At 36.6% G+C, this 1,153,433-nt stretch overlaps 4 pseudogenes; 3 read left to right on the top strand and 1 right to left on the bottom strand.

Annotated features, from left to right (window-relative positions):
- Positions 1–77,022: 77,022 nt before the first annotated feature.
- LOC132352751 (polypeptide N-acetylgalactosaminyltransferase 11-like) lies at positions 77,023–78,609 on the top strand (annotated as a pseudogene).
- A 246,352-nt stretch (positions 78,610–324,961) lies between these two features.
- Positions 324,962–328,110, bottom strand: LOC132352750 (transmembrane and coiled-coil domain-containing protein 3-like; annotated as a pseudogene).
- Positions 328,111–419,739: 91,629 nt separating this feature from the next.
- Positions 419,740–420,368, top strand: LOC132352584 (COP9 signalosome complex subunit 8-like; annotated as a pseudogene).
- Positions 420,369–892,820: 472,452 nt separating this feature from the next.
- On the top strand, positions 892,821–894,206 carry LOC132352397 (heterogeneous nuclear ribonucleoprotein K-like; annotated as a pseudogene).
- Positions 894,207–1,153,433: the final 259,227 nt, after the last annotated feature.

The raw sequence follows: 1,153,433 nt of genomic DNA, 5'->3' as shown, positions 1-1,153,433 counted from the left end.
GAAATAAAGATAAACAGCCCTCAGAGAAGGTGAGTGAAGAGAACAAAAGTCTTGAACTGTAAGAAATCATCAGATCCTCTATGGAGAGGCTGCAAGGCTGTACCTTTTGAATAATGGATGAACTCAAGCGAAGCTGGGGGCATGGAATCTGATAAAAAGTTTGGAACATCAAAAGCCTTTCAAAAATTCAGAATATTGCTCATTTTATTTTTCAAATACTCATTGTGAACATACACATTCTTCAGTGTGAATTCAACATTTAGACGTGCTAAAGGTGAACATTTATGATGTTTGCAATTATTGGACCTTTGCCAGCAACTTTGCCTGACTTCTTAATAAAGAGATCATAAATTTAAAATGGCATAAGATCAGTTTTGCTAGTTATTTATTTATCTGTTCATTTATCTTGAATGGGGACTATTCGCTTTGCTGAAAACTTTTGAGGCGCATATTATAAGATGTATCCATTGTAACAGTTTCTTACAATGCTCCTTTACATTCTTGGGGTTACTGAGTATCTTGGAGTTAGAATGGACCTTGAAGGTCAGTTGGTGTAACTGTCCTCCAAAATCAGAACGCCACCTATACTCCTCATATGTGTTCTTCATCCATCCTCTGCTTGAATAGTGTCATCAACTCAGTTGAAATTAGAACCTACTGTCACATAATTATATCGATGAGATGTATTCTTTCATTTTATAATAAGTATCATTTAAAAGCAGCTCATATATATATTTTTTTTTACTAAATCAATCTGCCAATTCACTAAAATGTATCCCAGGAGTGAAAAGTAAAGTCAATAGATTCTACTAATAATTGAAACTTACAATTTAAAGTTTTCTTACTTGCATTCTTTTTTTTTTTTTTTTTTTAAAGCTAGCTTTTTTTTTTTTTTTGACTGTGTTGGGTCTTCGGTTCGTGCGAGGGCTTTCTCTAGTTGCGGCAAGTGGGGGCCACTCTTCATCGCAGTGCGCGGGCCTTTTACTATCGCGACCCCTCCCTTTGCGGGGCACAGGCTCCAGACGCGCAGGCTCAGTAGTTGTGGCTCACGGGCCCAGCTGCTCCGTGGCATGTGGGATCTTCCCAGACCAGGGCTCGAACCCGTGTTCCCTGCATTAGCAGGCAGATTCTCAACCACTGTGCCACCAGGGAAGCCCTCTTACTTGCATTCTTGATGTATTTTGCTCCTAAAGAGAATTTCTCTATTCTGTCTCCTGACAGCAAGGTTTATTCTCCCAGAACAGTGGTTCTCAATCTTTGTAATGTTTTTGAACCATTGTAAATTTCATAATTTAAAAATGTTGAAAATTCTGAGCCTTTATCGCAGAGAAAATGGCCATGAGATTAAGATTTACATATACTATCGGTATGATGGCAAATTAACCAAACACATTTGTGAATGTGGAGTTAAGAACTCCTAATCTGGATATACATGGAGTTGAATTTTCCCCACTGGATCAGTTTAGAGAGAAAGATTGATCTCCCTGCTTACTAGGCCATTTATAATTTCTCTCCTTATGTCATCCTTTGGTTCCTATGTATTTACATTTTCAAGATAGTGATGATCTTTATCAAAATGAACATTTGAGAAAGTACAATATTGTTACCCATTCTAGATCACTTTTCCATAAACTTATTCATGCAAGAGAGTTTTTCTCTTGTTCTTAATGTGGAGATTTGAAAATTCAAAGTGGGGCAGAAATAAGGCAGAATTGAATTATCATCCAGATGTTAATATGTAAATCTATCTTAATTTCTCATCAATAATTACAAAACTGATCATAGATCTGAATATAAGCTTTTTGTTGTTTAAGAAAAATGTAAAATAAAAACAAAAGAGTGGAATGTAAATAATGACAAAACTAAATTTTTATTTAAAAACAATTAACTGTGGCCATCTGTGCTTTTTAAAAGGAAAGGCCGTCAACCATCTCTATAATCCTCTCTTTCCTTTGCAGAAATTGTGGAGAAACAGTGAGACCTGGAGCACATTTCCCATTGCTTAGGGAGCAAAGGATAAGTGTTATTTTGTTTTGATATGTTTTGCTTTTAATATGCAGAGTCCCAGATCTTGAGAAGTGGTGGTAGAAAGAGTTGATTTTTTTTTCTCTACTACAGGATGAGAATATTTTAATTTTTATTTTCTACTTTTGTCTTTGGAGTTCTAGCAGGCATAGACAAGGAAGGAGAGTTAAAAAAAGAAAAAGAGAACTTCCCTGGTGGTGCAGTGGTTAGGAATCCGCCTGCTAATGCAGGGGACATGGGTTCAATCCTTGGTCCGGGAAGATCCCACATGCCGTGGAGCAACTAAGACCGCAAGCCACAGCTACTGAGTCCGCATGCTGCAACTACTGAAGCCTGTGCATCTAGAGTCCCTGCTCCACAACAAGAGAAGCCACCACAATGAGAAGCCCATGCACCACAGCAAAGAGTAGCCACCCGCTTGCCACAATTAGAGAAAGTCCACACGTAGCAACGGAGACCCAACACAAACAAAAATAATAAAAATAAAATAAGATAAAATTAAATTAAATTAAAAACAAATAAGTTTTTTTTAAAGAAAAAGATTTAGTAACACACAAGTAAAGCACAACTAAAGTACAAGTAAAGCAGAAGTAAAACTAAATGGTTTACAGCCTGGTAAATCTTCAATTTTAAGTTTTCATGATTGTAACGTGAACTCTCTTTACCTCCCCAGTGCCTGATGTGAATGGAACTTTATAAAACCAAGGGCCAAGGATAGCATAATCTCTCTGGATTAACAAGATGTATAGAAAAGGTAACAGTTTTTTTGAAGAGTGTGATCAGATCAAGAAGGATACATCATGAAAGGAGGAACTTTGAAGCCAAAATTACCATGAGAAAGTTAACATCGGAAATTAAATAGTAATCTTAGAACAGGATTAGAGGATCTGTATTAACAACTGTGACCTTGGATTACATATAGATAAAAATGATAAATGATATTAATTAATCCATCATAACTATCCCTTTTTCTAAAATCATTCAACTTGAGTATTGTAATCTTCCAAAAAAAATTCAAAAGTTCAGTGACCTTATTGAAATGCTAAGCTATCTGTCATGAAAATTTGTCTTCAAGAAAAAGGCAGTAATTATAAAAATAGTATATTCTTTAAACTCAACCAATAAACAAAGTAGGAAACATTACTCAGAAAAATGTTTCATTCTTCAAGACTTCAAATGTAATAACTAATATTCTGAATTATACCCAAAAGGGAAAAATAAATAAATGGAAGTTTATATCTATCTATCTATCTATCTATAATCATAATATAATCAATCCCTCTAGTCTTTGGAATTTTCTGGAAATTACTTGTATATAACAAGCTTTTTATCTAACAATAAGCATATGAAAATATGGCCAATGTCATTTGTCATTAGAGAAATGGAAATCAATACCAAAATGAGATACCACTCTAACCCAGAAACATGACTAAAATAAAAAGGCTGACTATAACAAGTGTTGGAGAGAGTGTGAAGAAATTGGAACATTCATACATTGTGGATAGAATCATAAAATAGTGCAGCTGCTTTGGAAAAGTTTAGCAGTTTCTCAAAATGTTAAACACACACTAATCATATGACTCAGCAATTCCACTCCTGGGTATATACCCAAGAGAAATAAAAACATAGGTCCACACAAAAACCATGCACATCAATGTTCATAGAAACATTCAGCTAAAACCTGGGATTAACACAAATGTCCATCAACAGATGAGTGGATAAACATAATGTGGTATATCCATCCAATGGAATATTATTCAGTTTAAAAAGGAGTGAAGTATTGAAACGTGCTTCAACATGGATGAACCTTGAAAACATTATACTAGGTAAAATAATACAATCACAAAAGACCATCTATTATATGATTCCTTGTAAATTAAATATCCAGAACAGGCAAATTTAAAGAGTCTGAAGGTAACTGTTTGTCTCCAAGGCCAGGTGAGAAGGGCAAATGCTGGATTGACTACTAATGGATGTAGGGTTTCTTTTGAGGGTGATAAAAATGTTCTAAAACTAGATAATAGTGATGGTTGCACAGCTTTATGAATCTGCTAAAAACCATTTAATTATAAACTTTAAAGGAAGAATTTTATGGTATGTGAGTTATATCTCAATACGGGTACTATAAAAAATTAAATGAATGTCAGTGATATCAAAGGCAAGGTGAAATCCTTCAATCCACTAACATCAGACATCTCATGACCACTTATTCCATCAACAAACATTGCTGTGATTATGAATGTCATGCTCTGTGCTCACCACCAAATAAAACATTTAACATTTAGATTCTAATCTATAATAAATACAATAAGGTGAAAACATATTTGTAATGACAGAGAGATGAAAAACCTGAGAGATGAATACTTCTAAATATACTTTTACTATTCTTCAGAGTTTGGCCTCGATAGCTGTTTAATATATTTTCTTTGAAGTGCAAAGTTAATGCATGTAAACCTCAAAGAGTTCAGCATAAGACTGGCTTGTACTTCTTAACAACTTTTTTAAATGTGTAGATCTCTAGGGAAGTGTTTGCATGCATGCTGATCTAATTGTGCATGTTAGCTATGTACTCTACAAGATAGTTAAAATTTATACAGAGTGTGCTCAGAATGGCATTTGCAAATGGTTAGAACTTTAATAAAAATATGTATGTTTCAACCTGGTCATCTTGTCTTCAACAAATTATCACTTGTATTATAATTGTTGTTCTTCTGTTCTTATTTTTTTGATGAGAAGAGTATTTTAACAGTGGTAATTATAATTTTTTAATTTCAATCTGTGTTTAAGTGACTTTCTTTGTACAATATGTAGGGATCTTGGCAGAGAAAAGAATGAATAACAAAAATACTTCTATATATTAGTTTACCTACCACAAAGCCTTAAAGTGTTCTGAAATAGTGGCTGGATGGGTCAAAGACCAGAAAAACAAGATGGATTTTGCATCTCTTTCTAAATAATATACTTTGGACATACTTCCTTTAGGACTATAACATAACCATCAACTAAGACGAGATGATAGGAGACATGTTCTCATTAGCATTAAACAGACTACTGAAGGTGTAATTACATATATATGTGGGTTTTGTATTTTTTTATTTTATAACATCTATATGAGATATTATGCAGTTTTAGAAGGATATTAGGGATATAGTCACTGTATTTTCCCTATTTGGCCAAGTGACAAAGGCAATATTTGGAATCACACAAGTCTCACATTTGACAGATCATAGGCCCACCTTCTGAAATGCAGCATCCTAAAAGGATAAGTCCTGGAAATATCTTTCATAGTCTCCATATTCAGAAAGCAGGAATTTTCTTTTCAAGATGTGTTAACTGAAGGCCAAGTCCATTACCCACCTGCCAAAATACACAACAATTTTCCACTCGGGGTGTCTTTCACCATGAAAATTCCATTTAAAATAAGATAAAATATACAACATGGTTACATATATAAAATAGGTATTCCCAAATGTTTTAATTTTTCATTTTAGCTTTTGGCATTATGAACATTAAATGTCTTGTTTAAAAGTGATAAGATTTTCCTCCATCATAAAAGCCATACACACACACCTACATGCACACAGACACACATAATAATATACACCTGCACACACATACATGCGTACGCATTCATGAAAACATAGCTAGATGCCCTGCACACATGTGCACAGGCACCACTCTTGCACTCATGTCCTGGATTTTTAATTAAGACTACCTCAAAGTCAAGAGAATGCTTTAGTCTTACAGGACCTTGGCCTTTGAATGGATGTTTCCAGGTTCTAAACGTAGCACTATCTCTAACTAGTCCCAGTTTCCCAAATTGGGGCCCAATATACTTTAGCTTTTTTAAGCTTCAACAGTAATAAGATAAATATATTCTTCTCTAATATATATCTGTGTTAATACCTCGATTATACTACCACTTCTCTGTGCCTAACCAAATTCTATCCACCATTCAGGATCAGCTCAAGTGTGACTCATGAATTTGCTCTCATGCCCCCATCCAAAAAGTTGAGAATGGGTCACATGACATACTCCATCATAGCTTACTGTCACACGACTTTCTAAGAATTTCATATTTTTTATTATTTTTTTCTTTAAAAGATAATTGCATCTCCCAGTTTATCCACTGTCCAAGCACAGACCTAGGTACACTGCTAGGGACTCAAAAGTGAACAAAGAGAATCCATGATTTAAGAACAGTCACTTTCCTAATTTGATGATTGCTCTTTAATGCAGCTAGCAGAAACTACTGAACAAAATTTGGTAATTTGAAGATTATAACTTTGAAAGTAAAGGAAGACTTTGTAACATATATATATATATATATATAGAGAGAGAGAGAGAGAGAGAGAGAGAGAGAAAGTGGTTGATTCACACCTTTAAAAATTTTTGACAATTGAATTATTAAACAGAATTTCAGAAGTAATTTTTAATTTTTTTTGCAGAGGATTATGTTATTACTTCAATTAATTTATGCTTTCTTACTTTAAAAAGAGGTAATGAACAGAAAACAATGATCACAATATTTATCTCGGTAAACTTGAAGATTTAACTTCAGATGTTAGGTGTGTTTTTCAATACCTAGATCACATTAAAGGTTGACATTTTTTTTAGATATCTTATTAGAATTGTTGGACTTCTACAGTAAAGCTTTCAAAATATTTTTCATTTTATTTCTCTAGGTCCCTTTCTGGTTTTGGAAATAAAAAATAATATTAAGCTAAATGTTTCATCTCCTTTTTAACTATTAAGCAAATGCAGATACTACATTCAACCATTTTAATTTCAAGATTACCTAGCCTTTAGGAAATCTAAATTAACAGTAAAATTATTTGTTTTTAGGTAAGAGCCATTTTTTATAAACTAAAATCCTGATGAATTACGTATTTACTACTAGAGACAAGATTTCTTAGATATTACCGTAAAGTGGTGAAATATTGCTTTACTCTTTTCTCTCATTGAAACCAAAATAAAATATAACATACTTCTTTTTTTTTTTTTAAACATCTTTATTGAAGTATAATTGCCTTACAATGGTGTGTTAGCTTCTGCTTTATAACAGAGTAAATCAGTTATACATAACATACTTCTTTATCTAAGGTTTTTAGTGTCCTTGTCCACATATTGTAAAACTATTCTAGGAATGTCACTTTTTTCCATTTATTTTTACTGTTTGATTTCTTTTTATTTTGTATTAAAAGTCAATAATCTTTTAAAAAATATTTTATAAAAATCAGAAATGGAAACCCATATATTATTTTTAAAATATAATTGGTCACTATCAACATCTTAATATAGACTTAAAGACATATATAGTTGTGATTTATTCAATTATGTTAATATTAAAGACGATGTACAAATGTGTATTTCATTGTAATTTCCTTGTCCATATGTCTATTTAGCCTGTAATTCTCTTTTGAAAATTCAAAAAAAAAAAAAAAAAAAAAAACTGAGTCATGTAGACTAGATAGTATTTTATAATCATTTATGTTCTCACTGATGACCCATTTAAATAAACTGTTAACTTCCTCTGGACTATAGTAGTATGCCTTATTAAAGCTATATTTTAATTATTTACCCTATTAGAGAGCATAGGAGAATATAGGTGATATGTTTTCACAATTTTGTTCTTGGAGGAAAATAGTAATAAAATATCTCCTCACAACACACCTTGGCTATTAAATTTTGACTATAGTCTGGGTCAGGGAATGAAAAGTCATAGGTTGTACAATTTTACCAGTTTGCTTTGGCTTTCTTTTCACTTAAACATTTTTCATGAATTTGAGTTTATAATCTAACAAGAAGCCAGACATCTGGAGATTTCTAAGGTATATAAAAGTGTTGGATGTTGAGTACAAATTACTGTGCTAGTTCCTCTGCAGCAGGAACTTCTAGATCCAGGACCCTTTCATTCTTTTGAGCTGTACTTCTTTCCTGTGTAATCTCACCTGGTCTCTTAGACTTTTGTAACTTTAGGCTTATTATACACACAAACACACACACACACACACACAAATATATATACAACCATCCCTGTTATCCCTGGGGGGGTTGGTTCCATATACCCACCAAAATCTGTGGATGCTCAAGTCCTTATATAAAATGGCACATTATTTGCATAAACCTAACACACATTCTCTTGTATACTTTAACTCATCTCTAGATTACTTATAATACCTAATGCAATGTAATTACTCTGTAAATAGTTGTAAATACATTGTAAATTCTATGTGAATCATTGATGGGTATATTGCAAATTCAAATTTTGCTTTTAGGAACTTTCAGGAATTTTTTTACTGAATAATTTTGATCTGTGGTTAGTTGAATCTGCAGATTCAGAACCCAAGATTACAGAAGTCCAACTATACATTTTTCAGCCTTAAGTTCTAGGCTTCTTTAACCTATTTTCTGCCAGACCTTTATTTTGAATGTTGCAATGTATAAAAAGTGTCCACCTGTCTAAAATCTCTTCCCCCTAATTTCTAGAAAAATTATTCTTCTTTTACTTTTGGAAACCCCCTAAATAAGGTGGTACAGTAAACTTAATAACTCACATTTGCCACCACAAAGGAGAAAAGGTGATCCAAACCAGGTTATACATAGTTCTTTTTGTGTGTAATCATCAATATCTATCTGTATTGTCATAGGTTTAAAAAAAAATCATTCTAGTATGACTTATCAATTATGCTAGTATTACACCTAATAGTGGTTACAGAGAATGGTCACATTAGATTAAAATAATTTTAAAAATAAATCAATAGAATTGCAGTATAAATCAAAGGCCAAGCTTTAGTTTATTGTAGATTCCAGCACTCTCGAGAGCATATCAATATGGTTTGTTTCATACTGCAAGATTGGACTACCAGTGTTCCCATTGTGTTTTGTCTTTAAGTAATGACTATCTTTTCCCCATCAGTAAAATCCTAGTAAGTTAAATAGCTTTCTAATCTCAACTTACTTACTACACTATTTGATGAACCTCTTTTGCCTTTATCCATGAGACTTAGGCAGTTAGAGAGCGCCTGACCATAATTTCCATTTAGAAATTTCCATAGATTTCATGAGGTGAAACGTAATTCTCCCATAAGTTTATTCCTTGTGCTTTCACAAGATCCTGCACCACTGTCCATGAGCTACATTAGCAAACTTCTGGAAGATCTTACTTATTAACTCCTCTTGGGTCAATGTGCATTCTCTGTTCCATCTTCCTTCTTTAGCTGCAGTTTAACTATTTGTGGTTTGTTTATTCATTATTTTAAACCATAGTATTTGCCCAGGATGATTGTCATGCTGTCTCTTTGTCCTGAAAGACCTTTCTAATTGTCCATTATAAGCCAATAAGTCTTTTTTCCTCAGTGTCTCTTGTCATTAAAAGCAAATGTGGCTTTTATAGGACAACTAGGCCTGTGCCAATTTTTTCCAAATTGCTATTAAAACATTTTGACCAAAGTTGGTTTATTCAACAAATATGGTGTTATCATTGAATATTTATTGATTATATCTTGAGTATAAATTTTGGAGCACAAAATTGCCTTTGAAAATTTGAAGTTCCCTTAGAGGCACTCTGTGCTAGATTTCCTACGTTGTTTACAGAGGTATAGATTAGTGGTTCCTCCTGGTTCCTGGTTACACAGCTGGATCTAGTTATGCAATCAGAGACTCCAGTAAATTTGGGCCAGGGTGCCTGCTTGCCTGAAACTGAGATATGTCTCACTGATCTCAGTGGATCACAATCCAAAGACAAATAGCATCCTGTTGGGTTGAGAAAGGACTCTGGTTGGCAGTGTTTGGCAGTTTGTTGATTTCTCTCTAATTGCCTCCCCTTCTCTTTCCTCTGCGGCGCTATACCCCTTACAGGTATTAAAGCCTTGCATAAGTAAAACATGTGCCCTTTCCATTATTGTACGCTGAGTAAATGAGGTAAGACCTTTGGAGGTGACTGTTTTCAGTCATGGCTTAAACCAAGAACTAGAACATCTCTCTTGATCTTTCAAGTTTTACGGCAACTTCAGAAAAAAAGAAAATTTTTTTTCTCCATATTCTTACCCTATCTAAAAATGATTAGGATAATGTTGAATTCCCAGGATAGTGATATATGGATAGTAGACATCCACAATACTTGAATTTGAATATGCCAAAGAGCTTCCCATAGGTACCCTCACTGATCATTGTGACCTGGTTTAGATCACGTTTTCTTCTTCATGGTGGCCAATACTGTCATTGTATTTACTGCCCCATGTGGTCTTGAGAAGTGTCCCAGAGTAAAAGAGGAATCCTTTTACTATAAATCAGGGAGAAGGCATGTTAAGTGGGAAGAAAAGAAAAACAAAAATAGAAAAATGCATAGCTGTTATAACATTCAAATGGCAAGGTCAAAATAAGAATGGGATATAAGGGCCTAGGACTATCAATGGTAACTATATTAGCCCATCATGTCATACCTAAACTGACATTGATTGACATTGGCTGAGAATTCTTTCTCTTCACTGTTATCCTGAATCCACAATAACTTGGTTTACAGCAGTTAGGAAATATGATATTATGATAACAATGGCTCACAACAAATATCTGGGCATGTTTCACAATAGACAGATCATCACTCAGATTAATAGTCACACAGTGGCCTGTTATTTCATTGATGAACAAAGTCTTTTGCATGTATTTGAGAAGCAACTGTTCCTGCATATTGCATCCCAAAAGGGTTCCCTATACTAGATGAAACCTGTAAAATGAGGACCAAAGGAAAAAAAAACAACATTGGAAGTACTCCAAGTGTTCATTCACAAGGAAATATTAATGTCATTGAGATACATCACATCAATAATTCCAGACTGAGGAGCTGTGAACCTTATTTGACTTGGTTTATAATAACTGCAAAGAATGGGTTTGATGAGTAACAATAAAATGTGTTGAAAATTTGACAATGTTAGATTAGTTTTGGTAAATTTATTCATAAGATGGAAAAAAAAAGACTGGTGAATAATATACTGCAAAATGTTACATGGGTGATATAAAAAAGAGGGAAATAAGAACATAATTTCTCTCTCTTAAAATAATAGTAAAATCATTGCTTTTTAAGGGAAGAGGTAGACCAAAAGTTTTATATCATGGTTGGTCTAAAACCATTATCAATCCAAATAAATATTGATTATTATGTGAAATATATTTGGCCAGTAGAAATTAAGATTGATAAGGACTGTAAATAGAAAAATTTAAATTAATTCTCTGTATAAATGACTTAGACAACTAAAAGCAAACACATAATTTTTTAAGTGCTTCTTATAGACACTAGGACCCATACTGGACATTCAGCTTCAAATAAAGGGAGCTTTCTGAAGGCCAGCAGCCTCACCCTTATCAATATCTGCAAAGATACTATATCATTTAATAAGGTACAAAGTATTGTTGGCTTTTCTCCCTTTGGTCTTATCCATTTATTGGATCCCTTTACATCAGCAATTACTTCCTGTTGTTTCTATTTATCATTAATTTTTACCTGGATCTCCTCTTCTAGGGTAGTACTGTAAGGTAAGAAGGAACACTGTCTATATAAGTGGAAGCAGTTTAACCTGGGCAAACTAGAAAAATGTTATCATAGGAAAAAAATGCAGGTAGTTTTATATGGGTTTCTGTCGCTTGCAACTAAAAGGGTCCTATCAAATAGAAATGTCCACTAAACTTAAACTTATCATAAAGAAAATTCTGGGTTTTCTCTATAAAATTCTGCCTTTCTCACCTCCCTAATCTCATTAAAAATATTATCCCCTAATTAGTTCTTCATGTCCCAAACCTATGAATTCTTTCTGACTCCTACTTTTCTTCAGGAACCACACCAAATATATTAGTAAAGCCTTTCAGTTCAGTCTCCAAGTATAATTAAAATTCACGTATTTTTCTTGCTCTTCACTGATGATTCTCTGGTCTCAGCCACTTGTGTTTTTGGCAATTTGATGTCAATCAGAGTGTACTACTATAATACTTAAAATTTTTCCACATTCTCATTATTCTTAGAATAAAATCTTAGCTCTTTAACAGGTTTCACAGACTCTGCTTAATCTGGTTTCCATCTACCACCCTGTTTATCTTAGATTATTTCCCCCTTTTCTGGGTAAACCTCATCTAATCTGACAACACTTTTTGCAATTTAGCCTTATTATCCTTCTGGAACTGTCTTCACAAGCTATACCCAATTATTACCTGCACAAAGAAGCACACTTTTATTTCCTCCATCTCTATTTTATCAAACTTGTCACAATCTGAAATTATTTTGTTTCTCTATGTTGTTTGTCTGTCATTTGTGAGTTTTTACACTCCAGTGTCAGTTCTGTGAATCAACATCCTATTCTGATTTGTTCACTGTTGTATCTCACTTCCGTCTCAGTATCTAAGTGCCTAACCTTATAATAATCTCTCTAGATAGATAGGTATTAGATAGATAGACATAGATATGTAGATGATAGATAAATCTAGTGATCTATGTGTGTGTGTAAAATGCTTAAAATTACATATATATATATATATATATACTTTTTTTTTCAAACCTCTTCCAGGACCCTTAAAACATTCTGTATTATTTCTGTTATTTCTCCCCATTCTCTGATGACCTTAGAGGCTACTTGCTTTAGAGACATTTCTACAACATGGAAGAAGATCCCCAGTTCTAAACCAAACTGACACAGTCAATAAATAACCCTTTATAAGGTTAAGTCACTGAAAATTTATGATTGATTTGTTATAACCACATATTCTAGCCTAATCATATTAATATAGAGCCCCCAATCTACCACATACCTTTATGACTTTACTCATTCTTATCATCCTTCTCAGAAAGTGGAAAGTTTGTTTAATATTTCCTATTCTTCCTACTTAGCATTCATATTTACATGCTTAATTCAAATCCTGTTCCTTTAGAAACCCTCCAAAATGCTCAAGAGCCATCTTTCCATTTTTTAATTTATTTAAAATCTTTTTACAATTGTGGTAAGAACGCTTAACATGAGACCTACCCTCTTAAAAACGTTTCAAGTGCACAATACAGTATTGTTAATTCTAGACATAATGTAGTACAATAGATCTCCAGAGCTTATTCATTTCATACAACTGAAACTTTATAGCAGTTGGAGTGCACTTCCCCATTTCTCTCTCCTCCTAGTCTCTAGCAACCATATTCTGCTTTCTGCTTCTAAGTGTTTTGTATGAGACGATATGCTTAGCAACTGCCAAAATTTAAATAAGTTATCAATTTATTTGTTTATGGCAGCCATTAGCACCAAGACATGGTACCGGTTAAAACCTTAAAAACAAACTCAAGGTGAGCTCTTGCATCTGACCATGATGGAATAAGTGGGGATGGATTTGCTTGTCTTAACAGAAAATCGGAAAAGTGGATAAAATATATAAAAGAAAGGTTTTCAGATATTAGACCAAACAAACAAACAAACAAAACCAACAACAACCCAGGACTGTGATTCCTAAGAGAATGAAAACAAAAAAAGGAAGTACTCCAGTTACCCTAGGTTTCTGCTTGGGAGCAATTTGGGGTTCATGTACAAGAAGGTGAACATTTGATTTAAGGAAAAAGAAATCGAAGTTCAGAGGGAATTAGATAGCTGGAATGTGCGGAACAGAGGCTGTGGGGAGAGGGAACTGAGGAGTTGTTTTTAATGAGTATAAGATTACAGTTTTACAAGATGAAAAAGTTCGGGAAATTGGTTGCACAGTAATGTGAATATGCTTAACAAAGATTAAGATAGCAAATTTTATGTTATGGTGAAATAAAAATATTTTACCACAATTAACAAAACAACAAAATAGAACAAGAGGGAAAAAATTAACAGATGAAATAAATAAAAATATTATAAGATGAGAGTCTTGCACCCCATCATTACTGGTTAAGGACACTGAATATAAATGGTACAAATACTGTGATTTTTTAAAAAATATTCAACTGCATGATTTAATTATGGGCATAATGAAGCTTCACACATTACAAAATCAATTATTAAAGTGGCTATTTTTTAAATTTATGTATGTATGTATGTATGTATGTATGTATTTTTTTAACATCAATGGAGCTTTACAATGGTGTGACAGTTTCTGCTGTATTACAAAGTGAATCAGCTATACATATACATATATCTCCATATCTCCTCCCTCTTGTGTCTCCCTCCCACCCTCCCTCTCACCCCTCTAGGTGGACACAAAGCACCGAGCTGATCTCCATGTGCTATGCAGCTGCTTCCCACTAGCTATCGGTTTTGCATTTGGTAGTGTATATATGCCCATGCCACACTCTCACTTCGTCCCAGCTTACCCTTCCCCCTCCCTGTGTCCTCAAGTCCATTCTCTACATCTGCGTCTTTATTCCTGCCCTGCACCTAGGTTCTTCGGAACTTTTTTTTTTTTTTTTTTTTTTAGATTCCATATATATGTATTAGCATATGGTATTTATTTCTCCCTTTCTGAGTTACTTCACTCTGTATGACAGTCTCTAGGTCCATCCACCTCACTACAAATAACTCAATTTCATTTATTTTTATGGCTGAGTACTATTCCGTTGTATATATGTGCCACATCTTCTTTATCCATTCACCTGTCAATGGACACTTAGGTTGCTTCCATATCCTGTCTATTGTAAACAGAGCTGCAATGAACATTTTGGTACATTACTCTTTTTGAATTATGGTTTTCTTGGGGTATATGCCCAGTAGTGGGATTGCTGGGTCAAATGGTAGTTCTATTTTTAGTTTTTTAAGGAACCTCCATACTGTTATCCATAGTGGCTGTATCAATTTACATTCCCACCAACAGTGCAAGAGGGTTCCCTTTGCTCCACACCCTCACCAGCATTTATTGTTTGTGGAATTTTTGATGATGGCCATTCTGACCGGTGTGAGGTGATGCCTCACTGTAGTTTTGATTTGCATTTCTCTAATGATCAGTGATGTTGAGCATCCTTTCATGTGTTTGTTGGCAATCTGTATATCTTCTTTAGAGAAATGTCTATTTAGGTCTTCTGCCCATATTTGGATTGGGTTGTTTGTTTTTCTGATATTGAGCTGCAGGAACTGCTTGTATATTTTGGAGATTAATCCTTTGCCTTTTGCAAATATTTTCTCCCATTCTGAGGGTTGTCTTTTTGTCTTGTTTATAGTTTCCCTTGCTGTGCAAAAGCTTTTAAGTTTCATTAGGTCCCATTTGTTTATTTTTGTTTTTATTTCCATTTCTTTAGGAGGTGGGTCAAAAAGGATCTTGCTGTGATTTATGTCATAGAGTGTTCTGCCTATGTTTTCCTCTAAGAGTTTTATAGTGTCTGACCTTACATTTAAGTCCTTAATCCATTCTGAGTTTATTTTTGTGTATGGTGTTAGGGAGTGTTCTAATTTCATTCTTTTACATGTAGCTGTCCAGTTTTCCCAGCACCACTCATTGAAGAGGCTCTCTTCTCTCCATTGTGTATTCTTGCCTCCTTTATCAAATGTAAGGCACTCTGATCTAAAGGCAAATATTGACAGACTAAATAAAATAGCAAGACCCAAATAAAGCAATTAAGTAGAAAGAAAAAGATAGATTAAAAGTAAAATAAGGGAAAATGATGCATAATTTCTAACAGTAATCATAAAAAAGATGCTCAGCATCCTCTTCCAAGCTCACTGATTTTTGGGCAGAATTTGGTTCTTTGCAGCTGTAGAACTGAATTTCTGATTTTCATGCTGGCTGTTGATCAAAGTTTTCTTACTCCTAGAGGCTGTCCTAGGGTCCTTTCCATGTACCCTGTCCCTAAACAGTTAGTTCACAACATGGTTGTTTGCCTCTTCTAGACCATCAAGAGAAAATCTCTCTCTCTCTCTGATTTCTGAATCCTCTTTTAAAGTGCCCTCACCTGGTCACCTGATTAATTCAGGCACATCTAGGAGATTCTTCTATGATTACTTTAAGATGAACTGATTAGGAATTTTAATCACATTTGAAAAATTTCTTTTTTGCCATATAGCATTAAATAACCATAAGAGTGATATGCCATTATATTCTAAGTTAAATAAAGAAGGTTATATAGAATGTATACACCAGAGCTCAAGAATCATGGGAGTCATCTTAGAATTCTGCCTACCACAATTATTATATTTTTCTTCTGGTCCTGAATTGGTGTGTTCTGTTCCCCTTTCTCCACAGATGTCTTCTTTCTGTTTACTAAATCTTAGACATCTTTTAGAGAAGGCTAGGGAGAGAAATTTCATTAGTAACCAATTTGGGGTTTAAAACAAGAAAGTGCCTAAAGTTTAATAAGTGTGTTATGGATTATAAATGCAAAGATGGTAAATAAAACAATAAATTCTACTAAAATATTTCAGTGTTCCTGAAACTTACAGTTCTTACTACTCTAAACCAATTTGGTCTTACCTGTTACTGAAAAATGATGTCTAGACTAGAAAGTACAAAATTTTTAAGATTATGCTTATACCAGGCAGATTAAAAGTAGGGAGAGAGACAATTAGACAATTTCCAATCTTCCCATTCTCCTATTTCCATTTCTAAGACAACCTATTTCTATTTCTGTACACTCTTCTTTCAGGAATGCTATCATATGTTAAATGCAGTGATAATGACATTGAATCTCAGCTCTGCTGGGTCCCTCAGCTCCTTTGTATTACATGTATGGAGAATAGAGGAGAGTAGGGGACTTGAAGAGGGTGCTCAGAGTGGTTGTGGTCTCACAGTATCTTCTGCAATGAGTGAATGCATTCTAACTGGAACTTTTTTAAAGAGTCACCTATCTCCCCCTATGTCACAGCAATGCCAATTTTCGATTGGTCCATGTCACCACCTGTTATATAAGAAGAGAGAACTTATTATATACCCTTGAACTCAGTGAGAGATTCCAGTTGAAACTGATTTTTATTTTCTATTCACAATTTATATACTATCCAGACTGAAGAATTTATATGATAGTGTATAATACTTTCTAGGCTCTTTCTACTGAATTTAACTAACCCGTGTCTTTAAATACCAGATCTTCCACTTTCTTCCTTATTATACTCTCTACTCCTTCTTATATATTGGTTCAATCTTCAATAATTCTCTCACTTGTATTCCTTTTACTTCCTTTTTGGATTCACCTTTCTCATTATAGATTTTCCTTCCACTTGTTACCTTTTATTCCCAATATTCCATCCACTTCATGAAAACACCTTTTTTCCTCTGGTTTAGACATTTTTGGGAGAAGATATACACCTTAGGAGATGTCTCTCCTAAGACAAAAATATACAATGAATGAGAAGAAGGCAGTTTCTTTCTCAAGCTCTTTTATGAGACTCACCCACATTTCTATCAGTTCAGGTCAAAGGTGGACCTCACGCATATATCAAAAAACTTCATGATCCAAATCTTATCATTGAAATCAGTAATTATTCATTGAACACACACTTTGTGCCTACCACCCAGGTTTTAAGCCTAGGAAACTTAAAAAGAAATATATGTGAAAGTTTCTCTCCTTTCATGAAATTTGTTGTTTTATCTGAGAGAAATGAGGAAAGCTAGTAATAAACCAAAACAATTTGAGATTCATTTAAGTGTTTAACTAGGTAGTTATTCTGGAGAAATGTTTATAAAGGGAGAAAATAGTTATGTGTCACAAAATAGAAATACCACAGCCAGAATTAACTAAATAAATGTCCCAATGCAAGAAAAACAATGGGAAAAGAAAGGCATCAAACAGGAAATTTAGAGACATTCCTTCCTTGAAGTATGGAAATAGACTAAAAATAAACACTTGAAGCCTTTTCAGGCATTTAGTTTTGTAAAGGCTAATTGATTTATTCCAATATCTTTACATTATTTCCCTTGATTCAATTTATTCTCAAAGAGAATCCAGATATTGAAAAATAAAGGAGCACAAAGAATTCAGAAATGCTTATCTGGGCCAGCAACAGGTGGACGTTTTTTAAGTACCTGGGGGATCTATTAATATCAAAAAGGACACTGGATAGTTCATGGTATTCCTCCTGAGAGTGCCAAAAGTAAAGATGGTCTAAAATCTTTAATAAAAATATGTAGATACACACAAACATACACACATAACATACCCACATATCTTTATCTCTATCTATACACTACACACACACACACATACACACAGATTCCCACAAACCTACCCTAACAACACAGATAACACACATACATACACACCACATACCACACACACACAGACACATACCCTGAAGCCTACATTAAACATCACACATCACACACATGTCCCTTAGTCTTAAAGAGGTCAGATAACTAAGTCCAAAATACACATTTCCTCCCAATTGTAGATAAAAAGTCTGTAGTTTTGGAAAGTCAAGTAGATAACTTTAACAGAAAGTACATTAACACTTTTTCATAGGAAATGCATCTTATTTTCTATATATATATATATATATATATATATATATATATAGAAAAGACCTGAAGTGTTAACTGCTTCTTTTATTATAATGACTTTTAAAATGGATCTGTCCCAAGTATCTGGATCAATAGAAAGAGGACACTTTAAAATAAATGATATAGGCAAGTATTCAGTCAATCAGAAAAAGAAGTCTTATTAAACAGATATATGTCATATACCATGCTTTCATGTTTGAGGGATTTAAAAAGCTGTTAGGCCAGGAGGGAATTTACAAGCTATAACTCTGACATAGTAAGTTATTTTTTCACTGTATCTTAAAGGCCAGAAGAGTTAATGGAAATCCTAGAGAGTTATTTAGTAAATAAAAGAAGTTCAGGTCAAGAATTCCTAGGTGTCAGCCGAAAGGCAGGGCTTAGTCTCTTTAAACAGCAGTTACCTAGTTATCACAGCCAACCCATGAAACTGAGGACTCACTGGGGCAGTTTAGATTAACTGACTGCAATTTAGAATCTAATGTCAACAAATAAAATCGAATTTCCCAAACTAATCTGAGCACAAGAATCTTCGTGAACATCTTAAACCTGTCAAGGACTAAGAGTGACTAATTCACTTGATCTGGGTTTATCCTAGAAATCTTTATTTATAACAAGTTCCCAAGGTAATTCTTAAAACCAGACAAGTCTGATCACATATAAAATAGCTGTTATCAGGGGTTTAACAACAGGATTGTGTAATTAGTACCTTTACCTAAAATTCCAGCCTTGGCTATTCCCTTTTGCCCATTTCTGCCATGCTCTACACTGCACTCATTTTTTTACATCTTTAAATCTTGATCGGACTGTTGAGCTGATAGATTGTCAATAGCTTATCAGGCTCACAAAATTATTATCTAATAATTAAACACACGTTAAAGAAAATCAACTGAAATTTGATAATGCTGGCAACAAACTCTCACTATAAAGAGTAAAGGAAAAGTGATACAGTCAAGACTATTGTGGATTAAAAGTTATAAGAACATTTATTGTTATAGTTTTTCTGCCCAGCATCTGAATCTCCATCCTATATTAAGAAATCCCTCACCTTACCAGACAGAACCTTGTTTTTAATATAGATGTTGGAAGTGCCATGGGTTACTTTTTGAGCCAATTCATGAGAGTCCAGGAAATGAATGAAGACTCTGCTGTCAGATCCACCATGGCAGCAAAGGTGGTAGTGGTCACAGAGATGGCAGATACATCCTTCTTCTAAATGCATCAGGGGCAGCCAACCTAGCAGCAGCATCCATGTAGTATGTGTGGTGGAATCATTTCCCAGCCTCTAGGGTAGATTTTACTAGGTGCTAATGGAAGGAAATTTACCACCCAAGCTCCAGAAGCAAAGATAAAGATTAGTACTTTCTTTCACAACTTAATTTCTCAGACATTTTTGGGACATGGAACTTTTTCCTTTCACCCTTTGATAGGTCTCAAAATCGGTTGTCCAAATGGAAATTGGCCCTCAATTCCTTGCATGCAGCAAATCCTACTGGTGAACAAGTGCTTAGTTTAAAAAAATGAATTTTCAAATGACAAACTGATGAAACAATAGGCAATGAAAGAGGATTAACTATTGATGTTCCTGTTGCTAATAAGTTAAAAATTTTTTCCAAGTGTTATTGATATACGCTCGTTATATTAATTGTGTAAAGTATTCAACTTCATTAAATAATTGTTAGGATCATTGTTTGTGTCTTTTTCTTTAAAACATGGATCACTAGAATTTTCAGATTCCTTTAAAAATTATCATTCCAACATGATTTCAATTTAAATGAAAAAGACATCCAAATTGGCAAAACCTAAAAACATATTCAGGAGAAGTATTCCATAACATCATACTGGTTATACTGCTTCTATAATATAAATATAGTAGTCATAGAAAAAGTATGTGACACTCACTATTGACTTGCTGAAGGGTAAAAAAAAAAAAAAAAAAAAAAGCATCATTGCTATGATTTGCTATGCTAAGAGATTTCCCTTTTCTGCCCACCTAACAGAGATAGCTCTGTTTGTTGAAGCAGTGCTGCAAGCCTTAATACTAAGGTCTCCTGGCCCAGAGTCCACTGTGTAGGCTTGATGGAATAAACAAACTGGCTTATGTTGTAAGTATACTGTTGACCACAACGTTTATTCATTTAAATATGTCCTGCACCAAGTTAAAAAAAATCAGTCTTTTTTAGGTGGTGGTACTGGTTATTAGTGTTACTTTGGATAATAGTTTTCTTAAGGGTGACATATTTGTTGGGAAAGGTGACATGGTCAAATGCACACAGGAGACTATGAAATGAAATTATGTTCCAATTTAGGAAGACCATGGAAAATAAAATGATGTACATACAGGGAACTTCTCACTAAGTAGAGCTCTGCTAAGTTGAGAGGCTCAGGAGAAGAGAGCAAGTTTTAGCGAATGAGATGAATCTTTGCATTCATATAATAATTCACGGATATCTTCCTTTGTGAGTGCTTCATAAAAACTTTAAAAATGGTTGCATTTTGTTTTTATTATTACCAATAATATTTTAATAATATCAGTAAAGAAAAAGAAACACTTTTTGTGTGAAAAATAGTTTTGTTTATAGGTCAGACTTTCCTCACTTAGTTCCTGGTACTACCTTTAGTTAGAACTGTGGTGGGCTTACTTGTCTTATAGTTGACCTGGTAGTAACAGATGATATTCCTAATGAACAATGTTTCCTCCTCATCTTTAAATTCTTCTTTCTTCTTCATCATTGAACTGATAATGGATCAGACTCTATAGCAAACAAGTGAGTTGGACTCATCTTCTACCCAGTAAGTGACTTGCTAAGACTCAGGCACTGTAAGATTTCCTGGGTGACAGAGATAACTGAGAAGGTTATTTGAACCTAACTGCAGGAGTCAGTCAAACTATGTAACATTGTCTCTTATCTCCAAGTCCCTGTACCAGGGGTCCTCTGGAATGCTTCAATCTCAATGTGTTAAGGGGAATTCTTGATCATTTGCCTGGAGAAGGAGACCTGCTCATTTATGAACATACATAATTTGTAAACCACCATTAGGAGAACATGTTACATCAAATCTAAGATAACTTATGTTATACCAAGAGAAAGTGAATTTATGTGATATAGCCTTTAGTTTGTATAACTTGGGTCTATCCAGGAGACTGTTTGCATACTTGCTGCTTTGTAAATCTTTATTAAGGAATCAACAAACTTCTCAGTGAAATGAGAAAGGAAACATTATATTTGGGTGTTACCAACGTTGAACAATCATGGGCACAGAGTCAATAGAAGGAGGCAAAATAATGACGGGGTCTTACATGTGGATTCAGCAGAAGCCCCAGCTGAGCCAAAGGATGGGGAGTATTTTTCCATCCAGCTTAGTCCTTGGAAGCCATTTGAGGAGAAAAAGCCCACTGCCAGAGACTTAAAAGCTATTGCAAATTAAGGTCTGATTTTTATTGATTAAACTGGCATAAGAAAATAAAAAGGATTTTACTGAAAATTCCTTTCAATTAATGTCTGTCTCTTGTTTTAAAGTATTCATTTACTGCTTTTGATTAAATTGGTATCTGACAAGGAACAAATAGTCTCTCTTGACCTTTGCCCCAAAATATACCTACTATGCAATTTGTTTCTGAACACCCAAGGGTTTCCTGAAATCAGTAAATGTTAAGATCCGGGGATAAAAAAGAGATATTTTAAATTTGGGGGAAGAAGGAAAGGAAGGTGCTTGACCACAAAATACTTGACTAGTTTGGTCCCATGATATCACTGGAGAGGTCTCTATTGTTGTTTTCTTTCTATATATCTCCTTCATCCCATCATATCTCTGTTTTCTTCCTCATTAGATATTGAATTTCTTCCTGCAGGTTGTGGCTCCATAAACTTTTGTGGCATATTATACAAATATAAATTCCAGATATGTTCATTAAACCTCTGCCAAATTGTGTGTGTATTAGTACATATTAATATTTCTCTCTCTGTCATATATATATTCTTTTTTTAATATATGTAAATTTTTTTAAACTAAATCAGCATAACTAAAGCTGTGGTATCTGCTTTCATGTTACAGTTGGCAAAATCAAAACAAAAAGCACACCCCAAACCCCAAAATAACAAAAATCTCAAGAAAGTAGAGATGACAAACTTCATAACACAAAGTAAGATTCAAAACCTTTTCCCTCATGATTGCTGTTGTCAATTTGAGCATGCATCAAATTTGATGTTATAACCATGACGGAAATGAAAATATTTCAAGAATCTGGACAGTATCCTATTTAACACTAATTCAAAAACTAGGAAGAGGAAGGAAAAAAGTAACACAATGATATAATTCTTATATATATATTAGTATAATTATGTGTATAATATATAAAATTGTATTTATATATAATTACAGTATATATAATTCTTATGTAGATGTAATTTTTCCTAGTAAGAGTATCAATATTTTTTATCAGATTCTCAAGTGGGTTCAGAAACTACAACAAAATTTAAAATAATTCTTGTAGAAATTGTGAGGAATCAATACATCACCCATCCCCATACATTAGAAATGAAAGAAATGATATCTGGAATTGAAAGTTAAGCCGGAACAGCAGCATTAAATTTACACACTTGGAATTATGTAGTCTTAAAGAAATAGAACATTTCCCATGCCAGACTTGAAGCTACTACAGATGTAGAAAAAGAATATGTCTTTTGACAGGGACTCAGTCAAGCGGACAAATATGGAGTGTGCTCATCTATTTCCTGTCCAAGAGAACACCCAAGATCCTGGACTGAAGAACTTCATCCCCTACATACTAATGTAGAAATGGATGTGAGCAGAATCCATAGACTAGACTCTGTAATTAAACACTTGACTCATGAAACTAACTTCGTATTGCAAAAAAATTCTTGGTCACTAAATAATTTCACCAGTGATTAATCTTAAGTAGTAATCAGTCTTCTGAACAATTCTAGTTTCTTAAACTTAGAGTTAGAAGCTATTTCTGTTGAGAATTCACAAAGGTTAATTTCAACTTCAGGTGACCAGGGGGGGCCAGACATTTGAGGCAAAAGCCGGGCATTTTGGGAGCTCGTTTCAAACTGCTAGATTTTCATTAAGCATAAACTTCTTAAAGCAGTTTCATACGATTTAGCTAGCATCACTTGCCTGTGCCATGTATTCACTTAAACATTCAATAAATATTGAGCACCTACTATTGTGAATAGGTGTTGGGGATATAGCATCAATTAAAAAAAAAAAAAATATATATATATATATATATATATATATATATATATATATATATACTGGTCTGTGAGCATGACACAGTCTTTCCTTATCCATTTATTTTTGTCCCTGTTAAAGAAAAAAGAAAAGGTATGATTCTATTTAAAGAGTCTGCTTTAATTATTTTCAATCTAAAGGGGGGTAAAAGAAATAATTGTTGTACATCAATTTTGTTTATATTGAATAGTACCTAGCCAAATATACTTTGATTCAAGAAACCAAAATAATAGCTTTAAATATTAAATTTTGATGGACTCTCCAAAATGCAAGAACCATTTATTTTTGTTCGGAATAAACAATTGGCAAAGCACAGGAACACTAACATGTAATTTGGAGTGTACATTACAGAATCTTTCTTTCATACAAATAGTTCCTAGCCTACACTAGATTTAGAAGTAAAAGATATGGGTAATAATTGGTCCAAGTGAATTCAGGTTAACAAAGATGTAATTATATATTTCAGTTGTTTAGCACACCATAAGCACTATTTAACTAGACAATTTTTATATTTATAAAATTAATCTTTGTAACCTTTGCATCTAAAGTTCAAAGAGAAAGATGGCTGTTAAAAGACTGAAGAATAAAATTAATGCCTTTCCCTTGATTATTCTAGTTCTTGGTTATTAAGATTATTATTTCATGATTATTTGAAAGGTCTTCTGTGATTTATTCATTGACCTAATACTATACAAAATATAAGATAACAGCATTTCCAATCAGAGCTCAGTGAAAAATTATTCTGCATTAATATAAATATTTACAGAAGCACTTTGGATTCACCTTGTTCTTTGTGTAACATCACCTCCTTTACCAATGTAAGGATCACCACCATTAATTCATATCCAATTCTATTGTATCCTTTTTTTGGACTTCTTTAGCAAATAATTAAAAATTTTTTAATCTCATAATAATTGAAAAATTGTTTTACATTTCGTTTGCCATTTTGATTTTAACCATGGCTCAACACTAATTAGGTGGTATGCTATTTCAAAAGTACCATTTGGATCTTCCTAAGCATTTCTGTTGAGCTCAATCTGACAAAGATATGTTTATATAATGTTGCACTGATACCCAGTTAGCCTCATTCAAGTCATTGAAAATCACTCCTTTGAAAATATAATTCTATGAACACTCTCTCTCTTTGTGTTCGTACCAAACTCTTTTAAAGGCTCTATTTCCTTCTGAAGGATTACTGACCAAATAATTTATCTGGCAAGGGTTTGTGTGTATTATGCATTCATTGTTCCTTCTTGCACAGCTCCTTGATTACCAGATAAATATTGGTTCCTGTCTTCTGTGAGCACCTCTCTTTTCATCCTCCGCAGTATAATTTTATATTAAGGTTTAGAGTCACCACAATTGAATAGCATAAATCTACTCATTATATCACTTAAGCTTTGACTTTCTATTGTAGCCTGTGGGAAAGAAGGCCTTTCCCTATTCTGCAGTCTAAATTTAAAATCTAGAATATGACCAGATGTTCTCATTAAGCATTAAATGAATACCATACATGTATATCATTTCTTTCCTACATATAATATGCCCTACAATTTTAGTTTTAATTAAATATGGATTTTCTTAGCTCATTCTCCAGATAGCTACACTAACTGCAATAATATTCTTAGTATTCTCCAATGCCACTGAATATTTATATAGTCAATGTCTCACTGTGAAACCTTAGCTAGAAAAGTACGACATTTATAATCTCCTCACACAAAGTGAGAGCTCCTAAAATAAAACATTCCATTGAAAATTGAACCCTTTAAGTATTACTAGCATGGGAAAAAAATCTTAAGATTATAAAATGTATATATTAGGATTCAGACCCAAGGAGAATATTTGTCCATCTCCTTATATTTTTAAAATATGTTCTAGTATGAACATAATGACATAAAACTTGTTCAGGCTTCAGTGTAAGCCCACAAGGTACAATGTGAAGGAAAAACTAGTTCACTGAGACACTTCTAGTCATAAATTTCTTTCATAAAGTAATTACAGAGCATCAATCATGTGCCTGGCACTGTGCTAAGACTTAGGTTGTAAAATTAGAGGATTCATGTACTGCCCTCTAGTGTGCAAACCGTGCAAAACAAATCATCAAAGAATATAATCATTGCTAAAGTGGATGCATGTGCAAAAGTACTAAAGAAGCTTCTCAGAGGAGGTATTAACTGAGCTGGTATTGAAAAAAAGCACTTCAACTTTTGCCACATGGATAAGCCAATAAAAAGTAAAACAGATGTTTACCCAGGGAAAAGAGACAATCTAGAAGCCGATGTTAATTGTTAGAAGCAAGGACTTTGGGACCACATTTTCTAGGTTCAAATACAACTCCACACCTAACTGAGAACTTAGGAAAAGTTAATTCTCTATGTTTCGGTTTCTTTATTTGTTAGAAAGAAACTATATCACGGGTTATTAGGAGAATAGCGTGTGTCAATATATGTGAAGTGCTTAGAATAATACCTGCTTGCTCAATACAATTAGACAACTTCATGTTTTCTGAAATATAAACTTTAATAAATGCATGGATGAAACAAAGCAGTCAGGTAATAATCTTAAATGCCTTTAAAAAGATATATAGAGGGCTTCCCTGGTGGTGCAGTGCTGGGGAGCCTGCCTGCCAATGCAGGGGTCATAGGTTCAAGCCCTGGTCAAGGAAGATCCCACATGCTGCGGGACAACTAAGCCTGGGTGCCACAACTATTGAGTCTGCACTCTAGAGCCTGCGAGCCACAACTGCTGAGCCTTTGTGCCACAACTACTGAAGCCTGCACACCTAGAGCTCATGCTCCACAACAAGAGAACCCACCGCAATGAGAAGCCCCACACCTCAACGTAGAGCGGTCTCCGCTCACTGCAACTAGAGAAAGCCCGCACACAGCAACAAAGACCCAATGCAACCAAACATAAATAATAAATTAATTAATTTAAAAAATATATATAGAAAGAAGACATTTTGAGCAGAAGAGTAATGTGGTAAATTAAAGATGGTTCAAATTGTTTGTTGCTTCTCCCTTTTGAGAAGTGGAGTCCATTAATTTTACTCCTTTTGAGTCTAATTTTACTCCTTTTATTCCTTTTGGTCCTCATAATAACATTGATGAAAGGAATATGACAGAAACGATATGTCAGGTGCTGGGCACATGCGCTAAGAGACTGCCAGAATCCACTTCAAATTCCTTGGAACACTCTCTCTGGGAGCCGTGAGTCTCCCTGTAAGAAGTCTGACTATGCAGAAGAGGCCCCTCATAGGTACTATGGTTGATTATCTCAGCTCAGCCCAGTCTTTCGACCATCCCCGCCCAGGCATCAGACATGTGAGTGAAGCTGCCATGGATCCTCCAGACGAGAACATCTGCCCCTGAATAGCTCACAATGAACTCTATCCATGTGAAATGTAAAAGAGGAATAATTCATCTCATTTGCACCTGGAATTCTGGACCAATACAATCATAAGACATTATAAAAAATGGCTATGTTTTAAGTCACTAGGCTTTGGGGTAGTTTGTTATTCACCAATAAATAATCTAACAGGAGCAAAGTGACAAGTTCAGATTTTCATATTATAAAGATCTCTTGGCCTTTGTGATAGTGGGCAGGATATAATAACCAAGACTAAGCCTGAAAGCTGTAAAACGATAAGGAGATTTTCAGATTAATCCCAAACAGAGATTATGAAGGCCTACACTCCATTAATGTTACAGATATGAAGAGAAAGGGATATTACATTAAAAATTAATTTTTTTCTTTTCTGAATTCTTTTACAGAACTCACCAATCAAGTAAGTCGTTCCTCCTCCTGCAAATGGACATCAAAAGAGACACTAATTGTTCATTTACACATGAAAATATCAGGAATGTGGAGTGTTTCACCATACAAATAGTCATAGTTAATGTATATTAAACCCTTACCATAAACCAACTCTGCTATAATGTGCTTAAGTATCTTGCTCAACTTTTAATACCTCACTATGATTCTGTATTCTTCTCTGTAGTCTACTCACAGGCAAACCACTGTAATCTCTCATCAACTTGTCCACTTCAACATAGACTACCTCTGTGATCTGGCTTCTGCCTACAACACTCCACAGAAATGGCCCTCACTGAACTCACAAGGAACTTCCTCATTGCTGAACACAATGGGCAACATTTTTTTGGTTGTTCTTTTCTTTTCCTTTTTCATTTTGGAGTACTCTGTAGAATGGGCCACCATTAATTCCTCTCCTTCTTGAAAAGTTCTTCATCCTTGGTTTTCATGACACCAGCATTTTTGTCTCTTCCATATAGTGGGATATCAATCTCCATTCCACTTTCTTAGTCTGTTTCTAAAATGTTAGAAGAACCCTGTAATTCACCATTAGACTTAATGCAGAATCAACTATTACCTATATGTTGATGATTATTCTCAGATCCATATAACTATGTCAGATCTCCTGCATAATCTTTAAACAAATATGCATAACTACTATGATATGTCACTACTTGGAATTCACAGATGCACTTCAAATACAAAATATCAGAAATAATCCATTATTGTATTTTGAAAACTGCTTGCCCTGCCTCTAGTCCATACACCTATCCCAATGAATGAAAACACCATCCAAGCATTTTCCCAAGCAAGATTTTTAGAGGAGAGTATAGATTCTTGTTTTCCCTTACAAACATCCCCTCTATGTCTTGTTATGTCTAGCCTCTCAATGTTCACATAAGACATGGCTAACATTGTGCCATCTTAACCCTAAAGTCCTTCTAGAAATTCTTCAAAGAAAGGTAAAATTCATATACTAGAATACGTGAAAGAATATATTAGTACTTTCTAGACAATCAATCTAAAAAATATCATCTGGTGAAAGTAATTTTGCAAGAGAATCTACATTAAACTAAATGTAAAAGAGCCTAGATTAGGATGTATATATATGGAGCAAAAAGAATGCACACCTTCTTTTTTCTTTTTGAGACAAAAGAAAAAACAAAACATCTCTGTACTTATTGGGAAATTGCCAGAAAATTGGTATTGAAAATACTGGTAATAAGAAATAAAGCAAAAATCCAAACAAAATAACAAAAAACTTTAATAAAATAATCCTTTATTTGACACTGAAACTAGGTTTTCAAATCCAAAAATAAATTACATGTAAAAAAATTGAGACTTATTAAGGAATGAAATATGTATCGTTAGATTTATCTTTATTTTAACAAGTTGTTTTTAAAATAGTCCTTGAGTGTATTGTTTGAATTTTAATATTACCTCTTTTTAAAGGCTATATAGTGTTTTGGGTGTAAACTTACCTATAATCTAATATCTAATACCTTGGGACCTATCCCCACTGCCATCTGGTGTTAGTGTAATCAAATTGCAATGGCAGCTCCTTTGACTAACACATTTTACTTCCTAAGAGTTGAAATTGCAAAAATAAATACGCATGGAGACAAGTTTGACATTAAACATTCTACCACACTCAAAAGTATTATGATTTTAATCAAAGACAGACAAATTATTTTCTTGTCATGCTTTGCACTGAGGCACCAGCTCAATGAAGTAACATTTATGTTACTGAAAGGTGGTGGCACAGTAAATCCTACTTCATTACCAATAAACTGAAGATCAAAACAATCAACCAAGCTCCACTGGTAATAAATTGAAAGTCAGTGGAGCACAAAATGTATTACTGTTAGAATTAATTTTGGCACAAAATGGGTTGTTGAGTTTTCCCCTTTTCCTAAGGCAAATCACCCCCAAGCAAATAGTTAATGGACTGTTGAAAAGTAAATTCTATGTGCTCACAGTATTCTGATGGAATTTGAATTTTATATTTGACTTTTGAACACAATATAATCATTTGGACTCCATTTTACATGTGTTTTGGAATATTTCCAAATATTTGTATTTTACAATAGTTTCATGATTAAATTGCATCTTAAAAAGTCTATTGGATTATATATAGAAGTTTTTCACACACTTAGCAAAAAGCTCTTAAGGACCAGCAGTCAGTCCATTATAATAAGTTGGATTGATACTTTAGGGACTTAGGTGATTTAAAACTTGCTAACAAAATTGGAGTGTTTCATAGGAAGTTGTTTAGATACTGGAAGAATTTATAGACATACAATATGGTGCCAAATAAAGGAATATGATATGTTTTTTAAGCATACTCTGGAAGTTTGGGACTGAGAGAGCTAAGCCTATCCATGGTGCTGAACCTAAAGTTTCTGAACAGGAAGTGCAGAGATGTGGCAACTCCATGACTCCCCTACTACAGGTTATCATCAGACTCTAATTGCATCTATTCTCTTTACTTCTGCTCATTTTAGACTAGCAGTTGAGCAATGCCATTTTTAAGGATGTTGCATTATATAGCTTTTACAATAGTAACTGACTGTAGCCATTGATGAGAAGGGCTCCATCTATATTTAGGTGATAATTCCCTCAAACGTCTAAAATAATAGATACTTTATTTTGTCTACTGGGTTACAAGTCAACAAAGTTGCAGGACTGATGTTTATTATTAAATATAATTTATAAAGCCTGATTAAATAATCTACAGAGAAGGCGTTTTTCTATAATTTTCTTCTGACCCCATTTGCCAACATCACTTTTGCAAAGGCTTTATGAAAGGGTAGAGATTTCTAAGCACATAACAAAATTCCTCATTGACCCAAGTTCCCTAGGTACACAAAATTCACTTAAGCCCATGTTTAAGGTTCACAAGCATCTCATGAGTCATAAATTGTCTTTGTGCACATCATTAAACCCAAAGAAAGAACGATGAGCGTCTCAGAGGTTGTTGCATGACAGAACGCTGCTTGGGCTAGACTCTCCAATTTAACTACCAGTTCAAGATAAAGCCCTTAGCAATCAGTGAGAGAATGTTTGAGTTTTCTTATTGTATCACTTTGAGAAATTAAAACTGTCATTCAAAAATTCTTATGTATCTGAGAGGATTTACTAAAGAAGTACACAGATTTTCAGAGTAAAAAGACATTTTCATTTAATACTGCCATTCAAAATGAGGTAGCTAACTTATTCCAGATCATCTGGTAACAAAATCAGAATTTTGCCTCAATTCTCCTAACTCGCACAAAGGTTTATTTTAATGGCAAAGCATCTTTGATGCAGTAAACTGCATTCTGAGGATAACTTAAGCCTTTAGTGGAACTTTATTTTTCATAATAAAGATTCATAACAGATATAATTTAGCTTCAAATTCAATTCTTCTCATCATCTAAAGCTGAATCTGTTGCCTGTGAATCTTTGTAAAGCACAGAAGAGATTGCTATTGTTATATGAATCCTTTCAAACATGATTTTATTTCTTCATATCTACCAAGTTAGAGCTGCTCCTTAAACCATGTGGGAGTTGATTTCCATAGTTACATAAAGAGGTAATTTAGTAACAAAAACATTATCCCTCTTCTAGATAGAAAGCAAGGTTTGTTCACTTCTGAAAATGGGTACCAGATCAGCCATAAATAATCCTTACCAAGAGTTTTCTTTAAAGGAAATAGTATTCCTGGTTTCTTCAGAATCTAAATGTTATGACCCAATGAAGTATGTAAAATTTATCTCACCTACAAGGTGGAAATCATTATCAGGGGTTTGGTTGACTTGAAAAAATTACCTTTTAAGAATGAATCCACACTATTTTGCGTTGGTAATGATGATGATTATAGCAATAGCTACCAATGACAAGATGATGAATTTATCCTGCTAATGTGTAGATGAGTTTCTCTATGTTCAGTTCAGAATGATTTTCAATCACTTTAACCAATCAATAAACAAATATCCAGAGATCATATAAAAATAATCCTAGTAATTGATAAATACTAAAAAAAATTAATAGGTATAATTGTTTATAAGAACTATAGGGAGACCCTCAAGATGGCGGAGGTTTAAGACATGGAGATCAACTTCCTCCCCACAAATACATCAAAAATACATCTACATGTGGAACAACTCCTACAGAACACCTACTGAACGTTGGCAGAAGACCTCAGACTTCCCAAAAGGCAAGAAACTCCCCACGTACCTTGGTAGGGCAAAAGAAAAAAGAAAAAACAGAGACAAAAGCATAGGCAAAGGACCTGTACCTCTGGGAGGGAGCTGTGAAGGAAGAAAAGTTTCCACACACTAGGAAGCCCCTTCACTGGTGGAGATGGGGGGGGGAGGGAGTGGACGGGGGAGGGGAACACAGCAATAAGGGTGTAGAAGGCAAAACGGAGAGATTCCTGCACAGAGGATCAGTGCCAACCAGCACTCACCAGCCTGAGAGGCTTGTCTACTCACCCACCAGGGTGGGTGAGGGCTGGGAGCTGAGGCTCGGGCTTCAGAGGCCAGATCCCAGAGAGAGGACTGGGGTTGACTGCATGCACACAACCTGAAGGGGGATAGTGCACCAAAGCTAGCCGGGAGGGAATCCGAGAAAAAGTCTGGAAGTAACTAAGAGCAAAGAGACCACTGTTTTGGGGTGCATGAGGAGAGAGGATTCAGAGCACCGGCTAAACAAGCTCCAGAAATGGGCACAAGCTGCAGCTATCAGCACAGACACCAGAGACAGGCATGAAATGCTAAGGCTGCTACTGCAGCCACCAAGAAGCCTGTGTGCAAGCACAGGTCACACTATCCACACCTCCCCTCCCAGGAGCCTGTGCAGCCCGCCACTGCCAGGGTCCCGTGATCCAGAGACAATTTCCCCAGGAGAACACAGGCACATCTCAGGGTGTTGCAACGTTTTGCTGGCCTCTGACACCACAGGCTCGCCCCACATTCCGTACCCCTCCCTCCCCCTGGCCTGAGTGAGCCAGAGCCCCCTATTCAGCTGCTACTTTAAACACGTCCTCTCTGAACGAAGAACAGGCGCCCTCAGGCGACCTACAAGCAGAGGTGGTGCTGAATCCAAAGATGAACTCCAGGAGCTGTGTGAACAAAGACGAAAAGGGAAATTTCCCCCAGCAGCCTGAGGAGCAGCAGATTAAACCTACACAATCAACTTGATGTACCCTGCATCTGCGGAATACCTGAATAGACATTGAATCATCCCAAAATTGAGGCAGTGGACTTTGGGACCAATTGTAGACTTGGGGTTTGCTTTCTACATCTAATTTGTTTATGGTTTTATGTTTATCTTAGTTTAGTATTCAGAGTTTATTATCATTGGTAGATTTGTTTATTGATTTGGTCGCTCTCTTCCTTTTTTTTATATATAGATATATATATTTTTTTCATTTTTCTCTTTTTCTGAGTGCACATGTGTATGCTTCTTTGTGTGATATTTTCTGTATAACTTTGCTTTTACCATTTGTCCTAGGGTTCTGTCTGTTTTTTTGTTTTGTTTTGTTTTGTTTTTAGGATAGTTTTGAACACTTGTTATCATTGGTGGACTTTTTTTTGGTTTCATTGCCCTCTTCTTTCTTTCTTCCTTTTCTCTTTTTTTTTCTTTTTTTATTACTCTTTAATTTTTTATTTTTAAATTTTTTTAAAAATTTTTATTTTAATAACTTTATTTTATTTTAATTTCTTTTCTTTCTTTCTTTCTTTCTTTCTTTCTTTCTTTCTTTCTTTCTTTCTTTCTTTCTTTCATACTTTCTTTCTTTCTCCTTTTCTTCTGAGCCGTGTGGTTTACAGGGTCTTCATGCTCTGGTCAGGTGTCACGCCTGTGCCTCTGAGGTGGGAGAGCCGAGTTCAGGACATTGGTCCATCAGAGACCTCCCAGTCCCAGGTAATATCAATCAGGAATAGCTCTCCCAGAGATCTCCATCTCAACGCTAAGACCCAGCTCCACTCAACGACAGCAAGCTACAGTGCTGGACACCCTATGCCAAACAACTAGCAAGACAGGAACACAACCCCACCTATTAGCAGACAGGCTGCCTAAAATCATAATAAGTTCACAGACACCCCAAAACACACTAATGGACGCGGTCCTGCCCACCAGAAAGACAAGATCCAGCCTCATCCACAGAACACAGGCACCAGTCCACTCTACCAGGAAGCCTACACAACCCACTGAACCAACTTTAGCCACAAGAGGAAGACACCAAAAACAATGGGAACTATGAACATGAAGCCTGAGAAAAGGAGACCCCAAACACAGTAAGTTAAGCAAAATGAGAAGACAGAGAAACACACAGCTGATGAAAGAGCAAGGTAAAAAGCCACCAGAACAAACAAATGAAGAGGAAATAGTCAGTCTCCCTGAAAATGAATTCAGAGTAATGATAGGAAAGATGATCCAAAATATTGGAAATAGAATGGAGAAAATAAAAGAAACGTTTAACAAGGACCTAGAAGAACAAAAGAGCAAAAAATCAATGCTGAGTGACACAATGAATGATATTAAAAATTCTCTAGAAGGAATCAATAGCAGAATAACTGAGGCAGGAGAATGGATAAGTGACCTGGAAGAAAAAATAATGGAAATAACTACCGCAGAGTAGAATAAACATAAAAGAATGAAAAGAATTGAGGATAGTCTCAGAGATCTCTGGGACAACATTAAACATACCAACATTCAAATTATAGGGATACCAGAAGAGGAAGGGAAAAACAAAGAGATGAGAAAATATTTGAAGAGATTATAGTTGAAAACTTCCCTAATACGGAAAAGGAAATAGTCAGTCAAGTCCAGGATGTGCAGAGTCCCATACAAGATAAATCCAAGGAGAAACATGCCAAGACACATATTAATCAAACTATTAAAAATTAAATACAAAGAAAAAAATATTGAAAGGAGCAAGGGAAAACAACAAATAACATACAAGACAATCCCCATAAGGTTAACAACTGATCTTACAGCAGAAATTCAGGAAGCCAGAAAGGAGTGGCAGGACATATTTAAAGTGATGAAAGGGAAAAAACGACATCCAAGATTACTCTACCCAGCAAGGATCTCATTCAGATTTGATGGAGAAATTAAACATTTACAGACAAGCAAAAGCTAAAAGAATTCAGCACCACCAAACCAGCTTTACAACAAATGCTAAAGGAACTTCTCTAGGCAGGAAACACAAGAGAAGAAAAACACCCACAAGAACAAACCCAACACAATTAAGAAGATGGTAATAGGAATATACATATCGATAACTCCCTTAAATGTAAATGGATTAAATGCTCCAACCAAAAGACATAGACTGGCTGAATTGATACAAAAACAGGACCTGCATATATGCTGTGTACAAGAGACCCACTTCAGACCTAGGGACACATACATACTGAAAGTGAGGGGATGGAAAAAGATATTCCATGAAAATGGAAATCAAAAGAAAGCTGGAGTAGCAATTCTCATATGAGACAAAATAGACTTTAAAATAAAGACTGTTTCAAGAGAAAAGGAAAGACACTACATAATGATCAAGGAATCAATGTGAGAAGATATAACAATTGTAAATATTTATGCACTCAAAATAGGAGCACCTCAATACATAAGGCAAATGCTAACAGCCATAAAAGGGGAAATCGACTTTATCAAAATCATAGTAAGGGACTTTAACACACCACTTTCACCAATGGACATATCATCCAAAATGAAAATAAATAGGGAAACACAAGCTTTAAATGAAACATTAAACAAGATGGACATAATTGATATTTATAGGACATTCCATCCAAAAAAAACAGAATACACTTTCCTTTCAAGTGCTCATGGAACATTCTCCAGGATAGATCATATTCTGGGTCACAAATCAAGCCTTGGTAAATTTAAGAAAATTGAAATAGTATCAAGTATCTTCTCCGACCACAACGCTATGAACTAGGTATCAATTACAGAAAAAAATCTGTAAAAAATACAAACACATGGAGGCTAAAGAATACACTACTAAATAACCAAGAGATCACTGAAGAAATCAGAGGAAATCAAAAAATACCTAGACACAAATGACAATGAAAACACGATGACCCAAAACCTATGGGATGCAGAAAAAGCAGTTCTAAGAAGGAAGTTTATATCAACACAATACTACCTCAAGAAACAAGAAACATCTCAAATAAACAACCTAATCTTACACTTAAAGCAATTAGAGAAAGAAGAACGAAGAAAACCCCAAAGTTAGCAGAAGGAAAGAAATCACAAAGATCATATCAGAAATATATGAACAAGAAATGAAGGAGGCAATAGCAAAGATCAATAAAACTAATGGCTGGTTCTTTGAGAAAATAAACAAAACTGATAAACCATTAGCCACACTCATTAAGAAAAAAAGGGAGAAGACTCAAATCAATAGAATTAGGAGCGAAAAAAGAGAAGTAACCACTGACACTGCAGAAATACAAAGGATCATGAGAGATTACTACAAGCAACTATATGCCAATAAAATGGACAACTTGGAAGAAATGGACAGATTCTAAGAAAAACACAACCTTCCGAACCTGAACCAGGAAGAAATAGAAAATATGAACAGACCAATCACATGCACTGCAATTGAAACTGTGATTAAAAATCTTCCAACAAACAAAAGCCAAGGGCCAGGTGGCTTCACAGACGAATTCTATCAAATATTTAGAGAAGAGCTAAAATCTATCCTTCTCAAACTCTTCCAAAATATAGCAGAGGGAGGACCACTCCCCAACTCATACTACAAGGCCACCATCACCCTCATACCAAAACCAACAAAGATGTCACAAAGAAAGAAAACTACAGGCCAATAGCACTGATGAATATAGATGCAATTTTCCACAACAAAATACTACCAAACAGAATCCAACAGCACATTTAAAGGATCATACACCATGATCAAATGGGGTTTATCCAAGGATTGCAAGGATTCTTCAAAATATGCAAATCAATAAATGTGAAAAACCATATTAACAAATTGAAGAAGAAAAACCATATGATCATCTCAATAGCTGCATAAAAGCTTTCAACAGAATTCAACACCCATTTATTATAAAAACCCTCCAGAAAGTAGGCATAGAGGGAACTTACCTCAACATAATAAAAGCCATATATGACAAACACACAGCCAACATTGTTCTCAATGGTGAAAAACTGAAACCATTTCCTCTAAGATCAAGAACAAGACAAGGTTGTCCATTCACTCAATTATTCAACATAGTTTTAGAAGTTTTAGCCACAGGAATCAGAGAAGAAAAACAAATAAAATAAATCCAGATCAGAAAAGAAGATGTAAAGCTGTCACTGTTTGCAGATGACATGATACTATACACAGAGGATCCTAAGGATGCTACCAGAAAACTACTAGAACTAATCAATGAATTTGGTAAAGTAGCAGGAGACAAAATTAATGCTCAGAAATCTCTTGGATCCCTATACACTAAGGATGAAAAATCTGAAAGAGAAATTAAGGAAACACTCCCATTTACCACTGCAACAAAAAGAATCAAATACCTAGGAATAAACCTACCTAAGGAGACAAAAGACCTGTGTGCAGAAAACTATAAGACACTGATGAAAGAAATTAAAGATGATACAAATAGGTGGAGAGATATACCATGTTCTTGGATTGGAAGAATCAACATTTTGAAAATGACTATACTATACAAAGCAATCTACAGATTCAATGCAATCCCTATCAAACTACCAATGACATTTTTCACAGAACTAGAGCAAAAAAATTCACAATGTGTATGGAAACACAGAAGACCCTGAATAGCCAAAGCAATCTTGAGAAAGAAAAACGGAGCTGGAGGAATCAGGCTCCCTGACTTCAGACTATACTACAGAGCTACAGTAATCAAGACAGTATGGTACTGGAACAAAAACTTAAGTATAGCTCAATGGAACAGGATAGAAAGCCCAGGGATAAACCCACGCACATATGGTCACCTTAATTTTGGTAAAGGAGGCAAGAATCTACAATGGAGGAAAGACAGCTTCTTCAATAAGTGCTGCTGATAAACTGGACAGCTACATGTAAAAGAATGAAATTAGAACACTCTCTAAAACTATACACAAAAATAAACTCAAAATGGATAAAAGACCTAAATGCAAGGCCAGACCCTATAAAACTCTTAGAGGTAAACATAGGCAGAACACTCTATGACATAAATCACAGCAAGATCCTCTTTGACTCACCTGCTAGAGAAATGGAAATTAAAACAAAAATAAACAAATTGGAACTAATAAAACTTAAAAGCTTTTGCACAGCAAAGGAAACCATAAACAATACAAAAAGACAGCAGCTCACAATGGGAGAAAATATTTGCAAAGGAAGCATCTGACAAAGGATTAATCTCCAAAATTTACAAGCAACTCATGCAGCTCAGTATCAAAAAAACAAACAACCCAATCCAAAAATGGGCAGAAGACCTAAATAGACATTTATCCAAAGAAGATTTACAGTTTGCCAACATGAAAGGATGCTCAGTAATTAGAGAAATGCAAATCAAAACTACAATGAGGTACCACCTCACACCAGTCAGAATGGCCATCATCAAAAAATCCACAAACAATAAATGCTGGAGAGGGTGTGGAGAAAAGGGAACCCTCTTGCACTGTTGGTGGGAATGTCAATTGATAACAGCCACTATGGAGAACAGTATGGAGGTTCCTCAACAAACTAAAAATAGAACTACCGTACGACCCAGCATTCCCACTACTGGGCATATGCACTGAGGAAACCATAATTCAAAAAGAGTCATGTACCACAATGTTCATTGCAACTCTATTTACAATAGCCAAAACATGGAAACAAGCTAAGTGTCCATTGACAGATGATGGATAAAGAAGATGTGGCACATATATACAATGGAATATTATTCAGCCATTAAAAGAAACAAAGTTGAGTTATTTGTAGTGAGGACCTAGAGACTGTCATACAGAGTGAAGTAAATCAGAAAGAGAAAAACAAATACTGTATGCTAACACATGTATATGGAATCTAAAAAAAAAAAGAAAAAGGTTCTGAAGAACCTAGGGGCAGGACAGGAATAAAGACGCAGACGTACAGAATGTACTTGAGGACACAGGGAAGGGCAAATTAAGCTGGGATGAAGTGAGAGAGTGACATGTACATATATACACTACCAAATGTAAAATAGATAGCCAGTAGGAAGCAGCTGCATTGGTGCTTTGTGACCACCTAGAGGGGTGGGATAGGGAGGATGGGAGGGAGACGCAACAGGGAGGAGATATGGGGATATATGTATATGTATAGCTGATTCAGTTTGTTATAAAGCAGAAACTAATACACCATTGTAAAGCAATTATACTCCAATAAAGATGTTAAAAATAGAAACAGAACTATAGACATTTCACCGCATTTTTGGAACATAAATTTTGAGCAAAACACATGTTAAAATTTACATAAAATCATATACTTTTCAGTATTTTGTATTTTGGTCACCCTTATTTAATTAAACTGTAAATGTTTTAAGAGGAGTGAAAATGCTTAAAATGAATATAAGAATCCTGAGAAATCATACAAGTAATGCCAACAGGGCATTAGAGAAAAGATCAAATTGACTACTATTGAAATGAAAGCCTAAAATGAATGCAGTTCAACAAAGAGCAATGAAAAATGAGGAAGGAGATTAGAAATGAGATAAAGAGCAAAATGTGATAAGTTTAATCTAATGAAATACTTGATTTGAATAACCAAGAAGATGTAATCCATGTGGAAGGGCACAACATAGAAAAATGGTGTTAGAACTGTGACTATTGCAATAAACTTACATCTTGGTGTCATAGCACACCTACTTTGCATTTCCATCTGACAGAAAAAATGTGTGTCATATGCTACAGGCCATCAACAAATCACTTTGGCAGACTCTCTTTATACTTTCCTAAGCCTGTATTTGGTCACTTTGCTGTCTCTAGGGTGTGAACATTGTATTGTTTAAGTGTCCTGCTTGAACAGCAAACAAATGTGCTTACAAAAAATATAAATTAATTAAATTCTTAAAATTTTATAAATACCCATTCACATACGCTGACTTGACATATAATTGACATGATATATATAATCCAGGTATAATTGATTATACACGTTATACTAATGACTATCATAAATGTATACAATTATAAATAGTATTCTTTTGTGTTCTGAAAGCACATTTCAATTCCTCCTCACCTAGGATCCGTTGATAGAATATGATAGCATACCCTAACAAAAGTATTTAATGAAAAATTCTCCATTCCCCAAATGCCTTTCTTCTAGGTTTAGTAGATCCTCTTTCTTGTATTTTACTACAGAGTAAGTCCAAAAATGAGATGCCTTTTTAAAATTTATTATCATTATTTGCAAGAATCACTTAGTCATGCCATTTGCTATTTCTGAGTATGCTGTAAATGTTACAAGTTAACTTTAGGCATCGTTTCTAATAAATTGTTTTTTATGAGTTATGTTCTCATACAATAAGTGGTGAAAATGTTCACTTCCTTTATTAACCACCAAAGCACTGATTGCTTCTTTCTTTCCATAATGTTTTCGGAGTTCTTTGTCTATATGTTATTTCTGTGCTATTATCAGCATTCCAGTCTGACAAAGAGCGTTTATTAACTCTGTTTCCATCTTGAAATCACAAAATGCAGTTTTATTACTTGATCCTGTTAGTAGAGTCAAACCCTAATGTCTCAACTAAAAACAGATCCTTGAGTTGTTAATTGACATGACACTTGTATAAATAACATGTCACTGGTAACAGTATTTCAAAGTTATCATTATCACATTGTTTTATACATATTTTCATGCTTAATAAATTATGCTTTCCATTTGGGGAAGTCCCCCTCACCCAATAATTTTAATAGGGTCTCTTTTAGTTTGGTAAAGTATGGCTCATATTTCAGTAGCCTCAAGATTTCTTGGAAGCATACAGACTACACATTTTAAATAAAATAAAATTAAATTAAGTTAAATTAATACACTCTGTCATCATGTATTTCATCTACTGGACATATACAAACAAATATTCACACACACACACACACACACACTCACATTCTAGAGGTGAAGAAGAGATAAATAAAAAATTGGGCAGGTCAGTGATAAATTCAATGAAGAAACTCAAACAGAGCGACGTTATAGTGATCAGATAGAAAGTAATTTAAACTAAATGGTAAAGAAGCCTTTTGGGGGTAAAGTGCCATTTTGTTAAAACTGGTACCCTACTAAGAGGTCACTAAGAAAAAATCTGATGGCAAAGAATTTCAGATTAAACAAACAAGTTATAAATGAATTTGTAAATTAAAAATAAATATTTAAGCAAGTAATTAAATAAATATAACAAAAATAATTCAAAATAGGTGTTCTATGATTCTTTGGTACTTGAACCCTTTTACAAGGAATTTGATTTTCAACCCATCCGGAAATATTCTGTGAATCCATACTAAATGGCTATGGTAAAAGTAACTTAGCTCTCAATGTACAATTTCTGATTTTGGTCTTAAAAGCTGTGATTGTTCCCATTCTTGTGTACTTATATCAGTGGGACTATCACATCACCACTTCTCTACTGTCTCTTCCAATTTGCACTAAGTTTGAAGTGTCCCTGGGAGCACTCACGCCTGAGGAACTTTGCCTCAGCGTCATGCAATCGCCATTACAGCAGACACGCTGCTGTAGTCATTTGCATCCATGTCATGACAAGAAAAGAAAACTACGGACGAAGATCTTTTATAGAATAAGTTACAAAATCCTTAACAAAATATTATCAAATATATAAGAGGAATATATAAGTAAAATACATACTGATCATGTGAGAATCATCCAACAAATAGAAGTTTATTTCAACACTTGAAGATAAACAGATGTAATTCACTATAACAACACAGGGGGGAAATGATTATTCCAATAATTACAGAAAAAGTATCTGCTGCAAACTTCAAAATATATCCTGGTGTCATATCTATAATGAAAGGAATCCACTTGAGTAATATTGTCAGATATTACACCAAAGTGTCACACTGTAACTAATGACAAGCCAAAAGGACACCGTAATTTCCAAGCATACTTTTCTTATATATTGGGAAACAAATATTTATCTTCTGTTAATAATAACTGAATACCTCTATTAATTTTGGCTGCTTAATCCTCTTTCTGTGAATCAGAAGAAATAATTAAAGAATCAAGAGAAAACAAAACAAAACAAACAAAAGAAAACCCAAACTATTTTCTTCTCTTTCCCTCAGTGGTCTAATATTACTGAATATTACCTTAGCCAACAAATAAATTAAAAAATAAGAAAATTTTCCAACCTCCAAAGCGAAGTAAAATAAAAGAAATACAAAAGAAGGCTGTGCCCAAGAAATCCAAATCTCTATTGAAAGCCAATAATGAAAACAAATTTTAGCTGTGAATCCCTTTAAACAGAAGCTACAGTACATGTAATTGCATTGTACTAAACCTCCTTTTAAATTTATTTTTCCTTTAAATATAATGTGTTTTACTGCAAGCTATACAAGCTCAGAATGAAAGCACTATTTTACAGTGATATGTACCTATAATAATATTCAGTATAAAATGTGTAAGATATTCAATGCTGTGATTTGTTTGGATGATGGTAGGCACTCTTTTATAGCAATAAAATATAGGTCTACAGTGCACAATTCTGGTTATTTGCCTTCTTGATTAACAGAGACTGGAAAATATTCCTTGCCTTAGTAGGTTTTGCTAAACATTGAGAGAGAGAGAGAGAGAGAGAGAGAGAGAGAGAGAGCTCTTGCTTCAGAATAGAAATTGTCTTATGTTCTTACGTTAGAATAATATGTGCAATATATCAAATAGGCATGTTATTCAATTCATAAAAGATTTCTAAGTAAATATCACAATGGACTGAATTGTGGAGAATAAATTATAAAAAACAATTTAAATCACAACATCAAAATATATATTTCTCACCCAAACTATTTTTATTCTAAACTAGTGACTCATATATAGCTTGCTAAAAAGAGAAAAAAGAGTTGTCAGTATTTTGTAGCTGCCATTTCCTTAAGGGATTAAATCTAGTGCTAAAAAAGCTAGTTTGCTAAAATTTCTAATTTAAACATTTGAACAAGCATATAGTTGTTAGCATAACATTGCTTTTTACCATTTCTATCTGCAATGTTAATCACAATTCTGGGGCCCTTAACGGTTAAACATGCTAAGTTCTCTCAGTTTGTGAAGTAATTGGGGATGACAGTAAGATTTTCTCAGAAAGTACTTAAAAATGGATTGAAATTTTCTAAGATCTTTTGTCATACTTAACATGTATCTCTCCTGAAATATCTGCATATGTGCAGAAAATGTAGCCATATATGATATTTAGATTTCATGACCTAATAACATAAAAATACTGTTTTAATATATTCACTGACAATCAAATCAATTGATAACAACTATAAAATAATGTGCTCTCTCTGTAGGAATTATAATAACAGTAAATCCTCAATTTTGGCATCTTTGTGTTTTGTAATTACCAAATGCTTTTATATTTTTTTCAAAGAAAGGTAAACCATTTAATTGTGGCTTTTACCTAAATAGAGACATCCTTAAACATATACTAAAACTAGATATATCTTTTTACTGAATCTTATGATTTCATCATTCTTTGATGGAATCCTATTACTAATTTACAATAAAAGGTCATGTTTGAGTTTTCATGATCTAGTGTTCTGATCTAACATTTAAAGTCACCATCCACCAGCTCTGAAGTCCATTAGAAAAACTGAGGAAAACACTGAAGTAAGAATTGGAGAAATAGATTTTTTTAGGTTGTGTCTATATCCAAAATATAATGTCCCAATGGATGGGAGCAGCAGTAAGAACTGTAAATCAGTTAGAAAAATGATGTGTTAAAGGAAAGTTTGAATAAAGAGAAATGTACATAGACTATTGTTTCCATCAATGTCAAAGTTTACTCAACCTTAGACTCTGAAAAACACTTGTATTAGGATGAATTTTGGAAAAACAGTTTTACATTTTCAAAAAACCTCAGTCTGGAAAATAAAGGAGACGATAAACTAAAAGAAATTCATATCTAAATGCCCTGAAATCTTGCTGTACCGTGACCTATTATAAGATGAATTTCTGTCTGAGGTATTTCTATCTCATACTTCTCCAATGAATTCTAAGGGAATTCATTAGAGTAAGCAGCAAAAGAATCTAGTTGTAACATTTTTTAACCTATAACAGAGGAATGTGGTGTTGCCCATGTTGTAAACCCTAGTGTCCTTTCTAAAAAAGAAAATATAATATCAGGGGACATTTTTTACACTATAGTTAAAAGAAGTATTTATAAGATCATCATACAAGATTTATTTGTTCCATATTACTAGGCACATCATACCTTTTTAGTAGCTACATGTAGTTTGCAGAACATAAACAAATCTTAATGAAGATCCTTAATGAAGGCATCTTTATTAATAAGGTAAAATATAAAATGAAGAAAATGAGCCACCTTTTATGAACACAGACCTAATGTCCTAAATTATGCTCAAATCTTCAATGAATAGGATGAATTCAGCATGTATAAGGTAGACTGTTAACCTAGCAATATGTAAAGTTAACAAAAATCTTGTCTTCCTGCAAATCCCAATACCAAATACTTAATACCTGAGATATTTATAGGAATGGAACACAAGAAGAAAGTATCACCACATAGTATCAGGCTTATTCTTACATGAAGTAAAAAAATAATTAAATACCTATTTATATGGCTACATAACAGAAAGACAAAGGCACAAGCAGATTATATAGAGGTTTAAATTCATAAACAAAATAATTTAGTAGGAAAATGTCATTTTTCCATTGTTTTATTATGTAATCAAAGTCAGAGATTGTGAATTCTTTCCTGATGACATTTCTTAGATTCACCACAGTCCTGGCCCAGAAGTGCTCTTCTATCTTTCCTTACACTCTCCTTAGTTGTGTAACTAGTTTAGGCCCTCCCCATATTCAAAAATGTGTGATTACTTTCAAATTTCTCACACCATGTTAGAAGTCATTCATCTGCACCAGTTTCCTAGATTTTGTATATTTTTTTCATTCTTCTACAAAAATTGAATAAAATAATATCTACTTTATTTATTTGCAAGAGGCTCCATTACTGAAAAAAGTCATATCATTGTGTGTTCTTATCCTTTCGGGATGAAATGCATAAATTGGTAGATATTTTTAATGTATTTCCTACCTGAGACATGACCAGATGGTACTGTGCTAGTCTCAGGTTGATCATTATGTGAGAGACCTGGGCTCACAGCCAAACCAATATGCCATTGACTGAAAGAAAACAATGTAATGCTGAACCGTACATAAAAATCACAAACGGCTCTTTTGTAATTTAAACAGACATCTGCTTTCATGTGTCATGTTTATTTGGTATACATACATTTTTTTCTGATTTGATCTAGTTATTAAACTGAACGTGATTACAAATATGTTTAGTTGAGCTACAGACATATAAGTTACATGTATATATACACATATGATATAGATATCTGCAGATGGAGATATCAGCTATCCCTATATATGTGTGTATTACTCACCCACATATACACATGCACATACACATGCATATACCTTAGAATACAAAAAATTTAAGTGTATCTCTGCTCTCCCTGTTTGTTTGTGTGTGTGTTTTCTAAGCCTTCCTTGATGTTTCCTGAGAGGGAGTTTATTTTATTTACCTAGGAAATCCCCACTTGACAAAGCCATCAACTAGACACAGTGCAGGGATGACTACCCTGATTTCTTTTTTGTTTGTTTTTGGTTTTGTTTTTAATTTTTATTGGAGTATAGTTGACTGACAATGTTGTGTTAGTTTCAGGTGTACAGCAAAGTGAATCAGTTATACATATACATATATCCTCCCCTTTTTTTTTTTTAGATTCTTTTCCTATATAGGCCATTACAGAGTATTGAGTAGAGTTCCCTGTGCTATCCAGCAGGTTCTTATTAGTTATCTATTTTATATATAGTAGTGTGTATATGTCAATCCCAATCTCCCAATTTATCCCTCCCCACCTTACCCCCTGGTAACCATAAGTTTGTTTTCTACATCCATGACTCTACTTCTGTTTTGTAAATAAGTTCATTTGTACCCTTTTTTTTAAGATAGGAAATCATTACCTTGCTTTCTGATCAGGACTTTATTTGCTTTAGGAACAACTCTTCCAGAGGCAACTTCTCATTTGAAGTTTTAAATAAGTGTAATTGTTTATATTTTAGTAAGCAAAAAGTAAACCCCTTGTTTTCTCATTCCTCCCTCCCTCCTTCCCTCTTTCCTTCTTTCTTTCTCTTTCCTTTCTTCTTTCCCTTTCTTCCTTCCTTCCTTCCTTTCTTTTTCTTTCTTTCTTTCTTTCTTTCTTTCTTTCTTTCTTTCTTTCTTTCTCTTTCTTTCTTTTCTTCTTTCTTTCTTCCTCTCTCTCCCTTTCTTTCTCTCTTTCTTTCTTTCTTTCTCCTTTTTTCTTTTTCTTTTTGGTTTGAAAATACCCTCAATAGAATCTCTGATTCTTTTTACTTTATGATAGTCATCCCATTCATCACAATTGTTATGCAAATCTCAAGAGGTACAGGCCCCAGTTATTTTGTTTTATATCTTTCTACTCTTCCATCCCTTCATCTTCTAGTCTCTCTTGAATTTTTGACCATCAATAATATGGCTATGAGAACAAGATTAATGTATTACATAACTGCTAGGCAGATTTTATAACTCATGAAAGACATTTAACAAGAATGAAAGCATCACAAGAGAATTTTAACTTTATGTTGACTAGTTCATTATGTAGAGTTCCTTACTTTTCAAAATATTACATAAATGATTTGGTTAGCCTGGTAGAACTTAAATCTCTCAAGTACACATATATTTAATTACCTTCTTAAATTCACTTTCATAACTAAACAAAATCAGAAAAAATGTTTTCTTGAAGCTTTACAGAGGGCACAAAAACCATTTGCAGTAATAAGGACTTAATATTTACATGGCAATATAAGTACAACTTAACAAGATAATTAATCTTTAAGTAAGCGAAGTCATTCTAACCACTTTAAGCTTATAAGGGCTGATTGCAAGAGCAAATAAGCTAGGCTTGTTTTTTAGGATCTCTGCTATTATTAGTTTCTGCTTGTGGTAAGTTAATAGATGATATATATATATATATATATATATACTTATATCACATTATACATATTACATAATATATATTGTGTGCACCAGATTATATACATGTCTCTATATGTGTCTGTATAGAGAGAGATATAGGTATTCTCACTTACTCTGCTCTAAGTTTTTGGTTATGTGATAGAAAATAGAGTGTCATATATTAAAGTACCTTTAAACATGTAGATAACTTTTATCTAGGTAGGCTTTTTAAAAGACTCTTTTAAAAATGCGCATTGTCTGAAGAACTTTCATGTATTATAATTAAGGTTTAAGGCTATACAATGAACTGATGAGGTTCTTTCCAGAAAATGAAAAATTACATTACCTTCAATATATAAAATTGTAATAGTAAACCCTAAAATACAAACACAAAATGGAAACACATCCATATTTTTATTAAATATCAGTTGGTAGCTTTGTTACCTGCTACTTGAAAGACCTGACACGCAATTTCTACAATTGTTGCCATGCATTATCCATATATATTATTTTAAAAGCAGAAAAAAAATTATTTTGGAAACATTATTTTAGCATATACAAACTGATTAACAGGGAATTGGGAAATTACTTTTGCTTTCCCATTTCTGTTTAAAAGCAAAACAAATAGAGTAGTTCAGTAAATCTTCCAAGTAGGCAAGTAAGTAGAAAAACCCAACGTTATCATCTTACACAAAACCACTAAGATATGTTCATTTTTGTTTATGGTTAAAAAAAAGTGCTATAAAGCACAATGGAAGAAGAATATGGAGAAAGAAAAACTGATTTGTGAACTTGTAGGAAATTGGAAGAACATGATGTTAATTTTTACAATGATAAATCTCTTCAATGTTTTCATAATACTTGGTTAACTAATATACTAATATAACTAATATCCCAAAATAGATGTGACCAAGTCGGTCACAAATTACTGTATTATTTTCCACTCTAATCTGACATTTACAAAAATCCAATATTCTGGAATCAAACATTTATTTTAGAATACCTAATATATATAGTACTTTACAAAGCAATATCACAAAAGGCAAACTCAATACTCAAAGAAACTTACATGTGGCCAATGAAATAGAACACTCATCTCTAATAGATATGGTTGTCTGTTGGTAATAGTTTTGGGTATCAACTTTTGAAAGATGAATGGAGCCCACAAGGTGAGGTTCCCAGGTGAGTCTGCCTTGAGCAGAGAGCAGGGCTGCCTCAGACATCTTGTGAAAACACACAGAGACTGACAGCGCTCTACCAATGGAGTTTTGACTCCTGCTCATCCTCAGGACGGAGGGACTGGTTTCCTCCTGGCAGAGAAGGCTCTCTGGGTTTACAGAAATGTACTCAAGATCTTAGAGAAAGGGGAGATTCAAGACGGCAGGCACAAGACACCTCCTAGCTCCACGTAATATCAAATGGTGAAAATATCCTGGAGATCTCCATCTCAATGCCAAGACCCAACTCCACTCAACGACCAGTGAGCTACATTACTGGACACCCTATGCCAAACAACTAGCAAGACAGGAACACAACACCACCCATTAGCAGAGAAGCTGACTAAAATCATAATAAGGCCACAGAAACCCCAAAACACACCACAAGACATGGAGCTGCCCACCAGAAAGACAAGATCTAGCCTCATCCATCTGAACACAGGCACTAGTGCCCTCCACCAGGAAGCCTACACAACCCACTGAACCAACCTTAGCCACTGGGGGCAGACACCAAAAACCATGGGAACTCCGAACCTGTAGCCTGTGAAAAGGAAACCCCAAACACAGTAAGTTAAGCAAAATGAGAAGACATGGAAACACACAGCAGATGAAGGAGCAAGGTAAAAACCCACCAGACCTAACAAATGAAGAGGAAATAGGCAGTATACCTGAAAAAGAATTCAGAATTATAATAGTAAAGATGATCCAAAATCTTGGAAATAGAATGGAGAAAATACAAGAAAAGTTTAACAAGGACCTAGAAGAACTAAAGAGCAAACAAACAGTGATTAACAACAAAATAAATGAAATTAAAAATTCTCTAGAAAGGATCAAGAGCAGAATAACTGAGGCAGAGGAAAGGATAAGTGACCTGGAAGATAAAATAGTGAAAATAACTACTGCAGAGCAGAAAAAAGAAAAAAAAAAAAAAATGAAAAGAATTAAGGACATTCTCACAGAATTCTGGGACAACATTAAACGCACCAACATTCGAATTATAGGGGTCCCAAAATAAGAAGAGAAAAAGAAAGGGACTGAGAAAATATTTGAAGAGATTATAGTTGAAAACTTCCCTAATATGGGAAAGGAAATAGTTAATCAAGTACAGGAAGCACAGGGAGCCCCATACAGAATAAATCCAAGGAGAAACAGGCCAAGACACATATTAATCAAACTATCAAAAATTAAATACAAAGGAAAAATATTAAAAGCAGCAAGGGAAAAACAACAAATAACATACAAGGGAATCCCCATAAGGTTAACAGCTGATCTTTCAGCAGAAACTCTCCAAGCCAGAAGGGAGTGGCAGGACATATTTAAAGTGATGAAGGGGAAAAACCTACAACCAAGATTACTCTACCCCAAAAGGATCTCATTCATATTTGATGGAGAAATTAAAACCTTTACAAACAAGCAAAAACTAAGAGAGTTCAGCACCACCAAACCAGCTTTACAACAAATGCTAAAGGAACTTCTCTAGGCAGGAAACAAAAGAGTATGAAAAGACCTACAAAAACAAACCCAAAACAATTAAGAATATGGTAATAAGAACATACATATCGATAATTACCTTAAATGTAAATGGATTAAATGCTCCAACCAAAAGACATAGACTGGCTGAATGGATACAAAAACAAGACCCTTATATATGCTGTCTACAAGAGATCCACTTCAGACCTAGGGACACATACAGGCTGAGAGTGAGGGGATGGAAAAAGGATATTCCATGCAAGTGGAAATCAAAAGAAACCTGGAATAGCAATTCTCATATCAGACAAAATAGACATTAAAACAAAGGCTATTACAAGAGACAAAGAAGGACCCTACTTAATGATCAAGGGATCAATCCAAGAAGAATACATAACAATTGTAAATATTTATGCACCCAACATAGGAGCACCTCAATACATAAGGCAAATACTAACAGCCATAAAGATGAAATCGAAAGTAACACAATCATAGTAGGGCACTTTAACACCTCTCTTTCACCAAAGGACAGATCATCCAAAATGAAAATAAATAAGGAAACACAAGTTTTAAATGATACATTACACAAGATGGTCTTAATTGATACTTACAGGGCATTCCATCCAAAAACAGCAGAATACACTTTCTTCTCAAGTGCTCATGGAACATTCTCCAGGATAGATCATATCTTGGGTCACAAATCAAGCCTTGCTAAATTTAACAAAATTGAAATAATATCAAATATCTTTTCTGACAAAAATGCTGTAAGACTAGATATCAATTACAGGAAAAAAAATCTGTCAAAAATACAAACACATGGAGGCTAAACAATACACTACTTAATAACCAAGAGATCAATGAAGAAATCAAAGAGGAAATCAAAAACACCTAGAAACAAATGACAGTGAAAATACGCCGACCCAAAACCTATGGGATGTAGCAAAAACAGTTCTAATAGGGAAGTTTATAGTAATAAAATCCTACCTTAAGAAACAAGAAACATTTCAAATAAACGACCTAACTTTACAACTAAAGCAATTGGAGAAAGAAAAACAAAAAAAAAACCCAAGGTTAGCAGGAGGAAAGAAATCATAAAGATCAGATCAGAAATAAATGAAAAAGAAATGAAGGAAACTATAGCAAAGATCAATAAAACTAAAAGCTGGTTTATTGAGAAGATAAATGAAAGTGATAAACCATTAGCCAGACTCATCAAGAAAAAAAGGGAGAAGACTCAAATCAATAGAATTAGAAATGAAAAATGAGAAGTAACAACTGACACTGCAAAAATACAAAGGATCATGAGAGATTACTACAAGCAACTATAAACCAATTAAATGGACAACCTGGAAGAAACGGACAAATTCTTAGAAATGCACAACATTCTGAGACTGAACCAGGAAGAAATAGAAAATATGAACAGACCAATCACAAACACTGAAATTGAAACTGTGAATAAAAATCTTCCAACAAACAAAAGCCCAGGACCAGATGGCTTCACTGGCGAATTCTATCAAACTTGTAGAGAAGAGATGACACCTATCCTTCTCAAACTCTTCCAAAATATTGCAGAGGGAGGAACACTCCCCAACTCATTTTACGAGGCCACCATCACCCTGATACCAAAACCAGACAAAGATGTCACAAAGAAACATCAGGCCAATAGCACTGATGAGCATAGATGCAAAAATCCTCAACAAAATACTGGCAAACAGAATCCAACAACTCATAAAAAGATCATAGACCATGATCAAGTGGGGTTTATCCCAGGAATGCAAGGACTCTTCAATATGCGCAAATCAATCAATGTGATACACCATATTAACAAACTGAAGGAGAAAAACCATATGATCGTCTCAATAGATGCAGAGAAAGCTTTCGACAAAATTCAACACCCATTTATGGTAAAAGCCCTGCAGAAAGTAGGCATAGAGGGAACTTTCCTCAACATAATAAAAGCCATATATGACAAACCCACAGCCAACATTGTCCTCAATGGTGAAAAACTGAAACCATTTCCACTAAGATCAGGAACAAGACAAGGTTGCCCACTCTCACCAATATTATTCAACATAGCTTTGGAAGTGTTAGCCACAGCAATCAGAGAAGAAAAAGAAATAAAAGGAATACAAATGGGAAAAGAAGAAGTAAAGCTGTCACTGTTTGCAGATGACATGATACTATACATAGAGAATCCTAAAGATGCTACCAGAAAACTACTAGGGCTAATCAATGAATTTGGTAAAGTAATAGGGTACAAAATTAATGCACAGAAATCTCTTGCATTCCTATACACTAATGATGAAAAATCTGAAAGTGAAATTAAGAAAACACACCCATTTACCATTGCAACAAAAAGAATAAAATATCTAGGAATAAACCTACCTAAGGAGACAAAAGACCTGTATGCAGAAAGTTATAGGACACTGATGAAAGAAGTTAAAGGTGATACAAATAGATGGAGAGATATACCATGTTCTTGAATTGGAAGAATCAACATTGTGAAAATGGCTATACTACCCAAAGCAATCTACAGATTCAATGCAATCCCTGTCAAACTACCACTGGCATTTTTCACAGAACTAGAACAAAACATCTCACAATTTGTATGGAAACACAAAAGACACCGAAAAGCCAAAGCAATCCTGAGAAAGAAAAACGGAGCTGGAGGAATCAGGCTCCCTGACTTCAGACTATACTACAAAGCTACAGTAATCAAGACAGTATGGTACTGCCACAAAAACAGAAATATAGGTCAGTGGAACAGGATAGAAAGCCCAGAGGTAAACCCAGGCACATATGTTCACCTTATCTTTGATAAGGGAGGAAAGAACATACAGTGGAGAAAAGAGAGTCTCTTGAATAAGTGGTGCTGGGAAAACTGGAGAGCTATATGTAAAAGAATGAAATTAGAACACTCCCTAACACCATACACAAAAATAAACTCAAAATGGATTAAAGACCTAAATGTAAGGCCAGACAATATTAAACTCTTATAGGAAAACATAGGCAGAACACTCCATGATATAAATCACCGCAAGATCCTTTTTGACCCACCTCCTAGAGAAATGGAAATAAAAACAAAAATAAACAAATGGGACCTAATGAACCTTACAATATTTTGCACTGCAAAGGAAACCATAATCAAGATGAAAAGACAACCCTCAGAAGGGGAGAAAATATTTGCAAATGAAGCAACTGACAAAGGATTAATCTCCAAAATTCACAAGCATCTCATGCAGCTCAATATCAAAAAGACAAACAACCCAATCTAAAAATGGGCAGAAGACCTAAGTAGACATTTCTCCAAAGAAGATATACAGATTGTCAAGAAACACATGAAAGAATGCACAACATCATTAATCATTAGAGAAATGCAAATCAAAACTACAATGATATATCATCTCATACCAGTCAGAATGGCCATCATCAAAAAATCTACAAACAATAAATGCTGGAGAGGGTGTGGAGAAAAGGGAGCCCTCTTGCGCTCTTGGTGGGGGTGTAAATTGATAGAGCCACTATGGAGAACAGTATGGAGGTTCCTTAAAAAACTACCATACGACCCAGCAATCCCACTACTGGGCATATACCCTGAGAAAATCATAATTCAAAAAGAGTCATGTACCACAATGTTCATTTCAGCTATATTTACATTAGCCAGGACATGGAAGCAACCTAACTGTCCATCAACAGATGAATGGAAAAGAAGCTGTGGCACATGTATACAATGGAATATTACTCAGCCATAAAAAGAAATGAAATTGAGTTATTTGTATTGAAGTGGATGGACCTAGAGTCTGTCATATAGAGTGCAGTAAGTTAGAAAGAGAAAAACAAATACCATATGCTAACACATATATATGGAATCTAAGAAAAAAAAAAAAAAAAACAAATGGTCATGAAGAACCTAGGGGCAAGATGGGAATAAAGACGCAGACCTAGTAGAGAATGGACTTGAGGATATGGGGAGGGGGAAGGGTAAGCTGGGACAAAGTGAGAGAGTGACATGGACATGTATACACTACCAAATGTAAAATAGGTAGCTAGTTGGAAGCAGCCGCATAGCACAGGGAGATTAGTTTGGTGCTTTGTGACCACCTAGAGCAGTGGGATAGGGAGGGTGGGAGGGAGGCAGATGCAAGAGGGAAGAGATATGGGGATATATGTATATGTATAACTGATTCATTTTGCTATAAAGCAGGAAATAACACACCATTGTAAAGGAATTATACTCCAATAAAGATGTTAAGAAGTGCTCCACCCCCAAAAAGATGAATGGAATACTTAAAACTTAGTAAATATTTGGTGGAGAATAAAAGCAAATAAAGCAGTAAATCATATTACTATAAATATCAAGGGCAAAAATTACACAGGAATGAATAGTGATATTTAATTTTTAGAAAACTGAGAAGCTTAGATGATAAAAAGACATGGAAAAAAATTATGGAAATAATGTCTGAGAATTTTAGTTAACTATGACATGTATAATATGAACTCAAAAATACTATATATGCATATTATCCTTATGTTAGTGAAATAAATTATGTACTTGAGATTTTTAAGGAAGATAATTATACAATAGTCTTATGCAGTGGTCAGATCTCAAATAGAATAAGAGGTTCACTTCTAGGCAACACATTTTTAAAATGACTTTAAATAATCTAAAAACCTTAAAATTAAATTTACTAATTTATTTGAATTATCTGCTTTTCATAAACTAGATTCATTGACTAGTTACAAAGTATATAAAATAAAATCCTTATTCTTAAAGAACTGTCATAATGTGAGATGACAAATTCATCTGAAGCATGTGAGATGATGCCTCTTAATCCTGTGAGAAATGGGATTAATAGAATTACCATATGATCCAGCAATCCCACTCCTGGGCATATATCTGGAGAAAAACCATAATTCAAAATGATACATGTGGGACTTCCCTGGCAGTCCAGTGGTTGAGACTTTGCCTTCCAATGCAGGGGGTGAGGGTTTGATACCTGGTTGGGAAGTTATGATCCCACATGCCTCGTGCCCAAAAAACCAAAACATAAAAAAAGAAGCAATATTGTAACAAATGAAATAAAGATGTTAAAAATGGTCCACATCAAAAAAATCTTAAAAAAAAAAAAAGATACATGTACCCCAACGTTCATAGCAGCACTATTTACAATAGGTGGGACATGAAAGTAACCTAAATGTCCATCAATGGAGGAATGGGTAAAGATGTGGTATGTATATACAATGGAATATTACTCAGTCATAAAAAAGAGCAAAATAATGCCGTTTGCAGCAACATGGATGGACCTAGAGATTGTCATACTGAGTAAAGTAAGTCAGACAGAGAAAGACAAATGTATGATATTCCTTATATGTGGAATCTAAAAAAATGGTACAAATGAACATATTTATAAAACAGAAGTAGTGTCACAGATATAGAAAATAAACTTATGGTTACCGAGGGGGGAAGCAGGGGAAGGAATAAATTAGGAGATTGGGATTGACGTATACATACTATAATATATAAAATCGATAACTAATAAGGACCTACTGTATAGCACAGGGAGCTCTACTCAATACTCTGTCATGACCTATATGGGAGTAGAATCTAAAAATGAATGGATATACATATATGTATAAATGATTTACTTTGCTGTATAGCAGAAACTAACACAACATTATAAATCAACTGTACTCCAATAAAAAAAATAATTTAAAAAACGAGTATATACACCAAGGATGAATGCAGTTGACTTAGGAAAGCACACTACACACAGAGTAACTGAGGGCATTACTATAATTGAACTCATCTTTCAATCCACTATATTCTTGACCTCCTTGGATGATGTAATGAGGACAAAGGTCAGTTGGTATTATAAAGCCTTAATAAAGGGAATGACTCCATAATGCTGGTAGCAGTAAGGGAGCAGGCAATGCAAACACATTGTATATACACAAAGGAAAAACTTTCACTGATAATTACGTAGGTTTTATGGGTGCATTGTATTATGTTCAGTTCAAAACTTCTTTCCTTCCATCAAAATGAAAACCCACTTATTAAAAAATAATCATCAGAAGTAATTAGAACTGTGGTCCTACAAATGTAAGTTTGCCCCCAGTTTGTTTAGTCACAAGAATTTCATCCAGTCAGTAATTTATAATCTTGTGAAATCTTGGTATCTTGAGGCATATCATCTAAACATGAGAATTTTAGAAGTCCTTATTTTTCAACACTTGTTATGAAAAAAATATTGCCTTCTTTATGTACAATATCAAGCAAATAAAATAATTTCATATATATATATGTGTGTCAGTTTTATATAACTATAGACACAGCATGAAGGTATTTTAAATAAAAAAGTAAATTCAAGCAGATAAAGGATAAAATCACACTATGAGAAGAATACAGAGAAATGGGACAGAAGCAAAACAAATGAGGTCTATAACACTGTCCTTTTAGCTGGGTGCCCAGTTTAGTTTATCCTCATCCATGTGCATATATCTTATTTTAGAATCTTTTCTAATTGAGAAAATTGCTTACAGCATTCCCCCCTTATCTATGGTTTCGCTTTCTGTGATTTCAGTTACCCAAGGTCAACCATCGTCAGAAAATATTAAACACAAAATTCCAGAAGTAAGCAATTCATAAGTTTTAAATTGCACATCATTCTAAGTAGTGGGATGAAATCTTGTGCCCTCTAGTCGGTCCCACCTGGGACTTGAATCATCCCTTAGTCCAGAGTATCCACACTGTATACTCTGCCCACCCATAAGTCACTTAGTAGTCATCTCAGGTATCCGATCAACTGTCTTGGTATAACAGTGCTTGTAAAATATACCCATATTTTACTTAATAATGGCCCCAAAACACAAGAGTAATGATGCTGGCAATTTGGATATTCTCTTACTGCACCTAATTTATAAATTAAACTTTATCATAGGTATGTATGTATAGGAAAAAACAGAGTATACATAGGAATCAGTACTACTAGAAGTTTCAGGCATCCACTGGGAGTCTTGGAACACATTCCCCATGGATAAGGGGTGACTACTGTATATTTAAATTATAAAACATTTAGTCACAACTTGACAGTTTTCTTCAAATATTTGGAGATGTTCACCTTAAAAAAGGATTTTGACATATTTCGTGATAGCACACAGACCAACAAAAATAGATTAAAAAATTGGTTAGAGACAGATATTTTTATAAGGTAGAATATAATAATAATTACAATTGTTATACCAAAGATTCTCTTTTCTTTTCCCCCCAGAAACAATGAGCAACTGATCACTGGAAGTATTCAAACCTACATGGTATGCTTGTATTTCAGAATGGTTAAGAAGATATTTCCAAATTGAGTCAAAAGGGAGATAGCCTTTAAAATAGCATCTCATGCAGAAAATCTGTGATTCCTTAAATACTGAATGAAAGAAATAAAGCAATAAACACTTTTTCTTTACTAATTTCTCACTACTTTTAGAAATATGCTTACAATGTTACTTATTATTATTTTTTTTAAAAAAAATGATGAAACTTCATTTTTACTAATTCAGCCTGATTAGAATTTATTTCAAACTTAGTAAGGTGGGTCTAAAAATTATGTACAACAGATGAATGAAAATTTGTTAAAGAAAATTAATGAAAGAATGAACTGCAAGGGAATAGTCATATCATTTGAGAAGCTTATTTCTCTCAAGTGTACTGTTGTAACTATCAGCACCATGGCCATAGAAAGAGCTCTTGACTCTACCCATTAACCAGCTAAGAGACCTTGGACAAGTTTCACAGTCCCTCTAGGGCTCTTCTTTCATCTGTGACAGAAAGGATTTAGTCAAGATGCTCTCTGAGATGATTCCAATCTCTATGGCTTTATTACTTCAGGTACCACATAGAACCATATCAAGAGGAGAATATCATTTACTGATTTTGGTAACTTTATCTTAAATAATGAATTACGTTAAAAACTTCTCAGGTGGTACTCTTTTTCGTATTATCAAAATAGTTGAAAATACATCTTTAAAAATGATGTTTTTCAGGTTTGTTTATAGGCTTTCATGGAAAATAAAGCATTTCACAAGAGGTGATAAACAATACAGCCATTTTTATAGAAACACAGATATAAAGTTATATATTTTTAGATATTTTCCATCCACTGTCAACTACAAATGTCTTTATCACCTACAGTTATCTTTGGAATTAAATCTTTTGCGAGATGAATGATATAGACTATTTAATGCTTCAGCAGGTTTAGATGCTTATAACTCGTAAAAAGTTAAAATGTTTTTCCTTTTATTTCATATTCATTCTAAGTCTTTATTGTTGCCTTTGAAACAGACCCCTTAGAAACAAAAAAAAGATGTTAATGATCATTTCGCCCAGTTTTGGCATTTTCAAACCAGGACCACAAATTATTTTCCTTCCTCCCGTCAAGAGGTGAAAGCTAGAAGACTTGCTCCAGAAGCTCTGAGGCACCCTGTGAGAAGTTCCACTATGCTGAAGTGGTTGCCATGCTGGAGAGGCCACGTGGAAAAATTCTAGTTGATGATTCCAGCTGAGGTTAACCTTCCTGCCACTCCCAATGAAGCATCATGTGACTGGAATTGGTTTTGGACCCTCCATACCAGCCCATCTGCCAGCTGAATACCCCTGAGTGACTTCCATCAAAGTCACATGAAAAAGAAGAATCACCTATTTGAATGCTGCCAAATTACTCTTTCATAAAATTATTAAATATAATAAAATTATTGTTTTAGGCCATTAAGTATGGCAGTTTTTTTCTTTAATGTAACAATAGATAAATATAATTTGGTACCTGGAAGTGAGGTGTTAACATTACAAAATCTAAAATGTGTGACTTTGGTTTGGGGACAAGACAACATGAAAAATCTGACAAGCCTCGAAGTGACTGGTATAAAGGACTTGACGGAGATTGAAAAAAATACTATACTGGGAACTGGCAAAAAGTTTGGTAATACTGCCACCCGACGTAACCTGAGAAATATAAAATATACTTAATGAACTTGATAATAGAGCTAAGATGATTTCTGGGCAAAATGTTGAAGGTGCCACCTGGTTTCTTCCAGCTGTCTACCTAAAGGAGAGAAAAGAGAGATGGACTAAATAATCAACTGTTAATAGAATATGGAGTTTATGTAAAAGACTTTGGACAGCCTCTCCAGGCAGCAAGTTCTCCTCAAAGTAGGAGACAGTCTCAGGGTAAAGATCAAATTTGGGGCACTTTGAGGAGAACACAGCCTCAGCAAATCCAGGCTGTGGTCATAAGGTCCTTGGTTAGGACTTCAGAAGGATTTAAGTCTATATCTTAGTTACAAAAAGAAAAAGGGCATGCCATATAGATTCCCTCAGACAGACAATAGTGCTTAGTGCATAGTCAAAGAGCAATCTCACAGGAAAACCAATGTTGATGAAAATAATCAATAAACAATCTATAATAGGAATAGAAAAGCATTTTATTGAAGCCCAACTTAGGACTATGGCCTGGAAGACCCTCCTAGATAACTCTGAAGAACTGCTCTGGAGAAGCATGGTTTTCATAACAGTTTTATATCTTGTCAGAACAAAGAATATCAAAGAAGTCAGGGATACATTCCTTCAAGGTTTGGAAAAAAAAAAAAAAAAAAAAAAGAAAGATCAGCACATACACAAACTCAGTATGAACTTGGCACCTGGGAAAGGAGTCTTATCACTGAAGGAGTACCAGCATTGGCATCCCAGGAAGGGAGGCATTTAATCTTTAACATGGACATTCTTTACTTCTGGTCAATTTGACCTTTTCTTCAATAATTAAAGCAGATGTATAATATATGTTTGAGAGGCCACAAGTAGGCTATTCTAGTTAGCATAAAATTTATGTTAACTCATGTATAAGCCAGAATGACTTCCCCATACCCAATATGTGAAAATTTCTTTTATCACAAAGTTAGAGAAGAATTTATCTTAAATAGATGTATGGATATGGTTTTATCTAATGGCATAGATTAGGAACTGATACACAAGAGGCTTACAAGATTTTAAAGGAATTATATTAGCATAGATTGAGAGGGACAGAAAGAATAGAAAAAAAATTAAGAAGCCCCAAATTCTATAAGCAGGGAAAAAAATCTAAGAAAACTGGATTTTAAGGAAACTAGATTTTATGGAAAAAGCTACATTACTGTATATGGACTAGGACGTTTTCAGAGGGCAGGTCCAAAACCAAGAGCCATGTAGAATTATACTCAGAGATCAAGACTGAGCCTTAATTAGGGAAATGAACACATCTACCAGATTATATATAAGAATTGCTGCAGCACAGTGATTGTTACATGTCTCTCATTTTTCTCCTTGTAGAACAAGAGTGTTTACTCTAGTTATCTTATGCCTGTCTCATCTTTGGACACTAGGTGGATGGGGGGCAGATAAATTGTCTCTTAATTTCATAGGTCTTTAGACTAAAAGCAACTTTATCCAAGGCATAAAAGCCAAGGAGATTCTTCTGTAGCTAGATCTGATTTCAATGACGAGATCCAGGACCTTGAACCTGAACTTTACAGCATAATAGGATGAGACTTTTGGTGGTTCTTGCATGAGGAAGAAATATCAGTAATTTTGTGATCAGGGCATTATCTTAAGTGGTTTCAAACATGGAAGCAAATTATTTGAAATTTCTCTCATGGGTATTCAGGTCTGTGGTCCCCCACCTTGAGTATGTGCTTGGTTGGGTCTGCTTCAACCAACAGAGTAAGGCAAAAGTGGTGCTAGATTGTAAAACTTCATGCAGCTTTCACCTTCTTCACTGGAAGAATTTCTCTTGGCACACGGACCCACCATGTAAGAATTCAACCTTGAGACTGCCATAAGGAAGAGGCCACAATTAGGCATTTTGTTGACAATTTCAACTGAACTCAGCCTTTCAGATATACCCTCCAAGTCACCATATATGTGAGTAAGCAATTTCTACCTTCTAGTCCAGATGGTTTAACAATTGAATATCATCAAGTGACTTCTATTATGTCACATGGAATAACAGAATTATCCAGCTGATCTCTACTGGATGTCCTGACCCACACAATTTACAATTTATAGGACACAGTAGAATGATTGTAGGATTTTTATCACTAACTTTTGTGGTCATTTGTTCCACAGTAATAGATAACTGGAACACAAACCTTCTCTTTTACAAGATAAATCTTTAACAGAAAAATTATGGCAAGGAGAAATGAAGTAATTTGCACAAGTTCATGCAATTATACAGGGGAGCACAGGGATGTGAAGCCAAGATCCATGTCTTATTCTTATTTCCACTATACCTCTTTGTCCTGACAAAGTGCATTTTTAAAAATATAGTGCTATCTTATAATGTTTAGAAATTAAATAATCAACTTTATGAAAGTCAAACATGTTTATTATTAGTCCTTTCATTTTTTTCTTTTTATCTCATTGTCTTCTATTATTTAACTGTGTTTTTTTTACTATTTAACATTTTAAGACTCAGCCCACATATGAAGAAAATAAGCGTAGCTGAATTTTTAATTCTTAGTGGACTTCAAAATATAAATTCATTATTTCTGTGATGAAGATTTATGCCCTGATCTATTCCTCTGTCCCATTCACTGTCATCCCTTATAACTTTAACTAGGAACACTTAATTTCATACTGACATCCTGACAAATCCAGCACCAGGATTGAGAAAGATTCTCATCACATAGAATTTAAAGACACCAATCCAGTAAATCAGCATTTCAACACTGAGGTAACTTCTTGGAAACTTCACTCTTGTCTTGCAGTCACGTTCTCTTTCCTAGATTTGTTTTTGATGAAGCCATCCTACATTCTCTGTCAAGTAGCTGAGTCTCCCTCCCTTGTTTAACCTCATGCTAGGGTCCTGGTTTGGATTTCCTGCCCATCTCCCCTATGTACCTAGGATTTTAGTCCCACCATGTTCTCGTAGATTCTGTATTCTAATCCATCTTGAAAATTTTAGCCATGAAGCAAGAATTATGCTAGTCCTCTTCAATTTCCTTGGTGTTTCTGTAATCCTGTCTAGAATCTTTGCTTTAGTACTTAGCTGCCTTAACTCAAAGTTACTTAACACCTAACTTTACACTCTTGCTTGTCTTTCTGGACATGAGTGTGATGGCCTGCCTGTCTGTCCACCTGTCTTGATCCATTATTGCCTAGTATTCACTGTTGTATTCTCCACATGAAATGCTTTGTCTGTCTGGCTGTATTTCCATCACTGTATTCTTGTACAATTTCCAAGAGCTGATATTATGTCAGCATTAGTTTTTAGCGTCCCACTTCTATCCAATCTAAACTCTTTCTGCCACTGCCAAGTCCCAGATTGGTTAGAGAACAATTGTTGTACAACAGCTAACAGGCAGTCATATCACTCTAATAATGAAAAATACATTGTAAATCAATTGTGTTAATAAAATTTTAATAAAAAATTACCTCTTTTCATAACTTTGAAGAAAATAATCGTGTTGTGCTTTCTTCCTTGTCTTTGACAGAAAGAATAACTGAAGGCTGCAGATTTAGAAATTGAATCTCAGTGTTTTTAATGTGTACATTTTAAAAAGGCTCTGACATTCAGGTTACCTATTAGTTAAGTGAAAACGATAGTTTTTATACTTACTTTTCAAAACAGCATTCTCACAGTGGAAAAATATGGCATACTTATTTATATATAAAACCACAGCTTTTCTTTGTGATGCACTGAAGTAAAGCATATGTCTGGTATGTGTATGATGGTTTTTCCCTAGAGGAAATAAAGTTCATTATTCTAAACTTAAGTCTTGATCAAACATGATGATATATATACATATATGCATATCAGCTATTGTAATTATTTACAAAGTAAGAAAATAAAACACGTTACAAAAATTTTAAATGTGCTTCATTATAGTGTATATGGGCTATGTATTGGTCTGGGTACAATCAGGAGACAGAGAGACATAATAACTGAAGTAGGGGAAGTTTAATATGAAGAGTTATTAAGCTATGACAGAATCACAACTGTAAAAATGAAAGAGAACTCTAAAATGTACTCTGAAGGATTCCTCTGTCTTTTCCTAGAGCTAAGAAAATGTACCTAAGTAAGGACATACTTCCCTCCATGCTACACCCCCTACTCCTCCCACAGCGGGCCAGGATAGGGTTCAGACCTAGTGAAGAGTGAAGAAGTTTGTTGTATTGTCTGAGCCAAAGCTAGTTTACAGACATCAAGCAAACAGGGAAGAAAACCTCTGGGCTGGGGCAGCATGGTCACCAAGGGACTGGGTGTTCTGAGTGCACAGATGGGGCAGAGTGACACTAAATGTTGCCACACACCTGCTCCTTGACAGACAGCGTGTCAGGAGCAAGAAAAAACAAAATAACACTTATCGTAACCTGAAAAGAAGCCCCTTTCCTCCTTTCTCCAGCGCCCTCTACCGACGAAGCTTAAAATCATGCTCACTGTAAAGGAAAAAATGTTCGAAGAGTCTATTATTTAGAGCAGGTATACAAAGCTTGAATTTGCAGTTGTGAGACAATACACTGATAACTGTCACACACATCATATAGGCTATCTTACTATGTTGTAAATATACGTTAAACACAAAATTAAACAACTCTTTTGGGTCACAAATTTAGCCTGTAAGTATTATAACAAATGTGCAAAAAAAATTAAAAATACAAATGTATGGATACCAAGGGGGAAGGGGGGATGGGAGGAATTGGGAGATTGGGATTGACACATATACAATATTGATACTATGTACAAAATATATAACTAATGAGAACATACTGTATAGCACAGGGAACTCTACTTAATGCTATATGGTGACCTAAATAGGAAGGAAGTTCAAAAACCAGAGGATATATGTATATGTATAGCTGATTCATTTTGCTGTACAGTAGAAACTAACAGAATATTGCAAAGCAACTATACACCAGTAAAAAATAATTAAAAAATAATAATTATAAATACTTCATCATTTTAAAAGATTTAGGTGGCCACTACTGACAGTCTAGATCCTTTGTTTCCCTCTAAATTAGAACTTGATATAACCTTTGTTCTAGATAATATTATTTGTGCTGCCAGAAAGAGTGTAAATTAAATTCCATGAACTTTTTATCAATTTTTATATTTGACTTTTATTATATATAAAAATAGACTTCTATGTCTTTCTTTTGTTTTAGTTTCTATGTTAGGTTTCAAATATATGGCAGTGGCAATAGTACACAGCAATAAATGCTAAATTATGATGCAGCTTACAGCAAATGCCTGTCCACAGACTAGTTTTATCCATCCTTTTTGCCTGATATGATTAGAATTACATGTAATCTTTTTGTGCTCAGAACAAAGTATATTTCACTGTTCCAACACTGGCAAATCGGGATCCCACAAGACAGTAGGCATTTATCGTACTATACAAAAAAATGAAGATAACTCCAAAGAAGTTGACCCCTCTTGGGTTATCTAAATTTATTCTGAATGGGAGACTAAAAATATACTGGAAGAGTGTTTGTCGCTATGCTGAATGTGAACCCCTTTGATCTTCTTATATTAACAACAATGCATTGACTAATTTAATGTAGTTTTTGTCTCACCCCAAATTAAGGAATTATTTATATTGGTGGTCATTAACATAATGATATTTTTATACCAAAATTGTGTTTCTAAATGCCTTAATCTCCCAGGAGCAATGGAAATCATTCTAGAATTAGATTTATGCTTCTCATTTCCATATGAGCTAAGAGTTTTTGTTCTAGAAATTTAGTCACATGGTAAGCCTAGTTTACTAGTTAAAGATGTGTGGTCTAGAGTCAAAATTTTGAATTTTAGGTTTATATGTATTTACCCATCTACTAAGTCTTTCAGCCATTACAGGACCCTGTGCTACAGAAAGAGGATATAGCTGTGAGTGAGAGGGACTCAGCCCCTGCCGTCATCCAACTTATCTTCTAGCCCAGAAGAGACACACATTAAATAGTTGAATATCAACTGAACTCTTGAAAATTTTGGTAAGTAGTTTGAAGAAGCATGTATGGTACTATGAAAGATGAAAGGGAGATCTTTTCTGTCCTATGTATTAGGGAAGTTTTGACCAGGGAAATTACACTTGACTTCAGGTCTGAAAAATGACTAGGAATTGATAAATGTCGGAGTTGTGGGGTTAAGTGAGTTGTCCAGTTGAAAGGAGTGACCCCTGAGGCATGGAATTGCCCGAGTGATAGAGGATCTAACAGAAAAGTATTGCTCTCAAGGGAACGCGTTGTAAGAAGAGTCTAGGGAGGGGACAGGGTCTTTATCAGGCATTATTTAAAATTATTAAATTTATTTATTAGTTAAATAATTATTAGTTATGACAAACCTCATGGAACTTATTAGTTATGACAAACCTCATGGAACCTCATTTTCCTTCCTATAAAAATGGAGCAAATAATGCCTCCATTTCAAAAATTTTATAAAGATTAAATAGTAGAACGTTTACAAAGTCTTTGACACAGAGTCTTGCCAGGCTAAGCAATCTGTGAAGTATTTGTAACAGCAGGGCAATACAGTTTGTTTCTATTCATTTTTCTAATCTATAGGTTTTGCATAATTTCAACTCTAATTGTAATTTTTTAGGAGTAGTATTTTTACATTTTAGATTGTTAAAACCAATCTTGTCATTCTTTATATATTTAGAAGTGACTGAGTTCTAGAGAGATAAGGAAGTCACTAAAGTGTAAATAAGTTTAAATATATATAAATATATATATACATATATACAAACTATATATATATATATATATGTGTATATATATATATATATATATATATATATAAACTAGAATGTATATATTTTGGAAAACAGATGCTATGTATTTCAGTACATAAATAATTTAGTCTCTAATTTGCATGAAGAAAGGCGACCTTAGGCATCTCCCTATTAACACATTTCTTTTTTTCTTGAAACCATGGAAAACACAATTAGCCATGTGGCATCTGTTTGATTTTCCTCATTGGGCTAGCGAAACTGCTTGAATTTTTAAGGTACTTTCCAATATTCAATCAAATAAGCTTTGAGGTATATGAAAAAACAGTGAGCCTTCTTGTACCCCTGTTAAAGGAACACTGGGCCTAGGTGTCAAGGTAACTTGACTTCATTTTTAAGGGGAACAGGAACACCACAGGAAGGTGTCAACATTCCTCACTAAGCATTTTATTATTTAAGTGTTGTCGGAAGCCAGCTTGAAGTGGACAAATTGTTTGTCACTTTTACTTTTTTAAAATAAAAGTTATATAAAGCTCTTTAAACCCAATTCTTGTACTTTTATATGTATATTTTTCCCTCAGGGATCATTTAAATGGTTTGTTCTTGTCATTCCCTGTCTCCCATTTAGGTTTGTTCCTCTAGGGTATTCTTCTTTTGCATTGTGTTTTACACCAGGAACTGACAGCTCCAGCCTTGCTAAAAGGATACACTGTCTGTTTTTCTCTGATGAAAATACCGGCCCAATGCTCCATTGACCTTTTGCATTTTCCCTCTTTACCGCTGTTGAATCCTTGTTGCAACAGGAGCTCTCCTTTCCCAATATCACATAAAAAAATGCATGCATGATAACAGAGAAAAATGTCAGAAACATGAAAACCAAGTGCTGTGTTTTGGGTCTGTATCACTGTGAAAGTCTAACTTCTAGTGTCCTGAGAACAAGAAAATGTATTTCATGCCTTCCAAGGAAGTTGAGAAGAAAAAGAGTTATTTACTGAAATATTAGGAATGGTCCCATCAATTTCTTTACATTTACTGGAGGTCAAAATCTATTCATGGACAAAACTTAAGAGCCAGAAATTATCTGGTTAGGCCTGCCATTTATAGCTTTAGAGTGATTTGTAAAATAACAACATCAGTGGTAGAGCTAAAAAATGGAAGGCACGTGACACCATGGAGTAGTCTTTCCCTTAGCATGCCATGGCTCTGAGAAATGGAATATTTCCTGCCATATCAGTAAACAAATGATGTCACAGTCATCAATGATTGTAGCCCTCCAACATGAGCTGGTGAACCCTGAGGAAATGGAGTGCTGAAAAGAATACCTGCCATCTAGCAGCTATCAGACTGCAGCCACTCCCCGAAGCCACTCCCTATGGTGAGACCTGAAGAAACTCAGGATGTGAAAATACAGGACACTCGCCCCAGAGAGCTGAGGTGCATATCAAAGGAATGATTTCAGTGAGCCCAGACTCTTGCATCTTCTCATACATAGAAAAGTGTTAAATTCCTTAACTCAAGATACCTGGTTTTCTTTAATTAACAATAATATTTTGATGTTCAGACTACCTGCACTTTGTTACAAAACTTCTATATAGCCTGGTTCCCCTGCCTCACCTCCTCAAAGCAGTTTCTCAGAGCTATATGAAACGCTGTCTCCCGGGTTGCCGTCCTCATTTTGCCCCAAATAAAACTTAACTCGCAACTCTCACATTGTGCGTTTTTTTTTTTAAGTCAACAGCTGCCTCATTTAAGAAAACAGCCACCCCATTTGCCTTTCAGGCTTTCTTTTTAAATTCATTTTTGTCTTTATTTTTACAGTGACACCCTCTATGGTAGTTGTAAAAAATTAATAAACAGAAATCTCAATTAAATAGGGTTGGGAAACCAGAAGGAGGAGCTCTCAGGCCCTGCTACTATAGCAGAGCCCAACAGGAAGAAGAAAGAGTCCTCTTCTTTCCTGGCAATGACTCAGCCAATGAAAAGCCATGGACTGTAGCCTCCCAACTTCCTTTCCCCTCTAAAAAAGAGTTCTCCTTCCCTTGCCATGCAAGGACTTGTATGTGTCTGCCATGGTTTCAGACTTTGAATTGCAATTCTCTATTGATCCTGAATGAATCCATCTTTGTTGGAGAAATATCTGGCAGTCTGTTTCATATCTATGTAGTACTTATGGAAAATTAGTAAGCTTTGAAAGTAATGCTGTTACAATTAACATGAACACTGTGTCTTTTCCTGTTAGAGTATTATGGGATACTACTGGAATAATTGTCAAGAAAAATAAAAATTAAAAATAAGAGCCTTAATTCTCCTCTGTGAAAATAAGGGAAGAAACTACTCCTCCCTCTCCCAATTTTCTTAAAGCATTTACATTAGAAAACTTGTCATTGTAAGTATTTCTCATTTCTTTGAAATGTATATAAATCCTTTTAAAAACTAGACAGGATTTTTGTTAGCTTTATGACCTAAGAATGCTTTTCTCAAAGACCTAGGAGCCATCTCTTTAAAATGTAAAAATTAAGGGAGATTGCATTACTATTTCCAGTTTCTGTGAAAGGGTAGGAGTTTAACTTCAGTGGGAACCTTATTATGAATTGGAAAACTATCTCCTGTTATGAAGATATGAGAAGTTTGTTTTTCCTCTAGTAGCCAATTAGCTAACACAGATGGTCACCCCAATTACCAGGTAGAGTTAGGATGTACATGTGTGACAAATGGTGCTGTCAAGTTCTCTTACTTGTGAACTAGTTACTGTTTATCTTATTACATGCATGTAATGAATTGCATCTGCTGGCTATATAAGGGAATAAACTTTTTTTTTTCCATCTTTGCAATCTCTTAGCTTAGCAGACTACATGTGACACACATTATAATCTGATTTAATGCTGTTAAAAAGAAACAACAGCTCCAAATGGAGTCCCCTATGCTAAGCCCCATCTAGACTTAATAGCAAACCTAACTGCAGTTTCATGAGTGGAATTTTAAACCAATCAATTTAGAATTTCCTGATCAAGACTAGTGAGGTAATCTTGATAAAAGGCTTGCCTTCCTCTAAGGAAAGGGAACCTTACCTGAAACAATCCGCTATTTTTTTTTTTTTTTCACACACACACACTGTATTTTATTTTTACAAGAGATAAATCGACTGACACCAAGCATTGTACATGGATGACCACAACAAAAGCAACAATGATTGCAATTACGAAACATGAAACACACTCATACTATGTCATAATATTGACATTCAGTCCAGTAATCCTCCACTGTAAGAGCTCCTTTACTTTGCAGTGAAAATTGATTTGTATATTCTTTGCCTCTGAGTCCTTGTGGGATTTTTTTTTTTTTTTAAATTCAGACAGAAAGTCACAAAAATTATACTCATCCTCATCAGTTCACTCAGTCCCATGTAATTAATTTTTTTTTTTTTCATCTTGATCTTTTGTTAGCACTTTTATGAGTTCATCAGTTTTTCATTAGAGTTCTGAAAATGCTTATCCGCTATTTTAACTTCCTTGTCCCACCTTCCTTCTGTCTATGAAAGCCTCCTATTTTGTACAGCTCCTGGAGCTCCCTTCTAGGTGTTACATGGGATGCTGCCCCATTTATGAATTGTTGAATAAAGCCAAGTAGATCTTTAAACTTATTCAGTTGAATTTTGTTTCTTAACAATGCTTATTCAATAATAAAAGTGTTTTCTTACTCCATTACCTTGTGGAGAGGATTTCTGGGTTGGGACATTTTGTTTTTAACTATATTTCCCCAACACAATATGATTTGAAATAAATAGATACCCTTTAAAATGGGTATCTGTAGCAATCAACCAAGAAAAATATAACAGACCCAAATGTCTCCTATCTGAAATAAGTTTACTTCAGTCTTTTCAAGGCCTTGTCTATGGATAAGGAAGAATTTGTATAGAAGTGGAAAATCTAATCTATAGTATCAAGAAACTTGCTGAGACAGATAGAAATGCTATTTATCTTCATTATCATAATTCTCTGAACCTGTCATTACAGTTGGGTCAGTTGTGAATAAAAAATAAACATGGTTAGTGAGGATATAAAAGGATTTTCAGTATATAATTCAATAATATATTTCAAGATTGTCATTCAATGTTTTCTATTATGTCTTCCTGATTCATGAAGCTTCTGAGAAATAAGAACTGTATCAATAAGTAGAATCTAACAAAACTTTTATAAAAATTTGTCATAGAATGCCTTTTGCAAATAAATATTTTTATCACTATGTCCATGAAATGATATACTCACTTTTTTACTGAGTAGAAGTCAGTGGAGCGTCTTATCAAAACTTTGGTTTGGGCTTCCCTGGTGGCACAGTGGTTGAGAATCTGCCTGCTAATGCAGGGGACACGGGTTCGAGCCCGGGTCTGGGAAGATTCCACATGCCGCGGAGCAACTAGGCCCGTGAGCCACAACTACTGAGCCTGCGCGTCTGGAGCCTGTGCTCTGCAACAAGAGAGGCCGCGATAGTGAGAGGCCCGCGCACCGCGATGAAGAGTGGCCCCTGCTTGCCACAACTAGAGAAAGCCCTCTCACAGAAACGAAGACCCAACACAGCCAAAAATAAATTAATTAATTAATTAATTTTTTTAAAAAACAAAACAGAAAAACCTTTGGTTTGGTGTTTATCTGACTGTTTTTACTGTTGATATAATCAACAGAAATTACTTAATTCAATTAAATAGACACATATGGCATGGTAACTATGAAATGTTAAATAGTGATAATCCTTAATTTTAATGTAGCCATGGGAGTGAGGAATGGAAGACACAAGGAGGGCAAAAGGGTTGTGTGTGTCTAACACTGAGAAATTTCTAGTGGAAACTTTCCAGGTGGGGCTCATCTGAGGAAAGTTTATCTTTCACACCAAAACCATAGTGGAATAATGGTATATAATTCCCTCACTGATATAAAATAGGGTAGATCAGGAGAATACAAATACAATTCTGTTTCTTTTTTTTAAATCAGGGTATAATTAAGTAATGTCTTTCCACAGGGTCATTTAAAGCTCATCTATTATATCTTCCTGATCGAATAAAAGATTCTGTGAAATGGGAAACATGAGTAGTTTTTTGGTGTAAATCTTCCATGCACAGATATTGAGTAAGTCCTGAACTCTGCCCGGGCTTGCTGACACTATAGAGAATCTTGGAGGAATCACAGGCTGAGAATTGTCATATTAATACATTCTCTAAAATGAGGGATTTTTCATTCTGTTTTAAATGTAGAGGATGAAAACTTTTCTCTCCTTCCTTTCCAAAGATCAGTTCTTTGGCTGATCTGATAGTTAAATTGACATAAGAAAGATTAAGAGGAGAAAAACAAATTTAATTCATACATATAGGAACCCTCAAATATGAGCCTTCCTGACAGTCAGGCAATTGCAGCTTATATGCCATCCTCAGCTTAGGAGAAGGGGATAGGAGTCTGGGATGTCAAAGGGGAGAAAGACAAATCACAGAAAGATGGGAAGAGCAAATGTTTGATAAACAAATGTGTGCCATGCCATGCAGGTAAGTCTTTCTGATGTAGAAAGTTATCTCTGGTAATAGCTCTCTCCCTGGTACAAGTCCCCATCTAAATTCTTTTTGGCAGTTTAGGAAGAAGTTAAAAGATCTTCTTGAGTCTGTTTGGCCTTGTTTGTCTTTAGCTCAAAATAATCCACTCAGCAAAGTGACACATTCTGGGGCAGCCTGCCCTGAACCCCATCATAAAGCAGCATGGAACTGATAAAGAGGCTTAAAAGAACTGAAAAAAACAAAAGAAAAGCTGCTTGTTGCTAACAATTAGACATACTCACCTCAAAGTATACTAAAAATTTCCAGAATAAAGTGCCATCAATAACACACTGCATCATCCACCTCATGACCTACCCAGGACCTCAGGTCTGGTCAATAGTGCAGGGTCTCAGGCTGGACATCTGTATACAGAGTGAGTCCTAACTCTCCATATCAGATATGGAGCTGCCTCTTCTCCCTCATGCAAAAACGTGACTGTAAATTTGTTTAGTGCTCAGTTTACTCTAAGCATGCTCTGTGGCCTAGCCTTGCTGATAGCTCTTGAGGGCACCTGCATATGGGCATTGCATAGTTGAACAACATGGAGTACAGTTGCCCTGGGAAACACCAGGTCTTTCCACTTTTTCAGCCAGTCTAGTGTTGGTGTCATTTCTGCCTGCATCATATTTCTCTCACTCAGCAAGGATATTCTGAGTGCCAGGTTTGCTTCTTGGCCCAACTTTTAAACTCAATTTAGTGGCTATGATTCACAAAGTAGGGTTAGGGGAAGGGACAGAGCTACACCCCGGCTCATATATAGGTTCTGGGGCCTGGCTTATAAATGGTTATGGTCCAAGGGGTACTGCATTAAAGTTCAAAGATTCTAGATGAGATCAGAAAATATGACCTGTATGACATATCCTTTGCTTTTCTGTCCCTCATGGTACACCTCTAGTATTTGTAAGGTATAGAAAATTTACCAGAGAGATCAACCTGCTTCTCCAGCCTAGTTGGTCTCAGTGATGCATAGTGAGGAAACAGAAAATGCCTCTCAGATGGCCATGGGGGCAGGAGGTGTTGGGTATCTTTGTCCCCTCCCTATTGGGTATACCTCCTCACCTATTATCCTCCAATAAAAATTGCACTTCATTCTGATGAAAGCCCAAATATTAGATGAGATCCAATAGAATTTGCTTCTATTCAACTAATCTTGTATGATTCAACTTATAGTTCTTCATAGAAGTGTTCCGGTAAATACCACAAAGCCTTAACAATTTGGGGGAAAATATAAGATTTATGACCTTCGGCAAGGAAAAAGGTGTACATGAATGCAGCATATCTACTTTCTGGGCCATAGTTGGTTCTCTCCTATAATATCTGAAATCAATCAAACACATTTGTCACAGCAAAGCAATACCATGTTTTTTAGAGATACACATCTGATCTGTATGAGAAATTTCTTTATCTTTTATTGTCAAACCTTGACCCATTTTCTACAAAATAAACTTGGTCTTAGAGTGTGTCATCCTCTTCCTTTCTCTAGGTTACATTACAAATCCGCTTATAGAAAAAGGTAACAAGTGATATTACGTCCAAAATGTTTTTATTTTATCCATGCAACATTTTTTTTCCCCATTGGGGAGTGAAGAATGGGAGTTTCAATCTTTCAACATTCATGTAATATGCTCAAACACTAATTCATACCTATGTTAACTGTGTTTGCTTCTTAGGACAAAGCTAGGGTGCCTCTATTTTCCAGTTGAAATTATACTTTGAATCTTTTAATTATAATGAAAGGAAACTTCCATACTATTAAGAGACATAAACCTGTCAAAAGGGTAGTATTTGCCTTTTTATTTTCTTTTGATTTCAATAGACAGAATATGTTTAAATAAAATCTGTACTGTTTTCATCCTTCTGTATGACAGGAAGATATTTCATTTGAAGCAGAATCCTGAGCCCCCAACCTCGCATTGTTCCTTTGTAATTAGGAGCTGGCAATGGAGAGAGCACCAAAGCATTGGGAGAAACTATCTGGGCTACTGCTCTAGCCAAATTGAGAGGGTGTCTTATCTGCTCTTATTTTGTATCTCAGAGAGAAATCATGAACATCACTTAACTCTGCCCACAACTTCAACTAATGGACTGATTCAATTAACCAATCTCAGGCAAAATTCCTTTTCTTACTAAGGGGCATGTCTCCCTAAGTAGATTAGAGAGATAAATATTCAAGCAGGGTATTTGTACACATTATTTATTTTTCCTCAGTGCCTTTATCCTATAAAGAAGGATGTGATGACTTTAATTGGAACAATGACCACAATTTAGCAGTAATTTCTGTTCCCTTAAAAAGGACACATCATTGCATGGTGGGTACTGGAAAGATAAAGCCTCAGAAGCAATTCTCTGAGGATCAACCATAATCCCATTTAACAAACTATATATAGTTTTAGCAATATAGTGTGAATTTTGTTATTGCCAATTAATTATTTGATTGTCTTTACTGCATCCTGAGATTTTTTTAATGACCTTGGAGTATCATTCAAGACAATATCCTCAAGCAAGTAGATCTCTACTAACAACTATGCCCATAATCCTAAAGCTCCATGTTACCAGTTTAGCAGATCCTCATTGAACAATAATTTCTGTACAGAGGTGCTACATTCCTCCTAAGACCCTGCACTAATTACTGCAGGGATTATAAAAAGACCAAGACACCAGCATTGTGCCCACCTAAATCTGAAAGTAAGGAAAATTAAACATGTATACAAATGACTATAACAGTATTTATAATGAATAAGATCTATCTGTGTGTGCTCTATAAGCAATAAAGGGCTATACAAAAGCAAACAAATTGTTAATTCTGTGTTATTATTTAAAGTAGGGAGAAATAACATTTTATAGGTATTTGAGAGGGACAACTAATTTTCCTGGTAGAGGATAGTTGGTTAACTAGTTACTTAGTTAAATTGTTTATGTGTTTGGGATCTTAAAGAATAATAGATATTTTTCATTAGTAGTTATTTGATGGGAATTACATTCTAGTTTAAAGGAAAGAATGACCAAAAAACATAGCGGCAGGAAAGCAATGGTTTGTTTTGAGACAAACTAAGCCAGCTTAGCTAGAGTTTCGAATTATAGAAGAAAGCACATCTGAGCAAAGCATGGATCTTGAAATGAGGGAGTGTTATTAAATAACAAGAGAATATGTTTATGCCCCATTTCAGGAGCTTTGATAAATTATAAGTATTGTTGAGCAAGGAAGTAGCATGACCAGAACAATGACTAATGAAGATATTTTGGCAACACAGTAGTAAAATATAGCATACCAAAGTGGAATATGAGTGGAGAAGTATAATGGATTGAATAGTGTCTCACGAAAAATCATGTCCACCCAGAACCTTAGAATATGACCTTATGTAGAAGATGTTATTCGTTAAGGATCTCAAAATAAAATCATCTTGGATTTAGAATAGGCCCTAAATGCTATGACCAGCAAGTGTCCTTAGTAAGATACAGAGAAACACAGAAAAGAAGGTGATGTGAAGATGGAGGCAGATTGGAGTACTGTATTTGCAAACCAAGGAATGTGAAGGACAGCCTGCAATCACCAGAAGCTAGGAGAGAGACATGGGATGGTTTCCCCCTCCCAGAACTACAGGAAGGAACCAACCCTGCTGACATTTTGATCTCTAGCTCTGCTCTCCTGAACTAAGAGAGAATAAACTTTGTTTTAAGCCACCTGAGTTGTGATCATTTGTTATGGCAGCCCTAGAAGACCAATAGAAAAAACTATAGCAGACATCCAGGGGAAGCATAATGAAGATCTGAACTAGAGAGAAAGGAAGTGGAAATAGAAGGGAGCATGTGGACACATTACTTACCATAAAGTTTATGTGTCTGAGACCCTCACTTGGGCACCCTCCTCCAAGGCTTGTACCAAATTATATATGAATAATTTGGAATTCTTTTATTAAATAAAACCCCCATATCATATAATGTACAAAGCCTAGACTAGTCCTTGTGTACATAACACCACAACTAACCTATTCAAGTAGGCTGGAGGGTAAGAGTCTAACATTTCTAATCCAACAATCTCATTTTTATCAGAAATGGTAAATTTAAATTTAGAAAAAGAGCTTTTGGAGAAGTAAATAAAAATGATGTTTCTGAAGAATTTGTAATGTACTTATCCTACAAGACCCAGTCTGGTGCTGGATTTGGCCTGCAGTTTATAGTTTGCTGACCTCTGGTGCAAAGAAACAAGTATAATGAAATGTGGTAAGTGGTAAAATAGGGGTATGTGTAAAGTGAAAAATGGGCACATGATGAGAGAAGCAGTTTATTGCCATTGTGTATTGGGAAAGTCTTTCTAGCTCCTATTGTGAATTGGGTTTACTTGGTCTCTTTTGGAAAAAAAAGAAAAAACAGAAGAAGAAGAAGAAGTTTGTTGACCTGTGGTTTAGACCACAAGCTCCACAGGGAAAAGGTTGCATTGTGTGTTCCCCTTTGTACCCACGGTGTTGACTACAGAGTACATCAAATAGATGTTCATTCATCTTGAAAAATGGAAAACCTGAATCTTGGATACTGATAGGCACTCAAATGCAGATATAAAGCAGGTGTTAAACATATGGATCTCGATCTCAGGAAAAATATTGGGGTTGGCAACATGGTTTTAGGTAATCAACACAGATGGAATTGCTGAAACTCTGGAATTGACTGAGAGCCTGGAGGGGAGGGCAAGACCTGAGGATGAACTTTGATACTTACAAGCACCATGTTGGTTGCTGTGATGAGTATAGAGAGGCATTTTAGATATACTAACTGTAAAGCCAAAGAGATACTTTAAATAAATATGCTCAATAAATTGGTGAAATGGAACTTTATTGTAACTCTGACTTTCTGCGGCTTTTTCTTGTTTGGCCCATCACTTACAGGAAATGTCAAGTGATTCCGAAGACCACCTGGAGTTGCTTTAACTTCAATCCCCTGAGAAGCCTCAGAAGGTCAAGTATTATCTCCTACTGCTTCTCAGATGCCTTTACATCGTACTGAGTTCCTAGTTAATCTTCCCCATTCCTGTAAAATTCACCTGTGCCACTGCTCTATGTAGAAATGACACACATTCTTTCAATTTTGGAAACTGAGCTTTTTCTCATACACTCAAGAGGATAATTCCACACTTTGAAAATAGGTTTAAAAATATTGAAAGCTATAAAGATTAGAATAGCTCTTTCAAAATTCCCTAAAAGCACATTAAGCGGTAATAATGTACATGGTCTTAAAAATATATATGAATTTAGATTTCAAAAATAAAGTAAGAAATCATTTTAAGTGTATTTAGAGATACACATAAAACATGATATTATAGTATATAAACACACACACACTTATGAATGTACACATATAGAAACCTAAATGCACGCATATACACACAAGTACCATTTGTGTTCATTACTGATAACAGCTCAACAATAGCAATACAAGCATTAACTGAGATCTTACTGTATTCTAAGGATGAACTAAGTCACTCTAAATATTAGCTTCTTTACCCTACCAACAACTCTGTGAGGTAGATAATAATATTTTTACATTTTTCAATTGCTACTTTGTATAGCCTACACAAATAAAGTGTTAAAGGAGTCTCAAAATAAAGCAAAAACTTACTATTCAATTTACTTCAATAAATTGTTTATTTAGCATCTTCTATCTTCTAGTCAGTGTGCCACATGCTTAGACAAAATGCCTTACTTCTGCATAAGAAAGATATATTAATGCAGTCATGGGCATCAAAGGAGCTGTGTGCCCCCAAGGAGAATACCAGTCTCCATGCTAGAAGACAGAAACTAAACTGTACAAAATCTTTCAAACGGGAGATTTTCAGCTTCTTAAAAACAAACAAACAAACAAACAAAAACCCGATATCCAGTTACCAATGGAACATTGTTATTTATCATTTTTCCTTATTCTTCTTCTTTTCCTTCTTCTAGCTTCCACGTAGATCTTGGCTCTATCTTTTCTATTTCAAATAACCCCTGGTTCAGTTCAAAATGGGATCAAGAGAGGAGTGGAAGTGTGAAAATTTCTTCCTTGCTGTTCCCCAAGACATGCTCTTAATTCCTGCTTAATTTTAAGAGCCTGACTGCTAATCTCTTTGGGAAAAAAAAAAAAAAAAAAGATGAGTGTTGGGGTGTGAAGCCCCAGGGCCTGGGTGGGCTGATGGCTGCCACCATGTCCTTGCCTGCGTGATGTTGGGCTTCAAGGCAGCCCAGTGCTGCCTGGCTGAGGCCACAACAGCTGTGACAGCTGCTACAGAGAGGAAGGAGAATGCCACAGCCCTAGTTTGGGAGTCATGAGTGTATCTTTCCAGGATCTTCACCCTGATGGAGAACCTGGAAGTAAAGCCTACAGAACGCACACCCTGAAGTTCTGTGGGCTTTACACCCACCCCCCTGAGGCTACACCCTGAAGTTTTTCACTCTCACTAGTCTACACTCAGCCTCCAGCACCAGCTTCTGGCTCACAGCTCCTGCTCCAGGAAATTGAAAAAGGCCCTTCAGCTCTGCTAGGTCAATAGTAGGAAGTGTCACAGTCTGATATTTCTGTTGGGTGACTTTTTATGTCTGTGTCCTGTACAGTTTTTCTTTTTGTTTATTTCATCTTCAGTGAAGTGACTCAGCTGCTTAAGAGTTTGTCCATCAAGGGGTATGGGCCCCTTGTATCACTACCACCCCCCCCAAATTCTATCCCTGTTTCACTCCAAGTCTGGTATTAGAGTCATAATTAAATGCAAACAAAATTGTGATATGATAGATAATCATATTGAAGATCCAGAAGAAGGCAATGTGAAGTTCTCTTCTGAACTGGATATGATTTTTAATGAGAGTGATCAGGAATTGTGATACTTAGACTATCAGAAACATGCCTTTATATGATTATTAGTAACTACTTGGGCAATCATGGAGATTTGTCAGATACAAGGAGTGAAGCATGTAAAAAAAAGTCTTGTCTGACTGGTTTGGGTTGTCTAGTCAAAGAGACACTAAGCCACTAGTGTTGTTATTTGTTTCTGTAATGAAGCTTTGTTGGCCTTGCTCAGGACAATGCAAAGAGTCATAGATGGCACACCAGCATATCATCTCCATGAAATCATATTTGTGGATAATGATAGTGACTTTGGTGATCTAAATGGAGAGCTAGATGAATATGTCCAAAATAAGAAATACAAGTGTGAGGGATTGATTGTAGGAAGAATGATTGGAGCAGCCCATGGTCTAAGAGAACTTCTGATGTTTCTGGAGTGCAACTGTGAGGTGAATGTGATACGGCTGCAGCCTTTGCTGGCTGTTATCCAGGAGGACCAGCAGACCATGGCTTGCCTAGTGATTATCATTAGTGTGGATGCACTCACAAATGGCTCACTGTCCTCTATGATACAGGAAGGATTCAGCTGGGGGACGCACTTCAAGAGGGATCTTGTTCCCATTTCTGAGCTATGAAGGCCAGAAGGAGCTACTGCATCAATAAATTCACTTACAACGGCTGGAGAATTGTTTGCCAGGAACAGATGCTATTGCAATGAATTGGACAGTGTGACAGTGACATGGATTTCCTGGAAGGAGAAAATGTGGAAATATCATTTAGGATCTGAATGTGTACAGGTAAGCTCTTTATGATCCCTTGCTCTATAATAAGAGATGTTTTCTGAAAAAGGTAATCATATGGATCTCCTGAAGGCTAGGACACCATGACACATAACTCCTTCAGGTTGGCACATGTTTGGTTGAATAAATATAAAAAGTATTATATTTCCTTAAGGTGTGATCTGAGGGCCAACAGCTATGGAAATAACCATGAGTGTGTTGAATTGAGAAAAAAATTGAGCTGTAAATTATTTAAGTGATATCTGGAACGTACTTACCCAGAAATGCAGGTATAAACACAAGGACAATTTGAAAGTCGACAAAATAAGTGTGAGAAAAAGCAGTTAAGAAACTGTTGCTTAGCCTAGAGAAGAACCAGAGGAAACTAGAGGAGACCTGAGGAGAGTCTGATGTAAGTCAGGACTTGGTTACCTCACACTATATGCTGAAAATTTTTAAAAAATTTTTATTAGGGTATAGTTGATTTACAAAGTTATGTTAATTTCAGGTGTACAACAAAGTGAATCTGTTATATATATATATATATATATATATATCCACTTTTTTTAAGATTATTTTCCCATATAGACCATTACAGTGTACTGAGTAGAGTTCCGTGCGCTATACAGTAGGTCCTTATTAGTTATCTATTTTATATATAGTAGTGTGTAATGTCAATCCCAATCTTCCAATTTATCCCTCCCCTCCTTTACCTTCCCCTACTCCAGGTAACCATAAGTTTGTTTTCTACATCTGTACCTCTATTTCTGTTTCGTAGATAAGTTCATTTGTACTCTTTTTTTTAGATTTCACATATAAAGCGATATCATATGATGTTTGTTTTTCTCTGTCTGACTTACTTCACTCAGTATGACAATCTCTAGGTCCATCCATGTTGCTGCAAATGGCATTATTTTGTTCTTTTTTTTTGGCTGAGTAATATGGCATTGCATATATGTACCGCATCTTCTTTATCCATTTCTCTGCTGATGGACATTTAGGTTGCTTCCATGTCCTGGCTATTGTAAAAAGTGCTGCAATGAATATTGGGGTGTGTGTATCTTTTTGAATTATGGTTTTCTCTGGATATATGCCCAGGAGTGGGATTGCTGGATCAACTGGTAGCTCTGTTTTTAGTTCTTTAAGGAACCTCCATACTGTTCTCCATAGTGGCTGTACCAGTTTACATTCCCCACAACAATGTAGGAGGTTTCCCTTTTCTCTACACCCACTCCAGCATTTATTGTTTGTAGATTTTTTGATCATGGCCATTCTGATCAGTGTGAGGTGATACCTCATTGTAGTTTTGATTTGCATTTCTCTAATAAGTAGTGATGTTGAGCATCTTTTCATGTGCTTTTAAACCATCTGTAAGTCTTCTTTGGAGAAATGTCTATTTAGATCTTTCACCCATTTTCTGATTGGGTTGTTTGTTTTTTGTTTTTGAGCTGCTTGAGCTGTTTGTATATTTTGGGAGATTAGTCCCTTGTCAGTTGCTTCATTTACAAATATTTTCTCTAATTATGACAACTGTCTTTTCATTTTGTTTATGGTTTCCTTTGTTGTGCAAAAACTTTTAAGTTTAATTAGATCCCATTTGTTTATTTTTGTTTTTATTTTCATTACTCTAGGAGATGTATCAAAAAATATCTTGATGAGATTTATGTCAGAGGGTGTTCTGTCTATGTTTTCCTCTAAGAATTGTATAGTATCTTGCCTTACATTTAGGCCTTTAATCCATTTTGAGTTTATTTTTGTTGTATGGTGTTATGGTGTGTTCTAATTTCATTCTTTTACATGTAGCTGTCCAGTTACCCCAGTGCCACTTATTGAAGACACTGTCTTTTCTCCAGTATCTTTTCTTCACAGTCTTTTCTCTTTTGTGTTAGATTAGGTGACCAAAGGTGAGTGGGTATATCTCTGGACTTTCTACCCTGTTCCACTGATCTATACTTCTGTTTTTGTGTCAGTACCATACTGTTTTGAAGACTGTAGCTTTGTAGTATAGTCTGAAATCAGGGAGCCTGATTCCTCCAGCTCTGTTTTTCTTTCTCAAGATTGCTTTGGCTGTTTGTGGTGTTTTGTGTTTCCATACAAATAAGGGCACACAAAACATTCTCCACGATAGATAACATCTTGGGTCAAAAATCAAGCCTCTGTAAATTTAAGAATATTGAAATCATATCAAACATCTTTTCTGACCACAATGCTATAAAATTAGAAACTAATTACAGGAAAAAACTATAAAAAACTCAAACACATGGAGGCTAAACAATATGTTACTAAATAATCAATGGATCACTGAAGAAATCAAAGAGGAGATAAAAAAAATACCTAGAGACAAATGACAATGAAAACACGATGACCCAAAACCTATGGGATGCAGTAAAAGTAGTTCTAAGAGGGAAGTTTATAGCAATGCAATCTTACCTCAAAAAACAAGAAAAATCTCAAATAAACAAGATATCCTTACACTTAAAGCAACTAGAGAAAGAAGAAAAAGCAAAACCCAAAGTTAGTAGAATGAAAGAAATCATGAAGATCAAAGCAGAAATAAATGAAATAAAGACAAAGAAAAAAAGACAGCAAAGATCAGTGAAACTAAATGCTGGTTCTTTGAGAAGATAAACAAAATTGATAAACATCTAGGCAGACTCATCAAAAAAAAAAAAAAAAAAAAAGGAGAGGACTCAAATGAATAAAATTAGAAATGAAAAGGAATAGTTACAATGGACATCACAGAAATACAAAGGAACATGAGATTACTACAAGCAACTGTATGCCAATAATGGACAACCTAGAAGAAATGAGCAAATTCTTAGAAAGATGCAACCTTCAAGACTGAACCAGGATGAAATAGAAAATTTGAACAGACCAATCACAAGTAATGAAATTGAAACAGTGATTAAATATAACACAACAAACAAAAGTCCAGGACCAGATGGCTTCACAGGAGAATTCTATCAAACATTTAGAGAAGAGCTAACTCTTATCCTTCTGAAACTCTTCCAAAAAATTGCAGAGGAAGGAACACTCCCAAGATCATTCTATGAGACCACCATCACCCTGATACCAAAACTGGACAAAGATATGACACAATAAAGAAAATTACAGGCCAATATCACTGATGAACATAGACACAAAAATCCTCAACAAATACTAGCAAACCAAATCCAACAACACATTAAAAGGATCATACACCATGATCAAGAGGGATTTATCCCAGGGATGCAAGGATTTTTCAATATCTGCAAATCAATCAGTGTAATACACTACATCAACATTTTTTTATTCTTTTTTAAATTAATTTTTATTGGAGTTGCTTTACAATGTTGTGTTAGTTTCTACTGTACAGCAAAATGAATCAGTTATACATATACATATATCCCCTCTTTGTTGGATTTCCTTCCCATTTAGGTCACCAGAGTGCATTAAGTAAAATTCTCTGTGCTATATGGTATGTTCTCATTAGTTGTCTATTTTATATATAGAATCAATAGTGTATATGTGTCAATCCCAATCTCTCAATTTCTCCCATGTCTCCTTTCCCTTTTGGTATCCATACAGTTGTTCTCCATGTTTGTGTCTCTATTTCTGCTTTGCAAATAAGATCATCTATACCATTTTTCTAGATTCCACATATATGCGTTAATATACGATACTTGTTTTTCTTTTTCTGACTTACTTCACTCTGTATGACACTCTCTAGGTCCATGCACATCTCTACAAATGACCCAATTTTGTTCCCTTTAATGGCTGAGTAATATTCCATTGTATATATGTATACATCTTCTTTATCCATTCACCTGTTGACGGACACTTAGGTTGCTTCCATGACCTGGCTATTGTGAATAGTGCTGCAATGAACATTGGGGAGCGTGTGTCTTTTTGAATAATGATTTTCCCTGGGTATTTGCCCAAAAGTGGGGTTGCTTGGTCATATCGTAGTTCTATTTTTAGTGTTTTAAGGAATCTTCATACTGATTTCCATAGTGGCTGTATCAATTTACATTCCAACCAACAGTACTTCAAAACTACAGTAATCAAGACAGTATGGTACTGGCACAGAAACAGAAATATAGATCAGTGGAACAGGATAGAAAGCCCAGAGATAAACCCACACACCTATGGTCACCTAATCTATGACAAAGGAGGTAAAAATATACAATGGAGAAAAGACTGTCTCTTCAATTATTGGTGCTGGGAAATCTGGACAGCTACATGTAAAAGAATGAAATTAGAACACTCCCTAACACCATACACAAAAATAAACTCAAAATGGATTAAAGAACTAAATGTAAGGCCAGACACTATAAAACTCTTAGAGGAAAACAGGCAGAACACTCTTTGACATAAATTGCAGCAAGATCTTTTTTTGACTCACCTCTTAGAGTAATGAAAATAAAACAAAAATAAACAAATGGGACCTAATACATCAACAAATTGAAGAATAAAAACCATATGATCATCTCAATAGATGCAGAGAAAGCTTTTGATAAAATTCAACACTGACTTATGCTAATAACCCTCCAGAAAGTGAGCATAGAGGGAAACTACCTCAACATAATAAAGGCCATATATGACAAATCCACTGCAAACATCATTCTCAATGGTGAAAAACTAAAAGCATTTCCTCTAATATCAGGAACAAGACAAGGATATCCACTCTTGCCACTATTACTCAACATAGTTTTGGAAGTCCTAACCTAGCCACAGCAATCAGAGAAGAAAAAGACATAAAAGGAATCAAAATTGGAAAAGAAGAAGAAAAGCTGTCATGTTTGTAGATGACATGACACTCTACATAGAAAACCCTAAAGATGCTACCAGAAAACTACTAGAGCTCATCAATGAATCTGGTAAATTTGAAGGATACAAAATTACTACACAGAAATCTCTTGAATTCCCATACTCTAACAATGAAAGATCAGAAAGAGAAATCAAGGAAACAATTCCATTTACCATTGCATCAGAAAGAATAAAATACCTAGGAATAAACTTAACTAAGGAAGCAAAATACCTATACTCAGAAAACTAAAAGATACTGATGAAAGAAATAAAATATGACACAAACAGATGGAGAGATATACCATGTTCTTGGACTGGAAGAATCAATATTGTGAAAACCACTGTACTACCCAAAGCAATCCACAGATTCAGTGCAATCCCTATCAAATTACCAATGGCATTTTTCACAGATTAGAAAAAAATTTACAATTTGCTAGAATTTTTTGTTTGGAAAGTAGGATATAAGTGCTACTGCATTAAAAACAAACAAATAAAAGATCCTAGTTCCATCATTGTTTCATACCCATTAGAGTTCTATTGTGTGAAAGAAAGTTTAGCAAACCCTAAGTATTCAAAGGTGAGTAAGACTAAGCTTGTTTCCCCAAAGAACATACAGTATACCGTGGGAGACAAATAAGCAGATGATCATGCTGCTATTCATTCAATCAATAGAAGTCAAGGCAAAGAGGGAATTAAAGGATGACTCCCACAGGATGGGAATAAATGTTGACTTCACCAAAAAATATGGCAGGGTGTAGTGGAAGAACACAGCTGGCAAGGAAGATGATGAATTAGAAAGTGAAAGACAAAACACACATTTTGTGGTGCATTTAAAACATTTTTTGGAAGAAATTAATATATCTAGAGGAGTATTACATCAATAGGTTTACAGCTATAGAAGCTATCAGAGCTGAAGATAAAGGCTTCCGTGTCATCCCAATCTGGTAGGGAGATATTATGACGCAAGATGGAATGAAATAAAAAGACACACTTTGTGTAAATTTGCAATGTAGTGAGGGATTGATTTAGAATGTATTGTGTGTGACCTTTCACAAATCACTTCACTTTTGGTCCCCAATTTACTGTTCAGTAAAATTAGAAAATAAAATTAAGAACTTTTTCCAACACTAACATGTATTTTGAATGAATTCCATTTTTTCTCTTTTCCTATCCCTCTGTATCTCCACCAAATTTTGAGAATATCCTTTTAACACACAATAGAATCAGCAAGGTTAACATAATGGGGATTTTTTTTAAATGTCAATTTCCTATGAATTTCTCACTGATGGGTCATGCTACACTGGAAAAAGGTCATCATTAAACAATTTTAAAAGCTGCTCCTTCTCTAAGCTGGAAAAACCATCTTATTTCCATTCTCCCTGCAATTCGGTGGCATTTCTGCTCTTGGAAATCCAAAGGACAGCCCCATGGAAGCCCCACTGGTCATTTTATTGGAATATGCTGTGCATTCCCATGTCAATTTTGGTCAAGTTCAGTTTTCTCCATAAAAGCTATAGTCAGTTTCTACCATGTGGAACAGTATTAAGTGGTGGTAATAGAATACTCAGTCTTGCACAGAGTAGGTGCTGTTAATAATTTAAAATATTTATTTGATTTATTTATTTATTATTTATTTATTTTGGCTGTGCCAGATCTTATTTGCGGTGTGTGGGATCTTCGGGGTCTTTTTTTTTTTTCTTTTTGGTTGCGACAAGTGGACTTCTTAGCTGTGGCATGTGGGCTTCTTATTTGCGACATGCAGACTCTTAGTTGTGGCATGCATGTGAGATCTAGTTCCCCGATCACGGATTGAACTCAGGCCCCCTGCATTGGGAGTGTGGAATCTTACCCTCTGGACCATCAGGAAAGTCCGAAAAATTTTTTTAAAAAATTCAAGTCATTTGTTTATGCTAAAAGTTAAGATTTATTTTAGCAGTGTTCAGCATGTGATTCTGTGTTAGAGTGTCAAAGATCCTCTGGGTGTTGATCACATAATTTCTAAATTGAGCAACAAACAGTCTAAGACTGAATAAGAACTTTGTGTAAACATAAATCAGAAATACAGCAGGTGTTTTTAGCATCTTTTATCACATTTAAAAAATACAATAGCATGGGTCAGTGACTATAAGTGTGTATTAAATTAACACGACTGTCATCTTCTAATTGCATAACACTGTAGTATTATAATTCCTGGTTACCAATTCAGAAAAATGCATCTTAGGGCATGGCAGTAAATTATAATAGAAAAATATGGACCAAATCAAACTTGAGAAGAAGGAAAGTAAAGCTGAATACAGGTGAACATTTTTGAATGAGATGGATGAGCATCTCTGAATGAAATATTCAAGACTATGCAGCAAACTGCCTCCTGAGGGAAATAAGAAAATTCAATTTCATGGGCAAATTAAAATTAGAATCAAAAGTCTCTAAAAGACACACACACACACACACACACATATTTGTGTTTAGCAAAGACAAGAAGATTACTAATTAAGTTAATAGATCGTTTACAACTGTATATGTTTTGCTTCCTTTGTTTCCATAAATACTTGTAATCATTATTTCTGGACCAAGGTTGATAGTTTTCATTTAAATTTAGATACTCTATTTCTTTATCTCCTCTAAACCTAAACTAAATGTACACATTGTATATTTTTGAATAATTTATCACAGTGAGAAGCTGCACAAGTGTAAGTAACAGATTTAAAACCACAATTGACAGAGAGGGCACTCTGCAATGACAGAATCCAGAGTCCAGAATTTTAAAGAGTTTTATTCAGTTCTAGAAATCTTGTTTCCCTTCTTTTTTTCAAATTAAATCGAATTATTTAAACAAATCTCCTCATCTTTGTTTTGAATATTGCCAACACTAAGTTATTGTGTTGAGGTACTACTGTACTAAAAACTTTACATATTTTATGCCCTCCTACAACATTCTTATAAGATAGATATTATGATCTCCATATTAGCTATTAAAGAACAGAGGTGTAGAAGATATGTCAGTAATGTGTCCAAGTTTATACAGCTAATAAATAATAAAACCAAGATTGGAAATTTTGACTCCAAAGCCTGACTCTCAGCTACTCCTCCAAAAACTTGTGATCAGTTCTTAAATACTTCAAATATTGTGTATCCTTTAGATAAAATGTAGTTTTCTACAAAATGATACTAGACCTTCATAAAAGATACCCGTAGGTATCAGAAAGTTCTGGTGGGTATAAATTAATTTCAGAATAATACTTTATAACAAGTAAAATAAAAACCAAAAGAATCACAATTGATGTGCACCACGAACTTAGCGCCAAAGAATAGTCTTTTACCATTGATGAAGACTCTCTCCTTGACCAAATGTTAGTCAAGTTTCCCTGTGCCCTCTTCTGGACCTGGCCTCAACCTTGTCCCCATCTTGCTGGGCCTGCATAGCCCAGTGTTAGCAAGAATAATGCTAAGTCAGTTTAGAGAGAATCCCTTATTTTTTTTTTTTTTTTTTCTGGTTAGAAGATCCCTAGCAGTCTTTTTTTTGTTGTTTTTTAACATCTTTATTGGAGTATAGTTTCTTTACAATGGTGTGTTAGTTTCTGCTGTATAACAAAGTGAATCAGCTATACGTATACATATATCCCCATATCTCCTCCCTCTTGTGTCTCCCTCCCACCGTCCCTATCCCACCCCTCTAGGTGGACACAAAGCAACGAGCTGATCTCCTTGTGCTATGTGGCTGCTTCCCACTAGCTATCTAGTTTACATTTGGTAGTGTATATATGTCCATGCCACTCTCTCACTTCGTCCCAGCTTACCCTTCCCCCACCGTCCTCAAGTCCATTCTCTACATCTGTGTCTTTATTCCTGTCTTGCTCCTAGGTTCTTCAGAACCATTTTTAAGAATCCCATACTTTTGATATCTGGTCAAATTCCTCATCTTCCACCATCCACCAGATGATATTTGAACACCCTGACCTGCCTTCAGCAAGAATCCTGTTAAGTCAGTTTATCAAGAATCCCCTGCCCTTGATGTCTCCTTAGTAGTTTTCCATGTATTAACCAACCTTCCCTGCTCCCTGACTATAAATTCCCACTTGTTCTTGTATTGAGTTTGATACTGAGGTCTCTATTCTCCTGTCACAATTGTTCCTGAATAAAATCTGTTTTTACCACTTTAACTACTGTCAGGCTCTATTTTTTAATTTAACATTTCACATGTAACGCAGAGAAACTTGAGGAAAGGAATAAGTTTTGAAGAAAATGACATTTTATACCCCATAGTTTTTTCTTCTTATATTTAAAAGACTCTTTGCATGGAAGTTTCTATTCATTTACTTTGGCAATATTCCTAAACTCATGGGAGGAAGGTGATTGTTTACTTAACTTCTTCAAAATAACAACTTTGCCAGGCAGCAATGGCCTGCATCTTTTAATCAACAAGTAGGTACTCTCATACTGAAAAATTACAAAATCAACCTGAAGCATTCTTTGGAGCTACTCTTTCACACCAGTAGTCTGCTACTTTGATTAGGATTTACTGTGGCTAAAATAATATCTTATCTTCCTGTTTGCTAGATTTTATGAGTAGAAAATATCTTTGAAGAAGAAGACAACAGTTTGATCCACAATCCTTTCTCCACAGGGTAAACCACTGTTATCATTGATAGTGTTCTTACGAGTAAGATGGTGTTGTTCGAAACTGCATTTCATGAGACAGTCATAAAAGATTGTCAAATATTGTCAAGTGAGCACTTTGAATACTGGAATAGCAAAAGCAGAGTTTATCTCTCAGTTGATAACAAGTCTTCTGTAATTTTTCTTGTGTGGCAAAGAAATCATTTACATCAACTGCAGTAAAACAGCAAAACACCACTTAGCAGCAGGTATTGGATAAATTTCCACCAGCAAAGTTAGCCCTTAGCAAAATGTATAACTTGTGCCTTTATGTCTTTTGAATTTTTATAATTTATGATTAAATTATAAGTTGTGCAGTCCAGAGAAAGCCCCTTCACTCTAACTAAAATGCTCATTTTTAAAATGACTCTGTGTTGTTTCAATGGCATAATTATGCAATGTATTCCATTGCCCAGCGTCCTACAACAGAATATTTCCCATTATTTTCTAAAAGATCCAGTAGAGCATTCTTGATTTCAATCAGGTCAGACACCCTGTCAGAGTCTAATCTTGACACATCAATGACAAGGCATATCAGAGCTGTCAAAAGTTTACAACATGTAATAAAAACTGAACTAAAGTCAAGCATGCTATCCTCTCGTAGGCCCAGTGAGACTCTAGGCAACCAGTGATTTGTAGGCTTCATTACATCCCAAATGTTCAATGTATCTAGCCCTTGGCAGGGTGTCAAGGACAAGAAATAATCAGTCTTTAGAGATCACTTTTGAAATGCTATGCTCTCTGCTTCCTTCAGGTGAATCATTCCTTCCACATTTTCAGGATCCACTGATAAAAGCTGATGATTTTCAATAGTCTGTGACAAGCGAGATATCCCCCTCCCCAGCCGTGGAGAAAATGATCTCATGCAGTCAGCTTTCACCAGGTGGGCTGTGCGTGATGAGTGATGGTCCTCCTGAACTCTTCTTTCAGAGTCAAAAGTAAAAACCAGAATGCCGTACGCCATCTCGTACACAAGAGCGGAATGAGCACCAGAGGAGCAGACAGGAAGAAGTTTTAACATTTATTTCCTGATATTTCATGTCTAGAAACCAAATTTTGTCATGTTGAATTTTTGCATTCAAAGCAGTGGACTAGTAGAAGTATCTGAAAATGATGTGAACGTAAATGATGCAAACTTGTGGCACTGCTTACATTGCCATAACCATTAAATGAACCTTCTTGTCTTTTTTTATCAACAGATTTTTATTGAAGTATAGTTGATTTACAATGTTGTGTTAATTTCTGCTGTACAGCAAAGTGATTCAGTTATACATATGTATACATTCTTTTTTAAAGTATGCTTTTCTATTATGGTTTATCATAAGATATTGAATATAGTTCTCTTGTCTTAATATGACTTTTAGTCCAGCTAATAACATGCTGATAGATCTGCAAAGAAAGTTGTTATTGATTTTCAAGTAGCAACTTTTTTTCTCATGATAGGCTTGCATTTTTTTTTTTTCACTCACTAAAATTCCAACTATTGCAACCATAACAACCACAACAATTTATGTTGCTCCTACCAATACAGTATAGCTATTATATTTATTTAAAAAAAAACATTTTTAAGAACTGATGATCTATTTTCTAGTTAATTTAGACCTCTAATTTCTGCGTCTCGCTTCATACGTAGTCCAGGTTTGGTTAATTCCCTATAATTTGTGATTAGAGATGATATAATGCCATTAAGGGTAATAAGAAAAGCAAATGGCACCCCAAATTTCCATTTTGGAGAAAATATGTGGAATGATATGCTGATAAGGGAGATAGAAAACAAAGATTCAAATATAATAGCAACAGTTACGGAACATGGTGGATGATTTCTGGTTTTACTGTAATGTTATGTGTTAATGTGAAAATATGACATATTGAATTTATTTCCCAAATATCTGGCTTTTAAAAATTGAATGGATAAGAAAGTATTGATTATGAAACCTAATTAATTCAATAATTGAGTCATATATATTCCCAATAATTCATGAAGAATATACATGTATATAGACATACAATCTTTTATAAAATTTTAATTAAAACATTTTTGCTTCCTTACTATGTAAAATTTAGTACATATTTTATGAAACGCTGCAAATTGTAATGCAGCACTATATTCTTCATGACAGAAAAAAATTTTCTAAAATGTAAAAGTCAATTTGAAAAGCAAACACATCCCAAATTACAGATTTTTTCTGCTAGTGAATTATCTTTCATTATTTTTATTTTTAAGAATGTAAAATAAATCTTTTCTTGCTAAATGCTTGATGTTTATTTTTTAAAAAAATTTTCTTCCATGTGTTTTAATATTCTAGTTCAAGGTGAATAATATTGGGCCTTCATATTACAGTTGTTTAGGATATATGTGAGCTATAATTGCTGAATTTTGTGTGGTATATGCCATTCCTTTAAAAATCTTATATAAATATATATGTATATATATCTTTATACTTAATTATATACTTTATAGAGAGAGAGATATAGAAGCATAGATATAGTTATCTATACCACAAAACTTTTGGAAATCTGCAAAGTTTTCTTTTGCAATTAATTACCACATTTATATTTATCACTGTAAAGAAGAAAAATTTTCAAGTTTTCTCTCTCTCAGGCAATTAGAATTGCCACATATGCTTATTTTCTGGTCCCAGTATCTCATATTTTTTTCATTAATTATTTCTCTTATTTCAAATCCCACCTCCCCCAAAAGCACCACACACACACAACAGAATGTTCCAATTTCTCCACTACTTTAAAGAATAATTTAAAAATCCTACAATTACATCCTTCTGATCCTAGTCAAATAACCCCTAAACAAATGAACATAATCTAAATAGAGACTATATGGAAGATATCTCAATGCACAACCTATTATAACCTTAAAATACAAATGGGGAATGCTTTTCAATGTGTTGTAAAATGAATGTCACTTTGAATTAAAAAATCAGAGATTGAATACATGTGTTTATGTACCAAAAAACTGTTAAGAATTTTAAAACATACATATCCACCATCATAAAATAAATAGGAGAAAAAAGTGAAAAACAGATGTCAACCAAATTTGGAAGATGACAAGGTGACAGACAAGCGATACCTGACTTGCCAGGGGAAAAAAAAAAAAAAAGATGATATCTCCAGGATCACAGAGGAGAGTCAGCTAGAAGCTGGCCTGGGAAAGGTTTGGGTGTTTGGGCAACAGCTAGCTCTGAGTGAAAGTCTTTAGAAGCATTAGTCAAGCCTCCATAAGCCTGGAGCCCTTGCATCTAAGCAACTGTCTCTACCAAAGATGAGGGGAAACTGGAAGCTATCCATCAAAAGAGAGTTAACTGAAGAGATTCTGCACATGGAATTTTGGGCAAAGTTGAGAGTAGAGGTGAGGCTAAGTACTCAACACAGCAAGTTGAGGTCAAGGTCTCTATATTTATATGGCCAGTGCCCCAACCTAGAATATTAGAGAGTCCGAGAGAAAAGATCTATAGACCTCTGCATTTAGAGGAAATTCCTACAGGTCTGCTAAGTCTTTGTGTTATCACTGTGGAGTGAGGCCTTGTAGAAACAAACCTCGTTCATACATAAAAGCTTACAATCACCTTTTCAGTGCCTCATAACATAAATATAAATGGAAAATAATAATCAGCAGACATTTGAAGAAATCCACTGCTATAAAAGAGACAAAACAAAACAACAAGCAACAAGCATGCAACAAAATAGATAAAAGGAGCAAAGAGCAATTTGGAGGAAACAGGGATCACGTAGGGAGTGATGGGAAACTTCAAAATATCTATTAATCTTCAGAGAGCTGTAAATATTACCAAAAGAAGGTACTACAGGAAAAGAAAATCCAGACAATAAGAAAAAGCTCCAGGAAATTCTAAAAAGAAGGGTAAAACCTAAAAAACAACAACCACCTCTACCACCACCACCACCACAAAGATAGAGGAGAAGGGAAGCTGAAGTTGGGGATGGACTTCAGAAAGAAAAACTGGAGTAAAAGTGACATGGAAATGTAGAAACAAAGAAAGAGTTTTAAAATAATTAATTTACAAATTTCAACATTCAATTAATACAGAAGTAAACAGGAGAAAAAATAGAGGGAAAATCTTTTAAGAAATAATATAGGAACATTTTCTTAAACTAAAGGATATAATTTTTCACCGAAATAAGCTACACTGGGTACCTAGAATAATAAATGAGACCCCACGCAAAAACATAATTTTAATAAAATTTCAGAATCATAGGTGGAAAAATAAGACTATGATCTTACAGAGAGAAAAAAACCAAGCATATATTAAGAATCCAAAGTAAGAATAGCATACAATTTTTTAATAGTATTGCAACTAGAAGGCATTGGAACAATGCCTTTTAAAATATGAGGAAAAATATCTGTCAGTCTAGAATTCTTCATCAAAATGAACAGCTACTCAAGTGTAAGAAGCATAATATTTCAAAAAAGCTTCAAAAATATTTCAAAAGACCAGCCAAGTGTCTTTCTAAGGCAGTTGACCTAGAAGACCTTAACCTTACCCTCGGCAACACTAAAATTTAGACAAGCTTCTTCCTAACTCTAGGTCCCTGACTTCCTTTTCTTAGAGCATTTACTTTAGAAAGCTTAGAATTATAAATTATCTCTTTGTTCCTTTGAGATGTAAATCTTTTTAAAAGACTTGGCAGTTTTACAACCCAGGCATATCTTTCTCTCGGACCTGGGAGCCATCCCTTTGTAATGTCATCACCAAGGAGGATCATGGTCCTATCTCCCATTTCCCTGGCAGAGTTGGAACCTAACTTAGGCAGGCATCTTTCTCCAAGCTGTAAAACTACCTCTTGTTTTAAAGATATGAGAGTTTATTTTACTTTGGGTAAAGCCAATAACAAGCACAGATGGCCTATGATTCCTCCACCGCACCTCTTAAAAACTTGCCAGTTCTTTGTTTCAGCAGAGTTGAACTCAGAGAGAGTTCTGGTCTCACTCCCCTGTTATAATAGCCTTGAATTAAGTCTTCCTTGCATGTTCACATTTGTACAGTGCAATTTTTGCTTTGACACAACTATAGCTTCTATTCCAAAAGAAGACGTAAGAGATAGCATCCAAAATAGAATATGTAACAGGAAAGAGACAAATAGAGTCCCGGAGCTGACTATGAAAGAAATCCCAAATGAGAGCTGTCAGAGTTTGAAAGCATAAAATACACTGGGAGAGAAAGATGGAAAGTATGAGGAGGATGAAAATACTCAAATAAAACTAGTAAATTCCTAGATGAGTCTTACCATATTAAGAGGAGCTGTACGCTTCTACCAGAAATTTGGTGCTGAGTTAGTGCAAGGGTACATAGAAAACTTAACCAAAGAAGTAGCCAGACAGTTATTAACACCATTGAAGATAAAAAGTTGGATGATAAAAAAAAAGTTTTATTTTATGCTCTGAAAAATATTTACACAAGTCAACATATTAGAAATCCTAAATAAAAGTTAATGTAACCAATAGTGTCATAGAATTGTGTCAGGAGGATGGGGTGTGGGGATGTACTTGTGAGTGAGAGGCACAAGAGAGTTAAATACTGAACTGCAATATTACAAGTAAAAAGTTAACGTCTAAACGTTATATAGATTAATACCAGAAGCAATGGTTCAAACAGGTGAAGTATTTGATTGTCAAGGGACTAGGGGTAGGGATGGTGAGGCTAGAAGATAATTTCTTTCCCTTACAGGACTGGAAGTATTATTTGACTTTTTAAATGGCAAATATGTAAATTTGAAATACAATAAGAACAGGATCTGCATGGGGTAAAAAAGCATCTGCTTGCTGAAAATAAAAATGAAGGAAAAAGAAAAAAAAATAAAGTGAAGAACAAAAAGAGTGAGAGGAAAATTTTTTAAAGGAGAGATGTAAAGGAAAGGAGCCAAAAACAACAAAAAAAGAAAAACTGCATTTTTCATACTTAATCATTTCCTAGGATGTTATCTCTGAATGATTATGTGAATGATGAATGGCCTTGACCAATACTATATTAGCAAACAGCAACTCTTTTTTTCTTCTAAGAATTTATTTTATTTTTTTCACTTATTTTTAAAATTGAAATATAGTTGATTTAAAACATTGTATAATTTCAGGTGTACAGCAAAGTGATTCTGTTATATGTACAGATATATCTATTTTTTTCAAAATTTTTTCCCTTATGGGTTATTACAAAATTTTGAGTATAGTTCCCTGTGCTATCAGTTCTGATAAAACATAGTATTGAATTACTGCGAGGTCTTCAAAACTGCTCTGCAATGTTCACCATGTCAACTTTTTTGTCCTACATGAGCTATTTTAAGAATTCACCAACTTCCTTAAGTCCTATGACCACTCCCTACCTCCTTCATTCTGAGTGATTAACCTTAGCTCTTACCTTACAGAGAAATTAGACACCATCACATCCCATCTCTCTCACTCTTAAATCTTACCCCTTCAAATGTATCCTAATTTTCACCTAAATATTTTCCTTCTCTCTCTTCACAGGAGACGTTTGAAAACTGGCACATGTACCCCACTTCCATGCCCTTGGTGATCTCTGTAAAGTTCCTGGATGAAGTTCTGAGTACCAAGGCCAGTTCAGCTCTATTGCTGGTGTAAAACCTGTTAGTTGTACAAGAATATGTGATGAAACACCTCCAGTCTTGCTGTTAGAAAAGCTATTGGAAAGATTTATACAGGTATTTATATTATTTAAGCATTTTTATCTATTGCAAATTTTTTTCAACCCTTACAGACCAATATCACCCTTCACCTCTGCTATTAAGTGATGCTGCTAAAGAGAAAAACTGGACGGCTTTTGATTTTGCCCATGAAGATATAATCATCTTGAGGGTGCCTGCCGTATTTTATTTATATACTGTCGGTTAACAAATCCGGGCTATATCTTAGTTTAAGAATCATTTTGGTATCAGGGATGCCTCATTGGTTTATAATTATTCTTTACAACAAACTTATTTTCTGGATCTGATTCCTTTAATTCTCATGGATCACACTCAGCTTTGTTTTTAATCTGTCCATCTTTACTGGTTCTTTTCTCTGAACACAAAAACGCTCAAATCTCTGCAAAGATAAAAGGTAATATTTCCACTCCTCGCTCTAGAAATGTTTCTCTCTCCAATAAATCCTGCAAATTTCACTTCATTAATATCTCTTAAATGCCTCCTCTCATCTAAATCCTCATCACTACTATCCTTTCTATTTATTATTTTGGTTACTTACATAATCTTCTAATTGTTTCTCTGATCAATTTCCCTCTCCAACTCTATTTCACCATTATGTCCCTTTAAGCCTCAGATCCACATATCTGACTGTTTATTAGACATGTCCACCTGTATGTCCCACGGACACCTCGACTCAATATGTCCAGACCTAAAATCAGCTTTTCCTCATATGCCTGCTCACTCTTCTCATGTCACTGCATGTAGTTGTTCAAACAGATATGTGATCATCCTAGATTTCATTCTGTCCTTTACTCTCAATATCCTAACAGCTATCAAATTGTAAAAATTTTATTTCATAATTGTCTCTCAAGTCTAGTCACAGCTCTCCATTCCCATGTCTGTATTTAGATAATGATTATTTTCCATCTGGATTTCCAAAAACCTCATGGCTGATATTTCTGCCATCAGATTTGTTCTTCTGCTCATTCTTCTGAGAACACAGAATGCACTTATAGTGATTTTTATAGACTGCAAGTATAATTCTATGCTTCCCCAGTTTAAGACCATTGGCTATCTTGTTATTGCCCTGAAGATAAAGTTGTAACATCCTTCAATTGACTTAGAAGCACCTTGATCATCCAGCTCCTATATTTCTCCCTTGCTTAGTCTCTTGATCCCACACTTCAATATTTCAACATATAAAAATATTTTTGTTATTCAAGTGCAAAATTTTCTCCCTCTCTTCTGGAGATTTATGCATCTTGTTTCATTTTCCTTGAAATATTTCCTCCCTTTAACACCCATTCTCTTCAACTTTCCTGAGGTTTGATTTAGATGCTCTATTAGATTCCTAGGGCTGCCCTAACAAATGGGTGGCTTAAAAGAACAGAAATGTATTCTCTCACAATTCTAGATGCTAGAGTCTATGGCTGGGCCATGGTCCCTCTAAAGGCTCTAGGGAGAAAATGTCCCATGCCTCTCTACTAACTTCTGGAGGTTGCCCACAATTCTAGACATTCCTAGATTTGTAGAGGCATCAACCCAATCTTTGTCTCCAGTCTCCATCATCACATGGCTTTCTTCCCCCAGGTGCATTTGTGTTTTCACATGACCATCTTATAAGGACACCAGTCATTGGATCAAGGACACACTAACCCAGTATGACCTCATCTTAACTGATTATACCTGTAAAGACCATATTTTCAAATAAGGTCACATTCTGAGGTTCCAGGTGGACAAGGGTTTTAGAGGGACCCAATTCAACAGAGTATAGATGCTCTTTTTACATCTTTCTATTGCAACCTGAACAGCCCCTAGCACACCAGATATAATATTACACTGAAAACTCTTACTGATTTTTCTTTTCCCAAATTGCACAAGGACCACAAACATGCTTACCTTGTTTACCATTTTATCTTTAGTGCCTAGTACAATGTCTGACAGAGAGAAGAGGCTTAATATATATTAAAAAAAAAAAAAAAAGAGTGAATGGAGGATTTTAAAAACTGCTCTTTTTAAAATCCTCTCAGCCTTCTCATAGCTTTCAGGGTAACTAGCTAAACTAAAACAGAATCTAAAAGAAAGGACTGTGTTAAAGTTTAAAATAGTCATTCCCTTTTCTCTCTACCTCCTTTAGGGCAAACACAAAAACAAAAAGAAACAAACTCTTAAGCAAACTAAGGTCTTCTGAAGGTGGCATGCTGCACATTATTAATATTTTTTTATTGTCCTACTTCATGCTTCATCTTCCCAACTCCTACTTATCCTTAAAAACTTGGATCATGTAATTTTCCTATTGGAAGGGGCATCCAGTTCTCCCCCAACCTCATTCTTCTTTTGGGGTAGGTGCATTTTAGTCCATTCCTATAACAGACACTGTCAACATCCTGCCCATGTTCTAACCTCTCTCATAGTCCCCATGCCACCTGGCTACATCTTATGGCAAGAACCTACAAGTGCTGGACTGGTTGAGATGTCACAGAGCTGAAGTCCATGAGAAACCCTAGCCAAGGACAAATGCTGAGTCCAAATCACTGAGATGAGCAAACTTAGGCATGTCATATGACATTTCATCATCTCAGTTGACCGAAACAGTAACCTGCTCGTTAACACAAACTGTGTTGTCTTCTTTCCCTTCTGTTTCACTTTCTCCCTGACCTCCTGGTGTTTCTTAGGATCCCTAACCAAACAGAGTACTGGCACTCCAGTCCTCTCTCAGGATCCACTTGTGGTTAGACCCAGTTTGAGGCATTTCATAACAGTCTTCTAATCCTGTTTATCATACTCTGTAATCTATTTACTTGTCTTTTGTTACTATTACTATGCAATGTCCCCAATGGTATGAATAGTACTTTACTACCCACCATCCAGCACAGAGCTCATAGTATGGTAGGAATGAATAAACATCTATGGTTCATGGGAATGTGAACTGGTGCAGCCATAATGGAGAATAGTATGGAGTTTACTCAAAACACTAAAAATAGTTACCATATGATCCAAAGATCCCACTCCTGGGTATATATCTGGAGAAAACTATAATTCAAAAAGAAAAATGGACCCCAATGTTCATAGCAGCACTATTCACAATAACCAAGACATGCTTAGAAGCAACCTAAATGTCCATTCGACAGAAGAATGAACAAAGAAGATGTGGTACATATACACAATGGAATATTACTGAGCCATAAAAAAGAATGAAATAAAGCCTTGTGCAGCAACATAGATGGACTTAGAGATAATCATACTAAGTGAAGTAAGCCAGAGAAAGACAAATATCATATGATATTGCTTATATGTGGAATCTAAAAGAAAATGATGCAATTGAACTTATTTATAAAACAGAAGTAGACTCAGACTTAGAAAACAAACTTATGGTTACCAAAGGGGAAAGGAGGAGGGGACAGATAAATTAAGCATTTCAGATTAATATATACACATGACTATATATGAAATAGATAACAAACAAGGACCTACCATATAACACAGGGAACTATACTCAATATCTTGGAATAATCTACAATGGAAAAGAATCTAAAAAAGAATATATATATATATGTATATATATATATATATATATATACATATATATATATACACACACACACACACACACACACACACCTACACACACACACATACATATATAAAATTTCTGGTTCTATTTTTCTTTTAATGTATGAATAATTTCACAATTTTATTATTATGTGACAAAAATTGAATTGAAAGGCAGAGACATTATGGTAAGGCACTTGATATTAATCATATATAATTCATAATTTTAACTATATTAAAATATATTCATTTTTATAAGCAAAACACATTAAGCATATCTTTTAAAATGTAAGGAATTTTAAACATATTCTGCATGTCAGTTCTGCAGACACTTGTAACTTGTTCCGAATTTTTTCCTGATCCATTTTTAAGCATATTTCAAACTATTGAACATGCTTTTCAAATGTGTTTCCATGTCTATGGCTAAGTAATTCATTGCTTTATAACCTACTCATAATTGACTTAACAATCTTATCACGCATTCTAGCTTAAAATAATGTCAAAAGGCACTCTTCAAAGTTACTAGTTTTATGAAAGTGCAGTCATGGGCACAAACGTACCCATTTAACACTGATGGATTGCATACCATTGTTTTGACAAGAATACATATAACTAGTGTTTAGCTCACTTGTTTTCTGAACACTCAAAATGCAGTCTGAATAGATTTTTTATTTAAATTATAAAGCATGTCTTGTCTTTTATTTCTTTGATGTTTACTCTCCTCATGTCTTTCTACTTTATTCCTGAATAGCTTTCCCCAACTGGAGTAGTGAGCACTGCATCAAAAGTGTACATTGTGAATAGGCTCCGCTGTGCTCGGTGGGCCCCAGGAAACCCAGGGGGAGGTGCTGCTGGCCAGTGGCCTGGGCTTGGCTTGTGACGGGACAGCAGTTTTGGAGACATGGGAAGCAAGGTAGTTGCCGAAAAGGAGCAGACCCGTGTAATGCAACAAGATAAAATAAATAAAAGATATTTTGCAGAGGCCTTCAAGATGGCGGAAGAGTTAGACGTGGAGATCAACTTCCTCCCCACAAATACATCAAAACTATATCTACATATGGAACAACTCCTACAGAACAACTACTGAATGCTGGCAGAAGACCACAGACTTCCCAAAACGCAAGAAACTCCCCATGTACTTGAGTAGGGCAAAAGAAAAAAGGAAAAACAGAGACAAAAGAATAAGGACAGGACCTGCACATCAGGGAGGGAGCTGTGAAGGAGGAAAAGTTTCCACACATTTGGAAGCCCCTTCACTGGCAGAGACACGGGTGGTGGGGGGGAAGCTTCAGAGCCACAGAGGAGAGCACAGCAACAGGGGTGCAGAGGGCAAAGTGGAGAGATTCCCACATAGAGGATCGGTGCCGACCAGCACCCACCAGCCTGAGAGGCTTGTCTGCTAACCCTCCATGGCGGGTGGGGGTTGGGAGCTGAGGCTTGGGCTTCGGAGGTCGGATCCCAGAGAGAGGACTGGGATTGGCTGTGTGAACACAGCCTGAAGGGGGCTAGTGCGCCAGAGCTAGCCAGGAGGGAATTGGGGAAAAAGTCTGGAACTGCCTAAGAGGCAAGAGACCATTGTTTTGTGGTGCGTGAGGAGAGGGGATTCAGAGCACCACCTAAAAGAGCTCCAGAGATGGGCGAGAGCCATGGCTATCAGCACAGACACCAGAGATGGGCATGAGATGCTAAGGCTGCTGCTGCAGCCACCAAGAAGCCTGTGCGCAAGCACAGGTCACTATCCACAACTCCCCTCCTGGGAGCCTGTGCAGCCCACCAGTGCCAGGGTCCCGTGATCCAGGGACAACTTCCCCAGGAGAACACAGGCACACCTCAAGCTGTTGCAAAGTCATGTTGGCGTCTGCTGCCACAGGCTCGCCTCACATTCCGTACCCCTCCCTACCCCTGGCCTGAGTGAGCCAGAGTGCCCTAATCAGACGCTTCTTTAACCCCATTCTGTCTAGGCAGGTAACAGACGCCCTCAGGAGACCTACACACAGAGATGGGGCCAAAACCAAAGCTGAACCCCAGGAGCTGTGCGAACAAAGAAGAGAAAGGGAAATTTCTCCTGGCAGCCACAGGAGCAACAGATTAAATCTCCACAAGATGTACTCTACATCTGTGGAATACCTGAATAGACAATGAATCATCCCAAAACTAAAGCAGTGGAAATTGGGAGCAACTATAGACTTGGAATTTGCTTTCTGCATCTAATTTGTTTCTGTTTTTATGTTTATCTTAGCTTATTTAGAGCTTATTATGATTGGAAGATTTGTTTATTGATTTGGTGGCTCTCTTCCTTTTTTTTTTAGTACAAATATATATTTTTGCCTTTTTCTCTTTTTGTGAGTGTGTATGTATAGGCTTCTTTCTTTGATTTTGCCTGTATAGCTTTGCTTTTACCATTTGTCCTAGGGTTCTGACTGTCCATTTTGTTTTGTTTTGTTTTGTTTTGTTTGTATAGTTTTTAGCCCTTGTTATCATTGGTGGATTTGTTTTTTGGTTTGGTTCTTCTCTTCTTTCTTTCTCTCTTTCTATTTTTTAATACTTTTTTATTTTTTAATTTTTAATATTTTTTTTTCTATTTTAAAATTATTTTTATTTTATTTATTTATATTTTCTTTCTTTCTTTCTTTCTTTCTTTCTTTCTTTCTTTCTTTCTCTCTCTCTCTCTCGCTCTCTTTCTTTCTTTCTTTTTCTCCCCTTTTTTCTGACCAGTGTGGCAGACAGGGTCTTGGTGTTCTGGTGGGGTGTAAGGCCAGAGCTTCTGAGGTGGGAGACCTGAGTTCAGGACACTGGTCCAACAGAGACCTCCTGGCCCCATGTAGTATCAAATGGTGAAAGCTCTCCCAGAGATCTCCATCTCAATGTTAAAACCGAGCTCCACTCAATGACTAGCAAGCTATAGTGCTGGACACCCTATGCCAAAAACTAACAAGACAGGAACATAACCCCACCCATTAGCAGAGAGGCGTCCTAAAATCATAATCAGGTCACAGGCACCCCAAAACACACCAGCAGAAGTGGTCCTGCCAACCAGAAAGACAAGATTCAGCCTCATCCACCAGAACAAAGGCACCAGTCCCCTCCACCAGTAAGCCTACACAGCCCACTGAACCAACCTTACCCACTGGGAGCAGACTCCAAAAACAACGGAATTATGAACCTGCAGGCTGAGAAAAAGAGACCATAAACACAGTAAGTTAAGCAAAATGAGAAGACAGAGAAACATACAGCAGATGAAGGAGCAAGGTAGAAACCCACTAGACCAAATGAATGAAGAAGAAATAGGCAGTCTACCTGAAAAAGAATTCAGAGTAATGATAGTAAACATGATTCAAAATCTTGGAAATAGAATGGAGAAAATACAAGAAACGTTTAACAAGGACCTAGAAGAACTAAAGAGCAAACAAACAATGATGAACAACACAATACATGAAATTAAAAGATCTCTAGAAGGAATCAATAGCAGAATAACTGAGGCAGACAAACAGATAAGTGACCTGGAAGATAAAATATTGAAAATAACTACTGCAGAGCACATTAAAGAAAAAAGAATGAAAAGAATTGAGGACAATCTCAGAGACCTCTGGGACAACATTAAACTTACGAACATAAGAATTATAGGGGTATCAGAAGGAGAAGAGAAAAAAAAGGGACTGAGAAAATATTTGAAGATTATAGTTGAAAACTTCCCTAATATGGGAAAGAAAATAGTCAATCAAGTCCAGGAAATGCAGAGAGGCCCTTACAGGATAAATCCAAGGAGAAACATGCCAAGACTCATGTTAATTAAACTATCAAAAATTGAATACAAAGAAAAAATATTAAAAGCAGCAAGGGAAAAGCAACAATTAACATACAAGGGAATCCACATAAGGTTAACAGTTGATCTTTCAGCTGAAACTCTGCAAGCCAGAAGGGAGTGGCAGGACATATTTAAAGTGATGAAAGGGAAAAACCTACAATGAAGATTACTCTACACAGCAAGGATCTCATTCAGATTTGATGAAGAAATTAAAACCTTTTCAGACAAGCAAAGGCTAAGAGAAATCAGCATCACAAAACCAGAGGTACAAGAAAGGCCAAAGGAACTTCTCTAAGCAGGAAACACAATAGAAGGAAAAGACCTACAATAACAAACCCAAAACAATTAAATAAATGGTAATAGGAACATACATATCAATATCTACCTTAAATATAAATGGATTAAATGCTCCAACCAAAAAACATAGACTGGCTGAATGGATGCAAAAACAAGACCCATATATATGCTGTCTACAAGAGACCCACTTCAGACCTAGGGATACATACAGACTGAAAGCGAGGGGATGGAAAAAGATATTCCATGCAAATGGAAATCAAAAGAAAACTGGAGTAGCAATTCTCATGTCAGAGAAAATAGACTTTAAAACAAAGACTATTACAAGAGACAAAGAAGGACACTACATAATGATCAAGGTATCAATCCAAGAAGAAGATATAACAATTGTAAATATTTATGCACCCAACATAGGGACACCTCAATACATAAGGCAAATACTAACAGCCATAAAAGGGGAAATTGACAGTAACACAATCATAGTAGGGGAATTTAACACCCCACTTTCACCAATGGACAGATCATCCCAAATGAAAATAAATAAGGAAACACAAGCTTTAAATGATACATTAAACGAGATGGACTTAATTCATATTTATAGGACATTCTATCCAAAAACAGCAGATTGCAATTTCTTCACAAGTGCTCATGGGACATTCTCCAGGATATATCATATCATGGATCACAAATCAAGCCTTGGTAACTGTAAGAATATTCAAATCATATCAAGTATCTTTTCTGACCACAAAAATATGAGACTGGATATCAATTACAGGAAAAAATCTGTAAAAATACAAAAACATGGAGGCTAAACAATACACTACTAAGTAACCAAGAGATCACTGAAGAAATCAAAGAGAAAATTAAAAAAAAAAACAACCTAGAAACAAATGACAATGAAAACACGATAACCCAAAACCTATGGGATGCAGCAAAAGCAGTTCTAACAGGGAAGTTTATAGCAATACAATCCTACCTCAGAAAACAACTCAGGTAACCAAACTAAATTTACACCTAAAGCAATTAGAGAAAAAAGAACAAAAAACCCCCAAAGTTAGCAGAGGAAAGAAATCATAAAGATCAGATCAGAAATAGATGAAAAAGAGATGAAGGAAACAATAGCAAAGATCAGTAAAAATAAAAGCTGGTTCTTTCAGAAGATAAACAAAATTGATAAACCTAAGTGTCCATTGACAGATGAATGGGTAAAGAAGATGTGGCACATATATACAATGGAATATTACTCAGCCATAAAAAGAAACAAAATTGAGTTTTTTTAGTGAGGTGGATGGATCTAGAGACTGTCATATAGAGTGCAGTAAGTCGGAAAGAGAAAAACAAATACCATATGCTAACACATATATATAAAATCTAAAAAAAAAAAAAGTGGTTCTGAAGAACGTAGGTGCAGGACAGGAATAAAGACACAGACATAGAGAATGGACTTGAAGTCATGGGGAGGGGGAAGGGTAAGCTAGGACGATGTGAGAGAGTGGCATGGACATATATACACTACCAAATGTAAAATAGATAGCTAGTGGGAAGTAGCCACATAGCACAGGGAAATCAGCTCGGTGCTTTGTGTCCACCTAGAGGGGTGGGATAGGGATGGTGGGAGGGAGACGCAAGAGGGAGGAGATATGGGGATATATTTATATGAATAGCTGATTCATTTTGTTATAAAGCAGAAACTAACACACCATTTTAAAGCAATTATACTCCAATAAAGATGTTAAAAAGAAAAAAAAAGTGTGCATTGTTCTGAAATCAGATTTACCTGATTTTATTTACCATACGATACAAAGATTTGTGTTTTGTTCCCCCTGAATTGGCTTCTGCTTTCTTACTGTGTCTACTGCTGTGAGGAAGAGTGAGGCTCACAGCCTGATTCAGTCAGGCTTAGCAGCATGAAACAGCATATTCAAGTTGGCATTGTGAGCATGTTTATTTAATTGTCCTACCAAAAAATACTAATGTACCTGCTGCTAAAATAAGAGCATGCTTTGAAGAGAAGCAATGTTTTCTAGTAGGAAAAAAATTTAACTGGAAAATGGAAAACATTGCTTTAATCTTCAATTATTAAAACACTGAAAGAAAAATTATTTTTTAAAATGTCCCCGAAATTTGCATTTTGAAAGCCAGTTGAAACTTTTCCAGTACTATTTCTTATAGCAAGTGAGCCAAAAACACAAAAGATTTAAATTCCAGCAAAGGTTTGCTTCTATGCCTATTATGAGCTTAACTGCTCTTCCAAATACATGGAAGCATAGGTACAAAAATGTATATAGAATATATTTCTTCTGTGTTACATAAATTAGAGATTATCAGTAATTATCAATAGCTACCAGAAAATTCAATGGGTTTTCTTGTTGGAAAATATAGTGAAGAATTTTTACTTATAGCTAAAATTAATTAATAATTTCCTAGGATAATTTAATTTTGCCAGTAAGAAGGCTGAGGTATTTTATTGATATTATATGAACCTTTGTTTTAGATGATCATCTCTGCCTGTTTCTTGTCCATAGAATTTGGGGGTCCAACCTTTGTTTTAAGTCTCAAAAAAACAGTTATCTTAGGTCCATGGTTTGCTGGTTTGTATAATTCTGTCAAAAAGTTAACCGATTTATTTACTTGATTCTCGTGAGTCTCATGTGTCAAGAGACACACTGGTTCTTCTGGAACCATGCCTCTTACCCTGGATTTAATATGGGTAACTTAAGCCTATCATACTTCCACAGGAGAGAGATGCCATTTTTTTCCTTTTTTTTAAACCATATTTTTCCAACTGAAAGAATTTCCTGGGAAAATGATACCCATTAAGAGTTTTTAAAATTGGTGTAATAACTACACCCTGATATTGGTCTTTAAGCCTGAATTTTAATTGGTTATTTTTATTCAGCTGCTTTGTCAGTTCTATATATTAAAGGGAGATGAGTGCCAGTTAAACTTCCAACACAGACAGCCATCCCACTCTGTATTCTCTCTGTTTTACTTAAGTTCTGCTTGCAAAACAGTTCTTTTCTGAACTCATCTCTCTCCCATTATCCTGGCAAGTGCAACCAACAGGAAGAAACTCAGGCTACTAGCATTGGTTTCTCACCTCTTCGTTTACAAATAAAGCTTAGTAGGTACAATATCTCCCTTCTAAGTTATCACATATGATATTTTTTCTAAATAGTTAACCACTGCATGACATGCATCACCATCCTTCTAGGTTCTGATTAAAAAAACTCATGATCCAAATTCCTGACCTCAAATCCAGTGTCACATTTTTCAGTTGTCTATTAAGGGAACACCTTTGATCCAAAACTAATTTTTGTACAACAATCATGATGGCCAAGTTATTCTGTAGGAAAGAAACATTTGAACATTTCAGTGTCTTAAAAGAATGTCTACGCCTTATTCGTGAGATGTGTTACATCACATGTCTTTTCCAGGCTGATGGAGATTCCATTTTAATATGCAGGGTCAATTTTAATATTCATTTTAATTGGCAGAGTCAGGAGAAAAGTAAGAGAGGGTGGTAAACAAAGTGTTAGCTTTTAAAATTTAAGTCCAGAATCCATGGAACATTTCTACTCACATTTTATTGGTCAAAACATGTAATGTGATGTACTGAATTAAATAAGGCCCCCCCTCCAACCTCTGCCAAAAAAAAAAGTATGGCCATCTAGAACATCAGAATATGAACTTATTTGGAAATAAGATCTTTGCGGTATAATTTGTTAAATTAAGACAAAGTAATATTGGGTTAGGGTGGGCCCTAAATTCAATGTCTGAAGTCCTAATATAAAAGTCACAGGAAGACACACAGACATGCAGGGAAGGAGGCTATATGAAGATTGGAGGCAGAGATTAGAGTGATGCGTCTACAAACCTAGGGATTTCTGGCAACCACCAGAAGCTAGGAGAGAAGCAAGGAACAGTTTGTCCCTCAAAGCCTCCAGAAGGAACCAATCATGTTGACTCCTTGGGTTTGGACTTCTGGCCTCCTGGACTGTGAAAGAATACATTTGTTTTAAGCCATTCAGTGTATGATAATTTGCTATGACACCCATAGAAAACTAATACACATGGAATACTTAAATTCAAGGGAGTTCAGATACATAGTTCTTCCATAGATGGGACACTGAATATAACACAAGTTCAAAACACAGGTTATTTCTGTATAAATGTGAGTAGAATGATAGGACTTTTTAAACAAGTCTTCTTATTTTAGGCATAAATTTTGAGGTGATGGACATAATACTTTTTGGCCCCTTATTTGATAAGTGAATTAAGCCAAATTGATCCAAAGTGATGGTCTATCAGGCATAAATAAATGAAGTTCATGAAAGCACAAAGATATTTGGGAGAAGACAAAATATTTCCATATTAAGAGGTTTTTTGTTGGTTTGTTTTGACATAACTAAAGCAAGCATTCTGAGAGTAAATAAACTCAATAAATCAGTTTGCTTCTGGCCCTTTTATTCCATGTCATTGTGTTAATTGTTATTAGGAAGTAAGATATGCAACTCTGAATTATCTGTGGTTCTGAGAATTCAGTTCAGATAAGAATTTTAGCAGAGTTTAAATAACAAACCAACCCCAATCAAACTAATCCTGCCTGTTCGCAGGTCAAAACTCTTTTTTAGGGAAAAATAATATGAGCATCATTTCTCCAAAAAACAAACACAATATCATAAGATGTCCGAATTTAAGTTGGGAAAATAGCTTATTGGGAAATTATTATATTTATTCATACATTTCCTATTAATTGGGGTTGATGTTACTTACCACAGTAGAGGTAGCCCTTGGAAAATCCAAGTGTAGAACATAATATTTCCCATTAATGTCAGTAGCCAGTACACACCCTAATAAATCAGCCGCCATAATCCTAAATGGCCCATCCTATCATATAGACCTTGATACCAAGAAATAAACAAGAAAGACTTCAGTGATACAGCTATGAGGATTTCTTTTATAACTTGTCTATAGATAGAACAGAATAAAAGAATGTTGCACAGAGTCATAGCCTAGTAGATGACACTGTTCAAGGAGGATAGAAAGGGTATCATGTATTTGTAAACAATACTTTGTTAGGGGAAAAAAAAAAATTGGGGCACAAAAGGTTTGACTCTTGGGTACTGGAAAATATTTTTAAGATAATAATCAGCATCAGGGAAGGCAAGTACATTGTAAGCAAATAAAGGTTCTTCAAATCCCATGCAGTGGATACACCAAATGTAATACTTGTGAAAAGATGAAATCAATTAGAGAGTTTAGGACATGACATAGAAGAATCATGAAGTCAAGAATGGGAATTACGCATAAATGGAATTAAGAACTGAGAAGGGGAGGTGAAGGGAAAAGGAGAGAAACACACTACTGGATGATGGAAAGGAGTAGCCCTAATGTTCTCTCCACCAGAGTCCATTCTGTAGACTGGCTGGGATTCCCCTTTCAGGATGAGCTCTTGGCTTTGGTTCTTATTGGCTTGACTTACTTTTGGTGACTCCTTATCTCTCTTCAACTCCTGTTCTAAGGGTAGATGCTCAACTAGTTGGGCTTGATTAGGCTAAATTTCCGTTAACAGGACAAGATTTTGGGGAAAATTTGTATAAGAAATTTTTGGAATTTTGAAAAGCCACCTTAGATTCAAACCATTTCCGGAAGTATTGGCCCCCATGATTTGCTTTACTAGACAGGAAAAGACATTGATAATGACGTTTTTATACTTAAAATTATGTTTTCTTTGGTCTACACTTCTTAATTTTAGTGTGCCTCAATTTATGTCGATCATGAGGGCTTTTTATTTACAAGCCATAAAAAGAAATGAAGTTGAGTTATTTGTAGGGAGGTGGATGGACCTAGAGTCTGTCATACAGAGTGAAATAAGTCAGAAAGAGAAAAACAAATACTGTATGCTAACGCATATATATGGAATCTAAAAAAAACCGAAAAACAAAAAACAAATGGTACTGATGAACGTAGTTGCAGGGCAGGAATATAGATGTAGGCATAGAGAATAGACATGGAGACACGGGGTTGGAGGGGGAAGCTGGGGGGAAGTGAGAGTAGCATCGACATATATATGCTACCAAATGTAAAATAGTTAGCTAGTGGGAAGTAGCAGCATAGCACAGGGAGATCAGCTCCGTGCTTTGTGATGACCTGGAGGGGTGGGATAAGGAGGATGGGAGTGAGGCTCAAGAGGGAGGGGATATGGGGACATGTGTATGCATATGGATGATTCACTTTGGGGTACAACAGAAACTAACACAGTATTATGAAGCAATTATACTCCAATAAATATCTATTAAAATATATAAATGTTCTCAAATGCATTTATTCTGGTGAATATATGTATCTATGATATATGTACATATATATTTATAGATAAGTGTATTGATACATAAACCACTGAATGCAGCCATGCATTGATCTATTCAAGAATCAAAAGACTTAGAATCAAGAAGTAATTAAACAAGGACATCTGAAAGATGAAAAAGTTACTTAAAATTGATGTACTTAAACTTATACACTATTTTTTTTCAAAATAATTTTGGGAGAGTGTTGCCAATGGAGTACTTTGTCAGATTAATGAGACTAAAAGAAGATGTAGGCATTGAATACATGGCATAATATTTCGAGGGGCAGAAATGTCTCAATTACAGTTTTCTTCTATTAGTGGTTAAGAAGATCATGTGCTTTGAGGTCTGAAAAACCTATATTCAAATTTCCCTTTCAAAACTTTCCAGCTGCATAATCCTAGGGAAAGTATCTAACCCCATCTGGACATTTCCTTCCCAGTTTGAAAATGTGGATATTATCTACCCATCAAGTCATTTTGAGTATTAAGGTAAGAAATCAATGTAAGTGCTGATCACAGATGTTAGCCTATAACAAGCACCCCGTAAATATTGGTAATTATTGATTTCTTGCAAAAATGAACTCACAACTGGGAGGGGTAAGATGAGCATTGAGAAGAAGAAATTGGAATTTAATGTAAGTAAGAAGATTATAAAGAAAACCTAGCTGCTCTGAGTTCAAGTGTGTGGCTTGTATACTTTTCAAGACACTTAGAGTTTCAGCAGCTCAAGTTAACGAGCTCTGCTAGACACAAGAGAGGAGACATCTTTATGAGACTGTGTCCAACTCTAGCCGCATTGTTCAAAAAGGGGGAAGAACTCAATACCAAAAATTTCAGAGGTTTACCTTTAGAATTGGTTATAAAAAGCACAGTATGCAATAATTTAGGAGGAAACAGTTGGTGATCATCAGGAACCAACACAAAACCATTGAATCCAGAATGGGAGGTAGGGGGTAACAACTCTATTTAAATGTATCAAGGGCATTTATGAATGTAGCAATACACCCTGTGTGAGATTAACCTTGAATTATTTTTCTGCATTAGCCATCAAGATACCAGATGGTTACCCTCTAATCTAAACTAATTTTGAGTCAGTACAGATAGCTGAAATGAGGGTAGGAGAGGGTTCAGGAAACTAGAGGGGGTGGGAGGTAAAGTGTAGGGTGAGTAGCCATCCCAGTTTGCCTGAGACTGAGGAGTTTCCCTGGATGTAGGACTTTTGGTGCTAAAACCAGGAAGGTCCCAGCCAAACAGTGGCAACTAGGTCACCCAATAAGTGGAAGGCAGGACTAGGACTCCCAGAATGCACTTAGGTCTCCATCTTAAGATTCAGGTCTCACATCCTTGCTGTGTGGGTAGCATCAAAGTTTTTTTTTTTTTTTTTTTTATGATGAGGATAAAAATGGGGAAGTTTATTGATTGATGGATGTACCCTGAAGACATCAAGATCAAAACCTTACTATGATAAAGCACATATTTTGTGTCATGTAATATTTAAAATATTTTATATTTATAAATGCATATTTTAATCTTATACCAACTTTGAAAATAAGCTATTATTCTCATTTTATAGACAATAAAAATAAATCAGGGGAGAAATTAAGTGTCCTAAGTTCACATAAGGTGAATGTTTGCCCTTGAGAGTGGGTATATTGCTTGAGTGTGTTGGATGTCTCATACAGTCAATTCTTTGGTGTATGAGTTTATAAAATGAGAAAAGTCTAGGACTCAGAAAGAGATAGGGAGAAGACAATGTGTGTTTGAGATTTTTGGTCTGTCAGTTAGTGGAGGCCTCAGTAGCCCTATCCCTTACATTTTAAGAGTAGCTAAAGACTTGGGAGTTGGTACAGGAAATAGATGCTGCACACAGGTACCAGGAAGTGCCTGGGTTTGATGTCAGAGTAGAAATCCTAATCCATTGGCACATTCTTGAATTCAGTTCAGGCAGGCTACATCTGCAATCAGAGCCGCCGCCTCATGGGCAAAATAAAAGATGTTGCTCACTCATCTCACTAGAAACCAGGTTAATCCCCGCAGATAGGGAGAGCTTGGAAGGCAGTGGCTTTGCACACAACCTCTGCGCCTGTGCGTCTGCAGACACATGGCCTGCTAGGGTTCCTATTGTGGTCACAGCAATTGATGCCACTTATTAATGAGCTCCCCGGACCAGTAAAAGACTGGAAGAGACTCTAGTGAGATAGAGATTTCAAATCAACATTCTGTCTCCAAGACACTCTAGTGAGATAGAGATTTCAAATCAGCATTCTCACTCCTGGAGCTGGGTGGCAGAAGAGAGAGAATGCCCTGTTATTCCCCTAGATGGGAACTGAACTTAAACCCTGCACTCTGGAAAGGGAACTATTGGTATAATATGAATGAATAGATGGAGAGGAGGGAGGACGTAATGGTAGAAGAGAGAAGCTTCTTCTCTTTTTTTTGTTTGGCTGCACTGTGCACAACATGCAGGATCCTAGTTCCCTGACCAGGTATCGAACCCTGCCTGCTGCATTGGAAGTGTGGAGTCTTAACCATTGGACTGCCAGGGAAGTCCCAAAAGAACCTCGTTATAGAAGACAAGGGTTTAACTTCTGTTATACACTTCATAGGATTGTCATTAATAGATACACATTAAGGAGAGTCAAACAGTACTTCATTATAAGTAAAAACATTTATGACAACTTTTCTGAGCATGAGAGAGGAAGTCTCCTATATTTGGAGGTTTTCAAGTTTAAAAGCTATTTATTTGATATAGGAAAGTTTCAAGTATTAGATGAGGATTAAATGGCCTTTTAGTTCCTCAAATACCCAAGTCCCATTACTATGATTAGAGGTCAGGTTTTAGCCACATTTTTCAGCATTCTTTCTGTATTATTTTCTATACTTCTTTGTGTACTTGAAATGTATCATGAAGAATCACTTTTATATCTCATTGGCCAGATAGGTTGAAAGTCAAACCTTAAATACCAAGACAATTTGATTTTTATATTACCGTGATTTAATAATTTTGATAACTTCCATTATGTTGGAAAAAAGGGTTTTTTAAAAAAAATAACCTACATTTTTCTGAGTTTTAGTCTCCCACTTATAAAGAGGAGAAACAGTATTTACATCAATTTCCTAATCTCATAATGCTTTGTAGACCAAGTAAATGAAATGCTAAACAAAATTTATCACTTATAATGGGTATAGCATTTATATTATATGTGATTTTATCATCAGCGTACATTTTCAGCAAATATTAATGAAAGGGTCATATAGGAATTAATTGGTGATATAATAAAGGGATTCTAAAAGGTAATATGTAGTATGTGGATTCCCTGGAGGCTTTGAGTTTCACTTGCCCCCCTCTTTGGCCTTAATGATAAGGCCTTATGATTACCAAGAAGGGTACTCAAATGAACCAGAAGAAAAAAAAGCAACTTAGTTTATTGATTGCTGTTAGCTTTTGCTGAGTATATGGCTTTGTGATAATGAATTTGAACAGTACTTTGATTATACTCACCACAAAACTGTACAGATACAATTTAGTTGGTTACCATTTAAAATTATCTTCATCTCATAAAAATAAGCAGCCTATGTTCATTGCATCTTCCTTTATAACTCTGGAATTGTCATCTTTGATTTATTCTGAAAAAAATTATGTCAACAATTTATCATGTGTCAAGTAATATAAGAACTGAGAAACAATACTGTAAGATATAGACAATCTCCATCTTCAATGAGCTGCAGAAGATAAGGACTGGTAGGGAGATATGTACTAATAAGATAATTCCTACTCAAACTGTTAAGAGCTAAGACAGGTAAAGCCCAGAGGGTAGGGTATCATGAGGGCACAAAGAAAATAGTAGGTCAGAAAGAATTCATGCAGGATGTTTCAAAAACTGAAAATTAACCAGAATAAAAGGGCAGAGGGCACCTGGAAGGGAGAAAAAGTTGTTCTAAGCAGCTGATATACTACTATTGAAGAGTAAAACTAAGCAAGATGTATTCAGGAACTAAAAGAACTTCATAACTAGAAAGGGTGGGGAGAGATAATGGAAAATACTATAGATATAAATGGAGGGTAATTATTAAAAATATTGAATATCATGCTAAGTATATTTAAAATTTATCTTGAGAGCATAATGAAAAGGTATGGTATGATCCTATTTATGTTTTGGGAGAACACTGTCCCTGTAGGGTAAAGAGCAACCTAATGGATAAACAGAGAGCAAAGCTAGGTGAAGGCAGCTTGGTGAAGAGGTTTTTGCTGAAACCCAGCTAAGAAGTAATGATGTCTTGAACTAGGGTGATGGATTAGAAAGAATGGAGAATGCTATTTCCAAAGTATCAAAGTTGAAGCTAGAGAACTTGCTAATTGAAGAGAAAAGGAGACACAGGAGCCAAATATTATAAACAGGTTTCTGTTTAGGTAGTTGAACCTATGTGATTTTTGTATGCAACATAAGAAGGTGATCAAAAATAAGGAACAAAGTTGGTGAGAAGTTTTGCTTGGGAAAAGGGTCATGTAGGAAATGAAATACAGTAGTTCGTTGATAACAACTCAGCCATCAGTAGATAATGACTGGGTAAACTATCCAGAAAGAGAAGAGAAAAAAACAAAACAAAACAACAGCAACAAAAAACCTTGTATTGAACTGGGAGTAACATCAGGAATTACAAGTGTCAGAGGAAGTCACTGAGGAAACCAGACTGCAGATGACCTGAGAGCTGGACTTGGCAATCTGACATTCTTCACACACACCCACCCCATCCTTGGAATGTGCACTATGCTTGGCTTCCCCCCCAAAAGAGACACAACCTTGAGATAGCAATGTGTTGTTGAAAACATCTGGATGCTATATGTGACCGAACCCCATGAAGACCTCCGTATAAACTTTTAAGATTTGGTGGGTGGCTGTAAAGACCTACTCATCTTGTAGCTGCTCAAAGACAAGCCTCCTATGTAAGTTCCCTTGCTTATTACACCTGCCGCCTTCCAATCTGGAGTGATCTGCCTCTTTCCTCAGTCTCTCCTTGCCCTCTGTTTTCAGGGGCTTATTTGCAAACCAACACCAAAGTAAGCAGAGGTATAAGATCTCTCAAAGAAGATCCCGATATAAAATTATATCCATTAAATCAGGAGAATATCATATCATGGAAACCAAAGGCAAAAGCATTTCACAAAGTAGAGATGTGTCAACAACATCAAATGTTTCCAAATGTTTGAGTAAAGTAAGGACTCTCAGGTGCTCAATAAATTTTGTAACCAAGAGATGATTGCAGTCTTGCACACACAGTTTAAGTGAAGTGACTGGGAAAGAATCTAGACTGCAGTAGATTGTAGAGTGTGTAGGAGGTGAGGAAATGGAGGCATCAATTGCAATGAATATGTTCAATAAAATTTGCCTGTGAGAGGAAGTCCAGAGCCAGAGCAATAACTGACAGCTATATGGGAATTGATGTTCAAGGAAGGAATTTGGGTTTTTTCATGAAAAGGAGGCTCAAACAGAATAAATGCCAACAAAGGGGAACTAAATGTTGTAACAGGACAAAAAGGATAAAAGAAGCAACAGCAGGAACTAGAAGTCCCTAAGAAGATGGGAGGAAAGGGAAAGTAGTGCTCCCTGGAGAATTTATCAAAGGAATTATACCTGTTCCTCTGTTACAGTTGCTCCTTATTTTCTGCTTTTACTTCAGATCCCAAAAGTCTGGGACACAGAGATGTGTAGTTTTATAAAAGTATCAAAAGTTGTCTTGGTAGTTATTTGTGATGTACTAGTCATCTTGAGAGCATTTTAAATGCTGTCTTTTAAAATATTTTTGTAACTTATTTTATGTTATTGTTCTTTCTTCTTTCGTGATGCTCTAAGATTCTTTCAATCATTTTATTACTTCCTTTCTGTATGAAGAACTTCTTTTAGCCTTTTATAGGATCAATCTGCTAGTAACAATTTCTTTAATTTTATTACTTCTGAAAATAACTTTATTTCTAATTCATTCCTGAAGGACAGTTTTCCAGATATAGAATTAACTGTTGATAGTTCTTTCAGCCCTTGAAAAATGTTGTGGTACTTCCTTATGGTCTCCTTGGTTTCTGATGAGAAATCTGCTGTTATCTGAATAGGACTTCCCGTATATGTAATGTGTTATTTTTATCTAGTTGCTTTCAAAATCTTTTGTTGTCTTTTGTTTTCAAAAGTTTAATTTTGATGTGTCTTGGCTTGAATTTCTTTGAGTTTACCCTGTTAAAGTTTGCTCATCTTCTTGAATATGTGGGTTTATGTCTTTCAACAAATTTGTGACGTTTTCAGCTATAATTTCTTTGCATGCTTTTTCAGCATACTCTCTTTCTCCTCTCCTTCTGGGATTCCAGTGATACTAACTTTGTATCTTTTTGATGTTGTCCCACTGGTCCTGGAGGCTCTGTTGTTCAGATTGGGTAAATTTTATTGATCTATCCTCAAGTCCACAGATTCTATCCCCTATTATCCCCATTCTAATATTGAGCCAGGAGCTTGTTTTGCAGGATACTCCTTGCTGGTGCTTGCTGTCCCCTGACCATGCAGTGTCACAAAGTAAGTGGGATGAGAGAAGCTCAGGCCTATTGCAGAAGGAGCAAACTTTCTCTGTTCTTTTACTGTTAGTATGGCAAATGGATCAATGATCCTCCTTGCTGGTTTAGTAAAGATATCCTTGTGTTGTTGGAGGACTCTCCTTGGGTCCTGGTAAGGAATGAGTTTACCTGGCCCACCTTTAGCTCCTTGGTCAGAGGTCAGGGAGCATGGACTTGGATTGTCTTCTTCTGTTCGGTAGAATTCTGTAAGAGTTCTGCTGCTATATTGTTCCCCCTCTTCAGAGCTTCCTAACCAATTTCCCTTCTTCTTACTACATTTCAGAGCTCTCCTTTGTTCATCTGTTAAGGTATTAATACATTTTATAGTTGTACTTAGGAGGTAGAAGCAGGCAGAGATGATTCTATACCACATTATATAGCAGACTGAAAGTCCTTTTTCTCTAAGTTAAACCAGTGGTTCTTTACCCCTGATGGTAGTTGACAATGTCTACAGACATTCTTGGTTGACAAAATAAGAGTGAGTGCTACTGGCATCTAGCAAGTAGAGCTCCCAGGTGCTGCTAAATATCTTACAATGCACAGAACAATATCCCACAGCCAAAAATTATCTAGTCCAAATGTCGATAGTGTCAAGGTTGAGATATCTTGATTTAAACATTCTCCTTTATTAAGAGGAAACACATTGGCTACTTTTAAAATATTTTAGGATTGGACATTGGTATTACTTTTTCCCTTCTTCATCATAGCCACTGGTCCTAAGGTAAACTTTAGCTTTCTAACTTGCAAAGAGCCTTTCCAAAAATATGCTTGTAGATTTATAGTTTTTAATTTTGAAAAATGGCATTTTATTTAATCTGCTGCACTTATAAATGAAAAAGGTCGTTATTTCATCATATGGCATTGAGACTATCTACATTACACTCAGGCAAGGAAATTTTTAAAAAGCTACTAACATTTGTCCCTCCCATTACATTTCACACAATTGTATGCACAAAATTGGTCTGGGGCTCTGGGCTTCATTTACATATCTTTCCTTTGTATGCTAAATATAATTTGGCATGCTCTTTAACATTTATTATTCTGGTATCGTTTGGTGTTCTAATTTACTCTCTATGTCAGTATCTAATTTACTACTAATCTTTTGAAGGGTTGAGTAAAGATCCTGGAAACCTTGCTTCTTTAAATACTGCTAAAGATTTGGGAACTCCCAGAGTCAAAGAAGGAGTTGGTGTGGCAGCTCATTACTGAGCTGTGAGCTCTAGATCTATTGAGTTACTGCCAGAAGATATTTGCACTCTATAGTCATAGGCTTTATCCTTTCCTCAATGAGATCTAAAGCAGACTACCTGAATATGGTTAATGCTTCCTGATGATCTTCCTTGGAACTGAGGAATACTTGTCAGTCTCACTGTAGCTCTGCCCTTTTAAAGTGGTGTGCCGGGGCCAATAAAGCAGGCAGGTATTGCTCCTGAATAAACAGCTCATCAAAAGTCTGAGAACAGAAGGTTTCAAAAGTATCAAAGCAATTGGCACAGTTGTTCACTAGTTAATTAGGAACACAAAGGCACTTTCATCAAGCTGCCCAGACCAGGGGGCCATCTGTGTGACAGCACTGCCTCTCTGATGATATGTACAAATATAGCTTAGCCAGAGTTTCTAGGGAAGGCTTACTGACCTTCTTGCTTTAAAATATATATAAAGCATACGGAAGAGATGAAAAAATTGAATATAACCATCAAATGAACCCCCTTTTTAGTGTTTAGCATTCTGAAGAATTTCCTGGGGACTTATGTCCTATTTATGTTGGTTTCGATAATTGCTTTATGTTACTGGTACATGTTTTAGTAATAGTTGTAACTATTCCCAGGGCACTTCTGATGCAGTAATACCTAATGTATTATCATTGTTTAAGTTTTCTGCCTCCTCCAGTGTGTTTGTGAAGGTAGAAAGCATATCTATTTTGTTTAATTTTATGTCCCTTCTACCTAGTACAATTCTGGAATGTAGTAAAATATGATATTGGAAAGTTTTGTTTATTTTTGAAAATAATGTTTTTGGTTTACTCTGACTTCCAAAAACCATATACCCACATTCATATTTGTAAACATATATATTAATATCTGAAATAGCTTTGTGCAATTATAGTTTTGTTTCTTATCATTCTTAGAGTTGAATGAGGGGAGAAAGCGATTGAAATGCCCTCTCTACCACCCTGAAGTAGACATTTGAATATCACTTCTCTTAGTTAATTCTATCCTCCTCTTTTATTATCTAAATTGCCATGATCATAAACACCATATGTTTATGCCAGAAAGATGACATGTGAGGTCAAGGAAATCTCCCAACAGTACTAGACAACACATGCAAATTGTTGCCAATCAGGGAAGGTCAACCAAGCCTTAATGTACAGGGCTTTTTATTGGGGGTGGGTCATATATTCATGCAGCATGCATATGACTGACCTCAGCTCTCAGGTTCCAACCATTCCAACCTAAACCCCAGAGCAAAGACTGGCATTCACCATAAATCACATTGTTAGGTAAACTTATTTGGTCAGACTGATACAGCATAGCCCAAAGCCCCAGGCATACAAAAATAGATATTCTTCATAAATACTGCATGGCCCAAAGCTTTAGTCATGCAAAAACTCAGAATATTCCTATCAGGCAGAATATTCCAAGGACTCAGAAGCTATCTCCTAAGAGTGGGTCAAGGATCAATCTTAAAGATAGGCCTTTCTTTGAAATACTTATGCAGGTTTTGAGCAATTCAGACCTGCTGAATTAACCTTTTCTGTGTAACAGTCACAGAGTGAAGTACACATTGTTTACTGATTTTAAGGTAAGAGCTCGATAAATTATTACACATAGTACAAATGTACAATCACCATACAGATCAAGGTACATTTTATTTTTACTTTTAACTATCTATATCACATTTCCAATGAGTTTCTTGTAAATTTCATCTAGTTAGACATTTTTTAACCACTCTGGTAATCTTAGATTTTTAGCTGATAAGAAATTATAAATTAGTTGAATTTAAGTCTATTACCTCTCTATTTTTGTTTTCCTATTTGTCCCAGTCATGATATTCTTATTTTATGTTTCTCATGTACCCACATTTACCCCTTATATCACAATTCTTCATAAATTAGACAATAATTATTCTCGCCTTATTTCTGGACATAGGGCATTCAGTTAGAGATTACATTTCCCATTTGGCCAGATGTGGCTATGAGATCAATGTCAGACTCATGGGAAATTAGGCAAAGTGATCTGCAAAATGGTTGGACTATCTCTAACTCAAATATATACATGTATACATACAATCAGTTTCCCTTCAGTTAGTCTCATTTCTCCTTCTGAAATTCTAAAATATGAATAGGCTAGTAACCTAGATATTTCTAGGTAGATGAGGGCAACACTTCAGAGAATCATAAAGCAACAAGTTAGAAAGAACCTAAGTCCTGGAGTGACTGTTCCACCCAGCTGCCATCCCAGCTTAGTCTGGCCATGATATTATGGGAAAGAAAATATAAACTTCTATCAAAGTTAAGTCATTGTATTTTGAGCATTTTTTAATGTTATTATCTTTTAATTATCACAAATAATAATTAGCATCATACAGCAATTTACAAGGATTATTTAGAATTAAACATACTAGGTACTGTCATAGCTTGTAAGATAATTTTGAAAGGATTATTATATACAGACATACTTTTGATATATCAACCTTTTACATTTTGGGTGACAAGGTTGAGAACCCTACTCCTCCTTTTGTCCCATTAGGTAGACTTTTTAAAACTGGAAAAACTCCCATGTTTTCACACTAAACAGATAATGATAGATTTCAAATAACAGAGATAGAATGTTCTCCTAATCTGTCCCATTTTTTTGGATATGTAATATTGATGGTGTTACCTCCCAAAGCTTCTTGAGACCCTATCCAGTGTTGCAGTGTAACAGCCAGGTATGGCTTCCCAAATTCCTCAAGTCTGGCCGGCAAGTGACTTACACTGTTGAGTGTTGCTGAGTAAATATATTATGTGCATGGATAGAACTTAGTCACCAGGAGTAAAGCTTTATGTTCCTACCTTATATTTTCTTCTTTCTGTTTACCCTCTTTGGCTGGCTTTGGTATCAGAGTAATATTGATAAGATGAAAAAAATATTCTCTCTTCTATTTTCTGTAAAAGATTGTAGAAAATTGGTATTAATTTATCCTTAAATGTTTGGTAGATTTCTCCAGTAAAATTTTTTGAGTCTGGAGATTTATTATTCAAGAGCTTTTTAATTATGAATTGAATTTCTTTAATCATTATAGGACTGTGCAGATTATGTATGTCATTTTGGTTGACTTAGTTTATGGTTTACAAGGAACTGGTCATTTATTTCCAAGTTCATGTGCACATATTTGGTGATAGTATGTCCTTATTATCTTTTTACTGGCTGTTAAATCTTTAGTAATATCTTCTATTTGATTTCTGATGTTGGTGGTTTTATTTCTTCTCTATATTTTTGTCAATATTGCTATAGACATCAATTTTATTATTTTTTTTAAAGATTCAGCTTTTTGTCTCACTGATTTCCTATTTTGTGATTTGTTTTCAATTTTATTCATTTCTACTCTATTGCCTTCCTTCTGCTTGCTTTGGGTTTTTTGTTTTTTTCTTCTTTTTCTATTTCTTCATGGAAATTCACATTTATTCATTTATTATTATTCACAACCATTTCCCATTTCTAATGAAAGCATTTAATGTCATAAATTGCCTTCTAGCACTGACTTAAGCACATCCCACATAAGTGGGTATACCATGTTTTGATTTTCATTTGGTTTAATTTATTTTTTAAATTTCCTTTAAAACTTTAACTCTGACCCATTGGTTATTTGGACATGTGTTTTTTGGTATTTGTATATTTAGAGATTTTTCTGTTTTCTTTCTGTTATTGATTTCTAGCTTGATTTCATGATGTAAGAGAAATCACTCTCTGACTTCAATTTTAAATTTGAGGCTTGTTTTAGGGCACAACATATAGTCTGTCTTGGTGAATGTTCCCTGAGCACTTGAAAAATGTGCGTTCTGCTGTGGTTGTGTGATATGTTCTATAAATGCCAACTAGATCTGTTGATTGTATTTTTCAGATTTTCTACGCCCTTGTTGATTTTCTATCTACCATTTGTATAAGTTGCTGAAAGTGGGGTGTTGAAATCCCCAGTAATGATTGTGAATTTGTCTATTTTTCTTTTCATTTTGAACAGTTTTTGTTTCGTATATTTTAAGGCTCTGTTGTTTGGTTGGTAAACATTTAGCCTTGTATATCATTATACAATGATTTTATCCTCTCATCCTTTTATTATTATGCATTGTCCCTCTCTGTGTCTAGTAATTTTCTTTGTTCTGTAGTCCACAATTTAATATAGCCACTCACACTTGCTTGTTTGATTAATGTTTGCATGGTATAGCTTTTTCCATCCTTTTACTTTCAATCTACTTTTGTCCCTAACTTTGAAGTGAGTTTCTTGTAAGACACATCTAATCAGGTGATATTTTTTAACCACTCTGATAATCCTTGTCTTTCAACTGATACATTTGGACCACTTACATTTAAGATAACTACTGATATGTTAGCACTTAAGTCTGATATTTTATTATTTGCTCTGGTTCTTGTTCCTAAATTTATTTTATATTATCTTCCTGTGGGTTATTAGAATATGTTTATGATTTTATCTTGATTTATAGTGTTTTTCAGTGTATCTGTATATTTCTATAGCAGTTGTTCTTGGTATTATAACATACAAAAATACACAAAATTGGCGCTTGCCTGGTGGCGCAGTGGTTGAGAATCTGCCTGTCGATGCAGGAGACACGGGTTCGAGCCCTGGTCTGGGAGGATCCCACATGCCGCGGAGCAACTGGGCCCGTGAGCCACAACTACTGAGCCTGCGCGTCTGGAGCCTGTGCTCTGCAACAAGAGAGGCCGCGACAGTGAGAGGCCCATGCACCGTGATGAAGAGTGGCCCCCACTTGCCGCAACTAGAGAAAGCCCTCGCACAGAAACGAAGACCCAACACAGCCAAAAATAAAAATAAATAAATAAAATTTTTAAAAAAATACACAAAATTGGTATAAAGATAAAATAAAATACATTAAAGTTAATAATAAAAGTATTAGGCAAATGTTATTGATTATTATAGCATTTGATTACCCATCTAGAAACCAGAGTAGTTTGACTTAAACCAAATTTCCCATACTCCTCTGTTTTTCTTATTAAAACAACAATGCCAACAACACAGTTTATTTGCAATCTCAAAGCTTATATTCTACATTAACTTTAGGATAGACAGGGGTTCCTGGTCAAACAACTGTATTCCATCATTCTCTCCTCAACCAAAGAGCTGGTTAATCACCAGGGATTCTGTTGCCTTCAGGTAGAGTGGTGATATAGTTGACAAATCAATGCCCAATGAGGAATTACAGTTATTAACCCCCACTTTTGCATGTAGGTGAAGTCATGTGACTTGTTCTGGCTGGTAGAATGTGAGCTAATGCAGTGTGTCATTTCAATGGCAAAGTGTTTAAATTTCCTGAGCGTTTTTAGCAAACATTTTTCATCTTTTCTTCTCCTCTCCTTGGTTGCAAGATAGATGGCAGAAAGATAAACTTGAAGGTGGGAACAGACTGAATACCCAAGTCACCACTTGGAAGAGAGCCGCCCCAAAAGCCAGCAAACCAGGAACATCTATACTTGATTTTGAGTGAGTGAGAAATAAATTTGTTTTTAAGCCACTGAGATTTTGAAATAGTATATTACAGAAATTAGCCTATTTTTCATATAAATATGTCTTTATAGAGCATCCCCATTCTTGGCATTTTCCCCTCTCTACTTTCTTATATTACATTTTTTTAAGACAGGCTTTTGTAGATTGGGATATCCTTCTCAATTCTTCAATCCCTGTTGGTATGTGATATTGCAGTGTAAGAGAGGGAGTAAAGTCTACTTACTTACTGGTGTTTGGATTGCCATATAGTTTTTTATTTCCTGGTTAGTTATATTTGACGAACAGTGAAGTTGTGCTAGTCTAGAGCAAAAGCCTTAAGAAACAGTGTGCATTTCTATTCATAATCTTGACTCTGTTTGACCTCTCAACAAGGAGAACTAGACCTGGATAGGCTGGTCTACCTTATTCTCTGGTCTAAGGTTAATGAATGAGACATGTGATGTCAAACAAAATCCAGCCTGCAACCTTGAGCAAAAGCCCAGCTGTACTTAAGCTGAAAGAGAAAAATAAATGCTTATTTTGGGGAGATATAAAATTTTGGAATATGGAAATTTTATTTAAAGCATCACCGTTTTGACAATAACTGATGAATACAATGCATAAACTGAAGGAAATTGTATTTAAATTTCCCAATATTTAATAGAAGAAAAGAAAACAAACAAACAAAAAACTAATTGGCTTAAAAGGAAATTATTAGTCTTTTTTTTTTATATATGTTTACCTACTTTTTTTTTAAATTAATTTATTTATGTATTTATTTTTGGCTGTGTTGGGTCTTCGTTTCTGTGTGAGGGCTTTCTCTAGTTGTGGGGAGCGGGGGCCACTCTTCATCGCGGTGCACGGGCCTCTCTCTGTCACGGCCTCTCTTGTTGTGGAGCACAAGCTCCAGATGCCCAGGCTCAGTAGTTGTGGCTCACAGACCTAGTTGCTCCGCGGCATGTGGGATCTTCCCAGACCAACGCTCGAACCCGTGTTCCCTGCACCGGCAGGCAGATTCTCAACCACTGCGCTACCAGGGAAGCCCACTAGTCTCTTTCTATTCCTGGTTTGCTGAGAGTTTTTAGCAATGGGGTTTTCATTTTTTTCAAATGCTTTTTCTTTGTTTATTGAGATCATTAATGTGCTATTAATGTGACAGTTTACATTAATTGATTTTCTTATGTTGGGCAAACCTTGTATTCCTGGGACAAATCCCACTTGGTCATGGAGTCTAATTCTTCTAATGTGCTATTGAATTTGGTTTTCTAGTGTTTTGCTGAGAATTTTTGTGTTTCGCTGAGAATTTTTGTGTTTCTTTTCATAAGGGATATTGGTCTGTAGTTTCCTTGTAGTGTTATTGGTTTTGGTATCAGGGTAATGCTGGCCTCATAGCATGTGTTAGGAAGTGTTCCCTCCTCTTTTATTTTTTGGAAAAGTTTGAGTAGGGTTGCTGTTAATTCTTGAAATAGTTGGTAGAATTCACCAGTGAAGCCATCTGAACCTGGACTTTTCTTTATTGGGAGGTTTGTGGCTACTGATTCAACCTCTTACTTATTATAGGTCTGTTGAGATATTTTATTTCTTGAGCCAGTTTTAGAGATTTGTGTGTTTCTAGGAATTTTTCCATTTCATCAAGGTTTTCTAATTTATTGATGAATAGTTATTCATAGTATTTCTCAAAATCCTTTTTATTTCTTTTTTTTTTTTTTAATAAATTTATTTATTTATTTATTTTTGGCTGTGTTGGGTCTTCGTTCCTGTGTGAGGGCTTTCTCTAGCTGCGGCAAGTGGGGGCCACCCTTCATCGCGGTGCACGGGCCTCTCACCGTCGCCGCCTCTCCTGTTGCGGAGCACAGGCTCCAGACGCGCAGGCTCAGTAATTGTGGCTCACGGGCCTAGTTGCTCCGCGGCATGTGGGATCTTCCCAGACCAGGGCTCGAACCCGTGTCCCCTGCATTGGCAGGCAGATTCTCAACCACTGCGCCACCAGGGAAGCCCCAGTCCTTTTTATTTCTATAAGATCAGTGGTCATTTCGTTTCTATTTTTAGTTATTTGTGTCTTCTCCCTTTTTTTCTTACTCAGTCTAGCAAAAGACTTGTCAATTTTGTTGAACTTCTCAAAGAAACAAGTGTTTTGTTGTTGTTGTTCATTCTGTTGTTTTCTCCATTCTCTATTTGTTGATCTCCACACTAATCTTTATTATGTTCATACTTCTGCTGGCTTTGGGTTTAGTTTGCTAGTTTTTTAAGGTACAAATTTAGGCTTTTGATTTGAGATATTTTTTTCTTTTCTTGCTGCACGCATTTCCAGCTATAAAATTCTAAAATGATGACTTAATTATATCAATATTTTAGATATTTCAAGTGTAGGCAAGAATGTGGCGAGATAGCTACTTTCATACACTGCTGGTGGTTCATAAAATGGTGCAGCCAAGGTGGCTGCAGTTTGGTGGTTCCTCAAGAAGTTAAACATAGAGTTACTATATGACCGTCAATTCACTTCTAGGTATATAGCCAAGAGAAATGAAAATATATGTCCACAAGGGGACTTGTACACAAATACTGATAGCAGCTTTACTCAAATTAGCCAAAAAGTAGAAACACAAATGCCCATCCATGGATGATTCGATAAAGAAATTGTGGTGTATACAAATCATGAAGGCCATAAAAAGGAAAAAAAAAAAAGTACTGATATAAACTACAACTTGAATGAACCTTGCAAACATTATGCTAAGTGGAAGAAGTCAGAAAAAAGGTATCATATTGTATGATTTTTATAAACACAAATATAATATATTCAGTACAAGCAAATGCATAGAAACAGAAAGTAGATTAGGGGGTTACCAGGGAATGGGGAGTTGGGGAGTGACTACTTAATGGGTACTGGTTATTTTTAGGGTGACATGAAATAGTATTGAAACTGGAGAGAGCTAGGTGCTTCACAACGTTGTGAATCCACTAAATATCACCGAAACGTGCACTTGAAAATGGTTAATTGTATTTTATGTGAATTTCACCTCAATAAAACAATATTTTAAAAGCAGTTAAGAGACAATGCCATGATTGCAAGCTCCCTGAGGGAAAACACTTCCTATGTCTTGCATAAGATCTCAGGAAAGTGCTAGAAACTGAGCAGCTGAATATAAGTCCTTATTGACTGTAAAAAGCTACAGTAAGCAATGTCCCTGCAACAAGGGCAACTTAAAATTACAACTTGCTAAAGCAATAACAAAAACATATGCTAGCCATTGTTCAAGTTGCCTATGTCAGTGAAGTAAAATGGAATATTCAAAAGTCAGTAGGGATTCTCAAAAGAATGTTGGCACCTTCTCCCATCTGCACTGGAGAGGCCCTGTCAGTTGCTCTAGCCCTTCACCTGCAGTGACAGGCATTTAAGAGGCGTGCTAACTAGAAATACTTGCTGCCACCTGGCACTGAATTCCCCCTAGGCTTTTCATGTTTTGGAATTTTTCTGTAGGTCAACAGATGTAGCAGTGCTCCTACTCCCAAGAAAGCAGTACCCCATTTTCAGAATGTCATCACCATGGCAGAAAAATCATCAAATTAGGATACACAAGTATTTATCCTGCTACCTAATGCAAAGAAAAATTGTTCCCAACAGCATATTCTTAAATGCTTGGGTGCTGTTTAATTTTAAATGATTCAGCTTCTACAGATTTTTTATTTTTTCTTTTTTAGTGCATGGTATGGCACCCGGTGATTTAGAGTCTGCAGCTTTGCTATTTCTGTTATTTACTGGAGGATACTCTTTGTCCAAATCTGAATAAAATAAATGCTCTCATTTCCATGGGAATAGGCACCCAAAGAGATGTGGGCACTCCACCTTTGTCAGCTCTTTTTGAAAAGAGGAACTATGTATTGTAGTGGGGGAAAAAAGGGGTAAATATTGTAAAGTGACTCTAATTGGGCCTAGGTTTCTGTCCCCATGACAGCACAAAGCTTCCAACTGTCTGGGAAACTTATGGGCATTTGAAGCATTGCCACTCCCTCCCCGTTGCTTTTTCAGTTCACGGGCTGTCATAGGACTCCACTCTGTCATTCTCCTAGGTGACACTCTGTGTCCTTGAGCATAGCTTAATTTTCCAAGTCCACTTTAGTTATCAATAGATTTCTCACTTGCTTAAGAAGTGTTGGGAAAACCCTGTCACAATCAGCAGATTTGTGGCTATTTGGTAGAAATAATGTAAGAACCAGGAAGATTACATAAAAGAGTCTGTTCAAAATCACTCCAGTGTGAGAGTACAACTCTTTCTACTTGTAGCATGAGGTTCTAGGGATACAAAATGTATAACACATGGTCTTTATCCTTATACTGATCCTGCAGGACCTCACCAAGAAAATGAAAAAGTATCATCTGTACAAGGGAATTATCAACAACTGAAGAAAAGTCACCTATGATAAGAAGTCTGACTATATCCACGGGAAGAGCTCAGATCAGGGCGTTCCGAATCAAGGGCATTAGTAACTGTGCTAATGCCCAGGAAAGGGTTGGGATTTAGTCGCTGTGGTTATTCCCCAGAAGGGGTGACAATGTGCACATATGCAAATTAGCATTATAACAACATGCTTCACTGGATGGTACTTCTTTAAGAGATGGCGATTTTTTGTGTTACATATTTTTTCTACATGTGGTACATTACCCTTTCATCCATGGTACATATAGCATCAAGATCCTGGATGAATTTGTTAACTAAGAGAGAAGAATCATACATGTTTAGAAAGAATTCTTATCACAAAATTACAAACACTTTATTTTTATTAAAAGAAAAACTTTAGAAAGTTTAGTTAAGCAGATTGCATGTGGATGCTGATGACTCAGCAAAAGCTGTAGGATTTTGCAAGGCCTTGCCCATTAAACTCTCAGAGTCAGATGGGGATGCACTGCCTGTTCCCAGGGTCCTGGATCAGCCTTCTCTGCCAGATGCTTGTTGTTGCTTCTGCCCAACACACGTCTTCAATGTGTCCTCCAGCACCATCTCTTCAGTATTACAATACTACATGACTTTTGCTTAAATCTTTGATCACAGACCATGTGAATTTCTCATGTAACATTTGGAAAAATTCAAGCTGATGATTCTCAAATCCTGGTTGCCATAGAAATTTAAGAATATAAAATTTATCTTAGGTTTTTATACAGTATCTAGTGCAGTTAATATACTCTGTTCGGTGTTATTATTTTTAATAATTTGCTTGCAATCTCCAACAGTGGCGATTGAAGAATAAGTATAATGTCTTATCTGTTATACAATATACCTTAAGATCATAGAAATGCACCTTGTTTTATTTAATTAAAATACAAGTCTTGAATTAAAATAGTAGCAGTCATAAAATCATGTAATGAATCACCCAAACCAAAATTAAGTTGGTCAGAAACATGGTTAAGTTGGTATATTTAGGGATACACACCAAACTACATTGATGGAAGTGGTGGAAAATTGAAACAAAAGCAGCAGTATCATAAGGTCTAGCATGCTGACTGTGACTTCCACTTTCACTAAAAATGCCAGGAGAATTTAGAAAAATTGAAATGCAGAAGTCAGAGTTAGTTATTTCATTGTACTTTTGCAATGGTCATGGAAATTTATTCAATCTTGACTCATGCATTGTAAAAGAGTTGAAAACTGAGGAGAGTTCAGATAGGAGACAAATAAGATAGAAAAAAATAGCTGTGTCAGAGACTCCCAGAAACTAGGTAGGAGTAAGTCAGACTGTCAACCAACTAGTCAATAGATATTATATAGTGCAATAAAGGATTACTTTCTTGAAACATAATGGTCAATTTAGCCTGTGAAAAGGGGACCTAATTGATTATTTACTAGACATTTGAAAGTGTATAATTATTAATGTGAGGGCACTGCAGAAGAAAAGCAGAATAAAAAGAACATATAAGGAATCGTTGTTGATCACATTATCTAGAGAAAAATAAGCAAAGTTAAATTATGGAATAAAGGGTTGTGGAGGAATAAGATCCTTAGAGCTTAAATCCAAGATGCCGTTTCAATGTTCAGCTCTTATATTATTTCTTAACTTTTTGACGGTTCTATTATGGATCTGTGTGAGATGGGGCTTGAGCAGATGATTGCCTGAAGTGGATTCCATCTCTGACTCCTCGTGTAGCCCTTGAGTGAGTTTATAGGGATTTAAATTTTAGGGTTACTAGGCCATTAGAAAATCAGGTTTTGTGAGTGAACTCAGACAAACAGATGTAAACCCAGATACAATGATGAAAATGGTTCACAGATGTGTAACTTCTCACAAAATAATTTCATTCCGGATATAAGATGTATAATACTATTAGCTTCCATTTCTACTGCAGACTTTCTACAAATGTTTTGCATTTCCTGGTTCTACAGGTACCTAAAGCAGGAGCAAATAGTAGCTTTTCTCCAGGTACTTTAATAAGTATGTGAAACACAGCAAATAGCATTATTAATAGTTTGGCCTTCAGCTCTGAGCTTCATTTATTTGAGTTCTTAACCTATCTACTGTTTTTGAATCTGTGCAAAACAAATGAAACTAAGGTGCAAGTATTCTAAAGAGTGAGAATGAAGGGTAATTATCCAAACTGGCCTTAAATAATGAGTATGAAAAAGGGAAGAGTATCCAGTGAGGTCAAACCCATGGCAGAGATATTAACATCACACTTCATAGCCAGCTGCCAAGGAGAAGAGAGGAAAGGGAGAAGGAGTAGTGGAGTGGAGAGGAAGGCTCCAGGAAAGGGCAGAGGAAATGTTAGGCATGGTTTGAGGTGAGCAGTCTACAATGTGTAAGGCACTGATAACTTCTGCTTACATGGTGCAATACGTATTTGGGGGTTAGATGTGGCAACTATAACTGAATCCTTTCCAATAGTGGGCTTCATAACTTTATTATTATTGTTACTGTTTTTCTGTTTCTTTTAATATTAAAATACTCTGTCAAGCCAAAAATTATGTCGAATACCAATACGGAAGTAAATAAAAATTGGACTGTTTGGGTTGAAGCAGGGTGGTTTATTTACTTTCTTTACACAGTTTATCCTCCTGTGCCTTGGAGAGACCTTGATTTTGTAATATTACTGTTTTACATTTTGAAAGGTGAACACATGAATTCCATTCAAGGAAAGGATTAGTCACATCTTTCCCCAACACTTCATTTTTGGCAAATCTCTCCTTGATTGGAAATAACACTAATGCTTCATATTAACCTGTTTCCAAGATTGTATTACTTCCTTCTCTTGTTTTTTCCTAATGTACATTCTTCCACAATATCCCCTAAATTCCCATGGTCACAATCAACAAACTTACTTATATTTCGAATAGGAAACATCGTCTCAAGACTCTTAGTTCCGGCTGAAGAAGCTGCTTCATTTGAAGTTGCCTGCCTCCTGCCATTTCAAATAATAATCAACTATCAAAAGACACCCTCCAGGAATGTCACAGAGATGAACAGCTAGATGTAAAGAAAGCTTTCAGTACCCTTGGAATAACTGATAAACTCGAATTTCCCTCACAGACCAATGACTCATTACCATTACAGATGTGAATAAATCATGAATTCTACTTCTCTAGATGAAGGCTGTTGCTATGCCTGCAGAGTCCATAATCAAGATAGTTTTCCAGATAATATAGGAAAAAGAAAAAAAAAATACTACTTTTGCTTCAATTAGCAAGATATTTAAAGTCTACAGTTGGGATAATTTTTTGCTTAAAATATCAACATAATAGCTTCCATCCTCCTTTTTGCTTAGAGTGTAGAAACAGAAACAGTTTGCGAAAAAGGTACTGTTTTTCCTCAGTGGACTTGCAAAAGATACATCTGAGTAGCTTCTGGGTATGTTGTAGAAATGCATAGGAACTATAAAAAATAACTGAAACTTGCAGAGTGACTTTCAGAGTTTTATTCATTGCTGAATTTTGAAAACTTGGTCTCTGCTCTACTTGAACTTACAGAACTAAACAATTTTCCCAGAATTTCTCAAGGTCACATTTATTTCCAAGGATCATTCGAATCATGATCTAAGGGAAAATGATGACCTCTTAATGGTTTGTTTAGTTTCAACCTGACTGCATTAGAATCACTTGGGGAGTCTTTCAAAACAGTGTTGCCTAAGCCCTACCTGCAGAGTTTCTGTTTTTAAAAGGCCCAGGCATCAGTATTTTTAAAAGATACCCAGGTGATTCTAGGTACAACTAGGATTAAGAACAATTGAGCTAGTCAATATCTTGGAAGACTTTTACTCATTTCTTGATAATGAAATTCAACCTAGTCTACTTGTTATCATATTGGGACTAAATTAAGATCCAAATACATCTTAATTTAGAAAGACTCAAAAACTAAACTTTGGCTTTGTAGAGACTGATGGATCTTCATTTTTGCCAGTCCCTACCTTCCTCAACCCTCCCTCCTATCTGAAGTCCACTTGCAGACTTATTACAAAAAAATGCTGCTCTGGGTAGGTAATATATTAGCCATCAAGTCTCACTATATGGGGAGGAATGGAATTCATCTCACTGACATAGACCTAGTATATTATCTCTAAACCTTGACATTCCCTTACCTCTATTATAATATGACTGTTCTCCTACTTAATGCCTGAATGCTCTTCTCTGCATATAAGTCTGGTTGCTCAGCTTTTTTGGTCAGCCCACTTATCTCTTATTAACCACATACAAAAGATCCTTCCTCTTATCACTACAGTCTCTCATTAGTGCCTTGTTAATGAACAGATCACCTAAAACTGATTTTACAGAGGCCACATGCTCTTGCTATTGCCTGCTGAACTAATTTCTGCTATCATGGTTCCTACCTGGTCTCCACTTGCTTGAAGGACACCTGAGCTAACCATTCCTTAGAGACATCTAACTTGAATTTCCCAGATGTCCTTCAACAGAGTAATATTCTCCCCCAATATATAATCTATTGTCTTGGCTTTCTTGCTTCCCATACTGTTCTGTTTTCCAGAGATCCCATCTTACCTTATATTTCCCTTTATCATGAATCTAATGTTCTGTAATGTTGATTTTTAAGACTAGTAGTTATTCTTTCTTTTATTTTGTTTCTTATTGTCACTAATATTTATAATCCATGTATTTTTTGCCTACTATCTATTTACTGTAGATTACAAGATGTACCATATGTGTTGACAACCAGTAATTTTAGAATCTTAAGAAAAAGGAAAGTTTCCAAACAATAAAATAAAGCCTTCCAAAGGCAACACCCTGGAGATCAGACAGGGTTTAGTCATTATGTCTGAGCCTGGGGCGTTCCAAATGCCTTCCAGCAATTTGTTTTTTCCTGTTTAAAATTAATTGAACTTGCAAAATGTTTTGCTTCCAAATTATATTCTGGGTCCAATTATTTAATATTTATTTCATTGGCCTCTAAAAGGAAATTTAAGAAATCCAGACAAAGTTCATGAATCCTAGTATGTGGCCCTGCTTCTTACTTTTGAGAAATATATTGTTTTGATGCATTATAAAAATAAACTTAATTTCACTTATTCTTTCAATTATGTTAAGAAAAGAATTTTAAAAAGATTTTCTATGGATTATTATAATTATGTACTGTGTTTTTTCCAATAATCACAACAGGATTCCTTCTAGTATAAAACATGCAACAAATAAAAAAACAAAATTATCAAGATAAGTCCATGGATTTCAATAAGGATGATGGAGATACTTAAATTATAATGATGGCATATTAAAACCTTTGTGCATTTAATTTGGTGGTAATAGCTTTATTTTTTTTTATTTAAAAATTTTTTTTTGAATATTTGAATTTTATTTTATTTATTTTTTTATACAGCAGGTTCTTATTAGTTATATACATATATGTTTTATACATATTAGTGTATATATGTTAATCCCAATCTCCCAATTCATCACACTACCCCCCTCCCGCCACTTTCTCCTGTAATAGTTTTATCTTATGATGACCATTTGTCTCTTTTTCCCTGTAGTTTAATATTCCACTTTTTCAAAATAGATGTCTTATACATATTTATTCAAATGACATATTGTTGTTGCCTACAGTTCTGTCTTCAGATATATCTAAACTATAAATTCTTCATACCATACAAATACTACAGAATACTACAGTGTCAAAATGATTTCACATAAGGCAATGTTGCAAAAACCAACCATGAATAGGGAGAAATAGGGAAGTCTCATGTTTTAATTTCTATACATGAGGAATTCTAGTTTAAAGTGATGTATTGAACATACACCTTGACCTTCACTATGTCCTGTAAACTCACTAAAATGATGACAAATGGTTCAAAAATGGGTAAACTCATAAGTTCAAAGAGAATGGGAGAAAAAATGACAGTAGATGAGAAATGTCAACCAAATTTTGGAAGAGGAAAAGCAGATTTTCAGTGTAACTCAGCAGATGTGAAAGTTGAAAGCTAAGAGCCTGTGGGCTGACGGTGTCAAGAAGCTGGCGTGGAATGCTCCAAAACTCGGGGATGAAGACTAGTACAACTGATTGAAAGCCCATGTCCACTTTGTGTGAAGAGCTGACTTCCTGTCCCTAACGCAGAACATATCAGCAGATTTGCTCTCTCCAGAGTCCTGCTAACATAGGACGTCTAACATAGACATCTATGTGCTAACATAGACGTCTAACATAGGACCATAGGATAATAAATTTCTATTGTTTAAGCCATTGAGTTTGAGGTAATTTGTTATGTCAGCAATTGAGAATTAACACACACCCCTTCACAACCCATCATTCAACAAGTCTTGTCCATGCCCAGAGCTTTCTGTCTGAGTTTAGTTCCTCTCTTAAAAAATTTGAATGGAAGTCCTGGAATGCCAGGCATTTAAAGAAAGTCTCTAAGATGGAAGACAGGGAACAAAATGAACAAAGCACAGCTAAACTGAAAGAGAAATAAGACAGGAAATAGAGCAAAACTTAAAGAAAAGGAACTGTAATTACTGTACTCAGATAGGTAGGGGGAAATTTTGCACTCATGTTATAAAAACAGAATGCTTAAACACAAAGTTACATTCGAAAACAACAGTTTTAGGAGTTATATACATACATACGTATACATATATATGTGTGTGTGTATATATATATATATATATATATATATATATATATATATATATATATTTTTTTTTTTTTTAAGGAAATCTCTCAGAAGGCAGAAGAAAAAGACCAAGCAATAGAAAATAGAAAAGAAAATTAGAGGACTGGCCCAGTATCTCCACTTTTCTCCTATCCATTATCTTACTGTATAAGTGAAGCTCTAGAAACAGGATCAGAGAAAACAAGAGAAAGAAACTATCAAAGAAATATTATATTTTTAAAAAAATGACTTTCTCGCTTGAAAGAGCTTATCAAGGGCCCAGCATCATGAATGAAAAATGGTCCCCACCAAAGCTCATCTTCAGGAAATTTCCAAACAATTGGGAATAAAAAGGAGATTTTAAAGACATGCGTAGGAAAAAAAAATTCACATCCTCTAACTCAAACATATGGAATTAGACACCTCAATAGCAAAAAACTGGCTGATAATGGAACACTACTTTCAAAATTTGGAGGTAATATGACTCCCAAAAAAGCATTCAATACCAAGGTGAACTTTTAGTCATGTGTGAGGCTAAAATTAAAAAAAAAAAAAAAATTAAAGTATACACATTTTCAAAAATTTCCCATTCACTCTTTCTTAAGAAGAAACTGTATGATATGGTCATTAAAATAATAATAATAATATGGTAATATAATGTTGCATAATAACATAATAATACTAGGAGAGGACCAAAGTCATCCAGGAGGACAGCTGTGTGGCACACCTAGAAAGTAACTGGTCCAGACAGAAGAAGGATATAAAAGTCTCTAGAAAGGATATAGCCAAGAATATGATAAATCTGGGAAATTGTGTGACAATTTTTAATGTATTGAACACAGATTTATACTTCCCTTGTAGAGTTTTGAGCTGAATTCTGACAGTGACTAAGAAAGTGAAGCAAATGATAAATAAGACAATTATTACCTCCAGGGTCATCAGAAATGTGTTTGAAAAGCAAATATAATCATAGTGAATTGCATGACTTAGCACTGAATAATATTTACATTAATATTATTAATTATTAATAACACAAACACTAGATATTGCTTTAACCAAAAATCGATAAAATTATATAAGGAACATAGGATGAGGGGAAGTGTGTGTAGCTATATACAGATGTGCATTAACACCATGTGCACTAATGCTCACTGAATTGTAGTAGAGGGTGGGTTCTAGAATTAAACCCATAACTTTCATAGAAATTAGTAGATAATATATTTAAAAAAATTAGAACACAGTAGAAGAAGCAGACTATGTAGAAATATGCAAGTAAATTTCAGAAGTGAAAACAGCCAGAAAAGTTGAAAGTAGTTATCAATTTCCCATGGGGCCAGAGAAGCAGGGATTAGAAAGGATGATCAAGAGATTGATTTTTTCCCCTAAACCTGTTAAAATATTTGGATTTCATTATTCCATAAAACAGACTTTACATACAAGAAATGTTCTGCATAAAAAGATGTAATAAATATAATCTTGGATAGTTATACTATGATTTTCCATTGAAAAGCCACTATGATATAATTCACTGTGAGGTAATTATAACTGAAATAGGAATTTAGTAACCAGAAACTGCTTTATAATCTGCACAGAGGCTATGAAATAATGAAACAGATAATATTAAACCATTTCTTCTCAACTGTTAATGTAATTCACTAAGAGCCTTCTGATAATAAATTAATATTGACTTTCAGATTTAATGAGTTCATTACAATAGTCATTAATGCAATACTACTGAAATTCAGAGTGCAATATGAACTTGATTTAAGTAAGATGTCTAAATTGTACAATTAGCCAGAAAGCACACTCACACAGATGGTGTCTATTGTCATTCCCTCTGTTACAATAAATAGTTCACATCTCTACCATAACATATTTCACCATCTTTATTGGTGCAACAGGTATGGGGCCTTAAGTGGACTTTTTATTATTTTAAAATATTTACAAGCAGCATTATGAGGATTTTATTCACATATTAATTGAGGTATCTCATGACTTTTCTATATATACAACTTCCTAATTTTGAATAAGTAAATAAAGGTGATGCTTCAAGCCTATATTTCACTGGAAATAACATCCACATGTAACTTTCTAAAGAAGAACTTGCTGACTAAAGTCATTTGTCAACAGAAAATGTGAGAAATAATGTCTAGGCAGAAAGGAGTTTAATAGTCAGCGACATCCTGCATTCTATCACTGGATTGCTGTGTGTGCATCTGTCTGGGAGGTTCCCGAAACCCAAGTTTCAGCTTCTTTAGAGAAGTCTGTAAGTCACTATATTCAGGTGAATCAAAAGATAATTATTTCTTGATCAAGCCAATAGTAGCATCTATACAAATATTGCCCCTGAACATTGGTGCATAATCTGATTTTTACCTTCCTGGTTCATAAATGGCTTAATTTGTTTCTAATGGTGGATATCTGCTTCACTCAATCTAGGGAGATTTTAGTAAAATGAGTCCTCAATAAATTATTCTGTATATTTCTACAGTGAGTTTCACTTTAGGAGGGCCAGATCACACTTACTCAGTGGCCACAAAGATCTCGTTGGTGTCTTCTGATTCTGGTCTATATGCTGCCAAAGTTAGCAAAAAGTTTCATTTGTTTTAAACAACAACAAAAAAAGTCACTAAGAAGGCTTACCTTTCATAGCTGTATTTTATATGTCAAACGTGTGAATACTCTCAGACAATGAGAAAACCATCTGATTCCCTAAAGGATTCTGTAGTCAGTTAAGTTATGGATTATGTTAGATTCAGAGACAGCATTATTTAATAACTTGATTTGGTCACTCCAGAATAGCCAACTCTCTTCTTCAAGGTGTCAGAGGCAGGATTTGAATCCAGATCAACATAATGACAAAGTTTAAAATAATTTATGCCTTAAACAGTTGGGCATGCTACTGTCTTCAGAGAGAGAGTTTTCTGGACATCAGCCAGACCACAATTCTTCCTTTTCTTGGGGAAGAAGTAAGATAGATAAACTACTTCTACTATGAATGTTCCAGCCCAAGAGATATATTATCCATGCTGTTTAAGGGGGAAAAAGTAATGGAAGCATTTTCTTCTACTTGTCTTCCAACTAAAATTTTGTCTGCCAGCTACTTTAAAATGTTTCTTTTAGAGACTACAGAAGTACTTGCTTTCAGTGTTTCAAAAAAAGGGGAAAAAATGTAATAATGGGATGTTATCCCTGTCCAATATCTCTGTCTCTGGGAAGATTACAGAGGAAAGGAAACATCCCCTTTTGAAGCGGTGACCACATAGTGACCATTAAACTTGATTTTGGCAAACCTCTTTGTCAATTCCATTTATTTTGGAAAAACTCCAAAAAAAGGCACTTGAAAAAATTCTTTCAAGTTATTTCTATTTCCTAATGTTCTGAAATTTCATCTCACAGCTTTGGAAAAGTAAGCAATTAATTAATAAGGAGATTTGCAAAAAGGAGTAAGCTCTCCCTAATTTTGGCAAAGTCCCAAAACAACATAGACTAGTTGTGTTAAGAATTACAGCGGTGGCCTAAAAAAATTAGGTTAGTTTAAGCCATCACAAGTTATTATCACATAAGTAATGTGGCCATCTGTAGGCTCCCCATGAAGGCTGACATACAGGGCTGTGACAATTGTGCCCTGCACAAAGATGCCTGGCAGAGACCCTGCAGGTGGAGGCCGAAATCACTCCTGCACGGAACCCACCCAGCTTTGCATTCGGAAATGGTTGGCCTCCTCTGGGGGGATAGATGCCTTTTTCTATTTGGTCTACCACATAGGATGCCTTTTTACAAGGCACATAAAGACTTGATATGTGCAAGCAGTGGGTCCAGCTTTACGTTCACAGGAACATGACAGTGAAAAAGAATCAGAAACAGGAGAAATAGCCAAGCAGACTACAAATATATCTATAGAATTTGGCTCTGGCTTACTTTGCAAGAATGTAGCAACCATAAAAATTAGTAGTGGCAGTGGTTGAGAGAGTCATGGGAAAAAGAGTGGCTAGGGTGAAAGTATTTGTACAGGTATGTCACACAAGAAGGGCTCATGACAGAGCTGGGAAACCTGGGTGGGAATGGACATGCGGCCCCCCACCCCAAGCCCTGTGCTGGTTCCACTACCTCTGCCCTCTGCATTGACTGCTCTTCATGCCTGGATTCACAGCTGTTTTGCCTTCCTTGACCTCTATGCTTGCTTTAAACCACAACATGCATGATTTATGATTACCAGCTTATTTGATAGCTAAAATAAAATTTGCATTTTATTCACTCATGCATAATGCAAATATATTTATCCCTGGATATATATACCCATGAATGTACATTCTATAAACATATGACATATATGTGTGCACATGTACACATATGCATGTATGTATATGTGTTTATGTGTGTGTATATGTGTATGTGCATGCCTGTGTGTGTGTGTTTATGTATATACTACACTTGGACTTCTCCTTTTGGCCTAAGCAGCAAGACTGATTTAAAGGAACCCATGCTATACACATGTCATTTTGGGACATCAGTAAGAGCTGTCTTTGGATCTAAAATTAACCAAATTGTGGTTATCGGCAAAACACTGTAGAGCAAGACCCCCATTTGTGGATGTATATGTATATGTGACCAAAATGTTTCAATTAAAAGGTATTTCTGGATGGACAGATAATTCCCTCAGTTGTAGAGAGAAAATGTGGTGTCTAAAATCAAGTAAAATATGGATCCTAATAAGATTCTACCTTAATTGTCTGTGGGAATTGCAATTATAGTAAGCAAAAAGAAGGAGCTAATCCTTGAGCCAACACTGCAGCAACGACTGTGCAAAACTGTAATGTGAAGTCTCATCTAATTTTCAAGGCTAATCCTGTAGTGGGTAAATTATTAAAACAGGGAGTCCAACATATATAAGGTGTCAGGCTGAAGTACAATCCAATTCTATCAAAAGACATTGCTCAGTTCTTCTAATTCTAATTTTCTGAATGCAGTTTATATATGATTTTGTGAAATGTCTATTGTAATGATTTACTAGTTTATTTTAACTGGCAAGAAAGTGTATATTTATATCCTGAGAAAAGGATGTTTTAAATATCTTAGTTGGTCATATTTATTTTGTGAAAAAAGTGTGATTGCTTTAATATATCAATCTATGAATATAAAGAATTTGGGAAATCTTATGGATAAACCAAACATGTGTCTAAATATAGAAAATCATACCCAGTCATGCATAAGTGAAATCTGCTACCATCATTCCTGAATGTTAAATGTCAGCAGTGATGGATATTTATACAGAAAAGGGAGAAAAGGTGGAACGGTGGCATTATGGATCAAAGTTTTTCAAAATAACATGGATATGTTTTGACAGAAGGGAGAAATAGTAAAATACTTTAAGAAAGATTAAAAAGTAAGAAATAGAAGGAATTTGTATCATGTTCTGTAGGCAACAGCCTGGAGGTCAGCACAGTTATTTATTCATGAGTGATAATTATTTGTCAATTATGTAGAGAATTGCTTTCCAACCAGGGTGCCAAGGGATCCATGGGTGGCCCTAGAGAGACCACTGTTTCCACAAAGTCACCAGTAGGTTGATTTAGTTAATCATGTAAAACAGAAATAACTAATTTTTGACAATTTGGTGGACACAATTTCTATTCACAGTTATCCCTTGAGTTGAATCTGATTTGAAGGTGGATGCAATTTCACCCCTTTTAGTTAATCAAAAAGATTAATAAATTTGTAAAATGTGAAATTACAAGTAAACTGTATAGTCAAAGATGATCTAAAGTTTTAGGAGTGAAGTGCAATTATGAAACTCATGGTCTCAAATTTCTATGTATAGTTGTTTGATGGTAAAGACAATATTATCCTGAACAATACTTAACTGATCTCATATCACCACAAATAAATTTCAAGGAGTGAAGCTAAATATGTAAAATGCTCTTGACTTTTTGTCCCTAGTTCTGGATAGGGTTCTGACAAGGAGGAATATTTAGTGAATCTATGTAAGTTACTCTTAGTAAGTGTAGTTCAGGTACCTATGAATATTATATTTTTCATCCATAATTTATAATAAATATTGAGTGATTAAGCCAAATACTGTGCAAAGAACTGTTCTAAAATCAATCCATCCTCACAAAAGCCCTGTTGGTTTAATATGTAGTATAGCACAATACTATATTTGCAAATTTTGTAACTAGAGAAATTGAAATTTAGTGAGTTTCGATTACTTGTCCAAAGTTCCTCAGCAAGCAAGTAACAGGCATTGTATTTAAACTCTGATTTGACTTAACCCCAAAACCATGATCTTGTGTACTATGATGTGTTACAGAAATGTTGCTTATACCGTAACTTTGTAAAACTTAGCTGAAGGGAAGGGCTGCAGGCTTGGATTGGAAACTTACCTATGTCTACTCAAAACAGAAATGTATACAATATGGAAAATGATAACTAAATTTAGAATTAACCTATTGAAGAGAATTAGAAAGGCATTATGGTTGTCAATAAAGATCAGTAGTATATATTTTGGTGTAATAAGGAACTGCAAATATTTTGGAAAAATTTGACACTGACAAATGCAACGGTAGAAAATCCCCTTTTAACAATAAAAAATGTGGTTGGACAATTTGGTTAAATTGTCATTTAACCTTATTGGGTTGAGGGACTTTGCTTCAATTTGACTTATATGTGCTGTTAGTATCATACCCAAGTAACTTTAGAGCTTCTGATGAATAGTGCAACTCAAGTGTCCTGTAAGATTCAATAATAAAGTTATCTCATGTGGCAAAACTCTCATATAGATGTCTGTGCATATTTCCATGCATATGACAGTAGTTTACTTGTCCTCACATCAGGTAGCCATTCCAATTCTAAAAGCAGCTATCATAACCCTGCAGCTCACATCTCTATGTACCTGTCACTTTTAAGATGCCAACAAAGACATAATTATTTTCCAAATGATTCAGATAAGTCTATTAACTCATCCCATTTCCATTTTGTTCTATGAATAACCTCTTTGAGTCACATTTCCAGAGCCATCAAGGAAAAAGCAAACTCGTTTTCTATGGTTATACAAGTCACTAAGAGGATGTTGGTGTGGGTGGCTGACAGGCTGAGAGCATGAATTGCTTAAAATCATTCCCACCAACGTGGTGTCAGAAGTAAGCCAGTGTCTTGTTGCTAAGATAACAATGATAAAATTTCCTATCTGGTTATGAGAATGTAGCAGTACCTTAATGAAACAAGTCAGTTCACCAATGCTTTTCCTTCTTGTTAAACACATATTATGACAGATTTAGATACTGATGAGAGCTCAAAGCTGCAAAACCATCAAGGATGCTATCAGTTTTCATAGATCTCCCAGAAGCTTTAGAATATTTTATCAGCCGGGCAAAAGAATGTTTTACTATATACATTCTTTGGACCAGCCAGGGTAAGTGACTACAGCTGTGACAAGGAACCCTGAAAATGTAACCGCTTAAAACTCACAGGGCTTGCTGTGTCATCCATCACAATCAAAGCGAAGATCATCCAGCAGCTCTTTTAAGGCAAATGCTATTTCTCTGTTTACTTAACATGCTGGAGTTCCTGAGATGTGCCAGGAAGTTTCACCTCGCAAGAAACCTGGAATTAAAGCAAAACTCCATATTCCTGACAGTAAAATCCCCCAGGAAACAAATCAATGGGAAAAGAGCATCAGTTTGTGAATGGAATGCTTCTTATTTACACCAATGACATGGGGAAGAAATCGTTTTTTAACTCTGAGATATTGCCCTTGAAATGTTTAAGTAATTTATCCCCTCAGCATGTCCTCACTCTTAAGATCATTTTAGGACTGGCATCTTGGCTACCACTAAGTGGCACATGTACTGCTTATTGAAAACTTAGTGTAGATTCTCTTGTGAAAAATCAATTCCAAGGTTTACAATATCCAAAAACATGTGGATGGCTAGAAAAGAATGGACTTCATTATATAATGATAATCCTTACACTATACAGATTCTGAAAGAGATGCATGCTTCTATCCACATTATTACTTGTCATTTATGGCTGACTTCTGCTTCAGCTCCCAGAAGAATTCCTTGCTCCCTTATCCATCCCACACTGATGCCCTTTCCTTCATTTCATGAGTCCTGATGTCTGCATCACAGAATTTAGCATCTAATTATGTATCACAATGTATAACACCTTGTCTTTGTCATTTCTGTCTCTCTAGATAGATTATTCAGCATCTCAATGTCAATGGCTAACTCAGGGCTAGGAACACAGTAGATGTTCAGTAATACTTGCTCACAGAATTGATATTATTATATTTTTTTTAGGATGTTGATGTCTTTATGTTCTTTATTTTACACAGAAATAAACTTTTTAATGAAACTCTTATGACCTGGTCCTTCTTTAATTCTGGAGGGATACTTATCATTAGTCACAGAGGACAAGTCCTTTTGGTCTTCTAAGTTTGGAGAGACTTCACTGTCTACTAATCTCCCCAAAAGAAAAGCCTGTGATCCACTGGACCACAAGAATATGTGCTCTCCTTCTCTTGTGTGTTCTTCTAACCCTCCCTTCAACCTCCCTAGATTAGCACACAGTGATCTCTAATAGATATGCTTTTTCTCAGAATCTTCCTAAGTATTACAAGGCAGCAGTACAGGACTGGGGGTCTAGGACACAGAACTAATCCACCACCTGTAACACACAAAACAAGGAATGAGGGTTGGAGAGTGACAAAAAAAATAGGGAAAGCAAGGCTCTACTCTTTCAGATTTTAGATGGTTTTTCACATAGATCTTCCCTTTAAGCCCTAACTTTCTATTTTCCTAACTCTTATTTTATATTTTCTATAGTTTGTCTTTCCAGGATCTGTTTTAGGATTCTTGCAACCTCAGCTTTCTCCCTCGTTTTATACCCTCCCCATAGCTGCTCACGTAATAATGGAGACCCTGTTCTGTCTTTCTTTTTGTGTCGTAAAAACAAATCAGGTTTCAGCCAGAGGTTAAAGGCATTTACCTCTTTTTTGGCTGTCCTTCTGAAGGCTCCCAAAGGGGAGATATGAGTTTTTGTGTCAGGGAGCATATAAAACACTGGGAAGTTTGGCTCAGGTTTACTTTTGACTGGAAATGGCCATGGCTATGTGTCTTCTAAATTACATAGGGAAAAACAGCCATCACCACCATGAGTATTAACTCTCAAAGACCTCAGTCTACTTCATGTGAGAGATGCATCTTCTTCCTTTTATGATGTCTTTGACCCTTATTCCTGAGAAATGAAAAGTATGTATTCACTGACTCCCAAGCCTAGTTCGATGACAATGGAACCCAATATTAATTGAAAATATCATTAATTATTGTCTGAATAATCTGATATAAATGTTATTGCTGTCATATTAATTTTTCTTGACTTCTATTGTTTTTCCAGATAGCAGTGGAGGGTCCACCTCAATACCAATACAGAACATTTATTATGTCATTCTCCAAGTCAAAATCCCTGAGACTTACTATTTCTATCAGTATCATCAATCTTCTCATCTTCCTTTTCAAGATTGTTCATTACCTGACCTCTATTTACATTTTCCATAATATTTCTCTCTAAAATTTTGGCCATACATCTGTCTATTCTTCCCTGGATACATCATGCTCATGCCTCTTGCTGCATTACTCTCTCTTAGTTCTTTGTGGAATGATGCTAATCCTTGTCTCCACTTGTCTAAAGCTTACTCATTCTACAAATTCCATTTTATCCCACATCCTACATAAAGAATGAAGAATTTAAGAGGAAAAGGCCAATATTTCCTACAATACTGATTTCTAAACATTCTAAATAAAAAGTCACACTTCATATGTTCTGTCTTGCATTTTTACTTAAATGTTTCCTACCATCCATTCCTCTTGGAAAGCAAGATTATTTCTTTTCACTAAGAAAATGCTTTTTTTTTTTTTTTTACTGATTTTGTAACACTCGTGTTTAGTGTAAAAATATTAAACACTTGGGCTTCCCTGGTGGTGCAGTGGTTGAGAATCTGCCTGCCCATGTAGGGGACACGGGTTCGAGCCCTGGTCTGGGAAGATCTCACATGCCGCGGAGCAACTAGGCCCATGAGCCACAACTACTGAGCCTGCGCGTCTGGAGCCTGTGCTCTGCAACAAGAGAGGCCGCGACGGTGAGAGGCCCGCACACCGCAATGAAGAGTGGCCCCCACTCGCCGCAACTAGCGAAAGCCCTCACACAGAAAGGAAGACCCAACACAGCCAAAAATAAATAAATAAATAAATTAATTAATTAAAAAAAATTAAACAATACTAGATATATTCAAAATGTGTTTAATACTGCAAAGAATCTACACCAATTCAATTGCTTTTTCTCTATAACCTCTCCTCACTCACTTAAGAAGAAACATTTACTTATCTATTCTCTAGTGTCCTATTAAAATATGTTAGAATGGTGCTGCTCAGAGTTTAGACTGTACACCTTCATGTATCCCTGAACTGTTCTTTCTTGTTCACAATAAGGTAAGAACAAAAACTGAGAGAAAACATTTACAGACTTTTACAGCAATTTGACAGAGTAATTTCACATCTGTTTAATTTAGTAATACTAAAAAATAAAACTGGGTCTAGAGTTCTGTATATTATGTTTTATTTATTTCATTTTCATAGGAGCTAATTTTGGTATAGTGTATAGTAGGGGTTCTCCAGAGAAACAGAAACTATAAGATATATACATATATATGTATGTATATATCCATAACCTCATAAACCCATTCATTACTATAAACAATGGGCTCAGGAGATTATGGAGGGGTACAATCCCAAGATCTGCAGGGTGAGTCAGCAGGCTAGAGACCCAGAAGAGGGAATGACATATCCAGTCTGAGCTTGAAGGTCTGAGGCCAGGAGAGCCAATGGTACATGTCCAGTCTGATGGCCAGTAGGCCTGAGACCCAGGACTAGCTGATGTTTCAGTTCAAGTCTGAAGACAGGAAAAAAACAATGTTCCCCACTCAAAAGCAGTCATGCAGGAGGAAATCCCTCCTATTGGAGAGAGGGTCAGGCCTTCTGTTCTTCTTAGATCTTCAATGTATTGTATAAGTAACACCCACATTATGTGAGGGGCAATCTGCTTTACTCAGTCTACTGATTTAAGTGTCAATCTAATCAGAAACACCTTCACAATAAATACCCAGTATAATGTTTAATCAAGCATCTGGGCACTCTGTGACCTAGTCAAGTTGACACATAAAATTAAGCATCATTTTTTTAAAAGTGTCTATCTGGAATAAATTAGAATTTTTTTAGAAAGTCAAATAGTTAAAAAGTGGCCTTCAACACAGATGCTTTGGGCAGTACCCAGATACTTCCTCAATACAACAGGCCAGCAGTGGGCCTCAGAGTTGATTCACATGGAGTCCAAAGTTTTCCAACTGCAAAGCTTTTCATGAAAAAAAAAAAAAGGTTTAAAGCCCACCCAAATCAGGTGATCTATTTATGGGAAGGTTATGAACATTACTGGAAATAGGGCTTTCATAAGTCAGTACTAAAAACAAAACAAAGAAAAACATGGCCTTACTCTGGAGGAACTAGTTGGGAAAGCTATTTCAAACCCAACTAAAAGCATCAAAATCTGAAAGAAATTCAGAATCCTGAGATATTGGCTGGTACATGTGCAACCAAGAATCTGTACTAAGATCAGAAGACATCATTCAGCAGGGAAGGCATTCTTGCTGTAGCAGCCAGTGTATCCCAGCATCATGAAAATTCATCATTCTACCATTTAAACTGACAAACACATAGTGTTTGCAGTGGCACATGGTACAATAGCAATATTGGAATGTTTTAGAATTCTTTTAACTGAGCCAATTAACGAGTTAATGGGAAAAATAAAGAACAATGTTTTCTGTAAGAAAGATAGTAGGAAATATATTTATTTTTCACTATGGCATTACAGGCATATATCAAGATCCATCTTAAATGAAGTGCCTACTCTTACTTATATCTTGAGTTCTAAAACATCAAATTCTTACGGTCTTTTGAATCAAAACAAGTTCATCTCTATTCTTAGATATCCTTGCAATTTTGTGTTAATAATCTTTGAAATCTATAAAATATCTTTTGAAAAATCCAACATAGTGATGAAATTTGAATATACTAAAATTTATTGAGACAAGTATTTTCCAGGCACTAGGGCAAGTAACTGAGTACTTCAGTACATAATTTATATTAAATGTTATGGAGGAATACATTAAAGTTCAGAAGGTTAAACATCTTGTCGACATTTGCTCAGATATTAAGTGCCAAAATCAGGATTTGAATTTAGATCAACACAACACCAGCTCTATCCTCCTTGCAATGATGAAAGGGCAGGAGTGAGAGCTAGAATGACATGGGGTGGGGGGAGGGGAGAGGGAAAGGGGGAGGGGACCAGAGAGCAAGAGTGAGAGAGACAGCTTTTACATACACTTTCATAATTTGTTGCTCCCAGCTGTTGACCCTATTCTGTGAAAATAAATATTAGATTATAAGATTCTCAAAGCCAAATCATCTGAATACATTTCAAATTGGTTTACAGTAAAATGATATTCTGAGATCGCTGAGTAAAATGGTTGTCACCTGGTGAGAATCAACTTCTCATGATTACTCCTGTAGAGTTGGCAAACTTCGAAATGTTTTTCCTCAGTGTATCTGAGAGAACAAAGAGGCATTTCATATCTTGAATTAGACCTGCTGTTTTCCCAGTGATATAATCTTATCATCACGAATGAAGATGGGGGGGAGTGGTCTGTCCTCTATGCCTGGCTGGTTTAACGCTGGGCTGAGGTGGTGTTTTATCACCACTCTAAGAAGGTATCATCATCTAGGTATATAAGAATTACTCAGGTAAACTTCAGTCCAGTTAAGGCTGTGAGGCCTGTGCATCTTATAAATCAATGAGTGAGTCCTTACCATTTTTTAGCTTCTACAGTATGCTCCTTGTTAAGTTAAAAAAAATTAAAGACAGTGTACCTAGGTGAAATGAAAGGAGACAGTTGACTGATGATAGGGGCTCCAGTTCTCATCAATAAATTTTATCTTGAGTTATATCATAATGCTTTTTCTCACTATGTGTATTTATTGACAGTTGCATACAGCCCTTGCTCTGGTTATCATCAAAGCATTGAATATACTAAGAAAACTATCTCAGACCAACAGGGTTTCTAAAGGGTGAAAGAGGTCTCTTTAAGCAAAAAACATCATTTTTGAACTTAAGCTTCTGCTGTCAAAGCATTGATAACAAGTGAGAATTTGCTTCACTTTTATTTGCATAAGGATAGGAGTCACTGTTATTCCAATGAAGAACTATTTACTTATTTGGGAAATAGAGAATCAAGGGAAACAAGAAATGAGTCACTCTTTAACTTAGACTTGGTTAAAGAATGAACAATTTACTCGAGTAGAGTGGACTAGGGCTTGTTGAAAATTGTTATTTAAGGGGAGTGAAGTTAAGCTAATAGCTGTTTTTGTTTACGTGCAACTGCATTGTTTTTCTGCTCCATTATTTATGCCAAGACTTCACATTTCTTCTTATTACTACAGCATAGTTAAGTAAACAACGAACAGTTGTTAATAGAACATGGAAGTCAATTCTAGAAATGAACTAACAATCCATAGCCCCATCTGTTAAGCACCAGTCACTATACAAGATATCATTTGTATTAGCATTTGTTACTAAGTAGTTGTAAATCTTTTCAGGGGATGTTATTGTCATCCTTTACCTGGAGTAATCATCTTATAATTCCAATAGTATTTGGTGGTAAGAATGTTCTGAAAACTTAATCTAAAGTTTCACTTCCACATTAACACACTTGTATTAGTTGCCTCTGGCTGTCAAAACAAAGTATCACAGACTGGGTGGCTTAAACAACAGACATTTTTTTTCTCATAGTTCTTGGGGCTGGAAGTCCAAGACCAAGGTGCCAGCAGGGTTGGTTTCTCCTCTGGCCTCTACTTGCCTCTCTCCCTTCTCACTATGTCCTCACGTGGCCTTTTGTCTGTGCAGGGACATCCCTGGTGTCTCTCTCTGTGTGTCTTAATCTCCGCTTCACCAGTCAGATTGAATTAGAGTCACCCAAATAGCCTCCTTTTAACATAATTGCCTATTTAAAGACCCCATCTTGAGGTAGTGGGAATTAGGGCTTCAACATATGAATGGAGTAGGAGTGGCAGGGCACAATTCAGTCCATAGCACCACTATTTAGTATCTTTTATGTGATTTAAACCTGGTGGATACGTCCTTCTTTGTATTCATCTCTGTCAAAGAACTCCACGTTTTTATTTTTTGCTTAAGATGAATTTTTATCCTTTCTTCTTATCTTCACTTTTCCCTGTTTTAAAGGACATGTAAGGTGATTAGTTCCATGAGATTATATGGGTACAGATAGGTGCTTAAAGTAAAACTAAGAAATAATTAAAATGGGAATGGTAAAATGTTAAAACTAATTTGAGGTCTTATAATGACCTTTGTTACCTTGGGGTGGGGAAGAATTTCTAAAAGCAAAATCATTAAGACAAAAAAGGTGACAATATTGAAAATTAGATAACAACGAATGCTTAAGCATTTGTGTTCAGTGAAAAAGTATTAGGGTCAAAAATAACAGACTATAGATTGTAAAGTTATTTTTGCAAGACAGAAATGATGAGGGGACTTGTATGTGGAGTACCGAATGAATTTCTGCATATCAGCTTATATGTATCAATTTATTACATTAGAAAAATGGAACATGAAATTTATAGAAGAGGAAACAAAAAGCTAACAAGCACATTGTAGACATGCTCAAATTCATTTCTTAATAGTTAAAGAATTGAAAATGAAAACATACCACTTTTCATCTATTAGAAAGAGGGATAATTGCAAGTGTTAGTGAGGATGTGGGGATGGAGGAATGTTCATGCACCATTGGTGAGAGACAAGGTTGGCATCTCCATTCTGGAGATGAAATTGTTTATAATTTGTAGGAATAAGTACAGTCTATAACCCAACAATGCCACTCTTAGGAGATTCTTGTAGAGATTTCTAATGGAAACAAACAAGAGTATTCATGACAACATTCTTGTGAGTTCTGGGAATTAGTGTTAATCATGACATCCATCACTGTCAGAATGGATAAGTAAAGTGTAATACACTCCATGGAATTCAAATAGAAGTCAGAAGCAATGGAATATATCTACACATAAAAACATGGAGAGAATTTGAAAGTTTAATGCTTAGTGGAAAAAAGTAAGAAAAATGAGTTGTAGGACACAATCAATTTATATACATTAAAATATATGCACATAAAAACAACAGTACACATTTTATGACAACACATAGGAAATTTACCAATGGATACAGGAAGGGAAAGGCAGTCAGTTTTAAAGGGAAAAGACAATATAATGAGCACAGATCAGAACAGACTATTATAATCAGCTCAAACCTCTGAACTAAAATATAAATGAAGGGTTAGAGTTCCTAAGAAATCTTCCTGCAGAGTTAAATTTATAATTGGGAAAATGCCTTTACAATAATGTATGAACATTTTCTGGAATCAACACATTTTCTCTAAAAGATCTTTAAATGAAATGGTGACCACGGCATGACCTTCTGGCAAAGAGATAGTTTTAACAGATGAATCTTTGGCTTCTTCTAATTCACATTATTGAAGCTTCCATCCAGTCACACACACAGCCTAGAACTCTTGATCAACACTCAAATTTTGCTTGTTTTGTGACAATATTTTCTGAGTTTTATATATTTCTTTATCTAATAATAGAGACCCTTTTTCAATTCCTTTCATTTTCATTTTACCTTTATAATTCAGTTTAATTCACTCAAAATCAATTCAGAATTAATTTATTGTTGTGATATATTGTTTTAGTCAAATTGGAGATGTGAAAAAGAATACAACTCAGAGAAAGAAACTTGGTATCTCAGCCACCAGATTAGTTCCTCATGCACTCTTTTCTTCCAAGGAATTCCCGCAAATCACTATAAAGAAATAAATCCCAGCTGTACCCAACCTAAAAAAAAAAAAAAAATTAAAAAGCCCATTAGGAAATGATTTGCAAGTGAGACTCCATTTCATCCACATGTTTCTAACTTTTCTTCTTTCGGATCTATCTTACATGTTATCAATGGAGTACTTTTCCTTAAACACAAATTTGCATCTTCACACATTCATGTACCTTTGAAGGTTCTTTTTTGCTTAGGGAGAAAAGACCAGAACATGTCTTCTGGTATTCATCGCTCTAACTCATCCAATATCTGTTTCTAGTTCTAACCTCAAAACAGATCTCAATTAAGAATTATCAGAAAAGGAAAAATTCTCACATATTCCCTAATGATATGTGCCCTATTTTAATTGCTCTTCTTCTCTATCTGATTATTAAACCCATACAGATGTTTTCAACTCTGTATGTTCCCTCCTCTTCTTATAAACATTTCTTCAGTGGAAGGTTATACCTTCCTTTTTGTTTGAGTATCAGAATTTGTTTATAATGTTTTTGTGAACTAAAGTGCATTTGTCTTGTTTCTAGTATTATGCATATGAATACATTTATTTCCATTTCTGGATGAAAATTCAACTCTTAAAAGGTAGACTATGCTTTTATAATTTCTGAATAACCCCTACTCCCACCTTTAGTTTGTAATCTGCTTTCTGCATACCATAAATGCTCAATGAGTACTGAATGACTTGAAATGTCAAAAGTTTAAATAATTTTATAAAATTTTCTTAGTAATTAGATTCTAAATTTCTATTGCTTCTGTCTTCCAGGTCACTTATCCATTCTTCTGCCTCAGTTATTCTGCTATTGATTCTTTCTAGTGTATTTTTCATTTCAGTTATTTTATTGTTCATCTCTGTTTGCTCTTTAGTTCTTCTAGGTCTTCATTAAACGTTTCTTGCATCTTCTTGATCTTTCCTCCATTCTTTTTCTGAGATCTTGGATCATCTTCACTATCATTATTCTGAATTATTTTTCCGGTAGATTCCCTATCTTCACTTCACTTAGTTGTTCTTCTGGGGTTTTATCTTTTTCCTTCATCTGGGACAGATTCCTCTGCCATCTCATTTTGTCTAACTTTCTGTGATAGCAGTTTCCATTCTGCAGGCTTCAGGATTGTAGTTCTTCTTGCTTCTGCTGTCTGCCCTCTGGTGGATGAGGATGTCTAAGAGGCTTGTGTGGGCTTCCTGATGGGAGGGGCTGGTTCCTGCCTACTGGTGGGTGGAGCTGGATCTCATTGCTCTGGTGGGCATGGCTGTGCTCAGGAAGATGTTTAGCAGCTAGTCTGCTAATGGGCAGGACTGTGTTACTGCCCAGTTGGTTGCTTGGCCTGAGACATACCAGCACTGGAGCCTACAGGCTGTAGGGTGGGGTTAATGGTGACCTCCAGGAGGGCTCACACCAATGAGTATTCACCAGAGCTCTGCCTGCCATGAGGCACAGCCAGTCTCCACCTCTGCAGGAGACCCTCCAATACTAGCAGGTAGGTCTGGCCCAGTCTCCTGTGAGGTCACTGCTTTTTTCCCCTGAGCCCAGGTGGGCACAAGACCTTCTATGCACCTTCCAAGAGTGGATTTTCTTTTTCCCCCAGCCCTGTGGAATTCCTGCAATCAAACCCTACTGGCCTTCAAAGCCAGATTCTCTGGGGGCTCCTCTTCCTGTTGCAGACCCCCAGGCTGGGAAGCCTGACATGGGGCTCAGGACTTTCACTCCTGTGACAGAACTTCTGTGATATAATTGTTTTCCAGTTTGTGGGTCGCCCACCTGGCGGGTATGGGATTTGATTTTATTGCAGTTGTGCCCTCCTACCTGCTCATTGTGGCTTCTTCTTTGCCTTTGGATGTAGGGTATCTTTTTTGGTAGATTCCAGCATTTTTCTGTCAATGGTTGTTCAGCAGTTGCTTGTGATTTTGGTGTTTACGTAAGAACGGGTGAGCTCACGTCCTTCTACTCTACCATCTTGAGCTAACCTCTGTAAAAAAGAGTCAGGAGAAACAGCAGATGATGTAAGCTAACCTATAAACTTCAAACTTTGGAAGAAACCTACAAATATGTTTCACATGTTTAAGAAATAAAAGGGGGATTGAAACTAAGAAGAAAAAGACTTCCTTATTGCTACTAATTACACTAATTAAGTCATTTATTATAACTGAGTTAACCAAACCCACAGACATCTTATGTGTTGACTATGGTGAGAATATAGATAAGAATCCAGTACAGTTAAGATATTGACAAGAATAGCCTTGTTTTGGGGTAAGGAAGGCACTGTGGTATGGACCTCCCTCACCAGAGGCAATGGCAGCAACCCTAGGGATGTGAGTACCACAGTACCAACCACCCTTCAGCTGATATCAGTCCTGTAATGTAGTGATAATATTTATCTGGAGCTTGCCATATTACCAGGTGCTTGCATTCAGTAATTGAATCCTTTTAAAACTCTGTGAGTAGGTACTATTTTACCCCTCTTTTACACATGACAAAATTAAGACCTAGAAAGTTTAAGTAATTTCCTAGTGTCAGATATCTAATAAGTGGCAAAACTGGGCTATGAGTCCAGGGAATATTATCCCCTTGTCTATGATCTTAAACTCTACATATATTAGTTCTCTTGATGAAGTCCTGACTATAAGTTTGATTCCCAAGATACAGGACCAGAACAGTCACATTCTCGTGGACACAGGTGAGGCTCTTTCTTCTACTAAGAATATATATTTCCCTGTACCCAGGGGCTACATGAAAAAAGAAGACAGGGAGGAAAAAAGGGGTCCCTTTTGAAATAGGAGAAACAGCCCTGGTTTGATGCTTTAACTTTAAAATTCTGACTATGTATTCAAAAGAGACTGAGAATGCAAGGACAAAGTTTGAAAAATGGGAGGACTGAGGTATTATTTGGCAAGTTGAGATCTTTCAGGCCCTACACTGTACTCTATAAGTAGAAATGGAGGTTAATAAAAAATGACATCAGTTATAGAAAGCAAATAACATTATTCTTTTGTACATCTGGATAGGAAAATATGAATCACATCCCCCTTCCCCCACTGCACATATCTATCATATGAAATAGATGATGGTAACCATCAAGTCATGCAGTCACTGTATTTGGGTATTATTCTTACTCCACAAATTTCACTCTGTAGCAAATATCCGATTTCTTTTTTAACTTTAAATCAAATCTACTTGACTCTAACCTTAAAGTTCTTTGATTCCAGTGGAAGGAAGGCAGGTTGATTTCACGATCCATTACCCATGCAGACAGTCCTTAATCATTCATCCTCCTGAACCGTCTTTTCTTTGTTCCACTTCTTTCATCCCATGGCCAAAAAAGGGTGGTTCCCCCTCTTCCATCTCTTTTTAGGATGTTTAATATGTTGCTTTCTGAGATCTTGCAAGAGAGGATAGACTGATGGCTTGCTGGCCAGGTAAATCTTTTATTAATATTTCAAAGCGATAAAAAACTTTATATTAACTGCCTACATAAACATCTAGATTCTCCTAAAAAACGGACAGATCTGGCAAAACTGGGTCTTCAGTTCCTCTTGATAGCACTGCTGCCCCATCTAAATGAGCCTGGCAAACTTCCAGCATCCCTCATCAGTACCAGGTGTCTCTCACAACACTAATCCAATGGTCACCACTTAGCACCATATTCGCACTGCTGTCCTCCACATATAACAGAAAGATTTCCCTTTGACCATATCGCTTTTGACTGTAAAGGCCTTAACGTTCTCCTCAGTTTGACTAAATTTTAGGCAGACTTCTTCCTGACCATAGGTCTCTGACCTCCCATTTTTTGGGGCATTTATTTAGAAAACTTGTGATTGTGAATTCTTTCTCTGTCCCTTTGGATGTAAAGTTTCTCTTGGGCTCTTGGCAGTTTTGTAACTCAGAAAGGTCTTTCTCAAGGACCTGGGAGTCTTCCCTTTGGTATGTAATCATCCAAGGGATTCCTGACCCTATCTCCCAATCTCTGTGGGATGCTAGACCCTAATTTTGATAAGTGACAATCAACAAACACAGATGGTCTAATCACAGACATCAACCTCCCCACCATGTCCTCTTACGTATTTTGTTCAGTTCATCCCACTTTTTGTTTCAGCAAAATTGATTTCAATCTCTTTCTCCTATTGCAACAGTCTTGGCCCCTTTGGTAATCTTGAGTAAAGTTTTCTTTGCCTGTTTAACTCTGTTTGGTGCAGTGTTTCGTGGACAGTACCAAAAGAAGAAAAGAAAAATGAACCAAAATTCTAAATTAAAAAAAAAAAAAAATGGAAGTATACTCTTTAGTGAAAGTAAAGACTATTCCTACAAAAATAAATATGCAACCAAATCGAGCCTATGTGGAAAAAATTAAACCCAGTCTGCTTTCTTCACTTAGGTGCTGCCTGGCTCTGTCAGTATTTGAATTTGTGACCCCTGGTTTGTACTTTCACAAAAGCTGGAAACAGAGGCTATTTTCAAATAAGTTCTGTTCAGTTCCTGAACAGTCCCTCAGGCAAAGAAACATAAAGGCCTAGTCAGAATGGAAGGAAAAATGCAGAGCACAAAACACTGTGAACTCTCATTCTTTCTGATTCTTCCTGAGCAGAGAAAACAAAACACAAATGAATTTTCCAATAAATTATCCTGCCACACAGTATTAGTAAAGTACAGCGCTTTCTGCTCATCTTCCTTGCATTTGTGTCTCTGAATAATATACCAAGAGGGATCCATCACTAACTTGCTTTTCCTATTTTGTAGTTTTTAATAAAGATAGGGCACTTTGATTTTTATTTTGATCTGTAAGATTTAGATGACAATATGGATACCTTACCAGGTAAAAAGCAATTTGAAATACTTTGAAATATACTAAGATTCTTGGATGAAAGTGACTAGGTAAATACTGATTCTTTTCAAGACCAGCAGGCACTTGAGTTTCTTCTGTGATTTTTAAAATTGCCTCCTGTCCTACTTGTTAATCTCCTTGGAATTCTGCATACTATTTTCCACTAATCTGTTTTGTAGTGTCATCTTAATTTACATTTGCTATTGCTAACGGTGTTCTCCAGAAAGGAGTGATAAATCACACATATATTCCTTAATTTATCATCCTCATTACTCGACATGAGTTTACTCAATTTCCAACATATGGAATTTATTCTAATGCTTCTAGTTCAAAACTGGGCAAATAGGTCAGAGCATCATTTCTATGAGTTGTCAGAGCACTTGAGTTACTGTAGGCACATGTCTGCAATTGTTTCTCTAAAGGGAAGATTCTTACACTACATGTCATCCTTATTTATAGAAGAGCTACTTGGGAAGTTGTGACACAACAGATCGTCTCATCCTCATTGTTAAGGGTTTTTTGTTTTTTGTTTTTTTTTCGAATTTAAGTCATCCTCCCACACTCTGACTCTTCAAGACATCTGCCTGAAAGCAATACATCCTGATTCTGGGAGACCGGCAAAGATCAGACAGTCCTGTCTTATCTAACTTCATTTTTTCATTATTAATAGGTGCCTGAGTATTGTGATTCATTCATTAAGCACATAAACAGGAATTCAGGTACATTTCAAATATGCTGTATAGAACAATTTGACTTTAAATTGAGGTCCCTTTGCTTTTATTGTACAGAATTTAAAGTTAAGAAGTAAATTCAACTAAGTAGAGCCCACATTGTCTGAAAACACCATATCAGCTCTAATCAACTGAAGGTAAGTGTATTTGCCAATGTAAGAGTTGATACATGTTTCTTTTTCTTTTTTTAAATGTTTGGTCTTAAGCAACAAACTGGCCATATTTTGTATTGCTCCATAGGATGTATTATGGGGAGTTTATTACATTTAAGTTTTCTTCATCACTTACCTTAAACTATAATTAGAGACAACTAATAAAATTGTTTTCAACACTTTTCATCTTAAAGTTACAGTGGATAATAGATAATATTATTTTCTAATCTTCTTTAATTGGATTTCTTGTTGCTTCCTAAAACAACCCAAAATTTCTAACATATTATTATGAGTATTTAAATATACACAGCATTAATTAATTTTCTGCTGTTTAAAGTATAAGACAATTTCAAGAAGGACTATTCAGAGATAACCAATCTGCAAACACTATAAAGTATTGTATTAAACATTATTTAAAAGGGGGTATAAATGTGAATATCCTGATAGCTTATCTATTGTGATGTTCTTCAAAACAGATTTATTTTGTGTCAGAATTCAAATTGTAATGTGAGACAAGGAGACTTCTTAGTCCTCAAAAATTCAAGGTGTCTCAAATAATAAATATAAAGGTTGAGAACATAGAAGGAGAGGATTTTTGCTAATGGCTTTTAATTCAGCGGTCTCCAACTATCAGAAGGGCAAATTCAAACCATGTATTCAAAACTTATTCTTCTTCTTTACTATGTGTTCTTATATATAAATATATCAAATATGATAATTTTGAAAACAAATCAAATAACATTACTAATAATGTAATTTTATATTTTTTATACTGAATAAGAGAATTTTAATCTATAAAGATAGTTGATGACTATGTATTGCTCATCTTATATTTTTCTCTAGTTTTCAACTCTCTTGTACCAATTTCCCCTATAAAGAGAGGCACTAGGCATTCTAAAAAAAATCAACAACAACAAAGAACACACTTTTCCACTTTTATTTTCAAGTTGATTTCAAATAGTCACAGACTCTGAGTTATTAAAAAACAAACAAATTGAAACAAACAAAGCCTTCAACCAACCGTGACCAAAATAACAAATGACTGAAAGATGGCGATAAATATATATATTACAAGTTGCAATGGTTTGTGCATGTCAAAATGAACAACAAGAAAAGAAAAAAACAAGTGGGCCAACAGAAGTGCAACCAGGTAGAAAATATGTGATTGAAAGAAAAAGACCAGTTGTTAGATTAAAGTATTTGCAATTTTGCTATTTTTATATATAACCTAATGAAAGAAAATGTATGATTTTGCCGTCACAAAAATAAAGCTGTATCATTGTTCACAATTAATGTAAGTATCCTTCTACCTCCTCTCCTTGCTTCATACATATACCTATATCCAAAGTATTCTGAAAGCTTGGAAATTTTTTATTCTTTCTTTGCATTGATTCTTAGTTTGAGCTTAATCAAAGAGATAATCCTTCATTAAGAGTAAGTCTATAGATATATGTATATGTATAGCTGATTTACTTTGTTATAAAGCAGAAACTAACACACCATTGTAAACAAATTATACTCCAATAAAGATGTTAAAAAACACTAAAAAATAAAAGACTCAAACTGAAAAAAAAAAAAAAAGAGTAAGTCTAAAACCTGTTGAGATAAAGAAATGCTCATCTTTTGAACATTTATGCAAACTAGCATTTTAATGCATGAATCAAGGCACGAGACACACTGAGAAGAAATATTTGGATGTAAGATGTTAAACCAGGATGATATGGTTCAACATTTTGATTTTAGCCCTCTCATGATGTCATTATTTCTTAGTTTAAGATTTTAATTATATTCGTAATGCAATTTGTCTCAAATGCTCTCAGACAGATCAAAATCCAAGGAGATGTACTTGGGTGTATTGTATTTATAAATAAATACATATAAAAATATCTGGTATATTAGGTATATGAATAAAACCTATTGAATCAAAGCTAAGAAGTTTGTTTCAGACTCTTTTTGAACAAAGATGGGAATCTGTCACAATTTTCCATTGCTAAGAGCTAACAATTATGTTCTCATGTTAATTAAGCCAGATCAGTACGTCATCAGCCTCAAACACAAACAAATGGATTAGGTAGAATCTTTTCAAAATTTTATTTCTCATCCTTACCTAATTTTTCCTGCTCAAGAGTCAGAGACTTTTTGGTATTCCCTTAACTTTTATCACTATTTAAAAAATACAGAAGCCTCACTTATGTAATTGCTTTTATTATGCATTATTTAAGATATACTAAACAGATGTTTGGAGAAAATAAATAAACTTTTAGATATTTGAAGTAATTATGTCAGCTAAAGTTATTTGAAACAAATTACAGGCGCAACATTAAAAGAGTTATTTAAAAATATAATCTGAGACAACAAATTATTTTATTATCTTCACTGTTGGTATTTAAATTCATAAGATGCTCATTCTTGAAAAAACAAAGTTCAACAGGTCTAATAACGTCCACATCTGAAAGAAATTCAAGGTTATTAGACTGATATCTGCAACGTCTGTGTGCATTGATGGAAACCTACCGCCAACATTGTAAGAAAAAAGCATCACACACCTTCAGGATCTTCTGTAATCCATTATGTCACCAATAGACTGTGAAACAATACATTTTACTCCTAGTGAACTCCAAAATCTTCCTTATCACTTAAAGCTCTTGTAATTGTTTATATTCACTTTTGTTTTTTTTTTTTTTTAATTAATTTTAGTGGGTGCCAGAATAAACAACTACTATGCTATCCTGTTAGGAAGGGTTTTTACGCTGGATGTGGAGAAAGTCATTTGTCCTAGGCACTTTAACATTCTGATTCCTGGGGCAAAGCTGAATAGACATTTCAAGCAAGGCTTGATCATAAAACAATCTACAAGCCATTAGATGTAGCTATATTAAACCTGTAGCAATCAATCCCAATGCCTGGGTCAACCAAATGAGGTAGAAGGAGTGAATTGCCTGAAACTATGGGTTATTGGAAATCTCACTGATAGGAAACATCAGGAAAATGAATGCTCATCTTCTCAACATTTACTAGGAGGAGAAACTCTCATCCCAATTTATTTTCCTCTGGCTTTGTAAAAGTGAATCAGCTGATTTTCTCTGATATGTATTATACTGCTTCAGAGAAAATGACTGAAAAACATTAGCCAATGTGTAAGTTTTAAAAGTCATGCTACTTAAATTATTTAACTTATGTGGTTTATAGTATTTTAAATTAAAAAATATTTTGCTCCTTCTATTTCTTATCTTTTGCCAAAATGTTTTTTTCATTAAGCCCATCCCTCAGCATCTTCTATTTTTTTCCATGCAGTTGAATAGATTTTGTTTATTGCTATTTATCTTAGCCAGTGTGGAACCAGTCGCCATGGTGGATATGCCACTGGAATCACAGGCTCTGGGCAGGTCAGCATGAGTTTGCTCACAGCTGTGATCATCCCAGGGCTGAAGGCAGAAGCCTCTCTCTCTGAAATCCCCATCCTAGCCACTCCCAGGAAGACAAGTTTAACATATTTTTCATGTTTCTCATTAATGTAAAAGATAAAAGTGATTTTTGTCTTATCTTTGCATTTATAATTATTTATAAAATTTGACAGATTTATACTGTTTGTGCAGTGTTCAACAATACCCTATTAAATATACATATTTGCTAATTAGTAAATTAGTACACTTCTCAACAGATATAAACATTTTTGAGTTCCTTTATGACATCTGCATTTTAGGCAATTATCCAGAAGCCTCACAAGATAGATGGTTCTGCATTTCCACGTGTCACTTGATAGCTTTCACAATCTCAAGGCAGTTAAATACTATGAATCTTGTTCATAGCAACACTTGGTATGACATTCAATGAAACCATTCATTAATAATTATATTTAATGATAAGGAGAATAATGATTTGATCAGTATCCCAGTTGGAGAACAGATGGCACATTGAAAATGGACCTTTGAAGAGAGTTTAATAAAGGGATTATTTTAAAAGGTGTGAGCAGCTTTGAGGAAGTCAACAAGTGATGGTGAAGCACTCTGGAAGAACCATGGCAGGAAAACTATTCCCACCCTCAGCCTGAATGGTTTAGTGGAAGGAGGGTTTACCGGGACCCAGCCAAAGTGGAAACTGGAGTGGGAGAGGGGCATCTGCTGGGACACCAGGTCTCTCCTTTGGTACAGAAAGGTGAGCCCTTAACCAGTAGAAAGGGCCCTGGGGCAAGAAATGCCTACACAAATGTTCACTTTCATTCTCCCTTCCGTTGACTTTCATTGTCTGTGTTCAGCCTATACCAGAAGAGGAGACAGTTCATTACAGTCAATAGAGAGAACGGTAGAGAAGCAAGTTTAAATCTGCAGGGAATGAGATGAAAGTACTCAGTAAATATTTAGTGAGCCCCTGCATGGCCTATTTCACTTAAATATTACAACTCCATCATTTTACTAGTTGAAAATTTGAACTTCAGCTTTCTAAGAACACGTAGCTGGTGAGTGGGAGAACAGGGGTTAACACTCATATTTAATATCTAATTCTAACATCTATGCTGCTTTTACTATGCTGTGCCCCACATGAGCAATCATGTGACTTACAAAAATCCCAATTTCTTCCTTCGCAGACAAGTACATATATGTCCTCAGACCTCACCAATGATGACTTCACCTTAAGCACATATATTGACTGAGAACTGAGTCTTCATTTTTGAGATCTAAGCAGGAAAGTTCTTTTTCAACTGCTTTTATTTCTATTCTAGGACAGGGGCAAAGAGGAAGGGTTTAAAACACTTAAGATTAAAAAAAGGAGAAGCCACAAAGCTGACACAATAAATGGGGGAATTGGTGTACAAATATTATCTACCTCTTTTGTTTCGAGAAAGAATATGGAACTGAAGTCAAGAAAACTGTATTCTCAAACTAAATATGCTACTAATTGCCACTTCCCATATGAACTGTTGATCATGTGACCTCAATGAACCTTGACTTCCACTGATATTATTATAAATTGTCAAAGTAATATTTTAGACCCTCACAATATTTTATTCAGGTAAAATAAGATGAGAGATGTAAAGCAGTTTGAAATGTAAAAATAAATTAATAAAATTATAAGGAAGGATTCTTAAGAATTATTGATCATATTCAATTTTGGCCTAGTCTCCTTTGTATTATTTTTCTTTTGGGATAATACTTGTTTAATTTTTTTCCAAAAGATGTTGACTTCAATGGAATACTGCACATTGAAGACAGAGAGAGAGAGAGAGAGAGAGAGGGATGAGAGAGACAAAGAGAGAAAAGGGAGGGAAGCGAAGGGGGAGTGAAAGAGACAGAGAAAGAGAGTTATTTCTAGTTTCCAGCACATAACATGAATTTATTACCTAATTTATTTATTATTGAAAATGTATTGTTAAATTGAATGAGCAGAGAACATACATTGCTATTGCTAGAGGCAACCATAAGTCACATTCTGACAGGTTACATGTATTTAATGCAACTATTTTTTATACATGAGAAATGAATTTCTTTAATAATTGCCAAATCATACACTTACTGAAATGCACGGCATCTTCTTAGGGAAATACATTTACCAAAATGTCATATGAATTTATGCATATTTCAAGGCAAATTCAGAGAAAATATGTATAACAGCTTCCCAACATCTTTCCCAAAGGGTGACATTAAAGGATAGCTTGCATTTTGTTGTATTATTTTTTTGTGTATGTTTTAAAATTCTTGGATGTTTTGCATATTTCAATAAAATGTATTCAACTGTAAAATAGAGGCTAAATATACATAGTCATATGGCTATTATGCAGTAATTTTTCTTTTCTTTTCCCTTATTTAGGAGGTGGGGCAAGATAAACCTATTCATTGGTTTCACAATTGCCTAAAAATATTTGATAAAGACAAGAGATCTTTATAGCATTTTAACTGTGCTTTTATGGGACTCATCAACTGACACTGGACCAGAAACATTAGCATAACCCATTTACCAAAAGTCAGTAATCTGAAACCAGAAGTGAAAAATTAATTTACTTTCTGGAATGCCAGTGTTTCTAGGAGCAGGAAGTAATTAATAGCTAAATTTGACCACCTGGCATTTTTCAGTGTCATAACATGAATTAGGGGGATAGGGTGATGTATAATACAGCAGATCCTGAGAAAAAAATTCTAGTGAAGTAACTCTATATTTTATCTCTGGCAGTCTTTACTCTCGTAATACAAACCCTCAACATCCACTACCTCAGGGAATAAATGATTATTTAGTCTTTGGTAATTTAGGCAAGAGAATAGACTGTTCTTCAGGGTAATATATTAGACATAAGAGTGAAATATTCTGAGAAATGTATTTTCCCCAAATTTTTATTTTCAAAAAACTATTAAACATTCTGGGCTTTTTTTTCAATCACTGGGAATACTGGGTTAAGCTTCATTGAACCTCATTCTCTGACTCATTTTAATGCCCATCAATAGACTGAGGGTATCGTCTACAGTGGCTGTGAGGATGGGTTCAAATTCATTTAAATACATGGCATGTCTTCCCCCATCTCACTTCCCGTCCTTGTCATAAAATCTTACAGTCCATTGTTAATTTTTAAAAAATTTTTTATAGACTTCTAAGCATTATAACTTCTTTTCTTCCTTTTTTTAAATTTTTATTTATTTATTATTTATGGCTGTGTTGGGTCTTTGTTTCTGTGCGAGGGCTTTCTCTAGTTGTGGCAAGCCGGGGCCACTCTTCATCGCGGTGCGCGGGCCTCTCACTATCGCGGCCTCTCTTGTTGCGGAGCATAGGCTCCAGACGCGCAGGCTCAGTAATTGTGGTTCACGGGCCTAGCCGCTCTGCGGCATGTGGGATCTTCACAGACCAGGGCTCGAACCCGTGTCCCCTGCATTGGCAGGCAGATTCTCAACCACTGCGCCACCAGGGAAGCCCTTCTTTTCTTTTTTTAATAAATTTATTTTATGTATTTATTTTTGGCTGTGTTGGATCTTTGTTGCTGTGTACATGCTTTCTCTAGTTGTGGCAAGCGGGAGCTGATCTTTGTTGCTATGTGCATGCTTCTCATTGTGGTGGCTTCTCTTGCTGCGGAGCATGGGCTCTAGGCATGCGGGCCTCAGTAGTTGCAGCACGCAGGCTCAGTAGTTGTGGCTCGAGGGCTCTAGAGCACAGGCTCAGTAGTTGTGGCGCAGGGGTTTAGTTGCTCCGTGGCATGTGGGATCTTCCAAGACCAGGGAATCAAACCTGTGTCCTCTGCATTGGCAGGCAGATTCTTAATCATTGAGCCACCAGGGAAGTCCCATAACTTCTTTTCTTAACTATCCCTAAAACTTCTAGAAAGAATCATTAAAACAAATGCACAAGTGCTTACTTAGGTGGAACGTCAATGAGTCACAGAGAAATAATTGAATTTCTTCTCAACACTTTGTGTTTACCTGGTAACCATGGCGCTGTGCACAACTGAAGATCTCAAAAATACCCATTGGATAGTTACATTTCAGAACTGATGGAGTGGCTCTGTGTCCAGGTCAGGGCAAAATTTTTCTAGCAAGATCATTTTACAGTGACAATGAGGCAAAAAGTAATTTATCCCTGCACAATCCTCCCAGAGCTGGCTTTTTTGATCATCTATTAATTTGTTAATTTTGGCAAGTATAATTGAGCACCTACTGTATACACCCAGGTGCTGGGGAAGCAAAGAGAATCTGCCCTTGGAGACAGTTTTGTATAAATAAGGAATTATGCTACCATAAATATAAGAAAATATAAGGTATATTTGACTGTCATAAAAGAGACATAGTAAACACATTATAGATAGTTATAGGTTGAAAATATTTTATCTAGACCGGCAAAAGTGAGGGAGGGGTAAGATGTGGGAGGAACAAAGGCATTTTAGGCAGGAGTAGTAAAGTGAGGAAAGGCACAGAAAGTAAAAAGCATATATTAGGGGAAAATGATGGAAAATGGTTTTAAATTTCATGATTTAGCTTGACTATTAGTAGCTCTGAATATGATATTAAGATACGTAAGACTTGAATCTGGCCACCTATGCAAAACTATTTTCCTTCCTTCACAACTCTGAATGGCATGTTACTTTGTTTTGCATCACCAGAGGGGAAAATCAAGCAGAACTTAATTAAACAAGTCTTTATGAGGAAATTATAATGGGCAGGTCTCAATTAGGGTTACAGAACACATAAGCAGAAGGAATAAGATTGACACAGTGACATAATACCAGCAGGCGAAAGGGAAAGAGGGTCTAGTCAGGAGGCATACCCTGGTTATGCCTGGGGGAGTTTTCACCCTCATCTAGTCTAAATCACTGGTAATTAAAAATCAGAAACAATACAGTTGGATAGATGTATTATTTTAGTATTGTACAAATGTATATATTTGTGTTTCCATTTAGCTAACACAGATATTTTATTCAATTTTATCTCAGCTAGTAGGTTTGATGCCTTCCTAAAGCTGTGAATTCAAAGAAACCAAGTATCATTAAGGAAAAGTAACTTCACCAGTTCTCTCAGTCAGCCTTCCCTGTTTCAGTGCTGATAAGAATGTTACCCAGATGAGCGATCCTTATACTCCTGTGTTTCAAACTTTGCTATGTAACAGATGCAGGCAAGGTGCTTGCTAAAAACACAACTTCTTTGTTCCCTGCGCTGGATTCTCATTCAGGATGCCTTAGCAGAGGAATCTGGAGATTCAGGAGTGCAACAATTTTGCTGGAGGTGGTCTGCAGACCATCATTTGAGAAACACAGCATTATAAACAGTTTAGGTGGATAATCTCCCACAACTGTGCAAACGATGAACTCTCCATCCAGGAAATAAAAAGTAAAATTATTTATCTACACCTTTACAAGTGAAAATGGTAACATGAGTGACTTCTGTCTCTAGTGCCTCTTGAACTCTTATGTATTATTTCTAAAATAGAAAATAAGTTTCATCTCATGTGTCAGTAATGATAGATAAGGGATTCCTGGAGTACTACCTCATGAATGATTCTCGTTCTGATCAAGTTTTTCTGGAGAAAAACATGGTGGATTAGCAATGTCTGCAAGAATGGTTAGATGGACAAAGTAGGGCCAAATCCCTTGTGTCCTTACTTTCCAAAGATGTTCTTTGTATTCCTTTTGTTTGTTTTTAGCCCATTTCTTCTCTTGTCTTCTGAGATCTGGCAATTTTTCCTTCTCCTTCTCCTCCTTCTTTTTCTCCTTCTTCTCCTTCTCCTTCTCCTTCTCCTTCTTCTTCTTCTTCTTCTTCTTCTTCTTCTTCTTCTTCTTCTTCTTCTTCTTCTTCTTCTTCTTCTTCTTCTTTTGATCTTCTTTTACCTTTCATTTGTTCTTTCCTCTTTCCTAGAAACATGTTTGTTCTTCATGCAGTAACACACCCACCACTCAGCCTCGCTGTTCAGCTTCTCCCTGATGTGGCCATGGCATTGTCTCCTGCCATGTCCAATAGTCCCCTTTCTCACAGTAGGGATCTCTCCATTCTTGTTCCTTCTCTGTTTTTGAAAATGTTTCCCAAATTTTAAAGGCCTTTTCCCTTTCTTCTCCACTCCCTATAATATCGATACTTCTAATTCTACCCAAAAACCTAGATCAAGTGGTAGTTACTGACATGTGTCCTCCAGCTGAACAGTAAGTTATTAAGTTCAAAACAGTGTAAAGGTTCATCTTTTTACCTCTACTATGCCAGTACAGTGACAAGCAAACAAAAAAGCTATATAGAATTAGAAAACAAAGTAAGTAAATAATCTTTTTGTAGTAATAGATTAAAATGTGTAACCCATTACAATTTAGTAAGCATCAAAAGTTCAGCTTATAAAAAATTATTTAATCTGAAACCCATATTTTGTTTAGTATATATTGTATCATAATATAAAATTATATATTACATGTATATGTGTACATCTGTAGATATACACATTATACACCCACATACATACAACAGGGAATATTGGATAGAACTAGAGATTTGAATAAATGGTGACAATGTCATACCTACTCTTGCTAAATGCTATTACACCTTTCATGGGGGAAAGAGAGCAAGAGAGAGAGAGAGAGCTGGGGGTGGGGGAGAGAGAGAGAAAGAGAGAGTGAGGAAAGAAGGAAAGGAAGGAAGGAAAGAAGGGAGGGAGGAAGGGAGGGAGGGAGGGAGGAAGGAAGGAAAATAGAAGGAAAGAAAGAAAGAGAGAGAAATAAAGAAAAATATCTTGAACATTAGTTTAGCTTATGCCTAGTCTTTCAATATTAAATTTGGTACATGCTCTACTCAGACACTTGATTTGATATCCGTAAAATTTGTATTCTCTTTATTCCCTTGTAGCACTTGCTAACAAGTGCTAGCAAGTGCTAACACTTGCTAACAAATACCAAAAATAAAGTGTTACAAATGTATATACTGAAAACACATATAACATAGGGACAAAAAGGAAGTTCTTTTTTCTCTGCCCACCTCCAATTCCAGGGATCCATTGTGTGAGAATTTAGACATATATATGTATATGACTTCCCTGTTAGAATATGATCACCTTTTCACCTCTGATTCATTGAGACATTTTTACAGAGTTCTTTATTTTAATTGTGTATGTTCACTCTTGGGTTTTTTGGTATCTCTGAACTTATCACTAAAAGACCTTTGTTATAGTCTTTCAAAATTAATGAATCAAATGCTTGTGAGCACATGGATTTCTGAAGCACATTTTAAAAAGGCCAGGCTTTAAAAGTTAAGGATGATAAGAAAGAGGATCAGCTAAGCGCTATAGCCAATAACACAACTCATTCCTCAATGCTTCTGAATTTAAAATTAGAAGTGTTTCACTACACCTGAATTACTTGAATTACTTTGGCTCAGAGAAGTAATTCCAATAGATCAACCTTAGAGATAATCTTCTAACTTTAAATTTAGAATCACTGAAATGTCTGCTCTCCTCAAAATATCATTTTACAGGTTGAAGATGTTGTCCTGTGACGATCTAAGGAGATTTAAGATGAGAAACAGATGAGGTATGTTACATCGCATGCATAATATGAGCTTGACTCACTTCTTAAAATTTCACATTTTTATGTCATTATACAGTTAAAATATAACTCAAGGGACTCTTTAATATACTGTGTCGCTCTTAAGAGAAATGGTAGAAATAGGAGTAATTGTAGTGGTATGCTAGTGGAGAAAGCTAATTAGCTTAGGTCAGCGGGTAAAAAGCAGAATGGTAAGCAGTTACTGATCATTAAAAGAAAGGGGGAGATATATACCACAAAGCACGAAATCAAAGGAAGAAAACTCAGGCTGAAGTAAGTTCGTTGCTAAAACAATTCCTTCTAACTCAGTAAAACAAATGAAAAATCAATTAACTAGAGAGGACTTCACTTTATATCCAACCTACTCATCATTTCCACCCTCCAATGACTTGTCACATTTGCATAAGTAAAAGGCATCATTAATGTAAAAATAGAGTACACGACCATAGTTTTCCTTTGGGATCATGGGATGTCAAAAACTGTTAGAGATGTTAGTGAACATTGTAATACACCCTGGTAGCACCCTAGGGTAAAAGACAAAAGGTGCAAAACACTGTCAATACATGTATAGAAGGGCAAATCAGACAAAGACAGGGGTAAATGAATATTCAGGACAATCCCTCACAATTTATAAAATGTATTATTTAACCTGTTTAGAAGGCTAGGTGTATAATCTTTAAAGATTATATCTAAAAAATAAAATCCTACTGTCAAAATGGTTAAGAGTAGGAAATTATTACATGATCTTTTAAAACAGTTTTACAAATAAATAACAGAGTCTGGTACAATATGGATGATATGCAAAGTTGATTATTTCAGTTTCTACATAAGCAAAGTAAAATCAGAAAGTTTTCTTTGATCCTCCACCTATTTTTACTTATTCATAGACCCTTGGACATCCATCATTCTCAGAGCTCTGCAGCCATTTCACAGCCTCGTAACCATGCCTTACCACTGTAGCGTCAAATGAGCCTCAGTTTACCTTTATTAGGTAACATCCATGTTATACTTTTTACAACAAAATTTGGCTTTCAAAATACGACTCCTTCTTTGGTCCCTTTTTTCAATTGAGGTCCCTCTTCTGGGCTAGTTCAAGTGCATTGATCTGAAAAATTCATTCATACCAATGATCAGTCATGGGCTAATGGGTCACCTCATTTGAAAATAGATCTCCTTTACAACATAGTGTGTATCTAGGTGTTATCTTAATCTGCAGATTATTGAATTAATTTTAAACACAATACTAGATCACATATGCTAAAGTAAGAAGGGGATTAATGTTTTCCAAGGGCATTTCAAGTGAAAGGTAAGATAGAGAGGAATAAAATAGAATGGATTCAAACATCCTGCCTCAAAACCCTAAAATATAAAAGGTGTTCATAGGTATACCATTTGGGAATTGTTGTTAAAATATAAGGAACTTTGCGGTGATAATAAAATACGGCTACATGGTTTCAGAAGATCTTAATTTATATATGTGATTTTGCAGGAAGCCACTTCTGTACCTAACCATTCCATATCTATAATTCACAAATACTTAATGAAAATAACTTCAACTTTTAAAAGTTTATATTTGTATATGTGGGATTCATGAGGGTCACCATCCACTAATGAATGTATTCAGAAACCAGATACTTAAATATAAAGATTGTTAACAAGAAAAATTATCACCAGAAATTTTGTTATTTCATAATTAATCTTTATTTTGATCTAAGATATGAGGTGAAACCAAACCTCACATAGGGACCTGGGATTCAGGATTCACTGTCACGGAGGTGAATAAAATGCATAAAGGCAAAGAAAAGTAATAAAAAGGAAAACAAAGAGAATGCCAATGAAGTGTTATATTTCCACTATTCACTAAAACTTTAAAAAAACTGAAAATTTTATCAGCTGGTGAATAGTTTAGTCAAATATATGTTTTAGAATTGATATAATGTATTTAAAGACTTCCTTTCATAAGCAATTTTCTAAAACCTACTGAAAAGAAGCTATTAGTAAGAAATTCTAAACAAATGCATATGAAATAATAACAGAGGAATTCGAAAGAGGTTAGAAAGAAATATAAAATTACACAAAATTTTTAGAACGTTAGTGTGAAGGTAAAGGCCATACTTCTATGCCTAAATCAGGGCTTTTAAGTTTGCTTTTACTGCAACTTTGTTGTATGATGACCTCTTTTTCACTGAATCTGTAGAGATTTTGGAAACAATATTTGAAAGATAATATAATCAAAGTAACTTGATGTGAACTATATATTCATACTAAATAATTGAAAATGAAGGGCATTTTTAAGCTAAGTGGTACTTTACATTAATAAAAATGTTTTTAAACTTTTATTGTTTTGACTAAACCTTTCCATTGTTTTTGTATGTATGTAGTATATGTTTGCTATTCAATAAAATCTAATCTTTCATTGAAAAACAAACAAACATGAAAACAGATGATTCCACATAGCTTTGTTGGCATAACATATGCTTATGAGAAAATAGCCAGACCCTTTTAGAGCTTCGTAATAGCGGTAATCTCCTCCACAATGGTGGTCATTAAACTTATAAAAGTGTATACAATATATATCACTAACTGGGAAAGACTGCATCTTGAAACTTTTCATGTTGAAATCAATAGTAGTAATATAAATGGTTTTATGATTGAAAAATGTAATTGAAACTGTAACTGCTGCACGACTCATAATGAAAAATAAGTATATAGTTCAACCTAGAAATATCACATGGTGAACATTTTTAAAATATGCCTAGTCTTCAAATTAAAATTGTAATTATCATTTTCAGAGGCAGATAGGAAGGACAAGAGAATATTAGCCATTGCTTTCTTCACTTGTCATTAATAAGTATTATGCTTTTTATAATTTGAATAGACCCAAGGAGAGTACAGTAAAATATATTTTATTTCATTTTGAAGTGAAAGTAAAACTGTCTCAGTAAGAAAATCATGTTATAATGAGTAGAGAGTGACTGTGCCCACGTAACTTTACTGGGAGCGAAGGCCATCCTTAATAGACACAAAGTAAGTGTATTATTAAAGTGATAGATTTTTCTGTCATATATTTTTAATTAAAGCCAACGTTGTCACCAAAAAAGATATTCCTTCAAGTCATTCACTAACAATGAATACCGAAAGTTCTTGGAAGAAGGAATTCTAGAAACAAATAAGGATGATCATGATTACATGAGCATCACTATGGAATGATATAGCTTCATTCCGAGGGATATGAGGGCTGTTCTAGCACAATAATTTTGCTACTGATCATTTTTTCCCAGGAAGGGACTCAAGTATTTTTGGAGAAATATTTTTTAAAAAAATAAGTTCTAAATTAAAACAAATTTTAGACAAAATCTCTTGTCTTTTAGAAGGCATCTTGATATTTGTTATAATGTCATTAAGGGTAAGTTAAGGCTCTTAAGGACTTCCCCCATTATCCACCTGCAAAACTTATAAAAGAGAATGATCTTCAACCTGATCGAAAATTTCTTAAGTCAATGAGGAGAAAAGATGAATCTAATTTACTTTAAGCACTTAATTTTCACCTACTTCTATACAAATATTTCCCCCTCGCAGCTTTATTGAGGTATAATTGACAAGCAAAATGGTAAGATACTTAGAGAGTACAATGTGATGAATTGATAGTATATAAATTGTAAAAGTATCCCCCCCCCTCCCCCAGACTGAGTTAATTGACACATCCATCATCTCACATATGTATCTTTTGGGGGGGGGGTGGGGATAGAGTCTTAAATTCTACCCTCTAAGCAAATTTCACTAGGAATCACAGTGCAATAAATGTTCTTGTATCAGACTATTTAGATTAGCAATGTGTCCCTGGGTGGCGGCTGGGGACAGAGAGGGAGAAAGGATACTCAGATGGCTTAGGTGAAAAAGTTAGAGGGAGAGCAATGGATTCCCTTCTTCCTAATGCCTATCCTAAGTATCTTGTTTTCTTAAATAAGTTCAGTAAAAAGTTATTTATTGCCTACTACCAGATGGGCTAGACTGTGTAAATATTATTTTATACTGTCAACTCTAATATGTGCATTTTACTTCAAATTGTTACATTTCTAAGTCAATCTGTGTCTTACAATTTATGTTTGTTTTTAATGTGGGCATGATTCTTTCTTTTTTCTAAATGTGTGACTTCTAAATTTATGGTGTTCCGTAAAATAGTCAAACTCTTGGAATAAAAAATGCAATATTATACATATTGATGTTTTATATATATATATATATATATATATATATATATATATATGTGTGTGTGTGTGTGTGTGTGTGTGTGTGTGTGTGTATGCAGTATACTTCTCAAGACAGTGAAAGAGACAAAAGCTACATCTGCTTCTATATACAATATAATCTGTGGGAGTCTTCATGTATAATAACAATTAAAAATTATTCCCCATATTGAATTTTGTCTCCCTACTCTTAAAACTATAGAAAGTCTTACTTTAAAAACTATAGCACGACATCAGCTATAAATTATGGGAATATTTTATTGAAGTATAGTTGATTTACCATGTTGTGTTAGTTTCTGGTGTACAGCAAAGTGATTCAGTTATACATACATATCAATATTTATTCTTTTTCATGTTCTTTTCCATTATAGATTATTACAAGATATTGAATATAGTTTCCTGTGCTATACAGCAAGACCTTGTTATTTATCTGTTTTATATATAGTAGTTTATATCTGCTCATCCCAAACTCCTAATTTCTCCCTCCCTTTCTCCTTTGGTAACCATAAGTTTGTTTTCTATGCCTGTGAGTCTGTTTCTGTTTTGTAAATAAGTTCATTTGTATCATATTTTAGATTCCACTTATAAGTAATACATATATTTGTCTTTCTCTGTCTGACTTACTTAGTATGATAATCTCTAGGTCTATCTATGTTGCTGCAAATGGCATTATTTCATTCTTTTTTTTTTTTTTTTTTTAATTTATTTATGGCTGTGTTGGGTCTTCGTTTCTCTGTGAGGGCTTTCTCTAGTTGTGGCACGCGGTGGCCACTCTTCATCGCGGTGCTCGGGCCTCACTATCACAGCCTCTCTTGTTGCGGAACACAGGCTCCAGATGCGCAGGCTCAGTAATTGTGGCTCACGGGCCCAGTTGCTCCGCAGCATGTGGGATCTTCCCAGACCAGCGCTTGAACCCCTGTCCCCTGCATTGGCAGGCAGATTCTCAACCACTGCACCACCAGGGAAGCCCATTTCATTCTTTTTTTATGGCTGAGTAGTATTACATTGTGTGTGTGTGTGTGTGTGTGTGTGTATATACATACACCACTTTTTCTTTATCCATTCATCTCTCCAAGGACGTTTAGGTTGCTTCCATGTCTTGGCTGTTGTAAATAGTGTTTGGTTTTAGCTGACAATTATAGGGAGCACTTCTACTATTGAGATGAATTGGTTAAGGAAAAACATTAGAATTTTGAGAATGGTTATTTACCTACTACTAGAATTGTACAGGAGGAGGAGGAGGAGGAGGAGAGACTGTACTACTAGAATGAGTAGATTTGATCTGTAGTGAACAAGTGGCTTGTCAGAGAAGTAGAGTAGAAATTAGTCTGAAGGTACCAGACCATCAAGGTTGAATGTGTGGATCATGTGAATATCCTTATGGAATCCTGTAAGAGAGAATATAGGTTAAAAATTAACTAAATGAAAATTATGTTTTCTCAATTTATGCAAAATGAGGGTTAAAAAGTCGCCATAATTTGAGAGGTTAAAACCCAGGTTTGTAAAAACTGTAGCATACCAGTTACTTCTATATAATAGTTAATAAAATTTTAAAGGAATTTTTTAAAAGTGAGTCATTAAAATTAAAAATAAAATAATGGCAGCTGAAGTTCAAACAAAAAAATGTTTCAAAACACCACAAATTTCATAGTTTTCAAATAAGGAATTGCCATCAACAACAAATTAGTTGTCAGATGTAACGAATAAAAATACAAGATACCAAAAAAAAAAAAAAAAAAATACAAGATACCAGTTAAAGTTGAATTTCGTATTTAGGATATACTAACAACAACAACAAAAAAATCATTGTTTAGCTGGATTTTCTGTATTTTTCTGGCAACCCTGCATGAAAGCATTTTCTCATTAGAAAACAAAAACAACACATACGTGACTTTCTCCAACATTGCACATAATTAAAAAAAAAAAACACTATGGGCTTTGTACATAACCTCCCTTGGAGCTCTTTTCATTTACTGTGTATTGCAATTATTACTAATATGTCAGTCACTCCTATTAGACCCAAAGACCTTCAGAGCAAAATTTGCCTTTTAACTTAGTCTATACCTAGTTAGGTGCCTGGAACATTACAGTCACCTAATAAATACTTGTGGAATTACTAGATGAATAATTAACCTGTGTTCTAATTCTAGATCAAATAGTAACTGATTATCTTCTTGGGGAAAATATTCAACACACCTGGTTCTTTGTTTCTGAACTGTAAAATGAGAGATGGAGCCGAGGGGTGTCAATAAAGTCTTTTTCACTGTAGAATCTCAGCTACATTTAAGTTTGCTACTCCTATTTCTCTAACACATTGAATTTTTCTGAAATATAAATTTAATCCAGCAATGTATTTATTGTACATTTGCTATCTCCGTGGCAGTTCCAAGAGTACAACGGGAAGACATGAATGACATAGCCCTGCTCAGGTGGTATAATGATTAGAGACACGGACCATTCATCACGCTTCAACTAGGCCTTAAATTATGATGCAAATGCACTGAGACTCACTTCTGATGATTTCCTTACAATGTAGTCCCAGCCTCACGTGGCAGACGTTTCAGCTCAGACTCCCTATTGGAAACTCAGTAATATTAAAGAACAACAAAAAGAATCATGAAGGATGAAAATAGTGTTAAAAATAATAGAATACCTGAAGGTGTAATATGTCCATTATTCCATTTGTTTTTAAGTAAACCAAGCAGTTGCAGACATTGATTTGTTTAACTGATAAATGTTTAATATGCATTTATATTTAGCAAACATTTACCGTATAGTAAGTGCCCTACATACGAACCTTCAAGTTTCGAACTTTCAAAGTTGCAAACGTGTAGTTCACAAGTCCAATCCCATAAATTAGTTCACGTGTCTGGCGTACATTGTCATGTGTGTGCAACCTCTACAAGTGGTATGCTTTTGTGTAGTTACTTTGTGTAGCTTACTAATGAAGATCTGATGTAATTAGAGGCCCAGAGAAAGGATGAAGAGGGACAAGAGGAAGAAGAAGTAACTGAAGAACCGAAGAGATTCATGATGCAGGAAATGGCAAAGGGATTTTCTTTATTTGAGGAGGCACTGTTTGTTTTTGAGGCATAGGACCCAAGAGTAGAACGGTACATGAAGGTTGCAGCAGCCTTTCAGAAAGCCACCAAGTGCTGCCGTGTCATTTATGACAAGAAAAAAAGAGCTACTACCCAGACATCACTGGATCATTTTTTCAAGAGGGTATATAGAATTGAATCCAGCAAGGAACCAGAACCTGTTCCATCAATGTCAGGCATGAGTGAAATTGCAGCTTGCCCTCCATCTCCTATTGCTGATGATACTTCAGCTATACCACCTCCCACCTCCTCCCCCTCGTCCAGTCAGTAACTCTTCTTGCCTGTTCAGGCGATGCCAACCCCTGTGTGCCAGCTGTTGTACTGTACTACTGTACTTTTCAAGGTACTGTAAGATTAAAAATGTTTTCTTTATTCTTTGTGTTTGTTTTTTATGTATTATTTGTGTGAAAAGTATTATAAACTTATTACAGTACGGTACTATATAGCCAACTGTGTTAGTTGGGTACGTAAGCTAACTTTGTGGACTTACGAAAAAATTGGACTTACAGACGCACTCTCAGAACAGAACTCATTTGTATGTAGGGGACTTACTATAACTTAAAAAGCTTATGTCACAGGATGGATGTAGCCATAAAACAAATTATATCAAGGCAGCATGATTAGGGGTGTATGGCATCCAATGCGTACTCAGCCAGAAACAGTGAACAATAAAAGGAACTCATGTCTTTCATCCATTCAAATTTTTCACAGCTACAGAGGCCCAACCATGCGGTGTGTATTGTGTAAAATACCAGCTATACTAGAACAAATAGGATTCCATCTCAGAAGTCAGCTGTTGACAATCCAGAGTAATTTACAGGGCATCGTGAAGGAGTTGTACAGTGAGTAATGCTTCCATTTTTGATATAAGAAAAAATATTTTTAAATAACTTCTATTGCTTTCAAGAAAACACCTGGGTGGAGTCTTTTCAAGGTTGCTAAAATCTGGCAAATCCAAAAAGAAAGAATTTCAAGTGCTTTTGAGACTTTACTAGGTCTTGATCCTTTTGAGAGTCTAATGATCATGAAGATCATGAACTCTGAAGAAAAATGCAATTGCATAAATAAACAGAGTTTCGCATGCAATTTACACTCTGTACCAGGGTTGTAAATAAGTTCAATGACACATTTGAATAGACTAAGTAGTTCTAGAATGGAAGTGGTTTCTACAGAGTTAAATTTTCTAAATGAAATGGAATAAAAAACAATTATGACTGATGCTGCATCCATAAAGTCAGGAGGAATGAGTGTGTAAACTGACTTTGGGTTAAACTAATTCATGGCAATTAATGGAAGAATATAATAGAGTAGTTGTTTTGAAGGAGGTTTTAAAAAAATAAAAATTTCATGTTTTTTACTGTTATAGAAGAGGCAATTATTTTTGTGAGCTGTGTATTGACCACTCTAACTCTTATGCCACTTGATTAAAGGACTAAAATAGAGAAATAGCTTCACCTACAATCCCAATTATAAGGGAGTCACATTCCCATAGCAACTGTCACTACATTCTAAGCATTGACAAATTTTACATAATATTATGCTGTTCCTTAAATGTTTAATGGATGTTAAGGCTGGCTAATAATTCTGAAAAGTCAGTGAAGGTGTCTACCACTGGCCTTGATTCATTCTATCTTTCACTGAGAGTGTCCTGAAGAGATCACACTTAGCAAATCAGTTCCAGACTCAAGCCCTAGATAACATGTAACTTTCCATGTGAATTCTTCCAAAGCTTCCAATACCTAACATTGCTCGCTTCTCTGTGCTCCTACAGACTCAAGCCACACAATCACATTACAATTCATTCACTCGAGCTCTGTAGTCAATATTTGCTGTTAGATTATAAGTCCCTCAGGGCAGGAACTGAGTCTCATTCATGTACATTGCTTTCAGCCACAGTTCTTGTCAAGGAGGTAAACACTGATGTTGGTTTGCTGAATCAAAACATATTATTTAATTTAATGGCTTTCCTCTCCAAATGTAAGCTGTTAAGGATATGTACCCTTTTAAAAAATTAAATTCTAAGAAGCATTATCAGCAAAGGAGCCACGTTTATCTTATTCACCATTGAAAATCCAACATTGGTCATGGTACCTGGAACACTGCAGTGATCAATAAGTACCTGCTGAAAGAATATTGAACAAATTAACTTAAAGAAGCATGAAGGGTACCTAAAGAATATATTACTCCAAGAAAACATTTTTTTAAACACTGTAAGTAAGAGGAAAGTTTTTCTTTCAACCTGCAGAGCTCTACTCTCATTTATTTATCCTGTAGGCTGGGTCTGGGGATGCAGGAAATCCAGCACATTTTCCTTTACATCACAGCCCTTTCAGTGTTCTATGGGAGGAAGGAAAGTCATTTTAGGAAACTGTGACAAAGCTGACGAAAGAGAAGTTCAAGGTCTTAAGCAAAGTCATAGACCAAACAAATGTCATAGGCTAAAATGTCATAGCCTATGATAATTAAAATAAGAGCTGAAGTGTTGATCAACTAGGCTGGAAAGAAGGTGTGGGATGACGGTGAAGAGTGTTCTAGGAGAATAGCTTTCCTTAAGGAACAAAAGTGAGAAGAGCAGAGAGTTACTCAAAGAAGCATCTGTAAGGATTTAGTCAATCTTTTCAAACCCTGCCACTGCTTTATCAACTAAGTTTCTGTAATATTCTAAAACCTTTGCTGTCATTTCACAATTTTGATCCATGGGCTGCAGAAAGAGTGTTGTGTAAGAAGTCATAAAAAAACATTAATTTCATTGTCCATCTTCATCAGAGCTCTGGAGGAACCAGGTACATTGTCAATGAGCACAATTGGGGTGATATTTTGAATTTTTTTTCTTAGCAGTAGGTCTCAACAGATAGGCTTAAAATATACAGTCAACCATGATATAAAGAGATGTGCTGTCATCCAGGCTCTGTTGTTCCATTGATAGAGCACAAGCAGAGTAGATTTAGCACAATTCTTAAGGACCTTGCATTTTTGGAATGGTAAATGAGCATTGACTTCAACTTCAAGTCACCAGCTACATTAGCCTCTAACAAGAGAGAACCTGTCCTTTGAAGCTTTGAAGCCAAGCATTGACTTCTCCTCTCTAGCTATGAAAGTCCTAGTTAGCACCTTTTTTCAATAGAAGGGGGTTTCATCTATGTTGAAAAATCTGTTGTTTAGTATAGCCACCTTCACTCATTATCTTAACTAGATCTTCTGGATAACTTGTTGCAGCTTCTACATCAGCACTTGCTGCTTCTCCTTACACTTTTATGTTATGGGTATGACTTATTTCCTTAATCATCATTAACCAATCTCTGCTAGCTTCAAACTTTTCTTCTACAGCTTCCTCACCTCTCTCAGCCTTCATAGAATTGAAGATAGTTAAGGCCTTGCTCTGTATTAGGCTTTGGTTTAAGGGAATGTTGTGGCTGGTTGATCTTCTCTCCAGACCACTAAAGCTTTATCTACTTCAGCAATGTCTGTTTTGTTTTCTTATCATTTATGTGTTCACTGGAGTAAAGTTTTTAATTTCCTTCAAGAACTTTTCCTTTGCATTCACAACTTGGCTAACTATTTGGTTCAAGAGATCCAGCTTTTGACCTATCTCAGCTTTCGACATGCCTTCTTGACTAAACTTATTTCTAGCTTTTGATTTAAAGTGAGGGACATGACTTTTCCTATCACTTGAACACATAGAGGCCCTTGTAGGAATATCAATTGTCCTAATTTCAATTTTGTTGTGTCTTAGGGAATAAGGAAGCCTGAGGAGAGGGAGAGAGACAGGGAAGGGATGGTGGGGGAGCAGTCAGAACACACACAATATTTATCAGTTAAGTTTGCCATCTTACATGAGCTCAGTTTGTGGCATCACAAAACAATTACAATACTACCATCAAAGATCACTGATCACAGACCGTAACAAATATAATAACAATGAAAAATTTAGAATATTGTCAGAATTACCAAAATGTGACACAGAGACATAAACTAAGCGAATGTTGTTGGAAAAATCGTACCAATAGACTTGTTGGATGTAGGGTTGCCACAAACCTTTAATTCAAAAAATGTGCTATCTGTGAAGCACAATAAAGTGAAGCATAATGAAACAAGGTATGCCTGTATTTACTTTTATTTTGGTGAAGTCTAATTTATCAGTAGTTTTATTTTATGGTTTGTGGGTTTTTGCTCTGTCACTGGATTTTCAATCCAGTGTCACAAAGATGTCCTGATTTGTTTTCTTCCAGAAGTTTAAAGTTTTAGATTTAGCATGTAGGTTTCTGATCCATTTTGCATTAACTTCCAGTGAAAAATATGGTTCAAAGTTTTGGGTTTTTTTGCATATAGATATTGAATGGTTTAATCACCATTTGCAAAAAAGACTATTCTTTCTACACCTTTGTCAAAAATCAGTTGACTCTATTTGAGGGTCTATTTCTAGGTTCTTTATTTTGTTCCATTGATATATTTCTCTAGATGGAAATACCACACTTTGTAGACCATATTTAATAAATATAATTGTCTTATATCTTACTAGTATAAAAATACAGAGTTCAGTCACCTATAACATTATAATCAGGAAATACATGTTACTATTCATTCTTGACAGTTTAATATCCTAATAGTAGAACCCAATATCTATGCAAACCTCTTAATTTTTATGAAGAAGCTATCAATATGTAGTCATTTATTTACTACAGATAGCAATTTTATTAGGTTTTATTATTAAAAGATATGCATGAAGCATGTATGAGAAATTGGAACCTTATGATATTTTTATCACATTTTCTAAAGATTGGGCTCCTAAACCTGTCATTTTACTATTTTTAGTTCAATTCAACTACCACTTAGAGAATAACTATCGTGTTACAGTCACTGGATTAAGATTCTGGAGATATATATATATATATGACACTGAATCTACCTTTGAGAAGTTCACAATAGAGAGAAGACATCATATACATGTGATAAATATGCTATTACAATAGTTTTCTAATTTATGTTCACATTTTCATTGAAAAATATGTTAACTTTCTGAAATAGAAATTTGATAATAACATTAATGTGATTAAAATATTTCAACAATTTTCTTCCCCTGTAGGGTAACATTATAACTCCTTAACTATACTTTTATGCATGTTATTACTAGCCATGAGTATATTTTCAGACCCATCTGCCTCTCTGTCATCTCTCCTTTAATCTTTACATCTAGGCATCTGTGATTTTTCTATGTTTCTCTATTCGGTTTACTGAAATTGAAAGTACAACATTAGGGGCCATTAAAATTATGAGGATTATATTTAAGATGAACAAGTTTTAAATGAAAAATCAGGTATATCTCCAGAGAACAATAACCTTAAACTTACAGGCTTTACGTTTTTTTAGTTGAGCCATTCTAAATTCTCCTGATTTGAATCTACCTTTATATAGATTATACTATTAGATACAATTGACAGAATCAGTTTGAGGATATTGTAAATAGTGCTATATAAAGGAGAGATATGGAAAATATAAAAGGATGGTTAAGAGAAATAAAGGAAAAATTGAGGATAATTATGTTTGATAAATTTGCATAATGAAAGGTGAGAAAATGAGGGTATATTTCCAGGCTCTTTATTTTGTTCTGTTGACCTATTTATCTTGATGGAAATACCATACCTTGTATACTTTTTTTTTTAATAAACATGGGGGAGAGGCAATACCAAAAGAGAAAGTGATAGAAAAATTTTCCTGAATTGAAAAAAGGCATACATCCTTCAAAATCAGCACACAAAGTCAGCACTATGAAGGCCAAATAACACACAATTAGGCAAAACAATGCACATAAAAGTAAATTCCTAAAAGCAAACAAAAATTACCTGTAATAATCAATAATCACACTGATACCTAGTTATTCACAGAAACAACAGAAACTGGATGATAATGTAACACAAGAAAATAACAACCAGCTAAAACTTTAAAAACATTTAATAGTGTAGGTTAAATATAGATATTTTTAGACAAGGATTGAATCTTTATCTTTACCAGTCCCTCAATGTAGGAGATAAAATAATACATACTTTAGGAATGTACAAAATTAAACCTTGAGGGATGGAATGAAATGTAAGAAGTAGTGATCAAAAGGCTTGGATAAATTTAAATCAGTATTGGCTAGAAATACAGTAGTAATAATGATAGCAAATGTTTGGGGTATAAGACAAGTTAGAGGGGCTTCCCTGGTGGCGCAGCGGTTGAGAATCTGCCTGCCAATGCAGGGGACACGGATTTGAGCCCCGGTCTGGGAAGATCCCACATGCCATGGAGCAACTGGGCCCGTGAGCCACAATTACTGAGCCTGCGCGTCTGGAGCCTGTGCTCCACAGCAAGAGAGGCCGCGACAGTGAGAGGCCCGCGCACCGCGATGAAGAGAGGCCCCCGCTTGCCACAACTAGAGAAAGCCCTCGCACAGAAACGAAGATCCAACACAGCAAAAATAAATAAATAAATTAATTAATTAAAAAAAAAAAAAAAAGACAAGTTAGAAATACATTATTGAACTAAAATAGCATTGGAGAGAGATTGCACTTTAACATTCTTCTTTTATTGATTAAATTTTGACTGCATAAAATTAAGTACAGTCATAATTTGTTTTATTTTGCTTCACTTTATTGTGCTTCCCAGACATTGTATTTTTATGAATTGAAGGTTTGTGGCAACCCTCCACCCAGAAAGTCTATAGGCATCATTTTTTCCAACAGCATTTGCTCACTTTGTATCTCTGTGTCACATTCTGGTAATTCTTGCAACACTTTGAAAATTTTCAATATTATTATATTTGTTATTGTGCTCTGTGATCAGTGGTCTTTGATGCTCTGATTTCTAACACGTCATTATTAAGAAATGAAAAAATGTCACAAAGCTGGGATATATTTACAAATCAATATCTGATAAATGGCTTGCATCCAGAATATAAAAAGAACTTTCAACACAATAAAAAGAAAGCGCAGAACACAATTTAAGGTCAAACACTGTATCAAAGAAGTGTTCAGATGAAAAATAAGCACATGAAAGGATACTCAACAACATTTTTCTTTGGAAAATACAAATTCAACCACAGTGAGATAACACTGCACATGTATTAGAATGTTGAAAACAAAAAATGACAACAAACCAAGTGCTGATGAGCAATTGGATAAGTTGGAACTTTCCCTCACTGTTGCTAGAAATTAAAAATGGTAATATTACTTTGTTTTTTGTATTTTTTTTTCTTTGGCCACACCATGCAGCTTGTAGGATCTTAGTTCCCTGACCAGGGATCCAACCCATGCCCCCTGCAGTGAAAGCCTGGAGTCCTAACCAGTGGCCCTCCAGGGAAGTCCAGGTACCACTACTTTTTGAAGAACAATTCATCAGTTTCTTAAAAGTTAAACATAGTCCAATCATATGAAGTAACCATTCCCATCTCACCCATGAGAAATGTAGAAGAGTACACAAATATTCAGAAGAGCTTTATTTGTAAAAACTAAAATAGGGAACCAACCCTAATGTCCATGGACAGGTAAATGGAGAAAAAAAATTGATATATATGTACTATATTTATTTTATATATACATTTATATTATATATTTTATACAAAAATTAACAGTATATATAATGGAATCCTACTCAACAATAAGAAGGGATTAACTATTTATACATATAACACATGGATGAAACTCAAAATAATTATGCCAAGTGAAAGAAGCTATTGAAAATGGATATACAATAAACAGTCCAATTTTTAAAAGAAGGTTTAGAGAATTCATTACCATTCCTAGTGACAGGAAGCAGACTGGTATTTGTCTGGGGACAGGGAAGGAGAAGAGAGGAAAGGGTAAGAGTGAAGGATCACAAAGGCACTTGAGACAACTTTGGGACATGATGGTGTGTTCACTATCTTGATTGTGGGGATGCTTTCCTAGCTGTATACATATTTCAAAACTTAGCAAATTATACATTTTAATTATGTGCACTTTATATCAATTATATTCAATAAATCAGCCTTTTAAAATGTGTACACTATATAACATGCAGTGACATTAAAAGTTAATTGATGGGGCATCAACTATACAAAATGTGCCTGAAGCAACTTGAAGTACTCAAAAAACCCCACTGTGATGAAAGAATGTCAAAGGAACACAAGAGCCAACAGAAAGACCACAGTGACATCCTCCCGAAGTGTCCAGCATGGAGGTAGGGGGTGGGGAGAAGTAACTGCAGTGGAGAAACCTGACAAATACTACCTCAGCCAGGTGAGCGAGAATGACCTCAAGTGATAGACCATGATGATTATGTGCCCTCGTGATATGTGATGGAAATGGTACTTTATCTCTGTGGTCTTCCTCCCCCCAAACCTATAACCCTAGTCTAATCATGAGTAAAACATAAGACAAGTAGCAATAGAAGGATTTTTACAAAATACCTGACCAATACTCTCAAAATTGTCAGTGTCATCAAAATAAGGAAAGTCTGAGAAACTTTCACAGCCAAGAGGAGCTTAAACCACATGGAAACTAAATGTCATATGGTGTCCTAGGTGGGATCCTGGAACAGAGAAAGGACATGAGGTAAGGAAATCTGAATAAGGAATGACCTTTAGTTAATCGTAGTGCATCAATAGTAGTTTATTAATTGGTTAATTGTGATAAATGTTAATAATATTAACATTTAAATTATTAAGTAATAGTAACATATTAATCATAGGGGACATTGAATGTGGGGTATGTACTCTCTTCACAATTTTTATGTAAATCTAAAACTATTCTAAAATTCAAAAGTGTATTTCAAAAAGTAGTTAACAGAAGCCCACCACAAGAAAGACAGACTCCAACTTTGTTCTCCGTAACTTCTGCTCCATATTCAAGCCTGTCTTCTGCATTTCTTTCTCTCATTTTCCCAGCTTCCTATGGGCTCCACCCAAAGAGTGAATAAGACAGCTTCACAGGAAGGAACTTATTGTAAGCCTTTTTTGGGTTTTAGTTTTTACACATATTCTTAGTATAATCTTCTCATTGTTTTCAAGGAGATACACAGACACTAAACATAATATTAAAAAATAGTCCAGCTGTTAGACTGTGGATGATGCTTCTCTATGTGTCTTAAAAGGTCTATAGAGCAGTGGTAATAAATTCAAACTCTATAAGTTTCAGTCCCAGCTGTGACACATTTAACAGTGTGACTTCTACCATTTGCTTGGTAATCTGTGGGAAAAAGAAGAGTGCCTCATACAAGCGAGCTTTAAAAGGCTTGATTTATGCAAAATATTTTCAATTCTATCAGGTTATTCACTATTACTATTTCTGCCTCTCAACTTTCTAACTGTGGAAGGTGCCTTCTAATGCAGCCACAAGTTCTACATTCTTTTTTTTTTTTTTCTTTAACATTTTTAATGTTAACTTTCTTTATACGGTTACATCCCAATTACTTTTGCTTGGAAACAGAGTGGGAGGTGTCTAGAGACTGAATTCAAGCTGCATGTTAATTATCTGAAATCCAATTTGTTGTCTACATCCCTTTAGAAATGTGAGCCATGTAGTATGCAATATTCATAATATGGCCAGATACCTCATATGAGAGTAATTTAATTGTCAGTGCCTCTCAACCATTGTTTAATGAATTCCTAATAATTTGAAAGGCAAGCTGTTGGAAGGCCATTAATAAATTTCATATTTGCTCTGCAGTTCTCTTCACCATTGCTTCATTTATTTAGGATTACACTAACATTAACTTTTGAGTTCCTTTAAAAATGGAACTTTTTTTGCATAATGCAAAATTTGAACTTCTTATCTACTTGGAAAACAGAGTAAATACATTTTAAGGCAGGTTTGCAATTAAGCCAAAGTGTGATGATCACACTAGTCTGTACAATAAAATACAAATTCATAAAACAAAAGGAATCATTGTTCACCTATTGAGACAGTAGAAACAATAAAGAATATTATGGTACACACAGGAGGACAAGGCAGGTAATTACAGCATAACTTAATCTTACCTTATAAATAGCTTAATAAACTGTAACCACTAACATTTCAAAAAGCAAATTACATCAAAGCACATTTTATTTATATTATTGATCATGCCACAAAGCGTAATAGACTGTATTACTGTGTTAGTTGGTTGTAATATGTCAAGAAGCATTTGGGAAAAGAGCATGGTTTTGGAGTTCATATCAAAACCAAATAGCGAGGTTAAATTTGGGGTGGGGGGTGGAATAAAACTGATTAAATCAATGACTTCAGGGGTTAAAAAAAAAAAAGCGGTAAAGAAAGTATGAATTGAATCAATATTCCCAGACTCTTCAGCATTATGGACCTTGGGTCTTACAATCCAGTGAATTAAACAATTTTCTTTTGCATGCATTTGGACACTTTAAGGATCTCCAAAATAGTTCAAAAGATAATCTGTGCTTATTATTTAATCATGGTAAAAAATGCTGAGGTAGCAGATAATCACAATTGATCTATGTTTTAATATGTATATATATCCACCTCAAGGGCTCCATGAGATCTTCTGGAAAATGGAAAGAAAATGCAAACATTCTCTAGATCTGGGGAAGACATTACTAATGACAAGGTCTGCTAAGCATGCTGTTGAAAATTGATCAACTGAATGACAAATAGCAATTGGGCTGTGTGCTGAATTAATATCATCTGGGATATTAAATTTGTGTGGATTTAATGATGTTTTAGTAAAATTTTTTTAGCACTAAGTGAAGGTTTGCCAATTATCAAGAGAATTGGGATTATTTAGCACTTACATTGCAGAACCGAGTATGGATTCCCTGACCTGATATTCAATGCCTACTACTTGTATTTGTTATATAAATATTATCTGTGGAACTATGAGAGCAGTATGGGACAGTGGACAGACTACGTGGTTTGCAGTGAAAGAGACACAAATTTGAATTCCCACTATAAATCTGAGGGTTATTTTACTCACTCTCTCAGAAACCTAATTTCCTACCTTTAAATAAGGAGCTCTGATTCCATGCTGTAGTTGCTGTCTTTCTTGGTGCCTCGCAATCTTTCCTGCATTCTTGACATTACAGATCCCATCCTGGACACAGAAAGGTCATATCCATAAGCTAGGCTAATCAACTCTCAACCCTACTTCCATAATTAACTCCCAACTGTACTTCCAATCTCCAAGAGTGATTGTTGCCAGAGGATGAGAACATTACCCCAGCTGAAGCAAGCAGATGTCCTCTGTTCTTGTATTCAAAGTAGATATGAAGGAGACCAGGTCCCTTTTCCCTTTGATCAGGGATCTGCAAGGCATTGAACCAGAGTGACTACCGACATACCTTTAAGAGAAGCACATCTGCAATAGCAAAGAATAGAGACAACATGGAATCCAGAGATGTTCTGACGTCACTTCCATCCCATGGCTTCAATTGTAAGATGAATCATCCCCTTTATAAAATGAAACCAGTTACAGATGCATTAGCAACTTATAACTAGAGTTCCACTAATGTTCCTTGCTTGGGGTTGTTTTGGAGTTAAGAGAGAGTACATGTAGAATACCAATCATGGTTTAAAAGCATTGTTAAGTTGAGGCCATTTTTATTATGACTTACTCTCTTTCCACTTTTCACATATAAAGATTCTCATTTATTAGTTGACTCAGCCTGGGGTTCAAGAATTAAAGTAAAATTTTAAAAATATTTGATAATTCAAGCCAAATATGAAAATACAACTGCTATGACTAGTAATCCCACTGTTACTACTACTACTACTATCATATCTACTATTATTACTATGATTACTGTATCACTTTCATTTGCTGAATAACTACTGTTTCTGGTACTATGCATCATCCCGTTTAATCTTCATAGAAATTATTACTATTATTATATCAATTTTATTATTATTCCAGTATATAAAGGGGAATAGAACATTAATGAGTTTAAGTGGCATAAACTGAATTCAGGTCCAGGTATGTTTAACTCTAAACCTGAGAACCCAACCATTAAATCATGCTTACTGACATTCATATAATTCAGATGAAAATGGGGTATTTGCATGAATCATCCTGATAATTCCTTCATTTCTCCAGGTTTCTCATTGTGTATGTGGCATAAGCCCAACTGGCAGGATCACTGAACATTTCAAAATAAAATCAAGAAAGAAAATCTCCCAAGCTATAATACGAATGCCAACCCTGTTTGATCACAAGTCTGTGAGATGTAAAGCAAATCATACTTCATTTTATTGGTTCACCTTGAATATATTTTATAGAATATACAGGAAATTTGGTGGATAATATGCACATATTTAGGACTTATAAAATGAAGCATGAAAACAGTTCAAAGTGTTTTGGTGTTGCTATTGTTTTCACCGTCTAAATCTTGAGAGAATTTGTCATAAGCAATAAATCTAATAAGTGCCTCTGCTAAGAAAAAATGGAAGCTGTCATAAACCCAGATCATGCTGGAAAAAATGAGATTATACTTAAACAAAATGGAAGGGTAGAATATTGCTAGAGGGAGATAGAGTTTCGAAAGGTGCCAGAAAATGCCAAGTGAGTGAGTTGTTCCCTTTATCTATTCTGCATCCAATTTTTAAATACCCTTTATCTGGACTTAGTCCTATGTTGGTCATATCATCTGCAACTAAATCTCTCGGTCATTTCTGGGTCAGCTCTGGTGTCCTTTTCTTTATATTATTTTCAAAAAAAGTGTTTAAACTACCTTTTGGAAAAACTATATTCTTCTTCCTTTTCAGCTGTCAAAATGATTTAAAGTGTGACCTCTCAATCAATGGACAATGGCCACTTGGTCTTTAAACGATTTTTTCTCTCTGCTTCGCTTTTGTCTTTTGTTCTCTAAGTGTGCCATCTAAAGCAGTACTTTGAGTTGTTCAGATTGGTCCATTTCTTGAATTGCTTTTCCCTTTCAATGTTTCATTTAATGTTTCTCTAATGGTTAGTTACTGTCAAAAGTCCTGCCAAAAGGTATGTCTTTGAGTTTACATCCTCCCTAATGAACATAATCTTGAATATTTCATAATAAAATTCTTTGAAAAGCATGCAGTTTTATCTAATTGCAGGCTCATTTTCCTGTCCTTCTTGTAGGATGTGTGCTGTGAAATTTCTGTTGATATTTTTTAACCTTAATTTTGCCTTCATAATATACAAAAAAAAAAAAAAAATTAGAGGAAACACCTTTTTCTGAATGTCAAGCATAATTTTACTTACAATAAATACTGAATATAAATAAGGGGAAGGAACAGAAAACAAACATTTATTGAGTGACGACTTTTTTTTTTGCCAGTTTTTTGTACTGTACTAGATATTACCTCATTTAGTGCTCACCACAACTATTTACAATTTGGGGAATGTTCAACAAAAGTCAGTGAATAGTTCCAGTGGTTAAGACTCTGTGCTTCCAATGCAGGGGGCGTGGGTTCGATCTCTGGTGGGGAAATAAGATCCCACATGCCACGTGGTGCAGCCAAAAAATCCAAACCAAAACAAAACAAACACATTCTCTCCTTAAAAGCCAATGAATAGTTGGATTTTTATCTATTACTTTTTTGCTTCACTGTAAAGCTATAAACCAAGACTTTGCAAATTTCTACATAGTAAATAAAGTACAGAAAGCACTTCTTAAAATGATAAAGTTAAAAAATGAAACATACAAATGATTGTCAAAAATATTGCTTAAAATGGGGGCTTCCCTGGTTTGCAGTGGTTGAGAGTCTGCCTGCCAATGCAGGGGACACGGGTTCGAGCCCTGGCCTGGGAAGATCCCACATGCCACGGAGCAACTAGGCCTGTGAGCCACAATTACTGAGCCTGCGCGTCTGGAGCTTGTGCTCCGCAACAAGAGAGGCCGCGATAGTGAGAGGCTCGCGCACCGCGATGAAGAGTGGCCCGCACTTGCCGTAACTAGAGAAAGCCCTCGCACAGAAACAAAGACCCAACACAGCCATAAATAAATGACTAAATAAATAAAAATACTGCTTAAAATGAAATACATTGTTTTCTCAGGCCAATCATTATTATTATTATTTTTTAACAAATATTTTACTTATGTGAGCACTCCTCCACCCCTCAAATAAGCCAGACTGGTGACGGGTTCTGAAAGGCAGATCTTCTTTTTGTCTCACTAGACATAAGGTTGATGTACACCCCAAGCTGAAAATCATACTTGTCCCTACTACTGTTTTGTCCAGGCCCTCCTCAAGTCACCCTTCTCTAATTTTTCATTTTTTGCAAAGATCTCCATTTCCCAGTTTTCTTCCTTCTAGCTTTATTTTCTCCTCCTCACTGAATAGGTCATTTTTCTGTATAGATCAGAATTTAAATGCAAAGTATTTTAAAATCTAATTCAGCATATCCTTCCAAATATACCGTCAAATGCTTCACAAAAAGCCCTATACTCTTCCAACTGCCCCCCTGAATTATCAAACATTCCTTTTGTAAGGATGCATGACTTCTGAAAATGAAATTAAGAAACACAGTTTCACTTAGAGTAGAATCAAAAAGAATAAAATATTTGAGAATGAATTTATCAAAAAATTCAAGACCTATTCTTTAAAACAACAAAACATTGCTGAAAGAAAATTTAAAAGATCTAAACTAAATGGGGAAACATTCCATGTTCATGCATTGGAAATATCAATATTGTAAAGTTGGCAATTTTCCACAGTTTTAAGTACAGGTTCAACATAATCCCTATCAAAACCCAGCAGATGTGTTTTTGCAAAAATTGACAAGCTTATCCTAACATTTAAATGAGAATGAAAAGGACCAATGATATCCAAAACTATTGTGAAAAAGAACAGTGACAAAGCTTACTATAAATCTACATTAATCACGGCACTATGGTTCTGGTGGAAGGACAGATACATAGATCAATAGAATAGATTATTAGAATGCTGTTCAGAAATAAACCCTAGCGTTTATGTTCAACTGATTTTCCACAAAGATGCTAAGACAATTCAGTGGGGGAAAGGATAGTCTTTTCAACAAATAATGCTGGGGAAATTGGATATTCTTGTGAGAAAATTTAATTCAGATACCTCATATCATATATAAATAAATCCAATGTATCACACACAACAATGTAAAGGTTAAAATTATAAAACTTCTAGAATAATATCTAGGAGAAAATCTTTATGATTTTAAGCCAAGTGTTTTTAGACATGACACCAAAATAGTTGTACATAAAAGAAAAATAAATAAATATAAATTGGTCTTTATTAAAAAAAATCTTTTTGGTTTTAAAAGACACCCCTAAGAAAATGAAAAGGTAAGTTATATTCTGGGAGAAATATATATATGTATATATATATATATATACACACACATATATATGTGTATATATATATATATACACATATATATATATATATATATATATATATACATATATATATACACACACATACAGTTGACCCTTGAACATCATGGGTTTGAACTTCTGGGTCCACTTATGTGCGAATATTTTTTCAATAGTAAATACTACAGTACTACACAATCAATGGTCGATCAAATCCGAGGGTTCAGAGGAACCATGGATACAGAAGAATGACTATAAGTTGTATGCACATTTTTGACCACATGGAGGGTCAAACTGAGCCCCTAACTCCCCACATTGTTCAAGGGTTAACTATGTACATATATTTAACCTTTATGATTTGGCATATGATTCATTTTAACTTACTTATCTGTGTATATGTCTACATAATTTTCATGAGAATATCCAATTTTCCCACTGCTATTTGTATCCAGAATATGTAAAGAACTCATAATTTAATAATAAGAAAGACAACCCAATTAAAAAGTGGGCAAATAAACTGAATAGACATTACACCAAAGAAGATATATGAATAGCTAATAAGCACACGAAAAGATGTTCAGCATTAATAGTCATTAGGGGAATACAAATTAAAAAATCACATGAGACACCACTTCACACCCTCTAGAATAGCTATGATTAAAAAGGCAAACGATCAACAGTGTAGGCAAAGATAGTGGAAAAACCGGAGCCTACTTATATTGCTAATGAGAATGTAAAATGGTACAACCAATTTGAGCTGTTTCTTAAAAAGCTGAACATAAACTTATCTATGTCCTGGCAATTTCACTCCAAGATATCCGCCTGCAATAAAACATTGGTCCACACAAAGACCTATGATCACAGCAACTTTATTCATAACAATAAAAATTCTGACTACACATAACATAACTTAATTCATATGCAATGTCCAGAAAGACCAAATCCATATAGATAGAAAGCAGACAGTGGTTGCCTGGAGCTGGGAGTCAGAACCGGAATTGAAGGCAAATAGTTTACATGGCATATTTTCAGGATCATGGGAATACTATATGACTGGATTTTGGTTACACAACTCTATAAATACATTAAATGTCCAAAAAAGTGCGTGAATTATGATATATGTGTTAATTTCCTCTTGCTGCTGCAACAAAGTGTCAAAAGCTTTTTGGATTAAAATAATACAAATTAGTTATTTTGCCGATCTGTGGATCTGAGGTGTGGTAGAGGTCTCAGTAGGCTAAAATCAAGGCATTATCATTCTTTGTCCCTTTCTGGAGACTCTAGGGGAGAATCCACTTCCTTGCTCATCCAGTATTGACAGAATTCAGTTCCACGCAGCTTTAAGACTGAGTTTTCTGTTTCCTTGCTGAAAGTTAGGGACCACCCTTAGCTCTGAGAGGCCTCTCTTCAGCCCTTGCACATAGCCCCCTACATCTCGGAACCAGCACTGGGCATGGAATCCTTCTCATGCTGCCATCTCTCAGACTCTTCCCCCATCAATGCAATATTCCTTGATCCAGACAGAAAAGATTCTCAGATTTTAAAGACCCATGTGATAAGATTGAAACCATCAATTATCTCACTGTCTCAATGTCTTTGACTTCAATCACATCTTCAAAGTCTCTTTTGCCATGTAAAATAACATATTCATAGTTCAAGGTATTAAGGCGTAGACATACTTGGGGATCCATTTTCACCTGCAAAAAACATTTTTTTTCCATGGAGTATTTTTTTTAATCCATATCATGTGCTTAAATTCTAATAGCATATGGTAAAGTCTCTGAATAGACCCACGTAGAAAATTACAACATCTGTGTATAATGACAATATAGTTTTTTTTCTTTTTTTTTCCTTTCAGATCCTTATGTTTTTGTTTCTTTTTTATTTTCTGATCTCATATAACCCTACCTTAAAAACCTAGCAGCTTTCCTAGTGTCTCAGGCTGAAACTGTCAGAGCCATTGATTCCTCTTTTTTATCTCAAACCCAATGAAAAATTCCTCAACAAGTCTTGACAGCAATACCTAGAACCAAATAATGAAAATGACTACTTTACTATTTCTACTTACACCACTCTATTCCAAATCCTTGTAAGATTTTTCTTGGACTCCTCTGCTATCTGCCTTAATGATTTCTCTGCTTCCATCCTGCCCTGCTTTCCCTCGCCCAGTCTATTTTTCATTTAGTAGTCAGAATGATCACATAAAATAATTATTAATCAGAGTCCCTAATAATAGCTAAACTCACCGAGTCCTATATGCCAGTACTTAGGTACATACTTTAGAGGGATTAAGCCATTTATTTATTTATTTTTTTGCCACTCCAGCTGGGTAGTGTGGTTTTTGTTTTGTTTTGTTTTGTTTTGTTTGTTTTTTAATTTATTTTATTTATTTTTGGCTGCGTTGGGTCTCTGTTACTGCATGCAGGCTTTCTCTAGTTGCAGAGAGCAGGGGCTACTCTTTGTAGTGGTGCTCGGGCTTCTCATTGTGGTGGCTTTTCTTGTTGTGGAGCATGGGCTCTAGGTGCGCGGGCTTCAGTAGTTGTGGCTTGCAGGCTCAGTGGTTGTGATGTGCGGGCTTAGTTCCTCCACAGCATGTGGGATCTTCCGAAACCAGGGCTTGAACCCGTGTCCCCTGCACTGGCAGGCAGGTTCTTAGCCACTTCGCCTTCAGGGAAGCCCTAAGCCATATACTTTTCACAATAACTCTATAAGGTAGATATTATTATTTAACCCATAATTACAAATTAGAAATTAAAGCCCTGAAGAATTTAGCTTATACAAGAGTACACTTCTAGTAAATCCAGCAGCCAGGATTTGAACATGGGTCAGTTACTCCAAAGCCCATAATACTCCTACAACTATTCTGGAGACTCAATCCATCATTTTCCAAATGTTGTTGAATATTAAATTCAACTCTATCTGTTGATTTTGAGTTTTGTCAGCCACCAAATGTCAAAAGCAGTCCCTGCTTCCCCAACCTTCCCCAATGTGTGTATTTAGAAGACTAAGGAGAGCAAGGTGGTCAATATCTTTGGCCTTATGGACAGAGCTCTCTGGCTGGGAGAGGCATCAAGCTCCCCAAAGAGATGACAGGGAGACTGCAAGATAATCACTGATGTTGTCACCATAAAAGGAGATTGGCATTCTGTCTCCCAGCTGGGTATCTGCCTAGGCAGTGAACTTGTTGACCTTCCTCTCTGCCTTTCTCAGCAGGGAAAATAAGCAGTTGGAGTGAAAGCTGGCTGGCGGTCTAGGAATCTGCACTCCCACCTCTTGGCAGCTGGGCTGCCGGTGTGGGTAGGAAAGGGACTGAATAGGAGTCAGAATTCCCAGATCAGAGACCTGGGCAGTGGGGAGGACCTGCAGGGCCCCCAGATCTGTCACCCACACTGTGCAGGAGCCAGCAGGTCAGTGCCTGCCACACAGAGACTGACGGCCAGCAGTATCGGCTAGAGAAGCAGTGAAAGTTGGCAAGGAGGGGCCAAAACCCAAATGTGGCCACAAAGAGCCATTTGTCCTCTTCCCTGCCGACCTCCCTACTCTGCACATTGTGGAGGACTACATCCTAGCATCAGAAGGAGAGGACGGGTAGAACTTTGAAACATGGGATTCAAATATGAGACTGGAAGTTTGAACGTGGACTGGATAGATTTTAACAAACTATAACCGGAAAGATGCCTCTCAAGAGCAAAAAGGAATGAATATTTTAGAACATGATTTAATACAGTGACAGGTTTAAATAAAAGGTTTATGTTTATTCACTATGCGTTGAGAGTTTTAAATTAACTGGTTATAACAGTCACAAAGCCTTAAGAGATGAGGTTTCTACTTCTTCACTCCTGTCCTTTCTCTCATTTTACTCCAAACCCAGAGCAAGTTATTTGCAGCCTCAGGACCTTTTCACGGGCCATCTGCAGGTCTCACTCCTACTCATCCTTCACGATCAACTGTCACATTTTCAGACTTTTTCCAGAGCACTTTCCCTAAAGTTGCCCCTCCCCTGACACGACCATACAGTTTATATCCCCCTGCCTTGTTTTATTTATCTGTCGAATTTCCAATTATAGAACATTCAGAATGGAAGAAATGCTGTTATATTTGTTAGCAACTCCATCCAGGCATCCAAATTGACTCCAGTTTGGAAGGTTGGTCTAGAAACTTAGAAAGAGAAGGCTGGAATTAACCGTTCTTTCCCGGGGCAATGTATTTTTAGAAAGTCTCCTACATGGAAATTGCACTGTTGAAGGGATGGCCTCGGTGTCATGGGGCTATCATCACTCTGTGAGTCTCAGAATTAAGCATCCCTGTGCCTGGGACCCACGTAATACACTTTCCCACTTTTCTACTCCCTTACTAATTCCAACTCCATTTCTCTGCAATTTACAAGATAGGAATAGTTAGAAGACTCACCTCCAGACAAAGGAGTTATAAAAATGTGTTACTTTTAACCAGGCTTGAATTGTGACCATTGATATATTCAGTGATGAAAAATTCTGTCTTACTATGAAATTTGGTCTCACCATTTGGAAATATCTACTTTGCTATCTCCTTTCCAAATTTTCCAAGTCAAAATTAAGAAAGTTAATTGAAAAACATTTTGCACACCTAAGTATGGCATAGCAAGAGTCTTTCCATTTCCATATGTGAATGACCTAGGCAATTACTTCCGCCATTCAAAACTTCTGCTTTCAGAAATGCGCTGTTTTTCTTCTAATTTGAAGAACAAATATGATTTTTAAAGCACCTCCACTGCTCCATTTTATTAAATAGGATGGGTGGTGAATGTAGCAGTAAGTCTGTTTAAAGATTCACTCCTGCACTGCAAGCTCTTGCCAACATTGTGAATGTGAGTTAACATTCTGGAGACCAAACCATCTTTCACAGATAATGGATATGCAGAGTCAGACAGCATGAATCTGCTAGAGGCATAGCCAAATTCCTCTCAAGCAAGAGAAAGACAGAATCATTATTCTGCTGGCCAAGTGATTACCTGGGAAAGGAGCCCTGGTGTGCATATCCAATCCCTGGAAACTGTGTTCTTTGTAAACTGATCATTTAACACATCTCTATCTAAAGACCAATCATTCTCATTAAAAACTAAAGAACCATGATTATTACCCTGGTTCTATTTAGTTAGAAAATTAGACTATTTTCGATCTTAATTCTCCATTTGTCATTAGAGGTTCAAACCAAAGGTAGAAATAAATACTATGGAAATGTGTATCTGGTGCAGCATTTTAAATACCCAGTAGGAACAGTAAAGATGACAATGAGGGGCAAATAGGTAATGATTGGAAATAATATTCTATATAAATTCCAAGGCAAGTCCTGCTCTTTGAGACTTTTAACCATGTTGTAGTGGGTGATACTTAGGGTTGAATATGAGCAGAAATGAAATAATCATGATGGTTTATATTTCATGATGTGATTTAGAAGCCATTATGAGAATTAACTTTTCCATCCTCAGAGCAACCATAGAGAATACTATTATCACTCTACTGATAGATGTGGAAACTAAAGCTCAGAGAGGCTCGGTGACTTTCCCAAAGTACCCCAGCTGACGATGACAGTAATGAACTTAAGTTGTCTTTGTCTAAGATCAGAAATACTACCAATATAGATGATGGCATTTGTAACTTCTATGCATTATTTCCAATTGTGTGTTGAACATAAACGAGTAAGTCAAAGATGAGATGCATAGGGTATTAGCTATTACGCTAAAGAAAAAAATAATGCTTTCTTGTACTTCTAGGATATAGTCATAATACCTGCACAATACTTATCATTCCTCCAAGTATGTACTGAGTGTCTACTATGTACCAGGCAAAAGCAGTGACTACTGAGACCAAAAAGAATTTCTGTGTTCTGCAGACTCATAATCCAATGGATTAGAAAAAAACAATTAGAAATCAATGTGACAAGCATCACGATGGCCCTAAACAAGTAGATGTGGTTTGTACTTAACCTTCCTGGGAAGACCAAGGAAAACTCCTTTGAAGAATGAGATAGAATGAGTTGAAAAGTTCAGTTACATGAGAATGCAAGGGAAAGTGCCAGGCAGAAGGGAAGTAATTTGGAAAATATGGACATAGGCAGAACTATAAAGTGGTAAGGTCTTTTAGAAATATTTTGCCTGGATAGTCCCAAGCAATACAAGAGTACACACTTTGCAAGTGCATTTATTTAAAATGTATTTGGTACTTAAAAATGAATCATGTGTACTTTGTTACTTAATTAACAACTTTCGGTAAAAAGGAAAAGTTCTAATGGTAAAGTTTTGCAATCCTTATACAATAATTGGAAATCCTCAAAGAACTCAAAGACCGACAAATGATTAATGCTTAATTATGGAGACTATGGAGAGTATTATAGAAATAGAAAGTATGTTCTAATTAGTGACATATTCATAAAACACCAGTAATATATCATTTTTTCCATGAGCTCTCTATAGCGATGACATTAACCAACTGTAACATCATCAAATTATTAATGAAGTTGTCTGTGTCCAAGGTCATGGCATGTCATAGTAAACTAGACCTTCTGAAGAAAGTTAATGTGCCTCTTTGACATTCTTTCATTCTCTGAAAAATCTTTCCTAAGGTTTTAATCTTCCCATCACTACCCATTTTCTACCACTCTTATGTATGCGCATCCTATTCTTCATTCTTTTTCTACTTACTTTCATTCACTATCAAGTACAGAATTCTATGCCGGCCAACCAATAAAAAATCCAGACCTGAGCCTTAAAGCAGTCAGTTTGTGATTGTCTGTTAAGTGCTTAAGAGATCTGGGAACTAAGTCTTTTCCAGGGACCAAGCTCAAAACCAAAGGAAAGGATAAAGGATCAGGTAGAAAGACTTGGGCTAGAAACGGTGGAGTTAAACTTGATGTGGCTAACAGAGTTTGGATCCAGATAAATGAATTCACGTACTGTCAATAAGATATACGGCATACTAATTATTTTGCTGAAATTCAGTAAATGGGTATGAACCACTTTTCCTTCCAGCGTTTATTATCCAGTGAACCTCCTCTCTGACCTCTCTTCCTCTGTCCCTGTACAAATTATTTTCTGAAGCAGGAGTTGACTAACTACAACTCATGGGGCAAATCCAGCTCACTACTTGTTTTGTGAACAAAGTTTTTTTTTTTTTTTTTTAATTATTAGCACCTTTAATTATTTATTTATTTATTTATTTATTTATTTATTTATTTATTTATTTTGGCTGTGTTGGGTCTTCATTTCTGTGCGAGGGCTTCCTTTAGTTGTGGCAAGAGGGGGCCACTCTTCATTGCGGTGCACGGGCCTCTCACTATCGTGGCCTCTCTTGTTGCGGAGCACAGGCTCCAGACGTGCAGGCTCAGTAGTTGTGGCTCACGGGCCTAGTTGTTCCGCGGCATGTGGGATCTTCCCAGATCAGGGCTTGAACCCGTGTCCCCTGCATTAGCAGGCAGACTCTCAACCACTTGCGCCATCAGGGAAGCCGTGAATAAAGTTTTATTGGAATAAAATCACACCGATTATCTTAGTTATTTTCTGTGGCTCCTTTTGTGCTTTAATAACAGAGTTGAGTAATCATAACAGAGACCATTTGGCCTACAAAGCATAAAATATTTACTCTCTGGTCCTTTGTAGAAAATGTTTGCCTTCTCTGAAGAACTCATTAGATAATTATTACATATTGCCTCATATTATTTTGTTTTCATGTGGTTCATACTTCGCCAGTGAAATTGTTGGCCTTTTATGAGAGGGTATCATGTATTGTATGACTTAGTATCACTCAACAATAACAAGTAAAGTAAGCTTTAAACAATAACTATGCAAGTTCCAGGAGTTGAGGAATTATATGTTTCTTATTCATTGTTTTACACTCAGTCCCTTGCACTGTGTCAAGTACAGGGTAGATGTGCAAAGCAAAAAGAAAAAGAATGGATGCTGGTTATTGATTGCTGGGCTTGGGGGGGATATCTGAAATATCTTGATTTTAAGGACAACATCCAAATAACCAAACTGACTTAAATCTGGTCATATATACAAACTGTACATTAATATATAAGACATAATCAAGTAGTCAGCTCCAAACTTGGAGTCAAGAAATGGGTCATGATCTATTGTATTTGAGATAACTATATCCAAATAAATGGACCTCCAGGTATAGCATATTTCCTCTAAACAATAAACATTCTTCAGTATATTTTTCTATGAACGTAATGCTTATTCTTTAGACAACAACTTCAAGCTTTAGCACTAACTCCAAAAATACACAGAACCTCTAAAAATACACAGAACCCTCCAGGAGAGGGCTTAATTATCAGAAAAGTAGTGCAGATTTTTTTTTTTTTTTGCTTCTTAATTGTTCTTTCATTTTTATTACCTTATCTTAGCTCATGACATATTTTTTCTCAGGCTGATTTATAGGATTTGAAAAGGAAGATGAAAGAGCACATTCTGAAGCCTGGAAATGTAGAACCTGCTGATTGTATAGCAGAAAAATCAAAACATTTAGATATCTATCTATTGACTGTTTAAGGGAGTGCGTGACAAAATAAGAGTCAGTCCAGCATTCCCAGAAAGAACTTTGTTGCTTTGATTCTCATCCATTATTTTAAAAGAAAGACACTTTTTTTTCCCCTGAAAGTTATAGGCCCAGATGGATTCTGTGATGCTACTGTTTTGTAAGAGTCTACAACTTGACGGCACCATGGTGTTACGCTGTGGTTTTAGCAGTCCTTTAGCAAATGTCCTAATGTCCATACTCCTCCTTCCCTGCCCACATCCATGTGGTCCACTTCAGCTTCTCCCTGAGCAGCTGTTTCAGAATACTGCCATCATCCATCCTCCACCTGTATCCAGCCCAGTGGAGCTTCATTAAAGTGAGCAGAGCTTCATTGCAGGGGGATTGGCTGCTTGCCAGAGCTTCATTATTACTCATCCTTCCTTACTGCTCATGTGTCATAAGCTCTTGGGGGACACTGAGTCAGGCTTGCAAGAAACTCCATGGAGAGTTGTAGCAAGCCCAAATTTTACTGCCTCCACCTACTAACCTCAAGCTCCACTGGTGACCAGCAGTTGCCTGGCACAGAGCAGCATGTGCAGGTATCCTGTATTTCAAATCCTGTACACTGAAATGACTTGGCAAAGGTAATGATAACGGCATCTACTTATTTTTATTTATTATTCTTTTGGCCGCACTGTGTGGCTTGTGGGATCTTAGATCTCCCCACGAGGAATCGAACCGGGGCCCCAGCAGTGAAAGTGCCGAGTCCTAACCACTAGACCACCGGGGAATTCCCTGAGAGCACCTACTTAGAGAAGAAAAATATATCATCACAATCTTGAATATCATTATGTTAAACCATTACAAGCATTGAGGTTTACTTACCAAGAAAAGCTAAAACTATTAGGACCTACCCTCTCCATGTCAACCAATCACATGTTTTCCAATCCCTTATTTTCACAGCCAAGAAATCTGCATCTTAGTAGAGCTTAATCTTCTGTAAAAATTTAAACTCTTTCAACCAAATTAGGAAAAATACTTGGCAGAATATAAAATCAAACAAATATATTCTGAATTCATTTCCCATTTTTCATACAAATGAAAATGCAGATCAAATAAGCAGAAAGAGAAGCTTTGAAGTGCCTTATTTCTCTACATTTTAAAACTAGGGAATAAAGAGGCATAAATGGGAGATTATAATCTAGTTTGGTAATTCAGCTTGCCAGGTCGCCACCTTCTAGGTTGTGTTAAGTGAACGAATTTAAATAATGTTAAATATGGATAATATTTTGGCCCTATCTACTCTAACTTTCTCACACTTCAAATGACGAAAAAAGAAAGTAATGTATTAAATATACAGTTAGTACCAGACTTGGGGTTACAACTCTTCTCAATTTACCTTACCACTGAAAGGACGTATCATTTTGTTTGAGACACAAAAATTCTCATATCCATCTCCCATCATTCAAACGCCCTCCTCAAAAAACAAAAAAGCTAACAACTTTCTGGTTTTCACTGCAATGCTGCATTCACTGTACCCTGAGAAGCCTTACCTTACACAAACTAAAGGGATGGGCCCATGAATTTTACTTTTCCATTGTGCTTGGATAGAAACATAAATAAGATTTTTTAACGGAAGCCCAGAATACTCCACCTGCCTTCGTGTTTTCCTTCAAGGGTCACAGATGACAAGTGTAGTGAAAAGCACATGGTATAAGGAAAAAAGCATAGTTTTAAGGTACACTTAAATGCCTGCATTATATATATGTATATATAGGAATGTAGATATAGGTATTGCTATATAGATATAGATATAGACAAAGCAAAAGCAAGTAGAATTTTTAATGGAGAATTAGAAGTTTTATTTGTAAAGGCAAGAATGCTTGAAGAAATTCTAATATCAAAAATAAATGGTTCTGAAGAACCTAGGGACAGGACAGGAGTAAAGACGTAGACGTAGAGAATGGACTTGGGGACACGGGGAGGGGGAAGGGCAAGCTGGGACGGGGTGAGAGAGTGGCATGGACTTATATATACTACCAAATGTAAAATAGATAGCTAGTGGGAAGCAGCCGCATAGTACAGGGAGATCAGCTCGGTGCTTTGTGACCCCCCAGAGGGGTGCGATAGGGAGGGTGGGAGGTAGATGCAAGAGGGAGGAGACATGGAGATATATGTATATGTATAGCTGATTCACTTTGTTATACAGCAGAAACTAACACACCATTGTAAAGTGATTATACTCCAATAAAGATGTTAAAAATATATATAGATAATATTTTGGGGAGAAATTATTTGACACATTTAGACTGGAGGAGAAAATCAAAGGTATAGATAGATATTTGAAGTGATGGGCTATACCTTAAATACACATGTAAATAACCTGAAAAACTGTTATAGAACATAAAATAATTTTAGTTATGTGGCTGAGTAAAAACATAATGGGCAAAACTATATATATACATATATATGTATATATATATTTCCTACGTAAAAATAGCCATCTAGAAAACATAATGAAAGAATCCCCCATTTTTACAATAGTAACAGAATAAGATGAACTTCTTTTGGAAAATCTTAACAGGAAAAGTAGAAGATATAAAAATGAAAAGGGGGACTTAGAATACTTGAATAGAGAACCATGAATTTTCTTTGACTCTGTATTATAAAGACACCAGTTTTCCGTAAATCAATCATAAATTTAGTGCAGCATTAATACAAATCACCAAAATTTTTATTTACAACCAAGCAAGCTAATTATAGGGTATATTTGGAATAAAAATCTTGCAAGAATTGCCAGGAAGATTCTTTTAAAAATGAATAATGGGTAGGAACTAGCCCTGTAAGATATTTCAATATGTATATAGTTTTAGAAAACAAAGCAACCAGGTACTTATTCCTAAAAATACAGACAGATCAGTGGAATAACAGAAAGAACACAGAATTAGATGCCCAAATAGGAATTTAGTTTATAATAAAGGTAACCTCCAATTCCTGAAGAAACAATTCATCCTTGAATAAATATAAGTAGGAAAATTTGCCAAGCACCTGAGAAAAGCACAATAATAAATTTGAATTCTATATCAGTCTTTAATACAAAATAAATACCAGGAGAATAAAATAATTAAATGGAAAATTAATTGATAAAAACATTATCATAAAATTGAAGTTTTTCATAATATTAAAGTGGGCAAAATATTTCAATATAATAAAAAATTGAGTCTTAAAGTATAGATAAATTTGACTACACAAAATGTTTTAAATTCTTGCATGAAAAGTATTATTATCCAAATTAACAATCAATGACACACAAAATAAAGATATTGAGCCGTCTGATAGGGAAAAATGCAATTCTTAATTTATAATGAGCAATTACAAATCAATGAAAATCTGTGAAAATTCTATTAAAAAAAGGGCAAACGATATGGAAAGATAGTTCATATAAAAATAAAGGCAAAAACCTTTCAAGCACATGAAAAATACTGTGTAAATTTTCCATTATAATAAAATTTATTCAAAATTGATAAGATGAGACATGATATTTCAACTATCACAACTGCAAAAGTGTGAAAGTTTGATTATACACTGAGTTGATGTTGGAGATGTTGGAATGTGAGTGTGTGGGCTCACATAATGGAAACTTCTTTGCAAGGAAATTTGTTTTTAAGTAGCCAAATAAAAGTCACATAAAACATTTGATACAGTCATTTCATTTCAGGATTGTATCCTGCAGGTGTTTTCATACTTTAGCACAAACCATTTGGATAAGGATATTTATCTCACTATTTTTTGTGGTAGCATAAGATTAAAATCAACAGAAATAGTTAAGAGATCATTGGTTAAATAAATTATGTATAAGCATATAATGAATTAATATGTTATGGTCATTAAAATTTGTTAAGATCTATATAAATTGATATTAATAACAACCAAGATGTTTAGTTTGGGGAAGAAGCAATTTGCAAGAGCGCATATATATTATGATACCATTTAGATATTCAGAGATATATTTGAAATGATTCATAGGTCACTGGTAACTGGATATTTCTGGAAAAGATTGGAGATACAGAGAGGCAGCATTGAAGGGAGACACATTCCCTGTTAACTGTTGGTATTATATGAATTTTTCACTATATATATATAATGCTTACTAATAAAAATAGTATAAGCAAATGTAGGTTCTCAGTGATGGATAAGGGGTTGTAAGGAAATGTGCTGTTTATTCCCTTGAACTTCACTGAGTGGTTTTTAAACCTTGAGGCATGAATGCGGTCTGTATATAAATGAGCTTTATGAAAGAGCTAAGTCTACTGGCATTTCCCCGGACACACAACGAACATAAACCGTTGTTTTGAAAAATGCCATCGACGGCTGACTGCATTTTCCCACTTGTACTCAGATCTTTTCACTATTATAGGGGAGATATTTTTTCATTCATTCAGCAAGTACTCGTTGAAAGGTTGTAAGAACTAATTACTGTTGTAGGTGCTTGAGATGCGTCAGTGAATAAAACAGACCAAATCTAGGCCTTGTCGCTAGGGGGAGCTGCAATCGCCTTCTAATACAAGCGATCACCTCTCTGGGGCCTGAACTCTGACTCTCCACATTCTAGCCTTGGAGGATGGCATGACGCACTTGGAATCTATACACTGGAAAATGTGGATGCATCATTTATTGACGAACACGTGATGATGAGAGTGGATGGGCTAAAAGATGATATTCAGAAGTGTATTTTGGCTGACCACATCATACGTGATGTCAATAACAGAAGTGAAACCACTTTCCAAAGTACAACTTAACAGACTTCAAATAATTACATTTTGTTTCTGCATAGGACTTTACAACTTTAAAATACTTTCATATATTACTTTCATTTGCTTCTAACAGTTCGACCCTCGAAGGAAGCCGGGACAAGTATTTCTTGCCCCAATATACAGATGGAAATGTGAGCCTCATAAAGGTTGCAAATTTTTAAGGTTTACTTGACTGGTAAGTGGCAGATCTTAAAGGAGTGCCCAGGTTTTTAAAAACTTAGTTCAGTTTTTAAGAGCCCATTACTTCCTAGGAAATACAGGAAAAGTTCTACAGTTGTCAAATACAGAGACAGTTCACAGGGCCATAAAGTTGCACTGACAGTGCAAAGGTAATAAATACCACTATTTCTTGCTCATACACCGAAGGGCAGTTTTTAAAAAAAAATCTACACATGTAATGCTAGAATGCCAAAGATGCAAATATTTTGTTTTAACATAACAATAAAAGAGATTAGTCTCCCACATTTTCATGGGTTCAATCGCTCTGATGAGGTTGGAAGAATGTATAATGTTAGCTTCCGTCTATTTCAGTGTTTGTTTTTATATGAAACATAACTCCAAGAATCTTAATGAATAGTGTAATCTTCACTCAGAATAATCTTTTAGAAACTATACCAAGTGCACTAAATTACTTATCAAGTGCGCTAAATTGCTTACATTTCTAGCAGATAGTATCCAAACTAAACTGATAAATATAACTCGGTCTCCCTATTGAAGTATTTAGAAGTGCTTGGCTAGTCAATACGTATAAAAGCCTTTGAAAATACTCTGAAAAATACAACGGAATGGGGATTATGACTTAGTCTATGTGACTATGATCACATAATCTGTTTGAGATCAGACATTATTTACCAACACTCTCCCAAAATAGTGACAGTGAAAGCATCATCTTCTAAAAGGTGATAAAATGATGACATATTAAATGTATTCAATGTGAAATCAGAGGGAGTCAGTGTCAAATAAATCCAAAAATGCATGCACATATACAAATCATATACATTCTTACTGACTGATGATCAAGGTAGGGTCCAGACTATACAAAACCTGGTATCTCAAGATGTTCTTTGTGTGTACTTGTCATATTCTCTGTCCCTGACCATTACCTATGTATATTTCCTCTATGTCAAAAACATCATTTAGGGACATGCCTGGGTATTAACAAGCTAATCTCTGATTAATCCACATGGTTGAAAATATACCTCCTGTAGGTTGTTGCAAGGAGACATCTGACCAAAGGAAGAAGTGAAGCCTTAAATCCAACCTGGGTCCAGGTACCAAATCTTGGCTCCTATGTGACTGGACCTGGAGCTTGTCAACCTAGAAGAAAGAGCTGCTTTTTTTTTTAAATTTATCAGTGAAAGGATACATATTTTAGTAATGTATACAGAAGCATTGGTCTCTTTTAGTTGCTATTGTGATTGAGATGTCAGTAAAACTGAGAGCCAATAAAAATACTTAGAAATAGCTTTTTTTTTTTTTAAATCACAGTAAGAATTTGTAGAAGCAAAACTATTTCATAACAAAAAAAACCACTCCAAATTATGTAAAAACTCAACACATTCTCCAGGCTGTTCTTATAGTAAGCCAATTGGCAACAGTGCTAAAAATAGAACTGAGACAGTCTAGATTGTCCTAGAAGCATAGGCCTACATCACTTTAGCTCTGTATGGACTAACTCATACCTAGTCTAGATGTGCAAACTAGCTTAATCACAGGGAACACACAGAACTTGTTAACCAAAATCATCTTGTAGAAGCATCCAATAACATATAAACAAGGATTAAAAGGCAGAAGAATATACTTACTCTGCTATTATATCCTTCATAGGGAAAGGTGTAGTCATCTAACTGACTGATGGCATCTCTATTGAAGCCTGTATTTTTTAAATGAAGACTAAGCAATATTAAAGAACTAGGAAATGGAAGAGCATAGAGAATACATCCGAGGAAGAATGTCATGGCCTGATGGAAAGGACACGTTCCTGCAAGTCTAGAGAATATGCTCACTCTGTTCCTGGTTCTGCCAACAGCAGTCTGGTCTGACTGTGAAGTCGCCTTTGCTAAGCTTGAGTGCCTTAAACTGCACATGTAGGGGCTTGGTTAGACAACTTGTAAGGACCTTCCCAATCCTGAAGATCTATGATTTGTTGAAATTGGCAACTCTCACAGCAAAGGAGGCATCACTGGCTGCCTCAGAATGTCAAAAGTGCAGAGATAAGCAGCCATCCTCACAGAATTTGTCTTCCCCAGGGGAGAAGACTGGGAAGAAGTGAAGATGCTTCACTGTAAATCAGAGCCCTTGGGGGCATGGAATTACTGAAAGAACACAAGTTTGAAAGTCAGAACTGAGTTTGAATTTAGTTCTTACATTCACCACTGTTTGGTGTATGCTAAGTTATTTAACATTTCCGAGTCCTAATTTTCTCCTAGGTAATAGGAGTATAAAACCCCACCTTGCAGCATTGTTGGGCTTGGATGGACAGGGTTGTCTAACACAGGCTTTTCATTCGGCTTTAACAGAAAATAAGCTTCTTGAGGACAGAGACTAATATAAAATCTTTGAAACCCTAATACACTGACAATTAAAGGACACACTGTAGTTGCTTTGTAAGTGTTATGTTCATTGAATAATCAGTTATACAATTAACAGCAAGTGACCCAAAAGTAAACTGTCATCAGGGTTGTTTTCCAAGGACAATTGATGCAATTACTATTTCTTTTGGATGGTGTACAACAACACTAACATAAGCTTCTATATAATACTTAGAGTAATGGGCAAACTTTGAAGATTATTGTTATCCCCTTGACTATAAAGTGAGGTTTAAATCATGTTCACATTTCTGTTTCAGAGCTTAGGGAAAAATCTCATATTTTAAAAATGTATCCTTTTTAATGCACAAGGACAACCACCGGTGATTAAAATGCTAACTCTTTGCTATTTTGAAAATTTGACTATCTGAATTTTTCTTACAGAAGGTTCCAGATACAGAGGCTTATGTTTCCATAATACAGAGGATTGAGTACAATCTCATTGACAAGCAACACCTTCCAGCCCCAAGCAGAAAATAGACATGGCATTCATAGCTGTTCTAATTATCTCTTTACGCTTAGATAGCCATTAAGTAAAACACCTAGTGGTGTTTGTACATGTATAGATTGATCAATTTATATGAGAATGATAAAATATAGCAAGCTTCTGCTCTTTACAGATATTTTGGCCTTTTAAAGTACAAATGTAAAATGAGTGAAAAGATTAACTGACTAATCTATATAGCACAGTGAATCCATTAGAAATTACTTGTGAGGCCTACATATTTTGAAAACAGTGAGGTGTTAAGCTGGGAAACTATGAAGTTTGTAGGTATGTTCATGTAAATGTGATTTTGTGTATCAATTCTACTTATTTCAAGAGAAACATAATTTGAACACAATAAAATAAATTTTATTTTCTGGGAAATTGACACCTTATTGATTTTAATTTCTCCAAATCATTCACACAACTCATTCAGAATATAGGAGATTTTCACAGTCATTGGTTACACAAAACATTAATAATTTTTGTATTTTCCACAATTTTTAAGGATTTTTTCTTTATGTTATTGATATTGAAGTTTAGTCATTTCTTTTCAGACTTTACATACAATATGTTAAGTTTCATTCTATTTCTTACATCTGGTGAATAATGTAACTTCATTTCCCTGAATAGGAATAATCTTGTTTTGTATGATTTTGAAATTGGTACGACCTCTAGTATTTAGAAATTATAAATTCCTAGAATAGTTGGTCTAAGAAATTTCCTATGAAATCCTTGTAAATTTGCATGTGAGTTAGTTGTTCATAATCTAGTCTCAATTGCTTCATTCCTTAGAGTGGAGGAGGCAAAATATAGAACTAAATGCAAAGGAGATAAATATAAAATCATACTTGGAGATGCAACAATTTTCATCAGTAATTGATAGGAAGAATGAAACACTATTCACCAACATGACAAAATTGATATTTATAAAACATTGCACCCAATAACTGTAGAATAAGCATTATTTTCCTGGGTACATGGAACATTCTCCAAGACAGATTGTATATTTATCCACAAAACAATTCTAAACAAATTCTTAAAATTCAAATTTTACAAAATGTGTTCTGTAACAATAGAAGGATTAAATTAAAAATCAAAAGCAGTAAGACATCTTAAAAATCCCTAAATATTTGGAAGTTAAACAACACCCCTCTAAATAATACCTAAATCAAATAAATCATAATGGATGTTATAAAATAAATTAAATTTTAGTGAAAACACATAAAAATTTGAGAAGTAATTAAAGAAGTTCTTAGAGGGAATTTTAGGCTTATATTTAAAAAATATAAAATTAATTATCTAAGTTTCCTCCTTAAGAAATTAGAAAAAGAGAGCAAATTAAAATAAAATTAAGTAGAAGTAAGAAATTTTAAAAATGGGTGAAAATCAATGACATAGGAAATAGATCAAATATAGAAAAATCACATCGTCAAAAATTTACCCTTTGAATAAAGTGAATTATTCTCATAAAGTTTTAGCAAGATGTATAAAGGAAAAAAATAAAATAGAGTGAGAAAGCAAAATCTGCTAATGTCAGGGATGAAATAGAGGACATTAGTATAAATTCCACAGACAGACAATAATTAGGTAATATTAAGGGAAACAATATGCCAGTAAGTGAGACAACTTAAATAAAATGGAGAAAGTTCTTAAAAAAAAAAAACCAATTTGTCAAATTGGCATAAGTAGAGATAAACACCCAAATATACCTATCAAAGAAACTGAGTTCATATTCAAATACCTTTCCAAAAAGAAAAATCGAGGGCCAGATGTATAAGTGAATTTCATCAGTCATATTTAAAAGAAATAATACAAATCATAAACAAGTCTTTTACAATGATAGAGAGAAGGGACTAATTTCAAACTTGATTGGTACAGCATAACTTTGATATTAAAGACATTACAAACAAAAAAATCAGAGAAAAATAAACTTTATGAACATAGATGCAAAATTCTTGACAAAAGTTGGCATATTGAATCCAACAATATGCAAAAAAGGTAGTATATCATGACCAATTAGAGTTAATCCAGAAATGTAATGTTGGTTTAACATCTTTAATCATTGTAATTTATCACATTAAACGTATAATGATAATTAAAATACATACAGAGAAAAAAATTTGAAAAAAATCAACACCTATTCATGATAAATGTTTTTTAAATCTCAGTATCTAGAGTTAGAAGAGACTTTCTCAATATGAGAAAAAGGATATCTACAAAAATCTACAGGTAACGTCTCAATTAATGGCAAACATCAAGCATTTTGCACTTAAACAAAGCAAATAAAGAAGACAAGGATGTCTGGTATGTGCTCATCTCTTCTATTCAACATTGTACTGAAAAATCCTAACAGATACAATAAGGCGAGATAACAAATGCTTTAAAGTGTAAAGATTAAAGAGAAAAAAATAAAATAGCAGTTATATATTTGAAAGTCATTTGGAATATGCAAAATAGCTATTAGCTATAAGAAATGAAATTGGGAAATTTGCAGAATACAAGATTAGAATAAAACTGATTTTATTTCTGTATGCAATCTATAAACAATCTAAGAAAATTAACATAATAGCACTTACTATAGCACCAAAATACATAAAATAATTAAGAATAAATTTAATGAAAATGTGCAATATCTCTATGTTGAAAAGTACAAAATATTTCAAAGGGAAATTAAAGAAGATATGAGTAAAAGGAGAAATATACCATGTTCATGGATTGTAATACTTGATATTTTTGTATATACATTCTCCCTAAATTGATGTATAGATTCAATACAATCACAACCAAAATCCCAGCAGACCTTTAAAAAGAAAATTTGTAAGCTCATTCTAATGTCAATATATAAATACAAAGGATGTAAAGGAATCTGACATTTAAAAACACAAACACTGGACGGGGGCATGAGTTCGATCCTTGGTCAGAGTACTAAGATCCCGCATGCCACACCGTACAGCCAAAAATAAATAAATTAATTAATAAAATTTTTTAAAAAGCACAAGCACAGAGTTTGATGATTTATATTTCCTGATTTCAAAACATACTGTGAAACTACATCAAACAGTGTTGTATTGGTCTAAGGATAAACACATGGATCAATGGAACAGAATAGGGAGTCTCAATCCACACATATATTATCACTTGATTCTTTTTTTTACAGAAAAGTACAAAGCCAATTTAAAGGGAAAAAGGAAGGAGGGTGTGTGCGTGTGTGTGTGTGTGTGTGTGTATTTAGCATGTTTAACATGTGTTAAAACAACTGGATATTTATGCTAAAAAATGGAAAAGAAAGAAAAATAACCTCAACCCCTTCCTTAATCTATAAAGGAAAATTGATTTGAAATGGTATAGACCTGAAAATGAAAACTAGAGACACACAAGCTAGAAGAAAATAGATTATCTTCATGATTGTGATAAATTGTTTCTTAGAACACACACAGACAAACACAAACACACATACACGGTCAATTGACCTTATCAAAACTAATAATTTCTGCTCATAAAATACACCATTAAGAAAATAAACTGAAAAGCCACAAACTGAAAGAATGGTGCATCCAGTATTTATAAGGAACTTCTACAATGCAGTAATAGAGAACTCAGTTCAAAAACAGACAAATTAGTTGAAAATAACTGAAAAAGAAGATACATGAATGTTCAATATATATATGAAAAGTACAACAACGTTAGTCATTACAGAAATACAAATCAAAACCCCAATAAAACATCGTTTGTCACCTGCTAGAATGTTTAATATCAATAAAGCTCACAATGCTGACAAGATTGATGCAACTGGATCTCATACATTGCTGAGAGTTTCATTGCATAAATGGCACAATAACTTTAGAAAACTGTTTGGTATTTCCTTTAAAATTATGCATGCTCCACACAATGATGAAACAATTCCACTTTGAGGTATTTAACATATGTTCACAAAAAAAAAAAAAAAGGTTTATAGGTAACGTTCATCACAGCCTTGGGCATAATTGTTTTAAGCTGGAAACAACTCCCATAAATATTCATCAATAAAAGTATGGATAAATACATTGAAATATATTCATACAGTGGAATACTTATTAAAAATAAATTAGAATAAAGTAATGATATATTCAACATGTGTAAATTTGTAAAATATTTTATTACACAAAAGAACCCAAGCACAAAATAATACAATCTCTATGATTCTATTTATATACAGAACAAGAACAAGGAAAAGTAACATGTAACAATGAAATCAGAGGCGGGAAGGGGCATTTATTTAAAGGGATATGAGGGAATTTTGTTTGAAGATAGATGTGTTCTACATCTTAATTGGAGCAATTGTTACATGTGAATTACCAATTGTAAAAACACCTCAAACTGAACACTAAAGAAATTATGCACGTAAATTATATGTGAACAATTTAAAAGCTATATATCCAACAAAAATACCTGGGTTGATTCTTTTTTGCCTATAGGATAAATTTCAAATACCTTTAAACACATACAACGTTCTATATAATTCACATTTTTCATTCAGTTTTCTTTCTCACCTGTTTTTCTACTTACTTATGCCTCATAACCTCCAGTGCTACTGAACTATTGTACTTAAAATCCCCCAATGTGGGAACCCTCTTAAATCTTCATACCATTACACGTGCTGCTTCCTTTACCTGGATTTCCCTCGATCTCTAACTTCTCCTGAATATGTTTTACTTATCCTTTGGAACTCAGCACATATTTCATTTTGTTTGAGAAATATCTCCAAACTTGCCAGTTCAGTTTAGGTAGTCCTATTGTGTGCTATCAGAGTAGCATTCTTTTTACAGTACTTGTTAGCTATTTTGTAGCTGTCTATTTGACAGCCTAAACAGAAGGAATTCCAGTCCAATGAGTGGGGAAAAAGCCAACCTTTTATTTTAATTTATTGCCTTCAAATATTTGATCAATCGTAAATAATAAAAATAAGGTCTTTCTATAGTGACCCTATGGAACTTATTTTAATTATATAAATTACCAGCAACTAGCTTATATAAAGGTGATGATTATGATGACAACAATAGCAAATGTTAGCAACTATTGAGTGATTGCTATATGCCGTATATTGATGTACTTATTTTACATTTAATTTAATATACACAACAGCCTATGCAGTAGTGACTATTATTATCCCCATTTTACAGATTAGGAAAAAGGGATCCAAAATTTAACTTGTTCAGATACTAGGAGTGGGTAATTTAAACAAAATAATTTAAACAAAACTTGTATGAGAAGCCTTTTTTTCATGAAAACTTAAAAATGATAATAAATCCAGATTGAAACATCATAAATTCTAACATTTAATCTTGCTTAATTTCCAAAAGAGAATTAATAAATCAAAGCAAAGATTTTCTATTTTCTCTCTATATTACAAATATATGTAAATGAATAGTCAGTCTGCTTAATTTCCATTTTGAGCAGATTATTGAATCTAAACATGTTCAAATACTGGAGCTGGATAATTTAGACAAAATAATTTAAACAAAGTTTGTATGAGAAACTATTTTTTCATGAAAACTTGAGAATGAATCCAGATTGAAACATTACAAATTCTAACTTATTTAATCTTGCTCAATTTCCAAAAGAGAATTAATAACTCAGAGTAAAGATTTTCTATTCTCTCTATATAGTACAAATATATGTAAATGAATAATCAGCCTGTTTAATTTCCATTTGAGCAGGTTGTTAAATTTAATGTATCTCATTAGTTAATTAAATGAATTCAAAACTCTTTCTTTACTAGTACATGTGCTATTGTGTATGACACCAATGAAGATAGTCATTACTACAATGTAATGCTACACCACGTTTGTTTGAAAACATGTTTGTCAACAAAAAAGACAGAAAGAGACTATTATGAGAAATTTCCCAGAATTTCCTGCCAGCACCCATCAATGTGGAAATCAAAAAAGCAGTTTTCACCACTAACATATTCCAGTAATGTGTTTAATTTTGCCTGTGTCAAAGTGCTGTGTATCATCTCCTAAACCTGTTTTTATTATACTTTAAGGGTTTAGAAACAGTACTCACAGTATCCATTTGGTTTTAAGTATACACACGTATACATATTTATTTGTCTTTTTTTGTCTGAATCTCTGTGTCACAATGGTTTTCTACAAAAATATTGCTTGCAGGTCAGTGGTCAAAACCTTTCTTAACTTAGATAATCCTTGCCAAATGGACTCTCAACTGACTTTACTCTGCATCCAAATTATATTTACTAATTCGACAGATATTTGAGTCCTTCTAATGACTTCAGTTTAGGGCAATAAACATGAACAACAGCTGTCGCACAAAGTACACATATAAGGAAGCTGTTAAGTAAAATAAATAAATGTGTTTACTAAACAAATGCTAAATAAATAGTATTTAAAATAGGAAAGAGAAGAATTCAAAGGAGAATTAATTTTGCCTAGTGGGCAGGATAAATAGTCTCATATGGAGAGAACCTTATACTTTTAGTAAAATTTTTCTTTGCAATGGCAGTTAACACAAAATTTGTGCTCTGAGATTTGGTCTTTCACAGTAATTGATACAATTCCTTGTAAAACTTTTATTTTAAAAGGCTTATAATATTATTTTGCTTAGGAGAACTCAAAGAACTGAGAACATATTAAATTAAAGGCATTTTCAACAAGTCAAAAATACACAGTAAAGACCAAGGATCATCCTGAAAGATCCCTAGCTTCCATCTATGTATCACTTTTAGGAAATTATTTAGAACCCAACCTGAAGTTATATAAAGAAGCCTCATTTGGTTCTCAATTCCGAGTGTAGCATCACTCTGTTTCCTTTCTTATTTCCCAAATTCAATTTCTCCTTAGCTGATATTTGAATCCAACATCACAGTCAAAATATGCTACACACTTTTATGACTAATCCTAAACTTTTTAGATACAAAATTCTTCATCGTGTCCTTAGAAGGGCATTTAAAGGACTGTGTCTCATTTATTTTTGGTTCTCCAGAAAAAAATTAATATATTGCTGGCACCTGGTATACATTTAATAAAGTCTTTTGCTTTCTTAATTAAAATAGACATTTAAAGGAAGTCAGGGAATGTGTTTCTCTTTATGTTAATTAAAAGTATTGTATCTTGGGCTTCCCTGGTGGCGCAGTGGTTGAGAACCTGCCTGCCGATGCAGGGGACAAGGGTTCGAGCCCTGGTCTGGGAAGATCCCACATGCCACGGAGCAACTAGGCCCGTGAGCCACAGCTACTGAGCCTGCGCGTCTGGAGCCTGTGCTCCGCAACAAGAGAGGCCACGACAGTGAGAGGCCCGCGCACCGCGATGAAGAGTGGCCCCTCTCGCCACAACTGGAGAAAGCCCTCGCACAGAAACGAAGACCCAACACAGCCAAGAATGAATAAATAAATAAATAATAATTTAAAAAAAAAAAAAAAAAAAAAAAAAAAAAGTATTGTATCTTAATGAACGGATAACGAAGATGTGGTATATATACAAAATGGAATATTACTCAGCCATAAAAAAGAATGAAATAATGTCATTTGCAGCAACATGGATAGATGTATAGATCATCATACAAAGTGAAGTAAGTCAGACAGAGAAAAACAAATTTCATATGATATCATTTATATGTGGACTCTAAAAAATTTGATACAAATGAACTTACTTATAAAACAGCAATGACTTTCCCCTGCAAATTGATTGGAGAATTAACTGGAAGACTGAAGAAGAACCCACGGAGGAGAGAATCTAAGAGGAAAAGATTAACTTCTCCGATAGTCAAGATTAAAATGTCAGTGACAATACTTCATGGTATGATTCATGTTTCCTTGAAAGTGAAAGAACAAACTTGCAAATGAATCTTCTGGGAACAGTGACAAAAATGGTGGGTTTGTTTAACAATTGAAAGGAAAGTACATATAAAGGACATCTTGTATGACATTAAATGATTCTAGTATGAAGATAACAGAGAAGAAAAATATGGAAGTTAAAATGAGATGTCTAGTCCACAGGAAATAAAGAATACTTGGTTGAAATGGAAAAAAACAAACAAAAAAAACCCCAGAACTAGACTCAGACATAGAAAACAAACTTATGGTTACCAAAGGGGATAGCAGGGGAGGGGGGTGAGAGATAAATTAGGAGCTTGGGATTAACATATACACACTATATAAAATAGGTAAATAACAAGGACCTACTGTATAACAGGAAATTATACTCAATGTCTTATAATAACCTATAATGGAAAAGAATCGAAAAAGAGTGGATATAGATGTGTGTGTGTATAACTAAATCACTTTGTTGTGCACTTGAAACTAACACAACATTGTAAATGAACTATACTTCAATAAAAATGTTGTATCTTAAATTTTGTAAGAAAATTACAAAAAGGACAAAATGTATTGCAATAAGTATTAATAAAGTCTTTTTTTAACCAATTTTGCAGTTTCTTTAAAAAAAGTTTTATTTCATCATCATTTATTCCTTCCTCTTGCTGGTATACTTCAAGCCACTAAATTGCTTCCATTCTTCCAAGATATTCAGATATTCCTTTGTCGTTTAAGCATGAATGAAATTAAAAGGAAGATTGAGGAATGTTTCCTGCTTTACTTAATAATTTTTTTTCTTTTTTGAAAGATTCAAGGCAGGCTATATATAAGCACCAAGCAGCTTCTGTGGTATACTTGCAGTGATCCGACCTCAGTGGATGTAAAATCCCAGGATGTGATACCATTTCAATCCCACAGCCTTGATCTATCAGATTTGTAATCCTGAAATCATGGACTATTTTTCAGGAAAATTTTGATGGCTCAGAGAGTTATGTTGTCTCATCATTTTCCTCCTACCACTTTTTATCATAAGAAGCATGTGTTTCACTAATCTCCTCTTAAGAAAATCTTTGCATCTGACTTGCCTCTGGGGGTAATACATCCTTATTGCTTATAAAGTATGGCAATATTCAAACTGTTCTTCATTCTTCCCCCAAAAATAAAATGCACCTTACTTTTAATACAGTGATATCCTAAGGGAAATGTATATTGTCTTTAAGTTAAAGCATCCTTTGAATTCTTGGATAGACATCAGTGAAAACTACATGCAGTTCTGTATTATGAGCACTGTATTTTATGATAAATTTCCAGCTGTGTTGTTTTTTCTTTTAAATCAGTTAAATATAGCTGTTTTTGTGTTTCTGACTTTTTGAATCTTCAAAGACTATAATTTGGAGTTTCAGACAAGCTTTTAATGTGTTTAGTTAGTAAACTAAATTTCTGTTGGATTCTTCAATAACAATGCAATGATGGGGGTCATCAAACAAAGCTGCATTTAGCCTCCCTCTAAGAGGTTTGAAGAAATTGCTTGGAAATTAATACCTAGGTTAATAACTATGATGTTGCCATATATGCACTATCTATTAATGCAATTTGACAACTTTTTACTATTTCTGTGATTATTTGTGACTTATATAGCAATACATTCAAAGTACAAAAGATATTTTATGGATAAGGAATTAAAGTCTGAGAAGTGTGTATCTGGACTCCCTCATTTAATTTTAGTTGAAATTAGAGAACATTACAGTTGTTTCACTTTCTTTTGTTTGTAACACACATATATACAAATATTTAATTTTTGTGCAATGTTGAGTAGCTTTATATGCATATATTTTCATACTATTTAAAGTCTACTACTCTAACAGTTTCTTCCTTTACAATTAGTTTATATTCAGAGACAAATATAGCATTACTGAAAATTCTTGTTAAAATCAGATGTATTGTTATTTCTCTAGAATCATGTAAGTTTGGTCTGTTTTATAAAATCTCATTTCAGATTAGCAGATGCAAACTATCATATATAAGATGGATAAGCAACAAGGTCCTGCTGTATAGCAAATGGAATTATATTCAATATCCTGTGATAAACCATAATGGAAAAGAATATGAAAAAGTATATATATATATGTATATATATATAACTGAATCACTTTGCTGTAGAGCAGAAATTAACACAACATTGTAAATCAACTATACTTCGATAAAAGTTAAAAATAAAATCTTATTTATAGACATAGGACACTTTAACACAATAGGAGGAAAAGCCATCTTCAGATTTAAGTGGACAGTGTTTCAAATTTTGGGTCTGTCTTTTCCTATCTGAGTGTTAGTTAATCTCTCTAACCCTTAGAATGCTTCACTTCTAAAGCTTGAAATTGTAGATAATGCACTCATATACTATTAAATAATTATGTTGCATCTATAATACACTAATAAATATAAGATAGGAGATTTTTGACCAGAAACCTACTTCCACCATTTATTAAATTCATGATCTTGGCCTCAGGTTCTCTGAGCCTCAATTGCCTCATCTGTAATAAGAATGTAAATGTTTACCTTGAAGTGTTTTAGAGACAATGAAAGTAAAACAAGTAGCAAGAATTGCAGAGCACAGTAGATGTTCAGTAAGAGAGAACTGTTTTCATTAAACAGCAGTTGTATTATTTTCCATAACAATAATAACCTTTAAATTCCAGGAGCGCAGAGCCTCTGATTCACTCTCTATATGAAGTAGTCATAACTCCTTGCATTGTAAATAATTTTGCTGTCTTAATTGTATCCCTCAATTAGCCAATAAGCTTGATGAAGGCCTTTATCTAGGATTTCTCCCAGTGTCTAGCACTGAACTTGGTTATAGTAGGAGTTGAATAACTTTTTATTTACTGATTGATTTGAATCTGATAAAGGCAAGTTAAACTTTAAAATATTTTACTTTGATTTTGGGAATATGCAGTTGTGTCAGGTTCCCCAAGACCATCCTAAGACACAATGATTTTCTACAAGGACTCCTAGGACTCAGAAAAATGGTTATGCTCATGGTTATAATATGTTACAGTGAAAGGGGGCAGGCTAAAATCAGCAAAGGGAAAATTCAGCTGAGACCAAGACTAGAAGAAGCCGTGTGCAAGCTCTCAGTGGTGTCCCATCCCAGTAGAGTCACAGGAGGACACACTCAGTTCTCCCAGTAACAGTATATGACAGTATGTGTGAAATGATGCCAACCACAGAAGCCCACCCAGAGCCTGGTGTCCAGGGTCTTATTAGGGGTCAGTCACCGAGGCATGTAGTACCTACATGGCTGACCTCAGTTACTCAGGCCCCAGTCTTCCCACTTCACTCTCCCCAAACACTTGAGGAAAAACAGGTGTTCACAATAAATTACATTGTTAGGAAAAAAATGTATCTGATCAAGCTGGTAGAGTGTGACTCAGTGTCTCTGGTATACAAACACAGGTATTCACCATAAATACAGTGTGATGTAAGGCATCAGTCATACAAAAATCATTCTTCCCGGACAGAATATACCAAAGACTAAGATGTTTCCTCCCAGGAGTCTACCAAAGGCCAGTCCTGAAGACAGACCTTTCTTTGAAATGTGCAGAGTTTGAGCAATCCAGGACTGCTGAGTTAACCTTTCCTTGCCCAGTAATACATTCACATATGGAAAAATTTTTTTAAATATAAGAACATTCATGGAAAATTAGTTCTCCTACTGTTTCCTTATCTACCTAGTTCTACTAAACATAGTAAAAAATAATCTTAATTTCTGATGAAGTGTTTTCATCTATGTGTATACATTTTCCTCTTTTAGGCAATTTCTATACAAAGTTTGATATTTTAATTACGAGTACATCTTAGAGCTCTTTCCACACTAGCACATAAATAAGCAACCTCATTATTTTCTATGACTACATAATTGTCCATTTTGTGATTATACCATAATTGATTTAATCCATTTCTATATATATATTTATATAGTTTCCAATATTTTGCCTTAGAAAGAATGATTCAATGACTGATCTTGTACACATGATATTTTGAAAGCATGCAAGTATATCCGTAGGATAAATACTTACAAGTAGAAGTTCTGGGTCAATTTTGATATATACTTTCAAATGGACTTCCAGTAGAGTTTTGCTAATTTGCACCCAAACCAGGTTGTGATTATAATGACAAAAGCAAAGGTTACAGAGATAGATAATTATAAGTTTCTAAATAGCAGCAACATGTAAAGTATAAATATGAAGCATCATATTTCAACCTGAAGCAAGCAAATCTTAGGAAGGACAATTTAATATGGCATTAAGTACAGTATTAATATGGATATAGAGAATTAAGGGACAGTGCTTGGGTGTGTTTTGTGTTGTTTTGTTGAATTCTATAAATTTTTATATATCAAAAAATGAGAGCACTACTATAGATACTTTTGTGATAGTGTTTCCATCTTGACCTCTCACTAACCTCGGAGATGAGTGCGTAAATAAAGTAATAGTTATAACCAGGTTGGATGACTAGACATAAAAGAATAAATTACTGTGAACAGTAGATTAGCCCATTAACCCTATTGTGGAGAGTACAGCTTCATGAACTTGTGTATCATTTCCTGCCAGGAGAGTTTTACCCTAGAAAGAGAATATTTTTCTCTAAATGAAGCTGGAAATAAAAACTGTTTTAAATAGAGTAGAATCACATTTCAACTAATTTTAGCCAGAGTGTGAAGAAAGCATTTCCGGCAGATAAGCTCATACTGTCTTCATTTTGATGACATACTTGGCAATTTTGTGTGGTCCTAGGGTTTTTGTCATGACAATGGATTCTTTTTTCCTTTGTCATTGTCATTTCTGACACAAGAACAAGATATCAGAATTTTAATATCATGTATATATTTTCAGTGATTTTGGCTAAGCTAAATTACCAGCAGGCTACATTATTGTAATTCTCTCTTTGCAAGTCTCACAGCTGCAAGGTTTCTTGTTCATGATAAGTTTGATGAACACATTTCTTCTTGTTGGAGCTTATTCTAGACCAATGTCTACCTGTGGCATATTTTATGAGTTGTAAAGGAAATCATTTAAAGGCTTTTATACCTTGAGATTTTTCCATGATGGTGATTTGTATGTATCCAGTCTTTTGTACCTTGCTTAAATTCAGCTTTTTGAATTTTAAAGAGCTTATCAATAGCAGGCCTTTTCGTTTTAGTATTTAATTATATCCGATAGAAGAAATAACAAAATTTAATATTTCCAGAGCTAGATATTTAATCAAATTAATTATTGTGATTCTTTACTTTTTTATCTAAAGCATCTGGAAATGTGTTATTGTCTTCACTTTCAGAGAGCCACTTGTTTTTGTGTAGTTATAGAGGTAAATGACTTGGAATATTTACTTCCTGCCTACATACCCACTTATTTTCTTTTTTATTTTTAATTGACATTTTGCTGAATATCTCTTAGAAAAGAAAAATTGAGAGTGAGAGTTTTTTTTCTTTGAATCAGAGAGGAAGAAAACATCTTCTAAAATCATCCATTTAAATCCCAGTTGATAAGAGCATTAAATAAAGGTCTCTGTCTTCTCTGAGCGCCAGCAAATGGCCCTTCTCTTTGTGTAAAGGAAGACAATCCTTCCTTCAGAGATTCTCTCCTTTGCTTTGACATGTTACCTGTATTCAAGACACACACTGTCCTCTTTTCCAAAAGCACTCTTTCCTTCAGTGGTGGACTTACTCACCTGTTTTCTGTTTTGTCTGTCTTCTTAACACTTGTTAGAAACTTTCAGAGATCTGAATTCAAATCCCCTCCCAACTCATTAATCTTGGGAATGCTTTTCCTCATCTTTAAAAATGGTGGCAACAATACTGTCTTAGTCCTTTAGGCCTGCTATAACAGAAATAACGTAGACTGGGTGGATTATAAACAACTGAAGTTTATTTCTCATAGTTCTGGAGGCTGAGAAATTCAAGATCAAGGCAACAGTAGATCTGGTGTCTAGTGAAGGCTTGCTTCCTTGTCCATAGATGGCCATCATTTTGCTGTCCTCACATGGCAGAAAGGACAAAGGAGCCCTCTCTAGGGTTTCTTCTACAAGAGAACTAACACCATTCATTAGAGCTCCACCTTCATGACCTAATCATCTCCTAAAAGACTCACCGCCCAATACATGGGGGTTAGGATTTCAACAAATGAATTTGGCAGGAACATGAACATTTAGCCTACAGCAAATGTCAGTCTTTCTCTTTGGTGATATCATATAGGTACATCCAAAAGTACTGAGAACATAGTAGGCATTTATAAAATAAATATTTTCTTGCCTTGTTAAATTAGTTAAATGAAAACAGAATGAGTCACTGCGTCCAGATTGTATTTATACTGATATTCTAATCAACATTGGGTTTCTAGTAATTGACCAAAGGCTACAGCCCTACTTTCTAGGTTGAGAGTTTATTTGACATCTTTCCTGCTGAGGTAATCAGTAATAGTGATGCAGGAAGCTTGGCATTTTAGGCAAGCTGGAAATCCAGAAAATTCTATCCTATTTGAAAAAGGGCTTATAGAGTAGCAGGGCTCTTGTTATAAAGAAAAATTTCTTCTGCTGGTGGCCCAAGGAAGCTTGGGGATTTTTTTTTTTTTTTTTTTTTTGAGGAATGAGTTTAACTCTGCTCTACTGATTTTCTCTTCTAAAGCCCTTCATGCTTATGTAACATACAGTTTCCCTAAAGATTCAGAATTGTAAGGTAATAAGGATATATAAAGCTTTGATGAAATCACTATTCAAATAAAATTTTTTAGAGGCTAAATGACAGTGTTCCAAAGAAGAAGTAAAAAATCTTCTTATATCTTGGAGTAAGTCCCCTTAAGATCGTTTCCACCTGTGATAATCAATTCATAAATGATGTGTGAATGTAAACTATAACCAATAATAACAAAGATAAATATTAATAATTAAATTAACATGATGAGATCAAAGAGATAGCTATATTTTTCGTCCAAGAGCAAGACTAAATATAAGTGCTTATCTGCTGGGTTTGAGATGCAGAATGAGAATAATATTAGGCAACAGGCCCATTAGGGACTGACACTCATTTGGGTACACATAAAGTATATACCCTTTCTTGAGCATTCATCATGTGCCAAGAACTGTATGGAAAATGTTCCTTAGAACATTTTCATTTAGTTCTTTCAATACACTTATGAGATAGGTATAATTATCTTTTCATAGTAGAAGCATTAAGTAAAATTTCCAGATTTAACAGCAAATACATTTCAAGGACAGAATTTTAACTAAATTCAGCCTGATTCTATAACTAGAATTCTTAGCCACTGCAAAGCAAGGGTCTTTGTCTATTTATTTGAATAAGTATGCAAGCATCTGATCCATGAGTCACACAACAAAGACTATTACTTTAGTCCTGCCCTTAACAGTAAACCGTAGGGACCTCCATAGGCTGCCTCTCTCCTTTCGGGAAAGTTGATGACCACAGCCTGCTCCCCTAACTCCTTCAGAGTTTAATCAATTTGCCAAGATTCAGTCTCTCCACAAACAATGGTGACCAAAATGGTCTTAACATTCCCTTTAGCTTACCTAACATTATTCAGATTCCTTCCTGACCATAGGCCCCTTATCTCCCTTTTCTTGGAGCATTTACTTTATTATTTATTTATTTAGGCTGCACCGTGCAGTTTGTGGGCTCTTAGTCTCACAGGGATTGAACCTGGGCCGCGGCAGTAAAAGCGCCAAGTCCAAACCACTGGACCGCCAGGGAATTCCTCTGGAGCATTTACTTCACAAAAATTGCAACTGTAAATTTTTTCTCTGTTCTTTTGACACGTATGTAAGTTTTCTCCCAGTCTCTTGCCAGTTTCCAACCCAGGGAATGTCTTTCTCCAGGACCTGAGAACTATGTCTTGGAAATCTAAACCTCAAAGGAGATGGTAACATTATCTCTCTGTCTCTGTGGGCAGGTAGGAGCCTAACATAGGATTGGCACCAATTAGCAAACATACATGGCCTAATTGCAGAGTAAAAAAATATGTACAAATACAAGAACAACTCAATCCCATTGATCAACCTCCCCGCTACTGCCCTCCAGTACTTTTCCACTAGCTCACCTTGCTCGACTAGAGTGATGAAGCCTATGAGACTGCTGAAATGATCAAAAGTGCCTGGAGATTTGTAAAACCAGAGAGGAATATTAAATGATATTTAATATCACCTACCACCCAGGGAAAATATCATTATTATATCAACTAGTTGAAACTTGGCTTAGACCCACTACATCAATTTGTATCCCCACCATTTACGATGTTCCTTTCACAAAGTGGATGTTTAACAAATCTGTTTTGAATAAAATATAGCTCAGAGACTAAGAAACCAATGAGATAAATTCTCTCCCAGCTGTAATAACAGAAAAACAAAAGGAATTAATGACCTTGATTAATTGTTCTATTGGTTTGACAGTGCTGAAATAACTGGCTTAATAGGGCTCCGCTGTACCTGAATCTGTTGTCTGTGCAACTACTGAGTGTTGGGTAGGGAGAAGCAGCTATAAATGTCAACCTTACGTATCTATACAGAAACAGCTACAGAAGACAAATGGACAATTTGCAAAAAGGTTAGTATCACCCTCTTCCTTGGGAGATGTTATGTCCTGCAAAAAGAGGAATTGAAAGATAATCCTGCAACAAAAATAACAACTGATTCATCCAGCCTTTCTTTCTGAGGAATGCATTCCTGGCTGAATATTTGAATATATGTATATGTTTGTGTATGGAGAATATTTTGTGAGCCTTTGAACACATTATTTTACCAACATACACATTCATTGTCTTGAAAGGCAACAAACATATAAAAATCTTTAGTGAATTAAGATAAGAAGTGCATCTGAATCCTTCGTCTCTTTTTCAAAACATATTGATTGGCTCACCCAGTAAAACAATGTACCTTGAAGTCACATCCTTTAATTCTGAATGTATCAATTAAAAATGGCCATACTTCCAAGCCCTGCTTGAGTTTGTTTTACATCCAGGAAATAATACAGTAATATTGTTCTATTTCACCAGGGTGCTCTGAGGAATAACTAGTAAAAGTGGCTATAGCACACTTTTGTAAAAGTAGAAGCACTATGTAAATGCTAAATAAGGCTTAGGGTCATAAACACAAAACCAGGGCTATGTTCATAACAAAGAATAATACATTTGAGTAAATAAATGGCACATATCCCACACAGAAATCAGAGGACCCTTAGTTCTTAGGCAGCTGTTAATAATTTTCAAGAGAATCCTCTCTGAGGGCAAGAGATTGATGCTGACTCCTTTCAGATCATTCTAAGTAACTCCTTTCAGATCATTTTAAGTAAAAGGATTTCATCTCTTCCTGATTGCTAATCATGTACTAGTGGTAGCCAGAATAAAAACTCAGAACTACTGAATTTGGTCCTGAACACTATCAAATAAATTGTCTAATGTGTATTTACTCTCTCTGCTACATGAAAGATCACAATATTTTGCTCTGCATCTATTCAGAGAGTAAAACGGAATTGTCCAATTTAAACATAAAAGTCAGTTATATGGAAAATATGAGTGTTTTTCCAAGTCCAACGTGCTCTCTGTTGCAATAGCCTACTAAGTTAGTCCCCTTAACTTCCTTTTCATTTTTGGATTCAATTTTAGAAAATGGAATTTCTCTGTAATACAGTTACCACCAGCATTACTCTTACTTAAGGGAATTTGTATTCAGACAAAGTATGTGCCATAGGAGGGGAGTCTCTCCATGCAGATTGATGACACTATGACCTTCACGGGTTCACCTGCTAGAGGAAGGAGAACTGGACAGGAGTAACCATCTACACTGGGGACACACTCCACAGGTTCAACTTGGCCCTTAGTCATTGAAAATCTATTACTCACTTCTGGTAAGCATTTGCATAGACTCACATTATGAGGAGACTTTGAAAAAGAGTTGAGGTTGTGTGTTCTGGAAAGAGAAATTAGGAAGGAATTCCCTTTAGTACTTAGCAGTTACTCCCTTAGACCGTCCCCTGAGGAAATCTTACAAGGAAGTACTTTTGATGTCACTGCCAAATTGAGTTCAGTATTCCTGTATATTCCTATATTTACTGTGTGTCTTTTGTCTGAGAATTTCAAGATTTTAAATGACTTCACAAACTTCCACACTGTATTTCTTCCACAGCTACTATGATATAAGGGGGTGACTCTTCTACCTTCCCTCTAATATTTTTTTAAACAAGACAGAAAAGTTATCTTTAAAGAATCTTTACTAGGAATGGCCAACCTGTTCAGAAATAACTTCACTGAAAGCTCCACGCCTTTTCAGAATTGAACTTAAGCTGTATCTTCTCCTTTTCTCTTTTAAGGCCCTGAAATAATTGGAAGAATATTTTTATTATACCATCCATCTGGAAAAGGAAGGCTGGGGTACTCTGAGAAGGGCCATTCTTTCTTGTGGTATTTTTGGTGCTGTCTCAGTGTGGGATGTTTGATATGTCATGAGGAAGACGGAGTTCATTAGATTTTCAGCCCATTTGCGCAGGCACCAGAAGAGCTCAAAGGGGAATGATCAGCATCCGGCCAGTAACCTATAAAATTTCTATCTTTTAACTTTTAGTTCTAACTAATTTTTATAACAGCATTTTTTTTTCCTTTTTGTTAAGATTCTTTTTTTTTTTTTTTCTTTACTGCTTTTTTACACTGAATTGCTTAGTAGTCTAACCACATGCCCAGGACCATTTGCTACTTTATAATAATAGTAATAATCCATACTTATTCAGGATGGTTCCCTCAGCTCTGAGCACTTCACAGATGCCAACGCATTAAACCCAGTAACTTCCCTGATGGCTAGGCACATAGTATCCTTCTATCTTCTTGAATTTTTAGACAGGGAATTTTTAGATGCGGGATTGAGAAATTTAGAAACGTGTTCATGTTCACTGTCATCACTACTGTTGCTGCTTTACTGTGCAGAAGCATAACATTATAAACAAACTCAAGATTGAAACAATAGGATCTTATTAGCTATATTAGTTTATTTGTAATAAGTAAGTCATTGATTTGGGCAGAATTTCATGATACCTTGCCTGTTAATTAGAAGCACTGGTTTCTGTACATTAATCATTATCTAAGACTAAAGGGTAAAATTTTTGTCTGAATCAGTCTCTTTTTTGAGTTCCCCAACAAATTCAGCTTTGTTTGCAGTAGCTACAAAGGATGCTAATATACATGAATCAAAATTTAACAGAGTGTCAGCAAATTCACATGCAGATGTAAATTATTAACCTGTAGGATTTAAAAATAAAATAAATTCATACAACTGTATATATTTTAGGTTCTGGACCTACTTTGGCAGTGTTTCTGGGCAATTATTTCTATGGCTTAGATATGATTATTGATAGAAAATTTGTACCGGAGAGTACATAAAAAAAAAAAAAAAAGATAAACCAGAAATTGGTTAAAGGTCATATAACTCATTCAAATGCAAAAGTGGCAGTAAAGATATATTGAGAACCAGAAGTTGATGTATAGAACATTTGTTTTTAGTAGTATCTTTCTCTTATAATCCATCTTTTGGCCCTGTTAATGGCCCTACTCCCTCCTTGGTCCAGCACTTTACCACAGGAAATTAAGTATAAAGATTAAAAGAGGGGGCTTTGCAACATCATGGGTTAGCATTGGAATCCAGCACCATTCCTTACTTATTACAGAGAATGGGTACCCTACATAACTTCTTTGAGCCTTGGTTTCCTCTTAACTTCTAAGAGGTTAATAAAAACACCACCACAACTACATAGGGTTGTTGGATGGATGAAACATACATAAAGAGATTAACCATGTGTTAGGTATCAAGTCTGTGTTCAATAAATGATAACAATATTAGTAACAATTAATTTCTTATTCTCTAGTTATTATGTCTTGGGTCCTGACTTGTGGTTTCCTTCCCCAGTTAGCATCCCAGTCTCTGTACCAACACTGTATGCATCTAGCATTTGTTCCTCTGAATTTCAGTGAAATTTACTGTGACTTTGTTTTATCCTCATGAGCCAAGATGTTTAGGGTATTTGATGGGACTATTAGCTAGACTGATAATCCTTGTAAAGTCAATAGTAAGTGAAAAACAAATTAAAACTTCCAGGTCTTTTCTTTTACCCAATTTGGCAGTGAACACATATTTTAAGAAAGAAGCTCTAAAGGCCATACAAGCAGTCATAGAACTTACAGCTAAAAGGTTTTTGTCCAGCAAAAACCTTTCTTTTTAGTAATGAAATAATTAAGTCTCAGAAACTTTTCAAGGACATAAATGTGGTATATCAGTCTGAGTTTATTTAGGAGACAGAAACTACATCATTTTTTAAACACAGTATACTATGTGTGTATATATATATATATATATATATATATATATATATATATATATATAAATTGCTAACTAGGTAATGAAGAACTGAAGAGCCAAAAACTATCACAGAGGTAGTAATTGTGGGGCAGTTTCCACCCCTGATGCAGAGAAGGGGCTGAAATTACTGAAATCTAGAAGTTACAAGGAAGGATTCTGCAAAGCTGAAACACAGACTAAACATACGATGTTTAAACATGCTAAACATACGATGCCATTAAGCCTGTACTGATGTCTCTGAGAAGAGGGACCCCATAGAGCCATTAGCCAGAATAGTTGGCTTGTGCTGGTATCTCCAAGGCAGGGGGACAATGAGACTGGTCCTACAAATGTTTGACAAAAGTTCAAACTGGATTGAACTACTACTAACTAGAATGAACTGCCACTGCCAAGTGAAGACACATTGCTAGAATAATCCTGACAGAAGGAAAAACAAGTTTTTTCTTCCTCTTCCAGTCTTCTATTTTCCCTCTAGTGTCCCTCATTGGCTGAGCACAAAAGGGAGCCAAAGTGGGAAAACAGAAATGTGGTTGGCAGTTCCAGCCCCAGCATCACAGATTATTGAACAGAGGGTTAAAGTTGATGTACTTTACTAACTGGCACAAACAGTTAGTGAAATAATCAGGTATAGCACCAAACCAGATAGAACAACTCTGATGGTAGATGTTGGAAGTAGTGGAGGAAAAGTGTATCTCCACCTTCAACTCATCTCTCTGTCTCACTTCCTATATGTGAGGAATCACACAGAATTTTCCATTGCTCTACATCCTGCCTTTCACATTTATGGGCTTCTCTTCTTCCACATAGTTTATAATAGTTCACACCTTGACTTTCTCTCATTTGGCCTATTTCATGTCATGGAAGATATTGAAATCAGACTGTTAGTCTCTCATCCATTGGATACTGGAAATTTGCTAAGAGAATAGATTTCAGGTGCTCTTACCACACATACACCCAAATGATAACTATATGAGGAGATGGATATGTTTATTAACTTGGCTGCAGAAATGTATATCAAATCATTATGTTATATGTCTTCAATATATACAGATTTTATTTTTAAAATATCAAGAAGGAAATTCCATGAGGCAGGAACTGAACCTTTAAGTGAGTCTACACCTTAGCTGGAGTGGATTAACTTTGGCTGCACACTACCACCTAAGACTTATACTCTCTATACAATCTTCTATACTCAGAGGAATTCTCTGTTTGAGATACTCTCTTGAGATTTGGCAATTCACATCCTTCCCCACGATTCTCTCAACCTAATCTTGCTTCATTTTCTTTCTTTGTTTCCGTGGTTTCTGTGCACTTAGTTCAAGGGACCTCCTCTCCACCTCCTGACAAAGATTTCCACAGTGGAAAAGTATCTGTAATCAGCTGATTCATACCATGCTACACATAGTTTCCATCATCCAGTGCGTTTGGTTAGGTTACATTTCGTAACAATCTATTACCCTAATCTCTTATCTTTAGTCTCAGTGTACTCTAGTACATCTTTCACATATTACTGGTTAAGGATGTGACTTTAAACCCATGATGCCTGAGTTTAAATCCTAGCTGTTCTATTTACTTACTGTGTGACCTTGGAACAAATCTCTGTACTTTAATGGCCTCAACTATAAAACTCCTACCTTCTTGGTTTGTGGTAAGGATTAAATTAGTTAGCACATGTCAAGGGTTTAGAACACTGGCAAGCATATAGCCAGTACTTTAGAAATACTAGTTATTATTTCACTGGGACCACACTTATCTTCCAAATCCAAGTCGGTGAACACTTTTGGCTTAACACCATACTAGATATCTGACTTTGTGAAAGTTATTTAATTTTCTTGAGATTTAATTGCTTTCCATGCTTAAAATATTGCTTGAAATGGAGATAATATCTAATTTATAAGGTGGTTGTTAGGATTACATTATAGTGCACAATTGACTGGTTTGTATGTTTGAGCCAGACCTGAGACTTAGATAGACGAGTGGGTGGCATACACAATGACTACTTCTTAGAAGTCCCCTTAATCCTCCAAATAGACTAACCACTTGAATGTAATACAAAGTTCTAGTGTTTATAAAAATGTCACAGATTGTGTAATTTTGCTAAAACATTGCCCAGCCACAGCTTTAATTTACACAGGGTGTAGGAGCACAGTGTAAAAGAATGTGAACTTCTCATTTTTAATAGACTTATCCAAAAACAAAGAGCAATTGAAGGAAATCAGATGAAGGGAAAGAATAAGGAGTGTTACTGAGTCCAAGCTCATACTGCTCACTGAAAGGTAGTCCAATAAATCAAAAGATCATTTGTTGGAGCAAGAAATAGTGACTTTATTCAGAAAGCCAGCAGACCGAGAAGATGGTGGACTAATGTCCCAAAGAACCATCTTACCCGAGTTAGAATTCAGGCTTTTTTTATACTAAAAGGGGAGGGAGGGAGTGTGGCTTGTAGTTGCAAACTTCTTTGTATTGGAATCTTTTGTTCTTGCAGCTGTCCATGTAGATCTGGTCACAGTATTCCTATAAACTTCCAACAAGACAATTGTTACTGCACCACTTTAATCTCTATATGAATGGAAAAGTGTTATACCTTTAAAGATCAGAGCCTTGAGAATGGACTATTCTGTATAGTTCAGGCTATAGGTAATATTTTTTTTACAGTCTGACTAGACAAAGGCACAGAGCCAGCATGACTCAGCACAGGCAACAGAGCACAAGGGTTAGAGCTAAAGGAATGGATCCAATATGGAGTCAGGTTTGTTCTTCTCTGTTACAGGAACCCATAAAAAAGAAAATAATATGGGAATAATATGGGAGAGAGGTCTAGAAGAAAGGGCCAGGCAGAGCAGCAGGGCCTAGAATGATTACAGTTGACATGTAAGGGATGAACCTGACCACTCTAATCCAAGACCCACCTGGGTCCTTTTCTCACTCCCAGATTCTGTTTACTCTGAGAAAGAAAGTTTCACAGGATCAGGATCCTAATCTCTCTGCTGTGGAACACCTTTTGAATGACTGTGTACAAGAAGTATGGAATACTTCACTTCTGGCCAGAAGAAACCAGGCAGGAGCTTACAGAGCAAAAGAGCAGGATGGTGGTAATTACATTTGCAATAAAACTTCACAAAATGATCTAGTAGTTACATATGAAAGCATCTCTGGAGATTCTCAGGTATACTAGGAAAGAAGAAACCTGGAAAAAGGTTCAATTTTCTGAGAAGATGGTGTTTTTGATTTTTTACTTTCAAAAGTAAACATTTGCACTAACCAGTGGTAAATCTTGAAATTTACCAACTATATATAGTAAAACCTTGTGTATGATCTGGCACATAGCAGGTGACCAATATCCTTCACTCCAAAAAAGGCATAATAGTTATCAATTTCCATCCAAAATCGATGGACAATTTCCTACTGGTATTCCTTTACTGACACGGTTTCCTTTTTTCTAGAATATATCCAGTCAACTTCCCACAGATATTCATTATAAGTGCAATTTTCTAGTCAAAGGAAAGCTTACTCTTTGAGACCCACTTCAGACAACTATCCTTTATACCTTCACTGCTCAGTTTGGTCCATAAAACAGCTAAATCAGCATTACTCTGGAACTTGTTAGAAATGTAGATTCTAGGTTCCACACTAAATCTACTAAAGCAGAATCTGCATTTTACTATGACCTCCAAGAGATTTCCTTCATTAAGCTTTGAGAAGCCTGGATTTCTCACCTCATTTGTGCAGGTCTTATATATCCTGGTAAATTGAAACTTACTTGAGAAAAGTCTGTACACCTTTGAAAAACTCCACTGCCTAGTGTTTTCTAAATAGCAAATATTTTAAAATGTTTATTAAATTGGATTTAGAACATTGATCTCATCCATGTGAAAAGTTAATCATTTGTAACATCTTTTTAAACTAGATCATTTAAATCTAAAATTAGTGATGTTTTAGATCAAACGCTATAATCAGAAAAAACAAAAAAACAAAAAAGAGCTTATCAGTGTTCTCTTCTTCCCTTTCCAGTAATGAAATGTTACATGTTTGCCTCATAGAAATAATATCGTCACCATGTTTTTCTAACAAAGAGAAAGCAAAGACTAATAGACTTTCTCCTGTTAATCTCCTTGCCCAGACTAGATCCAACAAATGGTGTCTAGTATCATATTTGACATTTTGTTACAACTTAAATGTGAAAATTATATCTCAAATGGAAATCAGAGTGTGCATTTTATTTGCCAGGGTTTTTTTTCTCAATTTTTATTTGTATTCTTAGAGCATCTTGCTATCTCAGTTCTGCACACGTTCCCTTCTAACTTCTATTCATTCTTCATTGGGTGGATGAGTATTGCTGGAATGTGAAAAAAAAGGAGCATAGCACTCCTTATACTATTTTTCATATGAAACCTGTTGACATTTCCATGGAAATGATCTGTCTTGCAGAGTTCTAATCACTACCATAATTGCTCCAAAGTGGAAGAATTTGAATTTTTTCTCTCAAAATTGTTGAGCTCTCTTTCCTTCTAACTCAATAACCATTTCAGTGAGAGTTTCTTTGAGTGTATTGTTCAGAGAAAAAACAGGAATTTGACACAGCATACAGTAATTCAAATGTAGCATTCTACTGTCTACAAGAGATCTTGGAATCTCATGTTGTCTATAACACAAAAATGCTTTACAGGTAGAGAGAAGATTTGTTAGGTTTCCCCTGACACAAGGAGTATTTTATAAGCTTATTCTCTGGTGAAATTTTAGTAGATTTCCTGCCTATACTATATTCATTTTAATCTCATTACTGTTACATAAACCAAAGGAAATAGGCATTAACACTTCAGAATACTATTCATTTTATATCCTATAAAAAAGAAGCTTACATAAAGGTTTGTATGAAATTTTCAAGCACTAAAACATGAAATGTGGAATTAAAACAAAAAGCTCTTTCTTTTTAAGGAAAAGAGGATAATAAGCTGTATTCTTATAAGAAAAGTAATTCAGTGCTGATCTACGTAGAAAGCATGCATTTACTTCTTCACAAACTATTTGAGAGGCCACCGTGGACTCTATTGCACTGACCCACTGGGGATGCATCTGTGAATCATTTTGCTCTCAAGGATCTTACATTCCAGTGAATACACAAATGATAAAAGAGTGAAAAACAAATAGTATATACTTAAAATATAATAAAACCATGAAGCAAACAAACAAGGGCAAGTAAGTGAAAAGAGATTGTTAGGGAAGAATTTTCTGAGGAGGTAGCATTTAAGGGGAGAGCTGAAAATTTAAGGTGGGGTGCCACTTTGAAATTGATAAGACCTGAAAGAAAGCAGAGTGGCTTGTGAAACAGTGACATGAGATAAAGTTTAACAGTGAGCCATGGGCTAGATTATCCAGGGCCTTACAAAGCATGGTAGTTTGGACTTTATCTGAAGTATAATTGTCAGCTATCAAAGAAGTTTAAGGAGAAAGTGAAATGATTGAATTTATATTTTTAAAATATTTCCTTAGGGGTTAAGTGGATGTTAGTTTGGAGTAGAGCAAAAAATGAAGAGCAAATAAAATGATATGGCATCTGCTAAACAAAGAGAGAAAATGGTGGCCTGGACAAAGGTTTTAGAAGTCATGATGGAAACAGCTAGGTATGAGATTCATTTTGGAAGGACAGACCATTAGACTTGCTGGCTGATTAGACAGGGAAAGTAAATTACCTTTAACAAAGATGATCATCAAATTAGCCTTTCTTTACCTTAACAGTATATGATGGTTTGGCATGGAATTGTCTTTAAGGACACATGAATTCAGTTTACCAATTAAGTTTGGCTATTTATATTTGGCTTTTTGAATTTTAGCCATTTACTGTTCTGGATGCAAGCAATAGAAAGTGACCCTATTTAAATAAATAAATAATTAATTTGAACGATACAAGGGATCTTACTAATACAGAGGTAACATTAGCAAATTAAGTTTGGGGGAGTCCTGGAAGTTCTAGAAATTATTAGAGCAGGAATTGCCCCCACCCCAGTCACCAGGGTACCACAATTAGAATAAAACTCAGTCACTTTTTCCATCTTTGCATTATTCACTCAAGATTCAGTGTTCCAAGAGAGAGGGTCTGATTATACATTCTTTTGCAATACTGGGGCTGTGAAAGAAAGGACTTGTTAAAGGAACTGCCTGGAACCTTTTCAACTGCATGGTGAGAGCCAATATATGACTTACATTACAGTCAACTATCATGGTATGAAATGAGGAAGAGATAATTCCCCCAAAGAAGATGGATACTGCAAAACCACAGACCTAAAAATATCCATGGAAATAACAGAATAGTCATCTGCTGGCTTCTAGTGGTAGGTTATATAGCTTTGATTTTCAATGTTGATCTTAAACATATATATTTTATTTTATCCATAGAATGGGATCTAGAAGATACTCCATAAAAGGTAACATGGAGTGATTCAAAGTACATTGAAGAGAGTGCTTTATTTAGTTGATGAAATTTATCTACAAGCCATAGGAATACCTTCTGCCAGCCTTTACCTATGACAGTGCTTGCTACAGATTTGGTTAGCTGCTGATGGTTTCCTCAGTAATTCCCCTCTTTACTGGGGAGTTAAGTTCTTTGATCATTTTTATTTTGTCCCATTTATCTTACATCAGTCTGATTAATCCAGTTCTTCTATTAAAAGCAATAATGGACAACACATGTTTTCTCCTTTTCCATCACCACTTAAATTTTAAATTCTTTTTTGTAAATACAAGGAAAATTACATTGCTATGTGAGAAATTATTAAAATGACAAAGCAAAAAAAAACAAGCTTCACTTCATTGCTATACCTGTCTTTAAAGATATGTCCAGAATAACCATTTGGAAATCAGTATCAAATAAAATTAAACCACTTGATTGCTTGTCAAAGAACAAACCCATGCATGCAAATTTGTTCTTCCTACTACATGTTAAATCACAGCATGTTTTTACATAAGCCTGATGTCTAGGAGGTGGATTGTTAAGGAGTAGCTTTGCCTCTCAGGGGACTTTACCCTAATCTGGCAATTTAACAACAGCACTTGATATTTGGATTAAATTCATAGAAGAAATATGCCTGAAGAACAACAGTATTGGAACATCATTGTTGAAGCAGTATTGCAGAGTGGTTAAAAGCCTTGTCTTTAGATTCAAACATGGTTTTGGATCTTATTTCTTCCACTTATTAGCTTGTGACTTTGAAGAAGTTAATTATATCCTAAGTCACATTTTTGAATGTGCAATGAACATAAAAATACACAGACGTGTTTTTTTGATGATGAACGTATATTGATTGATATATTATAAGTACCCAATGATTGATGACGAGGAGGAGGAGGAGGAAGAGGGTAAGAATGAGGAGGATGATGGTGACGAGGATATAAAGGAGCATGGGAGGGCAAGAAGTCCCTCTGCTGTGAGATACTGGCTGCCCAAAGGACCTGTGTGAACTAGAGCAAAGAGAAGCAGCAGAAAGTCAAGGAGAATCACAAAGCACAGTAACATCCTTTCTCAGACAATCCTTGGGCTTGTCAGTTAGTAACTGAACTTTAATATTACTTGACAAAGTTCATTTTATTCCATCATATTAACCTTCTTCCTCCCATCAAAATTATTGAGGCAGGTGGTAGGATTGCTGGCCATGGGAAGCTCTCGGTACGGTATTGGACTGTTAGTTCCCAAAGGCATCTGAGGAGAAATCACAAGTGGTGATTTTCTCCCCCTGGTGAATTTCACAGCATGAAATCTCAGATAGTATTTCCTGCCACATCCAACTGCTTTAAAAAATAAAATGAAATAAAATCATAGACTGCCTTTCTTAATGAGAGTGCAGAATGCTGTCCACATCAGAGAGTAATCCTTTTCAGGCAGGAATACTGGGTATAATTTTCTACATAAATAGAAAGACGTAATCTTATCTCCAGTACATTTCTCCTCTGTGTTATGCAGGTTTAGCCAGGCTAAAGCTGTTGACAGAAAATTCTCCACTCGGATGAGAAGCAAAGATGAGAAGAGGTATTGCAACGGTGATGGAAAAGCTTTATATAATGAGACAAATCCCAACCCCTCTAGGGAACTCATTGCATATGGAAACCATTTCATGTTTCTTGCATTATTGGAATGATACACTGTCTATTAAAACTACAGAAGTGAGATTGTCCAGACAGTTATTTTAATAGGGTGGCTTGCTTTGGATCGTCATTTGGTTCTGCAAACAACAGCATGTAAGGATATTTGTCTACAGCACCATGCTTCAAATAAGTCCAATCTATCATAGTATGGTGGCGATAGCACTTCTTATTATATAAACCTGTCAGGGCATTACAACATAAACAACACATTCTGCCCAGCTGTAAAACACTTATTCAAGGAGTCCATTTAGTTTCATAAACTTTTTCTAAGTCTCTGACACCTTAAACAAACTATGACAGGCATTTATATTGCATGTCAAATAGGATACTATATATACTATATAACTCACTATATAAAATGTATCTAGTGACTACCAACAAAAGAAAAAGATATAAGATAAAATAAATCTCTAGTGGAAAAAAATCAGATATATTAATAATTCCAAGGAAAATATTCAATTTCTTTTTCCTGTTTTCAAAGCAGGCTGTGACAAAGCATGAAATTTAGCTCAGATGCAGACATTTTTTTCAACTTCGGTTTACATGATTGTTTTCTCACTGATAGAACTACTCTCCTTTTGGGGGTGGTTTCCTGTGCTAATCCATTTGATATGATGTTATTTAAATACATATATTATAGGGGTAAACATATATATATATTATATAATATATACACACCTGTTATGTGAGTGTAAACATGTACTTAAAAATGTGTATTCTCCAGAAATTACGGAGTTTTCTCCCTCCTGTGTGTGTGTGAATATATATGTGTTTGTGTATATAAACCAAAAAATAAAATCATGAAGTGAGTGAAACTGTTCTGGACTTGCATATCTATTTTCTATAGAATAATTACTCTTCTCTAACGTGAATTTCCTAACTGAAACGTGCCCTAAGGCAATTCTGCATCATAGCCCTGTGATTTATAAAACTGGTCTCAATATTCTCCAACTATACCATTTAGAAGTCTCCCCAAGTATTGACAAGGTGAGCTACAGCCATTTGCAGAGGAGAGCAAGCTTATATGAAGAGAGGCAAGTATACTTTCAAGGGACTAAGATTTGAAATATTGATATAGTCACATTAATTGAATTTTTGCCTTGAGAAGTGATTACAAAAATGTTGCTCCAATATTAATTTGTATCTGCTTTGGATAAGATTAAATTCATTTCTTCGCCAGTCCCCATTACTCTTTTATTATTCATTAGCCTCTCTCTTTGCATGTGTAAGAGACCTTGATGAAGCATGTTTATTCATAGACTAACCTTTTTAAATAATTCTAACAGCTCTCTAACAGTCACCTTCCTGGCATGCAGAATATCTTGTCTTTGTTTCATTATTCAATGCTTGCACTCCTTCCTCCACTTGAGATGCTGAACATGAATCATACCCCTCTTCCTATTGCTCTCGTCCTCCCACTAAAATGTCCTCTGCAGCCCGATCCCACAGGAGAGCTGTGTTCACAAAATACTGCAGCAAAAGAGTCTCTTGGTTGGATCAGGGACAGTAAAATTTTCACAGATCTCAAGTGCAATTATCGATCGATTTTTTTTTGCAGCTCATTACATATTTGTTACTTTGTTTTAGTTCATTGTTCCTTTACCTTTTGTTAGAATATTTAGTTTGAGTCCGCCTTTGATGAAAGCTTTGGAGGTGACATTTTATCTTTTCTTTGTGTATGTAGGCTCTCGGGCTTATTTTTCTTAGCAGATAAAATGGACAAATCTGTGAAAAGGAGAGGGAGAGAAAACCAGAAGAAAAGTAGAATCAGTAATTAGATTTTTCTACAAGCTGGGACATCATTTTCTTTAAGTCACATAGGCTGTATGAATACTTGAAAATGAGCAAATATAATTTTTCACTGGAATTACAGGTTTAATGTTTAACATCTACCTTAAAATAAAACCCAGAACTACCTGTCACATAAAATCACAGATTTTCTTCTTTTTGAGTTAGAGTCAATTTTTTTTTACTGTGGAACAGACCAAAAATATATGTTTGGATATTTCTGGCCTTAAGCATTCTGCTTATGACACTGAAGGGGCAGTATGCGTAAAATTTGTCCAGGAAAATAAACTTTTCTTATCATCAGTAAAATAATGATTATTTTACCAATTTTAAGGAAGGAAATTATTTATTTTTCTTTAATCACTCAAAAATATATTTTTCTCATAGCTTCTTATACTTTGTCACAAAACAGAAATAAAAAATAATAATTCAGTAAATTGGCAAACTCCCTGAGTTGTCATTTGACAAATTACAGAAATCATGTAATATTATTTATCATTTTTTGTAAATGAACTGGATATAAGTATAATTTGAGAACATTCCGCGTTTTAATTTCTAATATGTTTGGATTACATTGGGTAATTTATTATTTTTAATTATTTGCTTTGTAAGATTTTTTGTTTTAACTTTGAAAGCTGTGCCTGTACTGTCAGCCTCCAGCAGCAAAGGCAAAGCACAGCAAGTATGATTTCTTGTCACCAAAGCATTACAGTACAAGGAAAGTCTCGTGACACAGACCACATGAGGCTACAGTGAACCAAAGGTCCTGGGTTTGATATAACATTCAAAATAGTCTGGACACCTCTTACAATTTGTTATAGCAAAATTTAGTTCAATTGAATGAATTAGTAAAGTTTACTATTGACTTCATCTCACCCAGTAAAATAGTATAGAAATTTACAGCCTACAACCTAACCAACATATGCACAAATCAAGGAAATAAACTTCTGCCAAATGAACGGCCGTGGATCTAGGAACTTACTGTGCCAGGCCATGTACATATGGCAGAACAGAGCAAAACCAATGAGGAAAATGTTGCCCCTTTATTAGAAAGTGAAGAGAGGCTCCCATCCAATGACCCCAGTGAGACAGAAGCTTTCATTAGGAAGCTGACGTCTTTCTTTGACAGAAACAAGGCAATGGGCTCTAAACATAGCAAGGAGCTTCACCTGTGAAAGACAGGAGAAAATCCTAATTAAGTGAAGAGACTTGAGAAAGAGGGGTTAAGTTCAAATTCTAAAATTCCATGGAACTTAATAATTGAGTGGAGGAGTGAATGGCCAAAAATCCATACCGGATATTCTCATCTCTCTCTCAAGAGAGAGACAGAGAGACAGAGACAGAGAGAAAGGGACAGAGAGAGAAACATACACACACACACACACACACACACACACAGCATACATATATAAATATATATTATGTACGTGTGTTCATGTATAAAATGTATATATGTATATTTGTGTACTGTAAATTTTCTTACATGTTGTGAACCATTTTTCATGTCACATACAGATCTATCCCCTCAATCTTAATAATAGCATCATTTTCATTACCTATCTGACATATAACTGTATTTAAACCAAACCCTTACTGTTGGACCTTTAGAGTCTTTTCTTTTTGTCTTTTTCTTTTTTAAAAAATATATATAGTCTCAACCACACTGAGATTAACAGCCTCAAGAGTATATCTCTGTGAAATTTGTAATTATCTCTGAATGAATTACTAGAAATAAAAATTTTATACTGCTTCAAGGAGATAGAGAAGAAAGTCGGAGCCCAAAGGGCATATACAAATTGAACATTTTTGAAACCTACTGATGAACATTTCTCCAGAACATTTATTCCAGTTGACATTCTGCTTTGGCAGCTTATAAAATAAGGTTTCTCCCAACACCTTAGCTGCCCTGGATTGGTCATTGTTCTCATTCACCACGGGTGGTACAATACTGACTTTTAAACATGTTACACAATACTTATACTGCACTCTTATTATACCTGGAAAATTTTTCTAATATTCTATCCTATTTCCTTTATATGTATAACTATTATTTTTATCACTACAACATATTTATAATTATGAATTTTTAATATCTGGCAATACAAAAACTACTTCTTTACTCACCTCTTTTCCATGATTTGTTAGCTCTTCTATTTTAATTTTTCTGCATAAGGTTTAGAATTAATTTTTCACATTTATTTGGACAATCTATTTGAATACCAGAAAGAAAATGGTATTTTGATTGAAGTAATTGTAAATTTAAAGATCTATTTGAGAAAAATTAGCTTCTTTACAACATTAAGATTGCCATCCAGGACAAATGACTTTATGCATTTTTATAACAATGAATATAGTTCTGTACTTTTTTGTGCATTTTGTTACACTTTTGTATATTTAACATACTTTTAAAAACAGTTTCATAGTTTTAATTATTTTTTACATATAAACACTAATTAGATTCTGTAAAATGTATTGTTAGCTGTATTACGTGTTTTGTTTTTCTTGGAAATGGGAGATTTTTACCAACTATAATTTGTAAATGATCTTTTCTGGGAATGTAGAAGAGATACGAAGTTTTATATATTGACTTTGTGACTGACTATTTTAGTACACTCCCTGGTTTAAAAGCTTTTCAATTGATGCAGTTAGGATTAAAGCAATCCTGTAAATTTAAGAACATTAAAAATATGTTTCTTCTTTACTAATACTCGCCATTTGGTTATTTCCCTAGCTCCCTCTCTCTTCCTTCCTTCCTTGTCTTCTTAATTGAAATTTCCATATAGGAAGAAAAAAAAAAGCTAAATGACTTTTCTCAACATGAGGATCCTGTCTTATCCCTGGTTTCAGTGGATATGACTTGAGTCTTCAGTTTCTGAAAATGGTAACTCCTGCAGTGTTCTACAAGATTTTAATATGCATGCTTCTCAAAAGGAGACTTTTTGCATCATTTATATGAGGAATCTTCAGAAAAAAAGTCAAAACAGAAAGTAGTAAAGTGGTTGTCATGTCCTGGCGGGGGGAGGAAATAGGGAGAGGTTGGTAAAAGGGTATAAACTTTCAGCTACAAGATGAATTAAAGTCTGAGGAGCTAATGTGAAACATGATGACTATAGCTGATAACACTGTAAAAAATTACTGTGGCAATGCTTAGTTAAAATTAAAAAGGTTATTTTACTATAGGGTTTCTTAGGTCTTTTTAAACACACATGTACAAAAGCACACCCTCTGATAATAAATGTGAGACATTTCTCACATGCATTTGAACACAGAACGCTTTTCTCTTTTTTCCGTAGAATATATGTTATATCTTCAAAAAGTAATTTTCTACAGATCTCAGTTGGAAATGCCACATTTACATTTCATCTTAAATCTAGTGTTGATGATTAGCTACAGTTTTTTGCAGTATGTGTTAAGGATGTATTCTTCTCCCATAAGTTTGCTAAATATCAGAAAGGAACAATGAATTTAATTAAACCCCATCTCATATGATTTTGCCTTCTAAGACTTAATAATTTATGAGTTAAATTGATAGGCTTCCTAATGTGCAACTACTCTACCATCTATATAATAATAAACTCTTGTGATAAGCTCACATCCAAATCCAAGTCGTTTGTAAATGAGATATGTTTGAAGGATTTAGTTTTGTAAAAGTCATTTTTTCAGGTTTTCTTACAATTGCAATGTTGATTTCTTTGTTTTTTGTTTTTTGTTTTTTTTTAAATTTATTTATTTATTTATTTATGGCTGTGTTGGGTCTTTGTTTCTGTGCGAGGGCTTTCTCCAGTTGTGGCAAGCGGGGGCCACTCTTCATCGCGGTGCGCGGGCCTCTCACTGTCGCGGCCTCTCTTGTTACGCGGAGCACAGGCTCCAGAAGCGCAGGCTCAGTAATTGTGGCTCACGGGCCCAGTTGCTCCGCGGCATGTGGGATCTTCCCAGACCAGGGCCCGAACCCGTGTTCCCTGCATTGGCAGGCAGGCTCTCAACCACTGCGCCACCAGGGAAGCCCTCTTTGTTTTTTTAATTGGAGATTTCCAAAAGTTTTATATGGTTTTTGTTCTATGAATATACTCTGCCTGTTCCTTGAAAATTTTGTATTTTTCTCCCATGAAAAAAATGGGGGAGATTCTACTTAGAGGGGTTTTATGACACTAATTTTCTTTTACTAAGCTTGTTATGATTAATTGACTATTCTCATTTTCTACTTTTTGAATTAATTTGGGTAATTTTATTTTTCTAAGGAAATTACCTATTTCAATATGTTAGCAGAGGGTTTCCCAACGTGATGGTTTTACAATGTTTAAATTATCTGTATCTGTAGCTATATGATCATTCTCATTTTCAATGTTAGAAATTTGTTCTCATATATATTTTTCATTATAGCAGCTAGAGGGGTTTATTGCTCTTTTCAAAGAACTAGCTCATTAAGCTACTGATTAATTGTAATTAATTATTGTTTATTCTAGTTGCTTTACCTTATTAATTTTTTACTCATACTTTCCTATAATTGTGTTATTTTTTAATAAGTGACCCCTGAAAGTCTATTTTATTTATATTCCTTTTTTTTTCTAATTTATCAATAACTTTCAAGGAAGTGTATTTCTTTGAATAACAATTTTGTTGCCTCCCACAAACTTTAATACATTATATTCTCAAATAAAAGGTTCTCAATTTTTAAATGATATTTAAATTAACCATTTGTTATAAATTTTTTGTTTTATTTTTATTCAGAGACTGGGATCTGTACGATTTATTTATTTGAGATATTTATTAATTTGTCCCTACACAATCAATTTCTGTATGTGTTCTGGGATAGTAGTATGTTAGATAATAATTCTAATTTTGTTCTAAATAACATAAAACAGGTAGAAATATATTAATATTTATATATCTATTAATATGCCTCCTAACACCAAACAAAATAATTGGCACAAGGCTTTTGCATGATGTCTAAATAAATCTTTTATCATATTATTCTGATATACTATATTTCTATCTACTTTTTGCCTAGACACTTCATTAAGTATATTATGGTTTATTTTTAATTTTAAACCAGCGTTGCACCCTTGAAATACACCCACATTCATTATTAGAGAAAAGATATTAAATATTAGAATATTACATTCTGTACCTTTCATTTATGTCTCTTTCTATGTTTTTAATGGACTTATATAATTTCTGAATGACATTTAATTCAAATACATTTATTATACACATATTATGATGAAATATCAAATTGTTGAAATTTGTGAATTTTTTTACCTACAAAATAAACATGATTTTATATTGTTCATTCTGATTGATTTGTGACTTGTGAAAAATTTCAGTCACTTGGGAGTAGAGGGTGATGGAGGGGGTAGGGACCATGGGCCAAGGATTAGGAGTAACTATTTGTATCACATTATATCCAGTCAACAGTTGGCCATTTTAGACAAGTTACAAAAGATATCAAGTAGTACTCTAGGAGTGCAAATGGAATAATTTGAACTTCCAAGGAAGGTTGAGAAAACATAAGATACTGCCAAAGACATCAAATATAATACATCAAATTTTACCTAAACAATGTTACTGTCTTCAACTGCAATGTTTGAAAAGAGCACTAAGCTTTTTCTCCAAATTCCACTGCTCACCTGTTGTACCGATAAGGTAGAGATATAGACCAGTGAATTTTGTATGTCCCTTGAGCATTTAGCAGGTAGAATTTTCCCTTCTCTCTCTCTCCCTCTCCCCTCACCTGTTCTTGTTTTTAGGCTGCCAGGTACCTCTACTCAATGAGTCTGGACCATAACATGAACTCTGATTGCTATACATAAGAGCCTCTGTAATCCATTCACAAAAAAGTATTTGTTCTGAAGATGTCAAACCCTCACCTAAACAGTTCTTCCTCTCCCTCTGTTTAAATCTACAGCTTAATCATCTTTGAACTCTGGGTATAACACTTGTGATTAGAAAACATTTCCTTCAGAATTCTATGAATATGGCAAATTGTTTTCAAGTATCCAGAGTTGCTGTTGAAAAGTCAAACTGCCACTGAGTTTTCTAATCCTGTAAAAGAAAAATGGTTTTTATTAGTTTGGTTGTCTTGAGTTTTTCTTTTTTTTTTTTTTTTTTTTTTAACCTCTGAATATTTCTGGTGTCTTCTATCCCCTATGAACCCCTTCTGAAGTTTCACAATGATATATCTTGGAGTAGGTCTTCTTCACTCTTGTGCTGGGTTCTCAGTGGATCCTCTTAATCTAGGTAGTGATGGTCTTCAGTTCAAGAAAACTTGATTGCATTGTTTGATAATTTTATCTCATAAATTTTAATAATTATTTCCACCTCTTTTTATAAAAATTTTAGCAGTTTTATTGAAACATAAATGACATACAATGAAATGTGTGAATTTGAAATATAAAATTGAAGAAGTTTTAAAATAGGTGTACCTGTGTGAAACTACCATCACACTCAAGATAATGAATTACTCTCAAGAGTATTCTCATTACCTTTTGTTGTCTTTCTGATTTTTATTTCATTGATTTCTGCACTGATTCTTCTTATTTTTTCTTATTACTTTGGGTTTTATTTGCTTTCTTCACAGTTTCTTAAGTCAAGTTTTTTGATTGGAGAACTTTTGTCTTTAATATAGGCATTTAGAACAGTAAATTTCATCCTCATTACTGCTTTAGATACAACCTACAAATTATGATATATTGGGTGTTTATTTTACATAGATTTAATGTTCATTGACATGTCATTAAAACCATGACTCCCTTATTCTTGACCAGGTAAAATTGTTGTTTCTTTCACTCCCATGTTGTACATCTTATAAACTATTTCAGAATAATATTGAATAATATGATTTCTAGTGTATCTGAGAAAACTACTTTCTTGCCTTCACACATAAGTTACAACATTGGATGTTAGATTCTTGACTCACATCTCATTCTAGTTTTGAGTTGCACTTTCCTGATGACTATACTGTTGAGCATTTTTTTTTTTATGTGTTGGTTGGCCATTTGTGTGGACTAAAGACTGAAACATAAGATTTGAAACTGTAAAACTTCTAGAAAAAAGCATACTGAAAAAGCTTCTTGATATTGTTCTTAGCAATGATTTTTTTGGATGTGACACCAAAAGCACAGGCAACGAAAGCAAAAATAGACAAATAGGGCTACATCAAACTAAAAATCTTTGGCACAGCAAAGGATAAAACCAATAAAATGAAAAGGCCACCTATGGAATAAGAGACAATATTTGTGAACCCTATATTTGATAAGGAATTAATATCCAAAATATATAAGGAACTCCTACAATTCAATAGCAAAAAAACAATAACCCAATTTAAAAATGAGCAAAGGACTTTCATAGATATTTCTCTAAATAAGGTATAGAAATGTCAAAAGGTACATGAGAAGGTGCTCATTATCATTAATTAGGGAATCTCATAGGAGGATTTTATGTGAGGAAATAGTCCATATTATGTCAGCTCAGGTTTTGTCGGTTAGAAGTCAGGCATATGGCCACTTCTACCAGCAACGGTGACTGAGAAATGTGGACGGATATGTACCTATGAAGAAGAAATGGGTGTGGTGAGTGTCTATCATACTATCACTATAGCCTACCCAGGCTTCCACTTCAGATCCTTTATAGGAAGAGCAGAATTGGAGATTCTGAATCACCAAGATGAATTATTGTCTCCCCTTTGTGACTCCTTGAGGCCATAACCATTTCTGGGCAGACTATTCTGTGACCTTAGGTAGGAAATAGACTTTCCAGTTTCTGGCCCCCAGGAGCCAACCAGGCCCTTAGATGTAACAACAAGAGGTCAGGCAGAAACAGAGACACAGGCATACTTGTCTTAAGGTTTTGCTTTTCAGTTTGCATTAGGTAGTGCTCTAAGACTGAACAGTTCAGACAGGGACTAAAACTTGGATAAAGACAACTGAAAAAACAGGTGTTCTGTAGTCAAGGTGAAATCCAGACTGAGGAGGAGAATTCATAAGGCACGCAAAGCAGCAGTGAGGCTGAGACACAGACAATCCAAATGGTGTGAGACAAGTTGTCTTGACATGAATTTCAGGGTCAGAGGCATTTTCATTTTTAATCCAGCAACCTGAGGCTTCCTAATCAACCCACTCACTCCCTGGGAGACCCGTGATCTACAAGGTTCTGGAAATTATCAAAGATATGTAAGAGTAAAGCAGAAAGTACACAAGAGATAGGCAGCCACTTAAATGTTTAGTGTATGTATTTATTCAGGGAAAAAGTGGAATATAAGTTCAAACCCATTTTTGTGCTGCTATGGACAGGGGAATCATCCTGTTTTATTAAGGAACAAACTTTCCAATGACCTCTTGGCCAGGAGGACTGAGTCCGCTTTCCCGATGAAGTGTCTCTGCTGGAGCATGACTGCTTTCCGTGATGACTGTCCTTGCTTAAAATGTACGATGTTTTTGAGTCCCATCTTCCCTCAGGTGAGTAAAATCATCCAGTTTGGTGGTTGAAAAGAACTGTTAGAATTTTTTATGCACATTCTCTTTCAGTCATTACTGAATTATAGGCCATTTGTGGGAATGAAAGCCAATCAAATTTCTACCTGTCACCTAAATATCCTCTGAAGACTTCTGATCAGTTTAAATGATCCTCTCAAACATTGAAAAATCAGCTTTCCCATGGATGAAATCAGTCTCAGTTTAACTGAGAATTGGTTCTCCCTAGATCTATGCTGATGACATATTTGGCAGTATTGCCTCTCTAGAGGATTTAAAAGATCCTAGAACCTGTATGTGAAGTTAAATTGCAGGCAATATTAACGGATATGGCTAGAGGCAATTTGGTGATTCTTGCTATTAAGTTTTCAATTCTGCTTACTGCATAGTCATCCCAATTGATCACTTTACAATTAATCATGAAGCCAGGCTAAAATGTCAAATCAATAGACCTTGGCCAAACTGGGTACATTGAGGGGATTTAGGTCTGTTTTAACTTTGTTCTTTTTAAAAACGTTTTATTTTATATTGGAGTATAGTTGATTTACACAGTTGTGTTAATTTCAGGTGTACAGCCAAGTGATTCAGTTATACATATACATATATCTATTTTATTTTCAAATTTTTTCCTGTTTAGATTAATACAGAATATTGCTTTAACGTTGTTCTGAGGACAAACAACTTCATAGTACCACTCACCAACTAGATACCTAATAAAGATTTGATGTGGATGATGTTGATTGCCATCACTGGAAAAGTAGAAAAATAATGAACAGAAAATGAATTTTCCATCAGCCTAACATATTCTGCCTTTTAACATAGGAAGATACATTTTCTTGTCTCTGAAATTTGTTTTCATCCTCAAAGTCAAGATGCCACAGAATTAGCATCACCATCAACACTGTTCATCACTTACAGAACGATTTTAGTTGTATTTGTAAGTTACAATGAATTTCCAGCATGCTGAGCCATGTGATCTGTCACGTTAGTCCAGGTGTCAGGTGCCTAAACTTTCTCTGGGAGAAAGTATTTGCAGAGTTTTTGCTGAAGAAGTCATAAAGAACATATGTGGGAGACGATTGTTATTTAAGTTAGTGGATGGTAACTATTACGAGCTTTTTCAAAAATAAAAACACCTGGACCGACTAGTTTATATTTTGGATGAAAGGGATTATTTTCAAACCTCATTTTCTCTAATCAAATAGTTGTTTGTTATGGAAACATGGCAAGCTGTCAAATGAGTGGAATGTCTTTTTCTAATCCTGACTTATTAGTAATTAGTAACTTATAATTTTTCCCTTCAATATAGGCAACAAAAATATCCATGGGACCTATAATTGACTACGAAATGAGACAGTCGTCTCTGGCAATAGAGGTGAAATAGGTTGACTGTTGAAATGTAAAACCTATTTTTCGTTATTAGCTCATGTCCCTCCTGCTTACCCCATGTTCACAGGTGAGGTTTATCAGCAGTTCCATAGTAGGAAGCACCATGGTCCTCTGAACTTGTATTTGAGCTCAGTTTCTTAGTATGTACACTTGGAAAAGGACTTTACTCCTCTAAGTATCAGTCTCCTCATCTGCAAACTGAGAATAATACCTTGTTGAACTTTGTTAAAAATAATTCAATATCGCGTATATCACGTGCCTGGCAGAAAATACTCAGTAAATGACAGTGATTATAATGATGAGTTGCTATAGTCTGGGCAATAAAAATTTACCTAATTTGAATTGTATAGCAAAAGAACCCTACCCTATCTCCCAGGGTATGACTGCCTTTATTTCATGGTCAAAATATTAAATGTCAATTTTAAGCCCAGAGTAAAATTTTATAGCCAGTTATCAGCTCTAGAAAATGGGGGTAGATAATGAAAATGCTGACAAATCTTTTGATGTTTTCAGGAAAGTAATGGGCTTCTTAAGGAATTGGAGTTGCAAGGTAAGCTGTTTACTCTTTTTTGCTAAGGAGGCAATTATGCAGGCCTGTTGCAGAAGTTTATAATATGATTAAACAGTCAACATTAAATCAAATGATGATTGAATCCCCAAGAGGCAGTTAAACTTCATAGTGCATTTGAGTTACTGAATTGTATTTTCAGATGTCTTTGCACTGGACAATGAATGAAAAAGAAAACACCAATGTTTTTAAGACAGCATTAAAATGAAGATGGGTTGATGGAAAAATAACTTAAAAAAAACACATATCCTAATCTTAATATTCAATAAATGAGAAAAGTTTCTTCTATTTGTGTTTTTAAAAGTCTTCAAAACAACTACAATCTAGATAACTGGTCTAGACAGTCTACTGAATATTTGTTCATGTTAATTTGCATCAGATTTATATTTAATATACTGCAAAGCAATTTGTGCTAACACATGTAGCTAGCAAAGATTATTCTTTAAATCTGTATAATAATTCAATTTGCAATTTATTTCTAATATACTAGATATTAGTAATTTTATAAACAGTAAAATATATTAAATATATTGCAAAGGAAGATTCTGTGTATTAGCCCTAGAAAATAAAATGCTGGTAAATATTTACCAATCTGTAAATAATATGATTTTTATACTTAACATTGGAATGATTTATTTACTATCACTGTGTCTGCATGAAATAAAAATCTACAGTCTTCCATCTTCTGATATGCATTAAAAATAAACAGTAACCTCTTAATCAGTGAATTTACACTGATTTTTTAAAAACTAAAAGTATAAGGGAAAGCACATTATACTCAAAAACAGATCAGCTGAAACAATATAATAATTATATGGAATTGAGAAAATCATGTAGCCTCACTAAGCCTATTAGCTAGTGAAAACTGGAAGTAAATAAAGATTAAATTAAACAAAGTGGGGTAACAATTCAAGGTTTTCATAAATGTTCAACGTTCTGGTTATGATGACGTGGTTGTATTTTTAAAAACAAAATAACTCTAAGAAGAGTAAGAGGATGCTTATTTAATAGGTAACATAAAGAGTAGTTAAAAGCATGGAGTACTAGATTACCACGTTCAAATCCCTGCTTTTTCCCAACTGGCTTTGTGGCGATGGGTAAGTTACTTAGACTCCTCTGGGCCTGGCTATATGCATGTGTAGAATGGGAAATAAATAATACCTCTTAAGTTTGTTTTAAGGAATGAAGGAGTTAATATATGTAAAGTTCTTCAAACTGTGCCTGGAAAAATATACTGAATTGTTAGATGTATGTACATGCATGTTTCTGTATGTATGTCTGTATATATATTTGAAAGCACATATATCATGCGGCCATTTTCCAAAAATTTCAGATAGACTCTCATAATGAAAACTCACACTCATTCTGTAGTAGGTATGACCTAGAAGAGTATTATATATTTTATACAAAATATCACTGCATTATGAAAAATGAACTCAGAATTGGTAAGCATTAGATTAGCCTTCCTCAAAATCATGTTGATGACTTGTTAAAACACAGGCTGCTGGGTTCTACCACCAGAGATTCCTATTCTAGGTCCCGGTGAGGCCTGAGAATTTGCATTTTTCTCAAGTTCCCTAGTGATGTTGATGTGTTCCTTTGGGGACCACACTTTGAGAACCATTGCCCAAGTAGACAATTTGGAAAAGAGGGAGCCACTTGAATATAGAATGTGTATATAGAATAAAATGTATATATAGAATATATCTATAATATAGAAAATGTGTGTGTGTATATATATATATATATATATGATTTATTTAAATAAGAAAGAAATTCCATTAATGCAGTTTGTGCCAACACTTCACTAGTTAGTTGACATGTAGAGGATATAAATGGTATTACAGAGGAATAGGATGGCTGTTCACATGTGTAAAAAAATGTATTCAAATAACTTTGATTCCACTTCTTAAGAAGTCCCTCTTGGCAAATCAGTGTGGTCTGGAAACCTCTTTAAGCACATCTGGTTAGGGAAAATGCTCAGACTTTTTGTAGCCAAAGATAACTAACAGAGAACTGGTGGGAAAATGATGAAGCAAGTTGATGTATTAGCGACTTGCATTGACAAGCTAATCATATTACACTTCAAAGCTAAGCAGGGGGCAGCCAAGTCTCCCCACCTCCAGGGCCTGTGACCAGGGGAGTGTCATCTAAGCAATGTTTTAGGAAAATTAATTTTGTGGTGGAATAGAAAGGAATAGAGATTAATTTAGGCTAGAAAGAGGCTATAGTCGTAGAACTCTTATGAATGGTGGCAGGAATAAGTAGAGAAAGAGAGGGAGGCATCTGGAGGAAGCATTTTATGGGCTTTATATTGAATTAACTTTCTGACTCTAAACCAACGTGGCTTGGCTTCAAGGGTAGCCTGTTTTCTTGCTCTGCATCAACTTGGAAGCAAAAATCAGCACTGGTCTTCAGGTCTCAGATAAAAACCACTCTACCAGTGATTAGTTCAACCAGGATCTCATGTCTCACCCTGTCAATTTCTCCCCTCTCTCTCAAGCTTCCAAGACCTTTCCTCTTCTTTCTTCACTCTCCCACCCACACCACCTCATGTGAAACTTGTGGCTAGAAGGAAACAGAGTCAAGACAAAAATTCTGGTACTGTTATATTTTATTGACTTGTTTTGTTTGATTTTATCTGAACAGCAGAGAATAAGGATGTACTGTAATTTGGAACAAGAGAGGAGAGGGAAATTGAAGAGAAATGAAAAGAAAGAAAAATATTTTAAGAGCGCCCTCTCCAGACCACATTGCTCATCCTTTATCATCTTATTTAGAAAGATGAAGGCAAATCTCTGTGAGCACAGATGAAAGGATAAGCTCTGGGACTGCATATGGAAAAAGACAGAAATCTGGAGCAGTAAGGACAGAGAAAAGTGCTGACTGGGGATACCTGGGGCTACCGACCCCATCACTTGGCCGATCGGGGGCAGAACGTAGTGAAGTCGAGGAGTACCCAAGGTCATGAATCACTTCACTTTATCCAGGCTTTCCAGCTGTTGCCAAAATGGTAGAAGCAGTTCCATTATCTAATATCACTGTATGTGCATTATTTCTGTTGAACACAGCAAGTCAAAAGTGAAACGATGCAGCTGCATTGATTCTTTCGTTTATAAAAGCTAAGGTGTATTGAGTAATGTATTACATGTTAGGCACTAAGCTGCTCTTGTTGCCAATAAACATATGAAGCCAAAGCATAAGAACAAACATTTAAAAGCAGAAAGGTAAGAGGAAGTCACTAGATCACAAAGCTCCACCCATTGAAGTTAAAGAAATACCAAAGCTAGTGCATCCATAGATATTAAGCATCTAATTGGAGGATTCTAGTCACTCTAAATTTGTGAAATCATTTTATAATGAGTACAGCAGCTAGGATCCATCTATGTACCATGAGATGATGTCTAAATGACAAAGCTGCCTGCAAATGTCTCCTTCACTTTTGTGTGAGATATTTTTAGGGGTGAATCTTCATGACACAGTACTGACAGCTGATATCTTGGTAGTTGCAGGAGTCTTCAGTATGTTGATAGCAAATCCATTTTAATGCTTCATGAAATGCAGCATTTAAAGAAACACAATCCAACAAAATGTGTGTATTATTTTTGCCATACGTATTTTCAAAGAGAAAATAATGAAAAGTTGGAAAAAAGTTATCTTACTCATTATTAAGAGAATATTCACTTTTGAAACTGCTATAGTCTTTTTACATTTGGGTTCATATTTTTTTTTTTTTTTCTTTTTAGCCTTAATTATAAACTGACATCCTGGAGATGCTTAGATCCATAGAGAAAAGAGTGACAAAATTAATCTTCCATTCAGATGGAGTTTTTTAAATGTGATATTTTTCTGAGTGGTGGAGAAAGAGATTTGAACAGGAAGGAGGGTAGTATTCTATCAGGAGAGGGGACTGATATGACAAATGTCACTGGAAGTTACAGAAATAATAGCTAAAGTTTTAACAGCCTTTGGAATCTCAGAGAGCAGAGACGAGGACAGTCATAAAAATGCCGTCATTGGCCTCGGGGCCCTTGCTCTTCTCAGGACAACCCACCATACTCCTGTGCAGTATATACTGCTTCCTTGACCTCTGCCTCTAGTCCTCTTGCAGAAGCAGAGACAGTGCAGGAGGAAAAATAAAAAGAAGTTTAGTTCACATCTCATGATGTGGGCTAAAAGGAATATAAACCCTACTGCAACTATGAGTTTATATTATTCAAATGTCCTCTTCCTCAAAGGTACAGAAGTAAGGAGGAAAATTATCTTATGCAGAAATGGGGATTTGACAAATTAGTCATTGGTGCCCTAGAATAACCAGTGTGCCTTTCTTGTTGCAGCAAATGAACTGCTACTGCAGACAGGGATATTCGCTTCTGGCATATTAAACAGAAATACAAAATGCATGGTATCAATGAAAGTCAGTCAGAGTTGATGGGATACTATTCTTCAGTGAAAATTTGAATCCATTAGGCTGGCCTAAGAACTACCACTCAGAACATCGCTCCTGTTGAAAAATATCTTTTGAATTCCAAACAGTTGATCTGCAGATGAACTTCTGGTCCATTCACAAACTGGAGCCCCAAATTTCCAGAACAATACAAAGGAGTTGTATGATGCTATTACTTGAATACATTACAGTGGGATGAGACCATAGCCATGCACCTGGAGGTAATCTGACAGAGCCCAGCACACGCTTAGTCATTTACCTATGTTCCATTAGCTCTCCTTAAGTGTATCCATATTAAGGCTTCTTTCAAGTGCTTATTGATACTCTTATCTAGTCTGCTTAATTAAGCACACTATTGACAAGAGGTGGATCTTTATCTAATCTAGCCCAGTAGAAGTTAGAAGCCCTCTTTAAATTACTGATGAAACTCAGCCAAAGCAAAACAGAAACCTTAGGGTGACAAGTTAGCTAAGTTAATATTTTGTCATTTATTATATGCTAGATGCTGTCCTAACCCTGTAGCAAATATTGTCTCTTTAATCCTTCAAATAACCCTATGAGATGAGTATTATTTTTATCCCCATTTAACAGACATGGAAACAGAGGCCAAAGTTTCCAAAGCTAGTAGCAGAACCAAGATTTAGATCCAGCCATTTTATTACAAGAGCCTGTTCTTAATTACTGTGCTGTGTTGCTAGCCATTTGCATCTGTCTGAGAAGTGATGCATTCATTCTTATTAAATGGATTTTGCAGCAGAGTTGAGTTGCCAGTAGGGAAAATCAAAAATTATTATCTTTTCTCCCCCAAATGATAATAAACTGTTTTTCAAGGATTGGTGCCTTTAACACATTTTATTATTTCTCAATCCATTTAGAAAAGAATTTTGCATTTTAGGAACTCAATAGCATTGACTGATATATCAGCAAAACTGATATATATATATATGTATTATATTAGCTTTTAAGGATAGATCTTTCCTATCAGAATAATTAATAACAAAATCATCTTTTTAAAAAATTTTTGATGTTTCTTATTCTCATAGTATGTGCTTATTTATCAACAATACTTTATTCCATGCCATTCACTGGATTACTACCTGAAACTTTCAACATGTGTATTAGAAACATCATCTAAGATTATTTTACAAATGACATATACTTTTGAAAACAGGAACAATAATACAAGGCTAAAATATAATTCTAGTTCTACATAGACTAACTGAAAGAAAAGTAACACCTTTTTGAGCCAAGCCTTGCTCTATGTTCTACACTTTCATCATTTCATTTAACTTTTCTATGAGTGTAAGAACCACTAACATTCCATTTGACAGGTGAGGACACTGAGATTTAGGGAAGTTAATAAAGTTGTCTGTTGTCAGACAGCTGGTTAATGATTGAGCTGGAATTTAAAACTAAGTATGTGGACTGGAGAGCCTTAGGTCTTAAATGCTGCACAACGCTGGTTCTCTGTAGTCATAAATCATAAATTATATTTTCTTTGATATCTAATTTCTTTGAAGCTCTTCTCCTGTTGGGGCTGCATACTACCCAGTTGTACTATGTGTTTGGTGACTGTAAAGTAGGAAGAATGTTCAGATTTTCATCAATATTATCTTTTTTAAAAAACAAAATTGGAAAAGTCTGATTTTTATAACATTTGTTGAGCACATTTTTATCTCAAACATGTTATGCTGAACAATGTAGGGTTTTCAAAGAGGTTCAACATGAACCCTTCCTAGATGATTTTATTTTCTTTATCTATGTTTCTCAATGAGAATGGAGTAGAAGATGGTTGCTGGAGGGGGATACAAACATCTTATAAGAAGCATTTTTTAACCTTGTAGTTGACACCCTTCCAAACCTCTTCCTCAGAATATGATATTCCCATCTCAAGTTCTAAAATGATAAGAATATCTTTAACTTGGAGGAGCAAAGTGTTTTAAAAGCTCCCTTCATCTTCCCAGGTCCCTCTCACTGGATGTTTTCTCCTTAGATGTGAGGTAACATAACATAGGGATTTCTCCCACTTCCCATTTAATAGGCTAAATGTGAATAGGGTGATATACAGGGGAAAAAAGGCTAAGAACAATTTCCTTAGGTCTGCTTATAGTCTAGACATAAACTATAGGCACAGCATGTGTTCCTGAACTCATGGATGTTCAGCCTATAATGCCAAGGAAATAATCCACATGGGATTCGGCATTCTAGATCAAAACAAAACAGTCTTCCTGAGGTGCACCCTGAATCAATTTCCCCTAGGAACTAGAGACAGTCTAATGTATTCAGCGACCATGGCCAGGTCACTTTACATCTGAACAATGACTGAGTTATAACATCTCAAGTTTTTAAGCCTTTATAAAGTTAGTGGAACAATGTTACTAAAATTTCCACTTTGGATCCTCATAATAATCCCTGCAAATAAAGAGTTTTTGTTTTACCAGTGGGGGAGAAAATGACCCTCTCTAGGAAACGGAGGATAACAATATTAATAACAAAGTGTGCACTGATCAGAGATGTGTTAAATGAACAATAAAAGCTGTGTGGGCTGACCTGTGTGAGCGTGGTTGCTATGAGGGGACAAGGGGAATACAGGATAGAGTTTGACTAAGTAAGCAAGACTGGGGGTTAATCCAGTGTACCAGTTCACACAGTTAATGCAAGATGCAAGTCAAATACGAAAATCTCATGCTACTATTGAATTAATAACACTATAGATGAAAGTATAACTTCATCTATATGTTCATGTCTGTTGGGGTTTAGTTTGTTTCCGATTCAAAAGCAGGTGTTAAATGTAGGTCTGAAAACTGTTCAGAAGATTATAGTTTTCATGATCCCCAGGCCTGCAAAATCACCCTGTGAAAGTTGTTCAGAAAATACCTAATTACAACTTGACATGTTAATAAGACCATGATAAAATCAATACATTTTCTTCATAGAAAGCAGGTTTTCATTGGAGTCTGAATTCCATTTCTTCTCTCATTTTTAATTTAAAAAGTGAACAGATTTTCTATTTGAATGTTGAGGAGGAAATGCCTGGAAATTTACTACATCTCCAGGGCTAACTTTTAAAAATTCTTTGTATTTAATATGGCTTTGATGAACAATTTTTAGCCAGTAGAACTTAATAACCAAAACAATTGAATATTATCTAAAGTACCTCTGATTTTTACAAGCAAATAAAAGCCAAAAGGAAAGAAATAGGCTTTGATATAATTATACTTGCATGTGGAACCAACAGTATAATTAAGTATTTCAATTATTAGAGAAGTGATTTCAATTACGTACCCTCAAACGTTGTGTATTTGTATTAAAAGGCAAAGATGTAATGAGTCTTATTTTAAAATATATGATGAATTCTACTTTCTTATTTTAATAAGAATAAATATCCATTATTGCAAATAGTGTAACATAAAAATGTTTTACAGATTCTTTGGCTTCATGTTATGGTCTTAATGCAACATAATGAAATATATGCATTGACCAATGCTGCAGTCTTTAAAACATACCATGTCTGGATAAAATATGCTTCATTCCGAAACAGATTGATATAAAAATGCATGCATACTATAAAAGGACAAAGACAAACTGTTTTCTAAAACACTAACTTTCTTATATTCACACATTTGGATATTGGTGAAAATAAACATTGAAAGCAATCTAACAAGCTGCCCAAACCTGCACAGGCCTATTGTATTCTAGCAGAGTGACAGATGTAAGACTGGAGAGTGAGCAATAGCCTTCCGAAGACATATTTAAAAAGCCAGTGTTGCCAGAATTTTTATGAACTCTCTCATTGCTCAAACTGAAAGTAAAATAAAATTTAAAAACAAGGGACTTCCCTGGTGGCGCAGTGGTTAAGAATCTGCCTGCCAACACAGGGGACACGGGTTCCGGCCCTGGTCTGGGAGGACCCCACATGCCATGGAGCAACGAAGCCCATGTGCCACAACTGCTGAAGCCTGCGTGCCATAACTACTGAAGCCAGCGTGCCTAGAGCCCGTGCTCTGCAACAAGAGAAGCCACCGCAATGAGAAGCCCGCGCACCGCAATGAGGAGTAACACCTGCTCACCGCAACTAGAGAAAGTCCACGTGCAGCAACAAAGACCCAATGCAGCCAAAAATAAATAAAAATAAATAAATAAATTTATTTTAAAAAACACAAAATGTGTTGCTGTTCTTAATTTTTTAATATATGCCATCTTGTTACACGATATCTGTTTGCTTCTGTCAATCTGTTGGCATAATTGAATCAATTCTCTTGAGCCTCAAAACACAAAAACTTATAATTTTGTACAAATCTGTAAAACAACTCGTTAGCATTTCCATGGTGTAGCTACAAAGCATTGAAGTAATCATGCTCTTAAAGAAAGTCATGTTAGGCTTGATTTTAGTAGATACAACAGGCTTTCCCAATTAAATTTGCATGTAAATACTTCACCAGTATTTGATGCTCAAAATTTAATTACAGTAGGATTCATTTTCCCATTAACTTTGTGGTTCTGCATCCACTCCTTCCCACACCACTTCCCAAAAGCCCAGAGGAAGCAGCCCTGGGGCTTATGATCAAACTGTTCTCTAAAATTTAAAGAAGCTTTTACTCCTTCATGTTTCTTAATACTCTGACTTTTGACCTAATTAATACTAAAACTCTGATGGAGTTCACAGGATAAGAAATAAATCTAGAATGAATTGAATAGCTACACTCAAGTACCAATTTGCAATCACTGAGTTCTCAGACAAGATAACTTACCACCAGTAATTTGTGAGCAAAACCATCCAGTTTAGTAAGTGTTAGACTGTCTTGCCTAATCTAGACAAAGGATTATTTCTCCCCCATATCCTTCTTTTATCTTTGGTTTACTGAGATATAATTTAAATACAGTAAAATCCACCCGAAAAAGGTAAACAGTTCTGTAAATTTTGAAAACTTATACAGTTCGGTAAGCACCACTGCAATCAAGATATGGAATATTTTCTCATCCCATAAATTTCCCTCATACCCCTTTATATTCAGTCACTTTCTCCCCATTCCCAGCCCCTGGCAAACACTGATCTGGTTTCTGTCTCTATAGTTTTGCCTTTTCTGAATGTCAAATAAGTGGAATTATAAAGAATGTAGTCTTTTTTGCTGGGTCTGTCACTTAACATAACACTTTTTGAATGTATCCATGCCATTGCATGTGTCAGTAGCTTGCTCCTTTTTCCTGCTGAGTAGTATTTCATTGTATGAATGAACCACATATCCTTTTTCCATTCCCCTGCTGGTGGACATTCAGGTTGTTTACAGCTTTTGGTGATTATGAATAAAGCTGCTGTACAGATTTACCTACAAGTTTTTATCTGGGTCTATGTTTTCATTTCACTTGGGTAATAACCTAAGAGTGGGATCACTGGGTCTTATGGTAAGAATATCTTTAACTTTATAAGAAACTGGAAATCTGTTTTCCAAGTCACTATACCAATTTATATTTCCACCAGAAATGCATGAGAATTCCAGTTACTCTGAATCCATGACAGCACTTGATATTGTCTGGTTTTGTTTGCTGGTTTTGATTGGAGTCACTCTAATAGCTATGTAGTATTGTCTCATTGTGGTTTTAATTTTATTTTCCTAATGACTAATGATGTTGAGTATCCTTTTATGTGCTTATTGGCCATTCATATATATTCTTTGGTGTCTGATCAAATATTTTGCCCATTTTCAAAACTGGGTTGTCTTATTACTGAGTTTTAAAAGTTCTTTATGTATTATGGCTTTTATATATTCCAATTCTTTGTATATTCTGGAATGGGAGTGGTTTTTTTTTTTTTTTCAATTTTCTACATCTTAAGTGGAAATAAACATTATTTATGTGAAGACAACAAATATACTATTTTCAGACGACAGCTGTATAAAACTCAAGTGGTCATAAGCTACTTAGGACCATCTTGTTTACTGTATACTAGTTCCATGCCTATGTCTTTCATCTAAGTATATATACATAGGAATATACACAGCCTCTTCTGCTTTTGAAACTGTCTACAAATATAAGCAATAATTATTTATCAAATCAGTAAAATAAATAATTTTGTTTTCTTTTACTCTTTTCTTTTTAGACATTTAAATGATCTTCTGCTTTAACTAGAAATTCCTACATGATGATTGGAATACAGGAAAATCAAACTTAACTGTGAAGTAATTCTCAGGAGAGAACATGATTTCATAAAAGCTTCACCTCAATTACCACGATAGCCAGGCTGTCAAAATCCACCTATGAATCACCTCTAGTTCCATTTTGACTGGATTCTTGCATTAATTTTGCTTGCCAAATTTATTTCAATAGAAGGAAACCACTCCAAAATTCCTGTAAGAAGCTTCCTTAACTTTTTCAAAAAGAAGTCTGAATCAGGCTGAACTGTTGGTAAAAGAAAGAGATTCTGGTTCACATTTTAGTTTTTCATGTGAGGATCTAGTAGGAAACAAATAGAGCTACTCTAATGTACTGATATAGCACATAGAGAAACTCTAATGATACACCATTCTTTAGAACACTCATATCCTAGGATATGAATACACTTTACTAAGCATTCCTACTTCATCTTTGATTAAATTTCCCTTTTCTGAAACATTACCAAAAAAAGAGAGATACAGGAAGAAAGATATGTAAAGATTAGGGAAGAGAAGGAAGAATAGGAATAAACTAATGCTAATATTTATATCCTTTATCCATTACTTGGTCAGAGATCAAGACTAGTCAAGTATATTCTCCATAAATATTTCAAATCCTCTACTTCAAATTTCTGCCAAACATCTGTTGAACAGTCCAATATATTCTAAGTGACCTATATTGTAAGACAAAAAAAATGAGAAATGGGTCTTGGCAAGTGGCAAGTCAGCCAGTGAAATCAGTCTCCCTTGGTAAGGAGGTGTTTCAGACATGGGTAAGGTGAGTACCAGCTTTTGAATGTTATGTCTTCAAGTTGAAGGAGAAGAGGGCCTGAGAGTATGAGATGTGCAGAAGTAAATGATCTCTTGGATCTCATCTGATTATGGGACATGGTGCTAATGGCATCTGCAGGTGTATCTGAGATGTGTGTATGGCAGGGTGGGTAGATTTTAGACCCACTGTTTCCCTCATGACAGCCAATGATTCTTTATTAAAAACCAGCTTAAAGGTGAGGAAGATGAAACAGAAGATCCACAGACTTCTAACTCCCTCCCTATACTTTTGCAAAGTTCCTACCTCGAGAACTTTTCTAATACCTCGTAGTATCAGAATGTTTATCAAAGAGTGTTTCAGCCTGAAACTCAACATAACTATTTAAGGATGACTTAAAGTGATTAGTATTTAGATGTAGTTGTGGATTTTAGCTTTGTATGAGGCTACTTTATATACTGGCCCACTTAAGAGTAGTCCAAGAAGGTTACATTTCACACTGAATTTCTGCCTTCCATGGTCTGTCTATATAGTGATTGCAGATTGTTAGGCAAACGTGGTACTCAGCAATAAAAGAGAACTGTTTTTCATGCTCTCAACTCTTCTTTCATATACTGAACTCTTCTTGTTTTCTAAACCAAGACAAGTACAACAAATCAAAAATCCCTCACAAAATATTCAGTGTATAAGCTCTGATAATGGAAATGCTACCTTCTGAATCTTGGACATTTGGGTCTCCTTCTGCCTGCCTCTCTTCCCCATTTAGAGCTTGTACATAAGAGAGGTTTTGCATTACTACAGAGACAACATGAGCATAGTTCCAGGGCTCTATTCTAGTGAACACAGATGGTATAGATGGGTCTTCTTCTCATAAAGCTGTCCTTTCCATGTATAACTATATTCATAGTTTGGATCTTCAAACCCTCAACCCCTTAGACAGATGAGAGGAGGGTCTGAGAATGTAGGGTAGGGATCATTGTACACTAATTCCTGTGTTTAGACAATATTTGAAATATTAACTTTTGTCTCCATCTGATAATTTCTCTTTTCCTCCCTCAGACTTAAAAAAAATCAGGTGTCAGATTCCTTTAACAGGACAGTATGCAATAGATTGAAAATCAAAATGAACACCATGAGTCTAGCTTTTATATGTCAAAACTGCAAATCCTTTGGTAGCCCTGGGAAGTCACAGAATAACTAAGAGTGATCCAATTCCTGAGAAGCCATGCCAACAGAAGCAGGGAACACTTTGAAAGAGAACTATGATTTTTGAGGTAATAGAGTATGACGGATCATGATAGCATCAGCCAATGCCTGAGTGAACAGATGATTCAAGAGTCTTCCACCTCCAAGAACTTCTTGGCACCGTGTAACCCGCTAGAAATTAGACACAACCCCTTGAAAACAGGAAACTCCAAGATAATGAAATTTAACTATTATCCTCATGTTTTAGGTCTTTAAAAGAGAAATTAAACTGTAAAGCCATATTATTTGCACATTTTTGTTTATGGACTGAGAGTCATACCTGCTCACTAAGCTATATTGAACTACTAATCCAGTGTGTATAACGGAAACCCCCTTTCTTGAGGGGTAACTACAGGTAGTGGGTCTAATATCTTTGCTTACAGAGATAATCATATGTATGAGTAGAATAATATCATTTAAATTAATGTTAACCTCTATATCCACTTCTCCATTTTCTTGAAATATGATGCTTTAATCCTACAAATCCCAAACAAAAGTATATATTTTATAACCACGAAAGTCAGGAGTTGAGGTGTCACCTGGTACATTGGGTCATGAGGCATTAGTTGGGACCACATATAAATCAGATACATGAAAATCTCCCAAATGCAAACATGATAGCCAAGTTGGAGGAAAAAAAAAATGATTCTAACATACTCCCCCAAAACTAATTCATCATGCTACTGTAGTAAAATTAGAAGGAGAATGAGGAGGAAGGGATAATTATAATGATAACAATAAGCAACACAGGTAATTTTTAAGTGAGCATTTAATATGTGCCAAGCACTCTGCTAAGTATTTACAAACATTATGTTATTTAAATCTTGTATTAATTTTATATCCAGATCCCATGCTTCTCATTACTTCTCCATATTGCTGTTTCCAACCACCAGCAAGCTCTAAACTGGTTTTACAAAAAGGAGGAATCAACGTTAAGTGCCTCCAATGTAATTCAGTATTCACTTTGAAATAGTACATGTTAGTGCTGCCAGAAACAGAGGTGTTATTTTCAGTGCCACTTCTTTAAGTTTCTCTGGATTTCTTGTCAATGAAACACTGGTATTAAGGGGAAAATGCACGTTTAGTTTGTTTGTTTGTTTGTTTTTAATTTAATGATTGCACAAATGGATAATAAATTATCCAGAAGGCTTACTCTCTCATTCACATGCTTCCAGGCTAATAAAACAGATACCTACTTCCTGCATTTTACCTGGTGCATTGGTTAGAACATCTCCAAACTATGTATGTTAAGAATAGAAAGTTGTGGGTTTTATACTCCAGACATGGCTGAAGCATATCTGGGAAAGGACATCTCATCTGCACTCTTATTTTTATACTTGAAGAGTGGTTCTTCACATTATCAGAGTGAAAAGTCCATCTGCTGCTTGCTATAGATACAGACTCGGAGCAGAAGCCACAGACCTTTACAAATGCTTATTTGTTACAAGAAAATATATTTTCAGACTCTTCAAATATTGAACCAGGAAAGATTATAGAAAACTCTATGCCAACAAGACCTAGTAGAGATTACAAACATTCTACAGAGGGGAAAACAGAAGCATCCTGAATATCTGTATTGAGTAAACTGCCTCATTATTTAGTTTTGAAACACAACTCAAGATTTTTTTTTCCTCTATTGTCTCTGGTACAGTTTCAAAGTCAGGCAGATAATTGGCGAGTGGGAGGGCAGAAAGCATGTAGTGTACATGGCAGGGGCACATGGAACTAAGGAGACTGGGGGAAGGCAAAAACAAATTTAACTTTAGGTTCTCTTTTGCAAAAAAAATTTGTGACAATTTGTTAAATGAGAGGCAGTTACACACACCTCCAACGTCTCATATTTCTAAGCAGCTGAAATGGCATTTTAAGATATTAAATATGCATTGTGGGCTGTTTCTTCAGAAAGTCATTTTAAACTCCTCTTTCCATTGTCTGTCAAAATGAATGGTAAGCAGCCCTGGATTTTTTCGGGAACATTTTGGTCATCACAAATTCTCCAAACTATGGTTATTTATTTGTTTTCTAAATATGGAACAAAATGCATATAAAGGCCAGCATACACTGTGGTTGCATGGGAAATATTTGTTGATTGACTTTCCTTTTCAGATGTTCATGATACTTGATGTCAACATGGAGTAGAGATATATTTATAAAGATATGAACATAATTATTATTTATATGTATTTGGATCTCCAAGCTACATTACCAATTATTTTTATATTGATTCTCTTTTACCTGTACCTCTGAGGCTTATGAACTTGAAGAACCTTCCAGGAGAAAAAGTTACTTTCATATGTCCTTGCTTGTTTTGTTGTTGTTGTTTTCCAGGAAGGTATTTTACTAGCCAGAAAGGTGTGCATTGTTCAAATAATTTAGGACTATCCTAGGGCTAGTCAATTGTAAATAAGTCTGCTGTATGGATAAAACTGCTTAAAAATTGCAACTCAACATCTTAGAGTATGAAAAGGAATTGACTGATGATGTATTTTATATGGTTCTTCAATTCATTTTTTAAACCAACACTTCCTGTTGGATTTTGTGAGGGTTAGAAAGAAGAGCATTAAGTTCTGAACTAACATCATGCAAATGAGGGCAAAGATTAAAAAAATACTTGCCATAATTTTATAAAGGTAATTCTAGTCCTTGAAGAAGTCCTAAATCAACAATTGACCAAAGTTTACAGAGATGGCTTTGCTTATTGGGGGAATAAACTGTATTTGGGTTTGCTGTCATTTCCCACATTGAAGTGACCACCAAAAAGTAAAATTCAAACGACTTATCTAAGAGTTGGCAAACTTTATTCTGTAAAAGACCAGATAGTAAATATTTTTGACTTTGTGGGCCAACTGTTGTAACTCCTGACTCCACCATTACTTTTACTCATAAACAGCCATAGACAATATACAAATGGGCCTGGCCATGTTGTAATAAAACTTTATTTACAAAAACAGGAAGTGGCTGCATTTGGCCTGTGGACTAGAGTCTGACATAGTTTTAAAACCGAATACTCAAAATTTAATCATTCCCTGGAAAAAGCAAGAATCTTGGCTAATTTTTATGAAAACAACTGTTTTAATTCAGATACTTTTAGAACTCTAAAAGTTGTGGTATCAACAAATCCAATTTTCTGACTGAATTGATGGCTTAATATAGTCATAAAAGATGGTTGTAAAAATGGGAATTTTAATTTCCTACATGCTTTCATGTCTTTATTATCATTATTAGTACTGTTTCAGGTTTCTAAATTCCTTACTGTTATCTGACAGAACATGTCTTTTTTCTTTTACCTTCCAGTGATTTCCTTTGTCAGTCAACAACTCAATACAAAGCTTGGAGGGACTGAACTCACTCTTGGTGTTTAAAACCTTCCTGGAAAAAGTCCTTACCCACATGAATTATTAAAATACTGGTGCAAACAGAACAAGCTACTCAAGTACACACGCTCCACAGTGAAGGTATCATCCTGAAGTTAATTTACAAGATAAACTATGAAGAACAATTTTGGAAAAAGAGAAGCTTTGTCCGTTATGTATGGTTTGAAAGTGTGTCGTCCTCTGATTCACAGCAGGGTACAACCAGCAACATATTAAATTTAATGTTTCTGCCTTCCACTTTTCTCCTTTCTTGATATTACCAGGAGGCAGAGGGTCCTTTATTTGCATCTTCAGCTGCATAAAGATCCTGTTTAGGGCCTTTCAGTAGAGTCAGCCGAGAGCTTTAGATTGTTTTGTTGGACACCTGAATTACTGCACCTTGATGCTCTCCTTATGCAGACTGTGACAATGTTTTCTTTACTTTATTACCTTGTTATCCCTTAAAGTGTACTTTGCCCACTTACATTAGCAGAAACCCATTTCCTTCTTTCACTAACAATAGCAAAACAAATATATTAAAACTTCTACAAGGGTAAGTAAGGAAGATCTACCATGTAGCTTGAACTAGGAAAGGCACACTTTTTACTGCTGATTTAGACTCTTCCTTTGCCTACATTTCATTTACCCTCCACATTGCTGGCAAACAAAGAAATGTTGGCGAGCACTTTATGTGTTTCATTTATGGTGCAACACATTCTGTATCCAACACTAACCCACATTCCAGAATGTTAAATCTACCTGACATCAAGCAGTTCATGCTTTGATGATTAATTATAATTCTAATAGAAAAGATAAGCAACCCAACGCAATGGCAGAACAGTAAGCATACGTTGCCTTAATCATGGAGAAATTACTAAATCCTATTCACCACAGGTGTGTAGGTTTATGTTAACAGCATCTGCTGTGAATCACATGAAGTTATTATTTTCATTCTACAGCACCAATGGGTGTTTATGGAAATAACTGTACATTATACAATTTTGATTGCACAGAGAGGAAAAATAGTTATTTGGAATGCAATTTGGACTGCAGTATTTCTTTTTCGTTGCCTCTCATTTGGCAGCTAATCCTACTCAGATATTATCATCAATATGCCATACAAAAACTTCCATTCATCACTGGCACTTAGGCTTATTAACGAAACAGCAATTATATTGTTGTAGGAGGATTATGGGAATGAAGAAAACTGTGTGTTGCAATGTTTCCTTCTTTACAGCACAATGTGTTTTTTGTTGTTAACAACAAGCCATAATGTAAACAATCTGTTTGAAAGTATAAGAAGTGTCATTGAAGGCTAAAGTAGCATTGTTATCAATATGCCCATTTGTAGGCATTCTTTTAGAAAACTTTGCAACTCAGCATGTTCTAACATCAATTTATATTGAATGCAAACTGCACAGAAGTTTCAATTATAACATGCACTTTTACAAATTAATTAAGGCCCAATATAATGCAAAACCCCATCTTTATTTTTAAGGTAATTTTTAGAGTTATCAGTACTCACTAAAATGGTACGTAACTTCCCCTCAGAAGCTAAAGGCAAGTTGCACAGCTTGGTAGTCCTTGCCCTCCCTGTTTGAGGCTCCTCCAAAAGGGACCCAGCCTATTTGATTCCAGATAAGCTGGGAGCAGAAGAAAGACAAACAACTTCTCGGCATTACACCACCACTGCAGCAAGTTTGTCCACCATATTGATATTCTCTTGTTGATGCTCCATATCCATAACAGGGGAAAGCTCATTCTTCCATGAAGACAGATTCCTGAAGAGAGTCCAGAGGGAATACCTCTGCCTGCCACCCACATTGTTGGTACAGTGGGCTGGTTTTTGGAGTCCAGGAGTGACATTTCCCACAGCCTGTAACCTCAAGGTGGACTCATTAAAGGGGACTAGTTAAGGTTTACAGATATTGATAGCACCAAAAGTGGCCAGATTTTATTTTATTTATTTTTTAACATCTTTATTGGAGTATAACTGCTTTACAGTGTTGTGTTAGTTTCTGCTGTATAACAAAGTGAATCACCTATATGCATACGTATATCCCCATATCCCCTCCCTCTTACGTCTCCCACCCACCCTCCTTATCCCGCCCCTGTAGGTGGTCACAAAATAATGAGCTGATCTCCCTGTGCCATGCAGCTGCTTCCGACTGGCTATTGATTTTACCTTTGGTAGTGTATATATGTCAATGCTATTCTCTCACATCGACCCAGCTTATCCTTCCCCCTCCCTGTGTCCTCAAGTCCATTCTCTATGTCTGCTGCGTCTTTATTCCTGTCCTGCCCCTAAGTTCATCAGAACAATTTTTTTTTTTTTTTTTTTTTTTTAGATTCCATATATGTGTGTTAGCATACGGTATTTTTTTTTTTTTTTCTCTTTCTGACTTACTTCACTCTGTATGACAGAGTCTAGGTCCATCCACCTCACTACAGATAACTCAATTTCATTTCTTTTTATGGCTGAGTAATATCCCATTGTATATATATATATATGCCACATCTTCTTTATCCATTCATCTGTTAATGGACACTTAGGTTGCTTCCACGTCCTGGCTGTTGTAAATAGTGCTGCAACGAACATTGTGGTACATGACTCGTTTTGAATTATGGTTTTCTCAGGGTATATGCACAGTAGTGGGATTGCTGGGGCATATAGTAATTCTATTTTTAGCTTTTTGAGGAACCTCCATACTGTTCTCCATAGCGGCTGTATCAATTTACATTCCTATCAAGAGTGTAAGAAGGTTCCCTTTTCTCCACACCCTCTCCAGCATTTATTGTTGTAAATTTTTTGATGATGGCCATTCTGACTGATGTGAGGTGATACCTCATTGTAGTTTTGATTCACATTTCTCTAATGATTAATGATGTTGAGCATCTTTTCATGTGTTTGTTGACAATCTGTATATCTTCTTCAGATAAATGTCTATTTAGGTCTTCTGCCCATTTTTGGATTGGGTTGTTTGTTTTTTTAATATTGAGCTGCATGAGCTGCGTGTATATTTTGGATATTAATCCTTTGTCTGTTGATTTTTTTGCCAATATTTTCTCCCATTCTGAGGGTTGTCTTTTTGTGTTTTTTTTATGGTTTCCTTTGCTGTGCAAAAGCTTTTAAGTTTCATTAGGTCCCATTTGTTTATTTTTGTTTTTATTTCTATTTCTCTAGGAGGTGAGTCCAAAAGGATCTTGTTGTTTTTTATGTCATAGAGTGTTCTGCCTATGTTTTCCTCTAAGAGTTTTATAATATCTGGCCTTACATTTAGGTCTTTAATCTATTTTGAGTTTATTTTTGTGTATGATGTTAGGAAGTGTTCTAATTTCATTCTTTTACATGTAGCTGTCCAGTTTTCCCAGAACTACTTATTTTCTCCATTGTATACTCTTGCCTCTTTTATCAAAGGTAAGGTGACCATATGTGCGTGGGTTTATCTCTGGGCTTTCTGCCCTGTTCCTTTGATCTATATTTCTGTTTTTGTGCCAGTACTATACTGTCTTGATTACTGTAGCTTTGTAGTATAACCGACATCATTCTCAATGGTGAAAAACTGAAAGCATTTCCTCTAAGATCAGGAACAAGACAAGGTTGCCCACTCTCACCATTATTATTCAGCATAGTTTTGGAAGTTTTAGCCACAGCACTCAGAGAAGAAAAAGAAATAAAAGGAATCCAAATCAGAAAAGAAGAAAAATTGTCACTGTTTGCAGATGACATAATACTATACATAGAGAATCCTAAAGATGCTACCAGAAAACTACTAGAGCTAATCAATGAATTTGGTAGAGTAGCAGGATACAAAATTAATGCACAGAAATCTTTTGCATTCCTATACACTAATGATGAAAAATCTGAAAAAGAAATTAAGGAAACACTCCCATTTACCATTGCAACAAAAAGAATAAAATACCTAGGGATAAACCTACCTAAGGAGAAAAAAGACCTGTATGCAGAAAACTATAAGACGCTAATGAAAGAAATTAAAGATGATACAAACAGATGGAGAGATATACTATGTTCTTGAATTGGAAGGATCAACATTGTGAAAATGACTATACTACCCAAAGCAATCTACAGATTCAATGCAATCCCTATCAAACTACCACTGGCATTTTTCACAGAACTAGAACAAAAAATTGCACAATTTGTATGGAAACACAAAAGACCCCAAATAGCCAAAACAATCTTGAGAAAGAAAAATGGAGCTAGTGGAATCAGGCTCTCTGACTTCAGATTTTATTTTTTAAGGACAGAATTGAAGAAGAGAACCTCAGAACTTCTTTACGGGATGAGAGTAAAAGTAGTCTTTTTTGATGAAAAATATACTTCTGTAACCTGATTTAAATCTTCTACCAAATGGTTGTAAATATAAATATAGGACAAGAATCACTTTTATTGCAGAGGGAAAAAAAAACACAAATGAAATTATCATCTGCTGCTACTATACTTGTAAATAGTAAGTTGTAATATTGGAAGGTGTGAAAGTCACATTAAGTACTTTCACCCAAATTAACTAGATTTATTGACATAATTGCAATTCTGCTTTAATTTGCATATATTAATAGCACTTTCGTATTCACTATATAATGGTTTCATAAAACAGTATGTTGTGGGATTGGAAAGGTGGGACTGGATATCAGGACCAGTCAATAAAAAGCCCCAGGCTTTCTATTCAAGCTTCAGACCACCTGAATTTGGATAAGCTGTTCCCTCTGCATCACTAGAATTGCCACTCCCATCCCAGTGATTCCTCAGAGGGGATAAGACGATTTTCAGATTTTTAATAAATCATAGAAGTCTTCAAAAGAGGAAAACAGGTCTATATAAAATAATAATGAATTCATAATTTCTTTTATATTTAAAAATTGTAACTGCAAACTTGCATTTTATTTTAAAAACATGTCACTGCTGTGTAGTCCAGGTTGATGTTCGCACTATTAGCAAGAAGTGATTCATTCTCCACGTGTGATATTACAGTTCTCAGTCTATTTACTCCTTCAAGACTGCAAAATCCTGCTGACTTTTCACACTTTCTGAATAGAAGAAGGTATATATATGAAAAATAAAATTATCACTTCTTAAAAAAGAGATGTAGAATGTTGATTCAGAGTAGCTTTTCTCCAGAGTGACTTTCCTCCAATTTTAAGTTGATTTTTCTTTCAGCTCTCAATTAATAGAATTGATTTAATTTATATTTAAATAAGCTATTTGAAAGAAGACTTTTTTAACAACCCCAGATTTCTTTGATTGTTGAGTGCTCTACATTTTTCCCCTAATAAATATTATGTACTTTTACCTTATTTTTATGCAAGGATTTCTACTCATGAATATTTAAGGAAAAACCACAATTTTGTTATTATTTTTTCAGTCTTGAATATCTATATCTATATCTATATCTATAATAATACGTGGGATTTAATTAATGTTTTGTATTAGCGAGTGACTTTCTTCTAAGAGGAAATTACGCATTTGAAAGCAAGATTATTGATCCACACATATACAAGTTACTAATTGGCATATATCTTTGATTTTTAACCCGTGGGTTGGTATTATGATTATCTCTATTAATAGATTAGGAAATTGAGGCAGACAGTGGTTAAGTAAGCTGCCAAGGTTGTACGGCTTGTAATTGAGAGAACAAGAACTCAAACTAAGGCCCTTGGACTCAGTATTTTTACGCATCTTCTATATTGTCTCTCTGGGTTATTGGCCTGAGAATACAGAAGAAAGTGGATACCATTCCTTTGAGATGGGGAAAGGTGGAGGAGGAGCAGACTAGTGAGAAGTAAGACATGGGGGAGAAAGAGAAGAAAGCAAGTGTTTGCATTTAGATATGCTAGGGTTGAGGGGACATTATAAATTGAATTGTGTCCCCCTCAAAAGCTGCTAAAGTCTTAACCCCCAATACTTGTGAATGAGACCTTATTTGGAAAAAGGTCTTTGCAGATGATGAAGTTAAGATGAAGTCCTTTAGTGTGGGCCCTAATCCAATATAAATGTGACCTTATTAGAAGGTGAAATCCTGGCTTAGAGGCACAGAGAGAATGTCATGTAAAGGTGAAGGCAGAGATTAGTGTGATACATCTACAAGTTAAAAAAAAAAAACAAAAAACGCACAAATCCCAGAAAACCACATGAGGCATGGACCAGATTCTCCCTCATAGCCCACAGAAGGAATCAACCCTGCCAACATCTTGGTCTCAGACTGGTAGCCTCCAGAACTGTAAGACAATACATTTCTGTAGTTTAAGTCACCCAGTGTGGTGCTTTGTTACAGCAGCCTTAGAAAATGAATACAAGGGTCTATACTCACCAAGTAGAATGAGTTAAACAGGCAGTTGTATATATGAGTCTAAGTTTATGGGAGAAGCCTGGGCTTGATACTATTTGAATAAAACTTATATGCAATAAAGTTATATCAAAATAAGTCACACAAATCTACAGTTATTTGTTATGAAAGCCTGATTTTTAATTACAAAATAACCTATATCTGTACATATTTTTCCCCGTAAAATTAATCTCACATTTTTCAGTTAAGCCTACTGGAAGCTAATTTAGTTTTGACTTAGCCCACATTTCTGTTACTCCCACCTTCCTTTTAAGACCAACATGAAAACTGCTTTGAAAACATATTACTATATGTAAGTATAAGAACTTAGTATTTGTTGAACATCTACTATGTGCCAGGGACTGCATTGTGCACATTATGTGCAAGTTCTTACTTTAATTTTATCACATCTCTTAGTAGAAAAAGATAAATGAGAATTTTTGCAGCTATCCAATTTACAGCCAAGTAAATGAGACAAAATATTAATATGTATGATGCCAAGCACGTGGTAGGTTTTTCATATATGTTTGTTTCTGTGTCTTTATGGGTGGGTTATTCATCATAAGAATTAGTAATATTATCAAGAATATATCAGTATAACCAAAATCATAATAGGCACGTGTCTATCTTCTGGCATAAGATTGAAAGAAGTGTGTGTGTATGTGTGTGTGTGTGTGTGTGTGTGAAGCTTCTTTGCTGTAATCAACAATTTAATTTTGGATGATAGGAGCAGAAAAGGAGTTTATTTTAAAGCTATTTAGCTAGATGAATTGATAGGAGAATGATAGAATCAGATCAATGAAATCTATGGAATCAAACTCAACCTACAAAACCATGTGCAGAATTCATCTGGTAAGAAAATTACTGTTACCTTTGGTTACCAATCACCAAGTATTATGGCTTTCTCTGCTGCCATGACTTGCATGGAAAAAATTCTGCAGAATTCACCACTGCTGCTTGAGTACTGGGAGAGAGATCCATGGTCCCTTTTCTGATGCCATTATCTTCTGGGTCAAAGTCAGCACAAATGAGACATTGGCAGAAGCTAGATCATGTGTCTGAGTCTCTGTTACAATCTGGCATGTTGAGCTTCTTTCATAAGGAATGTTCTCTTACTCCCAACAGTTTCCTTAAAGTGAAATATCCCCAAATATATAAAGGAAATTTGGATGGTACATGGTCATAGGATTGACACAGCACACTGTGGCAGAGACTGTGTCTTATTGGTCTGTATAACCCAACACCTAACCACACCAACTTACCAATAAAATGTAAAGGGCACTTAATTTAATAAAATCAAATAATATGAAACATGAAGAATAATAACACAGATTTAGTGAACTTTTTATGATCCACTTAAGAATTATTCAGAAAATTTTTATTATTTATTCAAACTTTAACCAAGGATCACAATTTTGAAGCCACACCAAATATCATAGTTGGACTTTTATATACGAGCAGGTTGGTTCTGTTTAATCCAATACTGGACGACCAGTTAGATTGAGATGTATATTCAAAAATGTAAGCATTTTGTTCATTTAATGAATAATTGTGGCAAGTTTATTAAAAAATGTTATTCTCTGGCCCCTGAAGCAGTAATTTCTCATTTGATTTCAGTTGTCAGGGAGATAAAGCTAAAGCAAAATCAGTGTAACATCACTCACTTGGGATAAAAAGTAATTAATAAGTAGATCTAGGGCAACGTTTTAGCCAAACACTGAAGAACTAACCAATTAACAGAGCATCTCACTCTGGTCTCTAAACATCAATCATTCATTATTTAGCATATATTTATTGAAGAAATACTGTAACCTGCCAGGCATGCTGTTGGAGCTGAAGGTATATCCTGTATAAAAAAAGTGAAACAGCATCACATTCCCGCTTAAAGGGCAAAAAAATGTAGAGAAATTCTACTTCCAAATAAATGCTATTGAAGTTCTAGAATGTTGAGCTAATCAGGCAGTTATTTTTGATTAAATTATTATACATGTTTCTATGTCACTCCAGATGTAATTGTCAAGTACAGTTTGCATCTCTTCACTCTTTGCCATATCCTTTCTTTTGGTCTCTCCTTCCATATGTTTGTCTCTCTCCTGCCTGTGGTTTTCTATTTCTATCTCCATTAAAAAAAGAGAGAGAGAGAATAAAAAAAAGATACCACTTTGCCTGCTGTGCACTAAACTGAATAAGGAAATAATACCCATCAACTTTATCTCTTGGCACCATTCTTCCTGGTAATATATAGCATGCTACTAATTTTCAGGGGATTAAAATGCCCTTGCCACCTACCTGACTGTAATCTTTCCTTTTGTATGTGTTTTTCACTGTTTTATAGAACTTTCAAACTATAGTACTAGAAAAAGGAAAGAAAATCTAATCCATCCTTTGTCTTCTTGTCTCCTAAAGGACAGGAGATTAGAGTATTTGTCCACTGCTCCACATTGAGGTTATCTTCAATGCCATTAACTCCCCTTTCCAGCTGTACTTTTGCAAGGGCCAGGGGGACCAGAATTAAAGAATTTGTGGGGGAAGAAAGTGAACCAAATCACTACTTGAGGTAAGATGCCATCTATACAAGGTGTGGCTGAACTCATGTGGTGTGTCCATCACAGTAGCATCTGAAATCAGAGTTAGGCCAAGGGGAGGTCAAGTATAGATTCCATTGTGACTTTTGATACAGCAGTCAATTCTAGAATTTCCCTGACAATATTCATCCAGCCAATAGCTGGTTTTGCCAAGCTTTCCTCCTTGCTAGCTAACTAGGAGAAGGGAGGGGCAGTTATATCACAAGCTTGGGCAGAACCATGTGTTTGGGAATAGTAATCATCTTGTGTGATAGCTTTCAAGTCCTGAAAAACTATAAATCCAATCAAACAAAAGCAGCACTGGAGGCACCAGACTTAGGGGTTTACAGATATTTTCTGTCTACCATCTGAAGTATTTGTTCCTACCTTCATGTCAATGGCCAGATGTCAACTCTGTAGCAAGTGTCAAAAAAAGAGGTGTGGTGTAATTTAGAATCCTGGGTGTCTGAAGTCACCACCAGTTTTGACCCATACTTTATCTACCACTTTTAAATATAAATTCTAGGGACTAAATCCTGGAGTGTCTTTAGGAGCTAGACGGTCATCTGTGAGTGAGGTGAGGACACTGTAACAAACAAGCTTACCTATAGGGGGCAGCAGCTAGTCAGCTCTGACCCAATACTGCCTTTTGGGGTTTAAGAGCCAGGGATAGCGGATCAGTGGATTTTTCAGGATAAAACAGAATATTTTAAATATAAATCAGAATATTTCTGGGAAAATCTCCCAATTTTTAAATTTAAATATGTTTTAAAATGTTGCTAAAACTTCTTAATTTTTAAAATGTCGGCAGATAATTTTAAAATATTTTAAATCTGCAAAACAAAACACATGTATAGGCCAGGTTCTTAACTGTTAATACAACCATGTTTATATTTTCTTTTTCAAGTGAGAGGTAACGGAACCTCCTATTATTCTTTTTTGCTTATCCTTAGAGGAGAGAAGCAAAGTATCAAAATTTTAACCTAATCCTTTAAATTAATGTGTATGCCTTCAATTAGTGCTTCTGAAAGTTCTAAAACATCTGATCTGTTTTAGGACAACCAAAATGTATAAACTCTATATTTTACTCCTCGGTAACACCATTGACACCTTTCAAAGACCCGATTTCTATAATTCTGTGAATCATCAAGCCAAAATAAAAGTACTTTTTGAGAACGTGTGTCAAGATAAAGCTAACATTAACAGAGAAGTTTACAAAGTTACCTAATCTAAACTCGATTCAATTCAAGAATATTCAGTCGAGGTATAATTTTTTATTTTCTTTTTCCTCAGGTGAATACATAAAGCTTTCACATGCCCAGTGTTTCCTTTGAACCTATGATATAGACAAATGCCTATATTAAAAATTGATGAGTATTTCACTATATTCTGATAGCACAATGCTTTTATCATCTTGTTTATCCATGTACACTTCTATTCATTTAAAAACTTTCAGAATTCCTAAATTCATTTAGAATATAGACATTAAAGGTGTTTTCAATGTCATGGCACTAAACATATTCTGGATGCTTCTCTTTGATAATATTCAAAACAGTAACTATAAAATGTACATTTTTCATTGGTAGATTATACCCACTAAGTGACTTTTTTTGATGAGACAATGTTACCAGAATATACTAAACCAGGAAAAGGGAAAATGTGATGGTAAAAATGACAACTGCAACAGACTCTTAGCAGTCGTGACACCAATAGATGAGGTTATAATGTGCTTAACCTACTATCTCAGGTTTGACCCTGAATCAAATTAACTAGAAATGTGTCCAATACCATAAATATAATTAGAAAATCTATTGACTATAAACCACATAATATATTTTCCAATAGACTTTGCTCTGCATAGTAACTTAATCATACAGGGGAAATCTGAGTGAATTCTAAAAAACAATGTAGCTCTTTCTAAAACCCAAAAGCCCTGTACAACATGATACATCTCTTTGTCTGTAATTTGACTACTATCTTACTAAGTCATGGATTCATGTAACAAAACAAAACAAAATTTCATGATTCCTTTCCATCTTTGCTTTTATTAAAATTTACCTACTATATAAATTCTTATGATCAATTTCCCTCATTTTTGGATAAGCTTGAGTGTGACTATATATACACACATATTAAACGTTCCCAATATGATCTTTACTAAATACCCACTAAGCCATTATTCATTTTTTATAGCTTGTTACTTTCAGAATTAATGCCAAAATGGCTACATGTATAGTTTGGTGGCTATTGCTAAACAATTAAAACTTCATGGAAGACAGTGTCTTCAAAAGTACTTAAATTTGACCTTTGATCTAATAAGAAAATAATTGATTTGAGTTAAAGTTATATTATCTCTAAATTTTTCCTCCTAAAAGCTGAAAAATTCAACTTTGTGACATTTGACCTCTATAACATAACATTTCTTTCTTTCCTTTCCTTCTTTCCTTCCTTCTCTTTCTTCCTTCTTTTCTTTCCTTCTTTCTTTTTCTTTTGTTCTTTCTTTCTTTTTTTCTTTCTTTCTTTCTTTCTTTCTTTCCTTCTTTTTTTCTTTCTCTCTTCCAGTTTTGTTGAGGATAATTGACAGATAAAATCATAATACATTTAAAGTGTACAATGTGATAATTTGATGTACTTATACATTGTGAAAGGATTCCCCCATCAAGTTAATTGACACATCATCCATCACCTCACATATCTTAACCGTTTTTGTTTTTTTTTTTTTTTTTTTGGCGAGAACATTTAAGTTCTACTCTATTAACAAAGTTCAGTTATACAATGGTGTTATCAATGATAGTCATCATGTTATCTCTTCAGACCTTATTCATCTTATAACTGAAAGTTTATACCTTTTACCAACCTCTCTTGTTTCTCCCATTCTCCAGCCCCCTGGAAACCACTTTTATACGTTTCTGTTTCTGTAAGTTTGACTCTTTTTTTTTTTTAAAGTTTCCACATATATGTGATACCATGAAGTATCTGTCTTTCTCTATCTGGCTTATTTCACTTAGAATAATGTCCTGCAGTCTCATCTATGTAGTGGCAAATGTCAGCATTTCCTTCCTTTTTAAGGCTATACAATATTCCATTATATATGATAAATAATTTTCTTCATTCGTTGGTCAGGTATGGAAACAACCTAAGTGTCTATCGAAAGACGCATACATAGCATTTTTTAAAAAGAAATTTGAATCATAACTGCTGGCCTGGTTGTTCCCAAACTTGTCTACATTTTGGAATCACCTGGAGAGCTTCAAAAAATACTAATGATTTGGGTCCATTCACAGAGATTGTGGTTTAATTGGTTTGAGGAGTGTCCTAAGATTTGGAACACTTTAAAAGATTCCCGGAGGATTGTAATGTGCAGACAAATTTAGAAACCGTTGGCAATTGGTTTCCTGAGCATTGGCAATCTTGCTAAGTGCCTGTATGTCAGAGAAAATGCTAATTGCACAAAGATGTTTTAAAGAGTCCAGGATCATGGCTGAAAGGGCTTCATAAAAGTAACTATAAAAAGAAGTTGCGAAAGAAAAGTGACAGGGGTATGGGAGGCATGGTTCAAGATGGTAGCCCCAAAGAAATCCTGTGTGTTCCAATCAATTTGGGGCCATAAAACTTTCTTCCTTCTGGTTGAAGCCTTAGGTTATCCACATAACTGTGAGAACAAAACACTAATTCCTATGGACCAATTGAGCACAGTATTTTGAGAAAATGTAGATAATAGTTCTATAAAGACATGCCATATTTATGAAAACATTTAATTTAATGGTATTTAACTCAGATGGCTGTATACAAAGAGGATAATAATTACTTCGGTGCTTAATGTACTGGGAACCACATTACTTCAATTCTATACAAGAAACAAAGTGTTGAAAGAAACAGCTTCGTATGCAGTGTAAGGTAAATGAATATTTTATTGTGTACCCTGGGTGCCTGATAAAAATGGAATTTTTTTGTTTATCATTAGTTCAATACCAAGGATAGTGTAATAAGTACTTGTGGGTATCATGTCACAATTGTCTCTTTTTCTTCTACACAGCTTGAAACTCAGTAGGTAAGGACCCAGCAGCTAACAAAGAAGAATTTGACATTTATTCATTATCCACCGCTATTTTGTTGCCCCTCGAACCAGATAAATTATGAAGGGTATTTTAACAACTTCTATTTAAACTAGTAATAAGGATGCTACAGTTCAGAACAAAAATGTGTTACATCCAATGGAACGGAGTCTTTCGAAGTAGCTACTATTAGACCCAAACTCTAAACTTTAGGAAACATACGTACATTTATTTACACATTTTCAATTTGGGGAAAAGCATTGAAAAGAATAGTGTAACTCTGTTGTTGTATTTGACACTGACTTTCTTACCAAGCTGACTTATACTTCTGTGCCTTTTCCAGAAGTCTACTTCTGAGAGCTATCACTCATTTGTAAATATAAACTCTGGTTCATCAATTAAAAGTATGCACTACTGAACAAATTTACATCATTATACACCATACATAAATTGCTAAGATATTTTCAATCATGGTAGTTTTATGTTATCTGATAGACACTCAGTGAATATTTGTCATATGATTGAAAACATAGAAGAGACCAGAGATCACCTAATCCATTTCTTTCAATTTTTAGATGAATATGTCAAGCATTAATTCAACTGATATTTATTGAGAATCCACTATTAAATGCAGATGTAGAAACTGAGACACACAGAACCGAGATGACTCACCCAAGGACCAAAATGGAACAAAGGGCTAGGATACTTGGCCTTCAGTTCAAGGGTGTCTGTATCCGTCACTACCACCACCTGCACTTGCTACTGGATCAACCTCCCCAAATTATTTTTCCAACATTTTTTAATTAAAAATTCAAATACACTGTTAAACTCAAAGACATTAAAGTAAATTTTAATTGTTTTTTTGCCACACCATGAGACTTATCTAGGTTCCTTAACCAGGGATTGAACCCGGGCCACAACAGTGAAAATGCCGAGTCCTAAACACTGAACCACCCGGGAATTCCCTAAGTAAATGTTAAAGTGAATATTCAATTCATTTATATTCTTTGTAGATTTCTACCATTTATAACTATAGTATGGACTAGGTGTGGTTGACAGAGAGAGAAACCTAGCAAAGTCTATATGTTAAAATTCTTCTCTGTGTCTTACTGTCTCTGCCTGGTCCAGGAAACATATATTTACCAAACATTTGCTTTTCCATATCCATGCCAATATCTTTCCTCCCCTTTGAATTCCCAAACTCCTATCTCCAACATCCTCTTTTCTCTTTAGGTGAAGACACTGTTTAACATGAAGGTTTCAGCCATTTTTGTGAATTATTCAGTTTTTCTGTGTCTCTTCCATGTACACATGTAATTAAACTTTTTAAAAATTTTTCTTCTGTTAATCTGTCTCATGTCAACTTAGTTCTTAGGCCAGCAAGAAGAATCTAGAAGGGTAGAAGAAAATTTCTTCCTCCCTGACAATTAGTGGTAAAATCGTACTTGGCTTATCCAGGATCCACTCTGTTCCTATCCTTCTTCACAAAATCCCAGTTTTATTCATGTTTCCCCCTTCCTCACACAAGTGTTGAGCCACACCACCTCCTAGAAAGTGTCTAGTTGGTCTAAGGTAATCCCATCCCAGTGAGTACATCAGGAGGGCAATAAAATGCTAGAGAGTTTTTAGCAGAATTCTTCCTGGATCATTAAGAAGAGATTATATAAAAAGTTCATTTATCTTTTACTCTTTGACATGTACAGAACTGAGAACTGTTACTATTTCAGCTATTTCACTACCAGCTTAAGATATATAGAGGCTATTAAATCTTAGAGCACCTCAGAATAATGAGTGGCTGGATTAAATCAGACCTGAAGGATGATCTACCTCTCGACTTCTTGAATTATATGATGCAACAAATTTAAGTCACTTGAGTTGGATTTTTGCCAGCAAAATAACTGATATGAACTTGCAGGATAAGATATGGAGGTAGAGATGGAAGGAATCAGGGGAAGAACAGCCCATTCAAGGGGACCAACAAGTGCAAAAAAATCACTGATGATGACATTCAGTCATCAGGAAAGATGGCATTACCAATGAAAAATTAAAAGAGGACAGTAGGTTTGGGGAGAGTGGTAGAGGATAAAGTTACATGGTTTAGCAAGGACTAGATTACAAAGGTACAAAAAGGCAATTGTCAGGAGTTTGGCTTTTATTCTATGTATGATGGGAAAACATTGACAATTCTAATTAAACAGTAAATTGACATAAAATGTGTTTTTAAAATTTCATTCTGGTAGTTCTGCAAAGAATACATAATAAGGTAAACCTTGATTATAATAGCACCTAATCCATATTTTTTGATAAGTCAATAAATGATTCAGATAACATAATTTTTTTCTTTTTTTTCTTTTTTCAGATAACGTCATTTTAAGGTAAAATTAACTAATAAGTGAAGAGGGTCATTTTATATTGCTATAAGGTACACTCGACAATCTAGCTATAAAAATGATAAACATGTTCTGAACATCGTGGCATCAAAATATAGAGATAAAAATATGATTAAAATTATGAAGAGGTATTTACAGAATCTCTCAGTCACTGCAAGATCAAATATACAAAACTTGTGTGCTTAGAGAGTATTTGAACAATATTATTAATTGTGCTGCTTAAAAAAAAGTGATAATGTTAGGGAAACCACAGACCAAAACTGCCCACTCTGACCAGGCACCATAGTAATCACTTGCATGAGTTATCTTATAGCAGGAGATCTGGTAAGGAACTTGGAACTACCACCAACTTGTTCCTCGGTAAGGAACAAGCTACCACCAACTGAAAGAATTTGGGAAAGGTCAAAAGGAAAGAGGAGACACCAGTCCATATGTCCTACCAACCTCCCAGAATCCTCACTGGAATCCCTCTTGGCTGAGTGATGCACGTGCCACCAGGAAGGACCCCAAGTCAGAATGACTGGCCAGGGCTTCCCTGGTAGCGCAGTGGTTAAGAATCTGCCTGCCAATGCAGGGGACACAGGTTCGAGCCCTGGTCTGGGAAGATCCCACATACCATGGAGCAACTAAGCCTGTGTGCCAAAACTACTGAACCTGCAGTCTAGAGCCCGTGAGCCACAACTACTGAGCCCGGGTGCCACAGCTAATGAAGCCCACGCACCTAGAGTCCATGCTCCACAACAAGCGAAGCCACCACAATGAGAAGCCTGCTCACCGTAATGAAGAGTAACCCCCTCTTGCTGCAACTAGAGAAAGCCCACGAACAGCAATGAAGACACAACACAGCCAAAAATAAATAAATAAATAAATTTATTAAAAAAAAAAAGAATGGCCAGAGAAAATCCAGAAATTAACCCCATTACCATAGAACCTGAGACTGTGAGCCACATGGCAGAGAAGTTCTCCTGGGTTCCCTTACCCTGCTGCTCTCCCCCTGGGTGCCCCTTTCCAATAAAGTCTCTTGCATTGTCAGCAAGTGTGTCCCCTTGGATAATTCATTTTCCAAGTGTTAGACAAGAGCCCACTCTAGGGCCCAGGAAGGGGTCCCCCTTCTTGAACCAATAATACAAATTTATTTTTCCTTACATAAAGGAAGTCTAGAGGTTGTCAGTTTAATGCTAGTCTGGTAACTCAATTATGACTTTAAGGAACACAGTTTTTCTTTCTTCCCCATATTCTTAGCTTTTTGCCTCTCTTATTAATGGTCACAAGATGGCGGCTGTGCTTTTAGTCATATTCCAGTTCCAGACTGAGAATGGCAAAGAATAAAGGCTACAACAGCTATAGTTGTCAAAGTAAAGGCTTTATCACACACCTCTTAGCAGATAAAAGGGTCACGTGACCACTTCTGGCTGCAAGGGGGCCTGGGAAATTGATAATCTTGCTTTCCAGGGCATAGTTTCTACCTCATACATGAATTCACAGCAGGATATTTATCATTTTACTCAACCTAAAAATTTCCAAGCATCTGTAGAACACAATAATTATCCATATACCAGACCTCTACTTTCCACAGTGAAATATATTTTAATAATGAAACAAAGAAAACACACAATTAAAAAAAAATCAAAAACCTAGATTCCAGAGTAACTATGATTCAAAAAAGAAATCTAAACTATCACAACTTAGAGCCTTGCCTAGCTTCTGTCTCTTTAAGATTTTTTTTTTCTTTTAATAATAAAAAAAGCTTGAAGAAAACTGCCATTTTAAAGTTGTAGGCAGTTATTCTTCAAATTGAGACAAATTTACTTTTGTGAAAGCAATTTGAGGAGTTGTCCAGTTACACAGATGTAAAGAAAGGAAAGTATCTCTCTGTTGCTCTTGGACAAAACACCATTAAGTGACCATTTTCTTAAACTCCAATGTTAAGTGTTCTGGTTTGATAACGTAAATTGCTTTGAGAGGCAACTGGCCACAGCAGTAAATGCCTTCATGTGGAGGTCCCTGGAAAATAATTTAATACCTGTTCTTTAGAACCTGTATGATAGGGACCTAAGAAAATCTCTTTAATACACAGAGACATAGTTATTCAAACCAGTAGAAGGGAGCTCAAGTAAATTTTGTTTGAGAATTTAAAAGAAGAGTGAAATGATAGCTTACATGCAGGCAGGTGAGGCCTGTTTTTTGCTGCTGTTGTTATCGTTGTTTTTCAACCTATAGTTCATTACCAAATGTACAGATACTAGAAATTGTGTTATTTTTAAGACAGGGCCCTTATCTCTCTGGTGCATGGCTGGAATTCCAGTGCTTGAAACAGTGCTGAGGACACTAGCTAGTCTGAGTGCTTAGCCTGTTAAATTACTAAATGAACAGATGAACAAATTTATAAAAAATTTAAATAGAAAAGATTATGTCCAAGACTAATGAGGTGCAGCCAAAGCTACAATTTGTGGGAAAATCCATAAATTTAAAAGCTATAATTATTTTTTAATTGAAATTCAATGAACTAAGCATTCTGCTTAAATATTAGAACATGATGTAACCTTAAGTAAAAAGTTAAGATACAAAAATATGTGTAGAATGAGATCTTAATGATATAAAATTCAGGTTTATTCATAAAAATGAATATAATAAAAGGATGTGGTTAAAGGAATAAAATACAACCAAATATAACAGATACTAATCTTATTTATGGGAATCCTATTTTATGTTTTATCACTTCTGATGAAAGTTTACAAACATTTATATAAACTTTACATTTAAATAAATGATTTTTTAAAAATTTAGCACATGAAAATATGTTATAGAAATAGAATTTTAGAGATTATTTAGACCTATCCTCCCATTTACAAAAAAAAAGATTCTGAAAGCATAAAAATAAAGTAGCTTGTTCAAAGTCAAATACTATCTAGAGACAGAGTTGAGATGAGACAATTTAATTCAGCAAATAATTTGTAAGAGTCTTTATGTACCAGGCATCATGCTGAGTGCTGGTGAGGCAGGAGATAGATGGGCTCCAGGCTAGATATTTACAACCAGCCTCCTGCTTATAATTCCAGGTAGAAATAACAGCAGGAACAGGGTAAATAGCTGGACTTCATCTCCGGTGGACACTCTAAGATAACAGTAATGGTAGGGGCAGAGAGGAGCTAAGCCTTGCTTGAGCAAAAGATCAAGAGGTCACATATTTCTCATCCTTGGGTTCAAGGAGACCTTGACTGCACATGTGCAGAAAGGCTCCTTGGAGGGTCAAAAAGGGAGGTAATTGAGTCAAAGAACAAGCAAGATGATTGGCCAGAGGAAAACAAAACTGGGAAGACTACCCCTTTATAAATGATTTAAACTTCCCAAAGGCACGACTTTTTCTCTGAGCTCACCCGTGTGTTTGTCGGCATGTAATCTACTTTTGTAATAAACGCCTTACTTTCCTCTCTACCTTCCATCTCTTTGTCAGAATTCTTTTTTCAAGGCAGACAAGGACTGGGGTCCAGAATCTAGCCACTGCCCTTGTGGCCTAGTGGTTAGGACTTGGTACTCTCACCACTGTGACCAGGGTTCCATCCCCGGTCAGGCAACTAAGGTCTTGCTTCCAGCTGCTACTCACTGCTGTCTCTCAGAAATCACTGGAATACAAATTGATCCTATCCTCCACATATGTGAGATTCTAGTGAGCAGTTTAGATAAACAACTAGATTAACATCTGATATGTGCTATAATATAAGAAAAGACAGGGTGCTATGTAAGAGGATAAGTCACTCAAGCTGAGAGCAAGCATATGACATAGTTTGGTCTATCTTCTTCTTAACATCAACAATTCTTTCCAAAAATCAGATGCACTGAACAATATCTCTAACCAACAGCCTCTTTTCCATTATCAATGATGTTTTGCATGGTAGTAATGAACTGCTTTCCACAACATGTCTGCATAACACTATATCCCCATATTCCTTCACTTAAAAAAATAAGCATTTACTTCTTGCTCACACACATTTGTGTATAGATGGGGGTTTGGTTAACCTGGGCTGAGATGAACAGGGGTTGGTTCAGGCTGTGGGGTGAACCCAGCTTGCTCCATGTCTCTCATGGTTCTGAGACCACCAGCTCTCTTAGACCTTTCCATGAAGAAAGACAGTATGGCCCAAAAGACCAAGACCAACCATACAAGCTCTTCTGTGTTCTGTTATATGATGGTCAGTAAGGTATGGCCACAAAAGGGGACAGAATAGAGGCTCAAGAAAACAAAAATTTATTATATCACAGGTCCTAGATACAGGAGGCACACAGCATGCCATTTGGGCCACAGGGAGACACCCAAGTGTGGTCAGGAGGCAGAAAGAAGGAAACAGAGGGAAACTGAGGCTAGGGAAGGGTAAACAGTTGAGAATTGGCTAATCTGAATATTCTGACTGGCTCAAAACTATAGGTGTGATCCCTAGTTGGGGGTACCTAGTTCTGGGATGTTTAAGGCAGAGGACTATCTCTCCAAAGGTGTAAGGGCCAGAGAAAGGAGGTAGGCTCTTTTGCATATCAAAGGAGGCTTCAGGCTGAGCCCTTTCCTATCTCTAAGAATTGGCTAACCCACGAAGGGGCAGTCTCTCCCTAGCCAGAAGGGAGTTTAAGATGCCAAAATATCATAATATACAGAAATTGAAAAATATATATATTTAATACACAAGCATCTTTCAGGCCTCTGCTTGCCATGCATCTATCACTGTCCCATTGGTCAAAGCAAGTCACTTGTCTGTGTCCACACATGATGGTAGATGTATAGGCTATACTACTTCAACAGGATACTGAAGAATCTACTGCACATCTCCACCCCAAATCCTCAAGCAATTTCTTAAAATATAGGACACAGTGATACGACTATGTCAGTGGTCAAATTTTAACCACTAGGTGGAGTTTCAGGGCGCTCTGAGGAGCTCCAGTTCTTTATGTCTCAGCACAGAAAGAATTCAGTGAGAGGCAAAGTGATAGCTAAGAAGTATTAGGATAGGACACTTGTGAGGCTTACAAGCAGGGCTTTGTGACCACCTTGAGGTGTGGGATAGGGAGGGCGGGAGGGAGGGAGATGCAAGAGGGGAGAGATATGGGAACATATGTATATGTATAATTGATTCACTTTGTTATAAAGCAGAAACTAACACACCATTGTAAAGCAATTATACTCCAATAAAGATGTTAAAAAAAAAAAAAAAAAGCAGGCGGGCGAGAGGATGCTACACCCTGAGAACATGGTGGACTACAGTTTTATAATCAAAGGAAAAGTGGGGAGGGGGAAAAGACCACCTTCCTCATTGTTGAGTAGACATCATGCTTCCATCATCTGTTCCTCCTCCATGTCGAGGGGGGAGTTTTCTTGTCGCTATATGGTCAAGCCTGGACTAGTCATGGTGCAATGGAAATGAGCAAAAAGGCAGTACCATATGCTGAAAATGTTAAATCATCTCAGGTTTTAGTATAATTTCACCTTTTCCTTATATTTTTGTTTTTACTGTGTGCAGAGGAGCATGTCCTAGGCATCAATAACTTGCTGAGCTCACTGGGCAGGATGTGGGTCTCATGCCACCATTGTTTTATTATTCTGGGCTATGTCTCATGCTTCTGCTGCATGGTTTTGTTGCTTGGCTAGCCTGCTTGGCTTTGTGGTTAAGCAAACCTGCTTTCTTGAGTGATCATTAACTTACAGGGGTCTCCTGAACTTTCTTCCTTACTTACAATACCCTAGTGGGATTAACTATTTAATTACCTACTTTGTCCCTTTACTCTGTACCTATCAAAATGATCATTTTACAGTGTAAAATGTTGAAAGTTTTCTCATCACCAATTAGCATGGCTTCAACATGTTTATTAACATGTTTTGTATATGCTGTAACATCTTGTTTTTAATCATCTTCCTCAATCTCCTTACTTCTCCATGATATTCTTTAAGGCTATCACAAAATTTATGCAAGAATAAGGGTTATATGGGAAAGTCACTGTGGAAACAGATTCAGGACTGGCATTTGATGCCATCAAATGGTTCACACTGAGGAAACACTGAGCACATCATTCGCTGGCAACGGTCTCCCAGAAGCACACACTCTTTGTGACACTTGGAACAATTTTCAGTTTGTATGAAAGTGACTCTGGCATTCTAGCAGTTGTATTTGGATTGTAACTAAAGAATTTCCCTGCAAGTTATTTTGTTAAAAAAATATATCATCGAACTTTGGGGGCATAAATATATTTTTTTGTCTTATATAAACATTTGAGGAGAACCATAGTATTAAGAGAGAGATATATTCTATGAAGCTGGTACAATAAAAACTAAGGGACATTCCTCCACAAAAATGTTAACCAGGTAGATATTTTGGGAGTTTGCTTATATATATATCAAGGGCCAGAAATTAAAGTCAAAGATTAAAATACTCTCTTGACGAAGTGAGAGAGTGGCATGGACATATATACACTTCCAAATGCAAAATAGATAGCTAGTGGGAAGCAGCCGCATAGCCCAGGAAGATCAGCTCGGTGCTTTGTGACCACCTAGAGGGGTGGGATAGGGAGGGTGGGAGGGACACGCAAGAGGGAGGGGATATGGGGATATATGTATACATATAGTTGATTCACTTTGTTATACAGCAGAAACTAACACATCATTCTAAAGCAATTATACTCCAATAAAGATGTTAAAAATAAATAAATATAGGAATTTGAGAAATTGTAAAATAAAAATAAAAAAATAAAATACTCTCTTGTCTATTAAGTCTAGGTTGATATTAAATATAAAATGAATCATAATTTTGTGTACCAATATGAAAAGAAAGAACACGGCAATTGTATCACTGACAGATTCATCATATCAGGGATGTTAAAATATGAAAGAAAAATCTGTGTCTTAAAGTCTGTGCATCGAGGTATGGCTGGATCACATAACACAAACATGATGGTTGGAGGAAATAATGCCATCGATTTAGCATTAAATCAATGCTAAATCGTTTAGGGCTGCATTATGTTGGGTATTACAAGCCAAATGCACAAACTAAAACCTGGACTTTAAAATCAAGAGAGATAAAAAGCCATTGGACAGTTCTGAGTGGAGAACTGCCATGATAAGATTTTCATTTTATAGAATGTAATTTTCTTTGCAGTGCAGAAAAAGGAACAGGGATTCAGGCAAGAGTACGGGGCCAAAACTGAAGGGTTAGCTCCCAGTAATAAAGCTAGGGGTGTAATCCAGGTGAGAGATGATGGTGGTCCATCATGGTGGTGGACTTGGGAAAGAGTGAACAGATTTCAAGGTCACAGAGGAGGGAGAGCCAGGGCCAAGACCAGAACATTAATTAATTAATTCACTCAACCTTTATTGGTGACACTTAGGTATTAAAGGCACAGAAATAAAAGACATACTCTTGTTCCATGAGAAGCTCTTGGTCTGGAGAACCAAACCTAGCTAGGATAATTCATTTCAGTATGTCATAGTGAGGTTTTAGCTCCCTATTTTTTTTTTTTTAATTTAATTAATTAATTAATTTATTTATTTATTTTTGGCTGTGTTGGGTCTTCGTTTCTGTGCGAGGGCTTTCTCTAGTTGTGGCGAGTGGGGACCACTCTTCATCGCGGTGCGCGGGCCTCTCACTGTCGCGGCCTCCCTTGTTGCGGAGCACAGGCTCCAGACGTGCAGGCTCAGTAGGTGTGGCTCAGGGGCCCAGTTGCTCCGCGGCATGTGGGATTTTCCCAGACCAGGGCTCGAACCCGTGTCCCCTGCATTGCCAGGCAGATTCTCAACCACTGCACCACCAGGGAAGCCCCTAGCTCCCTATTTTTGAGGAGAAAACAGTTTGGGATCTTGACATCTTCTGGGGTGTAAATTAGGCCCTAAAAATCTCTGTCACTTTCTCCAAAGTGGTCCTTCCTGGATCTGTCTCTGTTCTCTGGCCTTCAGGTGGGAAAGGCATGGAATGAAAAGTAAATTGTACTCTTTTTGGTGACCTTTCTCCCCATGGTAGGTGGACGAAGGTGATTAGGAATATTCAACACAGCCTCCCCCAGTTCTGAGTTTGGCATCAACTTAGTATTTGAAGTCTCTATTTGCTCCCTGTATTCTCTTTATTTTGTACTGTTACCATCACTGTTATTGCTATATTAGCAATACAAATAAATGATGGCTTAATTCCAAACCATATTACAAGGTTGTGGAAATTTTGACTCAAAATTCCATCTCTTATGTGATTCAAATCCTCATCTGATTTTATCAGTTGTCTTTTTTTTTTTTTTTTTTTGTGGGATGGGAGAGGGTGGAGTTCAGTTAGTGTGTTACACAACCTTGCTGTTTGAGATCAAAAGAATAGATTAATTTGTTTTTATTCCCTACTGGCATCTTCCTGAGGTGTCTGAAGTTAAACTGAGAAGAGGGGCAGCTGTAGTAAAAGCATCAGCAATCCCTGTTTTAGACAAATCTAAACATCCCCCCAATAAAAACCCCATTATCCACATGTTCATAAAACCACCACTAATCCACCTGCTCCAAAGCAGCTGAATTGGCAATTTCAGGCCTCCAAAGCTAAAAGGTGAGGGGAAAAAATGACGAAGAGGATAGAAAGAGTCTAGTAAGAGAATAAAGCTAAAAATCTCATAAGGTGAGTCTCTGCATCTGTTTGTATATGTGGAGGGAGAAAAAAGCTGTGACTAATCTAATTTGATTCACCAGGGATTCTCTGAGCACTTAACAGCAAACCTAACTCTTAGCACTGTCTCATTTCCACTGGGACCAAGAGGATTGTGGACTGTTCGGGATTAAAGACACACCTACTGGGTCCATCATCCATGGGATTAGAGCAGTGCCCACACATTATTGCCACATAAAACAATCACATGGCATTTGAGTCGGTGATGTTATCTACCATCAAAACATTCTGCCTCATCTAATAAGTGTCACTCAAGATCACAGTGGAGGGGGCAGGAAGATATAGTAAATTCTGGTCTATCAGTTGCTAAATAACATAAGGAATAAGTGTCAAAAATGAAAGAATAAAAGGAAGAAATGTAGTACACATTTACAATGTACCAGGCACTGTTCTAAGCATTTTATGTGTATCATGTCATGTAATTCGCACAAAGGCCCTGTGAGGTAGGTAAAACTTTGGAGAAATTAAGGTAGAGAGAAGTTAAGTAACTTCTTCAGGTCACAAAATTTGAAATCACGATGTAATCTGAAAGAGCTATCACACCACAAAACTGCCCCTCTCTCTATCATTTAAGACAAGAAAGTGTCTAAAGACATTTTGAAGTTGTTTATGCATGTTCTTCCATTGTCAAGCTTGGGGTTTTATTTCATGTCAGACGGCCCTTATGTAAAGTAAGGCCTCTCTGTGAGGCAGAGATTATTAAGATTGCCTGAATTAATTAATTTATTCTTTCATCAGATCTTAGGTGATACTCATTACTTGACCTATACTTTCTCAGGGCTTGGGAAAAAACAGTTTCTTTTATATGGCAGCAATATGCCAGTGGATTGTTGGAAAACCAATACAAAAAAATATAGGCATATAATGTTTATTGTAGTTTAGTAGAAACAAAGGTTAAACAGGATCTGGGAATAGACAGAATGAGGATGGGAGAGTGAGAAGCTGATTTAGGCCAGGTAATAAGAGACAGCCTCTCTGCAGAGGTATCATCTGCAGTGACTGAATTATGAGAAGTCATGAGCTATGCACATATTTGGGGGGTGAGCATATTAGGCCAAGAAGGGACAGCTGTATTGGCTGCAGGGTGAGAGTGTGTTTGATACATTCAAGGAACTGCAGGAGGAAAGTGTGGGAAGTGAGAAAAGAGGAACAGTAGGAGAGAAGTGATAAAAGGCCTGAGAAGTAAGAGAGGTTATGGAGCTCACGGCTCTATCAAACTGGGTGCTCTAAGCATGGGAAGGGTATAGTCTTTTATTCTAGGTTTTAGGGAAAACTACTGGAGAAATTTAGTGAATGGATCTGGCTCATGTTTAATAAGATAATTATGGTCGTTATGTGGAGAATAAATTGTAACAAATGTCACTGGAAGCAAGGAGAACAATAAAGAGGTTATTTCAAAATTCTAAGCCGTCGATGGTGGTGGCTTGGTCCAGAGTGGCAAAGATGAATGATAAGAGAAGTGCTGAGATTCAGAATAGATTTTAAGTGTTAAGCAGATAGAATTTAGAGTATAAGAAAAGGAGAAGTTGAGAGTGACTGCAATGTTTTTGGTCCAAGCAATGGGTCAATTGTGGAGCTGTCACTTGAAATAGCAGACTGGGCGTGATGTAAGTTTGTGTTTGTGCACGTGTGTGCATGCATACATGCATGTGTGTGTGGAGGGGTGTGTATTTGGGGAATCAAGGGTTCTGGTGTGGAACATATTTGAGACCTCTGTTATCTCCCTGAAACGGAAACTCCACAGATGCAAGGACTCTGTCTTACTCACTGTGATAGCACATAAAGCAGTGATTGGCAATTATTAGCAGCTAAAAAAAAAGTCTGCTGTATGAGAGAATAAATAAATAAACGTATGAATGAAAATTGAGATGTTGCAGGCAATTGAGTCTAAACATTTGAAATTCAGAGGAGTTATTTGCATAGGGTTGCTATAAAACCACAGGACTGAATGAGATCCAGTTAGGAGTCCATGTCGAGAGGGAAAAAACCTCCTCCAAGGACAGCTTTGTATGGCATTCAATCCAATATTTTAAAAGAAGTAAGAGAATAGCCAGCAAAGAAAACTGAGAATGTTCATTAAGTAAATGGAAAACAAGTTGAGTTGAGTGTTATTTCTCAGAAGCCAAGTGAAGAAAGTGTTTCAACTGAGAATGGGCTTTTTTATTTGAAAATGTGGGAGTTATTCTTCTTTTTTTTCAACTAAGAAATATTTTTTTTATTAAAGAGATTCTTTACCCTTTTAACCCCAGCATTTCCATTTATTTTCTTTTTATTGAATTTTATTTTATATACAGCAGGTTCTTATTAGTTAGCCATTTTATACATATTAGTGTATATATGTCAAACCCAGTCTCCCAGTTTATCCCACCACCACCACCAGCCCCTCCCCACTTCCCCTCTTGGTGTCCATATGTTTGTTTTCTACACCTGTGTTTCTATTTCTGCCTAGCAAACCAGTTCATCTGTACCATTTTTCTATATTCCACATATGCGTTAATATACGATATTTGTATTTCTCTTTTGGACTTACTTCACTCTGTATGACAGTCTCTAGATCCATCCACGTCTCAACAAATGACCCAATTTCGTTCCTTTTTATGGCTGAGTAATATTCCATTGTATATATGTACCACTTCTTCTTTATCCATTCATCTGTCGATGGTCATTTAGGTTGCTTCCATGACCTGGCTATAGTAAATAGTGCTGCAGTGAACATTGGGGTGCATGTGTCTTTTTGAATTATGGTTTTCTCTGGGTATATGCCCAGTAAAGGGATTGCAGTGTCATATGGAAATTCTATTTTTTTGTATTTTAAGGAGCCTCCATACTGTTCTCCATAGTGGCTGTATCAATTTACATTCGTACCAACAGTGCGAGAGGGCTCTCTTTTCTCCACACTCTCTCCAGCATTTGTTATTTGTAGATTTTCTGATGATGCCCATTCTAACTGGTGTGAGGTGATGCCTCATTGTAGTTTTGATTTGCATTTCTCTAATAATTAGTGATGTTGAGCAGCTTTTCATGTGCCTCTTGGCCATGTGTATGTCTTCTTTGGAGAAATGTCTTTTTAGGTCTTCTGCCCATTTTTTGATTAGGTTGTTTTTTTTTAAATATTGAGCTGCATGAGCTGTTTATATATTTTGGAAATTCCTTTGTCCATTGGTTCATTTGCAAATATATTCTCCCATTCTGAGGGTTGTCTTTTCGTCTTGTTTATAGTTTCCATTGCTGTGCAAAAGCTTTTAAGTTTCATTAGGTTCCATTTGGTTATTTTTATTTTTATTTCCATTATTCTAGGAGGTGGGATAAAAAAGATCTTGCCGTGATTTATGTCAAAGAGTGTTCTTCCTATGTTTTCCTCTAAGAGTTTTATAGTGTCTGGTCTTACATTTAGGTCTTTAATCCATTTTGAGTTTATTTTTGTGTATGGTGCCAGGGAGTGTTCTAATTTCATTCTTTTACATGTAGCTGTCCAGTTTTCCCAGCACCACTTATTGAAGAGACTGTTTTTTCTCCATTGTATATCCTTGCCTCCTTTGTCATAGATTAGTTGACCATAGGGGTGTGGGTTTATCTCTGGGCATTCTGTCCTGTTCCATTGATCTATGTTTCCATTTTTGTGCCAGTACCATATTGTCTTGATTACTGTAGGTTTGTAGTAGAGTCTGAAGTCAGGGAGTCTGATTCCTCCAGCTCCGTTTTTTTCCATCAAGACTGCTTTGGCTATTTGGGGTCTTTTGTGTCTCCATACATATTTTAAGATTTGGTTTTGGTCTAGTTCCGTAAAAAATGCCATTGGTAATTTGATAGGGATTGCACTGAATCTGTAGACTGCTTTGGGTAGTATAGTCATTTTGACAATATTGATTCTTCCAATCCAAGAACATGCTATATCTCTCCAACTGTTTGTGCCATCTTTGAATTCTTTCTATCAGTGTCTTATAGTTTTCTGAGTACAGGTTTTTACCTCCTTAGGTAGGTTTATTCCTAGGTATTTTGTTCTTTTTGTTGCAGTGGTGAATGGGATTGTTTCCTTAATTTCTCTTTCTGATATTTCATTGTCAGTGTATAGGAATGCAAGAGATTTCTGTGCATTAATTTCGTATCCAGCAAATTTACCAAATTCATTGAATAGGTCTAGTGGTTTTCTTTGGCATCTTTAGGCTTATCTATGTATAGTATAATGCCATCTGCAAACAGTGACAGTTTTACTTCTTTTCCAATTTGCATTCTTTTTATTTCTTTTTCTTCTCTGATTGCTGTGGCTAGGACTTCCAAAACTACTTTGAATAAAGGTGATGAGATTGGACATCCTTGTCTTCTTCCTGATCTTAGAGGAAATGCTTTCAGTTTTTCACCACTGAGAATGATGTTTGCTGTAGTTTGTTGTATATGGCCTTTATTATGTTGAGGTAGTTTCCCTCGGTACCCAATTTCTGGAGAGTTTTTATCATAAATGGGTGCTGAATTTTGTCAAAAGTTTTTTCTTTTTTTTTTGCATCTATTGAGATGAGCATATGGTTTTATTCTTCAATTTGTTAATATGGTATATCACATTGTCACATTGATTGATTTGTATATATTAAAGAATCCTTGAATCCGTAGGATAAATCTCACTTGATCATGGTGTATGATCGTTTTAATGTGTTGTTGGATTCTGTTTGCTAGTATTTTGTTGAGGATTTTTGCATCTATATTCATCAGTGGTATTGGTCTGTAATTTTCTTTTTTTGTAGTATCTTTATCTGGTTTTGGTATCAAGGTGATGGTGGCTTCATAGAATGAGTTTGGGAGTGTTCGTTCCTCTGAAAATTTTTGGATGAGTTTGAGAAGGATGGGTGTTATCTCTACTCTATATATTTGATAGAAATCACCTGTGAAGCCATCTGGTTCTGGAATGTTGTTTGTCGGAAGATTTTTAATCATAGTTTCAACCTCGTTACTTGTGATTGGTCTGTTCATATTTTCTAGTTCTTCCTGGTTCAGTCTTGGAAGGTTATATCTTTCTAAGAATTTGCCCATTTCTTCCAGGTTGTCCATTTTATTGACATAGAGTTGCTTGTAGTAGTCTCTTAGGATGCTTTGTATTTCTGCAGTGTCCATTGTAACTTCTCCTTTTTCATTTCTAATTTTATTGATTTAAGTCCTCTTCCTCTTTTTCTTGATGAGTCTGGCTAAAGTCTTATCAATTTTGTTTATCTTCTCAAAGAACCAGCTTTTAGTTTTATTGATCTTTGCTATTGTTTTCTTTGTTTCTATTTATTTTATTTCTGCTCTGATCTTTATGATTTATTTCCTTCTACTAACTTTGGGTTTTGTTTGTTCTTCTTTCTCTAGTTCCTTTAGGTGTAAGGTTAGATTGTGTATTTGAGATTTTTCTTGTTTCTTGAGGTAGGATTGTATTTCTATAAACTTCACTCTTAGAACAGCTTTTGCTGCATCCCATAGGTTTTGAATCTTCATGTTTCCATTGTCATTTGCCTTTAGGTATTTTTTCATTTCGTCTTTGATTTCTTCAGTGATCTCTTGGTTATTTAGTAATGCATTGTTTAGCCTGCATGTGTTTGTGTTTTTTACATTTTTTCCCTGTAATTGATTTCTAATTTCATAAAATTGTGGTCGGAAAAGATGCTTCATATGATTTCCATTTTCCTAAATTTCCCATGGATTGATATGTGACTCAAGATGTGATCTATCCAAGAGAATGTTGTGTGTGCACTTGAGAAGAAAGTTTAATCTGCTGTTTTTGCATGGATTGTCCTATAAATATACATTAAACATATCTGGTTTATTGTGTCATTTAAAGCTTGTGTTTCCTTATTAGTTTTCTATCTGGATGACCTGTCTATTGGTGTAAGTGAGGTGTTAAAACCCCCACGACTATTGTGTTACTGTCGATTTCCTCTTTAATAGCTGTTAGCAGTTGCCTTATGTATTGATGTGCTCCTATATTGGGTGCATATATATTTATAATTGTTATATCTTCTTCTTGGATTGATCCCTTGATCATTATGTAGTGTCCTTCCTTGTCTCCTGTAACATTCTTTATTTGAAAGTTTATTTTTTCTGTTATGAGTATTGTTACTCCAGCTTTCTTTTGATTTCCATTTGCATGGAATATCTTTTTCCATCCTCTCACTTTCAGTCTGTATGTGTCCCGAGGGGTGAAGTGGGTCTCTTGTAGGCAGCATATATATGTGTCTTGTTTATGCATCCATTCAGGGAGCCTGTGTCTTTTGGTTGGAGAATTTAATCCATTCACATTTAAGGTAATTATCAATATGTATGTTCCTAATAACATTTTCTTAATTGTTTTGTGTTTGTTTTTGTAGGTCCTTTTCTTTTCTTGTGTTTCCCACTTTGAGAAATCCTTTTAGCATTTGTTGTAGAGTTGGTTTGGTGGTGCTGAATTTTCTTAGCTTATGCTTGTCTGTAAAGCTTTTGATTTCTCTTTCGAATCTGAATGAGATCCTTGCCAGGTAGACTATTCTTTGTTGTAGGTTATTTCCTTTCATCATTTTAAATATACCATGCCACTCCCTTCTGGCTTGTAGAGTTTCTGCTGAGAAATCAGCTGTTAACTTTATGTGAGTTCCCTTGTATGTTATTTGTTGTTTTTCCCTGTTGCTTTTAATACATTTTCTTTGTCTTTAATTTTTGTCAATTTCATTACTATGTGTCTCAGCATGTTTCTCCTTGGGTTCATCCTGCCTGGGACCCTCTGCGCTTCCTGGTCTTGGGTGGCTATTTCTTTTCCCATGTTAGGGAAGTTTTTGACTATAACCTGTTCAAATATTTTCTCTGGTCCTTTTTCTCTCTCTTCTCCTTCTAGGACCTCTATAGTGCGAATGTTGGTGAGTTTAATGTTGTCCCAGAGGTCTCTTAGGCTGTCTTCATTTCTTTTCATTCTTTTTTCTTGTTTCTGTTCCATGGCAGTGAATTCCACCATTCTGTCTTCCAGGTCACTTATCTGTTCTTCTGCCTCAGTTATTCTGCTATTGATTCCTTCTAGTTTATTTTTCATCTCAGTTATTGTGTTGTCCATTTCTGTTTGTTTGTTCTTTAATTCTTCTAGGTGTTTGTTCTTTAATTCTTCTATGTCTTTGTTAAACATTTCTTGCATCTTCTCGACCTTTGCCTCCATTCTTTTTCCAAGGTCCTGGATCACCTTCACCATCATTATTCTGAATTCTTTTTCTGGAAAGTTGCCTATCTCCACTTCATTTAGTTGTTTTTCTGGAGTTCTATATTGTTCCTTCATCTGTTACATAGTCTTCTGCCTTTTTATTTTGTCTTCCTGTGAATTTGGTTTTTGTTCCACAGGCTGCAGTATTGTAGCTCTTCTTGCATCTGCTGTCTGCTCTCTCGTGGATGAGGCTCTCTAAGAGGCTTGTGCAAGCTTCCTGATGGGAGGGACTGGTGGTGGGTACAGCTTGGTGTTGCTCTGGTGGGCAGAGCTCAGTAAAACTTTAATCCACTTGTCTGCTGATGGGTGGGGCTTCGTTCCCTCCCTGTTGGTTGTTTGGCCTGAGGCGACCCAGCACTGGGGGCTAAAGGCTCTTTGGTGGTGGACTCCGGGAGGGCTCATGCCAAGGAGAACTTCCCAGAACTTCTGCTACTAGTGTCCTTGTCCCCATGGTCAGCCACAGCCACCACCTGCCTCTGCAGGAGACCCTCCAACACTAGCAGTTAGGTCTGGTTCAGTCTCCTATGGTGTCACTGTTCCTTCCCCATGGGTCCTGATGCACACACTACTATGTGTGTGCCCTCCAAGAGTGGAGTCTCTGTTTCCCCCAGTCCTGTCAAATTCCTGCAGTCAAATCTCACTAGCCTTCAAAGTCTGATTTTCTGGGAATTCCTCCTCCTGTTACTGGATCTCCAGGTTGGGAAGTCTGACTTGGGGCTCAGAACCTTCACTCCAGTGTGGGACTTCTGTGGTATAATCATTCTCCTGTTTGTGAGTCACCTACCCAGTGGTTATGGGATTTTATTTCATTGTGATTGCACCCCTCCTACCATCTCATTGTGGCTTCTCCCTTGTCTTCAGATGTGGGGTATCTTTTCTGGTGAGTTCCAGTGTCTTCCTGTCAGTGATTGTTCAGCAGTTTGTTGTGATTCTTGTGTTCTCACAAGGGGGAGTAAGTGCACGTCCTTCTACTCCTCCATGTTGAACCAATCTCTTGGAAGTTATTCTAATTAAAAAATAATCTCTAGATATAGCTAGGAAAACATTATTAATATCTGTTTTATGGCAGGTTAAAAATCTTGTGTTGAAGTTACATGCAGAAATTTTTTTTCATCTTTTTTCTTAAAATACATGTATCTAACACACCTGTGAGCTACTGAAAGAACATTGGCTAGAAAATTATTTGATACATCCCTATTCCCTCTCTCAAGAGCACTCATTAATTTACCCAGTTATCTGGTGTAGGGTGACTATATGCATTTTTGAAAAACTCTGACATGTATAAAAGTGAAAGGGGGCACCATTTCTAACTATGCCAGGACAACAGGCATTCTTCCTGATTTTCTCAGACAAACCAGGATGTATGGTCATCCTGTCAAGCTGAGGCCTCAGACAATACAAATAATCATGGTCCAAGGAAAGAAATGAAGACGTGCGTTTCCATGGGGCAGAAATAAATGTCCTCGGTGGTCTGCAGTCAGCAGACAGAATTCAATGAGGAGGAATCAGGTTGAGGCAAATAGCAGGAGGTCCCAGGTTCTGAAGGAGGGGTGTGGTGTGATTACGTATCCAGAGGGGGAAACAGAGAGATGCCAATAGAAATAGCAATGGGTGAGTGCCCTCAAATGCTAATATGCGTGAAAGTAAACAATCTTTGGTGAGTGAAAACAAACAGTGACCTTTTTACAGTTCTGCCATAGCTGGTTTCTTTTTCTGATTATTTTTTGTTTATCTTTTACCTCTAAGAAATTTTACATCCAAGAAATGTCACAAATTGTCTTGTTTTTCAGAACACTGGACAAGGGGTCCAAATACTTATTTTCTCGGCCCAGCTCTGGGATAAATTACTTACGGGATCTTAAGCAAATCATTTGCTATCTCAAATTTTCAAATACTTCCTGTGCAAACAAAGTAAATAAGAAGAGTAATATCACTCATAGGATAGTGGTAAGGATCCAGTGACATTATTTGTGCAAACTTCATTATTTCTAAAGCCCCTTAAAATTGGGAGCTTTAGTTTATTCTAAAATTAATGACTTATTTTGATATTTCCCAGACAACAGACTAAAAGCAACACTTGAGGGTGAGTTATCCATGCTCCAGCTGTTCACATTCCCAATAATTCATAAAAGGAGTCACAGATTGAATGCCTTTGTGGCTACAATATTATGCCATGTGAATTTTCAGAAGTTAGCCATTGAGTTTCCGCTTCATGGCAGAATCCTACTCTGTTTATGGATTTGGAAATATAAGCATGTTGTTTTATAATGCTTCTTCTAGTGGCACTTTGGTACTTGTTACTTCTGCCTGGAACATTCTTTCTTTTTTTCTGTTAATAACTAGTCAACTCTTATTTGTCTCAAGGCCCAGATAAAATAGGTACCTTTTATGTTGTCAAGGCCTACTTTAGGGACAAGTGCAAGGGCATAGTGATATTTGGGGGTAGGTGTGATGGGTACCTCAAAGATGTTTGTCTTTTCCAATTTCCATGTAGTTTTAAAAGGATGTGGAAGAAAGAGTATCAGCAAATTGTATAGCACCTGAGCACATTTTACCCTTGCTATGTGACTGATCTTTTTGTCAGGAGTCAGAACACCTTGCTACTCGTTTTTGCCCCATAACTTGCTAACTATGTGGTTATAGACAAACTACTTAACTGCTTCCTTAATAAAATGGAAATGATGTCTCTGTGTGCTCTTTCACATAATGGATGTAAGAATCTCTGCTTACCTCTAAATGGATTAAATCATAATCAACTGAAATAATGTAAAGATTCTTCTGGAGTACTAACTTTTATAATATGCTTTATACATTAAAATGATTCTTTTATTTCATTTTTACATAAACTGTAAAAATAGAGCAACATATGACTTGCTGAAGAAATGCAATTAGAATACATTTTTTAACTGTTTCTGAAAAAAACTTGGCATGTATCTATTAGAAAATCCACTTCCACAAAGTACTTCTTTGCAAAAGGTCAACAGAGAGACACTAACAGTTGTGTGAATTTTTACAACTCAAATGGTGGCAGCTGGGCCAGGCTACATATTTTGCTGAGACCCACAGGCAGGAGAGAGGCCAAATGGGAAAAAAATAGACCTCTACTGAGTATAGACAGGGGGGAGTAAAGGTGAAGCTAAATTATGAGAAGTGGTTCTGGAGTGAAGCATTTGCCTCTTTTATCTGAACGTACTGAAAGCATGCTGTAAATAAGTAAGGTGCCCAAGCACATGATGTCATTATGAATCTTGAGAGCCCTTAGCCATCAGACTGGATGTGTGAGATGGTTTAAAGGACAAAGTGGGTCGGTCAAAGGGCAAAATATCATAATGCATTCAGCAAAGACAGACATTTTTATGCCAGCTGGTCAGACACAGACATTAACAAATGTTGAGCAGAAAAATGAAGCAGCATTCTGTCCAGAACAAAGGAGCTCTCCCCAAAGCACAAATCAAGTACAGACGTGAGGGGCTTTTGGAAATACAAAGAACACCATTGCTGATTTGGGATCACAAGTTAAGAGGTAAGAAGTGTATCCTTGGCACTTGTGGAAAGAAAAATACTCAAGGATGAATCTAAACAAAAAGAAGACTGGCTTTGTGGGATATAAAAAAGAAAGTTTAGCCAAAACACAATTGCTCTTTACCTTCTCTTCCTGAAGAAAAATTCAGACAGAGAAGACAGATATGTAGAACGTTAGCCTCAGGAAGAACTCCTTGGTTTTAACCAAATGCATAGGTGGAGGGATAGGAGCAAAAATATTTAATGTTGTAGGGCCACCATACTCTAGAAAATACTGTTACTTATGATTATTTCTGAGATTCTATTAACTCCAGAATTCTATCAATCTAATAATAAAAAGAGAATATTTTGAGAGGCTTGCCATCAGAGGAAAATGGGAGAAGCTTTCATAGTCCTGTTTTATTGGGGAGGAGGTGTTTGTTTGTGCTTAATTTGCCATGGATGCCCTAAGTCAGCTTTTCTCTGAATGTTCTTGGTGAGTATAAAATTGATATCCTGTCTCTTGCTTTGAGAATCATTGTATATAAGCTTAAACTTGTTTAATGAGGTTTGCCAAGCAAATTACTTAAATCAGGAGGTCCTTATGTATATTTTTCCAATATACTTCTGCTCTGAAGACCTAGCAGAGCCTTACCAGCCACATTCTTTGCTGTGCGTGGAAGATGGGGCTTCTATATAGCCCCAAAGATGGCTCACATGACTTCTAAACCTCTCCTTTCTGATTTTCCCAGTTTGTCTCTCTCCTGGAGGTCTTTAAGGCCAGGGCTCTGCTTGTCTCACTCTTCCCGAAACCTTCCTCCCTCTGTTAATTGACCTCCTTTGAAGTATTTCATAGGCTCTGGGGTTCCCAAGCTTGGATAGAATTAAAATCATGTAGGAAGTTTGCTAAAATACAGATAGCCAAGCCTTACCCTGAAACAACTGACTCAAACAGAGCAGTCGGGGAGGAATTGGGAAACTGAGTATTTAACCTACTGCTGGTACTCCTCATGTCTCCCTGGAGTTCATTGTCATCAAGCCCTTAGGCATCCAGGAAACAGATTGGCTTCATATCCAGTTACTAAAAGTTACTTATTCTAAGTCTTGTTTTCCTCATATTTAAATGCCAACATATTGCCTCTCGCTTAGTATGGGTCCAAGAAAAGTTTACATTATCATTCTTATTCTTATTTCTAAACTATTCACTTTATTTTGGATATAAATCTAGTTCTTGTTTTCTTTCAGAGGAATATATACTAGAATTTTTATGAAATTATTAATAGTAGTAATAATGGTAGGCAGCAATTATTGAGATAAGTATGTGCCAGGCACTCTTCAAAGACTGTACGTTTAATCTTCACTACAATTCTATAAGGAAAGTACAATTATTATCCCTATTTTATAAATGAAAGAATTGAGACTGAACATTCTCCCCAGGGTTTTGAAAGTGAGAAGTAGACCTAACATTCAACCCCAGGGCATTGGACCCCACTGTGCTTTAACCACCATCTATGCTGAAGTGAGCTTCATTGCCATAGCATAGAGGTAAAGCAGAGAACATTCCCCAAGTTTTCTTTGATGACACATTACTTAACCAGGCTCAGGAGTCTAGCTCTACTAAATCTTAATAACAGTTGTATGATAAAATATCTTAAGCATAGAGATACAAGGTAGAAGTTGAATTGTCCTTACCAGAATATGGTGAGACTAGGTAGTATAGCCTGTTGGTCAGTACAGCTTAATATCTGAGAAGGTGGAACTAGAATCAAGATTACATAGGTCCCAATCTTGCCTTTGTCCCTAGTCATAAATGTGACTTAATTCAAGGCTACTTAATCTCTTTAAGGCTCAGTAGCCTCTTCTGAAAGAGAGATAATGATATATGCCTCATAATGTTTTTGTGAAGTGTATGTAAAAGTGCTTAGTAAGTTCTCAATAAATGGAAGTCATCATCATTACCATTATTATGCATCTTGGAAGGCCCCAAAGAACCCTTAAAGTGACAATAGCTGGCAATAACACTAAAGAGAGAAACAAAGGAGAGCTTTCCCTTATTTATGCGTTCAAACCTAGGAGTATTAATAAGAAAACAGCAGGACAGCAATAGAGAAAATGAAAGGCAGAAAGCAACATATTTATAAAACAGAAAACTCATTACCATGCACATGTATTTAGAGATTCTGCATATTTATTTCAGAATGAAAGATTTTAATAATAAAAATGTTAATTAACATTTAAGATGGCAAACATAATGCCCAATGGAAACCTTTAACAGTTCAATTATATCTAAGTAGTTGTCACTTGTTTTAGTTACACTAACCTTAATTTTGCAGTTTAATATGTCTTTATTCCAAAGAGTGTATGGATAAATACTTTTAACAAAAAATTTGACTTATTTTTTCATTTTTTATTTGCTTTTTACTCTTCGATGATTAGAATTTGATGGCCAGTACTACTTGACATAAAACACATTGATGAGTCATTAAGCTAATTATCAAAATCCTATTAAAAAATATATTAGAAGTCACCTGTAAATAAAATATATAATTATGAAGCTTAACATCATTAATTATTTAAATTTAATTTATAATTCATTTTAAACATTAAAGGTTAAGTCAAAAATGTCAAGCATATTAAATTGCTGGCCTGACAGAAGCCCTAAGAGGGAGACAGAGAAATGTTCTCTTTTGGTAGAAGATCAAATAACCCAAAAAGGACTTGGTCTCCTGGGACCAAGGCTGTGTTAAAACTCTTAGAAGACAGACATTTCACAGCAACCTCCCTACAGCAAGTAGTGTGAATTAATCGTTGGTTGTTATATTAACTATTAAAATTCTTGAAATAGGAACTCAAATTTCCAGTTCATATTTACAGAAATAATTCTCCTATTAATGGATTCTGGTTCAAACAAAACAGAACCAACATGAGGCAGTAGAGAAAAATTGTTGACCTTTGGAGATCAACCTCAGTGTTCTGATCGATTTTGCCTTTCTATATCAAGTGCTATAGCTTTTCCTAGTAACACAGGTAGAGCCTACTGGAGGCCTCAGATCATTCATTTGTTCCACAAATGCCCACTGCATGGCAACCACTGTAGAGGAAATTCAAATATAAAGATGAATAAACATTCACTCCTGTAATGAACATTGGGGTACGTTTATCTTTTCGAATTATAGTGTTTCTCCAGATATATGCCCAGGAGTGGGATTGCAGGATGTTCACTACAGCACTGTTTACAATAGCCAAGAATGGAAGCAACCTAAATATCAATCGACTGATGAATGGATAAAGAAGATGTGGTATATATATACACAATGGAATATTACTCAGCCATAAAAAAGAATGAAATAATGCCACTTACAGCAACATTCATGGACCTAGAGACAATCATACTAAGTGAAGTAAACCAGACAGAGAAAGACAAATATCATATGATATTGTTTATTTGTGGAATCTAAAAAAAATAATAATAATAAGATATAAATGAACTTATTTACAAAACAGAAAGAGACTCACAGACCTAGAAAACAAATTTATGGTTACCAACTGGGAAAGGGGGGGAGGGATAAATTAGAGGTTGAGATTAACATATACACACTACTATATATAAAATAGATAACCAACAAGGACCTACTCTATGGCACAGGGAACTGTACTCAATATTTTGTAATAACCTATAAGGGAAAAGAATCTGAAACATGGTAGAGAGAGAGAGAGAGATAGATAGATAGATAGATAGATAGATAAATATATATATATATATATATATAACTGAATCATTGTCCTGAAACTAACACAACATTATAAATCAACTATACTTCAATAGGAAAAATTTTTAAAAACAACAAAAAATTCACTCCTGTATGATTACTATTTGATGTTTAAGATTTATCAGGGGAGATTTAATCTATCAGAGAGGTTTGGGTAGATTCCTCCAGGAAATGACACCTGAGCTGATCTGCAGGAGGGTATCTGTGGTGAGAATCAGAGAGAAGGGCATTCAAGGCAATGAAAACAACACAGGCAAGGGACCTGTAGAGGGAGGAAGCCTGGCAAATGCAAATGGCAGAACAAGGTCATTGAGGCTGGAAGCAGCCAGCAGAAGCCCTGGTGCAATAAGCCATGAGAGGAGTAGAGGAGGCAGGCCACACAAGGAGTGGGGGAGACTAAGGACACCATTAAATGATTTTAATAGGTGAGCGAACTGACAAGTTTAGTCTTTTGAGAGAATCTTTTGGCTGCTGAATGGAGAATGGATCCAAGGATGCCAAAGTGAATGTGCACTGATTATTCAGGAGGATTTGACAGAGTCTGGGCAAGAAATAATGATGATCTTGATCTTTACAGTGTTGGCAATGGAGCTTTTTGCAAGGACAGAAATCTTCTAATCTGCATGGATACAGATGCCATTAGCTACATGTGGCTATTCAACACTTAAATGTGGCTAGTGAGACTGAGAAATTGTTTTATTTAATATTAATTATTTCAAATTTATGTTTAAAAAGTCACAAGTAAAAAAAAGCCACATGTAGCTGGTGGCTAATATATTGGACAGTACTGCTCTAGGAGATTACAATCTTGGGTATTAAATGATTCCAAGACAATGCAAAATGTACCAGATCTTATAGTTCACAGTGGGAAAGGAAACAGAGATAACTTGAACAGTGTCATCCTGCTACAACTTGGAAGAGTCAAGATTTTAACCAAATTATTTAGTCTCCAGACCCTATTCTCATTCTCCTTTTTTTTTTTTTTTTTTTTAAATCAGTCATCAATTTTATACACATCATTGTATACATGTCAATCCCAATCTCCCAATTCAGCACACCACCATCCCCACCCCACCAGAGTTTTCCCCCCTTGGTGTCCATACGTTTGTTCTCTACATCTGTGTCTCAACTTCTGCCCTACAAACTGGTTCATCTGTACCATTATTCTAGGTTCCACATACATGCATTAATATATGATATTTATTTTTCTCTTTCTGACTTACTTCACTCTGTATGACAGTCTCTAGATCCATCCACGTCTCAACAAATGACCCAATTTCGTTCTTTTTATGGCTGAGTAATATTCCATTGTATATATGTACAACATCTTTATCCATTCATCTGTCTATGGTCATTTAGGTTGCTTCCAGGACCTGGCTATTGTAAATAGTGCTTCAATGAACATTGGGGTGCATGTGTCTTTTTGAATTATGGTTTTCTCTGGGTATATGCCCAGTAGTGGGGTTGCTGGATCATATGGTGATTCTATTTTTAGTTTTTTAAGGAACCTCCATATTGTTTTCCATAGTGGCTGTATCAATTTACATTCCCACCAACAGTGCAAGAGGGTTCCCTTTTCTCCACACCCTCTCCAGCATTTGTTGTTTGTAGATTTTCGGATGATGCCCATTCTAACTGGTGTGAGGTGATACCTCATTGTAGTTTTGATTTGCATTTCTCTAATAATTAGTGATGTTGAGCATCTTTTCATGTGCTTCTTGGCCATCTGTATGTTTTCTTTGGAGAAATGTCTATTTAGGTCTTCTGCCCATTTTTGGATTGGGTTGTTTGTTTCTTTAATATTGAGCTGCATGAGCTGTTTATATATTTTGGAGATTAATCCTTTGTCCGTTGATTCGTTTGCAAATATTCTCTCCCATTCTGAGGGTTCTCTTTTCGTCTTGTTTATGGTTTCCTTTGCTGTGCAAAAGCTTCGAAGTTTCATTAGGTCCCATTTGTTTATTTTTGTATTTATTTCCATTACTCTAGGAGGTGGATCAAAAAAGATCTTGTTGTGATTTATGTCAAAGAGTGTTGTTCCTATGTTTTCCTCTAAGAGTTTTATAGTGTTGGTCTTACATTTAGGTCTCAAATCCATTTTGAGTTTATTTTTGTGTATGGTGTTAGGGAGTATTATAATTTCATTCTTTTATATGTAGCTGTCCAGTTTTCCCAGCACCACTTATTGAAGAGACTGTCTTTTCTCCATTGTATATCTTTACCTCCTTTGTCATAGATTAGTTGACCATAGGTGCGTGGGTTTATCTCTGGGCTTTCTATCTTGTTCCATTGATCTATGTTTCTGTTTTTGTGCCAGTACCATATTGTCTTGATGACTGTAGCTTTGTAGTATAGTCTGAAGTCAGGGAGTCTGATTCCTCCAGCTCCGTTTTTTTCCCTCAAGACTGCTTTGGCTATTCGTGGTCTTTTGTGTCTCCATACAAATTTTAAGATTTTTTGTTCTAGTTCTGTAAAAAATGCCATTGGTAATTTGATAGGGATTGCATTGAATCTGTACATTGCTTTGGGTAGCATAGTCATTTTCACAATATTGATTCTTCCAATCCAAGAACATGGCATATCTCTCCAACTGTTGGTATCATCTTTAATTTCTTTCATCAGTGTCTTATTGTTTTCTGCATACAGGTCTTTTGTCTCCCTAGGTAGGTTTATTCCTAGGTATTTTATTTTTTTGTTGCAATGGTAAATGGGAGTGTTTCCATAATTTCTCTTTCAGATTTTTCATCGTTAGTGTATAGGAATGCAAGAGATTTCTGTGCATTAATTTTGTATCCTGCAACTTTACCAAATTCATTGATCAGCTCTAGTAGTTTTCTAGTGGCATTTTTAGGATTCTCTGTGTATAGTATCATGTCATCTGCAAACAGTGACAGTTTTACTTCTTCTTTTCCAACTTGTATTCATTTTATTTCTTTTTCTTCTCTGATTGCCATGGCTGGGACTTCCAGAACTATGTTGAGTAATAGTGGTGAGAGTGGACATCCTTGTCTCGTTCTTGATCTTAGAGGAAATGCTTTCAGTTTTTCACCATTGACAATGATGTTTGCTGTGGGTTTGTCGTATATGGCCTTTATTATGTTGAGGTAGGTTCTCTCTATGCCCACTTTCTGGAGAGTTTTTATCATAAATGGGTGTTGAATTTTGTCAAAAGCTTTTTCTGCATCTATTGAGATGATCATATGGTTTTTATTCTTCAATCTGTTAATATGGTGCATCACATTGATTGATTTGCATATATTGAAGAATCCTTGCATCCCTGGGATAAATCCTGCTCGATCGTGGTGTATGATCCTTTTAATGTGCTGTTGGATTCTGTTTGCTAGTATTTTGTTGAGGATTTTTGCATCTATATTCATCATTGATATTGGCCTGTAATTTTCTTTTTTTGTAGTATCTTTGTCTGGTTTTGATATCAGGGTGATGGTGGCCTCATAGAATGAGTTTGGGAGTGTTCCTTCCTCTGCAATTTTTTGGAAGAGTTTGAGAAGGATGGGTGTTAGCTCTTCTCTAACTGTTTGATAGAATTCACCTGTGAAGCCATCTGGTCCTGGACTTTTGTTTGTTCGAAGATTTTTAATCACAGTTTCAATTTCATTACTTGTGATTGGTCTGTTCATATTTTCTGTTTCTTCCTGGTTCAGTCTTGGAAGGTTATACCTTTCTAAGAATTTGTCCATTTCTTCCAGGTTGTCCATTTTATTGGCATATAGTTGCTTGTAGTAGTCTCTTAGGATGCTTTGTATTTCTGCGGTGTCTGTTGTAACTTCTCCTTTTTCATTTCTAATTTTATTGATTTGAGTCCTCTCCCTCTTTTTCTTGATGAGTCTGGCTAATGGCTTATCAATTTTGTTTATCTTCTCAAAGAACCAGCTTTTAGTTTTGTTGATCTTTGCTATTGTTTTCTTTGTTTCTATTTCATTTATTTCCACTGTGCTCTTTATGATTTCTTTCCTTCTGCTAACTTTGGGTTTTGTTTGTTCTTCTTTCTCTAGTTCCTTTAGGTGTAAGCTTAGATTGTTTACTTGAGATTTTTCTTGTTTCTTTAGGTAGGCTTGTATAGCTATAAACTTCCCTCTTAGAACTGCTTTTGCTGCATCCCATAGGTTTTGGGTCGTCGTGTTTTCATTGTCATTTGTCTCTAGGTATTTTTTGATTTCCTCTTTTATTTCTTCAGTGATCTCTTGGTTATTTAGTAACGTATTGTTTAGCCTCCATGTGTTTGTGCTTTTCACGTTTTTTTCCCTGTAATTCATTTCTAATCTCATAGCGTTTTGGTCAGAAAACATGCTTGATATGATTTCAATTTTCTTAAATTTACTGAGGCTTGATTTGTGACCAAAGATATGATCTATCCTGGAGAATGTTCTGTGCGCACTTGAGAAGGAAGTGTAATCTGCTGTTTTTGGATAGAATGTCCTATAAATATCAATTAGATCTATCTGGTCTACTGTGTCATTTAAAGCTTCTGTTTCCTTATTTATTTTAATTTTGGATGATCTTTCTATTGGTGTAAGTGAGGTGTTAAAGTCCCCCACTATTATTGTGTTACTGTCGATTTCCTCCTTTATAGCTGTTAGCAGTTGCCTTATGTATTGAGGTGCTCCTATGTTGGGTGCATATATATTTATAATTGTTATATCTTTTTCTTGGATTGATCCCTTGGTCACTATGTAGTGTCCTTCCTGTCTCTTGTAACATTCTTTACTTTAAAGTCTATTTTATCTGATATGAGTATAGCTACTCCAGCTTTCTTTTGATTTCCATTTGCATGGAATATCTTTTTCCATCCCCTCACTTTCAGTCTGTATGTGTCCCTAGGTCTGAAGTGGGTCTCTTGTAGACAGCATATATATGTGTCTTGTTTTTGTATCCATTCAGCAAGCCTGTGTCTTTTGGTTGGAGCATTTAATCCATTCACGTTTAAGGTAATTATTGATATGTATGTTCCGATTACCATTTTCTTAATTGTTTTGGGTTTGTTTTGGTAGGTCCTTTTCTTCTCTTGTGTTTCCCACTTAGAGAAGTTCCTTTAGCATTTGTTGTAGAGCTGGTTTGGTGGTCCTGAATTCTCTTAGTTTTTGCTTGTCTGTAAAGCTTTTGATTTCTCCACCAAATCTAAATGAGATCCTTACGGGGTAGAGTTATCTTGGTTGTAGATTCTTCCCTTTCATCACTTAATTATATCATGCCACTCCCTTCTGGCTTGTAGAGTTTCTGCTGAGAAATCAGCTGTTAACCTTATGGCAGTTCCCTTGTATGTTATTTGTTGTTTTTCCCTTGCTGCCTTCAGTAATTTTTCTTTGTCTTTAATTTTTGCCAATTTGATTACTATGTGTCTCGGCGTGTTTCTCCTTGGATTTATCCTGTATGGGACTCTCTGTGCTTCCTGGACTTGGGTGGCTATTTCCTTTCCCATGTTAGGGAAGTTTTCAACTATAATCTCTTCAAATATTTTCTCTGGTCCTTTCTCTTTCTCGTCTCCTTCTGGGACCCCTATAATGTGCATGTTGTTGCATTTAATGTTGTTCCAGAGGTCTCTTAGGATGTCTTCATTTCTTTTCATTCTTTTTTCTTTATTCTGTTCTGCAGCAGTGATTTCCACCATTCTGTCTTCCAGGTCATTTATCTGTTCTTCTGCCTCAGTTATTCTGCTACTGATTCCTTCTAGTGTAGTTTTCATTTCAGTTATTGTATTGTTCATCTCTGTTTGTTTGTTCTTTAATTCTTCTAGGTCTTTGTTAAACATTTCTTGCATCTTCTCGATTTTTGCCTCCATTCTTATTCCGAGGTCTTGGATCATCTTCACTATCATTATTCTGAATTCTTTTTCTGGGGTTTTATCTTGTTCCTTCATCTGATATATATATAGCCCTCTGCCTTTTCATCTTGCCTATGTTTCTGTGAATGTGGTTTTTGTTCCACAGGCTGCAAGGTTATAGTTTTTCTTCCTTCTGCTGGCTGCCCTCTGGTGTTTGAGGCTATCTAAGAGACTTGATGGGAGGCTCTGGTGGTGGGTAGAGCTGACTGTTGCTGTGGTGGTCAGAGCTCAGTAAAACTTTAATTCACTTGACTGCTGATGGGTTGGGCTGTGTTCCCTCCCTGTTGGTTGTTTTGCCTGATGCAACCCAATACTGGAGCCTACCTGGGCTCTTTGGTGGGGCTAATGACACACTCTGGGAGGGCTCACACCAAGGAGTACTTCCCAGAACTTCTGCTGCCAGTGTCCTTGTCCACACGGTGAAACAGAGCCACCCCTTGCCTCTGCAGGAGACCTTTCAACACTAGCAGGTAGGTTTAATTCAGTCTCCCCTGGGGTCACTGTTCCTTCCCCTGGGTCCCAATGCACAAACTATTTTGTGTGTGCCCTCCAAGAGTGGGGTCTCTGTTTCTCCCAGTCCTGTTGGAGTCCTTCAATCAATTCCCACTAGTTTTCAAAGTCTGATTCTCTATGAATTCCTCCTCGCATTGCCAGACCCCCAGGTTGGGAAGCCTAACATGGGGCTCAGAACCTTCACTCCAGTGGGTAGACTTCTGTGGTATAAGTGTTCGCCAGTCTGTGAGTCACCCACCCAGCAGTTATGGGATTTGATTTTACTCTGATTGTGCCCCTCCTACAGTCTCATTGTGGCTTCTCCTTTGTCTTTGGATGTGGGGTATCTTTTTTGGTGAGTTCCAGTGTCTTCCTGTTGATGATTGTCCAGCAGCTAGTTGTGATTCTTGTGTTCCTGCAAGAGGGAGTCTCTCATTCTCCTTTTTTGTTGGTCTTTCTTTTGTAATAGGTCAAATGTCAAAGAAACATGACCTTTCCCTACCTGAGCAACTTTAGGATCTCCATAAGTTATGGTGTCCCAGGGTAGTTTGGTTTCACACTAGTTAACCCAGAATAATATTAATGGCATCCCTTCACACTCTCAGCAGTGTCCTGGTTTGGATGATAAATTATGTGGTCATCCTAGCCAACTGCTACGGAATATGTCAGATTTATTGCACAAAATACATTTGAAAAAACAAGTCGTGGAAGATGAAATACAGCCTCAAATTCCTTGGTGAAAGTTTCCACTAGAAAGTTTTAAAACATTGTAGAGTACAAAATAAATTATATTTGTTGAACAATAAACTGTAACATTGTATTATGAAGTTGATGACTATTAAAACTACTTGAGTAGTTAAGTTTTTGTCAGGTTCTCTTTAGTGATATCAGTTAAGTGACTTTCATTAATTCTTATTTGCCTCACTTTTCCCATAAATAACTTATTAACCACCCACTACTTCTTCTGTGACTGATTAAATGGTGTAAACCTTGAGAAAAACAGCATGAATGACATAAATGCCAAGAATCATTTGAAATGTGGAAACATATTTAATAGAGAGTTTCTTTTTATAACTCTTACAAACATACTTAAGGAAGTATATCGTTAAATAATATCAATAATTAACTAGGATTGGGATAAATCCTTCATTTTCTTAATTCTTATGTTACAGCTTATTTTCAGGAGCTTAATATAGGAAACATGGTAGGTCAAACAAATGCAGAAAAGGGCAACGTACTGCTGCAATGACTTATCAAATAGATGTGTCAGTGCCACACTGATCTGAAAGACAGAGCCAATTCAGAGCAGGAGGGTGTAAAAGACTGTAGGAAATAATAAAGTGAAGGATGTGAAGCTCTGACTCAGTTTCCCATGCTGACTCTGTCTTCATTCTTCATTAATCCTTCCTGCATTCTGAACATCGATGACATTTTTCAAAGTAATGGAAAACATTATTCAGTGAATTTTTAAAATCTTTGCTGCCCAAGTGTACTGCCTCAATTTGAGAGAAAGTTGAGTTTAGTAGTCACAAAGGAAAGGATCATTCTCGTGTAGATAGGGATGCTTGAGGGAGCTGTAGGAACACATACAACAATTGGTATACATGCCCCCAAATTATAATGTTGGAACAAAAATCCAAAAGACCAAGAGGCAGCAAACAGGCAATTTAATCCATAGCTGCATCCACGGGGGTTACATTTGCTCAGGAGTCACAGATGTAACCATGGGATAAAGGATTTTAGTTAAGTGAGGAATACTTCCCCAAGTAGCATCCAAAATAAAAGTTGTTTTCCCAAGAAAATCTTGGGTGATAGATAAAACTCCTCCAAACATGCAAGTCCTACACTCACACACACATGCACACACACAACTTGTTACATCAGAGGAATGGTTTCTTGTATTTTCATGGATTTTTGCACAAGCAAACAGAAGCGAAAAGCAACCCTTACAGAACATAGATTAATGGAAAGTGTCATTCAAATCTTACTTATGCTGGATATAATGCAATGTACCTTGGATTACAATGTGTGAATTTGCTGCTCTCACAACAGATTTGGTATAAATTAGTGTGAATTGTAGACTGATGTGAGCCATAGAATAGGGCCAGTACATCACACACGTTCAAGGGCAGAAGAAAACCTTGGTGAGAACCAGATCAGAGATTACCCTGTTATTCATGGCTGCCCCTTTTTCCAATATACTGGCAAGCAGAGATTGGAAATTATCATCAAATCTACTCTAGGTGATAGCTGTAAATTATTTGTAATCAATGCACATACTTATACTTTACTATTTCAGATGTTCAGGAGTGATCTTAACATGATTCTTCTCACGTAGGTAATGAAGTCTGAGCACAAAGGGTGAGGCTGAGGTGTTCAGGGATTTCTGTTAACTTCCCTCAAGACTCAGACCATGATTTTTCTGTCATCCAACACTTATCTATGTTTTCTAGCTATGGTGCCCTCTTTAGGTTGAGGTTTTCTGAATTTCCTTATTGATGGCCCACATAGGAACTTCTGTTACCAATATTGCTCAAGACCTATTTCTCATTTACACTGTGTGATTTTTTTAGTTTTAACTCTATGTGAATTTTTTAAGTTTGGTGCCCTGGTCTCATGTGACATGTGTCCCACATTGATTGTTATTTTTTATTACTTACACTTTCTCTGTAAGGATGTATTCTTCATATACTTAGGGTACGTAAACAGCATTTCTTATGAAATGGTTTCTGAGCTGTGCTCATTCCTGTTTCAATGTGCAACATACACAAAGAAAGGTGAGGACAAGGGGCAATCTAACATAAATATTGGGAAGGCTAATTTCAGGGAAAGAAATGATGCTGAAAAGTTGATGGAAAAACTTCTGATACCTCGCATACATACTATGAATCAGTGGAAAATTAAAATAATCAGGATTCAAATTTTGCTTTTTTTGTGGTATATTAAGATCCATGCATAGAAGTTCTTGAATTCTATACCAAGACATATGGACTTATTTAGTAAATAACAGGAATCCTTTCATGATGTTTGACTATGACCATATATGTGCTTTAGGAAGGGACAGTGTCATGTAGAATGGATCAGAGTAGACAGAAAAAAGGAGACGGCAGTCTGAATTAGAGGTAAGACGTAAGAAGGAGCCTCAAATATGGTAACATATCTTTTTTTTAATTGAAGTATAGTTGATTTACAGTGGTTCAAGTGTACAGCAAAGTGATTCAGAATACATATATATTATTTTTAAGATTATTTTTACATTACAGGTTATTACAAGATAAAAATTGAATATAGTTCCCTGTGCTATAAGTTTGTTTTTTATGTCTGTGAGTCTCTTTCTGCTTTGTAAATAAGTTCATTTGTATCATATTTTTAGATTCCATATATAAGTGATATCATATGATATTTATCTTTTTGTATAACCTTAATGAATCATAACATTCCGGGGCCTCAGTTTTCACATTGGTAAATGATGTTGGCTGAATTCAGCATAATGGAAAGGACATGACCCCTGGTTATATGAGGGGGAAGAGAGTGGGATAACAAGTAATAGATGAGGCCCAAACATTGTTATTGGAAGAATGAAAAGATCCTTAGTAAAAATAATAGTTAGGCGAAATCTGGGCTTTAGGAAGGATGGTAATGCATTCTTAAAATGCCATAGACACAATCTGATTCTAAATTCTAATAATTTTTCCAATTTTATGGTGATTTATTAATTAACTAGAAGTCATGAATTCTGAAGACATTTAACATGGTTCATAAAAATATCATGATTTTTTAAACACACTCAATTTGTACAGTGATTAAATGAGCAGTAACAGAATTGGAAAATACACAAACGGCGGAAATAGAAAATATCAATTTTACTTAAAGCAAGAAAACACCTTTAGTCATTATAAATACAACATTTTGAGAAAATTGCAAATTAGTGACAAGTGAATAAAATAAGTCCTATATTCTACAAAAACAAAAGCTTATTTATTTCAGGAAGTCACATGTTTTCCATAAAAATGAGCTTGAGCATGAAAAAGACAACTTTTTAAAAATCATCTTTCTATGATCTTGGTTTTGGTTTTTTGTATTGTTTTTGTGGATTTAAAACTTTTCTTTGAAAGTCACACACTTAGAAGTTCTATCTTACGAAAATCAAAGTGTCAATGTTGTCACATTCATCAGCTTACAGTTCTCATGATTGTCATTAATGACAGCTTTTATGAAGTATACAACTGCCCACAATTTTCAGTAGAGCACAATCTCTGGTGATTTTTTGTAAATAAAGGATGGCCATGTACATTCTATTTAATTCTCAAGATAACACTTTGAGTATCCCTCTCTTACAGGTAAAGTGTTTGACTTTGAGGTGTTAATTTCCAAACATCACTGAGTTCTATGTATAATCCAGAGGGCTGCTCACCTTCTACCACCTGACAGGTTCACTGTCATTGATGTCAGAAGTTCTTTTCTAAGGGATCCTCTTGGGTAGTATAGTATCACCAAGTCATGCTTCTATCATTACTACACAAATTATGGTCACAGTATAAATAGACATGTGCTTCTCCTGTGAAGAAGAAATTTATATACATCTCTGAATCTACCTGAGAAGAAGTAGTCCAAACTGAATAATCTCTCAGAAAATACTCTGGATGGTGACATTACTGATACTGTAAGTGTGGAACCAGAAGAGACCAGTGAGTATCAATCATCACTACTTTTCAATTAAGTTAAAAAAAATGTATATCAGGCACACAACATAAGAACTCTGTGGGAGAAATTTGGGGAAATTTGAATGTTACAGAGTGAGGTTTGCTATTAACCTGATTTGAGACCTGGGCATCTAGGTCTAATCTAAAATCTTATAATGATTGTGTTTCCCTGAGGTATCACTTAACCTTTCAGAGCCTCAGTATCCTAAACAGTAAAATAAGGGCTTGAATTTGTTGATGGCTGGGAATCAGTTCTCCACAGGTCTCTGGTGTTTCTTCACATCTTCTGAGCAAAGACACTGACAGCCTTTGTTGCAGGCTGTCGGTACAATTATGATTGTATAGTGAGCAGCCTTGGAAGACAGGAATCCTATCTTCCTCCAGAAGGATGGTCAGGCTTACTACACATTAATAGTTTCTGGGTTTCCTAAACTCATAGTTTCACTCCTACAGTTCAACCTACTGTGTGAACAGCTACCACCTGGCCCTCTTCATGTTGTTCCATGGGAACTAAGGCTCAGTGAATTGGTGTAAGTCTACTATTGCTATTACTGTGAGTAATGAAAGCCTTTGTCTCTGACCCAGGAATCTCCTTGTGTTGCCAGCAGCCATGAAACTGTGGCAGGCTAAATAGTTAGATTGCAAGTAGTGTACAGTCAATTCTCAGATCCTTCACAGTTCTTGACACTGATGTGCATAGTCTTCTTGAAGTCTTGTAAGGCTCTATCTGCCCCCTAGCCCTCACATCTTCGTAACTGGACAGTCTAACCTCTGTCTTCATCTCCAAATAAGCTCAGTCATGATCATAGTGCCCTCTGCATGTGTAATTTACATAAAAACAATACTCAACAGCAAAGGAAGTGTAAAGGAATCCAATAAAATTTTGAATATATGCATTTTTCCCTACCCCAACTTGGGCTTAGTCTGTTTATTGAATAATCCAGCAGCATTGATTCTAAACCTGAACACTGTCGGAACTGTTACCTTCTCCCTTCTTGCCCATATCTCTGTGGTTCCTTTTCCCCAACTCCCTGGCTCTGTTCCATCCCACCACCAAGTCAAGCTGCCTCTCTTCTGTTGAGTTAATCTGATATCAATAGTTTACCTCTCATCACTTGTCTGTATGTCGTCCCCCTGCTCATCTTGATTAGGACTGTCCCACTGCTTCAGTAATGCTGCGCTCACTGTCTGACACAAACCACATTTCTTTGAGGTAATGCATGATTCAAGGCTCATCTATCTAAGGAAGGAGGTGTATGTCAGAAGCTTCATTTTAAGTACAAACCCAGGTTATGTTCACTTCCAATTATACTAAGTGAGTGTCAGTGGATATTTAATTATGTATTACCACTGACATATTGAAAAATAAGAGGCATTAAGACAAAAGCATTTTTGGGTTTTTTTAATATTCTCTCATCAGTTAGAAGACAATCCTAGAAATGTCATCATCATGATATTAAAAAGAGCAAGAGTGGGAATTCCCAGGCAGTCCAGTGGTTAGGACTCCAAGCTCTCACTGCCAGGGGCCGGATTCAATCCCTAGTCGGGGAACTGGTTCCCACAAGTCACCTGGTGTGACCAAAAAAAAAAAAAAAAAATAGTAAGGAGCAAGAATAAGAAAGTGGCTTTAAACTTGAGGATATTTGAGGATTGAGGGTAAATATAAAATTTTTTAGTAAAACGTGATACGGGATGGGAAAGAAAGCTGGAGGATACTTATTTATAAATGGTTAATAAACACTCCAAAGTTGTATGAAGAAGACAGAATCAGCGAAGTCAAGTGATTTGTATATAATATTTTTGGAGGGAGAAAAGTTTATTTACAAATGAATTAAGCATTTATATACATTATGGCATCTTGTTATTCAGTAGCCTCTTCCTCATGCTTATCCCATTCCCTTCCTTCCTTCCTTCCTTTTTCTTTTCCTCTGTTTTTATCTTTTTTTCTTTTTAATGGCAACTTTTCCTTTTTTGGTAAAGATCAAAATACTTGAAACACTTTCATGAGCCTAGAGGCACATCCCCACTCTCACCACCTTGATCTGAGTGGGGAAATACATTCTGTGTGAATAGCACTTAGTGGTCTGCTTTACTAACTACAGTGGCAGTTTAGTATTAATATGATTTATATATGCAACATGATTGAGAAAGACATTTAGTGCCTTTCTCGACCATATTACTCTCAGGAGCCCATACTTATGTCTCTTGCCCCAGAGGGATTATTTCCTGTGGGATATCTACCTGGAATATATGTATATACATATATATACGTATATGTATATATGAATATATATATATGTATATATATACATAAATGTATATATATATATATAATATATATGTGTGTATGTGTATATATATATATATATATATATATATATATATATATTCCCCCTTCCAAGGGTATTGGCTCTATGAAATAGCTGTCAGGCACTTTGCTTCAGGTTGCTCCATACAGATTTATTTTCCAGTTCCACAACCTCCTCAGAAGCTAAGTTTTCAAGACACTATGAAGTCTCCCCATTATCAAGCCAGCAATCATTCCCTGGACAAAGTTTTCCCTTTCCTGAAGGAATGCCTGATTTTGAACAGGAGTCATCCCCAGCCTCTAGGCCAGCAGTAAATCCCTGTCCTCGTGAGCCACATGGAAGGAGAAGCTAAGGCCCCACTGGCTGCCCGGCTGATGACTCCAACGTGGCTCAATCATCTGAAGTTGGTTTCTGACAAAATAGGCCTAAGGTTGCCAAAGGAGAAAGGAGACACAGCCAGACTTCCTCTTCCTCAAGCTATCTGGCCTTTAATATTATTTTCATGCTCTGAATTATCTTATTTAGTCATGTTCTTGGCTGGTGCAGGTCAGCTCCATGAGGGTAGAACTCCGGTTCTCTGCTGCTTTTCCAGAGCTTTTCTCTGTAGACTTCTCTGTCTTGTCTGCATTTTTTATTTTTTGTTTGAATTACCTCTCTATGGTCTCAGGAGAAGACACTGTCCCAACATGCTTCTTTCCAGGGAATCTCAAATCTCCAGATCCCCCGGCCCTGCAAGTCCCCAGCACATTGAGCTAACCCATGCCTTTGGCCATGAGAAAGGACAACAGTCCTCAGCCTCCCCACAGCCCAGTGAGGCTGACTTAGTGAGGGCCACCACCTGTGACTCCTGGATGGGAAGAGTGAGGTCACAGAGGGAGGAGAGCGCCAGCCTCGCCAGGCTGTGCTGTTGTCAGGTAAGCTGTATCCATGGCCATCAAGAGCGTGGTTACAACTGTGAAGGCCCCAGACAGGCCTAAACAGCTTCATTCACTTTTACATGTGATCCCATGACACCTCCTTTTTGTAAAAATAAAATTCTAACTGTAGAAAGCTCATTTACAGCTTTAAAAAGTTCATGTTTTCCTTGTTGAAAATAACTTAAAAGAGCTGTCAGACTATTTGGGATGGCATGGCCCCAGCTCTGACTTATTAACTATGTGATCTTGAATAAGTCAAGCAGTAACTCTGACCTTAAGTTCCTCCCTTACATTTGAATAAAAATAGTAACTTCTTCACCTTCAAAGTCACTTCTAAAAATCATATTCCCCAGATTCAAAAATAGACATCAAGAAACTCACCATAAATTTAGAATAGAAAGTCTATATCTAACTAGACTGCACTCTTCTGACTCCCCAGATCTAGTTAATTTCCAAATCTTGCCACATCTACTTCCTTAAGACTCTTCAATTCATGTATCTCTCCATTCCTGCTACCCCACTGCAGCCATCAGCTCACCTCCTCTCCTGATCCCAAACATCCCTAACTGGTTTCCATCCCTTGCTCCTCTCCAAGTCATTTTCTGTACAGGGAGATCCTCATCTAAAATGCAAGCACATCATCTACCTCTCGAAAGTCCTTCCTGTTTCCCAATTTCCTTAACACAAAGTTCAATTTCCTTAACCTGGTTTAAGAGCCCTTTATGACTGAACCCTGCCATCCTCTCTAGTCCTCTCCAAATCATCCGGGACCAAAGGCCATTTTTCTCAGCACAAGAACAAAGAGGGTTGTTCCAGACAGAAGGAAGAGCACGGGCAAAGGTGCAGAAACTTTCTATGGGTCAGTGTGATGGAGAAGGGTAAGCAATGCCTCTGTGTGACTTCAGGGTACAGATGAAGGAATGAAGAAAAAGAAAAGGAAACCAGAGAAGCTGAGTGCAGATTGTGAGAGGCGTGGATTGTATCAGTAAAGAGTGTGGACTTCCCTGCAAGCTGTCAGAAGTCCTCGATCCATGACCACTAGGACACTTGTAATTAGAACTGCATTTCAGAATGTTAACTCTGGTGGCCACAGTGCACACACACAGAGGTAACGATCTGAGATCCGAAAGAGAAGTCACAGTTAAATAAAATTCTCTGTGAGAGAGATCAGCGCCGAACAAAGCCCATGCGAGTGGGCATGGAAAGAAAGTAAAAGATTCCAAAGGAGTTTTGAAAACTGTGGGGAATTAGGATGAGGGGAACACTGCCAAGGACATAGGGGTACTAATTTGGGTGAGTAGGTGGGTGCTGTTGATAAAAGTAGTGAATGAAGGGATTTTGTGGAGATCAGAGTTGAATATTACTTTTTTTTTCTGAAAGCATTCTGAAAACTGTAAACACCGTGCTGTATAAGATATCATCATCATTATTATCAAGTAGTGCTGTGTTAATAGCCCTTTGGGTCTAAAGTTTGAATGATGGGAGCTTCTTGTACTTGAAATAAACTACATTGTAAGTACTCAAGATGGATATTATCTCTTCTGCTTTAAGATCTTCCAGGGATGAGCCACCATAACAAGCCAGAGAAAGCCCCTCTTCTTAGCAACTAAGAATCCTTCCAGATGTCTTATCCTTGGACTCGCCCCCTCTATATATTAGAGTCCACTTGAACAATTTTTAAAAGGATTTGTGACATTCAGATATAAGAGAATCAGGATTTTTAGAGCCCTTTAAAATTCAAATATAGGAAAAAAAAGTAAGTCTTCTGTTTGATCACAAAAGCTCTAAAGATACAAAGAGAGAAAAGTCTGTCCTAGCATTATAATAATATCTGCTTTTACTAGAAACCTGAGCTGACTTTAATCATCTACACTTCAGTCTGGGCCAATCTCTCAGAAAGCTGAAAGTATGGTGAATGCTCTCACACTAATACAAACCTTTGCAGAAATTTCCCAAGGATATGCAAAGACACATTTTCTCTGTCTCTTTATGTCTCTCTCTGCCTCTCTGTCTCTGTCTCTGTCTCTCTCTCTCTCTCGCACACATACACACAAGCTCTTTAATTACTAAGTTTCTTTCACTGTAGACAGGATAAATCTTTCAATTAATATAGTATATTTCATGTTAAAAATGTTTCACCCCTTAAAGATATTCAGTTGTAATGGATTAGTTCAATCAATACTTACAAATTGCAGATTTAGAGGGGATAATTGAGAAGTGCAAACAAGGAGAAGGGAGGAGAGAGCGATGTGTCTTTGTCCTCTCTGTGAGGCTGGAGAGACAAAATAAAGGCATGCAGAACACTGCCGGTCCACACTCTTTGAAATATGAAAACAGTACCTACTACTGCATCATTCACAGAGATCACTCACAAACTTTTTCAATTGCATTTATTTTGTGTGCTGCCATCAGAACATAGAGTACTTCCTTATTTAAAGTAAGTTTCCAAAAAAGAATTTTAAATTTAGAAAAAATAAAAACCCCTTGCACTTAAAAAAATTTTCTTTATCTATCACTTTCATGCTTAAATGGTCATCCAGTTTGACATTACTTTCAATGAGAATAATAAGTCTCAATAACACTTCTATTATCCAGCCTACTGTAAGTATGCAGCACTTAAGTTGAAGGAAGATTATTTCATTTTTATCTTTTCTGGAACACCAGAGGAAAAGCTCAGGCATTGTCACATTTCATTTGCAGGTAAACCTGTATTCATCTTAGGTTAACTGTTTACCACTATTCAACTTTTCACCTAATGGTTCCATATTTTTTCTTGTAGAACAATGTCTACTTTTATTTCAGGATGAATCATTTGTGGCTATTTGACTTTTTATGGCTCATGGATTCCTAACGAATATCCAAATTGTATTTGCATTATCCTGTATACAATCCTAAGTGGTAAGATTTTCATCTTACATGTTGTGGCTTGATGCCCTTTCTTAAATATTGGTAGGGAATGTCTCCTTGGCTTATTCATGAAGAAGTTAGTAATGGGGTGTCCACAAGCATTTATACTTGATATTTTTATTCGACTTCTTTTAATCAAGGATTTTACTACTCTGTGAATTAGAAGAAAATGTGGTGGAGAGCAAGCTCCTTACATGTCTTCTGAACATTCTTTTTGTTTTATTTTATTTTATTTTTTATTGAAGTATAGTTGATTTACAATGTTGTATTACTTTCAGGTGTACAGCAAAGTGATTCAGTTATATATAAATTCTTTCTCAGATTCTTTTCCCTTACAGGTTATTACAAAATATTGAGTATAGTTCCCTGTGCTATACAGTAGGTCCTTGTTGGTTATCTATTTTATGTATCATAGTGTGTATCTGTTAATTCAAACCTCCTAACTTATTCCTCCCCCTCCTTCCCCTTTGGTAACCATAAGTTTGTTTTCTATGTCTGTGGGTCTATTTCTGTTTTGTGTATAAATTCATTTGTATCATTTTTTTAGATTCCACATATAAATGATAGCATATGATTTTTGTCTTTCTCTGTCTGGCTTACTTCACTTAGTATGATAATCTCTAGGTCCATCCATGTTGCTGAAAGTGACATTATTTCATTCTCTTTTTATGGCTGAGTAATATTTTTATTGCACATTTTTATCTTGCTTACAGAATAATATCTGAATATGATTTTCTACAAATAAAAGTTTGAAAAATTTAGCAAAGAGACATACTGTCCTGTAGGTAAGGTAATATAACATGGAGAGTCCAGCTTACATGAAACTTGTTAGAGTGCAATAAAGGGATAACCAAAAAGGATAAAAGTATCATTATATTCTTTTTAAATGTTCTGAAGATTTAAGCAGTGGAGTATTGTGGGAAGCACTAATAGGAACATGACGAGGAAAGGCTAGTAATAGCCAATCATTAAAAATAACAAGAAAGGAAAATAAAATATTTAGGTCACAGTTCCATAAAGGATACGGTGTTATTTCTAAATTTTAGATAACATTCACTGATCAAGTACTACCACTTTTGACGGCAGTGGTGTAAACTATACAACCTCAGAGATACAATTTTACACTGAGATCCAGTCCTTTACTTCTAAAACAGAATTTGTTTACCTAGAAAAGAGCTGCTGACTTTACCTGCTAATGTTTGTTTTCATATTCCTAGATTTAAATTTAAGAAAATCTATACACAGAGAAGCATGAAGTACTGGGTATTTAATCACCTCTTCTTAACCTCATTAAGTCCACTTAATAATCCTTTTGGTTCTAGCAAGACACATTGGTGATGATACAATGGTGATGAGATTTTTGTTTGTTGTGTTTGCGTGTGTATGTGCATTGAATCAAATGCTCAAAATTTGATTTTGTGTGTGTGTGAATTGAATCAAATGTTTGTGTGTGCATTGTGTGTGTGCACATTGAATCAAATGTTCAAAATTTGAGCTGCGTGTTTTTTAATGAATAAAACAGTTGGATTTGCTTTGGTGGCTATTTTTTCATTGTCCTTTAGATGATTTTTTCTCCTTTTATTCAGTAGAAAGAAGGTTTTTGTTTCACTGGCTCAATCTTTTCCCAGTTCCTTCTCTCAGTTTCTCATTTATCCTCCCCGTTATGGGAATGGGGATGGGAGGGAGTGGGAATTTTACATTGCCGGCTAAGGCTTGAGAGGCAAAGCAATGTCCGAATGACCCGCCTCTCTTCTTCCTCATTTATTCTACTCAGAAGCATAACAAAATCAAATCTCAATAGTAAGTACTTACCTTGCTCTAAACAGATCAATCTTTTTCTATTAGATTTGTCACATGAGACATGAACTCGACTGTAATTGATTTCAAAGTCATGTGGCACAACAGCCACTATAGTATTTTCCTATGATAGTCTCAATCAATAAGCTTAGCAGCTTAACAAAAATAATTACATCAACATATCTGATTTCCTGACACCATTTTGTTCTTAGTTGTTAGAAACAGTGTGTTATTAGAAGAAATCCAATAAGTGAGAAGCAAGAAGGATAAGAGTCCAGGTACCTAAGTACTCCCACCTCCTGGCCTCCAGTGATACTGATTCCCTCATTTTCTGAATCTTTTCACAGCTCACAGTCCATCAGTCTTACAGGCAATTCTAATAGTACTTGGATTTGGAGTTTGATGCAGGCTTTGTATGAGCAGAAGCTTATATAAAAGCTAAAATAAGCAGGTATTAAAAGGATTAAGTGATTCAGTAGAGTATCTCAGCCAGCTATAATTCAAGACACAATAGTTCAAATCTTTCATTGCTGTTTTCTTTGATAAAATGTAGGTTTTAACCTTTGGGGAAGTCTTTTTCTACAGTGTCATCAGCAACTCCAAACCTGTCAACTCAACAATACTTTACAACAATGTCTTTCACAAGGTCTGAGACAGAGAAAGGAATTGCAACAATAGGGCCTAGGATTCTGTGAGATTGGAAATGTAGTAGCATATATTGGCTAGTTACTTTGTGTATGGAAATAGGTGACTCGGCAATGATATAAGGGGGGAAAAATGCCTGACGTAGAAAATCGAGTCACAGGAAAGAATAAAGGTATTCTATCAGGGGATGTCGAAGATTTGTATATGCCACGTCTGAATTAAAATGATAAACTATTAACAAGTCATTTTAGTACTTATCTGTAGAGTTTCTAAAGACTAATTTTTGTTTGCATTAAAGTTGCAAATATTAATTTAGTCACTAAAATGTTGAAAATCATCTGTATTTTTGACGTTTCTGTTTATACCAATTATTTATTCATTTTTACATGCCTGTTTCTTCTGTTATCGTCATAGGATGTGAATATCAATCGACTTTAACTTTATCTCATTCACTATGCAAAACCTCAATTTGCATATTTCTTTTGCCCAAATCAAAACATAATTTCATTGACCAAAAGAAGGATATTTTGCACAAAACTGGGTTGGCTCTAGTTTTCCTTCATCACTGAGGTCTAACCATGCACTGATCACTCTTCCAACAGACGTTTATTGAGTGCCTGTTATCTTTCAGCTATTGTACTAGATACAACAGTGAGCAAACAGACAAGGTCTATTCTGAGAAAAGGCAGACATCACTTAGAACTGAAAAATAAACAAACAAAAAAACTTGATATGAGAAATGATTTGAAGACAGGTGAGTAAATTTTCTAGCTCTAATGGTGAGAATAAGCAAGCAAACAGGAGGCAAAAGTAATTTAATCCAACTCTTAAGGTGGAAGTAATATTTGGCCCGATATGTCTGAACTTAACATACCCGAGATTAGCTCGGGTATGTTATATGATTTTGTAAATTTCCAGAAGGACTCCATTCTGTAAGTATAAACCCTTTACAATGCTTATATTTTAGATTTTCTTAAAAATTTATTGTGGTTAAAACAAATTATCTTTTAAAATGCAAAATTACTTAGAAGAGCAATATTAATATAGATAGCTATTTGCCCCTTAATTGAATATTTTGGGATTATTTAATTACAGTCAACTAAAATGAAAGCATGGTTTTCAATGGGGAGAAAAACAACCTATAGCATTGCTTGGAAGATCTTACATATGGAGTTCATTGAGGGCAGCTTATGGCAGAAAGATATGTAAAATGAAGAGTTATGACCCCATAGAGGAACTTGTCCTGCTTTTCTAATTACAGTTTCACTTGCCAGGGTGATGCTAACAAAGTTGTGAATAAGATTTATTGTTAGAGATTTTTCAAGAATGACACATGGATTGATTTTAGATAATTTCTTATCTGAGGAACACAATGCTAGAAAGTAACATGCATAGATAGATGATAGAGATAGATGATAGAAAGATGGATGCATAGATAGATAGATAGATTGATAGATAGATTGATAGATAGATACAGATGAACAGAAACATATCTGTGAGATAACTGGCAATATTATTCTCATTGCCCAGCAAAGAAAAGGATACAGTGGATACATGACTAAGATATGACAGTAAATAAATGAAAAGATAAGAGAAACCTATCTTTCCTAATAATGTTTAGCTTCAGAATAATAAAGATTGCTTTCTTTTAGTTGGTGTCCACTTTCTTCCCTACCCCTCTTTTTCTTCCACTCTTTCTTCTCTACTATTTCTTTCATCTTCTTTGGTATCTCATCATTATTGTCACCTTCTTCTTCTTCTTTCCCTGCTCCTCCTCCTCCTTTTCCTCCTTCTCCTCACCCTCCTCCTTCTTCTTCACCTTCACCTTCATCTTTGTTTTCATCTTTGTCTTCTTCATTGTCACAATCTAGTTATGGGATGATGATCTAGAAACTCTTTAAATGCATATCTCTTATGGAAAAATCACTGAATACTTGACTTAAAGGTATGGATATAACCTAGAAAATAAGTGTTTCTTTAATACTTTAGGAATAGTTTGTTGTATGGAAATTTCTTATCAGACTTCATTTTTGTAAAGCAGTTTTAGGTTCAGAATTTTTCAAAAAATCAAGAAGTTCTTTTTCAAAAGAGTTTTGTTTTGTATAATTATTCAATAGATTAAGATCAGCATCCTTGAAAAATCTTAGCTAGAAATCTATTCCTGGAAAAATCATAAAGCTTATAATGTAAACAATTGTCAGTGCTGTTGAATGTGTAAGACAGACACAAAGAATTCTGCATTTGAGGTATTATTTTCTTCATGGTTATATTTGCATAATAAATGTACATTTTGATAAAACTTAAATCTGCATTTAGATAAAACTAGTTCTATATTTAGAAAAACTTAAATATTTCTTAAATATTTAGGTTATCTTGAAATTTCTATTATGTCTGAGAGTTATCCTCTAGCATTAGAAATCATCTAAGAAATTGCTTACAAAGTTATTTTTGCCTCAAAAATTTTAATATGCATTTTGAAACTGTGTCTTATTTACTTTATTTTATGTTTAATTCTAATCTTTAGGGATATTCTGTCTCACAAAAAGCACTGTTTTTTAAATTTTGGATGATGATTGCAGAATTTCTTTACATCATTTTTGCAAGTGGCAGACTTTTCATTATTGATAATTATGTTTGTGGTGACATAGATTATGAAAAACAATTCCTAAATTCAGCATAAGATTGAGGTATACTATATTCTTTTTTTTTTTTTTTTTCCAGTGACAAGATTAGTACTGGGTGCATAATTTTTCTAATACACATGGAAATAGGTACTAATGATGTATTTTGTTCTCCATGATTGGACCAACACTGTGGGGGGAAAATATACATTATTCTAGGTCAATGCATTTCTATTTTCATAATTATTTTAATTATACATGGTATAAATAAATGTTTTTTGTAAGGAACCTAATATGGTAGTTAAAGAATATCTTTAGCTTAAAGAATATGTAAAGGTTCAAACTTTTACACTTTTGTATGCTGTCTACAGTTTTGTAATGAGAAATGAAGGGTTTTCACAGTCAAGGGCATTGAATAACTTAACTTCTTTTTGTCTAGCTTTTTTTTTTTCTTTTGATAAATATTTTCCAGCTTTAGTTTTCTGTTCATAGCTTTAATTTACATTTCATGTTATTTAAATTTTCTTATTAAAGGGCATTTGAAAGTGAGGTTAAAACTATTGCAATTTTGGTCAATATTATTTATTGAATGTCCACAGAGTACATGTGTCTGTATTAGGAGACTGAAGTAAATAAAAGGCACAGTTTCATCTCTTTGAGAAGCAGAATTTTTATCCATAGAGCTGCATCTCACTTTGAAAGGTGATAGATATCTTAAAAGTCCCATGCAAAACAAGTTGTAAACATAAATGCATATTGAACTATATAAGGAGAGCTCATTATTAAAAGAGATCTCATGGTCAATGTAAAATGGGTAATTTTGTAAGGAGGTGATAAATTTTAATAATTATTTTCTCAATGTGTTTTTTTAACCTATTAACTTTATGTAGCTTAGAGATCTCTATGTACAGTTACTGATGGGGATATAAGAATATTTTGAGATAGTAGTATAAGGTTGAGTTCATCAAGAAATAAGTCACAGGGATATAATGTGCAGCACAGGAGTAGAGTCAATATTTTATAATAACTGTATGGTGTGTAATCTATAAAAATATTGAATCACTATTTTGTACATCTAAAACTAATATAATATTGTAAGTCAACTATATTTCTATAAGAAAACACAGTTCCATGAAGGAGCAATTGAGATTACTGAAAAATGAGCAACATTTTGTCACTTGGGTGTTTGAATGACCTACTATTAGAAGCTAGAAGTCACAAAATCATAGCCCCATAAGGGTTTCATTTGGCAATAATAGTGTTTTCTAAATTTTAATAACTTTATGTGGGGCAGACAGTCCCCAGTTTACCTAGTTCCTAAACTCCATTGTGTCTTATATTCCTTATAATTCATAGCCTATTATGTCTTACAATGGTATAGAAGAGAAACATAGTAGTTCTTACCTTCATATGGAGCTTATGGTCCATTAGTAGAGTAGATAGAAGATAAATAATTACATCATTGAATTGAAGTGATGTTAAATACCTCAATGGAAATTACAGACGAAATTAGAAATTTAACAATAGGATTTAAACTAGGAAAGTGATACTTAAGCTAAAACTTGAACAATTAATAAACCAGAGGAAGAGCTACCCAGGCCGAGTCTCCATTTCCTGATGAGAAAATTGAGGTCTGGAGGGACAAAGTGACATTCATGACAAGTTAAGAAAGGAAGAAAATTCAGGTCTCCTGGCTCCCAGGATGAAATTCTTTTCACTGTCAACATTTGAATCATCCATTTAAAATAATCCAAACCTATAAATTCAATGTATTTGGATACCAAAGTTTACATAATAAACACTTCAAAAAATCAAATGAGCAGAGATAACTTGGTTACCATTCACCGTTTTATAGGTTCCTCTCTAACTGTCACAGCTAAAGACCATGGGAAAGAATAATAAGAAAATTCATTAATTAGGATCAGTTTCTACTGTCTTTAACTAGTTAAGTCATTTGTTTAACTAAGATCCACCTTTATTGGCACCTGAAATAATAGTGTATGTTGTGTGTAATATTTCGTCTTTTTAAGAACTAATAAAATTTGAATTTGGACACAGAGAGTGAAGATATTCATATGCCCAAACCAGAAACAATATGAAGGTTGTGCTTCAGTGAGCATATTATCTATTATAAAAGAGAAAACTGAGTAATGAATTTGTCAATTTTTCTTTGCTGTGGCTTTTGGGTATCATTTTCATTTTGCTTTAAAACGTGATTATATGCAAAAAACATTGGTCTTAAGAGGTCAAAGCCTCTATTCTACCTGGGTGGACTTGGAGAAGAACCAAGTGTGATCAGCCAGAGACACTGGTAACAATTATTAGTGTCAGATTCCCACCGGCAGTTTTTCTAGTCTTGGACTTCCATTCCTGCCTTGAGGATCCTTTATACCATTCAAGGGGAGTCTTTAAATCAAAATAACTTTTAAAATCTTGTGATTTGAGCACCAATTTATCTAAAGAGTATGATGAAGCCTATTCCTTTACCCCCTTTCCTCTGCCTGTTCCCCAAGCAAATAGTAGACAGAGGTTCTAAAAGCTACATGTATCCAAATCTACCCAATGTCTCACTTATAAATATGGTATGGATGGGGGTAGACAGTTAAATGAAAAAAGTTAACAGTTATAGAGCATTCACTATGTGCTAGGCCTTCTGCTTGATGCTAAATATCTATTAACTCTTTTTTTTTATACTGATCATAAATTATTTTTATTAAGGAATGCATAGTCTTGTGATTCAAAACCAAATATTTTAAAAGAATGATTTACCTGATAAAAACTGACATGAAAGTGTTGTTTAAAATTGTAATAAAAAGCAAAAGACATTTAGAAGAACTTGTCTCATTTTAGAAAACATAGACTTTAAGGACTAAAAGTAACTTTCCAAACACATTGTGAGAATTAAAAGCTCACGTCACAGAAACGTTTAATAACAAATATTGACCAACGGTTTACAAGTTGTACAATAAATAAAAAAGCCTCGTAGTTTTTTTTTCTTTACCAAAAAAAACATGAACTGATGAAATAACAGTAGAAAGTTGACATTAATTTCTGAAGAAAAGGCACATCCAGGCAAAAGAGTCAAGGCGATTTGTAAAACGCAGAGTTACATGTACACGGTGCATAATCACTGCACACAGAGGCGGGCTCCGGGAGACTCTGAGATCTGGGAATGCGGTGACAGCTCCGGCCGGTCACCTGGCCGCGGTCCTCAGAAGCTGGACCTTCTCTCGGACCGGGGCGCACACCTGGCGACGGCCACTCGCCAAAGCAGCGGGGCCAGGAGGAGGCTGAGCGTGGTCACACTCAGGATGAGGAGGTACACCTGCCGGGGGCGGGGCGTCAGCGCGGCCGGGGGTGTGTCTCCGCATCACGGTGTGCAAGCCTCTGGTGCCCGGCCTGGAGGAGGGCGCCCCCTTCCCCAAGAGGCCCCGGGGACTGGGGCGCCCCCCCACCCAGCCCTACTTCCCCTAACAACCCCGCTCCGCCAGCCGGGCAGAGACTCACCTCCCGAGAGATGACACGCGCTCTGCGCGCCCGGCTCCCCAGCACCAGAGAGAACTCGCTGACCTGGGCCAGCCCCGCGGCCACGATCCACTTGACGTACTGGCTGGTCTTGGGCAGCAGCAGAGACAGGACCAGGGCTGCCAGGACGAACTGCCAGAGCGGCAGGTCACGCTCGGCCAGGCTGGGCCCGGAGCACCGCCCGCAGGAAGCAGGGCGGGTCCCGGGGGGGACCGCGCGGGAGGACGCACGGAGACACCCCCACCCCGGGAAAACCAAGGCCCTCCCGCCAAGCGAATATCGTGCAGCGTTCAGAATGGAAACTTTGTTTTTAACAAAACGTAAAGAAAGCGCAGAGGAAGCAGCCTGCAGCGGGCGGTGCCGTTCAGCCATCATCGGGGCGCTGCTCCTTCTCCTCCGCAAAGCCAGCGGCCATCGCCCAGGCCAGTTCCACTCCAAGAATCCCACGCTGACATGGGCACCTCAACAATTTGTAGTCACAGAGATCAGACAAGTGGAAAGTGGCAAAATAGTTCTCAGTGGCCGTTAAAATGTACGTTTGCGTCACCAGAGCCGGGTTTGCGGTTCTTTAGACTCACTTAGAAGTCCAGTTACAGAGCAAGGGTGTCACTGGAGGACACCCACCCCATTTTCAACACAAACTCTGAGACAAAGGGCCATCCCGATCCAAGAAGCCCCGGCTGCCCGAGCTGCGCTGGGCGGGGGGTACACACAGGCAGGAAGCGAGGCGCTTGGTGTGACTGGTGAAACCAAAGGCAGCATGGACTTCGCAAGCAGGGGCCCTACCTTCATGACCACCACCGAGGGGGTGAGGACCAGCAGGACGGTGAGCTCGTACAGCACGAAGGTGGGGAACACGTGAAGGCCTGTGGGACGGGGACGGGCGATTGTCCGGGCGGGGCGGCCAGCCTCCCTGCCACCCCTACATCCACAGGCTCCTCCGCCAGGACAGGAACGGGCAGGGTGTCTCCCACCCACTCCACCCCGAGAGCCCGAGCAGAGGGCCGGGCGACTCAGTGCTCCCCGCCCTGTTTCCACGGGCTTCAGAACCTGCCTCTCGAGGCACCCAGAGTCTCTGGGGCTCTTGGACCCACCAAGCAGTGCAGGGTGTGAGCGAGAGACCAGGTGGCCGTGCTGTGACCACGAGCAGGACTGCCCCCCTCCACGGGGACATTCCCAGGGCAGCAGCCTCGACACACCAGTTTGATTTTTTGTATTAAAATTAGAATTTCTTCCTGCACTTGATGTGGACGTGCTGAAGTGGACCTGCCACCTTGCTGAGCAGTGGACCCTCAGGACCACCAGTCAGGAGCCCCCGTCCCTCAGCTCCAACCTTCCCTCCTTCTAAGGGAGAGTCCCTCAGACCCTAGTCGCCATGGGAACTGTTTTCGCGGCACCAGCTAAGTAGAAACACGTGTGAGCAGATGAGACCCAGTGGGAGTGTCACCCCTGGAAGAGGAGGGTCACCTATGGACGCGAAGAACATGATGGCCAGGAAGTCGCAGACGGGCTCCACGTAGTACACGACCTCCTCAGTGACCACGTGACCCTGGGAGGACACCAGGGTTCCGGCCAGGAAGCAGCCCAGCTCCATGGACACATCCAGGAGCTCGGTGACTGTCATCATGAGGAAGGTGAAAGCGGAGGTTCCCAGGATGAGGATCTCCTTGTTCCCCTTGCTCTCTGCGTGCAGCTTTTGGCATTACGGTCCCACGAGGTAGGTCCTCACGACAGGATAAAAGAGGAGAACCGCAGCAAGCGAGAAGAGGACCTGCCCGACCAGGCCCAGGACCCGAAGGATCTCCATGGCGACGCTTTCTCAGCTTCTCTGGCGAAAATTCTAAGCCAACGAGGAAGAGAGTAAAGAACACGCCAAATTCTCCTAACGTCTCCACCTGCACAACTGACTTAATACTGTTGAGTCCGGAGGGCCCCAGAACCACGCAGCAGATGATGTAACCAAACATGGTCGGCAGTCCTATCATTGTGCAGAGCCAGCCGCATGGTAAGGACAACATCCCTATGGTGACGATGTCCTTTATGTGGTGGGAGTCTGCCCGCGGGATGGTGGCGTCCCTGGGCTTGGTCAGGATGTACTGGTTACTCTGGGCGTCGATGAGCATGCTCAGGCCCAGGTCCTCCTCTACCTCCCGTTTCGTGACGTTCTGCTTGGAACTGGCCTCTTCCTCTTCCACCCGCAGAACTGCCTCAAAGTTGACCCCTCTGACCTTGATGGCTGCCTTCCGCAGGGCCTCCAGGCGCTGCCTGCTGCTCTCCTGCACGTTGACCACGTCCCTGTAGTCGCCCTGCAGGGCTCTCTGGAGCCCATGGATGGCCTGGAAGACTGAGTTTTCACTTTCATTCAGCTATTTCTGGAAAATTTCAAACATGTGCACCTGAAACAGCTTCTCTTCGTCCGAAAGGCTGGCGTCTTTTTCCAATGCTCTAACTGCACTTTTCAGTTTGTTAAGAACCACAGCCTTTTGGCGAAGAAGCCCGGAGAGCTTTCTGCAACCATCCAGGACCCACTGTCTCCTCTGGGTGACGGCCACCCCTTGGCCCCGGTGCAACTCGATGGCATGTCTCACCTCCTCTTCGTGCTCCGCACCGTTGGCCAGCAGGTGAAGGAACGGGAGCCACATCCAGAGGTGGCTTTTCCCCAGTACCTTCATGATCCAATTTTAGGGACTGGACAAAGCAGTCCAAAGATTCCTGCTAAGTCGGGCTTGCATTTGAGATACGCATTTTCAGCTGGTATGGGAGCTCCAGGCAGGAACTCCAGAGCGAGCCGCTTGGGTGGAGCAGGATCAGGGTTAGCGGGTGCAGGACCTCCGGACGTTCTGGCCGCGCCGCGTCCTGGGCCCGGCTTTCCGCAGGGGAGAACCAGGACGCGGCTTATCCGCATCCTTTTCCAGACCTCTATTAACTCTTTTAAGCTTCATTCCAACCCTATAAGGGAGATAGATTGTGAGGGATTAGAACTCAGGCAGGTGGTTCCAGAGTTGGTGATTACTATAGAAGTTATCTTTGGAATCAGCCTGCATTCAAATCTGGATTCTACAATTTACCAATGGTAGACCTTGGGTAATCTAATTCTCCTCTCTGAAAATCAATTTCTTCATCTATAAAATGAAGATAATAATAGTACCTTCCCCATAAGGTTACCATGAGGATTGATTATGATAGTCTACAGTAAGGCATCTTAACAAAGTGGCTGATATTCAGAAATCTCTCCAAGTACTTAACTCTTATAATCATCATGATTATATTATTGCAGGCTGGGGACATCCTTATCAGCCCTCTGTCTACTCAGGTCAAGAAAGATACCTATATGTCCTCCATGAGACCATGACATAAACAATAATCGGATTCTGAATTATTTTCTATCTTAAATATCCTTAGGTTGAAGTCATAAGACATAAAATCATTCTTAGTAACTTATCAAATTAAGCAAATAAACAACAACAGCAACAACAAAACACTTTCACTGATTGAACTAAAGGAATTTCAAGTTGTGAAGGGAATTACCTGACAGGTGAAACTAGTTATTGTTTCATCTCTTTGCCTCAAGTCTCCTCTCCACCCTGAACAAAGGATTATTGTTCTAAAGAATTATCTTTTTTTATTGACGCATAGTTGATTTACAGTGTTTCAGGTGTACAGCAAAGTGATCCAGTTATTCATATATATGTGTATATTCTTTTCAGCTTCTTTTCAATTATAGGTTATTACAAGATATTGAATATAGTTCCCTGTGCTATACAGTAGGTCCTTATTGTTTATCTATTTTATATATAGTAGTGTGTATCTGTTAATGCCAAATTCCCAAACTATCTCTCTCCCCCTTTCCCTTTGGTAACCATAAGTTTGTTTTCTATGTCTGTGAGTCTATTTCTGTTTTACAAACAAGTTCATTTGTATCATTGTTTAAGAATCCACATATAAGTGATATCACATGATACTTGTCTTTCTCTATCTGACTTACTTCACTTACTATGATAATCTCTAGGTCCATACATGTTGCTGCAAAAGGTATTATTTCATTCTTTTTTATGGCTGAGTTGTATGCCATTGTATACATATACCACATCTTCTTTATCTATTCATCTGTCAGTGGACATTTAGGTTGCTTTCTTGGCTATTGTAAATAGTGCTTCTATGAACATTGGGGTGCATGTATCTTTTCGAATTAGAGTTTTCTTCAGGTATGTGCCCAAGAGTGTGATTGCAGGATAATATTTTTCTAACGAATTACCTTTACTAGAGACATAGTCTCATTATCCTTTTCATTGACACTTATTTCCTACGTGGGTTTGGAGATGACCACAATGCTCTGTGATAGAGACAATGAGGACATCCAGTGTGGCGATAGCAATCAAGAAGGAAAGAAGAAGTTAGAGGTGTATCATGAATAGGCCTTTGTTCCAGTAGTTGTGGAGGATAATGGGGAGTTAATAGTATTAATACAAACTGAAGGACAGCAACGGATGGTCCTGACTTAGACAAAAAAAAATAGATGGTGTCACCAATATCAGAGATAGAAGGACAAGAGAAAGAGAAGATGGAAAGTAATGCATTTTCTCCAACTTATGTTGAGGGTGTTTTGTCTAATTTCAAAATAAGTATCAAACCTGAAGATAAAGATTGAGAGTCACCAACTCTGTGTAGATGTTTCAGTCAATGGAGCTAATGAAACTTCCTAGGATAGAAGTCCAAAAATTCTCACTCCAGAATCCTATATTCTGTACATTTTGTGTTTACTTATGTAATGGAGTAACTTTTTCTAGTCCCATCTTTTGGGGCCCACCCTATCTGACTCTCATAGAAAGGAAAAGAAAAAGAGAGAACCCCAATCACCACAAACCATCAGCAAACAGACCATCAAAGCAAAGTTTATGGAATTATCCTTTACCAATTTTTGTATCCCATTCTATCTTGGCCTTTTAAACTTCTCTTTCTGTTAAGGGTGAATGACTTTCATATTCCTTTTAGCCTGGTTTTATCTATATATCAGTTATAGTTTATAGAAAGTGCTGAGAGATGGCTGCTTTGTGAATTTCCCTGGTTTCAGTATTTCTCTGTGTTGGTCTGTACAACGAACCTTGGGAAGGGAGAGCATATTACTGCTGAACTGATATTTCATTTATCCACAGTTTGACCTATGCCACTGCTTCATCTCATTCCCACAGATGTACTACCCTGACTTTTTTCCTCCTGGCATATAATCAATAGTAAGGGCATTATTCATGTTTTCAACACCTATGTGAAGTCAAAAGTTCCCAAGTTCACCACAAATCTGGGGGGCCTCCCACTGACCAGACCTGACCTGTTGCATTTAGACCATCTTCTGTTAAAATATTTAATATCAAGTTGATTTTTTAGTGGTGCCCTAGTGCTAAAGTGTCAAAATAAGTTTTCTAACAATTGTATTTTAAATGGAATTGTTCAAGAAATAACTCCTTTTCTGTTCCATAGGCAAAGTTATTTCTTTAATCAAATTTAAAATGAGATAAATAAATAGGCTGTACAAAACCATCCAATCACTTTGCAATGTTATAGTAATAAAAATAAAGAGCTTCAGTTTACAAATTCTATAATTTGACTGGCTCTGCATTATAAACGTCAATTCTTATCCTACAAATGCAAATTCACCAAGGGAATATCAATGGAAAACAATTACTATGTGGATTTTTGTGCTCTGGTTCTACAAAATAAAATATATTTAGTGTTTTCAAATCAATGCTGAAGGAAATGTCAGGAAAGGGGTACACATTTACTCATTTTGCAGAGACGTCTAGACCTATTAACTTTCTGCACTTTAATTAGGAAAGCAATGCAAAACTATTCTCTTGCTCAATTGTAGTAAATTCAAGACATTTGGTATTGGGAAAGAGTACTGAAATTGTGAAATCTTATAGATCCAAATGTATTTTTAGTATAATGGCAATAGTTACTAAAAATGCAATTCTGTTTTTATGGCTATAGCTTGATTCTTTAAGCATAAACTGTAGGCATACAAAGATAATGGATATTGAAAGTGGAAGACAAAGGAAAATTAGGATGCTTAGGCAGCTTTAAAAATAGTATAATTTAATTTTTTTTACACAAGGTATGAAACTGCTACATTTTAAATTTACTTTTAGGGTACGAATTGTCATGACTGCTAAAAGTATTTCTTAAAGATCATTATTAACAGATTGTGGGTTTTCCTGTTTACTTAAATTACATTTTCTTTCCTTCCATATGCAATTATTTAAAAATGAAACATGGTTCTGATGTTAAATCACATTGAAAGAATTACTGTGCCTTAAGGCTGGACACTTGCAGTTACTATCAATACTCAGATTATAAGTATGGGGAAAGGAAACTAGAATATTTTATGCCTCATGATAATCCCCATTCTTTTATTAAAGTTTTATTCTCATAGTAGCTTTTGGATGAGCAATGGAAATAAATGGAGAGATGGGAAGAGAGAAAAATAAGCAGATGAACATGATACTCTGAGATGTCTGACTGCTTTGGAAATTCATAAAAAGAATCCCAGGTGCCACAGGGGAATGCGAGGGCCCTGCTCATTCCTGCCAGTTTCATATGTGGTTGTCTGTTTATGAAAATTAACTGAGTTGTGAACAACCAGGCTACGGATTGCCCTACTCCTTTTTTAAAGTAATGTCTGATTCTTGATCTAAGAATGTGAGATGGAAACAAGAGATCTCTAAATATACGTCTATGGGAAAGAACTGTTTCCTTGGAGATCATTAAAAATATTCTCTTTATTTCATTCAAATTCAATAACTGCCGAGTTCTAACCAGGGGCCAGACATTGTGTTAGGATAGAGGTAAATATCACCGAGTTCTTGCCTTTTTAAAACTTATGCCAAGACTTCTGGTGGAATCGTAGTTCTGTCACAAGTTATGCAGCTAACAGAGTCAAAGGCTGAATTTCTAAGTTCATATTGCTTGCTTGCTTTTCTTCACTGAATACTTCAAGTTAATGGAAAGAGTAGATTTTGGAGTTAGATGATCCTGATTATTTTACCAACCTTCTCAGCATCCATGTTCTCATCCATAAAATAAAACTGCCATCTGTGGTACTCTATAGGCTCTGCTTGGAATTTTTTTACTTTTCTTCTGTTTTAATTACAGAAGTCAAAATGGTATTGTGAGAGAATAAATGGTACAAGGTAAAAACATTATCATGAAAGAGTCTCCCTCACTTTTGTCATTCAATAAATCTACTCCCTAGAGTTAACTTTGACAGCTTGGTGTGTGTTAACCTTTATTAATAAACTCAGCCTCTGGACAGATAAGAACTGAAGAACATATATACCCTGCAGAATTTTTCACTGACTAGAATTTATTAGAATTCCTTCAAAGTGGAAAGATAAAATACTGTAACTAGGGTACATATTCTAGAACATAATAAAAGCATTGTTACATACAAATATGTGCTTATTGTTTAAAATAGGATTCTCCTTGTATAACTTAAATACCTCTCCAAAGCAAGTTTCCATTAGCTCCTGAGGACGGATGGATGTAAATATATATATATACATACATATATATATAATATACATTTTTTTTTCAGTTTAATGTAGTCATTAAAATATCTCTCAGGAAACAAATAGCCTAGATTCACATTTCAACTTATCCACTTGCTAAATGTATAAATTTGGGAGATTTGGCTTGTCTCTCTGTTTCTTAGTTTCCTCATTATATAATGACTTAGCTGTAAGACCTATTTCATAAAGTTATTGTGAACATTAAATAAGCTAGTACATGTAAAGCAATAGCCAAAAGGAAACATTCATTAAATGTTAGCAATTATGTTCTCTAATAAAATGGAATTGATAAAATTAAATATAGTAAAATAAAATAATACATCATAAAAAAGCTCCTATTCTCCTTTCAGATACTATAAAAAATACTTCCACCTTCAAAAATATTTATTAATATAATAAAACATGTTTAAAATATGTGTACAAACCAATATTTAAAGTATATTTTCTCACATTTTAGGAAATTCACACAGATTTAGTAACAAGGCAGCAAATGGAATATTTTCCCTTTGGGCTCATACTACAGCTTTTTGATACATCTGCTTTACATATTTAAATGAAGTTACAAATAAAATATTTCTAATGCATGGGTAATGTGTCTATTTGAATCATTACAGTACTTTAGGATCCTTATATCATTTTGATGTGAAAAGTTTATTATACTATTTATTTGATTTTTTTCTTACTAGTAGAGTTTTATCAGAATGTTGTTTTTTCCCCTAGACCAAATCAAGCAGCTGTCGTACTTACTAACTCATGCAACTGATTATAAACTAAGCCAACAATGTAATGACAGGAGATCAATCTAAAATTGTAAACAATATGGACATAATAATTTTGTGTCCTGGAACACCAAGAGTCATTTTATAAGATAAGGAATTATTTAGTACTTAGAACAACAGTCATAACTGTATTTGAAGTTAAAAAATAGAGTTTTATGTTCTCAGTTTACAATCACCCCTTACATCTTATAAATCTTTGTACACATAAATATAAAACATTTTGTTCTGACAGTTAAACTAAAAATGTGAACTCTAGCTATTTAAATCTGTCTAGTGGTTCTGAATTTTAATAATTCACAATAATTAAAACATAGGTAAGACCAACACCATGTATAGTATCACATTACAACAGTATTGTTTTACATACAGAAAGACAGAGAACCCAGGCAGCTGTAGTTCAAATCGTAGACGTGCTACTCTCAAATTATGTGAACCTTTAGAAAATTACTTGATCACTCTGTGTCTCAGTCTTTTTTTTTTTAATCTATAAAATGGAGATGATAATAGTACCTATTTGAGAGAGATCCATATAAAATATTTAAAATGATAGAACATACTAAATATTCTGTTTATATCTGCTACAATTATTATATTTGCATGGGTACAGTTCTTTGAAGAAGTCTTATTGTTATTATTTCTGTGGCTATGAAGGCCTTTGACTTAAATTGCTGAGGATTTTGTACTTCAGTTTATTGCACCCTGAACTGATGTGCTTCAGCTAATGTCAATATCCATCAATGTCCATGTAATTAATTACACTCCCAACCTTTGGATCATTAGTACTCATGATTGTGAATTTTGAAAATCATATTCTGAAATATTCTTGCTGAAAGGTGTGACTTTGCTGCTGAAGTTCAAGCTTTATCTTTGGCAACAGTCTGCTACACAGGACCTGAGTTCAGAAAGAATGTCTTTTGGCAGTTGATCATTGTGTTGGAAAATTCCAGCAGACCTACTCTGGTGGGGGAAGGTTTTGTTGGTGTGGAAATATAAACAGAAAATATTGAAATGTGCAGGAATCAGGACATTTTTCACAGAACAGAAGGCAATCCATATTTCATTCAAATCACTGAAATAAAATTCGGAAGTCCTGGATTTTTGTGTCAGCTCAATAACTTGACTCAAATAATTTAAATTATCTGAGCTCAATTTCTTCCACATAATACACTTATCCCATTGTTACTGAGTTTACCATAAGTCATCCACAGGAAATGTGGTTCTGGAGCTCAGAAATGAGGTTAGGACAATTTTCTTGCTCCTTGCCTACACATTTTCCCTATAATAACATGAGCAAATGTCACTCTTTAATAAGTCACTATGTCACTTAAGACTTAAAAACTAAAGACACTTCAATGATTCTCATTGCTTTTTGCCTGAAATCCAAATTTCTCCTGTGGTCCATAAGGCTGTACGTGACCTGGCCCTGCCCACCCATACTCAACTATACTGGATTTCTGTCAGTTTATCCAGGTTAAAGGGAATCAAGCATTTCTTCTTATCACATGATTTATCACATTTCCCAATTTATATTTATTTACATGATTTTTCATCCTTTGATAGAGTATAAGCTCCCTTTGGGCCAGGGCAATATAAGTTTTATTCAAATTTTTATTCCTAGTTTTAAGCACAAAGCCTAGTAAATAAATACATACTGTATAATATTTTAAAACACATTAATCTATGACCATAGTTTTGAATACCAACTTCAAGTTGATACATCCCAAAACTTTATTTCCAGCTCAGACCTCTCTCCCAAGCTTCATATTTATCTGAATTTCTGTTCAACTCTTCATCTAAAATTTCACAAGAACCTCAAAGGTACCGTTTCCAAATTAGTGGACAATTATTTTCTCTTTCCCTTCTCTTCCTCCTATATCAAACTCAGTTGGTGACACCCCTATTCCCAACCAGTCAGCCAAGAAGGAAAACTAGGAGACATTTTTTTACCTGCTTCTCTCATCATGCATATTGAAACAAACAAAAAAAAATGATCACAAAAATGCTATCTTGTAAGTTTGACCATACCATGTCACTAAATAAGGTTTGTTAATGTCTCTCCAGGAAAAAATAAAATAAAATAAAATGAAAGAGATCATATCTTCTCAGAGAAAAGCAAGAATCAGAGAACATAGGGAAAAGTAGTCCACTTTGCAGTTCATTTTGCTGGGGAAGCCAAGGAGGCAGAATGAGTTATGTATGACAGCTTTAATGAGAAAAGGAAAAAAAATAAAATAAAAAAATCAAACAAACAAACCAAGGTGTCCAAAGAAACATGATATGTTAGCCAAGGGCCAGAAAATAGACTCTAGGGGAGAAAAGTAATGAATATTTTCAGAACATTTTCTTTGTGCCAAGTGTTTAAAATATATTACCTTATCTTTCATCACAATGAAGCACTCCTCTATATTCCCCAGGAGTGAAGAGATGTTGTCCAACACAGCATACAAGATTCTAGTACAGCAATGAAACTTACAAGGTTCCCAACAATATTTGTTGAAAAAATAAATAAATTCATATTGGCAAGAAAGACATAGGTTTAGAAAGGTTAAGCAATATGCCTATGTTCTTGCAGCATAAAGTACTGCAGAATTCAAACCAAAGTCTCTCTTGTATCAGTCTTCCTTATAATCACCATAATGAATTATCTCTTTTAGAGTTAAGTACTTTCTCTGTCCAAAAGGTCCTGGGATTCCTAGGATTTCTATAAAGAATTGTTCTAAATGGTAGTAAATCAACCCAGTGATTAACTTAGGACTAAAGAAGTCAAAGTTGATAAACGCTTCTCAACTGTGGAACTTGGAGGATGCATATACCATTGATGGAAGAGGGCAAATTTGGGACCAGATTTCTTTTTTCTTTTCTTTTCTTTTTTTTTTTTTTTGGAGGGTAAGGAAATGTGTTCCACAGTAGATTTGCAGAAGTTGATGCAAATATGTAATCACACATGGAAGTGAACATGTTGATAGCAGTAAAAAGTGGCTCTAAAGTGATTAGAGCTCAAGATAAACATTTGAGCATCACTAACATGGAGCTGTTGGGTTGAAGCTATAGAAAGAGATGAATTCTCCTTGACAGGGGCTTAGAGGGAGAAAGGGATTGAGAACAACACTTTAAGAAATAGCTGCAGGCTTCCCTGGTGGTGCAGTGGTTAAGAATCTGCCTGCCAATGCAGGGGACACGGGTTCGAACCCTGGTCCGGGAAGATCCCACATGCCATGGAGCAACTAAGCCCATGCACCACAGCTACTGAGCTTGTGCTCTAGAGCCAGTGAGCCACAACTACTGAGCTCGCGTGCCACAACTACTGAAGCCCATGTGCCTAGAGCCCGTGCTCCACAACAAAAGAAGCCACCGCAATGAGAAGCCCACGCACCACAACAAAGAGTAGCCCCACTCGCTGCAACTAGAGAAAGCCTGCGTGCAGCAACGAAGACCCAACGCAGCCAAAAATAAAAAAATAAATAAAATAAATATATAAAAAAAAAAGAAAAAGGAAAAGAAATAGCTGCACGGAGAAGATGGGAAAAGAAAATGAAACCAGCAGAGAACACAGAGGGAGGGTAATCAGAGATACAGCGCTGCTTCTCATCAGTTGACAGTGGAATTGGCATCAAATGACAGTGGAACTGGCAGAAGGACAGTAGTTCAGGTCACCAGAGTTTACAAAGGCCAAGGTAGGTGTGCCAAGGTAGCCTCATTTATCCAAGTAAAATAAGGGAGTACAATGAAAATGAAGAGATGTTCTTCTTAGTTCTAAGACTGAGACTGGACCAGCAGTATTCTCTGGGGTATGCTGTGTTAACTGTCAAGAAAGAGTCCCTACTCTCTTGTTTCCTCTGGCATCTGTGTGGGTGTTTCAAGTCAAACCCTAAGCAAAATCTGTGCTTTTGCTCCCTGGGGTATTCTTAGATCTAGCAAAGAGGACAAAAGTGTGACTGGCAGGTCGAAGGGATGATAAATTAATACACACATGTGGATTGAAGTAGTTTTCTCCTATCGGCCAGTCACACCCTGCCCGGCCGGCAGCTGCCTAAAATAGCTGAAGAACTAAAGAATCTGGAAAAATGAATACTTTCATACTAAAGAATCAGAGATTCTCAACTATTGGAATCACCTACCGTATTTGTTAAAATCCTAATTTCTAAGCCTCATCTCTAGAGATTCTGAGTCCATTGTTCTGCTTTGGGCCAGGTACCTGCATTTCTAAAAAGCTTATGAATGTTCCTGTTGTTGGATTGTCCTTTGAACATATATATATATATTTTTTTAATTAATTAATTTATTAATTTATTTTTGGCTGTGTTTCGTCTTCGTTTCTGTGCGAGGGCTTTCTCTAGTTGCGGCAAGCGGGGGCCACTCTTCATCGCGGTGCGCGGGCCTCTCACTGTCGCGGCCTCTCTTGTTGCGGAGCACAGGCTCCAGACGCGCAGGCTCAGTAGTTGTGGCTCACGGGCTTAGTTGCTCCGCGGCATGTGGTATCTTCCCTGACCAGGGATCGAACCCGTGTCCCCTGCATTGGCAGGCAGATTCTTAACCACTGCACCACCAGGGAAGCCCTGAATATATATATATTTTTAAATGCTTTAGATAATAGATGCTGAGAATATCTTGTTGATGATACAACTGGCTCAAAATATATATGAGTAGACATACTCATTTTTGGCTTATAAACACCATTTTGGTTATTAATGTTTTACGATTGTATTACTTGCTCCACAATAAATGACTAGTGTGCATATATTAAGTCAACCTTTTTGCAATTTAATGATATTAAGTGTTATTAAATACACTATTGTTTTCTGTCCTAGAAAAAAGATGACTAAAATTAATCAAACTTTGAGAAGATTGAGGGTGCTATAAATCATGACCTAAATACTCTCATGTTTGCACTTTGATAGATGACTGAGGGGAAAGTACTCAGGATGCAGGGGCTCTCCACAGAAAACATCCTGCTTCAAATGCAGATCTAATAATAGATAAGATGAGAGCCAGCTGCAACTGACATGCCATGGAGTGGGGGTTGCAATACTTTCAGAAATAATTAGGTCCCAACACATTCAGAATTTTATAAATAATAAATGAAACCTTGAATTGTCTAAAGAAATGAAATTGGCTAACTTGAGAGCACAGGTGTTTTGTGTTTGGTATTCCTCCCCTTGCCCATGAGGCAAGCAGATATGCTCAGTACAACTTAATGAATCTTCTGGGAAGGCCCCAAATAGATTACTTCACAGGAGCTCAGTGCAGGAAGTGTCAAAGTCAGGCTAACTGTAGCTCGATGCTTAGTTGAGAAAAAAGGTACACTTTTGAACGTTATTGACTGTAGAATCAGAGTGATTCACTGTTATGCACAAAAGCTCAGATAGATCCATTAAGAACTTTATTGTGTATACTCCGAAACACCAAACAAGATTGCTACCTAGTCATGTTTTTGTGTGTGTTGTTTCTTGTACTTCCCTTCTTAAGGACAGTGTTGACTCATTAAGGTGGTAATCTTATTTTACAAAGGCTTGAGTCATATTTATTATGTGCCAGACATTATTCTAAGTACTCGGCAAACGTTAACTCATCTATTTCTCATAGCCATTTTAAGGACAAAGAAACTAAAGCCAAAAGAGGTTAACTAACTTGTCCAAGGTCACATAGCAAGATATGATGTAATAAATCTGGGAATCACACTCCAAGGTCAGTCTTTATACGCACTATCTCTCTATTATGCTGCCTCTTGCTGAGTTCTACTGCCAAAGTTCCCAGGAACCAGGGACTCAGAGTTTACATGCTATGTCCTTTATAAACAGTCTGTAGACAAATAAGTTTTGCAGGGTATCTATAGTGAAATAGATTTAATACGGTGTTTCCAAGTTAAATTGAATCACACCATAAAATGACATTTGTGCTGGCAGTAGGTCAACAGTTTAGAAAGGCCAAACTAATGAATACTGTGTATATAGGCCTCGTTCTCACCTCTAGGAGGGTTCTGTGACTAGTTAAAGACAATGTGGTAGGACAAAAACACTACAATCAAACTAAACAGACTCTAGTTGTTTCCCATTTCTGATATCTTTGGTTGCATGCGGGTAAACTTGGGTGGTCTCTTTGTTGAATAATTAAATGAGAAAGAAACGTTAATAGTAGCTTTCATATGTTATTAGCAGCAGAACACTATTTTCCAAAAAAGCAACCTACATTTGTGCCAAAGAAAATATATAAAACAAATTAGAGCAGAATCATTAAGTTTGGGAAGGAGGGGCATAGTGATGGAGAAGCAAATTACTTGCCGTGCTTTTGATCCTCTTTTCTTAGGTGATCCTAAGGCATTTCATAGTAATGGACTTCACACTTCACAATGAACTGTACCACTGCACTGAACTTAAAAGTTCTGTACTTCCCTGAATAGTTTATAACCTCCTTATTTTTATTTGTCCCATCGTTCTGTTTCTTAAGTATGGTTAGACTTCTGAATTTGACAAGAAGTTCTCTTTCCAGAGCTCAGCAACAGTCACTGATAAATTGAAAACCATACAAAAACTAGGCTTTATAGCCATAACATATCTCTTTGATGTGAATGATTAAAGACATTGAAAAATAACGAAGTATTAAGAGCTTTCCTCCCAAAGTATTCTCAATGCATGCTTGGCAATATTAGATGGTGCCCAAAGCTACAGTGAAACTACCTTGGACATGACCTCCATCCATTAGAAGGTTATCACTAGAGATGTCAGGGCATTATGCACAAGTACTAATGAGTCTCATAGATTTAGAGAAATCTAGGGGCAATGGAGTGGATTTTCTACTTTCTTCTCAGTAGGATTCCCAGTGAAGTGGTGGGTTCATTGAATTGTACAGAAACATGCAATAACAAATGCTGATAGCTAAATCAAAATTTATCTCATGACATGCATTTATTGCCAGAAAATAAAGTCAAATTTTATTAATTGCAAACACATTTTTATATACTCATTTTTATTCACTAAACCAAATCTAGAAGTCCAGATGAGTTGAGATTCAATGAGTGTGTGAGTATGTCTTTGTGATATCAGTGCAACTGCAAAGGGGAATGCTAACATCTCAATGGGGACCATTTCAGTATTAAATAAAAATTCAAAAGCTTTTGTAATAGAACATGCTACATAAATACTATTATTATACGTTTCTCAGTATTATGAAACTCGACTTAGAAGAAAAGTCTCCCAGCATTAAGTCACAGTAAATGTGTCTTTTTATTTTATAATATTTAATTCTCACAAGTAGATTTTCTTAGGAGAATTATGATGTTGCTAACAGTATATTATAAGCAGTAGCTTTCTTTGAGGTTAAGCTTTAAAATGTTAGTTTTGCCAAAAACATAATCTTAAGTCAAACAGGCAATTCACCTCAGTGAAGGACCATAGAGAATTGACCACATGGAAGTCATAAGTCATAAGTACTTCACTTGATTGTATGTATGCCTGACTCTCCTGTGGCCAAAATTGATACCACTTCTTAGACAAATCCTTTCTCTTGGGTAAATGCTTGCAGAGTTCTGTGGCAAATTTCTACATAATTCTTTGCATGTAAAGGGAAGTTAAGCTGGAAGGAAACCACAAAAAGGAAGTTCGTGACTTGAAGTGACTTCTGGACTAGATTTTTTTCCATCTTCTGAATCTCCAGGATTCTCAGGGGAGCTGAGAACTCTCAAATGATCATGCAATGGCTGAGGACAGCATAAAAACCTGCAATACTGTGTGTTGGGGTTTTGGCTCTATTTCCCTCCAGCCATCTGGAATCGCAACTCATCTAGTATATACATTGTAAAACAAAATGAGGTTCACTATTCTCTAAAATATTTTGAAATTGAAGAATTCTATACATATGAACTAGACCACATTAAGCATATTATTCATGCTTTATATAAAAAATCTATTCGTGTCAGTATTTGAACAAAAATAGTTATTTTGTACTATTTGATTCATATTAATACCAAGAGAAGAAATTACATATAAATTTTTCTAATTCGAGCTGTATCATTTCCTCAACTTCTACTAATTTATTGGCGAATCTGAATTGTATGTCCTCAAGTTTCTCATATATTAATTTTGAGAGTTAATTAAAATATTTTGTTGGAAAATGTGAATGTAGATTTGTTTATCGTGAGGAAATATTAAATTATATATGTAGTTAAACAAAGTTAACAACATATTGTGTGCATTTTTGAAGCGTTATAATTATAGCAAAAATGACAACTGTGATAAATACATTTTCTAAAACATGAAAAATATTTTGGGGCAAGCCCCAATTCCTGGGTAATAGCTAGGAGTTCTTTGGGAGGTAAAATACGACCAAAATAATAGGAGAAATAAGAATTATTCTTATAAGTTCAGTGTACAAAACAAGAACAAGTACAGGCATACCTTGGAGATATTGTGGGTTTGGTTCTAGACCACTGCAATAAAGGGAATATCGCAATAAAGCAAGTCACATGATCTTTTTTGGTTTCTCCGTGCACATTAAAGTTATGTTTACATATACTATAGTCTATGAAGTGTACAATAGCATTATGTCTATAAAAACAATGTACATACATTAATTAAAAAGACTATTGCTAAAAAATGTGAACCTTCATCTGAGCCTTCAGCAATAGTAACATCAAAGGTCACTGCTCACAGATCACCATAATTATGAAAAAGTTTGAAATATTTTAAACATTACCAAAACATGACACAGAGACACAAAGTGAGCAAATGCTGTTGGAAAAAATGGTGCCAATAGACTTGCTCGACGCAAGATTGCCACAAACCTTCAATCTGTAAAAAACACAATTTTATCTGTGAAGTGCAATAATGCCAAGCACAATAAATAGGGGTATGCCTGTATGTACAAGGCACAAGACAAAAGATTTGGGCTAAGTGTAAATCATATTTTGACAGCTAAACAATAAGTAAGCTGTCCTATGGAATAAAAAAGTTTCCTTTTCCAGATACTTTTAACTCTAGTGAGCAGTGAGAGAATGCAGGAACAAGATTAATTCATTTATATTTATATATGAAAAGACTTTTGGGTACCAGAGCCTGGACTAGGTGTGGGTATTATACAACGACCTGCACCAGTGTCTTCCCTAATCCACCTCCCAGTTAGGACACAGGTTCTGAGGCCAATAAAGACACCAAATGAGTTTCCTGCAAGGTGCTTTGAGTAAGCAGGGCCCACTACGTGTGGGCTGGACTTTGAGGATGGAGCAAAGGAAATGTGAGCCGTGGACGTTCTTTCTCAGGAGCTTACAATTCAGTTGACAAAAAAGACAGTCATGCAAACGATAAAAAGAGACTGCTTTAGAGACTTCAAGAAAGAGAAGTGATATTAGTTGTAATGAAACTGAGGTTAAGATTAAACTGGTAGTAAGTTAAAGTTCCTTGAAAATGGTGTATTTCCTTTAACCTCTAAGTGCATTAGAAAGGTTTTTTTTTTTTTTTTTTTTTTTTTTTTTTTTTTTTTTTTTTTTTTTATCTTTTATGCAATGTCTGGTGATTATCTTCCAAGCAGTGGCACTTAAAAATGAGATGAACAATACTTTGTGCTATTATTATTATCATTTTTATGGTGTGGGATTTGGCATAGAATGACTTTTGCTCGGGACTCACATGCCCTGACTTTAGCACATAAATGCTGGGCTACCTCTTCAACATACTGTATTTTGATATGTTGGCTTACTGATACATTAAACCACTTCAAACTCCTTTAACTGCATACTTTAAATGGTGTTCCAATGGACTTTTATTTTAAAAGAGAGTTAAAATATTATAACCACTGAAACCTATTTTTTTGTAAATTTAAATCAAGATAGATAGAAAAAAGTATACATGATGCAAATTGTACTATCATTGTAAATGACATAATTTCTTGCTATATATAAGCTGAAATTTCCACTGACTATCCCATTTATATGATGATTTCCATAGTGAAGTGAAATGCATGAATTCCCTATTTCAGATGCATTCAGCTGTAGTAACTGGAAAAAAAATCCTATTCATTTAAGGTCATTCTTGCTGTTGCAGAGCTCTGAAAGCTATAGCTTTGAGGGCATGAATGCTATCTCTTGAATTAAGATGATGCCATTGGGAAATGGGCCTTTTCTAGACTATGTTTTACATTTAAGGAAGGGTATTTCTTTGAGGATATAAATCTAATTCCTTGCCAAACTTTAAATTCAGTCTAACCATTTTTTTGCATCTCTTCTTTATCTCTTGATTTATTTTCAATTACACCACATTTAGATATTTGAAATTCTCTAATCTATGTAAATTATAAATTGACTTCTTATTTAGTGATCAAATGTTAAAGCATAATTACTCTGAACCTCTTTCTATCTCTGGTGCTAAAACCATTTATACATAATTTCACATCATTAGTACAAGTTCTATTCTTTCTAGGTCTTAGAAATAGAAGTAAAATCTTTAACACATTTAATTCGAATGGATGATATGATTTCCCTTAAAAGTGAAACTGCTCTTTTAAAGGTTTTTACCATTGATTTAAAGTTTAGTACCTGCATTTCTCAATGATTTCATCAGTAAAAATGCTGCTAATAAGCCCACTAATACAAAAGACTACACTCATTACTTTAAACTAATAAAAAAACAGAATAAGTACGGAAAACAAAATCATTTCTTCCTTAAATTGTAACTTTGACCAATTCTAATGAAGTTTACTGAAAGTAAAAATAAGCAAATATGGTAATTTTGTCTTAAACAGTATAGTTCTCATTTCATGGAATCTATGATTTTAGCTAATAGAGAGACGTATTATAGTGTTTCAAAAATATGCTCCTCTGAACATTAATATATATTATTGAAGAAATGGATTACATATGTATAGAAATATATAGACTACTGGCATAAACAAAGTCATGCAATTTTATATCAGAGCTTCTAAGTGGCTCTTAATATGCTCGTTAACATATTAATGACAGCGATACATTATTTGTATTATTTTTTATAATTTATTTGGCCATATATATCATTTGAGATATTTTCAGTCACAGGGAATAGAAAACACAACTAAAAATGTCTTAAAAACTAAGGTAGGGGGACTTCTGGTTTCTGCCTCCTTATGTAAAAAGCTTGGAAGCTGTCACACTGTCCTAACAAGTAAAAAGCTGAACAGACTTGAAAAATCAAGTCCTCTTAGGTCCCTAAGAGAAGAGTGGACACAGGACAAACCACTGTCCCCAGTATTGCAGAGACAGACAGGGGAATTCAGGGAGTCATGGCTTACCAGACCAGATACTCACAAACAGAAGCCACCCTGAGAACCAGTGTCAGAGTAGGAAAACCTGACTATAACTAAGGACCTGCTGGAGACTTAGTATGGACAACTTAGAGTTTAACATTTAAAATACTGTTGGAATCCCAGGGCTTCAGGCAGAGGGTGGGAAACTGGAAACATTTTGAATTACACCAAAGTACACATTTCTTCTTAACAAGGTCTGGCCTCAAGGGAAACAAATTAAGCAGATATAACCAGCTGGGGTGTTAACAGAGCCTACCTGACCCAGAGAAGGGCAACACCCAACTTTAGCACCCAACTCCAGTCATCTCCAGCCTACCATGTGGGAGAAGGGAAATACCCAACTCCAGGCCAGTCTACCCAACCTCTTCTGCCTAAGGGAGGATAATGGAGAAACTCTTGTGAAGTTCACAGTTCAGAGGCATAGGCTCAGTGAAAATTGAGACCTAATCATAGGACTATAGCACACTTCCTCTGTCCCACACCTCACCACCACATTACTAAGGCCTATTTACAGCACTTCCTTGTTTTCTTTGTACATCATGCCCAGCTATCAAGAAAAATTTAAAGACATACCAAAACACACTAAACAAACAAACAAAAAACACTGTAACAGAAAAAAAGAATGCCTTTTATGGGCTTATTAGTAGACTGGACATAGGTGAGGAAAGAGTCTCTGACTTAGAGGATATATCAATAGAATTCTTGAAAACTGAAAAGCAAAGAGAACAAAGACTGAAAAAACAGAACAGAATATTCAAGGACCGTGGGGCAACTACAAAGGTGTAACATAACATATAATAGGAGTACCAGAGGGTAGAGAAAGGAGCAGAAGAAATATTTGGATCAATAAAGACTAAGAATTTTCCCGAATTAATGTCAGACTCCAAACCACAGATCCAGGAAGCTTAAAGAACAACAAGCAGAATAAATGCCAATACAAACCTAGGCATATTATTTTCAAGCTACAGAAAATGAAAGACAGAGAAAAAATTCTGGAAAAAAATCTGAAAGAAGTGAGGTGGGCCTGGAAACACCTTACCTATGTTGGAACAAAGATAAGAATTACATCCAACTTCTTCTCAGAAATCATGCAAGAAAGAAAAGAGTGAAGTGAAATATTTAAAGAGTTCAGAGAAAAAAGCCACTAACCTGGAAACCTGTACCCTGAAAAATTATCCTTCAAAAGTGAAGAAGAAATAAAGACTTTCTCTGACAAACAAAAATTTAGGGAATTTGTTGCCAATAGAGTTACCTTGCAAGAAATGTTAAGAAAAAATTCTTTAGAGAGAAGGAAAACAATGTTGGTCAGAAACACTGATCTATATCAATTAAGGGAGAGCATTGAAGGAATAAGTAAAGGTAAAATAAAAACTTTTATTTTTCTTATTCATAATTAATCTAACAGATGATAGTTTGTTCATATTCAAAATAATAATACCAACAATGTAAATTATGTATGCTTATGTATAAACCATACATTTATATATTTAGTATATATATGCTTATGCATGTTTGTATGTAAGAGGAATGAATGAAAACAATGATATAGGGATGGGAAAGAGGAATTAGGAATATTTATTATAAAGTACTCCCATTATCTGTGAAGTGGTATAGTGTTATTTGAAAGTGGACTTGAATTAGCTGTAAATGTTTACTGCAAACTTTAAGGCCACTACTAAAAGAATTTTTAAAAATGGTTGTTAAGAAAGGAGAGAAAATGGAATCATATAAAACCACAAGAGGTAGGAAAAAAACACAAAAGGCAGAAAAAAAGTGGAAAACAAAAATAGGAACAGGGAACAAAAGCAACAAATAGAAAACAGTAAGAAACATGGTAAATATTAATCAAACTATATCAATAGTCACGTTGAACATCAATGGTCTAAATACACCACTTGAAAGACACAGATTGTTATAGTGGATAAAAAACAAGACCCAGCTATATGATGTCTACAAAAATCTGAAAGAGAAATTAAGGAAACACTCCCATTTACCATTGCAACAAAAAGAATAAAATTCCTAGGAATAAACCTACCTAAGGAGACAAAAGACCTGCATGCAGAAAACTATAAGACACTGATGAAAGAAATTAAAGATGATACCAACAGATGGAGAGATATACCATGTTCTTGGATTGGAAGAATCAATATTGTGAAAATGACTATACTACCCAAAGCAATCTACAGATTCAATGCAATCCCTATCAAATTACCAATGGCATTTTTTACGGAACTAGAACAAAAAATCTTAAATTTTGCATGGAGACACAAAAGACCCCAAATAACCAAAGCAGTCTTGAGGGAAAAAAACAGAGCTGGAGGGATCAGATGCCCTGATTTCAGACTATACTACAAAGCTACAGTAATCAAGACAATACGGTACTGGCAAAAAAACGGAAACATAGATCAATGGAACAAGATAGAAAGCCCAGAGATAAACCCACGCACCTGTGGTCAACTAATCTATGACAATGGAGGCAAGGATATACAATGGAGAAAAAACAGTCTCTTCAATAAATGGTGCTGGGAAAACTGGACAGCTACATGTAAAAGGATGAAATTAGAACATTCTCTAACACCATACACAAAAGCAAACTCAAAATGGATTAGAGACCTAAATGTAAGACTGGACACTATAAAACACTTAGAGGAAAACATAGGAAGAACACTCTTTGACATAAATCACAGCAAGATCTTTTTTGATCCACCTCCTAGAGTAATGGAAATAAAAACAAAAATAAACAAATGGGCCCTAATGAAACCTCAAAGCTTTTGCACAATAAAGGAAACCATAAACAAGATGAAAAGACAACCCTCAGAATGGGATAAAATATTTGCCAATGAATCCACGGACAAAGGATTAATCTCCAAAATATGTAAACAGCTCATGCAGCTAAATATTAAAAAAACAAGCAACCTAATCAAAAATGGGCAGAAGACCTAAAAAGACATTTCTCCAAAGTAGACATACAGATGGCCAAGAAGCACATGAAAAGCTGCTCAACATCACTAATTATTAGGGAAATGCAAATCAAAACTACAATGAGGTACCACCTCACACCAGTTAGAATGGGCGTCATCAGAAAATCTACAAACAACAAATGCTGGAGAGGGTGTGGAGAAAAGGGAACCCTCTTGCACTGTTGATGGGAATGTAAATTGATACAGCCACTATGGAGAACAGTATGGAGGTTCCTTAAAAAACTAAAAATAAAATTACCGTATGATCCAGCAATCCCACTACTGGGCATATACCCAGAGAAAACCATGATTCAAAAAGACACATGCACCCCAATGTTCATGGCAGCACAATTTACAATAGCCAGGTCATGGAAGCAACCTAAATGTCCATCGACAGACGAATGGATAAAGAAGATGTGGTACATATATACAATGGAATATTACTCAGCCATAAAAAGGAACGAAACTGGGTCATTTGTTGAGACGTGGATGGATCTAGAGACTACTGTCATACAGAGTGAAGTTAGTGAGAAAGAGAAAAACAAATATCGTATATTAACGCATATATGTGGAACCTAGAAAAATGGTACAGATGAACTGGTTTGCAGGGCAGAAATTGAGATACAGATGTAGAGAACAAACATATGGACACCAACGGAGGAAAGTGGCAGGCAGATGGGGGTGAGGGTGTGATGAATTAGACGATTGGGATTGACATGTATACACTGATGTGTATAAAATTGATGACTAATAAGAACCTGCTGTGTAAAAATAAAATAAAATAAAATAATTAAAAAAAAAAAAGAAACACACTTAAAATATAAAATCACATATAGATTAAAAGTAAATGGATAGAGGAAAATGTACCATGCTAACCTTAATCTAAAGAAAGCAGGATTAGCTACAGTAATAACAGACAGACCAATGCCAAAGCAAGAAAAGTTATTAGCATAAAGAAGGGCATTGCCTAAAAATAAAGACGTCAATTTTCCAAGAAGAAATAATCCTTAACGTATATGCGTCTAACAACAGAATGTCAAACTATGTGAGGTAAAAGCTAATAGAATTGCAAAGAGAAATAGATAAATTCATTATCATAGCTGGAGACTTCAAGGCCCCTCTCTTAGAAATGAACAGATTCAGTAGGACAGAAAATCCGTAAGGAAACAACTGAATTCAACAATACCATTAGTCAACTGGATACAATTGGCATCTAGAGACTGTTTCATCCAACAGCAGCAGAAGAATACACATTTTTCTCTACCCTGCATGGAACATTCACCAAGACAGACCATATTCTGAGCCATAAAACACACCTTAAATTTAAAAGAATGGAAACCATACAATATCTGCCCTCAGACTATACTAGAATTACACTAGAAATCAATAACAGAAAGATAAGTGAAAAGTCCCCAAATATGTGAAAATTAAACAGCATACTTCTAAATAATATATGGGTCAAAGAAGAAATCTCAAGAGAAATTTTAAGATATTTTAAATAAACGAACATGAAAACAAAATTCATCAAAATGGATGAAATCCAGCTAAATGCAATAACATCATATTTGCATTGAAAGCTACATGGAAGAAAAAGGTGATATGGTAGAAAAATTATGACTGGAAATTACAGGTTTTGTTATTAATTGTTTGTTAGACTGGACTAAATATAGTATAAATATTAAATTCACACATTTTTTACGTATTAAATGTTTTCCTGGGAGATACATTGTAAAACTTCAATCACTTCTTTGACTACTGTTCTAAAATTGGAATTCTGTTCATATGGGAAACTGATGGTCCAAACATGCAAAAAAATATATAATTGAGAACACAATATTTTAAAATGAGATAGTTAAATAGAACTTTTTTATGATTTTTATATTTTAGTATGATAAAAGCACAAATACTGTAAATAAATATACAATATTGTGTCTAAAATGTGGTTGCCTTATGGGCAATCTTGCAGCAGAAGGATCTCCATCCTAGATACTATTGTTCCATCCAGTTATTCGAACTCTTTTTTTCTCCCTTATTTCACACATCACAAACTTATTTACTTATTAGTGTCAGGTTCAAAGTAGTAGTATCTCCTCTATAAAAATTGCTTAATCCCTTCAGTCAAAGAATTACTCTGTCATCTGGAGTTACCATATTTAAAACATATAGTTTAAATACAGGAAATATTATTGCATTTAACATAAAATGTCTTGCATTAAAGTGGGATATTTTAGAATACATGTATTAATCTTTATAATAGTAAGTCTAGCATAAAACTGTGAATTTAATAGTTACTTAAAATATATTTGGTAAATTAAATTGAATTCATTCTCTTCACTTAAAAATGTTAGGACTTCAACTTATAGTTAAATACATTTATCTTATCTAGCTTATCACATTTTTCTTAAAATGTTAGTTATTTAATGTAATTTAACCTTATTAGAAACATTAGCTAATATGATTTCTTCAAAAAGCCTTCCCCCTCCTCCATAGGAAGAGTGTTGCTCTGTGCTACTGCAGAAAGACTTGAATTGCAGAACACTAGCTTGTGGGAGAGACGAGGATGCTAGAAAGTTTTGTGGGGATTAAGTATATACAGACTACTTAATTATGTTGGAGGGAGCGTCTTTCTTGAATTATGAGAATTTCCATAAACAGAGAAAAATTGGAAGAGGGAGACATTCAAAGGTAAGATGTAGAAATAAGATGATTTTCCTGGGGAAAATGGCCAGTTCACTGCAGCAGAGGTTACAGGATTTGAATCGAAGATGAGACAGGAAATGTTCAGTGAGATCAGATTTTGATGACCATATACCTTGAGCACATGTTTGTTTTTTTTGCTAACATTCCTACATAAATGCAATCAACTGATTTCTTTCAACCTTCTTATCTAGGAACTATTATTTACTTCTAAATGCTTTCAATATTTTCTGATGAAGATAGCCTGATAGTTCAAGTTTTCTCTTAGTTAAACTCAAATATATGTCTTCTTTTTTCCACATCTCTGATTCCTTTTGGTGTATAAATTCCTTGATATGTTTCCACCTTTTGGTGTGAATAGAAATAATAGTAACAAAATGTTTCTGGTTTTGTAAAAAACACATGAAGTACACACATAACACAAGGTAGTCACAAAACATTTTAGTTAGAAACAAACTTAAGCCTGGTTTACATTCTCTTTGTTTTTTGTTCAAAAGTATTATTTCAAGATTTTGTGGGAAGATTTATAGGCAAAATCCTCCTGTTATCAACTGTCAAAGAATGAGAGTCCCTGCTACTTTTTTATAGTCCTCTGTGCACCTCTATATAGGTAATAATATGACAAACACTGGGGTTTAAGAAGAGGTTTAAATACAGTTACTTCTGGATCAGGCCAGATCGGGATCTGGATCAGAGACAAAATATTAAACCACCATTTGCAATACAATACTGGCAACATTTTTAAATGCAAATGTTAAAACAGAAAAATCTTTGCATACAGAGAGGGAGCTAGTTCACTGTCTCACTGACTTTAAAATTATATATTTTATTTGGAATGAATAGTTTGTCTTTCTTAATTCTGAACTTGGTACTACGTATTTTATGTTTAACTAATACTGTCACTTTTCATTTACTGACTTATCCATTTTACCTATAACGTTTCTGTGTATCCATTCATTTGTAGTAAACCAAACCAGATCTTAAAGCTCTAGGATTCTTAAGTCAGGTACTTATCATGTTCATAGTATAAGAGAGCTGAACTCAAATACCCAGGAACTAGGTTAGATGATCTTTCATTATTCAAACATCACAAATAAACTGCATATTTTTGAATCACATGAATTGTGTTAAATATATATATATATATATATATATATAGTGCATTTGTAATAAGTCACTTAGGATACAATTAAATTTTCTTGAACACTCTGAACCCATATACTCTTTTTTCTTCTTCTTTTTCATTTTTACCATTTGGCCCAGTAATCATGCATTTGGATATATATTTTAAAATTTCAAGAGTTGAAAAAAGCTATATGTATTTAAATATTTATTTCAGTGTTAACATAGTGAAGAATGAGAGTCACTCCAAATATCCATCTTTAATTCAAAGATGTATTAAAGTAAGGAACAGTCCCAATTTAATTTACACTCTCAAACTACAATTACATAGGTTGGATGACAATAGAGAAATAAATCCAAACTGGGTAAAATTTTGATATAGATTCTGCATGCAATTATATATATATACTGCTGTAGAAAAATGGTTAGAATGATAGTTTGAAAAATGGATATTCATACACAATCATAAAGAAATATAAAGACAGAAAAAGAAAGCAACGATATACAACATCTGTGTGTAAAATGGTAAGAGGGAAGGCAATTCTATTTTTCAAAATTTCTATGATGTTGTTGAAATAACTTTATGTTAAAGTAGCTAAAATTATAGCCATTGTTTTAGTTATTTATTGTTCTTCATTGGGCACTTTTTGTAGTTGACAATATTAGTCTTAAGGGTTTGGTAAATAAGATGATATGCATAGGGAAGTTGCCAAAAAAAAAAATAGAATAATTTACAAAATATAACACTGATTTTTTTCAATAATTTTTGATACGGTAGTAGTGTTAACATTTGGATATCATTTTTGTTGTTGTTGTTGAGTGTCGTGTGTGTTGAGGTTGGTATGAAGTGTCTTCATAACTTAAAGGCAACAAACCACTTATATTTGTGATTATTAGGATTGGTTAATGGGGGACACACAAAGTGAACTGGCTGAGAAATGGGTAAGATTTCAAAAGAAATAACTGTTAATCTAGGGCCAAGGGAACAACATTTCATCTTAAACAAAGCTATTTTTTGGAAGAATGCCATAGTAAGGTATTCCCACTTGCCTAAGACATACCAAATTAACACTATTTTTGAGATGTAATTATTAATAGAGTCATTATTCCTATCAAAATGTACAAATTTAAATGTTAAATTATGTGGTCAACTTATTCTGTTCAGGAGATTAAAGATAGCTTATCGATCTCACAAAGCACACTTAGATTTCATCTATGGAATGGAACAGAAAGTGATCTTGAAAGTAACTGTGAAAAATTATGAGGAATAGAAACTTGGTAGATTGCTGTAGATGTTCTTAGGTCCATTTCAGATCCAGGTCTTGTTTACCTGAGTTCTTACAACCTTCTAATGGGGGTGATATTATGATGACCATGCTTTTTCAGCCCTGAGCTCTCTCTCTGTCTTTGAAGTTGCTATGTTTTGCTTTGATCTTGAAATCTTTTTTCACAGTGTTTTGATGATTACTAACAGCGAAAATCACAAAGTCAGAACATGACTTTACTTATTCTCTTTTGTAGGCTTAATGGGAATGTCATAGCTAAATTCCTAAGTTTCTCTTTGATAATATACCTGAAGTTATTTTTTTCAAACTCATTTTCCCATCTTACTGGAAATAACAGAGAGAGATACCAACATTGGTGGGGGCGGGGGGGAACACCCCAAACATGCGTTGGAAGTTTTCTTTTACGCAGGTGAAGCTTGAGTTATCATAAAAACATGAGCATGCCCAGAGGGTGGCCATATACTTTGGTTATTTTAAATATATGAAGAGATTAAACTATGTTTGCTAGAGGTTTAGTTGCTGGTTCTAGAGGCAGATTACAGAAAAATCCAGAGTGATTTCAAATAGAAGGCTGGGCATTTAAATTTAAGATTCAAATATCCTAGAAGATTCTTCACAAAATAACATCTCTTAGATTGAAGTTTCTAGATGGTCTGACAAAATAGTCCATTTTTCTGTGCCCTGCTTTCATTAAGGCAATTTTAAGAGCTTTCCTATATAAAAATCATGGGTCATCATCATTATCAAATGGAACATAAGTTCTCGTAAAATGTTTCATGAAAACGTTCTATGTTCTGAGAAGTAGATTATATGGACGTAGTCACTGCCTTGTTTGTATTTTCACTCCATGAAGCAATTATTGGCAAGCAATGGAGACCAAGCGATGACTTTTCACTGAGGAGAAAACAAGAATGTAAGCAAATGCCCACTTAATTTTGTTTTCTATGTTTCTGGAAATGCCAAAGAAGTTTCTTGGAGTTAGAAGTTGTTTCAGTGGCTAAACAGTCACTTGATTGAGAAATCTGTATGGGAGAAATGAAATTTAAGGGAAGAGGCATTCTAAGCACACAAAGCAGCAGGTGTATGGATTAAACATCAAGTTAACAGCATACAATGTAGAGAAAAATTGTGAAAATCAGTGATACAGGGTGTCTTTCAATAAGAAAGGCTTTTGTGACACCCAGCTCATGGTTTCCAAAGAGAAATGTGAGTTAAAGATAATGGGGTGCAAAACAACTCATAGCTATTATCTGTCCCTACTTCTGTCTAAAGCCAATTATTCCACCTGTGGCATTGATCTCATCTTCTGCTACTTTCTCTGGAGTTTACTTTCCTTTTCTTCCTGTTTGTTCTTGCTCCTGTGTCTTTCCATTCTTCTATAAACATTCTCAAGTCTATCCCATATGTCGACCCAATAAAACAGGATAATCTTTTTTTCACCCTGAATTCCAGTTTTCTGTCACTACCTCTCTAACTCCATGACTTTCTGTTGTCACTACTTATTGGTAGTCTGTCCAAAACTTTCAGGCTGGACTAAGTGCCATATTTCTTTGTATTTTATTTTACTATATTTAATGGAAATGTATGTAGTTTCAATAAGTTTCATATTAGTAAGCTTGTGATAAAGACCAGATACTGTTCTGACCACTTTACAGTTAATTTATTTAATTTTCATAATGACACATTGAGGAAGGTACTATTATTAGCTCCATTTTAAAGATGAGGAAAATGAGGCACAATGAGGATAAGAAACTTACCTAGTCAGTATATGGAGAAAGAGAGTTCTAACTGCAGCACTCCGACTTCAGGTTTCCTGCTTTTAACTGCTATGCCATGCTGCCTCTCAGAGAATTCTCTATCAGGTGCCTTAGAAAGAGTCAGGCTGGCAGGAATGCAGAAGCACTGGTTAAGAGCTCCATCAGTTGATGCTAGAGAATTAGACAAGGCCCAGACAGTTACTGAGTCCAAGCTCATACAGCTGGCTGCACGACAGGCCAATATATGGAGAGATAAGTTGTTGGGGCAAGGAATAGTGACTTTATTCAGAAGGCCAGCAGACCAAGAAGGTGGTGGACTAGTGTCCCAAAGAACCATCTTGCCCAGGTTTAGATGCTAGTTTCTTTTATGGAATAAAGAGGGGGAGGTGAGGAGGTAAAGTAAAAAAGGTGATAAGTTGTTGCCAATATTTCCTGGTTCAGGCCAGATTTGTTAATTTCTTCTTTCCTCCAGCCATTCACCAGTGAGCCTGGTCAGGATGTTTCCTTTGAGCTTAAACAAAGGTATTTTAGCTTAACATTCAGGCATGGAAGACAGGGTCCTGGGAAATGGGCCATTATATATACTCTAAGCTACAGGCAACATCCCTTTAGTAAATAATTTGTAACAGAAGCAATAGAATACAAAGGTTAAAGTGAAAGAAACAGATCCAATATGGAGTCAGATTTGGTCTTCTCTATTACAAGACCTTTGTGGGTTACATTGGCTATTCAAAGATTTATTTTTAAAACAGTGAGAAGCATGAGCAGGCTTCAAGGCCTAATGGTCTGCATTTAGTGAATAATCAACAAAATATTTGAATGATCCACATTTTGATACCACTCTATACAGAGGGCCAGGCACTGTATGAACATACAATGGTATCTCTCTGGAGGTATGTTTCCTCCACTAAGTAAGCTTTCAGTAAATTCAAGGAAGGACAGGAAACTATGATGCTGCAGCCCTTTTTGAACAATGGAATTCACTAGCTATTCGTTTACTCATTCTTTCATTTTTATTCTTTATCTGTTGAATGTGTAATTACTAAGTACCTAATAAGAACCAGTAACATGAGATTCACCCAGATTCGTATAGGAGAACATCCTGATATTCCGACATCTAATTTAAAGGGAGAAAATGACCAAACTACACATTCCATCCATAACCTCCCATAACATACCAATACATTCCCCGCCAATGACAAGGAGAAACAACCCCAGCAATGTTCCCTTCTCTGGTTCTACCTCTAGTGTCCCACTCTGAAGTTCTTATTTTTTTGTTTTTTTTTCTTTTTCCCTTTAGTTGTCAATACTTTCTGTGTGCCCCACATTTCAATCAAGGTTCTGTGATGACTTAGTCTATTGAACTTGGATGTTGATTCTACTTCCCTAAGGATGATTTCCATTCTTTCCCAGTCTCTTGCTGAAGTCTCTTTGATGATAACTGGTATTTCCTTGTTGATTGTCCCTGTTATCTACCACCGAAGTCTGAGGTCTTTTTCATGCCTTTGGAAGTTTTCCATCGCTGCTACAGTATCTCAGAGAACCTAATAAAAAAAGAACAAGGGAAAACTGAGTATTTTAATTGCCCTAAATCTTTGGCTTGGGAACCCAGTTACACAAGCGTTTATACACTGCCCTTTATCTCATTGAGACTACAACCTTTTGTTGATTTATTTCTAGGAAAATGCAAAAAGTATGACAACAAATACATTATGAAATCAACATATTTTCTTTTTATTCCTATCATAAAATTCCCAAATCTGATAAAAATGGCATATGACCCTATAAAATCTCAAACTTACAGCAGATATTTAATAGATGTTCATGTCTCATGATAATAGAAATATTTCCAACATATCTAGGTTACTTTCCTGTTGATAGTCACAAAAGGCATACTTTATCGGTAGCAATGTTGATCACTTGCAAACGTTATATATCTAGTCCTTTGAAAGAAACACAAAATTATCTACCTCAGTAAGGATGACTACTAATTTATTAATAAATACAATTTGCTCAACAGAGGGCCAGAAATATGTAGCCCTCTTTACTTAGCATGATGTAGTAGAAAGAACTTGAATTTTGGTGTCAAAGTGGATTAAAATCCCTGTTTCAGGGTGCATACTATTATTGTAAATAAAGTAACCCGACACTTCTGGAATTCTCTTCTGGATCTCTAAAGCAAGGATAGGATTGTCCAACTTTTAGTGTTCAGGTTATCATGAAATTAGATATTTTGTCTAAAGTGTCTGATATATTACCCTGCACACCATGTGTACATAATACATGGTAATTATGATTCACAGTGTCTTAACCACCAGTCACTGAAAAATTACATTATTTGTTCAAAAACGCCATTTTCAATGAGGCATAGCTTTTCACTCAGAATTTTGCTTTAGCTTCTCATTATACATAAAAGAAAATTCAAAATACTCTTCAAAACAAACATTTTATCCCTAATAAGTTCACCTTCTAGACCCATGAGCAAACCTTGCTCTTCCCCTTCTCCTATTTATGATGTTCAACCTGCTGAGAATCCAATTCTCTTCTCTTTTATGCTTAAGTTCTATCATTTTTTCAAGGCTGAGCTCAAATCCTCCTTGCCTATGAATACTTTCAGTCCACTCCAGTCCACAATGATCTTGTTCTTGAACACTTTATTGATTTTTTTCACTCATATTGCCACATAGCTCTACAGACACAATAGCTGTATACGTTGTTTTTCAAACTGTGAAGTTGGCAATATATTCTCACAAGTGGCCATGACTTGTTGATACAATTTTATTTTGAATTATTATTTTGATGACAATAAAAAAATTCTCATTCTGAATCATCTCATTGACCACCTTTTAACCAATTATTATCTAAGGGTTCATGGCTTACACTTATGTTTCTATTTACAATTCTGTTGGGGCCAAGAGAGCACCTATACAAATAGCATTTATTATTTAACTTTCAATATATTGAGAAGCACATCTTACTGTTTATAGTTCTAATGTAAAAATGATAACAATCATCTATGTCTACTCTTGCATGTATGTTTAATAATTTACCAGTAATGTTATTAAACTTGTTTTCTTGTGCATGGTAACTGTAAAAATGTAATAAACAGAAACCTCAATTAAATAGACTTGGGAGACTGCAAGGGGGACCTCTCTTGCCCTTTGAGGATAGAAGAGCCCAACAGGAAGAAGACTCCTCTTATTCATGGCAAAGACTCAACCAATGAAAACCATGAGCTCTTCCAACTTCCTTTTTCCCTCTATAAAAGCTATTTCTTTCCCTTGATACGTGGAAATTTGCACGTGACTCATCATGGTTACAGACTCCAAATTGTAATTCTCTGCTGATCCCAAATAAACCCATCTTGCTGGTGAAAGATTTGTCAGTCTATATGTTTTAGGTCAACATAACTCATAATTTGAAATCATTTTTGGAGCATAAGAGTTCAGTTTTGGAATATGATAGTCATTATTTGTGTTCAGCAATATAGTAATGTTGTTCTTGGATACATAATAACCCACAATTCCCAGACCTCTTACAGTTACAGGGAGCCACATGACTAGTTGTAATCAATATTCAAGCTGAGGCAGTAAAAATTATTCTGTATAGCACTCCAATTATTTCTCTGCCTTGGTACCAAGCATGGAAATCTTAAATTTAAATGGTGAAACCTACCCTAGTGAGTCACCTGACATATAGCATATAATAGAACTTTATTTGTTAAGCCACTAAGATTCAGGGTTTGTTGTCATTGAAGCAAAATTTAACCTATGAAGATTAATACAGAGCCTGGAAATAACCATTGATACAGAATTCACATTTTATTAATTTTATTTTATAAACAAAAATGTGTCACAATAATAGCGATGTTAATTTGAATTTTTGTTTGATTTATAAAATTTGTAAAACCAAATATTGTTTTATTTTTGCAGTTCTAGAGATCTACAAGTAAAAGAAATTCACAGTTATTTATATGTTTAAAGAATGTTGTCATGATGCTAATTTAATTCTACACAAAATTTCAGAAATATTTTGATTTTTTAATGAGAGTCCACATATTACTGAAATTTGACAAACACTGGTTTTAAGCATGAATTCATTGATTTAAAAGACTTGAAGTATATTCTAAACAGTGTCACTTACTAGCTGTGTGGACTAGGATATAACTCATAACATTTTGAAGCCTCAATTTTCTTTTCTCTAAGATCAATATATGAATATCTTTCTTCTATCAGATTTATGAGCATTGAGATATTTTGAAGATTTATTACAATGCATATGCATAGTAAATACTCTATGAAAATCAAATAAAAATAATGTTTATTAGCTTACTTCTGTCTTACTTCCAATATGTTTTAATAAGTTTCTCAGATTTATAAGACAGAGGTTTTTCACATTTTTATTATATTTATACTGTTCAGTACAGAGCTGATATAGATAAAGCTCTGTTATCTTTTTAAAAATGTATATTACATTCAATTGAATTATTGCTTACTTCCCTACAAACACATGCTACAACCACTACCATTTTCCCTATAACACAGCAGCTGTCAAAGTGCTCTAAGGACACTTGCCCAGGTTCAGGACCCCCCAGCTTTTTCTCTAGTCCATTTCCTCAAAGCCTCATTTTTGGTACCAAGACAAAAGAAAAATGATAAAATCCATACTCATGTGACAGCCAGTGAATGACTTCTCTAGGTAACATAAGCCATTCATTCAACACCACATAGGTGCTAGAAATAAAATGTTAAACCAAAGGAGAGAATGTCCCTGTCCTCGTGAAGCTTATTATGGATTGGCAGAGACAGGTAAATCAGAGACTCTCATACAAATGTGAAATTATAACTGTGATAAATGGTACTAAGGAATATTTCTAAGGAGAGGTGTATGGGGCTAAAATAGCTTACATCTGGAGGAAACTCATTGTCAGAGCAGTCAATTCAGGGAGAGTTTTTCTAAGGAAGTAACCTAGGGAGGAGTGAGCATGAGCTGCTAGAAGGGTGGATGGACAAAGGTAGAGGGTTTCAAGAGGAGAAGATAACGCTATCCAAAGCCCTGTGGTGGGAAGAAGCATTTGAATGCAGAAATGAATGGAGACCAGTGTGACTCAAGTGGAGATGACAAGGGAAAGAGGAGTGTGCAGTGAGACTGAAGAAATAGGCAGGGTTCTTTCTACAGGCAACATTGCAGGGTCTTGCATTTATCCCAAGATCATTGGGAAGTGATTGGAATGCTTTAAATAAGACAGAAAAAATCAGCACAACTGGATTGCTGTTGTTATTGGGTTTTGTTTTGTTTTTTTTAACTGAGGATGTAACAGAGAATACCGGGACTAATATGAATGCAAATACAGAGGCTACAACCATAGTCCAGGAAAGAGATGATGGTATCCTGGACTAAGGTGGTGGTGAAGGAGATGGAGAGAATAGAACATTCAAAATAGGTTTAATAGGAAAAATGACAGAACTTTGTGATGGGGAGAAAGAAGATGTCAAAGATGACACGTAGATTTCTGGTTTGCATGTGTGTTTGTGTGTGACTGAATGGCTAATGGTACACTTGCCAACTTAGAGAATGCTAGAACAGAAGAGAATGAAAGGAAAGATCACAGATTAAATTTAAGGCATGTTGAGTTTGAAATGCCTTTAAGACAGCCAAAGAAAAACATTACGTAGGCAAGTGGACATATATTGTGGTGTTAGAGATATATTTGTCATGATAACTAAAAGCATGGATTTGGACAAGATTGCCTGGTATGAGATTTTCCAGGAGGATTCCAGTGGACCAAAGTTTAAGATGTGAAAAAACAATATTTAATGTCCAGGGAGAAGGTGTGAAACTGCAAAAATCAGTAAATAAAGCTATTGAAGTGAAAGAGAGTTTCATCAAGAAAGTAATGGTCAACAGAAGTCAGGTAAGATGAACGATGAAAAGTAACCATTTGGACTTACAGGCACAGATATATCTATCAGTGATCTAAGAGAAACCGTTTTATTTAAATGATGGGAATGGAAGGCAGATTGAGGTTGGTGAAGTGGTGACAGGAAGTGAAGAAGTGAAAGACAAGTATAAGCAATTCTTTATTGAAATTTAATGGAAAATATAATATCTAAAGGACCAGAATTTGAGTATCTAACCTTTAAATATAGGTTCTGGGACAGCTGTGTGTGTGTGCGTTTTCTAAAATAAAAATTGTCTATTTCTAAATTAATTGCATCTCATCTTACATAATAGGTATATTCTTCAAAAGTGAATGTGAATATAAATTTTGTTAAAATGTTTTAGATACAACAGGAAAATCAGGAATAATCTTTTAATGGATCACTGGTTACTTTTGAGCAATGTACCACTTACATCTATGACTGTTGGAGAACTCTGTGTTTTTGCCTGTTCAGCTTCTTTAAATCAACCACACCCTTCCACATTCATGTACACAGGACATGTAGCCTCGCTAGATGCTCATAACTTTTACTGCTATTTTCCAAATTCCACTGTTATCTGAATTTATTTGCTATTAACTTTGAACCCAATTCTATTGTTGATTAGTGTAATGTTTTCACATCCCAGATAACGGCTAATCAAATAATATGTTTAAGCTAAGAAAAAGAATACTTGGATCTCTTGGAAAACTATAGAGATATAATTGAACTTCTCTGATGAAGGTAGTGTAAAGGTATTAACTATTATTAATATCCTTATACTTAATCTTCCTACACACATTTTCTTAATGGTTTTTAATATTGAAACAAAAGGAATCCAATTTCTCACCCTAGAAACAGGCATGTAATCATGAACTACAACAGGGAAATATTCTCAACCTTTAATAATGAAAAATAATTTAATGGCTAAACAAATCAAACCTTACATGTAGAATTTTGAAGACAGGCCTAAAAGAAAGCCACAAATTCATGTGATTGTGGTAAAATATTACCCATCAATAGAAACTGATACATGGGTACAAATCAGTTCTTGCTTATGAAAATCTGAAATCTCCTATAATGGCTACTCATCATCCCCAGGGTAACAGAATGAGTCTGCCTATATCTCACTTATTGATTGGCTTTTTGAATATTTTAAGACAGTGTTTATTTTGCCCTGTGCCTAGTATTCTATTTCTCTCAGCTAAACACCCATGCCTTCTTTAAACAGATCTTCCAGTCTTCTACACCTCTTGAGCATTAATCATCTGATATGTTCCAAGTTACTTTTATTCCAACTGAAATGTGATGCTCGAATCTGACAGTATTCTATTAATTAATTAACAATCATTTCCATAAACATTTATTGAGCACTTTCTAGCAAATATTCAGGCACTGGGGATAGTAAACAAAGTAAAGGGAAAACCCCTGCCACATCAGCTTACATATCACAGGGTATTTTAAAATTTTAGTTCATAAAAGGACCTCAACATCTTCAGCTCCTTTTCTCATCATTTCTCAAAGTAGTTCCTTAGACGTAGGTAGGTTTACTTGGGCTCCTTTTAATTTATTTTTGCCCCATTCCCCAGTTTTTCCCTCATGTAGGGATAGAGAATGGACAAGGAAAGATGATGGTAGAGGGTATATTAACTAGCTCTTATTTCCACTTAAGTTCTTTTGTGAGAATATAGGTCACAATTGCTTGTGGGTATAGGCTAAGTATGAGGTTGACAGTGAAGTGTTCCCACTACCCCACCCCAAGAAATTAGACAACAGGAAAGTAAGATTACATTCTGAAGATCAAACCATGCAATCAACATATAGTGTATGGAGTGGACAAATACTCAAAGTCATGGAAAGACTGGGCCTGAGGCTAGCAAACTTGTTTTCTGATTGAACATATTAACAATTTAAAGAAAAACTATATCAATCAGAAGGGGCACATAAGGAGTATTGTCCATCTTAAAAGCAAAGCAAGAATCACATATTTTCTTCAAGCATTATTCTAGACAAAGAGCATCTTCTAAGGTTGCTACAAATTCTTTGTACAGATCTCTTTACAGGTGCATCATTATGGAGAAGAATAACTCAGCTTTTAGAACTGCAAGAATTGTACATTCAAATCTCATAGCTAATTCACTTTGTAGTTCTGAGTTTGCTAAGATCCAATATGTTATGTTGTTCCTGATTGTTTTGCAATAAATAATCATTCTGCTTTCTAAGCTTTAGTCAGCATCTTAAGTCCAATCTACTCTGCAAAACTAAAGAGTTCACCTCTCTGAAACTTCAAGACCAAGGAAGAGCCAAATCAGGTCTGGAGACCTAGTAGCATCCCTTATGGTTGGCCAGTATTTCAACAGATTGCAACCCTCTGCTTTACTATGTGCCCGAGCCCATTTCATTAAAAAAGACCCAGGTCCTACATCTCTGTCCAGACCCTCACCAATGACCATCACCATCCTCACAGTTTTTGTGCCCCAGCAAAGGAGAACTTTACTCAAGCGTTCTATTCAGTTCCTGCAGGTTCTTGCTTCTTGAGACAGGGTGTCTGAAGTCCCTAAATGCTCTTCAGCAGGGCTTTCCTGTCCAGAGTGCAGTAGTTTGTCCACAGACATCAAATCAGCAAAGGCAGTGTAAAGGGCATTATTCTTTACTGTTACTTTTGCTCTCTTCCTAAGCCCTCTTTCTAACTTCTACATTGTCCTTTATTTTTTGAGTTGTCACTCCACCATTTTCCCGTCTCTTCTCCTGAGCGTCTTTCATCTAAACTCTTTAAGATTACCCCAAAAAGCAGTTCTTCCGCTGTGTTTCAGAAAGAGAATTTTCTTTCTGTCATCTTAAATATTGGACACTATAAGGTAGGATGGGTTGGGGAGTGGGGGGTATGACCTTTGGAGTTTAAAAGAAAGAAAAGATGTCAGACAATACACAGAAAACCATCAGATTAACACTTAGATTTAAATGAGGAACAAAAAGGTGAAACAATTGGCTCTGGATAAGTAAATTCACAAGAATACTTCTTAGTTTCTGAGTAAGAAACTGACACTTGCTTACAGAGTAGTTCATTATTGAGCTAACTGTATGTTCCAGTTTACCTGAAAGATTCCCAGTGTCTGCCTCTGTCTCTCTGCCCCTTTCACTCTAATTACCAGTCCACTGTCACTCAAAAGTATCCCATTTGGTCTATTGCATGTATAGTCATGTTCCTCACACTTGGAATTGTATGGAGTGTTTGTTTCTGGATTTACTCATTGTTGGTAATTTGTTCGTGTGGTTTTTTGTTTAACCTTGTGTTTGTTTAGTCCGCTGTCTGTGCCCTCTCTAAACACATCTAATTGTTGGAAGTATGGTGCTCCCCACATTTAAGAAATTTCTTTGTCTTATTCTTAACTATTTACCTTCTGTATTCACTAATGGCACTGGATAAATCTCTTGTCATTTTACACTAGTTAAAATTAAGGATGAACAGTGACACCATTCGAAGTACTATTGGACTTTAGCTCTCTTTTAGTTAAAAGATTCTTTAAAAAGAACAGGTGAACAATTCTGAATTTTAAACACAAACGCAAATCATTTTCTCTGTTGAGTAATTAATGTATAATTACATAATTGCTTTATCACATGGCTCTGATAAAATAATTATATGTGGCTTTTAAGCAAGCTTTCTGTGCTCTGAGAGGTTAACATATATGATTCATTTGTTAGGGATTTTTTTTCTTAAATGGAAGGTTATCTACTAGATTGTTTTTTAACTCTAAGTAACTATATACTTAAATACACATTTGATAACAGGTTCATTGATTTTAAAAAATGGGCCTAATTCTCCATCCTTCTCTATACCACACACTTTGCAACGTGCCTTTGAAGATTTTCCCATCAAGAGGTAGAACACATGTTCTCATTTCTTGAATTTGGGCTGGATTTGTGACCTTTTATATCTAATAGAACATGGCAGAAGTAGTTTGCCAGATCTAAGGTTAAGCTTCAAGGGAACTTTCATACCTGTATTTGCTTTCCTGGAATTCTGCTCAGTTACCATGAGAACAAATACAGGCTAGCCTGATGAGCTAAATCATCCCAGTCATCTCTGTGGACAGCCAGCTAAATGCCAGGCATGTGAAGGAGATCATCCTAGAAAACCGTGATTTCCAAAACTACATGAGTAAACTCAGCTAATATCAACTGAGCCTGGCTAAGATCAGTAAAACTACCTAGTTGACTCATAAACTACCGAGTAATAATAAATACTTAGTGTAATAAGACATTAAGTTTTGGAGGAGGTTGTTACAAAGAGATGGCTGATCCAATACCTTTTAGATATTCTTACTTCTATAAACAGAAAACATTGCAAAATAATATGAATAATATAATTTCTAATTACTTGCTAAACAACTCAGTCTGAAAGTTCACGTGGCACTTGAATTGAAGGTGTCCAAAAATAAGTTATTATGTTACTCCCAAGCCTTTTCTTTTCTCCAAATTCTATCCTATAATGTTTGATCACTCTACTTAAACTAAGAAAATTTATTGATTATTTCTTTCTACATTTGCTAGTTTCTCCCATTCACCTATTTACTCTAGCCAATGTATTCTCTATTTAAACATTAATCAAATATATTTCCAACTATTCATTCACACAGCTGTGGCTGTAATTCATCTCTCCTGAATTAATTGCCTTGTCTTGAGTGTCTCTCTCTACAAATCAATTCTATCAGAGTTTTTTCTTTGTTTGTTTCTATGGCACACACTTAATTGTGTACTTTCTTTTCTTAAAAAATGTTCTGTGTAAAGTGTAATACTTTGTTTCAAAAAGTATATTCTTCCTTGTTTTCTGTGTGGTAAAAACACAAAGTTCCCCAATAAAGATAAAGTAATATTCATTGCAGTACTATTATATTTTTAGTTTCAAAAATGTTATCTGGGTAGTGAATTATCAGCCATTAATAAAAAGTCTTATTTTTACTTTGACATATTAAAGAACTATAGCAATCACATTAACAAATTACATGGTATGAGACAAAATCAGTTTTCTTCATGATTGTTGCAGAGATTGCAGTTCATATGCCTTTGCACATCCAATATCAAATCCCATCATTCACATATCCGTTCTCATCCCAGACACACCATCTCTCTTAAATTGTCTTTATACCTTTACTCAAGATCCTTCTTATGCATCAAATGTCCTCATTCTCCATTAGAAAAATTCAATTTATTCTATGAAACATAGCTTCAAGGACACTATCTCAGTCACCCTGTGTCTGATATTATAATCAGAAGTAACCCTCCATTTATATGCTCTCATAGCACTTTTTGCTAATATTAATATAGTACTTAATCCATTGTAGGAAGTTGTATATGGTTTGTCCTCCCTACCTGACTGTGAGCTCCTTGAAGGCAAATGATTGTATAATTTTCATATTTATATCCTTAGAATCTAATAAAGTGCCTGGCAGTAGATATAAGTGACAGTCTATCTGTATGTCAACAACATATTTGATGTAGTTTTAGAACTTTTCCACATTGATTCTTTGTACACGTCTCTACAGAGGAATTACAACAGGCAACTCACGAGCAAACTGTTGAATTTAAACTTGTTTTCATATCCACATTATATTTTAGCATAAGATCAATATTCATATAAGCATTATTATCCCTAGTTTATAAATGAAGAAACTTGGAGAAGTAAAGAACCTTGGAGTTGATGAAAGTCACAAAAGTCCTTTAATTCTACAATTCGGTATCTTTTTACCTGACTAGAATCTCTTAGATTTAAGAAAACAATTTTATCACAATATAGCATGAGTTAAAATCCCTGAAGTATTCAACTAACTTCAGAGTTCATATATACTGAAAGGTTAAAAGTGTGTATGAATATTTTAAGGTTCAATTTTCCCAGCATAGGCTTATTAAACTGCTATTTTTTCCCACATATAAGTTTATTGTAATTCTAGTGTCTTGCTAACCTAAAAAAATTACTGCTTGTAAAAAATTTGTGATATGAATAACTGTGACAATTGCAAATTATTTCATATTTTTCAAAACATGAAGTGAGTGAAAAAACACTTGATTTTAAATATAATTCTCATAACACAATAATAAAACTTCAGCTTGAATTTGTCTGGAAGAACTTCTTCAGACGTTTTATGAATGGCCATCTTTACTGCATAGCTAGCATCCTCACTTCCTAGAAAAAATTTTCTTTGCTCCCCTAAAGTTTGTCTTTCTTTGTCAAGTTAAACATTCAAATGCATAAGGCAGGGATTTGACTTCTCTGCTGATTCTGCAATATGAGTACATTCTTTCCAGACAATGAAAGTAAATAACTATAATGCTAATAACATGTACCAATAAAAGCAAGAATGATATTGACTGTAAATTGACAGTAAGGAAACATTGTATTTATATGCAGAAAGCTGTCATATGTGATTTTAGAGTGAAATAGGAGCTGTATTTGTTTTCAAACTATTTCTATCACCGTTTAAATTGTTTTATTTTATTGTGGTAAGACCATTGAACATAAGACTTAACCTTCTTAAATGTTTCAGTGTATGAAACATTCTTGTTGACTGTAAGTCCAACGTTGTAAAGCAGATATTTAAAACTTACTCATCTTGCTTAACTTAAACTTTATACCCATTGATAATTAACTCCTCTCTTCTCCCTCTCACTAGGCCCTGGAAATCACCAATCTACTCTCCTGTTTCTATGAATTGGACTATTTAACATACCTCATGTAAGTGGAATTATGCAGTATTTATCTTTCTGTGACTACCTTATTTCATTTAGCATAATGTCTTCAAGACTCATCCATGTCATTGCGTATTGCAGAATTTCCTTCTATTTTAAGGCTGATTATTATTCCTATGTATATACCACATATTTGTTTATCTTTTCATCTGTCAAAAGACATTTAGGTTATTTCACATCTTGACTATACTGTAATGAATGTGAGAGTGCTAATAATCTCTTTGAAATCCTGATTTCAATTCTTTTGGATAAATATGCAGAAGTGGGATTGCTGGATAATATGGTAGTTCTATTTTTAATTTTTTGAGGAATCTTCATACTGTTTTCCATAGCAGCTTCACCATTTTGCATTTCCACCTATCACATTTAAAACAATTTGGGGGACTTCCCTGGTGGTCCAGTGGTTAAGACTCTGCCTTCCAGTGCAGGAGGTGCAGGTTACCTTCCAACGCAGGAGGCGCAGGTTTGATCCCTGCTGGGGGGACTAAGATCCCACATGCCACACAGGTGCGGCAAAAATCTAAAAATAAATAAATAAATAAATAAATAAATAAATAAATAAATAAAACAATTTGGCTCTGGCATGCACTTGTGTTGTTTTTCTCAATGTTTCTCCATATTTAAAATTTTTAATTCCTAACTATTCTTTTTGTATACACAGAAACTTACACCTTAATATTTTTATATCTTTTTATTTACCTTGGCAAGAGCTATTTTCAAAATATCATTCGATTAGATAAGAAAATATTAATTATTTTATTTTATTTTTTGTGAAAAAAAAGTTCTATATGAAAAACAAACTTACTTAGTTCTCATAAATTTTGAGTTTGATCTGGCAGAATCATATGCTATAAAGAGCCAGCTTCACAAAGATGTTTTCCTCTCACCTTCTTATAATTACTGAAGGCAAAGGATTTTGCTGAAGATTGAACATCTTCTTAAAATACAGTGAAGATCTTGTAGAAACCCTGATAATGCAAATTACTATACTTGTTGGAACTTTTCAAGTGATGAAGTACTTAACTATATCACCTATACATTTTTTGCCAAGGCTTATTTTTATATCTCTGTCTTTGTGATGCATTATTATAAGTTTTGCTCATAATGACTTTCAGAAAGTTAATGATATAGCTTGTTATTGAGTGTATACACAATGCAACAATTCTCAATTTTTTTAAAAAATTAAATAAAGAGATAAAATGAAATCATGAAAGGAAAGACCTTGGTATAGAGGTTTGTCCATATTCCAGAGCATAACGTCAGGTTAGTTAGATCACTTTCCCTTTCTGCCTTTGTTTCTTCACTTACTGATTGAAAGAACATGAGGGGTCATTTACTCAAGTACTATGGGGCCAAACACAACATAAACGAGAGAAGAGAGCCCGATGGAACACAATGGCAGTGGCCTGTGGAGAACTAGTTAGGTTACATGCTTCTTAACAAAATCCACTGCTATTTAGCTGCAGGTGATTGTAGAAAGGCAGGCCCAGTATCATAGATTTTCAATTTTTTTTTCAAAAAATGTGCAGCAAATTCTGATTTTAGGTACAATAGTCTAGTCTTATTTTTTTTTTTTTTTTTTTTTTTGCTACTAAAACATGAATTCTATTGTAGCATTGTTTTATAAACAGAGAACAGTTAAATGTGTTATAACAAGAGCAATGACTCATTTGTAAATCTTATGGAAATCCATGCCAGAAAACACTTTTAAGGGATTGGGAAGTGACAATGGAGGTAATGTTGTTTGATCTATATTAATTTTGAAATTTTTGGTTTTTCTCTCAATATTGTAAAATAAATATTTTCTTTTTTCTTAAATTGAAATATAGTTGATTTACAATGTTGTGTTAATTTCTGGTGTACAGCAAAGTGATTCAATTATATGTATACATATCCTTTTTCATATTCTTTTTCATTATAGTTTATTACAAGATACTGAATATAGTTCCCTGTGCTATACAGTAGGACATTGTTGTTTTTCAAAAATATACCATTTTTAAATGTTGACAACTCAGTTTTTTAAACACTACATACCACAACACAACATAATCACCATCCTGTTTTTGGCTTATAAGCTACCAGTTACTAACAACCTATGGGTGAAAGAATATCCAGTTATGGTACTAAGATGCCTTAATTGTAAGTGTACTGAGCATTTAACAGATCTTTTATGTTTCAGAATGATGAAAGGACTTCTAAGGACTTTAAGGATATCACTGTGCTAGAGATTGTGGAAAAGCCAGTTAACTGGTGCCAGAAACTGGTTGATAAATAAAAGTTACATTTTTTTAATGAGAATTCATAACTATTTGGTTGCAAACTTGATAACAAAAGTCACTTTTATTTTCATGATTTTCTTCTAATAGTCTTCATGTCATTTGTGGTTTCAGGCATATATCAGTACAATTTGAAATGTACTAGGTATAAGTTGAACTGGCTATATATTGTTCCATATTCCGTATTTTGTTTTCAGATTAAAAGCTCCTGAAAAAAAAAGCATTATTACTCAAGGCAATCTCTAGAATTATAACCCAGTGACAAGTGGAGAGCCCAATGCACCTGCAAATAATGATAGCTTCTACTAGAGACTTTGCCTACAATTTCTTTGTCAGAAAAAACAAAAACAAAAATATGCCCCTTTGATCTAATTATCATCATTTCCATTGATTATGGCGTTTTTCAAAGAATTACACTAAAACAGAGTGTTGCTTATATGATGAGATCAAATAATGACAAAGGCACACATACAAAAATATTTGATCTCAATGACAGACTAAACCTTCCAAATTGTTAGTCATTAAGATACCATATTGGGAAAGGTTTTATGTGGCACAGATTTAAAGCATTAGCATGGAATTTGGATGAAAAAAATATTTTTGAATGATGAATTTACATCAAAAGCTGTCAATAAAATTATATTCCTGTACCTGGATAACTTTTGAGTTTTTAGAAAGATGATCAGCCCTGGAGAGTGAGACCATAGGTGATCCTTTATGTCAGCCAGGGTGCCCACACCGAAAAGAAGCTGATTCATCTGATGAAATTCAAAACCAATTGAACACGTATTCAAACCATTTCTTAGCGAGGCTTTTCTTCTGAAACCAATTTCCACTCTGAAAGCATTATTATCCTTTGTGTTAACATTTTCACAAGGTTGTATGTTTACGCACAGGCAGTTTGTTTCCCCTTGCTCAGCACTTAACCAAAACATCAATTTGAAAACTGTGATTTAGTTTTCCTTTTATTAATGGATTATTACTTTTGTTTTTCATTTTTTCCTGTTCTTTCTACTTGAAAATATATTTTATGTGGATCTTGTATACGCTAGATAAGTTTATTTGTATCTCTTAATTTTGCTTTCAAATTATCCAAATTTTTGCCTTTGTCTCTATTTTCCTTTGTGTATTTTAAACTTTTCCACAACCACTATACTAATTTACCTAACATACTTACATACTTCTTCTTTGAAACTCCCCCTTTAAACCAAACACAGATACACACACACAGAAAGATAGAGGAGGGAAAGAGGGATTCTTCTATTTTTACATTAATCAGCAGTAACATTTTGAGTTGCTTGTATTTTGTTCTTGTCTTCAGAATGCTTCTTTATCCTAGTAGCTTCTTTTTATTTTTAGGAACATGCTATCTTGTCTAGTCTTTGTGAGAATGCTAATCGGAAATTTAAAATTTTTTACATTTTTATATGGCAAATTCTCTCTGCAATTTCTACAGTTCCGTGTGTTCTGAAATATAAGAGCTTTGTAATCACGACTGCAATCATGACACAGAAGTTTCCTCACCCCTCCCAAATCCTCTTCTGCTATCCTCCCATCCCCAACCCCTGGCAACCACGGATGTCTTCTCCATCCTTATAGTTTTGCCTCTTCCAGATTGTCATATAAATGGAATCATGTGGTATTTCAGTCTTTGACTTTGGCCTCTTCACTTGGCAAAATGCACCTAATTTTCATCTATGTTACTGCGTGTACCCATAGTTTCTCTAAGTATAATGTTTATGGAAAATTTTTCCTCTTTTACCAAAAGCGTGTTCGATTTTTTTGAGATCATTTGTTTTGTTGTTTCTGGCTTTTTGTTGTGTGATAGTAGTTTACATAAATGTCTGGTGGTCCTTAATTGCTATTTATTTTTATAAATGGAGAGCCATGTTGTTAATAAAAGTCACTGGCACAAGCTTTTCTGCCTGGGGTAGGTCTTTTCTCATGCCTGCCTCTCCCAGGAAGAGAGGGACTGACAAGCCTGTGTGGAGCAGTGGGGACCAGTGACCGCCAGGCATTTGGGGGGTGGAATGGGGAGCTGCACATATTGGGTGTAGAGAGGCAGGTGGCTTTCACACCCATTCAAATGCCAAAGTAAGGACTTTGGGGAGGTACCAACACTTACACTCAAAACCTTGGTGTTCCCTGGCCAATTAGTCAGTTTCTTTATAGAGGAGGGTTTTATTTTTTTTTTATTTCCTTTTAACTAGGAGCAAAGGCCACACGGCTGCTGTTTCTTTCCCTCTCTCTCTCTTTCTCTCCCTTTCTCTCTTTCTCTTTCTCTCTGGCAATGTGTGTGTGTGCGTGTGTGTGTGTGTGTGTGTGTTGGAAGGGGATGTGATGAGGAAGATGGATGTTAGGTGGCCTAGCCCTGTGGTTATGGAGAGAAAAAGTCTGCCCATTTCAAGCTTGATGTCTCTTCACAGCTCTGCTGGAAAAGGACATCTCCTAGTTGAGCAACAATATTGCCCTCTAGTTAATTCAGCAACATGAACCAATTGGGGTTTTTTCCCCATATTCCTCATAATTTCTGAAACACTCTTGATCTGCTTCTGTCCTCAGTGGTACTGTGAATCACCTCTTCTATACATGTTTATCATTCCTTCAGTGAGATTTGGGGAGAAAGAGGAGGCAAAATTGTATGCGCTCTCAGCTATCCAGAAACAGAACCCATATAGTACTGCCATGGTAGGAGAATGGCTGATCTCGTGCAAGAACTGTGTGATCCTGCCCTGGAAGTCTTCATTTCTTGCCACAGAAAATATCATTTCCCCAGTAACTTTTTCTATTTATTATATTAATCAAGTTGGGACTAATACTTATAAAAGAGAATATATAAGAAATTCCATTTGTATTCCAAAAAAATTAATGGAACCTTCTGTCTCTCTCTAAGGCATGATTTTCAAAATTTACTTCACTGTCCTATAATGCATTTAGTATGCACCTCTACCTTAATCTTATCTCATGGCTTTTTTTTATTTCCTCACTGGGAAGTGGACTCCTTGTGAATAGTATCTATCCACAAAATCTATGTATCCACATACTTTTGTGAAAAAAATTCTTTATCTGGATATTGCAAGGTGATGTAGAGTTACTGAAACAGCAATAAATATGTAAAGTTCTTAGCTATCTAAAACTAAATACTTTTAGTATTTATCAACACCAAAAATGATAAAAAAGAATTGCAGTAGTAATACACATGTAAATGTTTCTGGAATGAGTGTGTTCTCATTAAATACTTACATTTTGTCTTTGCCTCATTCTGCATTAATTGTTCCACCTGGTGGGAGTTTTACAGAGTACAACAGTTAGCTGTACACTCCTGGATCAAAGCCTGGAGAGTAACTTCTCAGTTGTGCTTCTTTTACTATTTTCTCTTAGTTCCACAAACACACACAAAGAGGTAAAAAAAAAAAAGCACAATTCTGCATGGAATGTTAGAAAATTGTAAATGGTGTATGAGATTAAAAAAGTACCCTTGTCTAAAAACCACCACACATAGAGTACAGATGTTCTTGAACTGCTCTTTGTAAGACTAAGTCCTGAGAGCTATCCCCTCTAAATAATGGACAACCTTAACTTTTTAAAAAGGAAAGCCAAAACAAAGAGAGGGAAGAACTTTCTAGTTTCTTTAGAATTTGGCTTTTGTTATCTTCTAGACAAAAATTCTATACCTCTCTCAATGGAAATATTATACATCAGGTACACTAATCAATATTTCAAGCTAAATCTTGGATAGAGGGACCAATTTCTATTGCTTTTAATCTATTCAAGTGCTAGGAAGTTTCTCCTGTGAAACTTTTTAAGTTGTGTCAGATTGAGAAAATACTACACCTGCCCTACATATGGCAACAACTTTTATGTATAAACTTTTCTTCTTTAGTGTGTATATATACACGGACATATTGACTCTTCATCTACATTGCCTTAATTTGCAAATATTCACAAGTATAATTTACAAATGCACTATCTCTTCATATATACATATATACATATGCTAAAAAGCACTAAATAAGTTTGAAATAATTCAGTGTGTAAGGGTCAGAAATAAATATGCACATTATATTTTAATTTCTAGGACAGGAATAATGCTTACAAAATAGCTTTTTATTTGATATCAGGATTCTCAATCCTTTTTTCTATGAAGTTCACTATAAGGAAGACGTTGACATTCTGGACACATTCCCATGGTATAACCTGATTTTTTAACAATTGTGGCATTGATGCTAGAGGCAAATAAGAGGGAGATAATGTACATTTCCCAGCTAATTGTCTAGATGCTTTTCCAGTAATTAAGGGCTCATCTATGTGTCATACCACATGGTTTATCAGGCAGTGAGCTGCTGGCCAGGACTAGAGCAAATGCCAGCCTGGTCTGCTGTAAGAAATGAGAAATCACAGAGCTGTTCCAATTCAACCTCTTTTAACCTCCAATTTCTTCCCTAAGTCTTGCCCTTGAAGGAATCCCTGACAGGTCTCAGAATTTACTGACAAGGACTTGTAAGTAGAGGATTCTCCTTTTTCCACAACCAGCAAGTTGGAGGGAGGAATTCCTGAGAATTCAATGAGTTCAGGTAAATGGTTCTTGCCTGGAACCAAAATGCATTTTCCTACAGAAACATACTGGGTATGCTTCATGATACAGGATTGACAAAACTACAATTGAAGTGTAACACTGATTAATAGTAATTTTCTGTACTTTAATGCTTAACCATCAATTATATTTTTTTCTGAGGGAAAATATAAGCCAAAGTACAATCAAGTAACTTGAAAAAGTACTTTTGTAAAGCAACAAAAATTTAAAAGGGAGACATCTTCTGATGGAAGTCCCATAAGAAAATAATTCTGTAATTTTATATTAACTCTTCATATATTTTAGAAGAATATTCAAAAATTTTAAAAGGTTTTGAAATACTTTTCTAAAAGAAGGTTGAAAGCCTTACAGATGAATAAAAGAAGAGTGCAAAGAGGCGAATAGAATAAAAATCTTGGAATTTTAATTTAAAAGCACATGATCTCTGGAGTCAGACAACAATTGCTGCTAATTTGTGCTCTCTTACCTATTTGCTGAGTGAACTTAGATATTTTACTCAACTTTTCTGTTGCTTCATCTGTAAATAAAGATGATAATACCGATATCAAAAGGAAGCTATAAGATTAACGGAGATAATATGAAATTTTAGCATGATCATTTTAAATTTGATTTCCCTACTTCTCGCTTTCCCCAAGGGTTCTCTGAGAATATTTTTTAGTTTCTTTTATTTGGTGGTTTAGCCAGTTCTATGACTTTTATTCAGAGACCACTGCTGAGTTGTGGTAGTCATAAGGCATCCTTGACCTACTAGAAGCAAGACTGACCTCTGTCTTGACCTGCTAAGCCAGTTGATTCATTTACAGAAAACTGACAAGAAAACCATCAGAAACCTTAATTGATGGCCCAATAAAATGATTATGTATCATTCTTAACAAATTCATTCATCTGCTATTTTGAGTGACTTACTAGTTATTTGCAGTTCATGCAGGTATTGTTTGCAAATAGGCAGTAATTCCGTTTGTGTCATCACCAAGAATACAGGAGCAGGTCATTTATAGCAACCCCTCCCATTTCTGTAATATCAATATCTATAGATGGCAGATTCTCATTATTCCAGTGATTATGCTTTAAAAAGTCACCGTGAACACTGAATTAGTAAATACTGAACCATTGCTCCTAGGGGAAATATGAGGTTAGTTTCCTGTAACAATCTGGTCACAACATTTTCATCACCAATCAATGCATTATCTTGTTTTATGTGTGTTTCTGTTTAAATATATTTTATTTAATATATTGGTGAATCATTAAGTTTTTTAAATTGAAGTATAGTTGATTTACAATATTGTGTTAGTTTCAGGTGTACAGCAAAGTGATTTACTTATACATATATATGTATAAATCTATATTTTTTTATTCTATTCCATTATAGTTTATTACAAGATATTGAATATAGTTCCCTGTGTTATACAGTAAATCCTTGTTGTTTATCTATTTTGTATATAGTAGTGTACATCTGTTAATCCCCTACTTCCAACGTATCCCTCCCCTCACTTCCCCTTTGGTAATCATAAGTTTGTTTTCTATGTGAGTCTGTTTCTGTTTTGTAAATAAGTTCATTTGTATTGTACTTTAGAGTCCATATAGAAGTGATATCATGCAATATTTGTGTTTCTTTGAGATGATTCATTAACATTGAACTCAGGAGCAACAGTACGATAACTCATGCATGAACATACCTTATTTAACACATGTATTTTCTCTGCAAAGCACATCACAGCCTTCTTGTGCTTAGAAACCCTAGACAGCACATCAGCACAATGATTGGGGCCATCGTACACAGTGAAACCACCAACGAAAGGCACAAAAAATATGGCACTAAAAAGACCACAGAATAGACACTTGGTTACAGTCTTAGAGCTATAATAAGAAGTCAGTGTCATCTTGTTCCTCCTCAGCTAACAGCACGTATGTCTGGGGACTCAAAATTTTGTCCCACCGTGTGTGTCCTCAAAGCACTGCAAAAGCACTGTGAATATTGATTTGGGAGTTACAAATAAATTTTAGCAAATAGGTAAATTTGCAAATAAAGAATCCACAAATAGTGATTATTGCTGTAATTTTTACATTGTATAACTCTTGAAAATCTACCTCTGGATTTATTTCATCTTCTCTCAAATGTTTTAATTAAATATGCCATTATAAACTTTAAAACTGGTAATTCATTACAATCAAAATTTTCAAGATATATGGGATGACTCAGGGTCAACCATGCTATGAAAGTTTTGTGTTTGGATCCTCAGAAATTCTTGAAACTGATGTCAATATTATGATAATGACTTAATTTACTTCTGTCCCAGGTAAAGGAAAACCATCAGCCTTTCAGAGCTCAGTAGGTAGCCCCAGAAATAGATTTGGGAAGAGTGGTGAATATTTGGAAGAGTTTGCTGCAAAATTTTGGGAAGAAAGGTGACCATAAATAGGTAAAATTGCTAGTGAAAAGTACTAACAAACCAAGAGTAAAGATCTTAAGTTTGAAGTGGTTTTAATCCACTTACCATGTGATCCTCTCTAACAGTACTTAGGTAACCCAGGTGTAAGATAAGAAGTGCTGACTGTCTATGTTGATCCAAGGGAATAGGTTACAATAAATATAGTAGAGAAAAGGGTACAAAACAGTGGAATATGTGACAATAGAAGAGTTGCAGCATGATGCCTGTACTAGTTAGGGACAAAAGTGAGTTGGTCTGAGAAAACTTAAGGCTTCAGTAAAATCAGAGATCTACTTAGAATATGAATTGAAAGAGATGAAGATAAATGAAGCATGCTCAGTGATTATATGTTAGAGTTTAAATTCACAGAGGTATAATAGTTTGGGCTGCTGAAAAAGCCCAGGGCTTTTCATCCTCAAAGATATGAGGATGAGAGGGTTAAATTGATTGATTCCTGGTAAAGAAGTGTACAGTGTGGAGAATTGGATCATCTACATTTATTCTGATGATTGAAGTTCTTGGAGTAGAGAATCATGTGAGTTAGATGCCAATATCCATTGAGAAGAAGGAATGGGAACTCTGCAGAAGTGACAAGATACTGAGGTCTGATGTCATGAACCTCAGGAGAGAAGTGTTTATATGTGAGGGAAGTAGAATAACCATCTGAAATTGGAAATAAGGACTTGGGAGGATGCCAAAGTCATCTCAGACGCCTGTGTTCCTAGTAGTGTAGGAGGATGAGAGAATCCTCTGTTCCCTTTAGGAGAGCTGCGGGGAGATTAGTATGCTGAGGCAGGGAGCCAAAGTTAAATTATGTCAACTATGTTCAGATAAAATCATGGGCAGAGGCTTAGGATTTAAGGTGCAGGTTTATAAAGAAAGATGGATTCTAAAGAACAGGGTAAAAAAAAAATGGTAGAGAGTGTGGGAGTGGCAGTGTGAGGAAGAAATAGAGGGCAGGGAGGAGAAGGCTGGGCAAGAAGGAAAAGGAGAGATAGGTTGGGTATGTATTTTCAGTTGTGTGTAAGTATAACTGGAAATAAAGGGCTTGATGGATTTAACAATTATCCTGATTCTTTGCCGAAGCTGGTGTAAAACTCAGGTAGTATTAGAGACCAGAGGAGTTTAGCAATCTGTATCCTGGTTCACCAGTCTGACATCTCTAACCTTCCCCATCGACGTGGCTGTAGTGCGACAAATTGCTGAGCATATATGCTCAATGAGAAAAAAATATGTGCATGTACGTTCAATGAGACAGAAATAACCCACTGAACCTACCTCTTCCCTGGAGATTTTTGTGCAGGTGATAAAGACTGCCAGTGTACAGCAGATCGATAAAGCTGTAAGATGACATATTCAGGAGCTGGTAGTAGCTATGTGTCCTGTCATGAACACCAGAGGAGGAAAAATTTTACTTTATTTTAAAAGAGAATCAACAGTTTTGTGTCTGGAGGACAGTGATTCCTCTTAAAGTTAAAAGAGAATATATAGGAGGATAAATATCAAAAATCTTAAGAACGTATGGTTATGTGTTTATTTTATATGCTGAATTTTAATATTAAAAAATCAATTAATTCTTTGCTGTAAAAGAAAGGGAAATGACAAATTTTACTACTGATTTTATTGTATGCTTGTATGTGTGTGCATATATACTATATGTAAATATATATGTATACTATATATGAGTACATGTATGTGTACATACATATATAAGCATATGTATATTGTATATATATACATATATATACCTCATATATACAGCCTCACGTTATTGTTTTATCTTATCTATAAACTGTTATTTTAAATTTATGATTCTGTTATGCTTTCTTCTGTTTCTGGAATTATGTTTTCTTCTAGACTGTATTCTTTACTCTTTTTTAATAGTATGTTTCTCTTTTCCTCCTCTTCTCTTCTTATACATTTTATATATAGAGATAATATCTTTTATTTGGCTTAGTAAAATTCAATTGATTTCTCCTTGACTTTTCCCGCTTTTTATCAGAAACATTTTTTTCTTTCTTCTTTTCTAATCTGTAACTTGAAATCTGTTCAAGTTTCGTGCTTGTCTATAATCTGAGGGCATGAGAAGGGATGGCATAGAAAATGGTGAACTAAGGCTATGTGCAGACTTCTACTTTGAGAATATGGACTCATATCATTTGGGGAATGCTCTAAAAGCAGAATGTTCTAAAAGGGTGTTAACAAAATATAGAAGTGTATCCTATTTCTAAGGACAGTATCCCTGAATCTAGACCATTTCCAGCTTGGAGCCCTAGAAATGGCAGGCTCCAGCACTTTGTCCTGCATCTACTACTGAAGCACTGAGATATCAAGATACTGACATCCTTAGTGATTGGTAGGATATTCTATCTTTAAGTGATTTTCCATTTATCTCTCCAGTACACTTCTCTTCTAATTGATTGTGTGTGTGTGTGTTGAGGAGGGGAATATATTAGTGAAGACTGTGAGGACTTTTCCTACTTATCTCTTTTCCCCAGTACAACATCTGGAGAGTGAGACAGAGTTAGGATCCAATTTAACCAGTAAGAGTTTTCTTCTTCTTTCCTTATCCACCATTTTAGGGAAAATAACCACACTTCAGTGATAGAAGTTTTGCTAAACTCCAATCTTATGTGTTCATATCTGTCAGATTTGGTGACGCATCTTCTGTGATCTGATTTTATTCTGCCCCCCTTTACTTACCTGGGACACTCAACACTTATTTTAAATACAGAAGAAAATTGAGGTCAGAGTGTTACCTAGTTCACCCAAGTTTAATCAGCAAATAAAAGGGTGTTTTTAATTTATAGGAACTGTAGAACTTTTCAGTGAATACATGTCAGTGAAAACTTTTAGTGAAATACATTTAAGAAAAACATAACAAGGGTTATTTAGAAAAATATATAAATTTACCAGTAAATATCAACTGGAAACTTCCTGGTTGTTATTTTTCTATGCATCTGATTTTTTAAGAAGGAGACTGAATTGAATATGAATCTAGACATTAAATGTCACAATACTAAATTTATGTCAAGTGAAATGTAAAAGCTTTAAACCTAATTCCTATTTTTATACCATCACTAAACCAAATATACCCCAAAACTATAAACTTTACCTGGTTGACCAACGATACAAAATAATTACTAGTACTTTACTCAGTAATTTCTTAAGCTACAGCAATGTAACAAACCAAACAAAAATGTTAAAGCAAATAAGACTACAACTTCTAGAGTTATCAATTGTCTAACTAAACCTCTGAAATATATATGTATGTATGTATGTATTTGGTAGAATGAACTAAATTTTTCATTATTTTATTCTCAAATATGAAATGGAGGCTCACAAAATCTAACCACAAGACCAGAGTCTGCAGTGCTTTGTTTGTCAAATGATTCAGGGTGATTCCCTCTACAGAAAAGAGCCCTAGACCCTTAGGACAGGTGTCTGGAGAAATTTTCAACAGCTGATTTAAGAAATAAAATCAAACTGCTTCTGGTAGATGTTAGATGTTTTCTTTTAAACTATACTGATATGGAAACATTCTAAAGGTCATCTTTAGTGGAAAAATCCCTTTACCCTTAGGAGCTGTAGTCATGTTTAAGGTCTTAGAATCTCTCTTTTTCTTTTACTTCCTTTTTTTTTTTTTTTTTTTTTGTCTCTCTCTCTCTCTTTACCTTAGGTTTTTTGTGCTTTTTAAAAAAAAATTGTTTAGACCATCAGACCAGTGCTACTCTGCTTCCCATTTAGCTTCCAAACTGAGCCTTTTATTCTTAACCAGTAGGTTGGCTGCTTCCCAATTTCTTTTTGTTTTTGGAAAAAAATATCTTTTTTCTTTCACTGCCTTGGCTCAGCTGGTCTACTGTCTGCCAGCCTTTAGAAATGACCTCCTCCATTATTATTTTATGTGTATTGGATTGGCAACTATTGTAACTACAACTGTTGCCTACATTGCGTTCCTCTATTTCACTGACAAGAACTCCTTGCAGCATCCACAGCTGAAATATCCACCCACAGCTCACAGTATCTATTTACTGAGTTGTATTTTTTTCATGGGGGGGAAAAAACCCATTCTGATCACAATACTTTTCTATATTTCTTACATGACTGTTAATTTGTTAGATGAAACACTAACAATTTTTTCAAACCATTTGCACAAATTCTAAGTCATACTGCACATCTATCTCTATCCATCAGGGCCTAAACATGTAGGTGAATACAAATGGGAGAAGTGTACAATACAAGGACAGGGTGATCCTACTTAGAAAGTGCTGGAACAGAATCCAGACAATTAACAAAGTGGCTATACCCTGTGAAGTAACAATAGCTGTGACCAGGGCTGATGTGGTTTGCACACTGGTCTGTCCAGTCCCATTTGTGCATAGACTCAGCTATTGGGTCACCAATGTCCAGTATGAATAATGGTCGCCTGTCTACTGTCATGGTCCCCTACCCCATACATGTAAACACACTGCAGTCCTTAGTGGTCTGGATGGAGGACAACACATCCACTAAAACTCAACTCATCCACCAAAACTCAACTCAACCATAACTTCCTCAGTAAGGCCTTCTCCAGTCCTCAGGTATAGATAGGTGATCCTGCCCCAAGTTCCACAAAAGCTGAGATGTATGGCTGCTATGACACCTATAGCATACTATTGTCATTATATTTCCACTGGTCAGTCTCACCCACAAGACTGCAGTTGGAGATAGATGGAGAAGGGAGCTATCAGAATCTCTTGTTGAGTTTTCAAACCATAATCATCTGTGCAACTGCAGCAAGAACTTTTTCTTTGGTCTTTCTGAATTTTGCCTGCCAAGACCCCTTATTCAAGCCTATACACATATTTTTCTTTTAACTGAGTTTTCCATGTATATTGATTTAATAGTTTACTTTCACTGTCATACTAACTAAACTACAGAATTGAGGCGCTGGGTTATAGGCTCTAGTGACAAAAACAGTCTCTAATTTTTTCAGATATATGAATCTTTTCTCCTCAGCAAGAATTTGAGTACATGCCTGATATTGTGCAAGCAAGCATACAGTATGAGCCACCACCCTTTACCTACACCCCTAAGATCTGAAATCTAGAAAAAACAAAGTTGTGGGGTGTTTGTAATTATTACTTAAAAAAAATAATTCTCATTTGGCAGCACAACCTAACTTCACCAGGACTCATTTGCTGGCAAAACTGAACCAAAACTGATAGGTGACTAATTACAGTCTTCCTTCTACGGTATTTGAAAAAAATCAAATACTATATGAATAAACAATAATATGTTTAATTATGGGATTCTGTCCCAGTTCCCACTGAAATGTTTTATATCATAAAGTATATTTTCTATGTTACCTTGATAAAATCTGAAAGATTCTAAATTTCCATATACTTTTTGCCGCAACTGTTTTGTTTAAGGAATTATGGACCTGCAGATGTTAAATCAATTTTTTGTTAAATTGATTACTTATTTCTATGTTCACCTCAAAACTCAAAATTGCTTCATGAACTAAATGGCGCTGTCTACACTATGCAAACACCAGTCTGAACCCCATTCCCTCATCCTTCTCCCTTCCTCATTTATTTCCTGATTTGATGGATTAGTTTGATACCATGTAACATGGAAAAGTGTCTGCTTTCACGCCTTTCTGTGGCTTTCATTTATATTTAGACTTGCGCGAGATATCTTTTTATGTACAAATTGACTGGTTGTAATTCAATTTCTCTGGGAATCTGAAGTAGAAATGGGATGATTTTCATAAGCAGCTCATAGATCCTTCACAGCGGCACTGGTAAATTGGCCTAATATTGATAGTTTTATGCAAATTAGCACAACCTGTCACAAACTTTTGAAAAGAAAATCTTCTAAGAATACACAGTGTTTAATCTCCCTTTTAGAGACTTTCATCAGACAAGATATCTTCTAAAAACAATTATCTAAACTATATGTGGATAGCTCAATAATTTAATGTCTACATACTTGTTTCAGTGCATCTTTTTTAGTGCTTTGAAAATTCTAAATAACAAGAGTAAATAGGTGAAACAATTATTTCTGCAACCAATATATTTAAAATTGACTTTCACACTTAAAAACTTTACATAGAATTAATGACAAATAACATGCACATTTACTGTTATGCATTAGATGGGAAATGATGTTTAAATGATACACACTTGAAAATGTTAGCTTGTTTATAAGTAGGTATTGAAATGAATACAAGGAAAAAGCAACTTTAATAGACAATTAGTCAAATTTCTTTTCATGATTTTTGGTGTCATTTTTATTGTTTAATTTAGGGGGAGTTTCTTTTAAGGTATTTTATTTTGGAGTACTAAGTTATCTACAAAAGAAATATATTGTTGCTAATTTTAAAATACTTTTAAAAGATAGAATGATCCATGAAGTGCAAACATGTAACATATAAAAATATAAGTTTGATGGCTTGTTTAAAATGATGAATTAGTTTTACCTCTTGACCTTTAGTAGAAAGTTAGCAGGTGAACTCATAATATAAATTTATTTTTTTATTTATTCATCAAAAGTACTTACATATACCAGACCTTTTCTAGAAATGCAGGATATAGAATGAGTCAGACAAGGTCTCTGTTATTCAAAATTTAAATCGAGCATAGTGAGATTCACATAAATTATTAAATAAAATAAAGGGTTCTAGGTAGGAAATGGTAAAGAGGTTGAATAGGAAGAAGCAGTGGACTTGAGGGGTGAAAATGTAGATAGTACCAAATGTAAAATAGATAGCTAGTGGAAACAGCTGCAGAGCACAGGGAGATCAGCTCGGTGCTTTGTGACCACCTAGAGTGGTGGGATAGGGACGATGGGAGTGAGACGCAAGAAGGAGGAGATATGGGGATATATGTATATGTATAGCTGATTCATTTTGTTATAAAGCAGAAACTAACACACTACTGTAAAGCAATTATACTCCAATAAAGATGTTTAAAAAAAAAAGGAAAAAAGATAAAGGAAAAAAAAAAAAAGTAGATAGTACAAGAAAAGCTTTAAAGAGGCAGGTTACTGAAATGCTTGATGAAAGATATATCTGTAGAATGAGGGGTATGTATGTACTTGTTGGGTTGGTTGGTGTGGTAGGGCAGGGGGTGGGTATTTAATACAAAAGTGAGTGTGAATACTTACACTAAGGGCTATAAAACATTGAATGTAAATTGCTTTGTTATGTTGGGGAATAAAATGAGTAGGACTGAGAAGTGTTTTATGCAGTTGACAAGAGTAGGGATGTAGCTAATGGGAGTCAGGCCATGGAAGCATTTACGACCTTGATAAGTAGTTTGAGCTTTGCCGTATGGAAACATGGGGACATTTAAGAGATGTTAGTCCAAGGAAAATTGGAATCAGAATAACATTACAGAAAAATCTATGCATATGTATAGTATATGATAAAATTGAGTCCTTTAAGACTAGAATCAAAGAACTTGGCCAAAAGATTCCATGTGAGACATAAAGACAGTCCACGAAAAGGCAGTAGTAGTAGGCTGGAAGGAATGGAATTTAAAAGTAAATAGAATAAAAAGGGACACATGATTTTGGTCTCAGGCAGATCTATGCTTGAGTACTGGCTGTATTTGCTACTTACAGTATAATGTTTGAAAAATGATTTAACCTGTCTTCTCTTGAACCTCCATTTGTAAAATGAGAATAAACATAGTACATATTCATAAGGTTATTGTGATGATTAAATAATCATAATAATGCTTGACATATATACACTACCAAATGTAAAATAGCTAGTGGGAAGCAGCCGTATAGCACAGGGAGATCAGCTCGGTGCTTTGTGACCACCTAGAGGGGTGGGATAGGAAGGGTAGGAGGGAGACGCAAGAGGGAGGGGATGTGGGGATATATGTATACATATAGCTGATTCACTTTATTATACAGCAGAAACTAACACAACATTGTAAAGCAATTATAATCCAAAAAAAGAAAAAAATGAAATAATGCTTGTAAAATAATAGGACAAACCTGATACATTATGAGCCTCAGTAAATGTTAACATTTTTTGTTATTAGGAATACTTCAACTGAACAAAAGTGCAAAGCAGAAGCAAACATGGCAAATAAGTAGATATTTGAAAAAATGTTTCTACTGCGTAAGTGTTCAAGCATATGCAAAGTAAATTGACACCAAGGGATAATTTACACCTAGCCGATTAACCAACATTAAAAGAATAGTAATACTCAGTGTGGGCAGGTGGGTGAGACCAGCACCACTCAGACTTCAGGGGAGTGGTGTGGTTGTTCTGGAGAAAACATAAATCAAAAGCCTGAAAAAATGCATATCCTTTGACCCAGCAATTCCACACCTGGGATTTTATACTGTAGAATAGATAAATATAAAAATATAAATAAATAAGGATATCATTTGTGGCATTGTTTATGGTAACAAAATACTGGGAGCAACACAAAATTCAACAGGGAAGTGTTTAAATAATTTATGTTGTAATTTATAGAGTGAAATGGCATTCAGCCTTTAAAACGATGAAATAAATTAATATTTATTGCTGTGTAACTATCAACGTGACGTTTAGTTTTTTAAAAAGCAGGTATGGCGTAAGCTAATTTTTGATTGAACTCATAAATGTACAATCACATATGGTATATTGGATAGATCTCACTAAATTTATAGACTTACAAAACTTTGTTAGAATGAGAGAATGAGGGTTACATATAGGGAAATGTGAAGGGAAAATTGATTAATGAAATTCCCTCTGGAAACTAGAGCCCTTTTCATGGTATTAGTGTTATGAAAAGGAAACACTTTTCTCACAAATTGAAATAAAGGAGGTGAGGATATATCATGTGATCCAATAATTTCCTGACTCCAGAGAAAACAACTTGAGGGTTTTTTTTGTTTTCATGGGTTGTTTTTGTTGTTGGCTTTCGTTTGTTTGTTTGTTTGTTTTTTGTTTTGCTATCCAGCCTAAACTACTTCTCTACTCTTTTCCTCTCCAAGACTCTTGCTTTCTCTCTCTTTTTTCTTCCTGCCACACATACTCTGAAGGCCATAGATGTTATATATATATATATATATATATATATATTTATATATTTATATTATTTATAATATATAAATATATATATTTTAATTACATGTTTGAACCAAGAGGTGAGGGATGGCTTGCTTTATAAACTCAGCTGTTTGTTGTTGTTGTTGTTGTTATTAAATTGTCAATAAGATCATTAACTAAGAGGAGGGGGGCGGCAGTGTGGACGTGTTTTAAGAGCATAGCAAAGAGATGTGAAGCACACTGCAGAGGACATCGATCTAATACGCAGCTTCTCTTTGTGGGTCTTCTCCTTTGCTGGTCCCCAGTAATACCACTCAATTCATTTAGCTAGAGTAAGCCTGACTCCCTTTAGTTTATTTCATGGGTGTTTTATAAGAGTTATGGGGAAAGGTAATCTTTTTCTCCTGTAGGTGTATGAGTTTAAAAAGATATTTAATCCTGGAGCTGTTGGTACCATTTTTTTTCTGTCGTGGAACAAGACATTGCCTGAAAAATGAAGTCAACACAGAGGATGGAAGAGAGAGAAAAGAGAGATACTCCTGTGATATCTTTGAGCACCTGTATCCCACAATGTTTGAAGAGAATTCTGTTTCTAGACCAGTGGATCTCAAAGTGTGGTCCCCACCCCTGGGTATTTGTTAAAAAATCAAATCATACATTCCCATTTTAGACCTACTAAATCAGAAACTCTGAAATGAGACCCAGCAATTCTATTTTAACAAGCCCTATAGGGAATTCTCATGAATGCTAAAGGTTCAGAGACACTGCCCAAACTTTTCAAATACATGAGCCATTAAATGCCTTATTTCTGTCCTTTTCAATTGAAAACCCCTACTAACACAGATACTGGGATAAATAGAGTAGGTTGGGTTATGATAGCTCAGTAGTATTATAGACCCAAAGAGAAATGAAATTATTTTTTAGTAGCACCAAACTTTATGGTTATGTGATGTCATGGGGCAAATCTCAGCTGTCCAGATGTATGAATAGAGATAGTAAATGGTGAGAGTTTTCAGGGAAGCTGTCTAAGAAAAGCAAGATCAAGGAGTGGGACCTTAGATGAAAGTTCAAGAAGGAAATTAAGCCAGAAATGAAGTGATCAGTGGCGATATAAATGTGAGACCAAGGGTCTAGATATCAGAATGATATCAATGAATATATGCAGAAAGGAAGACAATGAGAGAAAAAGAGGGCGGGAGGCTATGGTTAGATATTTTCATACCTAAATTCAAGTTAGATCAGTTATAAGGGGTAACAGTGTCTGGGATGGGGTCTAGGAACAGATGGTAAGGGTTGTTGGTGTTGAGAAGATCACACAGTTCCAGATTCCTGGGTCAAACATGTGGACATCCACAGAAGTTTAGCCAAGTGCCAAATTCCATGATGAACAATGAAATAGGATATTGGTAAATAAGGGCAATAAGGTGTTTTGAGGGTGTCATAGTTGGATGAAATTAACCTCAGAAATGGAAGCAGTTCTGTAAGTGGGAAGTTTTGGTCAAGTCGTAACACAGTCAGGTATGAGAACTGTAACATGGTCCATAGGATATGGCACATGGAATTCAGCATTATAAACCTCTACTAAGGAGAACTGAGAGAAGTAACGCTCAGTGGTGGGGAAGATTTCATGAAGGCACAGAGTTAGAGGCAGCATCTTGAGATGCTTACTAAGAAGTGATGCATCCATTGTCTGGAGAGAGTGTTGTGATGTTCAAAGATGACAGAGAAGAAGCAGAAAGAAGCAGAATTTAGCTTTCATTGTCTCTATTAAGAAGAATATTCAGAATGGAAGCAAAGTGAAGAGGAAATAGAAGATGAACATCATTTTATGCTCTGTTATTGTACATTAACATTTACCTGAGTCAATCCAAGATTACAGTTGATCTATTTCTATAAATAATTTGTAGAAACTTCTCACAGGAGGTTCACGTTTTGAGTGTGAATAATGGGGCACATTTACTTGCCATTCGAAAAATTAACCTTGGTGTTGAGTGTGTAGTAAATGCAGCCTGCATTTCTATCAAGTCTTCCTCTGTGGCATGCAGGGGCAGGCTGGCCTTGTACCTGGGATTGCCTTCACTGTGTACTGATAAATTGACTGTAAGTAGGGCACTAGGTTTCTAAATAGTGATAGACATCAGTATCTCACTACTAGTGTCGAGGATCTTGGTCCATGTTGTGAATGAAAATACTCATTCAAGCACGGTATACATATCAGAAATCTATAAGTTTGTCAGTGTCAAACCATTCTCTGGGTTAATAGCTAACAGTCATTTCTCTAGTCCTTTCCCCCCAAAGAAAATATTCTTTAAAATATCCTGTGTCAATGACACCACCACCTCAGCAAAATGAAGTGTTTTATTTTCACGCATGGTTCAGACCTTCCAAGATTTCACATTCTTGAGAAAATGATAAAAATAAAAGTTGATGACAACACAAAACACAAAAACACGGCTTTCAATTTTTTTCTTCATAATGTTCTATGTTTAGTGATGTTTTAGTTTTGTTTTGGTTTATTTGTTTTGGACAGTAATGGATAGTTCCATTATTAGGCTTCAGTTCTACAGACCCAGGCTGAGAGGATAAATGAAATAATAAAGTGCATTCTACGCTGAAAGTTGTATTAAGACTGGTTCATTTCTGCTACATATTCATGGACGTCTATTTGTCATTAAACTACAGTGTTCTTTTCTTTTTCCCATTCAGTCAAGCACCACGTATGTAAATCTAGTCCCACCACATTAAAAAGCACATATATTAAGAATGTTAAACATTCTCTGTACATCAAAAAATGCTTCCAGGTGGTTCCCAGCAGAGCATGTCTCTCTCCAGCTAATGAGTCTTAATGTATGATTTTCCTGTACCTTGTCTTTCTTTACACATCAATCTGTTCATGGCATCTGCCATGCAAACAGTAACAGGGAAATCACTGGGGCTGTCAAGGAAATGACACCCTTCTCCTTTACCAGAGTCTGAAAATGATACCCAGATTTTTCTGAAATTCTCCAGGCAAACTATGTCTTTCTTTTAAAACCAATACCATCTGCCCAGGCAGACATTTGTGAGCCAATTGCCACATAAAAGATTTTAGCCGATTTCTGATGTTCAAGCTTGTTATATTAGGTTATCAAGCTTTCACTTAACTAGATGACTTGTACATTTCAAATTGAAGATGGGTATTGTAGAATATAAAGGTATGGGTTAATTTTAGCCAAACTACAGAGTGGTAACAGAGGCAGCCTTGATTTATATTTTAAAATAAAGTCACTCAATATTTGTTTCAATTTAACATATGTACATATATGCATATATGCATGATTTCTGAATTTTTAAGATTTTTTTTCTTTCAGAATGAACGTTGAAAGCATATAAAAATATATTATCAATGGGTACAAATGAGTAGTGGACATTTTCATGTTTCTTGATTAAATTTTTATTCAGATTAAAATTTAACCAATATCATATAATTAAGTACAATCTCAAACACTCAGCTGCAGCCAAATTATCCCCTTTTAATCATTTCTAATTCCATAGCTAATTGTATTCAGCAGATAATTCATTCACAAGAGTATACTTTTATACCTGGTTCAGCTGGTTAATTCATTTAATCTAATTATTTTCCCTAATTCATTAAGTTACTCAAATATTTATCATCTTAAAGAAAAAATATAAACATACATATGTGTTGCATATGCATATATGTACATACATACCCTATAAATGATGTAATTTTTTTCACTTAAAATCATTGATATCCTCCTGTGTAAATAAATATATATGTATAGCACAAATTTTAATGTTGCTCAGGATTTCAAGGTATGCACGTATTACACATGCCCTGTTTGAAAGACTGTTACGAAGTTGCAGTGTTTTGTTGTTGTTAAAAGCATATTGATGAACATTTTTATTGGTATATTTTTATAAACTTGCACATTTTTGATCATTTTTATAACTCCCCAAAGGTTATAACTGATCATTAGGAAGGTAGGAATATTTTAATGATTTTGATATATATTATTATATTGTTCTAAAAAATTATAAAACGAAGCCTCCTTCAGCATTGCACGAATGTTTCCATTTAGCTATAAACTTGTCAACATTAAATCTTTTAATTAGTTCCTTCCTGATAATTGAAAAATGTTCTCACTACTTTAATTGTTTCTTGATAACTACCAAGGTTTAATGTTTTCCCATAAGTTTCTAGAACATTCTAACTATTCTTCTGTGATTTATGTCCTTTCCCATTATTCCATTAGAGCGTTGCTCTTTTCCTCATTCATTTGCAGTAACCATGCACTCTTTAAAGATATAAATTCTTTATGTGTTATATAAATTATATGGATTGTCCAGATTTCCACTTGCATTTTAGTAAGGCTTATGGTCATTTTTAATTGCAATGTTTGTCAATCATTTATATCGAATTATTCTTTATGGACTCTGTAACTCTTTATGGTTTGTTATCACTCAGAAAATCTCTCCCTGCTCCATTATCATACAAGTATTCAAATCTATATTTTTCTAGCAATTTTATAGTTTTATTTTGTATGCCTGATTTTTAATAAATATAATTTAGTAATGGCTCTTCCAATGACTTATCTGAAATATCATCTTTATCATATGCTATAGTTTTATAAATTGGGCAATATAAATCTCTGAGTTATATTTGTGGGGCTATTTGTCTACTCCTATTCTAGCAACATATTCTTTTATTTCATACATTTAAATCTTTTTTAGGGAAAATTATATTTTCCCAATATTATCCCAACTCTATTACTCTTTGTTTTCAAGAATTCTATAATTATTTTTCACATGTTTGTTATTTCAGGTCAATTTTAAAATGATTTGGTTAAGTTGTTACAAAAATTAAAAAAAAAGTTTTCATTAGTTTTTTACCTGAATGTCACAGAAACTTTTAACCAGCTCTTATTATCCACTCTCCTTTTCTTTCTTTTGCACTTGAAACCCAAAATGTTAGCTGGATATAGGTTGCCTACCCTTACAACTTACCATGGCTATGTAATTAAACTAGTGGCTGGGTGCATGAGTGCAAGTGACAAGTACAGCCTCTGAGTCATTTCCTTAAAAACTGTTGCCCTACAACATTCAACTTTGAATTGATCTGTGAGAGAAAAAACAAACTTCTTTTTTATTTAAGACTGAGTACAACAGGATACATTTTATAGCACTTTAGCCCAAAACCTAACAAATAGACTTGTCTTCTGGGATGTTGGAATACTGACAAAAACCTAGAATATGAAGGATTGCCTTAGCAATAGTTTAATAACTAGAAAGAACACAGGTATCATTATAGTCCTGCAATCTAGTCACCAACTTTAAAGCACTCGGCAGAACACTTGCTGTGATAACCTGGATGTCAGACCTATGAGAACTGGTTGAAAAAATGTAGAATGTTTGCAATGGCTATTCTTTGTTGCTTTTAGCAATAGGGAGTGAAAGAGACATTTAGCCAAAACTTGGCCAGTTTGCAAGCAAAGATAGAAAAACAAGCTTTGGTTAAGGGAGGTTCTGACAGCCAGTGGCCTGAAATTTAAACTGAATGAATGTCCAGAAGTTTGAGGCCTTAATGAATTTGAAGTTCCAACTGCTTCTGTATGGAAGCAGCAGGAAGTAAATTTATTGCCCAAAAGCAGACTGGAAGCAAAAATCAGATTAAGGGTGTTGCTGTCCCACATGAACTCATGGTTACAAATCCCTCAAGGGAACTCCCATTATAAGACAGAGAGAGATGACTGATTAAGTTCAGAAGCCATCCAATATAAGAAGAAATTCTGCAAGTTTAGGAACTGTAAACAGAGGAGATCTATGTGGATGGTTATTTCACATAAAACTGACTGGAAGCAAGTAGACCAGAGACTACTAAATTTTGGAGGAAATTGAATTGCCAAATAAATTACAAACCTGAGCACAGAAGCCTATGATTGTTCTGGCTCCAAAGCAACCCTGAGGTCATCAAACCTCCATATCTGCAACACCCACTGAAACAGTGGCTACAGGGCATAACAGGTGAGGGAGAACTTGCAAAGGATCACATAGGGGATGAGAAGGACTGTGAAAAAGGAAGTCCCTTCTATAGAGAAGGATCAGGGTTGACAAGAGAAGATATACCAAGGAAATTGCTCCCTCTGGGGCAAGGAGTCTTCTTTCAAGCAGGGTTTGATATCTGTAACAGACAACTGAATGTTTCCAAACCTCCTTTTTTCCAAATAATAATTTATGCATTTAAGCGTTCTTCTTCCTAATCTTCTGTGAATATTGGTGTTTTTATCTTTGACATCATTAGTTCTCCAACCCTTAGTACTCATTCTTGGAATTAATACAAATAACAGATTTGTATTAATTAAATTTGAGCTAGATGCAGGAAGTGGGTGAGAACTTGAGAGCATGCATGTGTATGTGTGTGTAGTGTCTGTGGGACAGAAGAGACCAGACAGGGACTAAAAAGCATTTCTCAGCTTCTACTCTCCTATTTTTCCTTTTAATAAGCATAACAATTTTTAAATTTGGCTTCAAATTTTTGACACTCTTCCACTGAAAAGTGGGTTCTATGTCTTCTCCTCTTGAATCTGTTGGCCTTTGTCTGTGTTCATCAGTAGAGTACAATAAAGATGACACTAGGTGATTTCTTAAGCCCTCTTAAGGCAATCAATTTTCTCCCTCCTTCATTGGGAGAATTCTCCCTAAGGACCACTAACTTGGCATGTAAGCAGTCCAACTGCCCAGAGGCTGCCATACTGGGAGAAAGCCCCAGCTAATACATCAAGACCTCATGGAAAAGTTCTGGGTTAACAAGAGAGGAAAATGTTCAACCAGCCACCAGCAGCTCCATCAGCCCACAGCTCTACTCTTACTCTTGATACCTTCACATTATAACTGCAGGAGAGATGTTGAGCCAAAACTGCCCAGTTGAACTCTTCCAAAGTTCCTGAGCCACCAAAAGTTTGAGAAATAATAATATGATTGTTGTTGTTTTGAGTCACTAAGTTTTAAGTTGATTTGTTACTAGGCATGTAGAGATTCCACCCTGTTTTGGAATAGCTACAGACTTCACTTCCTACTCTCCAGGGCAGCCAGACATGGCAACATGACTAGACTGTTGCCAACGAGATGTGTGCAAACTCTCCTTAAAGATTACTTGCCCTAGCATCTCTATTTCCTCCTTCTAGCCTAGTGGGAAATAGGAAAAAACTAGAGTAAATTTGGAAGCTAAGGATACTAAGGATGACAGACCAATCCTGACAGCCCCAGGCCTTTCACTTCTCGACTGTTAGATTAAGAAGAAATAAATTCCTTACCTACTCAAGTCACTATATTTTGATGTTTGTTAAAGCACTTTAGCTTATATTAAAATAAATGCAGTGATATGCAATAAAGGTGGACATCTTTTCAATATTGAAAAGTCATTAATAAATATTTTCTCAGAAATGCGTATATCAACCTCCATTTATTCAATTTATCTTCTCTTTCTCCAGGGAAGTTTTATACTTTGTTTGTTTTTTATAGAGTTATTATGCATATTTTGATACACTTATCTAGGCTGTTTTATATTTTTGGTATTATTATGAGGAAGATCTTTTTACATTTTTCATCATATTTTCTAACTAGTTATTGGTATGCTATAAGAACACAAAGATTTTCAGATATTGATATTTAATCAATCAGCTCTATTATTCAGTCCCAAATGTTCAATTGTTTCTCTTTGCTTTAATCAGCATGATGAGACATTGCTCACTCTTGCTCTCTGGCTCACCTTGCTACTGAAATGCATGATTGTATCAGATAAACCTTTTTTATTGTGGTAAAAAATACGTAATATGTAATCTACCCCCTTAATAAATGTTTAAGTATACGCTGCAGTATTGTTAGTTATATGCACGTTGGTATACAGAAGATCTCTAGACTTTTCATCTTGCATAGCTGAAACTCTATACCCTTTGAACAACAGGCACCATCCTAGTTTTTGCTTCCATGAGTTTGACTATTTTAGCTATCTCATATAAGTGGAATCATGCAGTATTTTGTCCTTCTGTGACTGGCTTATTTCACTCAGCATAATGAATTTACATTTAATTCATATTGCAGCATGTGTCAGAACCTCATTCCTTTTTGAGGCTGAATAATATTTCATCATATATACTACATTTTATTTTTATTCATCCCCTGATGAACATTTAGATTATTTCTACCTCTTAATTATTGTGAATAGTGCTGCAATAAACATGGATACGCAAAGACCTCCTTAAGATACTGTTTTCAATTATTTTGGATAAATACCCAGAAGTGAAGTTGCTGGATCATAGGTAGTTTTATTTTTAATTGTTTCGAGGAAGCTCCATTCTGTATTCCTGACTTCAAAATATATCACAAAGCTATAGTGACCAAAATAGTATGGTACCAGCATAAAAACAGATAAATAGACCAATGTAAGAAAATAGAGAACCCAGAAATAAACTCATGCATATACAGTCAAATGATCTTTGATGAGGGTGTTAAGACTATAGATGGGGAAAGGATAGTCTCTGTAAAAATTAATTTTGGGAAAACTGGATATCCACACCCAAAAGAATAAAATTACATCTTTATCTTACATCATACACAAAAATTGACTCAATGGATTGAAGACTTAAACATAAGACTTAAAACTATAGCACTTCTAGAAGAAACCTGTGATTGTTAATTTTATGTACCAACTTGACTAGCTAAGGGATGTTCAGATAACTGGTAAAACATTATTTCTGGGTATGTCTTTGAGGGTGTGCCTGGAATAGATTAACATTTGAATCAGTAGACTGAGGAAAGAAGATCACCCTCACCAATGCAAATGGGCATCACTCAATCTGTTGAGGGTCTGAATAGAACAAAAAAGCAGAGGAAGAGTAAATTTACTCTCTCTACTTAAGCTGAGACATCCATCTTTTCCTACCTTTGGACATTGGCACTCCTGGTTGTCAGGTTTTCGAAGTCAGACTGGCTTCCCTGGTTCTGCAGTTTGCAGATGGCAGATTTCGGGACTTCCCAACGTTTATAATCCATGAGCCAATTCCTATAATAGATCTCCTGTTATATCCATTTATCTATCCATCCATTCATCTTATTTGTTCTGTTTCTAATACAAAAATATAGGGGAAAAACTTCATAACATTGATTTTGGCAATGATTTGTTTATTATGACACCAAACACACAGGCAACAAGAGCAAAGATAGACAAGTAGGGCAACATCAAACTAAGATGTTTCTTTACAGCAAAGAAAAGAGTCAACAAGTATAAAGGCAACCTATGGGATGGGAGAAAATACTTGCAAATCATATATCTGATAGGATGTTAATTTCCAAAATATATAAGGAGCTGTTATAACTCAATAGCAGAAAATCAACTAACCTGACTAAAAATTGGACAAAGGACTTAAACAGACATTGCTCCAAATAAGTTATACAAAAGGTCAACAGGCATATGAAGAAATGCTCAACATCACTAATCATCAGGGAAATGCAAATCACATCACACTTGTTAGGAAGGCCATTATCAAAAAACAAAAAATAACAAGTGTTATATTAAAACATGTGAAGAAATTGGAAGCCTGTGCACTGTTGGTGGGAACAGAAAATGGCATACCTGCTATGAATAAACCTTTCCTTGATTGTGATGTTGACATTGTGTCTCAGGTGGGGACATTTCTGTGATGGTGGGGAGAGTAGATGGCATGTGAAATAGAGCATTATCTTTTATCAAGTTTGGTTTAAAGATAACTAAACCAAATTGGCTTAAGAAAAGAAGGGTTTCAGAGATGTTTTCATGACCCATGGTCTGAATTAAGGTTGGAACCCAAGATTTGGTTAAGGATAAAATATTACGCAGTGATTATTCCTTCTCTGTATCACAGTGGGGATTTTGTGAAGAGAGGCTACAGATGATAATCACACCCAAATATCAACTATCCTTTCCATGGTTCACTTAGGACTTTCATACATGCTTAGATCTGATTGACTAATATTTCACTCTGATATTTTTGTGTCTTCATTCATGTGATATTTGTCCCTAGCAATTCCTGGCATTTCTAATCTCATGTTTGTTAGCTTTTGTTGAAAGTTAGGGCAATTTGACATAGGCAATTTTTTTAAATGTCAGTATATTCTGAGTGACAAAAAAAGTTTGATTCTGAAAGGTTTGAATGAATATATATATGGGATTTTCTGCACCAAGTACAATTCTGAATAATTTTGACATGCTTCTTAATGTCTTTAGGTAAAGAGGATACTTTAGGTTTTATGTATCCTAAATCATTTGTCATATATGTTTTCCTCAAAAAGTCACCCATTTCTTTGATTTTTTTCTGCAAAATTAAAAAAAAAATGCTTTTATTCAGAGAAAAAAATCAACAGAAATGACAAATCCTTTAGGAAATGACATATTAAAAGTGGGTATGGCCAAATCTGTAGAAAAATTATTTAACTTATATATATATATATATATGTGTGTGTGTGTGTGTGTGTGTGTAAATTCTAACAATTATATGCATAATACTGTTGTTTTTAGGAAAATTTGGGGCTTACTTATTCTCTACATGCCACCGTCTCTGAGTTTCTCAATATCTGTATCCTTTTGTTGTCAATAGGATCAAATTTGTTGTCACCTCAATTTGTTTCCATAAGATGTTTTAAAACACATTATAAGTGAGCTAGTCTTTTGTGCTGCCTTGTATAATATCCCTGCCTAGTGAATGGTCAAATACTTGGTCTCATAGTTTAAAAAAAAATCATTGACCCTGAGACTATTAAGATGATAGAGTACAGAGTGGCCACACATTCTTAAGTATATACATTTTTATGTATGTTTAAAGTCATCTGAGTACTGCTTTTTATCCTCCTCTCAAATTTGAATTCTTCATGTTCCTCTGGATATCATCCATGCTTATGGCTATAAATCATTAATCTTAACCTTATAAGTTCTCTACCTCTTGAACCATTGCTAAGAGACAATGTTATGCAGAGGACTTTTGAGGTAGTCCTCGGTATTACTCCCTCACAACTTCAAACTATAAGAGATTATATTTCTTACAAAATTAAATGAATGTGTTTCAGGAATACAAGAAATACCAGTGTCATAATTATAAGGAAAAAAAAATACCTAAATAAAATTAGACAACTTCTCCCTGTTTTTTTTTTTTTTTTCTTCAAGCAATTCTAATACAATAAAAATTCACAGTCTTGTCAATTCCTTTAGAGGTTGCTTTTTTTTTCAGTAAAACATTGATTAACTAGTATGAGACATTTAATTAACATTCATTTTTCTGCAACCTGCTTCTAAAAATTAGCACCATATTATCCAAAAACAAACTGAAATTGAGGATTAAGTAGGGGAAGAAAATCTTCTGGAGTATATTCCACGGTAAATATAGACTCATCCTAACAGTTTTCTATAAATGAAATCTAGGCTACCTTGCTTTGCTCATTTGAGAGCACAACAATTTGAATCAAAAGCCTTCTGTAGCAAAGGAAAGCAGCCCTGAATAAATGCACCATTTGCTCTTGTTGATTTATTTTTTTACTTTAAACAATATTGAAGAGAAGTTTACTTTAGTCTCCTAGATTTGTTTTCATGGGGATGTTTGCTTTACATATGCAAAAGCATCTCCCTATAACATTAATATGGCATATTCATCTTCAAAGACACTATGCTTTTTTATGCACTGTAACAGCCAAGTCTGAAAAGTCTGAAATGAAAGCTTTCAAGTTTGTTGACTCTGAAACTATTTTGATTTTTTTTCCACGCTGCCATAAATGTCCTTTTTCTGATTCGACATTGGGAACAAAAAAAGCAAATTTTGTCAGCATAAGTCACCTAAGGAACAACATCAGTGGTTGTCTCGCCCAAGAGTTTTCTAGCACCCTAGATATTCAGAATAACTGAACTTCCTGGACCCCTACCAAGTTCTCTATCTCTGACTGCCTCTGTGCTGTAAATTTATCCTGAAAACTATGATTTTCTCCTCAATTGCTGCAGCTTCCTAGATAAAATGAGAACTCTTCCACATATTTTCCTGTCAACCTCAACCTGGAGGTAGGATTTAGGAAGTTTGCAATGATTTCCTCACTGTCTTCAGAGCACCCTTCCTCAAATTCAGCATTAAAAAAGAGCACACAGGGCTTCCCTGGTGGCGCAATGGTTAAGAATCTGCCTGCCAACGCAGGGCACTCGGGTTCGAGCCCTGGTCTGGGAAGATCCCACATGCCGTGGAGCAACTAAGCCCGTGCACCAAAACTACTGAGCCTGCGCTCTAGAGCCTGCGTGCCACAACTACTGAGCCCCTGCAGCAAAGAAGACCCAATGCAGCCAAAAATTAATTAATTAAATAAATTTTTAAAAAAGAGCACACAGAAATGCTGGTAATAAGACTTTGCTGTAACAGGTTCAGAAAGGTTGTCTTTAGGCACTTTCATTTTTAAAAGCCCTGATAAGTTGGCTCGGCAAGGAATCGCAGTAGTTTCCCCTTAAGTAGCCTTCTAGCGTGCTGTCTAGCAATGTGGCAGTTATGTTCTCCCAGACTCATTAGTTTATACTCTCACTCATCTGCAGATTTAAGTTTGAGTTTCTCAGGATGAAAAATAGCTTCTACATTCTACTTGAGAAAAGCCAACATCTCTTTGAACTGCTACTTCAAAGAGTCTTGGCAAATGGGTATCACCATCTACCCTCAACCCGTGCTCAATGTAGATGCTCAAAAACAAATCCAGTTCGATCAAATACTCACTTACTGATTAAAATGAAGTTTGCTTTGGTTAGAGTGTTGAGAACTTTATAAAGAAAGGTAAAAGCAGAGCAGAGAAAGGAAAAGAGGAGTAGGTGATCAACCTCTCCAGTTCCTGGACATGGTACTTCCAGGGCTAAAATGGGGAAAGTCTTAGGCAAACCAAATGAGCTGTTTACCCTAAGTCTGTTTGTTATTTTATATTATGTTATTTTTAAATTTAATTTAATTCAATTTTGTTTTATTTTATTTTAGTTTATTTGATTTTGTTTTATTTTCTTTTATTCCAGCTTTATTGATGTATGATTAACAAAAAGTGTATGTATTTAAAGTACACAACATGATGTTTTGATATACTTCTACATTGTGAAATGATTACTACAATCAAGCTAATTAACATATCCATCACCTCACTTAGTTACCATTTTTTGGTATTGTATACTTGAAATTGGTTACCCTAATTCTTAAGTGCCCTCAAAATTAACTCTACCACTACCATTTAGAGATCACTTTTAGGGAAAATTGGCATTTGCCCTTTCAGCAAATAAACTACCTAGACAGGAATAAAATAATATTTCCATCTACCAATTCCACTGATTAACAAGCATTGTTACAACCGTTTTTTTTTTAAATTTAAATGTTCTCGAAAAGAATTTTTCAAATGAAATTGTTGCTAAGCAGGTAAAAGTCATTCTAGTCTATACTGGTTTAAATTCTAAGTCTGTTCCACATGCCAATGCATACTCATACTTCAGAATCCAGACTGTCTAAGAAAGTATTAGTCATCCTGTCTTCTCTATGAGATCCCAACTCCATGGTTCAAAAGATATAGATTTTTTTGAATGTCACTTCAAGAGGAAAAAAAACTAGATATTTTATAGGCTATCAGTTTTGACAGAGAAAGTAAAGACTTAACCCTCCCTCTTGCTATTGCCTCAAGGTATAGTTGTAGAAAATAAACAGAAATCGTTTCCAAGGTAAAGTTTAGATAATAAAAAACAAAACAACATCTGTGTCAAAGGAAACTCTAAGAAAGTTAAGTCTGCATAGTTTGACCTGAAAACCACCACAGCTTGTTTGAATTACATGACCACCTGTCACAACTGTGCTCCAGATTCTTCTAAAACAGTAGGAGTTTGTCACATAAATGGAATGTGCAGGATTTAAATTATTGGAGACGAGGAGGCCACCCCAATGAATGTGAAAGTTTTCAAAACAGAAATGACAGGGCTCAGTGTCTCCTAAAGCCATATAATACTCCCTGTTGACAGCTGCCCAGAATTCCTATAGAGAGACTGAGGATTAAAATAACACTATCATCACTGGATTTCTAGCAAAGTTAACTTGTACCAATTAATAAGATTAAATTCTTGAATACCCACCTTGCGGATACATAAAACATTTGCCAATGATACATACAGATTACTGAGTCAGTTTTTAGTGTGGGCATAGTAGGCAATCAACTGGATGGTACCATTGGAGGCATTGCCTGAGATATTTCTCTTAAATACATTAATTGTCTTATCATAACCCCCAGGGGTGACTGAAATTCCACAACACGTGAACCCATCCCTTGAGGGCTGCCTCCTTCTATGTTCCTCTTTCAAAATACCTTAGAAAGATGACAATCAAATTCATTGACACTCAGAGTCAATTGGTTTAAGAAAGTGCTTACTTTTTTGCTCTCCATCCTCTTTACTGTCTTCTCAAATACCTCACAGTTCTGGGGATGATAATACTAATACCTAAGGAGTAGGGCATGAGCCAGAAGAAGGAATTATATAATCAGTAACTCCATCTGAGGAATCTTTTACATGCTCCATCCCTAACATGACTGCTCTCCAAACATGCACTCCAAGCCCCTCATCCAGTCTCAGCAGCGGCTCCCTCTCAAACAGGACACCTCTCACTCCACAGTGTGCTGTACATTGAACTTCTCAACTTGTCTTAAATAACACCTAGTTCACATTTTATCTTGGACCAGGTTTTCACTTCCTGAAATACCCTTTTCTCATTTCTTTTACCCCCAAATCCACATCTTTTCTTTTTTTTTTTAATGGAAAGTTTATTTTTTTTATATTTTACTTTTTTATTTCTTAATTTTTATTTTATATTGGGGTATATTTGATTTACAATGCTGTGTTAGTTTCAGGTGTACTGCAAAGGGGTTCAGTTACACATATACATATATACATTCTTTTTCAGATTCTTTTCCCAAATAGGTTATTACAACATATTGAGTAGAGTTCTCTGTTCTATACAGTGAGTCCTTGTTGATTATCTATTTTACATATAGTACTGTGTCTATGTTAATCCCAAACTCCTAATTTATCCCTCTCCGCTTCCTTTCCCCTTTGGTAACCATAAGTTTGTTTTTGGTGTCTGTGAGTGTGTTTCTGTTTGGGTAAATAAGTTCATTTGTATCATCTTTTTAGAGTCCAAATATAAGTGATATCATATATTTGTCTTTCTCTGTCTGACTTGCTTCACTTAGTCTGATAATCTCTAGGTCCATCCATGCTGGTTCAAATGGCATTATTTCATTCTTTTTCACATCTTCTTTACCAGTTCCTCTGTAAATAGACATTTAGTTTGCTTCCATGTCTTGACTATTGTAAATAGTGCTGCAATGAACATTGGTGTGCATGTATCTTTTCGAATTATGGTTTTCTTTAAAGACCAAGCTCATTATCCCCTGTGGTTACTTCTTTTCCAGTGTTTTCTTAGCTCTTTCATGATATTTATTGATTTTTTGTGATTATTAAATGTAATAAATGATCGACCCAGAATATTAAGAAAAACTAATAAAATACATTTAACTTTATTATGTACATACTCTGTATATACACACATAATCTGAAGTCTTCTGTAAATTTACCACACAAGAAAAATCACTGTTTACTTTTAGTTTATATCTCCCCAACATATATATGATTTTTTTCTTTTATGCTCTTTGGCACACAATGTTCAGGCTGATTGCAGACCTATTGCCAATGCTCATCTAATTCATCTGTGCTTTGAGATGCTTTGTGACACACCAAAGTTAGAGCTAGAAGGAGCCTTGGGAATCAGAATCTAACTACTTATTTTACAGATGAGTGAAGTGAGGACTAGAGATATTTATTGCCTCACCCTAGATCATTCAGTTTGTAAGGAGCAGAGTCAGAACTTGATTCAGATAAGGTCAGCACATTCAGTTACACAGATTGTGCAATATGCAGGGGAGTGTATGTATTTACCAAACTTTGCACCAAGGCTCAGTCCTGCATCTTCTGGAGAAAGGCTCACAAAAGCAGGATCCACTTATAATGCCCTTGCAGGGCTTCTAATGCCAAGTGTAGCAGGAGGTGGTGAGGAAGATGGGAATAAGAGAGAGAGTGTTTCTAATTCAGCTGACATCACTGTGGAGGCAAGCAGTGGGACTGAATCCAGGTTTATTATTTCCCAAACTGATGCTTTTTTTAGGACTTTTTGTTTCCCACTGCAACTTTCTTCTTAATATGACATATTTTAAAAAATCATTCCCAGTTAGATATTACTCTGTAATTTGATATATACAGGGTAATATCATATTATATATAAAGTCATATATATAGTATTGAATATATATATATATATATATATATATATATATATATATATATAATCTATAGATAAGAAATGCCCCCAAATCCCATGATTATTAATTTGTATAGTTTGAAAAGAAGGTGTAAGCAATAAGCAATGGTTTGGATTGATTATTGGAGTGTATTGGATACACTTGAAAAGACAGTATGTCAATAATGATTTATTAAAATTATTGGCTATGACAATGATCTTCATCTCATCTCCTGAATATCCAGCAAATTGCCTTACACTCTGCAAATATTTGTTTAAATTAACTCCTATACCACATAATAGGAAATGCCAGTGTTTGCGATAACATAAAAGCAACAATATAATTCATTCTACCTTGTATTAAAAATAATTTTGATCAGCCAAATTCGAATATGATTAAGGGAAACATTTATATAAATTAGAGAAAACAATAGCGTGAGGGTCAAAAGCAAAGATCTTGCTATTTCCAATCTTTATTCAAGTCTGGACTCTGCTATTGATATTTACTAATTGTGTGATTCTCAGAAAATTCATCTGCAAAATGGAAATGATAATACTACCTCTTAGGGATCTTCTAAAAGGTAAAAAGACAAATAATGCATCTGGTGACATACAGCAAACACTCAATAATTGTTAGCTATATTATTGAGGTCTGTACTCATAATTTAGATGTTTTTATTTTCTTTATAAAATATCACTCTTTACTGATAAATGGGAGACTTGTTTAAGGTGACTCTCATAAATAACTAAGGAGAAATTATATCTCTCAAAACCTTATTCCAAGAGGTTTTCCTGAAGATTTCCATTGATATAGGTAACTGATATAACGTTTGATTCTTTTGATAGTTGTGAACTAGAAATTTGATTCAGAAAATAAGAGAAATAGATGTTTGCCTTCCAAATTAAAACTGGGATATCTAATTTGAGATAAAGTGTTAAAATATAAATACCATCATGAAAATGTTTCAATAACTTTCTGCATCTCAAAATGGAATCAGTTACTCACAAAAGCAGTACAGCCTGTTGAAACTGCATTACTGTAGCTTCTGTAGAAAGCAAAAAAATGTAATAATTCACCAGAGATTTCATTTGAGTTTTGGGGAGCTTCAGCAAACCACCTCAATGAGCTTAATTACTTTGTGAATTAGCACAAGGATTAATAAGAAGATCAGTGAATGGTAGCAACACCATTATTGATATAACATATTTAGAGGAGGAAACTCAGCATCCTCCCTCCTCCCCAAACCTAGACCTTGGAGAATGGATGATCCCAAAACACGCTGAGTAAAGAACAGGTTTTTTGGGCTGATGAGCAAATCAGCAAATTCTTACTCCTTCTCTTTTGAGGAGATGTAAGTTGGAAAGTTAGAGAGTAAAATCCGAAGTGTTCCATTTACAGGGTAAATAAAAATACTGTACATTCGTGGCCTGGATTTTACTGTAGTTTTTAAAAAGGGAGAAAACACTTTATGTCATATTACAGAGTGATTCTTTCTAAGTGAGGTAAGGAGCAGAACAGTGTCATGAAATGATACCATTTGGGTAAAATAGGAGGGATAAAATAATAGAAGCATATTTGCTTAGATAACCATAAAATATCTCCAGAGGAATATGTAAGAAATTGCTAATATTGCTGGTTTCCACAGACAAGGCATGAGTGCTTGGTGAACATGCAGGGCAAGGAGGCTTCACTGAATATCTTTCAAATTTTGAACAATGTGACAGCCTTGCTTATTTAAAAATAAATACAATTAAAAAGCTACTTTTATACTTTTTCTCAAACACCATCTTTTTCTGACACGGCTATTGCCTCTTCTCCGTTTTCTTCTAAGTATCTTAGTAAACAGCATAATGTCTCATAGGATTTCTATATCATTACCTTACAAAATAGTAGCCAACTTCTAGTAAGAATGTCACTGAGGCCTCTGGAAACTGTATATAATTCAAGTATTAAAGTTGCATCAACATTTCATATCAGACTCCTGATATTTACCTATATTTTTCAGACTGATGTTTTATGAAACTTCCTCCTTTTCTGAAGAAACAGAGCCAGGGTCTTCCTAGACCTTGAACTGTGATTTATTTTCTTTGTCCTAGTCTGACCCACTTCTGCATCTTGGAGACTTGCTAACTCTATGCCCTTGAGGATGAGAAAAAATAAATCCTTGCAGGTTCCTGGAATATAAATTACAGGGAAGTGAACAAGATAAGTATGGTATAGAAAATTGACTTCCTTTTCCCTAAGGTAAGGTTTCAGAAGTCTTTCCTTTGTTTTTTGTCTAATCTATGACTCAAAGAATTGAGAAATTGAGGCAATTTTTCAACTAGAGTATTATTTGTTCATTTCATAACATTTTAGATAATTATTTTAAACTCTTTTCACCGAGGTTCTGTTTAGAAAAGGAGAGAATAAATTCATTCCCTAGAGCATCTGGGAATGTGGAGAAAATTCCAGTTATTCGTTATCCAAAAAGCAAAAATCACACTTCAAATATATATATATATGTAATTTAACTTGAACATGTATGGAAATTTAGCAATCTACATCACAAGAATATGTACCAGCCTTGTCTGATGGCTACCCTTGGCCTATGGCCCAAATCTATTCACACTTCAGCGACAGGAATTCACACATGCTAGTTTTGAAAATAAGATGTTACATCAGAAATAATACATTATATCAGAAAATAATAGCACTTTATTAACACTTTGTAAAATCCTTAGACATAATTTTCTCATCTGATGAAAGAGCATGTGAGATAGATAAGTCAAGAACCATTTACTAAGTACCTACTCTGTGTTAGTTATTTTCCATTTGTTACCTAATCCTCACAATCAATCTGATAAACCATTATGAGTGCTCCCATTTTACTGATGAAGAAAATAAAGCCACAATAAGTAAGTCACAATCCCAGTTTGGAGGATGGAGGAATTTCATTGACCCATTGGCCCACCATGGCTAAGGAGTCCACCTCTAGTCCAATTAACTGTAAGGAGTTTGCCAGAAAAAAGAACGAAACTGTATCATTTACAGAGACGTGGATGGACCTAGAGACTGTCATATAGAGTGAAGTAAGTCAGAAAGAGAAAAACAAATATGGTATATTAACGCATAAATGTGGAATCTAGTAAAATGGTGTAGATGATCTTATTTGCAAAGCAGAAATAGAGACACAGACATAGAGAACAAACGTATGGATACCAAAGGGGAAAAGGCATGGTGGGATGAATAGGGAGATTGGGATTGACATATATACACTGCTATGTATAAAATAGATAACTAATGAGAACCTACTGTATAGCACAGGGAACTCCACTCGGTGCTCTATGGTGACCTAAATGGGAAGGAAATCCAAAAAAGAGGGGATATATGTATACATATGGCTGATTCACTTTGCTGTGCAGCAGACACTGACACAGCAGTGTAAAGCAGCTATACTCCAATTAAAGAAAAAAAAAAAAAAACACCTGTAGGGAGTTTGGCACAAGACCCTTTATTTAGCACATGCCTGCTGCAGTAGCTCAACTTGACAGGGAGCTTTCAGAAAAGGTGAGAGCGGGTAGGCTCAGTAGGTCCCATAAAATGTGCATATCATGTTGTGTAATATCACAGAGTTGTCAAGCACGGCAACCAAGGCCCAACTCTTTTAGCTCCACCTTGAAATCTAAGTGCATCCTGGATTAATATGATTAATATGAACCCTCTGACTTGAGGCCAAAGCGGGTATGGAACACTATTCAGTAGGCAGATGGTGCTTCAACTCAGATTTAAAGAATGAGAGAGACCTTGTCAGTCAGACAAAAGGGGCAACATAGGCTGCAGAATGGAGAGCATATCAAAGCTATAGATTTACTAGAGAGAGAAAATGTTCATAAGTGCTGAATAAATGAATGCACTAAACACTATGGCACTGTAGAAATACAAGTGTGATTGGAGGAAGGCTGGTGTGTAAAGTAAAGGGAAATATAGGCAGGTGGTACTTGATGTAGGGTTTTCTATGGCTAAGCCACCATGTTTACAGTAGAAGCTGAAGGTGATAGGAGTTATTGTTGGACTTGAAGCAGGGAAAATAAACACTCAGATTTGTCTTTTTGAAAGAATATTCTGAAATCAGTGTGGAAATCAGATGGCACAGGAGTAAAATAGAGACAAAAGACCATTTGGGATGTTATTAGAATAATTCAGGCAAGAAGAGTTGAGGATGAGTGAAAGCAGTGACAGTGATAAGGAAGAGGGATGACTTGTGTACAAAAGCAGAGTTGACAAGCCTTGATAACTCCTTTCTTCTAGGACAGAAAGATGTTTCCTGCCTGTGAAATAGCTATTTTCATCATTGTGAATAGGTTAAAAGGGCATAATTAACCCCTTAACAGAATGTAAATCCCTGGTTTTATAAACAAATTGTTATTTACAAAGTAGTATTATTGGCATTTAAGAAAGTTGTTTGGAATTTTGTATTTGAAATTCATTTTCACTTAATTAGAATGATTATATTTTTCAATTCTGATCAACTTTAAACGGGGTGAATTATTCTTTGCTCTCTCCAAAAACTGAATCTAAAATCATATCCATATTCATTTAAATGAAGAGTAAATTTTTTAAAGTTTAATATTGAAAAATACTAAGTAACTCAGCTCCTTTTGTTCCACAGGATAGATTTAAAAAAGGAGGGGAAAGTCTATCCAAAGGTTATCTGAGAGAAAAACAACTTCACAGATTAAATCATGCCTTCATTTAGATCTAAGAGGAAAGTTGTGATAATTTGTCTCTATGGAGGCAGAGCACATCTTTGGGACTTATGCTTTGTTAGCTTGTTTGCTGGACTTTTTTTCCATCGGCTCATTTGTTTTCCTTATTTTATTTATCTATCTGCAAATGGATAATTATCCCCCCACCCTTTTTGTCCCCTTACTGTTGATGTTCTGTTTTTGTCAGATTTGTTTTCCCTTGATTGTTTCCTTACTGCAGTCATCATGCAAAAGGGTGATACATTTTTCATTTAATTATAATTTTCTTTATCATGCAAATGTCAAGATTAATAATGGCACAAGCAGATAAGAAAAAGTCTCTTTAGATTTTCTATGGTTTTACCACATAATGACACATTATTTAGACCAAATCACTCAGATCATTTATGAGTACACACTGAAATCATCAAAAGAAGTTAAACTATCATTTCAGTTAAAAAAAACTCAGTAGGGGCAAGCATTAATACCCAAGTGCCAGTTAACAGTAAAGTTAAAACCAAAATATTCACAATGTTTCAATGAGATATATTTCTGTAGTGAATTAAGACCTTTTAATATTATTCAGTTTGTTTTATTTCATGTCTGAAAAATATGATCCCCTGTTGTTAAGATATCAATTACCATTAAATCAATAATAACACTAAAACCTAATTTTCTTTTTAAACATTTCACATATTAAAATTGTAGCTCTTTGGAACTAACAGATTCTTAGTTTTTTCTGGAAAACCTAGTCTAGTATCCAAAAACTCAAATGGAATTTAAATCTAGTGATAGAATGACCAATGAACATTATTATTTAATTTTGACAGGAGAATATTTGGAGATCAATTGAAAGAGCAAGTTTTTAAACTATCCAAATAAGGAAATTGATATGTTAATTCAGGTTTGAAAGGAAACTGTCTATGGGGCTTATCTATCTGCTATACCATCTGTGCAGGGAATGTATATTATCACGTATAGAGATCTTCATGATATAGACAAATATAAAAACTGCAGACACAGGCATAATGCTATATTTTATGAAGTATATTGTGTTAGTTTTCTAATGCTGCTGTAACAAATTACCACAAATTTAGTGGCTTAAAAAACAAAAATGTACTGTCTTATATCCTGTAGGCTAGAAATCCAACAAGGATCTCACAGGACTAAATCAAGACATCAGCGGGCTGCATTCCTTTCTGGAGGCTCTATGGGAGAGTACATTTCCTTGTCTCCCCAGCTCCTAGAGGCTGCCCACATTCCTTGGCTCATGGTTCCCTTTCTTCATCTTTAAAATTGGCAATGGTAGGTTGAGACTTTCTCATATAGCCTCACTCTCACTGCTCTTGCCCTCCTCTTCCACTTTTAAGGACCCTTGTGATTATGATTGGGCTCACCTGGATAGTTCAGCATATTCTCCCTGATCAAAGTCAGACGATTCACAACCTTCATTCCATCTGCCACCTTAATTCCCCTTTGCCATGTAACTTAACAAATTCACAGATTACAGGGATTAGGACATGGGCATCTTTGGTGGGGAGTGGGGCTCATTATTCTAACTGAAACACATACATTTTATGCATTTCTCTAATTGTCAACTTTGTAATTACATGTAAATTACACAAAAGGTCATTTAATTTTTATCAAGTTCCAAAACATTTCCAATTTATATAAACTTGGATTTCTTTGAATAAGTAAATGTTATAGGATTAATAGAAATTACCTGAATTCTTAAAATAGTTAATAACCAATAAAGAGGTAAACATTTATGCTCATATAGTTAATGACTTTGTATTTTAATAAATAAGTATGGAGGAATGGAATATTTAAGGCTAACTTCCCCAATAGTTATATATTTTAGTTAAAAAGTATTTAGTGTAGTTCTAGGATCTGATTTAGAATTCCATATTCAGTATCTATATGTTTATATCTGTATAACTACATCCCATATCCCCTCACATCCTTGGAAAAGACTATGCTATGAGGATTAGTACATAGTTAACCATCTTTTGATTTGAAGCACTCTGGTTTTAATATGAGAATTTACATGGATAAGTGTGTTTGTGTGTGTGTGTGTGTGTGCATGTGTGTATGATAGGCAATTTGTTTTCTGCAAAATAATTGAGTTGAAATGACAACTTCAATAAGTAGTATCTTTGCAAATATTAAGCAGCATGACTATTTAACTGTGCTATCATGGGCCAAGTCTACATTGCCAGTGCAATAAGACCTAGAAAAATTGACACTTGCTATAGATCTCTACTTGTATGATTTTCTTTATAGAGTTTGCTGAGCATATTTTGGGGTTTTGCCCCGCATTATCTTTATGAAAATTCCCAAGTTTCATTTTGTTAATTCTCAGTTCCAAAAAAAAAAACTTAACCTCTCATGAGTCACTGGTATATTTTAGTTTCAGTGACATTGAATCCTGTGGCTGTCCAAGTTTTCATCTTTCCTTGGCTGTCAGGGATCAGAGAACCAAATTTGATGTTGACCTCTAGCAAGTGAATAAAACATTTCTCTAAGAACCTTTCTGACTTAATTTATCCTGGTTTAGTTAACCCTCATTTTCATTTATTCTACTTTATTTTTGTGTCATACTATAACATATATATCTGTATGCCACATCAAATTATTTGAAGAATAAATAAATATATCTTCTTACAATAAGACAGTGCATAGAACTAAAAATTTGGTAACTCAACTGAAAGACTGAGAATAAAAGTGCATTAAGCATCCAGATGTTAAAATGTTGTTTTTTGTCTCAATCAGCTACAAAAATTTTCTAAACAATAATTTTGGGAGAGTTTTACAGATCAGATCTGGAAGCACAGTAGAGATGAAGAGGTGTAGAAATTCCCTTTCCTGTAAAATCCAAGAATTTGATTGTCATAATAATCTGACCTAATATAGTACATGCCTGGAAGTATTAATTATCTTAAATCTATACTTTGGCTGAAATGGTCTGATAAATTTCAAAATACTCATCTTTCCTTTATTGTGACTTTTTGCTGACCCTATTGGTGGAAATTTCATCATGTGTGAAAAAAAGATTTTATATTTTATTCCCAGAATATAACTTTTTTTGACTCCCTAGCAAGTTACACACCTTTTTGAAATAATAAGTAAAAACTTAGAATTGGCTGGAAATGAAAGAAATGGACAATTTAATACATTTCAGTGGCTTCTCACATATGCATCCTGATTACATGAGTATTCTTCCTGGAGGATATGATGTTTCAAAGTACTGGCAAGTAGAGGATAATGATTAACCACAGAGCACTTAAAGACACTCTTTGGTTTAGTAGTTAAAGCTTTTCCTTTGGGGAGAAACATATCTTATTCTCAACTCCATTATTAACTGATAGATTCACCATTAGCAATGAATCCTGAACAACAGCCTCATAAGGCTTTTTTTGATACCCTCAGGGGAATTAACACCCTCACTATGTCTTGGCTTACCAAATTTCTTAATATATAATAGGCAGACACTATGTAAAGAGTTTAAAGTTTTTCAAGAAAGATGTTCATTAAGGGAAAATGTGATATAAAATGTATGCTCAAACATGAAAAAATATGTATATTGATGTTGCCATGAGGTGAAAATAAATCATAATTTTCAACCTCTCAGAAGACAAGTTTATATGATTCCTCAAGGTCAACCAATGTCAAATACACTATCTCTTCATAACCTGAAAGGTAATTAGTTTTCTCCATCACTGAATAGGTTTTAAGACCAAAGTATCAGCTTATTTTTCCTCTATTTTATTTACTTTGATTGTATTTTATCAGAATTGATTTAAAAACTAAATTAATCATATTCAAGTAACTATCTCTGAGAGCTTTACCAATTACTTCCTCCAAAAATTTCAAAGCCTCAGCACTGTAAAACATGCAACAGAAAGTCTTGCTTAGCACATTTTTCTCTTTTAATGTAAATTGAATGGGCCAAATTTTATGGTCTAATTTGATTTTTCCACGCTCTTATAGACACAGTCACAGTCTCAGAGGGGTTTCATTACATTGAATTAGTACAAACCAAAGTGCATTAAATGATAGGCATTGGAGAAGTTCTATTTCAGATAAAAACACAGCATTCAATAAAAGGATATCTGCTTTCCTGCCTAGTATGTTCACAGAGAGACAAGTAGTAGGCTTTTGGCATTACACCTTAAGGTCTTAAAGTCAAATGCTCTATTCTTGTTCAGTGATAGCTTTTAAAATGAAAGAAGAGGGTTTTGGTTTTCAATGACAATTGTCATAGGATATTAGAGGTCCTTGAAAACTCAGAGCTAGTCATCCTTACCTGTCTTATAACATAATGCAACTAGCATTAGATCTGATAGCTCAGGCTTTAGCTCAAGGCCTTGTCACTACAGGCACAAGGATTCCTGTCTAGATTTCTAAAGCAAGAACACCTACAATCTGGATAACACATGGCAGCATTTTTTTAATCCACAATATTAAAATGCTAAACAAAGTTCTGTTTGAAAGGTAAAGCCAGGTATCAGCATGACAGGTAGATAAATGGAATCTATGGCAGAGATGGATCAGGTGGGTCCAGGATATATAGTCCCATGCCTTTCATAATTTTTATTTTTCATTTTTATATGGAAACTTTTTCATGGTCTGGGATAGGGAATTAATTTTATTTTTCTCATACTAATAATTAATTATGAATTAATCAGTCTCTCCATGTTCCCAAACAATGCAGGAATCTTAACAGGCTTTTATTTACTTCAAAACTATCCTTTCCCACTATCTATTATTTCCAACTTGTTAATAATGTCATAAAATTATTACGTGAGTATATGTGTGTGTGCTCGTATTCTTAATAAATAAAATTTACCAGTGTGACTTAGTAATACTTGCATTAACAAATTTTTCCAGGTTTTTAAAAAAATTTCCTTGAAGAAGTACATTCTTTACTATTTCTTTAGGCTAAAGTCTGTGGTTAGTCAATTTTAGAAATTTTTGTATGCCTGAAGTTGTATTTATTTCACCTTCACTTTTGAACAGTTGCTGTGGCTAATGAACTTCAGGTAAAAACTTATTTTTTCTTAACACTTTGGAGATATTATTTCATGTGTCTTATTGCATCTATTATTTCTAATATCATTTTGTTTCCCTTTCATTTATGGTAATTTACCTCCCCCTCTGAAACATTTTAACATTTCAACTTTATCTTTGATGCATTAAGGTTTCATCAAGCTGTGGTTAAGGTGTGGGTTTTCTCTTATTGATCCTGCCATTGATCTCATGTCTTTTATATTCTTAAAATTATTTATACTTATTTTGTCTAATATAGCATTTTATCCTTACTTTCTCTCTACTTCTTTGGATTTCTTTAAAAGATTTGGAACATCTGAAACTATTCTTTGTTCTCCTCATTCACTTTTATTCATATTTCTATCTCAGCTCCTAGACAAGAAGTTGGGCAAGTAGATAGAAAAATCCTCTTCCCACCCCAAACATATGAAAGGGAACTGTTCACATCCTAGAAATAAAGAATAAACATGTAGACAAACTAGCAAGCAGGAGTGATAGCCACACATCTCACAGGACTGACACAGCAGCTTACATATGCTAGTTCTAGGATTTTAGTACCTGTATCACGTTGCAGTTACAAGAATAGTAGAGATTTGAAAGTGGCTCCCTATGCTACAAAGGAGTCAGGAAAAGACTGTGTTAACCATAGGAAGGAAGTGAAAAGTTTATTCCCAACAGTCTAAAGTTGACACATAGATTAAAATAGAGAACTTTTTGAGCCTAAGACTGCACAGCTCATCATGGAATCTGAAAATGTGTTACATGTTGCAAAACTCATGAACTGAGAAACAAATATAAAAACTGGTGTATAATCCACTAGTGTATATAAAATAAACAACTAGGGCCTACTATAGAGTGCAGGGAACTGTATTCAATATCTTGTAATAAACTATATGGGAAAAGAATCTGAAAAAGAACACACACACACACATATATATATATATATATATATATATGTATAACTGAATCACTTTGCTATACACTTGAAACTAATACAACACTGTAAATTAAGTATACTTCAATAAAAATGTTTCTCAAAGCCGGTGTATAATCATTGACTAACAGTGAAACCATCCACAATTAAGGCTCTTTAAGCTAAGTCTCGCCTAAGACTCCCTGTGGATAACTCCCACAAAGAGGAAGCTAAGAGACAAATGATAAATCACTTCAGAAAGTAAAATGCTAAGACAGTGCACAGATTTAATGTGTTATAGAGTTTGAAATGTAGTGTTGTTGTGAAGTTAAAGCCTACATTTCTGTCATAAAGAGCATCAAAAAATTCAGAACTTTAAATTCCAAAGTGAGTGATCTATGCTCGCAAGACCATTAAGCCACATACTCCTTGAGGATCCCAGGTTCTCTTCATCCTGTTACTCAGTGGCTGACACTGGATCACTGTCAGTTGGGGCTCTGTGGGTGGTTTTGAGAGGCTCTTTCCTACTAGAGAATGCTTGAGGGACTGAAGTTGGCTTTGGGGATAAAATAAGCATAGGTTTGGCCATCGAGGCTTGTTAACCTCATTAACAGTACCATTCCCTAAGATGGTTACATTTTACTGTTGCCTCTGCTTGGCTTATCACCCTTTCCTCTTATCCCTCTTTTGCAGTGATGGCTATCTTTCTGCTCTGTAAAATAATAAGCTTATTTGGAAAACAATACCCTGAATCTGATATTTGAACCAGGGTAGAGCCCTTAATTTAGCAGATAAGTTTTAATAGAAGGCTATTGTTAAAGGTGCTGAACATAATACTTAGAGGAACATGAGCAATCGAATCTTCCAGTTCTGAAACAGCCCAAAGATTTAGGTTCTAAATATTGCAATTTCTGCTTACAACCCTTACAAATTTTGACTGAGCTTATCTTTGTTATATAATATTTGGTAATAATAGCAAGGTGCAACCAACTGAAAATTCTGGCTCTTTCTAATCACTTCCCTCCAGAGCTAATATGCGCTTTCACTCTGGCATGTGGTCTGACTTCCAAATTATTGGAGGCAACGCCATAATTAATTATTTCCATAACATAACAAGAATTACCAGCTTTCCAACCTGCCATATGTCTTTTTTACCATCCAGTGCTTGCCCTCTATGTCAATGTCATATATCAATATTTTAGATATTTCTTGGGGATTCTTCTTTCAGGTAAAAAAAATCCCATTTTATTATGGTAAAGAAGTTACTATAACAAAAAAGATCCAAAAGACAGTAACTGAAATAGTATAAAAGTATATCTCTGTTTCATATAACACATGAGTATTCCAGCTGCCGGTGTCTCTCCCTCACGGTCATTCAGAGACCCAGGTTCCTTTCATTTGTTTTCCCCCTTTCACTAGGGTGTCTGCACTTATCTGATAGGTCAAAACTGGGTCATCTCACCACATTTAGATTCCAGACTGTACTGTTTTAAGGACAAGATCTAGAAATCTATTTCACTTTTAACTTCATTCTGTTGACCGAAACTCAGTTACGTACCTATCTCTAACTGTAAGGACATATTGTCATATGTCATATGTTGAGACATCTTGTCACTAGGTGGACAGTAATGTTCCTCCTTAAGTTAATGGCTTTATCAATAAAAAGAGAAGAGGAGAACTGATACCAAGGCAACTGTTAGCTGTCTCCCCCTACGATCTAATAAAATAAAGCAGTGACTTAGAATAAGTATGCTTAAAACGTTGGAATAAGTAAAAGACACTTATAATGTTGAAATAAGTAAAAGAAGATATATATGTATAGATTTATACATATAGTATGTTTAAATAAACAAATAGAAGATAACATAAAGCCAGAAAGTTAAGAAACATCATATATGAAAAAAAAAAAAAAAAAAACACTTAAGTAAAAAGATCCAACAAGGAAAAAAAAGAATCTAGTAGAAAGCTCATAAGTATAAAGTTTGAGATCTTAAATTTTAAAAAGTTACTCAATTGAGAAGTTATTTGAAAAATGATGCAATAGTAAAAGAAACGTTTATGCTGTGCTTATCCATCGTTGTTTATGCTATCATCCACCATTGTTTTAAGTGTTTTACATATGCTAACCTAGTAAGTATAGACTAGATCAGAAACAGCTAAAAAGAGATTAATGAATTAAAAGCCATTTATAATAAGGTACAGGGAGTAAAAGAGATGAAGAATAAGAAAAAGAAGATAGGAGATACAAAAGTAGCATTTAAAAATGTACTAACAAGTACTGACAAAAGTGGTATTAACACTCAGTGATTGTTGGTGGATTTAATGTGGGCAAAGCAGGAAATTATTTCGTGAAAGTAGCATACCTATTCCATAAAAGTACTAGTACTAGTACTCTCTTCTTCCTCTCCTACTTTCCTCACTCTTCTTCAAACTCCTTTTCCTTCTAAGTGAGTTTTCACTAAGCATGGGACTCATTCTTCTGCTTCTCTCCCTTGTCAGTTTCAACTACTTTTAGCATTTCAACCAACTGTCACTTTTATATAAATAAGTGCCACATATACATCTCTTATTTTTATTATTGAGTTCCTGGTTTGATTTCAAACTTTTCTTCAATAATTTTCATGTATTTCCCCAATTAACATAAAATCCATTATGCTGCAAACCAGACTGATTAATTCTCTATGAAATACACTCAATTTTCTGCTCAGTTTTCTGTCTTTCCATTAAGCATTCTTTTGCTTATCCAATCATAAAATTTTTTATTCATTCATTCAGTTATCAAATATATATTTAATAGCTACTGTAAGAGAGGCACTGGTGATAAAATGGAAAATGAGAGAGTTAATATTCCTGTACATGGAGCTTAACATTTGTATCTAATAGAACAATCCATAGTTCTAGATCTTCTGTGTGTGTGACTTTGTGTGCATGTGTGCACTATGTAGAAATAAACAGTGTCTTGTGATGGAGATCACCAGCGGTAAACCACAGGTGTTGTCAGGGAAATCTACTATTTAAGGAAACCATTTAAACTAGGATGTAAGGCCAGCCATAAAAAAGATACAAGGAAACATGTTGGTAGCAGAAGACAAAGTCAGTACAACAGTTTTGACATGAGAGAGAGAATTTGATTCTATTCTAAGAAGAGAAAGAATAACTGGAGTGAAATAAGAGATTGGTATGAAATAAGTTGGAAAGTTTGGCAAAGTCTAAAGCATGGAAACCTTAAAGGTAGAGTTTGGATTCAATTCTAATTGAAATTAGATTTGAATTAGGCAAAAACACATCTGCCCCGGAGATAGAAATTTGTGAATCATCATCACCTAAAGCTTGATAATAAGCAAAATTGCTTTGGGTGACTATAGATAAGGAATAGCTTAGGACAGAAATCCTCTTTTTTTCAATATTTAGTGGTCAAAGTGGAGGCTCTCCCACATGGTGGAGGGGGAGTTGAAAGAGTGTTCAGCAAGACAGAATGATATCAGGGAGAGTTTTACTATAAAGGTAAGAGTATTTCAAGGAGAAATAGTCAGCTGAATATGATGCTACTGAAAGAGAGAATTAAGGTAAAGCTAAAAAAACATTTTCAACTGGAATTGACAAAATAGGCCACTGATGACTTGGGTAAAACCACATTTGGAAAGGGAAGAACATTTCATTCAAAGGATCCAAATTTTATCTTTAGTAAATATTTATATGGAACTCTTTCTAAAGTATGTTCTTTACTATTTTCTTAAATTAAGAAATCTAAATAATTTAATCTCTATTTAAAGGCTCAATAATCATTAGTTAAATTACTGCTTATATTTTTTATACTGCTGCAATATGATGCTTTGGAGGTATGTGGGGTTGTTTAATCCCACTCTATCTCTAGATAAGGATATGTGTGTCTTTGTGTCTGTCTGTGTCTGTGTGTGTGTGATGGTTGTTTTGTTGATTTGTTTTTTTTAATTTTTATTGGCTTTTAAGCGTTTTCATTCTCCTCTCTTTATGTTGGGCTACATGGGCTACACAGCATTACTTCTTGCTTTGTTGGCCCAGTTAAATACATGCACACTTGATTAAAAACAAAAAAGAACTGGGCTCAAGTTTCAGTTAATATGTATATAACTTTGTGTGGTTTATTGAAATAAGAGGTTTAGGCAAGTTTTCTCATCAGTAAAAAATCCCATACCGTCTTTTACAAAATGGTTGCAAGAAGCAAATAAAGTCCATGAAAGCTTCATTAAAACCATAAAACACTATGTAATTATAGACACTCTTATTATTAGATAATGAATATTGTTAATTATAGAAATCCCAACTCTTCTTAATTAATTTATTCTTTGTACTCTTCTCTGAGCTAGAAATTTTGGTGAAGATTTTTATTATGAGTAGTCTAAAATAGAAGAAATAGTTTTAGGTTGGAGAAGCTCTTATTTTGTTTTAACTACAAAGGTTATTTTGGTTACACACCCTTCTCTTTCCCTTTGTGACAGTGTTGTTAGGTTGTGCAGGTCACCTCTAAATGATATCCAGAAGTAAGGGGTGACTGTACACGGGTTTTGCTGAATATTATGTAAAAAGTTTCATGAAAATGAATGGCATTTTTCCCTTTCATTGTATTGTTATATCTTCTCTTTTAATTCCAAAGATGATAGTGCAATAAAGAAGACATAAGCTGTATCAGTGGAAGCTATGTTAAAACATTGGTTTTCTATTCAAAATACCCATTTTGTGGGCCCAGGAGCTTTGTAATACAGTTTGCTACTTAAGAAAATAGTTGCTCAATATGCTCAAAGAGCAAAATTTGAATTATCTAAACAACTGTCAGAGTGGGAAGTATAAGGGCAGATTTTGTTCTCCTGTTTGTTTATTTGCATAAAACTTTATGTCATTGCTGCCATGAAATGGATATTTTAGGGGATAAAATCTTATTGTGAGCCAGTTTTTAAATATGAATTTCAATTTTAATTAAGTTAATTAAGAATAAACACCTGTGGCATGACCTCCTAAATATGGACATGACAACATAGACCAGAGTCAAAATTTAGGGTATCAACAAGTAAAATTTCCTTCTCTTTCAGATTGCATCACTTCTTGATTTTGCAATATAGAAATATCTTTAAAGATTTGTATTCCAGGGCTTCCCTGTTGGCGCAGTGGTTGAGAGTCTGCCTGCTAATGCAGGGGACACGGGTTCGAGCCCTGGTCTGGGAAGATCCCACATGCCGCAGAGCAACTGGGCCCGTGAGCCACAACTACTGAGCCTGCACGTCTGGAGCCTGTGCTCCGCAACAAGAGGGGCCGCGATAGTGAGAGACCCGCGCACCACGATGAAGAGTGGCCCCCGCTTGCCACAACTAGAGTAAGCCCTCGCACAGAAACGAAGACCCAGCACAGCCAAAAATAAATAAATAAATAAATAAAAATTAAAAAAAAAAAAAAAAAAAAAAGATTTGTATTCCAGAGAAAAGAGAAAAACAATCTATGGCTTTATTTTCTAAAATTATTGAAGCTCTCTGTTTACTGACAACAGCATCAGGGCTGCAGACAAACAGTAAATTCCAAAATATGGTAATAATTTTGAAATTATTATTATAAGTAATATTTTTGAAGGGGAAGTGTGTACATGGCAGTGAGAACTTTTCCATTGTCTAGATAAATATGGCCCCAGCTTAGCCTAACAAGGTCTACAAAGTATCGGGACTCTATTGTTAGGGAACTAATATGCTCCTCTAAAGAGAGGTTTTGTTTTCGCTTTCCCTACATTATCAGAGTGTTCACTGAAAAATGAGGCTCTGTAAATTTTTATCATAACTGAATTAACGTTTGGAGATAGGCTAGACATATGGCAATCTATCAAAAAATTCACGTTCGTGAAGAAAATTGGAATGGTGGTCCTTCTAATTGTACTCAATTCCTAAAACCCTCACTATAGAAGATTGTCTTACATGTGAAGAATTTTATCAAAATCACTAAGTAGAAAAAAACTAGACCCCTCATTTTTCTGTTTTTGTTTGTTCGATTTGTTAAACAAAAGAAAAACACACAACTGCTGAGGAATGGATAGGAATAGTGTTTGAGAACATCTCAGGTACTATGAAACCAAACTATTCAGAAGTTTAGAATATGATACTTTAGAAATAAGTGGAGAAAGATTGTGGAGAGGTGACAATAAATGTGGATTTTATCTTTCTGATGTTAAATATTATGTTTATAATGCCTTACTTTCAATCTGGACTAGATGAAATAAATTTGCAGAGGTGGTTGTTAGTTTCCATATTTATTTTTTTTCCAGTCATCAGTTATATATATAGATGTACTATCCAATGATGTTTTAATAGAAATCAGAATACGTATTTGTATTCCCCTAAGGCTAAATGGGGCTTAACAATTGTGGGTTTTACATCACTAATTTTCCTCCCAATTCTAAATGTTACCAATATGAGCAGTGATTACTTATGTTCACTTTAGGGAGGGGAAAATTAAGTCATGAAGAACAATAGTTACTTTTACAAGATCAGACTGTATCAGGTAGAAAATACTGGAAGGAAATTTCTAACATCATTTATATTCAGCCATAGCTCTTTAGTTGCTGTAACACTTGAGTGAAAATTTCCCTTAAGCCCTATTTTTCTTCAAGAGGTGGAATGAAACATTTTGCAATACTGAAGCAGGATTGTAGTTATTTCCCAGATGGAAAGTAAGGTCAAATTTACCAAGGCTATTTAGATTGAAAAAGACAAATAGCAAATAATAATTTGTAGAATAAAAGAAGAAATAAACTTAATAATAAATTTACTTCTTGCCTTCAAATTCTAAAATCCTATGAAATATGGAAAATAGTGGAATTAAAGTTAAAATTGGTTGAATAACTTCAAGGTAAACAATGCAAAATGCTTATGCAGAAATTATTTCCCAGGCTTTTATTTAAAATATGCCCAAGCTTGAGTCTGAGGTCCGGCTCTGTGGGGAGGTTCGGCGGCGGGACCGGCCGGGAAAATGCTAGTGGAGGTGATGGCTGAAAGTTCCTTTAGTTTCAAAAAGTTGCTGGATCAGTGGGAGAACCAGGAGCTCAAGGCTCCAGGAGGAATTGCTACACCCGCAGTGTATGTCGGCTTCTAGCTTTACATCTGCTTTATAATGACATGAATAATGCAAGATATCTTTGGAAAAGAATACCACCTGCTATAAAATGTGCAAATTCTGAACTTGGGGGAATTTGGTCGGTAGGACAAAGAATCTGGCCCAGAGATGTCCCCAGGATATATACCACCATCAGCGCTCACCCGTGGTCTGAGACGGTCCAGCCAATCATGGAGGCACTTAGATATGCCGCCCGGAGGCGAGCTTTCGCCCTGGTCTCTCAAGCATATACCTCCATCATGGCTGACGATTTCGCAGCCTTTGTTGGACTTCCCATGGAAGAGGCTGTGAAAGGTATCCTAGAACAAGGATGGCAGGCCGACTCCACCACAAGAATGGTCATGCCCAAAAAGCCAGTTGCAGGGACCCTGGATGTTTCCTTTAACAGGTTTATTCTCTTATCGGGGCCTGCCCCCATTCCACCCATCCCCAATGAACAACAGTTAACCAAATTCACCAATTATGTGGCTTTCCTCGAAAACTGACTTATCATGCTGAGTTCAAGATCCACCTTCAGAATCCTGAATACTGACAGAAAAATGTAAAATTTTTATTTTCAATTTTATTGGATGAATTAAGCACCTCAGCATTCTTTACTGAGTATGTGATTAAATACATATAAAATATAAAGTATATTATATATATTTTTGTCCTTAAACATGCTGAATTGTTGTTGAAACAATTCTCATTTTGTAATAGTTGACAGTTTGGATGGAGCCCGTCAATATTAGGCATTTATATTTCCTAGTGACTCATAAAATACAGCTCTCCTGCTTCATGTAGAACAGTGGTTGTCAGTTGTTTTTTTCTGCCTCAGCACACAGCACACTCCCATCTCTACCATAAGTTGATAGTTGCAGTGATGCATCTGGGGTTTGAGGAGGACTGTCCCCAGGGGCAGTATCTGAAGTTCTGGGGACTCTAATTCAGCCCTTTTGGAGAATATGCTCTTTTTCTCTCCCCTCCTGAGAATCACAAATATGAAATGCTGAGATAGAGCTGAGGAGCAAAGGCCATCTCCCTAGTAAACCAGCTTGTTAACTTTAGATTTTTTTCTGAGAGTGTGAGTACATCCATTGCTGGCAGTAGAGGGCTTGCCATGAAAATGCGACTTATTAAAGACATTCATGAGAAGTATTAAGTTGTAATATTTCCTTTCAGAAGAAGGGAAATGTAAGTGTGGAACGCATTGTTTGGGAAAGAAGCTATTAAGTGATACACTTTGTACGACTGTCCTGTAGCCTATTGGTTGCTTATATTTATCCCTTGGGTCAAGTTCTGCCCTTTGGAGAAATACTGAACAAGTCTTTCATTTTTTGTGTGACAGCTCTCTGAATATTTGAAGTTGTTTATTGTATCTTCAGGTTAAAACCACCCCCTAGTTCATTTTTTCTGCGCTTGTTCAATAAATATTTAATTGAATTCTTTAAAAAATTAAAAAAATAAAAATAAAATAAAATATGCCCAAACTTATATAGTCAAAAATTTAAGACGTTTTATAGATTATAGTAAAATAAATTTGAAACTTTAGATACTTTCATTCTCTAATTCATTTTTAATTCTCCAACAGACATCTTAGATATGTATAACGTCACTATTACACAAGAGAAAACAGAGCCCTTGAACAGATTAAGTCATTTACTCAAGGCTACAGATTTACTAACAACATACTTGAGGTAAGAATGCTCTAAGTCTTAATCCATTGCTCTTGCTAGTACATCAGATTGACTCTTAGCCACAATATTTTTCTCCCTCAAAAATGTTTTCATTCAGAATTGAAAGCAACCAGTGTGGGATTTTGGCTATGGTGGAGTAAAAAGGCTGGCAAATCTTATCCCCACAAAACAAGTACGCAAGTTGACCAAATTGTCAAAAACAACCATTTTAGTGCTCTGGATATTGAACAGAGGCAAGCAGCAAATTGAGTAGTGTTTACACACAAAACACTGTTAGAAGTTCCAGTAAGAAAGGTAGACGTCTTGCCCTTTCTGTGTGAAGCTGCTCCTATCCCTCTCTACCCAGCTCCATTGGCACTGAGAACTGCAAAAATACTCAGCACAAAATGACTTCATCCAAATCCCTGCACTAAAAAACTTGACCCAACTCTAACATGACTTCTAGGAGCTTACGGCCATGTCCCTAGAATGACCCAAGCCCTCCTTAAAATGATTGCCTGAGAAAGCTTGCAATTATAAATCCTTCCTCTGCCTTTCTGAGATGTATTGATACATCTTCTACCATCCAGAACTGTCTCCTCAAGGGCCTGGGAGCTGTCCCTTCAAAACACAGACATTCAGAAAAATAATTTTCCTCTCTTATCTCCCAGTCCCCATGGGAGGGTAAGTGCCTAATTCCTGTGGGTGTCTTGCTCCAAATTGCACAACTGCCTCCCATCATAAAGATTGAGGAATTTGTTTCTCCTCTGCTTAGTAACAATTACCAAACCCAGATGGACTGGTCACATAGACCAATACCCACCCCCACACTTACAACCCTTAGTTGCCTTTCCTTTATCTCATCCTAGTGTTTTAAAGGTCTCCTACTTTTGTTTTGGTGGAATTGAGCTCAGTTCTCTACTGAAGACTTTTTCCCCTGCTATAGAAGAATCTGAATAAAATATGTTTTTACAGCCTTTAACTAGTAGCTGGCTTTGTTTCTCTTTATCAGCACAGTAGATTTATCAAGGGTTTGTTTCTTTTTAATAGCACACTAGATTTATTCAAGTGGGACTAACTCTGAAAAACAGCAGCTTTGCTGACAGAGGAGGGTGAATTAACTTCAAGTGAAAAACAAAAATCCACACCCAGCAACACTGTTACTGAAAGTAGCAAACCTAGAAGAAAACAAATAGGGGTTCTAGTTGAGGTAAGTGGAAGAGAATTCAAAAATTTTAGATATACAGTTAATGAGACAATCATAGAAGACCTAGATAAATCCTTCATCACCTACACCTGGGAAACTAGGAAACAATAGGTATGTACTAGGAAGACCCAAGAGATCAAGGGCAAAGTAAAACCTGAGGTAGATATTAAAATTGCCTGAACTTTAGATGCACTTTCCAACCTACACACTAATCTACAGATAGAGAGTGAAAGTCTTCAGAGAATAAAGTTACTGCTCTGCCCAATCATTGGCTAATCACTAAGCTAGGCACACACAGGAGCAACCCCTAGGAATCCATGGTTAAAAATAAAAATGAGACAAAATTTAAAATACTGATAAGAGATATCAGGGGCTATACATCACAAGAGGAAAGAATTTGTAAATTAAATAAGGCAACTTTTTAAAAGTTTAGAAAAACATTAGAATCTAGAGCTTATAATTAATTATATCTAAAGGTCCACTTGTCAATAAAAAAAAAAAATATGAGTGCAAAAATTCAGAAAAGTGTGACCCATCCTCACAATAATAAAAGCAGTCAATAGGAACTGACTCTGAGTGGGACCAGATTTTGGATTTAGTAGACAATAATTTCAAATTAGTTATAGTTACAGACAAAGAATCCTTTAAAATTATGTTTCAAGTATTAAAATATTATTAAAATTACACAAATATGGAATTTCAATAAAGAAACAGAAACAAAAAAAAGAAAGCAAGTGGAATTTCTAGAGTTGAAAACTAAAATAACAAAAATGGAAAATATAGTAGATGAGCTTAACAGAAAATTGAATAGGGACTTCTCCCTAATCAGTAAACTTGAAGATATATCAGTAGAAATTATCCAATTGAAAAACACAGAGAAAAAAGATAGAAAATGTAACTGTTATGAATATATACACACCTAACAAAAATGTATCAAGATACATGAAGCAAAAATTGACAGAACTAAAAAATGAAATAAGAATGACCAATTACATTTGGAGATTTCAATATCACCCTATCCATATTTGAAAGAACAATAAACCAATAAATCAGCAATGATATAGATCTTATCAACACTATCAACCAACTTGATCTAATTAACATATATAGAACATTCCAGCCACTGACTGTAGAATACACATTATTTACACTACATTACATTATTACATATGGATTATTCTGATGGTTCACCTTTAAAAGTAGAAAAAAAAATTAAATGAAAGTATGATATATATAATGGAATGCAGCTATTGAGTAAAATATGGCTTAAATTGGAAATTTAGGTATTAAACACCAATATAGAAAAGAAGAAAATTCTCAAATCAATAACTGAACTTATGTCTTTAGAAACTGGAAAGATAAGACCAAATTAATCCCAAGTGAGCAAAAGGAGATAAATGTTAGAATCATGGAAATCAAGGAAATTGAAAATACAAAAAATAAAGGAAAAAACCAATTTAATCAAATGTTGTTTTTTTGAGAAAATCTATACAATTGATTTAAAAATTTGCTTGACAAACCTAAAAAACTAAAAAAAAGACAAAATTTCTGAAACCAGTAATGAAAGAGAGGACATTACTATCAACCTTAAAAACATTGAGGTATTTAAGGAAATATTATGAACAGTATTATGACATCAAATTAGAAAACTTAGATGAAATGGAAAATTTCCTACAAAGACACAAACTTCCAAAACTAACTCAAGAAGAAATAGAAAATCTGAAGAGATCTATAATGAGCAAAAAATAGCATTGGTGATTGTAAAACTTGCTGGAAAGAAAAGCCCAGGCCACATGACATCATGGGTGAATTCTATCAAATATTTCAAGAATATATAATACCAATCTTACAGAACTTTTTCAGAAAAATACAGGAAGAAAAACACTTCTTAACTCATTCTATGAGACCAATATTACCATGTGCTATAGACTGAATATTTGTGTTCCCCCAGTATCTATATGATGAAATGTAATCCCCAATGTGATAGCATTTGGAGGTGGGACATTTGGAAGGTAATTAAGTCATGAGACTGAAGCCCTCATGAATGGAATTAGTACCCTAATAAAAGAGACCTCAGAGAGCTTTTTTGCTCCTTCTGCCATGTGAAGGTACACTGAGAAGACAGCTGTCTATGAACCAGGAAGTGGGTCCTCACCAGATACCAAATATACTGGTACCTAGACCATGGGTCTTCCCAGCATCCAGAAATGCGAGAAATACATGCTTGTTGTTTATAAGCCACCTAGTTTATGTTATTATGTTACAGTAGTCCAAATATACTAAGACATGCTGTGTTGAGGGCAAAATTCTAAAGATGGTCCTTCCCCCTAAATACTCTACTCTGGTTATTCAAATTATAACTCAGGTACTACTATGAAGTAATTTTGAAAATGTAATTTATGTCCCAAGTCAGTTGACCTTAAAATATTCATAAAATCCATGTGGGTGGGATCTATTCACATGAACTCTTTAAAAGCAGAGTTTTCTCCAGCTGGTAGCAGAATTCAGAGAGAGGTCTCCTGTTGACCTTGAAGAAGAAATCAAACAGCTATGTTGTAAACTGCAGATGGAAGAGCGCAGCTCCCTAGATGTTGAGATTGACCATCAGTTAACAGCCAACAAGGAAATAGGGAGCTCAGCACTACAACAGCAAGGAAATGAATTCTGCCAACAACCTTAGAGCTTGGAGAGGACCCAAGCCTTGGATGGGGACCTTAGTACCAACAAACATCTTGATTTCAGCTTGTGAGATCTGAATAAAGGATTTAGCTAATTGGCCTCCTAACACATGAAAATCAGATAGTAAATGTGTATTTCGTTAAGCCACTAAATTTGTAGTAATTTGTTATGGTAGCAATAAAAAAACAAAACACTGTGACAGCAAAGCCAAAGATATCACTAAAAAAGAAATCTGCAAACCAATATCCCCCATGAACATAGATCATTAATAAAATATTACTAAATTAAATGCAACATCATCTAGAAAGGATTATACACCATCACCAAGTAAGATTTATTCTTGAAATACAAAGTTTGTATGGTATCATATATCTCCTGCAGGCCCCTGACATTTTGGAGCCAACCAAGATGAGACAGAGAAAGATCCTGAGCTCCCCCCCTCCCATGGATTCTCCAAATATATAGCTACACATGGAGGAATTTCCTCTGAAAGATAGAAAGAGAGAGAGACAGAAACTACCTTAGTGATTCCTAAACATCAGAGGAATGAGAAAAATACCCACATTGAAACATGTAGGAAAGGCTGAAACATACTCTCACCATAAACTCCAATCCCCACACAGTGCTGTTCAATCAGGAGAAAACCCCCAATCCAGTTTTTCCTTGAAGAGCAGAGGGACTGGACCTCAGTTCTAGCACCCCAGCTTTTAAGACCCCTCCCAGATGGACAGCCCCCCCAAACACATAGCTCTGAAAGCCAACAATGCTTGTGCTCACAACATCCACAAGATTGTAGCAAACAGGAGTGGCATCACCAACATGGTGACATAGGTTGTTCCTGACTTCACTCCCCATCAAAAGAAAAAAAAAAACAAAAAACTAACAGCCATTCAAGAGCAAGACACAACTGAGAGAATCCTTGAAACTAAGAGTGAAACTGAAGGACTCCCTGGGCCACAAAGACCAAGACAGACTTATTAGAAGGGTAAGAGAAGCAGCTTCACATTGACCATATTGCCCTTCCCCAGGTCAGTGTGGAACCACATGGAATGGTCTCCCCTGAGCCTACAGTTCCTCCAGTGGGAAAAGAGAGCCTAGGGGATACAGGCATCCCCCATCCCTTCATTGTGGTTACTTTGCAGGAACTCTTACTCTGATCTTGTACCACAAACATTGCAGGAGAATCTGCAGGACTCAACCACTGGGAATCTGACTGTGATGAAGATGCTCGGAGGGTCTTGCAACAACCACCACATGGATTCTGGCAGACCAAGCTCATACCTGCAGTGCCCAAGTAGGATGCCAAGCCAGAAGCATTGCTCATCTGCAGAACCAAGCTGGGGGCACAATCTGATCAAGGAACTCAGCAAGGTGCACATTGGCCTGATTCAGATCCTCAAACAAGGAGTTGTGCTCGCCCTAGAGCCTGGTTTGCCCACCACTCCCAGGCAAGGAGTTGAATCACTGCCCCACCCCCTGTGGAGAGATTTCTGGCATCATCTGACAAGGAGGACTGGCAACAATTCCTGGAAGCAATGTGGCCCAGTGGCACTCAAGCCAAGAGACAGGCGGTCAGAGGCAATAGTTTGCAGAACAAAGTCAGTGGCCCAGTTCAGTCAGGAAATTTTGGGGATAAGTCAGCTTAAGACAACAAAGAGCTTTACTAGATTTAGACCTTCACTGCTGTGCCTAGGCAGGGAATCTAATTCATAGCCCTGTTCATCACTGAATACAACCATCATCTTGTCCAACCAGGGAACATAACCAGAGAACATAGAAAGCTGCATAGCCCACTCAACAGCCTTAAGTGTAGTGGCACTAGAACAGAGAGCATATCATATGGCTTTCCCAAAGGCAGAGCAAAACCAGTGGCCTCACCCAACCAGGGAACTCAGTGTATACTCTGGCCTGATTCAGGTTCCCCAAAAATGTACAGCTGTACAAGCCCTGGGCCTTATTTGGCTGCCCTGCCAGAGTAAGGAAGCTAATTCATAGTCTATTTACTACTGAATACAGTAACCATTCCCAACCATCCAGTAAGCTTGACCAAAGATTCCAGGCAACCATGAAATCCTTCCTACAGCCTCTCTTGGGTAGAGAACCAAGACAGAAGTCCTATCCAACCGTTCTCAGTCAGTGGCACACCCCCGTCCCCATCCTTAGAATTTGAACAGTTGTCTTCCCTCAAAATAGACCATAATAGCAAGCCTTATCTGCCCAAGGACATTACCAGTAAACACACCCAGTAACCCAAACTGAGTTGATTGGTGAAGAGCTGTCTCTGAAAGGCAAACCTCTAATGTTTGGAAGAGGAGCTTGATTTCTCACATGCACAAATATCAAAGTAAGGAATCAAGGACTACAAAATATGACACAACCAGAGAAAACTACTAAAGCTCCAATAACTGACCCTAAAGAAATGGAGATTTATGGAGTGTCAAAGAATTAAGAATAATCCACTTAAGGAGGTTTAGTGAACTAAGAGGGCACAAAAGACACACAGACAATTAAATGAAATTAGGAAAACAATACACAAGCAAAATGAGAAGTTCATCAAGGAAATAGCAACCACTAAAAAAAAAAAAAAAAACCCAGAAATCCTGCGTTGAAAAATACAACAATTGAACCCTAGAATTCAATAGAGAGTCTCAAAAGTAGACTCAATCATGCAAAAGAAAGATTTAGAGACCTGGAGGAAAAGACAATGGAAATTACCCAGTCAGAGGAATAAAGAAAAAACAATGAAAATGAGGGAAGAAAGTCTACAGGAATTATGAGGCACAATGAAAAGGAACAAATTCTCATTATGGGAATTTCAGAAGGAGACGAGAGATAGAAAGGGAAAGAAAGTATATTTAAAGCAACAATGGCTGAAAACTTCCTGAACCTGGGTAGAAAAATGGACATCCAGACCCAGGAGACCTAAAGGACTCCAAAAAGGCTGGAACTGAATAGATCTGAACCAAGACACTATAATTAAATTGTGAAAAGTCAAAGACAAAGAAAGATTTTTAAGAGCAGCAAGAGAAAACAGAGGAGTTACATATAAGGGAATCTTCATAAGATTTTTGACAGGTTTCTCCACAGAAACTTTTCAGGCCAGGAGAGAATGGGATGACATACTCAAAATACTGAGGAAAGAAAAAGTCAACCAAGAATTCTATACCTGGCAAAGCTGTCCTTTAGAAATGCAAGAGGAATAAGGACTTTTTCAGACAAACAAAAGCAGAGGGAGTTCATTACCATCAGACCCACCTTACATGAACGCTAAAGGGAGTTCTTTTAGAGGAAGTAAAAGAACAGTAATTAATGTCACAAAAACACAAAAAAGTAGTGTAAATCTCACTAGCAGTGGTAAATACATAGTCATAGTTAGATTCATGAAATATAGTGATAGTGGTGCATAATTCACTTTACATCTCTATTTGAAAGTTTTTTTTAAAAAAAACGAACTTAATAAACATAACCATAACTACAACAAACTGTTCTTAATAACACAATATTAAAAACATGTAAATTATAATAGCAATAATCTAAATTTTGAGGGAGAGGACAAATAAAAGTGTAATGTTCACAAATTTCTATTGAAGTTAAGTTGCTATCAGTTTAAAATAAGGTGTTATAAGTTTAAGATATTTTATGTAAGACTCATGGTAACCACAAGGGAAAATTATGTAGTAATTATACAAAAGAACATGATAAAGAAATCAAAGCATACTGATACCCAATTAGATCAGAACACACAAAAAAGCAGGATAAGAAACAAGGAAAAATGGATCTACAAAACAACGAACAAAATGGGAATAGAAAGTTTTTACTTAATACTTACTTTAAATGTAAATAATTTAACTTCTCCAATTAAAAGACATAGAATGGCTGAATGGATTAAAAAAAAAAAAAACAAGATCCAATCATATCTGTCTCTAAGATACTCTCTTTAGGCATAAAGACACATACAGACTGAGAATGAGGGGATGGAAAGACATATCAAGTAAATTGTAATAAAAAAAAAAAAAAAAGCTGGGGTAGATATATACTACACTATAGACAAAAGAGTTTTAAACTAAAAATAGTAAAAACAGAAAAGAAAGTTATTATATAATGATAAAGGGGTCAATACATGAAGAAGATAAAAAATTAAAACTATTGTAAATATTTATTCACCCAATATTGTAGCATTTGAATATATAAAGCAAAGAGTTTAAAGGAGAGATAAACCAGAATGCAATAATAGTTGGGGACTTTAATATCCCATTCTTAAAAATGGATATATCACACCTATATTTAATGGAATTGAAAGAAGAAAATTGTATGATCATCTCAATAGACATAGAAAAACATTTGACAAAATTCAGCATCCATTCATGACAAAAATTCTTAAAAATTAGTCATATATATCCGATAAGGGGTTAATATACAAAATATATAAAAATTCATACAACTCGGAGATTAACCAAGATGGCGGAGTAGAAGGACGTGCTGTCACTCCCTCTTGCGAGAGCACCAGAATCACAACTGACTGCTGGACCATCATTGACAGGAAGACCCTGGACTTCACCAAGGAGGATACCCCACGTCCAAGGACAGAGGAGAAGCCACAGTGAGACGGTAGGAGGGGCGCAAGCAGAGTAAAATCAAACCCCGTAACTGCTGGGTGGGTGACTCACAGACTGGCGAACACTTATACCACAGAAGTCCACCCACTGGAGTAAAGGTTCTGAGCCCCACGTCAGGCTTCCCAACCTGGGGGTCAGGCAACGGGAGGAGGAATTCCTAGAGAATCAGACTTTGAAGCCTAGTGGGAATTGGATTGCAGGACTTTGACGGGACTGGGGGAAAGAGAGACCCCACTCTTGGAGGGCACACACAAAGTAATGTGTGCATCAGGACCCAGGGGAAGGAGCAGTGAGCCTGGGGGAGACTGAACCAGACCTACCTGCTGGTGTTGGGGGGTCTCCTGCAGAGGCGAGTGGTGGCTCTGTTTCACCGTGGGGATAAGGACACTGGCAGCAGAGGTTCTGGGAAGTTCTCCTTGGCGTGAGCCCTCCCAGAGTCTGCCATTAACCCCACCAAAGAGCACGGGTAGGCTCCAGTGTTGGGTTGCCTCAGGCAAAACAGCCAACAGGGAGGGAACCCAGCCCCACCCATCAACAGTCAAGTGGATTAAGGTTTTACTGAGCTCTGACCGCCACAGCAACAGGGAGGGAACCCAGCCCCACCCATCAACAGTCAAGTGGATTAAGGTTTTACTGAGCTCTGACCGACACAGCAGCAGTCAGCTCTACCCCACCACCAGAGCCTCCCATCAAGCCTCTTAGATAGCCTCAACCACCAGAGGGCAGACAACAGAAGCAAGAAAAACTATAATCCTGCAGCCTGTGGACCAAAAACCACAGTTACAGAAAGATAGAGAAGATGAAAAGGCAGAGGGCTATGTACCAGATGAAGGAACAAGAAAAAACCCCAGAAAAACAACTAAATGAAGTGGAGATAGGCAACCTTCCAGAAAAAGAATTCAGAATAATGATAGTGAAGATGATCCAGGACCTTGGAATAAGAATGGAGGCAAAGATTGAGAAGATGCAAGAAATGATTAACAAAGACCTAGAAGAATTAAAGAACAAACAAACAGAGATGACCAATACAATAACTGAAATGAAAACTACACTAGAAGGAATCAATAGCAGAATAACTGAGGCAGAAGAACGGATAAGTGACCTGGAAGACAGAATGATGGAATTCACTGCTGCGGAACAGACTAAAGAAAAAAGAATGAAAAGAAATGAAGACAGCCTAAGAGACCTCTGGGATAACATTAAACGCAACAACATTCGCATTATAGGGGTCCCAGAAGGAGAAGAGAGAGAGAAAGGACCAGAGAAAATATTTGAAGAGATTATAGTCGAAAACTTCCCTAACATGGGAAAGGAAATAGCCACCCAAGTCCAGGAAGCGCAGAGAGTCCCATACAGGATAAACCCAAGGAGAAACACGCCGAGACACATAGTAATCAAAGTGGCAAAAATTAAAGACAAAGAAAAATTATTGAAAGCAGCAAGGGAAAAACGACAAATAACATACAAGGGAACTCCCATAAGGTTAACAGCTGATTTCTCAGCAGAAACTCTGCAAGCCAGAAGGGAGTGGCATGATATACTTAAAGTGATGAAAGGGAAGAACCTACAACCAAGATTACTCTACCCGGCAAGGATCTCATTTAGATTTGATGGAGAAATCAAAAGCTTTACAGACAAGCAAAAGCTAAGAGAATTCAGCACCACCAAACCAGCTCTACAACAAATGCTAAAGGAACTTCTCTAAGTGCGAAACACAAGAGAAGAAAAGGACCTACAAAAACAAACACAAAACAATTAAGAAAATGGTCATAGGAACATACATATCGATAATTACCTTAAACGTGAATGGATTAAATGCCCCAACCAAAAGACATAGACTGGCTGAATGGATACAAAAACAAGACCCATATATATGCTGTCTACAAGAGACCCACTTTAGACCTAGGGACACATACAGACTGAAAGTGATGGGATGGAAAAAGATATTCCATGCAAATGGAAATCAAAAGAAAGCTGGAGTAGCTATACTCATATCAGATAAAATAGACTTTAAATTAAAGAATGTTACAAGAGACAAGGAAGGACACTACATAATGATCCAGGGATCAATCCAAGAAGAAGATATAACAATTATAAATATATATGCACCCAACATAGGAGCACCTCAATACATAAGGCAACTGCTAACAGCTATAAAAGAGGAAATCGACAGTAACACAATAATAGTGGGGGACTTTAACACCTCACTTACACCAATGGACAGATCATCCAAAATGAAAATAAATAAGGAAACAGAAGCTTTAAATGACACAATAGACCAGATAGATTTAATTGATATATATCGGACATTCCATCCAAAAACAGCAGATTACACGTTCTTCTCAAGTGCGCACGGAACATTCTCCAAGATAGATCACATCTTGGGTCACAAATCAAGCCTCAGTAAATTTAAGAAAATTGAAATCATATCAAGCATCTTTTCTGACCACAACGCTATGAGATTAGAAATGAATTACAGGGAAAAAAACGTAAAAAGGACAAACACATGGAGGCTAAACAATACGTTACTAAATAACCAAGAGATCACTGAAGAAATCAAAGAGGAAATCAAAAAATACCTAGAGACAAATGACAATGAAAACACGACGACCCAAAACCTATGGGATGCAGCAAAAGCAGTTCTAAGAGGGAAGTTTATAGCTATACAAGCCTACCTAAAGAAACAAGAAAAAGCTCAAGTAAACAATCTAACCTTACACTTAAAGAAACTAGAGAAAGAAGAACAAACAAAACCCAAAGTTAGCAGAAGGAAAGAAATCATAAAGATCAGAGCAGAAATAAATGAAATAGAAACAAAGAAAACAATAGCAAAGATCAATAAAACTAAAAGTTGGTTCTTTGAGAAGATAAACAAAATTGATAAACCATTAGCCAGACTCATCAAGAAAAAGAGGGAGAGGACTCAAATCAATAAAATCAGAAATGAAAAAGGAGAAGTTACAACAGACACTGCAGAAATACAAAGCATCCTAAGAGACTACTACAAGCAACTTTATGCCAATAAAATGGACAACCTGGAAGAAATGGACAAATTCTTAGAAAGGTATAACCTTCCAAGACTGAACCAGGAAGAAATAGAAAATATGAACAGACCAATCACAAGTAATGAAATTGAAACTGTGATTAAAAATCTTCCAACAAACAAAAGTCCAGGACCAGATGGCTTCACAGGTGAATTCTATCAAACATTTAGAGAAGAGCTAACACCCATCCTTCTCAAACTCTTCCAAAAAATTGCAGAGGAAGGAACACTCCCAAACTCATTCTATGAGGCCACCATCACCCTGATACCAAAACCAGACAAAGACACTACAAAAAAAGAAAATTACAGACCAATATCACTGATGAATATAGATGCAAAAATCCTCAACAAAATACTAGCAAACAGAATCCAACAACACATTAAAAGGATCATACACCACGATCAAGTGGGATTTATCCCAGGGATGCAAGGATTCTTCAATATACGCAAATCAATCAATGTGATACACCATATTAACAAATTGAGGAATAAAAACCATATGATCATCTCAATAGATGCAGAAAAAGCTTTTGACAAAATTCAACACCCATTTCTGATAAAAACTCTCCAGAAAGTGGGCATAGAGGGAACCTACCTCAACATAATAAAGGCCATATATGACAAACCCACAGCAAACATCATTCTCAATGGTGAAAAACTGAAAGCATTTCCTCTAAGATCAGGAACGAGACAAGGATGTCCACTCTCACCACTATTATTCAACATAGTTTTGGAAGTCCTAGCCACGGCAATCAGAGAAGAAAAAGAAATAAAAGGAATACAAATTGGAAAAGAAGAAATAAAACTGTCACTGTTTGCGGATGACATGATACTATACATAGAGAATCCTAAAACTGCCACCAGAAAACTGCTAGAGCTAATTAATGAATATGGTAAAGTTGCAGGATACAAAATTAATGCACAGAAATCTCTTGCATTCCTATACACTAATGATGAAAAATCTGAAAGAGAAATTATGGAAACACTCCCATTTACCATTGCAACAAAAAGAATAAAATACCTAGGAATAAACCTACCTAGGGAGACAAAAGACCTGTATGCAGAAAACTATAAGACACTGATGAAAGAAATTAAAGATGATACCAACAGATGGAGAGATATACCATGTTCTTGGATTGGAAGAATCAACATTGTGAAAATGAGTATACTACCCAAAGCAATCTACAGATTCAATGCAATCCCTATCAAATTACCAATGGCATTTTTTACGGAGCTAGAACAAATCATCTTAAAATTTGTATGGAGACACAAAAGACCCCGAATAGGCGAAGCAGTCTTGAGGCAAAAAAATGGAGCTGGAGGAATCAGACTCCCTGACTTCAGACTATACTACAAAGCTACAGTAATCAAGACAATATGGTACTGGCACAAAAACAGAAACATAGATCAATGGAACAAGATAGAAAGCCCAGAGATTAACCCACGCACCTATGGTCAACTAATCTATGACAAAGGAGGCAAAGATATACAATGGAGAAAAGACAGTCTCTTCAATAAGTGGTGCTGGGAAAACTGGACAGCTACATGTAAAAGAATGAAATTAGAATACTCCCTAACACCATACACAAAAATAAACTCAAAATGGATTAGAGACCTAAATATAAGACTGGACACTATAAAACTCTTAGAGGAAAACATAGGAAGAACACTCTTTGACATAAATCACAGCAAGATCTTTTTTGATCCACCTCCTAGAGTAATGGAAATAAAAACAAAAATAAACAAGTGGGACCTAATGAAACTTCAAAGCTTTTGCACAGCAAAGGAAACCATAAACAAGACGAAAAGACAACCCTCAGAATGGGAGAAAATATTTGCAAATGAATCAACGGACAAAGGATTAATCTCCAAAATATATAAACAGCTCATTCAGCTCAATATCAAAGAAACAAACACCCCAATCCAAAAATGGGCAGAAGACCTAAATAGACATTTCTCCAAAGAAGACATACAGACGGCCACGAAGCACATGAAAAGATGCTCAACATCACTAATTATTAGAGAAATGCAAATCAAAACTACAATGAGGTATCACCTCACTCCTGTTAGAATGGGCATCATCAGAAAATCTACAAACAACAAATGCTGGAGAGGGTGTGGTGAAAAGGGAACCCTCTTGCACTGTTGGTGGGAATGTAAATTGATACAGCCACTATGGAGAACAATATGGAGGTTCCTTAAAAAACTAAAAATAGAATTACCATATGACCCAGCAATCCCACTACTGGGCATATACCCAGAGAAAACCGTAATTCAAAAAGACACATGCACCCGAATGTTCATTGCAGCACTATTTACAATAGCCAGGTCATGGAAGCAACCTAAATGCCCATCAACAGACAAATGGATAAAGAAGATGTGGTACATATATACAATGGAATATTACTCAGCCATAAAAAGGAACGAAATTGAGTCATTTGTTGAGACGTGGATGGATCTAGAGACTGTCATACAGAGTGAAGTAAGTCAGAAAGAGAAAAACAAATATCGTATATTAATGCATGTATGCGGAACCTAGAAAAATGGTACAGATGAGCCAGTTTGCAGGGCAGAAGTTGAGACACAGATGTAGAGAATGGACATATGGACACCAAGGGGGGAAAACTGCGGTGGGGTGGGGATGGTGGTGTGCTGAATTGGGCGATTGGGATTGACATGTATACACTGATGTGTATAAAACTGATGCCTAATAAGAACCTGCAGTATAAAAAAACAAACAAAACAACTAATACTGAACTTTCATTGGGTTATTTGTATGGAAACATGTTAATATAAATGTTTCAGACATTACATGAAATTTCTAAAAATCTTATATTTGTATTTGTATGGAAATATGTATGGAAATATGTTAATATAAATGTTTCAGACATTACATGAAATTTCTAAAAATCATATTTGTATTTGTATGGAAATATGTATGGAAATATGTTAATATAAATGTTTCAGACATTACATGAAATTTCTAAAAATCTTAAAAAAAAAAAAAAAAAAAAAAAAAAAAAAAAAAAAAAAAAATTCATACAACTCAATTGCAACAAACCAAATAACCCAATTAAAAATGGTCAAGGTACCAGAATAAATATTACCCCAAAGAAATATGAGAGGGGAGACCTTCAAGATGTCAGGAGAGTAAGACGTGGAGATCACCTTCCTCCCCACAAATACATCAGAAATACATCTACATGTGGAACAGCTCCTACAGAACACCTACTGAACACTGGCAGAAGACCTCAGACTTCCCAAAAGACAAGAAACTCCCCATGTACCTGAGTAGGGCAAAAAAAAAGAAAAAGAAAAAAACAGAGACAAATGGATAGGGACAGGACCTGCACCACTGGGAGGGAGCTGTAAAGGAGGAATAGTTTCCACACACTAGGAAGCCCCTTCACTGGAGGAGATGGGGGTGGGCGGGGGGGAAGCTTCAGAGCCACGGAGGAGAGCGCAGCAACAGGGTTGCAGAGGGCAAAGCGGAGAGATTCCTGCAAAGAGGATTGGTGCCGACCAGCACTCACCAGCCCAAGAGGCTTGTCTGCTCACCCGCCGGGTGGGGTGGGGGCTGGGAGCTAAGGCTCGGGCTTCGGAGGTCAGATCCCAAGGAGAGGACTGGGGTTGGCTGTGTGAACACAGCCTGAAGGGGGCTAGTGCACCACAACTACCCAGGAGGGAGTCCGGGAAAAGTCTGGAGCTGCCTATGAGGCAAGAGTCATTGTTTTGGGGTGCGCGAGGAGAGGGGATTAAGAGCACCACCTAAATGAGCTCCAGAGACGGGCATGAGCCGCGGCTATCAGTGCGGACCCCAGAGACGGGCATGGGATGCTAAGGCTGCTGCTGCCGCCACCAAGAAGCCTGTGTGCAAGCACAGGTCACTATCCACACCTCCCCTTCCAGGAGCCTGTGCAGCCCGCCACTGCCAGGGTCCCGTGATCCAGGGACAAGTTTCCCGGGAAAACACATGGTGCACCTCAGGCTGTTGCAACGTCACGCTGGCCTCTGCCGCTGTAGGCTCGCCCCGCAATCCATACCCCTCCCTCCACCTGACCTGAGTGAAGAATAGATGCCCTCAGGTGACATACAGGGCCTGTCTGAGTGAAGAATAGATGCCCTCAGGTGACATACAGGGCCAAATCCAAAGCTGAACCCCAGGAGCTGTGCGAACAAAGAAGAGAAAGGGAAATTTCTCCCAGCAGCCTCAGAAGCAACAGATTAAATCCCCACAATCAACTTGATGTACCCTGCATCTGTGGAATACCTAAAGAGACAGCAAATCATCCCAAAATTGAGGCAGTGGACTTTGGGAGCAATGTTATATATATATATATATTTTTTTTTTCCTTTTTCTCTTTTTGTGAGTGTGTATGTGTATGCTTCTTTGTGTGATTTTGTCTGTATAGCTTTGTTGTAACGTTTGTCCTAGGGTTCTGGCTGTCAGCTTGGTTTTTTTTCTTTTTTTTTATTACTTTTTAATATTTTTTATTTTTAGTAATATTTTTTTTATTTTAATAACTTTATTTTATTCTATTTTCTTTCTTTCTTTCTTTCTTTCTTTCTTTCTTTCTTTCTTTCTCTCCCTTTTCTTCTGAGCTGTGTGGCTGATAGGGTCTTCTTGCTCTGGCTGGGTGTCAAGCCTGTGTCTCTGAGGTTGGACAGCCAAGTTCAGGATATTGGTCCACTAGAGACCTCCAGACTCCACATAATATCAAATGGTGAAGCTCTCACAGAGATCTCCATCTCAATGCTAAGACCCAGATCCACTCAAAGAGCAGCAAGCTACACTGTTGGACACCGTATACCAAACAACTAGCAAGACAGGAACACAAACCCACCCATTAGCAGAGAGGCTGCCTAAAATTATAATAAGGTCACAGACACCCCAAAACACACCACTGGATGCGGTCCTGCCCACGAGAAAGACAAGATCCAGCATCACCCACCAGAACACAAGCACTAGTCCCCTCCACCAGGAAACCTACACAACCCACGGAACCAACCTTAGCCTCTGGGGGCAGACACCAAAAACAACGGGAACTACGAACCTGCAGCCTGCGAAAAGGAGAGCCCAAACACAGTAAGATAAGCAAAATGAGAAGACAGAGAAACACACAGCAGATGAAGGAGCAAGGTAAAAACCTACCAGACCAAACAAATGAAGAGGAAATAAGCAGTCTACATGAAAAAGAATTCAGAATAGTGGTAGTAAAGATATCCAAAATCTTAGAAATAGAATGGAGAAAATACAAGAAACATTTAATAAGGACCTAGAAGAACTAAAGAGCAAACAAACAATGATGAACAACACAATAAATGAAATTAAAAATTCTCTAGAAGGAATCAAAAGCAGAATAACCAAGGCAGAAGAACAGATAAGTGACCTGGAAGATACGATAGTGGAAATAACTACCACAGAGCAGAATAAAGAAAAAAGAATGAAAAGAATTGAGGACAGTCTCAGGAACCTCTGGGACAACATTAAACACACCAACATTCGAATTATAGGGGTCCCAGAAGAAGAAGAGAAAAAGAAAGAGATTGAGAAAATATTTGAAGAGATTATTGTTGAAAACTTCCCTAATATGGGAAAGGAAATAGTTAAGCACGTCCTGGAAGCACAGAGAGTCCCATACAAGATAAATCCAAGGAGAAACATGACAAGACACATATTAATCAAACTATCAAAAATTAAATACAAAGAAAAAATATTAAAAGCAGCAAGGGAAAAACAACAAAGAACATACAAAGGAATCCCCATAAGGTTAACAGCTGATCTATCAGCAGAAACTCTGCAAGGCAGAAGGGAGTGGCAGGACATATTTAAAATGATGAAAGGGAAGAACCTACAACCAAGATTACTCTACACAGCAAAGATCTCATTCAGATTCAATGGAGAAATTAAAACCTTTACAGACAAGCAAAAGCTAAGAGAATTCAGCACCACCAAACCATCTTTACAACAAATGCTAAAGGAACTTCTCTAGGCAGGAAACACAAGAGAAGGAAAAGACCTACAATCACAAACCCAAAACAATTAAGAAATTGGTAATAGGAACATACATATTGATAATTACCTTAAATGTAAATGGATTAAATGCTCCAACCAAAAGACACAGACTGGCTGAATGGATACAAAAACAAGACGCATATATATGCTGTCTACAAGAGACCCACTTCAGACCTAAGGACACATACAGACTGAAAAATGAGGGGATGGAGAAAGATATTCCATGCAAATGGAAATCAAAAGAAAGCTGGAGTAGCAACTCTCATATCCAATAAAATAGACTTTAAAATAAAGACTATTGCAAGAGACAAAGAAGGACACTACATAATGATCAAGAGGTCAATCCAAGAAGAAGATATAACAGTTGTAAATATTTATGCACCCAACATAAGAGCAGCTCAATACATAAGGCAAATGTTAACAGCCATAAAAGGGGAAACCTACAATCATAGTACGGGACTTTAACACCACAGTTTCACCAATGGACAGATCATCCAAAATGAAAATAAATAAGGGAACACAGGCTTTAAATGATACATTAAACAAGGTGGACTTAATTGATATTTATAGGACATTCCATCCAAAAACAACAGAATAAACTTTCTTCTCAAGTGCTCATGAAACCTTCTCCAGGATAGATCATATCTTGGGTCACAAATCTAGCCTTGTTAAGTTTAAGAAAATTGAAATCATATCAAGTATCTTTTCTGACCACAATGCTATGAGACTAGATATCAATTACAGGAAAACAACTGTAAAAAATGCAAACACATGGAGGCTAAACAATACACTACTTAATAACCAAGAGATCACTGAAGAAATCAAAGAGGAAATCAAAAAATACCTAGAAACAAGTGATAATGAAAACACAATGCCCCAAAACTGTTTCCACTAAGACCAGGAAAAAGACAAGTTTGCCCACTCTCGCCACTATTATTCAACATACCTTTGGAAGTTTTAGCCACAACAATCAGAGAAGAAAAAGAAATAAAAGGAATCCAAACTGGAAAAGAAGTAAAGTTGTCACTGTTTTCAAATGACATGATACTATACATAGAGAATCGTAAAGACTCTACCAGAAAACTACTAGAGCTAATCAATGAATTTGGTAAAGTAGCAGGATACAAAATTAATGCACAGAAATCTCTTGCATTCCTATACACTAATGATGAAAAATCTTAAAGAGAAATCAAGGAAACACTCCTATGTATGACTGCAACAAAAAGAGTTAAAATATCTAGGAATAAATCTATCTAAGGAGACAAAAGACCTGTATGCAGAATACTATAAGACACTGATGAAAGAAATTAGAGATGATACAAACAGATGGAGAGATACACCATGTTCTTGGATTGGAAGAATCAACATTTTGAAAATGACTATATTACCCAAAGCAATCTACAGATTCAATGCAATCCCTATCTAACTACCACTGACATTTTTCACTGAACTAGAACAAAAAAAAATCACAACCTGTATGGAAACACAAAAGACCCCGAATAACCAAAGCGATCTTGAGAAAGAAAAATGGAGCTGGAAGAATCACACTCCCTGACTTCAGACTATATTACAAAGCTACAGTAATCAAGACAGTATGGTACTGGCACAAAAACAGAAATACAGATCAATGGAACAGGATAGAAAGCCCAGAGATAAACCCACGCACGTATGGTCATCTTATTTTTGATAAAGGAGGCAAGAATATACAATGGGGAAAGACAGCCTTTTCAATAAGTGGTGCTGGGAAAACTGGACAGCTACATGTAAAAGAATGAATTTAGAACACTACCTAACACCATACACAAAAATAAACTCAAAATGGATTAAAGACCTAAATGTAAGGCCAGACACTATCAAACTCTTAGAGGAAAACATAGGCAGAACACTCTATGACATAAATCACAGGAAGATCCTTTTTGACCCACCTCCTAGAGAAATGGAAATAAAAACAAAAATAAACAAATGGGACTTAATGAAACTAAAAAGCTTTTGCACAACAACAAAGGAAACCAAAAACAAGATGAAAAGACAACCCTCAGAATGGGAGAAATATTTATTTGCAAATGAAGCAACTGACAAAGGATTAATCTCCAAAATGTACAAGCAGCTCATGCAGCTCAATATCAAAAAAAAAAAAACAAGCCAATCCAAAAATTGTCAGAAGACCTAAATAGACATTTCTCCAAAGAAGACATATAGGTTTCCAACAAACACATGAAAGAATGCTCAAAATCACTAATTATTAGAGAAATTCAAATCAAAACTACAATGAGGCATCACCTCACACCAGTCAGAATGGCCATCATCAGTAAAGCTACAAACAATAAATGCTGGAGAGGGTATGGAGAAAAGGGAAACCTCTTGCACTGTTGGTGGGAATGTAAATTGATACAGCCACTATGGAGAACAGTAAGGATCTTCCTTAAAAAACTAAAAATAGAACTACCACACGACCCAGCAATCCCACTACTGGGCATATACCCTGAGAAAACCATAATTCAAAAAAAGTTATGTACCACAATGTTCATTTCAGCTCTATTTACAATAGCCAGGAAGTGGAAGCAACCTTAGTATCCATCAACAGTTGAATGGCTAAAGAATATGTGGCACATATATACAATGGAATATTACTCAGCCATAAAAACAAACAAAGTTGAGTTATTTGTAGTGAGGTGGATGGACCTAGAGTCTGTCATACAGAGTGAAATAAGTTAGAAAGAGAAAAACAAATACCATATGCTAACACATATATATGGAATCTAAAAAAAAGAAAAATGGTTCTGAAGAACCTAGGGGCAGGACAGGAATAATGACACAGATGTAGAGAATGAACTTGAGGACACCGGGAGGGGGAAGGGTAAGCTGGGACGAAGTGGCAGATTGGCATGGACTTATATCTACTACCAAATGTAAAATAGATAGCTAGTAGGAAGTAGCCACATAGCACAGGGAGATCAGCTTGTTGCTTTGTGACCACCCAGAGGGGTAGGATAGGGAGGGTGGGAGGGAGATGCAAGAGGGAGTAGATATGGGGGTATATGTTTATGTATAGCTGATTCACTTTGTTATAAAAGCAGAAATTAACACACCATTTTAAAGGAATTATACTCCAATAAAGATGTTAAAAAGAAAAAAAGAAATATGAGAGGCCAACAAGAACATGAAAAAATTCTCTACATCACTCACTTGTCATTAGAGAAATGCAAATTAAAACCACAATGAGATATTACCTCACACCTGTTAGAATGGCCATCATCAAAAAGACAAGAGATAACAAATGCTATGGAGCATATAGAGAAAAGGGAACCCTTGTGAACTGTTGGTGGGATTGTAAATTTGTACAGCCACTATGGAAAATAGAATGCAGGATCCTCAAAAAATTAAAAATTGAACTACCATATGACTCAATAATTATACTTATGGGAATATATTTCAAAGAAAATGAAAACATTAACTTGAAAAGATACCTGCACCCCCATGTTCACAGCAGTATTATTTACTGTAGCCAAGACATGGAAACAATCTAAGTGTCCGCTGTTGAATGAATGAATAAAGAAGTTGCAGCATGTAAATACAATGGAATTTCATTCAGCCATAAAACATGAGGAAATTCTGCCATTTGTGAAAACATGGATGGACCTTGAAGGCATTACTCTAAATGAAATATCAGACAGAGAAAGATAAATACGGTACATTCTCATTTATATGTGGAATCTAAAAAACAAACAAACAAACAAAAACAAAACAAAACCTCAAACTCATAGGATATGTTAATTAACTTGATGAGGAGAATCTTTGTAAAATGTATGCATGTATCAAATCATCCCATTGTACACTTTATGTTACAATTTTATTTGTCACTTATACCTCAATAAACTTAAAAAAAAGTTTTAAAAGCAGGTATAACAATCTGAAGATGAAATTTTAAAAAATAAGAAAAGGTCTATACATGGAAGAATACAAAATATTATCGACAGAAAATAGGGTATTTAAACAAATAGTGCAACATCCCATTCTCATCAATGGGAAAACTTTATTGTTAAGATGGCAATACTTCTGACAATGAGGTATAGATTCAACATAATCCTCATCAAAATATGTCAAGCTTTATTCATAGAAATTGGTAAGTCATTTTTAAAATATATAGGATCTGGTTCCTGCTAATATACAGGCTTCATCTGTGTCCTCGCTTACCCAGATTCTCTTATACTCTTACGATATTAGCCTTTTAAAGTCTTTTCTATGTTTCATCCTACTGCAAGTTTTTCGTATCTTCTGTTCCTTCTACGGAATGTTTACCCTCACCTTCTGCTAGTCATCCTTCAGGTTTCAGATGAAATGGCTTTTCCTTAGTGAACTTTTCCTGGGCCGATCCCCTATCTCTGCCGTGTGCTCTTTTATTACCACTTATCTCTCCTCTGAAATGCTTATTGCAATTATATTTAAATAATTAATAGAATAACTTGTTTAATGTCAGTTTCTCCTACTGAAGTGTGAGCTTCAGAAATCCTTAAAAATAACTTCCAAGTTTCTGTTCCCACATTCCCATATTCCCAGTAGGAATATTCATTGGTGCTGTTGGCTGTGATGAGAAGTTGATAAGGGATTTCACTTAGAGTTGGATGTCAGTTACAGAGGGTTTTTGCCCTCAAGACCCTCAGTTCAGTGATAACTTTCCCTATGTGCATGTCAGCTTAAGTCCAAGAGTTTACTACTTGGAGAGTACACATACATTTCTTATGTGTTTGGTTAGAAAAAGTACATAATCTGAAAATTATCTCCATTTATAGTTGACTACTTAATACCCAGGATGATTTTCACTGACACAAAATTAAAAACAACAGAGAATACCATTATATTACTATTAGGATAATAAATGCAATAGAAACCAATAGTTTTATTAGATCAGGAATTTCAAGACATCCTCTACCTATTATAACTAAATATGATTAGTTTCTCATAGTGAAAAATGTATGAATTTGGAAATAAGAAACGTGGCACCTATGTACTGTATTCCATCTGTAAAATATGACATACATTAAAAGTCCTTCCTCACATGTTTATAGTGAGGATTAAGTAGGATAACATGTTTGAATTCTCTTTATAAGCTCTAAAGCACCATACAGTCACTAGTCATTAGTCATTGTTTGTGTGTCCATTATAGAGAGAGGAAATGAAATAATTCTATTTTATGTCCCCAATAGACATAGACTTGAAACACATTTATGAGACTGTCAATACCTTCCATGGGACTTCTGCAAGCATAAGGGCTGTTATAGAAATGTGTTAGTAGACCCAGAGGAAACATTTCATTCTTAAAGATCATGTGCGTGTAGCAACTGTAAGCGAGCTTAACTTTCCCACATAGAAGGTGTGAATGTACACACCCACAATGTCACAAATTCAATTATTTAAATTACAAAGTGCTAAGGAAACCTTTATACAACACACTGAAATTTCATATACAACTACCCCCGCCCCACACACACACACACACACATATTCTCTTTAACTAAATCAAATCAAGACATTTTTCCCTCTTCAAGCCAGAGAAAGGGTGGTGATTGGCCCACCTATAAATTTCAACTTTCAATTGCCCTGTGGAATATTTAAACTGCCTGGTTAATGAGGGAGGAATGCCTATTAGTGCAGAACCTAATGTTTCTAACTATTAATATTGACTGCTGCATCAGATTAGAGAGGATAGAAACAGATAAGTTAATCACCTATACCCTGTCCTTTGAGAACCAGGAAAATGTGTTCTCCAGTCTGCCCCAGAAGTGTATTCCAGTAATATGAAGGGAGGCATAAATTTAGAAGTATTATGACCTCCTTCTCATAAAATGCCTGAGCTGCTTCATTTTTATCTGAGCAATGATGCAAGACCAAGGCACTGACCAGACCCACGGCATACAGAAGCACAGCAGGCACGGCAGGAGAAATCTTCATTTCACATACCTGTGCCCTGCCTCTGATTCTTTATTTAAGAGGCATCCAACCATTTTGTGTAAATGTTGATGATAAGCTAAGCTTCGGCAGTTATTTTGGGGAAAGAAGATGAAGGTTTGGAATAGCCCAGATGAATTTAATGAATATCTAACTCGCAAGCAGGAATATCGGAACAGACAGCAGCAAAATTACAGAATCAGAGAAGCCAGAAACATTAAAGCATGGCTGGATGACATCCTTAGGACCACGATTTTAAAAGGTGGCATGGAATCTTCTGCATATCAAATTAGTCATCAGGTCAAATTGCAAGTGAATTCACCTTCCATGTAAAACTTTGGAATTCCCACAGAGAGGACTTGGAAGGCAAACATATCCCTAGGTGAGCAGTCAGAGCACCTGATTCCTGTATAATTACACGGAATGGGAATTTGATACATGACAGTAATTACCTAGCTGAAGGTGCAATTAGCCATTTGTGACCTCATTCTGAGTGGCAACTAATTAACCCTTAATGTCAAAAATGTCAACCTTCATCAAGACACCAAAGAGAAGTACTACACGATCAGCTAATACTTGTTCCAACCTATTAATGTCATCGGAAATGTGAATATATCATTTTTACATCAGTGTTTATGTTCAGGTGTAGAATATGCTTCATTTCTTCTGTGGCTGCATTTTCCTTGCCTATCCTAGTATGGGTAAAAATCCTTTTCTAAAATAAAAATAAGCTTTCATATGCATATAAAACAATCATCTCTCAGCGAGATAAAACACAACCAGGAGGTACATAGAGAACGATAACTTGTCAGTTGCATGTGGTTTCTCACGGTTATAAAAATGGCACAGAAATTGAAAAGATTTTAAAGTTCTATCATTATCAACACCTCTCAAATATTGGCCTCTTTGGAAATTGACTTTGGTACCTTGTCCTTGTTGTACAAGCCGAAGCCAAAAGAAAGTTCTTCTAGGATGATATGAGGAAGGCTAAAACCATCATCCTTTTTTTTTTTTAATATAAATTTATTTATTTATTTATTTATTTTTGGGTGTGTTAGGATTTGTTTCTGTGCGAGGGCTTTCTCTAGTTGCGGCAAGCGGGGGCCACTCTTCATCGCGGTGCGCGGGCCTCTCACTGTCGCGGCCTCTCTCGTTGCGGAGCACAGGCTCCAGACGCGCAGGCTCAGTAGTCGTGGCTCACGGGCCTAGTTGCTTCGCGGCATGTGGAATCTTCCCAGACCAGGGCTCGAACCCGTGTGCCCTGCATTGGCAGGCAGATTCTCAACCACTGCGCCACCAGGGAAGCCCCCATCATCCTTTTTAAACCACCAAATTCAGACCACAATTTCAGAATTGTTGGTAGTCTATTCTTTCTCCCTGGTACTTACTATATAAAAACATAACATCTGAAAATCTACACAATGTTTATGAGTTTGCTTCAAATAAAGTGCTGTACATTTTCTTCACAATTCTAGGGTTCATAAGCATGACCTCAAAGACAATTGTTCAAATAATTAACATGTACCTATAGCCATTTGTTCAGAAATAAATGCAATTATTAAATAAGATCAGTGTGGCAAATATTTGTATTACAGATTGAAAACAAAATCTAGCATTGATATTTCATTGTTTTGGATTCATCACCGGAAAAGCATAATATGTGCTGCTGAAATCTTGTAGGTTATTTGATTTGATTCTTCTCTTTCTTCAAGGTTGTTTCAAGGGTCTAAACTTAATCTAGGTAATTTCATTTTTTTTAGCAGGGAACCAAACCGTTTCCTCAAGCACCTTACAAACTCATGTTTCTGGGGCAGCAGGTGCAAGTCAAAGAAAAAGTGCATCCATCTAGCATCATATTCTTTAACTTTTATGTGCAGCAAAGAGTTCTGATGGCTTTACCTAGAGGTTGAGGAAAGGTAACCAATTACAACTGGCTCAAAATAATATTGACAATTTTGATTATTCATAATAACTCTTAAGACTTATTTTAGACATAAACAAACATAAAAGGAAAGACATATCACTTCAATTCCCTTTAATAAATTCTAAAATAAAGTATTCCTTTGTATTTACTACATTTAGAAAGGTATTTCATAGCTATTTCCCTGAAGCTGCCTGGGGGAACTATGCAGAGATGGATGGTGCTGTTTTATTCAAGACAAGACACACCTCTGTGGAGTCAAAAATCTTTCAAACCAGAAAGAATGTAAAGCTTCTTGCAGAGAGAGTGAAACAAGGAGTAAAAATGAAGAACAAAAGTCAACTACTACTTATTGACTAAATTCAAAACGAAACTCTTGCTTGAATATGAAATGCAAAGTCATGTGATTACAGAAGACACTCAACTTCCAAGAGGTATTTGCATTTGTTCTGGTTTTCCATTTGTTCGGGTTAGAAATTAAAACCACATAACACAGGTGGTAAGCTTAGCAACCAGAGTGTCTCACTGAACCAGCCATTTCCACTGCTCATTCCAAGTTTCATGTCTGTGCTTCCAAGGCCCGCTGCCTGACCACTCACCCTTTCTCTTCCTTTTCAGTGGCAGAGGGCTGCTCTGGGCTCTCTGAATGAGGACTAAACTCTGCCACTTTACGGGCATGGCTGGCTATGTCTTCTAAATTACAGTTGTTTGCTTAAAACCATATATTTCCTTGTAACGGTGTGTTGGCCAAGGGAGAAATCTACCTGCCAAGCATGCTCCCAATCAGCTGATTTTGGCTTTCCTGATTGAATCACACATAATAAAATCTGTGAAGCTTGTCCATAGTCATACATTTTATATGTGTGAATATAAGTCATTTTTTCATGAACAAGGTTTTCTGTATTAGTTCATTCTACCCAGATGCTTTTTATAATTGGGTAAATATTCCAAGAATAAAATATTTTTAAACATCTGGCTCAATATTTCAAAACACTAGATGTGAATTTGTTTTATAGCTGAAAATATTTTAATTGGAAAAGATAAAACTTTGTCACTAGTAAGAAATTATAAATTATTTTTAAGGTAACCAATAATTAAAGAGCTTATGAGATATAAGAGCTTATGAGATATAAGAGCTTCCAAGTGAGAATTTCTGCATTAGTCCAGTTTTCAAAATATATAGTAACATTTTTTAAGTTGATAATATAGTTATCTCTACTCTTTCTTTTTAAAAACTAATACTCTTATTCATGGAATTAAACTTTCAAATTCTGGAAATAAAATTTACATTATTTTAGCACATATTTTAGTAAGGTAACTGGATTTCAAATGCAAGTGGCTACAACTATCTCATTTGCAAATAATAATAGCTACATTTTAAAAGGATCCAAAAATTTACGAATGGGGAAAAAAAGTCACTCCTATAATTGAAATGCAGAATTTGTTATATATGGTTTTCCTTTTGTGAATATCCCACACCAATCTACTTTTTATATTACCTATCTGACAAATCAAAGCACCATGGAAACAATTTTATGTAAAAACCATATAGAGATATAAATAGATACAGATATACCTTATTGCTATCAAAGACCTTCTCATCCATTACCATATACTTGCTGATATTCATAAGGTAAGAATATTTACTATTGGAAACTATAACTGTCTTCCAGATGGTCAGAGAAAAAGCTTCAAGGACAAAGATGGTTTTGAGAAAAAATTTTGTTGACAATCATCCAGATGGGAGCAATATAATTAGCAGAAAAGGAATGGAAAAAAATATTTCTAAAGAAAAATGGTGTGCATGTATATTTGCACACTTGTGTGTGTGTTGGCATAGAGAGAGTTGGAGTACAGTGGTGAAGTTTAGAATAAGTAAATCCATAGAGACAGAAAACAAATGGTTTCCAGGAGCATGAGGTAGGAGAGAATAGGAAGTCTTTGCTAATAGACAGGGAGCTTCTTTTTGACGTGATTACATTTTAAGGAATTAGGTAGCAGTGATTGTTGCATGACCTCCTGAATATACTAAAAACCACTGAATTGTACATTTTGAAAGTATAAATTTATGGTATGTGAATTGTATTTCAGAAAAACCAAATATTTATGATATGAATACATAACTTAGTTAATGGAGAAGAGAAAGCTCTTCCAACAGTGAAATTCTAATTAATAAAATTACAAGAAATGATGGAAATAGAGAATCAGCATTTACCAAAGACCACAGTAATAAAAGATTCAGGAATATCATCAAAATATACTAAAATTAATGAACAAATCTATGATTAGAAACAATATTTACACTGTTGAAAGTGCCCACCAAACACATCCAAAACCAAAATGAAACATTTTTTTTTTAAGTGTGTATAATAAAGGTCCATCTTCTCTCATCGATGTGTAAAAGAATCCTCTTAACAGAGTATTTAAAACAAGTTAACATTAAAGCTAGATCCATCATAAGTCATACCTAAAGAGGTCATCAAATTTAAAAGTTATCACCTTCCATCAGTTATAAAAAAAGGATCCTTTTAACAGAGTATTTAAAACAAGTTAACATTAAAGCTAGATCCATCATGTCATAGCTAAAGAGATCATCAAATTTAAAAGTTATCACCTTCCATCAGTTATAAAAATGCTCTTACTCACACTTTAATTATTCTCATCTTACTCTGAAGGTGATAGTGCAGTAGTGCATATTTCCTGGTGGTTTTCAAAGCCAGGTGTTTTGAGGGCACAGGGATCCTCCTGTGCAGGATCTAAGGGTTGAGTTGCCTGATATGGAACTAAATTCCTTCGCTCTTTGGGGAAAATAATTTCACCTTTGGGATCCTTCCTGATTGTGGATTGCTACAGTTGGGGTGTTTTTTTTTGTTTTTTGTTTTTTCCCTTGGCATGACCATATCACTGTTTCTTCTATTTATCTTGATGCTGCCCTTTCACACTTTGTTTTGGAGACTGTTCATCCAGTTTTCAGGTCCCTTTCAGAGGGAATTATTCCATATGTAGTTGTAGATTTGTTGTGTCCATGGGAGAAGATGAATTTAGGAACTTCCTACACTGCCATCTTGATCCCTCTAAGTTTTTTCTGATTTTCCATTTCCAGAATGAGAATATTTACTAGTCTTATCTTATCCTTGTTTCATCCTCTGTAATATGGATTTTGGATTCAGGGGAAAGCAAACAACATGTATTTTGTTTTATAAATTCTTAAGGCATAAGGAATCACAACCAGACATGATGGAAAAGATTGTGAATCACCCAGAGACTCTAGAATTTCATATGGATGTAGCTACTGGAAGGGACTTTGGCTTGTCTTCTTTGGGAAGGGACTAGCTGTGTTCTTTATAGAAGGAAGGGTACCTATAGATATTTAGTGGCATGAGGGGCTGCCTGAAGCAAAGGCCACTAGTTATCCAACAACATCATGTCCCTTGTTTCTTTGGGCACACTGTTATACTCCCAGGTCCCTTGCAAGTAAAGGTGGAAGGTACTTCAGTTTACAGTGGAATGAGAACAGCCTAGCCCACAAAATATCCTTCCAAGGAAGGAGCTCCTTCATACTTTTTATCTTCTACCTTACTGAGTTGTGGATAACTGAATTTCCTTATAAACCAAGGGTTGAACGCAGGAGAGCTGCTGTGAGCATGGATCCTGAACACCCACCCTAGACATTATATGAGTAAGAGATACACTGCTGTGTTGAACTATTGCATTGTTTAGATTGTTCATTGCTGGAGCCAGCCCTTTTCTAGCCAACATAACTATAATAACTTTTTTTTTTCAATGAATGAAGATTTTATACAGACATTAAGTGACTTTTTATTTTCAAACCATTTCACCCACATTTTCTTATTTAATCCTCACAGCCAGCCTAAAAGAGAGATCTCTATTGTACCTTGAATACATTAAAGCTAGGAGAGGCTTTATCACAGAAGCAGAAAGTGGCCGACTTAGGAGTGATTTTGGAACTGTCTGAACCCATGACCCATGATATTTTTAGTATTATTCTGAACAACAACAAATAATAAAATAAAATAAAATTGAAATTGAAAGAAATTCCACTTTTTCCCATTTATTTCAAGAAGTTTCTTACACCAGTTTTTCCATCTGTAATACCTTTCATTTGTACTAACTCTACTTTTTATGATTGAATCGAACTGTATTTATTTAGATTATTGATGTTTCAACTTAATACGCAAAGTAATATTTCTATTTCCATGTATTTTGCTTGGATTCCTCTACCTGAAATGTTCCTAATAGTGTGACTTATTATCTATAAGCAATGCTATCTTTATACAGTAGCCTGTGGTGGTCAACAGACTTTGGTCAATTCATCATAGATGAAAAGGTAACAAAAGCACAGCCAATACAGTATATGTATTCTTCTACTGTGGATATTTAAGTGATGCCAGGGAAACAATATGTGTGATGCAGATGTACTTTGTGTGCGATAGGTATCCGTGAGCCACAAGGCCATGTCCACTTAAGCGTTCTCCTCGTGTGTAGTTCAGCAAAGGTTGTGATTATACCTTATTGAAATTTCACCCTCTGTATTTATCTTTTCAGAAATACCTATATTTTAACTCCCAAGTCTCCATTTTCATTAAAGCCAAGTTTTTGTTTTCCCACCGTTCCATCTTGTATTTCACCATTATATGGAATGCATTTAATTTCATTCTATGCTTTGTTTACCCAGTTTGAGTTGTTTTGGAGTGATTTCAGAAGTAAATTCATAACTAGCTATTTTCAAGCTTTCCATGTTTAGTCAGGAGGTTTCCTGAGATACGCATAACTGCCAAAAGTAGATGAACTAAAATTAGATTTAGTTTGATTTACGATTCAATGGTGTTTGATGGGTAAAGTAGAAAAGTACTATTCAGGTGAGCTCTTAAATAAGAAATTATTTCTTATTTAGAGATGGTGACATTCTTGGAAAATACGTCCACTAAAATGAGTCACTATTGAAATGGCATCACGTGAAGCTGCCCGTTCCCCCAATGGCATCACGTGAAGCTGCCACTGAAGTTCTGAAATCTTTCATCATGTAAATAATTTCCATGTTTCGTTTATAATAAAGTAATGATATCCAAACTCAAAAAAAAAAAAAATTGAGGCACATTAAAATTCAACATACGCTTCTAAGCCACTGTTTGCCTCTCTCGAATACTGGCTGCTGTGGCCGTCGCCATGAGACAGAAAAGTCCAGAGGTTGACTGGTCAATAAGAACTCTGACCTTGTTTTTATAAGGTTCTCTAGACTCTGCTTTTGTGTGGATTTAAACTTTGCACTAACTTTGGAAGATGTCTTCAAGCAGATGTTAGAGTGCAAACCTCCTTGGCCACAGGGGAAAAGAGAGGCAACGGTTCTCTCCACACCATTGTACAATACTAGGTTTCATACTGTTTTTACCTTCCCAAAATACACACACACACACACACACACACACACACACACATACACACAACTGTGGCCAAGGGATGCCATGTTCTTATTGGCTTAGATTGCATGAAACAGTCACCGTGGCAAGGGAGTAGTGGTAACTTACTTACATAATCTTAGATCAATCAGTCCCACCCTTAGGACTAGGAGAGGGTCAATCCAATCCACACTGTATAACTAGTACACATGAGAAAGGAACTTAAACAATGCAAGGAAGCAATAAAATACAAGCTATGTAAGGTACCATTATTACTATCATTTTGTCGGTGAGGATGTAAAGGTTCGCAAATTCAAATGACTTGCACAAGCAGTAAAATTTCAGAGTGGGGACATAAAGCTAAGACTAACTCTAAAGACTACATTATTAATCAAGTCACTGTTTATTTTTATTTTCTCTTATTTTATGCATTAAATGCATTCATTAGACAAAAAATAAATGCAATACTGTTTTTCTAAGTATCATACCTTATTTCCCCTGTCTTCTGTGTCATGGTGAGGTATCAAATGAATCTGTCAATGTTATATGAGTTAAGGATTAGTAACCTTTGGATTCCATTTAATTTTATAAATCTTTATGAGTTCCTAGTACACTGATATTTTCTGGTCGCTTAGTAATTAAACAATTTGATATCAATAATTTAAATAATTGAATAATTTTCTAAGAGTTTTAGGAAACTGTTAGTACTTTTTTATACCTTTGAAAGTCATATGTGTGTGTGTGTGTGTGTGTGTGTGTGTGTGTGTATGCTTACATTTTCTTATTCTGTTAAGTTACTCTACAGTTAAGAAAAGAAAAATCTTAAGAGTAAATTCCTTTAGCCTTCCAATCCCTTTCATTTATTTTAAAAACTGCATTGTTGCAAGTTGAAGTTTACTAAATGTATAATAGACACAAGAGAATAAGTAGTTTAGAGTTCTTCTTTATAATGTGTTTGTTTATTGTTGAACATTTATATTTTCTTATAGACTGCTAAGCCTACAAGCAGTAAAATCATCTGAAATAGTTCTAATTTTCCAGAGAGAAAGGGCCAGAAAAGTTATTTGAGGAAATGGTGGCTTAAAATTTCACTAATCTGGCAAAGGAAACAGACATCCAGGTCCAGAAAGACCAGAGAGTTTCAAATAAGATGAGCCTAAAGAGACACATTCCAAGATACAGTATAATTAACACGGTAAAAGACAAGAAAGAATCCTAAAAGCAGCAAGAGAAAAACAACTTGTTATATACAAGGGAAACCCAATCAACCTATCAGCAGATTATTCAGCAGAAACCTTACAGGCAAACAGAGAGTTGCATGACATATTCAAAGTGCTGAAAGGAAAACTTTCAACCAAGAATACTCTACCCAGCTAGGTTATCATTCACAACTGAAGGAGAGATGAAGAGTTCCTCAGACCAGCAAATGTAAAAAAGTTCACTTCCACAAAACCAACCCTATGAAAAATGTTAAAGGGATTTCTTCAGCTGAAAACAAATGACACTAATTAATAAAAAGAATATTTATAAAAGGATAAACCTCACTGGAATAAGTAAATATATAATAAAGGTAAGGTATCAATCACTTTTATAACAAGTATGAAGGTTAAAGACAAAAGTAGTAAAATTAAAATTATGATAATTAGCTAAGGCATACATAAAATTTAAAAATGTAAAATGTGTTATCAAAAGTATAAAACATGGGAGAAGGTGTAAAAAGGAAAAGCTTTGAAATGTGTTCAAATTTAAATTGCTACAAACTTAAAACAGGCTGCAATGTACACAGGATGTTATATGTGAACCTCATGGTAACCAAAAGGGAAAATCTTAGAGTAAATACATAAAAGAAAATGAGAAAGGAATCTAAACATAACACTAGATAAAACCACTAAAATGCAAGGAAAGAGAAAGAGAAGATTAAAGGAACAGAGAGGCACCCAAAACAGCCAAAAAACAATAAACAAAATGGCAGTAAGTACATACTTATTAATACTTACTTTAGATGTAAATTAACTAAGTTCTCCAATCAAAAGACATAGAGTGGCTGAATGAATTTTTTAAAAAATCCATCTATCCTTCTAAATGCTGCCTACTTTAGGATCCCTTCAGAAGTAAGGAAGAACACACACAGACTGAAGGTAACGGGATGGAAAAAGATATTCTACGTAAATGGAAACAGAAAGAAAACTGGAGTAGTTATACTTGTATCAGACAAAATAGACTTAAAAAAAAAGACTATAATAAAAGGTAAGGAAGGGCACAACCTAATGATAAAGGGATCAATCCAGGAAAAAGATATGCAATTTATAAATGTATATGCACCCAACATAGGGACACCAAGATGTTTAAAGCAAATATTAATAAACTTGAAGAAATTGAAAACAATACAATAATAATAGGGAACTTTAACTCCACAATGACATCAATGTATAGATCATCCAAAAGAAAATCAATAAGAAAACAGTGCATTTAAATGACTTATTAGACCAGATAGACTTAATAGATATATTATATTCTAGAACATTCTACCTCAAAGCAGTAGAACACAAATTCTCCCCAAGTGCACATGGAACATTCTCCAGGATACACCACATGTTAAGTCACAAAACAAGTCTCAAATTCCAGAAGATTGAAATCATATCAAGCATCTTCTCCAACTACAATGGTATTAAACCAGAAATCAATCACAAGAAAAAATGTGAAGAACCATAAAAACATGGAGATTTAAAAATATGCTACTGAGTAAAAAATGGGTCATCAAATAAATCAAAAGAGAAATAAAAATAAATAAATAAATATATAAATATGAGAAAGGAAATACAACATACCAAGATCTATGGGGTGCAGCAAAAGTAGTTCTGAGAGAAATGTTCATAGCAATACAGGCCTACCTCAAGACACAAGAAAAATACCAAAAGAACAAACTAATTTTACACCTATAGAAACTAGAAAAAGAGGAGTAAACAATGCCCAAAATTAGGAGAAGGAAAGAAATAAAATCAGATCAGAAATAAAGAATTTTAAAAAATAGAAAATATCAATGAAACTAAGAGATTTTTTTCCTAAAAGATAAAATCAACAAGCCATTAGTTAAGCTAAACAAGAAAAAAAGAGAAAGGGCTCAAATAAATAAATTAGAAATGGAAGAAGAGAAGTTACAACTGATACCACAGAAATACAAAATTTCATAAGAGACTACTGCAAACAATCATATGCCAACAAACTGTACAGACTAGAATAAATAGGTAAGTTTCTAGAAACATACACTCTTTCAAGGCTGAATCATGAAGAAACAGAAAATCTGAATGGAGATATTACTAATAAGAAGATTGAAACAGTAGTCAAAAACTCCCAATACCAACAACTAAAAAGCTCAGGGCCAGATAGCTTTACTGGCCAATTCTACAAAACATTCAAAGAATATTTAACACCTACTATTCTCAACTCTTCCAAACAACTGAAGAGGAGGGAAATATTCCAATTACATTTTACAGCCAGCATTACCCTGATACAAAACCAGATAAGGATAACACAATAAAAAAGATAATTACAGGCCAATATCCTTGATGAACATAGATGCAAAATTTCTCAACAAAATATAAGCAAACTGAATGCAATAATACATTAAGAGGGTCACACACCACCACCAAGTGAGATTTATTCCAGGGATGCAAGGATGGTTCAACATTTGGAAATCAATCAACATGATACATCATATTTACAAAATGAAGGATAAAGATCATATGGTTATCTTAATAGATACAGAAAAATCACTCAACAAAAGTTAACATCCATTTATGATACAAATTCTCAAAAAACTGGGTATAGAGGGAACATACCTCAACATAATAAAGGCCGTATATGACAAACCCACAGGTAACATCATACTCAATGTTGAAAAACTGAAAGCTTTTCCTCTATGATCAGGAACAAGACAGGGATGCTCATTCTCACCACTTTTATTCAACATAGTTTTGGAAATTTAGCCACAGCTATTAGGCAAGAAAAAGAAATAAAACTGTCACTATTTGCAGATGACAGGTTACCATATATGGAAAACTATAAAGACTCCACCAAAACACTCTTAGAATTAATAAATGAATTCAGTAAAGTCACAAGTCACAAAATCAATATACAGAAATCTGTGACATTTCTATGCACTAATAAACTATCAGAAAGAGAAATTAAGGAAACAATGCCATTTACAATTGCATAAAAAAGTGTAAAATAACTAGAAACATATTTAACCAAAGAGATGAAAAACATGTACACAGAAAACTGTAAGATGTTGATGAAAGAAATTGGAGAAGATACCCCAAAATGCTTATGGATTGGAAGAATTAGTATTGTTAAAATGCCCATACTACCCAAAGTAATCTACACATTCAATGAAATACTTATCAAAATGCCAATGGCATATTTCACAGAACTAGGACAATTATTGCTAAAATTAGTATGGAGCCACAAATGACCCTGAATAGTCAAAACAATCTTGAGAAAAAAGAACAAAGCTGAAGGCATTTCAGTCTCTGATTTCAAATATACTACAAAGTTATAGTGATCAAAAGAGTTTGGTATTGGCACAAAGAAACAGACACACAGATCAATGGAACGGAATTGAGAGCCCAGAAATAAACCCACACATATGTGGACAATTAATCTGTGACAAAGGAGCGAAGAGCATACAATGGAGAAAGGACAATCTCTTAAAAAAAAAATGGTCTTTGGAAAACTGGACAGCCACATGTAAAGGAATGAGACTTGACCACTATCTAACATGATACATAAAAATTAACTCAAAATGGATTAAAGACTTGAATGTAAGATGTGAACACATAAAATTCCTAGAAGAAAACATCTGTGGTGACCTCATTGATACTGATAGGTTTTAGCAATGCTTTTGCAGATCTGACTCCGAAGACAAGGATACGAGAGCAAAAGTAAACAAATGGAACTACATCAAACTGAAAAGTTTCTGTACAGTGAAGAAAACAATCATCAAAATGAAAAGGTAGCATACTAAATGAGAGAAAATATTTGCAAACAGCATATACAACAAGGGATTTGTATCTAAAATATACAAAAAACAAAAACAAAAACAAAAAACAGATATAACTCAATGACAAAGAGCCAAAACAACCTGATTAAAAAGTGGACAGAAGATTTGAACATTTTTCCAAAAATGACATACAGATGGCCAACAGGCACATGAAAAGATATTCAATGTTACTAATTATCAAAGAAATACAAATCAAAATCTCTGTGAGATTTCTAACACATCTGTTAGAATGGCTATTATCAAAAGACAAGGAATAACAAATGTTGGAGAGGATGTGGAAGAAAGGTAATCCTTGTGCAATGTTGGTGGAACCAAAAATCTGTTGCAGCCATTATGGAAAACAGTAGAGAGATTCCTTGAAAAATTAAGAAGAGAACTACCATATGACTCAGCTATTCCACTTCTGGATATCTATGAAGAACTCAAAAACACTAATTAGAAAAAATATACACACCTCTATGTTCATTTCAGCATTACTTACAATATGGAAACAACTTAAATGTCTAACAGTAAATGAATAGATAAAGAAGTGTTATATATTTCCAACAGAATACTACTCAGCCATAAAAATGAATGAAATCTTTCCATTTGCTACAACACTGATGAAACTTGGGGGTATTATTCTAAGTGAAATAAGTCAGTTAGAGAAAGATAAATACCATATGATTTCACACATATGTGGATGTGAGATCTAAAAAAACAACAACAAACAAAATAAAACAAAAACAAACTTGTATACACAGAGACCAGATTAGTGGTTACCAGAGGGGTAGAGGGTTGGGGGGAGGCATGGATGAAATGGGGGAAGGCACTCAAATGTATGGTGATTGATGGTAACTAGTCTTGTGATGGTAATCACTCTGTAGTGCATATAGAAGTTGAATTATAATGCTGTAAACCTGAAACATCTTATAAATTAATTAATTGAAATTTTAAAAAGGAAATAAAAAGACAATCAAAAAAAAACTTAGCAATTGCTACTGCGTAGGTTCTGTGATGAACCCCTTCTCTGGAAATGGGAAAGATTCCTTGATTAAATTCAGATTGATTCTAATCCATGGTCCTTGTTGTTTCTCTCTCATTCTTTCTGTTCATTCAATCAGGGCTACCTTGAGGTTGTCTGTGTGGGTGTGAAAGGAATTCTCTTATTATTACCTATTCTTATGCTTGTTACAGGGCTGGGTCTCTCTTTTTATAATCTGAGAGTTCTTCAGCGGCCTTTGTCTAGCATTTTTTCACTTTTATTTCTTGACATTTGAGGTCTATTAGTCAATGGCTTTTCCAATGATTTGAGGCTCTTAGTCTCAAGAATGTCACATTCTCTTGAATCTCCATGTGACAATCAACTTATGATCGTAATACCCTGCCAAAAGTTAAGCTGTCAATGAACAACAGTCTCCTCGGGTTTTTTCCAACCTCCTTTCATAGAGCTACAGTCTTGAAGAATAGTTACCATCTTCCAAATTGTCACAGGCATAATTTTAGCAAATATTTTGCCACAGCATGATATGGGTCACCAGATTTCCACCCTGCTATATATGTTTGTTTACCACCCACTGCATACAATTGACCACTAAGCTAAAGCAATGCATGCTAATATTTTTACATTTTTTATTACAACTTTACCTTATTTCAAGTTATTAATATCATTACAATAGTTAGGTTTTGTTAGCTTCTAACTGTCAGTAGACTCCAAACTTTCAGTGTCTTAATGTATCAGAAGTTTCTTTCTTTCTCACTTAGTTGGTGTTTATTGAGGGCAATCAGACACCTTTCTTGCAGTAGGGGAAAGAGACCAGAATGCATTCTGAACTCAACTCAGTTGAAACAAAGCATGCTTTAGGAATTGGGTGAAGGAGAGATCACAGGCCATCTGTGTTTGTTAGTTGTCTTTACCCAAAGGAAAAGTAAACTTTTTCTTATGTTCATCACAGGAGCTAGTTTTACAACTTAGAGGAAGGCATCTGGTCAAGTTAGCCTCCCATCCTGCCACAGAAACTGGGAGATAGTAGCTTTATCTTCCTCTATGACTGAAGTTCAGAAAGATGGCCCCTAGGTCCTTGAGAAAGACATTCCTGGGCTGTGAAACTGTCAAGAAGTTTTTAAAGAGATTTACATATCAAAGGGACAGAGAAATAATTTACAATTATAAGTTCTCTAAAGCAATTGCTCTAAGAAAAGGGAGCCTGGAATATGGAAGAAGCCTGTCTAAAGTTTAGCCAAGTTGAAGAGAACTTTTGAGTCCTTCTTGGTCAGTGGTTACTTAGGTCACCAGGCTGATGGCCATTCTACCACCTTTAATACAAGGCTTCCAAGGTCACCCTGGAAGGTCAACAGAAAAGACAAACAGCATGAGGGAGTCCATTTGAGAGTTTTTCAGCATTTCCATTCACATGTCTTTGAATACTTACATATATTTAATTAGGTAGAACTTAGTAAATTCTTACACATAACTGCAAAGAAGTCTCGGAAATGTAGCTGTGTGCACAAGAGCTATAAATGAGATTTTGATAGCTTACATGGTCTACCACCATAAAGAAAAGAACAGTTAAAATATAGAAATATTTACAAATATTTCCTCCCTCAAATGAAGTAGCAGCCAAGCTGAGGGTGGTAGTGAGAACTTAAGGTAGTAAGGACAATTGAGAAGGATTTTCACCAAAATCAATAAGATGTATCAAAACCTTTATAGAGACAGTAGATTTTAGGAGGACACTGCAGGAAATCATACATCTTTAAGACTGAGAATCTTAATTTTCAAGGAAAAATTCAAGTGTAGGTATTTTAACACTATTTTTTTTTTTTTAGTGCTAGGTAGCTTATTCAAGCTATAAAAAGTCTTGGCAAATACTCAGTTAAGAACAGTTCACTAAATCCAAACAAAAGTGGTCCTAGGAAGAAAACTCTACCAGAGCCAATGGGCAGAGGCCATGGTTTTCCTGCCAATTCTGTAAGCACTAGTCACAGGAGCTACCACTAGAAATAATGCTGCTACTGACTGGATATTACATATCGTTGTTGGCACTCACTCAGTTCTTCATTGCTTGCTTCTTTGTGGCACAGGTGACCCATTCAAAATCTGGAGTGGAAGCATCTAACTGATGGAGAGCAGATCACTGTTTCCTATTTTAGTTGCAAGGGACCCTGGGAAAGCGACTATCTGACATTTTTGAATTTCATAAAAGAAGATGGATTCTGCCTGATAGTATAAGGATAGTATAAGGGATCTCACAAATATGACAAATGTGCTAAGATGCCGAGTCATCAATAATTAATTAATTAATTAGAGAATGGTGGTATCAGGACAAGCCCATTATCCTGGTTGTATTATCAGTTTAAGATGGAAAGACAACCTGTGTTTACAGGAAATAATTTGTGTTTGGCAAAATTTTCAAGGAGACAGATAGGAATTTACTTTTTATGCAAAAATAAAATTATTGAAAAAGCTAAACTTTAGTTAATTTAAAAAATATATAAATAAAGGGCTTCTTTTAGTGGGATCTATAGTCTACAAAAGTCCCAATCTTTCTTCCAGGTGAGTTAGTTGTACATTGCAAGGGGCCCTGAATAAAAATTCAGAAGAAAAGTATAACGTATTTTCATTCAAAATAAAAATATTTGTATCTTAGTGTTTAGTTCATTGTTTTAACGGAATAAAATCTCAACCATCAAATTGACAAATGCCAGTATTAGCCTCGGATTGTTAAAAAGACCTGACACAGACACCATTTGTGTAAATTCAACAAGATTTGGTTATCTGTTCAATGCAGAAGAAAGATTGTGATCAGATCAGCAACCTTATGTGAAGCAGGGGAAGGGATGAGCTGCAGGATCCCAGGAGCTGCAGCAGTGGGTACACAGGTGCAGGTGATGACATGATGACATCTGAGTCCATGAGAATCAGCTTAGACTTTCCAGCAGCTCAAATGCTACTCTTCAGGCCTATAATCCCATCTATAAAGACGGGCCAATCCCAGTCACAGTCTTTCCTGGATAACGGTGGAAGGTGTCAGTCCCAGGCAGGTGCACTCATTAGTCTCAGGGTTATGCAATGCTTGATATAATTACTAGGTACTGTACACAGAAAAACTAGGCCTGAACAAACTTCCCATCCATTATTCTCAAGTTAACACAGCTTGAAATAAGAACCTTCACAGATCCTCTGCATTAGGATCAGAATGAGGGTGAGTTACATAGGAGTCTCTGAGAATTATGTTAAGAGGCGCTTCAACCAATGATTTTGGAGGTGGAGAGAGGGGGGAACAAGCTGGTGGGTAAATGAGCAGTTTCAATAAACCAAGCTTTTTAAAAGTCTTTTTACTTTTATTATTTTATTTTTTCTTAATTTTTTATTGAAATATAATTGATTTACAATGTGTTAGTTTCAGGTGGTCAGCAAAGTGATTCAGTTATATATATATACATATATATGTATGTATACATATATTCTTTTTTTACATTCTCTGCCATTACAGGTTATTACAAGATATTGAGTATAGTTCCTTGTGCTAAATGGTAGGTCCTTGTTAGTTATCTATTTTATATATAATAGTGTGTATATTTTAACTCCAAATTCCGTATTTATTCCTCCCCTCACTTCCCCTTTGGTAACCATAAGTTTGTTTTCTATGTCTGTGGGTCTGTTTCTGTTTTGTAAATAAGTTCATCTGTGTCATTTTTTTTAGATTCTATATATAAGCAATATCATATGATGTTTGTCTTTCTGTGTCTGGCTTACTTCACTTAGTATGATAATCTCTATGTCCATCCATGTTGCTAAACCAAGCATTTCAAATAGAAAGCTAAAGCAAGATAAAACATTTACAAACTGATTATAAACATATAAATAGGGGCTTCCCTGGTGGCGCAGTGGTTGAGAATCTGCCTGCCAATGTAGGGGACATGGGTTCGAGCCCTGGTCTGGGAAGATCCCACATGCCGCGGAGCGACTAAGCCCGTGAGCCACAACTACTGAGCCTGCGTGTCTGGAGCCTGTGCTCCGCAACAAGAGAGGCCGCGATAGTGAGAGGCCCGCGCACCGCGATGAAGAGTGGACCCCGCTTGCCACAACTAGAGAAAGCCCTCGCACAGAAACAAAGACCCAACACAGCCATAAATAAAAATAAATAAATAATTAAAGAAATAAACCATATAAACACTAATAAATGTAATAATATAATGTTTTGTGTAGTGATTTATGTTTTTTCAAAATATTTTTGCGTAGTAAATTCCTGCAAAGTAATTTAGTTAAATTGTAGTGCAAACTGAGACTTAGGAAGATAAAATGATTGTGTAAGGGGGAAACAAAGGAAAGGGTTAGTACAAATATCAGAAATTGAGTCTTCTATTTCTTAAGCTGGTGCACAATACAATATAATACATGTCGCTTGACACAGATTCCAGGCTAGCAATCCAAAAATTCTCTGGCAATTTTGAAAAACATTAGGATCACAAATCACAGAATAGTCATTAAAGTTGCATTTAATTTATTTACTTAATCGTATAACAAATAAAAATCTCATGGCCTCCATCTAGGACCCATGCATTAGGACAGAGTTAGAGCTATATCATCCCCAGATAAACTCATTTGTTATTAAGTGGATGGCACTTCTAGGTTCAACAAATGTCATTCATCTAAATAGAGTGGGGTAGAAAAACGTACATTGGGCTGATTTTTTTAAACGTAAATTTGGATAGCTTTTAGCACAGATAGGAAATCCTGACTATAATTCTTTCCTGGCAAAACCACTATCTGGAAATTGATTAAAAAGTAAATTTCCCCTAAAAAGCTACTAAATGATGACCAAGCAAGTTTTCAAGTGAAGAATCAATGAAAGGATACTCTAAGAAAATTATTTATTCTTCCATAGTTCAAGATAGTTAAGTTTATCCTTGGAGACCTCCCACTTGCCCATTAAGTGCCCTTTCCTTTGTCTCTTAGATAGTACCCAAATCAATATGCTCAAGTGACTCTAAACTAATACACTTTCAGGTATTCACCCATAAAACTCTAAACCATTACCACTCTAATATGATTTAGATCTGAAAAATAATTGGAAGCTGTATAATAACTAAATAAAGAGTTCGTAAATTTGCTATTTGAGACCTGGGTAAATGTCATGGGAAATCTGTTTGCTTAAAAAGTCATATTTAGCATCCTTCAAATGATGCAACCTAACAGCCTACTGCCTACTCATAAAACTGTTTCAAATTTGTAAAACAAAGAGAGAGTGTGAGCAAAGAACAGAAATAGAAAAATAAGACTTTAAACAGTAAAATACATAAGCTACATCTTAACATGTTCCATTTAGATAGATTTTTATAACTTTATTAAATATTTTTACTATTTCATCTTCATATAAACTCTGTGATGGAAATAAGGAAAGAAAGAAAACAGACATGTGCTAAGCAGAGGCAGGTGGCAGCTCCAGAGAGTAATTATTATCCCCATTTTATAGCTGATGAAACTGAGACTCAGGTTCGTGTTCAACAAGCCTCTACAGGGAATTTACTACAATCTCATATTGAGTACTTTTACATACATTGCCACTGTAAACTGTCCCAAGAATCTTTAAGTTAGACATTATTATCTCTTTTTATTATCTCTTTATTATTAGTAAGACATTATTATCTTTTTTTATTTATCTCTAATTATTATTATTATTATTTTATAGATGCAACAGTTGAGGCAGAGTTAAAGGACCTCTTTAAGAACATACCTGGAATATGACTGGCTCTTATTTCCATTAACCGAATTCACTTTCCATAATCCTCTTGCATCCTCCAGATACCATTTCCTGGACCTATAATCATGCCGTTTGCAGTTTACAAATGAGGTAACGGAGGATTTTTAAATCTCCTGACCTTACAAACAACATTCTTTCTACTACACTTTGTCAAAACAATGACAAACACCTAAGTGAAAAAAGAGAAATTTAATTAGGCTGCTTGTTTTCAAGAGGCCAAACATCTGGACATTTTAAACCAATTGGATGGCTGACTGAATTTTTTATATTTCATCTAAATGTGAAAAGTGAGTTTATATCTCTTATATATAGAATTATAACAACAGAGAAAAATATAACCAGAATAAATAGCAAAGTCAAGAGCCATTTTTACGTTGTTGTAGCTGAAAGAGATGAAAAATATCATGTAGCTAAAATCTAATATATCTTACTTTTAGCCAACATGTTTAATATGTAAATAAACAAACTAAAGGCCACATAAACATCTATTACACAATATTAGAATTGGTAGACAATATTTAAACTCCAACTCCTACATCCTCTGTCCACAATATAATTTCTACCAAAAACAAAAGAGGAGGCTCAATAAGGACTTTGACCAGTAAGGTCAAAGATGAATAAACAAGGGACATAACCAGCCTTCAAAAGGTGATCCTGCTTAGTTCTATCAAGGATTGTTTTCTCATTTTATTTTAATGACTACTTAATCAAAATGAATTAACTTTTCCCTGAAATGGTCCAAAAAGTCAGGATTGAAAGTAAAGCAATTTGAGACCAACTGGAGACTATTTTAAGGGTAGGAAATCTTAATAAATATGATTGATAAAATGACAATTTCTGCAGCTGTTGAAGGAAAGCAGAATATGAGAACAATTTAAACAAAATATGCATTTAGGGCTTTCAACGGACAAACCATCCACATGTACTAAACTGTGGTATGACCAACTCTTGGGTTTATGAAGCCTACTCACTGTGACTCCAGGGAGCTCCAAGTTTTCCCAAAGGATGCATTGAAACCCTCAAAAAGTTCTTGAGATGAAATTAATGTTAAGAGATGCAATATGTAGTAATAATATGAAATCACAAAACAAAACAAAGAAACCATGAGAGATAGAATACAAGTTCTATCACTTGGCACAGTACTGGATATATAGCTGTTGTCAATTTAAATAATTATTGATGAAGATATTGAAATTCCCAAAACTCTTGGGTACATCTAGGCAATATCAGGAATACTACATTCAATTTCATTTAGTATTTATAGGAAAGATGTACTGACCATTTAAAAATATTTTTTACTACAATCCATTTGCAATATATTATAATGTCAAAGAAAGTAGGTCCCATTTCAGGAAACACACTAAGAGAGCCAAGCTGCTGGGAAGTGAAAGCTCTATTGAACATCACAGTAGGCAGAGTAATCTGACAGGAACTATACCATAGAAGTCTTGGGTTCTGACACCAGACAGTCATGACTGCAAATTCTAGATATACCACAGATTCATGCTTTTTTAACTAAAATCTTCCCTAAAATATGAAAAAGAAAAATTTCCCTTTTCCAAAATACATTTGGTGATAAAACCTAATCTAAATGGATACTTATAGCCTTTATGTATGCTATTCACTGTGACTATTCATCTATTAGTGTTTAACTACAATGTGTATCAAGATTATACTAAGGTGTCCCATAGTATAAAGCATATATACTGTATAGGCTTTTTGAAAGCTGGACAATTTTGATTCTTAAACTTATTAATCCACAAAGGTTTGTAGTAAAAGGCAAGTCTTTTTTCTGTGTACTAGTGTTTATGAACAGTCTGACCTTGGATAAGCAGCTCTACTTGCCTCTCGGATAATGATACCTTTAAAAGATGTAGGGATAATGAACAAGGTCATGTTGAAAAGTGGCTGGGACACATTGTGTATTCATTACATAGTAGCTAATATCAACTGAATGCTGGAAAGTGTGGAGGCCAATTGTACTACTTTCCTCCAAGGACACAAATGCTCTCCTTTCTTCATACAAACTATATTTCTTGAATTCCTGCATTAAATTTGGGGGATACAATATGGACCTCACTGTTGAGAAGTAGAAGGTAAATGTTTACAATGCATGCCTTGAGAGTGTAAGGAAAGGACATTTTTACATCAAGTGATTGGGGAGCTCAGAGACAAATACTGAAAGTTCTGCCTGAGCTGAGTTTTGAAAGAAGAGTGGGAAGGAAGAAGTAAGCTAGATGAGGAAAAGCCACATCATTTTTCAAGCATTGACCAAGTATCAGCAATCTCACTGAGAGAGAAAGAAGATTGGAAGTAGGGTCACCAATATTCCTGGTTTGCTAGGGACTGCCCTGGGAAACCCCACACTGCTGGGCAAACAGAGAGGACTGGTCAACCGAGGTGGATGGAGGATACAATGAAAGACAGAAAAATTAAGCTGGAGACGTAGGTGAGAGGTAGTTAAGTATTTATTCCTTTGTTTGACATTGTTTTAATAAAGGTATGTGGCCAGAGAAAGGACGAGGCCTCCTAGGGCCTAAAATGAGAGAAGTACCATAATTAAATGAGCGATATCAGTGCTAGTATCTCAGAGCATCAGAGTTGGTAATCAGAAACGAAATTGCCAGAAGAGAGAGGAAGCAGCCCCATTGACTACAGACTCAGAGGGAAGGGCTGAGGGAAAAATAACTGCCTTAAGCAAAAGAAAATATTTGAAAAATAATAAGAAAACACATTACCAGTCACAGATTGGCTATATTTCTGGATCTCTTATCTAAAATGAATGGTTTTAAGATGACACCATATTTTTCTTTCTTTTTTTCTTTTTATAAGTTCACTTGCTCTATGGATTTCTGTGCAGAAGTTATTGTATGGTGAGTACTTGTGCCATATATTATTTTAAATTATGCTATGTGGAGATTTGATTTCTGGCACAAAGAAGAAATAGAACTATACTTACTCAGTAATATCAAGAGATATCAGGGGTCAGAATTAGGACATCAACTAAGAGTTCCATGCTATGTCTGAGGAGACTACTGCACTTCTCAGAAATATAACCTAAATTTTCATCTAGAAGTTTCAGTATCCAATCACAAGGTCATAGATGCACCTAGCAGATTTCTGGAAATAAACTCGCCAGATTTAACCTGTTTTACTGTTGGAATCACCTCTGAGATTACATACTCAGTGTTATTAGGTAGAATTCATAATAGAAAATACTGTTGTCCTGGACCACAATCAACACAGGATGAGTGGTGATATGGAAGTGATGAAGGGTGCAGTCCCTTTACATAGACTTGCTTTACTCTATCTCCTTTGCCTGGGATAAAAATCCTCCTCTTCCTTGATAATCTATCTTAATTCCAAAATTACATCTTTCCCCACAATCCTCAAGAATGTCTCTTATGCAGGAATGTCTCCATGTAGAGGCTAGACAAGCAGACCAAAAAAAAAAAAAAAAAAAAAACAAGAAAACAAGATGCTCAGTGTAGCACATTGGGTGGCATGAATGCTAGAAGATATAGAGAATGAGAAGCACTGGGCCCAAACTACTAAGGGATTCTTTTACCAGCTAAGGAGTATAGATTTTCCATCTGCATTGGGAAATCAACTAAGGATTTAAAGCAGGACCGTAATGATTACCTGAGTTAGGGCAGTAGTAGAGGAAAACAGAGAGGAAAGGATTAATTTGGGAGACATTAGGGCAATAGAATCAATAGGAACAAGGGGCTGCCTGCATGTGAAGAGGAAAGCAAAGGCTTATTCCAGGTTCTAAGGATGGGTGAGTAGAAAGGTGTCTAGCCTCTTTGAAATGAAAAGCTGAATTACTTTAGAGATATATTAAGTTAGTTTTTTTCTTGTTGAACCTTAAATTGTTAGCAACTATGGGACTCCATTCATTAAAGACTATATATTTTTTTCAATAACAAAGAATAATGGTTTTCAGCTGACAGTGGTAAATCTGAAATCCCTGTGTACTTTGTGGGAAAAAAAATACAGATTCCTGTGTCCCAATTTCAGAGATTCTAGTTTAGAAATTTGGTGAGAGCCCTGGAAATCTGTATTAAAAACAAAACAAAGATGATTCTGATATGCAGTCAGATTTGGGAAATACAACTAAAGTGCCTTTGGCTAAACAACTCAAAATTTTAGGGGAATTTTTAATGAATAAGGTTAATGAATGATGTAAAATTAAATTAACAACAAAGCTGTGGGTGTTGGTAAAATTTCAGGGTGAGAGAATAATTATGAAAGAATAATAAATAGATTTTTCTTAACACACATAGAGGTCTAATTTAGTTTAGTTTCTATTACCTTTTCACATTTAATTTGGAGGAAAATCTATTTATTTTTTCCTTACTTCCCTTTGTAGTCTTAAATACCTAACTCTATAAATGAGCCTAGACCTTTTATTCAAGATTGCACCGAACAGCTGGAGGCAATTTTTCTTCTTTTTTTTTTTTTTTTTTGTTCCACAAAGGTATTGATTCATTAAATTATCATTTTAGTAAAATGCTATTACTTAATATTTATTGAGTACAAACAATATGCTAGGTGCTGACAAACAATAGTCATTTCACAGCAGATATAATATAGTTTTTTCATTTCTTATTCATGCTCTAATTTAAATGTTCTCATTCCTTCCTTGGTAAGCCAAGGAATCCTTCTCCTTGTGTTTACTCTAAATTTTTCAGGCCTTGTATCTCATTTATATTTGCCATGAGACATTTTACACTTAAAAATATGATATGAAAATGGAATAAACCACCTTTTAATTTCTTGGAACATGAGGTGAAATTTAGGGAAAGGAGGGCAATTTGAAAAGGCTTTAAGAAACAATTATATTCATTAAATTCCCTGGCATTATTCCAAATGGAAATTCTTTTGATAAGAGAAATCAATGTTATTATTACCCAAGAATGAAGAATCATAAGATGAATCCAGGGGAAATATTAAGTTTCAAAATGCTGAGACATGTATAAAGAGGTTTGTTTAAGAAGAAAAATTATTTCTTATGTCCATTAGATGCATCCACTGAGATATTAAATTTACCAATACTCTGGAAATTAACCAAAATTCTACCAGGCACCATCCTCTTCTGCAAACACATATGAGTCCATAAGGCAAGGAACTTGAAAAGGCTCTCAGCTTTCCAGAAACTCTGACAGGCTCATGACAAGAGCAGTTAAATGCATGAAAGTAGAAAATGACCAATGCTCACCTCAGAGCTATTTCAAGCTTTCCAAGTATAAATCCAAAATTATATCTATTGATCTTTATTTTCAGGGATAGAAGACACTGGTTTTCAGGAACTCCTTAAAACGTGTAGAGTGACTGTAAACAACATCTTCTGGACAGAATTTCTTTCTGAATAGAGTTCCTAAAATGGACCAGGAGTTCTTTTCACCTCTGACAATACAGACAAGCAGATAGACGCTGTATTACATGGTTGCCACTGGTCATTAGTTTTCTCACTCAGGATGACCAAGTAACCTGAGTCAAGTCTGAAGGTGAGGTCAAAGCCAAGCCTAAATTTAGCATCCCCTATGACTTCCTTATTAACCTTGGATCCATAAGTTAACCCATAGCAGAGTGGCCCAGCTGAGTGTATAAAGCAGATCCCATGCCCATTTCTAGACGTGTCAAAGGGGTAAAGTCTATTATCTTTTGACTGAAGCTAGGTCAAGATTATCCCAAATTGAATCAGGTGAGCAGAATGGGCTCAGTTTACTAGTTAGACTACAGGACTAGATCAGACATGCTATGGAGAAGAAAGGGCAAAGAGCAAAGCTGATAAGACCATTTTGATGACAGAGTGACAAAGAACAGGGTGAGGGAGTGAGAAGAGCATTCTCTTAATTCTGTTCAGATTCTAACAGCAATGATCCGTGAGCTCTCAGACAACTGATCTTCTCACAGAAGCTTCATCAGTGGCTGTGGTAGAGGCAAGGGGACTCCTTCCAAAAGTCTGAGGGCAGCAGCTTATGAAGCTGCCAGAATGGAACAACATAAAGCAAGATTGTGTCTGACCACTTGGACATCACCCCTGAGTATTTCTAGACACAGCCAGATAGATTTAGTGCAGGAAGAGTGGTATTTAGTAAAAGAAATGTGGTAGGAAGCCAGTGAGATATTTCATTATACCTAAAGCAAGTGAGGCCCAGGACCGTTCAGATGATGGAATTTTGTAGATGTCATCTGAAAATGTAGTAATAATATTAATAATAATAAATAATTTCCCATTGGTAATTTTTAAATAAACCTTTTATTTTGGAATAATTTTAGTACAGAATTCCCATATACTTCTCAGGCAGGTTTCCCTAATGTTAACATCTTATATAATTGTTGTATTTGTCAAAATTAAGAAAATAACATTAGCACATTACTATTAACTAAACTACGGATTTTATTCGGGCATCACCAGTTTTTCCACTAATGCCCTTTTACTGTTCAAGGAAGGATTCAATCCATAGTAGCACATAGAATTTATAATTTTTTTTAATAATTACAGGGTAATTAATTTAAAAACACATATTGCATAACTAGTGTACAAGAAACAATCTCTGCCTTTCCTACAGTCACATTTCCTGCAGTCAGATAGGAAAAATAAGCAAAAAAAGTAACAACTGTCATATCTTGTGAAAAATGCTATGATGGGAGCAGGCAGAGTGGACTCTGGAAGCCCTCAAAGAAGGCTAAGCTATCCTGGGGGTAGTGACATTGATTCCAGGATCCTGAAAGGGAGAGAAGAGTTAGAAAGCAGTTGACAAGGTGGAAGAAGTTGTTCCAGGCAAAGGAAACATATTTTAGGTAAAAAGTCCTTAAAAATTCACTCAACTGTACACACAAATGGTTTTGAAAAACCTGCTTTTGTTCATTTTTTGTAAAACATTATCTTTTTCAACCTCTTAAATTATGAAAACACAAAAATCAGTCATTAAATGTGTCAGGCATGGTTCTTGATAAATTCTTAGGCAATGACATTCTCTAGCCTGGGGTATCTTATGCTTTCTTAGTTTGGATGCATAATCCTGTGGTCCTGATTCTCAACTCTCTATTTTAATATATGTATGTATAGTCTTTTAATGTTAATAATCTATTGCAACTATTTGAAGTTGTAAACCCCTAAGAGGCAATAACCTGTTGCATATCTCCAAATGACTGATTTAATTTGTATACCAATGGTCTTTCAATAAATAATGTTTAAGTGACTATTTTTCCTTTGATGGATTTGGGAAAGAGGTGATCTCTATGCATGTAGGTGTGTGTAAGTTTTGGAGAGAGAAAGACTTAGTACTTTTTTTTTTTCTTTTTTTGAGGAAGTACAGTGCTGATAATGATAAAGTAGAAGAAGAAAAAATCTGAGCCCCTAAACAATGATTGAATGTTAAACACAACCAGGAAATTTTTAGTTTAATAAGGTAGCCAACTAACAAGGCCTTAATTTCTTCCAGCCTCTCAGTAAAATACCAATGAAGATATCTATGTAATGCTTATAAAGCTATAAAACAAACCCTTCCTAGAATGATGTAGTTGAAAGAAAACATATACATATAGATATACACATATATTTCATGTCTCCAAACATAGCCTCAAAATAACTAAAACCCTTTATATGTATTTCTTGAAGACTACCAAGTAAATACAGGCTTCAATATTTCTCATTTCTCTTTCTTTTTGTCTTTTCAGACCACAACTATGCCATATACTTTCAGAAATTCATCTCCTCAACTGAAAGAACTTTATTCAACTGTCAACAACTGTAAAGCACGTGAGATTTTCCCTTATTTTCAAGCTAAAAAGTTAGCCTCTACAGTTTCATGGGTGCTGCAGAAAACATCAGATTTCTGGGTCAGAGATAAAGAAAATTTTATTACCCACAGCAATAGTAATAGCCAGAATGTTCATGTTATCATGCCAGTTTCCTGAGTCCCAATTTCAAACAAGTGATGCAAAGAATGCTAGATAACAAACCAGTGGATTGTATGATAGGTTAGCAACACTAACCTTAAGGAACTAAACTATTTTATAATGCACAACTGTCCTTTGCTCTGGAGAAAGATATTATCTTTATCTTACTGACATTAAACACCCCTTCTTTTGCTCCAGAGGGAACACTATCTCTGTCTACCAAGGCTACCCACTATCTAAATGTTATTTCAAACAGTCTAGAACAAACACACACAAAAAAAACAAAACAACAACAACAGAAAAACAGTTAGCACCTCACTCACAACACTTGCAAAAATCTGAGACCCATGGAGAATTATTTTCCTATGACAACCTTCGCCAGACGTGTCTCTTACTGTCCTCCCCTTCCCCTTGCCCATTAATTCTTAAGCACACAGCTCAGAGCTCTATCCTGCAAGGCCAGACTTTCTATGGAGAGAGATGGAAAAGAAGAAATGGGAATGGGCCAAAGAGGTCTCCGTGTGTGTGTGCATGCACACACGTGTTAGGGTGAAACAGTGGTAGTCTAGGAGTACCCATAAACTACAACTTTGTATGTATCATAAAGAAAGAAGACGCATACCACAATTGACAAGTAGATATGAGTCTATACAACAATGTTGAGTCTATACAAAAACGTCTAGAGAGATTTTTAACTAATTTTTATTAACTATAGTTTTGAAAAAATATGTTTAGAAAAAAATTTTTGTAAAACACACACATTGTCTACTAAGACAAAAAAATAAATGGGAGTGGATGTAACATCCTAGATATACCAATATGATCACCTCGAACTCAGAGATCAAGACGTTAGATCAGAAGGTGCATTGAACAACAGATAGAGACTACAGTTCCCCAGTGCTGTGATCCAGGAGAGGTAGGACCAAATCATACTTAAGAACAAAATACTGAATCCAGATTTCTTGCTTTACTCCAGAATTTGCCAGCCTTTGAACCATGCTGTGTCTCTGTGCCCTCATATATAAAATAGCAGTGATAACAGTACAAGCCTCATTGGAACCTTGGGAAGATAAAATGGAGCAATAAATGTGAGGTGTTCTAACCATACCTGCACAGAATAAATTTTCAAGACACGTTAGCTGATTATTTTCTAAGCCAGCCAGTGTGATCACAGCACATCACCACAATTATCCCTATAAAATCCCATCCACTCCACCCCTGCCTTTCCAGTAAATCTTTCTATATTTATTCTGATATTACAAAATTTCAGCAGGTTTGTGTCTTGGGATTCAACAATCTTGGGAGCTTTGGACCTGGAAATCATCGAGTATTTGAAAAAGGGTAAAAAAAATCTGTGATGTCTGGTGGGTTTTAAAGCAATAGAACCATCCCTAACTGAAAGAGAAACTTTGTTTGTTTTTATTTAAAAATACAATTCCATTTTCTCAGTAATTTGAGGGTTGTATTTTTAAATTTGTATTTTAAGCTTTTTAAGGTGGAATGTTTTAATCATATAGAAAAGTACACCTCATGATATAATGAACCCTCACCCAGCTTGAACTATAAATAGGACTAAACTTATTTCCCAGGCTACCATCACAGCCTCTCCCAAGCTCAGATCCCTTAGCTGTATCCCAAGATATTCCCCATACTTCAAACTATTTTGAAAGAAATCTCAGACATCCTATTATTTCCTCTCTATATATTTAAGCATGAGAATCACATGTCTAACCTGATTAATCTCTTTTATGAACTGATGCAGACTATTCTATGTCTCTAGCAAAACACCTCAGGATTTAAAATTATACTTCAAAAATAATGGTGTTTGTGTTATTTTATACATTTCATATTTCTCTATTATATTTTCTATTCTAATGTCATTTCTATTTTTCAACAGCTTTACTGAGGTGTAATTGATATATAAAACTACTCATTTAATGTATATAATTTGGTAAGTTTGGATATATGCATACAACTATGAACATATTACCACAATTAAGGTAACAAACGTATCCATCACCTCCAAAAGTTTACTCATGTGCCCCCTTTTTATGTGGTAAGAACACAGCATGAGGTTTATCCTATTAAAAAAATTGTAAGTGCACAATACAGTATTGTTAATTATAGGTACTATGTTGTACAGCTGATCTCTTATTCATCTTATGTAACTGAAAATTTAGACTGCCGAACAAATTCCCATTTCCCCCTGGCAAACATCATTCTCCTCTCTGCTTCTATGAGTTTGATTATTTTAGATACCTCATATTACTGGAATCATGCAGTATTTGTCTTTCTGTGACTGGCTTATTTCACTTAGCATCTTGCCTTCCAAGTTTATTCATGTTGTCACATGTGGCAGGATTGCTTTCATTTTTTAAGCAGTAATATTCCACTGCATGTCTATACCACATTTCTTTATCCATTTATCCATTGTTGGACATTTAGGTTGTTTCCATATCTTATCTATTATAGGATATCTATTATAGTGCTGCAATGAACTTGAGAATGCAGTTATCTCTTCAAGATCCCGATTTCAATTCCTTTGGATATATTCCCAGAAGTAGAATTGCTGGATCATACAGTAGATTTATATTTGATTTTTTGAGGAACCTCCATACTGTTTTCCATAGTGGTTGTACCATTTTACATCCCACCAGCAGTGTACAAGAATTCCATCCTCGATTTCCAAAATCAGTGGAGCACACAAGATGTAACAATGACACTGATGTCAACATGTGGTGTCATGAACACAAGTGGGAAGATCAGAGTATTACATATTTATGATATATGAGTAAACACTATATTTTCTCTACTAATGAAACCATATTCTAGCAAAACTATGTCCAGATAGATGATATATGAAAACTATCAAAATAAAAATTCCATAATGGGAGTTAAGACTGTATTAGTAGAAGGTTATTTAGCCCTGGTTTGAAAATAGCATTATCTAGAAAAAAGTCATTTAGGAAAGACTTAGAAACACTAAGAATACTCTAAATAATGAATGCTGAGAGCTGTAGTCTTTCATGTTCTTTACTATGGACAAAGAAGAATTAGATTCTGGCTTGTGCTACTGTCACAAAAATAAAGAACATTGACATCCAAAGAGCCTCTGCCCAGGAGAACAGAGTAAAATAACTGAGAAGTTCAAGGACTTTTGTCTATGAACCAAGTGTATCTATTCTGGGAAAGGTAATCTGTCAGGATGCAGGTGCATAGTTGGGGGAGGAAGTTACAAATGGAACTAAAACTATGTATATTTGCAAATGTCAACCAAAACACATGACTTAATTTTGAATAATTAGAAAGTACCCTGATCTTTACAAACTATCCTTTAAAAGAAATGACAATAATCCTTAGTGGAAGAATATATATATATATATATATATATATATATATATATATATATATATATATTTCTTTTGGGGGGAGATAGTGTTGTATATAAAACAGTAGGATATTTTAGGATGTCTATTTATTGTCATCAGACATATACAATAAGGTATGGCCTCTAGAATTAGAACAGGGAGACATATTGAGTGAATTCCCTATCACAAAGGCAAAATAAAAGAGAGAACAGTATCAAAAGAGAGAAGAAGGGAATAAAACCAACACTGAAATAATCTACATTTGTGCCAGCTGAGAGACCACATATTCAAAAGCACTACTTCAGTGATGGGTGGTACACAACTGAAAAGCTCATCCAGAACACAGCTGAAAGAAAAAAGAAATGAGAACTTTGAAGAAAAAAGTGACAGTTCTGATGGACTTAAAACGATTTTCCAAACTAAAATGTGTGTGTTCCTAAAGGGAAAATAAGAGGAAATGGAAAGGAAGAATTAATCAACTATCCAATAGAAAACAAGGAAGAAAAGTTCTCCAAACTGAAGAAGACATTCAAGTTTACAAGATAAAGGATTTTAATATGATTAAAGTAAAGTTGAAAAACACAGCCTTATAAAAATCTGGCAAAAGTCAGATATGGTGAATGTCAGGTGGATGTCATTCTACCTAATTTGGAATCCATTTAACAATGGAATGGTTTTAAGCAAAAGGTCCTTTCTCATGCCAAGTATCAGTTTACACTTTAGAAAGATCTATGGATGTTTAATTGAAAAGAAGGAAAAACAAGGGAAAATATGGTCAAAGAGGCTGGATAAGAGGCTATAGATGTCTTCATGAGAGATGAGGACGGCATGACCTGAGTAGTAACTAGAAGAATGTATTCATTAAAAACAACTACTGTATGCTTTTTAAAATTTTTTTTGAAGTATAGTATAGTTGACTTACAATGTTGTTTGAGTTTTGGATGTACAGCAAAATGATTCAGTTTTATATGTACATTCTTTTTCAGATTCTTTTCACTTATAGGTCATTACAAAATATTGAGTACAGTTCCCTGTGCTTTACAGTAGGTCTTTGTTGGTTATCTATTTTATATATAGTGGTGTGTATATGTTAATCCCAACCTCCTAATTTACTCCCCCGTTTCCCCTTTGGTAACCATAAATTGTTTTCTATGTCTGTGGGTCTATTTCTGTTTTGTGTATAAGATCATTTTTGTCATTTTTTTAGATTCCACATATAAGTGATTTCATGTGATATTTATTTTTGTCTGGCTTATGTCACTTATAATGATAATATCTAGGTGTAGCTCTGTTGATGCAAATGTCATTATTTCTTTCCTTTTTATGTTTGAGTAATATTCCATTGTGTGTGTGTGTATGAAATCTTCTTTATCCATCAGTACAGCCACTATGGGGAGCAGTATGGAGGTTTCTTAAACTAAAAATAGAGTTAGCTACCATACAATCCTGCAATACCACTCCTGGGCATTTATCCAGAAAAACCATAATTCAAAAAGATACATGCACCCCAATGTTCATTGCAGCACTATTTACAATAGCCACGACACGGAAGCAAGCAACCTAAATGTCCGTCTACAGATGAATGGATAAAGAAGATGTGAGATATATATATATATACAACCTCTGCGTGCTTGAAGATCAACCTCTACCAGTACTATCGTGATCTCTGTGAGGGAACATGGCCACTCCCTCAGGTGTTTTTTCTCCAGGGAGTCTTTCTTTAACTCTCAGATCAGGACAAGCCATGGTAGAAACATTTTCAGATGGTTCTAGGCCATTTCCAACACAACTGTATGCCATTCGACCTGTTTATTATCTGCTTGATTTGTAGCAGTTAAAGAATGGACTCCTCTACATCTATTTGAATAGGTTTGGGCAACTATTTGAGAGGCCACTAACAACTTGGCCAAGATCCTTATTTCTTCCCATTTGCTGAAATGCGAGCTGGATCTGTCTGAAGACATCCATGGAGACTCCTTGGGCCCACATTATATACAGTCAAGGAAGACAACCTAATAATGTCAAAATATCTGCAGTTGTAGAGTGGGAGTGTCCCACTATAGTCAAAGATGTGCAGGTGTGCTTTCGTACTCATGGTTCATCTTTCCATTCACACTGATCATCTAATAATCAATCTCCTCTAGAAGGACCGTACCATGACCGTAACACTGCCTTCTAGTAACTGATCACTCAGTTCACACTCTTTTCAACCCTGAATAGTCTTGAACCAAGATACAGTCATTGGGAAGAAATTCTTTAAGCTATGTGGAAGCATTCTTCACTAAATAGGGACATTATGCAGAAAATTTAAGAATCAAACAAAGGATGGAAGCAGATAACCCCTAATGTCCCTTCCAACACTCTGATTATATGATAAGCTATCTGTCTTCTAAAACAATAAACATTTTACTCTTGGGCAAGTTTGAAAATATATCTCCATATATCACTGCCATACTTTTACAGGAAACAGCAACTGCACAGGCTGTGACCAACTCAGCATGCCAAGGGATTTAACATGATATATGTCCAGACTCATTGAACTAGACTACTTTATTGCATTCCCCAATATCAGCAGGCTGGTTGTCAAAAGCTGAGAGTATGTTAAAGCTACTTTAAGCACAAAGCATTAAGGAAGCAGATGTGTGTTAAATGCCTGAGCTTAATCCCTCTTCTCACTTTTTATCCTACCTTACTCCTGACAAATGCTTGCATTCCCCAATGTACCCCACCGTTAACTAGCTTTATTTACTTTACCTTAATTTGGGTACATTGCAACACCTCTTTCAACTTTACTTTGTTGTGAGAATTTTCGCTTCTACTCTACACGGGTATCGTTTCTTCCTTTTAATGTGATTTTTATATCTATGAAATATATACACACATAGGGTTTTAAATCAGTCACATAGTTCTCCAAAGCTTAAAATAAAATGTGGCTGTTTCCTCCTTTCCTGTCCCCAAGCTGATCTGCATTACCCAGAGGTAATTACTTTCTTCTCCTTTAACTGTTTCTTCTGGAACTTACTTCTATATTTCTAAATAACATGTTTATTGGACTTTTTTTTTTCCATTTTAGATATTATCTATTGGCTTCCTACTATGGAAATTGAGGATTTAACTCTCTTTCTCTCCTGCCTCATCACACATAAAATTTCTACACCTTAACCTTTAATATAGTTTATCTGTGTTTATAATATCAGTATTAGTATTCACTACTGCCTTTCTTTTGCATTTTTTTTGTTTGTTTGTTTTGCTTGAAGGTATTTTCTCATCATTGGATGTAATTATAATTTGATATTCATCCCCAAATTCTCAGACATAGGTATGAATCATGTCTAAACATATTTAAAAAAACATCAAGTTCTTCAGCGATTGACTTTCAAATAACCCTGTTTTTAACCTACTGTATCCTCCCTTTTTAAAAGAATTGGTACTCCTGATTCTTTTGCTTTCTGGCATTCTGTTGTGAGGACCAGCTTGCTTCTCAATCTCCCTTGCCTCCTAGCCCACCCATCTACTTACACACACTGACTGAGTTTGTTTCTAGTTTTCTAAGTTTTGTTGCTGTCATCTCCCCTTTATCCTTGCCTTTCTTGATTTAAGCCTTTTTAAATCCTTTTTAAATGAAAATCTCAAAGTTGATTTTATTTATTTATTTATTATTTATTTTTTTATAGTTGGATTTTTTTTTAACATCTTTATTGGAGTATAATTGTTTTACAATGTTGTGTTAGTTTCTGCTTTATAACAAAGTGAATCAGCTATATGTATACATATATCACCATATCCCCTCCCTCCTGCGTCTCCCTCCCACCCTTCCTATCCCACCCCTCTAGGTGGTCACAAAGCACCGAGCTGATCTCCCTGTGCTATGCAGCTGCTTCCCACTAGCTATCAATTTTACATTTGGTAGTGTATATATGTAAATGCTACTCTCTCACTTCACCCCAGCTTACCCTTCCCCTGCCCCGTGTCCTCAAGTCCATTCTCTATGTCTGCATCTTTACTCCTGTCCTGCCCCTAGGTTCATCAGAACCTTTTTTTTTTTTTTTTTTTTTTTTAGATTCCATATATATGTGTTAGCATATGGTATTTGTTTTTCTGTTTCTGATTTACTTCACTCTGTATGACAGACTCTAGGTCCATCTACCTCACTACAAATAACTCAATTTCATTTCCTTTTATGGCTGAGTAATATTCCATTGTATATATGTGCCACATCTTCTTTATCCATTCATCTGTTGATGGACACTTAGGTTGTTTCCATGCCCTGGCTATTGTACATAGTGTTACAATGAACATTGTGGTACATGACTCTTTTTGAATTATTGTTTTTTCAGGGTATATGCCCAGCAGTGGGATTGCTGGGTCATATGGTAGTTCTATTTTTAGTTTTTTAAGGAACCTCTGTACTGTTCTCCATAGTGGCTGTATCAATCTACATTTCTACCAAAAATGTAAGAGGGTTCCCTTTTCTCCGCACCCTCTCCAGCATTTATTGTTTGTAGATATTCTGAGGATGATTTTTTTTTAAGTTGCAAATCTTCTACCAGGTCAGGGAATGCCTCTCTCCTGCAATAATTGTCCATTTTCTATGGCAAGTCTTTGACTAGGCATCTTAGACCCCCATTTTCTTATAGCACAATTTCATTTACAGTTGCTTGATTTTCCAAGAGCATAGGTTATTAGAGTAAGCAAAAGAAAACAATTTGCTCTAGTTCCCACAGTAATGAAAGGTCCTGTTTACAAAAAGAGATGGATGAAATTCAATGCCAAAAAAGGTAATAATGATAGGTAATATTATTGAGCACTGGCTCTATTGCTGGAACTGTTCTAAGCACTTTCCAGATGTTAATTAATTAACTCACCTGATCCTCAGGGTAACCCCAAGATCTCAGGACTTTCATTCCTTTGTCTTCTCTGTTTAATAAAAATTATTGTTTGCAGCCTCTGTTAATAGAACTCTGAGACATTTTTCATGTTTTCATATCTGATTTCCAACATTCACAGTTTTGCTTCCTCTGGGAAGTTTGGGACCTGATTCTCAAACTTTTATTGTCAGACTCGTCGCATCCCCTTGGACCATTTAAAACAACAGCCTAAGGCTCTCACCTCACTGAACCATCCAAGGATTTGGTAATGTTCTTTGCTAACTTGCCACAAGGGATAAATGATGTGTCAGAATATTTGATCAGCCAATAAATAGATTGTTTATTTAAAACAGATCAGCATTAATAAAATGCACAAATTAAATTTATAGATATTAGATACCTTTGATGAGAAACAGTATATCATTATTATTCTACTATGTGCCAGAGACAGTAAAGTGAGGTGGTTCAAGTCCCAGTTCTGCTATTCACTAGCTGTTTAATCTGGAACAATTTATGAAGCTTGTTTCATTTCACTCATCAGGAATATGGGGTTAATAACTCCTACCTCATAGTGTTGTAATAGGGATAAAAGAACTTAATTTTACCTGAGCAGCATATGGAACAGTATTTGCCATATAGTAAGTATTGGCCATTATCTAACCTACTAACAAGACTCATAGTGACTCTGAAAGGAAGATATTTTGCATTTCTTACAAATAAGGTAACTGAACCTCAAAGGGAGTACACTCTGTTCCCCAACTCCATGGTTTCCAGAGTACTAGTCTTTACAAATCTCCCAAGGCATTAGCTGGATGAACTGAAGAAGGTATCATTTGTGAAAAAAAAAGGTCTTCTCATAATATTGTAAGTCAAGAAAGGAATATGCAAATGATGGGCTTTGAAGCTTAAGGAGACCCTAACCTTTCTGATTTGAATAAATATTTTGAAAAACATATAAGGTCTGGATAGTAAGAATAATTTATGTAAAAATTGTATTATTCAAAAATTATTTGCTAATATGAATGTTTAAGGATATTTTCTGAACTAGAAAATACTATTTTTTTAAATTGATACCAAACCATGCTTAAACATAAACTTTGTCGCTACAAGATCATGTGTGATCTCGCTTCTCTGGTCTCTCTTAGCCTCATATTTTTCTCTTCATTTTTGTACTACACATTCCAGACACATAGGACTTGTCTTTTTCATCAGCATGTCCTGCTGGCTTCAACATCAGATTTAACATATTCTGTTCCCTCAAGCTGGAGTGTTTTTCCTCTTATTCTCTATCTAGCAAAAATGACAGGTCCTTCAGGTCTGAAATTTTATGTAATTTGCTCAGAAAAGTTAAGTCCCCAGGCTTAGGTAAGCCCCCATAATATAGCTCCACAGTACCTATATTTCTACTCCTAGTACTTTGCCTGTTTTTCATTGTTTAATTGATTATGTGCAAGTATTTGTCTTTCTGTCAATCTGTAATCTCCATGACTTCAGCAAACGTATTTGATACCTTTCCCCTCTTTAAGTTCACTCTTATCACTACTGCTGAATATCCTGCCTTTCCACTAAGTAGACCTCCATAACTGTTTGTGGAATAGTAACCAATCACTTTGCAATATCAGCTACTTCCACTGCTTAGCTGTTTTTCAAAAATGGAATATGCATTTTTAAGAAAATAGTCATGATGAAGTGAGAGTAATTTAGCAAAAGAAAATGTTCCTCTTCAATGTATTTTCATATTAAGTCTCCTGGAAAATTTGCCTATTATAAATCTAGGTTTAAGATTTTCCTTCCACTTATTGTCTTGATTTTACAGTAAGAGGAAAAAAATCTTTTGCCATTAAAGAAGTCAAGGTGTTCTTCTATCTGAAATTATTTTGATCTGTTTTCTAAGATTCTTGAAGTAAGGGAAGAATAAGGAGAAAAAATATTTTACAGAAATATGACTGAGAAGGGTTTTGTACCCTGCAAAAGTTATTCAAAGTTCCAAGTAGCTCTTCCATAACAAAAACCCACCAGGCAAATGACCCTTTTTCCTGTGTGCCAATTGGACTGTATAAGAACAATTTTGTTTTACTTACTTATGCTTAAGGGAAAAAGTCATCCGCACTTGGCTTTCATGGTTAACCAATGGTCACTGTTCTACAGTTTTGTAAACCAGCAGATGAGACAACTGGGATTCATTTTAGAGATCATTAGAAAAGAGCTGAGATGGACTTCTTGTAATTTTAAAAGTCAATACTTAATCAAGAGAACACATGCCAAAAGATAGACCAGTATTTTCATCTGACAAACTAAATATCAGCTCCAGGAGCAGTATTGTAAAACAGAGTTGATTCTGTAACTCCCACCACACTCAGACAAAAATTTACCACTAAAGCCTAATTTGATTTCCTTATCAGGCAATTAGTATATTATTAAAAATTCATGGCAGGGTCAATCTCCTGTTGATTTGCATAATTAACTTCTCTCAGTTAAATTAAGGGAGTTTTTATTCATTTCTCGGGAAGATTTTTGAGGATGAAAAGGATTTTTTTTCACACCATAAACCAAGGTATCCGTGACTGTATATATATATATATATATATATATATATATATATATATATATATATAATTTTACTTTTAATCTTTCATAAAGTTCAAGCTGTCAGATTCTGGCAAGAGACACCCAATTCTTTCTATTCCCTTCTCTGCTCACCCACTCTCTCAGAAATATCTGTAAATAAATAGTTATTTCTTAATACATGCTGAAAGCATACTTAGTTCTTCCTGAGGCAGTACTTGCTGCCTGTCACCAAGGAAAAAGAGTAAACATTAGTGAAAGCCAAACCTCATGAGGTTTATAGGGTTGGTTTAGATAAGAAGGCAAAAAAGTGTTTTCCAGATTGTCTTTAAATCTCTATAGAGTCCACAGAGTTTGGCTGAAGGCTTCTCTTTAGGTATTTTGTGAATCCTTTTGCAAGAAAAGAAGTTTCTTTGCGGGAGTCTGGGACTCCTGATTTGAATCTTAGACTCAGAAAATTCAGAAGTAGAAATCAGATTTGTAAAGGTTAAATTTAGTGATTATAGAACAGCATAGGAGAGGAAAAAGTTTTCCTTGACCCTCTTAGGGTTCCTGGCTGGGTCTGAAAATTAACCTGACAGAGACAGATTAACAGGAGACAAGCCTACACATTTATTGAGTATTTACAGGTACATGGGAGCCTTCACAAGAGAATGAAGATCTGAAGAAGTAACCAGAACAGGAAGCTTGTATGACTTTTAGACAAATAAACAATAAATTTGTAAAGAATTGACAAGAAAAAGGGGTTTGGGCTAGAGGTAGTAAGTGGTGCAAAAGTAACTGGGAGGATAAGGATTAGTTTAACTGTATTTGTTTATACAAATATATAAATTCCCCGGGCCCTAAATTCCCTGTCTCTGGTGATAAGGATGCCTTCTATTTTCCTGGTACAAGCAGGATACCATGGGAGACTTTCACAGGGGAGACATCACCTGCTTTTAGGGAAGAAGGACTAGAGTGAGGGCAGTGGTGAGGAGGTCAGAGTGGCCTTCCTACTTCTGCCTTTTTCTGAAACTCCTTTAGCTTAAGATATTCAGAATGCCAAGGTGCCATATTTTGAGGTAGCATGGCGGGAACCTCATCAATATGTTGTTTCAGCTTGTTCCTCTTGCTTATTATCCAGTGTATACTGAGAGCCAGGAAATATAAAAGACAATGAGGCCAGGGAGTTTACTGCCTAGTGAGCCAACTAAATGAAATAGATTATATATTTAATAAAGAGTTCCTGGATCCAAGATGTGCATCTCTTGGGGACAATGAGTTGAAGTGGTACATTTCAAGGAATGATTGTTAGTTCTGTGTTACTGGGTAGAACATTTAATTTTTATGTCTGAATTGTCCAAACCACCTTCAAATCACCTCCAGGAAAGAAAGATACAAGAAAAGCTATTAAGAACAGTGTTCAGTGTTTAACATCATTTCTGTTTTAAATCTCTATCTCTGCTAAGGTGCAAGGCAAGAGTCCATGCATTTCTAGTACTGAGCACATAGTAGGCACTGAATGAATGTTTGTGGAGGAAAGAAGAAAGGAAGACATTATATTCCTGATTTCAAATTTATTTACTTTTTTAAGGACGCACAAAATTAGTATATAAATTATTCATTATTTGAAATGTAAAGTATTTGCTCAATGCTAGTCAATTAGTGGAAAGGGAGTAAGAGTAAAAGTATGTGTTTTTTTAAAAATATAGTATGGTTCCTTATTTACATAATCACTTGATTCATCTGCAGAAATAGTTTTCAAAAATTAACACCTTCTTTCTCAAGGTCCAGATTTGTATTCAGACTCCAGTAACCATAACTAACACGATATGTAATATTGACTGTAAATAATTATGGCTATTGCTTGTCTGATTTGTTTCAGAATCCTAGTGAACCAAATAATTTTTTAAGGTTGCTAAGTAAGACACACATAACTTCTATTTATTTCCATTCTTTATCTATGTGCTTCCATTTTTAACTTTAAAGGTGAAACTCTCTCAGTTTGATAGGGACTCCCAATGTAAACAATTATCTGAAGTTTACAGACTATTTAGATGGAAGTATACGTGGGGGGTGGCAGTAAGGGACAGAACAGATGACAAGCAGCCACGCTCAGAATTTATAACCAAGAACACCGAACACTATCGTTAAAAATGCTTCATTATTACTCAAAATTGGTCATTTTTGTCCTTTCACATTCCGATTACAGTGGAGATTTTCCACAAGATAAAATGAGAACAGAAAGAATTTTGGTGAAAAGTCAGGGCACACACACCTTAAATGTGCTCTTGGAAGAACGATCATTTGAACAGGCAGGGAGTAAATGATTGACACTCTGCATAAGGGCTTTGAAAGTCAAGGCTTTGACTTGTCATTTGTTAGAAACCCTATTATAATAACTGACAGCCATACCCAGCAGATGTGCCATAGAGATGTTGTACCAATTTCTTCCCTAAGAAACATTAAATATTGTGAATTTTAATATGAAGTATTCGGCAGCAGAAACCAGTTCTGCTATTTCTTGTTGACAAGGAAAGGACTCAGCATCATGCATGAAATTCTAAAAGGTATAAAGGTTACAAGTGATGAAAATCTTATCAAAGAGTTACAAGAGCTCCACTAAGCCAGCTGATTTGAAAAGTGGACAGAACGAAAGATTTTAAGGCACAGAGACTCCTTTTATGTATAAGAACTTCTGTTTGAGGGACAAACCTTGAAATCAGCATTTGGAATTTACATAAGACTACTAGCTAATGCAAAACTTTTTTATGACACAAGATTGGGGTGTCTGAAGAATGGACACATGTATAATATTCCCAATTCACTGCTTCAAATGAGAGATTTGCTTATTATTCAAAGTCAAGAAGGTAGCAGCTAAGAAAAATTATTTAATCTCTTTCATACTTGCTGAGGTAAAAAGAATGACCATGGAGAAGAGATGAGATCAGAGTAAATTTTTGTAAAGGAGAATTAGGCACCACGCCGATTCCTCTTCATCACCACTCCCTTTCCTGAACTTCCAGAGTACCCTATACGTATACAATTTGCATAGCTTTGAAAGGGAAGGGTTTGAGAAAACAGTATATAAACGCAGCTGACCATTAATCATTCTGCTAAAGGGGCAAGAGCAGGCATGCAGACAAGAGTAGAAGATGGGTCAGAAAAAGGCTGGGATTTTCCAGGTGTACTGGGCACAAATGTCAAGGTGAGCTTATTAGAGTGTCATCCTCTTCTTTGCTCCATCTACTCTAACTAGGGTGTCAAGAACAGCATTTGGCACCCTATAGGTGCTCAATAAGTATTCGTTGAACACGTGAAAGTAGCACTTCGTTAAAAAAAAATGATATTACTGCCTTCCATGGCATAGTTCAGTGATACTTCCGTTTTGTCGATTTGGAAACTGAGTCACATGGTAATTGGGTGAGTGCTGGGATACATCGGGATAACATACCCTACTAGGCTTTGCCCCCTACTTTCTCATTTTCTCTCTCTAAAAAGCTTCTCCATCCCACCCCTCTGTGTGTGTGTGTGGGAACATAAACCTTGGATTTAATATTAATTTCCTTTTGCTAATAGCGATGCATGGAATGAGTATTTGGGAGGTCAGCTATTTCCGTTTCATAAAACCACAAGAAGGCTAAAAGGTAGAAATAATTCTTGCCCATCTGATAGCGGCAGTTTAAATTGATACCGTGGATATTGGGAGGAGGGAATTTCCTAAGGATGACAGCTAGCCTCTGATCTAATTGCAAAGCATTTTTAATGCCTCATTGTGGTTTTCACCTAATGGCTTATTGAAGCCATTATGCTCTGCATAAACATCTTTAGATATTGGCACCCCGAATGCAAGCCTAAGAGGCATGTCTCCTATTGATTAACTAATGAATTAATTAATCCAAAGAGCCTGTGTTCCTTACCAAAGATCTATGTGTCTCAGGCTTGGATAGTATATTTGTTGGGGGCAGAGAATGTGAGGAGACAGATTATGAATGTCTGGAAACATAACATCAATATAAAAATTCATCATTGTTTTTTTTTTTTTTTTCCTGCAAAACCTAGCCTATGGAAAGAGGAGCAAAACCTCTTTGCTGTGAAACTGTTAGAGGTGATTTTGAGAACTTTATTAGTAATCTTTGTGCTCCTCCCATCTGCATGTAATTTCTCGATTAGGGAATTACCTTACAATACCCCTAATTAATGCTAATTTATGCCCGTTTAGTGACCATAAAAATGTGTCACCAAATTTTAATTGCATGGGAAGGGTAGATAGATGAAAGTAGTAAAGAATTAGTGTGCCATTTACTAAAGAGACCTTTAGGAATGATAAAGGCCATCTGCCCTGTCAATCTTCATTCTCTGGAGACAACACTACACCTTATGAGTCAATGATAAATAAAATTGTCCGCCGTAGCAATGAGGGTAAATGTTGCCCTTCTTCATTATTTGTGTCACACCAGGATAGGTGGAACTTTCAGAGAGACAGCTTGTTGCAAATGCTGACTGTTCATTTTAAAATTAACTTTTACGGGTAGCAAAGCATTTTTATTGAACAAAGGTGACATCTATTATCCACTTAGGTCTCAAGAGTATATTTTTCATAGGTTGTTAATTAAATAGTTCAGAAGGCAGTTTTTGAAATGTATCAGGTGAATGCTTTATTTGTGTATGCCCCAGATTCCCAATATGCATGTACTTAAATGAGAATTTCATGTCAGTAGGTTTTGCTGACCACAGCAATGTTATTTCTAGATATATCCTAAACTTTCTTTTATATTTAACACTCTTGGCATCACTAGCAACTGACTTCAATATATTAAAAAGTACACCTGCTGTTCCAAACTTCAAGGGAATTCAGCAGGCAACAAAATGCACCTTTGATTCCTTGTGCCTAGTAAAGAGCCTGGTGCATGGCTCACTAAATATTTGCTTGAGTGAGTAGATGAATGAGTGGATGAATGATCTCAATCATCTGCCAACACGGTCATGATTCTTCCTAACAGTTCCTGATGGTGTGTCAGTTCTTTCTCCCAGTGTCAGCTAAATGGAGGAAGAAAAATCAATGAATATGTTCAAAGTAATGATAACTACATCCAACTCTCCGGCACAAATTCCTATTAGGTTATGCCAGGCTAATAACATAATTGCTGAAACCTCTGGTACTTCCCCACACCCAAACTCTTTAACTGGAAGGATTCCAGGTGATTCAGAAGCTCTTCAGGCTTTAACTGTTCACAGGGAACCAGTAATCGCTCCATTCATGGGCACACAGCCCTACTCTTGCAGGTAGAACCGTTCCTGAACCACGCTTTTTGGTGCTTTCCTGACACAACGACTGCCTGCGGAGACTAGACTCAGATCCCTGGGTGAGGAAAGTGCTGGATGCTTCTTTCCATCTCTGTCCCCATCCAGGGTGACCACAGCCACCACAGGCAAGCCTGTGAGTCCCTTGAACTTGGGATGTTGCCCTAAGGGGCAGAATTGTCTGTCTGATGATTAGGGAAACACTGCTCTAAAGCTAATGCTTGTTTGTATTGAGGTCTGGTTAGTCTCGCAGCAGCTGGTCAGGGAAGAGACTTTCACAGATGCTCGACCAGGCATGGAGTCCCAGAGGAAGAAGCTGGAGGCCGGGCAGCATAGGAACTATATTTACTGATAAGGAGATCTGCAGAGAGTGACTCAGAATGACATAACATTAAAAAAATCAGCTAAAAAGTATGCCTACTACGAGCACAATTTTGTTGAAAATAATATGTATGTGTGCAAATGTATATATTTTCTTTCTTTCTATCTATCATCTATCTATCTATTCATCTAATTTATAATCTATCTATATACGGCATTTATAAGAATATGCAAACAAATGATAAAACGGTTATTTCTGGGTCCTAGGAATGCAGGTACATTTTACTTATTTCTTAATGTATTTCTGAAATATTTTTTTTAGAAACAGCAAGTATAAAATTACTCCTCAAAAAAGTTACCACTTTGAATAGTAATAATAATAAATCAAAAAATCTCATACTTGGTGCCTACGGGGTTCAGTGATCCTTGGCGATGATCTTTCTAAGTTTCTGATTTCAGAAAATGAAAGTCTTTATTTGGAGCATAAGGAAAATAAACCATCATTCCCCCCTCTGATAATCTTAACATTCAAAAAATACAAATATTTTCAATGATACGAGTAGGGAACAAAAAAGATACTGAATTTCGCTATGTAGTTGCTTTGTATCATTTTAGAAACACCAGCATTTTATCAAATCAGTCATCTAATATGCATTTGCATTCATGTTATTTATAAAATTCTGCACTAGTTTGGAAAACTTTCTTTAAAACCTTCAAACAGTGCCTATATTAACCTAGCACTTGGAATACCCCATGACAACACTGCTAAAACAGGAATGCTTGTGAAAGATGAAAGGAAAATTCTGCAATTTTCCCCTACTCTCCAAAAACTAATGTCTCTTCCTGGAGTTCTTTGACAACTGGGCATTTATAAAATGTGCTCTTTTCTAAGCACTCAATTCTTTAAACAAACCAGCAACATCAGCTCTGTATAAGGATGAGATAGAACTATTTTTTCCTTATTTTAAGGAGAGTCTTTTTTCTTAAGAGTTGAAGTTAACAAATGGCACAATTTACCATCCAGAATTTTAAGGCCATTTAGTCCATTGAACCGATTCCCATGTGACTCTAGTGCTGCATCAAAGAGATGACAGAAGGGAAAACGAAAAAGGTGAAACAAAACATGAGCGAGGTAATCTCAAAAATAGCAAAGGAAAAGAAAACAAAGAGAAGATTTTCTTCTCCTTTTAACCAAATTCCCTTGGGAACAGTCTTTAATGCTCTAGAAGGTCTTAGGAAGGAAGAAAGGTTATCTTATTGGCATCAGGAATATTATCCAGGGGATTTGATTACAGGAAAAGTGAAAAGGAAGCCCCAGTTCTCTGTCTGGCCCAGGGTCACCTCTGTCTGTGATGATCCTTCTGACGGGGCAGAAAGAAAATCATATGGTCCTTCAAACATTTTTATTACTTAAGGATGCAAATCGAAGCTGGGACTGAAAAGAATAAACGTCATCCTTAACTGAGCAACAGGAATATTTAGAGGACATTTCACTAATGAGTCTCTTCCATGAAAAATAGGCTCATGCCCCTAAAAATTTCCTTGTGTTCTCTAAGCTTTTTTCATTCTTTCTTTTCTAGCACAAGGTCAGTTTTATACAGATAATACATTGCTTCTCATAAAAATGAAATGGCCCTTCTTCATACATGCAGGCTATAATTAAAATACATCAAGATCTGTCACAGGGAACTTTAAGACACTCAAACACGACTGCCAGTAACAACTCTAATCAACCCATGGAGAGACTGACAACTCAAATTTCCAAGCTGCTGGCATATAGAGATTATACCAACATACATGGGAAAATATATGTAGTAAAGGAGTGATAGGGGATCTGAGCCATGGAGCTGAGATATCCAGGTGGCTTTCAGTTATTTGGGCAGGAATCACATTCACAGAAATTGTTTATGACACTGAAAGGTTTATTTAGGTGCTTGGTGCCTCACAATAACATTGGTTATCACCTGGAGTCATTAAGGATATATGGATGAAATAGTATCACAAAATGGCCTGATGAGCACTAAAGGTATTTTATTTATGATTGTGAATACTCTGAAAGTTGTGTTTTGGCTTGCTTGGAATGATAGGAAGCACCACTAAGTGCTGGATGTGAGGAAAATTCAGTCCGAGATAAGGAAACTTAAAGAAAAATGAAGGACCTGTTTCAAGTACCAGGATAAAACAAGGCTATTCATATATAAACATGGGTTTCCACCTAGTTATATAGATCATTCTTTATGGAGTAAAGATGGATAGAGGAAAATTAGGAGACAGTTCTGTAGAAAACCTTAATTGATTAGAATGCAAACAGTAGAAAGAGACAAGTGGAAGAATGTGTTAAAGATTAGATATATGCTATTGCAAACAAAACAAATTTAGATGATGCACCATTGGCAGGTAACAGTAAAATGGTTAATGGCTGAGAGTCTGTTGTGTAGGGACTTTTATATGGCTTGCTATTCTGTACTTTCTGTTTCATATACACACACACATACTTACATACAAATCAAAATTAATTACCATCCTGTCCTGCAAGTTATTGCTGTTAGGAATAGGGACTGTTATCTCTAGAAAAAAAAAAAAAAAAGAAGAGAAAGAGAAAGCAATAAGATCCTAAGGATGTATTGAAGCCTCTATCATAGATACTTCTCTAAATAAAACTTTTGAAAGTCTGATAAAGACCATTTTAAGTTACCATAATAATTTCAACTCTTGATCATGCAATTACTAGAAGTGTGGGCCAGTCCAAAAGGTTTTCATTTTTTTCATTAATTTTAGCATGCACTCTGTGTCAGAAAAAAGAAAAGAAAAAAAATCCTGATGTTCAACCTGCTTTAATAACATGTAACAGTAGACTGAGAAGGAGCATGGAAAGTATTTTTATTACCAAACGTTTCTGCAACTTTATATAAGAAAACAAAATAATCACTTCTCAGATTGTGACCAAACAACAACCTAAGAAGACTCGCCTTTTTTCTTTCTCTAGCTTTTTCTGGGAAAGGTATATATGTTCACATTTCAAAGATGCTCTTCCACTAAGAGATAGGGGAGTGAGAGTAAAGAGGAAAGGTGACAGAGTGAACAGTGATTTAGGCAGAATGGATGTTATTGTTGTCAGCCCAAAAAAGTCCTTTTGAACACCTACTAGGTACCAGCAACAGAAGACATACAACCAAAAAACACTGTCTGTGTTCTCAAGAAAACTAAAAAACTGGAAAAGGGATAAGAAAAGTATATAAATCATAGGGAAAAGAAAGTAAAGTAAGCTCAACAAATAGGTTCAGATAGCAAATCGGAGACGTGTATTGCAAGATAAAATTTCAATAGGTAGAGCCAGAGAGAAGAGAATTATGGGCACAAGGATAGTACACATTGCAGGAAGCATGAGAAATAATTGGGTAAGAGTTGGAAATCTAAAGTATTGGAATATATATATAGGAAATATAAAGAGAAAAGGAAGATAGAAAAAAATAAGTCTGAAAACTCTTACAGAAGACTCCATCATACTGAGAATGCATATATTAAAAATAAGTTTTGCTTTTCTCATAATTCTCTGACTGATTCTTTCCAGCCTCCTTACTGGGCTGTTATTTTTCTGATGTTCCCAGAGTTACATCCTTCTACATTCTTGACCTAATATTTAAGACATTCATATGGACTAATTAATATGGACTAATCTCCTTTACATACAATGCCCAAAATCATTAACACCATGATGACTTTCAAATGTGTTTCTCCAGCTTGAATGTCCGAACCCCTCTCCTAAAATCCAGACCCATGTTTCCAACTACTTTATAGCTTATTCAACTCAAATATCCCTAAAGCACTTCAAAATCAGCATGTTGCCATTTGCTTCTTCCCTACATTTTGTAAATGGAACTATCATTTTCCTGTTATGAAAGCATTTTCCCTACTAAGCACTGAAGAAAACTAAAACTGCTAAAGGAGTAGCCTGGGACCATTTATGAAGCACAGAGGACCATTTTGTGAACCTTGCAATTCCTTCCTTTTCTCACAGGGGATTAAACCAGTGGCCATATGCCAAAGGGCAGCTCTTCTGTTTGATGGGCCGTGGTCTAGGAGGGAGACAGGTACAAAGAACCGAGCAGGTAGCAAAAAATATTGACTAGATTATTTAATTTCTCAAGAAATGAATTTGACATGTGAGAAGAGAATTACAGTACGAAGCAAATGACAATGTCAGCAGAAGTGCAAAATGCACTAAAAGAGGCAGTGAAAGGAGGGTGATTGAGTTACATTTAGGTGATGCACTGGAATAAAGATAAAGCAATTCTTACGGCTCATCATTACATTTCTAGTTATGGCATCCAGTAACTATTGGATACAAATGTGTTGACTTTTTTGTTTTGCATGAAACTATATAGCCACTAGAACTTTCTGACTTTCTGGGTCTACGAACCTGAGAGTAGGAAGTATAAGGAAGAATTGAGACGATAAGGGATAAGTGATTAGGACCTGAAATAGTGTAAAAATCAAAAGAAAAGATAGATATGAGAGAAAAGATGAGGGATAGGATCTCCAAAACTCACATGATATAGTTAAAGGAAGAGAAAAGTTGGCTCCAAGTGACTAAGCCTGAATAAAAGGCTAAATCTTCAATAACATTATACAGGTTTAGAGGTGGAGCTGGCTTAAAGATGATGTGGATGAGTTTGGCTTTGGAAGTGGAGGCTGGAAACAAGGCTTAGGGAGCATTTCTCATGAATGAATGAAGTATTAGTTGAATGAGAGTATGTTTTATGATATTTAATATTTAAGTACCATGCACAGAGCATGATAACAAATACTGCATGTAAAAATCATATAATGTAGCTTTTATTTAGTAATATATAAAAAGTGTGTATTGTCTTTCATCTCATTTTCTATATGTTCCCAAGTAGAGTATCTAGAATTATTATTTGTGAAATAACTTGAAATATTATCATAAATTCCACATCACAGAATTATTTTCTCTGGTAAATTTACAGTTTCCTGATTGATTCTTATATTGTAATGCCTTACCATTTAGCTGTGTTTTCTTATCTAGGTAACATTATCCATTTTCAACTTTTCAGCTTAGTTGATCACCAGTGTATGTGGTACTTATTTCCAAAGATAAGTGGTTGAATTTATTTTATAGTTTGCTGAAATAAACTCATATTTACTTTTTATTGCTTTGTTACCCCATCAGAAATATTTTCAGTAATCATAATTTTAAATCATTTTACTAAGTATTGGCCCATTCTACATACACCCCAGGGCTTCCTATACCTACTGCTATTTTGATTAGAGTGTTGTTTATAAATATTATTATTTTTGGACACCTTTATAAAATATGATATGACTACAAATTTTAATTTCTCTATATTATATAATACTATAATAGATTTCTCTTAGGCCATTGGTTCTTTGATATTAAGTACACTTATGAAGTTAGCCTTCTTGTTTGTAATTATTTCCTGTCTAAATTTTACAATGTAATGTTTTCCTTGAGTTTCAATTTCCTCACCTATGAAATGAGACAGTGAGACTAGGGAACCTTAGGGTCTCTCCAGATCTAATGTTGGTTAATTCTTTGACTCATATAAGAGAGTTGTCTATGTCTAGTACCAAGGCTACATAATTACTCTATTCTCCTGGCTCATTATATCACACTGGCAATGTCATTAATGTTAAATATTGAGGAAGCTTGTGTAAATAACATAGTGCTGTGACCTATACCATACACACAAGATCTTTTGTTATGAATATTTCTATTTTTTCTCCTTTTTTAATATCTGTAAATATTGAAGGAAATGCAGGTAGAAACAGCAGGTAGAAAAGAATAGGAGCATGGACATTGTTTTGGCCCAATACTGATGTCCCTTATGAAAATGTAATAAATATGTAGTAATCTTATTTTTATTGCACTTTCATCTATTCTCAGTTGAAGAGCATTTTCATCTATTCTTGATTGAAAAGCAAATCATGTCATTTTTCTGGCAACTATTGCCCTCTTGAATGATTTATATTGCAAAAAGAAGGGCACTCTCTCCATGGATATTTGTTGTGTTTTTCTTTATGCACCATTCTTAAGTAGCTGATTTATACCAGTTGAAATGCCATTATTCACTGTTGGAGAATGATGGTGCAACTATATAGGGTTATTGGGGGGTTATATTCAGAATCCAACTGAAGCAAAACTAACTCAAGTCTTCATTTTCCACCAACAGTGTAGAAGGCTTTTAGATTCATTTGGAAGCTTATTGCACTGCCAACCATTGCCAATTTTATTCCCCTTTCATTATCCAGAATAATGTATTTTTCATTTGTGGTAGACTTATTAATTTGATCCTAGCTTTAGGCATTGAAATGGCATGGTTCCATTTCTTCTTTATAATAAACACTCTGCTGGATTATAAGATAGGGATAGAATGAGAGAGAATGAGAGAGAGAGAAAGAGCAAGAATGAGAAAAAGAGAGAGAGAGGTATCAGTGTTAGAGGTGAGAGATGATGGTGACCTGAACCAGGGAAATTAAATGGCATAAATGATTTAAGTGGATTTTTAAAATATTTAGATGATACATCAATAGAGTGAAGGGAAGAACATATTAAAGGTAATTCCAGGTTTCTGGCTTAAGTAGCTGCGTGGATGGTGGTGTCATTCATTCGGATTGAGTCTATCAGAGGAGGAGTAATGATGGTAGTTTTGATACAGTGTAAAGAGTTTGAGTGAGAATATAATGGGTTTGTTTATACTTACTGTGTTTAAGGTTCCTATTAGATAAATTAAGCATATGCATGAAATTTGGAACTTGAGGTAGCCAGTCCCTAGGACTGCCCCCAGTGATTTCTGCCTCCTGATATTCACACCCTTTTGCAATCTCCTCCCACATTTTATCAGCATTGGTTTGTGTGACCAACAGAATATGGCAGAAATAATTATACGTCACTTCAGAACCTGGATCATAAAAAGTATCATGGCCTCCCTCCTTGCTCTGTCTTGGGTGACTCACACCAGAAGAAATCAGCAGCCGTGTTTTAAGGCAACTCAGGCAACACTGAGGACAGGTCCACATGACAAGGACATGAAGCTTCTGACAGCAGCCATGTGAACCATCGTGGAATCAGATCCCCAGCCCCCATCAAGTCCTCAGATAACTGAAATCCCCATCAACAGGTTTCTTGTAATATTTTGAGACACTTGGAGCCATAACATCCAGTTAAGCTGCTCCCAAATTCCTGATCCTCAGATACTGTGTGAGAATAAAAATTCTTGTTGTTTTATGCTGCCAAGTTTGGGGGTCATTTGTCATGTAACAATAGATAACTGATAAAGACCTCAATAAAGAGAACTAAACCACAAATAAAGATAAAAATCACTGGCATCAATTTCATAGTTTTGGACGAGTTTTGCTTCGATATTATGTATAAGAAGGAGAAATATAGAGGGGAGAATCTCCATACAACAATATTTAAAGGTCAGGAATCAGGGGGAAAATAGTCCAAAAGACCCTGAGAAGTGGCTAGAAAGGCATGAGGGGAAAAAATACAATGTCATAGAAGCCACAGGGAGAGAATATTTTGAGAAAGAAGGTAGAGGAAGGGGATACAGAACTAACACATTCTGCTCAAAGGTCAAGTCAAAGAAAGATAAGTATAGTGACAGTCAGGAAGTCATCTGTATTGAAAGTAGTTTCAGGCAAGAATTAAAAATGGAAACAAAAAAAGTGAGTTGAAGCTAGACCTTGGATTGTCCTGAGGGCAAATGCCTATTATAATCACTATCACGATTCAATGTTCAACTTCAGTATAGCAGCAAATTTTAATTTTGGAAGAGAACTAAAAGTGGTCTCATGTGCAGTGTGTTCATCACTTACAAGAGAAGCAACATCTAGATCCTCAGATTTCCAATGGGAAAGATGTACCAACTATGAGCTCAAGCAAAAGAATCAACAAATACACAAGAATACAAATCACCATGAGTGAACATCAAGAGACGAAAACTGATTAAGATTCTCAAGAAATTCAGATATTGCCATTTCCAGAAAAGAACATAAAATGATTATATCTAAAAGCATGAAAATTAAAATATGAATTCTTAAAGTGATCAAACACTAACAGAAGTCCAGAAATGAGTAGGCAGAATTGAAAGAGAATAAAACAGAACTCTAAACATAAAATTATTGACATTAAAATATTCAATGGACAGGATAAACAGCAGATTAGATATGGGTAATGAAAGAATTAGTTAATTGGGGTAGGCTGTTTCTGTAAAATATTGAAGATGGAGACCAAAACAACAACTACAGCAACAACAACAGAACTCTGAGACGAGAGAAGGTTAAAAAAAAATCTAGATCTTTAGAAATGATCCAGAGATCAGCACAGAGAGACAGGAAAATGGAAAAAAAAATTTTTTTTTTTTTAAAAAGAACAAAAAAGAGAAGCATGGAGATTAGAATGAGGCCAATGAAACAGAATTAAGGTTAGACTAACCTATACACGAAGGAAAAGATACATGATACGGGTGACTTTGCAGATCACTTGGGACAATTCCATAGATGATACTGGAACAAATTATATTCACACATTCCCCATTATATGGGGAAAAATAAAATTATATTGCTACCTCAAACTATACAAGATACATTCAACAAAATCCTATGGAGCAATTACCATGGGTCAGGCACTGCATTTATTATATGGAACTCAGCAGTGATAGACACAATATTTCCTTTCATAAATATATTATACCCATGTCTTCCTGTCTCTGTCTTGTCTTACTTGGATTATTGAACCATCCTTCTAGATGAGATTTCTCTTTCCGGTGTGGCTTTAATCTCCACACTCGTTCCAAAATAATCTTTCTATAATGTAAATCTGATTATGTGCTTCTTGCTTTAATGATTTTTACTCTTTGGAATAAAATAAACACTCCATGGCATGGCATGCCAAGAGCTTTCTCATCTCTGCTGATCCCCAGTCTCCTGATGTACCATTAAAATGTGTATATAAATGTCTTGAGTATTCTACTACTTTCAACTCTCTGAACCCAATGTTCTCATATTCTCTCATCCCGCTATGTATTTGTCTATGTCATTTCTTCCCTGTTAAGAGATGTATGGCCACATCTAGCTTTGTCCTCCTGCAGAAATTTGTTTCTCATCTTTTTTAGACTCAGAGTAATCCTTGTCTCTTCTGTGAAGTAAGCAGGGACTTCTTCCCCTCACTTTCTGTACAGCTTTCTGTCAAAGCACTTAAAACATGAATCTACAGTATTTGCTTATTTTGTATCTCTCCACTAAAAAAGGAGCTCACTGAGGATAGGAAATTTAATACATCCCTAAGGTTTAGAACAATTCTTACACATTTTTAGATAAAATCTAAGAAAACAACAAAAATCACGAAAACCAAAAACAGACACAAACTTACAGTATCAATTGATTCTTCTTGAAATTATCCTAAATCATAGCCATTCTGGATTTGTTCCATAATATTGTACTAGAGAAAACTGCTGGAACATAAAGGTCTAAAATAGCAGAATAGTAATATGAAAGCAATGATTATAATGACAGCCTTTGTCTTTGGTTTTTGTCATGTGATTGGCTTTGGCCAGCAGGTGGTAGCAAAGGAGCCTCAAGCAAGGACGTGAAATGTGTTGGAATGGCAGGTGTTGCCTTGTGCTTCTTCTGTAACCATTAGAAGAAAATGTCTTGGCTAGCCCACTAGTGGTTTTACTTTTTTATTTGCTTGTTTTTGTCCTTTGAAAATGCAAGTGCATACATAATCATTCCTTGCAAGTAATAGGATTCTGATTAAAAGGCTCTATTGAGCTATGACTTATCTCTCTACTTGGAATTTGCAAATGCTAATAAACTTACATATTTTTCTTGTGGCCTCACAGACATCCAGCTCACTTTGTTCCCACCTGACTTCCAGAAAAAGCCACAGTCCCATCCCATTGTCCCGATGTAGAGCTTATTTACTTAGCCAAAAATATTCACCTCTGGCAGTCACATAAATCCCAAACCCAAGCCATGCCAATCAAGATCCTAACTCAGAGGTAGACTATGTCCCTGAGACTAGCACCAGATTTGCATTTTTATTGAGCACGGTTCTACAGAAGCCATTTGAATCCATCTGTAAAAAATTGAAAAAGTTCGTCTGCCTCACCGGTGCAACATAAAGAAAAAGACAGCCCTGAGGGGAAAAAATGAGGTCACAGCAAGAAAGGAGTCTGCTAGGGTTAATCAAAACTCTCAAACATCATAAAAAGTAAATCAAAGAGCCATAAAAGGATTTCTGGAGACATCAGTGCTTCAATGACTTGGCAGCTCAGTTGATTAGAGTGATAATGAAGCCATGCTTTAGGGTCCTGAGTGGACCACTTACTCTGACTGTGATCCAAGCCCACAGACTTCACCCCTAACCCAAATCAGTAGCTGTGAAACATTTGCTGTCAGTTACAATGGGACCTGGTTGAAAGTTTTGATGGAGCAGTGCAAATCCATCACTGCCCACTGAAAAAGCAGGTAAAGGTACAGGTTCTATTGATGGAGTATGTGAGAGGTTGAGTAGACTCATCTCAAGAAAGAAATACAGTGTTGTAAAGCTGAAAGATTTATCAGTTGTCAGTGTTTCCTCATGTTCTTTTTTAATGTTGTTTCATTTCATAATTCATCAGCTAAAATTGGGCAAAGCGTTATTTATGGTGATGGGTTACTCAGCCTCCTTAATTTGGGTCAGATGAGTCTTGGGATCTGACTAGCCCACAAGAAGAAAATAATTCTTTTTAATACATAATAAGTACTGATTCTTGGAAAACATTCTAGCAACACTGCCATAACTGTATTTGAGACAACTAGCTGAATAAAAACACATTATGTGGAAGAAGCACAGAGCAAGAGTTTTTTAAATTAATTTATTAAAAATCTGGGCTGTCTTATAATTATTGACATTTCACTGTGGACTTAGTAACTAAGTTTTCTAATGAAAGTGGACATTCATATTCTATATGCAAGATCTCAAAAATGGCTGTTTAATAGAAAATGCTTTATTAGTGGGGATGTTATAATGAGAAAAGTTAATAATAATGAGAGAGAGATTTATTTCATCTATCAATTAAATATTTATATGCAAATTCTAAATACTCTTCTACTTTGCTAATTTTATGCATAATCCCATAAATAAACTATTACCTGGGCAAAATATCATCCTTCATTCTAATAAATAGGGCACCTCTAAATGTGAAGTAAAACATGGTGTAACCAAGTAATATCACTTGGTAACTTTTGAAAACATGCATTGCTCCTTACAAAACCAGCAGTTCTATGACTGAGACTTTAGTGAAAAAACTGAATTTACACTATGCATTCATAATTTCATACCAAATTTTTTTAAAAGGATATTGAACAAAATAGTATTCCCAAAAAAAAAAAAAAAAAAAAGAGAGAGAAATTCGAGAAATTGTAAGACTTTTTACAGTAGTGGGGACAAAGAACTCAAATTGCTTTCTCAAAACGTCTTCCTCCAAAGTGTTACTGGCCTGACAATCACCCAAATCTTGAGTGAAACCCTAAACCAAGTGAATATACATACACACTGAAGTGGACAACACACTTTTTCAAGCATTCAATGAGCAAAATGCCTCCGAAGAAAGCTGGCCATCTAGGAGGGAAATGCAAATGGCATAAATTAGCATTATCATAATTATGAGAAGTTATGAAATAAAAAATTATTAACTCATGGTTATAAATTAGGAAATAAGGAAGCATTCTAGAATAATATACAAATGAATAATGGTTATCAAAGAATGAATAAACATTATCATGAGCAACAAATATCTCAGACACTTGAGAAAATGTTTTAACAAATCCCTAATGGGCATGTTTTGGTCAAACAGACCTGTACCAGGAGAATACATAGTACGTAAACGTTAGAAACATATTTATGTGTCATAGTCAGGATTTACCTTATTCTTTACCATCCTAACCTGCTTCATTCTAATGAGAGCAAAGTGATGACAAAGAAACACATGAGTCAAGAAACATTTTCATCATTAGAAAATGACAACTTCCATGTACCAGTATGGACATTTAATAAATGCTAGTTAGGGGATATATGACATATGAGCCTGAAAAAATGTTGATTTTTAAAAAATCATTAAACATAGACAAGATATAACATTTTTATTTGATATAAAAACAAGAAATGATCAAGTAGATTGAATAACATAATTGTCTAGGTAATCATCTCCATAGATGGACAACTTACATGAAAACAAGGTAACTGAAATAAACAAACTAAATTAAAAACACATGCAGAACAATTACAGAAAGAAAATTAAAGCTAAAATAAAGAAAGAAAAGTAGCTTATCAATCAAAAAACAATAGTAGTAGACTTCTAATGGTAAAACACATACACAGGGTACTTAAACTTCCAAATAAAAAGAACTGGGAATTCCAGGAAAGTGTATTTGAAGCTAGAGACATGATAGTAGAAATACAGAACAATTGTATAAAGGGAAAATACGTAAAGGTAGAATTATAGTGTCATCTTCTATGCATATTTAATGGAAAAATGTTACTCACATTTTAAGAATAGATTTTCATAAGAATATAAGACCAGTTCACTAAAAATTCTGTGAAGGATCTGAAAAGGTATAACTTTCTATTTTAAAATAGCTATTATTTGCATCTAGTTAATAGAAAAGAGCATTAAGAAGAAAAAGAAAAGAATAAAAAGGAACAATTTTGAGGACTGTTCTCATTTCTCATTGACCCACGAGGCCAAGCAATGACTTGGGCCAAGCAATGACTTTTTCATCTTCTTCACATTATTGTTTTTAATTCTATAAAAAGAGGTATGATATCTTAACATTCTTCACAGGAGTTTTGTGTAGACAAAGTTAAGAGCATTATTTATTACAGTTGTTCTCAAAGTTTCAAGGTCACAGGTGTCCCCAGGCTGTCTCCCTGCCTCCTGGCCAGAAGGGCTGTTGACTCCTAGCAACACTGCCTGCCTCCCCTCCCAGAACTATCCCCTAAATGTTGCTCTCACAAAGGGAGACTCAAAATCTCAGAGAGTGTTATGAACCTAGCCATACACTGCTCCAGTCAGAATGAGCCCCTTACAAGCAGAGTTGAAAGTTATTCTGGAAGGATAGGAATTGAAGTCAGGGCCAGAGATCATGTGCATTGAGATACCCTTTAATGAGGCCGGAGAGAAGGATTCAGACCAGATGGGTGCAAGAGGAGGTGCCCATTCAGCAGTTTTAGGATTACAAAAATGATCCATCTGGAGATATCATAGCAACATTTTTAGAATAACATATCTAAACAAATTCAGAAAACCAAATTGTTTGGCTTCATTATTTATGATTTCTCTGCAAATCCAATGAAAGTGACCACTTTGCTTTATTCTAGACTTTATAATTCTCCTGCTCACTCTGTCCTTTTGGAGAATATTAAAACACGATTCACTCTCCTTCAGTTTGCTGGAGATGAGATGGGATAGAAGTGCCACGGAGCTGACAGGTCATACTTTAAATTAAGTTTCCCAAATAAGAATTTAATCTAGTTTCAATAAAAGAGTTATTAACCACTTTTAATTAGGAAAAGCAAGCCTGAATCTGGGGTACTTTCTTCAGCTCCCAATGCAAGGACTGATCATTAGTCACTGATGGTATCAGGGCTTGTTTTTAAAGGGCTGTGATGCAGAGGCCCACCAAACACATCTCAGGGGAAAGGAGAAAGTTGAAATGCACAGTTCTGGGGATATTCCTCAGACCTCAGTTTGACTTGATTTTCAAACGCTTTATCTTGGGGTCAATACACAAGAAACTTTCTTTCTAAATTGACTAAAACTTTTGGCGGTCACTAAATAAGGCCAACCAGGACAATTCCCTGCTAATGAAATATACCAATTCTTCCCCACCCAAGAAAGAAAGCTGTATTTACTAAATATCAATACATCCGTGTACGTTAGCAGGCTAGAAATTTTGCAATTTCTTAATTTTATTTTTCATCCAATCTGCTTGATATCCAATAAAAGTTTTGCTCTTATTTGTCAGATTACAAATCAATGGCAGACTGAAGCATAAATAGGGCCATGTGACCACAGGCAAGGAATGTTTTCTTACCCACTATACAGGCATCTCAAAGACCAATAAAATACAAAAATTGGATAGAACGTGCATCAGTGCTGAGAAGTTTGAAGGATAGCTCTCATTCATATTTCATACACCTTAAGCTACTTCTGCCAGATTAGGTACAGCTTGAATTGAAGTAAGGATAAAAAAGCCAACTTGTTTCATTAAAGAGCTTAGAAAGTGAACAGAAGGACTCCTGATAAAGCCTCACAGGCACTTCTTAACTTGAAAGGGAGAGAACAGACCAGGACCACAAATGGTCCAGAATGATGTTAAGACTCCTGTTATGCAGTTTGCATAAAATCAACAGGAACACATGTCAGAGCTGATTCTTACAGTGACAGAATGCTAGTTCGGGAGGGCATTCTTCAAATAAGATGGGTAACAAAAAGTCTGTACTGTCAAAATTCATTTTGATTGGGAGCTACAAGTAGAAGAAAGCCTCAGAGTCTTGAAGCCTTTCCAGCATAGGTGATTGCCACACTCTGAAATGAGCAAGCCATGTAAATCATCAGACCTGTGAAAAGGTACAAAGCAGAGGGGCCCCTCTGAAGAATCAGAAGGATCAAAAGAAACATCACTCTCTGAAACAGATGCACTGCATGTTGTTCCAGAAGATACCGGTTCTGGGTTTACAAAAATTTTGCACAGTGACAGTGAAATATTGATCTGAAATCAGGAAAGAATATTTAAAGTTGAAAGTCAGGGTTGTGAGTTAGCCTATGTTACATGCAATGAGAAACATATGGAACACTGCATAATTGAAATAACGAACTGAATAACATACTCAAGGAATTCATCCAGAACTCTGAGAAGAAACAAGAAATTATGAAGAAGAAGATGGCCAGATATGATAGACCCAGGATTGTAAAAATACTAATAATTGGAATTCAAGAGAGTTTAAAGGCCAAAACAAAGGAAAATATAATTAAAGAAACTTTAAACACACACACACACACACACACACACACACACACACACACACAAATTTACAGAGTTGAAGAAATAACCGAATCTATAGACAAATTGAATGGGTTTTCTAGGTATCAGGGGAAATTAATAAAGAGACAAATAGGTATCAAGATGAACATTTAGAATTTCAATGATAACTTTAAAAAATGCAAAAATCCAAGAAGAGAAATTTACAGATACATCAAACATTTTAAAAATGATATGTCTACTTTAAATGTTTCGAGGTGTTTGAAGATACTATAGAAAAGCCCACAATAATTTCAGGAAAGGAGAAGAATAAAATTTTTATCAAGAATTCTCTAGCTGTCTTTCTGAGTGAAAACTAGATCAAGATAGCTATCAAGATAACCATAGAGGGGGAAGGGATAAATTAGGAGTTTGGGATTAACACATACATACTATTATACATAAAATAGATAAACAACAGGGACCTATTTATAGCACAGGGAACTATATTCAATATCTCGTAAAAACCTATAATAAAAGGTATAAAAGAACCTGAAAAGAACCTGAAAAAGAATATGTATATATATATATATATATATATATATATATATATATATGTGTGTGTGTGTGTGTGTGTGTGTAACTGAATCACTTTGCTGTACACCTGAAACTAACACAACATTGTAAATCAACTATACTTCAATTAAAAATTTCTTAAAAAGATAGCCATAGATATAAAGAGGTAGCAAAAAGGAAAAAAAAAAACAGCACCCATTTGCATGTTTAAAATGCACTTAGAGACTGAACAATTAACTAAAACAAAGACGATAAAATTAGGAATGTACAGATATAAGACCAAGATGATGGGCAACAGGGAAACCCTGTAAATAATAGAGTTGTGTTTTTAAAAGTATTGCTATTATGGTTATAAACTAATGCAAATTAAAAAGGAAAACTTGACTTAGGATATGTAATATATAACAGTAATAAAATTTCATAAAAACAGTCTGTGTCTAAATGTAAATTAGATCAGTAAAAACTAAAAATTTAGGAGGGAAGGTGGGAAGAAATTAAACATTTAAAATCTTTAACAGAAGAATAAATATATGCTGTTGTTTATATTTAGAAAAAAATGATGTGTTTTTCTAAACATTTGAAGGCAAGCACTAATAGAAAAAATAGATATTTACCTTCCAAATCAATAGCTTAAAAGAAGGAAAATAATAGGAAATGAGAGAAAGTGTAGAGCCAGCTTAGAGGACAAGCATATCCATTGCCCTAGTAACCCTAAATCAATTCTAAAATCTATTATAAAAACAGACCTTCCGAATGGTGAAAAACATCAAAATTCCACAATATACTCTTAACAAAATGCATACATAAAATAAAGTGCCAAATAAGGGCTAATTTTCAAAACAAATCATGTCCTTGAATGCTTATGACCATGTAATTGACAATAGCAAAATCCTCCATACAATATTAATAAATCTATAGGACCTTGTTAAATCACTTAAGACATTTCCATCTGAAAGGATATAATTTTTAGCATACTACTGAGATGTAAGAAAGTGTTTAAAAAATGTCAGAAAAGCAGATTACAAAATGTCAGTTTGCGCTTAGCTTCACACAAGTTTCTACATCTCCAGAGTTTTATCTGGGTGGTAGGAATATGGGTAGTTTTACTGTTTTTTTATATTCTAAATGTTCTGAAATATATTTAGACCATAGCCTATTTTAATAATAAGGAAAAAAGTAAAGGAAAGATAAATACACGAACATTGCCCATTCCAGAAAGCGTGGAAATTCCTGGTTAGGGTTTCCATTATGAGTTGTGGTGCATCTCTTCCGATGAGTGCAGCTTCAAAGAGAACAAATATTAAGGTTTTATTTATAGGTTTGTAAGTTTCAGTCTCATTTTCTCTCTTTTTCATTAATGTTATATTCAGCCAGTAAAAGTGAAGGAAATTGAATAAAGGCAAATTTGAAATATGCAATAGCTGACACAAAATAGTTTAAGAAACACCTTAGAAATTTCTTTGCATAATTATAATACCCAACACTTAATTGTCTCTTTCCTCTTAATGTGTAGCTTATACTATTAAAGCCAATTGCTTTCTATAACCCTTATAAAACACAGATGTCGTTTTCTCCTCTCCGGAAACTAACCTGATAAAAACTTTCTCACCGCAGAAATCTCTGTTTATGCCTTTCTTTAAAATTGCCTCTTCTTAAACCATAGGCAACAATTACCACATAGTGGAAATAATAAGACTCAAAGCACCAACTAAATCTAACCTGGGTTCATGCCTACTAAATATCTCTCTTAATATTATTTGAAACACACAGATGATCATGAGAAGAGATAACACAGATAAGGCACATAGAGTGAAATAATTAAAAAATCTTTTCTTTTGCCTGAAAGAATTCTGGGAATTAGTTAAGATCACTTTTGCAAATGCTCAGAATAACATGAAACATGATAATTTTTAGGAAAGTTAACCTTTAAATGATGAAAATCTTTTGTGAACTCATAATTATCAACATGTGCATTGATTGTTATTTTGTTTATTTTCTTTAATTTTATAACCTTGTACACACAGGTAACCATACTCTCACAACACATGCTTGCACCTGTTGGTGCCATGTCTTTTTGTTTGTTTTATGTTATCTTCCAATTTCAACCCATTTTTCTCTTCCTTGATTAAAACGAACCTAATGTATTTGAGCTATTACTTTAAATATGTATGCATCTTTGTATAACATGGTATTCTCTTATATTCTTTGATTAATTTCTTTCTTATATTTGTCATTCTCTTATAGTGTTTTCATTTAAACTATATTTCTAAGCTCTATTCAAATTTTGTAATTTAAAACTTTGCTTTTAGCTACTACATATTATTCTACATTTTATGAGTGTATACCTTAGTTGTAGATATCTCTGATTCCTAACTCCTAGACGTCAGAAACAATACAAAGATGAAAATAATCATACCTATCTTTTAGACACATGGGATAATTATAAATATATAATAAATTATAAAACTTATAAAATATAATTTTGTGTATATATACATAGACATATATAGCACACACCAAGGAGGGCTCCTAGGTCATAAGGAATAGACATTCTTCATTCCAGTGAATACGGCTATATCACTTAAGAGCATGTAGATAATATTTGCAGTCACAAAGAGAGCTGTTGAGTTTCTTTCTTTCTACACCCTTGAAAATAATGCTAAGATGCGTCTTTCTAATTTTTGTGACTCTGAAGGATATAAGAGATTGTTTCATTTGCATTTCTTTCATCATTAGTGAGTGGGAACACATCTTTATACAGTCACCAGCGTTTGAGCCCCACCTTCTGCAGATTCATAGGTTTATTCATATCCCTTTCCATGCTTTACTGGTATTCTCCTTGTTGTATTTTTGACTTGCCAGAGTTCTCTATATTCTAGATATCAACCTGTTTTAGACACAACAAATAATTTATTACAACATATCATTCATCTGTAAATTTAATGAAGCAAATATTTTAAAATTTGGGTGTAGTAAAATGCATCATTTTTAAACTTGGTTTGTGCTTTCTGAGTCTTGTTAAAAAAGAGCCTTTCACCCCTAGCTCACAAAGGGAATCTTTGCCACTTTCTTCAATTAGCTTTATCGTTTTACTTTAATCCATTTGATGTCCACCTTTGTATATGGTAAAATAGGGGTTAAGCTTTTTTTATTCTCCATGTAATATTACAGTTTTCCAGACATTGTCTATTAAATAATAGATTGAATACTATTATTACTTTACTATACTTTGTATGTCACCATATTTCCACTTTTTGTATGTATGCAGCCCTATTTTTGAGCTCTATATTCTGTAATATCTGTTGGTTCATCTGTTACTATACAAACACAATACTAATATTTATTACAATTACTTTGTACTGTGTCTTAAAATCTGGTATGAGAAGTCCTACTCTCTGTTCTTTTGAAAACATGCCACAGCTCATTGTGGGTCTTTATTAAGCCTCAAACTTCAGAATTATTTTGTTGGGTACCTCTAAAATTCCAGTTGGAATACTTCCATCTATGTTCACTGTGTATCTCTTCATTTTGATTTTCTTTGAAGATCAGTAATAGATTTAATTTTGTCTATGATCAGTTTTGTGCATTCTTGTTGAATTCTTAGAAAATGTTTTTGTTGTGTTTGCTATCATGAATGGTATTTTATTTTATTTTGGTACTATTAGTACTATTATATTTTCTGGGTGAATGCTATTAATTTTTGTATTCAATAAGCCTACCGAATATAATATTAGTTCTAATAGTTTGTTGTGTCTTGAATATTCTATGTAGATGATTACGTCAACTGAAGAACAACAGATTCATCTCCTCCAAGCATTATAATTTGTAATTTTCTGGCATTGTAGTATTTACCATACTTCCAGTCCCATTTTACCCAGAAGTGATGATGGCAGATATTACAATCTCATTTCCAATTTAAAGTTTACTGTTTAAGCCTCTCAGTTAATTATTTTGTCTATAGGTTTTGTGTATGTAGCCCTTAATAAATTAAATAACTTCCCCTTTATTTCTAAATAATAAAGTATATTTTGTAATTGAGATAATCATGTGATATTTCTCCTTTATGCCTTTAGTGTAATGAATTACAATGGTAGCTTTTCTTATATTAAACCAACCTTGCATGTATGATAATACCTATTTGATAAGAATGTATTATTTAATTAGCTAAGTGGATTTAATTAGCTAATAACTATATTTTTTCATCTAAGTGATGTATACCTATATTTTATTTTCTGATATTGTTTTTGTATAGTTATAAATAAAGTTTATATTAGACTAATAAAATTTGTTGCACTGCTTTAACTGTTTTCCTATTATCGAGAACAATTTATATAAAATAAATATTTTTTTTTTGAAACTTTGTTTAAACTTACTTGTAAAACTATCTCAGCCTAAGACTCTTTGAGGGCTGGAACAAATGCAGGATGCTACTGCAGAGGGTTACATAGTAACTGATCTCATCAATTATGCAATATTACAGCCCTGCAATAAAGTATCATGCAATTTTACAGCCCTGAAGTAAAGTATCTTCTCTCTCAAACTTTACTTAGGAAGATGAACCTGAACTAAATAGCAATCTTCGTCCTACCTCATATGAGAAGGGATCATGCTATTTCTTCACTTAATGATTATTGATTAGGATGGGCAGTACATTGGAGAGTGCCATGTAATTCTTTAAATCTTCCTGTTCTTCCAAACACTGACATTCTATCAGAATATCTAGTTCGGCCAAAAACAAAAAGAAAAACAAAAAAAACAAAAAAACTAATTAAAGACACCTGATATGTCAGCAAGTTTGCATTAGGTACAAAAACTGACCATGAGTATAAAAGGGCATCCCTGAGCAGTTTATGTATGAATTTGTCCTGTCTGCGTTTGCTCCCAACCTGGCAACATGGAAGTAGAGTCCCCCATCAGGTATGCAGGATGAGTTATATGAGCTACAGACTATAATGAGCTGTCTTACATATGCACGCCACAGATTCTCAGACTCAGATGCCAGATAGAGGAATTCTCATCGGCCCCCACCATTATTTTGTATCAATTTCTGCATTTTCTTTGTCTATAGGCTGCTTGCTATCCCATTACTCATATCTATTTCAGTTTGAGCTTCTGTACTTGCCAGTTTACAAAAAATCACTCATAGAACTCAACTGAAAAGGAAGGAGTGGACCAAAGGGGAGGAAAGCCCTACCTTCTAGGAGTTGAAACAAGAAATCAGAAAGTCAGAATCCAAAAGTTCTTGTGGCTACCTAATCTCTGCCTCTCTCACTTGTTTTAAGGTAATCCATTCATTTTCTCCATCCCCTCTTTTTCCAAATAAGTTCCATATGCATTAGTCTTCTAATAAGACCATCTTAGGCCAAATTCTCTATAGGGTAAATTCTCTCAGGTGTCTCTCAAGAATGGATTCTAAATTAGACTGAAGCATATGGAAAATAAGGAAGACTCTTCTAATGGTCTGGGCAGAGAAGATGTTTGTTCAACCAGAAAAATGGACTGATAGTCTATCTATTCACATCAAAAAATAATAAATGGCAAAAACTGATAATAGGTTTAGAAATAAGATGTGTGCTTTAAAACAAAACATTAGATATTTTTTCTTACCGAGATTGCTACTATTTACAGATATCTTCTCAATGTTAAGAAGTTTAAAAGCAAAATTTATATTCTAATTTAATTGTAAATTTCTCCTAAGATATAGAATAATTCCATTTCATTGCCTTCAATTTGCTCTTCTACTCCTTTCTTGATAGTTGCATATACCACGCTCTATCTATTGTGTAGTACTTTGTAAAACAAAGGTACATTATACAAATGTGAGAAGTCATTATCATGTACTTACTATGCAAGACTGTACAATGCCCACAGCAGTGAAGGGAAGGGAATTCTCTGTACAAAGCAGTTTTTTGTATGTTGCTAATACATTTCTCAAATCACAATTATTTCCATGGTAACAGTCTGTGATATCGAAGAGACAGCCACTGTCTTCTAAGACCCAGCAGAAAAATAATTTTGACGCTGAATGCAAAAGCTTCTTAGTCAATCACAAATATTGTCAATAATTAGCAATAACAGCAAGGGGAATTCAATTACAGGCAAAGCAAATTGCTTTTTATTTAAATGTTCTCTTTTTAATGCATCCCAGTGTGAAAGTCCCTCTTTAAATTAGCGAAAACATGTGTAATCTCAATACCTCCATTGGGAGTTGTAGGAATATATGTAGTCTCGCTCTTTGGTTGAGTGTCTAGAGGCTTAGGACAAAATTGTACTGCTGTTGGTACTTTGTAATGATAGATATCGACAGGAATTCAGATAATTAAGTGTATTCCAGCTTTATTTCATTTTTCTCCAGTTGTAAAATTCTTGTCTGCTAGCTTAATATAGTCATGTTTATGTGAATTTAAATATGATCATAACCATTCCATAGTCATTATCAAGACAGGTTGGGCCATCTTATTTCACTTTTGGATGCTTTTTAACCCTATGGAAAGGTCCAACAAATGTTCTACTAGAAAAGAGCAAGGAGGACTCATCTCATCTTAGTTCCTGTCAGCTGGGTTTAATTTTTGCAGTAGGTGTCATTTTAGCCAATAGTAGAAATGTGAAAAATTTATGAACAGGAACCATGGAAACTGGAGGAAAAACCTGAAATGTCCTCCCTTCAGTAACTTCATTAAAGAGACAGGAATAAAAAGAATTCAATTTGGGCATCCTGGGGAAATTTGCCTTGAGGTCAAAGTTTATCAACTGGTAAGAACTCTTCTTTATATACCCCTTTTGTTTTCTCTAAAAAGGAGCCATATTTTTTTAAAGTGACTCTTCTGCCCACTGATTTATAACTTGGCACAGAAACATAGGATATTCAAGTTAGATCACTAGCAGAGCCAAGAAAATCAAAGTATGGGAAAATATAAGCTATAAGCAACTTTCTCTTCTGAGGTGTAAACTCCAGTATACCCATCCTATCTGTTTCGGGGTAACATAGTTCTAGTTGATTTAATTTATGTGAATATTAGAAATTGGATTGTGGCTACAATGCAGGCAATTTTTAGTGATGTTAACTATAAACATGTAGGTGATTTTTTTATATATTTACCTTTTTATCCTTAGCTTTATTATGTGTTGTTTCTGTCTCAGCAACTACTATACCTTCAAGGCTGGAAACTGTGGCTGAAAATTAACCCATTATATAATTTAGGGTACATGGCATACAGCAAAAGATGAATGTGATATATTAAAGCTGGTTGAAAATACTATGATACTCTTCCCATTGAGAGGTAGTGTCTAATCCCTCTTCTCCTGAATCTGAGCTGGAATTTGTGACTTTCTTGACTAATAAAACACTGCAGAAGTCATGTTCCAGAACATATGAAGCTGAGTCAAAAGAATTCTTACAGCTTCACCCAAGTCTTTTGAAACATACTCTTTGGGAGTTTTGAGCTTCCAAGTAAGAAGTTACCCTGAGACTACAGTGCTAGAAAAGGCCATTTGTGAGACCAGCCACTGACTGCCCCATCTGAGCCCAGACTTCAACCTCTCCCTGCCAAGGTGTCAGATGTGTGAGAGAAGCCAACTTGGACCCTCCCAGCCAGTCCTTACACCAGATAAATACAACCAAGTTACCCTGGTTGGTGCCATGTGGAGTAGAAAAATCTGTCAGTTGACTCCTAACAGAATTCTTGACCCACAAAATCTGGAGATATAATAAAATGGTTGATGTTCCAAGGCTCTAAGTTGTAGAGTGGTTAGTTTCGCAAACAATAGAATAACCAAAATAAGACATTTTTAGAGATTACAAAAGGTTTCTTCTGCTGACCAACTATAAACCTATTTTTGCTTACTACTAAATATGTAAACTTCATCTACTTAATGGTTGCCCACTCTTTTTTCCCCCTTCAGCACCATCCTTGTCATTGACATTTTATATTTTATTTTATTTTCATTTTAAAAGTCATATTCAGGTAAAGTTAGTAATGATATTTTCCCAGGCAAATGAAAGTGTCTTGAAATCACACAAAGGTTCTCTATTATATATTTTTGAAAATCATGTAAAATACTACATTCACATACTATAATGTTATAAATTTGTTTGTTAAGAGTAGAAAACCAATGGTAATAAACTTTCTTATGGCAGAATAAATGGCTCAGTTTTTTTGAGACAATCCACTGTTATATGTAGAATATTATAAAGTATCAGGAACATAAAAAATATACTACGGTTTATATTGGAAATCAAGGAAGAAAATATCTTGAAATCATGAAAAGAAAAAAATTTAATCACTCAAACAAAAGCAAAATGTCTAACTGTAACCTAGCAGGCAATCCCTCCTTAAGAAGGTACATAGAAGCCTGAGGAGTGCTTTAGTTACCAGTACAGCAACCAGCACATAATTCCACATATATATTTGCCAAATTAATGAGCTAGAGGTTAAAGGATTTCTAGGCAGAAGGGAAATATATTTTAATGAACCATGATAAGATATTTTGAGAAGCATAGAGGATTCAGAACTGGTATCAAGAGGGTTGGCAAAAAAGAGAACATACACAGAAAGCAAACACAAGCAGAAGAAATTCAACATCATCCGTGCCTTCTAAGAGCTAAATAGATCTTCCGAGGGAAGGTATATACCTACTAACTAAAGAAGAAGCATCCTGCATTCCATGTAAAAAAAAAAAAAAAAAAAAAGTAAGATGAACATAGGAACAAAACCCAAGGAGTTCTTTTTGAGAATAAAATTGTAGTGCATGTGAATATGTCTCTGAGGCAGCCAGGATGCAGTAGGAAAAAACAGAACTTAAAGTCAATCAGATCCTTGTTCAAATCCCTGATTCTCCACTTTCTCAAGCAAGTTACTAAACTTTCCAGAGATTCAATTTTATTATCTCCAAACAAAGAAATATCTCATTAATTAATTACTTAGTACCTACCTGAAATATACTAGGTAGGTACCCAAGAAATGTTAGTTTCTTTCTCTCTTTTTAAGGGGTATGGAGACTACATTCCAATGCAGAGGTAAACTTTTTTTTGGTTCTCGAGATGTTAAACTGTAAATTGTCTCTAACATCTCAAGTCACATTCAGTACTCTTTTTCTGCTTATTCATGTGTAAAAGAAGGAAGATTAAAAATAACAACAGCACTTATCTGTTATGCATTTCTATCTGTAAGTGTTGCTGAAAGAATGATTAATGTTTTCCTCTCTTTTAGATTGAAGATTATGACTTTGGGAAATAATGGAAAACATGCTAAGTAATCATATCTATCTATCTATCTAAAAAATAAATCAAAGATTCCAGAAAAGAGCCTTTATTAAATAACAGAAATGAAGAAGACAATTTTGAGACAGTAGTACAATATCAAGAAATAGGGTAAAATAAGACATTACAGAATTCAACAGATATAATTTAGAAAGAAGCATCATGGAAGTACTGCCCAGTAAGAATGATATTCATGGCTTTAGATATCTGAATACCATTGAGAAAAACAATACCATTGAGAAAAACAATCATAGCTAATGTTAACTGTGCATTTACAAAAATACAATTACTCCTTAAAATCGTTATTCACTTAAAAAATTTAATTCTCAGAGCAACTCCAGGAAGTAGGTACCATTGTTAGCTCCCTTCTTCCAAAGGGGAAACTGTGCCACTCAGAGTCAGTGACTTCTCCAAGATATACAACTAATGAAAGGTGGGGATGCAAATGAAATTGAAAATTTCACATGAGGATGTAAAAATGTCTTATCAATATTACCCCTTCTTGCTGATGTGGAATATTATGTAAAGATGTGGAAGTAGATGATTCAAAAGGATCAGATTACAAGGAACCAGTGAGAAAGCACTTCTCTGATCAAGCATACGTTGCAAGTTTTTCATGAATTTACTTGATCCCCCATCCCATTTCTGCAGTTATACTTCAAAGTTCTGTTGGAGTCACACAACGATTCTAGTCTGCTGGTTGTTGGCTAGAGTTAATAGTGATGCAATCCACCAACATAGCCATCACTATTTGTTAGTTGTCTATATAATATGGAATCAGTCTCCCCAGCTCCTAGCCAGTGTCCAGGTTTTTCCTTCTAAAATAACCCTATTCTTGTTATGTAACAGTTAAGTGAAAAGTGACCAAATTCTTAGTCATAGACTGGTTCAGGAATGGACATGTGATCAAATTCTGGCTAATTGGAAGAAAGAAGCTAATGCAGGTAGGTTCTGAGAAAGAAGCTTCCTCTCTCTTTTGTGAAAACTACTGGAAAAATTATTTTCTTTTCACTAGATGGCTGATTGCATGGATGAAACAGTGTCGGAATATAGCCAACACTGGTGCTGTAATGAGGAAGATAATTTGAGAAGCTAGATGATGGAAGAGTAAAGAGAACTGCAAGAAAGTGCAGGTGAAATATGTAAGACTCTGCAAATCTCTGGATCAGATTGTGCCTGAAGCCAGGTCTAGCTCTGTATTTTTCAGTATGCAAATCATTAAAGTTACTTTTAAAATTTAAATTGCATTCCATAAAAGAGAATCTCATAGAAAAGGATTTTTTAACCACAGCACTGTTGACACTGGCCCAGATAAAGCTTCATTGACTGTCCTGTGCACGGCAGGATATTTAGCAGAATCCCTTTAGAACGACTCCAGTTGTGACAATTAAGGTTGTCTTCAGACATTGCTATGTGTTCCCCGCAGGGTAAAATCACCTTCTGTTGAGAACCACTAATACAGAACATTAATAGACATTCTGGGGCACCTTCCCATCAACCACTCCCTCTCTTTAACTATCCTGATCATCATTCGTGCTGTCTCACAGTCCTTGCTTTGATGCCTGGACTAAACCATATAATCCTATTCTTGGGCCACATATTTGTTTGGAGGTTAGAAAATGATGAAATTTGGGCTGATACCTTTCAGGAAAGGTTTGTGTTTACATCTAGAGAAAAAAACACTTCTTTTATCTTCTGAGAATAGGTAAGTCTATTAGATTTGTAAAACTATGTAGTCCTGGGAATCACGAGCAAACCCCTTGTAAACATGTTGAAAAGGCAGCCTGAGACGAAAGCTGACACAAATCAGAAGTGGAAGGCAAACAGAAAAACAAGTTTTTGACAAACAGTTATGCAGTTGACTCAAACCAACGCTGCAGCCTTCCAGTTTCATAAGTGAATATATGCCCTTTATTGATAAACTTGTTTAAATTATATTGTGTATTATTTCCCTCCTGCCTGCCTTATCTGATGCAAAGAATGTGCTCTGTCTAAGGATGTAAAAAAACTTCCAGACCAATGAATGAAGATTAGCTAGTGCTGTTGAGAAAGGCGGGAACCTGGGACCTGCGACCTTTTGTTGCAGTGCTTACACCTGGACAAATGTCTCCTGGGGAAAAGAATACAAAAAACCTCAAGGGACTAAAAATAACTGTGTGCGTACATAGTTGGGGCAAATTATGAACAAGATGCAAAGAGGACAAAACCCAGCTGCTACTTCTGAGGTGTGAGGGGCACAAGCAGGATACTGCACATGATACCTGCACACAGCACCACTAAGGGGGTGGGTAGACAACTAAGTCCAACCCACACATCTGCCTCTACTTTCACGCCGTTTAAGGAACCAGCAAGGGAACTTATTACTTGCTTTTGCTCCCTCGTGCTGCAACATGAGTCCCCCTAAAGCCTTTCCTGAATTCTTCATCTGGCCTCCTATCAATTTTTATTGATTAAAGAGTCCAAGAACCCAGGTAGGTAACATTGTCTGATAGAAGTTTCTATAATGGTGGAAATGCTCTATATGTGTGCTATCCAAATATGGTAGCCATAGCTACCTGTGGCTCTTGAGCACTTGAAAGTTGGCTAGTGTGACTGAGGAATTGAATTATTATTATTATTATTATTGTAAGAGCATGAGATGTACCCTCTTTACAAATTTTTAATTGTACAATATTGTTAACTATAAGCACAAAAGTGTAGAGCAGAACTCCAGAACTTAATCATCTTATGTAAGTGAAACTTTGTATCCGTTAAAGAGCAAGTCTCCGTGTCTCCCTCCCCCTAGCCCCTGACAACCACCATTCTACTCTTTGTTTCTATGTTTTGACAATTTTGACTGTATCTATGTCATGCAAGCTAAATTTTTAGTATTCTTTAACTTAAATTAAACAGCCACAGGTGAGTAATGGTTACTGTATAGGACAGCGCAGATCTAGAATAAATGAGAACAAAACAGGCAGTCAGAGCTTTGATCAGCAACAAGCCCCAGCCTATCGAGATGCTTAGTGGAGATAGGGGGTCTTAGCAAAATCAACAAATTAGCAAATCTAGGGCTTGAAATTGAACTGTGAGATGGACAAAACAAGGAAACAGAACTATTCAACAACTATCAATATTTCAGAGAGTGCCAAAGCTGCCATGTTGCTCTGAAGGCTGCCTAAAGCAGATATGGAATTTTAATTTGCACAAATCCAAAGCACAGTCTACTCGTTCTTATATTTAGCAAAGTGGTGAGCATCTGGATTGGAATATCTTGGGTCAGGTGCCCACCAAGACCTGGTCACCTATGGCCAGGGCAGTGGATGACATAATTGTATTCACGACAATATTTGTCTATAATCTCCTCAGTGGGCCTCACAGGCATCAATAACAATAAATATTCTTATCTTCCAATTTGGATTTCTTCAGCCAAGTAACATGTGTTATGTGTGTTTTGATCGTCTCTCTACCAGTGAATAAATGGAAGAACAATGCTCTTAAGCAAGTGTTATTTCTCCTGCAACCAGATGGCCTTTAGAAACCACAGTAAGTTACCATGAATCAAAACTCTACTTTCTCTTTTAGACCGCTTTCCATCTCCCCAGGAAACAATTCTAGAAATACTTCCAACAATTTCAAAATGCCATACTTGTTACTTTATTTAAATTGTTGCTCTCTCTGGGGCGTGTTCCCGGAGGGAGACATAGCTTGTATCTGTGCAGGTACCAAATCACTCTATCTTTATTCCAAAATATGAAGTGCATGCTTGAAACTAAAACACTGACTATTTCAGAAATCCACAAGCAACAGGTTGCCTGTGTGTCTTTAGGATGAAAGTGCAGTGATGTACTTGGATTGCAAAATAATTAACAACTGTGAAGCAGAGACTTTCTTAAAACTTTCCACTTAGGGAGCTCTCCAAATCAGAGCTGTTTTAAAAGCTCAGAAACCAAAGGTATCAGTGGGTGGGTCCCACTCTGTGTGTTTTCAGCTATCTGCAAGGGCTTAAATTCCATCGGGTTTTTCCAGCGAGTCTGAACAGTAAACTCAATGGGAAGGCAGCTAGATGGGGGCGACTGCCAACAGGTAGGACATGGTATCAACTGCAAAACTCAGGCTTTGACAAAAAGAGTTGCAAAAACAAAGAGGTGTCAGCAGCCAACGAGCTCCACATACCAGGCCCCGCGGTGTTTTTCCCCGGTACTTTTCTGCCTGTGGCATAACATATAAAATCTGAAAACTCAAAAACTTGTAGTTTTTGAAAAAACTGAGTGAGTGCTAGCATTTCTGGGTTAATATTAAACATTGTTCCCTCTTTGAGGAAAGAAGAGGTGATAAAACAAACTCGAAATAAAGTTTGCCACAGACTGAATTTATAATCGGCCGTATCCTTGGTGCCTCTCTAAGGGGGCACTACAATAATCTTTAAAAAAAAGGCCAAAAGAGAAATGTTAATATCACTGTGGAGAAAAAGTATTATAGTTTGCCCAGAATTGTTGGAACATTTGGAGAGATGATGAGCAAATATTCAGGTTAGGGAGACATCTGCCATGGTAAAGGTCTTACAGTGAAAAGGGCACTGGAAGCTTCTGTCCAGAATATAAAGGTTGGCCAAATGAAAGTATCAAAAGTGAGAACAGAGTGTATCAAAGATTGATGGTTGGTTTGGGGGAAAGAGGGGAAGGAGTAAAGGAGAGGAAAAGTATGTGTCTATCTAAGCATCCAAATATAAATAAAATTTTCAAAGAATGAAACTACTTAAAATTATTCATTTTACTCATTTTAAGTATAAAAAAAAATGAATGAATAATTTAATAGGGAGAGACAAGAGAGGCTATGAGCTCCCTGGAGAGGTAAATTCCAAGCTTGAGCTAAATGTTCTTTCCAGACTATTCTCTTTGGAAGTATTTCTTGCCAAAAGTATGCTCCCAGGCTCACCTCGGGTGATGCATTAACATTCTGAAAGCTTTTACCTAAACCAATAAATGAAACTCCCTGATTAGCTACAAGCCCTGTAGACTTGGTAACTTTACCCATTAATTAACAAAGGGACAGGTGAAAGGAGGGAGAGAGTGTAGGGCATGAAATCTTGCCGTATCTATTAAGTCTTAGGATAAAAACAACAAAAATAAAAATGAATGATTTATAGCCACTGTTTTCTGGGCAATTTGTTGAAACAGCTAGATTTTGGATTCAAATTGTATAAGCTAGCTGATCAGTGATCTGTATATGTATGGGCGTGTGTGTGTTTATACTTTTTTACACATATACACTCAGAATGCTTACTGATAAGTATAAATATTTATGACCCTTTTGCAAATTCTGTTTAAGGAAATGTTTTTATGGATAGTCTCACTTCAAAAATTGTAGTGCTGAGGCTTTTAGAAGATTATAAATACATTTCCTACAGAAGCCAAGTACACATCTGCTAATAAGATGAAAGGTCACCATAATGTTTTCCCTTTCCACTCAGAAATGAACAAGAAGGGACTTCTCTGGTGGCACAGAGGTTAAGAATCTGCCTGCCAATGCAGGGGACATGGGTTCGATCCCTGGTCCGGGAAGATCCCACATGCCAGGGAGCAACTAAGCCGGTGAGCCGCAACTACTGAAGCCCATGTGCCTAGATCCCGTGCTCCACAGCGAAGAGTAGCCCCCGCTCGCCACCACTAGAGAAAGCCCACGCACAGAAAGGAAGACCCAACGCAGCCAAAAATAAATAAATTAAATAAATACATTTAAAAAAAAAAGAAATTAACGCGAAGGATGGATTTTAAAGATACAAAGGGTATGTGGCAATGAAATGTTTATTAACTTAACCAGAAATATCAGACGCAGGTAATTTTTCCTTTATAAACAGCTGATCTATTTGGATAGGAAAATGTCACATTGAAACACAAAAGCACCTGGAGTGGGGAATAGAAAAAAGATTGGTTGCTGGAATTCCAGATGAATTTCAAAGTAACAAATCAGATCCTGGCAAGAGCAGCATTGAAGAGTTTGATAATATAAATATGCAGAAGTTATACTCTGTCATATTGAAAAAGATGTAGAAACCAATACTTTCCAAACCTAATGTGATTTTAATATAAACCATACGTTTGCTCTCTGTATATCGAATCACTAAATTTAAAACAACAAATTCTCTAGAGCTAAAGAATAAAGGAAAAACGTTGGGGATATCAGAACCTAGAAAGAAAGTTCTATGGAGCTGGAAACTGGCTCTCTGAGGAAAGGATGCTCCCAGCTCTGAGGGGTTCACTGAGGCTGGTTGTGAGGGTGTAGCCGGAAGCTAGAATCTGTAACCAAGTGTTGCTGGGAGGACATTGACAGGAGCAACAAACAAACCCAAAGGAAGTCCCTTCTTCCATTTGTCCTACCTCCTGGTTCCTTCTAGTGCCCCCAGTTAGTAGAATCTAACAGAAAACCAGCAGGTAAATGAGAAATGTTTTTGCAGCATCAACGGTCAAGCATGACAGAGCAGAACAAAGAATGGGCTTGAATATTCTGTTATATTCCTTTTCTCTTTTTGCACCTTAATTTCTTTCCCTCGATCTCTTGATCACATAATACCATCAGCATTCCATCATACTCTTGAATCATCCATAAAACCCTCCCGGACCTCACATGCCTCCTAGAGCTACTGTCCCACATTGCTAATCCCCTTCAAAATAAAAATTCTCAAAAGAGCTCTCCAGAAAGTCTATTGCAACTCAACTAATTATCATTCAAATACTAAACCACTTCGATCTGGCTTTCACTCCTTCAGCACAATTCCATAAATACTGAATTTCACCAGAGTTACCAAATCCAAAAGACTCTGCTTTATGCTCACCTGTCTCATCCTTTATGCGTTCACTCCAGGCAGCTACTTTCTCCTGCAGGAAACACTTCCTTTTGTGGATTTCCATGAATTCCTGTTCTCCTCATTGAATACAATTTTTAATCTCTTATGCTTGCATCTCTTATTTCACTTCACTTCTACATGTTAGTATGTCACAAGTTTTGATCCTGGTATATAGTATTTCTGTAGCTCCACTCACTCTGTAAAAATCTTTAATGTAGGCTTAAGTGTTTAATAGTTTCTCTATGCTGATAAACTCCAAATTCATATATCAACATGATATTACTCTTCTGAACACTGGACATCCAATAAAATTCATTGTTTTAAAAGCGTCATCAACATGATGTAGCTCAAATGATACTATTTATTATCTCTTAAAACATTTTCCTTTTTTTAATCAAATTCTACCTGTTGCCCAAGTTAAAATCTAAGAAATTATCCTCAATGATTCCATTTATTTCATTTTCCACATTCAATATATAGGTATGTCTTTGTTTTTACCTTTAAATGTATATAATATTTATTCACTTCTGTCACTTTTTATTCTGCCTTTAGTACTAAGAATCCAAGCCACCAGTAGCATATAGACCACTCTAGTATCTTCTTATTGGTTACCCCACTCCTGTGTTCTCTTATTCAAATTCAATCTCTACATAGCAGCCAGTGATCTTAAAACAAACAAACAAACAAACAAAAAAACAGATTGGTTACCTCCCTTTGAAAACAATTTAATGGCTTCCTACTGCACTTAGTATAAATTCCAAATGACAAATGATGTTCCATGACCTATAGGGCCTAGCCTAACTATATTCACCTTGTGTAAGTCTCCTACAAACAACTTACTATATTCCAACAACACTGTTCTTTTTTTTGGATCTTAGTGTAACTCAAAAAAAAAAATTATTGAAGTATAGTTGATTTACAATGTTGTGTTAATTTCTACTGTATAGCAAAGTGACTCAGATATATATATTTCCATTATGGTTTATCACAGGATATGAAATTTAATTCCCTGTGCTATACATTAGGACCTTGTTGTTTATCCATCCTGTATATAATAGTTTGCATCTGCTAACCCTAAACTCCCAAATCTTCCCTCTCCCCCCCAAGCCCCTCTTGGAACACTGCTCTTTTTTTAGTCACTTAACAAATTTTTGAGCACTTACTATGTGATACTATTGCTAAACAGTGTCCCTATCCTCATGAATATTGAGTCTCATAGAAAGTGACACAGATACATATATGCATATTTTCAATTACAGATTTTAGTACTGTTGCATAGGAAATAAACACAGGATTTAGGACAGAAAATAGATCATGACTGGTGAAGAGTTAAGCTGTAACCTAAAAATCGAGTAATTAGTCATACAAATGGTGAAGAGAAATAAATTTTCCAAGCAGAAGAACACCATATGGAAAGGTCCAAAATTTAATATAGGCAAGCATCTAGCAGAAGTTCGGGATAGCCTGAGTATAGTAAATGAAAAGGAAACAGTCCAGAGATATGGTTGGAGGGATACAGTAGCCTAACCAATTAGGCCATTACAGGCTTCTCAACCTTGGCACTTTTAACAGATAAGAAGTCTTTGTTGTGGGTGGCTGACCTGGGTATTGTAGGATCTTTAGCAACATCTCTGACCACTAGACACAATTAGCACATGCCCCCAGTTGTGACAATTATGGCTACCAAGGGGATAAAGGCAGGGAGGGATAAATTAGGAGACTGGGATTGACATATACATACGACTATATATAAAATAGTAACTAATAAGAAATAACTGTATAGCACAGGGAACTCTACTCAATACTCTGTAATGACCTATATGGGAATAGAATCTAAAAAAGAGTGGACATATTTATATGTATAACTGATTCACTTTGCTGTACAGCAGAAACTAACACAGTATTGTAAATCAACTATACTCCAATAAAAGTTAATTAAAAAAAAAAAACGTCTCTCTGTATATTGCATTGTCTCATGAGGAGCAAAAACACCTTCAGATGAGAACCACTGGAATGTACTAAGAAGTTAGAATTATATTCTAAATGTGAATCATGGAATCCGTGCCCTATATTGATTCATTTAATGATTTATTCATTTATTCAATATATATTTATGGAGAACCTAGTATGTGTCAGTCATTGTGACTAAGTGCCAGAGATAAAAAGTGAACAAGACAAGTCTCTGCCCTCATGGATCATATAATCTACTCCAGAATAAAGTTTGTAAACAAATAATAACATAATTATCTAATTATTTTTATGATAAGTAAGATGTTATGGAAAAAACCCAAACAAACTTTTTGGCCAACTCAATACTATGAAGAAAAAGTATATTTTCAGTTGCACTGTCACAGTCGAAAATAAAAGGAGATAGATTTAGTCAACTAGCATCCCTTCACATATCAAAATCTCCTCTGTCTAATGTCCAACTAATGTTTCTGTTCTATCTTCAGTTGTGTTTGCTGATATCTTTTACTTAAAAATAAATTTTTAGAAGTTTTAAGACTTTAGAGGAGAGCATCTGGGAACTTTCTGTTAAATGATCCACACTGACTATGAAAATTTTATGAGAAAAAAATACAAGGCCTAAATATAGAATTTGATACTAAGGACTCAGTCGGATAAAAATTCAACAATTTTCATAAATGAAAGAGGACATATTGATGAATTGTCTGATGAAACAAAGCAATGAAATAAAAGATGATTTAAAAAACTTATAGACAAAGAACAATGAAAATATGTGACTGTTAGCAGAAATGATATATCCAAATGAGTGAAAGGGACACATTTCTCTGAGCCATATGGAGTTAATGGTTATTCACAAAGAGCATTTAAAAAGAGTTTCAAGGTCAGTGACAATATATAATCACGAGAGGTCATCTCCATCACCATCACCATTACTATAATCCTAGCCATTCTTCATATGCCTAACTGCACAAAATGCTAGGCTAAATATAATGCAAAGTGAGCTAAAAATTGTTGTGCCCAATCTCCATCTAAGGCAGGTTATTATAATAAGCAAGAATATTGTTAGTGCTTTCATATGTCCAGCTTAACTGATATTGGAATTTTATCTTTAAGAGCTAGGACATAGGATGCCCACAACTTTTGTACAACATCATCTAAGAGTGGTCTAAGAAGCCATGATTAAAAAATGAAAGCTTGCAAGTATATTTTGCATAACAGCTGGTCTCTGGACATGGTAATCAGGATTTCTCTTAATAACCAAACACGTGGAATTGGACCTTGCTGCAGCAGCAGAGGATGTCATTTCCTTCCTGCTGTCCCTCTCGGGCATAGAACTTCTGCCTTAAGGTGCCAGATTGGTCCAAGATGGTGGAGTAGAGGGACATGCTCTCACTCCCTCTTGCAAGAACAACGGAATCACAATTAACTGCTGAACAATCATCTACAGGAAGACACTGTAACTCACCAAAAAAGATACCCCACATCCAAAGACAAAGGAGAAGCCACAAGGAGATGGTAGGAGGGGCACAATCACAATAAAATCAAAACCCATAAATGCTGGGTGGGTGACTCACAAACTGGAGAACACTTATAAGACAGAAGTCCACCCACTGGAGTGAGGGTTCTGAGCCACACGTCAGGCTTCCCAACCTGGGGGTCTGGCAATGGGAGGAGGAATTCCTAGAGAATCAGACTTTGAAGCCTAGCCAGATTTGATTGCAGGACTTTGACAGGACTGGGGGAAACAGAGACTCCACTCTTGGAGGGCACACACAAAGTAGTGTGCACATCGAGACCCAGGGGAAGGAGCAGTGATCCCATAGAGACTGAACCAGACCTACCTGCTAGTGTTGGAGGGTCTCCTGCAGAGGTGGGGGGTGGCTCTGTCTCACCATGAGGACAAGGACACTAGTAGCAGAAGTTCTGGGAAGTAATCCTTGGTGTGAGCCCTCCCAGAGTCCACCATTAGCCCCACCAAAGAGCCCAGGAAGGCTCCAGTGTTGGGTCACCTCAGGCCAAACAACCAACAGCGAGGGGACCAAGGACCACCCATCAGCAGACAAGCGGATTAATGTTTTACTGAGCTCTGCCCACTAGAACAACAGCCAGCTCTACCCACCACCAGTCCCTCCCATCAGGACACTTGCACAAGCCTCTTAGATAGCCTCATCCACCAGAGGGCAGACAGCAGAAGCAAGAAGAACTACAATCCTGCAGCCTGTGGAAAAAAAACCACATTCACAGAAAGATAGACAAAATGAAAAGGCAGAGGGCTATGTACCAGATGAAGGAACAGATAAAACCCCAGAAAAACAACTAAATGAAGTGGAGGTAGGCAACCTTCCAGAAAAATAATTCAGAATAATGATAGTGAAGATGATCCAGGACCTCAGAAAAAGAATGGAGGCAAAGATTGAGAAGATGCAAGAAATGTTTAACAAAGACCTAGAAGAATTAAAGAACAAACAAACAGAGATGAACAATACGAAAACTGAAATGAAAAATACACTGGAAGGAATAAATAGCAGAATAACTGAGGCAGAAGAATGGATAAGTGACCTGGAAGACAGAATGGTGGAATTCACTGCTGTGGAACAGAATAAAAAAAACGAATGAAAAGAAATGAAGACAGCCTAAGAGACCTCTGGGACAACATAAAATGCAACAACATTCGCATTATAGGGGTCCCAGAAGAAGAAGCGAGAGAAAAAGGACCTGAGAAAATATTTGACGAGATTATAGTTGAAAATGTCCCTAACAAGGGAAAGGAAATAGCCACCCAAGGCCAGGAAGTGCAGAGGGTCCCATACAGGATAAACCCAAGGAGAAAGACGCCGAGACACATAATAATCAAATTGGCAAAAATTAAAGACAAAGAAAAGTTATTGAAAGCAGCAAGGGAAAAACGACAAATAACACACAAGGGAACTCCAATAAGGTTAACAGCTGATTTCTCAGCAGAAACTCTACAAGCCAGAAGGGAGTGGCATGATATATTTAAAGTGATGAAAAGGAAGAACCCACAACAAAGATTACTCTACCCAGCAAGGATCTAAATCAGATTCGATGGAGAAATCAAAAGCTTTACAGACAAGCAAAAGCTAAGAGAATTCAGCACCACCAAACCAGCTCCACAACAAATGCTAAAGGAACTTCTCTAAGTTGGAAACACAAGAGAAGAAAAGGACCTACAAAAACAAACCCATAACAATTAAGAAAATGGTAACAGGAACATACATATTGATAATTACCTTAAACATGAATGTATTAAATGCTCCAACCAAAAGACACAGGCTTGCTGAATGGATACAAAAACAAGACCCATACATATGCTATCTACAAGAGACCCACTTCAGACCTAGGGACACATACAGACTGAAAGTGAGGGGATGGAAAAAGATATTCCATGCAAATGGAAATCAAAAGAAAGCTGGAAATCAAAAGAAATCAATACTCATAACAGATAAGATAGATTTTAAAATAAAGAATGTTACAAGAGACAAGGGAGGACACTACATAATGATCAAGGGATCAATCCAAGAAGAAGATACAACAATTATGAATATATATGCACCCAACATAGGAGAACCTCAGTACATAAGGCAACTGCTACAGCTATAAAAGAGGAAATTAACAGTAACACAATAATATTGGGGGCCTTTAACACCTCACTTACACCAATGGACAGATCATCCAAACAGAAAATTAAGAAGGAAACACAAGCTTTAAATGACACAATAGACCAGATAGATTTAGTTGATATTCATAGGACCTTCCATCCAAAAACAGCAGATTATACTTTCTTCTCAAATGCTCATGGAACATTTTCCAGGATACATCATATCTTGGGCCACAAATCAATCCTTGGTAAATTTAAGAAAATTGAAATCGTATCAAGTATCTTTTCCGACCACAACACTGTAAGGCTAGATATCAATTACAGGAAAAAATCTGTAAAAGATACAAACATATGGAGGCTAAGCAATATGTTACTAAATAAATAACAAAGAGAGCACTGAGGAAATCAAACAGGAAATCAAAAAATACCTAGAGACAAATTACAACGAAAACATGATGATCCAAAACCTGTGGGATGCAGCAAAAACAGTTCTAAGAGGGAAGTTTATAGCAATACAAGCCTACATCAAAAAACAAGAAACATTTCAAATAAACAATCTAACCTTACACCTAAAGGAACTAGAGAAAGAAGAACAAACAAAACCCAAAGTTAGCAGAAGGAAAGAAATCATAAAGGTCAGAGTGGAAATAAAAGAAACAGAAACAAAGAAAACAATAGCAAAGATCAATAAAACTAAAAGTTGGTTCTTTGAGAAGATAAAAGGAAATTGATAAACCATTACCCAGACTCATCAAGAAAAGGAGGGAGAGGACTCAAATCAATAAAATTAGAAATGAAAATGGAGAAGTTACATCAGACAATGCAGAAATACAAAGCATCTTAAGAGACTACTACAAGCAGCTCTATGCCAATAAAATGGACAACCTGGAAGAAATGGACAAATTCTTAGAAAGGTATAACTTCCCAAGACTGAACTCAGAAGAAATAGAAAATATGAACAAACCAATCACAAGTAATGAAATTGAAACTGTGATTTAAAATCTTCCAACAAACAAAAGTCCAGGACCAGATGGCTTCACAGGTGAATTCTATCAAACATTTAGAGAAGAGCTAACACCTAACCTTCTCAAACTCTTCCAAAAAATTGTAGAGGAAGGAACACTCCCAAACTCATTCTATGAGGCCACCATCACCCTGATAACAAAAGCAGACAAAGATACTACAAAAAAAGAAAAGTACAGGCCAATATCACTGATGAATATAGATGCAAAAATCCTCAACAAAATACTAGCAAACAGAATCCAACAACACAACAAAAGGATCATACAACATGACGAAGTGGGATTTATCCCAGGGATGCAAGCATTCTTCAATATATGCAAATCAATCAATGTGATACACCATATTAACAAATTGAAGGAGAAAAACCATATGCTCATCTCAATATACGCAGAAAAAACTTTTGACAAAATACAACACCCATTTATTATAAAAACTCTCCAGAAAGTGGGCACAGAGGGAGACAACCTCAACATAATAAAGGCCATATATGACAAACCCACAGCAAACATCATTCTCAATGGTGAAAAACGGAAAGCATTTCCTCTAAGATCAGGAACAAGACAAGGATGTCCACTCTCACCACTATTATTCTAAATCGTTTTGGACGTCCTAGCTGCGGCAATCAGAGAAGAAAAAGAAATAAAATGAATACAAATCTGAAAAGAAGAAGTAAAGCTGTCACTATTTGCAGATGACATGATACTATACATAGAGAATCCTAAAGATGCCACCAGAAAACTACTACAGCTAATCAATGAATTTGGTAAACTTGCAGGATACAAAACTAGTGCACAGAAATCTCTTGCATTCCTATACACTAATGATGAAAAATCTGAAAGAGAAATTAAGGAAACATTCCCATTTACCAATTCAACAAAAAGAATAAAATTCCTAGGGCTAAACCTACCTAGGGAGACAAAAGACCTGTATGCAGAAAACTATAAGACACTGATGAAAGAAATTAAAGATGATACCAACAGATGGAGAGATATACCATTTCTTGGATTGGAAGAATCAATATTGTGAAAATGACTATACTACCCAACGCAATCTACAGATTCAATGCAATCCCTATCAAATTACCAATTGCAGTTTTTATGGAACTAGAACAAAAAAATCTTAAAATTTGTATGGAGACACAAAAGACCCCGAATAACCAAAGCAGTCTTGAGGGGAAAAAACGGAGCTGGAGGAATCCGACTCCCTGACTTCAGACTATACTACAAAGCTACAGTCATCAAGACAATATGGTACTGGCACCATAACAGAAATATAGATCAATGGAACAAGGTAGAAAACCAAGAGGTAAACCCACACACCTATGGTCAACTAGTCTATGACAAAGGAGGCAAGGATATACAATGGAGAAAAGACAGTCTCTTCAATAAGTGATGCTGGGAAAACTGGACAGCTACATGTAAAAGAATGAAATTAGAACGCTCCCTAACACCATACACAAAAATAAACTCAAAATGGATTAGAGACCTAAATGTAAGACCGGACACTAGAAAACTCTTAGAGGAAAACATAGGAAGAACACTCTTTGACATAAATCACAGCATGATTTTTTTGATCCACGTCCAGAGTAATGGAAATAAAAACAAAAATAAACAAATGGGACCTAATGAAACTTAAAAGCTTTTGTACAGCAGAGGAAACCATAAAAAAGACAATCCTCAAAATGGGAGAAAATATTTGCAAACGAATCAATGGACAAAAGATTAATCTCCAAAATATATAAACAGCTCATGCACCTCAATATTAAAAAAACAAACAACCCAATCCGAAAATGGGCAGAAGACCTAAATAGACATTTCTCCAAAGAAGACATACAGATGGCTAAGAAGCACATGAAAAGCTGCTCAACATCACTAATTATTAGAGAAATGCAAATCAAAACTACAATGTGATATCACCTCACACCAGTTAGAATGGGCATCATCAGAAAATCTACAAACAACAAATGCTGGAGAGGGTGTGGAGAAAAGGGAACCCTCTTGCACTGTTGGTGGGAATGTAAATTGATATAGCCACTATGGAGAACAGTATGGAGTTTCCTTAAAAAACTAAAAATAAAATTACTATATGATCCCGCAATCCCACTACTGGGCATATACCCAGGGAAAACCATAATTCAAAAAGACACATGCACCCCAATGTTCATGGCAACACTATTTACAATAGCCAGGTCATGGAAGCAACCTAAATGCCCATCGACAGACGAATGGATAAAGAAGAAGTGGTACATATATACAATGGAATATTACTCAGCCATAAAAAGGAACAAAACTGAGTCATTTGTAGAGACGTGGATGGATCTAGAGACTGCCATACAGAGTGAAGTAAGTCAGAAAGAGAAAATCAAATATCGTATATTAACGCATATATGTGGAACCTAGAAAAATGGTACAGATAAACTGGTTTGTAGGGCAGAAATTGAGACACGGATGTAGACAACAAACCTATGGACACCAAGGGGGGAAAGGGGTGGGGGGTGAGGGTGGTGGTGTGATGAATTGGGAGATTGGGAAACGTGTATACACTGATGTGTATAAAATGGATGACTAATAAGAACCTGCTGTATAAAAAAATAAATAAAATAAAATTCAAAAATTCAAAATAAAATGGTAAGAAAAAAGAAATATATATATAGGTGCCATTTGAATTAGTCTTAATGCCTCTCTGGAATAAAAGAAAAATTATAAAACCATTCTTCAATATTTAAAAATAAAAATAACCAAACATGCATATGAAACATTTTTCAGGATAGGACATATGTTACTCCATAAAACAAGTCTTAAACAATTCAAAAAGATTGAAATCATGCAAAGAATCTTTTCCAGTCAGAATGGAGTGACACTGTATCAACAGCACAAAGAAAATGGAAAACTCCACTAATATGTATAAACAACACACTGTTAAATAACCAATGAGTCAAAGAAGACATCAAAAGTGAAATTAGGAAATACCTTGGAACAAATGAAAATGAAAATATGACATACCAAAACTTACGGGATTCAGCATGTGCAGGGCTAAGAAGATAGTTTATAGCTGCAAATGTGTATATTAAAAAAGAAAAAAAAAATCTCAAATCAACAACCTAACTTTACACCTCAACACATTAGAATAACAAGAAAAAACTAAACTCATATCTATCAATAGGGAGAAATAACAAAGATTAAGGCAAAGATAAGTGAAATAAAAAATAAGAAAACAGTAGAGAAAAATCAATGAAACTAAGGCGGTTTTTTGAAAAGATCCATGCAATTGACAAAACTTTAGGGTAAATTAACCAAAAATAGAGAAAGAGAGAGAAGGCAAATAAATACACTCAGAAATAAAAGAGAAAACCTCACAACCAGTGCCACAGAAATGAAAAGAATTATAAAAGAATATTAATCTAATCTTTGCTGCAAAGTTGAATCTTTGTTCAATTGAGAAATCTTAGTAGGTGTTTATCTCTAAAAACCATTTTTAATCTTATCTCTCACTCTTTTAAATCCAGAAACAACAGCTTTGCCAAACCTCTCAGGCCCTTGATATCTGAACTCCTATTCCCCATAGTCTCTGCCTGAAACCACACAGTTCTTGCCTAAGCTTATCTCTTAAAACACATTGGCATAAGGCGGCCAATAATAGCCAGCATATCCTGAAACTTTGGCTTTTTCCACTTGCTTTCTAGAGCTACATACTTGAAGGTATGTGGTTTACTTTCCACATTTCTCATCGGAGAGTTTTACCAAATGTTTGAAAACTACGTAACATGAACCATAAGCTTCTTTGCCAGGCCACCTGTCTCCTAATTGCTAAACCAACGCCATATATTAAGCAGAACTCCACTTCAATGTACCCATTTCTGTATTAGGATAATGCTAATTACCATAACAAAGGAGCCCCAAATCTCAGTAGCTAAATTCAGTAGAAATGTATATCTTATACGAATTATATTAGGTGGTGGGGCAAGTTTGGGGGAGGGAAATACCAGCTCCATGACATCATTAAGATATACAGGCCTCTTGTTACAAGTAGTTCTACTCTTGGCCTCCTTTCCACTCAGCTGGAGGAAAGTGGTGACTCACACATACATTTTTAATGGACCAGACTTAATATGGGTAAACGTTAATTTTACTCCCAAGCAATAGCCACAGTAACTGCAAGGGGCACTGAGAAATATAGTCTAGCTGAGTATCCTGAAGAAAAGGAAAATAGTTTAGAAAAAAACAGACTCTTCAACACATCAGTGACTGAAATAGTCCCCAAACTGGTTCCCTGCTTTTACCTCTGCCCTCCTATAGAGCTGATCCTTGACCAATGCTGAGATTAGGGGGCCAACCCTCTGCACAGTCCAAAATGTGTATATAACTTATAGTGGGCCCTCCTTATCTGAGGTTCTGCATCTGTGGATTCAAACCAGATCATGTAGTACTGGAATATTAACTAATGAAAAAAAACCCTTCTGCAAATGGACCTCCACAGTTCAAGCTCCTCCTGTTCAAGGGTCAACTGTAGTTTTATTTTCAATATAATGGAAAACAAATTTCTTTAAATATAAGTCAAGTCTTCAAGATCCCATGATAACACTCCACTTTAATTGTAGTAAAGGCAGTCATCATAATGGCGTTATAGTGCCAAATATATCATTGTTCTCATCTCTACCAACCTTCTCAGTCAATTTGCTCCAGCCACATTGGCCTCCTAAATGTTCTTAAATGTCCTCAAATAAGACAGGTGCAGCCTGGCCTTAGGACTTTGCAAAGGCTACTGCCTCTGCCTTGAGGACTCTTCTTCCAAACGTCTGCATGAATAAGTCCATTATTTCCTTTAATTTCTCCAAAATGTCATCGTCTCAATGAGACCTAGGTCTTCCAACTCCCCACAGCTAATAACCCTTGAACTCCAGAATCCAATATACCTGCTGTGGCAATCATTAGCACCATGTACCAAATAGTTCCTGTTCTCCCCTGTACAAAACAATTAATTAGCAGGACTGTACTTTCTGGTTGACCCTCATGTTGGGATGGAACCACATGATGAATTTTTGCCAGTAATCTGTGAATGGAAGTGAGGTGTTGTCCTTCCTGGCCAAAGTATTTAACTGCCTGGCCAGAATTTTGCGGGCTCTCTTTTCCTCTGGCATGACAATGGCATGATTTAAACCCTGGTGCTACTAGTCTTTCTAACCTACAGACTGCCTATTTGTTCAATTTAGTACTCACCTCTATCTTTCATGGCAAGAATATGAGATTAAGGGGCAGGGATCATTACCGTTTTATTCATTACTACATCAAAAGTCCTCAAAATAATGTCTGTTATATAATAGGTATTCACTGAATACTTATCAAATTGATGAATGAATCAAAGTGAGTCCCAAAACTATATTCTACTTAATGAAGAAATCATTTTTTAAAAAAGGACACGAAATGGGCAACAAAACGCTCCAAGAAATAGTTGGTGACAATGAAAAATTAAAGCATAAAAAGTCAGTCTAAAACTGAATGCATACATATACATACAGATTATATAGATAAAAGTATATAAATATATTATAAAGAACATTGGAAATACGTTTGTATACTTAAACATGTCTATTTTTATGTGTGTAATCATTTGTATACATTTTTTTACTTCTCTAATTTTACCAAATTCTAAATGATTAATGCCTAACATTTTTTATAGAACTAACGTTGAGACTTAATTGGCTCCAAGTATTCAGTCTCCTCTTCTTCCTTTCAGTAAAGGGATTCCTCTAGTTGTATTTGGACACCTACATACAATATTTCTTAGTTCCTGTTATAGTTTGATTTAACCACGTACCTGGATTTGGCCAATGGGATAGGAGCAGAAGCAATGGATGGGACTTCCAGATTATCTCTTTAAAGAAGTCTGCCCAGGACTCTCTGTATCCTTCCTTACCACTGGGTGAGAAATACAAATACTGGAGCAGGTTGTGGAAGTTGACAGAGCTGCCCTGCCATCCCTGCTTGCTTACCCTCTGTAATATTAGGCTGTGTTATTAGAGAGAAATCAATTTCTAGTGTATTTTACTCACTATATTTTACATTCTCTTTATTATAGTAACTTAGCTGTTATTCTAGATACCACTAAATCCAAGTAGCAAGTGATCACTAAACTGATTTATACTATTTTGTGTTTAATATAAAGGCATAAAGATATTTCCCCTTTTTCTTCCTCATTAGATGTATTTACAAAGATTCAGTCACAAAGTGACTCCCTTTTCTGAAGAATAATATTGGTTAAAAACAAAACAAACAGAATCACCACAAAATTTTTTTAAATCTTGTCTTATTATTAGGCATAGTATTATTATTAAATGTAGTTTTTTAATATGTATCAATATTTGCATCAACTTATGTGCATCATTTTTTTCAACAATTCTTCAACAGTTGACATAAAAATGCCTGGGCAAAATGTGATACGTAGGGAAATGTGATATGAAGATATCTACACCTTTTGTTGTCTTCATCAACACCCAATACAAAAATAATGAACATCTGTATAGATAAAAATATGATACTTCCTTCATCATCAAAGAGTAACTTTTCAGGCAATGATGTTAGTTTTACTTAAAATATATCCTTTGTTATACTTTAGTACAACATGGGTAAATGCATATGTGGAATGTTCTGTAAAGGCATAGCCAATCCATATTTTGTATGATTATATTTTAAAATCTTTATTTTAGATCAATTTAGCACAAGTTATTTTTCACTTGAGTAGGACAGGGTATGATTCAATCGGTTTTGTTCTAAAAATGTATAGCTTCATTTATTTCCTGAACTCTGTCTATAATGATTTGCATTCTATTGTCCCTGCTGTTCTCTGACACCTACAATAATATACTCATATCCCTCTAGTTTGGTTCTATTTCTTTTTTTTACCTCCTCTTAATTACCCCCTTTGTGCCCCTGGTCTATGGTCTCTGTGTCTCTAATACATAGAGGTACAAATTTCACAACCCCCAAGGCTTGTCAGGTTAAAGATTAATGAGCAGACTATACCCAGAGGCTTTGGAAAGGTTAAGCATAATTACAAATGGGTATTTTATGCAATGCTGGAGATGTGCAAGCTGTTTTTTAAAAAAGGGCAAGAAAAAAGGTAATGAAACTTATGGGATTCATGTCAACTATTGTATCTCAAAAAAAGGTCTTGTTAAAATGAGAAATTAACATGCTAACTGAAAGGGATTGTTAAATTCTACCCTTTGTTTTATTCGTGATTAAAAGACACATCCACGCACAAAACCATACGGTAGATTTAAGTACAATCACAAGCCTGTACTATCACTGGCTTTAAATTTTACCTTTTTTCTTTATTATGAAAAGGTGCTTTTTCATATTTGAAGTAAAAAGAAAAGTTATGGTTTGAAAAAATACAAGAGCTGACCATTGTTATTGGAAAAATTAAATAGCATTCTAAGAGGGAATGTGTAGTTTCCACTTGAAATTTGATAGCTCACCATGAAAAGAGCTACTTTCCATGGAAAAATAACTTAAAGCTTCTTTAGAGGTTCAGTTACACAGTTATTGTAAAATATAAGCTGAACGTCTGGCCATCCCAGCACCACAGGGATAGTATTAGGATTATAGTAATTAAAAGAAATCCAGTCAGTGTTTTACTAATTATAAAGTGTTACCAGGATTAAAACATTTGTGTTTAAAAGTCAGAAAGCTGTTGACCTAATTGCAAGTGCTTTTCCCCAAAATGTTTCAGAACAAGGGAACATGTTGGAATTAACTTTGCTCAAAACGAAAAAAATAATGAGATTATTGATCTCTGAATGTTGAGTTGAGAAGTGAGGATTTTTTGGTAGCAAAGAGATTAGACATTAATAGTGTTAATTAATTTCCTTTCAGACTATTCAAGTTCCCACTGAGGGCAGCCCTTTCCACTTGTCCACTAGATTTCTCCACTTGCTCCACCAGTGACTTCTCCTCTGTAGTCTCTCACACTTGCATCAACATTTTTCTCTCTCCACTGAAATATTTCCAGTAAAATATGAACATGAAATTTTCCATCTTATTTAAAAGAGGGAAAAAACCACTTTCTTGACTCTATTACCCTTGTATCTGCTACCCCATTTTCCTCATTTTCTTTATAGCAAAATTCCTTGAAATGCTGCTCTATTTTTTCTGCCTCTCATGATTTGCTTCACACTTTCTTTTAAATTCACTCCAATCAGGCTTTCAAATCACAATTAACCAAAATGGCTATTGTTAAGGTTATCGATGATCTTCCTAAATCCAGTGTACAGTCTCTGTCTTCCTCTTCCATCCTCACCATGCAGCATACACATCAGTAGCAGCACTTGGCATATACAGCCAGCCTTCTGCAAGTCTTACATCCACAGATTCAACTAACCTCATAATGAAAATATTTTGGAAAAAAACTCCAGAAAGTTCCAAAAAGCAAAAGTTGAATTTGCTGCACTCTGGCAACAATTTACACATCATTTACATTGTATTTACAACTATTTACATAACATTTGCATTGTATTTAAAATGATTTACATAGCATTTACTTAATACTAGGTATTATAAGTAATCTTGAGATGATTTAAAGTATACAAGAGGAGGGGGGAGGAGAGAAGATGGCGGAAGAGTAAGACGTGGAGATCACCTTCCTTCCCACAGATACAGTAGAAATACATCTACACGTGGAACTGCTCCTATAGAACACCCACTGAACGCTGGCAGAAAACGTCAGACCTCCCAAAAGGCAAGAAACTCCCCCCGTACTTGGGTAGGGCAAAAGAAAAAAGAAATAACAGAGACAAAAGAATAGGGACGGCACCTGCACCAGTGGGAGGGAGCTGTGAAGGAGGAAAGATTTCCACGCACTAGGAGCCCCTTCGCGGGCAGAGACTGCGGGTGGCAGAGGGGGGAAGCTTCGGAGCCACGGAGGAGAGCGCAGCCACAGAGGTGCGGAGGGCAAAGCGGAGAGATTCCCGCACTTCCCGCACGGAGGCTCGGTGCCGACCAGCACTCACCAGCCCGAGAGGCTTGTCTGCTCAGCCGCCGGGGCGGGCGGGGCTGGGAGCTGAGGCTCGGGCTTCGGTCGGATCGCAGGGAGAGGACTGGGGTTAGCGGCGTGAACACAGCCTGAAGGGGTTAGTGCACCACAGCTAGCCGGGAGGGAGTCCGGGAAAAAGTCTGCAGCTGCCGAAGAGGCAAGAGACTTTTTCTTCCCTGTTTCCTGGTGCGCGAGGAGAGGGGATTCAGAGCGCCGCCTAAACGAACTTCAGAGACGGGCGCGAGCCGCAGCTACCAGCGCGGATCCCATAGCAACAGGGGCGCAGAGGGAAAAACGGAGAGATTCCCGCACAGAGGCTCGGCGCCGAGCAGCGCTCACCAGCCCGAGAGGCTTGTCTGCTCCCCCGCCGGGGCGGGCGGGGCTGGGAGCGGAGGCTCGGGCTTCGGTCGGATCGCAGGGAGAGGACTGGGGTTGGCGGCAGGGAGAGGACTGGGGTTGGCGGCGTGAACACAGCCTGAAGGGGTTGGCGCACCACAGCTGGCTGGGAGGGAGACCGGGAAAAAGTCTGCAGCTGCCGAAGAGGCAAGAGACTTTTTCTTCCCTGTTTCCTGGTGCGCGAGGAGAGGGGATTCAGAGCGCCGCCTAAACGAACTTCAGAGACGGGCGCGAGCCGCGGCCATCAGCGCGGACCCCAGAGACGGGCGTGAGACGCTGGGGCTGCTGCTGCCGCCTCCAAGAAGCCTGTGTGCGAGCACAGGTCACTCTCCACACCGCCCCTCCCGGGAGCCCGTGCAGCCCGCCACTGCCAGGGTCCCGTGATCCAGGGACAACATCCCCCGGGAGAACGCACTGCGCGCCTCAGGTTGCTGCAACGTCACGCCGGCCTCTGCCGCCGCAGGCTCGCCCTGCCTCCTCTGTACCCCTCCCTCCCCGCGGCCTGGGTGAGCCAGAGTCCCCGAAGCAGCTGCTCCTTTAACCCCGTCCTGTCTGGGCGGGGAACAGACGCCCTCAGGCGACCTACACGCAGAGGCGGGTCCAAATCCAAAGCTGATCCCCAGGAGCTGTGCGAACAGAGAAGAGGAGGGGAAATCTGTCCCAGCAGCCTCAGAAGAAGCGGATTAAAACTCCACAAACAACTTGATGTGCCTGCATCTGTTGAATACCTGAATAGACAACGAATCATCCCAAATTCAGGAGGTGGACTTTGGGAGCAGGATATATTAATTTTTCCCCTTTTCCTTTTTTTTTGTGAGTGTATATGTATATGCTTCTGGGGGAGATTTTGTCTGTATAGCTTTGCTTTACAATAGCTTTATTTTACTTCACTATATTATAGCTTCTTTCTTTCTTTCCTTTCTTTCTTTCTTTCTTTCCTTCCTTCCTTCCTTCCTTCCTTCCTCCTTCCTTCCTTCCTTCCTTCCTTCCTTTCTTTCTTTCTATTTTTTCTCCCTCTTACTCTGAGCCGTGTGGACGAAAGGCTCTTGGTGCTTCAGCCAGGCATCAGGGCCGTACCTCGGAGGTGGGAGAGCCAACTTCAGGACACTGGTCCACAAGAGACCTCCCAGCTCCACGTAATACCAAACGGCAAAAATCTCTCAGAGATCTCCATCTCAACATCAAGACCCAGCATCACTCAATGACCAGCAAGCTACAGTGCTGAACACCCTATGCCAAACAACTAGCAAGACAGGAACACAGCCTCATCCATTAGCAGAGAGGCTGCCTAAAATCATAATAAGGCCACAGACACCCCAAAATACACCACCAGACGTGGACGTGCCCACCAGAAAGACAAGATCCAGCCTCATCCACCAGAGCTCAGGCACTAGTTCCCTCCACCAGGAAGCCTACACAACCCACTGAACCAACCTTAGCCACTGGGGACAGATACCAAAAACAACGGGAACTACAAACCTGCAACCTGTGATAAGGAGACCCCAAACACAGTAAGATAAGCAAAATGAGACGACAGAAAAACACACAGCAGATGAAGGAGCAGGGTCAAAACACACTAGACTTAACAAATGAAGAGGAAATAGGTAGTCTACCTGAAAAAGAATTCAGAATAATGATAGTAAGGATGATCCAAAATCTTGGAAATAGAATAGACAAAATGCAAGAAGCATTTAACAAGGACGTAGAAGAACTAAAGAGGAATCAAGCAATGATGAAAAACACAATAAATGAAATTAAAAATACTCTAGATGGGATCAATAGCAGAATAACTGAGGCAGAAGAAAGGATAAGTGACCTGGAAGATAAAATGGTGGAAATAACTACTGCAGAGCAGGATAAAGAAAAAAGAATGAAAAGAACTGAGGACAGTCTCAGAGACCTCTGGGACAGCATTAAACGCACCAACATTCGAATTATAGGGGTCCCAGAAGAAGAAGAGAAAAAGAAAGGGACTGAGAAAATATTTGAAGAGATTATAGTTGAAAACTTCCCTAATATGGGAAAGGAAATAGTTAATCAAGTCCTGGAAGCACAGAGAGTCCCATACAGGATAAACCCAAGGAGAAACACGCCAAGACACATATTAATCAAACTGTCAAAAATTAAATATAAGGAAAACATATTAAAGGCAGCAAGGGAAAAAAAAACAAATAACACACAAGGGAATCCCCATAAGGTTAACATCTGATCTTTCAGCAGAAACTCTGCAAGCCAGAAGGGAGTGGCAAGATATACTTAAAGTCATGAAGGAGAAGAACCTACAACCAAGATTACTCTACCCAGCAAGGATCTCATTCAAATGTGATGGAGAAATTAAAACCTTTACAGACAAGCAAAAGCTGAGAGAGTTCAGCACTACCAAACCAGCTTTACAACAAATGCTAAAGGAACTTCTCTAGGCAAGAAACACAAGAGAAGGAAAACACCTACAATAACAAACCCAAAACATTTAAGAAAATGGGAATAGGAACATACATATCGATAATTACCTTGAATGTAAATGGATTAAATGCTCCCACCAAAAGACACAGGCTGGCTGAATGGATACAAAAACAAGACCCATATATATGCTGTCTACAAGAGACCCACTTCAGACCTAGAGACACATACAGACTGAAAGTGAAGGGATGGAAAAAGATATTCCATGCAAATGGAAATCAAAAGAAAGCTGGAGTAGCAATTCTCATATCAGACAAAATAGACTTTAAAATAAAGACTATTACAAGAGACAAAGAAGGACACTATATAATGATCAAGGGATCGATCCAAGAGGAAGGTATAACAATTGTAAATATTTATGCACCCAACATAGGAGCACCTCAATACATAAGGCAAGTACTAACAGCCATAAAAGGGGAAATCGACAGCAACACAATCATAGTAGGGGACTTTAACACCCCACTTTCACCAATGGACAGATCATCCAAAATGAAAATAAATAAGGAAACACAAGCTTTAAATGATACATTAAACAAGATGGACTTAATTGATATTTATAGGACATTCCACCCAAAAACAACAGAATACACATTTTTCTCAAGTGCTCATGGAACATTCTCCAGGATAGATCATATCTTGGGTCACAAATCAAACCTTGGTAAATTTAAGAAAATTGAAATCGTATCAAGTATCTTTTCCGACCACAACGCTATGAGACTAGATATCAATTACAGGAAAAGATCTGTAAAAAATACAAACACATGGAGGCTACACAATACATTACTTAATAATGAAGTGATTACTGAAGAAATCAAAGGGGAAATCAAAAAATACCTAGAAATAAATGACAATGGAGATACGACGACCCAAAACCTATGGGACGCAGCAAAAGCAGTGCTAAGAGGGAAGTTTATAGCAATACAAGCCTACCTCAAGAAACAGGAAACATCTCGAATAAACAACCTAACCTTGCACCTAAAGCAATTAGAGAAAGAAGAACAAAAAAACCCCAAAGCCAGCAGAAGGAAAGAAATTATAAAGATCAGGTCAGAAATAAATGAAAAAGAAATGAAGGAAACAATAGCAAAAATCAATGAAACTAAAAGCTGGTTCTTTGAGAAGATAAACAAAATTGATAAACCATTAGCCAGACTCATCAAGAGAAAAAGGGAGAAGACTCAGATCAATAGAATTAGAAATGAAAAAGGAGAAATAACCACTGACACTGCAGAAATACAAACGATCATGAGAGATTACTACAAGCAACTCTATGCCAATAAAATGGACAACCTGGAAGAAATGGACAGATTCTTAGAAATGCACAAACTGCCGAGACTGAACCAGGAAGAAATAGAAAATATGAACAGACCAATCACAAGCACTGAAATTGAAACTGTGATTAAAAACCTTCCAACAAACAAAAGCCCAGGACCAGATGGCTTCACAGGTGAATTCTATCAAACATTTAGAGAAGAGCTAACACCTATCCTTCTCAAACTCTTCCAAAATATTGCAGAGGGAGGAACACTCCCAAACTCATTCTACGAGGCCACCATCACCCTGATACCAAAACCAGACAAAGATGTCACAAAGAAAGAAAACTACAGGCCAATATCACTGATGAACATAGATGCAAAAATCCTCAACAAAATACTAGCAAACAGAATCCAACAGCACATTAAAAGGATCATACACCATGATCAAGTGGGGTTTATCCCAGGAATGCAAGGATTCTTCAATATACGCAAATCAATCAATGTGATACACCATATTAACAAATTGAAGGAGAAAAACCATATGATCATCTCAATAGATGCAGAGAAAGCTTTCGACAAAATTCTACACCCATTTATGATAAAAGCCCTGCAGAAAGTAGGCATAGAGGGAACTTTCCTCAACATAATAAAGGCCATATATGACAAACCCACAGCCAACATTGTCCTCAATGGTGAAAAACTGAAACCATTTCCACTAAGATCAGGAACAAGACAAGGTTGCCCACTCTCACCACTATTATTCAACATAGTTTTGGAAGTGTTAGCCACAGCAATCAGAGAAGACAAAGAAATAAAAGGAATCCAAATCGGAAAAGAAGAAGTAAAGCTGTCACTATTTGCAGATGACATGATACTATACATAGAGAATCCTAAAGAGGCTACCAGAAAACTCCTAGAGCTAATCAATGAATTTGGTAAAGTAGCAGGATACAAAATTAATGCACAGAAATCGCTTGCATTTCTATACACTAATGACGAAAAATCTGAAAGGGAAATTAAGAAAACACTCCCGTTTACCATTGCAACAAAAAGAATAAGATATCTAGGAATAAACCTACCTAAGGAGACAAAAGACCTGTATGCAGAAAATTATAAGACACTGATGAAAGAAATTAAAGATGATACAAATAGATGGAGAGATATACCATGTTCCTGGATTGGAAGAATCAACATTGTGAAAATGACTCTACTACCCAAAGCAATCTACAGATTCAATGCAATCCCTATCAAACTACCACTGGCATTTTTCACAGAACTAGAACAAAAAATTTCACAATTTGTATGGAAACACAAAAGACCCCGAATAGCCAAAGCAATCTTGAGAACGAAAAATGGAGCTGGGGGAATCAGGCTCCCTGACTTCAGACTATACTACAAAGCTTCAGTAATCAAGACAGTTTGGTACTGGCACAAAAACAGAAATATAGATCAATGGAACAGGATAGAAAGCCCAGAGATAAACCCACACACATATGGTCACCTTATCTTTGATAAAGGAGGCAAGCATATACAGTGGAGAAAAGACAGCCTCTTCAATAAGTGGTGCTGGGAAAATTGGACAGGTACATGTAAAAGTATGAAATTAGAACACTCCCTGACACCATGCACAAAAATAAACTCCAAATGGATTAAAGACCTAAGTGTAAGGCCAGACACTATCAAACTCTTAGAGGAAAACATAGGCAGAACACTCTATGACATACATCACAGCAAGATTCTTTTTGACCCAGCTCCCAGAGAAATGGAAATAAGAACACAAATAAACAAATATGACCTAATGAAACTTAAAAGCTTTTGCACAGCAAAGGAAACCATAAACAAGACCAAAAGACAACCCTTAGAATGGGAGAAAATATTTGCAAATGAAGCAACTGACAAAGGATTAATCTCCAAGATTTACAAGCAGCTCATGCAGCTCAATAACAAAAAAACGAACAACCCAATCCAAAAATGGGCAGAAGACCTAAATAGACATTTCTCCAAAGAAGATATACAGATGGCCTACAGACACATGAAAGAATGCTCAACATCATTAATCATTAGAGAAATGCAAATCAAAACTACAATGAGATATCATCTCACACCGGTCAGAATGGCCATCATCAAAAAATCTAGAAACAATAAATGCTGGAGAGGGTGTGGAGGAAAGGGAACACTCTTGCACTGTTGGTGGGAATGTAAATTGATACAGCCACTATGGAGAACAGTATGGAGGTTCCTTAAAAAACTACAAATAGAACTACCATACGACCCAGCAATTCCACTACTGGGCATATACCCTGAGAAAACCATAGGTCAAAAAGTGTCATGTACCACAATGTTCATTGCAGCTCTATTTACAATAGCCAGGACATGGAAGCAACCTAAATGTCCATCGACAGACGAATGGATAAAGAAGATGTGGCTCATATATACAATGGAATATTACTCAGCCATAAAAAGAAATGAAATGGAGGTATTTGTAATGAGGTGGATGGAGTTAGAGTCTGTCATACAGAGTGAAGTAAGTCAGAAAGAGAAAAACAAATACAGTATGCTAACACATATATACGGAATCTAAGGAAAAAAAAAAAAAAGGCCATGAAGAACCTAGTGGCAAGACGGGAATAAAGACACAGACCTACTAGAGAATGGACTTGAGGATATGGGGAGGGGGTGGGGTGAGATGTGACAGGGTAAGAGAGTGTCATGGACATATATACACTACCAAATGTAAAATAGATAGCTAGTGGGAAGCAGCCGCATAGCCCAGGGAGATCAGCTCGGTGCTTTGTGACCACCTAGAGGGGTGGGATGGGGAGGGTGGGAGGGAGGGAGATGCAAGAGGGAAGAGAAATGGGAACATATTGTATATGTATAACTGATTCACTTTGTTATAAAGCAGAAGCTAACACACTATTGTAAGGCAATTATACTTCAATAAAGATGTTTAAAAAAAAAAAAAAAAAAAAAAGTATACAAGAGGATGTGCAGAGGACATATGCAAATCTACGCCATTTTATAAAGGGGACTAGACAAAACACAGAAACAGACTCACAGACTTTGAAAACAAGCTTATGGTTACCAAAGGGGAAAGGTTAGGAGAATGGGATAAATTAAGAGTTTGGGATTAACATTTACACACTACTATATATAAAATAGGTAATCAGCAAGGACCTACTGTATAGCACAGGGAACTCTACTCAATATTCTGTATCGGGACTTCCCTGGTGGCTCAATGGTTAAGAATCCACCTGCCAATGCAGGGGACACAGTTTCGATCCCTGGTCCGGGAAGATCCCACATGCCGCGGAGCAACTAAGCCCGTGTGCCACAACTATTGAACCCGTGTGCCGCAACTACTTAGCCCGCGTGCAGCAGCTACTGAAGCCCGCACACCTAGTGCCCATGCTCCGCAACAAGAGAAGCCACCGCAATGAGAAGGCTGTGCACCACAACGAAGAGTAGCCCCCACTGTCCACAACTAGAGAAAGCCCGCGCAGCAACGAAGGCCCGACGCAGCCAAAAAAAAAAAAATTCTGTATTAACCTATATGGGAAAATCATCTGTAAAAGAATGGATATATGTATATGTATAACTAAGTCACTTTGTTGTACACCTAAAACTAACACAACATTGTAAATTAACTACACTCTAATCTAAAATAAAAACTAAATTATAAAAAGGGACTAGAGCATTCTCAGATTTTGGTACCCATGGGGATCCTCCATGGGTACTGAGGGATGACAGTAATTCCTTCCTTCTGGATACATTTTCTTCACTTGACTTCTAGAACATCCATAGGTAACTGGTTTTACACCTACCTCCATCTCACTCTCCTTGCTAGCTCCTAATCTTTCTGAATTCTTCAGGTTGTTGAGGAATAGCCCAAGACCATACTTGAACATGTTCTTTCTTCTTTCAAAATTCTTTCCCTTGGTGAATTAATCCAGTCTCATGGCTTTAAATGTCATTTATATGCTGATAACTGATAGACTAGAATTTTTACTGCTGACCAAATAACCATATTGTCTCTCACATTACCCAGTAGGGAGCCTATTGGATTGGCCATCACCAGTGGGTGATGTCTATCTCTTCTAGGCAGTGTTTAAGAGCTAATGTGAGACCCTGCCACATGGTGATGGTGATACATGGTGATGATGAAGGCCTCACATCCAAATAGTGGAATTCTGAGATAAAATCAACTTAGATGTCTGAGTCAAGTGCTTAGAACCGACCTGCTCTGGGAAAGTGTTTGGACACATAGCAGACATTATATGAGCAAGAAGTAAAGCATTTTTGCTTTAAACATAGGGTCAGTAAACTTCATCAGTGAAATGACAGATGATAAATATCTCAGGCTTGCAGACCATGCTATCTCTGTTGCAACTACTCAGTTCTGCCATTTTAGTGAGAGAGCAGCTATAGACCTGATATAAAAGAAAGAGAGTGTGGCTGTGTTCCAACAAACCCTCATTTACTGAAATGGGTGGTGAGCTGGATTTGGCCTATGGACCATTGTTTGCTGACCTCTGCTCTAAGCCACTGAGAATTTGGTGTTTCTTTATTATCATAGCATATAGCCTAGTCTATGTGGATTAATACAACTGTCAAATGTATGTCTTCACTCCAGGCCTCCAGGCATGTATATGATTGACACAGGCTCCTAATTGCTCCGTTTTTCAATTTTACCTCATTCTCAGTCCTGAAGGTCAGTGTCATATTATCAAAAGATAAGTCAGATCATGTCATTCTTTTGCTCAGAATCATCAGGTACCTTTCTATCTATTTAGTGAAAGTCTAAAATTGTTACATTAGCCTGCATATAGGGTCACCATTCATTCCAGTTTGCTAGGAAAGTACCCAGGTATAATTAAGTTTACCTCCTTTCACTTTCAAAAGTGTGCTAAGATGATATGTTATATATAACCACAAAACTTAGGATGATTCAGCCCCTCACATCACCTCAGTGACCTCTTTTACTACTATATTCCCATCTTTCATATTGTTCCAGCCACATTTGCCTTCTTGCCAGTTCTTGAACACACAAAACACCATTCAATGTTAGTACTTTTTACATTTCCTATTCCCATTTCCTAAGATGCTCTTCCTCAAATACATGCTTGTATTCCTCCTTCACCTTTATCACATCTTTCCATAAATGGGATATTCTCAATGTGGTCTTCCTCAACTGCCTTGTTTTAAATTGTATACCATCCACTGATCCACTTTATTTCCACCTCCCTGATTAATTTATTTTCACCATACCACTTATGACCATCTATGATAAAATGTCCTTATTTCATTTATTGCGAATCTTCTCACATTGGAATGTACCCTCCATAAAGTCAGAGGTTTCCCCCCAAATCTACAGCCGTGCCCATATATTGTAGGTGCTCTATAAATATTTTTTGAATGGATAGAGTCTATAATGAAAGGTAATTGTTTAGGTCCTAAAAAGGAGATTCCTTCTCTTCAAGTTCGGTTGCATTCAACTGACTTAGGGATGATCTGTGTCTAAGCCTTAGGCACTTAGGGAATAGAGACTTAGGGAAGGATTAAGAGACAATACTTTATTTGGAAGATCTAAAGTTTCAATAAGAATGAGGGAAGAATCAAGCAAATGAGAATATTATGAGAAGTAATATAAAGTGATACGTTACAATGCTAGCCACTGCTTCCAAATGAACTGCTGAGAGACCCAGAAAGTTGCTTCACAGGTGATTTTGCTCAGGCACATAGAATATCTCTTGAAAGGCCGAATGGGGAAACCCTACCTAGGATCAGCCTATTGGAGGTAGAAAGGAGAGCAAATTGATCGATTCTGCTCACTCCTATCTCATGTTTCCCATCAGTCAAAGTTAGCTGCCAGGGGATTTAACACTCCTGACATTTCTGCCTGCATTATTTGGCTCTTCTGCAGCTGCTTGGAAAGATAGATCCTAAACCCCATAGTGTGGTGTTTTATTTAACTTTGTTAGTGTTTCAAAGAGCCAAAGATATGAGTCCCGTTGGCCTCAGGCAGAGAAACTGTGTGGAGACATAAAGGGTTGGGAGGTCAGGGGAGCACCTGAGGAGGAGCAAGAGGTGGGTATGCAGAAGTCAGGGAAGTCAGGGAAAATTTGAGAGTGTTCCTAGGGGGTGGTTTTTATAACTTTTTTTTTTTTTTTAAATAAATTGGTCACATCCACGTATCATGGCCACAATTACTATATGCACTTCTCTTTTGCAGGGAAATACACATATTGATTTTGTTTTCTTCCTTTTTATTAGCAATATAACGTTAATTTCTGGCTAGATTAGGTAGCTCCCTGGACTAAATGTTTAGTTTTGAATAAAAAAATTATTAAAGACATGCTAAAAGTATAGGAAAAAATGTTGTGTGCTTAGAATCTGACCTGTAGAGAAATGAAATCCCACAACCCTTGAAAACTAACTTGCACAAGCTGCTCTATCAAAGGTTAAATTGTGAATTGTGAGGGTGTGTTCAAGTAGATTGGGAACAACCAATTTCTATTGCCAGCTACTCACAGGATAGATAGTAATCAACCTCAACTATCTGCCCTCGCAGAAGCGTTGAGGTTCTGTCCTTGTTACCATAGTGCTGGGATTGAAACTGAGTGATGAGTAATACTGAATCCTTCAAAGGTAACTGTAACCTAGAACAATACAAGAACAGTGTTCTTCCTCACTTTTCTGGCAAGTGTGCTACCTAAGCCGCATTTGGAGGCATGTGCATTTCATTTCTCCCTATTAAGCAAAACAGAACCTGCTTTTGCATTCAAAATCGCAGTGCAGGGCAACCATTACTAACTCAGTTCAGACACAGCTCTGGACACAGAGACATACAAGAAAAAATAACCAGATTGCTTGATGTCTAGATAGGCAAGTTCCCCTCAAACACGTTATGTCCAAAGCAGTAGTTCTCCAACTTTCAATATCTATACCTATTCAGTAAACAAACATTTTCCCAACACCTTACTTCTGAATTAAAAACATAATATTTTAGGTGGGGGGGGAAATAAATTAGGAGTTTGGGATTAACATATACACAGTACTATATATAAAATTGGTAGACAACAAGGACCTACTGTATAGCACAGGGAACTATACTCAATATCTTATAATAACCTATAATGAAAAAGAATCTGAAAAAGAACATATATATGTATAACTGAATCACTTTCCTGTGTACTTGAAACTAACACAGCATTGTAAATTAACTATACCTCAATAAAAAAAGACATAATAATTTAGGGATATATGGAGGTTTGGTCTCCAGGTGTTTAAGTCATACCTCAGTAATGATTTCTCCATCGTTGACACAGGAAGACATCCTAAACTTAACTCTGCAAATCTATTTTATAAGCTCACTACCTAAACTAGACATTCAAGATCTTTGAGCACAAATGGAGAGCTTTACATGATTGAGGTCTACTTTGAATAGCCTGTCAAGTGCAGTTATTAAGTATTCATGACTACCCCATAATTTCAAAGTTAGTTATTAAATTAGAGCATATAATCTAATTTTTATATTTTCATGACAAAGCTATTTAGAAACAAAAGTTAGAACTTCTTCCTTCATCTGCAATTAACATAGTGTCTTTCCATGTCTTATTAAGAAATGATGTAATGACCATGATTCCTTTGTTACTTCATTTATTTTATGGTTATTTAAGTTACACTATGGTAAAGAGAAATAAGTAATACAATTGGTAAGGAGAAATGGTTTGGAAACCTTGACCCACTTTAGGTCCAGATAAAAATGCATTTACCAAGACTTTCTTACTGAGGAGCCTTTAACAGAAATAAGAGCTACAGCCTAACAATACTGGAGCAGAAATCAATTAAGAAACTGTTTCTAAAGACTTGCATAACTCCTGTCCCTTGATTAAATTTTTCTTTCCTGGTTTTGCTATTAGTTGGGATTTTTGCTGATGTTTTCCTAGGAACATTTCCACTAATGAAAAGGTCTTTCAATTCAACAGCTTTAGAGATACAGCAAGATTTCATCCATTAAAAGGAGTTATTTTCTTTTAATATGGAATAATCTATTCCATTTGTCATAGGAATATGACAAAGTCAAAATGAGACTAGAGAACAGTTTCCCAAAAATATAAGAAGAAGAAAGCATGAGGCGGTGAGGCATGACCATTGGTGCAGCTTAGTTGTACGCAGTACCTTAGAAGGTCAGGTTCAAGTTACAGGGTAGCAAAAGAAAGCACATGTCAGCATTTACTAGCCACTTACATATTCTATTCTATGCGACCTTCCCAACAACTTGATCTGTATTATTTTCTGCAATATCACACAAAAAATCTAAGGTTCAAAAGGGTTTGGAAACTTGCCCCAAATCACACACACCAATAGTTCTCAAACTTCTGAGTGTAGTATAATCATTTGCAGAGGTATTAAAAATCCAAGTGCCATAGTTCTATCCCCATTAGCTTCAGATTAAGCATTCAGTCTGCAGTTTTTATAACCTCTCCACTGTTCACCGTGAGTGTGAGAAACACTACCTTAGACAGCAAGCTGCAAATCCAGGATTCAAATATAGATCAAATTTATTTTCCTATGTCCATGAAAGACCAAAATCAGAGTTGGACAGGAAATAAAATTGATAAAGTTTATAACAATCAGTGTCCCTTCTCTACTGCTTATTTGAACATTAACTTTGGACATGAGGTTAATTAACCGTGGACATAAAAACGTAATTCCCTTCAAATGAAAGAAGAAGTTTTCTCTGAGCACTTACTTTAGGATTCTATTCTACACATACACTAACTCCACTAATTAATTTGTTTACTGCTTTTCTATACATTTAAATTTAGATAGTTCCAAAATTTTGTCTGGTAACAATATTGGAGATAAATAGAAAATGTGGCTAAGGTTTTGTCCAGGGAAGCAGGAACTGCCATTGATGTGATTGCTTGCTCCAAAGAGGCAGCAGGAGCTGAAGCTTTGAAGTTTTATGGTGTTACCTATTCTCCCACTGCACATTTGAATTTAGTAGCACATAGATTTAGAAGCATGGCTAATCATCAATAGCAATCCATGGATGCACTGTGGTCAAGTAAATTCTGCTCTCAGAACATTTTCTTTTCTCAGTAATTATTTATTAAATTGTAATAATTCCTTCCCTTTTTTCAAGTGAGAAAGGGAACATGAGTTTTTCAAAACATTAAAGCACTTAACTTCCTGATCCTCAAATTGTTCACGCTGAATTTGCAAATTTAAGGTTTGGTTTGACAAAGATCCATCAATAAATAAATAAGAATAGATTCATATCACATTTCTATATTTTTTGTATTATGTTAGAAAAGAAACATTCTAAATTATTTTTATTAAGAAACAATATTTGTTTTAGTCTTCCTTTAAGTCAGAGACTCATGATTATGGAGTTCAGCTTAGTACTTCTTTCCTATTCCAACAAGCATTTACTGGACACACTGTTAACACATTTTTCTTTTAGGTATTTTGAGACGTTCAGAGATGAACAAGAAGTTACACCAGTCCTCAGAAAGTTTTCAACTCACTGCTTCAGGTCAATTTATTGGAAAAGCAATAGCCAATTAACTGAAAAATAAATGCAAACACTATCTGGCAGAAACTTATAACATGGATGTAAGATAATAGATACATCCATTTCACCATCAGAGACCAGAGTTGAGGCTAGTCAAAATATTGGGTGAAGAAAGATCAGAGACAACAGAGGAGCAGGGACAGACCAAGGGGCAAGACATAGAGACCAGGGACTAGAAGACAGGCAAAAAATCTGGGGTCAGAAAAAAGGGAGGGACAAAAGAATATGGTGAGCCAGGAATTAGTATACAAGTACAAAAAGTAGAGACAAATAATACCCATAAAGAAAAACAGATCTATTTTCATATAAAATGATAGAAGAGCTTACTTCTAAAATGTGAATACATGAGAAATTGATATTCAGAGAGGCTGTACTGACAAATCTCCACAGAAAATAAAGCTGAAAATATCCCAATTATTTGAGGAATTGATAATTTAATGAAGCAATCATTTGCGGTTGATAGTTGTAAATTGGCCTGCTTTCACAATTTAACATGACAGCTGGGTCCTAGTCCTGTCCTGTCAATAGTTATCAAAAATGCACATCACAACTTCTCTGAGTTTCAGTTTTCTGAAACCAGTCAAGGAAAGGTTGGAGGTAGATTGGAGTAGAGAAAATTCCAAGACTCTGCAACATGGTAACACATAGACCAATGGTAAGGGTTAAAAAGGAGGAGAAAGCAGAGAAAGTGATAAGGGCATTCTGAACAGGCCATAGAACAAGGAGGCAGAGGAAAAGTTTGTTATGTGATACCTCACAAAGGAAGCAAGATTTAAACCAGTGCTATAACAGGACTCTTAAAGGTTTGGGGGGGAATGCAAAAAGACAGGCATGCCAAGACACAGATGAAATATATATGTGTGTATATATATATATATATATATATATATATATATATATATATATATATATATATATAGGCAATGGCAGTGTGGAATCTGGCTTAAGAAGAGAGAAGTTACAAGGAGGTGGAAAAAGTTGGTCGAGATTCAAAGAGTGGGCATGAGATGCGTATCTTCTGATTGGGGGGGCTATCTAAGTTTTCTTTTTAACCTGATCATCCTGTAATTTAGGGTGGCCCCAGTGTCACCTCTTCTACTCCAAATCTGTGGCCCCCAGAGCCAACCAATCAAGGCTGTTTCCCACCAGCCTTTCTAAATCCATCCCAACACAGGCAGCTGTTACCAATACAAAACTATGGGCAGGAAAGTTGAACTGTATTTTCTATTCTTACTTTTGAGATATTAAGCTGGTAACGAAGGTAAAATGAAACCAGAGTTTTATCACTGGCCTGGGTACTGAGGAATGGAAGGAAGTAAAAGATGAGACCCGCTGAGAGGCTTTGCCCCTGCCACTTGAGGCAGGTAAGGCAATGGGAGTGCCCAACAGAACCTTGTGAGACTGATGTTCCCATAAGGGAAGGGAGAAAGACAATGGCATAGGAAGAAGATGTGAGGGGCAATGTGATTAGGGCTTGTTGAATTTTGCTGTGAGCAGGCCATATTTAATGGGACTGGACATTATAATATGTGAAAGAGTCAAAGGGACTGGGAAAGGAGGAAAGGCCTTTTAAATGGAAATAAAATCAAAGGTAGAAATTATGTTCTGTGTGTAGAGAAGTGAAGCCAGTAAACTCTGAGAACACTCTTCCTAATGGGAGAGAGAGGATTGTGAGTTTGCTTCACGAGGTGGAGCTGTTTATGGGATGCCCCATAGTCTCTTCCTATTCTCCCAAGGCTTGGCTGCCTTCTCTTCTTACCATCACAATGAGGGTGGCCGGAGAAGCGGGAGTCCCTGTTTAAACAGAGTGAAAAATTGTGAAAACTCGGGAGGCACACAAGAGCCAGCAGGAGTTAGAATGGCAAGAAGAATGCACACATAGAGAAGACCTGTGTATAACTCCCAAGCCTTCATTGGGGGATTAGCTTGTAGCATTTGTACTTGATATGTATAACACCTGCTCACTTGTGCTTCAGGAAAATCTTCCACACTGTGCCAGCATTGTGCGGGATGCAAGGGCATTCTTCTGAGTGATGATGTTTTGGTCCTGGTTTTGTATTTAATCCTCACAGTGGGTAAGATGACCTTGGCTCTCTCCTGCCACCACTTCCATTGGAGACAAAGTATGTTCATTGACTATATCTAAAGTGAGGGCTCATTGTAAGAAAGTGTTCATAGACTGAAGGTGCAGAAGCCACCTCCACCAATGAGACAGGAAGGAAGGGGACAGGGCACAACCATTAAAAGAATGACATAGACATTGGGGATATGACAAAAACTGGTTAGAACTGACTAGGCCCAAGATGGCGGAAGATTTGACTTCCTGTCGACCTTGAGCTTCATTATACACTCATTGTAATACATTAGCATATGCTAACTGACACACCCACCAACACCATGACAGTCCCCAGGACAACAATAAAAGGCCAAAAAGTGGGCAGTGGCCCATTTCCTGGAAATCCCTGCCCCTTCCCCCAAGGACCCTCCCTTGGCCGCTGGCCCCTGGAATTCACCTGAGACCTGGGACATGACCATTCTGGCTCCCCCACTCTCCTGCAACACCCTCAACTGAATCAGTCCTTAAGGGTTCACTGAGGCCATCTCTGGACAATTTTGCCATATTTAAGCCCACAAAAAAGGTATATCTGCTGCTATCATTTCTAATTAATTTTAATCTCCATACTTGAGTTTGTTTTGTTGTCAAGCTATGGAATAAAACTATAGAAGCAAAAAGCAACTATAATTAATTCAGTAGCTAAGGTAGGTATTTGAGGATTCTCAAATGTCAGTGTACTAAACTTATTTTTATCATATGATTTTTGTTGGAAAGATGCAGTGAGGGAAAAAAGCACTCGTGCCCATAGATCTCTATGGTTGTACCTGATGCTTCAAACATGGGTGATCTGGCTTCAGTAAGTTTATAAGGACAGACGTAAAGTGAGCCGCTCTGATACTGATCATCCCTAAGGAGATAAACTAAAACTGGTCTCCTCAGCCCGGAAAATGAATAAATGGTTTTAAATGCTATTTGCCAAACAAAGCAAGGTCACCATGGCTGAACAGCAATTTCGAATGCATAACCGTCAAACAGAGACATCCAGTCCTTGGTTGTCTGTAAATTAAGGTATTAAATTTGTAAGATACTGTTTTTAATTCACAGTTTTAAAATAATTGTGTTTACTCAATTGGAGTTGTTGGACATTGTAATTTCTGAGTTCTAATCTGCTTTTTAAAAAGGCAGAGCAAGCATTGATTGTCCTCATTAAAGTTTGAACAGCAGCTATAAAAACAGCATGATGGAGCTGTACATCGGCTTAAGAAAAAAGAAGGGAAATGATGGAAGCAGGCGATGGAACAGGAAAATAGCTTACATTTTCACACCTGTTCTAAGCACCCTCTTGGGTTATTTGCCGTGGGGTAAAAGGGCTTTGCAAAATGAGCATGCGATAAGATGAGGAATGGAAAATTGCTGACAGCTAGAAGGATTTATCCTAAATATTCCAAAGGCAGCATTGGGGAGAGCAGAAGTTGCTAGGGGTCTGCAAGCAGAATAGCTGTTAGGGTAAACGTGTAGGAAAAGTGTCACAGAAGTTAAGAAAAAACGGAAAAAGGCAAGGAGGGAACACAAGGGCTAGCATCTGGAAAGAAACTGAGGACTGTGAATGTTTCAATTTGAATGTTTTTCTTCTTTATCTTTCTCTTGAAACATTTTTATTTTACTTTATTATGACCTGGTGATTTGATGCTCTTCACCTTAAAAAAAAAAAATCTCTGAATTAGCAGCAGAAATAAAAACTGTTGTCATCCATTGTGTTACCACGCAATTAGACATATGATTAGTCAATAGTCCAGGATGGATGGAATATTACAGCTCATAATAACTTTGGGGTGTCATGGACTGTTAATGGCCTTTGGAAAGAAATGCTACTCAAGCCTTAAATTCCAGCTGAACTCTGCATGCTATTAGGACAGGAGAACTTAGACCAGATGAGTCTCTTTCAGAAGCACATGCCATGCTGTGTGGATCCGGCTGTGGAAGCAATTTGCCAATCTGATCTTCAGAAACACATAGTCGGTGTTCAGCCAATAATGAATGTCAAAATAATACTTAGCTTCCCTTTGGGTGATTCAAAGGGCTCTGGCCAGAAAATAGGCATTATAACCTTTCTGGAATGTTTGTCATTAATTGTCCTTCAAACTGAGAGAAGTATTTTCAGAAGATTGTTGGCTTGTGTTGAAATATCAGGGGGCGATGAACAGTGTGAAAAGTACTAAGTGGGACAAAATCATTATGAGTGATATACTGCACGAAAGAAAATGAAAGTCCAGTCTTGGCATTGGGATCGGCATAGGAATCTGTGCAAAGTTTCTGCATATCTATTACTCTGTTAGACTAGATAACTGCTATGGCAGTTCTGAGCCCCCGGGTACAAAACGAATATATACATAAAATGAGTTATGTATGTTTCCCCTTTGTCCTTCTGTTCAAACTTCCAGGCCTAACTTGAGACACAGAAAAAAAAAAAAAAAAAGGAAAAGCTTGAAAGTCCAGGATCAGAGGAGGAACAGGAAATGGATAAGCCTTGCATGAACATATGGGATATGTACTAAGAGAAGGATCACATAATGAAAGGGAGTTGCTCGCAAATACAGTTCCCACCTCAGTTTTGCCTGCATATTCTACTTCCCTTCTAGAAAAAGAAAAATGCTGGTAGAGGGACAGTTGTAACAAAAATATTTTGTCAAGGAAAGTAGATGCTGTTCTTGAGATGAAACACCACTTTGTATCTGGGAAAACGAGAGTGAGTATTGAATGACAGGCCAATGTCTCATGAAATAAGCATGGTGGAGACCCCTTAGGGGAGAAATGAAATCTGGGCCCCTGGGTGAGAAAACAAAGACTAGCCTCTGATAGCTGGAGTAGGACAGAACTGAGGCAATAAGGTAATAATGATTTAGCAAAATCTTGAGGAAGTGCTTTTCCCAAACTCCCCATGCAAGGGTGATTTAAAACAAGCCGTTAGTGATGATAAAAGTAGGCTTTCCAGTGAGAATACATTTCCCTGAACCCTCTGGATTCTTTGTTCCAAGAAAATGTTTAAAAAGCATTTTCCTATAGATTCCAGTAGTCCTCTTTCTCTTTTATTACTGGACTCTTGTTGTTTTATACTGAATTTAATGGGTTTCAGTTTTATTGTAACTATGTTTTTTTTTTTTTTTTTTATTGTAAATGGCCTGAAATTCTTTCTGGGAAACAGCAGGGTATAAATTAATTTACAATAAAATTTTAAAATACTGTCCAATCTTGGTACTCCCTAGGTTTTTCAAACTAGAGAAAATAGAGATTAAAAGGGATATGTATTTATATATATTATGTATATAATTATATATAATTTATATTATAATATATATCATATCTATATTTAGTATAAATATATACTATAATTTTGCATTATATATATATATATATTATCTATATATCCTATAGGATATATAGATATCTCCTATGACAGGAAGAGAATGATGTGTAACTCAAAGAAAAGAGATTAGTTTCATGAGTTATTTGCTTATTTAGGGTTAGCTACTGCTTTCACCTGAAACTTACTTTGCGAGGATACTGACAATGCACCCTAGAAGAGATAATGCTAGGATTCAGATTCTCAGAATGAGAATGAAGAACAATAATGTAAAAATTTCAGAATTAGAGTAAAAAGTAGAGATATTGAGATAAGAGCTGTCTTCAAGTCAGTGAAATAAAGCCCATGTGTGCTAAAAATGCCAATAATTACATATATTCTTCAGAAACTTGTGGGATGAAAGTTTCTTTACTATAGACTTTATGTAAAGGAGATGGCACTTCACCTTGCCAAAGCAAACACACCAATGTGGAACAGAAAACATGTGAAAAAAGAGTGATAGGAAGTAGACTTACCCTATAAGGTCACTAAAAGCCAAGCACTGTTTACATACTTTAGTGCACATTTACTCATTAAATCCCCTAACTGCCTTGTGAAGAACATTCTGAGAGGTTATGTCCCTTGTTCTAGGCTGTGCACCTCATCAGTGGCAGAATCAGGATTCAAACTCTGGCTTCCTGACTCTAGTGCCCACCTTCACCATAAGATACCTGAAGAAATGAGCAGAAAGGGGAAAATGACAAAATGGGGAAACAGAACAGACTTCCTTGTCTAACAAAGTTCATGAATGGAAAAGCCTATGTAGAAAACAATGTTGAGAAGATTATGAATGAAATATGCAGTTATATTTCTTGGGGTACCCAATTTATTAAACAATATCCATTGAATACCTAACATTTAAAAGATGCAATGCCAGCTGTTGGGGGAGATACAAGAAATTTCTTTGTTTGTTTGACTTCAGTATGTTCCACGGGAACCTGTCATGGCTCCCTGTTGCTTCAGAAAAAATTATGAATCCTTAGTTTGACATCAGGAGCAGCTCGTGATGTAGACTCACTTACTGACAGTGCTCTGTTAGAGCTTGATCTTAAGCCATTCTGAAATCACCACATTTCTTCTCTCTTGCCTTGGTGAATTTCCATTGTGAACTTCCTGTGACAGGAACTCTTACCCACACACCATCCCCTACCACCTTTGGGCCTGGCTAAAAGAAATCCTTCAAAATCCACTTCAAATATATTTTGTGACATCTTGTCTGACAAAACTCAGGTCTGAGTTAGGTATCCCTCCTTTCTGTTCCCACAGCCTCTCACATTATCATATTCAGTTTATTTTTTCTACCACTAAAATTTAAGGTTTTTTTTAAGGCAGGAATTATATCTTTCATCTATTTTTCTCTGTACTAAGCTTGGCCATAAGAGCTCTATAAAATATTTTGATTAATGAATAGATGAATAACAGATCTTAAGTAGGAAATATATGCAAAAGAGATAATTATCAAATTTTAAAAAGAAATAGAAAACCAAGAGAAAAATGAATAAAACAGCAGTATTTGACTTGTTCTTGAAATCCCATTTCTCACTTCGCAAAGGATTTGAAGCATCTTACAAAAATGTTTCAATACAAAAGATAAAATATATAGTTTAGGGAGTCATCACAAGGGGGAAATAATCACATCTTGGGTTGAATAAGCACTCTGAGAAAGCATTCCATACTGTATTATAAAAGCATGGGGAATGAGGTTCCACAAATATAGTTCCTAGTGACCAAAGCATGATCAGATACCAGATTCACAGGGGCCATAATATGAAACCAAATCAGTTTTTCAGTAGAAGCAGAGCTGTTCATGATTGGTAAACCTGAGGGAAATTTCTTCCTTTGGTTTCTCATAAAAAGGACTCTGTGTGATAAAGAGTTCAATGTTTCCTCTGCTTTCTTACACTTTCAATAATAATGCATTTTGCATGGCTCTTTCAAATAAAATATTTTCATGTAGGTCAATGACTTAGCACTAAAGCATAATTCAGTAAAAGTAAACCTAAGAGGGGTCAAAATAATACTGTCCAACACAGTATAATAGACCTTTGATGGTTGGACTTGATACAAAGGTAACATTCAGGATAGCCAGAAAAGCATATGTTGCATGGCCTTCAGGAAATTCTCCATAAATGTTAAATCTCATAATCGGCATTTAATAACAATCTGACAGTGGGAATTTCAAGATTATATTATTTGGCAAGAATCTAGAGAGGAGAACTTCTGTTCTTCTGATCAAAGCACATTCATAGGCTTTGCCAACAAACTGAGAAGAGTAAATATGAAATAAGGAATCTAATGAAGAGTTATTCTTGAGTGCCACCCATTTTAGAGAAGTACACTTGGTGAAGTTTTTCATTTTTTTCCTTAGAAATTAGTCCTGGCTCTACACCAAAAAATGGATAATTGGGTAATTGATGGCAAAAGTTCTAGAACAAAGGGTCATAAATGTTACTTGACTATGAAAATTTCAAGTTAGTATTATCAATAAACGACTATAATCTTAAAGAAAAAAATGTGTGTGTCGTCTGTCGTTCAATAAAGCCTACATGGGATTTCTAATAGAAAACAATCTATTTTCCTGGTACATCCTCCAAGATGAATGAATTGCAAACTGTTTGGGAATCCTGTCTGTTTGGGAATTATGTTTGAAAAGAATATTTGCAAACTGAAATTATTTTTATTTTAAAGTATCTGAATTTTAGCCCATTATCAGTAAGGATATAGGAAGTGAGGAAAGATTATCTCTCGACACTAAGAACATTGGGGTTGTTCAGTTCTCTGACCTTTGGAGAAAAGTGGTAGCCCAAGTTCAGTTTTATGATGAGAGTAATAGGTATAGCTTTTAGAAGCAAAGCACGTGTAACTTGGCGAATGTCCACATAAGGATGATGAAAGACATGTGATGGGAGTTTATTGGAGCACCAACTGTGCCTGCTACATTTGGATTATTATTACTATTTCACAGATCTGGAAACAATTAGAGAATCTTCCATCAAACTCACATGGCTTTAAGTGGCAATACCAGGAAGAACTCAAATGCAGTGGGTATTTATTGATTGCCTTCTCAGAGTCTATTCCGTCCTTCCTCAACTTAACAGACTCTCACTGTACTGTAACTGACCAAAGCCAATGACTTGTAACTGGCCAAAGCCAATCAGTACGTCCCATTTCTCTGGCAACAGTGACTGGTTCAGTATTAAATACAATGAGCTACAAGAGTAGTAAACTCTATGTACTAGGCAGGATTATAAGATAGACCCCACAGTCTTTATCCTCTAGTGTTATTGCCATGATTATGTTAATTACACTGTAGTATGAAGCAATGTAATTAAGGTGACTAATCAGATGAATCTTAGGGAGATTATCTAGGTGGACCTAACTTAATCAATAAACCTTTAAAAACAAAAAGTTTTCTCAGGCTGGGAGCAGGAAAGGAAATCAGAAAAGATGAAAAGAATTTGCATCATTGCTGCTGGCCTGAAGAAGGAGGAGCGATATGGTAAAGAATGTGGGTAGACTAAGAGAATGAGACTAGCTGACATCTAGCAAGGAAATGGCAACCTCAAGTCTTATGACTACATTGAACTGAATTCTTCTGATAACAAGAAGTTTGGATGACAGTTTTCCCCTAGGGTTTCCAAGTGAGAGCTCATTCAGCTAACATCTCAATTTCACCCTTATAAAGCTCAGAACAGAGAACCCAGCCACACCAGGCTGGACATCTGACCTACAGAAACTGTGAGATTGTACATTTGCATTATTCAATCCATTAAGTCTGTGGTAATTTGTTACACAGCAATAGAAAACTAATTAAATTTCTATATGCAAATGAGAAAGCTCCAAATGTTCTGGCAGCCATCTGTCAAACACGAGGGAACAGTCTGCCAAGAACTGTACCACCACCATAGAAGAAGAGCAAAGAAGTGGAAAAAGAGAAAGCAGGACTTAGTGTCTGCACAACTTGGACAAACCTCCCCTGGTACTTGAATACTTTTGAACTTTTTTGATAAAAGAATCAACACATTCTATTTGTTGCTTATAGAGCCCAAGTTAGGTTTTCTGTTGCTTCTACCCCAAAATGCATCAATGGATTCATCAAATTTCTTGATTCCTAGATTACAATGGTTTAGTTCACAGTGACATTGGCTAGAAAAAGGTGCTGTTTTTCCTTGGGTTTCAAAGTTTCCATAAACCTCTGATTTACTGCAATAACTATTATAAATATGTGAAATAAAGTAGAGGAAAAGAGAGAGAAATAGGGTAAAATATGGAGTATTTCAGAAAAGAAATATAAACTAAAATAATACACATTGAAATTCTAATTTTTATAAATAAGATATCTGAAATGCTGAACATATTGGATGACTGAACAGTATGCAGGATGAAACAAAATAATCAGTTTACTCAAAGACAGATGAATAGAAGATATTCAAATTGAAGAACAAAGAGAAAAAATTAATGTGCAATATATACAGGAGACAGTGTCAGAGTGACATTATCATATGACCTAGCACATGTACAATTGTAGTCCCAGAAGGCGAGAGAAGAGAAAACTACTCAGAAGAAATACTTGAAGAAGTTAAGGACTTAGAAAATTTCAAATTTAATAAATAAAATGAATCCACACAGTCAAGAAGTTCAGCAAATCCCAAACAGGTTAAAATTTTTTAAACAATTACAACTAGACACATTAGAGTAAAGCTATTACTAAAAATAAATTGAAACTCTTATAAACATCAAAGAAAAACAATACACATTGAATGCAGGAAAACAGCAAGAAAACAGTTGATATGCCATCAGAAAAATGGAAGGTATAAAATAATGAAACATCTTTTCAGTGTTGAAAGGAAAAGAATCTCAATACTGAATTCTAAATCCATTAAAATTTCTTCAAAATGAAGGCAAAATAATGTGGAAAACAATAATCTTGAGATACTATTGGTGAGAATATAAAATTGTGTAGCCACTTTGGAAATTAGTTTGGCAGTTTATTAAAATTTTAAACATAAATATATCTTATGACCTACCAGTTCCATCTTATATAGATATCTAACTAGGGAAATGAAAACATATGTCCATCCCCAAACATTCAAATGAATTTTTATAGTAGTATTATTTACAACAGCCAAAAAATAGAAATAACCCAAATGCCAATCAGCTGGTAAATAGATTTCAAAAGTAAGTGGTACATCCATACAATGAAATATTATTAAATGATAAAAAATAATAAAACCATGATATATACCACCATGAAAGAAACATATAAAGCATTATGCTAAGGGAGTAAAGTCAGGCATGGAAACCACATGTAGCATGGTTACATTTATATGAAATGTCTAGAACAGGCAAATCTACAGAAACAGAAAGTAGAGTAGTGGTCGCCTAGGGCTGGGTGTGGGAATAGTGAATAGCTATAAATGCGCATGAGGGATTTTATCAGGGGGATGAGAATGTTCTAAAAGTAGAGTATGGTGATGTGCACAGTTCTGTAAATTTACTAAATTTACTGAATTGTACAATTAAAAATGGGCAAATTTAGGGCTTCCCTGGTGGCGCACTGGTTGAGAATCTGCCTGCCAATGCAGGGGACGTGGGTTCGAGCTCTGGTCTGGGAATATCCCACATGCCGCAGAGCAGCTGGGCCCGTGAGCGACAACTACTGAGCCTGCGCATCTGGAGCGTGTGCTCTGCAACAAGAAAGGCCGCGATAGTGAGAGGCCTGCGCACCGTGATGAAGAGAGGCCCCTGCTTGCTGCAACTAGAGAAAGCCCTTGCACAGAAAAGAAGACCCAACACAGCCAAAAATAAATAAATAAATAAATAAATAATAATAATAAAAAATAAAGGAATTCCTTAAAAAAAAAGGGGCAAATTTAATGGTATGTGTATAAATTATACCTCAATATTAAAAAAAAGGGAACAAGCTACAGACAATGCAACAACTTGGATAAACTTCAAACCATTATGTTGAGTTAAAGAAGCCAAATACACAAGAATACATACAGTATGGTTCTGTTTACATCAAGTTCAAGAGTAGGTAGAATGAAAATTACTGATACAGCTGTCAGAATAGTAGTCACCTTTGGGAGAGGGTATGGAAAAGATAGGTGGATACAGGAGTTTTGATTCAGGAGTAAACATATATCAAAATCCATCTTTTGTACATTTAAGATTTGGCATTTCCTTATGTATAAATTATGCATTAATTTATTACACCTTATTAAGATATAAATAATTTATAATTTATACATAGGAAAAAATCTTATTTTCAAAAAACTTTAAAAACATTTGAGACTGTAAGAAGAAGCAAAGTTTGTAACGCAGCAGGACCTTCCGGGGCCTTCCTGGGACAGAACCCTTTCCCATATCCTCTGCTTTAGCTCCTCTCTGAAGTACCTAGATACTAGTATCTGATGCACATTTCCTGAGTTGTTTAAAAGATGCTAAAACCCCTACCAAATGGAAGAAATTAACTACTTGATGACCATGGGCACTGAATCCCTAGACTTGTTGGCACCTAAGGATTGATAATGTTAACCCCTGTGACACTCGCTTTTTACCTCACCATCAACCAATCAGAATTGTGCACAAGCTGATCACATACACTGAGATGCCCCTCAGTCAGTCACCTAGCCTCTAAAAATGCTTTGCTGAAACCCATTGGGGAGCTCGGGTGTTTTGAGCACAAGCTGCCCTGGACTCCTTGCTTGGTGTCCTGCAGTAAACATTGCACTTTCCTTCATCACAACCCAGTGTCAGTAGATTTGTTTTATTTTCTGCAGGCAAGTGGACCCAAGTTTGGTTCGGTAACAAGTTCATCTTAGCAACTGACTCAACAGAAAATTTCTCAGGTGAAATTTTGTATCAGGGCGCTGTGTGATGTCATAAACAATGGCCTCAATAATATTTCTGCAACAAATGTAGCAACAATGTATTTTCTCTAGTGCTCTCTGGTAAAAGCTGAAAATATGACATTACCAAACACATTTCCAATAGCAATTCTATAAGGACATAAGATAAACATCACCCAAGAATATGGACTTTCTGATCTCAAGTTAGAGTTTAGACTCTCCAAAGCAGTGGAGGCCAGCATATTAATTTTACCAAGATGTAGAAATACCAAAACAGAAAGGAATGCTACTCTATTTTTAGGGATGTCCCCTTATGATAACACAGAAAAAAATATATGAGAGTTATTATTTATACATGAGGTATATTTATGTGCAAATAACCCAGTTCTGTAACTGAACAAAAATTTCAACATAGCTACTAAAATAAGCAGAATATACCGTGTTCTCAAATCTTCAGCAAAATTATGTACTGTCTGTTTCTGTATTCCTGGGGTTACTTGCAAGACCTTCAAACCAGCAAGAAGTCCTCGCAGTCTAGAAAATGTAACAAATGCAAATCGCCAAGACTTTAGAACTAAAAACTGAATTCTAGTCTTAGTCTTTTGACCAGAAGTTCTACTTTAACTGCAACGACCACATTAATAATTTCAGGAATGAGTCAGTGCTCTCTGATCACATAGAAAAAATCTGAGAAATTAAGACAAGAAGAGATGTTTCCCTCTCACCATCATGCCTCATGTTTTCTGGATCTATACATTAAATGTTATCTCTCTAAGAGATGGCCTATAATTTCAGATGACATTTTCTTATGTTCTTCTTCAAAATAGGGAAATGGAAGCTGCTACAAATAGTGGCAAAGGTGAGTATGAAATGTGTGAGCTCTGTGACTCGCGGCATCTTTCTGTATCTGTGTCTTTGTGTGAATAAGTATGTAAGTGTGGTTTCTTGCTCTGGTAGCTATGATCATAAAACCACTAAGAACATGAACTGGTGTCTGCAGCTCACACACACCTTAACTATTCAATGAGGTATTATTTTGTGAAGAAAATTAGCTTTTATTTTAAATGGGTAATCCTTACTTTTTGTCATTATTTTCCTGCTTGTACTATAAGTGCTCAAGTTGTCTCTTTTATGTAGTTTGACTTAGATAATAAATGAATTTTTGACAATCATTGCTCTCTCTCAAGAAAGTTCAAAAGGAATACAGAATATTCTATAAAAATATATCAGCATTATTTCCTATCCAATGTAAAGTATATTTTAGTTTGATAATTATTATAAAACTTTACATTTGTTTCTTTTTTGAGAGAAGACTCAACATCTCACAAAAAAATTAAATACCACTGAATTTGCTTGCCTTATTAGTTAAATCATGAAAGATACCTCAATCTCCCTCATCTCCAAAACATAGTTACCAGTTCAGCTTTTATACGGTAGTTTTATCTTCTGATCTCTCTCAGAAGACTATAAAAGTACAATAGACTTGCCATGCACTAGGCTGCATAAATACAAATATTGGTATCCTGACAGCCATGATTCCAGAGTTTTAATCTCTTTTAAGAATTACCACAGAGCAATCTAGAATGCTAACTGGAAAACTCTCTGGAGATAATGCATTGTCACTGTAATTTCCTTTGCTCTATAGTGCATGTTAAAGTTATATCATGAGGAAAAATTGAAATTAGTTATCTCTATGAATCCATGGCTACCATGAAAAGATAATAAAAACACACATACATATTGTGGATATAATTACATAAAATCAATGAAAATATGTTATAAAATTTGTATCAAGGACCATTTAACCATAGAAACCAAAAATACAATGTATACACTCTATCAGACAATAGTTTGTGTTAGGCAGAGAAGAAAAGTTGAGAAGTTTATCATTAAACATGCATAACAGGGACTTCCCTGGTGGCACAGTGGTTAAGAATCTGCCTGCCAATGCAGAGGACACGGGTTCAAGCCCTGGTCCGGGAAGATCCCACATGCCATGGAGCAACTAAGCTCATGCGCCACAACTAATGAAGCCTGTGTACCTAGAGCCCATGCTCCACAATTAGAGAAGCTACTGCAATGAGAAGCCCGTGCACTGCAATAAAGAGTAGCCCACACTCACCGCAGCTAGAGAAAGCCTGCGCACAGCAACAAAGACCCAATGCAGCCAAAAATAAAAATAAACAAGTTAATTAAGTAGTTTTAAAAAAACATGCATAACAATGCACAAAGGATAAAACAAACCACACAAATTAATTGGGTATATATCTCTTCATAGACTATAGTTCCAGTCACTTGTGATTTAAAATAAAAATTATACTATATTGCAAAGTGCTTTATGAAGCATCTAATTAAAATATTGATGTAATGGAATATTTTCATGCAGGCAAACTGTTACAGTCATGAATTAGTTGCAAGTAGGTCAGTTAAATGGTGTTAACAGTCAGAGAAGAAATAAAGACTAAGCAAATGCCATTTAAGGATCATGATAAGAAAAAAAAATTGAAAAATCAATACATAAAATGCTATATTTTATTAATGAATTAAAATAATTCTTTCTTAAACATATAATTGATAACATTTCACTTTTATAAGGACCATCTATGTTTGTGAAACACTACAGATTTGGGAGAGACTGATCTGTACCAAATCCAAGCAAGAACCTAAGATTTCTTTCTGATGACTTAGTAATATGAAATCTTGCCATTTGTGACAACATGGATGGATCTGGAGGTATTATACTTAGACAGAGAAAGACAAATATGGCATGTTTTTACTTATGTGTAGAATCTAAAAAGACAAAATAAACAAGCAGAACAAAACAGAAGCAGACTCAGAGATACAGAGAACAAACTAGTGGTTACCACAGAGGAGAGGGTTGCAGAGAGGGGCGAAATAGATGAAGGGTTTTAAGAGGTACGAACTACCAGTTATAAAATAAATAAGTCACAGGAATGTAATGTACTGCACAGGGAGTACAGTCAATATTTTATAATAACTTGGTATGATGTGTAATCTGTAAAAATATCGAGTTCTTATGTTGTACACCTGACAATAACAAATTATTGTAAGTCAACTATACTTCAATATATTTTTTAAAAGAAAATAATATTTCTATATCCTATTTTATAAATTCGGAAGTTGTAAAACTGCAAACACTTGATAGCTCCATAAAGTACAGCTGTCCTTAAGCTTTTTTAAAAATTCTATAGACAACAATAAAAAGCACATATTTAAATTTTAAAATATGATAATTTAACACATGTAAATCCTGTGATACCATCACTCCAAATAAGATATGAACATATCTACTACCCACAAAAGTTTCTTGGTGTCTCTATGTAATCGCTTCCTCGTGCCACTACCCAGGCAAAAACTGATCTGCCACTATAGATTTGTTTGCTCGTTCTAGAAATTTATCTAAATGGAATCATACAGCATAAACACTTTTTTGTCAAGCATCATTCTGCAAAACTGTTTTGAGGTGTACTTATGTTGTTGTTTTGTATAGACAGGGTGTTTTTGTATTGTTTTGTTTTTTGCTATGTAATACTGCATTGTTTGGATACACCAGAACTTGTTGATCCATTCACCTGCTGGGGACATTTGGATTGTTTCCAGTTTTGTCTATTGCCAATAAAGCTGCTATTAATATATTTTCAAATCTTTGTATAGGTTTTTTTATACAAAATTTTTATGACTTTGTAGAGTCATAGGTTTCATTTCTCTTGGGTAAATACCTAGGAGCAGAATAGCTGGGTCATACGGAAGGTTACATTCAATTTTAAAAGCTGCCAAACTCTTTTCCAAAATAATTGTATCAGTTTACCTTCTCACCAGCAGTATATGAGAGTTCCAATTGTTCTACGTCATTGCAAACAAACCTACTACAATGCTTTAAATTAAAAAGCTTGGCTATAGTAAGTTCTGGCAAGTATGTGAAACAACTCTGAGCTTTGCTAGTTGCATCCATTTCATCTAAGCTGACAAATTTTTGGCATAAACTTGTTCAAGATTTTTTATTTTCCCTTTAATATTTGTAGAATCTGTAATACCATCATCTTTCTCATTGTATACCATTGGCAATTTCTGTCACCTCTCGTTTGTTCTCTTCTCTCTTTTCCTAATGTATATATATTTTAAACATCTTTATTGGAGTATAATTGCTTAACAATGGTGTGTTAGTTTCTGCTTTATAACAAAGTGAATCAGTTATACATATACATATATCTCCATATCTCTCCCCTCTTGTGTCTCCCTCCCTCCCACCCTCCCTATCCCACCCCTCTAGGTGGTCACAAAACACCGAGCTGATCTCCCTGTGCAATGTGGCTGCTTCCCACTAGCTATCTATTTTATATTTGGTAGTGTATATATGTCCATGCCACTCTCTCACTTTGTGCCAACTTACCCTTCCCCCTCCCCGTATCCTCAAGTCCATTCTCCAGTAGGTCTGCGTCTTTATTCCCGTCTTGCCCTTAGGTTCTTCATGACCATTTTTTGTTGTTGCTTTTTAGATTACATATATATGTGTTAGCATACGGCATTTGAACAATGAGATATCACCTCACATCAGTCAGAATGGCCATCATCAAAAAATCTACAAACAATAAATGCTGGAGAGGCTGTGGAGAAAAGGGAACCCTCTTGCACTGTTGGTGGGAATGTAAATTGATACAGCCACTATAGAGAACAGTATGGAGGTTCCTTTAAAAACTAAAAATAGAACTACCATACGATCCAGCAAGCCCACTACTGGGCATATACCCTGAGGAAACCATAATCCAAAAAGAGTCATGTACCACAATGTTCACTGCAGCTCTATTTACAATAGCCAGGACATGGAAGCAACCTAAGTGTCCATCAACAGATGAATGGATAAAAAGGTGTGGCACATATATACAATGGAATATTAGCCATAAAAAGAAAAGAAATTGAGTTATTTGTAGTGAGGTGTATGGACCTAAAGTCTGTCATACAGAGTGAAGTAAGTCAGAAAGAGAAAAACAAATATCTTTTCCTAATTTTTTACTAGAGTTTATCATCTTTAATGACCTTCGCAAAGAACCAGCTTTTAGTTTCATTGATATTTCTCTATTGTTTGACTGCTTTTGTTTCAATCTTTATCCCTAGATATACTTTTTCCTATCAAATCTATTTTATTTGATATTAATATAGTTCCTGCCACTTTCTTTTGATCAGTGTTCAAATGGTATATCTTTTTTATCTATTTTTACCCTATTTGTGTCTATACTGAGATTGTGTTTTTATAGACAGCTTTTTATCCAACTGATCATTTCTGACTTTTATCTATTACCTTTTCTTTCTCTCTACTTTCATTTAAATTAAGTATGATTTAAATTTTATTTTATCTCCTTTGTTGGGTTATTATTTATAAGTCTTTACTTTGTCATTTTAGTTGTAACTTTAGTATTTATAGTTTACATTTTTAACTCAGCACAACCTATCTTCAAATTATATTATACCACTCCACATGTAATACAAATTTTACTACTTTACCTTAGAATACTTCCATTTCCCCAGTGTAGATCTAGGGGTTCCTACTGTGTATGTTTTAAACTACATAATACATTGTTATTTTGTTCATACTTACATTTGCATATTGAAGATATTTAAAGAAGTAATGTTATATATTTACCTAAATTAGATACCATTGTCATAACTCTTTACTTTCTGTATATCTAGATTAAAATCCAGTATCACTTTTTTTCTATTCAAATGGTTTTCCTTAACATTTCTCAGAGATATGCATTGTTTCAGTTTTCCTTTCTCTGAAAATGTCTTCATTTTGTCTTTGTTTTTGAAATATATTTTTTTCTGGGTACAAAAATTTAGCTTGACAGATTTTTTTCAGGACTTTAAAGCATTGCTCAACTTTCTTCTCGCTTGTAATTTTTCAACAAACAATCTGTCATTCTTATATGTGTTCCTCTGTACATAGCATGCATGTCTTCAAATACAAATTTAATATGTAAAAATATATATGTAATATTTTATATATGTTTAATATGATTTTATATTTTATACATATATACATTTATATACAGATATACATTTTTATACTATATATACATTGTATATATAGGCTAATATATACATTATATATACAAACACACACACACACACACACACACACACACACACACACACACTCCTCTCTCTCCTATCCTCCAACATCATGGATATTGGATTGCTTTCTGCTGACCCACAGCTCATGGATATGCTGAGGACTTTTGTTTTTGTTTTTTATTTTCATTCTGTTTTCTCTGTATATTTTACTTTGGATAGTTTATTTTGCTATGTCTTCAATTTCACTAATCATTTTTTTTCTGCAGTATCTGCTTTGCCCTAAATTTCTTCCATCATACTTCTACCTCTTTAATTAGGGTCTCTATTTTTTTTAACCTTCCATGTCTCTGCCAAACTTTTGAACATAGGGACTTCAGTTATAACGACTGTTTTAATGCCCTTGTTTGCAAATTCTAACATCTGTATTAGTTCTGTGTCAGCTTTAAATGATTGACCTATCTCCTTATTGTGAGTCATATTTTCTACCTCCCTTGCCTGCTGGAAATTTTTGATTGCCAGAGATTGTGACTTTTACTTTTTTGCTGTGGAGAATATATTTGCATTTCTGTAAATATTCGTGAGCTTTTTCAGGGGTTACTTGGAAACAGTTGATTCTTTTGGAAATTTTTTTAAACTTGGTTAGGCAAGACCAGAGCTGAGTAATCTAGCCAATTCCCCACAAATAATGGGCTTTCCAATCTGGTTGGTGAGAACAGGGACTTTTCCTAGTCCTGTGTGAGCATAGGGCACTGTTTCCTCTTATTCTTTCCAGTGTGTTTTCCCCCAGTCTCATGTAAATTCCTCACTAGCATGTGCTAATCGTTACTCTGTTGAATACTCAGATGCAACTCTCTGCAGATCTCTAGAGTGTATATGTAGCTGTCTTCTCTCCAGTGCTCTGTTCTGTAAATTCTAGATTGCTCATTCTCCTCAGATTCTCCTGAACTCTCTCTTTTTAACTTTGGGAATCTCCCAGCCTCCACCTGGATTACCTCTTTGTATGCCACATCTAAAAATGCTCTCAAATCAGTAAACTGGGTAAGTCATTTTTTTCCCATCTCTCAGCTTTCATTGCCTGAAACCCAGTGTCTTGAAACCATTGTTTCATACATTTTGTCCATTTTTTAATTGCTTTAGAAGGAAGGATAAATCTGGAAATTTCACTCCAACTTGGCCAGAACTGTAACACTCTTTCTGGATTTTAACATTATTGGTGGAGAAAATGAAGATCTACCTTTCACATATACATATAGTAGAGAGATTGGAAATTTTTCCATGAGATGTAAGAATGAAAAAAATAAAACCACTACTGGCTCACATATGGTAACAAACTAGATGATAATTTTCTGTCTAAAAACCTTAGTCTGAGTTTTGCATCTCCTAGTTCTATTTTTAGGTCATTCAGAATTTCTCTGCTACCAGAAGATTGATCATCAGGATACAAAGGGTCTTGTTATGTTACTCACAAATAAAAAAATTCTTCCAGTATTCCTTGGAAGGTTTTAAACATTTTATTCTTGTTCATTTTGTTTTGTTTTTATAATCAAACTTTTCAGACTGTGCTAACTAAAATCAAATAGTCATTAAGAGGCTTCATCTTTTAGCTGTCATAGTACTACTCAAGTATATTTGATTTCTAGTATCATTTTTACCCTCTTTGTCTAAAAATGAATATACTTCTAAAAACATTTTTTCACATAATTTAGTTACTTACATCATTAGCTGTATGCAGCAGCAGCAGAACTTTTTTCCAACATTTGTCACTACTTAGTACTCATTTATGTCATTTAAATGCTCTGGTACTTTGTGTGATTTTTTTCTAATTACATGTCTTACCTTTAATTTGATCATTGTAACATATGGAATTGGGAAAAGTAATACAGCAGTTGTTTCACTTGCAGATTCTTTAACAGGTCCAGTTTTACATTTTGTTCGGCCTATGTGATTCTGTTATCTATATTTATGAAACTATGAGTGCCTTTAAGACCTATCTAATTTAATTATTCATCTTTTTGCTCTAATTTTGAAAATCTTAATATTCATAATCACATGGCACATTTACAAATACCTACTTGCAAGATACTCTTGAAGAACTATTCAAATACTATTAATATAGATTAACTTAGAAATAATCAGGAAAATACTGTTTAATGTTTACCTTTAAAAATTTCCCAATGTATTATTTTTATAATATAAATGACTATTATAATTGAAAAAAATACATAAATGTATAATGTACTCATTTTTAACACTTCATGACTAAAATTTCTCTGCATACAAACAAACAAAAACAAAGAAGTAAAACGCTCTCGAATTTCTCCACATTACATACAAACAAAAAATGTTCCATAAAACTTTAAAGTTATTTACTGATTCATTTTGATTTAGGATCCATGCTATCCTGAAATACTTGCTTAAACTGGAGTTGCAACAAATTCAGCTATGTTTTAAGTGTTTATTTGACAAATATTTACTTGGTAAAAGTAGAGTATGAATAAATGATTCTGATCTTAGGAAATAGTTTGGTACTTTTTTAAAGAAGTCAGCAGCCATTCCCATATTATTGTTTGAAAATAAATAGTAAAGAATATTTGATCACATTATGGCAAAAAAGTAGGAGTTGAAGGGAGCAGGATAAAGAGACAATGTTCCCCAAGAGAGAGTGGTTTATTTTAACCACAAAATCATGATTTACGGCCTGAAGAGCAGTGTGGAATTAAGAGAAGAATGTGGCTATAAATGGAATAAACTGCTAACATTTTCTAGTTTTTTCTGGAGACTTCCAACGTTTCATTTCATGTTCCTCTTCAAATTTCCTTTCAGCTTGAAAAAGTCACCAGCCAAAGTTATTGAATGTTTACTATGTGTCAGAAAAAACACTAACCACACAAAAATTTGACTAACACAATAAATCTCCACAATTCTGTGAGTTAGGAATCAAATCTATTTTTTTAGAGGCATAGAAAGGGTAACTTGCCCTTTGTAACTTAACAAGAATATTAAGTGATAGAATCTTTAGTGCCAGAATTTGAGGACAGGGTGTGTCCTCAGAGGAAGAGAAATTGCTTCTAGTTTGCTTCTGTTGTATTGAAAAATCATTCTTAATGGTTTGCAAGTGATTTTGAATTCCAGTGCTTCAAATTTAGACTTTGAAATTGGAAACTTTGAAACCTTTATACCAGCCATGTGGCTAATAGGGTCTTGGTGCTATGGCTGGTGTCAGGCCTGAGTCTCTGAGGTGGGAGAGCCGAGCTCAGGATATTGGTCCACCACAGACCTCCCAGCCCCACATAATAACAAATGGGGAAAGCTCTTCCAGAGATCTCCATCTCAACGCTAAGACCCAGCTCCACTCAACGACCAGCAAACTACAGTGCTGGACACCCTATGTCAAACAACTAACAAGACAGGAACACAAACCCACCCATTAACAGAGAGGCTGCCTAAAATCATAATAAGGTCACAGACACCCCAGAACACACCACCGGACATGGCCTTGCCCACCAGAAGGACAAAATCCAGCCTCATCCACCAGACACAGGCATCAGTTCCCTGAACCAGGAAGCCTACACAACCCACTGAAAGAACCTTGCTCACTGGGGGCAGAAATCAAAAACAAGGGGAACTATGAAACTGCAGCCTGTGAAACGGAAACCCCAAACACAGTAAGTTAAGCAAAATGAGAAGAGAGAGAAATACACAGCAGATGAAGGAGCAAGGTAAGAACCCACCAGACCAAATAAATGAAGAGGATATAGGCAGTTTACTTAAAAAAGAATTCAGAGTAATGATAGCAAAGATGATCCAAAATCTTGGAAGTAGAATGGAGAAAATCCAAGAAATGTTTAACAAGGACCTAGAAGAACTAAAGAGCAAAAAAACATGATGAACAACACAATAAATGAAATTAAAAATTCTCCAGAAGGAATCAATAGCAGAATAACTGAGGCAGAATGGATAAGTGACCTGGAAGATAAAATAGTGGAAATAACTACCACGGAGTAGAGTAAAGAAAAACAAATGAAAAGAATTGAGGACAGTCTCAGGAACCTCTGGGACAATATTAAATACACCAAAATTCGAATTATAGGGGTCCCAGAAGAAGAAGAGAAAAAGAAAGGGACTGAGAAAATATTTGAAGAGATTATAGTTGAAAACTTCCCTAATATGGGAAAGGAAATAGTCAATCAAGTCCAGGAAGTGCAGAGAGTCCAATACAGGATAAATCCAAGGAGAAACATGCCAAGACACATATTAAATAACTATCAAAAATTAAATACAAAGAAAAAATATTAAATGCAGCAAGGGATAAACAACAAATAACATACAGGAAATCCCCATAAGGTTAACAGCTGATCTTTCAGCAGAAACACTGCAAGCCAGAAGGCAGTGACAGGACATATTTAAAGTCATGAAAGGGAAAAACATACAACCAAGATGACTCTAACCAGCAAGGAAATCATTCAGATTCGATGGAGAAATTAAAACCTTTATAGACAAGCAAATGCTAAGAGAATTCAGCACGACCAAACTAGCTCTACAGCAAATGCTAAAGGAACTTCTCTAGGCAGGAACCACAATAGAAGGAAATGACTTACAGTAACAAACACAAAACAATTAAGAAAATGGTAATAGGAACATACATATTGATAACTACCTTAAAAGTAAATGGATTAAATGCTCAAACCAAAAGACATAGACTGGCTGAATGGATATAAAAAGAAGACCTGTACATATGCTGTCTACAAGAGACCCACTTCAGACCTAGGGACACATACAGATGGAGAGTGAGGGGGTGGAAAAAGATATTCCAGCAAAAGGAAATCAAAAGAAAGATGGAGTATCAATTCTCATATCAGAAAAAATACACTTTAAAATACAAGAGACAGAGAAGGACTATTCATAATGATCAAGGGATCAATCCGAGAAGAAGACATAACAATTGTAAATATTTATGCAGACAACATAGAAGCACCTCAATACATAAGGCAAATGTTAACAGCCATAAAAGGGGAAATTGACAGTAACACAATCATAGTAGGGGACTTTAACACCCCACTTTCACCAATGGACAGATCATCCAAAATGAAAATAAATAAGGAAACACAAGCTTTAAATAATACATTAAACAACATGGACTTAATTGATATTTATAGGACATTCCAACAAAAAACAGAAGAATACACTTTCTTCTCAAGTGCTCATGGAACATTCTCCAGGATAGATAGTAACTTGGGTCACAAATCAAGCCTTGGTAAATTTAAGAAAATTGAAATCATATCAAGTATCTTTTCCAACCACAATGCTATGAGACTAGATATTAATTACAGGAAAAAAAACTGTAAAAATACAAACACATGGGGGCTAAACAATACACTACTAAATATCCAAGAGATCACTGAAGAAATCAAACAGGAAATCAAAAAACACCTATAAAAAAATGACAATGAAAACACAATGCCCCCAAACCTATGGGATGCAGCAAAAGCAGTTCTAAGAGGTAAGTTTATACCAATACAAAATCCTACCTCAAGAAACAAGAAACAACTCAAATAAACAACATAAATTTACACCTAAAGCAATTAGAGAAAAAAGAACAAGAACACCACCAAGTTAGCAGAAGGAAAGAAATCATAAAGATCAGACCAGAAATAAATGAAAAAGAAATGAAGGAAACAAGAGCAAAGAACAATAGAACTAAAAGCTGCTTCTTTGAGAAGATAAAGAAAATTGATAAACCACTAGCCAGACACATCAAGAAAAAAAGGGAGAAGACTCAAATCAATAGAATTAGAAATGAAAAAGGAGAAGTAACAACTGACACTGCAGAAATATGAAGGATCGTGAGAGATTACTACAAGCAACTCTATGCCAATAAAATGGACAACCTGGAAGAAATGGACACATTCTTAGAAGAGCACAACCTTCCAATACTGAACCAGGAAGAAATAGAAAATATAAACAGACCAATCGCAAGCACTGAAATTGAAACTCTGATTAAAAATCTTCCAACAAACAAAAGCCCAGGACCAGATGGTTTCACACGGGATTTCTATCAAACACCTTTTTAGAGAAGAGCTAACACCTATGATTCTCAAACTCTTCCAAAATAAAGCAGAGGGAGAAACTCTCCAAAACTCATTCTACAAGGCCACTATCACCCTGATACCAAAACGAGACAAGGATGCCACAAAAGAAGAAAATTACAGGCCAATATCACTGATGAACAGACATGGAAAAATCCTCAACAAAATACTAGCAAAGAGAATCCAACAGCACATTAAAAGCATCATACACCATGATCAAGTGGGGTTTATCCCAGAAATGCAAGTATTCTTCAATATACCAAATCAATCAATGTGATAAAACATATTAACAAATTGAAGAATAAAAACCATATGATCATCTCAATAGATGCAGAAAAAGCTTTCAACAAAATTCAACAACCATTTATGATAAAAACCCTCTGGAAAGTAGGCATAGAGGGAACTCCTCAACATATAAACACCATATATGACAAACCAACAGCCAACATCATTCTCAATGGTGAAAAACTGGAAACATTTCCACTAAGATCAGGAAGAAGACAAGGTTGCTACTCTCACCACTATTATTCAACATAGTTTTGGAAGTTTTAGTCACAGCAATCAGAGAAGAAAAAGAAATAAAAGGAATCCAGATCAGAAAAGAAGAAGTAAAGCCGTCACTGTTTGCAGATGACATGATGCTATACATAGAGAATCCTAAAGATGCTACCAGAAAACTACTAGAGCTAATCAATGAATATGGTAAAGTAGCAGGATACAAAATTAATGCACAGAAATCTCTCGCATTCCTATACACTAATGATGAAAAATCTGATAGAGACGTTAAGAAAACATTCCCATTTACCATTGCAACACAAAGAATAAGATACCTAGGAATAAACCTACCTAAGGAGAAAAAAGACCTTTATGCAGGAAACTATAAGACACTGATGAAAGAAATTAAAGATGATACAAACAGATTGAGAGACATACCATGTTCTTGGATTGGAAGAATCAACATTGTGAAAATGACTCTACTACCCAAAGCAATCTACAGATTCAGTGCAATCCCTATCAAACTACCAATGGCATTTTTCACAGAACCAGAACAAAAAATTTCACAATCTGTAGGGAAACACAAAAGACCCCGGATAGCCAAAGCAATCTTGAGAAAGAAAAACGGAGCTGGAGGAATCAGGCTCCCTGTCTTCAGACTATACTACAAAGCTACAGTAATCAAGCCAGTATGGTATTGGCACAAAAACAGAAATATAAATAAATGGAACAGGATAGAAAGCTCAGAGATAAACCCACGCACATATGGTCACCTTATCTTTGATAAAGGAGGCAAGAATATACAATGGAGAAAAGACAGCCTCTTCAATAAGTGCTGCTGGGAAAACTGGACAGATACATGCAAACAAATGATGTTAGAACACTCCTTAACACCATACACAAAAATAAACTCAAAATGGATTAAAGACCTAAATGTAAGGCCAGACACTATAAAACTCTTAGAGGAAAACATAGGCGGAACACTCCATGACATAAATCACAGCAAGGTCCTTTTTGACCCAGCTCCTAGAGAAATGGAAATAAAAACACAAATAAACAAATGGGACCTGATGAAACTTAAAAGTTTTTGCACAGCAAAGGAAACCATAAACAAGACAAAAAGGCAACTCTCAGAATGGGAGAAAATATTTGCAAACGAAGCAACTGACAAAGGATTAATCTCCAAAATATGCGAGCAGCTCATGCAGCTCAATATCAAAAAAACAAGCATTCCAATCCAAAAATGGTCAGAACACCTAAATAGACATTTCTCCAACAAAGTCATACAGATTGCCAACAAACACATGAAAGAATCTTCAACATCACTAATCATTAGAGAAATGCAAATCAAAACTACAATGAGGTACCACCTCACACCCGTCAGAATGGCCATCATCAAAAAATCTACAAACAATAAATGCTGGAGAGGGTGTGGACAAAAGGGAACCCTCTTGCACTGTTGGTGGGAATGTAAATTGATACAGCCACTATGGAGAACAGTATGGAGGTTCCTTAAAAAACTAAAACTAGAACTACCATATGATCCAGCAATCCCACTACTGGGCATATACCCTGAGAAAAACATAATTCAAAAAGTGTCATGCACTACAATGTTCATTGCATCTCCTTTTTCAATAGCCAGGACATTGAAGTAACCTAAATGTCCATCGTCAGATGAATGGATAAAGAAGATGTGGCACATATATACAATGGAATATTACTCAGCCATAAAAAGAAATGAAATTGCATTATTTGTAGTGAGGTGGTTGGACCTAGAGACTCTCATACAGAGTGAAGTAAGTCATAAAGAGAAAAACATATACCGTATGCTAACACATATATATGGAATCTAAAAAAAAAAAAAAATGGTTCTGAAGAACCTAGGGCCAGGACAGGAATAAAGACACAGACGTAGAGTATGGACTTGAGGACATGAGGAGGGAGTAGGGTAAGCTGGGACTAAGTAAGAGAGTGGCATGGACATATATACACTACCAAATGTAAAATAGATAGCTAGTGGGAAGCAGCTGCATAGCACAGGGAGATCAGCTTGTTGCTTTGTGTCCACCTAGAAGGGTGGGATAGGGAGGGTGGGAGGGAAATGCGAGAGGGTGGAGTTATGGGGATGTATGTATATGTATAGCTGATTCACTTTGTTATACAGCAGAAACTAACACACCATTGTAACGCAATTATACTGCAATAAAGATGTTAAAAAAATATATTAAGTGATGGACCTGAGTTTGATTCTCATCATGATAGAATCTGATTGTAACTGCTATATGATTCTGAACACACGACCCATCCCTACACCCTGAAATAAAATACCAGATTATGATGACATTAGGAAAAACCTCATGGTGTACAACTTTATCACATAAAGTTCCAGATCCCTTTCAACATGACTTAAAAAAAAAAAAATCACACTGATGGAACCAAAAAGCAAATAGAATGAGTGAACTTTTTTTTTTTTTTTTCCCCCACATCTGGGAATTTGTCCTTATCCAAGTGACTGGAAATGTTACTATGCTCTATGTATTTAAGGTAAACAGAAATGAATTACCAATATTAGTTTCAAGTTTCCTTCATTGTTCCAATAAAAGTCAATGAGCCAGGAGTATCTTATAGATGCTTTTCTATTTGTTTTGTTTTATATTTTATTCCCTTATATTTTATTATGAAATTATGAAAATAATTATAAAAATTCAAAGAGTATGGAAGTGTGAAAAGTCGAAATGTAAGTGTCCTTCCTTCACTTCCCACAGTTGATCCCTGCTACCATTTTCTAAATTTCCTGAAAACTTTCAAACTAAGAAATACCTAAAACAACAGATTTGGATATATTTATTGCTACAGGTATTTTTTTCCCGGGACTATGTCAAATCTTTGTTTAAGAAAATGTATAGATAAGAAAGCAATCATACTAAGTGAAGGAAGTCAGACAGAGAAAGATAAATATATGATATTACTTATATGTGGAATCTGAAAAATGATACAAATGAACTTATTTACAAAACAGAAACAGACTCGCAGACTTAGAAAACAAACTTATGGTACAAAAGGGGAAAGAGGAGAGGGAGGGATAAATTAGGAGACTAGGACTTACATATACACACTACTATATATAAAATAAATAATCAGCAAGGACCTACTGTATAGCACAGGGAACACTTCTCAATGCTCTGTAATAACCTATATGGGAGAAGAATCTGAACAAGAATAGATATATGCATATGTATAACTAAATCACTTTGCTGTACACCTGAAACTAACATAGCATTGTAAATCAACTATACTCCAATATAAAATTAAAAAAAAATTTAAAAGAAAGAAAAACCTTGAAGTTAAAAAAAAAAGAAGAAGAAGAAGGCAGCAATAGATTGAAATGTCTTATATTTCCTTTCCAAATTTGTGGTAGTGAATAGAAAAAGATGAAAATATTTCCTATGTCTTATCTATCACTTTAGTGTCTATTTTGTTTTGTATTTTATTTTTTATCAGCCAGGATTGGTTACTTTCAAGTCACATTGTTTGGGCAAGAAAGAGAGACCCCATCCTCAGCTTCCTGTCAGGCGTAGCCTCTCCCGCCCACCATGGTGATTAGTTCATTCTGAACACATGACTTCCTTCTGACCAGTGGGTCAGGTCTAGGACATCTGTTTGACTGACACATAGGGCAATTATTAGGATTACTTAAGCTACAGAATGTATTCAGATTTAAGGCATAGTCTGCCACTCTGCCTGGCATTGATTTAAAATTATTCCCAACATTCTGCCTCTTGGATGGCTGCCTTTAGTTCCACAAATTTTAGCTCAGTCTTCTGCACCCAAATTCCCAACTCTCTGGGCAGTATTTTGCCTAGATGTGTTAATAACACTGTATCTCTAAGTTAATGTTTTCGACGCGAACCAAAATTGCACTTTATAACTTTCTCACAGAGTCCCATATTGAGACATATTTGAAAAATTTTGACACATGTGGGAAAAACACAAAATCGATGAGAGTAGTTGATACAATAATTTCAGAAAAAAGAGTGGATAAATACCTACATTTTATAATAAACACACACTAAAAATCTAAAGTAAAATTGGAGTAGAGATAACTGTGAACGTGTGGCAGATAAACATATTAAAATTTCATTTAAATTCATAGTGACAAATAAGATTTGTTCCATTTCATAGATAAAGAAAACAAATGACTGGCCATGTCAAATAGCAGTAGAGACATAAACCAAACTCAAATATGCAGCTATGTACAAGGACAAAAACAAGATATTATCATCATTTCCACGTAATCCTCTTTTTAATCATCAAGTGTCTATATTTTATAGGAGATATTTCTAAATGTTGTGAGTCATTTTCAGATTTTCAAACCATAGTGTTTCCCATCAAATGACAGAACCATTTATATTCATGGAAGCTGAGAGGTTTTTTTTTGTTATTTTTCATTTTTTTCTTTGGCACACATGGTCTTATGCCTGAGCTTCTATTATTTCTGTTCCAGAAGAATGCAATAAATATGTCTAGAGACAAGGGACAAAGTAAATAAAAGGCTGTCCTTTCCTTTGCCTAAGACCCTGGTTTAAAATGAGCTATTTTCCCTGAACACCATATATTAATTGGATGGCTTCAGCTTTAGCCACAGACAAAAGCAGCCCCGCTCATGATTATCTGCAATATAATTCTTCTTGATATGATGAGCAGTCACAGATTATAGATATTAAAAAGTGAACTTTTTCCATGATAAGAAAAAGATCCTAGAATGCGACCTCTTGGTAGGTCAATTAAAGGAGCAACACTGATATCATTTCTGGCATTGTGTGTATCCTCTCAAAGATTCATAAATATTTTATAATTACAGAGGCTTCAAAACTATTTGACTTCTAATTGGCTCAATTTTTTTAAAAGTCAGTTGCCTCAATAGAGTACTTTTTGTTTGTTTTTAATATGTATTCAGGATCCTCCGTTATGATTTCTACACCTTGTAGAGGGTGAACAGTGTTTAATTGATAGCAGACTCTCTGGAGTCTGCAAACATCTTGCCCATTTTAATTAAAAAAGTAATTTTTCTGTCTTTTTGTATAATTTGTAGAATATAAAGTACCTACATTCTTTTTTATATATGAAGGTGCCATTCTCAGGTCCTTTGCTTAAAACACTAAAACTAAGTCCTGGGGTCTGGGCAAGATGGTGGAAGAGTAAGAGGCGGAGATCACCTTCCTTCCCACAGATACAGTAGAAATACATCTACACGTGGAACTGCTCCTACAGAACACCCACTGAACGCTGGCAGAAGACGTCAGACCTCCCAAAAGGCAAGAAACTCCCCATGTACTTGGGTAGGGTAAAAGAAAAAAGAAATAACAGAGACAAAAGAATAGGGACGGGACCTGCACCAGTGGGAGGGAGCTGTGAAGGAGGGAAGGTTTCCACACAGTAGGAAGCCCCTTCGCGGGCGGAGACTGCGGGTGGCAGAAGGGGGAAGCTTCGGAGCCACGGAGGAGAGCGCAGCCACAGGGGTGCGGAGGGCAAAGCGGAGAGATTCCTGCATGGAGGATCGGTGCCGAGCAGCACTCACCAGGCCGAGAGGCTTGTCTGCTCACCCGCAGGGGTGGGCGGGGGCTGGGAGCTGAGGCTCGGGCTTCAGTCGGATTGCAGGGAGAGTACTGGGGTTGGCGGCGAGAACACAGCCTGAAGGGGTTAGCACACCACAGCTAGCCAGAAGGGAGTCCGGGAAAAAGTCTGGATGTGCCAAAGAGGCAAGAGAGTTTTTCTTGCCTCTTTGTTTCACGGCGTGCAAGGAGAGGGGATTCAGAGAGCCGCCTAAACGAGCTCCAGAGACGGGTGCAAGCCATGGCTATCAGCGCGGACCCCAGAGACGGGCATGAGACGCTAAGGCTGCTGCTGCCACCACCAAGAAGGCTGTGTGCGAGCACAAGTCACTCTCCACACCGCCCCTCCTGGGAGCCAGTGCAGCCTGCCACGGCCAGGCTCCCGTGATCCAGGGACAACTTCCCCTGGAGAATGCAAGGCGTGCCTTGGGCTGGTGCAACATCACGCAGGCCTCTGCCGCTGCAGGCTCGCCCCGCCTCCTCCATACCCTCCCCTTCCCCCAGCGTGAGTGAGCCAGAGCCCCCAAAGCAGCTGCTCCTTTAACCCCGTTCTGTCTGGGCGGGGAACAGACGCCCTCAAGCGACCTAGACACAGAGGCGGGTCCAAATCCAAAGCTGAACCCTGCGAGGTGTGCGAACAAAGAAGAGAAAGGGGAATCTCTCCCAACAGCCTCAGAACCAGAGGATTAAAGCTCCACAGACAACTTGATGTACCTGCATCTGTTGAATACCTGAATAGACAATGAATCATCCCAAATTCAGGAGGTGGACTTTGGGAGCAGGATATATTAATTTTTCCCCTTTTCCTTTTTTTGTGAGTGTATATGTGTATGCTTCTGGGTGAGATTTTGTCTGTATAGCTTTGCTTTCACCATTTGTCCAAAGGTTCAGGCCATCCGTTTTTCTTTTTTTTTTTTTACTTAAAAAAATATTTTTTCTTAGTAAGTGTTTTCTTAATAATTTTTCCTTATTTTCTATTTTTAAAAATTCAAAATTTTTTTTCTTAATAATTTTTAAATATTTTTTATTTTAAAAAATTAAAATTTTTTTCTTAAAAATTTTTTTCTTAAATTTTTTTTTAAATTTTTTACAATAATAGCTTTATTTTACTTTATTTTATTTTATTTTATCCTCTTTCTTTCTTTCTTTCTATTTTTTCTCTCTTTTATTCTGAGCCGTGTGGATGAAAGGCTCTTGGTGCTCCGGCCAGGCATCAGGGCTGAGGTGGGAGAGCCAACTTCAGGACACTGGTCCACAAGAGACCTCCCAGCTCCACGTAATACCAAATGACGAAAATTTCCCAGAGATCTCCATCTCAACACCAAGACCCAGCTTCACTCAACGACCAGCAAGCTAAAGTGCTGGACACCCAATGCCAAACAACTAGCAAGACAGGAACACAGCCCCATCCATTAGCAGAGAGGCTGCCTAAAATCATAATAAGGCCACAGACACCCCAAAATACACCACCAGACGTGGACGTGCCCACCAGAAAGACAAGATCCAGCCTCATCCACCAGAACTCAGGCACTAGTTCCCTCCACCAGGAAGCCTACACAACCCACTGAACCAACCTTAGCCACTGGGGACAGATACCAAAAACAACGGGAACTCCGAACCTGCAGCCTGTGAAAAGGAGACCCCAAACACAGTAAGATAAGCAAAATGAGACGACAGAAAAACACACAGCAGATGAAGAAACAAGGTAAAAACACACTTGACCTAACAAATGAAGAGGAAATAGGCAGTCTACCTGAAAAAGAATTCAGAATAATAGTAGTAAGGATGATCTAAAATCTTGGAAATAGAATAGACAAAATGCAAGAAACATTTAACAAGGACCTAGAAGAAGTAAAGAGGAGCCAAGCAATGATGAAAAACACAATAAATGAAATTAAAAATAATCTAGACGGGATCAATAGCAGAATTACTGAGGCAGAAGAACGGATAAGTGACCTGGAAGATAAAATAGTGGAAATAACTACTGCAGAGCAGAATAAAGAAAAAATAATGAAAAGAACTGAGGACAGTCTCAGAGACCTCTGGGACAACATTAAACGCACCAACATTCGAATTATAGGGGTCCCAGAAGAAGAAGAGAAAAAGAAAGGGACTGAGAAAATATTTGAAGAGATTATAGTTGAAAACTTCCCCAATATGGGATAGGAAGTAGTTAATCAAGTCCTGGAAGCACAGAGAGTCCCATACAGGATAAATCCAAGGAGAAACACGCCAAGACACATATTAATCAAACTATCAAAAATTATAAAGAAAACATATTAAAAGCAGCAAGGGAAAAACAACAAATAACACACAAGGGAATCCCCATAAGGTTAACAGCTGATCTTTCAGCAGAAACTCTGCAAGCCAGAAGGGAGTGGGAGGATATACTCAAAGTGATGAAGGAGAAAAACCTACAACCAAGACTAATCTACCCAGCAAGGATCTCATTCAGATTTGATGGAGAAATTAAAACCTTTACAGACAAGCAAAAGCTGAGAGAGTTCATCACCACCAAACCAGCTTTGCAACAAATGCTAAAGGAACTTCTCTAGGCAAGAAACACAAGAGAAGGAAAATACCTACAATAACAAACCCAAAACATTTAAGAAAATGGGAATAGGAACATACATATTGATAATTACCTTAAATGTAAATGGATTAAATGCTCCCACAAAAGACACAGACTGGCTGAATGGATACAAAAACAAGACCCATATATATGCTCTCTACCAGAGAACCACTTCAGACCTAGAGACACATACAGACTGAAAGTGAGGGGATGGAAAAAGCTATTCCATGCAAATGGAGATCAAAAGAAAGCTGGAGTAGTAATTCTCATATCAGACAAAATAGACTTTAAAATAAATAATATTACAAGAGACAAAGAAAGACACTATATAATGATCATGGGATTGCTCCAAGAGGAAGGTATAACAATTGTAAATATTTATGCACCCAACATAGGAGCACCTCAATACATAAGGCAAATACTAACAGCCATAAAAGGGGAAATCGACAGTAACACAATCATAGTAGGGGACTTTAACACCCCACTTTCACCAATGGACAGATCATCCAAAATGAAAATAAATAAGGAAACACAAGCTTTAAATGATACATTAAACAAGATGGACTTAATTGATATTTATAGGACATTCCACCAAAAACAACAGAATACACATTTTTCTCAAGTGCTTATGGAACATTCTCCAGGATAGATCATATCTTGGGTCACAAATCAAGCCTTGGTAAATTTAAGAAAATTGAAATCGTATCAAGTATCTTTTCCGACCACAACGCTATGAGACTAGATATCAATTACAGGAAAAGATCTGTAAAAAATACAAACACATGGAGGCTACACAATACACTACTTAATAACGAAGTGATCACTGAAGAAATCAAAGGGGAAATCAAAAAATACCTAGAAACAAATGACAATGGAGATACGACGACCCAAAACCTATGGGATGCAGCAAAAGCAGTTCTATGAGGGAAGTTTATAGCAATACAAGCCTACATCAAGAAACAGGAAACATCTCGAATAAACAACCTAACCTAGCACCTAAAGTAATTAGAGAAAGAAGAATAGAAAAACCCCAAAGCTAGCAGAAGGAAAGAAATCATAAAGATCAGATCAGCAATAAATGATAAAGAAATGAAGGAGACAATAGCAAAGATCAATAAAACTAAAAGCTGGTTCTTTGAGAAGATAAACAAAATTGATAAACCATTAGCCAGACTCATCAAGAGAAAAAGGGAGAAGACTCAAATCAATAGAATTATTAGAAATGAAAAAGGAGAAGTAACCACTGACACTGCAGAAATACAAACGATCATGAGAGATTACTACAAGGAACTGTATGCCAATAAAATGGACAACCTGGAAAAAATGGACACATTCTTAGAAATACACAACCTGCCGATACTGAACCAGGAAGAAATAGAAAATATGAACAGACCAATCACAAGCACTGAAATTGAAACTGTGATTAAAAATCTTCCAACAAACAAAAGCCCAGGACCAGATGGCTTCACAGGTGAATTCTATCAAACATTTAGAGAAGAGTTAACACCTATCCTTCTCAAACTCTTCCAAAATATTGCAGAGGGAGGAACACTCCCCAACTCATTCTATGAGGCCACCATCACCCTGATACCAAAACCAGACAAAGATGTCACAAAGAAAGAAAACTACAGGCCAATATCACTGATGAACATAGATGCAAAAGTATTCAACAAAATCCTAGCAAACAGAATCCAACAGCACATTAAAAGGATCATACACCATGATCAAGTGGGGTTTATTCAAGGAATGAAAGGATTCTTCAATATATGCAAATCAATCAACGTGATACATCATATTAACAAATTGAAGGAGAAAAACCATATGATCTTCTCAATAGATGCAGAGAAAGCTTTTGACAAAACTCAACACCCATTTATGATAAAAGCCCTGCAGAAAGTAGGCATAGAGGGAACTTTCCTCAACATAATAAAGGCCATATATGACAAACCCACAGCCAACATTGTCCTCAATGGTGAAAAACTGAAACCATTTCCATTAAGATCAGGAGCAAGACAAGGTTGCCCACTCTCACCACTATTATTCAACATAGTTTTGGAAGTGTTAACCACAGCAATCAGAGAAGAAAAAGAAATAAAAGGAATCCAAATTGGAAAAGAAGAAGTAAAGCTGTCACTGTTTGCAGATGACATGATAGTATACAGAGAGAATCCTAAAGATGCTACCAGAAAACTACTAGAGCTAATCAATGAATTTGGTAAAGTAGCAGGATACAAAATTAATGTACAGAAAGCTCTTGCATTCCTATACACTAATGATGAAAAATCTGAAAGTGAAATTAAGAAAACACTCCCGTTTACCACTGCAACAAAAAGAATAAAATATCTAGGAATAAACCTACCTAAGGAGACAAAAGACCTGTATGCAGAAAATTATAAGACACTGACGAAAGAAATTAAACATGATACAAATAGATGGAGGGATATACCATGTTCTTGGATTGGAAGAATCAACATTGTGAAAATGACTCTACTACCCAAAGCAGTCTACAGATTCAATGCAATCCCTATCAAACTACCACTGGCATTTTTCACAGAACTAGAACAAAAAGTTTCACAATTTGTATGGAAACACAAAAGACCCCGAATAGCCAAAGCAATCTTGAGAACGAAAAATGGAGCTGGAGGAATCAGGCTCCCTGACTTCAGACTATATTACAAAGCTACAGTAATCAAGACAGTTTGGTACCTGCACAAAAACAGAAATATAGATCAATGGAACAGGATAGAAAGCCCAGAGATAAACCCACACACATATGGTCACCTTATCTTTGATAAAGGAGGCAAGCATATACAGTGGAGAAAAGACAGCCTTTTCAATAAGTGGTGCTGGGAAAATTGGACAGGTACATGTAAAAGTATGAAATTAGAACACTCCCTGACACCATACACAAAAATAAACTCAAAATGGATTAAAGACCTAAGTGTAAGGCCAGACACTATAAAACTCATAGAGGAAAACATAGGTAGAACACTCTATGACATAAACCACAGCAAGATCCTTTTTGACCCAGCTCCTAGAGAAATGGAAATAAAAACTCAAATAAACAAATGGGACCTAATGAAACTTTAAACTTTTGCACAGCAAAGGAAACCATAAAGAAGACCAAAAGACAACCCTCAGAATGGGAGAAAATATTTGCAAATGAAGCAACTGACAAAGAATTAATCTCCAAGATTTACAAGCAGCTCATGCAGCTCATTAACAAAAAAACAAACAACCCAATTCCAAAATGGGCAGAAGACTTAAATAGACATTTCTCCAAAGAAGATATACAGATTGCCAACAGACACATGAAAGAATGCTCAACATCATTAATCATTAGACAAATGCAAATCAAAACTACAATGAGATATCATCTCACACTGGTCAGAATGGCCATCATCAAAAAATCTAGAAACAATAAGTGCTGGAGAGGGTGTGGAGAAAAGGGAACACTCTTGCACTGTTGATGGGAATGTAAATTGATACAGCCACTATGGAGAACAGCATGGAGCTTCCTTAAAAAACTAAAAATAGAACTACCATACGACCCAGCAATCCCACTACTGGGCATATACCCTGAGAAAACCATAATTAAAAAAGAGTCATGCACCAAAACGTTCATTGCAGCTCTATTTACAATAGCCAAGACATGGAAGCAATCTAAGTGTCCATCATCGGATGAATGGATAAAGAAGATGTGGCACATATATACAATGGAATATTACTCAGCCATAAAAAGAAATGAAATGGAGGTATTTGTAGTGAGGTGGATGGAGTTAGAGTCTGTCATACAGAGTGAAGTAAGTCAGAAAGAGAAAAACAAATACAGTATGCTAACACATATATATGGAATCTAAGAAAAAAAAAAAAAAAAGGTCATGAAGAACCTAGTGGCAAGACGGGAATAAAGACACAGACCTACTAGAGAATGGACTTGAGGATATGGGGAGGGGGAGGGGTAAGATGTGACAGGGTGATAGAGTGGCATGGACATATATACACTACCAAATGTAAAATAGATAGCTAGTGGGAAGCAGCCACATAGCACAGGGAGATCAGCTCGGTGCTTTGTGACCACCTAGAGGGGTGGGGTAGGGAGGGTGGGAGGGAGGGAGATGCAAGAGTGAAGAGATATGGGAACATATGTATATGTATAACTGATTCACTTTGTTATAAAGGAGAAACTAACACACCATTGTAAAGCAATTATACTCCAATAAAGATGTTTTAAAAAGAAAAAGAAAGAAAACAAAACAAAAATATATTGAGGAAAAAAAAATACTAAAACTAGGTTCTGAATCTAAATTAAACATGTTTCAAGTCTTTAATCCTAAACAGTTTCTGAAATCCAAACTTCATACTGATCCAAAGGACAGAAAATGGCTAAGCTTGCATAGTGCTGTATCCACTCTGCTTTGGGGGAGTTATTTTAATCTCTTAAATGACTAGATTGATAGCTCGGCATCAGTGTGAATAATCACTGATGATCAGGCAATCAAGCATAGCAATATAATTGCTCCTCCCATTAACCTCTATTTAAAAAAAATTTTGGAAGTTAAATAAGTCTGTGGTTCTCAACTGGGGGTCACCTTGCTCCTCAAAGAGGGTTTAGCAATATCTGGAGTCATTTTAAATTACCATTACTTGGGAGTAGGGGTGTGCTAAAGGGTAGAGGCCAGAAATACTACTAAACCCCCTACAATGCCCAGAACAGCTCCCAACGGCAAAGAATGATGTGGTCCAAAATGTCAGTAGTGCTAAGGTTGATAAATCCTGACATAGATGAACAAAGGTAAGGAAGGATGGTAGAGAGTTACAATATTTTATATTGCTAACCTTTGTTCTCCAAGCTTAAATAATTGTTTAGCTTTCTACTTGTCTAAATTCAAATAGCTTTAATTACAAATATTCACTCATGCATTGAGACATTCATCCATTCATCCATTGCCTCATTAAAATGGGCAGTGGGGAGGCATCTAAAATCCCAGTTAAAATAAATACCTGAATTTTTAAGATATTAAGGACAAAAAAACCAGAATAGAAGTATGAAGTCACATTCCAACACATATTTGCCTTGGATTTTATGACAGGGCAAAGCAAAATCATTGAAAGAATTTAAACTTGACAATGGACAAAAATAAGATTTCTGTTTAGGAAGATTACCTTAGTTGGAGTGGAAGTTTATGCACAGAGTCAGAATCCAAATAGGCGGTTATTGTAATTCTCCAGGCAAAGGAATTTGATGGTTTGGCATAAAATACTGTTCGAGGAATGAAGAAATGGGCTGATTATAGAAGATGTTTAGGAGGTAGAATCAGACACAGCTATACCGTTAAGGAGCTATGAGATTGTGAAGATGGGGACCAGTCAGGACTATGCCTGGATTTCTTCTGCTTTAACCAATGAGGAAACACTGGTATCATAGGAGGCAGAATGTAGCAGAGAGTATGTTAGGGGTGGGGGAGATAATACTGTCAGTTTTTGATGTCTTAAACTCAAAAACCTGTGCAACACCGTTGGAAATGTCCTTAGTTGATTATGTGAGATTAAAAATTCTGGATTAAAGGCAGTCTTCAAGAAAGTGGTTGAAATTTGATTTGGCCAGGATTCATGAGTACCCAGAAGCCACAGAAGAGGAAGGTCTGGGTGTCAGGGAAATTTGTTCAATCAGATTCAATAAAGTCATCAGGTACAAAGAGGGTACAGAGAGTACATTTCCTCAGTCAAGAAAATATAATGGAAAAACCAGTGTTTGAAAGAGATGCAAAGTCTGACTCTTGATGTTGTGAAAATAAAATTCAGTTAATATTAACACTGACATTTGTGTAGTGCTTTAAATTTTACAAAGTGTTTTCATGGGAATTATCTTATTTAATTCAAACAACCTGAGTAAGGGAGGACAGATATTATTATTGTTCCATTCTGTAGATATGGCTACTGAGGCAATAAGAGGTTAAAGTGTATTTCTCAGTATCAGGTAGGAGATAAGTGCCATTACCGAATGTTGAGTCAAGTTTTCTCATCCTAAGCTCCATGCATTTTTCAACACAAACACACACACACACACACACACACACACACACAAATATACACACAGATACATACACAAGTGTAATGCCTGAATATGGACAAATGAAAAGTAAAATGAATGTTGTTTAGAACATAGTTTCTCCCCAGTAAGGATTTTATATATGGCTTAAAAATAAATCAGGGCCATTTCAAGAGACTGTAGCATAATACTAAAGTGTATTTCTATACCATTTATCTAACTTGAGATTTTAAAGATTTTAAATATTAAGAATGAACATACATAATAATATTAAAATAGATCATTGCTCTCAGTAGGCATTGGTCACACACAGCCTCCTAGCCTAACATAAAATGTTAGCAGGTTTCCATGATAGACAGATAATTTTACAGTTTACTGCTAAATGTACATTTCAAGTGACTTTGGATATCAGATTTGAATGACAAAGCTTCCTGCAGTAGGCAATTCAGAGGTAAAGGAACTTTGACATGCGCCCTAGTTTCAATGGTGCACTATCTTGAATAAAAATTGATAAAGACTCCAGGACTGGAAATGCTTTATCAGTCCCAGAGGGTTTGTCTCTTCACACCAGATGCAGGAAGTTGCCTGTATTCATTAAAATCCTTCAGTGAGGGTCACAGGTAGGGAGAGAAGGAGCTCCAGGGGGGATAGCTGGTGAAATAAAAACAAGAATATTGAGTTTTGTGTAGTAAAGGAAGGATGTGGGTTTATAAAGTTCTCATGGTCTTAAGGATGTAAATAAATTGAAAGTCAAGTCCACTGAAAGGAACACGTTGTTACTTCAGCCTTCCTATTGCATCCAGAAGAGATGGTCTCTGTTCAGGGTGACTATTGCTTTTTACTCCTCTCTTTCTCCCTAGTCTACCCTTTAAAATTAGACACACACACACACACACACACACACACACACACACACGGGAGTATTGTTCCGGTTTTGTTACTTTGTTATTTTGTCTTGGATTGGTGAAAACTGGAATTAAAACCCGTGGTATTCTTTTATGACACTTTCTCTGTCAACATGTTTCTCAGAATCGAGCTTAACGGATTCAAGTGAATCTGTGTGCAGAAGTGATTCCTGAGGGAAAAGACAAAATCCTTCGAAAGGATTGCTACACAGCTTCAGCCACAAGCATTGAGACCTCCTTATCCGGCCTAACCCTGCTAATGTATTTCAGAATTGAACCCCATCTTCATCCCGGCACAGCATCCCCCTGGTGATTTGAGCAAGCCTTGTCCACAGTTTCATCTAACAGGCTCAGCGGGTTCAACACTTGATTATCTTTCCCTCAGGTTCCCGATCAAGTCTTTTGCCTTCGTTATGCGCTGACAGGCACACTGGGCTCAGGTTCTGTGTGTGGGTAGCTTCACAGACTGAACGTGCAGAAAGTGCAGAATCGACAATCTGGGTAAATCTCGTATTCAAGGAATTTAATTGTATTATTGAAATTCAGGGCTGCGCCCCTGAGACATTGATCCGGTATTGTCAGTTTCAAATCCTGGGCGCATTGGCAGCGGGCCGATGTGCTCATGGAATTTGCAATTGAGGTAATGAGGAATCAAAGCTCGCGACAGGATCGCTAACTGACAGAAAACAGGGAACCAACGCCAGTCGATACGGGTCGGCCCAATGGAGCCCACCGGGCAGCGTGGAATCCTGGCCAAGTTCCTGGGGTTCCAATTTAAGAACAGGCTCAGGACTTCGGAAAGGGGCACAGTTGGTGGTGCAGACTAGGGCGAAGCCTTTGCTTTCCAAGGCACAGAGAATGTTTGCTCATAAGCTTTTATTGCCAAAGACAAGGCACTCTGGCTTCAGCAGCCAAATAAAACAAAGGGGGATTAAAACAAAACAGTGGAATACAAAATATGAGGGGAAAAAAAGGAAAAAGACTTGTGACAAATGATTGCTTTTTTGCTCTGCAAGAAGTTAGATGTAATCTGCTCTGTTGGGGGATTCTTCAACAATTTCAAAGCAGGTGAAGGCCCGCAGTATTATAAGGAGGATATATTTTCATCATAAAGTTGGAATTTTCTGAACTTTTCTTTATTTTAGACCTAAGAGAAGCTCATTTTCATTTCAGAGTGATGGAGCTTAATGTGTTTCTTAGAATAAACCAAAATGGACTGTTGTCCTCCATTTGCCTTTTTGTTCAGTAACCCACTTTCCCTGTTGGTTTACAGATGCCCTGGGAAGGCTGAGCTATAATTGTAAACATGGAGAAAAGGAATCCAGAGATAGATATTGCAAGCAAAATATTTTTATCTTGTTCCTGGACATTTACTTTCATGGGATAATTATTAAATTACATGGATGTTCCTCAGTCCAACAAAACATAGAGTGGGGTTACATCTCTAATTGTGGAAAGACCTTGATTTAAACTCGTTGTCCTGGCATAATTATGAAAAGCACTCTCTTTTATTTTCAGAATACCTTCCTTTGGATAATAAAAATATGGTAATATGTGGTCACCTTGAAAACCTAAACGAGTTATCAAATCAAAAGGAGAGGTGTTTGCTTCTTACCAGACAGCATTCACTGTACCATATAATACATAAATGTAGCTTGATACCTAGTTTGGAAAAAATATAAATGTTATTGCCTCAGTTTCTTCTGAAGTTAAAGAATAAATGCTATCTTAAAGACTTTAGGGGGAAAGTTATTGCTGTTTAGCTGGATTTTACCAATACTTAAATTACTCCTTAGATGCTTTATGTGCTTTAGAAGGTACAAGGATACACTTGTGAAAGAACAACATGTTTCATCACTGCCTGAGAAATTGCTGGACTGCTCTGTAGCTCTCAGAGTCACCTTTCTTTCACTATATTCCTACAACAGGAAAAACGCTATTTTTGTGATTAAATACCAAGAAATCTAGTCAAATAGACAAATCCATTTAAATTATTCAGAAGAAGATTTTAGATAAATAAGTAGGGAGGTATATTTATTTTAACCCTTTTGGATAAAAAATAATTCTCTGAAATATATGGAAACTTCCCAGACCTGATGATCAGAGCATCACTGCATAGTTTAAGGTTATCTAAATTATTGGAAAAGATCAGTACGCATACCAGGAAATAGCTTGGCTTTCCCATCCTGAAATTGATCTCATATCAGTTTGACATTGTCACTTACATTTTTTTCTATTAAAATGAGTAAAAACTATGAGAGATTGATTTTATTGGTACATGACAAAATTGCCATTGTGTAAAACTGGCCATTGAATAATGGCTAAAGCAGGTTTAACTCAAAAGTTTCTTGTCTTTATAAAAATATTTACAGAGTTCTAACAAATGTCTTTGGGACTATTTTTCAAGGAATGTTCTCATATTTCAGTATCTTTAACTCCACCAATCTCTTAGAATCAGATTCAACTCACTCTCATAATCACTTCTACTAAATTCGATAGAGAAATATCACATTTTGTAAAACTTTAAAGTATTGCTATGAGAGAACATTATAACCAATTTTCCCTTTAATATCTACCAAATAAAGATTCACTGTATATTCCCTTCCATCTTAAAACAGTCAAATTTCATTCTTCTGGAGGAGGCAAATTAAAGTATTTTGAAATTTGATAACTTAGTTTAACATGCTTATTAATCTTATGATTGGATACAGGAAAAACTTAATTGTCCTTTGAATTGAGAGAAAAAATACAATAAATTTTAATCCAATGTAGCAATTAATTGACTCATTCATTTACTCATAAATAATTGCTCAATGCCCACTATCTGCTAAACACTTAGGAACACATCAGAGAACATGGCAGGAATAATATAAAGATTGTCCCTGCCCTTACTGGGAGGCAAAAAAATGAAGGCAAAGTGATTCTAATTGCCCTGTTCTATCGCCCTGCCATGTCTTCCCCTAGGTCATTAAAGCTTAAAGACCCTCTTATTCTTTATATATATTTCTAGAGGGTTCTGCTGAATATCATTCCCAAAAAGAAAGCACAGATGTAATGCAAAGTTTTCAAGCAACTGATAAAATTAAAAAAAAAAAAAAACTCTTCCCTCATTTTGCTTTTAAGTCTAGTTTTCCTTTAATTCCTTACTAATCATTGTTCAATATTCATTCTACTACGAAGAAATTATTATCCTATTGCACAAATTACTCTCACTCCAAAATGACATGATTAGAAATTTTCAGCTAATCAGTAAGTGGTCTGTAGTTTGATTTGCATTCATCAGTGATGTGAAAGGGGAAGAGATCATGGAAGGGGAGCAGTGCTTTATCAAGCATTCCCTGTTAGGAAATGAAGACTGAAATTGATTAATAATTGAGAAAAGAATTAAAATTCTTTTCTTTCACCCATATTATAGAGAAGAGATTGCTATAGTTAATGGCAATTATGTGAAATATTCTGGGTAATGAAGCAACTTAAATAAACTTTGCAGTCCTCACTCATATTACAAATAGAAAGAAATGGCAATTTGAATGTAATATCACAATTTTCATTTAGGATTATGAGGAAACTCAATGCTTGAACTAACTCAGCCTATTAGGCAATAACAGTTTCAGTAATTCTAAGTGTTATTATTATTACTATAATCATAATAACGCTCTCTGCTTAATTGCCTTTAGTTTGACTAGCATAGTTTACAAATATTTTTAAACAGGCTAAAAGTGCAACCTAAAACCTATTCTTGAATTTTTTAAGGGGGTGCAGACATCTTAGGGGTAGGAGTTAGGTTGTTAATATTTCAGAATGTATCCCTTTAACTATCATCTTATTTGTAATTTAATTTGCTTTGTATGTCATTTATTTATATAGTAATTAATTCATTGGATTTGTACTAAATGAGAATATAGTCTCTTGCATTTTATACATGCTATAGGTTTTATGATAGTGGAACATTTAACTCTCCTTTATCCCTGTACATGTTTTCTGAATTCTCAGCTATATAAATAATCAAACACCTGCACTCTGGCATCTGGTGGTCTTTGGAAGAGTGGGCCAGGTGAGGAGTACCCACCACTGGGGGCTCAGAAGAGGCTCTCCAGGACCATTGATGGCATTATTTGTTCACAGATAATGTGAGCACTTTTGGATAATAATTTAGTTTAGTTAAGATATCCAATAACTGGATGCTCATTAAGTCAACATCAGTGTACCAGTTGTCAATTATTTTAGGTTTACTCTCTTCCCAGTGAACTAAAATAATCAAGTTTGCAAAAGAGGTTTTATTCATTACACATGATCATGAGGTACATGATCAGAGCTGCGTGAAAATATACACACAGAAAAAAGAACAGGAAGAACTCAGAAATCTAAAGAGTTTTTTTTCTCCAAATGGCACAACTGTGTATTTCATGTGTTTTCCATAATAAATAGAAATTGCTTTTGTTGTGGCAATGTAACCTTTATGGAAATACTTTATTACAATTATATTTTTAAAATTTAGCAGTCCACATTCAAGACTTTAACATATACTTTAGGAAAAATATTTTCTGAGCACTGTCAAACACTAAATTGTTTCTACAGTCACTATCTTGTACCTTTGCCATCCTAAACAGATGTTTATTTCAACTAAGGCATGTGGAGGAGAAAAATAGTCTCTAATACTTTCAAGCCCATATCATCTTTATTAAATGTTGGTCAAAGGAGTTTATCATCAATGGCTTTATACAAAATTTTGGAATTTTTCTCCCAACTCATTAAACTATGAGAAGCAGAGTTGACATTCTGTGAAAAAGCCCCTAACATGAATTTTTCTTGAAAGAATCATTGCCAATTTAAGGAAGCCTTCAATTGTCCCAGGATTTCTCAAAATGTTTTATTATTTTTGTGGTGTTTTGCGGAATCCATAATTCCTTCACAGCTAGCTTCCCTAGGGTTAATCTGAGAGGAGAAAAACAACAGCCTGAACTTATTTTGTCATCTTGATAGTCTATTTAAATAGAGATTTTGCTTTTAACATGGTGCTATTGATTTCCAACTAAATCTTTGCATCCACTCTTACTAAAAATACTGTTCTCTGAGATTAGTAAAATGAGAATTGCTGAAGACTTGTTGCCAAAAGGAATGAAAGTAAAAAATACACAAGAATTTATTTAATGTAGCTATGTAGGAGGTTAACTGAAAAGCTATTACATTATATATACATACAGTTTGATTTATGAGATTTATATAGAGTATATTAATGTGTACTTTCTTCATTAGAGAAGACCAGAATAGATCTGCAGAAATGTCCAAAATATTAAATGTGTAAACTCAAGTGTAAAGGACTTCTGACAACTCTTAACCTATAGATAAGCACATAAAAATAAGTAAAATTAAACATAATTCTAACTTTTTGAAAGTCCTGAAATTAAGAGGTGTCCAAGATAAAGTAAGTTACTGCCCATCCAAATTAACAATATATAAGGGAGTTGATTCTACAGTAATTTTGAATAATTGTGCAGAAATTGTCACATCACCATTATCTTGTTGTATAATTCTATTTCCAAAACATAACTTGATTCAGTTCACTTCATTTCTACTGCCTCCAGTTTTGTTCAAGTATCTACCTTTTCTCACCTGGCCCGCTGCCGTGAGCTCCTCACAAATTTCCCTGCCTATCTACTGTATTTAACCTCTTCTCTCAATCAGCTCATTTCCTCCAGTACATAAAAATGTTCAAGTTCCATCCAATATATCACTCCTGACCCTCTATATCTCTTTCTCTCCATGTCTTGACAGTCAAGGTTCCCAAAACTTTGTACTTTTTGTCTGTCCTGCTTCAATGATTTTCTACTCTTAATTCATAGTGTAATTAATTAATTCATAATCCTACTGTAACAAGCAACTAGAAACTTACTTCCTGAGGTCATTGAGAACCTCCTAATTGTCAGGTCCAATCTGACCTTTCTGCCATATTTGCCACTGTTGACCATTCTTGTCTTTTGGAAACTCTTTCACAATTGCCTTTTGTGACACATCTCTTCTTTCTGCATCTCTGCTTATGTGTCGGGCAGGGTCATGGCAGGAAACAGATGGTGCATATAAATTGGATAATTTGAAAAGACTTTAATATAGGGACTATTTACAAAAGTGTGAGCAAGGGAGATGGGTAGGATAGTGTAGTTCCCTAGGTTTAATATCTGTGAGTGTCACTACTCTTAGGCATGAAGTGCAAAAAGAGGAACAGATTACCAGGAGTTGGGGACAGAGAGCCTTTGTTGAGCTATATAGGAAATGTGACCTTCAGTCATGGGGTATGTCAATGCTTTGAGAACTCAGTAAGATGGATGTGGGAAAATAAAACCTCTGAACTCACTCTTCTTTCTACCAATTTTTTTTTGCAAGTGCCTCCTCTTCAATTCCTCTCCTCTAACAATACCTAATGTTAGAGGGCAAGGGCACCATTATATGTGGTCCAAACAGGTCAGTTCAGCATCTCAGGCACAGAGCAAAGTGGAGAAGATTAGAGAAGAGAGTGATCCTGCCCAGCCTCTATTTTTAAGTGGTGGTTTTTCTCCAGGGTTCCAATCTGGATCCCCCATATTCATATTCTTTAAACATCCTTCTAAACCTGGAAACTTCTTATCTTCAATCTTGACTTCTGTTATTATTTCTGTGCTGGTGATTCCCCAATCTGTATCTCCTTTATAAATATATTTTCTAAGGTCAGTCTCATACATTCAAGTATAGTAATAGTATCTCTTTCTTGAATTCAACATCACAAAATCTGAACTCATTTTCTTTCCAAGTAATTTACTTTTCTATATTATCTCTCTTTGAAACTGAGTTATATCCAAACCCACTAAATCACCAAAGTCCAAAGCCCAGAATTATCCTTGACTGGGTTTTACTCACTAGGTAGGTAGGACCAGTTGGTCACAAGGCATTATAGACTACTCCTAACAGGTGTTTAATTCACCTGCTCCTGTACACTGTCGCCATCACTATCCTAGTGAGTGTGGCAAAAACAAACATACCAGGAGTTATGGAAACTGTGTATATGAAGAGTTTACCTAGTCTTCAGACTAAGTTCTTCCAAAGGAAAACCTACGTTAGCTAAGTCCTGAAGGATGAGTAAAGGGTGCCTGGACAACTGGAAAAAGTGTTGGATGCAAAAGAAACAGCATGTGCAAAGATTCCTACAGGAAAGAAAAAAAATTAAACATTGGAAAGACTAAAATAAGGCAAGTATAGCTGGAGTGTGGAGAATTGGGATAGGAGAATATCTTAAAATATCTTCAGCTGAGACTGAGGAAGTAGGAAGACAAGACTGAGAAGGCTTTGAGAGTTATCATGGCTTGGGGACTTAATGCATATGGTACTCAAGTTGATGGAAGAAATAAAGAATTTAAGAAAAGACTCCAAAAGAATTATTCTATTTAAGCCTGAAAAGGTCTTACAGTCTTACTCTGTAGAGTAGAAGGATGTTCCAGCCAGTTGAGAAAAGATGATCTGATCAACGGCAACAGGTAAAGAAATCTTTAGGAGCAGCACACTCGTTTACTACTCAATTTTCCAACTGCAACTCATCTTTGTTCCCTGAACATCTGTGCGTATTCAAGAATTTTCAGATTACGTTATGAGTCAGGAATGCTTCTTTGAAGGGAATTCCTTTGCATTTATAATTTGCTCCAAAATTTTTGGAATTTATTATGAATATTTGTCACATCTTTTTTCCAAGAGGCAGGATGGAAAGATCATTTATCTAAGAGTTAAAAATCTTAGACATCACCTTGTTGTTATTATTATTATTATTTAATCATGATCTTACAGATTGCTGATAATTGGAGCAAGCCATTTAGGCTCCATGTTTTTATTTCTTATCTTCTAAAATATGAGTTGAATGAGATAATTACTAAGAGACTTTCAAGGTCTGAAATTCTGTAAATCTAAATAAACCCAAATCATGAGAGAAGATTAAATGATCCTTTAAGATTAATTCCAAACCTCTAAGGCCTAAAACAAATACCATAAAATAAATGAAATGGACAATCATGAGAAATCATCACTGCATGATTCCAAGTAGATCAGCATTCATTCATGTAATCCATAAAGCTTGGAATCTGATTTAAATCTTCCATCTACCAAAGTAGTGATTCAACTGTTGAAATTCCATCTCCAGAAAGGTATAAGTAATTAGATATCAGATAAGTTCCAAGTTAATGTACTGAAGAAATTCATCTGACTCTTGGAAGAAACTACATATCACAACATACACACACACACACACACACACACACACACAATTCTTTTTAGAGGCTAGACTATAGGTATTTTCACAGACAAAAGAGAATAGGAAGAATGAAAATGATGAGAAAATGAATAATTAAGGAAAAATACATTGTCCTTTCTCATTTTTACATCTTAAACTATTTTAAGTAATAACTTTTGACTTTACTCTTAATTTTCTTTTATCACCTCTTGACTTCAACTTAACACTGTCCAGTGGAGAATTTCAACTCCTAAAGGATCCTAAGGCTTAATTAATAGAGGAGCCAGCCAGAGGGATAAATCTAGAGATATCAGAAGTAATTACAGTTTAATGAAACAAGAATGAACAAATTACCACAAAGCCCAGTAGCCTGGTAAGTGACCTGAAATGAAAATGTGGTCATCAAACTGATAACCTCTTTTTTTTTAACCTCTCTCCCTGAAATACCATTTCCCTTTACTCTTTCCCTTTCCATTCCCTTCTCAATTGGGAGAATATTTGAAATGATCATAGTTATGATTGCAAATAAAAATAATAAAAAAATCATCGTATATCGTGCCCTCAACATAAGCTCACATTTTCAAAAGATAACTGTGAGGCGTGGTCTGCAGGGCAAAGTTAAAATTCAACTTTAATGACATAATTTAAGTCAAAATTAACTTAAAGAGCTGTTTGGATGAAAGTTTACTTTTATTTCAGATATACTATAAAGTTTTCTGAATATTAAGCATATTTCCAGGCCTACATGCAACTCATTAATGTCTCTCAAACACAGTTTGAGAGGGTGGTCCTCAGCACACAACTTCACGACAGTACATCTTAAATTCAGCCTCAGAAAATGCTTGGAATACAGGGAATGTTTACAGTCCCCGTGCTGTTTATTTTGACAAACACAATCTCTTTTTGCACTGCAGGAGGGAAAGAAAAGGGGATCAAAAAAAAAAAAAAAAAAAGAATCTTTGTTTTAATCCATTGCTATCAAATGTTAGAACTGAAAAGGGGAAATTTAACTCCCATCCTTCTGGTGAGAAGCAGCAGCAGGTTTAACTGAACTGGGAAGACAATCACTGTCCTTCTCATGTTTCCACTGGGGCAAAAATGAAAGCCTGTTCCCGGGGACCCCCAGCCCCTCTCCCATAGAGGCAGAATCTCTCTAGCACCAGTCAAGATGCCTGAATGTATTACATGATACAAAGTATTTCAGTTTGTGGGGAGAGGGATATGGGTGAACAAAATCTAGCTGATAGAAGAAAAATTATCCAGTGAAGACCATGGCACTCTTTATTACAAAGCTGGTTGTGAGTGAGGAAATGATTTCCACCTTTCAGCCAACACTGAGACAATTTAATCTTGCATTTTCTTATACCTAACAGTTCACTGCCTCTGTGGACATATTGGCTTTCACAAAAACGGAAACTGTGGCAACTAAATGAGGATTTAAAATTTACCCCATATGTCTGGGCTATCTAATGAATTGTAGTCTAAGAAACTAATTTCAGTCAATATTGCCAAACGAACAGTTGTTTAGTTGTACACAATATTTTCTTCTGATGATAGCTAGTTTTAGAAATACATTGAAAGTAGCCTTATCTAATAACATCCTAGAAGAATGATATTTATTAGATAGATAAATGATGCTAAATTCTGGCAGGTTTGATAACAGTTGTGTTGCGGGGGATTAGCTTTAAATGAGTCAGAAATATGCTCAATAAATACAATAAATGAATGCAATAAATGAAATACAAAAATAACAAAATGAAAACAAATCTATCGTTAAAGCAATGTGATACAACTATGAAGGAAACTGCTGTGATACTGAGAAAAAAAAAAAAGATGACGTATTAAAGTACTTTATTAATAACGTCTTTAAAATCAGAAGATGATTTAAGGTTAAATATTAAATTCACCTAAAGAAGTGAGACATCAAGAAGAAAGTAATAGATACAGCTTCCACAGTATATGAAAAGACATGAAAAAAAGCATTTAAGACCCACTTTAAAGTATTATATATGTGTGTATATGTATATATATACATTATATGTGTATAAAAATGTAGCAAGTATTTGTAATGAATAAACTGTTCTATCAATGGGGAATCCCTGTGCAACTACACGTTAACATATGTTTTCAAATTTTACGCAAAATCATCCTTCCGGTTCAGGCATAAGGCCAGATGGAAGCTTATGGGCTGCTATGTCAACACCTACAGAACGTTGATGTCTTCTTAGCTAGTCCAAATAGAACCATTCCATCTGCCATAAACACTGGACCCAAAGGCCACATTAGAGATTGAGCTAAAAATAGTTAAAATTATTTTTATGGTGAAGACATTTTTATAGATTCTGGGAAAAAGGAAACTCACTGTGTATTCCAAAATACGTATTCTCGGGTGACTGTGAGTGCATTTTCATGAGTGCATGTATAGAGAAATAATAAAATAACCTTAATAGGAGATTTTTATGGATGCCAGAGCTAAATTAACTGTGCGATATTATTGTTTCCCTGGGAGTGAGATCTAGCTGATTCTCTTTAGCTTCTACATCTTCAGTCTTCTCAAGATGATGATTGGTTTTATTCCTTTTTTAAAAAAAATTCTAACCACCTGATGGTTTCCTTCTCCAGATGGAAGATGTAGAGTACATCTTTGTCAATCTGCCAGGTCAAATTCAGTGAGCGTTTTGTTTCCTTTCAAAATGAGAGTTTCACAGTGCTTGGAAAGGTTAAAACAATCTGCACCCAGGTTCTTTTAACCTGCTAAGAACTCAAAGGTTCTGAAGGTAAAAGATGACCATAGGTCACTAACTGTCCCCAAACCTACTTTGTAGGTTTGTAATAGTCAAAAAATATCAGACAAATTCATTTATTTTGACTGCTGTAAAAGACAGATAAGCATGCATGATTGAAATGAAAGGAAAAGAAGAAATAAAGAGGATTATTGGAGCCTCCTGTATTTTAAAAAGTCACCAGATACAAAATACTGTTATTCTAGAGTCACGCCAGAGTCCACGAGAAGAGTAAGGAAGGAAAATCAACTCTGGTGTCTTCTTTCCCTCCATCTGTACTTTAGTGTGTTGGTCGTTGATTCTGGGTTGGTTGGTTTGTACAAATCAAATTCAGTAATCCATTTTAAGGGATATGAAAGTCTCAAGTGCTATAATAAGTTGGATGGGGAACCAACTTAAATATTTTTAATGCCATATGAATGTTAGTTATTCGTGAGTATTCCCACTATACTCAGTAGGAAATGGTGAAGAAGGGAGGGAAGGGAATTGCCTGGCCAGGCAAGTCAGCTGAATCATCCTGGAGAGGAGTGAGTCAGTAGAAAAAAGATGTTAGACATGTGTCACACTCTGTGGTACATGTGGTGATTGACCTTCCAGCCCATTCCTGTTGTGGAAAGTCTATCAACCAAAGCTGCTAGAACAAACCATCTAGGTATCAAGTGACCTCAAGGAGACTGACTAAAGCTGATTTGTGTGTACCTGTGATCAAACTCAAAAAATCTCAGGGAGATTCTCTCGCCCAGAAATTTAGAATTAGGATACTGAAAAACTTAGTCTGTTGATAATGGTATATCCCTAACTGAAAGGTCTTGTAGTCAAAGTAAAGTTAACGCCATGGTCAGCCAATGCCATATACAAGCTGAAATTCTAGAGAAGTGAAGATCTAACTGCAGAGAGGTGGGATAGGGGAAAAGGAGATAATAGACAAGCAAAGATCATGGTCATGTGGCTCTAGAGAAGAGGGAAGATAGAGCTTCATTTTCTGACTTTCTACGTTGAATCTTGTGGCAGCATGGCTAAACATCTGCCTTGGTGTTGGCTTAAAACAAATACCATTTTCATAAGCCATTTTAAGATTTTTTTGTACACAAATATGGCATGTCTATAACATGTGCACATCCTTCTCTTAATGCTCTTTACACACATAGTCTACATCACATTACTGTATGTGTGCAAAATACTGCATCCAGCTCTGTCATGTCGGTTCACATTGGTTTCAAGATTTTTAAGAGAAGGAACTATGCCTTCTATGTTTGCACATATACTATAGAGCCTAACATTCTAGGCAAACCGTGCCATTTTAAATACAGATTTATTTGACAGTCATCTTGGCCCAATTCTTCTCAGGCAATGGTGGTTGCCAACCATGAGGAAATCACTCTCCACCTAGGTTTTCCATAAAACGTAAATTATACCTGCGGCTGGATGTATTTGGAAGCCTATTAGTCACTACTTCTTTGCTCCACCTCAATGGCATCTTTATGCTTCCATTTAATAAAGAAGAATTTCATTAAGGAAGAACTTATGTTACTTGAGGAAGCACCAAAGGAAGAAGCTGGCTTGATTAAATATAAACTTAGGACTAAAATAAATAATCTAAGAAAGTAAATCTACAGATGTAGACAAGAACACGGAATTGGAAGTTTTCTGAAAGATTCTTAATTTAGCTATATTTATTCTTAGCATTGCTTATTTTTTCTTGGTGGAAATTAAAGATCAAGTTCATAAAGGCAAACCAGTCTACAGGTTTTTCTTTAAGGATAAAAAGGAAGAAGTAGGGACTTCCCTGGTGGCACAGTAGTTAAGAATCTGCCTGCCAATAAAGGGACACAGGATCAATCCCTGGTCCAGGAAGATCCCACATGCCGCAGAGCAACTAAACCCATGAGCCACAACTACTGAGCCTGCATGCCACAACTACTGAAGCCTGTGCGTGTAGATCCTGTGTTCTGCAACAAGAGAAGCTACCACAATGAGAAGTCCATGCAACATAATGAAGAGTTGCCCCAGCTCGCCGCAACTAGAGAAAGCCCACATGCAGCAACGAAGACCCAAGGCAGCCAAAAGTCAATCAATAAATTAACAAATTAAAAAAAAAAAAAAAAAGGAAGAAGCAATGCTGGGCACCTTTTTTATTTTTCTTTTTACATCTTTATTGTAGTATAATAATTGCTTTACAATGGTGTGTTAATTTCTGCTGTATAACAAAGTGAATAAGCTATAAATAAACATATATCCCATATCTCCTCCCTCTTGCATCTCCCTCCCACCCTCCCTATCCCACCCCTCTAGGCGAACACAAAGCACCAAGCTAATCTACCTGTGCTATGCGGCTGCTTCCCACTAGCTAGCTATTTTACATTTGGTAGTGTATATATGTCCATGCCACTCTCTCACTTCGTCCCAGCTTACCCTGCTCCTTCCCTGTGTCCTCAAGTCCATTCTCTATGTCTGTGTCTTTATTCCTGTCCTGCCCCTAGGTTCTCCAGAACCTTTTTTTTTTTTCCTTAAGATTCCATATATATGTGTTAGCATACGATATGTGTTTTTCTCTTTCTGACTTACTTCACTCTGTATGACAGACTCTAGGTCCATCCACCTCACTACAAATAACTCAATTTCGTTTCTTTTTATGGTGAGTAATATTCCATTGTATATATGTGCCACATCTTCTTTATCCATTCATCAGCCGATGGACACTTAAGATGCTTCCATGTCCTGGCTATTGTAAATAGAGCTGCAATGAACATTGTGGTACATGACTCTTTTTGAATTACTATATTCTCAGGGTACATGCCCAGTAGTGGGAATGTTGGGTTGTATGGTACTTCTATTTTTTTGTTTTTTAAGGAACCTCCATATTGTTCTCCATGGTGGCTGTATCGATTTACATTCCCAACAGCAGTGCAAGAGGGTTCCCTTTTCTCCACACCCTTTCCAGCACTTATTGTTTGTAGATTTTTTGATGATGGCCACTCTGACCAGTGTGAGGTGATACCACATTGTAGTTTTGATTTGCATTTCTCTAATGATTAGTGATGTTGAGCATCCTTTCATCTGTTTGTTGGCAATCTGTATATCTTCTTTGGAGAAATCTCTATTTAGGTCTTCTGCCCATTTTTGGATTGGTTGTTTGTTTTTTTGATATTGAGCTGCCTGAGCTGCTTGTATATTTTGGAGATTAATGCTCTGTCAGTTGCTTCATTTGCAAATATTTTCTCCCATTCTGAGGGCTATCTTTTCGTCTTGTTTATGGTTTATTTTGCTCTGCAAAAACTTTTAAGTTTCATTAGGTCCCATTTGTTTATTTTTGTGTTTATTTCCATTTCTCTAGGAGGTGGGTCAAAAAAGATCTTACTGTGATTTATGTCATAGAATGTCCCACTTATGTTTTCCTCTAAGAATTTTATAGTGGCTGGCCCAATATTTAGGTCTTTAATGCATTTTGAATTTATTTCTGTGTATGGTATTAGGGAGTGTTCTAATTTCATTCTTTTACATATAGTTGTCCAGTTTTCCCATCACGACTTATAGAAGAAGCTGTCTTTTCTCCATCGTATATTTTGCCTCCTTTATCAAAGATAAGGTGACCATATGTGTGTGGGTTTATCTCTGGGTTTTCTATCCTGTTCCACTGATCTATAATTCTGTGTTTGTGCCAGTACCATACTGCCTTAATTACTGTAGCTTTGTAGTATAGTCTGAAGTCAGAGAGCCTGGTTCCTCCATCCCTGTTTTTTTTCTCAAGATTGCTTTGGCTACTCGGGGTCTTTTGTGTTTCCATACAAATTGTGAAAATTTTTGTTTTAGTTCTGTGAAAAATGCCATTAGTAATTTGATAGGGATTGCATTGAATCTGTAGGCTGCTTTGGGTAGTATAGTCATTTTCACAATGTTGATTCTTCCAATCCAAGAACTTGGTATGTCTCTCTATCTGTTTGTATCATCTTTAATTTCTTTCATCAGTGTCTTATAGTTTTCTGCATACGGGTCTTTTGTATCCTTAGGTAGGTTTATTCCTAGGTATTTTATTCTTTGTGTTGCAATGGTAAATGGGAGTGTTTTCTTAATTTCTCTATCAGATTTTTCATCATTAGTGTATAGGAATGCAAGAGATTTCTGTGTATTAATTTTGTATCCTGCAAATTTACCAAATTCATTGATTAGCTCTAGTAGTTTTCTGGTAGCATCTTTAGGATTCTCTATGTATACTATCATGTCATCTGCAAACAGTGACAGTTTTAATTCTTCTTTTCTGATTTGGATTCATTTAATTTCTTTTTCTTCTCTGATTGCTGTGACTAAAACTTCCAAAACTATGGTGAATAAGAGTGGTGAGAGTGGGCAACCTTGTCTTGTTCCTGGTCTTAGTGGAAAAGTTTCCAATTTTTCACCATTGAGAATGATGTTGGCTGTTGCTTTGTTATATATGACCTTTATTATGTTGAGGGAAGTTCCCTCTATGCCTGCATTCTGGAGAGTTTTTATCATAAACGGGTGTTGAATTTTGTTGAAAGTTTTTTCGGCATCTATTGAGATGAGCATATGGTTTTTCTCCTTCAATTTGTTAGTATGGTGTATCACATTGATTGATTTGCGTATATTGAAGAACCCTTGCATTTCTAGGATAAACCCCACTTGATCATGGTATATGATGCTTCTAATGTGCTGTTGGATTCTATATGCTAGTATTTTGTTGAGAATGTTTTCATCTATGTTTATCAGTGATATTGGCCTATAGTTGTTTTTTGTGATATCTTTTTCTGGTTTTGGTATCAGGGTGATGGTGGCCTCATGGAATGAGTTTGGGAGTGTTCCTCCTTCTGCTATATTTTGGGAGAGTTTGAGAAGGATAGGTGTTAGCTCTTCTCTAAATGTCTGATAGGATTTGCCTGTGAATCCATCTGGTCCTGGGCTTTTGTTTGTTGAAAGATTTTTAATCACAGTTTCAATTTCAGTGCTTGTGATTGGTCTGTTTATATTATCTATTTCTTCCTGGTTCATTCTTGGGAGGTTGTGTTTTTCTCAGAATTTGTCCATTTCTTCCAGGTTGTCCATTTTATTGGCATATAGTTGGTTGTAGTAATCTCTCATGATCCTTTGTATTTCTGCAGTATCAGTTGTTACTTCTCCTATTATTTCATTTCTAATTCTATCAATTTGAATCTTCTCCCTTTTTTTCTTGATGAGTCTGGCTAATGGTTTATCAATTTTGTTTATCTTCTCAAAGAACCAGGTTTTAGTTTTATTGATCTGAGCTATTGTTTCCTTCATTTCTTTTTCATTTATTTCTGATCTGATATTTATGATTTCTTTCCATCTGCTCACTTTGGTGGTTTTTTGTTCTTCTTTCTCTAATTCCTTAAGTTGAAAGGATAGGTTGTTTATTTGAGATGTTTCCTGTTTCTTGAGGTAGGATTGTATCACTATAAACTTCCTTCTTAGAACTGCTTTTCCTGCATCCCATAGGTTTTGGGTTGCTGTGTTTTTGTTGTCATTTGTTTCTAGGTATTTTTTGATTTCCTCTTTGATTTCTTCAGTCATCTGTTATTTAGTAGTGTATTGTTTAGCCTCCACGTGTTTGCATTTTTTACAGATTTTTTCCTGTAATTGACATCTAGTCTCATACCATTGTGGTCAGAAAAGATACTTGATACAATTTCAATTTTCTTAAGTTTAGCAAGGCTTGATTTGTGACCCAAGTTATGATCTATCCTGGAGAATGTTCCATGAGCAGTTGAGAAGAAAGTGTATCCTGTTGTTTTTGAATGGAACGTCCTATAAATATCAATTAAGTCCATCTTGTTTAATGTATTATTTAAAGCTTGTGTTTCCTTATTTATTTTCATTTTGGATGATCTTTCCATTGGTGAAAGTGTGGTGTTAAAGTCCCCTACTATGATTGTGTTACTGTCAATTTCCCCTTTTATGACTGTTAGCATTTGCCTTATGTATGGAGGTACTCCTATTGGGTGCATAAATATTTATAATTGTTATAACTTCTTCTTGGATCGATCCCTTGATCATTATGTACTGTCCTTCTTTGTCTCTCATAATAGTCTTTATTTTAAAGTCTGTTTGTCTCATATGAGAAGTGCTACTCCAGCTTTCTTTTGACTTCTATTTTCATGGAATATCTTTTTACATTCCTTCACTTTCAGTCTGTATGTATATGTGTCCCTAGGTCTGAATTGGTCTCTTGTAGACAGCATGTATACGGTCTTGTTTTTGTATCAATTCAGCCAGTCTGTCTTTTGGTTGGATCATTAATTATCTACCTTACTTTACATTTAAGGTAGTTATTGATATGTGTGTTCTTATTACCATTTTCTTAATTGTTTTTGGTTTGTTATTGTAGGTGTTTTCCTTCTCCTGTGTTTCCTGCCTAGAAAGTTCCTTTAGCATTTGTTGTAAAGCTGGTTTGGTGGTGCTGAATTCTCTTAGATTTTGCATGTCTGTAAAGATTTTAATTTCTCCATTGAATCTGATGAGATCCTTGCTGGGTATAGTAATCTTGGGTGTAGGTTTTTCCCTTTCATCACTTTAAATATGTCCTGCTACTCACTTCTGGCTTACAGAGTTTCTGCTGAAAGATCAGCTGTTATCCTTATGGGGATTCCCTTCTATGTTATTTATTGCTTTTCCCTTACTGCTTTCAATTTTTTTCCTTTGTGTTTAATTTTTTTTTACAGTTTGATTAATATGTGTCTTGGCGTGTTTTCCTTAGATTTATCCTGTATGGGACTCTCTGTGCTTCCTGCACCTTATTGACTATTTCCTTTCCCATATTAGGGAAGTTTTCAACTATAATCCTTCAAATATTTTCTCAGTCCGTTTCTTTTTCTCTTCTTCTTCTGGGATCCCTGTAATTCAAATGTTGGTGCATTTAATGTTGTCCTGGAAGTCTCTGAGACTGTCCTAAATTCCTTTCATTGTTTTTTCTTTATTCTGCTCTGCAATAGTTATTTCCACTATTTTATCTTCCCGGTCACGTATCCATTCTCTGCCTCAGTTATTTTGTTATTGATTTCTTCTAGAGAATTTTTAATTTCATTTATTGTGTTGTTCATCATTGTTTGTTTGCTCTTTAGTTCTTCTAGGCCCTTATTAAACGTTTCTTGTATTTTCTCCATTCTATTTCCAAGATTTTGGATCATCTTTACTATCATCACTCTGAACTCTTTTTCAGGTAGACTATTTCCTCTTTATTTGTTTGGTCTGGTGGGTTTTTACCTTGCTCCCTCATCTGCTGTGTGTTTCTCTGTCTTCTCATTTTGCTTAACTTACTGTGTTTGGGGTCTCCTCTTCACAGGCTGCATTTTCATAGTTCCCGTTGTTTTTGGTGTCTGCCCCCCATGGGTAAGATTCATTCAGTGGGTTGCATAGGCTTCCTGGTGGAGGGGACTGGTGCCTGTGTTCTGGTGGATGAGACTGGATCTTGTCTTTCTGGTGGGCAGGACCGCTTCTGGTGGTGTGTTTTGGGATGTTTGTGCACTTATTATAATTTTAGGTAACCTCTCTGCTAATGGGTGGTGTTGTGTTCCTGTCTTGCTAGTTGTTTGGCATGGGTTTTCCAGCTCTGTAGCTTGCTGGTCGTTGAGTAGAGCTGGTTCTTCTCATTGAGATGGAGATCTCTGAGAGAGATTTCACTATTTGATGTTACATGGGTCTGGGAGGTATCTGGTGGACCAATGTCCTGAACTTGGCTCTCCCACCTCAGAGACTCAGGCCTGCCTCCCGGCCAGAGCACCAAGTTGCTGTCAGCCACACAGCTCAGAAGAAAATGGGGAATAAAAAGAAAGAAAGAAAGAAAGAAAGAAAGAAAGAAAGAAAGAAAGAAAGAAAGAAAGAATAAAATAAAGTTATTAAAGTAAAAAATATATTATTAAAACTAAAAAGGTAATAAAAAAAAGATAAAAGAAAGAAAAGAGCAACCAAGCTGAAAAACAAATCCACCAATGATAACAAGTGTTAAAATCTCTACTAAAAAAACAAACAAACAAAAAAAATGGACAGACAGAACCTAGGACAAATGGTAAAAGAAAAGCTATACAGACAAAATCAGACAAAGAAGCATGCACATAAACATTTACAAAAGGAGAAAAAGGAAATATATATATATATATTTGAAAACAAGGAAGAGAGCAACCAAATCAATAAACAAATCTACCAAAGATAATAAACTCTAAATACTAAACTTAGATAAACATAAAACCAGAAACTAGTCAGTCACATACAGCAAACCCCAAGTCTACAGTTGCTCCCAAAGTCCACCGCCTCAATTTTTGGATGATTTGTTGTCTATTCAGGCATTCCACAGATGCAGTGTACATCAAATTGATTGTGGAGATTTAATCTGCTGCTCCTGAGGCTGCATGGAGAGATTTTCCTTTCTCTTCTTTGTTCACACAGCTCCTGGGGTTCAGCTTTGGATTTGGCCTTGCTTCTGCATGTAGGTCTCCTGAGGGCATCTGTTCCCTGCCCAGAGAGGATGGGGTTAAAGTAGCAGTTGATTAGGGGGCTCTGGCTCACTCAGGCTGGGGGGAGGGAGGGGTACGGAATGCAGGGCGAGCCTGCGGCGACAGAGGCCAGAGTGACGTTGCAACAGCCTGAGGCGCGTCGTGTGTTCTCCCAGGGAAGTTGTCCCTGGATCACGGGACCCTGGCAGTGGCGGGCTGCACAGGCTCCTGGGAGGGGAGGTGTGGATAGTGACCTGTGTTTGCACACAGGCTTCTTGGTGGCTGCAGTAGCAGCCTTAGCATTTCACGCCCATCTCTGGTGTCTGCCTTGATAGCCGCGGCTTGCACCCATCTCTGGAGCTTGTTTACACGGTGCTCTGAATCCCCTCTCTTCATGCACTCTGAAATTATGGTCTCTTGCCTCTTAGGCAGTTCCAGACCTTTTCCTGGACTGCCTCCCGGCTAGCTGTGACACACTAGCCCCCTTCTGGCTGTGTTCATGCAGCAAACCGCAGTCCTCTCTCTGGGATCTGACCTCTGAAGCCCGAGCCTCAGCTCCCAGCCCCCGCCCGCCCCGGCGGGTGAGCAGACAAGCATCTCAGGCTGGTGAGTGCTGGTCGGCACCGATCCTCTGCGGGAATCTCTCCACTTTGCCCTCCGCACCCCTGTTGCAGCGCTCTCCTCCATGGCTCCGAAACTTCCCCCCACCACCCACCCACCGTCTCTGCCAGTGAAGCGGCTTCCTAGTGTGTGGAAGCTTTTCTTCCTTCACAGCTCCCTCCCAGAGGTGCAGGTTGTGTCCCTATTCTTTTGTTTCTGTTTTTTCTTTTTTCTTTTGCCCTACCCAGGTACGTGGGGAGTTTCTTGCCTTTTGGGAAGTCTGAGATCTTCTGCCAACATTCAGTAGGTGTTCTGTAGGAGCTGTTCCTCATGTAGTTGTGCTTTTGATGTATTTGTGGGGAGAAAGGTGATCTCCATGTCTTACTCCTCCGCCATCTTGAAGCTGAGCTTCTGGACACCTTTTTGAAGTCAGATTTGATAGAAAAAGTATCTCCAAGACACAGATGATGTGGTGTCTGATATATGAGAGAGAGAGAGAGACAGAGAAAGACATAGAGACAGAGACAGAGTGATTGAGAGGGGTTGAGACAGAGGCAGTGGGAGGGGGATGTAGAAGGAGAGAGACCCTCTGAGACCTCTGTCTCTCCAGGTTCCATCAAGATTATCAAGATCACTTGAAGCTCCAGGAATCTTCAGGATGTTCAGGTTAGCCTCTGCTCCTTGTTTTCCCAAGAGACAGGTTCATTTTTTAATTGTTAGAGAAATTTCAGGCACTTAGCCTTCAAACCCTGATTAAAAGGGAGTGTTGTGGCAGATTCATACATTTCTTCCTGAAACTACCTAAGTATTATATATATATATATAAAAGTTCGAAATACATGAGATTCCATTTTCAAGCCTATCGATGGTCGATTCATATGTTTGAAAATATTCCTGAAGAAAAATATGTTTTAAGTTGTGAGTTATAAAGCCTTGAGTTGTGACTGATAAAGCTTGGATGTACATATTTACATAAACTGCAGGGCATTTTTGTGCTGCCATGTTGATAACAATGGAGTTAGACAAAAAGGCAAGGATCAATGGTTCCACTATGGGTAGAAACAATCTCACTTCACAGAAAGTCAAATTTGTAGAGAATTTATTAGCGTTCCCCAAAGATAATCCATTGAAAACATTCACACACGAGAGAAATATTTTACATTCTACCCTTACTATATAATGCAACATTGATTCAATAAAATTTTTATAAAACAAGCCTTTGTTAGAGGGAAATGTTTTGCTAAAATTTTGTTTCCTTGAGATGTGATGTTCCTTAACCACTCCTGGCTTCCAACCCTGTATCTTGATCCTCCAGTGGAGGTTGAGTGAGAGGTCAGTTGGTTAGAGGTGATAATTATTACTCCATGTTTCTCTTCTGGGAGAGATTAAGCTGTCAAAAATTCTGAGCACAGACATTTCCTTTTTTTCTCTTCCTCTCCACTTGGTCCAACAAGGAGCAATGATGTGAATTGGTGTTGCTGCTCTGAAAATTCAAATTTTGTCTTTGGGAGGACTATGCCAATTTGGACAGTTGGGAGAAATGTAGGTTGAAGCCTTGCTCATGGAGGCACTCTCCCTAATTCCTCCAATTTACCCTTCACTGGCTGTTAAGGTGATGTTCGGGTAATTCACTTGCTGACGTGTTTTTATTATTTCCAAAATTTTCCAAAAGTTCTTCAGGAAAGAGGGCATTTCATTTGACTCTGTAGACAGGCTATAGTATAATGCAAGGTGTATTTTTATACAAATATGAAAATGTAATTTTGGATTACTAATTAAGCCCTATAAAATAAATTCAGCAATATACAGGAATAAATTACTGATTATCCATAAAGAACATTAACTAGTTAATCTAGTATGCTGTCAAAATTATTTTTAAAGACAACAGAAATTTATACATAATTCTTTGAGATGAAGAAATAGATACTCCATAACATTTGGTGCAGTCAAACACAAAGCCATATTTAAGTACCGAATTATGAATTAAATTAATAATTAAAGGATTATGCTCATAGGGAAGGGTATATATAAAACAGTAAATGCCTTTTTCAGGTGATTAAGCATCGCACACCAAAGAAAAAAGAAAGTTTATTGTGATGTTATTCCTTAGCTTGAATAATATTCCTCCAACATAATAAGAACATAATTTAATGAAACTAAAATAGCAGAAGAGAGAGTGAAGTTCCTTTGGGGCTTCTGAATGGCTGGCCTAACTGTTTTCTTCGAGTTACCAGGGATATCACAGCGACTGCAAGCAAGAGTTGAGCAGAATGAAGTGAGGGCAGGTATGAAAATGGGATAATTATGTGAACCTGGATTAAATAAGTTAATAATTTTCAGTTGAAATGATCTGTATAGAAAGGCAGTGATATAATTAGATATTTTAAAGCCAATAAGAATTTCAGGGTCATTTTGTGAGTGGGAGAATGTATGAGTTTTCTAAGCTAACCTTGCCTATATCCTTCTCTTGACATACTGTAGCAATTATTATCACATAAGCCTTCACAGGATACAAATTGAACAGTGTACAAGTAATTACTGATGAATGTGAATGTGCTGCTCAGTGATGAAATGTTTTCATAGAAGCAGAATGAAGTAGATGGAAAAGGTATTTTCATCAATGTTGAATAGATCTAGTCAAAGATAATGTGCCTACCACAAAAGATTTGAAAAGAGGTGTTTCAGTAATGTGCTCATAAAGGGTCATTTATAGTAGAATTTTTTGAAAAGATCTTCCTATTGAAACACAGAAAAGCAATTGTATAGAAAAAAATGATAAATACACATTACAGCTATTTAAGGAAGGATGGATGCTACATAAATGCGTTCTATTCATTTTAAGACTTGGATTTTTAAAAATTTCTCTGGTTGGAAATATACAGTTTACATCATAAAGATCCTGTTATATCTAATGGAAATTAAACACTGAATTTCTTTCAGTGTCAATAATAGTCTTTTTTAAAGGTGTGCATAATTGCATTATAAGTTCCTTGAAAAACATCTATATATTCTCAGAAAAATTAATACAGATATACATATAGTTTTAGAAACACTGTTATTTGGGCATATTTTGTCTACCATCCTTGCTTTACTATTGCTTCTTAATCCTTTGTGCATTCTCTTCTCACAGACAGCTGAACCTGTAATTTCACAATTCTCATGTGAGGTGGCTCCAAGGAGTACCTCCACACTCAGCCCAAGGAAAGGGTCCTGCATTTTGAACCCTTTCTGCTGGAAGGACAGGACATGCTCGAGAATTAAAATTAGCTTTCTGCATTGGCCTAAACCCTGTGCACTCTTCAAAGAAATACAAATAAAAATCACAGTCCAGAAGACTGAACATTTTCTACATTTATGGTCTATGTCACAAAATACTTAAATTATTTATTCTTTGATACGCCACTTTAATTATGCATGGTATCAACTGCAGAAATATGTCTGGGGCTCAGCCTCTCTCTTTCTCAGAGCTTTTCTTGTTATCTCCATGAGAGAACAACATTATGAGTCAAAAAGGGGTGAAAACTCCAGAAATATTGGCAATACATGAAAAGGCTTATAGGATAGCCCAGTAGGGAAGAGCCTGGTCTCTCCAATCAGATATATCCCTTACAGTTATTGCCTCTATCCTTTTCGTAATGAACTACCTTGGGAAATTTAATCTATCTTGGCCTGTGGGAGTTGTGGTGGGAATTAAATAAGATGTCGATAAATACTTAACCAAATACACCGTTACTCCCCTTGGTTTCCACAGCTCTACTAGGAGTTGTGGGGATGCTAAGCTCACTATTAAGAGTGGTTAATCTCTTGTTATGGTTGTGTTCACAACACTTGTCTCTTATTCTGTTGTCAGGTATGGTTTGTGCAATTTGATTCTAAGGATGATGCATCAAAGCTTGTAAATTATTTTATTTTTAATAACCAAATGGAGAGGTCTCAAGGTGTAGGCATAAGGGAGTCACTTTCAAGACGCTGCTTTGAATGAGAATGAAAAGGGTGTAGTGACAATTACTGCACTGGGAACTGCCCAAGGTCCTGTCCCCTCCAAGGGAGAGGACTCACAATGGATATAAATATCGTTTGTCCATATGTTTCAAAAGATTGAAAATGCTTCAGAAAAAAAGGATTGCCCTTAAATTTCCAAGTTATTAAACATATGGAAAATATGAGAAGAATATTTCAGCAGAGGAAGTGAAACAGAGAAAATCCAAGGTAAGCTTTAGAACAATCATTTGGAAGTCCATAAAGTTAACTCACTTCATTAGTTGCCTTTAAAACTTTTCATGTGAACCTGCATTTGGAAATATTCTGGGGCGTAGGAGGAAGTTTAGGGAATTGAATATATCAGGTTATATGGCACCCTATACAAGCAGCACATGTTCATTCAACTAATAGTTATTCAACATCTTCTATAAGTCAGACACTGCTCTGTCCTGGATGATAGTAATAAAGCATTAAAAAAAATTCCTCTCTTCTTGAAGCATATATTCACATGTGTATGTGCATGCTCTCGTGGGATGAAAGAGATGCCCTCTCAAATAAGTGGGGGAAAGAAAAATTATTTAATAACAGCACTAGAAAAACTGAATCACAATTTGAAATAAAATAAACTTGAATTGAAACCTCACATCTCACACACACACACACACAAATCCAGATGGATCAAAGATCCATCAAACAAAGGAATTCACTCAGAAAATAAAATGAAATATGTCATGAAATTAAAAACAAAAATCCATCAAAGATACAAAAGTCATAAAGTTAAATACTACATAAAAATAAAAACACTTTGCTTTGGAAAGTGCATCATAATCAAAGTCAAAAGACAAAGCAAACATCTTGTTTTCTTAACATGTAAAAATCTCCTTGACATCAACAGGAATAAGACCAACAACTCAGAGGAAAATATAACAGTGGACAGATTCTCTGTAGTTTGTTGATATATATAATAATTATCTGAATAACTGGAGTGGAAACTATCAGTATAAAGATGAAAACAAACACTGAAAAATATTTTTTCTCTTTATACTTGAATTCTGATTGGCTTATGTTGCCTTTTGCTCTTTGATAAAAGAAAGTATTTTTGAAAAGTAAATACTGATTATATCATTTTGAGGATTTTGGATTCTGTAGAAATAATTTATGTTTAATGAACATCATAAATTTTTCTCTGATTTGCTTCTTCATTATAAACAATGTGTCTTTGAACACTTGAACTTAAAGTAAAATCTAATTTGGCTTTAATTTTGTAAAAAACTGCTTTTTTAAAAAAATCTTTTTATTCCAGCAAACTATTGGATCAAATAACTAAGGAAAATCTTTAATGTTAAACATATTAACAACTTTCTCTTCAGTACAAATTATAACCATAGCCCCTATTGATTTTTTTATATATTAAAATATAAAGCAAACACTGAGATTACAGAAAGTCATTTCAAGCAGTCTCCTGGCTTTTAGTCAAATACAATACAAAGATTTTACTTGGTTGCACCATTTAAATAATTCTGATGGCTAGGGCACCCCTTTATCCACAAAGACAACAAAATAACATTACCGGTTAGTATTTCTCAGTTCAGTTTTTGAATATACATTTTATTTACCTAATTAATAAAAACATTAAGTGATAATTCTAGTTATTCTCATCATCATTAAATTTAGAATGCTTTGTATGAATGCAGAGCTTTAAAAATCATAAAGACTACAGTCACTTGACCAAAAATTTTATAATTGAGACTTATAAAATGTGTTAAGCAAGGCCTCAAACACCAAGGGTATAGGCAGTTCTTAGGTGAAACTTCAATTCAGATTTTATAAACCTTTAAGCAAAATTCAAAAGAAATAATGTGTACTGCAATATTTCAGAAGTGAAAACCCCAAGACTTGTCAAAATCTTAAATTATAGATTGGTGTCCTACATTTTACTAAATTCTCCATAATGCTTTACTTAAGCAGCTTCAGAAATAAAGTCCACAGGCCTCATGGAATATTCGGGATTCCTGCTATTTCGAGTGACAAAAGCCCAATTCAAACTACCTTCAGAAAACAGAACAAGAAAAGGAATATTCGGGGCATTACGGCTTCAGAAAACTTTAGATCCAGGAGCTAAAAAACTGTCACCAGTACTCAATCTAGTTCTTTGCACATTACAATCTGTCAGACATTTGTTACATCATAGCCTCCAGCAGCCCCACCTTTTATGTTACCAGCTTTCAGCTTATAGACCAAGAGTAAGAAAAAGAAAATTCTTGGAACTGAGTATTGCTGGACCAACCCAGGCAGAGGTCCATCTGAGTTTAACTCATGATATATTAGATCTAAGTCATAATCTGAGCCCTGAAGCCAAACCAAACCTTGTCTACCAGGACAGGGGAAGGAGTATTTTCTCATTAGTAATTTGAGCTGGTGTTTTCTGAACAGTTGGATGTGGGACACACAGAAGTTTTCCCTTCATATCTGCATAATCCTCATTACCATTTGGCTTTATACTTCCTCTTCGTTTTTGGTCTGCACTTTCTCCTAAAAGTCATCTATTCTTTCTGCAACTCGTAGTTAATTAATGTCATCACTCTTCTCTTCTAGGTTATTAAGTAAGGTACTTAATTGCTCTTCTGGACTCTAATCTTCCTTTCTTTTACACACAACCTCCTCTCTGTACCCAAAGTACCCATTTAAAGCCTAACCTAACCATGTCACTATTGATAATTCAAACTCAATAAATATCCATTCCCAAATCTCAAATCTTTGACACATTTATTCTACCCCTTACTTCAATACTCAGTCTCAGAAGATAATCTTGCCTCGTGACACAAGGAAAAAATAGAAAGAAAAAGTTACTGGGGAAATGATCCTTTTCTCTAAAAATTATTAAATAAGTATCTGATATGGGGCTGAATCATTTTTGTCCTTCTGATAATGTATTTCCAGTACAACTAAATTGAGTATTTACACAAAGATTAATTCACAGATATGTTAGAATAATAAGATACTTTATAGGACTCATAATAAACCAAATTCTCCCAAGAATAGCTTCAAATATTGATTTTTTTGCTCTGAATTTTTGCTCTGTAGTGTGGAAGCACCTCAAAGTTTGAAGTTTTTTGTTGCTGTTATAAATAAGGTTAAACTATTATAAACCTCTATATCCACCTCCATGTTTTCTATTCATACAAATAAATCTGTGCTACCACTGTTTAATAATGTTGGCTTATAGGCTTATGAACACTTTTGCACATAATAAACCGTAGCATTATTGAATTCTACTGGACAGTTGTCAAAGTGCTTAAAGCATTATAATCATATTTTTCTCTCTTCTCAATGACCTGGAAGCACAAAGGCAACATCTATACACACCCTGTAATAAGTTTATTTTGTTTAAATGAGTTTTGTTAATGCCTGGTGATGTTGGGCAATGTTAATTTTGTTATTAAGATGGTTCAGTGTGTGCCTAGTGTATCAGCACACACTAAAGAGATCAAAAATGCAAAACTATGGTCAATAAGATCATGCAAAGCTACATCATCACATCACAGTTTAGCATAATTGAATTTCACTTTATAAAACAATTTATGAAATAGCCATAAAACCTAGTAAGTCTTGAGCTAAGAACAATTGATTATATAAAGAAAAAAGATATACTTGGGCAACTGGTGAAACAGATTCTTTAGTGCTTGCACCTCACTGACATATTGATAATAATCAATAATCATTGTTTTTTCTTGCCATCTTGACTTTGCATATAGTTTATGTAGTAACTGAGAGCATGAGTTCTGAAGTACATGGTTTCAAAAACTGACTTTACCAATAGCTTCCCATTTTTTGAAAATTATTGAAACTTTATGTGCCACCATTTCTTCATTGATAGAATGGGGATAATAGTACCTATTTCATAGGGTTGTTGGCAAGTTTATGTGACATCATACCAGGAAGATGCTTAGATAGAATTGCACACACAGTATATACTATTATATATTCTAAATACCATTGTTTATGCATCTCACCTGATATGGGAAGGGACTTCTCAGGCTCCACTGACAGTGTCAACCAGAACTAGCAAATAAAGGCAGAGATCCAGGCTCCATATAAGCTGGTACACTGCATTAGGCACAGTATTGTATTGAATACAGTAGTATATTGAATACAGTAATATGCATTGAAGATAATAATACATAATATCAGTGTGTGTTATCTGCATGAGAGACGATGCATTTTTTGAAGTGTGAATTCATAGAACACATTGGATACACATATTCCAATATGTATTCTTCCACTGTGTTCTGTATCTTATCTCCAGTTTTCAGAGCAGAGGTGAAGGGATTGACATTAGGTCAGAGGTTACACAAGTGCTTTCTTATAGCATGAGGCAGAGAGCAGGGGTGTGGGCAGGTATGTGAAACCCTGAGATCTAGTAATAGGAAATTCGTGTTTTATCTGGTGGCTCAGTTCAGTGGTGAACTTCTCAAGAAAGGGTAATGTGTTGGCTATTTCTTTAATACTATTCTCCTTTCCAAACAATGACACTTAGTAAACTCTGCACACTTTGAACACTCAACAAATAATCTGTGATTTTCAGAAGTTTTCATTACTCTGGTCATAAAATGAAAAATCAATAATTATAAATTAATAAATCATTCCTATAGTTTATAAACGTCTTCCATTCTGATGGAGTTTCTGGAAAGAACGGGATAGAATTTATTCCTCTTACTCATTACCTACATAGGAGCAGTCAACTGAACTTTGGGATGAAAACAATACTACAAAATTCACTTTTAGGTAGAGGTCATTGACAAATATTATTTTTGTTTTTAGACTGTGAAGATCTGTATAGCCCCATCAAAAATTAAAATAACATTTGAATGTTATTTGAATTCAATATCAATTCATTTGAATCAATTCTTGACTTTCATTTTGCTTCTATTTTTAAGAACAGTGTTCTAAAATGTCCACATAATCTCTGAAGTACTTTGTTTACCTTAGGAAGGTACAAAAGCTTTTAAAATAAAACACAAATAGCTTGGCAGAGTTCACAAGAATATTTACTGATAAAAGATCTATTTTCAGAAAATATATCAGCTTTGTCATTTACTTCAGATTAGAATAAAATATAATCATGTAAGGTAGGATGTGTCATCCCTTAAAAATTAATTTCTTTTTGTCCCTTATTGACTCTCATTCTTCTCCTTATATCCTCTTTATATTTCAACTTCACCAAGGAGCATTAGTATCCTTCATTAGGCCATGATGCACTCACCAGATAATCCCTCTACATAAGCCTGTTGTACACACTGTCAATGTAAATTTGAGGGTATACACAAGAAGTTAAAAATTTTAAGAAAGACATTTTTTCTCTCTCCTCTCCATTAGCCAAACCAGCAGGAAGGTGGTAAAATAAGGCAAGACCTCTGGCTCAGATAAAGGCCAGAAAGATAGAAGGGAAGTTACCTGGATACTCCAAAGGTGTTCTTCTGTAAGGTGAGAGGTAGGGAAAGTTTTTATGCTGTTTAGGGTGATTCTTGTGAGAAAAGGATTTCAGTGATCCATGGAGTATAGGCCAAAGCACTAGTGATAGCGTTAATAACATATAGCACTGTAAGTGCAAGATATTTTGACCAAATATTACCAGGTGACTTTGGGTCTCCCAAGCTCACTGAGCCTAGGTTTTCTTATCTTTAAATTAGAGGTGAGAATGCCTACCTGTAGCAGATTATATTTTCCAAAATCGATACAGCAATATTTCTGGTCCCACATGCTCTTCTAGAATTTTGTCATAGCCAATAAAGAGGCAATCTCTTTATCCTTCTCTTAAACTTGAACAGGACTTTCCAACTGCACTTCCAGGTAGAGTGGTGCAGGTAATACCACGTGACTCCGAGGTCAGAGGTCAGGTCCTGAAAGGTGATACAGCTGTCACCTGGCTCTCTCCTTCAGGACATGCAACTTGTGGTTCCCTGGGCCATCGTGTACAAAGTCTAGCTCTCTTGAGTCCACCATGAGAGGGAAAACATGTGAAGAGGCCACATAGAGAAACAGCTATTGAATCTTCCCTAGCAAGGCACCAGGTATGAGAATGGAGAACGTCTTCAGACTGTGTTCTCATGAGACAGGCCAGAACCTCCCAGCCTAGCTGTTCTTGAATTCTTAACCCACAGAGACCATGAGAGGTAATAAAGTATTCTTATTGTTTTAAACCACTAAATTTTGTGGTGATTTTTAATGTAGCAATAGATAACTAATACATCACAATTTAGTCAACTTGTGAGGATTAGAAAGCATGTTTTAAAACTTTGTCAGAGTAGATGCTCAATAAAAAGCAGATGTTTATTAACATATTTACATGAACTACATGCACTTATATACCATCCTTCCATTCTCTGTCCCCAAAAATTTCTAATAGTAATAATAATAAAAGAAGAAAAAGAGGAAAAATATTATCACCTTCTGTAATAAATGTCTCTGTGTTCTGAAATTCTATTTCAAGCATAATTTTTGTAAAGAGTAATAAAGCATTTGGTGAGGAAAGACACATGCCTTTTCCTGGTGCCCTTTCTTTTTAATACACCTGGAAAACTGAACTGAATGAATAAATTATATCTCTATTGCCAATATTATTTTCCCATCTATTATTCCTCATATTCTAAAGCTACAAAGCAAGTTATTTTGTTAGGGGGAGGAATATTATAAGTATGGTAGCATACCACATATAATTATTAGAATATCCTTAATAATAAAATGATATAGCATTCTGTAATTAAATTTGTAGTCATTTCTTGGCATAAAATACGATATACTGTTGACAAAATAAACAGAAGATCATGTAACCAGTGTAATGAAATTGCCTCTGATTAGACACCAGTGTGTCCTTCCACATCCTAGGGCTTGGTTGGGCCTTTAAAGGGAAGGCAGACCTTCATGTTTTGGCCATGCTAAACAGGGCAGAAGCCAGTTGAAACTGTTCCACATAAGAAATGAGGGGTTTTGCTTCTGAGAGTGAGGAAACTGAGAACTTTGGGGAAGGGGAAGGAGTGGAGGGGCATAATCCAAAGCAAAATAACAAAATGACCCCAAACATAAAAATAATAAAAAGGCTAATGTCTAAAATTCAACATCAGATTGTTTGCATATGTGCTATATTATCTCCTTCTATCTCTACAAGCACAGAGTAAAGTCTGTTGTATATTTCAAATGCCATCCAGATAATTTATCAATTTTGGATACCGAAACTGATGCTGAAACTAACCCTAAAAGTGATGCTCTCTCAGGAATAGAGGTGGGCAAGTGAGAATGACACTCACTGTTTTTAGATATAACACAACTCCCCATATCTTGCAAATGCCATTTAGTTGCTTAGTGCTCAGAGAACTTTCCTTGTCTACTCTTTGGAGATAGTTCAACTATGTTAAACATTATGGCATTCTGATGATTTTTGTTAGTAATTATGTTATTTTCTCAGCTACTCAAAAGCATGCATACTTCACCTTAACTTAAAATCTTCTTCCAAATAAAATTTGAATGGTGTTGTTCCCCACAAACATGACTACTTCTGTTTCAAATTAAAAATTGGCAACCTTGAGGTGAATTGGTACATACACTCAACAGTTGCTATACAGTCAAATGATTTGTGTAGAGGAAGTAGCCATATTGAATAATTCTGTAGTTAAGTACAGTGTTAGCAGTATAATCTATCTCAGGAGCATTAAAATCCATGTTTTAATTGAGCTATCATAGTTTATTTTTAAAATGTTAGAAGGATTTTATAGCTTTACATTCTGAATGTTACTTTATAGTATACTGGGAGCTGCAATTCTAAATAGCATGCAGAGCTAAAATCTTTGCACTGAAATTGGATATACCTGAAACCAAGTGCTAGCTCAGCCATAAACTAGTTGTGTGACCGTGATCAAGTTACTTAACCTCTCTGAGCCTTGATTTTGCCCTCTGTCAAATGTAGACAATAATAGTATCTATCCAATGGGTTGTGGTGAGGGTTAAGTGAGATGTTTCATGTTCTTGACCCAAAGAAATGTTACCTTTTAATTCTATATTTTTAAAGTTACTCTATATGTCCTCAATAATATAATATCAGTATGTAGAGCCAATATCTTCTAATGACTAATACGGTCAATTGCCACTACTTTGAGCACTTTACACTTTACAAGTATTTTCACATGCTTTATCACATTAACATTCACCCTAAACCTAGGTGCTGGATATTCTTACCATCTTAAGTTCAGAGATGAAAAAATTGAAGCTCAAGGAACTGAAGTAACTTTTCCAAGGTGACTCATGTCGCTACTAGCAGAATCAGAACAGGAACGAAGCTGCCACTATTGCCATAATAACTAATCTCAAAACAGAAAAAACAGAAAGAGAAATGTGTCTCAAACATTTCAGTTTTTTTTTTTTTTTATATAGGAAGTCAAGTTTATTCAACTTAAAGGGTTGTGTTTTTTTTTTTTAATTGAAGTATAGTTGATTTACAATGTTTTGTTAGTTTCATGTGTACAGCAAAGTGATTCAGTTTTAGATACATAGATAGATAGATAGATGATAGGTAGATAGATAGATAGATAGATAGATGATAGATAGATAGATATTCTTTATATATCTATATAGATATTCTTATATATGTATATTCTTCTTCATTATAGGTTATTACAAGACATTGAATATTTCCCTGTGCTATAGAGTAGGTCCTTGTTATTTATTTTACAGAAAACATTTCAGTTTAAAGCATCACATGCTTATTTGCAGTGCTGATATCTTGATATTCTTCTCAGGGATGCATCAATATAATCTCACTCGCATTATTTTTTTTCCCTGCCCTTCTTTGTGATGGCTGTGCTTTCATTCACACATCTATGGTACACAATGCTTGCTCCCTTGTCTTTCCCCTACAATCAGCTCAGCCCACTGGAGTTCTACACCCTTGCTTTGGGCATAATGACTGCACGCCAAGGATTTGCTGAAGCTGACTCTGTATAGGCCTCGAAGACAACAGGGGGCACATAGTGTGTCAAATAAGACCCTGATTCACAAAGTGCAATCTTTAAAATTTTCTGTAACACTGTCTCACTCACGTACTTTGCAGAACTCGAGCTGGAGTACTAGACTGAAATATTGGGTGGGCAAGAGATAGAGCAACAGCTAGAGGAAAGATTTACAAAACTTACTGGGTTGAAAACAAAAAGAAAACTAAACTTTCACACCTCCATTCTGATCAGAGCACAAGCTTACTTTTATCAGCTAGATGTCTTGTTTTTCTTGAGATTGCATTATGGTGGGGTCAACTCATTTGCTGACCTCTGTCTTATTCACCCTGAATATTTCATCTCAAATGCTGGACTGATTTTCAAAATGATCCGTAACACAGAGCAGAGTTTAAAAGGTGAAGAGACAAGGGTCCTTGAGGAATTTTGAGTAGGACAGTCAAGTAACAAGGACACTGGAAACTACAATTAAGTAGCCTTGAGGAACTGTAAATAGCTGTGAACAGCAGCCTGAGAGGGCCGTCAGTCTTGGAATCATGGCTACAAAGAACTGAAGATTTTTCCACAAACAGATGGTTTTCTACCTCATAAAATTATGTGGTACATGCATCTTATGCTTTCTTATAAATTTATCCTATAATATCCTTGGCTTTCACTACATCCAGAAGGATATAGATAGCAATTCTAAACAGAAAGGGAGGTTCCCATTGTATGGCAGCAATGCCTTGAGTGACTAATAGCATATTTCTTATCTCTGATTTATTCTTTGGTTTATTCATCAATTCTTTGCCATTTATGGAGCCAAGCAACAAAAAGTAGAATATCTTCATAATCTGATTGTGCCAAGCCAGTGATATCATGATTCATTGCCAATATCATCTCTCATAGATATGCATTCCAAGAACCTCCCACACAATGCTCTACATAAAGAGTGAATCACTAGCTACGATGCCAAAATCTTCAAAATCATGAACAAGGACAACTGTAGTCATTGAAAACCTTTTAATAATACTCTAGAGCTGTTATCCCCCCCAAAAAATTGGACTTATTAGTCATTGTCAAAGAATTTTTAATTATAAAAGGAGGCTTCCCCATCTTAACAAATGGCATTAGCTTCCACCAAGTCATCCTACCTAAAAAGTTAAGTCCATCTTGATTCCTGTCATATCATCCATCAAATTCTTAAAGCCCCGTTAGTTATAACTTCTGAATCTCGGTCATGCCATCTACACTGCTGCCAGGAGTTCCCAAAGTACTACCGTTGCTGGCCTGGATGGCCTTCATCTGGTCTCTTTGTTGATTACTGCCTCACTACTATCCACCCTCTGCACAGCACTAACGTGAAAATCCATGCTCTTTATCATGGCTTTCCTGCTTTTTGAGGTCTGGTCCCAGCTTTACTGTCTATCTAGTACTTTTCCCTGACAATACTGACCTTTTTCTTCTTCTTTGAATATTTGAAACTTGTTCTTACCAAGTAGTTCTCACCATTCCTACATCTTTGCATGGCTGGCTTCTCTGCCCAGGTAGGTCCCCTCTCAAAGGTATTTTCCTAGAGACCTATCCCAGAATTCTTTTCTAAGTCATTCATCTCTAAGTCATTATCTGCCACTCTATTTTGCTTTTGCCATTAAGTTTATTATCTGACTTGATCTTGCTTCTTTTACTTGGTTATTGTCTGTCTCTACCATTTAATGTATAAGCTCCATGAGCACAAGGAACCTATTGTGTTGTTTTCTTGCTATGACCAGTTCTTGGGACTATTCATAACGTGTGATAGTAATCAATGAGCATTTTTTTTTGAATGGGTGAATGAATGAAAGGGACCTGTAAGAAAAGATATAATAAGAAATAAAGAAGAAGAAAAAGCTATGTCATAAACTTTTTTATCATAAATCCAAAGGTTAAAATATAAAGTTTTATTATATATCACCTATATGTTTTAAAATAGATTAATAGATTATTTTCTCATACAGTTTTATGTAGACATGTGGAATAAAGTTTTACTAATTGTACTTTTCTGAATTCTTATTTACATTTATTCATGGAATGCTTATTAAGGAAGTAAACTAGAATTGCAAGCATGACCAAAAGACAGGGTTCGCGGAGCCTGGTTTCTTGATGAGACTTGTGAAATGCAAACATATTTGAACATATAAATATGTTTTTAATAATGAATGATTATTAATGTCCTCTAAGCAAGGCAGAATGTGTTACTTAAACAAATAATTATCTTTCAGATTTGAAAAGTGAATAAGAAGATAATTTATATTTTTATTTTTTCCTCTATTGTGTTTTCAAGCAGGTAGCATATGCTCCACACATGAGAGTGAGCAAGCTTGCAAAGACTTGAGCCTATCTACCAATGAGCTAAATTACCTAATGAAAGGTCAGGAGACATGGAGGGGCTGGCCACCACAGGGGGGCTGTTCCTCCAGAATTCAAAGGAACCCAAATGATATCAAACTGTGTTCTCTTTCTTTGCTTTCTCTGTTCGCAGAAGCTATTTCTTAACCTGAAATTTCAGAAGTACTGTCTCCATGGGGACAACTTCACATTTATCTCTTTTTTCATCACCTTGGATCTCCTACTTAGTTTTGAGTAGCCCTTAATGCGTGTTCCATATTTGAGCAGAGCCACTAAGCCAAGTGCTGTGAATCTGAGAGGCAGCCTGTTGCCCTGGGAATACTATGATTCACAGGGTCAAACAGACTCATTCCTCCTACGTCTGCCACTTACTAGCTTGGCAGCTAGGCTCTTTCACTTCTGCGAGCCTCAGTTTCTCACCTATGGAACAGTAAGTAAACTCACAAGGCTCTTGTAACAGTTGAATGAGATGGTGGGGGCAGACATGCTTAACCCAGTATCTGGCATACAGTGTCCCCTCTATCCCTCCTCTAGTCTCAGTTCTGACACTTCCTAGAAATGGGACCTTGTCAATTTACTCATCAGGTCTGGGTTTAATTTTCCCCTTTCAAATGATAGCATAATAGCCAACATGTTCTTAAAAGGATTATTAGATCCAAAAGTCTAAGATTCTTACCTGTAAGAATCATCAGCTTGACCATTCACATGGGAATGATATATTCAATGTCTTGGTAATCTCTTCCACATTCATTTCTCTGTTTTATTTCACCTCTACTTTATCATGTATATGTGCTAAAAGTAAATCTGATTTCCTCGAGAAAGACACCACTGTCTTTCAGATGTATCAAGTGCCAAGTTTGTATAAAGCTCAGCACCCAAAGTGCATTATAATGTAGGATGTGATGGTTGTCTTCTGGGTAATGTCCTTAAAGTCACACATACCATTAATTTTATTCTCAAAAGAAAACATCTTTTAAGTTGCTTTGACTCTAATATAGATCATCCATATTTTAAAAGGCAATTTGGGAAATAGGATACTTCAACATAAAAAAATCTCACCTTCAATGGTTCAGCCAATACAACCACATCTAGACCCAGTCCTGTGAGCCACATGGTGGCAAAAGATCTTCCCTCCCCACCTGAAAATCCTCTCAGCTTCAGTTTCTCTTTTGCAATATACTAGAGCCCGACTTTACCTGATTCTTTTCATATTTTGTCATGTAAGAATAAAACACAGATAAAGAAATATGCAGTTGAAAATGCATTTGTATTTTAATCAAGAACTGTGTGTTCAGGAATTATCACTCATGCAAACGGAGATAGTCATCAATCATAAGTGCTCCTTTGTATCTGTGGCAACTTATTACAGACAAAAGAAGTATTTCTGGATTCTGAGAAATTTGCTGTCAGAAATACTACTCAGAACGCTTTTCTTTTCTTTTAATTTCCTGCAAGCCTCTGAAGGCAGAAATGAAGTAGGAGGGATGTTTTTTTCCTTTGCTGTGACCTGAAAATAGACAGAAACAAATAATCTGTAACATTGCCATTTAAATCAAAACTCTGGAAATGACATTAGTCATTAGTTTATTTAGTATTATAACCATAGTAAGATGAGCATAGTAATTTATAGTATATAAATGTATATATATATATATATAAGTATACGTTTGTGTATTATATGATTTGATTTATACAAAAGCTCTGTTATATTTTAATTGAGATTCAGAAGACAGCAAGGGACTTGGGACAGGAACTCAAGGCTTCTGTCTATATGTCCTAAGTTATTTCCATATTATATTTTCCCATTTAATTTACAGTAAAAAAAAAAATCAGAGATTCACTTGAAGTAATAAGAATTTTAGAGAGTGGAATAACACTTTGTATGTATGTATATATATACACGCATACATAATACAAACTAATTGTTTTTTTCTAATTTATTTATTTATTTATTTTTGGCTGCATTGGGTCTTCGTTGCTGCACGCAGGCTTTCTCTAGTTACAGCGAGCGGAGGCCACTCTTCATTGAGGTGCGGGGGCTTCTCATTGCAGTGGCTTCTCTTGTTGTGGAGCATGGGCTCTAGGTGTGCGGGCTTCAGTAGTTGCAGCGCATGGGCTCAGTAGTTGTGGTTCATGGGCTCTAGAGTGCAGGCTCAGTAGCTGCCGTGCACGGCCTTAGTTGCTCCACAGCATGTGGGATCTTTCTGGACCAGGGATCGGACCCGTGTCCCTGCATTGGCAGATGGATTCTTAACCACTGTGCCACCAGGGAAGTCCAAACTAATTGTTTTCATATCTAATAGTTAAGATTTTGGTTTATCTTTATGTAATTAAAACATATATTTTTAGAATTCAATATAGACATACTTTCAACCTCTATTTTCCATATTTAAATTGTCAACTTTAAGAAATGTACAACAATTTCAATCCCCAATCAGCGTAAACCAGATAGGAGACTGAAACTCATCTACAAGGTGCTTTGTAAGTGGTCTGAAGTCTTTTCTGTATGCTTCATTCTGTATTTCTAATAGTGTGTAAACAGCTTCATGATGCAGACCATGTTTTTTTTGTGATACCTCATGATATAAGTATTGACAGATGCAAACAGTGAGATCTTAGTGAAATATGGCTTCCTGAATCTAATTGTGTAGGTTTTTAACATCTCACAGACACTTCAGTTGGTTGTCTTCATGTTCTCCTCATACTTTAAACTGTGAAGTCAAGAGCTAAGCAGAAGAGCCTTTTAGTCGTGGTCTGGTATTAAATAGGAATCATGTCTACATTTGTACCATCCAGAACATGCCCAGCTTCAGTCATGAGTTCTGAGTAGATTTGCATCTTTCAGTATTTGTATGGGAGATTTCATGCGAAAACCAAGTCCTATAGGCCTTTAAGATAAACAGTGTTTTCCGATGGTTAAGAATACAATATTTAAAGTTATGGAAACCTGGTTCATATTCAAACTTTCTTATGTGAACTTAAGCAATTTACGTCAGTAATTTAGTTCTCAGTCTCTTCTATCCATAGAATGGGAACAAAAGAGCACCTACCTTATTGGATATGTTTGATAAGGATTATACATTAATGCATGTACAACACTTTGACCAGTGTCTGCACATGGTTACTTGTCGTTCAATAGTACTTAGCAATAGTACTCAGAGTTTTATAATATTATTAATGCTCCCTTTGATAGTTTACTATTCACTCATTTAACAGATATTTATTGGGTACCAGCTATGTAAGAAGCACTGTCCTAGGTGCTAGTTGTACAAAAGGATACATCTCTATTCTCATGGATTTTACAGTTACTCTATTTCTATCATTACTCCTAATTCTGCATTATGCATTCTCTATTGTATTTCTATTCTATACAGTTCTATTGTATTACTGTATTAATTCCATTATGCAAATATACTCACAAATAAGTGTACAACTTTGACTGATAGATGATTCAAAGAAGAGCTGGTTAATGCTATGGACTTCATTGTTTTTTCACATTGAGGAATAGACCTGATACATAGCTATAATCCACAGGATCTCAAGGTCAGAAAGAACTGAAAAGATACCCAATTAAACAAGTATGTATTTGTATGTTGTTTAGTCTCTTCAATGATTGCCACCTGTACATTTTCCATCATTTAGTCTAAAGTTCATTCTCTTGATTTCTTGTCATTTTCTCAATTGGCTATGATGTAAGATAAATAATTATGGTTAAACAATAAGGCTAGGATATAAACGAGAAAGCAATATAGTAAAATCTTGTTAATCCAATGCTAGTTCATTCAAAATAACATTCAAATTGAATCAACACTTATTCCCCAGTCAAATAGATATGGTTTTCTCATTAAAATTGTTCATTTAATACAAAGCATGCATTATGAATTATTTAAGGCAGAAATTAGGTCCCAGGAGTACCTTGCATTATTAAAGAGGTAAAATAATTCCAAAGGATGCCAGGAAACAACTGTATATAAGCTACAGTGAAACTGTATTTGTGGACCACTGTGATTACTTGAGGCTGCAGGACTTGGTACATAAGATAACCATTCTCTCACATCTTCTCTGTAAAACAGATATGCAGGACCATTTCTATAACTTTACAATTTTCCAGGGGAAGGGCTCCTCTGCTTCTTCCTATGGTATTCAGTACCTGGTACAGAATTACTTAATTTTAATAATTAAAAATAATTGAAGATGTTTTACTCTCAACCATGAGCTAAGTTTTCAATGATAAACTGTTTTTTATGATCTCCTTGAATTTCTAGAAACAGAAAACTTTCCATTGTGAATGGCTGGAGAACTAAAAAAAACTCACTGTTATTAAAAGGTACTAAGTGTATTTTCGGGAAACAATTGGAAGTACAAAGCACCATTTTTAGAGACAAAATTCCTCAGCTTTGCTGTCTTTGAAATGGAGCTACTGTGATTTGATGCTCATCAGAGGGTCCAGACAATATAATTTTAATGTTAAAGAACCTGAGGATCATCAGATAGAGAAGTGTTTTGAAAGTACAAATTAGGATTGTTTAAAATGTATAAACTGTATCATCTAATTATAAAGGAAAATCTTACTTTAGAATCCCTGGGGGTATGGATGTTATTTCTCTTTTAAAACTATTAAACAATCTAAGAGCTGACAGTAGAGTTAGTGTGGTTTGAGCTTTCAGACATGATTTTAGTGTAAGATTTCACTTCTGTTCTAGGGGACACATAACTGTTGAGAACAAATACTCTCTGCTGCGGCCCTAGTTGTGTCAATATGACAATTCATTTGGGAGATTTGCAAATCATTAGAAAAGGTTTAGAGTATTGTATCCCCCTAATGACCACAATGGGCTATGTCACATGGTGATTTATGACTCCTCATGAATTTCCTTGGGATAAACCATGTGGAGTTTAACATCGTATACTCTTGAAATTAACCAGCATTACTATCTACGTGATCCACTTGCAAACAGAGAGGAGTAGATTTGAAGGTTAAAGCACAAAGACATGGAAAGAGCAGGATATGTGTGTTTTTTTTTTTTTTTTAATTTTAATTAATTTATTTATTTATGGCTGTGTTGGGTCTTCGCCCCTGTGCGAGGGCTTTCTCTAGTTGCGGCAAGCGGGGGCCACTCTTCATCACGGTGCGTGGGCCTCTCACTGTCGCGGCCCCTCTTGTTGCGGAGCACAGGCTCCAGACGCGCAGGCTCAGTAGTTGTGGCTCACGGGCCCAGCTGCTCCGCAGCATGTGGGATCCTCCCAGACCAGGGCTCGAACCCGTGTCCCCTGCATTGGCAGGCAGACTCCCAACCACCGCGCCACCAGGGAAGCCCAGGATATGTGTTTTATAGTAATAATTCATATAATAAAACTACAGTTTTAAGGAAAGCCAATTCAATTCATAAAAGAGGCATGATAGTATTAACTTTGCCATTATAATAATAGCAGGCATCCATTCAACAAATATTTTTGTTGATTATTTTGTGCGTCATCTGTCAGGTGCAACAGGAAACATAAAGGTATCTAAGATATCGCTCCTATCCTCAAAATATGTAGATGAGAAATCTTTACAAATTTCTTCTACTCTCTCCCCTGGGCTCCATCAAACCAGAGTCAAAAATAAACAAAACTAACAAATATACCAGAAGCCTCTCTCTGCCTTCTTCCTAGACTTTCTCTTGGAGCAGAGCTAATGTTAAACTGATTTAATAAACCTCATTTTATGCCACACAGCCAACTGTAATTGCTATACTTTAAATATATTTCAAAAGCCAAAAGAAGTGTAGAGTCTGAAGTCCCCCTGGGAAAACTGTGCTGCTCACAGTATTAGTGTCTTTAAGAAGAGATCCCGGAACTGTTTTTCTGTTCCTGCTCAAGAGGAGGGGCATTTCTCCTTCTCTCTCCCTGCCAACCCCAGATATTTAAACTCTCTATTGTTACACCTGCTGAACTCCTGCTTTTCCTCCGAGGAAAAGACTGTGATTCCCTGTCACATGTGAACCATCTTAGTCTCACCCTTCTCTATGTCCTCCACGCACTTCCTATGGACTCACCCGTGCTTATTGGCAGCAGTGCATTCAGTGATGTGAATACATCCCTGTCTCCAGAGCAAGGGTACACATTGCATGCGAACCAAGGCCCCATCTTACTTTTCCATGTATTTCCAGACTTTAGAAAAGTACTTGGCATTTCTGAGGTACTTAATGAGTTAAACGATGGACCATGAGCCCTCTTTTCAATTATTTAAAATACTTCTACATGATGGAGTGATGGGCTTACTTTCCAGAGCTCCAGAATCAGAAGAGAGTTCCATAAGTAGAAGCTCTGCAGAGGCCACATTGGAATACACAAAGGAAACAACCAGAAATGGTATATAGAAATCACCAATAACTAGAAAGGAGCTGGTCACTGGATGCATCTAAGCAGAAAAGGAAGAACAATTTGGGAGAAACGCTACAGAGAGAAATCCAAAAATCAGATTGGTTTGTACTACATGGAATTTCTTTTTTTTGTTGTTGTTGCTTTCTATTTCCTACACATGCAGCAAGCATGCAATGATGAGTGTTTTGCTTTGTTTTTAGATAAACGAATGATGCGCCTGCTTTCAGTGTGACAGGGATGGGCATAAGGAGACCATGCACTGTGATAGTATCAGTCTCTAATGTTGTTTCTTTCTACTTCACTCTTTAGCTTTCTAGTTTCCTCATCCAGGTTCAAACCAACCACGATGTGTGGGTTCTTGGCTCACGTTCCTGGCTCCTTGTGATCTGAAACCTTAGCTTGGCTCTAGGTCTCTCGGTTACTAAACTGGATCACGTCCCCTGGTTATGTTTTGAACTTCCAGGTCTGTATCCTCTGCTTCCTTCCTCCTCTTTTCCACTTTTTCTGACTTGACAACACAGCCATCTGTTACTCTCTCTTTTTCCTCCACATCACTCCAAGCCCCAGCCTCAAACCAGTGCATCTGTGTAGCCCAAGACCCCATGTGCTGGAGTTAATGACTTTGGCAGCTGACACTGTGGAGAATGCTCTGGCTCCTGTTCACTCCAATCGTGGAAAACGGCGCAACTAAGGTATCAATTAGGGAAATGACTCAATTTGAGAAACTAGGAAAGCAGTGATAGCAGAAACATACACTCCACAGCTTTTCACAACCACAGTCATAATCTCAGGTTCATTTTTCCAGCTTTTGGTCATGCAACCATAGCAGGCAGAGGCAGAGGAGGCTGCTTTGACTTTTTTTTTTTTTAATTGTAAAAGAAATTCTCCACTACAAGTGTTTGCATATACCTGTCAAAAGGTTTCACTGATACACTCAAAGCTTTGCCATCTGAACTCAGAATGCAGGACAGCCCATGTCAAGGACAGAAGTCAGTATTGTATAACAATCCCCAGATTATGGGTCAGACAGGTGGGACTGTGCATTGACAGCAGTGCTGGTGGCCCCTCGTCACCCCATGTTTGCAGGATCACACATAAATGTAATTAAGGGGCTGTGCTGGTGTGCCTCTGGTCTCAAGGTTAATTAACCACAGGAAAATGACACCTTCAGGTGTCCTGTATCATAACAGCACTCACAGAGAGAAGCAGGATTTTAAATTGACAGCACTGACACCGCCAGACTGCAGAGTTGAAACCAGCAGAGGTGAAAACAAAGACTGACATAGGTTGCTGCACTGCTGACAAGAGGGGAAAAGGACACATTCTTCCTGCCTTTGGTAGAAATAACACTGAAACCAGAAAAATCACACCCATGATGGCTCACTCTTGAGTGTGATTAAGGACACATGTGCAATCCTGCTCCCTCCATACCATCCCAGGGATGCTTGGTGTTCCAGAGCTCTGCACCCCCAACTCCAACATGTGTGCACACACACCACACATATACACACACACACACACTCCCCTCTACTGATCCTCAGGATTCTCCAACTCCTTCCCAGATGAGTCCAGCATGGAGGAGGGTGTAAGCTCCCTAACTCTCACTGAATGCTGAGAACTTTCCACAGGTCCCTTACCTTCTTGGAGGTTTATTTTCTTCTGATTTAATGACCCTTTCTGATTCTGTATTTTTTCTTTTTCCAATTTGCAAGCTCTGTCCAGACCGGTCTGCTCAGGCATCTGCCATATCCATGTCACCTGGAAGAGATAAACTTGTGAGGAAGAGAGGCTTCCTGGCCCTCAACAATGAGGATTCTTGGGTTTCTCACCAGGTGTTTTTGCCTGCATGGAGAACTGGGTCTCTGCTACCTGGTCAGGATGTGTGTTGAGGGGTGGAGGGAGGTTTTTTTTTTTTTTTTTTTTCTACAGGGAATGGCACCAAACCCACCAGCACGGAACCCCGCTCGGGTGTCTCGAGCCCTGAATACAGTGCGCTCAGCTCTCTCTCCAACCAAATCCCCTCTGCTCTCAATTTGTAAACAACTCAACTCTGCCTGCATAATGTGTGAGCCAGCGATGCCAGTGCCTCGCTGTGCCCTTCCCTGCTCCCAGCCTAGCACACCTGCTGCCCAGGCTCTGGCTGCTACTGCTGTCATCACGCTCTGCCGTCGCTTGCCCTGCTGCTCGCTGAGCTGGAGGCGCATCCTTGGTGTGGGGAGGAATGTTTATTAGTTTTAATTGGTGGACACGGCTGGGCAGTGACAGTTGGGGAGTATTGTGTGTCATTCACCCTGCACCAGGTGCCGGCTGTGATGGCAGATGTAGGTGGATCAGCTTAGAATCCAACCTACAGAGGAGTGCCTTTCCAGAATAAGGCAGCTGCTGTGTCTCTCCCCTACTTATGGGAACACACACTCTTCCCTTTCTTTTACCACCTCTTGTGCTTTCCTAAGAGGAAAGGTTTTATTAGTCTGGAATACAATAGTCTCATTCAAAAAAAAAAAAAAAAAAGAAAAAGAAAAGAAACCTATTCTTTCTCCGAAATACATAGTCTATGAATACAAGTACCTTCTTCTTTATGTGACCCAAGCATCTCCCTGAACTGTCTGGTAATATTCCATATGTTGCAAGGATTCATATATATCCTGGGTAATATCCTGAACATCAACTTAGCAAATCTTTTTATACACAAATAAAATGTTTCCCAATCGGATTCTACTCCTATTCAACTCTATAACTAACCTCTCCCTATTAAGAAGCCTCGAAGCTGACTGCTTTTCAATCTAACAGATTGAGTTTTTATGTGTTTAGCTCCTCTTCCAAAAGAGGGCAAGCAATAATACCCATAGCAGAGTTGGGTGGAAGCACCAGTGGTCCTTCCAGAAGCAGTGGATCTGGGAGCTGCCAGCTGTCTCCCTTGGACGCACTAGTCCTGGACAGCGGTACAAAATCACACACACACACACACACACAGCCAAACCTCAGCAAACAGTCATTCTCTCAGGATTCCTTCCTTTACTTCAGCCCTTCAGCAAAGCCTTGCCTTCACCAGACCAACAGAAGCCAAGAACATGGCTTGACGTCGTTGCTTTATGCTTTAATAAAGGTGGTGAGTGTCACATATAGCTTCTGCTTGTTTATACATTTATATCAGCCTCAGCTGCTTCAGGAATGAGCCGAGAGGGGACTTAGTGGCTTCGGAGTGCAGAGCCAGAAACGGTAAAACACTTCTGCCACCTAGCGGTGCAGCCAAAGCTGCACTCATCGGAAAATGTAAATGCGTCTACAGGGCCAGGGAAAATCAACTTGTTAGACTTCAGCTTCAGTTTCAAAGGAGACAAAGCATATACCCCACGTCCTCAAGCGCAGTAATTAAAAGTGACCTAAAAGTAATGTTTTAATGATGCCAGATCTTTCAGCAATAAACGACTAAACAAAATACCCTATGCTGGTAACTAATTACAGTGATCCCAACTGTTGATTTATAAAACCAAGTGACCCAAGCAAATGAAATCATTGTACTGAATTTCTTCTCCAGAGTCTCAGTGTTTTTTTGTTTTGTTTTGTTTTGTTTTTTGCCATCTTTTGTTTAGCTATATACTGTTCCAAAGTGCAGGGAAGGATTGGAGTGTTGTTATTAGTGGCAAGGAGATTATTAACTTGGAGAAAAAAATAGCTCATGTCTTAGTACAGAGTATGTACAGCCACAGAAGATGCCACTCATCCTAAAACAATGGAAAAGAGGGAACATTCAGGATGTATGTAACTCATGATTGAATACAGTCATTATTGAATTCTATCTTCACATGGCTTTAAACAACACAATATATAAATACTGCAAAATAAACCAATTATTAAATCATTTCCAAATTGCTGCTGAGTGGGTCTCTGCCACTGTTTTAACAGAAGTCAATGTCATGTGTAATGGAATCGTTCTGTAAGTACCGAGGGGTTGATTCCTTTTCAAAAGACAACAGGGTTTGAGAAAGAATGAGTATTCTGAAAGGATTTTAGGAGAACAGTCCAAACAGCAGGTGGTATGTCTCCTTATGGATACTCAGCATTCAACAGTGAGAGAGATTTAGATAATGCTAAAGGTGTAGAAACTGCAAAATCAAGTATCTTTCTCCCCTCTAAAAATGTAAAATAAGAAAACAAAACCTATGCATAATTTATGGATGCCCCAGGTTAGTCTTAAATTATGCAATCCACACATCCACGAAAAGTTGCTTACTATATTCCTTAGTTACTTCATGACACTGATGGCATTCCCCTCCCCCCAATGCACACACACTTTATTTCTGAGACAAGTCTGTTAGAAAGGGATGTCTGTATCTACCAAGTGAGTAGCACTCATTTCTAAAGCAAATATATCGGTGAGCAGGGAAGCACAAAGGCATTTGCTAACTAAATGCTTCTTTTATCAACTCAGTGGTCTTCCCTGCATAGAAAGCTTCTCAAATGTGCATTATGGGATTTAAAGCACTCTCAATAACGTTCATTACTTTCGTGGTCCTTCCCATCTTCATGTGAAATTAACTGTATCTCCTATATGTACATCTACTTAAGGTAGTAATTTAATGGCAATAACATCTATATCTAAGAGGGTTATTTTTCCCTTGGGTCTGTTTCACACTCAGAGATCTCTTCATGGTGTTTAGAATAAAAGCCGGAAACACTGCTTTCCTTCTGTTTTAGAGAAATGAGGAAGAAAAAGACAAAGGAGAACAATGAAATAAATTTTAAAGCAATAATCCTAGAAAATAATAATGCCACAAACATGAGTGTTCAGTGGGGAAGGAAGATGAATAAAGCATAGGTATATTTAAGTTGCATTAAATAATCGCCAAAATTTTTAGTTTTTCATCTTATACTCTCTTTTCATCTCCTCTTCTCTGCAACACCCCCCCAATATGCATACAAAATCTTGCTCTATCTTTTCATTTAGAAAAATCATGTTTACTTCCCCTATTTTCATATACATTCAAGGTAGGTATTCTTAAGCCACACTAGATAAGTGCTGTGTCATAACGTTAATTTCCCCTCCTTTTATGGGCAGATCTCTGATTTTGTTCCCTTTTTCTACTCTTCTCACACTTGACTCAGAGAGACTGAGCCTTTACCCAGCACTAAACCCCAATTGCCAAAACTAATCATCATCACCTCATTATATTAGTTGGTGAGCATGTGACCTAGGTCTTCCCAATATCATGGGGGGTGTGCTGAGGAATTCAGAGGATGACTCTGAATTCCTACAACAACAATTCCAGAAATAGTCTTCCTTTGTACCTCTGAACATGGCTCTTTTTAACTGTTTCTCATGAAATGGTCGTATCCATCTTACATCTCTGAAGGAAAGCAGCCGTTAGGATGACTGTAGAGGATGAATGGAATTTGAGTCTGTGATGACTTTGGCCCCTGGGTCCATTAATACCAAAGCCCCTGACCTGTAAATAAAAGTTAGTGTACTTTGGCCAAATGGACCCTCATTTATTCCTTTGCCCAATGGCCAGCAACTGTAAAGACTACAGATGGCTCCAGAATATGTTCTCTTTCAATACTTTCAATTCTAAAACCTTGATCTTGTCTGCATTACTACTGAAAATTACCCTGAATATTCTAATTATCCATTCTTTCCTCCTTCACATACAGTTTCCTATTGAATCCTATAGATTTCACTTTGTAAATATCTCTTGAATCGACCTTTTCTAATCGATTCCACATTTGCTATTTTAGTTCACTCCCTCATAACTTTTCTTTTGGAGTCTTGGTAGAGCCTCATAACTCCTCTATTCAAATAAATCCTTTGTTCTGTCTAGTATGATCTTATAAATTTCAAATGCAGCAGGTAGTTCTCTATGTTTCAATGCATGTCAAAATGTCCCTCTGTATTCAGGTTCAAAGCAAAACCCTTTTCTGTGATCAATAAGCACTTTTTTGTTTGTTTGTTTTTCCTGCTTGCCCTATGCTAGATTTTTTTTTTTTTTAATTTCATTGAAGTATAGTTGATTTACAATGTTATGTTAGTTTCAGGTGTACAGCAAAGTCAATCTGTTATACATATACATATATCCATTCTTTTTCAGATTCTTTTCCCATGTAGGTTATTACAGAATATTGAGTAGAGTTCTCTGTGCAATACAGTAGGTCCTTATTAGTTATCTACTTAACAGAAATAGACTCACAGATCTCGAAATCAAACTTATGGATACCCAAGGGGAAACGTGGGGGGAAAGGATAAGTTAGGAGATTGGGATTAACAAATAAGCACTTCTTCTTGATCATCGTTGGAAATTGAGCTTTCCTACCCTTCTCCTCTTTATCCTCTACCTCCCAGCTGTACTGAAATAATTATGCATCTAAAATCTTGCTATTTCTTGCCCCTGGGCTTTTGCACTGGCTCCCTCTGCCTGTGATACCTTCCTCATCAATCAACCCCAACTCTAGTTTACTTCAGCTGGTTACTTTGTTGTCAAGTCTCTGAGAAGCCAGCTCTCCCATCCTAACTTCTGTTTTGTTTGTGTGTCCCTCTTCCGCTTCCCATCTCACACTGTCCTCACTTGTTACATGTGCTGAACACACTGTTATGTCATTTTTTTAAAAAATTATTTATTTATTTATTTATTTTTTGGCTGTGTTGGGTCTTCGTTTCTGTGCGAGGGCTTCCTCTAGTTGCGGCAAGCGGGGGCCACTCTTCATTGCAGTACGCGGGCCTCTCACTATCGTGGCCTTTCTTGTTGCGGAGCACAGGCTCCAGACGCGCAGGCTCAGTAGTTGTGGCTCACGGGCCCAGTTGCTCCGCGGCATGTGGGATCTTCCCAGATCAGGGCTCGAACCCGTGTCCCCTGCATTAGCAGGCAGATTCTCAACCACTGTGCCACCTGGGAAGCCCTATGTCATTTTTTTGTTGTTGTTTATGAATTTCTTTACTAGTAAATGAGCTCTTTCAGAACTCAGAGCATAACTTTACCAAAACTTCATACAATGCCTGGTCTAGAAAAAACTCTTAATAAAAAATTTCTGATAAATGACAATATCTAACGGCTTCCCAAGTTACAAAGTAACGATTCTAAAAGGCACAGGGCTAGATAGTGATACAAATGCAAATAGAATTGAGAGGTCTTTTTATTTCAATATACTGTTTCAGATTTAGTTTACTCTGGACCCTAGCTGTTAAAACTTAGAACTGTCGTTTAAGACAAATAGCTTCTTCAAAGGGCTTTACCAGAGCCTTATAGTTAGAATTGCTTGAGGCAGAACTTTTAGTCTTCCTATCATCCTCTCTCTTATTTACAAAACAGGGGCCATAGTATTGCTCATCTCTTTTTGCCAAGGAATGATTAATGTAAGGGCCAGTGAAACCAATACCCATAGAAATGATTAAAGGCAAGGCTAGGACTCAAAAAGAACATCCTTGTACTCTTTTTTGGTTCATTATATCCTTCTGTGTATTTACTGAATACGAGAAATTCAACCAGAGTATAACACGGAGTACATTTTTCCGGTCGTATCTGAGAAAGGAATATGAGACAAACAAAAGAACCACAGTGCATCATCTGTACATACCTTTCTGCATTACAAGGTGGAGTTCGACATCTTTCTATTTCACTATGTGTTTATGTATCAGGCAGCAAGCCCTTGACCCTGTAACATGTTATATTTCAATGCATTTAATCAATTCTATGTTTAAACCCTGAAATGCTGTGCATTTTGATTCTACTCAGTATGTGGCAGTATAAATACAATGGTTCTATGGGGAAAAATTCATAATAGTTGAAATGAAGTGAAATCTGAGTTGTGTTTCTGAATATTTTAAGAATGGTCAGAGTTACGTTACTACGTAGATAAAAAGTGTCCTCTAGACAGACTCATTTGTCATCTTCCTTAGTAATCTCCTCAAATGTTAGTATCAAGGAGCCTCTCAACTATTCTATTTAAAATGGCACCCCACCCCACCCCTGTGCCCTCCAACACACACACATTCTCTCTCTCTCTCTCTCTCCCTCCTTCCCTCTCTCCATATTTTCTTTCCTGGCATGCTTTCCTGCTGCTTTTTCATCCCTGTATCACAACACTAGATGACACACCATTTATTTTACTTTGACACATCCTTTACTTGTTTTTTGACTTCATGCCTGTCTCTTTCCACCAGAAGGTAAGTCTCATGAGGGCAGAGGAAGGTTTCTTCATGCCCCATTACCAGTGCCCAGAACAGCGTCTAGCAAGTAGGAGGTACTCAATAAATAAGCACTGGGATAATGAGTATCTTATGCAGAAGAAAACATTTCACTTTGGAGATTCTCTCATAAAAAGACCTTTTACCCACAAAAATATTTTTATTTTTAAAATTTTTTTATTGGAGTATAATTGATTTACAATATTATATCAGTTTCAGGGGTACATCATAGTGATTCAGTATTTTTATAGATTATACCCCATTTAACGTTTTTACAAAATAATGACTATGTTTATGCTGTGCAGTACAATATATCCATGTAGCTTATTTATTTTATACATAGTAGTTTGTACCTCTTAATCCACTACCCCTATCTTTCCCCTCCCCCTTCCCTCTCCCCACTGATAACCACTAGTTTGTTCTCTATATCAGTGTCTGCTTCTGTTTTGTTATATACAGTTGTTTGTTTCATTTTTGAGATTCCACATATAAGCGACAACATAGAGTATTTTTCTTTCTCTGTCTGATTTATTAACCACAATGAGATATCACCTCACACCTGTCAGAATGGCTATCATCAAAAAGAACACAAATAACAAATGTTGGCCAGGCTGTGGAGAAATGGGAACCCTCCTACACTGTTGATGGAAATATAAATTGGTACAGCCACTGTGGAAAACAGTATGGAGGTTTCTCAGAAAAGGACCTTTTTATCCTGTGACCTGTGACCTGCTTTGTTCTCTTGACACTTTTTTTTTTTTTAACATATCATGATATCCTAGTATCAATGGTATTATTCAGAAATCTTCTCAAGTGTGCCCTTTGGAATCTACAATTTCCAATGCAGGATCTCATGGGTGGGGATACACAGTTGATAAAAGCTAAAAGAAAATTAATGATTCCACATTTTATCTCACTGCTTTAAAAAAATTATTTATCCTCTGAGATACAAAGCATGATGATAGAAGTTAAAAGAATAGAATGTTCTCGTAGCTTACAAAGTGATCTCCCAGCCCGATGCAAATGCTATATGTAACCGGCAGCCCGTGTGCCACTATAGGAAGGTAATAAAGGAAAGTCTGTGTCTAAGACAACAGCATTTTCTTTTATGTCTTATGCTGTAATAATAGTTCCTATGACTTTGAGGATCATCTTGAATTTTGCCAGGAATAAAACAGTGTAAATTAACCAACAGTTAAATACCCCTTCAAAGGATCAAAATAAACAAAGAGAGATAATTTCATTTTATTGATTGAAAACAAGTATTACAGTAACTTTATAGCAATTTATACTGAGCTACCATGACAAAGAGGTAGAATTCGAATATTTAAAAATACACTACATTTCAATTAAAGTGGCTATTGATGGAGAAACACACCTACTAATTCTGAAGGATTACTTTCCTGACAATATCAGAAAATTACAGACTATTATACATGAATTTCAGACCTTATTTTACTATCCTTCTCAGTACCTTATGCACTTACTCATCCTGACCAAGCCCCCATTTTCTCTATAAAATGGAAAGAATAACACTGATACATTTAAATGAAATTTAAAAACATTATAGATTGAAAACAGCTATGAGTCTTCTGTGTAAAAATTATTTTAGGAAAACATACATTAACACCATGAATAATTCAGCCCTGATTCCTAAAATACTCCACATAGACTTTCTTCTACATAAATGATAAGACCTTCATTGTATTAACAATTATATTTCAGTCTTATGAATGTTATTACTAAAACATGTGTTCTTAACAATTGTTTCAAGCATTTTTTTCTTATGATGTATCCAAAAAGAGGAGAGAATATTAGTAATACATATTTAGGTTGAAAGATTTTTTTTAATGAAAAAATTACCTTTTCATATTTTAAAATTAAGTTTTATACAGCATGTTCATGTAATAAATTAAAACAGATTCCTTACTCCTCCCTCCACCAATTTTTCCACTAAAAAACATGTTCAAGATTATAAGACAATTTGGTAAGTTTTTTCTGGGGGTTTTTTGTTTGTTTTTTATTTTATTTTTTTGAGGTTACTTGTAAGTTCAAGTCAAGAAAAGGTACAAATGAGGGAAGAAAAGAGTTGTGATAAATTTAAAGAATAACTAATAAGTACCTGCCATGAATAAGGGGAAAAATACAGAGATAAGACAATGATAAAACATTGTCTTATGATTATGATATATGCAAAAAGATAGACACAAACTATGTCCTAAATGCCTCAAAAATGTGAATGAAAAATCCTTTTATTTTTCCTTTAGCTTTTTTTTTTTTAAGTTGAAGTATAGTTGATTTATAATATTGTGTTCGTTTCTGGTGTACAGTGAAGTGATTCAGTTAAATCAGATTATTTTCCATTATCATTTATCACAGGATATTGAATATAGTTCCCTGTGCTATACAGTAGGACCTTGTTGTTTATTTTGTATACAATAGTGTGTATCTGCTAATGCTCAACTCCTAATTTATTCTTCCCCCACCTCCTTCCCCTTTGGTAACCATAAGTTTGTTATGCAAGCTCTCATTCCAGTCTGAATTACAACCCAGGTGAAAGGATATTAATATAAATGTTAAAGGAAAAAATATTGGATCAGAACATTGTATTATTTTTAATTCATTCTGTATACTAATAAGCCAAATGTTCACTTATTTCTGGAAGGTTTTCCAAAATTTGTTTCTCCATTCTCCTTTGTTTCCTTCCAGGGCCTCACAGTAAACCTGAAATTGTAGTTTACAAACAGGTAGGCATCTCATACCACCTTTTGTTCATGTTCCTTCAGCCAGTTTTCAACACACGTGATTGCTCATTATTTGGGGAATAAGATTTCATTGAATACTATATCAAATGCCTCACTAAAATCAATACTCATGACACCTGTTATGTGGCCTTTATTCATTTAGGCTGTGGTTCTATCAAGACCTAGAAACAAATAGGTGCTCTATATAGGATACCTATGAGTCGTGCTTGTCTGTCTTTTGAGAGTTTACACATATGTTTTTATTAAAAATTTGTTATTTTACTTTACTAAGGAGAGTTTTAAACATATTTGAGTAAAATATTCAAACTGGATCTGCTTGCCTACTTTCAAAATCACAGGTGAATGACACATTTTATCTATAATGTTTTATAGTTTTCAGGTTCTGTGACTTCTGAAAAGTCAATCATTCTTTATTTGATAATGTGTTCATTCACTTAAACAAGTTCCATCCATTATGTTGTCAGTTTTCCATGATTAAAATACATTTTCTAATTGAATTACTTTGGTTCTGTATACCCAATCGTCTAGTTATTAGAAAAAATTTTATAGTTAAATGTGAAATGTTTTGGCTAAATTGAAAAACCTGCCTGCAAAAGACACAAATACATGCCACTTTCAATATTCTGAATAAGTTATAACGTTGGCATCAATGAACTTACATAACACCAAATATCAAGGCAGACTCACTAAATGGATAGTCCTAAAACCAAATTCTTTGTGTTGAGCCATTGGCAACAAGGGATCATGGAGTAAATGGGGGCTCTGGTTACTCTGGCCATGCTAACCCTGGCTCCGCTAGCTGAGAGGATCAGGAAGGGTAATTCAACGGTAAATACTGAAATGATAAACAACCACAGATTGCAGCTTGATTAATCTGGGGTCTAAAATTGTTGGTAATTTCTACATATCTCTAGTTTGCTTTTTAAAGCACAACCTCTGAGCTCATCAGATCTGCTTCCATCTCTTAATGTCAAGAGTGTCACGAGAATGAAATTAAGGAAAGGCAAATTACTCATTGATCCATAGATACTTAGACTTTTAGAATGTTTGAGCAGCGAGGATGCCTATAGAACATTTGCTTTAACCGCCTTATTTTACAGATGGGGAGAAGGGTTCCACTGACATTAGGCAACTTTCTCAGAGTAGCACAGCCAGTTAGAAGCAGGACGAGTACACAATTTGTATTGATTTCCAGTCTGAGATTCTATTCATAATACCACGCTATTTCCTCATTCTTCAATAAGAGGAGAATAATTTTGTTGTAGAGTTTACAGGATTCAAAATTTCTATGAAAAAATTGCTATAATATCTAGAATTCCTTACAGAAATTCTAGAATTCCCAGGAGTACTGAGGTATGTAGACATGAAATACATTGATGACTTGTTTAAAATTCATTGCTATATTCTATATTTAAAATAAATATTTTGCTCATTATATTCAATTTTAATAAAGAGAAAGACCTGGAATAAATCAAGAGAAGCAACTATCTCTCCTTATAACATCTCATTCCGTCACATGTTTTCCACTCCCATCCACATGGTGATTATTGAAAACTGAATCTCCAACCCAAATCTCCCTTCTGTACCCCAGCCCTCACTATTTAATGATCAACACTACTTAATGACCGTGAGCACATCAAACTCGAAATGTCAAAAACAGAACTCGTCATGTTTCTCCCACGCCTACACTTCACAACAAAACCGAATGCGTAAAAATTATTCCAGGTTTGTCTTCCTTATTCTCTGTTATCAGAGAATATGACCAGCATCCATCCATCTAGCAGCCCCAAACTCCACCCATTCAGCAACTCTTCCATCTGTTTCACTTCCCATATGGAATTATTCATCAGAGCTTGTCTGTTACATACCTCTTAAATACCTCCCACCTCCTCAAAAGCTCTACCTGGACTCCCATCCTTTCTTCATCTTCTTGTCCCCAGATCAATCAAACCTTGGACTCTCACATTGTTCTCCTGGAATAATAGAACAGCAGCTGAACTGCCACATTGTTGTTTTCTCTTCAGAACCTAAATTTAGAACCTGCATTCCTTCTCATGGTCCTACTGGCATATGAGAATTGTCATGACCTAACCCTAGGTTACCTCTATAACCTCATTCTTTCTACTTATGCTTCACTACTTAATGTTCCTCTGTATTTAACTTTGCACTTCTCAGAAAGTTATGTGTTTTCTTTCACATTCATGCCTTTATAGAGTGTATTCCCTCTGTGGAGAATAATTAACCTCTAGGACACACCAATTGACCCTAATTTTTTTTACTAAGCAAAGATGATCTTCCTTCAAAACCAACTAAGCCATTGCCTCTTTCAGGAAGCCTTCTCTGATGGCCACAGATGTATTAGTTGCTGCTCATAACCATTACCATACAAAATTAAATACATCTCAGTTAGTAAGTAGCACACAGCATTGTGATTTTTCCATTTTGAAGTTTTTAAATTTCTTTTAAATTTTCTGGGGTTCTACAGTCTCCAGTTCAGCAAAACAAGGGAGCTAGATTGAAAGAAACCTTAAAATACCTTCTAAATGTAAATATGTTATATTTCTTATAGCATATTAAGTACTGGTTTTAATGAAGAGGATTTCATAAGCACTTATTATGTATAAATTATTTAACATTCATTTTCTCATTTAATTTGTTATTGGTGGGATACCTTATGTTACAGTAACAGAAACTTAATTTAAACTACTTTAAATAAAAATAGTAATTTTAATACCTCACAAAACAAAACACAAATCCCAAAACAAGAATTAGCTCCTGGTACAATTGAATCCAGGGCTCAAACAGTATCTTCAGCACTTGGTCTCTTCTTCGTTTTTGTCTCTTTATTCCTCAGAGTTAGTCTGTTTCTCATATAAGCCCTCTTAGAAGCAGAGGTCCTGAAAAAGCTCAAGTTTTTAATTATCATTCATCTAATAACTCCGGAAGAAATATAGTTTTACGGTCCCAATAATTACTGCAAAATCCCATGTTTGGATCTTACTGGACCTACTTCAGCTGTGTGAATAAATTGTTTTTGTGGTCAGAGACATTCAAAAGCAAGACTAACTAGTCCTAAGTACCCAACCCTAAACTAAGAGTAATGGAGTCAGGCCCACCCTACCTCATCTTGAGTAGGTTTGTTGAGATCTGAGATCAGGGTAGGGTTTGTTGCCAAAAGATAATCTCTTATTAGAAGAAAAGAGATTTAGGCTGGCCAGGCAAATATAGCACATAACCTGCAACAAATTCCAACAATTTGTGAGGTTGGTGTTATTATCGCCTTATATTTTCTCACCAGACTAAGGGTCAAGAAACTTCTTCTATGAAGGACCAGAAAATCAATATTTTATGCTTTTGTGAGTTGTATATGGTCTCTGTCACATATGCGACTTTTTTTTTACAACCCCTCAAAAATGTGAAAAACGTCTTTAGCTTGAAGGCTGTACAGAAACCAGCTGTGGGCTGGATTTGACTCATGGGTCATAGTTTACTGGTCCCTTCACTAGACAGTAAGTTGAATGCAGAATCTGTGTTTTTGGGGTATTAGTATCCCCAGTGCACACAGTGAGTGCTCAATGTTTGTTTGCTGAATAGATGCAGAATTGGATCAATTAAATTGAGGATTAGAATGAGGAAATGAATTTCAAACTCATTTCATACATAACATTCGAATAACCAGAGGTGGAAACTCTTTCTCAAACACTTGATAAATTTCATCTGACCTTAGCCTTTTGGGGAAAACAAAGTTGGGGGAGAAGGGGAGGAGAAGAGAGGAAGAGAGAAAAGAGTTGTGATTCTAAATAATAATTCTTCATGCAGTTATTAAAGATCACATAGAGAATGCAGTGGACCTTTCTGTTGGGACTGCAGAGGGAGAAAACCAAAGGATCTGGGAAAACACACTCTCTTGAGGCATCACCCAAACTGCCTAACCATCACTGCCTAAAGGACAAGTTTATTGAGAGAAACTATTGAGAGACAGGTGGGAATGCCTCTAGTTGTATTTTTAAACTATCCTATCTAACTTATGCCTCCAAGCTCCTAAAGGCTAAAGCCCTTGGCTCCCTATGACCACAGTTGCTAAGATGTATAGCTGCAGTAACAATCAAGGAAAATGGAGCTTCTGTGACAGCTGGAATGAAATAGTACAGGAAGAGAAATCACTACTTTATATTAGAGAGTGTTCCTTTAATTTATGCTATATAGTATTTTCTTATTTATCTTTTTTTAATAAACATGTGTCACAATTTCATATATGTCTTTCTACCACTTCATTCATTCTGTGTCATATTTTTCTAGTACTATGATTCCGACAGTCCTTCAACTTCACCTAAATGCCAACTCCTTTGATCCCAACATCTTTTTCACATGTCATCCCCCATGAAGTCCTCTTTTCCTTTTCAGGAAGTTTAAAATACACAATCAAGGGAGTTATTACGTCCAATCTAAGTTCCTTGCTCCTCATTATGGCTGAATGGTGGTCCCCAAAATGATATGTCCATGTCCTCATTCCAAGAACCGTGAATGTTTTCTTACTTAGAAAAAAGGGTCTTTGCAAATGTAATTATGTCAAAGATCTTGAGATGAGGAGATCGTCCTGGATTGTCCAGGTGGACCTTAAATCCAATGACAAGTGTTCTTAGAAATGACACACAGAAGACACACAGAGAAGGTGATACGAAGACAGAGATAGCAATTAGAATAATGTGGCCACAAGCCAGAGAGAAGAGAAGAAGATGTGACCAGGGGAGCAGAGATTGGTGTGATGCAGCCACAAGTCAAGAAATGCCAACAGCAGCCAGAAATTGGAAGAAGCAAAAAACCAGATTCTCCCCTAGAGTCTTTGGAGAGAGTTCAGATGTGCTGTAACCTTGATTTCAGACTCTGACCTCTAGAATTATGAGAAAATAAATTTGTGTTATTTTAAACCACCCAGTCTGTGGTGATTTGTTACAGCAGCCACAGGAAATTTCTTAGAGTGCTCTGGGTAAACCTCTACCTCCTCTGGACCTCATCCCATGCACTGAACATAGCTGGAGAAAACTCACAACTGGTACCATTCTAAATCCATAACCACAAACTCTCCTGGTCTATGTGTGCTCTTTCTTGCTCTCCTTAAGAATGATTTCTTATCCTCACTCTTGGTTGATACTGTCACTTTATCTTTCCCTGAAAATAAATAGAAGAAATCAAAGAAGTTTTATAGACTCTTACCATTCAGTAGGTACCCATTTATCCTGGGTATATAGATCAGGTATTCATACTTCTCTCTAAACATCTAAAGACAATCCCACTCCATGAGCAGATCCACTCCTTCTTGCCTAACAAAGATTTTCTCATCTCTTCTACATCAGTTTTCTCTCTACTGAATTATCTTCAGCGTACAAAAATGTTCCTCTTTACACCATCTACTGTCATATTCCTTTACTTGCTGACGCAGCAAAACTCCGCTAAGTTGTTTGAACTGATTCCCTCCAATTCCTATCCTCTGGGTTAAACCCACTCTATCAAGCTTTTGCCTGTACTACTCCATCAACAGTACTTTTAGCAAGGTGAGTCATTACCTGGATGTTGCTAAATTTAGTGATCAATTTCTATTTCCCCCATTACTTGACTGGCCAGTAATACTCAGTACAGTCATGATGTCTTCCTCCTTGTTATACTCTCTTTACTTGGGTTTCAGAACCCCATACTCTCTTGTTTTTATGCCTACCTCACTGGCCATTCTCTAGTTTTCTTTACTAGTTTCTCCTTTTTTCCCTACTGCTTAATGTTGGTGTATCCCAGGGATGTTCTTTGTCCTCTTTACTATTTAGACTCGAACTTTTTTTTGTGATCTCACTGTCTCATGAATTTAAATACGATCTGTTAGCAGACTAATCCTAAATTTATGTCCCCAGTCAAGGCTCTTCTCCAAACTCCATACCTCTATATTCACCTTTTTCCTTCATTTACCCATTCATTTGCACTTGGAAAGTAGACATCTTAAACTTAACATATCCAAAACAGAACCTCTGAATTCCATCCTCAAAAATTATTTTTCCATACTCTATCCATTAATTACTCAAGGCAAAAACTTTTGACACACTATCAGAGACATCTATACATTTCTTACATCCCACACTCCAATCATCAGGAAATCTTGTTGTTTCTATTTTCAGAGTAAGACAATTACTTTCCACCTTCACTGTAGACACCTGGTCCAATCCACCATTATCTCTTATATGATCTCCTAACAGTCTCCCTATTTTCATCCCTTTTACCTTGTGATCTATTCTCAGCAAGTTGCTAGAATTTTCTTTTTAAGAATAACTCAGATTTTATTATTTCTCAAATAAAATATTCCCAGTGGTTTCCCTACTACATTCAGAAGGGAAGTTATTCAATAAAAAACTCAGAATAGAGTATACCAATTTATATCTCTCACTTTATCTTCTATGCTTCCCCACCCACTTCTCTACCACTACATGGGCACCTTTGCTGTTTCTACAAAACACCTGACACCATCCTGTTAAAGCATTTACACTGGCTGTTCCCTCAGACTGGAATATCCATTCCCCAGATAACTTCAGTTATAACTCCTTCACATCCTTTAAATTTCTGCTGAAATTTCATCTTCTCTAAAGTCTGCATTGACCACCCTATTTGAGAATTACCCTGTCCCAACTACCACACTCCCTGTTTGCCTTCCTTGCTAAGGCAAATATTCTCCATGGCTCTTATTGTTTTCTGGCATATTATATAATTTCTTTAATTCTTCGGTTCTCTGGTTAATTTCTGTCCCTCCCCGCTAGAATAATTTCCACAAGGCAGAGATTTTTGTCTATTTTTTTCCACTGAGAGATCTCAAATTCTTAGGATACTACCTGGCACATTGTAGGCACTCATCAAAATTCATTTGAATAAATAGTGTACTCTAGTAACCTTGCGTTCTAATTCCCACTTTGTCACACACAAGCAATAGGTCTTTGAGTATTCCCATTTAATTCCAAATCCTCTCATTCAAATGATTTGAATGTCAGTAAATTGAACAGTCAGGGAAAAATATAATCATAAAGGCCACTTCTAGATGCCAACATTTCATAATTTCAAAATCTTAGAAGCTACCAATTTTTGATAACAAAGAAGAAAAGGAATTGACATTTATCAAGCACTAACATTGTGCTAGTATTTTAATCCATCAACTCACTGACTAAAAATTCCATGAAGTAAGGTATTCTTTTTTCATTTTATAAGTGAAGGACCTGTGGGAAACTTAAGTCATCCAATAAGCAGAAGAACTGAAATTTTAGCACACCTTTCTCTAACTACAAACATACACAATATACACAATGGTCTGTTTAACTGACCTGTTTAGTTAAAAGACAGGTTACTGCCTTGGTTCCTGTCATGGACCTGCCTGGTATTTCCTACCTAGCACTTTTCCCTTCTCTTGGTAACTTGGAAGGAATTGGGATCTTTACAAAGACCTTATGATTGGGCTGCGATCAGCTCTGGAAGTGCATAGCTTATCTCAACTCATCCAATCATTCCCCTTCTTTGGAAATCGCAGGGAGTCATAGCATCACAAGCTCTGAAGGAACTCATGCTGAAGTTGGTTTCCCACTATATGGAGGGAATCATTCTGAAAAAAGAGAATGAATCCCTTACACAGAAAAATGCAAAGAAGGGAGATGGAGGCAAAAGAAAAGAGGGAGAGAGGGAAGGAGGGAGATAGGGAGACAGAGATGGAGAGGGGAAGGTGAGGAGATTATTGGGGCAGGGAGGGTGCTGACACCTAGTTCTTGGAGTACCACCTATTCTAGTTTCATATACTCCCAAAGTGGGACTGCAACCCTGTTACTCAGAGATTAGTCAACATTTTCTTGGATTTGTAAAACAATCAATTCTCCTCTCAGATTGTTTTTTCATATTATATGGTCAGAACTGTATCTTTTTTATTTGGAAACTCTATATTTATTAAATATAGAATTACAACCCAACAGGGCACCATCATTACCTAAGATACTTGGAATTCCAAATGCTAGTCCTATAAGGTATAAGGAAGTGCAAGTGGCCATGTCTTAGAAAATGAATCTGAGTTAATTAAACAAACCTTAGAGCAAATATATGAAATAAAATGTTCCATCGTTAGGAAATATATCTAAAAAATCAGAATGAAAATCTGAAATAAAAATCAGGCATACCTGCAGGTCCAAGAGCCCTTGTTTTCTCCACATGCTTTAAGTCAAGGTTTATAATTTCAAGAAAGTAGAAGAAACCAGGGCAAATAATGAAAATGAGTGTCCTGAGCTAGATGTTAAAAAAATTAATAAAAAATTAATTCATAATTAATTCAAAGAAAGTGTAGTAGTGACTGGAGAAAATGGAGGATTTTTTCCTTATTTTCAAGGGACAGGTCCTTCTCAGCTCCAGACATTCGTTATCATTTCTGTACACTTTCTGAAGAAATGTACAGACATTTGAGTTTTTATGTGAAACCTCTATATTTATAAATATTGGTTCAAAGTTTTATAACACTGTGAAGTGCAAACAGAACACATCTGAAGACCAAACTCAGGTCCCAGCATCAGCTTTCAACTCTCATTGGTTATCTGGGCCAAGTAATGATGAGGCAAAGTATGAACAAAGAATCAGGCACATGTGTAGTGGCCTCCCAGGAAAGCCATTGAAATAGTTTTATTATTTTTCATCTTTGATAAGACTGACTTCTTAAATTTCACATCAACTAATTTGGATATTTTTAAGTAGTGGGGTCATGAATTACTCCCACATACTCCAATGTGTAAGAAAAAGGTAATGGTGTTTTAAATTTATTTACTACATTTATGGTGTGAACTTTCCCCACAGAAACACATTCAGCTGGATAGTATAGATTAAAATGAAGTCTTCCAATCTAACAAAGCAAACACTTCAGATAGTTCCTCCTTGGGGGATGAGTGCTGTCTTAGAGATTACCTCTTCTTCCCCATCTCTTTGCTAAGATGGTATCTGAATATATACTAGGAGAAGCTTATGTGGGGAGCAGTTGGTTCCTTCCTGATACTCTTTACTAGCACTTTGGTCACCTGCCGTGATGCCATTTACCAGTGTGGTTAACTGGACACCCCGAAGGCATTCATTCTGCCTGGTGAAATAGTGATGTGTCTTTTTTCTCAAGCAGTGCTCAAAGGGAAGTTATTTCATCTCTGTGCTAACAGGAGATAGCTCGTCCTTAGCTCCCCCTGGTGCCATGGACTCCTCACCTCTAGCAATAACTCCCATGTGGTCCCTCACCCAGTTGGGCCATAGGGCAGCTCTTGACTTCAGGTCCTTTCCATTCAGCTACACTAACTCCTCAGCCCTCCATCATGCTCATCAGCCAGCACACTAAGCTTCCTTCTGTTCCTTCCAGCTGGATGTGTTTATCAACCCAGGAGCTGAGGTGGACTTTCCGGGGCAAAGCCTACTCTCTTGTTCCCACTGCCTTCCCAGAATGAACTGTCTCTTCTACCCCAAGGCAGCCACTTCACAGACTGTGCAGGGACTTCTCCTCTTAGGGTCCCCAAAGGAAATGAGATCAAAGCCCCTCTGGTCTACGTTGTTCCCTCTACCTCGCCAAATATAATAAAAGTCCCTTAACTCCAAAAAAAGCAGAAACCTTCACAGAGGTTAAACAAGCCCCCCTTCCTCACTCCACCTCATCCTCTCTCCACACCAAGTTGAACTGGGACAAGCAGGTCTGGACTGTTACTTTCTCCTCCTTTAATAAAGGATGAAAATTCTACCATTAAGAAACCAGGCTCTTGATAATGTTATAGAAGGAAATGAAGAAATTTAGAAAATACAGTTCCCTCTAGGTAAAACCAACTCCCAAGCATATTGCCTTACTGAGGACTTTAAAATGGTATTTTGGGTGTCAGAGCTACATACAGCTTTTCTCCTTTTCTCTTTGCATTCATGCCATAACATTTTTCACGCTTTTGGAGGCAGATAGATGCATCAGGCTGAACACGGAGGAGATCGTGTACAAGAAAATAAGTAAAAAGGACAGTATATAAGAAATACCTCACTACACTTATGTAGATAGTAAACTAGAGGAGGAATCTCAAGCCTATTTCATTTGGATGTTCTACTAAACAAAACTGAGGAGTCAGCACAGGCACCTGTTTGTGTATTGCAGTCCTAAGCTTGAGACTTGACCAATATTCCAACACTTCTGAGAACTGGAGAAAAAATATCCTTTCCACTACAATCAGCTTTAGGATATGTCTCTTGCTTTACTTACACAGTCCTGCAACCTCCCCTGATGTTTAGGGAACAGCAACTAATAAATTATTATTGATAATAAGTTTCTTCCTGTATTTTCTTCCTCAACCCTGCATCATTTTCATCTTGCTCTTAAATTTTTTCTTTTAGTCAAAAAATTTTTATCATTATAGGATCAGAGACTTTTTCCATGGCAACCTATCCATGTTATTCTCTCATTCATTAAATCATATTTATTTTAGTGCAGTTATTAAAATTTTAAAGTAAAATGACTGATAAAAGCCATTTTTCATTTTAATACATAGTTTTCTTTTTTGAACTTTGAAAGTTTACTTTTGATTGATTTTTAATGACAAAGTCATCTTTCTCCCATGTTAAACTGATTCTTGAGCACTCTATTTTTCTCTTAGGTAATGTACCAGAATTAACCTGAACATTTTTTTTGAAGTTTTAGTATAAGTATTAATTCTGAAAATCTGTTGCAAATTATGATCTTTGTTCCATAGCAAACATGCTACATTTATGGACATGTATAACTCAAAACAGTCTTTTTAAAAACTCCTCTTTGAAAGGTAATTAATCTCATTAAATTAGGAATAAGCATTAAACTAGCAAACCAAACTTTTAATTTAATTATGAGTTTCACAATATCTAAGTGACCTTAAAGAACATACCATAACCCTGGGCCATATTTTTTAAACAGTTAACAGAAAATAGATATATCCTCACCTACTGAATTATAGTTTAGGGTGTATGAAACAAATTAGGCAAATTATTCTCATTTTTATTACTTTGGGAATATGTTTATATGAATTCTCAGAAGAAAGGAAACCATAGTGTTGATTTTACAAATGCCATTGCTTTGTTAAGCATAAATATTTATAAAGCCATGGAAGCATTTATTCCTGTGGATCCACATAGACCCCAATACGTACCATGCCTGACACATACTAACTTCTTTTTTCTAAATTAATTTATTTTTTAGTGAAGTATAGTTGATTTACAATGTCATGTTAGAAACAATATTCTTTTCCAAATTCTCTTCCTTTATAGGTTATTACAAAATATTAAGTATAGTTCCCTGTGCTATACTGTAGGTCCTTGTTGGTTATCTATTTTATATATAGTAGTGTGACATACTAACCTCTTATAGAGGATTCGAGTTCAGTAACACTCACTCTCCCTTGCTCATCTGCCCTGGGAGGAGGATATATCCCCATCCCATTGGTGTTGGACTTGTCCACGTGATGTGCACTGACCAATGGAATAGGGGTGAAAGTAAAGGCATGTCAATTTCCAGTGACATCTTTAAGAGTCAGTAAAAGTGTCTGGCAGTCCTCCTGCCCTCTTTGCTCTGGCATGACAACAGCGTACTTATATTAGAGCTGCTCCATCAAAGGAGGTTTTGACGGAGAGGTCATGTGGTGCAAACCAGAACCTGACCATGGGGTCAGCCTGGCGTGGAGCTGCTGCAGCCAACCCACAGATTTGTGAATGAGGAATCAATACATATTTTTGTAAACCACTGAGATTTGGGGAGTAATGGGTTCATAGCATCATTATAGCAATAGCGTATAAACATAGTCATTGATACCTAGAAGATGTGTGCTGGCGAAGCCAAAATCTGAAATATGTGTCAAGTGGCTTTGGAGCCTGAGTGGAAGGCAGCATGGAAACTGTTAATTCTGTCTAGACAAATGGGGAAGTATTTATGGCCAAATAGTTGGCAAAACTGTCACCTGAAGGAACTTAGAAGGCAGAAGACATACCTAATGAATCTGTAGGTTTGGGCAAGGAGATATTGAGACAGAATATTACTAGCATGAGTTGTTTGTTAGAAGCCGTGGTTGATAAATATCATGAGTGAGAGATGAGCTCAGGAAAGAATTGGCCTTTTTACAAGAAGGAATAAAAGCAGAAGAGAGAATCCAAACATGCCTGGACTTTCAAAGTTTCAAGATGTAACTGATTCTCTCCTCCCAGCCTCTTCAGCCTGGAAATGATTGTCAGATTAAGAGAGAGCTGGGGAGAAAGACCAGCCTAAGGCAACACTGTCACACCTTTTGTTAAGACCTCTGATTGAATTAAGATGCCCTCCAGTATTTTTTTTTTTTCAATAAAATGGCTCAGTGAAAAAAGGCTAAAGACACAATCTACAGAAGTCTAATAATCTCAAAATATCTGTAAGTCTATAGATATACTGGCACATGGTAGTGACTGAAATCACATCTATTAAAAACATCTTTTTGGGCTTCCCTGGTGGCGCAGTGGTTAGGAATCCGCCTGCCAATGCAGGGAACACGGGTTCGTGCCCCGGTCCGGGAAGATCCCACATGCCGCGGAGCGGCTAGGCCCGTGAGCCACAACAACTGAGCCTGCGCGTCTGGAGCCTGTGCTCCGCAACAAGAGAGGCCGAAACAGTGAGAGGCCCGCGCACCGCGATGAAGAGTGGCCCCCGCTTGCCACAACTAGAGAAAGCCCTCGCACAGAAACGAAGACCCAACACAGCCAAAAATAAATAAGTAAATAAATTTATAAAAAAAAAAATCTTTTTGAGACAGTCATATTGCCAAAAGTGTTGTAAAACTAGACCAAAAAGACTGTGACTGCTAAAGAAGTTAAACAATCACAGGCCCCCAAAATTTCTAGGGACAAGAGGCAGGCTGAGAATGTAGCTCAGCCAGAAAACAGTGACTTTCTTCAATGCCTCCCTCACATGTTATGAAATGCCATAGAACAGGAGAGCACACAGAGAAGACAGAGTCAAAGCCTTGGACAACAATGAACTTGAGAGCTACTCGCAGGACCAGAAGTGGAGCCTCTCAAGGAAGATCCCCTAAATCCAAAATAAGGGGCCTCACAGTATCAACCCAGTGGGTTACTGTGTGATTCCCTTTGTTCCAGTCATTGAATAGGAGTGATTACTGCAGTTGTCTTGTTCCTTGCCTATCCTGTGCGTTGTAAATGTAGAGGGGAAGAGAACTTTTTTATTCTCAGTTTTTAGATTTCCATAATGAGTTGTATCCAGCCATAGCATAGAGGCTATCACAAGATGTATAACTCAATAATATATATTGTCTACATGAATAAACTGAGTGAAAGTTAGCTGAAGTGGTATGTGTACTATATGTATTGGTCAGGAAAGTTAACTGTACACAATCTAATCATTGAATACCTTCATTCAACAAATATTTAGTGGTGCAATAATAGACCCAGAATCCTCTAATTGTTCTCTTTCTCTTCCATCTGGATGAGTAAAATCCATCATCCACAGAACTATCACATTGATTCATCTAAAAAGCAGAGTTGACCACATGGGACACACCCTTGATTATACCCAAGTCATGTCTTCTATCATCTACTGGATAAAGTTCACACTCCTTGATACGTTTTACAGGATTCTCCATGAAATGGTTTCTGCTTTCATTTTTAGTCACATGTTTTCCTTTTGTCCTCAAAATTTACACTTATAAATATTAAATGGAGAGGAACAAACATCAACTGTTAGCTGATTCTCAAATTAACCAATTTTAATAGATGTATCCATGCACTACAGCAGAAGTAGCCTGACCAAACCAAACTGGCCTCTGAGCTATTTCAACAGGAAGCCCAAACAAGGAGTAATGAATTAACAAGGACAGCTACATGTTACATTTGTTTTGTTTTGTTTCATGAGTCCCACAACTCACCATCCCCTGACCTGGAATCATCTCACTGAAAGCCCCTTTCAACCAAACACAAGTGAACTGTACACTCAGAATCTTCAGCCTGTAGCATTATTTGTTGATTAATAATAATAATAATAATAATAATAATAATAATAATAATGTGAGGGCATGAATCACCTAAGGGGATGTTTTTCTTTCATTTATCTCTCAAACTGCCATTATAGAGAAAGAAAATATTTACAGAGGGAAATAAGTAAACATGGCAACTCCCAAATCTAGATGATTTCAACTCAGAATGTTGAGATGGTTGTATAGCTTATGTAATCATTAGAAGCACATCAACACTCACATATTTTTTTTAAATGTCATCTTATTTTTACCTGAATTTTCTTGGCTGTCCATATTAGATTTTATTTCAACCTCAGCACTATTTATGGTTCATACCAAATAGTTCTTTGTTTTGTGTGCATGTGTGTGTGTGTGTGTGTGTGTGTGTGTGTGGTGGTGGTAGTGGTGGTGTGTTGTCCTGTGCATTGTAGGATATTTAACAGCATCCCTGGTCTTTCCCTACCAGTTGCACCTACACTCCCAGTTGTGACAATCAAAAATGTTACAGGGCTTCCCTGGTGGCGCAGTGGTTGAGAATCTGCCTGCCAATGCAGGGGACACGGGTTCGCGCCCTGGTCTGGGAAGATCCCACATGCCGCGGAGCAACTGGGCCCGTGAGCCACAACTACTGAGCCTGCGCATCTGGAGACTGTGCTCCGCAACAAGAGAGGCCACGATAGTGAGAGGCCCGCGCACCGCGATGAAGAGTGGCCCCTGTTTGCCGCAACTAGAGAAAGCCCTAGCACAGAAACAAAGACCCAACATAGCAATCAATCAATCAATCAATAAATCTTAAAAAAAAAAAAATGTTACAGATTTTGCTGATTATTCTGTGGGGAAAGAAAGAAAAAAGTTCCGGGGCAAGAACTACTAGCCTACACTGATCACATTTTTTGAAAATTTTGTATAATTTTCCCCATTTTACTCACCTACATATATCTTTGTGTCGTTAGACACAACACTAGCAGGCCATTCAGATGAACCACCTCAACAAGCTTTTCTTACAAATGACCCTTCAATCTCTTCAGAGAGGGTGGAAAAGTCTTTGTGAACTAAATTCCTCACTGGATTGCATGACAGCACGACTACTTCTGTTGCATCATTGTACAGTTAGAAAGAACATTTGATTTTTCTCCTAAATATCTTGTGTCCAAGGTGTGGTTTCCAAATAGTCAACCAGTAGAAAGCTCTTGGAAAATCATTTAAACATCTCAACCTCAGTTTCCTGATATGCAAAATAAAAATTATATCTGTCCAATCAACTTTGACGGTTTGCCCCAGGATCCAATACGTTAATAAATGTGAAAGTATATTATAAATAGCATTCAAAAGAGGCACACTATTATTTTTTTAATAATGCTACTTCTCTAAACCCAGTTTGAATATGAAAATTAAGATACTCAGCTTGGGTGATATCACATTTATTCTAATTTCAAGCCTCTAAATTAAGGCACTTCTGTAAGAAGACCAAGAAGGGATATGGTAACAGTTAACTTTTTAAAGTGAAATGATGTAGCAAATATTCTCTGAACCAGTTAAATTTTAATTGCTTGTACATGGATGATTCTATAGTGCTTTGCTCAGATAAGTGCTTAATAAATACTTGTGGAATTGAATTAACTGAACCAAAAGACATATTTCCTTCTAATAGATCTAGCACTGTGACTGTTCCAAGTTTCATCATGTGGAAATAAATTATGATGCCTTTAAATAGTAGCTTCATATGGAATTGATAAAATAGGTTCAGAATAAACTCTCCCATATCCATTCATTACTGTTTGTTTCCTTTGTGTTCACTCCAATACCATAAGTATTAATAATGTTTCTTGTAAATTACCTTGAAGCTGATAGTTTTATTTATTTATTTATTTAAAAATTTAACATCTTTATTGGTTTACAATGTTGTGCTAATTTCTGCTGTATAACAAAGTGAATCAACTATATGTATACATATATCCCCATATCCCTTCCCTCTTGCATCTCCCTCCCACCCTCCTTATCCCACTCTTCTAGGTGGTCACAAAGCACCGAGTGATCTTCCTGTGCTATGCAACTCCTTCCCACTTGCTATCTATTTTATATTTGGTAGTGTATATAAGTCAGTGCTACTCTCTCACTTCATCCCAGCTTACCCTTCCCCCTCCCCGTGTTCTCAAGTACATTCTCTACATCTGCATCTTTATTCCTGTTCTGCCCCTAGGTTTTTCAGAACAATTTTTTTTTTTTTTAAGATTCCATATATATGTTTTAGCATTGGTATTTTTTTTTTTCTCTTTCTGATTTACTTCACTCTATATGACAGACTCTAGGTGCATACACCTCACTACAAATAACTCAATTTCTTTTCTTTTTATGGCTAACATTCCATTGTATATATGTGCCTCATCTTCTTTATCCATTCATCTGTCGATGGACACTTAGGTTACTTCCATGTCCTGGCTATTGTAAATAGTGCTGCAATGAACATTGTGGTACATGACTCTTTTTGAATTATGGTTTTCTCAGGGTACATTCCCAGTAGTGGGATTGCTGGGTCATACGGTAATTCCATTTTTAGATTTTTAAGGAACCTCCATACTGTTCTCCATAGTGGCTGTATCAATTTACATTCCCACCAACAGTGCAAGAGGGTTCCCTTTTCTCTGTACCCTCTCCAGCATTTATTGTTTGTAGATTTTTTGATGATGCCCATTCTCACTGGGGTGAGGTGATACCTCATTGTAGTTTTGATCTGCATTTCTCTATTGATTAATGTTGTTGAGCACCCTTTCATGTGTTAGTTGGCAATCTGTATATCTTCTTTGGAGAAATGTCGATTAAGGTCTTCTACCCATTTTTCATTGTTTGTTTTTTTGATATTGAGCTGCACGAGCTGCATTTATATTTTGGAGATTAATCCTTTGTCAGTTGTTTCATTTGCAAATATTTTCTCCCATTCTGAGGTTTGTCTTTTCGTCTTGTTTATGGTTTGCTTTGCTGTGCAAAAGCTTTTAAGTTTCATTAGGTCCCATTCGCTTATTTTTGTTTTTATTTCCATTTCTCTAAGAGGTGGGTCAAAAAGGATCTTGCTGTGATTTATGTCATAGAGGGTTCTGCCTATGTTTTCCTCTAAGAGTTTTATACTGTCTGGCCTTACATTTAGGTCTTTAATCCATTTTCAGTTTATTTTTGTGTATGGTGTAAGGGAGTGTTATAATTTCATTCTTTGACATGTAGCTGTCCAGTTTTCCCAGCACCACTTATTGAAGAGGCTGTATTTTCTCCATTGTATATATTGGCTCCTTTATCAAAAATAAGGTGGCCATATGTGCATGGGTTTATCTCTGGGCTTTCAATCCTGTTCCATTGATATATATTTCTGTTTTGTGCCAGTACCATACTGTCTTGATTACTTAAGCTTTGTAGTATAGTCTGAAGTCAGGGAGCCTGATTCCTCCAGCTCCGTTTTTCTTTCTCAAGATTGCTTGGGCTATTCAGAGTCTTTTGTGTTTCCTTATAAATTGTAAATTTTTTGTTCTAGTTCTTTGAAAAATGTCATTGGTAGTTTGATAGGGATTGCATTGAATCTATAGACTGCTTTGGGTAATATAGTCATTTTCACAATGTTGATTCTTCCAATCCAAGAACATGGTATATCTCTCCATCTGTTTGTATTAAATTTAATTTCTTTCATCAGTGTCTTATAGTTTTCTGCATACAGCTCTTTTGTCTCCTTAGGTAAGTTTATTCCTAGGTATTTTATTCATTTTTTTACAATGGTGAATGTGATTGTTTCCTTAACCTCTCTTTCAGATTTTTCACCATTAGTGTGTAGGAATGCAAGAGATTTCTGTGCATTAATTTTGTATCCTGCTACTTTAGCAATTTCATTGATTAGGTCTAGTAGTTTTTTGTTAACATCTTTAGGATTCTCTATGTGTAGTATCATGTCATCTGCAAACAGTGATGGTTTTACCTCTTCTTTTCCAGTTTGGATTCCTTTTATTTCTTTTTCTTCTTTGATTGCTGTGATTAATACTTCCAAACATGTTGATTTATAGTTGTAGGGAGGGCAACCTGGTCTTGTTCCTGATCTTAGAGGAAATGCTTTCAGTTTTTCACCACTGAGAATGATGTTGGCTGTGGGTATGTTATATATGGCCTTTATTATATTAAGATAAGTTCCTTCTATGTCTACTTTCTGGAGGTTTTTATCATAAATGGTTGTTGAATTTTGTCAAAAGCTTTTTCTGCATCTATTGAGATTATCACATGATTTTTATCCTTCACTTTGTTAATATGGTGTATCACATTGATTATTTGCATATATTGAAGACTCCTTGCATTCCTGGGGTAAACCCCACTGATCATGGTGTATGATCCTTTTAATGTGCTGTTGGATTCTGTTTGCTAGTATTTTGTTGAGGATTTTTGCATCTATGTTCATCAGTGATATTGGCCTGTAGTTTTCTTTATTTGTGACATCTTTGGTTTTTGTATCAGGATGATGATGGCCTCATAGGATGAGTTTCGGAGAGTTCCTTCCTCTGCTATATTTTGGAAGAGTTTGAGAAGCATAGGTGTTAGCTCTTCTCTAAATGTTTGATGGAATTCCACTGTGAAGCCATCTGGTCCTGGACTTTTGTTTGTTGGAGGATTATTAATCAGTTTCAGTTTCAGTGCTTGCAATTGGTCTGTTTATATTTTCTATTTGTTCCTGGTTCAGTCTCAGAAGGTTGTGCTTTTCTAAGAATTTGTTGATTTCTTCCAGTTTGTCCATTTTATTGGCATACAGCTGCTTGTAGAAATCTCTCATGATCCTTTGTATTTCTGCAGTGTCACTTGCCACTTCTCCTTTTTCACCTCTAATTCTGTTAATTTGAGTCTTCTCCCTTTTTTTCTTGATGAGTCTGGCTAATGGTTTATCAATGTTGTTTATCTCCTCAATGAACCAGCTTTTAGTTTTATTGATCTTTGCTATTGTTTCCTTCATTATTTTTCATTTATTTCTGATCTGATTTTTATGATTTTTTTTCTTCTGCTAACTCTGGGGGTTTTTATTCTTTCTCTACTTGCTTTAGGTGTAAGATTAGGTTGTTTATTTAAGATTTTTCTTGTTTCTTGAAGTAGGATTGTATTGCTATAAACTTCTCTCTTAGAACTGCTTTTGCTGCATCCCATAGGTTTTGGAGCATTGTGTTTTCATTGTCATTTGTTTCTAGGTAGTTTTTGATTTCCTCTTTGATTTCTTCAGTAATCTCTTGGTTTTTTAGTAGTGTATTGTTTAGCATCCTTGTGTTTGTATTTTTTACAGTTTTTTTTCCTGTAATTGATATCTAGTCTCATAGTGTTGTGGGCAGAAAAGATACCTGATGCAAATTCAGTTTTCTTAAATTTACCAAGGCTTGGTTTGTGACCCAAGATATGATCTCTCCTGGAGAATATTCCATGAGCACTTGAGAAGAAACTTTATTCTGTTGTTTTTGGATGGAATGTCCTATAAATATCAATTAAGTCCATGTTGTTTAATGTGTCATTTAAAGCTTCTCTTTCCTTATTTATTTTCATTTTGGATGATCTGTCCATTGGTGTAAGTGAGGTGTTAAAGTCCCCTAATATGATTGTGTTACTGTCAATTTCCCCTTTTATGGCTGTTAGTATTTACCTTATGTATTGGGGTGCTCCTATGTTGGGTGCATAAATATTTACAATTGTTATGTCTTCTTCTTGGATCAATCCCTTGATCATTATGCACTGTCCTTCTTTATCTCTTGTAATACTCTTTATTTTAAAGTCTATTTTATCTAATATAAGAATTGCTACGCCTACTTTCTTTTGATTTCCATTTGCATGGAATATCTTTTTCCATCCCCTCACTTTCAGTCTGTATGTGTCCCTAGGTCCTAAGTGGGTCTCTTGTAGACTGCGTATATATGGGTCTTGTTTTTGTATCCATTCAGCCAGTCTATGCCATTGGTTGAAGGATTTAATCCATTTACATTTAGTGTAATTATTGATATGTATGTTCCTATTACGTTTTTCTTAATTCGTTTGGGTTTGTTTATGTAGGTCTTTTCCTTCTCCTGTGTTTCCTGCCTAGAGAAGTTCCTTTAGCATATGTTGTAAAGCTGGTTTGGTGGTGCTGAATTCTCTTAGCTTTTGCTTGTCTGTAAAGTTTTTAATTTCTCCGTCGAATCTGAATGAGATCCTTCCTGGGTAGAGTAATCTTGATTGTAGGTTTTCTCCTTTCATCACTTTAAATATGTCCTGCCACTCCCTTCTGGTTTGCAGAGTTTCTGCTGAAAGATCAGTTGTTAACCTTATGGGGATTCCCTTGTATGTTATTTGTTGCTTTTCCCTTGCTACTTTTAATATATTTTTTTGTATTTAATTTTTGATAGTTTGACTAATATGTGTCTTGGCTTTTTTCTCCTTGGATTTATCCTTTATGGGACTCTGTGTGCTTCCTGGACTTGACTGACTATTTCCATTCCCATGTTTGGGAAGTTTTCAGCTATAATCTCTTCAAATGTTTTCTCAGACACTTTCTTTTTTTTTTTTTCTTCTGGGACCCTTATTATTTGAATATTGGTGCAATTAATATTGTCCCAGAGGTCTCTGAGAGTGTCCTCAATTCTTTTCATTCTTTTTTCTTTACTCTGCTCTGTGATAGTTATTTCTACTATTTTATCTTCCAGATCACTTATTCATTCTCTGCCTCAGTTATTCTGCTATTGATTCCTCCTAGAGAATTTTTAATTTCATTTATTGTGTTGTTCATCGTTGTTTGTTTGCCCTTTAGTTATTCTAGGTCCTTGTTAAATGTTTCTTGTATTTTCTCCATTCTATTTCCAAGATTTTGGATCATCTTTACTATTATTACTATGAATTCTTTTTCAGGTAGACTGCCTATTTCTTCTTCATTTGTTTGGTCTGATGGGTTTTACCTTGCTCCTTCATTTGTTGTATTTTTCTCTGTCTTCTCCTTTTGCTCAACTTACTGAGTTTGGGGTCTCCTTTTCGCAGGCAGCAGGTTCGTAGTTCCTGTTGTTTTTGATATCTGCCCCAAGTTGGTGAGTTTGTTTCAGTGGGTTGTGTAGGCTTCCTGTTGGAGGGGACTGGTGCCTGTGTTCTTGTGTGTGGGATTGTATCTTGTCTTTCTCGTGGGCAGGACCACGTCTGGTGGTGTGTTTTGGGGTGTCTGTGAACTTAGTATGATTTTAGGCAGCTTCTCTGCTAATGGTTGGTATTATCTTCCTGTCTTGCCAATTGTTTTGCATGGGGCATCCAGCACTTGGTCTTGCTGGCTATTGGGTGGACCTGTGTCTTAGCACTGAGACGGAGTTCTCTGGGAGAGCTCTTTACGTTTGATATTATGTGGGGCTGGAGAGCCCTGAATTCGACTCTCCCACCTCAGAGGCTCAAGCCCGACACCAGGCCAGAACACCAAGTCCCTGTCACCTACATGGCTCAGAAGAAAAGGGAGAAAAAAAGAAAGAAAGACATAATAAATAAATTAATAAAATTATTATAATGGAAAAATTAAAAAAATTATTAAAATAAAAAATATTTAAAAACTAATATTAATTAAAAAAAGAGAGTAACCAAACCAATATACAAATCCACCAATGATAACAAGTGCTAAAAACTATACTAATATAAACATAAAATTCAGAAACAAGTCAGTTGCAGACAGCAAACCCCAAGTCTACAATTGCTCCCAAAGTCCACTGCCTCAATTTTAGGATGATTCATTGTCTATTCAGGTATTCCACAGATGCAGGGTACATCAGGTTGATTGTGGGGATTTCATCCACTGCTCCTGAGGCTGCACAGAGTAATTACTCTTTTCTGCTTTGTTGACACAGCTCCTGGGGTTCAGCTTTGGTTTTGGCTGCACCTCTGCATGTAGGTCGCCCTCAGGCATCCTTTGGGAAATCTGATATCTTCTGCCAGCATTCATTAGGTATTCTGTAGGAGTTGTTCCACATGTAGATGTATTTTTTATGTGTTTGTGGGGAGTAAGGTGATCTCCATGTCTTAGTCCTCCACCATCTTGAAGGTCCCCCCTGAAGCTGATAGTTTTAAAACAGCATTTTTCCTATGTTTTGTCATTCCACCTTTCTGAAATTTCTCCATTCTTCAAAGGCTGAATCAATGTCTCTATCCTCCATAGTTTCATCCTGTATGGTCTTCTATACACACTAAGAATCACATGGATTTTTTAAAATTCTTTTTGTTGACTCTACAAAATTCCAAAATGTACTATTTTATTATGTGACTGTCACCTAACATTTCATGTGTTGTGCATTTTATAAATATTAGTCAGTAAATGGATGTTTGTTATTTGAGTCTGTCCCTGAAAAGTGGAAGTTCTATAAATGCAAGGACTGTGTCTTACACCAATTTTGCATTCCATGAAGAATTCTTCTTTCAACAAATATTTGATTAATATCTGCTATATGCAAGTCACTGTTCTCAGTGATTTGGGGGATACAAATGTGTGTGAGCTGCTGCAATCCCTTACCTCCAGTGTAACTGTATAATTGATAAGTGGGCTGAAGTCTACCTTATAACTATATGAGTTCACTCAATTTAGGATATTTAATATTTTTATTTAATTTCCACTACCGCCCATCTGTTTGTTTTGCTGTTGCTGATATTTTTTAAGCTCAACATCTAAATGGGAATTCAAATGAATACCTTGAGTATCAAATTTGTTGATGTGTGATGGCATTCGTGCTTTTACTTTCCCATTATATTTTTTTCCTGTCAAAAGAACTTCAGCATATACATTTAAATCAGAATACGCCATCTCATATAGTTTTATATTTTTCCCTCAAGTTGGTCCTTTGAAAATTCATCTATTCAATCTTTAGTCGTTCCTATTCTTTACTTTTAAATTCATAACCTCGCTGTTCTGTTCAGAATATTTTCCTCTTCCCTTTCCAAGTTTGACTGCTATGCTTTTCTTCAAGGCAACGCTGTAAAACACAGTCAACAGCTGCTCTTAAATAAATAAAGCCTGAATAAATACATTTTTACCTTTTCAATAGTTTATCCTTAAGACTCTATAACTGTCACTGCAAATGCTATTCATGCTGGAAACTAATATGTTCAAAGGCCAGAAAGTGCATTTGGATAATATGATCGACAATCAATTCTAGACAATATTTTAACTATTTGTAATGCCAACCAACACTTCTTAAAAATCAATGTTATGGATGCATGTCATTATATATTTGCCCACACCCATAGAATGTACAACAGCAAGAGTGAACCCTAAGATAAACTATGAATTTTGGGTGATTATGATGTGTCAATGTAGTTCCATCAACTGTAACAAATGTACCACTCTGGTGGGGGGGGGGGGTGTTTATAATGGGGAAGGCTATGGGGCATATGTGGGGACAAGGGGTATATGGGAAATCCCTGTAACTTCCTCTCAATTTTTCTGTGAAGGTAAAACCTCTCTAAAAATATAATAAAGTCTTAAAATTTTAAAAATTAATGTTCTGTTCACTTTATTTGGGTTCAATAATCAAACTATCTGTAGATCATGTTTCAAGTTCAAGTTTTTTGAATTACCATATTAATCCAGCTCTTTAAATCATGACTTGATCATAGATTAACCTACAGTAATAACGTATGCTCCATACTTCCTACTTATCATCTGTTTGTGTGTATCATCACTGCTCCAATATATCTGATATTTACATTGTTAATAATATGAACATTGACTAACGTTATTTGCCAGCTACTTTGCTAAGTACTTCACATGTATTAGCTCATTTATCCTCACATAAAACTGTGAGGTATAAACTATTAATGTTTCCATTATAACAAAAATTATACCCAGAGAAATTTTATAATTTACTATTGCTCATCCAGTCATTAAATGTCAGAGTCCATGATTTTAATTATTGTGCTTACTTCCATATATAAATTTTCATATATAATTTATTACATCATTCTTCTTTTCTAATATCGTTCTGGTATGTCTCATTAAAAATTGAGTTAAAGAGCAGTTTTCATTAGTAAAAAAAATTAAAATATATATATTTTTTTAAAATAGGCTTACCCCATACAGACTAAGTAACTAAGTCTAAGTAACTTAGACTTGACCAATAATATGTGTTGCCTATAGACTGAACCCTACCAAGTGGCTTCCTTTATTAGAGAATGATTTGTAATTTACATTTTTATATAAATAGGAATTTCAAAGTTTACTGAAGGCACTTGAAACTTTTCTAACATATACAAGCAAATATAAAACTCCAAACACTATTTTTCTTTAAAAACATTACAAACATAGAATTTGTGGAGTATAAAGCTTAGCCAGATATTATTTATAAATTGCAAGCAAAATCATGCAGAACCACCACAAAAACATGACACTGAAAAGCATGCATGAAGGCGTCTAAAGAACAGAGCTAGCAAGATCTCAAGGTGTAATTTTCTTAAAGAGTAAACTATCCATAATGAAAGATGGGGTGCATTAACTTGTAGTACCTAGCATAATTCTCAACATATAGTAAGAACCAAATGAATACAGATTGGTTGGCTCTATGATGTGAGTTAATATCAGTGGCAGGACCATGGATCATTCTCACTGGATTCCTTTCTTTTCCCTATCTCTATTTTAGTTTACATAAAAATGACATGTGAGTCAGTTCAGCTCTCTAGAACTATACTTCATCACACATGACAAGGCTTCAATATAGGCTCCTATAGTATAGTCTGAAAACAGCTGAGCTATAGACATAATAAGCACCTTGCCATGGCTGGGCAGTGTGACATTGGCAGTGCTCTAGAGAGAGGAAATTCCAAGAGCTGCCTTGATTCTTCCCATTGTCAAGACCTCTACTGATCAGTTTCCTAGAGCTACCAGATTCATGCTATCACCAAGTCCTGGCTTCTCGGCACCATTTTAGATTCCTTGAGATACCATAATCCCCTAACAACAATGCTTTCTTTTGCTTAAGATTACCAGAGTTGGCTTCTTTTACTTTCAGCAAAAACAACAAACTGCCAATAAAATCTTTACTATCAAACCTCAACTGAAAAAGGCATGTACTTACAATCAGCTCAGAAAACCTCTAACCATTATCAAGGGAGCTTCCCTTTCACTGTAGTCACCTAAATACTTTGTATAATGATTTTTAATATCATTGACAATTTAGTAGGTGAAAATGACATCTCATTGTTATTTTCGTTTTATTTCTTTGAATGCTAGGGAGATTGAATGTATTTTCGCATATTCTTTGGCCATTTACATTTCTTCTCTGTAAAATGTCAGTTAAAGTTCTCTGCTCATATTTCTATTGGGATGTTCATTTTTTCATATTGATTTGTAGAAGTTATTAAAAATATTAACTCTGTGTGTGCTAAGTATAGTATGAATTTCCCAACTTTATAATATGACTTCTAATTATTCTGGTCCTTTTTTTGGCAAATGGAATACTCCTCATTTATATAGCAATAAATTCTTCCAATTTTCTTTCTTTCCTATTTTTCCTTGATTTTCACTTTATTTGGGTGCATTTCCTTACCCTGATTTTTTAAAAAATTTATTTTGAATGCTTCACTCTTTATTTCCTCTGGAATGCCTATTGGTGGAAAGTAGAATTCTAACTGTTCTGATTTATTACATGATTTTTTTTTTCAAAGAGCCCTCAATAATATGTTAAATAACCATTCTTTCTTCTCTGATTTAAAATATCCCTCGTTGTAGACACGTGATATTTGCTTTTATTCCTCCTTTTTCTGGTCACACCATTACATTAAGTACATTTTGGTGGGCAAATGTCAGTCATGCACCCAATGGTTGGGCATAGGTCTGGCCCAGCCAACAGATCCAATGAATTGGGTATTCTTTCTCTGAGATTTAGACTCTTGAGGAGGCAGACAACAAACTGAAAATCATTGGAGTTCATTTATTTCAGCTGTGACCCCATGAGAGGCTCAACTTTGTGCCACTTCCTGCACTGATGGAGCAATCAGCTTCCTTTCCTTAGTGAACTCACTCTTCACCATACAGTTTCCTTCTGGGATCCCCAAATTCTTAAAAAATTTCTTCTTTCCTGCACTTACCCAGAGCCAGTTTATATTTGTGAAGCAAACACCTAAGGATTAATATTTGCATATTAATAGAGGAAGTCCTAAAGGAAATATAAAATATATCCTTATGAGAAAGTAAAATATGGTGTATGGAGTTTTATTATTGTCTTAATGCAGGAAGGGCCAGAATGCCACCCAATGGATTGTCATGCTGGGTATTGTCAGGAACTAAGGTTGTGGCTGCCCATATGGCCTTCAGGTTGGTGGTTGCTGTGGCTAGGGTCAGCAACAGAACTTTCAGGAGAAACACTTACATGGTATAAGAATCTGTGGCCAGAGAGCAGACCTTCTTTCGAAGCCTGTCTCTGCAGCCAGCACAAGGCCTCCCTGGAGAAGGCAGTTCAGCAGCCATTCATGAAAGGGTCTTAGACCATATTAAGGACTCACTGAGACTCACTTTCCTGGGACGCTATGGACTGACTCTAAAGAAAGTCTTCTCACATCAGAGCAGTTGGAGATAAATGGATATGAAAAGAGATCTCCCTAAATATCTCCACATCATTTCCAGGAACTGATCTGATGTTGTGGTGAGTCTTATAGTTCACTTTTTGATGACTCTGCTTAGACCCACATTCTAACTGGAACCAACAAAAATCTATAGAATATGATTCTCATCTGGATTTCAAACTACCCACTAAATTGCAGTTGGGCTATGGTTTGAATACAGTAGCTCTTGAAATTTTCCCTCAAACCAGTAAATTCTTAGTCTTCCCTATCTCAGTTGACATAATTTATTTCTATTTGCTTTGGCCAAAAGACATGATAATTCCTTTGAAACTTCTCTTTTTCTCAACAAGTTTACGTGGTTTGGCTTTCCAAGTACACCCACATTCTAACCATGTGTCACTGACCCTACACTTGCCCAAACCATCAACATCTCTCTCCTGGATTAAAGCAATAGGTTTCACATCGCTGTTCCTGCTACTCACCTTGCCTTCCTGGAATCTTATCTGAATGTGACTGCTTGGTTGATACCATTAAAAATAGGCTAGATTATGTTTTTTTCAAATCCTCCAATGATCTCCCTTCTCACTCAGAGTAAAAGACAAAAATTTTTTGTGTGTTACATAGAAGGCCCAATGTTATCTGACTCCCCATGGCCTACTTTACTTTTTTCTCCTTAGTGCATCTCATTACCTACCACACTATTATTTACTTGTCTAATTATTTTATTTTGCATCTCCTACACACATGGAATGTAAGCTACATCCATGAGGACAGAGATTCTGCCCCCCCCATTGCTATATCTTCAGCACCTAGAAGTGTGCCTGACACAGGGTAGACACTCAAAAAAGACACGTGTTGAATGACAAATGAATGAATGAATGGCTCTCTTCTGAGTCAAAAAAGACAATTTTAGATTCTCTACCATAGTCTTCTATTGAGAGCTTCTAGAAGGCAAAAACCATAGCCAGTTAGTTTCCTGATTAAATAGATTGAAAATATAAACTGTTTATAATATGTTAATAGCATTAATCATGAGAGGTTTAGAAAATAAAACCAAAAGTATAGTCCTTACAAAAAAGACCTAATGTACCTATTGCATAAGTGTTTTAACAAGGAAGCACATGATTTAGAAAAATCTACAGAATAGAACATTAAAATAGCCAAAGAGATGCAGTAGCTTCCATTTCTAAAAAATTTTCTTCAATCCGGAAATTGTCTGAAAAGGCTGTGTCGGTATCTATGACATCATTAGAGTGAGATAAAAGTGGACACAAACCTGCCCAATTATCCAGGATGTTTACAAGAAAGAATATACTTTGAAGCTAAAGAAAACAAAATAGGATAAAAATCAAGTCCTATTATTTTATAGAGCAGCTAATAAAAATACAGAATTCAATAAGAACACAGAACAGATGATCTAAGAAATAGAACAAATTAAGAGGGATTTGAAAAATATGTGAGTAAAATTAATCCATAACTAGCACCTTACAAAGAATAGGGTTCAAGATCTATCCTGTAACTTTAGAGGTTCATGTCATGAAGTATAACTAGCAACTAATCCAATTTAACCTTCCTGATGCCCCTGTCAGATATAGGAAATTAAGGTGCACCTTTGGTCTGACAAACTGTAATATTTTTATGTTCTTAAGTTTAAATGTCTCAGCTCCATCTGGTTCAGCTGCACTTAATCTAGACCCTGCTTCAGTTTTTTAAATAATAAAAGTATTTTACTAGGGGAATAAAAATAGCAAATGCTGATCACTGGTTATGGGTTGTGAAAGAAGACATTGCTTGTAACTATAGATATATATTTTTGGAGTTTATGATTGCTTACAAAACTAAATCAATCTCATCATGTGTCACAGTAAAGCAAATCAATGTCTGGAATGACATACCTTGTAATCAAGCAATGCAAATACATCAGATAATCAACATAAAATCAATATGCAAGTAAAAATGAAATATAAAGTTGTCACTAAATATCTAAATATGAGTAGTGATACAAATCATTTAACCTCTTTTTATTTTCAAATATGGCTAATGAGTAGAACCATCTAGGGAGATTTTTTAAGATACATATTTCCAGGCTATACCCCCTTGAGATTATAATTCAGAGATTTGGGGTAGATTTGAGAACATTATAAACTATTCATATGAACATTTGGAAAATTAGTAGTTATGATGCAGTGCTGTTTTAACACTTAGTCAAAGTTATCATTGACCATTTAAAATAAAATGAGATTAATATAAAGAGAAATTATGTATGATCTGGAATGCATGTCAAATACTTTAAAAAAATTATTACTATAATGATTTTACTTGGACAATGTAGTGATACAAGTTTGAAGAAGTCAGAAATATCAGAGCTTTGCACATGTGGGACATAACATATAACCTAGTTAGGAGGAATCCTTTTGGACATTAACAAGTCATTAGACTACAAGGGTTAATCCTTCAATTCACAAAACAAGCAAGTGTCAAATTTCAAACATACAAGGAAAAGAGGTTAATGTATTAATTTCCACTTTTCTCGTCTGATCGATGAGATAAGATTTTAATGAGTTTTCTCAGAATTGCAAAACTTGGTTCACTCTTCCATTTCCATTTAAGAAAAGTTTAGAGATCTCCATTTGGGACCTATCCTCAAAGAAGCTACTCCATCTGATATTAAGTGCCTCCAAGATCTCAATATTCAGTCTCAGATATTCTGTATTTCCCAATCACAAATTTAAATCTCTGATTTTCAACTGGAAAGTGACAATAATAGCAGTACCTGCCTGTATAAGTTGGCATTCTTTAGGTTACAACTGACAAACCAAAAATGCATCATTGACCTCATGGTTAGGGCTGGCTTTTGGATGCAGAAGTTCAAATGATGTCATACAGATCAGATTCTCTGTTTTTAATTTTTAATTAATGAAAACATATTTAGACATTAAAATAAAAGCCTAGCTTAAGAAATAAAACATTTCAATTATAATTGAAGATCACTCTATATACATATTCTTGATGTATATCCTATCCCCTTACCTGCCTCTTCCCACCTTCCAGATAATAGTCACTAACTTGTTCACTTTTACTATTTGAACACTTAATCCATAAATAAATAAATACACACACATGATTTAATTGCATGCCTCAAATGTTTTATAAAAGTCTCAGAATATATATGCTTCTGTAACTTGTATTTTGTGCTCAACATATGTGAGATTTGTGAGATTTATCCATGTAAATGCATGTAGAACTAGTTCATTATATTAACATTCGTATATGTGATGTCTGTAGAATATTCTAATTTGACTGTTGGACATTCATGTCGCTTCCAAATTTTTACAGAACACAGCTGAAATAAACGTTCTTATACATATCTACTTTGGTAAATATTCTAGAGTTTTTATTCAGGATTTCTTGTCTTTTTCTTACTATTTGACAGGAGTTATTCAGACAATATCTATTATAATCTGTAGTTTAATAACAGAAATTGTCTTGCCAATTTCTTCTTGTAGTTTATAGCTTGTCAAAAACACAAAAGAGGGCTTCCCTGGTGGCGCAGTGGTTGGGAGTCTGCCTGCCAATGTGGGGGACACGGGTTCGGGCCCTGGTCTGGGAGGATCCCACGTGCCGCGGAGCGACTGGGCCCGTGAGCCACAATTGCTGAGCCTGCGCATCTGGAGCCTGTGCTCCGCAACAAGAGAGGCCGCGATAGTGAGAGGCCCGCGCACCACGATGAAGAGTGGCCCCCACTTGCCACAGCTAGAGAAAGCCCTCGTGCAGAAATGGAGACCCAACACAGCCATAAATAAATTAAAAAAAAAAAAAAAACACAAAAGATTTATATTTTACTGTCATCAAGTATTTCAGTATTCTCTTTGATGGTTTGTGATTTTGGAATATACTTTAAAAAATTCTTTACTAGCTCAAGATCATGAAATGATGTTCCTTTAGATCAATAGTTTTTAGATATTTCTTTTTCATATTTAGTGGTTTAATCCATCTGAAATCTATTTTTGTGTATAATATAAATTAATTAAAAATTTTTCCATGTGGATAAATACTTGCTTATTCTAGAAAGAATCATGTGGTCAAATAAATGGGATGAATTAATTCCCTCAAATCTGGGTCACATGCTTTACTCCAGGAGCTAAGGAGAAATAGATCTCTACCCAGAGCACATGAAGTGAGAATGGAGAGAAGTTGGATCCTTCGTCTCCTCATTAGAAGTTGTTTGATTAAACTATTAAAAGAGACCAGCAAATGGTTTGTTTTGTTTTGTTTTTGAGGTTTTCTTCTACATTGCTCAAACCAACTCATATCAGGGAAACAAGAATTCATACAATATAGGAATCTTCCTCAGGAATAAAGAGTGTGCAGATTGCTGGATGTTTCAAGCACTTTCTATTGTAAATCTAAGTTTAGAAGTGGCCAGATTGGAAGCAAACAATAAGAGATAATCCCCTGTATAAATTTTCAGTTCGAGAAAACAATGTACAAAATTTTCAAGCTGTTGGCTGCCTACTGCCCACTTATCACCAGGCAAAGCCTCAAAATTGACCGCCTCATCCCCTCACAGAACACTAGTCAGGCTCTTTGTTCAGAGGAGGATAATTATGTAAGCAAACTCACATGCACAGCAAAAGAGGACTCTCAGGATAGTGGCACAGAATAACTAATCCAATTCTATCATCATAAAATATCAACAGAAAACTTCTGATCACCAGACACATGAAGAAAATAGCAACCAGAAAGTGAATAATCAAGACTAAAACAACAACAAAAACCAACCAACCAACCAACCAAAAAAAAAAAAAAAAGACAAACACCTGAATCCTAAAAAAACAAACATAACTTCATGGAATAAAAGAAAACAAAAAATTATCTCATTGTAAATCCTCAAGAAAATAAAATAAGATTCAAGAAATGGAACCATTGAGGAATAAGAAGAACCTGTTGTGAATTAAAAGAAAGAAGCAGAAAAAAAATAAGAGGCCGAGAATCAACCAAAGAGGCCCAATATTCAAGTAATAGATATTCCAGCGAGAGAGAAGAGAGGAAAGAGAAGGTAGAAAATTATAAAGTTAAAAACTAGAAAAATACTTCCCAGCAGTAAAGACACAGATCCTCACATTGAAAGGGACCAAAAGAATGTAAAACAAAACAAAACAAAACAAAAACCCAAAAAGACAGTTCTATACTCTATCTTGTACATTTTCAGAAAACAAAAGACAAATGATTCAAATATTTCTCCTCTGATAAAACCAAAGCATATGCATGTGAATAAAATTGGCATCAAATTTGAAATAAGCAGCATTACATGCTATGAAAGTTCTGAGAATATCATTTTAAACTGTAATTTTATTATCCATACAAACTCTCAACCAAATGTAAGATCACAATAAAGAAATTTCAGGACTTCCCTGGTGGCAGAGTGGTTAAGAATCTGCTTGCCAGTGTAGCGGATACAGGTCCAGGAAGATCCCACATGCTGCGGAGCAACTAAGCCCATGTGCCACAACTACTGAAGCCCACGCACCTAGAGCCCGTATTCCACAACAAGAGAAGCCACTGCAATGAGAAGCCACCGTCATGAAAAACCCATGCACCACAAGGGCGAAAAGTAACCCCTAATCGCCAGAACTAGAGAAAGCCCACGTGCAGAAACGAAGACCCCACACAGCCAAAAATAAAATATAAAATAAATAAATTTTAAAAGAAAATTTAAAAAAAAAGAAATTTCAGTATGTAAGAATATACTTCTCTTATCTTTTTTCGAGGAAGGAGAAAGACAGGATATAAGAAAGAATATGGTTAAAAAAAAAAAAAAAAGGAATCTACAAAAGATGCCCACACAGCTGGTCTAGAAAGATATTGGTCCAAACTAGAACAGGAAGTCAGTGAGTTATAAGCAAAATATCCTCAAGAGAAGATATAATGCATTCCATTCAAAAGTTACCCAGTGTAAAAATGTGTAATTTCTTAACAAAAAACAAAAAAGTAAAATAAAATGAGAATTGAACTTTACCCAGTGTTAAACAAACTTAAATATATGGCAAGGTTTTATCAAATGATGAAACGTGAGAAAAGAGAATCCATTTGAACTTCATGTTTGAAATACTCTCCTTAGAGTTCACAGGGGTTAAAGGAGAAAATCTAATCATGGCATACCAATTTGCATCATAGGGAGCAGTGTTTCCATAATCATCAGGTAAACAATAAATAAAGGTTTTGAACTTTGTAATATAAAAAGAACAGAAGAGAATCTAAAAGGTATTAATTTGACAGTGTACAGATAAAGTTATGGCTGATAGATATTGATCATTGATGAAAAGTGGTAGAAAGGATGGGAGTACTAATATCCGCATCTACACCATCGGAAGTCAAGAGAAATGACCTAGACTTGCTGGGACAAGAAATTCAAGTTTATGCATATTATTTTAAGTAGAATTAGTAAACCAAAAGAATAATGATAATAATCTAAAAATTTATATTTGTAAAGGAGATGGAAAGGTGCATGGGGTTACTATTTGTAAGGTAAATCTTTACCTTCCTTAAAGGAGAATAAATATATGATTAAGTGTTGCTTATTCATAGATATGGAAGCAATTACCAGAGCTGCAATTATTAAGAAATGATTGTTTCAGCTATGGAAGGTGGTTTAATAGGCTGCTTTTTTGTTTCACAGGTTCTTTAAAACAATTTGTATTTTTACAATGTATTTGGATTTGTGTGTTTGTTTTACTTTGATTTAATTTTTTTAAAGCCAAAACACAAAATATCTGATGGAGAATACAGATAAATGGGCTACTTAGTCGAAGTCCATCCATAGCTGCTGACACATGTCATGCAGCTCTGCCTCACTGATTCAAAAAGAATACAATTGTGAGGGCTGTGTAGTAGATTGATGGGCTCTCCCTGGTTGGCAGCTGGTTTCAGTGAGAAAAAAGAAATACCTCAGAGGTGGGTAATGAGTGTGCTGCGTTCGTTAAAAGAAAGGCAAACAGTTATCTCATTCTTTTTATAACTTTCTGAATAGTGGTTTTAATAAAGTATTAACAAAATATTTTGGCTCCTAGCAGCCTAAAAATGAAGGCCATATAACATTCAAAAGAACTTCTGTTCATTAAGGAATTAACATCCTTTTAAAATCCAAATAGAATGTTGTTATTGAAATAACCAAGCCCACTAAGGCATTTCATTTTCTGAGGCAAATATCTTTCTATAAGGCTAAATTCATCTTAGAATATTTTATAAGCATCATTTTTACTTCTTTTTAAAATTTTAGGAGTATCTTAGCATTACCTTAATACCAATAACTAAATACTAATGTCCTATTTTCTAATTTTCTTTGATATTTTAAAAAGAAAAATTATAACAGTGTATTTTAATGAAAGTCACTCTTACAGGACTACTAGTAAAACTATTTAAGATATTTTTATGTAATTGTATGTATATTTCTTATAATATCTTTATGTAGTATTCCTTACCTTTTCCTTAAATAATCTATTATCCTTTAATGAGCCCTAAATTATTCCATCTTCTTACAAAGTTAAATACTTTGTCAATTTAGAGAAAGACTAATACTGTATGATACCACTTATAAATGGAATATAAAAAATACAACAAACTAGTGAATATAACAAAAATGAAGCAGACTCACAGATATAGAGAACAAGTTAGGGGTTACCAGTGGGGAGAGGGAAGGGGCAATACAGGGCTGCGAGAGTGGGAGGTATAAACTATTGGGTGTAAGATAGGCTCAAGGACGTATTGTATGACACAGGGAATAGAGCCAATATTTTGTAATAACTGTAAATGGAAAGTAACCTTTAAATTGTATAACAAGTTTAAAAATTAATTAAAAAGAAAAATAAATAAATAAACTCATTTCCTGGAAAGCAACTCTTATGATTTCCTGAGTTACTAATTGATTTTTTTAAACTTTTACTCCATAAACAGTAAGGTAGGAATTGTGAGTTTCTTGTCTATGTATCCAATGATACCACAAAATACTTTGAATTCCTTTCCAGACACAGACACAGGATATGGATGTCTTTTTTTTGTTGTTGTTGTTTTTTTAAACAGTGGTTCTGATACTCCTGTGAAGCTCAGGATATTTAGTCAAAGTTTCTATATTCCCCACTGTATTTTCCAAGTCATACAGAACATTTATATTAATCTAATAGTCAGGCATACTGATTTCAAGAATCAACCTAATTGTTCAAGATTATCTATGGCATGAAAACTTATTGTTTTTTTAATGTTTAATATTTAAATTTTTAAAATTAATAAATTAAACCAAGTTGGTTGGAACGAAAACCATTTAACTCAATGGAACATGAGCAAATGATACACATTTTAAATTTACTTCCATGTTTGCATTAAAACAAAACAAAAAAAATGTTGGACACAGTAGAATCATCCTCCTCCTAATAGAACCCCATGAAAGTCATGTGGTATCCATGATTAAAAATTGAAAAATAAAAGCCATGTACCCCAAAATTCTTAAGATATCATAGTGTTACAACTAGTTTTATGAACTCTGTTTAAAGAATTGTATGATATGAGCATTAGATAAAGCCTTATGTAAGCAAATACAATTCCCATGACCTGCAATTTCCTCAAGAAGAGGGTTAAATGGAATCATTTACAGACACTGTACTTTGGAACCTTAAAAAAAAAGGCATTGGTGATAGAAACAGCTTATTCATTCACCAACTCCCCTTTCCTTCCCATTCACACTGTTGTGTTGCATTTCTTTCCAGACAGATCCAGTCATGGGGCTAAAATCTGGCCAGAGGAATGCAGGATAGAGTAAGGTCCTCCACTTGGACACCTCATTCCTGCAAATCCTCAGCTATCCTTCCTAGTCATCTAGCTGGATTGAGAGGACAAGTTGGGAGGTGCCTGGCTCCACAGAGAACTGAATAGACCAGAGTCCCTCTCCCTTTTCTTGCATTGGATTGTGACATGGGGGATAAATACAATTCTATTATATATTACATAAAGCCACTGAAATATTGGGTTTATTATATCAGGTAGCCTATCTTTATTTCACAAAATGTACCAAGCCACCAGTAACATCCCCAGATTAAGAAACAAGAGACCCAGATTATAGCCCCTGACCTTCCATTCCCCATACAAACAGCCATAGTTGCATCAGTGGTGTCACTTCAGATGAGCTTCATGTGGGCAACATCATCATTGCTGAATCACACTACTAAAAACAAAAACAAACAAAAAAACATGCAATGGTCACTCTTTGTTGAACCTCCATTAAGTTACGTACAAGGCTAGACAGATATTCAGCTAATTTCACAGGTAAAAACAAACAGGCTTGGAGCTGCTTCAAATGACATAGTTACCAATCAGCAGAGGCAATGGGAGACACCAAGTCTCTATGACTCCTGCTACCTCTCAGTGAACTATGGGGGAACGTCACACAGGTACTCTACTTCCCTACACTCAGTGTCCTCATCAGAGGATTGGGTCAGAAAAACTCTAAAGGCTTTGACTCCAAGATCTCTCTATGGGAAATAAGAAATAGTTGTCAGAAAAACATGGAAGTGTTGGCTGACATATTTATATTTGTGCTAAACTATTACAACTGTGTTATATATCCTACAGAACTATGTGGAGAAAGTTGGTGGACTTACTCGCTAATTTTCCTTCCAATTTTCCTCTCTCTTCCTCCCTTTCACTAAACACACACACACCATCCTTCATAACCTACAGTGATTCACTATGTGGCTCCTTTATCTGACAATGTTTTGAAAAGTGAATACCAGCTATAGGGAAGATAGGATATCAGGGGACCTGACGAAGACAAACTTGTGTATGACACAAATTTTATACCCAAAGAAATTTTACATATACTTTTGGAAGATACTCAAATAACAATGAGATCATCTCAAGAAGAGGGATGGTGATCTCAATATAAAGTACTTTACTGAGGAGCCATCTGGAGTAAACTCTGAAGAACCAGGAAGATTTGTATTATGTAAGACAGGTGGGCAAGAGGAAAGGTGATAATCTAGCAAGAGGAAGCAGAGTGAGCTAAGCAGTCATGAGGGTGGAAAGCATGAGAAAATCCATTAATGTTCGGTCCAGGGTAGGGTGTTTCACTCTATGTGGTCTCCTCTCCTACTCCCTGAACTTACAAATGCATGTATTTTTGAGGGTTTCCTCATTTATCCTCTTTCCATGTCTGCCACATTACCACCTATGTGCTAATGGTTTCCCCATCTATGTTTTATTTCTTTCATCTATGTATACGGCACTTTACCCTGCCAGATAATTATCTAAGCATTAACAAATACTAAGCCATTTGAATGCATATACATTTCAATAGGATAGGTGTACTATTTTTATTCCCATATTACAGGTGAGGAACTGAGGCCCAGGGAGGTTGAATACCTTGCCCAAGGTCCTGCAGTTAATAAGGGTTAAAGTTGGGAAATAGCCACTCAGGTAAGACACATCTCCTGAATCTTGAACAGCCATGATCAGCTATGGTATGGCATAAATTTGGGAAATCATCTAAATAGATGTGATTGTTGAAGACTTGTAGAGGGTTCAATGTTTGACTGTCAATTGTCAATGTGTACAGAATACTGGGAAAAGAACCAGGGATAGAAATATCCACTTTTAGAAACAAAGGAAGGAAGCAGAGTCAGGGACAGAACTGGAAATATAGGCAAGGCAAACAAAAGCCTGCCTTGCCATAGAATTTGGGGTAAAAGAGAGGCAAAACAGGAACATGGTCCACAGATTAAATGCTGCAAAGTTAAGTGGCCTGAGTGCTAAGAAAACACAATACTTGATATTCTTGTGACTTGTTTGAGAGCACTCCTGAGATCAATAAGTAGGCAACAATAAAGTGGAGATGGTGAATATAAATCTATAAGGGAAGATGAGGTGTTATAGACAATGCATTAGAAGATCTGGTTCTGCTGAGAGATTTGGAAATGCCTTTTTTTCTCCACCCTATTCATTAGCCTTTATTCTCTTCAGCTAATAAAACAGAAGAGTTTGGCTAAATAATTTCTATTCAGTTTTACGACCTTATCAGAGTATTGACTGCATAGGGAGAAAGTATTTGGAGGATGGCGTGTGTGTTTAAAGCAAATGTTTATTGGTGCCACAGAGTAACCCAGCTCTGCTGACTTCAACACCTATCATGAGACCCAACTGACTCTAAGTGAGACACATAAAACTGCCCGAAGAAAGCTGAGTAAAAATCAAATCTAGTGGAATTTTCTTCATTATTTTCTAATTTCACCTTTTAAGTGGACATTTTCAAGACTCTTCATGACTCCTTGAGGGGCTCTGAAGGCTAAAATTACCACCAAATGCTTCTTTTCCTATGTCAGCCCTTAATTTGGGCCTTTTTATTCCCTTAAGACCTCAGGTTCAGGCATAACCATCAAGTGCTTGGGGTGACCAAATTTGAACTTCTGCTATTTGCCATCATTTGATGTAATTTCAGTGTCAACTTGTTCACTTTTAAAATGTCAGTAACACTTATTCAAACTGAATCAAACAAAAAAACTTTGGGTTGTCAGGGCATTCCAGAAGATCACAGAATGAGAGCTAAATACTTACTGGTGTGTCTTCTAAAGAACAGCAGAGAAAATAACATTGCCATTGAAATGTTAGGAGCCATAAAAATGTCTGGGTAACTAAGCTCTCTACCCAAAACTCAAAGACATTTTAGGACATATCAAAGCCAGCAGGAGAAGCTAATGGATGTAACAGAGTCCCATAGGAAAAGGGATTTCAAAAGCTACTCAATTCAACCTCCAGCTCCCATGCATGTTCTTAAGGTGGTAGTGTGGACATTTGTTTTATTCGAACTTTCTGAACTTACCTTCTAAATTTTGTAGCTTTCTATTCAATGAGTCCTGTTTCCCCAAGTAGAAAAGCCTTTTGCCAGCCTCTCGCAGCTGGGACACATGTATTCAGGTTCTGTAGATGGACTAGTCAGAAACATGATCCTGAGATTTATTTTAGGAAGAGAGTGATGTGAAGAGGGCAGAATTATGTGAAGGTGGCAAAGGGCAGAAGGATGTTCAATTCTCAGAGGCAGCAACAACAGAGGTCTAAGCAGATACTCTCAGGCTCAGAGCTCTGGTGTAAGCCATGTGTGTCTGGCAGCTATGGGTGTAAAGTTTCCTCTAGAGGCACCTGAACTATAATATGAGTATTAGATAGTTCCTGGCTACCCAGCCAGAACTTAACTTTTGTCCTCTTGAAAAATGTGGATACCTCTTAATGTCCTTTGTAAAGTTCCTTTCACTTTAAATGAGATAGACTAGGCTTTAATTTTTGCAACTAAGAATGTTTACCTTTAAATGGAAATTTCAGGGCTTCCCTGGTGGCGCAGTGGTTGAGAGTCTGCCTGCTAATGCAGGGGACGCGGGTTCGAGCCCTGGTCTGGGAGGATCCCACATGCCGCGGAGCGGCTGGGCCCGTGAGCCACAACTGCTGAGCCTGCGCGTCTGGAGCCTGTGCCCCGCGACGGGAGGGGCCGCGATGGTGAGGGGCCCGCGCACCGCGATGAAGAGCGGTCCCTGCACCGCGATGAAGAGTGGCCCCCACTTGCCTCAACTGGAGAAAGCCCTCGCATGAACCGAAGACCCAACACAGCCAAAAATAAAATAAAATAAATAAATAAAGTAGCTATAAATGGAAATTTCAAACAATTGATTTTTGAAAGATATATCAGGATAATTATAAGAAAGCCTATATTCTGGTCTTGTCTACTGTGCCAATTTTTCCCATGACTATTTTTCCTTTCAAACCACTTCTTGAAATGCACCTGGCTTCTTAGCTCTGCTGGCTTCATTCATTTGTGTATCCATTCAACTGTGATGTAGTGAACATCTATACAGCTTATTGAGTGTCTAGTATCCAATGAATAATGATGGTTGAAACTGTCCTTGATTTCAAGAAATTTCCAGGACTAAAAGTAAACTAGGAAACAAGTATGTATAAAACAATGATATCATACAATTAACGTTATGATGAAAGTGAGCACAGGTCACTGGGAGAACACAGAGGAGGGTAATACATTTAACACAGGGCTAGGAGGTGGGAAGTTCAAGAAAGACCAAACAAAGAAAACTACAAGTTAAAAAATAAAGAATGAGTAGGGGTAGATAAATGTGGAGATACATGATTGACAGCATATGCAAAGTCTTAATTCCAAGAAAAAGCATTGCATTCCTGAGGAAATACAAGGCATACAGTAGGACTTGAGCTACAGTAAAATGGCATGTGAAGTGAAGCTAACAGGTAAACCAGAAACAATGACCCATACTGAGGAATGTATCAGAAATAGGAAATCATTGGAGAACTGAAGCCTTTAAGGCTGGGACACAGACCTCAAGCGAACTAGGATGAAGAGAATGATCATGCTATGATGACTTTTTTTAAAGGGTTATTTGTTTATTCTTGTCTGACTGATTAAAAGAGCTTATCACTTTTTCTACAAAGTGCCAAACAATTAGGGGCATATTAGTGCCTCTCTGTAGGGTCCTGATTTAAGCTTCTTTTTTTATTTTAATCAGCCAGGGGTCATATATATATATATATATATATATATGTGTATATATATATATATATATATATATATATATGTATATATGTATATATATACATATATATATATATATATGTGTATATATATATGGTGCTGAGCAGAAGAAAGTAGTGGAGTTCTCCTCACTTCAGATAATACTGACCAGGTTTCTCTGCTGAAGTGATCCCTCAGTAGTTTGTCCTCCAATGTAGGGCTCAGTGCCTTAGAAATGAACACAGAGTCATATTTATATGGGTCTTTATGTTATAACTACCAATGAGCAAAATCCCTGCTATTATAACTTAAAATGCAGAGCAAAATCTCTTAACCTATTCCTACCCCTTCTCTCTAAGACTCATATTCCTAACTAAGAAGTAATTTCTTCTTAGTCTCCCAGCCTCAAGTCAGGCATTATGATGTTTTTCACTTACTTTATGTTATTCTACAAGGATATCAAGTCTTCCCTTCACTCTGTTAAAGGAAATCATCCCAGAACTGTGTTCCCAAGCCTGGTTACATCCCTTATTCTTGGGAACTTACCTCTTTATCATATTTTTTCCTTCCCAACACCTCTTAGGAAATAAATAAAATCTGGAGTCATCCTGAGCAACAGTGTTAGGGAACTTGGAACTCTCTCCTACATTCACCCAGTGTCCATGCACTGACCACTGACACCACATCAGTACTGTTCTAGGTGCTGAGGATACAATAATGAACAAGACAAGCATGGCCCCTGCCCACAGAGCTTAAAAAGGTACATTTTCACAGTCTGGAGTTCCTTGAAGGTCAAGGACTCCACAGCACTAACCACTTATTTACCAATACTTAACCGACTGCAATGCTCAATTAAGTACATATCAAATTGTTTTTCTTTCTTGGTGAAAGCTGCTCTGAACAACTCAGGGAAAGTTGTGTCATATTCTTAATAGACTCAGAATTTCTTTTTATATGTAACACAAAGAGAAGCATTAAAGTTCCATTTGCAGCCTAAAGAGCTGATGCTTTTATTTTTTCTCATTGGCAAATTCGTTGAAAAAATACTTTATTGCATTATTTAAAACCAATCAAAGTAATGTGTCCTCTATCAAACTTGGTACTCAGACTTTTATTAAAGTGATCCTCTTGCATGGCAATGAGTTATAACTTGGAGATCAGTAACAATTATGCTAAACAGTGGATGGCAAATTTTTTTATACTATGAACTTGAACCTTCCTATAGACCAGTAATGCTCAAAGTATGGCTCCTAGAACAGCAGCATTGACAACACCTGGGGGCTTGCTAGAAATGGAAATTATCTGGTCTCACCCAAAACTTACTGAATCAGAAGTTCTGAAGGTGGGGACCAGAAATATGTATCTTAACAAGCCCTCCAGGTGATCTCGTGCACACTCGAGTTTAAGAATCAACCTGCAGAAACATCACCCCCGATGGTTTCCAAATTTTCAAACTTAAAGAAACTTACCTCACAAAAGAATACAAATAGTCATGTAAAAGGGTACAACTTCACTAAAATTAAATAAGCAAATATGTTATTTTATGGTTTATTAATTAAAGTAGCAAGGATTTCTGAAAATCTTACCAATGTTGGTGAGGGGTCAGGGAAATAGACCTTATTGGGACTGTAAATTTGTACACATTCTGGATGGCAAGTTAATAATAATCAAAAGCCTTTAAATTATCTGTAACTTCTCAGCCAGAAATTCCAATTCTAGGAATTTAGTGTGAGGAAATAAGATGAAGAACTTCAGTTCTGAAATTAAGCAGACCTGGGAACAAATACTCCTTTCACTTACTAGCTTATGACTTTTGGGTAATTTCTTTAAACTCTCTAAGCTTCAGTCTTTCCGTCTGTGAAATGGGTTAATTCTGACAACTAACTCATAAACTGATAAAAACAAAGATATAATCCATATATTTATGGTTGCCAGATAAAATATGGAACCTCCAATTACATTTCAGATAAGCAATAAGAATTCTTTAGTACATATATATGCCGCAAGTATTATGAGACATACATCTACTAAAAAAAATTATTTATTGTTATCTGAAATTCAAATGAGTGTGTTGTACTTTTATTCATGGAATATGGCAACTCTACCTATCATGTACTAGGTGTTCAATAAATATTAGCTACTCACTTATTTTGTATTGTATTTTTACTTGAGAAATTGATAAAGCAAACTGGTGACAAGAAAATTTGCCAATTTTAAATTGAGATTAGCAGTTCTGTAAAACTCGAAAGAAGTTTATACTTACAAAAACTTCATGATATGCAGATGAATATGCTGAAATACAATCTTAGGATGTCTCATATCTAGAAATACTCCTGAGTAATCAAAGACATTCAGTATCTTGGGTTTGAATAAACCCAAATTAACTGGAAAACCTGATTTGTTAAAACATTTGAGCATCCCAGTTCTGCTGCACTATAAGAAAATATTTGCTTATACACGTATCAAAAAACTCCTCTGATAATAGAACAAAATAGAGTGTGAAAGTAGGGCTGCTGACTTTGTAAGAAACAGAAAGAAACCCATGTGCTATCAACTTGTTACTAATAAAATGTAAACATCCTGAAACTTTAAATCGCATTTGATTCAGCAACCAAAAATAAATTTGTCTTTTTAAAACTGTAAAGTTCTCTCTTTATGCCAATAAAATTTAGTGACTTATAATTATGCCCAAAAATGTATGTGACACAGTTTAAAACATAAAGTATGAAGCGGAACAGTAGTCACAATTTGCCTTTTTTTCCCCTTTACTTAAAGATTGTAGCCGGATGCAGACACTGAAAGGGGACCAGTGTGACAGGGTCTGTCTTCACTATCAAAGGGATGGCATCATGACTGGTCATGAATGATCGAGTCATTTTGGCTGTCTTCATGATAGATGGATATGTTTCCCTGATCAATTCTACCTGCCACTGTGAAAGGTATTGACCTACAGGCAGCTAGAAATTACTGAGTGATGGTTGAATTCACTGGCTACATACAGATCTGGTTGAAGTTAGGGCTGTCCAGAAACAGTGAGATCCTTTCCCAGTGGGGTTGTCTGAGAAGAATCCATGAAAGAAGTACTAGTGAATCTTGGCCTTGAAAATGACTAGGGTTTGGTAGATAAAGACAGGAAAAGAGGCATCCTGGGCCAGTGGGAGATGCCAAGAGCAGGTCTGTTGGGAATCGATGAATAAAGTGAAGAAATATGCTCTTGAGAGAACAAAATGAAAACAAAGGTGAAGTAACTTTGGGCCTGCTTGGAGGTACCAAGGAGTATGGATTTCAATCTCCTACAAGAGGAAGATACTGGGGTTTTGTAAACAGACAGGTGACAGATATTGATACCAATTAGATTTTCAGAAGGCTAACCCTACAGGAACATAGAACATGTGCTGGTGGGAAAGGATATGGATGCAGAGAGATCAGTTAGAACCTCTCCTAAGGGTTTTGGCATTAAGAGGTGAGAGATGAGCTTTATGGAAGCAGAGATAACAGAAACAAAGCAGCCATGATGGAAATTAAGCCATGGGAAACAAGAGTCACAAAAAGGTTGTTTATACTGGCAGTGGTAAGATGGATGGAGAGTAATCTGGCTTAAAAGGGGAGAGGGCAGGGGCCAATTTGATTTAAAAAATCAATGCTGTCTTGGTAGGTGTTGAAGTGGAAATATCCACTAGCATCTGGAAATGCAGAATTTCATCTTTGAGGAAATCTTAGTGATGCAAGTAAAAATCTTAGAGACCATGGCAGGGAGGGAAAACTGAGGCAGTGAGAACATATTGAAGACAAGAGGTGGAAGGGGTACAATCAATTCCCATTGACTCTCTAAGGTAACTTCTGCCATGAACGTAGATGGATGAAGAAGAAACACTTAAACTATGGGACCAGGAATTGTAAGACTGAAGAAGAGTAGTCTTAGAGAGATGAATAAAACTAGCTTGGAATTATATCACAGCAGTCAAAGTTGGGAAGATAATCAAGTAGACAAGAGTAGCCAGAGTCAATGCAGTGGGCCAAGTAACAAGTAAAAAGGCATTCCAGGCAGGTCAAATGGAGCAAGTAAGGACTCTGAGGTAGCAAAGAGGGTAGAAAAGTTGGTATATTACTTCAAAAAGAGCATGGAGTTTGAATTCCCACCAGGGTTTAAATGCTGATATGCTTCCATTAAATGGAAATAATAATGCTGTTATCAGTGAGAATTTAAAGTCAAGTTATCTGGTATAGAGAACAAACATATGGACACCAAGGGGGGAAAGTGACAGGGAGGGTGGTATGTTGAATTGGGAGATTGGGATTGACATACATACACTAATATGTATACAATGGATAACTAATAAGAACCTGCTGTATAAAAAAATAAATAAATTTCTAAAATTCAAAAAAAAAAAAAAAACCCACCAAACAAGCAAACAAAAATTAAATTTTGGTTATCTGGGACTTCCCTAGTGGCACAGTGGTTAAGAATCCACCTGCCAATGTGGGGACACGGGTTCGAGCCCTGGTCTGGGAAGATCCCACATGCTGGTGGAACCACTAAGCCCATGCGCCACAACTACTGAGCCTGCGCTCAAGGGACCCCATGCCTCAACTACTGAGCCCGTGTGCCACAAGTACTGAAGCCTGTGCACCTAGAGCTCGTGCTCTGCAACAAGAGAAGCGACCGCAATGAGAAGCCTGCACACTGCAATGAAGAGTAGCCCCTGCTCACAGCAACTAGAGAAAGCCCACCCACAGCAATGAAGACCCAACGCAGCCAACAATAAATAAATAAATAAATGGGGAAAAAAATAAAGTCAGGTTATCTGGATCAGACATTCAGAGCACCAATCAGAAGGGTCTGAGAACATCCCCTATATATGAGATAAAGGCAGTTACATTTCTAGAAACTTCTTGAAGAAAGATTACTGTGTGTGGTGAGAAGGAACACTTAAATTAGCCATTTGGACTGGGAAGGGGCACTGTGAGCGCTCAGCAACTCCCTATCCCATCCTTGTCAAAGGCCACTAACATAACTTGACTGTTTGCAGAGGAGAAATTGTAGAGCTTTTATTCTCAAAGTGGACTGTGTTTCTGTGGTAACCTTAGGGGGTATCACTTCTGTGCTTATTCCTTATCCAAGGCTCATTGTCCTGTCTAATTAAATGCTAAACAAATATTTGAAGAATATTGTTTGAGGGGGGAGCAAATTAGACTTCCTGAAACACCCACAGGTTTCAGCCTGGCCCTGACCTGTCTCATTTTTGTCCAGATTAAATGTACCATTGGCCCTCTGTATCCATGGGTTCCACATCTGAGGATTCAACCAACTGTGGATAGAAAATATTCAATTATTCTTTTTAAATTCCAGAAAGTTCCAAAGAACAAAATTTGAATTTGCTACGCACCAGCAACTATTTACATAGCATTTGTGTTGTATTTACAACTATGTAAATAGCATTTACATTGTATTAGGTATTATAAGTAATTTAGAGATGATTTAAAATATACGGGAGAATGTGTGTCACTTATATGCAAATACTACACCATTTTATATAAGGGACTTGAGCATCCTAGGGTTTTGGTATCTGCATATCCCACAGAGATAACAAGTGACAACTGTATATGAAGTCTTGGGGCTTAGTGATCACCCCATCCAATAAGTGTTTCCCAACAATTTCAAAATTGTTATCCAACTAAATTGGCTATGCAAGGTGTCTTTGTAAAGCATCCCTGAGAGAGAAAGATAAAAATAGAGGTTTAGGAGAAAGCATGGAAGGCTTTAATATCAGACCAATGAATGAAGACAAAGGAAGACACTGAAATGAGGAGATTTTGAAATACACATTTTAGTCTTGAAAACCTCAGTTTTAATCTCAGCTTACCATTGACAAACGGGGTGACCTTGAACTTCCCTGATCCTGTTTCCCACCTAGCCTATAAAATCAAAATGCCATTCTGCAAGCTTATTGTGGTACCCACTGGCAGACAATTAGATGGCAATACAACGTGGTAGAAATCAAAATGAAGGGTGTTAGAAAGGGAATGAATAATGAAAAATGAAACCAATTCTTACCGAAAGATTTCCAAGGAAAGTAGCTGCAGAGGGAAGTGGGGTCCAGTGACTGACCTCCATGTCAATCTCCCTCCCTACCTTGACCTCTCTACCATCCTTCCTTCCTTCTTGTTTCTTTCTTAATATGGGAAGAACTACTCTTTATAGCAGAAAAGACATAACCTACACAGTTAATAAAAGGATAATAAATATAAATTCCACTAAAAATAAAGCTCTCTGCTGAGAAGGATCCTTTCTTCCTTTCTTCATATACAGAACATAGCATAGAAGTACATTTATACAAGCCATTAAATATAGAATTTCCCAAATATTTGGGATATTCTTTTATTGTCTTAGACTTATTTTTGTGTTTTCTTGTTAATGGACTCTAGGTTTCTATCACTAAGCTACCAAATTCATTTATCAGCTGATGAATATGAAGACGAGCTATGTCTAAGGCTGGCTGGAAAAAGAATCCCTGATAAACACACACACCCAGTAAAGCCCTTTGAGGTGATGCCACAGGACTTAGTGTTTCTACCAAAGACCTGCTCATGGAGAAATATGCCTCTCAAGGCTAGGGAATAGATGGAGATTGAGTGATATTGTGATCCTCAGAAAAGTTTATTCTATTGCAAAAATAGTTAATAATCAATGCATTTTTGCTTCCTGATTACTTTTTTCATTCTTGTTTCTGTAATGCATGAATTATGTAAAAATATACTTCTATTGTGGTCAAGAAAATAGTGATGCCTGGATTTAAAACCCACCAGGCTATTCCCTTCCCATCCTCCTTCCTTCTTCCACCCTCATTATCCTCACCTCTGCATGACAAGCAGGTAATTATTGACACAAATAATTGATAGGAAGGTATTTTTTCCTGCTGCCTCTTTTCAACCTATCCTTCTGACAAGTATGCACAAACACTCTATGGGTCAGTGATGTGATTTCTAAGAAAAGTCACTGTTCTTATATTAAAAGGAAAATGTTCTAGTTTCATGCATCTGTAAACAAGGAATGGGTGACAATCCCCAAAGATTTGGGGTGATTTACATTTTAATCAAATGGCACAAACTATTAATGTTTACTCTTAAATTTATAATAACAGATTAAATAGTAATATTGCTATCAGGGAAAACAGATATCATGGTGCCAGTTGCCTTGAAATTGCATTAATAGATAATACAGTGGTTGTTTTGGCCTTTAGTCTTTCATATCTTACATTTCTATTTGCGTTGGTGTTTTAAAGTGATAAACCTAAACGTTTCTATTAAGAGAAAAACATATTATTATAAATTATTGTGTTTTTGCTTAATTGCTAAAATATGCATTTTTATTTCATTCTATAATCTACTTATTTGAAAAATATAAGTTGGAAATAAATATAAGTTGGTAAGTCATTTTTCTAAGTCAACATGGCACAGTTAGGTGTAGATTAATTGAAATAGTGGTTTCACAGGTCCAGAAAGTATAAAAATGTATCTTATCTCTTACCTGACTTCAAACAGAACCACTCTTACATCAACTCAAATGGAGAAAACCCTTCTGCTTTTAAAGACTCCAGATATACTTTCCTCCCTCATTTTCCTCATCCTGTAAATGGGATAAAGTCAATATCATAAAATTGAAAAATTAAGGAAATTATACATGTCACTTAGCACACTGCCTAACGAATAATAGCTGTTCAAAATAAATAATTATTATTTTCTCATTCTTAAAGAAGCCTCATGTATATGTACAAATACAAATGAAAAGAATTTTCAAGACTGCAAACTAGAATGCATTTCCCTACAGAACCATTCATTTCAGGCTGCACAATTTTTTTCACCAAACATTTCTTGAATATGTACCATGCACCACACTACCTTTTGGCACTAGGAATAAAAAAGCCAAGTGCAGAACTTGACATCATGGGCCTTGCATTTTTTTCAACCATAGCAGCATGCAATTCTGAGCATGATTTTGTAGGCTAGTTGCTCTAAAACCTTATATAAGAACTGTTTGGAGAGCTACAATATTAGTATGTAAAGAGCTCACTGGTGTAACAGAAAGAATGCCGTGTGTAAAGTTTTTTTTTGCTTATTTGTGTGAATCAGATTTTTATCTTACTCACAAAATGAGGAAATAAAATCTTGACATATCTCAAAATCAACAGGGTATGAAGGATGCACAAATCACAGTTCAATACCCATTACCTGTTCCAAATCTGTTTAATGGATAAACTCACAAAACTTGAAAACTGTTAAAAAAAAATTCTTACTTTAAGCACAGCAATTACATAAGCAGAGCAATAACAACAAAAGTTATCCTTCTTTTGTATAAAAATAAACATATGAAATGCCCAGTTAGCCCATCAGCCTACTAATAACCACCATGGTTTGGTGATAAAGCATTCTTCCAGTGCTGAGATTAAAAAAAAAAAAAAAAAAAGACCAAGCTAACAAACAAACAACAGCAAAAATATCACAGAACAATATAAGCACAATGGAAGATCTGGGAGGATACACAAATGAATCAATTTGAAGTCCTGAAGAGAAGCTCATTTGGAAATGCAAACGAAATAAAAAGAAAGCATGACCAAAACAAACAAACAAACAAAAAACAAAAACACATCATTCAACTAAGGCAGTAACACAAGGGCATTATGCATCCTACCTAAAGCAATGACTATGTCTCCACCATGAAGGAAATCTTATTTTAACTAGTCTAAACAAGAAAAATTGTTTTCCTAGTCATATCAATATCAATATCAATATTTGTTATGTGTTTGTACAATTCAATAGGAAACAGAAGCTTATTATCCATCCTTCTCTTGCAGGGAGGTCTGTGGGTCTTCAATCTTTATTCTGGTAACTGTGTCAGCATCAACATCATCAATAAATATTTATTGTACTTTAAGGGCAAAAATCATATTGTTACACATGGATTCATTAATTGAAGAGTTTAATTAAAATCGTTCATATCCCATGAATGTGTCCAGAATTCTGGCAAATAATACTGTCATCCATTTACCAAAGATTTCATAACCATTGCCTTTGTGCCAGGCACTATGCTTAGTGTGAAAGCAAATCAAATTTACAGTCGATTGGTGAAGAGGGGGATTAAACAATGTGAAATCTTAAAGTCTATAATTAAATTATGCCAGAGGAATATCTAACTGGCTTTGGAAAACATAACAATAAATTTCTAAAGGTACAAGCCTCATAATAGTGATAAAAAGCAGGATTCCCTAAATAAAAATTATCTGTTGGTGAAAGAAAACAGGACAGAAAAGAAAAACATTCTTGGAGGTAAATAACTTGGAGGGAAACCAACAAAGATGAAATAACAAAAGTAATTATTGTGTGAATTTCTTTGGACTTTTGGATCTGAAACACTCCTTAAAAATTGCACTAATGTGTTATTTTCTTGATGCAGTTTTTGATAGACCACGTAGCAGAGACATCAACATTGTTTTGTCCCTGATAGATTAACATTGTTTTTCCAGAAGTTCTTGTACTCTTCACATAGGAAAGGAAAGCATGAGTAATCTTTGCAACCAGATCTATTTCTCTCATTTCCTATTTGACAAAAAGTTTCTTTAGAGAAATAAAAAATAAATTGAAGTCATTAATAACTTTACTGAGTATATCTTTTTTTAACATCTTTATTGGAGTATAATTGCTTTACAACGTTGTGTTAGTTTCTGCTGTATAACAAAGTGAATCACCTATACGTATACATATATCCCCATATCCCCTCCCTCTTGCGTCTCCCTCCCACCCTCTCTATCCCACCACTCTAGGTGATCACAAAGCACTGAGCTGATCTCCCTGTGCTATGCAGCTGCTTCCCACTAGCTAGCTATTTTACATTTGGTAGTGTATATATGTCAATGCTACTCTCTCACTTCGTCCCAGCTTACCCTTCCTTCTCCCCATGTCCTCAAGTCCAACAGTGATAGATTAGTTATAAAGTGTCTCAGGATAGCACATTTTTCATCTTTCTCTATCTTAATAAAACACTGTATTGCTGGGATACCAATAGACCACTTTTCCAGGGCACTGAGTCAGAGCATTTTCCAAGCAAAGAGAGAAGGAAGTATGACTCCAGAACAGTTATAGAACATGACTCCACATAGAGTCCTCTCAATTACCTGCTCTTTCTGTGAAGCCCTCTCTCATTTTCAAGGGATTTGTTACTAATTATTAGAAAGAAATAGAGGATATCCAAAAACAAGAAATCGGATTTAGAGAAATCTTGCAAATTCTTACATTCATTGGCCATGGCTTATCTAGGTGCTCACAAAAGGTAGCTGAATGAATGATCTGTATTCACTAAGACTTCCTTTCTCCAATTCTTTAATTGGAATTGGCGGAAAGCCTTTTATCTCCTAATGTGTAGTTGACTATGCATCAGACTGTGGCCAAAGAAGAAAAAATTCAGCTTCCAAGCAGAAGTCAGCTTTCTGCCCAATAGTTTTCAGATTCAGACACGAAATAGAAGACTGGTTTTCAATCCTTCTTGTCAAAGAGACAAACAACTTGAGTAACTGGGAAGGGTAGTGGGACATGAGGAGGAGTCAAGGAGAAAGGATGGTTAGAAACAATGTAAATAGTTTGACTTGTGTAATAGCCTTGTTCTTACATAAGGAAGTCACCAGAAGCAATTGAAGAGGTCATACATTAAAACTTGTTTATTCAATTTATGCACGCCAATCACACTTTGTTGGCAAGAGTCATTTCCAACGATGAAAATAATGCTGGAGTCTTTATGACACAACCTAGGGTAGAAGCAACATGTGTGTGAGCTAATATCATCCCCAAACAGCGTTCCTTGTCTTTTCTTTATGCCACTTTGCCTCCCTAAACCACCAATCTTTCAACCCCCTTGACCTCTTCCCCTAGCACTTCTGCCATGTGCTGCCAACACACTTCAGACTCTGCCTGTAAGGTACAAATTCTTAAGCCACTGTTGCCTGTCGCTGTTACTTCCATTCATATGTTTGTGACTACAGCACCAACATCAGTCATCTCTTTAGATTCTAGTTCCCTTGGGCTATGCCTTCCCCCAGCTCACCTCCTCTACATCTAATGTGCCTCCTTCAACTGTACAACAGCTTTCTTCTCAACTGTGGTCTCACTGTCATGCTGGTGATCAACAGAAGTACCAACAAAACAATACAAAGAAAAACAACTCCTCAAACCTTTCTGTATCTAGGTCTCGCACATTCACAAAATTCAAATTTTAAAACTGGAGAAATTGTGTTAAAAGTATTTGATGGGAGAGAATATCTTGATTGAATAACTGAAAGTTTTTCCAAAGTCTCAAAATTCAATCATCTTTACGAACTTTTCTTTCTGATTTGTCTACCTATAACAGCAGTAAAGCAATAGAATGTGGTTACCATGATAATTTTTAAAAAATACAAAAATTTGCAATTTCCTGGACCTGAAAAAGCATCCTAATTATTTATTGACTGCTTACTTTACATAGAACAGGGTGATTATCATGGTGAGAGGTAATTAGGTCTAGGCATACAAAAATCTTAGAAGTAAGAGGAGACAAATGCACATAAAACATCATATATGCAAATATCATAAATATATAATACCCTTTCATCTACAAATTTTAGATTTACATAGCACTCAACCTCACAATTTATTAGCAGAACCCTTGAAGGATTTACTGAGGCTCGTTTTAAGTGTCAACAGTATACATAACAGAAGGAACCCACATTGTCTGAAAACAGTTTCAAAATCCTTCCCCTAATCTGTTTTAAGAGATGTAAATAGTGTATATAGGCCTTGGATATTCAGTAATCCTGATAACGGATTTTAAATCTCCCATTCCTCCAACAATTTTGCCCTCTGAATAAAACTTAGGACCTCCTTCTAGAATGCTCTCCTCCTGGTATCTATTTTGTATCCAGTTCAGATTGGACTTCTTTTCTAAGGATTTTACCTCCACCAGTTTCCTTTAGGTGACATATTAGCCTTCCTTATTATTACAATGGGGTCAATAGAACAGTTTTGAACTTCTGTTTTTACTTAAAGAAAAAATATAGCTTTATTCATTTATAAGAAAAATTGTATAGAGTGAGAGTATTTTCTAGACAATGCCAAACTTACTTGAAATACTCTTTCCTCCTCTAGACTTTAGAGATTATACAACTAAATAATAAAAGTCTTACAATAAGAGTTTCTCCCTGAATCTCACTCTTTCGGCTGCAAATCACAATATACTCTCTCTATAAAATTTTTCTTATAAATGAATAAAGCTATATTTTTTTCTTTAAGCACTTTAAAATGAGCTCATAGATGCTTCATGAAAATGTATTTTCTATTTCTATTAATCAGTCCTCAAACTTCATCCATCTGGTATTTCAAATTTGTCTCCAAAAGGTGAAGGGTGAGAACAATTATAATTTATAATTTTCATCACTGAGGTCTACAATTTCTATCTGCGATACACTTAGAAATCATTGATTAATCATCTCAATGCTTTTATGAAATGGATATTATCTCTATAGTTACATGATTTAAAACTAAAGAAACTTAAAAAAAAATAATCCTGAAACTAACCTAGTTTGAGGAGGATTCAAATCAGGGAATATGTTTTAATATGTGAATTTGATGGTTTAAATGATGGTTAATTTTGATTATTCCTTAAATTACCCTAGGACATAATGAAAATCATACACGTTTTAGAACCAATACTAAGGGAAAAATTTTTCAATGCCAAAGGTCAACAATATTATCTTTTAAAAGAGCTCATGAGGTTGATTGCTGAAGTTTGCAATCCATGTGTTGATAAGGCTGCCAATCTAAAATATCAACTGTGAGAACTCTTTTAAAATTTAGCATATTTAGATTTTGGCATCAAAAATTTTATGTGAGAAAAATCCATGACGTTTCATTAAATCTCAAGAAAATATAATGAATAAAATAAGTAGTTAAGCATAATTATCTTTCTCTAGTCTCTCTAGTGCACCAGTACACAGATTGTCCTTTCTGCTTGAGTTTTATATTTACCAAAAATCAGTTATCTTTGTTTTCAGACCTATTCATGGAAGTTTTAATTATGTAATTTAATAAATATAAGCTGATGATATATAAGAAAAAATAGAACTATTTTGCTTTCTTCTAACTCTAATGAATGCCTTGGAAAATTCCCCAAAAGATGAGCTATTAAAAAAAAATGCTGAGGTGAGGCCAAGATGGTGGAGAAAGAAGACCCTGAGCTCACCTCCTTTCACAGGCACACCAAAATCACAACTACTTACAGAGTAGCCTTCAATGAGAATGACCTGAAGAGTAGCAGAAAAGATTTTCCATAACTAAAGACATGAAGAAGGAATGAGGACACAGAGAATCCACTTTTAAAGTGTATACAAAATCTCACATTCTCCAAGTAGCAGCATCGAGTCAGTAGTTTGAAAGGAGCCTGGGTCAGACCCACTTGCTGATCTTGGAGAGCCTCCTGGAGAAGCAGAAGGCAACCGGAACTCCCCTGGGAATGGAGATGCTGGTGACAGCCATTTTGGGGAGTTAATTCTACCACATTGACACTGGTGCTGATAAGCATGATTTTTAAATCCTTTCTCTAACCCATTAGTGCTGGAGGCTTACCTGTCCTCCAGTGGACAGACACCACCTTGTGGCCTGTGTAACCAGCCACATGCATCAAGATGGAATGGGATAGAAATATCGTAACTCTAATACCTTAACCCAAGAAAATCAACCATATGAGGAATTAATTTTCCTCCAATATTTAGGATTCAGAAAATACGGGTGTACCTCCTTAAATGACAATTTAATGATGCAATTCAGACTTTTCTTTCAGATAATTAAAATGGAGCCCACAAGGTCAATAGTCAAATCTCAATACAGGCAAAAGGAAGTCTTAGTTTAACAATCAAAGATGCTTTTATTTCCACTGTTGCTTCCACTTCTCTTTTGAGTACCTCCCTAGCCCTAACTAAAATGCCAAGAACCATTTTTCTCTTCCTCATATGAATATCTCCTTTACATTTTTAATCCTGGACCGTACTTCTAAACATCTCTCTCCATTACTCTACCATATTAGAACCCAAAATATGGCCCCTTGGTAAATTAAATATTTTAAGCTGAAGGATTTTGGGAAAACCACAGAAACAGGAAGGTCATTCTGAGTATCTCCCCTTCTCCCCTGAAGCAGGGCAAAAAATCCTCATGTAAGAGGTACCCTCCCTATACCCAGAGGAAAGACACGCACTTACCTCCAACACAGAGGGATGCGACCCTGACTGCTACACTCACCCCATACTCTTTGCCCCATCATATTGCTCCATTCTTTATTAAATCTGTCATAAAAATACTCAGGTTTAACTGTTTCTTCAGGTCTTCATTTCCTTTTGAAGTCTCCCATGTCACATAAAACTGACATTAAGTAAATTTGTATGCTTTTCTCCTGTTGATCTGTCTTTGTCAGTTTAATTTTCAGACCCAGCCAGCGACCGTAAGAGGGTTAAGGAAAGCTGTTTCCTCCCCTGCAAACCCAAAGGAGGGCTTGGTTAGTTAAGCTCATGTAATATTGAGAAAGAATCTCACTGGAAATATAACAACGAACCATGAGCCTAAGAGTAGGTTCTATTCTTTCCTCTCCCTGTTATGATCTATATGCCCCCTGGGAAACCACTTTGGGACCTCAGTTACATTATTTGCAACATTAGGAATTAAATTAGAATTATGGTAGTTTAAAATGTACCAGCTACTACACTAATTTGTTGTCTCATTTAATTTTCACAACACTTATATAAGGTAAATAATATTATCCCTATTTTTCATATAAACAAACTGAGGCTTATGAGTCAAAGGGTGGCAGACACTAGAGGAAAAACTTAGGTCTGCCTGAACTTTACATTTAACAGGATAATTTGAAACCCATTAACTGTTCAAAGAAAATATAAAGCTATTTTTCTAAATTAACCAGGCTTGCTAACTGCATGATTCAAATAGTATATTTTAACTATTTACCTCCTTTGTCAAGTAGACAAAGTAGGCTGGGCTACAGAGAAAGTCCAAGCAAAACGATAACAGAATAAATCTAGAACAAGACAGAAAGTTTTACCATTTGCACCAATTATAAAATGAGTTTCAGTTGGGTCTCTTCACCTCTGTGAGACTTCTGATACATTTTTAATATAGGCATACTTTATTAGGTCTTGCATTATTTCTCTTCACAGATATTGTGATTTTTACAAATTGACGGTTTGTGACAACCCTGCACTGAACTAGTCTATTGACACCAGTTTTTTCAACCACATTTGCTCACTTTGTATCTCTCTGTCACATTTTGGTAATTCTTACAATATTTCAAACTTTTTCATTATTATTGTATTTGTTATGGTGATCTGTGATCAGTGATCTCTGATGTTATTATTGCAAAAAGATGATGACTCCCTGAAGGCTCAGATAATGGTTAGCTTTTTTTTAAGCAATAAAGTAGTTTTTAATTAAGATATGTACATTTTTTTTAGGCATAGGGCTATTGCACACTTACTAGAGTACAGTATAGTGTAAACATAAATTTTATATGCACTGGGAAACCAAAAAATTTGTGACTTGCTATTTTTGTGAGATTTGCTTTATTGCAGTCGGGTGGTCTGGAGCCGAACTTGCGTATCTCTGAGATACGTCTTTATATATGTTTTCAGTTGACCTTTAAACTTTCAGGGCCACTTATCCATAGATTTTTCACTAAATACTTACTATTGTACCACACAATCCATGGTTGGTTGAATGCAAAGATGCTGAACAGCAGATAGGGAGGGCTGACGCTAAAGTTCTATGTGGATTTTTGACAGCACATGCTCCTAACCCCACTGTTGTTCAAGGATCAACTGTGTTTATACTACCCTGAAAGCGAACACAGGTTCTCTGAATCAGGGACAGACTACTATTACTTACATCAATAACCACATTGCTTCCTTATGCCCCATTTTCCCCTTCAGAGCAACAGAAAGAGAACCTGCTAACCCTATGCATACTACAGGTTCCCCCCAACACCACCACAGGAGAGGAACCTCACAATTTGAATCTGGGAGTTTATATAGGCTACATGTTGTCCTCTCAACTACCACCCTCCAGAGAAGAAAGGAAGAGAGAAAGACCTTATCTTCATAAAGTAAAGAAATTTTCACTGGGAAGAGGAGGAGGAAGCCAAGTATTTGGCTCCAGAGACAATCTGTTTTATTATCCTTTGAATGAGAGCCAATGACTCCACAATAGATGAGCGGCTCTATGCCCTTAGAATATGAGAAATGAATGATCTAGGAAAATGTTATATTATTTTCTTTATTTATAGCATGTACTTTATTTTGCCCAGAATGTCCCAACCATACAGTAACATGAAAGTATTCATCATGCTTCCCCACACTTTAGTATTCTCATCTGTAAAATAAGAGTGTTGCTATACAAAGTCCCCAAATTCCATCCATTTACGATTCTTTTGTAGATGTGATAACTCCACTCAGGAAAAATAAAATGGTCAGAAAAAATAAAGTTAACTGAAGACATCTACAGGCAAAATGACAAACTGACTTAGATGTTATACCTCTCTCATAGGGGGCAAATCATTTAAACTGTCAGCTTCCATGATCTTATTGGTTAAATGAATAACTTGGACTAAATGAATCAAATACTCCTATGAAATTAATTTTGAATCAAAATAATGGCTACATATGCTTAAAAATTTACTCATATGTAATTTCATTACCATTCTCAAATTTGTATCAATTTTGGCCAGATCTTTATTGCTAAGTGAGGTAAATAAATATTTTAGTCACTCACATAATTGATGTCATGACTCTACTTTCCATTAATCATAGTTCAGACCAGGTGTTGATTGATTTTCTTTACTTTCCCAAGAGAGGCTGGGAAAAAGGATGGCATTTTGAACAGCAGCTCTCAAACGTTAACATGCATTAGAATCACCTGGAAATCTTGTAGCTATTGCTGTGCTCCCACCAGCATCTCTAATTCAGTACATCTGGGATTAGGCCCAAGAACTTGCCTTCTTAAAAAGTCCCTGCGTGACGTTAATGCTGCTGGTCTAGGGACTGCCCTTGCAGAACCAGTGAGTTACAGTGTTTCTAAAACTTTAATTTACAGAAATCACTTGGGGTGGGATAGGAGGGGTGGGAGGGAGGCTCAAAAGGGAGGGGATATGGGGATAGGTGTATGCATATGGCTAATTCACTTTGCTGTACAACAGAAACTAACACAGCACTGTGAAGCAATTATACTCCAATAAATACGTATAAAAAAAATACAATACAATACAGTACAATACAATAAAAAAAGAAATCACTTGGAGATCTTGGAAAAATGCACATTCTGAGGCTTGGGGAGGAGTTTGCCATGCTGCATTTGTAACCAGCTCCCAGGTGATGTTGGCATTTCTGATCCACAGATTGAACATTTTGAGTAGAAAGGACCAGCACAGGCATCACTCCGAAGCTGTTAGACAAGCAAAATTGAAACTCAATTGAACAAACATATTGATTGCCTCCTATGTATCATACGCTATAAACGCTGCTAGTGTCCTGAAATGAATTACGCCCTGTCTGTAAACTCAATAAAGTTTAGACAGGAAATTAGAAAATTAAACAAACACATAAGTATCATGATAAAGGGATAGTAAAAAGTGCTACAGAAACACAAAATTAGCTCTGACTAAAAGGGGATAACATCTGGGAACAGCACAGAGGGACAGGTTTTTCTTGAAGAAAATGCAAATATAATTTATGTAACCTAAAAGACTCAGAAAAACTAAACCTCAGAGGCAATATGAGAATTTTAAACTTGTTTGAATTAACACAGACACTAGAATAGGCAAGAAGACAAAAAAGCACTACTTTAAATAGTTAGACCAAGCAAACAACCATTTTCACTTTAAAAGGATTCAAACTTAGCTAACCAAACAAGCAGACATGTTAAGCCCACTTTAAAAATAAAATAAATAAGCAAATAAAATAAGCTCACAGTTATTTTAGGTAAGGTAAATAATGCTTCACAATATTACTCAGATACCCACAGATTTAAGTTAATGCAAATAACACAGGCCAAACCAAACAAAGACACAGCAGCTTCTTATTGGACCATGAGAAGGCCCCTCTGAGGTGCCTGGACCAAATCTGAAACCTTACCAGTGCTCTGATGGACCAGGAGATCTCTACCTCCAAACATTCCCTGTCCTAATAGGGGATCTTCAGCTTCAGGGTGCTGTAGACAGTTGACTCCTGTATAACTGAAAGGCTTCTGAAGAAGTATTTTCTTTTGACATAATGGAAAGTGGAAATTCCCCAAGTTTTCAGTCACCAGTCTTTTTGTGGGCAATAGAAAATGAAAACAAAACAAACAACAATGACCACAAAACTGTTTTCTTTCTAAACGAAAAACAACTTATAAGTTTTAAGTTAAAACTTAAAACATTCATGCAAACAGTTAAATATAATTAAACCAGCACTTTAAAAAATGGTTTCTGATAGAATTGCATGTCATTTTCAGAGTATGAAAGTGAAGAGAATAAAGATGCCATTGTGTATGGGGCATTTCTTTAAAGCAGTGTTCTTTGGAGTAGGAAAAAGAAGATAGGGTCGTTCCAGCCTCACAATGTCATCTGATAAGAGAATTGACCTTGAACTCCTGGCAGGTGAGAAATGGCTGGAGCAGAGGCTGAATCATTTCCAAACACACACTCCTCGCCTCTTCCTCTCCTCCCTGCCAGGGCCTTTAACCTCAACCCCAGACCTCATTTTAGAAAGTCAGGAGACAACAACCTAAAAAGGATTGAAGCAACATAGCAAAATGTGTGGAGAGTTCAGGTTTAAGGGTCTTCTATCTCTTTAGATGGAGAATTTTGAATGTACATTCAAGAGCATGGTTCCCACACAGAGAGAAGTACACCCACCCTCTGCCCATGAGTTTAAGTGTCACAAGCACCCTAGAACTAATTCACTTTTTTAAAGGAATCACTGAGACTTAGCACTGTCAACCCCTGTCACTTGAAGTCAAACCATAAATAGCATGTTGATGTGTCCATTCACTTTCAATTCTGTTCAGTGCTGACTGAATACCTACTATACATTAAAGTTTACAAATATAAAACCTCTGGGCAACTCCATGGTAATGTTGATCAGTTTGCAATTTAGATTACATTGCATGGAATGGAAGACCATCATATCCACAAAGCAATTGGTTCGACACCACAATGGCATCTTTCAAGTATATGCTTTCCCATCCTTGCGTTATAGAACACCTGCAATGACATGTGTCACCACTACGACCTTGGGGCTATCACTCACCTTTTGTTTATTTACTTCATTTTAATGAATGCCAAAACTGAAGGGGATTTTATACACCTAGGACTGCAAGTACTGTCCTTGTTTAATGGAATAATACAAAATCTGGACAATTCATGACCCTGACTTTTAGGTAGACTAAATGGAGAGGGGAGAATAAATAGAAAATAATGTTTGTTTTTCTTGGAATGAAGCAAAACAAATTTTAAGAGAAGGCATTTTGTCTTTCTGTTTTGTTTTGCTTTGTTTTGAAATATCTGTTTCCATAGTTAAGCACATAACAGTTAAAGCCCGTGCAATAAAATACAGAAAAGGAAATAAATGTAAACCTTTTCTGAGAGTTACTCTTTACAGATTTTAATGTGATGTTACCCTCTATTTAAACATGCTCTTGTAAGTTCACTGGCTCAGGGTATATTGAGCATGTCAGAATGTAGAGTTTTAATAACTAGGAAAAAAATCTCAGATAAACTTGACTCTAAGATATGAACAGAAATGTCATTCTTTTTGCAGCTAGATTTTAATACATCCTTCAAGGTGTAAGGAGTGTGGGAAATCAAGAGCAAATCCCAGGGTCCTGCTGTTGAGGTATTCAAAATACCTGAGTCATATCAGAAAAAAAAAAAAAAAAGGCTGATATAACCTAGGACTGAGCAGTTCACACAAGAACTGGAAAGAATTATTGCTCAAAATCTAAACACATCTTCTTGTGTCTTTAAATAGCAATACACAAGCTTGTAGTTGTCATAATTTTAAGAAAAAATGTAGCCATTTTTTTTCAAAACTGAAAGCACTGATATGAAGGTAGATACTTTTGGAGAAATTATTTTCTCTTGCTTAGTAATTATCACTAATGAAAGAAAGCTTTCTTAAATACTAATAAATCAGGGCTGAATTGACTGACCATACATCCAAATTGTTGCATTATTCACACTGGAATTACTACAAAGATTAGCTGCAAATTGCCCTCTAAATTGAATTTATGGTTTCATTTTTCATGACTACTGTGTTGTGACAGGTGAGAGGAATCTGAGAGGAAAATGACAGCAATGGACCCAATTTCTTAGTGCTCTATCTTCAACATAGAGCCAAACCATCTCTATACGTCATTTTGGCAAGCATAAAAACCTGGTAGGCTGAACTCCAGGAGATTCTACTCCATATCCTACTTGGTAAGGAAAAGGTCAACATTATATTTTTGTCAAGGGGAAGCTAATCAAATCGACATCCATGGAGGGGAAAGGAGTTTACATGTATGATGAAATTATTTTGTGTGTGTCGACTGAAAAAATTGCACAGCCTAAATGTTGAGAGTTATGTTTTACTCGGTGGATGAAACTGAGGACTAAGCCTGAGACACAACATCTCAGATGACACTGAGAAACTGTTCCAAAGAGGAAAAAGGCGAGCCAGGATATATAGGAGTTTTTGCAACAAAGACCGGCTAGGCAGCACATCAAAAGATTACTGTTAATTAAAGAAAACCAGATATCTCAAATTAAGGAATTTAGCACTTTTCTATTTATGGGAAGATGCAAGAGTCTGGGATCACTGAAATCGTTCCTTTGATATGCATTTCAGCTATCTGGGGCCAGTATCTTGTGCTTTCTCATCCTGAGTCTCCTCATGGTGCATTATTGTGGGGTGGCTGCAGTGGCTGATGGCTTGATGGTGGGCATCCTGTTTCTATCCCGAGTTCCTTCAGGGCTCACCATTGGGCAGCTGTAATGTGATGGCTTGATGGCTACAACATCCTTTGTTTACTGCTTTGGCAGGCAATTTTTTCATTCACATGTGTGATATTCCTCGATTTAATCCTCACAACAGCACCAAGGAAGAGGTAGTTGTATCCTCATCTCATGGAAAAAAAATAAAATAAATGAGATACTGAGAGGCTGGATAACCTGCCCAAGTCTGGACCTTTGGGAGGCCTTTCAATCTGCAAAACCCATGTCCAGGATCTCCTGCCATGCCACCTTCCAGAAAGGGCTACTGCTTGGATCCCACTACCAATTCAGATGTATTAATTTTATGCCTGGCAAAACACTTGTGGTTTCTTTTTTGCACCAAAGAAAATAAAAATGACTACAGTCCAAGTTAGACAGGGGGAAACGTAAACCTATTCCATCACCTGGATGTTGTGAACACATCTAAATCTTTGGAACAGCTGTTTTTAGACCATTATTGAAAAGCTGAACAAAATAAGAACTGCCAGAACAGAGAGACAGTAAAGTCCCCCTTTATATGAGGTATATAACTTGTTGCAATACATGGAGGGTAAGACAGTTTTGTTAGCCTTTAAATTGGGTTTGTATCGTCCAGGCCTCTCAGGTTAGAAATGATTGAAAACAAATATTAGGTTGGAGTTAGTGACAAATGCAGTTGATGCCTTCAGGTTTCTAAGACACCAGTATGTGAACATATGCTCTGTTTGTAAGACAAATGATTAGACAGCCTCTTACAGCTTTCTGTTTCTAAAGGTTTAGAACATGTCACCATTTTTCTTCTGTAATGGCCTCGGGCATACTTTCTTTTATCAAACTAGCTCTCACGTTAACATACAAATACTTAAGCATAAGCGGCATTGCTATACCGAAGGGAGCAAATGAAGTAATTTTTATTTACAAATAAGCGTTTTCACATTTTTTACACTCAGATTGTTAATAGGGAATTTGCATGATCCTTTAAGAAGACAGAAATAAAATCTTAACCTGTTAGAGGGGATATTGCAAAACTCTGGGTCTCTAGATAAATCTCTTTGCATCCTTTAACCTTTTAATTCAGTTTATTACTGATTTTATAATGTATCTTTTCTTAGTGCATATAATTTAAGTTTTTTCTCCTCTGAAGATAATTCTTAATATTTTACCTTATGCTAGTGTGACATACATTTTCAACTCCACACATCTCTACTCTACTGGTGCCAGGTGCTGCCTTTATCCCATCAAACTGGTCCATTTTTGTTTTCCCCTTGTTTGATTATTTTAAATGAAACTAAAGTGTTGACATTTGAATTTAAACTCAAACACTATTCTTAGTTGATGACAAGTGTGAAAACAAGCTTTACTTTACCATTCCATGTAACTGAACAATGTAATACTAACTCTGGATGTCTAGAGCAACTGATGTCTTTTCATGTTGAGTTTGGCTATTGTACAGAAAAGACAAGCCAAGATACATGGGGCACAGATACTTTAGTGAAGCAAAACTAAGTGTTCAACTAGCTGTGTGAACCTCTGACAAGCTCCTTAATACCTCTGAGTTTCTTACTAAGAATGGGGTTAATGATGTCTACTCATAGGGATATTGTGAGGATAGGATGAGAGAACCAACTCTCTAGATCTTATTCATAAGGCATGTCCTCAATCCTTCATATCATTTCTGAGAAGAAAGGGTCGTACTTCACTATCGAGCAAAGAGAAAAGAACTCCAGTGATGAAAGAGTAAAGAAATACTAAGCCCAAATCAATGGCTTGGATTTTAGCTTTCAAGATGGCTTTAACTGTATAGTATGTAAATATGTATGATAGAAAAAAATCTAGGGGAATATCCACAACAGATAAATGGTTGTAACCTTGGGAACTGGGTTAGGTGGATTTTCATTTTCTGTAGCATATTTCTAGAATGTTTGTAGTTGTTAATAATAAGCACATATAACTTTTGTTATAAGAAATTCTAATAAATATTAAAAATTTAAAAGTGCCTAGAATACAGTAAGTGTTCAATTAATATGTTTCTATTTGTCTTCCTGATACACAAGCTATAAAAATAGAAGTATTCATTTGTGCATTTATGCTAATATTTAATGCCTACCTACTCATTCTGAGCTCTTCTCGATTCTGAGGGTTCAAAATAGAATAAAATAGACAAGTCTTGGTCTTTCTTATCTGTCAAGGCATAGAGACAAGTAATAAACCTTTCAAAAGTCCCTGTAAGAAAAAATTGTAAAAGCTTTCTCTCAATCTGAGTCTCTCTCAAGTTCGTATCACAGAGAGTCTCCCCACCTGAAAATTGGCCACTACCCTCTGAGAAATAAAGTTAGAAAAATATTTCAGGAATATGTAACCAAAATAGAAATTGTCATGATACTATGATATCATTTTGTCAGAGTAAAACCTAAATAATCACTCATTCACTTGAACTAAATGTATATGTAATTTCTGTTTTCATAGGTCAAAATTGTCAAATAGTAATTATAAGTGTTTTCCCTTAGTGTTTACTATCAAGATAGTTTTAAGACAATATTGCATCCAGACTTGCATGTGTAATAGTAATTACACAGGTTTTCTCTTAGTGTTTACTATCAAGATAGTTTTAAGACAATATTGTGGGACAATATTGCCCCACAAAATAAATGCATTTCTAATTTTTTAAACCTGACTTGAGTGCAGCTAAGAATTCTTAGTATAAATTTCTAAACAGTTTTTGATATCTGCATGGATGGATGGGAGCAGCCAACACATGTAAGTCAAATTGACTGAAAGTCCAAAAATTATTCACATATGGCTTTCAAATGTTGCCTGGAAAGTACAAGGATCTCCTTAGTGAATGATATCAACAAAAAGCTCAACCACCTGTTCTGTGAAACCATATCAGTAACTCAAAAGCAGGGTGTACAGGATGGAGGGTCCTCAACTCCTACAGAGATTATTTCATTGATTCTCTCATGCCAATTAGGGTTTATGCAGAGCAAACTTGAGCAGAGTAAGTCTCATTCTAAGAAAAAAGAAAATCTTCCCTGGCCTGGACTAAATCATTGTCATAAATACCTTAAGTGATAGAAGCTACGAGATGTGGGTAACAACAGGAACGAAGAAAACAACAAAGTAAAACATCCTGAAGAAGCAGCTGCTTAGATGGAACCCTACAGTGTTTCCCGGCACGCTTAGAGGAACTTGAAACCAGTGCCAGTGCTCAAGTGGAAAACTGCTGAGAGCATGGTGGGGTTTCTGGGCTGTCACAGAAGTTGGTGTCCATAAGGATCCTATTTCTGACACACCTCTTTGGGCAAAGAATAGGAATCTGGGACTTGTCACTGCCTCGCACCCTGAGAGTTGACAGTGGGTGGGAGTAAACTGAGATGGCCTCTGTGAGGGCAACCTGGCAAGCAAAAGTTCAATGGAGCAGAGAACTCAAGTGGGATTCTACATACACGGTCAGGAGCAAGGAACAGATGCAGCAGGGTGGAGCCTGTGGCTTAACCTAAGGACAAATTTAATTCTCCTAACTTCCTTCCGTCCTACATGCTATTATTACTCTGTATTTTGGTCCTACCTTGTTTGTACACTCCATAATCTGCACATAATTGGTCAATGCTTTTATAGCTTTAACAATCGTGTTAAAAAAGATTGCTCACTATTGTTTCTTGCATCTCATGCCTTCCTTCTAAGTATGATGTTCTTAATGAGATATATTTTAGTACTTTTTTAGCTGGAGTCTGTGGGTCAGATAATTTTCTTTGTCTGAAAATGTTTTTATTTTATCCTCTTTTTTGACAGACATATGCATTATACATACAAATATGTATATATTTTTGTTGGTAACATACATTGTATGTTAACATACAGTGTAACATACATTGAGAAATGCTCATGAAACTGACATAGAGTCTGATAAATTTTTGTTCAGTGAACATATCAATAAACCCAAACCAGGACAAGAAATAGAATTTTACTCTCACCCCAGAGTCTTTCCTCATGTCCCATTCAGTTCTTATTCCCCTGCCTCAACATAACAATAGTCCTCAGTTGTTAACTACTTCTAGATTAGATCTTCCTTTTTTTAACTTTATATAAATGGAATTATACATGTAGTGTTTTGTTTGGGCTTCTTTCATTCTACATTATGATGGTAATATCCATTCATATTTTATAGAGGGTTTCTCTTTTTGTTGTTTGTTTCAAATATCATTGATGGATACATTTCATAGTTTGATTATAACACAATTTATTTCACCAGTGTGCTGTTGTGGACATCTGGATTGCTTCCAGTCATAGGCTACTACAAATAAGTCTTAATATGAACACTCTTGCACCTGTCTTTAGTGAACACATACACACATTTTGCAAAGATACATACATAGTATATGAATATGTACACCCTAAGTAGAGTTTTCTAAAGGAGTGCTACCATTTTATACTTCCACCAGCAGTGTAAGAGAGTAAAAATAATTCTCGTAAATGGGTAGAATTATGGCTCTCATAATATATCATACAGATATAAAAATGAACACCTTAAACATTTTATTTAACACATTCAATGAGAGAAGCAGGCTAAGGTTATCATCAGTTTAAAAGAGAATCCAAAGAAAAAACATATTTATATAGAGTTGAAAATGGCTGAAAGATAATAAACAGAGATAGAATCAGATTACTGGGAAGAGTTTGTCCTATACAGACAATGCATTGTTGTAAAATAGTTTGAAGACAAAGAAAAGCTAGAAACAAATTACTTACAAGAGTGTGCTCTAGATAACACATCGTTTTTCAGTGAAACACATTTACTTTTCTTCTACAGAGCGTTCTAATTGACCCATAGACTCTCCAACACTTGTCACTTTATACAAATTTTAACCATTTTGATGGCTGTGCACTGTGGCTTTAATTTGGATTTTCACTGATAATCTTACAACCATGAAAATATTTTCATATTTTAATTGGCCCATTAGCCATCTTTTGGGGTTAAAGTTCTATTGAAGAAATTTGTCCTTTTATTGTAGTGGGTTGACTGTTTTTTACTTGTGTATTTGTAGGAATTCTTTTACGTATTTTCAATCCAAGTCCTATGTCAGTACACGTATGAGTATTCATCTGCGGTTTGCCTTTTCACTTAATGGCATCTTTAAATGAATAGAAGGAATTACATTAAAATATTCCTTGTTTAATTATATTCTTGGATTTTATAACTTGTTTTAGGTTCATTTGTTTTTATTTTAGCCCTTTGAAGATCTTACTGTATCTCTTATGGTTTCTAATTTTGCTTTTGAGATATCTGCTGTAAGTTTCTTTATTATTTCTTTGCAGATCTCTGTTTGCTTTTACAATCTCTTTTTTTCTTTGCTCAGAAGATCTTTATTTTGAGTCTAGAGTCAAATAGTTTAAATAACTGGTGTCAGGGTGTGAATTTCCTTGTATTTAATCCACTAGGAATTCTTTGTATTTCCTAAATCTGAGTAATCAGTTCTTTCAGCAATTCTCTTCAAAGTTCTCTCTTAAACCTTGCGCCTCTCTCATTCCCTCTTGCTTCTTCAGGAACTTATTTTTGGCATTTGCTAGACATTTCATTATCTCCCCCATGTCTCTGAACTCTTCATATTTTCCATCTCTGCATCTCACTCTGCTGCATTCTGTGTAATTTTTACAATCTGTTTTCTGCTTTACTAATTGACACTTCAGCTCAACCAATCCTTGTGTTTTCAATTTCAGTAACAATATTCTTTAGTTTTAAAAGTTCTATGTGGTCCTTTTACTTATCATTCTACATATATTATTCTTTTAGATTCTCATTCTTTTCTTTTTTATTCTTTAAATTATGTCTTCAATCATTTTTTTCTCTTTTTTAAAATTGTGGTGAACACATAACATAAAATGTACAAGCATACTCATTTTTAAGTGTGCAGTATACTTGGTCATGTTCATCATCTTCAAAAAGGCTTCCAAAGCTACATAATGGAGAAAGTATTGTCTCTTCACCAAAAAGCCATTGGGTCTTGGGCTTTTCTCTATAGGGAGGTTTTTGATTACTGATTCAATCTCGTTATTGGTTATAGATCTATTCAAATTTTTTGTCTCTTCATGATGTTGTCTTGGTAAATTGTATGTTTCTAGAAATTTATCCATTTCTCCTAGGTTATCTATTTTGTTGGAATATACCTGTTCGTGGTAGTCTCTTTTGATCTTTTTAGTTGTGTACCATCAACTGTAATGTCTCCTCTTTCATTTCTGACTTTTTTTATTTTAAACTTCTCTGTTTTTCTTGGTATAGTTAAGAGTTTATTAATTTTGTTGATCTTTTCATTTCATTTTTTTTCTTTTGTTTTTCTATTCTCTATTTTGTTTATTTCTTTCCTAATCTTTATTACTTCCTTCCTTATGCTAACTTTAGGTTTAGTTTGTTATTCTTTTTCTGGTTCTGGTGGTGTAAATTCAGGTTGTTGATTTGAGATCTTTCTTCTACTTAAATGTAGAAATTTATCACTATAAACTTCCTCTCTGTACTGCTACTGCTTTTACTACACCTCATATGTTTTAGTATGTTGTATTTTCATTTGTCTAAATACATTTTCTATTTACCCTGTAATTGCTTTGACTCATTAGTTTTTCAAGAGTGTGTTGCTCAATTTCCTCACACTTGTGAATTTTCCAGTTTTTCTTTTGCTAGTTTAATTCCATTGTGATTGGAAAAGATACTTGATGTGATTTTAGTCTTCTAAATTTCACGCTGGTCAGAATGGCCATCATCAAAATGTCTACAAATTATAAATGCTGGAGAGGGTGTGTAGAAAAAGGAACCCTCCTACACTGTTGGTGGGAATGTAAATCGGTATAGCTGCTATGGAGAACAGTATGGATGTTCCTTAAAAAAAATACAAATAAGGCTTCCCTGGTGGCACAGTGATTGAGAGTCTGCCTGCCAATGCAGGGGACACGGGTTCGAGCCCTGGTCTGGGAAGATCCCACATGCCGCGGAGCAACTAGGTCCGTGAGCCACAGCTACTGAGCCTGCGCCTCTGGAGCCTGTGCTCCGCAACAAGAGAGGCCGCGACAGTGAGAGGCCCGCGCACTGCGATGAAGAGTGGCCCCCACTCTCCGCAACTAGAGAAAGCCCTTGCAGAGAAACAAAGACCCAACACAGCCAAAACTAAATAAATAAATAAATAAATAAAAATTTTAAAAAAATACAAATGGAGTTACCAGATGATCTTTCAATCCTATTTGTGGGCATATATCTGGGGAAAACTATAATACAAAAAGATACATGCACCCCAATGTTCATAACAGCACTATTTATATAGCCAAGACATGGAAGCAACATAAATATCCATCAACAGATCAATGGATAAAGAAGATGTGGTATATATATGCAATGGAATATTTCTCAGTCATAAAAAAGAATGAAATAATGCCATTTGCAGCAACATGGATGGACCTAGATATTATCATACTAGGTAAAGTAAGCCAGACAGAGAAAGACGAATATCATATGATATTGCTTATATGTGGAATCTGAAAAAAAATGATATAAATAAACTTATTTACAAAACAGAAATAGACCCACAGACATAGGAAACAAACTTATGGTTACCAAGGGGAAAAGGTGGAGAAGGATAAGTTAGGACTTTGGAATTAACAGATACACTATTATATATAAAATGGATAACCAACAAGGACCTATTGTATAGTAGAGGGAACTATGTGCAATATTTTGTAATAACCTATAAGGGAAAATAATTTGAAAAAGAATATGTATATATCAATATAATCAGTTTGCTGTACACCTGAAACCAACACAGCATTGTAAATCAACTGTATTTCAATTAAAAAAATAAATAAATAAAAATTTTAAAAAAAGACTTTTTGCGGCCTAATATGTGATCTATCCTGGAGAATGTCCCATGCACACCAGAGAAGAATGTTTAATATATATATATCTGTTAAGCTCAATTGGTCTATAGAGTTGTTCAAGTCCTCTGTTTTCTTATTGATCTTCTGTCTGTTGATATATCCTTTATTGGAAGTGGGGTATTTAAATCTCCTACTATAATTATATTACTGTCTATTTCTCCCTTTAATGCTCTCAATATTTTCTTCAGATATATGGATTCTTTCTTGTTAGGTGTATATTTATTTATAATTGCTATATTTCTCAGAGAATTGATTCTTTATTTGTTACATAATCTCCTTCTTTTTCTCTTAAAACAGTTTTTGACTTAAAGTCTATTTTGTCTGATATAAGTGTGGCCACCCCTGCTGTCTTTTGGTTACCATTTGCATGGAATATCTTTTATAATCCTTTTACTTTCAGTCTATATATTTCCCTATATCTAAAGTGAGTGTCTTGTAGATATCATTTAGTTGGGTCTTGTTTTTCATCCAGTCAGTCACTCTGTGTCTCTTGATTGTGAAATTTAATCCATTCTCACTTATAGTAATTACTGTTAGGAAAGGACTTACTATTGTTATTTTGTAAATTGTTTTAAACTGATAGCAACTTAACTTCAATCACAGACATAAACTCTACTCCTTTACATCTCTCTGCCCTCACCTTATGTTATTGATGTCGCAAACTACATTTTTTTAATAATTTGTATCCACTAACATAGTTTTATTGTTTTAGTTATTTTGTGCTTTTATCTTTAAATTCTATGCCAGAATTAAAGGTGATTTATGCACAACCATTACAGTATTACAGAGTTCTGCATATGTATTTGTCTAAAGTTATATATTTTCCTTTACCAGATATCTTTATATTTTCATATGTTTTCATGTTGCTTTCTAGCTGCTTTTTATTTCAATTTGAAGGACTCTCTTTAGCAGTTCTTTAGATAGACTAGTAGTAATAAACTTTTCCTAGTTTTGTTTATCTGGGAAGATCCTTATTTCTCCTTTATTTTTGTAAGACAGTTTTGTCAGATACAGTGTTCTTGGTTGTCAGTTTTTTTTTTCTTTCAACACTTTGAATATATCATCCAATCCCTTTTGGCTTTAATGTTTCTGCTGAGAAGTCTGCTTATAATCTTATGAGAGATCACTTGTACATGATGGGTCACTTTTCTCTTGCTGCTTTCAAAATTGTCCTTGACTTTTGATATTTGGATTATAATGCGTATTAGTGTGAACCACTTTAGGTTCCAAATATTTTAAGCCCTTTGAACTTCTTAAATTTGGATGTCCATTTCTTTTCCTAGATTTGGGACGTTTGGGGCCATTATATCTTCAAATAAGTCCTATGCCCCTTTCATTTTTTCTTCTCTTTCTGTGGTTCCATATTGTTTACATTGGTCTGCTTGATGATGTCCCATAAATTCCTTAGTCTCTATACTTCCTATATGTGAATTCTTAGCAGGTCTAATTCTGTTATCTATTATTTCTGCTGAATACAATCAGTGATGACTTGTTTGCTTGAATGTTTTGAAATTTTTCACTCTGAGACTTCATATTTCTTAAAACTTTATCTGTGAAAATTATCTGAGTTCTGCTATGCAATGTTTATCCCTCCAGAGAGTATTATTATTATTTTTTATCTGCCAAGTATCTGTCTTGAGTTTATCAGACCTGCCACATAATGTGACTTTGAGTTGCAAAACCACCTGAGATCCAGTTTTTAGATAGGAAGTTTCAAAGATTTTTTTCATCTCTATCCAGAACCAAGACAGAAACCTTCCCTACAGTGGAGTCCCATAGATGACAGGTTTATTGATAATCACCTGCACTCTGGTAGAATAATCCTTTAGGGCATTCCATGGCATTTTTCACCACATGAGGCAAATAACCTCAAAGCTTACGCCAGCTCCACTGCTGTTTACTCCAAAGGATTTGCATTTACTTAGTTTTTGACCTCTGAGTATGCTTTATATTCTTGTTAGTCCGTTAATGCATTTTAATGTATTTAATAGGAGGGAAGATCAGATAACAAATTTATGAGACTATCAGGGGAAAAAATGGCAGTTTTTTCTCCCTAATACAAATTTTTACTGAGCATGGAACCTCTCAAGGATACAGCTTTAAGCAGGCAGCCCCAAATATTCCAACTCTCAAACATGTGGCCTTCACACATTTTTCCTAGCTCTAGCCTCAGCACACTTTGGCCTAAGCCAACATCTTCCCATCATTCTCACCCTCTTTCTTCAAATAGGATATTTACAGGGCTTTAGTTTTCTCTCTGTTTTTACTCCCTAGAATTTAAATTACTTTATTTAAGGTTCTGTGTGCATTTAAAGGAATATTTGTAGTATTCTATAATTATTTTTTGTAGCATTCCTAGACTTTTATAGCAGAAGTATAATCAGGTTTTACATTCCACCACATTGTCCCTTAAAATTTTGGCACACCTATTTATTGAAAGTCAGTGAATTAAAAAATAGAATTATGTTCTCAAATTTTAAAGGAGCTAATTAGATGGCTTAATTCAACTGACTTTCATCAAGGCATTTTGCACTATATATAATTTATATTTCCTTGAAAATTGAATATGCTATCTTGCACACTTTTTATAGTAATCTTTTATGGAATTTCTTTTTTTCGGTTTGCAATCATACTGTTATGTTTAGGGAAAATAAATATTCTGATTTTTTTTCCATCATAAATATTCCATTTTCACTCCAAGTACCGTACTGCAATACTATTTTGCCACCAACTACCCTTACTGTCAGACTCTATAGGTTTAAGGGCTCAGTTCTCCACAAGACTTCTCTCATTTCAGATGCCAGCTATAAGTCTCAGGGGCAATTCACACTTCTGCCTGATCAGTTAAAACTCCAGGGTTACTCACAACCCCTTCAGCTTCAATAATTCACTAGAATAACTCAAAGAATTCAAGAAAGCACTTTGATTATAAATATAGTTTTATTATAAAATATATGTCAAGAACAACCAAAAAAGAAGGAGACACAAAGGGAAAGGTCTGGGACAGTCCCACATGCAGAGCTTCCATGTCTTCTCCCAAAGGAGTCAGGTGCATCACCCTCCCTGGATATCAGTGGGTTACCCATTAAGAAGCTCCACTCAGCCTCTTGTCCTGAGTTTTTATTGGGGTTGCATTATGTAAGCATGATTGCTTAAATCACTGGCCACATGATAGAACTCATTCTCCAGTCCCCCTCCCCTTCCTGGAGGCCAGGCTGACTCAAAGTTCCAACCTTTAATATGTGGCTGGCCCTTCTGGGAACCAGTTTCCCCATCTTGAAGCTATATAAGGGCCAACAATGAGTCACATCATTAGCTCAACAAAAACACTCTTCACTCAGAAAATTCCATGGGTTTTTGAAGCTCTATGACAGGAACCTGGGACAAGGACCAGATATATTCTTTATTATACTACAATCATGTATACCAAAAATATCATAAAGTATGTTAAGCTATGAAGTACTTCAGAAAAGTCAATAGATAGTAGAAGTAGTGAATAAGTCAATTCATTGCTAATATACATTAACACTGGTGTGTAGTTCTAAATATTCTAGGTGCAAATTTATAATCTTTTTTTACCTTTATCGTATCTTTTGTTTTTTATTTTTCTACACATCTTTATTGGAGTATAATTGCTTCACAATGCTGTGTTAGTTTCTGTTGTACAACAAAGTGAATCAGCCATATGCATACATATATCCCCATATCCCCTCCCTCTTGAGCCTCCATCATTTTTTACATGTGTCCAGTGCTTAAACATTTTTTAAAAAAGAGGTTCTCCTATACTACATCATTCTATTGTTAAGTCCAGTAAGTATTAAAATGCCATCTTTATAGGTAAATTAAGATTTAATGACTTGCCTAAACTCACAAAACTCTGTAGCAAATCTAGAGTAAAATGACTCCAAATTAAGTGATCTACAGCTAACATCACAGTTTCTTCTTTAATGCTTGTGATTTTTATCTGATGAAATAGAATGCATTTTTGTGTTTATTATTTTGTTTCTATGCTCTCTCACTGTCATCAACAGGAATGAAATCATCTTTGCCTTTATATTCCTGCAGAGTCCTTTGGCCACAGCCAATTAATACTGTTGTTCCTTTGACCTGAAAAAAGGATGTTAATTTGGTTAACAAGCTCATAGAAAGATAGAAGCTAGCTACAGAAGCTAACTGTAACTCAGTGGTTGTATTCCTTTCTCTTACGGAAGGCCCCTGCTGAACTTGATTTAATGCAAGTGCAGTACTACATAATGAATATTGCATTTTCCATTTCTATAGTGAACTAAAATAAACTATTGTGAGTGTTAGAATGTAATAATCCATATATTATTATGTTTTATTGATAGGGTTTTACATTCTGGAATCCATTCAGTCATATCCAACCCCAAATATCTTTAACCGAATTTAATTCTGTGCATGAAAGTTATTATGTACATCATCACGCTTTTTACCTAGCTGTACAGCATTTAATTTCATGGCCATAATGGAACTGTAGACATTAGCTCTATTTCCATATATTGGGTTGGAAAAAAAATGAAATTCTCTTTTTAATATCATCGAGAGTGAATTGTTACACTATGACATTTAATTGAAACTAATATTCAGTTAAAATAATTCCTTCTTCCAGATTCCTAAAAAAAATAGAGATGATGGATCAATTAAAATCAGGAGGTTATAATTCATCAACCTGCATCTAGGCTAGCAGATATTCTATGTAGGGCAAACAAAAAAGGTCTTTCTTTTATATTTTTAGTTAGTAATAAATTTTTATGTCTAGAATTTAAATAAGCATCTGATTTTTCTTCCAATATATGCAAAGGGTATTCTGACATAGAGAAGCATAGCAAAGTAAGACATATTGTAATAATTAATGAATTATTCCTGACATGCCATGAACAATTACAGGATTAATAACTACCCAACCAAACGGTGTTATGTTGGAATAAATTGACCGACAAGGTTTCTCAGCTAGGAAATGAAGCTCATATAGATCATCAATAAAAATGACTGTAACGAGCATACTCGTGAGAACTCCAGTGTTTTACATTTACAAAATATGGCCGTGGTCACTGTGCTTAATGATTGGAAGAAGGTATTTAAAAATGCATTTAGACTATTTTGCCCTTTTTAGCTGCCTGCTGAAAGACATAATGTTTGACGGTCACAAATGTACCATACAATCTACACTTAGTTAAATACCTGTAAGTTCCGAAAGCTACTATGAAACATTCATTCTAAATAAAGAGAAAAACAAAAGGAGAAAAAAATAAGAACTGCAGCTTGTTTGGAATATGTGGTGTACCGTATGCATCCATATTAAGAATAATACTGGATAAAAAACAGAAATAATTTAGAGGATGAATAATGTCATATGCCACACTTTGAGATAATATGTAGTTTAATGTGAGATTATATAACCTGCCTTATGAATACATTTATTAAAAGATTTGACTTAAAAAAATTACTAAAGATCAGGTATAGCATCAATATTTACATTTTATTGTATATAGTTTTTGTCAATAGCTCTTAACTTTAAATCAGAAGAAGAGGGCAGAAAAAATGTTATGGGGGGAGGAAGTGTGAAGGAAGGAAAGTGTGGGATGTTGAAAATATCATACATGTGAATGTTGAAAATATCATACATACAAAATGTCTAAAAATATTTTCAAAATAATTTGGTTCATGAGGATATGATAACTAAAGTCATATTCTGCTGCAAATGGGAGGAATTGACTTGTAAACTAATTTGAACTCTCCCTAGATCTTTACTTTCCACTCATCATCCAAATAAATAGCCTGGACAAGCCATCACTTACTATATAATAAGAGTAGTACCACAGAACCCTTCTTAAAGTTAGTTTCCTCAGTTATAGTTTAAAGGTAATTGTCCCCCCCCCCCAAAAAAAAAAACTATTGTGAAGAATACTTAAATGTACACAGAGTATAAAACACTTGAAAACTTAAAAAATGTCTTCACCTTGTTATGAAGTAGATAGTAACCGTGTCAACAGCGCCAATTCTAGAAGCTTGTCTCTGTGACCTCCTGCTTTCATCTTACTTTAAACACGCTGATTTCCCTCCTTACGCTGTCCATTCTTCCCTGCAGCCCAAGTCACAACTTCAAGTACAAACTATATGTCTCTGTCTCTTTCTCTCCTTTTGTCCCTTTTTCTCTTGAATCTATCCTCTCAGATACACCATAAATACTTCAAACTCAATGTGTACAACACTAAAATTAACATATTTGTCCCTCAAATCCCTTCTTTTATGCTCCCTACCAGTTCACCCTAGAATGATAGATCTCCTCATCCTTATCCCTTACATCCAATGAATCCCCAGATCCTCTCATTGCATCCTATTGTCTGCCCTGATATTATCCACTTTCTCTACTTGGTTTTCCACAGCATCTTCTTTTTTTTTTTTCACACACACTGTATTTTATTTTTACAAGAGATAAATAGACTGACACCAAGCATTGTACATGGATGACCACAACAAAAGCAACAATGATGGCAATTACCATACATGAAACACACTCATACTATGTCATAATATTGACATTCAGTCCAGTAATCCTCCACAGTAACAGCTCCTTTACTTTGCAGTGAAAATTGATCTGTATATTCTTTGCCTCTGAGTCCTTGTGGGATTTTTTCTTTTTTTTTTAATTCAAACAGAAAGTCACAAAAATTATACTCATCCTCATCAGTTCACTCAGTCCCATGTAATTAATTTTTTTTTTCATCTTGATCTTTTGTTAGCACTTTTATGAGCTCATCAGTTTTTCATCAGAGTTCTGAAAATGCTTATTCATTCAGTTCAGCAGTACAGTCAGTTACCAGAAACCTGTACTTGTCAGAGTCTTTTCCATGAATTTCCTGAAGATGAAACCCTTTTATAGGAACATATTTACAAAAGCATCAGAGTACACCCAGAACTGTCTGTAAATGACAAAAGACTCTAAAAAGACCACGGTTAAAGATTTGATGAAAGTTCATAATAATGCAGTTGACAAGAAAATTAGTTATTTCTGAGATATACATTTTAAAGTAATAACTAGGATTATGACTTATAACATTATACCAGAACATATAAGATTTTTAGAAATTTCATGTAATGTCTGAAACATTTATATTAACATATTTCCATACAAATAACCCAGTGAAAGTTTAGTATTAGTTGGTTTGTTTGTTTGTTTGTTTATACTGCAGGTTCTTATTAGTCATCAATTTTATACACATCAGTGTATACATGTCAATCCCAATTGCTCAATTCAGCACACCACCATCCCCACCCCACCGCAGTTTTCCCCCCTTGGTGTCCATATGTCTGTTCTCTACATCACAGCATCACAGCATCTTTTTAAAGGGCCTCCATGTCTCACCCTCACCTCATTCCAACTCATGTTCACATTATTGTCAATATAACCTTCTAAGTTTTTTGCTTAAAACTTCAAAAGTCCACATGTTTTCATTATAAAATGCAAATTCCTCAGCATGAGATGCAAGGCCATCATGAACTGGGTCTTGAGTCCCACTTCATCATCACATCTCCTCACTTTCTCTCTTGCCAGTAGGCTCAAGTCATACTGGCCTACCAGAAGTTTCCTGAATGTGCCAAGCCCACTTATAGGTCTGCCTTTGCACATAATGTTTTCTCTGTCCAAAATGGCCTTCTCTTTCACTCCTCCCTGCCCATATCTCTGTTTAACTCTTATTGATAACAAAATCTAAATTTAGAAGTCACCTTCTCTAGAAAACCTTTCCTGATCCCACTTCCATCCCAATCCCAATGACATGGGGTTACCTCTACTAGAGTAATTTTCAAAATATGATCACAATTACTAATGCTGTTGGTGACATGGGGTATCTATACTAATTTTCTATTTTTTTTAAATACAACATTATATTTTAAAACACAACCAAAATACAAAACACCAGAGTAAATTGATGGTAATAAGACATAGTATTTCATTTACATTGCATGACAAATGGTTAACATCCTTAGTCATAAATGAGTTTTTAGAAACCAGTAACAAAGACATTGATATTCCAAGGGAAATTTAAAACAAAACAAAACAAAACAAAACAAAATAAAAGAAGAACATGAAATAACACGTGACGAACATTATCACAGTTACTAATCCTCCAGCCAGACAGTGAATTCTCATTGCAAGCAGGCTCCCCAGGAATCAGACTCTGAAATACAGATGGGCATACAGGAAGGTAACTGGAATGTGTTCTTGTGTTCTCAGGATCAAGGATTGTGGAGGGGGAGTGGAAGAAACGGGGGAGAAATTGTGCTGTGAATTGATGCAATGACAACAAAAGCCTCAGCCAATCTTATGGGAGCTCTGAAGCTGGGATGGCCCTTCAGAGTTGTCACAAATTGGGGCAAGAGAAATAATCCCCATATTTACCAGTCATTAGATGCAGGCTTCCTCTGGGAGGTAGGCTTCCTTAAGTGAGTTATGGACAAGGACCAAAGAGAGACTCAGCTAAAAACTGATAATCACCAACACTTCCATCTGCTGGGGTGATGTTATATGGGCAGAGCACCATGAAATCCACTACAGCTCCCTAAAGACAAAAACTTTTTCTCATTCATTTTTATGTGCCCTGAGCTAGCAGAGACCCTGAATTATAGGAGGCATTCAGAAATAAATGTTTATTGAATGAATGCATAGTATGATTTTTAGTCAAATTCATCTTTCTGAAAGCAATCTGTACAGCAGATACCTTATGTTCAATATGAATATAAGGACCAAAGAAAATACAAAGTGCAGAATAAATAGCTTTTAATCTAACTGCCATCCCTTGGTTTCTTAGAAGACTCATAATGATCATCTTTCTTTAATCTCTTCAAAAAAATGAAAGTTAAAAATACAGCAGCAGGGACTGAAATACAGAAGAAAAATCTTTGTATTGAAAGAAAATTCATATAGTTTTTACTTGGAGAATATATAAGGTTGCAGCATTCCTAGTACTAGTTGAATCTCAACATTCTGCTCTTATTCACATTTGGTAAAGCAAGCCAATGATGTGACCAGGTGTAGGCTCTGATGGTTATATTAATAGCTTGCTCATAGGCAACTGAGATAGACCAAATAGGAAATGCATTGCTAAACACTGTTTTTATGCTTAAATTTCACCTGAAAATAAAGAAAAATGAGAAAATGACACAAACTTGATTCAGGCTTACTAATATGCAGCAAAGATACTGATGAAAAGACTAGGGTGATTAGGAGTGTGGGAGTGGCTGCCATGAAAAGAAGATGAAGATCGGTAGCTTTTCAGTGTTAGGATCTAAGAGATCAAGGTGTCAATGGAGACACCACAAAATAAGTTAAAACATCACTGAAGATGATGATAGGTGGTGGAGTGGAAAGAAAAAATATAAGTCAGGTACTGAAGTCACTGAGGTTGGGGAAATGGGTCCTTTTGGATGAGAGCAAATACAGGATTATAGCTACAGTGATTCCGAAGTCTACAGGGAAGACTTGTAAATCAACTCTTGAAAAGCAAGGAGTTATGCAGGAGAGAAAAGGTGAAAGTGTCCCTTCTCCCATATCTATGCTAGCCCAATGAGAGGGAATGAGAAATCATGACCCCTACCTCTTAGAGGGCATTTAACAGGAAAAGTACATGGCAGAGTCAGAGAAGACCCAAACCTCTAATGATCTGAATGCTTTGATTTACACAAAAATCACACAGGAGTACAGTCAATGTTGCTTGGATATCTGTTTTAAAGTGTGAATTTGTTCCAACATTATTGGTATATTAGGTAACCATTTGAGCATAACGCAAATTTCGCCTTTGCTTATGTGAGATTTCATCTGGAGAAGCACAGGTGAATTCCAAAAAATGCACCCAACTGAACTGAGCCACACTGAAATACACAAAAGACACACAAGCACAGGCCTGAAACTTCTACCAGCTACCTCACTTCAGCATCCGTGTTTCGAGCCAAACTCCTGCACATCTGGTATTACAACTCTCCACTTGATTTCAGATAACCTTCCTTCCATTACTTACCAATAACATAAGCTACAACCTTCCTGATGCAACTTCTACAAGCAAACTTCAAGTCTTGTTAAGGGTAAAGGACCATGTCTATTGTAGTATTTATGTATTTCTTAGCCATTTAACATGTGTCAAACTGTACTACTGTGTTCATTAGTGTCCTATCTCTTTCCAGTGCAACACTAATGAACTTTTTAGTGCTGTATTCCTTTCTTCACTTTGTTCATAAGCCCTTGAAGCTATTATTGTGTGGTTTTGTATAATACAGTGAATTACAAGAACATTTATGTCACATTATAGCAGAACTGACTGTATTTGTCTAAAAATGCTAAATCTCATCATTCTTCTAAGATTTTGATTCAATGATGTTACCAAGTCCAAGCTTATACTGCTTGCCACACGACAGGCCAATAAATCGAGAGACATTTTGTTGGAGTAAGGGTTAGCGACTTTATTCAGAAAACCAGCAGACCAAAAAGATGGTGGACTCGTGTCCCAAAGAACCATCTTGCCTGAATTAGAATGCAGGCTTCTTTTTTTAAAAATTTATTTATTTATTTATTTTTAGCTGTGTTGGGTCTTTGTTTCTGTGCGAGGGCTTTCTCTAGTTGCGGCGAGCGGGGGCCACTCTTCATTGCGGTGCGCGGGCCTCTCACTATCAGGGCCTCTCTTGTTGCGGAGCACAGACTCCAGACGTGCAGGCTCAGTAGTTGTGGCTCACGGGCCCAGTTGGTCCGCAGCATGTGGGATCTTCCCAGACCAGGGCTCGAACCTGCGTCCCCTGCATTGGCAGGCAGATTCTCAACCACTGCGCCACCAGGGAAGCCCCAGGCTTCTTTTATACTAAAAGGGAAGAGAGTAAAGTCATACTTTTCCTGGTTCTGGTCAGCCTCTGGAGGAATGTGTTAAATTCTTCCTTCCTGCAGTCATTCACAGGTAGGCCTGGTCAGGATGCTTCCTGTGAGCTAAACAAAGGTATTTTAGCTTAATGCTCAGTACCTGGGAGGCAGGGTTCCCAGAGATGGGCCAATATGTATAATTTAAGCTTATTGGCAATATCTCTTTAGTGATTAACTTGTAATAAAATACAAAGGTTTTTCCCTATTACAAGAGGTTGGATGGGTCTCACTAGGGTGGGACCAGTGTAGTTGGCAGCTATTTTCTCTTTTTTTCGTACTGGTTTCCAAATGGATGTGTAATCCATTATTCAAACTTGGAGGAAATTAAGACACGGATACTTAGCCAATGGATGCACTAACTTAAGACAATAATTTGAAATGATCCAAGAATGAATTCAGAAATACACAAAACTGAGAAGTAATTCTCAGAGACAGTGGAAGTGATGGCATGAGGAATAGAGTGGTGGCAGTGACAGGAGTACAAAAGCAGTGGTGCCAGAAATGGAACCCCACACGCCCATCACCACAGCATGACTCTGTTGCCCAACTATCATTAATTCTTGCCTGTTCTCCAAGCCTTTGTTTCTGGCCTCTATGTCAATTTTGTGAGCCACACAACAACCTACTGATAAACTTTTTATTTAGGAAAGCCATGCCTACAAAATGAACCCTGACACTGATTCCTCCTCTAATCTAACATTATAACAAACACTCTGCTGATTCCGACAAAGGTGCCCTGTGGAATTAAGTTTGAGAATTATTGTTCTTAAGTGGATCACAGAATTATTATTTTTTTAACATTTTTATTGGAGTATAATTGCTTTACAATGTTATGTTAGTTTCTGCTGTATAACAAAATGAATCAGCTATATGTATACATATATCCCCATATCCCCTCTCTCGTGTATCCCTCCAACCATCCCTATCCCACCCCTCTAGGTGGTCACAAAGCATGGAGGTGAACTCCCTGTGCTATGCAGCTGCTTCACACTAGCTATCTATGTTACATTTGGTAGTCCATATATGTCAATGCCACTCTCTCACTTCATCCTAGCTTACCCTTTCCCCTCCCCATGTCCTCAAGTCCATTCTCCACATCTGTGTCTTTATTCCTCTCCTGGCCCTAGGTTCTTCAGACCATTTTTTTTTTTTTTTAGATTCCATATATATGTGTTAGCATACAGTATTTGTTTTTCTCTTTCTGACTTACTTCACTCTGTATGACAGACTCTAGGTCCATCCACCTCACTACAAATAACTCAATTTAGTTTCTTTTTATGGCTGAGTCATATTCCATTGTATATATGTACTACATCTTCTTTATCCATTCATCTGTTGATGGACACTTAGGTTGCTGCCATGTCCCGGCTATTGTATATAGAGTTACAGTGAACATTGTGGTACATGACTGTTTTTGAATTATGGTTTTCTCAGGGAATATGCCCAGTAGTGGGGTTGCTGGGTTATATGGAAGTTCTATTTTTAGTTTTTTAAGGAACCACCATACTGTTCTCCATACTAGTTGTATCAATTTACATTCCCACCAACAGTGCAAGAGTGTTCCCTTTTCTCCACACCCTCTCCAGCATTTATTGTTTGTAGAATTTTTGATGATGGCCATTCTGACTGGTGTGAGATGATATATCATTGTAGTTTTGATTTGCATTTCTCTAATGATTAATGATGTTGAGCATTCTTTCATGTGTTTGTTGGCAATCTGTATATCTTCTTTGGAGAAATGTCTATTTAAGGCTTCTGCCCATTTTTGGAGTGGTTTTTTTGTCTTTTTGATATTGAACTGCTTGTAAATTTTGGAGATTAATCCTTTGCCAGTTGCTTCATTTGCAAATATTTTCTCCCATTCTGAGGGTTGTCTTTTCATCTTGTTTATGGTTTCCTTTGCTGTGCAAAAGCTTTTAAGTTTCATTAGGTCCCATATGTTTATTTTTGTTTTTATTTCCATTTTTCTAGCACGTGGGTCAAAAAAGATCTTGCTGTGATTTATGTCATGGAGAATTCTGCCTATGTTTTCCTCTAAGAGTTTAATAGTGTCTGGCCTTACATTTAGGTCTTTAATCCATTTTGAGTTTACTTTTGTGTATGGTGTTAGGGAGTGTTCTAATTTCATTCTTTTACATGTAGCTGTACAGTTTTCCCAGCACCATTTATTGAAGAGACTGTCTTTTCTCCACTGTATATCCTTGCCTCCTTTATCAAAGATAAGGTGACCATATGTGTGTGGGTTTATCTCTGGGCTTTCTATCCTGTTCCATTGATCTATATTTCTGTGTTTGTGCCAGTACCATACTATCTTGATTACTGTAGCTATGTATATAGTCTGAAGTCAGGGAGCCTAATTTCTAAAGCTCCACTTTTCATTCTCATTATTACTTTGGCTATTCGGTGTCTTTTGTGTTGTCATACAAATTGTGAACATTTTTGTTCTAGTTCTGTGAAAAATGTCATTGGTAGTTTGATAGGGATTGCTTTGGAGTATAGTCATTTTCACAAAGTTGATTCATCCAATCCAAGAACATGGTATATCTCTCCATCTGTTTGTATCATCTTTAATTTCTTTCATCAGTGTCTTATAGTTTCCTGCATACAGGTCTTTTGTGTCCTTAGGTAGGTTTATTCCTAGGTATTTTATTCTTTTTTTTGCAATAGTAAGTGGGAGTGTTTCCTTAATTTCTCTTTCAGATTTTTCATCATTAGTGTATAGGAATGCAAGAGATTTCTGTTGCATTGTGTTTCATTTCTGCATTAATTTTGTATCCTGCTACTTTACGAAATTCATTGATTAGCTCTAGTAGTTTTCTGGTAGCATCTTTAGGATTCTCTATGTATAGTATCATGTCATCTGCAAACAGTGACAGCTTTACTTCTTCTTTTCCGATTTGGATTCCTTTTATTTCTTTTTCTTCTCTGATTGCTGTGGCTAACACTTCCAAAACTATGTTGAATAATAGTGGTGAGAGTGGGCAACCTTGTCTTGTTCCTGATCTTAGTGGAAATGGTTTCAGTTTTTCACCATTAAGGATGATGCTTGCTGTGGGTTTGTCATGTGTGGCCTTTATTATGTTGAGGTAAGTTCCGTCTATGCCTACATTCTGGAGGGTTTTTAATCATAAAAGGGTGTTGAATTTTATCAAAAGCTTTTTCTGCATCTATTGACATGATCATATGGTTTTTCTCCTTCAGTTTGTTAATATGGTGTATCACATTGATTGATTTGCATATATCGAAGAATCCTTGCATTCCTGGGATTAAACCCCACTTGATCATGGTATATGATCCTTTCAATGTGCTGTTGGATTCTGTTTACTACTATTTTGTTGACTTTTTTGCATCTATGTTCATAAGTGATATCAGCCTGTAGTTTTCTTTTTTGTGACATCTTTGTCTGGTTTTGGTATAAGGGTGATGTTGGCCTTGTAGAGTGAGTTTGGGAGTGTTCCTCCCTCTGCTATATTTTGGAAGAGTTTGAGAAGGATGGGTGTTAGCTCTTCTCTAAATGTTTGATAGAATTCGCCTGTGAAGCCATCTGGTGCTGGGCTTTTGTTTTTTGGAAGATTTTTAATCACAGTCTCAATTTCAGTGCTTGTAATTGGTCTGTTTCTATTTTCTGTTTCTTCCTGGTTCAGTCTCGGGAGGCTGTGCTTTTCTAAGAGTTGGTCCATCTCTTGTAGTTTGTCCATTTAATTGACATATTGTTGCTTGTAGTAATGTCTCATGATCCTTTGTATTTTTGCAGTGTCAGTTGTTACTTCTTTTTCATTTCTAATTCTATTGATATGAGTCTTCTTCCTCTTTTTCTTGATGAATCTGGCTGATGGTTTTTCAATTTTGTTTATCTTATCTTCTCAAAGAACTAGCTTTTAGTTTTATTGATCTTTGCTATTGTTTCCTTCATTTCTTATTCATTTATTTCTGATCTGATCTTTATGATTTCTTTCCTTCTGCCAACTTTGGGGTTTTTTTGTTCTTCTTTCTCTAATTGCTTTAGGTGTAATGTAGGCTGTTTATTTGAGATTGTTCTTGTTTCTTGAGGTACGATTGTATTGCTATAGACTTCCCTCATAGAACTGCTTTTGCTGCATCCCATAGGTTTTGGGTCATAGTGTTTTCATTGTCATTTGTTTCTAGGTGTTTTTTGATTTCCTCTGATTTCTTCAGTGATCTTTTGGTTATTTATTAGTGTATTGTTTAGCCTCCATGTGTTTGTATTTTTTACAGCTCTTTTCCTTTAATTGATATCTAGTCTCATAGTGTTGTGGTCAGAAAAGATACTTGATATGATTTCAATTTTCTTAAGTTTACCAAGGCTTGATTTGTGACCCAAGATATGATCTACCCTGGAGAATGTTCCATGAACACTTGAGAAGGAAATGTATTCTGTTGTTTTTGGATTGAATATCCTATAAGTATTAATTAATTCCATCTTCTTTAATGTGTCATTTAAAGCTTATGTTTCCTTATTTATTTTCATTTTGGATGATCTGTCCATTGGTGAAAGTGTGGTGTTAAAGTACCCTACTATGATTGTGTTACTGTCGATTTCCCTTTTTGTGGCTGTTAGCATTTGTCTTATGTATTGAGGTGCTCCTATGTTGGGCGCATATATATTTACAGTTGTTATATCTTCTTCTTTAATTGATTCCTTGATCATTATGTAGAGTCCTTCTTTGTCTTCTGTAATATTCTTTATTTTACAGTCTATGTTGTCTGGTATGAGAATTGCTTCTCCAGCTCTCTTTTGATTCCATTTACATGGAATATCTTTTTCTATCCCCTCACTTGCAGTCTGTGTGTGTCCCTAGGTCTGAAGTTGGTCTCTTGTAGGCAGCATATATATGGGTCTTGTTTTTGTATCCTTTCAGCCAGTCTGTGTCTTTTGGTTGGAGCATTTAATCCATTTACATTTAAGGTAATTATTGATATGTATGTTCCTATTACCATTTTCTCAATTGTTTTGGGTTTGTTATTGTAGGTCTTTTCCTTCTCTTGTGTTTCCTGCCTAGAGAAGTTCCTTTAGCATTTGTTGTAAAGCTGGTTTTGTGGTGTTGAATTCTCTTAGCTTTTGCTTGTCTGTAAAGGTTTTAACTTCTTGGTCGAATCTGAATGAGATCCTTGCTAGGTAGAGTAATCTTGGTTGTAGATTTTTCCCTTTCATCGCTTTAAGTATGTCCTGCCACTCCCTTCTGGCTTGCAGAGTTTCTGTTGAAACATCAGCTGTTAACCTTATGAAGATTCCCTTGTATGTTATTTGTTGTTTTTCCCTTGTTGCTTTTAATATTTTTCTTTGTATTTAATTTTTGACAGTTTGATTAATATGTGTCTTGGCATATTTCTCCTTAGATTTATCCTGTATGGGACTCTCTGTGCTTCCTGGACTTGATTGACTATTTTCTTTCCCATATTAGGGAAGTTTTCAACTATAATCTCTTCAAATATTTTCTCAGTCCCTTTCTTTTTCTCTTCTTCTTCTGGGACCCCTGTAATTCAAATGTTGGTGCATTTAATGTTGTCCTAAAGGTCTCTGAGTGTGTCCTCAATTCTTTTCATTGTTTTTTCTTTATTCTGCTCTGCAGTAGTTATTTCCACTATTTTATCTTCCAGGTCACTTATCCATTCTTCTGCTTCAGTTATTCTGCTATTGATTCCTTCTTGAGAATTTTTAATTTCATTTATTGTGTTGTTCATCACTGTTTGTTTGCTCTTTAGTTCTTCTAGGTCGTTGTTAAATGTTTCTTGTATTTTCTCCATTCTATTTCCAAGATTTTTGATCATCTTTACTATCATTACTCTGAATTCTCTTTTAAGGTAGACTGCCTATTTCCTCTTCATTTGTTTGGTCTGGTGGGTTTTTACCTTGCTTCTTCATTTGCTGTGTACTTCTCTGTCTTCTCATTTTGCTTAACTTACAGTGTTTGTGGTCTCCTTTTCGCAGGCTGCAAGTTCATAGTTCCCATCGTTTTTGGTGTCTGGCCCCCCATGGGTAAGGTTCATTCAGTGGGTTGTGTAGGCTTCCTGGTGGAGGGGACTGGTGCCTGTGTTCTGGTGGTTGAGGCTGGATATTTTCTTTCTGGTGGGCAGGACCACGTCCAGTGGTGGGTTTTGGGATGCCTTTGAACTTATTATGATTTTATGCAGCTTTTCTGCTAATGGGTGGGGCTGTGTTCCTGTCTTGCTAGTTGTTTGGCATGGGGTGTCCAGCACTGGAGCTTGCTGGTTGTGGAATGGAGCTGGGTCTTAACACTGAGATGGAGGTGTCAGGGAGAGCTCCCGCCGATTGATATTAAATGGGGCCGGGAGGTCTCTGGTGGTCCAATGTCCTTAACTCGGCTCTCCCACCTGAGAGCTTCAGACTTGACACCTGGCTGGAGCACCAAGACCCTGGAGGATGGGCAAGTCAGAAAGGAATCAGGTTCACGTCCCTTCAGAACTATTATTTTGAAGTAGTTCAACATCCTACTGTTTAAATTCATCAGCCAGTCTATTTTTTTTCTTTTTTCTGAAATCTGTTTTGCCAATCATGAGAGACTTTTAAAAAGTATTAACTTTGCCACATTCGGGAAGATGTAATTTTTCTTTATATAGTCACGCATTTTGGAGGTGGAAGCATGAGACACAGATAGTACTTTCTTCTTCCACTTTCCTCAACTCTGATCATTTTCTCAGAACAGAATATTAAAGTCTCCAGCTTTCTAAACCACCATATTTTATACTAACAGAAAAAAGCCTGGACCTACGAAAACTACAGAAAAGAATACAATCTTCTGGTAAGCTTTTTTCATCAAGATTAGAAAACATAAATTTGGGAGTGATAACATTTTATTTCAGAGTGAATCACAGGTTTCATATATTTTCCCCAGGAACCTATTTCTCCTACCTCAAAATATTTCCATAAAATATTTCCTCAAAATCCAGTGAATTTGGTAGGTGGAAACCCATATATAGTGAAGTTGGTTATGTTTTATGAGTCATTTTTGGTTCAAAATACTAATTTTACTGCCTGTAAAAAAATATATATATATACTGCTTATCCAGTGTATCTCTAATAATACAACAAATAGCACAGTCAAATACTGGACAATGATTATAACTCATACAAGGAAGTGATGTGTTCTTCTAAAACTGCATATTACTTCATTATCCATTTAGTGTTTCATAATAACTAACAAGCTTTATGAGTGCACCTCAGTTTCCTCACCTGTAAAATGAATCAGTTACAAACAACCACTTCCCTGGTCCATTCCAGTTCTAACATCCTATTGTTTATATAAACACTATCAGAAGTTCACTGTATGTATCCTTATTTCTTATTAAAAATGATTAATAAATCCATTAATTGTTCGTATGGTAAACTGTCATCTCCTAATTATTGTTTAAAAATACAAATCCCACATATTCTTTATCCATTCCTCTCTCGATGGACACTTAAGTAGAAGTTGTGGCACATACATACAATGGAATATTACTCAGCCATATAAATAAATGAAATTGAGTTATTAGCAGTGAGGTGGATGGACTTGGAGACTGTCATACAGAGTGAAGTAAGTCAAAAAGAGAAAAATAAATACAGTATGCTAACACATATATTTGGAATCTAAGAAAAAAAAAATGGTTCTGAAGAACATAGGGCCAGGACCGGACTAAAGACGCAGATGTAAAGAATGGACTTGAGGACACGGAGAGGGGGAAGGGTAAGCTGGGATGAAGTGAGAGAGTGGCATGGACTTATATATACTATCAAATGTAAAATTGATAGCTAGTGGAAAACAGCCACATAGCACAGGGAGATCAGCTCAGTGCTTTGTGACCACCTAGAGGGGTGAGATAGGGAGGGTGGGAGGGAGATGCAAGAGGGAGGCAATATGGGGATATATGTATATGTATAGCTGATTCACTTTGTTATAAAGCAGAAACTAACGCACAATTGTAAAGCAATTATACTCCAATAAAGATGTTAAAAAAAAAATACAAATCCCAATTTTCCATTTCCAAGTTGACTTAAATTCGAGTTCAGAGATTTTTATTGTAAACCTGTGCTTTATAATCATTGATTTTACTGCCACTAAAATATCCAAAGGTAATCCATTCTCAAAGAGCAAGTTATACAGCATATTAACACAATGGTGAGAAATCAAGTCACTAAACCATTACAGTGAGTCCTCAATTATCTGGCAATGATAGTAAAATTGGTCATTTTGTGTAACTGAATTTCTAAGTTAATAGAATCAGCACCTACTTGGTGACCCCTTAGAAGAAATGTTGCTACATTCAATTAACGGATACTTTTAGTAAGAGCAAACTAATTTACTCCTTTATGAAAAATTAGACAAAGTTAGAATAAGGTAAAAAAAAATGTAGGAAATATATTTTTAAGAGAAATTATTTAGTTAATTTTTAATAAGCTTTATTGTTTAGAGCAGTTTTAGGTTCACAGCAAAATTGAGTGGAAAGTACAGATTTCCCATATACACTCTGACCCCACACAGGCATAGCCTCCCTCATTATCAACCTCCTTAGCCAAAGTGATACATTATTACAATTGATGAACCTACATTGCCACGTCATTATCACCCAAAGTCCACAGTGTACATTCGGGTTCACTGTTGGTGTTGCACATTTAATGGGTTTGGACAAATGTGTAATGATATGTGTCCATCATTATCATACAAAGTATTTTCAGTGCCCGAGACATCCTCTGTGCTTACCTATCATCCCTCTCTTACCTCTAAACCTCTTGCAACCACTGAATAATATACTATACCCATAATTTTGCCTTTTTCCGAATGTTTTTCAGTTGAAATTATATAGCCTTTTCATACTAGTAGAGGAACTAGACCACAACTGGGGCCTCCTTACTCCAGTTCCAGAACCTTCTGCACTGTACAAGGGTTTGGTAATGCAACCCATCAGCTCAAGCCAGTGGGCAGTTGTTCTGTGACTTAGAGAAAGCATATATTTTCAATATCACTCAGGAGTAAAAGCCACTTAAGCATTTTCTAGGGGAATATACTGAGATCAAATCACTATTTAATATTGACTAAAGCCCTCAGACTAAGTGAAGTCATATGTTAAACTGTAGACTTTTATTATACTGTAATACATTCACTCATTTTGAATATAAGCCAGAAATATTCGTAACTTCCCTGATTAAATCACGCACGCGCACACACGCACACACAGACTTTCCTTCTCAAATGTTCTTTGCACTGGTTATACTATATTACTGATTTGATTCTATCATTAATTAATGAGCTGAATAAAATTTCTGACACATGTTCATTTTATATTTGTGTGAGAGTCATCAAATTGCCCTTTTAAAAAACAGACTTTAAAATTCATTCATTGCAAATGCCTTTAACACATAGCATGCTACAGTCACGGTGCTGTAAGCCAAGTGGAACCAACAAATAAAAGTCAATCCCAGCCCTAGAAAATCTCACAATCTAATCAAACATCTAACTGGAAAGCAGAGATAAGTGCTTGGGCAGAGGGTTGGTGAAATTGCCAACAAACTAAGGAAATCTTACTTATCCTGACGGGATTTTTAAAAAAGGAAGATTTCCCAAAAAAAAATAGCATTTGGGTGTAACATTTAAACATACAAGGGACTTTCAGCATATAAGGTAGAGGTAGCAGGTTAATTTGTAAGATCAGCACATAATGCAAAAGTCATCCATAAACAAAATAACCCTACTGGAGATGCTTACACTCACCCATAAAGTGTGGTATACAGTTTGTATATATAATCCTGCATGGTCCTAGGGATGTAAGGATGTCTAGAGTATATAGTAATGTAGGGTAAATAATCTCAGAGCGAAACAATATTCAGAAATCTAATCTCTCAAATGTCTTATTGCTAGAAAAACTTGAATAAAATTATGGCTTTTTTCTGATCTCTGTTAGACTATAGACTATTCTTTTAACTCTTTTCTATAGACCATTCCTTTAACTCTTCATTAGGCATTGTTCCTCTATAAATGATTCTTCACATAAAGGCTATCACAACAAATTTCATGGCCAGCTGAACAAAATATCTCACTTCTTCATTAATGGTCAGGGAGATATTAAATTACTCACATAATGTTTTCCTTTGGTTTTGGCCGACAGACATTTACTAGTTCAGATTTGATTGCATCTATTGCTTAGATCACGTACTCACCTTACCATTCAGAAGGGACTCACAAGCTCTACAAGTTTTTTTTAGGTTATGGTTTGTAATTTATTTTGTGCTTGCGTGTTGAACTGGGAAAGTAATAATGTTTGCATTTCTCTAAGCATATTTATTTGAATTTAAGTACATTAAATGTGTTTATGTACGATGGAACTCACTGTTACAGAGGAGTTACCAAAATATATACAGTATAAGCAAAGGGAATGGTATAAGTAATAGCAAGTGGCTTGACTCTATAGCGTAAGTTTGAGTAATTAGAAACACCTTGAATTGTGTGTAATCATCTTTATTTTTTTTCTTTTCCAAAATTATTGATATATAATTGATATTTAGCATTGTGTAAGTTAAAGGTGTATAGCATGTTGATTTGATACACTTATATATTGTGAAATGATTAGCGTGGTAGGGTTTACTAACACCTCCATCACCTCATATAATTACCATTTCTTTTTTGAGATGAGAACATTTAAGATCTACTCTATTATCAGCTTTCAAGTATATAATGCAGTTTTGTTAACTACAATCACCATGCTATACATTAGGTGCCCAGAGCTTGTTCATCTATACTAGAAGTTAGTACCCTTTAACCAACTTCTCCCCATTTCCTCCACCCCAAGGCCCTGGCAACCACCAATTATTCTCTGTTTCTATGCGTTCAGCTTTTTTAGATTCCACATATAAGTAATATCATGCATTATTTATCTTTCTTTGTCTAACATTTCAGTTAGCATAATGCCTTCAGGGTTCATCCATGTTGTCATAAAAAGGCAGGGTTTCCTTCTTTCTCATGGCTGAATAGTATTCCATTGTGTATGCGTGCATATATATATATTTATATATGTATATATATATTAGATATATACATATATATCTTCTTTATCAATTTCATATCTTCTGTATCTATTTATCCATAGATATACACTTAGGTTGTTTCCTTGTCTTGGCTATTGTGAATGTGCTGTGATGAACACGGGTGTGCAGGTATCTCTTGGATTTCCTGATTTCATTTCCTTCAGATATATATCCAGAAGGGGAATTGCTATATCATATGGTAGTTCTACTTTTAATTTTTAGAGGCACCTCTATACTGTTTTCATAGTGGCTGTACCAATATACATTCCCACTAAAGCACAATAATTCCTTTTTCTCCACATCCTTGGCAACACTTGTTAACTGTTTCTTTTGACGATAGCCATTCCAACAGTTGTGAGGTAGCATTTATGAAACCACAAATACTTTGAGAAAATATTTCCAGAAGCTAAAATCTGTTGCTTCTTTTTCTTCAAAATTTTAGTCACTGAAATCCTGGCTGCATTGATCACCCTACACTCTATTTTTGTCTCCCTGATCCCATGAGATTGTCAAAAGCTTCAAGCCATGACTTTCTGCCTAGCATTTCAGCCTCTGCTCCTTATGAATAGACAGGAGGCTAAGTGGTAGACGGTCTGGCTCTTCTCAAGATGTTTCTGCTTTTCCCCACATCTTGGTTTCTTTGAAGTCCTGGCTGCCAAAGTTATTCTCTGCTTGCTCTTAGATCTGATGTTTTTGTGTATTGTATCCAGATTTCAAAGTTCTTAGCTGGAGAGACGGTCTGATACAAGCTATTCTTTCATATCGAGAAGCAAAAATAAGAATATCACTCAATAATTTGTTAGTGATTGTAGTGGTTTGAATAGTGATCCTTGAAAAGATGTATCTACCTAGAACCTCAGAATGTGGCCTTATTTGGAATGACAGTCTTGGCAGATGTAATTAAGACAAGGATCTTGAAATGAGATCATCTTGGTTCATAGTATGTCCTAAATCCAGTGACTAGTGTCCTTGTAAGAAAGATATAGAAAAGAAAACAGAAACAGAAACATGGTGGAGGAGGCCCTATGAAAATGAAGACAGAGACTGGAGTGATACAGCTCCAAACCACGGCAACCCTGGAGCCACCAGAACCTGGAAGAAAAGTAGGATTCTCCTCTGAAGCCTTTGGTGGAAGAACCTCCCCATCTACACCTTGATTTCAGACGTTGGCCTCCTAGCTGTGAAAGAATAAATTTCTGTTGTTTTAAACCAGTTTAAAATTACCAGTTTCTGGTAATTTATTATGGCAGCCCTAGGAAACTAATGTGTTGACAAATCATGCTTTTAATTTATAATCAATTAAATGTAAACACTGAGCCCCCAAATGACAAAAGCACTTAAAATCATTCCTAATTAGATTTACTAGTTTATATATTAACAAAATCATATTGTGTCAAAAATATTGGAAATACAGATTTAATTCAGTTCTCTTGTTTGACAAATGAGAGATCCATGGGCCTTGGAATGAAGGGATTTTCATTTACTGTCTTAAACTGCCACCTCCCATGCAATATTTTGATACCAGACCCTGTCTTGTCTGTTTCATGATTATTGATATACCAATGAAGTCACTCAATATTTGAAGTCTTTATCGTCTCTCTAAAAGCCCAAGACAGGCAGTATCTCAGCACAAATTCCCCAGCTTTGATTCAGTGTGATGATAAGGGATTGGGACACAGGACAGCTGGGCAAGACTGTTTTATACTGTATTTGAGAAGTGAAGATTCCCTTTGGATAAATAACTCTTTGGCATTGTAGGAAGTTAAGCCACCACCAGTTCATTTCTTCCAGTCTTTTTTGTCTTGTTAGTGTATCTGCTGTCAACATTACCGTCCATTTATCTTTCTAATCAATTATCTAGATATATCCAACTTCTAGTAGCCTCCCAAACACCTAGATATTTTATGACTCTGGGTGTTTCCTTTTTACAACCAACACTCTTCCACTTGATTGGACCATGCGTATTCTTTAAGGCTATCTATTCACCTCCTCATCAGACTTGTCTGACCCTCTTTAATATCCTCCCTCCCAAAACTATGGTTGGAGTCCCACTTTTGCACTCCACTAATCCCTTTAAAACTTTATTGAAAGCACTGACCTTCTTTACTGTGACCTTCTTTTTTTATGTGTGCCTAATAGCAACAAGTCATGCACTATTTACCTTTGAAAGTTTTAATATCTGGCAATAAGTTTATACTGAATTAAATTGAACAGGAAAGGAGAAGTAGTAAACATACCACTGTCTGCGGGGTAGTCTGCAGGACTATCCTGGCTGACTGTGAAACTAGGGAACCGCACAACTCCAGGCACTTCGTTCAGTGCACAAGTTTTATCAAGGGAGTACCATAGAGTCACTTGGTGCACAAACCATGTATTTATACAGGGAAGATGTGGCAGTTTCTCACTCTCAAACTCACCACCTACATTGAGAAGATCATCCTTTCTTCTTTCTCTAGTTCAAAATCCATCATCAATTCCTCTACAGAATCCTTTATAATAACAACTTTTTGTTGAGAAATGGCATAGTCCTAAACCCTTTCCACATATTGTTTCATTTACACTTTAGTATAATTTAGTGACTATCCTACAAATATGGAAACTGAATTTGAGAATGATTAAATCAATCCAGGATTCACAGCCATGAATTTCTGACATAAAATACACCTAATTTTCTGCTACATCATACTGTCATTGCCCATAATTTTCATGGAACATGTTTGAATTGTTTTGCTTTTCTAATGTTAAACCTTCTAGTTTATATTCTATGGTATAAAAATGTAGTGTTCAGGTATATACACTTTCCAGCATATCCCTTAGGTCAAAGGTAAATATTATCTATGGTGCAATTGACATGGTTAATGATCTCTTGTTAGTGGGCAAAGTGGTAAATATCAATGTATTAGATCATGGCTAATGATCTCTTGTTAGTGGGCAAAGTGGTAAATATCAATGTAAATATCAATGTAATACATGTATCAATGTATTTTATCAATTTGTATAAAAACAAAAATACTATTTTTTTCAAGTTCTTCCTAAAACATTCATAGCCAAAGCTCAATTTGGGGTACAAAATATTTTTCTTTGTTTTTCTCTAAAGTTAAATCCAAGAAAAAAGATCACTTTTCTTGGTCTTTCACCTTTTTTTGCACTTGACATATTCCATTTAGAATGCATTTTCATCATATGTCTTGTCAGTACACTTACTTTTGAAGCAGTATTTTTATTTTTATATTTTCTTCCAGCCTTGCAATATGATTTCTAGTTTCTTTCTCTGCTGTTGATTATTTTCCAATACACTGATCAGTTGCCAATTATTTGCTCCCTTACTTCTGTTTAGTTTGTGGATAAAGAAGATGTTCTGTTGGCACCTCTTTGGAACATCCTGGGTTCTCTGTTGCAAAGCAATTTTTAGTCCCTGGATGTTTCTTTATAGTTAGTGAAGTATAACTTTCTGACTTGAGGGAAAAAGGTTTAAGAAGACTTATCCAAAAGACACACAAGGTTTCTCAAACATCAAAGAACTCTTAAAAAGCAATGTGTTGATTAATAAAATGCAATGAATCATAAAGTTTGCTTTAATCTTATTTGAAATGCATGTAGATTTTAAAAGGGCAAAGTGACTGAAAGAATGAATGTATTTTTGATAGCTTCACATGAAAATACATTACAAAATATGTAGTACATTTAAATTATTTGAATTCTCAAATAAATTCTTATTACCCAAATTACCCCTGCTCATTTGTTACTTCAGGTACTTTGCAGCCTACTAATGAGTTAGAAGAATTTAGCTATTGAGTTAATACGTACAACTTTTGAACTCATAGGGTTTTTTAATTATTTTGCAAAAATTATTAAAGAAATTGATTTGAAGAAGTCAAACCAGCCATTTAACATCACCACTGTATAATCCCTAAAGAACTTTCTAGTCTTCCTTTGTGTAGCTTCTGCTTTAGATGATTTTGCTTTTAAGAACTTCTTGTACAGTAATTGGATTATTTGTTCATTTGGATCAGGTTATCTCTAGTGCATTTATAGAGAGATTTTTCTTTCAAGCTCTTTCCTGGAACAGTCAAGCCCAGTTTCTAGTTTTGTTGTCCACATCCAAGTATTTTTATACTGATAACAATGGCTTCAAGTTTTCAGTGGGGGAGAAATTGCCCATTTCCCCAGCTATCCTTTCCAAGCAGAATAGAGTTGCTATTGAAAGCTCTTTGGCAAGACTGAGTACAGAGGCTTTGAACTTACTTTTTTAGTGTTACGTGATCTTAATCTTTTGTACTGATATTATAAAAGAAGTCAATAAATTCTTCTATTATAGACTTGCTATATAATGATTTTTTCCACTCTAAAAATTTTATTTTTCTTCATGTCAGACATTTACAGCTTTTTTTCCTTACCAAGGTCTTACCATTTTAAAGATGTTTATGGATTGTACTTATACAGATTTTTCTCTTACAATAGTGTTCTTTAATTTCTTCATTTCTTTAAAATTAGGAAATGGATAGAAGTACTGCTTGTGTAATTTATCTTTCTTGTGTACGTGAACTCTTCAATTTCACCTGGTACCTACAAATGGAATAATTTCTGGTAGTTTCTTCATTTATCAGCTGAATTCTTCAAAAGCCAAAGAAGTTCAAAAGGTTTAATTGTTTCATATTCTTCCTTTTCATTCCTCAAATTTTCTTATTGTTGACCTTATTTTGTGTGCTTGATTATTTTCTAAAATTATCTAACAAAGCTATTTCATTTAGTTAAGTTTAATCTTAAAGTAAAATAAATATGCTAAAAAAATAACTATGTTTTTAGCACAACTTCAAACTCTTCTGAACAAAGTTTCTAGAGAGCTGATTTAAGAAAGGAGGTTTGAAAATTGAACATCAATTTTAGGCACATAATTTTAAGATAGAATATATATATGATAAATTCTTCATGAATTGACTTGAACGCTGGTTCAAATTCAACTTATACTCAACATTAGCCAGAACTTGAATTGACATTTTTATGAATATACTTATTGCGGTAATTTTGAGATTACCTATAAATGCTTCCTTTGTATTTAATTTTGTCAAGCACAAGCAAAGATTTTATTAATTAACTAGGCTTATAAAGTATTACTCACACCATTTTATTTCTGATAATTGCTGATCATTAGAGGTACTTAAATTAGTTGCAAAATTAGTAATTTTCTATTTATATTTCCCACACGTCACAGTAAATGAATAAGCTTGAAGTTAGCTGAATTTCAGGTTTCAGTAAAGATAAATTTTTCGTCCAGATAAAGTAAAAAAAAAAAAAAATGAGGGGGTAATGAGATATAGACTTTCAGAAAAGCAAGCATGAAATACATTTATGTAAATGCTGGTGCTATGATAAGAGCTACATAATCATGAAGGTTGAAGGGGAATTAATGATAATCAAATTCTATCTCTTCATTTAAACAGTGATGAAAATTATGCCTGAGAAATTTTAACAACTGCCCATGATCACACACCTAGCTACCAGTTAAATTAGCCTGAAATTCAGTTCTCTAGCTCCTGGATGCTATTGTTGGGGTTTTCCTACTTCCGCTAATTGTTCTAGAAATTATAGTTCAAAGATGAGAAACTTAACTGAACAGAGAGTGTGTGCTTCTTCCTATTCTTACATTATAATTTCTTTTATGATGACTTTCAGCTAAGTTTCAAAGTAACAATGCTTGGAAAGCTTTTCAAGCTTAGAGAGAGCCTTCAATACATATATCATACATATCAGTACATGTCATATTGACATGATGGTGATCTTACTATATATACGTTTAGCCTGCTCATCGTAAGTCTTTGGAGACACCTCCTTTATGTTCGGAAGTTAATTCCTCAGTGACACACTGAACTACATTTAGCTTTGGGGCTAGATTTAAATGGAATTTCTACATTGAATCAAACAGAATCAGCCAGTTCCATGATTCTAGTGTGAAATAAGGCTCCTACACGACTCAGAGAGGTTTGATATACTACCCACATCAACTGTGTAAGCAGTTTGACACCTCTGAGCCTGTTGAATAGATATTACTTAATAACAACAACAATAACTAGTTGACTCAAAATCACGAGTCTGAAATAGCAGATTTCACAATCTCTAAGATTCTCTGATAATCTTCCAGATTGTAGCATTGTACCTGCCACCATATGTGGTAGTATATATCATCAGTAGTATATATTACAGTATCAGGTACATTCAAATAATTTTTGCATTTTTTTACCTACAAAAAATTGAAACTTTAACTCCCAGTCAACTTTCAGATTAAAGATTGAGTCGTTTTCATTGAAGTATAATATAGACACAGAAAAGTGCACATATTATAGATGTACTCCTCAATGGATTTTCCCAAACTGTGCAAAACTGTGTAACCAGTGCCCAGATCAAGAACCACTATCAAGAAGTTCATCTTGTGCCCCTTCTGGTTACTAACACTCTTACCCCCAAATCTGAAATTACTTTCCTGAATTCTAACACCATAGTTTAGTTTTCCATCTTTTGCATCTTTTGTGCTTGGTATAAATGAAACCATGAACCCTTTCATTTCTGGGTTCTTTTGTTTGAAAATATGCTTTTAAGATTCATCCATGTTTTTGCATGTTAAATGTAGCTCATTCATTCTCATTGCTCTATCATATTCCACTGTGTGAATATATCATAATGTATTTATCCTTGCTTCTGTTAATGGATCTTGATAATTTCCAATTTTAGGTTATTACTGACAGTGATACTGTGAACATTCTAATATATGTCTTTTGGAAAACACATACCTACATTTCAATCAGGTACATACTATGGAGTTAAAATGTCCAATCAGGGAACATTCAACTTTAGTTCAGCTTTAGTGCATACTGACAAATAATATTCCACAGTAGTTATACCTAACTACACTTCCACAGTCTGGTATGCTTTAGCCTTTTCCCTTTTGCCATTCAGGTAAGGATGTGTTTTTGCGGCATATTGTGGATTTAAACTTGTGTTTACCAGACTATTGAAGTTGAGCACTTTTTCAGGTTTATTTTCTTTTGTAAAAATTATCTTTATTTCTTCTGCCAATTTTTGCAGTGGTCATCTGTAATTTTCATACTGACATAGGAATCTTTTATATATTCTAGACAGGAGTTCTTTGTCAGGTGGATGTATTGCAAATATATTTTCCCACTTACACGTTGTCTTCTCACCTATGGTGTCTTCTGATGAAAAGAAAGTTCTGATTTTTAATATTTCAGTTTATCAATTTATTTCTTTTATGCTTACTTATTCTTGTGCCATATTTAGGAAATCTACTCCAAATTAATGAAGATATTCTTACTAAATTTTCTACTAAAATATTTTTAGTAGAAAAAATATTTTCTTTTAGATCTGCAGCCCACTTGGAGTGTGTGTGTGTGTGTGTGTGTGTGTGTGGTGAGGTAGGAGCCAAGATACATTTTTTTCTCTATGAATATTCAGTTAACTCAACACCTTTTATTTAAAAGACCTTACCATTTTCTTTACATTTCCATGAAGCATTTTAAGTGAAATCACTTTAGGTTTGGACAGTCCAAAGCAGATTTTACTAAAGAGGTTTCTAGGGAAGGGATACAATGATTGATTAAATATTATTGCAAAGGTTTCCCCAGGAAGAAATATTTGAAAGAAGAATTGGGAGAATCTGGATGTCTAGAAACAAATTATAACTTTTTTGCTGTGCATTCAATTTGCAAAGAACTATATAAAGCAATTTTATAATATTCCTGGCATAATGTCCTGGCATTTAGGTTTCTTTAGAAAAATCCAATATATCAAATAGTTACCAATATCTTTAGATTGATCATTAATCCCTTCAAATTATATGTACTACAGAGAACAGGTAAGACTAACTTTCCCACCATTATCTCCTTTGGTAATGATTTCACATTTGATACCTATGTGCATTATGAGGAGGAATTAATATTACAACAAATAAAATGTTCTTCTCTTTGGAATATCACTTATAGAGAAAGTAACACGGGCTTTCAATTTAGACAGAAACGAACACAACATTGTAAAGTAACTTTACTCCAATAAAAATTAATTTTAAAAAAAGATGCAATGAACCAACAATAAAGACCACTCTAAGGCCAAAAAAGAAAAAACAAGAAAAAAAAAAAAAAACTAGAAACTTAGAAGAAGAGAAACTGCATCTTAAAATCATAATGAAATATAGACATAGAAGTCTATAATGTTATTTGGAACTCTCAATATGATGCAATTAAATATGGCTATAAGACAAAAAAGCAGGAAACCATAAGAACAGATCAGGATGATACCAAGATGAGATAGGAAAACAGAATACGGATATTATACAAAGACAAATCTTCATTGGCAGAATTAAGTTATCCATTGGAGGTAATCGAAGAACAGAAATACTACTAAATAAAACTGAAACAAAAAATATTGAAGATATTTACAAAGTATTCTAGAATCAAGAGGAAAAGCACAAAAGAATTTTAAATGATGAGAAAGATGTTGACAAATACAGAAGACAGAGAATGATGATATGGTGTATTAGATATTACTAAATTACTCTTAACTTTGTTAGATCTGGTAATGACATTATAATTATATCAGAAGGTGCCACTATTCTCATAAAATACCTCAAAGTATTTTGGGGCAAATACCATGATGTCTGCAACATACTTCCAACTGATTGAACCTATGTATGCATACACAAGTATCTGTGTACACACGCACACACATTTACTCATCTATTGACCAACCTATATATTGATTGATATATGTCATCTATCCCTATATATAGAGATGTGCATATGTATATAAGTATATATAGAGTGTATATATATATATATATATATATATATATATATATATATATGGAGAGAGAGAGAGAGAGAGAGAGAGATAAAGCAAATGTGGCAACATACTAATGATATGTGAAAGGCATATAGGTTTTTGTTTTCTTATTTTTTTTAACATCTTTATTGAAGTATAATTGCTTTACAATGGTGTGTTAGTTTCTGCTTTATAAAGTTTTCTTATTTTTTTTTCACTTTTTTAAAGCTTTTATATTTTTAATTAAAATATGGAGGGAAACATTATGGTGTAAAAGGAATTATGTTGTAGCCAAGATTAAAAGAATATTATCTATACATCCAAAATTTTTTGAATTATAAATAAAAAATTTTAAAGTCTCACCGATGTGTAAGGGCAGCAAAACACATTATAAAACATCAATAGCATGGTTGCACTCAGATTCTGGCTAACAGCCAGAAAACAGTGAAAATGTCTACACATATTTTGTGGAAAATACAGTAGCACAAGATGCTTTACATAGCCTATTATTTTTTGGTGAAAGTAAATAAAAAGCATTCACATGTACTAAATCAAACAGTTGCCTTTCTTGGGAAATATTGGAATTCAAACCAACTGAGCAAGAAATCACAAGCAAGAAAAGGAATGACTTTTTAAAAAAAACACTAATGATGGTAACTGTCATACAGAAACACTGTTATGACTGTCAAAATGCTAGCCACTATGGTAAGAAGAAACAGTTATAACATAAACCTAGATCCGAACTGAGTTTCTTTTAACAAAGACTGAAAAGGTGAAGGAGAGGGGGAAGGTGCATAAAAAAAATCAAAGTCAGAAGGTGCCATTGTATTCTTGAGTTTGATAATCAATGAAAAATCATCCAAGAGCTGTTACAGTAAATGTTTTTTTTGGTTTGCTTTTTATGTCGGTAAATATGGTTAAAATTTTTAAGTACTCACTCTCCAAATCAATACAGAAGATAAAAAAAAAAAGTACACAATTCAAAGAGAGGGAAGAAGAGACAGAAAATGAATGAATTAAAAATGAAGATGGAGGTGGCTGCGCACTTCCCAGCCTACATGCTTTGGTATCACTTCCGGGGCGTGCTCAAACTGCCTGTGCGCATGTGCATTTGGGGCCCTGGCGCCGCTTCCACCGCGCTGGTCTTAAAAGCGAGGTGAATATGGGATTCTGCTTATGCGGCTTAGGCGTCCTCGTGATGGCTACCACCAATTCTCTCATGTGAATGTTCGTTAGCCGGAGCCTCAATTTCGCCACATCTTTGGCCATTGCATCTGTCCCGGTGACTTTTTCAAATATCCTCAGCTCGGTGAGTAGCCTGAGTATACGGTCCCTCTGTCCCAAAGCTGGGTTCCAGGAGGGTTCTGGGTGAGTCGTCCTTGGGCACCCCCTGCTTTTCCAGATAGGAGAAGGGACAGGACCTGAAGCAGAGGTGAAACTGTGGCTTGACCCCCTAGTGGCTGCTCCTCTAATCTCTCAGACTTGGAGGAATTCTCAAGTTAGATGGGGTTGAAGTCCAACTGTAAAAAGCCTCCTTGCTTGCTGCTCCTACAGGCGGGAGCCCGCAGTTTGAAGCCTCTGTGCAACCCAGAGGCTAGCAGTCTGTGAACTCAGACTTGAGACGTGGAGGACCAAGGTTGGGGTTCTTCCCACCCAGGTGAGGCTGAGCTCTGAGGTGGAAGCAGGGAGCATTTGGTAGGCCCACTGTGTGCTGGGCCTAGCTGCTGGCCTTCGCTGGGCTTTCTTGTGCACTTTGCTGGGGTCTGATGCTGTGAGAGAGATAGGCTGGGACCTGGGACCCTTTGCTGCAGTGCCTGCACCTGGACCTCTAGAAACAAAATACAAAGAAACTATAAGGGACTAAAAATAACTGCATACGTGTGCAGTTGGGGTAAATTATGGACAACATACAAAAAGAGCAAAAACCTAACTGCCACTTCTGAAGAGCCAAGAGCAAAAGTCAGGGTACTGCACATGTCCCCTGCACACAACATCACCAAGGGGTGGGCAGGTCACCTAAGCCACCCCTCCGGCTTGACTCTCGGACACACCCCTAACCTCACCCCAAATGAAGAACCACCCTGCCCCCACCTTGGGGAGCAAGCCAGCAAACGAGCAAGGAAACCTGTTACTTGTTCTTGCTCCCCTCTGCTGCAGCAGGGACCCCAATAAAGCCTGGCCCGAAATTCTTGACTGGCCTCTTATCAATTTCTATTGATTAAGGAGCCCAGGAGCCCTGGTCCGTAGCATGAGGAGGTACCCTCCCCACTTCTACAGGGGAGACTTGTTGAAGGCGACAGCTGGATTTCAAGCCCAAGACTTCCAGCTCCAGACCTTCCTTCCTGCCCTAGGAGGGCAGTCAGCCCCAGGGGAGTCAGGTGGTGCCCACCCACTGTGGTTGCATCCTGCGGGCATGTGCCCACCTGGCCTCACAGCTGTCTGTGTCCCGCAGGCCTTCCTGGGCTTTGTGTTGTATGGAGAGTGCCAGGAGGTCCTTTGGTGGGGAAGAGTGTTCCTCATCTTCGGTGGGCTGACCGTGATCACCAGGGAGCTCCTCACAACCAAGAAGCCCTTCCACACAAGAGCAGTGGCACCAGCGGGCTGAGCAGACCCACGGGAAAGACAGTGATAGCAGCTCAGGCTCAGGTTGGCATGTGGGGACTGCTTCTCAGGGTGATCTGGGTGCACAGTCTTCCACCCACAGCCAAAGGGAGATGCTTCCCAGGGAAGCAGGCCTGTAACAGAGCAGCCTTGCGGGTGGACAACTCCAGCTTCTCTAAGGGAAAGCACAACCACAGCAGCATTCTGCTCAAAGCCTTCTGTGTACATCTGCACGGTACTTTTGATCTTCATGCTCCCAGGCCCAGCCAGTGAGCTTGGCAGATGCGGGAGACCCTAGGGTTGGTCTGCTTCCTGTATGGACTTGAAACCACACTATAACTGCAATCCTGTAACATTGGAATCAATGACTGTTGGGGCTTTCGACACCTTCACACTGATGTATCAGCCCATCAGGGTCATGCTTCTGTATTATGGCAAGAGAAGGAAAACTACATTAATAAATACCTTCTTGTCAGTTAAAACTAAAAAATAAAAATAAAAAATAAAAGGTGCAAGCCAAGATTACAGAGTTAGGACAAAGGTAATGTTGAATGTTCTAATAGGGAGGAAGGGTAGATGTAATCTGACCATCCATGTAGCAGGATCCTCAGATCCACAGAAGAGCAATACATGGCGTGGAGCAGAGGGAGTGAAATGAAAAAAGCATCACTGAACTGGAAGTGGAAACTGACTTTCTGAGTACTCTACACAAACTATACTTCTTTGGGTCTTCTTATCTATATATTTCTCCATCCCTTTTGAAAGGTAATTTCATCAACGTCTAGAAGCTCCATCTTCTTTTATGTACACTAACTTAATAAAAGCTCTTCCTTTTAGCTAGTCATTTATCTTCCAGTTCTTAGACCAGATTTCATTCTTCTCATGCCCTGAATATCTGCAAAGAGCAAGCATCAGCTTCAAAGTGAGAGTCTCTTCTGTAAAGGACAAGCAGTTCGTCGCTGATACTAAGAGCTTGGCAGGTACTGATCATTTTAAGCAAAGGTACTTTCCAGTTTCCTATATTTATTTATATGTTTTTTAAAAATTATATCTCGAGTTTTAGAAAGGCAAGACAGAGACAACCACTATCTAAATAAGGATAAAAGTATTTACATAGGAATCTTTAGATTGCTTAAAGATAATAATGGACCTTCTAAAACTATCTGATGTTTCTTGTTCAAAATTGCCCTGTATACATACCAAATTTTAACTCTCTGAATCTGACCCTTAAAGTTTTGTTTACAATCCCATATTTATGGTTTTCACAGTTCGATATTACTTTATCAATAACGTAGAATTTAATGAGAACACATCTTTATTAAGAGAAAAGATTGCTTTTTTTTTTTTTTTTTACTCACGTCAAATTGATCAGATGTTGGGACCTGTAACAACCTAAACAATAAGTCTATTTCAAAACTTTAAAAATATATTTTTCTACCAAAATAAAGATCTTTAAAGTTATTTTATGCTTCATATAATTTTTAATTGCTATTAAAGATGGAAATTTACATTGTATTCTAAAATTCTGGAGCCAAAGGTACTATATTTTGAAATTCCAATAAAGGATAAAAGCAGATATTTCCAAAATGATATGAAAACAGTTGAAACACTAAAATTCTAATTATTTAGAATTCTAAAATTATGCACCAATAACCAGTTGTATGCTGTGTGTATGAAAACTCCTCATGATCTAATAATAATCACATTATTTTTCCAAAATGTATCACCATAGCTTGGCCACAGTCTAGTTGTTTTAGACTAAATCAGTAAATACTTTTATATGAATGATTCATCTAAAACATGGTGAAATCTCTCCAAAATATAGTCTGCTGCATGTCTGTGCCATTGTCTACCCAAGTTCAAACTATTCTGATAAATACAGTTAATTGTGAAATCTGTAATTGTAATACTTGGAACAAAACCACAGTTTCAATTTTTTGAGAAGTAGTATTGGATTTATATATGAATTCTGGCTCAAGATTTTTATTTCAAAGCACTTTGCTAGCTAATATTTTATGTACAGCATTCATTTTTTGTTTGTTTGTTTTCAGCATTCATTTTTTCATCCATTTATCTACCCTGCCTATTTTAATTAAACCATCATTGCACTCTGATATTTTTGCTAATTTTGGATGATGGATCCATCATTGTTTATAAAAGCTGATTGGAAACAAGGCATTCATTATGTCGTGCCTTATAATCTGTTCTTTCCATCATCACAGGGCAATTGCTGTAGTTGCATCTTTGTTATCATCAAGTTTTTATAAATATTGTGCTCTCCCTTGATTGATTTTCATCAGCAGCATGGTCTTTATACTTGCAGTCACCAAATTCTTGTCATTTGTGCTATCTTACAAAATGCTCTCCTGATATACAGAAAATAATGTTGTCAAGAAAACCTGCATGTCAGTCATTTCTTTAATAAATCTTTGATCCTCAGATATGCTATTTGGGTAAATTAACAAATAGGCTGCTGTTCTCAACATGCATTGCATTTACTAGTACAATCAATTTCCCTAATGAACTGCCTTACATTAGTTGCCTTGTTGAAATCTTGTTATTTTGAAAACTTTCTCAATTCTTTACATCAATGCAAATTCCATTGTGGAAGATAAATTCCTACATACAGTTTGTGAGAATTTAAAAAAGGAGAAATGTTGACTTTTAAAATAGGTCTTTAAATTAACTGTCATTCTAGAAGATGTACTGGGGAGTCAGGTAAAAGGAATAATTGAACTGTGATTTTTCTTAGTTCTCTCTTTCATTTGTAACATTGAAATTGATATTGATTTTTTTGAATGATACAGGAGAAAAATAGTCGAAATCTGGAGAGTTTGCGTAAGATACAGGAAGGAAGAATTTGCCTTTGCCTTTTAACCATGTGATATATTAAAGTTGGGCCTAGGGAAACATAACCAGAGATTTCCTAAATAACCATCACCTCAAGAATTCTGAGACATAAATAGCATTAATAGTCTGTGTTCTGAGCTACCTGCAAGATGCTTGAGTCTCCACATTCATGGAATGTGTTCATTCAACTCATATTCATTAGGAATTTGAAAAGTATCTGACTCAGACTTTAGGTTATTTTATTCGAGAAACGGTTATCCACAGTCAAACTTTACATTGCCAAAGAAATATGAATTTACAATTCTAAATTATCAATCTGAGTATTGCAATCAGAATCAACAATATTATTATCCCAAATATGTATAGAATATCAGATTGTGTGGGCACTTGTGCTGGGCATGGTACAAAATAAATTACTGATGATTTAATTTACTGATGATTATAAATTATCTAATTACTTATTTTGACTCGTGAGAATAACCAGGACCTTATGCAGAGAGAGGAGCTTTAAAAGCCACAAAAAAAAAAAAAAAAAAAAAAAAATTCCACTTCTTTTCCACACTTTAGAAACTGCCAAAATTATGACTTCTCTTTCTGGCCTAGGCTTTACATAAATTCATAATCCAAAACATACAAACGGGTTCACATTACCCAATGTTCAGATGTTAATGTTTTGTAATTTTTCCTTCAGATCACTATTTTAAGAAATAAAACTTTACAGTTTAAGGCTCACTCTCTCATCCCTTGCCTCTCAAGTAGTCCTCATCTATAATCATTTATTCACAGGTAGTGTGTAAGATGTTAATACATATTTTGATAGTTTTATCAAATATACATTTATCAATAAACAACATAAATACTGTTTTAAGTTTCTATTTTAGTGACAGTACTTTGTGCATATTATTCTGTAGTTTGTATCCACCATGGTAACTATCTAGTTCATTCTTTTACATGCCATTATATCGCTGCCTGATTGAACCAGATTTTTGTATCATCAACTCCCTTTTGAGGGACAGACAGGTTGTTTTTACAGTTTTGCTGTTAGAAAACTGTGATTGCAATACCATTCTTGTACATATTTGGTAGAATCTAATTTATTCAGATTTTTTGTTTATAGTTGATCCAGTTTTATTTGGCAATATAGTTCTAAGACACTATACATTTTTCCAGTGGTCAAATTTATGAACATATATTCTTTCATAGTATTGGGGGAGGGTCGTATTTATAGTTAAGTCTCCTTTTTCCTTCATAATATTGTTTCTTTTGACTCTTCTCTGCTTTGCTTTGAACATCTTATGAGAAGATGTGTCAATATGATTAGATTTCAAAGATCTTTATTGTAACTGCATTCTATTTCACTAAGTTTAACACCTTATGTTTATCATACCCCTTTACCTTCTTTCTCTGGATTTATCTTTGTTGTTACGCTTTTCATAACTACTCATCAATTTTCACTTTCATTTTCTAACTAAGCTTTTAAGGCAGAAAAATCACTCTCAGTACAGTTTTGTTTTTTTTTTTAACATCTTTATTGGAGTATAATGTTTACATTGTTGTGTTAGTTGCTGCTGTATAACAAAGTGAATCAGCTATCCGTATGCATATATCCCCATATCCCCTCACTCTTGTGTCTCCCTCCCACCCAACCCTCTAGGTGGTCACAAAGCACTGAGCTGATCTCCCTGTGCTAAGCGGGTGCTTCCCACTACCTAGTTGTTTTACATTTGGTAGTATATATATGCCAATGCTGTCTCTCACTTCGTTTCAGCTTACCCTTCCCCCTACCCATGTCATCAAGTCCATCCTCTACATCTGCATCTTTATGCCTGTCCTGCCCCTAGGTTCTTCAAAACCATTGTTTTTTTTTTAGATTCCATATATATGTGTTAACATATGGTATTTGTTTTTCTTTTTCTGACTTACTTCATTCTGTATAACAGTATCTAGGTCCATCCACCTCACTAAAAATAACTCAGTTTCGTTTCTTTTTATGGCTGAGTGATATTCCATTGTATATGTGTGCCACGACTTCTTTATCCATTCTTCTTTTTTTTTTTTTTTTTTTTTTTTTGGAAAATTTTAAATATTATACTTTAATTCCTTTTCTCCAACATTTTGCTGACCTCATTATATGGTATTTGTCATTGCTATTGAACAATATTTTTAATAAAGAGGTTTATGATTCCACATGCTTTTTTTTTTTTTTAAATGTGTAGAGGAGGAGAGGGGAGTTGAGGAGGGGGTACTGGCCCAAACGGTGCATCAGAACTGTCAGTGTAGCTTTTTTTTTTTTTTTTTTTGCTACACCGCGCAGCATCCACATGCTTTTTTAAATAATGTTTTTATTTTCGAATAATTTTTTTTTTTTTTTTTTTTTTTTTGGGGAACTCCAGGGTGGTTTTTTTTTTTGTTTTTTTGTTTTTTTGTTTTTTCACACACACACACTGTATTTTATTTTTACAAGAGATAAATCGACTGACACCAAGCATTGTACATGGATGACCACAACAAAAGCAACAATGATTGCAATTACCAAACATGAAACACACTCATACTATGTCATAGTATTGACATTCAGTCCAGTAATCCTCCACTGTAACAGCTCCTTTACTTTGCAGTGAAAATTGATTTGTATATTCTTTGCCTCTGAGTCCTTGTGGAATTTTTTTTTTTTTTTTTAAATTCAGACAGAAAGTCACAAAAATTATACTCATCCTCATCAGTTTATCCATTCTTCTGTCAGTGGACACTTAGGTTGCTTCCATGTCCTGACTATCGTCAATCGTGCTGCAATGAACATTGTGGTACATGACTCTTTTTGAATTATGGTTTTCTCAGGGTATATGCCCAGCAGTTGGATTGCAGGGTCATATGGTAGTTCTATGTTTAGTTTTTTAAGGAACCTCCATACTGTTCTCCATAGTGGCTGTATCAATTGACATTCCCACCAACAGAGCAAGAGGGTTCCCTTTTCTTCACACCCTCTCCAGCATTTATCGTTTGTAGATTTTTTGATGATGGCCATTCTGACTGGTGTGAGGTGATACCTCATTGTAGTTTTGATTTGCATTTCTCTAATGATTAGTGATGTTGAGCATCCTTTCATGTGTTTGTTGGCAATCTATATATCTTCTTTGGAGGAAAGTCTATTTAGGTCTTCTGCCCATTTTTGGATTGGGTTGGTTGTATTTTTGATATTGAGCTGCATGAGCTGCTTGCAAATTATGGAGATTAATCCTTTGTCAGTTGCTTCATTTGCAAATATTTTCTCCCATTCTGAGGGTTGTCTTTTCATCTTGTTTATGATTTCCTTTACTGTGCAAAAGCTTTTAAGTTTCATTAGGTCCCATTTGTTTATTTTTGTTTTTATTTCCATTTCTCTAGGAGGTGGGTCAAAAAGGATCTTGCTGTGATTTATGTCATAGAGTGTTCTGCCTATGTTTTCCTCTAAGAGTTTGATAGTGTCTGGCCTTACATTTAGGTCTTTAATCCATTCTGAGTTTATTTTTGTGTATGGTGTTAGGGAGTGTTATAATTTCATTCTTTGACATGTAGCTGTCCAGTTTTCCCAGTACCACTTAATGAAGAGGCTGTCTTTTCTCTATTTTATATTCTTGCCTCCTTTATCAAAGATAAGGTGACCATATGTGTGTGGGTTTCTCTCTAGGCTTTCTATCCAGTTCCACTGATCTGTATTTCTGTTTTGTGTGCCAGTACCATACTATGCTCATTACTGTAGCTTTGTAGTATAGTCTGAAGTCAGGGAGCCTGATTCCTCCAGCTCTGTTTTCCTTTCTCAAGATTGCTTTGGCTCTTCGGGGTCATTTGTGTTTCCATACAAATTGTGAAATTTTTTTGTTCTAGTTCTGTGAAAAAGGCCATTGGTAGTTTGATAGAGATTGCATTGAATCTGTAGATTGCTTTGGGTAGTATAGTCATTTTCACAATATTGATTCTTCCAATCCAAGAGCAAGGTATATCTCTCCATCTCTTTGTATCATCTTTAATTTGTTTCATCAGTGTCCTATAGTTTTCTGCATACAGGTCTTTTCTCTCCTTAGGTAGGTTTATTCCTAGGTATTTTATTCATTTTGTTGCAATGGTGAATGGGATTGTTTCCTTAATTTCTATTTCTGATCTTTCATTGTCAGTGTATAGGAATGCAAGTGATTTTTGTGCATTAATTTTGTATCCTGCTACTTTACCAAATTCACTGATTAGTTGTAATAGTTTTCTGGTAGCATCTTTAGGATTCTGTATGTATAGCATCCTGTTATCTGCAAACAGTGATAATTTTACTTCTTTTCTGATTTGGATTCCTTTTATTTCTTTTTCGTCTCTGATTGCTGTGGCTAAAACTTCCAAAACTATGCTGAAAAATGGTGAGTGGACAACCTTTTCTTGTTCCTGATCTTAGTGGAAATGTTTTCCAGTTTTCACCATTGAGAAAGATGTTGTCTGTGGGTTTGTCATATATGGCCTTTATTATATTGCTGTAAGTTTCCTCTAATCCTCTTTCTCGAGAATTTTTATCATAAATGGGTGTTAATTTTGTCGAAAGCTTTTTCTGCATCTATTGAGATCATCATATGGTTTTTATCCTTCAGTTTGTTAATATGGTTTATCACATTGATTGGTTTGCATATACTGAAGAAAACTTGCATTCCTGAGGTAAACCCCACTTGATCATGGTGTATGATCCTTTTAATGTGCTGCTGGATTCTGTTTGCTAGTATTTTGTTCTGGAATTTTGCATCTATGTTCATCAGTGATATTTGCCTGTGGTTTTCTTTTTTCGTAACATTTTAGCCTGGCTTTGGTATCAGGGTGATGGTGGCCTTGTAGAATGAGTTTCGAAGTGTTCCTCCCTCTGCTATGTTTTGCGAGAGTTTGAGAAGGATATGTGTTAGCTCTTCTCTAAATGTTTGATAGAATTCGCCTGTGAATCCATCTTGTCCTGGGCTTTTGTTTGTTGGACGATTTTTAATCACCATTTCAATTTCAGTACTTGTTATTGGTCTGTTTATATCTTCTATTTCTTCCTGGTTCCGTCTTGGAAGGTTGTGCTTGTCTAAGAAATTGTCCATTTCTTCCAGGTTGTCCATTTTATTGGCATATAGTTGCTTGTAGTAATCTCTCATGATCCTTTGTATTTGTGCAGTGTCAGTTGTTACTTCTCCTTTTTCATTTCTAATTCTGTTGATTTGAGTCTTCTCCCTTTTTTTCTTGATGAGTCTGGCTAATGGTTTATCAATTTTGTTTTTCTTCTCAAAGGACCAGCTTTTAGTTTTATTGATTTTTGCTATCGTTTCCTTCATTTCTTCTTCATTTATTTCTAATCTGATATTTATTATTTCTTTCCTTCTGCTACCTCTGGGATTTTTTTGTTCTTCTTTCTCTAATTGCTTTAGGTGTAAGGTTAGGTTGTTTATTTGACATGTTTCTTGTTTCTTGAGGTAGGATTGTATTGCTATTAACTTCCCTCTTAGAACTGCTTTTGTTGCATCCCATAGGTATTGGGCCATCGTGTTTTCATTGTCATTTGTTTTTAGGTATATTTTGATTTCCTCTTTGATTTCTTCAGTGATCTCTTGGTTATTTAGTAGTGTATTTTTTAACCTCCATGTGTTTCTAGTTTTTACGTTTTTTTTCCTATAAAATATCTAGTCTCATAGTGTTGTGGTTGGAAAAGATACTTGATATGATTTCAATTTTCTTAAATTTACCAAGGCTTGATTTGTGATCCAGGATATGATCTATCCTGGAGAATGTTCCATGAGCACTTGAGAAGAAAGTGTGTTCTGTTGTTTTTGGATGAAATGTCATATAAAATCAATTAAGTCCATCTTGTTTAATGTATCATTTAAAGCTTGTGTTTCATTATTTATTTTCATTTTGGATGATCTTCCCATTGGTGAAGGTGGGGTGTTAAAGTCCCCTCCTATTATTGTGTTACTGTTAATTTCCCCTTTTATAGCTGTTAGCAGTTGCTTTATGTATTGAGGTGCTCCTATGTTGGTTGCATAAATATTTACAATTGTTATATCTTCTTCTTGGATTGATCTCTTGATCAATATGTAGTGACCTTCTTTGTCTCTTGTAATAATCTTTATTTTAAAGTCTATTTTGTCTGATAGGAGAATTGCTACTCCAGCTTTCTTTTGTTTTCTGTTTGCATGGAATATTTTTTTTCCATCCCCTCATTTTCAGTCTTTATGTGTCCCTAGGTCTGAAGTGGGTCTCTTCTAGACACCATATATATGGGTCTTGTTTTTGTATCCATTCAGCCAGTCTATGTCTTTTGGTTGGAGCATTTAATGTGTTTACATTTAAGGTCGTTATCAACATGTATGTTCCTATTACCATTTTCTTAATTGTTTTGGGTTTGTTATTGTAGGCCTTTTCCTTCTCTTGTGTCTCCTGCCTAGAGAAGTTCCTTTAGCATTTGTTGTAGGTCTGGTTTTGTGGTGCTGAATTCTCTTAGCTTTTGCTTGTCTGTAAAGGTTTTAATTTCTCTTTTGAATCTGAATGGATCCTTGCTGGATTGCATAATCTTGGTTGTAGTTTTTTCCCTTTTCTCACTTTAAATATGTCCCGCCACTCCCTTCTGGCTTGCAGAGTTTCTGCTGGAAGATCAGCGGTTAACCTTCTGAGGATTCCCTTGTATGTTATTTGTTACTTTTCCCTTGCTGCTTTTAATATTTTTTCTTTGTATTTAATTTTTGATAGTTTGATTAATATGTGTCTTGGCGTGTTTGTCTTTGGATTTATCCTGTATGGGACTCTCTGCACTTCCTGGACTTCATTGACTATTTCCTTTCCCAAATTAGGGAAGTTTTTAACTATAATCTCTTCAAATATTTTCTCAGACCCTTTCTTTTTCTCTTCTTCTTCTGGGACCCCTATAATTCTTATGTTGGTACATTTAGTGTTGTCCCAGAGGTCTCTGAAACCGTCCTCATTTCTTTTCATTCTTTTTTCTTTTTTCTGCTCTATGGTAGTAATTTCCACTATTTTATCTTCCAAGTCACATATCTGTTCCTCTGCCTCAGTTATTCTGCTATTGATTCCTTCTTGAGAATTTTTAATTTCATTTATTGTGTTGTTCATCATTTTTTTTTGCTCTTTATTTCTTCTAGGTCTTTTTTAAATGGTTTTTGTATTTCCTCCATTCTATTTCCAAGATTTTGGATCATCTTTACTATCATTACTCTGAATTCTTTTGCAGGTAGACTGCCTATTTCCTCTTCGTTTGTTCGGTCTGGGCGGTTTTTATCTTGCTCCTTCATCTGCTGTGTATTTCTCTGTCTTCTCATTTTCCTTAACTTACTGTGTTTGGGGTCTCCTTTTTGCTGGCTGCAGGTTCATAGTTCTCGTTGTTTTTGGTGTCTGCCCTCATTGGGTAAGGTTGGTTCAGTGGCTTTTGTAGGCTTCCTGGTGGAGAGGACTTGTGTCTGTGTTCTGGTGGATGAAGCTGGATCTTGTCTTTCTGGTGGGCAGGACCACGTCTGGTGCTGTGTTTTGGGATGTCTTTGAACTTATTATGATTTTAGGCAGCTTTTCTGCTAATGGGTGGGGTTGTGTTCCTGTCTTGCTAGTTGTTTGGCATGGGGTGTCCAGCACTGGAGCTTGCCGGTCGTCGAGTGGAGCTGGGTCTTAGTGTTGAGACTGAGATCTCTGGGAGAGCTTTGCTGATTGATATTATGTGGAGCCAGGAGGTCTCTGGTGGTCCAATGTCCTGAACTTGGCTCTCCCACCTCAGAGGTTCAGACCTGACACCCGGCCAGAGCACCAAGACCCTGTCAGCACCCGGCTGGAGTGCCTTCAGAGTTGGAGAAGCTGGCCTGCAGTGGCTGTCCTTCTTTGCTGCACATTAGAATCACCTGCTTCTTCCTTGTTTTGCCCCAAAGGCAGTGTTCCACAGAGAAAAACAGTAGCCTTGAAAATGGTCACAGCTCTGAGATGGCTTGTTTTTGTTTGTGCTTAGTCGGGTTTCACTCGCTCACGGGGGCCACGTGCAGAGGCCTCGCACCCGGCTCTTCCGACCAGAGTTCCTAGTGCAGAACGACTGCTACCAACACCTCAGCTCAGGTGAGCCATATGCAGAAGTCGGACAAAGGACGCTGCATCCAAGATGACAGCCAGGGGCTGTGTGCAGAGAGGCTGCACATGACAGAGCAATCCAAGATGGCGACCCTTAGTATAGTATTAACCTTGCCTTATGTTGTAGTAGGAAGTATTCTCATTTTACTCAGTTCTAACAGTTTTCTGGTTTGCATTATGATTTATTTTATCCAAGAGCTATTTAGAAGTGTGTTCTTAAATTTGTCAACACATAAGATTTCTTCCTCTCTTTGTTTTCATTTTATGATCAGAGATCATAGTCTCTATGTTATGTATTATTGGCCAATAACTGTGTTTTAGATTTTCTCTACCTTGACTAGTTTTCTCTCTTTTTTATATAGTTATTTCTAAGAGCATTGTCTTAAATTTCCCAATTATGATAATAAATTGGTACATTTCTCTTGCTCAATATCTGCCATTAGAATAAAGTCTAAACACCTTACAAGGCTCTGCCTGGCCTTTCCACCACTTTCCTCTCCAGCCTTATCTCTGCCACTCTGTCTCACACTGTACACTGTAAACATTAAACTCTTTCAATTTCCAAAGCATAACATGTTCTCTCCTGCCTCTAAAGCTGTATTCAGCAAGTATCCATCCCCTCCCCTGTCACCTGGTTAGAGTTCTTCTCTGTTTAGTGACCTCCTAAAAGCCCCTACATCTGAGGAAAGGACTCCAGTCATAATACTTATTCCCTCCTTCAAAGTATTTTGGCATTGTGTTTTAGTTTCCTTCTCTGTTTGTTTCCTGAAGGTAAGTCCACCTTGTACACTGTTGTGCCACAGAATATAGCACAAAATCTAATACAAAGGAGATTCTCTACAAAGACACACACGTTAAATGAATTAAATTGCAACATTGGAATCAGCAGATAACCACAGGAGCCCAGAGATATAATTTCTCATTTTTACAATAACCACATTTTTTGACAAAATAACAAAGGTATTTTCTTTTAGGCAAAAGAAATCTTTTCTCAAAATGTAGGACTTTGATTACACTACAGCATCTATGGCGTCAGCAAGATGATAGCCACCAAATCCAGAAAGACATAAGAGAAAGAATATTTTCACCTCTGAAACTGTACTTCTCCTGAGTATTGTTTGAGCTCTTTTACATTTTTAAGGTTCTCACCTTTGCTGCTCATTAGAAAGAAAAAATACGTAATTCTAAGACTGAGAGTGTATTTTCTGCATTTTCCCACGAGATTGAAAACACTTTCCTGTTGGCAGTTTTCTCAAAGCTAATGGTTTCTTTTATGTATATATTAAAAATTGACAAACACCTTACTGTACAGTGTTTCATCTCCATAAGAGCCTGAGCCTTGAAAAAGGCTAAGGCCCTAATTGTATAATACTACAACACACAAAAAAGAAAGACGACAAGAGATCTCATTCCTGACCTCAGCTGGTCAGTTTATTGTATATCATCTTCCTTTTAATTCAGGAACTACTCAGAAACTGTTTTCCATGTGTCTTATTTGAGTCATTCTCAGTAACTTACTGCCATAATTTATAATCATATAGAGCACCCATAGGTTAATTACAGAATCTTCTGTGTAAAAAATGTGTTTTCCTTTCATTTGTTTCAGTGATGCAGTCTTTATTTCATTTAGCATTCTCTAATTTTTCTACTATAGAAATGGTAAGTAGACTGGCTCAGGGTGACCTATCCATAATTTTATAGGCCTATTTCTCAACCCTTACCTAATTTCTTTCCGAGCTTATGAAATTAGTTCTCATATCTTTTGTATTACACTGCTGTTTCACTGACCCTAAATTGTATTTCTGTTGATGGAAAAAAAAATCTAACATTTTGCATTTACAAAAATATTCTAACCTTTTGTATAAAGAACAAAGTTCCACGAAATTTAGTTTGGTAGGAAATGTGTGTACTTTATAATTACACCACTGAACACACACATAAGTATATAATCATTGCTTTCCTATAAAATTATAACTATATTCTTATTAAATGGAAACTGGCTACAAAAAATATCTTTGTTATTAGTAGTAGATAAATACATTCTTCCAATAGTTGAAAATAAGTGCTTTAATGGCAGCTCTTCTCTGAAAAAAAAAAAAAAAAAAACAATACAGGCACTACTCATATAGAACTAGTTTTCATAACATAAATTGTTATCACAATTATCATGTGGTTAATTTCTTAGGAAGCATTGTTTGAGTAATGCAGGCCGCTAGTATTTATATTTCAATATGGAACTTGAGATCATGTGGAAGTTGAGATAATATCCCTCAAGTAGTAAAAAAAATAGAGTACAAGTGAAATGATTTTTTTAAGTTTTTTTTTTTTTTTTTTTTTTTATTGCAGCAACAGGTGATAATGGATTTTTAATCACTATAGTTTTAACCATAGGAAAAGAGAGGCCATTACTCTTCAAATAAAGCTAGATGCAAATACTGAATTTGCATAGTGATATTTAGATTTTATAACTTTCTTTTCAGGCTATTAAAGATAAAAGCAAATCCCTTAGTTGTTAAAATTCTTCCAATGTAAAGTAACATTGTTACTGTGAGACTGAATCTAGAAACTAATCACCACCACCATTTATTTTTTCATTAAATAAAGGAACAAGATGTTTCTTAGCAAAGCAACTCACATTACCAACAGTACTGGCTGTACTTCTGTTGTAAGGTTTAGTAATTGGAACTACAGGCTCTGGAATTAGATTGCCTGGGCTATAAATCCAAGCTACATTACATGCAAGCTATGAGGGCTCGGGCAAGTTACTCGACCTTCCTAAACTTGACATTCACCTGTGAAATAGACATAATAATCTATATCTCATAGAGTTGTGGTAGTCAATGAACTGAGTATAATATCTAACATATAGGTATAAAAGAAATCTTAATTATGACATCTATTACAAAATTAGAAAATTGCAATTTTGAATGCAGTTTCACTTATCAAAAATGTCTAATCACCACTTAACCACAGTATTGTAGATAAAAAGTCAACTTTAAATTCCAATAAAATTTGAAATAAGCACTTTATAATTTTTTAGCTGTTGTTTCTTTCCTATCTTTCAATCTTCTCTTTTTCTTAAAATAATTGGCAACTTAAAGGTCTCCACTGATGCTACTGTGATATACCATGTTAATAGAGAGAAGGAAAAGCATTACTATTAAAAATCCAAGTGTTGTGGACACCCTACAGAATAGGGCTTGACTTCCACACACACACCCAAAATTTGGTTCAGATGTTGAGGCTGATGATACCACACCTGTACCAAGAAGGTATGACATATAATGAAGTTTTCTGGAAAGAGCAAGGCAGGCTTCTCAAGCAGGTCTAAAAGTGTCTTGGGAGAACAGGGAAAGGAGACTGGCTTGGCTTTTATTGTGGTTAGTGAATGGGATTGGGTGAGGGGTCCCATATGTATTATTTGAAGTTCCCACTAAGCTCTAAAAAAGGGAGCACCAGGCTTTCTTATCTGCTTTGACAGATATAGAGCAAAGGGGAAAGGATAGCAGGGGGGCTTCAAATACTCAGCAATAAAATATCAAAAGTGGACTCAATCTATTACATCAGTAATGGTAGACTCTAATTTTGCAGGGAAAAAAATCTAATAAAATATTCTCAATTTTATTTTATGCCATAATTTCCTTTCCTATATTAAAATCTATATTGCTATATTAAAATCCAATTTTTAAAATTTAGAACAAAAATGTGTATATGTGGTAATGTAAGTTTGATATGTCATTTATGGAATTCTATGAGGTGTGCATATTTCTCAAATGCTCTGTCATTTAAACAAGATTGAGGGTCATTGAACGAAGTAAACTGTTAAACAGATTCCTCCTAATTTATCGATTCAGTCACTTATTAAGATTAAAGCAAAGCAAAATTTGAGGAAGTGCTGAGAAGAGCATGGCACTCAATCCAAATAAGAGTTGGAGTTTTTGAAAAGCAGTATCTTGATTCATTTTCCTAAAAGGACAAGACTTGGGGATCAGTGTAGGTGGACTAAAGAAGCCAGGCCAGAGAATTCTCTTTCTGTATGTATTGAAACATGGAAAGAATCAGGACCAAGTTAGAGCTCCACATGCCCAAATGTTGGGTAGAATGACTAGAGAAATCCAAGCATTCATGCTATTCTGCCCGGACAGGCACAGGCTACACATGGAGATGGAAGCTGGCACATTTCAGCAGTCTTAAGGGCTTTTGTTGGTTATGACGAGATTGCTAGATTATGATGACACTTTAAAGAGAATTAACCCTACAGACCAGAATGCAATGGAGCCTGAAAATTTTGGGTTTGCAATTTAACAGAAATTCATGAATGGATTTATAAGAAAGTAAGGGAATGTTATAAAGGTTTCCTAGCTTTATGTAATTTGGCATAGAATAGTTTCTCTGAGTTATAAATTTGGATATAATTCTATTTTGATATTTTGGAAGTTTGCATCTTCCAGCATTCTAATTTTACTTTTTTTTTTTTTGAAGGTTCTAGTAAGGTTTTAAAGAAACCTGTGTAGGAATGGTTCGTGAATAAAATTGGAGTCAGGCAAAAAATTAATGATTGGTTAGCCAAGCCTGAAATAATTATTTTTCTCTGTGCCAGTGGTTTGATCTAAGCTATCTGGTTATTCTAAAAACAGTGTGACATTATAATAGTCTATGGCATCTATTTTGAATCCAGGAACTGCTAAGAAATGAACCCTATGTGCATGCCCTTCTGTTCTCCATTTGAGCCTATAATCTTTCACTAACCAGAGGAGTGAAGGTTTGGTATGAATGCAGACTTCATATCTTTGAAGAAGGGATGCTGGGGGATGTCAAAGGAAAAGGAGCAAAAGATGGAATCTTCCAGAAAGCAATTTTAACCAATGGATGAACATCATAGCCAGAGAAGAATAAGCTGCTGGAGAGACGTGAAGAAGTCTACCTCATCATCATGGGTGCTTACAAATAGATTCAATAAATATCATGGATAAAAAGAGGGAATAAGAAGAGATCCAACATAAGCAGCAGTGGCCATGGAAAAAAGGTGTAATTTCTGTGATATATCTTGGCCCATGTGAAATTGAGAAGTTTGAACAAGATTCTGTCCATATTCTAAGCCAACATTTCTATTTTGCTTGGAGTATTATTATTGCTTTTTTTGAGCATGATCATCTATATTTATCCTCTTTAATTCTATTTGTGCTATAATATCTGTCTGATCCTTCAGATATACCTAATATCTTGGAACCAATTCCAGGATTTTGAGCCCAAAGACAAGAAGAAGACGTAGCAACTAGGCTATCTCCTTACATTAGATACAATATTAATCTCATGTTGCATTCTGAATTGCCTGTGAATTTCTGAATTGCTTCTCTGACGTCCTGAATAGGTTGGTGGGTGATTAATGAGGTAGAAATGTATTGGTTTCACCTTAAAGAATATCTCACATTATAAGGAAAGAAATTGGGGCTTAACATATAAAACTCAATATTTATATTAGGAAAAAAGAGAACTGAGAGTTGGGGAGAAAGAAAGAACCCAGCCAAAACAAGAAAGAGAAAGAGGCAATTAACAGGCCACAGTACTTTGGTACTAAAATTTACTAAGGGGTGAAGACAACCAAGTGACAAGTCAAAATGCCTTGTGGATTTTTTCTGCGTGGAATTAAAGGCATGTCATTGTGGGGTGGGAGAAGGGCAGAGGAAGAGGTTTCTGACGCAAAGATCAAGTGTATTGATTAAAAGTAAAATAAGAAGATACCACTTGTAAAAGTGTTGAAAAAAATAATATCTAGAATAGCCTGGAGTAAGGGGGAAATGGCAGTTGGTGTTCTGCTTGTATACAATTGTGTGTATTTTGCCAAAAATATTCAATGATTTTAAAATGTACATATCCCTTGAACCAGTAATTCTACTTCTAGGAAGTGTTCCTGGGGAAATTATGATAAATAGCAAAAAGGATTTATCTACCAGAATGATCACCATAGCACTATTCATAATAGTGAAAAATTAGATACAACATAAATGCTGAATGATAAGTGATTGGTTCAATACATTATGACACAACTATGCACAATTATGGCACATAATTTATTGGCATATCCATAAAGTGGAGTCCTATGGAACAATTAAAAATTATACTGGAGGAAATGACTGAATCATATAAAAATATTCCAGATAAATTAAAGTTGAGTTATAATACAAAATAAATAGAATTATCTAATTTTTATTTATGAAAAGTAATTTTCACACTTACTTATAATAGATAAGTATAAAATAAAACTTTAAGCAATTATTTCTGGAAAGTGAGATTACAGGTGTTTTCTTTCTTTTTCTTTTTTTTTCCATTTTTCTTCTCCTTGTATTAGTATAATTCATATAATGCTGCAGTAGTTATGTGAGTTTTACCAGCACAAAAGTTCTTTTTTTAATTAGCATTATTAAAAAGTTGAAGAAGGACAGTACTGTGTGATTCCACTTATATGGGATATCTAAAATAGTGTTAGAAGCAGAAAGTAGAATGGTGGTTACCAGGGGCTAGGGCAGGGGGAAGGGAAAGAAGAGTTGCTATTCATCAGGTATTAAGTCTCAGTTATGCAAGTTGAAAAGGTTCTAGAGATCTGCTAGACAACATTATGCTTATAGTTAAAAATACTGTACTGCACACTTAAAATTTTAAGAGAGTAGATCTCATGTTATCTGTTCTTATCATACACACACACACACACACACACACACACACACAAAGTTATTAGGAAGACTTATGCTTCTAGCAAAGATAGTCTAAGAAGGAACGGGTTTATTCCCCTGACTGCAACAACTAAAAGTAAATAAAAGTAAGTAATGTAATATATGGAACAACAGCTCTCAAGGTACTAGACATCAGATAATTAAAAAAAAAAAAAAAAAAGGTGAGCCCAACAGTTGTTCCTGATTACTAAAGAAGAGAGTTTCTAGGCTATGGTGCAGAGGGACAAGCCAGGCAAAGCACAGCAGACATCCAGTGCTGAGGAAATGGATCTGAGAGTCCAGGGATAAGGCATCTAGAGTTCAGGAGATGACTACTGGAGAGGAGAAAGCTGCATGGAGAATACCTACGATCTTCAGAGCATTCATTCCCTTGGAGTGTTCAGCTGAGCACTGCTCAGCCCATGCATGTAAAGACACTACACAGACCTGGAAAATGGCCACGCAAAAGGATTAGAAGAAGTAATCCTGATGCTCACACAAGGGTGGAAATAGTGACTGTTCTCACAAGTAGAGTGAAAAACCTCTTAATTCCTGGAGAACTAGGAAAAGTTCTCAGAAATGTTTTGCCAATTGGTGGGGCAAATTTCAGACTAGACTAAGTGTTACTCTGATCCTGTCTAATAAAACTTAAAAGCAAGATCCAAAAGGATCAAATTATTTCCTAGTAACTTAAATGGGATCCAGAAGAAAGCTTAAGAGTATAGTTATAGGAATACAAAAAATATTTGTCACCCAACTGGTAAAGTTCTTCATGTTAGGCATGTAATCAAAAATGGCCATGCATACAAACACGCAGGAAAATATGACCAATAATGAGGAGAAAAATCAAAACTGACCCTAAAATAAAACAGATGATACAATTAGAGGGAAAAAAAAAGTTAGCCTAATGGTATTCATGTGTTCAAAAAGCTAGAGGAGAGAACATGATAAGTGGAGACGTGTAAATACAGATGATCATTAGCACAGAGGTTTGACTGCACAGAGACCATAATAAATCAATTGCTTGCAGACTCATATCAAAATCCTATCAGTAGAACAGGATAGAAAGCCCAGAGATAAACCCATGCACCTATGGTCACCTTATTTTTGATAAAGGAGGGAAGAATATACAATGGAGAAAAGATAGCCTCTTCAATAAGTGGTGCTGGGAAAACTGGACAGCTACATGTCAAAGAATGAAATTAGAACACTCCCTAACCCCATACACAAAAATAAACTCAAAATGGATTAAAGACCTAAGTGTAAGGCCAGACACTATCAAACTCTTAGAGGAAAACATAGGCAGAACACTCTATGACATAAATCACAGCAAGATCCTTTTTGACCCACCTCCTAGAGAAATGGAAATAAAAACACAAATAAACAAATGGGACCTAATGAAACTTAAAATCTTTTGCACAGCAAAGGAAACCGTAAACAAGATGAAAAGACAACCCTCAGAATGGGAGAAAATATTTGCAAATGAAGCAACTGACAAAGGATTAATCTCCAAAACTTGCAAGCAACTCATGCAGCTCATTATTAAAAAAAATAAACAACCCAATCCAAAAATGGGCAGAAGACCTAAATAGACATTTCTCCAAAGAAGATATACAGATTGCCAACAAACGCATGAAAAAATGCTCAACATCACTAATCATTAGAGAAATACAAATCAAAACTACAATGAGGTATCATCTCACACTGGTCAGAATGGCCATCATGATCAAAAGATCTACAAACAATAAATTCTGGAGAGGGTGTGGAGAAAAGGGAACCCTCTTGCACTGTTGGTGGGAATGTAAATTGATACAACCACTGTGGGGAACAGTATGGAGGTTCCTTAAAAAACTAAAAATAGAACTACCATACGACCCAGCAATCCCACTACTGGGCATATACCCTGAGAAAACCATAATTCAAAAAGAGTCATGTACCACAATGTTCATTGCAGTGCTATTTACAATAGCCAGGACATGGAAGCAACCTAAGTGTCCATTGACAGATGAATGGATAAAGAAGATGTGGCACATATATACAATGGAATATTACTCAGCCATAAAAAGAAAAGAAATTGAGTTAATTGTAGTGAAGTGGATGGACCTAGAGACTGTCATACAGAGTGAAGTAAGTCAGAAAGGGAAAAATAAATATCGTAGCTAACACATATATTTTCAATCTAAAACAAACCAAAAAAAAAAAAAAATAGTTCTGAAAAATCCAGGGGCAGGACAGGAATAAAGACGCAGATGTAGAGAATGAAGTTGAGGACATGGGGAGGGGGAATGGTAAGCTAGGACGAAGTGAGAGAGTGGCATGGACATGTATACACTACCAAATGTAAAATAGCTAGCTAGTGGGAAGCAGCCGCATAGCACAGGGAGATCAGCTCGGTGCTTGTGACCACCTAGCGGCGTGGGATAGGGATGGTGGGAGGGAGACGCAAGAAGGAGGAGATATGGGGATATATGTATATGTATAGCTGATTCACTTTGTTATAAAGCAGAAACTAACACACCATTGTAAAGGAATTATACTCCAATAAAGATGTTAAAAAAATAAAACCCTATCAGTGAGTGGCAAGTGACAATTAAGCTGCATCTGGTGGCAGGCTTTAGAGTGGCAATTGAGTTGATTTACTTCAATTGTACAGCTACATCTGGTGGCAGGATATAAGTCAGAATCCGACTCTTATTTTAGTCCGTGAGTGGCCTGCCCATTTTTTTATTTACCACTTTCATCCGTGACTCTTTCCCACACTGTGCACTTGTCTCAGTCACAGTTTTGATAAGCCCACAAGCTAACCCTAGCCAAAATGAGTAAAAAACAAACATCGCTGGAGAGCTTCTTTGAAAAGGGGGAAAAAACCAATGATGAGAGAGAAGACTCTAAGACTGCCAACAAAAAGAAAGCTACATATAAAAGAAAATACCAAGAGTCCTACTTAAATTACAGGTTCATTGCAATAGGTGATTCACATTCTCCAAGCCTACTTTGTATAATACGTGGTGACTGGCTATCCAATGAAGCCATGAAACCTTCAAAACTGCTTCGCCACATGTAGACCAAGCATCCTGCATTAAAAGACAAGGCTTTGGAGTTTTTCAAAAGAAAAAAACATGAGCACGAAGAACAGAAGCAATTATTGAATGCCACCACTTCATCAAATTTGTCTGCACTGAGAGCATCATTCTTAGTGGCTAACTGCATTGATAAAGCTAAGAAACCCTTTACTATTGGTGAAGAGTTGATTCTGCCTGCTGCTAAGGACATTTGTCTTGAAGTTTTAGGAGAGGCTGCAGTTCAAAAGGTGGCACGTGTTCCTCTTTCAGCTAGCACCATAACTAGATGAACTGATGAAATAGCAGAGGATAATGAGGCACAATTGTTAGAGAGGATTAATGAGTCACGTTGGTATGCAATCCAGGTTGACAAGCCTACCGATGTTGACAATAAGGCAACAATGCTTGTTTTTGTGCAATATATTTTTCAGGAGGATGTGCATGAGGATATGTTATGTGCACTTTTGTTGCCAACCAACACTACAGCTGCAGAACTATTCAAGTCTTTGAATGACTACATATCAGGAAAACTGAATTGGTCATTTTGTGTCAGGGTATGCACAGATGGAGCCATGACTGGACGGCTTTCTGGTTTCACAACTCGGGTCAAAGAGGTCGCTTCTGAATGTGAGTCTATGCACTGTGTCATCCATAGAGAAATGCTGGCTAGCTGAAAAATGTCACCTGAACTTAATAACGTTTTGTGGGATGTGATTAAAATTATCAACCACATTAAAGTACATGCCCTTAACTCACATCTGTTCATGCAGCTCTGTGAGGAGAAGGACACAGAGCACACACGTCTTCTCTTATACACAGAAGTGAAATGGCTTTCTAAAGGTAGGTCACTGGCCAGAGTTTTTGAGTTTTGAGAGCCGCTCCAGAGATTTCTTTTAGAAAACAGTCACCACTGGCAGCACATTTCAGTGACACAGAATGGGTTGCAAAACTTGCTTCCTTGTGTGACATATTCAACCTGCTCAATAAACTCAATCTGTCACTTCAGAGGAGAATGGCAGGTGTGTTCAAGTCGGCAGATGAAGTGGCTGCATTCAAAGCAAAACTGGAATTAGGGGGGCGACAAGTGAACATTGGGATTTTTGACATGTTTCAAACATTAGCAGAGATTTTGAAAGAGACTGAACGAGGACCTTCTTTCTCCCAGCTGGTGCATGATCACCTATCTCAGCTTTCAAAAGAGTTTGAGCATTACTTCCCAACCAGAAAAGACCACCAAACTGGGAAGAAATGGATCCACGACCCACCTGTGAATAAGCCAGGTGAATCGACTTTGTCCATGCTAGAAGAGGATCAACCTCTTGAGATCTCAAATGACAGTGGCCTTAAAAGTATGTTTGAGACAACTTCAAACCTCCATACGTTCTGGATTAAAGTCAAGGTGGAATATCCTGAGATTGCCACAAAAGCACACAAAAGCCTGCTTCCATTTCTAACATCCTATCTTTGTGAAGCAGGGTATTCGACAGTGACAGCAACCAAAACGAGATTATGGAGTAGACCAGACATAAACAACACTTCGGATGTCACTGTCTCCCATCAACCCCAGATGGGACTATCTAGCTGCAGGAAAACAAGCTCAGGGCTCCCACTGATTCTGAATTATGGTGAGTTGTATAATTATTTCATTATATATTACAATGTAATAATAATAGAAATAAAGTACACAATAAACTTAATGTGCTTGAATCATCCCGAAACCATCCCCCCTACCCGGTCCGTGGAAAAATTGTCTTCCACGAAACTGGTCTCTGGTGCCAAAAGGTTGGGGACCGCTGCTATAGATAATCAGACACTGTTAGTGGAGGAAATGAAAGATGCTTTGCTACAACTTCCCACCTGATTTAGACCATCCGTGATGATGCCATTAATTTAATTAGGGAAATGAGAAAAAATAGCAGGTTCCGAGGGAAAGAAAATGAGTTCAGTTTTGGAAATGTTGAATCTGTTGTGTTTTGGTGATATCTACATATTGGACATATTTCAGTAAGCAAGATTCTATATATATCTTAGGGCTCCTAGAACTCTGTGAAACTCTTATGTGCCATGTTAGAAATTTCACTTACTCCTATGGAAAATATTTGTATTCTAGTAAAATAAATAATAGTAACCATTTATTGAGCACTTCACGATAATTATTAGGCTCAGCATTTCACAAACATCATGCTCTGTAAATCTATGTTAGTGTCTTATACTTGCATGACTTACAAGGAAAGGGAGGCTTAGAGAGGTTATGTAAGCTGTCCTCAAACACTTTGTGGTGTAGTTAGGTTTCAATAAGCCAATGCTCTTAACGACTATACAAAATTTGAACACTATATTTTGAAGGTCTTCTTAGAAAGGTAGAGTGCAGCCGTTTCCCTTACTTACCCATACAGATAGCCTCCAATGGGCCTATGAGTAAAAAGAATTCTGAGAAAAAGCCTCTTGTCTTCAGAAACTATAGGAAAACAAAGGGAATAGTAATCATAAGATGAATCCAGTGTCCAAGTCTGGGTCATCAGGAGGCAATCACTTTTCTCCAAGTCCTCTCATTTAGCCATATTTTCTACTTTAAATTCTCTGATTTGATCTGATCATTTTCCTGGCTGATTTCACATCTAAATCCAACCTTTTTTTCTTCACTGAATTGTGGACTCATGGAAAGTAATGACTCAGCAATTCAGCACTTTTACAAGAGAACTGATAGAGAACAATAGCCCTAGGTCTGTGTCTCATGAGCTGTATGAACTTAGGCAAGTCACTTAATCTCTCTGAGCATCAGTTATCTCCTAATCTAGTGGAAATGATGTATCCAAGATATCTACTTCAGCAGAAGCTACTTAGAAAATATATATTAAAATACATCAAAAACTACGAAGCACAATAGAATTGTAAGAAAGCACCATAAACTTTTGTTTGTTTCTTGCTCTATATTGTCTTGGTGACCTTCTTTGTATAGTTTTCAAGGGCAGACACAAGTCTCAAAATTATCTGATGCTAATTATTCTCTAAATTTTGTTTTTCCTTGAAAAGACTCTGATAAATTGCCGGCACTGTACAAAACAAAGAAAATACTATTTTCTTTTATCTACTAAATTGCATAGTTTCCATCTTTCAAAGTATTGCTCAAAATCTAGTTATCAGTCTGTCTTCTAAGTTAACTTTCTTGCATAAAAATGAATCTGATACATTGCCCCATAAAATACAAACACTGGCATATTTCTCTATATACTTTATTACTATTTTGGCAATAAAATGTAATGTTAAGCTCTTGAACTCTTCAGTTAGAGACCTGGGTTCAGATAACAGCTCCATTTATTAGTGATGTAACTTTGGTCAAATGACATCACTCTAAGCCTGCATTCCTTTGTCTGTAGGATGGAGCTAATAATAACACTTAACTCATAATATCCTGAAGATGAAATAAGATATGTAACATAAGACAATTATGGTACCTTCCATAAATGAGAGTTCAATAAATATGTCAGGTAGTATTATTCATTAATATCATTGGCGTTACCAAGTCCAAGCTCATACTGCTTACCACATGACATGCCAATAAATCTAGAGACGTAGCATTGGGGTAAGGAATAGTGACTTTATTCGGAAAGCCAGCAGACCGAGAAGGTGGAAGACTAGTGTCCCAAAGAATCATCTTACCTGAGTTAGAATTCAGGTTTCTTTTATACTAAAAGGGGAGGGGGTGTGGCTGGTGGTTGCAGGAATCCCTTGTTCTTGCAGCTGTCCACTGAGGACTGGTCACAATGTTCCTGTAAACCTCCAACAAGACAAATGTTATTCTCTCCATATGATAGGAAAATTGTTATACCTTTAAAGGTCAGAGCCTTGAGAATAGGCTATTCATGTATATGTCAGGCTATAGGCAACATTCTTTTAAAAAAGTGCAGAGCCAGCATGACTAAGCACAGACAGCAGATCACAAAGGTTAGAGCTAAAGGAATAGAGCCAATATGGAGTTAGGTTTTTTCTCTGTTACACTGGTATGCACTTTACATGTATAGAGCAAAATTCTAGCACAACTACATGTTTCTATTTGTTTTTTTAATCTCTCTTTTTTCTTCTTTCTCACATCATCTTTATATTCCGTAACCTCATATCATCTCTCAGTGATAATGTCTTCTTGTTGTTATGTCAATTTTTCTGTTAGTAAATGAGTTTCAAACCAAAAAAATGGGAAGCATTCTGTAATCAATTCAGCCTATTTTTTAAATGGAACTCACTAGAAAGTACCATTGTGCATCATGCATCCATTAATATAGAGATACCATGTCTGTTTGGCCTTCCCAATATTTCTGAAATGGCTGGGAATGATCTCTAGGTCATTTTTAGTTGATGTTCTTATGTTCCTTCAATTTGCATGACCAGATCATGCTTCCTTATGTTCTTCTAATTTGTTGTAGAAACATTTGGTGAATGTTTTAGAAGTTTTAGTAAATTTTATGGAATTGTGCCCTTGTAAATATGCAGCTATATTCCTATAATCATTGTATAATGTGATCTTTTATACCTCATTTTTCCATAGTCTTGTCATTTTCTTCAATAATGTGGCCTATTTTGCTACCACTTTCTCCCTCAGCCTTGCATGCACAGAAATTCTATTTGGTCAGCATATTAATAGTGGATCTACTTCTCAGGATCAGATTCACCTCTACCAGGCTCATGAGAACTAATCTATAAACTGGAATAATTATTTACTAATTTCCAAGGAAACTGTAACTACCACATAGACCAGGATGCTGGCATTAACATGGTCATCACATTCTCTGACACACACTGTATATAGGAAAAAGAAAATCAGATTCCATGGAGAAATTTTTTTCACAATAATTTCATGTACTGAACAGACATGCAGTTTCACAAACAGAACATTTTCTCCCTCCGCAGACTTACATGGGCAACACAGCAGTCAAAACTGGTCCAACAAGAAAGAGATCAGAGGAGTGGAAGTTAGAGAAAGCAAGTGATTAATAGGACCAGAGGAAAGGTCTTATCAATGGAACTTGAGTTTCTGAGTCTGCTGACTAAGGTTTCCTCTGCCATGGCCAGTGCTTTAACGAGCCCAGCTGAAGAATTCTCTCTCTCTCCTTCCTTAGCTGGTGAATATATTCTTTCATCAGCTTATGAATATATTCTTTCTTTAATTGTATTAAAATATTCAACTCAGGTTATAATTGTCTCCTTATGGCAATTTTGCATTTTTCTACTCTGGTCTGACACTTACTGATTTTATTTTTTAAATTCATAGTCTTACTTCCTTCATGTGAATTCCTGGGGAAAATCTCATTTAAGTTTTCCTAAAATTTCCAAACTCATAAGAGCTTAAGCTAAGAATATTAGTCATCTCACAGGAATTTTTTTCCATAAGAAAAACAATTACATACACACACACATACAAATGTTTTGGCATATAAACAATAACTTGAAAACTGAACTGTAAAAGAAATCCACTTTGGTTTGGGAACATTTCTCTAAGTATGTTCAGACCTCTCTCTCTCCTTGATTCATTCTACTCCTAGGGAATTAGCCTGACTTATGTGATTGGTAATATTTGAAAGAATAACCACTTAGGCTTACTCAGTAAAGCATTATGTTTTATCCTTTTGGGAGCAAACTTACTTCCATGTCTAAGCCTTTGGTCCAGCTATCTAAGGATACGGGGATGAGGTATGCCTCATGCTAGGGTTTGGTATTAGAGAGCCCACTGTACTAATGGATTCTGAGTCCTGCCCTCTAACCTGGCTGTGATGGATGTATTGTTTTATCTTTATTCACTTCTCATTTCTCAACTTGCTCATGAATGGGGTGGGAGATTGTTATGCAATCTGCTAGTCCCCTCCCTTGGAAACCCTACATCGAATGCATCCTTAATTATTATTAGTCTTAATCCACACGTTTATGAACCTTGGGTGACTTAGCAGCAACCTTTGGATCAACAAGTTACTCTTCAGCCCAGAGAAGATACTAAATTATTTGTTTAAAAATGTTTTCTAGGCCAGGGCACACATTTTTCTAAAATGAAGCAGTCCAAATCTTTCCTCATGCCATTTTAAGCACTAATATGCTTCTGAGACCACACAGGTCTGAAAGGATGTGCTTTCCCTTCCCAAAGACATTCTTAAACCAGACGCTATAATTAATTCTTTGGGGGCAACCAATGTAGTAGGGAATGACTCCTGGGACCATTTTCACTTACACCACCAGCTTTTGTGTGAAAGGTGAGATGTGTTTAGCTCCAAGTTTCAATTACTCCTACCTGTTCTCTAGGTGCTCACATTAGGTCGTGCGACTGGTAGCAAAATCTTTTCAGGACCCTCGTGCACCATTGCAGATAAAGTACAACAGAATTCTCTTCTTTTTAATGAGAAGGCTTTTCCAAACTTGACAAAACAGAACTGTCTGACCACTTGATTTGAGTCTTTATGAAGTAAATTTATTCCCAGTCAATCCCTTCTGTTCACAGGCAGATTTAGCTTTTCATTAAGATTTGTTAGGATAGTGTTATTCAGTATTTGCTGAGTCTCTCAGTAAGATACTGAATTTATTGGCTACCTTTTCATCTTCTTTCAAGGCTGTTCAGCTTCAGCAAACAAATTTTAAAAAGTCATTTTTCCACTGAGAGAACGACGTTGACTCCTTGTTAGAATTCTGATTACAAGGTACACCCTTTACATGTAAATTTCAGAAGTAGATACAGTTGCCAAAATCTCTCTTTCTCATTTAATTTGATTAAAGTATCCTCTACTAATTCCTCCTCCTCAGGTCTCTTTGACATTCAGAGAGCTACCACAAAACTGGTCAAGTGGTTGCAAAAATGCTTTGAGCGGCAGCCTCATCAGAAGGGCATACTCATGAAAATAATTGCTGACTATTCTTCTCTAAAACATTCTGTAAAGTGTGGGAAGAATTTGGCAATTGAGTCATAGACCTAGACTTCCACATGGCAATGAAGACCCTTGTTTACTGTTAAACTTAATCAGGCATGTAATAACCTATTTAACTTCCTAAAGTTAAATAAACTATTATATTATTCCCAAGTACTCAAACATCCTTTACAACACTTTTTTTTTTTTTTTTTTTTTTTTTTCTGCTTAGAATCAAACTACAAAGGATGTGGTTAAAATAACTCTTCTCCACAATGCTCCCCAGCTATAAAGGCAGTTTGCATGAGGGAAACACAGTCTTAACATGCTCTGTATTCATTCAGCATCCTGTCATGTATCCCAGTGCCTAATCATGGCATCCTTTGAGTCGTGTTCATTCGGGGATTGGGCTACGTGGCTAAAGACTGGAGCTAAGAAAGTTGCAGATCACTGGGCTTCCACTTCAAGGTCCCAGACGTCCCTTAATTATCATCAGTTAAAAATCTCTTGATATCCTCTGTTAGTGGAACTTGGGGAAATGATCAGTCTAAAAAGCACCAGGAAAGTAAGCTATCATGTGCAATATTGTTGTAACTTCAGACTGACCTTTATAATAGAGCAAGTAGATCCTGTGTGGTGGTAAAGCTTGAGAGTAAAAAAAAGTGAAAGAAATCTTTAGGGCAGGAGGACAACATAGACTTCAGCTGGAGGTGACATCAGTGATAGATAAGCTCTCAAAATGCTTTCTCCTGCAGGGCAGCGTTCCCTCTGTATCACCTAGGTTGATCCTAGGACAGCTGGTTTTTGTTTTTTGTCTTTTGTTTTTTTTTTACTCAGGAGTCTACTTCTTTCAGGCTCTTTGAAATCTTCGAGATAGCACTGTCAGCAGCAGATGAGATGAAGATTTACAGCTGGTGTCAGTAGCATATTAATGCCATTGCCGTCTGTCATGTCTTATGAGTTTCCACAGTGGTTCCACATAAATTTTGACTGAAGACATAAAAGGATGGAGTAGTCTCTTTGGGGATACAGGAGATACGGCCCTTAAAGTTAGATGGAGAAGGGAGGGAAAGGAGCAAAGGATAGGGCCCTACAGTGGTCATTATAGCCTCTTAGTGGTTAGGATTCTAAGCAGCTTAATCTAAAAGAGTGCACTTCACACAGTGTCATCTAAAGCAGGGTTGACTCAACAGCAGCATGTTGACATTTTGGACTGGATAATTCTTTGTTGCGTGGGGTTGTCCTGTGCACTGTAGGATTTTAAGAATCATCCCTAACCTCTACCACTAGATGTCAGTAAAACTCACCCCTCTGGTTGTGACACAAAAATGTCTCCAGACATTACCAAATATCTCCTGGGGGGCAAAATCATCTCCAGGTGAGAGACAATGAACTAAAGCAGCACAAGTACGTCTCACTGAATTTTCCATCATTTTATCCAGTTAAAAAATATATGTATGTATGAGTACCCTATAACTGTGTAGTCGAACTGCTTTTAAGTACTTTGTAATGATTATTTTTTTTTTAAACTGTGCTTTATAACGTTTTATAAAAAAGTTTCACAAAGTGTAAAAAAAATTGTTTATTTAATTTTCAGATTCAAATAGAAGAGTCAGCCAGAGCAGCAAAATCCCTGATTATATGTTCTGATTCCAAAAATTTTTGGAAACTAATTTTCAGGCACTTTAGGAGATTTCAACTTGTTTTTTTTTTTTTTTTTAAACTTGTTTTTACAAAGTTTTAAGAAGAGTAATTCACATATTTATAATACCAGACATTTTAAAAAGGAAGGATTCTGTTTTCCTCATTTCATTTAACCTCACAATGACCGTATTCCTTCAGCATTATTTTGTTTTGTGGAAGAGAGTCTAAGTGACTTGTCTTAGAGAATATAAAAGAATTCTGGAGGAACCAGTAATCAAACTCATATCTTTTGACTTTAAAGCCAGCCATTTTTCCAACAGATTACTTGGTACCTCTTCTAGAAAAATGTTCTCACTACTAGGATGAGAAGGCTCAGAGAAAGAGCGAGATTGATGTATCTGAAGCAACATACCAGGTTGGATAGGTTTGCTGGGTAGGTTTCCTGGTATAATTTTAATTGTGGTGAAGAAAAAAACATAAAAATTCACCATCTTAGTCATTTTTAAGGGTACAATGCAGTAGACTTAACTATATGCACATTGCTGTGCAACAGAGCTCTAGAAGTTTTTCATCTTACAAAACTGAAACTGTACATCCATTGAACAACTCTCCTCCCCCTTCTCCTGGCCCTGGGAATCACAATTCTACCTTCTGTTTCTAAGGGTCTGACTACTTTAGATACCTCATATAAGTGTAATTATTAAGTATAGGTTTATTTATGATTGGTTTATTTCACTTAGCATAGTGTCCTCAAATTTCCTCCATGATGTACCAAATGACAGGATTCCCTTCTTTCCCATGGATGAATAATATTCCATTGTATATCTATCTATATCTATCTATCTACCTATCTACCATTGTATATCTTTATCCATTCATCCATTAATGGAAACTTAGGTTGTTTCCCTATCAGGACTATCGTGATTAATGATACAGTGAACATAAGATGCAAATATCTCTTCAAGTTCCCCTTTTCAATTCTTTTGGATATATACTCAGAAGTAGAATTGCTGGATCATGTGGTAATTCTATTTTTAGGTTTCTTTTTCTGAGGAACACCCATAACTTTTTATCATAACAGTTGCATCATTTTACATTCTTACCAACAGTGCACAAAATGTTACAATTTTTTCACATCTTTGCCAATACTTGTTATTTTTGTTTTTTTGTTTTTCTCACAGTGGCCATCCTAACAGATATGAGGTCAAGACTGTTAACAGGCCTCAAGTCTTTGCTGACTGCTGACCAGAGAGAACTGTTCCTTGCTACATCAACCTCTCCATAGGACAGGTCAGAGTGTAGCAGCTGGCTTCCCTCAAAGTGAGCCAGTAAAAGAAGGATAGATGGAAGGATAGATGCTCAGGATGGAAACCATAGCCCTTTCGTAACATAATCTTGGAGGTGACCTCCTGTTACTTCGCCACATGTTTGTCAGTGGAAAAGAGTCAAAAGGTCCACTCTACACTCAAGGGTAGGGAATTACCCAAGGGAGTTTATACCAGGAGGCAGGATCATTGGGAACCTTCTAAGAGACCCTACCACACAAATCAATAGAAAATGAGTAGGAAAGAAGAATTGAAAATGCTGGTTAAGTAAGGTAAATTTGGTTCTGTGCTTTCTGGATCCTTTACTCCTAATGCCAGTCAGATAGTAACGGAATATAAATTGTTCTCGGGTGAACAGTTACCACTGCCTTTTATGATACCAAGTTTAGAAGTGCAGGATTTTAAGAGGGATTCTTCCAGAGAACCAGCTCAGCACCAGCCAAGGCTAATGAGCGAACACCATGATACTATTTCTAGAAGTGTCACCTTTCTGGTGATCTTTTTCTTTAAAATTCCCCTGGAGGTCTGCATTTATGTCCTTTGACTAGGAAATGTGCAGTAGCTCACTGAAGAAAAATGGAGTCCCACAGAGGAAACCTTCTACAGGATATTATTTATTCTCTTCCTCCCTACTTATTCTAAAAGGAAGGGAAATTGAAATAGAGGAAGCTTTTGAACACAGCATGAATGCAGAGCTTGTAACTGTCGTGTTACTTTTAGTTTAAACTTAAGACTCTCTTATTCTTTCAGCAGACCCTTTGAAACTGTGCTGCCAATGCAGAGGAGAACACATTATTTCAGAGTGACTACCTTTCAAGCAAACACTGCATCTAAGTTAATTAAAATGCCTATGTTGTTTTCTTTCTCAAGCCTTAACAGCTTTAAGGAAAGAGCAGACAATTCATCCACCAGGGGGAAAAAAGAAAGTCAAACAAATTGACAAAAAAAATCATGGGCTGAATGTAATCATCACCACATCCTTTAAGCTGTACGTTTCTTGTATTGGACCACTGTTTTCAACATGTTCTTTCTTTACTTGCAGCATGCTGATGGCCAACTATCCATTTACTTCTAGATCTTAAAGACCATGTCATTATCAATTGCAATGTTTTGGGGTTCACTTCCCTTCCATGAGGCCACTGGGCTGCTGCTATGAGCTTTGCCAGGTCTGGAGGGGAGATGAGTGTGCCCTACCAGCCTAGCCTCACATGTAGGTGGAATAGATGGTCACATGCTATGAAATAGGCAGAGCAGCCTATTATTAAAGTGTTAAATTCATATATTAAGGATTTTTCCTTTCTCTCTGCTAGTCTCCTACTTTGGAAACACTCCCTAGAAGGAGAGTAACTCATGCAGACAGAAGTAATTTCATAAGAATTCACTAATCAGGTTGCTTTTCTTTGGAATTCTAATGACAGAGGAAGCAAACAATCACAGACCATTTCTAGAAACTGTACCTTCAATACCAGTCCTATCCCCTCTACCTATACCCTTCAGGACAACTAGTGAGAATCTATTAGAAACGATAACATAACAACTCCAGGTGGTACAAATCTGTGCTGGAAGCTGGTAAACTATTCTCACTTGTAATAATTCATCTTATGTATCAACTTGGCTAGGCTGTAGTACCCAGCTATTTAATCAAACACTAATCTAGGTGTTGCAGTGAAGGTATTTTGCTAATGTAATTAATATCTACAATCAGTCAACTTTACATAAAGGAGATTATACTTGATAAAGTAGGTGGACCTCATCCAATCAGTTGGAAGGCCTTAAGACCAAAAACTGACGTTTCCCAGAAAAGATACTCTGTTTCAAGACTGCAGCATCAATGCATATTGTATACATATTTGGAAATGATTTTGGAAATATTTCTTCTCTTTCATTCCCTTATGCAATCTAATCAGCTCTGCTTCATAAATATTTCTGAAATGAGCATAAGAGGGAAAATAGAAACACATGGAAGAGCTTGAGTCTGCAAGACTTGGTCACCAATTAGATGTGTTGAATGAGGAACGAGGAGCCTAGAATGGCATCCACGTTTTTGTATCAGATACTGAGTTTGAAGAGATGCCTCTGATTGAGAGACAGAATACAGAGGAGAATGTTTTTCAGAGAAGATGGATTTAATTTTGAAACTTTGATTTTGAGATATCTGTGAGACTGCCAAGAGAAAATAAAGAGTAAATGTTAGAGTTAAAAGTTTAGTACTCAGAGCACTCTTAGTTAGGAATAGAGATATAAGAGCCCATCAGCCTGTATGCATTCAGCCAGGAAATACAGGAGGTAATAAATAATGATGAGATGCCATGAAACATGGTGTCAAGGCGATCAGAAGAAATAAAGGAAATCAAGAAGAAGCTGTTGAAATGACCTAGAAAGTATTTTCTTTTCTTTTCTTTCTTCCCATAGGAAGGTACAATGCTGAAAATAGGGGGAAAAAAACAAAAAAAAAACACAAAATAAAGATTTTAAAAGTCCCCATTAGTGTCAAAAACTAGGAAGTTATTTGGTGATTTGACCAAGAGCAATTTCAGTGGGACAGAAGGCAGTAGAGTAAAGAATGGATGAGAATGGGAAATAAAGAAACTTATTATACTATTGAAGGGGAAAAGAAGAAATAGAGTAGTAGCCAGAAGACAAAGAATATTCAAAGAGGCATGCTTGTTTTAGCTATAGGTGAGTCTACAACATTCAAATTATGAGATTTTTGTGGTGTTTGTTTGTTTGTTTCTAACTATGGAAGAGTCACTCTAGAAGATATTTACATGCTAAGAAGAAAGAAGAAATAGAACAGGTATTCTTTTTTTTTTGAATTTTTGAATTTTATTTTATTTATTTTTTTATACAGCAGGTTCTTATTAGTTATCCATTTTATACATATTAGTGTATATATGTCAATCCCAATCTCCCAATTTATCACACCACCACCCCACCCCACCACTTTACCCCTTGGTGTCCATACGTTTAGAATAGGTATTCTTAATTTGAGGAATGCCTGGATGGTCTGAACAGGATCCATAAATTCCAGAAATTATAGTCAAAGATTATGTATATACTATTGTGTGGAAGTTAGTTTTTCTAGGGAGAAGATACCCAACTTTCTCTGCTATAAGGTCTCTGCTATAGGCAGTTTAAAAAGTGGTTGAACTAGTGGATTAATCAAATAGGGATCTGTGACCCCAAACTGGTCAATAGAATCTTTAAAGATAAAATCAAGAGAGAAACTAAGTATTTTATACTGGGTGAAATCATGTTTACATTAAAAAATAGAAGCTTTGAAAGACCCTAAAGTTAATTGCACTGGAAATGTTCAGGCAATTCTGAGATGACTAAGCTACAATGGGTTATGACCAAAGCAAATCTAGTTTTCTGGTATATTCGCCAGCACCTCAAGTACTAGACAAACTATAGTTTTGGTGCCTTGAAGACAGTCCCTTATTTTTGACAAATAAAACTTTACTAATCTTTTCTCTCTTTTTATTTAACACGTGACTTTGCATCCCTATCTAAACACTAAATGAGTTTTCTTGTTCCAGGAATTGATTTGAGAGCAGGCAGCTCAACTTAGCTCAGTGTTAGGTCTCAGTCTCTGAGAAGGTCATGAGCAGAGGAGATGAGCTGCATTTACTTTTAAGGAAATGTTCCAAGCATTACTTTTAATGAGAGTCTGAGAAGGAACCTCAGTGGGAGGTGTTCTATCTTGAAAGTTTAACACAGAAACAGGTGCTAAACCAAACAAACCACAAATATTTAAGCTGGAAAATAAAAGGAAAGAAAGAATAGATTCTAAGTCTGTATTAAAAGTAATGCTGTGTAGCTGTATAAAACTCTAGTGAGGGTTGCAGAATGAATCTTTAATGGCATCATTTATGTTTGTCCCAATGCACTATGTTCACAATGAGAACTGCCTGCAAATCTTGATGTACCATTTTATTGCACAGAAAACTGGCCACCATCTCACAGAACAGCAACTGTAAATTAGAAATATATTCTGTTTGGTTCAAGCACAACAGATTTGGAAATTTATGAAGTTACATAAAAGCACACAAAAGTATTTCTGAGACAGTTGTGGCTTTCTTCTGGTCTTGGGAACTGGGGCTGCTCAGAACAGTGCTCAGAACAACTCTACCTGAGTGCCGTCCCCACTCCTCCATATCCAGCTGGCAATGATCCTTTCATTCCCCCTGAGGCCTAGTAGAGACGCCTCAATGACCATACAACCTTCTGAATTCTGGGAAACAGTAACTTACACTGCATGAACATGGTTAGGTCTGCACCTGGCCTCATGTTATTTGGATATATTTTATGTAAATAAGACTTTATTAGAGGTATGAGAATATATGTCATGGCAATTTCAGACATTAGAAACTGTATGTAGAATCCAAGTTTTCATGACAAGTTTATTTGTTTAGAAACAAAGTACATTTTCCATTTTTTTAAATCTTGTTTTATCAAAGTATTAAAGATCTTGGACTTTTTAAAAAATGAGTAAAACAGGAGATTCCTCTTTCCCTAGTTCCATTTCACTGGGACTACTGTTTGGTCCCAAATTAAATATTGATAAAGACCTTGAAGAATGGGTTTAACTTTCATTTAGTCTTTTGAATAGTCTTTGGGTTAATATTGTTTTATATCAAAACAAAATGCCAAATTTAGCAATCCAATGCCCAGATTTATGGTGATCACATGAACTAAGTTTCCAGAACACAGAACACTAGGTAGAGAGGAATGATAATTATATTTTGTTTTTACAAAGTTTAATCCAATTTATATATAAAATATATATCTAGAGTTAAATAGACTCAAGCCCTTCATTTCTTCTAGAAATTTCTTCTAGAAAACAGTTTCAAATCAATAAACAGAAAGCTGAAGAGGACAGAAAAATCATTAGCAATGAAGAGAATACTGGAGAGGTGAAAAGTAGGATTGGAAACATAAAAAAAAATAAATTTTAACAGATAATTACAGTGGTCTGGAGGAATTCATTTCTGCATATAGCCTCTACTCATTTAAGAACTGGTGATGAAATAATATAGAAAATAAAAGCTAACTGATAATTAGAAAAATAATAATGGAGAGCAGATATTCCCCCAATTGAGACTTAAGTTGACTCCATCCAGCCAACACTTGTGAGAAAATTTGAACCACAGGCACCCAGATAAGATACACTTAGATTCTTGACCCATATAAACTTTGACATAATAAATGTTGGCCATTTTAAGCCACTAAATTTGGGAGTAATTTGTTATGCATCAATAAATAACTAATACATCATTTAAAATTTTTACCCAATTCTGGTTCATCCATGGGAGGTTTTGGTGTCTCGCAGAAATTATATTCTATATCCTCGGTGGAAACATTTGTACAAAATATTTATGTACAAGTAACACTGGGCTAAAGTCATAATCAAAGATATTCTGAAGGAAAGGAGATATAGTCAAGGGGAACTTAAAATCTGAGTGGCAACAAAAACAATGAAAATGGGGAAATTTCCTTGCTTTGCTTTGATCATGTTATCTTTGTGGTGAAAGCCTATGGGAAGCCCACATGCAAGGGTTTTCTAGAGAATCCTTGCTGGCTGTTATCACAATTATTTATGAGTCTCTGACTGGCTTTATTTCTGAATTTGTAGAAATTTCCTCAAATTATGAATACTTTACTCATGATCTTGGGTAGGCTTCAATCCTAGCGCTTAGAAATTCACCATTTTATTGTCCTTTATGGTTATTTTACCAGTTGATGCTTCCATACTACTTCTGTTCTCAATTTTTTTTTAACAAATCATTTTAATAATTGTTATCATAATTTGGCAATGATTTAATTTTTACTTTTTTTAGCAGTTTTTTTTTTTTCTAATTAGGTAGTATTTTAATATTACATGGGAAGTTTTGGAGAAAAAAGTGATATTGATGATTTAAATCAATAAGTAAAATTCCTATGGATAAAGAAGATGTGGTGCATATATATAATGGAATACTACTCAGCCGTAAAAACAGAATGAAATAATGCCATTTGCAGCAACATGGATGGACCTAGAAATTATCATACTAAGTGAAGTAAGTCAGACAGAGAAAGATAAATACCTTGTGATATAACTTTTATGTGGAATCTAAAATATGACACAGATGAACTTATCTACAAAACAGAAACAGACTCACAGACATAGAGAACAGATCTGTGGTGGCCAAGGGGGAGGGACGGTGGGAAAGGGATGGACTGGGAGTTTGAGATTAACAGATGCAAACAATTATATATAGAATGGATAAACAACAAGGTCCTACTGGATAGCACAGGAAAGTATTTATTATCCTGTGATAAACCATAATGGAAAAGAATATGAAAAAATGAATATATATGTACAATTGAATTGCTTTGCTGTACAGCAGAAATTGACACACTTTTAAGGTTAATTTAATATATGTCCTGCAAACAGATTGTACCTTCTTTTTATTCCCCCCCCGCCTCCCGTATTACATTAGGTGCCAACAAATACTGTTTGATTCCACTCATACCAGGTGCATAGAATAGTCAAATTCATAGAGTCAGAAAGTACATTGGTAAATGCCAGGGGTTGGGGGCTGGGGGGAGTGGGGAGGGGGAATGGGGAGTTAGTGTTTAAAGAAGACAGAGTTTCAGTTTAGGAAGGTGAAAAATTCGGGAGATGGATGATGGTGAGAGTTGCACAACAATGTGAATGTACTCACTGCCCCTGAACTGTACAGTTAAATATGGTTAAAATAGTATGCTTTATATGATGTGACTTTTACCACAATAAAAAAATTTTTTAAAGAAATTAACAACATTGTATATCAACTATACTTCAATAAAGTAAATTTCAAAAAATAAATAAAACTTCTAGAAAATATAAAAAATTCATGTAAGACAAACCATACCACCGGTGATCCCCAACTGGAACCTCCTCCCTCAAAAGACCTTTCCATATGGCTCCAAATCAGGTTTCTTCATCAACCTTTTCTCTTCCTCAATAAAGATTTAACAGGAAATGAAAAGAGAAAAGCAGTCAGATCAGTGGAATGAGTGTGCTGACAGCTCTAATAGTCCTAGCACAAGTGCTAGCCCTGGGCTTGCTATGTCACAAGGGCCTCCAATCTATATTTCTGTATATTCATAACGCTTTCTCGTTCTTACACAAGTTTAAGACTATAATATTCCCATTGGAAATAAGCAATGGCTGCTGTGTTTTAATCATATGCCAAGTCTGTTATTGGTATTTTCTGTGTTAAGGTTTCTGAAGCTCAGCAGGAAAGAAATTTGAGATCTTATTAACACTGACTGCCATTTCCCTGAGAGAGGATAGTGGGCGTGACTAACACATTTTCATCTATTTGTCATCTCTAATATGTGCTGTCCATCCTAAAATTCCATGGAGATTCAAGTACAGTAAATGCTCCATTCTTGTTTGATGATATTTGGGTGCCAAGAACAAAGAATAATTATAATGAATTTTTAATGGTGAAGTTATGTCTACCTTTTCCTGTCCAAATGGATGCCTTTTTCTTGAACTTGATAAAGTGTATCTAATAATCTAACCCAGATATGAAAAAAGTGTATTAAACTAAGAAAGGACTTCATTCATGAATAACAAATGAGAGGGCTAAGTGGGAGGAAAAAAAAAAAACTTGAAACTTAAAATGTAGTTAAGTCTCAATTGCGGGATGAACCAAAATTTTGTTTCAAGATAATAACTCTTTCCATTTTCACCTTACTGTGCCCTTAATATAAGTGTAACATGAAAATCTCTAGACATAAAGTAAAAAGGACAGTGGGCACTTCAAAATTTCCAATACCTAACTGAAAAATTCTTGTCCTAATTAGTGATCTGCTATTATATTGCAAAGATTCATAGGATATAATAATGACCCTCACGTCTTTTCACTCCTTAGGCTCTAGTTCCATATTGTCCCATTAGAGGGACAGAGGCTGTTCAAGGGCTCATAACACCCAGATCTGTCAGATGTGGAGAAGCAGCTATCAGTTCTAATGTCTTTTGTATCAACACACCAAGTCAAAGGAGTCTGACAGATTTGAACTAATGGATCCCGCATCCTCTGTTTTCCTAGAACATGTCAGTATATCCTGTATTTCCAAAACAACCTTCAAAAGTTGTTTTTAAGTTCATGTGGAATATAGGAAGAAGTTTAAGAAAAGTTTCTCAGTTAAAGTACACGATGCTCACAAAATTCACAGAATCCCTGTCATTTTAAACCTCAAGGTAATTAAATATCTGCTACTTACAGAGCCTCATTTTACTTCCTTCCAATATTGAAAAGCTCATAAAACTCCTTCTCACTGTGATTTCCTGAATTATTTATTTATTTACAAATTTAATTTTTTTTTTTTTTTTTACAGAAGACTTTCTGTTGACTCTAAGTGATGATGTCTCTTCAGAGATTTAGGGTAATGTGGGTGTTTTATAAGCAAAGTTTTCCCAATCTTCCATAATGTTTCCAATGGAATGTCAGTGAGAGACAACCCCACTTCCAATCTCAAGGTTCTGGAGCTTTACATCTACCCATCAGCATTCCATGACAGGCAAATCCACAGCCACAGTGTCCTCTCTCTCCACTTAAAAGAGAAAGGTTTTTCCTTTACTTTTGTACACCATTGTGGAGATAGTGATTAAGACAAAAATCTCAGAAGTCCAAATGAAAAGCCATGGTCAATATATATATACTTGGAGGGAAGTAACTGAGAAGATCGTGTTGTGCTATAGCTTTCTCTTGAGATGTGTCTCTGGACAGGACAGACTTTCATATGATTAAAAAGAACACTTAACAGCTCTTGCAAACCCATAAATTAGAGAGGAGATTTATTCAGGGTACAAAAGAATTCCTCATTTTATAAAAAAATAAAATCATAAGTCCCTTCAAGTGTTTGTTTACAGATGATTAAGAACTTCATACAGTGAGAAACTCAACGTTAAAGTGTTTCAAGTTACTCTTGATTAAGTATCAGAAATTATAAGGAAAACTAAAAATTATAATAATAAAATGATATTTACATGTTCACTTTTATTTTTAGTTTTTAATTTACTAGACAACTAAAAACTTGTTTGGTTAAAAGGGTGAAACCTCCCTTGTTTACCTTCCATGGCCTTGCCTTTCATCACTCTGACAATCATTTCCTCTTTGGTAGATGAATAGATAGAAGAATGGATAGACGAATAGATGGATGGATGGATGGATGGATCGATCAATAGATAGATAGGTTTCATATATCTTTTCTCCATTTCTAGTTACCTACCTAGTCCAAGGTTCATCATCTCCCATTGACCTTCTGCCCTAGGCTCAGAACAGACCCTTCTTTCATCTGTTCCCCGCTATGTTTTTCCCAGCCTCCTCTCATACTATTGCCCATCACTTTTCTTGCTCTTCATGCTCCATCCACACTCTCTTCCCCACATTTTCACCAATTCCCCATGTTGAAATTCCTAATACGAAGCCTTTTGCACCTCTTCCCGCTATCTCTCATGCTTTTTCCAATTGCTTTTCTTACTTAATACCAATACTTTCTTTAGCTTAGCAAACCCCAAATTTTTATTGTACCCACATCAATAACATTTTTCACTTAAAGTCTAATTAAAGTGTATACACACACACAGAGATACACACACTCATGAATACACACATTATATACAGTTACAAATATGTTATGTATGTGATGAAATATACATAAAAACAGAAAATGTGAAGGCTATTCTAAGGATAAAGTAAAAACTATTGTATTTTTAGTTGTACTTATTAATGATTAAGAAAGTTTTTCACTAAAAAATTGTTTTCAATAATATTTTTGTGAGAAATGCAATTAAATGTGCTTTAATTTGAAAGTCTAAATTCTATTTACTTTTTTCTTTTAATATCAATGGTTGTTGTAGCTGAAAAAAGATACTTCACAAAGGTCCATAGTCAGAGGGGCAGTAGAGTTTAGAGCCAGACTGACCAGATTAACCTGGTTTAACCATATTCTAGCTGTGTGATCTTTGGGAGGTTTACTTACTTCTCTGTGCCCCAGTTTCCTCACCTGAAAAAATGACATGATAATTGTATTACCCTCCACAGAGTTTTGATGACTAAATGAGTGAATATGTATAAGTCAGTAAGAATGGAGCCTGGCACAGATGAAGCTCTGTATTAATGCCAGCTAACATTGTTGTATTTATAAACTCAGAATTATAGCACAGCACTTTGCATACTTCCAGCTTCAACTTCTCTGCTTTGCTATGAATTAACCTGAAATGATGATATTTCATAAAGTGTGATGCTAACTCTGTATCCTTGCCCCGTAATCATTCTCATAAACTTTAGCCAAGCTGCCACTACATGAGCTTATACCTACATAATTTGTCTATAAAATGTTTAATTAAAGTCATAGGTCCCATACATCTTTTCTTTAGTCAAGTGGCTCACAAACATTATTACTTTTATATTTCATTATTAAAACAGAATCTTGCAAATACCATAAACTCAGGCTTGTTAGAGACATCTGTTCTTTCATCCAACTGCATAGCAAACTTCTTACATTGTGAATTTCTAATACTTGTTTCTTCAAATATTAAACAGTATTTTCTCTGTGCCAGTAAGTACTGCCAAAGGATGCTAGTTTTCATCTTATTGTGCTCTATGTTTGGTTTCAGCCATTTTTATATCATGAAACCCAAGTGGTGTTTTAAATTCTGTTAATAAATAGAAAATCTCAGGAGAGGTTTTTAAACACTAGTCCTTGTGCTTAGTGAAGACACAGAGTACTGGACTGGGCATCACAAAATGTTGCCATAATTCAGAACATTATAGAACTTTGTACTCAGGTCCTGGGTTCTTCGGCTGTCTAGTCTCATAAGCTAATATCTCAGGACATTCCATACACTCTATGAGTGGATCATAATAGCTTTACTTCACAGTGTGTCCTAGGAAGAGCTCCCACCAAGAATGGAAGAATAGAATCAGCTCTGCCATTTTCTAATTTATTCCTTGTGTTATTAGTGTATTTTTCACTCTGCGATTTCCACATAGTCACTTGTTCCAAGCAGTCCATTCATTTTGTAAGTATTCATTTAGTTGACAATATAATCTTACATGATATGACCTGAGCAGAAGCATATTGTGATATATCTCAATATACCAACAGCACACAGAGGAGTGAGCACACATCATTGTCAGCCTCTCGGTAGAGAACTTCCACTATTCCTTCACTTTTCCTTCCTGGTCAAATGTGATTTCTTTCTAACTGTGGATAAACAAACATATGTAAATTCTATTAGTATCTCTAGGGTGTGTCATCTCCACTTTGGAGGCCACTTTATTAGCTCTTTCCTCAATCATCATTTCTTCAGGGGAGCTTGTCAGGGCCATCAGTGATTGTGGAGAAGTCATATCCTTACCTATAGACTCTGTATTGAAAATGTATCTTTGCAATGGATTATCATACTGCTTTTCCACTCTTGACAGAAACAAAGTCAAAGTCAACATGAGAATTTTATAGACTGGTATAACAATTCACATTCTTCCATATGGTTGAGGAAAAAAAGATGAATTGGTTTTCATCTGGCATTCTGGTCATTCATGAGCCCAAATACTCCCTGATTTTGAGTTCACATCAACACACATTCTTTATTTTTTATTTTAGCTTTTAAATTGGTTTTATGCTTTCCAAATTATATCTCTTGGTTTTATTCTGAGTCTCTCTTATCCTAAAATTCAGGAGTTTCTCTCAAATTGAATTGGAGGATGTCCAGAAAACTGGGTATGAAAAGAGATAGTCAGTAAGAGAACATAAAATCTAGAAATGAAAGTTTAAAAGAATTCAATAAAAACAAAAATTATACAAATAAGTTTCATTTATAAATCCCTCTCACAGAAGTTTGGGTAAGCAGTGATTAAGGTTGACAGACATGATAACTGTCTACAAATGTTGTAAGACATGCACATTAAGGAGAAAATTTTTCAAGTAGTTTTCAAAGCATGAAGTTAAGAGATGGTAAAATGTATGCTTTGTTTCTGGAAATACTTTTGAGCGGAGACTTTTAGAATAAGAAATACAGTTTTCTCAAGTGAAAGGATAAAAAAGGAAATAATCATAACAATCACCTATTGCTCCTAATTACATAGGACAAAACATTCTTGAGGATATGTTGTAAAGAATAGTCCTGAAACCCCCAACAATCTATTGGACAGGTTGAATTATTTGATTTTTCCACATTTGATTTTTCAAATTCAATCAGTTTCCAACCAGGTTTTACACATTGCCATCTGCTTCTAAAGCAAAACTTAACACACGTCTGTGGAGGATAAGGTTTGTTTTTGTGTCTTTTCAGTCTACGTTTTAGTGAATCATGTCTAGGCTAAATTCCAGGTTGAATGGATCATCAAAACCCAGCCTCACACCCACGTTTTCTTCAATTCGGAGTAGAGCATCTTGTCTTCCTGGTTACATCACGTTTGAACTGTAGAAATAGATTTACTATGCTAAAAAGCATCCAAACAGCACTTGCTATTGTGCTCCCTTAGCGAAGAGGCAGTTAGCAAGCATTTTAATACTGCTCACCTCTACCGAGTACCAAATTCTCTGCTGTGTTAACCCTGTGCATTTCGAAACTCTGTTTATTCTGAATCTGATAGTTCTTATGCAAATGAATTTTACATATTCTGTGTAGAATAATCTGGCACATGTTGACGTGTAAGGATAAACAAACTTCACACATTTAGCATCCTTATTATGTTCTTCTGGGGAAACATGAGTTCAAATCTCTCTCACTGGGTTATAAGAACTCACCTATTATATCACAGTAGCAGTCCATAAACAGTAATTCTTTCATTCTTTCTATGGATAAAGAATGTATTTGCCCTTGAAGTTTGGGAGAAAAATGAATAGAAACACTGTTCATAAATGCAGACAAAAAACCTATGCCAATATTACAATCCTTACCAACTGAGGCAAAAATAACATGAGGCTCAACTGAGAAATAATACATGAGAAATGGTTGGCACATACAAAGTGCTCAGTAAATATTAGTTGTTATCATTATTAGACTTACCACTCTAAAAAATTCTGATTTTTAGTTTTTAAAGGAATACATGAGACAACAAAATGCTGTTCTTTGACACTAAAACTATGACTCATTTAGGAAAAATAAAATCCATTTTGAGAATAACAGTGACCATCCTTCATACTCTTATATTTAATATAGAGACTTACATAGAAGTGTACATGGGAAATGGTAAGTATGCATAGAGGTGCAAAAAAGATCCTTGAGTGAAAATTCAAAGTGTTTACTGAATTACCACTCAAACGCTGTGGCAAGTTACTCAATTGGTGTGATATACTTAGTTGAGACTTAAGAGTCTGCAGTTAAGAAAGAAGTTTTGCTGCAAGAGGAAAACTCACTCCTACCACCTCTGAAAAACCTGAAATCAACTGATTACCATTAAAAACTGCATCCCTTAAGGTAGTGAATTTGCTTCCACGTCAAATTATTTGTCTATGACAGGCAGTTTTTGATTTCTAGAAATGCATTGTAAAATTATAAATGTAAATTGGGTGCTCTTTAATAGATTACAATTTTCTTTTTTTTTAATTTAATTTAATTAATTTATTTTTCATACAGCATGTTCTTATTAGTTATCTATTTTATACATATTAGTGTATATATGTCAATCCCAATCTCCCAACTCATCCCACCAACACCCCTCCACTTTCCCCCCTTGGTGTCCATATGTTAGTTCTCTTCATCTGTGTCTCTATTTCTGCCTTACAAACCGTTTCATCGGTACCACTTTTCTAGATTCCACATATATGCGTTAATATATATTTGTTTTTCTTTTTCTGATTTACTTCACTCTGTATGACACTCTCTATGTCCAAACACTTCTCTAAAAATGACCCAATTTCGTTCCTTTTTATGTCTGAGTAATACTCCATTGTATATATGTACCACATCTTCTTTATCCATTCAACTGTCGATGGGCATTTAGGTTGCTTCCATGACCTGGCTATTGTAAATAGTGCTGCAATGAACATTGGGGTGCATGTGTCTTTTTGAATTATGGTTTCCTCTGGGTATATGCCCAGTAGTGGAATTGCTGGGTCATATTATAATTCTATTTTTGGTTTTTTAAGGAACCTCCAAAGTGTTTTCCATAGTGGCTGTATCAATTTACATTCCCATCAGCAGTGCAAGAGGGTTCCCTTTTCTCCACACCCTTTCCAGCACTTATTCTTTGTAGATTTTCTGATGATGCCCATTCTAACTGGTGTGAGATGATACCTCATTGTAGTTTTGATTTGCATTTCTCTAATAATTAGTGATGTTGAGCAGCTTTTCATGTGCTTCTTGGCCATCTATATGTCTTCTTTGGAGAAATGTCTATTTAGGCCTTCTGCCCATTTTTTGATTGGGTTGTTTGTTTTTTTAATATTGACCTGCATGAGCAGTTTATATATTTTGTAGATTAATCCTTTGTCAGATGATTCGTTTGCAAATATTTTCTCCCATTCTGAGGGTTCTCTTTTCTTCTTGTTTATGATTTCCTTTGCTGTGCAAAAGCTTTTAAGTGTCATTAGGTCCCATTTGTTTATTTTTGTTTTTATTTCCATTTCTCTGGGACGTAAGTCAAAAAAGGAAGGATCTTGCTGTGATTTATGTCACAGAGTGTTCTGCCTATGTTTTCCTCTAAGAATTTTATAGTGTCCAGTCTTACATTTAGGTCTTTACTCCATTTTGAGTTTATTTTTGTGTATGGTGTTAGGGAGTGTTCTAATTTCATACTTTTACATGAAGCTGTTCAGTTTTCCCAGCACCAATTATGAAGAGACTGTCTTTTCTCCATTGTATACCATTGCCTCCTTTGTCATAGATTAGTAGACCATAGGTGCATGGGTTTATCTCTGGGATTTCTATCATGTTCCCTTGATCTATATTTCTGTTTTTGTGCCAGTACCATACTGTCTTGATTACTATAGCTTTGTAAAATAGTCTGAAGTCAGGGAATCTGATTCCTTCAGTTCTGTTTTTTCTCTCAAGTTTGCTTTGGCTATTCGGGATCTTTTGTGTCTCCATATAAATTTAAGATTTTTTTTGCTCTAGTTCCATAAAAAATGCCATTGGTAATTTGATAAGGATTGCATTGAATCTGTAGATTGCTTTGGGTAGTATAGTCATTTTCACAATATTGATTCTTCTAGTACAAGAACATGGTATATCTCTCCATCTCTTTGTATCATCTTTGATTTCTTTCATCAGTGTCTTATAGTTTTCTAAGTACAGGTTTTTTACCTTCTTAGGCAGGTTTATTCCTAGGTATTTTATTCTTTTTCTTGAAGTGGTGAATGGTATTGTTTCCTTAATTTCTCTTTGTGATCTTTTGTTGCTAGTGTATAGGAATGCAAGAAATTTCTGTGCATTAATTTTTAATCAGGCAAGTTTACCAGATTCATTGATTAGCTCTAGTAATTTTCTGGTGGCATCTTTAGGATTCTCTATGTGTAGTATCATGTCATCTGCAAACAGTGACAGTTTTACTTCTTCTTTTCCAATTTGTATTCCTTTTACTTCTTTTTCTTCTCTCATTGTCCTGGCTAGGACTTCCAAAACTATGTTGAATAATAGTGGCGACAGTGGGCATCCTTGTCTTGTTCCTGATCTTAGAGGAAATGCTTTCAGTTTTTCACCATTGAGAATGATGCTGGCTGTGAGTTTGTCATATGTGACCTTTATTGTGTTGAGGTAGGTTCCCTCTATGCCCACTTCTTGGAGAGTTTTTATTATAAATGGGTGTTGAATTTTGTCAAAAGATTTTTCTGCATCTATTGAGATGATCAAATGGTTTTTATTCTTAAATTTGTTAATACGGTGTGGTGGCCCCCAAGCTGTAAGCTTATTCAGCTTTCTGCTTTCCGGAGAACTGCTTGTCTCTTTCTTGGTATGCACTCCTGACGCTGCGGTATTGAGCGTAAAAAAGGAAAATGGCTTGCGGCCAGTTTCATTCCAGGTGCCTGCTCTGGATCTAAGAGCCCCTGGTTGTTCCCCAGAAGAAGGACGTGCTGCCCTGAGGGGGAAGTCTGTATCTCCAAAGAATGGCCCATAAGGCATGCTGACGCATAGATAGTGATGCATAGATAGTGGTGCATAGATAGTGGTGCATAGATAGTGGCGCATAGATAATGGCGCATAGATAGTGGCGACAGAATTATGTGGAAATACAAGGTTTGCTGATTTGTTGTCTGGTATTCGTTCCGTACTAAACCTATATATACATTCATGCTCTTTGAATAAACTTGCCTTGCAACCATCAGTTGTCTTGGCCCTTCTGACCCCATACTGGTGCTTTTCAGTTCCTTACCCCTCACCACCAGGAACTTCTAGCTTTCTGCAGCCGGTCTGCGGCAATACGGTGTATCACATTGCTTGAATTGTGTATATTGAAGAATCCTTGCATCCCACTTGAAGTGATAAATCCCACTTGATCATGGGGTATTATCCTTTTAATGTGTTGTTGGATTCTGTTTGCTAGTATTTTATTGAGGATTTTTGTGTCTATGTTCATCAGTGATATTGGTCTGTAATTTTCTTTTTTTGTAGTATCTCTGTCTGGTTTTGGTATCAGGGTGATGGTGGCTTCGTAGAATGAGTTTGGGAGTTTTCCTTCCTCTGCAATTTTTTGGAAGAGTTTGAGACGGATGCATGTTAGCTCTTCTCTAAATGTTTGATAGAATTCACCTGTGAAGCCATCTGGTCCTGGACTTTTATTTGTTGGAAGATTTTTAATCACAGTTTCAATTTCATTACCTGTCATTGGTCTGTTCATATTTTCTATTGCTTCCTGGTTCAGTCTTGGAAGGTAATACCTTTCTAAGAATTTGTCCATTTCTTCCAGGTTGTCCATTTTATTAGCATAGAGTTGCTTGTAGTAGTATCTTTCTTTTTTCTTTGTAATGTCTGAAACATTTATATTAACATATTTCCATACAAATAACCCAGTGAAAGTTTAGTATTAGTTGTTTTGTTTGTTTGTTTTTTTATAGTGCAGGTTCTTTTTAGTCATCAATTTTATACACATCAGTGTATACATGTCAATTCCAATCGCCCAATTCAGCACACCACCATCCCCACCCCACCGCAGTTTTCCCCCCTTGGTGTCCATATGTCTGTTCTCTACATCTGTGTCTCAACTTCTGCCCTGCAAACCAGCTCATCTGTACCATTTTTCTAGGTTCCACATACATGCGTTAATATACAATATTTGTTTTTCTCTTTCTGACTTACTTCACTATATATGACAGTCTCTAGATCCATCCACGTCTCAACAAATGACTCAATTTCGTTACTTTTTATGGCTGAGCAATATTCCATTGTATATATGTACCACAACTGCTTTATCCATTCATCTGTTGATGGGAATTTAGGTTGCTTCCATGACCTGGCTATTGCAAATAGTGCTGCAATGAACATTGGGGTGCATGTGTCTTTTTGAATTATGGTTTTCTCTGGGTATATGCCCAGTAGTGGGATTGCTGGATCATATGGTAAATCTATCGTTAGTTTTTTAAGGAACCTCCATACTGTTCTCCATAGTGGCTGTATCAATTTACATTCCCACCAAAAGTGCAAGAGTGTTCCCTTTTCTCCACACCCTCTCCAGCATTTGTTGTTTGTAGATTTTCTGATGATGCCCATTCTAACTGGTGTGAGGTGATACCTCATTGTAGTTTTGTTTTGCATTTCTCTAATAATTAGTGATGTTGAGCATCTTTTCATGTGCTTCTTGGCCACCTGTATGTCTTCTTTGGAGAAATGTCTATTTAGGGCTTCTGCCCATTTTTGGATTGGGTTGTTTGTTTCTTTAACATTGAGCTGAATGAGCTGTTTATATATTATGGAGATTAAACCTTTGTCCGTTGATTCGTTTGCAAATATTCTCGCCCATTTTGAGGGTTGTCTTTTCGTCTTGTTTATGGTTTCCTTTGTTGTGCAAAAGCTTTGAAGTTTCATTAGGTCCCATTTGTTTATTTTTATTTTTATTTCCATTACTCTAGGAGGTGGATCAAAAAAGATCTTGCTGTGATTTATGTCAAAGAGTGTTCTTCCTATGTTTTCCTCTAAGAGTTTTATAGTGTCCGGTCTTACATTTAGATCTCGAATCCATTTTGAGTTTATTTTTGTGTATGGTGTTAGGGAGTGTTCTAATTTCATTCTTTTACCTGTAGCTGTCCAATTTTCCCAGCACCACTTATTGAAGAGACTGTCTTTCCTCCATTGTATATCTTTGCCTCCTTTGTCATAGATTAGTTGACCATAGGTGCGTGGGTTTATTTCTGGGCTTTCTATCTTGTTCCATTGATCTATGTTTCTGTTTTTGTGCCAGTACCATATTGTCTTGATTACTGTAGCTTTGTAATATAGTCTGAAGTAAGGGGGTCTGATTCCTCCAGCTCCGTTTTTTTCCCCTCAAAACTGCTTTGGCTATTCGGGGTCTTTTGTGTCTCCATACAAATTTTAAGATGATTTGTTCTAGTTCCATAAAAAATGCCATTGATAATTTGATAGGGATTGCATTGAATCTGTAGATTGCTTTGGGTAGTATAGTCATTTTCACAATATTGATTCTTCCAATCCAAGAACATGGTATACCTCTCCACCTGTTGGTATCATCTTTAATTTCTTTCATCAGTGTCTTATAGTTTTCTGCATGCAGGTCTTTTGTCTCCCTAGGTAAGTTTATTCCTAGGTATGTTATTCTTTTTGTTGCAGTGGTAAATGGGAGTGTTTCCATAATTTCTCTTTCAGATTTTTCATCATTAGTGTATAGGAATGCAAGAGATTTCTGTGCATTTATTTTGTATCCTGCTACTTTACCAAATTCATTGATTAGCTCTAGTAGTTTTCTGGTGGCATCTTTAGGATTCTCTATGTATAATATCATGTCATCTGCAAATAGTGACACTTTTACTTCTTCTTTTCCAGTTTGGATTCCTTTTATTTCTTTTTCTTCTCTGATTGCCATGGCTAGGACTTCCAAAACTATGTTGAATAATAGTGGTGAGAGTGGACATCCTTGTCTCGTTCTTGATCTTAGAGGAAATGCTTCCAGTTTCTCACCATTGAGAATGATGTTTGCTGTGGGTTTGTCATATATGGCCTTAATTATGCTGAGGTAGGTTCCCTCTATGCCCACTTTCTGGAGAGCTTTTATCATAAATGGTGTTGAATTTTGTCAAAAGCTTTTTCTGCATCTATTGAGATGATCATATGATTTTTATTCTTCAATTTGTTAATATGGTGTATCACATTGATTGATTTGCGTATATTGAAGAATCCTTGCATCCCTGGGAAAATCCCACTTGATCGTGGTGTATGATCCTTTTAATGTGTTGTTGGATTCTGTTTCCTAGTATTTTGTTGAGGATTTTTGCATCTATATTCATCAGTGATATTGGTCTATAATTTTCTTTTTTTGTAGTATCTTTGTCTGGTTTTGGTATCAGGGTGATGGTGGCCTCATAGAATGAGTTTGTGAGTATTCCTTCCTCTGCAATTTTTTGGAAGAGTTTGAGAAGGATGGGTGTTGTAGTAGTATCTTAAGATGCTTTGTATTTCTGCAGTGTCCATTGAGACTTCTCCATTTTCATTTCTAATTTTATTGATTTGATTCCTCTGCCTTTTTCTTGATTAGTCTGGCTAAAGGTTTATGAATTTTGTTTATCTTGTCAAATAGCCAGCTTTTAGTTTTATTGATCTTTGCTATTGTTTTCTTTGTTTCTATTTCATTTATTTCTGCTCTGATATTTATGATTTATTTCCCTCTATTAACTTTGGGTTTTGTTTGTTCTTCTTTCTCTAGTTCCTTTAGGTGTAAGGTTAGATTGTTTTTTTGAGATTTTTCTTGTTTCTTTAGGTAGGATTGTATTGCTATATAGTTCCCTCTTAGAACTGCTTTTGCTGCATCCCACAGGTTTTGGATCATCATGTTTTGTTGTCATTTGTCTCTAGGTATTTTTTGATTTCCTCTTAGATTTCTTCAGTGATCTCTTGGTTATTTAGTAACGTATTGTTTAGCCTCCATGTGTTTGTGCTTTTTACATTTTGTTCACTGTAAATGATTTCTAATCTCATAGAGTTGTGGTTGGAAAAGATGCCTGATATGATTTAAATTTTCTTAAATTCACCAAGGCTTGATTTGTGACCCAAGATGTGATCTATCCTCAAGAATATTACATGTGCACTTAAGAAGAAAGTGTAATCTGCTGTTTTTGGATGGAATGTCCTATAAATATCAATTAAATCTATCTGGTCTATTGTGTCATTTAAAACTTGTTTTTCCTTATTAATATTCTGTCTGGATGATCTGTCAATTGGTGTAAGTGAGATGTTAAAATCCCCCACTATTACTGTGTCACTGTAGATTTCTTCTTTTATAGCTGTTAGCATTTGACTTATGTATTGAGGTGCTCCTATGTTGGGTGCATATATATTTATTTATAATTGTCATATCTTCTTCTTATGTAACGTCCTTCCTTGTCTCTTGTAACATTCATTATTATAAAGTCTGTTTTATCTGATATAAGTATTGTTACTCCAACTTTCTTTTGATCTCCATTTGCATGGAATATCTTTTTCCATCCCCTCACTTTCAGTCTGTATGTGTCCCTAGGTCTGAAGTGGGTGTCTTGTAGACAGCATATATATGGGTCTTGTTTTTGTATCCATTCAGCAAGCCTGTGTCTTTTGGTTGGAGCATTTAATTGATTCATAGTTAAGGTAATTATTGATATGTATGCTCCTAGTACCATTTTCTTAGTTGTTTTGTGTTTGTTTTTCTAGGTCTTTTTCTTCTCTTGTGTTTCCCATTTAGAGAAGTTCCTTTAACATTTTTTGTAGAGCTGGTTTGGTGGTGCTGAATTCTCTTAGCTTTTGCTTGTCTGTAAAGCTTTTGAGTTCTCTGTTGAACCTTGAATGAGATCCTTGCTGGATAGAGTAATCTTGGTTATAAGTTCTTCCCTTTCATTACTTTAAATATATTGTGCCACTCCCTTCTGGGTTGTAGAGTTTCTGCTGAGAAATCAGCTGTTAACCTTATGGGAGTTCCCTTGTATGTTATTTGTTGTTTTTCCCTTGTTGCTTTTAATAGTTTTTCTTTGTCTTTAATTTTTGTCAATTTGATTACTATGTGTCTCTGTGTGTTTCTCCTTGGGTTTATCTTTCCTGGGACTCTCTGTGCTTCCTGGACTTGGGTGGTTATTTCCTTTCCCGTGTCAGGGAACTTTTTGACTATAATCTCTTCAAATATATTCTTTGGTCCTTTTGCTCACTCTTCTCCTTCTGGGACCCCTATAATGTGAATGTTGTTGCATTTAATGTTGTCCCAGAGGTCTCTTAGGCTGTCTTCATTTCTTTTCATTCTTTTTTCTTTATTCTGTTCCATGGCAGTGAATTCAACCATTCTGTCTTCCAGGTCACTTATCTGTTCTTCTGCTTCAGTTATTCTGCTATTGGTTCCTTCTAGTGTATTTTTCATTTCAGTTATTGTATTGTCCATCTCTGTTTGTTTGTTCTTTAATTCTTCTAGGTTTTTGTTAAACATTTCTTGCATCTTCTCGATCTTTGCCTCCATTCTTTTTCCGAGGTCCTGTATCATATTCTCTATCATTATTCTAAATTTTTTTTCTGGAATGTTGCATATCTCCACTTCATTTCGTTGTTTTTCTGGTGTTTTATCTTGTTCTGTCATCTAGTACATAGTCCTCTGCCTTTTCATTTTGTCTATCTTTCTGTGAATGTGGTTTTCATTCCACAGGCTGCAGAATTGTAGTTCTTCTGCTTCTGCTGTCAGCCCTCTGGTGGATGAGGCTATCTAAGAGGATTGTGCAAGCTTCCTGATGGGAGGGACTGGTGGTGGGTAGAGCTTGGTGTTGCTCTGGTGGGCAGAGCTTAGTAAAACTTTAATCTGCTTGTCTGCTGTTGGGTGGGGCTGCATTCCCTCCTTGTTGGTTGCTTGGCCTGAGGTGACCCAGCACTGGAGCCTTCCTGGGCTCTTTGGTGTGGCTAATGGCAGACTCTGGGAGGGCTCACACCAAGGAGTACTTCCCAGAACTTCTGCTGCCAGTGTCCTTGTCCCTGTGGTGAGCCACAGCCACCCCCCTGCCTCTGCAGGATACCCTCCAACACTAGCAGGTAGGTCCACTTCAGTCTCCCATGGGGTCACCGCTCCCTCTCCTGGGTCCTGATGCACACACTACTTTGTGCATGCCCTCCAAGAGTGGAGTCTCTGCTTCCCCCAGTCCTGTTGAAGTCCCACAATCAAATCCTGCCAGCCTTTGAAGTCTGATTCTTTAGGAATTCTTCCTTCCATTGCCAGATGTCCAGGTTGGGAAGCCTGATGTGGGGCTCAGAACCTTCACTTCAGTGGGTGGAACTTTGTTTGTGAGTCATCCACCCAGCAGCCATGGGATTTGATTTTATTGAGATTCCGTCCCTCCTACTATCTCATTGCACATTGTCCCCTGTCCTTGAATGTGGATTTGGTGAGTTCCAGTGTCTTCCTGTCGATGACTGTTCAGAAGTTAGTTGTGATTCCAGTGCTCTAGCAAGATAGAGTGAGCGCATGTCCTTCTACTCCGCCATCTTGAACCAATCTAGATTACAAATTTCTTAAGGGCACGGGTTATTCCTTCTGCCTCCTTTGTTTAATACAAATGGTATATTACCTTATAGAGTTTACTCTTCATAACTGCAATGATAATGTTCAAAATAAGACATATGAGGTGAAATAATGTGATTTGATATCATTTCAGGCCTTTAATTTTTATTTTATTTTTAACAGCTTTACTGAGATATAATTGATTGACAATGCACATATTGAAAGTGAACAACTGGTAAGTTCTAAACATGTATACACCCGTGAAACTATCATGGGCAATCAAGAAATTTAACATATCCATCACATCCCAAAATGTCCTCATGCCTCTCGTGACCCCTTCCTCTTGCCTCTCTTTACTGCCTCTTCTCTAATCCAGTCAATTTTAATCTCTAATCTTTGTCAATATTAATTAGTTTGCATTTATAAGAATTTTATGTAAGTGGATTCATACATAAAGTACTCTTTTATGCTTCTTTTACATAGCATAATAATACTGAGATTCATCTTTGCTCTATTGTGTATCAGTGAAGCTGTCCCTTGTTAACCCGGGGATTGGTTCCAAGAGTGCCCTCAGATACCAAAATCCTTGAGGTGCTCAAGTCCCTTATATAAAATGGTGTATTACAATGCATACAGTTGGTCCTCCATATCCCTGGGTTTTACATTCATGGATATGGAGGGTAGTTCATCCTTTTTTATTCCTGAGTAGTATTTCATAAAACTAAATATACCATAATTTGATAATCTTTCCCTTGTTGATGGATAGTTGATTTCCAGTTTTAGCTATTACAAGTAGAGTTACTATTGCTACTGAGTCCAAGCTCATACTGCTTGCCACACAACAGGTCAATAAATTGAGAGATGAGTTGTTGGGCCAAAGAATTGCAACTGTATTCAGAAAGCCAGCAGACCAAGAAGATGGTGGACTGGTGTCCCAAAGAACCATCTTACCTGGGTTTGGATGCTGGTTTCTTTTATAGAGCAAAGAAGGTGAGGTGAGGAGATAAAGTTAAAATGTGATAAGTTGTTGCAAATATTTCCTGGTTCCAGCCAGACTCCAAAGGGAATGTGTCAATTTCTTCTTTCCTTTAGCCATTCACAGGTGGGTCTGGTCAGGATGTTTTCTGTGAACTTAAACAGAGATATTTTAGCCTAACCTTCAGGAATGTGAGGCACGGTTCCCAGAGATGGGTCATTATGTACCCTTTAAGCTATAGGCAAGATCCCTTTAGGGATTAACCAAAATGGCTGTCACAGTGGCTGTGTTTGAGAGTCACAGTGGCTGTGTATGACAGTTCTAGCTGCTTTACAACCTCACCAACACTTTATATGGTCAGAGTGTTTGTTTTTATTTTTATCTTTAACCCATTCTAATAAAGAGGTAGTGGTATTTCATTATGGTTTTAACTTTTTTCCCTAATAACTAGTAATGTTGAAAATATTTTGATATTAGTTATTTGTCATCTGTATCTCTTACTTGATGACTTCCTTTTTTCTCTATCAAATATGGTTTTTATTCAACTGACAGCATTTTTCTACAGCTGCACTTGTGGGATATCACATGGCAAAAACAGGAGTTTTTTCTCTAGACTTTTTTTTTCCTTTTTAAAAATCTTATTAAAAATGAGATTGGTCCTAAAAATATAGAAAGAAAGAAATTTAAATTTACAAAAACTGTACACTATCAAAAAGTCACTAAAGTACCACATTAGGTTATATAAAATGTCAAGTTTCTTTTGTTAGGAAGGAATATGGAAACTTGTTGGTTTTGATGGTGTGATTTCTTTCTGTTACCAGACTGATAGTGAGAGGGGAAACAAAGAGGCAGCAGGTAGGTTTTATTTATTATTTTAACCTGCCTTCCCTAACAAATACTCTTACTTTTCAAGAATAGAAAATCTACCTAGCTCAAGGGACAGGAAAGCTGAGGAAAGAAAAGTAAGAAATGGCCCCTTTAATCATGTCTTAACCTCACCCCCACCTCAGCCTCCATGAAATCTTTTGCCCATTTTTATTGAGCTGTTTGCTGTCTTATTATTGGGTTTTAAGGATTATTTATGCAAATCATTTATCATATAGATGATTTTCAAATAGTTTTCCAAGGCCTGTAGCCTGTATTTATGTTGTTTTAACATTTTGTAAAAGCATAACTTTTAATTTGATGAGGTCCAATTAATCAATTTATTCTCTACTGTATCCTGTTTTGGGGATTGTATCTAGAAAAAAATCTTACTTAACCCAAGAGTAAAAAATTTTCTCCTATGTTTCTCCTAGAGTTTTATAGTTTGGGGATTTACATTTAATTCTATAACCAATTTTGAGTTGTATTTTATACACTGTGAGTCATCTGTAGATGTTAACTTCTTGCATATAGATGTTCAATTCTTCTAGCTCCATTTGTTGAAGAGAGTATTTTTGTCCATTGAATTGCCTTTGAACTTATGTCAAAAATCAATGATCATACATATGTGGTGAATTTCAGGACTCTCCATTTTGTTGTTTTGATCTATTTGTCTTTGTTGACATGAACACCAGACTTTATTGATTACTATAGTTTTATAGTAATTCATAAAATCATGTACCACTAGTCCTAATGTTTTCTTGTTTTTCAATGCTGTTTTGGTTATTCTTGGTCCTGTGCATTTAAATATGACTTTTAGAATCAATTTTTAAGTATCTATTCAAAAAGGTTGCTGAGATTTTGGTAGGATTTTATTGAATCTATAGGTGAATTTGGGGAGAATTGACATGTTAATAATATTGAGGATTCTGAGCAATGAATACAATATATCTCTCCATATATTTACTTCTTTGAAAAATTTTTCTCAACAGTATTTTGTAGTTTTCAGAGTACAGTCTTTCACTTCTATAAATTCATCTCTATCTCTTTTTTACTGCTTCATGAATGACATTTTTAAAGGTTTCATATTCTTAGTTGCTTGTATATAGAAATACTATTGAGTTTGGTACATAAATCTTGTATCCTGAGAACTTGTTAAATTTATTCATTAGTTCTATAGCATTTTGTAGATTCAACTGGATTTTCTACATAGATGATCATGTCAAATAAAAATGAAGATAGCCTTACTTCTCCCTTTCCACTCTAGATGCCTTCTATTTCTTTTTCTTACCTTATTACATGGCTAGAACTTACAGTAGAATGATGAATAGAAGTGATGAAAGTGGACAATCTTGGTTTTGTTCCTAATTTTAAGGGGAAATTACTCAGTCTTTCACCATCAAGTATTATGTTAGCTGTACATTTTTTATAGCTGTCCTTTATTAGATTTCACTATTTCTAATTTGCTGAGAGTTATACCACAAATGGGTGTTGAGTTTTGATTAATGACATTTCTGAAACTATTGAGATGATCATATGGTTTCTTCTCTTTTACAGTTAACATGATGAATTACTTTGATTACTTGTTTAAATGTTAATCCAACCTTAAATCCAAGTAGAAAGTCTCAAAGTAGATATGAACACCTATAGATCAATTGATTGTGCCCAGGCAATTCATTTAGTAAAGCATGATCTTAAAAAAAATTGGGATAGAACAACTAGATAGCTATATTCCACACGGAAAAAAAATTTTTGACCGTTACCTCATATTATACATAAAAATCAACCCAAAATAGAAAAAAAAGCTTAAATATAAATGGCAAAATAGTAAAATTTACCTTCTTGAAAAATACAAAGAAAACATTTTCATGACTTTGAACTTTCTTAGATGTAAAACAAAGAGCATGAACCATTTTAAAACACTTTATATTTGGGACTTTATCAAAATTAAAATTTAGCTCTTTCAAGGATACTGTTAAGGTAATTCATAGGCAGACCACAGATTGGGAAAAATACATTCAAAATATATATCTTTCAAAAGTGCTAAATCCAGACTAAGTTAAAACTGTCATATTACAATATATAAGAAAAAAAGACTAATTAAAAATGAGAAAAATTTAAATAGATACTACAGAAAAAAAGATATATGAATGGACGAAAAGCACATTAAGAGATGTCCAACATCATTAGTCATCAAGAAAATATAAACTAAAACTATACTAAATTTTCACTAGATTCAAATTGATCTATAGTTTTAATTCTATCATAAACAAGGCAGCGCAGATTTTTATAGAAATTGGCAAGCTAATCTAAAATTTATGTCAATACAAATGATCTAGAATAATCTAAATAATTTTTAAAAAGAAAGACCAAGTGAGAAGACTAAATAGTACTTGATTTTAAGACTTATTATAAAATTATAGTAACCAAATCCATATGATTGGAATAATGATAAATATATAGATTAATAGAACAAAATAAAGCCCAGAAATAGACCTACACATCTCAGAGCAATTGATTTTCAACAAAAGTTGAAATTTTTTTTTGGAACTAAATGGACTAAATTTAGGATTAACTGTTTATTTCTCTCCAGTATTTTTATGCTGAAGCCCTAACACCCAATGTGTATTTAGAGATAGGGACTTTGGGAAGTAATAGTAAAAAAGAAAGAAAAAGAAAAGAAAGAAAAAGGATTTTTTAGGTAAGACACCAAAAACACGTCATAAAACTATATCAGTGATAAGCTGAATTGCATCAAAATGAAAAAAAAAAAAAAATCTACGGTCATTAATAAGAAAATGAAAACATAGACTGGGAGCACTTATCTGCATAAAAATCATATCTGCTAAAGTACCGGTACTGAAATATATATATCTGTATATGTATAATGATAAGATATGACACATAATAGAATGTATGTATAAAAACTTAAATATATAATTATAAAAATATATGAACATAGAATAAAACATCAAGGTAACAGCTGTTTAGCTTCACTTGTTTTAAGCCATTACTAATCCATGTTTACTCAGTGTTACTCCTTGAACCACCCTTGACATCTCCCTGGAGCTAATCAGAAATACAGCATCTTGGACCCCACGTTAGAGCAACTGAATCAGGATCTGCATTTAAAAAATCCCCAGGTGACTCAAACTCACATTAATGTTTGAGAAACCCTGGAGTCCTTTTCCAAGCTGGAATCTTCCTAGACAGCTCAGAGCTTGTCTTGAGATCCCTAGACTATTTCACAAGATGCCAAGATCCCTGAAGTCTTTCCTCTCCAACTAGAGAATCTTACCCATGAATATTTTTAATTTTAAGAAGGGTTTAACGGCCTTCCCTGAATCTTTGCCTAGTTGTGGGTGTTTTCAGAAATCTGTATCTCTCTTTCTTTTAAACCATGGCAGGAGCAGAAATCTACCAAAATCCTACTTGCCCTGTAAATGCCATTATAACCGCTATGACTGCCCTTTCTCCTATTCAAAAAGGAATCTCTTTGTTACCTATCTGCCTGGCATTCACCTAAGCTTTTTGTCCTTTGAAGTTATGGTTTTCATGTGTATAATTTGCAATGAATAATAACTGTTTACACTTCCTTTAGTAGCCCAGCAAGTTTAACACACTAATTTTTGAAACTGCTCTCATTTTTTAAGCAATTCTGTTCCAGTCCCTGAAAACACAATTTGAAAATAGTTTAGATGTACCATAAACATGCTTTGACACACAGTTGCAAAGTGGTTTATTCAATGTATGGTACATTGATTGTCATTTAGCAGCACTTAAAAAAAAGGAAACATACATTCTAAATTAAAGGATATAAAAGTGTTTTTAATTGTCAATATCCCATCTGCAGGTCAAATAACTGGAAGATAAAAAGTAAAGAATAAAGAAATTCTTGCTCTTTTTTCTCTTGCTCTAAAGTCGTGTGAGGTTAAAGGTAGAAGGAGTTGGGGAAACAACAAAATCAGAAATAATATACATTTAACTCTGGTTGACATATTTAAGAGTAGATGAGACAGTCAGTGACTGTTCTTCTCTGTATACATGAAAACACAGTGTTGTACCTAACATCTACATGAAAGCAAGCTGTAGTATAAAAGCCCACTTTGGATTGATAAATTGGTTAATAATTAAAGATTGTTTATTCATACCTAGCTATAAAGTTACCTGGGACTTACATTGGAATTGCCAATATATTAGGCTTAGACTGTCTTTTCATTCTAGAACATCATATAACGTCCTTACTAACTACATTTTCTCTATATCTTAATATATTTTGAAAGTGAAAATAGCAATTTGTGTATATTTTCCAAAATAACTCCCAAAGATGACATTACAACTATTCCTTTTAATATATTTCAAATTAGATGTTAAAGGTTTCTAGTTATATAGATAGAATTTTATTTGCTTTTGTAGGGATTATCGAATCCCAGAGAAAAAACAGTTACTTAAATTTAACTGGTCACCCCAAGATTTTTTTTCTCCTATTTTAGGTCAACATTTGACATGACTCAAATATAATGAGCTCTTGTGCCAAAGCCTGCATTTAAAATGAATATATTTCTAATTTAAAACATGAGCTATTGTGCCAAAGCCTATATTTAAAATGAATGTATTTCTCATTTGAAACAGCAGTCTGATATAAAGTTTGCCGAAATAAAAAAGCCAAGTTTCTAAGTGAAAAACAAATAATTAAGAAGTAGTGAGAAATGCTTCACAAATAGAAATGTAATTAAGACACATCAGTGGCTCACTTCTGGTTTCTTAGAAATATCATATCCTGACCTTTCCTCTACTTGATTCTTTGAAGTTCTTTCTAAATACATTTTGCATTGATACAATTCAGTTCTCTTTTAACCCACTGGTGTCATTTCAGCTTCTGTACCTACTCTTAGTTTCCTGTCTTTCTTCTACTGATTTCTGAAATAGCTCTGCATAAGCAGGGCTTGGAAAACAAGATAAAGGTGATCAAATTGGTTCCACAACAAGTTTTGCTTTTGCTTCTCTGTTGCTCATAGAGGATTTAGCTGATTTTGTCATTTTCCCCTGTACCATAGAACATAAAAACAAAACCTTTAAAGTTCAAATGCACAAACTTGGCAGGAGAAACAATAAATTGACTAGTCTCAGCCATGCAATGTTAATTGGCATCTCAGAGGTTGTTTCCATCAGAAGTACCCTTGAGACTGCTTCTTTTCAGACAAAAAATTTCATCTGGACATTAGCTAAAAAGAGAGAAAAGTTACTAAGCAAATGGATTGAATAGGGAAAAGTTCAGACCCTCTTTTCAGTGTTAGTTCACAGCCAGATGACTCCTTGGAATTTCACATGCGAGGAGAGAATTCCCCAAGGGCCTCTCGCCTTTCTGCATGTCTTGCAAGTAGATGCACTGAAGAGGTCTGTACTGGACTAGCTTTTCAAGAATTTTTTTTTAAACACCTTTATTGGAGTATACTTGCTTTACAATGTTGTGTTAGTTTCTGCAATATAACAAAGTGAGTCAGCTATATGAATACATATATCCTCATATCCCCTCTCTCGTGTATCCCTCCCACCCTCCCTATCATACCCCTCTAGGTGGTCACAAAGCATGGAGGAGAAGTCCCTGTGCTATGCAGCTGCTTCCCACTAGTTATCTATGTTACATTTGGTAGTCCATATATGTCAATTTCACTCTCTCACTTCATCCCAGCTTACCCTTCCCCCTCCCCGTGTCCTCAAGTCCATTCGCCACATCTGCGTCTTTATTCCTGTCCTGGCCCTAGGTTCTTGAGAACCATTCTTTTTTTTTAGACTCCGTATATATGTGTTAGCATACGGTATTTGTTTTTCTCTTTCTGACTGACTTCACTCTGTATGACAGACTCTAGGTCCATCCACCTCACTACAAATAACTCAATTTCGTTTCTTTTTATGGCTGAGTAATATTCCATTGTATATATGTACTAAATCTTCTTTATACATTCATCTGTTTATGGACACTTAGGTTGCTGTCATGTCCTGGCTATTGTATATAGTGTTACAATGAACATTGTGGTGCATGACTGTTTTTGAATTATGGTTTTTCCAGGGTATATGCCCAGTAGTGGGATTGCTGGGTGGTATGCAAGTTCTATTTTTAGTTTTTTAAGGAACCACCATACTGTTCTCCATATTAGCTGTATCAATTTACATTCCCAACAACAGTGCAAGAGGGTTCCCTTTTCTCCACACCCTCTCCAGCATTTATTGTTTGTAGATTTTTTGGGAATAGCCATTCTGCCTGGTGTAAGGTGATACTTCATTGCAGTTTTGATTTGCATTTCCCTAATGACTAATGATGTTGAGCATTCTTTCATGTGTTTGTTGGCAATCTGTATATCTTCTTTGGAGAAATGTCTATTTAGATCTTCTGCCCATTTTTGGATTGTCTTTGTTTTTTTTCATATTGAGCTGCATGAGCTGCTTGTATATTTTGGAGATTAATCCGTTGTCAGTTGCCTCATTTGCAAATATTTTCTCCCATTCTGAGGGTTGTCTTTTCATCTTGTTTATGGTTTCCTTTGCTGTGAAAAAGCTTTTAAGATTCATTAGGTCCCATTTGTTTATTTTTGTTTTTATTTCCATTTCTCTAGGAAGTGGGTCAAAAAGGATCTTGCTGTGATTTATGTCATAGAGTGTTCTGCCTATGTTTTCCTCTTAGAGTTTATAGTGTCTGGCCTTACATTTAGGTATTTAATCCACTTTCAGTTTACTTTTGTATATGATGTTAGGGAATGTTCTAATTTCATTCTTTTACATGCAGCTGTCCAGTTTTCCCAGAACCACTTACTGAAGAGTCTGTCTTTCCTCCATTGTATATTCTTGTCTCCTTCATTAAAGATAAGGTGACCATATTTGTGTGGATTTATCTCTGGGCTTTCTACCCTGTTCCATTGATCTATATTTCTGTTTTTTGTGCCAGTACCATACTGTCTTGATTACCATAACTTTGTAGTATTGGCTGAAGTCAGAGAGCCTGATTACCCAAGTCCGTTTTTCTTTTGCAAGATTGCTTTGGCTGTTCAGGGTCTTTTGTGTTTCCATACAAATTGTGAAATTTTTTGTTCTATCTGTGAAAAATGCCACTGGTATTTTGATAGACATTGCATTGAATCTGTAGATTGCTTTGGGGAGTATAGTCATTTTCACAGTGTTGATTCTTCCAATCCAAGAACATGGTATAGCTCTCCATCTGTTTGTATCATCTTTGATTTCTTTCATCAGTGTCTTATAACTTTCTGCATACAGGTTTTTTGTCTCCTTAGGTAGGTTTATTCCTAGGCATTTTATTCTTTTTGTTGCAGTGGTAAATGGGAGTGTTTCCTTAATTTCTCTTTCAGATTTTTCATCATTAGTGTATAGGAATGCAAGAGATTTCTGTGCATTAATTTTGTATCCTGCAACTTTACCAAATTCATTGATTAGCTCTAGTAGTTTTCTGGTAGCATCTTTAGGATTCTGTATGTATAGCATCATGTCACCTGCAAACAGTGACAGTTTTACTTCTTTTCTGATTTGGATTCCTTTTATTTCTTTTTCTTCTCTGATTGCTGTGGCTAAAACTTCCAAAACTATGGTGAATAAGAGTAGAGAGAGTGGACATCATTGTGTTATTCCCAATCTTAGTGAAAATGGTTTCAGTTTTTCACCATTGTGAACAATGTTGTCTGTGGGTTTGTCATATATGGCCTTTATTATGTTGAGATAAGTTCCCTCTAACCCTTTTTCTCGAGAGTTTTTATCATAAATTGGTGTTGAATTGTTTCAAAAGCTTTTTCTGCATCTATTGAGATCATCATATGGTTTTTATCCTTCAGTTTCTTAATATGGTTTATCACGTTGATTGGTTTGCATATATTGAAGAATCTTTGCATTCCTGAGGTAAACCACACATGATCATGGTGTATGTTCCTTTTAATGTGTGATTGGATTATGTTTGCTAGTATTTTGTTCAGGATTTTTGCATCTATATTCATCAGTGATATTGGTCTATAGTTTTCTTTCCTTGTGACATCTTTGTCTGGTTTTGGTATCAGGGTGATGATGGCCTCGTAGAATGAGTTTGGGAGTGTTCCTCCCTCTGCTATATTTTGGAAGAGTTTGAGAAGGTTAGGTTTTAGCTCTTCTCTAATTGTTTGATAGAATTCGCCTGTGAAGCCATCTGGTCCTGGCCTTTTGTTTGTTGGAAGATTTTTAATCACAGTTTCAATTTCAGTGTGTGTGATTGGTCTGTTTATATTTTCTATTTCTTCCTGGTTCAGTCACAGGAGGTTGTGCTTTTCTAAGAATTTGTCCATTTCTTCCAGGTTGTCAATTTTTTTGGCATAGAGTTGCTTGTAGTAATCCCTCATGATCCTTTGTATTTCTGCAGTGACAGTTGTTACTTCTCCTTTTTCATTTCTGATTCTGTTGATTTGAGTCTTCTCCCTTTTTTTCTTGATGAGTCTGACTAGTGGTTTATCAATGTTGTTTTCTCCTCAAATAACCAGCTTTTAGTTTTTTTGATCTTACCTCTTGTTTCCTTCATTTCTTTTTTATTTATTTCTGATCTGATCTTTATGATTCCTTTCCTTCTGCTATCTTTGGGGTTCTTCTTCTCTTGTTTCTGTAATTTCTTTAGGTGTAAGGTTAGGTTGTTCACTTGAGACGTTTCTTGTTTCTTGAGGTAGGATTGTATTGCTTTAAACTTCCCTCTTAAAACTGCCTTTACTGCATCCCATAGGTTTTGGGTCGTTGTGTTTTCATTGTCATTTGTTTCCTCGTATTTTTTGAATTCTTCTTTGATTTCTTCAGTGATCTCTTGGTTATTAAGCAGTGTATTGTTTAGCCTCCATGTGTTTTTTATTTTTTACCGATTTTTTCCTGTAAATGATATCTAGTCTCTTAGCGTTGTGGTCAGAAAAGATCCTTTATACGATTTCAATTTTCTTAAATTTACCAAGGCTTGATTTGTGACCCAAGATATGATCTGTCCTGGAGAATGTTCCATGAGCACTTGAGTAGAAAGTGTATTCCATTGCTTTTGGATGGAATGTCCTATAAATATCAATTAAGTCAATCTTTTTTAATGTATCATTTAAAGCTTGTGTTTTCTCATTTATTTTCCTTCTGGATGATCTGTCCATTGGTGAAGGTGGGGTGTTAAAATCCCCTCTTATGATTGTGTTACTGTTGGTTTCCCCTTTTATGGCTGTTAGCATTTGCCTTATGTATTGAAGTGCTCCTATGTTGGGTGCATAAATATTTGCAATTGTTATATCTTCTTCTTGGATTGATCCCTTGATCATTATGTAGTGTCCTTCTTTGTCTCATGTAATACTCTTTATTTTAAAGTCTATTTTGTCTGATATGAGAGTTGTTACTCTGGTATTTGATTTCCATTTGCATGGAATACCATTTTCCATCCCCTCACTTTCAGTCTGTATGTGTCCCTAGGTCTGAAGTGGGTGTCTTGTAGACAGCATATATATGGGTCTTGTTTTTGTATCCATTCAGCCAGTCTATGTCTTTTGGTTGGAGCCGTTAATCCATTTACATTTAAGGTAGTTATCGATATGTGTGTTCCTATTACCATTTTCTTAATTGTTTTGGGTTTGTTATTGTAAGTGTTTTCCTTCCCTTGTGTCCTGTCTAGAGAAATTCCTTTAGCATTTGTTGCAAAGCTGGCTTGGTGGTGCCGAATTCTCTTAGCTTTTGCTTGTCTGTAAAGGTTTTAATGTCTCTACTGAATCTGAATGAGATCCTTGCAGGATAGAGTAATCTTGGTTGCATGTTTTTCCCTTTCATCACTTTAAATATTTCCTGCCACTCCCTTCTGGCTTGCAGAGTTTCTGCTGAAAAATTAGCTATTAACCTTATGGGGATTCCCTTGTATGTTGTTTGTTGATTTTCCCTTGCTGCTTTTAATATTTTTTCTTTGTATTTAATTTTTGATAGTTTGATTAATATGTATCTTGGATGTTTCTCCTTCGATTTATCCCATGTGGGACTTTCTGTGCTTCCTGGACTTGATTGAATGTTTCTTCTTCCACATTAGGGAAGTTTTCAACTGTAATCTCTTCAAATATTTCCTCAGTCCCTTTCTTTTCCCTTCTTTTTCTGGGACCCCTATAATTCGAATATTGGTGCATTTAACGTTGTCCTAGATGTCTCTGAGACTGTCCTCAATTCTTTGCATTCTTTTTTCTTTATTGTGCTCTACAGTAGTTATTTCCACTATTTTATCTTCCAGGTCAATTATCTGTTCTTCTGCCTCATTTATTCTGCTATTGATTCCTTCTAGATATTTTAAATTTCATTTATTGTGGTGTTCATCATTGTTTGTTTGCTCTTTAATTCTTCAAGGTCCTTGTTAAACGTTTCTTGTGTTTTCTCCATTCTATTCACAAGGTTTTGGATCATCTTTACTCTCATTACTCTTAATTCTTTTTCAGGTAGACTGCCTATTTCCTCCTCATTTGTTTGGTCTCATGGGTTTTTACCTTGCTCCTTCATCTGTTGTTTATTTCTCTGTTTTTTCATTTTGCCTAACTTACTGTGTTTGGATTCTCCTTTCTGCAGGTTCGTAGTTCCTGCTGTTTTTGGTGTATGTCCGTGGTGGGTAAGGTTGGTTCAGTGGCTTATGTAGGCTTTCTGGTGGAAGGGACTGTTGCCTGTGTTCTGGTGGATAAGGCTGGATCTTGTCTTTCTGGTGGGCAGAACCACGTTCGGTAGTGTGTTTTTGGGTGTCTGTGACCTTATTATGATTTTAGGCAGCCTCTTTGCTAATGGGTGGGGTTATGTTCCTGTCTTGCTAGATGTTTGGCATAGGGTCGTCAGCACTGTAGGTTGCTGGTCATTGAGTGGTCATTGATCTGGGTCTTAGCATTGAGATGGAGATCACTTGGAGAGTTTTCGCCATTTGATATTACGTGGGGCCAGGAGGTCTCTGGTGGACCAACATTGTGAAGTCAGTTCTCCCACCTCAGAGGCTCAGGCCTGACACCCAGCAGGTTCACCAAGACTCTGTCAGCCACCTGGCTCAGAAGAAAAGGGAGAAAAAGACAAGAAAGAAAGAAAAAATAAATAAAAATAAATTTATTAAAATGAAAAAAATTTTAATTATCAAAAATAAAAAAGTAATAAAAAGAAAGAAAGAAAGAGAGAGCAAAGAAACCAAAAAACAAATCCACCAATGATAACTAGTGCTAAAAACTATATTAAAAAAAAAAAAGGGGGAAAGACGAACCCTAGGACAAATGGTAAAAGCAAAGGTATACAGACAAAATCACACAAATAAGCATAAACTACACACTCACAAAAGGAGAAAAAGGAAAAAATATATATATATATATTTATAAAAGGAAGAGAACAACCAAATCAGTTAACAAATCTACCAATGATAATAAGCTCTAAACACTAAACTAAGATAAACATAAAAACAGAGACAAATTAGATGCAGAAAGCAAACCCCAAGTCTACAGTTGATCTCAATGTCTACCACCTCAATTTTAGGATGATTCGTTGTCCATTCAGGTATTGCACAGCTGCAGGGTACATCAATTTGATTGTGGAGATTTAATCCACTGCTCCTGAGGCTGAATGGAGAGATTTCTTCCCTTTCTCTTCTTTTTTCGTGCAGCTCCTGTGGTTCAGCTTTGGATTTGGTCCTGCCTTTGCTTTTAGGTCGCCTGAGGGCACCTGTTCCCCACCCAGACAGGATGGGGTTAAAGTAGCAGCTGATTAGGGGGCTCTAGTTCACTCAGGCTGTGGGGAATGAGGTGTACGGAATGCGGGGCGAGCCTGCTGTGGCAGAGGCCGGCATGATGTTGCAACAGCCTGAGGATCGTCTTGTGTTCTCCCTGGAAATTTGTCCCTGGATCAGGGGACCCTGGCAGTGGTGGGCTGCACAGGCTCCTGGGAGGTGAGGTGTGGATAGTGACCTGTGCTTGTACACAGTCTTCTTGGTGGCGGCAGCAGCAGCCTTAGCGTCTCATGCCCGTCTCTGGTGTCCATGCAGATAGCCGTGGATCACGTCCAACTCTGGAGCTCTTTTAGACAGTGCTCTGAATCCCTTCTCCTTGTGCACCCTAAACAATGTCTCTTGTCTCTTGGCAGTTCCAGACATTTTCCTGGACTCACTCCCAGGTAGCTTTGGTGCACTAGCCCCTTTCAGGCTGTGTTCAGGTAGCTATGTTCACTAGCTCCTTTCAGTCCTCTCCCTGGGATGTGACCTTTGAAGCCCAAGCCTCAACTTCCAGCCACCACCTGCCCCAGTGGGTGAGCAGACAAGCCTCTCAGGCTGGTGAGAGCTGGTCGGCACTGATCCTCTGTGCGGGAATCTCTCCACTTGCCCCCTGCACCCCTGTTGCTACACTCTCCTCCATGGTTCCCAAGCTTCCACCCCACCCACCTGCCATCTCTGCCAGTAAATGGGCTTCCTAGTGTGTAGAAGCTTCTCCTCCTTCACAGCTCCCTCCCAGAGGTGCAGGTCCTGTCCCTATTCTTTTGTCTCTTTTTTCTTTTTTCTTTTGCTCTACCTAAGTACAATGGGAGTTTCTTGCCTTTTGGGAAGTCTGAGGTCTTCTTCCAGTGTTCAGTAGGTGTTCTGTAGGAGCTCTTCCACATGTAGATGTGTTTTTGATGTATTTGTGAAGAGGAAGGTGATGCCCACGCCTTACTACTCTGCCATCTTGAAGCTATCCTCCAATCCATTTACATTTTAGGTAATTATTGATATGTATGTTCCTATTACCATTTTCTTAATTGTTTTGGGTTTGTTTTTGTAGATCTTTTCCTTCTCCTGTGTTTCCTGCCTAGAGAAATTCCTTTAGCATTTGTTGCAAAGCTGGCTTGGTGGTGCTGAATTCTCTTAGCTTTTGCTTGTCTGTAAAGGTTTTAATTTCTTGGTCGAATCTGAATGAGATCCTTGCTGGATAGAGCAATCTTGGTTGCAGGTTTTTGCCTTTCATCACTTTAAATATGTCCTGCCACTCCCTTTTGGCTTGCAGAGCTTCTGTTGAAACATCAGCTGTTAAACCTTATGGGGATTCCCTTGTATGTTATTTGTTGCTTTTCCCTTGCTGCTTTTAATATTTTTTCTTTGTATTTAATTTTTGACAGTTTGATCAATATGTGTCTTAGTGTGTTTCTCCTTGGATTTATCTTGTATGGGTCTCTCTGCACTTCCTGGACTTGACTGACTATTTCCTTTCCCATATTAAGGAAGTTTTCAACTATAATCTCTTCAAATATTTTCTCAGTCCCTTTCTTTTTCTCTTCTTCTTCTGGGAACCCTATAATTCGAATGTTGGTACATTTAATGTTGTCCCTGAGGTCTCTGAGAGTGTCCTCAATTCTTTTCATTCTTTTTTCTTTATTCTGCTCCCTGGCAGTTATTTCCACCCTTTTATCTTCCAGCACACTTACCCATTCTTCTGCTTCAGGTATTCAGCTATTTATTCCTTCTACAGTATTTTTAATTTCATTTATTGTGTTGTTCATCACTGTTTGTTTGCTCTTTAGGTCTTCTACATGCTTGTTAAATATTTCTTGTATTTTCTCTATTCTGTTTCTGAGATTTGGGATCATCTTTACTATCATTACTCTGAATTCTTTTTCAAGTAGGTTGCTTATTTCATCTTCATTCATTTAGTCTTGTAGTTTTTTACCTTGCTCCTTTGTGTTAACAATTTTTTTTTGTCGTGTTATTTGGTTTTTTTTGATGGGTGGGGCTGTATTCCTGTCTTACTGTTTGTTTGGCCTGAGGCATCCAGCACTGGAGTTTGCAGGCAGTTGGATAGAGCCAGGACTTGGTGCTGATATTCGAATCTCCAGGAGGCCTCAGTCTGATTAATATTCCCTGGGATCTGAGGTTCTCTGTTAGTCCAGTGGTTTGGATTTGGAGCTCCCACCACAGGAGCTCGGGTCTGACCTCTGGCCTGGGAACCAAGATCCTGCAAGCTGCGTGGCATTGCCAAAAAAAAAGGAGCAGTACAATATCAAAGAATAAAAAATAAAATACAATTAGAAAGGTAAAAATTATATTAGGAAAAATAAAAATATAATTGAAACAACTGCAACAAGGTAAAATAAAACCACAACAGAGAAAAGCAAAAAGAAAACGGGGGTGTGGGGGGAAAAAGCCAAAAGGAGAGAACAATAACAAAGTATAAAAAATAAAATAAAATTAGTAAAATAAAAGCTTTATTAGGAAAAATAAAAATATAAATGAATCAACCACAGTGAATCAACAAGATAAAACAGAACCCCAAACTAAAAGAAGAAAAAAAAACATAAAAGCCTTGGCTATGGGGGTGGAGTTTAGGCGGGGGTTTAACTGAGGCAGGAGTGGGGTTTAGGGTCCTGTGGGACCTAGGCAGGTGGGGGCATGGCGTTTGAACGTGGGGTAGGGCCTGGGCTTAGGACCTGTGCAGAAGGGGAGAAGCAGCACGTGGAAAGGAGAGCCTCTGGAGTGTGGAGTTCCGGAGTTTGAGGGTAGGGCCCTGCGTGAGGGTATATGGGTGGGGCGTAGGCCCAGCGCATTGGAGGGAGTCTCCGAGTGTAGAGGTAGGGCCCTGGGTGGGGGTGTAGGGGCGGGGCTTGGGCTCTGTGTGGCAGGAGGGAGGCTCCAAGGGCCCAACAGGCTCCCAGGTACCTAAGTGGACAGGGAAAGCACTGGCCCCATTCCCTTCCATTCCTTCGTGCCTTTCCCCCACCATTTCCCCTAAGGTATCCCCCATCCCCGCTGGACCCCTAGTCGTGGGTAGGTCCCACTAGGTGTAGAAACCCCTCCCCTCCCCCAGCCACCCCTCAGGGGTGCTGGTCCCAGAGGTCAGGCCTTTATTTTTGCTCCCCCTTCCCTCCCTCCCACTCTGTCAGGACCTGCGTGGCTGGAGGGGGCCTTGGTGGGCAGAGGATCAGGCCCAGGATCTCAGCAGGTTCCTGGGGGCCCAAGTGGGCAGGGGAAACCTGGCTACGCTCCCTTTTGATCCTCTGTCCTCCCAATGGTCCCCCAATTTCCCCCTTCAGGCGTGGGATCCCTTCTCCCCCACCCGCCCTTCAGTGGTGCCAGTCCTGTCCGGCCTCCACTTCTCCTCACCCTTCATCCCCCCCATGTCCCACATCCTACCCAGTTGCTGGGGGTTCCTCCTGTCCCCTTAGGTGTCCGTGGTCCCCCACCAGTGCCTGGTAGATGCCCTAGTTGTGTGGAGACACGAATTCTGCTTCCTCCTAATTCACCATCTTGACTTGCCCAAGAATATTTTTATAGAGAACAGCCATGGGAAGATGAGAACTGTCTTCATCCAGATAAGAAGGTAGATTTGTTTGCTGCCCAGTATAATAAAGATAATGTCTCCTTCTGGGGCAAAGGTTAAACAGATTGCTGTGGCTCAGTATAAAAGACTGGGGTTTCCTAAGCTTGGGGTTCCTCAGTGAGACACAACACACTGCCTGTACAGCATTCATCTATATCCTCCTGTGTAGTCCTGCAGAAACTGGGGAACATGAGAAACCAGTGGGAATATGGAGCTTATGCAGCCTGTTGCACCATGAGTAATAAAGTCCTTTTTCTCTGACCCAGGAGTCTTGTGTTTTCTGCAAGCATCTACGAAGTGATAGCAGGCTAACTTGTTAACCTGCAAGCAGGGTAGACTCTCAGACCCTTCACCTTTTTGATGCCATAGTCCAGTCATTTCTGAGCATCCAATGCATCTACCTTCCTCAAGGCCCACTGATAATTAAAATTTGTCCATAAGAAAGCATTAACCAAAATGTTTGAGCCAAAATGTTGATTTATTCATTAGTTGTTCATATTATTTAATTCACATAGCACCAAAAAACATTTCTAAAGACAAGAAACCTTTAGTTTTAGTGAAACAGTTGTATTATCTTTACGATGAATGTGGGGTTTTTTGTTAGGTTTTTGTTGTTTTTTTATTGAAGTATAGTTGATTTATAATGTTGTGTTAGTTTCAGGTGTACTGCAAAGTGATCCAGTTATATATATATAAACTGGGTGCTTACTTACACTGGACTGCAGTGATGAATCAAATGTGGTGCATCCCTCCTTGAATTTGTTGAGGAGGGAAAAAAAAAAAAAAATATATATATATATATATATATATTCTTTTTCAGATTATTTTCCATTATAAGTTATTACAAGATATTGACTATAGCTCCCTGTGCTACACAGTAGGTCCTTGTTTATCTATTTTATATATACTAGAGTGTATCTGTTAATCCCAAATTTCCAATGTATCCTTCCTCCCCTTTTCCTCTTTGGTAACCATAAGTTTGTTTTCTATGTCTGTGGGTCTATTTCTGTTTTGTAAATAAGTTCATTTGTATCATTTTATTTTAGATTCCACATATAAGTGATATCATATGATATTTGTCTTTTTCTGACTTACTTCACTTAGTATGATAATCTCTAGGTCCATCTGTGTTATTGCAAGTGGCATTATTTCATTTTTTTTAATGGCTGAGTAAAATCCTATTGTATATATATACCAGATATACTGGTCTTTTCCGGTTTCTGTTAGTTTCTGCTGAAATACTGGTTCTTTGCAGAAGAGACTTAAACTGTTGCATAATAGTAATCAGCAAATCCCACTAGGAAAATTATCTGAGTAGGACGTGTCACAGTTGTTAATGAATTCTACCCATTTATAATAGTCCAGAGGAAGGCAAAGAGGTGACTGGCCACCAGGCTGACTCTCAGCTGGTACATACACATACAAATGTACCAGTTGTGTATGATTGCATTGGTCACATTATAGCTACCAGTTGTTTACGGCTGGCATCTCCTCTGACTGGCCATGCATCCATACTGACTATTATCTCTGCTACCACAACAGTTTTTTCTTATTCTGGGTAAGTATACACAATGTTGGGATCTCTTGCAACAATGTTGGGCTAATTTACAAGAATATTGTATCCAAACAAATTCTCTCACAGTATATTGAGAAACAAGGAGGTATCAAAACACTGGCAAAAGATCCTGGATAGAATGGGCCACCAAGAACAATCAGAAGAGTTTCTGACAAAAGGAAACTATTCATTATTATGAAAATGATGTTGTATATAGTAAACTTAATGAAAAGTTGTATATACTAGACTTAATGAAAAGCTGCTAAATTGTATCCCTATTAGAAGGAATGGGTGGATGTATTTAAAAACGTAAGAATAAGAGACTAGTGGACTAAAAGAAAATATTTTCCTTTTCTCTTCCAAACTGATAAATTTTTTCTAGCATTCATTGACTCGAAGAATATAATGATCTTAAGCACAGAAATTACAACTCAGGGGTGCAAGCTACATGCTAGGCAAAGGTAGATGTTATTCACAGCATTCTTTGAGAAAGTTATTATTAACCCATATTTACAAATGAAAATCGGAGCCACACATAAATTGGCTAAACTCAAAGCGCTAACAAAGGGCAAAGCACAAGTTTGAACTCAGATTTCTCTGATTCCAAAGCCTCATTAATTTGACCATTTTTAGTCCAAACATCCATAGAGTTTTGCAGATTTAAAGAGATGATAGACAAAGTACTCAGCGAAGTGTCAGACACATAATAAATCACTGAATGCTATTATTGTTGATAATTTTAATGAGCTAGAAAATGGCAGCAGGAGATAAGAGTCAGAGTTTAACACAAGAAATCTGGCTCATTAATTCAATGAATACTTTCCAAATGCTCAATCCCATTGGGACATTGGACTGCTGTGTGAACAAAACTAAGTCTTCACCCTCAGGGAGCTTACCATTTAGTTGGAGGTAAGCAAATGCAATGGCAATTTCAAAGCCATAGTTGAAGGAACACTCTGGGGAGGTTAGTACAAGTGTTGCAAAAGCCATAGAAGACCAACTTCTTGGAACAGGGCATTTTGGATCAAGACATTTTCACTAGTAGTTTCATTTTAGGTAGACACATTTACTTGAGACGAGTTACTTGGTTCTTACATATGTCCATGTGTTCCGCAAATGTCTCTGTTTGCTGGGCCAGATTACCCTTAGGATTTTTGCAGACTTAGTAGCCAGGAACAGCAACATCCAGAAAAACCAGCAACATCAGTGCATGTTTGGAGTCCTGTTAGACTGATGCTACCGAAGGCAGAAGTAACTTCTGTAGCTAACCTAGATTCTTCCTTACACTGGACTCCAAAAATGAACCAAATGTGATACTTTCCTCCTTGAATTTGTCAAAACCCAGGAATGAAAAGCTATACTATTATTCTTACATTGTTATCTGTACATCAAAAATGAACTAAAAGAGAATAATTTCAAGGAATGTACTCCCTGGACAATCAAATTTGATGTAAAGCAACTTTTGATTTCAAAACTTCCTGAATCCTTTAGGACTAAGGAAACATGTTGTAAGTAAGATAGTTAAGCTACTTCTTATGCTCTGAAGGCACGTTCCAAACTCCCTTGAGCTTCTCTGCCTCTAATACCTGCATATAGTTTGGAGTCAACCCAAGCATAGAACAAATCCCACAGAGACAAATGAATTTGATGAGAATGCTAATTATTATGGAGAAGGAGGTTTCCAAAGCCACACTCCATCCTTTCTGATTCCCTACAATCTCTCCTAAAAGAAGGATTTGAAAATGAGCACTGCCCTATCCTTTGTCCACTTTTTGAAGTGCAACAGCTGCCAGCATTTACTAAGGATTGAAATAGCAAGAAACAGAGAAGGGATAAGCAAACAGGTCCTTTATTGCTACAAAAGCAATAAAGGGAAATGCCATCCTTCATCCTTGCCATGTACAACTGCAAGTTCCAGAAATAAAAACACACAGGTAGACTGAATCTGAGCCACTGTGGATACACCACCCCAGACCCATCCTTCCACAAACAAATAAGTACCCAGTTCATTAAACACACACATTCTGGAGCTGGAGCCGACAGTTACTCACATCTGAGGATCCCTGAAACTTCTACCAGCGAAGAGTGAACCAAAGAAGGTAGGCTTACAAATGCTCAACTTGTTAGCAGGAAATTACAGTCTAAGAAGTAATTTTCTTATAAACTTAGAATATCAATGAAGGCAGGTTTGTAGAAGTAGCAACGCTGGATATCCAGATAATCCTATCTGTTATTTCATACATCTGATTTTTTTCTCTCTCTTAAAAAAGAAACAAAATCAAGATTTGTCCCATCTGCTTATAGGCAGCAAAACTCATCAACGTCCACTCATTTTTCCTGATGTCTCAGAGTAAAGCATTTGCTCTTGTGGACATGAGGAGAGGCTGAAGGAGACTCTGTGGAGTTAGACAGAGAAGACAAATTGTGCCCAAATCAGTGCATACCCATCATTGTCAATGATTTACACCCCTGAACGTCTGGCTCTTCAAAACAGGTGAGTAGATGAATATTTGTGTTTACCTTGGAGGTTTATACTGCAGGATTCCTTAAGGGAAATGGGACAGTGGAAATGAAACCTGATTAATTCTGATGTGAAAGACATTCTGTGCAATGGAAATTAAACCTTGGAGCCTTGGGGATTACTAGTTTCTTTAGGTCTTGAATAAAATTTAAAAGGTTGCAGAAGCTTTTGTGAAGTACCGTCTTTAACTTTTCAGGAAAAAGGTTAAACACTTTGTTTCTTTTTTCCTCAATAGTTATTCTTTTAATAATCTTAGACTTTTCACAGGAATTTTCTTGAAAAGCTTTCATTTTCTTGATAGGTATGGAATGTGCTCTTTACAAAGTAAAATGTCCTCTGTACACTTGTCTATACAAGAGAAACTCATTCTTTCAGGGAAGAATAGGGTTGGTTCTTCATACATAAAGAAAAAAAACTAGCGTTGTGGAGAAGACACTGTATGTCCTAGATATTCATATGAACATTGTGTCCTCGGTACATATATTAACCTTGATAACCTCAGTAATTTTATATTGATAATGTATGTATTGATGTAGTAGAATATACCAGCCTGATAATTTCAAGTGATGACACTACCAGCCTGGCTGTCATTCTTATTTTTATTATTGCTATCATTAGTAGTCATGTACTTCTCATTAGTAGGAGTAGTAGTGATAATAGTACCATTTGGGCATCTATGGTGTCTCAATCCTGTAGTCTAGGCACATTATATAAATTATTTCTAATCCTCACAATGACCCGGATATATATTATTATTCTCACTTTATAGAGGGGGACCCAGAGTTTAAGCAAGGGTTCGAGATCTTCTTGAAAAGCTCAACTTGAGGAATCAAGAGTCACAAGGAGAAAAAGTGAGGAAGGAATGGAGCTGAGAGAACTGGAATAAGGCTGTCCCTCAAGATGGTGTAGCATTTACACACCTATAAATCTTTAAGTCTATAACTTAAGTATGCAAGTGTGGAATTGTGTTTTTCTAAAACTAAGCTGAATTTTTACTAAAAAATATAGAGAAATACTATATTCCACTGGAGCTCTGTCCATTGGATAGAGTTTCATCTAAGAGTTGAAGATGCTTCTGCAGTGTGAAGGCTTAACAGGGCGGGGCAGTGCCTGTGTCCCAGTGGATCATCCATCCCACTTGGTATTCACTCAGACACACCCATTCTTTTCCATCTTTGACCACATTGGGCCACACAGGCAAAGTCTTAATTTACTGGCCTGGGCAGCCAAGGTCTTTTGGCTCTCTGTGCCACATCCATTCTGCTCTTGGTGAATATGCATCATCCTTCCTTTTGCTCTTCTCATGATGCAGAGACTCAGTGAGGCTATCTTAAGCCTGCCTCCACAGCTTCCCCAAAGGACATTTCTTCTGAACTCCACAGTGGGAATGAGCCTAGACTCTCAACTTCTTTGGGCAACTTGATTAAGGAAAAGCAGTATCAGCATGGGTGTGTCGCTGTCCTGGCATCATCCTCTGTGAACCTGATACAGGAGCAAGACACAATCTGATGCTGATGACTGAAACTGAACAGGAAACTGCAGGGTCTTCCTGGGGACAGACGACCCCCAGTGTCCTCTGCCTGTTGTTTGTAAAAAGCTTTAGCCTCCTAGGCCACCCAGAGTTCTAAAGAGCAAATTTAATTAGAAAAGTGAAAAAATACAGAAACAAAGGAAAACAGTGAAACCAGACAAAATAATAAGAGTTTAGTCATTAAACAAAGTCAAGGACTTTTAGTTTTTCCTCAGAAGCTATACATCATATCCTGAGACATATCCTTGAGTTGTTTTACAGATACTAAAACCCCCATGAGGTGGAAGAAATTAACTCCATGCTGATCACAAACACATAGACCCCAGACCAGTTGAAACCAGAAGTTGATGATGTTAACTCCCAAAATACCACCCTGTTTGCTCAGCACCAACTAATCAGAAGAATGTCCAGGAGCTGACCAAGCATCCTACAGCACTCGCTCCTAATGTTGCCTTTAAAAACCCTTCCCTGAAAGCCACTGGGGAGTTAGGGTCTTTTGAGCATAAGCTGCCTGTTCTCCTTGCTTGGCGTCCTACAACAAATGCTGTAATTTCTTCACCACAACCCACTGTCAGAAGATTGGCTTTGTTGCCAAGTTTGGTCAGGTAACATGTTGTAAACAACCCTCCTTCCCCCCAACCCCACCAAAAAAAAAAAAAAAAAAAAAAAAAAACACTCTGCTCTGCCCAGAACTGGTATAGAATTGAGTGAGAGTGAGAATACAGGCATATTACCTCATGCTAACTTGTTCTAGAAAATGAAGTCAGGGGGTAAAGAGGCTTTGAGGGTAACAGGTGTTGTGGAATACTCTAATAAGTGCCAGCTTTTGAAGTCAGAGTCAAAACCAAATCCTGCACCTACTACTTTCTAGCTGATCTGCCTATAAAAATTTTCTTAATCTCTGGAAATTCAGTGTCCTCATTTACAAAGGGTCATAATAAAAACTTCATCACAAGATTTTTGTGAAGATTTAATATTAACTAAACCTAAAGCTGTTATAGAGCTTTCATATGACAGGTGCTGTTTGCAGCCTTTTATGCATAATAACTCATTTAATCCTCACCCCAACCACATGAATAGATGTTATTATTATCCCCACTTTACAGTAACTACAGTACAGAGATATTAAGGAATTTGTCCAAGATCACATGACTAATAAGTGGCAGAACTGGGATTTTCCCTCAAGGAGGTTTGTGCTAGAGTTCATATTTCTACTCACTCCACTGTATTGTCTCTCCATTATAAACGAGAAGTCGTTGCTTATAACTAATTGTCCAACTCAGGATCCTTTTGAGTAAAAGTGCCACTAAAATAATGACACTGGAACATGATGTGTAAACAGAGCTTCTCCCAGGGAAACTAGAACATATGAGCACCTTAATGTGCCCTTCAGTACTTCACACAGAGCCTTCATCTTCAAAACAGAAAAAAAAAAGTAATCTAACATGATCAAGAAAAAAAGCCACAAGTATTTTTTTCGTCAAAACCTAAATATGGCAAAGTTTTCATGAAGAGTAATTATAAGAAAAATAACCCATGTCTTTTTGTGAACTACGTCTAACTACTGTATCAAATTTCTCTTCTATTACCAACCTGCAATCACCACCACCCCCATCTTGTCTCTCTCACCACCAACCTACTGTGGGCCTCTCTTAGCATCTTTGTAGATCACAGCACTGATCTACCTATACAGAAATCAATCCAGGTCTACACTGACACTGAGAGCAATTGGTCAGGTCCCACTGCCAAAGGTTTTCCTGTTGAAGGCTCTCCTCATTTCCCCCCCCCCCCGAAGCACTGCTCACCTTCCAATGGGAATCTCCTCAGTAATCAGGGGTCTATGGCAGATGGGACCAGTAAAGATGCCCAGTGAGAGGCTGAATGGCTCTTTTTGGTCCTCACTGCTGAATTGCTATTTTTCCAGGCACAACTCACATTTATTTAAGCTATGTTGCAACATAGATGACTCAGTCTGTCTGGCATCCAAAATAAATCAGCCAACATCAATCAATGCATATGTATTGAACACCTATTTTAAGTGCACAGGGAGCCTGACCTTCAGTTTTATGGAGCCAATATTTTTCCCATCGTGCTGATGAAGAGTTTTCTTTTCCCTCCAAGGTCCACTACTCTGTCCTTGCCCTCATTGACCCTCTTTTAGGTTGTATTGACTTACCACCAAGATCAACAAGGGCACTTCGAATTTTGATCCAGGTTTACTTGATGTTGGCCACTCTCCCATATCCTGGTGCAAACGAAAAATAGAATGAAAATTTCTCTTACTGACTCTCTGTCTCTCCATATAACCATTCACAAACCTGAGTCTAGGAATGGAGGGTCCAGACAATGCAATGTACTCAACGCAGGTGTATTATTTATCTACTGCTGCAAAACAAACTACCCTAAAACACAGTGGCTTAAAAACGGTAAACACTTGTTATCTAATGTACTTTCTATGGGTCAGGAATCTGGAAACAGCTAAGTTGAATGGTTCAGGTCAGGATCTCTCATGAAGCTGCAGTGATGATGACCACCAGGGCTTCAGTCTTCTGAAGGCTTGACAGGGGCTGGAGAGTCCACTTCCAAGATGGTTCACATGGCTGTTGGCTGGAGACCTCAGTTCCTCATTATGTGAACTTCTTCATTGGGCTTCTTGAATGTTCTCAAGACATGGCAAGTTGCTTTTCCTAGAAAAAATGATCAAAAAAAAAGAAGAAGAAAGTCATAGTGCCTTTTATCACCTTGCCACTCTGTCACTTCCAGTGTATTTCATTCATTAGAAGCAAGTCTCTAAGTCCAGCCCACATTCAAGAGAGAGGGGAATTCGGTTTCATTTTTTGGAAGCAAGAGTGTCAAAGAATTGTGAACATATTTCAAGATCACCTCAGTAGGTGTATTAGTCAGGGTTCTCCAGAGAAACAGAACCAACAGGACATCTATCTATCCAGCTATCTGTATCTATCATAAGGAATTGGCGCACACAATTACAAGGGGTGGCAAGTTTAAAATCTGAAAAGCCAATATCCCAGTTCTAGTCAAAGGCCAGAAACTGCTATAGAACCAGGAAGAGCTGATGTTCCAGTTCAAAGACAATCAGGCAGATGAAAAAAAGTCAGCCTTTTGTTCTATTCAGGCCTTCAACTGATTGAATGAATCCCACCCACATCATGGAAGACAATCTGCTTTGTTCAAGTCCAATGATTTAATGTTAATGTCATCCAAAAAAATCCTAACAGAAACAATATAGAATAAAGTTTGCCAGCTATCTAGGTATCCCATGGCCCAGTCTGGTTGATATATAAAATCAACCATTACAGTAGGCATTCAAAAAAGTTTATCAATAATGACATATCTGTGTTGTTCCTCTAGAATTTTATTAATTTACTGACCCATTCTCTGGAAAACAATAATAACTCTTGTTTGCATGGAATATTATGATTTGCAAACCACTTCTCAAAAGCTTTAGTAATTTAAAATTTCACAATATCCAAGATGAGAAAACTAAGGTCCAGGTAGGTTAAGTGACTTGTTGAAGGCCTCGCAGCTAATTGGAAGAGCAAAATTAAAAATCAAAGGAGAGGTTCTCTGAGTCTAGATCCATGGAATTTTCCTTCATACAGCCTTTTTGGCAATTATACATTCTCCTAATATTTGAGGAGAATAGATCAGTGGTTTTTCGCAATGTTTATAGTAGCCAAATTCCTTTTGTATTTGAAGATTTATAGAGAATGAAAGGTACTTAAAAGATAAGTGAATCTGCTGAGGGTAAAGATGGGTGAGGCTGGAAGAGATGAAACTCTGCCAGCTCTGTCTCTCTTCCTCCCAGTGGCCCTTTAGGCATCATCAAGGATCTGTGACACTTGGTTTGAAATCCACTGGCCTAGATCACATTGGCCTCTGTCTTGCGAATGCAGCTTTGCGGGAGGAACAGAAAGCCCATTTCTCAAGTAAGGAAGGAGTACTGGGTTGTCACTGTTATTTTACCTTCAGCCAAACAGGCATCTAGCTCTGCTGTTCTGAAGGGTTTTTCTAGGAGGAAAAGCTCAAGTTTCAATTTGGAAGGCAGAGTATTAGACTGTGATTTATCTTGAACCCCTTGTACTCACACCTTTAAATTTGTTCTAAGTTTTATTGTTTCTGAAGTTAGATTCTCAGTTTTCTGTGTTGTAAAATGAGAATTACAAAAAAAAAAAAAAAAAAAAAAAGTAGGATGCCAGAGCAAAAAAGTTTTGAAAAGGCACTTGGCAAAGTGAATGGGAACACAATTTAGAATGTCTGACTATATTACTTTTCATAATTAGAACATTTCATGATTATAAATGGTTGATTGTAAAAGCTCAGCCAGCCTGTCAGCCAGACACCTTCAGAAGCTCTAAAAAGAATACTTTTTAAGCTTGAAAAAAACTCACCTCCACAATAAAGTATGTTCAAATAACTCTCCCATATCTCAAATGAGCAAAGAACAGTGGTCGTGTTTCAATTCCTGACCCAGCATATTAGAACCATTAAGATATTAATTAAGATATACTATAGTTCTGTACATTTGCAGATTGCAATTCAATTAAAATAAAATTGACAAATATTAATTGAGAAATGATAGGTTCTGTGCTAGCTGAGAAGATATAAACAAACAAACAAAAAGGCACAACCTTAGGAAACCCTCAACTCAATATGAAAGACTAACAAGCACACAGGTAATAGATACACCTATTACACAGGTAATAGATGCAGTAATAGATAGAATATAAGAGATAGAGAAGGGAATGATAAAGTTGGGGACTTCTCAATATAACAATCTTGTGCTAGATGTTGAAAAGAAATCTGATTTTTTTGGAAATAGAAAAGTTAGCCAAGTGGGGTGCCGGGCTGTGGGGTGATAGGTGGAGGGAGGAAGGCTGACTTCTAGGTACAGGGAATAGCCTGTCTAAAGCTTTGTAGAGAGGTAGTGGGAAGTTTTAGTCCCCAGAAGCCTCTGGGCAAGTTTTGGCAGCATCAGTAAGAGAGGGGGCTTCCAGCTTCTGGCTCAGTGACAGCAGCAAGATGCTAGTACTACAGAGACATTGGCCACCCCCACTGCACACTGACCAGGTGCCTAGCCTTCAGTCCAAGGTGGCAGCAGCTCTCAATTCTGAGTAATCAGTTGTTTTCTTCCATTGCTATTTTGATCCTTCAGATCTGATTTTTTTTTCTTTTTTCCCATTTTTATTGAGATATAAGTGATATAAAAGATTGTATTAGTCCAAAGAGTACAATATGATTTGATATAAGTATATATTGTGAAATAAACTGAGTTGCAGCCATCACCTCACATACTTACAATTTTTTTCCTTATAGTGAGAACTTTTAAGATCTACTCTCTTATCAATTTGCAAATACACAATGCAGTATCGTTGACTATAGTCACCGTGCTGCATATTACATCCCTATTACTAAGGTATCTTCTATCTGGAAGTTTTGACCAGTTTCACCTATTTTGCCCACCTCCCTCCTGCGCCCCCTCCAACTTCTGGCAAGCACCATCTGTTCTCTGTATCTATGATTTCAGTTTGCTCAGATTCAACATATAAATGAGATGATACAGTGATATAGTATTTTTCTTTTAATGTTTGACTTATTTCATTTAGCATAGTGCCCTCAAGGTCCATCCACAGTTTTCAAATGGCAGAATTTCCTTCTTTCATGGCTAAATAATATTCCTTTATATATATATATATATATATATATATATATATATATATATATATATAATCACATCTTCTTTATCCATTCATCCATTGATGAACACTTGGTTGTTTCCATATCTTGGCTATTGTAAATGATACTACAATGAGAATCCAATATGTTTTTAGCTTATTTCCTGTGTTGGATTCTCTCTGCTTGAAAGGCCTAGAATAACTCATGTTATCCTGATAAGACATTGACTAATACAAGCTCCTAGCACAGTGTTAGTGCTAAATAATAAAAGAATTTATAGGTGAAAGAATGAATAGTTGGACAGATACATAATGAAATGAGGATGTTCTTATTCTAAAAATAAAACCTAGTTTTGGCAAAGAAGTCGTGCAATTATGGTGACATCGTGGGGTTGAAGAACAGTGTCATCAAGGAATGGAGAATTTCCTGAGGTTCTTAAACAGAAAAGGGAATGACCACAGCTTCACTGTAAGCATGTTAAGCTACACTGGAGATTTTATAATCCTCCATCAACATTCTCCAGCAAATAAGGGGAGAAAATTAGTTATCAGTTTGGCTTTGGATATTTATGAACTACAAAGTACATCCTGTCTTTTTCTGTTGAAAAATGAAAGTGCCAATGGAAAGGTTTTATACTTTTCTTTATAAACTTCTTTAATCCCTAGGTTTACTTTTGTTGTGTTTTCATACAGCCTTTGCAGGTCAAATCAGAGTTATCTGCAAGCAGTTTTCATTTTCAATGAGGCCATAAAGTTTAAAATGTACAGAAAATTTTGTGTTGACTATACAGCATTTGAGGCTGTGAAGGCTAAAGTGAATAGACTCTACTTTTCTTTTTCGAGGGGAATATTTTGTCAGTAAGCTCTGGAAAACAAAGATCAGGCAGGGGAATTAGTGGGACAGTTTGATTTCTCAGGGAGATCAATGAATATGACAGGTTAATAGATGGCACACAGCTGATGTCAGGTTCAGAAGAAGTGATGACAAGGGACAAAGGAGAGGACAAGATGAGCATTTATAGAACCAGAGTCCAGTTCTGCATGGAAACTCAGAGACCCTGGGGAAGACAGGGGTTAGCAGTTATCTTCCCTGGCATAAGCAGACCAATCAAAACATCTTAAACATTCGGAGGGTCCCCCAGGAACCCAGACACTTCCTCCTCAAAGCCACGGGGACACCTCCGAACAGCAGTCTGTGCAGTCAAAACATCAGCCATGGTTTCTGGATTATTCCCCCTGTGTGACATACTCCCCGAGGGAAGACAGGAAGATATTCCCACCTTGTGAAGGTCAGAAGCAGGGAAACATTTTTTCTTGTGGCCATTCCCACCCATGGGACATAGTGTAGCTGAGCAGGAAGAAAATGGTCTTAGAAATTAAATATACCTGCGTTGAAATTCATTCTCTATTATTTATTCATCAGGCAAGTAATTCAGCTTCAATAACCTCAATTTCCTTACCCACAAAATGAGAATAAAAATACTTACATCCAATGATCATTGAACACTTTGAATGAGATGATTATGCTGATGATGATGATAATGAATATGATACAGCAAACACTTGTGTAAAAATTACTAGCAGACACTGTTCTGAGTGCTTCACACATGTCAAGTCAAATCTATATCTAAGATACATAATATGGACAAAGTGCCTGTATAATATCCTGCACACTGAGAATGCCTAAGAAATGGCATCTTTCTCACTGATGCAGGTTGGCGGTGGTTACGGTGGTGCTATTATCATCTTCCCCTTGAGATCCAGCCACTAGGGCTCCTAGTGTACTTAATGGAATATGCCTTCTCATGCCTTACATGATTTACATTAATAAAAATTCTTACCTGAGGGCAGTGTGATTGAAGCAGAATTTAGGCCACCTGTAAGAAAGCAAAACAGCTTTATTTATATTATTCTCAATATACTCATTCTCATTCACGTAATTAAAAAATAAGAGTATCATCAGGAGGGTAATTTGGGGCATGGTGAATACTGAAGTATGGGATCAAAATGTTTAAAAAGCAGAGGAAATATCTGCATGTTGAGAACATATGTTAGAAGACAAAAACAGAGAAAGTATGTGTATCTAAAGAATATATGCGATGACCTTTTTGTAAATAAAATTTTTAAATAATATATACAAATGTTTACAGAAATAGTGACAAGGTGATGGCAGATGCATTGGCATTAGAGTCAAGCTTTTAACCTGGCAAGCTGTCTAACAGGTCTCAAGTTTCTTGTCCTTGTCTACTGAACAGAAGTATTAATGTCTGCCTCACAGAGCTGGATGTGTATAACAAAGTGAAATATATGAAGTGCATAATATACTAGTCTGTATATAGTAGTCACTCAATAAATGTTAGCTCTTTCTCCAACTTAAAGTCTCTAAGTTCCTTAACAATAACAGCTGGATGAGACATTCCCAATGCATTGTGTCAAAAAACTAATTTGTGGACCCATTCTGACACAACGTAAGATCAACTTTATAGCACTTAGGGGGAGGGGGAAATGTTTAGAATTTTGTATTATATGACTAAGGACTATCATAATTAGGCAAATCATTAAGACTAGTAAGGATCAATAATTAACTTCCTTCATCAATTCTTTATAGAATTCAGAATATTTTTAAATGATCTTCTTTAATAGATTTAATAGGAAGATAGACAGAAAATAAAAATTAAAGAACTAGACCACCATGCTTAGCAATTAATTAACTGCCTAAGAAATACCAAGGAAGAAGACGACTTTGGAGGAGGACATTGGATACAGGTAATAAATATGCCACTTTGTCACATGCAGATAAAACTTTGTAATAGGCACAAATAATGGAAAATAAACTTCTGTAAAAATAGAATTGCAAATGAGAACTAAGAAAACTCACTGAATGTATTGAATCAATGTTTGCATTAGATAAGGGATTGTGTACTACCCCAGGAGAATTTCAAATGACTGCTGAAATTCAGTAAGGGAGGACTTGGGGAGGGGTTGGGGGTGGGGGTGATGGTGCACACTGGTCCAAGAAATGCAGTATAAAATGGTGTATTAGGAGAGCTCGGCTCCATTTCCAGCATCGCTTAGTTTCATCTGGGACCACTCACTTGCATCTACACTAGACATTTCAAATAGAAGAGTTAGGGTAGAAGAAGAAGAGCTGCCTGTGGAGTGTCAGCTACACTAGTGACAGAAGAATTTTTCTAAGACTTCTCTCCAATTGTTAAGAACACATCTGCTGTACAACAGAAGAACTTGAGGTTTGCCTCTCTTTGCTTCAGCACCTTTATTAGTAGTACTGCAAGGTTGAAGGACAACGTCTCAGGCGAAATGTGTATGTTTTGAGCCCAAATATTCCCAGCTTGAGCTTTCTGGATTGCCTGATTTGAAATTGCTCAGAGTTATACATGTGTTTACAACCACCCACCAACTTTATTAGGAAAACGTTTCATCCTACTAGAGGGTTGTTTTGTGTGTGTGTGTGTGTAACGACAAAGTATCTCCTGTTTTTCTAATCTGTTTGCAATGAATCATTTTAAATAGCAAATACTTTCTCTAGCTCCTTTCCAGGCAGCAATAACTTTATATTAAATTTGCTTTTATACAGTTTGCATTTTGAATAAAGAGAAAAGAGAAGGATTGAACTGACCTTTAGCTATTTATACCTCATAAGTGTAGTTACAGAGTCAACATTCCCATATAATTCCATTTACTTCTTCCCATGTGAAGTATTTATTGAGGTACTCAGACCACCAAGCATTAAATGATTGAAACAATTAAAATCCACCCCATTTCCCAAATCTCTATAAACAGCAAATGAAAATACGTAGGGACTGTAAGAAGATGATTGAGTGATAAATATAACTTTTTCAACTAATATCAAACAACTAACACCTTTATTGATCATATATTATATGAGGCAATGAGACTCGAAGTCAGAGTCAGATTCTTAAATTCAGCCTCTGCTGATGTCTGAGCTGCAAACTTGATCAATTTATTTAATTTCTCTTAGCTAAATTCCTTACTTATAAAATGAGGATAATAATATTATGAGATATTATATATCAGTATATATATAATTATATGCATATATATATATATAAAGAGAAAATGTACCAGCTCCTAACAATTGCTTAGGAGGTTTTTGTTCTTTTCCCTACATGCAAAGGTCTGTCCTGAGAGCAACTTGAGGATGTGACAAATTAAGAGAATTACCAAGTAGAACATGTTATATTTTTCCCTCAAGGAGCTACCACTTCAATAGAGCATGAAAGATACTCATTCATGAAAGTTAATTCATAATATTTTAGTATATAGAGGTTTATCATGAGATGCCCACAGAATTTAAAGGCAGATTTTATATTTGAAATTATACTAGCAAAATTGTACCCCATTGGATGGGAAGGGCCATCTGTTGAGGGGGTTCAGTACAAACAAGCATCAGCAAGTGCAAACTTGAGGAGGTTTGGGAGAAACCCAAAACCAAACAAACATGCCAGGCCGGAATTGTGGTTGTAGTGAGACAGACGTCAAGGAAGCCCAGAGTACTAGACACTCATGTTCTGGTCATCAGCCCAACAGATGTGACAATTGTCTTCACTTTCTTTGTTCTGATACCAGGCTCACAAAACAGCTGTTTGATCATAACTTGACTTCATAGGCTTTCATCTTGGGGAAAGAATTTACTGACCTAAGAACACACTTGTTCCCTCTGTTTGGAAGTTCTGTTTTCATTTAAACTTTTTTATCATAAACTAATAAATATACCAATTAACTATTAGTTTAATTAACCAGAATCATTTCCCTTGAACCTGGTCATCTTTGGACACAAAGACAAAACCAAATGAGGCTCTGGACTACCAAACTGTGCTCAGATCCTAGATCATGTGAGGTGACATGATTTTTCACTCTCAACAAATACTAAGCAACGTGGTTTATGTTAGTGCTTCAAAATTAAAACCCAGAACAGAACAGAACTAGAAAGAAATACTCTTATTTAATGGTTAGGCTATTGGAAATATAAAACAGTGGATAAAACCTCAAATGTCACAACAATCGTTCTACTGTGGTTACACAGAGCCACTGTTTTTGTTTGTTTTGTTTTTTGTTTTTAACATCTTTATTGGAGTATAACTGTTTGTTTTGGGGTTTGTTTAAATATACATTCATACCAATAACCACATTCTACTGAAGCCATAAATCCCAACCTATGTGGTTGGGACCCAGTATTAAGGAAGTCTGGGTTTCCATACTTTTTAAAACGTTCTAGGTGTTTCTAGTGTATAGGTTTGTGAATCCATGGACCTGTAGGCAATTAATATAAAGGGTTAAAGCAGACCAGGTAGAAGCTATAGGTAAACCCAGTCTAAAGGGACAGACCTTATTCCTCTATAACTAACTATTCCCTTCTGGAATTGCAGACTCATTGTCCATGGATCTTTGGTATGTTTGAGAAAATTCAGAAATCTGGAATTTTTGAAATTCTCCAATTTTCAATATTTAACAAACAATTCAAAGCTTTAAATATTATTCTGTAAATTTCACAAAGCATATTGTCTGGCCATGAGCTTGTGTCCTCTGATTATAAACCAAGAAAGGCTATGTGACATGCAAAGCCATCATAGAGGTTCAAATACACCAAGTCTTTAAACAGTAAGGACAAAATTAACACTTATACTGATGTGTTGACATCCTATAGATAAGATGATCAATTGGTGTAGTGTTTTGCTTTTCCTATTGATATTTTACCTTGACTTTGGTTGAGAGCCTAAGTGTCTTGAAGGCAGAAATTAGATTTAGTTTATGTTAACTTCACTTCTCTAGTCCTGAATACATCCTTGGGCATTTATAAATCCTTGAGCATGTTATAAACGTGATACATGAAATGTTTTAAATATAGACTAAGCCAGTCTTCTTTTTCATGGTTACCTGGAAAAAAAAATATGCAGTTAATCAAGCAAGTATCCAGGGAATGTAGTTAGTGGTCAAAACCAATCTGTTAATTGCATTATGATCAAATCTCTCTCCCTCTCTCTCTCTCTCTTTTTCTCTCCTTTGCCAGTCTTCCTCCCTCATTCTCACTCTTTGTCTCTTACTCACTCAAAAGTTGGGATCTACCCAATCTTGAAAATACCACTTTTTACATGAAAACAATCTGGAAAGAAACTGAAGGGAGTAACTTTTCTTAAGACTAACAGTGAACAACCATGGAAAACCTCGAATATTGACCATGAAAGATTTTAATTACATTAACATCGATTGGGATAAGGGCAATTTAATTATAGAAAAAAGTTAAAGTTCTGTCCTCGAGTCACATTGTTTTTTGTTTCTAAGAGTTTCTTTGGCTAGTCTTTATGAAGATAAGTTTTTTGGGTTTTGTTTTCTATCCTTTTAATCTATTTTTAATTTTTTCCTGAAACCCTTCCTAAAAATTCAGCCAAGTATGATAAATCAGTTTGAAGCTGGGAAGCATCTCAAATCTAGTTATCGACTTATTATTTGATTTGAAATGCTCAAGAGAATATGCTGCTTATGAAGAGAAAACAATGCAAGCATTTCCAACTTAGGGAAAGAAGATTTTTTAAGAGTGCAAAGGGCACTGAGGAATGTTGATTGGAATTCTATACAGTATGAGAAATCTACTGCACAGAAGTAAAGAATTGAGCATTTAGCAAACAATTGGAAAGGCTAACATTGAAATTCAGCAGAGACAAGTAGTAATCACAGCACTGAATTTAGAATGAAAGAGTTGAATAAAATACAAGAACACTCACTAAAAGACCATTAAAGGCAGTGCTTGTAGTTGAAGGGTCTTAAAAAATTCTACTGTCCATGACAGAGTTTACCTTAAAATACATAAAACATCATGTACTTCAACTTTGCAATGAGGTGAGTACTTTATTATGTTTTAGTATTAGAGAATGGAAATACCTGGTGTCTGATTAAACACTACTTTTGTGAAATGTATTAACTCAAGAGAAATATATGTAGGACACTTGGATCTTTAAAAAAGATTGGATTTTTCTAAGAAACTTTTCATAACTATAAGTAACAACCTTCATTATGAAATTTTTAAAAAAAACTAGTTGGTTAATTGGTAATCGTTGGGTGGAATTGAAATTTTTTTGCTCTTATAAATTTGGTTTTAATGGCATTTGTTAGAATAGATTTGACCCCATGTTGAGATCAGATATATAATTTATATCATATAATTATATGATATACTATAATAAACTATATTGAATTATTATAATTATAGATATATGGTTATATTACAAACATAAATACATAGTAGCACATGATGAAACATGAGGGGGAACAAAATATTTTAATATATGACAGCTCGGAATCTTCCTTCCCCCTTTAGTCCTTTCTTCCTTTTAAATCTCATTGTATTCTATTATTTTATTTTGCTTTAAAGGATAAAGTCCTTCTTTATCCCTAAGTCATTTTAAACGTATGCATTCTATATTTTTCAGATTTTTTTATCCAAATTCTTAGTATATAACTTCTGGCCCTCCACATTGGATTACCTCCTCCTTTGGTTTGTAATTTTTACCAGGGATTGCCTTAACTCTGGGGCCTCTGTAGAGCCTGAGCTGTAGAAAAGTCCCTACAGAGTGGTGACTTATTTGCTTCTACAGAGAACTCCATGGGTTTTACCAGTATGGGACTAATTTTTATAATTAGTTTCCTTGCTTAGGAATTTCCACATCATACCAAAATATAAGTTTGGTCACAAAATCCAAACATGTCACAACTTGTGGCTTGGACTGCTCATGGGAGATTTCGCCCCACCTCCAGAATGTCAGGCAGGGTACACAGAATCCCCCTGAGCAAGTGCAAGAGTCTTAATTCAAGCTCCTCATCTTCCACAAGCCAAGGCTCCTGCCTTCTGTCCTTATACAGATGTTAGAAATTCAGCCCCTGGGCTAGGTTCCTATAATCAAGAGTGCTAGGTCCCAGTTTGTTAGGACATCGGCTAACATGCTTACTGCTCTGGCTTTAATCTCTGGTGTGAGCATTTGGATTTTCCTTTTCTTTTTTCAAGCTCAGCATTTACATATTTAAATTTTTGATAGATTCTGTTAATATGCATTTAGAGTTTTATTTCTACTAAGAGGAGGCCTGTGTTAAATCAGTCTTCTATGTCGCTGAAATCAGAAGTCTCCTCCTCCACTCTTTGATGATGGAGAGGACAGATTTTCATGAAAAAGCTGTCAAGGCAATAGAAACTCCCCAAGATTTTATTCAAAGTTGTCACGAAATAAGTACTTAAATCCCTTTAAAATGTTAAGAAAATGTGAGTGTGAGAAAATCTTGTCTAGGAAAAGCTTTTTTAGATGTAGTAACAGCTGCATATCTGACACGTTTTTCTTGTACCAAGGTGAGTATATTGGTGCTACAGGAATGTAACAAATGTGAATTGTTGGTGTAATTTAGTCCAATCCAGGATTTAGACTCAAAAGGGATAGTTCCATCTTTCTTATCAAGGGCCAATTGTAAATCCCTTAACCTAATTGGGGTCAGAATGCCAAAATGAATGGAGGTAGAGTGGTGGCAGCAAAGGATTATTATGGAAGTAGCAAAGGATTACAGGGCACTGGATTAGAATCCAGACTTTTCCTTTATAGAAGCTTTTAGGAAGTAGACAGCTGCCACCAACTACCACCAAATATGTCAAGGAAGCATGCCATCTATGCCAGAGCCACACCAAGTCAATAGCAACAGAAAAATAGCAACAGATCAAAGAAAAAGGCAGGTAAGCAGAAGCCAGAGTGTGATACCAGGCATGAGTGACAAAGCCAGGCATCAGGAGTGCATCCAGGAGGCAAACCTGTTCTGACAGCATATTTGGATGGTGAATAATTCCTGAACTTCTAATCCAGCCTTTAACTCCATTCCAGTGCTTAGCATGGGAAGATCCTTGGACACAGCTGTAACTTACTTCAGCAACACAGGCTCTATTGCTTGCACACGATCACCACCAAAGTCCAGGCACACAAAAAGTACATCACCAGGATTCCTATAGTACACAGGCTAGGAAAGCAATTTTCCTAATACTGAGTAAAAGAGAAAAAGGCTTCTATCCAGCAAATTTTTAATTAAAATTAAGAATATCTCTTCCTTGGATGGACTTAGAGTCTGTCATACAGAGTGAAGTAAGTCAGAAAGAGAAAAAGAAATACCACATATATATGGAATCTAAAGAAAAAAAAAAAAAACAGGTTCTGACGCAGATGTAGGGAATGGACTTGAGGACATGGGGAGGGGGAAGGGTAAGCTGGGATGAAGTGAGAGAGTAACATTGACATATATACACTACCAAATGTAAAATAGATAGGTAGTGGGAAGCAGCTGCATAGCACAGGGAGATCAGCTTGGTGCTTTGTGACCACCAAGAGGGGTGAGATAGGGAGGGTGGGAGGGACATGGAAGAGGGAGGAGATATGGGGATGTATGTATATGTATAGCTGATTCACTTTGTTATACAGCAGAAATTAAGACAACATTGTAAAGCAATTATACTCCAATGAAGATGTTAAAAGAAAAAAAAAAATATGAGAAAGACTTAGGGCCTTTTTAGGCTTTGGATTAAGGAAATGTGGCTGGTTTGATTTTCTATTCAGACCACTCAAAATTTCATTCTCCATGTCAGCAATAAAGCTCTTTCACATTCTTATCATTCATGTGTTCACTGAAGTAGCACTTTTAATTTTTTTCAATAACTTTTCCTTTGTATTCAAAACTTGGCTAACTATTCACAAAAGAGGCCTAGATTTTGGCCTATCTCCATTTTTGACATGCCTTCCTCACTAAGCTTAATTATTTCTTGCTTTTGATTTTAAGTGAGAGACATGCAACACTTCTTTTCACTTGAAAACTTAGAGATCATTGTAGGATTATTAATTGACCTAATTTCATTACTGTTGTGTTTCAGGGAATAAGAAGGCCCAAGAAGAGGGAGAAAGACAGGGGAATGGTCAGTTGTTCAGTGGAGCAGTCAGAACCCAAACAGGATTTATTGATTAAGTTTGCCATCTCATATAGGTGTAGTTCACAGTGCCCTGAAATAATTATAATAGTAACATCAAAGATCACTGATCAGGAGACCTTCAAGATGGTGGAGGAGTAAGATGTGGAGATCACCTTCCTCCCCACAAATACATCAGAAATACATCTACTTGTGGAACAACTCCTACAGAACACCTACTGAATGATGGCAGAAGACCTCAGACTTCCCAAAAGGCAAGGAACTCCCCACGTACCTGGGTAGGGCAAAAGAAAAAAAATAAAACAGAGACAAAAGAATAGGGATGGAACCTGCACCTCTGGGAGGGAGCTGTGAAGGAGGAAAAGTTTCCACACACTAGGAAACCTCTTCACTGGCAGAGACAGGGTGTGGCAGAGGGGAAGCATCAGAGACATGGAGCAACAGGGGTGCAGAGGGCAAAGCAGAGAGATTCCCACAAAGAGGATCGGTGCCGACCAGCATTCACCAGCCTGAGAGGCTTGTCTGCTCACCTGCCGGGTCGGGTGGGGGCAGGGAGCTGAGGCTCCAGCTTCGGAGGTCGGATCCCAGGGAGAGGACTGGGGTTGGCTGCGTGAACACAGCCTGAAGGGGGCTAGTGCACCACAGCTAGCCAGGAGGGAGTCCAGGAAAAGTCTGGAGCTGCCTAAGAGGCAAGAGACCATTGTTTCGGGGTGCACGAGGAGAGGGGATTCAGAGCACCATCTAAAAGAGCTCCAGAGATGGACATGAGCCACAGCTATCAGCATGGACACCAGAGACGGGCATGAGACGCTAAGGCTGCTGCTGCCACCACCAAGAAGCCTGTGTACAAGCACAGGTCACTATCCACACCTCTCCTCCCAGGAGCCTGTGCAGCCCCCCACCGCCAGGGTCCTGTGATCCAGGGACAATTTCCCCGGGAGAACACACAGCACGCCTCAGGCTGTTGCAACGTCACGCAAGCCTCTGCCTCTTCAGGATCGCCCCACATTCTCTACCCCTCCCTCCCACCGGCCTGAGTAAGCCAGAGCGCCCTGAACAGCTTCTCCTTTAACCCCATCCTGTGAGTGAAGAAAAGACACCCTCAAGCCACCTACATACAGAGGTGGGGCCAAATCCAAAGCTGAACCTCAAGACCTGTGTGAACAAAGAAAGAAAGGGAAATTTCTCCCAGCAGCCTCAGGAGCAGTGGATTAAATCTCCACAGTCAACTTGATATACACTGCATCTGTGGAATACCTGAATAGACAACGAATCATCCCAAAATTGAGGTGGTGGACATTGGGATCAACTGTAGACTTGGAGTTCGCTTTCTGCATCTAATTTGTTCCTGGCTTTATGTTTATCTTAGTTTAGTATTTAGAGTATATTATCACTGGTAGATTTGTTTATTGATTTGGTTGCTCTCTCCCTCCTTTTTCTTTTATATATACATATAGATATATATATATATTTTTCTTTTTCTCTTTTTCTGAGTGTGTATGTGTATGTTTCTTTGTGTCATTTTGTCTGTATAGCTTTGCTTTTACCATTTGTCCTATGGTTCTGTCTGTTGTTATTTTTTTAGTATAGCTTTTAGTGCTTGTATCATTGGTGGATTTGTTTTTTGGTTTGGTTGCTCTCTTTTTTCCTTCATTTTTATTTTCTTCTTTTTATTACTTTTTAATTTTTTTAAATAATTATTTTGTAATAACTTTATTTTATTTTATTATTATTATTTTTTCTTTCTTTTTTTCTCCCTTTTCTTCTGAGGTGTGTGGCTGACAGGGTCTTGCTGCTCTGGCTGGATGTCAGGCCTGTGCCTCTGAGGTGGGAGAGCTGAATTCAGGACGTTTGTGCACCAGAGACCTCCTGGCTCCACGTAATATCAAAGGTCGAAAGCTCTCCCAGAGATCTCCATCTCAACGTTAAGACCCGGATCCACTCAATGACCAGCAAGCTACACTGCTGGACACCCTATGCCAAACAACTAAAAGGACAGGACCACAACCCCACCCATTAGCAGAGAGGCTGTCTAAAATCCTAAGGTCACAGACACCCCAAAACACACCACCAGACGTGGTCCTACCCACCAGAAAGACAAGATCCAGCCTCATCCACCAGAAAACAGGCACTAGTCGCATCCACCAGGAAGCATATACAACCCACTGAACCAACCTTAGTCACTGGGGGCAGACACCAAAAACAACAGGAATAATGAACCTGCAGGCTGAGAAAAGGAGACACCAGACACAGTAAGTGAAGCAAAATAAGAAGACAGAGAAACACACAGCAGAAGAAGGAGCAAGGTAAAAAACCACCAGACCAAACAAATGAAGAGGGAATAGGCAGTCTATCTGAAAAAGAATTCAGAGTAATGATAGTAAAGATGATCCAAAATCTTGGAAATAGAATGGAGGAAATACAAGAAATATTTAACAAGGACCTGGAAGAACTAAAGAGCAAGCAAACAATGATGAACAAAACAATAAATGAAATTAAAAATTCTCAAGAAGGAATCAATAGCAGATTAACTAAGGCAGAAGAACAGATAAGTGACCTGGGAAATAAAATAGTGGAAATAACTGCTGCAGAGCAGAATAAAGAAAAAAGAATGAAAAGAATTGAGGACAGTCTCAGAGACCTCTGGGACAACATTAAATGCACCAACATTCGAATTATAGGGGTCCCAGAAGAAGAGAAAAACAAAGGGACTGAGAAATTATCTGAAGAGATTATAGTTGAAAACTTCCCTAATATGCGAAAGGAAATAATCAAGTCCAGGAAGTGCAGAGTCCCATACAGGATAAATCCAAGGAGAAACAGGCCAAAACACATATTAATCAAACTATCAAAAATTAAATTCAAAGAAAAAATATTAAAAGCAGCAAGGGAAAAACAACAATAATATACAAATGAATCCTCATAAGGTTAACAGCTGATCTTTCAGCAGAAACTCTGCAAGCCAGAAGGGAGTGGCAGGACATATTTAAAGTGATGAAAGGGAAAAACCTACAACTAAGATTACTCTACCCAGCAAGGATCTCATTCAGATTTGACAGAGAAATTAAAACCTTTAAAGACAAGCAAAAGTTAAGAGAATTCAGCACCACCAAACCAGCTTTACAAAAACTGCTACAGGTACTTCTCTAAGAAGGAAACACAAAAGAAAAAGACCCACAAGAAAAAACACAAATCAATTAAGAAAATGGTAATAGGAAAACATGTAGATAATCAACTTGCATGTAAAAATATTAAATGCTCCAAGCAAAAGACACAGACTGGCTGAATGGATACAAAAACAAGACCCATATATATGATGTTTACATGAAATCCACTTCTGAACGAGGGACACACACAGATGGAAAGTGAGGGAATGGAAAAAGATATTCCATGTAAAAGGAAATCAAAAGAAAGCTGGAGTGACAATTCTCATATCAGACAAAATAGACTTTAAAATAAAGACTATTACAAGGGACAAAGAAGGAAACTACATAATGATCAAGGGATCAATAAAAGAAGAAGACATAACAATTGTAAATGTTTATGCACCCAACATATGAGCACCACAATACATAAGGCAAATGCTAACAGCCACAAAAAGAGAAATCGACAGTAACACAATCATAATAGGGGACTTTAACACCACACTATCACCAATGGACAGATCATCCAAAATGAAAATAAATAAGGAAACATAAGCTTTAAATGATACATTGAAAAAGATGGACTTAATTGATATTTATAGGATGTTCCATCCAAAAACAACAGAATACACTTTCTTCTCAAGTGCTCATGGAACATTCTCCAGGATAGATCGTATCTTGGGTCACAAAACAAGCCTTGGTAAATTTAAGAAAATTGAAATTGTATAAAGGAACTTTTCTGACCACAACACTGTGAGACTAGATATCAATAACAGGAAAAAATCTGTAAAAGATACAAACACATGGAGGCTATACAACACACTACTTAGTAACCAAGAGATCACTGAAGAAATCAAAAAGGAAATAAAAAAATACCTAGAAACAAATGACAATGAAAACACGATGACCCAAAACCTATGGGATGCAGCAAAAGCAGTTCTAAGAGGAAAGTTTATAGCAATACAATCCGACCTCAAAAGACAAGAAAAATCTGAAATAAAAAAACTAACTTTAACCTAAAGCAATTAGAGAAGGACGAACAAAACACCTCAAAGTTAGCACAAGGAAAGAAATCATAACGATCAGATCAGAAATAAAAGAAAAAGAAATGAAGTAAACAATAGCAAAGGTCAATAAAACTAAAAGATGGTTCTTTAAGAAGATAAACAAAATTGATAAACCATTAGCCAGACTCATCAAGAAAAAAAGGGTGAAGACTCAAATCAATAGAATTAGAAATGAAAAAGGAGAAGTAACAACTGACTCTGCAGAAATACAAAGGGTCATGAGAGATTACTACAAGCAACTATATGACAATAAAATGGACAACCTAGAAGAAATGGACAAATTCGTAGAAAAGCACAACCTTCCTAGACTGAACCAAGAAGAAACAGAAAATATAAACAGACCAATCACAAGCACTGAAATTGAGACTGTGATTAAAAATCTTCCAACAAACAAAAACCCAGCACCAGATGGCTTCACAGGTGAATTCTATCAAACATTTAGAGAAGAGCCAACACCTATCCTTCACAAACTCTTCCAAAATATAGCAGAGGGAGGGACACTCCCAAACTCATTCTACAAGGCCACCATCACCCTGATACCAAAACCAGACAAAGATGTCACAAGGAAAGAAAACTACAGGCCAATATCACTGATGAACATAGATGCAAAAATCCTCAACAAAATACTTGCAAACAGAGTCCTACAGCACATTAAAAGGATCATACACCATGATCAAGTGTGGTTTACCTCAGGAATGCAAGGATTCTTCAATATATGCAAACCAATTAATGTGGTAAACCATATTAACAAACTGAAGGATAAAAACCATATGATCATCTCAATAGATGCAGAAAAATCTTTTGACAAAATTCAACACCCATTTATGATAAAAATTCTCCAGAAAGTAGGCATAGAGGGAACTTACTTGAACATAATAAAGGCCATATATGACAAACCCACAGATGACATCTTTCTCAATGGTGAAAAACTGAAACCATTTCTACTAAGGTCAGGAACAAGACAAAGTTGCCCACTCTTACCACTATTACTCAACATAATTTTGGAAGGGTTAGACACAGCAATCAGAGAAGAAAAAGAAATAAAATGAATCCACATCGGAGAAGAAGAAGTAAAGCTGACACTATTTGCAGATGACATGAATCTATACATAGAGAATCCTAAAGATGCTACCAGAAAACTACTAGAGCTAATCAATGAATTTGGAAAAGTAGTAAGATACATATTAATGCACAGAAATCTCTTGCATTCTTATACACTAATGATGAGAAATCTGAAAGAGAATTTAAAGAAACCCTCCCATTTACCATTGCAACAAAAAATAAAATAAAATACCTAGGAATAAACCTACCTAAGGAGGTAAAATACCTGTACTCAGAAACTATAAGGCCCTGATGAAAGAAATCAAAGATGATACAAACAGATGGAGAGATGTACCATATTCTTGGATTGGAAGGATCAACATTGTGAAAATGACTGTACTACCCATAGCAATCTACATATTCAATACAATCCCTATCAAACTACCAATGACATTTTTCACAGAAGTAGAACAAAAATTTCTCAATTTGTATGGAAACACAAAAGACCCCGAATAGCCAAAGCAATCTTGAGAAAGAAAAACGGAGCTGGAGGAATCAGTTGCCCAGACTTCAGACTATACTACAAAGCTACAGTAATCAAGACAGTATGGTACTGGCACAAAAACAGAAATATAGATCAATGGAACAGGGCCGAAAGCCCAGATATAAACCCATGCACATATGGTCACCTTATTTTTGATAAATGAGGCAAGAATATACAATGGAGAAAAGATTGCCTCTTCAATAAGTGGCCCTGGGAAAACTGGACAGCTACATGTAAAAGAATGAAATTAGAACACTCCCTAACCCCATACACAAAAATAAACTCAAAATGGATTAAAGACCTAAATGTAAGGCCAGACACTATCAAACTCTTAGAGGAAAACATAGGCAGAACACTCTATTACATAAACCACAGCAAGATCCTTTTTGACCCACCTCCTAGAGAAATGGAAATAAAAACAAAAATAAACAAGTGGGACCTAATGAAACTTAAAAGCTTTTGCACAGCAAAGGAAACCATAAACAAGACCAAAAGACAACCCTCAGAATGAGAGAAAATATTTGCAAATGAAGCAACTGACAAAGGATTAACCTCCGAAATTTACAAGCAGCTCATGCAGCTCAATATCAAAAAACAACAACCCAATCCAAAAATGGGCAGAAGACCTAAATAGACATTTCTCCAAAGAAGATATACAGATTATCAACAAACACATGAAAGAATGCTCAACATCACTAATCATTACAGAAATGCAAATCAAAACTACAATGAGGTATCACCTCAAACCAGTCAGAATGGCCATAATCAAAAATTCTACAAACAAAAAATGCTGGAGAGGCTGTGGAGAAAAGGGAACCCTCTTGCACTGTTGGTGGGAAGGTAAATTGATACAGCTAATATGGGGATCAGTATGGAGATTCCTTAAAAAAGTAAAAATAGAGCTACCATATGACCCAGCAGCCCCACTACTGTGCATATACCCTGAGAAAACCATAATTCAAAAAGAGTTATGTACCACAATGTTCATTGCAGCACTATTTACAATAGCCAGGACATGGAAGGAACCTAAGTGTCCATCGACAGATGAATGGATAAAGAACATGTGGCACATATATACAATGGAATATTACTCAGCCATAAAAAGAAGCGAAATTGAGTTATTTGTAGTAAGGTGGATGGACCTAGCGTCTGTCATACAGAGTGAAATAAGTCAGAAAGAGAAAAATGAATACCATATTCTATCACATATACATGGATTCTAAAAAAAATATATATACATGGTTCTGAAGAACCTAGTGCAGAACAGGAATAAAGATGCAGACATAGAGAATGCACTTGAGGACACAGGGAGGGGGATGGGTAAACTGGGACGAAGTGAGAGAGTGGCATGGACTTTTATATACAACCAAATGTAAAATAGATAGCTAGTGGGAAGCAGGCACATGGCACAGGGAGATCAGCTCTGTGCTTTGTGACCACCTAGAGGGGTGGGATAGAGAGGGTGGGAGGGAGGGAAATGCAAGATGGAAGAGATATGGGGATATATGTGTATGTATAACTGATTCACTTTGTTATAAAGCAGAAACTAACACACTATTGTAAAGCAATTATACTCCAATGAAGATTTTAAAAAATAAAAAAAAAAATCACTGATCACAGATCACCATAAGAAATAAAGTAATGATGAAAAAGTTTGAGAAAAAAGAAAGAATATCACTTCTAGAAATCATACATATGTGTCTAACCCTAGCTGTATGTATGAATAAAAGAATATATTTATATCAAAGCTTAACACTAGAGGAAATCTAATGGAGTGTAATGGCAAAACCTGCACTTAGAGCAAATTTTGATCCAAAACTTGGTTAAGTTTGTACTGTTAGGCAGTAGCATAGAAAATATGGCAGTGCATATACTAGAATTAAGTCTTCTGACTGTCAGTCAGTTCAGTAGTCTTCCCAGAAGAGCAACAGTGTGCATATAATTTTAATTCTACTGGTGAAGAGTTGAGTTAATCATGATCCTCAGCTATTGGCAAGATTTCATCTTTGGTCTATATAAAGTCCTTAATTACTATTATTTTTGAATTATAATTACCATACAATATTATATTATTTTCAGGTTCCCTTCTATTCTTGATCCCCATTCCATTTCCCTTCCTCTACCAGGAATTCAGTCAAATGTGACCAATATATGACCTTGCATATGTAAATTGCCCTTGCACATGGTATGCATGTTTAAGTGTGTGTAACTGTTTTTAATTTCCCTAAACTGTATGGATATAGTCTAATTCTTACTCCTCTTCTTAAAATCTACATTTTAAAACTAAGCGTAGTGCTTCATGTACTGCCAATTCATTGTTTCTAACCATTGCATAGCATTACATAATAAATACCTTCCACATTTTGGTTGTCCACTCCCCCAGTAATAGAATCTAAGATCTATCACTTCATTTTCAATTCATTAGCTGTCAATTCATTTTCAATTAATGTCTGTTTTATCTCTGAAATTCAAACAAGCACTACAATCTACAGTCAGATCCTATGGTTTGGTACGGTACGTTTCCTCATGATATATAAGGTAGATGCCTTATGGGTTTCCTATTTACAACTTATGAAATCTTTTGCTCAATATGTCATTTCTTAAATATACTACTAACAGCTAATCACACAGAAAGAAATATCAATGGTTACAGGAATTTGGGCTATGTTTCATGTCCAAGAAGAAGAGGGTAGAGATTTTCTGTAAGATTAGAAATATTATTTGGAGTAAATCCCTGTGTGGCAATTAGCACTACATTTATTGGTTCACAATAGAAAATACCTTTTTAATGTGTGGGAATATAATTTACCAATTAAAATTCTAAAAATATAAATCAGTTATTCCCTTGATGACTTTAGTCACAAGTAATAATGTGAAAGTATTCACAGAACAATGTATGGGAGGCAATATTCAAAGCAAAAAACAAACCAGTGATCCAGTATCCTAAAGACTAAATATTGCTAAATGCTTCCAGAGACCCTCAGTTGATTCTATTAGTTTGGATACGTATCAAGTCTGATCATGTATTCTGCCCAATATGCATCATGAATTTTTTACTTATATTTTAAAACTGGAACTTAGGCAAGGAATAATAGGGTACAAGACATTCAAGAGATTGAGATGAATGGGGACTCTGGACAAGCAAGACGGCATGGCAAGCTAAGAATTATGTCATACATATTTAAGAGCTACATTAAAATGCAGCATGAACCCCAAGCAGGGACTGTCAGGAGAGCTGAGCGCTAAATGGAACACCTTGTTTAATTGATGTATGACTTAAGGTTACTCACCCAACCTCTCAAGAATATCTTGTTCCTCTGGTAAAAGAGAGAAGGAACATGTCCCACTTCAGGTAGCATGTTGTGATCATAAAACCCAGTGACACTACAGCACTTAGAGGAAAATGAACTTCCATATTTTAATATTCAAATAGAATGTTTCATAACTGAAGCTGATACGCTGACCATCAAGAAGGAAATATGAATAATATGGAAACTGGTGAGGCAGGATTTTAAGAATTTCCCTCACAGCTAAATTTCTTTTTATTGAAGTTGAGGTGTTATGGCTTGAGAATATTCAGGATAGAAGACTATTTAAAAGCTGAAAGAAAATTATTTAGCAAGTTTATTAGGCTAATACACAGTCATCAACCAAGAAGTGTCACTGGGAACTTTGGAATATAGGGTGCTGTGTGCACAGTCACAGGGGTGGTAGACATCCTACCAAAGCTTCAATAATGAGCAAAGTAAGCTGAGGCTGTCCAGACAAAAAACCATATCTCCATACCATCCACCCTTTGAAACATGCACACACCCACACACCCACACTCACAAAAATGAGTGAACAAAATCAAGTTCAAAAAAAATACCTTAAAAGAACTGAGGCAAAGACAATAGCATTAAAAATGATGTGAGAAAAGGTACAGTGCTTAGAGGACAGGCTGAGGAGATCCAGTGCACATTTGAAAAGAATTTCAAAAGAAAAGTAGGAAGCAATAAACATGAAGTAATTCAAGAGAAAAAATCAGCCAGTAAAAAGAGAATTGAATTTGCAAATTTTAAAGGATTTTTCTTAGAATTTAAGATAGAATACTCATTTCTAGATCTATCTCAGCAAAACTTTTAAAGGTTAAAAAAATTAAAAGCCAATAACCATAAAAATAGGAAAAAACAAACTAACTTACCTGCAAACAAATTAAGTGGCAGGCCATAAAAAGTAAAGGGAGAAGGAAGAAAGTATAAAAATTTCTCATCTTACACTGGGTATATAAAATAGCAATTTTACTATTTATACTTAGAGAAACACAAATTCAGAAGAGTTTTTCACTTTAAAGGCAATAATAAGTAGAATAAAAAGAGGGTACATGCCATCCAAATCACTAGATTTGAAAAGAAAAGGCCATCAGAAAAATATAAAAGTAAAAAATTTTTAAATGCAAGTAATGACACAAAAATATCAGAGTGACATCAGATTGCTCCCCAACAGTACTAGAACCTAGAAAAAATTGGAATAGCATGTACAAATTAAGAAGAAAAGACTGTAAGTTGAGGTTCCTCTATTAAGCCTTGATAACATTCACCTGTTAGAGTGAAAGAACTATTCAACAATAGATAGATTAGATGATAGGTAGGTAGGTAGATAGATGGATAGATAGATGATAAATAGATAGATAGATAGATAGAGGTTATTAATGTATATTCAGGAGAAGACAGTGCTGTAAGGAAAGGGAAACAGGAAAGAAAAAATAGATGGCATCTTTGAAAAACGTATGTATTTAATTACACTTATTTATTAATACAAATTATATTTTTGTATACATATATAAATTAACATAGAATCCTCAAAGTATATTTTTATGAAAAACCATGGATTTCTAAAATTTCTGAAGAAATAGAAAAAATGAATAGATTAATAACCAAGAAGTAAGCTGAAAGATGTTTTAGAAGAATTACTTAGAAATAAGGCCTCAAAACATAAAAAGCTAAAATAATAAAATTACAGAAAACATAGGAGATTAGCATAGCATCCTTGTGATAGACAACAAATACTGACTAAACAGAAAAAAATTATAAATCAGAATTTTTCAAATTAAAAACTTCAGCTCACCAAAAGGCACTGCTATGAAAATGAAAAATGAGCTACAGTCAGGGAATAAATATGGATATCTGAGAAAGAACTTGTACCCAGAATGCATAAAGAACACCATCAAATCAATGATAATAAAAAATGCAAATAAACTAGCAAAGACTTGAAAAGACACTTCATAAAAGAGGATAAATGTATCTCCAACAAGCATATGAATGGTGATTGGCATCATTAGTCATCAGAGAAATGCAAATTAAAACCACAATGAGATTTCACTTCACACCCGTTAGAGTGACAAAAAGACTGATAATACCAAGGGTTGGTGATGATGGGTAATTGTCATTCTTATTCATCACTGGTAAAATGGTGCAATCACTTTGGAAAATAGTTTGGTAGTTTCTTACAAAGACTCACTAGCCCATAACTACTTTTAGGTATATATACAGGAGAAATAAAAGACTATTTCTACAAAAATGGCCAAACAAAAATCTATAGAACCACTTTATTCACAATAGACAAAAACAGAAATAGCCCAGGAGAGGAGCTTCAAGATGGCAAAAGAGTAAGACGTGGAGATCACCTTCCTCCCCACAAATACATCAGAAACACATCTACATGTGGAACAACTCCTACAGAACACCTACTGAAGGCTGGCAGAAGACCTCAGACCTACCAAAAGTCAAGAAACTCCCCACGTACCTGAGTAGAGCAAAAGAAAAAAGAAAAAACAGAGGCAAAAAATAGGGACGGGACCTGCACCAGTGGGAGGGAGCTGTGAAGGAGGAAAGGTTTCCACGCACTAGGAAACCCCTTTGTGGGTGGAGACTGCGGATGTCGGAGGGGGGAAGCTTCAGAGCCAAGGAGGAGAGCGCAGCAACAGCGGTGAAGAGGGCAAAGCGGAGAGATTCCCGCACAGAGGATTCGTGCCGACCAGCACTCACCAGCCCGAGAGGCTTGTCTGCTCACATGCTGGGACGGGTGGGGGCTGGGAGCTGAGGCTCCGGCTTCGGAGGTCGGATCCCAGGGAGAGGACTGGGGTTGGATGCGTGAACACAGCCTGAAGGGGGTTAGCGCACCATAGCTAGCCGGGAGGGAGTCCAGGAAAACGTCTGGACCTGCCAAAGAGGCAAGAGACTTTTTCTTGCCTCTTTTTTTTGAGGTGCGCGAGGAGAGGGGATTCAGAGCACCACCTAAACGAGCTCCAGAGACGGGCGCGATCCACGGCTATCAACGTGGACCCCAGAGACGGGCATTAAATGCTAAGGCTACTGCTGCAGCCACCAAGAAGCCTGTGTGCGAGCACAGGTCACTGTCCACACCTCCCCTCCCAGGAGCCTGTGCAGCCCACCACTGCCAGGGTCCCATGATCCAGGGACAACTTCCCCGGGAGAACGCATGGCACCTCAGGCTGTTGCAACGTTATGCTGGCCTCTGCCACCACAGGCTCGCCACACATCTGTACCCCTCCCTCCCCCCAGCCTGAGTGAGCCAGAGCGCCCTAATCAGCTGCTCCTTTAACCCCTTCCTGTCTGAGGGGGAACAGACGTCCTCAGGCGACCTACACACAGAGACCAGGCCAAATCCAAAGCTGAACCCCAGGAGCTCTGTGAACAAAGAAGAGAAAGGGAATTCTCTCCCAGCAGCCTCAGGAGCAGCGAATTAAATCTCCACAATCAACTTGAAGTACCCAGCATCTGTGGAATACCTGAATAGACAACGAATCTTCCCAAATTGAGGCGGTGGATGTTGGGAAGAATGATATATATATTTTTTTCCCTTTTTCCCTTTTTTTGGGTGTGTATGTATATGCTTCTGTGTGTGATTTTGTCTGTATAGCTTTGTTTTTACCATTTATCCTAGGGTACTGTCTGTCAATTATTTTTAGTATAGTTTTTAGTGCTGGTTATCATTGGTGGATTTGTTTTTTGGTTTGGTTGCTCTCTTCTTTCTTTCTTTTTTTTTAATTACTTTTTAAATTTTTTAAATTTTTTATTTTATTTTATTTACTTATTTATTTCTTCCTTTTTTTATTACTTTTTAAATTTTCTATATTTTTTATTTTAATAAATTTTTATTTCTTTTCTTTTCTTTTCTTTCTTTCTTTCTTCCTTTTATTCTGAGCATGTGGATGACAGGGTCTTGCTGATCTGGCCAGTCATCATGGCTGTGCCTCTGAGGTGGGATAGCCAACTTCAGGACATTGCTCCAACAGAGACCTACCAGCTCCACGTCATATCAAATGGCAAATATCTCCCATAGATCTCCATCTCAACAACAAGACCCAGCTCCACTCAACAACCAGCAAGCTATATTTTTGGACAGCCTATGTGAACAACTGGCAAGACAAGAACACAACCCTAACCATTAACAGAGAAGCTGCCTAAAATCTTAATAAGGTCACAGACACCCCAAAACACACCACCAGATGCATACCAGCCCACCACAAAAACAAGATCCGGCCGCATCCACCAGAACACAGGCACTAGTCCCCTCCACCAGGAAGCCTACACAACCCACTGAACGAACCTTAGCCACTGGGAGCAGCCACTGGGGGCAGACCAAAAACAATGGGAACTACGAACCTGCAGGCTGCGAAAAGGAGACCCCAAACACAGTAACTTAAGCAAAATGAGAAGACAGAGAAACACACAGCAGATGAAGGAGCAAGGTAAAAACACAACAGACCTAACAAATGAAGAAGAAATAGGCAGTCTATCTGAAAAAGAATTCAGAGTAATGATAGCAAAGATGATCCAAAATCTGGGAAATAGAATGGAGAAAATACAAGAAATATTTAACAAGGAATTAGAGAACTAAAGAGCAAACAAACAATGATGAACAACAAAATACATGAAATTAAAAATTTTCTAGAAGGAATCAATAACAAAATAACTGAGGCAGAAGAATGGATAAGTGACCTGGAAGATAAAATAGTGGAAATAACTACCACAGAGTAGAATAAAGAAAAAAGAATGGAAAGAATTGAGGACAGTTTGAGAGACCTCTGGGACAATATTGAACACACCGACATTCGAATTATAGGGGTTCCAGAAGAAGAAGAGAAAAAGAAGGGGACTGAGAAAATATCTGAAGAGATTATATGTGAAAACTTCCCTAATATGGAAAAGGAAATAGTTAATAAAGTCCAGGAAGCACAGAGAGTCCCATACAGGATAAATGCAAGGAGAAACATGCCAACACACGTATCAATCAAACTATCAAAAATTAAATTCAAAGAAAAAATACTAATAGCAGCAAGGGAAAAACAAAAAATAACATACAAGAGAATCCCCATAAGGTTAACAGCTGATCTTCCAGCAGAAACTCTGCAAGCCAGAAGGGAGTGGCAGGACATATTTAAAGTGATGAAAGGGAAACACCTACAACGAAGATTACTCTACCCAGTAATGATCTCATTCAGATTTGACAGAGAAATTAAAACCTTAACAGAAAAGCAAAAGCTAAGAGAATTCAGCACCACCAAACCAGCTTTACAACAAATGCTAAAGGAACTCTAGGCAGGAGACACAAGAAAAAGAAAAGACCTACAATAACAAACCCAAAACAATTAAGAAAATGGTAATAGGAACATACATATTGATAATTACCTTAAATGTAATTGGATTAAGTGCTCCAACCAAAAGACATAGACTGGCTGAATGAATACAAAAACAAGACCCATATATATGCTGTCTACAAGAGACTCACTTCAGACCTAGGGACACATACAGATGGAAACTGAGGGGATGGAAAAAGAAATTCCATGCAAATAGAAATCAATAGAAAGCTGGAGTAGCAATACTCATATAAGACAAAATAGACTTTAAAATAAAGACTATTAAAACAGACAAAGAAGAACACTACATAATGATCAAGGGATCAATCCAAGAAGAAGATATAACAATTGTAAATATTTATACACCCAACATAGGAGCACCTCAATATATAAGGCAAATACTAACAGCCATAAAAGGGGAAATTGACAGTAACACAATCAAATAGGGGACTTTAACACCCCACTTTCACCGATGAACAGATCATCCAAAATGAAAATAAATAACGAAAAAAAGCTTTAAATGATATGTTAAAAAAGATGGACTTAATTGATATTTATAGGATAATCCATCCAGAAACAAGAGAACATACATCCTTCTCAAGTGCTCATGGAACATTCTCCAGGATAGATCATATCTTGGATCACAACTCAAGCCTTGGTAAATTAAAGAAAACTGAAATCATATCAAGTATCTTTTCTGACTGCAATGCTATGAGACTAGATATCAATTACAGGAAAAAATTTGTAAAAAATACAAACACATGTTGGCTAAACAATGCACTACTTAATAACCAAGAGATCACTGAAGAAATCAAAGAGGAAAACAAAAAATACCTAGAAACAAATGACAATGAAAACACGACGACCTAAAACCTATGGGATGCAGCAAAAGCAGTTCTAAGAGGGAAAATCATAGCAGTACAATCCTACCTTAAGCAACACGGAACATCTCAAATACACAACCTAACCTTACACCTAATGCAATCAGAGAAAGAAGAACAAACAAACCCCAAAGTTAGCAGAAGGAAAGAAATCATAAAGATCAGATCAGAAATAAATGAAAAAGAAATGAAGGAAACAATAGCAAAGATCAATACAACTAAAAGCTGGTTCTTTGAGAAGATAAACAAAATTGAAAAACCATCAGCCAGATTCATCAAGAAAAAGAGGGAGAAGACTCATATCAATAGAATTAGAAATGGAAAAGAAGTAACAACTGACACTGCAGAAATACAAAGGATCATGAGAGATTACTACAAGCAACAATATGTCAATTAAATGGACAACCTAGAAGAGATGGACCAACTCTTTTGAGAAAAGCAAAGCCTCCCGAGACTGAACCAGGAAGAAACAGAAAATAGAAACAGAGCAATCACAAGCACTGAAATTGAGACTGTGATTAAAAATCTTCCAAAAAACAAAAGCCCAGCACCAGATGGCTTCACAGGCGAATTCTATCAAACATTTAGAGAAGAGCTAACACCCATCCTTCTCAAACTCTTCCAAAATATAGCAGAGGGAGGAACACTCCCAAACTCATTCTACGAAGCCAACATCACCCTTATACCAAAACCAGACAAAGATGTCACAAAAAAGAAAACTACAGGCCGATATCACTTATGAACATTGATGCAAAAAACGTCAACAAAATAGTAGCACACAGAATCCAACAGCACATTAAAAGGATCATATACCATGATCAAGTGGGGTTTATCCCAGGAATGCAAGGATTCTTCAATATATGCAAATCAATCAATGTGATACACCATATTAACAAACTGAAGGAGAAAAACCATATGATCTTCTCAATAGATGCAGAAAAAGCTTTTGACAAAATTCAACACCCTTTTATGATAAAAACCCTCCAGAATGTAGGCATAGAGGGAACTTACCTCAACATATTAAAGGCCACACATGACAAACCCACAGCAAGCATCGTCCTTAATGGTGAAAAACTGAAACCATTTCCACTAAGATCAGGAACAAGACAAGGTTGACCACTCTCATCACTATTATTCAACATAGTTTTGGAAGTGTTAGCCACAGCAATCAGAGAAGAAAAAGAAATAAAAGGAATCCAAATCAGAAAAGAAGAAGTAAAGCTGTCACTGTTTGCAGATGACATGAAACTGTACATAGAGAATCCTAAAGATGCTACCAGAAAACTACTAGAGCTAATCAATGAATTTCATAAAGTAGCAGGGTACAAAATTAATGCACAGAAATCTGTTGCATTCCTATACACTAATGATGAAAAATCTGAAAGTGATATTAAAGAAACACTCCCATTTACCATTGCAAAAAAACAAACAAAATACCTAGGAATAAACCTATCTAAGGGTACAAAAGACCTGTATGCAGAAACCTATAAGACACTGATGAAAGATATTAAAGATGATACAAATAGATGGGGAGATATACCTTGTTCTTGGATTGGAAGAATCAACATTGTGAAAATGACTATACTACCCAAAGCAATTTACAGACTCAGTGCAATCCCTATCAAACTACCACTGGCATTTTTCACAAAACTAGAACAAAAAATTTCACAATTTGTATGGAAACACAAGAGACCCCGAATAGCCAAAGCAATCTTGAGAAAGAAAAACAGAGCTGGAGGAATCAGGCTCTTTGACTTCAGACTTTACTAAAATGCTACAGTAATCAAGACAGTATGGTACTGGCACAAAAACAGAAATATATTTCAGTGGAACAGGACAGAAGCCCAAAGATAAACCCATGCACATGTGGTCACCTTATCTTTGATAAAGGAGGCAAGAATACACAATGGAGAAAAGACAGCCTCTTCAAAAAGTGGTACTGGGAAAACTGGACAGCTACGTGTAAAAGAATGAATTTTGAACACTCCTTAACACTATACACAAAAATAAACTCAAAATGGATTAAAGACCTAAATGTAAGGCCAGACACTATCAAACTCTTAGAGGAAAACATAGACTGAACACTCTATGACATAAATCACAGCAAGATCCTTTTTGACCCACCTCCTAGAGAAATGGAAATAAAAACAAAAATAAAGAAATGGGACCTAATGAAACTTAAAAGCTTTTGCACAACAAAGGAAACCATAAACAAGACCAAAAGACAACCCTCAGAATGGGAGAAAATATTTGCAAATGAAGCAACTGACAAAGGATTAATCTCCAAAACTTACAAGCAGCTCATGCAGCTCAATATTAAAAAAACAAACAGCCCAATCCAAAAATGGACAGAAGACCTAAATAGATATTTCTCCAAAGAGGATATACAGATTGCCAACAAACACATGAAAGAATGCTCAACATTATTAATCATTAGAGAAATGCAAATCAAAACTACATTGAGATATCATCTCACACCAATCAGAATGGCCATCATCAAAAATCTACAAACAATAAATGCTGGAGAGGGTATGGAGAAAAGAGAACCCTCTTGCACTGTTGGTGGGAATGTAAATTGAAACAGCCACTATGGAGAACAGTATGGAGGTTCCTTCAAAAACTAAAAATATAACTACCATACGACCCAGCAATCCCACTACTGGGCATATAACCTGAGAAAAACATATTTCAAAAAGAGTCATGCACCACAATGTTCATTGCAGCTCTATTTATAATAGTCAGGACATGGAAGCAACCTAAGTGTCCATTGACAGATGAATGGATAAAGAAGTGTGGCACATATATACAATAGAATGTTACTCAGCCATAAAAGGAAACGAAATTGAGTTATTTGTAGTGAGGTGGATGGACCTAGAGTCTGTCATACAGAATGAAGTAAGTCAGAAAGAGAAAAACAAATACCATATGCTAACACATATATATGGAATCTAAAAAAAAAAAAAAAGTCATGAAGAACCTAGGGTCAAGATGGGAGTAAAGACACAGACCTACTAGAGAATGGACTTGAGGACATGGGGAGGGGGAAGGTTATGCTCGGATGAAGTGAAACAGTGGCATGGACATATATACACTACCAAATGTAAAATAGATAGCTAGTGGGAAGCAGCTGCATAGCACAGGGAGATCAGCTCGGTGCTTTGTGACCACCTAGAGGGGTGGGATGGGGAGAGTGGGAGGGAGGGAGATGCAAGAGGGAAGAGATATGGGGACATATGTATATGTATAGCTGATTCACTTTGTTATAAAGCAGAAACTAACACAACATTGTAAAGCAATTATACTCCAATAAAGATGTTAAAAAAAAAAGAAGAAAGAAACAGCCCAGATGTTCATTAACTCATGAATGGATAAAGAAATGGTAACACATCCATATAATGGAATACTACTCAGTAATAAAAAGATAGTTAACTAATACAAGCAACAACATGGATGAAACTCAAACCATTATACTCAGTGAAAAAAGCCAGACACAAAATACAACATTATGAATAATTTCATTTATGAAGTTCAAGAATGGGCTGGAAAGTGACACGAGGGACCTCTTTGGGGTTAACGAAATGTTCTCCTGGGGTGGTAGTTGCAAGCATGTATTAATCTGTCTAAACACGTCAAACATCATATTTAAATCTGATCAGTTTGCTGTTTTTAAATTACACTTCAATAAAATTAAGTTTAAGAAAAAGATCACATGTAAACATATGAAGTAAAATTGGCATATATTATTAAAGTTAGAAGAAAATTTATAGAACATATTGCAGTTAAGAAAATTGAATCTACAAGAATTGAAGTGATAAAATTAACAATGGTTTTAGCTATCATTTATTAAGTGCCTTCTCTGTACCAAGTGCTGTTCCATGCTTTTTTCAACATGATCCCTTTTAATCTTGATAATGACAGTGACACTAGTGGTCCTCTACCCCATTGTTTCCCTACCAGAATTCTGATTTTGTATAAGTCTGCAGCACTCTCCCACAGAGCCATGTGCTTCAGGGGATCTGACCCCCTTCACTTTCACCTGGTGGGCCAAGGTTTATCTGATTCTCCTTGACAAGTATTGGTTCAAGAATGGGTAAGTGATCAATTCTGACCAATGAGATATAAAGGAAAATCTAAAGAGAAGCTTTGGGGAAAGTGCTTTCACAGTAAACCAAGCCATGTGAAATCATCATCCCTCTTCTTCCTCTTGATATTGTCATGCCTGGATGCAATGCCTAGAATTGCTGCAGTCATCATGCCATCTTGAAGCCATTGGGTAGTTATCTGTACCTAAAAACAGCCTAAATGACAGAATTATTTGTAGTTCCTCCTTTACAAATGAAGACATTTGATAACTTGCCTGAGGTGACACAGTAGGTGGTAAAATCAGGCTATGTCTCTGGATCTACTTCATTCTGAAATTAATGTTCTCCAACACTCCTTATTGCCTCTACTTAAGCTTATTAGAGCGACCATAAACTTTATATGTTCATAAAGCTTTACAAATCTCAGTCCACTGTTTATTTTACTACCTTATGGTGTAAAATATTCATGTTATTGCATTTGGGTAAGGGTAAGATTAACTTGCAGCTGCTATTCTTGTCTTTTCCAGAAGGTCCATCTTTTAATGTTCTCTCTTTGTATGATCAGAGAGCCTCAGGTGAAATGCCAATCTTTCTCCAGCTCTGCAGACAGTATTAAGCTTCTCTTTTTTGTCCTTCTTGCCTCAAATACATGCCTGCCTTATGAGCTGCTATTCTTGTCCTCTTTTACTCCAGCACATAGTGCCATGCCTGGTGCAGCAAAGATGATTACTGACCATGGAGAAGTCCTTGAGTGAACTGTGGAAGGAAGGAAGGAGGGAGAGAGGGAAGGAGAAAGGAAGGAAAGCAGGAGGGAGGGATAGAGGGAGCGAGGGAGGGAGGAAGGAAGGAAATGGTACATGCATCACCCTTTAGTCTAACCCTATTGAAATTTCAAAAAGACAGATTGACATTGTTATGCCCTCATCCTCCAAGCCTCAAAGACCTTTTGTTCCTTTCTTATTGCATCCACATTCTGCTTTGTCTTAAGTTAATTATCTACACTTGCTTTCCTCCTTATCCATAAACTCTTTGAGTTTGGGATCTGTCAACTCCACTGATGACTCACAGCCCCTAGCATTGTGCCTTTCACTTAATAAAAGCATATATACTGCATAAATCAGTGTAGGGATCTTGTCAGTAACAGGAGAGATGTGGAGTAGTCAGCATTTTAAGGATTTTATCATTGAAATATCGTGGGAGTTTTCTGAACTTTATTCATGATAGAGAAGGGCTCCTGCCCTTCTGAATTTGGTATCTCCATAATGTTGTTGGAATTGCTATAGTCCTTAGCACCTGTACTTCAATATGGAATACTTGTTTACAACAGTTTTGTATGTTTACTGTTTAATAACTGCACGACTATCTTCCTCGAAAAGGTTGCAAGTCTAAAAGCCTGGAATCCATGATCTCTGGCCCATGCTCCCTTTGAGAGTCTATTTCTCTGTTTCTATTAAAGAACTCCTACATGTGCATTTTATTTTATGATGTCTACAAGGTGCCTGGCTCAGTTAAATATTTGCCAGTCATTTGAATATTTCAAAGAGGAAGTAATGCTCATGTTGTTACACCTTGACATTTTTAATGCCTCAGAAAAGTCATTCTGTAGTGATGGAAATTATGAAAGGGAAATGAGGAGGACAATTTGGCCAATTTGGTTCATTGCATCACTGGGAAGCAGAGGTAAAAGAATGTATGTATTAAGATACAAATTCATGCATAATCCTCCAGAGTTACCCAGAAAATAATAGTACTAAAAGTGTTAAATAGTATTCAAAGTAGTCTTACAGGGATACATTTGACTAAAGAACATAGATAATTTAGATAGAATGTTTGAAAATAATATTTTTTTCCAGATCCCTAACCACCAGAAAAATAGATAAAGGCCTTGGGGGGTAGTGGTGTAAAAGCTAGGTTTCACTGGAGAGCTACCTATTTTTGTAAATTAAGATTTACTGAAACACAAATATACCCAGTTGTCTATGGCTGCTTTCAAGTGGCAGAACTGAGTAGTAGTTGGAGCAGAGGCCATGTGACCCGAAAGCCTAAACATTTACTATCTGGCCCTTTAAGAAAAATGTTGCAGATCCCTAGTCTAAACTACAGAGAAGTATTAAATTATTATGAGGGTGTTCCATCACAGTGAAGACACATTCTGGAAGAAGTGCAAGAATTATGTTTGACATGATTAGGATTAATTGAAAACTTTTCACTAGCTTTGAGGGACGATTCCAAGGGTGTAAAAAGAGTAGGCAAAGCAAGCATTTATTGAATTACCCAAAATGGAAATTTGTCTTTAAAATGCCAAGCGGCCTGTTTTTCTTCATTAGAAAACCGTCGTTGATACATGTACAGTATGGATTCATCACAGCAGCAACATTCTAACTGCAGGCTGTGAAGAGTTCTAATTGAAATAAGATTAATGAAGAGCATGCCAGCCTCCTACAATATCACAATCTGTATGAACACTTAGCTCTTGTGAGTCATTTTCCTCCCCAAAATAACTCAGATTAAACAGCAACTACCAAACTAATGGCAACATTTCCGTCCAGATTTCTTTTTATGTCTTGCATCATGTTCCAGGTACAGCACGTGAAGCAAGACTCATCTCCTGCCATCAGCTAATGTTATTAAATGTCAGGCATTTAATAAAATTAAAGGGCAAAAAAGTTTTAAAGAATTTATTCTGCCTGGCAATCAGCCCTCGAGAAGGCTTGGAAAAACTCACTCCTTTACTGACTGAATCAGAATAAGAAATTTTCCTATCAGGTTCTGGAAACATAACCCAATGCCTTTATTCTAAATCTCTATGAAGAATGTCCATATATGCATATGTATGCATGTTTGCATTTGATTGCACGTATGTATGTATTTAGGAATATTTTTGAAATATAATAAGTGTTCTCATGTATACACCAAATGGGGATTTTATGTAACAGCAAAATGGGTTAAATTCAGGTGTTTGGGAGCCAGGGCACAATTCCTAAAAAGAGCTCTTGAGATGTCCCAGTTGCCCAAACAAGAAGTACTTTCTGTGTTGGCCAAAGTAATGGAAGATAGCAGAGCTATGACAACTCCGCAAACTGGGACAAGGGGTCTGTCCTTGGTGATTCTCCAGTGTTCTTTAGGAGGGAATCCCCTCAGTCTGCCTTCTTTTTCTACCACTGGACTAGGAGATGAAAAGAGGAGGTTTATCTCCTCCTATTGCCTCAGTTTCCTCTTTAAGTATGTTGTGAGGCGGAGGAAACTGTTGCAAACTGAGGAGAAAAGAACAATTTGAAGATGCATCTTAGAGCATAAAAAAATCAAATTTGCTAAGAAAAGGTGGTAGGAAGTATTGGCAATGTCAAGTCCCTACCCTTATTGAGTTCCCACTCTAAGACAGACATTAGAGAACTCCAGCAGAGGTATATGGATAGTGAAATTTTAACCCTGTGGGTGCCTTCTTGTTTTTAGTACATACTATGGGACTGATGTCTCTGTTAGCTGTCTTAAAATAATTTCTGCAAGGAAAGGGCTGATTTTAATGAAATATGTATGGTGAATGAAACAGCAGTGTTGAGTACCCTTCTACTCTAGAAGGAAATTATAACAGAAAAAAAAAAAAATATATATATATATATATACACACACACACACACACACAAGTATATACAGAGGGAGTGAGCGAGAGCTGTTTTTAAAACTTCCAGAGCAAGGTGCCACAAGCCTGAGAAATTGTTTCCTCTGATCTCTTGGGTTTTAATGACTAGCTAGCAGCATTCAGTTACAAACTGGCCATTAACAAGAAATCTAATTGCTATTAGCAGAAAGGTAAACAACTCATACTGGCATCACAAAGTGCATGGAGGGCCATTTTAGAGTATCAAATGAAATGAAGGTTTCCTTAAGAAAAAAATAATAATTCTGCATTTATTAAATAGTATTGCCCCTCCATTCCACATACATAGAAATATAAAAATAGATGTAAACAATGGTGATGAACTATGACACTTTTTTTTTTAATACATGCAAATAAAGCTGCTAAATAAGCCACAAATCCCATTCGGTAAGCATTAAATCTTTACCATCATTTAGGGTTTCAAAAACTTAAGCCACTATTAGAAACTCATCTTTTGACCAAAGGTGATCAGGAAAGAGTTTCCTTACGATTATGTTATTTTTAAAATGGATATGCATATAGTTATTAAGTTACATTTGTTAAATAGGTATTATATACTATGTAAATTTATTAAACTAGGAAAAAGGGAAAGGATAAAAAATATGTATGGAGAAATGTGAGTTTAAGATAACAAAAGACTCTGTTTTATTTTAATACAGTTTCAAATTCTCACCTTCTTTGAAAAGGTTCATTTTGGTTACTTTGACCAGAGTGCCAAAGTTACTCTTTACCTATGTGGAGTCACCCAGGTGATTTTGCATCACTTTATGGTCTATCAGTTAGAGCTTAAAAACACACACACCTACAAAATCACCAAACACATTCCAGAATCTTTTCCTCTCTAAGTTGGAAGAGTTACAGCTGTGAGTTTCAACCTACAAAGAGATCTTATCCTAAAAAATCTTTAGTAAAACAAAAAAGAGATTTATTATTACAAAAACTTTATCTGCATATCACCCCCATATCATAGATGACCAGGAGGCAGGATAGACATATTGGAAGTTCACTAGTAATAATTCAAGACTCCTATGGCATTTTTCTGTAATTGTGAATGTTAGAAATTGAGTCTTAGTGAAGAAAAAGGTATCTATTAAAGTCTGTTATCAATGTCATTATCAGGTTTGGAAAAACTGAATTTTACCTGGAATTATTTTTTTAAAATAAACTTCTAAGGATTAAAGGGGATCTGAAAGTGACTATAAAAGTCATATAATGCCAAAACCATCTCAAATGTGCCCACGGTAATTGTGTCCTCAATACTGTAGACCTTTGGCCCAGAGGGAGAGGAGTGGACCAGATGACGTTCACCACAAACCTCAGTTTAGAAAAGTCTACAGTACCCCCCAAACCCATTACCTCTCTTCGAATAAAATAGTCCCCCGTGGTTAAGAAAATATATAATAGTCATCTTCTCTCTTGTCTCCAGTCTAAGTCTGTGCCACTTTGCAAATTCATTTTCTCTTGTTTTTCTCTTTGGAGACAGTGAACAGCTGGTTGTCATCTTCCAAATACTGTAACAATCCCTCATACACTGAAGATAGTAATTAAGTCATCCTCTCAGCCTTCTCTTTTGAGAAACTCAAATTTCTTTTTAACACAGATTATCAAAAAATTGCCACAGCCTTGGACATGAAAATTGTTATTGCTTAGACTTCCTCTGTAAACACCACTTGTTTCTGTAAATACTCTTTCTCCAGAAAAACATTGCCTCCATGAAGTTGAGTCCCTGCCTTCGGTCAGGATTTATCCTTCTTACATGACTTCACTGGTGAACTTGGGTTCTCCCTTAACCTCGCACAAACACTTCCCTGTTCTCAGGTAGACTTGTGTGACTCTTAACCTCTCAGTCACCTTTCACTCTTTGCCTCCACCCCCTCACATTCTAAAAGGAGAAAAAGTCAGGAAGAGCAAGTTCCTCCGCAGCCACAAAAAGAGTAGGGCTCCTATGTGACATTCCCAGTTGGGGAAGTTTTCTCCATAGGGTATTGTTTTAGTATGGTAATAAGATTTTTAAAAAAACAAAGCTTTCCCTTTAGCCATAGCCATGTGAAAAAATAGCACTCATTCCATGGAGATCTGAAAGGAAAAAAAAAACCAGATTTACTGACTGTGTGATTTGAGGTAAATTATTTAATCTCACATGTTCTTCATCTGCAAAATGGGAATATAATAGCTCATACAGTTGTTACTGACCAGGGTTCTCAGCCTCCTTAATCAATAGAAACTGATCAGAGGCCAGACAAGAAATTCAGGCAAAGCTTCATTGGGAGCCCCTGCTGCAGCAGGGGGCAGCGAGAACAAGTTAACAGGTCTCCTTGCTTGCTTGCTTTCTTGCTTGCTTGCTCAAGGCAGGGGGCGAGCTGGTTCTTTATATGGAGTGAGGCAGAGCGGTAGTTAGGTGGTTTGTTCACACCTTTGATGGTGCTGTGTGCAGGGGACATGCGGAGCAACCTGCTTTTGCTCCTGACCCCCTGCTTTTGTTCCTGGCTCTTCAGAAGTGGCCACTGGGTTTTCGGTCTCTTTGTATCTTGTTGTCCATAATTTGCCCCAACTGTGCATGCATGCGGTTATTTTTAGTCCCTTATAGTTTCTTTGTATTTTATTGCTGGAGGAGATGTTTGTCCGGGTGTAAGGACTGCAGTAAAGGGTCCCAGGTCCCAGCCTGTCTCAGAGCTGTGTTAAAGAATGAATGAAATCATATGTTACCCACCGACCTGCCTGACAAAACTCCTTTCTCTGGCACTTGTGTGACATTTTCATCAAGTGTACTGTTCTCTACGAAAATACAGTGGATTAATGAATCAGTTCTTTTGGGTCACATATTTGGATTTAAATAGGGGCTTCCTGGAGTTTTAACCAAAAAACCCAAAATGACTCTAAAAATAAGCATTCCAATTATCAAGTCAGCCTTGAGGCAGGAATACCTCCTGAATAAAGCAAACTAACTCACAGGTGTGTGATTTCATCTCATATGTGAGGCATAAGCATGTTTATTTAAAGACAAATATGCTCATGGAGATCATATCTCAATGATCCTGAGTTGCTTATAATAAGATTTTCTCTGAAATACCAAACTATATATTTTACTCTGTATTATTTCACTGATAAAGAGGACAACCCTAATCTTGGGAAGATTTGACATGCCAATTTATCCACAATATATATCTAGAATGTTAATGCACCAACCTTTCACTTCATTTTACTTTGAATAAAATAAGAATTACTCCGCTTGAGGATAGAATATTTCAAGTGTGAAAAAGTTGAAAATAGTTATATTTTTCTTACATAACCACAATTTAGCAGTTCATTTTCTCTCTCTCCCTTCTCCCCCGCTCTATACAGCCTGGAAAAGAAAAATTAAACAGGTAGAACAAATATCTACACTCCATAAATATTTTAATAAATAATCGTTTGAGAAAGGCTTGATCATCTACTTACTGGAGTTAATGGATGATTCTTAGAATTTCATAATTTCATGATTTACCTATTTCCTAGTGTCCATAGATAATGATTGATGATCTGCCCAGTAATTAATTTCACTTAAGTCTAGGGATTATAGAGAGGAGGTAGGAGGGAAGGAGTCTCAGGCAGGAAACAGTTATTTCTGTTAGAAAAAAGAGAGCAATTTTCTAAGCAGCCAAGCTAAATGGCTCAATCAGCCACCCGACAAAACGCTTCCTTACCTAATATAAGCCTCTTAAATGTCAACCAATTAAAGTCATCACTTACCTAGAAAGTTTATCTTTTCTGTGTTTAGAAGAAAGCTACCTGACTATTTATATACCCAGAAATGTGGATGTGTGTGTGTGTCCTGTTTGTGAGGTGAGGGTGTGTGGAGGGATTATACATATTTAAAGCTACTTCTGCTTTTCTCTAAATGGCTGTATTAACGTGCTATTTGGTGACTCATTTTATAAGGTGATTCATTCTCACCCACAGACACATTTCTATTTTTGAAAAGACATATGCCAATATGCCAGTAGTGTTGAAACAAGTTGTGTGTTGTTTATGAAATATTCTACCCCGAAATGGCCATTGTGGGCCATCAACCTAACAGGGCTCTCCTGAAATGAATGAGCACAAAGGGTGCAAAAGTCTTGATGTGAAGAGTGAATGAGGAGCACCTCTTCTAAGTACTTCAGTAGCATTTTACCATTCTCATTAATACCTCTTATTCCATTACAAAAAAAGTTTTAAAGGAGTTAATTTGTTATTTGATTAAAGTTCAAGCAAGTTCAATAGAATCCTGCCTTTGCAAGCGTTGTGAAATGTTCCTCTAGGAAAATGTGAGACTCTTATGTTCATTTCCTCCTTGGCATCCCCAGAACTGTGTGGAGGAGACAGCCAACTGGGACCTTATTTGACAGCTAGCCAAGATGATTGGACAGAGGAAGTTTAGGATTTCAGAAGGTCAAACTATCTGGTCAGCAAAGTAGGTAAAGAACAGTGGTGGATTTGTTCATGTAACTTCAACACTCCTCTAAGTAGCAACTCGACAATTTCTTTTGTTTGGTCATCTTTTTCATTAATAATGTCTGAAGGCTCTATTCTACTTCCCCTCCAGAGTTCTCTCTCCCATTCAGTCCCTCCTCAGTCTGGCTTGTACCATTGATTGATTTTTAAGTATTACACATAATTTAGTTATTTCAAAGGTTACAGTAGCAGGAAAAATTATCTCCAGGACTTCCAACATCATCTTCTATGACTTATTTTCAAAACTCATTTTTTTAACATCCTCACTCGGTCCTCATGCCTTTCCTTCCTAGTTTTCTACTCTCTCAGGTTTTGCTTTCCTCAATAAGATTTTTTTCTTCTGTTTATCTGACTCCTCAATTTCCACTTTTTTTCCCACCATTTTTCCTTGCTAAATAGATTTCACAAACCATTACAACGTGTTAGAGCCATACTGGCCAGTAGGGAAGCAAGTCACAGGTTTACTTACCAAGATAGCTCATGAATAATTTCCATCCATGCACATCAGCCGCAGTCCACACAGCACTACTCCAGCAGTGTAGACCAGCTTCCCCAACACCCACACTCCTGAAAATGCTATACTAATATGTTTCCCAATACTCTTCCAAAGAAAAAAGGAAGGAGATGGAAGATAGAAGAGAATCAGTCCCTGTATGTCAGTGTAGTAGTGAAGCAGATAAAGGCTAGTGAAGAGGAGAAACCATGAACACAATAGCCAAGCGCTTTGGAGGAAAGTGATTAACAGGAGCCATGTGTACAGCTAAAGGATAAGCAGTGTGCAAAACGGTGAGTTTCTTAAAGAGATAGTACTTATGCCCAAAAGTCAAGAGAACAAACCTAAGCTGAAGTACACAGAGTTAGTCAGCAACTCATTCTGCAAATTGTTTGAATAGAGGCAAAGGTAAATAGAAATCTTCCTAAGCAAGCAAAGGAGAAAGAAGAAAGTTCAGTTGAAAAAAAAAGGTAAAAGTGAACAAATATGAGAAGTTTTAAAGGACACATGTTCTTAATCAGGAGAAGAAAGTTAAAAATTTCGAATTCTTTTATGGTATAATTACCATGAACAAAAATATACATGTGTGTATATATGGAAGGGATAAGAAGGTAGAACTTTTAAAATCATTGTATACACAGTGTGGGTTCCTATCTCAATAAATTTTGTAGAATGTACGCATTCAGGCTGTAAGAAAACTCGGATTCATGGCTTGATGGAATGGTGGGTTACTACCAATATGTGATATTGAATTGTTTTAAAATTCTTTTTATATTCAGATAGTCTTGCAAAAATACATGAACACATAAGTACCAGAAGTAAATTAGTGCATGTGAACAAATCTGTCATGACCTTGTTATTATAGTGTACAGGCAAAGATCTCATTGCATGAAACATATGTCCAATTCAGCACAGCCCTTTCAAATCCACAATCCTGAATTTTCCTAAGCAACATTTCTCACAAAGAGCTTTAATTTCTGCAAGAGTTACATCAACCAAAATGTTAAACTTGGAAGGGAATGGTGTAGAGTTTCAAAAATAAAGGGATAATTAGGTATAATATTCAGGAATACTTAGAAATGTTTATTTCTTGCAAGCAATGGTTTTTCTAAACAAAAGCTCAGTGTGAATTAATTGTTGTCAAATAAATACACAATCAAGCAAATAACATTTTATAATTCTGAAACAAGCACATAATAGAAACATTTCAAAGATGCCTAATCCAAGGGAACTGGAAGTAGATTTGTGAATTAGCAAACGTGATGATCTGGCAGTCAACATCTCCGGTTCCCAGTGTTTCAATGCACACTATAGAATGAGTGCAAAGCACACAGGAAATTAAATATACACAGTGTATGAAAAATTAAGCAGGTGGAGGAACAGAGAAGGGTAATGAGTGAATGAATCTAGAGAGAAATAGGAAAGCAGGGAAACTGGAGAAGTAAGAGAAGGAAATGAAAAATACGGGGTTATTCGGAAAATCATTTATCTTCTTTGTTCAACATCTTCTATTGATCACCAACAGTGTTGGCAAGTAGCTTGAAGTTGTGATCCTGAATTGATATTTAATTAAAATCCACTTCTATTTTAATAATATGGTAAACACAAAACAATTCTGTATGTAAATAACATCAGCAGATGAAGGATAAAAGAAGAATCAAAACTAAGTGCTAGGAAGTTTACAAAGAAGGCAAAGAGCGAATCATGCAGAGAAAAACAATAACTAAACTCTGCTTCCAATTTATTGTTATTGTGGCTTTTATTAAGATTCTGTTTTAGTCCAAATGTCATTTTCTTTCTGTCTTATTTGTCTTGCCAGAGAGGAAAATAAGCACAGACTGCATTTTATTCCTCTTATCTATAAAATTATATCCAAGTTTTGCCTTCACAACTCATTCCCAACTTTCCATGGGCTGAGTTATCTTCTTGATCATTACCTTTAACTTCCTCTGAGTAGAATTTTTCCCCAAACTCTCACCCTTGATTACACTAAAATACCAGTTAATGGGGGTTTTATGTATTTACCTAGGGAATGATTTGACATTTGAGATAGATTCCACTAGTCAATCCACCCAACTTCTTCTAAAACCACTTAGATTTATAAGCAACCTAACAGATGGTACTTCATAGGTATGCTATATTCCTCTGGGACCCATTGCTATGCATATATGTTCATATTTACACAGATATTCCTCTACTAACAATAGGGTTATATCCAATAAACCTGTCATAAGTGAAAATATTGTAAGTCAAAAAATGCATTTAATGCTCCTAACCTACTGAACTTCATAGCTTAGCCCAGCCTACCTTAAACATACTCAGAACACTTACAGTTGGGCAAAATCATCTAACACAAAGTCTATTTTATAGTAAAGTGTTGAATATCTCATGCAATTTACTGAAGACCATACTGAAAGTGAAAGAACAGAATGGTTGTCTGAGTACAGAATAGTTGTACATGTATTGGCGTTTACCTTCATGATCTTGTGGCCAACTGGGAGCTGTGGCCCCTGCCCAGCATCACAAGAGAGTATGTACCACATAACATGAGCCCAGGAAAACTTCAAGAGTAAAAAATTCAAAGTACAGTTTCTACTGAGTGTGTGTGGCTTTCACACCATCGTGAAGTCAAAAAATCGTAAGTTGGGGACCTTCTGTATATTTACACATGTGTAAAATGAGAAAATGCTTATGAGATTTCTTTGTAATTTGGAAAGTGCTTTCCAAATTCAAAATAATTTTTTAATTATAATGGTTAGTCAGTGTCATAAATTTTTGTGCTTCACCAGAAAGTTGGCTAAATTGTGATTCCTTAGTGGCCTGGCATAGTTACAGCTATAACAAAACTATAGGCTCTCCTAGTAGGGAAGTGCCTTAATTCCTTTGGGGTACTATAACAAAATGTCATACACTGGCTGGCTTAAACAACAAACATTTATTTCTCAAAGTTCTGGAGGCCAATTCCATGTCTGATAAGGGCCCGATTTCAGGAGGGCTGTCTTCACTGTGTTCTCACAGGGTAGAAGGAGCAAGGATTTCTTACAGGCCTTTTTCATAAGGGCATTAATTGCATTTATGAGGAGTCACCCTCAGGACCTAATCACCTCCCAAAGGCCCCTCATCCAAACACCATTATGTTAGGCATTAGGGTTCAATAAATGAATTTTAGAAGACACAAATAACCAATGCATCACAGGAAGACTTACTAAAGACCATGTTTGTTCCTTCCTTTCCCAAGAATTGGAAGAAGTTCTGATCTCATGAAATAGAATCATTGAAATTTCTACTTCATTTCCTCTTCCCATTGATCCATGGTGCCTCAGTTCCAGAGTGAGACATGGCAAGCAAATGGAAATATCAAATGAATATCCTCCTGTAGAATCAGGGTTGAAAGGACAGGTAAACATGTCTCCCAATCAGGTCAGTAAAGGAGATGAAATGCAAGTTTCTTGAGAGAGCACAGCCAATCCATCTAGTCCCACATGCCCACCTCACCTGAGCATCCCATCAGGCAGAGCAAAGACTTCACAGGAGCCTCCATTGGGCTTGCAGGGCTGGGGGGAGGTGGATGGGAAGCAGCTGTCCCTCCTCTCCTGAGACTCTCATCCCTTCCAGGAACACAGGGACTAGCACACTTGTGTGCATCACTATTGTGTTCCAAAATAAACAAATCTCAGACACCTAATATTGGTCCAGGTGATTCTCAAGGTGAAGGGAATCACCTATATCCCTTGCACACATCTCAGATCTGTGTGTAGCAAGTGCCTGCACAGGTAGTAGGAATGGCTCACTGAGTTTAGTTATTCTATTCTTGAAGAAGCCAAAAATTCAGAAAGAACATCGAAGGGGCCAAAAGGGAGGATTTTCTTTTTTCCAAGACTAGCTAAGAAGAAAAGTGAAGCCAAGCCTACATCAGCTCAGCAGTGAGGTGCACTCTAATGATTTGAATGGGAAGAGATGTACCAATGCCAGGAACATAAAACAGACAGAATTAATTCAAAGATTTGAGACCAGGATGTGATTTGGCTAAATATTATTTCTACCTTTCTCTCCTTCCAACCCACTTTAATTCAAGCAGCTCACATCTGGTATTTTACGTGAAGTCAAGGGGAAAACCTCAGTGAACCGATGCTGAGCAACTCTAGGCTGGGAACTTGGCCTGTGAGCTCATGGGGTTGGAGAAAAATCACACAGCAGACCCACCTGCCAATCTCCAGGTTTCAGAGTGCAGGCTTTGCACAAGCACCTTCATTTCAGTTAGAAGTAATAGATGAAAGAAAGGTAAAATAGTTAAGATATCGTCAACTAGAAGTAAAAATCATGCTGAACCTGCTCTAAACCACTCTAAACCATAAGTGGGACATAATTTTCCCAGAAAAAACTTAATCTTGAGTTGTGTGTGTGTTTTAATTCAAAATATGTAAATTCCTCCACTTGGAAGAAGATTTTCTTAACATAAAAAGAATACAATGACCTCATTACTCTGCTGTGATATCCAGCTCATCTATAAATAGCAAATTAAGATGCTACTTTCTATATTCTTTTAGAATATCCCTTATTTTTGAACTCAAAGTTATTAGTTTGTTAAAAAATTGTATTTTTTAAATCATAAAACCTGCAAGGTTTTAATCACAACATTAGACTTGAGATATTCTACATACTGCCTAAGTCTGTAGGTCAAAAATAAATAAATAAATAAAACCACTGTGAAGCTTGGCCCACTGTACTTAGGACATATGTGTTAGAAGGAGTTCAGATGGCCTGTACTGTCAGCCTGATCTCACCTCCATGATGGAGGTGAGTAACCCCACCAGGAACATTCTCACTTCTTCTGAACCTCATTCAAACAGTGAGAATAACATCCGACTTATAGGGTTATTGTGAAGATGGTGTTAATAAAAGGGTCTAGAACTAGCATAGTGCTGGCGCAGAATGGGTGCTAGACAAATAATAGTGTCCTTTACTTTCTTATGGCACCATGGGTCTCCTCTAATGTGCAAAGCTGTCAAGCTACCAAAATAACTGAGAAAAGGGACTATACTCCCAATAACATTTTAAAAAATCTGGGTGCATAATTTGAAAAATGAGATTGATGTACAGTCATCCCCCAGCAACTAAAAGGAGCATTTCCCACCTAGGAAATACCATCTCCACTAATCTTGCTCAGAAGAATTCCTGCCAATATCTTGTATTTCTCTGTCCACGTTTTATTCCCATTTATAAATGAATATTTCAAGGTGATTTATCAGAAGCTCCTTAATGCTGATCTGATAAGATAGGCACCATAAATTTGTAAGGACTCCTGGGATATTTCCCAGCTTAGCCTGGCTTCTAGTGGAGATCCTTTTGTGTGTTAGATCTCATTATTTTGTTCAGTTCTGAGGGATCAGTTGGAGCTTCAGTTCTTATTGTTTATAGTCCCTTTAGAGGAGCTCTGAGATATGCCAGACTGCTGTTCTCTGTTTCCCCAAATTTCAAAAATATGCCACAGAATTTTTACTCTCTTCAGGATATCAGTGTTGTATACACATCTGGGCAAGTTTGGGGAAACATCCCGTATTTTGCATTAGGGTGCTCTTCTATAAACAGGGGGTCATCTGCTCTCATTTTCCCCCATAGTCTGGACAGTATGTGGAGTTGTTGCCAAAAATGGGCAGAGGTTTCTGTGATCAGGGGACTAGTCAAGGCGTGGGCTGGGAGATGAGGAAACATGGATCAAACTTGAAGAATGGGCAGGCGAATGAATAAGCAGGTGAACTAAATTAGGTGTACATATTGGGTGTGCCAGGGGTAAGGAGCATTGCAGTAAATGCAGGGCCAGGTGAAGGTGTTGCAGAGGGAGCAAGTAAGCACAAAGGGTGACATAAGGAGTATTAAATTGCATAATGCATTGGTCAGGTGATTCACACAGATAAAGGATATATATCCACAAGCAAGGGATATATATTGCGGTATTTCTTCATGAAAAGCAAGTTACCAGTGAAACACCTCTCCCTAAAGATGCCAACAATGGTTGGACAGTCTGCAAAATTACAGACCAAAATACAGACATGCATGCCTCCTATTCATCACCAATTCAATCTCATTAGATGCACATTTATGTTTTACCTTCTTGTTCCACCTAAAACTTTGGAGTTTTTAGGAGTTTTCAATTCTTAGAGTCTGAAAAATATTTTTTTCTTTGAAAACTAACAATACACAAAAAGACATTCACTTTAAAACTTGTCTTTCATCCTATTTACTAATGAGAGAAAAGCAGCTAGATATTACTGAAAATACGACCATGACCTTAACTGAATTAAATCAACATAATTCAACAACATAGAATATATACCCTGTGGCTACAAGCATGTGCATCTTTCTTTACAGCTCCATTAGTTTGCACCTGAGCTTCAGCCCTTTGAAAATGTCAGTACACATAGGTTGTGGAGATAGTCAAATCCTTATCCTTGGTTCGTTAATATGATTGCAGTCACTGAATTGGTTTGAATTCACATCCAAGGGCACTATGCACCAACACACTTTCCAAGGATAAAGACAGAAATAGAGATGAGATGGAGATAGAGATAGAAATTGTAGATAGATTATATTGACAAACTATTATAGATAAATGCAATATAATTCTTATATCATCTCACACACCTATCACAGCAAAGGACGCTTTTTAAACAAGATCATGAATGGCTCATTAATGAAATGTTTTTGGTATTCTCCTAAAGAAAGCATTCCTAAAACCACTTTTAATTGCACTGTAACCTATACAGTATATGTGGTTGATTCTATTCTAGACTCGGTATTTGTTTGGGGTTACCTTTAGAAAACAAAATTGCTGAAAGGTGATTGTCAATCCCTAACATCAAGTGTAAACTCTCAGAGCTTGAAAGAACAGGTGCAGGTTTTCATTCTTTTCATGGATATAAAAGCTGCAGAGTACTATACACGACTTCGCTCAGTGTTAATTGCATAGAACAAAAACAGGGGGGAAACATCTAAACAGGCTGTGAAGAAAAGGAGAGACCAAAAGGTCGACTCGGAAGGAAAAAAGGAAATTAAATACTTCAAAAATATATATATGATAGAAAATTGAGAAATTGAAACTAAAATGTACAAGAAAAAAGATCATTTTTCCTGTCACTTTTAACACTCTTTTGTTCTGACACGTCTACCATGCTATCAATGCTATCTTACTATATTTAAATTTTCAAGTACACTGAAGCTTGAGAGTTGATTGTTTAAAAATGAAAGAAAAGCTAAGCAAAACGACCAAACATTGAAGAGAGATTTCAGCTTAATTTAGAATAGAACCTAATTCATCCCTGCTGGTTTTTCCATTCATGTTGGCAAGGTTAATTTGTGTCCCACATTATTTCACTCTTTCTACTCACTACTTTTGCAAGGAAATAAAAATAAATTCAATCTCACCTTTAAGGAGTGATAATTATGTTTCCACTGCTTATGTGAAAGATCTTAGTAACTCCCTCCTGCCTGAGACTTTTTGAGTTATGGGTCTTTTACCTTCCTAACAGAAACATAATAACCATACTTCACAGGTGAGGCATCCTGAGGTTGTAAATGGGAAGAGGAAGTTCCAGCTCCTCTTGGCAAAACAGCCTCCACTGGAGGGTGGAAGAATCAGATCTGAATCATTCAATGTGCTGATTCCTCAGGTAGATATTCTTTGTCCCACATAGCTGTTTGGGGATTAAGAAACCCAAGAATCTTATGAGCATGGAAAACACACACACATACACACACATACATGTGTGTATATAACATCTACTTTATATATTATAATTTATATATGTATGCATATATAAATACATTTATGTGCATTTATGTGTGTGTGTGTGTTTTAATCATAGTGCTATACAAAGTGATTAACTGTGGCCTCATACTGGGCCATATATAAACAGCATAATATTTTTCTTCATGATAGTTTTCCAAAGAGTTGATGATAGCTATCTTAATATGCTCATAATGGATCACATAACTTTATAATTATTTATTGGGGATACCTGAGTTATTGCTTACTATACATATTTATCAGTTCAAGTGAAACAAAACTGTCACTCATCAGTTTAAGCTGTTTTCATCTTTTTTCCCCCTGAATCCACTAACCAGTAGTTGAGGAAAAGAACAGATTTATCTTGGTAGTAACACAGAAAACCTACAGAATGAACTTTGGCACAAGATGGACATGGCATGAAGGTCCAAAGAACAACTCAGCCAAATGTTTACCTATTTGTACATGTATTAAATTACTGATATCTCTATGCTTCAGTGTCATCATCTCAGAAATTGGTATTAAAAAATAGAGTTTCTGTAAATATTACATGAAATTATTTATATATTACAATTTGCAAACTGGCACATAATGACAGAAAACAGTTCATTGTTATATTATTTCTTAAGATGGGGATGACCCTATTCCATTCCAAAGGTTTCATGAAATTAGACTTTTAGTTATATTTAAAAAGTGATAGACACATGCCATGTTAGGTCTAAGATGTGCATTGTGAAGCATGGGACAGTCTAAACATTTATGATATGGAGAAAGTCTAAAGAGTCATCTCTATGTAATGAATCATAATAAATATGGAAGTACTTCCTACTCTAACTTTGGGTAAAATTTTTTATAGAAAATATGGTTACTACTCATATGTGACCCCCTCCCTCCTCCACATTTCCCAGCTTCCCTTGTTTGGACCATGTAATTATGTCTTGTCAATGGTTAGCAACAAAATATGCCATTTCTGGTGCAACAGTTTAAAGAGTGGCTTGAGTTCTCCAAACTCTGTCTTCCCTAGACCAAGCATAATGAATGTATTCTGTGGAAATAACAGACATAGAATGGAAACAGTCTAGATTCCGCAGTTTTGCTTAGAGATTTCAACACCCCTCTCTCAAAAAATGAGAGAAATAATTGACAGAAAATCATTAAGTATGAAGAACACCTGAGGGATTTCCCTGGTGGCACAGTGGTTAAGAATCTGCCTGCCAATGCAGGGGACACGGGTTCAAGCCCTGGTCCAGGAAGATCCCACATGCCATGGAGCAACTAAGCCTGTGAGCCACAACCACTAAGCCTATGCCCTAGAACCCATGAGTCACAACTACTGAGCCCGCATGCCACAACTACTGAAGCCTCCATGCCTAGAGCTCATGCTCTGCAACAAAGAGAAGCCACTGCAATGAGAAGCCCGCACACGCCAAAGAAGAGTAGCCCCGGCTTGCTGCAACTAGAGAAAGCCCATGCACAGCAACGAAGACCCAATATAGACATACATACATACATAAATAAATTTATATAAAAAAAAGAATGCTTGAAAAACACTGTCAATTAACTTGACCTAATAGCTCCACCTAACAGCACAAGAATTTACAGTCCTTTAATACACATGGAATATTTACCAAGCTAGACCACTCTCTGGGCCATAAAACAGGTCTAAGTAATTTAAAAAGTGTGCAAACCACTTATGTTCCTTGATGACAATAGAACTAAATTAGAAATCAATAACAAACCAGTATGTGGCCAATCCCTAAATATTTAGAATTGAAATAATATGTTTCTAAATAACCAATGGGTAAAAAACAAAATTACAAAAATGAAATAAAATTATAAAGTATTTTGAATGAAATTCAAATGAAAGCATAACATATCAAAATCTGAGTGTGCAACCAAAGTATACTTAAATGGCAATAATAACATTTATTTAATAGCATTGAATAAACCATATTGCAATAGAAAACAGGTCTCATATCAATAACCTTAATTTTCACCTTAAAAAACTCAAAACAGAGCAAATTAAAACAAAGGAAAGAGAAAGGAAAAATAAAGATTAGAGCAGAAATTAATGAAATAAAAAACAGAAAACCAACAAAAAAAGCAAAATATGGTTATTTGAGATCCATAAAATTGATATATACCTAAACAGACTGATCAGAAATAAAAAATATGATGCTCAACAGACTCCCTCTTGTGAGAGCACCAGAATCACAACTAACTGCTGAACAATCATTGACAGGAAGACACTGGAACTCACCAAAAATGATACCCCACATCCAAAGACAAAGGAGAAGCCACAATGAGATGGTAGGAAGGGCACAATCACAATAAAATCAAATCCCATAACTGTTGGGAGGGGTGACACAAACTGGAAAACACTTATACCAAAGAAGTCCACACACCGGAGTGAAGGTTCTGAGCCCCACGTCAGGCTTCCCAACCTGGGGGTCTGGCAATGGGAGGAGGAATTCCTAGAGAATCAAACTTTGAAGGCTAGCAGGATTTGATTGCAGGACTTTGACAGGACTGGGGGAAACAGAGACTCCACACTTGGAGGGCACACACAAAGGAGTGTGTGCATTGGGACCCAGGGGAAGGAGCAGTGACCCCTTAGGAGACTAAACCAGACCTACCTGCTAGGGTTGGAGGGTATCCTGCAGAGGCAAGTGTTGGCTGTGTCTCACAGTGAGGACAAGGACATTGGCAGCAGAAATTCTGGGAAGTACTCCTTGGCGTGAGCCTTCCCAGAGTCCACCATTAGCCCCACCAAAGAGCCTGGGTAGGCTCCAGTGTTGGGTCGCCTCAAGCCAAACAACCAACTGGGAGGGAACCCAGCCCAACCCATCAGCAGACAAGCGAATTAAAATTTTACTGAGCTCTGCCCACCAGAACAACAGCCAGCTCTACCCAACACCAGTGCCTCTCATCAGGAAACTTTCACAGGCCTCTTAGATAGCCTTATCCAACAGAGGGCAGACAGCAGAAGCAAGAACTACAATCCTAAAGACTGTGGAACAAAAACCACATTCACAGAAAGAGAGACAAGATGAAAAGGCAGAAGGCTATGTACCAGACGAAGGAACAAGATAAAACCCCAGAAAAACAACTAAATGAAGTGGAGGTAGGCAAGCTTCCAGAAAAAGAATTCAGAATAATGATAGTGAAGATGATCCAGGACCTCGGAAAAAGAATGGAGGCAAAGATGGAGAAGATGCAAGAAATGTTTAACAAAGACCTAGAAGAATTAAAGAAAAAACAAACAGAGATGAACAATACAATAACTGAAGTGAAAAATACAGTAGAAGGAATCAATAGCAGAATAACTGAGGCAGAAGAACGGATAAGTGACCTGGAAGACAGAATAGTGGAATTCACTGCTGCAGTACAGAATAAAGAAAAAAGAATGAAAAGAAATGAAGACAGCCTAAGAGACCTCTGGGACAACATTAAACACACCAACATTCTCATTATAGGGGTCCCAGAAGGAGAAGAGAGAGAGAAAGGACCAGAGAAAATATTTGAAGAGGTTATAGATGAAAACTTCCCTAACACGGGAAAGGAAATAGCCACCCTAGTCCAGGAAGCACAGAGAGTCCCATACAGGAAAAACCCAAGGAGAAACATGTCAAGACACATAGTAATCAAATTGGCAAAAATTAAAGAAAAAGAATAATTATTGAAAGCAGCAAGGGCAAAATGACAAATAACATACAAGGGAACTCCCATAAGGTTAACAGCTGATTTCTCAACAGAAACTCTACAAGCCAGAAGGGAGTGGCATGACATATTTAAAGTGATGAAAGGGAAGAACGTACAACCAAGATTACTCTACCCAGCAAGGATCTCATTCAGATTCGATGGAGAAATCAAAAGTTTTACAGACAAGCAAAAGCTAAAAGAATTCAGCACCACCAAACCAGCTCTACAACAAATGCTAAAGGAAGTTCTCTAAGTGGGAAACAAAAGAGAGGAAAAGGACCTACAAAAACACATCCAAAACAATTAAGCAAACGATAATAGGAACATACATATCGATAATTACCTTAAATGTGAAAGGATTAAATGCTCCAACCAAAAGACACAGGCTCGCTGAATGGATACAAAAACAAGATGCATATATATGTTGTCTACAAGAGACCCACTTCAGACCTAGGGACACATACAGGCTGAAAGTGAGGGGATGGAAAAAGATATTCCATGCAAATGGAAATCAAAAGAAAGCTGGAGTAGCAATTCTCATATCAGATAACATAGACTTTAAAATAAAGAATGTTACACGAGACAAGGAAGGACAGTACGTAATGATCAAGGGATCAATCCAAGAAGACGATATAAAAATTATAAATATATACACACCCAACATAGGAGCACCTCAATATATAAGGCAACTGCTAACAGCTCTAAAAGAGGAAATCGACAGTAACACAATAATAGTGTGGGACTTTTAACACCTCACTTAAAACAAAGGACAGATCATCCGAACAGAAAATTAATAAGGAAACACAAGCTATAAATGACACAATAGAACAGATAGATTTAATTGATATTTATAGGACATTCCATCTAAAAACAGCAGATTACACTTTGTTCTCAAGTGTGCACAGAACATTCACCAGGATAGAACACATGTTGGGTCACAAATCAAGCCTCAGTAAATTTCAGAAAATTGAAATCACATGAAGCATCTTTTCTGACCACAACGCTTTGAGATTAGAAATGAATTACAGGGGAAAAAACGTAAAAAACCACAAACACATGGAGGCCAAACAATACATTACTAAATAACCAAGAGATCACTGAAGAAATCAAAGAGGAAATTAAAAAATACCTAGAGACAAATGACAATGAAAACACGACGATCCAAAACCTATGGGATGCAGCAAAAGCATTTCTAACACGGAAGTTTATAGCAATGCAATCCTAACTCAAGAAACAAGAAAAATCTCAAATAAACAATCTAAATTTACACCTGAAGGAACTAGAGAAAGAGGAACAAACAAAACCCCAAGTTAGTAAAAGGAAAGAAATCATAAAGATCAGAGCAGAAATAAATGAAATAGAAAAAAAGAAAACAATTGCAAACATCAATAAAACGAAATGCTGGTTCATTGAGAAGATCATTAGGCAGACTCATCAAGAAAAAGACAGAGAGGACCCAAATCAATAAAATTAGAAATGAAAAAGGAGAAGTTACAACAGACACGGCAGAAATACAAAGCATCCTAAGAGACTACTACAAGCAACTCTATGCCAATAAAATGGACAACCTGGAAGAAATGGACAAATTCTTAGAAAGGTACAACTTTCCAAGACTGAACCAGGAAGAAATGGAAAATATGAACAGACCAATCACAAGTAATGAAATTGAAACTGTGATTTAAAATTTCCAACAAACAAAAGTCTAAGACCAGATGGCTTCACAGTTGAATTCTATCAAACATTTAGAGAAGAGCTAGCACCCATCCTTCTCAAACTCTTCCAAATTTGCAGAGGAAGGAACACTTCCAAATTCATTCTAAAACCAGACAAAAAAAGAAAATTACAAACCAATTACACTGATGAATATAGATGCAAAAATCCTCAACAGTATACTAGCAAACAGAATCCAACAACACATTAAAAGGATCATACACCATGATCAAGTGGGATTTATCCCAGGGATGCAGGATTCTTCAATATATGCAAATCAATCAATGTGATAAACTATATCAAAAAATTGAAGAAGGGGGATCTGGGCAAGATGGCGGAAGAGTAAGATGCGGAGATCACATTCCTTCCCATGGATACATTAGAAATACATCTACACGTGCAACTGCTCCTACAGAACTCCCACTGAACGCTGGCAGAAGACGTCAGACCTCCCAAAAGGCAAGAAACCCTCCCACGTACTTGGGTAGGGTAAAAGAAAAAAGAAATAACAGAGACAAAAGAATAGGGACGGGACCTGCACCAATGGGAGAGAGCTGTGAAGGAGGGAAAGTTTCCACACACTAGGTAGCCCCTTCGCGGGTGGAGACTGCGGGTGACAGAGGGGGAAGCTTCAGAGCCACGGAAGAGAGCGCAGCCACAGGGGTGTGGAGGGCAAAGCAGAGAGATTCCCGCACAGAGACTCGGCGCCAAGCAGCACTCACAAGCGCGAGAGGCTTGTCTGCTCACCCGCCGGGGCGGGCAGGGGCTGGGAGCTGAGGCTAGGGCTTCGGAGGTCGGATCCCAGGGAGAGGACTGGGGTTGGCTGCGTGAACACAGCCTGAAGGGGTTAGCGCACCACAGCTAGCCGGGAGGGAGTCCGGGAAAAAGTCTGCAGCTGCCAAAGAGGCAAGAGACTTTTTCTTGCCTCTTTGTTTCCCGGTACACGAGGAGAGGGGATTCAGAGCGCTGCCTAAACGAGTTCCAGAGACGGGCGCGAGCTGCGGCTATCAGCGCAGACCCCAGAGACGGACATGAGACGCTAAGGCTGCTGCTGCTGCCACCAAGAAGCCTGTGTGTGAGCACAGGTCACTATCCATACCACCCCTCCTGGGAGCTTGTGCAGCCTGCCACTGCCAGAGTCCCGTGATCCAGGGACAACTTCCCCGGGAGAACACATGGGGCGTCTCAGGCTGGTGCAAGGTCACACTGGCCTCTGCCGCCACAGGCTCGCCCGGCATCCGTACCCTTCCCTCCCCCCCACCCGAGTGAGCCAGAGCCCCCGAAGCAGCTGCTCCTTTAACCCCATCCTGTCTGAGCCAAGAACAGATGCCCTCAGGCGACCTACACGCAGAGGCGGGTCCAAATCCAAAGCTGAACCCTGGGAGCTGTATGAACAAAGAAGAGAAAGGGAAATTTCTCCCAGCAGCCTCAGAAGCAGTGGATTAAAGCTCCACAAACAACTTGATGTACCTGCATTTGTTGAATAACTGAATAGACAACGAATCATCCCAAATTGAGGAGGTGGACTTTGGGAGCAGGATATATTAATTTTTCCCCTTTTCCATTTTTGTGAGTGTATATGTGTATGCTTCTGGGTGAGATTTTGTCTGTATAGCTTTGCTTTCACCATTTGTCCTAGGGTTCGGTCTGTCTGTTTTGTTTTTTTTTTTACTTAAAAATTTTTTTTTTCTTAATAAATTTTTCTTAATAATTTTTTCCTTACTTTTTATTTTAAAAAATTAAAAAAATTTTTTCTCAATATTTTTTTCTTATTTTTTATTTTAAAAAATTAAAAATATTTTTCTTAATAAATTTTTTTATTAATAATTTTTTCTTATTTTTTATTATAAAAAAATTAATACATTTATTTTTAAAAATGAAAAAAAAAATTTCTTAATAAATTTTTTCTTATTTTTTAATATAATAGCTTTATTTTATTTTATTTTATTTTATCCTCTATCTTTCTTTCTTTCTTTCTATTTTTTCTCCCTTTTATTCTGAGCCGTGTGGATGAAAGGCTCTTGGTGCTCCAACCAGGCATAAGGGCTGTGCCTCTGAGGTGGGAGAGACAAGTTCAGGACACTGGTCCACAAGAGACCTCCCAGCTCACTGTAATACCAAATGGCGAAAATCTCTCAAAGATCTCCATCTCTACACCAAGACCCAGCTTCACTCAATGACCAGCAGGCTACAGTGCTGGACACCCTATGCCAAACAACTAGCAAGACAGGAACACAGCTCAATCCATTAGCAGAGAGGCTGCCTAAAATCATAATAAGGCCACAGACACCCCAAAACACACCACCAGATGTGGACATGCCCACCAGAAAGACAAGATCCAGCCTCATCTGCCAGAACACCGGCACTAGTCCCCTCAACCAGGAAGCCTACACAACCGACTGAACCAACCTTAGCCACTGGGGACAGATACCAAAAAAAACGGGAACTATGAACCTGCAGCCTGTGAAAAGGAGACCCCAAACACAGTAAGATAAGCAAAAGGAGACGACAGAAAAACACACAGCAGATGAAGGAGCAGGGTCAAAACACACCAGACCTAACAAATGAAGAGGAAATAGGCGGTCTACCTGAAAAAGAATTCAGAATAATGAGAGTAAAGATGATCCAAAATCTTGGAAATAGAATAGACAAAATGCAAGAAACACTTATCAAGGATGTAGAAGAACTAAAGAGGAACCAAGCAATGATGAAAAACACAATAAATGAAATTAAAAATACTCTAGATGGGATCAATAGCAGAATAACTGAGGCAGAAGAACGGGTAAGTGACCTGGAAGACAAAATAGTGGAAATAACTACTGCAGAGCAGAATAAAGAAAAAAGAAAGAAAAGAACTGAGGACAGTCTCAGAGACCTCTGGGACAACATTAAATGCACCAACATTCGAATTATAGGGGTCCCAGAAGAAGAAGAGAAAAAGAAAGGGACTGAGAAAATATTTGAAGAGATTATAGTTGAAAACTTCCCTAATATGGGAACGGAAATAGTTAATCAAGTACAGGACGCACAGGGAGTCCCATACAGGATAAATCCAAGGAGAAACACGCCAAGACACATATTAATCAAACTATCAAAAATTAAATATAAAGAAAACATATTAAAAGCAGCAAGGGAAAAACAACAAATAACACACAAGGAAATCCCCATAAGGTTAACAGCTGATCTTTCAGCAGAAACTCTGCAAGCCAAAAGTGAGTGGCAGGATATACTTAAAGTGTGAAGGAGAAAAACCTACAACCAAGATTACTCCACCCAGCAAGGATCTCATTCAGATATGATGGAGAAATTAAAATCTTTACAGACAAGCAATAGCTGAAAGAGTTCAGCACCACCAAACCAGCTTTACAACAAATGCTAAAGGAACTTCTCTAGGCAAGAAACACAAGAGAAGGAAAACAGCTACAATAACAAACCCAAAACATTTAAGAATATGGGAATAGGAACATACATATCGATAATTACCTTAAATGTAAATGGATTAAATGCTCCCACCAAAAGACACAGACTGGCTGAATGGATACAAAAACAAGACCCATATATACGCTGTCTACAAGAGACCAACTTCAGACCTAGGGACACATACAGACTGAAAGTGAGGGGATGGAAAAAATATTCCATGCAAATGGAAATCAAAAGAAAGCAGGAGTAGCAATTCTCATATCAGAAAAAAATAGAGTTTAAAATAAAGGCTATTACAAGAGACAAAGAAGGACATTATACAATGTTCAAGGGATTGATCCAAGAAGAAGGTATAACAATTGTAAATATTTATGCACCCAACATAGGAGCACCTCAATACATAAGGCAAATACTAACAGCCATAAAAGGGGAAATCGACAGTAACACAATCATAGTAGGGGACTTTAACACCCCACTTTCACCAATGGACACATCATCTAAAATGAAAATAAATAAGGAAACACAAGCTTTAAATGATACATTAAACAAGATGGACTTAATTGATATTTATAAGACATTCCACCCAAAAACAACAGAATACACTTTTTTCTCAAGTGCTCATGGAACATTCTCCAGGATAGATCATATCTTGGGTCACAAATCAAGCCGTGGTAAATTTAAGAAAATTGAAATCGTATTAAGTATCTTTTCCGAAAACAACACTATGAGACTAGATATCAATTACAGGAAAAGATCTGTAAAAAATACAAACACATGGAGGCTACACAATACACTACTTAATAACGAAGTGATCACTGAAGAAATAAAAGGGGAAATCAAAAAATACCTAGAAACAAATGACAATGGAGACACGACAACCCAAAACCTATGGGATGCAGCAAAAGCAGTTTTAAGAGGGAAGTTTATAGCAATACAAGCCTACATCAAGAAACAGGAAACATCTCGAATAAACAACCTAACCTTGCACCTAAAGTAATTAGAGAAAGAAGAACAAAAAAAACCCCAAAGCTAGCAGAAGGAAAGAAATCATAAAGATCAGATCAGCAATAAATGAAAAAGAAATGAAGAAGACAATGGCAAAGATCAATAAAACTAAAAGCTGGTTCTTTGAGAAGATAAACAAAATTGATAAACCATTAGCCAGACTCATCAAGAGAAAAAAGGAGAAGACTCAAATCAATGGAATTATTAGAAATGAAAAAGGAGAAGTAACCACTGACACTGCAGAAATAAAAACGATAATGAGAGATTACTACAAGCAACTCTATGCCAATAAAATGGACAACCTGGAAGAAATGCACAAATTCTTAGAAATGCACAACCTGCTGAGACTGAACCAGGAAGAAATAGAAAATATGAACAGACCAATCACAAGCACTGAAATTGAAACTGTGATTAAAAACCTTCCAACAAACAAAAGCCCAGGACCAGATGGCTTCACAGGTGAATTCTATGAAACATTTAGAGAAGAGTTAACACCTATCCTTCTCAAACTCTTCCAAAATATTGCAGAGGGAGGAACACTCCCCAACTCATTCTATGAGGCCACCATCACCCTGATACCAAAACCAGACAAAGATGTCACAAAGAAAGAAAACTACAGGCCAATATCACTAATGAACATAGATGCAAAAATCTTCAACAAAATACTAGCAAACAGAATCCAACAGCACATTAAAAGGATTATACATCATGATCAAATGGGGTTTATTCCAGGAATGCAAGGATTCTTCAATATACGCAAATCAATCAACGTGATACATCATATTAACAAACTGAAGGAGAAAAACCATATGATCATCTCAATAGATGCAGAGAAAGCTTTCAACAAAATTCAACACCCATTTATGATAAAAGCCCTGCAGAAAGTAGGCATAGAGGGAACTTTCCTCAACATAATAAAGGTCATATATGACAAACCCACAGCCAACATTGTCCTCAATGGTGAAAAACTGAAACCATTTCCACTAAGATCAGGAACAAGTCAAGGTTGCCCACTCTCACCACTATTATTCAACATAGTTTTGGAAGTGTTAGCCACAGCAATCAGAGAAGAAAAAGAAATAAAAGGAATCCAAATCGGAAAAGAAGAAGTAAAGTTGTCACTCTTTGCAGATGACATGATACTATACATAAAGAATCCTAAAGATGCTACCAGAAAACTACTAGAGCTAATCAATGAATTTGGTAGTTTCAGGATACAAAATTAATGCACAGAAATCTCTTGCGTTCCTATAAACTAATGATGAAAAATCTGAAAGAGAAATTATGGAAACACTCCCATTTACCATTGCAACAAAAATTATAAATACCTAGGAATAAACTGACCTAGGCAAACAAAAGACCTGTATGCAGAAAACTATAAGACACTGATGAAAGAAATTAAAGATGATACCAACAGATGGAGAGATATACCATATTCTTGGATTGGAAGAATCAATATTGTGAAAATGACTACCCAAAGCAATCTACAGTTTCAATGCAATCCCTATCAAATTACCAATGGCATTTTTTATGGAACTAAAACAAAAAATCTTAAAATTTGTATGGAGACACAAAAGACTCCGAATAGCCAATGCGTTCTTGAGGCAAAAAAACGGAGCTGGAGGAATCAGACTCCCTGACTTCAGACTATACTACAAAGCTACAGTAATCAAGACAACATGGTACTGGCACAAAAATAGAAATATAGATCAATGGAACAGTATAGAAAGCCCAGAGATAAAGCCACGCATCTATGGTCAACTAACCTAGGACAAAGGAGGCAAGGATATACAATGGAGAAAAGACAGTCTCTTCAATAAGTGGTGCTGGGAAATTGGAGAGCTACATGTAAAAGAATGAAATTAGAACACTCCCTAACACCATACACAAAAATAAACTCAAAATGGATCCGAGACCAAACTATAAGGTCAGACACTATAAAACTCTTAGAGGAAAACATAGGAAGAACACTCTTTGACAAAAATCACAGCAAGATCTTTTTTGATCCATCTCCTAGAGTAATGGAAATAAAAACAAAAATAAACAAATGGGACCTAATGGAACTTAAAAGTTTTTGCACAGCAAAGGAATCCATAAACAAGATGAAAAGACAACCCTCAGAATGGGAGAAAGTATTTGCAAACGAATCAAGGGACAAAGGATTAATCCTCAAAATATATAAACCGCTCATGCAGCTCAATATCAAGGAAACAAACAACCCAATCAAAAAATGGGCAGAAGACCTAAATAGACATTTCTCCAAAGAAGACATACAGATGGCCAAGAAGCACATGAAAAGCTGCTCAACGTGACTAATTATTAGAGAATGCAAATCAAAGCTACAATGAGGTATCACCTCACACCGGTTAGAATGGGCATCATCAGAAAATCTACAAACAGCAAATACTTGAGCGGGTGTGGAGAAAAGGGAACCCTCTTGCACTGTTGGTGGGAATGTAAATTGACACAGCCACTATGGAGAACAGTATGGAGGCTCCTTAAAAAACTAAAAATAGAATTACAATATGACCCTGCAATCCCTCTACTGGGCATATACCCAGAGAAAACCATAATTCAAAAAGACACATGCATCCCAATGTTCATTGCAGCACTATTTACAATAGCCAGGACATGTAAGCAACCTAAATGCCCATCAACAGACGAATGGATAAAGATGTGGTACATATATACAATCGACTATTACTCAGCCATAAAAAGGAATGAAATTGGGTCATTTGTAGAGATGTGGATGGATCTAGAGACTGTCATACAGAGTGAAGTAAGTCAGAAAGAGAAAAACAAATATCGTATATTAACGTATATATGTGGAACCTAGAAAAATGGTACAGATGAACTGGTTTGCAGGGCAGAAATTGAGACACAGATGTAGAGAACAAACGTATGGACACCAAGGGGGGAAATCGGTGACGGGTGGTGTTGGTGTGATGAATTGGGAGATTGGGATTGACATATATACACTAATATGTATAAAATAGATAACTAATAAGAACCTGCTGTATAAAAAAAAATTAAATAAAGTTCAAAAATTCAAAAAGAAACACAAAGAAATAAAAAATAGAAGAGGTAAATTACCAGTGTGAAAAATGGGAGAAACAGGAATGCTCTAAATTCTAAAGGCATTTAAAGAAAAATAATGATGACGCCCTATATGAAATGTAAAAACTGCTTAAAAGACATAAATTACCAAAGCTTACTGAAGAAGAAATAGATAACATGAATAGACCTTTATCTTTTTTTTAAAGTTGAACTTTAAGTTAAAAACTTCCCACACAGAAAATTCTGGGCCCAGATGGCTTCCCTGGTGAATTCTAGCTAACTTTTAATAAATAATAATACCAATTTTATATAAACTTCTAGAAATATGGAGGTAAATGGAACAATTCCCAATTCATTCTATGAGGCCAGCATGCTCTACCAAAATTGGGCAAAGATGTTTAAAAAAACTATAATTCTGTAATTTTCATGAATATAGATGCAAAAATCATTTGAAAATTTTAGGAAATCTAATCCAACAGTATACAGAAAAGATAATGTATCACAACCAAGTGGAGTTTATCCCAGGAATGGAAGATCAGTTGAATATTCTAAGATGTAATTAATAATATTAACAAACTAAAAATGAAAAAAGTTATGATCATCTCAAAAAATTTAAAAAAAAACAATTTGACAAAATCCAATGTATATTTCTAATTTAAAACTCTTAGCAAACTAGAAACAGAAGGCAACAGAAGGAATTCTCCTGAAAACCTACAGCTAACAACATACTTAATGGTAAAATTGTGAATGATTTCCCTTTCAGAACATAAATAAGACAAAGGTGTTCACTCTCACCACATCTATTCAACATTGTACTGAAGGTTCTAGCCAGTACAATGAGGCAAGTAAAAGAAAAAAAAATCCATTCTGGAAAGGAAGTAAAGTGTTTTTTTATTTGCAGACAGCATGAGCATCTATGGAAAATTTTCTATGGACTCTATCAAAAAGGTACTAGAACTAATAAATAAGTTTAGCAAGATTACAGGATACAAAATCAATTCATAGGAATCAACTGCATTTCTATATTCTAGCAACAGTCAATCAAAAATTGAAGTTATTAAAAAACACTTACAATAGTGTCAAACAGTATCAAATTTATAGGGATAAGTCTGACAAAGATGTACAAAACTTATGTAGTGAAAACTACAAAACATTCCTCAGAGAAATCAAAGAACACATTTAAAAATAGAGAGATAAACCATGTCATGGATCAGAAGATTAATTATGGTTATTATTTTTCCCCATTTGATCTATAGATTCAATGCAATCTCAATCAAAATTGAGCAGCCTCTTCTGCAGGAATTGACACGCTGATTCTAAAACGCATATGTAATGATAAAGGACTTGAAACAGACAAATCATCTTTGAAGGAGAGAATAACAAAATTCTGTGAAAGAGAACAGGTTTTTCAAAGATGTTTCAATGAAGAAAAGACAGTCTTTTCAACAAATGCGGATGAAACAATTGGATAATCATATGCCACAAAAAAAGAGAAAAAGAACTTTGATGTATACAAAAATTAACCGTCAAACTGTGTCATATGCCTGATTGTAAAACCTAAAGCTATAAAGTTTCCAATAGAAAAAATAGCAGGAAATTTTTGAGACTTTTAGTTAAGCAAAGTTTTCTTTCAACATCAAAAGCACAATCCATAAAATTAGAAAATAATAAAATTAATAATTTGATTTTCCTAAATTAAGAAGATTCTCTCTTTGAAAGGCACTGCTAAGAAAAAGAAAAGATAAACCACAGACTGGCAGAAAATATTTGCAAACACATATGTAATGAAGTACTAGTAATCGCAAACTCAATAATATTAAAAAAATCTAAAAAAAATAAACAAAAGCAAAAGATTTGAATAGATACTTCGTAAGGAGAATACAGATAATAATAAATACATGAAAAAATTCCTAACATCAGTGCAGCACCAAGCCATATTGGAATCTGAAACAAAAGGAAAAGTCAATAATATTAATGCTGTCTTTATTTAAATTTTTGATACTTTGTTCACTGTGGGTATTTTTCAGTATTTTTCTATTTTTTAAATATTATTTATCTTGATTACTGAGTTTCTTGGCATCCCCTCAAGTTTTGTGCCCAGGATGAGTGTCTCACTCATTTTATCATATTATTGACTCTGCTTCATAACATTAGTAATTAATAAAAGGAAATTAAAATCATAATAAAATACATTTATACACCTATTAGAATGTCTAAGATTAAAATACGGTTGATCATTCCTAGTGTTGGTGAGGACGTGGAATCCCTGAAACTCTCATACACTGGAGGTGGGAATGTAAATAGTACAACCACTTTGAAAAGCATATTCCTACCATATGACAAAGTCATTCCACTCTTAGATATTTATGCAAGAGAAATGAAAGCATATTTCCACAGAAAGCCTTGTACACAAATGTTAATAGCTTTATTTGTAATAGCCAAAAACTAGAAACAATCCAAATGCGCATTAATGGTTAAAACAGATTAACACGTTATAGTGTATTCACACCATGGAATACTAATCAGCAATAAAAAGGAATGAGCTACTGATAGATGCAAAAGCATGGATGAGCCTCAAAATAATTATGCTTTGTGAAAGAAACCAGAATGAAAGAGAGTGCCTACTATATGATACCATTTACATAAAATATTAGAAAATGCTACCTAGTTTATAGTGATAGAAACTAAAACAGTGATTGCGAGGGGCCAGGCAGGGGTAGTTACAGGGAGTAGAGGCAAGATGGGATTACATGGGGCACAAAGACATTTTGAGAGGGAATTATATAAGCACTATCTTGATTGTGGTAATGGTTTTACAGGCCAGTGCATCTGCCAAAACTTATGGAATTGGACATTTAAAATTTGTACAATTTACTGTAGGTCGATTATACTTCAATAAAGCTGATTAAGAAACATATGGTTGTACAAAAAGAAGTCATGTCTTAATCTATTACTTGATAGATATTACTTAGAAATGCCAAGGGAAATGGCTGGAAGAATCCAGTATTTGTCTCCGGAGAGTACTGGAGTTCGAAGTCCAGGAAAAAAGACTGCTACTTTTTGTTATAAGCCTTTTATATCTTTTGATTGCAAAACTATATATAGTGCATTGTTTTGATAAAAATTAAAATCACTATTAAAAAGGGAAAAAGCAAGAGGAATTTTGATGCACTGCAAAGGTTAAAAAACCACAGAAATGTCCATAATAATACTAATAAATAGTAGATAGCAGTGTGGAAAAGACGTTAAACTACATTATTTTATTCTCAGGGCCACTGATTATTGCCCCTGTTGCTTATCTGGAATTCTCTAGATGTTAAAGGAATATTATCCTTTTCTTCCCAAAAATAATAGTTCCTGAAATATTAAGAAACTGCCACCATCTCTCCAAGAACTTACAATCTCTTGTTGGAAAGCCACGTTTTTATGCTTCCTGGGAGGTCCCTAAATATAAGAACTAATTTATCACTTTACTTCTTTAGATCACACATTTTCTTTTTTTTTTTTTTCTTTTTTTTTTTTTTCTTTTATTTTATTTTATTTTATTTATTTATTTATGGCTGTGTTGGGTCTTCGTTTCTGTGCGAGGGCTTTCTCCAGTTGCGGCAAGCAGGGGCCACTCTTCATCGCGGTGCGCGGGCCTCTCACTGTCGCGGCCTCTCTTGTTGCGGAGCACAAGCTCCAGACGCGCAGGCTCAGTGATTGTGGCTCACGGGCCCAGCCGCTCCGCGGCATGTGGGATCTTCCCAGACCAGGGCTCGAACCCGTGTCCCCTGCACTGGCAGGCAGACTCTCAACCACTGCGCCACCAGGGAAGCCCCACACATTTTCTTATATATTAGAAGAAAGAAGGAATTTCACTATGGAAAAAAATGATAGTATGTTGTGATAACTATATAAGCCAGGTTCAGAACAGTCATCAGCGGTGACCTCTAAAACCTGGCTTGTCACCTTCATATACCAGAGTGCTGTGTAATCAAGGGCAACTCATTTAGTTTCTTTGAGCCATACTTTCTCAAATACAAAGTTAAGAAGCTAGACTATAGTAGTTCTCCAAATCTCCTGGCTCTAGATATATTTAGTTCTATGAAATGATGGCTAAATGCTGTATTTTACTGAACCTAAAATGCCATTGATTGTAAAATGTACTATTATTTAATAATATATCTTTAATTGTACATAATTATTTAATAATTTCTAGCAAGCATGCCTCTTACATATACTAAGGTATTAACATTTAAATATACAATTTCTATTTCTCTCATCATACTGATATCATACCTTCTCTCAAGAGTCAGCTACCTCTAATGGAAAAATTGTCACTTGATTTCTGCTTCCCAGCGGCCTCTGTTTTTTGCCTGGTCAGATGGATTTAATCATATCTTATTACTTGAATGGGTGTTGGTTCCTCTCAGGAGGCAATATGACCTGTCTCCTCCAAGAATTAGAAAAGCAAAGCATTGCAGGGTCATTAGTACTATTATTGGGGAAGGGGAGGCTGTAAATAGGAAATAAATAGACATGGGTTCTCGTGACTTTTACTGAAAATAGATAGGCAGGAAAAAATACCCAGCTGATCAGTAAGAAAATATATATTTATTTTTGCTTGCTCAAGCTTGGGAATGAGTACAGAAGCAGGCTAGCTCTGGGACCAATTTCTTTCTGCCCTTGCTGCCCTGCAAATGACATTCTTACCAGACCATTAAGAATACTGTTATAACTTCTAGTGAGACCACCTGCTAGGTCTCAGTAGCGGGACGATTACATCTATCGGAAATAATGACCCATAACTAGAATAAAACACATTAATAACATCACATTTACCCAAGATAATGCATTTCACCATTTTATATTGCAGAGACCAAGTTAATCAGTAAAAGCATTCCCAAAAAACGGGAGCAACTAACAGGCACAGAGTAGATAATGAATATAAAAGCAGAATGTGCAGGCTGGTTTTTGTTTTTGTTTTTGTTTTTTTCCTTTAAAACTGAGAAGATATATAATGGGCAGTAATGGATGGAGCACTAGTTTGGGAATGGGTGATCCTACCTTCCGTCTGTGGGCTCATCTGCTAAAAGGCAGAGCAGAAGTGACTTTCTCTGGACATAAGAGAAAACCTGAGGTTGTGAGGTTTGATAGAAAGAGCTCCAGATTAGGATTAGAAGAGCATCTGTGCTGTTAATGAGCTGTGTGACCTTGAGCAATTCACTTCACCTCTCTGAGCTTCAATTTCTTATCTGCAAAATGAACAGCTTAGACTAGGTGATCTCTGAAATCCCCTCCAATTCTCAGATGTTGTGATTTGAAGCAGAATGTCAACCTGACATGGGGATGCTGTGAAAAGTAATAAAAAGGCCAATAAAACTTTGGAGCTCCATGATCCTCAGAACTGCAGGCAGAAAGGATCAGATTGCAATGGCATTTAAGAGACTGCTTTGACACGATGGATGGAGGCCCAGGCAAAACTCAGGAACATTAGAGAATGCAGCATCAGGACCAAAATAACATAAGGCTGTGGTTCTTCGATTATTTTCTGTCTTGGGCAAATACTTAGGTTGACTATAGTTTATTTCAGGAATTTCAATACCTACAGTAACAGGAAAAAAACTAGTCATAAATAAGACAGATTAGACAAGCTAAATAAACCCTAATTCTTAAGATATATAACACACCTAAAAGTTCAACCTTCCAGTTCAGTATTTTTAGAAGTTAAGGGAACATGAGAGTAGAAAATTAGTTAAATGTCTTAGAGTTTTCAAAGTCTCATAATTTTTGGCTTTGTTTCTATGACTGAGCACTTTTGTTTGAGAAAACACATTTCCTAACTCACCACCACATCATTTCCACATGACTAGAAACAATCATAGGAAAATATTTATAATGAAATATGAAATAATGAAACATGAAGCTCCAAAAGTCTTGGGACCAATGCCATGGTATGTGTCTTAGCTCCTACACCCTGGTTTGCAGATGCTTCATTCTTATGACTGTTGTCAGTATTTTGAAAGAAAAAAACCTACAGTGACCTTTTCATTTTAATCAAGACACAAAGTATTGAGTTGATTTTAGGGAAAAAGCAGAAGTGGGTACAGTACGTGGTGGCATTTTGCATGCAGAACCCCACTGACACCTGTACACCAAACCCTCTGGGACACGAAAACTCTAATCTTGCTACATAATGCTGTTCCATTTTAGCCTCACATTATTACTTGAATTGAATTTTAAATTAGTCTACTTACAGAACAAATTACCAAAAGTTTAATTTTCCTTTCCCAACAAATCCCACTGCAAGCACCAGCCACCTGAAGCCAAGAGAGTTGTAGGTTTTGTCCAAATGCAGGTAAATATCAAAACCAACTAATTCTCTTGCAAAATAAATATGCGACCCATTTATACTAACAATCTTTGGTCAAGCCAGATTTTAGCCAAACATAATCAGAAATGGTCCTTAAGTCGAGCTTTCTTCTTTTTACTCCTAAATAAAATACAGAAAATAATGGAAAGGCTGTTAGCTTCTTGTAATGAAGGCAAAAGTGATTGAAAAAAAGATGTAAAAATTAATGATATCGGGCTGACATTATTTAAATAGACAATGGCTCTATCAATAAAAAGAAGCCTTAACAAATGTGTTTCATGACAGAAATATATTAACCACTTTTCATCATCTGGAACCTTTGTAAATCAATAAGAGATATTTACTCTATCCTGCTGGTGTGGCTTTTTGTATTTCTAAGAGGACTCATTTAATTCTGGTTGCCATAGTTACGACAGAGTTCTAGAATGCGTTTTGTTTCATCATAATTGCTGCATGTTAGTATATAAACAGCTGAACTCTACCTTCAACAGGCGGAACTCAATTGTGAATAAAGAAAATTCCTTATCATAAAGTAGTTGAACTAGAATTCAAAACGTACCATTGAGCCCTTGCTCTCCTCAGAGAGTTAGCAAATACTTCTCAAACTTTTTTAGCTTAGTTATCTCTGAAAGGCACATCAATAGTATAAGAAGAATGCAGAAGAAGATTTAAAATGTTTAAAGTGATGTGGAGATTTACAGAAGTTAAAATAATTTATTCTTGGTCTGTACCATAAGTCATAAGGAAAATTTTGACCTTTGGGCTATTGATCTATCTTTTTACCAAATACCTGTCACTTCATGTAGATATTAAATTTGAAATGTGTTATTTCCCAGCCTATTCAATGCCAATTGGTTCAATATCAGTTTATCCACTAAAAAAAGAAAAAGAAAAACAATCCAGGGAAATTACTCTTAAGCCTGATATGTTTTTAGCTTTAATTTCAAAGACCACAACGTAAAAGAAAGAAAAGGAAAACATGTATCCTCTTGTTACTTCTTTGAGGTGCAAATATCCAGAAAATATGAAATCAAAAAGAATTGGGGCCATCCCCTGTCGGATCCGGGCTACTGCAGCACTAGGATGTCTGTTGGTCCCGGCCAGAACACTTCAGTTCTGCCCTGCAAGGATACATTTAATAACTGATTGGTGTGTTCCTTTAATACAAGAAAATGGAAACGGAACAGCCAGAGGAAACCTTTCCCAACACCAAAACAAATGGCGAATTTGGTAAACGCCCTGCTGAAGATATGGAAGAGGAACAAGCTTTTAAAAGATCTAGAAACACTGATGAGATGGTTGAATTACGCATTCTGCTTCAGAGCAAGAATGCTGGGGCAGTGACTGGAAAAGGAGGCAAGAATATTAAGGCTCTCCGTACAGACCACAATGCCAGTGTTCAGTCCCAGACAACAGTGGCCCCGAGAGCACATTGAGTATCAGTGCTGATATTGAAACAATTGGAGGAATTCTCAAGAAAATCATCCCTATCTTGGAAGAGAGCCTGCAGTTGCCATCACCCACTGCAAGGAGCCAGCTCCTGCTCCAATCTGATGCTGTGGAATGCTTAAATTACCAACACTATAAAGGACGCGACTTTGCGAGTTGAGACTGTTGATTCATCAGAGTCTGGCTGGAGGAATTATTGGGGTCAAAGGTGCTAAAATCAAAGAACTTCAAGAGAACACTCAGACAACAATCAAGCTTTTCCAGGAATGTTGTCCTCAATCCACTGACACAGTGGTTCTTATTGGAGGAAAACCTGATAGGGTTGTAGAGTACATAAAGATCATCCTTGATCTTATATCAGAGTCTCCCATCAAAGGACGTGCTCAGCTTATGATCCCAGTTTTTACCATGAAATCTATGATTATGGTGGTTTTACAATGATGTTTGATGACCACTGGGGATGTCCCGTGGGATTTCCCATGCGGGGAAGAGGTGGTTGTGACAGAATGCCTCCTGGTCGGGGTGGGCGTCCCATGCCTCCATCCAGAAGAGATTATGATGATAAGAGTCCTCGCTGAGGACCTCCTCCACCTCCTCCTGGACGAGGTGGCTGGGGTGGTGGCAGAGCTCAGAATCTTCCTCTTCCTCCACCACCACCACCTAGAGGAGGAGATCTAATGGCCTATGACAGAAGAGGAAGACCTGGAGACCATTATGATGGCATGGTTGGTTTCAGCGCTGATGAAACCTGGGACTCTGCAGTAGACACATGGAGCCCATCAGAGTGGCAGATGGCTTATGAACCACAGGGTGGCTCTGGATATGATTATTCCTATGCAGGGGGTCATGGATCATATGGTGATCTTGGTGGACCTATTATTACTACACAAATAACTATTCCCAAAGATCTGGCTCGATCTATTATTGGCAAAGGTGGTCAGCAGATTAAACAAATCCATCATGAGTCAGGAACATCGATCAAAATTGATGAGCCTTTAGAAGGGTCCAAAGATCGGATCATTACCATTACAGGAACACAGACCCAGATACAGAATGCACAGGATTTGCTGCAGAACAGTGTGAAGTAGTATTCTGGAAAGTTTTTCTAAGACTAGTGAAGAACTGAAGGAGTCCTGCATCTTTTTTTTTTTTTTTTTTTTATCTGCTTCTGTTTAAAAAGCCAACATTCCTCTGCTTCATAGGTGTTCTGTGTTTGAGGTGTAGTGAAATCTTTGCTGTCACCAGATATAATGTTTTAGTTCCTTACAAATAGGGTTGGGGGTTGGGGGAGGGTGTGCAGAAACTAACATTGAAATTTTGAAACAGCAACAGAGTGAGTGAATTTTAATTTTTGTTCATTGTTGGTGGTTTAAAAAAAAAATTCCCCCATGTAATTATTGCGAACACTTTGCTTTGTGGTCACTGTAACATTTGGGAGTGGTGGGACAGGGGAGGAAAAGTAACAATAGTCCATATGTCCCTGGCATCTATTCAGAGCAGTGTGCAGAATGTAATGCTCTTTTGTAAGAAATGTTTTATGATTTTTAAAATAAATTTAGTGAACCTCAAAAAAAAAAAAAAAAAAAAAAAAGAATTGGATCCCACAACTTGGGAAACAGGGTATTTAGAAATCACAGTGAACAATATATGTGCCCCAAGAAAAACCCAAACACAATTTTCGTAGACAAAAGCCCAGTAATCTGTCAGTAGCAATTCAAATGTCAATTCAGTTAAAAAGATAACCCTTTAAATTTTGAAAAACAAAATACCTCTGTTAATCACAGAATCTTTTAAAATATGTATTTGTCTGGTAAAGTTTGACAATGCTGCCTGTGAAATCTGAAAGGAGAACGTGTCATGAGAATATGGAAGCACAAGAAACTTCAACTAAAATTGTCTTTTCCCATATGGCAACTTAAGACAAATAGTCCTAAGCGTGTTATTTTGAGAGACACACAATTTTGAAATAACTGGAGATACCTCAAGTTATTCTAGAAGTGAAAAGTAGAAAGAAGTACTTTGGCTTATTCACCTTAGACTTTTCCTGTTTAGTTAGAGGTTGCATTCAATTACCTTCCATTTGAAACTCTTTTGATTCTATATTTGTAGTATTTATTGTTTCGAGGGGGAACCATTTTCATATATACGTTAGATTTGAATCACGACGATTTGCATGACATTTTATTAAAATATATGGTTTGAACATGAATAAGACAGTGTGTTAATTATTCAAGAGATATGAAGATAAATAAGATAATTCTTACCCACAGGAACACGTCCTAGAAGAACTAAGTAGAAAAATAAGGAGAAGTGTTAAGATAAATAATACTAGGTAATTACATAATACGGGCTGTGTATGAATGGGATAAAAGAAGTAAGAGCAGAGAGTTGTGACAGTAAACACAGCAAAGACATATGCCCTTCGCTAGATCAGAAAAGGCTTCAAGGAGGCACTGGCATTTGAGTTGGACGCCATTAAAGGAAGTTCAACAGACTAGCTTTAGTGAGGCACATTCTAATATTCTGAAAGGCGGAAAAATACTAGCAAAAATAAAAATGATGATCAGGACGAGATATGTGAATTTTTTTTTTCCAGAAGCTTGACAAACTTTTAGTAGATGTTGGTATAAGCAAATGCAGACTAACTGAAGTACATGTTGTCATTTTTAAAAAGCCACACAATGGTTGTGAAAATTTTAAGTTATTTTTGTATATTGAGAGCAGGGATATTTCCATCACATGGTAGAGCCTAGAAAGAGATATTGTATTTCTTGAGTGATAAAAAGTAGCAGCTGGTGGGGCAAAGAACGGGCTGTAGAAAGAATATTTGCTCTGACTCTTACTAACTGGGTGAAACTGGAAAAGGTACTTAACCTTCCATGACTGATTTCTTATCTAAAGTAGGAATATTAACAGTGCCTACTTCCTAGGTTGTCATGAGTATTAAATGAATTATTAGGTATAAAACACTTGAACTAATGCATAGCAAATAGTAAGCACTCAGTGTTGTATTAGCTCATTTTCATTATGTGGAGCAGAGATGAAACTACTTCCATGTAGATATAGGTATTTTTATTTTAATTTTCTTTAGAAAAGATCTGCTTTGGATCATTTAAGAACTTCAGCAATGGAGGGAAAACTAAAGTTAAACTAAACTTGCCAATTAAAGATAACTTCCTTTCAAAAGTCCTTCAAGTTTCTTTCTCCTCTTGCAGTTGTTCTAGAATATAGCTACACTTTTTAGTCATATGAAGATTTCTTAAAAATACTAATGCCAGGATCCTACCTCCAGAGATTCTAATTTAATTGGCCTTGGCTGTAAGGAGTTTTAAAAGCTTCCCAGGTGATTTTAATGTACAGCCAAGGTTGAGAATCACTGAGCCAATGGGTAAATCATCTGCCAATTTGAAGTTCAAAATCCCTGTAAGTGCCGATTCATGCCTTCTTATCAGGTATTTCTGTCCTCGCCTCTGTCCCCCTCCCACTGGCACAGGGGGACAGTGTGACTCCTCACAGCGATGGGTCTCTGACTTGGGGCTTCACTAGTCTCCACTCTCATGGAGTTGGCCTACTTTTGTTCCTGGGAGGCTTGCACTGCTGTCCACTGAAGAGTGGATCCGGGATGAGCACTGACTGCCTGCCTGGTTACCAGCCCAGGTAACACTTGATCCCACCTGGCTTTGTAGGCACTTTGCTGGATGTGCTGCTGAAGCCCACCCTCACACAGCTACCTCTGGCTGTGAAGTCCTGTGCCTGTAGCCTCTACGTCTTTACACCTAGGCTGCTGATGGTCACTGGTCCTCTTGAACCTCCCACTTTACCCTCAACACCAGGTATGTTGGAATGTCTCATTCAAACCCTGTGCAAGCCATAGGGTTTGGGGTCCTTTTTCAGGTGAATCTATCTAGACATCACTTTCTCTCTGCTCTTGCTCTTCTGCTACTCCTGGACTACACTGGATGCAAAGGATTGTCTGGGACTCTGGTCAGATTTCCATCATCTTGTGGCTGAGACCCAGGAGAGGAGACTTTTGTTTCATACAAGGGACCCAGGGAGAACTTAACCCTAGTTTCTCCTCCTCCAGTGCATGTATACCCCTTGGACAGAAATCTGTGCCCTCCTCCTCCAGTTTCTATTATCTTTCCTTAGGTCACATCCTCAACCCTTCCTATGCTATAGCTTAAGGAAAATTCTGTGACCCAAGTCTCCTTGGCTTGACTCTGGACATGGAAAAGGCAGATTTTTGGAATTCAGAAAAATCTTTCTTTTTTGGAAATCTTAGCATTGTGTCTCACAATGGAATCAAAAAATTCATTTTTAGCCAAAATTTGAATAGTAAACTTTTTGTTTTTTTCCTCCTGTCCTAACATTACTGCTTATATCTTTCCTGAGGCAATAGATATACCTGCCATAATCAGGGGACAGCCCCATACAAGGAAGTATAAAAAATAAAAACACAATTTTATATTTCAAACTATATTATTCCCATAATATCTGTAATTGAAAATAATTCCAGCATGAATCTTCCACTCTTCTTAAGCATTTAGCTTCTAACCTAGAAGACAGGGTACACCTATTTTCAACCCTATGGTTTTGAAACCACCAATTCTTTCCTTCCTTCTTTCTTAGTCCAAACCCTATTGTGTGTGTGCGTGTGTGCATGTGTGTGTGTGCATAATTCTTGTTTTGCTTACTAGATCCTCTAGGTTTATAAGTTGCAACATTTCAATTTATTCTAAGAATTTAAGAGTAGGACTCATGTCTTGACCAACTGCTACCAAGACTAAGAATGTAGGGCACATACTAAGCATCAAAATATTTCCTTACTACTAACAGTCTCTCCTGGACCACTGAGGATAGAGATTTTGAAAGATGTATCTTTCCTTCCCTTTGGCCTCCTCCAATCCTTCATGAAAAAATAAATGCACTAAAATTCTGGCTTCTTTCATTAAGATTGAATCAATATCCAGAGATTCAAGTTTCATGCAATGTGCCTCCACCTATACCAAGATGGAGTTAACTCCACCCCACTCCAGCCAGAGAACCCCTTCTCAGATTCAGGCCCTTGTTCTATCAGTTCTGCTCCAGAAAGCTAAAGTTAGGACTTATTTTTCACCTTCCTCCCCAAATAAATATACTTAGGTTTTTACAGTGGCAAAGGAATGTATTTCCATTTAAGAAAAACTAGAAAATTGAGGAAAGGACAAAAAATAAAAACCCACAAATAAACACCCAATAATTACCAATGTTATCATTTTGGTATGCTTTCTTCCATGAGTACAGTATAAATTATAATCAAAAAGATAGCTGCCTTTTTCATTTTAGAATATATGATGAATATTTAATAGTCATTCAAAATATTTGTTTCCACTACTTCTACTCATAAATAAAACTATGCTTAAAATAACAGCAGCATAAAGAGCAAAAAATAATAATATTACTTACGTGTATAATTGCAATATACTAGGCTAACTCTTTGATATCACGGTATCTCACAGATTTGTCCATCAGTATTATTATCATGGATAAAGACAATGAGGTACGTATATACAATGGAATATTACTCAGCCATAAGAAAGAATGAAATAATGCCATTTGCAGCAACATGGATGGACCTAGAGATTGTCATACTGAGTGAAGTAAGTCAGACAGAGAAAGACAATATCATATGATATCACTTATATGTGGAATCTTTAAAAAATGGTACAAATGAACTTATTTACAAAATGGAAATAGAGTAACAGATGTATAAAACAAAGTTATGGTTACCAAGGGAAAAGAGGGAGATAAATTGGGAGATTGACATTGACATATACACACTACTATATATAAAATCAATAACTAATAAGAACCTGCAGTATAGCACAGGGAACTCTACTCAATACTCTATAATGAGCTATATGGGAAAAGAATCTAATAAAGAGTGGATATATGTATTTGTATAACTGACTCACTTTGCTGTACAGCAGAAACTAACACAACATTGTAAATCAACTATACTCCAATAAAAATTCATTTAAAAAAAGAAAAAAAGTATCATTCCCATTTTACAGATGAAAAAACTGAGAGAATGATTAAATAATTTGGCCAGGGAACTCTGCATCAAAATTTAGTTCTCTGACACCCTACTTTGTACATAATTCTATTTCCATAGGAAAAAAAATCCCCAGAAGTGGAGTGAAAAGTTCAAAACATTTTAATTATTTCATGCTGTTGATGCCTATATCTAAGTTGCTTTCCAGAAAGGTTTTTTTAAATTTACAAACCTACAAGAAGTGTATGAAAATGCATATCTCACAACAATTTTTCTCAAATTGTTGCCAGTCTGAAGGTGAAAAATTGTAACTCATTGTATTGGAAAATATTTTCACATTAATTGCCCATCTGTATTTCTTTTCTGAATTATCTTGACTTTTGTTCATGTTTCTGAGATCTTTTTATTGTTGATTTTTTAAAGTACTGAATATGTCATGCATGTTCCAAATATTTTTCTCAGTTTGAAAATTTGCTTTAAATTTGGAATTATAGATTTTAGATTTTGTGTTGTTATGTTTAATTCTTACGTTATCAGTCCTTTCTTTTGTTGTTTCTTCAATGACTTTATGCTTACAAAAATCCTTCCCAATCATGAATGGATAAATATCTGATACTTTGATTTCTTATTGTTCTATGAGTCATTAGGGGAAGTCCATTGTGGTGTACAGGGTGTTCATTCTTCACTGAGATGTTGTGTGTGGAGTCTTGGCCCTGCCACTTATTGTCTGAGTGACCTTGGGTGGGCTGGCTATTTCCCTATCTCTTAAATGGTGATAATACCTCCCTCTAAGGTTTGTTGTCAATATTAAATGAAATAATATATTTAAAACACAGCATGTATAGTAAGCACTCAGTCAACTGTAGTTATTATTTAATTCACATGAAATTAATTTTTGGTTTAGTATATAACATCAATAATTTAATTTTTTGCCCAAAATATTTGATCAGTTTTCCCAGCATCAGATATCTTAAAAATCTTTCCTTATGTGATGTTTGTTGCTACAGTTGCTACTAACTCTCTATTTATGCTTTCAGTTGGCCATGGAAAGAAGGGTCCTTGTAATAAAGTGATTTGTGTGCATGTGTTCTCACTCACTCTAGGCGCAATTATGCACTACTCTTTGAACATGAGAACTTGAGCTTTTCTGTTCAGTAAAACAAGCCAGCAACCCTATCTAAGGGAAGGGCCAGTGGAGTCAAGGCTCAGCCATAGACTGTCTATCGGCACCGCCATACTGGAATACACCTCTCTTTACCTCAACACACACAGATGGCAGGACTAACCTGAACCAGCAAACATACCAGGTGACCCACAAAGTGAGCTGCCCCCACTCATTCTGCTCACAACAGTGAAGAGAAAACTCTTACAACTTTTTATCCTTGGTGTTCTGATAACGCTTCAGAGAACAGAAGTAAAACAATAGATCTAAGGAAGATAACTGTTCTCCTCAACAGGGTGCTGCTTTCCCCACTCCTCTTATTGCCATCTTATCCTAAGGATATCCTGAATACTTTGCCCCATATCAGGGGTTAACCTACCTGAGATGGTCCTTCCAAGTTGTCAAGTTCTTTCTCCACAAAACTTAATTGTGGATTTTTAAAAATGTTTCCTCCAGCTATTTAAGTATCATCCAACAAAAAAGAAACAAAAAAGAAAATCATTAATAAATAATGTAAACAACTATACATGGGTTTTCACATGCGATTTCACATTTAGGAGAAAATAAGATTTTTAAGCAAATTTACAGTGATTTAACAACATATCTTCAAACTAAGACCTGACTCAATGGAAGCCTTCACAATTGGAGCAGCCATGGATTGTGGTTGAATTAGGTTAGGTCATGTCTAATATTCTCTGCTTACATTTCTATTCACCAACGATTACCATAAATATTTGATTCTCTACTAGAATTCTGCTGCCATTTTCTGTACACTGGCCTCTGACTTAGCCCACCACTGTTAAGTTTGTCTTGGTTCATTAATTCCTATGTAGGCTTCTGACTTGCCTCCCACTCACGGAGAGGATTTGTGGTTCTGTAAGACTCATGGGAGCATCTACTCTGTGAAGGTCTTAGCTGTGCGGGAGTCACCCCCGCCCCCTCCGGGCTGCCTGTTTCCAGAAGTGCAGCTGGCTTTGGTTTTCTCCCGGGTCTCAAGGCCAGGCATTGTGCAAGACCCAAGACCTTAAAGCTAAGGAAGAAACTGAATCCCTCAGGAATGGAGGGAAGCTTTTAAACCTTTTTACCTTATTTCCCAGCTCTTCCCGTTGGGGTAGTGAGAGCTACAGCAAACAAAGACCCTTCATCTCTCTTCTCAGTGGGGTTTCTCAACTAACACTAAAGCTGCCTCAAATATGCTAGCTCTTCTATCAATCCTATTTCTGCACCTGTCGTTCATGGCTGTGCTTTCCACTAGTCAGGACAGACCTGTCCACACCACCAGTACATCTCAGTTTCTTTGTTAATATTAAATCCCACCTGCCAACTGAGTCAAGGATTTCTCCAAAATGTCACACAAGTTTCTCTTAATTTACTTGCTTGTCACATGGTCTAATTTATTGAAAAGAACATTAGCTGAATATCTGAAATAGATATGAAAAGAAAAAACCTATAACCAGACAATAGAAATTTCTTTGCCATCTCATCATCATCACAATCATCATCCCTAACAATTATATAGTGCCTACTACATGCCAAACACTAATATAACTGCTTTACACAGATTAATTTCTTTGATCCTTACAACCAAATAAGGGTAATGGTATTATGTTCATTTTAAGATAAGGAATCTGAGGCAGAGAGAGAATACATAACTTATGCAAGGTCACAGCTGGCTCCAGATGCCCTGCTCTTAACCCTTACATCATGCCACCTGCCTACAATGACAATCCCCAGGTGGCTTCCAAAATCCACTGTTATCTAATGTAACCGAACAGCCTGTCTTCTGTGTTGTCAGTTCACTCCTGAGTGTACCATTAGGATTTGCTCCGAAAGAGATAGTCCCTGAAGAATTCTACAAAGCAGGGATGGCTTCACAAGCAGGCAAGTTTAAAACTGAGGTTGAAATTGCCACAACAAAAATAACAGTTTTGGCATTGCATATCTGATATCTAAACTATATCAAAAACTTTTAAGCAATAACATGGAAAGCCTTGCTCCCATCCAGTGGTAGAGGAAACTAAAGCTCAGGGAAGTCAAATACCCTGACCATCATCACACGAGTAGAAACTGAGCTGTTTGCCTATAGTGTGTACGTTTTTCCCACTTTAACACACTCTCCATTAAATAAGGATATTCTAATAAGTTGTATAATACCCATAGCATACTCTAATATAGTACTCTTAAACTTAATTCTAGGAGATTAAAGTTTATCCTAGGGGAAATTCTTTCTAACTTTTAACAACCTGTGGAAAGCAGATCCACCATTTCCATGGCCTTTTCATTGAACTCAGTTGACCCTCCCAAGACAGTCACATGAGAGAAGGGATCAAAGGCAGAGGTGCAGATGGAAGACCCTGCAGACATTACACAGAGATGCCCAACCATCTGTATGTCACAGCCAAACTCTTAAGGTTTTCTGAGATTCCACAGCAGCTAAAATTGTTTTCTTCAATTCCTATAGTTAGTCCACTCAATGACAGAATACAAAATGGACTTCTCTGCTACATGACAGTTAATCAGTTTACCAAAAATCATTTGCAAAGAGTAAATTTTCACTGTCCCCATTCTTCTGAGGCACTGTGGTGTGACATACTGAAAAAGAACAGTTTTAGAAAAACAGCTAGATTCAGATCCAAGTTATGTCATTTACTATTAGTATGAACATGGAAAAAATTTACTCCCTGCAGGTTTTAGTTAATTCACTTAGAAATTGATAAGATATTATTACTAATTAGTTTGGATTTGGGAGCAGCAATAAATACCACCCTATCTTCCATTCTTGAGTTTAGAGTCTATTAAAAAGTAAGATAGAAGAGAAGAGCCAATCCATATCATAGTGTCTGTTGTATTGATAAAACTGACTGGAGACCAGGACTTCAGTTGAGCTCCCTAAATTTCTCCAAAAAATGGACCTGATTATTCTTCCACTTATACATGAAGTAGGATAAACCAAGTAACTGGAACCTAGTCCAAAACTACCCACATGGAAGGCCACTCTTGGATCCTGAACACCTCTGAGCTGCAAAAGAGGGGACCCAAAAGGCCCAGAGTCCAGCATGCTCAACTCCTTCTACAAGATTTACCAATAAGATAAGTCAGTCTTATCAGTGAGGAGTCAATGAGGATGCAAAAAGAAGTTGGAAGAATTCTTCTCATATTAACCTTTGTGAAGTGGGAATTCTCTCCTCTTTATGGATTCATGAATAACAAGGAGAAAGTGTTCTTCCTAACAGCACCAAACAGTGATGCCTTCAGCTAAGAATTCTCTTATACGTACCCAATTATATGTTGAAGGCTTCAATTTGGATATAATACAAGTACCTAAATTCAGAAGCCTGAAACTGAGTTAATAATCTCATTTTATTTCTTAACATATTCCTCCTCCAGTGTGCCCTATCTCCATAAAAGGTACCACCATCCATTCAGTCTCAATCCATAAATCTAGGTGTTATCCTTGATGCTTCCCCCTCTTCTTTATTAAATTAACCATGAGATCTTATTTAATTCTATCTTCTAAATATCTTTCAACGATACCGTAATTCTCTCCTTTCCCACTCTAACCACTTCTTCCAGAACATCACTATTATTGTATTTACTTCCTATTTTACTTCCTTTTACTTTTGCCCTCTAACCCATCATCTACTTGAATGGCTCCCCAAACAGCTCCCAAAATCATTTTTGTAATATGCACATTGAATTCTATTTATCTGACTCCAGCTCCTTCATAAACTTCAAGTTTCCTCTTAAATCTCACTTTCTCAGGAAAGTCTTCCTGATCTCTTCTAGACTTATATACAGTAATTCAACAGTTAACTTTCATAGTCTACTGTAATTCCTCTTATGACAGGACTCACCACACTTTATTTTGTTTTTTATATCATTCTGCCAAAGTCTATTGTTGTCAAACGTTGAAAACCAAAGATAAAAAGCAAAGATTGTAATCAGCAAGAAAAATTACATTGCATACAGGGGAACAACAATCTGATTAGTAGCTGACTTCTCATGAAAATCATGGGAGCCAGAAGAGATTGGAACAATGTCTTTCCAGAGCTGAAACAAAAACTTATCAATCAGGAAGTCTCTATCCAGTGAAAATATTCTTCAAAAATGACAAAAATAGGAAGACATATTTGGATAAACAAAAACTAGTATAATTTGCTGTCAACATAAATTGACAGCTAAAATCATTGCTAAAGGAAGTTCTTCAGGCTGAAGGGAAAATATTTCAGATGAAAACTTGGACCCTTGGAAAGAAGGAAGAGCATCAGAAATGGTAGATATCTGGTACATGCCAAAGATTTTTTTTTTTCTCTTTAATTTTTTTCCCATAAACCATACAACTCTTTAGAGCAAAAATTGTAACATTATCTTGTGGAACTTATAATATATTTAAATGGAATTCACATTATATTATGTATTAATTTTCTATTGATGCCATAAAAATTACCAATACTTATTAGATTAAACAACAAAAATGTATTGTCTTAAGGTTCTGTAGGTCAGAAATCTGACAGGGATCTCATTGGGGTAAGATCAAGGCGTCAGTATGTGTTCCTTTCTGGAGGCCTTAAAGCCTTGCTCATTTGTGTTGTTGGCAGAATTCAGTTCATTGTATCGATATTTGTAGGATTAGGTCTCATTTCCTTGCTGGCTGTCAGCTCAGTGTCATTCCTAGCTTCTAGAGACCACCCTCATTCTTTGACTCATGAACCTCTTTCTCGTCATCAAAGAAATAGCAGGTCAAGTCCCTTTTTGAGTCTTTCCTCCTCCTTCTTTCATCTCATCTCTATGACCCAATTGAGAAAGTCTCTCTTCTTTTAAGGACTCATGTGATTAGATTTGGCTTACCCGTATTATCAAAGATAAGCTCCCCATGTCAAACATATCTGTAGAGTAACTTTTGCCATATAAGATAACATATGCACAGGCTCTGGAGACTAAGGCATGGGCATCTTTGGAAGGCTATAATTCTGCCTCCTCCTCAAGAGTATCCTAAAACATGAGGGGAGAGAATATGTATCTATAAGGTTGAAAATTTTTTAAATTTTTTACAGAAAATGATACAATATAAATTGTAAGTGAAATATGAAAAGTTATGTATTGAATATACTATATATACACATATACATGACAATGTATGTATATATATATATATATATATTAATACCCAGAACAACCATTACAAAAACTGCAGAGAAACATAAAAATATAAGGTATTAAAATTTATGGAATGCAGGCAAAGCAGTGTTCAGAGAGAAATTTATACCTGTAAATGCTTATGTTAGAAGTAAAGATCTAAAAATTGATTATATGAGTTCTCATCTTTTAAAACATTAGACAAAAAGAAAAATGTATTCAAATTAAGTGACAGCAAGAAAATAATAAATGTAAAGGAATAAATCAATGAAACGGGAAACAAGAAAATAATAGACAAAAATCAATAAAACCAAAAACTAGTTATCTCAAACATATGTAAAATTAATCAGCATAACTGCACTAATCAAGGAAAAAAGAGACACACATCAAAATATTAACATTGAAAGAGGGTATAGCACTACAGAGCCTACATACATGGAAAGGATAATAATGGAATGTTTTGAACAACTTCATATAACAATATATGTAGCTGAAATGAATAAATTTCTTACAATACAGAAATTTGACCCAAGAAGAAAAACTTGAATATCCTATATTACTTAAGAACTGAACTTGTAATTTAAAATCTTCCCACAAAGAAAACTCCAAGCCCAAATGGCTCCAGTGGTGAATTCTATCACACATTTAAGAAAAAATAATACCAATACTATGCAAACTCTTTCAGAAAATAGTAGAAGAGAGAATACTTCCAAAATCCCTTTATATGGCCAGCCTTACTCAGATACCAAAACCAGACACAAACATCACAAGTATAGAAAGCCATAATTCAACATACACTATGAACATTAATGCAACAATTCTGAACAAAATTTAATAAATAAAACCCAGCAATGTTAAAAGAGTATATAATACGTCATAGTCAAGTGGGATTTATCCTAGGAATGGTATGTAGGTTTGCTATTTGAGAATCAATGTAATTCACCATGTAAATAGTATAAAATAGAAAAACCATATAATCTTTTCAATACATGCAAAAAATTCATTTGACACAAGTTATGATAAAAACTTCAAAAACTAGGAATATGTATCAACATATACATGTAAAGAAGCCTAATAACATTTTTAACACAACAGATCAAAGGTCAACAATAGTAACCAACATGAGGATTGCATGGGACTAAGAACTAACCAGAAAGTTTCCAAAAAGCAGATACCTTTTTCCTCAGAAGATTCCATGGGTAACTAATAAAATGCATGACCTAATCATGTGAGGAACCCAGAATGGTAATAGCACTGACCAAGGACCAGTCTTATCTCCTTACCAACTAGTAGTATGACCTTCAATTTCTGTACCTTAGATTCCCTGTCTGTAAAATACGAAGCTTGACTTAGAAGGATGATACCTCAGCTCCCTATAGCCCCCTTCAGATTTATAACATTAGCAGTAAAAGATTCTCCAGTCTTTTAGTCAATAACTTTTGTTGCCAACTTCCAACTGGGTATAGCTCCTTGAGGGGAGTGAGAGGTGGTGAGAACAAACAGAAGCTGAGCCTCAGACCTGAAGTCAGGACCATCATGGTGATGCTTCCCCTTGGCAGATGAGTTGTGCAGACCCTGCTGGGACACCGTCTGTCACAGCTGTGTAAAGTCAAAGGAAAAGCTGTGGGAAATGTTCACCAGCTTCAATGTGTCATTTTTCACCAGTTGCAGATGGCTCCGTGGAACAAAACAAAAAGCGGGCTGGGGGGGGGGTGCAGTGACTGGCAAACTACACCCAACATCCTGAGATGAATGAACTGTCTGTAAATTGAAAGCTAGGCCTGCAGATTCACTTTGGGGAGAGTCCAGCCTCCTCTCTGCTTCCTGACACTCTCCATCCAAACTCCTGTGGTGTTTAGTACAGCACAGCCCTAGGTCCTGGGTACTGGTACTCCATGCATAGTGATTAGTGAGGCAATACGGTGACTCAGACTCAGCCACCCATTCAGAAGTCCTAAGAAAGTGCCAGGGGGTACCTGGCTCACAGTAAGTCCTTGACAAATGCTTATCAAAATATACTGTCTTGAAAAGATATCCCTTTATATCACAGAAAAATCCAGATGGGAGCTTGTTCTGTTACCTCTATCCAGTATTTTCTGAAATTTCTAAATCCGATTCACTCAGATTGTCTCTGTTGTTCCAAGTCCCCTTGCACTGTCCCAAACTCCTGATTTAATTCTACGCTAACGGACACTGACCTCTTGTGCTTCCCGCCCATTTCGGGGTAACGGGCAGTAACAATTAACGATAAATGAGTTAGACCTTAGTGCAACTATTAAATGGTTCAGTTTGTTTGGGGCATCCAAAATATTTCCTTTCTGCTTCAGCCACAAATACCATTAGCAGCTGCTCTCTCTCCCCTTTCAACAAAAGCTTGCTTTCAGAAAAGACTCTGATGCCCCTCAACTATAGCATAATATAAGTTTGTCCATGTGATGGGATTCCAAGGAAATTTATATCCTAAGGCAGACCTCTAATTGTTTCATGAAGGACTTAGCCACCAGGACAAGCACTGCCGTAATTGGAGGAATTCTCGAGCATGGCCTGTATGTTATATCATAGAGGATACATTATCTAAAAGTAAAATTGGCCTTGACTTTTCGTGTACTCTCCTCCATGACTTCTTTTGACTTTTCACTGCCCACACATCTGATTTATTGTGTTACTGCTCTTGCTGCTAAAATGGGAAATGGATAGCTAATGACTTAAAAGAGCTACTACCAAGGAGTGATTAACAGTCTGGGAAGAGGCAAGCAGAGGCATCATGTATATGCAAAGAGTTAATGCATCTCCAAAGCTTTCCTCCTTCTAGGAGGATATCCCTCACTTTGAAGTGTAAAAAAAAAAAAAAGTCTAGGTGTGCCTGAAGAGGGTTGCTAAAAGACAGGAGGCTGCTTTTAGGAGATATTGAACTTCAGGCCTTAAATGATTTAAATGCAAATTCCCATGTGCAGGTGCTAAACCAAAGCACCTCACCCCAGGGAAGAGATGAGAAATTTTGAGGGCGATTGAACACTGAGAATTCTCATCGCGGCTTAGCAAAAAGTGACTTAGCACATGTGTTTCAGTAATTATGAAGCATGGGGATGCTCACTGGCTCTGAAAGGCCTAGTCACCAGTGTGACAACTCTGGTGCTGGTGAAAGAGGCAGTCAGATGAGGCAGGAATGAACATCTTTCACCTTTGCAATCTGCTAATGCTCCGGCAACTTTTCTTCTGGGAATGGGTGTCTGCCACTCTGTACATTCATGCCAAGGTTTTTAAGATGAGGTGTGCAGAGCTAATCAGGGGAAGAAGAGGGAGGGAGAATGCTTATTAAGTAGCTACCGTGTAGGCAGCACTTGCTGGGGGCCTGGAATTTTACATGCTTTCTTAAAAAAAAGTGAAGAAAAAGAAATTTTACTGGGAAATTCCACATCATTACAGAAAATCATAGAAACAGAAAATTCCTCTGCAACTCTGCACAGGTCATATAATAGAATATTGCCGAGACCTGGAAGGCTGCTGTATATATACCTGCATCCAACCTCAGAACCACCTGCCGCTACCCTAAAGCTTAGCAACACTATGGCGATACCTTTCTCGATCTGCTTTGTAGGTTTTTCACATACGCATGCATTTCTAGAGGTTATAGTTTATTTGGGATTGTTTTTGAACTATATACCAATGGGATCATGAAACATTGATTCTTCTGTAACTGGCTTCTTTCATTCAATTAAAAAGTTATGTTTATGATGTACATGTTTTTGTCTGACACTGTAGTTTGTTCATTTCATTGCTATCATACTATTACATTACATGACTATATCACGGTTCATTTATCCATTCTACTGCTGAGGATCTTTGGGTTAGAACTATCATGAATAATCTTCTATGAGCACTCTTATGCATGTCTTATGAAGCACATGGGCATGCATTTCTGTCAGTTATATACCTAATGACAGAATTGGGGGTCATCATAACATATATCTTCAACCTAAGTGAATATTAAAAACCTCTTTTCCAAATGATTGTACCAATTCACATCAACAGTGCCAGGTAGTTCCTGTTGCTTCATACCCTTAATAAACTTAGTATATTGCAAGCCTTTTTTTTCATTTTAGCCATTCACATAGATGTATGTCATTTGTCATTTTTCTGATTACTAATGAGATTGACGTCTTTTCAGATGTGCACTAGGTATTAGGATGTCATATTTTTGAAATGCCTGCTCAAGGTGTTTGTCCATTTTTATAATTCTTCATTGATTTAAATGATACTGCATCATACGTATAATTACAAATAGCTTCTCACCCTCTTTACTTACCTTTTTATTTTATTTATTTATTTTTGGCTGTGTCTCGCGTCTTGCAAGATCTTACTTCCCTGACCAGGAATCGAACCCAGGCCCCAGCAGTGAAAGTGCAAGACCTAACCACTGGACCGCCAGGGAATTTATGCCTTTTCATTTTCTTAATGTTTCTTCTAAAGAACGGAAATACTTAATTTTAATATAGTCAAATTTATCAATCGTTTTCCATGTGATTATCCTGCTTATCCTGAGGCAATGAAGATACTTTCCTACACTATCTTCTAAAAGCTTTATTGTTTTGCCTTCCACATTGAAGTCTACTCTCTACCATATATAATTTTTCCTTATGATGTGAAATAAAGGTCAGCTTTAATTTTTTTTTCAGTGTGAATATCCAATTGGCCCAGACCACTAATTAAGGCCATTCTTTCCCACTTATCTCTACTTTTGTCATAAATCAAGTGTTCATAGATGTGTGGGTCTTTTTTTACTCTCTTCCGATGGCCTGTTTGTCTACCCTATGCCAAAAAACTACACCATCTGCACTGTTATATCTTTAAATCAAGTGGTGATATTTGAAAGTGCAAGTCCTCCTCCACCTTATTTGCTTCAAGGGTGTCTTGGCTACACTTGGTCCTTTGCATTTTCATAAACTTTTAGAATCATTTTGCTCATCTCTCTCTCTCTCACACACACACACACACACACACACACACACACACACTAAACCTGCTTATACCTTTATTGGCGTTACATTAAATCTGGATACCAATTTGGAAAGAACTGACATCTTTACAGTCAGTTTCATAGTCTTCCCATCAATAAACATAATATACCTCTCCCTTTATTTATATTTTCTTTAATTTTTTTCCATTAATGTTTCCTTCATTGAGATCTTGTATGTCCTTTATTAAATTGATTCTTAGTCATTTGTTATTTCTAATAATATCTGAAATGATATTTTTGTCACCTAATTGCTTATTGCTAATATATAATACATTTTTTAATATCAGCTTCTATTCAGCAAACTTGCAAACTCTCAAAAGATTCTTTTGAATATTCTAAAAACACAAGCATATCATCCATGAATAATGACGTTACTATTTTTTTCTTTGCAGCCCTTCATAATTTATCTTTTTTTTTCTGTGTTACTGCATTGGCTAGAAAGCCCAGTACCTGTCAAATAGAACTGGTGGGTACTATTCTTATCTTGTTTCCAGTTTCAAAGAAATGTTTTTTAACATTTCACCATTAAGTATAATGCTTACTGTTGGGTTTCTTTTTTTTTTTTGATATACTTTATTAGACTTAGAACAGTCCCTGATATTCTTAGTTTGTTACTTTTTTCATAAAATGTATGATAATTTATCAAACACACTTCCTATATCTATTGGAATAATCATGAATGAATTTTGTATTCTCTTAATGAAATATATATTTATATATTCTATATTTTATAATATTTTAATATGTAGTATTTTAATATATTTTACGTATTGTTACTAATCTCAGTTTTACATGTGGCAAGAATCTCAGTTTGGGCAAAGGCAACAGTAAGACTGGGATTCAGGGCAGCTGAGTGTGCTTGACGGATTAGTGAAGTGAGCTTTTCAGTAGTCTATTGCATGAAGATATCCTGGAAGATAATCCATGAAAGGAAAGAAACTAGACAGTTACAAAGCTTCAGTGTCAGAAATGAGGGGCAATTTTGCTGACCACAGGAGTCTGTGTTTCAAATTTTGCCTTTCAAGGAATCCTATAGACATATGTCTGGGTTCTAAGGAAAGAGAGGGAGGAGAATAAAAACCAAACAATTTCACTCCTTGGATAGGCCTCTAACAAAGAGTTGTGAAAAAGAGGAGAAAAGCATTCCCCCTCAAAGCATGTTTTGGGCTTCAGAGAACATAGTACAGCTTTGGTACTTCAAAACTTCTAAAGAATACACAGTGATGGGAAAGGGTCCAGCCAGAGCTCAGATAGGGATGCCTGGGGACTGAGGGAGGAATGAGATGGGGGCACAGCTGTACCTCTTCACCCAGTAGCAACCAAGGGAAGTGTTATGGGCCAAATTGTATCCCCCCAAAGATGTTGAGGTCCAAACCCCAGGTACCTGTAAATGTGACCTCATTTGGAAATAGAGTCTTTGCTGGTATTCAAGGTCATATGAGGTCATTAGAGTGGGCCCTAAGTCCATTACGATTGTGTCCTTATAAAAAGGAGGATGGCATGTGCACAGGGAGAATACTATGTGAAGATTGGAGTTTTGTTGCCACAGCAAAGGAACTATCAGAAGCTAAGAAATAATCTTGGAACAGATCCTTCTCTAGTGCCTTCAGAGGGAGCATGGCCTTGATCTCAGACTTCTAGCCACCAGAAGTGTCCTACAATACATTTCTGTGGTTTAAGTAACTTAGATTGTGATACTTCGTGACAGCAACTCTAGCAAACTAATACAAGAAGTAGCAGGTATTGTCATCTGATGAAGGGATACCCAATAGAAATAGGAGTGGTAGACAAGAGAGAGGGCAGTCCATGCCACATGCCACACGGTAGATGATGGAATTGTTCAAAAGCACTGTAGACATCCCCTGAAACCCACAGAAATAATTGAAGAGGATGCTTCAGGGTAATAAATGTCCAAATTTAGCAATGGGGAAAGAGAGACAGTATAATGGATTAAGATTCTCAACATAGTCAATACAAAACCCTGGAGTAAACAGAAACAATATAACATTAGTATAGTCATATGGACACAGACAAATGATGTAATCTGTACCATGTCCACCATCTAGCTGGTAGCATGGAGCTGGAGCTCTGTTCACTCTCCCATGCTGTCTCCGTCACTTTTCTTGGCAGCCCCTTTCACCTTCATGATTCTCAGTTTGAGTTGGTTGCATGGAAACCTTGCTGGGAACTTATATCACGATCAAATAGGGGCATACGTGGTCAAGGTTACTTACAAGAGTAAATTCAGTAGTTATTGCTACCTATAGACATTTTTTGAAAACTACACATAAGTCGTTTGGAATCAGGAATCGTTCAATCAAAGATTATCCCACATATATTTTATATAATGCATTGTGCTTGACCTACAAATGGGAAAACCTACAAAATGACTAAATGACTAAATCCTGCAAAAAAAAATCGTCACTCACTCATGCAACTGTTCTTCCGTGAGTACCAACTATGTTCCACACACTGTGTTAGAAGCCTGCCTTTCCCCTGTAGAGTAAATCATTCTAATAGAACACGAGAAGCACAGAATCACCACAGTTTATAACTGAATAGAAGTAATATTTAAAGCTATTTATTAAATAAATGAAAAGCAGAATCACGGAGAAGTAAAGGAATTGATCCAGTGTCAGCAGAGAGCTGTAGAAGCCTGGTCTCCTTATTCTCAGATCTAGAGAAATCTTTTCTGAGGGTAAAGAGTAGGGTCAAGAAATGGGAAGTTGTGGGCTCATATATTTAAACCCAGTTGCTTCTGAGATCCTATTTTTTTCTTTCTCTTCCTTTCCAAATCTACCTAGAGGCAAAATTAAGAAGTAGGCAACTGACTGAGGTACAAAGTTTGCTTCTTTTCTCAGTCTCCAAAAACTTTGCCTCTTACATTTTCTACATCTTCCTTCTCCGAGTACTTATTCTAGCAACCCTGAGATGCCTAACAAACCCAATCCAGCTCTTCTAAAATATACATTCTGCCTCCTCTGCCTCACTCACCATGTTGCCACAGCAGCTTGGCATGAAAGAACCATAGCTACAAGAGAGTAACACACCTTTCTCAGATCAGATACAGTATTTCTGGCAAATGAGATTTACACAGTCACTTTAGCCTCATTAAAGCTAGCTCATTCTATACTTTTTCCATACCTTTCTCCAAAAGCATTGAATGGTTACAATACAGTGATTTTAGAAGATTCATTTTGACCTATTTTCCTTTTCCTCTTTGAAAAATTAGGACAACACTATTTTCTTCCAAGACACCATTAGTACTTTTGGGTTTCTTCGTACTAAGAATTGGAGAGTTCAGGGTGCAATGGTGAAAAGAGCATGGGACTCAGAGGCATAGGTAAAATAAGTGACATATTTCCAGGCTCCTAGATACACACCACCACCTCTGTCTCAAGGTTGTTACTATTTATAACCCATTCAAAAAAGAGTTTAGTAAGAAATACTTTAAAATGTTACCCTCAGAAAAAAAATATTACCCCCTTTCTTTTTCTTCTTTTTCTTTTTTTCCTTGGATTTAGCTCTGGAAAAATTCCTAATTCAAGTCTTTTGAATAAAATGACTTCCAGGTCTGGTCAAGCTCTGTATAATTCTGAGGAAATAGTATTGTGCCTACTTCCAATGGCAGGTATAGCCTCTGCACTAAGTGCACCAATTATGAAAAAGAGCATAACTGTTTCTGGAAAGATCACACAAAGCTCAGCTTCTCTTGACGACAAATCACCACTTTTTAGAACAATTCTCCCTCTCTGAAATTTATACCTTCCTCTACCTCCCCAACATTTTTTTTTTTTTTAATGTAGAGGCCTCAAAAAGGTACAAGAGAGTCCTTTTCTAATTCTTGGCTCAGAATGTGATGACCCACCACCTACAGTCTCCTAAGTTTGTACCCCCTGTAGGAAGAAATCAAAGACAAAATAACAACATACTTAGATAGGCTTTTTAGCTCTGGGCTAAGAATCAACACTGGAAAGCCCTGGAAGATGGTTCATCTTTCTGTGGAAGAACTCAATCAGGGCTCAACCTACAGCAGAGTTATATTAGTAGAATGCTTATTTTTGAAAGTGTTCAATTGAGAGTGCTCAAATTTTGATGCATTTTCGTTGGATACTAATTAGCATCTAGCTGACTGCTAAATGGACTGTCACCTTTCCTTTTGACAATTTGCTGAAAATGAGCCCCTCAGTGTTATATGAACATGAGGGAAATGGGTTGGGAGGGTTGGAGCTAAAGATGGGATTTCATTTGGTGCATTTATGTAAGAATTTTTAGTGTGCTGCTGATATTTAAGAGCTTCAGTAAATGCAAAAGAGGGGAAAAGGTTGGGAATGACAGACAGTGAGTTCTGCTCAGCAGGCATTGACTCTGTAGTCAAAGTATAAATGGATCTAGTTCTTTTCAAATGTTAATAAGCTTTTGTACTGGAAGAGATTTCATATGTAGTTGCTATAATATCTGGCACTGGCCTATTCTGTGGTTGCCGAGATGGATTGGATGTTTGAATTACTATCAATATTAGGTGAAAACCATTCCAAAAGAGGTGTTTAAATGTTAATACAAAAGGAAAAAATCTTACATTTGGAAAGTAAGCAAAAAATATGAGTATTTATTTCACTCACAGATGTTTCTTAACTAGTATTATTTTGATATAGAAGAGAATTTCAATCCATCATGACAATACTTAGTTTAGTGTTAGAAAATGCATGAAAAGTAAGCATGAGCATGAACTAAGGTAAGTAGCAACTCTATGTTCCAGTGCTTAGAAAAATGGATTTATTTATTTTATTTATTTATTTATTTTCCACACAAATTCTCTGTGTGGGAAAAAAATGGGAAGGACAGAAAGAGTAACTTACAGGATTATAATAAATTTATAAATTCAGTGAAAAGCAAATAATGGATTTTAAAAACAAAACAGCATACTAAATATCATCTCAAAAACATATATGATACCACAGTTTAAAAGAAACTTTGAAGAAGAAGAGACTTCTCCTGCCTAATATTAAGACATATTATATAACTGACATTAAAACCAATGTAGAAAAGGAGTGGGAATATTCAGTAAAAAGGGATAGTCATGTCTACATGATTTTTCTTTCCATGTTCCAGGGGAAACTGTAAAAGGAATATTAGACTGAGCTTGTTTACAGCTCAATCCAGACCAAGTTAAAATACCATATGGCCTGCACTTCTCATGTTATTTAAGGCCAAATATATCAGAACCCACTAAAATTGGACAGTTATTTTCTGGACACTCCTTTAAATGTATTTTTAGAGCCAAAGGCCTCATCCACACTTCATGGAAGGGAGTGGATATCTCCCCTCTTCATCACCTGAGGAAGGGCCACATCCTGGGACACAGGTAAAGCTAGTGATCAGGGGCAATTACCTTTTTGGGACTTGTAGCAGGTAGTCATGGATCTCTACTGGACTCAGGATTATGAAGATAAACATGGAAATATTCCAGAAGGTAGGTCCAGAAGTGGTAATCTATGAGTAAATGCTGCCCCATAAAAGAAACATGTCAACTGGGGTTTGAACCTGAGAGCTCTGAGAAAGGTCACATCTAATGTCAATTTTATGTCCTCTCTATGTCACGTGTCCCTTCTGTGTTCCTCAAACAGTTTTTTAAAAGACTCAATAAAAGTTATAGGCTGAGCATATTTATAAGAATGTACAAAAGAATATTTTCTATAACAGTAAGGCTGGAAACAACCCAAATGTCCATCAACAGGAAAATGGATGAATAAATTGTGGTATATTCATACAATAGAGTGCCATACATAAAAAATGATATTGTTAACAGACACATGTATAAGAGGTAAAACTGTCAAGAAAAGCAAAGGAATGATAAACTCAGAATTTAAACTAGTGATTAACTCCCAGAGTAAAAAAAAGGGATACAGTAAAGATAAGCATAGGGTGAACTTCAACATTAATGGTATTGTTCTGTTTCTTAAATTGGGTGGGAGGTACTCCTGGTGTCTTTTTATTACTATTCTTTATACTGGGATCAGCCAACAACATCCCAGGTGTTAAATCTGGTCAGCAGGATGCTTATGTGTGGCCCAAGAGCTAAGAAATTTTTTTTTTACATTTTTAAAGCTTTGTTAAGAAGGAGTGGGTGGAAGGAGGGGGAGGAAGAGGTGGAAACTCTGCAGCAGAGGTGTTTGTGGCCTGCAAAGTCTAAAATATTCATTATCCGGACCCTTACCAAAAAACGTTTGCCAACTCCTGATTTACTTACTTTTATATATGGTTTGATATCTTAAATATATATTTCATAATACATATTTTAAACTTACTGCCTAGTCTTTACTCTGCTGAAGGAAATTAAAGGGAAGGTCCATTACCTGTGTAACAGACGGATCTGAATACTCAACACAGTCATGTGAAATAATGGGTTACCTTTTCCTTCCCCTACCAGCTCCACACACTGACGGCTAAGAAAGATGACCTACATTCCAAGGACTGGGTCAAAGGCTACCTTCCAGGTATGAGATGATAATCGTTGGAAATAAAATCTGGCCCCATGATCATTGATTTCTCTTTCCTTTCCAGGGGGGAAGTTGAAAGGAGATTGAAGAGGAAAGAGAGAGGCTCAGGGTTTGTGGAGAATGAGAGCAAATATCTGCTCCTATTGATGCTTCTAGCTCACCTAGCATTCGCCTCATCAAACTTTGGTGGTTCCCAAGGGCTGAAAACCACCATTTTGTTTCCCACTTGCTTCTCATTTGCCCCTCCATGGATGAGGAAGACACAGGATGTGGTGGAGTGGGAAACAATGGAGAGTGTCAAAGAAAGACTCAGGGATACATTCCTCCCTGCCCTCACCCCCATTTCGAGGCAAAGATGCTTTGCCTTCCTGTACCTCCGGGCCCAGAGTGAGGCAGCAGAGTTTGCTGAGATTCCTGAGGAAGAAATTAACCACCATCGCTGTCCCTGTTCGAAGGTTGTCGGGCAGAACAGGGAGATTCCAGAAGCAAAAATCAGAGAAAGTATGCGTGCTGGAAGTGAGGAGGTGGGTGAGGACAGGTCCAGACTTCTTAGGAACACCAGCGAGTGCAGGATGCCATGCAGGCAGCCAGGGTACTTACATTTCCCCCTTTAGAACAGTAGGAGGGGATCTGGAGCAGGCAGAGGGCAGCATGAAAGCCCTGTGCTCTTGAAAAAATGGATGCTAATAGGTGGGAAATGAGCAAAAACACCAGACACTCGGCCTGTATATATTCTGTGTATTTAGTTTCTGATTCACAGATGGTTATCTACATAATAATAACAAGCAGCGACCTCATAATACCTAATTATTAATAACAAACTACCCCATGGGAAGAAGTAGACAAACATTATTTATGGGTAAGAAATTACTGTTATGCTCTCTCCTTCTCCTAGGCCAGCCTCTTTTCCACATATAAGTTATACTTTAAATGACCATAGAATTTATATGGAATTTTTTGAGTGTAAAGAGTATTCCATGAATAATTTTGCCAGAACAGGTTCTGGCTGGGGCAACCAGAAGGTCGTGGTTACCCTAGTAACACCTGAGCTCTTTCTACCTTAACCTGGAAGGCTTTGTAACAATAAAAGCTGTCTTGAAGGAGGGCTTGCAATGCTAGATGTTTTTACCTAGTCTGTCCATTTAATCCTCACAACTACACTATAAAATAGGGATTATTTTCACAATGTTACAGAAGAGGAATCTGAAACTCAGAAAGGTTAAGTAACTCACCTAAGGTCACACAATTAACAAGGGAAGCTTTCATCAAACAAGAGAAACTTTGATCCAGCCTTTAATACGTGTTAAGTCTTTTACTAGCTGTTTCCACATTTGATGTGTCATGTTAATTCTTAACCTTTGAGAAGAGGATAAGGATATTTTTTTACAGATGAAGAAATAGCATTTCAGAGGAGTTTTTAAGTTACTCAAATTCAACCAATCCAGGAGTGCCTAAATCCAAGTGAAGCTCAGGGCTCCGTGAATCAAATGTATGAGTTTTCATGCTTCCCATGCCATCCTGCCAGGGCCTGAGAGGGGAAGTTCTGAGTCCTTAGTAACTGAAGCCCAGTTTGGTGAAAACAGAATTAAGGGATAACCAATTATGACATTTACCTGTTTCATTACTTTTATTACTGGAGCTTTGCATCTGCCATTAGATCCATATTTAAGACTCCTAGAGAAAAAAATCCTGCTGAATTATCAGCAACCACAGTGAAGCATAAACCTGTAGCTCTCAGCACTCAAACAAATCCCACTAAGATGCTACCAAAATTAGAGAGGATTTGTGTTTATGTGCAATATCCCCCGATGGCCTTCTGCAAGGCACACAGCAAACAAAATGCACTCGTCCTTACTGAGGCGAAACCAAGCCTTTCAAACAACTTACATGGGAACAGGGTAACTACACACCTCATCTCTTCCACATTGGTCATGTGACTGCAAATTCTCTTTGAACATCAAGTAGGTGAACTGTGTGCATCCATGCCATCTAAATTTGTGGATTTCCAGAAGGGATTGGAGGTGGTCAGTGAGTGAGCAAAAGTTGGCAGAAGAGTGGGTCAGCCTGCTTTCTGAGGTAACCTGAGGGAAAATTTAATAGCGTTTGCTATATAACTCATTGCTATACGTATTAGGGTCAAATCAAGCATGCTATAAAATCCTGATGTAACAGGTAAGATAGTGCTAAAGGAAGGACCAGAAATGATCTAGCAGCAAGTCATCTTATGAGAGAAAAAAGAGATTCTCAGGACAGCTTTGAAGGTAAAGGGCTCTTTCTGAAAATCAATTCATCCTCAGCTTACCCATCACCTTCTTAAACATGAAATAAGAGTAAAAGGACTATTGGCTTCCATATCAGCAAAGTTAGGTTCAAAGCCTAATTCTGCCATTGACTAGCCTCTCTCACCCTGGGGCATATTTATCTTCTCTGAGATTCAGTTGGTTCTCCTGCAAAATATGGCCCTAATACCAACTTCCAGGTATCATATATGCACTTACCATGCCCAGAAGACAACATGGAACCATGCCCTAGAGGCCCAAAAAAAGTTAATTTCCCTCACTTTGCTCTAAATGTATGACCTTCTGTGAGTCACTTCATTTCTCACAGTTTCAGTTTTCTCATTTCCAAAATGTGGACAATAGAACCTATAGTGAGTATTAATTAAGACACTATATGGAAAGGACCTATCACAGTTCCAGGCACCAGTGAAGCACTCAGTAGATATGAGTTCACATTCCTAAAGTGCTGTTTCTCAACACAGACTTTATTTCTCTTTGGCTGCATCATTTAGTTTTTACATAGAAGTTAAAATAATGCCACTGCTCCCCAACAGCCAAAGAAGTGAACGGCATCTGCCTGGTTTTAGCCATCACACCATTAGAACCAACCCAGAGCACGTGGCCCTTGCGCCGACCCTGGGCCTCCAGTCTGCTTCTCCCACCCAGCTGAGGCCCAGTGACCCACCACACACGGCAGCTCACTGTCACAGACACTGATTCCCCTTGCTGGGCCTCATTAGCAGCTTTCTAGTCACTCACTTCATGCTTCTCCTGGCAAATTATATTTGACTTTCAATTTAAAATCCAGGGTTCTCTAAAGCAAAACCTCTGTGTAATCATGGTGATAGAGCAGCGGCACATGCAGTTTTGACAGGATGGATTTATCTTGTTTGTCATGAAGAGTCTCACTCTGCACATATCCATGCCAGAAGACTGGCGTCCCCTCCACCACACCCCCTCCGCCACACACATGCTGCAGAATGACAGATGATCCACCCATTGATCTTGGGCTCACAGGGAACTCAGGGCACTAGGAGGGTTCATTTAGAAGCAGAAGGTTACCGTCCTATGGAAAGTCACGGAGGTCTTAGACTTGGTTCAGTGGGCATGAAATGAAGGAAGTTAGAAACGGGAAGAGAATCCATACCTCAGCAATAAAGTTTTCATCTGATTTAATCAAACAAGTTTTCATCTGATTTAATCAAACACACATTTGCATATTTCTTTGGCAAAGACATCAGGTTCTCCAGTAGACGAGCTAAAGCAAAATCTGTCAAAAGAAATTGTTTGGGTTCTCCCTCCTTGAATAAGAAATATTTAACTCCAATTTTTCAAGGTGAATTTTTGGTGGCTCTTAGTGGCATTTTCAAATTCGTTTGGGTGTCTTTTTGGTTATTTAATTCCAGAAACACAATCTAGGATTCAGGGTATTTAGAGGAGGGATACTTAATTTTAATAGCATTATCAATCCCATGAAAGTTTGAAAAGCTTGGTCAACCCCGCTTGAGTGGGCAATCCAAAAGTATTTACATTTGGCCCTAGAATGCAAGTGTGTACTTACATTTGAATGAGGATGTTGGACCTGTATCATGTAAAGTACTTGATGCTTTTAGTATCCTGGAATTGGAAACCTTAAAATCAGACTACCAATTAGGGAATTATTTGAACTTAACTCCTTTCAAACATTCTGCATGATACTCCTTCACATACAATATTGTCATACTGATTAATACATAATCTCCTCCCTTAATACCTTCCAGTTGGAAAGCAAACTAACTGTTGAATAAGCCAAACTAAATTCTGATGCTAAAAACTTTAGAAGTGCTAAAAATATCGAACCCTAAGATAATTCAACTTACCCTTGGAGATATGCAAACTATATTTTAAAACTTAGAGTCTACCAGATATATTAAGTAGAAGGCATTCAGTTGCATGGAAAACAGGCATTTATAAATAGGTGACAAATCTCCCTATGCCATAAATTTAAAGACGAGTAGAAGAAACATGGTTTTGCCCCCAATGGCATTGTAACCAAGAGAAGGAATTGTGTGATTCGTCCTCAAAAGACCTGGGCAGGGACTTCTCCAGTTGTATCTTTTGTGATCTTCCCATTGGCCACTGGTTTCAGTGGTTCCTCTTTTACCCACACCTACTGGTATTCCTGGACCATGATCACTTTTATGGCTTGGGAAGGAGAGACACTGCCTCAACATACGAGAGGTTTCCAGCTTTAGACCTTGAGAGACAACCCCAGGAAAGGACCAAGAGTGGGGATGAAGACAAAAATTGCAGAGACTCCCCAGATGTGAGCCTCACCAGTTAATGCCCTGCTCCCGTCAACCTCCCTGTGGCCAGGAGAGATCTGTCTCATCTACCCGAGAAGCCATGCTGTTCTCAGCCAACTCCTCATCTTAAACACCCATCTGGAGACTTCATGGTCTTTATTCACAACTGAACTAATCTGACAGGTTTTGTTTCTTATCAATGAAATCATTGTCCTTAGAATTCCTCTTCCAAGCTCTATATTTTCCTCAAGGTCCTCTTTTGGCCAAAAATCCATGGCGAGATAACAGTCAATATCTATTGAGTTTATAGTTTATATTAGCTAGTTTCTCAAGTGTTTTGAATATTTTAACTCTAAATAACTGTATTATTATCATTTCTACTTACTCATGAGAAAACACAGATCTCAAGAGGTAAAAGGGCCCAGCATGAACCCTGAGGACTGACTTCAAGGCTTAGTATCTTAACTATTATCCTCATTGTTGTTTGGTGTACATTGTTGTCTGAGAGTGTTTTCTCAGCCTAATATTATTAGTTAGGCCAGGTATTTGGTTCTGAGCTTTTAATCTTCTGATTCCTACTATTTGCCTTGATAGAAACTAATATTTAGCTCTAATTATATTACAATAGGCACTGAAGTAATTATTTCAAGATATATAAAGCCAACAAAGTATCCATCTCCAACTACCATCCCCCACTCTTCATTTGCATCTTTCTTTCCCTGATCCTGGATCCTGACTTACGCTGGCTCAGAGGGAAAAGGGGTTTGAATTCAGTAGAATGAAGAGTATTGTCCCATTCCTGGAGACAGAGCTTCACTTTTGGAAGAGAATAATGTCCTGGTATGAGTCCCCTGAAACCACCTAATCAGTCTCATCAGGAATAATTCATGAAAGAACAGAGAGGATATGTGGTAATAGGAATTTTTAAAGGCATAGTACTATGACCTGAAAGTTAGAAGACACAGAAGTCCAATGAATCATAATAATAACCACAACACCCATTTGTAAAATATCTGCTACATGCCAGCCATATACCAGGGATTGTAATAATGATGATAATAATAATAATGGATGCTTATATAGTGGTCCCTATGTGCAGGGATTACTCTAAGTTCTCCATATATATTAACAAAGTAAATCTTCACAACAATCCTACGAGATGTATACTGTTAATACTCACATTCTATAGATAAAAAAGAGAATCTTAGACAAGGTGAGTAATTTGCTACATGAGAGTTCAGGGATGGGTTTTAGCAATATCCTCATGTGATAAAAGCTCTCAGTTTGCAACATAAGACATAATCTGGTACTGGAAACCCAGAAAACTTCAGTGACATGATATCAGAACTGTCAGACAAGGATGGGTGAGAATAAGGAGAGAGAGCAAATAGCAATAAAACTTCTACTCAAGAGCAGCTAAAGCGATATTTCAAAGAAGAAGAAGAAACTAACTTTATGGCAGACAGTCAGAATACTCATCAAATGGAAGAATTTATGCCTCAAAAAATGAAAATATTAGAGAAACTTGTAAATAATTTTAAAATGCATATTTTAAGAACCTGAAAGAGAGGAGAGAGAGGAGAAGATGGTGGAAGAGTAAGACGTGGAGATCACCTTCCTCCCCACAGATACATCAGAAATACATCTACACATGGAACTGCTCCTATAGAACACCCACTGAACGCTGGCAGAGGACCTCAGACCTCCCAAAAGGCAAGAAACTCCCGCACATACCTGGGTAGGGCAAAGAAAAAAGAAACAACAGAGACAAAAGAATAGGGACGGGACCTGCACCAGTGGGAGGGAGCTGTGAAGGAGGAAAGGTTTCCACACACTAGGAAGCCCCATCGCCGGTGGAGACTGCGGATGTTGGAGGGGGGAAGCTTCGGAGCCATGGAAGAGAGCGCAGCCACAGGGGTGCGGAGGGCAAAGTGGAGAGATTCCCGCACAGAGGATCGGTGCCAACCAGCACTCACCAGCCCAAGAGGCTTGTCTGCCCACCCACCGGGGCGGGCGGGGGCTGGGAGCTGAGGCTCGGGCTTCGGTCGGATCGCAGGAAGAGGTCTGGGGTTGGCGGTGGGGTTGGCGGTGTGAACACAGCCTGAAGGGGTTAGCACACCACAGCTAGCCAGGAGGGAGTCCGGTAAAAGGTCTGGAGCTGCCGAACAGGCAAGAGACTTTTTCTTGCCTCTGTTCTGGTGCGGGAGGAGAGGGGATTCAGAGCGCCGCCTAAAAGAGATCCAGAGACGGGAGCGAGCCGCGGCTATCAGCGCAGACCACAGACACGGGCATGAGACGCTAAGGCTGCTGCTGCCACCACCAAGAAGCCTGTGTGCAAGCACAGGTCACTATCCACACCTTCCCTCCCGGGAGCCTGTGCAGCCCGCCACTGCCAGAGTCCCGTGATCCAGGGACAACTTCCCCGGGAGAACACATGGGGCGTCTCAGGCTGGTGCAAGGTCACACTGGCCTCTGCCGCCACAGGCTCGCCCGGCATCCGTACCCTTCCCTCCCCCCCACCCGAGTGAGCCAGAGCCCCCGAAGCAGCTGCTCCTTTAACCCCATCCTGTCTGAGCGAAGAACAGATGCCCTCAGGCGACCTACACTCAGAGGCGGGTCCAAATCCAAAGCTGAACCCCGGGAGCTGTATGAACAAAGAAGAGAAAGGGAAATTTCTCCCAGCAGCCTCAGGAGCAGCGGATTAAATCTTCACAGACCAATTGATGTACCTGCATCTGTGGAATACCTGAAGAGACAACGAATCATCCCAAATTGAGGAGGTGGACTTTGGGAGCAAGATATATTATTATTTTCCCTTTTCCTCTTTTTGTGAGTATGTATGTGTATGCTTCTGTGTGAGATTTTGTCTGTATAGCTTTGCTTTCACCATTTGTCCTAGGGTTCTGTCCGTTTTCTTTTTCTTTTTTTTACTTAATTTTTTTTCTTTTTTTCTTAATAATTATTTTTTATTTTAATAACTTTATTTTACTTTATCTTACTTTATTTTATTTTATCCTCTTTCTTTTTTTTCTTTCTATTTTTTTCCCTTTTATTCTGAGCTGTGTGGATGAAAGGCTCTTGGTGCTCCAGCCAGGAATCAGGGCCGTGCCTCTGAGGTGGGAGAGCCAACTTCAGGACACTGGTCCACAAGAGACCTCCCAGCTCCACGTAATACCAAATGACAAAAATCTCCCACAGATCTCCATCTCAACACCAAGACCCAGCTTCACTCAATGACCAGCAAGCTATAGTGCTGGACACACAATGCCAAGCAACTAGCAAGACAGGAACACAACCCCATCCATTAGCAGAGAGGCTGCCTGAAATAATAATAAGGCCACAGACACCCCAAAACACACCACCAGATGTGGACCTGCCCACCATAAAGACAAGATCCAGCCTCATCCACCAGAACACAGGCACTAGTCCCCTCAACCAGGAAGCCTACACAACCCACTGAACCAACCTTAGCTACTGGGTACAGATACCAAAAACAACATGAACTATGAACCTGCAGCCTGCGATAAGGAGACCCCAAACACAGTAAGATAAGCAAACTGAGAAGACAGAAAAACACATAGCAGAAGAAGAAGGAAAGTAAAAACAACCAGACCTAACAAATGAAGAGGAAATAGACAGTCTACCTGAAAAAGAATTCAGAAAAATGGTAGTAAAGATGATCCAAAATCTTGGAAATAGAATAGACAAAATGCAACAGACATTTAACAAGGATGCAGAAGAACTAAAGAGGAACCAAGCAACGATGAAAAACACAATAAATGACATTAAAAATACTCTAGATGGGATCAATAACAGAATAACTGAGGCAGAAGAACAGATAAGTGACCTGGAAGATAAAATAGTGGAAATAACTACTGCAGATCAGAATAAAGAAAAAAGAATGAAAAGAACTGAGGACAGTCTCAGAGACTCTGGGACAACATTAAACGCACCAACATTCGAATTATAGGGGTCCCAGAAGAAGAAGAGAAAAAGAAAGGGACTGAGAAAATATTTGAAGAGATTATAGTTGAAAACTTCCCTAATATGGGAAAGGAAATAGTTAATCAAATCCTGGAAGCACAGAGAGTCCCATACAGGGTAAATCCAAGGAGAAACACACCAAGACACATATTAATCAAACTATCAAAATTTAAATATAAAGAAAACATATTAAAAGTAGCAAGGGAAAAACAACAAATAACACACAAGGGAATAGCCATAAAGTTAACAGCCGGTCTTTCAGCAGAAACTATACAAGACAGAAGGGAGTGGCAGGACATATTTAAAGTGATGAAGGAGAAAAACCTACAACCAAGATTACTCTACCCAGCAAGGATCTCATTCAGATTTGATGGAGAAATTAAAAGTTTACAGACAAGCAAAAGCTGAGAGAGTTGAGCACCACCAAACCAGCTTTACAACAAATGCTAAAGGAACTTCTCTAGGCAAGAAACACAAGAGAAGGAAAACATCTACAATAACAAACCCAAAACATTTCAGAAAATGGGAAAAGGAACATACATATCAATAATTACCTTAAATGTAAATGGATTAAATGCTCCCACCAAAAGACACAGACTGCATGAATGTATACAAAAACAAGACCCGTATGTATGCTGTCTACAAGAGACCCACTTCAGACCTAGGGAAAAATACAGACTGAAAGTGAGGGGATGGAAAAAATTATTCCATGCAAATGGAGATCAAAAGAAAGCTGGAGTAACAATTCTCACATCAGACAAAATAGACTTTAAAATAAATACTATTACAAGAGACAAAGAAGGACACTATATTATGATCAAGGGAAAGATTCAAGAAGAAGATATAACAATTGTAAATATTTATGCACCCAACATAGGAGTACCTCAATACATAAGGCAAATACTAATAGCCATAAAAGGGGAAATCAACAGTAACACAATCATAGTGGGAGACTTTAACACCCCACTTTCACCAGTGGACACATCATAAAAAATGAAAATAAATAAGGAAACACAAGCTTTAAATGATACATTAAATAAGACGGACTTAATTGATATTTATAGGACATTCCACCCAAAAACAACAGAATATACATTTTTCTCAAGGGCTCATGGAACATTCTCAAGGATAGATCATATCTTAGGTCACAAATCAAGCCTTGGTAAATTTAAGAAAATTGAAATCATATCAAGTATCTTTTCCTACCACAATGCTATGAGACTAGATGTCAATTACAGGAAAAGATCTGTAAAAAATACAAACACATGGAGGCTACACAATACACTACTTAATAACGAAGTGATCACTGAAGAAATCAAAGGGGAAATCAAAAAATACCTAGAAACAAATGACAATGGAGACACAACGACCCAAAACCTATGGGATGCAGCAAAACAGTTCAAAGAGGGAAGTTTATAGCAATACAAGCCTACCTCAAGAAACAGGAAACATCGCACATAAGCAACCTAACCTTGCACCTAAAGCAATTAGAGATAAGAAGAACAAAATAACCCCAAGGTTAGCAGAAGGAAAGAAATCATAAAGATCAGATCAGAAATAAATGAAAAAGAAATGAAGGAAACAATAGCAAAGATCAATACAACTAAAAGCTAGTTCTTTGAGAAGATAAACAAAATTGATAAACCATTAGCCAGACTCATCAAGAAAAAAAGGGAGAAGACTCAAATCAATAGAAGTAGAGATGAAAAAGGAGACGTAACAACTGACACTGCAGAAATACAAATGATCATGAGAGATTACTACAAGCAACTCTATGCCAATAAAATGGACAACCTGGAAGAAATGGACAAATTCTTAGAAATTCACAACCTGCCAAGACTGAACCAGGAAGAAATAGAAAATATGAACAGACCAATCACAAGCACTGAAATTGAAACTGTGTTTAAAAATCTTCCAACAAACAAAAGCCCAGGACCAGATGGCTTCACAGGCGAATTCTATCAAACATTTACAGAAAAGCTAACACCTATCCTTCTCAAACTCTTCCAAAATATTGCAGAGGGAGGAACACTCCCCAACTCAATCTACGAGGCCACCATCACCCTGATACCAAAACCAGACAAAGATGTCACAAAGAAAGAAAACTACAGGCCAAAATCACTGATGAACATAGATGCAAAAATCCTCAACAAAATACTAGCAAACAGAATCCAACAGCACATTAAAAGGATCATACACCATGATCAAGTGGGGTTTATCCCAGGAATGCAAGGATTCTTCAATATATGCAAATCAATCAATGTGATACACCATATTAACAAATTGAAGGAGAAAAACCATATGATCATCTCAATAGATGCAGAGAAAGCTTTTGACAAAATTCAACACCCATTTATGATAAAAGCCCTGCAGAAAGTAGGCATAGAGGGAACTTTCCTCAACATAATAAAAGCCATAAATGACAAACCCACAATCAATATCGTCCTCAATGGTGAAAAACTGAAACCATTTCCACAAAGATCAGGAACAAGACAAGGTTGCCCACTCTCACCATTATTATTCAACATAGTTTTGGAAGTGTTAGCCACCGCAATCAGAGAAGAAAAAGAAATAAAAGGAATCCAAATCGGAAAAGAAGAAGTAAAGCTGTCACTGTTTGCAGATGACCTGATACTATACATAGAGAATCCTAAATATGCTACAAGAAAACCACTAGAGTTAATCAATGAATTTGGTAAAGTAGCAGGATACAAAATTAATACACAGAAATCTCTTGCATTCCTATACACTAATGAGGAAAAATCTGAAAGTGAAATTAAGAAAACACTCCCATTTACCATTGCAACAAAAAGAATAAAATATCTAGGAAGAAACCTACCTAAGGAGACAAAAGACCTGTATGCAGAAAATTATAAGACACTGATGAAAGAAATTAAAGATGATACAAATAGATGGAGAGATATACCACGTTCTTGGATTGGAAGAATCAACATTGTGAAAATGACTCTACTACCCAAAGCAATCTACAGATTCAATGCAATCCCTATCACACTGCCACCGGCATTCTTCACAGAACTAGAACAAAAAATTTCACAATTTGTATGGAAACACAAAAGACCCCGAATAGCCAAAGCAATCTTGAGAACGAAAAATGGAGCTGGAAGAATCAGGCTCTCTGACTTCAGACTATACTATAAAGCTACAGTTATCAAGACAGTATGGTACTGGCACAAAAACAGAAACATAGATCAATGGAACAGGATAGAAAGCCAAGAGATAAACCCATGCACATACGGTCACCTTATCTTTGATAAAGGAGGCAAGCATATACAGTGGAGAAAAGACAGCCTCTTCAATAAGTGGTGCTGGGAAAATTGGACAGGTAGATGTAAAAGTATGAAATTAGAACACTCCCTGACACCATGCACAAAAATAAACTCAAAATGGATTAAAGACCTAAGTGTAAGGGCAGACACTATCAAACTCTTAGAGGAAAACATAGGCAGAATACTGTTTGACATAAATTACAGCAAGATCCATTTTGTCCCAGCTCCTAGAGAAATGGAAATAAAAACAAAAATAAACAAATGGGACCTAATGAAACTTAAAAGCTTTTGCACAGCAAAGGAAACCATAAACAAGACCAAAAGACAACCTTCAGTGTGGAAGAAAATATTTGCAAATGAAGCAACTGACAAAGGATTAATCTCCAAGATTTACAAGCAGCTCATGCAGCTCAATAACCAAAAAAACAAACAACCCAATCCAAAAATGGGCAGAAGTCCTAAATAGAAATTTCTCCAAAGAAGATATATAGATTGCCAACAAACACATGAAAGAATGCTCAACATCATTAATCATTAGAGAAATGCAAATCAAAACTACAATGAGATATCATCTCACACCAGTCAGAATGGCCATCATCAAAAAATCTAGAAACAATAAATGCTGGAGAGGGTGTGGAGAAAAGGGAACACTCTTGCACTGTTGGTGAGAATATAAAATGATACCGCCACTATGGAGAACAGTATGGAGGTTCCTTAAAAAACTAAAAATAGAACTACAATATGACCCAGCAATCCCACTACTGGGCGTATACCCTGAGAAAACCAGAATTCAAAAAGAGTCATGTACCAAAATGTTCATTGCAACTCTATTTACAATAGCCAGGACATGGAAGCAACCTAAATGTCCATCATCGGATGAATGGATAAAGAAGATATGGCACATATATACAATGGAATATTACCCAGCTATAAAAAGAAATGAAATGGAGTTATTTGTAGTGAGGTGGATGGAGTTAGAGTCTGTCATACAGAGTGAAGTAAGTCAGAAAGAGAAAAACAAATACAGTATGCTAACACATATATATGGAATCTAAGGGGTAAAAAAAAAGGTCATGAAGAACCTAGTGGCAAGACGGGAATAAAGACACAGACCTACTAGAGAATGTACTTTAGGATATGGGGAGGGGGAAGGGTAAGATGTGAGAAAGTGAGAGAGTGGCATGGACATATATACACTACCAAAAGTAAAATAGATAGCTAGTGGGAAGCAACCACATAGCACAGGGAGATCAGCTCTGTGCTTTGTGACCACCTAGAGGGGTGGGATAGGGAGGGTGGGAGGGAGGGAGATGCAAGAGGGAAGAAATATGGGAACATATGTATATGTATAACTGATTCACTTTGTTATACAGCAGAAACTAACACACCATTGTAAAGCAATTATACTCCAATAAAGATGTTAAAAAAAAAAAAAGAACCTGAAAGAGATGAAAAACATAGGATCAAAAACAAGAGGTTATGAAGCAAGAGGCAGGTATGAATCAAATATTAGTAGATATGAAAAATATGTCAATTCAAAAATCAGAAAAAGAAAAGTATAGCCACTGGAAAAAAGGGTAATACATGATATAGGTGGCATATGTATATATATATATATATATATATATATATATATATATATATATACAGTAAAGAATTAACCCATTTGAAAGAAAATTATTAAATTGGAAGATATGTCTAATGAATTCATCTAAAATGTAGTGCATAATGATAATAAACTAAAACATATGAAAAAAAGTGTTACAGTATTAGGAAATTCCAACAAACCATAGATCCAAGAATGAGCAGAAGCAGTATTTGAAGAAATAATGGCTAAGACTTTTTAAGAAAAAATTAAGTACATAAATCTTCAGATTTAAGGAACACAATACAACCTCAGGATAATTTAAAAAATAAACCAAGCCATAAAGTATGTATTTATTATTTGACCCAGCAATCCCACTACTAGGAATTTATCCTAAGGATATATCTCAATAAAAGCCAACAGTATATGCACAAGTTTATTCATGGTGGACAATTGTCTCATCAAAATATTAGAAACAACCTCATGGCCCATCCATTGGAGACTATTTGAATAAACTAAGCTTCATCTACAAAATAGAATACTATAATGCTATTAAAAAAAGATTGATAAATCTCTATGAACTTATATGGAGTTATTTACTGGATGTGTTATGTAGTGAAAAACACAAGAATATAAAGAGTATATACAATGTTTTGTATTAGAAAGACAGAAAAATATGTACACATATAAACAAGTTTACTTTTGAAAAAAGAAATACAGGACAGGTTAAAATAGAAATAAACAATCATAACAAAAGATAACCTAGATGTGTGGATAGGAACAAGGTGAAGAGAGTAAGACTTCTCAGAGTATACAGTGAGAAAAAAAAATAAATATAGAAAGAAAGACTTGGATGAAAGGAACAATGAAGAGTAAATAAATTAGTTTGAAAATGTTGGCAGATCTATTAACTAACAACTTTTATTTTAAAAAGCTATTTTTATTATATTGTGTTGGTCTTGAAATATTGGAAATAAAATCCTGTGATGACAAAAGTTTGAAATGGTAAGTTCTTTGTCTTATTTTTACAGGAGGAAAGAGATGATGAGTACCTTAGCCATTGTTTGAGAAAAAGATCAAATATGCATGTTAGAAATGTAACCGTAATCACTAAGAAAATTAAGAGTATCTATATATTACAAATGAACAGAGGAAACAAAGAAATCATCAAGAAAATTTTTGTCAATCTAAGGTAAGAAAGGAAAAGAAAAAATGCTAAGTGAAATGAAACCAATGTAAGATGATTAAAATACATCAGAAATTTTAAAATGTAAATGAATGAAAATCAGGTTAACCTAATTAATTAATTAAAATGTTAAAAGTAAAGGAAAACAAAAAATAACTAAAATAATATTTATTCATTATTATAAATATCCAGTTAAATAGACTTTAAGGAGATTATACATATACTTTAAAGTTGAAACCCCTCTTTTGCTCTTCCCTGATCCTCTATTCACTTTGCTTCCTCAACAGAAATAAAATTCAACAAGTGATGTTTCTTAAAGTTTAGTTGCAATGTAGTATATGAAACCATATCAGTAAACTTTTTATACTCTGATATGTTAAAACCCATTGTTCTGTCTTGCAATTTGAACAGACCTTTTACCAATGCATGACTTTGTAACATGTATTAGTTACCTGGAAAATCTTGACATTATTCATTACATAATATCAAAAAAATACATCAATTAATATAACTACTATCTCATCAGAAATCCTTAATTATTGCAAAATCACACGGTGAATACACATGGTGAATACATGTTTTCCAAAATTCTAGTTTTCACTGGAAATCTCCATTTTTATAATTGGCAATAAATAGTGTCAATTGTTTTTCTTGAAGAGACACACTCATTTGTTCACTTTTGAGAGAATGTTAGCCAAATATGTCTGAATAACCATAATTCATCTGCTAATTGTTCTCGCAAGTAAAAATGGCATTCCACGAAAAAACTACTAGATCATTTTGCAACTCAAACAATGGCACAGTACTTTTTCTCAAGAAAACCACTGTATTTCAGCATGCAGAAGTACCTTATGCAAATCTGCCATTTTGTCACACAGAATATTAAAAAGACATATATTCAAGAGTCAATATTTAATCAATTTAATAACCTCTTACTCCTTCTTCAAGGGAATTCTTAACTAAAACTGGTACCTTTTTTTAACTGAAAGTGTGTGACTGTGGAGAGTATAATGCCTAGTATTGCTTAGTCCCCCTGCCATGCTTTGTGCTAAGGCACCATCAATTTCACCTACTTTTGCTTTTGCACCATCAGTGCAAATATCAACACATATAATACTAAACACTAGTACATATAATACTAAATAACAACCAAGTATTATTGTGAAAATAGTTTTGACCCTATGGACCAGCTAAAACAATCTCAGGGATGTTTCCGTGAAGACTGCTGCAGGATGCCATTCCACTTCTCATCGGTGGGTTTTAGCCAAGTTCCAGAGAAAATAAGAGCCATCTCTCAATCTCTGTCTCTTTCTCTCTCTATCTCTCTCTCTCCCTCTCTCTCTCTCTCACACAAACACACACACACACACACACACACACACACACACACTATTGTTCCTGTTAAATGAGTCAGATTTAGCTTTTAGGTGTTTTTTAACCTTGCCTATCAACTATCACAGCTTTTCTCTTCCCTTTGGCCGTATTGAGTCCCTCTTTCCTGCACCACCTACTTTTCTAGGATGAAGCCCACTTCCTCATTTATGGGCATCTATCATGAATCCCCTGCATATTTCCCAATAACTGCATCTATTTCATCCCTTGTATCCTGCTGTTGCATTTTAAAATTTTAGTTACTTTAGATATGGGCTCAGAGGTGGATAATTTTCTTCCAAAATTCCAAATATGATGTTTACAAGTTGTTCCCAACTTCTAAACATTGTACACAGAAAAGACTTGCATAAAAATAGCTGCCAATGCCAGCTCCCCCATTCTCAGACCTCAGACACTTCCCTTGATTTTGGAAAAACCACTTTGAAAAAACCATGGGGTATTCAGAGAAACTGTCATGTCAGAATTTAAAGAGGGAAGGTAAATATTTTGAAGAAACATTATTTGAGTACTTAAATATTGTTAAATTGAATTATTAATAAAAAATGGAATATTGAAAAATATCAAAGCACCTTAAGAAACATGAATTTTGGACAATATTCTAGGCAGGAGTGACTTGACTCTGTCCTGAATCCATCTGCCCAAAATAACACACACACACACAATTCCTACTTGATCTCATGGCTTAAAATTCTACCAATCAGAGACTCATCTGCATTAAGAATCTAAATGTGCAAACATGTCTCATTTGATTCACAGTCTCTGTTGTTCATGGTAGGTAATAGGGTCAGAAAGGGGAGGACTGGGGGATAATAATTTTGAAATATAAAAAGAGGGAAGTGAATATACAGAGAAATGAATGTAATGGGAAATTAGGCAAACTAGATGCAACAAGCAAAGGAGAAAGTGCCAAAGACACTTCATCAACTCAGAAATCTCGCCTCAAGGTCAGACTTGATGTTAAAAAGTTGGGGAAAAATAATCTCTCTCTTTCTTTCTCCTCCTGACTCCTGAACTGCATGGTTCTTGATAACGGATAAGAGAACTTTGGTCACTGCCCTCAGTTCTTCAGTTATGTGAGGGTTAGAGATGCAGCATGTGCCAATGTAGAACCAAATTAACTTATACCAGTGTTTCTGCAAGCTGTTGTGTTATAGGGAGACGCCATGGACTGGGAGAAGATATTGTCAATACGTATAACTGACAAAAGATTAATGTTCAGAATGGTGTGATTTCTAAACAACTGGTTTACCAACATAAATTTTGCACACAACTCCTTTGTTGCTTAAGCTTATCCTCCTTAGGATTAAGTTGAGTTCTTTCCTGTTATTTTTCTTTCTTTCGTTGAAGTGACAATGCATGCTGGCTACCTTGTTGGGTGCTAGCTTAAACATGGGCAAGTAAAACACATTCCTGTCCTCAAGGAAGCCATCACAGTGCAGCAGAGGAAGTCATTGCTGAGGCAAAAACGACAAGATGAAAGAAAGAGGAAGATGTAAAAGATGTTAAAGAATGAAAATTCAGTTAGATGTGCTTTCTTTCAAATCATTCATCCAGTTTTTCTCATTACTTTCTATTAAAATTCTGACTGTTAAGGACTGAATTTTTGTGCTCCCCGCCCCCATATTCATATGTTGAAATCTTAACTCCCAATGTTATGGTGTTAAGACGTGGGGCCTTTGGGAAGTAATTAGGTCCTGAGGGTGGAGCCCTCATGAATGGGATTAGTGTTCTTACAAGGAAAGTAAGACATGAGAGCTTGCCCCATCTCTCTTCTTTTTCTACCATGTCTTCACAACAGGATGTCAGCAGTCTGAAACCCGGAAGAGGGTTCTCACCAGAACCTGACCACAAGGGTACCACTGATTTCACACATCAACCTCCAGAACTGGGAGAAATATATTCTACTGTTTATAAGCCACCCAGTCTAAGGTAATTAATTTGTTACAGCAACCCAAACTGACTAAGACACTAATTTCATTAAGAAAGTCCTCAAAAAAATGTTTTAATTCAACCTTATACAAAAGTAATTTTTCAAAGAAGGCTGTGTCTCTCCCTCCCCATACCCCCTCTTAGTGCACAGCAGACAACCAGAATGAGCTGACTTGTTCATATTTATGTATTTTCAGGGTTTACCCTCTTCACTGTGCCAACAAGCCAGACGCAACCATCAAAGTGTCATTGTTCTGCCCACAATCTATACTCTACTCAGAGACAACACTGTTTGCAGTGTTTTAAATGGTTGATGTTGCATACTGGCAACTATGCAAAAATGTCAGTCCCCAAGGCAGCCTGCCTGCCATCCTCCAGAGGTTACACTTGAAGGAGTTCATGCCGGAACTCATGCTTCCACTGAGTGCTTAAATGCTCTTAGCAGGAAGAGCCGGTAGGATCTGGTCCCCATCGAGAATCTGGAAATAACCAGGTTTGTAAAAAGTGAAACCTCTCCAGTTGGCCATCTGTGCTGAGCTCTTGACCCAGAGGAATTTGTTAAATTTACTTTCAAACTCTCCACTTTTAAAAGATTTTCTCTGGACTTGTAGAGAGTTGTCTCATTTGATGCATCACTAGCTTCCTCTCCTGCTTTTTTATCAAGTGTTGTGTGTTGTACTTAATCTTCCAAATAGAGACTGTCATGGCTACAGTTTTGGCTGGGAACCCACCCAGCGGGGCAGGAACCATGTGCTCCTCTGGTGAAGCTGATCAAACCCATCTTCCACCGGCTTCTCACTTAAAGAAAAAAAGCAACTTTTTGCAAGCATCTTTCCTTGTGTAGATCCAGCCCAGACGTTGAAGAACATTTGCAAATTATTCCAGATCGATTTCTCTCTTTGGGTTCATCCTCAGGTTTTCCAGATCTGCCTCCCTTCCTGGCTGATTCCTCCCTGGGCCCTCGGAACAATAACTGAGATTCATACACCAGTATTTACCAAGTGCTTCCACACACAGAAGGAGGCAAAATAAACTAACCACTTGCTACAAGTCAGGCACTGGGCCAGACACTTAACAAGCATTACTATATCTAATCTTCAAAACTCTCTGTTGGGTTTTACTATTCTCATTTTAGACAAGAAGGAAATGAGATATGCATCTCCTAAATGGAAGTTTGCCTCATGATTTTTGCTGCACCATAAGGCATGATTCCATCATTCCAGTTGCTGTTTCTTGAGGAGACTTGTGATGTCAAAAACCATCTAGATATTTATGATTATATCTACATCTTATACAATTATCGTGCTCATAACTAATTCAACAACATTTTAAAAATAAATTTAGTCACTTGGACTTGATTGAGACTTTTCAAAGCATTCAACTTAGTGTTTAAGGAAACACTTTTTTTGTTGTTGATGAGCTCATATTTCAATGGTTTACAATAAATTAAAATATGCAAGTACTGTAGTAAGTTCGAGTGGCATAAATAGGCTTGGGAAGAGCCCAACTGACTCCAGGAGACAAAATTTCCACTGGTGGGGGCAGAAATGTGGGGATGTATTAGAGAATAAATGCTAGCCTCAAGCCTCAGTATGAGTATTCCAGAAAATGGAGGTTAGCATTTTTAATGCTAATTGATGTGTATTGTATGACAATACTCTTTCCTCATAATTGAACAGAGCAATTTAAATAGGCAGAGTATCCATCCTGTTAAATTTTAACAGGTGCACCTGGGTTTGTTGCATATTTAGCTTAATGCATCCTGGGGTAGTTTGGGGGTTTAACAGGGATATGCTGACAGGAAGGACAGGGTATGATCCCTGGGAATGGCTGTATGTTCAAGTGTTAGACAGAAGCTGTGACCAAGAGTTAAGTCTACTAAAGCAGGAGTCAAGGTTCTTTCCTAGTAGATGAAGTACAAAACATTACACACTGGGTGCTTTGCAACAGAAATGCATCCATCACCCAACCATTTATTCGACAATATTTACTGAGCACCTTCTATGTTTTAGGTGAGGAGGATATGATAGTAAACAAAAATTGACATAGTCCCTCTGCTGGTAGTGTTTTCAGTCTTTGATGAAACACTCACAGGAACAAAAGTTAAATTGGAACCACAAAGAGTGACATAAAGGAGAGTTACTTAGTGCTTCCATTTAATGTGATCAAGAAGGTCAGAGGAGGATTTCTGCGAAATGACATGAGATCAGAAGAACCCATAGGCATCAGCTAGGTGACAAGGAGAAAGAGGAGCATTCAGGAAGAGGAAACAACATGTAAAAAGACTCTGTTATGGGAGCAAACAAAGCAATTTCAAGGGAATAAAATTATCAATAAAGATAATAGAGTGTCTTCAGCCAGAGGAATATCCCCAGAAGAAATTGTGGGCTTGCTAACAGGTAGTTGACACGTTGAAAGGGGAACTTATAGATTTTCCCTTGGTGATTCCAGAGCATCTAAAGAAAGCAGTGGCATCAAATGCCCTGATATTAAAAGAACTAACTCAGGCAATCAAATTCCCAGGGTATAGAATTTAGAAGTGGCAGGTGTGCAGGGAATGAGAATGGCCAGATACATCTACGGAAAGGCCATTAGTCTGCATGTCAGGAGACCTGGGTCATAGCCCTAGCTCTGCTAAATACAGCTGTGTGATGTTTGGGAAGTCATTACTTTCTCGAGAGACTGGGAATCCCAGTGTTGGGTCTAAATCCTGACTCTGCCTCTTATTAGCATATAACCTTGGGTTAATTACACAACTAATCTGAACCTCAGTTTTTCTCTTTGAACAAATAGAGATAACAATGGCTTCCTCGTAGAACTGTAAGAATCAAATGAGGTATTAATTATAAAGGGCTTAGTTGTACCAGATGCTGTTGGTACTCCACCCATTTCCCTCATCGCTGCCAGGATGCCCTGACAGATTTCCCAATTGACAGTGCCTTCATTTCATGTCGGAAGAGTTTCTCGCCAACATCTTGGAAAGTCACTTTGCCTATGCAAATTTTATACATCTCTGCCTTCCACAGCAGTCCTCAATTCCGGAGCTGAGCATAAATGTGTCAGCTTCTTCACCCTTTAAATAAAATAATTCTGAGGTTTGGGTTTTATTCCTTTGACTAGATTTTCCTGGGAGATTAAGTTTCACCCATCTTGCGCTTCTTGGAATAAACCACTTGCACTCAGATCTTTATCTCAGGGTCCACTTCTGGAAGGACCCAAACTAAGACACAGTGCAACATCTATCATATACTAAGCACTCAATAAATATTTCATGAATTAATAATTTACAATGAAAACTCTTATACCTACTAAAGAAAATAAGTTGTCCAGGAGAACTCTAATGATTGCTCCAGTTTCTAGGAGAAGTCTAAAGATTGTTCCAGCATAAAACTTGGAAGAGATAGGATTCATCATTTTTTTTCTGGTATAAAAAAAAAAAATGGAAAGTAGCTATCTGAGTAAAGTGAAAAGTAACTGGATTTAAAGTAAAAGTCATCTGGACTGTTAAGAAAACCAAACAAAGACTAGAAGACAGCAGCAGATGTTATCTATAAATTATTTGAAGCAGCTTAAAGAAGCTGCAGAAAGCCAAATGCTGATGCTTCCTCTAGGACAAAAGCCCAGACTCCTGTTGTTACTCCAGACCTAGTAAAAACTGGCCTCGCCTTCTGTCCTCCAATATTTCAGGATAGTCAGCCATATAAAGATGCAACATATTATATAGGTTCACGTATAGAATTCAGGGGCACTCGTAGCAGTGAGTAGGCCTATGGATGGCTTGGCTATGGGATTATAAGGGTTTTTCAAGATTATAAGAAGTCCATTTAACTATGTTCACAACCAGCTCCCTTGGCAACGTCAAGCCTACCTTTTGGGGATAGGCTTGAATGTTGGTAATGGTAGCAGACTCCAGCTAATAAGGATATAATGCAAAAAAGAGGTGACCATTCCAGCCATGAACCACGCAATTCATTCATCCCAGGACCCTCGTTGTGGAACTCAAGCCAAGGATCACAATGATACTACTTTCAATAAAAACTAGTACTACTTTAATAATAAAAATCTTTTAGGAAAACTGTGGTCAGAGGGCTTTCAGATCAGATTGAGAACACTGACCTATCTAGTCAAACATGTTTCCCAGTATTTTTTGTGCACATTCAAGCCAAGAAAAGGAAACTAACTTTCAGATTTTAACTTGATCTTCAAAAATAATAATTTTCATTGTTTACTATGTGGTAGTCACTGAGTGGAGTGTTTTGCATGCATTATTTATTCATCCTCATAACCATCCTTCAATGTTAGCTGTGAATGCATAAATTTAAAAACATAGTGTCTTAACACAACAACCACTTTTTATTTCCCATGAGTCTAGGGCCAAGCTGTTCTGGGCCAGCTGATCTCAGCTGGACTCACTCACATGCCTGGGGCCTTGGCTGGGACAACTGGGCTGAGCTGGCTTGGTTCCTCATGGTGTCTCTTCTCCAGGAGGCTAGCCCAGGCTTGATGTGATGCAGGCAGGGTTCCAAGAGAATGGAATCATGGGCTTGGAACTAACACATCTTTTCTTCCACCACAATATGTTGCCAAAGCACGTTAGCCCTGATTCGGGAGGTTGGGGGAAAGATTCCATCTCTCAATGGGAAGAACTTCAAAGTCCCATTGCAAAGAGCATGACTTCTGGGAAGGGTGAAAAATTGTGATCCTTTTTTCATTCAGTCCAGGACATCTGGTAACTGGTATGATAGGTTCACTGATACTGTGGAGAGAATAAAATATAGCAGATCCTCGGAAATCTTAAGGTCTGCAAGTGTTTGCATGTAATTAGGGAAGGGAAGGATAAGGTTAGAATTCCTTAAAATACTCTTCATCCAACTCTTCATTTTACTAATTAGGTGTCCCCTCTGTTCCTCTGGGAATCCTCCTTCACTTAACCCCTGAAGGCCCTTATACATTCTTATAGGACACTTGAATTCTTCTATCATAGCTCTTATCATATTGCAGTGTATTTCTTTGTTCAACTCTGACTTTCTTTAGAAGACAGGTTTCTGAGGGCAGGAATTGTCTTTTCTCTTCATCATTATGCACATCAACTGGAGGAGAATGGGGCAATGAATCGCCACACAATAAATATCACATTGTTTCAGAAATGAATGAAAATTCAGAAAACTATGAATAAAAATAATAAGGAAAGCCACTGTGTGACTAAGAGTACACAGACACATGATGACTCTCATTATTATTCAAGTGAAGAGATAGGAATTCCCTGTGACAGAGAAATCTCAGCACTAAATGCTGGGTAGCACACAGCAAACTCCCTCTTGCTCTTTTCCCTTGGGTAACTCTCTACTCATTAGAGGACCATACCTTTTTAACACCATAAAAAAAGCAGTCAGTCATTTGTCTGCAGGCTCTTGTGCAACTGAAAGCTACAAGTCTATTAGAGGGTTCTAAACAAGGGTGCATTTCTTGATTGGATTTCTGTCTACCACAAAGCTTGGAAATAAATTGTCCCCAGTTTCTGGTGAGATATACAGATCTGCTGAGCCCTTTGCTTTTCAGCTATGTTTCCAACCACTGACTAATCATTTTTTCCAATTTGTACCTAATAAAATTTTATTTAGATCAAAATTAAATAGTCTTGGTTATGTGAAGCTAGATCTGGAAAATATTGGGTGGTTGAGAAAATATGAGAAGATAACAGAGTTGCCTTGTTGGACATGATTAGCCTACACAATTAGTTGCAGCTAAAAATATACCAAAATTTAAAGTAATTTTTTTTTAAAAAAAGAACAGCAAAATAAATAAAGCTACTCTTTTCTGCAACCACTTTTCTAATAGTAGTTTAAAGTTGAAAAGAAAAACTAGGTTACATGTGATTTGCTAAAATTTTTAAATAAGCCTCAATAAAACAGAATTTTTGATTATAAGCTTTGTGAAATCAAATTTGATATAAGCTTCATCATGTTCAGAAAGTAAGCAAATTTATCAAGCAATTCAATGCTGAGAAACTAAAGATGCCATAGAAATAGAATGAGTAAACACACATAACATTTGACCCAACAGTTAAACCTATAGATAATTTTACAGGTATCCTTTAATATGTTCACAAAAAATGCACATTCAAGAATATTTATTGTAGTATTTTATAATAACACATTAGGAACAATTTAAGAACTCAATAGAAAGCTAGTTAAATACACCCAATAAATGGATATAAATAACGGAATGTTATGTGGCAGTTAAAATGGACAAGACGGCATATCTATGTTCCAACATGGAGCTTTCTCCAAGATATATTGTTCAGTAGAGAAGAAAAACAAAGTAATGAACGATGTGTATGCATACTAAAATTTGCATTTACTATTTAAAAAGTGGTACAAGTGTTGTATTTTCTGGAAGCATACATTAAACACAAACAATAATGATTGGCTCCTAGATGAGAAACTGTTGGTAGAAAAAAAAAATATTGTTGGTAGAACAATAATGAGAGAAATTTACCTTTCACTTTATTTGTTTTATATCTTTTAAATGTTTTATATTATACTTGCATTATCTAATCAAGAGCATAATAATAATGCTGAAAACAACAAATAAAGGAAAATCTATGTGTATAGAGTAGAAATTAATGTAACTCTTAATTACAATCATTATTTCAAATAGAGGTAAACCAGGAGTTGAAAAGAATTGACACTGGTGTATACAAATTACAAAGACAAATATAAGTGTACTTAAGGTATCTGATTAAGACCCAAGGATAAGTTTCAGTGAAAAATTACACTTGCTTTTAGGTCAATTATATAGTTTAAAGCTTACCCTAAAAAAAAGCTTCCATCCTAACCAAGAACATATAAAAGGACACACACATGCACATGCATGTGCACACACACACACACACAACACACACACAGAGTAGTGGGCCATCCTAAAGCAGAAAAGTGTCATATATTTAATAAAATGGATTTATTTCTGGTCTATTTTGGAGAAGTGAGATATCTGAGATTCTCAAATGGGGATGGTGTAGTCTGAAGAGAGACCAAAAAAATAAACACTGTGTAGAGTAACTTACTTCTGAAATGGAAATAGTTTTACACTTCAGAATAGGACTTCCACTTCTAATTCTGACAGAGTAGATTGTATACAATCAATTCTTCTGCTGGGAAGCACTATAAAAGCTGAATAAAATATAAAACAAACTAAACAGCTCTGTGAGGGAATCAGTGAGCAGATAGGCAGGCAAGACCAAATTCCCTGGGATCCCATAAAGGGAACTGCATTGAGCTGAACCCAAATTCTCAGCCACTTTTTCTCCTTTATGCTGTTTTCTTAGTAGCAGAAACAAGTCTTCTCAGCAGAAGGCAGTGGCTCAGAGTTTCAGTCTTTCTTTTGGGCTTGGGCAAAAAAGTTGAATTTCAGTGTTCCTAAAACAACCAGGAATGGAGGAGCCAAGACAAGAGAGAAAAGATAACCTCAGGGAAGTGAGGACATCATTCTTTTCCCCGCAAGCCATTTGCAATCCCTAATTTGTGATAGTGATGGGCCACTGAACCAAGCAGTTCAGTGGGATCAGCTAGTAGGCTAAAAAGCTAACCTAGAGCTTTTTCAGGAGACTCACAGTGGTGGGAGATGGAAACTGGAGGTCAGAATCCACCATTAATAGGGGACCATGGTAACCACCCAGGTTTTCAATTAAAAGCAGTGAAGGCTAAGCCCAGGAAAAAGGGTAAACAGGAAATAGACAGGCACTCACAAAGGCTAAACCTACCTCAAATTACTGCAATTCCTGATTACAGCAAGGTGACCTGCCCCTACTCTAATAGTCATTTAATTTTAACAGAATTTAAATACCCTCTGGAGAAAAATAGCAACTAGAGTTTCTGAAATGTTCGTTCACTAGGTCCAATATTTGATTTTAAAAAGTACCAGGAATGCCAAGAAACAAGGCTAAAGGGCTAAAAATTTTTAAATGCAGACAAAAGAAAAGAGAAAATTATATATATATTTATATAATATATAATTATATTTTATAATATAACTATGAATGTATATAATTATAATTATATATATGATTCTATAGCTATTAAAGAACTTGAATGTACAATGTACAATATTATATATTCTTACCAAAACAAATCAGTACCAGATAGTTTCACTGTCAACTTCTTGTGAGCTTTAATACCTTTAAGTAGCATCTTCACATTTGGTCAGTTATAGACCACCAAGGAGACTGTGTTTGCAAACCATTCAATTCTCCATGGAGAGTTTCCAGGGAAATGCCCACTCTTTGCCAGCCTACCTTTCCCAGATGACAAATCATTTCACTGCCACCCCTGTGCACACATTGTTTGAATTGTTACATTTGGACAAATGACAGTGTTCTTATTTCTTTTTTTTTTTTTTAACATCTTTATTGGAGTATAATTGCTTTACAATGGTGTGTTAGTTTCTGCTTTATAACAAAGTGAATCAGCTATATGTATACATATATCTCCATATCTCTTCCCTCTTTTTCTCCCTCTCTCCCACCCTCCCTATCCCACCCCTCTAGGTGGTCACAAAGCACCGAGATGACCTCCCTGTGCTGTACGGCTGCTTCCCACTAGCTATCGGTTTTACATTTGGTAGTGTATATATGTCCATGCCACTCTCTCACTTTGTCCTAGCTTACGCTTCCTCCTCCCCGTGTCCTCAAGTCCATTCTCTAGTACGTCTGAGTCTTTATTCCCGTCCTGCCCCTAGGTTCTTCATGGCAATTGTTTTTTTTTTTAGATTCCATATATATAGTGTTCTTATTTCTTTCATGCAGTTTTAAGTTGAGTGTATTCTCATTTTCTAAAATGACCTAAAAGTTAAGAGACAGACAATACCAAGTGTTGACAAGAATGACAAGAATGTGGGACTACCAGAACTCTCATCGTCTGCTGGCAGGAATGGAAACTGATACAAATTATTTTGAAAATGCTGGGCGGGACTGCCTAAAGTTGGAATTACGAATCTGCTCTGACCCTGCATTTGCACTCCTTTGTATATACCCAAGATAAATGAGTGTTTACATCCACCAGAAGACACGTACAAGAATGTTCACAGCAGAATTATTTTTTCCCAAAACCTCAAACTGGAAACAACCCAAATATCTATCAACAATAAAATAAATAAATAAATACAAATTTTAAAGTTCATTCCTATCATGAAATTACTATATAGAATACAGAACAAATTACAGCTACATATAACATAGATTAAGAATGTTCTTTTTAAAAAGCCAAAAAATAAGAGTGTACGTGTTGAATGATTCCACTTATGTGAAGTTCAAAAATCAATCCAAACATATCTATGGTTGTAATAAGCTAGCAAAGTGCACAGGTAACAGGTACAGTCCCCACAAGACTGCCCTCAGTCAAGGGTCAGCCACAAGCTCAGGGTCTCCAGGGCCACCTTCACTTCAGACCAGCTGACTGCTAATTCCAGTCTCTACCAATTACTGTCAAGTTCTATAAATTGCTAGAAAGACTCATGGAACTCAGGAAGCGCTCAACTTATGATTACAGTTTTATTATAGTAAAAGGATACAAGTTAGAATCAGCAAAGGGAGAAGCATAGGGAAGAATCTGGAAGGGTTCCCAATGTGATGTTTCCTTTTGTACAGGATTTGCCTCTCCTGGAGTAGGTGTGTCACAATACACTTGGAGTAACTGCCTACTAGGGAAGTTCACTGGAGACACTGGTGTCTAGAGTTTATATTGGGACTTGATAGCATATTGCCTGCATGGTTGACCTTTAGTCTCAGCCCCTCCTGTAGGTCTGGGCTAATACATTTAGTCTCCAGTTTCTCCAGAGATCAGATATGACAGGACAAATCTCAAAGCTCTCATCATAAGTCACATGGTTAGACATTCCAGCGAACAAAGCTCCCAGGCAAATAAAGACATTGTTCTCAGGCTGGACATTCAAGGGCCTAGAGATCACCTCCCAGTACCCAAGAACAAAGTCCAGATCTCTCCTTGGGTAAGATGTATTCCTTACTATACAGTTACTGATGGCACCAGAATAGCAGTTACATTTAAGAGCCTGTAACAGCCAGGGAGAGTAGAGTGCTGACTTCTAGAGTGCAAGTTATGTTCTGTTTCTTGACCTGGTGGTAGTTACACAGGTCTGTTTACTTTGTAACATTCATTTTTCAGCTCTGTTTTTTATGATTTGTGTGCTTTTCGGTATGTGTTACACTTAAATAAAAATGTATACTTAGGGGAAAAAAATTGAAAACCAGAGCTGTTGCCCAGCCAGAGCAGATATTTAATAGTGTGAAACAGGGAGTGTTATACAATCCATGGCTTCTACCCAGTAGGGAAGCACTTTTCAGGTTGACCTCAGCACAGAAGCTACACTCTTCCTGCCAAAGAAACAGCTGCAGTAAAACCCTTCCTGCTGCTAAGGTGCTGAAAGACCATTCCAACCCCAAATGGCAGAGGTCATGAATGGTGTGTGGCCCAGAAAATATCAGTGAAGGATGCCGAGTCAGCTTGAGGAAGAGAAGTGGAGGGAGAAAGAAAAGGAGGAGGGGAAGAAGGAAAAAAACAGAAAGAAGGCCGTATACAAATATTTCTTTAGCTGAATATCTTAGAGTTCCCCAGAATAGTCTCTGAGGTGAAGGTTTGCATGCATGTGTGTCATTAAGAAAAGGCTCCTTGGAGAAACAGCAAGGGAGTAAGGGAAGTAGGTCAGTGGAAGTCAACCAGCCAAGCAAGGTTATAATTTTAGGCAAAGTCCCAGCCTCAGCCTGATCCCAAGGGAAGCTCTGGAGTATAAATTATGTCTTAAAGTCTGTCTCCTCTTGGGGCAAGCCAGCTGGGTTTCTGTGCTTCTGTGATAGTTCATTATTTGCTTGGGGCCACATCAAGAGGGGTGTAAGTTCCTAGGCATCTCCAACTCTTGGCAAGTGTAGACAAAGCTGCTCTAGGATTCTGAGGACAGTCCTCCAAAGAGAGTTGCATACAGGCATGAGTTATTGGAAGCTAAAGTATACAGAAGTCAAGAGAAGCACCTTGAATGATAGAAAGTATCCAAGGGGTTCATGGTGGAACAGTAGCCATATTTACTATACCTGGTGAAATTGATATAAAAATATGCTATATATTTTTTGCACTTTGTTATATACATCCTTGTTTAAGTTAAACATTTAGAATATTGTATTCAGTTGTCCTGGCATGAGAAGAGTCATTCTCAGTCAACCTTTTATAATGTCCCAAGTTAAATCATCTTTTCAATTACTGTTTAAGACATTTACTCAAATGGGATGAATTCCAGGCAATAATTTCAGGCACTATTTTAGAGGTCAGGAAAGGAAGACAGGGATAGAAACTGTCTGGAAAATACCTAGAAAGCACTTAGAAAAAAATCATAGGCCTGTCAGGGTAGACTGTGAGTTATGTGATCATTCATTTAAAGAATAGTGAGTGAGGAAGACATTGTGCAAAGTTCTAGTGATACAGAGATAGACATACGTAGACCTTGCCCTTGAAGAACCCATATGCTAAAGAAGAAGACAGACAAATTACAACTTATAAGACATTATGGTAAATGTGACCATGAAAATATGAAAACCAAATGTTACAGAGAAGTAACACATTTGAGCAGTTTCAGAGAAGTAACACATTTGAGCAAAACTTGGCAAAGCAACTTAAGCATTTTCATCCTTCGACACACTTTTTTGTCACTATATTGTTCTGTGTCCTGTGAACATATTATCATATTTCAAATAGGTGAAGAAGAGAGATATTTGCAAATGAAGAAACTGAAGTTGCGGCAAAAATGAGACTCAAACCACTTATTAATGGTTAATTTGGTTAATTTGGATGTTTCCTAAACCTCATCCAGCAGAAACTATTCAAGAGCAATGTTTCATTTTTCTCAGTTCTAAGTAGGATGTGTGATATTATACCACAGGGATCAGCAAACTAGTACCCACAAGCCACATCCAGCCCAATGTTTGTTTCTGTAAGTAAAGTTTTATTGGAACACATCCAAGCTCATTATTTGCATATGGCCTATGGCTGCTTTCCTGCTCCAGGGCAGAGAGGAGATGTGACAGAGATCACATGGTTTCCAAAGCTTAAAATATTTATTATCTAGCCCTTTTAAGAAAATGTTTGCTGACCACTGGTACATCACATTAGTCATAAATTATGAAAATTGAGCATATCTGCTCATAATTTACTTGTAGCTTTAGAAGAATGCTACTATGCCTCTACCCTCTTAGGAGCTGCATATTTGTGTCCTTTCCTATCTGATGTGGTAAAATCCCAGGGGCAGAGGAGATGACTATTTGCATTCACTTACCACTTTTTTCTTTTCTTTTTTTTTTTTTTTTTAATCATTTACCACTTTTAATGAAGAAATTCAAAATCAAGTACTTGAAAATAAAACTTTGAGATGATGCTTCTTCGGCCTTTCTGTTAGCAGTAAATGCAATAGACACTCCATAATCGCTTATTAGGTAAATTGTCACCATGGTTTTCTGTGGACCTGCTAGCTTTTAAAAAAGTTTTTGAAGAAATCTTTAGACAAATATGTAGTTCTCCATTCAAATGGAAAAGGTTTTCCATTGCCTTCCCCGGATTGTTGAGGTTTGTTGGTCATTCCAAAGGCAGTAATAAAATTAAATAACCTACCAGCCCATAAAATGGCTAAGATAGTTATTAATATTCAAGAATGATATATAGAGTACAAAAAAAAGAATGAGATAGTTTTGGTGTTGCCCATGTTCTAATTGAGTGTAAATTTATAAAGGAAGGAGTTAGAAGAAAACATTATACAACCACCTTCTTTAAAAGAATCCATGAGAAAAATAAGAGTAAGTTAAATGTATTAATAGATGATCCAAAATTTAGGAGGTTGTAAAATCCTCATATATTTCACAAACATGCACACAAATTTAAATCTATAGGTACTGTTACATAAAGCTCATAAAGAAGGGATTTAAACATGAAGGTAAATGAGGTTTTATAAGCAGGAAAAAAGCAATTCAATGACCAGACTGATAAAGTTTTGGCCTTGTTTATATAATTCTAAACTTATTTTTTAAATTCCAGAATCAACTTTATGTCTTAAAAAAAGAAGTACCTGTTTTTTACCACAGTGGTACTTATATTTACATTTCTGAAGAATTTCATGGTTCAGGTGGCATGCCAATCATATATCTGGTTCTGTAGTTTCTCTCAAATTCTGCTATGATTTGTTTCCAAGTGGATTTGTCCATAACCTTACTGTAGTTCAGCAATGTATCTGTCCCCATTGAGAACTGATTTGTACAAAGGTCTTTGGTTTCCTGCTGTCAGTAAAGAGAATATACAAGCTCCAAGAATGAGTAAGGTAAAGGCTTAGGTAAGTTTCTTACTTTAGAAAAATATCAAAACTCTTCTGAGATTGTGCTTCGTGAAATCTCACAACTTGGACTATCTAACTCAATTGCTAATAATTAGAACATTTGCAAAGTTTCCAATTTAGTTGAGGTTAAATTGAAACCTCTGACTCCCAAGATAAGAATATGGGCTCACCTTTCCATGACTACGCTTCCTGAATTTCTTGGACATTTTTGTTTTACTTTCTGTTTACTTGGATACAGAATTTTATTTTAAGAAACCAAACTTTTCCATTAAGCATTTATTGATTTAGTTTTGTTTTGAGTCTAAGTAGCCTTCATCATGGAGTATATAGACTTCCACTCTTATTTCAAAGCCCAACCAAGAGTGTTGGAAAGTACTATCTTGAGGATTTAGTAATGAAAGCAAATCCTTGAAAGCTTCAGCCCCATTCATTAGCATAAATCCAAACCACCTGCAAGTAGCTGCAGGGCCAACTCTAAGCTGGCTCCCTTTCTAGTCAATATCTAAATAAGAAGGAGGTCTGTACCTACAGAATTTGAATTATTACAGTAGAGAACTGAGTTCAAGCCATAAATAAAATAAATAGCTTGCTCCCCATAAGTTAATCTTAGGTAGGAAATCAATTTCTCTCTCTGCAGGAAACGACTAGTCTTCCACCACCTGGAAGGTTTGTTTGGAACAATGCCAGTCACCTAATGGGTGCTCGATAAATACATCTTGGATTATGCCAGTCAAATCCATTACAGTTTTTTCAGGACAAGTCAATGTATCATCATGACATTTGACGTTGTTCTCTTGGGGTCTTTCCTGCTTCTATAGAGCAAAGATTGTATCCTTAATTATTCTAAACTTTGGCTTTAGTGCTTTCTTCTGACTTGGCAGTTCATCTCAAAAATTCTTTCAATAAAACAGGTCTTGCTTAGCAGATCTTTTATAACTGGACAGGGAGACACATCTGACCAAAAGAATTAGGTGCTGTCTTTACAGCAGGTCAGAGACCCAAAGTAAATATATTTTTATTGTCCTTCCTTATAGTCCTGTGAGTTTCTGATTTAAAATCTAGAGGTAAAGTTAATGTTCTACAAAAAACTTTTTCTGAATGGGCCCTTCAGCAGTCCAGTCATAATCACTCTGTACAGAGGTTCTGGTTTTGTGTTTTAAGAGGTATCCGTTCCAAAAAAAAAGACAAATAAGGAAATAATTTCTCCTTTTAACATCATATCTTGTTCTCTCTTTGTAACTGAATTTACCTAACTCAGAAATCTAAAATCTGTTGAAGCAATAATACAAAAATTTTCCCATTTTTAATTTCTATAACTAGTAACGTTTAATCCCTGTCTTCTTATCTATCATTCACAATTTTTATATTCCTTTTCTCACCCCTGACCTCACGAGTCCAGCAGTATCGTGTTGTTACCGAGTCCAGACTCATACTGCTCACCACACAGACAGGCCAATAAATCAAGAGACAAGTTGTTGGGGCAAGGAATGGTGACTTTATTCAGAAAACCAGGGGACCAAGAAGATGGTGGACTAGTGTCCCGAAGAACCGTTTAATCTGAGTTAGAATTCAGGCTTCTTTTATATTAAAAGGGGAGGGGGGCTCCCTTGGTGGCACAGTGGTTAAGAATCCGCCTGCCAATGCAGAGGACACAAGTTTGAGCCCTGGTCCGGGAAGATCCCATATGCTGTGGAGCAACTAAGTCCATGCACCACAACTACTGAGCCTGCGCTCTAGAGACCACGAGCCACAACTACTGAAGCCCACGCGCCAAGAGCCCGTGCTGTGCAACAAAGGGAAGCCACCGCAATGAGAAGCCCAAACACACAACAAAGAGTAGCCCCCACTCACTGCAACTAGAGAAAGCCCACACACAGCAGCAAAGACCCAACACAGACGAAAATAAATTAATTAATTTTTTTTAAATGGGGGGAGGGGATGTGGTTGGTTGTTGCAAACTTCTTGGTGTCTGAATGCTTTGTCCTTTTAGCTGTCCACATAAGTCAAGTCATGAAGTTCCTGTGAGCCTTCAACAAGACAAATGTTATTCTCTCTTCTGCAAATATTTATCTCTATATGAATGGAAAAGTATTATATCTTTAAAGGGCAGAGCCTTGAGAATGGGCTATCCTGTATATTTCAGGCTATAGGCAACATTCTTAACTTGTAACAAAAGCAATAGAACACAAAGGTTAAAGTAAAAGAAACAGATCCAATATGTAGTCAGATTTGTTCTTCTCTATTACAGTGTTAAGGTTATATGTAAGGGTTTTGAATACGTTGAGGCCATGGGTCAGGTTTTATGAGTGGTGCTTTACACATACATTCTCATTCTCTCTCTTTATCTCTCTGTCTCTTACTCTCTCATTCTCTCATTCAATTTTGGTTTACAAATGTTTTCAGTAATTATCCCATTTTCTCCCTGGAAGAACTTCATGATTCATCATCTTTACCTCCATTTTAAAGATAAAAAAACTAAAATTGGGCTTCCCTGGTGGCGCAGTGGTTGAGAGTCTGCCTGCTAATGCAGGGGACACGGGTTCGAGCCCTGGCCTGGGAAGATCCCACATGCCACGGAGCAGCTGGGCCCGTGAGCCACAACTACTGAGCCTGCGCGTCTGGAGCCTGTGCCCCGCGACGGGAGGGGTCGCGATAGTGAAAGGCCCGCGCACCGCGATGAAGAGCGGTCCCTGCACCGCGATGAAGAGTGGCCCCCACTTGCCTCAACTAGAGAAAGCCCTCGCATGAACCGAAGACCCAACACAGCCAAAAATAAAATAAAATAAATAAATAAAGTAGCTATAAAAAAAAAAAAAAAGAAAAAGAAAAGTGCTTTAAAAAAAAAAAAAAAAAAAAAACTAAAATTGATGGGCTTATCTAAGGTAATGTAGCATCCATTCATTCATTTGGTACACTGAACTGAGATGAAAGTATAATCTTTCTTCTGCTTAAAATTCTTCAGTGTGTTCTAGTTGCTCTTAGAACAAAGTCCAGAATCCTAAACTTGGATCACATGGTCATGTCTAACCAGCCCCGTATTCATCTCCCACCCTGCCTCATCTCAGTCTCCCTCTCACTTCCCCTCTAGTCCCAGCACAGCTGTCAGTCCCTCAGAATTTCAAGTCTCTCCCACACGTGGCACTTTGCATATGTGGTTCTCTCTTCCTGGGTCACTCTTTTCCATCTCCCAACAGATGCTTCTCATCCTTGATTTTCAACTTAAATTTTACTTTGTCTGTGAAGCCTTCTGGGATCCCTCAGATTATGGAGGTCCCAGTCACACATTTTCTCATAGCACCCAGCTTTTCTTCTCATACACTGATCAAAATTGTTATCTAACAATTATTTGCTTAATTACAAGCTCCCCAAAGGCAGACACCGTTTAGAATGCTTTACACAAATTTGGTTATCAATGAATATATACGAATAGGTATGAATGAATATGTATGAAATGAATAAAATGCATAAAAAGAAGGCTATGCCTACTAAAGCCATAATCCTCTTATAATATGTTTTGATAACTTAAAAATATCATTAAAAATTACTGACCCCATTATTTCCATTTGAATTTGCTAATTTTGCTCTCACTCATTTATTTTTCATGTGTACTAGCCATGGATGAAATATTTGTTGATGAGCATATATATTGACCTAACCGTTTCCAATCATTTTTTCTCTTAACTGCTGTTTTTTATTTGTAAACATCTTTATAGATTATTTAAGAAAATATAATAATAAGTTTTACTTGTATACATTACACACCAAACATACACTAATAATAATACTATTATTATCGCAGTTTTACAGATGCACAAACTAAAGTTTAGGCTTACCCAAAGAAAGACAAACGTGAGATCTGGGTAGTTTCAGCTCCAAAGCCTGTGCTCTTAATCACTCATGTTACATTAGTTTCCCCAATATTCCCCAAACATTCAATTATCCATTATCAAATTTCCTCAATATACAATCTCAGAAAAGTGCAAATATACCCCTAAAAAGTTTAATAAATGTACCTTCATGCTTGCTTATAATGTTATTTATAATCATCATTATAGTATAATTAGTTAGACTACTTTTCAGTCTGTGCTGAAGACTCATGGCAATATTAGTGAATAAATATTGTGTTACAATTATACTTCATTAAAATTATTAATATTATCATCAGTAGATAAATGATTTTTCTCTTTAATTTTCTTTCCTTGAGCAAGGGGATTTATTTTTTTTCTTCCAGTTTTATTGAGAATAATTGAAACATAGCACAGTAAATTTGAGGTGTACAGCATAATGATTCGATTTACATACATCCTTAAGTGATTATCACAATAAGTTTAGTGGACATCCATCATCTAATATAGATACAAAATTAAGGAAATAGAAAAAATTTTTTCTTGTAATGAGAGCTCAGCATTTACTCTCTTAACAACCTTCATATATAACATACAACACTGTTAATTACATTTATCATATTGTACATTACATCCCTAGTCCTTATCTTATAACTGGAAGTTTGTACCTTTTGACTGCCTTCATCCAATTCCCCCTCTTACCACGTCCACCTCTGGCAACCTCAAATCTGGTCTCTTTTTCTTTCAGTTTGTTTATTTGTTTCTTTTTGAAGTATGAATGACCTACAATACTATGTTAGTTCCTGTTACACAACATAGTGATTTGATATTTCTATACATTTCAAACTGATCACCAGGATAAGTCTAGGTACCCATTATCAGGTATATCATTGGCAAATATCTTCTCCCATTCAGTAGGTGCACTTTTAATCTTATTGATAGTTTCCTTCACTGTGCAAAAGTTTTTTAGTTTGATGTAGTCCCATTTGTTTATTTTTGCTTTTGTTTACCTTGCCTGAGGAGACATATTCAAAAAAAATTACAAAAATTTGATGTCAAAGAATGTACTGCCTATATTTTCTTCTAGAAATTTTATGGTTTCAGTTGTTACATTTAAGGGTGTAATCCATTTTGAATTTTTTTGTGCATGAGAGAGTAGTCAAATTTTATTCTTGTGCATGTAGCTGTCCAGTTTTCCCAGCATCATTTATTGAAGAGGCTGTCTTTTCCCCATTATATATTCTTGCCTGGTTTGTCATAGTTTAATTGCCCATATAAGTGTGGGTTCATTTCTGGGATCTCTATTCTGTTCTGCTGATCTATATGTCTCTCTTTGTCTATGTCTGTCTTTGTGTCAGTGCCATAGTGTTTTGATGACTGTAGATTAAAATCAGGGAATGTGATACCTCCAACATTGCTCTTATTTCTCAAGATTGCTTTGGCTATTTTGGTTCTTTTGTGTTTCCATACAAATTTTAGAATTATTCGTTCTAGTTCTGTAAAGAATGCTATTGGTATTTTGAAAAGGACTGCACTGAATCTGCAGATTATCTTGGGCAGTGTGGTCACTTCAACAATATTAATTCTCCAAATCCATGAATATAGAATATATTTTCATCTATTTGTGTTGTCTTCAATTTTTTTCATCAGTGTCATATAGTTTTCCAAGTACAGTTCTTTTAATTCCTTTAGTCAGATTTATTCCTAGGTATTTTACTCTTCTTTGATGTGATTGTAAATAGGATTGTCTTCTTAATTCTCTTTCTGATAGTGCATTATTAGTGTATAGAATCACAACATATTCCTGTATATTAATTTTGTATCCTGCAACTTTACTGAATGCATTCATTAGTTCTAATAGTTTGTTGGTGGTGTCCTTAGGATTTTCTATATATGGTATTTTGTCATCTGTAAACTGTGACAGTTTTACTTCTTCTTCTCCAATTTGGAGTCCTTTTCTTTCTTTTTCTTGTCTCAGTGCTGTGACTAAGACTCCCAATACTATGTTGAGTAAAAGTGGCAAGAGTAGGCATCCTTGTCTTTTTGGTTCCTGATTTGGGAGTAAATGATTTCAGTTTTTCACCATTGCGTATGGTGTTGGCTGTGGATTTGTCATATATAGCGTTTACTATGTTGAGGTATGTTCCCTCCAGACACACTTTGTTGAGAGTTTTTTATCATAAATGGAGGTTGAATTTTGTCAAAAGATTTTTCTCCATCTACTGTGATAATCATATAATTCTTATTCTTCAGTTTGTTAATATGGTGTATCACATTGATTAATTTGTGGACATTAAACCATTCTTGCATCCCTGGGATGAGTCTCACTGGTATGATACTTTTAATGTATTGTATGGTCCCTTGAATGTATTATTGGATTGTTTCCTAATATTTTGTTTAGAATTTTTGCATCTATGTTCATCAGTGATATTGGCCTAAAATTTTTTTGTGTGTGATATCTTTGCCTGGTTTTGATATCAGGGTGATGCTGGATTCATAGAATGAGTTTGGAAGTGTTCCTTCTTCTAAATTTTTTGGGAATGGTTTGAGAAGGGTAATTGTTACTCTCCTCTGAATATTTGGTCGAATTCGCCTGTTAAGCCATTTGGTCCTGGACTATTGTTTGTTGGGAGTTTTCTATATTACTGTTTCAATTTCATTACTGATAATTGGTCTTTTCATATTTTCTATCTCTTCCTGGTTCAGTATTGGGAGATTGTACATTTCTAAGAATTTGTCTATTTCTTCTACGTTGTCCATTTTATTGTTATATAATTGTTCATAGTAAGCTCTTTGCATTTTTGTGGTGTCAGTTGTAACTTCTTTTTCATTTCTGATTTTTATTTGGATCTTCTCTTTTTTCTTGAGGAGTCTGGCTAAAGGTTTATCAATTTTGTTTATCTTTTCAAAGAATCACCTCCGTTTCACTGTTTTCTTTTTTTTTTTTATCTCTATTTTATTAATTTCTGCTCTTGTCTTATGATTTCTTTCCTTCTACTAAATTTGGGTTTTGTTTGTTCTTCTTTTTCTAGTTCCTTTAGGTATAACGTTAGATAGTTTATCTGAGATTTTTCTTTGTTTCCAGAAGTAGATTTGTATCACTATAAACTTTCCTCTTAGAACTGCTTTTGCTGCATTCCATAAATTCTGAATCATTGTGTTTTCATTTTCATTTGTCTCCATGTATTTTTGGATTTCTTATTTGATTTCCTCTGTGATCGATCCATTAGTCCTTTAGTAGCATATTGTTTAGCCTCCATGTGTTTGTGATTTCTACAGTTGTTTTTTTTTTATATATATAGTTTATTTTTAGTCCCATACTGTATTGGTCAAAAAAAGATGCTTAATGTGATTTCAATTTTCTTAAATTTACTGAAGTTTGTTTTGTAGCCTAGCACGTGATCTATCCTGGAGAATGTCCCATTTGAACTTGAAAAGAATGTGCATTCTTCTGGTTTTCAATGAAATATTCCACGTATACCTATTAAGTCCATTGGGTCTAATGTGTCCTTTAAGGCCAGTGTTTCCTTATTGATATTCTGTCTGAATGATCTCTCCATTGATGTAAGTGGGGTGTTAAAGTCCCCTACTATTATTATGTTACTATCATTTTCTCCTTTATTTTTTTTAATGTTTATTTTTTATTTATTTATTTTTTCTTATTAGTCATCCATTTTATACCCATCAGTGTATACATGTCAATCCCAATCTCCCAATTCATCACACCACAACCCCCACCCCCCACCACTTTCACCCATTGGTGTGTATCCGTTTTTTCTCTACTTCTGTGTCTCAATTTCTGCTCTGCACACCGGTTCATCTGTACCATTTTCTAGCTTCCACATACATGCATTATATACAATATTTGTTTTTCTCTTTCTGACTTACTTTGCTCTGTATGATAGTCTCTAGATGCATCCATGTCTTTAAAAATGACCCAATTTCATTCCTTTTTATGGCTGAGTAATATTCCATTGTATATATTTACCACATCTTCTTTATCCTTTCATCTGTTGATGGGCATTTAGGTTGCTTCCATGACCTGGCTGTTGTAAATAGTGCTGCAGTGAATATTGGGGTGCATGTGTCTCTTTGAATTACGGTTTTCTCTGGGTATATGCCCAGTAGTCTGATTGCTGAGTCATATGGTAATTCTATTGTTAGTTCTTTAAGGAAACTCCATACTGTTTTCCATAGTGGTTGTATCCATTTACATTCCCACCAACAGTGCAAGAGGGTTCCCTTTTCTCCACACCCTCTCCAGCATTTGCTGTTTGTAGATTTCCTGATGATGCCCATTCTAACTGGTGTGAGGTGATACCGCATTGTATTTTTGATTTACATTTCTCTAATAATGAGTGATGTTGAGCAGTTTTTCATGTGTGTCTTGGCCATCTGTATGTCTTCTTTGGAGAAATGTCTATTTAGGACTTCTGCCCATTTTTGGATTGGGTTGTTTGTTTTTTTAATATTGAGCTGCATGAGCTGTTTATATATTTTGGAGATTAATCCTTTGTCCGATGCTTCATTTGCAAATATTTTCTCCCATTCTAAGGGTTATCTTTTCATCTTGTTTATGGTTTCTTTGCTGTGCAAAAGCTTTTAGGTTTCATTAGGTCCCATTTTTTATTTTTGTTTTTATTTCCGTTACTCTAAGAGGTTGATTAAAAATGATCTTGCTGTGATTTAGGTCAAAGAGTGTTCTTCCTATGTTTTCCTCGAAGAGTTTCATAGTGCCTGGTCTTACATTTAGGTCTCTAATCCATTTTTAGTATATTTTTGTGTATGGAGTTAGGGAGTGTTCTAATTTCATTCTTTTACATGGAGCTGTCCCATTTTCCCAGCACCACTTATTGAAGAGACTGTCTTTTCTCCATTGTATATCCTTGCCTCCTTTGTCATAGATTAATTGACCACAGGTGCATGGGTTTATCTCTGGGCTTTCAATCCTGTTCCATTGATCAATATTTCTGTTTTGGAGCCAGTACCATATTGTCTTGATGACTGTAGCTTTGTAGTATAGTCTGAAGTCAGAGAGTCTGATTCCTCCAGATCCGTTTTATTCCCTCAAGACTGTTTTGTCTATTCTTTTGTGTCTCCATACAAATTTTAAGATTTTTTTGTTCTACTTCTTTAAAAAATGTCATTAGTAATTTGTTAGGGATTGCATTGAATCTGTAGATTGCTTTGTATAGTATAGTCATTTTCACAATATTGATTCTTCCAATCCAAGAACATGGTATATCTCTCCATCTGTTAGTATCATCTTTAATTTCTTTCAACAGTGTCTTATACTTGTCTGAATACAGGTCTTTTGTCTGCCTAGGTAGGTTTATTCCTAGGTATTTTATTCCTTTTGTTACAATGGCAAATGGGAGTGTTTCCTTAATTTCTCTTTCAGATTTTTCATCATTAGTGTATAGGAATGCAAGAGATTTCTGTGCAATAATTTTGTATCCTGCAACTTTACCAAATTCATTGATTACCTCTAGTAGTTTTCTAGTGGCATCTTTAGGATTCTCTATGTATAGTATCATGTCATCTGCAAACAGTGACAATTTTACTTCTTCTTTTCCAATTTGGATTCTTTTTATTTCTTTTTCTCCTCTGATGGCTGTGGCTAGGACTTCCAAAGCTATGTTGAAAAATAGTGGTGAGAGTGGACATCCTTGTCTTGTTCCTGATCTTAGAGGAAATGTTTTCCGTTTTTCACCATTGAGAATGATGTTTGCTGTAGGTTTGTCATATATGGCCTTTATTATGTTGAAGTAGGTTCCCTCTATGCCCACTTTCTGGAGAGTTTTTATCATAAATCGGTGTTGAATTTTGTCAAAAGTTTTTCTGCATCTATTGAGATGATCATATGGTTTTTATTCTTCAATTTGTTAATATTATGTATCATGTTGTTTGATTTGCATTTATTGAAGAATCCTTGCATCTCTGGGATAAATCCCCCTTGATGATGGTGTATGATCCTTTTAATGTGTTGTTGAATTCTGTTTGCAAGTATTTTGTTGAGGATTTTTGCATCTATATTCATCATTGATATTGGTCTGTAATTTATTTTTTGTAGTATCTTGTCTGGTTTTGGCATCAGGGTGATGGTGGCCTCATAGAATGAGTTTGGGATATTTCCTTCCTGTGCAATTTTTTTGAAGAGTTTGAGAAGGATGGGTGTTAGCTCTTCTCTAAATGTCTGATAGAATTTTCCTGTGAAGCCATCTGGTCCTGGACTTTTGTTTGTTGGAAGATTTTTAATCACAATTTCAATTTCATTACTTGTGATTGGTGTGTTCATATTTTCTATTGCTTCTGGGTTCAGTCTTGGAAAGTTATACCTTTCTAAGAATTTGTCCATTTCTTCCAGGTTGTCTATTTTATTGGCATAGAGTTGCTTGTAGTAGTCTCTTAGGATGCTTCGTATTCATGCCATGTCTGTTGTAACTTCTCCTTTTTCATTTCTAATTTTATTGATTTGAGTCCTCTCCCTCTTTTTCTTGATGAGTCTGGCTAGTGGTTTATCAATTTCGTTTATCTTCTAAAAGAACCAGCTTTCCTTTTTATTGATCTTTGCAATTGTTTTCTTTGTTTCTATTTCTTTTATTCCTGCTCTGATCTTTATGATTTCTTTCCTTTTCCTAACTTGAGGTTTTGTTTGTTCTTCTTTCTCTAGTTCCTTCAGGTGTAAATTTAGATTGTTTATTTGACATTTTTCTTGTTTCTTAAGGTAGGATTGTATTGCTATAAACTTCCCTCTTAGAACTGCTTTTGCTGCATCCTGTAGGTTTTGGATCATCGTGTTTTCATTGTCATTTGTCTCTAGGTATTTTTGCATTTCCTCTCTAATTTCTTCAGTGATCTCTTGATTATTTAGTAACGTATTTTTTAGCCTCCATGTGTTTGTGTTTTTTTACGGTTTTTTCACTGTAATTCATTTCTAATTTCATAGCTTTGTGGTCAGAAAAGATGCTGGAAATGATTTCAATTTTCTGAAATTTACTGAGGCTTGATTTGTGACCCTAGATGTGATCTATCCTGGAGAATGTTCTGTGCGCACTTGAGAAGAAAGTGTAATCTGCTGTTTTTGGAAGGAATGTCCTATAAATATCAATTAAATCTATCTTGTCTATTGTGTCATTTAAAGCTTGTGTTTCCTTCTTAATTTTCTGTTTGGATGATCTGTCCATTGTTGTAAGTGAGGTGTTAAAGTCCCCCACTATTATTGTGTTACTGTCAATTTCCTCTTTTAGAGCTGTTAACAGTTGCCTTATATATTGAGGTGCTCCTATGTTGGGTGCGTATATATTTATAATTGTTATATCTTCTTCTTGGATTGATCCCTTGATCATTACGTACTGTCCTTCCTTGTCTCATGTAACATTCTTTATCTAAAAGTCTATTTTATCTGATATGAGTATTGCTACTCCCACTTTGTTTTGATTTCCATTTGCATAGAATATCTTTTTCCATCCCCTCACTTTCAGTCTGTATGTGTCCCTGGGTCTGAAGGGGGTCTCTTGTAGACAGCATATATATGTGTCTTATTTTTGTATCCATTCAGCAGGCCTGTGTCTTTTGGTTGGAGCATTTAATCCATTCACGTTTAAGGTAATTATCGATATGTATGTTCCTATTACCATTTTCTTAATTGTTTTGAGTTCGTTTTTGTAGGTCCTTTTTTTCTCTTGTATTTTCCACGTAGAGAAGTTCCTTTAGCATTTGTTGTAGAGCTGGTTTGGTGGTGCTGAATTCTTTTAGCTTTTGCTTGTCTGTAAAGCTTTCGATTTCTCCTTCGAATCTGAATGAGATCCTTGATGGGTAGTGTAATCTTGGTTGTATGTTCTTCCCTTTCATCCCTTTAAGTATATCATGCCACTCCCTCCTGGCTTGTAGAGTTTCTGCTGAGAAATCAGTTGTTAACCTTATGGGAGTTCCCTTGTATGTTATTTGTTGTTTTTCCCTCGCTGCTTTCAATAATTTTTCTTTGCCTTTCATTTTTGCCAATTTGATTACTATGTGTCTCAGCGTGTTTCTCCTTGGATTTATCCTGTATGGGATTCTCTGCGCTTCCTGGACTTGGGTGGCTATTTCCTTTCCCATGTTAAGGAAGTTTTTGATTATAATCTCTTCAAATATTGTCTTGGGTCCTTTCTCTCTCTCTTCTCCTTCTGGGACCCCTATAATGTGAATGTCATTGCCCTTAATGTTGTCCCAAAGATCTCTTAGGCTGTCTTCATTTCTTTTCATTCTTTTTCTTTATTCTGTTCTGTGGCAGTGAATTCCACCATTTTGTCTCCCAGGTCACTTATCCGTTCTTCTGCCTCAGTTATTCTGCTATTGATTCCTTCTAGTGTAGTTTTCATTTCAGTTATTGTATTGTTCATCTCTGTTTGTTTGTTCTTTGATTCTTCTAGATCTTTTTTAAACATTTCCTGCATCTTCTCCATCTTTGCCTCCATTCTTTTTCCAAGGTCCTGGATCATCTTCACTATCATTATTCTGAATTCTTTTTCTGGAAGATTGCCTATCTCCACTTCATTTAATTGTTTTTCTGGGGTTTTATCTTGTTCCTTCATCTGGTATATAGCCCTCTGCCTTTTCATCTTGTTTATCTTTCTGTGAATGTGGTTTTTATTCCACAGGCTGCAGGGTTGTAGTTCTTCTTGCTTCTGCTGTCTGCCCTCTGGTGGATGAGGCTATCTAAGGGGCTTGTGCAAGTTTCCTGATAGGAGGGACTTGTTGTGGGTATAGCTGGCTGTTGCTCTGGTGGGCAGAGCTCAGTAAAACTTTAATCCACTTGTCTGCTGATGGGTGAGGTTCGGTTTCCTCCCTGTTGGTTGTTTGGCCTGAGGCAACCCAACACTGGAGCTTACCCAATCTCTTTGGTGGGGCTAATGGTGGACTCTGGTAGGGCTCACACCAAGGAGTACTTCCCAGAACTTCTGCTGCCAGTGTCCGTGTCCCTTTGTGAGCCACAGCTGCTCCCTGCCTCTGCAGGAGACCCTCCAACACTAGCAGGTAGGTCTGGTTCAGTCTCCTATGGGGTCACTGCTCCTTCCTCTGGGTCCTGATGCACATACTATTTTGTGTGTGCCCTCCAAGAGTGGAGTCTCTGTTTCCCCCAGTCCTGCCAACGTCCTGCAATCAAATCCCGCTAGCCTTCAAAGTCTGATTCTCTAGGAATTCCTCCTCCTATTGCCAGACCCCTAGGTTGGGAAGCCTGACGTGTGGCTCAGAATCTTCACTCCAATGGGTGGACTTCTGTGGTATAAGTGTTCTCCAGTTTGTGAGTCACCCACCCAGCAGTTATGGGATTTGATTTTATTGTGATAGCACCCCTCCTACAGTCTCATTGTGGCTTCTCCTTTGTCTTTGCATGTGGGGTATCTTTTTTGGTGAGTTCCAATGTCTTCCTGTTGATGACTGTTCAGCAGTTAGTTGTGATTCTGGTGTTCTCAAAAGAGGGAGTAAGAACATGTCCTTCTATTCCGCCATCTTGAACCAATCTCCCTGTCCTTTTATATTGTTAATATTTGCTTTAGGGCCTTCCCTGGTGGTGCAGTGGTTAAGAGTCCACCTGCCAATGCAGGGGATATGGGTTCAATCCCTGGCCTGGGAAGATCCCACATGCCACAGAGCAACTAAGACCATGGGGCACAACTACTGAGTCTGCACTCTACAACCCATGAGCTGCACCTACTGAAACCCAAGCGCCCTAGAGACCACGTGGTGCAACTACTAAGCCCACACGCTGCAACTACTGAAGCCTGTGTGCTTAGATCCCATGCAACAAGAAAATCCACTGCAATGAGAAGCCCGCACACCACAATGAAGAGTAGTCCCCCCTCACTGCAACTAGAGAAAGCCCGTGTGCAGCAATGAAGACCCAAAGCAGCCTAAATAAATAAATAAATAAATATTTTTTGGACATTTGCATTATGTATTTAGGTGCTCCTATGTTGTTTGCATGTATATTTATAATTGTTATATCTTCTTCTTGGAATGATCCCTTGATCATTGCATAATGTCCTTCTTTGTCACTTGTTACAGTCTTTGTTCTAAAGTCTATTTAGTCTGATGTAAGTATTGCTACCCCAGCTCTTTTTTTAAAATTTCCATCTATATGGAATACCTTTTTCCATCCCCTCACTTTCAGTCTGTGTGTGTCTTTAGATCTGAAGTGAGTTTCATGTAGGCAGCATATATCATTCTCATTTTTGTATCCATTCAGCCACTCTTTGTTGTTTGATTTGAGCATTTAGTTCATTTACATTTAAAGTAATTATTGATATGTATGTACTTATTGCCATTTTGTTAATTGTTTGGGGGTTGTTTCTGTAGTTCTTTTTGTAATTGTTGTTCCTTTCTTCTTTTTTTGTTCTCTTCACTTGTGATTTGAGGACTAAGAATCTTTAGTGTTAAGTTTGGATTCCTTTCTCTTTTTTGTGTGTATATCTATTAAAAACTTTTCATTTATATGTAACAATATATATCATTATTTTAAGTTGCTGATTTCTTAAGTTCAAACGCATTTTAACAAATCTGTATTTTTATTCCTCTTCCCACATGCTTACTGTTTTGACATCATATTTTACATCTTTTTGTTTGTGTATCCTTAACTACTTATTACATATATAGATGATTTTACTGCTTTTGTCTTTTAACCTTCCTAGTATCTTTACACGTGGTTGATTTACTAACTTTACTGTATATTTGCCTTTGCCAATGAGATTTTTTTTCTTTCATAATTTTTATGTTTCTAGTTGTGGCTTTTTCTTTTTCACTTAGAGAAATTCCTTTAACATTTCTTGTAAAGCTGGTGTTGCTTAACTCTTTTGGTTTTTGCTTGTCTATAAAACTTTTGCTCTCTCCATCAAATCTTAATGACATCTTTGTTGCTTAGAGAATTCTTGGTTGTAGGTTTTTCCCGTTTGTCACTTTAAATCTACCATGCCACTCCCTTCTGTTCTTCAGAGTTTCTGCTGAAAAGTCAGCCCATAATCTTATATGAATCCCCTTGTATGTAACTTTTTGCTTTTTCCTTGCTGCTTTTAATATTCTCTATCTTTAATTTCTGCCATTTTAATTACAATGTGTCTTGATGTGATCCTCTTTGGGTTGATCCTGTTTGGAACTCTCTGTGCTTCCTATACCTGGATGTCTGTTTCCTTTCCCAGGTTAGGGAAGATCAGTTATTATTCTTCAGATATGTTCTCTGCCCCTTTCTCTCTCTCTTCTCCTTCTGAGATCACTATAATGTGAATATTAGTATGCCTGATGCTGTCCCAAAGACTCTTAAACTATCCTTGTTTCTTTTTATTCTTTTTTCTGTTCAACTTTAGTAATTTTCACTACTCTGTCTTCCAGCTCACTGATCTGTTTCTCTCTATCATCTAATCTACTGTTAATTCCTTCTAATGTATTTTTCATTTCAGTGATTGTATTCTTCATCTCTATTCGATTCTTCTTTATATTTTATAACTCTTTGTTAAAAACTTCTAATTTCTCACTCTTCATTTAATCTTCCACCAAGTTCTTTGAACATCTTTATGATCATTATCAGGTCAGTTGCCTATCTCCACTTCATTTAGTTCTTCTGGGATTTTATCTTGTTCCCTCATTGGGAACATATTCCTCTGTCATCTCATTTTATCTGAATTTGTTTTTACTTCTATGTATTTGGTAAATTGGTTACATTTGCAACTTTGAATAAATGTCCTTTTGTAGAGATGGTCTATGTGTCCCAGTAGCACATTCCTCTCTGGTTATCAGAGCTATATGCTTTAGGGTATTCCCTATGTGGGCTGCATGTATACTTTTGTTGTGGTAGACTGACTACTGTGGGCAGTCTGTCATTGATGTCTCCATTCCAGTTGGTTTCCAGGTCTTTCCTTGTGCTGAGGATGCCAGATGCTGGCTGGTGGGACTGTGTCATGAGGTAGCTGGCTGCAGAGCTCCTGGGGGTCCTAGGGTTAGTGCTGCCCCACCGGTATACAGGTCCAGGTCCTAGGTCCTCTGGTGAACAGGGTCATGTCCTGGGGTGGCTGTAGGCTCAGGGCATCTTAATACATCAAGTTTCTGGCAAGTGGGGCTGTATCTCCACCTGGCTAGTTGCTTGGCCTGAGTCATCCCAGTACTGGTGTTTACAGGCTGGTGGGTGGGCCCAGGTCATGCACTAATAAGCTAGAGAGAAGATTCAAAAATAGTGCTTGACATCACCAGTGTCCATGTGGTAGAATGAGTTCCCCAAAATGACTGCTGCCAGTGTCTATGTACTCCAGGCTGATCTGACCCAGGCTCCTTTACTGCTTCTGCCCCAGGAGTGTGTGAAATTCTGTGTGCACTCTTAGGAGTGGCCTCTGTTTCCCACAGCCCTCTGGCTTTTCCAAAAGTAAGTCCTGCTTGCCTTCAAGCCAACCATTCTGGGAGTTCATCTTCCCTGTGCAGAACCTCTGGGCTGGGGAGCCCAATGTGGGACTCAGACCATTTGTTCCTTGAGGACAATCTCTGCAATTGTAATTATCCTCCTGTTTATGGGCTACCCACCTGGGGGCTACCCACCTGGGGGTATAGGTCTTGACTAAATCACATATCCACCATTCTTATACTTCTTGTTGTGGTTCCTTCTTTGTATCTTTAGTTGTAGAAGACCTTCTCTACTCGTTTTCCAGTCTTTCACATCAATAGTTGCTCTGTTAATAGTTGTAATTTTGGTGTGCTCATGAGAGGAGGTGAGTTCTGCCATCTTGGCCACTCCCTCCTGATTTTGCTCTTTAACTTTTATTGAGAATTTAGTATATATCCATAATGTCAAAGACCTTACATACCATTGGAAGTCAAACCACACATATATGAAACATAACAAAGTTAAAATTAATTATTAAATATATAAATAAGTAATAAATAGAGGATCTACTTTGGATAAGAAAAATATTAGCAGGGCAAGATATCTCCATTCTAATTTTCCCTCAGGTCATAATGTGTGGATATGAGTCATTCATTTGGCTTTTATATCTCTTTGTATAATTATCTTTTATGTCTGTTTTCTATATTTCCTGAACTTGACTTTACTTCCTTGAAGACAGGGCTCACACTTATAGTACTTTTGTATCTTACACAGTGTATTGAGAAGATTTGGTAAAACATAGTGTTCAATTAATATGTATTTACTCTCTGGATAGAAACAATGAGGCCATGTTATTAAAAGATCATAATGAAGCAATTCGGCCTAATCCCAATCACAAGGAAAAATCTCTGAATACTTTTGAGCAGAGGGAAGTTTTGTTTGTTTGTTTTTATTTTTTTACTATAGGTCATTGTTGGTTATCTATTTTAAATATGGCAGTGTGTACATGTCAATCCTAAACTCCCAATCTATCCAGAGGGAATTTTTCATGACATTAGTGTTTTATTAAGATTTAATAGAGGGCAGTGGGAAAGTGGACAAGGGCAAGAAAGACTGGATCCAGAAAAATTAGTATGGAAGCTTCAATAATAACTCAAAAGAGGGTAGAAGTGGGAACAGAAAGAGAAAGAGAGGGAAAAAAATATTTGCAGGTAGAACTGAAAGGACTTAGTGAGTGAGTTGTGAGATCAAGCTAAGACAACTCATTAGTCAAAGATATCTTCAAGGTTGCAAACTAGGGGAATGCTTGGTCATTTCCAAGAATAGGAAATTAGGGAAGTCTGTCAAGTTGGAATGTCAAAAAGATAAAGAGCTGTACTTTGAGGTGAGAGAAATAGTCATGACACTATGTAGTAATAGTTGGGTCATGAACCTGATCTTGAAAGAAAAACAAGATTAGAGATATAAATTTGGTAGTGAGCCAAATAAAGCTGATAACCAAAGCCATGAATCAGGAGATTAGATTATTATACTCTGCATAAATACAATACATATTTTCTTTTAAATAACTACTAAGTTCGAATAATTTGATAATATTCTATTATCTACCTAATATACTTATAAAATTGTCTAATCTTGTTGTACCCCCATATGTTTGTGCAAGTTTATGTTCTTTAAAATGAACTCAGAACTTTAAAACACTGAATTTTGTAGAACTTTTAAGGTTTCTTCTTTCTTAGAAATTATTTATAGTGTATGTTTTTGAGTCTTGTGTTATATTATAAAAACCCTAAATGCTGCACTGTGCCAGTTGGAACTGTGTTTCATTTCTGTTTTTTATTTCCCCTAAACATTGCTAATATGATTAATGAACCAGACAAAAAAAAATCGGAGTGGTGGGCTTTTTTTTCCTACCTCCTAAGGATGTGAATGCAAAAGGTACTTTAAAAAACATTCCTTTATTCCCCTCCTTCCACCCTAGGGAAGAAATGTACATTTCTCTTTCTAAGTTACACATCCTTCCTGGCATCAGACTTATTCCCCGAAAATTTTCAATTCAAAAAACAATGTGTTTCTGTGCAAATCACATAACCAATCTAAATTTTAATAGCATCTATATTGTGCCTTTCCCATGTCTACTGCAGTATACGAATGCAAGGGTGACCTTTAGAGATTCCTACTTCTTCTGGAACTGATCTCTCATTCATTGAGAAAAACTGTGCCCCTTTGTCGGGCATTTTCAAATGATTCTACATGACTACCGTTATCTTTCATTATAGATTCAGGGATTGTTTACATTGGTTCTATCTTTGCAAAAGTAATTTATCAAGCACTGGCTATCCAGCTGTTAACCACTGAAACCCATTTTAATGGGATGCTCTTTTAATATTAAAATCAAGAAATATTGTTAGTGGTGTAATTAAAAGGGATCAGAAATAAGGGCACAAATAAGAGTTCATAGAACACACATGTTCTATGTTATATTTAAGAGATAAACTTTGGTGTAGATACATAATTTTACATTGAACATGCATTCTGTCCTTTGAAGAGAAGTTCTGTTTTCTTGCAATGAGAGAAACACACATCTCTTTCTTATGAGAGAGATTTTTGGAAGGGCAGAAATGAAGAGTGTGGAAAATTAGCTGTATTTGAGTAAAAGCCAAATGATATTCAGAGAGTATCTTCAGAGGACCCAAACAATCTACCCAGACTCAGTGGTGGTATCTGGCAACTACCTGCCCATGGGAGAGTGACTATTATGGTCTGGCTGTATATACATAAAAGCACAAAAGAAACTCATGACAGTATTTGTGCATATGTTTTTTTTTTCCTAAACTATATCCCCCCAAAATGATACTTTATGAAAGGATTCTGACAAGAAGTTTGGCCTAGGATGAGATTATTTGTGTTTAGGAAAACAGCATTAAATACACACACAGGCACAAACAGTAGAATCGACTTTGTGTCCATCTCCTGGATGAAGATGAAAGAAAACATCTATTATCATATCCAAGATCAAGAGTCAGGTATTAATTTTGGCAGCATAAGATGTTTGCGTAAACTTATCAATATGACCTAAATTTCATTAATTCTTTCTGATTCCCGGAGACACTGGCTTATTTCTCTGTAGTGTCTCAGTAATATCATCTGTCTTACTGAAGAATTCTAGAAATTAAGTGTAATCCTTCAGTAAAAGATAGTCTTGTGTGTGTGTGTGTGTGTGTGTTTCCAACATCATGATTTAATTAAGGGAGCATATTAATTGTAGAGAATATATTGATGACTGTAAATGTGACTCCTCATTACAGCCTTAAAATTTTTGAAACACCAAGGCACAAAGATGTCAATTATATATCCAAACTACAGGTACAAAACAAGTCCATGTATTTTCCATGCTCCAAAACTGAGTACACACTGTACTGTCATAGGGAAGGGGTTTACCAATGAAGACCTGACAATAATAGTACTCAAGATTGATTTACCAAAATAAAATATAAAATAGGAGTTTATAAAACAAGTTTGACAATAGCAGAGAGGACCCTTTTCATTTCTGGGCAAAAGTGCATTTCATTATACATACAGTAAGAGATATTCTTGACAAAAAGATTAAAGGTTGGTTTGTGTGTAGTGTGTGAGAAGGGAGCATGTTTCCTTTAACCATAATCCCCGAGAAGAAATTCTGGAATCACCTCTCCATTAGCAAATCTCTTAATTTGTAATCTACTCTCAAATTTGGGTCTATATTTGTGTAATGTAGCAAAAACAAAAGGCATTAAAACTCAAGGTCATTTAGTAATCATTGCTCTGTTACAGATAAAATATAGGATCCCAAAGATTCATGAAGAGTCAAAGTGCCTGGATCAGGAATGCTTCTGGACACAGAGACCATTCTGTGAAAATCTCCTAGGATATTTTGCAACACATCCTTCTGTTTTTGTGTCATCTTCAAGTTATGTCTCATCTCATCATTCCTCACTAGCATGGAAGAGGGCTTCCCTCATGATATGCCCATGTGGTCCACTGTGTTCTGGCATGTGTCTTTTCCTGGCCATTCAATGACTGCTAGCTCTCCCTGCATGCATTAAATAGCAGTAAAAGAACTCTAAATGTTTCCACCTCAACATGTCAGAGCTTACTGCTCCTCTAAGCAGTGCTCACAGCTCTTGTAACAAAGGTGCCAGGTCAGGGATGCATTCACTCTTCCTGAAATGCATGTCCTCAAGTTTCTACCTAATTTAGTGCAGTACACAGAGCTTCTCCTGGAGGGAGGGCTTTCATTATGGCTGCTCACAAAGTTGTGCCATCCCTGCTTCAGTGTTTCACCTCTCCTTTCAGCTTTAGCAAAGCACTAATTCTTCTCAAATAAGATTGTCATTCACCCTGGTCACCAGGCATTCCTATTTGTCCACCAAAGGAGATAGCACATCCTGTGTCTTTTCTCCCTACTGATCTGGAGCTGGTAAGGCTGTAATTTCCAATTTATCAAGATCTCAATTCAAGAAAAGCTATTGTGCTACATAAAATCGAAGAATAAATGCCCTGAAGACTTCTTTCTTTCTCTATGAAATATTTCTTACAGGTGACACATTTTGAAAATTAAGAGCAACTACTGAAGATGTAAAGAATTTTTGAAAATTGCAAGAGATTATGATAAATGTCAAATGAACTTTATAGGAAGAGTGCTAGTATTAGCTTTCATTACTTTAAGATGCAGGAACAAACAGCTCCCAAATTTCAGCGTTTTACAAAATCACCCAGATTATTGCAGCAGGTTCACTGTGGCTCCGTTCTGGGATCCAGGACAAAGAAGCAACAACCATCTAACTCATGCTATCCTGTGCCAGAGGGAAAAGAACAACAGCAGAACTAAGCAATGGCTGTTAAAGCTTTCATTGATCAAACCAATTCACATGGCCAAGATTGATGTCAGCAGAGTGGAGAGGTATAATCTTCTTAAAGAAGTGATGAGGAAATAATTGGGAACAGTGACGCAATCTGCCATAGTGCTATATAGGGTGAAGCGCCCTAGGTGACTTTATCCATTTAGTATACAGTACACAATCTCACGTGTCCACATGACCTAATAAGCAACATAAGTGAGTTAAGAGAATGAGGTGTAAGGAAATGGGATCTATCTGCCTGGCGGATTATTTCAATCCAGGCCCCAAGCGTCACTTATGGGTTCGTGGAAAACTTTCTAGTAGGACTCCAATTAATTCTCATCTTTGCAAATTCTCAAAATTCAACACTTATCTGTTCACTTGAGAATGAACAGATTTTGTTCATTGACCCACATTATCCATTCCTACAAGAGAATTATTGATAATTCAAGATATTAACCTAAAAAGTATTGATCAATAGGATATAAATATAAAGTGGAAGTGAAACAATTAAGCCTTAAATCCAGACACTCACAAGAAGTATCAAAGGCTGTGGAAAGCCAAACTGGTGATCTGAAAGTGTTTTGTTAAAGCAAGAATCAAAACAAAAGGAATGGACTAGTAAAACAAGATGTATAATTTTTATTATATTTGAGATTTCATTTTTTTTTTTTTTTTTTTATTTATTTATTTATTTTTTTTTTTAAACATCTTTATTGAAGTATAATTGCCTTACAATAGTGTGTTAGCTTCTGCTTTATAACAAAGTGAATCAGTTATACATATACAATATGTTCCCATTTCTCTTCCCTCTTGCATCTCCCTCCCTCCCACCCTCCCCATCCCACCCCTCTAGGTGGTCACAAAGCACCGAGCTGATCTCCCTGTGCTATGCGGCTGCTTCCCACTAGCTATCTATTTTACATTTGGTAGTGTATATATGTCCATGACACTCTCTTACCCTGTCAGGGTTTGCCTTTCTAGTTATTTCTATTAAATAATGTCTACCTCACTTCTGAATAATTCAAGAGTTATTTCTGACATAGCCTCACCCTCCACTTTTCATTATAGTAAATACCATTAAGATAGATGATTATTTTTTTTTTTTGCATTTGTCATTAAGTCACTTCCCTTCATTTCTCATACTATACTGTAATTCCAAGTTTGTAGATGATGTGAAACCAATTATATTTTAGGTGAGTTGCTTTCTCGTAACAGAGATAAGAGGATCCTTAACTCATCAGGAAAACATTCTTATTCTACATTTTGCAGTGGATGATTTCTGATGATTTACTGAGAATTTGTTTGTTCAACTTGCCTTGCAAGATGAAGCAACTCTCCTTATTAGACTGTCCATATGTGATTCCTGTTTCATTTTAATTTTCTCTGATAATTTTAAGATTCATCCACTTAATTACAACTCATGGAATGCATTTGATTTACAGATTGGTTCCACAAAGTACTAATGACTCAGTTCAAAGGTAGAAAATCACTGGGACCACCTGAATCTGCCTGTCAATCAATCAGGATATATTTGATTGCCTATAAACATGCACAAAAGTAGGGAAGATATAGTCTCTGCCCTCAGAGAATTTACAAAAGAGTAGGTGAAAGAAATACATAAAAAGCTAACATACAAGGCACTGTTTTAGAGGAAATGTCAAATAAATCCAACATTCCGTAGAGGACTAGAGGAATCAGAAAAGCTTCTCTGAAGATGTGGTCTTTGAAGAATGAGTATGATTTTGATGGGTAGAGGTGGGCAAAAGCACATTCCAGATACAATTACTTTTTCTTCTGGCTTCAGGCAGTTCCATGTCTTTTTCTTTTATCAAAGTCAAGTTCTCAAATGTCTTACCGATTTTTATATGTTTTTATTCATTCTATTTACTTGATTGATGCCAACTTCTAGTGATATTTGCATATCCATCACTTATTAATTACTCTCAATGTGTATTGACCCAAATGACAATATTATGATTTTCATGGCAAAATTTTCAATTATTTTATTCTAAGTTTGGTCAGTGTTTCTCTGCAAATTGTCAGTTTTCTGAATATAAGGCATAGCACACAGAATGCTGCCTTAGAATTAATGGAATAATTTTGAGTATAGCTGCTCAAGGTTCTACCAAGAAAAAAAAAGGAAAACTTTATGTGTAAAGGCTGATTGTTGTGCAATTGCTTTGGATATTGTAGGCTAATCCATCAGTTCCTTTGTAAAGCTCTTTCTACTTCCTGAGGATGAATATATACTTTGTAAGATCGAGCTTTGGACATTGAACTCTAAATCTAGACCTCCGCTGTTTAAATTCCAGCTCCCCTACTTCAGATCTATAACCTGAGGCAAGTTACTTAACCTTCCTTAGTTACTCTATCAATAAAATGAGGATAGTAAGAGTAGCAACATCACAGTGCTACGTGGATTAAATGAGTTAATACCTGTAGATTGCTCGAAACAGCACCTGGCACACCATAAGCTATCAATAATTGATGCTAAAACCTAAATTTAGCACCCAATAAGCACCATAAAATGTTTGCTCTTATAATTGTGATTGCTATAAATGTTATATACATTGAAAAAAAGAGAAAGCCAAATGACAAGAGCCAAAAATGACACTGCAGACGGTTAAGTGGATGGAAGAATGCAACGTATTTATTATCAGCTTGTCAGGCGAAGACATTTTCAGGAGAATAAAACTTTAAATGGGGTTGATTCTGTAAGTCAGAAATTTAAAAGTGGTCTATGGCTCATTAATGAAGCACTAAATTGGACAATCAGCATTAATGGGAATTGCACAGTAAAAGCGCTGCATGTCAAGCTGAGACTCCGGACTAAATGTGTAATCATACACTTCAGCAATTCACTTCCAAGCGCTCTTTGTGTCATCCTTCAGACTAGATAGATGGGTAGATAATCTTTATTTGTAGAGGATATTTTATTTTTTCTTTATTAATTACATCTTACCTCCTTCAAAGAAAGAATTACAAGAAAATAATAGAATAGTTAGAATAGCTGAAAAAATATTGTGATGGCACAGAGGCAGAATAAAATTTGTCCAAAAAGTAGATTGATAGAGTTATTTTAATTCCCTATAAAATTGAGTTCAAAACTTCCTGGTCATCAGGAATAAGAGCAAGTGCTTAACATTATGGGTAACTACCTTAGCAAGAAATAGTTCAAAATCTATTTCTTTTGTATCTCTGACATGCTTTTTTTTCTGCTCAATATGGAGGAAATTCTCTAAACACCTCACATCAATTACCTCACTGCTTTAAAGTTTTGTTTCCCTTTATTTAATATGAGGAACTGGCCATTTATGGCAGAGGTTCCTTTATCATGTCTCTTAGGAAACCTATCTAATCCTGAAGCAAATAAACCTATTTGTATGATGGCCTTAACTCCCAGAGTCCCTGCGAGAGATGAAAGTAGCAGTCTGCAAACTACCCATCCTTGAGTAGCTAGCCTTTTGCTTGTGTGATTAGACGTCTGAAATATATCTCACTTTCCTTTTATAGCTTATATTTCCTAGACAGATGATTGGCATGACACCTCACAGTTTAGCATCATGGAGCAGCTAAATCCGACTCCATTACCTGTCGAATTTAGTTTCTTAATCCCAAACACAATATGCACACAACATAGCCCTAGCCAGCTTTTATTTAAAACCCATGTCATGCTGCTTTATGCAGAGTCAAGCAATATTAAACGGTGTGGAGTGAAGCAAATGGAAAGATTAATTTTGCAATGTGACACTAAAGGGAACACTTAAAACAGGGATTAGGGGCTGGGTCTGCTCAGGGAAAATACTGAAACATATCTATTATAAGCAAATACCTCAATCCACTGCCATGAGAAAACCCAGCTTTATAAGCATAAATTCTATATTCTTAGGGAAAAACTCACCTAAAAAAGGGCTAAAAAGATAAACATTTCTGGCTAGAAATAGTTTGGCACCTTTCTGATTTATCCACCCTCTTCCCCTTTAATCAAAAGGAGGAAAATTCTAACAACTGTTTTAATAAAAAATTTGCTAGAAAAAAACTAACACCTAAATTTCTACAGAAAAAAAGAAAGAACCATAAATGTAACTTTTAGAAAACCCAAGCTCACGAAACCCTGCAACAAAGTCACTACTGTCAAAAGTAATCATTACAACCATTTTAGAGGACCTAAGCTGTCATCACTTTTCTATGAATGCAAAATATAAACGAACTAGAAAAATAACTAAGTTTTGATCTGGTTTAGTTTCTTATTTTTTCTCTTACGTAAATTATTTTGAACATAATTAAAGGGAAAAACATCCATTTAAAAAAAAATCTATAATGATCATTTGAAGGCCCATCATTTTGTCTTGAGGAGCAGCTGAAGGAAGACATGAAACCAACTTTCGAGTGTATGAAGGGCCATCACACAGAGAATGTTTGAAAGATTCCATGAAGAGGGGAAATGGCAGGAGGTATTCAGATAAGAATGAAGGGCAAACTTCCTGATGCTGATAGAACTTGGGGTGTGTTGCCAAGGGACGCAGAGGAATCTCATTTTTCAGAAGTATTTAAAAACATGATAGAGTCTTACCTCCCAACCAACAGCATTTATTGGATGTCTATTCTAAGACGAGCGCTGTTCCAGAGAGTCTTAGGAGTATTCAAAAGCAGTAGAAGGCATTCTCTAACTCTGAAGAACTTTGAGTGAGAGGAGGGAATATGCAACTATAATATTACCAAAAAATACTGAACCAAAGTAAAGCTGGCAAACTAAGTTGGAGAGCAGATGGTCATGGCAGCGAGGAGTTCATGAGTAGACACTACAAAAAGACACACAGAATGATGGAAAGGAGAGGGCTTTCAATGTTGTGGGAGGTATAGAGAGGATCTAAATACCATGAGAGTACCAAATGCTATCATCTGATGTATTCTGTTCCCTCTTCTGTAGAAAAAAGAGTATTAATTTTTTCACACTGTTTGTAAAGGCACGTAAGGTAATATATATAACACATTGTCAGATTGAGCAAGAACTCAACAAATAGAAAGAATTGTAAATAACTATCATCATCATCATCACCACCACCATCAACATCTTCATCACCTACTTCTATTACTTCCATCCCTTCCACCAATAACAGAGTTGAATGTAATGTGTAGCAGTTTCTAGTGTTCACTCCTACTGTGATCTGCATTGAAGTTGTTTCTTCTAATCAGCTTCCAATTCATACTGGTCAACATGCCTAAAGCTTAGACATTCCTAAGGTATTAAATAGCACCTGGTAAACCAGAAAGAAGAGATTCTCTCATTTCACATTAGGTTTAATAGCAGTCATCCTTGTCCGAATACAGGCAAGCTAACACCTCACACCCAAACTGCTGGGCAGACAAATCAACCAGAGAAAGACCCATTAGCGTTCAAGATGAATTTTTACCTGCTGTTTCCTCAAAGAAAAATCTGCAATCGAGAGAAGGATATTTTTCAGGTTTTTTTATATTCATATTTATCATTTTCATGTGGGTGGTGAATGATTTTATTAGTAGTATTCACTCAGCCCTGTAATTTGGCAACTTGCATCAGATATACTCACTAATTTATCATTGTGAATTCTGTCTTCAATCAGAAGCAAAAAGTTCATTACTGCGTTCAAAATAATCCTTAATGAATGTGCTAATTGGGAGCACATTAGCACATTTCATTTGCCTCTGTGTTTATTTCTAAAGGAAAGTAGTAAATTTGCTTTACTGGGTATGTTTAATATTAAGTAAATTTCTGCTATAAGGAAACCATTTCTAAGTTCCTCACCTCAGCAGCAAAAAGCTCGACAGATAAGAAAAATTCACCATCAAGATATTTTTTAAGAGATATTATTCAAAGGGAAATTGTTATGACTTTTAATCGAAATAGCTGAATACATTACAGGTGTCTTCCATCTTGTTACAAAGAGGAGTCATTCATGATCATGGCCAACGTGACTCTATGGAGGCCCCGACATTCAGCAGAATCCCACCTAGTTTCAAAATACCTCATACAAATTCATAGGTTCAGTGCACTGATATTCCCTTAGATGTTCACTGAAGGACATTTCACAAGGTTAAAAAAAAAAAAAAAAAACTTTCTAGAGGAATCATTCTTTTAAAAGGACCCTAATTACGCCAGTTCTCAAAGAATCCCTATTTACAGTTTAGAGACGTTGTTTTTTGGTACACATATCTGATAAAATGCTTTCTGTGGTTGAAAAAAATCCTGTTTCATTCCTTATTCCCTGAGTGTTCAAGTCACAGCCTTCCTCTTTTTTCAGACCCTTCTGGAGTGGACTTGAATGGACAATGAGAAATAGGACACTGCTCCCGAGGTGGAATTACAGATTCTATCTCCATCCTCCTTCAGGATCCATTAATTATTCCATTCAATAATGGCTTGGAATTTTGTTATAATTCAAGTAAATCAGGGTGGGAAAAACAAAACAAAACAAGAAAATGATGGCCATGAATTTTAAAGGGAAGCTTTGGTCTAGCAGAGAAAACCTGGATGTCTTGTTAAAGGGCACAAGTTTTATTTCAGTCTGTGTCTTTCTAGCCTTTAAAATCATGGGCGAATCTCTTAACCTCTCCAGATGTCATTTGCATTTGTAAAAATGCATAAAATAATAATCTACCTTTGGAATGTTATCGGAAGAATCATGATGTAACATATAAAAGAGTTTGGGAATGCAACTAGAGATTATCATACTAAATGAAGTAAGTCAGAAAGAGAAAGTCAAATACCATATGATATTTGATGTGGAATCTAAAATATGACACAAATAAACCTATCTATGAAACAGAAAGAGATTCACAGACATAGAGAACAGACTGGTTGTTGCCAAGGGGGAGGAGCTGGGAGAGGGATGGATTGGGAGTTTGGGATGAGCAGATTTCAACTGTTATATATAAGATGGATAAACAACAAGCTCCTACTGTATAACACAGGGAACTATATTCAATATCCTATGATAAACCATAACGGAAAATAATATTAAAAAAAGAATTTATATATGTATAACTGAATCACTTTGCTGTACAGAAGTAATTAACACAACACTGTAAATCAACTGTACTTCAGTACAAAAATTAAAAAATAAATAAATAAAATAAAAGACATTGGGAAACTAATAAGTGAGGAACATGAGAGTTACTGTCATTAGTAATAATAATGTCAGCAAAAATGATACCCTACTTACCGCTTCAAGTCAACGGGATGCCCACTCCTACTGAGCAGCCCATTAGGGAAAATAGCTAAAGACGATACGTAGCGGACATCCAGGAGGCCTGCTCCAGCCCTAGCAGCACTCTGATCCTTCCTTCTTTGCCTGTCCATATATCACCAATCTACACTTCCTTCTTTGCCTGTCCATATATCACCAATCTAACTCATGCTCCATCATCTCCTTAAAGCAACCCCCAAAGGGACAGTGATAAAAGTAGGTGTACTAGGTGACCCTTTTCATGACATAATTTGAGAGGGACCCAAATTATTCAACACTATCCTCACCTTTTGAAAGCTATCTTAAAACCGAACCCACCCAGCACTTATGAGCATCTAACATTATATGTATACTGGTTCCATCCTAACTGGGTGTACCTCAATTCAATTCTGTTCTAACACTAACTACCTGGAGTTGGTGCAGACACCATATATTGAGGGCTCCATCCCCCACAAGACTACCCTTCTTCAGACAACAGCCACAGTTGGGGAATCTCCAGGTCACCCATATTTCTGGTTGACTGACTATAAATTCAGAGGTTCCCACAACCCCCTCAGGTTCAACAATTCACTAGAACAACATGTAGAATGCTGCAAAGTGTTGTACCATGATGCCATAGACCTTGTCTGTCTCATTCACCTCTATACTCATGGCAACCCAAAGAGTTCTAATCACATGGTAGATGTTCAATATTTATTCACTGAATAAATGAATAAATATGTGGATGAATCAATTCTACCATTACAACAATTTTCATTTGAATCCTTTTTTATGCTTAAATGACTTTATTTTTTATTGAAGTACAGTTGATTTACAACGTTGTGTTAGTTTCAGGTATACAGCAAAATATTTATATGTATATAACCACATATATGTATGTATATATTATGTGTATGTGTGTGTGTGTATATATATATATATATATATATATATATATATATATATATATATTCTTTTTCAGATTCTTTTCCCTTATAGGTTATTAAAAAATACTGAGTAGAGTGCCCTGTGCTATACAGTAGGTCCTTGTTGGTTATCTATTTTATATATAATAGTGTGTTTATGTTAATCTCAATCTCTTAATATATCCCTCCCCACACTTCCCCTTTGATGACCATAAGTTTGTTTTCTGTGTCTGTGAGTCTATTTCTGTTTTGTATATAAGTTTATTTATATCATTTTTTTTATATTCCACATATGATATTTGATATCATATGATATTTGCCTTTCTCTATCTGGCTTACTTCATTCGAATCTTGAAAGATTTAGTAGTCCTCTAGACTTTCCTATTAAAACACAATATCTGTGATGATGATCACTGATAAACCATGAACAAATAACACTCATATTAGGACAGACTCAAGACTGGTAAAAATTAAATTCAATTCAGAGAATATTTGTTGAGTATCTACTATGTGCCAGATACTCAACAATAGGTCCTACAAATTTAACAATAGGTCCAGGTGATTTTAACTTTGGCAAGTTTGGAAACCATCATGACCTTACAGTCTGCTGGTGTCTCCTATCACCATCTCCTGCAGCATTTGCAGCTTAATCATCCCAAACACCATGCTTATTTTGTCTTTTCCGATCAAATACTTGGAATTGTATCCATAGCTAAATGGATCATATTCAAGATCTATCACATTCTGACCAGATTAATCACTCCCATTTTTACTGTCCCCTAGGATGAATGCTCTATTTTTCTCAGACGTCAGAACACATTTTACTCATTTCCACCTTCAAACTCTTGCTCCTTCACTGCACCCTCTAGGAATGCTGTTCTCCATCTTCTGCATTCATCTATATCTGATTCATCTACCAGTGTGATCCTGCAGAAGGTCCCTTGATACCCAATCTTTCTATCCACAAAAACTCTCAGTTTCTGAAGTACCTGTATCTTCAGCGCTCATTTGGCACTTATCCTACTAATGTTATCAATTATTATTGATAATCCTGTGAATGTATTAGAAAAGATCATTACTAGTATCTTTCAAATCTGAGTCAAATGTTAACTGATTCTTTTAAATGCTGTTCTCCGTATCTGGAAAAGAGCTCTAGAATGTTGGATTCCTGTTTTGTGTTTTCTTGAACTCCTCTTTTAAGCATTTAGAAACCTGGAATTTACTGTCTGAATCTAACATTTTACAGTTCTGCAAAACCAACTAAACAGAAACCAAAATAACCTAAGATAAGATCCACTTATAACCATTATTATAGATTTTCTGCTAATTCTTTCCTGCATAATTTAACTTAATAAGGCAAACAATTTTTTTCTAATCTTCAAACCTCCAAATAGATATAAGAACCTCTTTATGGCCTGAAGTTTCAAGGTATATACAGCCTAGATGTAGATTTCTTTGAGGGCCACTCCAAACTAAGTAGAGTTATGATATAACTGTGTGTTTGTCATTCACAATAGAAAATTACGTGGGCAGCTTTCATTATAGCTGGATAAATTTACATAAATGAAGTGTGTCAATTCAGTAATTACTAAATGTTATATGTGAAGCAATTAAAGCATGAATGCTTTTAGACACTGTTGTAGCTATAGGCTGTTTTTTCATGAATTGTGCTTCAAAATAATAAAAGCTACCTTAAAAGTAAGTTAAAGGAGGAAAAAAGGTGAAGACATCCTAGGAATCACTTTACTTTTAGGAAGGTTGGGTTTTACCCTTTGGTACCAAGGGTATAACAATAAGATGACTTTTTATAACAACATTCTCTTCCACTGTGCTTAAAAATGAACAATGCATAGTACTCTTAATGTTCCTAAGAGTATAACTGAGGTGGGGATACTGTACTTTTCTTATACAAGATTAAACTATGATTCAGCAACTAGGCAAGACAAGAACCCAGAATTCATATATTACATATTAAAACATATCCTCTTGACATCCCTAATATTAGACCATTTCTCAAAACCAGGAAAGCGTAAATTCCCTTACAATGAACAAAATATAGTGTACGTAAACTTTTGGCAGTAAGGTTATTTCAAACAGTAATTATTTATAAATGGCGTCCTAAAGTGAGTTGATCAATACTCTCTTTTCTCTCTAAATATGTTGCAGTAAGACCAAGACATGCATTCATTTTGTTAAGCTCAGTGAATTCTCATCAGTTCTGGGAACTACCAATTTTACCTATAGTGCTATTTGGCCCCTACTTAAAATGAAAAATCAATATTTTAGAGAAAGTAATGTGTCTTGCTCTTTAAATATTTCTCCTCTCTCTCTCTTTCTCTCTCCCTTTCCCTCCCTCCTTCCCCATCTCTCTCTCTCTCTCTCTCTCTCCTTTCAATGACCAACACTTTGTCCTGAGGGTGATACAGCTTTAAATGCCAAGGACTGGTAAAGTCCTGTCCAAAACACAGCGACAACTAACATCTGCTTGGTTACTATTTTTAAATCGTTCACTGGATGCTGTCCGGGTCCTAAAAATCTGTCAGTTTTGCTCACCCACCATTTGGTTGTTCCTTGTCAATGTTCTCTCCACTAGGTTATATAGCCTCAGAGTTAAGGCTATATGAAACATGGGGGCAGAGACTATAAATTTTCACCTAATCTCTGATTTTAAGGTGGGCACATGGCTCCCCTGAATAAAGCAATATTTCCCCAGCCTACATTCTATTAAGTGGAATATCAGCAGAATTGAAAAATAAAAATTCCAGGAATGTTCTTAAAGGGGAAGTTCCCCTTTCCCATTTCTTCTTCATATACTCTGAAATGAGAACATAGCAGCTGGATCTTAAGAGCCACCTTGGATCATAAAGTAGAAGACATATGTTGGGAATAATGAAGCAAGTGGATAGAAAGAAACTGGGTCTCTGATAAACCAATCACGGTACCATATCAGCCTGTGGCTGCTTATTCCTCTCTTCATTTCTGTGAGAGAAAAATCAATCTCTGTGTTAATTCAGCCATTGTTATTTGAGGATTTTATACACATTCAGGCAAACGTATTCTAATGGATACAAATATAAAAGTTCGATGGATGTCTTTCTTTTGTCTGGATATGGAATTTCCAGTATCCAAATGATGAGTACTCTTAAGAAAAGAATACATATTCCATTGCACTTGTCATTTAATTAAATTAGTCCTCTTTGGTCACCTCCTCTCAATTCTATTTAATGCTTCAGAATATATTTCCAAAATAGTTGAAAGAAAAAATATAATTTTTTTAAAAGGGAAGGAAATCTGTGTGATGCTGATATCACTAAACCTATAGGCTCATGCTTCTCAAGGCTACCCTAGATTTATTCAGTATTCTGAACAACACTCAATTCATTAAGTATATGCAGTCACAAATACCTATTACAATTCTAAATGTAATCCCAATATCTCCCACTCGAATATCTTCAAGAACTCAAGTCATCCTCAATAACCTTTTCCTTTCATGTATAAAGAAAAGAGCTCCAGCCCTAGGCAGCCCAGCCACACCAGAGTCCAAGCAATCCTTGGAGCCCTTACATTCCGCTTCATCTAAACCTCTCCAGTTTCTTGCTTCACGAGGCTGTGATGTGTGTTTCATGTCCAATTCCCGGTCATAAACACCACAGAAATTTCTCACTGCCCATCTTTTTCATTTTGGCCCCTCTTCCTGCAGGTTTCTCCCTCATCTTCCTTCTTTGTTCCTCATTTTCTGGGTCCTGGGACACCACCTTCTTTTAGAGCTCTCAAGAGACTGACCTCTTGGGGGGAGGGATAAATTAGGAGTTTGGGATTAACAGGAACTACTATATATAAAATAAATAAACTACTATATATAAAATAGATAAACAACAAGGACCTGCTGTAGCTCACAGGGAACTATATTCAATTTCTTGTTATAACCTAATGGAAAAGAAACTGAAAAAGAATATATACATAACTGAACCACTTTGCTGAACACCTGAAACTAGCACAACATTGTAAATCAACTATACTTCAATTAAAGAAAAAAAGAGAGACTCTCCTCTAATTCCTATTAGTTTGTTTGCAAATCAATTGTAGCCTTCTTTGCTGTAATCCTTGACCATAGTGCAGGTCAGGAGGGAAGGAGAGAGGGTCTGTAGACTTTTTCACAATCAAAAGTTTCATTAACATAAAGAAGAACAAATACAGACATGAGAGATATAACCTTTATTTACAAATAGATACAAAGTTATATCTTTATTTATTATTAGGAATTAAAAAATTTAAGTATCTATTTTTCTTAACTTTAGGCCAGGTTAAAGTTTAAATATTTAGGGAGGACTTTCTCCTGAAGAAGAAAAATCTATGTAAACAAAAAGGGTGGCTATAGAACATCTATAATCCAGACCTTCAGATCGCATTCTTAGGATCTTGACTTTCATTTTCTTTCCTTGTTACATAAGCCCAATACCCTCTACCTATAACACTCCCAAGGTCTTCTGACTTCTAGGACATTGTTCTTTCCACTAAATTACACTGCTTTCCAAATCACTTTATTGGAGTTTCTTTTCTCAATTCATTTTGATCTCTTTTATAAAAGGTACAGGACCACTTTTGAACACTATATCTCTTGAATTAATTAATGGTAAGGTTCATTCTTTTGAATGAATGCACGACCAGCCTGCATTTGCTTTTCATGAGTGAAGAGAATCTCTCATCATAAATACTGCCCTCCATCCTCATTTACAGAACTAAAGCTCTTTCTGAAACAAAATTCCAAGCATGAATTCTGCAGAAGATATAGTCCTAGAATTTTGAGAAGTATTTTAGTTTTTAGTTTTTTTTTTTTTTTCAATAATCATCTATTGAACACCCTTTATCTGCTGCCATCACACTGGTCACTAGAGCTATTTAAAGATAAGAATATTTGATTTTATACTCTGGAAGAGAGAGAGAGTGGGAGAGAGTCATAATAAAAGTATGATAAGGAACTATGTGAGTACAAAGGAGGGGTCCTTATCTCATAGAAGGATCACTGAAAGCTTCCTAATGGAAGCTTAGCTCAGTATTATCTGAGCTGAATCTTGAAAGACAAAAGGAAATAAAAGTTAGCTAGAAAAATGAGGGCTCAAAGGATACTCCATGCTAAGCAAACAATATGAGCAAAGATTTGGAGGCATCAAACCTTACATGCAAGTAGTTTAGAATTGCTGTAGCATTAACTGCAAAGTGAGAAATGGAAAAAGATAAGGTATATCTTATTCATGTGTGTATTTACTTTTTTGTGTTTTGTCTGTCTTCCCTATGACCTCTATAAGAGTGGGATTTTTGTATGTTGTTTTCCTCAACACCTGGAATGATGTTGGACACCTAGCTGGTGCTACATAAATAGTTGTTGACTCTAAGTTTAATTAAAATTTGAATGACTGTAAGTGTGGCCAGGGAAAAGGTGGTGGTATAGCATAGGAATGAAGAATATGACATCTGGCCGAAGGAACTTTATGGGCACATACACTAGGAAACATGCATTAGAATGTACATGGCAGCCCAGTTCACAACAACAAAGTACTGGATACAACCCAACACCCATCAACTAAAGAGTAGGTCAATAAAACGTAGTATATTCACAAAAATGGTTTATTATACAGTGGTCAGAGTACAATAATATAGATCAACCTTAGCAATAAAGTATCCCAAAAGTTTACATATATCATGACAGCATTTTTGAAGTAAAAATTATCTGAAATAAAAATATATACTTTTTAGGAGTAAATATGATAGCAATAAGTGTGTATAAAAAGAAAAGTAGATTCAAAACGCTGGCAACTTCAGGGAAACAAGAGAAAAGAAATAAATAGATGGATCATATTTTTAGATTTAGATTAGTGCCAAGATCTTAATTCATGTTTTGAGTGGCATTTGGAGGTGTTATAACATTATTAAAAGTAACAAATTATCCACGCATGGCAAGGTTGAGAATGTGTCATAAAACAAACACTGAACTGATTTTGTGCAACTGAAGCCCAAAGAAGAAAAGGAGGAAAAAATTGTGTTCTTGAGCACCACCTCCCCCCTGGAAGTGGAAGAAGGGCGCAGGGGGTGTTCTGTGTTCTGGAATCAGATCATCTGGGTTCCAATTCCAAACATGGTTTATTGGAGTTTTCCTTTAAGGAATTTATCCAATTAAGTGAAATCCAATGAATTAAATTCCGCTGTTGCTAAAAACTTCCAAAACATTTAGAAATTCCCTTCAAATGGAGATTAAATAATCCTTTCGGAGAAAAATGAAGATGGTGAAATAGAAGATCCAGAATGATATAGGGAAAGTGTTCACAAACTACAGCCCACACGCTGAATTCTCCAGTTTCTCTACCCCCATGGTCACCCCTTGAGCCGGCCAGCGCTAGACATACTCTGACACTAAGTCGCGGGCATCCACCCCGTGTCCCAGGTTTCAGCCCCAGCACCTGCCTCCCCAGCAGCAGCTGAGCCTCGGCACCGCCCCGGACCAGCACACATTGCCACCTGGATGCTGTGGGCTTCGCTGTTAGCATCCAGCGTTGGCATCTGGGTCCAGGAGTCACCTACCGCAGGCCCCACCCCTCCAGACCATGGTTCTCCCGGTAGTGAATGGCGAAGCTTGCTCTCCGCCCAGGACCTCCCATTTCAAGCCCACCTAGCGGGAAGCAGCAGGGATTTTCTCCCTTGTTGTGTTAAGTATCTTCAATTTTGTCTCTTAGCCCCACCAAGCCATTCACTATCGGGCACAGACAACGTTTGCTGACCCCTAGTAGACATCATTTCTTGGAAATTGAGTAAGGGGAGGAGCCAAGAATAAAAATTTGTTCCAAAGATTATTGCATCCATAGTATCCATTAGCTAGACATAGCTAAGGAAAATGTATCTTTTTCTTTCTAGGTAAACAATTACCAAATGTAAACGATATGACCTTGTCACGCTTAGGGTAAGTCAGGGTTCCTCATCCGGACACAACTAGCATTTTAGGCCTAATGAGTCTTGTGCGTTGAAGGACATTGAGGGCATCCCTGGCCTCTACCTTTTAGTGCAGGTAGAAACCACCTGCCTGCTTCCCCCCAATGCAGTTGTGACCCTCGAAAATGTCTCCAGACTTTGCCAAATCTCCCCTGACGGGGCGGGGTGTGGGGTGGGTGGGAATTACCTGACAGGATTACCCCACAGGTTGAGGACTACTGGAGTAATTAAAAGATAATGAAATTCCCTAGCCCCATCCTATTCTATCAATATTTTAACCTTGTAAAAAACTACTTCATCATTCCTGGGAAGTTATTTTCACAGTGTTCAATTTTCCTCAATCAGTATGGGAATTTTACTGGCTGGGATGTCAGTATCAGAATCCTCCCCCAGTTAAGTGCTTGGGGAGGGGGAGGGTGGTGGGCTGGTGGGGCATGGGTGGTAGAATGTGAAAGCAGAGAGGAAGATCACTGCAGCCAATAAAGGTGTTTCCCCCCCGAATATGCTGGAAACAGGGAAACCAGGAAAGAGAACTGAGCTAGGAACCAAGGAGCTGTGATCCATCACCCTAAAGGAGTCTAACGATTTTCCAAAGACAAAAAGGCCACGAGCATGGATTAAACCAGGAGAGCAGAGCTGGGGAGATGATGGCAAGCACATCACATAAACCAGGAGACATCCAGAGACAGTTGCCTTGAAAGACTTCATTGCCGATAGCTTTTATTTGTCAGTTGTTATGTGGCATCCCAACTGCTTGGCCAAGTTGAAAGGGCCAGAGAGGATATTAACATACTGGTCTGATCTGATTGGCACTTATGTTAGCAAAGGGAAGTCAAATTCTTCATTCCAATATCAGTTCATATGATGCAGGATATGGTGATGTGCCTGTGTTCAACGAAGGCCACCTTTGGTTCCTAAAGCTTCAAGTTCTTTGGTGCTCACTGGCCAGAAAGCCCATTCCAAGCTACATCTTATGCGGGAAGGGCTCTGTCCTCAGAGGGATGGGGACAAGAACAGCTAAGGGTGGTAAGGCCTTCCTGGAGCTTGGTTCCCTCATGGCTCCAGCTCCTGAACATCTTTGTTTAGTTTCTTTTCCACTCAATGCAAATGTGTCTTGGTATTCAAGGACCACCTCTCCCCTACCCTAAGACCTCTCCAGACAACCCCCCGCCAGACCTCTAGTTGCTTCTGTCACTGTACAGCACTCAGGCAGCAATGTACCCAATTACATGTGTGCTTGAGGGTAAGTTTTTTCTCTGTGTATTTTTGGTACTTTTTTTGTTCTGTCCCTCTTATTTTTATTAGAGTGCCTTGCTCCCACATAATTCCCTCCTGTGACGGAGACAGTTGTCTGCAGCACTGCAGGTACTTGGTAAACACTGCCTGCCTGCCTGACCACTCCAACAAGGACTCCCATCCCCAGCATATTAATGACGGGATTTCTTTGGAGATGACAGCGCTGTTACATCTATGCTGGAGAGTCTTTGAGTCTCTGTTGGTCTCTGCCTCATTATGTCTTTTTCTAAAGGCTTTACCAGTCACACACACAAGAATTCTAGCTGTGTATTTTCCCCTGGGAACAAAAATATGGGCAAGAATAGCAAAATGAGATTCGACTTAGAAAAGTGCACAGGATTTTCCTTAAGAGAGTCTAAGAATAAGGGCGAAAAAATTCAATGAATTGGAGAGGAGTACATTTAAAAGAAGGAGAGGGAGACAAACAGCAAAACAATAGCACTTCTTTTGATGGTTTGCCCTTGAACCCCTGGATCAATCTGTACTTGTCTTAGTGAGAGACCACAGTCTCCTGGTCTCCTTGACAGTGGTGGCTATTGGTGTGCGTTGTAAGTACAGGACCTCCGTGTGTACATATAGGAGATAGCAATGATCATGTTCACTATTTAACCCTTCGTGTTCCCTGCAGAATAACAGTCTCGGGCGATGCCTTGGAATAAGTTCATTGATCAGGCAGTTTGGGAAACACCTTTTCCTGTAGACACATCCCACACATGGGCCTTGTTTCACTTTTTTGTATGCTGCCTACCTCCATCTTGTCTCACCCTGAAACTCTTCCATCCCATCACTCATTACTAGTCCTTTGCCTGCTGAGAAACACTGCTTGGCATTGCAGGGTGAGGCTAGAGAAGCAACTGTAGCAGCAGCCAGAGGCTGCTGTCCAAAATGTATCTCCCTCCATTGTTGTTTGTTTGTTTGTTTATAATTTATTTGGCTGTGCTGGGTCTTAGTTGTGGCATGTGGGATCTTTAGTTGTGGCACATGGGATCTTTTAGTTGCGGCGTGTGGGCTCTTAGTTGCAGCATGCACGCGGGATCTAGTTCCCTGACCAGGGATCAAACCCGGGCCCCCTGCATTGGGGCACGGAGTCTTAACCACTGGACCACCAGGGAAGTCCCTCTCCCTCCATTTTTATAGTCTTAACTTGGGAGCAAGAGAACACCAGATGGGCCAGCCTCTCTCTCCCCCCAGAGCAGAAAACTTTCATTAGCAGGCATGGAGAGGATGAAATGCACTCACTTGCTCCCCTGTAAATTTTTTTTCTTTTTTTTTAATTTTTATTTATTATTTATTTATTTATTATGTTTATTTTTGGCTGTGTTGGGTCTTCGTTTCTGTGTGAGGGCTTTCTCCAGTTGCGGCGAGTGGGGGCCACTCTTCATCGCGGTGCGCAGGCCTCTCACTATCGCGGCCTCTCTTGTTGCGGAGCAGAGGCTCCAGACGCTCAGGCTCAGTAGTTGTGGCTCACGGGCCCAGTTGCTCCGCGGCATGTGGGATCTTCCCAGACCAGGGCTCGAATCCATGTCCCCTGCATTGGCAGGCAGATTCTCAACCACTGCGCCACCAGGGAAGCCCCTCCCCTGTAACTTTTTAAGGATTCCTGAAGACAGCCAAATGCCAGCAGCAGGGCCACGTCCAGTACTGGTTCAGGCAGGGGCCTGCTGGGATCTGGATGTACATTGGCAGCCAAAAGGCTGTGTCAAGTCAAAAGAGAATCTTGAAAGAGAGTGTAGGAGGGAGGCACACTGGGTCACTGTCATCTCTGGTTAAAACAATGACTGAACACCTCACCACGCCCTCCCAGGCCGGCCGACTCACTGGGCTTCCTTTTTGCTCTTTTCATTCTGTTTGGAATCCTGTGAGTGACAGTTACGGGATGAAAAAAGAAAAAGACAAGTCATGACACCTGTTCTTTTCCTTCCTTCTGTAATATAAGCTTCAAATCCTGCAGAAAGGCCAGAAGTCATACTATGACTCTCTGTACTGTCTGCTGTTAATGAGGCCTCCAATGACATTTCCCCACTAGAGAGCAGCACAGGTAACGATACTGGTTCTGTGAAAGGAAGGGTGTATCACACCTGGGGCACCCCTAAGGATTTCCAGGAGCTGACCTCTACCTTGGGGGAACTCTAGCCCTGGCAGGTATACTAATCATGGAAGAGTGGCTGGGATCCAAGGCCCTGGATCATTGGGGGTTGCCATGCCATCCTGCAGAGTTTTTGCAGATACTCATATTTTAGGGATTTGGAGAGTGAGCTGCCTGTGCGGTGGAGGCTCCCTGGGAGCCTCTGCATTTCTTTGCAGCTCTTCAGCCACTGGCTGGGTGCTTCTAAGGTTAGTCCCAGGTATTTCTTGACCCTGTCATGCCATCCACAGGTGGGCTATGCCTGGCTTCGTCTAGAATCTAACCAGCATGAAAACAAAACAACTTGTTACCAAGACTTATTTGTTTGGTAACCCAAGACTATCACCAGAATAAAAACCTCTGAGAACACTCAGAAAATGCTTCATGAGATGGTAGTGTTTTGGGCTGCTTCCTGGGCATGTTTGTAACAGGGAAGAACAAATCTGACTCCATTTTAGATCTGTTCTTTTTGCTCTAAGCTTTGTGCTCTGTTGCCTGTGCCCAGTTATGCTGGCTCTGCACATTTTGTAAAAGAATGTTGCCTATCTCCTGAAATATATAGGATAGACTATTCTCAGAGCTCTGACCTTTAAGAGTCCATTCATATAGAGATAAAAAGTTGCAAAACAGGGCTTCCCTGGTGGCGCAGTGGTTGAGAGTCCATCTGTCAATGCAGGGGACACGGGTTCGTGCCCCGGTCTGGGAGGATCCCACATGCCGCGGAGCGGCTAGGCCCATGAGCCACAATTGCTGAGCCTGCGCGTCTGGAGCCTGTGCTCCGCAACAAGAGAGGCCGCGACAGTGAGAGGCCCACGCAGCGCGATGAAGAGTGGCCCCCCACTCGCCGCAACTGGAAAAAGCCCTCCCACAGAAACGAAGACCCAACACAGCCAAAATAAATAAATAAATAAATTAATTAATTAATTAAAAAAAAAAAAAAAAGGCTGCAAAACGGAGACTAGCGTTTGCCTTGTTGGAGGTTTACAAGAACATTGTGACCTGACCTAAGTGGACAGCTGCAAGAACAAAGGATTCTGACACCAAGAAGTTTGCAACAACTAACCGCACCCCTCCCTCACCTTGCCTTTAAAAGTGCTTTGCTGAAATCCTTTGGAGAGGTCGGGGTTTGGGGAGCACAAGTCATCCATCTCCTTGCATGGCCCTGCAATAAACCTTTCTCTGTTCCGAAGTCCGATGTTTCCTGTTTCCGTTTGTTTGACTTCACTGTGCATCAAGTACATAAACTTGCATTCGGTAACATGTTGATTTGTTTTGGTATCTATTCTTCTCACCACTCTACCCTCTTCAGTTACCATCTTTAGAGGCTAATACATGCAGCTCTTCCCAGGCACAAATATTGCCCTTTGGCATCACCCATGTCACCCACGAACTGGCTCTTTCATGCTGTTTCATTTTCCACTCTCCTTTTTTATTTTTATTATTATTTTATTTATTTATTTATTTATTTATTTATTTATTTATTTATTTATTTTTGGCTGTGTTGTGTCTTCGTTTCTGTGCGAGAGCTTTCTCTAGTTGCGGCGAGTGGGGGCCACTCTTTATCGCGGTGCGCGGGCCTCTCTCTGTCGTGGCCTCTCTTTTTGCAGAGCACAGGCTCCAGACGTGCAGGCTCAGTAGTTGTGGCTCACGGGCCTAGTTGCTCCGCAGCATGTGGGATCTTCCCAGACCAGGGCTCGAACCCACGTCCCCTGCATTGGCAGGCAGATTCTCAACCACTGCGCCACCAGGGAAGCCCTATTTTTTTTTTTTTAAGCTCAGTATATCATTACATTCTGAGCGAATGTTACTCCCCTGACTATGATTGATCCCCACTTATTTCAGCCTGAATGCAAAGTATTTGATTTCAAGTGTGGTTCATTCTGCTTGGTGAACTCATTATAAAGTCAAGCTGAACATCTCACAGATGTGAAGCACCTTGTCTTCGAGGTTCAGCAATCTAATTTGGAATCTCATTATAGACCTTTTACTGGTGGTGGGCACTGGGGCAACTACCTGGCTGGTGTCTTCCTGTGTATCTCCTATCCCATAAAGAAACTGTCATTTCAATACAGGCACACCAGAAAATTCCCCATTTTGGAAAATAGCTTTAGTTATCCCTCCACACACGCCTCTTGGCACTAATGAGAGAGTCATACTTTGTAGGCTATTTTATTAAGCATCTCCCGTCAGGTGCTGAAAGAGACAGCTCGCAGCTGCTTACTTCACATCTGTTTAGTAGGTTTATCTATGGATTGTATGTTACATTTACTGAAGTTCACAGCATGGTTGTCATTTTGCTAAGAATCTATATACCAAGAATCTTTGCTTGGCACCAGAATGTAGTTTAACTCAGGGAGGATCTGATTTCTGGTGTCTCTGTGGTGAATGAAGGGAGAATGGGGTTGAAATAGAAAGTTAGCTCTATTTGCAGAGTGATGCATTGATTCTGAAAGATTGATGCATTCATTTTTTTCCCACCTATTGGGTGCTTTCAAAACCAATGAGCCTCCAAGGCTCAGTTCTGGCTACTAATGAAGTTTTTTATTTCTCTGCTTTCTATTTTAAAACTTTGGTAAGGCAGACTATTTGCTTTTCCAATTGTGATTGTTTCCATTCCCCTATAGAGCAGACCAAGCCTTGAAAAGAACTGGAACTTTGTTTCTTTCTAGAGAAGAATAAATAGGTTTCTAAAATCATGTAGAGGGGAAAGTGAGCTAGTGGAGTTTATGTATATTAATGACTAGGGTAGGTTCATGTAGCTGTATCCAGCAACACGTACAGATAGTTGTCTTGCATTTTATGTTCAGCTAAAACACAGATTTTCTCAGTATCACACGCCACCTCCTACCTTCTCAGTTTGATCCAGGAAAGGGGTCATCAAACCACAGCCTGTGGGCCAAATCTATCCCACTTCCTGTCTTTGAGAATAGTTGTTTGGATCGCAGCTACACCTATTCATTTGTGTCCATTGCTGTTTTTGAGTTACCAAGGCAGAGTTAAATAGTTGTGACAGAGACCAAATAACCCGTAAAGCTTAAAATATTTACTCTCTGGCTTCTTACAGGAAAAGTTCTGTGGTCTCTAATATAGGAAAAGCATCTTACTGGGTCTATGTAATTCAAGTTTAACAAAGCATGTGTTTTGAAAATAATTTTCAGTATGATAACTGGGATGAGGATTACAAGGAGAATTGAATAAGAATCTGACACTTGTGGCCTTTCAAGAAGGCTTAATGAATCCTAAACCTCTGCTATTTCTACCTAAGAGAAGTCTTTGAATGGAACTGTTAATTAATAGCAAAAATCTGCCATAATTTATTCTTACTTTGAATGACTTTTTGACATAGAAAAGCTCCTTTTCCAAGTGCTTTTGATTTCCACCTGTGGACTGTGAAATTAATTATTTTGTTTTATTTTTATTACATTACATTTTGGTCAGACACATTATTCAAGAAAGGTGGAGTTAGAAATAAATGAGAGTAGTAACATTTTATAACATATCCACCTCATAAAATTGTCTCATTACCCATAGTACTCCCAGTTTGGTCCCCACTTCTGATAGTTTCCCTTTGGTTATAATGACCCTTTAGGAGGTATTGGCAGCTTCAGTGGTGGCAGAGCATAAGAGGATTGGCACACATCATGTAGCACTATGTATTGGGTTGGCCAAAACGTTCGTTCGGGTTTTTCATCAGTTGTTACAGAAAACCCGAATGAACGTTTTGGCCAACCCAATAGTTGGGAGGATGACTGCCATCTAAGATTATTCTCTCCTGCATTCTACTCTCAGAACATGAGTTATATCCATCCATCGGAGTATGGTTACAGTAAAACAATGAGATTGGATGGATGGATGGATGGAGATAAGGAGATAGATAAGTTGATAGATATATATAGTTGATAGATATCTATAAGTTGATAGATAAGATAGATAGATAGATAGACAGATAGATGGATGTAAATGAATGAAAGAGAGAGGAGCATAGGACTAAGAGTTAAAACATCACATTCAAGCTTCCCCTCTGTACTTCCCTCAAGCAAGCCAAGTATCGCTCTGAAGTCTCAGCCTCCTAAAAGTAATAATGTATTATGAGAATCTCATTAAAAAAATTAAGAGAAAATGTGATAATATATCTGAAAGTACGGTAAAGTTAGAAGTTTATAAAGTTATTATCGTGACAGGTCTAAAAATTACTTTTTAAGTGAAAGTTCACAACCTTTCTCCTAGCCCAAGAAAGAAGAACTTAACACTGACAAAGCCAACCTTCTCCAGAAGGGAGTGTGTGTAGTTGGAATTGGGACAGATCAATGGGCATCATAAAGGAACGGAGTGAGGGAGATAGAGAAAGATGAGGAAGGACGCTGGGACTTGTAGAGAAACTTCTATTGTGTGACAGAAACAGAGAGGAGGGAAATGAGGGTTTTCATAAGTGCTGCTCAGGACAATGTATTTGACCAGCCTTCCCAGTCTAAGAAATGCAACTTAAAAGATTTGTCATTTCAAAATTCACTGGTTACTGGAAAAGTTTTCTTTTAACTGTGAAATACCAATGGGGACTGAATTTCATAGTTCATCCAGGCTCGTAAGGGTGTATTATGCATTGTCATCATGAGTTCCTGGTTTATTCATATAGTATTGCTCTTAGGCAGGCCTGAATTTATGCAAGTGGGTGATTCGAGGTACTTTTAAGGTATATACTGAAGATTATCTCATTTAAGAACTCTCCTCCAAAATCAGCTAGAAATGCCAATTGTATATATTTGTCAGACAATAGTAGGGCACTGTTTCCAGTGAGTCACAGTTAGAATATTAGTTCAGAAATTTTCAAATAGGGGTTGGGTAGGTTTGTGGGGTATGGTGAGAGTATAATGTGAAACAAAAAACTTATATTCAACCTATTCTCTTAAAATAAACTACAGAGACTTCAACACACATCTCCTTGTCTGTAGTTGACAAGGAAGAAAATAGAGAAGACAGAGCCAGAAAGCTCATTAAAGGATGAAAAAAAAATTTTTTTTAATGGAAATTTTTAAAAAAGAGATTGAGAAACCTGTTTGCCAGTCACTAGACAGGACACCAGGATTGAGTTGACATGATGATAAACTGGCCCTGAAGTATCTGAAACAAAAGTTAAAGTTTAATGCAGGAATAAAAATCACTGTTGAGCACCTACTATGTGCAAAAAATATATTTTACAAGTACTATCCCATTTAAACCACCCAATAGCCCTCTAAAGTAAGCATAATGATCACTATCACATAGAAAAAATTTTGAGAAATATCAACCAGGTGATAGGGGTAAGATCTGCACCCAGGTACCTTGTTCCAAAGCCTAGGTTCCTCCACTCCCAGATGAATGGAAGTGCCAAGTAGCAGGCTTCAAGGTGTGAAAGTGAATCATCCGAACTTAAAGCTGGTTGGAGACTCCACTGCACTGATTTTATAGATGAAGATCAGAGAGGTTAATTGACTTTTCCAGACTCACCTAATTAACTGGTAGATTTCCTGGTATCATCATCTCCTCCATCACATTCATGCCAATTTCTAAACCTGTAGGTCAGGGAAGACAGGCAAATAGCATCTAGAAACCTGGTCCCTCAGAGAAGACACATTGGCTTCACTAATGGTTTTGCTTCTTAATTTTTATCTGTTGGTATCTTCCAGTAATCTTGCCATTTTTTCCTGCTTTCTATATCCAACAAATGTAGCCAAAATTATGACTTTTGCATATTATTCTTTCTATGATTTGTAAAAGAAAACCCAACTGTTTTTGTGTCCTAGGGCTCCCATGAAAAAATCACACAAACTTAGTGGCTTAAAACAACAGAAATTTATTCTTTCACAGTTCTGGAGCACAGAAGTAGAAAATCAAGGTGTTGGCATGGTTAGTGCATTCTGGAAACTCTGAGACAGTATCCATTCCATGTTTCTCTCTTAGTTTGTATGTGCTATTGGCAATTCTTGGTGTTCCTTGGCTTGTAGCTGCATAACTTCAATATTTGTCTTCATCTTTACCTGGACTCTGTGTCTTCTCCTTTTTTATGTCTTATTAGGAAACTTGTCATTGGACTTAGGGCCCAACCTAAGTCCAGGATGAGCTCATCTTGAGATCCATAACTGAATTATACCTGCAAACACGCTACTTCCAAATAAGATCACATTTGTAAGTACTGGGGGTTAGGACTGGCCACATCTTTTGGGGGAACATAATTCAACTCACTACACCAGCAAAGGCACCGTGACCCCTGAGGTGACTAACTAAGCCCACAGGAGCAACAGGTCCCGTAAACAGTATTCCAACCATAAACAAAGGGAGGTTTTCCTCCACTTCTCTTAGAATCATGGATATGTGTGCTGTCAGATGCACCTTCCAAGGACTTCATAATAGAGACTGTGGTTTAAGCCCCAGTGGCTTCACCACAGTGACCTTGGGTAAGCTGCCAAATGTCCTTAAGCTTTAGTTTCCTTTTCCATAAAATGGGAAAACAATAGTAACATCTACATCTGATTTTGATTATTATATATAAAAGTGCTTTGTAAATTATATAATAGTAATTCTTATTATTAGCGAGTTTAAAGTCTAAGTAAATAATCCTATTTCCATTTCTTATTTCCCATAGCTTTCCCTTCTTCCATTCTTTCCAGATCAGTATTATTCACACAATAACTTTTGAAGCCTTTAATTTGTGTCAGACCATTGGCCCAATCTAAAATGGCTTCCTGTATTTTATATTCATATTGAAATTATTATATGCAGGTGTGTATAGGAAAGCAAAGTTAACAACAGTTAACTTATGAAATCAAATATTTCAAAAGTAAGAGAGACAGCTAAATATTTCACTACATTCATGACTCACAATGTGGCTTATCCTAATAGCAGAAAAACAAGAAAAAGGGAAAAAGTTAATTGTCTTTGGCAGGAGAGACCTTCAAGATGGTGGAGAAGTAAGACGTGGAGATCAACTTCCTCCCCACAAATACATCAGAAACACATTTACATGTGGAACAACTCCTACAGAACACCTACTGAATGTTGGCAGAAGACCTCAAACTTCCCAAAAGTGTGGCTGACAAGGTCTTGGTGCTCTGGCTGGGTGTCAAGCCTGAGCCTCTGAGGTATGAGAGCCGAGCTCAGGACATGGGTCCACAAGAAACCTCCTGGCTCCATGCAATATCAAATAGCAAAGGCTCTCCTAGAGATCTCTATCTCAGTGCTAAGACCCAGCTACAGTCAATGACCAGCAAGCTACAGTGCTGGACACCTTATGCCAAACAACTAGCAAGACAGGAAAACAATCCCACTCATTAGCAGAGAGGTGGCCTAAAATCATAATAAGGTCACAGTCACCCCAAAACACACCACCGGATGCAGTCCTGCCCACCAGAAAGACAAGATCCAGCCTCACCCATCAGAACACGGGCACCAGTCACTTCCACCAGGAAGCCAACACAACCCACGTGAACTCAAACTTACCCACTGGGGACAGACAACATAAACAACAGGAACTATGAACCTGCAGCCTGCAAAATGGAGACCGCAAACACAGTAAGTGAAGCAACATGAGAAGACAGAGAAACACACAGCAGATGAAGAAGCAAGGCAAAACCCACCAGATCAAACAAATGAAGAAGAAATAGGCAGTCTACCTGAAAAAGAATTCAGATTAATGATAGTAACGATGATCCAAAATCTTTGAGGTAGAATGGAGAAAATACAAGAACCATTTAACAAGGACCCAGAAGAACTAAAGAGCAAGCAAACAATGATGCACAACACAAAATGAAATTAAAAATTATCTAGAAGGAACCTATAGCAGAATAACTGAGGCAGAAGAACGGATAAGTAACCTGGAAGATAAAATAGTGGAAATAAGTACCGCAAAGCATAATAAAGAAAAAAGAAAGAAAAGAATTGGGGACAGTCTCAGAGACCTCTGGGACAACATTAAACACACCAACATTCAAATTATAGGGATCCCAGAAGAAGAGAAAAAGAAAAGGACTGAGAAAATATTTAAAGAGATTATAGTTAAAAACTTCTCTAATATGGGAAAGGAAATAGTCAATCAAGTCCAAGAAGTGCAGAGTCCCATACAGGATAAATCCAAGGAGAAACACAGCAAGAAACATATTAATCAAAGTATCAAGAATTAAATACAAAGAAAAAATATTAAAAGCAACAAGGGAAAAACAACAAAAAACATAAAAGGGAATCCCCGTAAGTTTAACAGCTAATCTTTCAGCTGAAACACTGCAAGCCAGAAGGGAGTGGCAGGACATATTTAAAGTGATGAAAGGGAAAAACCAACAACCAAGATTACTCTACTCAGCAAACATCTCATTCAGATTCGACAGAGAAATTAAAACCTTTACAGAGAAGCAAAAGCTAAGAGAATTCAGCACCACCAAACCAGCTTTACAAGAAATGCTAAAGGAACTTCTCTAAGCAGGATACACAAGAGAAGGAAAAGACGTAGGATAACAAACCCAAAATAATTAAGAAAATGGTAATAGGAACATACATATCAATAACTACCTTAAATGTAAATGGGTTAAAAGCTCCAACCAAAAGATATAGACTGGCTGAATGGATACAAAAACAAGACCTGTATATATGCTGTCTACAAGGGACCCACTTCAGACCTAGGGACACATAAAGACTGCAACTGAGGGGATGGAAAAAGATATTCCAGGTAAATGGAAATAAAAAAAAGGTGGAGTAGCAATTCTCATATCAGACAAAATAGACTTTAAAATAAAGACTATTACAAGAGACAAAGAAGGACACTACATAATGATCAAGGGATCAATCGACAAAGAAGATATAACAACTGTAAATATTTATGCACCCAACATAGGAGCACCTCAATACATAAGGCAAATACTAACAGCCATAAAAGGGGAAATTGACAGTAACACAATCATAGTAGGGGACTTTAACACCCCACTTTCACCAATGGACAGATCATCCAAAATGAAAATAAATAAGGAAACACAAGCTTTAAATGATACATTAAACAAGACGGACTGAATTGATATTTATAGGACATTCCACCCAAAAACAACAGAATACACATTTTTCTCAAGTGCTCATGGAACATTCTCCAGGATACATCATATCTTGGGTCACAAATCAAGCCTTGGTAAATTTAAGAAAATTGAAATCGTATCATGTATCTTTTCCGACCACAACACTATGAGACTAGATATCAATTACAGGAAAACATCTGTAAAATATACAAACACATGGAGGCTAAACAATACACTATTTAATAACCAAGTGATCACTGAAGAAATCAAAGGGGAAATCAAAGAATACCTAAAAACAAATGACAATGGAGACAGGACGACCCAAAACCCATGGGATGCAGCCAAAGCAGTTCTAAGAGGGAAGTTTATAGCAATACAAGCCTACCTCAAGAAACAGGAAACATCTCAAATAAACAACCTAACCTTGCACCTAAAGCAATTAGAGAAATAAGAACAAAAAAATCCCTAAAGCTAACAGAAGGAAAGAAATCATAAAGTATAAATGAAAAAGAAATGAAGGAAACAATAGCAAAGATCAATAAAGCTAAAAGCTGGTTCTTTGAGAAGATAAACAAAATTGATAAACCATTAGCCAGACTCATCAAGAGAAAAAGGGAGAAGACTCAAATCAATAGAATTAGAAATGAAAAAGGAGAAGTAACCACTGACGCTGCAGAAATACAAACGATCATGAGAGATTACTACAAGCAACTCTATGCCAAGAAAATGGACAACCTGGAAGAAATGGACAAATTCTTAGAAAAGCACATCCTTCTGATACTGAACCAGGAAGAAATAGACAATATAAACAGACCAATCACAAGCACTGAAATTGAAACTGTGATTAAAAATCTTCCAACAAACTAAAGCCCAGGACCAGATGGCTTCACAGACGAATTCTATCAAACATTTACAGAAGAGCTAACACCTATCCTCAACTCTTCCAAAATACATAGCAGAGGGTGAAACACTCTCAAACTCATTCTACGAGGCCACCACCACCCTGATACCAAAACAAGACAAAGATATCACAAAAAAAGAAAACTACAGGTCAATATAACTGATGAACATAGATGCAAAAATCTTCAACAAAATACTAGCAAACAGAATCCAACAGCACATCAAAAGGATCATACACCATGATCAAGTGGGGTTTATCTCAGGAATGGAAGGATTCTTCAATATATGCCAATCAGTCAATGTGATACACCATATTAACAAATTGAAGGAGAAAAACCATATGATCTTCTCAATAGATGCAGAGAAAGCTTTTGAAAAAATTCAACACCCATTTATGATAAAAACCCTCCAGAAAGTAGGCATAGAGGGAACTTACCACAACATAAATAAAGGCCATATATGACAAACCCACAGCCAACATCTTTCTCAATGGTGAAAAACTGAAACCATTTCCTCTAAGATCAGTAACAAGACAAGGTTGTCCACTCTCACCACTATTATTCAACATAGTTTTGGAAGTTTTAGCCACAGCAATCAGAGAAGAAAAAGAAATAAAAGGAATCCAAATCAGAAAAGAAGAAGTAAAGCTGTCACTGTTTGCAGATGACATGATACTATACATAGAGAATCCTAAAGATGCTACCAGAAAACTACTAGAGCTAATCAATGAATTTGGTAAAGTAGCAGGATACAAAATTAATGCACAGAAATCTCTTGCATTCCTATACACTAATGATGAAAAATCTGAAAGTGAAATTAAGAAAACACTCCCATTTACCACTGCAACAAAAAGAATAAAATACCTAGGAATAAACCTACCTAAGGAGACAAAAGACCTGTATGCAGAAAATTATAAGGCACTGATGAAAGAAATTAAAGATGATACAAATAGATGGAGAGATATACCATGTTCTTGGATTGGAAGAATCAACACTGTGAAAATGACTATACTACCGTAAGCAATCTACAGATTCAATGCAATCCCTATCAAACTACCACTGGCATTTTTCACAGAACTAGAACAAAAAATTTCACAATTTGTATGGTAACACAAAAGACCCCGAATAGCCAAAGCAATCTTGAGAACGAAAAATGGAGCTGGAGGAATCAGGCTCCCTGACTTCAGACTATACTACAAAGCTACAGTTATCAAGACAGTTTGGTACTGGCACAAAAACAGAAACATAGATCAATGGAACAGGATAGAAAGCCCAGAGATAAACCCACGCACATATGGTCACCTTATCCTTGATAAAGGAGGCAAGCATATACAGTGGAGAAAAGATAGCCTCTTCAATAAGTGGTGCTGGGAAAACTGGACAGGTACATGTAAAAGTACGAAATTAGAACACTCCCTAACACCATACGCAAAAATAAACTAAAAATCGATTAAAGACCTAAGTGTAAGGCCAGACACTATCAAACTCTTAGAGGAAAACATAGTCAGAACACTGTATGACGTAAATCACAACAAGATCCTTTTTGACCCAGCTCCTAGAGAAATGGAAATAAAAACACAAATGGGACCTAATGAAACTTAAAAGCTTTTGCACAGCAAAGGAAACCATAAACAAGACCAAAAGCCAACCCTCAGAATGGGAGAAAATATTTGCAAATGAAGCAACTGACAAAGGATTAATCTCCAAGATTTATAAGCAGCTCATGCAGCTCAATACCAAAAAAACAAACAATGCAATCCAAAAATGGGCAGAAGAACTAAATAGACATTTCTCCAAAGAAGATATACAGATTGCCAGCAAACACATGAAAGGATGATCAACATCACTAATCATTAGAGAAATGAAAATCAAAATTACAGTGAGGTATCACCACACACCAGTCAGAATGGCCATCAAAATACCTACAGACAATAAATGCTGGAGAGGGTGTGGAGAAAAGGGAACCCTCTTGCACTGTTGGTAGGAATATAAATTGATACAGCCACTATGAAGAACAGTATGGAGGTTCCTTAAGAAACTAAAAATAGAACTACCATATGACCTAACAATCCCACTACTGGGCATATACACTGAGAAAACCATAATTCAAAAAGAGTCATGTACCACAATGTTCATTGCAGCTCTATTTACAATAGCCAGGACATGGAATCAACCTAAGTGTCCATCGACAGATGAATAGATAAAGAAGATGTGGCACATATATACAATGGAATATTACTCAGCCATAAAAAGAAACGATATTGAGTTATTTGTAGTGAGGTGGATGGACCTAGAGTCTGTCATACAGAGTGAAGTAAGTCAGAAAGAGAAAAACAAATACCGTATGCTAACACATATATATGGAATCTAAAAAAATGGTTATGAAGAACTTAGGGGCAGGATAGGAATAAAGACGCAGATGTAAAGAATGGACTTGAGGACACAGGGAGGGGGAAAGGTAAGCTGGGACGAAGTGAGAGAGTAGCATTGATATATATACACTACCAAATGTAAAATAGATAGCTAGTGGGAAGCAGCCACATAGCACAGGGAGATCAGCTCGGTGCTTTGTGACCACCTAGAGGGGTGGGATAAGGAGGGTGGGAGGGAAATGCAAGAGGGAGGAGATATGGTGATATATGTATATGTATAACTGATTCACTGTGTTATATAGCAGAAACTAACACACCATTGTAAAGCAATTATACTCCAAGAAAGATGTTAATTCATTCATTCATTCATTCATTCATTTAAAAATGTCTTTGGCAATTATCATGTAAACTTTCCATCTGAAAACATTTTCACGATCATTTAAAAGGAGATGGATAATATAATTCAACTATATAAATAGATGATCATATTGGACTGCAATGAGAGCAGATGTTTTAAGTTATGTAAAATCTTACCCCATCTGGTTAAACCATAAAAATGTCTCAACAACAACCCACAGATGAAACGTTGCCAATAAAGCGATGCTAGCAGGGATTGGGTCGAAGTCAATTGTACTGGATTACTTCATAAAATACTTAAAGGCTATTAATAGAAAGATAATCATTTCACCTCTTACAGTCATTATCATTCCAAAAATTATTTTCAAAAATTTTAGAAATTCCCACTACCCACTGCAGGATAAATTTCACTATCAATCACAGTTGTTAAATTAAGCAGTTCATTTTCTCCCAGAGGACCTGGATCCTAGAAATCCACCCTGGAGTGGTTATATGTTTAAGTTAATTGAAACATTTACTCTATCCCCAATCTAAGAAGGATGAGCGCCAATAAGAGAATAAAATTAGAAACGGGCCAGACTCTCACCATCACAGACCCCATTCTCTTTCTGAAGAGTAGGTGGATCTATCATGAACATTTGGTTGATGTGAGTTTGCCTTATAGCAGGATTTCATTGCGTGAATTATTTCTAGTCTTTCAGCTACAAATAGGTGGCTACCAATATAAACTTGCGGCTTTATTCCAAGTTGAATTATTACCAGAAAAGTTTTCTAAGAGTAATAGAATTGAATCTCTTCAAACACAAAGCCTACTCTTCAGCCTCTCCACCACTTGAGTAGAAATGTTGTTATTCTCATTGCATTTCTTGTCCCCTCTTTTTAACTGCTCTGTGGAAACCCAGGACCACTTCACTTATTCATTCTAACTGGAAGAAAGGCCAGCAAAGATCCCTCACACCACGAAGAAGTCGGTAAAATGTTGAATTAATCACCTCCAGGCATGTGCAGATTCCTGCTTAGAACAATAAAAGGATTTCTTGAATCTCTGAGCAGCGATCCTAGATGCAGAGATAAATAAAGTGAAAGGTGATTTTAATTACAAGGACAAGTTTTTTTACTAATTTTTCAATATTTGTTCGGAATTCAACTAAGGGTGTACCATATTCACACAAACACATACCACCCCACCCCACAGTGTTCTATTTATACTAGAAGTTTGTTTAGCAAAACCTTTTTCATACACTAATAGAAATGAGACCATTAAGACTAACTGGCCAAGGCAATGAACATGAAAAATTTGAATTAAGTATTCTTTTATTTTAAATGGTTTTCTAGTCTTACTCATTGAGTTGGTGAAGGCTCAGCAAATGCTTCAAGTGAGAAAACCAAGACCATTAATATTCATTTAGAGTAAATAAGCCCTGGTCTTACAAGAGATAGTTTAATTCAACAAACATTATATATAATCTTTGAAAAATATTAATCATAAAATATCATATTCTTAACTTAAAACCCTCCAATGGCTTCCCAATACATTTAAAAGAGAGTCCCAACTCCTGGTCCTGAGTGATCTGGCACCTGCCTACCTGTCCAGTTCTTCCTCTTACCTCTTTTCCCCTTACCACAAAAGTACTTCAAACCATTCCTAGAATATGTCAAGCTTTTGCCTGCCTCAAGATTTTTTTGACTCTACTCTTCAGAACACTCTGTTAGGCTTGCCCCACTGTCAGTCGGGCCAGGGTGGCACTTTACATCCCCCAGGTCACCAATACAGAGAGGCCTGCTCTCTTATCCCATCATCCTGTTCGTTTGCTTTATAGCATGTACCACAATTTATAATTATTTTGTTTGTCTATGTTTCCTGTTTACTGTTATTCTCCTACTTCCAGAATATAAATTCTGTGAGGACAGGGTCTATATGTGTTTTGTTCTATTTGTTTCCCTGGCATCCAGAACAATTCAATTAGAATATGCTCAATAAATAAATGTCCTTTAGATGTGATAGTTTCTGAAAGGACATAGTGGTGAAATAATTCCCTGTTCTCAAAGAACTTAGAGTCTGAAGGGAAGGGAGGGTAGAAACACAGCTAGAATAAGAGAGGAATGAGAAAGTGCAAAAACTGGGGATGGAAACAGAAAATGGGTTGTAATGATTTGATTAGGGTTATGGAGAAGATTTAATGAAAAAACGGTGAAATTCAAAAGTGGTCATTGAATGTGATAAGAATATCGGGAACAAAGGTATAGAGTGAGGTATGTACAAGAAGGTCTGCAGGGTGTTGGAGAGTTTGGGCTGGACACAGTGTTGGTGTGTGTCATGGATTTGAGGTGGGAATGACGCTGGGAACGTGGGGTGGGGACTGGGAGAAGAGAGCATCAGAGCTCTGCCAAGGTATTCAGACCAAGCTTAGAGGACACTCAAGGAATGGTCACCTCGGCGGATAGAATGACATGTGGTCCACCCGGAAGTGCCTGCCCTAAAAGGACCAGAGCAAAGGCAGCCAACAGAGGACCTGGCCGGCAGGGTTTGCTCTGATGCCTTGGCAAAACCCTTTTCCCATCTCTTAATCACTGCTTGTTTCAGCACCTCGGGCTCTTGATTGAATAAACCCTCCAGAGATAATGCTTCTATCAATGGTGCATCAAAAATGAAATCTTACATTTTTCCCTCTTTAAGTGCATTTCATTACAAGTAGTTACCTTTTATTTTTTCTTTCAATTCTCAAAGGCTCTGCTGAGAGATAAAGGAAGAGAAGTAAGGACTTAGGTATTTGAGGTTTATGTTTCTAAGTAATGTTTTTAAACTCATGTCTAGTTTTATCAAGAGAGAAAATCGGGCAATTTTTCACAGGGTGAAGATAATGGCTTATTCCTCTGGCAGTTAAAGTATCTCCCATGCCCCTCTCTCTTTTTCTGGCTTTAATGCCAACTACAGCAGCACTAAACCTTGGCCAGACAAAGGCTGATATAGTCAGTGGACTGCTTTGCCAAGATAAGAATGAAGGTGAAAATAAGTCTTTATCCTCTTGGCACATATGTTTTACCCAATGGTAGCAGGAATCCCATCAATTAGCTTTTTAAAAAGCTGTTTTCTAGTTGACGTAACAGAAAGAGATTTTAAGTCATCAAAAAAAACACCTAAAATCCCCTTAAGTAAGACCCAGTTTCTCCTAGATTTTCTTTTAAAATCTGCTAGTAATTTCACTCTTTACTGTTACATAATTCAACATTTTTAATGTGGATAGTTTTGATTCCCCTATATCTCTCTATGACCCATGATGAGATCAGTTCTGTGAAAATATTTCTAAATGTCATTGGTGAAGTTAAACATGAGTTTGTTACACTCTTTTAACTTGATCAAGCTGCAATATAAGGGCTGGCCCTTAATGCAATTATCTGAATTTTGTTACCCTGAACCTACCTGCCTTTAACCACACACACACGTAAAATACAAACTTCTGCATTACTTATATGGAGGTTTTGTAGCCATGCACTTAAGTATTAAAATATGCAGAAACACCTAGAATCCTGTGGGGGGAGTAGGGAAAAGGTATAACAACGTTCCCAAGGACAGGTCTTGTGACCCCCAGGTTCAAGGACCTGCTTCTCTTTGAACTCCTAGAATCTCTGAACTTCAGGCTGGGGGAGCATGCATCACAAATGTGAGGATTTTACATTTGTTGTGTGATCTTCCACCCTAAACAGTAAACTTCTATCTTCCCCGTGTGTCCATAGTTACTATGTATCCTATACTAAATAGACACTCGATAAATACATAAGAATGAATGGTATGAGAGGAAGAAAAATTTGAAATGTGTGAACTTAAATTCGTATTGGTTTTGTCAAGACTCCAAGCTGTTTCAATATGCCTGGTATATTTCAAAATGCAGAGAAAGTACTCATGCTTTGCAAAACACAAGTCTGAGTCCATCTTCCCCTACTTAAAGGCTTTCAGTGCCTTCACATTGCATTTAGAATAAATCCAAACATCTTCCCGTGGCTAAGAAGTCCCTGCCTGATTAGACCCTGGGTACATCATTATCTCTCTTTCCTGCTCATCCTGCACACTCTGAATTTTCTGATGTATTTCCATTCTTGAAACACATCTAGCTGTACCTTTGCTTAGGAGACTTTCACCTTCCCTCTTCCAGTATTTTCAAGACTAAATTCTTCTTTTCTTTTAGATCTCAAGACAGAGGTCACTTCTTCATTGAGACCTTTTCGCATTACCTAAACATTATTTTTTTGAGCATTTGCCTCTTGTATAATCTCAGCCTCCTTTTTGTTTCCTCCATGGGCCTTCAAGACAACTTTACAATCCATTTTGTGTGTGTGTGTGTCTATGTTCTTACTGAATGTGTGTCTTGTGTGTGATTTCTGTCTCCTGCATTAGAATGCTCACCCCATGAAGGCAGGGTCCTTTTCTATCCTGTTCACCACGTATCCCTAGCGCCTGGTACCGTGCCAGAAAATGGTAGCAGTCCAATATACATCTGTTGATTTTAAAATTGAAGGGTAGGTGCCAGGTGACTGAAACTATACTATTTCCTCCTAAAACTCCACCTCTGGGGAACATGTTTAAGTAAAATTGTTTTCAAGCATCTCTGACCCCTGTTTTTCGGACTCTTCCAGGAGCAGTCAGGCATTAACCTCTCCAGCATGAAGACCACGTGACTGGCTACTCGGCCACTTGAGCCATTTGACTACAATCCATCTGTAAGTACAATTTCAGGTCGTTTCGGTGAGCATAAAATGGCATATACTGAAAGGGAGCGCTCCTTTTTTGGAAATCTGGTTCATTAGCAACACTGAGGAGTAATGGAGAGTGATCAGAGCATCACTTCTTCCTTCCGAGGCAACGGTGCCTTGGGGCTGCTGTCTAATAACCAATCTCTGCTAGCACCAGAGCCCCTTCTCTCAGGCCCTGAGAAACCCTGCCTGAGGCCAACAGCCAGATGCCTTGCTCCTGGCTTGCCTTGTTTCACAGAATTACAGACCTTTCTTTCCGATTCTGACGCTATTGTTGCTTACTTAGACCATAAAAAGCAAGCTGAGTATCAATCACATGGAACATTCAGTGCTAGACGCATGCTCTCAGCTATCAAAAAAAAAAAAAAAACTCTTTATTATCAAAAGATCTCCCCGGACCTTATACGTTCCTGTCTCAGGTTTTGTATACGTTGATAAATTTGGTTAGGGCTCATTTTCACTTCTTGACAGTTGCTTTGCTTGTTTCAAATTCTCAGAAGCACACACTGTATGGAGATGAACTGCACAAAGTCCCTGAGAAATGTAAGTGGAAAAGCAATGGCTGTGTCAGCCGGGCTTATTACAAACTTCAGTTCCTCTTCCTAGCTCTGCACATCTTGCTTTGAGAAGTGCATGGAAGGTCAGCTGAAATTCAAGTCTCATCAAGTTACCCCGACTCGGAACAAAGGCACACTTTAGGTCTGGAACAACTCACAAGGAGTTTGGCACTCCTCAAGTTGCCTGCAAGGTGGGTCATGTTTGTTGACAATATAATAACCACACAAAGCTACGTTAGTTGTCCAATTGAAACTTTACCAAGTGAATGGGTTTTTTGAGTATCCTCCGTACTCTCAGAAAAGTTTTGGACATGGCTAAAAGCTGAAATAAAGTGTTAGTATAATTACAGCCCTGAAAGGACCTCCACACCGGTTTTGCAACAATATTTACAGTATCAAGAGTAAACATTTCAAACTACAAAGACTGAACACTCTAGTTAGGGGGAAAAACATGTATATAAAAAGCAAAAAGACAAGATGAGGTAAGAGCTCATAAGTAAATGAAAGCACATCCCTTCCATCCTTTAAATATTTTTTATTTTTATTTTTTATTGGAGTAACATTGCTTTACAATTTTGTGTTAGTTTCTGCTGTACAATGAAGTGAATCAGCTATATGTATACCTATATCCCCTCCCTCTTGGAATTCCATCCCCTCCTGACCCCTGCCCCCATCTAGGTCATCACAGAGCACCGAGCTGAGCTCCCTATGCTATACAGCAGGTTCCCACTAGCTATCTATTTTACACATGGTAGGGTATTCATGTAAAACCTAATCTCCCTATTTGTCCCTCCCTCTCCTTTCCCCCCAGATCCACAGGATGTTCTCTACATCTGCGTCTCTATTCCTGCCCTACAAATAGGTTCAACTGTACAATTTTTCTAGATTCCACATGTATGTGTTAATATACAATATTTGTTTTCTCTTTCTGGCTTACTTCACTCTGTATGACAGACTCTAGGTCCGTCCACATCTCTACAAATGACCCAGTTTCGTTCCTTTTTATGGCTGAATAATATTCCATTGTATATGTGTACCACATCTTCTTTATCCATTCATCTGTCGATGGACACTTAGCTTGCTTCCATGTCCTGGCTATTGTAAATAGTGCTGCAATGAGCATTAGAGTACATGTGTCTTTTTGAATTATGGTTTTCTCAGGGTATATGCCCAGTAGTGGGATTGCTGGGCCATATGGGAGTTCTATTTTTAGTTTTTAAGGAACCTCCATACTGTTCTCCATAGTGGCTGTATCAATTTACATTCCCACCAACAGTGCAAGAGGGTTCCCTTTTCTCCACACCATCTCCAGCATTTATTGTTTGTAGGTATTTTGATGATGGCCTTTCTGACTGGTGTGTGGTGATACCTCACTGTAATTTTGATTTTCATTTCTCTAATGATTAATGATGTTGAGCATCCTTTCATGTGTTTCCTGGCAATCTGTATATCTTCTTTGAAGAAATGTCTATTTAAGTCTTCCTCCCATTTTTTAGTTGGGTTGTTTGTTTTTTTGATATTGAGCTCCATGAGCTGTTGGTATATTTTGGAATTAATCCTTTGTCCATTGCTTCATTTGCAAATATTTTCTCCCATTCTGAGGGTTGTCTTTTCATCTTGTTTATGGTTTCCTTTGCTGTGTAAAAGCTTGTAAGTTTCATTAGGTCCCATTTGTTTATTTTTGTTTTTATTTCCATTTCTCTAGGAGGTGGGTCAAAAAGGATCTTGCTGTGATTTATGTAAAAGAGTATTCTTCCTATGTTTTCCTCTAAGAGTTTTACAGTGTCTGGCCTTACGTTTAGGTCTTTAATCCATTTTGAGTTTATTTTTGTGTATGGTATAAGGGAGTGTTCTAATTTCATTCTTTTACATGTAGCTGTCCAATTTTCCCAGTACCACTTATTGAAGAGGCTGTCTTTTCTCCATTGTATATATTGGCTCCTTTATCAAAAATAAGGTGACCATATGTGCATGGGTTTCTCTCTGGGCTTTCTATCCTGTTCCATTGATCTGTATTTCTGTTTTTGTGCCAGTACCATATTGTCTTGATTACTGTAGCTTTGTAGTATAGTCTGAAGTCAGGGAGTCTGATTCCTACAGCACTGTTTTTTTGCCCTCAAGATTGCTTTGGCTATTCGGGATCTTTTGTGTCTCCATATAAATTTTAAGATTTTTTTTATTCTAGTTCTGTAAAAAATGCCATTGGTAATTTGATAGGGATTGCATTGAATCTGCAGATTGCTTTGGTAGTATAGTCATTTTCACAGTGTTGATTCTTCCAATCCAAGAACATGGTATATCTCTCCATCTGTTTATCAGCTTTGATTTCTTTCATCAATGTCTTATAGTTTTCTGAGTACAGCTCTTTTACCTCCTTTGGTAAGTTTATTCCTAGGTATCTTATTCTTTTTGTTGTAGTGGTGAATGGGATTGTTTCCTTAATTTCTCTTTCTGATCTTTCATTGCTAGTGTATAGGAATGAAAGAGATTTTTGTGCATTAATTTTTTATCCAGCAACTTTACCAAATTCATTGATTAGCTCTAGTAGCTTTCTGGTGGCATCTTTAGGATTCTCTAGGTATAGTATCATGTCACCTGCAAACAGTGACAGTTTTACTTCTTCTTTTCCAATTTGTATTCCTTTTATTTCTTTTTCTTCTCTGATTGCCTTGGCTAAGACTTCCAAAACTATGTTGAATAATAGTGGTGAGAGTGGACAACCTTGTCTTGTTCCTGATCTTAGAGGAAATGCTTTCAGATTTTCACCATTGAGAATGATGTTTGCTGTGGATTTGTCATATATGACCTTTATTATGTTGAGGTAGGTTCCCTCTATGCCCACTTTCTGGAGAATTTTTATCATAAACGGGTGTTGAATTTTGTCAAAAGCTTTTTCTGCATCTATGGGGATCATCATATGGTTTTTATTCTTCAATATGTTAATATGGTGTATCACATTGATTTATTTGCATATATTGAAGAATCCTTGCATCTCTGGGATAAATCCCCCTTGATGATGGTGTATGATCCTTTTAATGTGCTGTTGGATTCTGTTTGCTAGTATTTTGTTGAGGATTTTTGCATCTATGTTCATCAGTGATATTGGTCTGTAATTTTCCTTTTTTGTGATATCTTTGTCTTGTTTTGGTATCAGAGTGATGGTGGCCTCGTAGAATGAATTTGGGAGAGTTCCTCCCTCTGCAATTTTTCAGAAGAGTTTGAGAAAGATTGATGTTAGCTCTTCTCTAAATGTTTGGTAGAATTCCCCTGTGAAGCCATCTGGTCCTAGACTTTTGTTTGTTGGAAGATTTTTAATTACAGTTTCAATTTCTTTACTTGTGATAGTTCTGTTTATATTTTCTAATTCTTCCTGGTTCAGTCTTGGTAAATTGTACCTTCCCAAGAATTTGTCCATTTCTTCGTGGTTGTCCATTTTATGCCATAGAGTTGTGTGTAATAGTCTCTTATAATCCTTTGTATTTCTGCGGTGTCAGTTGTAATTTCTCCTCTTTCATTTCTAATTTTACTGATTTGTGTCCTTTCTCTTTTTTTTTTTTGATGAGTCTGGCTAAAGGTTTATCAATTTTGTTTATCTTCTCAAAGAACCAACTTTTAGTTTTACTGATCTTTGCTATTGTTTTCTTCATTTCTATTTCATTTATTTCTGCTCTGATCTTTATGATGTCTTTCCTTCTACTGACTTTGTGTTTTCTTTGTTCTTTCTCTAGTTACTTTAGGTGTAAGGTTAGATTGTTTATTTGAGATTTTTCTTGTTTCTTGAGGTGAGATTAAATTGCTATAAAATTCCTTTTTAGAACTGCTTTTGTTGCATCCCATAGGTTTTGGGTCATCGTGTTTTTGTTGTCATTTGTTTCTAGGTATTTTTTAAATTTCTTCTTTGATTTCTTCAGTGATCTCTTGGTTATCTAGGAGTGCACTGTTTAGCCTCCATGTATTTGTGGTTTTTTTCAGTTTTTCTTCCTGTAATTGATTTCCAATCTCATAGCACTGTGGTCAGAAAAGATGCTTGATATGATTTCAGTTTTCTTAAATTTTCTGAGGCTTAATTTGTGGCCCAAGGTATGATCTATCCTGAAGAATGTTCCATGTGCACTTGAGAAGAAAGTGTATTCTGCCACTTTCAGGTGAAATGTCTTATAAACATCAATTAAATCTATCTGGTCTAATGTGTAATTTAAAGCTTGTGTTTCCTTATTTATTTTCCGTTTGGATGATCTGTCCATTGGTGTAAGTGGGGTGTTAAAGTCCCCCACTATTATTGTGTTACTGTCAATTTCCCCTTTTATTGTTGTTAGCATTTGCCTACGTATTGAGGTGCTCCTTTGTTGGGTACATAAATGTTTATAATTGTTATATCTTCTTCTTGGACTGATCCCTTGATCTTTATGTAGTGTCTCTCCTTGTCTCTTGTAACAGTCTTTATTTTAAGTCTATTTTATCTGATACAAGTATTGCTACTCCAGCTTTCTTTTGATTTTCATTTGCATGGAATATCTTTTTCCATCCCTTCACTTTCAGTCTGTATGTGTTCCTAAGACTGAAGTGGGTCTCCTGTAGACAGCATATAGATGGGTTTTGTTTTTGTATCCATTCAGCCAGTCTGTGTCTATTGGTTGGAGCATTTAATCCGTTTACATTCAAGGTAAGTATTGATATGAATGTTCCAATTACCAGTTTCTTAATTGTTTTGGGTTTGTTTTTGTGGGTCTTTTTCCTCTCTTGTGTTTCCCACCTAGAGAAGTTCCAGTTACCATTACTAGTTACCATTCAAAATTAAATGACTCTACATGATTTACCCATAACCACTTCTACACTTCTTGTCCTCCTGCTTTCTTTCCCCACCTTCTCCACTCCAAATTTGTTTCTGGCCTCAGGGCCTTTGCACTGGCCATGCTCTCTGATGTGAAGTTTATTACCCCAGATGATAAAAAAGTTCTCAACTCAAATGGTACCCCACTGTCCTTACCACTCCCAACCCTGTTTCCAGCATAGTATTTATCACTTTGATATTTTATCTCTTTATTTACTAAAATTATCTTATTTACTTACTTGTTTAATATTTGTCTTCCCACTCCAGAATGTAAGCTCCATGAGGGCAGGGACTTTGTATCTGCCATATATACAGAACCTACATCTGTCACACAATGTGTTTAATAGCAATGTGTTGAGTGAATAAATTAATAATGAATAAAGATCACTAATAGTAACAAACACATTAAGGCTTTATTTTATTAGGAACAATATTACACAGCACCGTGAGGAAAGTATAAATTGGGTGGAATAGATACAAGAACTAGCACAGTTCAGGGGAGATGGGGAATCCCTAAGGGACAAACATATCAGAAAGCCCCCCACCTAGGTAGGCGGACCATAGGAAAAGGGTGAATTTGGGGACAGGAGGCTTGGAGGAAGGGATTTGCTGGAACAAATATAAAGGGAGAAGTGATGTATATAACATGTTGGGAGTCATATAAATCGACTGGAAGTTATAGGAGAGGGCTAAAGTAGGAAAAAAGAGGAAATGAGGGCAAAGCCTCTACCTTGGAAGGCCTTGAATAAAGGGTAAAAAAAAATGACAGCCTCACTGAGGGTTATAATCATTGAAGATAACATTGCAAAAGAGTCAGAAAATGGTCATCACAATTATCAGAAAGTGTTACTTCTAGGCAATGAGGTGGGAAGAGTATCATAGGCGCCTGCTCAGGAAGCTTCTAGAGTTTCTGGAGCTATATATTTTTAAATATTTTTCTGTGTATATGCTATATTTCAGAATTTAAAAAAAAATGTTAAAGGCAGTAAAACATGGAGGTCAGGAGGTAGGCACTGGTGTCAGACAATCTGGGCTTAAATCTCAGCTTTGCCTCTTATGAGTCTTGTGTTCTACCATGTGTTACTTCATTCCTCTGAGGCTGAGTTCTCTCCTTGGTAAAAATGGGGAAATTTACTATCAACTTCATGGGTTGTCATGAAAACTAAATGAAAGAATACAGGTAAATCATTTAAGAGAGTGCCTGGCAGATAGTAAACACTCACCATTGGTAACTGTTTATATTAATTCTGAGGGCTTTTGTATCCCAAACTGCATTGATTTGAGTTGCCTGTCTTTAAAAGGAGGCACCATGTTATTGCTAGAAATGCACCGATACCTAAAGAGTTCTGTGTTCACTCAGAACCTCCAGGCATGATGCCTGCTTTGTAATAAATTTCCTGGGTAATTACAGCCCAGCCATCCAGTGACTGGTCCATGGACTTGTATTGAAAATAATCAATATAGCCAAAGAGGTGATATGAAAAGTTTCTTCAGTCACAGGATTAAGGAGCGGTTGAAATACTCTGACTGCAATCAACCAAGCATAAGGAGTTGAGAATCAGACCTTACTGAAAATCTTAGCAATGCAAAGGGAGGTATTTCTCTTAGGAATGCGTGAACCAGACAATGAATATTTGAGGGGACGGAAAAGTAAAGAGAGGAGTCATAAATGGTTTTAGGATTCAAGCCTTAGTGGTTGCAAGGTTGATGAAAAAGTTGAATTATTCCAGAGGGAGGTATCAGTACATTTTCAGCAATAACATGGAAACTCCACCCATCCAGGATGGCATATTTGACATAGAAATAAGTCCTGTTATAATCAGAAGTGAGCTTCCTACTCATGCTCAACTGAGCCTTTCCAACAATTATTTTTGCATCATTTTATGTGTGTCTACAAGTGGGCAAGAGGAGACCATACATGCTTATCTCCTGTAGGTTCACAACCTATTTAGAAAAGATATTGATCTGAGCAAAGTGTTAACCAAGAATTCCAAGAATGGAGACCTGGATGGGGGCCAAAAAAAAAAAAAAAATGTGTTTAGGGTTTGTTAGGACTGTAGCGCAGAGACACAGCTTCAAGAAGCACTTGAATTGTTCCACTGGATGACAAAATGGTGGGTGGGTTGGGGGGGCAGAGTTTATAAAGGCAAAAAACTGCAAGGCTACATTGCAGTTGAGAATTAGGACTGGAGCTACCAAGAAGTAAGGGTGCTGTTAAGCAAGAATTAGTTGGGATTCAAAAAGATTACATAGCTGTGAAGGGAGGGAACTTTGAGACTACAAGGTTGCAGCCAGCAGTTGCTAGCAGATATTTTGAAAACAGCCGGTGGTGTCCTTGGGTTTGATACAGTTCAGGAAATTCAAGTTTTTAGTGATACAGGAAGTATCTGAAGCCACATCCACAATGGCTATCTCTTTTGGATACGTGAATCATAGTTCTCCATTTTGATTTTTTTTTTAACATCTTTACTGGAGTATAATTGCTTTACAATGTTGTGTTAGTTTCTGCTGTATAACAAAGTGAATTGGCTATATGTATACTTATATCTCCGTATCCTCTCCCTCTTGCGCCTCCCTCCCACCCTCCCTATCCCACCCCTCTAGATGGTCACAAAGCATGGAGCTGATCTCCCTGTGCTATGCGGCTGCTTCCCACTAGCTATCTATTTTACATTTGGTAGTGTGTATATGTCAAGGCTACTCTCTCACTTAAATGATCTTAAATATGTCATCAAAACAGGGTGGCGGTAAAGAGCAGAAGAACACTTTACCCAGGTTTCCTGCTGCCCCTGGGTTCCTCTTGAGTAAAGCTGAAGCTGGTCTGTGTGGGTATGACCCTGCCAGAGTTGAGAAAAATGAGGAATTCTTGCTATGTCACAGCTCTTTTACACTTGGGCTTACATCTTCCTACCAGAAGAACTTACAATAATCATTTATGAATTTATTTTTTTAATTAATTAATTTATCTATTATTTATTTTTGGCTGCATTGGGTCTTTGTTGCTGGGCGCGGCTTTCTCTAGTTGCGGCAAGCGGGGGCTACTCTTCATTGCGGTGCGCAGGTTTCTCATTGCGGTGGCTTCTTTTGTTGCAGAGTTCGGGCTCTAGGTGCGCGGGCTCAGTAGCTGTGGCTCATGGACCCTAGAGCGCAGGCTTAGTAGTTGTGGCACACAGGCTTAGTGGCTCCGTGGCATGTGGGATCTTCCTGGACCAGAGCTCGAACCTGTGTCCCCTGCATTGGCAGGCGGATTCTTAACCACTGTGCCACCAGGGAAGCCCTATTTATGAATTTCTGATTGTATTAGTTTCCTGTTGTAGCTCTAACAAATTACCAAAAACAGTGGTTTATAACAACACAAATTATTATCTTATAGTTCTGTAGGTCAGAAATACGACACAAGTCACACTGGGCTAAAATCAGGGTGGCAGCTGGGCTGCTGTGTTCCTTTCTGGAGACTGCAGTGAAGAAGCCCTTTCCTTGCATTCTTCAACTTCTAGATACTGCCTGCCTTCCTTGGTTGACAGCACCCTTCATTTTCAAAGTACATCACTTCAATCTCTGCTTCTGGTGTCACATCCTTACAGATTCTGACCCTCACGTTTTCCTTTTCAAAGGATCTTTGTGATTTCATTGGAGTCACCCAAGATAATCCAGGTAATCTTTCTATCTCAAGATCCTTAACTTGGTCACATGCAAGTTCTTTTGTCAAGCCATATTCATAGGTTACGGGGATTAGGACATGGCATCTTTGAGGAAGGAGAGGGGGCGTTGTTCACCCACCACACTGATTAAGGAGCTGTTTACAAGTTTGGGGTTCTCTTGATCCTTGAACCAAACTGTACTCCAGGAAGAGCACATGTTTATCCGCTAGTCTCCCCTGAACAACATCTTAGACTCCAAGTTGTATGGGCCTTGAGAAAACCACACCCTTAACAACCACCAAATGGGTGTTTCAGCTAGGATACCCACGTCTTTAAAGGAGGTAGGCAAATTTTTTTTTTAATTATTTGCTGTTTTTTTTTTTAGTTTTTATTTATTTACTTATTTATGGCTGTGTTGGGTCTTCGTTTCTGTGCGAGGGCTTTCTCTAGTTGCGGCAAGTGGGGGCCACTCTTCATTGCAGTGCGCAGGCCTCTCACTATCGCGGCCTCTCTTGTTGCAGAGCACAGGCTCCAGACGCGCAGGCTCAGCAATTGTGGCTCACGGGCCTAGTTGCTCCGCGGCATGTGGGATCTTCCCGGACCAGGGTTCGAACCCATGTCCCCTGCATTGGCAATCAGATTCTCAACCACTGCGCCACCAGGGAAGCCCTGGCAAATGTTTTTGATAATTACTGAGATTAAGCATGTCTTTGTACCACTAACTTCCATGTAAGTTTCTTGTGTCTCCAGCAGAGCCTAGTATATATTCTCGTACATAGTAGGTATATAGTAATTTTAATATTTATCGAAAGAGTGAACGAGCCTGTTATAAAAACAGGTGTAATTTCACATGCCAGTATTTTTGCATGGCAGCATAAAATTTATTACAAAATGAAAGGGCTTTAGTCAGACAGAAGGGACATAAAAGCAGTCATTACTGGAAAAATGGAAATTTCAACTTAGTCCACCAAAGAGCTTAGAAAACAAAACAAAAACAAGCAGAGGAAACCATCCATTTATAAGTTCCCACCCTTTAACATATGGGTGACAAATGATAACATGTTATATATTTACTTGAATGACTGATTGATAATAACAAGTGAAGGTAAAATATTTTAAGGCACATTGACCCACTTTCCTGGAACAGTAAATGTAGCCTGTGTGAAAGTGGATGTATTAACTCAATGTTATTCAAACAACATGTTTTACCTTTTGTTTGCCACTTCTTCCAGCTCTTCCTAAAAATAAACTTGGCAATTATGACTTGTTCATTTTGCTTCATCTTATAAAAATAAAATCCTATTCATAATCTCTGCATCCTACAAATCAGTTGTAAATCTGAGGTAGCCAGGAGAAAACTCATTTCCACCCACACACTTTAAAGTTCTTTTTTTTTCCCCACAAATTAACCATAATAACCATAATAATAATACACAAAGGTTCAAGTTTTTCCTAACACCTCCATCTACGGCTAGATAAGAAAGCAGCAGCCCTTGTCCCCACCACCAACATTTCTGGATCTAAAAACCTCTTAGTTCTGTATTCTCTTTTTCTTTTTTGAATTTTATTATTATTTTTTATACCACAGGTTCTTTTGTTTGTTTTGTTTTTTAATAGCTACTTTATTTATTTATTTATTTATTTATTTTTAGCTGTGTTGGGTCTCCGCTTCGTGCGAGGGTTTTCTCCAGTTGCAGCAAGCGGGGGCCACTCTTCATCGCGGTGCGCGGGCCTCTCACCATCGCGGCCCCTCCCGTTGCGGGGCACAGGCTCCAGACGCGCAGGCTCAGCAGCTGTGGCTCACGGGCCCAGCCGCTCCGTGGCATGTGGGATCCTCCCAGACCAGGGCTCGAACTCGTGTCCCCTGCACTAGCAGGCAGATTCTCAACCACTGCGCCACCAGGGAAGCCCATACCACAGGTTCTTATTAGTTATCTATTTTATACACAACAGTGTATACATATCAATCCCAATCTCCCAATTCATCCCACCACCACCACCACCACCCCCCGCTTTCCCCCCTTGGTGTCCACACATTCGTTCTCTACATCTGTGTCTCTATTTCTGCCTTGCAAACTGGTAAAACTCATTTTCTTAAGCACTTTTTAAATTAATAGTCTGAAATACATTCTCTTTATGGATGTTAGAGAATAGAATAGAAAAACAAATGTTTATTTGTTCTCTCTGATGAAAATGTCTAATGCTAGAAGAAGAAACTTTGGTTCCCACAGAAAATATTGGCTTCCCCATTAGCCATCTGCTAGATGGTGAGAATGTTCTGTGTGGCTTTCTCAGCTGGAACATTTGGAAAATGAATACATTGTTGCAAGAACTTACATGATTGTCCATAATGTTTGTGATAATGTTGTTGACTTACCAGATGTCCTGGAAATTCCTGGGGTGGAAGTATTTCCAGTCTTTCCAAACCCATCCGTTATGTGGCAGAATGGTTTTTGGTATATATGACTCTACCTCTTTCTCATGGTTACTGTGGAATTTTTCATGCAGACAGTCATTCTGTGGAGTAAAACAAGATGGAAATAGATATCATTGAACTGCTCATGTTATTCTAAACTCTACCCTGATCCACAGTGCATAACAGATCTATTATTTGCCATTCTGCAAAATAATTCCTTCTCCAAACCCAACTATATACATCTCTCCTCATGTAAGATTAAATAGCATGACCTTCATTGTATTCATCTCCAGCTGGTAGAAAAGCAACCAAGTCTAACAGTTGAGTGCTTTGCCCACTCATTATGCCTAAGGAGTTTGCTTGAAATGTGAATAACCTCTGTTTTCAGTGCAGGCTTTCCCTTTTGAAATTAGATTAATGAAGTGATGAATAAAGTGAAAAGTCCTTTACACTTTGGCATGAAAATAGCTTAGACGCCTTCTCTTGCAAATGGAATTATCTCTTACAGGTCTGCTTCTCTACCTGTTTGCCTTTCATTTCAAAGCAACAGAATTCTGTGAGCACAGGGAGGACTTGTTCTAAATGGGAGTCCATTTAGTATCCATAGAATTCTGACTGCCATACACACTGTATATGGCAATGTTTACTTATCAAACTATATGACATGAGTTCTTTTTATCTTTTACTTCTATCAAAAGGAGATCCCATAAGAGTGTTTGTCTCCAAAGATCTTAGAGTGCAGCTTAATTTATATTTGAGTATCCTATTCTATCTGATCTTATGCCACTTGTCTTTACGAGTATCCACCGACTGCCATCCTCCATCCTGGGGCTCTGCCATCAGCCTACACAATCCCTGCAGAGATGACCATGTCCCAGTGGTCCCTTCAGCTCTAAGCAATTCTGTTGCCTAGAGACATGGGAATATCTGATGAGCTGTCGATCCCATTCCTCTTAGATGGGCCCCACAGCCAGCCCTTCACTGGGCTTTTCCATTTTGGGTGTCACCATGAAGAAAGTGGGCTTAATCATCTTTGCCCCTAGGTCTCATGCACCCTTCTTGTGTTGTCCTGCCTTCCCACCACTCTTCTTGCAAGCAAAGCCCAGGTCCCTGTCTTCTGGGCACACTGAGGTCTCTGTTCTCACTGCCCCTCTTTCCTCTTCATTCCCCTTCATTCCACCTGGAGGAATTCCATAAACTGGAAGGTATTCTCTCTATCAGAATGATAGCAAGTGGAAATTATAATGGAGTAATCATAGTCCGGGCATACAACACTGGGCAGCCATTGAGCATCTGGTCTCAGACACATCCCTGCCCCACTGAGCCCTTGAATTTTCTCTGAACTGTATCAAACTCAAGGACACCACCACCTGTTTTCAAAACAAAATCTGCTAGCAGCTGCTAGCTGCACCCCTGTAGTTTCAGAGTTCTCCCCCTTTGCAACTACATAATCATTTTGAACCTCAACCAACCTTTGCCTGACAAGCGCCCTTACCCCTTATGGGCTGCAATCCTAATTCTTGACAAATTATGTAACCCTGCAGTTTTTTGCCTTTATAAGCCTCTCCCATTTTGTCGTCTGGCAGAACACAATTCAAGTGCTTCTTTAATCTGTGTCTCCCAGGCTGCAGTCCTAACCACCCCCAAATAAACGCATTTTTATTTCAACCAGGTCTCCTTTCTTGGAATTCTTGGTTAACAAGAACAATCTCCTTGAAGGGGCTGGTTTTGAGGAACCTAAACCTGTGTATGGCTTTTTGTTGTCGTCCTGTCCCTGTTCTGCTTTTCCCCTGAGGCAATAGGGTAATGAAGGAGAGGAAAAGGGGACATGAGGAGGAGACATTTAAAAACATCTGCTAATCTCGCAAAACAATCATGCCACTACCTAACTAGAAACTGAAAAGAGTAATACATGGAAGAGAAGGCCAGAATGTAGGATGAAGGATCGATAACTTTACCAGCAATTTTCTGAGAGTCAAAGGACTTGGCTCCCACTGTCTTTTTTAGAGTCTGGTATCCACACAGCACACCTCCACATTCTTAGTCCCCACTGCCCGACGTGCAGGTCAATCCAGGTCTCATATTTCCAAGTTTGAATTTGATAAGAATTGCCAAGAGTTATTCAATCTCTGATTAAATGAATGAATAAATACAAATCGGTAGCAGAAAAAAATATTGACCACTATATTGTCCTTCAACACCATATGTGGTTCTGATGGAAAGTTGGTTTTTGCTGTTGTTGTTGTTGTTATTAACAAGAGTCTTCTACTTTGGGAATATCCCTATAAGAAAAAAAAATCATGAAAATATATGCTCTTCCCCACCCCAGACTAACTGGATCAGATGGGTTCCAATCATAGGTGTTTTCAAAGCTCCCTGAGTGATACTAACCCTGGAGGTTGAGAACCACCATTCCTGCCTACTACTCCCATTTACACAGGTAGGTTGTCATCTAACCAAGGTGCATCATCATAAGTTAAAAAGCAACCGTTTATCTGTAGATCCATCCTATTTGCTGCAAATGACATTATTTCATTATTTTTTATGGCTGAGTAATATTCCATTATATATATATACCACAACTTCTTTATCCATTCATCTGTCAATGGACCTTAGGATCTAGAGATTATCATATTAAGTAAGTCAGACAGAGAAAGACAAATATCATATGATATCACTTATATGTGGAATCTAAAAAAAAGATACAAATTAACATATTTACAAAACAGAAATGACTCACAGGCTTAGAAAACAAACTTATGGTTACCAAAGGGGAAAGGTGGGGGAGGGATAAATTAGGAGGTTGGGATTAACATATACACACGACTATATAGAAAATAGGTAATCAGGGCTTCCCTGGTGGCGCAGTGGTTGAGAATCTGCCTGCTAATGCAGGGGACACGGGTTCGAGCCCTGGTCTGGGAAGATCCCACATGCCACGGAGCAGCTGGGCCCGTGAGCCACAACTACTGAGCCTGCGCGTCTGGAGCCTGTGCCCCGCAACGGGAGGGGCCGCGATAGTGAAAGGCCCACGCACCGCGATGAAGAGCGGTCCCCGCACCGCGATGAAGAGTGGCCCCCACTTGCCACAACTAGAGAAAGCCCTCGCACGAACCGAAGACCCAGCACAGCCAAAAAAATAAAATAAAATAAAATAATAATAATAAATAAATAAATAAAAGTAGCTATAAAAAGAAAATAGGTAATCAAAAAGGACCTACTGCATGGCACCAGGAACTCTACTCAACACTCTATAATAACCTATATGGGAAAAAAATCTGAAAAAGAATAGATATATGTATATGTATAACTAAATTACTTTGCTGTACACCTGAAACTAACACAACATTATTCAACTATAATCCAATATAAAATTAAAATTTTAAAAAATAAATTAAAATAATGGTGATAACCTCCCAAAAAAAACAAAGCAACCGTTTAAAACTACTTCTCTAGGGGGGAAGCTTCAGAGCCACGGAGGAGAGCGCAGCCACAGGGGTGCGCAGGGCAAAGCGGAGAGATTCCCACACAGAGGATCGGTGCCGACCAGCACTCACCAGCCCAAGAGGCTTGTCTGCTCCCCCGCCGGGGCGGGCGGGGCTGGGAGCTGAGGCTCGGGCTTCGGTCAGATCGCAGGGAGAGGACTGGGGTTGGCGGCGTGAACACAGCCTGAAGGGGTTAGCGCACCACAGCTAGCCGGGAAGGAGTCCGGGAAAAAGTCTGCGGTGGCCGAAGAGGCAAGAGACTTCTTCTTGCCTCTTTGTTTCACGTCACGCAAGGAGAGGGGATTCAGAACGCCGCCTAAATGAACTCCAGAGAAAGGCGCGAGCCGCGGCTAAAAGCGCAGACGCCAGAAACGGGCATGAGACGCTAAGGCTGCTGCTGCCGCCACCAAGAAGCCTGTGTGCAAGCACAGGTCACTATCCACACCTCCCCTCCTGGGAGCCTGTGCAGCCTGCCACTGCCAGGGTCCCGTGATCCGGGGACAACTTCCCCGGGAGAACACACGGCGCGCCTCCGGCTGGTGCAACGTCACACAGGCCTCTGCCGCCGCAGGTTCGCCCCGCATCCATACCCCTCCCTCCCTCCGGCCTGAGAGAGCCAGAGCCCCCGAAGCAGCTTATCCTTTAACCCCGTCCTGTCTGGGCGGGGAACAGACGCCCTCAGGCAACCTACATGCAGAGGCGGGTCCAAATCCAAAGCTGAACCCTGTGAGCTGTACGAACAAAGAAGAGAAAGGGAAATCTCTCCCAGCAGCCTCAGAAGCAGCGGATGAAAGCTCCACAAACAACTTGATGTACCTGCATCTGTTGAATACCTGAATAGACAACGAATCATCCCAAATTCAGGAGGTGGACTTTGGGAGCAGAATATATTAATTTTTCCCCTTTTCCTTTTTCTGTGAGTGTATATGTGTATGCTTCTGGGTGAGATTTTGTCTGTATAGCTGTGCTTTCACCATTTGTCCTAGGGTTCGGTCCGTCCATTTTTTTTTTTTTTTTTTTTTTTTACTTAAAATATTTGTTTTTCCTTAATAAATGTTTTCTTAATAATTATTTCCTTATTTTCCATTTTTAAAAAATAAAAAAAAATTTTCTTAGTAAGTTTTTTCATACTTTTTATTTTAAAAAAGTAAAAAATTTTTTTCTTAATAAATTTTTTCCTTAATAATTATTTTCTTATTTTTTATTATAAAACATTAAAAAAATTATTTTTAAAAATTAAAATTTTTTTTTCTTAATAAATTTTTTCTTAATAATTTTTTTCTTATTTTTTATTATAATAGCTTTATTTTATTTTATTTTATTTTATCCTCTTTCTTTCTTTCTTTCTTTCTTTCTATTTTTTCTCCCTTTTATTCTCAGCTGTGTGGATGAAAGGCTCTTGGTGCTCCAGCCAGGCATCAGGGCTGTGCCTCTGAGGTGGGAGAGCCAACTTCAGGACACTGGTCCACAAGAGACCTCCCAGCTCCACATAATATCAAACGGCGAAAATCTCTCAGAGATCTCCATCTCAACATCAAGACCCAGCTTCACTCAATGACCAGCAAGCTACAGTGCTGGACACCCTATGCCAAACAACTAGCAAGACAGGAAAACAGCCCCATCCATTAGCAGAGAGGCTGCCTAAAATCATAATAAGGCCACAGACACCCCAAAACGCACCACCAGACGTGGATGTGCCCACCAGAAAGACAAGATCCAGCCTCATCCACCAGAACACAGGCACTAGTCCCCTCTACCAGGAAGCCTACACAACCCACTGAACTAACCTTAGCCACTGGGGAGAAATACCAAAAAAAACGGGAACTATGAGCCTGCAGCCTGTGAAAAGGAGACCCCAAGCACAGTAAGATAAGCAAAATGAGAAGACAGAAAAACACATAGCAGATGAAGGAGCAGGGTCAAAACACACCTGACCTAACAAATGAAGAGGAAATAGGCAGTGTACCTGAAAAAGAATTCAGAATAATGAGAGTAAAGATGATCCAAAATTTTGGAAATAGAATAGACAAAATGCAAGAAATATTTAACAAGGATGTAGAAGAACTAAAGAGGAACCAAGCAACGATGAAAAACACAATAACTGAAATTAAAAATATTCTAGAAGGGATCAATAGCAGAATAACTCAGGCAGAAGAACGGATAAGTGACCTGGAAGATAAAATAGTGGAAATAACTACTGCAGAGCAGAATAAAGAAAAAAGAATGAAAAGAACTAAGGACAGTCTCAGAGACCTCTGGGACAACATTAAATGCACCAATATTCGAATTATAGGGGTCCCAGAAGAAGAAGAGAAAAAGAAAGGGACTGAGAAAATATTTGAAGAGATTATTGTTGAAAACTTTCCTAATATTGGAAAGGAAATAATCAAGTCCTGGAAGCACAGAGAGTCCCATACAGAATAAATCCAAGGAGAAACACGCCAAGACACATACTAATCAAACTATAAAAAATTAAATATAAGGAAAACATATTAAAAGCAGCAAGGGAAAAACCACAAATAACACACAAGGGAATCCCCATAAGGTTAACAGCTGATCTTTCAACAGAAACTCTGCAAGCCAGAAGGGAGTGGTAGGATGTATTTAAAGTGATGAAGGAGAAAAACCTACAACCAAGATTACTCTAGCCAGCAAGGATCTCATTCAGATTTGATGGAGAAATTAAAACCTTTACAGACAAGCAAAAGCTGAGAGAGTTCAGCACCACCAAATCAGCTTTACAACAAATGCTAAAGGAACTTCTCTAGGCAAGAAACACAAGAGAAGGAAAACACCTACAATAACAAACCCAAAACATTTAAGAAAATGGGAATAGGAACATACATATCGATAATTACCTTAAATGTAAATGGATTAAATGCTCCCACCAAAAGACACAGACTGGCTGAATGGATACAAAAATAAGACCCATATATATGCTGTCTACAAGAGACCCACTTCAGACCTAGAGACACATGCAGACTGAAAGTGAGGGGATGGAAAAAGATATTCCATACAAATGGAAATCAAAAGAAAGCTGGAGTAGCAATTCTCATATCAGACAAAATAGACTTTAAAATAAAGACTCTTACAAGAGACAAAGAAGGACACTATATAATGATCAAGGGATCGATTCAAGAGGAAGGTATAACAATTGTAAATATCTATTCACCCAACATAGAAGCACCTCAATACATAAGGCAAATACTAACAACCATAAAAGGGGAAATCGACAGCAACACAATCATAGTAGGGGACTTTAACACCCCACTTTCACCAATGGACAGATCATCCAAAATGAAAATAAATAAGGAAACACAAGCTTTAAATGATACATTAAAGAAGATGGACTGAATTGATATTTATAGGACATTCCACCCAAAAACAACAGAATACACATTTTTCTCAAGTGCTCATGGAACATTCTCCAGGATATATTGCAACTTGGGTCACAAATCAAGCCTTGGTTAATTTAAGAAAATTGAAATCGTATCAAGTATCTTTTCCGACCACAATGCTATGAGACTAGATATCAATTACAGGAAAAGATCTGTAAAAAATACAAACACATGGAGGCTACACAATATACTACTTAATAACGAAGTGATCACTGAAGAAATCAAAGGGGAAATCAAAAAATACCTAGAAACAAATGACAATGGAGACACGATGACCAAAAGCCTATGGGATATAGCAAAAGCAGTTCTAAGAGGGAAGTTTATAGCAATACAAGCCTACATCAAGAAACAGGAAACATCTCGAATAAACAACCTAACCTTGCACCTAAAGCAATTAGAGAAATAAGAACAAAAAAAAACCCAAAGCTAGCAGAAGGAAAGAAATCATAAAGATCAGATCAGAAATAAATGAAAAAGAAATGAAGGAGACAATAGCAAAGATCAATAAAACTAAAAGCTGGTTCTTTGAGAAGATAAACAAAATTGATAAACCATTAGCCAGACTCATCAAGAGAAAAAGGGAGAAGACTCAAACCAATAGAATTAGAAATGAAAAAGGAGAAGTAACCACTGACACTGCAGAAATACAAACGATCATGAGAGATTACTACAAGCAACTCTATGCCAATAAAATGGACAACCTGGAAGAAATGGACAAATTCTTAGAAATGCACAACATTCTGAGACTGAACCAGGAAGAAACAGATAATATGAACAGACCAATCACAAGCACTGAAATTGAAACTGTGATTAAAAATCTTCCAACAAACAAAAGCCCAGGACCAGATGGCTTCACAGGTGAATTCTATCAAAAATTTAGAGAAGAGCTAACACCTATCCTTCTCAAACTCTTCCACAATATTGCAGAGGGAAGAACACTCCCCAACTCATTCTACTAGGCCACCATCACCCTGATACCAAAACCAGACAAAGATGTCACAAAGAAAGAAAACTACAGGCCAATATCACTGATGAACATAGATGCAAAAATCCTCAACAAAATACTAGCAAACAGAATCCAACAGCACATTAAAAGGCTCATACACCATGATCAAGTGGGGTTTATCCCAGGAATGCAAGGATTCTTCAATATACACAAATCAATCAACGTGATACATCATATTAACAAATTGAAGGAGAAAAACCATATGATCATCTCAATAGATGCAGAGAAAGCTTTCGACAAAATTCAACACCCATTTATGATAAAAGCCCTGCAGAAAGTAGGCATAGAGGGAAATTTCCTCAACATAATAAAGGCCATATATGACAAACCCACAGCCAACATTGTCTTCAATGGTGAAAAACTGAAACCATTTCCACTAAGATCAGGAACAAGACAAGGTTGCCCACTCTCACCACTATTATTCAACATAGTTTTGGAAGTGTTAGCCACAGCAATCAGAGAAGAAAAAGAAATAAAAGGAATCCAAATCGGAAAAGAAGAAGTAAAGCTGTCACTGTTTGCAGATGACATGATACTATACATAGAGAATCCTAAAGATGCTGCCAGAAAACTACTAGAGCTAATCAATGAATCTGGTAAAGTAGCAGGATACAAAATCAATGCAAAGAAATCTCTTGCATTCCTTTACACTAATGATGAAAAATCTGAAAGTGAAATTAAGAAAACACTCCCATTTACCACTGCAACAAAAAGAATAAAATATCTAGGAATAAACCTACCTAAGGAGACAAAAGACCTTTATGCAGAAAATTATAAGACACTGATGAAAGAAATTAAAGATGATAGAAATAGATGGAGAGATATACCATGTTTTTGGATTGGAAGAATCAACATTGTGAAAATGACTCTACTACCCAAAGCAATCTACAGATTCAATGCAATCCCTATCAAACTACCACTGGCATTTTTCAGAACTAGAACAAAAAATTTCACAATTTGTATGGAGACACAAAAGACCCCAAATAGCCAAAGCAATCTTGAGAACGAAAAATGGAGCTGGAGGAATCAGGCTCCCTGACTTCAGACTATATTACAAAGCTACAGTAATCAAGACAGTTTGGTACTGGCACAAAAACAGAAACATAGATCAATGGAACAGGATAGTAAGCCCAGCGATAAACCCACACACATATGGTCACCGTATCTTTGATAAGGGAGGCAAGCATATACAGTGGAGAAAAGACAGCCTCTTCAATAAGTGGTGCTGGGAAAACTGGACAGGTACATGTAAAAGTATGAAATTAGAACACTCCCTGACACCATACACAAAAATAAACTCAAAATGGATTAAAGACCTAAGTGTAAGGCCAGACACTATCAAACTCTTAGAGGAAAACATAGGCAGAACACTGTATGACATAAATCACAGCAAGATCCTTTTTGACCCACCTCCTAGAGAAATGGAAATAAAAACACAAATAAACAAATGGAACCTAATGAAACTTAAAAGCTTTTGCACAGCAAAGGAAACCATAAACAAGACCAAAAGACAGCCCTCAGAATGGGAGAAAATATTTGCAAATGAAGCAACTGACAATGGATTAATATCCAAGATTTATAAGCAGCTCATGCAGCTCAGTAACAAAAAAAAAAACAACCCAATCCAATAATGGGTAGAAGACCTAAGTAGACATTTCTCCAAAGAAGATATACAGATTGCCAACAGACACATGAAAGAATGCTCAACATCATTAATCATTAGAGAAATGCAAATCAAAACTACACTGAGATATCATCTCACACCGGTCAGAATGACCATCATCAAAAAATCTAGAAACAATAAATGCTGGAGAGGGTGTGGAGAAAAGGGAACACTCTTGCACTGTTGATGGGAATGTCAATTGATACAGCCACTATGGAGAACAGTATGGAGGTTCCTTAAAAAACTAAAAATAGAACTACCATACGACCCAGCAATCCCACTACTGGGCATATACCCTGAGCAAAACCATAATTCAAAAAGAGTCATGTACCAAAATGTTCATTGCAGCTCTATTTACAATAGCCAGGACATGGAAGCAACCTAAGTGTCCATCATCGGATGAATGGATAAAGAACATATGGCACATATATACAATGGAATATTACTCAGCCATAAAAAGAAACGAAATGGAGGTATTTGTAGTGAGGTGGATGGAGTTAGAGTCATACAGAGTGAAGTAAGTTAGAAAGAGAAAAACAAATACAGTATGCTAACACATATATATGGAATCTAAGGAAAAAAGAAAAAAAAGGGTCATGAAGAACCTAGTGACAACACGGGAATAAAGACACAGACCTACTAGAGAATGGACTTGAGGATATGGGGAGGGGGAGGGGTAAGATGTGACAGGGTGAGAGAGTGGCATGGACATATATACACTACCAAATGTAAAATAGATAGCTAGTGGGAAGCAGCCGCATAGCACAGGGAGATCAGCTCGGTGCTTTGTGACCACCTGGGGGGGGGGGGGGATAGGGAGGGTGGGAGGGAGGGAGATGCAAGAGGCAAGAGATATGGGAACATATGTATATGTATAACTGATTCACTTTGTTATAAAGCAGAAAATAACACACCATTGTAAAGCAATTATACTCCAATAAAGATGTCAAAAAAAAGAAAAAAAAAACTACTTCTCTGGTCCCTTTAAACTACTTCTCTGGTCCCTTTGTTATATATTCCTTCCACCACACCCTCACTAATTCCCAACACTTAAAAAACAACTTCGGGAATTCCCTGGTAGGCCAGTGGTTAGGGCTCCATGCTTCCACTGCAGGGGGCGTGGCTTCAGTCCCTGATCCCAGAGCTAGGATCCCACATGCCACACACTGCGGCCAAAAAATTAAATAAATAAACATTAAAAAAAAAATCTTAGAGTGTCCAAAAAGAATTCTGCTCCAGTTTATTTCAGTGTTGAAGAGAACACATTAGAAGAGCCTTCAATTTCATTCACAAGTATGTCTCACTTCAAAAGCTATAACATTTGTTCCTATTTCCCCAAAGAATGACTCCACGGGCCCCCAAGCACACCCCAGCACATGTTTGATAAATGTTAAACAACACCTTTATGAGACGGCATTCTATTCTAGAATGACATTTAAAAGCTCTGAAGTTTAATTGCTGTGGATAACCATCGATCATTGCTGGGATGCCCGTGGGATGGTGGACTTTGAGGTCCGCCATCCGTCTCCTAGCGATATTGTGGCTGGCTGCTTTCCCCCCTTCATCACCTGTGGATGGGGTTGATGGAGACGGCTGCTGCACTTTCAAAGTGCCTCAAGTTCCCTCACCTGCTCTGCATGACTACTGAACTGAGCCGTGTTGTGACAGTCTGCCTGCTCGTCCCTGTTCAGATTAATGAATACAGCTTTAGCTGTTAATTCAAAGCTAGTCAAGCTTGTATCCAACAATTAGAGACCAATTTTCATATTCAGCTCGAGTGTATAGGTGGAAGGGTGTGGGGGAGGAGTGCCATTTGGTGTGATTCTTTATATCTGGGGCTGAGCTTGAAGAAGAAGGAAGAGGAAGGGACCCTGAAGACAGCACTGGAAGCTCTCCTTGGGTCTGGCTACAATAAAATGTTTCAAGCCTTAACATCTTTGCAAGCTCCAACCATGTGACGCTGGGGTTTTGAGCTTCCTGCCCTGCAGCTAGACAGCAATCCATCAAAAATAACAAGCACATGGCAGCCCCCTGTGCAACTCTGCCTTCCAGGAGAGTCAGCAGCTGAGCCAGTATTTGAAGGCGCTTTAGAATCAGAGCCCCAAATCTCCCACTACTTTTGTCTTCCTTCCACAATAAGAAATGAAATGTTTACTTGTACATAGAATTATATGAGACCTTCTCCACCCCCTTTCAGAATCATCCGGGGCAATGGAAACCGAATACTTACTTCCCAACCCTGAAATATCCTCTCTGATAAAGTGAGGGCTACAAATGCCCCGTCCTGTGTGGAAAAGCTATATAAGGACCCCAGGTTCCAAATACTGTCAACATGCACTCTTACCAGAATTTGTATTTACAGAAAAGTGAAAGCAGGATCTGCCAGAGCATCCCTGCCCCTGGTTACTGATGGTAGAGGTGGTTCAGAGGAACACATATTCCTCCAAGCTATGCTACACCTTTGCCCTGGGAATAGAAGTGTCTCCTTAGTTATTTTGTCTGATCTTATTTTTAAAGCATGTGGCCTGGGGTTGGAGCAAAATACAAAGCAGCTGATGATAGTTTTGGTAATGTTGATAAAGTCTTGTTACTTCCCTTATTGAATTTCTTTTAATTCTGCCTTCCTATTGAGCAGTTGTCTTTGGCATCAGACTAGCTCAGCTGTGCAAGGAAGGATGCAGTAATGAAATTGCTATTCCCTTTTGAGCAGTGCACCATGGGGACCATGTGGAGATGGAAGAGGTCATCCTCTGTGAACATTTCCACCCAGAGGTGGAACACAGGCAGAGGGTCGGGGCAGAACATGCAATAACCATTTTTCTGGATCTCTATTCTTTCTGTTCAAATGTTTGAAATCTCTGTGTGCTGTTTTTAAAGGGCATCTATTATCTTGTCTATAAACCAGTGATGGAAAAGGTCTAACTTACAGAACTGATGTGAGGAATGGGTGAGATAAATGAAAGCATTTAGTACAGTGTTTAGCACATAGGTAGAACTTAAGAAATGATACAGATATGGCAAATGTATCAATAATGGTTCCTGTCTTCCTGGAAGTTTATATTTAATTAGGGACACATATAATAAACAATAGAACAAATAAATAAATGGCTATAGACTGAGTCAGGGCTAGCTATGATAGAATAAATAGTTACTCTAATAGAGAATAATCTGGAATGAGGGGCTTCATTGGATAGGGTGGTCAGGGTGTAACAGGGAAGAACAAATTTGACTCCATATTGGATCTGTTTCTTTTACTTTAACCTTTGTATTCTATTGCTTTTGCTACAAGTTAATCACTAAAGGGATGTTACCTCTAGCTTAAAGTGTATGTAATGGCCCATCTCCAGGAGTCCTGCTCCCATGCCTGAGCTTAAGCTAAAATACCTTTGTTTAGCTCACAGGAAACATCCTGACCAGGCCCACCTGTGAGTGGCTACAGGAAAGAAGAAATTAACACATTCCCTCCAGAGTCTGGCTGGAACCAGGAAATATTTGCAACAACTTTATCATCTCCCATTCTTTGTTCTATAAAAGAAACTAGCAGCCAACCCCAAGCAAAATGGTTCTTTGGGACACTAGTCCACCATCTTCCCTGTCTGCTGGCTTTCCAAACAAAGTCACTATCCCTTGCCCCAACACCTCATCTCTGGATTGATTGGCCTGTCATGCAGCAAGCAGTACGAGCTCAGACTTGGTAACAAGAGGAAGCCACTCTGAGGAGGTAACGTTTAAGCTGAGACCAGAGGAGGAGCCAGAAGAGCTGAGTGAGTGGCACTCCAAGCACAAGAAACAGAAATTGCAAAGGAGAATGGTCGAAATGTGGACATGCAAGGGAGAGAACAGGGCGAAGGCAGGTGGACAATTTTGATTGTACTCCAAGTTCTTGTAACTCAAAGTGGGATTTGGGTATCACCTAGGAGCTTGTTGGAAATTCAGCAACACAGGTACCACCCCAGACCACTAAATCAGAAATCTGCATCTTAACAAGATCGCTGGGTGATCCCTGTGCACTTCTGAGATTAAGAAGCCCTGGTTTAGGAAGCCACTGGAAAGCTTAGGCAGCACAATGGTGTGACCTGCTTTCTATTTTTTTTTTTTTTTTTTTTTTAATTTGCTAGTATTCACATTGCTTAATTTGTGTCATGCTTTATTTATTTATTTTATTTCTTTATTTATGGCTGTGTTGGGTCTTCGTTTCTGTGCTAGGGCTTTCTCTAGCTGTGGCAAGCGGGGGCCACTCTTCATCACGGTGCGCAGGCCTCTCGCCGTCGCGGCCTCTCCTGTCGCGGAGCACAGGCTCCAGACACACATGCTCAGTAATTGTGGCTCATGGGCCCAACCGCTCCGCGGCATGTGGGATCCTCCCAGACCAGGGCTCGAACCCGTGTCCCCTGCATCGGCAGGCAGACTCCCAACCACTGTGCCACCAGGGAAGCCCCCTGCTTTCTATTTTTAAAAGGAACACTCCAGATGCTATGGTGAAAATGGCTTAGAGGGGAATGTTTTTACTGCTTTTTTATTACGACTTTTGAAGTCGTCTGCCTAGTTTACTGTTCCTTCTCCTTCCCAGACTGGGTCTGGCTGTAATCTGGCCACCTGAAGTCCAGCCCAGTGGCTACTGCCCTGCTTTCTGCTTATTCATCGTTCAGTGCCACTGTCGCCTGCCTTGTATTTTCCAACGTCACCTGTTCCTGTATTTCCCAGATCCCAGCTCTGCCCACCACATCAGGAAGCCTACTTCCTTACGTCCAGATGAAACCCTCTGAGGCTGGAGCCAGCCCCTGCTTAGATATTGCACCCCACACCTTCAGCTGGCTTTCTTCCAGACCTGACTTCTGCCACAGAGGTGGTTTCATGCCACATCCCTCTGTTCCCACTGCATGGCCCTCTCATGCCACGGGAACTTGGGGACCAAGTGAAAAATGAGCATTCCTGGTGAATATATTAGATTCCAAAGATGAGAAAGGAGTTCATCAGCAAATGCCAACCATGTTCTCATTAAAAAATAAAACTTTTTAATCGGTTGTTGGGGAGAGCTGCTAATGGGTTAACCACTTTTAATTCAATATTTGACAGTAATTGCAACAGAGTTACATTTAACAAGACAAGAACTTCTATGGGTTTTTAGCAGTCAAATGAGGTTAACAGAACAGTTCCTGTTAAGGAACTGAAATAAAATCAAAGGAGCCTTCAAGCCTATTGCTGTGTCTGAGTGACAAGACTACCAACAGGAACCCCCAAAGACAGATGCTTGTCCGGAATAAGAAATACTAACACGATATCTCTCTGCTTAGCCCAGAAGAGCCTAAACACCAGGGCTGGTGGAGCACGTAGGTTGTTGAGGATGGTTGGTGATCTCACTCAACTAAAACTGTCAAGGAGGCGGGGAGATAAGGGTGAAAAAGGCACGACTTGATGAGATCTAATGGAAGATTTGCAGAGATGCTACAAGGAGCTACGTAGCCCCTCCCCATCATTTGGCAATGGTGAAGAATCTTTTTGTCTCCTTCTGTGTGTGCTCTGAAGAGAAGGAGCAGTTCGCATTGTGGCTCAGCATCCTTCTCTCTAAATGATGTTGTCAAGCAGCCCTTCTATTAGCAGAGTTCAATCAGACCCGTGAAATGAGGGCAGCATTAAAAGAGGGGTGTGTCTACGGGAAGCAGAGGAGGGACGGCGAGAACATCGTTAGGGTTTAATCAGGTCACTCTGCATTTCATCCCTGGGAGATCTGGGTTAGGCAGCTGGGAGGACCACAGAGGCAGGGCTCCAAAATTGTTTTCATCATGCACTTTCTTGAAACCCTCTGAAGACGCTCACCTTTCTCACCTCAACAGGCTATGTCATCACCTTTATTTCTGCTCTAACTCTAGCTTTAATGGATTTTCTGAGCTTCTAGCTTTGAAGCCATATAGAAAGAACAGCATCACCTGAGTACCATAGCTGTTACCCAGATCAAATGTCACCGTCCTCGGGGACAGCTTTAACTTCAGAATTATGTTCAAATTTGGGGGCTTTAAAGCCAAGCAAATAGATTCTATATATTTTTGATGGCCTCTAAAAGAAGCTTCAGGAGGAAGACTCTTATTTTCTCTCAATTTAACACTATATCTGTTATAAAACAAATAAAAGAAGTTGAAATGCCATTTTACACAGGATTTGGGGGGTGGATAAGGTGAAAAGAAAGAAAAATAGCTAACAAAATCTTCACATTGCTATATAAGGAAAAAGAACCTTTGGATACAAAGTTCATATCTGACAGGTAATGTGACAATAAAAGAGGGGAGAAACATGAATTAAAATGCAATGAAAAGTTCATACTCTCCGTGCACAGAAAAATAAGTGAATGTCCTTAAATTGATCAGCTCTCCAGCTGGGAGAAGGGCTTCAAATGATTGATGGATGTGTGATGGTTTTTCTTTTAGATATATGTTGAGCCATAATGAGGAGATTAATTGGAGTCCTTTTTTAAAAGTATAAATGCATTTGTAATATACTGTACTTTGCATACAGTAGGAAGTTAAAAGTGCTTTCAAGATTAATTCAAAACCAAGGGATAGATGGCAGAGAACGAGAGATTCTACATATTTAGTGTGCTCTAAATATTGGAATCCATTTGGAAGCTAAACATAAAGATGGTGTCAGATGGAGGAACACTGAGGGAAGAGCCAGGAAGGGGTCATCACAGCCACAAATCACCAGACTAGTTCTCAAGTTTTCATCAATAAAACCCAGTAGATTCACCACCTGTCCTGCACCAGCAAGATAGTGCCTGAAAAAATGTTAAAACAGAATCAGTTTACATACCTAAATGGAATTCCCGAAGCTTACTGCTTCATGAAAATCACGTGGGAAGCTTCTGAGAAAAGAGAACCTAAGATTCCCTTGACACACACTGAATCGGTATCGCAGAGTGGACCCGAGGGTATTTCCTAAAGTTCAGAGCCACTGCTTCCTTTTCAGGCTGAATCAACATGCTTTAGGCCACTGGTTGAGGATGAGGCTCCCATGTTAATGCCAAAATATTAGGGGGAGTACAATGGTCATAACTGTAATGTCTGCTCCCACTGCTGAATGTGAAACTTAGTAGGCATATTGCATGGTAGCTCTAAGGCTCAAATGCGGAAATCATTAACCCTAATATGGTGCCTGATACATAACGGATGATCACAAAACGTTCATTGAACTAATTAGGGAATTAAGAAGACCGCCAAATTACTGTCTTTCTTCCAGGTAAAATTGAAGATTTAGGAAAACTACATCTAGTCGTATTGCAAAGGAGAACAGAGTGGAGAACACTTCATACCCAAGTTTTATGATGTCTAAGAACAACTGGGCCTGGCAATCTTGCCCATCTTGACCTCTGAGACCTTTGGGATTACTCTTTTGTATTTGTCCTTGTGCTTATTATAATAACAGGCTTACAGGAGGTGTACAATAAATATATTCTTTTAACAAATCAATGCATCCTTTTTTTTTTAACATCTTTATTGGAGTATAATTGCTTTACAATGGTGTGTTAGTTTCTATTTTATAAAAAAGTGAATCAGCTATACATATACATATATCCCCATATCTCTTCTCTCTTGCGTCTCCCTCCTACCCTTCCTACCCCACACCTCTAGGTGGTAACAAAGCACTGAGCTGATCTCCCTGTGCTATGTGGCTGCTTCCCACTAGCTATCTATTTTACTCAATGCATCCTTTTTTAGGTCATTAAGAAGAATTCAAATTCATCAGTTATGAGGAAAAAATTTAGTGGGATTTTTCTCATTTTTTTTCAAAATAGATACTAAAAAGAACCTATAGTTATAAGCTATCTGAATGTCACATTAATTCACATGATTCATAGATAAAGAGAAAGCTATTTTAAGTTTCTTAAAAGGCTTAAACTTTTTATCAATTATTTTTTTTAATTTATTTTTTTCAAGTATAGTTGATTTATAGTGTTGTGCTTATTTCTGCTGTATATCAATTCTTTATTAAATCAATAGAAATAAAAGTGTATAAAAGCTCAAGGAGTTTTCCCATCATACCCAGCACAATTCATCTATTTTTGTTGATTTGCCAGCCAGTCAGAGTGACACGCGCAATCGTATCTCAGGATTTCTGGCGGTCTTCATGACCTATGGCACCTCCCTAGCCATGTGGCAGAGTTCTGAATAATGGGATGTGAGAAGTGTTGTGACCAACATGTGCACGATCATCTTAAAAATGAAGCTGACTGTCCTGGCCTCCCTCTATTTTCCCTTTCCACCAGGTTAGCACGTGGACTTGGCAGTGACCCAGACATGGACAACCATCACCCTGAAGGATGATGGAGCCACAATTGGAAAGCACCTGGGTCCTTGAATGACTGCCGTCAGCAGAGCTTTCCCCATAAGCCTGAACTGATCACCTTTGGACTGCTGTGTGAAAAGAAATAAACTTCTGCCTTGTTTGACTCCCTGTGTTTGTGATTTCTTTGTTTCAGTAGTTGAGCTCATGCCTAAATATTGCACTTCTTATTCTAAGGTTCTGTAATTTCATATTTTTCCAATAGGCAAAACAGCTAATGTTTCATCTGCAAGGAGTATACTAGTTGCAAGTTTTCTCCCAAGGGGATTGTATGAGTTAAAGCAAGTATTTCACTTTGTTATCCTACACAGATGACAACCACCAATAGAAAATGTTCTCAGGACAACTGTACCAAATAGTAAAAAAAAAAAAAAAAGTGAAACCACAAAGCTAAAAATATTATGATACACAGTATTTTTTGACCTGGACATATTATTTGAAGGTGCACTTTGGTTGGTGTATGTTAAACACATTCTCAGTGACAAGGATCAATAGCTGTGAGTCCATTTCTGGGCATGTGCACAGAGTTAATTGGCAACCTCCTAACTCATTGTGCATGCAAATTTCAAAGTTCAAGAAGTGGCCAGTTGCCTACATAAACCTTTTGCAGGTTTTATTGTTTTGTCAGATCTGCTTACTTAAATGCATAAATTAAGTACTGTGTATTGTACCCACTTAAAAATATGGCAGGATTACTTAGGGGAAGTGAAAATTAAAATGTCAGAAAGAAAAAAGCTTTGCTGTCTCACCCTCAAAGGTGTGCCATGGGATGAAAGTTTGTTTTGGAGATGTGTTGGCTGCCAGACCAAATGTGGCAGCAAAGTCTAACATCTCTTCTAGTCCAGCCCAGCCCAGCCCACCCCACTGGACACGCACACACCCACTCTCAGCACAGAGAAGTCTATAGGCTGTGTATGCTGGGCAGGGAGAACACATGAGCTTCAGGAAAACAATCAAGCAAGGCGTTCACCTCTCCTTTTCCAAGTGTTTCATTTAACAATACAGAGCCAAGAACTGATCCAAGATTCTTAGGTCAAGATTATTTTTGCTGTTCTACAGAAAGCAGTCCTCTTCATTATTTTTGTCTCAATTGTCTGCACATTCCTGGTGGAAGGCTAAGTGTTCCTTTGTTCTGCCTCCTTTATGACAGAAACTATCCCCTACCTGTATTTAAAAAGATAACGATTACCCCCATAGTACTCTGTGAAATTGCTTTCTACCATAATTATTCATTAAATATTTTTAAATGCTTTGAGTGGGACTACTTTGGACAAGATTATTTATTCCTATATTAGTTGAGATTGTTAATGGTTTCCAACATGGGTTTTAAGTGACAAATATCCTTGAAGGTGATGAAAGGGCCCCTCTGACATTTGACATCTCAAAATGACACAAACTTGTACTTGAGTGCACACACACACACACACACACACACTTACTCTTGGTTAGACTCCACAGGTGAGCAGACATAAAAAATGTCTTTGCTTTAGGCTGGAATTATTTTAACTCAACACGGCAAAACTGATTACCTTGTACAAGCTGGTTAGAAGTTTACCAACCAGAAACTTGGTTCTGACCAAGTTTATATTAATGAAAATATGAGACAGTAATTTATTACTGAATGAAGTTTACTTTTGATATATATATCTATATATATTCAAAATAATGGACCTATTAGGTGGTAGAAAATTAACTTCCTTGTTGCTTAAAAATTAGGGTACGTCTATCATTTTCCCATTTTCCCTGGAGATTTTAAGATCCTAAGTTATCCCAAGATAATGTAAACAATTTCTTGATAATACTGTCAAACTACCAAATGGGATAATCGTGGAAAATTCTGCTTGTTTTCAATCTCTATTTTTGCCAGTAGATTAAGTGATACCATCTTATCATCAGCTGTCGAGGGGAAAGAAATCCCTCCTCTTTCCCAGTTATTTGTTATGCAGAAAAATAATAAAAATAGAACCTATGTCCACTTTGTTCTCCTGAACATTTTTCTATGTGCAAAAGATATGTATATATATCCTCATTACTTTTGATTCAACACTCCCTTACTCCTGACTTAATTTTTTTAAATCTGAAGTATATTTTTGACTGACTAGTTCCCACCCTATCCACATTTCCACAGGAGTTTAAAGGAACATAAAAGAGAGAGATTGTAGCATCATATTCTATTGTCATTGTGGTCTTCTGCACCAAGCCCAGCCCTCTGAATGCGATCCCATCTCTGGGTCTCACATGGAGTGTTTACTTTTTTATCATTTCCAAGTGTTTCTTTCCGATAGCACTCCTGTCAAATTTATGAAGAAGTCTGGAAATTTTCAAGATAAGCTGAAATTGGTCTTATTTGTTGACTTCTGACTCGAATTCCCTCTCCTGCTTCAGGATGGAAGCTACTGATTTTAGAATCCAACGGCGGTATGTTTCTTTGCCCCAACTCTAGCTGTAAATAACACTTGGTTTCACAGATTTGATAAAGCCTGTGAGCTTATAATGTCCCTGCCAGACTAGCCAAGAGTTACTTCCTGGGGAATGAAGCCAGTGTGCAGCCCTTCTAGCCACATAAATATGACCCTATTAGGCAGAAGTCAGTGGGCCTGTCTAACTGTGGGGATTTGCCCAAACAACTCCACAAAGTAGCACGATCAAAGTGATAAAAGAAATTTCCTAAAATGACAGGAGGAAAAATAAACAACAGAGGGTTCTGTGTTGATTTTTGTCATCTGTCCTTCAACTCTGCTTGGATTCCTCAGCAAGAAGGATTTCCTACCAATACGTGACCTGTTTCTATATAAAAACATGAGCTTATCCACTAATACAGGCAATCTCTCACACCTCAGATCCCAGATCACATTGCGAGCTGCTGTTTTGAAAAGTGAAAGCACAGAGACTTGTACAGGTTTTGGCAGTGATGGTGAGAGGAGCAGAAAGTTATAAAAATTAGGATATCTTTTCATGTCTTTCCAACTTCAAAATACACTCGGTGTCCTTTGATGGAACTGGTGAGGACCAATGGTGACTGCAGAGAAGAATTATGCTGTCACATTGACATAGAGTTTACCCTTGAATGAAAAGGGTGCATATAATAGAATTGATAATGGTTTATCATCACAAGAATCGCCATGCTCAGTTGGCTCTTATTTGAGTCTATCAGAGACCATCTGCTAACATGGAAATATGTTGTGGGAATATTCACTCGTTATTTAATTCTCTCAGCATAGACTGATCATCTGCTGGGCACACACTATACACATTTGTTTCTGATATTACTGACACAAAAAATGTGCACACGGGGTTGGGGGGAGGATAGAGAGAATGTAGGCAAACATTTAAAATTGAAAGAACCAAAAATAAAGTTTGGGCTTTTTTTCCCTAAACTAGATGTACATAACTCTAGTTTATCCCCAGATAAGTGGGTTCATATTTCACTATAAACATGAGTTAGTGTCTGTACATCTTCAACAGTAAAGTCTAGAATAAAGACTCTGAGTTTTAAGTATTAAAACATTAATATTAGACAAACAACCTTGAAGAAATGATAATGATAACATTGTTCTTGTCTTTAATAAAATACATTTTCAGGGACTTCCCTGGTGGCGCAGTGGTTAAGAATCCTCCTGCCAATGCAGGGGACGTGGGTTCGATCCCTGGTCCGGGAAGATCCCACATGCCATGGAAGAACTAAGCCCATGTGCCACAACCACTGAGCCTGCACTCTAGAGCCCACATGCCGCAACTACTGAGCCCACGTGCTGCAACTACTGAAGCCCGAGAGCCTAGAGGCCATGCTCCACAACAAGAGAAGCCACCATAATAAGAAGCCCATACACCACAACGAAGAGTAGCGCCTGCTCGCCGCAGCTAGAGAAAAGCCTGCACGTAGCAATGAAGACCCAACGCAGCCATAAATAAATAAATAAATAAATACATTTTTAAAAGTAGGTATTTAAAAACCTGCCAAATCTCAAAGATCAAATAGTCCAACATTATCATTTTATTGATGGGCAAACTGAGACCCACGGGGGTTGAGTTTCCTAATTTTGCACAGACATTTGTTGTGGGATGCAGCAATGACTAATCCTATAAAGGGGTTGAGATTGTATCCACCATGATGTGTCACCATCTGAAATAAGAATTGCACTCAAACTCATACCTGTGCTACAGGCCTCTTTGTTCAGATGTTGGGGGGAAAGTGGATCTGTGATTAAGACAGATTTTTCATCTAGGCCCTGAAAGTATTTTCCTGACAGGGAGAACTTGCTTTCAAGTTTCTCTCTCAACATGGTCTTGACAAATTAATGGATGAGACTAAGATTAAAATATCTCAAATTAGACACTAAATTCTGTGAATTATTTTCACTATATAATTAGAGTAAAAATCAAAATTGAGAACTAGCCAGTTTCCAGAGCTTTTCAGGTCTGAACAAAGGGGGAACGCTGTCTCCTCATCTTTTTATTAGGGACAAAACACACTGGAGAAACATTGCCAGCCTTGGACAGACAGTAATAGACTGCATTTCATCACGTGCAGAGCCCCTACAAAGAATCCAATCATCTCACCACTCTAAGGGGACACCACAAAAAAAATAAATAAATAAAATAAGCAGGCATTAGTGGACTGAAAGCCACTCATCCCATCCTCAGTAAGCTTACGGATGGAACTGTGTCTCCTGACAGCTAGCTTTGTACCAAGTTGCTTGACACAGAAAAGCCCATGCTCCAAAGCTGTCATTTAAGGTGCATCTGGTCTGGCAGAACCTCATAGGCGGCATACCCTTCATAAAATCCCGTCTACTGGATAATATAAACCTGCTGCAAATGAAAATAACTATGACAATCCAAAGAGTAAACACAGGTGATGATATACTACATTCTTGTTTTCTTCCCATAACCCATGCCAAGCAAAAAGTATGAAGTTGGGGGCAAAATGCAGAATGAAAGGTTTCCAAGGAGCTGATTTTTGGCGTAGTTCCTTGAGAATCACACTGACAGCAGGATCCTTAGGAAGCTCCTGGGGAGACGCCCATTTCCCAGGAGCAGTGTTTAAAGTGGTCAGCACAGTCCAAATGTCTCATTTGATTTCTATGGTGTAGCCCATTCCAAATGTATATTCTTGTGGTTTTAATGAATAGTACAGTTGTAATAGGGTAGAACAAATCTGACTCCATATTAGATCTGTTTCTTTTACTTTAACCTTTGTATTCTATCGCTTTAAGAATGTAGATGAACATATTTGTAAAGCAGGAATAGAGACATAGATGTAGAGAATGGACATGTGGACACAGTGGGGGAAGGGGAGGATGGGACGAATTGGGAGATTAGGTTTGACATAAATACACTACCATGTGTAAAATAGATAGCTAGTGGGAACCTGCTGTATAGCACAGGGAGTTCAGCTCGGTGCTCTGTGATGACCTAGATGGGTGGGATGGGGTTGGGGGGGTGGTTGGAGGGAGGTCCAAGAGGGAGGGGATATAGGTATAGATATAGCTGATTCACTTCATTGTACAGCAGAAACTAACACAACATTGTAATGCGATTTTACTCCAATAAAAAAAAAATAAAATAAAATGTTGCCTACAGCCTAAAATATACAGGATAGACCATTCCCAAGGTTCTGACCTTTAAGGGTATAACACTTTTCCATTCATACAGAGATAAAAAGTTGCAAAACAGAAAATAACATTTTATTTATTTATTTATGGCAGTGTTGGGTCTTCGTTTCTGTGTGAGGGCTTTCTCTAGTTGCGGCGAGCGGGGGCCACTCTTCATCGCGGTGCGCAGGCGTCTCACTATTGCGGCCTCTCTTGTTGCAGAGCACAGGCTCCAGACGTGCAGGCTCAGCAATTGTGGCTCACGGGCCTAGTCGCTCCGCGGCATGTGGGATCTTCCCAGACCTGTGTCCCCTGCACTGGCAGGCATATTCTCAACCACTGCACCACCAGGGAAGCCCTAATTTATTTTTTTACCTTAACATTTGTCTTGTTGGAGGTTTACAGGAACATCGTGACCTGACCTATGTGGACAGATGCAAGAACAAAGGATTCCGACACCAAGACGTTTGCAACAACTAACCACGCCCCTCCTTTACCTTGCCTTTAAAAGTGCTTTGCTGAGACCCTTCATGCGGGGCATGAGCCATCCATCTCCTTGCATGGCCCTGAAATGAACGTTTCTCTTCCCTAAACTCTGACATTTTGGTATCGTTTGGCCTCACTGTGCATCAGGCACAGGAACTTCTGTTCAGTCAAATCGTGGCAAAGAATTCCAGCTGCCTTCTGCTAAATAACTGGTAAAGGCAGAAAAAAATTCCTTCTTCAGTCAACATAAAAAGTCAATCAGAACCCACCAACTAGTGAGATTTGCCCTAACATCTCATATTTGGAGACATCTGAGAGCATGCAAGAAAATTCTGAAATGGTCAGTTGGAGCTACCATTTTCAGACCTTGTGAATTTCTCAGTTTATGCTATCCTAAGAGATCACAGAAATATTTCTTTGGGGTAATCATTATTCCTACATTTTTATAAAACTTTTCCAGTTTACAAAGAGTTTTTAAACTTATCCCCTTATTTAGTCTTCACAACATCATGAACTATCCATTTTAAAGAAGAAACTGAGGCTCAGAAAATTTAAGTGGCTTTCCACTGGTCACAGCTGGGAAACAAGAGACACAGTTGAACCATGTGTAGTGGACTTCTGTCATGTTTTGCTCACAGCATTCATCATACCTAAATGAGGAGGAATGCACTATTGTGAGTTTCTTGATAGAAGGTGTGGCCCCAATTCCCCAACTTTTGTCACTAGAGAATTTTATATGTATCAGTCTGCCATAAATGGCAATGCCCTTTGCAAAGCTTATAAGAATTCCTTGCCTGGTTGGGCATCATATCTGATTACTGCCATCTTCCTCCTGCACTATCACCCTCTGGTCAAAGCCCTATCTCTCACATTGTTTATGTAGATGTCTATAGTCATGGTCACCAAGGAAGCAGAAGGGGGTTGATCTCCGTCTCCCAGTTCTCTGGGATTAGGGTGCAGGCCCTTGACAAAGACTTAGGAATCGTAAGCTCCTCCTATGGCCCCTAAAACTTGAAGAAGGAATAAAAGGCAAAGGGAACATCATCAAGTACTCAGAGATGATGGAGAGCTCAGCACCCAGCACAGTAGTGGTGAGTGTTAGGTGGGGATATCTCCAATAACAGAGATACATCCACCCAGATCCTTGGTGGAGGTTCCCTTGGCTACATCCATTGTGGAAGCTATGAAATAGCCCTTCTATAGTTTCTTCTCTGCTAAGTTACAGGGTCACTTCTACTGCTTGCTGTTAAGAAGCCTGCATGACACCCAATTATCTAATTTTAATATCAGTGACATTTCCAACACCCTCAGCCTTTTATAGTGATTAAATTTGATGTCTGATAGGTTCTAATTACCTAATACACCCTTTCCTGAATATCAGAAAAAACTACAGTGTCATTAATGTAACCTGAAGTGTGTATACAGTAATTTTTGTTCTCTACCATTACATAATATGGAGTTAATCCAAGAATAGGCTATAAGGAGCAGTTATTACTATTTTTTCACTAAAATTGTCCAAGACCACTCTAGCATACAGTAAGTACTTCCCCCCTGGAACTCAAAATACTTAACTTATATAGCACCATTTGGCAAGCAACCACCTATTGTCTTATAACAATTCTTGCATTAGTTATTGTACCTTAAATATATCCTTAAATTTGGCTCTTAAATTTTTCATATACATTGCCCAGTATTCCTAATTAGAATTATGGAAACTGGAAGAAGGCAGCGACTGGATACTAAATTTCTTTTTATTTCCTACCAACTACATTATAGAAATCAAGAGCTTATGCCCATAAAAGGTACCTACTCTTTAGTAAACTGAATGCAAAGATGTTTCTTCTACTTTGACACTAACCAATTATTTTATGTTTATTTATATACTCTGCTTTTATATTTTCCTATCTACTAGTATAGTGACATATATAGTAAAGGAGTAATAAATGAAAATCAATGATTGATTGGTTTAGAAAAGATCTCTGATATCAATGACTTCCCAATATTATTGAGGTGATAATGATCAAAGAATGAAATGACCAAAGAGGAGTAGAGAAAAAGGATAGCAATAATTACAGGCTAGATAGTAATTCTTATAATAGGATTTTGTTAAATATGAACACAGGGCTTCCCTGGTGGTGCAGTGGTTGAGAATCTGCCTACCAATGCAAGGGACACAGGTTCGAGCCCTGGTCTGGGAAGATCCCACATGCCACAGAGCAACTAGGCCCGTGAGCCACAACTACTGAGCCTGTGCGTCTGGAGCCTGTGCCCCGCAACGAGAGAGGCCACGACAGTGAAAGGCCCGTGCACCACGATGAAGGGTGGCCCCCGCTTACTGCAACTAGAGAAAGCCCTCACACAGAAACGAAGACCCAACACAGCCAAAAATAAATAAATAAATTTATTTAAAAAAAAAATATGAACACAGATGTACATATATAGCATATTTCTACATTTGAAATACTCAATGTCTTCACATTTTGTATGAAGAGATCCCCTTTTCCTCCTCGTCTCCCTGCCCCTGCCTATAAGAAGGGACCTTGTACAGAAAGCTGTGGGGGATTGTCATTTTTGCCATAGTTCCAGCTTTTCTACTCATAATTATATCTAACAAAACAAGCCTCTTGAAAATGCAGACAGTAGAAGATAGGGAGAAAGGCTAGTGGGAACTTGGTGATGGTACATGCATATTTTTAAAACATTTCTTTCAACTGCCAGTCGCCTTGTCTAATCAGGGCACCTCTATTCTGAAGGAGCAAATATCAAAGTCAAGATGGAATATAAATGCAGCATTATAATATATGGCATGAAGAATGAAGATATGGCAAGGGTTGACATTGATGATGATTAAACCGTTTGGGAATTGGTCTTAGAGACACGAGGATGGAATCCATAATCACCAGCCCTCCTCTTCTCCTTACACAGTACCTGCTAATATACGCCAGCTTTGTAATTACCTACTAAAAGATAGTTGGGGAGTTCATTAACCACACTAATTACAAGAACAATTTATGCTAAATCATCAGCAGGAATGTTAAAAATACTCCTTGAAAACCAAAACAATGTAAAACCGACCTTAGCAGATACCGAACATCTGTTCTCTAGGGCAGAATAAAAGAGAAAATCACAAGAAAACAAAAAAGATGAGAGAGGAAAAATATTTTCTTTGTCATTCCCAACTGAATGACAGGTGCAAGTCTATGATGTGAAGAAAATGGTGTGTATTAGAGACGATGACCTCACAGATAAAGAGAATCAGTGGCAGCTGCTAGCTCCTCAAGGCTTCACTTGTCACCTACTAGCCCAATTTGTTATTGCTCAGAGAGATGCCATCTCCTGCTTCCTCCATTCTAAAACATGAATCAGATGGAGAACAATATTCCAAAAGTTTTTTGAGATGTGTTTTAGATGTCGTGTCCATTTTTATGTCACTCTACCAGATGTTCCAAAACCAGAGAACAAAAGATGATTGCCAACTAATGACTTGACAGCACCTGAGAGAGAAGTTTAATTGGGAAATTAACAAAAAAAATTATTGTGAAAGATATTTTAAAACATCATTTTAGTAAGTACATATCAGCATCCGGAGCTAAATTTGACTGAAGGATTTCTTTGAATCTAAGAGTTTTAGGGCTATTATTATTTTGTGACTATGGAATAATTCCTTGTGATTAGGCAACGTCAACTAAGGTTTTTTGTTTTTTTTTTTTTTTTTTTGCAGAAGCCATCCATAACTAAATGTATATAATTACTTTTTTCCCTGCAAGAATAGAATTTTTAAAGGGGGAGCTGATTCAGATAATGTTTTAAGATCTCTTTAAAATGGAAATGCTTCTTTGGAAATGTTCCACATATTTGGCATCAGAAGTCTCCTGTGTGCGAGCTGCACTAATTAGAGGCCTGCACACATGGAGGTTGGGATGTAAGGTGAAAGGAGAGAAACATTAATGACCCAGGCTGTGATATCATTTGTGAGAACTTCTTTCCAATGATCTGACACCCATTGAAGTTCAGCTTTCAATTCTGTCTTTGAAGCCCAGATCAAGTGGTGCCACGGACATGTCTTTTGTGTTACACACTCATATGTTTTTTTCCTAAATTGCTATGGACTACCTGTGAAAGAAGGCATCCACCCCAATGCTAACAGTGGACACCGTTTCAAATTAGTTTTCCATTTGACATAAAGTCTACTGTGGCAACTTGTATGGCTTTTTAGTAGCCTTGGGCAAGGTCACATCATAAGGGGAAAATATTGCCTTGGAAATGATAAAAAATGAATAGAATATTCATTTTTACCCAACTCTCCTTTCTTTCCCCAACTCATGGTCTCCTTTGAAATCAACCAGTAGATGTGCCCAAGATTGGTAGACTCTGCTAAGCAATATGTATGATTCTAATACAACAGGTCATTAGAAAATTTATTGGGGGCATTAAGTTATTGCAGTTGCTTTCACTACAGAAAAAAAGGAATTGGTCAGCTTTTGAAAAACCAAAGTGTTAGTTGCTGGCAATGCCCTGCCTTCTTGGTTGGCACCATTTCCATTTCAACATCCACCTGATGTCTAGACCCCTCTTACAGCCTGCTTTGCCTCTCTACTTATTTCAGTAAATGACTTTTGATGTAGAGCAGACAGTCCCAAACCCCACAGATGGGAGCTTCTGAGAAATACCATTGCCTGGGCATCAATCATTTTTAAAGATTTCTCCAGGGGATTTTAATGTCCAAATAAAATTTTAGAACCACTGGAAACTTGCTACCGAAAATATAGCCCCCAGACCCAAACACTAACATGAGAGCTTGTTAGAAATGCAGAGTATCTGACACCTCGCAGACCTACTGAATCTGAATCTTCATTTTCACAAGAAGTACTGCTCTAGAGCAAAGGGGCTTATTAACTTAGTTACACGTAAGACTTCAAAGAAACCTGTGATCAGAATATTATGTTTGCATTCTTGCATTTTTTTTTCTGGGGAAATGTCCAGTGGTTCTCATGATATTCTTCAAAGAATTTGTGACTCAAATAAAGTGGGAAAAAAATGCTAGAGCCTAAACCAGGACTCATAAACTTAAATAATGATAGGAGATAGCCAAAAGAAGTAAGAGTGAAGTGGATGGGGAATTGTCAAATAAATATGTAGAAATATTTGGCACAAAAATGCCATACTCTTTCTAATTTTTTAAAACACACTGCCCTTTCTCTCCATCTTTAGTTTTACCACTTTGTGAAGAAACATGAGTTCAACACAATAACTCTCTATGGGGAAAACCGCACCTGTATGGTGGTACATGGCAATTGACACCACCTTGGAAGGCAACAGGACAAGATGAGGTTGTGGAACCTGGGAAAGCACGTGCCTGGCATGAACCAGGAGGCAGTATAACTGCTCCCGCCAACTGCTGGCATGGAGAAAGGCCTGGTATTGTTGGATCTTCTGCTTTTTAAAGACAGTCCAGAACTCCAGATTTTTATGGAAAACAAAATCTTTAAATGTTGCATCAATAATTTTTGAGACTCAGTAGGCTAAATAAAACTCATTTATAATTATACATGGATAGTTAACATCCACTGGTACAGACCTATCTCTCACCTCTCACTTCCAAGGCAACACCTTTCTAGAGCTCATTCCAACCGGAATCAAATGTTATAAATGAGATGCTGCCACCCCATCTTCTCATTTTCAGAATGAGAAGCCAGACAGCTGAGATGTCTTGACAAAGGTCACAGTGAATTAATCTTGGTTAATTCACTTGGTTAGCTTCCGAGTAGCAGTGAGAATTTGTTCAGGGAAGACTAAGACAATTTAAGCTTTTCAAGACAGAAAAGATTTAATACAGGGAAATGAGTGATGAAAAGAGTGAAACAGTGAATATCTGGGGAAACTGCTTCTAGTTCTCAGGTTGTTGCTAGCTTTCAGAATCAGAAAACTGCAAGAAACTGTAGTCCTACCAGGTATCGGGGGAGGGGGGCATATATTCCAGGACACCTGAGGATACCCAAATCCACAGATGCTCAAGCTCCTTGTGTAAAATGTTGTCTTCCAGCCGGCCTTCCCTATCTGCAAATGCGGAACCCACAGATGCAGGACCCGCAGATGTGGAGGGCCAGTTACCCTAGCAAGAGATCTCTGCCTGCAGCAATAAGGTAAGTGATTCATAGGGAAATGTCCAGAGGCATTTTCTGAATCCTACCTGCCAGTTCTCTGCTACCTGAGGAGCAACAGGATATTTTCTGCCTCTCTCCCACTTCTAAAAATCTCTCACTAGTGCCTCATTTGCAAAATCTAAACTAGGTAATGGGTTCTGAAGAAATGTAGTTCACAGGCTTTCAACGCCTGCCATGCAGAACAGAGCACAGAAGAGCAACCGAGATAGTGCTGAGTTGACAACTAACAACCGGGCACAGCTAACTAACCAGATATTTAATACGTACTGATGTCTAACTTGCTACAAATTCATTGTAACATAAGTCTTCTTGAGATAAAACTCTAGCTGTATGTTCATGGGAGGATTAATAAATCTATTGTCAAGAACAAACTTTACTGGATGGATAGTTCAGGAAACAAAGGAAAATCTTTGTTCTATTCTCTTTGTAGCTGGAGAGTAAAGAAAATATGATGGGTCAATTAAGAAATAGATGGCAAAAATAAATTTATCGATAGGAAAAATCTTAGGATGCATAACTATTTCCATCTTAATTTTAACCTCGTTACTAAGCTGCACCTTATGGACAGTCTGTATTTTGTGTCAAGGGAATAAATAAAAACATAGATGCATATGACTGTTAAGAAGATACAAGTTAGAGCACAGGTGTAGTAGATACAAATCAAGCTCAAGATAGTCAAAACACAGAAGCAGAATTTGTATTTCTTAATGAGATTTTTCTTTATAACTTATATCCCTTACATAAGTAGAACACCCTTTTTATTGCATTCCTAAACGAAAGCGAAAAAATAGTTTCAGAGATTGATTGATTGATTTAAATGGATATATTACTAACTCACCAAAAAGGTGCTCAACCTGATTGTATTAAAAGGCACCAGAAATAATAGGAAGAGCAGAAGGGTGAAGATTGACATTCCTTTAAGGTCGCCATACTGAAAAGATGTCTGAACTCTGAGTCAAAGTTCTTTTCCCAATTCTGGCACAAATTCACTTTGTGTATTGACCTGCAAGTTCCCCTCAGGTAAAATGGGCACTAACCACAGATTGGTTATGGAATTATTGTAAAAACTGCCTGTATAATGAAGAGATAACAGGAATAGAGACATTCATAAGAGTCTCAGTGGGCATAAGCCAGTAGTAAAACAACTGAAATCAGTGCTGTCAGGAGAAGTGTATTTTGTCTTATGCCAAATAAGAGCTTTGCTGAGCTGTACGCATTTGGGAAAAAGCAACCCAGAGACTGCTTCAGAAAGGCAGTGTGATACATGAACGACTTCTCAGTTTTCTCATAGATTCAGCTCTTTTCTACTGAATAAGGAGACAGAGTGATAAAGGGTATCTGACCTAATGTCAAGTAGACACAGGATATTTGGGCAATTGAATAATAATAACTAACATTTTCTGCTGCTTACCAAGTTCCAGGCATTATCCACTCAAGTATTAATTCATTTAAACCTCACAGCAACCTCCTGAAGGAGAGTCTATTTTTTTTTAATTGAAGTATAGTTGATTTACAATGTTGTTTTAGTTTTGGGTGTACAGCAAAGTGATTCAGATATATATATATATATATATATATATATATATATATATATATATATATATTCAGGTAGATATCTAGTTCTAGATATAGATATATTCTTTTTCAGATTCTTTTCCCTTATAGGTTGTTACAAGATATTGAGTATAGTTCCCTGTGCTATATAGTAGGTCCTTGTTGGTTTTATCTATTTTATATATAGTAGTGTGTATATGTTAATCCCAAACTCCTAATTAGGAGAGTCTATTATGACCTCCATTTTATAGGTGAAAAAACCGAGGCATCAAGAGACCAAGTAAACTTCCCAAGTCACATAGCGAGAGAGTGACAGAGTCAGAATTGGAACCAAGTCTATGTTCTTAACCACTCAGCCATTCTGTCACTGACCATGTTTCAGTGGAGTTGTACCAGTTTAACCATTAGTGGAATTTTCCCCAAGGTTTTGGCAATTGTGAATCTTAGTTCTTAATTTTACTGTGGATTTCACCTTTTCTAATAGTCTGTATTGCTATTTTAACAGAAATTTTGGAGAAATTACTACCCAGAAACCATTTTAAACAAAAACCCAACATTTAAACATCATGCCTTTTACTCCAGGCCAAACCTCTAGCATCCCCTACTTCCATTCAAGGATTCTGACCCACCCTTATAGCCATAGATATCCTACAAATAATAATAGCTATCGACTCAATCAGACATGAAATGAAATATGTAAAAGATATATCCTAGGGATTTTACTAGGTCCCCACTCTGCAGATGCAAATGACCCTTTGTTTTCAGAAACAAATAGTTGTCATACAAATCCTGGCAGAAGGACATAATGAACAATTTGGGAGCATAAGTTCCATTTTCAGTACAGAAGACAAAAGAATGCACAGAAAAAAATGAAAACGTGCATGTGATTGGAAATAACATTGGAAACACTAAGAACATCAATTCTAGGTACCCAGATCAACTTAACCACAAACATTTTCAAGGTGGGAAGATAAGGACTCTTGACTATTTTTTAATCTCTTTCTAAGCTGAAGTGATCCTGATTTGCAGACTGCGTTACCAACATGAAAATGCTTAAATCAAAGTTCTTCATCAGGGTTATTTGCTCACTCAAAATTAATTTTTAGAATAATATATATATATATATACATATATATGTTAACAGTATATTTTGAAGATATTGAGCATGTCTTTTAAAGGAAATGCATTTATTCACCTATATAAGAAAATTCAGCCTTCTGAACTTCAGAAAGCTACTGCTTTCAACCATTACTTCCAGGCACTGCACATGTTTTCTAAAAGCTCTAGCTGAGGTTTTCAAGAATCTCTGGTACTCTCAGAAAACCATTCCTTTGGTCTATAAAGTGGGAATATTTTAAATCAGGGACAAATCACAAATCAGAGGTGTAATTTGTACCCATATGCCATCTATGTTCCAGAATTTACAGGGTCAACTGTTAACTGCCTGACCCCTTTGATCAGAACAGAATTCATATTCAGAGGAAAAAAGAGAATTGTGTTTAGAAGACACTCCACCCCAAATCACACAAGTAAAAGCCACTTCAGCCTTTTCACCTGCTTTCAAATCCTTCAGCTAAAAATCATTAGGGAAGGCTAAGAGATAACATACACAAAACCAACATTTCCAGTTGAAAGAGCCTTACTCTAAGGAACATTTTTTGCTTCCAGTTTCCAAAATCAGTAATCCAAAAGAACAGAGAAATTGGTTCAGAGTAAAAAAAGATTGGATTTAAATTATAAAGTTCAAAATTTACCAAACCCTGTGGATACCAGTCCTAATAATACTGAAAGCAAGCAGAAAAACAGTTATATAAAGTCTCTTTTGGTAATATTGCTGCAAAGAATTCACTATTTTCATTTTCACAAGTTGAGGTAAAAGGTTATTTTTATTTAGCAAAAAAAATGTATAGAACACCTCCAACTTATATAAATGAATAGGTAACTAAATAACCGTAAAACCATGATTTCAAAAAATAATAAGAGTTTTTCTAATGATGTAGCTTTAAGGGAAACATATTTTAAAGAAAAAATTAATAAACATTTATTAAAGAATATCAAAGAATAAACATTTTTAAAAATCAGAGTTTCCTAGTATCTTGCTTTTGAATGATTTTCTGGAAATACTTTAAGAGTTCAATACCTATACCTATTTTCAACTCATCAGGGTAATCCAGATGGCCCTTTTTGTAAAAAAAAAAAAAAAAAAAAATAGAAAAGAAAAGGTATATTTCCATTAAATTACTGGATAAACAGTAATTTAAGGGAAATAAAATCAAAACAAACCAAAAAAATATGTTTGGAGACCTAAACCATCCTATATCTCTAACATTGCATCTATGTCATACAGAGCAAAGGAGAAGTTTGTTAGCCACCTAATTTATTTAAGCTCTGTTAACAGCCCAAACAAATATTTCAATTGCAAAATTGAAAATCCCTCAAAATTTATTTGGAGCAGAATTGTTTAGATTAGTTATTTAGAACTATCCAATAACAAAATGACTAAACCTCATCATCACATTCTATTTGCAAAATATGCCAGAGGAGAGGAATTAATTGAAAAAAAAAAAATCTGAGAAGCTCAATTTAACACACAGCAAATGTAAAATTCTACTTTTACACATGCAAAAGCAGGGAGATATAAGCATTATATTCTTCAGGGAAAACCACAGCCAACTCTATAGCTATGAAGTGAATCCTCAATCAGGCCACTCTATAGGGCAGTGACAAAAATATAATTTTGCTTTACATAACCAATTCTGGGGAGAACCAAGATTTTGGCCTCATTTTTATGGATCAGTGTCTCAAGTCTCCATTCTGGTTTGCCGTTGTAGACCCCAAATTTGGGGGGTGGGTAGGCAAGACAGCACATGAAGGCACATGAAACTATTCTGCTGAAATGTATTATTTTTGAAGGTGGCTGAACTTGTAGGCAGTGGGCTTTAGTCTCCAGGAGAGTTAAAAAATGTTTACATTTCTTCACTTTATGTTTCAACTCTAGTTGAAGAAATAGGAAAAATAGCTTATTGATCAATTGTTAATGACATTCATCATAGGCTGAACATACCAGCAGAATGCCTAAAAATCTTGCTCTCCTCTATTTGGCTCTGATTCCTTTGCTTAGACCTACTCCTTTGATTAGGTTTACTGATTTTCTTACTGAAAGTAGACTCATTTTTTTTTAGAGAAATGCGCTGAATTCCTCTGGGGAAGTTTTACATATTTACATATTGGTCTCTTTTGTTATTCACAATGTAACATCTTAAATGCATCACAAAAGCATCCATTTATTTCCAAACTGCACACATTCGTTGACACAATCCCAAGCCTGGTTGCCTCCCAACATTATTTGAATGATTTGTATTGCTCTCAACAATACAAAATTAATCCCATAAAAAAAGTTTTCACAAGTAATGTAAAAACGTCTTCTTCCCCACTGCCTCAGCCTCAAAGTTGATACCTGTGTAAAGATGCCCCAGCTGCCCAGGTAAGCTCAAGACAACTTCCTTACATCCTGTTACCTGGGAACACCTTGTTCTCATCACTGGTTTCCAGGGAGAGGGATTTTTCCTAAGATAACGGCCCTTTTTATTCCCTCCACCAACAGAGGAGATAAAGGGACCTGATTGTTAAATCTGGGAGAAATAACAGACTTGTTTAGCTTGCTTCCGCCAACATTCTTCCTCATGGGAGGAAGCTTCAGCTTAGAGCAAACAGACTTTCCACAGCCCCTCCAGAGGCTCCGTCCTATTGGAATGGGGAGGCCTGCCCTGGCCCAGTGTGCTGTCATTGGATGGCTGAGTCTGCCTAATTCCATTAGCTAATTCGTTTGGCAAATAAACCTAAAGTCACATCCCCCAGCCTCTACCAATAATAAAGGGATATTTTAGCCCCTACTTGCCAGTCTTAGCTTTACAGCTCCATTTGTTCAGGAGGAGATGAAGATTCTGCTTTGTAAGGGCCCCTTCAAAGAATTCCCCCAACACCACCTGCAGCTGGTAATTGCATCTGCTACTGGGACCGCCCACAGCACTTGTCCATCTCTCACACTTGGTATTGCCTGTCTTCTGCATCAAATCACAAGCACCATCTCACAGTTGTTTATGAGCCTAAGCTCTGGGGCCAGCCTGCTGCCCTCACTTCTTCCCATGCAAATTTGGTCATGTTTCACTTTCCCTAAATCTGTTTCCTTCTTTTTTTTTTTTTTTTTTTTTTTTTTTTAATTTATTTATTTATTTATTTATGGCTGTGTTGGGTCTTCGTTTCTGTGCAAGGGCTTTCTTCTAGTTGTGGCAAGCGGGGCCACTCTTCATCGCGGTGCGCGGGCCTCTCACTATCGCGGCCTCTCTCGTTGCGGAGCACAGGCTCCAGACGCGCAGGCTCAGTAATTGTGGCTCACAGGCCCAGTTGCTGCACGGCATGTGGGATCTTCCCAGACCAGGGCTCAAACCCGTGTCCCCTGCATTGGCAGGCAGATTCTCAACCACTGCGCCACCAGGGAAGCCCTCTGTTTCCTTCTATATCAATTGAGGAATATAATCTCTTACCCACTGTTATTATGTAGGTTAAATACATTAATCTGTATAAAACACTAAGTTTCAGGCCCAATACATAGGAAGCATTAAATAAATATTTATTATTATCATTGTTATGGTCTGAACTGTACCCCCCTAATTCATATGTTGAAGCCTTAACCCCCAATGTGACTGTATTTGGAGATAAGGCCTTTAAAGAGGTAATGAACGCTAAATGAGATTAGCGGGGCCCTAAATACAATAGGACTTGGGTCCTTATAAGAAGAATAGGAGACACCAAGGTAATGTAGACAGAAAGAAAAGGCCACTTGAGCACATAGCAAGAAAAGGGACAATTGCAAGCCAAGAAGAGAGGCCTCAGGAAAACCAAGCTTGCCAATTCTTTGATCCTGGGCTTCCAGCCTCCAGAACTGTAAGAAATAAATGTCTGTTGTTTAAGCTACCCCATCTATGATATTTTGTTATGGCAGCCCTAGCAGATGAATACAATCACTGTTGCCATTGATGTTATTATTACTCTTCATTCACTTTCAAAACAACTAGGCAAAACACAGTTCAACTGATTCTTTCATTCAGATCATCCATAATTACTTTGTGAATAAGGTCAATACCTAAAATTTTGTGAAGATGATCAGCCTTATGAAAGGAACATGATGTAGTAATTTCAGGTCCTTAAGCAGTTAATATAATTCTATTCTACTTACTTCTACCCTTTCTACATTTTCTCCCACTTATAGATCCTGATGAGTGAAACTTTTACAATGCAGAGGTGATTTGTTGCCAATATCTCAATTATCCCTTCCATTCACAGTAATAGAACCACTATTCTTTTAGACATATGTCTACCTGCAATCAAGGTTGTATTCCTCAGAATGTTTTATAGCAAGATGTAACCATGTAACTGAGTTCTGACCGATTAGATATAGATGGAAATATTTTGTTGTTCCAGAATATCTCCTTAAAAGAGAAAGACAGGCCTTCTTTGTCCCTTCCTAAATTCTACCCCCTGGGATGATTACTAAAGCTTTAGCAGTCATTTTGGATTTTGAAAATGATCCCACCCTAGAGATGGCAAAACAGTGGACTGGGAAGAACTTGGGCATCTGGGGATTGTGATGATTCCAAAATAAGTCCTGGACTGTCTACTTCTGGACTTCTGGATTTATGTGAAGGTAGCCCTCTGCCCTTCCAAAGCAATGTTATTTTCTAGCTTACTGTTTATAATAACAGCCTTGGCAGATAGTTTCCCACCCAGCAGCCTGTGTTTCTGCCTCTCTATCTAAGGCCTTTCTCTGGCCCCATGGAAACTTGTTCATGGGTACAATTCGGTACCTGTGAGGCATTAGCATACCTGGGGGCAAATGTCCACTAATGAGGAACAGTCCCTGTCTTTCCAGGAGACAGTTTCAAGGCTGTTCCTCTTGATTTCTTGGAGGTTTCTAGTGGACTAGGTTCCAGGTACCCAAAGAAGTAATCCACTCTTTAACATACACTTTATTGGTTTTTCTCTCTTCCCTGTCTTACTCTCTTCCCCACCTCACTTACGCTTCCTAGAATCACTAGAGTCCTGATCCTGGTATCTACCCTGGGAGGAAATTAGCTAACGTACTATGGCTTGTAGTCTAACCAAATTCTAATTGATACATCTTGGCTAAGAATAACTCAGATATGGTTGTACAAATACCAGACCCAACTTGGCAGAATGCAAGAATCTCAGTTAAAAACAATTAGAAATTGATGCAAATATTTGGGTATTAGAAGCTCAATCTGAGAGCCAAAGGGAATAGATGATGTGTGTGGGAGACTAACATCATCCTTGACTGAGTATGATCTTGTTCACTGGCCAGTTCTTGCCAATATATAACCAAGAGAGATGGTTCTTCTTCTGTAGGAACCATCACATCTCCTCAAATGGGTTCAATTCATTCTCACCCAGACAACATGGGCAAGAACAGCATTTTTATTTGCATACCAAGCAGAAATGGGACTATGATTCTCAGTATGGCCTAAAAGGAAATTCTACACAATGGCAATATTCAGATAGAAACTGAGGTTAATTATCAGATTTTCCAAATAAATGAAACTTTAATTCAATGATTTCACAATTTTATTGTAATGCATTTCAATAATCAAACTCTCTTTCTCCACAATAAATTTTCCATAACATTAAGACTCACTTTTTTACATCCTGGCTGATAGTTTTGACGTAGGCAAAAGGTTTGCAGAGAAAAATGCTGTTATGAATCCAGTGATTCATTGGAACATCATTCTAAGAATTAGTTCTTGCAAAATTGGGTCTTTCAAGGAAATGTATGTTTTCAAAATAATTGTTCTTGGATCACTAAATCTGGGTGCATAACATCCTCCCTGCCACAAGGCTGAGAGATTTTAATGTTGTGAAAGGAACTGGTGACAGTGGTAAAGTTAATAGGGTCCTACTTAAGAAATAACTGGACAGCTCTCTTGTTTTATGAAGCAGTAATTTTACTCCCTAGTGAATAAAGACTGGAAAAAATTGGATCACTGCCAAAAATATAACCTACACTCTATCAGAGAGTGCCATTACATTTCTCTTAACTGCCTCCTGGAGGTCATATGGCTGCTTACAGGGGAGGCTTTTCTGATAACTTTTTCTGCAAAGTCACATTAAACAAATACCAGCCTAACAATGCAAAGATGTCATTCTCAGTCTTCCATAGAAGACTTATGTAGCTGACTTTCCAGCTTCCAAAATTCATTGCCCTCTTTATTGTCACACTGTATCATTGCCTCCTAAGTAAATAATCCAGGAAACATCCAAGTCATTTATACCATTGTTTGTATACAGCAATACAGGAAATCATAGAGGAAGCTTGGGATTCCTGACCTGAAAAGAGAATAGCTTCTATTGAAAAGAAGGGATTACCATGCATTTGTTCTGTGTTACTCTAAATGAATAAGCATTAAAAGTATTTCAAAAGTCAATGAATCAAGTGTATTAGCAAATACATTTCTCACTCAAATACAAATCCTAAGAGAATCTTTCTTAGAAATCAGCTATTGGATTTGTTTCTGCTTATCTGACTTAAAACCACTAACCTGTCCACATTAAAAAAAAAAAAAATTGATGATAAAGAAACAGGCCTTAAAAAGTATACAATAAAATGGCATGATCTAATAAAGGCAGTGGCCAAGTCTGTCCCCTAGAGAGGGATTTTGTGTTCTCCCTTAACAAGTTGTTCCTAGGAGACTTCCCCTAGTCACTCTCAAGTTTTCTGATTTGATTTGTTGACTATAACCTTAGAAAGATCATCACCAAGTTTCTAAAGTAGCAGAAAATTCCATCAGTAAAGGAAGTTTACCTTATATGTAAGTAGCCCATCTTACTCAAAATAGAGAAATCAACTCATTTGAACCAGGCTATATCTGGGCTTAAAATAACTGCTAAAAATGTTCAATATGCATTAATTTTGCCCACAAGGATATTCTATGGGTAATTGTGGGTCTCTAAATATAGTGCCATGCTTTGAATTTGCTGATTGACATAAATTTAAACTCATATAACAGTTTTAACTCATTTGCCCTATTAAATAGGTTGGGGGTTGATATTATTATCCTCCTACATGTCTAAATACTTGGTGCTGCTGAAAGGTTAAGTAACTTCATCACCAACTCTTTAGTTTCATTCAAGCCCATTCTCCTTCTGCACCTAGAGAATGAATTTCACTCTCTTCTATGTAGCAATTGTGTCTCAACGCCCACCCTCAATCTGGACTCAAAGAGCACCCTGGTCCATGTCTATGTTGCCAATAGAAGAAGAATCTGGGCATCTCTTAGAAACTCAGAGTGGATGCTGCCAGAGAATCCAGGAGGCTTTACGTCACTCTGCCCATGACACCCCCATGTTGTAGCAGGAAAGTCCTCTAACACTGTGCCTTGAGAGAGCCCATCATTTTTCTGCTCTCCTTCCAGCCCACCATTTCCATTATTACTGTAAACTCACAGAGATGCCCAGAACGAGGCCAAACCGGGAAGGTGATGGCATCATTTTGGGGATGCCCTTAACTCTCCTTCTGCTGCCCGTACTTTCCCAACAAAACTTCCTTTTCTTTCCCTTACTCAAAAATGCACTCTATCTTGTTTCCAATGCTTTTAGTCTAGATGTTACTTTAAGATATTTTGTAGTTGTCATTAACATCCATAATCAGTTGACGTTCAGTAAAAGAGATTATCTTTAAGAATGTGGATGAGCCTCATCTAATTAGTTGAATTAGCCTCATCTAACCTGCTGCTCTGTCCCAAACTTGCCAGCCCCACCAATCCTGTAAGCCAATTCTCAGTTTTTTTAAATGTCTCTTTACATTTATGTGTGTGTGTGGGTGTGTGTGTATGGTGTCCTATTGGTTCTCTGTCTCTGATTGACGGACAACTAACATAGTTGGAACATCTACCATGTGTCAGGAAGCATGTTCATCAGGTTATATATATTAACTCATTTGTGGAGGCAAAACGTTCCATAACAACCATGCAAAAGAGCCTGATATATATTTTTCAGTTGCCACTCACAACGGATTATTCCAAACATCCCTCATCCATCTCCCATCCCTCCTCACTAATGCTGCATGATGTGGTGACCAACCATAAATGCTGCTGCTGCCCTAGGGGAAGAGTTCAAACACAGCAGCGGGCAGATGAATGAACACAAGCCCATAAACATTTGAGGCCAACTATAAAAATGAAAAAGGCAACTCCCTGATAGTCTCCGATAAAACACAATATTCAGGAGTGAAACATAAAAAGTAAACACTGTGTACTGCTAAATATTTTAAAAGATAAAAAATGGCTACACAGATTCCATTTTAGGAAGTGCAATTTTATACTTTTTAGAGGGAATAATAGGAATAATGTAAAAATGCTAGATTAAAAAAAGGAGGCATTTTGCAATTTATGTATTCTCTGAGGTCAATTCCTATTATTTCCAAGAAAAGAAACAGTCTCAGTACCTAGTTAGAAAAGAAACTAAAGAGGTGGAGTGGTTTGCATGCTGTTATATATGTGCCTGAAGCATAAACCACATTTGACTTTATTCCAGGGAGAATAAAGCCTGGAGAAAGGATGCAGATGAAAGATTGTAAAATCAACAGCGTAATTGGGATGTATCTTCGTGAATTTTTCCCAATGAAATAGAGATACATTTTTCCCAATACAGGCTGTTTGACCCCAGGCAGTGCCCCCTTTGTAATTTTTTCTTAAGTACAAGACAGCAACTAGCAACAGACACAATAATACCAACGACCACAACAAAACAATGACAATATCAGTAAGAATAATAACACCTACCATTTATTGAGGGATTGTTTTGTGGACTCAATTTCATTGTCTTAAAATTTCTACAAAGCAGTAAAATATAAACTCCAATAAAAAGTGGGGAAAGGACATTAAAAATGCATAAAGAAAATACAATTGCCTATAAAATTAGAAAAAGAGTGTTCAACCTTGCTAATAAATACAGGAATGTGAATTAAGGCAAGACTCCATTTTCATTGTATTTGTTTGTTAATGAAAATATACAGTGTGGGTGAGGATGCAGGGAAACAGGTGATTTCATCCATCACTGAGTTTTGGAAACTGCTAAGACCTCTCTAGTGGACCAGTTGGCAACTGAGATTAAACCCTTAGATAATGTGTATACTCTTTGATGCAGAAATCCCTTTTCTTGAAACTGATCCTCAGGAATGATAAATATGTATACAAAGGTTTATGTATAAGAATATTTATCACAGTATTTATAGAAGTGAAAATATGAATATAAATTAATGTGCCCAAAAGGGATTCAGTTTAATTAGGCCACATCCATATGATAGAATACCCTACAGACTAAAACAATGTGCTTCAGCAAAATATTTAGCAAAACAGAAAAACATTAAAACATTTTCAAGCAATAAAACAAATTTTAAAAGATATGTTATTCCGGTGAGTATGGCTTTGCACACCACACTTAACTTTCCCTGGGCCCCTATTTCATTACCTTTGAAATGAGAAAGTTGAACTGAATAATAACTGGATCTCTTTTCTAATACTATAACTGGATTTACAGTTCTAAGATTCAAAATGTTTTGGTTTTGACCTGGAAAGTTTTCCCCTACATTTAAGAGATAGCCAATAGTTTCTGGCACTTTTAGCTCTAAATCAGATCGGTGATTACTCCATTTACTCCATCAATATATGCTGCTGATTCTAATTGTGCAAATTTCACTCCAGGTGAGAGCCAGTTTGAACAGGTGGTACTAAGCAGCACCATCCATTCACCATGAAGGCAAATTTAAGTTTCTCTTCAAAAAAGTTGGTACCATTTCGCAAATGGTGTTGAGACCCCCATTTAGCTATGGGTCAATCATATCACCATGCAAATAACTTGAAATAGCTTGTATCAGTAGGGTTCCCTAGAACCCTGAACTGGTGAGAGAGAAAGAGAAAGAGAAAATGATTTATGTGTTTTGGGGGGAGCAAACAAGTCCAAACTCTGTGGGGTAGACCAGCAGACTCATCAGGAAACGATGCTGTAGTCTGGGGGCAGAATTTCTTCCTCTTCCAGTAAACCTGTTTTTGCTTTTAAGGACTTTCAACTGATTCTAAGAGACACACCCACATTATCTACAGTAATCTCCTTTATAAGTAAAGTCACTGATTGTAGATGCTAACCACATCTACAAAATACTCTCACAGTGACACCTAGATTAGGATTTGATTAAATAATTTGGAGCTATATAGCCTAGCTCAGCTAACATAGAAAACTAACCATCAAAGAGCTTATATGAGTGTTTCCCTTCTAACATCAGGCTAAAATCAATCTCTCTAAAAAACAAATAAAAATATTGCTTGGACTTGCAAGTAAGCAAAGATTGGAGAGAAGTAGAGGCCTTAGCACATATCTGGACCAAGACTCTCAAGCTATCTATCTCATCAGAAATCTCTCTCCATTTCTCACCTCTGATGTCTTTACCTAAGATTTACTTTCAGACAGTTCCTTGTAAGTGGTGACTGATAGTAAAATTACTATGTAAGGAGGCAGACGAAGGAGGCCAGTGTGGAGATCTACACAGATAAACATGCATAAGTGGAACATTTTCTTACCTTGTGTCTGTAGCCATTGCAGGGCCTAGAGCTATTTCCCACTTTGTTTCTATTACCAAAAATGGGACTTTGTCTAAAAAGCACCACCCTGGTTGTGGCACATTAAGACCAGGCATTTGCTCTGGTTTTTCCTGGCTTCACTAAATCCATATACATGGGCGTATGAACCAATGTATTTATTTCAGGAAGCTGTCATTTGAGAATGATGTACATAGTTTAAAAATGCAGTTTAGAACAAAGAGAATGGTCTGAATTCTTAGAAACATGTCTTACTAAGACAATTGCTGTCACTTATCTCTGGTTTTTCTAATTCAACAGATAGGAGGTTATTCAGCTTTCAAAAGTCTCATGCTGTAGTTTGGTTACCTTGGCACTAGGTGAAAGACATTTTTAACAATAATGAACATACTGTGTAAACCATAAAACATAAGCCCTTGTGAATTTTGCTGATATCTCAAAATGGATCCTGTGATCAAACTTTGAAGTTAATCATTCAATGCCTTCCCTTTAAAATATATATATATATATACATATATTATATATAATTGCTTCCCTTACTTACTAAATAACCAATAAATTAAGAAAACTAAGTCAGAGGCTCCTAAATTTGATCATTTCCTCACTATTTCTTACCTGTCATACAATTTGGATGATTTTCCAGAAATTTGAGTTAATTTAACTTAAAGAGGTAAGTTGATAAAGAGAGATCAAAAGAGGCAGATTTTCTCAACTAGAAATGAAAGATCGACAGAGAAGATTCCCAGTTAATAAACATGGCCACCCAGAAAGGAGAACACATACAGGTGATCAATTTAATGATGAAACAGAAATCATGGAATTGACCTTCCTGAGCTGTTATTAGTGTAACTTGCCTTGCAAATGATTACTAATAATATTTCAGCCCAGTCACTTTTCTGGGCCACAGTATTTTCATTGATTTGTCTTACTCTTATTGACATGATAAGAATATAGCATCTTCTACAATAACTACTGAGTCCTCCCCATGAACAGTTTCCTGGTGGACAGACAGTGTTGGGCTTTCTAAGCTCACGCCTATCTCTCATTATGTTCACTTTGAATAATTTAGGTACTGGACTCAAGGTTTACTTCCATGGGTAATTTAGATTATACCTTCACACATTAGGTGTTTCCAAACTGAATTGTATTAAATTGATTTCTCACCACTTCTCATTAATTTTTATTCATTCAAAGAAAAGGTTAATGTTTAACAGGATTTAAAGTAGACTGTGAGTTGCAGTGACTAAGTAACCAATTAATAGAATGTCACATAAAACTTTTCCTTCAACAGAACAAAATTTCCCTAGAATAAAACTATTTCTCCCTGTTGTCCCTGGCAATACAGATAGGAAAAGTGAGGTAGTGGACACACGAAACATTTAATTTATTTGTGCTCTGATGAAGGTTGTCAGGAGGTAGGTAAAACTGGTCTGCAAAACCTGGGGAGATCCCATGCCATCAAAGCAAGTTTATTCTTTCATACAAACACAGATTCTTCTCTTCATGATTTTATCTGTGTCTGACACATAAACTCATGCAAATTTCTCCCCAGACCCTACGCCCATTCTTCCCCATCATTGGAGGTTGCTCCACTTCAAACAACTACTTACTGTATTTGCACATTTTAAAAAAAAATTTATTAGGGTAGAGTTGATTTACAATGTTGTGTTAGTTTCAGGTGTACAGCAAAGTGAATCTGTTATACATATACATACATCCACTCTTTTTTAGATTGTTTTCCCATATAGGCCAAGACAGAGTATTGAGCAGAGTTCCCTGTGCTATACAGTAGGTGCTTATTAGTCATCTATTTTATATATAGTAGTGTGTATGTGTCAATCCCAATCTTCCAATTTATCTCTCTTCCCTCACCCCCCAGTAACTATGTTTATTCTCTCATCTGTAACTCTATTTCTGTTTTGCAGATAAGTTCATTTGTAGCGACATCATAGGATATATGTCCCTCTCTGCCTGACCCACTCCACACAGCATGACAATCTCTAGGTCCAACCACACTGCTGCAAATGGCATCATTTCGTCCTTTTTCATGGCTGAGTAGTATTCCACCACACACAGGTACCACATCTTCCCCATCCATTCTTCTGTTGATGGACATTTAGGCTGCCTCCATGTCCTGGCCACTGCAAATAGCACTGCAATGAACATCAGGTGCACAACATCTTAGTGCCATGAGCACCCAGAAGATGGAACCATAGTTCAGATCAGCTAGGATCTCAGCTTTGCCTGGATGTACTCCAAATGTGTGCTTCTAGTGCATTTCCTCCTGCAATTGCAAAAATACAAATATCCTTTACACTTTTTCTTCTCCTTATTAAATCTATTTCTTCCCAAGTGCCAATGGACCAGCACTTTTCCTAAAATTGACCCAGTTAGCTCAGTTTATTTCCACCAGCTATGCTTGATCATTTCTGCTCACCCAGCACAGCAGCTTTCCTTGTTTCATCCATATTGACATTCACTGCTTGCAGACATAGCAATTAATACACTATTTCCCAAATAAAATACTGTTCTAGAAATGTTAACATGTGTTCTGGAGGAAGGAAGAAGTGTTTGGTTTTTTAAAAGTTTGCAAAGTGCTGGGTTAAAGATTTTTAAATGTCTTCATTGCAGGCCTTTTCAGAGTTTTAAAGCTGTAATGTGTACAGTAAAACCCCTACAAAATGGGATAGAAAATCTATAACTCTATGTACTATATGACCTGGTTCTTAACTTCATTTACTATCAGAGAAGCATTGCATATAGAAAATAGAGTACTAAGTTCAGCAGCAGTTAATTCAGGATTCCTAAGTAACACTCCCTAAATTAGCTTCATTAATGACCTGTATGACAACATTTTTGCTGTGGTTATTATATTTATTTATACTATGCCTTATACCAAAAGAATTTATTATGACTTCAAAAATACTTTAAAATACCTAAAATTATAAATTAAATGAAAGGAGAAATCAGAGTGGAAAAACAAAAAAAACAATGGAAAGAATGTTAAAATAAAACCAGAGTTTAAAGAAAAGCATAGTGGGGGCTTCCCTGGTGGCGCAGTGGTTGAGAATCTGCCTGCCAATGCAGGGGACACGGGTTTGAGCCCTGGTCTGGGAAGATCCCACATGCCGCGGAGCAACTAGGCCTGTGAGCCACAATTACTGAGCCTGCACTCCGCAACAAGAGAGGCCGCGATAGTGAGAGGCCCGCGCACGGCGATGAAGAGTGGCCCCCCCTTGCCGCAACTAGTGAAAGCCCTCGCACAGAAACGAAGACCCAACACAGCCATAAATAAATAAATAAATAAATAAGCTGGGCTCTTAATTCTAAAAAAATAAAAAGCGGGTCCAAACCCAGCTAAACATTAACAGTCAATTGGAAAGGTTTGTAAAATACATCTTCCCAGTCCCCACCACAGAGCTACTGAATTAATATTTTTAATGAGGTCCCTAGGTGATTTTTCAACCAATCTGGGAGATCAGAAATCAGAAATTTCTGTTTTGATAGACAGCGTCCTTAACAATGTTCTTGTTAAAGTTATTTGAGCAGCTGCTTTAGCCCAAGATTCCACCTCCACAAGGAAATATATACTTGGTCAATTACTTGAAGCTATTTCTTTTATGTATTTTCAATTGTCTCCCTATTCAATTACAGGAATTTCCTATAAATAAATATTATATTTGAGCTCTACTTCTCTGAAACCCTGTGATTCTATTACCCAAATGACGTATTCAATACAGTCAGTGAATATTTATTTGGAAAACACCCAACTACAATAAAACACAACTTAAAAACAAAAACTTTCATTTATAAGCATACCCCCTTCTCTCTAACTCAAAACCATCAGCATTAACTGGTGACAGAATTCTCCACTTCTGAAAGCTATATAAACAAACACAGATGTCAAACAAGAAACAGATTGATAGGACACACAAAATTATCTCAGTTGTCTTACAAGGTGACACTGAATATATTAAACAAAAGTTGGAAAGAAAATTTAATTTACAAATCTCACGGGAATATTGGCTTCATACAGTAACAGTTCTTATACTATGAATTTTCTCTCAAGGAGGGAACACCAATGAAGAGTAATCTCTAGAAATTTTCACACTCTAGTACAAAACAATAAAACAGATCAGAAATTATCTAATCAATGTTGGAAGAAATGTCAAAATAAAAGCACAGATTTGCATTCCTTCTGGGGCTGCTTACAATTGCTTAGTTTTGAAAGATGAGGAGTTGAGGTTTTCTAAGGATGTGCTCAACAGACAGGAATAAGAAAAGAATGGCTTCGGGCTTCCCTGGTGGCGCAGTGGTTGAGAATCTGCCTGCCAACGCAGGGGACACGGGTTCGAGCCCTGGTCTGGGAAGATCCCACATGCCGCGGAGCAACTGGGCCCGTGAGCCACACGTACTGAGCCTGCGCGTCTGGAGCCTGTGCTCCGCAACAAGAGAGACCGCGATAGTGAGAGGCCCGCGCACTGCGATGAAGAGTGACCCCGCTTGCCACAACGAGAGAAAGCCCTCGCACAGAAACGAAGACCCAACACAGCCATAAATTAATTAATTAATTAATTTAAAAAAAGAGAAAAAAGGAAAAGAATGGCTTCAAAGAGTGGAGAGAGCTCTATCAGCTTTGGATCCGGAGGGCTTGTCACCGCAAGTTGCTGTTGCTTATTGGAAATGTTAAGGACTACAAGGACATTGTTCTTCTTTGTTATCTCAGGTCCAAGAAGAGCAAGGAAAGGAAAAGCCAACAATGGTGAAAGGGACGGGAAAATAAAATGTGGCTCAGTAAAAGGAAGAACTCTATGACAATTAGAAACTAAAGTGAGTTACCTGACAGTAGACAAGTACAGAGAGAAGGTATTGGACCATTTGACTGTGTCAACTGAAAAAAAAGAAAGCACAGACTAAAAGCTGAGGATTATGATTTATTCGGTGGAATTACTGAGGACTTAAACCCAGAATACAGTCTTCCAGATAGCTCTGAGGGACTATTCTGAAGAGGTAAGGGACGGGCCAAGATATATAGGAATTTTTGTAAAACAAACAAACAAACAAAAACAGTCAAACATCAAAAGATTACTGCTAATTAAAGAAAACAAGACATGGCAAATTAATGAATTTTGTACTCTTCTATAAATGGGAAGATGCAAGAGTCTGGGTGTATTGAAATTATTCCTTTGGTATGCACCTTAACTATCTAGGGCCAGTATTCTGGTTTTCTCCATCCTCAGGGTGCCCCACTGAGTGTGGGTACAGTGGCTGATAGCTTGGTGGCCCCAGCATCTTTTGTTTACTGAAATAGCAGGTGACATTCTTTGTCCATGACTGACATGTTGTGGAGCAGTGGATTTCAAACTCTAGAGTGTATCTGAATCACTGAGAAACCTTGTTAAAACAATCTGCTGGGCCATAGTTTCAGAGTTTCCAATTCAGTAGATCTAGAATGAGGCCCAATAATTTACCTTTCTAAAATCGCCAGATGATGCAAACTCTGTTGGTCCAGGTCCACACTTTGAGAATCTTCCCTTGTAGAGTATGGGCAACAAATTCCCATGCCTAGAGGATCCAGATAAGGTGACTCTGTTGGGGCTGATTGCTGCCCTGGGGGTACACAGGTTAAGTGTTCTTGTTTCTCAACATCAATCAGAATGTTAAATTTCTATAACAAACCTCTTGATTTTTAAATATTAGCAACAGATTTTTTTTTTTTAATTTTGAAAACTAAGTGAGCTAAACAACATGTATCCACAGGCCTAATGAAGCCTGTGTACTCAGAGTTTGAAGTCTTTTGCAGAGGAATTCCTGCAGCAGGTAAGACATTTTGTTTTAAAAATGTATAGATTTAGAATGACTCTTCAAAACTAAAGGTGAAGTTCAAAGACCCAAGTTGTCAAAAATAAGAAGTACAACAGTGTCAAATAGTAAAAAATACACCAACAACATCTTATTTTTTCCAGAGTCCTAAGTACTTTTATGTATTACCTCATTTTATCTTTAAACCTATAAATGAAGTGAGGAATTTATTGTCATCTCCATTTTCCAGGTTAAGAACCTGAGATTCAGAGTAGTCGAATGTCCAGAATTTTAAAACCCTCTTGTGAAACATTTGTACTATTTTCCTATAGCAATAGCTGATGCTTTTAAAAGTTATTCACAGTCATGCCTACTTATAACACTTGAGGAAACACCTCTTTTAAAAGTCTAAGTGTAGATTGGGATCGGGATCCATGTTGGCTCAAGAGCAGGTAGGCTGGGCAACCACCAAGGTAACCATCATCAACAAGAAGTAATTATGAACAGTACTAAATTTAAAGTACTGTGCTTACTAAAATAACATCTGTGGAACCTATAGAAAATATAAATGCCCAGGCCCTAGTCCTGAGTATTCTATTCTAGAATGTCAGAGGTCAATGGGAAGGAATGACTTTCCACTATCACTTTCCATTTAATGCTTAATTGTTCCCCAAGAGGCTGGATTTTAATTGAAATGGTTTTATCCAGCTCTTTTCTTTTGATAAAAATTGTGACCATAAACAGAAAAGCTAATTCATTATAAAAATATTCAAGGAAGAAAGTACAAAATTGTTCCAATGAATGAAAATCCATTTTCTTTTTCCAGATAACCAGAGAAAAGAGATGATTCCATTCTTTTGATAAGATATTTTATATTCAATAATTTTCAGTTCAGGAACTTATTTTCTTCCTGGCTAAAGCCTTCAGTCTGGAGCATCTGTCATCTATGTGTTCTTAATTCATGACCAATGGCACCTTGTCTTTTGTCTAGACCCTTTCTGTAATATATTACACACCACAGCCCAAGGTCTATGTGATTAGTAAAGTTTCTTAAGTATGATCTAAAAGAAAAAGCAAAACAAAACAAACAACATAGAAAAGGAGGAATGGCCATGTTTTTCCAAACAAAGCAAAAGGATAGAAATAAAAGTTTTCCAACTACTTAAAGTTAAAACCACCCTAGAAATGCATAGTTGTCTGGTCATTTGATATAAATATGAGCACCCATATGCATAAATCTATTGATAACACATACCAGCCCAACCCCCATTCTTTCAGTCTGAGACTTCAGTGGAATACAGTAGTCATCTTATACCTGTGGTTTTGCTTTCTAACAGTTTCAGTTGCCCAAGGTCAACCACAGTCTGAAAATATTAAATGAAAAAAATTCCAGAAATATACAATTCATAAGTTTTAAATTTCACGTGGTTTTGAGTAGTGTGATGAAATCTCGTGCCATCCTGCCCCATCCTACCAAGAATGTGAATCATCCCTTTGTCCATCATATCCAGGCTGTACATGCTACCCTCCTGTTAGTATAGGAAAAACCAGTATATATAGGATTGGTACTACCCATGGTTTCAGGCATCCACTGGGAGTCTTGGAACATGCCCCCTGGTGGATAAGGGGGGGACTACTATAATTATCTCCCTGCTCCCAATGAGGGGAAAGAGGAAAATCATGGGTTTTAGAATTGTACTTTGTGAGTCAAGTGACTTTTTAGTACATCACTTAACTTTTCTGCATCTTAGAGTCCTCCTTTGACTGAAGAAAAAAATAAAAGCAAGAACAATTATACTTATTTACTAGTAGTTTTATGAGGGGTTAAGTGAAAGAAATAACATACATGAATAGGGACATGGAGCCTGCAGTAATTTCCCAATTTATTTTTATTTCTTTTCGTCTTCTCTTTTGTCTTCCACCTTCACCATTTACTTCTGAATATGGTTAGTGTAAATCAGGCTCTCTCAACCTCTGCACTCGTGACCTTAGGACCAGATCGTTCTTTGTCATGGGAACTGTAATGTACATTGCAAGCTGTTTAGTAACATCTCCATTCACTACCAGCTAGGTGCCAGTAACAGCCCCCACACACACGGTGACAACCAAGAAAGTCAGCAGACATCGCCAAATACCTCTTGAGAGGAGGAGGGAATCATGCCCAGGTAAGAACCACTGTGTAAATACAGGGACAGCTGTAAGAAATAGACCCAAGTTTACTTGTGCTTCTGACCACTCCGCTGAGAGGGAAGAAATTAGTGAACAGGCTTAAATATCTCTATCTTTAAGCCTTAGTGTGAGAGGATAGGAAGCGGAATCATCAAAGTAATGAATGACTCCTTCACTAAGGTATTGTTTATGTGAGAAACACAAAGACAAAAAAGAAAGAGCAAATCACATCTCTGAAATCCTTCCATCTTCAGGCAGACTTTTAGATTATAATCCCAGGGAAAAGTAATTTCTCTCTCTCCCTCTCCCCCTCTCCCTCCCTGCCTTCCTGCCCCTCCCAGCCTCAAGTACGATTTCGGCCTCAATAAATTAGTGTCATAAAAACAATACTAAAATATATAGTGTTCTTGAGGATATTTCCAAAATACAGTATTAGAGAGAGAGTATCTTGAATAAATAGATTGTTGTTTTAAACTGAATTCGTGATACTATTAAGTTTTCAACCTCGTAGTCTGGAGAGGAGGATTTCAAAGATAAACTATCTTGATATTTTCATTTCAGAAATAGTTAATAAGTGGAACACAGCAATTTCCAGAGTCTTCCAGACACGCATAATCTACTTTATGCAACCAGTAACCATTCTGAGGTTTCTCAAAGAGGTTTACTTCACAGTCAGTCGGAGAAGCAGCAGGATTTGTGGTGACGGCACTGCCTACATGGTCAAGATGGATTATCTGATGAATAAATTCAGAGAGAAGGGGATCGAGGGAAGGACAAGGTGAAGTTCAGAACTAAAATTAAAAGATAAAATAGGTAAAGTGAAACATAGTCAAGTGAGGAAGCAAGGGGAAAAAAGCAGACATAATGTTCCATTTTCATGTACCGAATATTTGGATACACTATATTTCTGAGAAAATGTGATTGTGAAAATATAAAATATTTGCTTCTCCTCAGAATGTATTCCTCCTCGCTCTCATATCTTATTTTATAGGCAACAAATGTCCTCAAAGACATACAACACTGATCTCTCCTGACTACCGTTTATGAGACACATGCCTTTTCAGAGGCAGCATCAGGAAGTGTCTCTTGTACCAGGGGAACCCGATGTAATAGGAAGGGAGAAAATTGTTTCTATCACTCCTGTATGAATAAGGAAATTGAAGATTAAACGGTACTGCTTGTGCTCTGAAACTTGTGGTTAATTTAATCAGACACCCTGGTGGTTCAGGGTCTTAATAACAAAAAAACAAGTTCCCTTGATAACGGATCTTCTCTTTTTTTTTTTTTTTTTCTTAGAGTTAAAGAATTGAGGGCTGGAAAGATACAGAAGAAAATGCACCTTACAGGAGGAAAGAATGCTATATGACAAGGTAGCAGTAGCACTTGGAGATTATTTAAGAGCACTATAGGGTTTTTGACGTTTGTGTAGCATCTTACGTTAGAAAACATGCACACAGAGCTCTGGCGTGGAAGACAGGAGAACAAGAGAGGGCAGAAGTCTCTTCCTAGCACTGGCCTTAGAGATAGGAAAGGTCTCTTGTACCCAGCGCTCCTCGTGTTCAAGAAAAGGAGCAGTAGAGGAGCCAGTGTATAGATCCCCAGGCCCTGAGGTCTAGGATTTGAGTATAGAGATTAGGGAAGTGAGCTAGAACAGCCAGCTCAGGGGCACTGGGGCTGCCCCTGCCTGGGCCCTGTCAATCAAGCCCTCACCAACATTTGACATCTCACCTCCTGTCATGTATATGAGTGATAACATTTGAGTTAAAGAATAATTTGTGGTGCAAAGAGTCAATGTCTCAGTCACAGCCGTGCCTCAGGATGCTGCAGTACCCAGATGACTCCTGATCATTTTTCTTCTTTGGACTCTCACTGCCCTCTACCCTCCAGTCAAGCCTTACAGAGTCTCACATGGCAAAATACCATCAGCAACTGAGCTTGCCAGTGCAAAACCTTCACGACAACAAAAGACAACTGATTTGATATTCAAAACAAATGAGGGCACCTGGAGTCAAGTCTCCTGAGTCAGTGCCCTTTGCTTAGCTCCCTGATCTCTCTATTTCTTTGATGAACCATCAAATGCAGATTCCTCCTGCCTTGACGCTCCTCAGACAAGCCAGCATGGGCAGAACTGTCTTGCTTTGCTGTTTGCTGAAATAGAGGCCACAGCAAAGATGGATTTTCCTTAAACCATGAACTAAATTAGAGGTTTAAAACACCCTCTATGGATTACACTATGGAACTGTCCTTTTCAAAATGCTGGTTCCTCAACCATTTTCCCAACTCTGAGGAATCTACCATTGACTTACTATCTCAGAAATGAAGGCGTAGGCTGTCAAGACAGAGGAAGGTAAAAAGTGAAGTACCAAGAAGTAGCCAAAAGTGTTAACTAGCATAAACAAGTGTCTCTTGCATACAAATTCCAGTGGCTTATGCTGAGGAAGGTACTAAGATGTTGCCCCATAGAATCATAGAACCATAGCTCTTCAGACTCTCAAGAGCCTTAAGGGTAGTCTGGTCTAACTCACACCCTATTTCTTATAAAATGTATGAAACAACAGATCCACAGTGGATGGGTGCATTGGTCAAAATCGACCAAGCTGTATTATATTTATCTTCTCATTAGCAAGAACTTTGAAGAAGCTGAGATTTTTTTTGTCCTACTTGCAAGGTAACAAGTTAGCGTATCCCTGTATCACGGATACTGGCAGAAGACATGAGACTCCCGGTTCAGAGACAAAGGTCTTTATTGTGCACAGCAGTAACAGTAGCCAGAGTATCAACATTTTCTTGTGCCAGTTCCCTGAGCCCCAGTTTCCATGAGGATATTTGAAGAGGACAAGATGACAGCCTCACGTGCAGGAGAGAAGCCCCAAGTTTAGGGAATCTAATTTTTTTATAATGGACCAGACGCACAACTGTCCTTTGCTCTAGGGAAATAGTCATGATTTTCAGGAAACTATAGTCAAGATAGTCCAGAAAAAAGACAGTCGGTGCCTCTGCTTGCAGGTTGTACAGAAATGTCAGAAACCCATAGGATTCACTTCCAACATCATCCTTTCTACATCATCTGGGCTTTCAGCAGATTTTTCTGACTACACCACTCAGTCAGTCACTCTGATACATCTTACCAACTGAGGCTGCGACCAAACCTGTCACTTTGCCTCATATGGCATCATAGTAAGGCTGCTATCAATAGGACTCTAAGCAGTGGGATGAGGCCAACCTGCAGTGTTGACCTCAGCCATGCCTCCCCAACTCCAGGTCCCAGAACAACCAATGGAACGAACCCCATAAGCCATCAGGATCTCCCTTAGGAAGCAAGTTGATTTCTCCTTCTGTTTTGATATGACCCTCCCCCCTCCCCGATTTGGTCCAAGGTATTAGTTCAGGTACAGCACAATGTATTTGTGATTGCACGGACTCCACTTTGGTCCACAAGGAAGAAATCTAGGGCAATTTTATCATCCAAAATAATCCAGGCCAGCGTGTGGAAGGTGATCTGAAAGTTTACCAGGGTAAGGGGCTAAAGACCAACTCCTACTATGAATGACTTCCATTGTAAGGATAACTGCCCACAGAGTGTACTTAAATAACAAGTCAGTTATCCCACTGGGAAGAGTAGAAGTGGTTTGTGCCAATTCCAGCCTGGAGCTTTCAGGAGGGTGAATGTGCCTCCTCCGTGTTCTTTCTACTTCTACCAGCTGCATACAGTCCATGAAGAGCTGGAGATGCAGTTGGAAGGAGGCTGAGACCCTAAGATCCCTCACGGAGGAGACCCACCCACTAACATAGCACCCGCTCTGGGCTGTTCTGTGAGCAAGAAGTGAACTTCTGCCTTGGAGCCATCACATGTTTGCTGACCTTCAGCAGCAGAGCCTACACGAAATCATGACTCAGCAATTCCACTTTCAAGCGTTCTCCCCAAAGAAGTGTGCACATGTGCCAAAGTAGCTTTACTGATAGAAAACAAATGAGCCAAAATAAACCATGATTGACTCAGACAATGAAATGCTAAACAACAATTAAGTGAGTATATTATACAACAATTAAAGTGAAGATACTCAATTTACATGCATCACGGTAGTCTCAAAAACATAATTGCTGACTACAAAAGCAAGGTGACATACACTCTGATGTCCTTTTACGTAAAATCATATACCACATAAATAACGGCATATTTTGCTTCTTCATATCTACATAGATGTTAAACATATAAGTATTCATGGAGATGATACAGTTCAACTTCAGAATAACAACTACTTCTGGAGACAAGAAGGAGGAAGTGATGCAGCAGGGAAGCTTCAGTTGTACTGATAATTAATTTTTTTTAAGGAGAGAGATATCTGAAGAAAAAATTGTGGCAAAATGTTAACATCTATTAAATCTAGGTGAAGGGTGAATGGTCTTTATTAGATTATTTTCTATGCTTTTCTGCATGTTTGAAATATCCCATAATAAAAAATAATCTTTAAAGCAATATAGGAATATTTCTCTATCCCCAGAGGTCTGTCACTATGAACTCCTACAGTTTATCTAATCTATTTGCATGTGAAAATCTTTGGGGAGAAAGAGGCATAATTTGACTAAAAGCAGGTTGTTACAGAATTCTTGCTCTCTAGGGAAATAAACAACGCACAGTAGCTGCTTTAGATGCAGAGTCAACAGGGAGTCATCCAATTTTTCTCATCTTCGGCAAATGCAAGGAATCAAATGCAAACTTTAACTCTGGGGCTATGTTGTGAAGCCATGGCATTCCCTGGAGGTCTTCAGATACATGAAATAATTAATGGACTATGCTCACCCATAACTAATTTTCTTATCTTTAAAAGAACTTATGGGAAATTCATGTAATTCATGTAATAATCAGAGTGTAAGAGTACAAATCAAAATATTTCTTATATATATTTTTTTAAATTATTTATTTATTTATTTATTTATTTATGGCTGTGTTGGGTCTTCGTTTCTGTGCGAGGGCTTTCTCTAGTTGCGGCAAGTGGGGGCCACTCTTCATCGCGGTGCGCGGGCCTCTCACTTTCGTGGCCTCTCTTGTTGCGGAGCAAAGACTCCAGATGCGCAGGCTCAGCAATTGTGGCTCACGGGCCCAGCCGCTCCGCGGCATGTGGGATCTTCCCAGACCAGGGCTCGAACCCGTGTTCCCTGCATTGGCAGGCAGATTCTCAACCACTGCGCCACCAGGGAAGCCCTATTTCTTATATTTTTAACAGTCTCATATCATTGTTCAAACAATAGGTTAAAGTGGATTGTAACGGTTTATGACTAAGACATGGGAGCGAAGAGGCACGTGTCCTGTCAACACTGGCCAAGTTCTACCACCTCCTTCAAAGGCATTCCCTGATCAGCCAAGTTCATAGAAAACTCCCCTCTTCTGACCTCTTAAATGCCATATTATGTCTACTCTCAGTTTCTGCTTATGTGATTAATGAACATTTACTGCACATTTGTTTCATTCAGTTGTATATGCATTGTTTGATGTATTTTTGTATCCTCCATGGCACCTAGTACTGAGCTTTACAAAAATTAGATGCGGGGGGAAAAAATGCTTGTTGATCAGCAGATAACTGCAGTATGCAACCCAAGTTTGATTTTAAGATTCAATTAGATGTCCCTTGGATTGAGCCTTCTAATCCTCCCTCACCTTATCTTCCATCCCAACATCTAGCCTCTGGTATATGGCAAGTGTTTGTTCATATATCAGTCAATCAAATGAATCAGTAAATAAATCCAAATGTTTTACACAGTACAGTGTAAGGAAACATATTCCTTGTAATTTCAAATGATGAGGTTAGGGGTGGAAATTGATCATTTTTACATTTAATCTCCTTTATCTTTTCCATCTGTCACTTCTACAGTGAAATCAGATTGACCATTTGTAGATATGTTCCAGAACAAACTGATTGTTCCTGACCTGTATATTTAAAATGACAGAAGATTTTGAAAAGTCTTGCCTGGAGAGCAAATTAAGAGTTAACAGGATGTGTTCCATTCTTTACCCGAGGGGGGAAAAAAAATGTAGTCAAAGGCCATAGCTTTATAACAAGCTGAGGCTTCACAAGAAAGGTGTATATCATCTGAAGAATTATGTCACTATATTCTACGGCAGATAAGCATTTCTTAGGCAGTTGAGAGATATTTACTCTGACACATCCATTATTATCCAATGACAAAATAACAAAAAGCTTATAAAAGAAACTGAAGAACTAACACCTCTAGACTAATGAGCACAGCATCTCCAGAGGACATCTAACCAGGCATAAGTCAGGATCTGTACTTCATCACAGTCTCACACCCACAAATCAACATTTTTCTTTTGCCTGTGGTAATTGTGAACATGAATAATGTGGACAATGGATTCTAATATACAAATAATTATAGTGGTGAATTTTAACCAAAGATTTGCACTTCCTTCTCTCCCCCTACAAATTATGTGCCAAAATTACCAAATATGTTGATTTCAGGTTGGACAATGGCGCTCCCCTTCTTTAGAAGTCATCAAAAGTTTCCTAATTCCTAGGAATAAGGTTCATACTTCCTAGCAAGACATTTAAAGAGTTCATGTTCAGATCCCAATTTATACTTAGAGGCCTATATCCTACTACATCCCTCCATTCACTCTGTAAATTGACACGCCAATCAATTTGATAAACCAAATACCACATTCTTCTACTTGGTGTCTCTGCTTAAGCAGTACCTTGAGGTTGAAAGGTTTCTTCCATTCCTTAGTCACACATTCAAAGTTCTACACATCTTCTAAGACCCAACTCAGATGGTGCCTCTTCTGTGAAGCCTTCCCTGATCCTCCCAGGCAAATTAAATGTTTTTCAGTGGAATCACAGTAAATTTCTTGCACATTGATTTAACTCTATTAACAGTGTATCTTGTGTAAGTAAAGCCTATTTGAATGTCTTTATCCCTTCCTATATTATACATCCCCTATGGTCTGGATCCATGTCATGAGTCATAGTGCTTAGCGCACTGCTTTGCACTTGATGTGCCAATGCATATTGGTTTCATGAGTAAATGAACAAATGAAAATATACAGTGGTTTAGCTTACATTTATACCTTGCAATGTCCTAATACATAGAGTCCAATAAACTATAAAATCATCACAACCAAAGGGAGTGGTAAGATGAGGAATCTACAGAGTAGACTTTAAACAGGGCAGAAGAGTAGCATAAAGAGGTTAGGGCCTCTTGAGTGTAAAATTCATGTGACAGTGCCATATAAGGGGAAGAAGACTCATTTGGAGGCCAGGAGATCTGAGTTCATACTCTTACTCCACCACTTAACTCATCTGAGTCTGTTTTTTCATTTATCTAATGGAAGCAGAAATCTCTACCAGTCAGTGCTATTGCAAGGATCAAACGAGAAAACACGTGTGCATTGAGGGGCAGGGGGAGAGAGGTGGCGAAGACTATTATGAGATATTAACCCAAGGCCTTTCCCTGTATTAATGTAAACTCTCATCTGCTAGGTGTTTGTTGCCTCAAGGAAGGCATGAGACAGAAAAACAAGAGGAAACAGGTATCAGCTCTTGGGTTTAGAGTTTTAAGAGTCTAAAGTTCAGCAAGGAAAGAAGGCATGTGTATCTATCATCAACTTTGAAAAATATGTGATAAGTACAAACAAGCTTTCCTTTTTCCCACTCCTGAGACCCCAACTCCAGATTAGACAGAATTCTCCAGGTTGGACGATGGAGGGCAGGTAGAGTGGAATACAAATTGACTGGATGCTGCAGCTCTGGGAAAGAAGAACCGGCTATGGGGACCTACCCCAGGCTGAACTCTGGGAAGAATGGAGTGAGTCAATGGAGAGGTTTCTGGGATTTGAGACCAAAGGAGGCCTGTGCCTCATTTCTCAGGAAGCAACAAGACCCCTGTGGAGATATAGTTGAGAAGTGAGCAGAAAGGGCCTTACACAGCTTCACTCACTTCCTGTGACCCCACTGGCCAAGGAACAGTAGAAGCATTGCATGTACCTACAGGAATGTGAAGGCAGATGAGGCTCCCGCCACCTCTGAGAGGTCCTATAACCCCAGCACCAGATAAGAGATTTATCACATTTTCTGTAAGTCCCACAGGTCAGAGAAGATGCAAAGAGAGGCATAGTCAAAGCGGCCTTCAGAATGGGAAGAAGAAGCAATTGTAGCAAGACTTTCATGAGCGAGTGCCGATTACCTGGCAGGAGTGAGGCTGATGACAGTGACCAGGTGCAGTTCAGCCCAGCCAACATCTCGGCACTGCTCACTTCCCCTGACCCAGAGCTCAGATAAAATCCCAGGGGAGGAAGATGGGAGAACACCAAATTGACTGAGATTAAGTTTCTGACATCCAAAAGGTGGGATTTTATACTAGAAATTACATTAAGCTTTAGGGAAAAAAAATAAGGGTAGTTACATTTCTTACTCCCCTGAGTTTATAGACCTGGGTTTTACTCATGCAAAGTGCCCAGCCCAGAGTTTGCATAAGGTGCTCAATGAATGTCAGTCCCTTCCTCTCCTCCTCTCATCTCCTAGATCAACACAATCAGAATTTTGAATGGATATTTAATATCACCTGCTAGATACATAAGCTGGCAAGCATTTTCTGTAAGGGCAAATAGTAAATATTTTAGGTTCTGCAGGCCACCCTGTCTGTTGCAACCACTCTCCTTTGCCCTTGTAGCATAAAATAAGCCACAGACAATACGTAAATAGATGAGTATGACCATGTTCCAATAAAACTTTATTTACAAAAACAAACAATGGCCTGGATTTAGCCAGCAGGCCATATTTGCTGACCCTGGGACTAGAAGAAGTGAAAGTGACTTAAATCACTGTTAAAATAATGATGAGAGAATATAGGCCTGAGCTAAGAAGGAAGCATAGGAATGGAAAGGTGTAAGTACTAGAGGGAAGAGGAGGCAAACAGCTAAGAAAGAGGGATAGGAGGACAATTCAAAATGGTTTCTCCCCTAGTAGACTGAAAGAATGGGGTGTTACTGATGAAAATGGAGTGCTTGGAAAAAGTTTGGAATCCAGGGAGAGAGGAGGGACTTCCCTCATGGTCTAGTGGTAAAGAATCCACCTTCCAATGTAGGGGACATGGGTTCTATCCCTGGTCAGGGAACTAAGATCCCACATGCTGCGGGGCAACTAAGCCCAAGCGCCACAACTCCTGAGCTTGTGTGCCTCAATGAGAGAGCCCACGTGCCACAAACTACAGAGCCCATGCGATCTGGAGCCTGTGTGCCACAACAAGAGAGAGAAAAACTCGCATGACACAACTACAGAGAAGCCCGCGTGCCTCAACTAAGTGACAACGCAGCCAAAAATAAATTAAATAAATAAATAAATAATACATTTTTTTTAATTAAAAAAAAAAAAAACAAAGAGAGAGGATACTATAAATCCCTCCCTTATCACAAAGGGTCTTGATGCCCCAACATATATGTAAAATTCAGAGGCAGAAAGAGCCTAGAAAAATGACAGTTCCTGCAGATTCAAGCTCCAACATTCCAACAGTCAGAAAGGTGGAATATAATATTTCACAAGTGCTGTCTTGACTCTATGGTAAAGTCATGGCTAAAAAGTCTTGATTTCCTTTTTTGATCAATTTGCTAAGTCCCACCCCAACCAATTGCCTTATTGAACTCATACTCTCCAGGACCACTAGGCAAACACCCCAATTCCTCCAGGGCTAAGGGTACCAAACAACTAGGGGCAGCATCTGTGCTCCAGACTCAGCAGAATATTCAAATTAACCAATCCCAGGGATCCCAGGAAACCCAGCTACCCACCCCACCCCCACTTGCTATACATAAGCCACCTTCTACATTTTCAACCTGCGGTGACCTTGTCCCCAGGTGCAACCCCTCGCGTGTTAGACTTCTTTCCTCTAGAGCTGTAGATAACACAGAGTTCTGGCTTTCATTGATCTGAGTGTCACTGCGCTGTGTCCCACCATCAAAAGAATCTGTAGATCTTATAAAGCAGACAGTTACCTTAAAATGTTGACGTGAAGGGTGGTAAGAGCAGAAAACTCCAAATCTGATTTCCCTCCAATGTCTATTTCAGTCAAACAGTGGGTACCCAACCCTGCATGCATGACACAGCACTTGCCCAAACCTTTCCAAACGGTTCTCCAAAGCAGACACAAACATTTGGAGAGAAAACTGAGAAAAGGAACTTGCCATTAGATTATCACAGTACATCTGTTTTTTTTTTTTTAAATCATTGCCACAGTGTTCCTATCAGGAGGCTGGTGTGCTTCTCCTAAAATGCAATCAGCAAATCATGCCAAACGAGTTAACAGACTCTCCTTGCTGGAAACTGGAGGGAACTTTGTTAGTGGGTACTTTCTGCCCATGACTGTCACACGTAAATCACTGATGAGGGCTGTGAAGTCCCCTACAAGTAAATTTGAGTGCTGTCCCTGCAGGATAACTGCTCCACAGGCATTTGTGATTTGCTCTCTGTAAAACTTGCTTCTTGCCACTTGTTCCGAATTTGTCACCCTTAGTTTACATTACCTAAAACTGTAAATTAGATTGACATTAAGCATGCAAGTTAAGATTTTACTTCCATCAATAAATTCCCTCGTAACCACCAATCTAGACGTTATGTAGCTTCTGCCTGCCATCTGTCACCTGCCTCCTTTAATAATACTCTGGCTGCCCCTCACTTCTGTTTCCTAAGCAATGATTGAAATCCCCTTCATATTCTGTCGTATCCTGTCCCCGTGAACATGATGCTGTCCTCTGTTTATCAGCTTTTACTTCCGGTTCATTTTCTGACCTTTTCCTTTACTGATGCCATCTTGGTGTTTTCTTCCTTCCATATTTAGGGTATTCAAACACACGTCTCATTGTTTGACCTCTTCACTAAAATAACTCCCCAAATGCTCACACCTGGGCCCCCCCTCACATCCTAGAAATGAAAGATTTTATCTTAAGAACTAATAGAAAAAATATGAACATTAGAATCCTGGCCCTATTATTTATCAGCTTAATAGCCTTGGCCACGTCACTCTAACTCTCTAAGTCTCAGTTTCCTCATCTATAAAATGGGAATAAGAAAAGTTACCTACTGTGTAGGATTAATTAGAGGATTAATTGAGATGTAAAGCAACTAACATAATGTCACGTGCATAATTGGTACCCAATCAATGTTATTTATTGTAAATAATTATTTATAAACTAATCTATATTCTAATTTAGTTTAAATTATGGCTTTTTTACCATTTACAGAAAGGATTCTCAATACTGTTATTTTTCCCAAAGAATTATTTTATTATTCCATCATATTATTTTATATCCACATGTGTGTTTTGAATATATGTTGAAAATCATAGTAATTATAAGGCCAAGGGTAGAAAAAGAAGCAAGATCTTTAATGTGAAGAGACAACACACAAGCTGGACCACAAACTGGGATCTTTTAGTAACCACCAGTTGAAAGCTAATTTGGAAATCCTGATAAATTATACTGCATTTTGACTCTACTTGGGGAACTTCAGCCTGAGTTCAGAAGCTGCTGATTCAGTTACAGTGAAGGTGTGAATTTACACTTAGTTTGGAGAGTATAAAACACCACCATCCTTGAGATTATTTGTGTTGTATGAAGCAATGTGGGATCAATAGTATTTAATCATCTAGATTAGTTTATTCCTTTTGCCCTTTCCCTATAGTATGATGTCAAGTACTGCCCCAGGTGAGCCATCACTGAGGACCCACAGATGGTTGCAGCTGAGATTGTGCTGCCCTTCACTCAAGGCAGCCTGCTTACAGCCTGTGAACATGTGATCCAAAAGTCCTCTTCTTGGGGCTCAACAGGAGAAAATTTATTTCTTCCTTTCCCAAGGCCTATTGACTGCCTAGGTTCACTCAGGACTGAAGCTTTGATTTTAAAAAATCACAGTCATTTGTCTTTTTAAAAAAAATCCATATCTTACAACTCTAAGATTTAACCCTAAACCCCAATGTAAATTATGGACTTTGAGGGATAATTATGTGCCAGCAAAGTTTATCAATTTTAACAAATGTACCACTCTAGTGGGAGATATTAATAAGGAAGAAGACTATGCATGAGTGGGTTCAGGGTTATATAGGAAATCTCTGTACCTTCCACTCAGTTTTCCTGTGAACCTAAAACTGCTCTAAAAAATCAAGTCTATATATATATGAAAATACATATAAAAACATATCAGTCCATAGCAGAGCCCTAATATAATAATTGATTCAGGCAAAGACCATCAACAATGAACAATTCAAAAAGGAAATTAAGAAAAAAAAATCCCATTATAATAGCATCAAAATGAATAAAATACTTGGAATAAACTTAACCAAGGTGAAAGACTTACACACTGAAAATGATAAAACATTGCTGAAAGAAATTAAAGAAGACCCACATAAATAGGAAGATATCCCATATTCATGAATTAGAAGATTTAATATTGTTAAAATGTCCATAATACCCAAGGCAATCTACAGATTCAATGCAATCCCTGTCAAATTCACAATGGCATTTTTTTTGCAGAAATAGAAAAAACAATCCCAAAATTCATATAAATTCATATGAAACCACCGGGACTTCTAATAGCCAAAACAATTTTGAGAAAGAACATAACTGGAGGCCTCATACTTTCTGACTTCAAAACATATCACAAAGCTACAGTAATAAAAAGAGTATGGTACTGACATAAAAGTAGACATACATAGCCAGAGGAATAGAATAGAGAGCCAGAAATAAACCTAAGCATAAACAGTCAAATGATCTTTGATAAGGGTGCCAGGACTACACAATGGGGATAGGAAAATCTCTTTAAAAAACTGGACATTCACATGCAAAAGAATTAAATTGCATCCTATCTTACACTATACACAAAAATCAACTTAAAATGAATTAAAGACTTAAGCATAAGACCTGAAACTAAAACTCCTAGAAGAAAGCATAGGTGAAATGCTTCATAACATTGGTCTTGGCAATGATTTCTTGGCTATGACACCAAAAACACAGGCAACAAAAGCAAAAATAGACAAGTGATACTACATGAAACTGAAAAACAGAAAAGGACACAATCAATAGAATGAAAAGGCAACTGGTGAAATTGAATATTTGTATCCAAAATGCATAAAGAACTCCCACAACTCAACAGTGAAAAAGCAAATAACATGTATAAAAAATGGGCAAAGGACTTGAATAGATTTTTCTCCAAAGAAGACTTAAAAATGGCCAACAGGTATATGAAAAGACACTCAACAACTTTAATCACCAGAGAAATGCAAATCAAAAATCACAGTAGTGAGATATCATCTCATACCTGTTAGGATGGCCATTATCAAAAAAAACCAAAAAACAAAAGAAAAAAAAAAACAGAAAATAAGTGTTTGTGAGAATATGAAGAAACTGGAAACTTTGTGCACTTTTGGCAGGAATTTAAAGTGGTGCAGGGGTTTCCCTGGCAGTCCAGGGGTGAAAACTCCATGCTCCCAATGCAAGGGGCCTGGGTTCGATCCCTGGTCAGGGAACTAGATCCCACATGCCGCAGCCAAGACCCAGTGCAACCAAATAAATAAATAAATAATTTAAAAAATAAATAAATAAAAAAGTGATGCAGCTGTCATGAACAGCAGTACAGAGGTTCTTCAAAAAATTTTAAAAAAACAACTACTCTATGATACAGGAATCCCACTTCTGGGTATTTATCCAAAAGAATTGGAAATAAGATCTTGAAGAGATATTTGCACTCCCATGTTTATTGCAGCATTATTCAGAATAACCAAGATGTAGAAACAAACAAATGTCTATCAGTAGATGGATGGAAAAAGATAATGTGGCATGTATTTACAATGGAATATTATTCAGCCTTAAAAAAAAAGGATATCCTTTCATATGCTACAACATGGATGAACTTTGAGGAAATCATTCTAAGTGAAATAAGTTGGTCATCAAAGGAGATACTGCATGATTCCACTTATATGAGGTATCTAAAGTAGTCAGACTCATAGAAGCAGAAAGGAGAATGGTGGTTGCCGGGAGCTAGGGGAAAGGAGAAGGAGGAGTTGCTGTTCAATGGGTATAGAGTTTCAGTTATGCAAGATGAAAAAGTTCTAGAGATCTATACAACAATGTGAATAATTAACAATATATACTGTACACTTAATTTAAAGGGGTAGATTTCATGTCATGTGTCTTTTACAACAATAAATTTAAAAATGTAGGCACAGTTGCTGTCTCATTTAGCTCTTTTGTGTAATATTTAACCATAAAATCTCAGTGACAGGAAACAAAAATATACATGCTGCTTACACATCTGCAGATTGTCTGGGATTCTGCTGATCTAGGCAACGCTTGGTCAGGTGGTGGTTTCAATTCAGGTTAGAGCTATACATCACTCAGTTTTCTGAGACCCAGGAAATATTCTTCTCATGTTAATGTCAGAAGCACCAGAGGACAATCCCAACTGTTCATGAAGTATCTGCTAACACCCCATTTCCTCAACAAATTACATGGCTAAACTCTAGGACTTGGGTAGGAAATGCACTCTGTTAGCTAAGAAATGTTGGTAAGGGGGAAGAGAAGAGTAGTGAAATTTTTCTGGATAATAAATTAATTTACCACACTCATTTTTTGTAATATTTCTTCCAAACAAAGGTCTAACTTGATTCTAACCATAAGTAAACAATCAGACAAATCCATAATAAACAACATTCTGCAAGACATCTAGCTTAGATTCTCAAAAAAATCTTCGACACAGAAAACAAACAAACAAAATAAAAAGATGAGGGAATTTTTTCTAAATTAAAAAAGACGAAATGCAAAACCTGAAACTAGTTTGGATCCTGGAATTAATTTTTTAAAAAAACTATGAATGGCAATTTTAGGACAACTCAGGAAATTTGAAAATGGAATAGACATTAAATAATAGCATGTGATTCTTATTAAATTCTTTGAGTGTGATAATGATATGGTGGTTAATAGCAAAACATCTTTATCCTTAGGAGATCAATGCTAAATATTTTACGAGTGAAATGTCGTAGTATCAGTATCTGCAATTTATTTTAAAGAGTTCATCAAAAATATATGTATTTATGGATAGAGAAAGGTAAACAAAGGTATATTGACAATTGGTTAATATTAGCAACTGATTAATCCAAGTAAAATATGCACATAATCATTGTACTATTTTTTTTCTCCTTTGTTGTAGTTTACTACTATATATATATATTTATAAAATTTATAAATATATATATTTATAATATATATATGTTTTAATGTTAAAAGAAAAATAAAGAAAGGGTTGAATTCATCACTTTGAGAATTCATGGAAAATTTAAGTCACGTTGAGAAAAAAACAGGGCCGTTACACTGAATTGAACAGATTGGGGGTGGAATTCCCTGGTGGTCCAGTGGTTAGGACTCAGTGCCTCCACTGCCGGGGGCCCAGGTTTTATGCCTGCTCCGGGAACTTAGATGCTACAAGCCTCAAAGCACAGGAAAAAAAAAAAACATTAAACAGAAGATTGGAGGCGATAAGGATTATGTTCACCAGAGGACTGCTTAGTGGACCATTTAGCTTATCCTATGCTGGTTGTGAGGTGCTCAATAAACCTGAAAGCAGTGAGGCTTGACACAGAACTTGGCCAATTGGAACAATTATTTAGTGACGGCATTAATTTGATTTGGAGGAATAATTACTAATGATAGAGATAACTAAATATTAGAGAAAGAATCGTAGTTAGAAATATTTGTCTAAGAATCCCAACAAGAGAGAAAAATAACTTCTAGGCCATAGAAGGCAGAGCTTTGGGAACCACAGCTATCCCACACCTCCTGGTAATTCTGACCCCTGGGAACCCCTGAGGAGTCCTTTATATGGTCATACCTCCACTCCATGTTACACTGTCTGGAAATAAAGGCTCCCGGTTTCTATGAATTACTTCTCTTAGCAAAGGCACCCTTGAGTCAACTCGAGTTCGTCACCAAGTCCCCAAGAAACCACAGCTCATGTTTCCTGTAAATAAGTTTGATAAGGATCATTAAGAATTTGATCCTTTTCAAGTATCAGATTCTCACTTTGCTTCTGATCCCAGAAGAGTTTATCTCGTGGCCCTGGGTCCCTGCTCAGGGAGGGGCAGGTGCAAAACAAGAGAGAAGCAGAGCAAATGCAAACTTGGCTGTTAGCAAGCGCATCCCTTGGGTGACTATTTTCTCATCTACATCCAAGAAATCCGTCAAGTGTTTTCTGTCCTGCATGCTCTTCGGGGCTCGAACTGCCGTCTGTCCTGATGCGGCGTCTGCTCATTAATAAGGAAGGAGAGTTTAAAGATATTGTATTGTTTCATTCCCATTTTTCTGCAAATGGAGAACACCAGGATTCTAAAGAAGGACAAGCAGAGAATACGCTTTACCTCAAGCCTGCTGGGTAGAAAACTCAGGAGCTTCCCGGATGAAATCTGAAACTGGTCCCCATACACGGAGGGCAAGGAGAGACAGAGGCAGATCACATCAGATGGGTAGGTGGCAGTTTGCACAAGCAAGGGAACTTACATACCAGGCTTGCTTTGGGTGCCGCAAGATGAGTAGATCTCTGCAACCGCCCTCCAGACTCTTCAAAGTTTATACAGGGTCCTGGGTTCAGCCTTGTATACCGTCCAGTTAGTCTCAACAGCACATGACTATCTCAAGGCTGTGTCCTTGAAACGACTCCTACTGTGTGAATCATAAGCAGAACATACATTCCAAGGAAAGGGGAGGGGGTGGGGAGCCCCCAGTTGCCTGGTCTAGCCCTCAGGTCTACAGGTCATGTCCTCTTGATGACCTCCTCCAACACCCTCCCTCCCCGTGACCAGCTCTGACAATCGACACGCCCCTTTCTTCTGAAACGGGCCCTGAGTGCTCAGCTAGGAGTTTCATTAGCGTGGAAGCGGCTGGTTTGGTGGCTCTTTGGCTCCACCAGAGGGTAGATGGCACGTGCAAGAGAAAACACAGATTAAGATAATGATCCCCAAAATAAATAACAAGATCCCTGTGATCCAAACCCCTGATTTATTAAGTCCCCTAGGCTGGGGGTGAGATCACTCAGGGCGTTCCCTTGTGTCCTATTCGTACCTGAGCAGACACATCGTGTATGAACACACAACATTCTGTGTGGATAATGGCACAGGTGCCTCCTTGTGAGGCGGTAATAACATCCAAGGCCATCCTGTTTTGGAGGACAGCTTTTTTCATCAGGGGTTTCTGTGTTCAGTAAACACAGGCTTTGGCAGCTATTATTTAAGGCTTGCTGGGTGAACATAGTAAGGGCTGCTAGGTGTGCTATAACGTCCTCCAGGCCAGTAGAGGGGGCAAAGGCAGCAGCCAAATGATCCTACCTGTGGAAAATTGAACGTGACCATCACGAAGAGAGGGAGGTTGGCAACTTTTGTTACCATGGGGTGGATTTTTCCCCGTGCCCAGGGAAAACTCAGGGTGAAGTGGCCCAACCCCCCAGGCAGAAGCCATGGCCAAAGATTGGTGCCGTACAACCATTGGGTCCCACTCAGGGCTACCCAATAAATACACAGGTGGGGGGAACAGTCAGTGCCACACCAGTCACTATCCTTTAATGTGACAGAATGACTACATAGATCTGGTGATATTCATCCCACATCCCTGGTGCAATTGGTTTCATTCTGTTTAGAGTCATTTTTCTGTTCCCAACGTAGTGGTGCCCAGGTGCTCAAATATTCATAAACCAGGGTGAGCCACGTGAACACATCCCAAATTTGAGCATAGCTACCCATGGCGCTGATGGCATTTTTAGGACTTTTCTGCTCAGCAGTTTGATGGCTGCCTGTGTAATTTGATTGACAGAAAAAGAATACCATGCCCAGTGTGGTTGATAGTGTGTCACAGGCCAGGCTTCTGGATCAGTGTTGGTAATGTCAGATGAATTCAGATTACTAGTCCTAGCTTGCTCTTCCTTAAGGTACTACTTCAGGGCCTTCCAATCTCACCCTCTGGAGTGAGGATACCCAGCATGGCAGTCCTGATGAGCTAGAGTGGGACAGCTGCCCACATACCCAACAGCTGGATTGATTTCTTTGCTGGGCATCTAAGTCAGGTGCCAATCTCATGACTGGATACTACAGAAGCAACAGAAGTGTAAGGCTGAAAAGACAGATACTTAGCAGGAACTTGTATGGGAAGGTCTCCCAATTTTATAAGAATTACACTTGTGGCCTGATCCTTAGATGTTAATGTGGCTGCAGCTTTAGGAACTTGACCTGACCTTGGGCATATCATTACATGTTGGCTGGAGGTGGCAGCACTCTCAGACATGAGGAGATGCTCTGGGGATGGGAAATGCCAGACCAGGACCCCCACCTTCTTCCCTCTTTCAATGATGCCTTTTCCGTTCCAGGTATAGTGTGTTTCAACAGCTGGACAACAGGATCCCAATGGAGACTGAGTAGTTCCCCTCACCCAGGGGTACAAATAACTCACCCATCCCAGTGGAACATCCCATTGCAAATACCAGTAGATAATACCTCTCCCAGGCATGATGGATGTTCTCAGCAGCCTAGGGCACTGATCCATGATGAGAGTCAGGGCAATGGCTGTCTTAACAGTACTGGGTATCTCAGTGGGGTCTCCACTCTGGCATATGGGGCAAGAGACCCTACTAGTTGATCATTCAAATATATTAAAACCTGGGATAGGACTTCCCAGCCAAGATGGTTTTGCCTGTTGGTAATTTAATCTGCTGCTTTAATATTCCATTTTTCCTTTCTACCAACTCTGCTGCTTGTGGGTTATAGAGAGATGGAACCTCCATTCAATGCCATGTTATTTTGTCCAGTCTTGTAAGTCATGACCTTTGAAATGTGACCCCATCATTGTCTATTTGATGAGGGTATCCATACATGGTACTTAGCCTCTCTAATTCCTGAATGGTGGCAGCCTGGATTGTGTGGCAACAGGGCAAAGCTTGAGATAGTCCAGATGCGGTGTCCACACAAACTTAGGTCTATTTAGCAACCTCACATGCAAAGAGGGGGCCAGTATAATCAATTTGCCAATCGTCCACCTGTTGGTAACTCTAGTGCATGGCACCAGATCCTTTGGCAGTAGCCTTGGATGTTGTTTAGAACATACAGGACATGCTGTTACTACATCAACCAAGACACTGTATTTCAAGGGCAATCCAGAATCCAGAATGCTCTTTCTATGCACTCAGTCTGCTGTATCTACTGATGGGTAAATTGCTAGGGCTGGTACCTGAGCTAGGACATCAGCTTCCTGCTTGCTAGAGAGTGTCAGTGCATTATGAGCTGGGATGTGGAAGAATGTGCCTCAGGCTCTTGCAGGCCACCCCAAATGTCTGTCCACATATCCTGAACCCACAAGGACTTATTCATGATCATTCACCCTAGGTTTCCCATTGCCCAAGCCTTAGGGTTAATCCCTTATCACCAGCCAAACCTCTCTGAGTTCAGCACACTGGCTGCTGTGGTTCATTCCTGTTTCCATCCAGATGGTGCCAGTGTTGGGCTGAATAGTGACACAGTTCATGTGGACCGGACCCATCTGTACACCAGGCATCAGTGGGCTGCAACAGCAATAGGGGTGGGGGCATTTGGAGGATCTGCACCTGCATTTCTAGAGGCTAGTGGACGGAATGCTCCTCTGCTACAAGCAGGCACGTCACTTAGTCAAAGTGGGTTTGAGCCATAACAGCGATGGATCAAGAAAACATATTCTCAACCCACCCCTTGATGGGCAGGCAAGTTATTATTATGACATGCTCGTCCTTTGTGAGCGGTCCTATTTGGAGGAGTAGTGCCATGTGCATTGTTAGGAACTGTTGCTCTACAGGGGTGTATCAAGTTTCTACTCCATTCCAGATTGGGACCAAAATCTTAGGGGTACTATCTCCTTCTGTTGTCTCTGCCACAGTGACTAACCCAAACCTTCCAGAGTCACAGGAGCATCTAAGTCAAATGATAACCCTGCTTGGGAGATGCCCAGAGCTTTAATCTTCTTCATGAGCATTTTCGCTTCTCAAAGGCTGCTCTGATGCCCAGTCCTCATGTGTTCACATTAGGTCATCAATGTAATAGTCCCATTTCATTCATGTGGGGAAGGAACAGATCTCACACTCCCATCCCACGACATACTATGGGGCTGTGCAGGTAACCTTGGGGATTCACTTGAAAGGTCCATTGTTGCCCCTACCAGGTGAAGGCAAATTGATCTTGTGAGATGGTATACTAAAATAAACGTATTTGCTAAGTCCAGTACGGCATGGCATATACCAAGGTGTCATGTTGGGCAGAGCACATGGATAGAGGGCACCACCTTGTTCACTTCTCCATAGTCCATGGTCATCTGTCATGAGCCATCTGGCTTTTTTACCAACTATACCATGCTGTTGAAAGTGCTGTGGGCAGAGTGTACAATACCCACTTGGTGCAGTACTTGGATAGTTTCTCCTATTTCTTCTTGCCCCCCCCCCCCAGGCAATATTATTTGACTGTTACCGCTCTTTGTGGAGGCTGCAGACTTAATAGTTCCCGGTTTGCATTTCCCCTCAGCACTGGTTCGATTACCCTAACCCCGACATGGAATTCACCAACACAGGCGTGCAGAGTTTGACTTTGTAAGATAGCAAGGCCCAATATGTTCTCTGGCATTGGAGAGATAAAAACCTCGTATTCTCGTGGGGGAGAACGCCCAATCTGCAGTGTCAAAGAGACCTTCGTGACCACAACCATTTTCCATCTGTAACCATCAATAATGCTGAAGGGGCCAGAAAACCTCTGAGGGTCACCATGTATTAAATCTCCAATGTCAACCAGAGGCATCACCTGTTGTTTATTTATGGGGGAATCAGTGAATAGTGGGATCAGCCTGAGGCCTCCCATCACCTCCAAGGTCCTCATCTGGATGGATCTGGGCCTACATCTTATATCCAGAGCCTGGGAGGCATCCACCCCTAATAGGACTGTGTCCCTGAGGCCTCTGCTGAAGCAGGGGGCCATCGGGGATGGTAGGAGCAGGTGGGGCAGGTCTGAACTTCTGTTCAGGTTTTAAGGCTCTCCACGAACCCGCCAACAGTGTTAGGTTGTGGGTCTATCTTTTCAGGCGAGGTTCCGCAACAATGAGGTCAAACCACATTTGCTTCCAGGTCACATCTACCGGACCCTTTACAGCAGATTGGAATGACCTTTTGGCTCCTCAAGCTCCCTCTTTGTCTTGGGTATTTCCCTACAACCCATATCCATTCCCGGGATTTGTCAGTTTCCCCCAGAGCAACAGTGGATTGCCCAGCATCATACATGTCTTGCCTACCACTGGGCTCAGCGTGGGTATCAGCATCGCACACCAGGGCTGGGGCAGACTGCAGTGCCTTGGTTTTCATTCCTGCAGTGAATGTGGCCCAATCATGGCTTCAGCGATGGGGTCGTAGATGGCCTGTCTCATTACCAACTCCCTAAGAAGTTGCTGCAGTCTCTTCTATAGATTTCCAAGGTCCCATGTAACCCCCAAGCCCACATCACACTGCCGGAGGGCAGGCTGTGTGGTGATGTTGCCTTTTTCTCTGCCTCCTGCCTGGTCAGAGAAATGCCATCACCCCCGAATCCCATAGCCACACTAACCATGCCTGGATACTTTCCCTGGACTTCTACTGGAACTTGGCAGCTCTCTCAATCAACTCAGCAAGAGTACATTCTCTCCTCATGAACGGTTTCTGAATTGGGGGCTGCCCGCTAGACGGGGGTTATTGCTGCTGCGCTTTCCTTTATGTTACGGGGCCAGGCTGCACAAGGCATTTTGTCTGTTTTACTGTCAATCACCACATCCTCCCCTTCCCTCTCCTCCCTTTCCCAGGGCTTTCACCTGCCCCTCCCATCCCAGATGCCCTGCCTGCTCCAGCAGAGGCCTACAGTGAAACAGTTCTATTTGGGATGGGTGCCTCCCATGCTCCAGGAATAGAATGCAGGCCAAGATTGCCTCCAGGCGAGGGTCGTTGGAGGGAATGGGAGGCCTCACCTAGAGCTCACTCTCTCCTGGTCCCCCAGAAATAAACAAAAGATGATGTGATGGTTCTGATCGACAGTGGAGCCAAACATGCCCTAGCGCATGGGGACCCTCAGAGGTTTTCTGGTCCTCTCAGCCATCAGTGACTTCCCCCAGCAGTCACCACATTGTGGTTTTTTTACGCTCTGGTAGTGAAATCACTTTAAAGCACTTATTTAACATAACCTTTGGTTTCAAAGGCACTTGAACTATACAACCAACTTATGAGACACACCCATGTGGTCAGAAATCTGGCTTTATCTATAAAGTGAAGTTGGACCACTTCTGCCTTTTGCATTTCTTGATTCTTTTCATCCCTTATTCATCCATTCGTTTATTGCACACTCTCACCTTCTAAGGGTTTCCTTGATTGACAAGCCAGCCAAGTCTCTCTACACAACTCCTGGGGCAAGCACCATGTTCTTCCAGATCAGTGCCAACACTTATCCCAAACTGCAAGGTTTTAGAGGCTTCACCACTACTTTCTGGCCCCAAGAAATAGGACTAGGAAATCTTACTTGGTATAAGAGACACTTAACCTGGCAATATTTAACTTCAGTGAAGAGATCTAAAGTCCCCTGTGGAAGACCCAAGTGTCACTCTACACCTTAGAGAAGTGTATTGTGTCTGTTTTATGGACAAAATAAGTCTTACTTCTCAAGACCAGGAGCAGACATATAAAAGTTTGGTGGATCCAGAAGGGGAATGGAAATCAAAATGAACTTGCCTCCACCAAGCCTGAAAGCAAGGGCCCTCCCATGATCCATCAGGAAGGAAACTATAGCCAGAGAGACCCTGGGTAAAGGAATTGTGTATAAAGCAACTGGAAGAAAACTGTCTTGTGCTCAATCATTCTTAAGTTATAGAGGAGAAAGGGCAAAGGGCTTGGGTTCATAAAATTACTGGACAGCAAAGTTAAGATTACAATTGAGAGCTCATGTTCTTACTCCATAGTTTTATAGTCCCTACTTTTTCTACATTTTTATGCTTTACCCTCCATTTCAGGTATATCTATGGCAAAACCAAAAAGAAATCTAGCATCAATCAATATGTAAGAGTTTGACCTTCTGCCCCCATTCATTCCTTTTCATTCTTTTACAATTGTTTCTTCAAATCTTGAACACTTTACAACATCTATAAATAAAAGGCTTGATTTGGATTGTTCTGATTTCTATAATAAACCTCTACTGTCATCTCCCTCTAAATCAAATGTTCTTCAGACAAAATATTGATAGTTTTTCCCTTATTTAAACCATCAACACCGTTAATCATTTTTTCAATAAACAAAGGACACAGGCAAAAAAGTATTTTCCTTAGGTCTTCAATTTTAGGAATATCTGAGATTTCACATGATCAAACTGCCTTGTTGCTATAGTATTATTAAGAATTCTTCTTAATAAACATAATAAAAGAGAGGAAACTTTATATAAATGTCTGTGTATATGTGAGAGGTGTATGTAGATATTATAGGCACATACATACATGTACACATGCTATATGAAAAACATACTTTATAAGATCTGTAGATAAAAATAAGCAACAATAAAAAGCAAGAAGGATATCATGGCATCACTACTTTCTTACAATTTTTACCAATCAGAACACCAAAAATAAAGAAATGAACACTGGATTAAAATGTTGAGTTTTAAATTCTACTAGTTACTATTTAGTACCACGTATTTGTAAGGTATCTGTGTATATAAGAAACTGTTTTTAATATATCAAATATACTTTAATTCGTAAAACTGCAGCATAAACTCAGCCTACCTAAGAAATATTATTCTGAGACCCTGAGGTTTCTGATTAAAACTGTAGGTAGTTGAAGCCATAGCTGCTTTGAGACCTCCTGCAAAGTAACTACATAGGTGAAAAGACGGCAAAGGGGTGTTTCCGACACAAAAGAACGCCTCTGAAAAATAGCTCTCTAAAAATATATGAAAAGCATTCCAGGCTTATGCAGACAATGGAATGCTGATTTGGAAAATATAAGTGTAAGAAAGGACAATGACAGATTAAAACTCATTAAAATTAAATCAGCTCATTGTATATCCTTAGCTAAAAGGAAAATTATTCTTTTATAAAAACATGTAGGCTCCAACTTACTATTATATGTATTTAAAGTACTCCCTTCAGAATCTTCCTTACTTAAGTTGTAAGGAAGATAAAGTTCCTTACTAAGCTTCATTTGTTTTAAACTAAGAGCATAAATGCAAATTCTTAACTAGATCAATGCCCTTCTAGACTTTGAGTAAATTTCAGACTCAATCCAAAATTTCAGTCCTGTGATCTGCTGTGGTCACTGCCATATCTTCAGCCCAGAGCACAAAGTCCGGCATACAAAAAATATTTACTGAATGAATAAATGAATGAATGAAAAAAAAAACATGCAGGCTCCTTTTTTTCCCCCTTTATATGCAGTAATCCAGCAAGACTTTTCAGGTATATTAATGTCTATTCCTATTTCTACACTGTTGTAGTCTACAGAAAAAAAAAAAAAAAAAATGCCAAGGCATCCAGCCATCCAGGACATATGAAAAACTTTGAGACTTTGACCATCAGCCACTAGGCTGAACAAAAAAGCAGGCAAAACTGTCATCATGGTCTCTGTGGGAGTTTTATGTGGAATTCTAATTAACCAACCCTCATTTTCTTTTCAGATATCGAAAGAAACAATCTGACTAAGGTTCCTAAGGAATTTGGAAGGAAAATATGAATTTATATTTGGCATACATTAAAGGGGCCTCCCTGCAGATTCTTCGGGAGACGATTCAAGCATCTGTTTAAAACATTTTTCTTTAAGTCTTGAAATTGAAATGCCACTCATCAGAAATCAAACCCCCTGGAAAATATCGACTTACAAAGCAGAAAACTGTAGCATTTCAGTGTCTTGGGGTGGATCAGAATACAGTCTAGATGGTACATTTTTGAAGCACAGACCCCCTTGGTAAGTCCCTATTTCATGGCCATCCCCTCGTGAACTGTAAGCTCCAGGAAGGACCTGTTAATGTTGGCTTGGTCACTGCTCTTTCCCAAGAGTTAGTGGGGTGGCTAGTACTCCAGAGGAAGCCAGTAAATATGTTAAGTTTCTCCTAGTAACTTCTTCCTAGACATAGCAAGAAATGGAGAAATGAACAAGATTGGCAAACCCCAACGCAGGACTAGGAGGCTTTTGACAGAGGAGCAGAAAGAGAAAGAAGAGAAGTAAATCATCATCCCTCTGTTACTGCTACCTAGATTTTTCTCCCTTCTCTGAAAACACACACACACACACACACAAAACAAAACAAAAAACCCTCATGATAATAATGGTAGTAAGAGTGGCATAAGATGAGAGAACACACAGATCCATTGCCCAGGTTTCTTTTGATCTTTAATAAAGCATCACATTTGTGTGATTTGATTTAGGTGTCAATAATCTGTTGGAGAATCTGTGAATCACTTACCTGTGGATTTTGGAAAAATTCATAAGCAATCAATCAACACAATGATGGGCATCAGAATGCAGTGTTTCTTGCTGAGTTGTTTGTCAGTACTCATGCTTTAAAACCTATAAAGTCTGCTTAAAAATTTGAAATCTGTACAGATGTCCACACACAGGATGAGAAGAGTGCAATGTAAAACCCAACAGAACCGATGTTTCGATTTTAGACACCTGCTCATTTGGAAAACATCTGTGGCAACCAACATGGGTGAAACACAGAAGCCCCAAAGCCTCCCAGACAGACTGGTGCCTGTTCCTGCCTGTGAATGATTCCGAGCCAGGATCTTGATGTTAACATGCTTTCTCCGGCTTTGGTAATTATTCCACTAGGCTGCGTAAAGCCTATTTTCACACAGGAACACAATTACCATAGGTAATTGTGTGTAAGCAAATATCTACCCTTCCATTGGGTAGTCACAGTATCAACCATGTTCCAAAGCACCAAATTCTCTTTGCAGGGATACACTTGACATGTCATCATTGATGTAATTAACATGATTAGGGCTTTTAAAAAATGTATAAATGCATCAAATTTTCACTAGAGACTTTTGTTCTTGTCAAAGTCTCTACCATAACAACCTGTGAATTACAATAGAAGGTAATTGGAACACAGTGTTCAATAGGAACATGTTGAAATACAGAGCTACCTCTCTACAGCATTAACTAGGGAGACAGGTGCAGATTTCCAAGCTCTCTCTGCCATTTCCTGAGTCTCTGTTCACACTGTAACTACAGAAGTTCAAGTGCATGAGCCTGAACTAGTCACAATGGAATAAGGACACAAACACATTAAAAGCAAGGAGTGTTTCACATAATTCAGACAAAGCAATTCAAAGCACAATACAGAATTCAGAGACTTTCAGCGCTCACTTGTCTACACTGAAAGCAGCAAGAGCAATATCAATTTTATTTATTTATTGGCATCTTGATCCAAACACTGTAAATGTACCTCTCAAAACACAATAATACAATAGGTTTCTAAAAAGCAGCTTCAGAACTCCAAGGAAAAAAGAAGAAAAATAAAATGAGGTCAGAGGTGAAATTAACACACAAAATGCATACCACGAAGTCTAAATGTGGCACTGAGCTTGGCAGTAACACAAAGACTATGCATGATGCCCTTGCTCAGGAGAAGCACAACGATTCCTGGTAAGCAGATGGATGGCTACCAAATTAATTCAGTCTGGTTTAGAAAGGTACCTTGTGATTTATATTCTCCACTGGATTTACTTTCCTAGTAAAAGTAGACTAGTGTTATTCAGATTTTGAGTTACCCAATAGTATGTTATAAAATCACATTTTTGGTCATGATCAACAACTGGTTTTAGAATAGAAATTATTAAAATGCATTGCACATCGGATAATTATGGCTTCATGAAATTTTTATTTTAATTATACACTATATATACAGTATATATGTATATGTATTGTGTATATATATACATATATATATGTATATATATATAGGGCTGTGAAATTTTTAAATTTATTTCTTATTATGGGTTATGGTCAAAAAAATGTTGAAAGCCCCTGAGCTAGTCTGATAAATTCTCTTCTTCCTTTCACTGGGCAACAACAGGAAAGCAGACATGAAAAATGCACAGAACTGAGAGGAGGGAGAGAGGTCTGTGCTTCTGTGCCCTGATCAGTGAGGAAAGCAGCTGTACGTTTGAGGCAAGTTCTCTGGAGGGTTCTGAGTGAGGCTTTATAGCCGCAGCAAGTCCCAAAAGACAATTATCTTCAACTGCTCTCTTGCTATTACTTTTGATGAATTTTAATTAGTAGTATTAAGAAGATAATAGATATTAAAGTTATTTTTAAATCACAAGTCAGTGATAATACTGACACCTGCTTCAGAGGCCAGCTCAGGAGAACCTGGAACGGGTAACTGCTCACCCGCCACCCTCCCAGGCACAATCAACTCCCTCAACCCATCCTCCATGCCTCCTTTGGGTCCCAGACAACATCCTCTTATGCACATCCATCTCCCTCGCTAGACTGAGAACCTTCAGAGGTAGAGACTGTGTCTTTCCAGCAGCAATCACACTGCCTGGCACTTTGTAAACACTCAAAGAGTATTTGTGGAGGGGATGAAGGCATGGATGTGTCACTGGATAGTTGCTGTCACTCCTGTATTTCTCTGATGCAATCAAAATTTGTTTTCATAATGAGGAATCTCTGATATTCCAAGCTTCTACAATGTTTTCAGAATTGAGAGAGAAAGGGGGCTTTCATGTTAATTTCATCTATTCTAATTTTTAAAATTTGTCATTTACACTAATCAAGGATGGCAGATGAGTTTCAAGTCACGTGCTGACCCTTGGGGACTTGCAGCAACTCCTGGAGTGCCATGTGAGAAAGGATTCCCAGGCTGGCTCGGGGCCAAGCTGGCCGAAGTGAACATCAGAACTGTGGAGCCCGTGAAGAGATGACAACCGCCCACATGTCACATATCTGCCATCTCCAAATACCTAATCAGAAGACCCAAATATTCATCTGTAACAGGTACTGAAAACTGGTTTTGTTTAAAGTAGCACTCCCAATCTTCCCAGCTCCTCCCAGGAAACAGCTGACTATAAGAGGTTTGGGAAAAAGCAAGGTAATGTCATGATTACTTCACTCCAGTTTCAGTATTGACACTACTAGATGGTACAAATCATTAGTTCCAAAGCGGGAGAGATGACTATGGAATTTATTATATCACAATCTCTTCTCCCTGGAATGGGATAGAGGAAGAGAAAGAGAAGGCACATAAAGACTGTAACTTCTAAAACAAGTACTTCATAATTGCTACTTAATAGCAATTTTTAAAAATGAAATGAGCAGCTGTGGGAATTATAAGAGACTTGTCAAAACTTTTCAGTGTTTGTTATTTCTTGATAGGCGGCCATCCCTCTATCTCCTCCAGGATCTTCGGGGTTGAAACAGGGTAACCGGCCATCTTAAATGCTCCACGAGATATACATTTCAAAGAGGGTCTTTTGTTTTGCTTAATTTTTCTTAGATCCATGTTTATATCCAAGATCTCTGTGAAGTAGAAAGCAATGCACTCCAGAGGAAATTGTTTGCAAACCAAAGAGAGAATTAAGAATTACAGGTCAGAGCCATTTGCTTGCAGTTATAATGAAAATTCATGGTTAGATTTCAGAACACTGCTTGATCATTACAGCATTGTTTGTGGTGTGTTAGCTGAGAAATTAGAGAATGGATTCTTCATCTCACCATACCTCCAAGTAGTTTTGAACAAAGGTGATTTGGCAACATTCAGAGGAGTCCTGCTAATGTCCTCTGGGGTGCAGAGAAGCTTCTGGAAAGAAAACAGGCAACAGCGGAGCCTGCTACACCTCACCATGGGACTCAGCTAAGTTAGGGAGAACATTGTTTCAGAACAGCATTATTCCCAAGAAGCACATTAAAGCCCACGTGATGGGAAGCATCCTGCTCCAGAGAGAGAGGACCTTTTGTACAGAAAATATAAAGAAATCTTAAAAAAGAAAGAAAGAAAGAAAGAAATTGCAAAGCCCATTCAGGGCTTCATTTAGTCCTACAAGAACTTTCCACCTGTCCCACCTCCATGGCCTCAGACGGCAAGGAATGTGTAGAAAGCAACACTCAGGCAGCAAACTGTAGCTGATAGAAGGAAGGCTAACTGGTTCCAGGAAGGAGAGGATGGATAAATAAAAGATCTGGGTGGAGCCCATCAGGTTAAACACAGGTAGACTGGAAAGGAACAGCTGGTAACAATGCAAACATACAACAGTCAAAAGGAAAGAAACAAAGAGAAGAGATCATAAGATGCAAAGGCAAAATCAGAACCGAGACTGGCAGTTTAGAAGAAAAAAAAAAATAGCACTAAAATCAGGAGCTATTAGAAAATGCATTATTAAAAAAGTAATAAGAACACAACATCTGTAAAACAAAAGCCCAAACTAAAGAGATAAACAGCAACCACAAAATGAAATTAAAAGGACCATAATAGATAAATTAAAAATTAGAAAAAGAAAGTGGACATGATTAAAAATCAAATTAATCACTCAGAGCAGGGGTCTTCAAACGTTCCTGTAAAGGGTTCGACAGTAAATATGTTAAGCTTTGCAAGCCACACAGTTTCTGTCACAGCTCTTCATCTCTGCTGTAATAGATTATATATGTAATATATTAACAGTCACGAAGTGTTTAGAATAGGGCCTAGGCACAGTCATTGGCTGTTATTATCAGTAGTATCAAGACACATCCAAATCAAGTTATGGAACTTCAAAGATAAAGAGAAACAAATCATTCCCATATTGAAGCAGAAAAAGTTACTCAGAGTGGGGGAAATCAGGCTGGCCTCATGCTTTTTCACTGTAATATTCAATTCCAGAAATCGACAGAACAGTGTCTATAACAATGAAGAAGCAACATGTATAACCAAGAGTAGTATACCCAGCCAAGCTGTTCATGCATGAAGGCAATAGGCAGTATTCCCAAATATGAAAGAACTCTGAGAAGTAGGAATTTATAACCCCTTTGCTAAATAATAAAGTAAATAAAAATTTTAAAACTAAATGACAATAAAATCCAACCCACCAAGTGATAAATTAAAAAGCAAACTCAGTAATGGGAAAGTCATGGCAAAAGAACTAGTGCTGAGCATTGCTTCCATCTAAATAGAGAACTCAGAATGATTAACAGAGGGACTCATGTTTGCAGAACAAAATGTAATGCTACAATGCTGACAAAGAAAAATAATCTGAAACAAAAATCAGGAGGTAGAGTGAGGGAAGGAAAAGTGAAATGAAAAAGAGTCCTTATCACTTCACCTTTCCCATCAGTTTGCCTATCAAATACTATTTAAAGTTGAAATATATAATTTAAAAAGATTATGATTCCAATTTTGTAAAAGCTTTTCTACCATTAGTGAGATGACATCAGACTTATTATTCTTATTGATTAGAAACACTGGCAATTCCTTAAGTTTCACTTTAGCTTCTTTTTCTTCTAAAATGTAAATAAATTTAAATAAAATTAAATGTGGTATTTAAACAGAGGATGATTGCATTATTTCAAAATTATTTTTTGTTTATCCATTCAACCATTTGTCCATCCACACTGTATACGTCCAGAAAAACCTGTATAGAATGATATTCACCAAATAATTTTCAGGCGGTTCAATTTAGGGTGATTCTTGATTTCTTCTTTGTACTTTATTCAATTACGTTTTTTGACAAGCAATACGTGGAACTCCTAGGTGCCCACCAAAATGTTTTCATACTTCCTGTCTGCACCCACGGCTAAGCCACATTTGCCAAACTCTCTTGCAGCTACCTGTAACCATGTGTCTAAGTTCTCTTGAGTAGAATGTGAGCAGAAGTAATGTTCAACTTCCACCTGGCATGACCTTTGACTTCTTCTCCTTCTTGCCTGGTAATCAGATCCAATTTAGAAAGCATGTATTGTAGACGGCAGATGTGTCAGGACATATGTCTGAAAAAGTGTATGGAACAGAGGCACTGAACAGCCAGAAACGTTCACTGCAGTTGTGTTACATGAGAGAAGAACAAAGGTTGTGTTCTTTGAGCCACATTTTTATGTGTCCCGTTTCAGAGCATCCTATATATTTTTTTGGTATAATTAACGTAAGCATGCATTATTTTAATCAGAAAATAAATAAGAAGCCCACAATCTAAAAATACAATCAAACTAATCTAATAATAAATAAAATCCAGGTGAAACTCCCAACACAGAGTCACAGATTCCAATTAGTCTGGCAATAGTGTGAGAACAAATGTGGCTGCCGCCATCATGACTGAGGACAACTGAGAATGGACATTTTGCCAGCTGGGAGACCCAGTGTTCATGGCACTTCGTGCTCTCATGGATCTTCTGAATTGAATTCATCTTTGAGACTTGTTTTTTTTTTGTTTGTTTTTTGGAGATAGCCTGCTTTATGATGTTTCAGATTCTTTGAGAATATGTTTCTTCTAAATTCAGAAGGATTTTAATAAACTCTAATATTATGCTTGCTACTCAGTTAGATATTTCACTTGGTTCTCTGTAAGCAGTTGGATCTAGACAAACCTGTGTTCTCTAAATACTATTTCACCATATTTTGAGAATTAATTTTGATGTAGATCCTTTTTACATGGATTAATTAAACTCATGTCCAGAACATAGTTTGGGAAACATTACCAATACACCGTTCATTGTGTTTTGACATGCAATAAGAAACTACAGCTCCATGTCAGTGTGTAGGGCTATTGAAGGCCAGTGAAATTATTTAGATCATTTGGATATTAATCCTGGAATCAAGGTATTATTTATAGAAAAAAAATCTGAAAACTGGAAGGGGCCTCAAGAGGCCATTTCGTCCAGGCTCTTCCAAGTAAAGTATCAAATATCTTTTGTAAACTTTTTAATTAAGCTGCAAGATGACAGTTTTCCAGCTTTTATTTATCACCAGAGATAAATGGGTTTCAAAGAATCACTGAGGAGAGGAACGTGGGAGGTTAAAATAAAAACTCTCATTTAGTTCTCTTCATACATCTGCCCCTGAAAAGTCTTTTTTGAAGTCCAAAAAAATTTTTTTTTTATTTTATGAAAGAACAAATTGGAATATGAAAGGCATGAGAATCCTAAATGTCTGGCTCATTTCCTCTCAAGAAATAGAAATCTTTCAACAACGTGTTTATAAGTTACAAGCCAGACACAAACACTAATTTCTCAGTCCAGAGATATCCAATTTCCATTATAATGCACTTAAATCTCTGCAAACTAGAGTGTTTTTAGAAACCATGCCAGTCTAAGATGTCTGAAACAATGTTGCCTGATTCTTTTCCGAAGTTAGCTTTCTACCAATTAGCTATTATTTCTAGCGAGTACTCAGCCCCCTCAAAGGTAACCATTCTATTCCCTTTATTCCTATCTTATTAATTTTGACATTTTTCCTTTTATACATTAAGGTAGCAATAGCAGCACGATCGAATTCATCAAGCAGAGAAAGATACTTCCAACTTGAAATCTAATTAATTTTTCACGTTCATTATCTTTTGAGTGTTTCTTGCAAAAGGACATCATCTTTTCCTCTTTTGATGATAATTGATGCAGTTCTTCCCCCACCTTTTTATTTTTTCTAATAGGTGAGGAAAGACCTTTAACACTTATACTTACAATCTTGCCAATAAATTTTTAAAGGATAAGTATTAAATATGTCATTCAAGATGTATAATGTGTTACAAAAATCAGATCCATTAGAATAAGAAACTCATTAAAGGGTAAAGAGTTTACAGAAGTACACCATTCCTTTATGAAGCACTGAATTACTAATATGAAACATGGTGACATCCATTACCCTTACATTTTTAAGAACTCATATAAACAAGAAAATTATTTTAGTGAAACTATAACAAACAATACACTGAGTATTTTTAAACCCTGGCTCCCACTTAGATATAATAAGCTAGTTTAAAGGAAAAATGAATGTTAGGAGAAGAAAGATGAATGTGTGTGTCTGTGTTTTAGCAAAGAAAGGGGGAATATTCTGAACAATCAAAGCTACTTCATGTACCTAAAGAACTAGCTGTACATTAAAAAGAAATAAATAGTAAACAAATACAAGTCTTCCTTGACCTACCATGAGGTTACATCCCAATAAACCGTTATACATTGAAAGTATCATAACTCGAAAATGGGTTGAATACACCTAAATATACCAAACATCATAGCCTAGCCTATCTAAACATTCTCAGAACACTTACATTGGCCTACAGATGGCAAAATCATCTAACACAAAACCTATTTTATAATAAAGAGGTGAATATCTCACATACGTTATTGAATACTATACTAAAAGTGAAAAACAGAATTGTTTGGGACTTCCCTGGTGGCATGGTGGTTAAGAATCCGCCTGCCAATGCAGGGGACACAGGTTTGAGCCCCAGTCCGGGAAGATCCCACATGCCGTGGAGCAACTAAGCCCGTGTGCCACAACTACTGAGCCTGTTTGCCACAACTACTGAAGCCCATGCACCTAGAGCCCATGCTATGAAACAATAGAAGCCACTGCAATGAGAAGCCCACGCACCTCAAGGAAGAGTAGCCCCTGCTCGCCGCAACTAGAGAAAGCCCGCATGCAGCAACCAAGACGCAACACAGCCAAATAAATAAATAAAAATAAATAAATAAATTTTTTTTTTTAAGTTTAAAAAAAAAAACCAAGAAACAGAAATGGTTGTATGGATGCAGAATGGTTGTAAGTGTGTCAGTTTTTTACCCTCATGATCACGTGGCTGACCGGGAAGGGCTGCCACTGCCCAGCACGATGAATAAGTATCAGACCACATATCACTGGGCTGGGAAAAGATCAAAATTCAAAGTATGGTTTCTACTGAATGCACATCACTTTCACACTCCCATAAAGTCGAAAAATTATAAGTCGGATCCTGTCTGTATTTTATAAAAAATTCTACGATTTTTTAATGTTGGCATAAAAAAAGTAGAAGTGAGGGAAAGTTTGCCATTTGACACTGGAAAAAAATTCGTTGTAATATACATACCTACTAAGTATGTCTGCTAAAGGTATGTCTGAGACTGCTAGAGAGTCCCAGGATCCATCCGCAGCCGACCTACCCTGATGGGCCAGAAAGATACAGGTCACTAATAGGGCGAGGGCACTCATCTGTTTTCAATGAAAAGGAAAGAGACTTTTCTATATCTAGAGAGAAAGGAGGAAAGTATAAGTCAGCAAAAGTTAAGGGAATCCCAACTAGTGGGCCAGCAGGTCCCTTAAGCAATGCCTGGGCTAAAGAAAAGGGGGGAATGGCAGGGAGGGATAAGCACGTACCAGAGAAGGCAACTGCTTTTCGAACATGAACTCATCACAGTGGCTTTCCTCTTCCGGGTATGGATTCACTGGGCCCCAGAGAAATGATTAGTCCAGGTCACCAGGCTGCCTCACAAGTCAGAATTAAAGAGGAGATCCAAATGGAAGCTTGGTAAGACTGACTAAAGCCCAGACTACAATTTTCTTCACTTTTCATGCTCACTCTTCTTGCATTAACTGTGAGGTTGTATGTGCTAATCCTTTCCTTCCTCCATCAGAAGTTGTTGCCTTGAGCGGTCTTCTCAGCAATGGAAGCGCACTCGCTCACACTTGGGAATCAACAGAACATACTAGCAAATTGAAACCGTAGTTTTCCCCTAATAAATGGAATTCTTCTCTGTGAAAATCCAGCTACATCATTAACTAGGATCGAACCATACACTCAGCTTCATTAGGTACATGTCTATTCAACTGAATATCAAGCCCCAAAGACACTGAAATGCATGTAATATGGACAGAGCAATTCTGAGGATTCACAGAAACATATACCTTGGCTTCTCTGTTCAGGTATAGATTTTAAAATAGTAAAGAGGATATCAAAGGGAACAAGATTACTGCTAACAATAAGAAAAAGGAAAAATGGCAAAAGGAAATTAGAGAATTTGAAAAATTTACCTGAATTCATCCAAGTCTCACCATTGAAGAAGAACAGGGTGCTGGCAGTTTTCTGGAGAATTTACACGGCAAAGCCCCTGCTGGATAACCCATCGTTCCACACCTAAGAATTCACATCAAAAACAAAACAGGCTCTCAGCAGGTATAACTGCATTTGAAGCTGATTTAAGACGTAATTTGAATGCTTTCTGAAATTACATGGTTTTTTAATGCATTCGTTCTATCTCTAACTCCTTACATCTCAATTCTTTTTCTTTATTGTAGAAAAAAAACAATGTAAGCAAAATTCAAAGAAGGAGGTTAAGAGGTGAGCCGTGTTGCAGAGATAAATAAGCTAACATTTCCCTGGCCATGACTTCCTGTGCTGTACAATTTGAAGAGAGAATAAAATGTCTCATCTTCTACAGATGAGTCTTCAGTTGCACTCTGAATAAATCCAATCATGACACCATCATCTTCTCCATTTAGACTTCAATTAGATGCATACTCTCTCCCTGTAAGAAATACTATTTCCTATCTATGTTTTGCTGTTACCTTCTTCAGGGGAGTTCATTTCTGTGTCCTACAAAAGTGGTTCTGCTTGCTGATCACTAGCATGATTAAGCATTTATGAAGCACTTTAGACTTATTTACTAGAGCTCATGATATCCCTATAAGATAGGTTGGTATAATGATCTTGTTATAAATGAGAAAACAGTGGTTTAGTAACTTAGCCAAGGTCACACAGATAATTTAGATAAAAGACTCAAAGTCCCTGACTTACTGTTTAGTACATAAGGGAACTCTTAAGTGGTATAAAAAGTTATCTGTTTCAAAACTTTATACCTCAACTGTTACTAACATAAGTAACAAGAAAGATTGTTTTTTGCTCTAACCTGTTGGTTGATGGCATTATTTTGGTGGATCCCTGATGCCAGGGCCAGTATCTCTGTAGTTCTCTTGGAATCTCCTTCTTGGTCCCAAGATTACAGCTCCAGCTCCAGGAGTATGTCTACATTCAAGGCAGAAGGAACAGGAGAAAGTATTTCACCAGCCCTGTCTATCCCCAGCAGGAAAGCAAAAGTTTTCTCAGAAAATCCTCAGTACAATTTCACTTACAGGACTTTGTCAAGGGAAGTTGATATGATCATTTAGCGTTCTACTGTCTTTCATGAAAGACAATAAAAATGAAGGGCAATTGTGCCAGCCAACCAACGGGATCTGCCACAGTTTGCATAATTTTCTGTTGAAAATTCATTTGCTAAGCATCGTTTGGTTCCATTACATGCTAGCATTTGTTAACAGAGCAGTGGGAGCCAGCCCCTGTTTAAAAAAAAAAAAAAAAAAAAAAACTGGCATAAAAACTTGTAAGTTGAGAAAATTTTATCCATGGACTTAATTTGGTGTAAGGGGAGGGGGGGATTTTATAAAAATAGGCAAAATTGATTTGGGGGCTTAAATCTATGGTCCAGTGTACCATATTCTAAGGAAATGGTTTGAAAATTGCTATTTTAGTACAGATGGGCACACATTTTCCAGAATCATGCCTCTCCTTTGTTTGTGTCAATCCCCAACGGATGTGTCTCCTTCATTCTCCTGTTTATCTAAATCTTATCACAACGCATGGCTCAATCACTTATTTGGCATACTTTGCAACTTGGCCTTGCTGGGACATTCACCACCTGCTATGGGAGTATTTACAGTCTATGAAGAGTCATGATGTAATTTTTCTCTTATGTTTGTCTCACATGCCCAAGGATTGTGGTCTCTCTTCTGCTTTGTATCTAAACAGTGAAATATATAGAACAACAGCCAACATTATCGAGCACTTAGTCTGTGTCAGTTAAATAATCTACATATATGATCTTACTTAATTCTTACAACAATCCTACAGGACCAATACAATCATTATCCCCATTTCATGGATGAGATCATTGAGTTTAGAGAGGTTAAGCAACTCACTCAAAGACACACAGGTAGTAAGTGATGCAGCTGAGATGTAAATCCAGGCAATCACCCTTCATCATTCGATTGACATATAAGATGTATAAGTTTAAGGTGTACAACGTGATGATTGGATACACATTTAATTTGCAAAATGATTACCACAATAAGGTTAGTTAACACTTCAATCCCCTTACATAATTACTGCATGTGTGTGCGTGTGTGTGTGTGTGTGTGGTGTGTGTGTGGTGATAACATTTAAGATCTACTTTCTTAACAACTTTCAAGAATATACTATACAATGGCTGGGTGGAGAAGAGAATTCATGGAGTAGGACCCCTGGATGGGCCAGACCCCAGGAGCAACTAGTGGTTTTCCAGTAGAAGACAGAGTAGAGAGAACCAAGAGATCTAGGAATGAGATGTCAGCTGAATTTTACTAGATTTGTCCAAATGAAAAGAATTTTAATTGCTTATGTTAACTGAGTGTGTGTCATGGACCAGATGTTAGGCTAAGCACCTTACCAACATAATTGCATTTAATGCTCACAACACTTTGAAGTAAGTGTAAACATTATTTCCATCTTACAATTTGAGAAAATTCAGGCCTAGAAAAGTTAGGAAATATGCCCAAGGTCATGGAGATGGTACTTGGTGGAATTTTTAGGGTGGTCTTTCTGAACACAAAGTTCAGGTTCTTTAAAACTATATCATAGTACCTGCTATTAAAAAAATAAATATTCAACTCTAACTCAAATTAGAAGCAAATAACTTGCATTTGGAGTTTTGCTCACTTTCAGCTGCAGATAGGATGTCGTTCCATCTCTTTTCATTTTTCTGCCTTTTGCATTCACCCACGTACATCTGTGTCTGCAAGGAAGGCATTTCACTGCCTTACTTCCTCAAGTAGAAAACATTATAATAGTCTATTCTGACTCCTTTCTTTCTTTCAGGTTTATTGTTAGAAAGGAACATCCAGATCATGGTACCAATCTCCTAAATTAATGCTCCAGCCAAAATCTCGAGTCAGCGCTTGACTGTATTTTGTATCCCGTTCTCAGAGGGTAATGAGCTTGGGTTCCATCAACAAACATCCAGTGACTTTCAGCATTCCCTAAAATTCATGTATCAAGTCATTTATTGTAGACAACGCCTCAGGATGCAGATTGGAGATAACTGTGTCATTGTTTAAATCTCAGTATCTTGGCAGTTTACACACTTATAAAAAAAAAGAGCTAAGTCCCTAATGTCCATTAGGAACTAATGGCCCACAGAATTTCTTATCTTGGCTTGAAACTGTGCTTGAGTTAGAAGCCACTAGATTTCTCTTTTCTATAACTTAAATTATACAAAATTGACATTATATCATTTTTACCATATAATATGTGGATTATCTTCCAAGCAGAAAATATTTACAAATTTTAACTTTAAAAGAAATTTAACAAACCTGGACAAATTATAAATTCTTGAAGCAGCGAGTTCTTCTCCAAGATTCTGGTGAATTCTAACCTAATTATTATGGCCTTTTAGAATACATTTAAGATTGTACTAAATGATGAGTGTATTTCCTAACATATGACTAACAAGTAGTGATTCTAGGCTCCCCTGTTATTTCAAACATTAATACTGCCAGAGCTCATGTTAAAGGGGTAATGTGTAGAGGTTCCAGATCCGGGATGAAGCAAGCCAAGGCAGAGAATGTGTGTCCCGAGCACAGAGCAGTGGTCCCCGGGCTGCTTTTGTCTTGGATCTGTGAGAAAGTGAATGGAACCATTTTAGGTCCTTCTGCTTGGAATCAAATAGTTCTCACATTGACCTTGAGTAGGCTACTTCACCTCTGGGAATTTCAGTTCCTCATCTGTAAAATGGAGATCATAATGTCCACTTGCACTGTCAGTTGAGCACTAAACATGCTATGTTTAAAGCACAGAGCCATGGATTATCCTATGGGGCACCTCTTCTTGGACGTTCCTCAGGCACTTAAGACCAAACACATCCCAAAAGTAAGCCCATCAATTCTTCATCTTCCACCACCATTTCTGCCACAATCCAGTTATTCAAATGGAAATCATAGGGATCATCCCTGACTCCCCTTTCTCCCTCAGTTTCCATATTTAAGTGGACCTACAAATGCATCAAAACTGTCTCCTTGACATATCTAGCCTCATACCAAGATGGGGCAGATTTTCATATGATGCTAAGAGCTTCCTAGAAAAAATGTAACATCAGCTCCATCTCTTGGTTCTTTTTTCTCATCCTCTAAAAGCTCAAGAATCTCTGTAGTCCAAGGTCTGCCACTTCCATTGATACCCCAGTACAAAATTTCAGTGATTGAATTATTACCTTAAAATGCTCCCTAGTGACAGTGCAAGAAAATGATAAGGCAACTTTCAAGTTCATTTAAAGCCATCAAAAAATAGTCATCCACAGAGCACAGAAGCACAGACAGCTTCCTCACTTCATCCTAGCACACAGATATAAAGTCGTGGGATAACAGGAATATTTTGAAATGCTTACCAATGTATTTTCCCTCCTTGGTAATTGTTTTGGGTTGAATTGTGCCCTCCCCCATTCATTTGTTTACATCCTAATCCTTAGAACCTCAGAATGTGAACTTATTTGGAGACTGGGCTTTTACAGAAGTAATTGAGTTAGAATGAGGTCTTTAAGGTGGGCCCTAATCCAATACAATTGGTGTCCTAATAAGAAGAGGAAATTTGGACACAGACACACACAGAGGGAAGGTGATGTGAAGACACAGGGAAAAGATGGCCATCTGTAAGCCTGGAACAGATTCTCCCTCACAGCCTTCAAAAGGAACCAACCCTGCCAACACCTTGATTTCAGACTTCTGGCTCTAGAACTGTGTGACAACACATTTCTGTTGTTTAAGCCCCTTAGTTTGTGGTACTTTGCTATGGCAGCCCTAAGAAATTACACAGCAATCCAGATTCTTTCCTGACAGTCCTTTCACCATTCCTTGCAGCCAGGGAAGGGATAGATGAGGACTTCCTAGGGAAGGAGAAGGATGGGATTGAGGGTGCCTCTTGTCAGGTTGAAAGGGGGTGGAGGGCCCTTCAAGAGTCATGGGAGAGAGCTGAGTTAGTATACAGAGACAGGGAGGAAGAGAAAGAAAGAAAAGAGAGAAGAGAAAACAAGAAAGGAGAGAAGAATCAGGACCATCTTACATCTCTACCATCCCTAACCTCAGAGTTGAACTTCCGTGGAAGGAATGCAGTAGAGACCCCCCCTTTACAAGTGTCGCTCCTCATGTCTCTGGAAATTTGCAAGCCCCTTAGACAAGTCCTGAGTTGTTCATGATGCCAGTGCACTATGGTCCCAAATGGGACTGGAGTAAAAGTGGAATTGACTAGGGTAGATGTCTAGGTGGATGGATGGAGCTAGCACTCCTGATTCTGCACAGTCCAACATCCGGAACCCCTCATATGTTCCCGTGGGTGATATGAGAGTGCTGTGCAAAGTTGTGGAGCAGAAGAGGCCTGGGTCAGGACAGAGCACACAGGGTGGGGAAACTCATGACCAGAGGCAATCACCCCCAACTCAAGCAGCAGCTGCTGGTAAAAAATCCACAGCACAAGACAGGACCCCCACTTGCTTCAGGGCACCCACTTTCTTGATCAGAGATCAGATGGAATGAGACATCGCAGGGAATGCAGACAAAATCCCAGAAGACAATAGGTAAAACAAAGGTCCTTCCCCTGCTCCCACGTGGACACAAGCATCAGGTGGCACCTGTATGGGATTTGCAAAGAACAGAAGAAGCCCTCTGTGTGGAGAGGAACAGACAGGAAGTTTGAACTTTGGACTAAGTGTTTACAACATAAATCCTAGCAAACTAGTACAGTAATCCAGATTCATTTGCTACAGAATATACTGAGCTGTATGTAACTGGCAAACTGAAGGTTTTGCAGCCACCATTAGGATGGGGGCTTCCAGGTAAGGCAAGTTCGGTTAGAAGATAGTCACCATTTTTATCTTGCACATCTGAATTGTGGTGAGTCAATTTCTACCCTGCCCCCAACACCCCATTAGATAATGAGCTGGGTGTGAGAGTCAGGTAGCTAAAATTTAAAAAAAAAATTCACACTAGAATGAGTGACTCCATTCATTCATTCAATGTAGTGCTACAATGTGGCAAGGAGATGATACACTAGGCTCTATATTGGATGAAAAGATGCCTAAAGGAGCCAACCTGGAAGGCTGGCCAAGCCCCAAGGTCATCGTTTTTCAGTGGGTTTCCAGAGCAAAGTTTCCTACCGCAGAAGGTGACACTCTTCATCATCCTCCAACTGGCACCTCTTTTGTAGAGCACTGCTTTTTAGAATCTGGAATCCCTCTTTCAGGCTTTCAGCAATAGGCTGGAAAGAGAAGTCTCCTGTCCTGGGGTTGCAGCCGTGGGGAGCAGGGGGCAGGAGTGTGGGATAAATCTTCCATGGGATAATCTCCGCTTTCAGAATCGATGAAGCTTATGGTTTACAACCCTGTCTGAGCTCTCTGTGCAGCAAGCCCCCATCTCCTAATCTATATTCAGGTAGTGATTTTGAGTATCATGTAGCTTGAAAACTTGAAGTGAATTTTCTGGGTGGTTAATAAGCTATCTGTACAAGTATTAATGAACAGTGACCTTGCACTGCAACAAATGCTCCCTAAGTGTTTGTCTCTTCATTACTCCTCTAATATCAGAGTGTTTTGCCTCCTTAGTTTCCTAGCTGATTATTTTAGCCAATGTTTCTGCCTTACAAACTCAGGAAGGCTAAGTGGGTATACCAGATATCCTTGTGTACCCACATATCCTTCAGAGGCCAACCCTAAAGGATGGGAACAGACCTCTGAGATGTTCTCTTTACCTTCCTCACTGCCCAATACATACTCACAAAGTCAGGAATATTTGTGTAGGTGTGGAGATTTTCAGTAGATGAATCTGATTGCTTTATTGAGCAGTTAATATGTTCCATGCACTGTCCTAAAGGCCAACACAATGGAAAATGATGGAGAACTATGTAGTGCCTGTCCTTAAAAGTTATTTACAGAAAATTCTGAATATGCTATGTTTATAAGAGATTGACATTTAATAAAAATATTTAGACTGTGTAATGCAAATATATAACATGAACATAAATATTCAAACACTATTAATAATAATAGCTAACTTTTATTAAGTGCCCTATTCCTTGATGTGATTGGGCTGAATTCGTTTCTTTAACAACAGATCTGCACAGCCATCCTATTCATTACGTAGTAGTATGAACTCCATCTTACAGATGAGGCTATAAGAAAGGTGCCTAAAGTCATGCTGCAGTTGAAATGTGGTGAAACTACTATTCAAACCCAGGACTATCTAACCAACATCAAAAGAAACACTCTTATCCCTCATACATTTCTGGTTTTGAAAATACTGCACAAGAGACTCTGTCATAGAGTATAACCTAGACTTGAAACCAGCTAATTATGAGAATTATCTGAGAAGCTTTGTAAAATCATACATACCTGGGCTTAACTCCTAGAGATCCTTATTTGATAGACCTGGATTGGGCTTGCAAATTTGTATTTTTATAAAGTCATCCACCTAATTCTACTGACCATTCAAGTTCAGAAGTCATTGTTTTAAGAGCTATAGAGACAGGGTCTACACAGACCAATGACTGGAAGTGCTAGAAAATATCCACATTATTTAGGATCTTTAAACAATTAATTCAGAACAAACACACACACACAAAAGTCTAGAATCCTCAAATATCTTGATTAATCAAATTTGTTAGGGAAAAAAAAAAGTCCCCTAGACAATATGCTATATTAACCAGAGAATTACTGAAAACACTTTGGCTCTTGAGTTATGAAAATAGCTGACCTTTTTTTGCATTAAAAATTAAAAGGCATAGGCTTATCACATGGGGTTTTTCCTAAATGGGTTTCCCCTGTGATTATCCTGCTGAGTTTGGGTGTCCAAGACTGAAATTAACTTTAAGACAGTCAATAAGGACAAGACTCTGCCTTGAGTTATAATCACACAGGTGCTTATGCTACTGTGTCAGCCTACAAGGAGAGCAAGTATTGCCTTTTACATCCTTTTACTTCCCTCCAAGTGTCTCCAGTCATGCCCTGCCTATGATGAGCACTAAAAAATACCTGTGCATTTAGAGCTTCACCTTCTCTTGCTTCCCTTGAAATTCATCCTCCTGAATCCACAACTTCTCCCATCAAAGACTAGAGTTACAGTCTATGAAGATGAATGATTGATTATTCAAGATTAAGACAATGTGATTCTTTCTTAGTCTCTGGTTTATTAACTATGTCCAGTCCCTACCCACAGTCTTGTCCTTACATCCCAGGATAACTTGGCATGGGTTCAAATCATTTCAGGAGTGGGAGGCAGACTCCAGTAGCTTAATTATGTAGGTAGAAAAGGTATCAAAAGTCCTTCAGTGTTGCCTATCATGTACATAAAAGTAAGAAAATGAAATGAGTTTGTTGTCATAGACACTTCCACGAGGAACAGATTTCTCTCCGCCTGTCTCAGGAAGACAAGAGAAAAGCAAAAAAGTATAAAGGTATTTTGAGTCTTTAGTTGAACTTAACTTGAATGCTATTGTTTCTCCACTCAAACATCTCATTAACGAAAGCACTGTAAACCTCAAATGTCAACTTTGAAAACTGTTATACAAGCACCAGTCATCATTGTTTTAACTTTGCCTAGGCTTGCCAAACTCAGAAACTCTCTCACTTACTCACTTGCTATTTTCTCTCTGCTTCATTTGTAATTTCTTCGCTAAGGGAGATGATTGGCTATGAGAAAATAAACTCCCAAGTGTCAGAAGGAGACGAGAAGGAAAGCTATCATGCACACACACATCATTTTTATGCAGTGCCACTTGTCACAGTAAAGGACCTCTCTTCCATTTATAGGATGCCTCTGTCCCTCTCTTCCCTCCACTTACTTGACTTTCAGTGCTGCCCAGTTTTCCCAGTAAGAGTGCAGAGGTCAGGGAGACAGAACACAGTGACTCTACTGTAACAGAAAGTGAACTTCTGAGACTAGATAGCTTGGAAGATAGGTAATGGGTTGTAGAATCAGCTGCGCCATAGGTCAGTCACCAGATCCATTCAGGGGTAGCTGGTGACATCCATGAAACATCACCCGATGTGAAGCCAGGGGCTGCAGTAATTTTCTGGATAACATAGTTGCCCTTTGGAGGAAAAAAATAAATCGTTTTATATTAGAGAAGAATATCACATTTGAGTTAAGTGGATTACTATCCCAATTTTCTGTTTCACAAGGCAAGAATCTGTACTGACAGCATTACCTCTGGGTGACTCTATGCTGATTGCTCTTGTTCGGATGTGCTGTGCATCCACATATAAACGGACTGATGCCCTCGCCTAGCATCATGCGGCAGGATGGAAAGAAGGCACCCGATTCAACAGGTATAATTCATTGCAAAAGGAAAGATCTACAACTATCATCTCTGGCCCTAAGAATGTTTTAAGATTCACGCCAGAGTTTATCACTCAACAAACATCTACCGAGAGCCTAAGATGGCTAGGAAATGTGCTGCTGGGCTACAGCAGTCGTTAATGTAGAATAACCAGCATCCTTGTCCTCCTGGGGTGCACGGTCTAACAGTGGAGAAAGACAACCTCGTAAATAACAAAGATCAAGTGTGATGTGTGTTGTGATGGCAAGTTGAGGGAGTTCCAGGTACAAATGGCGAGGCGCTAACCACGGCCTGAGGTGAGCGGAATCTCCCAGCAGAAATGACACCCACGCTGGGACCTGACATAAGAGTTTGCTGGGTGCAAAGGAAATAGCTGTGAAGACCCAGAGGTCAGAGAGCTGGCTGTATCCGAGGACCCAGAGAAACCCAGCGTGGCTGGGCAAGAAGCGTGAGGGAAGTGTAGATGGCCAAGAAGCTGGCGAGGTCAGCGGGCCCAGCTGGTGAGGGTGACATCACCACTGATTGAAATTCTTCCCCGTTTGTTTCCCATCCCCGCTGTTCCACATCACTTCCCCACTTCCCAACCTTCTGTCTCCTCCTCCTTTACTGAGGTGTTTCCCTCAGGTGCAGCTCGAAACGGTTCCCTGTACTCATTCAGCCTGGCTTCCTTGTCTCCAGTATGGAGTAGGAAGAGAGCTGGTCAGTATGAGAAGCAGGCACTGACTGAGCATCTGCAGGGGTCAAACCTTGTGCTAGGAACTGAGTGGGTACAATCACGGGAGATAATGCCAACCATTAACGACAGCTCTCTGTCCCCTGGGGTATCAGAGGACTGAGATGGGAGCACAGAGAGGAGAGTGCTGGGAGGAACAAGTGAATGGAGGGATCACCATCCTGGATCCAGAGAGGGCAAGGATCTGCCGCGGATTTGCTTGGCACACACATCTGTTTCGTCCTTTCCCACTCCCTCTTCTCTCCTGTTCTGAAGCAGCGCTTGACAATGTAGTGAGGAGAGGGAACGATAATGTATGAAGAGGCGTGTATTTTCTGTCAAAGCAACAAAACAGGAAAGAACGAGATTGAGGCCTGGGACAAAGCACTGAAAGGCTGACCTTGCTCTCGACTCTGAGGACCAGTAGAGAGTAGAGCTCTGAGACTCTCCTGCCCAACGCACCAAAGTGGGGGAGTTGAGGGAACAAAAACCATGACAGAAAAACAAGCCAGGTTGCTTGGTTGGTGCTTTCAGGAATTGTGACATGTTAAGGGAAATGACTCAGACAAGTCATAGACACCTGCAGCAAGGAAGAGATACACATCAAACTGAAGGGAAACATTACCAGAAGGTGTACTGATTGTGAATCTTTCATTACAACTGACTGAGACACTAACTCATGTGTACTCAAACCAACCAGAAGTATCACCAAGAGTCAGTATCTCTCCATCTCCACCTCTCTTCCAGGTGGTTTTATTCTCAAGTTCCACATGGCAGCAAGATGGCCTTTGGTAGGTGCAAGACTACAGCATCTTGGCTTCAAATTCAACAGAAAAGAGTCCTGCTCTTTCCTCACCAGATGATAATAACTGACAGAGCTCTTACTCCATGCCAGACACTGATCTAAGGGCTTTCCTTATGTTACTCATTGATTGCACCACAATCCTGCATTATTCAAGACACAGAGGAGTGAGGTAACTTGCCCAAGCCATTTATCTAGTTAGTGACAGAGGGAGCATTTGGACCCAGGAGTCAGGACCCAGAGTCTGGACCTCTAATCACTATGCTGGGCTGCCTTCAGCCTGACGTCTGTGAATGGGAGTGGATCAGGTGTTGTATTCCTGCACCAACCTTGAACTTGATGCTGTGACTAGCCAGACCTGAGTCACATCCCACACAGAGCTGGGAGCAGACTCAAGGCCACCTGAACCGTGGCCTGATAGTGGATAGGATGGTTACCCAGGGTCAAGTCACTTGTCACTTTTTTTTTTTTTTTTTTTTTTTAATTTATTTATGGCTGTGTTGGGTCTTCGCTTCTGCGCGAGGGCCCTCTCCAGCTGTGGCAAGCGGGGGCCACTCCTCATCACGGTGCACGGGCCTCTCACTATCGCGGCCCCCCCTGTTGCGGAGCACAATCTCCAGACGCGCAGGCTCCAGACGCGCAGGCTCAGTAGTTGCGGCTCACGGGTCCAGTTGCTCCGCGGCATGTGGGATCCTCCCAGACCAGGGCTCGAACCCGTGTCCCCTGCATTGGCAGGCAGACTCTCAACCACTGCGCCACCAGGGAAGCCCCACTTGTCACTTTTTAACTTAAATAGGAGTGTTTCGAGAAGCCCATTAGGTCTTTCAATTATACCAGCTTTCTGAGTCTATGGGGAGGTGGACGTTCCATTGAATGCTTTCTCCAAAGCCTAGCACTGTGTATTCTGAAGTGAAATGAATGTCCTCGTCATATTAATAATGTCTGGAACTATTCCCAAGAGAGTAAGGAGTGTCCTGGTGAAGCCTTGTGCTGTGGCTTTAGTATATATAGGGATATCTGTTACCTTGATTTATATTTTGAATGTCTCTGAGGCAAGCGATTCTCAGAATGGGGCAACACTTAGGCAATGGCCCAAGAGTTTGTAAAAGGTGCAGATGGGGTCAATTTTATGGCCCGGGCACCCAGTGCTAAGATGGCTGCCTGAAATTTGACCAGTTGTGCTGAGCCTTGGATCCCAGCTGTTACTGGGGACATCCTAGTTACGAGACAGAAAGCAACAATATTCCACTGAACTTCATCACAGGGACGGTGTGATTTCATCTGTAAAGTCCGTAAAATCCCATTGCTACTACCTCTGTTAATCCCATGGGGCCCTCAGGTAGGCAAGGAATCTTGGAGACTGCTGTCTTCCTCCAGCACCATGATATAGGGCAAGGAATTGAGGATGGGGGAGGCCATCCTTGTAGAGTGGAAGGTGCCAGAGGGTCCACGAAGAGTAGCCCCCGCTCACTGCAACTAAAGAAAGCCCACATGCAGCAACGAAGACCCAACACAGCCCAAAATAAATAAATAAATTAATTAATTAATTTAATTTTTTGAAAAAACTCTTCATTGCGGTGTGCAGACTTCTCATTGTGGTGGCTTCTCTTGTTGCGGAGCACAGGCTCTAGGCTCGTGGGCTTCAGTACTTGTGGCACACGGGCTCAGTAGCTGTGGCTTACGGGCTCAGTAGTTGTGGCTTGTGGGCACTAGAGCGCAGGCTCAGTAGTTGTGGCGCACGGGCTTAGTTGCTCCATGGCATGTGGAATCTTCCTGGACCAGGGCTCGAACCCGTGCCCCTGCATTGACAGGCGGATTCTTAGCCACTGCGCCATCCACACTTGTAGAGTGGAAGGTGCCAGAGGGTCCACGTTTGTCTCCATTCTGCAGGAGGGCAGACTCAGTAGCTGTGCCAAGCTTTTGGGGTGCTGTTTCCATGACTCAAGGCATAATGGGCATCTGGTAGAGAGGGTCATAGGCTTGGGGTCTGTTAGAGCTTCTGTTTCCAAGAGAGCCCAGTGAGTGGCCAGCAATCTCCACCCCGATGGTGTATAGCACAGTGCCTTGAGGAAAGGCAGTTTCTTGTATCAGAAGCCCATGGGCAACTTATGGCCTATGATCGCAGGCAACCCAGAGACTCCCTGAGAGGAGGGTGCTAAAGCCTCTGCAGTGAAGGGCCTTCCAAGAGCACTAACGGGAATTCCTGTTGATTTCAATTTGGACAGATTCTCGAGTCTTTGGTTGGAGGGGGCCCCATTCAAGGTGGGCAGATTTGTGAGTAACAGCACAAATGGATTAAGTAAAAATGTTAAATGTGGACTATGTTGCCTTCAGAGACCCCAAATGGCTAAAAGATGTTGGGCTTCGGGAATTCCCTGGCAGTCCAGTGGTTAAGACTCTGTACTTTCACTGTCGAGGGTGCGGGTTCAATCCCTGGTCGGGGACTAAGATCTCACATGCTGCACGGTGCGGCCAAAACAAAAGATGTTGGGCTTCTATTAACATTTGGTTGCTACAAAGGTCAGTAGCTGTTTCTTGATAGTCTCAGGAATAGAACATCTCTCGATTTACTAAGTAATTTTCAAAAATTTAACCAAGGTGACAGGACCTTACACTATGTGTAAGGCAATCACCAATCCCCTTTTTTGTAAGTTATTTTGTGTTTGTATGTCCTTAATGAGTGTGTCAAATGAATGTGTTTAGTGGAGAATGTCATCAACACAGTGTCACCCTTGTGCTCCCAAGAAAGGCAGATACAGCTAAGAGCTTCCCTGCAAAGACAGTGCACAGCGAAGGCAGCTGAAGGGCTCTGTGGACAGCCTGGTAGAGGTGAACACGTTCCTTCAGAGGTGAAGACAAACAACAGCTCAGAGGCTGTTGAAATAGGCACTGAACAGAACATATTAACCAAATCTATAATAGCAAATATTTACTGGTGGCTGATGGGATGAAGTCAGTAATTTGAATGAGATACTGAGTGTTGGGTATGGAAACCTAAGTGCATGGAACCACAGCATTAAGGTTACAGTGATTTGTAAAGAACTATATACTCATTTAAACATCTATATATAATTCCAGTTATACATATATCATGTTTATTGAAAAAGTGGGAAAAAAATTTAAAAACTTTAAAAAAAAAAGTCCTAACTTCCCACCTTCCAGAAGTGGCTCCTATTGCCATCTCAGCCTGAGAAGACCCAGGCCTGACAGGTATCACCATTGCCCACCCCAGGTCAGCCTGCTTAAAGGAGCTGGCAGCCCTGGGGGCAGCAGATGGGATCCTCTCGGCCTCTTTCTCTGCCAGGGCGAGGGCCCTCCCCAGTGGCAATGGTTTCCTCAACCGTACAACCCTGGGCTTGAGTCAGGTTTGAACTAACCCTTTTGCCATGCCACAGGGGTGCCATGGGTGTCTTTCTTTTACTGTTTTTGTTGTGTAACTCTGAGAATTAGGCTCTCTGCTGTGACAGAGGCAGCAGAGTGGTGCAGCAGAAGATACCTGGGCCCACGACCAAGAAGCTGGTGGATAGAAACCATCCTGTTAAAACCCTGCCTTTTCCTGCAGTGCTTCCCTCCCTCTTTTTTTTCCTCTCTGTACAAATTCCCTCAGAGCATTCGAGATCGCTAGCTGCATAGAGTCGCAGCTTTCAGGTTCTGTCTCCATCCAATCACTCACAGCACAGACCTTCTGGCCACATCAGGAGCCAGTTATTTAGCAAAGAGCAGTTTATGAAAGCTGATGGAGGCCCTCGGCTGTGGCTGAGCCATTCTGTTTTTGGCATTAATTGTTCTGATCATCTCCTATTCACTCCATTGGCAAGGATGGATCCCTTGCCTTAAATAGTAAGAGATGGCCAAACACAGGACACCTGACCAGACAGATGAAATGGGCAGCGGTTCCTTAGTCATAGATACTCACCAGCCCAGGGCAGGACAACATCTTCCATTCAGGGCCACAAGGGGGTTACACTCAGAGATGGAATGAACAAGCAGGGGTTGTAGGGGAGAGGCTTGTAGTACCAAGAGGTTGCAGTGGCCCCTGGTTCCAGTGGGAGGAAGTGATTGGCTGTTTGAATAATTTCACAGGCTGGCAGGGAATTGAAACCTGTTGGGTTGACAACTGGATGGAGTGTACCTGGTCCAACTGCTGCAGGAACTGGCCAGGTGGGGAGCCTTTGCTGCTGAGTGGGGAGCGTATCTGGCAACAGTGAGGAAACTCAGACATCACACATCTATGAAATACCTTCACAGAAACACCTAGATTCGTGTGTGATTCAATAACCTCACCTAGCCCAGTGGACACAAAGAATGAACCATCCCAACAGGTAACCCAACCAGGATTTAAGCCAAGCCTTCGGACTCCAAGCCTAAATTCTAAAGCATTGCGATCCACTGCCTTGCCACCAGTATTTGTTGAATGAATAAAAATGGAAGAATGACTCTGCTCTGAAAACGGATGTCTGATCTTCCTGAAATAACCGCCTACCTTTCCTCTCACCTGTCCCCAGGCTTGTTGAATGCCTCAATTTGTAACTTGTTTCCAGGATCTTTTGAGTGGAGATGTTTAAAATATATCTGAAGAGATTTGATGTGTGAAACTTACTCCTTTTCTAGGCAGAGGTCTCTTTAGATGTTAGGGATTTGTGGCAGAAAACCCCCAAATGGAATTTCAGCACATCTGAATTCAAATGTCCTGGTTGCCCGACAATAGGATTGGCAGCCTAACAATTTGCAGGCTGACATGTCTTGCTTTCCTGGGGAGAGTGACTAAAAGCAATTTACACGTTACAGAAGGTTGAGAGTGTCTTTTCTTTACCTGCAATGGAGAGCACAGTAACCAATACCACTGTAGAGATTTAGAAAGTTTTTTCTATATTCTCCCTAGTCTGACTCAAAAGTTGAATTTTGAACATCAATCTTCTTTTTATCATGTCTTTTTTCTGCTTGTTCCTTTTGCCTCTGCTTAAAGACAGCTATCTTTCTTCCTAACACCTCCAATCCATGCCCTTGCCTACATACGGTCAGGAATTCATGACACACAGTGGGTACTGGTGAAACTTTGAAGACACGAGCTTTTGCCTTTGCTCATCTCTTTGCCAGTTCTGCTTCCTCTCCTTTTCAACCAATCAACTGTTAACAGGTTCTGTAGTGTGAGCTCTTGAATAGGAAAATCTGGAAATAAGGCACACTGGAGAATTAATACCTGAAAATGAACACACTGTGTAGTAACTGTTTGAGGCTGCTGCTAATTGTTTCCTATTTCTCTCAGATACTACAGAGCGCTACTTAAATTTGTTACTCAATTTCCTTTAACAACAAAAAGAGTATAACTGGATTCAGTAAATATTTACTAAGGCTCTACCCCACAAAAAGCACTCTGGAGGATGAAAAGTTGAATAGAGCACAGGGCCTTGAAAAGCTTCAACTCTAACAGGAGAAACAAGTATATAAATGCAGGGAAGGTGCCATCAGAGGAGCAAAGACCAGGCGCATTCACGAAGGAAGCAGCATTTCAAACATCTTCTCTCAGATGGCCAATATTTATAGGCTGGCCTTGACCTGGGCATGGGGGATCCACTGAGTGGTTAACAGGAGTGATATCCTTCTTTGTGTGGGGGGCAGTTTGACAATAAACAAATGATTATAAATAAGAATGTCAGTGAAAAGAAAACAGGCTAATAGGATATATAGTGACTAGGTAGAAGGGATTATTTTCTGCAGGGTGACTGAGGACACCCTCTCTGAGGAGGTGATATTTGAGCTTAGGCTTGAATTTTAAGAAGCTGAGATGTGGGGCTAAGTGGATTCCACACAGATGGAACCACGAATGCCAGGTTCCAGAGGAGAAGATGCTTCCGTTGTTCAGGAATGGAAGGAAGGCCTGTGAAGCAGGAACGCAGGGAACAAGAGAAGTAGGTGGGGAGGCTGAGGAGGTACCCGAGACTAGCTACCCAGAGCCATTGGAAGCCACCATGGGGATTTAAGAAGGGGATGATGGCATGATCTGACTTATACTTTGCAAAGATCACCTTGGCTGCTAACTGGAGAATGTTTCCTGTGGGTCATTCATAGAAATAGGGAGACCAGTTAGGGGACTGCTGTGGTCATCCAGGGCAGGTGGTAGCTTGGAAAGAGCTGTCACTGGGGAGATGGTGAGAACGTGGGGAATATATTTGGTAATAGAACTGACAGATGTTGCTGATGGAGAGATGGTGGACGAAGGGACAAGAAAGCATCAAGGCCACCCCCCACTACGTTTTTGTCCCAGGCAACGTGGTAGACGGTGATGCCATTCACTGAATTGGGAAGCCTCTCAGAATGTAGTCATTATCACAGGTTCAGAGGGAGCTAGAAGCACATTCCAGACAAGGGGAGGAGCATGGACACGGCCTGAGTCAAGTCAACATTCGGCTGGAAGGCAATATACCTGTCAGAAAGCTGGGAGGCCCTGAGGCTGTAAAGGTCAAGGTCCTATACTGAGGCCCTAAGATAGTGAGGGCCATGAATGCTGTGGGGGAGGGAGGAAGAAGATGTACTAGATGAGGGAGGGACAAATAATTCAAAAATTAAGAAAAAAAGAAAAACTGGAAAAGTCTTATGCACGGACTTAGTAACAACTAAGTAAATCCAAAACCCAAAGGGACCCAAATGAGCAACTCATAAGCCACACAGGCCAAGCACAGAGAGTGCTTAGAAACCATCAAGGACTACCAAAGCCTTATCAGAACTCTTGGAGGTGCCTTTTATGTTGCCATTTCCTCAGAATGTTGCTCTGCACAGCAGGAGGATGGGGGCCCACTTATTTAAGATTGACAGAATAAAGGGTCAGTTCCTGACACATATTTGTGATCCAGAAGTTTAGATGGATATAAAAAAATAAGCTATTTGAAATTTTCAATAGCTTGACAAAATGCACCTAAAATATTTCAGTTTAAAGAGACCTTAGGGGGCTTCCCTGGTGGTACAGTGGTTAAGAATCCGCCTGCCAATACAGGGGACATGGGTTCGAGCCCTGGTCTGGGAAGATCCCACATGCTACGGAGCAACTAAGCCCGTGCGCCACAACTACTGAGCCTGTGCTCTAGAGCCCGCGAGCCACAACTACTGAAGCCCGTGAGCCTAGAGCCCGTGCTCCACGACAAGAGAAGCCACCGCAACGAGAAGCCCGCGCACGGCAACGAAGAGTAGCCCCCGCTCGCCGCAACTAAAGAAAGCCCTCGTGCAGCAACGAAGACCAATGCAGCCAAAAATAAATAAATAAATAAAATAAATTTATTTTTAAAACAAAGAGAGAACTTTGGGGTTAACTAATTCCATCCCCAACACATGCCATCAAAACCAGGACATTGATTTTCAGGGGGAGAAGGGGTCCCACACCTGCTCTGCACCACAAGGCTGTGTCAGAATGACACGAGGAGCCATTCAAACCATATGTCTCCCTCCCAGAATTGCTGAAATGCTGGCCTGCCCCAGCTCCCACTTATGGGATGGGACTCTCCAGCCTGAGAAACATCCATAAAGAAAGAGAGAAAGTTGAGAACCACTGAGCCCAGGGTTCCTGTAGGCATTTGCTTTCTGTCCATTTCAGTCACTGATATGAAATTTTATATCAGTTGGCAGAGTCTAAGGAAAAGAAAAAGGACCAGACAGGTTTCTGAAACCAAATTATTGCTTTTCTGACAGATACCATTGCGCTGCTTACAAGTATTTTTCCTATTAAGTTTTAGCGAGTGCAAGGGCTATAGTAAATAACATTTCATCTGCAGAAGCTTTTCAAGGAACAAATAAGGAGTAATGCAAAGTAATCCTGGGAGAAGTTTAAAGAGAGATTGTATCGCCTGAATTTAAAGTAATAGAATAGAAGGAAATGTAGGAAACTATATCCAATTGCTTTCTCTGGTATCCTTCTTTCTAATATATAATTTAGATGCAAATGTTTATGTTATTGTAATAATAATTAAGCCTACTTGTGTTGGAAAATATATATATATATGACATTACGTTTAAGGCAACAACAACAACAAAAAAAAGTCTAAGATTAAGCAAAAATACCTCGACACATTTAGGAAGGTTTTGATAACAAATAGTTAATGGATAATTCAGTTTTCAGTTTCTAATTTTGCATATTTTCTTTTTTTCCTGGGCTAGATAAGAGACATAGATAATTTCTCTAGTATATGACAGTTGGCTTGCTGTGAGGTGGTATTTACATTTTTTTAAAGGCTCTGTAACCAGGCAGGACTCTACGGGGCCTGCTGGGGACACAGCCCTCCCCCATATCCTCTGCTTTAGCTCCTCTCTGAAGTACCTAGATAACAGTATCTGATGCATATTTTCTGAGTTGTTTTACAGATGCTAAAACCAACACCAAACAGAAGAAATTAACAACTTGATGACTACAGCAGGTAGACCCCAGACTTACAGGCACCTAAGGATTGATAATGTTAACCCTGATGATACCACCCTGTTATCTCACCATCAACCAATGAGAGAATTGTGCACAGCTGATCACATACCCTGGGACGCCTCTCCCTCACTTGGCCTTTAAAACTGCTTTCCTGAAACCCATCAGAGAGTTTGGGTGTTTTGAGCACTGGCTGCCCTGGACTCCTTGCTTGGTGCCCTGCTACAAACGCTGCAGTTTCCTTCACCACAACCCCATGTCCGTAGATTGGATTTACTGTGCACAGGCAAGTGGACCCAAGTTTGGTTCCATAACAGCTCAGCTAGAGTTTTTCACGCAATAACCACCACATTTCCAGGAGAAGTTAGGAAACCTCCTAATAGTGCACATGAAAAAGAAACAAGAAGACCAGGAGAAAGTGGGAGTTTGCACTGGTTTGAAACATACCATGCATAGCTAATCAGTTAGAAAACCTTGGATTACAACCAAAGCATAACAGAAGAATATAAATGAACACAGAGCATGTGAGTGATTCTTGCTGGCGGAAAAAAAAAAAAAAAAAAAAAAAACTTGAATTATCACGTAGTTTTCTGAAAATTGAAAAATAGAAGACATTCAATTATTGGCACTCCGCGTCCTCGATTAGGCAAATCTGTGTGTCAGTCAAGCAGAATATACAACAGAATAATTTAGGTTCACTCTCTCTCAATCTACAAACATAATCATTTTCCCATGGAAACCTGGCAATGTCACACCTCATTTCTCAGCAGACTTAAGAACATTGTGCAGTCTTGAGGTGTTTTTGATCACCTTTCCCAAATGAATCCCAGTACATTTCCACTCCCCTTACAGATTATCACATACAATTAAAGCTAAACTGTACTTGCCAAAACAAGATAACAAATCGCTCTTCCTGGTACAGGAGCCCTGGATTTCTTTTTCATCATTCTCTGTCACCTGCTCACAAAATTTAGCAATTGAACCATTTGCGATGCAACTCCACTCCTTATTAGTGAGTTAGTTATGGTTATTGCCATAATTATAACTTTAAAATTTTAAAAAATAATTAGTACTTAACAGCTTTATATGGTGATGTTTAGTGAAGCAGTAATAACGTACCAGAAATAAAAATTTGGAAAATATTACTTTTTTTTTTTTTTGTCTTTCTGTTTGGGGGAATCTTGGTGATGATAAAATAAAACCAATATAATAATTTAGAATTTGTAGTGTTTGGGGAAAGAATATAGATTCACATATACATCCACAGACTGAATGACTTTTCTCTTTTCCAATATACCAGTCAGGATAGGCTAGGCTCACAAAACTCAGTGGCTTAACACAGCAAAGTTTATTCCTCACTCATGCTAGTGACCGATATAAGGTAACAGTGAGGGCTTTGGCCAATATATTCAGTCAGGGACCCAAGGGAGGAGAGTCCCCAGCTCAACATGTGCTTCCAAAGCAGAAAAAGGGAAGCCACACAGATTGCTTCTCTTCACATTCCATTGGCAAAAGCAAGTCACAGGGCAAAGTCTGCTTTCGAAAAGAGAGAGAGGAAGTGCAATCCTACCACATGCCTAGAAGGTGGAGAATCAGAATATTCGTGAGCAGTGCTGGTGACCACCCCATCCAAGGAGGCAGAAAGATGGCTCAGTGGTCATTGAAGGGCAGGTGCCTTGACTATCCCAGGAGGAAACATGAAGTTGATGGGATCATCTCTTTTTCTATATCTTACCTCTCCACAGAGGCTACCTATTTCTGCTACTGTGGAGATAGTTTTATAAAATGTTCAGTATTCCATACAGAGAAAAACTGCCGATCAGAGGGCAGGTTGCATATGTTGTAGGACAAACTTCTTTCTCAATTCATGGGCCTGGATGGAGTGCCCTCCTCAGCTAGGTGGACACCTGGGAGTTACTGCTTCACTTGCATTGCCAGGTGTGCTCCTTTTTGCTAATGTTCCCTTGTTTGTTATTGTCTGAAATATATACTTAATCAGTATATGCTGCATAAGTAAAGGGTGAGTTATGGGAAGAGGGAGTGTCAAGAAGGTCCTAGAAGCAGTTTTCTGTGTACACCTACAGAAACGCACTGCACAATTAAGAGTGTGTGGTCATCACCTGTTAAGAACTCAATATAATATTTAGGTGTGTTGAAGCCCACCACTTGAATCCTGGGAGTACCTCCTTGAAAATGTGTGTAAATAAATTTGTTCAAAACATCCTGACTCTAAGCAAAATTGTAAAGTAGTTTCATGTTTTACCTTCAGTGACATCTTCCTTCCCTAAATCCTCTTTCTCTATTAGTTTCTGATTTTCCGGGTTCCTGCTCCAGAGAGATAACTAATGCTTCCTGAGGCTCCACTCCTTTGGTCACAGAACAAAGCTGCTCTGATACATTCAAACATTCCATGGAGCTTATTTTGAATGTCTAGTCTGTCCTAAGCAGCGGGAACACAAAGGATTGCTGCTCTCAAGTTGGCTGTCGTCTAGTGAGGGTGATGGAAATGTACATTCTACAGTTACAACCCATAACGACCAGTCTTCCAGTAGAAGGAAGCCCGGGTTGCAGTGTGCGGAAAGCTTCCTGCAACTGGTGACAACTGGGCTTAGTCTTGAAGGAAAAATAGGTGATCTCTCAAAACAAAAATGGCACATATGCATGTGCACAGTCACAGAGATGTGAAAGGCGATGGCCTTCGAGTGTATAACCCCTCCAAAGATAAGTGACTTCACCCAAAGCCAAGCAGGGACAGCTGGAACCCAGGCCCTTGATTCTAGCCTGGGAGTCTATGGTCCACACACTACAGACAGACCAGATGCCTGGGCCTGACCTCAGTCACCCTAACATGCCTGTGGGTTATTCGTCCATCTGGAGAAGCCCCAATCTCTCCATGCTCTACCCCACTGATTGAGGGAAAGTTGAGCCCACTATTTACAGTCATTTGAGTTCTTTAAATGAGCAGCATACCAGAAATAGAAAATGTAATCATGATAAAATAATGACAAACATTTCTGCATACTGTGTCAGTCACTGTTCGTAGAACTTACACATTTGATCTCTGAATCTTCACAGTCGTGAGCTAGGTGTGCTGATTATGCCCTTTCCATGACTCACAGAGAGAAGGTGTAGTGAGAGGAGTAATTAGCATTGAGTCCTGGGCTAGCCTTCCACCCTGCCCTCCCCCCTCCAAAGCTCGCAGGCTTTTCTCTGCTTTGAGTTGAGATTCCCAGGATCATATGCTTGGATGCCTCTCACTGCCAACTCCAGACTTCTGGGTGGCAACAGAGGGAGGAGGTGTGGACTTTAAGGAACATTTATTTCTTTATTCCTACTTTTCAGGAATTGACTATATAGTTCTCACGATGTCCCTGGCAGTCCAGGGGTTAAGAATCCTCGCTCCCGATGCAGGGGGCAAGGGTTCAATCCCTGGTAGTGGAAGATCTTGCATGCCACATGGCGAGGCAAAAAAAAGAGAGAGAGATATGTATTCTTTTCCCATTTTAGAAATGGAACGACTGATTCTGATGCACATTGAAGAACCCCTGAGCTAGGGGAACTGAGAATTGTGAAGGTGAGGGGATACATTTTTAGGGTGAGAGAATGTGCAAAGGCACTGAGGCAGGGAGAAACATGATCACACATTCAGGAAATGGGCAGAAGCCCTTGTGTGGCTGGAGTCCAGAAAAGCAGGAGAGCCAGCTCAGTTCTCCTCCCTGGGGAAGCAGCAGGGGCCAAGCCAGTGCAGGCTCAGTCAGGGAAGGATGCGGACTTTTTTCTGTAAGCAATGGGTGGGCACTGCAGGTTTCTAAGCTTGAGTGGAACAAAACCAAGTTTGCACTGGGCAAGGATCACTCCAATGGCAGTGCGGAGAATCGATTAAACGGAGGAAGGGTGGATTGAAAAGACCAGTTGAGAGGCTGTTGGGTTAGCGAGATGAGAGGTGACCTTGGCCGTGGAGAGGAGGGAGAGAGCACGTTCAAGAGCTCGTCAGGAGGCAGAAGCCTCAGTCCGTCCTCCACGCAGCAGCAAGATTTGAAAAGTGAAGCACCTCATGTTAGTCTTCCACTTAAAACTCTTCAAAGGCTTCCCGTGCCCTTGGGATGATTCCAGAATCCTTTCCAGCAAGCCAGGCTCCTGTGGCCTCTCCTGATGCTCTACCCTCCAGACCCAGGCTTTCTTTGTTCTGTCCTCTGGGTTTTTCACAGGCTGTTTCTTTTGACTGAATCACTCTTCCAGCAACTTCGACAGGGAGGGCTCCTCCTTGGTTTTTTTTTTTTTTTTTTTTAACATCTTTATTGGAGTATAATTGCTTTACAATGGTGTGTTAGTTTCTGCTTTATAACAAAGTGAATCAGTTATACATATACATATGTGCCCATATCTCTTCCCTCTTGCGTCTCCCTCCCTCCCACCCTCCCTATCCCACCCCTCTAGGTGGTCACAAAGCACCGAGCTTATCTCCCTGTGCTATGCGGCTGCTTCCCACTAGCTATCTATTTTACGTTTGGTAGTGTATGCTCAACATCATTAATCATTAGAGAAATGCAAATCAAAATTACAATGAGATATCATCTCACACCGGTCAGAATGGGCATCATCAAAAAACCTAGAAACAATTAATGCTGGAGAGGGTGTGAAGAAAAGGAAATACTCTTGCACTGTTGGTGGGAATGTAAACTGATACAGCCACTATGGAGAACAGTATGGAGGTTCCTTAAAAAACTGAAAATAGAACTACCATACGACCCAGCAATCCCACTACTGGGCATATACCCTGAGAAATCCTCCTTGGTTTTTAAACCTCAGCTTAAATGTCCCCTCCTCAGAGCAGACTTCCCAGACCACCAAGTGCAAGCAGGGACCCACACTATTATCTCCCTCAGCACCTCATGGACCCCCTTCCCAGGCCTTAGAGCAGTCTGTCATTTTCTTTGCCTGTTTTGCATTTTACTGCCTTTTGTTTGTCTCTTCATGAGGAATGTGAGATCCAAGAGAGTGGGGACCCTGTCTGTCTTGTTTCTCCAGCCCAGCAGCTGCCCTGGCACATGGTCACCCCTCAACAAATCCTCACCACATTAGCAAATCAATTCACAGGACAGCTCAGGAAGTGCCAAGGTTCAGGCAGGCACAGAGGCTGAGTGGAGGTGACCTTCTCCAAGGACCAGATTTGGTAGAAAATAATCATATTTTAGATCGAGAAGCTACATGTCACTTTCTCTTTATTTCTCCTTTCTTCCTTTTTACTTCCCTGAGATGTTTTTTCAGAAGGTAGCAAGTTCAGAGCCATTGGCCTAGAAACTCCCAGACAAGGTGTGGAGTTTGCCAATTGTCTTCTCCCGGTGTCGCTTGTTATACCCATGTTTTGTTTCAGTTTCTTAAAAGGTGCCAGGACAATGAAAAGTCTACCTCATTTAACCAGATGACCAAAACAGCAAAAGGTCAAATTCAGCTGCATTTTTAGTATTGAGGAGATTTTCAGATTACTAAGGAAAAGACCCTCTTCTATATATATGGTTTTAATTAGTATTATTTCCTTTCCTGTTCTGATTGCAAACTTTCTATTTGCAGCCTCACTTCCAATGAGTAATCTTTACCATTCTCCATAGAAGCCAAGGTTTAGAAAATCGTATAATCCCTATATTCTAACTCAGGAAATTGAAGCAGAGAGAGATTACCTTTGCCAAGAAAGAGAGTGGTTTGATGGCTGAGTCGGCTTCAAATTCATGGCGTATCCCAGGCTTTGAACACTTTGCTAATGAATGGTGCACTATTTTCCTTTCTGTTGGCTTCCATGAGTATCTACCAAGCCACCAGAATCATATAAGACCAGTATCCAAGCTACAAAGGCTTTTCAAATTGCTAACACCAGACATGGTTCAGGCTCTAAGTACCTGGAAGCAACTAGGAACAGGTGCTTTTGAATTAGACATAAATCTAACCAATGCTCCAATATAGCAAACGGAGGGAAAAGACCTTGTCTCATTAAATAGCTAACAGGAGAATGTATCTGATAGTAAAATCTTGGCAGAACATAAAATACCTGTTTACTGCCAAATTCTAGTCACACAACATTAAGATTACCTATTTAAGCACATAGCCCTGGATGCTCATCATATATAATTCTATCAAGGAATCTCCCCTGTGAATCTCAGTTGTGTTTAGAGTGAGTAGAAACACTATCGCCAAGATAACCAGGGTCCAAACTTACAGGGATTTCTAGATAAAAATTAATCCCTCGAATTGTGCCCAGAAGCAAATCAGTGACTAATGGAGACCAGCAAGCAAAGGCATAACTAAACTCTTGGCGCTTGTATCAGCCAAAGCTCTTGAATAATTTTCCAGGGTAGCTCCTTAGTGGAGCACATAGACAAAATCCCAGCAGAGCTTTAGAAATGGGAGCTAGGCAGGCGTGGTCTGTTTAATTTTCCTTTATCCTCTGTCCTGGCCTTCTTCCATGATTGTGTTTGTTGCAGGGTGACCAACTCATGCCCCGTGAAAAAGGTAATTTTTTGAGTTTTATGCAGCCGAAAGGTAATTTTAAGAAAAATCCTGGGAAAAAAATATCCCATGGGGATATTTTTAATCAAGTAGCACAACATTTCCCATAGAAATGTTGCATAGGGACTGCCAGGAAAATAACCCATTAAGTAAAATATTCCAAAATTGAATCTAATAAAGCTGGTTAGGAAAATCCATCCTTCTACTTTGGAATAGAATATATAATAAAACTAGGAAAATGTTTAGCATGGCGTTAAAATCTACAAGCCTAGTGTAATCCAGAGCATTCTCAGAAAAGCAGAGTAAGAAATGGGAAAATAAAAGGGTGACAGCATTCTAGCACAGCCACAATTCACAGATCTAACTTCAAATAAAAGAAGAAGAAAATTCAGTTAGAGATGTAAGGATGGAACAATTATTCATGGCTAATTACTTTTTAAAATATAGTGACGATGGGTTAGTTTTCCCTGATATTGATGAAGGAAAACCTTTGGGGAAATCATTTGCAAAGGTTAGCAAGGATACGAATTATTCTCTGATATGTTGGAAGGCAAAGAAGAGGGAAGAATAAGTAAAATACTAGTACAGTCTAGAGAAGGTCATCAAAACAACGGAGCTGATACTATAAATTACCATTTTCTAAAATCCAAACCTGTCATCAATATGTCTCCCAATGAATTATTTCCTTGAAAAGATGATTTGTTATGAAATGTTCAGTAACTCACCAGACAAATGACTTTAAATAATTTCATTCAGGAGTACATTGTGAAAGGCAAGATTAGATGTAGTCGTTCTACCTGTAAATTAAGAATACTTTCAGAAGAGTTACTGGAGTACTATTTTAATGTGTGCTCTTGGCTTTGGTCTTGAAAAGTTGGTGATGTGTAGTGACACCTGCCCGCAGAGTTTAACCTGAAAAAAAACAAAAAAACCTGGGTGGTTTTCACAGTCTTCGAATGTAGGTTAATTATAGATTATAGCCTAGAGCTGTGATCAAAGACCATGCACGTTTGTAAGAGATGAACAGACTGTGGCATGATTGGTCCATTTATTTTCATCATCAAAGATACCTGTAAATAACAGGAGGAGATGCAGATCAAAGATAACCCTTCCCCTGGGTATGGTGAAGCCAGGACTATTTACCATATACTGGATGTTCAGCAATCCCTATGTATACTCTGTCCAAAATACACATAAATGCATATAAATGGATCTGTGTATGTGCGGGTGTATATCTAGGGGCTCATACATACGTAAGGCCGTGTGCTCCCCCTACACAGAGGGATTCCTCTGAGAACGTTGACATTGGCTGATAGGTAGACACACTTTGAACAGAAAATATACGTTTATCTGCTCTTGTCAAAAGCATGGTGAACAAAATAAAGCCCATTAGCTGGGACTGTTTAGACATCCAGTCATGATACAGAAACTTGAAGCAATTACTGAGACAACAGGGTTAATTCCCACTTGGACAGGAATTCATTTATCTTGACTTGCTGAAGTCACAGCTGAAAATCCTCATTTGAATAACATTTAAATGAGTTCATCAGGCATTTTTGCACAGTCTTCTGTCTGGGCTGCCTCTCCTCCAGGTTGACTGACCTGTTCACTGCCCTTCCCACTCAATGCCAACACTCTTTGCAACATTCTGCTGATACATTTTTAGTTGTGCCCAGCTCTCTATCTGCAGCACAAACCCTCCCTTCTATGCTATATGTATCTCTTACAGACCTATACATACCTCCACCTCATAGGTACTATAGCTTATTTATACCTCATTTATCAAGCATAACTCAGGAAGCCTTCTCTGAACCCAGCAGCCAACCATGAGCTCTCTGGCCTCTGGCAGTTCATACTGTCAGACTTCACATCCTCTTACTGCCTTTTGTGATTATTTGTCTTTAATAATTGTTAGTTATAATCAGCTTAAAATCAGACCAGTGCAGAACACATCTTTGTGTCCTTAAAAATGATAGCATCATTTCTTCTTTATAGTAGGTGCTTAAACAATGTTTTGATTCATGGATTGAGTTTAAATGACCCTAAATGTTTTTCCAGATTTTATGCAGGCAAACTTGCCTATAAGTGGATAGCATTCATATAAGCAAACTAGATGAATTTCTGTTGACTGTAACATATATGCCAAAATTCTACATCATGGTGTCACTAGGTAAAAGAATTCATCTTAATTGAGTGAACAATGTAAAAAACAAAATGTAGAAGGCAAGTTTCAATATCTTCGTTAAAATTTTTCTTCTTAGGGTAATTATTTTCAGTTTGGAAGTTTCATGATCAAGAAAATGGTAAGTGCATGTGCATTTTCCTTTCGTTGTTTGTAGTTAAAATTTTTTCAGGCATTGCTTTCTAGAAAAGCTGTTGAGAAAGAAGAGAAGTTGAAGACAGAAGCTGAACAAAGTCTTTCAATGAAAGATAACTGCAGTGAAACCACTCTTGACTTTATTTTAAAAACACTTCTGGAAATGGGGGGAAAAAATGAAGAAACAGGAGGAAGATGTATCAGACTTTAAGATTCCCAAACATGAGTACAGAGTACAATGAAACAACTAACTTCAACTGCTAAGTCTCAGCAAACATTTCTGGAAACATCTGTTAGTCTCCTCTCTCCTCGAATATGTGCATGGGCTGTCAGAGTGTTGCTTTATGGAAGGACGTTTCAAGTCAGCAAAGACAAAGAAAGCACTCCTTTTACCATCCTAACAGAATCAATGCATTAATGGGATTAAACTGTCCAGATAGATTTCAAAAACTGATGTTCTGCTGTCAACACCATAGAAGAATACACCATGTCTATTTGTTAATGCATTTCATAAATACTTTCAACAACTTTTGTGAAAACGCCATGTAACCAAGCTGCTAAGGGCATTGTTTTTCCAAACCTTTGGAGGTGTTGAGAAGAGCCCAGATAGCCTCTCTTCTGAGCAAAGGAATGATTACTCTGATTATTCTTCTTAAGGAATTTTTTAAGGTCATGAATGCATTGTAGCATGTGTATCTTAACTCGACTCTCTCTATGGGCATCTAGAGGGCTCTTAAAAATACAATAAAACTTGAACTAAAATTCCATGAAAACTCAGATAAGAGAAAATTACCTATCTCTGAATCCTCTTTGGAGAGCATTTTAGAGAGTTTGAAAATGGACATTGATGGATTCCTGCAGACGTAAGTTTAAGAAGTAATAATATCTGAGCTGGGTGAAAAAAAAAGAAGATGCTGAAGTGTTCCTAGTGTATTCTGCTGATGCTTTAAGTTCTACATGGTAGTAACTGTAATGGGATTTCATTATAAGAAGTTTTTACCCACTCACACCAGCTGCGTCCTTACAAGAGTGATGGAGACTAAGTGTACCTGTTCCGACCATTAGCATCACAGTCTCCAGGGAAACAGCCCAAGGAAGTTATCAAAGCTGTAAAAGTAGGAGAGGAAAGCCTGAGACACTGCCAACAAGCTGAACACTTCAAATACTTGAAGCCTTAAAATAAATAAATAACAAACTCATACAATTTGCCTTAAATAATCGTGAGCAAGAAAAAAAATCTTCATATTCTTTTTTATTTCAAAGATTTTTAACACTAAAAAACAGCCCATTTCCATTGAAGAGTATTATTCATATTCCTTATTTCTTCAGAGAATACAGAGTCTCAATAATATTGTCAAGAATGGTGCATTTGAAGGTGTAGGTAAAGTTCAAATTAGCCATGAACACAAATAATTCATCTATCAGTTCTTTAAATACAATAATTATTTATGCCTCTTTCATAGTTCTATTTTAGCTTTCAAAAGTAGGTGGTTAAATCATACATAGACATGATATTTTATAGAAAACCCTTATATGTGATGGCAAAAGCACCATTCCCAATCTTTACACCTGGAATGTACATTTTCCTTCTTGTCCAGAGCTGTCTTGGAAACTCATGGGCTCTCATTGCACTGTGATGAGTAGTTACAGCTAGTACGATTTTTCTCTAGCCTTCTTAGTCCTCGGTCTAACTTCATGTGAGAGAGTCAGTGTCCTGCCTTATAATCCCTGTTTAGTGAGGAAAGAAAGCACTCTCTAAATCTACTACTGAAGTCTAGAGGTTGCATGGGGAAGAGCAGACTCAAGCCGACATTCTCCAGATCCTGCGTTTCCCAACATCTTCTGTGTTGCCCTCCGGGCTACATGGAGTTGGCCAAGGCTAAGCAATTCCAGATCTAGTCACAGTTGACCAATTGCACCTGGTTTATACATCCTAACTTGATTTTCTGAGTGAGGTAAGAAAACCAAGCGTAGCAAACCCAGTAAGAGCCACAAGACTGTGGAGTGGAACAAGGTGGGGTCTGTTCTCAAAACTCCAAGTCACATGTGGTTCTGAGTATTTATTATAAAACTGCTACAAACTGAGATACCATACAGTAGACTCCCACTTTCTGCTCAGCCCCCATCTGACCCAGGCAGGGTGAGTTCTGGTCTTCTGTGAGGGACAGGGAAGGCAGAGACACTCTTGCCTCTCAGAAGATAGAGAAGAATTCTGCCTAGGGAAGAGAGCGGGAGGTTGAGGACAGATCTTGCATCCTTGGAACTCCCTTAGAGCAGAGCTCATTCCTTCTATGTTTTACAGAGTATTCTTCCTCTTTAAATATCCATGTTCTCAGATGCTATCTCAGCCCACTCTCTCCTCGCTCCACTAAATCTCCTCAGTACAAGTCCAGACTCTTGGTCCCAACTACCAGGGAGGATTCAGGTATCATGAGGGCAGAAATTTACACAGTTAAGAAGAAGAATACAAAACTTCAGATACAAAGTCAGGTATGAAAGTGAATGTTGATTAAGAATAAAGAAAAAACCCAGCATATCAATGGATAGGTCACAGCTGGTCTTAGGTGCTACCTCTGAGGTCCCTTCTGCTGCTGTCACCTCGAAGAAACTGCCACTCCTACCCTTACTCCCACTTCTGTCAATTTCCATTTTCACATAATAGTGTTTGGAAAATTACCTGTTTCACAAATAAGGCACCTGGTTAGTTGAGAGATTTCACTGATGCTTATAAGTCTTTGTGCAATATTTTGTTAAGCTTTTGCGTATTCTGGTTGATAAATAAAAGGGGAAATGAACCCAGTTATGTCTGGTATTACAATTGAAAAAAGTTATTAAAAAATAAAAATCCTTTAGAAAAATCTTGTTTCTTTTTTCCCAAGGGCTTTGTTTTGTTTGTTTTACATACAGTTCTTAAACAAGAACATACATAAAAAACAAATTCTATTTTAATAGCCCCAACAGTGCTTTTTTAAATTCACATCGATTTGCAAGATAGACAAAATATAGACTAGAAATTACCCTCAGTAGTTTAAATTCGATTGCACTGATGAAATTATGGGAAAAGTTTAATTTTCTGGTGCTGTCTTTGGGTTTTTTGAAATCCTGGTTGCTGGCTTACTCACTAATTTGGCAATTTGCAATAGGTTTCCCAGTCATTAGTGCAAATTAGTGAGATTTAGCTCTAATGTGAATATTAATATCTTCATTGGGAACCATTCCACGCGCCCTCTCCTAGTTTCTAAGGACAAGCTGTTTTTTTTTAAACCTTGGAGAAAGGCTATATGAAATGCATGAATATGCTTATGACAAGGTATTTGATAACCAATGCATTATTTTTCATCTCCTATAAATAAAATGTCAGCGACTTTGGTAATATTGTATTTCAAAGGCCCATAACACTGGCAGACGGCCCCATGCACATACTGTGCTATATTAAAGGAATATTGGTCCTTGGCTAGAAAGGATTTTCTAGCCCAGTCTGAGCAATAACCACTTGATCACACATCTCACCTGCATCTAAGCGCCTTGATGACAGAACATGTGCTTCTCATTTGCTGGGTCCAAGCCCCCTGCTCAGCATCCCACACAGTCACTGGGGCTGTGTGCTTTCAGCTACACGACCTCTGGGGCACACTGGAGAAATGGTGCCTTCTGCCCATGACCCATATAAGACCCTTTAATGTCTTCCAAAGTTATCACCATGGCACTCACTTGTTTTCATAATTCTCCTTGACAACCACTCTTCTTCAACGCCTGCCTTCACCATGGTGCTCTAATTTAAGTGCCTGCTGGAGACTGCCACTCTCAGTGTCCTTTTTCCTAATACAAGCAAGATTGGAGTTTTTCCTGTGAATACATCGAAACTACCGACTTACTAGTTCCTTAAGGGTAACCCTCTAAGCCTGGTACCTAGTCTGCTGCTTCACCTGACTCAGGCCTCAGATAATTCCAAAGCTTTCTCTCCTAAACATGGCATTATTTAAATTTAACACTTGTCATCAATCAGCTTGGAGGCAAGAATGATCGCATGAACCAATATCCTCATGAAAAAGAAAGATAAATTTACCAGCTGAGACCTCAAAACAAGACAGTAAGATGGATAGGGGGATGAGAAATCAGAGTTCCTTGTTTTTCTGAATTGTATCACCTTCCACTTATAGTTCTAATATGCTTGAAAGAATCTTGAGCTTTGCATTTGAATCTGTGCTCTGCAACATCTCAGAGACTCAGTTCCCTTATTTATAAAATGTGGATAATAATACTACATCATAAACATTGTATGCACTAAAGAATAACCTATGTAAAATACCTAGCACAGAGCCTGGCCTAAATAGATTGTGATGTTATTATAATTAAAATCATTATTAAAACAGCATATGTCTATTAGCACTGGGTTAGCCATATTGGGGGAAAAAAAGAAGTTGGGTTCCTAATTCATACAAAAAAACTGAATTCATTAAACACTTAAAATTGAAAAACCAAAATTTTCACATTTTAAAAGAAAATATAATATCTTCATGACTTATGTCAGGAAGGAATTTTAAAATAAGCCCCAAAAATATTAACCATAAATGAAAAGATTTTGTTGTCATACAAAAAATAAATTTTAAAGTTTCATTTATAAAAAATAAAAACAAAACGTTTTATTATGCAAAAAAAAAAAAAAAAAATGGCATGTGTCTGAACAACCACCCGGGTCCTTGCTGGGGTTAATCACCAGTGAAGTAATCATTGGCACAGTTTGGGACTGAAATTCAAGAAAGATTCTGACCAGAAGCAGCATGACCTAGGAAGAACCAAAGAGATAAGACAACTCTGGGTTCTTTCCAAAAAAAAAGACCCAAAAAATAAAAACAAGATAATCATCCAATACTGAATCCAAAAGTCCAGGCTCAGGAAATTCTAGGGCCAAGATGTCAAAGCTGAGATGGAGAGTTGATCAGAACAAGAACAGGTGGGGAGCAGGTGGCAACCATCCCTGACCTTAAACACAGGTGTGTACTTCCAGCTGACCCCGCCAAGCCAGGGGACATGTGGTGCTTGGGAAGGTGAAGTAGGTGGAAAGGGTCTGAACTAGGACGTAGAGCCTAGGATGTAAGAGAGAAGAATGCTTTGGGCCCATTTGAGTTGTTTTTAAAATGCTGCATAAATATTATTCAAGTCACACCACCTTTGGAAGACACCTGTGCTCAAAGCCTATCTACCTGAAAGACCACATTTTCTGAGCAGCAGTTATATTTTCTGAAAATCAGGCACCTGCTACCTGAAGTCACACTCCCTTCACACTCCCTGCTGTGCAGAGACAGCCAGCAGATGCGACAGCTGTGTCCACTTGAACTGCGTGGAGAAATGACCCTTTGGGGTCAGTGCGGCTCTGTAAAGCATCCCTCTGAGTGGCTTCGGTGGCCCTCTCCAGCTTCAGTCAATCTGTCAGCAGCTTTTATTGGGTACTTGTCCTCAGGGCTGTGGGCAGTGCCGGGAATGGATGCTTGGATGCTCGGCTCTTTCCAGGAAGGAATGAGATGTTATCTCCTCTCCAGGAGTGTGGATGGGCCAACCCCTCTCAGACTTAAAAGTCCTTCCCTCCGCCCAGTCTCTTTCTATCCCACTTCACAACTTCCCTACAGCCACCATCCTGGTGCATCTGTAAATTTTTAATACTTTAGCATAGCACGCCTTCACTTTAGACTCCTCGTGCCTGTTCTTGGAATTCATTGAACCCTTTCCCCTAAAGTTAGCACATGCTTTCTGCTGGTTAATGTGCACCAACTTCAAAATTTCATTTCCAGTGGAGTGTTTGAGAGATTAGTCTAAGGAAGAGAAATAAAAAAGAAAACGAAAGAGAGAAGTGAAAGTGGGAACCTCATGAAAAGGGAAAATCAGAACACATTGCAATGAAGCTAAACTGTCTATTCATTTGAATCAAATGCTATAAATTTCTAAGCATATGTTTGACAGTAAACTGTCATCAAAGCAACAGACTCGTTATAAAAATGCTAACGGTATATAAATCTCATTGACTGCTTATCATTAACTGTGAAGGGTGCTGATAGGAAAAGCCTGGTTATAATTTATGTTTCACTAATAAGGTCCATTTTAGAGTACGGCTGTCAAATCTATTACTCACCTTTCCCCAGTTTTATAGGTGTTCTGGACAGTTCTGAAATTAAATGTTAAAAGTGTGGTTTCAGGCATTATCTTTTGCTCTAATATCTCATCCCTGCATATTGAAGCATGCCTCACCTCTAACTAGAGCTCTACAGCCAGATTGTTTTTCAGAAAGTAAACCAAAATAAGGGAGAGAGAGTCAGAGAGAGAGAGATTCTTTTTTTTTTTTTTTTGAATTTTATTTATTTTTTTATACAGCAGATTCTTATTAGTCATCCATTTTATACACATCAGTGTATACATGTCAATCCCAATCTCCCAATTAATCACAGCACCACCCCCACCCGTCGCCGCTTTACCCCCTTGGTGTCCATATGTTTGTTCTCTACATCTGTGTCTCAATTTCTGCCCTGCAAACCGATTCATCTGTACCATTTTTCTAGGTTCCACATATATGTATTAATATACTACATTTGTTTTTCTCTTTCTGACTTACTTCACTCTGTATGACAGTCTCTAGATTCATCCACGTCTCTACAAATGACCCAATTTCGTTCCTTTTTATGGCTGAGTAATATTCCATTGTATATATGTACCACAACTTCTTTATCCATTCGTCTGCCGATGGGCATTTAGGTTGCTTCCATGACCTGGCTATTGTAAATAGTGTTGCAATGAACATTGGGGTGCATGTGTCTTTTTGAATTATGGTTTTCTCTGGGTATATGCCCAGTAGTGGGATTGCTGAGTCATATGGTAATTCTCTTTTTAGTTTTTTAAGGAACCTCCATACGGTTTTCCATAGTGGCTGTATCAATTTACATTCCCACCAACAGTGCAAGAGGGTTCCCTTTTCTCCACACCCTCTCTAGCATTTGTTGTTTGTAGATTTTCTGATGATGTCCGTTCTAACTGGTGTGAGGATATACCTCATTGTAGTTTTGATTTTCATTTCTCTAATAATTAGTGATGTTGAGCAGCTTTTCATGAGCTTCTTGGCCATCTGCATGTCTTCTTTGGAGAAATGTCTATTTAGGTCTTCTGCCCACTTTTTCTTTGGGTTGTTTGTTTTTTTAATATTGAGCTCCATGAGCTGTTTATATATTTTGGAGATTTAATCCTTTGTCCGTTGATTCATTGGCAAATATTTTCTCCCATTCTGAGGGTTGTCTTTTCATCTTGTTTGTAGTTTCCTTTGCTTTGCAAAAGCTTTTAAGTTTCATCAGGTCCCATTTGTTTATTTTTGTTTTTACTTCCACGACTCTGGGAGGTGGATCAAAAAAGATCTTGCTGTGATTTATGTAAAAGAGTGTTCTTCCTATGTTTTCCTCTAAGAGTTTTATAGTGTCCCGTCTTACATTTAGGTCTTTAATCCTTTTTGAGTTTATTTTTGTGTGTGGTATTAGGGAGTGTTCTAATTTCATTCTTTTACATGTAACTGTCCAGTTTTCCCAGCACCACTTATTGAAGAGACTGTCTTTTCTCCATTGTATATCCTTGCCTCCTTTGTCATAGATTAGTTGACCATAGGTGTGTGGGTTTATCTCTGGGCTTTCTATCCTTTTCCATTGATCTATGTTTCTGTTTAAATATAAGGAATAAGAGAGTCAGAGAGAGAGAGAGAGATTCTTAAAAAAAAAAAAAAAAAAAGAGTATTACCTGCCTACTTTCAAAATGTAAATGGCAGAACGCAATTAAAATATTGGTAATTCCAATTATTCCATTCTTCTAACATGTTATATCAGCATTAATGGTGTTTTGTTTTGTTTTGTTTTGGTTTTGGTTATGATGAAGAAACTCACCCAGAAGCTCCTATGACACAGCCAGTGAAAGACTAGGCTCTTCTACTTAGGTTGTCACATTTATCTTTAGGCACAGATTCAAAGAACTCAAAGCAGTTTAGCCAAGTATCAGGCCATGTCTTCATGATCTCACAGATCAGAAAAAAAGTTGTTGGTCCTTAACAGATGCTGTCTAAGACAGGGAACATGTCCAAGGAAAATACTAATGCAAATACCAAAGAAAGAAGCACATGATTTAACCTCCAGTACACCTTAGGGCCCATATTCTTGATATGCCAAACACTAAAAAAAAAAAAAAAAAAAACTCAGTAAACTTTGAGAGAAAATGTTTTCCCCTTCTTGGCATGTGATAAATGGAGTGATATGTTGTATCTCCAAGCACCGGTTCTTACTCATTGGAGGCTTCCAAGATATCAAGGAGCAGAAAGAAGTTTCTAGAGTGTGTCAAGCTGATGTGTTAGGCAAGGATTAAAACCTGAAGACCACAGTGAGAGCTGAGCTTTGCCAAAATATTAGAGCAATGAAGAATAGGTTCATCGGCAATCAAATCACAGACCTCCTGGGTCAGAACAAGTTCTGAATTAAGGAGCCCATGAGAGAAAGGGCTAAGATAAAGCCCAGGAGACAATGAATTGCAGTCCCCAGCCAGGTTTTTTTTAACTGTGAAATACTTCCTCTTTTGTAGCCATATCCTCTGTGTATTTTATTTTATTTTATTTTATTTTATTGAAGTAGAGTTGATTTACCATGTTGTGTTAGCTTCAGATGTACAGCAAAGTGATTCAGTTATATATACTTTTCAGATTCTTTTCCATTATACGTTATTACAAGACATTGAATATAGTTCCCTGTGCAATACAGTAGGTCCTTGTTGTTTATCTATTTTATATATAGTAGTGTGTGTCTTTCTCTGTGTATTTTACAGCAGCATCATTTATGAATTACGAAGGACTGTGCTTCAAAGTGAGTGAGATAACTGAGTTGTGGCACATCTATACAGCAGTACCATTCTCAGAGTCTGTGCCCTTGGGGCTTCTCATGCTTCTAATAACTGGTGTCATTATTTGGAGGACAAGCCAGAACTGTGTTACACTGAATTCTGCTAAAATGGGTCTGGGTTCCCAATCCCCTGACTAGATCACTCAGTTTAAAATCCACAGGCTATGTTAGTTGTCAGTATCATTGATGTGCTGTGTTACTGCCCTACCACCACTCCCTTCTGAACTTCACTATAACTCTCCAGAAACTTCCCTGGGTTCTTTACCCAGATATATAAGGACTTCTACCATCTCTTATTTTCTCTAGCCTTCTGAGGGCTCTTTGTCTCCCCTTCAAATATGCCAGCTGTTCTCTTTCCAACTACCCAGAGCTCAGCTTCTCACTCCTGGGTCTGTACTCCAATCCTTTTCCACCCTCTGCCTCTTCTCTGTTTTTTCTTCAGCCTTTTAGTGATGCTGAAAGCAGCACCAGGCATTTAGTCAACCTGAATGGAATCTTGCCTCCAGCATCACTAGATCTTTACCCTGGGAGGAAGTCACTCAACCTCTCTGAGCCTCGTTAGTAAAATGAGCATGGAAATCTGATCCAGATCCCTGCTCAAATATGCTCAGCAGTTCTCAGCTGCTGTCTCGCTCATCTCAGCTCTCTTCCACTCACATCTGATGTATTCTCAAGGGCACACCATGCTTTTATAGTTGCTCTGGGGAGGTGGCAGCTGGACTGTTGGAGATGTACAATTGCTACCCTCCCCACTGACGTTTGCACAACCTCTGCCTTGATGTAGAAAAAGGCTCTTGTCCAGTATATAAGCTAAGTCTGTTTGCTTGGTACCCAAGGCCCTTTGTGATCAGTCTGACCCTGACTCCCTGTGTCGCACCCAGCCCACAGCCTCCCCCAAACACAACCCTCATCCCATACACACACACACACACACACACACACACACACGCACACACACACACACTTTAATCCCCAGCAATAGGGAACAACCAAGCTCTCTTCTGCCTGCAGACTTTGGTACATTTCCCACACACACACCCTTGCAGTGCTTTTATTTTGTTGTCTGTTTAAAGTTTTTGTCATCCTTCAAGTCTCAATTCAAATTCTATCCCCATAAAGAAAACTTCCTTGACACCCCCAGGCAGACTGTGGCTCTCCTGCACGCATGGTGGCTCCACAGTTTAGACACTCAGTTACAGCAGTTGTCATTGTTGTTTATTCGCAAGTCTGGCAGCCCCTTAGATATTAAACTCCTTCCGGAACTGTGTCTCTTGATCTCATCTCCAGGATGTACATAGTACCCGGCACACTGTAGATACTCAATAAATGTTAGAATAATAAATGAATGTTACAAATCTCTTCTACAGACTCTCTCCAAAAACTTCAAACAGAAGCAACTTTTGTTCAGTATCGTGGCTCTATCAATATGGCATTGGTCTTACATAGCAGAGGGGACTATACTCAATATTTTGTAATAACCTATAAGAGAAAAGAATCTGAAAAAGAATATTCATATATATATATAACTGAATCACTTTGCTGTATACCTGAAACTAACAGAACATTATAAATCAACTATAATCCAAATAAAAAATATGGCATTGGTCTCATACACTCTTCAGGCACTATGCCTATTATGAGGGCTGAATAACAATTTGCTCAAATCGTCCTACGCCAATGCAACTTCATCTAGAAACTTATCAAAACTGACCACGTATGTGAGGTCTATGTAACCTTGACAGAGTTGCAGAGGATCAAACTGTGCAGCCGTCTAATTCACTGGAGTAACTAACTCCATGGGTAGGGAATAGAGGTAAAAAAGATGAAGATAGCAATTCAGAGGCATTTGGAATTAATGAACTTTAGACAGGGAAAAACTCTGCTGTTTAATGTCTGGCCACATACCTAATTTTAACCAAGTATTTCACTAAGGTGAGAAAGCACATACCATACATCCATCTCCATGGTCAGAAAAAGAATTCAATGCATATATATTAGGGATGGAGGAGGGATGATATGGTTTTGCTAACAGAAGCTAAAACATAAATAAACAATACAACTAAATGTTCAGAAGTGATCTAATCTAGCCAACAATACAGTCAGAAACACACCCAGGTATGACAAGCAGTGCAAATAGAAGAAATAAGACAATCTTCCTCCTAATTTAAGCTCTCCTCCATATTATCATAAACTAGTAATAGTATGCAGTTCACCTACAAATGCTGAGATAACAATAATGCCATAAAGTACTCCTGAATCTCCAGACATGCTAAGCAAAGAAAAGCAATTTTTATTTTTTGCTGATAAATGGTTTAATCAAACCTAACAGATGAGGCAATGTATTTTGAGAACATTTTGTTGTTCAGATCATGGGGTCAGTAATTTTTGTTGGTGCAAACACCTTACGGTGTAACTGAGTGTGCTCTCCAGGAGGAAGTGGTGGGAAGGCATGACATAGATTTTCTGCAAAAGGTAGTATATTGTGTTCTATCTAAAAAGTATTTTATACTCTTATATTTCAAACGTGCTATAAGAGGAGAAAGGTATCAGAATTGAGAGTTGCCCTGTGATTTTGCAGAAAGAGAACAAAAGAGCAATGCAACATCATGCTTCTCAAAAAAAATCAAAAACTTAAAGCATTAAAGTAGTAAAAAGATGGATGTCAAATGTCAGTACAGTTTTCAAAATGCAACTAATCCTGTATATGGTCTGAGGCCGACTTGGGCAAATGTCGCTAAAAATATGATCAAGTAGTCAGATTACTGTTGTGTAATTTGTACAATTCAATTCTGTAAAAGAGATGATCCCAGGCTGCATCACAGGAAGACGTTGCTTGTTGTGCCTGGTCAGCCCTGCCTCACAGCCAAGAGCATCCAAGATTTGCAACCATGCCCCATGAACTTGCAGATTTGCGTCGTGTTTCTGCACAGGTCTTTTTGATATGCTTGAGAGCAGACATTTCTAGAACTATACCAACTGTAACTGTTAATGGAAAAACTCCACCTGCATTCACATAACATTGCTGCCGGATAATGGTAGTCAGTCACATTTGCAGACCACTCATGGCTTTCAAATGATTCTCACACACTAGTCTTTTGAATCTCCAACAACCCTGAGATAGGAAAGGCACTGGCTCGTTTTACAGATGAAGACACTGAAGCGTGGAGACGTTAAACAGCTAACCCAAGGTCAACTAGCTTCAGGGAATCTCTAAGAGAATCCCTAAGAGACTGTAGGTCTTCCAACCTCCCTCCCGCTGCTTCCACATCAGGACTCCACCCCTCACAGCTGCCAAAAGAGGGAGCTCTGCAGATGCTCAGTCATGCGTTTGAATTTCTGTTCCACCCATTACCTCTTGGGCTCCTGTGAGGATATTTCTAAGTGCTCTACCCCCTCATCTTACAGAAAGTTGGTATGATCTCAGAGACCATCACCTCACACTTAACCTTTTGTAATCTTCCCATATAGCTGCATCCTCTGGAGGTACTAAAGGTTCTGTAACTAAGTAGGGCAGGAGTCCTAGAAAGACAACCTCCAAGGCGTAAGACTTCTAAGGTAAACAACTGTCACAGTGTGCCCGGTTAGCCCCGGGGACTGCGGGGGGTTCCCCAGCATGCGGGACTTTCAGGTCTGAAGCCAGGAATGAGGGTTTTCCAGGGAATAGATCTTTAAGCATAAAAACAAGGACAGTCCCAGGCATACCAAGGCAGTTGGTCATCCTAGTTTGCAAAATTTTAATGAAGTGTCAGAAACAAGGACTTAATTCACCAAAGATGTTTGGAATATTCTGCCCTTTACTTCCAAATTTGCCCATCAATAAAAATGTATCAAGAATTCACATGAAATGAAGCCCAATTATGAAAAACCCAGTTTGGGCAAAAATTGGAACTGAACTGACCCTTTTTGTGGGAGCACATGAAGCCTGTGGGAGAATGTTCGTCCATGAGGGCTTCTGGAAGAGATGATGCCCACTGACCCTCTACAGACCTCTCTTAGAGTATGTTACAGATTTCTAGTTCACCCCATCTCCCTCTTCTGATGAGGGAGATAGAGGAAGACTGTGTCTTATTTATCACAGAACTTTGCACAGTAGATGCTCACTAAGATGGATGGATGGATGATGAGTGGATGGATGGATGGTGGATGAAATGAGTGAAGGGAATAAATGAATACTGACCTGACCTCAAAGGGTTGAGGAAGAATGGCCATCAATTCATGGAAATTACCAGCAGATAGCACTTTATATTGAAAAGGGATTTATTGAGAAGGTACTGGATTAAATGGGCCACTGGTTCAATTTTTTTTGTGGAGTTTGACCCTTATCAGTTGATTCTTGTTGTTTAGTATTTATTGAGCAAGATTTGCTCTGTACTTAAGCTACTTCCCAGAAGGTTAGACACTTCTGGAAACTGCACTAACTCTTTCAAGCCACTAGGGTACTATTCAGTGAATTACTTTTCAGTAATCAAATATGCTGCCACACAAAAACACAGTGTGCTGGGAAATGGAGAGCTAATCTCTCTGCCTGCCTTCTCCAGCTGCCTCCTTCTGATTACAGAAGAGACAGGGTGCAAATATGTGGGGAGTACACGATGACAGTCAGTCCTGGTTTCATATGAGAACTTACAGTAGTTTCTTCCTAAAGCCCATGAATTTTTCACGTTAGAGAACAAAGATTAGCAGGATCAAGTGGCTAAAGCACTTAATGGCTCTAATCCCCGTTCCTGCACAAATTCATTCTGTGGTTTTGTACTTATCTCCTTCAAACTCTTTACCTTCTTTGCCCCTCTCTGTGCATCTGTAGGATGATAAGGGCCATTGTGGGCTCTGGACAACCAAAATCTCTCACCTTTTTTCTTCTAATATAAAAAAAAAGAAAGCACTAGGTTTGAATGACTGCCTGTCTTTTTTCGTACCCATATACATGCCTGAAACCTATTCATTAAACAGAAACGGTCTGCCCTCCCCATCCCCTGTCACCTTGCCCCTTTAGAGCCAGTGATATTCACTTTTCATTTTCAAACATCTTGTGCTGCTCATTTGCATCTTTAATTACCCAGGGCACTGGTCTTGTTTTATATGGCTTGCAACATGCAGTTTTGCCCTTAGTTCCTTTAAGCAAAATCATCCCTGGTTTGAGCCAAGACATATTCAATATACTATTACCTGGTGGGTCAGGGCTCTGCCGTTTTGTCATTTTTACTGGCATTTTCTCCATTATTGCTAAGTACCGAGCAGTAGAAGCTGTTAGAGCCACATGGCTGGCCTGAAATGTAATTGTCCTAAATTGCACAATTCTCAGGAACAGCTTACCCCCCAAGCGCAGTTTCCTTGAAAAGGGGCAAACAGGGTTAAACTTCAAACTGAGTTATATAGAACTTACCAAAAGCAATGGTAGGAAGAAGCAATTAAGCAGAAGTTGGGTTTGCAAGACTGCCTGAGACTTTTAGAGACAATGCAAAATTTGGTGTCAAAGAGGCTTCTCAGAAACCTTTGAGTAGCAAGAGGTCTCAGAACATGATGTCCTGGGGTCAAAGGAAGCAGGAGAGACAAGGGAAAGATGCTTACTGAACACCCACTGTTCAAAAACAGCATGCTTGACATTTTATATGCATGGGTTCATTCATTCTGATAACAACCTTTTAAGGTAGATAGGTTTATTCCCATTTTACAGATGAGAAAACAGAGTTAGAAAAGTTAGTGGATTGACCAAAGATATACAGCTGGGAAGTGAGGCAGTCTTGTTCAAACCTAGCTCTTTTGAATCCACACACAACGTTTTTTGCATTAAACCATTCTGGAGATGGTTTGAAAGCAGTTCCTTGTAACAGAAGACTAATAATCTAATATTATAGTCTCGCTGACTAAAAGTCCTAAGAAGGAACAGAGGAACACAAAATGCCCAGAGTTTACTGTCCTTACCCTACCATCCTCAGCACTCTGTATCTACTTCCCACCTTGCCTCCAGGTGACCTGAGAGAAGCATCACCTAGGTCTTTTCCTATTCTGGGCAACTCTTAACTCCCTTCACTTGCTTCTCATGAAGAAAAGCTCTTTGAAGTCCACTAAGTCCCCTGGTCCCCATCACCTGGAGAGTTTGCAAAAGCATGAATCTGCTTAGCCTCTTGCTTTGCATTAGTCTCAAAGACAAATTGCCTATTTCAGCTTTTAAGGAAGAGCAGAACAAGATTGCTGACTCTTCCCTAAATCAGAGTGTCTTAGTGAGCAAATGCAAACCTCAGAGCACATCAAAACACAAATGCGAATTATTTGGAGATAACCCGACAAGTTTTCCAAACCCATCCTCTCTCAACCTTACTATAAAGGACTGAGACTTTTGAGAGCTGGTTTTAACAATTTCTTACTCTGACATCATTAAGTATTGCTGTTTTCATCTGCATAAGGATGGTAACTTAGACTATGGATTTGCAGCCACTGGTGACCTACTTGAACGTTAAAAATTAGGACTAGCCCACAGAATGGACTCTTTTGACCAAATATGCTCAATACTTTTATTTCCACTCAGATGGCATCTCCACCTGGGTTCACAGTCAGCACAGCTCAGCACATGGAGATCTGGGCCATGGCAGGTGAATAACGGTCAGCGATGTGGCCCTACCACCCATCGCCTCCCTCTGTGCCCCACTCATTCACAACCCAGCAAGTTTACACACATATGAGCTTTGGGTCAACCCACATTGCCAAGCTGCATGGTGAAGAATTAACTTTACCCAAGGAGGGGGTCTGGCCTCTGTCCCAGCTGAGGGGAGTTAATCTCTAAACCCTTGGCATTTCCTGAGCGACAAGGGTGTCTGGTATTTGTGGTGGGTCCCTCAGACACATATGATAGTGTATGTTAACGAGGTGACTCGTGGTGGGCACCTGGTAGGTTATGCTAAAGAGATGGTGCTGGGTGGGGCCGCCAATGGGGGATAGGCCTAGGGTGGAGGCTGCCTACACCAGAAAGACCAACCATGTGATTAGAGAGTTGGAGTTTTGGGCACGTGATCAGCTGACCCCTGGGGAGGGACCAAGCTCAACCATGTGGGCAACCGCTCAATCAGTCATGCCTCTGCAATGAACTTCAGTAAAAACTCTAGACACCAGAGCTACAGTGAGTTTGCTGTGTTGACAATTCTCTGCATATTGCCACACACTGATGCCAGGAAGGTACTGTGTCCCTGAGGACCCAGGAGCTTCATATTTGGAACCTTCCCAGTCCCAGCTTTTACCCTAGGCATCTATTCCTTTGGCTGGTTCTGATTTGTATCCTCTTGCTATAATAAAACTGCAATTGTAAGTATAGTTGGCCCTTGGTATCCATGGGTGATTAAGTCCAGGACCTGTCACAAATACCAAAATCTGTGGATGCTCAAGTCCCATAGTTGACCCTCCATATCCCTGGATTCGGCATCCATGGAGTCAACCAACCACAGATCATAAACATAGCATAAGACCTGTGGTTGGTTGATTGATGCACAACCACAGACACAGAGGGCCAACCATACATTTATTGAAAAAAATCTGCATATAAGCAGACCTGCGCAGTTCAAACTGGTGTTGTTCAAGAATCAACAGTAGACCACTTTCCTGAGTTCTGTGAGTTGTCGTAGTGAATGCATGATCAAACCTCAGTAATTCTGTCAGGACATCCAAATTTGTAGCCCACTGGTCTGAAGTGAGAGCAGCCCAGGGGACTCCCAAACTTGCAGCTGGTGTCAGAAGTCTTGGGCATACCTGGCAGTAGGGAGGACTGTGCCCTTAACTTTGAGTTTGGCTGACTGTGGATACCAACCCACTTTCTGAAAGTAGTTGGTTAAATCAAGTTCCCCTTGCTTCTTCTACTGGCTCTGAATCATGCCGCATATCTTTCTCACTTTCTAACCCAGCCTCATCACAATACTTCATATAATGTCCTGAGATGTGTCTTTCCCAGGCTCATCCTAAAGGTCAAAGATAAAAACCTTTAATTTATGATCACTACTCCCTTTGTCAAAAGAAAATTGTTTCAATGACTCGAATAGAGATTAAGGGCTTTATTCATTCCATGCAAATCAGGAAACGTCCAAAGACCAGGGATTCTCTGAGTGGAAGAAAAGTAGGATTGGAGTTTTATAAGGTAAGGAGAAGAGAAGAGTGAGTGTCTTTGTGGTCTCACTCAGGTAGCTGTTTTCACCTTTAACTGCTCTGAAACTCACAATCGGAATGTGGCTCAGGGTCACTGGCGCAATCCCATCCCAACCACAGTGCGAACAGAGCTCATAGAGATGTTGTTGCCAGCCTTGCAGTTTGTAGATCAGTTAGGGTTTGGAGGTAGGAAAGGTAGCAAAAAGGAGAAAAGAGAGAGAGAAAAGGAAAGGAGACAAGGGTCAAAGGTAAGAGAAACAGGAACCCCTCTATCAGGTCTGGTTTAGTCTCAAACTCCCTACTCATAGACCCCCAACATCTGGACATTTAGAGATGAGGTTGCTCCCCCCAGTAAACTTCACAGCCCCTGCCTCCTCCAAGCAGGCATATAGGCATCAGCATTACTGTCCAGGTTAGACCTTCCACCATGAGGCTGGAGCCCCAGTCCCCAGGGATCTGCGTGGAACAGAAAGAGATACATGGCTTGTCTTCTGGAATCCCTGCTGAGACGTACAGTGTCTTGCTGACATTTTACTTGGAGGCTTAGAAATGAGTCTTGTTGGCTGCCTGGCTCTCTGAGCTTCAGGGATGGTGATTCTGCATTTTTATACTTCCGGGAAAAATAGACCTATCACAACACCAAGAATGTTACTCACTCACTGCCACACTGCTCCTCCTATGGTGTCCAGCTCTCTGAACACAGCTTCCTCCCATATCTTCCTCCCCCTCAACAATCAGACAAGCATGTTTACTGAGCTGTTGGATGCTTGGAACACTAAGGACCCTTGAATGTCCCTAAATACTTGTGCTACTTGCTTTTCACTGTTTATTTTGCAGGAAATAGTTTGTCAGTTTTCCACACAAGGTATCAGGTTAGACTTCCATGTAAAACAGTGGGAGAACTGGGAAAATTTAAACAAATGAACACCTTTGTAAAACAAGAGAGAAAAAAACTTAAGGAAAGTCTTGCTACTGTAAAATACGATATGGACTCTCCAACGTTTCTACCACCCCTGCCCCTTTCCAAGCTTGATGGAAGAGAAAAATCTCTGGTGTAAAAGTCAGAAAGACCTGGTCCAGTTCAGGTCCAGTCCCACCCCCAACCAGCTGCGTGACCTCCGGCAGGTCACGTGACCTCTCTAGGCCTCAGCTTCCTCATCTATCAACTTTACCAATGATCTTTGAGTTCCCTTTCAGCTCCACACTTTTATGATAAAGAGCAGGCAGAGGAGCACGTGCTCCCCGCAGGACCAGAAGTGGGAAATGAGAGGATGAGTAAGAGAAAGGAAGCCCTTTGCCCATGGCTGGCATGAGGAGGAGTCGGAGCCCCCCATTTTTAATAAGGTACTGCCTTGCCTGGAGTGGCACTGAACTCCTCAGCTCCGAGGAATATATTAAATATCTGAGAACTGCTATTATTCTAAGTGATGACAGGGAGTGCCAAGATGGCAGTGGAGGTTCAATTGAAGGCAACTTGATGGTTATGCCATCCTTAAGAGCAGACTGTCAGACAATGCCCTGAGAAGACACAATGGACCCTGAGAAAGAAGGGTTGATGTCTGCTTAACAATGAAATAAACTACCCTGAACCTACAGAGATTATTTTAATAGCAGGAGGGAGGGTAATTGGAGATGATTCTCTTAAATATCCTTATTTACATTTTAAGTGCAGTCATCTGATATTAATAGTTCATGAAATAGGTAACTTGATATCCCAGTTGCAAATGCTTTATCACTCAGACACAGAGAAACCCAAGGCGATGTTTGGAAGTTTTCTCTGTAGCGTCCTGGTTGGAGTTAAGGTCTGTCATAAGTTTCATAGCTGCTAAAGCTCCTCTAGTTTGAATCTGTATTGTTGAGTATCAGCAGAGCAATGAAATCATCAGCTCCTCGAAATATAAAGAATAAAGCAAAATAAATAAATACTTTATGCCAAAGATGCTGAAAAGCTTTAAACTCGAAAGGATCGTTGAGAACCACATAAATTTCTCATTGATAGACTGAAAATCAGCAGCACACAGGTGTTTATCCTGTGGGAACAGAAGCATGCGTTCTCTTTCTTATTAGGGATGGAAGTAAAGTTTGCTTTACTTTTCCTTGAAAATAAACACTATTCCTGAATTCCTTTCCACCTGAGCTTAGATAGACCCATCTAAGCCCTGGTTCACATTAGCAGCTGTTACATATTTGAGATTTTGCCAGATTTTGCCAGATTTTAATCCTCAGACCCCCCTGAGGTGCGTGTGTTGAGGGGTATTTAACAAACAAAAGCACCTACTATGTGCCAAACTCTATGCTAGAAATGGGGGGGGGGGGGGAACAAAGATGGCAGAGATTCCTGCCCTAGTCAAGGAAGCAAACATGCAAACAAATAGCAGAGCCATGTTAAAAGGACAACAGGGGGACAGAGACAGAAATGACTAAGTCTGCTTAAAGGACCTGGAGAAGGCTTTTCTACAGAACTCTATTTTCACAGAACAGTCTGTGCACTCAGTTTCTAAGCCCTGCAGAGCGTGGAAAGCCCTCTTAGAAGATGTGGTGCCCCTACATGCGGCGAAAAGCCTTCGTGACTTCTTGGAGTGGGCAAGCCAAAAAACCAGGAAAAACTCCCACTCTGAGAGGTGATCCACACGTAGAAGGGCACAAGGGCATTAGAGCCAGTGAGGATGACCCATTAGAGCCGGTGAGGATGATGTATTATCAATTATCATCCTCCTCCAATCTTTCTGCCAATCAATTTTCACACAAAAGCAGAACACATCAAGAACCTCCATTTTGGAAAGACATTTCTCCCCACCTCCCAGGGGTGCTACCTGCCAGACACCAAAGTCCCTGCCTGATCCTCTGGCTGTCCTGCCATTAACACTGGCACAGCAGACCCAAAAGGAAGAAAACAAAGGCTATACATAAAACATGATGTTTCTGTCAGCTGGATAGCACAGCTTTCCCTGGAACCCACACAATCACCGAGAGGTAACGGAGAACTTTAAAAATCAAGCTGACACTTGCTGTTTAGCATTGCAGTAGAAAGTCCATTATAGTAGTTGTTAACATTCCGAATGATATTTTAAAGCCGTCATCTATTTATAATTTATCTTCTAATATAGCACTATTATTTCTGGAAAGCTTGCAGCAAGACTAAAATGGCCGTATTCCAACCACCAAAATCAATTCTTTTGTACAAATTTGATATAGGCAGCCTGTGTACCATTTGAAAAAGTTCACTGACCTGTGAAGACTGGCATTTGCACCATAAAATTTAGACCTGATTTGATGAAGTTATTGAACACTGTGCTTACCTCATCTAAGTTTTAAAAGCAGTCATACACACTTTTGCTTTTTCTCTTTCGGAAGAAGTTTCGAATAAGTGGCAAACCAAGTTGTCTGTGCTTTGGATTGGAGTAAAGACACAGACAATCTAGACTGTACCTAATGAAAACCATGAGTTAATTTTGAGTGTGATGCTGGAGGTTCATTGCCAGGTAAAAATGCTGGAGATTATTTTTAAAAGACGATAGAAGTGGGGGGGGGGTGATAAAGACATAATGCAATATCTGAATAAAAGTCTATTTTCTTCACTAGATTGCTAATTAAAAGTTTATTTTCATATAGACTAATCTTAGGATTCAGGGGAAATGAATGATCAGAAAACCTATCTGCCACGTTAAATAGGGATAATTAAGAATAAAAATATTCACCCTTCTTAATATTTGGCTCTACAACGATCCAGACACAAATGAATCTCCTGATTTTTCACTGCCACATGGCAATCAATCATGGACATTGACTTTATTTATTTATTTATTTATTTATTTATTTATTTATTTATGCCGCACCGTGAGGCTTGCAGGATCTTAGTTCCCTGACCAGGGATCAAACCCAGTCCCCCGGCAGTGGAAGCGTGGAGTCCCAACCACTGGACTGCCAGGGAATTCCCAACATTGACTTTTAATAGTAAAACAAAAGCAGTCCCAGAACAGCTCTATTCACTTTATTCATAAAAAGAGAAAGCTTAGTTGTAGCCATTCAACATTATTTAGCAATATCATAAAAATATCAATATTTAATAGGCTGAACCATGGGCAAATATTGTCATGCACAATTCTAATCTCACACAGGTTCACATCACTGATGAGGGCTCCCAGCATCTAATTCCGGCATCTGCACACAAGATGATCAATGACCACTATTCCAGAAAGGCTCAAACATTGGCTGGAGTACGATAAAAGGCCCAAACTTTTCAGGATTATTCTGAGAGCCCTTGTTTGGTGGGCATGATTTTCTTTAAGCACAATCAATTTCTTTAGAAATTTGACCAAATTGAAAAAGCGGACACTTGATTGTTTGGATAAATCCTAAGGTTTCAATTCAACAGGCAACTGCAGAAATTTAGTTGCACTCAATAAAGTCCATAAATCATTTCTGAAATTGTGACTTTGTTTCTGCAAATCTTCAAACTGAGTGATTCTTTTAAACCTGGGTTGTTTTGCTTGAAGAATTCTTAGTCTTCACTGTTCAATTCACAGATACACTTTGAGTCTAGATACACACATATCTCATAGGTGTGTGTATGGTGGGGCAGCCATAAGATGATCTGTGTGACCATGGAAATAAGGTTGTCCTCTGAGCTATGCACTCTAGAATTAGCAAACAGGGGGTCAGAACATAAGTATATGCAATCACCATAAAGAAGCAGACTACCTCTCAGGACAGCAACTCTTGCCCATAACCTACTGGGAGCCATTAGACAGTTGCATCCATGAACTTGACAGGGACTGTCTCTCCTTCCTGATTCTAAGGACACTGAAATGGATGCATCATTTGGTCATAGGCTATATAGTGCTATGTAGGCTATAAAGCGCTATAAAGCACGCAGACAGAAGTAACTAACTCCTTCCAGTAACATGATTACTAAGCAGCTGCTGATAATTTGGCTTCCTATGTAGCTTGCCTACAGGGTGAGATAAACTGATCAAGCCAATTTGAATACATAGTCCACTTGACATTGCATTTATCAACATAAATCATAATAGCTAACCATTATCCGTTGTTTACTGCATGCCAGACTAAGCACTTTACATCTATTATGTCATTCATTCCTCTCAACAGGACTACGAGCTAAGTCACTTCGCCAAGGTCATACAGCTAGTTAGTAGAGAAGCTAGGAAACCTGCATCTGGAATGTGTGCTCTTCACCCTGGTGCTACCAATAATCTGATTTTAATCAACAGGGTTGTCATGAG

Source organism: Balaenoptera ricei, chromosome 18 (genome assembly GCF_028023285.1).
Source record: "Balaenoptera ricei isolate mBalRic1 chromosome 18, mBalRic1.hap2, whole genome shotgun sequence".
Taxonomy (NCBI): domain Eukaryota; kingdom Metazoa; phylum Chordata; class Mammalia; order Artiodactyla; family Balaenopteridae; genus Balaenoptera; species Balaenoptera ricei.
The sequence above is the reverse complement of the archived record's forward strand: the minus strand, read 5'-3'. Positions and strand labels throughout refer to the sequence as shown.